At 39.9% G+C, this 1,064,612-nt stretch overlaps 6 protein-coding genes and 4 pseudogenes across 9 annotated transcripts in view; 6 read left to right on the forward strand and 4 right to left on the reverse strand.

Moving 5' to 3' along the window:
- The first annotated feature begins 30,852 nt into the window (after positions 1–30,852).
- LOC129079791 (transducin-like enhancer protein 1) lies at positions 30,853–36,819 on the forward strand (annotated as a pseudogene).
- A 20,850-nt stretch (positions 36,820–57,669) lies between these two features.
- LOC129079792 (protein SET-like) lies at positions 57,670–61,268 on the reverse strand (annotated as a pseudogene).
- Positions 61,269–61,516: 248 nt separating this feature from the next.
- LOC129079794 (double homeobox protein 4C-like) lies at positions 61,517–62,105 on the forward strand (annotated as a pseudogene).
- Positions 62,106–104,094: 41,989 nt separating this feature from the next.
- Positions 104,095–113,692, reverse strand: PAQR9 (progestin and adipoQ receptor family member 9). Its single transcript, XM_054585156.1, has 2 exons — positions 113,548–113,692; positions 104,095–112,630 (listed from the first exon to the last, which is right to left on the reverse strand). The coding sequence occupies exons 1-2, from the start codon at positions 113,569–113,571 to the stop codon at positions 111,341–111,343; spliced, it is 1,314 nt and encodes a 437-aa protein (XP_054441131.1). The 5' UTR covers positions 113,572–113,692; the 3' UTR covers positions 104,095–111,340.
- Positions 113,693–149,874: 36,182 nt separating this feature from the next.
- U2SURP (U2 snRNP associated SURP domain containing) lies at positions 149,875–198,992 on the forward strand. 3 transcript variants are annotated; one of them, XM_054585157.1, is made up of 28 exons: positions 149,875–149,992; positions 157,339–157,383; positions 158,574–158,705; positions 161,110–161,208; positions 163,176–163,290; positions 163,940–164,073; positions 166,776–166,843; positions 167,371–167,465; positions 167,545–167,580; positions 167,668–167,750; positions 168,952–169,117; positions 169,314–169,525; positions 170,456–170,499; positions 173,605–173,709; positions 174,765–174,831; positions 174,908–175,071; positions 176,258–176,420; positions 176,806–176,885; positions 177,718–177,805; positions 179,353–179,475; positions 180,822–180,978; positions 182,006–182,101; positions 182,786–182,852; positions 186,708–186,867; positions 189,398–189,508; positions 191,795–191,913; positions 193,077–193,253; positions 194,320–198,992. In XM_054585157.1, the coding sequence occupies exons 1-28, from the start codon at positions 149,948–149,950 to the stop codon at positions 194,456–194,458; spliced, it is 3,090 nt and encodes a 1,029-aa protein (XP_054441132.1). In that variant the 5' UTR covers positions 149,875–149,947; the 3' UTR covers positions 194,459–198,992. The 3 variants fall into 3 exon arrangements, with proteins under 3 accessions (XP_054441132.1, XP_054441133.1, XP_054441134.1); XM_054585158.1 differs by having other exon boundaries at positions 167,545–167,577; XM_054585159.1 differs by lacking the exons at positions 149,875–149,992; positions 157,339–157,383; positions 158,574–158,705; ... (7 more) ...; positions 168,952–169,117; positions 170,456–170,499 and having other exon boundaries at positions 169,349–169,525.
- Positions 158,929–159,060, forward strand: LOC129080038 (uncharacterized; annotated as a pseudogene).
- Positions 198,993–268,677: 69,685 nt separating the features above from the next.
- CHST2 (carbohydrate sulfotransferase 2) lies at positions 268,678–271,110 on the forward strand. Its single transcript, XM_054585277.1, has one exon. The coding sequence runs from the start codon at positions 268,678–268,680 to the stop codon at positions 270,262–270,264; it is 1,587 nt and encodes a 528-aa protein (XP_054441252.1). The 3' UTR covers positions 270,265–271,110.
- A 136,192-nt stretch (positions 271,111–407,302) lies between these two features.
- On the reverse strand, positions 407,303–914,680 carry SLC9A9 (solute carrier family 9 member A9). The gene is made up of 16 exons (XM_054585160.1): positions 914,384–914,680; positions 898,361–898,563; positions 874,786–874,863; positions 873,189–873,265; positions 787,978–788,093; positions 752,882–752,987; positions 686,942–687,080; positions 683,921–684,026; positions 664,911–664,999; positions 609,888–610,001; positions 607,924–608,035; positions 588,989–589,142; positions 522,375–522,426; positions 506,453–506,532; positions 408,871–408,976; positions 407,303–407,770 (listed from the first exon to the last, which is right to left on the reverse strand). The coding sequence occupies exons 1-16, from the start codon at positions 914,556–914,558 to the stop codon at positions 407,543–407,545; spliced, it is 1,935 nt and encodes a 644-aa protein (XP_054441135.1). The 5' UTR covers positions 914,559–914,680; the 3' UTR covers positions 407,303–407,542.
- A 105,807-nt stretch (positions 914,681–1,020,487) lies between these two features.
- On the reverse strand, positions 1,020,488–1,020,952 carry LOC129079903 (ubiquitin-conjugating enzyme E2 L3-like). 2 transcript variants are annotated; one of them, XM_054585162.1, is made up of 2 exons: positions 1,020,926–1,020,952; positions 1,020,488–1,020,829 (listed from the first exon to the last, which is right to left on the reverse strand). In XM_054585162.1, exons 1-2 carry the CDS (start codon positions 1,020,950–1,020,952, stop codon positions 1,020,488–1,020,490), a joined length of 369 nt encoding a protein of 122 aa, XP_054441137.1. The 2 variants fall into 2 exon arrangements, with proteins under 2 accessions (XP_054441137.1, XP_054441136.1); XM_054585161.1 differs by having other exon boundaries at positions 1,020,488–1,020,952.
- Positions 1,020,953–1,047,485: 26,533 nt separating this feature from the next.
- DIPK2A (divergent protein kinase domain 2A) overlaps positions 1,047,486–1,064,612 on the forward strand; it is a 21,907-nt gene continuing 4,780 nt past the window's right edge. Inside the window, exons 1-2 of the mRNA XM_054585163.1 lie at positions 1,047,486–1,048,142; positions 1,062,545–1,062,848. Of these exons, the coding sequence (XP_054441138.1) occupies positions 1,047,486–1,048,142; positions 1,062,545–1,062,848 (961 nt within the window). The remainder of the gene's footprint in view (positions 1,048,143–1,062,544; positions 1,062,849–1,064,612) is intronic.

The following is a 1,064,612-nucleotide window of genomic DNA, read 5'->3' on the forward strand; positions in this document are numbered from 1 at the left end:
ATTCCTGTAAACTGATACGAAGTAATTCCCGGAATATATTTTTACATGAAAAAGGCAAAGTACAAAAGAGCACACACAGGTTACCTCTTACGTAAGAAAAGGAGGATAAGAAAACATGCATGTATTATGGTTTTGCAAAAAAGAAATAGAAAGAATAAACCTAAAACAAACGGAGTGATTATCTACCAGAGGTGGGGAGACAAGATGAAGAGATTGGGCAGCAAGTCAACTCCTCAGAGCACACTTTATGGTTTTGATTTTGGGAATCATGTTAAAATTCCACATTAAAAAGATTTAATAATGTTTTTAAAAAGGATTCAGGGAGGGGTAAAAACTAAGACTGAATGATAACAGAAGCAAACGAACCCAATTCTATTTCAAATTCACTCTCCTTTCAGTGAAAAAAAATCCCTGAAGGGAGAAGAAAAAGAGCTAATCCAAGTAGCCTTTGAATTGCATGCTTTGACCAAATATCCTTAATAGAAAGAAAAATATCCCTGCAAACAATCATGAACAAATGTTCATTGTATTGGTCTAGTAATTCTGAAACTCTTTTGTGTATATTTTAAGATTCAGCAAATGAGTATATAATGTTAATGTTGGGAGTCAAGGCTCTCAACATAGAGAAAGGGATGCAAAAACATAGAAAAGAGAGACAAGCAAGACCCATAGGGGCTAGACTGGAATTGGAGGTACAATATACACTCAATGATTTTTACACACACGCACTTGCATGTGCATTTCTCTTTCTCATCCCCGCCCCCAACCTCCACACGCACACACAGCACTTCTAGCTCGGCTGGAAGGGCCTAGAAGCAATGACACTTCAGTTGTTTATTGGGAAATGCCATTTCCCAATAAAGGAATAAGGGCTCATTGGAAAATTGCCTAATTCCAGGGCAGGGGTAGGAAAAACACAAAATGAGTCTTATGCCAGAACCTATGAATGTGCTCAAAAAATAATAGACATAGACATTTAAAAGGCACAAGTCAATATGAGGGGATTCTCACTGGCCAAACCTGGGACAATATGAGCATGAAAATAAATAAGAACTATAAAAATTATAACTCGTTAAGTGAAAAAAAAACTGTGAGTTTATACTGGTCATAAGTAGATTAATGGGAGAAAGGAAAGTTCTTCCTTACACACTAGAATGCTAACTAATAAACATAGATGCAATGAGGAAGTTGGAAAACACCATTTGCAACCATCAGAGTAAAGACTGATCGAGGCAAGAATCAATGAATGCTAAACTTAGGGGTAGGGGAACTTTGATGAGAGATGGGGTATCTAGCTAGTATTAAAGTATTTCTCCAAGTTATTTATTACAAGAAGAAAAACTATATACAATTTTTGAAACCATCTTACACATAGGAACAGAACCAAAATAAGACTAATGGGCACCTTGCATCTCCATGTATGTATTCTGAGAAGAACACCATGTATGTATTACGTAGGGTGTCAGCCAAAACAGCATACCAATATCTAGTCATGAGAAATCTGAACTGAAAGACATTTAAAAAAAATAACTGGCGTATGCATCTTCAAAAATGTCAATGGCATGAAAAACCAAACAAAAGTTGAGTGAACAGTTCCAGGTTAAAGGAAATTATACAATAAGCAATCCTGGATTGGATCTTGTGTTGAAAACAAAATTACCATGAAGGATATTACCAGAGCATCTGAAAAAACTGGAATGTGGGCTGTAAATTTGAGAAAAGTATTATATCCAATGTCATATTTTGTGAAGTTAATAAGCATATTTTAGATATGTAAAATAATATTCTTGTTCTTAGGAAACACACAGAGGGGGGAAAAAGCATGATATATGCAATCTTTTCTCAAGGAACTCAGAAAATTATAAATATTTATCTATCCTATAGTATACAGGATGGATAGATAAGTGGATGGATGGGTGGATGGATGGATGGATGGATGATAGGTAAGTAAATAGATAAAGCAATCATGACAAATCTGAGGTAAAGGATATACAAAAATCTTGTACTATTTTTACAAATTCAATGAAATTATTTCAAAATAAAAAGTTAGAATAGCTCTCATTTTTGCTTCTCTCTATATATACCCAGTGAACATACACAGGGTATCAATTTTTGGTATTTTAAAAAGAAACTTAATTTATTAATTTTACTATTTTTATTTCTCTCTTTTATGATTTGTATATCCTTATACTTTTTTTGCTTGAAAGTTTATGATGCTTTTCCTTTTTAAAAAATTAATAAGCACTCATCACTTTCCTGTAAATACTATTTTTACAGAGTTATGGTCATTTTCTTTCTGGACACTATTAAATAGTGTTTTAAATGTTTTCCTTGGCCCTGTGCTACTTAAGAAAAGATATTTCAAATTTCCCTGTGGCTACATACCATTTAAATTCTGTTTTTAACCAATCATTTCTACCTACACTGTTACACAAGGAGCTGAGCTGTTCCGCTCCTGCTTTCTCCAAGTATGAGACCGAGAAAAGGACATGTGTGTGTTGTATGTCTTTAGATATGGATTTATATAAACTTTAACTGAAAATATAAATGAACATAAAGGAGACTGAATGAAGAACAGGAAGAAAATACATTCTGTTGTCTATTCATGACCAGAAATTTGTCCCATGTTACATACTACATAATTAAAAGTGCTTACAGGAAGAAAGAAAAGGAATATCACTTCAAAATATCTAACAGAGATATTACTTTCTTTTATAGAACCACTGCATATACACATAGAATCTTTAAGCCTAGTTGAACTAGGGGATAATTTTAGTGTTAAGATAATTTGGGTCTCTTAAAGGGATATCCAAAATTATGTTCTTAGTGCACAGAACTAAAGTATTTACATAAGAGTAAAACAAACAAACAAAAACAACCCTTAAATCTGTTTGGTATAACAGCAGTTCAAATAAAATAGAACAATGAGAAGTCTGGCCTGCTTCCAGGAAAGAAAAACAACTTTTTATTTGAAAATCACCTTATTTGTACACTTGGCTTTCTCCATGTTGAGATCTTTGTTCTATTTCCCTTTACACTTACTACCAATATCCTAGCCAGGCACTGGCATGTTTGGTTATTGTGCTTTTCCTCTGTAATGTGTAGGTATTTCACTTTCCAAATTTTACAACTAACTTCCATGCCAGTCTGAGTCTTTCTTTACTTGTATTTTTATTTCTTATGCTATTACAGTTTTCCCAACTTTCTCCCTTTTGCCCCCCTCCACCCGGCCCGCCACCCATCCACCCCCCCTTCCACAGTCAATCCCCACATCATCGTCCATGTCCAAGGGTCCTTCACAGATGCTCTTTTACTAATCCCTTCATCTTCTTTCAAACAGACCCCACCTTCATCCCCTCTTACAGCCCTCGGTCTATTCCATGCTCCTATGCTTCTGGTTTTATTTTGCTCATTAGTATATTTTGTTCATTAGATTCCTCTTATAAGTGAGATCATATGGCATTTGTCTTTCACTGATTGACTTATTTCACTTAGCATGATAGTCTCCAGTTCCATCCATGCTGTCGCAAAAGGTAGGAATTCCCTCCTTTTTCTGCTTTGTAGTTTTCCATTGCATAAATGTACCAAAGTTTTTTAAGCCACTCATCTGCTGATGGGCACTTAGGCTGCTTCTAAACCTTGACTCTTGTAAAGGGTGCTGCTATGAACATAGGGATTCATAAATTCTCCTGAACTGGTGTTTTGGGATTCTTGGGGTACATTTCCAGCAGTGGAATTGCTCGGTCAAAAGGCAGTTCCATTTTTAATTTTTTGAGGAAATTCCACACCATTTTCCACTGTGGCTGCACCAATCTGCATTCCCACCAACAGCGCACAAGGGTTCCCTTTTCTCCACATTCTTGCCAGCACTTGTTTTTTGTTGATTTATAAATGATAACCAATTTGGCAGGTGTGAGGTCATATCTCATTGTGGTTTTAATTTGCATCTCTCTGATGGCTAGTGATGCTGAGCATTTTTTTTCATACATCTACGGGCCTTCTGTATGTCCTCCTAGGGAAGTGTCTATTCGGGTCCTTTGTCCATTTTTTCATTGGACTGTTTGTCTTTCTGGTGTTCAGTGATGTATGTTTTTTATATATTTTGGAGATTAAACCTTTGTTTCATGTATCATTGACAAATATGTTCTCCCATACAGTTGGTTCCCTTTTCATTTTAATGATGGATTCTTTAACCATGCCGAAGTTTTTAATTTGATGTAGTCCTATTTGTTTATTTTTTCCTTTTATTTTCCTTGCTCTAGGAGTTATATCAGCAAAATTATTGTTACATGAGATATCTGAAATTTTACTGCCTATGTTTTCCTCTAGGATTTTTATGGTATCACAACTTATATTTAAGTCTTTTATTCATTTTGAGTTTATTCTGGTATATGGTGTAAATTGATGATCTAGTTTCATTTTTTTTTAATGTACCAGTCCAGTTCTCCCAACACAATTTATTGAGAGGCTATCTTTACTCCATTGTAAGTTCATGCCCCCTTTGTCAAATATTAGTTGACCATAGAGGTGTGGGTTCATTTATGGGCTCTCTATTCTGTACCATCGATCTATGTGTCTGTTCTTATGCCAATATCAGAGTGTTTTGGTTACTGTAGCATTGTAGTATGAGTTTGATATCAGGTATTGTGATCTCTCCAACTTTGTTCTTCTTTGTTAGGATTGCTGAGGCTATTCAGGGTTTTTTTTGGTTCCATATAAATTTTTGGAATATTTGTTCTGGATGTGTGAAATATATCATTTGTATTTTAATAGGAATTGCAATGAATTTATAGATTGCTTTGGGTAGTATGTGCATTTTAATGATGTTAATTCTTCCAACCCATGAACATAGTATATGCTCTCATTTATTTGTATCTTCCTCAATTTCCTTCTTTGGCATTCTAGTTTTCTGAGTGCAGGTCTTTACCTCATTGGTTAAATTTATTCCTAGGTACTTTATTTTTTTGTTGTTGTTGTTGCTATAGTAAATGGGACTTTTTTTCCTTAGTTTCTCTTTCTGATAATTCATTACTGGTGTACAAAAATGCCATTGATTTCTGAATATTGACTTTGTATCATGCTACTTTGCCAAATTCACTTATAACGTCAAGTAGCTTTTTGGTGGAGCCTATACGGTTTTCTATGTACACTAGTGTGTCATCTGCAAATAATGACAGTTTTACGTCCTCTTTTCCAATCTGGATATCTTTTATTTCTTCTTCTTGTCTGATTGCTGTGGCTAGAACTTCCAAAACTATGTCAAATAAGAGTGGTGAAAGAAGATACCTTTGTCTTGTTCCTGATCTTAAGGGGAAAGCTTTTAGTTTTTATCCATTGAGTATAATGTTGGCTGTAGGTTTCTTGTATGTGGACTTTTTTATGTTGAGGTATGCTCCCTCTATTCCTACTTTTCTGAGTGTTTTCATCATAAATAGGTGCTGGATTTTATCAAATGCTTTTTTATGCATCTATTGATATGATTATGTGATTTTTGTCTTTCATCTTGTTTATTTGATGTATCATGTTTATTGACTTGTGACTATTGTACCATCCTTGTATCTCTAGAATAAATACCACTCGATTATGGTGTATGATGACTTTTTTCCATCACAAAAATGTTTTTTAATTTTTATTTATTTTTTATTAAAAACATTTTTTATTATTGTTCAATTACAGTTGTCCCTATTTCCCCCCATTACTCTCCCCTGCACTACCCACCCCCCACCTCCCACACTCAATCCTCCAACTCCATTGTCTTTGTCCATGGGTCCTCTATACATGTTCCCTGACTTCCCTTTCTTTCCCTTGTTATTCCCCTCCCTTCGCCCCTCTGGTCACTGGTGTATGATCTTATTAATATATTGCTGGATCCTTTTCAACAAATGGTGTTGGGAGAGCTGGACGGCTACATGCAATAACTTAAAATTGGATCATCAGCTGACACCATACACAAAAATAAACTCAAGACGGATAAAAGACTTAAATATAAGTCACAACACCATCAAAGTCCTAGAGGAGAACATTGGCAGGAAACTCTCAGATATCCCACGCAGCAATTTTTTCACTGATATGTCTCCTAAAGCAAGGGACATAAAGGAAAGAATAAACAAGTGGGACCTCATAAAAATAAGAAGCTTCTGCACGGCGAAAGAAAACATCAGCAAAATGAAAAGGGAACCAACCGTATGGGAAAATATATTTGCTAATGATACATCAGATAGAGGTTTGATCTCCAAGATATATAAAGAACTCACTCGACTCTACTCCAAGAAGACAAACGATCCAATCAAAAAATGGGCAAAGGACCTGGGCAGATGCTTTTCTAAGGAGGAGATACAGAGGGCCCAGAGGCATTTGAAAGGATGCTCAGCATCACTAGCCATCGGAGAAATGCAGATCAAAACCACCATGAGGTACCACCTCACACCGGTCAGAATGGCCATAATAAACAGATCCACAAACAACAGGTGCTGGCGAGGCTGTGGAGGAAAGGGAACCCTAGTCCACTGTTGGTGGGAATGCAGACTGGTGCAGTCACTATGGAAAGCAGTGTGGAATTTCCTCAGAAAGCTGAAAATGGAACTGCCTTTTGATCCAGCGATTTCCCTGCTGGGACTATACCCTGAGAACACCAAAACGCCAATACAAAAGAACCTATGCACCCCAATGTTCATAGCAGCACAATTGACAATAGCCAAGTGTTGGAAGCAACCTAAATGCGCATTAGTAGATGATTGGATCAAAAAATTATGGTACATATACACAATGGAATACTACGCAGCAGAAAGAAAAAAAGAAGTACTAAACTTTGCGACAGCATGGATGGAACTGGAGAGCATCATGCTAAGCGAAATAAGCCAGGGGGCGAAAGACAAATACCATATGATCTCACCTACAAGCGGAACCTAACCAACAATGCAAAGATGCAAGGAAAATATGACCAGCAACACTGAAAGGAAAAGAAATCAACGGAGACAAGAGGGAAGGGTGGGGGGGGCAGGGAAAGGGAAGGGAAGGGGAAAGTCAAGGAACATATAGCAAGGACTCATGGACAAAACCAAAGAGGAAGAGCTGAGGGAGGGAAGGTGGGAGGGGGCAAGGGAAAGAGGTGGGGGGGAGGCAGAGACAAATGTATTTAAAAAGTAAATAAATTAAAAAAAATATATATTGCTGGATCTTTTTGCTGAGTCTTTTTCTTAGTAAATAGAACTGTTCTTCCTGTCTTGAAGCTTTTCTTTATTCTTAGGATTCACACAGTTCATCTACACATGGCTGTCTTAGTTGATGTCTGATTTTGTTTTTGATTTTGTTTTTCATATGGCAAGCCATTTCAGTCTGAAAATTCAGTTCTTCTTTCAGTCAGGGAAGTTTATTTTCAATTATCTCTTTACTGTTTACATTCTCATAATTCCATTTCGATTTCCATAATTACATTTTCACATTCCAAAGAAGAGACTATTAGTCACACTTTTTTCCCCTCCCTCTGATATTTCCTCTAAATCTCTTACCTTTCAGTTTTGTTTTGATTTTTAAACTCTCCCTGATTTCTATTTGGGTTTTCAACACTGTCAATTTTATGTTTTGTTAATTTTTTTTTTACATTTTATATATCATGCTTTTGTTCTTTGAATGCTTATGTTTTTGGAACATTTCTTTAATTCTTTGCAATATTTTACTTTATCTTTTTATGTTTCATTTTTGTTGATGTTATTTTATTTTTTGTTTTGATTTTGTTTTTCTGTAACAACCATTGGGCACATTACCAGGTATGGCACATGGCACTCCCAGCATCTTATATGGACCTGTTACCTACTGCATTATTCTTTCAAGTGGGGGGGTGCGCGCGCGTGCATGTCCTGGTATGAGGGTGCCTGGCAGGAGCAGCAGGGGAGCTCTGCAGGGTGTTGAGGAGGCACAAACTTGGAGTCAGAGAGACTAGCTCCTCTTTCTGGATCTGGCATTAATGGGAACTCTGGATAAAAGGGCAAGTGTCTCAGACTCACCTGGAAGATGTGGTCAATAACACTGGAGTGGAAAGAAATGGTCCTTTTTCAAATTTGCCTGCAGTGAGGCAATTCCTGTCTCCTAGTCCAAGAAAAGTTGGCAAAAAGTAAAGCAGGCTTTAGAAATACATTTTTAGAGACTCCTGGGAAGCAAGTAAATGTATGAGGGTAAGGGTATTGTAACAGTAATTGAAGTAAACATAATATACTAATCAGGTGGTAATTATAGAATAGGCAGTACTAACATACTCATAGAAGATTCGTGTCCTAAAAGTTTCCTTATAAGTATTTTATAGACATCAGCAGTTGCAGCTCCTGCTTAACCAAGGAACTGCCTTAACCACAAGAAATAGGGCAAGCATCAGCAACTCATATCAGAGCCAGCAGAAATTCCTGCATGTCCTATTCCCAGATATCAGCAGTGAAACTGCGGATAGAGTGATGAAATGCCATGATGATGCACAAGGGAAATAACACTGGAACTGCCCAAGAGCAGAGATGAGAAATTGCACATCACCAGAAATTTCCTAGTTCCCCTCTGTCCATGGTTTCCCTATAAAGTAGCCAGGATGCCTGAGATGCTGAGATGGGCTTTGAGACAATGGTCCCTCATCTTTCAGGTGGCTGGCACCTAAACATAACCACTTTCCTTTACATCGGCGTCTCTCGAGTAATGGCTTTCGAAGCGGTGGGCAGCCATACATGCGTTCAGTGACAGCATGAGTAGATGATAGTTTAGATAGATACGTATGTGGCTTTTAAACAATTCATAAATATTCATGTTTGAAGAGCCTAGGAAATCAGGAGAGTTTCCTGAGAGGACCTAGAAAAAAATCTCCAATTAAGAGAGAAAATTAAGAAGCCCACTTGATTCTTAAGAGATGCTCATCGAGATGTAAGAAGTCATCCCACCAGATCACAACGACTTGGGTTTAAAACGAGAAGAGGCTGCCTGCAGTTCATAATGTCACATCCCAAGAGTGAGGTGAAAGATAATAGAGGCTAAGAAAAGATTTTATAATTCGGTATAAATGAGGAAATGAATGTTGGTATCTCACCTTCCCATACCCACTGTCTGTTCACCTGCTATAAAAAGCTTTATGGTTCAAAATGATTAACTGACCTGATAGGTCCCCTTTCCCTGCCTCAGTTCAAAGTGGCCTCTCTCTCCTCTAAACCACAATGGTTCTTTATTTGGACATCTCATAACATTGACTATTGTTGTGCACATTCCCTTGTGCTGGTCAGAAAAACGACCCCTGAGTATGCTCACATCCACATCCCCAGAGAGACTTTGAAGACGTGTTAAGGACCCTGAGATGGGGCATTTCCCGAATTGTCTGGGCAGGCCCAATCTAACCACATGAGTTCTTAAAAAAAAGAAAGAAAGAAAATACAGAATGTTTCCTAGCTGTAATGAGTAAGAGGAAGATGTGATGACAAAATAAGGGTTAGTAAAATGCAACCTTGCTGGCTTTAAAGATTGAAGTAGGTAGCTGTGAGCCAAACTAGGCAGCCCACTTTTCCTGGAAGCCAGAAAAGGCAAGTAAATGGATTCTCCTCTAAATTCCCTAGAAAGAATGCAACCCTGCCCACACCTAGATTTTAGCCTGGTCAGACTTCTCACCTCCACAACTATAAGACAATAAGGAAACTAATACACTCACCTTCTGGTGGACTGTGAGCTCTTTGAGAACAGGTGTCTTTTTCTCTTTCAACATAATAGTTACACCTGTGCTTGATGCATGGCAAGCAGCATGTTGATGTTATTTTAATCATTTCCTCCATTATACCTGCTTCTGTAGGATCCACCTGTTGTGCTTAATTGAACTTGGTCACTCTCCTTCAGGGTGCTACATGCTCTTAAGTAGTTTATGTTCTTTTTCAGGTCAGGCTTATGGGGTTAGCAGGCAATGAGAGGTAAGGGAGCGAACACCCATGGCTCTCAGGTTCCTCGAATTACGAGGAGGACAAGGCATCTCCCCTCAGCTGGGAAGAGAAGCAGTTTAGACCAAACAGTAGTGATGTCCGCTGTCTGCAGGCTCTCCCGGGGCTGGGCCATGCCAGGCCAGCTCCTCCTCCACTGCTGAGTGGATTTTCTCTTGGCTCAGGAGGCTGGATACATAGAGAACATCTAGAGTAGGGGGTCCAAACTTTTGGCATCTCTGGGCCCAACTGGAAGAAGAAACGTTGTCTTGGGTCACATATTAAATACGTAAACACTAACGAAAACTGATGAGCAAAAAAAAAGTTTTAAGTACATTTACAATTTTGTGTTGGACCTCATTCATAGCCATCCTGGGCCACGTGTGGCCTGTGGGTAGCAAAGGTCCTTACTAGGCTCTAGCATTTTCACTAATAACTTGCAGGTCTGCACAGTTATCATGAGCACTGCAGGCCTTTTTCCTGTCTGGGCTCCACTCCAACCTCAACAGTGAGCCTTACTCAGCTTACTGTCTGTCACCCAGCAGGACAAGAGGGAGAGAGAACCATGCACGAAGCCTCATTCACTCGCAGTGACGCATAGCTATTCACCACCTACAGTAGTTCACTTTTGAGAGAATGTTTATCTCATCTCCTCTAATGTGGGAGACTGGTTCTCTTGAGAAGATGCCCAGAGAGAAGGAACCAGTTCCCTTTATTTCTAGTAAACAAGAGTCCTGGGTAATTTAAATGTGCTGGAAGTCTTATGGGGATTATCTGAAGCAGGCAGATATGACATGTAGCAATTAAAAGTGGCACTGCTAGAGAAAAAATTTTCCTTGGTTCATGCTACTGGAAGACAGCAAAGGTGGGAACTGCCTCAGTTATAGGAAAGAAATAGGGAATTCCTTCAGTGCCTCGCATAGGTTACACTAGGGCCTTCCTCACTTGTCCTCTCTGCTTGGACTGCTCCTTGACCAGCTGCCTCTCCCACCTTCCCCACTCATATTCTTCCTTCAGGGCTCAGCTCAAACATCACTTCTTTGAAAAACACCTTGGAGTTTGTGGCTCTGCAAGGAGAGCCCAAGGGACAACCACCAGGATCCCTATGCTGAGTCATTCTCCAACACCGCAGATGACATCTTTTTTGGGTGGAGCACTCTCCTTCCTGTGGCATTAGCCTGGGGGAAAGCAGTAGCCCTGCCCTCTGGACTCCCCCGGCCCCACCCCTGTGGAGCTTATGCTCTGTTGAGGAGTGCAGCCAGACAGAGGCTCTTTCAGCAACTAAGCATAACAGGCAGCCAGCAGACAGAGGCAGGCAGAGGAGGATCTCAGGGTGTCTTGGGACTTTTGCTGACTGCCCCTAAGACCAATGCTGGTAAAAGCCAGACTTGGTGCACAGTTTGGTTCTTCCTGTGCACAGCCAGGCTCAGCACAAGCAGCCGCAAACTGGGCATTGCTCTGTAGCTCCAAACATGTTGCCAAAGGCCAGTCACAGGCCGGGTCTTACATTGGCTTGTACCAGAGCCTCTCCCATAAGGCCTAGAATCAACATACAAGTGGCCAGCTTCAGACATCATCAGAGCAGGATACAATAAGCTTCACATGCAGCATATCCAAAGGGAGATCTCAGCAGGCACCAAAACTTGGTGAGACAAATTCTGTATTGTGTAGTCAGTACCTACACAGCTGTTCACATGCTGTGGTTGGGGTTGAGCCTCACAGTCAGCCAGCCTGAGGGTCAACCCCATACACAAACAGACCAATAACAATCAAGACTCAATTACAACAGGAGGACCCACATAATTCCTACAAGGGTCATTTTTGGAGGACCCAGTTCGGGTGATCAAGGAGACTGTGCCACTGGAACCCACAGGACACTTACTGCATAAGACCACCTCACAAAGACTGGGAGTCAGAGCAGATCTACCTAATACATGGGAACAAAAACACAAAGAAAGAGCCAAAACAGGGAGACAAAGAAATAAGCCCCAAGTGAAAGAAGAAATCTCCAGAGAAAGAGCTAAGAAAATGGAAGCTCGTGATTTATAAAATATAGAGTCCAATGTAATGGTTATAAGAATGCTCAGCAGCATGAAAAAGAATATAGAAACCATCAAAGAGGACCAGTCAGAAAATGAAGAATATGATATCTAATGAAGAATACATTGGAAGGAATAAAAAGCAGGTTGGGTGAAGCAGAGAATAAAATCAGCAATTTGGGAGATAAGGTAGACAAAAAACACCCAATCAGAGCAGCCAAAAGAATAAAGAATTTTTAAAAAGTGAGGATAGTTTAAGGAACCTTTGGAACAATGTGAAGTTTAACAAAATCATTAGGGTACTAGAAGGAAAAGAGAGTGAGCCAGGGAACAAAAATCTATTTGAAGAAATAAAGAATGAACACTTCCCTAAACTGGTGGAGAAAAACAACACACATGTCTAGGAAGGGCAGGGAGTCCCAAACAAGATGAACCCAATAAGGTCCATACCAAGACACAGCATAATTAAAATGGCAAAGGTTAAAGACAAAGAAAGAATCTTAAAAGCAACAAAATAATTGCACTTACCTGTAAGGGAGCTATCATAAGACTGTCAAATAATTTTTCAACAAAAACATTGTAGGCCAAAGGGGATTGTCATGAGATATTCAAAGTGATGTAAAGCAATGACCTACAACCAAGGGTAACATTTGCAATTGAAGGTGAAATAAAGAGCTTCCCAGATAAGAAAAAGATAAAGGAGTTTGTTACTATCAAACTGGTATTACAAGAAATGTTAAAGGGCCTGCTTTAAGAAGAAAGAAAAAAAACAGAGAAATATAGTGTAAAGACTAAAATGGCAATAAATACATACCTATCAATAATCACTGTAAATATAAATGGCTTATATGCTCCAACCAAAAGACACTGAGTAGCTGAATGAATAAGAAATCAAGACCTGCCGTGACCGTTGTGGCTTAGTGGATTGGGTGTAGTTCCACAAAGCAAAATGTTGCTGGTTTGATACCCAGTCAGGGCACATGCCTGGATTGCAGGTGCAGTCCCTGGTTGGGGTGCATGCGAGAGGCAACTGATCAGTGTTTCTCTCACACATTGATGTTTCTCTCCTCTCTGTATCCTTTCCCTCTCCTTTCTCTAAAAATAAACAAATAAAATATTTTTTTAAAAAAACAAAGAAAACAAGGCCCATATATATGCTGTCTACCAGAGACCCACTTCAGAACAAAAGATACACATAGACAAAGTAAAGGAATGCAAAAATATATTTCATGAAAATGGAAATGAAAAGAAAAAGCTGGAGTAGCCATATTTATATCTGATAAAATAGACTTTAAAACAAAGGCTATCGTAGGAGACAAAGAATAACACTACATAATGATAAAGGAAGCAATCCAACAAGAGGATATAACCCTTGTATACATGTATGTACCCAACATAGGAGCACCTAAATATATAAAGCAAACCTTGATGGACATAAAGGGAGAGATTGACAGTAATACAGTCATCATAGGAGACTTTAACACCCCATTGAATCAATGGATAAATTTTCCAGTCAGAAAATCAACAAGGAATTGGTGGCCTTAAAAGAGACACTAGAATAGATGGATTTAATGGCTATCTTTAGAGCATTTCATCCTAAAGCAGCAGAATATACATTCTTTACAAGTGCACATGGAACATTTTCTAGGGTAGACCACAGGTTAGGAAACAAAACAAGTCTCAGTAGATTTAAGAAGATTGAAATCATGTCAAGTATCTTCTCACATCACACAATGAAACTAGAAATTAATCACAAGAAAAAAAACTGAAACACACAAAGACATGGAGGCTAAATAACATGTTACTAAACAATGAATGGGTTACCAATGAGATCAAAGAGGAAATAAAAAGATACCTTGAAACAAATGAAAATGAGAATTCAAACCCAAAATCCATGGGGCACAGTGAAAGCAATCCTAACAGGGAAATTCATAGTATTACAGGCATACCTCAAGAAACAAGAAAAATCTCAAATAAACAATTTAACTTTACACTTAAAGGAACTGGAAAAAACAAGAAACAAAGCCCAAAGTGAATAGAAGGACAAAATAATAAAGATCAGGGCATAAATAAATAAAATAGAATCTAAAAAAGCAATATAAAACATCAATGAAACCAAGAGCTGGTTCTTTGAAAAGATAAACAAGATTGACAAACATTTAACCAGACTCATCAAGAAAAAAAGGAGAAGACCAAAATAAGCAAAATCAGAAATGAAAGAGCAGAAGTAACAACTGACTCAACAGAAATACAGGGAATTGTAAGAAAATGTTATGAACAACTATATGCCAACAAATTTGAAAATCTGGACAACATGGATAAATTCCTAGACATACAATCTTCTAAAACTGAATCAGGAAGAAGCAGAGAATCTAAATAGACAAATTACAACTATGGAAATTGAAGCAGTAATAAAAAACACTTCTAACAAACAAAAATCCTGAACTGAATGGCTTCATAGGAGAATTTTACCAAATATTCAAAGAAGAACTCACACCTATCCTTTTCAAACTATTCAAAAAAAATTCAAGAGAAGAAAAGACTTCCAAGTTCCTTTTATGAGGCAAGCATTATTCTCCTTCCAAATAAAGACAGTACAAGAAATAAAATTGTAGGCCAATATTCTTGATGAACATAGATGCAAAAATTCTCAACAAAATATTACCAATCTGGATCCAGCAATACATCAAAAAGATCATATACCATGATAAAGTGGGATTCATTCCTGTGATGCAATGTTGGTACAATATTCACAAATCAATTATAGTGATATATCACTTAAACAAAAAGGAGGATAAAATTGGATGATCATATTAGTAGAGTCAGAAAAAGCATTTGACAAAGTCTAGCACCCATTTATGATAAAAACTCTCAGCAAAGTGGATGTAGAGGGAACATATCTCTATATAATAAAGGCCATAAATTACAAAAGCCTCAGCCAACATCACACTCAATGGGAACAAACATCCTTAAGATCAGGAACAAGGCAGGGATGTCCACTTTTACCATTCGTATTCAACATAGTAGTGGAAGACCTAGCCACAGCAATTAGATGAGAAGAAAAAATAAAAGACATACAATTTATAAAGGAAGAAATAAAACTGTCATTATTTGCAGGTGACATGATACTGTATATAAAGAACCCTAAAGATTACACCAAAAAACTACTAGAACTGATAAATAAAATTTGTTAAGTAGCAAAATACAAAATAAGTATGAAAAAAGCAGTTGCATTTTTATACACCAATAATAAACTACCAGAGAGGAAAATTAAGAATATAATTATATTTATAATTGCATTAAAAATAAAATACCTAAGCATAAGTTTAACCAAAGATGTAGAAGACCTATAATTGAAAAATTATAAGAAACTGAAGAAAAAAATTGAAGAGGAGTAAATGAAAGCATATACTATGCTCATGGATAAAAAGAATTAATATTTTAAATATACCCATACTATCCAAAGCAATCTACAGATTCAATGCAGTCTTATTAAGATAGCAATGTTGTATTTCACAGAACTGGAACAAATAATCCAAAACTTTATATGGAACTACAAAAGACCCTGAATAGCCACAGAAACCTTGAGAAATCATGCTACCTGATATCAAACTATACTACAAGGCCAGAGTAACCAAAACAGAATGGTACTGGCATAAAACCCAACATCTAGATCAATGGAACAGAACAGAGAACACAGAAATAAGCCTACATCTATATGATCAATTATTATTTAACAAAGGAGGCAAGGACATACAATGGGGCAAAAATAGTCTATTTAATAAATGGTGTTTGGAAGACTGAGCAGATACATGCAAAAATAAATTGAAACTAGATCATCTTCCTACACTTTATACAAGAATAAACTCAGAGTGGATGAAAGTCTTCAATGTAAGATTCGAAATCATAATACTATCAAGAGGCAACTGGATAAAAAAAGCTGTGGTCCATATCTACAGTGAAATGTTACTTGACCTCAAAAAAGAACAAAACCTTAACATTTGTGACAGCATAGATGGGCCTAGAGGGTGTTGTGCTAAGTAAAATAAGTCAGCCAGAGAAAGACAAATACTGCAAGATTTCACTTATGTGTGGAATCAAAAAAACACTATAAAGAAACAAAAACAGTAACAGACTCCTAGATACAGAGAAGAGACTGATGGCTGCCAGAAGAGAGGGGGTTGAGGGAGTGGGTGAAAAATGTGAAGGGATTAGAAGCGCAGATTGGTAGTTACAAAATAGTCCTGGGAATGTAAAGCACAACCGAGGGAATACAGTCAATAATATTGTAATAACTATGTATGGTGCCAGGTGGCTACTGGAAATAGCAGAGGGAACACTTTGTAGGGTACAGGACTGTCTAACCACTGTGCTGTGCACCTGACACTAATACTAGGTAATGTTGAATGTAAACTGTAATTGAAAAAAATAAAAAATTATAGAAATGAATTATAAGACATGTGACAAAATGAGACCCTGTGACTAACTTATAATCAAAAGAAAAACAGTGACTAGAAGCAGACCAACTGATTTTCCTGGGATTGGAATTAGGAGACAGTACTTTAAAAGAAGTATTGAGCCCTGGCTGGTGTGGCTCAGTGGATTGAGTGCTGGCCTGCAAACCAAAGGGTTGCCAGTTTGATTCCCAGTCAGGGCACATGCCTAGATTGCAGGCAAGGTCCCTGGTAGGGGGTGCATGAGAGGCAACCACACATTGATGTTGATGTTTCTCTCTCTTTCTCTCTCCCTTCCTTTCTCTAAAAATAAATAAATGAAATTTTAAAAAAGCAAGTATTAAGCAAAAACAAAAAAGGATTCATGGACATGGACAGCAGTGTGGTGATTGCTTGGGGAGCAGGGTATAAGGGGATTAAACGGTAATGGAAAAAAAATAAAGATTAAATTTAAAAAGTGGAAAAATATAAATAAAACATGAAATACAGTGTTTATTTAATGAATACAAACAAAAAAACAGTAGAACTAATCTCATGGAATAGAAGAGTTACAATCTTAATAGCAACTCACAATGTATAGCATTAAGATAGCTTTTAGTTTAAGATTGAGTTTCATACATACAGTCTATGGATACAATCCAGAATGTTGGAAAAACTTTAAAGAAAGCATTAAATAAAATATTATAGTCATCAGATTGTTAAAGAGTTTATAAAGGCTTGTGGGCAGGCTAATGTTATATACAGGCAAGTAAAAAAAGGAAAATAAAAAATTACTTAGTGTAATTCCATTGTGTAAATAATGCACAAAAATAGAATTGGAGAGAAATATAGCCAGTAATAACAGTGCTTACAATTAAATGATGGGATTTGGGGTAACTTTCTTCCTTTCCCACTTAATAATCTTGAATGTATTTGCTGATAAAGAAAGTTAAGAAAAAAGAGGAGGATATTTCCACAAAATGGACCTTCTAAAAACTTTGAGTATATCAGGGCTTGTGTTGTTATATTCTAATCCAGATGGTCAGAAACTGCTGTCAAGTTTTCAGGAATGAAGGCAATCAGTTGAGGTAGGAAAACCAGCCTCTCCCCACAGCAGACTCGCCTGTCTGAAAAATGACATGACCCAACCCATTACCCACTGAAATACAGTGGGTATTTTTTTTAACATTCTTGAATGGCTTTATTGGCGCAAGGAAGTAAATGACCAGAGTCGAGAGGACAGAAATGAATGTGGTGAGATTGAAAACACCCATACCCATACACCCATACATCCCCCATCCCAGGCAGGCGACACGCCCCGGGACACCCACCATGCTCTTCTGGCTCTGGCTTTTCTGTCTAGACTGTAAGTAATCAATCAGCAAGCCTTTTTTAGTGTCCCCCAGTTTCTGCCAGTGGGGATATAGGGGGTGAAGACACGTATCATGGTTGCTTGGGTGCAGAGGGGTCAAGACAGACTTTAGCAGGGTGGAGCTGGGTATAATTTTTTTGTGATGACTGTTGAGGGGATAAAGATTCCTATGATTTATATAAATACAACTCTTAGCATAGAGGTTAGTGCAGGAAGAAAATACTGAGGAGGGTAAAATGATCAACTCAAAAAGACTGATGTGAAAATGGCATCGTATTTTCAATTTCCTCTTTCAATGATCCTGTTATATGGGGCAGATCAGGCCATAGTATAGAAAAGTCCAATCAAGATCACAGAGGTTACCGGGTTGATGTCATATCATGGGATGCTATCAGTAGGTAATGCAGCTCCTAAGGCCTGGACGTTTGCCTTCCTTTGTCCACCTATGTCAGAATACTCACAGAGAAGCATCGTAGGATGAAGTGATGAAATGGACAGCTTCTTTAAAATGGATTAGCCAGATATGCTGTGGTCTACAAAGGAAATGGGGCAGAAGTATAGGAAGATAATCACCATACATACCATCCATATGGAAATTGTGAGCTTATGGTAGTCTCTAAAGGCTGCCAGATGAATACCAGGGATGGACAAAAGTATCACATCACTCCCAGTTTCCATGAGAGAATCACATGAACATCATGAACTTTCCCAAGGGGAAAGTCTGTGATGTTCTCAGACAATAGAAAATTTGCTATCTTTTATGTTATTTTCATAATCAAACACAAACATAAGTTTATAGGCATCTTATTACAGTATCTGAAAATTTAGGGCATAATCTCCGGACCCATGATTTCTTAAGTGCAATATACAGTGCCATTGTCTGCAGCTTTTTAAACTTTAAAATGTTATTGGAGATCACTTTACTTTGATTCAAAAAGATTATACTAACTCTTTTTATAGATGCATAATGAACCATTGTACATCTGTAGCCTGCTTCTGTTTTTTTTTAATCTTCACCTGAGGATTTTTTTTCATTGTTTTTAGAGAGAGAGGAAAGGAGGATGGAAGGAAGAAAGGGAAACATCAATGTGAGAGAGAAGCACCACTTGGTTGCCTCCCATATGTGCCCAGACCAAGAATCATATGTGCCTGGACCTGGGATCAAATCCATAACCTAGGCATTGCCCTGACCGGGAATCGAACCAGCAACGTTTTGGTTAGAGGAGAAAGTTCCAACCAATGGAGCCACACCAGCAGGGCAAAATGGGTTATTTTTAAAATATTTAATAGAGGTATGATTGACAGATAGAAAACTGTACAGACTTCTGGTGAAGATGGCAGAGTAGATAAACACTGTACTCATCTCCTCCCATGACCACATCAAAATGACAACTAAATTATAAAACACCCATCATTGAGAACCACCTGAACATTAGCTGGACAGAATTCCTATAACTAAAAATATGAAGGAGAAACAAAGATGAGACTCGTAGGGAGGGCAGAGACTGAAAAAGCAGGTCCCAAGCCCATGGTGTGGCAATTAAGAAACGGGAGGGATATCTCAGCGGTGGAGGTCCCCTTGAGGTGGGAAAGGCCCCAGCCCAACACCAGGGGCCCCAGAACAAGGCTCCCATGCTAGGATGAGATAACATCTGGCTGAGAAAAAGAGCAGGATTTTATCCGAGAGAGATAAAGGGCAGCTGGATGGAGTCCCAGGAGTTCCTCCTGCAGGATCCATACGCATACTCAGTTGCTGACAAACTCACTCACTCTGGGCTCAAGTGTTGGGGCAGCAGCTCAGAAAGTACCAGGGACATATGGGGAGGAATCAAATTGACTAACTTCAGGGTAAGGACTGGAGGAGCTGGGATCAAGGCAGCTCCATCCAGGGACAGAAGTGTCTGGTCTCAACTTGCATTGTAACTCCCATTGGGTGACTCCAAGCCAGTCATAAACTTGGGTCTGTATTGGCATAGAACATAGCTTAACATGCAGCCACAAGCCTGTTACCAGTGGTGGCTGGCCTCAGCTCACACTGTGGTGCCCACTAAAGTGTCTCAAGCAAGAGACTAGGGGAAGCTGGACTTGTTTTGAAGTGCTGTCTCTCCCGAGATCTCCACTCCACTACAAGCATCAACCAACTACAGATCACTTTGTAGCTCCCACCAGACAGCCCCAAGTGGGGCACAAACAGTAGCTGACATTGACCTGCACCAGAGCGCCTCCTAAAATGTTCCAGAACAAACACACCCAGTGGCCAGCTTTAGACCACACTAGAGCAACACCCAACCAACTCTACAAGTGACACACTTGAAGAGCAGATGCAGCTGGTAGCAGAGCCCTGCTAAAGTGACTCCTGATATGTGGGGTAAGCCATGCACAACAGCTCGCCCACCGTAGTCATGGCCAACCTTCATAGCCAATCATCTTGAAGGTCAATCCCATTCATTAATGTGCTAAAAAAAAAAATCAAGGCTCAGTTACAACAGAAGAGCACAACAACTCACACAAGGGATACCCCTGGAGCACTCAGCTAAGGATAAAGGGAAGACTATATCATTGTGCTTCACAGGACACCTACTACATAAGGCCACCTTGTCAACACTGGGAAGTGAAGACCTACCTAATACATAGAAACAAACACAGGGAGTCAGCCAAAATGAGGAGATCATAACACTTGCCCCAAAAGAAAGTACAGAACAAAAATTTCAGGAAAAGAACTAAACAAAATGGAAGCAAGCGATGTACCACATACAGAGTTCAAAGTACTGGTTATAAGAATGCTCAGTCAACTTAGGAGGAGAAAAGATAAACTCAGAGAGAACCCCAACAAAAATAGAGAAACTATAAAGAAGAGCCAGTCAGAAATGAATATAATAACTGAAGCAAAGACTACATTAAAAGGAATCAACAACAGATTAAATGAAGCAGAGGATCAAATCAGCAATCTGGATGACAAGCTAGTGGAAAACACCCAGTTGGAGCAGCAAAAGAAAAAAAGTTAAAAAAATGAGGATAGTTTAAAGGACCTCTGGGACAATATACGCATCACAAGGATACCAGAAGGAAGAGAGAGCAAGAGATTAAAACGCTATTTGAATAAATAATGACTGAAAACTTCTCTAATCTGATGAAGGAAATAGACATACACGTAGTGGAAGTGTAAAGAGTCCCAAACAAGATAAACCCAAAGGAGGCCCACACCAAGACACATCATAATTAAAATGCCAAAGGTAAAAGAGAAAAGCTTTTTTCTTTTTTAATTCTGAAAAAGATTTTACTTAGTTTTAGAGAGAGGGCAAGGGAGGGAGAAAAAGATTGATATGGCACAGAAATATCTATGGGTTGCCTCTCACACACCCCCAACTGGGAACGAGGCCCATTACCCAAGCATGTGCCCTGACCTGGAATTGAACAAGTGACCTTTCATTTTGCAGGGTGATGTCCAACCCACTGAGACTCACCAATCAGAGCCAAAGAGAGAATCTTAAAAGCAGCAAGGGAAAGGCAGATAGTTATGTGCAATGGAGCTCCCACTAGACTGTCAGCTGATTTCTCAACAGAAACTTGCAGACCAGAAGGAATTGGCACAAAATATGCAAAGTGCTGAAAAGCACAGATCTACCACCAAGATTACTCTACTCAGCAAAAATAACATTGAGAGAGAAAGAGTTTCCCGAACGAGAAATGCTAAAGAGGCCCAGGCGTCAGTATTGCATTGCCTTATGTAATCCTCACAACAACTGAAGGTAGAAGTGTTTTTCTATTTAAATTCAGGGAAAACTAAGATCCAGAGAGGTAGCTTCACTTGCCCAAATTCACACAGCAAGTCCACAATGGAACTGGAATGTGTGCCCACGTCTCTCCTTTCTCCAAAGAGCTGTCCTTGGCTCCAAAAAACAATGGTTCTGTAATTTTTGGGAGTACGCTAGCCAACCCTTCCGCCCCAGCCTGTAGCCCAGGAGCCTCCTTGGGTATATGTGTGTGCCGGTGATATTCAGGCCAGGCCGGGTCAACAGGGATGGCAGGAGCCCCGCCTGCTGAATGCAGAGGTGAGGCTAGGCCAAAGTGGGGGCTAGACGTAGGGATGTACTTTTTCCCTAGCACAACAAGCTGCGGGCTTCCTCCTCCTTACCTGAGCCCTCACTGATATGTCAGGCCCAGAATGGGTCACTAGCCAGGGACTGAAGGGTTGGCAGGCAGGCAGAGTTCTAGGACAAGTCCTAAAGGAAGTCACATGGTGGAGGTCACAGGTCTGACCCAGAAATGGTGAAGGGAGGGAGATATTTCATGGCTGAGAGGAAGGACCCAGCTCAAGAGATGAATCACCCAGGACAGAGTATCCTGAGGAAGACTTTGGGGGTGGAACTGTGATAAGCACCCTCCCCCCAAGACAACCAGGAGCTCAAGATCAGCTGGCCAGTGGCCAGCGAGGCCAAGTGTGGCTGGAGCACTCAGTCTACCTAAGAGCTCCCACTGGTTCCAGGTGCTTTCCAGAGGTGGCTTCTCAGGGACCTTTCATGAGGACAAGAACCTCCACTTTAAAGGAGAGGAATGGAGCCTTACAAATAAGTCACTTCCTCAAAATCAATGGCCGGAGATGGTATTTGAAGTGGGAGTTTGCCTGTCTGTGGCTGCAGCGGGCCTCCCCAAAGCAGGGAGCCACTGCCCTCCCCCTCCACGTGCTCCCTGCACAGACAGAAAGTCTCACAAATAAATCCACCAGGCCCTAGACTCATAGTGCAAATCAGGCTTCAGGTCTCATGCTTGCTTTTGGATGCAAGTCACTCGACTTGTGCCAGCCCCTCATTGTACAAAGGATGGAGGCCAGAGAGGGCAAAGGGCTTACCCAGGATCCCAGAGTGAGTCTGGCAGAGGCTGACTGAATCTGACTCCTGCCTCCCAGCCGCAAGTAACAGAGGCTCACCTTCCCTGTGAAAACCCTCTTGCGACTGTCTCACTGCCCTTCTCAGCTCGAGTGACATGAGCCGTTTCCCACATCTATGGAATGACGTCCGCAGGCTGGGTTATCGACTCCTGGAGGGCTTCTGCAAACTCCTTTCCCACTTCTCCCCTTCCTAACTCTTTGCTCTCCGTTGGCTGATTATCCCAGGATCCTGTGAGCATAGCCTCAGTGTCTCAGGCGTGGGCCTCCTGTGGAGGTGCTCATGTCAGGGGAGGGGGGCAGACCAACACTCAGGGCGATGCTGCTGGGCCGGGGGCCAGCACCCAAGCTGTGAAGACAAACATCCCGGTTGGGGAGTCAGCCAGGGATGGCTTCTAGAGGAGAAGGAATTTTAAGTAGTGTTTTTGTTATTCAGTTCTCAGCACACTCCTCCATTTCAGAGAGGCTTTCTCTGGCCACACGAGCCAAGGCTCCCCAGCAAGCTGCTTTCTTTCACAGCCCCTGGTATGAGCTGAGCTGTGATGGCGACCCGGACACTGTGCTAGCCCTAACCTCATGGCACTGCCTTCCAGTGCTGGGCACAGACGAGACAGAGAGAGCAGGCGCAGAAATGAAGATAGGCTTCCCTGCACTGGCCACTGCTAAAGTCTTTAGATTGAGTGGCCTGGGAAGATGTTTCTGAGAAGTTACATTTCAAGGACTTTCTCAAAGCTGTACAGTAATCACAAAGCTGAGAGGAAACTGTCACTCTCTTGGCTTCCACACAAGAGCTTCTGCCCCATGCTCCATGTCCCCAGTGTTCTCCGATGCTGAAAAGGCCCATACTTTTTAAACAGCCTTCCCCAGAATGCAAATCACTGGGAGGCCAGTTCCTGGGAATCTCCACTCCTCCCAGCAGCTGCCAGCAGCTCCAAATACTTTAGTAAAAAAAGCTTTTCCTCTGGTTTGTGTTGCTGAAGTTTTCTTAGAGGCACAGATGAAGAAAATTAAAGAAGCAATGACAAATACTCTACAACTCCAGCCCCAGAATCCATCAGTGGCAGCTGTTTTAAACAGGGACATCCTTTCCTGATGGGTGGTGACACCAAGTGGTAACTGTGGCGTCCCCATGAATTTAACATTACAAACACGTACACAGCACTCACCATTTCTAGGAAGCATTCTAAGCCCTCAACAAGGAGCATCTCAAACCTCACAATCCTAAGAGGTAGAAACCGTTATCATCCCAAGTTCACACAGAAGGAAACTGAGGCAAGGAGAGATTTCAGGAACTTCCCCAAGGTCACAGAAATAACAAGGGTGGAGCCAGAATTTGAACCCCTTTGGTGTCCTCATTTACAGCAGGCGCTGGTAATGAACAGAGCTCAGTGCATGCTGTAGGTGGTCATCCATGCAGCCCTTGGACCCCTGGCCACCTCCCCTTCTGTATTCAGCAGAAGGAGCCAAAGCCCCTGGCCCATTGTGTCTGTGTCCCAGGCAGGCGTGCGTCTGAAGACGGAACAGCAACTTACACAAGAGACATGCCCAGTTATCCCACCTGGTTTGGGGTCTTGGAATGAGTCAGATACAAGTCCTCCATAGGGGGAGTCTCCCAACTGAGTGAAAGATGAAATGACCTGAAAATCATTAACCTTAGAGAAAGCCCCAAAACATTAAAAAATAAAACTGCCCTGGATCATGCAGCGATTGAGGGGCAGAGCTGGGACTCAGACCCAGGCTGATTTGACCCCAAAGTCTACAGTCTTTTTATCAAGCCGTGGTCCTCAGTTGATGCTGGATGCTCAGAGATGCAGGGTCCTCTTGGCAGGGAGCTCAGGTGTAAAGGAGGAGGGCGGGTCATGAGCCCAGACATCAAGTGGGAAGGACTCTGCCATGATCAGCCCAGGGACCGTGGAGCCTAAGGAAGAAATGTATTAAAACGTGTTCCCCTCAAAGGAGAGGGTTCTGTCTGTTGTGTTTCCTGCTGTATCCCGCACCCAGTGCAAGGCCTGGCACACCTTCATCTTCACTGAGGGTTTGATGAATGTGTGAAGGAGGAAGAAATCAGAGCGCCTAGGACAGAAGGAAGGTTAATCAAGGAAGCCTTTTCAGATTAGTTCCTATTTGGGTGGGCCTTGGAGGATGAGTTAGCAGTTTGCCAGGTGGAAAAGAGGGCACAGGCCTTCCAGGCATATGCAAAGGAATAACCAGATGAGATAAAAAGGCTATCAAATAAGTCCTCACCCCAGGATATCCTTGTTGACTTCAGAAAGTGAGGATGAAGGGAGAGAGAAGCATCAGTTGGTTGCTTCCCTTAGAAGCCCTGACTGGAGATCAAATCCGCAACCTAAGGTATGTGCCTTGATGGGGGACCAAATGTGCAACATTTTAGTGTATGGGACAATGCTCCAACCAACTGAGCCACCTGACCTAGGCTCAACTTATTTTTTTAAATCACAACACTTGCATATACAATATATGTGTGCACACACATTGTACATACAATATGCACACGCACAATTAGAACTTTATCATGCAATAAAAAATTAAAAATCAGGTAAAATAAATGCACATCAATAATGGGAAAAACTAAAAAATAAATTAAAAAAGGAACTTTATTATGTACACTGCTGTCTCATTTTTTGGTCTATTTCCATTTCGTAAATGTTAGAGGCAACCCACTCATTTGTTGTGATGTGGGCACAGGGGATTTGGGAAAATGGGAGGCTGGAGGGGGAATTTGGAGCCAGATTGTAAAGACCTTTGGAAGCTAAGGTGATGATTTGGGCCCTTTTAAGTTCTTGCCTCCCCTGCAATGTCAGACTCTGCAAACTCCTTGCTCCTTCTCTGGCAACCTGAGTAACTTCCTGCCTCTCTGGCTAGCCGTCTTCAGTTGCCTGTAGCTTCTCCTTTTCCCCAGCTGGTTCTGTAAATCATGCTGAGTTCCTGGGGCTTTGGGCTGGGCTCTCCCCACTGGGCCTTCTTGGCCTCCGATAGCACCCCATCCATGTTTTGGCTTGAAGGACACCCCACTTCTAGCTGTGGAAGTCTATCACCCTTGAAAGCCCACACCCTCCCTTTTGAGGGCCAGGCACACACAATCAGCTGCCCTTCCAGTGACCTATAGATACCTCAAACGCCAAAACCAAGTTCATCACTGTCCGGCTGGCCCCTCCCGCATTCCAGCTCCATGTTGTCCTCGCCAATCATACATACTGTCTCACAGGACAGAATCCTATCCTTGGGGCCTCCTTACCCTGTCTATTCTGCTCTCAATTCCATTCGCTTCTCCCCATGCCATCTGCCACTATCCCTGTCTGGGCTGGGCCTCTTTTCTCAGGATAACTGTTTAAGCACTTGCCCTTGTCCCCCACCCCTTTCTACTGGTTCCCCATAACAGCTGCCATGAGCCTTCTGGAAGAGATCAGATCATGTGACACCCCTGCCTCTTTTTATGACAAAGCCCAAACTTGTTAATATTCCCTAAATATTGGGCCCCTTCTCTGCACCCCTTCCCCACCTCCGTTGCCTCCATCACCCTTTTCCCCAGACCCATCAGACCTCCATTGGCCCTGCTTCCTCTGGCTTCACAAACTCTACCTAATTAACATTAACTCATTCCTTCTGGATACCAGTGTAGGAACATCTCCTCCAGGAAGCCTTCCCTGATTCACCAAGGCTGGATTTGGAGCCTCTGTCTGTATGCCCACAGTCCACTGTGCGTCCTCCAGCTTCATGTCTGACGCCTTTTTTTACTGCAGTGACCCAAGCCTGTCTTCTCCATCAGAGGGCAGCATAACTGAGGAGCAGAGGCCAGAGGCAAAACTCTCTAGGCTAAAATCACAGCTCTGCCATGTACTGACTGTCGCAGTTGAGAACTTGACTTAGTCCCTCCATGATTTGCTTTCTCCATATTGTAAAATGACGGTGGTTGTGACGATAATGATATTGACACGAAGAACGGCTGTTAGAGGATTCACTGAGTGAATGTGCTGAAGTTCTCAATGACAGTGCCTGGCAGAGAGTACGTGCTGGCTCTGTGTTTGACGACTCAGTCAGTCCTCAGGCCGGTTACTCCAGGACAGCAGACTTTGGATTGATTTGATCCATTGCCCTCTCCCCAGCCCCTGCCCCAACATCCTGGTCATGAGTGTGACAAAAATGAAGGTTTGGTTGAAGAGATACATATCAAAAAGAAAGTGCACATTTGAGCCACGCTCTGGAGGTGGACTGCGGAGGGCTCTGTGCTGACTGCGTCTGTGGGTGGGACAGGAGGAGAAAGAGGAGGAAGAACATGGCCAAGACGGACCTCGTGACTTTGCCTGCTAAACTTTCAGCTGTTTCAGGTCATCCTCACCCCCACCCCATCATTCATTGACACCTCTATCCATGCAAGGACTCCAGCTGCCATAAGAGTCATTGTTCATTCCTCTCTTCTCTCTCTCTACCACTCCCCTTCTCCACCAAGTCCTTCCAAGTTCGGCCAGCGCTGTTCGTGCCCTAGGCCCAGCATCCTCCCTCCTTTCTGCACCTACTTCCGCCCTAGTTGTTTCGATTATGATTGCTGTGTAACAAGTGACCCTAGGACATAGTGGCATAAAACAACAATTTCATTATACTCACAAATTAAGGGGCTCAGGAATTTGGACAGAGCACACTGCAGACGATTACAGAAGCGACCGTCCACAGTGCCTCACTGGGAGGACTTAACGGCAGGGATGACTTGATGGAGGCTCCTTCACCTGCTGTCTGGCACCCAGGCTGGGCTAGCTCCAACGCTGAACTCAGCTGGGACTGTGGACTGGACCACTTACATGTGGCTTCCAGATATGCCTGGGCTTTCTCACAGCATGGCAGCTTCTAGATCCTTCCATGGTGGCTTGGGGCTCCAACAGCAGTGTTCCAGCCAAGCCAGAGGCTGCATTGCCTCTTATGACAGAGACCTGCAAGGCTTGCAGCATCACTTTGGCCACACCTTATTGGTCAAAGCCCTCAGAAACCTGCCCAGATTCAAGCAGGGACAGCACAGACAACCCACCTCTTAATGGGAGGCGTGTCGAATAATTTTGTGGCCCTGTTTCAAAATCACCACGTGAACCAAAACCAGCAAAGTCTTGTACCTGGATTGGTGAGTACCCTGCTCTCTGGCCTGCCTGGCTCCACTTTGTCCAGCCCCACCTACCCCCTCAGTGTATTCTCCACAAATAAGATGAGTCATCCTTCCTTCCTATGCCTGCCATGCCTTCCTACTGAGCTTTCCACTGAAATCTAAGCCCCTTGGCACACCCACACAGCTGCATGAGATCTGCTTACCCATACCTTCCCTCTCACCTCAGTGGCCTCTATCCCATTCTTGAGCACAGCTCCGGTACCCTTCCGGGGACTCGTGGCCAACTCCTTTTCACTGCTGCACTCCTTCCTGAAATATCAGACCCCCAAATCTTGTGCCCTTCCGATCTCAGCTGCAATGCCACCTCTTTGGATCTAAAATAAACCCTCCAGCACCCTTCACTTGCCCCTGGGATGTCTGAATTTATGCATTTGTTTCCTTTTGGTCTGTCTCCCTCATAAGCTCCAAGAGAAAAAGACCCTTGGCCTTCCTGTACCTTGTTGTATCCACGGTTCCCCACCATGGCGCCTTGCACAGGCATTTGTGGATTGTGAATGAAGGCATGAAGGCAATGACCAGCTGCATGGTTTGAGAAAGCAGTTCTAGGAGGATAGGGAGGCCTGGCCTAGGCTAGGTGGAGGAGGCTTAATAGAGAGCCGGGCACTGCCTCTCAGTAGCTGAGAACTTTGAGGAAACACCTCCCCGCCCTGAGCCGCAATTTCTTCAGCTGAAACTTGAATCCAATAGCCCCTAGCTTACTGGACGGTATGTATATCACAGGACGGGTTTAGCACCTTTGGTCAGCCAGGGCTGGGTCCCCGGGAGTGAGGCCGAGCTGCACCACCCGCAATGTTCGCCAGGTGTCGCCCCGAGCGTGCGCTAAACGGTCCTTTGAGCCCTGCGCCTCGCGTCTTAATTTTGTACCCGCCATCCAGTCTTCACTCAGTCCACTAGAAGCGGGATTCCAGAGAAGGCTGCCAGACCCGCTGTTCCCATCGACAGGGGTGGGGGAAAAATAAGATGGGACAGTTATCCCCGCCCTAAGGAAGGAGCTGCCCTCCCCCAAAGCGGGTCTCGGAAGCCCGGCGGAAGGCGGAACCCTGGTGCGACTTAACGCAACACCACCAGCTCCAAGCTCTCGGCCAGGCGAGAACAGGGAGGCAAGTCAGGGTCAACTGTTCCCGGACAAGCTCTGATTCCCCCGCCCCTAGCGCAGACCCTGGGCGCCCAGCAACTCGAGAGTTACAGAACCCTGGGGATACAGTGGATTCCCACCTCCCCCTACCCACATAAGCGTCCCGGAGCCGGCAGAGGGTCCCGCGGGAGCGCGAGGGGCAAGGCGCGAGCGCGCGCCAGGAGCAGGAAGCAGGGTCCAGCCTGCGCGGGGACGCGGGGCGGGCGCTCCCGAGACGCAGGCAGAGGTGGGACGCGAAAAAGGAGGAAGGGAGAGGGAAGAGCGGGCGGCTGCAGAATGCCCCGCACTCTGGGCGCTTGGTACCTTTGCTCACAGCCAGGCGTCGCCCCGCATGGCGCTCGCTCGGGCTCGGTGGATCTCGCGCTCCAGGCAAGGCTCAGGCGCCGAGTCCGTGGACCTGCGTACGGACAGACTCCCCGGGAACACCAAGGCCAGCGCCTCCCGGGCGGAATGTTGATTGCCCTACCGGGGCCCACCCGCGGGATCAGCACAGCGGCCAGTAGGGACTGTGAACCCGGAAGGCTCGGCGCTGCCTGGATCACCTCTTTCTCAGCCTGGGCATGGTCTACCTCCGGATGTGGTAAGGGCCGCTCGCAGCCCCTGCACGCGTGTCCGGAAAAGTTGGCGTGTCCTGGAGAAATGCTGTGCCGCCCGATAGCCACCGTCTGCCACCAACTTCCGTGGCCCCTCAGAGAGGCCGGATGGGTACGGTGGGGGAGCGGCGGACGCACAAAGTTCCCCCGCAGGCCGGGCGGGGGGGAGGGGGGATCCGAGAGGCACCAGCAGGGAGACAGGCCATCCTGAGAACATCTGAGTTTGGAAGTCCCCAGAAGCAGAGATAGCTAGTAGGGACTTTCTCGCTTGGGGACTCAGAAGAAGGCTAGCTGCGTCCAAGGGCTAACCAATCCCAGGGGCCACCAGGTCCAGCAGGAACACTAAGCCCGCATCTGGGACAACAACCCCCAGGGAGCTCAGCCCCTACAGCCCGAGAGGCGCGGCGACAGCCGCTCCTAGAGACAGGGAAATCCGCGGCTGGCAGGCGGGGCCTGTCCGTCCAAGAAGGAACAGGTAACCAGATGGAAGGACGTTCGCTGGCAAAAACAAAAACAAAGACAAAAACAAACAACAACAACAACAAAAAAAACCCCTACAAACCTTGCTCAGAACCCTGGCACTGCATGATTTCCAAGGACCCTCAGCCTCCCAGAGCCCTTTCCTAGACCAAGGGAACAGTGTGTACCAGCCGAAACACGCAGAAAGGTGGGACAAGAGCTGGCCCGAAACACCAAGGGAGACAAACTCGCAGAGCCAGCGTCCCAGAGAGGCAGGACACCCACCCCCTAAAACTGGGTGCAGGTGTCTGCGCGCGGGCCGAGCAGCCCTCCTGGAGCTGCATTTGCTCGGCTAGTCACCTTTTGTTCTTGAGAGAGAATGCATAGGAAGCACGGAGGGGTGAGAGTGGGTTCTTTAGGGATTGACAGGTTCTGGCGCTAATGGGCCACCTTGGCAAGTTGCACGCCACCTGCTTCCCCAGTCCCAGAAGGCAACCTCCCTACAGCTCTGCTTGAGGAAGGGTCATCATGCGGGGCCTACGGCGAGGGGTGGTGTGTGGCAGATCCTTTGTGTTTTGTCACCATCACTCCTCCCCTTTGCCCACCCTGAAACTCCGGAGAGGGGATTTCTGAAGTTAAGCTACAGTGGGAGCAGGTAGATGCGCACAGAGCGAACGCGGCCACCCGCCAGGTCCGACCGCTGCCCGGGAGGCCGCTGCGGGGCCTCGCGCTGCCTGCCTGTCCTTGTGTTTTAAGTGTTATTGATTCGTCCGCAGCTGAGTGGCTTTTCTTTTCCTCCCTGCTTTACTCTTCACCTTGACCGTCGCACCCGTCGCCATGCGCGCCTCTGCCATCCACGAAGCCGGTGCGGCTGATTGGCTTTATCTCCTTTTTAATTAGAATCGGGACTGAGCGACTCGGGAGGGGAGAGGGAAAGGGAAAGCAACAGAACATAACCCACCCTGGCTGCACCGCTCGCCCGACCTCCTGCGGACGCGAAGACCTCATTTACCACCCCCCCCCCCCGCTCCCCCCGGGCACCCAGCTGCCCAAGAGGGAAGGATCCATGGAGGGAGCCGAGCTGGGGCCTGGCAGCCTGGGAGAGAGAGCTGCAGGGTGATTTGGAGCGAAGCACTGCTGCTGCGTGGACCTCGGTCTATCCATCTGTAAAATGGGCAAGAGGGGTAAAGTCCCTAACAGGCCTTCTAGTTCCCCAGGTGTGACGGGTTCCTTCCTGCTCAGGACTGATGGTAGGGCACCTGTGATATTCTTATTTTTATCTGCATAGTTCACGTGACTGAAGCACTAGCACCTTGAGACAATCAGATCCAATGATAATAATAACTTTAACAACAGCACTTTCTAAGTACTTTCCTTTTTTTTTTTTACAGCAATCCTATGAGGTGAGGACTAATGATCAATATCCTCATTTTAGCCGTGAAAGTACAGAGAGGGGATATAACTTGCCCGAGGTCACACAGCTAGTAGGTGAAGGACACTTAGGTGGCATCCTAGCTCTGACCTCTTACCTGCTAGACTATTGTCCCCATGAATTTTTGACCCTAGTATATCATTACACTTCTCTGCTGGTGCAGGGATTTCCTTGTGGTCAAGTAGGTGCTCAAAGATTCCTCCTGACTTGCGGGCAGAACCTCCACTTAGTCTTTCTATGCCACCTCTTCCTCAGACGTTTCAAACATTCTAGTTCAGTTTTAAGGGCGGAGATGAATGGCCAGTAGCTCTCCTCGGGCTCCTGTTTCAAATCCATCACCTGCTAGCTTCCATGTCTCAGTCTCTGTGCGCCTCAGTTTTCAGATACGTGAAATGGGTGTGATGAGTCCTGCCCAACAAAGCTGTTTAGAAAGGTCCCATGGGTTAACACCCACCCTGCTGCCTTGGCCCATAGTAGGGGTGCTTCAAAAGTTCACTGATGCATTCAATGCATATTTAGGGAGCAGGTGCTCACCCGAAGTGACATGTTTGAAGCTCCGCCATCCATTTATTCAGGAGCCGTTTAGTGAACTGGAAGACAGCCTCCCTGCTCTCAAAGAGCTCATAGCCTACTGAGAAAGGCAATAAATGAGTGAACAAATAAATTAAAACAAACCCGTACATTAGTACATTTCAGAGGACTGGATCGTGAGTAGCAACAGTATCAAGTAAACAAAACAGGCTGTGATGGAAAGTTAGGAGTGGGGTGGGGAGGCAGGTTCCCTGAGCTCGGATGGGGAGGGAGGTGACTCTTGAGGTACCATGAATGATGACAAGAAGCCAAGAATATGAAGCTCAGGGAGTGAGAGCTTCTAGGGAGAGGTACCAGCAAGGACACAAGGGCCTGAGGCAGGAAGAAGGCTGGCGTAAGGCAGGGGCAGATGGAAAGAGGACAGGAGTGGTCAGTCGTGCAACTGGAAAGAGTGGGATCAGCTTATCTCTGGTGCTGTTGAAACAGGGTAACTACACTTTTAAGAAATCTCAATTCTAGAACTTCCCATGCTGGAGCTCCAGGATGGAGAGCATGAGACATTTAACTCGGTGGCTGGCCATAGCCCTCAGTTAATGGGAGCTTTCATTATTGTCACCAAAATGAGATATCTGGGATGAGATCTTCTCTTTCAAAGTAGTATTGAGGGTTATTCAAAAGGAAACTGTAGGCGAGTGGGTCATTTTTGTGTAAAGGAAGGACTGCCTGAATCATCAGGGTTCCCTTTGTAGCCTGTTTGGGGTTATCTGGATAGTAGGAGATGGCTCCACCCTCAGGTCAGTATCCACCAGTCACACTGATGCCTGTCTTTCTCTTATACCTTCCCCATGTCTCCCCTTAGCTCCACCGCATCCATTAGTCCATCAGTACATAGCACGTTTGGTCAGTTCTATCTGCAGCCACGCCCATCACTGCCACCAACACCAAGACACCGCTGCCTCTCGCCCGCCCACCCTCCCTGTTCCTGCCCTGGCATCCCACAGTCTTACGGGGTTGGGGCAATGGGATCCTGTCAGTATCATGCCTGCAGCCCTTCCGAGCTTCCTAATGCACCTGAGAAAATTCCAGCCCTGTGTCTTCTCTTGTCTCCAGGGATTCCTCCTTCCTAAACTCTGGTTTGCATCAGCTTCTATGGCTTCTTCTTGTTCCTTGGAAACCCCAAGCTTGTTTCCCTCCCAGGACTTTGCATTTTTTGTTCCCTCTGCCCAGGATACTCATCCTCAGACCTCCGCACTGCTGGCCAGCCAGGTCTCTGCTTCACCACCACTCCCTCAGGGAGGCCTCCTTGACCACTCCAGCTAAAGCGGCCCCTGTCCCCTCCCTCCCAAACCCACTCCTAATTGCCATCACAGAATCTGTGCTTAACTGATTTCATAGTGAGCATCACTGTCTGAATGGGCCTGTTGTATTAATTTATGATGTGTACATTGTCTCCTTGTATAGCTCCTTTGCTTTTCTCCCAGCATAGTGCCTGGCACCTGATGGATGTTCAACATGTATCTATTCAGTGAATGGCTCTCACTAGAATAAGCATAAGCTTCCTCTAGGCCAGTCGAGTCCAGAGTGGGATACATGTACTCCACCGGCCTGCAGGGAGGCAACACTTAAGAGTGTTATTCACAATTCCTCTTCAAGTATTTTTTGGTAATAAAACATACATACATCCATACATACTAGAGGGTATATAAAACATGTATGAACAGTTGTTTTTTAAATGAACATCTGTGTACCCACCATGCTTTCAGAGGTGACCGCTACATGAAACCTTTTAGTTTCCATTGCTTGCCTTTGTAGTTTCTCCACATAGAGGTGATTTCTAAACAATATTGTGATTCATTTTGCATGATTTTAAACTTCTATCTCAGTTGAATCCTACCATAACTACAAATGCAACTTGCTAAGTTCACTTAACATTTATGTTTGACATACATCATTTTATTTTTTGGTATCAAAAAGAAAATCAAACCTCACTAATATTGTTTATACACACCACACAAATACCCGTGTGAAATCACAACTGAATAAATGTCAGTTGGGGGTGCAATATCAGTAAAGTTCAGAGACCCCCACTGGGAGCTGCAGGGGGAGGTGGCCAGGGCCGGAGGCCCAGGGAAGACCTGTAGGCCACGCCCTCAGCCTGTGGGTCTAATGCTTCCTCTCTCTCTGTTTCTCTGCTCCAGTGGCTTCTCCTCTGTGGTAGCTCTAGGCGGGAGCATCATCTGTGAAAAGATCCCAGGCCTGGCTCCCAGACATTGGGCGATCTGCCAGAGCCCGCTGACGCAGTCATCGGAGAATAGACCTCGAGGAGGTCAGGTTCAGTTTCGCAGTGGCTGCCGGAACTGCTCAGTGCTGGGGGAGCACACCGTCTGTGACAAGGAGCTCAAAGTGGGCATGTGTTCCCCCAGACACCGCAAACAGGGATCTACAGCCTAAGGAGAAACCAGAATACTCTCGGGACCCCTCTTAGACTCTCACGTGCCCCATGTTGGGATGACCCCAATATGGGATCCTGAAGGTGCTACACTGGAATCCAGGTCTCCTGATGAGGATCAGCTCCCTGGTTTGAATCCAGACCGCCCCAGCTCTGTATGGCCCAGATACTAACTGGGTGAGGCAGCACTTCACGTTGGTTTTTAAATTGCAGCCCAAAGTTTAAAGTTAGCTGTTTTGCCTAAAAATACAAACTTCTGACTTCTTTTGAAAAATAGGCTTACACATGTATCCACATAGTTATAATGGGCTGCAGCTGTGAACACAGCTTCCAGAGCACCATGGAGACAAAGAACCCGGCACAAGTAGCAATTCCCTGTCAGTCCCAGACTGTCTAGGAGGCACAGACAATGCAGAAGTTAGCCTGAATTTTCCCATGACATAAAGAAAAGGGGGAGGGGATGACAAGGACTCCAGCCGCTATGACTGCGATGGTGACAAAGCAACGACAATTTAGTTGTGGCTGTGTCTGAGGACCTTTCTTCTCTGAGAGCAAGCCCCGCCCACTCACGCAGGGAAAATGGGATTGACAAAAACCACCTGCTGAAGAAAGATGCCTCCAGCAGCCGAACGTCCATGGTCTCCTCGGGAAGTTACCCTCCTTTGGAATCTAAAGAAAGGAGTTTGCATGAAAAAGCTAGCACGCCTGATCCAGCACACCGATGCCTCTGAGCACCAGCACGGCTCCAGGACTCTGTTCAGGCCTCGGCAAGCCTCCAGCCAGGGACCCCCTCATTCACCAAGAGGCGAACGGCCTGTACCCATGCACATTTGGGATGGTGCCCCCACCAACCAACTGGCACCAGCGTGAAGGGCAAGCTGACCAGCCCTCACACCACCTACCCTAGCCTTGGCCTCTGTCCCCGCAGATGAGCACAGTGGCTGCTGTGGTGGCCTACTGGGTTTGCCCCCATGGTTGGGTTTGATCCTCCCCCTCACATGCGAGTACCTGCTATGCCTCCCAACCTGGCAGGAATCCCTAGAAGGAACCTCTACATGAGGACAGATGGGCAGATGCAGCCTGTCCCTTTTCCTCCTGATGCCCTCATTGTGCCTGGCATCCCCCGACACACTTGTCAGATCAACACCCGGAAGCACTGGGAAGTGGTGTGTCCAGTGATTATCAACAGCCAACCCCACGAGACATGTGTGCATGGTGGAAAGGGCTGCGTCAAGGTCTGGGACATCAGCCACCCTGGCAGTATAAGCCCTGTCTCTCAGCTGGGCTGTCGGAATGGGGATAACTACATCAGTTCCTGCAAATTGCTCCCCTGTGGCTGTACTGTGATAGTGGAAGGGAAAGTCAGCACTCTGTCCTTTTGGGACCTGTCCACGGTGACCCCCCGCATTAAAGCAGAACTGACGTCCTCATGTCTGATACCCACCGGCCCCCCTACCATCTGCAAAGCCCTGGCCATCAACTCGACTCCAAGGCCTGCTTCTCCTGCTGCAGCAACCGCAACATTGCCGTGGGGGATCTGCACAAACAAACGCAGGTGAGGCAATTCCAGGGCCACACACAGGGGGCCAGCTGTATTGACATTTCTAATGATGGCAGCAAGCTCTGGAACGGCATGTTGGACAGCAGGGTCAGATTCTGGGGCGGCGGAAGGGCCGCAGCTGCAGCAGCATGACTTCACCTCACAGATATCCTCCCTTGGGGACTGCTCAAACAGGAGTGGCCGGCTGTGGGCATGGATTCCGGCAACGGGGAAGCTCTCCCTTGAACTAGCCAGACAAGTACCAGCTGCATCTCCATGAGAGCTGAGTGCTGTCCCTGAAATGTGTTTATTGTGGTAAACGCTTTGTGAGTCCTAGAAAAGACAGCTTCCTCAATGCTTGGCCGACTCCCTATTGAGCTAGTATATTCCAGTCCAAAGAGTCCTCACCTGTGCTCCGTTGTGACATTTCTGTGGATGATAACTACTAGTCACTGGCCCAGGGACAAGAAGACTACAGTCTGTGAAGTCATCTACAAAGTCTATGAGAGCATTATGTGGTTTAATGTTTTAAGGGTCACAGAATTTAGCAGAACAACTGCATCTTGAAGGAGTTAGTGAAAGCTACCTTTTAGATAAGGATAAATATGTGTGCATAACCATGCACACACAGTGTGAGTGTAAAATAAGTGAAGTTCAACTTTGTCCAATGCCGTCCAGGTGCCGGATACTTTTCTGCTGCCTTCGTGGCCCTCTCACAAGACTCCCCCAAAGAAGCAGGGCCTCCAGAAACACAGTGGAAAAGGCATGGCTTTGAAGTCCAGTAGGCTTTTGGTTTCAAAGCACAGTGCCAATACTTACTAATTATATTAAAAAATGTCAATTTACTTAATGTATCAAAGCCTTAGTTTCTTCACCTATAAAATGAGAGTTAAAATGCTACCTTGTAGGGTTGTCTTAGGGTTTAAATGAGCTAAAGTTTGCAAAGCGAAGGGGTCCTTTGAGCATAATGTGCTCCAGACTTATAGATGCTATTATTGTAATGTGTGTGAATATACACTCATGTATATTTGTGTGTGTGCATATATGTCTATATATGAGGGGAAAGCTGTCACAGCAAGTATGGGATGCTATTCAAGTTTTCTGTGTTTAAGGCTTTTCTTTGTTGAATGGAATTATAAACACACTTCAAATCTCACTTGCTAGAATTGTAATGTATTTAATGCAAACTTTTTATATCTATTGCTTTTCAAGGCAGCATAGCATGAAAGAAGTGTCTTTATATCCTAATGTTGTATTTGAGTAATGATAAATTTTCTATAATTTCCTGAAAAATGTCACAATGAATTATACATCAGCAGACTCATCTTCTTGAAGGTCAGTAGATGTAAATAGCCTTCATTAATGTCGCATGAACATTAACACTATGCTCTAACTATATACAGAAAAGTGGCATGAAGATAATTTACTTCTTAGAAGATTACATATTACAAATTAGACTATTAACCAAGTTGCTGTGTACTGTTAGAGAAGATTAACTGAATTAGGTAAAATTTGAAAGGTTTCTTTGGCTATTTATCTCAAGTGAATGATGTAGTCCTTTAGAGGTACAAAACAGTGGCAGATCATTTCTAGTTATTATTTTTAACAGTTGTGGTATAACTGTTAAAACCAGAAACACAGGTTTGGCTGCCTATAGCAATGAAAGCTACTCCTGAGACAGGTGCTGGTACACAAGGAAAGAGGTTTATCCAGGTGCCAAGACATGGGAGAATGGTGGGCTCCTGCCTCAAAGGCCATCTCCCCTCCTGCTCAAGCCCAAAGTTCTTATAGGGATAGAGAGGAGAGGACTTTTGTTCTATCCAACTATCTTGCTAGCTGTTGGCGGGCTCAGGCCTTGTTCATTCATCTTTTTAGCCTTTGGCCCACTCAGCCTAAGAACTTATCCCTGTGCCTTCTTGGCCAGTGGGTGAGACTCCCTGATGCTCCCTGTCTGTGGTATCAGGGTAAATGGGGGGCAGGCACTGCAGATCCCACTATCAAGAAGCCAGTAGATGCCACAGCCTTCAGCCCACCTCCGATTTCCAGACATGGTGACCGCACACCCGGGGAAGCTGGTTGGAGTCTGCAGGGGCACCCGAGTCCCGTGTTCACCCTGCCACTGGCTGCCCTTGCTCTGACTGACTGTCTATGGTTAACAGTGGCGATGTTTGCATTAGTTTTATTAAGATCTACTACTCCCTTAGGGGAAATCTCAACCTTAATATTGATTGTCTTCTGAGTCTGTAAATCTTTAGGCTCCTCTCACAATAGTTATCCAAGTGACTGTCAAAATATTTTTTTAAATGGTGCTCATAAACCTCAAACAAAGATGTGGTAGATTTATCAACATGTGTTCACAAAGTACTTTGTTATGGATTGTGTTAAACAGCACCAAACTTCAAGTCAGTGTAAAATAACATCCTAGGCAATTGTGACATTGCCTTGGGCATTCCCCAAGAATCACCATTCCGCCTTTTCATTTTTACTCATAATCTGTGGAACTAAGACTATACCTTCTCCCTCAGCACTGATTGCCCTTCTTCCAAGGTGGGCACATAGAGCAGCAAAGCAGAAAGAGATGCATAGCTCCCCTTGACCATCTGCCTCAACTTTTCCGATTAGCTGAGAGATTCACACGGCCAGAGCGGTCATGTTTTCCTTACTTGTACTTCACCTCTTCTTTTTCCTTTTCCACTTTTTTTTTCTTCTTTCTCTGTGACACCCAATGCTTTGCTTATTAATCTCTCGTACTTGCCCTCCAAGTCATGCACATCCTCACATATGAGGTATGCACCCTTCATATAAATTCATATAAATGATTAGATGATAAATGACTCTGTCAGCTAGATGTCTGTAAAGCTTTTACAACTTTTAGTGAGAAAAATGCATCGTTTTGAAGAGCACAGCCTAATTTGGTCTAAGTAGCATGTTTTTTTAGAAGTTTATTTTGCATTCCTCTATAAATGGAGTCTAAAACTTAGAAACTAAAAACATCTGTCATATTTTATAGTTTACTAGATGTGAGGGTTAGAGGCTATCATAGGAAGGAGCTTCCTAGAGGCAGGGACAGCAGCATCAACAGAGCCTGCAACCAAATGGATTAGAACTGGATATTAAGCATAAGTTTTTAAGTGAGAACATTTTTGCATCCTGAAAAAGGAAACTACATTCTTATTCTTTATATATGTGGATCCTTTGCCTTTGTACCAAAGCAGTTCCTTGTACTCTTGTGACTTGACATGGACCACAGGATTGTCATAGCCTGGCTCAGAGTCAAGGACTTGCAGAAACCAGATTCTCATTCTTGGCTAGAATTCCTTAAAGCAGCGGTCTCCAAACTTTTGGCACCAGGGATTGGTTTTTTCACAGAAGCGGGGTGAGGGGGTGAGGGGGGAGCAGAGGGGTCGGCGGTGGGGAGCAGGTGGAGAGAGAGGGGACAGGAGGTGGAGCTCAGACGAGCTTCCCTGGCTGCCCAGTTGATGACAGATCTCTGCAGGATACTGGTCTGCGCCCAGGGGTTGGGAACCCCTGACTTAAAGAATCAGTAACTGTGACCCAGATCACATGTAGCTTGTGGAAAGCAATGAGGGAGTGTGATTCAGTCCTGCTGTAGGAAATAGGGCCTCAACATAGTCTGAACTCACCATAATCAAGGAAATTACATTTTTATTACTATTTTATTATGTCAATTTGTAGCTTGTATTTGGTGTCTGAATGTATGTTAATCTGGAAAACCCTTATTGATTTTTAAGTCCAGGTGATGTGCTTTATAGAGTATATGTCCTTGTAATAAGATAATTAAACTAATTTCAATAAGAAATACAAGAAAAGCCTGAAAAATTTAGTGCAAATTAATAACAAATTTCATGGTAATTACCCAGCTTTATGCTTGAACACCAATAAGTGTATGTATATGTAATTAATTAGGTTGTTATTTAAAAGATCCAGCCCTACCTTATAGAAAGGCAACCTTTTGGCAAGATCACAGACTACAAACAGAAGTGCCTACTTATCTTTTTAATGCATTCTATTTTTTAAAAAAGACTTTCAGAAAAACAAATGTATGAAATGACTTTTATTTATTGATTTTAGAGAGAGAGAGAGAGGGAGGGAGAGAAAGAGAGAAAGAAACACAGATTTGTTGTTCTGCTTTTTTATGCATTTGTTGGTTGCTTCTTCTATGTGCCCTGATGGGGGATTGAGCCCACAACCTTGGCAAATCTGGACAACGCTCTAACCAACTGTGCTACCCGGCCAGGGAAAAGACATTCTAAAGTACATATATTTTCCCAATAAAATCTTGTATTTCGGTATCTGAAATACAAGATTTAGCTGCAGTTTCATAACTTAAGTTATTGACAATCACTAAACAGAGGGAGTGGTTTTAAAATACATTTATAATTGAAATATAAGTGAAAACTATTATAAAAATTACCAATAAGTCTTGACAGATATATAAATAAGAGAGCAAAGCAATGAAAACCTGATGACAAATACAGCTTTCTTTTTAGAATCCTACTTTATGTTAATGCTGCTTCTTAAAATATAAAACATCTGTGATTTCACCTATTAAATTGAGACAAACATAGGCATATATCTAACCAAAGAGCTTGTGCTATTTAAGCAGTGGTCTTTTTAAATTTTATTTTTGTTGTTGACTGTTACCGATGGCCCCATTTCCCCGCACCCCTTTGCCCACCTCCACCCAGGCCCTGCCCTCTGCCCTCAGGCCATTACCAGGCTGATGTCTGTGTCCATAGGCTGTGTATGTTTGTTCTTTGGTTAATCCCTTCACTTTCTTTCATCAAGTCAGCCCCTTCCCTCTCCCCTCTGACAGCTGTCAGTCTGCTCTCTGTGTCTATGCCTCTCTTTCTAATTTCTGGGCTCTCTGTTCTGTTCCATTGATCTGTTTGCCTGTTCTTATTGCCAGTACCAGGCATTTTGATTACAAAGGCCTTGTAGTATAATTTGCTACCAGGTATTGTGATACCTCTGACTTTGTTCTTCTTTCTCAAGATTGCTGAGGCTATTTGGGGTCCATTTTTTTGTTGTTGTTCCATATAAATTTTTGAAATATTTGTTCTAGATCTGTGAAGTATGCTGTTGGTATTTTAATAGGAATTGCATTGAATCGATAGATTGCTTTGGGTAGTATGGACATTTTAATAATGTTAATTCTTCTAATCCATGAACACAGTATATACTTACACTTATTCATGTCTTCCTCAATTTACTCAATTTTTTTCTTCAATGTCCTATAGTTTTCCAAGTGCAGGTCTTTTCCTCCTTGGTTATATTTATTCCTAGGTACCTTTTTTTTGTTGTTGTTGCAATGGTAAATGGGATTGTTTTCCTAATTTCTCTTTCTAATAGTTCCTTATTGGTGTATAAAAATGTCACCAATTTCTGAATATTAGTTTTGTATTCTGCTACTTTGCTGAATTCATTTACTAGGTATAGTAGTTTTTTAAATGGAGTCTTTAGCCTTTTCTGTGTACAAGATCATGTCATCTATGAATGATGATAGTTTCACTTTCCTCTTTCCAATTCGGATGCCTTTTATTTCTTCTTCTTGTCTGATTGCTGTAACTAAGACTTCCAATACTATGTTGAATAAGTGTGGTGAAAGCAGACAGTCCTGCCTTCTTCTTGATCTTAAGGGAAACACTTTTGGTTTTTGCTTAGTGAGCATAATGTTGGCTGTAGGTTTGTCATTATGGCTTTTATTACTTTGGAGTATGTGCCCTCTATTTCCACTTTGCTGAGAGGTTTTTTTAAATCATAAATGGTGCTGGATTTTATCAAGCTTTTTCTATATCTATTGATATGATCATGTGATTTTTTATTATTCATTTTGTTTATGTGATGTATTACATTTATTGATTTGTGAAAATTGTACTAACCTTGCATCCCCAGAATAAATCCCACTTGATTATGGTGTATGATGTTTTTAATGTACTGCTGTATCTGGTTTCCTAATATACTGTTGAATATTTTAGCATCTATGTTCATCAAGGATATTGGCCTATAATTTTCCTTCTTTGTAGTAGTGCCTTCCTGGTTTTGGAATTGGGATAATGCTGGCCTCATAAAAAGAGTTTGGGAGTCTTCCCTCCTGTTGAATATTTTGGAATAGTTTAAGAAGGAAAGGTGTTAGTTTTCCTTTGAATGTTTGATAAAATTCACCTATGAAGCCATCTAGTCCAAAACTTTTGTTTGCTGGGAGTTTTTTTATTACTGCTTCAATTTCATTATTTGTAATCAGTCTATTCTTTTTTTTCCGATTCTTCCTGATACACTTTTAGAAGATTTTATGCTTCTAGGAATTTTTGCATTTCATTCAGGTTGCCCAATTTGTTGTCATATCGTTGTACATAGTATTTTCTTACAATCCTTGGTGTTTCTGTTATGTCAGTTGTTACTTCTCTTTCATTTCTGATTTTATTTATTTTGGTTCTCTCTCTCTTTTTTTCTTGATGAATTTGGTTACAAGTTTGTCAATCTTGTTTATCTTTTCAAAGAACCAGCTCTTGATTTCATTGATCTTTTGTGTTTTTTTTAAGTCTCTATTTCATTTATTTCTACTCTCATCTTTATGATTTCCTTCCTCCTACTTACTCTGGGCTTCGTTTGTTCTTTTTCTAGTTCTTTGTGGTGTAGGGTTAGATTGTTTATTTGAGAGTTTTCTTGCTTCTGGAGGTAGGCCTGTAATGATACGAACTTTCCTCTCAGGGCTGCTTTCACTGTGACCCACAGACTTGGGGTTGTAGTATGTTCATTTTCACTTGTTTCCAGGTAATTTTTGATTTCTTCCTTAATCTCATTGCTAACCCATTTATTGTTTAATATCTTGCTATTTAGCTTACATGTGTTTGAATGTTTTTCAGTTTTTTTAGTTGTAGTGGATTTCTAGTTTCATACAATTGTGATCTGAGAAGATGCTTCATATAATTTCAATCTCTTTGAATTTGTTAAGACTTACTGCATCCCAGTATGTGGTCTATCTTTGCAAATGTTCCATTTGCACTTGAGAATATATACTCTGCTGCTTCAGCATGGAATGTGGTATAAATATCAATTAAATCCACCTAATCCAGTGCATCATTTGATTTTTTTTTTGGCCTAGAAGATCTATCCATTGATGACAAAGGAGTGATAAAATCCATTATTATTACTATATTGCTGTTGATCTCACTCTTAATGTCTCCAAGATTTTCTGCATGTATTTAGGTGCTCCTATATTGGGTGCGTATGTGTTTACAAGGGTTATATCCTCTTGTTGGATCTTTACTCACCTTTTTTGTCTCTTACTGTGACCTTTGTTTTGAAGTCTATTTTGTGAGATATAAGTATTGCTAATCCAGCTTTCTTTTTGTTTCCAGTGGTATGGAATATTTTTTCCATCCCTTCATTTTCAATCTGTGTATATCGTATGATCTAAGGTGAATCTCATGTTTGTTAGTTTTTTATCTATTCAGCTACCCCATGTCTTTTGATTAGAACATTTAATTTTCTTTACATTTAAGGTTAGTATTGATAGGTACTTATTTATTCTTTATACCTGTATTTCTCTCTATTTCTTCTTCTTCTTTCTCCTTCCTCTGCCTCCCCTCCCCCTCCTTCTACTTCTCCACCTCCTCCTCCTTCTCCTTCTTCTTCTTAATTCTTCTTCTTCCAAGCCCTTTAATATTTCTTGCAATACTGATTTGGTTGTAATGAATTTCTTTAGCATTTTTTTTAGGGGATCCAGGAAGCTCTTTATTTTGTCTTCAATTTTAAATGAGAGCCTTGCTGGATAGAGTAGTCTTGGTTGCAGGTACTTGCTTTTCATCACTTTGAATATTTCATGTCAATCTCTTCTGGCCTGAAGTGTTTCTGTTGAGAAATCAGCTGACAGCCTAATGGAAATTCTTTTGTAGGTAACTAACTGTCTCTCTTGCTGCCTTTAAGATTCTCTCTTAGTCTTTAATTAACCTTTGCCATTTTAATTTTGATGTTTCTTGGTGTAGCTTGCTTTGAGTTCATCTTGACTGGAACTCTCTGTGCTTCCTGAACTTGTGTGATATTTTCTTAACCATGTTAAGGAAATTTTCAGTTGAAATTTCTTCAAACAGGCTTTCTGTCCCTTATTCACTCTCGTCTCCTTCTTATACCCCTATGATGTGGGTAATTTTACATTTGATGCTGTCCTAGAGGTCCCTTAGCCTTTCTTTGTTTTTTAAAAATTATCTTTTCTTTTTGATGCTCTCCTTGGGTCTTACTGTTTAAAAAAAATCTTTACTGTATTTTTATTCCATTTCCATTTAGTCCCCTTAAACCCCCATCCCCCCCCCCCGCCCCAGCAATCACCACATTATTGTCCATGTCCATGAGTCCTTTTTCCTTTTTGCTCAATTTCTCCACTTCCTAACTTCCTCCTCCCCCACAGCTCAGTATCTGTTGGCGCTTACTGTTATGTTGCCTCTAAATCACTGATTTGACCCTCTGCTTCATCTAAGTTGCTGTTGATTCCTTTTAGTATATTCTTCATTTCAGATATCATAGTCTTCATTTCTGATTTTTTGTTGTTGTTGTTATGGTTTCTACGTCATTTTTAATGCTTACTGTCTCTTCATTTAAGTTCTTACTGAGATCATCCATTCTTCCCTTATGGTCCTTGAGCATCTTTATAACCATTGTTTTAAACACTGCATCCTGTATTGTTTTTGCTTTCATTTCATTTAATTCTTTTTCTGGGTATTTATCTTATTTGATTTGAGGCATATTTCTTTGTTTCCCCATTTTTTTCTCTATGTGTTAGGTAGATCTGCTATTACTCCCAAGCTTGTTATGATGGCTGTATGATGAAAGTGTCTGTAGGGTGTGGGACAGTCTTCCAGATCACCTGAGCTCCATGCTCCAGGGATATTTCTTGTGGGCTATATGCACCCTCCTGTGGTTGAGTCTTGAATATTGTTGGCTCTTTCATGGGTGTCGTTAACCCTTCAGGCTAGTGCACTATAATGGTAAATCTCAGGGCCTGGTGCTTGATGGAATCCCCCTTTGGGTGTGGCTAGCTGGATCCAGTTCTGGTGTGATCTGAAGCCTACCACTGGCTTTGTTGATTCTGAGTCCACTTGGGTGGAGTTCAGGCATAGGTCAATATCAGATGTTGTATGTAACCAGACTTGGCTAACTGTCTGGAGCTCCCATGGTGTTTACTGTTTGCGAGTCCCTGTACTGACCTGGGTGTGCACTGGAGGGGTGCATCCGTATATAAAATCCTGCTTCCTCCAGGTGGGGACAGATCTGTAAAAGGACAAAAACTCCCTGAGGTCTACCTTCACCTGTTAGCTATTCTACCTTCCCCTGTGTTTGCCTGATCTTCTTTCAGAGCCTTCTGAAGAGAGACGATAGAGTGGGTTCAGGCTGGTTGTGACCCACATTTTCTTCTACAGATTGCGGGCTCAGTAGGGTGGGGCAACCGGGGTTGGGAGGACAGGGCTAGTGGGCCCCCTGCTTGGAGATAATGTAGTCAGGCACTCAATGAGGAGAAATTGGTTTCTACTCCAAAGCCAAAATATTCAGTCTCTGCCAGAGTCTCCAATTCTGGTTCCCTCTCAAGGGGCTCACTGCAGATTCAGTTTGGATACAGCCAGTCATCCCCTCCGCAGGAGCAAGCTCAGTCACCCGGGGCTCAAGGAAACAGGTCAGAAGTGTTTCCCTTTAGGGGCAATGCTGACCCAATCTGCAGGAAGGGGCTAAGCACGTTGTCTTGGTCCTAGGGTCCCAGACAATAAATAGCATCTTAGGATTCACACTCTGAATGTCCCTGGTCTGAGTTGCTCTCCCTTCCCTCCACAGCATTGCATCCAGTGTGGCTAGGTATCCAGGATTTGGCAGAGTTGATCCAAACAATCTCCATTGCAGGTAGTATGCTCAAGCCTGTTGAAGGCAGGTGGGCACTTCTTCCTCTTCCTGAGGTAGCGAGGTAGTGTGGTAACATGGTAGTGGGGTAGGGAGGGAGATAAGATTTGCACTGCTCTTCCCACACCACGATGTAGCCGCCCCCCCGCCCCGCCCCGGAACCTGCCCATCTGGTTCCTGGCCAAAAGATTCCCTGGGAGACATAGTCCAAAAGTCCCAGCTCTTCGCAGCACTCGGGTCCCTCTGAGCCGCTGAACTCATCAAGACAGGGCCAGCCAAGTGATTCAACGGGTTGGAGAAGGGATGCCAGTGCTCTTGAAGCTGGGGTGACCAGCCCTCTTTCACTAGCCACAGTTTAATCACTGTCTGAGTCTTCACCAAAAGCCTCCCCAGAAAAAGAGAGCCCTAAAAGTCACTGCTGGGGGCAGGCTGCAACCCCTTCTGCAGGACTTGAGTACAGGCAGTGCGGCTTCACCAGCAGATACCGGGCAGTGCACTCTACAGGCTGGTGCTGTACCAATCGGGAGTGCTCCTCCCGGGGAAGGCGTCTGGGTGTCCCATGCGGACTGAATCCCCATGGATCTTCACCACCAGATGCTATGTGGGTTCCTCTTCCCATCTCTGTTGCTCTGGTTGGGGTTTGATCCCTGCGTGGAGTTGAGAGCCCACACTCCTGGAGGGAAGGAGTTTTGTGGCTGCAATATCCCTCTGGTATCTCAGAGCTGCAGCACCTGAGTGCAGGGGCCAGCCCTTTCTGCAACTTCACTCTTCTTACCAGTCTCTATGTGGCTTGGTCTGTAAATCTTTAGTTATTAAATTTCAGTTTGGCCTTTAGTTCATTATTCAGGTTCATTGCTCTATAGTTTAGCTGCAAATCTGGTTTGGTGCAAGCTGCAGGTGAGTATAGCTTCCACCTACTTTGCAGCCATCTTGTAATCTCTAGGTAGTACTTTTGGGTATTTTGCAGCTAATAATTTTATATTTTTTCTCAAGTAATTTTTATGTTTTGTGTGCATGCATAAAATTAATCATTTTTAGATACCGTAGTATTATTTGGGGGCAAGAGAATAGTTCACTTTATCATTCCCACACTTTAAAACCTGGGATTGATTTTTTAGGGACAAAATCTACAAATGATGTTGTTCAGAATCATTTTTAACCTTCCAAAATGGACTTGGCAACCATTACAAGCAAAACCAAGGAACCGTTTCTTACAAGGACAATTTAGGTGGGTAGCGCACAAATATTTTGAGATGATTTGATAGTCTTCTGCCATCTGGTGGACACTAGTAGAAGTGTCACTAGATAGAGTAAAGATGTAGTCTGATTCTAAATTAGAACATATTTTCTTATTTTGAATTCATGTTTTTTGATAAGGGAACAGTTGTCTTCTTATTCCCAAAGGAACACCCCATCAAAATCCTTAATAAACAAAAAAATAACATCATGGTTTTTTTACAGTGATAAATCCTGTCTCTAACTCATGTAAAGTTGTACATGCGTATATTTATACAAGGTATATATATTTATATTTTTCTGAATCATACACACACCATAGCTAGCATAGGGTATGTTTGCTGAAATTGCTAATACTAAATACTGCATGTAAAGATTTACAATTTATAAGGATAATTGTTGGTTTGGGGTGTCCTCTTATGTTATTTAAGGTCAATGTTTCCTTCTTGATTTTCTTTCTGAAAGATCTATCACCTGATGCCAATGCAGTTTTAAAGTTCACCATTATGAATGTATTACTGTTAATCTTTCCTTTTGTTTCTATCAATATTTGCTTTATATACTTAGGTGCTCCTATGTTGGGTGCATAAATGTTTACAAGGGTTATATACTCTTACTGGATTAGTCCCTTTATGATTGTAAAATGTCTTTCCTTGTTTCTTGTTATACCCTTTGTTTTAAAGAACATATTTTATCTGGTATAAATATTACTATTCCAGCTTGTCTTTTGGTTCCCATTTGCATGAAATATTTTTCCATCTCTTTTGATTGGAGCATTTAATTCATTTACATTTAAAGTGATTATTGGTAGGTATGTAATTATTTCCATTTTATTATTCATATTTTAATTATTTTCTACTTTTTTGTTTTTTACTTTATTTTGTAAAGATTTTATTTATTTATTTTTAGAGAGAGAGGTGAAGGGAGAGAGAGAGGGAGAGAAACATCGATGTGTGGTTGCACGCCCCCAGCTGGAGACCTGGACCACAACCTAGGCATGTGCCCTGACTGGGAATCGAACTGGCAACCCTTTGATTCACAGGTTGGCACTCAGTCCACTGAGTCACACCAGCCAGGGCATTATTTTCTACTTCTTCTTAAAGAAGTCTTTATAACTTTTCTTGTAATACTAGTTTGGTGGTAATTAACTCTTTTAGTCTTTCTTTTTCTGGGAAGCTCTTTATCTCCCTTCAATTTTACATGATAGCCTTGCTGATTTGAGTAGTCTTGGTTGTAGGTTCGTGGTTTTTATCACTTTGAATATTTTGTGCCAATCCTTCTGGCCTGAAGTGTTTCTGTTGAGAAATCAGCTGACAGTCTAATGGGAGCTTCCTTGTAGATAACTAACTGGTTTTCTCTTGCTGTTTTTGAGATTTTTCTCTTTGTCTTTAATCTTAACCATTTTAAGAATGATGTGTCTTGATGCGAGTCTCATTGGGTTCATCTTGTTTGGGACTGTTTGTTTCCCAGACTTGTATGTCTTTGTCAGGGTAAAGAAGTGTTCAATCATTATTTCTTTTTTTTAAAATCCTCACCCAAAGATATACTTCTATTGATTTTTATGGAGAGACAGGAAGCTGGGGGGCAAGAAAGAAACATCATTTGTCTTCCGACAAGGGATTGAACGCACAACCCAGATATGTGCCCTGACCAGTAATCAAACTTGCAACCTTCTGGTGCACAGGTCTACGCTCCATCCAACTAAGCTACCTGGCTGGGGCACAATCATTATTTCTTCAAATATGTTTTCAATTCTTTGCTCTCTCTCTTCTCCTTCTGGTACCAATACAATGCAAGTGTTATGCTTGAGGTCCCAAAGGTCCCTCATACTATCCTCATTTAAGATTTTTTTCCTTTTGTTTTTTCAAATTCATGGTTCCATCTACCTTGTCCTCCAAAGTTCTGAATTGATTATATTCTTTATTTAATCTGATTTTGATACTTTCTAGGGTATCCTTCATTTCAGTTATTGTATTCTTCATCTAAGACTGGTTCTTTTTTAGGGTTCCTATGTCTTTTTTTTTGCTATGTTTACTATCTCTTACTGAAGTTCTTACTAAGTTCCTTGATAACTAGTGTTTTGAACTCTGTATCTAGTAGATGCCTCCATTTCTTTAAGGTTTTTTTTTCTTGAGTTTTCTGGGTTTTTTCATGGGACATGTTTCTTTGCCTCTGCATTTTGGCTGTCTCACTGTGTTTGTTTCTGTGTATCAGGATGATCTGCTAGGTCTCCCAGTCTTGGTAGGGCAACCTTATGTACTAGGTGTCCTGCGGGGCCCAGTGGCATAGTCTCCTTAGTTACCTGGGCAGGCTACTCCAAGCATATCCCCTTTCTCTGTGTGTGTGCACCTTTCTTTTGTAGTTGAGCCTTGATTACTGCTGGCTTGTCAGTGCGTGGGATTGACTCTCAGGTTGACTGGCTATGAGAACTGGCCACAGCTGTAGAATTCAGGCTGCTCTGTGGAGACAGATTCCACAAAGCAAGATTTGTCCCAGTGGGGTCTGGTGCCTGCCGAGACACCGTTTGGGTTGCCACTTATGGGGTTAATTGGGTAGTGCTCTGTTGTGGTCTAAAGCCGTCTGTCAGGTATGTTAGTCCTGATACCTCTTGGGAGGGGCTCTGTTGCAGACCAATATCAGCCACTGCCCGTGAGTGGCCCAGGGCTACTTGTTTTGAGCTGCAAAATCATCTGCGGTTGGTAGCTGCCTCTGCTGGGCATGGACACACTTGGGAGAGGTCACACTGCAGACTGAGGCCAGCTGCCACCAGAACCAGGCATGGGTTTCGGGGCAGGTGAGCAAAAGGCACAGGGCTCTTGGAGGCCTGCTGCTTCTTGCCCATTGCCCGTAAGGCTCAGCCACTAAAAGAGCCATGGGCAGTATGTGAGTCAGGTGAGGCAGGGTCTCAGGGAGTCACGAGGGTGGGGTAAGTAGTGTTCACCAGGTTAATGCAGATTCAGTTTAGCACCAGTGTTGAGCCTAGGGCCACTTAGCCAAAGTCACAGAGTACACGAAGCCTTGGGGCCTACGGCTTTTTGATAGTCTTTAGAGAAAGACTGAATGAAGCGCAAGCTAAGGCTGCCTGCCTGCCATCAAGAGCCTCTGGTGGTGTGAGAGTTGGATGGGGCAGATCTCAGGGAGGCATCCAGGTGGAGTGAGTGGAGCTCACCAGGCTAACGAAGACTCAGATTTGGCCCTGAAGAGAGGACAGATGCTGTACCTGCCTGCCGGCTATGTTGGAGGAGAGCTCAACACAGGGGCAACGGTGGCTGTCCCTCCAGCCCTCACACTGAAGACATACAACTCAGTTTCTCCCTGTATGTCTCTGGTGCCCCCTGAGTCACTGTCCCTTTGCCAGAACCAGGGTGTGTGCCTGCAAGTGAGAGTCTGTGCATGGGCTGATTAGAGTGAACCTGAGTTTCTAGCAGCCTTCTCGCTCACGTGGACGGACACAGAACCTCCAGTAATTCTCACAGCCCAATGTTATGTGGGCTCTTCTTCCCAGCAACTAGCGTTCTGGGCTGGGGAACCCAGCATGGGGCTGAGACCCCTCACTCCTCGGGGGGATCTCTGCCACTGAGATATCCCTCCAAGTTCTCAATTCCCACATGTGGGTGTGGGGCCAGTCCATTTTGTGTCTCTGCCTCTCCAACCAGTCTCAGCGTGGCTTTTAAAAAATATCCTTATACAGGGTTCTGTTCAGCTAGTCTTCAGATGGTTCTTCAGACTGATTGATCTATAATTTAGTTGTAATTTGATGTGGCTCTTCTCCCACATCTCCCCTGTCCTCGGGGGTCTCTGCCACTAATACCCTCCATTCTTCCCACGGTGTGGGGCCAGTCCATTTTGTGTCTCTGCCTCTCCAACCAGTCTCAGCGTGGCTTTTAAAAAATATCCTTATACAGGGTTCTGTTCAGCTAGTCTTCAGATGGTTCTTCAGACTGATTGATCTATAATTTAGTTGTAATTTGATGTGGTCAAGGGAGGAGGTAAGCATAGTATCTACCTATTCCACCATCTTGTCTGGGATCTAATAAATTCTTAATAATCAATTGAATTTGTTTCTTAGAGGCACTTTTCTCTGTCCATTAATAAGAGAAGCTGCATGAAATTATAAATAGAACCAATAGCAGAATAAAGTGACATTAGTAGATGTAAAGAGTAGATGCTTGAAGCATCAAACAATTTTTCAACACTGTCCTTAAGATAATATCAGTAAGTAGCCCTGATTAACTATCATGTTTTGGTGTACTGATCTTTTGATTTTTCCTATTTCCCAACCCCAAGATCTATCATCTATTAGCTAGAAGACATTGGTCAAGTCATTCGGCATATCAACAGCACAATTTTATCATCTTTTCTAAGGGACAATAACACCATCATCCATACTAATATTTCCTAGTTATAATAATGATTAAATGAAGGGAGAGACAGGGAACTGGAATAAAGGTGCGTGCCTTTCATGTTCCTAGTCTTGTACTGCTTATTTTATGGAGTGCATCTGTCTTGGTTTTCTTGGTTGCAAGTAGCAGAGAAAAACAACCCACATGGCCTTCAAAAACAAAACACACGGGCTGTCATAACTGAAAAATCCAAAGATATGGATCTGGGCTCCCACGGTGTACCTGAAACCCAGCTCCGCTCTCTCACCTCTGTTCTCCTCCCTGCTGTTGGCCCAGTTTCCACACACTACTGTCCCTTGTGGTCACAAGATGTTTCAAGCAGCAGCAGACCTCATTCAAGTCTATTAGAAGGGAGTAATTATCATTTCCTAGAGTTTCCAGCAAAAACCTCATTGACTTTTATTGACTCCCTTTGGATCATGCACCCATACCCAAACCAATTGTTGTGACCGAAAGAAAAGCCGTATTTTTTCCTGATTGTCTAGGCTGATTGTCACATGCCCATATCTTGAACCAAGAATACAATCAACCCCGCCATCATTTTATGATTTGCTCTCAAAGGAAGAGTTCATGATCCCCTGAGGGAGATGTTGCTATTCACCAGTAGGGAAAATGGAGGCTGAGGCACAAAGCAACAGATGTCAACTTACCCATATGTACCTCTTAATAAGACAGGCCACACAGGGTAGTAGCTGTGGCAGGAGACAGATGGGAGGGGCAAACAGGGTCATAAGTGCATACAAACTAGAATTCTACTGGCTCGAAGGGGAGGGGGACTCCAGCCCTGCATTTCCTCGCAAATTATTCTGGGAGTCCCTAGGGCCTTTGGTGAGGGGTCTGATGTGTACTTGTGAAACAGTTCTTATGGGCAGCACTCAGAACTTGTAACCTCTTCCCCCTGCGATGTTTTTGTGCCTGCTAAGAGCAAGGTACCCAAAGCACAGTGCTGCTGCTGCTGTCTGCAACCCTCCAGAGACACTGCGTATGTTGCTGGAAGGACCAAGCTTTTAAAAAAAAAATGTATCTTTCCACTTTTCCAACAGGAATTTCACATGCCTACAGTACCTTTCACTCCCATTTTTGCCATCCAGTCTCTGTTTCCTGAAACATAAAGGTCAGGTGATGTGTGCCCAGCCAGTGGGGAAGCCAGGGGTTGGGGTTGGGCATGGCCATTAGTGGTTGAAAAGCTAAAGGAAGGGAGCCGTGGAGACAAGGGAAACTCCTTTCAGGGCCCTTGTCAAGTACGAGTTCAGAGCCTGGGGACAGTAGGTAGGGAACAGAGAGTTGAGGAGCACCAAAGTGGGGAAGTGAACTTGAGCTTGAGTTGGCTGCCTGAGATTCCCGCAGCTGCTCTCTCAGAGCTGCTCCCTGGGCAGGTATGGTATTCTGAGAGAGGCTATGCTTATGCAGCCATAGAAGTTGTATTCAAACACCCTTGTGTGTTAACACTTACTCTTCCTTGCAGTCCTCTTGCACTTAGAGTCCCTGGGGACTGGCAGTCAATCTATACGGTAGACTGCTGAGAACCATGCCTTTCCTGCAAGGGTAGCTAGCTATGGCTCTTGGGCCAGGCCCAGCATTCCCACTCTTTCTCCATTAGAGCACCTTTCTTCATGCAAATCCATCCCTGGAAAGGATGGTAGCAGTTGAGTTGACTGCCCTGCTGGTCCTCCAGGCATTCCTTCAACACTGTAGAGTAGACATTATAAATAACAATATCTAATGATAATGGAAAGCTTGATATGTGCCAGGCAGAGTTTTAAGGGCTTTACATTCACTATTTATCAAAATTCCAAGAGTTAGGAACTATTATTACCCATAATTTATAGGTCATTGGAGGCAAAGAAAATTTTAATAAGTCTAACTCTCTACCCAAAGGCTAGATAATTGTCTGTACGGATCACTGCCGTGTTTCTAGTGCCTAACACAGTGTATGACTTATAGTGGTTATCCTCTAAATATTTTTTAAATCGATGGGCATGCAGTGGATGTAGTGGCGGTTCTCCTTGACCTCTTACTTAGGATCAAGGCATCATTCTTCAGCTGCTGGAGTGTCGGCTGCTAAAGGCTCCACCAGCATTTGTCTAAGAATTTCCCGCAGGACAAGGTTACAAGCCTTCCGTAAGGACAGCACCCAGTGGCCGGTCTGTGTGGGGGTTAACACATCAGTCCCAACTTGGAGATATTCTCAAGGGTCATGGTCATCCCAGTTCCCACTCAGGATGGAATCAACGGGGCATCAGCTGCATCTGCATTGTAGTTTAACCTCTCCCTCTGTAATCTTGCTTTCCTCTCTTCTTTCTAGGTGTTCTTACTGACTGCACCTGTTAGTGAACCACCTGCCCACAAGCCTTCGTTTCAGGGTTTGTCCCCAGCGAAGTTGGCCCAGGGCACGCAGAGTATGTTCCTCACTCAGCCTTGCAGCTCTCACCTCCGCAGTCCTCGCTGTAGATGGGCTCTTTTTCTGGTGCTTTTTAAGGTGACATGGCAACTGGTTGGTCCAAAATATGCTGTTAATGCTGCAAAGTCTTTGTTTTTCACTGTAACCTTGAAAATTCAGGAAGATGCCGCTTCTCATCACAGCTGTTCTCACGAAAGCCCGAATTCTTTGTTCAGCCTTGATGTCCAGAGATGGCGCTCTGGCCTGAGTGCCTCTGTGCAGATCCCTGCCCAGGCCACAGTGACGGCTCAGGACACAAAGAAGGATGCTTCTCCCCTTTGCAATTCTCCCAGGAACTCCATGCCAGCTTTACAGCCCTTCCTATGAACCCTGAACCCCAGCAACCCTCTTGGGTCAGCGACCAGCACTAATGCTCCCGCCATGGACCTCAGCCATTAGTTCAGTCTCCCCCTCCTGCCAGGTGAATTCCTTTGCAGCTCTCTTGCTCTTTCTTCCCGCCTACCTATTAGTTAGGGCCACATTATGTACTTCTGAACCACACAATTGGACTGATTTCTCCCTGCAGCTCCTCTGCAAATTCTGACTCTCCACTCTCCTGGCCTCTCCCTAGGAACCACCAAGCTCTGACCATACTGAATATTTTGGAGCAGAGAGGGAAGGTGAGGGTGAGAGGCAAGGCATCTGCTTATGGAGACATGACTCAGGAAATGTCTTGCTGTGTACAGTCGGGGAATTAAGAGGTCAGATAAACCTGGCTTCTTTACCTACCCATCCATAAACAGGGGATACTCCTGTAGCTTGTTAAGATAGTTAATTAAAGTAACGCATGTCAAGCACTGGGCACTGTGTCTGGTCTGGAGTGAGTGCTCAGTGCGTGACATTTGTGTCCGTTACTAGGTTCTCGCCTCCCATTTCTAACCCGACCCTTCTGTGCTGTGCGTTGTGGTGCTGCCTGTGCCTGGGACTCTGCAGGACACATTTCTGCTTTACTAACTGCTCCACGTTGGGATCTGCCCGCGGAGGAAACCAGAGGGGCACTGCGAGGCTGGAGGAGGGCCAAGGAACTAGCTCCTTCCCTGTGGGCTTGTATTCGCCTGGTGTTCCTGTGACCGTCACACAGCAAGGCTCACTTATCCCAGCGGAGGCAGCTCCTCCCTGGAGCTGTCCGGGTCGGTTTGCAGTTTTCCCCCCACTTGCAGGACCAGCCTCTTTCCACCCCACCCCACCCCCAGAGACACCAGCACTGAGACCCGCAGGCACCCCATTCTCAGAGACCCTAGGCCCCTCCTCTAACTTCTTCCTTTCTGTCCCACCCCTGGGGTTAGATGGGCTGTTTCCTCCCAACCCCCACCCCCGCAGCTGCTAGTGCAGTAACTCCTCAGTGCCTCCTTTTTACCTCTTTTGTCACCTAGTCAGCAACTCTATAGCTAGTTAACAGTGTGTGTGTGTGTGTGTGTGTGTGTGTGTGTGTGTGTAAAATATAAAATTCTCAACCGCTCAGATACCTGGTATGGTTTCTGTCTTGGATATAACAATTTTTCCATTTTATGAATGAGAAAACAGTTCATGTCAGTTAAGGGATTTCCCAAAGTCACAACGTGGTTTTTGGGGATTTGATCCAGGTCTACGGATGCCAGAACTACACGGCACCCCCACATTTCATCCCTGCCTTGGATCACCCAGGTGCGGGAGCGGATGCCCTCCACACACCGCCCTGGAGCCTGGGACCGAGGACAAAGCGCAGCTGCTGCATGGCTACGAATGTGACATTGATTGTCTCCGAAAGCTAGGCTCCTCTCCAAAGTCCTCTAGTTAACAAAATTATTTTAACCAACTTCTAAATTTTGTATTAAGTAAAAGTGATTAAATAGTAAATCAGTTCTAAAACTTTTAAATGCTAGTCAATCAAATTAAAGGCTTTACCAAGGGTGGTAAAGTGAAATTGACAGAAGCTGCCTCTTGGTAGGCCCGGCCCGGAATTCTGTGGGGGAAACCCTCAACACACAGCCGTTTTAATTTCACATTTATTTTAAAAATTGTTCATGGAGCACTTTTTGATGGAAGACAGATGGTCAGAAAGAAGAAAGGGAGTTAGGCCAAAAGAGAAACCTCTCCCATCAAACGAGGGCGGCCTGGCTGCTCATGGTTAGGAGATGAGAAGCTGGCATTTCAAAATAGGCACAGTGACGTTCTGGGAATCCGGCCAAAGTCGGGATTATTACGGAGTGTTTCTGACTTTTTTCAAAATAGTCTGGAACTCAATGTCTTTATAATGCCATAGAGATAGATTTTTTTTTTCCCTAATAGTAAGAATGCCAGTCCATTAGCAAATATTGAGCTATATTTTAATTTCGTTATAATAAATGCCTAGTTAAAATGGCAACCCAAATAAAAACAAATGAGTTTTTAAATAATCATTGTCAAGAAACAATGAACAATGTTATCAGATGGATGTGAAAAGATCTACTGTAACACATTTGTGAAAACAGAAAATGTAACCCAGCCGCTGGCTCCTTACCTAGGACTGAATGCAGGGTTGCCATCCCCGGCAGCGACGGGTGGCTCTGCTGGATGTGTCTTTAGTTGAAAACAAAATCATGTCATCAAAGAGCCATTTTCACACATTTAAATAACCAAAGCCACCTAATTTTTTGTCACCACAGAACAATGTTCCTAGGAAACTTACTAACAGGTAGAATTTTTGTAAGAAATTAGTTCTTCAAGTCATGCCAGGGAGTTGAACATTCAGAACTAAATATTAAGTGTTGCCAAGTAAAATCCAAGGGAAGTATTTCTCCTATCCAGCTGCTTCTCTCCTTTCTAGTATTCCATTACCTTATGTCAACGTAAGAATCTCTAAACCTGTAGAGAATTTTGTGTGTACATGTAAATAGTTTTATTATAACAGAGCAACTTGCACGCTTTTAACATTTAAAACTGAGCTTCGTCTTTACTTTCCAGTGAAACAAAAAGAAAATTTAAAAGTAAACAGGAACAAAATTACAAATAGAGTAGAGAAATGTCAACTCCAAATAAGATCCCACAATTCTGATTCTCCCATCGTGTGGCAGGGCTCAGGTCATCGATAGGAAGGAATTTGATTTTAAAAGTGTCATCTTAGATTGTAAGGATGTTCATTGAACATCGCAATTAAACATGCCAAAGGAGGAGCCATGTTGTCAGCATGCCCACTGAACCTGCCCAAACATCTAAAACCCACTCCTCGCTGACCTTCTATAACTGCTCCCCACTTTGTAAAAGGTTTTTTCTTTTTTTAAATAAGAGGAAGTAGACAGATACTTGTTGGCAAATGTTAACTGTCCCTATTCACATAAAGACACAATGTAAACTCTGAGCCCAAAATACAGAAAAAAGAGGAAAAAAGGTAGAATTCTATGTACCACTACACAGGGCCCTAGCACCCTCCAGCTTCCAGCAGAGTTACCGGAGCAGAAGGTTTTTCTTTTTTCCCACAGAGTATGGTGGTGTTGATTACATAAAGTTTTTTTCAAGATAGGAAGGAATAAAAGTGAATTTGGAACAGAAAGGGGCGGAGCTCCCCCCCCCCCCGCCACTGTTTTCTGCTCAAGGCACATTGCCCCCAAATAAGGGGAGAACCATGATGTAAAGGAGAGAAAAGTGACCTCAAAAACAGGGCAACCAAACACGAGGGGAGCAGAAGTGAGAGAGAGACTGCACTTGCTTCCAGGGATTGGAGAGAACTTTAAAAAGAAGATTGGAATCTACCAGTGTTGATTAGTTATCTTCTTCTTCATCTTCCTCTCCTTCCTCCCCTTTGTCATCATCTTCAGCTTCTTTGCCTTCATCCTCATCTCCCTTTTCATCAATATCTTCAAACCCTTTTTTATTTTCCTTCTCTTCCTTCTTCTTCTTCGTGATCATCTTCCCCTCCCCTTCTTCATCATCCATGTCAGGAACCAAGTAGAACTGTAATACATTTGGCCAAATATTATCTTTGATGACTTCTCCTAACTCATCCGCACCTGCATGGGAGTGCTCAGCAAACCAGGTAAAGAAGCTCTCTGGCTCCTCATGCTTTAGTTTGTGTTTGACTGGAAAGTTTCATCAAAACCTTTCCAGATTTCCATTTGATTTCAATGGACGCTGAAGATGAATCACCACTCTCATTCAGATGAAATTCTTTGGGGAGAACTTTATTTTCAAAGTAAGAATTTTCATCAGAATAAAAATCTATTCTGTAACCTGAACTACTTTCTTCAAATTCTGTTACTTCAACTCTTGTCAGATAATCCAGCACCTCTTCATCCTCCTCCCCGAGCAGTGCGGACACTTGTGGATGGTTGATAAATGTTGTTACCCCCAAAACTGAGAATTTTAGCAGTCAATTCTGGCCTTATATGAAAAAACGCTTGGTGGAGTTTGTTATATTTCTGTTACACTTTCAAAATCTCCTCACTGGCTTGTTCATTAAGTCTATTTTATTTTGTACTTCATCAATATGTTCCTTTGCTTCTTGCTGTTTTTTTTCTTCTCCCTTTGGCAAGTCCTGGCCTGGGGGCAGGAGACAGTCTCCATTTCTTCGTTTGGGGTGGGAGCAGAGACTGGCTTTCGGGGCCATGCTGTGAGAAAAGTCCAAGAATCAGACTGCAAGGAAGTTGCATGACTTGAAAAGCTCTGAGAACTCAACCTGTAGAGAATTTTTATAAGAGTTTACTTGAGCCAAACCTGATGGCAGCTTCTGGGAAGCAAGATCTCCAATGCTCTGGAGAGCGACAGTTTTACAGTTTTTTTAATGCATTGAAAATTATGCGCTCTGTTAAGGTTGGTTGCACTTATTTCAAAGGTGTGTGACCTAGGTGCACAGAAACAATGGACAAAGCTTGCTTAAAAACCTTTCACTAAAGAAGCTGTAGGCCTGACTGCCCACCATGATCTGCCCAGCTGGGAATTCATGATTTATTACAGCACCCCTTTTCCATCCACAGTATTGCCTTTTTGTGACAACTCAATCCAAAGGTTGTATTGATGAGCAACCTTTTAGTCAGATAGTGTGGTCTCACGGTGTTAGGAAGGCTCATTCTTAGGAAGTCTCAGTATCAACATCGTCTTATTGAAATGGTGAACCTTTGGGGATGGGTAAGCACTGTAACTGTGCAATGTGAGTTGAGGCTGAATTTTCCCCCAAAGAGAAAGACAGGTCAATGGAAGGCCGTCTTATGGCCTTCAATGCAACTAAAACACTCTCTATCCCATGGAGTATCATGATCCGAGTTTTGCTTTCTGTCTCTTTTCTGTGTTTTGCATCTAGCATAACATTCATATAAGCCATGAAAGGAGTATTAACAGTTATGTATCTTCAGTAATCATACGGGGTTGGACTATATAGAGAAACCCAAAGAACAAGTATAACTATTGTTATGACTAATATTATTAGCACAGGCAAAAACAATCAAAATGAATTCTGAGTTCAACATTAATTTGTTGGCACTCAGACCTTGTCTGTGTCTTTGCATAGCTGTCTACTTCTGATGTCAGTGTCTTCTTCTCCGAAAGGAGTATTTGATGTCCCTTGTCGGTGGAGGCAAGTGTCAGGACAGGGGTGGACGTCTATTAGTGGATAGGTGTCTAGACAGTTCTCTTTCAATGAGGTTGGGGAGTGTCTTTTATTTGAAGTTCTTTCCAATAAATAAAATCTCCAGGTGGCAGCCCGTGATCTTTGAAGTCTTTGTCTCCTGGGAGCTCACTGCAAAAGGAAGTAGTTACCTACTTGGCATTTTCCTGAAGTGATTTTATTAAACATTGGCAATAGTGTATGATATCTCCTTTCAATAATGTCAGCTCATACGTCCTTTCATCTAATTTAAGTCCAGTTTAAGTGCACTGTGATGCATGAAGGAATGCTAAACCCAAAAAATGGAGAGCCAGGGAGCAGAGAAAAACCCAGGGGCAGTCTTGGGTTTCCCATAGTCTCAATTATTTGTTTAATTTACAACCACTGCCTACCCATACAATATATCCTACAAGTTTTTCATTACTGACTTTACAATGTTTTCCCATGCAATTTAACCTAAAATGTACATCCTTTGAGGTGTTCCAGGGGTCCTTCTGAGTCACCACAAAGCTTTTCCCACTTATATGAGATTTTAATGTTTAAAACCTCAATTTGTAATAAAACTTAGGAAGCAAGCAATTAACATTTTTTTAGCTTAGAAAATTTATGAACACATCTTATAACATCTAGAAACATATTTCACAGCATTAAAGTCAATTATTAACATGAACTTATTTTTGTAAAACTGAAAAAAGATAAATATATTTAATATCAATAACTCAAAAGATATGTCTTTTCTACTTAAATCAACAAACTTAAACAAACTTTTATTTACTAAGGACTTGGAAGGCATTAAGGCTAGTTTCTATATTCTTGAAAATTTTAGAATATCTAATCTTTGAAAACACTTGCTTTTAAATTTACTTATTTATTGAATTTTTGTAAGAGTTTATTTGAGCCAAAACTGGCAATAGTTTCCAGAAAGCAAGATTTCAAATGCTCCTAAATTGATTTTAGTAATACCATCTTGAGGTAGAAAATTATCTCACATTTACTGTACAACATACATATATAGACAGACACAACCAGAGAACAGTTAGACCCAAATTTTGTTTTGGAGACATTTACAATTTATATCCATCCTTGACAAGTTCAGTTCCAAATAACCATCTCCCTTTTAAAATAAGGCCATTCATTTTTAATACTTCAAAGAATTGCGTTGACACCTAAAAGACACTGTAGGTTGATCCATTTATCTATATCCTTGTTTTGAAGCTTCAAGAGACCAATCAAATATGCTTTCCATTCATCCTGCCTAATTTTATAGCTGGTTTTTTCTAATTTTATTCACAAAAAGCTTAATTTAGAAGTATCCAAGGATCCTCATCTTGGCCATATTAGTATTAACAGGAGGCTGAGCATCCTGGGGCTGGTTGGCCTGGGAGGCACAATACCCCACGTTCATTTTGAGATCTCCTGAGACTGAGCAAACTTCCAGAATCCTTTTGTGCACATTCCCAGATGAGCCAAATGTATCGTATCTCCCAATAGGACTGCTTCACGCCCTAGAGGAGGCTTTTTTTCAGGTAACCCCACAAAGATTCTTAGGCACAAAGGCATCGGTGCCATCCACTATGGGGTCCAAGGGCTGGGGCTGAGACATGAGGGGCTGGCGGGTGGAGGCAGCGGTATTGCAACCCTGTGGATGGGGCTGTGAAGCTGCTAGTTGGGTGCTGCATGGATGGACATTTCCTACTCTCACCATCCCATTCGGCATCCGACCACCTGCCACCCTTGGGAAGGGCGCCTGGTCACTCCCCATGGCATCCCTGTCCCACACAGCAGGGCCTTGCCACACTCAGGACCCATTCTCCCAGTGTGAACCCTGACAGGTTCCAGAAGTTTTGCTCTCAGGGTTCAGTACTTGACCACACTTGTCTCTGACAGCGGTCCCCCACTTTTGCATTCCACACATTTACCCCACGGGGACAAAAGCAGCTCCCAGCTTCTGCAGGATATTCCTGGACTCCACTGGCTGGTTTGTGTTGTTGTTGCTTTTGCCCCTCACGGATGGTCCTCTGGTCAGCCAGTCTCCTCTGCCCAGTGCTCATGGCCTCCCATGACCAATGGTCCTGGCAGGTACTGTCCGCTTAGCACCTAGACTCTGGCGACTTTCCAACATGGCTAAAACCAGCTCATTGAGCAAGGATCTCAAAGGAGGAGGATTGTTTTGAAGCCCAGTCACAAGGAGGCTTTGCAAACACTGTTTCAACAGAATCCCTACCCTGGTACAGCTACCATAGAATGACTGGCTCAAGAAATTGGCATACCAGAATCCAAAATCCAGATTTGGCTTCAAAAACAATGAACAAGGCATGTGACACAGAACCAGTTGTGGTCCGTGGAGTCTGCAGAAGCAAGCAACTCCGTCAACAGGAAGAGCCACTAGCTTGGGCTCAAGAACGCTTCCCAAAGGAATCCAGGAGGAAGCAGATATCCATATCTCCATCAGAACATGGTATGCACATTCAAGCTTTCAAAAAATAACAGATTCCCTGGCATTAATAAGTACCAGGAAGAATTAGACAACAAGTATTGCAGAATGCAGAATGCAGACCTCGTTCAGAACCGAAGAACTCGGCACCCCGCCCAGAGCTGAAGCGAACCCCTGGTTGCCTTGGCAGAAGGCCCTGACCCCAAGCCTCACCTGTCTCCTCAGCTCAACCAGAGCAGCCTGCCAACTGCTTTCATCACTTTCCTTCCTTGGATCCTCTCGACAGCATTCCATCGTTTGCTGCAGTCGCAGCTTGTTTTCTCTCCTCTGCTTTAATTGTCCCTTGGGTTTTCCCCAGGGCTGTGTTGTCCAGTCACTGTGGGACACAGTGGTAAGGACATGCAGGCTGTGCAGGGAGGAGAGGACCCGCACCTTCCTTGGGCACTTAGGAATCAGTGGCCAGCAGGACAGACCTCTCTCTAGCCCCATGCCGCAGCAATTGCCGGAGACACTGAGCACACCGCAGGGCAGCTCTTAGTTATAAGGCAACATGCAATGTGCAGCCGAGGGCCACGGGTGGTCCTGGCCAGAGCAGCGACATAGGGAAGGGCATTTCTGTGGTCTGCACACACTGGAGTCCTCTCTGCAGACACAACCAGGTCCGTACATGAACCCTCAAGCGCACAGATTTCAGGACCACACAAAAGCATTTCTAAATGGGAACCCTGGGAAGAGGAGCCTCCAGGAGAGCCAGAAGCACCCATCAGTGAGCAAGAACATCAGGCTCTGCTATAAAGATGCCCGGGGCCTCCATTTAGGAGAGGAAAGGCATCATCCCCCTCATCCCAATTCAGGCCTGTTTTCCTGGGCTACTGATACAGAATGACAGGAAGATAATGATCCAGACCGATAGGAAGGAGGAGGATCTGGGAACACTCATAGGGTTTTAGACCAAGACCAAGGCAAAAAGAAGCAGCCATTACTTAGAAACCCAAAAAGAGTATTTCTTCTCTCCCCTGTGAGCAGCATTTTATTGCCTCAATGATGGTTGCCAAGACCCACAAGGCCACTGGAGTCACCATGGGTCCCAGGCAGCGGACACTCTCCCCCAGGCCTAAATGAAAACAAACAAAACATTGTCATGAAAACATTATTTCCTTCCTGCCATTGCCACCCTCTGTGCTCTCTGGGAAATCCCAGAACTGAGACAAAAAGAACGCAAGTAGAATAGATGAGGAAGTTTTTCTTCACGTGGGTTTTGATTCCAGAGCTCAGAAGGCAATCCCGAGGTGAGGTTGGTTTGTATAAAAGGAGGGGATGCTCTGCGTCTTGAACATGTGTCCAGTACCCTGAGGCTTAGCCAAGCTGTCAGTGTGGGAAGAGACAATTGGAAATAACTCACATCCCTGGTTGTGAAAGACTGATTTAAAGGCGAAGTCTCCTTGGCACATTTAAAACAAAAAGAACATGGCAGACAAACTTACAAGAGCAACTCTAAGCCATCACTCAGGAATTTGTATGAATCTCACTCTTTCCATTGTTCTAACATTTTTGCTTCTATGTAAATGCGTATCTGCCCATAATTTTGAACAGTGCTTTAAGAAGAAAGTAACTTTTCTCTGAGCCTCGTAGTGGTCTTCCTTCGTCTGTGTCTCCTTCCTTCCTTTGCTGTTTTTGTTGTTGTTGCTGTATCTTTAAAAAAAAATGTCTCTTGGAATGTTAGCAGAATGTGACTTTCCATTGGTACAATAAAAATATATTTGAAAACTAAAAAAAGAGTCTTAATCACCACCTAAAAACAGTTGAACAAAAACCAGCAAGAGTTTCCTGGACAAGATCAGAACCATGAGGCTTTCCAAGGAAAGGAATGGGCACCTCTCTCTGGAGACGAACCCATTCCAGGGTTCCCTGCCTTTCTCTCTAGGGCTCCTGAGGGCTCCTCTGGGATCAGCTGCATTACCACAGTGGATGCTACACAGCGCCCATCTTTACTACTTCAGATTCAGGGACCCGCATTACTGCCATCGTGCCGTTGGTTATTTGGGTTGGAGAAGCAAGTGTCCTTTCTCTTTTGGAGTTAACAAGAGTTCAGTCTCCCATTTAACTAGGAAAGATTTTGTTCAGACTCTCAGTAAGCAATCCAATTAAAAAGCCAAAATTAAAAGCAGCAAACCATGCTCAGCTCTTTTCCCTGTGTTATCTCAACCATTATCCACCTCAAGGATTTTCTAAGAACAGCTCAAATACATTCAGGACCTGCTGCTGGGAGTCCTGGATTTCAAGAGAAAATTGATCCAAGTTCACTCACCGTGAAGTGGGCAGCCAGTGGAGCACAATGGGTCCCTGCTGATATCTAGCGCCGGGTACAGGTCCGCAGGGCGGTCCTGGGTGGGCTTCTTCAGAACGCTGCTGACTGTGCCAAGTAAATCTCTAAGGCACGTCCCAACCCGTAGAGAATTTTTGTGTTTATTTGAGCCAAAACTGATGACAACTGCTGGGAGGCAAGATCTCCCATGCTCTGGAGAACAACAGTTTCACAGTTTCTTTTATGCATTTGAAATTACGTGCTCTGTTGAGGGTGGTTACACTTATTTCAAAGGTGTGTAACCTAGATGCACAGGAACAGTGTCCAAAGTTTGCTTAAGAACATTTTACTAAGGAAGTTATGGGCCTGGGGCATAAGAGCCCAGTTAGGAATTTATGATTTATTATAGCAGCCCTTTTTCATCCACACTTGCTTTTTCATTGGCTGTATTCTACCTTGTTATTTCTTGGTGTTTGCTATTGTTTATGTTGTTTCCTCATTACTGACTTTTAAAGAAAGAAAAATGACAGACTCTATTGACTTTTCTACTGGTCTGAAAGGGCTTCCTAAAGTAGCACATTTTTCAGTCTTTAATATGACTGTTAATAGAGAACACTGTTAGAACATTTCCTAATATTATTTTTATTCATTCTTCAAGTCAGCAATGAAAGCAGAGAAAAGTCAGCAATATCAGTACTGTGTCCTGGATAAGATCATAAGCTCTAAGGGCCAAGACATCTGAATTTGGAGTCTTGATTCTGCCATTCATTAGCTGTGTGACCTTGTACAGGTTACTTAACCTCTTTGAGCCTTAATTACCTCATCTACAAAATGGAATAATTGAAGCTACTTCATAGGATTTACATGTAAAATAGGCTGAATGCTTGGCACATAGTATGTGCCCAGGGAGTTACTACTATTTAATGAAAATATAGGGGCCCAGAATAGTATCAGACTGAGAGTTGCCTCTTGCTAGGGCATCAGCTGTGTATGATAATGAAACATTTCCACCCTGGCCAGGTAGCTCAGTTCATAGGAGCATTATGGTGATACACCAAGGTTTTAGGTTCAATCCCTGGTCAGGGAACATACAAGAATCAACCAATGAATGCATAAATAAGTGAAACATCAAATGATGTTCCTTTCTCTCCCCCTCTCTTGCTCTAAAAATCAATAAAAGATAATATCAATAAAATACTTTCATGAAGTTCATTGAAACTTTTATTCATTCACATTTATTGAACTCTTACTGCATGAAGAGAGCTTACAAAGTGCTAAGTTGTAGGGGGTCGCTTTGAGTGGTATCAGGAACTATAGTCCCGTGCAAGCTGGGGCCTGGGAGAGGACCGGTAAGCCTTGGCCAGAACACTGGTAATGCAGTTGATAGGCAGGACCCAATAATAACTCTGGGGGCCCCTAGGGGGAATCAGGCCTAGAAGTAAATTACACTCCTTGAAACACGCTTTGTTTCTCCCTGAAGCTCTGTTAATCGTATACCAGATAACCAGCTCAAGGCTGGGAAAGAAACTTACAAAATTCCTGGACCCTGACCAAAATCCTACCTGGTGCCATAATATTTGCTCATCTTGGACCCAAGCAGTTCGGTGTGCCCCTGCCATTGTCTTCTTTAAAGATCACCTATTCTCTGTAAGCTTCAGTTACTGATGTAATTAGATTACCTATACATGCCTGCTACCTATCCCCCACTTGTAACCCTCTCAATAAAAGCCATTGAGCACGGGGGCTCGGGGCATTCTCCTTTGGAGAGAAACACCTTCGCCTTTCCTTGACAGGCAAGCAGTGTCTGGAACGACTCATTCTTTCATCCGTGGCGAACCAGGGGGCTTCACAGGCCGGAGTCCCCCATATCAAGTAAGCTACAACCCATGCTTTCAAGGAATTTACAGTCAAGTAGGGGCATAAGAGAAATATCCAAATAACTTAGGTGCAGATGATAAGAAAGAGCATGCCAATGGAATAAGCAATGAGCTCCGGAGATTCCCAGGATGGAGGGGCTTGGGGTTGCTTCTCAAGAGCCAGAAATGGGCAGTACAGGTAGGTAGGGCTATGCTTGGGGAGGTGACAGAGTCATTTTAGTTGAGGAAACAATACAAACCAAGAATGGAGGTGGTGAGCTGTGCATTCACTCGGGGGACAATGACTTACTTGTTTGACCAAAGCACAGCGTGATGGTGAGAGAAGAGAAGGAAGTAGCGCTCGTTGAACCTAACTGTGGAGACCCCTGAGGACTAAGTAGACCGGGGAGTTTTGTTGTTTGCTTTATTTTTTTTTTTTAAATTGGTGGTGTCAGGGAACCACTGGTATCAAACAAAGTGCTCAAGTCTCTTTCGCTTTCTTCTTCCCCTCTAGCTAAGCCCTCTCTGCTCCCTTTGTGCTATGCTTCTTGAAACTCTTGCCTAGAAACTTTGTCTGAAATTAAGATGTTTCTAAACCCACTGCAACCTGGCTCCTGTCCCATCATTGAATTGGAACTCCCTTATCAAGCACACACGTGATACTCTTGCTGCCACTTTGCAGTCCATATCACATTGACACACTGACTGTTCCTCCTTCCCTGTCGTTTCTTGGCTTCCACAGCCCAGCCCTTCCTTGGATTTCATCCAACATCTCTCATCACCTTAGTGGCCTTACCTGCGTGTGCCCATCCTTATGCCTTGGGGGTCTAACCCCAGGCCTCCTCCCTTCCCTTCTGGCTCTCTCCCTGAAGGATCTTACTGCTTCTCTTCACTTTCACATCTCTTACCACTTCCGCGCTGAGGATACCCAGATCCCTGTCTGCAGCCCAGCCCTCTGTGCTTCTGAACTACATTTCCTCTTATTTTACAGACAACTCCATTTGCTATCCCTCAGGTATTTGATGCCATCGTGTCCAACTGGACTCAGTGGCTTCCACCATCCTACTGTCTCTGTCTAATAAATGGGACCACAACACATGCATTGCCTAAGCTAGAAATTCTGTATCATCACACAATTTTTCCTCTCCTTCACGTCCCACACCCAGGCACTAAAGCTTATTGCTTCTCCTTGCCTGTTCCTTGAGCCCATCCACTTCTCTTCATCTCCATTGTCATGGTCTTCTATTCTCTGCCAGTCCTAAGTGGTCCTCAGTATAGTCTTGTCTTTTCCCTCAATCCATTCTTCACATTGTAATCAAACTGTTTTGTTTTAGTTTCTTTGAAATGCAATGCTGTCCCCCTACTGAAGCCCTGCAGTGGCCTCTGTCACTCTTGGGGACGGGTTGCAGACTCATCACAGTTCACAGGCCCTAGAGGATCCACAGATCTGGCTCTGAAATGGCAACTGGGTTTTATCCTAAGGTTATTTACCCCCTTTGCCCTCAGAATACAAGCCAAATGAGCAGTTGGCAAGACCTTTCATTCCCCGGCTCCTGCCCGTTTCTCCAGCTCAACTCTGGACTCTCCCCCACGTACACTCTGCCCTCCAGTCGTCCTGAGCCTCTGCCAGGTCCTGGAATGTGCCACAGTCTCTCTGTGGCCAGCCTGTGCACCTGCTGCTTCCTAAGCATGGACCATGTGACTTCCCTTCTGCTTTTGTCATTTCCTGTTATTTTATTTTATTTTTTTTTACAATTTCCCTCTTTTATTTTTTATTTTTTCCTTCAGGGAACCTTCCCAGACTTTCAAGACCAGGTTAGGGGCCCCTACCACATGCTGCCATAGCCCCTTCTGTTTCCCATAGCTTTTTTTTTAATAAGTATTTTTATTTTAGGAAGTTTTACTGTGCACATAAATATATTTCTCATTTGAATACTATGTTAACTATCAATTTGGAATAGATACTTTCATCATGCAAGAAAATAAAAGAGATATCTTTAGGAATGTATGATTAAGTTGTTTAGTATATATTTAACTCTAAGAGGCTACTACTTTCTGTTTCCTTAGAACTTATTTTCTATGGTATTGTAGGAATGGATTATTTTGTTTAGGATTTTTTTGTAGAGTGCCACTGGCATAAAATCTGGTTACTGTGGGAGTTCCTACTTGTCCTTACATTTATTGTACCTACTCAGCACGCTCCCCTCAGAGCCAGCTCCCTGACTAGACCCATCTAATTGTGCTCCCGTGTGAGGGCCCACCCCGCTGTCTGCTTTTTGCTTTCTTGTTCTGTGCCCTATGTCTTCAGTGTCGTTCAGCTTGCCCACAGCTTTTATACTTCTGCATTGTGATTGTCAACTCACTTGTCAGATATCCTTTGGATGTAAGTTGTAAGCTCTACGTCTATCTTATTCATTGCCATATTCCCAGCACCATCCACCAGTGTGTGGCATGTGGTAGGTGTTCAGCAAATATGTGTTTGGTGAATGAAGGCATGAATTCAACAAGAGTTATTACAGTAATAACAAGAAATTAGAAACAGTAGCTATTAAATATTGTAATTCAATCACTATTTAATAAGAACCTATTGTGTGCCAGGCACAGGGTTAAGAGACTGATTATGAAATAGCTACCAAAATATGAAAACATGTTTATAATGCAATATGAGGTAAAATAAATACATAAATCAGAATACAAAACTATATATAACAATACTATAAAATATGTAGGACATGGCCTGGTGTTATACAGTGGTTTTTAAGGTTTTCTATTTTTAGTTAAAGGTTTTTTGTTCAAATGAAATTTTATAAGCCCAGTATCTGCTTGATCTAAGGCAGAGGGCCAGGGCTGGGCGCGCTTCTCTTCCACTTGTCTTCTCTCAGCCTCTGCACCCAACACCGCTACCAAACCAAAAAGCAGCCACTGTGGCACGTTCACAGAGGACTGTTTGAAAATCCCCAGAATAGACTCTGGTTAAACACTGCAGTGTAAAAACATGTACTTTCCTTTGATCCTTTCCAAAACACCACTAAAATGACAGCAAAGAAGCCAAAAGTCCAAGGCCACAAAGAGAGAGAACGGGCGATGTGTTGATGTCAGCTTTATTTTTGGAACATGGTCAGGGCCTAGATGAGTGGAGGCTAACCCAGCAAAGCTGAGAAAACTAAAACCCGAGTGTCCACAGATGGGAACTGTTAGGAAGGAAGCCAGTTCATGGCATAGAACCCTGGAAAAGCTGTGCGATCGGAGGCATAGGTTCTTCTGAGAGACCGTAGAGGCAGGGCTGCAAACAGAAATTTATAGAAAGTGTTTTGGAGGAGCAGATTTCTTTCCTGTCTCTCACCAGCCAAATGTCTACCTTTCTCCTACCCGAGCAGAAGCCAGGTTTATGCACTGGAAAAGGGAACCAGACTCAGTGACACAGGCCAAGCAAAGGTGTTGAAGACACCTTATCAAAATTAACTGATTGGACTAGGGGTGAACGTGAGCCAATTGAGCCCATCCTTGGCATTTCTACATTCTGATGCTGAGAGAGAAAAGCAGAGCTGAAAGCCATGTTTCTCCTCCACCCAGGGAAGGCCTACCTGAAATGGAAAAGAATGAGGTCATAGATGACGGGACGGGGGGAGAGAGGAAGATTGATTGATTGATTGATTGATTGATTTGTGTGTGTGTGTGTGTGTCTTGGATATGTGGAGGTTTCAAGGTAACTGGCTTTGACTGGTTCCTGTAACTCTTCCTTCAATTCTGTAAACTACCCAGTGTCCTGTATAAGTTTGCTGGGCTGCCACAACAAAATACCACAAATTGGGTGGCTTAAATAACAGAAATTTATTTCCCCCTGGTTCTGGAAACCAGAAGTCCAAGGTTAAGGTGTTGGCAGAGTTGATTTCTTCTGTAGTGTCCTTGGCTTGTAAATGGCCTCTTCTCTCTGTGTCTTCACATCATTGTCCATCTGTCTGCCTGGATCCTAATCTTTTCTTATAAGAACTCTAGTCATATTGGATTAGGGCCCACCCTAATAATCTCATTTTACTTCAATTGACTCTTTAAAGGCCATCTCCAGATACAGTCACGTTCTGAAGAACTGGCTGTTAGGACTTCAATCTTTGAAATTTGGAAAGAACACAATTTAACACATAACAACTAATTGTACAGCAAATAAATAGCTTTTGAAATAACTTCCACATATAAGTGAAATCATATGGCATTCGTCTTCCTTTTTCTGACTTATTTCACTGAGCACTATATGCTATAGATCTATCCATATTGCACATGGCAAGATTTCATTCCTTTTTATGGCTGAATCATATTCCATTGTATATATGCACCACTTCTTTATTCATTCATCTATTGATGGACACTTAGGTTGCTTCCATATTTTGGCTATTGTAAATAATGATGCAACAAACATATGGATGTATATGTTTTTTTGATTTAGTGTCTTGGATTTCTTTGGATAAATAACCAGAAGTAGATTTGCTAGTCCTTTTTTTGTCTCTTGTTATAGCTTCATTTTAAAGTCTATTTTGTGTGGTGTAAGTATTGCTACTCCAGCTTTTATTCATGTGCATAAAATATCTTTTCCATCCCTTTACTTTCAGCCTCTGTGTCTTTCAGTCTGAAGTGGGCCTCTTGTAGACAGCACATATATGTGTCTTCATTTGTTATCCATTTGGCTACCTTATGTCTTTTGATTAGAGCACTTAATCCATTTGTAGATGTGTATTTATTGCCATTTTATTATTCATATTTTTTAATCTTCTTTTTCTTCCTTTTTCTTGTTATACTAGTTTGATGGTGATGAACTCCTTTAGCTTTTTCTTGTTTGGGAAGCTCTTTATCTGCCCTTTAATTTTAAATGATAGCCTTGCTGGGTAGAGTAATCTTGGTTGTAGACTCTTGCTTTTCATCAGTTTGAATATTTAGTGCCAATCCCTTCTGGTCTGCAAAGTTTTTGCTGAGAAATCCACAGACAGTAATATGAGAGCTTCCTTGTAGGTAACTAACTGCTTTTCTCTTGTAGCTCTTAAGATCTTTGTCTTTAACCTTTTACATTTTAATTATGATGTGTCTTGGTGTGGGCTTCATTGGGGTTCAACTTGTTTGGGACTCTCTGTGTTTCCTGGACTTCACTAGGTTAAGGAAGTTCTCTGCCATTATTTTTTCAAATAGGTTTTCAATTCCTTCTCTCCCTTCTCCTTCTGATACCTCCATGATGTGGAAGAAGGTATGCCTAATGTTGTCCCAGAGGCCCCTTAAACTATCTTCATTTTTTTTTTTTGCTGTTTTTTTTTGTTTGTTGTTTTGCTGAGTGCTTTCTGTTTCCTTTTCTTCCAAATTGCTGATTTGATTCTCTGCTTCATCTGCTCTACTGTTGATTCTATGTAATACATTCTTCAATTCAGTTCATGCATTCTTCACTTATGACTGATTCTTTTTTATATTTTTTATCTCCATTTTTATGTTCCTTATCCCTTTGTTCTTACTAAATGCCTCTACTCTTCCCCCAAGTTCTTTGAGCATCCTTATAACCACTGTTTGGAACTCTGCATCTAGTAGATTTCCTGCCTCCACTTTGTTTAGTTCTTTTTCTGGTTCTGTTCTGTGCTTTCATTTGGGACATGTTTCTTTGTCTCCTCATTTTGGCTGCCTCCTTTTGTTTGTTTCTATGTATTAAGTAGAGCTGCTCTGTCTCCTGGTCTTGGTAGAGTGGCCTTATGTAATAGGTGTCCTGTAGGGCCCAGTAGCACAGCCTTCCTAGTCACTTGAGCTGGGTACTCTAGGTACACCTCCTGTGTGGGCTGTGTATGCCCTCCTTCTGTAGTTGAGTCTTGATTGCTGCTGGCACATCAATGGGAGAAATTCCCCCTCCCTTAGACAGATTGACTGGGAGAACTGGCTGCTACCACTGTGGAATATCTGCTGTGCAGGGTCTAATGCCCCAGAGTAGAACTCATTTTGGTGGGGCTCAGGAACCCACTGAGTACACCTCTTGAGTGTGTCACTTGTAGAAGTGGTTGGGTAGTACCTCATTGTGGTCTAAAGCTGTTTGCCAGGTGTATGGGCTTTGGGACTTCCTGGGAGGTTAAGGCTAATGTTAGCCACTGCCTATATCCTGCCTGAGGCTGCCCAGCATGAGCTACAAAGCAATCTGTAGATGGATGAAACTTGTGCTGGGTTTGGAGGTCCCTGGAAGAGGCCAAACTACAAACCAAGGCTGGCTGCCACTAGCTTTGGCCCTGGGGCCACTTAGCAAAAGGTATGAGGTATGCAGAGGCCAGCTGCTTCTCATTTGAGAGATTTTTAGGAAAGTCAGCAGCATGAGCCAAGACAGGCCATATGGAAAAGCTGCTGGAAGTGCTTAGGTGGGCTGGGGTCTCAGGGAATCACCAGGGTGGGGTGAAGAATGTGAGCCAGGAAAATAGAAACTCAGATATAGTGCCCCACTGCCAGCTCTGTTGAGGGTAAGCTCATCAAAAGAACAATGGCTTCTGCCAGCATCTCTGTCTGGGAGAAAGCTGCCTCTCCAGATCTTGCCCTGATGCCAGGCACTTTAATTCCTCCCTATGTGCCCCTGATGCCTTTTGAGCTGCTCTTCCAGGGCTGGAACTGAGATGGAGTGAGTCAGAGTAAATCTGTGTGTGAGCCCTTTATGAAGAACTGCTTGGGACTACAGAAGCCCTTCTTCTCATTCAGCCTCAACTCCCACTGATTTTCACAGCCCGAAGTTATGGGGACTTCTCTTCCTGGCACTGGAATCCTGGGCTGGGGGGTCTGGTGTGGGCCTGGGACCCCTTGCTCCTAATGGGTGCACCACTACAGTCGAGATATCCCTCCCAATTTTTATACACCAGATATAGGTGTGGGACCAGCCCATTCCATGCCTTCACCCCCTCCTACCAGTCTCAATGTGGCCACTTCTTTGTATCCTTAGTTACAGGACTTCTGTTCTGTTAGACTTCAGGTGGTTTTGAATGACAGTTGTTCTGTAGTTTAGATTTGCTGCCATCTTGACAGGAAACTAAATTAAGCTATCTTTTAACAAGTTTTTCTTTAATTGATCTTTTTAGAGAGAGAGAAAGGGAGGAAGAGAAATAAACATAGATTTGTTATTCCACTTATGTATGCATTCCACTTATGTATGTAACCAACACTTATATTGGTTGATTCTTGTATGTGCCCTGACTGAGGATCGAATCTGCAAACTTGGCATGCCAGGATGATGCTCTAACCAGCTGAGCTACTTGGTCAGGGCTAACTTAAGTTATTTTTAACTTAGTTTCCACTACTTGTACCCAAAAAGCTCACTCAGCTCTGTGTACTGCTTTGTGAACATCGTAGTCTTCCTTAATTGTTCTTTAAATCTGCACTGCCATTCACCTTTTCCTGTTTATGTTTGTATAGCCTATGGAGCCAGATGATCGGATTAGTAGAGCTCTAATAATTAGTTGTCTGATCTTGGTGAAGTTCTCTATGCCTCAATTTCCTAATCTGTAAAACGGGGATGATGATAATAACAGGTTGTTGTGAAAATTTAGTGTGTAAATGAATGTAAAGCATTTAGAACAGAGGCAGGTATACAATGAGTGTTATGTAAGCTTATACAACAGGGGACCCCAAAAACCAATTTATTTATAAAAAATTGTGTATATATTCTTACATGCTTAAACTTCAGTCACCTTCAAAGTACTCTCCATTTGATGCAATACATCTATTCATACCTTTTTTCCACTACTCAAAATTGATTTTGAACTCATTGATTTTGATGCCTTTAGTGCTTCTGCCATTTTTTGTTTCATGTCTTCCACATCAGCAAAACGCTTCCCTTTAAGAACTTTTTTTTCATCTGGGGAAACAAAAAAAATTCTCTTGGGGAGAGATCAAGTGAATAGAGGGGTGGAGCACAAGGGTCATGCTGTTTTTAGTCAAAAACTGCTAAACACTCGGCATGGTATAGGCAGATGAGCCCTTAAACGACCCACTGTTAAATGGGCAAATGTGTTGAGTCTTTAAAAAAAAAATCACTGAGGCCAAACACAGCTTCTCACAACAGCAGCAGCTGGTGCACTGATACAGATGGGTTCCTGGAACACTCACCTAGCAGGGGAAGCCTGTACTATGAGGGGTCTGCTCTCCAGAAGATAATTCCATTTTTTTGAGTTTCCCCCTTATACTATCATTTATTCATTCCATAGTCTCTATAGGAGATGTGTCATGAACATGGTAGGTGCTTATAAATATTTATTAATTCTACTTCATAAATGTATGTGCTATAATAAGTGATTCCTTTTTAAAAAGAAGTGGTTTTAAAGGTAACTTCAAATCTTTATTAATCAGTATATTATAGGCCAATGTAAGAATGTCTTTCTAACTTTCTTTTTCATTGTTTTAGTCAATGGCCACTATAAACAGTTATAACTGTGGACCACCTATCTTAAATACCTTAAGCCAGTTGGTACAACAACTATAGAGCCTTTTAATTTTTTTTTTTTTTTTGTACTTTAGAAGTTCTGCAGTTCAGGACAGAGCCTGGGGTAAAAGTCACAGTTTCTGGCTTCTAGTCCTGGCTCTATCCCTTAACTGTAAGATGGGACAAAGGTCTCATGTTCTCTGGGCTCTGGCTTCTTATTTTACAGACTGAGAATGCATTATGTACTTCTTAGGATCTCGCACTTTAACATTCTATATTACTTACCTTTGAAAGAACATTTTTTCCCTTTTTTTTTTGTTGGGCGGGGGGTGGTGGGAGCTTGTTGAATTGCTGAAAGAACATCTTATATGAGCTGATTGGATACCCTAAAAGTTATATTCGCCCCCTTTCCTACTTTGAATGTAAGCTTTAGTGATTCCAAAGCACAGTTAGATGTATTCTTGGGCATCAGTTATATGAATGAGAATAAATCATTAAAATTGGCAAAGATCAGTATCAGTTATGGTATCTTTTAATAAGTTGAATATTTTATTCTCTAATGTAGAATCCACTCCCTGCCCCAAAGAAACCAGTAAGATGGTAAGAAAAGAATAAAACATTCTATTCTATTGTACTGAATTCTAACTCCTTAGCTATTCTTAATTTCTTCCGAATAGTGTTTTGAGTTCCGACCTTATAGTCAGTTGATAAGTCAGTTTGCAATTGCCGAGTGGGGCACCATGATGAGGTAGGGTGCAGGGGGCAAAGGGAACAAAATGCATGATGTCTGCTCTTGATGAGGCTCCTACCCAGTGCTGGGGGTATTTGCACATAACGCTCAGAAATATGAACACGAGCACACGCCTGCATGTGCACAGGAGCACCATGTTCCTTCTTTTGTTCAACAAAAATGTACCCATCCCCATGCTGTTCCTGTTCCTGCACAGGCAAAATTCTAGTCCTCATGGAGTAGACATTTTAGTGAAATATGCGTCTCTGAATAAAAGAAATAGATGAAGGAAAGTAAAGGGAAGCATAATCTCCCTCCAGAAGCCTCAGGGGCAGACTCATACCTGAGCAGCACAGGGCAGTCTCCTTCGGTGGGCAGCTCTGCCCCCACCCCCCAACCTGGGCTCTGTGGGCCTCCGAGGTCATCGTCTCACTCAGCAAAGCAGCACTGCACCTTGTGTGTCTGACACACCGAGCAGGCCATTAACAGACCCTCCTCTGTACATTACTTCAGTAATAATAACGAAATAAGATAAATAACAATAATAGAAAAACATTTTTCTTTTATTGAACATTGTATATATATTCATGCCAATAAAAACAAGTAATAAAATAAACTTTTACAGGATCAATAGAGGGAAAAGCAATAGATTAATATCTTTTAATTGCATTAATTTTTTCATATGAAATGGAAAAAATCATATACCAACATATTAGTCTGCCAAAGAAATGAATAATAACATAATAGGTTAATAGTAATTAGAGAACAAGAAAAATAACAGAAAGAATTAATTTCAACTTTTAAAGATATTACTCAAATGCAGAAAAGATTTTCATGTATGGATTAAAACTTGCACTTACTAAACAAAAATACTACACCTTGCAATTTGCACTGCATCACTGTTTTAATTTAATTTATAAATAATTATAAATAAAATTCCAAGAGGGTGCATAGAATAAAAGACTTAAATTGAGTGAAAGAGAATTGAAGTTGTACAAGTTCTGGTACAATCACTACTGGCATTGCTTGTTTCCAGTCCAGCGTTTAAATTCAGAAGCAGCTGGAGATGTGAAGTGCCCTCGCAGTGGGCAGGAAGGATTCTGAAGCCAGTAGGAACTTAACTCTCAAACAAATGCATGTAGGTAAATCCATTTATGCCAGGGCTTCTTTGAGTTAACTTTCATGTAGCATACAATGTCGACTAAAGGATAAGCAATAAAATATGCTGATTTTATTTATTATAAAATTGAATAGTAACTTCAAAAAATTTTTAAAACTTACACCAACAAAAGATTTGGGGGCAGGAAGAGTATTTTACATTGTATCTGATGTTGTGTAGAATGACCAGTGTGTTACTGCAGTAAAAGAAGATCAACTGTTACCAGGGAGAGATCCAAGTCAGGACCCCCCCTGCCCGAGCTCATTCCTCAGTTCTTGCCTCCCTCGCAAGAGAAAAATTTAATCGAGAAACAGCACGTACAGTGGAAATGGGATAGCAAGTTTATTTATGAAACACAAATGAGCCTGAAGCTGCAAGCAGGCATCCGGCTAGTCTGAATGCCCCAGATACTGGGGAAATAAAGTTGTTAGTAAGTTTAAGTTTGTTCTATGCACCTGAGCTGAGACTACAAATGGGCACTCAGCTAATCTGAGCACACTGACTATTGGGGTTCAGGGGCTATACCACATATACTTTACTCAGCTTCCAGGTTCTCCCTCCTTCTTCCCCTTCTAAACCTTGGGAATAATGTGCAGCTACAATGACTTTCTCCCTCAATTAGTAAAGACTCTTAGTGACGTTGTGACAGAGGCTTCTTTTCCCAATGCAGAGGCTCGAGGACTCCCCTTCCTGCTGCGCTATCCCTGCCCGTGATGTTCACAATGACTGGAAATCTTACTGGGCTGGGCTCAGGACTGCCGAGTCGATGGGTGAGACACGTCTTCCTCCTCCTCCCTGCCTTAGTTTACTACCTATCCTACCTAACAACTTTTAATTTGTTTTAACATTAAAATTCTATACACATAATTCACCCCTTTATTGCCTGTTACTACCCCTGTCAGTACTCTTGAGACGCTCATGCCACAGGAAATGAGGAAAAATAATAAAGAAACTATAACTGAAAGCCAGATATATGTAATTTGTGAGACCTACCCTCCCTCCCCATTCCAGACCCAGCGGACACAGCCCTGCACAGGAACCTCATGAAGCCCAGCAAACACTCTGGATCTTGCATTTATGTGAGGAGCCTGCCACAGGCTCAAGTGTGTGAGTGTGTGTGGGGCGGGGGGGCGGGTGAGATTAGAGAGGCTTGTGAAGAGAACTAAGAATAAACTTAATATGAAGTTGCGCCCTTTTCTGGAAACAATGGGAAATTTTTGGTTTTAAAATTAATGTGGATTTAAATAACCTCTCTCTTCAAAAAGTTCAAAATAGCTCACAGACATTCTGTAATACATATTTTCAGTTTCTCTCTGAGTTTGCGGAGGGACTTGTGGTAGGGATAGTCACTGAAATTTTCCCCCAAGGTGAATTTCTGAAACAATAGTTGAATTTCAGATACGCTTACAGGGTAGGAGAAAGAATCAGACCAAATCAATAACGAGCAACTATTTAAAGCTATTATTTAGGAATATCTTATGACATCGTCTGTTACTGTTGAAGATGGACATTCTCGGTGACCAGCTTTGCCACTGGTAGGTGAGCACCCAGGGGATCGCCTGTTAATGTATGCAGAAGACGTGTGTGAGAATGTTCTGACAGGCTGAATTTACTGGGCTCAGCCATGTTCCTCAATGCCACTAGTGACCCCCTAGGAAGATTGCCTTCTTTTGGGCCACAGAGAGGTGGTTTTATTCACTGTTGTAGGGGAGCTCAGGGGAACTCAATTGCTGCGGAAGTCATGGTGTTGTAGCGCTCCTTCTGCTCAGCCAGCTGGGCCCATTGCACAGCGGCTCCCGGTCTCCCAGGTGCCTCCACGGCACAGCCCAATTACCATCCTTCCTCGTGCCTCACACTGCAGGTGTCTTCTCTCCTACCCTGGGGCCTCCTTGTCACCAATGAGGTATAAAACAGCATGGACCTCTGGGGGCGCACTGGCTTGATAGGGCCCAGGAGGCTGCAGGGAATGCCCCTGGCTTGTGCTTGCTCACAAGGTGGCAGATGTCTCCGCCCGCTTCCTTGTGGCTGCCAAGAGGAGCTCGCACACAATATAAGAAATGCAGGAAGCTAATATCCAATGAAGCAAATGTTAACCACTGAGAGGTAGAGGATGGCAGCAAACCCATGGGTAAATCCTCCTCTTTCCTCTCCCTCAAAGGGCTCTCCTGAGAAATGTTTCCAGATGGCCTCTCTGGAAACTTCCCACGTGACCGAGCAACCAGCTGTGCAGCCCAGCGAGGTGAGGCGGAGACCAGCTCAGTCAGAAACCCCTGGTTTGCTTCTCCTTCCTGCATCATTGTTCTGTCCCTGTCACTCTTGCTTCCTAGGGTTTGCATCCTTCCAGAAAGATTTAGAATGTAAGTTTTGTTTGCGGTTATAATTTCTAGGAATTTGGACTCAAAGAATGAGATTGTCTCAATGCTCAGATATTGTTTTATGATCACAAAAAGTAGTTAAACCATTAGCACAAAGAAAAAGAAGAAAAAAATAGAGGAGAAAGAGAATTTCAAAGCTGAAAATTAAAATAAAAACAAACATGGACTAGCAGTACAAAGAATATCCTATGACTTAGAAAAGCAATTTTCAACCAATGTGCTGCAAGATTTTTTAGAACATGCAAAACCTGACTATTTAGTCAGGGGCACTGACCTCTTTTCCCTTAGATTGTCAAATTAAAAAATGACAACAGGCAACACAACAATAACTGTAGCAGTGTCAATAAATCAGAATTATACCTTTTTTTCTTTGGCCAGATAGGCAAAATATTTAATATATTTGTTGGTGTACCACAGAATTTTAGTAATTAGTTTATGTATGCCAGGAAATGAAAAAGGTTGAAAATCACTGACTTAGAAGATTTCACTTCATTTCTTTCTCTGCAGCTCACTGGTAAGCTAAGCTCTCCGGTAAATCTTAAGTTTTAAATGATCGCAATGTTGTGAAAGTGTTTTTTAATCTCTTTTGCATACATCATCAAATTTCAAATTCTCTGCCTGATTTTTTAAAAAGATTTTTTATTTGTTTATTTTTTGAAAGAGGGAAAGGGAGGGAGAATGAGAGGGCGAGAAACATCAATGTGTGGTTGCCTCTCGCATGTTCCTTACTGAGGACCTGGCCCATAACCTACGCATGTGCCCTGGCTGGGAATGAAACTGGCAACCCTTTGGTCCACAGGCTGGCGCTCAATCCACTGAGCCACAACAGCCAGGGCAGGCTTTTAGTTTCTTAAAACATGCTTAAATTATGGATGCTGCCAATGATTAGTCAAGAAAAGAAAATATTCAGAAGAGCAGTCATTGTTTCGGGGACAACTTTAATACATTTTATTTTTTGTGAAATTGACCAGAGTTTTGGAAGTTCATTCAACAGTTTTGGGGTTAGGTGACCCAGACTTAAAATCCCAGATCTAGCCATCACTTAAAAGTTACTAGTCTTTAAGCTTCAGTTTTTTCTTTTTTTAGACGAAGATAACCTAAGGGTTGTCATGGGTTTTAAATGAGGTAAATCAGTGTCTGGCACATACTGTTCAATAGACATGGTCATCACCCATTATAGTCCCAATGAGGAAAATCAATTCTCTGTGAGCAAAAATGCTATTGAACAAAGCTAAGTCTATTCATGTTATCTTGGGAAAGATGAATTTCAGGGGGAGCTTTTGCCATGGAAACAGATACGATTTTTTTCATCACTTATTTTTTAAAAATTTTTACTGGGATTTTTTAATTGGATTGCATGAATTTTTATATCAATCTGAGGAGTATTTGACTTTTTTTTTTTAAGAGAGAAGGGATGGAGGAAGAAGGAGAGGGAGAGAAACATCAATGCATGAGAGACGTATGGATCAGTTGCCTCTCACACACCCCCACTGGGGACTTGGTGCACAACCCAGGCATGTTGATTGAGCCACACCAGCCAGAGTGATTTTTTCATCATTTAAATGTGTATGTGAGTGAATTTATTCAACCCATTTTATTGAGCATCTTCTGTAGGCCTAGCATTTTTCCAGGCATGAGGATACATGGAAATCAGGATAGACTAGGTCCCTGTTTTCAACATTTCTTGTTTATGAAAAACTGCTTGTTACAGTTTTTTTTGTTGTTGTTGTTTATTTGCTGTTTCAGAATGAGAAGTTCAGCACTTGGCTGGTGACAGGAGACCCCAGGACAAAAGGAAAACCTGACCAAGTGCTCTTTCAAAAGAAGCCAGGAAATACCTGGTCTCTGAGAAGTGTGGAAGGAGGGCAAAAGGAGACCAGAGTTCCAGTTCCAGAAGGCATGGGTGCTGGCAGTGGTCCCAGGGAGGCGCTGTTGCCCAGAAAGGGTTGGGGGTATGAGCTAAAAGCAGAACCACAGCAGGGACAGTGCTGTCAGAAGACCTGCCCAGCCAGGCTCCTCACCTGGCTATCCAGCCTTTGGAGGGAAGGACTTCGATCACGGACCCCAGGGCCTGCCCCACTAAAATTTCCGCCTTCCCAGGCAGAGGTGAGAATCAGCTCATTCTATGCCTGTGGGAGCAACGTTTGCTTCTACTACTGTCTGGTTGCCAGGTGCTCACTTCTCACCTACCTGTCACAAGCCAGGTCACCAAAAGCCCAGTGAGGACTTTCCTGCTCCTTGGGAGTTACCAATTCCTTAAAAATAATCATCCTAAACCATATATATATATATATATATATATATATATATATATAGACTTATATATATATAGACTTTGTCCATGAGGAAAGGCCTTTGTCAGACCATCTTTTAAAATTAAAGCTCATCTTCTATTTGCTCACTGTGTTCCAACAACACTTGTCTCTTTTTTCCCCCTGTTTTTCAAATAAGTCACATTGCTGTTTCAGGATCTTAGCACGTGCTCTTCCCCCTGCCTGGAATGCTCATGCCCAGATACTCAAATGGCAGGCTTCCCACTGTTCAGGACTGAGCCGACCTGCCACTTCTTCAGAAAGGCCTTCCGTGGTCACCCTATTTAATGTCGACCACCCCACTTACATCTGAGATGCTATCTAATAAATTTTATTCCTTCCCTCCCCCCATTTTCCCTCTCTTCCTTCTGCTTTTTCTTTATTTTCTTATGCCTCGGGTGAAAAAACACTGAGGCTATCATATAGCTCAGCTTATGTATACTATCATTACCTTTCATGGACGTTTCTCTCAGTGGTCCCTGCTTTCCATTTCCATCTCCTCTTCTTCCACATGTGCATCCACTATAAGGCATGATCTATCCTTAGAAGTAAGTGCAGTATTGTAAAATGTCAGGTGTTGTTTGGTATATGTTTTTAATTTTTATTTATACTATTATGCAATAGACTGGCTCTATTTCTTATATTATACATTCAACAGCAGCTTTTAAAGGTCCATCTATATTTGCTCTGCGCACCTCTGTCCATTGCTTGCCACTGATGGCTGACATTCTGTGCGTGTACATTCACCCTTCAGGATGCAGCCAGCCATCTGCAGTGAGTGTGCGCATCTCTGCCCCTTTATTGATCTAGATATGTATCCGGGGCGGGGGGATTGCTGGACCATGTCTATATACAGACTTGTAAATGCTTTACATGTATTAAATCACTCAGTCCTCACAAGAACTCTATGATGTGGATGTTATTATTATCCCTATTTTACTGATGAAGAAACTGAGGCACAGAGTGGTTGATGACTTTAAACTTATAAGTGACTCTTTCCAAGTGAGTAAGAAGAGCCCCCCAGTGCCACAGCCTGGGCTTTCCTACCCCTCTCCCCATCTCCATACACTATACACAAATGCCCCTCAGAGAATCACTACCTCTAGCCTGCCCTTTCCTAGACTGTTCCTCCCTAGTTGGTAATCCCCTAGGCCCTCCATCTGTAGAAGGGCTGGGTAGACCCATTACTGTCAGTTCCTTACCTGGCCAGGCTTTGGTGCTGCCCTCATGTTATCTCGCCATTCCTGTCTAGCCGGTCAAGGATCCCTGTCACCTGTCAAAGTGCCTGAACTGCTCAGGCCAGGCAATCATTTGCCTACTGTAGTTGTGTTAGAGAGGACACCTGCTTCAAGGTCTGGGCTGTTCTAAATGTTACTAAATATTATTCTTGCTGAATGTTAAAATGTAGCAGAGTATTTTGCAAATACAGCTGTAAATAGGATGAGCCTGACAGGAACTCAGTGAGAGATAAACTAGCCAAGTGTGAAGAAGAAATCAACATGTAATTGACCAGTGAATGTATAGAAGCACTGGCTAAGCCTCCCTTCAGAGAGGCGGAGCTTTGGATAGGAATCCCCTGTCTCCTTTACTTGCTGTCAGTGAATAAAACTACCTTGAGGTACCTGTGTCTCATTCTTGACTAGAACACCCCTGGAGTTCAGTAACTGTTACGGAGAGAAACCAAGTCCCAACTGTGCCCACACTGTACCCCAACAGTGACTTCCTTGATTTTGCCTATTGTTTGCCCACTACAGGTCATAGCCACCCCTTCTCTCTGACCACAGTTCCTTGTGGTTCCTACATAGATTTACATGGATTTGAAGATTCATATTCTTCTCTCTTGCTTCTGAGGCAACATCAGAGTTGGAGTTGTGGGGGCCTTATATACTTCATAATGTTAATCATGACCTGAAATTATCATCTTTGTTTATTTGTTTACTTGCTTATTATCTGTTGCCCTCACTATAAGACTATAAATGCATCATGAGCAAGGACCTTGTCTGTCTTATTTGTCTCCACATCTCCAGCTTCAGTTCAGTGCCCAGCACATATTAGTTAAGAGTGATATAGGAACCCTGGCGCGGTGGCTTAGTTGGTTGGGTATCACCCCATACATGAGAAGATTGCGGGTTCGATTCTTGGTCAGGGTGCACGCGAATGGAAGGCAACCAATTGTTGTCTCTCTCTCTCCAAAATCAATAAGCAAATCCTCTGGTGAGGATTAATATTAAAAAAAAAAAGGAAAGAGTGATATAGTAAATTGTCATGTTTTCTACACAAACACAGTTGAAAAAAATTCATTGTGTTCCTTGGTTTCATTTCTATAAGTTTCAAGGATCATAAAATATAAATACAGCTTTTGTTAATGTAATGAATGAGATTGTCGGTAACGTTCTTTATCTATTTGTGTCTCACGGGGAGAAGTGTATTTGCAAACAGATGGCTGCTCCATGAAGTAGAATATAGACCAAGCATATCTGATACTTTATACCTGTGGTTCTCCAAGTGTGGGCTGAAGACCCCTTGGGGTTCCCAAGACCTTTTCAGAGCTCATGGGGTCAAACTCATGCATACACAAAATATCTGTTCAAAATGCAGTGTGGATCAATGGATTTTAATGTAATGGAGTGCAAAATGTTCAATATAGACTCCGCTTCCACACAGCAGTTAATTTTTAGGAAACTACCCCTTGTTAAATTTGGTGTAGTAGCACAAAAGAATGTCTTCCATTTTCCAATTTCACATCTGTATGAGGTCAAATTTTCGTCACATACTTCCACCAGAATAGCATATTGCAACAAATTAAAGTCAGAAGCATGTGAATCTAATTGTCTCCCATTGGGCCAGCCATTAAAGAGATTTCTAAAAATGTAAGACAGTACTATCTTCTCACTACATCTTTTTTTTGTTCGGAAAAATACAGTAACTTTTAAATAAAATTCGCCTTTTATATCACTATGTAATAGGTTTATTATGGTCACTTTAAAACGAATTAATAAATATTTTTAAAATTCTCAGTTTTGATTCCTAATACAGTAAATATCAGTAGATGTAACCCAGCAAAAACAGCTCTTCAAGTTCTAATAATAATTTCTGGGCCATAAAAGTTAAAAAAAAAAACTTCTACTTTATTTTATTTCAGGGAGACAAACCTCAGGTCTATCAACTAGCTGTAGAGAGTCTCACTTCTCAGGACTTGGAGACTTCATTTTTAAGAGCAGCTTTTATATCTCAGTAAATCAAGTTCAGGTGCTCTCCCTCTGGGGAGCACTGCCCGCGCCTCCCCTGCACACCCCCGCCCCCCCGCCCCGCCCTCCCTGGCCCGCATGCTACCTCCTTTTGCCTTTCTCGCTCCTAAGCTCCGAGGGCTGTAACTTGTGTCCTGAGCCCATGCTGCCCAGCTGGCTTACCTCTACTAGCTCCGTAACTTGGTAAATAAACTTTCTCCTATGATTTGAAATAAATAAATAAATAAATAAATAAAATTCCATTTCAGAAGAACTGATAAAAATAATGTAAAAATAAGCTGTTTGTATCGATTAGGTATTACTATGAAACAAGCCTCCACAAAATCTCCAAGGCATATGATGATAAAATAGGTTACATAGCTCAAATATCTAGGTGTGGAGCATCTGAAGCCCAGGCTTGGAATCACCACATTTTCCCTCTCACATTCTGTTGGCTTCATGTTTAGGGAAATAAATGCAAAGTGGTTGGGTACAAGCACTTGGAAAGGCTGGTGCCTTCAAAGGCCCTGTACCACAGCAACAGTGTACTACTGAGACGGCTGGTCCAATTTTCTTGTTATGGTTGCTCAGTGTTGGAGATACGGAACTGTTTTCCTTATTTAGGTTTCAGGAAGCTTAGGAGAAGCCTTGGAAACATTTTTTAAAATTGAACATAAACTACTTACGAAAATGGACACTGAATCCATAAAACTCTGCCTTTGCCAAATTTCCAAGTTCGTGATTTAAGCCAGCTACGTATTTAATGATTATAACTCCAAAAGAATGATCAGAAAAACTCCAAAACCAACGTTTTAAAATAGTGCTAATCTGCAAGTGATGAGAGTTACACAAGGGTGGTCTCTAAAGCACTTTTTTTTTTGCAGTTAGATTTACTGCATAGTTAATACAGTGAGAATAGTAATTATAAAGTATATTATATCAGTTCACCCAGGAGGAATCAATTTTGGTGCTAAGGGCAAGACACTCTTTTGAAGCAATGTGTCTCTTCTAACACCTAATTGAATTACTTGTACTGTAGATTGGGGTAGGGAGAAACAAAGGGGTAAAGAAATTAATTAAAAACATAAACTCGGAGGCCACACAATAAATACATACCTCATAAATAACAGTCTTTTTGACAATTTCATGGCTCTAAGAGAAAGAAGAGAATGCCTATATTTAGATGAAATTTTTTCCCAAGTAAAGGTGATAGGTCCTGGCACTTGGCGGATGCCCATGGCCACAGGAATGCACAGGGGAGCCATCAGCGGGAGGCTCGGGACTCTGTGGGGCTCTGGAAGGCAGGTGCTCCCTCTTCTTCTGAATGCATGTGCTATGTGGGTGTGAGGTCTAGACCTGTTTTTCAACACCTTGTCCCTTTTGGGGATGTGCCCCACATAATGCGTATCAGTTGGGGACAGAGTGCATTTCCATTTTGAAGCACCCAGGTCAGATATTCACAGTCCAGGGTAGCTTGGCTGTTAAGACATAGCAAGATCTCTGCTCTGTTTGTCCATCACATCCATTTTCACAGCGCTGTGCGTCCCAAACTAGTGCCACAGAAAAGCTGGGACAGTGGAAAATTCATTTCAGTAGTGGCAGTTGTGACAGTAGCAACTGCCACTGTCCCATGGCAGCAGTTTCCAGAGTAGCACCTAATATGCTGCATCCAGGGACAGACCCTAGTGCTTGCTACCCGCAGTACACTGTTTACCAGACTGGCTCTGCAGCCTAATTTAGGCCGTGGTTCCTTCTACCCAGCCTTTGTGTTACCCAATATAGTTTCAAAACATTGAGTTCCTTAGTGAGTCAGAATCAATTTTTTGTGCTTAAACTGAGAAGCCTCCATTAGTCAAAATATTCCTTTTTATGTAGACACTAAAATAAACTGGATTTTCTGTTACTCGAATCCAGAAGCACCCTAACTGATGCAGGAGTGCTGACAATGTGTTCTGAGAGCTCTGAGCTGCAGCAGATTGTTAGGGCGGGGCATGTGTCTACTGACCTTAGCCCAAAGCATCTACCGCGGGCAAGAGGGCTGTGGCAGGGAACAGTTACATGGTGACCGCAGTACAGAAAGGACTGAAGGTCTGGACTTAGCTCAGTAGCCTGGCTCCTCCCGCAACCGAGGGTGAGCACACGCTCTTGCTGCCACCCTTTTCGCCCTGGGTTAGGCAGGTAGGAAGAAGGATGGGCTAATCTACCCTTTCCAATTACTCTTCACTCTCCTCACCCCAACCAAATCCTGCTTTGATATTGGCAGCAAAGTGTTTGCGGACCCATCACTGTGCTGGTCAGTCCAGCAAGGTTGGCTGTCGGTGGTCTGGACTTTTGAGGGACAGATCTAATTCTGAAATGCCTGGGAAAGTTCCTCTCAATTGGCCCCTATCCAGACAAACCCGCTCGGTGAGTATCCCCAGGGCATGGGGGTCGGTCATTCATGTTGAGGCCTGTCATAGGGTCATCAGACCATGAGGTTATGAAGCAAGGCCCCCTTTCAAGGTAAGGGAATGTTTGGAAATTATCTTAGGGATGCGGGCGATCTGGTTGCAACATTTACCATGGCTGGTTTGGCTGACTACGCGGTGTCCCCTGCCTCCCTCACCGCTCCACATGTGCCCTTCCCAGAGGGGTACACTTGGTTGAAGAGGTTGTTCCTCCTCAGAGAGGAAAGCCTTCCTTGGTCAAGGGTAGCTCCCCTCCCCTGCTAGAACCTCCAAACAAGCTCCCAGGCCACCTGTAGGAGAATGCAAGGTAGTCAAGTCTCCAAGGCTCCAGACACATGCAAATGAGGCAGTGCCTCATGGCTAACAGCCTTTTTAAAAAAATTTTTTAAATTATCTTGAATAAATAAATACTGGCTTCATCACATGCTTATTTTTCTGTGTTTCCAGTTGCACTTAGATTTTGGCTTAGTTATTTCTTACTATTTTGTTAGTTTTTTGATGACTTTAAGATATATTTTTTTCTAATTTAGCCAGAATTTTAAATTATTTTCAGTGAGAGAGTGGCAACTGTATTGTCAAAAATGGAAATTTTCTTCTATTTTTTAATTCCTTTATTACATTTTCATTCTTGTAAGTTTCAGATAGTCTTTAAGTCTCTGTGAAATTTAAAGTGGTTTCTTATTACCCGCACTTAGTTTCCTTTTTTAAAACTGAACATATTTTCAAACCTCTCTTATAGGTCCCTAAAATTGTTTCACATAGTTATTTTATATTTTGTGTTCGATATAGCCAGTATCCGAACTCTTTGGAGTGCTTTCCTGATACCTGCTCTTTCTGCTGGATCTTTCTCATGGTGCCTTGTTTCGTAGTATGTTTAATGTTTTTGCTTGAGGACCATTGATTCCTTGGAATTTGTATGTGTGTGTGAATTTTCCAGAACTGATGAAAAAATCCATAAATTCAAAGAGCCTTCTCCACCTGCTGCACTCCCACGCGCACTCCTGCCACTCCCGCAAAAGAAAAATCCCTAGGAGGACACATTTAAAAACATATACATATACACGCATCGATGTTTAGAATATCATATCAGCTTGAAAAAACATGGGAGGATGCAGAGTACATTGTTAGCGCAGGCATGTGGGCCCGGAGGTAAAGGCGAGCGCAGAGGAAAGGCGGCGGGAGTGATGCGTGGGAGGGGGCGGGGAAGAGCAAAGCGGAAGAGAGAAAAACGCAAAAACTCCTGATCACGCTTTGGGGATTTTATAAATGTATATATGTCGGAAGAAAGCTTAAAATAAAATGTATACATTCAAAATAAGTAACTGAAAACTGAAGCAAAAAGTAGAGTCAGAGGATAATGCCTATGGCCACATTCCAGGATGATTCCATTTTAGGAAATATATCGAAATCATTAAATAGACTATATTAACTAATTCAAAGTAAGTAATCTTATGTTATAAATATGCACCTTCAAAAGAAGCATCGATACGATTCAGAAACCATTCCCAATATATAAAGAATTTTTTAAGTTGGGGGAAAATCAGCAATCAATTAAAAAATATGCAAAAGATCAAAAGAGGTTAAAAAGCAAGCGGCCAATATAGTTATATGAAAAATTAAATTGCCATTGAGTTGTTAAGGAAACACAAATTAGGGACCTTAAACCTTCATTTATTGTATCTGTAGCAAATATTCTCTTCTTCTCTGATTCTGGCTTTCAAAGTTTTAAAAGTTGTTTTTTTAATTGACAGATACGTAAAATATTTCTTATGTATATAGATTTGTCATTCTTATGAGTTTGATATCATTTTACACCCCTGAGATTTGCAAGAATGGAAGAGGTTATATAATAGCATTGTCAAGGATGTGAGGAAATCAACAGTCTCATCCTATGTAGCTTAGGGGAGGGCAAATAGCAGATTTTGAAATATAATCAGGCAACAACTATTAAAACATTAAACACATTTATCTTTTGAACTTTTGAACTTGCAGTCTCGCTTTGAGGAATCTATACTGCAGAAATGAATTAACTGGATAGTATCAGAATGTTTCTTGCAGCCCTGTTTATAATACAACTCCATAGGAAGTGGGGAGAGCATACGTAACTTAACATCTATCAGTAATAAAATGATATATTCTGTGAAGATTTACAAAAATGAAGTATTTTCCCTAATTGTTTACATTGATTACTTTATTTGGAGGGATGTCCATAATATACTATTAAGTGAAGAAAGAAAGATACAGGATGTAATAGACAATATATTGTTTCTGCTGGTCCAGGATTCATTAACTTTTCTGGTAAAACAGAACCTGGGTTTTCCTTTGGGAGTGTTGTAAACTGGAAGTGTGTTCTGCACTCCTCAAGGTGATGGTATTAGGAGGTCGGGGCCTTTGAGGGGTAATTAGTTCATGAGGGTGGAATCCATGCACGTTGTGCCCTTTTAGGAAGTGTCATGAGCTCACTCTCTCTCCCTCTCCCCATTTCCACCTCTTCCCCCTCACCCTGTCTTCCCCATCTGACCCCTTCTCACCCATACGGAAACCTGGAAAAGTATTATCACCAGACATCTTGATATGGGACTTCCCAGCCTCCAGAATTATGAGAAATAAGTGTTTTTTTAGTTTAGAGTATTTTTCTTATGGCATTCCAAATTAAGTCAGGGAACCTATATTCAGTCCATGTGTGCCCATGACTCAGGCCTGGATGGCCACAATCAGAGCATTCCTCTGGCTTCAGTGACTGATTCTGGGACAGCCATTTAATTCCTATCAGACGCAGTGAGTGCAAAACCTCAGAACTTATGTTGATCTGTTGAAAGACCAACATACTCTCTTTTCTCCTGAGTGTCGAACTATGAAGAGGCAAGCCTGGAGCTGTGGCTCCCATCTTGCCACCACAAGGGTCTCGAGACTTGCTCAGTAATGGACCAATACAGAGAAAACCAGAGCAAAGGCAGACCAAAACCAGGTGCTGATTTGAGTCCCTTCATCCAGCTGTGCTTGAAGACGTCCTAGTTTTGTGAACTGATAAATGCCTGTTTTTAGTTAAACTACTTTGTTTCTGTTACTTGCAACGAAAAGAGTCTAATTTTTATGTATAAAATAATGTGAGTGATTTGATTCTGACTATAAAACAGAGCCTTTATAATTATGCATTTGTGTTTGTATAAGGGCATATGTTCCTATGTGTTTGGTGTAGAGGATGTACACTAAAATGTGAACACTGGGTTTCTCAGGGCAATGGGACTGGAATGGGGAAAGAGGCATTAATCACTTTTTCTTTATACACCTCTGTTTGTATCTTTTGTAATTTTTAAAATGTTATAAATTTTTTAAGTGGGTGCCATATATTTGATATTTTTTTCCAAGTATGGGATTTTTATAAGGGGCAGGGGGATGATACAAGTGACTTGGGGAAAGAAAAAGCTTTAAATTTGGTACTAGAAACTTTTTTAAAAATCTTCTCCCAAGGACATGCTCATTGATTTTAGAGAGGAAGGAGGGGAAGAACAGAGGAACAGAAACATCAGTCAGTTGCCTCCTGCATGCGCTCTGCCAGGAACTGAAAAGAAACCTAGATATGTGCCCTGACCAGGAGGAGAACCCATAGCATTTTGGTGCAAGGGATGATGCTCACACAACTGAGCCACCGGGCCAGGAACATTTTAAAACAAATAATTATTAGCTGATGAAAACCTACAAGAGCTTTCCTGAGTAAATTGTTGACTTCAGAACTGAAACACAATTGATTATTGCTCTTCATAGCTTTATATTGAGCATAAATTATCAACAGTCTTGGAAGTGCCCTTCTTCCTCGCTAACCTGATATACATATAACATCAATCCATTATCCTTAGAAATAAGAAATAGGATTTCTCCCTAATGATTAAAATATAACCCTCTATGTTGTGAAAACAAAAAAGTAAATTATTTCACTATTGACCTGGAAGTTGTCTTTCTCAAATTCAAATTCTGAGCTAATAAACTAATTTTAAGTTCCTACCAAAACCTATTTTGAAATATGTTTTAAATGATTACTCTTGAAAATGTTCAGGACTTCTTTCCACACTGGCACTTTTCATTATTTCATTATAAATGTAAGCAAGTGTCTGATCATCTGAAAAGATCAAAAATCTTGATCTCATAATTTTATGAAAACAGAGTTTGGAGGCATATGTTGTTACAGTGCTTATATCTACATTATATAATAAGATGGTTTTTTTAAAGATGTTATTTCTTTATTTTTAGAGAGAGGGGAAGGGAGGAAGAAAGAGAGAAACATGGATGTGTGAGAGAAACATTGACTGGTTGCCTCTCGCACACCCCCAAACTGGGGGTCTGGCCTGCAACCCTGTCATGTACCCTGACCAGTCAGTGAAATAAGTAAATAATGCCTATTGACAAAGCACAATAATAGGTAATAATTTTTCTCTTATGAAATCATCCCATAGGAAACCATAATTGATTTTATTGATTTATAGTACTTTCAATATTCTTGTAATGTAAAATTTAGTAGCTAGCCTGAACATTAAATTTTAAACTCAAAATCACCATCAATCTTTTATTTAGATCTGAGAAGCTCATAGGGTAAGGTTCTTCCAACAGAGGAATTTTAATATGGTTTTTCCATGGAGCAATTTACCTTTGTATATTATGTCCTCATTTACAAATCTATAAGCAAAAGTATTACCTATTATAATGGTACTCATGTATGACTATTTTTTCACTTTGCATTGGATAAGAGTTATGTTGCTTTGACTGACAGCTTACATTTTTCTCACAGATTTATTAACTGTAGCTAAGTCCTTAATTTTCATGAATAGAAAGTGTTCTTTCAATCTTCTGCATTGAATTCTGGGTCAGGCAAAGATTAAGGGAAGTGACTCCAAACCTAAAATTCTATAATTACAGAGTGTCTGTTTAGGTTGGTTGTTGGTCATCTTTTTCCCTCTGCTTCTAAATTGGGAAAAGAATTTTCTGAACTGCAAATTAAGAAATCTTGACTTGTTCATCTGTGGTAAAACAAACAACAGATTTTGAAAGGCCATCTATTTAGCTAACATTTTAATAACATAACATTTGTTATGTTTAATCTGAGATTAAGCCTGGGTTTACTAAAGAAATCTAAGTTTAGAGCACACAAGATTCTTTGAAATGGCATTACTTGATAGTAGTTTCTTCCTATGGCCTCCTCTGAGTGGTTTGTGATTATGAAAAAATGTAAATACTTAACACTGACAAATTTGAGGACACAGTTTTGGAGGGAATAGAAATATCTATAAATTGATCAAATAACTTACTGAAGGACTTCTTTTTTTCTGGATTATTTATTTTTAAATATTTTTTTAAATTTTTCATTTACACTTGACATATAATATTATGTGAGTCTCAGATATATAAAGTATTTATTAGATATTTATATAGCTTACAAAGTGATCACTCTGATAAATCTAGTACCCATCTGACACCATACATACTGTAGTTCTCACAGTATTATTGACTATATTCCCTATGTCATACTTTACCTCTTATGGTTGCTTTTATATTTGGCAATTTGTACATTTTTCCTTTTTCACCAGTCTCCCTAATCTCCTTCCTACCTGGCAACCATTCAAATGTTCTCTGTATCTATTAGTCTATTCTGTTTGTTCATTTATTTTGTTCTTTAGATTCCACATATAAGTAAATCATATGGCATTTTTCTTTCTTTGTCTGACTTATTCCACTTAACATAATACTCTCTAGGTCCATCCATTACGTCACAAATGGTAAGATTTCATTCTTTTTTTATGACTGAGTAATATTCCATTGTATATATGTACAACCTTTTCTTTATACACTCATCTATTGTTAGACACTTAAGTTGTTTCCACATTTGGCAATTGTAAATAATGCTGCAGTGAACATAGGGGTGCATATGTCTTTTTGATTTAGTATTTTGGGTTCCTTTGGATACATACCCGGAAGTGGAGTTGCTGGGCCCTTCTTTGTCTCTTGTTTATAGCCTTCGTTTTAAAGTATATTTTGTCTGAGATAGGTATTGCTACCTCAGATTTTTTTTTTCGTTTTCACTGTGATGAAATGTCGTTTTCCATTCCTTTACTTTTAGCCTGTGTGTGTCTTTTGGTCTGTAGACAGCATATGTAATGGTCTTATTTTCTTAACCATTCAGTCACTTTATGTCTTTTGATTGAAGCAGTTAAAGTAATTGTTGCTAGATATGCAATTACTGCCATTTTATTATTTATATTTTCAATCTCCCTCTCCCTTTCTTTTCCTTCTTAAAAAAAGCCCCTTTAGCATTTCTTGTAATACTGGTTTGATGGTGATGAACTCCTTTAGTTTTTTCATGTTTGGGAATTAAACAACTTCTAAAGTGGGGCAGCATATGGTTTCTAACCAATTTTTAAAAAGCTGGGTTTAACTCCTCTACTGATGAACATGTTTTTACCACTGACCATCACCTGAGGGAAGACCATGTGACTCATTATAGTAATGGCTTGTGTAAAGAAACCCTCAGGGAGGGAAGGCTTAGAACTACAACCTCATTTCTAATTGGAGTGTGGTAAAAAGAAACCGTGGAGTCACACCTGGAATAAGGGGGCCAGGAGGGCTGCTTGCCTGTCTGGGGCAACCTGCAATCAACCAAGCTTTGCTTCAGCACTTGAGACAGTAATTTTGATATCCTGTTTGGGTGTTTAAATGTGTAAACTCTCACCCTGACCAGTGGGATTCCACTGGTCGGACATCGTCCCACAAAGTGGAAGGTCACCAGTTTGATTCTGGTCCGGGCATGTGCCTGGGTTGCAGGTTTGGTCCCAGTCAGGGCACATACAAGAGGGAATGGATTGATGTCTCTCTCTTAGTCGATGTTTCTCTCCCCGTCTTTCTTCGTCCATTCCCCTCTCTAAAAATAAATAAATAAAATCTTTTTAAAAATGTGCAAACTCTCAAAAGGACCTAGAAGAGGATATTTCCTAGATTAAGAATTTGACACTTTGTGTTAAGAGGGACTACGATGGGTAATGTGACCTTCCACCTTAGAGGCAGTATTATTAATTAATGAAGGGTATTAGGTTAGTTTTATTTTTATAACTCAGATAAACTTAAAGAAATGTCTTGTTCGTCACTGAAAGTGGGAAAACATTTACAATTCTGTGTTTTTCTGCCTGTTGCTTCCTCTGCAGAGAGACTGCCTGGAACAGGATGAATTGGAAAGGTAAAGACACAGGGCCAGGCAGACAGACAGATCTGCGTTTATATTTCAGCTCTACAGTTACTGGCTAAACGAGAGCAAACATGAAACTTACCCTCTCTGTTTCCTCAAATGTTAGGTGGAATCAATGATAATGATACTTGGGGGGATGGAGATAATGAGGTAACATATGCAAAGTAACTAGCACATAGTAGATGCTCCAAAATGCTGCTTTTTTTTCTTCTTTCTCTGTCTGCCTGGTGAGTCACTCATTCTTAAGGTGGTTCAACAATTCCCTTGCCTACCAGCTGGCAAGGCCCTTCTCTTACTGTGAAAATGGAAAAGTGAAACTGGGATTGGGATACTATTCCCAGGTGGTCTTTGGAACACAGACAACTGTGCTCCCTGTAAAGGACACCGAATAAATTGTCTTCCAACAGCCAGGATTCCATCAGAAGCTGAAGTAGACCACTTGGATCTTCAAAGTACCAGGCCTCTGAGTCAGTTGAGGAAGATCTCATTTTCGTTTGTACAATCCAGGCATGAGTTCCGTAGTATCAGCTGACTAATAAAAGAGCTTCTGCCTTTATAATTGACCTCCCAACCTAATAACATCTCCACTGACTAATCTTCTCAATTGATTTCCTTTTTGTTCTAATTTCCCACCTGCTGTTTGCCTGATGAAGAAATCTGCCACATCTATGGAACCTGACCACTTACCATACACCCCAACTTGGGTTGATATGACGGTTATCCTTTGACAGACTTCCCTCCTCCGTCTCAGAACTTCAGAGTGATCCTCACAGCTCTGCACACATGTCTGTCATACTTCAATGGGGATGAACTGGTAAATCAGTATTTTTGATCGGCTTTGCTACCAGAATTCCATGAGCTGTCACAGTTCTTGCCCAATTCACTTAGTCATTGTGGTTCAAATGTTCTTAGTTTTAAGTGTTGGCTTAACTGGTTTAGTAACCCACCACAGTGATAAACTTTGAAGTGTAACTTCAGCAATATATTACTATACTTTTCCACAACCCAGAACATATATTATTTTATGCCTAATGGTTAATCTAATGGACTATATCTTTTGCAACTATCCTTCAAGATTTTTCCTGTGTTTTCTACCTGGGAAGGTTTTTACTGGTAATCATCCTATCCTGAATCATCTCATAAACTCTTCAGTTTTGCCAATTCTTTCTTTTAACCTGTAGACAAAGCATAACATACTCTAAATGGTATTAAATGAGATGCTATGGTTCTATTAAGTCTTTGATATTGGCATCTGAATTTAATCACCTGTCGGTTTTCGTGAAATCACCCTCTCACTTCTGCAATTGTTTATGTCAAACAATTTCCGATCATGATTTTTACATCAAGTAAAGTAACCCTTTCAAATCAATTTTCTGTTGTGCCTGTGATGTTATCATTTGATGGTAGGTCAGAGGTGACCAACTTTTTCTGTAAAGGGTCAAATGGTAAATATTGTAAGCTTGCAGGCCATACAATCTCTGTTTAGCTACTCAACTCTGACTCTGAAGTAGTCACAGGCAATTTATAAATGCATGAGCATGGCTGTGAGCCAAGGTAACTTTATCTATAGATACTGAAATTTGAATTTACATCATTTTCACGTGTCATAAAGTATTATTCTTGTTTTCATTTTTTTTCAACCATTAAGAAATGTAAAAACCACTCTTAGCTGTGAGCTGTATAAAGCCAAGCAAAAGACCAGACACGCTCTGTAGCTGTAATTTTCTGACTACAGTGGAATTTATAACCAGGTGCAGATCAAGGTTTTGTGGGGAGAGCACCCTTTACAATTTGGGGAGGGGTGTTTCTTTAAGGAAAAGAACACAAAATTACAAATACAAACTTATATAGAGGGCTTCAGGAGGGGCCCAGGCAGATGAGAGACTCTTGAAAACTGAGCCTCTTTATATCCTGGTGAATCTGCTTCTGGTAATAATACTTGGACAATTCTGCTACAGATGTTCCCAGACCTGGCTGACTATTGGAGACATCCAGAGAGCTTTTCTAAGGACAGTTGCCAGAAACCAGACATATTGCCTGAATTAGAGCCTCTTAGGTGAGAGCCTAGGAATCAGCTGTATTATAAACTCCCAAGGTAATTCTACTACACAACGAGGTTTGGAAATCACCATTTTACTAACCATTTTGTAATAGTTAATGATTCTATTAGAAGAGGTACCAGAAAAGCACTTATTGCCTTAATTGTGTAGACTGTCCAGAAATAAGTTTTAACTATTGTTATTGACCCTTAGACCAAATGTTTAATTTTATCAAGAAAACTCTGTTGTTAAGTTGTCTCAACAGAGCATGTATACAAATATACTCTTATGCTAGGCAAGCTACACTCTTATCAGGGAAGATTAATCCATTCAAATGGCTCTTTACCATGTGGTCTCAGTTTAATATTTTTATATATTAATCTTTGTTTTAAAAAACTATTTTTTAAAATCTTAAATCTTTGTGCTGGCATACATTTCAGACCACCCATAAAGTAAATAAGTGGCTGTTGAAGAACATTTGATACTTATGTCATCATGGTTGGGTGAAGCAGACTATAAACCTGCGCCTAAAGGTAGAAGCTGAGTCACTCATCTTTGCCTCATTAATTGTCACATGCATAGAAGCCCGTTTTCATGTCCTTTAAGTCATCACATACAATATTATTATTTCTACGATGTTTTGAGAGATCTTCTTAGTTGACCTTGGGTAGCTGTCTGTAGAGTAGGTTCATTTGTTCATTTCTTAAGTTATTAATGCGTTCATTCAACGAGTGTTAAGCGAGCCCCTGCAACATGCTGGGCAGTGTGCTGGACGCTGAGGGCCCAGCGCTGCAGTCTCACAGCTCCCGATTCTCATGGAGAGAGAGAAATGACGAACAGGTGATTTCACACCCTGATAGGTGATGTGCTGGAAACAAAACAGGGTGAAGGCATGGTAAATGCATGAGTGTGTGGGGGGCAGGGGGCAGGGGCAGCTGCTTAGATAATCAGAGGTGGTGGTGACATTTGAGCTGGGACTCAGATGGTGACGAGGAGTCTGAGCTGTACTCTCCAGCAGCAGAGAGGAGACGGAAGGTCTTGAAATGTGGGGAGTGCCACATGCTGAAATGGTAATATTTTGGATCTAATGGGTTAAATTAAATATATCATTAAAATTAACTTCATCTGATTTTGTTTTTACCCTTTTTTAATGTGCGTACTAGAAAATTACGTGTGTGGTTTGTATTACGTTTCTTCTATTTGGTAGCATTGATGTAGAAAGACAGTTAATTCGTTTCAATTTTTTTTCCGGAGTGCACACATGTTCCCGGGACCTCGGAGGTGTTACAGGCTAAGAATTTGGGCTAATATGTACAGAACAGTTAAAATGTACAGAACAGTTATCATGTGCCAGGCACCGAGCAAAATAGCTTAAATTCATTCATTAAATCCTCACACTACTATGAATTAGGAAATGTTTCTAACCCCATTTTACAGATGAGGATATGGAGGTCCAAAGGGGTCAAGCAGCTTCCTAGGATGACCGAGACTATGAAAGAGCGGAGCGAGAAACGGAACTGCGCCCAGGTCTCACCTGCAGGAGGAGAGGGGAGGCAGGTTTAAAACGCCGGCGCGGGGTGAGGCCTCGGCGCCCTCCTGCTTCTGCCGGGAAACAGAGCGCCGAGCCTGGACTCGGAGCCCGCGTGGGCCGTGCCGGGATTCCTGCAGGACTCAGCCCAGAGCCTCCCTGGGGACCGATACCGCTTGGGAGACATCTCGCAGTGACCAGGGCCTGTGGGTTGAGGGAGTGTGTGTCCACAGCTCTTTAGACACCACTCCCCGGAGGAACAGGATCCCCGCTCTCACCCCAGCTTTGGGCCCCCTTTTTTCTCCCTGCAGGAACTTCAGCGGCGCCTCCGCGGGCTGCGTCACTGTGCAGTCGCCTAGCTCCGCAGCCACAGCGTGGACAGCGGGGACGAAGCACCAGACAAAAACCGGCTGGGCATCCTCCTGGTTTTGTTGTTTGTTTGTTTGTTTGTTTGTTTGTTTGTGTTTCAGGACACTCGTTTCCTGTTTGGGATTTCTGAAGCGAGGTTGTGAATAGTCACCATCACTTGTGGGGGGAGCCTAGAAACACTGCGCTTGGCAGATACCTTGTCACAACTATTTGTGGGATTGGACGGCTTGAACGGGGAGAAAAAGGGTTGCTTTTAAAGGTACCTTGGTAATCATATGAGGAACTTCATTTTGTTATGCCCAGCAGGAAAGGGAGAACCTCCTCTTCACCGGCCGGAGGCTTGCTCAGGGGACAGCTGTGACTCATCCCTCCAGGACCGCTGTCTCCGCGCCCCCGCGGAGCAAACGGCAGCCCCGGGGCCGAAGGGATTCAGTGAAACAACGGGATGGGATCACAGTGTAGAACTGTCACGTGGTGCCAAGTCTCCCGATCGTTTTTTGTAACTCTTCTCTTTCAGTTCATTGGAAGCAGATTCCACCTGTAATAATAAAACTGGAGGGAGGCGCCATGATTTCTATCGCTTGCCTGGATCCCCGACGTGCTTCTGTGATAAAGCAGCAGCTACCCAGCGACAGACTTTACCCTTGGTAACACGTAGGTGACACCAGAGAGCAAAATGAGAGACTTCTGGCAGGATTTCGCATCTGTCATCTTTTATATTTGACCCTTTCTCTAGGAGCTACAAGTCGCAAAAAGAAAACACCAAAATTTTTAAAAAAGCAAATGAAAATTTAAAAATCAAATTAAAACAACAAGAAGAAATAAGGACATGCATCTTTTTCTTGCCTTAGATGCAAAATATGACTGTTATCTTACAGTTGGTGTATTATATGTGTATGTTTGTAGAAATGTTTATTTCCTTAAACTCACATCTTTCTGTGCTTTATGAAATTTCTGTGTAATGAAAATAAGAATATGAAGGAACTCTAAAGTGATACTTGTAGATCACCATCAAAACAAATTTATAGTGGCTAAGGATGAACTAACACAGTGAGCAACTGAATTCAATGCTGAAATAAAAACCTACTCAGGTCATCTTGAATTGATAATGTAGCTCTTAGAGAATTACATTTTGTAGCGGTAAATGTTCACGTGCCTTCTCCCTAACTCTCAGTTTTTCACATATACTTTTACAGTTACACAGGTTCAAGGTAGGAAGGAGGGAAGTTATGTGAGCAGACAGGATATGGGACCTCTTTTATTAATCCCACTAAGAAGTACTTATAAATTGCACAGGTAACCAGACTTCTAAAATTTCCACTTTTTTAAAGGAATTCCTTCAGCTCTTGAGAAAAAAAAATGAAAGTCATAAAGTGATGGTGTTTTTCTGGGACAGAGAGGAGAAAAAGAAATGATTTACAAATGATTCAGAGGCCATGGCATATCTATATGTAGAATTTCCTTTTACATGGCATATTTTGAGTGAGTCAGTATATTCTGTTGCTTTCTCTCTTTTTTTTTCTGGTATTCCCACTATGCATATGCTACACCTTTTATAGTCCCACAGCTCTAAGATATTCTGTTTACCCCTGGCCCCCCATGTCTTTTTTTCTTTTAGTTTTGGATGTTTCTATTAATGTATCCTCAGGTCCACTGATTCTTTCCTTAGCTGTGTCTAGTCTACTAATGAACCCCTCAAAGGCATTCTTTATTTCTGTCACAATGCTTTTGATTTCTGGAATTTATTTTTGATTCTTTCTTAGAATTTTCTTATCTTTGTTTAAAATTATCCATCTGTTCTTGCAGGCCGTCTACTTTTTTTTTTTTCATTAAATACTTTAGCATAGTTGTTTTAAACTCCCAATTTGATAATTGCAACATCGGTGTCTTACCTGAGTCTGTCTGGTTCTGATGCTTGCTCCATCTCTTCAAACTATGTTTTTGGCCTCTTAGTAGCACTGTATTTTTTTAAACTGAATAACAGACATGATGTACCATGTAAAAGACACCGAGTACTGGCTCCTGCAGAAGTTTCTGCTCATGGGTTCCTAATGTGGTAAATCGTAATTCCCTGTATCTATCTGTTTGTATTTCCAATTCTGAGGATAGCAGTTTGCTCTGTGACCTCACTGCTCTGAGAGATCTAAAAAGAGTTGTTGACTTTTCAGTTTGTTCGGACTTTTAATTGTTGTTAGGATGGAGTGACAACTGCTAAGCTGCTTAGGTGCCAGAGTAGAAGCTGAAAGTCTTGTGTGTATGTTCTTTAATTGCAGGAAATGGAAACCTTTGGCTTACTTACTGGAGGAAAAATAACAAGAAAAAAAAGAAATAATTTATTTATGGTTATGGGGTAGCTCACAGGATCACATATAGACACACAGAGGCGAGTCCTGGAAAATCTGGAATGCAGAGCAGCTCTGCACCTGCAGGCCGACCTTGCATCCCACGCTCACCCACCAGCTCAGTGGAGGGGTCCTTCCTAAAAGGAGATTTAGGATGCTCCTAGAAGGCGCAGGGGGGTTGCATGACAGGGATGAGGACCTTTGTCCAGGGAAAGAGGAAGCTAAGCAGGTGCTGAAATTTGGGCTCTCTTCCGATTGCTTCCCACTGAGATGGAGGGTCTCAATTAGATTTTTAGATCAAAGACTCAGAATTCCTATCTAATTTTATAATTCTGTGTTCTCTTATATCTGATGGATTTTTGTTATTAGGAGATGAATTTCTATATGAAAATTATGTGGACCACACTGATACATGGGAATTATGCTTACTGTTTCACTTGACATATATTCTAAATGTTCATGTTGTTTCTCCCTTCATCTATTTTAAGTTGACAGTAAGCCAAAAAAAACTCTTAGGTAATTCTTTTCCTTATGTTTGTTTTTTATTTTGAAATAGATCCAAATTCTGTGAAGAAGCTGCCTGATACAGAACCTGCTTTGTCTTCCAAGGAAAATTGAAGGTACAATTTCAGAAGTCCAACAAACCACTTGCCAATAATTACTTTGAGGAGTAAAGAGCTATGGCTTCCCATTCCTAGCCATCATTTCCTGCGCATCTGTTGTACCAAATAAGGGTTCAATAGCAGAAGACAGAACCCTCTCAAGCTACTTGGGGCAAAGGGGGATTTATTTACAGGCATTGATTAGGTTCCACATCCACTGGAAGGATTGAAGGAGTAGGCCCAAGGCTGAGCTTCCCAAAACAGGAATCACAAAGCCTCTGCTTTGAGTCAGAGAGCTGATAGGAAGTGGCAGAGTCAAGCTGCTGACGACATCCTTAAAGTAAATGAGTGTAGATGGGCTGTGTTCACACTTGGAGTAAACTGACCGCAGGCATGCACAAGGTAAAAAGGACCAGCAAAGGAGATTGTGAGAGAGTAGGATGAGGGGTAGGAAAGAATTTCGGGCATCACACCGGCCAAGGGAAGGCATTCATGAGAAAGGAGTGGAAAAAAAGATCTAAGAAATGGTCATCAGTGAGGAAGGCAGTTGTTGGAAATCTTATAAGAACAATTCTAGTGAGATTAACAACAGAATGCAGTGGGCGAAAGAGTGAGTGGGCGGCATGAAAACAAAGACGCTGAACACGTTTTTGCAAAAAGCCTGGCTGTGAAGTAGAGCGGGGAGTATGTAACAACGGGGAGAGGGTAACTTTCTCCTTTTAGAAGATGGGAGAGACTAGTAGTACATTTTCAAATGTTCATAGGAAGAATCCTATTGAGTCAAAGTAGATGGACATACAGGATAACAATGGGCAATAGGCAGGGTGTGATTTCTGAACAGACGGGAAGTAGTGGGATCAGAGATGTGAGGAGAGTGGGAGTGGGAGGGTCAAAGATATGAAATAGCTGGGCTGGAGAACAGGAGAGAAAGCAGCTCAGGCAATACAGAAGGGTCACTGGGCAGCACCAAGTCCTAATACAGAATTCTGTACTTTAAAACTGAGGCATTTCATGGATGTTATATGCAGATGTAGTCCTAAAATGTAGGACGAGCTCAGGGAAGGTGAAATGAGGGCTGTGCAAATCTTGTATGTGGCTGGAAGGTCACCAAACCTTATGGATCAGTTAAGACGCTTCCAATTATAAGAAACAGATACAACTTAAACTAGATTGTAAAATAAAGGGAATTTATTGCCTCACATAAGGAAAAGTCCAAAAGTGGGTGGGCTTTGGGCACAGATTGGTCAAGGCTCCCTTTGTGATTCATTCTTCGGTCCCATTCCATGAGCTGGCTTTATTCTATCCGGACTTACCTCGGGGTTATACTTTGACTAGCAACATCAGCTAGGGCTAAGGATTTCAGGGGGAAGAAAAAAAGGAACGATACAGGAAGAGTGGGGGGAATAGGAAGGAAAGTCCCTGTGTTCTGCTGTTCTCCTTGCATTTAATCTTTCACTATTTCTTCCCTTGGCAGGACCTAACAAAAAGCCGGAGAGTAAGAGAGCCTAAAATAGCTCCAATACAGAGCAGATGAGGGAAAGGATTGGGAAATGGATCTTAAGGCAAACAGGCAGACGCTGGCACAGGCCCAGGAGATACTGGGTGGCCAAAACTGGAGCAGCCATGGAGCAAGGTACACAGAGCTACTCCCGGCACACAGAACCTAGGAGCTCATCTCACCACCAGCTGGCGGACGGCTTGTTCTTCCTAGACCAGAGGATGTGGTGGCTGCCATGTATTGGTGACACAGTATGCTATTAAAAGTAGATGCTATTCTGAGTGGGAATTTGCCTCTCAGCAACCCAGTTCTCTGCCACAGTAGAGTGAGGGGAGGAAGGAGGAGCTGAATGTCTCAGCCATATTCTGACCTGAGCAAGAGGAATTCACATCATAGAGAGATCCTGGGTGCTGAGAGCTTGGCTGCAGTCGTGAGGATTGTGGGTTGACTTTGGAAATGGGGCAAGAACACTTAGATTACACAAGCAATAGTTGTATTATATTAAGGCAAACACATATGGGAAGGCAGGTGTGGGTTAGCCAGCCAGGTGCTGGGCTGTGGTTACTATTGCTTTGGGCTACTGGCACTTTTCTCCTCCCTCCTTCTGTAACCACGTGCTCCAGAGCTTTGGTGGGGACCCCACATTGTAAGACACTTGGGTTGGACAAGCGCTTTGCATAACTTCCATTGGCCCAAACCTTCACTCTCTTAGGAGTTGAGATTACAGTTGTCTGCCTGTGTACCAGACAGCCAAGGAGGTGAATAGTGAGGTGGAAAACTGTTGTTTTTGCCTGACCATCCCTGCTTTCTTTGGGGAATTAACCTCTTCCCTCCACATGTTCTGGAAAGGACTGCAAATCACAGATGTTCACACCCTGATGCCTGCAGAGTCTATGTGACCTAAGCTAGGCCAATCAGATACTCTCTCCCAGGAATCTGAAATGGGGACAGATAGAAGACGGCCAGAAAACAGCCGAAGTTGGCTCACTCTTGCAGCAGTGCTCTGGACACTGCTCCCTTGGGGCAGGAGTTCCCTACTGGATTCTCTAGCACTGCCCTGTTGCATGCAGTCCTCGCTGAGGCGGGGTGGGGGAGGGGAGGTGGGGGGGAATCAACACTGTGCATTCTGGGAATTCCCCAGTATTCTTCCTGTAAACCTTTTTATGCTTAATTGAAAGATTTTCTGTTCCTAATAACAAAAAAACCTTACCTGAGACAAGAGTTGACATGATTTAAAATTTTAGCCATCACCACAGAGCTTAAGAAGTGAAGTGAGCTCTCCCTCACTAGGGTTATTTGGGACAGAGATACTGCAAATTCACACATATCAACAGGGTTCTGGGAATGGCTGTATTATACAGATGTCCATGGATCTTGTGTACCTTTGGAAAATAGGGAGGTTTAAGGAAAATCTTCATTACCTAGACTTATAAGTATTTTCTTGGAAGATACAGTTTCAAAGTAACTCATGAATTTTCTATTTCATTGAACTAAAAAGTGTAAAGTAATATATTAAGGGTGCTTCTTCAGGAAAAACTTACACTCTTCCTTTCTGCCTGCTGGTTTTTATGAAAAGGATAATGTTTTTTTCTTATGTTTATTAGTGTTATACATGCTTACTATTAATTTAGGAATAATTTGTTTGCTGAAGGATATCTTCTGAGCATACATAGAAGCATACAAATACAGTCCTAAACACTATGCTTACAAATAATTTATTCTTATTTCAAACATGTTTTTCGGCAAAAAAATGTATAGTTATACAGAATTTTATATTCAAGACCGTAGGGAACAAAGGTCTCACAAAAACAAAATCATGGCAAACTACACAACAGAAATCAGTCACAATTTTGTTCAGCTACATTCACAGAACTGACCAAAGTGATTCTATTCCTATGGATTACTTTTCTTAATTTACCAGATAATGTGGAATTATGGATAAACAATACTTGGCAGAATATGCTAATGCTTTGAAACCACATCGCAGTCCCTGTGTGGAAGTTCACACATCCTGAGAAAGTCCCTCTAGCTCACTAAGTGTAGCTGATTAGGATGTACATGATGGCTGGAGTTGGAGTAGCCTAAGACTTAATTTAGCAAGCCGTGGATAAAATGATTGTTTCTTTTTTCATGCCTACATTATCCCTTATCACCCTCCATTATCACCATTAAATGAACTAAAAAAAAAAGAAAAGAAAAGAACCACCCCCAAAACAACAACAACAAAAAAACCTGATACAAGATCTCCATTTGGTCACTGTTAAATTCTCTGCCTACCTCTAAGCTGAAGAAAAAAAATGAATATGGCCCTTCAACTAATGCCCTTTACTGCAAAAGGGAACCTGCTGGTTGTACGTTCTTGTAAATCTGAGTACAGTCATATCTGAATCCTTAGTTTAGAAATGGATGAACCTCATAAGGCAAAATGGCTTGAGGCGGCCAATATGGAATCATGGTAGAAACCTTTTGTCTTCGGGGCTGAAGGCTTCGAGGGTGGTGGCGGCGATGGTCTGAGAGAAGGGTGAAATGGACAGAGTTTACAGCTACTGCTCCTACTGCATGCCACGGAATGGCCCTCAGCCCGAGGCTTAGCCTGCCCCTGGTCTGTGTAGCGATGGCACAGGGCTTTAGTCTTCTTTCCACTCCCAACAAATAAGGAGCAGGGTCTCCAGGGCTGTGCGTTTCTCTAGTTATTTTTATGTTATTCACAGTGGTTGTACCCTCATCAAAGTGATCTGTACCTGAGCCTTTATTGACTTGATACTGAGCTCCTTGGAATAATTTTGCTCATAGCCTCCACGACAGAAAACCAGCCTGGTGGCGCACTAGACCTGTGCTAAGCCTTGCTGGGAGAGGGAATTTAATGAAGTTTCCAAGAATTTTAAAAAGACTTTTGAATTTAGCCTTGTTAAACACCTATAACATATCTGACAGTTTTCTTCTTTTAAAAAAATGTTTTTTTAACCCATCTTGAAACTATACATTATTTACACTTTTAAAGACCTACTAGGTCTTGATCATTTGGGTAAGAGTTCAAGGTGATTAAACTCCCAGGACAAAGATGAGGCTTTCCAAAAGGCGCTGGTTCTCATCTATGTGCCAAGGCCTGTTTTTGCAAACAAATTGCTATTATAAAACTTTTAAGATACAAAATTAGAATACTTCTTTAAAAATTTTTCCTGTTAGTCTTGTGTGTACAACCAGCATATGAAATACAGATTATGCTTCCTAACTAGAGATGGAACTAAAAAGAAGAAATGAAATTAATGTGTCCCCATACTTTTTTCATCTAGAAACAAGGGTTTATTTCCATGGTGTCTCTTTCCAACGCTGTGGTGAGCCACGAGGGGCAGGGCCATCTCTACGGCACGGATAAGTAACCAACTAAAGGCCCCTCCATGACTTGAGTGCTTATTGCATGTTTTAGGTGGCGGTGTAAGGCATGAGAAAGGCAGCCTGCAACTTTTACATGCTCAAGAAATTTTCCTTAAGAAATTTCATGTTTGGAATACCTTCTAGAAATTGTTCAAGAACAAAAAAAGTATTAAAGCTCATGTGTTACATTTAAAAGCACAATATATTGGGGAAACATTTTCAAAATCTAAAAAAAAAAAACCCAAACCAAAAACAAAAAGGCTGTTTTTCCATTGAGTTAAATAGTAAATAAGTGAGAATTCTGTTGCATATAGGTGTGTGTTCAGAGCTTTCAACAGTCACATCCTGCCACAATTCACAGCCAAATCAGCATTCTTGGTCCCTGACCTATAAATAAACATTCTGATTCTCAACTTGCTCATAGACTCTTAACAAGCTCTTCTAAAACAAAAAGGCCTACAAATTGGTTAAAAATCTATAAACCAAAAAATGCAATATATTTGTCCTCTTTCAACAAACAAAAATTTGTATTAGATTTCTGGAAAAGTGATTCAGAAGAACTGACACCCATTTTCACATTTAAGAAATACTTATTCATAACATTGAAGAAATAAAATCTTCAATAGAAAGGCATGTGGCCTCTCACAAAGGAATACAGTAGTTCTCAGGTTCCACCAATGAGTGCTTCCTTTTCAGCTTGTCTAGCTTCGTTTGCTTTTTGTCAGGCAATATATGACAGAATATTGTTAATCTTTCAAGAAAATGATTCAAAAGATAATTTACAATTAGATGGTGCTACTCCTATTGCCTTTTTGCCTTATGCCCTAATTTTATGGAAACAAATTAAGGACATTAAGCCAAGGGTAAGAGTACCACTTAAAATATACCTGGGCACTAGTGCTCAGGTAAAAAGCTATAGGATGTGCCAAATACAATTCCTTGCCTGCCTATTTGAGCACTAACAGCAGGGGAGTTCACATGCTTTTCTAGGGACACAGCTTAGAACTCAGGTGAAATTGTCCATAGCTGAACTTGCTGTTCCATTCCGGCTGATTGAATCTAATTCTTGCTTTCTCCTTCTCATGCGTTCTTCCTGTCTTTTTTACATCTGATGCTTTTTCTTTATAATTTCCTCCATTTTTCTAAGACATGTTTCATAGAGTACAACACAAAGACCTTAAAGGAGGAAAAAAGCTAAATAACATTAATCTTTGGAGATTTAAGCATTGAAGCTTGCTTTAAACTTATGCTATCTATGAAATTCAGATATTTAATGACATCACAATTTAGGCACTTTGGATGAACCTCACTTCATAGTGATATGAATATTATAAACCTTCCAAAAGTGATTGTTATTGTCTTTGTTAACTATAAGTGATGATAAATCTTTCAACCTCTTCTATGTACATATATGCCTGCTATCCCTTCACCTGGATTTACAGTAAATCTCTAGTTATTTTTTAACCATAAAATTTACAAAGACCTAGGAGCAGACAAAAAGAAAAAGAAAGAGACTGATTGTGGGTAAGTAGCATGTTAATTGAAATAAGATCCTTTGCTAATAGAAAGGAGAACAGAACCAAACTCAGTGGCTTGGAACATTCTGTTTATGGCAAAGATCAGAGTTGGATCCCTGGCCTGAGTGCCTTTCTACCCCTGTTCTACCAGACCAAAGGGTAATAGCTGTCATAATGGGACAGATCCTCACCCAATGCCTAATATGCAGTGGGTGCTCAATGGCCATTAAAGGGATCATATGAATGAATGGATGCAGATCAACTCAAAGGCACTGGCAGCGTGAAGTCAGCTGCGGCAGACTTCAACAGATGAAAAACCCAAGATACGAAAAATTAAGCAGCTGGTAACATTTTATGTAAGATTTTATAATCCAAATTCAAGGATAGCCATATCTTACTTCACTCTATTTTACAATGACATATTTTATTATCAATTAGTATTTGTGCTTGGCCAGACATCAGAACCATGCAAACTAGTAAACACTCACAGTCAAGTACACAGAAATCTCCACATTCTAATACCAGTTTGAAAACAATTCTGTCACCTTGGGCCAACAGTGTAACCTTGAAACGAAGATAACTCCTGCTGTAACTGTTTTTTGCTGTAGCTTTGTACTGGTTAACTAAATAAAATTGTGAAGAAATTCAAAGATAAAAATCTGTTTTTATTTGCTGTTAGCCCTCAGATTCAGCACCGAATCAGAAAAAATTATAAAAATCATCTCCATCCCCAAATTTTGCATTCTTAGAAATGATTGCCCTGAAGTAGCATGATGAATTAGGCTAAACAGTTTTTGACTGCAAGCACTTTCAGGCAGGATTTATGAATGGAGACATGTGAGCCACTCTGGTCAGCTTTGAAGCCCCATACTTTCTTCCTGAGCTATTTATAGAAAGCGGATAGCCAATGGAAAAGAGCACATTTATTTTTACAAGCCAGTCATGACATGACCAAAGAACTCACTTCCTCTCTCTGGGAAGGTCATCTTCTTTAGCTGAGGGTACAGCTACAAGGACGGGGAAGAAAGGGACCCCCTCTAGTCAACGGAATCAGCCTGAGTCAGCCCCAGAGACCAACCCCACAGGGTGACAGGCACTGAAGTCAAACACCCTCATTTCCCAGGCATGACTCTGTCTCTAGCTCCTTGAGATGTCATCTAGATTATGACTAACAAGTAAAAATAACATGTATTACATAATATGCTTCAAAATTCTATGCTTTCAAAATAGGTTGTACAGAGATAATGAAGTGCATTCTTACTTATCATTTGTCCCACATTTCAAACAGCAAACACAATAAAGTAAAAGTGAATTTTAAAGGATGTGGCAAAATGGATAGTGAAAAATATTTTTAAAGCTATTTTATCCTGATGGCCATATTACCCCTGAAGTATGTAATATGCCTGGACAGTTCCATGCAAATTTGGATACTTAGTAAATATTTCCTGATTCTAAAATATCATTTATCTTGACAGAAATCAGGTGTAATTTAGCAAATAACATACATAGTTTTACACACATGCCTGGTCTTGTGTGGGGTACATGGTATCTATTTGCAAACATGAAGTGAAGTGAAACCACTGTTTTCAACTAGAATGCCCTTTTGTCAACGTTATGTGTGGTATATAAAAACCAAGATAGGATGGGAAAGGGAAAGTGGGGGAGGGAAAAGGCAAAAGGAAGGAAAGTGAGTTCTCATTCTCTCTTACTGGGCTTAGGCATCATAATCATTTGAAAACAATATGGGTATATTTTATCCTTGAGTGACTTCTGCTTAAGGACAAAGACACAGGGCAAGAAGAGAATTCTGTCTGCAGACTAAGATCTCCAACAAAAATTTTAAATGACAAATACAAGGCTTGTTTTTGTTTTCAAACTCATTAATCCTGTTTAGGAGTTTGTCTCTTCAAAGTTCCTTCTGAAAGGGGAGGTCCCATTTTTCAGGGAAGCTAAAATACTCATCAACCTATGCATCTTGCTTCCAAACCAACATTCTTTGAGACTCTAGAAGAAATAATAATGACATGCAAATAAATTTGCAGGTGGAAATGTCCCAGTTTCCACAAATGCCTTTGAATGCATGTACTGAGTAAGTTACAGGTGAAGAATGACATCCCTAGTAGGCACAAATTCTCAGCCACTGTAACATAAAGGGAATCTCCTTGTACTTTGCAAGAGACGAGACACTGACACCCATCAGCAAACGTGCAAAGTGTATTTACAATCCCATTAAGAGGCTCTAAATTAAATACAGACATATATAATGTTAAGTTCTGTGTGGAAATTAACACACAGCACACTGGTTCCTCCAGGGAACTGTGTCGAGCCTCTCAGTTTATAAATATAGTAGCGATTAAAAGCACAAACAGAAACAGCAATATTTTTAGCCTACCAGTGCTGAGGTAAGTGTTCATCTATATAATGTGCTTGATCTAAATTATACCATGAAGTCAAGACTTCCCATTCAATGACTTATTTGGCTCCTAACCAAAGGACTTGTCAGGAAGTATGGTAAGTATTTAAATAAGCTACCTCAGTGGTTTGTGGTATTCAATGGTTGCCATCTCAAGTACAGGTTAGCATTTATAAGAAATGTCTTAAATAACACTGGCCAATGTGGTTGTTATAAAGGATCTCAGGAGCGTGTTCACCCATTTCTCTATAATTTAGGATGACCGTTCATTACCATAGCATGCATCTAAATGAGACTTCAGTGTTTAACTAGGCAAAGGTAATCCTATAGAACTCAAAAATTTCAATTACAATTCAAGTAATATGCTCCTGACTTTCACACTGTATCTGCCTTATCTATTCCTGAGTATTATGTTTTTAAGTGAGGATAGATGGCATCAGTCTAGAACAGTGTCCTCTCACCTTCCCTGATGGCTGCATTAGGAACCACAGTCACATCAGTGGTTTGGCTCCTTCTCCTAGTAGAGAAGCCAAATGCTCTGTGTCCTGGTAAGCTACTTCCGGTGCTACTCACAGCTTGAAACCAACACCATCTTCTTTCCCTCCTGGGTGGAATGTTAAACCCTGATTTGCAGTAAAGAAAAAGTTGATTTCAACTGCCCTCCCCTATATTTGAGGACCAGTCATTTGGGCATTGCTTCAAAAGGCACATTTATTCCAGTGGTAATTTAAATAAGTAGAGAAGGAAAGGATAAGATTAATAACAAAACAAACAAAAAAACAAGATAAGCTTTGTGGAATACATTAAAGTAAATAGGCATGTGGGATCTATGTAGACCACTGAGCTCCTCACCAGTAGTCTAACCAGAGTCCCTAAGGTAAAATAATTCACATTTGTATCATGAAACACAGGCCTTAGGAAACACTGTTTAAGAAAGTACAGTAGTTTAGAACTCTCAAGCAGCTTGCCCTGATGTCCAGTTAAAGTGTATGCAATGCAAAAGGGCTATAAAATTCAAACCTACAAGACAAATAAAATTCAGTGCATATCACAGGCTTGATAAATTACGAAAAATCATTGTATATATTACTATTTAAATAACATCTGAGAAACATTTTGAAATAATTAACTTGTGTTCACATTCCATGCATTTTCTAGCAGGTTAAGCCCTGGGCTTATTTATGTCTTTGTGCCCGTTTTCTACAAAGATCCATTCTTTTGACAAATCCAAGCATTCCTCAGACTGAAATGGAAGTACCCAGGGATTTTGTCTACTTACCCTCTTTAATGCATACCTGACCTCACACGGGCTACCTGTTATTACCGCTGGCACAGAAGATCATCGGAAAATCGAATTATTTGGGGTTTTACTTGGGATTTTATTCGCTGCTTTCGAAAAATCCCTGGATGTCACAGACATCACCTGAATTTTGTCCATGGGCAAAAACCAGTGGCCCTCTCCTTCCTGCTTGACCCACTTCCCTCTTCCAAAGCCCCAAGTGCATTGAAAACCCCTTGTCATTGTGGACGTTTTCCCCCTCCCGGCGGCTCCGGAGCAACCTCCTTGAGCAAAGAAGGAAACAACAAAACTGGAAAACAAACCAATAGCAACAAACGAAAGTCTAAAGAAGTGGGCAAACCAGCAGCCTCCAGGAAAGCAGAGGCTCATTTTTTGCTGCAGAATTCGGAACTGTTTAGGAACTTCCTGATGACCAGCCCCAGGCAGACAACCAGCAGCAGCATGTAGCCCACGGTGCCTGAAAAGGTGGGTGCGGCAGGCGGCGCCTTGAGGAACTGGCGCAGGCCCTCCTCCACGTAGTACACCTGGTCGTAGATGCTGAGGAAAGTGAAGATGTGAAAGAGCTGGTGGCTGTGGCCAATGATGTCGAAAAGGCCAGGTTGGATGCGCTCAGGGATCTTGCTCACATTGAAGAACGCGGCCACCACCAACCAGAAGTAGCGGCGGTAAAAGTGCACATAGAGCGTGGGGTTCTCGCCACGCAGATCGAACAGCCAGCTCTCAAGCATGATGGGGCAGGCCATGCTGAGCGGCATGATGAAGACGAAGGTACGCAGCGCGAACGGGTAAGAGCACCAGTCAGTGCGGCTCTTGCAGCAGGCCACCGTGCAGGCCACTGCCAGCAAGAAGGCCACGGGCAGCACGAGCGCGCGGTAGGCGGCTATGAGGCGCGTGCAGTCCACGTGCCAGCCCAGGCGCTGCTGCACGTAAGGGGTCATCACTCTGGCGTCCAACAAGCTGAGGCTGGGCAGCAGGTAATAGTAGTAGGCCACCGTGCTGCCGAAGCCATAGTAGCTGATCGAGGCGTAGTCCAGGTAGAAGAAGGCGGCGCGCAGGCGCAGCGACAGGCAGCTGAACACGTGCGCCGTGCAGCTCATGGCGAAGGTCAGCAGCACGCCGGACGCGTAGCACCACAGCGGCAGCAGCCACGGGTGGTGGAAGGGCACGTCGCGGCCGCTCAAAAAGAACAGCCGGCAGAACTTGCTCAGGAACAGCAGTAGGGGGATGAAGTGCGTCCAGAAGTTGAGCGTCTCGTTGGTGGGCTTCAGCACCGAGGCCAGGCACTCCTGCGCCGTGCAAGGCAGCCGCCGATAGCCAGATAGTATGAAGCACTCCACGAAGTCGTCGGGCACCTCGTCCCAGCGCAGCAGCGATTTGGCGGAGGCCGGAGGGTCCCCCGAGGCGGAGGGGTGGGGGCGCGAGGTGGCCGCCAAAGCCGTCTCAGTCGTGGCCGGCGGGCCCTTTGTGCCCGCGCTCCGGGGCTGCAGGCGCCGCGGCATGGTGCCCCGGGCTTGAGTAGGACGAGAACAGGCGACCTCTGGCGCCGGCTCCCGCGCGCTCCGCAGCCCCCGCCAGCCGCCGTCGGAGCCTTTGTGCTCGTGCGGAGGGTGTCGTTGCAGGTTCAAGTGAAGACCTGAGCCTCTAAGCAGCCGTTCCTAAAAAATAAGTAAATAAATAAAAACAGTCGGTTCGTAAACAGCCAGCGACTGGCAGGAGCGCGCGGGGCTCGGCGTCCCCTTCTCCAGGCTCCCTGCTATCGGCTCCCGGCCGCCTGCGCTGCGGCAGCCCCAGCGGTGGCGCGGCGGACTGCGGCGGCGGCAGCGGCGGCGGCGGCGGCGGCGGCGCTGCCCCGGTGACTGGGCATCGCGCGGCGCGGGAGGCGGGGATGTGGAAGCTGAGGCGCTGGAGGGAGGGAGGGACGGGCGCACCGAGGGAGGGCGGGGGCCTCTCCGGCTAGTGTTTCGAGGCCGCCTCCGGGGGTAGAGTTATCCCCTGTCTCGAGTTCCGTACCATCCTCCCCACCCCCTTCGGGCTGCAGCAGCCAGAGCTGGCCCGTTAATGATTGATGCCGGGGCAAAGGCTGCGCCAGCGACTCAGCGGCGCGTGGCGATCGCGAGGGCGAGGGTCGGTGCCGGGGTTCGAAATCCGACAGCCACGCGTGTGTTGCAGAGGACACTAGCGAACCACGTTCGCTGGGGGTGGAGAGCTACGGCCGCGGGGACGGGGTAGCGGGGTGGGGGAGGAGATGGCGCCTGCTGCGCCTCAGCAGTGCAGGGCGAGGAGATGCTCTAACATTAAGTCTAGAGGTAGCCGGGGCAGAGACGGGGCAGCTTTGAGTCGGTGTCCGAATCAGGGCTGTGTCACTGTCAGAAACATGGGACTGCCCTTCTTTTCCCGTGTGTGTGCGCGCGGGAGCGCGCGCGACTCCTGCTGTCGACACCGCATCAAGCCTTAGTTTATGTTCTCTCCTATAGCAGGCTTATTCAGGTGCGTCATTAACCTGCCTTTTCTCTCGCCCTCGTTTGGTCCAAACTAACCATCCCATAAGTGACCTCTGGTCGCTCTTACCAACCTTTGGGGGGCGCAGCTCAGTCATCCTCGAGTTCTTGTGTCTTTAACTGGGACTCTTTTTTGAAGCCCGAAGTCCGAGAGCTCGGGGTCGAACTACTCCAGACCATGCGATTCAGAGAGACTAAAGACCTGCAAGATTTCTTAACAAGGACTTCCCTAGCAGAGCTGTATCTGAGTTGTGGGCTTTTTAGGTGGAGGGCGTTCATGAGGGAGGACCTCAGGGAGGGATGAATCCTAGAATGAACGGAGACAATTCGTAGAGACTGGGAGGCGGTGGCTTGGAAAAAGCTTATGCATAATTGACCGTAAGTACCTGGCAGGCTTGGGTGGCTGGAGGCCAGGGTAAAGGAAGACTGAAGAACTGGAAACCGGTTGTGATGCGCTGCATGTGAAAATATGCCCTTGAGCCTTGTAAAGGCGGGCCAAAAACCTGCCTGCTGTAAAGTGTTTACCATTTCATTTCACAGAAGTTTCTCTTAGTGATGCCCTGGGGGGTATGGCTGAGTCTACCTGCAATATAGTGTCATGGCAACAGAAGATAATTCTAAGGAAGCAGGCCCTGTTCTAAGTGCCTCACAATTGTTAAATCTTTTAGATTATTATTTTCCCCATTTTTACAGATGAGGAAGTGGAGGCACCACAACCGTAATCAATAACATGCCCAGTTGGTAGAAGGGGGGTTTTGAACCTAGGCAAACTGCTTCTAGATCTTTTGTATTCAACACTTAAACCAGAACATCCAACAAACTGCCTTGCTCAAAGAACACTTGAAGGACGGTTTGATTTAGGAAAAGGTTTTCATTTGATAAATGAAAGGCTATCTTCATCACTACAGCAAATCTTTTAAGTAGGTCAAGGATGATTTACTTAGTAGTGGCTCAAGGAGGACTTAAGTTGTGGATAAGAATAATTTATAATTAAGAAATCATTCAGTATTATAAATGTGTAAAATTACTGAAAGATAATAGAAACAGTCTCTTTAGAAGTTTCAAGCCTTCTCCCTGAAAAAAAGTTTTCCACCAGAGACTAGCTTAGCAAACTCTTACACAATTAGGCCAAAGGTACACTTACATCTTATGCCTTTCTGAGCTATCACAAATTGATGAATGGATTTTAAATTAATTATATTTGGCTGTAGTTACTTAACTAGTATTTTGTTTTATTATTTTCTCAAAGCTCCACTTCTAGAGCTTTGTTGTTTTAAAGCAAAACCTAATTTCCTTTCACATATGGACTAAAGACCAGGCTAATTTGTAAAAGGGATTAAGAGTCAGGCATTTATTAATCAGGCCTAGGAATGATAAACCTGAACTGGGCAGACTAGAAAAAAAATTTTTCATATTCTCTTTGTTACTCCACAAACAACCTGAGCTGTGATCTGTAAAAAATGTTGATTCTGTAATAATTCCCATATTTGCTAACCTCCTAGTTGCATAATCGGCTCACTTACATAATTGGGGAAAATATAGTAGAAAGTTCACATCAAGTTAAATAATGGAACTGACTGTAAATGAATGTAAAAGCTCTATTTAGATAAAATAACATTTATCTTTATGACTAAGAGTGATAAGACTTACTATAATAAAATATGGTGTTATTTAAAACAGCATTTTATAAAGTCGAAAGAATCTGTCATAACCTTTAAGTCCTTCTGGAAGTCACTGACATCTCTGCTTTTCTCGGTTCTCATCCATGTTCCACCCCGCATGAAACACTGAACCAGCTGATGGCATGAACTGGCGGTGCTCAGGAAAACTCACTCCCTGCTGCTGTCCTCACCATACTGTAACAAATCTAAGTCAAAAGGAACTGAGGAAACAGAAACCTGACCTAACTGTATTTTTTTTTTTATAAAACCCAGCAATAAGACTTCCTTAATTGCTCCCAATCAATACAATTAATTTTTCTTAAGGTTTTTTTTAGTTTGTTTGTTTGTTTAAAAACCCTACACAGGCTGGATTTTATACTTTGTTTCATCTCCAGTGAACTAACTGCCTCTTGTCAGTGAGAACCATACTCACATGCCCTGGGCTTGGCTAAACAGATAGAAGCAGCGGGCGCGCTGCCATTCCCTAAAGGTGCACTGGGAGATAAAGCATCTCTAAGCCAGTGGCAGTGTTTAGAAGCAGAAAGCAGTTAGTTCTCCTAATTGAAGGCTTCTTAAACTAAGACCCCAAATGTGGTTTGCGTCGTTTTATGGAGGCCCTGTACATTTGGGAGCTGAGGGGTCCTGGATGCAAACCACAGTCACAGTCATGTATAGGAAATGGAGCAAACAGGACAAATGCTTTTGCCCATATACTTTGCTTTGGTCCTGTTCTTATAGACCAACTATATGTTTATTTGTTTCTCTCTACAGTAATAATACGAAGCATATATTAAAAAATATTCCACAGCAAATTTGATGTTTTCTAATGTGGACAATGCGCTATGTGTAAAACCTGCAGGGAAAAAAAAAACCCTGCTATAATATTTGCAGATAATACACCTGTTTTAGGGGGAAATAAAATTTTTTCTAGTCTCATTTTTAGCCAAATACAACCAACCAAACAAACAAAACCCAGTGTTTTATTACACTCAAGACTCTGTACAAAGAGAGCTCTGTAAGGTTCAGTACCTGTCCTCAGAAGATACAGCCTAATCAAAGTGCTTTCTTTCCCCCCAAATTGAAAACAGCCATCACCTGAATAATATCATCCAACCCTTCCAGGTCAGACATGGTTACTACCAGATTTTAAGGTCTGAGTTTCCTAGTGGTGGAAAACCTCCTGGCAGTGGCATCAGGTGTAACTATGGCAACCTTTGAGCAAAAGTACAATTGGAAGGCCAGGTAGGGGCTAGAAGCTAGAGGTGGGCAACTGAGTTTTTATCTGGCACTATTCCTGCCTGTTTACTGCGTGGTGACAGGGTTCTCTTCTGAAGAATAGCTAAGGGATCCTTGATAGGATGTTTTTGCCTTTTGAGGTTCTACGCAGGCAGTGACAACTGCATACTCCCCTCTCTCCCACCAGTTTACTTATTCTCTCAAAAGTGGGGTGCACACGAAGACTGTTTTAATAGATCTCTTTTTAAACGTCTATAATCTGTGAAGGTTTTAAAACGGAAGGTACATTTTATACCACTTAATATGTAGTACATGGAGTTAACTTATAAATTTTATGTTGGGGTGTGGGGTGAGGATAAAAGTTGTGGGATCAAAACTTCATTGGCTTCTGCCCTTCCGTCCCTCGCTCTTGTTTGTCCAGCCTGCTTCCATCCTCTCTCCCAGATCCAGGATGGGGTTTCTCTCATCCTGCCTCTCAGGTTACTGGTAAAGGGTGTTTTGGAGTCATCATCTGTCAGCCAACAGTCCCCAAACTCTGACCAAACCTGCCCAAGCCTTCCACGTCTCCCACAGCTTTCCTGAGCCAGGATAGCAGCCTCCATTCTGGACTGACTGCTCTCAATTCTGCCCTTCCTGTTTCCTGGCTTGAGTCTATATTGTCTTACAACAAAGGCCTCATGTTTACGTGCCACATGCATCCTAATTCAGACTCACCCTTTGGGGAGGAGATTGTCATTGGCTGTTGCTCGCTTTAGGCAGAGACTTCCGGTAATTTCCATTTTTATACAAGTGTATAAAATCGATTTTTGAGTTCCCGTTCCTCATTGTCTGTTGACAATTGTTCTTGAAACACAGTGCTTTGCCCATAGTAAGCACTCAACACATATTTGTGATTGTGGAAATTCTTTTCAGTTCTGTAAGCCTTTAAAAGGTTAGAACTTAGAATCCTAGAATCTTAGAATAGAGATGTCACTCCTTTAAGTCATTTAGTGCAACTCCCTTCCCATTTATGATAGTTCTTTCAATTTATTGATTATATACTGTATTCACTTACTGGGATAGGCACTTTACATATATTATCTCCAATTCTCAGAATACTCTTTGCAAGATAAATCCACTGTCCCCGTTTTCGGACAAGAAAACAGATGCCCAGCCTTGAACATCTTGAATAAAGAAAATTATTACCTCATCTGGCCTCCTCTTTCATCTTAACTTTTTAAAATTGCTGTTCAAAAACTTTGTTAATAATGAGTACAACTGATGAGACAAAAACCAAAACAAAACAAAACCCAACAAAAACCAAACATTGTTGCATCTTGACCATAGCTCAACTGTAAGTATTACTGAAAGTGGTCACCAACTGGATCTGGTTAGAATGTTCCTGAAAAGAATGATGCCAAATAAGTCATGCCTTCTTGCAGTATGTGACAGCTGGATATTGATTAGGCATGGCTGGAAGGTACATTTTATATAAAGAGCATTTTCCTGTAACAGATAACATCTGTTGTTACCAGGAGACTTGCTATAGCCTAGATCTTTGCGAAGAGGCAAATAACAGATACCAAGATTTCATAGATGATCCTTGCACTCAGCATAGTATTACTGATTACAGTGATTGATTAATACAAAAAGGAAAATATGGTATCATTGCATATTAATATCAAGGGGAGGGCATCTCCATTATTGGGCTCTCTTTGGACTTCAGTTAAGCTCACTTGCCATTTATCTCATTTAGGTTTTTTTTCTCTTTTTGAAAAATTTAAAAATTTTTATTGAGGTATAATTGACATGCTGTAATTACATTCCTACAACTTATTTATTTCTGGAATTTTATACTTTTTGATCCCCTTCACCCATTTCTCCCACCCACTACTCCCCACCTCTGGCAACCACCGATCTGTTCTATGTATCTAGGTGCTTGCTTTTATTTTAAATCCCACATGTAAATGATATCATATGGTATATTTGTTTTTTCTTGTCTGACATTTCACTTAGCATAATGCCCTCAGGGCCCATCCATGTTGTCACAAATGGGAAGATTTCATTCTTTTTTTGTGACTGAGTAATACTCCATTTTGTATATATACCACATCTTTATCCAATCATCTATTGATAGACACTTAGGTTGTGTCCATATCTTGGCTATTGTAAATAACACTGCAGTGAGCATGGGGGTGTACATATCTATTCAAATTAGTGTTTTCATGATTTTTCAGAGAAATACTACAAAGTGGAATTGCTGGATCATATGATAATGCTATTTTTAATTTTTTGAGAAAAGTCCTTACTGTTTTCCATAGTGGCTTCACCAATTCACATTCCCACCAACAGTGCATAAGCATTTACTTTTCTCCACATTCTCATCAACACTTGTTGTTTCTTGTCTCTTTGATGATAACCATGCTGACAGGTGTGAGGTGATACTTCACTGTGCTTTTGATTTGCATTTTCCTGATGATTAGTGATGCTGAGCATCTTTTCATGCACCTGTACATTTAAATTTCATAAATAGTTTTTCTTTTCCTTGAGATACAGTATCTGTTTGTTGAAAATATTTATCAGCATAATTATCTAGATGCCAATCACTAAGCCAACTGAAGGGTATTTTATATATATTGACTGATTTACAAAAAACACCTTATGACAATACTGAAGGATAGAAATTATTTTTTAAATCATTTTTATTTTTCAATTATAGTTGATGTACAATATTATATTAGTTTCAGGTGTATAACCTCTGGTTAGACATTTATGTAACTTATGAAGTGATCACCCTGATAAATCTAGAGCCCACCTGGCACCATATATAGTTATTCCAGTATTATTCACTATATTCCCTATGCTGTACTTTACATCCCCATGACCGTTCTGTCACTACCAATTTGTGCTTCTTAACCTTATCACCTTTTTCAGCCAGGTTCCCAACCCTCTTCCCCTCTGACAACCATCAAAATGTTCTCTGTATCTATGAGTCTGTTTCTATTTTGTTCATTTATTTTGTTCTTTAGATTCTGTATATAAGTGAAATAATATAGTATTTGTCTTTGTCTGACTTATTTTACTTAGCACAGTAACCTCTAAGTCCACTCATGTTGTTGCAGATGGCAAGATTTCATTCTTTTTTATGGCCAAGTAATATACTGTTTTATAGATGAGGTCTGTCCAGAAGGTATCCAGCCATGTACTGTGAAAAATAGAGACATTTATTGAAGATACAAGATACAATAAACACTGTCATAGGACAATGCTACCATAGTCCCCTTCAAAGCAGGCACCTTGGGACCTCACACAGTTCTCCCAATTGCCATCAGCTGCCCTGTCATATTTTCCTGAATCTCATCGACAGTCTGAAATCTCTTCCCTTTCAAAGGTGATTTTAGTTTTGAAAAGCCAGAAGTCATAGGGTGCCAAATATGGTCTGTATGGGAACTGAGTCACCTGGGTGATTTGTTGTTTCTCAAAAAAATCTCTGCACGAAATGTGATGTATGAGCAGGTGTATTGTGATGAAGCTGCCAGTCGCCAGTTGCCCATAGCTGCATCCTTCTGAATCATCTTAATAGTTTCCACAGAGGAATGTTCAAGCTTAACAAATCTGCAAAATTTGATGCAGATTCATTGCTCTACTCACTCAATCATTTTGAATGTGATGGCCATACAGTACACATGCTCCCTCAACAGTGTCTACCACCCCCACTGACTAGTACAGTGAAGTCATCATTGTTCATGCATACACATTCCAGTCCTCTATCCTTGGCTGCCAGGTTACATCAATGTTGCACAAACCGTTCTTGTTGTATTAACAATGGCTGGACTTTTTCCAGGCAGACTTCATGTGTACCACTTCTTTTTTATCCATTCACATATTGATGGGTACTTAGGTTGCTTCCATATCTTGGCTATTGTAATGATGCTGCAATGAACATATGCATGCATATGTCTTTTTGATTTTGTGTTTTGGATTTCTTGGGATAAATACCCAGAAGTGGAATTGCTGGGTCTTTCTTTGGCTCTCGTTATAGCCTTTGTTTCAAAGTCTATTTTGTCTAGTATAAGTATTACTAACTCACCTTTTTTTGTTTCCATTTTCATGAAATCTCTTTTTCCATCCCTTTACTTTCAGTCTTTGTGTCTTTTGATCTGAAGTGAGTCTCCTGCAGACAGCCTATGTAAATTTATTATCCACCCTGTGTCTTTTGATTTGAACATTTAATTCACTTGCATTTAAAGTGATTGTTGTTACCTGTGTATTGATTGCCATTTTATTATTCATATTTTTTATCTTTTCCCCCTTTTTTTAAAATAAGTCCCTTTAACATTTCTTGTAATACTTGTTTGGTGGTGATGAATTCTTTTAGCTTTTCTTGTCTGGGAAGCTCTTTATTTGTCATTCAATTCTAAAAGATAGCTTTGCTGGGTAGACTAATCTTGGTTTTCGGTCCTTGCTTTTCATCACTTTGAATATTTTGTGTCAACCTTTTCTGGCCTCAAAGTTTCTGTTGAGAAGTCAGCTGATAATGTCTTATGGGAACTCCCTTGTAGGTAACAAAGTGCCTTTCCCTCACTGCTTTTAAGATGCTCTCTTTGTCTTTAACTTTTGGCATTTTAATTGTGAAATGTCTTCACGTGGCCCTCATTGGGTTTATCTTTTTGGGGATTCTCTGTGCTTCCTGGACTTGTATGTCTATTTCCTTTGCCAAGTTAAGGAAGTTTTCTATCATTATTTCTTCAAATAGGTTTTCAATTCCTTGCTCTCTCTCTTCTCCTTCTGGTGCCTCTATGCTGTAAATGTTGGTATACTTGATGTTTTTCCACAGGCTTCTTATACTATCCTCACTTTAAAAGAAAAAAAAATTATTATTGATTTTAGAGAGAGGAAGGGAGAGAGAAGGAGAAAGAAACATCAATTTGTTGTTCCACTTATCTATGCATACATTGGTTAATTCTTGTATGTACCTTGACTGGGATCGAACCTGCAACCTTGGTATATTGGGGTGACACTCTAACTAGCTGAGTTACCTGGCCAGCAACCTTCACTTTTGGGAATTCTCTTTCCATTTTGCTATTCTGATTGGGTGTTTTCTGCTACCTTATCTTCCAAATCACTGGTTTAGTCCTCTTATTCATCTAATCTACTAATGATTCCTTCTTGTGTAGTCCTCATTTCAATGATTGCATTCTTCATTTCTGACTCATCCTTTTTCTATGTTTTAATCTCCATTTTTATGTTTCTTATCTGTTGAAGTTCTCACTGAGTGGATCTGTTCTTCCCCTACATTCTTGAGCATCCTTATAACCAGTGTTTTGAACTCTGCATCTGGTCAATTGCTTGTCCCCATTTTGTTTAGTTCTTTTCCTGGAGATTTCTCTTATGCTTTCATTAGGGCCATATTTCGTTGTCTCCTTATTTTGGCAGCCTCCCTGACTTTGTTTCTATGCATTAGGTAGAGCTGCTATGTCTCCTGTCTTGGTAGAGTGGCCTAATGTAGTAGGTGTCTTGTAGGGTCCATGGCACAGCCTCATAGGGCATTCCAGGTGCACCCTCCATGTTGGTCGTGTGCACCCTCCTGTTGTTACTGAGCCTTCGTTGTTGTCGGCATGTCAGTGGAAGGGATTGATGCCAGGCCAATTGGTTCCAAGGACCAGATATGACTAGAGTGAAAGAGCTTCTGTGTAGGGGACCACCCCACAAAGAAGGACTCACTTCAGCAGGGCTCTGGTGCTTGCTGAGCCCACCCTTTGACTGTTGCTCATGGAGGTGGTTGTGTGGAGCTTCGTCATGGTCTGAAGTTGTCCACTGGGTGCACTTGTTCTGGGGCCTCTTGAGAAATGTAGGCCAGGACAGCCACTGCCTGTGTTCTGCTGGGCCACCTGGCATGAACTACAAAGTGATCTGCAGATGGCTGCTCTTTGTGCTTGGAGATGCCCAGGAGATTCACAGGCCAAGCTGTGAAAGGAGTCCAGGTGCCACTAATGCCAGGCTTTGGGCTGCTTAGAAAGAGCTATGTGGCATGCTGAGGCCAGGGGCTGCATGTCTGGCATTTGTGGATCTTTGAGAGATTTTAGGAAGATCTGCAGCACGAGCCAAGACAGACGGTTTGTGGGGAAATGCCACTGGAAGTGGCTTGGGTAGCCTGCAAGTTGAGTGGTGTGGGCTCAAGGAACACTAGGGTGGGGCAAAGAGTGTTAGCCAGGTTGATGGAGACTCATATATGGCACCTGCCTGCACTGCAGGGAGAGGGCGCATCAAAGGAATAATGGTTTCTGCCAGCACTTGAGTCTGAGAGAAAGCCGTTTCTCCAGACCTTGCCCTGAAGCCAGACAATTCAGTTCCTCCCTATATGTATGTTCCTGGAGTCTTTCAAGCTGCTGCCCCGACGCTGGGGCTCAGAGCACATCAGGCTGTCAACAAGTAAGCCTAGGAGTAGGCCCTTTAAGAGGAATGTCTGGGACCCCCGAAGTCTTTTATTTGACTTAGCTATAATACCCACTGGCTTTTTACAGTCAGAAGTTATGGGGACTTCTCCTCCTGGCACTGGAACCCTGGCCTGGGGGGCCTGAGGAGGGGGCTGGGAGCCCTCACTTCTCACAGGGCACCTCCAGAGCTGAGATATGTCTTCTGGTTTTTAACTGCTACATGTGGGTGTGGGACATGCCTGTTCCACACCTTTGTCCCTCCTACCAGTTTTGATGTGGCTTCTTTATGTCCTTAGATGTAGGACTTCTGTTCAGCTAGATTTGAGGCAGTTCTCAGCGATAGTTGTTCTGTAGTTTAGTTTGTAATTTTGATGTGGTTGTGGGAGGAGGTGAGTACAGTGTTTACCTGCTCCCCCATCTTAACTGGACGCCCTATATTGCCCTTTTAAGAAGTATTTCAGTGAACTTGTGTTTATCCTGTGTCCCATTTATGTGAAAACCACAAGAGTTTAGGGTTACCAATGAGTCTCCTGAAGACACAATTTATTTTTACACAATGGGCAAGGAGCATTTTTTTTAGGAGCATCTTTTTGTCTTGGTCACCCACTGGCACATTTCTTCGAGCCTTGGGTTCCAAGAATTCCACGGTCCAAATGCATTAGTTTTGATTCAGTCTTGACCCTACCCTGCTGCTCCAACCTTCCTTACTCCTACCAATCTCAACTGTAGAGATGTCATCCTCATAAGCACTTGATTCATTGTCTAGAGATGTTTCTCGGTAAGGGGTAGGGGGGGTCACTGAGTAACCCCAGTTACTTACTTTTTAAGCAGTAATAAACACCACGTATGTACAAAAATTGTACTAGATCCTTGGAGCAGGAAAGACTGGAGGAGCAAGTTGGAGCACAACAAAGAAAAGTCAGAATCACCTCATTTTCAGTTTTAAGGGAAATGGGTCTACAGTTTTTAATGTAACCACTTTGAGATTACTTATTTTAATGTAGCCATTTTGGAAGAAGGAGCCTTTCGATGCTGCTTCAAACACCATTAAGCTTTCAGTATTTTTACTTTTAAGTAATATGCTAGACAGATACCTGCACCCCATCCCTGACCCCCATCCCAGGGAGGTCAGGGCTGGAGGGAGGGTTAAGCACCATCTGGTAAGGAAACCACGCAAAACTAAGCATCATCAGTCAGCCATGCTTGTTTATCTCAATGAGAACTGTCAATCCTGGACCGTTTTTTTCCTTAGTTTACCTCTCACTTTCTCTGATTTCTTCTTCTGCATAATAATGCTTATGCTCACTTTTGTTTTGGTTAACAAATAGATTTGAATGCTCTAGAATGGAGCTTAACTTTGTTTTTCACTTTAAATTGTGTAAACGGCCACTCCTGTAGCTTGGAGGCTTCCTGATTATATTAACCTGATTCAATTGGGGCCTGTTGGGAGGGGAGGGGAGTGGGAATGGAAAAGCTCTTGGGGCTACAATTCTCTCTCATACTCCCAGCTATAGACTGCATCAGGAATCCTCAAATCACATTTCTAACAGGCTCTTCAGCAATGTACATATCCTCAGTCTACTATTATAAACTCCTTTATAATAACCACTTAGGAGAGACAGGCTCACCCAGGCCTAGTAGATGTTAACACATTACAGAACAACAACTTTGTTTTTTCGAGTTATTTTTAAAGTGAAAATAATACTGAGTAATTGGATGTGGGCTTGTCAAAGCAATAGATTTAGAAAACATTTTAAACAATTCAGAAATAAAGCAGAAAGTCAAAGTCTCTCATAAAGGGATTAGAGATGGACAAAGAGGTGAGGAAAGTCTATTTTACTTTTTTTGTAATTTAAAAAAATATTAGTGATTTTACACTTATGCCAAGGTTCTTTTGACTTTGCTGCAGAGAATGTCTTATCTCAGGAGAGATAAGCATGGTACAAATATTATAAAGAAAGGAATAAAAAGGATGAGGAAGAAGAGAATTTCTTTTTGTGAAATGGGCATGGAAATAGCCAGGCTTAAGTTTCCAAATTAAAGTGGTATTGTCATTTGGGCTGATGTGCTTAAATTTCACTTCAGCCTCACGGCTGGTGGCAGAAGAGCATTGCCCCAACGCGGAATGGGGGAGAGCCCCAAGGAGAGGCTGCTTGGAAATCCTGTCCCATGTGGCTGATGGTTAGTTCACATAACGAAAGTATTTTTATTCTAAATCACTAATCTTTTCAGACTAAGTTTGCTGGCTATCACTCTCCCTCGTTCTAACCTCTCTCTTCCCCACGTGTCCCCGCCTTCCTGCTATTCCTCGAAGTTTGAAGCGTGTGCCTCTAGGAGAGACAGCGCGTGGCTGTGCACAGGTTGTTCCCCTCACAATGGCTGAGGGGGCGGAGGGGCCTCATTAGCAGCCCATAATCAGCCCAGGCTGGGGCTGCTTTTTCCTGATTCACCGGTCAGGTGACAGCTGCCCCTGGATCCTTGTCTGTGCCTCAAATGCTTCCTGTCCTGACATTCTCCCTTCATTTGCTTCTCTGCTCAGCATCACCACCTCCCAGAATAACAGCCCCCATCACTCTCTGCCTCCTCGCCCTACTTCATTTTATTCATATTTCACTATCTGGCATTATATAATATATGGTGTACAATATATTTATTCATTCTTTTCTCCTACTGAAATATAAGCTCTGTGAGGCCTTTATCGGCTGCTCTTTCCAAAGCACCCTTCACAGTGCCTGGCACATAGTAGGCACTTAATAAACATTTGTGGGATGTTTAAGAACACCCACCCCAAGGCTTTCTAGCCCCATTAGGCTCAACTCAATATTTGTATTGGCCTGCTCAGGCAGAATCTTCTCTAATGAACTGACCTCTACAACCCAGAAAAGCTAAACCAAAAATAGAAAACACAAAAGCTGTTGGCTGTGAACCTCAGTGACTGGGAAAGTGGTGTCTGCACTTCAGAATCAATCACCTGGGCATCCTAACAAAACAAAGTCCCCAAGTGATGCCTGTCACATCGCCCCACCCCCTCTCCGCGTAGCGCCTAAACGGGGGTATGTTCATTGGTCGATTAGCAATTAATCTGGAAAGACGCAACATGTAATGTGGGCTATTCTGATAGGGAAGACGTACAATGCTTTGCTTTGAATTTTAAAGGTCAATTCTAACAACGTAGTTTGTTGTTAGAAGTTCTCAAATATCTTCTATTAATAGCATCATGTAGCACCCCTGCAGCTCAGTAGAGGCGGTTGAGAGTCTGTCTCCCCGCAGTTTTACCTCAACTGAGATCCCGGGAAGCAGAAGTCAGTGCCGAAATGGTGCCTTGGCAGTAGAAAAAAGTTACGCGCCCTCTTTGCCCACTGTTTGAACTTTTAGAATTTACCAGGTCTTCTTCTTGGCAGTCTGGCAAATATCCCCAGAACTTTCAGAGCGCTGCGCACTAATTGTTGACACGGGTGGGAGCGCAGCGGGCGGGCGGGCAGGTTGGTGGCTGCTACCGCTCCACCTCCGCACGGAGGCGCAGGGTCCCGCCGTGCTCACGCACGGAGCACGGAGACTAGCCCTTTGGGAAGAACAGAAGGAGCAGCCCAGCCCCCCACGGCTTGCTGTCAGCCTTGTTGACACGTGCCTTCTCCTGGACAAGGCAGCTTCTGCAGGTGCCAAGTGACCTGACCTTCCTCTGAGAGCCAGGCTAGAGGTTCGTGCCAGCCCAGCGCTCGCTGCAGGGGGAAAATAGCTCCTGGAGCAGGAGGCCCAGGAGAGGTGGGGGAAGAGTAGAGTTCAGCGTCAGTAACTGATGGGTTGCAGCTGAATTTTAAATGCCTTCCAGCTTGCTTGAGGTTGGATTTTGTGTAGTGTGCTTAATAAAACTTCGGAAAGTGTAGTCTTGCGTTTTTAAGAGGGATGATTTATAAGCCTGTGTGTGATTACACAGGAAGGCTGCCCCTCGTGGTAGTTCCTGGGAAGAGAACAATCGGTGCCTCACTGCCAGATCTGTTCAGGGGGTTCTGTTCTAATTGCAATGCTTCCCCCCACTTGCATTCTGCATATTGTCTTTGATGACAAAGCTTATGGTGACATTACTTAGTCCTGGGTGCAAAAACTACAACCTGATGTGTTTCCTCCTTCCAGTCCTTCCTGCGAATTCAGAGTCTGTCCTGAGAGGACCTCCGCACCCCCCCCACCCCCCACAGTGATGGGCCAGGAACGTTTCTACCAGGACTTTCCCCACATTATATGGGGAAGTACTTATATTTCAGAGCTTAAATTGCCAGCTCAGAACTTTCTATCCAGAAGGATTCTCTTTCCAAAAGTGTAAGGAGTTCTGTGCTTATTTCTTCCTATGACAGTTGGGGAAATTTTGTGATAATCAGCCTGGCCCTTTCTCCTTTTATTTTCCGTGAATGGATAAGATGCCATGTGGGCACCCATCATGGCCGGTCTAATGGGCAGTGTCCAGTTTCGTCACTTTACAGATGCAAAAACTAAAGCCCAGAGAAGTAAGGCTGTGTGCAAGGCCACACAGCTGGGTTCAGACATTCAGCTCTGTGCTTTCTCTGCAACTGCATTGGGTACAGTGTGGGTGGTAGAAAGGGGCTTGGCTTTCCAGCCAGGTAGGTCCTGGGCTTAAAGTCTGACTTTGTCACATACCAGCTATGTGATCACAGGCAAATTGTTTAACCTCTCTCATCTGCAAAGGGAAACCATAATGTTTTCTTGCAAGGTTGTTGTAAATATTGATGTATAGGAGAAAGTGCTAGACACAGACTAGGTATTAAAAAAAAAAGTAGCTGTTACTATTATACCTTTACCTCCTCTCCTTTCCCTGCTTACTCAAGGAAGGACAAACACAGCCACAATGTTGCAAAATACTGGCTTAAGGTGGTATAGCTGTTAAGGATGTTTACCTTTTAGTAGAGATCCTTAAAAGTGAAAAGCTGTTGAGCTCTGAAGGTATGAACCTTAGTGAGGAGAGGACATCTAGGCATAAGCCAGCTAAATGCAATGGAACAGGTGAGTGCTAGGGGAGCAGCTCCACTTGAAGGTGATGGGAGGAAGCCTGTGTGAGAACTTGAAGGCAGGAAGACAGACTTGGTGGAGTTCCAGGCAGACAGCCTCAGGATAGGTTGCCAGTCAGGTAATTAGCATTACTAGTTAGACTCAAGAGGAATGGAGCGCAGAACCAGAAACACAGAGAAGTTGAGATACATGTAATAGAGCTGATTAGCTAACATCAGGGTGATCTGTTGGGAGGTGGCGTGGTCTCAGAACCTGGTTTCTGTTCAGGACCTGGAGAGTTTGGAGGTGGGGCCAAGTGAAAAATCCCAGCATGCCAGCAACTGCTTCTGCGCTTTCCTTTTAAGCCTGGCCTGAATAGGTTGTGTATGTTGATGTCAGTTGTCATTTATTCTTATGTGCATACTGAGTGGTTTTCTTTTTTAAAAAGTAGAGATTTCTAGGGAAAAAAACTAATTAAATTCTAAACCATCAGCAATATTCTAAATTCTCTTCTAATCTTCCTTGATATCCTACTGATGTTTCATATAATTATAATCCATGTGTGAATTCTATCTTATGTTCTGTTCTAAATGTAGTTCTTTCTATCAGTTAACATAGTACACATCCTTTCCATTTTTAATACCTCTGCAATGTTTCATCCAGGTTACATTACAGTTCTCCACTGGAAGTATTTATGATGCTAAGAATTCATCATGATTACCAATTGTACTATTTTGAGAATATCTTTGAACATTTTTTCTTTTGGATTGCTTCCTTAACATAAATTCCCCAAAATGGAATTACAAGATCAAATATATGAACAGTTTGGTGGCTCCCATTATGATTAACACATTTCTTTAGGGAAATAAAAAACAGATGTATCTGCTTACTACCCTGTCAACCCAGAGCCCACAAAGGACCCATGCCCTGTATTCCACGGGGACATGCCTGCACTTTGTCCTGGACCCTGGGTACCCATACTATATGTGTGCATCAAGGCTTTAGCAAGGCTAGCCTCCAGGCCAAGGCCAGAGTCCCTGCTGGGCAAGCTGACTCATGTTGGCCTTCGCCCAAGGCTGATCTCAGCCCCAGAGAGGAGCTGGAGAGGAAATGCTGCGTCTTTTTCTATTTAGAAAGCATGTACCTCATGCAGTAGAGGAGAGGAGGATACAGAACTGAATTGAAAAAGGACTTGCCTATATGTATTATCACAATTTATTGCAGTATACAGTTGACAGGTATTTTCATGATAAAGACCCTGTTTGTTCAGTTAGAAGTGGAGTTAACTAAATTTTATTTACCGTTGCTCTGCATTTTGTTGTTCGAAAGGACAGAGGTAAGTGTGGCTCACTTTCTTCCAAGCACTGCCCTCAGTCTACTAGTCCGTAAGCTCGCAGGGGGCAGGGCTCTGACCTGCTGTGCCACCTAGTGCCCTGTCCAGCACACGGTACAGCATTGTGTGCAATAAATATTTGTTACATCTATGAATGAATGGAGGTAGGAAACTTCCAGAAAATGAGACAATCCAGTTCTTTCTTTCCAGGGAACTTTCTATCCAGGCTACATGTGGAGGGTTTCTTGGCTTTTTTTTTTTTTTAATGGTTAAGAGTGACAACACAGTGTTTTGCAGACTGAAAGTGAACATCAGCTATGCCCTTGCTGTAAAGATCAGCCCCAAAAAAGAAAATTAATTTCAGAAATTCTCCTGTAAAACACAATTTCATCAGTAATTTTCAGGAAACTTTAGGATTGTTTTGAATTCGGCTGGTGGTTGAGGGAATGGAGATGTGACGAGTCAGCACCCAATGCCCTATCTCTAAATAATCTGGCATGAATTAATCATTAGACAACACTCAGGGCCTCACCCATGTTTGCTTTCAATTTTCAAGATTATGTTTCACAAATCCACAAATAACACTGAAAATAATTTTTTTTCAAAAATTTGGTTAAAAATTCTATGGTATGGTATGCTACTTTTTTCCCCCATTTTTAATTTAAGCTGGTTGCTGTTAGTGTAGGAAAGCTATTGTTTTTTGATATTATTGAATTTTGATATCTAGCCTTTTTTTGAAATACTTTTACTATAGTATTTTTTGTTTTGAATGTCTTAGATCTTTTAATTATATCATATCATTTCTCTCTAATATCATTTGCTATCATTCTTTTAACCCACTGCTCTATTTAATTTGCTAATATTTTATTTAGAATTGTTTATATATTCATAAGTAAAATTGTCCTATAATTTTTGTGTTACATACTTTGTAGCAAGTTTTGGTGTTAAGGATATATATATATATACACACATGCACATACACACACACACACACACACACAGTGAACTAGTGAGCTTTCTATCATTTTTCATGATCTGGAATGGTTTGAGAAGCATAGCAATAATCATGTAGCGCTCATTCCAGAATTTAGAACCTTAGGAAATGTTTTAGAACTTTAGGAAAACATATTAACATAACTTAGAATATCATCAAGTTAAAGGTAAAATTATGTTGTTATAGCAATAAGTGAAAATTTGATAATGTTAAGTAGGTTTCCTGATACAAATTCAAAGTATTCCAGGAACAGAAAAAAAGTACCTAAACCTTCCAAAGACTGTGAATTACAGTCAGCAAAATCATCTGATTGAGTGAAACATTAAAGCAACTGCTGTTAAAACTAGTAACAAAGCTGAAAAGTTTTAAGTAATATAATGAGACTTCTCCCTAAAGTTTAAAGATAACTAATGTAATAAGATAACTTATGTAATGTAATAAGACTCCTCCATAAAGTTTAAAGATAAACTTTTTTGCAGCGATATGACTGTATACCTAGAAAATGCGAAAGATTCCAATGAAAAAACAATTAGAACAATTAAAAATTTTAGCTCAATTGATAAATATTAAATACATACACCCAAATCATTAGTTTTCTTCTATATGAGCAATTACCTGTTGTATATGGAAAACTACCATTCATAATAGTGACAAAATTATAAAATAACTTAAAACAAATTCAATGATAAAGGTACAAGAATTATATTTTTAAAAACTAACATTTATTAAAGTACCTAAATAAATGGAACATTACACCATCTTTATGGAAAGAGAAAATTAAACGTCAACTCTTAACAAACTAAGAGACACATTTAATGCAATAGAAATCAAGACATGAAGATAAATTTTGCTAGAAATTAGACAGTGATATAAATATTTGTATGGAATAAAAATATTTTAAAGTGTATTGGATAAATATGGAAGAGAAGGAAGGAAGCACTTGCCTTACCAGAAAGAACAAAACTTACTATAAAAGTACTAACATCCAAATAATATAGTGGCAACACAACACAATTACAATAGAATTCAGAAATATACTGACTGTATGTGAGAACTTGTATCATGAAATCTGTATTTTAATTATGTGGGAAAGGATGTTTATTGAATGGGGTGGCATAGTTAGCTGTTCATGGATCTTTAGAAGGATAAGGTCCCGAGTGAGTTTGTTTGGGTTCAAATCCCAGTTATGTGTCCTAACTGTATAAATGTGGCTGGCTCCTTAAGTTCTCTAATTCTTCATTTTCTTATCTCTAATCCTGAAGTGTATCGAGTATTTACAGAGCACCTGCCATACAGAATTGCTCAGTAAATGCTCGCTGTTATTGTTACTCTTATTATTATTAATTCTTCATATTATATAAAAATAAATCCCAGATCAATTAAAGAGCTACATTTAATGCGTGAAACAATAAAAATAACAAAAGGAAATATAGGAGAGTATTTGTATAGTCTCAGTTTGGGGGAGATTTAACCTATAGTAAGAGAAAACCCAGCAGCCATAAGAGAAAAATCTGATGAGTTCAACAACATAAAAATTAGAAACTTCTGCCTAGAAAACAGTGGTCTCAAAGTCAATATAAGACAGACAAGAAAATATCTTTAAAATACAAAGAACTCTTCCAATTTGATAAGAAAATAAAAAAGAAAATGGGCTAAGGATATGAAAAATTAGTTCACAGATGAATTTCACTTAGCTGATAAATGTATAAAAAGATATTTAACTATACTAGGCGAGGAAGACACAAATTACAATAGCTATTTTTTTAATCCATCAGACTGACATCAATTTGTAAGGTTATTGATTTATGAGACTGATAACATCCAGCTCTAGATGGACAAACAGGCAGTCATTAGCATTGTTGACCAGAGTGTGTCTGCTATAGTTGTTGAAGAGCTGGCTAATCAATTAAAATAAAATTTGCACCTGCAATTTGACCCAGCAATCCCTGTTTTGAAAATCTAGCCCGTAGAATTACAATGCCAATTATTAAAGGATCAGTGTATAAGGGAATTTGTTGCATCATTTTTTTGTAGGCCACTCTCTCAAAAACAAAACAAAAGGAAAAACAAAACCTGAAAATAACTTGAATATTTCTTAAATAAGATAATTGATGAACAAGTAATGGAATAGAATGCATTTATGCACAGGAATAAATTACATGTGCATGTATTGACCTGGAGAAACAAAAGCGAATTCCTGAGTCATGACATAATAGCCAACATTTATTGAATACTTATGACGTGATAGCTTCTGGTTTAGTCATCTCATGTGGCCCAGATGGCCCTTCTGATGGAAACCAGGATCCCTTCAAGAATTTCAAAACAAAATCACCTCTACCAACTTAGGAGGGGAATTTGTTATGTTCCATTGCTTGGCCACATAAGAGTGGGAATATCAGTACAGGCCAGGCCTCACATTGACTGTCTGCTACACTAAGCCTTGAAATAATGAGCATCAAACTTTACATGATACCAGATAGAGAACTTTTTCATCAGAATTCCTTCTTGCTAAAGAGTGATTTAGTGAAAGAGGTCATTAGATCTGTGGAGGAAGCTCAGCTTGCCCAAGAAGTCGAAGTAAACGTCATTCAGGAAGATTATAAAAAATATTGCCAAACCAAGGGAAGAAGCCTGCACACACCTCTAGAGGAAAGACAGAACCTTGCTCTCTTGGGTCTTTCAAATAGTCACGAAATATGAAATACTCTTCTCATTTCATTAAGATAGATCTGTCTTATGTGACTGTTTTTTACCTTCTTTTCAACATTAATGCTAATCCAGTTCTTTGTGTCAACCAGTTGTTCTGAAGTTGATTGGAACTGGGCAGACGCTCCACATACAGCAGTCCCCCTCAGTCCGCGGTTTTGCTTTCCATGGTTTCAGTTACCCACCGTCCAAAAATATTAAATGGAAAATTCCAGAAATAAAAATTTCATAAGTTTTACATTGTAAATAAATAATAAATAAATAAATGTGATATTTTCCTTAAATGTCCATGCCATCTTTCTCTCTCATCATATCTGTATCTTTGTCCCTGGTGTATTCTGGGTTTTAGCTTTCTCTGCTCTGTTTTACTTATCTTCCAGAAATGTATTGTCCATTGGTGACTTCCTTACCTGTTTTCTTTTTTGTTTTAATTTTATCCACTACCTCCCCTTAAAAAAATCTATATAATGATGGGCTTTGGAGCAACAGGTGGCCATTGTGTATGTTTGGTTCAGTCTTTTAAACCAGAAGCCTTTAATTTCATGTTATTAAACAAGAAATAGGAAAAAAACGGCCCTGGATATGCATGCATTTATATATAGATATAAATTTGTATGAGGGCAGAGAAAGATATCAAAGGGTACACATGAGAATTAACATTTGTTTTGACACCTAAGCAATCTGTTGTCCTTGAGTGGAAAGCTCTGGTGATTTTGTAAATAATATTATTTTACTTTCTGTGCCTATGCCTATCATGTGAACCAACAAGCTACTAAATCGATTATCATCATACTACTTTAGTCAGTTTTGAATTAATTACTCACAAAGAAGGCAAAATCCCATAATTGCCCAAACAAATCATCTTAATTAAGGTCTCTAAGCCAAAGAAAGCATTTTAAAATAATAGCTAGGAATAACTCATATTATTTTGGAACTTAAAAGCATTAATCCTTGGATTTCTATTTTAAATTTAAAAAGATTTATAGAAAAAACTTACTGCAAAAGGAAATTACATCTAAGAACATCTTGATGATGTGCTGAGAGCACGAGATTTTAAAACGACCTTAGTCTTCTTACATGTATATTTTTGTAAACTTATGTCCTTTGATTTTCTGCTAGTCAGTGGGACAGCATGTTCCATTATCAGTGCAGTAAACCACAGGATTAACGAATATTTAAGCAAAAGCAATCACATTTACTAATGTTTCCATGAAGCTGTGGTCTAAAACAATAAACCATAATAATTTGGCATCCATTAATCAGATAAATTTACTGTTTCTAGTATATTTTAAATTCCCTAATGATTAAATGGGTGAGAAAGGGAAAAATATTTATTTTTATAAAGGATAATATTGGGAAAAGAATAAACCCAAGGGAGTGTGAACAATTAATTTGCATTACTTGGCAACTCATGATTCTGGGAAAACCACATGCAAAGGGTTAATGAGCTGAGTTGAATCAGAGGTAACCAACCGGATTCTGTAGTTGGAGTGGATGGCAGGAATTTAGAACCAAAATGATTGCCTGGAAAGCCTGGCAGGGGCACAAGAAGACAGATGGCAAAGAAAGGGAAAATTTTTCCCCATTCACCAAATATAATTCGGTATCTCCTTTTTACAAGTGTTAGGTGCTTTTCAAAACATGGTCTCGTTTAATCTTCTAATGAACAGAGAGAGAGAGAGAGAGAGAGAGAGAGAGACAGAGACACAGAGACACAGAGACACAGAGACAGAGAATGAATGAGTAATGTAACCCAGCTAGTAAGCAGAAGAGCAGAGTTTTGAATGTAACTGCCTAATGTCAAAGCCTGTGCTCTGTTCTCTAGTCCCAGGACTGTTGTCTACACCTGTAGAAATTATTTGTTCAATCTCTGTTTCCCTTACCAGAGAGTAAGCTCCTTGACGGCAGAGGCTATGTCTACCTTGTGGATCCATGTGTCCCTCACTGCACTCCACAGATTCCTCTGCTGGGAGCAGGGCCCTTCCTGTTCTGTTTACGTTTCATTGGTGCAACCTGCTGAGGGTCTTTTCTTTCACTTCAGTCAGACCTCCGGTGCCCCTTCTTAGAGTTATTGCTTGTCCTCCTGCTTCCGCTCCTTCCTTCAAAATCATTTCCCATGCAGCAGACAGACTGATCTTTTAAAATGCAGCTCAGATAACCTTGATCTTAGAATCACATCCAAATCCTTACCAATGGCCATGACCTGTTAGGGAGCTGCCCATGTGTGTCCTGTGGTCTCCAGCTCCCCCCTGTGTTTCAGGCACACTGGCTCTCTCCCTGTTCCTCATTACTCTGAGCTCTGTTTCACCTTGGAGCCTTTGGGCTGCAGCTGCTTCCTTTCCTCTCTTGGTTTTCTTCAATTATCCTTGAGAAATATATGCACAAGCATGCACATACAAGAATTTTTATTGCAGCATTGTTTGTAATACAACAACTGAAAAAAACCTAATATCCTGTGTCAAAAGGAACCTATGCACTATGATGTATATCCTCTGTAGTTAAGAATATTATGTAAACAGTTAAAAACACAGACATATGCACAGATGGGAGTATGAATTGGTGTGGCACCTGCAGAAGACAATTTGACAATATCTATCAAAATTAGCAATGTAAATATTGTTTTCACTGTGCAATTTCCCTTTGGAAATTCATCCTACAGACATACTTCCACACATGGAAGTTCTGGTGTTTAGAGGAATCAGTCGTCTCCACTAGAAATGCCCGTGGGTGGTGCATGACCTTGGGAGAGGGCCTGGACTTCCTCTTCCTGGTGGAAGAGGGAAAAAGTGCTCCAGGGAAAGACTGAATGTACAGGAGGGCAGAGGGTATTTATGGGAATATGGATCTAAGATTACAAAAATTCTACTGGGCAAGACAGGTCTAGCCTATGCCACTATTGGGCCATTGAAATGCAGCTTGAGGTGTGCTATGAGTATAAATATACACTGGATTACAAAGACTCAGTCCAAAAAGCATGTAAAATATTAATATTTTTATATGAATTACATGTTGAAATGAAATCTTTTGGATATGATATATTAAAATATTATGATTAAAATTGGTTCTACCTTTTAAATGTAGCTCCTAGAAAATTTTAAATTACATATGTAACTCATATTATACTTCTGTTGGACAGAGTGGATCTAAAAAGTCCAGGGGAAAGGATTGAAAGGGGATCCGGTCAGAGCAGGGCTGAGGATTAAGGAAATGAAATATTTTGAAAATGACGGCCTCACTTTGGTACATTTTAGTCCCAGGTGATGTGTGGTATTTTTCAGTTTGAGCTGTGGAGTGTCTAGGGCGCAGCATAGAGAACAGTGGTGTGGGTTGGCGCTGACGGCCTTGTTTGTGGAGACAGTTCAGGACTTTCCCAGGCTCTTTTCCCCATGAAAGTGTACCCCACTTTGGTCTTAATTTGGCTGATAATACCTCAACATTCTACCCCCTTTTATACTAGAGTTCACCCTGAGTAAGACCAGCCCTTCTCTTAAACATGTAAAAAATGGCTCAACTCACTTATAATAAGAGAAACACAAAGCAAAATACAAAGAGATACCATTATTCACCTAGCTGATTGGCCAAGATAAAAACAATATTTAGAAACAGTGTGGGCAAAGTTTGGGAACAGATGGTAGTGGAATTTAATTAGCGCAACCTCTATGGAAGACAAACTGATGGTGTCTATCAGAACTTTAATTGTGTATATTCTTTGACTTAATCCTGGTATTTTTGCCTACAGATATACATTGTGTAAAATGACATATGTAAAAGGGTATCCATCACAATAATGTTCATAAAAGATAAAGACTGAAAATAACTTAAATGTCCATTAATAATGATGAAGTAAATGATGGGTATAATTTCAATAGAACTATAAAATAATAACATAACTTCCTCGCAAGCAGGCACTAAAATAATTAGGCAGACTTATATGTACAGAGAACGATTTCCAAGATATATCATTAAGTTCTTTAAAAAAGAAACAAAGTGAGAACAGTGTATTTAGCACACTGCTGTTTCTGTGGGAGGAAAACTCAATGTATTTACTCACTTATATATTTATAAAAGTACAGGTTTTTTGAAGGGTATATAAGAAATTGGTAACAGTGGTGGCCTCCAAGGACAAGTATGTATTGTGGGAGAAAGGAGACTTTACCTTTCACTGTACACTATTTTGTATCTTTAACAATGTATAATTTACATATACTGTTAATCCAATAAAACTAAATAAAGTATTTAATGACTTATGTTTAAGTAGAGTGTTTCTACTTATCACAACTCTATAGAGTTTCTTTTGCCAACAGTTCACAGTATATGCCTTCCCTGGTTCTGCAATTCTCTTTTTGCTTCTTAGAGTGAGTTACAGTATTTCCACTTAGTTATTGAAGAGAAATATTTTTGTATTTATTTATTTGTCAAGTACAGTATCTGGATTTACTAATTTTTTTTCTTTAATCCTTACCCAAGGACATTATTTTTCATTGCTTTTTAGAGGAGAAGGAGGAAGAGAGAGAAACATCAATGCGAGAGAGAAGCACACACTGATTGGTTGACTTCATAAGTGCCCAGACCAGGGATCACAGGCACATACATGGCCTGGGGATCGAACCCACAATCTAGGTAAGTGCCCTGACCAGGAATTGAACCCACAATCTTTTGCTTACAGGAGGACGCTCCAACCATCTGACCCACACTGGCCAGGGCTAATTTTTAGGATTTATGGATTTTGATTTTTCCCTCTATTTTGTCCCTTTTATCATACTTAAACCATTTATCAAGTTAATGAGTTTTAAAAAAACACATGGAAAAATCAAAGTTCTCCTATTCTTTGACATTTTCTTGAAATATACATTTAAATTATACAGAACTGGAAAAAACAAAACAAAACCCTGAGCACTCAATGCAATGTACCCTCTATTTATTAAACTCAAAAAATCAAGGACTTCTGTGTTTTTAAAATCTGAGTGAAAACTCTGTATAAACATAGTAGATACCTTAGTCCATTAGAGCTACTATAACAAAAACACCATGGAGTGGGTTGCTTAAACAACAAATGTTTATTTCTCATGGTTCTGGAGGCTTGGAAGTCTAAGATCAAATCTAGCAGATTTGTGTCTGGTTCATAAACAGCTGCCTGTGTGCTGCCCTTGCAGGGTGGAAGGAGTGAAAGAGTTTTCTGGGTGTCGTGTTTAAAGGTACTAATCACATTCAGGAGGGCTTGGCTCTCATGACCTGTTTACCTCCCAAAGGCCCCACCTCCTAATACTATCCATTGAAGGTCAGGATTTTCAAGTAGGAATTTTGGGAGGACACAAACATTCAGCCCATTACTCTTATGGTAGGTACATTTATTAAATCAGAAACAAATAACAACTAAGGAAGAAAATGATAAAAAATGTATTTAATTTGCTTTGCTATCCACTTTCCTGAAGCCAAATACAAAGATCAAATGTGAGTCTCCAAGGTCTAGATTTAGTTATGTGGATAACTTCACTGAATTGGAAGTGGAAAATGAAACTTGGATTTTATTGTAATTTGCCCATGAAAGAAAAAAGGATGCATTATAAGGTGAATAGCCATCGGAACTGGTTAATGAAAGAATGAATGATTTTAGTAAATGATCTGAATTCACAGAAAATTTTCAAAAACTGTCACAGAGTATGATGGTCAAGGTCCTTCATTTGCAAAGTATCCTTGGGCCTGGTCATGGTAAACCAGGGTCTCTTTCATGAGCTCTGGAAGCCTCTGCAGAGCTGGGAGGCTATCTTCTGAGAGCACTTATTTCCGACAGGACTGGACTTTTGGCTCAGAGTGGGTTGAGTCACGATATCAGAAGACTGGACTACCTGGCAAATTTTGAAAACACAAAATCATGAGCTAAATTAAATGATTGTTGTACTGAGGTACTAAGTTTTGGGTGTTTTGTTATACAGCAGTAGGTGTGGTAGCTCCCCATCAGCAGGGCATGATATAGCTCACATTCCCACTAACGCTTGGTATTATTAAGCTTTATAATTTTTACCCATCTTATAGGTAGCTATAAAGGCAAAAATGGCATTGTTTAATTTGGATTTCTTTAGGATTATAAATGAAATTGAGTATCTCTTCATATGCTTGGTGGACTTTGGGCTTCCTCTTCTTCAAGTTGCTATCTTTTTCTTGATGATTTTTAATCCTTGTATATTCTAGATATTAATACATTTCCATTTTTAGATACTACAAATATCTTCTACTATTCTGTAATGATTTTTATCCATGTGACCTTAATTTTTTATGTAATCAAATGCATCAACGTTTTGCCTAATGGTTTGTGTTTGTGAAGTTTTAAGAAGCGCTTTCAACTCCTAGGGTCATGAAGAGATCTTCCTAAACTGTCTTTCATCTTTTTTATAGAGTTCTTAGAAAATTACATCTTTCGTTTATTCTGCTAGCTTGGAAAGCACATTTTCAAAAGGGCCTTTTCAACCACAACATTATGGTTCCATGACCCTGCTTTGGTGCACGGTGCTGGATAGGGTCTAGGTTTTCTTTTTCTTCAGAGGGAGTCAGTCTTTCTAACACCACTGTTGCACACTTCATCCTTTCCCCCATTGGTTTATGGTGACACCTTGTTGTGTATTAAGTTCTCTTGTGCAAATGGTACTATGTTAGAGATCTTTCTTCTATTCCATTGGGTAATCTGTCAGTTTGTGTGCTATTACAACTGTTTTTTGTTTACTTTTTACTATGACATGAGGGTTGATATTTTCTTAGTTCTAGGCATTCAACCATATGCTTTTATTTTATATTCTCACATAACTGCTCAGAAACCTGCAAGTTCAGAATTACTATCTCTATTTTACACATAAGGAAACAGGCCTAGAAAATTTAATTTCATTGTCGAAGGTTCATGTGTTGTTATATGGTAGAGCTAGGATTTCAATACGTCTATCTGGCTTGAGAGCCTTATGTTTCCTTTCTAACGTGCTCAGTTTGTCAGCTCCTGGTCTGCTTGTCTTTCAAGTTCACTGAAGAGTCCTGACCGACTGGGAAAGGAGAAAAAAATTCATCATCTCTGTCTCTTAGCAAACACTGGCATGGTTCTAGGTGTAACTGCCTAATTTTCTCATTCAGATCCCACATACCTTTCCCAAATAACAAACCTAGTAGTACCAATGCTCAAAGTTTTAAAAATCCATGTTCTAAGCTAGATTTAGGTCACATGTGTGATAATTAAAAAAAAAAGACATCTCCAGATGCTGAAAATGATATAGTGTTTCCTAATTAAAATATATGTAATTTAGCTGAATAGTAAAAAAAATAAAACAGTAAGCCAAAGCCTTCACAATGGAGACTGTTCTTACTATGCACCCTCTTTCTTCTTTTTAGTAGAACCCAGACTTTATGCAGATAATGACCCCCTAGTCAACCATGTTCTCCACATAAACCAACCACAGTCATCTTACTCTCTTGCCATAGTTGGTTTACAGCTGGGCACCAACCCATTTCTGGCCAATGAGACTGAAGGGAAATCTACCAGGGTGGCTTCTAGGAAGGTTTTTTTTTTTTAATCAGTCTTTAAAAAAAAAAGATACATAAGCTTTTAGGAAGAAAGGGACACTTCTTCCTCTTGTGTGATGCTGGGAGCTGCAGTAGCCATTGTGTAGCTGAGAAGTGGGCTCAACCACTGAAGATGGTAGAGCAGAAAGAGGGAAAAGAACCTGGGTGCTGATGAAACTGAGCCTTTAAACCGACAAATCCTGAAACAGTCTTACCTCTGAACTTTAAAAAAAAATATACTATGACTCTGTTCCTGTTCCGCTTGTTTGCTTAGTTTGGTTTTTTAATTCAGTTGTTGACAGTTATGAATTTATTGCTATTTTAATGTTCATTGTTTTGATCTTCTTTTTGTTACATAATTCCCTGTAGCATATCGTATAATTGCTTGGTGATGATGAACTTGTTTAGTGATAGTAAAAATGTCATTTGTTGAATAAACATTATATTCAAATAGATCAAAGGGTATATAGTAAAAAGTAAATTTCTTTCCACCTCTGATTCCCTAAATTTTAAGTTTACTTCCCTAGTGGCAAGCACGGTGGCCAGTTCTTAAAGACAGCAGGGTATGGCACAAATAACACCCTCTTTTTATTATAAAATCGTAAGCATATAATTCTGTAACCTAACAATATCACACTCAAGCACACCATATGACATTTTAAGTGAAATGTTCAAATTGCTGTCAATCTCGTGTGACACAATCACATATCCTACCAACCACATTCAAGCATGTGTTACTTCTGCCTGACCCTGCATATCACATAAACATACATCTTGTACTAGTTATCTACTGCTGTGTAACAAATTGCCCCAAAACTCAGTGGTTTGAAACAACAAACATTTATTATCTCACACTTTCTGTGAAGAGCAATCCAGTGGCTTACCTGAGCATCTGGCTCAGGGCCTTTCACAAGGCTGTTGTCAGCTGTTGCTGGGGCTGCAGTCACCTCACAACTCCACTTAGGAGGATTTGCTTTCAAGTTCACTTAAGGGGCATTGGCAGGATTTAGTTTCTCACAAGCTGTTGGACTAACGGCCTCAATTCTTTAACTGGCTTTTGGCCTGAGGCCTCCCTCAGTTCCTCGCCATGTGGGCCTCTCCACTGGGAACTGCATAGCAATGATGACTTACTTCATTAGAACGAACAGGTGAGAAGAGCTAGAAAAATCAAGGAAGACAAGAAGCCAAAGTTTTTTAATAACCAAATCTCAGATGTGGCATCTTCTTATTGTTGCTGTATTCTTTTCATTGGAAGCCCGTCACTCGATTGGACCCACACTCAAGTGGCGGGGGGCTGGGGGGATCATAGGACATGGTTATCAGGGCCGAGAGATCATTGGAGGTCATCTTGGAAGCGGCCTAACACAGGTGTATGATGTATTTCTAACTCGAGGCGCCTTTTAGGGGGAAACATAAAGGTTCCTACGATGCTTTTGTCAAGCAGCAGTGTACACTGGAGCAATTTCTAAGTAAAGACCTCTTAGTCTTATACCACTGGCTGAGCATTTCAGCCCCACTTATACACTGAGCATTCTTTGAATGTGCCATGCATTATTAAATAGTCCCTTATCGATGGACAAATGGTTAGGGCATTTTTAATCTTTTGCTGCAATGACTTGCTGTACACATTCATTATTGGTGTGAGAATGATCTGGATGGTAAATTCCTACAAGCAGAGTTGCTGAGTCAAAGGGTAGGTGCACTTGACATTTTGATAACTGGCTGAGTGGCCAACCAGAGGAGATTGTACCTGTTTATTTTCCAGCCCCAAAGTATAAGATTTGTCTACTGTACCACAGCTTCTTGAGGTATTCCCCCCCCCCCATAAATTTTAACGAAAAAGAAAAAGAGAAACTGGACAAAAACTAAAAACCAAAGTCTAATAAGTGGCACAAATTGGAGTCATTAATTTTTAGTAACTAAAAATTACTCTATTAGACTCCTCTATTGGCTAATTTGTTTTGGATTTACTATTTTGGTGGCATCATATACAAATGAGGGACTTCAGAGTTTAAGCCCCAGTATACTGATGATCTGCTTTGGCTCTTGTCACTACAATCTCAGAGAATACCTGCCCTGCTGAGGCTTGTGTGGCTAACAGCACACAGCTTATCGGATCGCAACTGCATCTGGGGGATATGATACTAACAAACAGCAAACTAAGTTTATATTGAATTATTTACTTTGGAAACTACAGCTTTGGTCATTTTTGTCTTTTCTGCTGATACGTCAAGCATTAGAAAGACAGAGAGAGTCTGCTGAGAGCCATGCAGTTTCCTGCTTTACAGTGCTTGCATGGAACCTGTGCTCAACCCAGCTGGTGTCCAGGTGCAGCCCCCCTCCCCCTCCTCACAGTGCCCTGGGGCCCTCAAGTCTCCACCACTACTCCAGTCCCCTCCCAGGTGTGCCAGAGCTGCTGCTACGACTCAGAGGCCACCACCAGCTGCCAGATCAACCTGGAGCTCATACTTCCTACATCTAACTACCCAGTCCTACTACTTTGCCATGCCATGGCTTTGAATAACTTGGCCAAATACTTTCTTCACCAGTCTCATGAGGAAAGGGAACATGGTGAGAAACTGATGAAACTGCAGAACCAATGAGGTAGCAGAATCTTCCTTCAGGATATCAAGAAACCAGATGATGATGACCAGGAGAATGGGCTGAATGCAATGGAGCATGTGTTACACTTGGGGAAAAGTGTGAATCAGTCACTACTGGACTTGTATAAACTGGCCACTGACAAAAATGATCCCCATTTACATGACTTCACTGAGACTACCTGTACGAGCAGGTGAAATCCATCAAAGGATTGGGTGACCACATAACCAATTTGCGCAGGAAGCTGGCATGGCAGAGTATCTCTTTGACCAGAACACTGTAGGAGGCAGTGAAGACAGCTTAGCCTCAGGCTGGCTTCTCATAACCATGGGGGTTACTTGCAGTCACCAAAGCAGTACATGCATTTTGGAATAACCTGTACCTTTTCTATAAATGGTACCAAATCATCCGCTCATGTCTTTCATTTGTACTGTTCCTTTAAATAAAGTAATTTGGCACCCCACCAAAATAAAATAAAATAAAATAAAATAAAATAAAATAAAATAAAATAAAATAAAATAGTAAAATAAAATAAAAAGTGGGGTAAAAGAAGTCTTAGAGCCACATTATAGCTCTCCTCCAACTCCCCTCCAAATTCTAGAGTCTTTTCTATGATCAGTCAGCTTCTGTGTATTTTCACAGAGAAATACTTACTTCATTAAGATAGATTGGAGCGGTAGGGAGGGAAGAAGGCTTTGTTCCTCATAAACAGCTTACATAGTTTCCTCAAGTCTGCTCTTCTCCAGGCTGCTGACTTAATTTTGCATCATCTCTTCTTTCCAGGACTTGATTTCCAGATGCACCATCATACTGATTTCTCTCCCTCGAACAGACTCCTAGATTTGAAGATGTCAAGCATGAGGACATCTGCAGTGCCAGTTTTTCTGCTGATCCCCACATGACAGGAGGTATACTTTCAGGACCATTGGTTGAGAGTTTGCATAATGACAAAAAGCTGCTGTGAATTAAAAAATGCTTTGATAATATTCATAGCAGCACAATTCACAACAGCCAAGAGCTGGAAGCAACCCAAGTGTTCCTTGCATGAATGGATAAACAAATTGTGGCATAGACATACAATAGAATATTATTTAACCTGAAAAAGGAAGGAAGTTCTCACATATGCTACATCACAGATGAAATTTGAAGACATTGTGCTAAGTGAAATAAGCCAGTCACAAAAGGACCAACACTGTATGATTTCACTTATGTGGGATACATAGAGTAGTCATATTTATAGAGACAGAGAGTTAGAATGGTGGGTTCCTGGGACTGTGGGCAAGGAAGGGGGAACAATGCCAAGTGAGTGTTTAATAAGTACAGAGTTTTAGTTTGGGAAGATGAAAAAGTTCTGGAGATGGCTGGTGGTGATAATTTTGTACAGCAATGTGAATATTCTTCATGCCACTACACTGTACATTTACAAGTGGTGAAAGTGGCAAATTTTGTATTATCTTTATCACAAGAAAACAAATTATATCCTGTCATAGCAGTAACTCTAAAAATTTGAAAAATAAGTGTATATGTGTCTGAGACCCATTACTCATACACTATACAGCTAGTTTGGGCTCACGCCTCCCCCTCCCCCAAATCTTCATTCATCCATGGTAACCTTCTGGAGCCATTTCCCTGGGCACAGTTGATTAGACTGGGCATGGACAGCTAACCTGGGCTGGACTATTCAGAAGTTCACAGCTGCAATTTTGGAATTCAGTTCCAGAAACTTTTTCTTAGTTTTTGTGTCCGGTGAACCAGAATGTTTCATATAGGTGGGAGCTGCAAGATTGCCATCTCCATGTTTATTTATTGTTTACTTCACAAATGTTTACTGGTGCCTGCTATGTGCCAGACATGCTAATATGTGCTGGGATTCAGCCCTGTCCCTGCCCTCCTGGAGAAGCAGAACAAGCTTGAGAGCTCTAATATTTTTATTATCTCTTATAGTTTGTGGACTGTTCTTTCCTAAATGAACCACACAGTACACTACACTTTTTTCATATTTGATTTCCCCTTCTAAATGATTTTTTAGTACATTTTCCAGCACCGGCACTAGCACAATTGCTCAACGAAAACTTGGTCAACAATGACAGGATATTATACTTTTAATTGTAAAAATCAATGTGACAAGAGTCCTAAGATCATTCACAGAAGTTCCGTGTGTGTTCACTGGCTACCAGTAAAGGATGGCAGGTGTTTTTTGTTTACCAGTGGTAGCAGCGCCGCCACGTGGCAAAATAATAAATGACCTTTGCAGTCCTGGGAGCCTGCCTATGAAGCTATTACATAATTGGTTTTTTTTTTTTTTAATTTGAAGATCTAATTGGCTTTATAAATGATTCACAAACTGGGCTGCATCCCATCTAGCAACTAGAAGAGCACTCCCAAAATTACACAATTCTTGAAAAAAATTTTTTAAATTGGGGTTGGGACATTCACATTATTTTAAATTTTGTACAGAAGGGAGACTTTCAAATCTGTTCAAAATTAAGAGGATTTGCACTTTCTTAAAATGAGACAACACTGTGCTAAGTTTTCTCTCCTGCTCTCTGAGCAGCTTCTAGTGACTCCTGGGAGTATTCCCAGCAGCAAAACCTTGCGAACAGAATACACCCCCATCAGAAGTTCTATGGCATCCTCCATGAGGTCCTCCCTGACTTCTCCTATGCTGTACCAATCTTTTATGCTCCCCTAAACATGCCTCTGATGTAGATTTTATTCATTAACACATATCTGAGTGCCTGCATGGTGCTTATTCTGTTGTAGGCACTGCAGATACAGCAGTTAACAAATTGGACTAAAAGTTGTTTTTATTGATTACATTCTGATTGTGACACATCTGTCTCCTTTGCACCCTGTAAGTAATCTGACAACAGAGATCCGTTTCATCCCATCCTCCCTGGAACCACACCATCTACCCACTGAATTCCCCAGGAACAATTTCAGAACCCAGTTGATCCGAGACAACCTTATTTATTAGGACCATTCCCATGTAAGTTTTCCAGTAGGATCAAAGCTGTGCCTGTCAGCCAGGGGAAAAAACACTGAAGTAGAAAGTTCATTTTAGATCCTGTGGTCTGTAAATAATAGCCCTCCAAAGATGTCCATGGAACCTTTTGAATATGTTAGTTTACATGGCAAAGGGACTTTGAGGGTGTGATTAAGTTAAGGCTCTTGAGATGGGGTGATTATCCTGGATTGCCAGGGTGAGCCCAAAGTCATCACAGGGTCCTTTAGCAGGGAGAGGAAGTAGAGTTAGAGAGCAGACACAAGGATGGAAGCAGAGGTCAGAGAAGAGAAAATGCTATGTTGCTGGCTGTGAAGATGAAGGAGCGGACCATGAGCCAGAGAACTCTGGAGGCTGGAAAAGGCGAGGAACTGGATTCTCCTCTAGAGCCTCCAAAATGAACAGGACTGCAGGTACATTTGGACTTCTGACCTTGAGAACTAAGATCATCAATTTGTAATGTAATAAACATATATTACAGATGATACACATGTTATATATGAGATATACTGTGGTATAAATCGCTAACTTGGTGGTAACTTGCCATGGCAGCCTACAGGCCACTCATACAGGTTTTTACCTGTCCTCCCCCTAATGAGCCCTTCCCTCTGCCCATTCTCCTTGGTGCGCAGAGCAGGATATTTCTAATTTGTTCCTTATTTTCCCAAGTCATGAAGTTGTACTGGTTTTTCTTAACACAAGTCCATACTGTGTTTCTCTAACAGGGCTGTCTAACCTTCGGCATTCTTTGGCATATCTCAGAGTCCTTGAGTTTTCTATGAGAATTTAAAATTCTGTATATTCAGTTCCAAAATTAGCTAAAAACTTAATATATAATTCAACCTAAATCCCAAAGGTCAGCCTCAACCTCATGAGGACACTATAAACATTCTCATTAAAGTCGGGAATAAGACAAGTATATCATCAGTACACTCTTGTTGTTATGCTGAAGGTACTGGCTAATGTCATTACACAAGAAAAAAACCCCCAAAAGATACAAAAAATGGACAAGAGGAGGTAAATTTTTAGTTATGTGCAAATAATATGATTGTATACCTGAAAGCCCAAGAGAAAAAACTAAAAAACTACACAAATAATAAAAGAATTCAGAGAAATAGCTGGGTACAACACTGATATATAGTAATCAATGTATAAACAATTACTTTGCACATATAAATAATGGAAAAAATTACTCTATTTTAACAACAGAAACAATAAAAGGTAACAAGAAATGTACAAAAGCAATGTAAAGGAAATAAATAAAACTTGAAAAAGAAAAGTACGCCATGTTCTCTGATAAAAAGACTTACCATGACAGGAATGTGAAAATCAAGCCGTATGTGTTTGAGACCACTACAAGTTGGACTTCTGTTATTGGCAACCAAATAAAATTGGTAAGAGATAATAGTCTTGTTCATTTTCTCTTCATAAGTACATACTCCACCCAGCCTTTTAATTACCTGGTCTTGTCTCAAGAGTTTCAGTTTTCATAGGGATATTTAGGTTCCCCAATGGTGAAAGGCAGGGCACAGGCTAAGTGAGGTCTGATCTGTGGGTGCTCCAAGCCAAGCCCACCTTTCGACAGCTGGGCTATGGTAAGAACTCCCTAGTTGCTGCCTTCTGCTAGTTGTCATGACTTGCCCGTGGTCAACTTAAGTCCTCCTTTGTCTTTGTCACACACACACACACATACAACATACTGACTCACTTAGGAATACCCATTTCCACAATACTCCATCTGAACCATGCTAGGTTTAGTTATCTTTCTCCCTCTCACCTGAGGATATGTTTATAGGTTTTTTTTTTTGAACAGAGAGACAGGAAGGAGGGAGAGTCAGAGGCACACACACACATACGCACAACCATGGACGTGAGAGAGAAACGTGGATCATTTGCCTCCCATAGGTGCTCGAACCAGGTATCAAACCTGATACCTAGGCAAGTACCCTGACCAGGAATGGAATGCACCACATTTTGGTGCTTGAGGTGACACTCTAACCAAGTGAACCACCTGGCCTGGGCTCATTATCTTATTTTTACAATTGCTACACAGTAAGGGCAATCTTCCCACAAGGATTATAGCTAAAATAACAATTTTTATTACTTTCAACATGTCCCTAGCCCATCCTTGGACTATATGTGATTGTGAAAAAGTAGTAATTGCAGTAAATTGTATGATTTCCTTACTATTTATGTGTAGTCCCTTGGCAACAGTAATTGTGAATCTAATTAAAATTTCAGGTTCTGTAAAATTCCACTTGTACATTCGTGCTAGTTCATCCTCCTTAATTTGTAGTTTGAATAATAGGGTCAAGATTTCATGATTTTAATATATATTCAGGAGAACTCTGCTCATTGCCGTGACTGTGAGTTTTTAAAAGTAGGCTTAATCAGGCCTTAATAAAGGCCTATGTATTACTTCTAGTAAGGTAACATTAGCCCGACTTTCTTTGGGGCTTTCTTGTATGAAGAAGAGAGGGAAGAAGTCTGCATTAACTTTATTTTTAACTTTTGGGGTAAACATTTAGTAAAAATTATTTTTATGGGAAGTAGGACTTTAGGGATTTGAATAAAAAGCGTGCCTACATTCACTTTATAAGAGACAAAATCAGCCTGCAGCATTGCCTGAGCATGACTAGGCACAGCAAATCCCACTCCGCCCTTTCAGCGGATGATTCTGTCAGAGATCCCACAGCTAATTATCCTTACCTGCAGCATCAATTTAATTCTGCTTAGTGTTAGTGTGCTGTTCCCTTCTCTTGCCCAATCCTCATTAAATTTTGATCATATAAAGACAATGTATCTTTTACTTGTCTCTTTAAGCTTCAACACTTCGGGCATGCTTTTATACACAAAAAGTTCTCAAAAATATTTTGCATAAATGAATTAGGGAGAGAAGGTTGTGAACTTGTCTTCTTCCTCCCTTCCCTCAGTCTTCAGTGCCATCTTTTAAAACTTAAAATCTGACCATGTCACAGTCCTATTTACCCCTGTTGCTGGCCACTCTATCCTCAGAACAGAATCCTAACTACTAAGCACATTGGTTGCCTCAGGGCCCTGTGTGAACTTGCTCCCCACTCAATCATTAATGCTCCCCATTAGATCAGCCACATCCATCCCTGCATCAGGTCTAATAAAACGGGGACTACACAGAGGCCTACTGATTCATGCCACAAGACTTTCCTTCGTTTCAACTATTCCCTTTGTGATTTCCCTTCCACTTCTGTGATTAAACATGAAAACAGCTAAAAAATGTAATTCTTAAATATAATTTCCATGTATGCTGGATTTAGAATAGTGTATTTATGATTTCCTCTCATACATTCTCTCTCTGCAGGTGCCTACTCATTCTGCAGACGCCCTAAACGGAGTCTATCGGATACCTTCATTGCCGGAATCTCAGATTGGGTCAAATGCTCTTCATTTCCGCTTTCTGGGCACAAATACCTATATTCAAATACCTTGAACAGATTGTAAGTTTCCCACGAGTGTGTGATCTACCACGGTGGTGCGAACAAGGTCATTGCTCATGGATCGCTGGGTCCCCGAGTTCGCTCCAGACTTATTTTCTCAGTTGAGGTAAAATCCTGCCCCGGTGGTCAGTGCGTTTTTTTCTTTAAGGAGACGTTCCCTCCTCGCCAGGAAACACAGCTGGCTCGCACCTATCGTGGGTTGGAGCTTGAAAAAGAGTTAAGTATCACCTGGCTCTGAAAGCCAGGACTAGAAGATGCTCTAAATTTCCGGGTCCAAAAACACGCCCAGCAACCCAGACAACCAGAAGAACCAGTGTAGTGGGCGGGGCCAGGGAAATCGAGACGCCGGAAGTCTCAGGAGCACGAGCTTGCTTTCCCTTTCTCGGTAGTTGACTATGCAGCCTTGCAGGCGCTCTGGCGGGCTCGGCTGTGATCCACTCTCTCGGCTCTCGACTCGCTCGTGCTGCTGCTGCTGCTGCTGCTGCCACCGCCGAAGGAGGGGCAAAGCTCAAGATGGCGGACAAAACGCCAAGCGGGTCTCAGAAGGCCAGTTCAAAGGTAATTTCATAAAGGGCTTCGTAAGTCAGTGAGTCTCTCACGGTCGTCTGGGGCGTGCAGACGCTTTTGGCCTGCGAGAGTAGGCTGGGTGGGAGTCCGCGTTCTGTTCGCGGTTGTAGGCCGGCGTGCGGACGCACGGTTATGCGCAGATTGAGAGGCCTGGTATCTTCCCTTAGTCCCAGCCCGGATTTGGCTCGAGACTGGCGGGCCCTGGGGTAGGGTGGCTTCCCTCAATATTTCGGCCCGCGCTTGACACTGGAGTGAAATCAAGGATTTAGATGGAGATCTGAAGCGGTGAAAACGCGCTCCTGTGTCTCACCTTGTTGCGCTGAGGCCACGGGTCAGCGCCTGGGGTAGGCGGGAATCGCTTCCCTGTGATAAAGTCTATGCTCCTCTTTTCTGGTTTCTTTCGCTTTGGATCTCACGCTTCCGGCCTCCCTCAATTTCCTTCGTGCCCTCATGGGAATAAATAACTTGTAGGGCCGCCAGTTGTGAGGGGAGGACCAATAGTGGACGGACGCGGGGAGGGAAGTGCAGAGGCGGCGGGGCTCTCCTTCGCAGTGCTGCGCCGCTTGGGTTACTGCTCTGCGCTCCACACGTGGTCTTATCTCATTCCAGAGGAAGTGCAAAATGAGCACTTCATTCCTGGGCGCCTATTCGAGGACTCCGGGTCTCCTGCGTTTTTGTGTCTTTTCAATGGAAGGGGAACTTCCCTGTACTTGGAAGCCACCTTAGATTATTAGTACAGTGCTGTTGAGGTAGCAGGCAACCGTGTGCACGTATTGTGGAACCATCGAGCCGTGAAAGTAGTTTAGTATCAGGTGTGTTTAGCAGCATCAGGTCTTAGCTGCCATCGTGGGCGGTTCATTTAATCGTGTTTTCTTTGAGTTCTTCCATCTCGAAAACGATACGAAAAGTAATAGGTACAGCCCGGCGTAGTTGTTAAGCTTTCTTATGGTGATGTAAGAAGTTGTGTAACCCTTAAAGGTTCTAAGGGCTGTTACATCTAGAGTGAGTGTGATTATAAGTCGGTTATTAGGAAGTTAGGGCGAGCCTTGCATTTACAGTTTGTTTTGACAACATAATAACCCGTTTTGTACTTGCTGTCTCAGTTTCTAATAAACCGTATTTGATGCCCTTTGGTGAATGATGTTCACATAGTTCGTAATTAGTAATGCATGCCTTTACCAGGCATCCTTTAGTTATGTAGAAACTATTGTGGAGGGCCAGTTTTGGGTGCTTTACATTTTGCCTTTACTCTGTCATTTTCTTCCTTCCGTGGTACATTTCCCGCTGGGGAGTATAGGGCGATGAATTGATGGGTACCTTCCGAACCCACTTCCTCTCAATGGATTTAAGACTAAAGCAAGTTAAATCCATAATAATTCACACATAAGCCTCGCAATTTTTGTTTTTTCTAAAAGTAATATTTTAAGTATTTCCTATTTTGAGGCCTTGGATACATTGAAAACATTTTAATGTCCATGTTCAGTCTTATATAATACTACTTTCCATGGCTATGTGAGACTGTTACCTATAATTAAATTGTTGGGTCTTCCATTAATAAATCTTTTTAAATGTATTGCTTTAGATTAACCATCAGTTGATGCCCTTAAGAGATTTTCTACTGATGTCTGTAAAAGGAGTCAGTATCTCAGGATTCAGATGATACCGATGTGGCTTTCTCAATGTGGAGGCTGCGTAATGTGGAAAGATGTTGGATTTTGATAACAAATAAACTACATTTGGATTCAGAGCCTGCCTCGGCATTTAATTATACTTGTAATTTTAAGGCAGATTGTGTAAACTCTTGAGTCTCGATTTCCTCTTTTGTGATATGGATAGAATCCCTTTTATACAGGGTTGATGCACGGATTAAAAGAGTTAATGTCTATAAAGCGCATAATAATATTAGTTCCTTTCCCTTTTTATTCTTAGGGGAAATTAAAAGTACTTATCAGAATGTCAGGATAAAGTCTAAACCTGAGATAAGTCATTGATTATCATAATGACTTTCTAGATAATTGCTTTTTATTTTTAACACGTCCATAAATTATTGAAGAGAGTATCAGATCATTTTGGCTAATACTACAGTATTTGGAATTTCTAGCCTTTGATTTCTGGTTCGATTTCCCCTTCTCTGGTTACAGTAGATGAGTGACATTGTACAGTACAGATGGAGTGAAAAGTTTCTTCTGTTTCATGCTTATTTTTTGATACTTAAGTTCACATTGATATGGGGAGGGATGTTTGTAAATCATATTTCTAGACATTGAGGAAAATTTTAAGTTGAAAAGATACAACATGCAAGATTCTTGCCATTGATAATGGCAAAATAATTTGACGTGTCTTGATTAGATGAAGTTAGATAACCTCTACAATTTCTTCGAGCTTTAAAAATTACATTTTATGTATGCGTAGTCAAATGACTTACCTTTATGTGTAGTTGTCCCCAGTGAAGAGATCCCGTGACCTTTTATTTTCTGTGTAATTTTGCTATGCTTTTCCTTTTAAACCCTGGCAAATAGAAATTCAGTAAATGTTTTAGGAATGGGCTAAAATTTTCCTATGCATTATTCCTGTTTATCACTGGACTAAAATATTACTTTGGGGGAGAGTGGCATTGATGCCATGTTGTAGCTCTGATTTTTGACAGGAGAGACAAAGAAAGAGCCTATAATTATTTGTTAATAACCTTGTTAAACATGTGTCCTTAGAATTTATCAAATTATTATTTTAATTTTAAGATTTTTTTGCTTGCTGAGCAAAAATGAGGATATGAGGAGAATGTGATATTTTCTTTCCTCTGCATGTTCTTTTCTGGTAATAATACTAATACTGAATCATGTGCCCTGTTATTGTCCTCCTACAATGCTCATTTTTTGCTATATTGTCAAAAATTCGTTTAGGTGGGTAAATAAAGAAAATACTGCTGGCTTTCTTGACATTCAGTGCTAAGTTGCTTGGGGAAAAATTTTGATTGATAATTTTCTACAGATATTTCACTTGTAAGAAATAAGTAAAATTAGGGTCCCATTAGAGGCTGGCTGGTGATCCTTAGGTATTTATTACTGTGTAGGTACATGTTCTTTTGTGGTGCCTGAAGATGTGTAACCCTGTAAAAGATACCCATTTGCTTTACTGCATCCCATTTGGAATGCAAGTTGAAGACTCCTGCCTCTCTTTACAAAGAGCATCAATTTTGAAAGAAAAATAAAAACTTGCTAAAGGATAGTAAACTCAAAAACATTGATATTAGAAATAATTTTTCTTTTATGCTAGTATTAAGTAGCTTTAACATTTTATTACTCTAGGTATTTTGTTGAAATAACTTTTTTGAAAGCAAGATACATTTGTGTACAGCACTTGAGACTATTTTGTACTGTTAAAAGGCTCTGTGGAATTAAATATTTTTCACTAGACCCTTCCTCAGTTTAGGTAAATTACAGGACATTCAAAATGTAGTTACAACTTTTCGTGAATTGCTAGTGTTTTGGATGTAATTTAAAAAATAATCTCACATTTGTTATGTAACTTTATTGTACATGGTATATGTCTCAGTGATCTTAGAGCTTTTTTGAGAGGTGAATCTTGTTTTGGCTTGGAGAGTGGTTTGAAGCCAGGAAGCGGCTCCATGTTAGTGAGGGGACAGCATAGTATGTTGATAGTGTGGAGTGCAGTTTTGTTGTATAGATACTTGTTGCAACAGGTTAAATAACCAGTATATTGAGTATCTGTCAATTGCCCATCTGGTGCTTGATTCTGAGGGGGAAAAAACACATTAAATAAGACCCTGCCCATTTCTGGGGAGTATGCAGTTAGTGAAAGAAGAGGATTGACATTATGGTGCGAGGCAGAGCTGTCAGAAGTACCTAAAAGTTCAGAGAAAGAAGTGAGAGCTGGTTGAATTCCAGGGCAGGAGAGTCTTCCAAGAGCATAGAGGAACTTGAGTGATTGAGTCCTTTTGAACAAGGAGAGTTTTGAAGGTTATGAATAGCCGGTATAAAAAAGATGGGTGAGGTAAAAAAAAAAGGAAATTGCAGGGAAATGGATTGATAAGTAGTCTGGTTTAGTAAGGTGCTTGCATATGACATAAGGAGCAGAGATGGAAAGGTAAGTTTAAGCTAAATTGTGGAGGGCTTTGAATGCTACAGAATAAAATTAGAGGGCCATGGAAAGTTTGAGACAGGAAAGTCCATTAAGAAAGCAATTCTGGGAGTATAGCTTAGGAAGGATATGATAGTGAGGAGGACCAATCACTGCAAGAATATTGCAGTGCTGATTATTGAGGGTTGCTTCAAAAATCTCACTTCAGATCCTTTCTGGGAAGCTTTCTCTAACCTCTTCCTCACTTCCATTAAGATTTGCCAGTGCATAGCCACATTTTCACTTGGGTTTTTTTTTTTATTAGCTCCTAATGACAGAAGCTGTGTCTTATTTTACTTTATATCTAATGCAAGGCAGAGTACCAGTAACTGGTTGCCCAGTAAATGGGTGAATAAAGCAAAGATCTAAACCACAATGGTGTCTTTAGATAGGAAAAGGGGTCCTTGTAGAAGAGCTAGAATGAACAGAATTTGACTCAGTTGATTACAGGGGATAAGGAAGGAGTCCTGGATGACCCTGTTGTAATGTTTCTGCAGCCTTACACTTACTGATTAGGTAATAAACATGTACCAAACACTGTTCTGAGTGCTTCATCTGTATTTATCCTTCACAGCATTCCCGAGGCAGGTGCTATTAAACTTTACAATGAAGGAACTAGGCCCAGTATTACAAATTCTGATTTCAGGTTTGTGCTTTTAACATTTTACTACTGCCAGACCACCCACTGTCAGAGATAAGGTCAAGAGGACAAGAAGAGTTTTTGAGGCATTTTAGACATACTGGATCTGAGTAGCTTGCAGACATGAGTTGAAAATGTGCAGGAGTAGTTGAGAGCAGACTGGGACCTATGAGAGGGATCAGGGTTGAAGATGAAGAATGGGATCTTCTCTGTACAAAGAGGTATTGATTTGCTTTCTATGGGAGAGATTGTTAAACTTGTGCAGATAAAAGTTGATGCTTTAGAAGATGAGAGGAGAAAGACATTTGGGAGACAAATGGGAATGGAGAGTTGACTACACAGAATGGTAGTGTTGGGGGAATGTTACTGTGGTTAGCTTGCTAATTTGAAAACTTGGGTTGTGGAGGCCTTTCACCTGAACTAGCGTAGGAGCAGCCAGGAAGAAAAAAATAGTTTTTATTCTCAGCCACCAAGCTACAGGGTCATATGGCATAATTGTAGTTGGCTTCACCTTTATCTCCTCAGCAGCCATCAGAATGATTCTTTTTCTTCTTGGATCTTCTTGCTATCCTTCCCCACACCTGTACTGTCTGCTTTCCTTACCCTGAGATAAATTTCTGTTGTGTTTGTTTCATTTCCTCAAACCTTCCTTATTCTGATGTTTCATTTCTTGCTTTTGGGTCTTTTCATTTGGATGAGGAATTGTGCTGTAGACTTCCGAAGATCTTTAAGCATTAATTTGTTGTTTGTAAGTTTAAAAGAAAATAAAAACCTAAGTGCAAGACAAACAGTATAGTTGAGTTCCAGGTTAAGAAGGAGGAGAGGCTCAGCTTCTGAAGTAGCTTTGCATTTACTGTTTACGTGGACCACTAGCTTTAGAAGTTGGCTATTCTTTTAAAATCTTATTACTGTTTGAATTTAACTTCCATATCAATGGGAAATGCCTGGGTTGCAGTAAATATGATCAGTGCCATCTTAGGTTAATTGAAATCAGCCGATGCATCTCCAAAGCCATGCTGTTATTTTTAAATCCTGGGAATGATTTGGATATGGGGAATAGAAAATAAATGGAAGGCGAACGCATTCTTAGCTCCTCTTGTATGCTTATTCTTCTGGTTGAACTTGAGAGTTATTTTTGGCACTCCCCTTTGCAAAGATTTCCCTTTGGGATTTAGAGCTGTTGAATGAAATTGCATTAGGTATGTAAATAAATTTGGGTATTAATGGACATTTTCTTAATAGTGAGTTCTCCCATGCAGGAATATAATGAGTCTTTTCAAAAGATGACTTGAATAACTGAATCCTATGTATAGTTTTTATTTTCTTCACACAGGTTGTGTGCATTTTCTTTAGTTGGTTTCTAGTTGTTTTATATTTTTTTGTTACTGTTATGATTAGGATATTATTTTTGTTACCTAGCAGGTTAATATTGCTACATCAGAAGGCAGTTGATATTTTTCCCCAGACCATTCTGTCTTTTGGTGACCTTTTTGTTTTTTCTAAGAGAAATTATTTATTCTCTTTAATTTTCTAATTTCTAAGTGTCTGCAAATGGGCACATTTCAAATTGTGTTTCAAAGTGTGTTCCACAGGGTTAATTTAAATATCAAAAAATTTCTTTCATGCCATGGTTAGCCAGGAGAAGAAAGTGAATGAGGATCACAATAAAAGTTGGGGACAGAAAAACAATGGATAGAATAGAGGTGGGAGGTATCTTGGTGCTTAGTTATTTCAGGCTGATTTTGACTAGGACCCAGTAAAGTGGAGTTCAGAGGGAAAAACTGGTTGAGTGTGAAAACCTGATAAGATAATACTGTGTGTATCCATATGAATCTTATTATTTAAGTAGCTTTGCAGTTTGGCTTCTTTGTCCTTAGATGAATAGTAAAAAAACAATAAATGTTGTATACTGTGTGTAATCTGAACTGTAGATCAATTAAGAAAAAAAATAAGATGAGGTTCCGAGAGTTGATACTGGGAAGTGCTGTGCCTGGAAGACTGAACTCTTGCTTGTGCGATAGTCAGCCACAGTGGCATGCCCAAGTGGAGGCAGCCCCCTTTAAAACAAGCTGCAAATGGATGCCTGTTGGGGATTTGGTAATAAGATTGTGTTCTTCTTGAACAGTTTCTGCAGTTGAATTTGTACTTTTTGCTAGATACCAAGGGTTTAAATGTGGATTTTCTCGCCATTAGACTATACTTATATGATTTCGGGTGATTGAAGAAAGGAGGGGAGGTTTCTTTGTTGTGTAGTAAGTTGCTAATAGGTCAGTGTTGCAGCAGTGAACAGTGTATCTTATGACTATCGTTTGTACCAGGTTTTGGAAAATACCTACTCTGAATTTTAAAGAATGGACATACACATTTATTATGGATCACAACCTTTTTGTAAGTTAGAGATTGCCCGTGTTTAGTTTTATTAACTGAGAAGGAATTGCTAACAGGTTTGGAAAAATTAAGTCTGAGAAAAATTGAATTAAGTATGAGAAATATTTGTTTTGTTAGCATAGTAAGACATTTTTCTAATCAATTCATTGACTTTTATTTTTTGTACTTACAGACCAGATCATCAGATGTTCATTCATCTGGATCTTCAGATGCACATGTGAGTATAAGAGGCAGTCTTTGTTTTTTTCTTTAAAATTTAATTTCTTTTTGTTTATATCTCTGTCCTTATTTTACTTAATAAATACAATTATATATGTCTATTTTCTTTCACCATTTTTGTTTGGTGTCCTCCTTTTTTTTGTTTTATTGACTTAAGTTGGCCCTTCAAACCATGTTAGAAACCTAGTATATATATTTCCTTATTTTTTTAATCATGCTTATAAAATTCTGTGCATACATAAATGTGTATACTTGTACATTGACTATGGCATTGTGTTATATGCACTTATTCTTTTCTCATTGCGCAGTATACGTATTGGACATCCCTGCATGTAAGCAGGCATAGCTCTTGTCTAGTTTTTCTAACAGCATCATAATATTCCACAGAGGGAGGTACAGTTATTTATTAAGGTATTTCTCTGTTGATGGGCATATACTTTTTGTTTAAAGGGTTTTGATATTTTGAACAGTACTGCAATAAACATTCTTTACATATGTTATTACAACTGCACTCAAAGTATTGTTTTTCAGACCTTGAGAGTCACTGAGAACCCTCCTGGGAATCTGTAAATTTAAAACTATTTTGCAATAACACTAAGCCTTCTCTCTTTCCCTGTGTTGATATTTGCACTTTCGGTGAAAACGCAGTTGATGGGTAAAATGTTGGCACCTAAGCATGAATCAAGGCAGTGTTATCAAAATGTCACAGTAATTGTATTGTTTCCAACAGGCACAGTAGAAATATGCTAGTTTCCCTTAAGAACATTTCTGATTCAGCAATCAAATTACTAATATTAGTTCTTGTCCTTTTATGAGTCTTTTTAATGTTGTGTGCAATGAAATGGGAAGTTCTTATAAGGCAAGTCAGTTTACCAAAGTATATTTGTCTTGAGGAAAAGTACTTGTGGGATTGTTTAAATTGAAATATGAAATGGGCTTCTTTTTTCATGGGATACCATTTTTATTCCAAGGAACAACTGACAAAGTATGGTTAATCAGACTTGGGTGTTTGGGCAATCCGACTTCCCCTATACATGAAGATTTTTCTGATGAAATTCGTGTGATATTAAGGAATGAGAGTTTTGATAGTGTATAATTAAGTTTTTCAATATTTGGACATTTGAGTTATTTCTGTTTTTCAATATTATATATATGATTTTTTTAAAACTTGTTTTCCTTTTCCTGAAGATGGATGCATCTGGACCCTCAGATAGTGATATGCCAAGTCGGACACGACCTAAGAGCCCAAGAAAACATAATTATAGGAATGAAAGTGCCCGTGAAAGCCTTTGTGATTCTCCTCACCAGAATGTCTCAAGAGTAGGTGTTAAAGAAAGTATAGTTAATTATTTTAATCTGTGCCTCAATTTGGTGGTTGGATAGTTGATTTTGTACTTGTTACATTTTGTACTATTTGAAAATCGTATATTCTTTGTTGTATTTGGGTTAATGAAAAACTTAAGTTCATCCAAGGAAATTTTTTTTAACTCATAAGTGAAGTAGTTATTTAAAATTTAAAATTTTATTTAAAAAACCAAGGAGTATCGCTTCTCAGCCTTTTGGCTAAGAGCAAGTGTAGTATCTGTTCTTATCAGTTTAAAAAAACCAAGGAATGTTTCAAATGTAAAATAGTTAATGGTCAGATTTATTGTTTCCTCCCTTCTAACAAACATTTACTGAACCAAGTGCCAAACGGCATTCACTGGAAATACAGAGATGATTAAAACACAGCTCTTGCCTTTGGGGAGCTTATAGTCTTGCCCTGGGAAGCAAACACAACAGGCGCTGTTTACTCTGGTTGGTGTGTTGTCCAGGGCAATACAAGAACCCAGAGAAGGAACGTCTTTACTGCATGTGTCTGAAAGGTGCTCCTCTTTTAATGTAAATATTTTCTTTGATTAAATTTGGAAAATGAAGATAATCAGCACCAGCCAGTATTAACATTGATAATACTTTTTGATTTTTCTTGTTTAATGTTTCTCAGCACAAAAATATTTTTACTTTGCGAGATCGGTTTTACAGGAACATACTTAAAAATACTCTGTTTTCAGTTCTAATTTTTAAAATTTTCACAAACGTTCTGTAAATAAACTTTTTAATGGATGATTATTTCTTTGTGTAAACATTTCTTAATTTCCTTAACCATTTCCATCTTGGACTTGGCTCTTACAATATAAATAAAATTCGGCCCAAACATTTTGTTTTGTAAAATTACGTCTTTCATTGAATTGATATGTACTTTTATAATTTGTCTAAACTTTTGAAGTTGAAACCAAAGATGCTGATTAAATGATGGCAAAGTCATTTTTCCTTCTAACTGGAAGAGAAAATTATTTTGAATCTGTTCCTGAAACCCAATATTGACTTTTGGGTTACAGACTGCTCTTCTTTTTTTTCAAAGGGATTTTAATGTAACTTTAAAATAGTTTGCGGCAATATTATTCTTTCATTCTGCATACCTCAAGGGCAAGGCTTTTTATTTAATAACTGGGGATTGATAAAGTCTTAATTTTGGCAATTGGTTAACTTCTCATTTTAGTAGGTGCTAGAGAAGCCTTCATATTTCAATTGCAGATTAATATTTTAAGTAGTATTTAATTAACATTTCTTTTAAGTCATGAATCAAAATCCTAACAATCAAATGACTGACTAAAGAACTAAAGGCCTATAGTTTATTCAAGCCATCTTTCAGAATGAAATTGCTTTTAAGTTACATGAATAAAAAGTTCATTAAAATACTGTTTTCTCAAAAGAAAATGAAATTATTATGTTCATAAATGTCAGTATTGCTGATGATGAATGAGTGGATAAAAAAGTTGTGGTACATATATACAGTGAAATATTACTTGGCCATAAAAAAGAATGAAATCTTATTATTTGTGACAGCATAGATGAACCTAGAAGGTATGATCCTCAGTGAAATCAGTCAGAGAAAGACAAATACCACGTGATTTCACTTACATCTGGAATCTAAATAACAAAATAAATGAACAGGCAAAATTGAAATAGACTCAGGTACAGAGAACAGATTGATGGGAACTGGGTGAAAAAGCTGAAGGGATTAAAGAGTACAAATTGGTAGTTATAAAATAGTCATGGAGATATAGAGTACAGCATAGGAAATACAGTCAATAATATTGTCATAACTATGGGGTGAGGTGGGTACTGAAAATATCAGGGGAAACACAATGGGAAAGCACTGAAAGCAGAAAGAAAAAAATAATGAAGTGATTTACTGAATTATACAAGAAGTGATATGATTTGTAGTACCTGAACTGGTGGTTATAGATGGTATTTTCATTTCTGCTACTGAACCATGGAAATGTATCCCTCCCTCCTTCTCCCTATTTGAAATATGTTTTTTTATTTCTGCTTCTTTTGCTCAGAAACATCTGTGCTTTCCCTCCTCAAGTACTTTTATTCTTGCTGCCAAGAAGCTAGTTGAATGAGTTTGAAATCTTTTTACCTTTTTTTAAAAAAATGGGTTTTGTATGTTATTGACCTTCTTCTAGCAAATGTAGATATTTAATGAATAGTTCAGAATTAAGCTCAGGGTAGGCAGGCACTTGATGCTTAGAGTACCCTCAACTTTTCTTCTTTACAATGAATTTTTTTTAAGTTGTCTGTTCTGAAGATTTGATTTATCAGTTGAGGTATATCAGTTGAGTTATAGATAGCATTAAGAATGTGTATGTAAAGGTGTGCTTTTTATTTCTTTTCATAGCCTCTTCTAGAAAACAAACTAAAAGCATTCAGTATTGGAAAAATGAGTACAGCTAAACGAACTTTAAGTAAGAAGGAACAAGAAGAATTGAAGAAAAAGGTAATGTTTAAAATGTATTTTGAGTTATCCTTAGAGATAAATAGATCTAAAGGGGGCAGTAAGTGTATGAGCACTAGAGAGCTGTTTTTCAAAGACTTTTGACTTCCAGGGTGTTTTTCACCTCCAAGTCAAGTCTAAAACATAAGGTATAACCAGAGCAGTCTAGTTTCTATCCATGTGTCCTCTACCATTTTCTCCCTACTGTGTAACACTTTTGATTATTTTCTGGTCGTTTCTTTTTTATAACCAAGTGTGTGTGTGTAGATTGTACTCACTCCTTTCTTAGATGCACAGTAGCATGGTACATATAGTATGGTTTTCTCCATCTTGCTTTTTTCACTTAACGCTATATCTCAGAGATTACTTCAAGTATATTGAAATATTTTTTTAATAGTTGTGTAGATATGCAATAGTTCATTCAACTGAAATTCTATTGAGGCCATTTGTGTTTTGATCTTTTGGCATGTCAAATAATGCAGTTATGGGTAGTAGTATGCACATGATTTTTTTTATTTTTATTTTTATTTTTTGCTAGTGTATCATTGGGATATATTCCTGTAAGTGAGATTACTGGGTTGATGGTAAATACATAAATGTATCTCTGCTAGATATTGTTAAACTGCTCTCTATAAGGGCAGGGCCATTTTACATTCCTGTCAGCAATTTTTGAGAGGTGGTTTCCCCATAGCCTGTCGAACAGAAAATGTCATCCAAGAAGTTTTGCCAGTCTGCCAGGTGAAAATAGTATATGTTTAAATTTGTATTTTTCTTATAAATAAGGTAGGACACCTTTTCTTATGTTTGTTTCTGTGAACTGTCTGCTCATAACTAATCTTTTTATGAGTTTGTAGGTTATATTTTTAGAAACATTTTGTATATTAGGTACATTGACACTTTCTGTGTGATACAAGGTGCAGTGTTTTATTCTGGTTCTTTGTCTTTATTATTTTGCTTCTGGTGCTTTTTCATGTAGAAAGTAATTTATTATTATATAGTCAGATTTATCAGTCCTTCCTTAGGGTTTCTGATTTTTCAGTCAAGTTTTCCCCACTCTCAGTTATAAAGGAATTTCCTCATTTTTCTAAATACTTATATGGTTTTATTTATTTATTTATTTACTTATATTATTTTTTTTAATTCTTACCTGAGGATTGAACCCACCATCTAGGCATGTACCCTGACCAGGGATTGAAACCACAATACAGGACCATGCTCCAACCAACTGAGCCACCCAGCCAGGGGTGGTTTTTGTTTTTTAAAAAATAAATTTGATTCGTTTGCACTTCTACTTGCGTATAATGTAGATAATTGGTTCATTTTTATCTTTTTTCAGATAGCTGTCAAGGTACCCTCCACCATCATTCATTGACAGTCCATCTATTCTTCACTGATTTGAGATGCCACATTTATTGAGTGCTAAATTTCCACATGCTATTGGATTTATTTCTGTATTTTTTATTGTTTCATTGGCCTTTCTAGTCATATATTTTAGGACATTTAGCATAGTTATAATGGAAATTGTCAAGATTTTTATCTTTTTTTTTAATGTCAACTGTCTGGAGATAAGTCTGCTTCAATTTCTGATACTTATGCCTTAAGTGGTTTGTGAGGGAAATCTTTGTATTCACTGAATTAAATCATTGTTGCCTTGGAAACAATATAAACATTAATAGAATAATATATTTTATATAATCAGTTGTCATACAGTGTAACTATTGAATTGTCTCCAAACAAATTTACTTAATAGGTCCTTTCCTAGTCCCACCAATTGCCAGTAGAAGAGCAAAGCCTCTCTTAGTTTCAATGTTAAATAGTACCTAATATCTATTAAGGATTAGCTATTGCCTATTAGGACTTCTTAACCTGCTCTTCCCAGTGAAGGGAGAGGTTTCATTTGCATTATTCCTTGATGAGTTTACCCCTATGTACAATAATGTTATGATATTAATATATTCATGTGAATATAGGAGGATGAAAAGGCTGCTGCTGAAATTTATGAGGAATTTCTTGCTGCTTTTGAAGGAAGTGATGGTAATAAAGTGAAGACCTTTGTGCGCGGAGGTGTTGTTAATGCAGCTAAAGGTAAGTGTGAATATTATAGCCCTTGAGTAAACCCAAAAGCCTTGGATAAATGATTGCAGATACTTATGAAAGAAGTTTGATTGCTTTTGATTTTAATGTTTCCTTTATATCACCCTCTAGTGGTGATAGTAATTAGCAAACTAAGGGGCCAAAATGGATTAATGAGAAATTGGAGCCAGATAAGTTTTAAAAAATTTACTACCTTCCAAGTTTTTATTTTTCTAAAAGATTTTATTTATTCTTAGAGAAAGGGGAAGGGAGGGAGAAGAACATCAATCAGTTGCCTCTGGCTTCCCCCAAGCTGGGGACCTGGCCCACAACCCAGGCATGTACCCTCACAAGGAATTGAACTGGCGACCTTTTGCTGCACAGGACAACACCCAAACCACTGAGCCACACCAGTCAGGGCTACCTTCCAAGTTTTGAGATAGCAGAATACTCTCTAAAAATTTGAATATATTTCATAGTTTTGCTATAAAATGATTAATATTTTTGAGAATAGGGCATTAATATTTGAATTTAACTTCATATTTGGTCAATAGTGATTATTTTAGTACTGAAGGTATTTTTATTTTTAAATAAAAATAGCAAGTAAATAAAATCCAAATAATGTGAAATTAGTACTGAAACTTAGTATTTTAAATTTCAGAAGAACATGAAACAGATGAAAAAAGAGGCAAAATCTATAAGCCGTCTTCAAGATTTGCAGATCAAAAAAACCCTCCAAATCAGTCATCCAACGAAAGACCACCATCTCTTCTTGTGATAGAAACCAAAAAACCTGTAAGTCATACTTAAATAAGTGACCACAAGTGTTGAGATGATGTTGCTAATGGTACTTTCAGTACTTCCACTGTAAGCAGGACTTTGGTTTGTTTTAAATTATTTTGGGGGTAGATACTGAGTTTTGATTCTTAATCTTTCTAGATGAGAGAGAGTAAATTAGAGTAGGACATGCAGATAGATAATAGTTTGTGCTCTTTGAGCAGTGGGCATTTGCTATTTCTATACTCATAACATTGCTATGACTGTATTTTACTCATAGCATATAGCGTATGACTATTTTAGGTGTGAATGTAAATAATAAGGTGGTAATTTTAAACAATTTTGAATTGAGGTATTTAAATTATATCAGCATGTGTAGTGTTAGTTACCTTGAAAGACTAAATGTACTACAACAGTGTGTGTTGTACCTAGAACTTTATTTTTTTAAGATATTATTTATTTATTTTTAGACAGAGGGGGAGGGAGGGCGGGAGGGAAACATCAATGTGTGGTTGCCTCTCACACACCCCCTACTGGGGACTTGGCCCACAACCCAGGCATGTGCCTTAACCAGGAATTGAACCAGCAACCTTTTGGTTTGCAGGCCGGTCCTCTATCCATTGAGCCACACCAGCCAGGGCATCCTAGAACAGTTTTAAAATTTATTTGGAATTGCTATCAGACACTTTCTTTTACATATTCTCAATGTAAGGAAAGTTTTTATTTTTTATGTGAGTTTTTATAGGGGAAGGTAGATGTCATTTAGAATCAGTCAGGTTTAGTAAAGAAATATAATTGCAGTGAATAATGAGACTGATTTTTCTTACATGACTTTTAAAATAGCTCTGAAAGCAATTTTTAAAAATCATATTAAGCTTTATTAAGATACAATTCATATACCACAAAATTCATCTTATAAAGTATACAATTAAGTGATTTTTTTTTTTAGTATCTTTATAATTGTGCAACAACTACTGATCTCTAATATCAGAACATTTTATTTTAGAAAGCAGCCTAATGCCTCTTTTTAGAGTTATTGCCAATCCTTGGCAACCACTAATCTACCTCATTTCTCTTTGGATTTGTCGATTTTGGACATTTTATGCGGATGGAGTCATACAGCATGTGACCTCTTGTGTGTGACTTCTTAGCATGATGTTTCAGGCGTCATCTATGTTGTGGCATATATCAGTATTTCATTCCTTTTTATGTTTGGATATTTCATATTATGGATATACCATATATTGCTTATCTATTTATCACTTAATGGACATTTGGGTTGTTTCTACTTTTGGCTGTTACAATAGAATAATGCTGCTATAAACATTTGCATATACGCTTTTGTGTGGACATATACTTTCAGTTCCTTTCTGTATACCTAGGAGTGGAGTTGCTGGGTCATATGGTAACTATTTAACTTTTTTAGAAACTGCCAAACTGTTTTCTGAAGTAGCTATACCATGATACAGTCCTATCAGCAGTGTATGAAGGTTCCTGTTTTTTCATAATTCATCAGTACTTGTTAAAGTTGTCTGTTTTTAAAATTTACTATCGTCATCTTAGTGGGTGTCAAGTTGCACCTCTTTGTGGTTTTGATTTACATTTCCCTAATGATGTTGAACATTTCTGATGTATTTATGGTCCATTTGTAGTCTTCTTTGCAAATGAATGTCTCTTCAGATTCTTGGCCCATTTTTAATTTGCTTATTTATCTTTTTATTGGGTTGTAACAATATGTTATACCTTCTGGACTCAAGTTTCTTATCAGCTTAGTGATTTGCAGATTTTTTTCCCACTCTGTGAGTTATCTTTGCACTTCTTTACAGTGTCCTTTGAACCACTCAAGTTTAACTTTGATGAAGTTTACAGTTTTTTTCTCCTGTCCCTTGTGCTTTTGATGTCATGTCTAAGAAATTGTTCCCTAATTCAAGGCTCTGAAGATTAACTCCTGTGCTTTTCTCTAAGGGTTTTATAGTTTTTAGCTTCTGCATTTAAATCTCTGAACCACTTGAGTGAATATTTTTTATACAGGGATAGGCAAAAGTAGGTTTGTGGTTGTGAGTATGTGAAACAGTTTATTCTTGTATTATTATTTATTAATTATTGTATTATTTGTTTGCATTACAATTGTAACCTACCTTTGTCTGCCCTGTATGGTGTGAAGTTCCAACTTCATTCTTTTTTACATGTGGGTATTCAGTTGTCCTAGTACCATTCCTTCTCCTTTGAGTTATTTTGGCTCTTTTAAAAGGTTATTCCAAAAAGTTTTGGAAAGTAGTTTTCTAAAAGAAATTCCAAAGATGTTACTGATTGTTTCAGTGATTATCCCTCCAAGGATGTTGTTTTGAAGAGTGTATATTTTTGGTAGTTGTTCATGACAGTTACTTTACATGGTAGTTCAGTTACTTTATAAGTTCATTAATTTTGTCCCTGTTTCCACCAACAATAGTATTCAGTCCTAAGTATCGCAGGCTTTGGGAGGATAATGTTAGTGGCTCCTTTAAGACTGCTGGTTGTTATTTTGTTTAATTGTTTTTAAAATTGTTAAATTCTTAGTTTGAGAGAACAGGAAGGGAAACTGGTGACAGAAGCATTCATTCTAATTTAAGTAATCAGAACATAATTGGCACTAAAATAAAAACTATTTAAAATGATTATTGAACCACTAGTTTTGTTTACCCTTATTTTGTTTGAAGTATAACTTGTCATATCCTTCATAGCCACTGAAGAAAGGGGAGAAAGAAAAGAAAAAAAGCAATTTGGAACTCTTCAAAGAAGAATTGAAACAGTAAGTTTTCTAGTGCTGAGAATGGCTATCAGAGGTATACTCAGCTGATACTTACAGATGGCAGGTATGAAGAATGGAGCATACCAGGTAGTTACTACTAACTGGCTTATTGTGAAGTATTTTTTAGATATTATACAGGTATTTTGTGGGGTATGTTTGAAAGTGTATTAGCATTTCATCCAGCATCTAGTTTGCTTGTATTAAGTAGATGCAATTGAATTGATTAATGGCCGGAGTCCTGTTTGCAGTGGAAACAATATAGTTACTGAAGTGTAGGGGAGAGGAAAGGTTGAACTTAGCCAAGAAAAAAAAAATTCTGGGTTTTAATGTTGAATTTCTTCCTCACCTTTAAAAGTGGGCTTTGTATTTCATTGATTGTATGCTATATCAGAAATTTTCTCATAATTCTCTTGTAGCTGAGGGACTCTAATCTTATTTGAAGAGGATACCTGGATAAATTCTATTTTTATTAAATGTGAACAAATAAATTTTGGCTCATTATTAGTGATTGTAAATATTTTTAACAGAATTCAAGAGGAGCGTGATGAGAGACATAAAACAAAAGGCAGGTTAAGTCGATTTGAGCCGCCTCAGTCAGATTCTGATGGTCAGCGGCGTTCCAGTAAGTGACGTTTGTTTTAATGTTTACGTTTGTGATTAACTATTCTAAAAACTAAGAATTGTTTTCTTTTTTTTTAAAGTGGATGCGCCTTCAAGAAGAAATAGATCATCTGGTGGTAATACAGTTTTTTGCTTTTTTATTTAATAGAAATTATCTAGACTTTGTATTTTTCAGGGTATAATTTTTTTTCTCTTTGCTTTAGTTCTTGATGATTATGCACCTGGGTCACATGACGTGGGAGATCCAAGCACTACTAATTTATACCTTGGAAACATTAATCCACAGGTAATATTAGAAAAGTAAGATGAATGTTGGCTTATATGCTTTATACTTTTTGAAGAAAACTGCTTTGTCAATCAGTAAAATCAGTAAAGTCAAGAATCTAAAGTAAGCAAATTTGATGGAACTAGAGAGTCTCTAAAGTTTTTTGCTGGTATGGGCCAAATTGTCTTGTAATACTTCTGAGGGGCTTGTCTCCTCTTTCTGTAACAGCAGTATATATACTCTGAATTTGAACAGTTTTACTAGGTGCTGATTTTATTATTTATTGCATGAGGATATGGCCAATGGTGAATGTCTTTTGAGACTACCTTCTTCTGATGCATAGCTTGCTTCCTTATGGATTTCCTTCACCTTTCCCCTCCTCCCATCCCATAAAGACAAACTAGTATTTGCACTTTTTGTCTTTTATATTATTAAAAGTCTTTTCCTCACATTATTTGTGTTTCAGGGAATGTGGTTATTATACGTAGTATACTCTTTTAAATCTTTTTTTACTTTTAATTTAAAAAAAATTTTTTTAATTGATTTTAGAGTTGGGGGAGAGATAGAAACATCAATTTGTTCTTCTAGTTTATGAAAATTCATTGGTTGCATCTTGTATGTGCCATGACCAGAGATCAAACCTGTAACCTTGGCATATCAGGAGGATGCTCTAATCAATCAGGGCTCATAGTACACTCTTTTTAAAAAGTATATGTATTTTTGGCTTTACTGCATATTTAGTGTTTTTTCTTGATTACACTGGTAGCTTGGTGCTGGAAAAAGAAAAGGTGATTAGATTCTGTTTTTTTCTTTTATTAACAACAAATATTTCCTTAACTTAAATGTTAAGGAAATGTGGTCATTACTGCTGCCTGAAAATAATCACTAAATGCCTAAACAGACTTGTTTTAGATGAAGGATCTCCAAAGGAGGATGAGGGGAAATAAAGATGTGCTTTTGATTTCTCCAGCCACCAGCCCCTTCACCCTGGCTACTAGTTTACATAAAATAATGTGTTTCTGGTATGAAAAGATTTGTGAATGCCCCATGAGGGCAGGGTTTTATTTGTTCAGAGGGCCTAGTACTTGAACGGGAAAATCTAGCATTAATACGTCTCTTTTCATTTTGCAAAAACTACTTTGCTTTTTGTTGGATAAAATTGTTTTCTCTCTCTCTTTTTTTTTTTTTTTTGCATACAAAAAACTCTTATGATTTTTAATAGATGAATGAAGAAATGCTGTGCCAAGAATTTGGAAGATTTGGACCATTAGCCAGTGTGAAAATTATGTGGCCTAGAACTGATGAAGAAAGAGCGAGAGAGAGAAATTGTGGCTTTGTGGCCTTTATGAATAGAAGAGATGCTGAAAGAGCTTTAAAAAATTTAAATGGTAAGAAAATTATCATTCATTTATAGAAATCAAACACTTTTTTTGGGGGGGGGGGTTCTGGACAGTATTTATAAAAACCGTAGAGAAGGGGGGAAAAAAGTGGACAGAAATGGAAAGGTTAAAAATTAAAATCCCAGAAATCTTTTATTTTCCTTTGTGAGTTATTACCAAGGTAACGTTCTTTTCTTTCTTCTAGGAAAGATGATTATGTCTTTTGAAATGAAGTTAGGTTGGGGTAAAGCTGTGCCTATTCCTCCACATCCAATATACATTCCGCCTTCTATGATGGAACATACGCTTCCCCCACCTCCATCAGGACTGCCTTTTAATGCGCAGCCTAGAGAGCGGTTAAAAAACCCCAATGCTCCCATGTTACCACCACCTAAAAACAAGGAGGATTTTGAGAAGGTAATTTTAAAAATGTACATAGGGCCGCATATATTTGTAAATACTAAATCTGTGGTAGTATTTCTTTTCAACAATTTTATAGAAAATAATGTAATTCTGTTTGGCAACTCTTAAGTAGATGTGTTCCCTGCCTTAGCCCATGGAAACCCTGTTTGAAATACTAGGTCTTATTATTGTGGCTACCATTCCTTTTTGACCACTTAATTAAGTTCCCCTCTCCCCCATTTATCCACTGTTGTATCCTGGTTTGCTTAAGTACAGTATCTAAATTTACTTTATTCTGAGAAAGTGATAATTTTGTATTTAGTTAAGTGACTTTTCAGTTAGAAAGACCTCCTAAATAGTTAAACTGTTTGGATGATAGCCAGCTAACTTAGTTCTCAAGATCTGAGGTATTAGAATATTTGAGAGCTTATGTGGTTTTTAAAAAAGCATTAACTACTCTAGTAAAGCAAAGGGTGAGTATTTTCTTTTTATTAAACATAAAACCAACTTAATTTCAAGTTATAAGAATTTGTTGGTTGCATTATAAATTAATGAATTAATTACACCAAATGTCAGGGCTGGTTTTAAAGGCTTGGGAACAAAGTAGCAAACTGTATTATGGTCAGAAGCAAACAGTTAATTATTTCACAAATTAAAATCTTTATCTGATAATTCTCAGTGTAGTACCTATTTCAGTGCATTGATGTGCATTCTGGCAGGAATGTTCTGATTCTTTGCATTTGGTGAACATTTATTGTTCACTGGACACATACATTTTGCTTTTATGTAATTGCTTAGTGTATAATTACTTCAAAAGCAGTGATTGCCTGCAAAACTTGTGATTAGATGTGTAGTATTTTCAATGCATATGTATATTTTTGCCTGTTACTTGTTAACAATACTCACATATTCTATGTTTATTATCTGATGTGACTTCATATACAGACTCTGTCGCAAGCCATAGTCAAAGTGGTTATCCCAACAGAAAGGTACATGTTTTTCTTTATTATTACTGATCTAAATATAGACAATATCCCCTTCTGAATTAAAAAAAAATGGTGTTGAGGAAAAGGTGATATCTTGACTGAGCAATGGTTCCTTCCCAGTACTTTTTTGGGGGATATTTGAAATCTAACTAACTTTAGTATACTGTGCAATTTTATGTCATTATCTGTTTTTGTTTTTATTGTCACCATTGTAGGGAATTTTATAGCTCTAGTAGTTAGAATGTGTTTATTAATAGATTTAATCTGGTGTTTGTTAGTCTAATTGTACTAGATTATTGTGATGGGGAAATAAGCATTTTAAATGTACCTTAAATTTTAGATAATGTTATAGTTTGACCCAATCTGTTATTTTTTTCTTTGTTTCTGAATTGTCTGTGTTTAATATGCAACCTTAGTCTGGTTTCCTTCTTGAAGGCATAGCTTTGCTTTTTTCTGATTAAGGAATTTTTACTTTTATGAACACTGAACATATTAGAAACTTTTAAAAATGATAACAAAGGTGTTTGGAATTCTTTTATTTTCCTTTTTTTTCCCAACATGATGTTGAAGCAGAAGAATTCATGCTGTAGGTATGCTCTTGCTCAGTCAAGCTAAGCCTTTTCCCAAACACAGGAACACAACACTGGTTGAATAATAAATGAACACAAAAGAATACCAAATTCTCTTTGACATTGGCCTTGGTGAGCAACACCAGCTGAACTGTCTGCGGCAGCGGGGGACCAGGAAAACATCATGGGATGGATTGGGAAAGTATACAGTTTTTGACCAGACATTGGTACGATCGACTCCAGTAAATGTGGTTTTATTATAACTGAGAAACATTTTTTTTTGTTGTTGTTGCCCAGAATAAGATAATTACCATTTTAAAATAAAATAGTACACTTTAAATGTCACCTTTTTGTACTACACTGTTTTCATTCTGATAGAAAAGTCACCCTTTTTAAAATAAGAAACACAATCCTTAAGGAAAAAGTGTGAGATAACATTTATTTAATAATGTTGAATTCAAGTTAGCAACACTAATTGTCAGATTCTGATTTTAAATAATCATATGCAACATTTTAAAATTTCTTTTAAACTTTAAATTTTCTAAAAATAGATTTTATTAGTTTCAAGCCTGTTTAAAACTGTAGTGGGTTTTTTTTCTTCTACTGATAAATCATTCACAGGAAAATATTTTGTAGCATTCAAAACACATATCAAGTATAGTACCTTTACATGTGGCTCAGTTTCTTTCTAAACAGATTTTGAGTACATTTTGCTAAAAAGTTGATTCACCATTAGAATTAATCCTTTTAAACTTGCTAAACCATTTTTTTAATCTATCTTTAATACCTAAATCAAATTGCTTTTGACTTAATTCATGGCAAGTTTCTGAATGTATAGCTTTTACCCACCTAGAAGTTGATTTTATATATTATGATACATAAAATTTCCCTTCACTTTAATTTGATACATACCAGTAGGAATTTTGCATCTGAGGTATAACTTCACACTATGTCCTTTCCTTCAAAATAATATCATTAACTCTGGATCTGAGAATACATTCATTCTCATTTGAATATCAAGAACTGCAAATTTGCAGAGCAGTTAATTCTTCTGTAAAAGAAAAATAAATTTTAGATTTAAAATTAAGTAATGTTTTTTTAGCTTTTTGTTTTAACAATTTGAAGTTGAGTCAGTTTTTAAATATGTAGTTTCCCCTTTGTAAAGATTTAAACCTTCATAGAATTTTTTTTACCTCTTTAGGACCCTTTAGGTAGTCAAAAAATTCTTTTTTTTCCCTCTTTGTAGAGATTTTAGTGTCCACTTTAAGTAGGTTTGTTTGAAAACTGTGAGAAAATAATTATAATCATGATGAGATAAACTATTTCACTGTTCATGTACTCTGAAGCAGGCATTCTAGAGCCAAAAAAATCTGTCTTATTCTATAACTATATATTTATATTCTAGCAGTTACATAAACTTAATTTCTTGATTTGATCTGAGAATGCTAAAGGTGTAATTTAGTGTGTGCCTTGTACAAGAGCCAATATCCTTTTGCTTTTCCCAATTACTATTTGCCAACTCTATGCTGGGGTACTGGTGAAATGAAAAATAAAAAACAGCTTACAATAAGTTGAGTTATTTTGCCTGACATCATAATCAATTTCTAAAATTCTGTTTGGAGTCTAATAAGGTATCATAAGGTTTTAGGACCCAGCTTCAGATTTTAAAAATAAAGATTTTCTATGAGCCTAACTCATAAAAAATGTATTAAAAAGTTACATGTTTATTTTTGGCTTAAATACAGAAAAGTAATTGTTATGAAAAATGTGAAGGGTATCCCACCATGTCCCTTATTTTGGGATATTTTGGAAAGAGTACTCCATGTATTTAAGGTTGTGGCAATATAATTGCTGCATAGATTCATAATACACAAATAGAATTATACACGTCACGGATTGTGTGATGTTACAAGTTTGAATTGTGGTCCAAAGGGATGTTGCCTCATTAAAGGTCAGATTTAATGAAAACTCCATCTGCTATATGTGTACCAGAAAATCACAGGAGTTGGATGGATTTTTTATTAGGTCAGGCCTTATATTTGTTAAATGGTTTTGCATTTTTTTATAAATGATAGTCATGTGTATAACATTTCAATACCACCACAAAGGTGCTTGGTTTAGTAATGTTTTAAAACTGAGATAGTGTATACATTTTTAGATGGCTGTGTTAACATGTAAGCTCTAAGTTACTGATACATACTTGCAGCTTTCTAATTAGTTGTGATTCATAATTTAATGTTTTGCATTTGGAAAATGAAATTAAGTGGCATTTAGAAAATTAAATCTTTATTACTATGACGCTGTTGTGATTTTCCACCCTCCCTTCACCTTTCCTCCCCCTCCCACTCCCCGTCCCCGCTGTCCCACTCCCTCGTAATGCACAAGGCATTAACAAATGCTCCAGGTTACTTTTTGGTATAAAATTCTCTATTAGTCAGCAGAATAATTTTTTTCTGCACAATGTAGTAACTTAGGTCAAGTGTAGTTTTGTATAGTGGTAGGTCTGAATCCATTTTCTTTAACTGTGTTGTTGTTGTAGGAATTTGCTCGCCCTGATACATCGAATGATAGAATTTGTTGTACGTGAAGGGCCAATGTTTGAAGCTATGATTATGAACAGAGAAATCAACAATCCCATGTTCAGGTGTGCATTTTTTTTTAATGTGATAAAATACTTGTATAAAATTTACCATTTTTATGTGTACAGTTCAGTGGCTTTACGTATGTTCACATTGTTGTGTAGCCGTCACCACTGTCCTTTTCCAGAACTTTTTCCATCTCCTGTAACTGAAACGTTGTCCTGCTTAACCAACAACTGCCCATTCTCTTGGTCCTCCAGCTCCTGGCAATCACCATTCTACTCTGTCCTTTGAATTTGATTAGGTGCCGCATATAAGTCGGAATTACATAGTATTTGTACTTTTGTGACTGACTTATTTCGCTTAGCATAATGTCTTCAAGGGTCATCCATGTTGTAGCATTTGTCAAAATTTTACTACTTTTAAGTCTAACATTTCATTGCATGGATGTGCCACATTTCATTTAACATCAGATATGAGTTTTAAAAATACTTACTGCTTCATTTTTGGAACTACAAATATTTCCAAGAGTAAAGTTCTAAAAGTTTCAGGTTATTTTGCAGTGGGCTGAGAAGGCAATTTTAGTAATTGGACTAGAATCATCTTTGGTCAGTTTTCCATCTCATCTTGACTTAGTTAATTAAATAGTATTGTTTTTAGCATTCTGTAGGAGGAAAATACATTTCATTATGCTTTTCAGTGAAAGAGTCTTAAGTGAGATACAGAAGAACAAATAAGATTTATAGGAAATTGATTTCTTCTGAATAGATATGCTATCTAAGACATTCATTTAACACTCTTAAGTAGTTTAAAAACCACTCTTTGAAATTATACCTTGGGAATATCTCTTGTCAGACACAGTATCTGACACATGAGTGTTCAATAAAATGGTGAGACTCAGCAAGATACATACATACCTTTCCTAGTCACGAAGGCAGTTTGAGGCTGGGGTGAGGGGTGGCATAGATAGCACATGGCATGAGTAAGGATTTCTCTTCAGCAGTCTTTGCTTTTGGTTTTATTTAGAACTAAGTAGGCAAATAATATTTCTCATTTGTTTATATTTACCTGAATACAGTTCTTTGTTAAAGAATATGATGTTTCATTTGTTTTATTTTAGATTCTTATTTGAAAACCAGACACCAGCCCATGTTTACTATAGGTGGAAGCTTTACTCTATTCTGCAGGCAAGTAGAATCAATTACTTTGTTAATTTTGACTGAGATATTGGAGCTTTCTGATAACATTCTGGGTATTTATTAGGGAGATTCTCCAACTAAGTGGCGGACAGAAGATTTTCGTATGTTCAAAAACGGATCTTTTTGGAGGCCACCACCATTAAATCCATACCTGCATGGGATGTCAGAAGAACAAGAAACAGAAGCTTTTGTAGAGGAGCCTAGTAAAAAGGGAGCACTTAAGGAAGAGTAAGATTTTTTCCCTTTTCTGTTACATATACGGAAAAGTTGATTTAATGGTTGCTTTGATTAATGGTCTTACTAAGATGTTAACCTTAAATAAATTTTTTTACATGTGTTTAAAATGGTAGCACCTCATCGTATGCTTTGTGATTTTAAACCTCTTAGCAAGTATAAATGTCTGCTCTATGGACCTTGACCTCTTCCTACTGATAAAATTAGTGATACTCTTTTAAGCAGTGATTCTCTGGCAGTGGAATACTTCAGATTCTTACAGAAATTATCTCAAGAGTCTTAGAATTCTTGTCTCTCTGAATGCAACCTAAAGAGGAAAACCTATTGTATGGCTCAGTGAGGTCAGATGGTTGACTGTTTAAAGCCTCTCCATAGTTTGCCATTTGTGGCCACCATGGATGTGAAGTTATTAGGACTCAGTCAGCCCTGGTATAGTGCAGTTCACCTAATTTAAGAAGCAGAAACATCTTTTCCCAAGTGACTGCTGATGATGGCAGAGAGGCAGGTTCTAGTGCTTGATGGCCCGGGCCATCTCCTGGGTGTCTAGTGGCCATTGTGCAGGTACTGCTGAGCCAGAAGGTGATGGTTGTATGTTGTCAGGGCATCAGCATTTCTGGCAGTTTCTGTAGAAACAAGTTGAAGTACCTGGCCATCCGCTGCAAGCAGATGAACAACAACCCATCCCGCGATCCTGCCACTTCCCAGCTGCTAGCCGTACCTTTTGGCAGACTGAAAGGCATGCTACCCCACAAGGCTGAGTGAGGCCAGGCATCTCTGGCCTCCTCAAGGTGTGTGATGGGACCCCTTCACCCTGTGCCATGAAAAAGTGAATGGTGGTTCCTGCTGCCCTCAAGGTTGTGCATCTGAAGTGTACACGGAAGTTTGCCTACCTAGGACCCTGGCTCATTAGATGGGCTGGAGGTACCAGGCAGTCACAGCCACTCTGGAGGAGAAAGGAGGGAGAAGGCCAAGATCTAGGAAAATTATTCTTCCTCATATAAGTTCTTCAACAAATGTAACCTGTTTGGGGGACTTACTACAAATCAGTTTTAACACAATTTAATCATCAGAATTATTTCACTGTTGGGGTTTTAGAGAAATTAGTTTATGAGCAGACACTATGACGACATTTGAAATTTATATTTAAAAATATTTACAAGTTTACAAAATTTGTATTTAGACAGAGGGACAAATTAGAAGAAATCCTGCGGGGCTTAACTCCAAGGAAGAATGATATTGGAGATGCCATGGTGTTTTGTCTGAATAATGCTGAAGCTGCTGAAGAAATAGTGGATTGCATTACTGAGTCATTGTCTATCTTAAAGACACCCCTTCCCAAAAAGGTATGGGAATGATTTTTCTTTATAGAACATTTAATTAAGTAAAAGGGAAATAATAGTTGACTTTTTGGATTGAGATTGGTTTCCTTTTTACATGAAGAACTTGACTGAAGAAATCTTTCCTATACAGTCTTGTTATGTTAATCAACACACAAGTTATCAACGGGTTGAGATGTAAATGAGTGACAAATTTTATCCCTGCAACCATGGTTGTGTTGATACTGAATTTCCTACAAGTATTCTAATCAGTCTTGATTATTAAATTATAAATAAAATTAGCCTGTGACACTGATTCCAAAAAAATCAGTATGTAAATTTTTTTCTAGATACATTGTTTACTCATGGATTTTATTTTTAATCAGTTTTATGTTATCTTTTGGAATTCTAGATTGCCAGATTATATTTGGTTTCTGATGTTTTGTACAACTCTTCAGCAAAAGTTGCCAATGCTTCATATTACAGAAAATTGTAAGTATAATATTGTAAAGTGGTATTCCTGAAATTATTTAAGGGTAAGGAGTTCAGAAGAGAGGATTGTTTTGTTAACACTCCAATAATAAGGGTTAATTTGAATTTCTTTGTAGTCGTAGGATTTTCTAAAAAAATTGGACTGAGTTCATTGAGCTAAACCACTTTAAATTAGCAGTAACTGTGCTTTTACTGAATAACTAGCCACTTGTATGATAAACTGAAACTGTAAATAATAGCAGACATAAAGGAAGAGAATATATGTTTTCTTCTGATCATCATTGCATTGTTGCAGTTCATTGTTAATGGGTCCCCACACAATAGGAAACTATGTTGCTCTACTGTAATTAATATATAACCCTTCTGTAGTTCCCAAGAGTTCCTTTTTGATGTTTATTTTATTGATTAAAGAAGTTTTTCTCTAGTAGTTGACTCTGAAAGGTCATTTGGAGGTGCAGATACTAATTTTAGCTCTGTGATTAGTTTTTTTGCCTTGGAAAAGTCACTTATCTTTTTTTTTCGTTCTTTGTAAAACAAAAAGAGATCAGACTAAATGGCTAAGAGTGTCCTTAGATGTAAGTTTCTTATTAATCCAGGGAACTACTACTTAAGACCCTTCTGGGGATTTTACAGGAGAAAAATTCAGAATTATCTGAGTTAAAGCAGTTCAATTACAGTTTCAGAATTTTTTAGTTCTTGATTTTTTTTAAAAAAGATTACTTACTTTATTTGTAATTTTTATTAAGTCCAGGAGGGGTTTGACTAGCATGCTGAAGTAGATAAGGATTTTTAAACAAATTCTATTGTAAAGAATATATTATTTCAATTTCAGTTTTGAAACAAAGTTGTGTCAGATATTTTCAGACCTCAATGCTACCTATCGTACTATTCAAGGCCATTTACAATCTGAAAACTTTAAGGTATGTTTACCGTTTTATTATTTTTGCATATAGGGGCTGCGGGCTGGGAAGCACATTGGAGGTCTAGGAAAGTACATACAACAAGTATAAATATAACTTAGGTGTTTCAGAAATTATTCTAAAATTTACTCCAATGTTACCTTCATTATCAAAAAACACCTGAAATTTAAAAATAACCTAGTGTTCTTTTGTTGAGTGTTTTTTTTTAGTTTGAAGTATTTTATTTAAATAGAATGTCTTCTCTTTTCACAAAACACATTCAGAAGTTCACTTGTTTTATAATGGCATATAGTAATGAAGCACGTAGCGGTGGCGATGGTTCCTTAAGATAATGGAGCTGAAAAATTCCTAGCCTAGTGACATTGTAGCCATCATAACGTCATAATGCAATGCATTTTCACATGTTTGTAATGATGCTAGTGTAAACCAACCTACTTTGCTGTCAGTCATATAAAAGTATGGTATATACATACAATTATGTATATTCCATAATACTTGATAAGAAATGACTTACTCGTTTATATATTTACTGTACTTTTATCATTATTTTAAAGCGTATTCTTTTTATTTAAAAAAATATTTGCTGTAAAATAGTATGTTGTAGTGCCTGGCAGCAGCCTCATAAGTCTCTTGAATATCATTTTCTCTTGTGCTTGGTTTAATCTTGTGTTTTGTGCAGTAACATGCTGTACAGGCTTGCAGCCCAGGAGCAGGAGGCTGCACCATAGAGCCTAGGGGTGCAGTAGCTGTACCATCCAGGTGTATGTATGTGCACTGTCTTGATGTTTGCACAGTGGTTATTGCCTAATGATGAATTTCTCAGAATGTATCCCTGTTGTTAAGCAGTCCATGACTTATGTAATTTGGCTGGATTAGGAACATACATTTTAGTTATTCAGGTTTATAAAGTATATGCATTATTTTTTTTTTTTTTAATAACCTTAAGCTGCAAACCAATGTTAAGAAAAGCCAAACAAAAAAATCTCATAATTGAGTGGATACACTGTCATGCGAAGAAAATTTTTGTAAGGAAATTTTTTAGCTTGTGAAGATGCACAGTGACCTGATCATTTAGGGGATTCAAACAAACAACTCCACTTAAAATTGTTTTGACCTTAAATGTTGATCATAAGTAGAGTTTATATAGAGAAGCTTAGGAATGGGAGAGAAAAAAGTGTTAGCCAGAATTAGGAAGTACTTCATTAGATCATAAAGGAATTTGGGTCAAAACTTGCCTACTTTGATATCCAGCTTTTATACATTTTTAAGCTAGTGTGTGTGCACCACTAGTATATATGTTGGTCTTAGGTTATCAAGAGTAAATAGTAATTGTTTCTTTTTCATTATACTTATTTTGAGTTTTTTTTTTAAATTAAAAGGTGACGTTGATTTCTTTAAAAACATGGCAATGATAGTTATTATCTTTAAATTTTAAAAATGTTGGTTTAAAGAAAAATTTAGCAAATTGTGATGTTCATTCTCATATGATGAAGTTTGAGACATATTGTCCTAAATAATAATTTATTGTCTTTTTCCTATTCATTTAGCAACGGGTAATGACATGCTTCAGAGCATGGGAAGACTGGGCAATTTATCCAGAACCATTTTTGATCAAATTACAAAATATTTTCTTAGGACTTGTAAATATTATTGAAGAAAAGGAAACAGAGGTAGGCACTCAGTGTATTTGTCTGATTAATTAATTTATTTTTATGTATTGATTTGAAAGATTTTTATGTATTGATTTGAGAGAGAGAGAGGGAGGAAGGGGGATAGAGAGAAAAAGATAGACTTGTTATTCTACTTTTATGCATATTCATTGGTTTATTCTTGTATGTGCCCTGACTGGGGATTGAATCCGCAAACTTGGCGTTACCAGAACAATGTTCTGACCGAGTTACCTGGTCAGGGCCTTGTCTTACTATTTTAAAATTTGTTTCTGGGGATGCTGTGGAGGTGTGATGTTAAAGGTATAGCATTTCTTTGTGAAAATACTTACTCTTCACCACTAAGTGGTGGGTTTTGTTACTGTAATTGCTAGAATCCAGGAGTTGAAATTACATGTAACAGGAATTCTGTTTTGTGTCCTTATGTGAAAATTGGTGACTAGTTTTTTATTTGATGACATGAAAAGATTCATAGTATTTTAATAGAAAAAAACAAGTAATAGAGCAATTTATATAGCACGATTTCACTTTGTTAAAGATACCTATATAATAAATATATACATGAAGTGATGTACCACAATGATAGCAGATTCTGTTCATCACCATTTTGTGTTTTTTACCTCCTCACCTCTTGAATTCTCCATCTTTATTTCTATATTTCTAACCCAGCCATCATATTTTTACTTTCATTCTTACAGTATTCTCCTAATGGGCCTCCCTGTTCCAACCACATGGTCCTTGTTTCAGTTTCTTAGATGTACAATGTTTCCTCCTACCATAGACCTTTGTACATGTTTCCCCCTCTTTCTGGAACACCTTTTCTTTACTTGAGATCCTTCGGGCCTCAGTTTAAGCATAACTTCATAGCCTTCTCGAACCTCTATAGGTGAAATCTACTTGTTTATATATACCTATGTATTATATACTCTTAATAGTGTGGTATCCTATGATATCAGTAGTATTCGCCTTGTTACAGCAGTCATCCTAATTGCAGTCATATGTATACTGCTATGATTATTTGTTTGCCTGGCTCCCCTTTACCTCCAAATTGTAAGCTTCTATGACAGAAGGGACCAAGGGACCAAACGTATTTTTACTCATCATTGTATCCTTATGCCTCACGTAGTGCCTGGCATCAGTAAGCAGTTGGTAAATACTTGATAAATAAGGCACAAATGACTGCTGCTTCTTTGTCAGACTGGAGATAAAATATTATGTTATCACATTGGACCTGGGAATGTGGGTATCCTGTTGGTTGGTTCGTACTGGATTGCAGATTAATCTTTAGCAATATGACTTCAGCAAGTTAAAGAAAATGTTACAATACTGTAATATGTGTGTTTCTACAGGATGTACCAGATGACCTTGATGGTGCCCCTATTGAGGAAGAGCTTGATGGTGCACCTTTAGAAGATGTGGATGGAATTCCTATTGATGCTACTCCCATTGATGATCTTGATGGAGTCCCTATAAAGAATTTTGATGATGATCTTGATGGAGTACCTTGTGAGTTCAGATTTCAGACTAATTAAATCTATCTAATGAGTTTGACTCCAAAACTTGAATTTCTACACAAACTAATAGGGAGAAAGATTATAATACCAAATTAGGGTGTCAGTCATTAACTTTTTTCTGTTTTTTATTTCTGCCTTTTCAAAATTCATATATCCAGTAATACAATTAACTGTGTCAAGAAAAAGGTTTTCTTTCTGGTCACATTTCTTTGTTGGAACAGTTAGCCTTTTATATGAACAAATTTCTCTTTTTGTATTAATTGTAAGGAAACTATAGGCAAATTTTGTGCTCAGTTGTATTCATAATCCCAGGTGACTGGTTTAATCAGTTCAGTTTTTATTATTAGTCTTCCTCACTAATAGGTTCAGTTTTTCTAGCTTCCTAAAATAAGTTTTGGAAATAAGAATTAAACACAATCATCATTACATTTGAATTATATTAAGATACTGAACAGTATCTGAAATACATGGTTTCAACAGTAATTACGTAAAGGTAGTAAAGATTCTTTTAGTTCCTTCTCCATTTGATTGAAATAATAACAACCTATGTGTCTGAGTTGATTTATATGCTATTTAAAAATTGGATTTCTGAAGCAGAGAATTAGATTAGTTGTAATCCTTGTTTTGGCCCTAGAACTATTGGTTCATGTGTGGCCTTATTTTACTTTTAATAGTATAGTGCAGCAGTTTTCAACCTTTTCATCTCATGGCACACATAAACTAATTACCAAAATTCTGGGGCACACCAAAGTATATTTTTTCTGATCTGACCAAAAAGTAGGTATAGTTTTGATTCATTCACACTGGACAGCTGTTCTTTGTTGGCTGTTGTCATTTTTTTATTTTATAATCTGAGGGAAACGAAGTGGGCCCCCCTCACTAAGTAGTCAGGTATTGTATGTTCTAAAAATTCTTACAACACACTGGTTGAAAATTGCTGATACAGTAAATACTTATAAAGTCTTCAATTTAGTTCATTCCCTAAAAGTGAGGATTAATGGCTTATCTTTCCTCAATAGTGGATGCGACTGAAGACTCAAAGAAGAATGAACCTATATTTAAAGTTGCCCCTTCAAAATGGGAAGCTGTAGATGAATCTGAATTGGAAGCACAGGGTGAGTACAAACAAATACTGAGCTTTAGAAAACTCAGTACTTAAAATTAATCATTGGGGTATGCTTGTGTATTTTGTGTGTGTTTTCCTTTTGTGTCTTACAAAAGTTTCAACCTTAGGACCCAGTGTTAACCATATTTTATGTCTAGTGGCTAAGTTTTCATTGTGGTTGCTGTTATAATTTCCTTAGATCTTTTAGTTTTTATGCTTTGAGAGTAATTAGAGAAATCACTAAAGACCTTTCAAGTTAAGGCATGTCAGTAGAAAGTGTAGATAGGAGACTATTTGGAAATTTACTTAGAGGTCAGTTTCAGAGAAACCAAGCTTTGACCCCTCCCATAGTGCTTATTAGACCTGCCTTTCATGCTTGCTTGGACATGTATCCTAGTGGTTTATAGTCTGAAATTGTTAATATTTGCAGGTCCTAATGAAATAAATCTTAATCTTCTAGCACAGAAATAAGGGTAACATTATTTGTCACTTCGTGAATTTGAATAAAGTTATAGTGTATGTTTGAAGAGGAAAGAAATAGATTTAGCATAGAAATGGCCATTCAGAAAGAATGGATAAAGGTAGATAACCTCTGTAATATAAAATTTCAGTTCTAAAGCTGGGTTTCTACTATGCTTCTGCAAAAATGCTAATTTACCTTATGGAATTACATCTTTTTTTCCCTTCCATTCAGCTGTAACAACTTCTAAATGGGAGTTATTTGACCAGCATGAAGAATCAGAAGAAGAAGAAAATCAAAAGTAAGAATCTAAGTTTTGAATATACTTAGCTTCTTATTGCATATGTGCTCCCTTTTTCATTAAAAAGTACTTGAAATAATAGTGAAGAGGAAAACCTCAGTAAAAAAAACTTAAGAGGATCATTTTTAGGTTTTCATTGTTTTCCCAGTGAATAAAGAGCTTTAGGTTTCTGGTCTTGCTACATCTGGTTACACTTTGCTTTTGAGTTTAAGTATTACATTCTCACTTTGTAGTTACTAAACGGTCACCTGCATTTATTTTAAATCTTTGTTTTGGCTTCAGAGAAAGTGATTATTAAAATGTGAATGGCAAGATTGTGCTTCTTTTCTTCTGGATTGTACATTGCTGGAAAAACACATACTGCATTGTGACCATTCTGTGATTTAAATGTAAAAACCTCAAAAGAACTAAGATTAAAATGAATATTTTTCCCTTAATGAATAAAGAAATTATAATTTTGAATTTTGCTTTTTGTTAATCACCCAAAAATTGTTTCTTGCATATAACACTAAATGTAATTATAGGAATCATTGCTCCCAAATTCTCCTGCAAGTTTATATTAGTAGTTCTTAGGTAGTACTTGACACCTTTATAAATCGTTGCAAAGGATGTTAATGTTTTTAAATGGGAAAAGAGATGGCATCAAGAGCACAAAGCAGAAGTTTCCCGTTTTTTTTGAATCTTTGTTCTTTTATGGCTCTCAAATGGAAGAGTGAACAAAGGGACCTTTGTGTCCCAGCAGAATTTGGGCATTTGTATGGATTCAGTAAATGAATATTAGTAGCATTTAAATTGTTAAGGAAGTGTCATTGATCAATATTTGTGGAAACATAGTTTGATAAATGAGGAAAAGTTAGCGACAGTAATTCCCATAAACCTTGGTGTGATTAGAGCAAGTCAGCAATGGTTATGACAGAATATTTACAAAATACAGATGTGGTTTGCTGATGGAAATAGCTATCTGAGGCTGTTGAGGAGTATAGGAATTGGGAACAGTTCAGTTTGCTTTAAAACAGTGGTTTTATTAACCTTTTTTATATCTATAATCCCATTAATAAGCATCTCACCATTGTGGAGTCACTGCTTTGAGAATGAGTATGTATACTCATAAAATGATTATTTCATTTAAGGGAAAGTAAGGGTTGACAGGCTATTGCAGAGCTAAAATATTGTTCAATTGGTTTTGTTCTTAAAGCTATTGTTTTCATAAATTTTTTAAAAAATTTTTGCGATTTTTAAAAAAGGATTTTTTAAATTTATTTTTAGACAGAGGGGAAGGGGGAGAGAGAGAGGGAGAGAAGCATCAATGTGTGGTTGCCTCTCATATACCTCCCACTGGGAACCGGGTGTGGAACCCAGGCATGTGCCCGGACTGGGGATTGAACTGGCAACCCTTTGGTTCGCAGGCCAGCGCTCAATCCACTGAGCCACAGGAGCCAGGGCTTTTTTCATAAATTTCATATTTGTGTTAGTGTTTGGAATGTGAATGCATTTGTGTTGAGAGTAGAATAATTATAGATTCATACAGTAAAGCATGGATCACTGAAAATATAATTTATATATTTGATTTTTCTAGGAGCTCTAAATAAATCATAAAAATAATTTTATGGAAGTACAAAGCGAAGAAAAAATAGTTTTTCACATACAACTTAGTGAATCTTGAAATTTTCCTATGTCTCACTACTGCTCTCTAGTGGCTGAATCCAAAATGCCTTTTTATTAAGGAACTGCTTTTTACAACTAGTAATTTTCGTATTGTGGTAGAAATGTGATTTAAAAAATATGTAGCACCACGAGTATTTTGGAGAAAAGTCCCAAATATAATATAGCTTAAATTGTAATGAATTCTGTATATGTTTAGAGTCTTGAGTTTCCATTTCTTTAAAGAATACCGAGATGAAGATGTAATAAGATCTGAACCCAGAATTGGTACCATAAGAGCTAAAGTCAAAACCAGTTAGAACACATTGCTTGGGCCTTGAAAAATTAAAATAGCAGTTATAAAATATTATGTATTTTAAATTATTGAAGTGTAGTATAGCTCATACGAAGTTTTAATAATATGGTTAATGTTTAATGTCTGGTCATCTAGATCCTTTCTCTTATATATAAAAACGGGCACATCTGTTTTAAACAAATTATACAGTACTGTACATACTATTTCTGTGACTTGTATTTGTCATTCTAGTGTCATAGGTATTATTTCATATCACTCTACATACTTACCTGCTCTGTCGTCATCTGTGTTCAAAAGCAAACATTCAGATGAATAACACTGGAATTTAAGTATTTCCATTACATAGATACCACAGTTTAATTAACTGTGTTACGTCCTTATTGATTGACCCCTTCCCGAGTAACCCTTCAGTAAACATCTGCCTTTTACGTGCATACACACACAATATAATCATTTAAAAGCATCCGAAAATGCTTGTAAAAATTTTATGCACCATAAAACAAGGAAGTGTTGTAAAAGTTAACTTAAAAATGCATTTAGGAAGTTTCTGACAAATTAATTAGAAATATTGAAAGGTTTATTTCCAAAAATAATTTTTTTTAATAGTTGGTTTTGACTTTTTTTCTTTACCTAAATATTGTATTGAGTTGCACCTATATGTGATTCTAATGGTTTGTAGGCTCTGAGAGTATTAAATTGATAAAGCATTTTAGTTATGTTCTGGAAAGGACCTTTGGATGAGAAATTAAAAAGCTAGTCTTAATATCATGTCATTTCTGATTCTAAATTGTCATTACTTTGTTTTTATCTGCCTTTCTTAAATTTTGCTCAGTGTGAGAGTCTTATTATCAGACACTAAAATAATTGATTTTTTTTTTTTTGGAAGGAATTTGGTTATATTGTCTTTATGTTATTGTGGATAGTTTTGAGTTTTGTTTATATACTAAAAGGACTCCATATGTAGAATGTATTTAATACCCAAATACCAACATATAAGAGCTTGTCGGGCTCAAATACTAAAGAGAAAGGGCATATTTACTAGGCTAAGCCAGTAATATTAATAATTACAATATTGTTTATTAGGAATTTTGTTTATATACATAAACATTCTGAGCTTGTTTGTACTCAGATGACTTGTTTTGCCCAGATTTAACATATGCACACACAAAGGCCAGTTCTAGGACACACAGCCCCTTCCCTTTTAAGCCTCTTCATTTGGTCTGTGCTTAAAGAACATTTTGTAAATCTTATTCTAACAATGATGACCAGCTTCCTGCTTGTCTGTTTCCACCAGATTGTTTCTAGTTCTTCTTTGTATCCCTACCCATGGTAGTCACTTTATCATTTTCTTTTTATCTGACATAGAACCAGCACAACTTTCATAACCATTAGTGTGTGCCAATATTTAAAATTTATCCTTTGATTTCCTAGGGTTCTGTGCTAATCAAACAAGGTCTTTGCATGCTGCACTGTTTCATAGAAACTCTGTGTCCCTCGAATTCGTGTATTCTAGCTTATAGGTTCTGCTGAAGGAAGAGTAAACACTTGGCTTTTTTAAACATTAAACTGAATGAAATCACTCTGAACTGTGATTTTATTTAACTCTTGCAAGGAAAGCTTGTTGCAGAATGAAAGGCACACATAACATTAACATAAGCAGAATTTTTAAAGGAATGATTATGCTGAAGCCCAAAATTTTTCTGTGGAGGAAACATAAGAGTTTCATAAAATTGTCTGTGTTGCCTGATCAGATATTTTGTAAAAAACGTTTTGGTGATGAATTGTTCTCTTATGTTTTGTTAATGTTATTTAACCTCTAAAGCAGTTTAAGCCAGACTGTACAATACAACTTTTTTTTTGGTGCCTTAACATGCAATGTATTATGCTTATTTCCAAAGTCAAGAAGAAGAAAGTGAAGATGAAGAAGATACTCAAAGTTCCAAGTCTGAAGAACATCATTTGTACTCTAATCCAATCAAAGAAGAAATGACTGAGTCCAAGTTCTCTAAGTATTCTGAAATGAGTGAGGAAAAACGAGCTAAACTTCGTGAAATCGAGGTTAGTATTTCAATGACATTTAAACTGCACTGACCTGTCTCTTTTTCTACTGGACTAGGCTTCCTCTTGGCATCACACCTTGGTACATCCTGTTCCCTCTCTGCCTAGAAACCACTGTAACAACTGACTTCCCTCCGGCCTCTTTGTGCAAGCATCCCTTCTCTTCCTGTATCCCGTTTCTTACTCTTACAGATTTTCTTCTCCTTGTGTATCTCTGTTGTGATTTTACATGTATTACGATGTCTGTATCATGTTTTGTAGTTTTTTTTAATTGCTCGCTTGCTTGCTTGTTTAATGTCTGTATTCCCCACTAGGCTGTGATATCCATGAGGGAAAAGGACTGTGTCTATTTTCGGCTTATCATTGTATCTCCAGTGCGTGGCACATAGGAGATCCTCTGAATAGATTATATCTGGCATTATGAGATCCATTAAATTTTGAGTGTACATAATATATAACTAAGGAAATAAGACATTTTCTAGCATGTTCAAATTATGTGCACATTTTATTATAGTAGGCTAATTTTAAGTGTATATACTATTTAGTAGTGATGGGGAGATAGTAGACATTAAGTGGGGCTTAACAATAATGAGGAGAAAACCTTACGGGAGAGTCCAGACTGTCTCCAGCAAACTTTTTTCCTCTCTCCATCCCTCACCCCTCCCCCTTTTCTAATGCCTCTGTTTGTTACCAAGGATATTCAGACAGGTAGGAGTGAGAAGGGTTTTATAATGGGAACCTCCCTGTGCCTTGCCCCAAGGTGATGAAACAGCCCCAGTAAATGTTAGCAGTAGTGTAGTAGTCAGTACAGAATCTCAGATGTGCACATTAGTGAGTTTTAATACTCTGTCCATTCATTTAACAGCTTTTTTTTTTTTTTATTTTGCATACCTAGTCCGTGTCCGTGCTTGTCCTCTTACTCATTGATAATATCTACCACATTGGTTACCTTATTTCTACTTCTCTACCTATTCACTATTGGGCTGGTACAAGTTCTTGTCCAGCCGTTTCTCAGATATCACCAAGTCAAAAAGTTAACAGAGAAAGCATTTTGTTTTAATTTTACCCATAATCATATGGTATCAATTATTAGTTTAGAGGAGGGATTTCACAGTTAAGTTGATTCATTTTTCCTGACACTCTTTATAGAATGTGTAAGTCTCAGAACTCCTCCATCGGTACTGAACTCTGCCCTACTGACCTGATGGAACTATTGGAGTAGAAACAAAGACTGAGTTCACTAAAGATATATTTTCCTGATAATTGAAGTGATATTTTGATAATTAAAAATGTTGAAACAGACTGATATTTTCAAATGTTTTCATTCTTTATTCGTGTAAAGAGAAGAAATTGTAATTTAGCTTTTTTGTTAATTTGAATGGTTTTTTTTAACGTTATTTTCATACTCTGTATTTTTGTGATGTGTGTGTTTGCACACACCCCTTATTTATACATATTTTCATACTTTGTGCTCTTTGACAGCCTGGCTTCTCCTTTCTTTGCTATATACTTTGTGATTGTTTCTCTTGCTCGTATAGTGCCTGCCTCTTACAACTTACCTTTTTGGGATTTGTACTGTGAATCAAATTCTAATTTTAAAATGTAGATCTTTGGGTAACCGGATACCAAATTTATTATCATTGTGTTGAGATAATAAGTTCTTAAGGGCATGAACCACAGCCACAGTTTTTGAGTCATGTTGCATGACTGTGCAGAGAGCATGTGGGTCCATGCCTAATCACTTGAATTCTGCAGAGTTGGGCTTGCCTGACAAGTAAGTGGCTTTCACATAAGGGAGTTTTATGTTGATGTGATATTTTGACCGAGTACTTACCAGTTGCTACCTTGCTGTATTTATGTTTTTTCTTTTTACACACTTTTTCAAATAAGACTTTTTTTAAAAAGATTTTATTTATTTATTTTTAGAGAGGGGATGGGAGGGAGAAACAGGGAGAAAACCATCAGTGTGTGGTTGCATCACACGTGTCCCCTGCTGGGGACCTGGCCTGCACCCCAGGCATATGCTCTACACTGGGAATCAAACCAGTGACCCTTTGATTCACAGGCCACGCTCAGTCCACTGATCCACACCAGCTAGGGCAAAAAAGACGTTTTTAAATTGAATTTATTGGGGTACAAGTTTCCAGTATACAACTCCATAAAACATCATCTGCATACTGCAGTCATGTGCCCATTGCCCCACGCAAAGTCTCTTTCCATCCCCATTTTACACACTTTGTCCACCTTCACCTATCCCAAACCCCCTTTCCTGTAGGCCATTACCACACCATTGTGTGTATCTGTGGGTTATGCATATATATTTTTGCTTAATCACTTCACCTTCTTTCATCCATTCTGACAGCTGTCTGTTCCAGGTATCCATGCCTCTGCTGCTTTCTTGTTTGTTAGTTTATTTTGTTCATTAGAGTCCAACATATAAGTGAGATCATATGGTGTTTTTTTTTAAAAACGGAGCAAAGCAGTACTGGAGAAGCTATAGTATTGAAAAAATTTATCTCTTACTTCACAGCTCAAAGTTATGAAGTTTCAGGATGAATTGGAATCTGGAAAAAGACCTAAGAAACCAGGCCAGAGCTTTCAGGAACAAGTAGAACACTACAGAGATAAACTTCTTCAACGAGTAAGAACTAAATATCAGTAACATGTGTTTTACAAACTTACCTTGTTTGACTGCCTAGAGTATTGGTATGTTGATGTATTAAGGAAAATATATTTCAAATTACATCCTTGGATGTGTAAATACTGGATACTGATAGACAATTAGGAACATTTGAAATTTGATGTTTTATAATTATTTTAACCTGGAAGTGTTAGGGCCATAGCATATTGTTTTATTGTAGATACTACCTGTAAACAGGAAAATCCTGCTAAGAATATGCTTTCAAAACTGGAAGACCCTGTAGGAAAAGAATTTGAGAGAGTGAGACACCAGCAACCATGAGAAGTGGCATGGAGACCGAAAGATGGAGTCAGGGTGGAGAAAGTTCATTTAGGACTCCTTTCCATTGTTTTCAAGGAGGGACGGCAAGTGGTAGCCTCCTTTATCAGTGAACTCTAAACTTTTGGGGGACCTGATATTCTTGTACATTAAAAAATATATAGGTGTACAGTTTTAGAACAAGGAGGCCCATGTGACAATTGTTGGGAGAACCCAGGAATTTTATTGTGACAGTTATATCTTGACTGTTATTATAAAATAGATTATATAGAAAGAGAAGTAGGAAAAAGCTAGAACGGAGATGACAGTTACTGCAAAGCTGCTAATGGTGTGGGACTGGTGTTTGGGAGCATCAGTATGGTGAAGCTCCTTTGGCTCTGCACTGACCTGTGGATTCCTTGGACCACTCGGTTGTGCACTTGTAAAGCCTGCTTTTTCTCTGTGAAACTGGGCTGATAGTCCCAATTTTGCAGGATTGTGAGTTAGATAATAGCTACTATTACATTTTATTGTTGAATTAAAATGTGTACAGTATTTTAGGTATTTTAACTACAGTTTGATTTCTGTAAATTTTCAATGAGGAAAATACATCTACACATCACCAGAGGAAGTTAATTTCCCTCAGCATCAGTTTAAATTTGTACCGTATATGATATATTTTGAATAAAGGTAAATGAGATTTGTAAAAAGATGCTATGTATCTTGTACCACATGCAGCCCTTTGGAAATGGTGGCAAATGTTTGATCTTTATGGAAGACTATACTTCAGGATGCCCACTGATCCTGGTGGTAGTACTACATGAATTACCATTTTAGTCTTCTTGCATTCCAGATTGCAGTTGGAGAGGAGGCTCTGTTTCTTGAAGGTGTCTATGAGGGGTTAGCACACTGTAGCCATAACCTTATTTTTGTAAATAAACTTAGGGATCACAGCCAATCTCCACTGAAAGAGATGAATACTTTTGACAGTGACCGGATGGCCAGCGAAGCAGAAAATACTTCCTCTCTGGCTCTTTACAGGAAACAGTCGCCAACATCTAGTATAGGCTTTTTATCAGCTATGAGATAGCTTTATTGATGCATACAAATCAAAAATTCCTTTTAGTAAAAGGAAAATTAAATTCCTTTTAGTAAAGATCTAAGTTGGCTCTGGTCACCTGGTTATTGTCTGGTTATTGTCTGTAGCCACTCCTTTTACTATATAATCAACAGAAATTATAATTTCAAGTGAGAAGTGTCAATTGTAGCACCTGAGGATAAGGAAATAAGTTTTTTTCTGGTTTATATACTCGTATGGTCACATAGTCAGTTTTTACTTTCATAATGTAGGATTTAAAATTTCCAGTACAGTTGGTACTTGTCTCTCACTAATTTCTCCTTTTCAGCCTATTGCTTTGGTGATAGCTCTCTTTTGATTGAATAAACTTGATGTACAATTAGTAGCACTGCTATTTTATTGTAGTCTGAGATGGCAAGGTCATATTATTAGTTTTTTTCCAATTTCTTTGTAGAGGGAGGGACAGCACTGTACATGTAGAAGTTAGGAGCATTAGATCTAGAGCTTGAGCTCTAATCCAGACTTCATTCTGTGTGACCATGGGTGTGGTACTTAACCTTTCTGAGCCTCAATTTTCATCTCTAGAACTAGGATAAAAGTACTATTCCTATGGGTGTTCTGAAGGAATACATGAAATGGTATATCGGAAGTTGCTTAGTAACTGGCTGACCTATGGCAAGCAGTAAATATTTAGCAGCTGTCTCTGGTATCACTGTTATTATGCAAGATAAGTAGAAGAAATGACTTCTTCTGAAAGAGTAGGTGTTATTTTAAAAAATGGTATTATATATTCAGTAGTGATTTAAAATTAGTTAAGTACAATAGAAGAGAAAATATTATTGCATAAATGAGATCAACCCAGATTGGTATTTTTTAGTGATTAAATATTCTTTTTTTTTTTTTTTAAACAGGAAAAAGAGAAAGAATTAGAAAGAGAACGAGAAAGAGATAAGAAGGATAAAGAAAAATTGGAATCTCGCTCTAAAGACAAGAAGGAAAAAGATGAGTGTACTCCAACAAGGAAAGAAAGGTATGACATTTCCCATTTAGCACCTATACTGGTTTTAGGATTTAGAATGATGTTCCATTTTGTAATATTTTCATCACCTTCCCAACAAACTAGAAAAGTGTTTTTTCATGATAAACATATTTGGCTCCTACCTACAGGAGGCACAATTAGCTGAGAAATGTGACAGTTAGTTGGCACTTGGCTTAGTTAACTGGAACATCATCCCTTTACATGGTTCATAGGGTACCTTAGCTAAGAAATCATTTAACACGTTAGGTATCACACCTAAGGCTTAAATTACTAAACACCTTGCTAGATCTTTCTTGTTGACTCCAATGTAAGCATTCCTTTTGTGCTGAGTTTGCTATCTGTAAACTTGAGTCTCCCAGTCCTATCTTGAAAGTAGATTGTGTACATAGACTATGAGGACTTACTCCTCACTTCGTCTGCATTCCAATAAAAATCACTTTGTTTTCAGTTTTTATTTTTTATTTTTATAGTCCCTAAATCTCTGATTTAATAGAGAAGATTGCTTCTGTTAACAACTAATTTTTTTTCCTAATAAAAACCAAGTGAATGCAAGTAAAAAAAACTCTGGCTTAGTCACTCTACAAATAGTTAGATAGAGCATAGTTATTGGTTAAATAGTAAATCCATTACTCTTTTATTATTATTTTGATATAATTTCAGATTTACAGAAAAGTTGCAAGAATAGTGTAAAGAATTTCCAGATATCCTCCACCCATGTTCCCCAAATGTTAAATATTTCTACTTTTGCCTTATTGTCTTTTTTTTCTTCTTCCTTTCCCCAAACATTTAAGAGTAACTTGCTGACATGATGCCCCATTTTCTCTTATGTAATCCACAATAAAAGTTTAGCATTAAAAAACTTACCTGACTAGAGACATTAATGTAATTTTGTCCATTGTCTCAGTAATCCCTCTTATAGCAAAAGAAAATCCAATTTAGTTGAATTCAGTTTTTTGTCTTGATCATTCTCTCCCTAAGACTTAATTGGTTCTTGGTATAAAGGGCTTTGTATGTTGTTGGAAAACAATACCACTAAGGCTAGTGAAATAAAACTAGTGTAAACTGGTAGGAGTTAATAGCTAATTCAGTAGAAGGAAATTGAATACCTGATCCTTTGCTCATGTATGGACTGTTTTGGGGGCTTTGTTCCATAGGAAAAGGCGACACAGTACGTCCCCTAGCCCATCTCGCAGTAGCAGTGGTAGACGAGTGAAGTCCCCATCACCAAAATCGGAGCGATCAGAGCGTTCAGAAAGATCTCATAAAGAGAGCTCACGGTCCAGGTCATCTCACAAAGATTCTCCTAGAGATGTTAGCAAAAAGGCCAAAAGGTAAATGCAAGTCATTTTTTGCAATATTTCAAATACCAATTTCCTTTTCATTCCACCAGCTTTTGAAAATAATTTGGTTGGTAGCCATTTTTAAAAGGGTTTCAGAAAACCAAAGAGAGACACTTTCATTTTAAATTATGCCTTCCCACCTCCCCATACCAGTCTCATGACTAAAGCACAAGAAGGCTTCCAACAAGTAAAGACCAGGAAGAACTTTCAACATCATATCCAGTGTTTCCTATGAAAGAGCGGTAGCTGCTTTACTTTTCATTGTGTTCTTCTCTAGTTTCTAGAGAATATTCTTTGATTTTTGTCAAGGCCGAAAGAAAAATACATCTCCTCCTATTCCTCTTGCAATCTTAATAGCAAGTTCTTGAGTAGGATTTATGAAAATAAATACTATTTCTTCAGTGTATAATTTTGTGTATACTTTTTCCTTGTGGTTCCAGAAAAGTGGTTCAGAAATGTCTTATTTGGTGCTATTTTCTTGAAAGCTAAAACTTTATTATTGTAAGCATTTTTAGTAAAATCTTTATAAAATAGAAAAGTACATGTGTATATGTGTGTATGTACATATAAATGCATTTATTTGTTTTGGTTATAAACACAAACAGCACTCACAAAATTATGCTGTCTTAAGTGGTTCCCTTGAATGATACTGCAGTAGTTGGAGCCTTTTCCCTCAAGAAGATAGGCTGCAAAGCTGTCTTATGTTGAAACTTTTGTGAATGTTATTAGGTGCCATTTTGAACTTTATCTTGTGGATTTAGAGGTTCACTCTTGGGGGTATATCAGTAACTTGGGGAACTTGTTAAAACTGCAAGTCCCCAATCCCTACCTTGAGATTTTGACTCAGTATAGCAGTATGGTAAGGCTCAGGAATCACTTCAAAATGTGTGAGAGAGATTATGTATGTATGTACACAGAGTAGGCAAAATATAAATCTGGGAAGTTGACAGTCTTGTATTTTGCTGACTTTTGTTGTTAAAGCTCATTGTAGAGAATCTAACAAGTCAGTTTTAATCACAGGAGTACTGTGATAAATTGTTTTTGTTTGTTTCCTCAGATCACCATCTGGTTCAAGGACACCTAAAAGGTCTAGGCGATCACGGTCTAGATCCCCTAAAAAATCAGGGAAGAAATCCAGATCCCAGTCCCGATCTCCACACAGGTCTCATAAAAAGTCAAAGAAAAACAAACACTGACATAAAACTTTAAGATGCTGTCACTTATTGGAAATGCGATTTTGTTTTGTGCCTGAATGGTCTGTTTTTTTTAAAAAAAAAAAAAAAATGAAAGAGCATTCCTGGGGTTTTTGTTTATTTGTCTGTGAACGCATGTGTACACTCATGAGTAACTGCATCTGTAGACCTGTCATTGTTTTATATTGTGTAAATTACTTTCGTTGTGGCTGTTTTCAAGATGAAATTTTTATTGTGGTGATGAATTTCATCAGAAATGTGTACAATGGATCTGCTGGCAGTAGTAGTATTTTGTTTTAGGATGCTGTGACTTAGCAAAACTAAATACAGATGTCTTCCCCCATTTTGTAGCTTTGACAGTTTGGATTAGATTTCAAATAAAATCTGAATAGAAAACCATAATGTTGTTTTTTTGCCCTACTGGTGACAACAAGTCCCTTAAAGTCTTACTGAGTTTAGCACTTCCGTTGTGTTTCTATACCTAATGCACTTTACAAGCTCCATTGTTCAAACAGCTCAAGTTTTATTTTACTAAGATGACTATAAAAACTAGGGGACCTGAGATTCCTATTTGGTAGATTTGCCAACCAGTTTCTTCAGTAGGTTCTCTTGAGTAATAATAGTACCCAGAGATCAAAAGATGAGGTGAATGTGGCATGGTTTTTTGTTAATGGAATGCCTAACTAAAATATTTTTTCTTCTTTCAAAGAAGCAATATGATTTCAATATACTCAACCTCTGCCCTGAGCAAGTACTTATTAGGGGAAGATTAAATCTCCATCTTTTGATTTCATCTATCATGAAAGAAGTTTATTTATGAAAGAAATTTTATAACAAGAGTTGGGTATAGAATTTGTTGCTTAATAGTTGTCCCTTGATAGCCCTTTGTAGACAATCTTCAAACCCTTGTGTTAGTGTATTCTACAAGGTTCTGTTTAAAGAACCTTTGGGGGTTTTGTGGTTTTGTTTTTGTTTTGTTTTAGATTTAGTTTTAGCTTTAAGTAAAATTTAAAAATATAATAGTTAAGGAAACTTAGCATTCAGTGGTTTGTAAATTCAAGGTGCAGAAAGTTGATTTAAACCATTTGCAGAGTTGAAATCTGTTATGCAATGGGAAAAAATGGCTGCAGTCTGAGGAAGAAATAAGAAACATCGTACGATGTTGATCACAATATTGCTATAAATGTAATGGAATAAAGGGCTGTGTAGACTTGAAGGACACTGCTCTTTTTGAATCTGCTCATTTCTCCTTCAGGCACTGTATGCTGTGGTTTGATGAGTTTTTTCCTCCTTAGAAAAGAGTGTAGAAAACTATTCCAATAATAGGTTGTTTTGTGTTAGCTTGCTTTTAAAAAAATATCTTTTCAAGTTGTTTTACTTAATTTTGCCTAGTCACAAAATAAAATAAGCTCTACACATTTTGGGGGGAGTTAGGTATATTAGCTGAGCAGTGTGAGGCATGCGATTTCCAAACTGGACAAACTTACAATAACTTTAGGAATGAGCAATCAGATTATTTTACTTAGTGATTATCAACATGCAGCATTATTTGGAGGTTATTCTGTTATTATTCACTCTTTTATTTATCCGTATTGTTAGGAAATGTCAACTTCTAAATGTTGCTCAGAATAAACACAAATATTTGGTGCTGGTATTTAAAAACCTACAAATACAGTAATTTTTAAAGTTACATGGTTTTCTTCTCAATTTATTGCCTGGGAGAATGAAATTTTATATAATTACCTTTCTTTGCAAAAATAATGTTGAGCTGCTGCTGATCTGGGCATTCCGTAACTCGATGGTATCTAGTATAGGCTTTGAAATTAGTCAGGTAATGATTTTGCCAGTCAAATTACAGGGAACACTTCCTTCTCTCTCTCTTAAAAAATGTCCTGGAGAAGTAGGAGTGAGTAGAAATTGTTAGGTCAGTTTTGGGTGCTTATTTATAGCATTTTTTTCTACTGCAGCAGGATTTAGCAGTTCTTTCGATATGGATCCAGATACAATGAACATTGTTTACTCGCAGTGGATAAGACTAGCTTCCTTTTGGGTGGATGGTGGGGATGCTTTGGCTGAGAATATGTAGTCTCTGAAGTTTGTTAATGTGTGTATTAGGTGGCATTGGATTTTTTCCCTGAATTGCAAGTAAGGTTGTTAGATAGGTTATTTTCAATTTTACTTAATGGGGAAAAAAAGTTAGCCTGTTTAATTCTCCATGGATTTAATGAATGTTTCATGGGAGATATTCTACCATATTTTTATAATAGCATGTTATTCATGTTTCCTATCTATAGAACACTCTTAATTAGATAGCAAAATTTCTGCAGTTTGACTAAAATGTTCATAGGCAGGGCCTACTAGTTACAGGAAATACCCTGTTCTGGCTCTGTGATGGACAGTTATTATCTTCTGTTACAGTACATATAAGTGGAAATGCTCTGTTGTCTGATCTTCTTATAAAGGACATGGTGTAAACCCTTTACCCTCTAACCTAACATTCATAAAAACAGGGATTCCTTACTAGGTTAATTATCACTTATTCTCCCTCTCTTCTACAGGTAAGAGAAAGTATAAGTAAATGGCGATCTGTTTCTTACCAAAGAGAGACCTATGATTGAAAGAATCATGTTTGGGAATTTTATTTTTGGACATACTACTTATTCCTGTTAGTAAGTGTATGAACATTTCTGAACTGTACTGTGCTGAGAACTTAAGAGATTAAAGTACTAAACAAAAAGCGCTGGCCCCAAAGAAGGCTCTAACTTGGCTCAGAATGTTCTTGGCTTTTAAGCTAAAGTTTCAGAAGTTACTATATACACTGACCTAATTTTTCTTTATTGCTGACCAGTCCTCGGGGCTTACTCTGAGACTTTTATCCTAATTAAAGAATATCAGGAGGAAACTCTTGTATTTTTTTCCCCCCAAATTTTAATATTCTTGAGCACTTGAAAATATTTTTTAAGATACGTCAGTTGTGATCTAATTTGGGTTTATCAGAAATATTCTACACACATTTACCTCCATGGTGGCATAAGTTCTGAAAAATTATATGGCCATAATAGTTTATCATTTTGATTATTTAAAATGAGGGCAAATTAATCTGTTTGCCAAAGTGACAATCTATTTTCAGATGACCACAACAGTAAGGTTTCTTTAGCAGAGAAAATTGTTTTTAAAAAGAAACAGTACCACTTTTCTAAGACTGTACATTTAAGAAATAAGAGCTTTTTTCCTTTGTTGTTTTCCTCTTCTATTTTAATGGAAAAGCTAATTATAGGAAATTCAGTGTAGGTACTGATGAAGACACTAGCATAAATTTAAAGAACATGTGACTATAAAAACTCAGCTAGGTTTATTCATATTTCACATGTATGTTTCAGGATGGAATTTAGGCAGTCTTTTTAATTCATTCTCCTTTTGGCTTTTTTCTTTATTTTTGTTACCAGCATCCCAGGAGTTAGATAATATACAAATGCAAATCCAGGGGGAAGTGCTGTGATGATAGAGTGGGAACCACTGCTGCGCTGAGTGAGCCTGTTCCACTGGTGAAAATGCCTCAGTGTTTACTCAGTGCTACCTCATGGAGCTTTGTGTACATGGAGTATATGCATAATTGGTTATTTATTTAGTTGTGTAGATTTGTAGCTAGAATGTCCTCATTCATTTTCACATGTAATTATGCTTGGAGTATTTGTGATTTCTCTTTTTACTTCAACAAGCTCTTGTACATCTTACCTTTGGTGATTTTAAATATAAGGAAAGACAGTTTTTGGAAATGAGAATAATATTCTTGAACTTGGCTCAGCTGAAATATTCTACAGGAAGACAATTTCTTTTGGGTGAGCTGATTCCATCATTTAGTTGCTCTTGATTTGAGGATCCAGTTGATTGTAGGGCTGCTTTTCAAACTGTCACTTTATAATTTTTCTACAGAAAGATTATATAGTTACAAACAAAGGTTGCAGAACTTCCCTTTTTGTTGTTTTTTGACTTTTGGTTACTTGAATAAAAATATGTTGTTTTCATAAGCAAACTTTAGGCTGCTCACATAATTTTCTCCATATAGTTTCCTAATGCAAGCCCTGTAAACCGCATCTAGTTTTCAGCAGCATGTTTCCAAGTGAAGTTAAGTGATGTGCTACCTTTATCAGTTGTAGATAAAATATTACATTTTACATGTTCAAACTACAATGAAATATTTTTATGATAGCTTATTTTCTTGATTAGGAAATTGTTTCCTTATTGGTTCCCCCTTTTTTGAAGAGTTATTTTGTTCTTTTTTATTTCATTGAGGGCAACTTCAAACATATACAGTAGTAGAATTAATAACCATCAACCTGCAAATACCAGTCTATTAGTATATATTTAAATGTTCTGTTTTTAAAGAGTAATGACAGTATCATTATGTTAAAAATAATCCATTTTTCCTTTAAATTTTTTATTTTTAATTATGGTAAAATATTCATAACAAAATTTACCATCTTAACCACTTTTTGATCTACAGTTAGTAATGTTAAGTGTATTCACGTTGTGTAACCAGTCCCCATAATGTTTCTTTACCTATTAAATTTCCCATTTCTCCCCCGTCCCCACCCCCACCCCTGTAAACCTCCCATTTGCTTTCTGTGAGTCTGGCTACTCCAGATATCTCAAATAAGGGGACTCACACAGTGTTTGTTTTTTTGTGGCTGGCCTATTTCATTTAGCGTAATGTGCCCGAGGTTCATCCATGTGGTAGCGTGTGCATTGATTCTTTTTTAAAGCCTACTTTTTCTTTCAAGTTTTTCTATGTCCTTATGGGATTTGAAAAGGATTTGTCCCAAATGGCACATAGGTATTTTCTGTTCTGAGTAGAACCCTCAAAAGAAAACAAAGTAATACCAAGTTATATGGCAGTTCCTCCACAGTGCTTTCTTTACCATTTTTCAGGTTTTATGCTGTATTCTCTTTAATGGTTATATATGATGTAATTTAATTTTCAATACTTTATAGCATAGGGCTCAAAATATATTTTCAAAGCAAGCTATGTGATTTTGAAATTGTACTATATTACTCTTAATGACCATACACAAATGCTTTTTTAGTTTTATTTATTGCCTGATGAAAAGGGAACTAAAGTTTTGGCATTTAGTAAAGTCAGTGTTTAGATTAGATAGTCATTTTGCCACGGAGTCATATTTGGACTTGAATACCAGCTCATCTTCCTCACTGTGTGATCTTTTGGAATCTTATGTTCTCACATATAAAATGGGGTAATAACCTTGTGTGTTAATTGTAAGGGTGAAATCACATGTAAATCACTGGCATGTGGTTGTCATACAGTAATAGTTAAAATTCGTAACCATTCAGTATTTCTGAAAACTAATGATGGGAACATCTTTTAAAACACAATAACACTACAATTTCATAGCATTGGTACCTTTAAAAGATATTTTCTTGTACTTGGTTTGTATTTTAGTTAACAGATTTTGAAAACTTACATTTGGGGATATTCCAGTTTATTGCACACTGAATATCACTTTATAATCTGCTGTCCTGCTCTTCCAAACATTTAATTCTTAATCTTCTTTGAGAAAAACATTTTTATCAAGTGAATTTTTATAAATATTTTCTATAACTTGTCATTTATTATTGTAGAATTGCATAAACCAAAGTTCCTAAAAGGAGGCCCAATAATAGAAAATCTCAACGTAAGCAATTTAAATAGGATATATGTGGAAAGACCTGGAGAATAGTATGAAACATACTGCATGGGATGTTTTGTCTAAGTTCAAAGTTAAAAAAAAGAATCTATACCAATTATCGGAGCTGAGCAGCAATGTACAATTTTCACAAAATGAATGGACAGAGAATAGTATCCTGAGAGGAGACTGAGAAGAGGGTTAATAATGTGTAATTGACCTTATATTGTGTGTATTTGCAAGTTAAAGTCTTTATTCTCAGATTACACAAAAATAAGGAAATGACACTTTAAATTCTCAGAAATAATAGCTTTGTAGTAATGTCCTCAGGACATTTGTGAAGCTCTGGAAACTGCACAAACATGAATTTGGAAAAGCAAAAGTTTGATTAAAAACATTACTTGTTCTTCCATCTAGCTGAAACATTGAAATGGAAAAGAGTAAGCACTTCCCTCTATACACTGACACTAACTGAGCAGCTAAACAGTTCTATTATGTGAAGTGCATTAGATGAGTTTTCTTCTTCAGCACATTTTGTTTTATTGCACTTCAGTTGCTACTGGGGTGAGCAGTTTATTAAAAGCATTTAGGAAAATGCTTTTCAGATGTTTTCTGGCTGTGCTAACATTTTAATAAAGGATTTGTCAAATTCTTCATTTACTCCTAGGAAGATAAACTATCTGGGCCTAATGCAGGCCTCTTTTGTGGAGTATAGTGAGCTATCAAAACCAAAAGGTGTTCTAAGTAGATTTTTTTATCTTTATGCTCTCCAATCACAGTAACATTTAGCTAATGTGAATTTTAACTCTAAATTTCAAGACCACCTATGTGTACCCTAAGTGTTTCATAGGATGCTTATCCTCTCGACTTCTGATATATCTTATTTTAAGAATGTTTCCTCCCCAGAAAAATGCAGCATGTCCAGCTCTGTACCAAGCACTGTACATGTGTGAGTATGACAAGCAGAAATCTCACTCAAGTACTTCTCAAGATACTGGTCTAATTCTGAACTGATTGCCCTAAAAGCATGATTGATTTTACTTAAATGGCAGGCATATGTTAGAGAAAGTCTTGAAGCAGGGAATACTTGTTTTCCTGACTGACATGGACTTGTCAAAACCTCCAATTATTTTTTATTTGCATGTACTTTGTAATGAAACAATGTGGTCTTTATTTTGTTATATGATAAAATCCAACTAATAATGTATGAAGAATGAGAGCGATTTGGTGCTAAGATAAAGAATTACTATGCCTACTGTGTATTTCAGAGTTTATAATGTGATAAGTTGGAGAATTCAACTACCTAGATCTGTTCAGAGTATTTCTAGAACAGCTTATATTCTTCGTCATTAATGATTGTGACTAATACCGCCCTACCCAATAAAGAGTCATGATTCTCTTCAAGTGCCATAGCCCTTCACAATGGGATTCAAACTCCTTAGCTACACAGGTCACCACCTCATAGCTTTCCTTGTACCTTTTATGTCCTTGTATCACTTGGATTATAGCGGGCGAAAAGCCTTCGAGTACCTGAGTATGCTAATACCTGTCCCTCTTTATCTTAAACTTTGGCCTTTTGTTATTTTACCTTGATGTGTTCTTACATGCACTCATTGGGGATCCAAAGGCCCTTGAAGGACCTTGCAGAGCACCTTAATGCCTGTGTGGAAGGAGGTTCTTCTGTGCAGCAGATCCTTTTGATGAAAATGGAGAAGGAGATAACATCTTTTTGGAGAAAAAGGAGGACTTGCCTTGTTCTCCTCACCTCTTTGGATTTCATCGTTGTACTTTTTCCCCTCCCCATTTTCTCTGAAGCTTTTAGTTCTTTCTTTGCAGACTATGTTGGAGACAAGGTAAATGTGATAAATAAAATGTATGATCTTGGCTAAAATGATATTTCTCTCTAACTGATTAATTTGTACTGATTACTTTGGCCAAAACATTGCCCAGTGCAAGAAGAAAGAAGACTGGGGCAAGCGGGGTGAGAAATATTAGATGTAATCACTTCCATAATCTCATGTATGAATGAGTAGTTGTCAAACCTCAAGGATATTTTGGGTGGGATGTGATTTCTAAAGATAAATTTCTGACCACGATCCAATTTCTTAAATCTGGATTAGCTCCATAGGGGTTGAAAGGGAGGAAGTTCACAGAAGCTGAGTGTCTCCTTGAAAACCTAGCCCTTTGTGTTTTGTGGCCCAACATGACTTGGCCAACCAAACAAAATGACACCTGGACTCCAGATATCCAGGGACTCCCATTAAACCTTCCAGTATTGCAAAGAACAGGTTCCAGTAGCTTCCCAGCTGGTCAAGTTGCGTAAGCAGCGGCACTTGGAGCCCATTTTGTCACCTGCAGCATGAGTGTGCCATCCACTTTCCAGGGTTCAGCAACAAGCTGAGTGTCTCCTATGCACCAGACACTGTTCTAGGTGCTGGGAATATGTGATGATGAATAGGACAGTCTGGTTATCCTTGGTCATGGGATGTACATACTAATGGGAGGGGCTAGACAAAGTCGAGTGAGGTTATTTCAGATGGTAAACGGTACTGGGGGGGCGGGGAAGAACAGACAAAGTGGGTGAGGATTACCTTTTTAGATAAGGTGGTCAAACGGCCTAATAGAGGTGCCGCGTGAGCTGAGACCTGAATGACAGGTGGAGCTAGCTCCAGGGCACTGGGTGCTGCAGGCTGAGGGAGCTCCAGGGATGGACGTTTAGGGTAGACGGCAGTGTGCTAAGGAATGGAAAACAGTTGTAGCTGTAGTCCAGTGAGGAAAGGAAGGTTGGCGTGAGAGGAAGTTAGCAGAACTTCATGGTTTTAAGCAAGGAAGTGGGGTCATTTCGGATCTCTCGGGCACTGTGCCAAGAGCATGCGGGAGAGGGCCAGAGGAGAAGCGGGGGAACCAGGCAGGAAGGTGTTGGTTGTGAAGGCTACATGTGATCATATGAGTAAGTAGCATTGCCCTGAGCACACAGCAGCTTCCTAATACTGGGTTGGCCAAAAAATCCATTTAGTCTTTTCTGTAAAGTAAAAGACATTTTCATTTTCATCAATTACTTTATTGAATGGATATTTTGAGTATGTCGGCTATCTCCCACTATTGGCTTCTAGTGGGTAGAGGCCAGGGGTGCAGTTAAACACCTTCTAATGCATAAGACAGCCCCACAGCAAAGAATTACTTGGCCAAAATATCGATAGTACCAAGAAACTTTCGCAAACCACTTTTGACACGTTTGATCAGAGCACCTTCTCTACACACTGCACAAATCTTGCATTTCAGTTGCGTTTTTACCTTTCTTAGAAAACACTGTATGCTGAAAATATTGCTTCTTCCAGCTTCAACATTGAAATGACTGCACAGAAATTCACCGATTTTGATTTTTTAAAAAAATATATACTGACACGACAGCTGTCCCAGTACAGTCCAACAAAATTGTTTTGAACGAAGTTAAAGACAACTAAGCACTACTAGAGTCATCATACGGAAAATATTAAAAACTTTTTAGCCAACCCAATAATTCAACTTACCACCTTCTTTGCTCGTGCTTCCCTTCACCGCCACTACCCACAGAGGCTAAGTGTTCATCCTAAGATTAACTTTGACTCCTAAGCAGATCTAACCAGAACAGGACGTACCACCCCTGTTGCCCTCCGGTGGGTATGTGAAGGAATTATAAAGTGTAGACCAGCAGCCCCCTACCTTTTTGGCACCAGGGACGGGTTTCATGGAAGACAATTTCTCCACGGACTTGGGGTGGGGGAGTGGCGGATGGTTTTGGGATGATTCAAGTGCATTACATTTATTGTGCACTTTATTAATATTACTTGCAATATATAACGACGTAATTGTACAGCTCACCACATGCTAGGGTTAGCATGCGGGCGTACCGAAAGTGTGACTGAGACGGCACAGTGTGGGAAAGGGGCACGGGTGGAAGTGGTAAGTAAAATAATAGGTGGGCCATGTGTGGACTTAAAAGAAGTGCCAGATTCTGACCTAACGCCTGCCACCAAATGCAGCTCTACAATTAAAGTACATCAACTCACTTGTCACTATAAAGCCTGCCACCACATGCAGCTTAATTATCATTTGCTGATAGGGTTTTGATACGAGTCTGCAAGCAATTGATTTATTATCGTCTCTGTGCAGTCACACCGCTCTGCTAATGGTAATCTGTACCTGCAGCCGCTCCCCAGCGCTGTATCAGCTCCACCTCAGATCCTCAGGCATTTGATCCTCATAAGGAGCACACAACCTAGATCCCTCACATGCGCAGTTCATAGTAGGGTTTGTGTTCTTAGGAGAATCTAACGGGGTGCGGATCTGACAGGAGGCGAGCTCAGACAGTAATGTGAGGTATAGGGAGCAGCTATAAATACAGATGAAGCTTCCCTTGCTCACCGGCTGCTCACCTGCTGTGCGGCCGGGGTCCTAACTGGCCACGGACTGGACCGGTAATGGTCTGCAGTCCGTGGCCCAGGGGTAGAGGACACTTGGTGTAGACAACAAAACATTCTTTCTTAGCTTTAGTACCCCACTGCTCTACTAACTACTGCACTGTAGGTGTTCTTGGAAAAATACGTGGTCAAGAAAGTGGGGGAAACTCGGCTACGAAGGCTTCTCGACAGTGATCTCGGAACCTCAATGTGTACTATGTAACCCTATGTAGGAGACATGTTACATTTCCCAAACTTACTTGATCTCAGAAGGCTCAAGTTCCACTTAACATACTCTGGGAGCCTCTTTCATATTGTGATTGGGCAATTTCATCTTTCAGTCCAGTGATCTGATTAGTGGCTGAGTTAGGTGTGTCAGGGTCCTTAGGCACAACAACAGAGACCATCTCTAGCAAAATTAAGCAAAAAGGAATTCAGTGGAAGCCTATGGAGACTCAGAAAATGACTGTACAGCTGGAAGGCCAGATGTGGGAATCGGCAGGATATGATGGCATCGGGCAGAGGAGCCAGACTCCAGTAGTGGGCGGTCTGGCCAGGTCCCCACCTGGAAGGGGCACAGCTTCAACTGTCTTCAGCCTTTGTCCTTCTGCTGGAGGTTTGGAGTCCAGAAAGGGACACCTAGCTCTCCAGGTCACCTATATATTTAGAAGATATAACTTTAATGGCAGCAAACAATCAGTATAGTTTGCCAAGACCCTGTTAGAAACTTGTGTTGTCTTTACTTTTTTCTATTCTAAATTATACTATGATTAACATCATTATGCATAACTTCTTTGTTTTCATCCTTTAAAAAAGTTTTGGATTATTCTCAGATATGGAATTATTGGGTCAAAGAATATAAACATTTTAAAGCTCATGTGATAACATGTTGCCAACTTTCTTCCCCCAAACTCACTATTTTAGACTTTGTTTAATGTTGGGGAATGGGTATTTCATTATACCTTTGCCAGCATTTGGAATTCTGGTTTCCATTTAAATAAAGGTACCAGGAACATTCAGAAAAGATGTTGAGGATGTAGGGGATTTTGTTGGGCACTGAATACTGGAGAACAACTGGGGAAGATTTGTGATCTCCGTGTATAATCTAGTTTGGAAATAACATTGAAGGTCTTAAGTTTGACTTCTTGTGTGCAGGTGTGACTCAGAAGTCCCCCTCCTTTGCCATAATAGACCCTGAGGTCCTCATGGATCGGGTAGCCCCATGGGACTATGATTTCAGAGAGATGGAAGGTCCCAGACCCCCAGGGAACTTTCTGGAAGAGTGCACCTGAACTTGGTCAAAGCATCAGGTAGCCCAATAGGGAATCTATTCAGGAGCTAAGACGACAGCCTGTTTTCTTGAAAAGGACCTTATGCCAGAGTCAGGCAACTTGGGTTGTTCCATAAACTAGTGTGTGAGCTTGAGTGAGAAATGTTCTGTGTTTGTGCCTCAGTTTCCTTATGAGTCAGTCAAATCACTGTTTCCCAGACACTGGTCCACAGGCCAGTGACATCAAATTCACAAGGGAACTGTCAGAACTCCAAGTCCCCACCTTTGAGGTCCTGGTTCAGAAAGTCTGGGGTGGGGCCTAGCACCTGAAATACATGAAATTCCTCCTAATTATGGAAAATTCAAACACATACAAAAGTATAATGAACCCCCTTGAATACATCACCCAGCTTCAAAGAAATGCCTTCATGGCCCCTTGTATCTGTGTAAATTTCACATGTTAATTTAATTTTACAATGTTTCTCTACAAGATACAGACTAAAAAATCCACAGTACCATTGTACACCATAAAAATCTAAGTGATCCCTTAATATCATAAAAATTCCTGTCATTGTTTACAAATTTACAATTGTCTAATAAAATGATTTTTTTTTTTTAGTTTAAATTGAAATCCAGATAAGGATCCCACATTGTGATTGGTTAATATGGCTCTAAAGTAACTTTTAATCCATTCTTGTCCCTCAGTTTAACTTTTCCCCTTTCAATCTTTTGTTGAAGAAACTGTTTTTTTGTCCTGAAGACTTTCCCACACTCTGGACTTTGCTGACTGCCTCCCTGCCCCCACAATATTTATCTTCTATAAGGCAGTCATTTGATCTAGAAGTTTGATGTGACTTAGGTTCAAAAACTTTGGCAAGCTTACTTCATAAGAGCTGGTGTGCCCCTCCATTAGGGGCACATCATGTCTGGTTGTGTTTCCCTTTGTGACCTTGGCAACCATGGATGGCCATTGCCTGTGTCCATCAATTCACTACGATCAGTGGTGACACCCTCCATCCTTCATTCCCTTTGCAAGTATCAGTGGCGGTTAATACAGAGGAAATTCCCTCAGCTCCCATTTGCTTATCCACGGTATCGTTCAGATGGGAATGGTAGCCTAAACGCTGCCCTTAGTTTTCAAAAGCGTTTCAATGCTGGAACATCACTAGCATCCTCCAAAGTGACCACTGAAGTTTTACTATTTTTAGTATCATTATAACCTCATGGATTTTAGCATTTTTGATGTGCCTTAATCCATCATACTTCTTAGTCTTAGAATTCCTCTCTTTGGCCAGTGGGAACTTCTTCAATTTTGTTCCCGAGTTCTTTTGACACATGGCATTGGTTTTTTTTTTTAGCTTTCCCTGTTTTCTGAAATGACAAAAGTCTCCACTCTCAAGGTACATTGTGCATTTTTCACTCCAGACCTTAAACAAACGTTTCTCAAGCTTTAGTGGAACTCATGTTTTTAAAAGACTATTTAAAATGGATATATTTCAATACCTGATATTCTTTTCCTCTGTTCACTGCACTGGAAATTGGTACAACTTTTTAAACTGCAGTTTGACCAAATATATCACTCTCTATATATTTTCATACACTTTGACCAAGAGATCCCACTTTTAGAAAACTGGTCTGAGGAAATGATTTGTAAAAATGGAAAAAGATGCAGCCTAAATGCTGCCTTATTAAAGCTTTATTTGGCAATGGTAGAAAATTAGACATAGTTCAAATATCCAAAAATAGGGAAGTTTGGTGGATAGCAGAGAATTTGCTGGAAGGCGGATTATGAGGCCATTAAATGATGTCTGGGAGGATATGCAGCCAGATGCAAAGTTGTATTTATGTATTATGTTAAAATATGCAGACTAAAATGGTTTAAAAGAAATATATCAAAATGATAGCAGGTTAGAAGACTTATGTGTGATTTTTTCCTCTACCTTCCCCCTTTTCCAATTTTTTTCAAAATTATTGAAACATCTATTTTAAAATTCTACAAGTCTGTGATCTTACATATTTTAATGACTTGAGTACCTTGTCATTTAGAAACAATAGGAGTTACAGGAAAGGGGCACAGAGCGAAAGGCGCAGCCAGAGTTCAGGGCATTCCTAGGGAGTCATGTGGGAGAAGACATGGGCAATGGGTTGTCACCGTGGACATGACTATCCTTCACTCTTACCTGAGTTTGTCTTCACTGTGCTCAGAAGCAGTCCGGCTCTGAGCATGGGTTTAGAGTCCTCAAAGTCCCCTTTGTCTGCCTGCTGGACACTCAGGCATCTCATTGCCGGGATGCGGTGGGTCAGCTTTCACACAAGGAGTTCAGTGCGGTGGCTTGATGGCAGGGGAGATGGTCCAAGCCGGCATGCCTAGCACGCTGGCTTCAGTACATTCAGGTGACCAAGGGAGTCGATGACAATTAGTTTGGGGCCTGCCCTTTTCACTATTTAGACTTAGAACAAATCCCTTGGGTTGTACTTACTGATATGGGAGGCATCTTTTCTCAGACCCCACCTCACATCTGGAAGACCCTTCCCTGGCTTTTTTTCTCTTGACAGGAGGAGGAGCCTAAGGAGAAACTGAGGGTGAGGAAGGGGATAAGCCCCAGGCCAACTGCCAGCCCCCTAACCAAGCTTCTTTCACCCACATCTGACTCTGCTCATGAGCACTATTGCCCTAGGACCTTGTGGGGGGTAAGGATGGAAAGGCAGACAGAAGCCACATCAGCGGACTTGGAATGCCAGACTGAGGGTTTTGGACTTTCTTCTGTGGCAACTGCAGGAGTCTTTGAGAAGGGATTGACGCAATCTGACTTATAACTGAGGAAAACCACCCTGGCATCCAAGTAGGAAAGACACTGGCATGAGGTAAAATCAGCGGGAGGGCAGCCAGGCCATGGGCCAGACAAAAGGCCACGCGAGCTTGGGCAGAGACGGCAGCAACAGAAAGGGTGCAGTGGGTGGATCCACTGAGGAAAAGGGTACTATTATTTGCCAGATTCTGTTGCATTTGGCTCTTGGCATATAGCTAGACTGCTGGTATTATTAGTCCTGTGACTGCTGTAACGAATGGCCATAAACTCAGTGGCTTAAAACAGCACAGGCTTGTTCTCTCACAGTTGTGGGGCTCAGAAGTCTGAAATCTAGGTATCAGCAGGGCTTTGGTCCTTCTCGGGGCTTCTGAGGAGAATCTGTTTCCTTGCCTCCTCGATCTTCCGGAGACCACTGCGCTCCTCAGCGGGGGCTCCGTCCTCCGTCCTCAAGCACCTGGCTCTGACCTTCGCTCCATTGCCACATCTCCTTTGTCTGCTGTAGGTCCTCCTGCCCTTCTCGCCTCAGGATACTCTGGTGACACTGGGCCTACCCACGGAATCCAGGACAATCCCTGAATCTCAAGTTTCTTCACCTAATCACACCTGCATCTGGCATCTTTCTGGCATCTAGCATATAACAAGGGTTCTGGGATCAGGACCTGACGTCTCTGGGGGACCTTGCTCTGGCTGCCACGGCACTTATCCCAGTCTCCCCCGCAGTTAGGTGGCGCTAGCAGGCCAAATTCTGTGGCCAGAGGACTGTGATTTTTCACTCTCCCCTTCACCCCTGGCCTGTAGAACCCCTCGTGGAGCCCCCCACACGTCCCCTCTCCCAGTGCCGAGGGCACAAAGGAGGCCAGAGCCAGAAGACGGAGGCCCTGGGATCCTGGATGACAAGCACAGAACTGTCTGCACTGACGAACATGTACACTGGACCTGGATGAATAAAAAATAAACGTCTGTGTTAAGCCACTGAGATTTGGGAGTTGGTTGTTAGCTAGCATTACTTACCTTAGCCTCTCACCTAACTGACTATTATTCTGGATAAGAGTGAGAAAGGGGAATGAATGGTTTAGCCCCTCAAGAAATGGGAAGGCTGGAGGCCTTTAGTCAACATAAATAGTCAACTTGGGGTGCCGCTGACATACTTCTGACTTTGAGGTGTTGGGTGGGTGTCCTGTTACAAAAACTCCAAACATGAAAGTAAGAATATGTCTGTTACCTCAGTGTGAAACCTGAATAAGGCAATAGATCTATAGGGCCTTTAATAAATACTTCTCCTTTCAATATTATTATTAGGCTTTCACAGGAGTTCACTTCTGAGTAGAACTGAAGAGAGTTAGAGGCAGCAGATTCACCTGTTGGCTCACTTTGATCTGGGGCCCGACAGGCTTCGTGGCACCAGGCAGAGAGTTACTGGAGGGACACAGAACAGTGTGGAGGGGACAGGGCGGGGAGGGAGAGGGGGCTGGACAACGCAGCCCAGCTGGAGGTCAATGTGTCTGGATGAAAACAGTTTTGGTGGGGGTCTTAAGTATTTTTTAATTCTATGTATATTCAGAAATAATAAACAAGGAATAAAAACTTTTAATTTAGTGTATAAATTATAAAGTCAAAATTTCATGTGGTGACAGCTAACAGTTTGTTGTTTAGATTTTATTACTTTTTTTCTGTTCATACACAAACACACACAATTTTCAACTGCTTTTTATATGTGCTATATCTTGAATATACTTCCTTGTCATTACCTATAAATCTACCTTATTCTTTCACCGCTGTTGATAGACATTTAAGTTGTGTACTTTTTTTGAACACCCTTTGACTATTGTGAGAGCACTTTCAGAAATCTCTCCACTGGAGGACAAATAAATCCCTGGAGTGCAATTACTGTATCAAAAAATTTGTAATAAAAAATTGCATTTTATAATTTTGATGGGTTTTAAAATTTTCCTTCAAAAATACACCAATACCGCCTTTTTGAGGAGCAGAATTTGTGGAGTCAAGGAGGTGGGGCCTGATGTGGAGGGGGGATGGGTTCCTGTATGAGGAAGAACCAAACTCACTGGTTGGGATTGTGGAGGCCCTGAGACCAAGCTCAGGGAAGGAAGGAGTATGGCTGGTTTCATGCTCTGTTGTCACTGTTTTGAAATTCTTAATAGTTTTTTGAACAAGGGGCCCATAAATTATGCAGTTGATCCCGGCAGTGGGAGCAATAGGCACAGAGCCATGGCCTTGTGGCATGGGAGTTGCTGCAAGGACAGCACTTGGCCCTGAGGTCAAAGGGAATCAGCTGAGGGCCCATCCAGGGAACGTTGGACACTTGAGCATGGGGGGCTCACAGTAAGGCCCAGGGGCCCAAGGAGCAGCTGGACTGGGGTCCGTCGGTACCTGTGTGCACTGGCTCTCTTAGAGCGTCCTAGAACAGTAACCTGTCTTGGCACTCTAGTGGTTTTAGAGTGTTGTCCCCAGACCGCAGAAGCAGCATCACTGGGAACTGGTTTGAAATGCAGATTCTCGGCCCACCCCAGACCAACAGAACCAGAAATTCTGGTGGGACCCAGGAATCTATGTTTCAACCAGCCAGCCCAGCAGCTGATTCTGACAGGTGCTCACGTATGAGAAGCACCATCTAAACTGACTCTGAGTCCACAGGTGAACTTTTGAAGTTGGCTTCTCAAACATAAACCTTCTGGGCTCTCAAGGGCAGAAGTGAGCCCAGGAGCCTGGCACGTTTCTTGCCCAGGCTGGGGTGTTACCCCCTGTTTCAGCTGGAAGGAGAGGCTTTGGACTTTACAAGTCTCCTATAATTAACTTGTTTTTTCTCCTTCCTCATCATGAACATAATCTATTGGTGACCTGTCAAAATGACAGGTAGATCTCATTTCTGCAGTCCCATGGTAGGTTCAAAATATAATCTATAGTAAGTCCTCCTCACGTAAGGGGATAAAGGAAAGCCACACAAAGGTGAATATCCTAAAAAACTTATTTAATCATGTGAGTTCTGCTTTGGAGAAGCTAAATGCCACTGTGTTAGCTAAGAGCTTTGTGATCCTATTTTAGACTCCTAGAAGGTACACATATCTAAGGTAAACATCTTTGTCAGGAAAGGGGCATCTTGGGATGCACAGAGTATGAGAATATTAAAATTGGAAAGGGCAGCAGGAGATGGTAATAAAGTTGCGTCTCATCAAGGGATGACATCAAAAACTGCTCACAGAAGTTGTATAAAGTGTCTGGAGAGCCCGCCTTTGTGTTATGCCCTGTAGAGTGGGTGTGAGTGCACTGTGTAGAATGGATGTTATGGGCATGTGCCAGGCATTGCGCCCACGGCCAGGTCGCCAGGGCCCCGCTCCTCTCCCCCACTGGCTAGGGACAGGGAAGCCATTTGAAGATGCAGTGTCTGAAGCTCAGGGGTGGCACACATTTTGAAACCCTGCAAAGAAAGTGCCCATCCCTGATGGATTGGAGGGCTTTTATTGTGCCGGGGCTGAGGGGCAAGCCAGGCTGTGGGCAAACACGGAATGCCCAGCATGCCTCACCCTGCAGCCAGGGCTTCCCAGCCTCCCTGCATAGGTCTGAGGCTAGACTGGGGAACCATGTCTGACTGGTCACTTTTGTGCTGCAGGGAGAAGCTGGAGCTGGACCCTCCTCACTGCCTGTCTTCTTCCTCTTAATTCCACAAATGCTCAGTGAGTTTGCAGGTTGGGCGCTCCCTCCAGGAGTGGGGAAGGGTGACCCGACTCAGCCTTCAGAGCTGGAGAAGAGTCGTCCTCTCCCTGCCTCCTGGGGCCTGGAAGAGTTGTCTGGTTCCATGGGGACAGCAGAAAGCCTGCAGGTCTCTCTGACAAGTGCCCAGACTTGGACACTCTTTTGGAAACACTTTTCTGTAAGAGGAATCTCCGTGTTTGCCTTTGTGCCCACTGCAGACATGCTGAGGGCAGACTGGTGATAAGCTGATTCAAGGAATTTTCTATACGCTGCAGGTGTGAAAAGAAGATGTGTTCTGGGTATCATTAGTGATGAAAAAGACTAAGTGGAATAGAATTGACTTTCCAGGTCATTGATAGCAGCAGGAAAATGTTACCTCGGTCGGGGCTGCTGCCTCTGGTCCAATGCCCTGGAACACTGGGAGGCTCTGTTCTTCCACTTGTGTCTGCCCAGGGAGCTCTCTGTTCATTTTCTCCAGCACATTTGCAGTGAGGGGACCACAATGCTGCCAGCTGGCTTTGCAAATGAGCGTGCTGATGCTCTCTGTAAGGTTCTGGACTCTACAGGATTAAAAAGAAAGTCTTGATGAAGAGATACTCTCCAGAGGCCTGCATTTGACTTCCTTTGAGATTTCTTCCCTGTGAATGACCTTTTCTTCTAAGCATGGGCCTCTGACATTGAGGGTTTCCTCGAATTTGCTGCCTTTGCTCCCGGGCTCCTCCTTCGTGACGTGATTACTGCATCCCTGGCCTGCATTTCGGATGCTGGGATTGGGGCCTGCAGCCAGTGAGAAGAAAACGCTTGAACAGATGAATTCTTAAGAAATCAAGGTTTACATTCATCTTAGTAGCTTAGAAAAGACACAGGGCAGGGGACACACAGAAACTCTGGCACACAGGTGGAATCAGGACCAAGTGGAATGCTTTTTGAAGCTTTAGGTGGCATCAGTGGGTCTGTGGAAATAGCTTGTCTCCCAAGCGGCTCCACAGATTCTGAGATGCAGTCAGCTGCTCTGTGGCTGGGTGTCCAATCCCCACCTCAAAGAACTGGAACAGCGTTTCTGCACCCAGCCTCTTCGCTTCTGGCTTTTAAATCTGCATTTCTTTTAATTAAATGCCTGGTTCAAAAACACATTGCACATACTTGTTTTGTCCATGCCACTTAGTTCTGAAGAAATTTGGCGTTTTTACAAATTATTCTTTTCAAGAATCCAGTGAAACAGAGGCTAGTGTTAGCAGTTCCTTGTTTTAGGTGGGAAGGCCCTTGCTGAGGCCCATCCGGGGTCTACCATCGTGTCTGAGCAGTGTCCCCACATTCCCCATGCAATGCTGAATGAGTCAGGGCGCTTAGCTGAATGTAAAAGAAATCGACTTGAGCTGAAGGAGGACAAAAAGAATGACTGGGCGGCCCCCCGGAGCGCCCAGGAAGGCAGGGGAGCCAGGCGCAGAGCGCGGCAGGAACAGAGGCACAGGCCCTAGAGTCCCGCAGCTGCCTCTGTCCGGATGGATTCTCGCCTGTTCTGCCTGTGTGAGGCTGGTCGTCTGAGCCGAGGCCGCAAGCCTGAATATTAGCCCCCTCGGGCTCCTCTGGTGGGATGGACTCAGGTTGGGGGAGTTTTCAAACATTTGGCTGCTGCTGAAGTAAGTGTTTATTCCTGTTGCTCATTTCTTTGTTGAGTTGTTGACTCATTCAGTTCTTTCTGAAAAGTCTCTCTTCAATATCTTTCTTTGGGAAATTTCTGGGAAATAGTAAAAAAGTGTAAGAAACAGCTGAGAGCCAGCTTATCCTCAATCCATACATTTTAAGTGAAATTTATTTCTTAGACTAAAATATTGATTATCAGCAGTGTGTTATATAGGGTTATTTAGAAATCTTTGGTGGGTAGAATTGATAAGGAACCCTGAGAAGCCTTGATCTCTCATTTTACTAGATACAGGCACAATCCCAGCAGTGGGTGAAAAATAAACAATTGAAGGGAAAAAAAAATCTCATTTGCTGTGTCTTAGATTTTCAGAAATGGTAATATTCTAAAGCCATAACCGCAGAAAACTAAAGGACAGCTTATTTTGAGCCCATTACTTGAATCTTAGTTTTTCACCCACTCATCTACTGACGGGCACTTGTGTTGCTTCCATTTAGGTGTTGTAAATAATGCTGCGGTGAACATACGGGTGCATATCTTCTTTTGAATTAGTGTTTGGGATTTCTTTGGATATATACCCAGAAGTGGAATTACTCAGTCATAAAGTAGTTCCATTTTTAATTTTTTGAGGACTCTCTGTGTTCTTTTCCACCAATGGAAAACACCCATCTGCAGTCACACCAGCAGTGCACAAGAGTTCTTCTTTTCTCTACATTCTCACCAATACTTGTTTGTTATTTGCTGATTTTTGAATAACAGCCATTCTCACAAGTGTAAAGTGGTATCTCATTGTGGTTTTAATTTGCATTTCTCTGATGATTAGTGATATTGAGCACCTTTTCTTATGTCTATTGGCCACGAGTATGTCCTCTTTAGAGAAGTGTCTGTTCAGGTCTTCTGCACACTTTTTAATTGGGTTGTTGATTTTTCTGGTATTAAGTTGTCTGAGTTCTTTACAAATTTTGGATATTAACCTCTATGGCATATATTATTGGCAAACATGTTCTTCCATTCAGTGGGTTGTCTTTTCGTTTGTTGATGGTTTCCTTTACTGTGCAAAAAATTTTAGTTTGGTGTAGTTTCATTTGTTTATTTTTTCTTTTGTTTTCCTTGACCAAGATGATAGAAAAAATATTGCTAAGAGAAATGTCCGAGAGCTTACTGCCTATGTTTTCTTCTAGGGGTTTTATGGTTTCAATTCTTATATTAACAGTGGAAGCTTGGTTTTCTAACTTAATGCATTCTAGAAAGCTGTTCAAAAAGTGATTTGTCTAAAAACCAAATCTCCTTTGTTTGTCTCCTAAGAGACACATAACTGATCATACAGATATGAGCATGAAGGAGTTGTCAAGTAGAAAATCAAGACCCAAAGTTTTGTTAGACAACTGAGACATTTTTTTCTGTGAACAGCCTGGTTGAGAACCAAATTGTTCGAGAACCTAGATGTTCAAGAACCGAGGTTTGACTGTAAGTCTTTAATTAATTTTAAGTTTATTCTTGTGTATGGTATAAAAAGATGATCTAGTTTCATTTTTTTCATGTATCTGTTTAATTTTCCAAACACCATTTATTGAATAGACTGTCTTTACCCAATTGTCTTCTTTGTCAAATATTAATTGACCATAAAGGGATGGGTTTATTTCTGTTCCATAGTCTGTGTGTCTCCATGCTGTTTTGATTACTATAACCCTTGTCATATAGTTTGATTTTAAGTAGGGTAATACTTCCAAATATGTTCTTTCTGGAGACTGTTATGGCTATTTGGGGCCTTTTGTGGTTTCATATAAAGTTTTGGATTATTTGTTCTAGTTCTATAAAAATGCAGTTGGTATTTTGATAGAAATGGTATTGAATATGTAGATTGCTTTGGGTAGTATGAACATTTTAATGGTATTAATTCTTGCTCTTCATGAGCACGGTATATGCTTTCATTTATTTGTGTCTTCCTCAATTTCTTCAGTCTCTTTTTTGAGTACAGGTATTTTACTTCTTTGATTTAATGTATTCCTAGGTATTTTATTTTATTTTTTTAATGTAATTGTATCTGGGGTTGTTTTCTTAGTTTTCATTTCTGATAGTTCATTATTGGTGTATAAAAATGCTATCAATTTCTGAATATTTATTTTGTATCCTGTTACTATACTGAATTTCTTTATCAATTCTAGTAGATATTTTGGTGGAAAATTTAGGTTTATTTATATACAGTATCATGTCATCTGCAAATAATGACAACTTCACTTCTTTCTTTCCAGTTTGGATGTCTTTTATTTCTTCTTCTTGTATGATTGCTGTGGCTAGAACTTCCAGTATTCTTTTGAATAAGAGTGGTGAGAGTGGACGTCCCATTTTTTTTCCTGATCTTAAGTAAAATGCTTTTAGTTTTTCTTATTAAGTATGATAATAGCTGCAGGGAGCAGAGGTAAGCCTCTTCTATTCCCACTTTGCTGAGAGTTTTTATAATAAATGGGTGGTGGATAGTGTCACACGCTTTTCTGCATCTATTGATATAATCATATAATTTTTATCCTTCATTCTATTTAGGTGGCACATTGTGTTTATTGATTTGCAGGTATCGTACCAATCTTATATCCCAGGAATAAAGCTCACTTGATCATGGGGTATGATCTTTGTATTGTATTGCTGCATTTAGTTTGCTAATATTTTGTTGAGTATTTTAGCATCTATGTTCATCAGGGATATTGACCTATAATTTTCTTTCTTTGTAGTGTCTTTATCTGGTTTTGGAATTAGGATAATGTTGGCCTCATAAAATGAGTTTGGAAGTCTTCCCTCCTCTTGAAAAAGAAAGGAATTTGAGAAAGATGTGTGCTAGTTTTTCTTTGAATGTTTGGTAAAATTCACCTGTGAAGATATGCAGTCCAGGACTTTTGTTTGCTGGGAGTTTTTTGAGTGCTGCTTCAATTCTATTAGTTGTAATCAGTCTGCTCAGATTTCCTGTTTTTTTCTTGATTCAGTTTTGGAAGACTGTATATTTCTAGGAATTTATCTATTTTATCCAGGTTGTCCAATCTGTTGGCATATATTTGTTCATAATATTTTCTTATAATTCTTTGCATTTCTGTGGTGTCAGTTGTCACTTTTCTTTTTCATTTCTGAATTTACTTATTTGAGTCCTCTTTTTTTCTTGATAAATCTGGTTAAAGATTTATCAATTTTGTTTATCTTTTCCAAGATTCAGCTCTTGGTTTTGTTGATCTTTTGTAGTGTTTTTTATTTTTATTTTTGACTCTGTTTCATATATTTCTGTTCTGACATTTATTATTTTCTTTCTTCTACTCACTTTGGGCATTGTTGTTGTTTTTTTCTAGTTCCTTTAGGTGTAAAATTAGATTATTTGTGATTTTTTTTGTTTGTTTGTTTCTTGACATAGGCCTGTAATGCTATGAATTTACCTCATGGACTGCTTTTATTGAGTCCCCTAGATTGGGTTGTTGTGTTCTCATTTTCATTTATCTCAAGGTATCTTTTGATTTATTCCTTCATCTCATTGTTAACCCATTCATTGTTTAGAAACATGTTATTTAGCCCCCATGTGCTTGTGTGTTTTTCAGTTTTTTCTTGTGACTGATTTCTAGTTTTATACCATTGTGGTTAGAGGAGATGCTTGATACAATTTCAGTCTTTTAACATTTATAGAGACTTGTTTTGTGTCCTAACATGTGGTCTATATTAGAAAGTGTTCATGTGCATTTGAAAACAATGTATACTCTGGTGCTTTGGGGTGAAATGCTCTGAAGATATCTATTAAACCCATCTTATCTAGGGTGTCATTAAGGCTGCTGTTTCCTTGTTAATTTTCTGTCTGAAGATCTATCCACTGAAGTCAATGGGGTTAACATCTCCTAATATGCCTATATTACTGTTAATCTCTTCCTCAATGCCAATCAAGAATTGCTTTATGTAGTTAAGTTCTTCCATGTTTATGAGGGTTAGATCCATTATTGGTTTGATCCTTTTACTATTCTGTAATATCCTACTTTGTCTCTTATTATATCCTTTGTTTTAAAGACTATTTTGTCTGATATAAGTATTGCTATCTTCATATTTTTTTTCCATTTGAATTAAATATCCTTTTCTATCCCTTTACTTTCAGTCTGTGTGTGTCTTTTGTTTTGAGATGGATTTCTTGCAGACGGCATATGTATGGGTCTTGTTTTCTTATCTATTCAGCTACCGTATGTTTTTTGATTGAAGCATCTAATCCATTTACATTTAAAGTAATTATTGATTACTTTTTTATTTAATTTATTGTTATTTTATTCTTTATAACTATGTTCCTCTTTTTTTCTCTTTCCTTCTTTAAATGGTCCTTTTAAGATTTATTTTAACACTGGTTTGTTGGTAACAATTCCTTTAGCTTTTTCTTGTCTGGAAAGCTGTTTGTTTCTCCTTAAATTTTAAATGATAGCTTTGCTTGGTAGAGTAGACTTGGTTGTAGTTTCTTGCTTTTTGTCACTCTGAATATTTTGTGCCAATCCCTCTGGCCCGCAACATTTCTGTTGAGAAATCAGCCAACAATCTATAGGAGCTCCCTTGTAGGGAACTGAATACCATTCTTTTGTTGCTTTTAAGATTTTTTTCCTTTGGCTTTAACCTTTGCCATTTTATTTATAATATATCTTGGTGTGGGCCTCTTTGATTTCATCTTGCTTGGGAATCCCTCTGCTTCCTGGACTTGTGTTTCTTTTCCTTTACCAGGTTAAGGAAGTCTTCAGTCATTATTTCTTCGAATAGGTTCTCATTTCTGTTATCTCTCTCTTCTCTTTCTGGTACCTCTGTGATGCTGATATTGTTATGTTTCATATTGTCCCAGAGACCCCTCAAACTACCCTCATTTTGGGGATTTTTTTTTATTTACTGTTTTCATTGGGTGTTTTCTGCTACCTTGTCTTTTAAAGTACTAATTTGAGCCTCTGCTTCATCTAATCTGCTCTTGATTCCTTCTAGTATATTCTTTATTTCAGATATCGTATTCTTTATTTCTGTTTTTAATGGTGTTTATATCCTTTTTTATGCTTGTCATCTCTTTGTTGAAGTTCTCACTAAGTTTCTTGAGCATCCTTATAACTGTTGTTTTGAATTCTGTATCTGGTAGATGACTTGCCTCTATTTCATGTAGTTATTTTTCCATAGATTTTTCTTGGTTTTTTTTTTGGCGGTGGGGGGGGCATGTTTATTTGTCTTCCTATTTTGGCTGCTTCACTGTATTTGTTTCTGTATATTAGGTAGATCTGTATGTCTCCCAGTATTGGTGTGGTGACTTTATGCAGTAGGTGTCTTGTGAGTCTCAGGCATGCAGTCTCCCTGACCTCCTGAACTAGGTGTTCCAGTAATGTCACTTGTGTGGGTTATGTCAGCCTTCCTACTGTAGTCGAGTCTTGACTGCTCTTGGTCCATCCATGGGTTGGGTTAACCCTCAGGCTGGCTGTCTATGAGGGTTACTTACTCTCCTCAGATTCTACTCTGGTTACAGTTGAGATCATGGGTGCACATTCCTCTCCAGTGCCCATCAAGGCCAACATTACACGTTAAGTAGCCAAGTCAGAATTCAAGCCCTAGCTGGCTGGCTTCAGAGTCACATTGTCAACTACTGTGCTACAGTGACAAGACCGTGCCTTACCTGATACTGGAAATAGCGGATAAAAAAGGAGATGTGCTGTTCAAGATCAACTCAAGGAGGATTTATCCAGGATTGCAATTTTTGAGTCCCTCTTTTGCAAGTCTTGCATGAGTGGTCTGTTACTAACCTGTGAAACATGGGAGTGCTTGACACCTATTGATTTGTTCTTGACCATATGGACTTTGGCCAAAACTGAGACTGAAAGAGGCCCATTTTAGCATCCTGCTGTGTGTGTGTGTGTGTGTGTGTGTGTGCATGTATGTGAATCTTCATTGTCACTATCGTCACTATGATCATTTGCGTCTCCCAACTAGTTATCCATCATATTTAAGGTACCTTTCAAGGATACAAAAAACAAACAATATCACCTAAAAGAAAGTAGATAGAGTTTAGGAAAGAGAGATGGAAAAAAGAAAAGCAAATATGGATATAGAAAAATGGAATAAGGCTAAAAGCTGCACACAGTTACTATTAGGAGGGCAAAGTTGGGCTTCGAACTTTCTAGTTGAACTAGAAAGAGCCCATCTGGTCTTAGAATGTGAACCAGAAAGAATTTCTTCTGGGTCCAGGTAATCAGTAGATAATGATAATTAAAGTACTTTTAATCTATTTAAGCAAGATTTATTTTTCAACAACTAGATAATTACAGTGCTATTAATGCCCCCAATTGCCCACTCTCCCGCCTAAAGAGCTTCAACATCAAACAAATCAATAACATAAAAATTCCCAAAAGAATGAAATCTGTCCCAAACACACAAAATTATTTCTGTCTTCAGTGTGAAGTTGGTGAAACATTTTACAATGAATATTGTGGCAGAGGCAACTTTCAGTTAAGAAGGAAACAAGAGTGTAGAGTGGTGTTTTGATGGTGCAGCATCCACTCTATAATTGTTCCTCCTAGAAGTGGACAAGGACCCAAGCAGGCCAATGGGAATTCCTCACCTGGAATTTGAATCACAGAGTAACTTAGGGATAGAGAATGCTTGGCTGTCATTCATTCCCGTGGCTGTGTCTGGATGGGGCTGGAGCCCAGTCCCCTGGGCACCTCCATACCCCCTGGCCAGACCTACTGGTCCTATTCTTTGTGAGCTAGGGACTTCTGACTCCCCCTCTGTCTTGTGAGACTGATGCTCTCACCCCATACTCCCAAATTTCTCATAAAATCTCTTTTTATTCATGGTGGCCAGATTCAGCTCCTGTTTCTTGCAACCCAAGTATTCTAACACACTCTCAATATGGCTTCAGAGTGAAATACAGTCAGTGGGGTGTCATCAGGTGGTACATAAGGAACCTTTAAAATTTTCAGTTATGTAATTCTTTTAATGCATATTGGCAAAAACTATAAATAGCACCTCAAGCCCACAATGTAATGGGTATTATTGCTTAGAATGAGAATACATTTATTTAAGTTAGAAAGTGAGTCATTAAAAAAAAAAAAGCACCAAGTGATGACAGTACAGGTATCTGTGGCTATGGGGAAAAAATCTCCACACTAGCGTGTGAATGGCTGATGGAGGCCATGGGAGCCTGTCACATTTTGTAGGAAAAGGGGACACCGGATTTGAGTTTGGGAGAGTTCCCTCTGTGCCACTGTGGGAGCAGGCTGAAGTGAGTAGAGGCTGGAGGTGGCTAGAACGGGGAGAGGGCACCCGCCATGGCCCCAGGGACCCGGCCGCAGGGGCGGCAGCATGGCTGGGCCAGGCTGGGAGAGGAGGGCGGCACCGCTCTAAGACCGCCAGGGGTCCCTTTGGCTTCTTTCATCTTGGCCTGCAGGTGCAGAGAGACCAGCTGAAGCAGGATGGGAACAAGGGCGCTTTCGGGAGCTCATTTTGGGCTTTTTAGCTTTCTCTCCTTTTCCCTCGTCCCCCCCACCCTTTTCCTCTCCTTCTCATCTAGTCCCCGGACCTCCCCACCCCAGCTCAGGCCTGCCTGGCTTTGCTGGCTGAGCCCAGGACAGCAACTACGGTGAGCGTGCGGCTTCCTAGGCTCCTTGCCCCCACAAGAGATGAGCGTGAAGTGTAATCCCATTCTGCAGTCTCTCCGCTGAAGCTCACGTGCCTTTGATGGTTTCTGATGTTTTCCCATTTGCCTGCCTTTAAGCTCAGGCTCCTTCGACAAGGTAGGGGAACCTGCCAGTATCCAAAGGCAGGCCCCAGTCCCTACCATCCCTCACTGCCTGCCCCACCCACTTTCTGGTTTTCTGGTACTTTGTGAAGTCAGGGCAGGGGGAGGTCTAGCCACTGCAGCCCGAAGCTGCAGCTCTCTTTCACCCTGGGCTCTGATCTCCCAGCCAGCTCTTCATCCTCCCAGGGCTTGGTGGATGCAAACCCCATGACAACTAGTGGCTTCCCAAGCACAGGCTTTTGTTTCGTCTATAACAAGACCCTCGGTCAGTCAGCTAGTCACAGGGACTCTATTGTAACTCTGCCATCCAGAACCTGGTAGGACACTTACCTCTCGTTCCTTAGCTGTAACATCAGTGAGCTGCGCTCTCTGGCCTCTCTATCAGTTATCTATGACTAATAACAAAGTATCACACACCTTAGTGGCCTGCAGTGACAATTTGTCCGTGCCGTGGGCAGACAGGGCTGTTGTTGCTCGCTGGTCTCATCCATGCGCACTCATAAGCAGCGCTCAGAGCACTGGCCAGGGGCTGGGTTCAGCGGGGACCTCTCCCATGTGACCTTTCACCCTGGGCTGCTGCTGGCCGTACTGATCACAGGGGCTTCAGAGAAGACAATGCTGGAACCTGCATGACCCTTTAAGGCCTATGCTCTGGAGTCGGACGACTTTACTTTCACTGTATTCTCTTGGTTAAAGCCATGAATCAGGTCAGCCCAGTTACAAACAGTGGGGATAGGAACTGCTTCTCTAGATGGGAGCACCTGACATTGCAGAGAGATGGGGACCCAGGGCTGTGAATCATGGGGAGGAGGGCAGCATCGTAACAATCTACCTGATCTCTAAAATCCCTTCCGGTGCAAACTGTGATTCTCAGAAGCAATTGCATTTAAAACCATTGGGAGAATGAAAGCGTTGCTTCTAGAGGGAGCATAGCTTAAGGGGGAAGGCCATTTCCCTGCTTCAAACCTCAGCCCCCTTTATTTCTAGTTGTGTAACCTCAAGTAAGTCATTCTCCCTCTCTGTTTCCCTGTATCTCATCTAAAAGATGGGAGCACTAATGAAGACATCTCTTTCATAGGGTCTTGTGAATACTGGGTAACGCATGTTCCCAAAGAACACGTGGGTCAGTTGCAGAGTAAGTGTGCTGTAAATGGTATGTGTTCCCATGACAATTTTTAGCATTTATGGGGTTTTAGACAACAGAAGATGGCATTTGGGAACCGCCCGTGGACTACACTTTGTTTTGCAGAACTGCAGAGGACAGGCGCGCCGGTGTTTTTCTGTTTCCATGTGCATGTTTACCATCCAGGGATTTATTGAGATTTTAAAAAATTCTCAGGCAGATGATCTAAACCACATAGCTTTGTCTGCAGCCAGGGTCGCAGCTGCCTTCTGCTGCCCTCTGTCTGCGGGAACCGGTGGATGCTTTCGGCCTTTGGGCCAGGAGTGGTCCAGAGCTGAGATTTTTAAAGGCCTTGAAACTGCCTGACGCTAGGGAGACAAAAAGCCTGCTTGAACTAGCAAAACAGTCCATTTTCTTCACTGCTCCTCCAAGATGCAGGGTGACAGAGGAGACACTAAGAGAGAAACAGTTTCCAATGATTTCATCCAAAGAAACAGGGGAAGGGGCTTCCTGTATGGTTTGCTAAGATCCTCAAAACCACGGGGTTTTAGGATTTCCTTAGGGCTTCTCCTGGTTCTCCAGCTCTCTTGTCCGACCCCAGTAAGGATGTAAGTGTGTGTGTATATATATTACATATTATGTATAGCTATATCATCATCCTCGAGCTCCTGAAGAGCTCATCATTCATAAAGAAAGAGAATAAAACATTGAGCACATTTTCCTTTAATGTCAGCATGACAGATTTTGGGGCAACAGCAAGTTTTGGAGCATGTGCTTATAAATTAGTCTAAAAATGTGTTTGTGTGTGTGTGTGTGTGTTTTCATGGTTCTCATAAGACAGCTAGTCGTTGTTTTCTCTTAAGATGAAAAAGAAAATTTCTAAGATTTTGTTTTGATCTTTAACATCCAGCTAAATAAAGTTCTTCAAAGATAAGTGGATTTTGGTTTGATTTGTTCAAGTCCATGAACCATTCAAATTAGTATATTCCTACTAACCACATTTGAAAACACTGGCGAAGATGACAATATTGTCAATGTGAGAATGCATCTTTTATTTTAAAGATTCCATAAACACATAGGCCTAATGATGAACTTCAAACACACAGTAGAGTGGAAAATGAAATTTAAAATCCTCTTCTTGAACTCTCAGAGCCTATCTACAGAGACAAGTACTGTCCATAGTTTCTGTCGTAAAATCTGGTACTTACCACCATAAGTTCATACAATATGCTTGTACCTCTGCTTCTTGATTTACATGTTTAAATGGTATCTTCTAACTTCCCTCCATCAAGAAAGAAACTGTAGTTCACTCATATGACTGCCCCCTTCCCACTCTTCACACTTTGGACTGTTGCCTGTAATTTTGCCTAGTTCTTCATTTGGATAGTTCTACTGGTGGAGAGAATCCCTTAAGTACTTACTTCTCCTTCTAGCTCTTCTAGCTCTCCTTGAACCTCTCTCTTTACATCCCAGTTTATGGTTGTTATAATTACAATGTCACACTTTAGCATAACTACATTTGTAAATATAACTAAGTCTTCTAACCTGTTTATTCTAAAAACAGCATTTACAATAATGTTGGTAGGTGAGCACTGGTCATTGTAGAGCCAGCTATGATGTGAGCCATGTACTGTAGTAGAAAATGTAATCTTTTAAAAAAAAATCCTCACCAAGGATTTTATATCTATCTCACTGAGGATATATTTATTGATTTTTTTTTTGAGAGAGAGAGAGAGGGAGAGAGAGAGAACATCGATGTGAGAGAGAAACATTAATCACAACCTAGGTATGTACCCTGACCAGGTATCGAACATGGGATGATGTTCCAACCATCTGGGGCACCTGGTCAGGGTGAAAATGTAACCCTTTTTAAAAAAAAATTTTGCTCATCGAGGAATTTTTCAAGCATCTTGTCCTAATGGAGTTCCCTTAAATTCTCCCAGTGTCCTTCCCTTCTATGAAACCATAATCCCTGCCACCCTTCTGACATAATATAGATTTATTTTGTTTCATTTAATTTTGTTTGTTTAGTTCTTTGATACAGGGCATGTGAGTGATAAATCTTTTAGTATTTGTTAGACTGGAAGTATTATTTTACTCTAATATTGACACTTTTTCCAGGGCATAAAATTCTTGGTAGAAAATAATTTTGTATTAGGCTATTAATTATGTTGCATGATTGTCTAGAATCCAATGTTGCTTAAGAAAAGGCCAATTTTTGTTCCTTTTTGGTAATTTGACTTTTTTTTTTTCCTGGAAGTTTTTAGGACTTTCTCTTTATCCTCAGAGTCAGGAAGTGTTAGCAGACTGTGTCTAGATGAGGCCTTTTTCTTTAATCTTGTTTGGAACTTGGTGACCCCTGTCAGTCGGAAAATTCACACCTTTCAGCTCCGAGGCATCTTGTTTTAGTGCTATTTTGATTATTTCTTCTGTTCAGGTATGACTGTACATTCCTACTGGAATTACTATGAGATATATGTCAAACTACCTGCAGGTATTCTCTTTCTGTACTTTTCTGTCATATTTTCTATTTCTTTGTCATTTTACTCTATATATTTTGGGAGATTTTGACTCTGCCTTTAAAAGCAACAACTCATTCTTCAATCTTTTCCCCTATTCCTTCTATTCTTTTATATTGGTGATCATATTTTTAATTGGCCTCTCTTCTTTTTTCCTGATTGATTGTTTCCCACAGCACCCAATAGCTCACATGAGCTTCCTTTGCAGAAGCGCTTCCCTGAAGCAGGAGCCTGGTGTTGTCCTGTAAGCGGGCGGGCCATGCAGAAAGGCCACCCTTACGGGTGCATGGGCAGGTAAGGTCGTGCAGGTAGCCCAGGAGACTACATGGCCAGCAGCGTGACAGGCTCGTCACAGGTCCGATTGCACAGGCACCGGTGAGACCCCCGACTGGCCTCCTTGCTTTCTTTGTAATCTGATGATTTCCTGCTGGACAGACCACTGTAAGTGGCAGAACTTGCAGCTTCTCCAGGGACCTGCATGCTGAGCTGCACTTAGGTCTGTTCTCTGGCCCTGCCGCTTTCTCCACTCTTGTTCCCTTGGAGAGTCCTCAAAATTACTGTCTCTGATGCTGCCTTTCCTGGGGGCTGGGCAAAGAGATGAGATAGATCACTGTCCTTGGTCCACCATCAGAGGCCAGGGGTTGGAAAGTGTTTGTGTTGTGTTGTTCAGAGTTCTGCTAAAAATAATCTTCTTGCATGAAACATTTTCCCACAAAGAATGTACCCTGTTTGCCTTATGCTAAATTTCTAAGGCAGCTAATGTGGCCTGCATCTTAGATGCCTAGTTACAGGAAGCAGACGCATTCCTGAACAATGCTTGGTTAATTAGATCTACTATGAAATCATTCATTTGATGAACACTCCAATGAAGCTAATAATGCCTCTTCTGAGGCAGTCTATCCTTCCTACCTTAAGTACTGTGCTTCCCTGGACTAGGCTGGCAGGAGAGTTAACAGACTCATTATCTTCCAAATTCTGGTGTCTATTTTCATGATCCGTTGATTTCATTAGATACAAAATAAAATCACTGCCTATTAAAATTGCATTAAAGTACTAAGTTAAACTGACAAAAGCTGAGAAACTTAGAGCTTGAGCTATTTTTTGGCCTCCTGTATATGGAAATTTCTGTGTTTTGTAGACTGAGTGGATTGGGCCTGGCCTGTACTTACAGCCCCAAAATTCTGCATCTCCCCAGGCTGGGTGGCAGCCAGCAGTGCCTGCTGCCAGTGACATTTCTTGGTTTCTCATCAATCAGTGATTGAACAGACTTCTAATGGTTCAGCAGTTATTTTATTTTCTGATTCCTGGAATCAAATGAGGCCAGTGTGAGGGTCGGAAGAGAGAAGGTTTGTCATGACCATGGCTGTACCTCTGGAGAAATTCGTGGCTGGGGATCCCTCCCAGGGGGTCGTTGGGTGCTGCTGGCCAGGAGGCCAGTGGAATGGTTATACTTGTACCATCTTATAATGATTGTTACTTTCCCCAGAGACTTAAAAACAAAAATTAACCCAAAACAACCCTGGTTCTTATTAAAAACAGGAACAGAAGGTTATGTGTCTATGGCTTTCCAAAAGCAATATGTAATCTGCCTGTGCCCAGGGGAGCGAGGCTGATGGTGTCTGAGGGTGTTTGTACGGACAAACCTGGATGTTGCGCAGGGCAGAGGCACTGGCTGACGAGTGTGTGCCTGGCCCAGGCTGGGGTTCACTTGTGACCTTCAGCCAGCAACTCTGTGGACTTGACCTTCCATGTTTGTACAATAAGGCTGTCACACCGTTTTATACTAGTCCTGTCACCCGCCAACTCGGGGTGTGTGTGTGTATGTGTGTGCAGGTCATCTCTGTGTGCGTGTGTGTAATCTTTGAAAGCTGTCCCCCCAAAACTGCCCCTCCCCAAACTGGGTACCACTGTTCTACCCCAGCCTTCCTGCTGCTGCCCGTAATGTTCCCTTTTGACCCCCTCACCCAAACTAAGAAGTTTGTCCTGATCACCCTTTTCTGTCTTCTGAAGGCTTTTTGCAGTTCTGACACCCTCTGAACCTACGCTCAGGAGGATGGAATGGTTGGTGCTCCTGGGCTTCAGAGGAGGAGAAACTCTGCCTCCTCTTTCCTCTCCTCTTCTTACACTTTCTCACCCCCACCTCCACCCCCGCTGCCATTTGCACTCTCTCAGCTGATGCCTGAGGTTGAGTCCGCAAGGCAGAGAACCAGGCGGTGGCAGGACACTGCCCCTGATGGATATCCTGAGGTCCTAGCAGATGCAGAGCAGCTTTGTAGACACCACATATTCTAAAGAAATTGCCATGCACTTGGAGAATATGAAACAAAAATGTAAAGAAAAACTGACAACAAATCCACCACTCATTATATGAGGCACTGTGTTAAAAATCCTTCTATACATTATCTTGAATCCTTACAACAATCTAGTAAAGTTAACATTATTATCTTATGTTATAAATGAGAACACCGAGGCTCAAAGAAGTTATAAGGAATTTTCCGAAGGCCCTGGAGCTCTGGAAGTGACTGAGCCGGTTAGAAAGAAGGAGGGCTCCTGCCGTCCGGTCATACAGGGAGGAATCATAGAGCGGGCTGTTTCTCATGCTGCGGGTTGTCAGCCATTAATGGGTCATGAAAATAACTCAGGGGTTACGGACAGCACTAACAAAATAGAATAGGCTAGAAAATAACAGAGTACATTTCATGTTTTGTGAATTGTGTGTGTGTGTGTGTGTGTGTGTGTGTGTGTGTAGGGTTGTAATGTAAAACTGGCTTTGTACTGCGGTTGTGATAAAAACTGTTTAGAAAACTCTGGTTTGGAGAAGTTAGTGAATGAGATGGGGCAAGAAGGGCTAGGTGTTAGGAGTTTAAGTCTCTCTCCTAAGAAATTGACCATTAACTAGTTTTCTCATTCCAAACATTCCCTTTATACCTCTATCTCCTTTCTTATGGCTTTTTCTAGCTCTGAAGGTCTATCATCCTCTGAGAAGCACAGACAATTCATTTGTGTCCTAGCAGGTTAGAGGATGACAAGGTCATTGGGCACCGAGGAGCTTTACAGGGGCACTTTGGCCTGAGCAGGAGAAAAGCAGGAGCAAGGCATGGGGGCGGGACCCCAAAGCACAGGAGTAGACAGGGACACACAGGTGGGGTGACAGGCTACACAGATCTGTTGGCAGTGGGGAGCAAATGAAATCTGTGGGTCAGCAGAATAAATTGATTAAAGTGCATTTAGTTCCAAGGTTGCAAATCCCTCAGGAGCTAGGCAGGTCCTGAGAAAGGGTGAAGAGGGTCCGGAAGGCGCTGGGCTGGGCCGGCCATCACATGGCTCCTCAGAGGGGCAGCTGCCACTCAGCTCTAAGTTACCTTAAAAAATACACGTCCAATGTTGTTAGTTTTTCAACAGAAATTTGAATCTTTATGTGAAATCTCCTGATTTGCCATGTAGACAACTGTATTAGTTATGGTAAAAGGCTGTAACAAATATGCTTCAAAATATAGCAGCTTTAAGAAGATGGAGGGGCAGGGGTGGGGAGTGTAGGGGGGCTCTGTGTTCCACATGGTCATTCAAAGACCCAGGCTCCTTCCACTTTGTAGTTTCGCCTTCCCTTAGGGTGTTGTCCTTACCTGCATGATCAAAGAGGGTCATAGCCCTGTCTTTGCTGCAGGGCTCTCTGCAGCTGGGGCCAGCCCAGACGGGGCTCACAGCTAGAGGGGGCATACCAACAGCCTCCCTGCAGGTGGGCAACGATTCTCTCCTTGCACCTCTGTGTCTAGCATGTGGCACGATCCACCGTGTCAATGAATATATTTCTATAAAATCATTTGTAATAGTTACAGAGATTTTGGTAATATGGACGTGACATATCATATAGATATACTCATCTGCTTCCTTCTTTTGGGACTTTTAGATTGTTTTCCATATTTGCTATTAACACAATATTTTAATGAACATTCTTAGCTAAAACTTTACACACATCCTTATTGTTTTTGTTGCAGATGTTATGTTAATCATAGACTATGAATCTGCCTTCCTGCCTTCTATCTCTTTTATTTTCTCCTTTCTTCCTTTCCTCTCTTCCTTTTTTCCCTTTGTTCTTTCTTTGCTTTGTCTTCTTTCCTTCATTTTCCTTTTATTTCCTTTTATCTTATAAAATATACAACATATTAGAAAAGCACATACTAGCTTACATAATAATTAATACTGGTAAGGCAAACACTCATGTACCATCATCTAAGTCAAGAAATGTAATAGCGTGAGTTCCCCTAAAGTAGCCTACTATGTCAATGAACATCTTTCTCCTCCAGTGGAAGGCTTTTGTGAAAAGCATTTCCTTGATTTTTTAAAAAATAAAGTTTTATTATGTATGTATATGACCCAAAAGAATATTGTATAGTTTCATCTGTTCTTGAACTTCATGTAAATGAGATAATATTTTATGTCTTGCTCCATCTACTCACTAGTGTCTGTAATATCTCTCATATTTTGTTTATACTCTAGTTCATTCCTTTCCATTTCATATCCCATTGTTCAACTCCATAATATATTTATCTATTTTGCTGTTTTGAATTTTGTAAACAATGTTTTTTGAAGATTCTGGTCTGTCTCTTGGTGTGCATGTGCAAATTTTCTAGCAAATATTATATACCCTATAGGTAGAAATATTTTCAAGTTTATTAGATAATGCCAGAACATTTTTTTCCAATGTAGCAATAGTTTTATGATTCCCACCATTAGTGAAAGAGGGAGTTCCTGTCCTCACCAACAGTTGGCACTGCTAGATTATTTATGTTTTGAGCAATTTAGTGGTGAACAGCTATATCTCATTGTGGTTTTTAATCACATCTCCCTGATTCTTAATGAGGTTGAGTACCTTTTCATGTATCTTGGCAATTGCAACTTATTTCTTTGTGAAGAACCCATTCAAATCTTTTTCAGTTTTTTCCTATTAGGTTCCCTGGCTCTTTGTTACTGACCTGTAGGAGTTCCTTGTGTAATGTGGATAGAAGTTCTTTGTCGGTGACATGTATTGCAATATCTTCTCCCATTTCCAGATCTATAGTTCCCTTTTCTTTATGTTATTTTTGATGCAGAAGCTCTTATTTTTAATGTAGTTAAGTACATATATTTTTCCTTTATGGTTAGTGCTTTTGTATAATGTTTAAAATTTTTTTTTCTTATTGAGATCATTAAGCCATTCTTCTTTATTACCTTCTAAAAGCATATTAGGGTTTTACCTTTCACACTCAGGTTTGTAATGTAGCTGAAATGTATAGTATGAGGTTGGTGTCTGATGGCACTTTTTCCATATGGACATCTTATTGTCCGAGCATCGTTTACTGAAAGGTTGTCTCTGTCCTATCCTTTTGCAGGGATAGAGCTACCTGGCTTATTCTAGTCCATTGTTCATTTTTCTGTTGTGCACCAATATTGCACTGTCTTAAAATGAGAATTTTATTACAAGTTTTGATCTCTGCAAGGAGCAGGTCTTCCTTCTTGTTGTTCTTTGAGGGTCTCTTGGCTTTTGTGGGCCCTCTACCTTATACACCCACCAACTTTTATAGTTAGTGGGGAGATCCAAATACCCAAGTTTGCCATTAGAGAAGCAGTACTTTCTGAGCAGAACATTTTTAAGGATTTGGATACCCCATAGTAATGGGCACTCTGGAGAAAGCGATACCGATGTGTGCTCCCGTAAGCAGATCATAACAAAATTTGTAATAGAAGAGGACTGTACTATATATGTTTTGTGATTTTAATTTGAGTGATGATATATCGTTTACCTCATACCTCGATTAGCTGCTTTAAAAGTATGAGTCTTACATATAATCTTTGGATGAGTAAAAATGTCGAGTGTAATGGCAAGCAGAATGTATTTTTTCTTATCATTGTATGCTTTTAAAACTATAAATCTCAACAGCAAAAGCAAACTGTATGTGTGTGTGTGTGTGTGTGTGTGTGTGTACATAGTTTACAGAAGCGTTTTAAAGGAAGTATTAGATTCTGGGTGCATGGAGTTTGCTAACAACTTTTGCAATGCTCATGAGCCAAGAATAGAAATATGTACCTTCAAGTTAATAAGAAAATAGCATGAAGAACGTGTTCAGTGAGCTGGAGTCGGAGCTGCAGGCTGAGAGAAACTGCTCTAGGTCGCACAACCCTCCACAGCAGAGAAGCGAGGGCCAGGAGGATTAACACTGGACATGCAATCCTAACCAAAAGCTGAACATAAAAACCAGCGAGAGGCTCCAATGAACTGTGTGGTTCATGACCAAACATAAATGGAAGGGGTGATTTGGCACGCAAGATGGAAAGTGTAATAAACAAACAAACAAACAAACAAACTCCATTTCAGCCTCTGTTAATGAGGGTTCTGACCCCAATCAAATCACATGCAAATCAAGTGCTGTCTACCACACAGGGAAGGAATTTAAAGGGTAGAATTTGTATTATACTAGGGAGATACTGAGCTGAACCCCTGAAGGTTAGTGAAGTAGTTAAATCAAGGAACGTTGCAAAATCAATTTTATATCTAGGATGTGTGTGCATTCCTTCTTTTGCTCCACAAGTATTTATTCAGTGCAATCCATATGCAAAGCACTTGTGCTAAGCTCTAAAGCAGTATTAAAGATGTACATGATGGTATTAAAAATTTTAGATTGACTTATTAAGTAGCAACATGTCTACCTTTGAATTGTTACATTTCTCATAAAATACTGTCATTGTCTTTGAGAAACTTAATTTCTGGGGCAGTGTTTCTTAAAGACTAGGAACTCTTCCACTCACGGTATGTCAGATAGTTTTCATGAGAATGAGGAATGAATTTCAGTCTGGGGCTGGTCTGCCTTTAACATTTTAAAATTCTTGCTAATCTTCCTCTCCTTTTCTTAAAAAAATATATTTTTTTTATCCTCACCCGAGTACATTTTTTTCATTGCTTTTAGAGAGAGAGGAAGGATGGAGGTCGGGTGGGGGGACATGGGGGGAGAAAAAGATGGGGTGAGAGAGAGAGAGAGAGAGAGAGAGAGAGAGATGTAACAGAGAAGCGTCGACTGGTTGACTCTTGTAGGCTCCCCACCTGGGGATGGAACCCGCAACGCAGGCATGTGCCTGGACAGAGAATGGAGCCCTCAGCCTTTTGATGTACGGGACTACATTCCCACCAACTGAGCCACACTGGCTAGGGCTTTTTTTAAACAAAGAGAGAGCATGTCTAAGCGTTTTATGGGCTATAATCTAGCTAGAATTTAATAACTTTCCTTTTGTTTTGTTTTGTTACATTTATTTTGATTACTTTTCATTTCTGGAATGTGATGGTGGTTTGTGGTTGCGATATACAATTTCTTTTTTTTAATTTCAATTTTGTTTTTTTAAAGATTTTATTTATTTTAGAGAGGAGGGAAGGGAGGGAGAAAGAAAGGAAGAGAAACATCAATATGTGGTTGCCCTTTGAGCGCCCCCTACTAGGGACCTGGCCTGCAACCCAGGCATGTACCCTGGCTGGGAATCGACTCAGTTACCTTTTGGTTCACAAGTCGGCACTCAGTCCACTGAGCCACACCAGCCAGGGCTACAATTCCTATTTAAAATAAAGAAGTTTGGTCTTGAACAGTGCATCAGGAGAAAGAGAATATTAAATAAACAGTAGAGAAAGTGGAAACTGCACATGACATGAAGGTGGCAGAGGAATGAGTGAGGTTTGGGAAACTCACAAGGAGACACACACACACTTCTCTGCTTAGCTAAGTCAGTGGTTTGAGCTTGAGCTGCCTCTTCCTGTGATAATTATGGAAAGCTCCCTAGAGGAGGCTTTTCCGCCTATCTTTCTATGGATGGAGACTGGCATTGGAGCAAGGGGCCTTGCAAACGGGGGAAATAACTGTGAAAACAGAAGCGTCAAGGTGTGTGCTGCAGCTGACAGTGGTTCCCATTTAAGAGAGTGTTAGAATCAGCTGGATGGCTTTTCCAGGTCCTGCCCTTGGAGATAATAATTCAGTGTGTGTGTGGTGGGGCGGGGGGAGGGGAGTGTCTAAGCCTCATCTCAAGGGGATCCTGAGAATAAGCCCAGAGCTTGGGGTCAGACCCCACAAGGATCTTTATTTATTTATTTATTTATTTATTTATTTATTTATTTTTGTGATCATGAATTTGCAATATACCTGGGCTGCTTCTACTTTCTTCAGCTCTTCCCTAAAGTCCATGGCTAAACTCAGTTTCAGCACATTTACATATTTCTCACATTGCCCATAGGTCTTAAGAGCATATTTGCTACCAGTGAGGTGGCGGGTTTGCAGGAGATACTGGGATGAGAATGCTTGGACATGGCAGGATGGGGAAAGGAAACCTTCTTTCCTGTGTTCTTGGACACAGGGTTAGGCATTCAGTGGTCCTTGGGGAACACCACAAAATAAGATTGCTGAAATTCTACTGAATCTAGCTATTCATGGGTAAAATTAGTGTCTCATTTCCAGTTTTCCTGAAATTTCTATCCCTCTCTGGTGGGAAAGTATAAGGACAAGCTTCTGTAAATTGTTTTGAAAGTGAGCCATGATTGTAAAAGCAGATGACATGATTTACTTATTACTGACAGCAAGAATCAGCAATGTGGGAAGTCTTGCAGGTGAATAAAGACTTTGAATCAGGAGAGACCATGGGATTAGACTAAATGTGAGCCCCAAATGCACATAGTGCATATCCAGCACTTTGCCTTGAACTAGCAGATGGATAAAAATCTGTTAGGGGATATTTTCTGTGTGGGTTATTTAAAAGAATATGAAAGATTTCTGACCCAGACTTGGACTATGGGCAAGCTGTGGGCATATCTGCAGTTATTGACCACATATTTCTAAGGGTTTCCAGCAGGCCCTAAGTAAGCAATTGCCGGCCTAGGTGATAGGGAAGTTTCATAAGGGCCATAAACATCCAAGTTGATGGCCAACATGGTTGCACAAATCCAGCTGTTTACAGAAACAATGCTGTTCAGCTAAGACACACCAAATGGCACCATCTCTCCTGGGCACTTCTCCAATATGGTATGCCAAGCAGCAGGTCAAGGTTTGAAAGATGGACACCCATGGTGTCTGATCACGTGACACCAGTCAAAATTCTACAAATACGCGAAGATGTTGCAGCTTCCACACATCATGGACAAAATTAAATGGACCAGGGATACAAAAGCTTGAGAGCAGGGCCATGTATATGAATTGCAGATGAAAGATCGGCCACATACTAAACCTGACAAGCTCAGGGGAGGCCTGCATGGCGGGCCTTACAAACTCAGAGACAGAAAGTAACCACATAGGATGGTCTGAACATAAAACTTCTTAACTGAAAGTGAGTCATGGTGGGTAGTCATATCCTAGGCCTGTATCTTCCTCAACAAAAGTCCATCCTTAACTGAGGCTGTCTATTGTTTTTTTGTTTTTTGTTTTGCATCTAAGATAACACACCTTTGGAATGGCCGAGTAATCTTTGCCAGACCCCTCAGGGCACAATTTCCCACCAGAGCACAAGACCAAGGAACTCCTCATTGTTATCTGGTTGCCCAAATACCATCTCTGTGTGCTATAAATGTTAATTGTTAACTATTCTGTACTCTCCAATGTAAAATAAGTGTGTGTCTACATTTTACTTTTCATACAATCTCAGAGCTTCCCCTGCTTTGCTTTCTCCCACCTTCTTTAATCTACCAACAATGGATTTTATGTAACTCTCCATATGTCTCCTCCTTTGATTCTAGTGTATAAAATAAGCTGTAAAACTGTCATTCTATGAATCCATTGAGATTTTTGCTTCCTAATTGTCAGTTTGGCTCAAATAAGCCCTTATAAGACTTTTCTTAGGATGGACGTTTTTATGTAGACATTTCCTTGGTGTAGTAATACAGGATTCCAAAGAAGCTCCCCCGGGACTACCCTGGGGATCCGGATCCAATGCCAGGTACCAGCAGGAGCCCATTGAGCCCTACTGGCTCCCCACTTCCTATTGGGTGAATTTAGGTGAGTTATTTTTTGGAATCCAGGATCTTTCCTTCAGTTGTGGTAGAGGGTCTAACTTTATCTAAGCAGTTCTTAGAAAATTCTCGAGGTGGTACTAAAGGATAGGAGTTAAAATGAGTGGCTGGCTTTAATTTCAGCTTTTCAATTGGAACTACTTACTCTGAATCTAAACAAAACCTTTTGCTGGAAATGTGAGTCTGAACTTGTTCAACTCTGAACACAAGGGGCATTTACTCCCTCCAGCTCAAATTTCAGGTATTCTTAGGGGACGAGGAATGTATAGGGAGGTGTTCGAGGGTACTCCTCAAAATGAGCAGAGCCCCATAAGAAATTCCAACATGACTGTAATTAAATAACTGATTTGTCTGAGGATATGTACACAGAGGCTGGTTACTTAGCACTCTGAATCCTCACAGTAGTATTAGCTGGGGAGAGAAACCGAGGTACCTAAGAAGGCTAAAGAAACTTGGGAGATGACAGCCCTTTGGAGCTCAATTCATAAGCAGTGTACTTCAAGCCACCACACAATACCCCTAGAAATTTGTTGAGACTCTGCAGCTAAAAAAAAAGAAAGAAAGAAAGAAAGAAAGAAAGAAAGAAAGAAAGAAAGAAAGAAAGAAAGAAAGAAAAAACAAACCAACAAAAAATCCTAAAATTAACACAGGAGATTGTGCCTCTAATGTGGATAAACCCCAAGGATCCCAGCCCCCTGTTCATATCCCCACAGGCTACACGTATAATTTGTACAGAAGCTCAACTTACAAATACTTAAACAAATGGGAAATTTTAACTTAAAATTATATCAGCTTGAAATGGCCAAAGTGGGGAATTTTGACACCTCCAAATTGATTTTCCTGTGTGCTCAATTAGAAAAAGTTGGCTCTAAAATTAAACTGAATAAGTGGAAAGCTTATCTTGGTTGGAAATTAGAAGCTTCTAGGAGGGACCCATATACATTTTTTTCTCTATAGGAAGTTAGTAAGAAAATTTGAGAGACTGTCTCTGAACTGCTGGCTTCTGAAACTAATAAATACCAATGCCTCTTTCCTCCCCACTGTCCAGCTGCTCCATTATATGTTTTGCTTTCTGAGCTTCCTTGTCTGTCTTGCCCTCCCTTCCCTTCCTCCTCTCCCTTCTGCCTCCTCCATCACCACTCCTTACTGACCTAGGGGAAACTGAGAGTAGAAACCTGGACAAAGGTAGACCAGGAATTCTGGCAGTTTCAACTAGAACAGAATTAAGAAATCTAGCTAAAGATTTCCCTGACTCTAAGACCTTGATGGGTTCTCAAAGGAATTTGATTGAACTAGTACGACATATAATCCTGGCTATTTCCTAACCTATTCCAATTAAGACACCTACTGGTTTCTGAGAGCAAGGCAACAGAATGGCTGAATAAGGTTTGCAGACAAACTCTGCAGAGGACTTTTAAAACCAGACAGAGATGAATTCGGAAAAATGCAAGAAATTAGTCCACTGGCTTTACCAAGCCATACCTAAGATTTTTTTCCCTGGAAAATGGGATGGAGCAAAGTCCAGCAATACAAAAGAAAGCCTGACGAATCAGGACTTGATTTCTGTACATGTTTTGATAAAATGTTCAAACAACACTCAAGTCTGCCTCCAGAGAGGTTTAAGGATCATCAAAATGATCTCTTACTAAACTCAGCCTTTTTGGAAGGTCAAGATGAAGAGCTTGTAACTCTGAGCAACATAAATTAAACTGGCAGACCACACATACTGGCAACTCTGGCTGATTAACTATCTAAAACTATTCAAAAGAGAGAAAAAGATAAAGCTGCCAAAATTACAAACTTATAGCGGCAACAAATAGGCAATCAGGTAAGACCCCAAAGGTCTTTTAGACAAGGGGAGAGAGGTCTGTTTTTATTATAGAAAACTACGTCGTGGTAAGGAGGATTGTAGAAAACTAAAATGGGATTTAGAAAAAGAAAAGAAACAGAAGCAGGCGTAGGGCTGCTCTGAGGACTATGAGAGGGTATTTTCCCTTCTCTTCACTAATACTTTAGGAGAAATTAAAATGACCATAAAACAGAAAATTACTAAGGCCATTGTAGATACTGGGGCTGCTTTACCTGTTCTTAATACTAACCAAGTAAATTGCCATCTCCCTTAGAGTAAAGCTTCTGCACAAATGGTAGGAATATCTTATCAACCAATGTCTGTTTTTATCTTTTATTATTTTTATATTTTGCAGTTGTTCCAATTACTTCCCCCTTCACTTCCCTTGGCCTCCACCCCTTTGCCCAGCCCTCCCCAACTTCCATACTCAATCCCCACCCTGCTGTCCATGTCCATGGGTCCTTCATATATGTTCCTTGATTAACCTTTCCCCCCTTTTTCAGACAGTCCCCACCACCCTCCTCCCCTCTTATTGCTGTCAGTGTATTTTGTGAGTCTATGCCGCTGGCTCTATTTTGCTCATTAGTTTATTTTCTTTCTTTAGATTCCTCCTGTAAGGGAGATCATATGGTATTTGTCTTTCACTGAGTGGCTTATTTCACTTAGCACAATAGTCTCCAGTTACATCCGTGCTGTAGCAAAAGGTAGGAATTCTTCTTTCTTTTTGCTGCACAGTATTCCACTGTGTAAATGTACCACAGTTTTTTAATCCATTCATCTACTGATGGGCACTTAGGCTGTTTTCTACTCTTGGCTGTTGTAAATAGTGCTGTTATCAGGATAGGGATGCATAAGTTCTTTTGAACTGGTGTTTTAAGATTCTTGACGTATATTCCCAGCAATAGAATTACTCAGTCAAAAGGTAATTCCATTTTTAATTTTTTGAGGAAATTCCATGTTGTTTTCCACAGTGGCTGTTCCATTCTGCATTGCCACCAACAGTGCACTAGGATTCCCTTTTCTCCACATCATCACCAGCACTTGTTGTTTGTTGATTTATTGATGATAGCCATTCTGAAAGGTATGAGGTGATATCTCATTGTGATTTTAATTTGCATCTCTCTGATGGCTAATGATGTTGAGCCTTTTTTCATGTGCCTATGGGCGATCTGTATCTCCTTCTTGCAGAAGTGTCTCTTTAGGTCCTTTGCCCATCTTTTAATTGGATTTTTTGTCTTTCTGGTGTTGAGTCCTATGAGCTCTTTATATATTTCGGAGATTAAACCCTTGTCTGAAGTATCATTGGCAAAAATGTTCTCTCATATGGTTGGTTCCCTTTTTATTTTGATGATGGTTTCTTTAGCTGTGCAGAGCTTTTTAATTTGATATAGTCTCATTTGTTTAGTTTGTCCTTTATTTCCCTTGCCCTAAGAGATACATCATCAAAAATATTGCTGTGTGGGATGTCTGGAATTTTATTGCCTATGTTTTCTGCTAGGACTTTTATTGTATCACAACTTATATTTAAGCCCTTTATCCATTTTGAGTTTATTCTGGTGTATGGTGTAAGTTGGTGGTCTAGTTTCATTTTTTTGCATGTACCAGTCCAGTTCTCCCAACACCATTTATTGAAGAGGGTATTTTTACTTCATTGCAAGCTCGTACCCCCTTTGTCAAATATTAAGACCATAGAGACATGGGTTTATTTCTAGGCTATTTTGTTCCATTGATCTATGTATCTGTACTTATGCCAGCACCAGAGTGTTTTGATTACAGTGACCTTGTAGTATAGTTTGATATCAAGTATTGTCATCCCTTCAATGTTATTCTTCCTTCTCAAGATTTCTGAGGCTATTTGGGGTCTTTTTTTGGTTCCCTATAAATTTTTGAAATATTTGTTTTAGATCTGTGAAATATGCCATTATTATTTTGACAAGAATTGCATTGAATCTATAGATTGCTTTGGATAGTATGGACATTTTAATGATGTTAATTCTTCTAATCCATGAACAGGGTATATGTTTCCATTTATTTGTATCTTCCCCAATTTCTTTCTTGAGTGTTCTATAGTTTTCTGAATTCAGGTCTTTTACTTCATTGGTTAAATTTATTCCTAGATTTTATTTTATTTTTTTGTTGCTATGGTAAATGAGATTTTTTTCTTAGCTTCTGTTTCTGATAGTTCATTGTTTGTGTACAAAAATGTCATCAATTTCTGAATATTGTCTTTGTAGCTCACTACTTTGCTGAATTTACTTATTAGGTCAAGTAGTTTTTTGGTGGAGCCTACAAGGTTTTCTATGTGCACTATCATGTTGTCTTCAAATAATGACAGTTTTACATCTTCCTTTCCAATTTGGATGCCTTTTATTTCTTCTTTTTGTCTGATGCTGTTGCTAGGACTTCCAATACTATGTTGAATAAGAGTGGTGAAAGTGGACACCCTTGTCTTGTTTCTGATCTTAAGGGAAATGTTTTCAGTTTTTGCCCATTGAGCATGATTTGGCAGTAGGTTTTTGGGATGTGGCCTTTATTATGTTGAGGTATGCTCCCTCTATGCCAACTTTGACAGGTGTTTTTATTATAAACGAGTGCTGGGTTTTATCAAATGCCTTTTCATTAATATGATCATGTGATTTTGGTCCTTCATTTTGTTTATGTGATGTATTATGTTTATTGATTTCTGAATATTGTACCATTCTTACATCCCCGAAATAAATCCCACTTGATAATGGTGTATTATCTTTTTAATGTATTGCTGGATCTGATTTGACAATCTTTTGTTGAGGATTTTAGCATCCATGTTCATCAGAGATATTGGACTATAATTTTCTTTCTTTGTTGTGTCTTTACCTGTTTTTGGAATCAGGATAATACTGGCCTCATAAAAAGAGTTTGGGAGTCTTTCTTCTTCTTGAATTTTTTGGAATAGTTTGAGAAGGAGAGGAGTTAGTTCTTTGAATGTTTGGTAAAATTCACCTTTGAATCCATCTGGTCCCAGGGCTTTTGTGTGTTGGGATTTTTTGGATAACTGCTTCAATTTCGTTGGCTGTATTCCATGAAATTAGGTTTTCTGCTTCTTCTTGATTCAGTGTATAAGAAGATTGTATTTCTAGAAATTTATCCATTTCATCCAGGTTGTCCAATTTGTTGAAATATAGTTGTTCATAGTAATTTCTGACAATCCTTTGTATTTCTGTGGTATCAGTTGTTACTTCTCTTTCATTTCTGATTTTATTCAGGTCCTCTCTTTTTTTTTCTTGATCAGTCTGGTTAAAGGTCTGTCAATTGTTTTCATCTTTTCAAGGAACCAGCTCCTGGATTCATTGATTTTTTTTTTTTGAATTGCTTTTTTAGTCTCTATGTCATTTACTTCTGCTTTGATCTTGATTATTTCCATCCTTCTACTCACTCTAGGCTTTGTTTGTTGTTCCTCTAGTTATTCTGGATGTAGAGTAAGATTGTTTATTTGAGATTTTTCTATCTTCTTTAGGTAGGCCTGTCTTACTATGAACTTCCCTTTTAGGACTGCCTTTGCTATGTTTCATGGGTTTTGGGTTGTTGTGTGTTCATTTTCATTGGTTTCCAGGTACTTTTTAATTTCTTCCTTGATCTCATTGTTAACCCATTCATTATTTAATAACATGTTATTCGGCCTCCATGTATTTGATTGTTTTTTAGTTTTTTTCTTGAGGTTGGTTTCTAGTTTCAAACCACTGTGATCCAAGAAGATGCTTGATATAATTTCAATTTTCTTGAATTTGTTAAGGCTTGTTTTGTGTCCTACCATGTGGTCTATCTTTGAAAATGATCCATGTGCATTTGAAAAGAATGTGTATTTTGCTTCTTTGGGGTGAAGTACAGTGGTATCTCTGTACTCGTCATTAATTTGTGCTGGAACTTGTGACAAGTTTTGAAACCAATGAGTACCAAACACGATGAGTAATGAAGCATTTTCTGTTGTGGGGCAGCATCATGATTCATAAAAGTTCTAGCAAGTGTGAAGAGCCCCAATCAAGCGCTGAGTGCTGAATCATTTTTTTCTCGCCAAAATGAGACCAGTACAGGGTTTGACAAATTCTGAAGCTGACGAGTACTGAGGTATGACTGTGTTCTGTAAATATCAATTAGGTCCATTTGATCTAGAGTGTAATTTAATCCTGCTGTATCCTTGTTGATTTTTTTGTTTGGAAGATTTATCCATTGTTGAAAATGAGGTTTTAAAATCCCCTACAATAACTGTATTGCTGTCAATCTCCTTCTTAAAGTCCTCCAGGATTTTCTTTATATATTTAGGTGCACCTATCTTGGCTGAATATATGTTTACAAGGGTTACATCCTATTGTTAAACTACTCCCTTAAGTAGTATGTAGTGGCCTTCTTTGTCTCTTGTTATGGCCTTTGTTTGGAAATCTATTCTGTCTGATATAAGAATTGTTACCCCCATTTCTTTTTGATATTCATTTGCATGGAATATTTTGTTCCATCCCTTCACTTTCAGCCTGAGTGAATCTTTTGTTTTGAGGTGGGTCTCTTGTAGACAGCATATATGTGAATCTTGTTTTCTTAATCCATTCAGCTACACTAAGTCTTTTGATTGGGGCATTTAATCCATTTACATTTAAGGTTATTATTGATAGGTGTTTGTTTATTGCTTCCCCCTCCCTTTTACCTATGTTTCTCCTTCTCTCTCTCTCTCTCTTTCTCTCTTTCTCTCTCTCCTTAAAGCAGCCCCTTTAGCATCTGTTGCAATGCTGGCTTGGTGGAGCTGTATTCTTTTAGCCTTTTTTTTTTTTTTGGTCTGGAAAGCTTTTTATTTCTCTTTCCATTTTGAATGAGAGCCTTGCTGGATAGAGCGGTCTGGTTGCAAGGTGCTTGCTTCTCATTTCTTGGCAACTCCTTCTAGCTTATAGTGTTTCTCTTGAGAAATCAGCTGAGAGTCTTATGGGAGCTCCCTTGTATGTTACTAGTTGTTTCTCCCTTGTTGCCTTTAAGATTCTTCTTTGTCTTTAAATTTTTCCATTTTAATTGTGATGTGTCTTGGAGTGGGCCTCTTTGAGTTCACCTTGATTAGGACCCTCTTTGCTTCCTGATCTTGTGTGACATTTTCTCTTACCAAATTAGGGAAGTTTTCTGTCATTATTTTTTCAAGCAGATTTTCTAACTCTCACTCATTTTCTTCTCTTTCTGGTGTCTCTATGATGCAAATATTATTATCTCTCATGTTGTCCCAAAGCTCCCTTAAACTGTCTTCATTCTTTTTGAGTCTTTTTTTGTTTTGTTGCTCTGACTAGGTTCTGTTTTTCTAAGTTGTCTTGGAACTAGCTGACTTGATCCTCTGCTTCCTCTAGTCTGCTTTTAATTCCTTCTAGTGTATTCTTCATTTCAGATATTTCATTCTTCATTTCCACATGGTTCTAATTCAAAGTTTCTATGCCTTTTTTCATGCTGATGTAGTTCCTCTAAGTTCCTTGTAGTTTTCATGAGCATCCTTATGACCCTTACTTTGAGCTCTATGTCTGATAAATTGCTTGCCTCAATTTCATTTAGCTCCGTTTCTGAGGATTCCTCCTTTCCTTTTGATTGGGGGTTGTTTCTTTGTCTCCCTACTTGAGGTGACTCTTTTTGTTTGTTTCTATGTATTAGATTGATCTGCTTTAACTCCCTGTTTTTGTGGGATGGTTTTCTGTTGTAGAAGTCCTTTGGGACCCAGTGGTTCAGTCTCCTTGATGTCCTATGCTGTTTGTACAGGTGCTGACAGAACAAAACAAAACAACACAATAAACAAAACCTACACCAGCAAAATTATGCCCCTCCCAAAACACCAATATCAACAACATATGAGCAGAGATTAATAAAGGTGGAAAGTGAATAAGAATATTATAAGAAAGATAAAAAAGAATATAAGATAACTAAAGGAAAGAAAAATGATTTTGAGAGGATAGAAGGAGGAGAAATAATAAGAGTTAGCAATGGAAAGAAGGCAAAGAAAGTGAAAAAATAAAATTGGATGGTTCAAAGCTACTTCTGTACTTCTTGGTTTCAAAACTTCATATCAGCTAAGATTCTGTTGGTTGTCAGGAAATCTGAGTTAGGGGCAAGAGCAAATGGACTCAGCTTCCACCTACTCAGCCATCATCTTAGGGTCCCCCAATGTCTGTTTCTAAATCACAACCTGTTCCCTTCCAACTAGGGAATGTTATGGGACAACATATATTTTTGCTAGTCAAATCTGCCTCAATTCACCTGGATAGGAAGAGATTTTTTTTGAAATCATCCTCATATCCTTTTTCTAGAAGGGTGGAATGTATTTAGAGCTACATAAACTAAATACTGAACTAACTGAGCAAATAAAGATTCTAAAGGAACCTCCACAAGAGGAAACTAATCTTGAGACTGAACATTTGTTGCAAGACATTCAATGCAATTTTAGGCCCTTTCCAGTACAGATATTGGCAAGATTAAACCAGCCATTCTTATTAAAATAACTGCTGATAATCCTTTGCCTCTACCTAATATTTGCCAATAGCCTTTAACACCTGATGTACTAGTTGAAATTAAGCTCATTATACATGATTACTAAAAAATGGGGTCTAATAATTCCATGTATAAGCCCATGTAATTCTCCTAGTCTACCAGGAAAGAAACAAAATGGAAAGAATAGAGATTTGCACAGGATCTCAGAGCTATGAATAAAATAGTTACTCTCAGACATGCTGTGGTTCCAAATCTATATACCCTATTATTAACCATTCCTGCAGACTGCCAATACTTTTCAGTGATAAATTTATGTAGTGTCTTTTTCAGCATGCTAGTCGAAAAAGATAGTCAATATCCCTTTGCTTTCACCTGGGAAGACTGCCAATTTACTTGGACTGTAATGTCCTGGGGATATACAGAGTTCCACCTATTTCTCTCAGATATTAAAAGCTGATGTAAATGATGTTGATTTTCCCAGAGATTCCATTCTAATCCAATATGTGGATAATTTACATTTATGCTCTAGGACATATTAGGTTCCCGGAAAAATACTATTTACCTATTACAATAGCTATCCATAAAGGGACATAGAGTCTCAAAGGAAAGCTTTATATCTGTTTGCACCAAATAAAATACTTTGGTTATCTAACATCTAAAGATGGGCTACTAATGAATCCTGAAAGACTCAGAGGAATCCTATTGTTTCCTCTTCCAAAAACAAGAAAACAGCTTAGAGGATTCCTGGGTCTCACTGAATACTGTGGCGATTGGGTTCCAAATTTTTCATTAATGGCCCAGCCCCTATATGTCTTATTAAGATCAGATCAGCATGAACCAATCCAATAGAATCCCAAAGGGAAACAACCTGTGGAAGCTCTAAAGGAAGTATTATCTTAATCTCCTGTTCTGGGACACCCTAACTATAAACTTCCTTTTTTCTTTTTCACTCATGAAGGTAAAGGAGATGCTTTGAAATTTCTGACTCGGAGAGATGATGATCATCCTAGACTTACAGCATATTATAGTCAGTAACTAGACTCCTTTGCCAGAGGATCCCCTTCCTGCATGATAGCCATCTCGGCTACAGCCATGTTGTGCAAACAAACAGAAGAAAGAGTTATGGGGCCTCCTTTAACCATTTATGTTCCTGATTCTGTTGAATCTTCACTGAACTCTCATCACACTCAACACTTTTCTGTCAGTTGACTGGTTTCTTATGAAGTACTCCTGCTCTCTGCGACTAATATTAATTTAACTCAATTTAACAGTCTTTTTTAAACTGAATTTACTGAGGTAACATTGGTTAATAAAGTTATATAGGTTTCAGGTATACTATTCTATAATACATCATTTGTATATTGTATTGCGTGTTTACCACCACAAGTCCATGTGACAGTCTTAACCCAGCAACTTTACTGCTCTCTTTACAGAATGAAGACACCTGTGATTATGTTTTGCTTATTGACTACCTTCTTGTTCCTAGGAATGATTTACAGAAAACTTGTATTGATAATGCTGACTTAATTTAGTTTACAGATGAGTCCTATCTGAAAGATAACTAGGGATGTTATCAAACTGGTATACAATGATTTCCATGGTGGACATAACAGAAAGCTCTTACCTACCTAAAATAAGATCTGCTCAGCAAACTGAATTAATTGCTCTAACTCAGGCTTGTCAAATGGCCAAAGATCAAATAACCAATATGTACATGGACAGTTGCTGTGCCTTTGGTGTAGTGCATGACTTTGGAAAATTGTGGAAGAAGAAAGGCTTCTTAACTTCCTTAGGGCAGCCCATAAAGAATAGAAAACAGGTTTCAGAATTATTAGATGCTATACAGCAACTGAAGCAGTTGGCAGTTATCAAAATTCCAGGACATTCTAAAGCTGCCACCATGAAAGCAAAAGGAAATCATTTAGCTGGTGCTATAGCAAGACAGGTAGCATTAAACAACCAAATTGTCTAGACCTGAGAATGCTCCTTGCTTCCTATTAAATCAATAAAAGGCTCTCTTACAGTTAAAATAAAAAGTTCTTAGTTATTTGTTTTTAGAGAGAGGGGAAGGAACGGAGAGAGGGAAACATTGATCAGTTGCCTCTTGCATGCCCCCTACTGGGGACCTGGCCCACATCCCAGGCATGAGACATTAAGAACAAGAGTCAAACCAGCAACATTTTGGTTTGTGGGACGATGCCTGACCCACTGAGACACACCAGTCAGGGCATCTTTTACAGTTTTAATGGACAGCTACAGAACAGCGATTTTCAACTGGCATGCCACAAGGATTTTTAAAACAAGCAATGCCTGACTAGTCATGGGCACTGACCTCTTCTCCCTTAGATTGTCAAATAAAAAAATGACAACAGCCAACAGAATAGCCATCCAGTGTGAATGAACCAAATTTATACCTATTATTTTTGTCAGATCAGCAAAAAAAATACATTCTTCTGGTGTGCCACAGAATTTTAGTTATTAGTTTATGTGTTCCATGAGATAAAAAAAGTTGAAAATGGCTGCTACGGGAGAATAAAAGAGAATGTGGCAACAGAAAGGGGGCACCTTCAACCAGGCAAACAGATACGGCTTGGAACCAATCAGAAACCAATCTTGCCTATGGCGGCTGAACTGCATGCATTTCAACATGTACATAGGCTAACACATTGGGGTCCTGAAAAGACAATTTCACAGAGTAAATAATATTACTGAAAAACTTACCCCACTGTAGCTCATAAAGTGTATAGCAGGTGTTCTCTCTGTCCAAAATGTAACTCAAGAAAACCACTCCATGGGTCCCAAGGACATCTCCCACTTACTTTTTAGTCCATTTCAGGTATGGCAATTGGATTCTATCCAAATACCACCATCTCAGGGATATCAATATGTATTAGTTATGATTTGAATGCTTTCTCACTGGGTTGAGGCATTGCCCCTTGCAGGAGAGCAAGAGCCTAAATGGTAGGTAAGATAGTTATTGGAAAACAAGATCCCAGTTGGGGGATTCCCTCTGAGTTACACAGTGACCAAAGGACTCATTTCACTGGGCAACCAATACAATCCATCTGTAATATTTGGCCTAGCCTACAGCCTTTTCATTGTGCTCACCACCCCAAGACCATGGGTTGATAGAATGTACCAGTGATACAATCAACATTCAACTAACCAAAATTTCATGAGATTCTAATCTCCCCTGGCCAAAAGCTCTCCTTACGGAGCTTCTCAACCTGGGATCTACTCTTCGGTAAATACCATCTTTCTCCTTATGAAGTAGTCACGGGCCACCCTCTGCGTCTGGATGAAGGGGCACGTGAACCGACCTTACTAAAAGGAGACATTCAGCATTATTCTCAAGGATTATTAATCAGCTAAAAAGGACTGATAAATTAGTAACTGATTCTTTCCACAGTGCCCTCCTGGAAGACAAAGATTTAAAAGACCATGGCTTCAACCAGGCGATTTTGTGTATTGGAAAAGATATCAAATAAAACCCTATAAGAAGAGACCTTATCAGGTATTGCTAACATCCATGTGCAGCCATATTCAAAGGAGTTAACTCATGGATTCACATTTCACATCTAAAAATGATACCTAATCATTTAGGGACATCTACTCCTGTCTTTGATACTTGCATCCACCTAGAGCAGAGATCAAAGACTCTTCCTTCAAGGGCGAGAAGCCACTGATGTCAAAGGCAGATGGTGACCCTTACAGATCAACAAGGCCTGTATGCCCACAAATTGTTTTTGAACTTGGAGACATGTTTAATAACTTTTTTGTCTGCTAATAATAATAGTTAAATTTGTTTTTTTCAATTTCTCTAAATCTTGCTCTTATATCACCTAATTATTGATTGATGAGGGTATAATAAAATTATTCTTATATTGTCATTATCCTCATTATGGTTTCCTAATGGAAACAATATCTGTCTCCCCGGACCCCTTCCCTTACTGATGCATTCAGCTTATAACCCCACAGATGAGCTTCCTACATTCTACCCCCTCCCTTATTGAATATGAAAAATTTAACTTGGGTACCTGCTAATCTTTCCCATCTACTAAACAGTGATATTCTGATTATCAGCCATGATAATGATGTTAATGCTTTGTTAGCCACCCATTGGTCTTCTCCTACTATTAATATAAACTTTGTTACATTTTTTTTTCCTGGATATATCTGTTATAAAAGATCCATCTCAGCTAAATACCCTCAAGAACACCTCCCTGGTAATTCCCCTGGTAAAATTATATATGGACCTAATTTAGATGAGTATTGTATAGCAATAGGAATGGATGACAAAAAATTAAGAAAAATACCTGGGTATGAAGAAAAAAGGCTTACAGCAGCCTGCCTTGTCATAGCGTATCTTGTCCTTGGACTCACTAGCCATGCTCTAGTGACTCAATGTCTGTAAAACAAGAAAAAAAAAAAAAAACCCGAGTGGGAGAGGAGCCTTGTAGCCGCGGACAGTGCATTCGACTCTCACACATCCCAACGGGTGAGAAGTGCGGTGGAGGCTCCAGAGGGGGGGCTGGGTGCCCACGGGCACTAGCAGAGGGACATTGAAACGTCCAGTTAGCTTCCCCCAAGAAGAACGGGGTCTGAATCATAAACAGGGACCTCTAAACTACAGCAGCTAAAACCAAGAAAATACAGACAAAACGCAACCCCGAAAAGCTTAGGGGCGCTCTCTGCCAGAGACAGGTGGCTGGGGATGCAAAGAGACATATAAAGGGCCAACGCAAAAATTGCAGCGGCAGCCGCCCTCCTTGAGCTCTGGGTAGAGGCGGCAGCAGGATGGGCTGGTGCCTGGGAAAAGACTGGTGAGGAAAACTTTGTGAAGAGAACTGACACGGTGGCCAGTGAAGCCCTGGTGATAACACACCTCCCACTCTGCAGCTACCATCTCGCTCAGGCATAAGGGAATCAATTAACCTGCCTTTTGTGCGCTCCGCACACAGCTTGTGCATGTGAGCTGGGGGGCTGAGTGCAGACTGGCTGGGAGAGCCTTGAGGAGAGACTGGAGACAGAAGCGTTGGGGAAAGAACGGGAGGAGGAACCGGGGAGTCCCGACTCCCTCCCCGTTCGGTAGTCTCCATTGTGGGCTGGAAGGGCGCGCCCCCAGATGCAGAAGAGGGGCGCGCAGGAACCAGACTGCCTGCGATTGAAACGCAGTCCGCACAGGGGGTGGATCCTTGGCCGAAGGGGTCACAGAACTGCCCAGAGACCCTTGAGGAGAGACTAGAAACGGAGGTGTTGGGGAAAGAATGGGAGGAGGAACTAGGGAGTCCCGACTCCTTCTCCTTGCCATAGTCTCCATTGCGCGGGAAGAGGCCACACGCCCAAAGAGCCAAAAGTCGAAAAGCACACATAGACACCCCAAAAACACCCAGTGCAGGCACGCACACCTGCACCGAGTGACCAGTGAGGGTTGGCTAGCGTGTGTGTGACCCACACAGGCTGGGAAATGCTTGCACCGTCCGGCAAGGCCTCCCACAGATTGGCACCCATACGGCCTGCGAGGGAGTGCACAGAGTGGCCAGGGCAGGCGTAAATTGACCTGCCTGCCCATGATTGCGGAGTGGCCCACAAAATTAGTAGATCCCCGGCCGAAGGGGTCACATAGCTGCCCAGAGTCTCTGGATGAGAGACTGGAGGCAGGATTAACCGGAGAGTCCTGGAGCTGACTTCCTCCCATTTCCGTAGTCCCCATTTGGCGAGGGCAAGCAACGCATCCAAAGAGCCAAAAGCAGGGAAAACACACAATAGAAGACCCTAAACTGACCAGTGCCAGGGAGCTCGCTGGCCAGGGGGTCCAGATGAGTATGCGAGGTCGCAAAGAAGCCCCCTAGTCTGGGGCAAGCACATGCGAGCCCAGGCAGGCAGGGGATCCTGCCACGCCGGAAGCATGCTCAAGGAGCCGGGTGAGAGTGCAGAGAGATCCCAAAAAATAGCCCAGCCCTGACCGAAGGGGTCACAGAGCTGCCCCAAGCAGGAGTCAGACACAGACAGTAGACTCCTGAAAGGCTCAAACAAACGACCCAAGCCCATATAGGGTCAACAACTGACATCATCAGAGCCAGGCCCAGAAAGAAAAGTAAAGGACAAAAATACTTAAGAGACTCTCACAAAAATGGGAAGAAAAAGGAATCCTCCCAAATGAGTGGAAAAGGGGACTCCCCACGGAGAGAGCTAAATGAAATAGAGGCAAGGGAACTATCAGATATTGAATTCAAAACAATGGTTCTAAGGAAGCTCAATGAGCTCAGCCAGCTCAAAGATAACTATGAGAAACTGCAGAGAAACTATCAGGATCTTACAACAAACTATAGCAACCTGGAAAAGGACATAGAAACTATCAAGAAGACACAAGAGGATATGAAGAATACCATTTCCGAATTGAAGAACACAGTAGAAGGAATCCAAAGCAGGCTGGATGAAGCTGAGGATCGAATCAGTGAGATGGAGGATAAGGTAGAAAAAAAGCTCCCAGAAAGAACAAGAAATGGAAAAAAGACTCAAAAAGAATAAAGAGGCATTTAGGGAAATACAGGACAACCTGAAACACCAATAATATCCGTATAATAGGGATACCAGAAGGAGAAAAAGTGGAGCAAGGGATAGAGAACCTCTTTGAAAAAGTAATGATGGAAAATTTCCCCAATTTGAGGAGAAAGGCTCTCATGGATCCAGGAGGCACAGAGGACCCCACTCAAGTGGGACTCAAAGAGGTCCACTCCAATACACATCATCATTAAAATGGCAACTATTAAAGACAAAGAGAATCCTCAAGGCAGCAAGGGAGAAGGAGAAAGTAACATACAAGGGGGCCTCAATACACCTAGGAGTTGACTTCTCAACAGAAACACGACAAGCCAGAAGGCAATGGCAACAAATATTCCAAGTCATGAAAAGCAAGGGCCTACAGCCAAGACTGCTCTATCCAGCTAGGCTCTCAATTAAAATAGAAGGGGAAATACAGAGTTTCCCAGACAAGAGAAGGCTAAAAGAATACATCTCTACCAAACCAGCCCTCCAAGATATGCTAAGGGGACTGGTTTAAGAAGATGAAGGAAAAGAATGAGAGAGAGAGGAACACAGGTACAAAGAGAAAAGATGAGTAAGTTTCTATCAGTAATATCTCTCAATGTGAATGGACTAAATGCCCCAATCAAAAGACACAAGGTAGCTGAATCGATAATAAAACATGACCCACACATATGCTGCCTACAAGAGACCCACCTCACAGCAAGAAACCTACACAGATTGAAAGTAAAGGGATGGAAAAAAATATTCCAAGCAAATGGGCATAAGAAAAAGGCTAGGGTTGCCATACTTGTATCAGACAAAGTAGATTTCAAAACAAAGGCCATAAAGAGAGACCCAGAGGGACACTTTATAATACTTAAAGGAAGAATCTATCAAGAAGACATCAACATTGTAAACTTATATGCTCCCAATACAGGAGCCCACAAGTTTATAAGGAAATTGTTGGATGATTTCAAGAAAGATATAGACAGCAACACACTGACAGTAGGGGATTTCAACACCCCACTATCAAAAATGGACAGATCTTCCAAACAAATCATTAATAAAGATATCGTGCACCTGAATGACACACTGGATCAAATAGACTTAACTGACATATATAGAACTTTACATCCCAAAGAAGAAAAATACACATTCTTTTCAAATGCTCATGGCAGTTTTTCAAAGATAGACCACATGATAGGACACAGAACAAACCTCAGCAAATTCAGGAAAATTGAAATAATACCAAACTTTTTCTCGGACCACAAGGGATTGAAACTGGAAATCAACCTCAAAGAGAAACTTCAAAAACTTGCAAACTCATGGAGACTGAACAGTAGACTCTTAAACAATGAATTGGTCAATAATGAGATAAGAGAAGAAATCAAAACATTTCTGGAAACAAATGAAAATGAACAGACAACAGTCCAAAACCTATGGGACACAGCAAAGGTGGTCCTGAGAGGGAAGTTCATGGCAATACAGACTTACCTTAAAAAGATAGAAACATTTCAAATAAAAGACCTAACACTACAACTTCAGAACTGGAGAAACAACAACAAATAAATCCCAGAGCAAGTAGAAGGAAGGAAATAGTCAAGATTAGAGCAGAACTGAATGACATAGAGACGAAAAGAACAATTCGGAGGATCAACCAATCCAGAAGCTGGTTCTTTGAAAAGATAAATAAAATTGACAAGCCTTTAAGCAGACTCATCAAGAAAAAAAGGGAGAGGACCCAAATTAATACTATCAGAAACGAAAGAGGAGAAATAACAACTGATACCACAGAAACACAAAAGATTGTCAGAAACTACTATGAACAATTATATGCCAAGAAATTTGAAAATCTTGATGAAATGGACAAATTTTTAGAAAAGTATAATCTTCCAACACTGAAGGAGGAAGAAACAGAAAGCTTGAACAGACTGATAACAGCTGGGGAAACTGAAGCAGTCATCAAGAAACTCCCAGCACACAAAAGCCTAGGGCCGGACAGTTTCACAGGAGAATTTTATAAAACATTTAAGGAAGAGCTAACCCCTGTCCTTCTCAGACTATTCCAAAAAATCCAAGAGGAGGGAAGACTCCCAGACTCTTTCTATGAGGCCAGCATCACCCTGATCCCAAAACCAGATAAAGACCCTACAAAGAAAGAAAACTACAGGTCCATTTCACTGATGAACATAGATGCTAAAATCCTCAACAAAATATTGGCAAACCGCATCCAGCAATACATTCAAAAGATTATCCACCACAATCAAGTGGGATTCATCCCAGGCATGCAGGGATGGTTCAATATATGCAAATCAGTAAACGTGATACATCACATAAATAAAAGAAAAGACAAAAACCACATGATCATGTCAATAGATGCAGAAAAAGCATTTGATAAGGTACAGCACCCACTTATGATCAAAACACTCATCAAAATGGGAATAAATGGGGCATTCCTCAACGTAATAAAGGCCATATATGAAAAACCTACAGCCAACATCATACTGAACGGGCAAAAACTAAAAGCTTTCCCACTAAGATCGGGAACACGACAAGGATGCCCGCTCTCACCGCTTCTTTTCAACATTGTATTGGAAGTCCTAGCCACAGCGGTCAGACGAGAGAAAGAGATAAAAGGCATCCATATAGGAAAGGAGGAAGTAAAGCTATCACTGTTTGCAGATGACATGATAGTGTACATAGAGAACCCTGTAGACTCTACCAAAAAACTCCTCAACCTAGTAAGTGAATTTGGCAAAACAGCAGGATACAAAGTCAATATTCAGAAATCAAAGTCATTTTTGCACACCAGCAATGAAATAGAAGAAGAAGAAATCAGAAAAAAAATACCATTCGATATAGCAAGAAGAAAAATAAAGTACCTAGGCATAAATTTAACCAAAGACGTAAAAGACCTGTACGCAGAAAACTATACAACATTGAAAAAAGAAATTAAGGAAGACACAAATAAATGGAAGCATATACCGTGCTCATGGATTGGAAGAATTAATATCATCAAAATGTCCATACTACCCAAAGCAATTTATAGATTCAATGCAATCCCTGTTAAGATACCAATGACATATTTCACAGAAATAGAACAGACATTTCAAAAGTTTATATGGAACCATAAACGACCCCGAATAGCTGCAGCAATTTTGAGAAAGAAACACAAAGTAGGAGGGATCACAATACCGGACATCAAATTCTACTACAAAGCCACTATACTCAAAACAACCTGGTACTAGCACAAGAACAGATCCATAGACCAGTGGAACAGAATAGAAAGCCCAGAAATAAGCCCAGGTCTATATGGGCATCTGATATTTCACAAAGGGGGCAGAAGCATAAAATGGAGCAATAATAGCCTCTTCAACAAATGGTGTTGGGAGAGCTGGATGGCTACATGCAAAAAATTGATATTGGATCATCAGCTGACACCATACACAAAAATAAACTCAAGATGGATAAAAGACTTAAATATAAGTCGCAATACCATAAAAGTCCTAGAGGAGAACATTGGCAGGAAACTCTCAGATATCCCACGCAGCAATTTTTTCACTGATATGTCTCCTAAACCAAGGGACATAAAGGAAAGAATAAACAAGTGGGACCTCATCAAAATAAGAAGCTTCTGCATGGCTAAAGAAAACATCAGCAAAATGAAAAGGGAGCCAACCGTATGGGAAAATATATTCGCTAATGATACATCAGAGAGAGGTTTGATCTCTAAGATATATAAAGAACTCACTCGACTCCAGTCCAAGAAGACAAACGATCCAATCAAAAAATGGGCAAAGGACCTGGGCAGACGCTTTTCCAAGGAGGAGATACAGAGGGCCCAGAGGCCTTTGAAAGGATGCTCAGCATCGCTAGCCATCAGAGAAATGCAGGTCAAAACCACCATGAGGTACCACCTCACACCGGTCAGAATGGCCAGCATAAGCAGATCAAGAAACAACAGGTGCTGGCGAGGCTGCGGAGAAAAGGGAACCCTAGTCCACTGTTGGTGGGAATGCAGACTGGTGCAGCCACTGTGGAAAGCAGTGTGGAATTTCCTCAAAAAGCTGAAAATGGAACTGCCTTTTGATCCAGTGCTTCCCCTGTTGGAACTATACCCTAAGAACACCAAAACACCAATACAAAAGAACCTATGCACCCCAATGTTCATAGCAGCACAATTGACAATAGCCAAGTGTTGGAAGCAACCTAAATGCCCATCAGTAGATCATTGGATCAAAAAATTATGGTACATATACACAATGGTATACTAGGCGCAGCAGAAAGAAAAAAAGAACTACTAAACTTTGCGACAGCATGGATGGAACTGGAGAGCATTATGCTAAGCGAAATAAGCCAGGGGGCGAAAGACAAATACCATATGATCTCACCTATAAGTGGAACCTAACCAACAATACAAAGATGCAAGGAAAATAAGACCAGCAACACTGAAAGGAAAAGAAATCAACAGAGACAAGAGCGAAGGAGGGAGGGGGGGTGGGGAAAAGGAAGGGAAGGGGAAAGTCAAGGAACATATAGCAAGGACTCATGGACAAAACCAAAGGGGAAGAGTTGAGTGAGGAAAGTAGGGTGGGGGCAAGGGAAAGTGGTGTGGGGTAGGCAGAGACAAATGTATTTGAAAAAATAAATTAAAATAAATTAAAAAAATAAATACACAATAATACTGTTATAAACACTTAAAAAAAAACCCCCCAAACAATGAGTCCACATTTCAGAATTATGAGGATTACTTGATAAGTAGATATGTCTGTAATTACCCTACCCTTCTTGTGATTTGGATGCTTGTGGGAAGCCCTATGGAATACTCAAACGTGAGTTCATTTTCGGGTTACCTCTACTCATTTGATTATGGTGTGGGAAATTCAACACTTTTGGATTCATTGGAGTATACTCCAATTGCTCTCAGGCTATAGCCACCCAATAGCAACAACATTCCTGGTGAATCCAACAACATTGGCCCTCTCCAAGAAATAAAAGAGGAATACTTGGAGGATTAGGGGTTGGCCTTGGTATTCTGGAACAAGCTGAACTTTCAGTTAATGAAGAACGTCATTCATTAGAAAAAGACTCTTTATTTAAAATAGGACATATAGAGGGGGCATTGTTTCAATAAGGAAAAGGGTGGAAAGCAGCACAGAAAGACAATGAGGCCTTAGCTCAATGAATGGAATGGACTCGACAGACTATAAAAGCTCATGCACAAACACAACAGTGGGAACTCAACAGGGCCTATTGTCTATTCTAATACGAACAGAATCTGAAGTAGCTGTAACACATTACAGCTGACTGTAATACATGCAGATACTCAGGTAGGACACTTATGGTTTCCCTGGATTTGGGGCAATTTTACATTGAAAATTTGATCTATGGCATTGTGCTTTAAAAGCCCAGGCACCTTGGCTAAATCTTAAACTAAGATTCTCAGTAGTTCAAATGGCTGGTATGTAGACCATCTTCAATAATTCTAGATTTCTTCCAATGGGAAGTAGATGGGCCGGATTAAAAAATAACAGAAAATGGAAACCCATCTCATTATCTGATTGTGAAAATTGTAAAGATGAATGGTTATGTCCCCAAACTATATGGAATTTTTGAATTCACCCAATCCTGGACTATTACATCTACTCAACAAATAACAATATACAGTATATGGGAAAGGGACATAAAATGCTACAAGAATATGGTGTAATACTGAATGTAGAGGCAAAATAACTTTGCCTGAGGTTAATGAAACCTATAGTAATATTGATACGGAAAGTCCAATGTATTGGGAAATTGAATTTAATCTTCCCCATTAGTCATTTCAATGGAAGCTAATTGGCCTGAATAAAAATTAGAGCTTTTGGATTATGAAACAGCAGAGAATCTTCATTCACCTGGCCAAACTTATCATACAATACAAGTGACAGTGAATGAAAGAGGAAAATGTATTATTGGCTTAGTAAGAAATTATGATGATACATATTAAAGATTCTTTGGTTGGCTGGGATGTTTGCTCTCCTCAGGCTCATCCTTGTTTAAAATTGGACATTTTCTGTTTCTAATCAGTGTTACTAGTTTAATACTGTTGCTTTTTCCCTAGTAGGTATATAAATGTTATATTAGATTCAGAAAAACAAAACTTAAGACAAACAGCAAAATGACTAGGATCATGGCAACTCAACGATTAGAAACGATCCAGAATATTTTCAGTGAAGACATACAGGATCTGACTGCTTCACATTCACCTGACTTTTTTTTTGGAAAAATTTGGCCTTGACTGCCATCTGAGGTTATGATCTTGCCCCATCCCCAATAGTCCATGGTTCAGCAGGACAAGCGCTGACACTAAGACCTCCTAGGAATGAGCCGTCCTAGCCCCATGGGACCACGATATCCAACCAAAAGCTTAGTCATCAATGCATCCTTCAGACTGATTTATGACCAAAACGGGGAACTGTGGATGAAAAAGGGGCCACATACTAAACGTGACAAGTTTACAAACTCATAGACCAAAAGTAACCACATAGGATGGTCTGAAATTAAAACTTCCTAACTAAAAGCAAGTCATGGTGGATAGTCATGTCCTTGGCCTGTAGCTTCCTTATGAAAGGTCAGTCTTCACCTTAACTGAGCCTGCCTCTGTCTTTTTGCATCTAAGATAATATACCTTTGGAATGTCACAGTAATCTTCTTTTCTGGGCTCCTCAGGGCACAACCCCCCACCACAGCAGAGACCACAGAACCCCTCACTGTTACCTTGTTGCCCACATACCATCTCTATGTGCTGTAGATGTTCATTGTGAACTATCCTGTAGTCACCAATGTAAAAGAAGTGTGTCTCTCCATTTTACTTTTTATCCAAGAGATTTCCGTTTTGCTTTCTCCCACCTCCATAATTTACCACAAATGGATTTCATTTAACCTCCTTATGTCTCCTCCTTTGATTCTAATGTATAAAATAAACTGCAAAACTGCCATTCTCTGAAGCATTTTCTCAATCCTTTGAGATTTTGCTTCCTGGTAATTGTTGGCAGTTTGGCTCGAATAAACTCTAATGAGACTTTTTCTTTGGCTAGAAGTCATTTTGTGGAAAGAATTGAGAATTGCTTTTCACCAGATGGAGAGAGCTTCCTTCTGTCATTACGGATTTTTACTCTAACTTTGTTGACACTGCCATTGTATCAAGCGAATGTACTATGTGCTATATACTGCGTACTATGTACTCTGTACTATGATGCTGTATTGAGACATCAAATCTTCATTTGGGCACAGAGTCTGGTTGGTAGCAATGGCTGAACAATGCTTCCCCATAATGAGTAAAAACCATGAACTGAAACAGTAGGCCTAACGTCCACCAGTCTTCTACATTCTGGACAGAGAACATTTGGGGGAAATAAAACAAAATATCCATTGTTAAAATGGTGATGATAAGATAAATCTGGATGAACCCAGGTGTTTGTCATAAAAATCAAAACAGATATCTTAGTCAATAAATTCCTCAGTTCTTCTGTTCTACTGAGACTTCATCAAGCCAATTAAATGCTGAAATAGATGACAAATGGGGCATTTGCTGGAGATGAAGAAAACAGTATATTTTCATACGAATTCTAGGAGTTTAGGTATTTATTGTATTGGAATTTGACCTGTGACATTAAAATGCAGATTGCCTCCCAAAAACTGTAAGTGGGACATGAATTTGCAGAAAAGACTTTTCTGCATAATAAGTTGTATCCTAACAATGAAATCTCGCATAAAAATAGACAGCTAACAAGGCAAAGGAAAGTAAACAGTTCAACAAATCAACAAAACATTTTGTGCCCTAGAAATGGAAGTGACAGTACTGTGTTTGAGCTGAAAGGTTACTCCTTTGAAGTAAATAAAACCACATGTTACGTCGTGACTGAGAAAAGAGATATCTGTAAAAAGACAAGGATATATCATCTGAAAACTAATGAGGTGTTACATTTTGAGCCAAAACTGCATCCAACTTCTCAGCACGTAACTAGGCAAGATCTGAGCCAAAAGATAAAGAGTAGACATAAAACTTTGGTTTTTCAGAACTCAGACACTGCCACAGAAGATGAGGGTGCGGGGGTTGGGGATGGGGAGGAAGACTTCACTATAGAGCAGAGAGGATGCAGAATAAAACTCTAGGTTGAGAGCTACTTTCTTCCTCTATTTTTTCCCCTGTTGGATTTTGTATCTCATGCCTGCCACCAAGACAATGTAGGTATAAAACTGTCCCATTCCACTTCATTCACCAATACACTGCAGAAGTTAAATACATGGGTACAGAGGTCACCTGTGGAAAATTGCTATGTTTCGCATAATAGTTTTTTATAAGTTTCAAGAATGGATATAACATTGCCCAGGATGAAATTTGCTTTCATGGATCGTGAGACTCAGGACGTGCCTAAAACTCTTGCCTTTCTTCAGAAAGAATTGGTGTCACAGTGTGTTGCTACTGTAATTAAATCCTGCCATAATTTTTTTCATTTGGTTTAATGCAAGCAAAGCACCTATTTGTATTGCTTTTGGTAAATAGCAAAGTAGTGTGTGATGGACTAGTTCTGGAAATTTTTAAATGTTATTTTACTTATTTTTGTGCTAAAAACAGGCCCTCAGAATGTGTGCAGGTTGGGTATTGCACGGAAGCCCCGACATCTGCTCACTGGCTGTGCAACCTGGCACAAGGCTATACCTGCAGCAGGGAAGGGGGGAAGGAAATCTGTTTTAAGTTTGCACTGCATGGGCTGGCAGCTGCTCTCAGAGAAGCCTCTACTAGCCACCTGATAACCTTATGCAACAGAAAGGGTTGAAGGAACCAATGTCCACCCACCAGCACTACCCTGAGTTATTTATTGTAGGTGTTTACCCAGCATTACACACCAAAGTGGCTGCTACCGTGTTTCCCAAAACTAATGTGCAGACCAGTTACTCAGGTATCTTGTTCTAATGCAGGAGTGTGTGCATGTGTGCGCGTGCACCTGTGTGTGTGTTTAGTAAACATTCCTTGAATGAATCCACATGCTCCTCTTCCTTTTCAGGCTTGCTTTCTTTCTTTTCTTTTTTTTTCCATTGACGGGCCTAGGAAATCAATATGTCTCCTGCATAGATTTTGTTTTGATTGAGAGTCCAATTTTGGAAACTCACTTGGAAAGCACAAAAAATGATATTTAGAACTAGACTTCCTTCAGTTTTAGAGTGAATATTGTACTGCCTTGAAGTTCTAGTTCTATGATTGTCTTGAGTTTGAGAGTTAAAAGATTAACTTTGCTGTATCCTTTTGTTCTCTCTCTCTGCCTCACCTTGAGGCCAGGGTCTATAGCTAGAATTTCTTTTATTTATTATTATTCCTATAACATTGGCTAATTATTCAAAGGAAAGCACTCTGTGGATAATTGCTGATTTAATTTGGTTTTATAAAATGCAGATTCTGATGCAAGAGATCTGGGACCTGAAATTCTGCATTTTTTATAAGCTCTTAGGAGACCTCGATTTAAATGGTACATACTTGGAGAAGCAAGGCTCATTGGGTGTCAAGACCAATGTAACTCCTACTGGGATGAACCCATTTCTCTGTTAACTGCTGAAACTTTCCCCCCATCTTTCTACGAACCTCATGCAGAACGCTCCTTGTCCTGAAAAAGTCCCCACCAAACCAAATCCCCAAATGTCCCTAACAAAAAAGGGGTAAAAAAGTGATATGGCATCCTTTTCTGTAGGCCCTGAGTCCTTGTAACTTGCTAAGGAGAAGAGGCCCTTCGCCTGGTGTGGGAGCAGAAATTATTATTGGGCTGGCCAAAAAGTTCATTTGTTTTTTCCATAAGATGGCTCTAGTAGCCCTTAGTTATCTTTAACTTCATTTAAAATGATTTTGTTAGATTGTATTATGACAGCTGTCAAATCAGCATGCATTAAAAAAAACTTATCAAAACTGGTGAATTTTTGTGTAGCCATTTTAATATTAAAGACGGAATATATATTTGGCATATTATGCTTTATTATTTCAGGAAAGGTAAAAATGCAACTGAAACACAAAAAAAGATTCGTGCAGCATATGGAGAAGGTGCTGTGACTGATTGAACATGTCAAAAGTGGTTTGCGAAGTTTCGTGCTAGAGATTTCTCACTGGACGATGCTCCACAGTCGGGTAGACCAGTGAAAGTTGATGGCAATCAGATCAAGACAATGAGAACAATCAATGCTCTACCATGCAGAAGATAGCCAACATACTCAAAATATTCAAATCAATAAAGTTATTGGTGAAAATGAAAAAGGCGTCTTTTACTTTATGGAAAAAAACTAAATGGACTTTTTGGCCAAGCCAATATTTACTAACCACTCCATGCCAGGCTTGTGCTTTATTCTTCACTTTCCCTGGCTTTTTCTAGCCATTCTATGAGACAGTTATTGTGACCCCTATATTACATATTGGAAACTGAGGCTCAAGAGATTACATATCTAGTCCAAGAACACAGGACTAGCAAGTAAACTTGTTGGAAATTGAATCCAGGGCTGATTCCAAATTCTGTAGCTGAGCCACTGTATCTTGTTTCTAAATCTCAAGGGACTTAATTCCTTCTGTCAATACAGAGAGAATTTTCCAGATGACAGCGTTTTATCAAATACTGTGGTAACTGAGGTAAAAGTCACATTGAAACCTTGGGGGTATTACATTAGACATCCTTTAAGTATTTTAAACAGACTTTAATTACTGCAGAGCCATGTGGATGTGCTATAGAGTTTCAACTAACGTGATGTTATCTCTGCTGCTTTATGACAGTTGACTTGCTGATTGCTTGATTATTTTTAAAGCATTTCTGATCATGGATCAAAACCTTTGGCATCCACACTTCTCTGCACTTGCAGGTACTGTGTTTCAAAATACAGTGAAAGTCACATCTCCTGACTGATTAGGCTCAGGCGGGAGATGGGTCCAAAGGTCCACAGCGAAGGCAATGGCCACCTCTCAGTGGGTCCAGGGAAGAATGCGTTCTCAGCACCCGACTTGCAGGGGACAGGCCCTCTGTGGAGAGAACAGGTTTACTCCAAGGAGGAATTCCTGCAACCCTGGTGCTCCAGACTGGGGACAAGGGCAGTGGTCAGAGCAAGGCACGCTGAGTGCTCCAGCTTCAACCCCATCTCAGTGCATTCATAGATAATGAATAATGAGTGCTGGGACACTGAGGTGAAAGCAGGGGAGCTGAGAAATTCCCGAAGTGCTTTAAGACCACTTTCCAGCTGAGGAGAGCGCAAGCTGGCTTTTATTGCCATTGGGAGATTTTTGGCTGCATGGAGATGTGGAAAGTGATGACAGAAGCTGGAGTTTTTGTTTCCAGGCAATCGTTTCTCCAAGAAGCCTTCTCCTGGAAGTTATTTATCCCCATGCACTTTGGACATGATAAAGAGCTTCATGCAGACTCTTGGAATGAGCCAGCAGGCCAGACCATCAGAGTGGTGGATGGAGTCCACACAGAAATTGCTTTTAGAGAACTGAGTATTGACATTATGCCACTAGATTGCATTGACTGAGCATATAAGAACCAACAACTTCTGCCCCAACTCTATAGTCATTTTCATTATAAATTTAGAGACATATTTAAGGAAAGACACAGTCTACTTTTCTATACTACATAATTCTTTTTATAAGGACCCATAGCAAGTAAGTCAAAATATTGATTGAGCACTTACATGTCAGATACTGTGCTACAATTGTGAATAAAGTAGTTAACAAAGAAATTGCATGAATTAAGCTTACAATAGAGGATAACATTTTTTATTAGTTCTCTATGGTAGGCAAAGCTGTTGATCTCCTGAGCAAATTCCCTATTTCCTTCTTCACTCTTGCTACTAGGAAGCTCAGAGCCCTGGTGTTTGTTGTTTTTTTTTAAACTAACTTTTAGCAATTGCACAGGACCTCATGGAATGAATTGTTATACAGACCATATTGTTATATACACCCCTGGCTTTCTGTTAGTTTTCCTTTGATTAATTTTCTTGTATTTATTTCTTTGGGCCACCTCCTATCAATCATATATATATAAATAAAGGGGGCTACAATTAAATAATAAAAAAGCCCAACAGATCTTCTTGGGGACAGAAGTTAGGAGATACTAATGATTAGATGTGGTCTCTAACTGAATGTGGAAATAAATCTGACTAAAACAGAATGCTAATTAGTGTGAAAGCCGTCCTGGCTCTGTGGCTAATGGGGTCAGGGGTTAAAAGTGAGCGGCCCAGCCATTGTTAGTGATAAACAGGGGCAGGCCAAGGTGTGAGTGCTGACATGGGGGCTGGGCTGGAGTTCCTTACGGTCACTAGCTGGCTATATACTAGAACTTAAAGGTGGGAACTCAAAAGAGAACACGCTGCTTTAAGGGCAGCTGGAGCCCTGGCCAGGTAGCTGTTTGTTAGGGCATTGTCCTGACAGGCCAAGGTTGCAGGCTCAATCCCTGGTCAGGGCACATACAAGAAGCAACCAATGAATGCATAAGTAGGGAAATGTCAAATTGATGTTTCTCTCTTCCTTCCTCTCTCTTTCTAAAATAAATTAATAAAAAAATTATAAAAAGGGTAGATGGAGAATAAGACACACAGACAAAGCATGAATGAAACCAAATCTGTAATTAGGCGGTAAGCCACTATGCCAGTTAGGAAGTTTTTGTTGTAAGTAACAGAAACCGACTCTGATGAATTTAATGGGGAGGAGGGAGAAATTTATGGATGATGCATTGGAGTAGCTCGCAGAATCTAAAGAAAAACCACATAACAGGTTTACAAAGGTCAGGGTCCCTTCCAAAAGAATAATGAAACATCTCTCTAGAGCGCCACTGTTGGGATGAGAGACAGCAACTGTTTTCCATCTTTTGGTCTTTCTGATGAAGATTCAGATTGCCTGGCACATAGTAGGAGCTCAATACATATATACTGAGTGAAGGAATGAATGGAACTTTCAGGTAGAGAACATCTAATTTGCTGAGCCTGGGTCACATATTTGACCCTGGGGAAGAGCTGTATCTTGGCCAAAGGTCTCATCAAAGCCACATACCATAGGAAGGGGTGGTTAAGATGCTATGAAGAATGGATGGAGGGCAGGCAGAACCCAAAAGGATGACAACTACGAGCAGCAGACAAATGGCTAGCAGACTAGAGAAAGTGCTGTCTCTAACATCTCCTGGTCCAGTTAGCTTGTCCTTATCTAATGTCCAGAAGGAAAAACTGCAGAAAAATCCCAAGGCTTTGTTGCCAACCTTCAAGGCTGGGTTGAGACCCAGGAAGAAGACAGCTGTGCTAGGTCCTAACGCAAAGATGCTGGAAGGTTGAACATATCTAGGTGGAGTCTGGGGAGGAGAGTCATGCTCAGACAAGGACAACAGGGTGACATATTTGATATTTAGCTACTTACGTTCTTGGAATAAGTCCACTTCCCAAGAGCACACTTCTCCCAAAAAATATCTTAACAAATTGCTTTTCGAAGACTGAAGTTAAGGACTCCCTTTCAGCTATTGCAAGCAGGACACACGTCAATTAGGTGGCCACGGCCATCTCTGGGCTCCAGCCGTACTGGCCTTCCTGCTATTCTTTAAACACATAAACCTCATCCCTCCCTCAGATCTTCTGCACCTGCTGCATCATCTGCATGCCAGACTCCTCCTCTGTGTTTACCGGGCTGCCTCCTCACTCTTTGCAAGTGTCACCTCCCCAATTTATAGTAGATTTGCAGTCATCCTCTTCAAAAAAATCTGATCTATTGTATTCTCTCCTTAACACTTAGAGTTCTCTGAAATAACCTTATGTTTAAACGTATGTGTACCGAATGTCTCCCACTTTACAGTGTAAATTTCATGAGTAGGAACGAGGCTTATTTCATTTCTGCACCCCACAGCGTTAGACAAGCACCTGGCACCTTGTAGGTGCTCAATAAATATTTATCAGTATTGTTATTCTTGTATTCCTGGGATAAACCCACCTTGACTGTAGTGTACTGTCTTTATTCCCATACTCAATTAGATTTGTTTTACTGATATTTTATTTAGGAGTTTTAAGTATATATCAATCAGTGAAAAGGACCTATTTCATACTCTGAAATCCCCCTCTGGTTATTTTGTCTAGTTTTTATAGGTTGGGGAAGTGTCCCCTTGTTTTCTATTCTCTGGAAGAGTTTGGATAAGATAGAAGTTATCTAGCCCTTGAGTCCATAGAACCGTTTTTAAAGCCCTCTGGGCCAGCTGTTTTTATTACAGGAAGATTTCAAATGACTGCTTCATTTCCTTAATAATCATAAGACTATTCAGGCTATTTTTTTTTTGACAGCTAAGGAAAGTCCTGTTCCCCTCCCCCACCCCACCCCATGGCCTTTGGCACTTGACTATTTCATTACATTTTTAAACAAAATTAAGTAGAGTGGTTAGCTCTCAAGTTTTTGTGTTCTCCTGTATAATGAATTGATGAGTATTCAATATGTTATTTAAAATCATGCAGAATATAAGAGTCACCATTGGGTTAATGATGACAGCATGTTTTAAATCAAGGATTATGATCCTGGCTGCGTGGTTCAGTTGATTGGAGCATTGTCCTGTACACCAATCGGGGTACCTACCTAAGCTGCTGGTTCAATCCTCAGTTGGGGTGTGTTCCGGATGCAACCAATCAATGTCTATCTCTGCTTCTCTCTCTCGAAAAGCAATGAAAAAATGTCCTTGAGAGTAGATAAAAAAAAAATAAATAAAGGATTATGATTAATCCAATTCTGTGTATTCAAGTTCCCTTGAAAATGTATTATTTGCTGAAAATATGAGTGACTGAATCTATCTTGGCGCCGGAGCAGACCCTCTCCAAAGGTGAACCTTGCAGGTCCCAGAGACATAGACAGGTCTAGATGGGAACTGTCCAGGCAACTCAGCCTTACATCTTGTCCCAAAGCAGACTATGAAGGACTGGAAGGATCTCTTTGCTATATTCCACAGGTTGGGTACTGGGCCTGCAGCACCTCAAAATATTAGGTCCCCTGTTTGTCCGGGATTAGGAAAAGGCCACAGAAAGTTTCCAAGAGCAGTTTCCTTTCCATACGACAGATACTAGAGAAGAGGGAGTGCAAAGGGGCATCCTGGGTAAGCCTGAAATTAAGGACAACCCTATGCCATGATGCTCCTCTGCCAATGAAATTGGTGTGACTTAATATATGTCTGGATCATTATTATGCTAAAAGGTAAGTGGATTAAAATTAAAGTAATTTCTGAACAAAAATGGTAAAAATTTTGCAAGCAAGGAGAGGGCAGAGATGCAGGAACCTGTGAATTTATGCCAGCTGAACACCCATGTGGGAGCATCTGGCACATGCATTTACTATTTTTGCCAACTGTAAAAAAGTGTTACAAAATCACCAAAAAATTGTTTCTACGCAAACAATTGTTTTAAAAAGGATCCTTACATCAAGTAATTGCAATTAATATGCTTTTCAAGTAATCACAAAGCCAGAGAGTAATTTAAAGTTATTAGAAATTATTTTTCTTGGAATCATACTGAATACTAAGATTGAGATTTTCTTTCCTCCCCAACTCCCTCTCTCTTCCATCAGTCTTTTAATAGACTGTTAATATAGTCTTTACTAGTTGTTAATACAAGTTCAATTTTTGTAGGGAATAGGCAGAGGGAAGAAGGGACAGGAACATTTGAAACAGCACCCTGAATGGAGGCAGGTGGGTCCTGAAATGAAGAAATGGGAGTCACTCAATTAAACTCTACCACCTCCATCTGTAAACAGGGATTAAAAAGTCCTATCTGTCCTGACCTGCTGGCAGAGGTAATGCTAGCCTTCTTGAGAAAGCTGCATATAAAATTCCAGTTCTCCTCTCCCTCTGTCTGCACCGAAATCTGTCTTATCCTTTCACTTTATCAGGATGGGGGAGGAGGGGGAGATATGAACGCTGCTTGTAGCCTTATGAATTTTTCTGGAAAACGAGGTTAAGTCAAGTTCTTTGAACACTTTTCCACCCTGAAAAACCACAAGAGTTGCTTTCCAGAGTCCTTGCACTAAGATTCTATAAGACTCACTCAAAATAATGGTGCAAAAAGCAACATTTTAAATTGAGAGGGATCCTCTGGCTGAGAGAGGCTGTCCAAAATAGCACAAAAATAAACTTGCATTAACTCTGTCAAACTGCTAAAAAACTTCTTGGGACAGGAGACAGACAAAATGCCTCCAGATCAGCAGCATTCACTCGGCCCAGGAGCTTCAGGGCTTTCGGATTCAGCCAAGGCCTTGATTGGGCTTAAATCATCTCGGCAACCAACACTTTATCACCTTCAGTTACTGGAGGCTATTATAATTATCCCATTTTAACGGCTGAAATTGAAGTTATGGCTTAGTCTTCTTTGGTTCACTTAATGGGGGGAGGAGGAGAAGAGAAAGAGCTTTTCCTTACTATTTTTTTTTAAGTATTAAACCAACTCAAAAATGATCTTCCACTTTAGCAAAAGTGTTTCCTTTAGAGTCAAATCGTTTGATCTTATCTCTGAAGCCAAGAAACAAGGCAAGTATTTTACTGTAAATTAAAGCAAAGGGTCACTTCCCCGTACCCCTATTTCCGAGGACGTCAGTCAGCGGTCGCAACATTCCGAGCTGAGTCGGAGAGAGCATCTGCTGGGGCCTCATAAGCCCAAAGCGGCCCTATCCATACTTGGAGTAAAGCTGGAGAAGGCACCCACCAGCACAGTGCCCGGACAACGTCTTTTTTGACCCGGGGATCAGACAGATTTATTACTTCCTCGGTGAGGGAGAAACCTCAGGCCATCTGGAACCCGCGAGCCGGCAATAGAAAGCCTGAGAGCGGCGCTCGGCGTCCTCCTAGCACTGCAGCGCGCGGGTGCGTCCTCGGTTTCCGGAGGGGCCGAGCGATTCCAACCCCTAGGGAAGAGTAGAGTGGGCGGCCGCTGGGCATTTATGCCCAAACTTTAGCACCTACTCTTTGCGAGAGCAAAGATGTGCTGCTGAGCCCTGCAGCTGCACGCAGAATCCAAGTTACCCAGAGCTCGTGGCGCCTGAGCGCTCTGGACCCCGCGTCCGCGCTTCGGAGCTCGGCGCACACTTGGTTACGGCCTCCGCCGCGCGGATGGCGGCCCCAGCAGCACCGCAGTAAATCCAACCCTGCTTTTCCAGTCCCTAAAGCCGTGGCGGCGGGAGCCGGTGCTGCGAAGTGGCCGGGGGGGGGGGGGGGCGGGCGCGCGGGGGAGGGGGGCGGGCGCGGGACGCGCGGCGGAGGAGTGCAGCGCAGCTAAGGGGAGGAGCCGCAGCGACAGACGGCGGCTCGCACCAACCCGGCGCCTCCTGGCAAGAGCCGCGCAGAGGCTGGCCCGAGCGCGTCGCAGCCGCTCCGCGTAGGGTAATCTGGTAGCAGCATCCTCCCGGGCAGGCGGCGGCGGCGGCGGTGGTGGTGGGGGTTTCCTCTGCCCCAATACCTCGTTGGCCAGAAGCGGCTGTTGCTAGGAGCCGAGCGGGCACGAGAGCGCTCCGGTGTCTTTAGCTGAGCTCTGCGTGTGTAGGGTCCTTACGGACCAGTTGGAGGCTGAGAAGCGGCTAGGGCTGCCGGCAATGCCCGCCCGAGCATCCTCTGGGTGATGGAAGAAACAGCTGCCACTGCCGCCGCTGCTGCCGGGTCGCCGTGCGCCCCATCCACCGCCGCCAGAGATATGGGGAGACTCGGGGCGCTGAGGCCAAGAGCGAGAGAGGCGGAGCCGCTTTGCCTGGAGCTGGGTCTCGTATAAGCCCCCTCCCCCCAACCTCTCCAGCGGGCTTCGGCCCCAGGAGCTCGGAAGGAAGCTGCGGTCTGGAGGAGGCGGAGGATACGCAGCAGGAGCCGGGCGCACTGGGTTCGGTGAAGCGCAGAGCAGATCTCCTGGCCGGGTGAAAGTTTACCTTCCCCAGCCGCGGAGCGCCCGCTTCCCGGAAACTCTGCCCAGGGCTTGGGCTGCCGAGTCCCTAGGCACGGGGACCCCCAGCGGGAAGACAGAGCGCGAGAAATCGAGGAGCGAGTAACTGCGGGACAGATCACTGGGCCGCGATCCGGGGCCGTTCCGGGTCGCGCCCGCGGCTCCAGGTGAGCTGGGGAACCAGGCAGACCCGAGGGTGGGCGTTACTTAGGCGGAGGTGGCGGCCGCGGGTTAGGGGGGAGGATTGGGGCTCACCAGTTTACTCCGTTTACCCTCACAGGTTCTAATCGGAGCCGCTGCCATGGGAGAGCCAACCCTGGGCTCCGGGGACCAGCCGCCGCTGCTGCTGCTGCCGCGCCCGCTTAGGAGCCGCGGCCCGAGTCCTCGCCCCCGAAGCCGGCCCGCTTCGTCCCCATCCCGGGCTGCAGGGCCACCTCCGCCGCACCACGGGCCCGGGCTGTGCCTGTGATGAGCCGCAGCCCGCTGGGAGCTCTGTCCCCGGGCGCGCCCCCCCGGTTGCTCCCGGCCGCGCCTGCCGCCGCGGCGCGCGCCCTGCTCCCGCCGTGGCCCCGGCGCCCGGGCCGCCGCTGGCCCGCGTCGCCGCTCGGAATGAAGGTGTTCCGTAGGAAGGCGCTGGTGCTGTGCGCGGGCTATGCGCTGCTGCTTGTGCTAACCATGCTCAACCTCCTGGACTACAAGTGGCACAAGGAGCCGCTACAGCAGTGTAGCCCCGACGTGCCACTAGGTGCCGCGGCGGGAGCGGCTGGGGACGGCTGGGGGCGCCCCGGGCCTCCTCCAGCTGTGTCGCGCCGTGCTCACACTGGCTTGGACCCGCGCACCCCGTACCGCCCTCTCGCCGCCGCCGCCGTCGGGGCGGCTCCAGCAGCTGCGGCGGGAGCCGCAGCCTCCTCTGGTAATAGCACTCGGGGCACCAGGGGCGGCGAGGACAAGAGGCAGTTGGTGTACGTGTTCACCACGTGGCGCTCGGGCTCGTCCTTCTTCGGTGAGCTCTTCAACCAGAACCCCGAGGTATTTTTTCTCTACGAGCCAGTGTGGCACGTGTGGCAAAAACTCTACCCAGGGGATGCAGTTTCCCTGCAAGGGGCAGCGCGGGACATGCTGAGCGCTCTCTATCGCTGCGACCTGTCAGTCTTCCAGCTGTACAGTCCTGCTGGTAGCGGGGGGCGCAACCTCACCACACTGGGCATTTTTGGCGCGGCCACCAACAAGGTCGTGTGCTCCTCGCCTCTCTGCCCTGCCTATCGCAAGGAGGTCGTGGGGCTGGTCGACGATCGTGTGTGCAAGAAGTGTCCACCGCAGCGCCTGGCGCGCTTCGAGGAGGAGTGTCGCAAGTACCGTACGCTAGTCATCAAGGGTGTGCGTGTCTTCGATGTGGCTGTGCTGGCGCCACTGCTCCGTGACCCGGCCCTGGACCTCAAGGTCATCCACTTGGTGCGTGATCCCCGTGCTGTGGCCAGCTCACGTATCCGTTCGCGCCACGGTCTCATCCGTGAGAGCCTGCAGGTGGTGCGCAGCCGGGACCCGCGAGCCCATCGCATGCCGTTTTTGGAGGCTGCTGGCCACAAACTGGGCGCCAAGAAGGAGGGTGTGGGTGGACCAGCAGACTACCACGCGCTTGGCGCTATGGAGGTCATCTGCAACAGCATGGCCAAGACACTGCAGACGGCTCTGCAGCCTCCTGATTGGCTGCAGGGTCACTACTTGGTGGTGAGGTACGAGGACCTGGTGGGAGACCCCGTCAAGACCCTACGGAGGGTGTACGACTTTGTGGGGCTTCTGGTGAGCCCTGAAATGGAGCAGTTTGCCTTGAACATGACCAGTGGTTCGGGCTCCTCTTCCAAGCCTTTCGTGGTGTCTGCGCGCAATGCCACACAGGCCGCCAGCGCATGGCGGACTGCCCTCACCTTTCAGCAGATCAAACAGGTGGAGGAGTTTTGCTATCAGCCCATGGCTGTGCTGGGTTACGAGCGGGTGAATAGCCCGGAGGAGGTCAAAGACCTCAGCAAGACGCTCCTCCGCAAGCCCCAGCTTTGAGAAGGCTTCCAAGGAGACCTGACTCTAGATGGGAGACACCCACAGGAGGACTGTGTTTAAACAGAAACAGTCCAGACCCAAACCGGGAAGCCCACATATTCCATTATAGCTGTATAACGTGACCGCACACACACACTTGATGTCAATGTTCTGAGTCATTGAATTTCAAGGAACAGTATACGTATCACAATACACACATCTCAGAAAAGGCAAGACTTGAAAGTTCTGACCAGCTGCCCTCCTCTCCTCTCTCCTGCCTTTGCTCCTTTTTCCCTTTCTCCCATGTCTTACCCTCTCTCCTACCTGCCCTTCATTATGAAATGGGATGCTGATTAATCAAGATCCAGTAACCCAATTCTTGTTTACAAAATTTTTGTGGTATCTGTGAACATGTAATAGAGTAATTTGGATGTGGGGGGTGGGATAAAGAAAGGGGCAGTGGTTCAGGAGCAGAAAGCCCCGTTGGTTATGATACACCAAGGAGGCATTCTTTTAAAGTAGACTTTTCTGTAAAAACAAAGGTTATATGTGAGTATTAATAAAGAAGATAATAAATAATATTCTTTTCTATATTTGCCTCCATTATTTTGGATTTACCTCTGTTAACCTATATAGCTTCAGACAGAGTCTGCTTCCCACCCCCCACACTCCTTTTTCCAGTCTGTTTCCTGCAGAACAGCTAAGATGGGTGTGAGCAGCTTCTGACTCTGATAAAAACCTGGGAGTTGTTTTCTCACATGTTAATCACAGCCTGTCGGGTGCCTAGGAATCGGAAAAAAATCTTCAAATTCAAAACGAAGGCAGTGGAGGAAAAGGCACATACTACTTTCCTGTTCCACTTGGAGCACAGTAAGGAAGAAGCAACCCCTTGAACATCTGAAGGTGTTTGGTTTTGATTACTGAGTGAAAACTGAGGAACCTTGAAGCAGAGAGCAATGTTTCAGTCCTGACGTTAGTTCAAAAAGAGGGTTTTTTTTTTTAAGTATAATTAAAAAGTACCTCTGATGATTAGAACACAAACCTCAAATATTAGTGTGAACATATTGTTGGCAGTGGTAGCAACTTCTTGGGTTAGAAAAGTGAGAGAAGTGTATGTGTTGAGTTGTCTTTCTGTTTCTGACACAGTCTGCAGAGACATATGCAAGGAGGGGGAAGTTTCACCTATGGATTGTAAGAGCACCTAAGGATTGTAAGAGCACTCTTCTTCTGTCTAAATTAGTGCAAAAGGAAATGTGAAGTTTACAGTGGTTTATTTGGGATGCCCATGGGGCATGTTGCTTTTTATATTTACTAAAAAGTGCAAGGAACCTATAGTGTGTGCTTCAGCCAAGAGCTTCTATTAGCTATGAAAATGAATTATGAGCTAGTGTGTTGGATTTTGAGATTTGGTCTTTTCCAGGGAGGAAGCCATTGCAATTTTCCTGCAGTGGTAATGGTGTTGCTGCTTTTCTGAGCCCATGTGTATGGGAGCGTTCTGCAGATTGTCGTAGTGCAATAAGAAGTTATGAAGCCTAAAAAGGAACACGGCAGAGTAGTTATGTGTTACATCAAGTGAGTGTATGAGTGTTAGAATGTATTGTGAGATCTCTGTAGGCCAACTGGTATGGGTTAAATGCTGAGGATTTTAAGGAAAGCATGATAAATATGAACATGGGAGGTATTTTAACACGATGATTCTTAAGTATAATTTTCATTACTATATGAAATCTACACTTAAAATTCCAAGATAAACAAGCACAGAGGTTAAAAAAGATGTATTTAGCAGTGGATTTTATAACACATTCTAGAATGGTTTATTTTTAATTTACTAAAATAGTGTGTAGTATTGTGTTTAGTGAGCCCTGTTACAGCTATAACATATTGATCATGTTTTCTGTGATATTTTCATGGTAGTGCCTGTGCTGAATTATCTTCATAGCAGAATATTTGTAATAGCTTTACTTTTAGAATACTTTAAAATTAAATGAACAAAATAAATATTAATGTTGGATGGCTATAAATGAAACAGGTTTATGGGGAAATTAAGACAGTATCATTAAAAGGCAACCACTCTGAATAAAATAACCATTTAAAAACATTTCATATGCCATTCAGCTCTTCTCACTTAATCACAGTAAAATTCATGCTTAGTTTCTGAGTGAAGTATTTTTAAGCAGTTGAATCATTCTTTTCTCAGTATATTGAAAGACTTTGATTGCATTAAAGTGAAATTACAATGTTTTGGGATCTTGTACTTAAAAATATATTAGATGCTGCATAGAGCCCTTGCAGCCTGCAGAGTATTTGTGGCCTCTGCTCAGATGGACTTTTTAAGCAAAACACCACCAATTCTCCCTTACTGTGTTCAAATGGTGTATTTACCTGTGATTCTCTTGTAGCAGTGGCATTCTCTCCACCCTGCCCCTCCTGGGCTCTGTCATCTGAAAAGGTGAATTGTTGCTCCGGGAGACTTGTACCTAGCTGCATTCTAGGAAAGTGAGAAGGGGTAGTTCCCTCTAACGGCTACGATAGTCATATCAGTGACATTCAGCTTCCACAGGTCTGAGAGGAGAGAAGTATTTTTTTTTTCCCTGGCATTAATAAGCTTCTGTCAAGCCCTTGGTGCAAGCAGACCCATGCCTCAACAAACTGCAACAGAGATGGTGATCATTTCTGAGGCAGCAAAATGTGAAAGAGGTCTTTCATATTTCCCAACTTGGCAATATATCCATCAGCAGTAGGAAATATTTTTCAGAGCAGGTCATCAAAGTGATTTTTATTTTCAAACTCTGCTCAGCTGATAGCATGCCCTACTTGCCCCTTTGCCTTTGGAATGCCTTTGTTAATTAGAAAGCTCTGTTTATAAAATGAAGTCTACCCATTGCATTTAGTCAACAAATACGCGTTTGGAACAAGGCAGCAGCACAGGCTGGGTGCTTGGGTTTCAGGGAGCTCAGAGGCACTCAAAGGCCTTATTCAGACTGACCCATGGGTGCCTGGCAGGCAGGGACTGGGGCAAATCCTGTACCGTTCAGTGTCTACCACAGAGTGAGTGCTTGATAAATATTTATTACCTAAGTGAATGAAAGATGTAACTTATCAAATTTTGAAAGTGCTCAGAAGGCAAAGAAGAATGTGCTGTTACGTCCTTGGAGGGAGCGCCAGGCAATTCACCAAAGTTTGCTGAAGGAAATGGGCCTCCGGTTCTCTTTCGATGTGGGGAGTGGGCAACAGAAACATCTTCAAGATTTCCAGGGTGACCTTGTATGGACCAATATTCCCTACTGATAAATTAGAAATGGAAATTCAGAATTGGCAAATGTGGAGAGGTCAGAGTTTCCAAATGAGGGATTCATTTCATAGTATTTGTTTTCTTAATTGTATGAGCAAGGTCAAGGCAGGGGCCAGGGCATGCCTGTGGAACAAGGCTGTTCTGGTGCCTGAGGGCGGGCTAGAAAGTCGTTTGTGGTTACAGAAGCCATGTGGGTGTGCACCCAGGCATGGGAGTAACCACTTTCAGGAGTCTGCTATCGTGGATGATAAGTGAGACAGTGGCTGTAGGTGCCCATGCGTTCTGCCAGGCCATGGCCAAATCCGTCCATGGTTTTTGCTGCACACAGTACAGTTGTGGCTCGATTACGCTGTCAGTTTGAAATTAATGTGAATTTGAGTGAGGCCATTAAATTAATATTCCTGGGTCAGAACAAGGAAATTAAGATCGTATTTGAAACCCAGTCTCTAGAGATGACTTCAGAAAGACCAAGAGAGAAATGAAAAGGCACGCGTTCTTTGAAGTCATGAATAAGGACGAGGAGTCAGGTTATCATTCTCCGCAACTTCCTCCCTACACCCAGCACACACGCACACCTGCATGCACAATTGAGTGTCTGCATTGTCTTCAGGTGTGGAAAGAGAGTATGTTCATGCCAACTAGCGGGTATGTGGCGAGGGGCACTTTGATCTCGGGCCTCTGGAAGGCAAGTGACCAATGATTCTTTCAGACCCTGTGACAGTTTTCTGTCAGGAGCTACTGTGGACAGGTAGAAAATGACAATGCAATGTGAGGATAACCTTGAGGTGTGTGAGGGGATGTCATGAGGCAAATGTGCAGTTTACAGAGCCCTTTGTCACTCACCTTGAGGCAGGCCCTTTAAAATCTGTCACGGCTGGGAACATGATTTCTTCATCTAGTTTCCCTCCTTTCTGGGCATGCCAGCCACTACTTTAGCAATTCAGGTAGATCCACTGAGCTGTGTGTGCCTACAGGCGCTGGTACAAGAGCTTAATAATGGAAATTACAGGGTTTGACTTTTATTACATCTGGTGCAATTCCACCTACCCTTAATCAAATAATGCTAAGGAAATTGTTAAATTCTGAGTGACATATTAAGTTTACAGAATGAGAAACTTTATGAACAAGTATTTGGGGATGGTGTTGTTTATCAATGTGAAGGAGGCTTGAAGGGGCAGAAGCCTGTCTGTGCATTTGTCAGGAAGATAAAGTATGACCAAGGCCAAAGCTGAACTTTTGGTTGAACCCATTGCTGGTAATCGGATGTCAAGGTGTTTCTGGACTGCTTGAGTTTTCAGGTTTCTGACAGTCACCCTTCCTAGTGAATGACAGTGAAAATGGTCACTCTAACCAAAAGCTACTCAGGACCACTCAGTAATGGCTCAAATCCCCACTGGAGAGACAGGGCTCGATAGAAATTTGCCTTGAAACAGTTGGTCCCCTGGACAGGACCAGCTACATAATTTGTGGGGGCTCAGTGCAAATGAAAATGTGGAACCCCTTGTTAAAAAATTATGAGGCATTTCAATTCGGCAGCAGCAGGGAATTAACTAAGCAGGGCCTTTCTGAGAGTGGGACCTACAAATCATGCAGGTTATGTATGGAGGGGACAGTCCTGGGCCCAGACGCAGACTCTGAAATGTCCAGCGACAGGAGAGAGTAAAAAAATGGTGGCCTACAAACTCCTGGAAAATGGGTATAAAAGGATGAATTTTGTGTGTAACTGTAATTAAAGCAAAGACGTCCTAGTGAGACAAGCGCGCTTTGCGTGATGGAATTATAAGGAGGTAAGAGCACAGAGGACAGATCACTCTTGATGCAGCAAGGGACTGCAATGCCCTCTGAATCATCGGAGGGTCTTGATCCCGCTCAAGACCAAGATTGCCTGTGCTTTTGTGAGAACTCTTCCCATCAGAACAAGTCAGATGTCTTTCATGAGTATGGAGACCATGACCTCCTCGTCCTCAGCATGTGGATGCTGGCAAGGTGTGTTCATAACAACATTTCTACCCTCCTGGAATTTCTGTGGGCCTCTATTTGCATTGTGTATAGTATAGAGAGAAAGTCTATATGTGGAAAAGCAAAAAATCAAGTCACAATAAACTTGGTGAAGAGAGTTGCCGGATGTGCTAAGCCAACTGGCATGCCTCCTCAGTGTGCCTAGTGGAGTCAGCTGATTTTTATTATAGGCGTGATATGCACCCCCTCTTTCCTCTGGGTAACAGTTCTCTATCCTCTCTGTACCCTTTTCTCCATTCCCCTTTCTATACTGGGGAAAGTTATACTATCCAAAGCAACCCTGTCTCCCCTTTCATCTCTACTTTGTGAAAAGATCCTGGATCTTTGGGAAGCTTTCATTTATCACTCCTGCTCTAAGACACAGAACTGTCTTTCTGTTCCCTGCTCCCCTCACTGCCTCACTCATGGGTCTACTGGTGGTAGGTGGTGGTAGTGACTGCAGACTGAGAGTCTTTGTTTATAGCTGACTTCTCCTAGGGAGGAAGAGTCTGGGTCCTATTTGTGTGTGTGTGTTATCTCCCCAATACTGAGGTAACACCTTGCTTGTAGGTCTTTATTAAGTGAGTGTTGAATAAAAGATATAACCCAAGAAGCCAGAGCAGAAGGGATTGAGGGGCAGCCACTTTGTCAAAGAGTCTTCAGAGTTAGTTGGCAACAGTCCATGAAGTCCTGAACTTCATATGTGTGGCAGAGAAGCTGAAAAAGAAGGCAAATTCCTATGGACCAAAGGAATACCAAATAATGCCTGGAAAGGCCTTAGATGTGGTCTTTTCACATTCATATTTGAAAGAGAGAAGCCATCAGAGCTCCCCAAAGGAATATATCAACTGAATTATAGTCACACAGAAATGATGCCATTTTTAAAGGGCCAAGTACAAAAATGCATTGCTGTAACATCAGTTGAGGCTGTGTATTTGCTTTTGACATGTTGAACTCACTGCCAGTATGATCCTCTTTTACCCTTTTGAGGGACTGGAAAATTTTCAAGAAACAATGTGGAGGTCTAAAGAGTACATTTCCATTTTCAGATGTCCCAGTTATTCTGGTAAACTCTTAGTCTCTCTAGGACTGAACTAGGTCCTGGGAGGAATTAAAATGTTTGATGTTCTCATATTGGTGCTCAGTATCTTTAGATGAAAAAGGGCATTATGTTATTTCTTTTAAAAAATAAAAATAGTAATGACACATTTTCTTTCTGAAATAATGGCATTCACATTTATAGTTTTCAGCCTGCTCTTTAACGAGCCCTCCTGGCTGATGAGACATGAGCTCCAAGTGCACTTTATTTAGGTATTTGCTGCACATAGTTTTTTATTTATATTTTTCACACTCCTAAGTGGCTTCTCAACGTGCTGTGCTTTTTGTAGCTTTCTATTGCTATTTTGATTTCACTTTCCAATGTCCTGAGTAGGGATAATGATGATGGTGGTGATGATAATCGTACCATGATTTACCCTCTGCAGACCATGCACCGTGTGCCAGTCACTGTACAGAGCACTTCATGTGTATGATTGTATTGGATTCTCATAACAATCCTATGGGATCAGGGTTATTGTTGTCCCCATTTTATAGAAAGGAAACGTAGGTTTAGATGGGTAATTTTCGTAATTACCACATCTAGCGGTGATTTTCCTCAGTCACATAGCTAATAAGTGATAAAACCTCTTTCCTTTTCTTTGGGACATCAGATATCACAGTTTCCACGTAGGGAATACTAACATAATAGCAAATCCTCCCTCCCCCCCCCGCCCCACAGCCAAATGCTTTCTGAGAAATGCATCTTGAATGTTTGAGGCATTATGCTTTCAGCCAGGGAACAGGTGTTTGAAGTATTTTTAGAGATGTATTAAATTTTTCACAGTTTTATTTTATTTTTTATTGAATTTATTGGGGTGACATTAGTTAATAAAATTATATGTTTCAGGTGCATAATTCTATAATACATCATCTGTATATTGTATTTTGTGTTCATCACCTCAAGTCAAGTCTCTTTCCATCACCATTTATCACCCCTATATGCTCATCTACCTTGCCCACCTCTCTTTTACCATATTGTCACCTGTGTCTGTGAGGGTTCTTTTTTTTTCTTTTTGCTTAATCCCTTAACTATTTTCACCCGGCCCTGCAGCCTCCACCCCTCTGACAACTGTCAGTCTCTTCTGTGTATCAATAAATCTATTTTTATTTTGTTTGAATTTATTCTGTTCATTAGATTCCGTGTATGAGTTAAATAATATAGTACTTGTCTTTCTCTGACTGGCTTATTTCACTTAACATATGCTCTCTAGGTCCATCTATGCTGTTGTGAAGGGTAAGATTTTTCATTTTTATGGCCAAGTAGAATTTCTGTTGTGTAAATGTACCTTAAACTTTTTTATCCACTCATCTACTGATGGACACTTGGGCTGCTTCCAAATCGTGGCCATCCTAGGGGTGCTTATGTTTTTCCAAATTAGTATGTTGGGTTTCATCAGATGTATTCCCAGAAGTGGGATCACTGGGCCATCTGTGTGTTCTCTTTGGAGAAGTGTCTAGTCAGGTTCTCTGCCCGTTTTTAATTGGATTATGAGTTTTTTTGGTGTTGAGTTGTATATATTTTTTATAAATTTTGGATATTAACCCTGTATCAAATATATCATTGGAGAATATGTTCTCCCATTCAGTGGGTTGTCTTTTCATTTTGACAATGGTTTCCTTATTGTTCAAAAACTTTTGGTTTGATGTAGTCCCATTTGTTTATTTTTTCCTTTGTTTTTCTTGCTGGAGGCAATATATCAGAAAAAATATTGCTATGAGAAATGTTCGAGATTTTGCTGCCTGTTTTCTTTCAGGATTTTTATGGTTTGAAGTCTAACATTTAAGTCTTTAACCCACTTTGAGTTTATTCTTGTGTATGGTATAAATTGGTAGCCTAGTTCCATATTTTTTGCATGTATCTGCTCAGTTTTCCCAATGTCATTTATTGAATAGACTATTTTTTCCCCATTGTATGTTTTTGCCTCCTTTGTCAAATATTGATTGACCATAAAGATGTGGGTTTACTTCTGGGCTCTCTATTCTCTTCCATTAATCTATATGTCTGTTCTTATGCCAGTACATTGCTGTTGTAATTACTATAACCTTGTAGATTGATATCAGGTAGCATGATTCCTCCAACCTTGTTCTTCTTTCTTAAGATTCCTGTGGCTATTGGGGGTCTTTTGTGGTTCCATGTATTTTTGAAGAATTTGTTCTAGTTTTGTGAAATATGCCATTGGTATCGTGTGGGTTTGACATGAATTGCATTGAATCTATAGATTGCTTTGGATAGTATAAACATTTTAATGATGTTAATTCTTCCTATCTGTGAACATTATATATGCTTCCACTTATTTGTGTCTTCTTTAATTTCTTCTTTAGTGTTGTATAATTTTCTGAGTATAGGTCTTTTACATTCTTGGTTAAATTTATCTAGGTATTTTTTTTTTTGATGCTGTTGTAAACAAAATTGTTTTCTTAGTTTTTCTTTGTAATAGTTCATTGTTGGTGTATACTGATTTCTGGATATCTATCTTGTATCCTGCTACTTTATTGAATTAATTTATCACTTCTTGTAGTTTTTGGTGGAGTCTTTAGGGTTCTCTATATACAATATCATGTTATCTGCAAATAATGACAGTTTTACTTCTTTCTTTCCTATTTTCATGCCTTTTTTCCTTCTTTCTGTCTGATTGCTGTGGCTAGAACATCCAGTACTCCATTGAATAAACTGGTGAAAGCAGACATCCCTGTCTTGTTCCCAATATTAAGGGAAACGCCTGTAGTTTTTGCCCATTGAGCATGATGTTGTCTGGGGGTTTGTCATATGTGGCCTTTATTACATTGAGGAATGTTCCCTCTATTCCCCTTTAGCTGAGAATTTTTATAATGAATGGGGGCCTGATTTTATCAAATGTTTGTTTCTGTATCTATTGATATAATTACGTGGTTTTAATCCTTCATTTTGTTTATGTGGTGTATCATGTTTACTGAATTGTGGATATTGTACCAGCCTTGCATACCTGGAATAAATCTCACTTGATCATGGTGTATTGTACCATGTATTGTATTACTGAATTTGACTTGCTAATATTTGTATTACTGAATTTGACTTGCTAATATTTTGTTGAGGATTTTAGCATCTATGTTCATCAGGAATATTGGTCTATAATTTTCTTTCTTTGTAGTGTCTTTGGAATTAGGATAAGGCTGGTCTCATAAAATGAGCTTTGGAGCCTTCCTTCCTCTTGAATATTTTGGAATAGATTGAGAATGATAGGTGTTAGTCCTTCTTTGGATGTTTAATAAAACGCACCTGTTAAGCCATCCGGTTTAGCACTTTGGTTTTTTGGGAGTTATTTGATTACTGCTTCAATTTCTCTAGGTGTATTCTGTGTCTAGATTCTCTGATTTCCCCCTGATTGAGCTTTTGAAGATTGTATGTCTCTAGGAATTTATCCATTTCATCCTAGTTGTCAATTTTTATAGCATATTGTTTTTCATATTATTTTCTTATAATCCTTTGTATTACTTTGTTGTCAGTTGTTACTTCTCTTTTATTTCTAATTTTATTTGTTTGGGTCTGCTCTCCTTTTTTTCTTGTGGTTAAAGGTTTGTCAATTTTGTTTATCTTTTCAAGAACCAGCTCTTGATTTCATTGATCTTTTGTATTGTGTTTTTAGCCTATAGTTTGTTTATTTCTGCTCTGATCTTTATTATTTCCTTTCTCCTGGTTACTTTGGGCTATGTTCTTATTTTTTGTAGTTACTTTAGGTATAAAGTTATATTGTTTATTTGAGATTTTTCCTGTTTAAATTTTTTTTTCTTTTATTGATTCTAGAGAGAGTGGGAGGGAGGGAAAAAGAGGGAGAGAACATCGATATGAGAGAGAAACATGGATTGGTTGCCTCCTGCATGCGCCCCAACTGGGGACCGAACCTGTAACCCAGGCATGTGCCCCAACCAACAATTGAACCAGTGACATTTTGCTGTGTGGGATGACACCTAACCAAATGAGCTATATCAGCAGGGACAGATTTTTCTTGTTTTTTTTGAGGTAGCCTGTAATTCTATGATTTCCATCTTTGGACTGCTTTCACTATGATCTGTAGATTTTGGGTTGTTGTTTACTCATTTTCATTTGCTTCAAGATATCTTTTGAGTTCTTCTTTGATCTCATTGTTAACCCATTCATTGTTTAGTAACATGTTATTTAGCCTTCATGCTTCTGCGTTTCCTGGACTTGTGTGTCTTTTTCCTATACCAGTTTAGAGAAATTTTCGTTCATTATTTCTTTAAATAGTTTCTAGATCCCTGGCTCTCTCTCTTTCTCTCTCTCTTCTTTTTCTGGTAACTGTATTATGAGAATGTTATGCTTCATGTTGTTCTAAAGGTCCCTTAAACTATCCTCATTTTATAAAATTCTTTTTCTTTCTTTCTTTCTTTCTTTCTTTCTTTCTTTCTTTCTTTCTTTCTTTCTTTCTTTCTTTCTTTCTTCTTCTTCTTCTTCTTTTTTTTTGCTGCTCTGAGTGCATGTTTCTTCTATCTTGTCTTCCAAATTGCTGATTTGATCCTCTGCTTCATCCAACCTACTGTTTATTCCTTCCAGTGTATTCCTCATTTTATATTGTATTCTTTATTTCTAACTGGTCTTTTTTATGGTTTCTATGTCCTTTTCCATGCTCTTGAGCATCCTTATATGTTGGGGACCACTTGGTGTGGTATCAGGAATTGTAGCCCCATGTGATCCAGGCCTTGAAAGGGGCCTGTAAGTCTCAACCAGAAAACTGGGAATGCTGGAGGCAGGCATGATCTGATGCTAATGCTGAGGGTTCCTGTGGGGAATCTGGCCTAAAGAATACATTGTATCCACTAAAACTTACTCTGCTTTGTACTGCCCTGATACAGAAAAACCAGATGTGTAAGCTCCAAACCAAAAGGAATGAATTCCTAAATTCAGGAGCTGTACATTAACCACTATCTGTCTGAGGTCAGCATGTCTAACAAGCCCTGACCTGAGGCAAATCTCTGTGTTCCTTCAATTGTTATCTATGATCTCTATCTGTTTTCTGTAAACATAGCCTTTAGGCATTGATTGATAAGCTTTGCATGCATCCGTTCTCAGTAAAAGCCACTTCAGAGAAGGGCTCAGGGCATTCTCCTCCAGAAGGAATCGCCTTCCCCTTTTCTTGACATCACTTGGTGTCTAGAACAACTTGTTATTTCATCCATGGGCAATCGCAAGACTCCGCGGGACAGAGCCTCTACACCTATAACCTTACAATTATTGCTTTGAACTCGGTTTCTGATAAATTGCTTGCCTCCATTTCGTTTAGTTCTTTTTCTGGAGATTTCTCCTGTTCTTTCATTAGGGGTATGTTTCTTTGTCTCCCCATTTTGGCTGCCTCTTTGTATTTGTTTCTATGTATTAGGTAGGTATGGTATGTCTCCCACATGGAGGGGTGGACTTATGTAGTAGGTGTCCTGTGGGGTCCAGCAGTACACGCTTCTTGATGACCTGAGCTGGGTGCTCCAGAGATATCCATGTGTAAGTTAAGTGGGCCCTCCTATTGTAATTGAGTTTTGATTGCCATTGGCCCATTTGTGTAGGACTGACCCTCACGCTGGCTGACTGTGAGGCTTAACCCTGACCCTTGTGTGTGAACTGCTCTGCAGGTACTAACTGCACAAAATGGAATTCATCTCATCAGGATCTGGTGCCTGCCCAGATCTCCCTTTGGATGTGTGGCTTGTGAATCTTATTGGATGCTGCTCTGACATATCTAAAGCTGGCTACTGAGTACGTTGGTTCTGATCCTCTTAGGAGGGACTCCAGTGTAGGCTAGTGTCAGATGCTGCCTGTGGCTGACCCTGGGTAACCTGTTTGGAGCTACAAAGTCATCTACAGTTTGTGGCTGCCTCTGCTGAGCCTGGGTGCACATGGGAAGGACCAAGTATTGCACAAAAGCCAGATTTATCAGCACTGGACCCAGGGGGAAGGTCAGCAAAAGTCCCAAGGCAACCCAAGATCTCCCTCTGCTTGCCTTTGCCTGCTGGCTGCCTGTTAGGCTTAGTCACTGAAATAGCCTCTGTTGGTACCTGAGTTGCATGAGGTAGGTTCTCAGTAAGTTACCAGGTAGAAGCGAGTGGTGTTCACTAGACTGATACAGGTTCAAAATTGATATCAGTGCTGGGTCTGGGGCCACTCAGCAAATGTCTTTGGCTATACTAAGTCTAGCTGCCACCCACTGGGCGCTTGCACCACTTTTTATTGGGGGGGGGGGTGTCTCAGAGAGTCATCAGTGTGAGGCCTGCAGAGGTTATCAGGCCCCATCTGATGAAAATTTCTTCATGTAAAGGGATGGCTTTGCTCTGGTCAGGCATGTAAGGGAAAAAACACCCCTGTTTTAGAGTTACACAACTCAGTCTGTCCCAGATTGTGTTGAACACGATAGAGCTCAGCAGGGCAGGGCCATAGGGAGTTGGGAGGATGAGGCTAGTGGATTTCCCATGAGGGGGAGGTGCTGGCCAGGCTTCTGGGAAGTTGGGAGATTGTAATTCTTGCTCCAGAGCCATACAACTTACTCTGTCCTGGACTTTGCCCTCAATCTGGGCAGTGTGGAGCAACTAGGGGGCTGATGGGTGGGTCTGCAGGAAGTGATCTCCCATGAGGGTGAAGCACCAGTCAGGTTCGGGGGGAAGTGGGGGTAACAGCCACACAACTCAGTGACTGACACCTGCTGAGTCTGCTTAGACCTCTACACCCTTGCCAAGGCGGCTGACTCCTCAGTAGGGTATAAGGTCCATAAGGTGGGGAAAGAGGGAATCCAGAGGGTCAAGCTATCGCAATCCCCCAGGCTGATACCACGTGGAGGGGAGTGCTCTACCCAAGAGAGAAATGACTGTCATGTGGGAGAGGGACTCAGCACTGGGATCCTGGGCATCTGTCCCTTCAGCTCTTTCTCCAGAGCCTCAAACCTCAGCCTGTCCTCACAGGACTTTAGTCTGCCCTACCCTCCATTTTCTGGAGCCCGGGGTGAGTAGCTGTGAATAAAGTTTTGGATGTTGGCCCTTTAAGAGAGCACTTGAGTCTCTAGCAGACTCCAGTCTCTCCCTGGTGGACAGAATCCCTGCTGATTTTCACAGCTAGATGTTAGGTGGATACCTCTTCCCATCTATGGTGTTCTGGGCTGGGGAGCCGAGCTTGGGGTTGAAACCCCGCACTTCTCTTGGGGAGCCTTTGCAGCTGAGATGTCTGACCAGAATCTCAGCCTATCTGCGGGAGCAGGGCCAGCCCTTTTAGCATCTCCATCTTTCCTACCAGTCTTGATGTGGCTTCTTCTGTAAATCCATGGTTATAAGACTTCTGTTCAGCTAATCTTCATTTGGTTATTCATGATGATTGTTCCATAATTTAGTTGTAATTCTAGTTTGGTCCTGAGAGAAGGTGAGAATAACATCTACCTAGTCTGCTGCCATCTTGGATTTGCCTCTGATTGTTGTGGGTTTTTTTTTTTTTTGTTTTTTTTTTTTTTTTTGCAGCAGAAAGGAAAAAGTAATTGTGTTGGCCTGAATTCCTTTTAGAATGACCTTTGTTTATCAAAATATATAATAGGCCATTTTGGTGGTGGGGAGAAGCTCTTTGTAAAACCTGAACAGGAAATTTGGAGATTGGGAGAAAGAGAGTTTGAAAGTAGAAGCCAAGAAGTAAGGGGAAGAATAACAAGAAATGAACAACATAACAGGGTGCTGGAGCCTAGGGAGGAGACACCACAGAAATGCTCCCCAGAAGAGAAGGAAATACCCAAGGACAGGAAGAACGATGTTCAGCTTGGAGTTGTTTAGTCCTACTGAGCCACAATGTAGTTACCTCTGTTGCCCCAAACCTCCAAGAAAGGCTGCTGCATGCTTCACCTTGAGTGGGTCATGCAGGCTGAAGGGATCAGAGTAGGGCTAAAGTAACAGGAGGCAAAATGCAGGGAGGCATTTGCAGAGTCAGTGGAAACAAGAACTGAGAGTGGATCTGAGAAAGTGCTACCTTTCCTTAGAAGTCCCTGGAGGTGTTTGGGAGGGAGAGAAATTTCTCTCCAAGTGAGCAAGGGGCTTGTAGCCAATCTTATTTAAATTTTAAAGGAGAAATGGTCTTAGTATAGCTCAGGAAATAGGTAGGGGTTGTCCAGGAGGCTGATCTACTGCTATAATATAAGGCTATGCAGGTAGACACTCAGTGGACAGGTGGAGACCTAGTTTAGATAAGAAGTATTGACATATGATGAAAACTGATGTGATAGAGCCAGCTTAGTCATTTACAAGTGTGGAAACAAATGGAACTACAGACTAAAAGTTTTTCCACAGTATAGGAAGCCATCAACAAAATGAAAAGACACCCTATTGAATGGGAGAACATATTTGTCAATGATACATGCCATTAGGGGTTAATATACAAAATTTATAAAGAACTCATACAACTCAACATCAAAAAAACCCAAACAATTCAATTAAAAAATGGGCAGAGGACCTAAATAGACACTTCTTTAAGGAGGGCATATAAATGACCAATAGCCATATGAGAAGATGTGCAAAGTGACTAATTATCAAAGAAATGCAAATTAAAACACAATAAGATATCATCTCACACCTTCAGAATGTGGATATTAATGTCTATCATCAATAAACCCACAAACACATGTTGGTGAGGATGTGAAGAAAATGACACCCTCATGCACTGTTGGTGGGAAATCAGATTGGTGCAGCCACCATGGAGAACAATATGGAGTTTCCTCAAAAAAAACTGAAAATGGAACTGCATTATGATCCAGCAGTTCCACTTCTGGGTATATATTAGAAGAAACCCAAGACATCAATTTGAAAGAATATGTGCACCTGTACATTCATTACATTGTTATCTACAATAGCCAAAATATGGAAATAACCCTAGTGTCCATCAATAGCTGAGCACATAAAAACGTAGTAGTACATATGTACAATGGTATATTAGTCAGTCATAAACAGAATGAAATCTTACTATTTGTGACAGCATCGATGGACCTAGAGGGTATTATGCTGAATGAAATAAGTCAGAGAAAGACAAATAGTCATATGATTTCACTGATATGTGGGCTCTAAAGACCAAAATAAATGAACAAATAAAATAGAGACAGACTTATAGATGAAGAGAACAGGCTGATCGTTGCCAGTAGTGGGATGAGGGTTAGGAGCCTGGGTGAAGAAGGTGACAGGATTAAGAAGTGCGGAGTAGTCACGGGGAAGTAAAGTACAGCATAAGGGATATACTCAATAATATTGTAATAACTATGTATGGTGTTAACTCGGTACTAGACGTATAGAAGTGACCACTTTGTAAAGTGTGTGATTGCTTTACCATTATGCTATACACTTGAAACTAATACAAAATAATATTGAATGTCAACTGTAACTGAAAAGCAAAATAAAAAAAAGAGAGAGTTGCACTGGCTGAGGTGGGGTCTGATGTCTGTTTTTTGGCACCTTAGCAGGGCACCTTGACCACCAAGGTCACCAAGCGGTACAATGTGGGGAAGTAGTCTGCAAGAAAATAAGGGTGCAATTATCAAAAATAATGGATGCCAGGTGGCCTTAAGCCAATAGGTGTTTTTTGCATTCATTACACACTTTATTATTATTCTCCTGTTTTGTTGAATAGCTGGGGATGGTTTCTTGGGAGTTCCTTATGCATAGGGGGCTTCATTCTGCATTGCTGTGTTCAAATGTGCGTAGAGACGCGTCTTATTAGTTAATTGGGCTGCCATGCCTGTTGGATGTAAAAGAGAACATTCACTTATTTAGTCTTAAAATGTGGATTAATTCATGTAGTGAAATCCATATAGATACTGTATTTCATGATGCTTTTCTTTAGTTTTTAATAATAATGCCACCTCATACTTCCATGCTTTGTAGTTTACCAGGTATAGCAGACAGTGCTGGTTTCTTGCCTACTATCCATCCTCCATTTCTTTTTTACTCAGAGAACTTTAATTTTGTTCCAGGAGGCTATACTTTCAGCTAAAAATATTTCCCAGTGTCCCTTGTAGTAGGAATGATTATCTGACAGCCAAAGAGATGTACATGAAAGTGTACCGGGGATATTTTTATTAAGTGTTATGTTTGATATAAACAGGGCTTTTTCTTGCCTGCTTTGTCCCCTTCCTCCCTCCTTTCTGTCTGCCTGTCTGTCTTTTCTGCAGATGAAGCCTGGAAAGTGGGGCCTCTATCTTGTGCTTGAGAGGCAGCCATGAGGGTAAATGCCACTAACAGAGAAAAGCTGGGGATGCTGATGTCACGTGGGGCCACAATGCTAGCAGTGGCCTTCAGAATCCCTTTGCTGTGGGGAAAACAAACACTTAATTGTTTAAGCTGTTGCTGCCAATTTTTATTACAGGCAAATACAATCCTAACAAGTACACTAAATATTCTCACTAATATTTTACTAAAGCATTTGAAACTTGCCACCTCCAGGCAGAAGTGGGGCGTGACCTGCCTTTTAGAGGAGAAGAAACTGACACTCAGAGAGGCTAAGTGGCTCGCTCACAAAGTATTGTAATGCCAATGTTGATGTCCAGATTAGTATTCTTTCTACTCAGCTAGTGATGCTCAACGGGGTGTGAGACTTTCTGCTGTTTAGCTGGCAGGGGGTGGATCTGGGGCCAGCCTTTGGAAAAACGGGCGTGTGTGTGCAAGTGTTGCCATAACTGGGGAGTGATACGGGCATTTCGTGGGCTGAGAACAGTAATGCTGAATGTTCTGCCATGCACAAAACTGTCCCACGTAATGAGGAATTGTCCTGCTCCAAATGTCCTTTCAGAAATACTAAACCAAATTCAGCCAAAGAGAATTATGTATTCACTGACTGAGAACTGAGAGCAAGGATAGCTCATAATGATGATAAATGTTAGGTGATAATGATTTCACCATTGTTATCAACATCATCAACATCATTTTGGGCAGTTGTGTCTGTAATGAATTTAAAGACTGCATGTTTCTCTTTCTACATTCGGCTACTTTAGGTTAGCTGTAGAGAAAATGACTAATTGAATGATGGGTAAGAGATACAGAGAAAGTAGGAGGGGTACTGGATTGGAACTCTCAATGAGAATGAAGATTTGATATTTAATATAAATATATAAACATATATTAATATACATATTTATATGGCTCTGGGAGGATAGAATGTAGAGCACATGGTCAGGAATTCTTGAAACGTACATTTCTGGGGTGGTGCAGTTGTTCCTGGTCAAGGGTTAAGGTAGCTGTGTTGGATTGGAAGTGAAGATGTTAAGGAGCTGAAAGAGAAGGATGTCAGACGGGTTCCCATCATGAACACTGAAGTCATGGATTGCGCTGGAAGGGGCCATGGTAGAGTGGAGGTCTCTGATCTGGGTGCTCAAATCTTATAGTTAGTTGTGTTTGGTTTTTGAAGATGACACATTTGGTCTCTTCACACCCCAGTGGACAAGCAAGCACATTATTGCATCTGTATATCCATGCCTGTGGATGATACTATTTCAGCTCACACCTGTATGTCTTGTTTTTGAGCAAAAATTGGTACCCATCTCCACAGTAGTTTGTACTGGCTTCAAAATATTTGATATGTGTCAATCTGGTCTGTATTTCAATTGAACTCTCATCTCCTCAGGAACAATTAAACTATATTCTTCACTTCTTATCTCCCGCACAAAAAGTAGTAAATGAAATACTTCATTTCATTTACTTCAGTAGTAAATGAACCACACCATGGCTGATGGAGGTAGGGCAGTGCTGTGAAAAAGGCTCCCATGACACCAATCAGTCAATCAGTAGTCCCTTCTAGACTGTGCACTGAGTGTGCCTTGCCTGGGGTCACACACACACACACACGTACGCACGCACGCACGCTTTGTTTATGGTATTCATCAGGGACCACTGTTTTTCTCCACATGGTCGTTGCCTGCTGTACATGGTCCTATCACACCCCTGTAGTGGTGACTATGGGCTCCTGTCTGCCCAGCATCCAACCCTTGATTCTCTTTTGGGAATCCATGCCTCCTGCTCCCTTGATACATGTAGTTCTGCTAAAGCTAACTCCACCCTAAGCTCTAGGGTTTGCCATGCTGAAAGTCTGACTTCCCAGGACACAGTGACCGGTTAAGGGCTGAGCACATGACCCAGTCAGAGGCCATGAGATGGAACCTTGAGGTTTTTGTTGAGACTTCTGGGATAAGCAGGTACTCTTATTCACAGGAGAAGACATATGGACTGGTATCCATGTTGCATCCAGGAGAAGGGAGCCAACCAGAAAGCAGAGCCAAAGGGCACGCAGAGAGAGAAACCAGGTACTGGTGGAGAAAGAGAAACCAGGTACTGGTGACATCATTTTAGCCCTGCTTCTAGTTGGAGCTGAAGTCACCTTACTCCGGCTCTGCAATTACAGTAAAGGAGCCAGTTACATTTCCTTGGTGCTTAAGCCACTATGGATGGGCTTGTTCTCCTTGTAATGCAAAAATCCAAACAAATGCTGAATTTACCCAGTATGTTACATGCTCTCCAGTTACATGGCAAGCCCTCTAAGACAGGGCCCCTTGTCTTCTCTTTGCACTTGCAGCCAAAGGCACAGTGCCTGGCACCTGGGATGCCTCCAAACTATGTTTAATTAATTGTGAATGGAATGACCTTGAGCTCACTTTACAGTGTTGCTGCTCAAAGTGGGGACCTCAGATCAACAGCATCAGCCCCTCACTATCCTGCCAGATGGGAACCTGCATGTTAATCAGGATCCTCAGGTGACCCATGTGTGCACTGAAATTTGTGCAGACCTGCAGACAACTTCATTTTGCAAATATCCAGCCTGGCGTGGTTCTGCACGGGGAGCACCACCTCAGGCTTGTAATTCTGGCTATGTTTCAGGCCTCTTTTAGTGGGCATCTTACTCACAGGGTTCCATAGAGGTGTACACAAAGATGCTCAGAAAGACAGCAGGAGCAGGGGTGGCTGGTCCAGCCCCACAGAGTGAGGGAAGGGAATGACTCTTGGCTCCATGGTGGGGGCCTGGGCCCCCCCTTCCCTGACACCACAGCCTGGCAGCCTGCTGCAGGCACGCAATGTTTGCTTATGTATGAATATGTTAGCAACCCACTGGGTTTTTCTTGATTTTGGGAGCCTGAAGAAGGCTAATTGAAATCTAAATTCGGTCACCGTCTAGGGAACACTACCTGTTAAAATGAATTCTGGACTTCCCTCCTGCAGCCTGTTAGCCATGTTCCTGACTCAGGAATTTGATTTTTGGAGGGTTTCTGGGCATACATTATTAGGAGGACTGAAGATAAACAATCATAGTGTAAATAACTATGTATGGTGTTACTTATGGTACTAGACTTATTAGGGGAACCACTTTGTAAAGTGTATGATTGCCTTACATTTATGCTGTACACTTGAAACTAACACAAAACAATACTGAATGTCAACTGTAATTGAAAAATAAAATACAAAAAGAGTAAGAGCTGCATTGGCTGAGGTTGGGTCAGGTGTCTCTTCCTTGGCACCTGAGCAAGGCACCTTGATTGACAACCCCACCAAGCTGCACAATGTGGGGAAGCACATTGTCCACGAGAAAATAAAGGTGCAGTTGTCAAAAATATAAAGACAGAGCATCACCTAAGGATCATATATGCAGGTTTTATACATGTGTACGAGAGACGTAAATGATTTGCGTAACTTTTGAATAACACAGGGCAGAAAGAATGAGTCATTTCTTTCCTGTAACTTAAGAATTTGTGTGTTAGGGGACTTCAAGCGGAGGGCAGGAGAGGAGCACACTCATATTCCTCATCACTGCGGTTTGTCCACCTGGGGGTGGGAGCAATGACTGACTCAACATTGTCCCTGTGGGGATGCGGTCCTGGCTCTGCCGTGGGCAGTTCTTCCAGGCTCTACAAACCACCTGAAACCTTTTCTAGCCTCCAGCCTATAACTCTGAGTCAGTTGTGGATCAGTTCCCTGAGTTGCAGTGATGTTATGACGCCTGGTGGTAGTGTTTGAGGACATTTAAGAGCTGCTCATTGCTTGCAGAGTGTTACCTCACTGCTCTGATGAACATATCCGAGTGTGGTAACTTGCATTTTAATATCAAACATATTACCCATCTTTTGTTTGTGGCAGGTCAAGTGCCTTCATTTGCACAATGTTTGACAGCTAGCTTGGTTTGGCATCTACAATAAATGTTAGAGAGCAAAACCACTACAGACTAAAGAAGGTACGTTGTGGAACACACTCAACCTGCCATCGCCTGGAGCAGGGCTTATCAGGGAAGAGTTCTGTGCAGCTGACCACCCAGGCTCTGAGGCTGAGGACTCAGAGTCGGGGCATTTCAGAGCGTGGCAATAGAGGACTATCATACATTCCCTCTCTCTCTCTGTTGATTTTTAAGGAAGCTATTTCATGTACAAGTAGCATTTTAACAAATCAGAGCTGAGCAAAGTGGGGTAAATATCCCATCATAGGCTTGAGTGCAACTAACAGGTGGTACCTAACCTCACAGGTTAGGGCTTGCGTGTACCTAACAGCCAGCTGGTGCAGATAGTGCCTTCCAGGAGACATAGCAGCCCTTTTAGATTCACCAAACTGGTGGTTGGTTCAATTTTCAAAAGCAACTTTATAGTTGCAATGATTGGGTAGAAAAAATCCTCTTTACTTTGACCTCCAGAGGCCGATTATGATTCATTGACCTTGACTGATACACTATTCCAGCCACTGAGCTGTGCATATATTTAATCCACACAGTGACCCTCTAATGTAGGCACTACTCATATCCCTGTTTATAGATGAGGCTCAAAGATGTAGAGTAATTGCTAAGGCCACACAGCTAGTAAAGGGTAGAGCTGGTGGTCTCACCGGGGGCCCAGACTCTCACCATTCTACTCCTTTTTCCAGTTAAAGAGGTTGTGGTTCTTCCCTTTTTAGACTGACAGGGCTACTCTCTGTCAAGTTAAACACCCAGAGTATATCTGATTATTTGCCAAGAAGAGGGAAAACGTTGCACAACTCTTTTCTCACCTGTGGGCAATTACTGACAACTCTGTTTTTCACCTTTTCAGTTTTTTTTTTTTAAAGAAAACTTCAAGTTATCTAGAGGCCCAATTAGGATCTAATTTCTGGTTTGAATTATTATCATGTATCATCTATATGTTGAATCAAAGAAACAGTTTTAATGGAGATGTCCTTTCTGGGTGCAGGAGGCAAGCAATTATTTCTGTTTAGATGACATTTAGAATTAGTTTACATGGAATGATTTAGGAGAACTTATTTACATGTTTTCTTAATCACGTGTGCAAGCAGGAGACCTCAGTGACCCTACTGTTAATAAAAACACACATTTAAAACATAGTCACACATGGATATTGGTTTTTGAGAGATCGGGTTGTCAAGGGATATTCAGAGTAAGTTGAAGAGAAACTCCACAAATCTGTCATCTCCCATGAGTGTTATGTACTTAAAAATAAGAATAAAGACATTGCATGTGTGTGACCACTATCACTATTTCACCTCACAGCTGTGTTCACTGACAAAGGCGATGGCTACAAAACACAGATTTGGTTTTCCAGAAAGTACGTGCAAATCACTCTGGCATGTTCAACACCCAAGAAGAAGCAAAAGCCAGGGAGTCTTTGATTAAAAATAATGTTATCAGCTGGTGACATCACAGACTAGTATGGGCCAAGGACCCAGAAAAATCTGTGACTTACTAAATTCCACATGAAAGAGTTCTTGGTCTCCCTTAAATTTCTGCAAGTATACAGAGAAAACGTTATATCTGTAGTTCTTTCTCTGGGCAGGGTTCTCTGATGGGAAGACACTCATTTACCATCTGGGGACTGTTCTGAAGTCTGTTTTTTTTACTGACTTCATAGAGTTGGCAAGAAAATTAAATAAGATGAAGCCTAGTATAGCCCAACACTTAGAGGGCATGATGTTCTCCTAGTGAAAGAACTCTTTTATTCCTTCAAAAAAGCAAATCCTCAACCTGAAAACTTATGTTGAAAACTCTGATTTGGAAGTACAGAAGGCGGTGTGGCATTAAGTGAGGTCAGAAGGGTGGAACAGGAATTCTAACCAGAGTAATGAAGGGAAATTTAGGATTATATTTGAAAATTAAGTTTCATTGAGCAAATGATAACTTCTTCCATCTGAATTTTATATTTTTCTCTTGTCCTCTTTGTTGAGACTTGGTTAAGCAAGACAGCTTAAAACCATATCCTTCACATCCTTCCTTAAACAAATAAAAACAAACCCTGAATCCACAAACATACATTGAAGCCTCTGGTTGGAACTCACAAAAATGATATTAAACAAGGACATTTAGTGTTTTGATTGAAATGCCCTTTGTCCTTGGCTCACGTGGTTTTGCCTACAGCTCTCAAGGAACCAAAGAAATAAATCTGGGGGGAAAAAAAATCAAAGGCTTTTTAACATTAAAGAGCCTTTTCATGTTCATAAGCCATCTGTGCTGTGACTTCAACCAGCAGCGTCCTGATGTTGCCACACCAGCTCGCCTTGCCTGGGTGTGCGCATGTTCTGTTCTGAGTCCAGCCTCAGCCCCCAGTCTGGCTGATTTCACTGAGAGGGGTGTAGTTGATGGTTTTCTGTTGTCCTCTTACTCAGCCACACATAAACATAAGTAAGAGTAGGACAATGGTAGCTTGGACATTCAGTACAGATTCTCAAAAGTATATCTTTAATAATTCAGCAGAAATTTAAAGAGCTGTCATGTGCAAGGGTCACAGACACATATTCTCTGCCCTCCTGGAGTGTACATTGTAGTAGGAGAGACAGACTAATAAACAGTTCAGGTGCCGTGTGACAAGTGACACCGTAGGATATGTTCAGGGAAGGAAGAGGACTTGCATGGAGGGAGGAGCTGATCACTGCTGGGTGGTGGTGGGGTACTCATGAAGGCTGCGGAGAGGACATGATGTCTCTCCAGGGGTCTGAGAGATGATGTAGGCATTCTCTAAGGCAGTGGGGTCGAGGCCAGATTAGGGCACCAGGCAGAGGGAGCAGTGGGTGCAAAGGCCCGAAGTACAGGAGGGCTGGCGTGCAGATTGTGAATGATAAGGCTGGGGAGATCGGTAGGACCACTTGAAGCTTCCCACCAGCATTATCCTCTTCACTATAGTACTGGAACCTTCACATTTTAGTGAGATGTGTGACGGCCCGGAATAAAGACTACATTTCCCAGCCCCCCTTTGCAACTGGATGTGGCCGGTGAGAAGAAAAGACAAGTGATGTGTATATCCTCTGGGCAGTACCCTTAAAGAGTATATCCTTCCTCCTTGTCTTTCCTGCTTCCTGTGGGCTGGAATGTGCACGAGGCCAGGAATCTTCTGGGGATGGCCCGGCCCCAGAGAGGAGCTGCATCCTGTTACTGGAGGCACTTTATAGTCATGGACTGCAACGCTCAGATGGTGAAGTGAAAGAAAAATAAACTTCTGGTAATTTGGGTCTCTGTTATAGCAGCTATATTTTTGTCCAAAATAATTCAAGAGGCAAACTGGGGCCAGATGTTTCTTTCTTCCATTTCAATAACATGCTAATTGAGCACCTGCTCTGTACAGGGACTGTGTGAAGTGCTGGGGTTTTGGTGGTAACCAAGCTGGTGCCCATCCCCATGGAACTAGACTCTAGCGAGGCACTTTGCAGGGCTTTGTGAGCAACAGAGTAATATGATGATGAAGAAGATGATGGTTAGAGAAGCCGACATTTATCAAAAGCTTTCTCTGTATCAGACACCATACCAATTACTTTCCACATTTTTTTCAGGCAATCCTCACAACCGCCCTATGACGTATTGCTATTGTATTATGGCCTTGTTTTATACATGAAGAATGATGAGGTTAAGCAACTTGTCCAAAGCTGCATTAAGGAGTTTGCTCTCCATTTGGAGAACAGTTGGGAGCCAGGTGGTGTCTGAAGCACCTGTGGGTATAAATAGGTGAGGTTCAAGTTAAGGTTGCTAGGCCAGTGCAGGGTTCAGACTTTATCCAAGCCTTGCAGTTTCAGGTCACTGCTGCGACTGGTTGGTGTTTGACTTCTTAACTCTCTGACAGACCGCACAGTTTGGCCTCTACAAAACTGGCTGCTTTGCCCACTCCATCCGCAGCCCAAGCAGAACCATTTTAAAAACATTTTCTTTATTTTTTATTTCTTGACTATGGAATACTTTCAGACTTAAAAATGTTGCAAGAATAGTACAAAGAATTTTTGTATTCCTTTCATCAGATTCCTCAAATGGTAACATGTCACAGAACCACAGTAAAATTATAAAAACCTGAAAATTAATATCGATGCAGTACTGTCGTATAATCGAGACATAGATTCACGTTTCTCTGTCATCTGCTATCCCTTTTCTGATCCAGGATGAGTCTAGTGTAATAGATTGCATTTAGTTGCAATATCTCCTAGTTTCTGTGAATCTGTGACAACTTGCTTCTTTGTCTTTCATGAGCTCGATATTTTTGAAGAGTACTGGCCAGTTATTTTGCGGAATGTCCCTTAATTGGATTTGTCCAGGTTTTCTGATGATTCAGCACAGATTATGTGTTTTTGACAAGAACACCACAGAGGTGATATTGTGTCCTTCTTGTGTGACAGGTCAGGAGGGACACGAATATGATTTGATCCATAACTGGTGATATTAACTTTGATAACTTGGTTAAGGTGGTGTCTGATAAGCTTTTCCATTTGAAAGTTACTATTTTCCCCTTTGTAATAATAAGTATTTAATGGGGAGGTACTCTGAGACCATGTAAATAGTTTCTCATACTGTGCCCATTAATTTTAGCATCCATTGATAATTCTTGCCTGGAACAATTATTACCATGGTATTTTGTCAAATGGTAATTCTCTGTTTCCATCACTCCTTCTATATTTATTAATTAGAATTCTACTCCAAGATTGAGCTTTCCTGTCTTTCTCACTTGTTTGTTTATACAATTATTTATTTATATCAGTATGGATTAATGGATTTTTATTTTTTTCTATGGGTAATGATCTATTATTATTATTATTATTATTTTATTGCTGAAATTATCTCAGATTTGGCCAATTGGTTCCGGTGTAATTTAAGAAAAATTTTTGTTGTATATTTCCCATTATCATTTAACCCCCTTATACTATCCTCCTGCCGCAATCGCCACACTGTTTTCCATGTCCATGAGTCCTTTTTCCTTTTTGCTTGATCCCTCCACCCGCTAACCTGCCCCCCAGTAACTGTCAGACTGTTCTCTATCTATGAGTCTTTCTCTATTATGCTTGTTAGTTCAGTTTGTTCATTAGATCCTTTGTGATTTTGATACATCTCTGTCATTTTTTTCAGTATTTCTTATTTTTCGGTACCATAATAAGATAGCCCATGCTCATCTTTTACTTTTCTTTCTCTGTCCTGGCATCAGCCATTTCTCCAAGGAACCATGATTCCTTTTATTGGAGAATAGCGTTTAGGAATTAGAACTGGGTGCTAATATGGTCATCAAGCAGAAGAATTGTAAGCCTTAATACAGGGTTCTTGGTTGTGGACTGCAACTTTTCATTCTTTTCTGCTTAGTTACTTCTTTATTATCACTTTACTTTTGTGGCCTGTGAGGTGTCAAAATATAAGCTGCTGTTTTAACGCCTACAGAGATATCAGTGTCTATATTTTTATTACTATGCTTCAACACATATGTATGGAATATTTACTATTTTAACAATTCATTTTTTTTTTTTACTTTGAGCACCAAACTTTATTGCTACTATAGCTGAAAAGAAAACAGATTGCAGGTACTGTAACTCTGATTGAATACATGTATGTTTTGTTGTAGACTATCTTTAATTTCTTATTCACTGGTTAACTCAGCCCATTTGCTCAAGCTACTGATCAATTTAGTGGAGCAAAAATCAGCTGGGCCAGTTTTTTGGTGTTTTTAGATACTCTTCAAATAACACATTTTTCATTTTTAAACAATTGTGCCATTGTGTAGATACAACTTTAGTAAAAATTCAGCTCCCCAGCTTGTAATGCATTTGCCAGGACAGTTGAATCATATCAAATCTTAGCATACATGATACCCTGGAACACCCATTCCCCTGAAAGATATTGTGGAGTTATATGCACAGTCAACAGGTAATTTATAAACTCCAAGGCCAAATTTCCTGTTGCAAAAGATAATCTGTTCTATTTTGGTAAAGAATGTCTTTATTTCATTTTCTATGGTTTCTTTATCAAAATCACTCTATAGATCAAATAGGACTGTGGTGAGGAAACCTTGGAACACAGTTCAATCATGTTGATTTAGCCAACAATTCCCTACATGGATAATGCAGTTAGAGCAATCATATAAATCAAAACACCTAATTTTTCTTATCTAGAAAGTCAAAGACTCTTCTACCTTGTGTTTGATGCATTTGGTAGCAAATGATGGATTCCTAAGAAAAATCAAGATTTCAAGAGAGAAATGAGGGAGAATTTTATATATTCTTCTCATAAAAATGCATTTTTCTGGTTGCTGTTACCCAGAGCCAGTTTCCCAAAAGATGAGCATTTTCTGAAATGATTAAACCTGTGTTGCTATTATAAAAACAGTTGCTGTTCAATGGATACTTCTCTAAGGAGGAAATACAGAAGGCACATGGACACATGAAAAAATGCTCAACATCACTAGCCATCAGAGAGATGCAAATTAAAACCACAGTGAGATACCACCTCACACCAGTCAGAAGGGCCATCATAAACAAATCAACAAACAATAAGTGCTGGAGAGGCTTATAAGTGCTGGTGAGTGACTGGTGCAGCCACTGTGGAAAACAGTATGGAATTTCCTCAAAAAAACTAAAAATTGAACTGCCTTTTAATCCAGTGATCCCACTGCTGGGATTATACCCCCAAAATCCTGGAACACCAATTCAAAAGAACCTATGTGCCGTAATGTTCATAGCAGCATTATTTATAATAGCCAAGTGCTGGAAACAGCCTAGGTGCCCATCAGTAAATGAGTGGATCAAAAAACTGGTACATTTACATAATGGAATACTACACAGCAGAAAGAAAGAAGGAACTCCCACCCTTTGTGACAGCATGGATGGAACTGGAGAACATTCTACTAAGTGAAGTAAGTCAGGCAGTGAAAGACAAATACCGTATGTTCTCACCTGTAAGTGGAACATAATCAACAAAAAATGAACAAGCAAAATAGAACAAGAGACATGGAAATAAAGAACAAACAGACAGTGACCAGAGGGGAGGAGAGAAGGGGATGATGGGGTAAAGAAGGGGAATGGGCAAGTCAAGTAACATGTGTAGAGGACCCATGGGCATGGACAATGGGGTAGGGATAGACTGTGGGAGTGGGGGTGGCAGGGCAGGGGAGAGCAACAGGGAAAAATGTGGGACAACTAAATTGAACAACAACAAAAAATAGTAGTTGCTGTTCAAGAGATACATCTGAATAGGATGTATATCAGATTTCACAATGGTACCGTCCTTCCAAAGAGAAGGGCATCCCCAAAAGGCTTGGAAAGGACATCTTCAATAGATATCTCTGATACTTTCTGTGAGCTTCAAGGAATATTTCAACAAGAGAGTGCTTTTTATGAGTAGTTCTTCTCTTACAACTGTATTCTGAAAAATAAGATCCATTCAAGTCTTCCACTCTAGCCTCTTGAGACACAATATGGCACAATTTTGAAGCCACTTGGGAGCATCATTTCTTCATCTAGAACTCCTGATGTAGAGAAAGTCAACTTCTCTCACTCCAGCACACAAGAATCTTGTCTTCCTATTGGTTCCTGCTGCTCTGATAGTTCTCAATTCCAATTCTCCTTTGTAGATTATCCCTAAAGGCAGGTATTGTTGCCATCCTGAGAACTGTGGAGCGTAGGAAAACCCGTGACTGACCCATATCAGTTGACTTGGCAACAGAGCATGCTATCCCTCATTATTTGTTAAAAACCTAACAAATAATCTGGTGTTCATCAAATACCTTCTCAGGACCCTCCCCGCCCCCCTTCCCCCGCTCTGATTCCATGTGTCGCTGCTATTGTTAATTGTTCTAGAGAGTTCAGAGGGTGTTCTATAAACCAGTTCTTACAGCACTTATGTTTTCCTACTCTCTTGGGATTCTGTGCCCTTATGATCCCCCAGTACCAACTTTCACTTCTGCAATAACCTGGTCATTTTCTGTATTAGAAACATGCTCATGTTCTACCCTATGGAGCTAGGCCATCTGTTCAAGGAATGCTGAGTGAGAAGATCTGACATGACACAAACCTTCTTATGGTGTAAGGAAGGGCACATGGCCCAGACTCACTCCAGAGATTTTGGACTTGAAGTACTTTGTGCCTGAAATGCTATTTCCTGAGATCTTTATCTCCTGGCTGCTCCCCTCTTAACATTTGGATCTCAGCTTAAATCTGTCCTCCTCAGAGAGTCTTCCCTGACCACACAGGCACTATCTTTCCCATTCCCCTGTTTTATTTCTGCATAGCACTTGTCATTATCTGGTATTATTTTGTTAGTTGATTTGTTTACTTCACATCTGGGAACTCAGTGGGAACTCCTTGAGAACAAGGCGCTTGTCTGCTCTGGTCATGAGTGTATCCTTAGGATTTAGAGCAGGAACGGTGAAATCCATCCCATAACAACTCTGCAATGCCTGTGTCAATCTGTGATGTTGACAAAATGCCATTGCCGCCAATACAATGCCAACAGGAGTCCACAATTTGGGGTGCAGGTGAGAAAGGAAGACTATTCAGTGCATACATCTCAAAAGTGAAACAGCACAGTGGTGAGGTTGCTTCAGCAAGGAGGGAGAGGGGGCCCTGGCGTTTCAGCCCTGGAATTGCCTTTCAGCCGGGGAAATACAGCCTTTGATGGAAATGGGAAGTGTGCTCTGGTGAGGTACAGGTGAGGCTGATTTACACAGAAAGGAGTGCCTGGTCCCACTCATTGGTCCATTTCTATGAAAAGAAGGACTCCAAATCCTCACAGTTTGATTGGTCCAAATAACACCTTTCAGATTTATTAAAATGAAGCTGCTCTGATCGCTCAGTGAAGACACAAGTAAGGATATAGCTGTGCAGCTCCAACTGGATGGGCAAAGGCTCAGTTCCCTTGGTCAAATTTTGATCCTAGGAACTCTCTTATAAGGGTTTACATAGATGGCAGGAGCACAATACAGGAGACTTGGCAGCCCAGCCTGTGGCTTCTCCTTGAAATACGGAGTGCATAAGGGATCTCTGTAAAAAATGGCTGCTATACTCTGGTTATGAATTTGAGCCCAATTAACCACAGGAGTCCTTTTTGGCAAGCATTTTGTTCTCAGGGCCAACTGTACACGGAGCTATCCACTTTAACTAGAAGAAACAAGACTATGCACCTCATTCACTGGTGTGCTGTGGTCTCAGGTACGTCAGCAAATTGTAAATCCACATGCCCCTGTAGCTGTCTTTTGGAATCTCATTGCTATGGTCACCCTCTTTGTAGAGAGTAGTAAAGATGAATTTTGGTGGCAAGTGAAGTCATCTGTCTCTTACTTTCAAACCTCCTTCCCTTGCTGAACATTACACAAATTAAACAATTAAAGTGTGCCGGCCAGTCAGCTGTCAACTGTGTGTGGGGTGCACTTTACACTGGAAGTTATTTCAGAATGTGGGGCAAAGAGAGATTTGCTTTACTATGACCATCTGGGTCTGGCTGCTGCTTCTGAGGGGCCTAGGAGGGTCTGTGCCAATGGCCACCTTGCCAGGTAAGCTGGGACTGAGCTCTGCCACCTGATATCTCTCCTAGTCTGACTTTCCTCACCCCAATTAATATCTCAAAAGGGCAATGTTTATGCAAAACTGCATGCTGAGAAGCCTTTTGCTCCTAATTTAATCTATTAAAATGCCATTAAGAATTGCACGGCACAGTTCAGCACTGTTTTCCTTCATTATTTCTTGTTGAATAACAACCATGTAGAATGAAATGCATTCTGTTTCTGTGCAATGCAGATCACATTTTCAGGACAAGTTCTGATGTCCCTTGGTGGAATTTATGTCCTCAAATCCACCCCCTTGTACCCAGATATGAAGTTAGCAGATACGGTTTCTGTCAGTGAAAATAAGTACAGTCAATAAAAAAAGTACCAAGCCATTTATTTTAAACATTTGGCTGAATAAATCACTGTGGCCCCCACGCTGGAGACAACCTTCACTTCAGCCATGAAACGTTTTGGATCTGCGGCATTTCTGTTCAGTTTGCTTGTCCCTTTCCAGTACAGCATCAGCACTATTGCATCACGGCAAATACTCATCAGAGGTGACAGCTGCTGCTCAGAAGCAAAGCTGGTTCTCCAAAGGCCAGTTCACGTGTCCCGGGGAACTTTGCAGGAATAGACTGTTGACCTGCAGGGCTGGTTATTTTTGAAGTTTTGGTCCAATTTACATTTCTTGGAGACTAAAACTTAGGCAGTTTGAGCTCAGCTTTGACCTTTTACATTGCTACAAGTTAATCTTTGGCTAAAAGCATGGCAAGAGGGAATAATTATATTTTGTGAAAGAAGCCAGTTATGTACACAGAGGGTGACCACAGTTATGTCAATGTGTCTCTTAGACACATTTTCATGCTAGAAATGGCATAAACAAAGAAAACCAGTATTTTGGTGCATTTTCATTGAACAAGTGTACTAGATTCTGGATGACTGCTTTGCAAACAAGCTGCTGCGAGAGCTTTTTTTACCCTGCCTTTTCTCCTGAGCGTGATGGTGCTCCCCAGCAAACACTGCCCACGGGCGCCTGGTGGGAGGCAGTGAAGCTCCCCTGAGCAGCACCATGTGAGTCATTCAGGGTGCCAGTGTGCTTCTATCAGAAGTCAAAGTTCCTTTAGGCAATGTCTTGCTGACCTTTGAAGGAAGAACCGTTTTTGCCTCTCTGCCTAGTGAACTCCCCACAGCTGGGCAGAAGCGGCTCCTCTGGGATCATGTGCTTCCAGCCAGAAGAGGCAGAGATGACAGCTGATTGGTTCCATGCCAGCACTGTGTTCAAAGCATTGCCTCCATAAGTTCATCCAGCCCTCATGCCCACCCCTGAGGAACGGTCCAGTTAACCCTGTTTTACTGGTGGGAGGAACTGAAGTTTTTACCTAGTGGGTGGCAGCGATGGGAGCTGAGCTTCAGGGCTGTGTGACTCTGGAGCCCACGGCAGGCTCTAAGCCATGGGGACAGTTGGCCTGTCATCTAAGGGGTCCGGACAGTCCTTCAGTCCCACCATTTGCTTGACTGAAGAAATGAGAAGAAATTCTGGAAATCTCTAAACCCTAGTGTCCAGAGAAATACGTTCTACAGAGAGAGCCTGATGATGTTTTATCTCTAGGGTAAGAACCATCAAGACTTCACATATTGAAATCTCATGAGCTGTGAGTATGAAGTAAATCAATGTTTTTTTTTGTTTGTTTGTTTTGTTTTTTGTTTTTAAATACACAGAGGTATGGCATCCAGAGACAAAACTTGAGCCAGGATGGACTTATTCTGAAATTGGAATAAGCCCAGGCCTACAACATATTCTCTCTGGCTCCTCTTTGGCCTCTGTACCCTGGACAATGAAGCTCCTTTTGGACAATGAAGCTCCTTTTGGAAGTGGAGGAAAAGCACCGGGTTGAGTATCATAAGATGAAGGTTGATGCCTGGGCTTCACTGAGGACAAAATAAATGACCTCAGGCAATTTTCTGAAACTCTTGAGTCTTCACTTCTGCCTTGGTAAAATGGAGATAATTACAACCACATCTCCAGAGATGGGCCAATCTTTATCCTTTGCAGGTGGATTTAATTTTTGAAGTAGAGATAAAAAACCATTGCAGAAAGGAGCTGTGAATAAGGTTGGTTTTCTCCCTGGGAGAAGCTGGGCATATATGATAGGAGTATGGAGGCATGATGCTCCTTTCCTCCTGGAATTTGTGAACTGGTTCTGGTAATTTCAGAAATGGTTTCTTCTTGGCACAATTGTTGGAAGAAGTATAGCACCTTTTCTCATTGGGCTGGAAAAGATCTGTTTGTTAAACTCTCTTAGGGATCATATGATGCCTTATGGATTTTTTATATCCTTTGAGACCATGGTTAAGTGTTCACTGCTTTGTAAATATCCCTTGCATGGACCTTGTAGATAGGTACTTAAATCATTCAAAAATGGTAAAATCTGGTGAATGGGGTAATACTGATTCTTCCCTTGCTCCTTATGACATGCTATAGGCAAATTACTGGAACTCTTGAAGTCTCTGTTTTTCAACTCAAAAATGGAAAAATGTTGCCTTCTTCATAGGGTTGTTAAAGAATTAGAACTACTGTATGAAAAACATTCAGTATAATGTTGGCATGAATCAGATGCTCATTAAATGATATCTGCTCTCACTGAAATTCTTTGAGCAGAAAGAATAACCATTTTCACAGTGGATTTAAAATGTATATTATTTCCAACAAACTATGACTCTTTCAAACACTTAAGGACTTTAGTAAAGTTTTTAATAAATGGTTATTAATGTATATTTTGTGCCCAATTAATGAATCCTTAATGGAGGCCTGGGGTCACTTTAAGCAGTGAGGAAGCGAGGTTTGGGAAGGGAGAAAAAGTTTAAGAAGTAAGGAGAACTATAGAACTGAATGCGCTCCCCAGGGCTGGTGAGTTAGGAATAGTATACAGGCACTGCTACAATGCAATCCACTGTGTTGTGGCCATTTCTACAATGTGGAGGCAGAACAGAGCAGTGGCTAACATGGGTCTGGAGCCACTGTCTGGCTTTGAGTTCCATTCTGCCATTTACTGGGCAACCTTAATTTCTCTGAGCCTCAGTTTTCTCATCTGAAAAATGGATGACAACATTTACCTCATAGGGCTGCTGTAAAGTTTAAGTGAATTAAGTTTAAATCATTTAGAATATTACCTTTTAATATTCAATAAGTGTTTGCTTAAAAATTATTGGACTGAGTATCTTCTATATGCCAGACCTGCGTTGGCACAAGAGAAACTACCAGCAGAATACTTGTCCTCACAGAGATTTCAGACAGGTAAGCAACACATGTATACTAGAAGCATCACAAAGGAAAATGAAAGAGAGCAGGGAAACATCAAATGTGTTAGGGAAGGTGGCCCCGGAAAGCCTCTGGGAAAGTGACATTTGACATAAAAACTGATGAATGCAGGGTGATCATGTGCTGGAGGTAGAGAAAAGACTATGTTTTGAGAGGGTTTCAGACCCATGACATATTTCTGTGGTCAGGAACTGTCTGAGATATTATGTTGTGACGCAGCCCCCTGAGTACCAGCAGCAGCTGTCAGCAAGGCCATCCACACAGAGTGGCAGGACATGGAAGAGGGCACTCTCTTGAGGCAGCTACAGAGCAAAGACCAGCCATGTCCTCCCTGTGAAAGCACTCATTGTCTTCTGCAGGCACGGACCAAGGAAGTGATGCGCCAGCGAGGGACCGTGACGAACAGGACTCTGATTCTTTGAGGTATTCCACAGCCTTCAACTCTTCGAGGCCTCCCAGCCCTCCCAGACCAGTGTCACCCCAGAAGTCCAAAGGTGTGTCCTGGGAGAGCTCTGACTGAGGGAGCTGGGTCCCAGGACCTGCTCTAGTGCTTGGACCACATACAAGAGCAGCTTTCTTGCTCTTTGCTTCCCTCCACTCACCCTCTTCTGTCACTTTCATTTTTAAAAATTTTTGTTGAATTTAGTGGGGTGACATTGGTTGATAAACTTATATAAGGCACAGGTGTATAATTTTATAGCACAGCATCTTTGATGGGTATATTGTATTGTGTGTTCACCACCCAGAGGCAAGTCTCTTTCCATCACCATTTCTCCCCTTTACTCTCTTCTACCTCGTTCCACCCTCTTTGTTCACTTTCGCCTCTTTCTTCCACCGCTGCCTGGAAGCACCTTGGGGCTGGCTGCAGAAGCAGCGTAGGGGTTCAGGAAATCTGACAACGTGACTGGAAGGTTCACGTGATTAAGGCATATTTTCATTAAACAACATTGGGGCTCCTAATTGAATTGGAAATTGGGTAACTATGGGAACAAATAATCACAAATGGTAGACTCTATGCAGTGGAGGAGAAAATAAAATCAGATACATCTCCACACTTTTAGGAGGGCATTTTGACCCTTCTCTCCAGCAGGTAATTCCAACTCCGCTTTGGCCCATTTTACAGATGAAAAACTGAGCTACTGATAAGATTAACCCATATATAGACTTATCAGCATTATACATCTATCCATAATCATAAGATGCGAACGTTCCCCTCACAGCCATCTGAACTGAACAGATTGCAACACTTGCAGTGAAGGACGGGCTTTGCCGATTGTCTGGTTGGGGCTTATGGTTTGCGTGTGGTACAATTAGCACGACTATCATGATGGTCCTGCTGGATGCCTATCCAACATGCAGTCTCATTTTTAATAGAATGGAGATTTCGTTAGGAGTTGGCAATATGTCCAGCTAAAAATGTACGCCTCTCAGATGCCCCTCGCGGCTAGGAGTGCCTCTGTGTTATCATTCCAGTTACTGGGTAGAATGAATGCTTCAAAGGGATTTTCGGAAACGCATTTGCTTTCTGGACACAAATTCTTCCCCTTTCTGTTTCTTTCTTTTCTTCCTGCCTGGATATAGGTGTGATGACTGAAGGTGCTGCAGATATTTTGGAATCGTAAGGAAACAAGCATGAGGATGGAAGCCTTGCACAGAAGGCTTGTGGAACAGAAAAAAGAGCGGAGACCAGATTCCTGACACCAGAGTGAAGTTTCTAAGTTAAACTGCTGACCCCAGACTGCTTCTTGCATAAGACCAACAAATCCTTATCTATTTCAATCCCTGATAGTCAGGTTTTCTGTTATTTGCAGCTGCACACATTTCTAACTGATATATGTAGTTCCATAACAATGGGTTAGCAGACATAAATACATTTTTGCTTTTGGAAATGGGCAATAGATTTTATGTAAAAACAGAACGCATATGGGCGGATAATGAAAACAATATAAAGTCTAGTTCTCTGTAGGAGAATTGGTCTTTCTAGCTACTGCTTTGTCTTAAATTATGGCATCTGGCCTCCTATGTCTTTTGTTCCTTAAAAACATTTAAATTGAAGCAATCCTTTGTAAGGACGCTGCCAGGCCACTTGCATTTCCAGATCTGGCTCCTATTTAGCCTGATTTCTTGTCGCAGCTTCTTGGCTGTGTTTGCTGCGCAAATGCTTCTCTCTCTGCCTTTGTAACTTCAGAGGCAGTTCTTGCCCCTTCATTTTGCCCAGAAGTGATTTGACCTAAAACCATTAGACTGGCCAAAGAGAGACCAGCCATAGTCCTATTTGCTTATCCTGGCCATTTAGGAAAAAGATCCAACAACCAATGCATTCCTAGGTCATTGTATTTTCTCACTTGAATCCTCTTGTTTGAGCTGCTGGTCTACTGGATGAGAAAGAGGAATGGGGCTGGAGGCAGGGAGCTCCTGGGGCACAGTCACAGCTCTGAGTCTGGTGCGCCTGGGCCTCCCTGCCATGTGGCTTGGTAAGGAGCGTGCTGGAAACAGATGTGCATTCCTTCGGCCCTCAGCAAATGGTTCTGCGATGGCCAAGATGTGACTAAGCCTTCAGACCCCTCTTCGCTTGTGTCCACATCTGCCTAGAGATTTCCCAGAGTAAAGAAATTCATGTATTTTTTTTTTTTTTTCATAGTGAAGAGGGCCATGTGGAGAGCGCCCCGGGTGAAGTACAGAAGCGATACTGTCCTTATGAACGGCCCTTGCACTTGTGAAATAACCTCTCTCCCAGTCCTTCCTTTTCTCAAAAACATATAATTGCATCCTCAATCAACAAGTCCTAATACCGCATATCTGCCAATGCCAGAAATGGTCAAAATGGTGGAAATGAAGTGGGCCTCTCCAAAGTCCCTTCGTGCTGCGTGTGCTCTGAGCTGCTGCCCGCTGCAGGGCGCTCCCCATCTAAACTCCTCGTTGTGCAAAACTCTCCAATTTCATTGTCCCCTATCCCTTTGTCCTTGCATTACTTATGGCATAAGGCTGAAGAGCGAGTTGCTGAGGCCTTTTTAAGTATACGCTTCATAAGTTTTATGAACCTCAATTGAATTTGCTTTTTTGTCTCCTAGTCTAGGTGGAATAACTTCTTTCTGGAATGTAACTTCTCAGCCCGATGAAGGCAAAGGACACACCACTTCCCGACCCCTCAGCCCTCTCAGCCAGGCAGCCTAGACTTTTGCCAATCATTTGCTCCGTGTCCTGAGGCAGCGGGGTGCTTGAAATGGGTACAGGGTGTCTGCTGAGTCACCTCCTCTGCTCCTCAGCTCAGCCAGTGCTGGTCCCAGGGACGCTGCTCCTGATGCTCTCTTCAGAGGAGTGATGCTTTGTCTCTGCAGCCTTCCTTCCACACGTGGCCTGTGTAGTGCTAGGCTGACTTCAAGTGCTCAAAGATCAGAAGGAGATGACTTTGGCAGATTTAGACAAATGAACAGATCAGTGGGCCATCTGTTTAATAATCAGGCAAAATCTTTAGGCCACCAAAGTATAGTTGACAGCCATCATAGCTGGCATCTCAGGATCAGAGCACCTTTACTTGAGACAAATCTCTCACTGTGGGGTCTTGGAAAAGATCAGGACCCAGATGCTCATGATAAAACCAAGGAGAGGGACCGATACTCTTTCTTTCTTACTTCTTCGCTTGGAAAAAAGACACTTCAACCAGCATTTGAAATTTTCAGGGAGTTGTGCCGAGATGCAGTGTCATGGGAGATATGTCGTGGCAGGCAGAGCTGGCTGGCACTGGCCCGACTGGGACACCCGAGAGCACCTTGCTGGTACGGGAGCTTGCCTGTGTCCCTGGGAGGCCTGGCTTCCCCTTTTCTGTCTGCTTTCCAAGCCTAGATCTTCAGTTGTCCAGTTGATGCCCAGAGGGCCCCGATCATTCCAATACATCCCTTTTGGTACAGCCTACAACTCTAAACAGCTCACAAAGGAAAAAAATTAAATCTCCTGCTTCTCCCCTCACCGCACAATCCACTAGAACAAAATCAGGAGAAACTGGATTGGCACTCCATTTCAATAGTCGTTTTTACCTGATATGGAGAACAACTCACTTCTTACACGAGAGGGATATGAAACTACTTACCCACCCCTGTCATGATCTGAGATAAGTCCAGGCTTGTTTACTTTATTGCATTTTAGGGAAGTTCAGATTTCTGATGTTTTCCCTCTACAAGTAATACATGAATGTATGCTTCTCATAAAATGTTCAAACAATGCAGGAATATTCAGAGGAAAACATGACAGCTTCTCAGCCACATGCCCCCATTACTCTGCATCCTACCTCAGGTCGCAAGCACTGCGAACCCTGCTTGCATTTGTTCCGTTCATACACTTTCAAAACACACCATTGGGACATGCTATAGGTTTTTCTTCGTGACTGCTTTTTTTCACTTAACAATTTGTCTGGGAGCTCTTTCTGTAAAGGCTCAATATATTCTTTTAACGAGTACATAATATTCTACCTCAGACCTTTATTTACCTATTCCCATCTAAGACTTTCTAGTTTTTCAGTTGTACAAAAATGCTCCCATAAAAAACCTTGTGTATTTACCTTTGTGTTCATATGTAAATAGTTTCTAAAATAGATTTTCCTTGAATTGAAGTTTTTTTCTAGAATGGACTTCCAGGATCAAATATTATATTCATTTGTAGTTTTGACAGGTGGCATTCCACAGTTTCCAAGAAAAGGCTTCATGGATTTTCAGTCCCTTTACTAAAGCTAAATTTCAGCCTGGAACTAAATTCTCTAGCCCTTTGTTGATTTCATAGGCACTTAATTCCTTTTCCACTTAAAATTGTCAAAGTGGTTTTGATTTCCTGCAACAGAACTCTGCTTGATATACCATTCTATGATGACATGGCTCCTCTGCTTAAAACACTTCTGTGGCTACCAAATGCAGCTGAAACGAAAACATGAGATGCTTTCCTTGAGTTGCACTTCATTTAAGGATCAGCCACAGGTTCTCTTCCTCTGACATCCCAAGAGACTCAGCCTGCCCTTCAGGCTCTCCGAAATTCGGCTCCATATCCTAGTTAGTCAGTATGGTTTTACTGTTTCCAAACGTTCACCTTGTCCTCCAAATCAGTCTGCTTCTATCTGCAGAGTGGTGTACTTCCAGACGTCCTCCTGTCTTCAGGCTTTTGCTTCTCCCCGTCAGGCTCGGTTGCACGCCAAGCCCGTCCTTTCTGCAGCTGAACCCCACGCTCAGCCTGGTCCCACTGCTCCGGAAGACTGCCCCGGGAGTCAGTCTCAGTTCTCCCGTCTGCACCTCTTGTGTTCTGGCACACCCTGCCCCACTCTCCAAATGAGCTGGGCATTTGATTATATCAGAGTGTAAAGCTGTTGTTTGTAAGTGCCCATGTGTCCACCTCCTCTTAGTCTAGATGATAAGACCCTGACACAACTGGTACCACATCTTGTTTTCCTTTTGTATTTTAAAATGTTTAAAATGAGAAAAAAAAAGGGAGGTATATTTATTGAAGACTTACTCTGCATAAAGTGCTTTCTTAAGCATGGCCCCATTTAATATTCACAAGGAACATAGAAAGGTATTTCTACATTTCAGAAACATGAAATAACTTTCCATGACAAATTCTCAAACTTTCAGTTCAGATCTACCTCAGCACAGCACCACGATGCTTCCTAAATTCATTGCCTGACCAATCACCTTGCAGGCCTTCAGATTCCTGGGGCGACAGAGATGGCCAACTCTTACTATGAGCAATTAATTCAGGAAAAATGAAAACGTGCTTTCTTTGCCTAGAAAGATGATGTCTCAGGACTCTCAAAACATTTATTCTGTGTGCTTTTATTTTCTTTCAGGTATTTAGAAAACTTAATATTTTGAGATAATTTTAGACTTACAGGAAAATTGTCAATGTACTAGTTTCCATATGCCCTTTACTCAGCTTCCTTTAATCTTAAAATCTTACATCAATATATTATAATTATGAAAACTGAGAAATTAGCATTGACACAATACTATGTACTAAACTGCAGACAGTACTAGAATTTTGCCAGTTTTGCTAGCCATGTCTTTTTCTGTTCCAGAAGCCAGCCCAGGTTGCTTGATGGCACGTAAGCATGATGTGTCTGTCCTTGGTCTCCTCTGATCTGTGACAGTTCCTCAGTCTCTTCTTGTTCCTCATCACTTTGGTAATTTTGAAGGATACTGATCAGGTATTTTGTAGAATGTCCTCAGGGGTGTGTCTGATATTTTCTCACGATTACACTGGGGTGATGGATTTTGGGAAATAATACCACAGAGGTGATATGCCCTTCCCAGTGGCTCATATCAGGGGTACACGATACCATAATAACATCAATAGTGATGTTAGCCTTGTGTAAGGTGGTTTCATTGTTCTGAAATGACCATTCTTACCTTTGAAATTAATAAATATTTATTTTGGGGTAGATAGTTTGAGATTATGGAAATATCCTGTTTTCCCTTTGTTTTTCACTCACTGATTTTAACATCTTTCAGTGGAGTGTGCCTCCAACAAATATGTCTGTGGTGTTCTAATAATGATTTTCTATTTCTTTCATCCCTTCCATATTTATTAATTGGAGTTCTCCTGTGAGGAAGTGCTGTCTCTTCTCTCCCGCCTATTATTAATTCATTTATTCACTCAATCATTTCATCACACTATAGGCTCTGGGATATTTATATTATAATTCAGTACTCTTACTGTTTACTTTGTTGCTCAAATTGTTCCCACTTTAGCCATTGGGAGATCTTTCAGGTCGGTCTGTGTGCCTTTTAACTTACCCTATTCTTCCCTCCCTCCCTCTCTACTCCTCTTTCTTCCTTTTCTTCCTTAAATCACTCCTTACTTTTTGCCAGGGTGTGATGTTCCAAATTTATGTTGTGTTTTTCCTGCTCCAGCTCTGGAGTCAACACTTCTCCAAGGAGTACTAGTTACTTTTATTGGAGCATGGTATTAGACACAAAGGTCAGGGCATTAGGTGTGTTCATTGCTACCTTCTAGAGCCTCTCAGGAGACAGACTGAGCAGTGGCATGTGCATGTGTATGCTAATGTATGCATATATGCAATTCTATATTTCTATTTATCCAGCTGTATTTATTCTGTGGCTAATTTGTGCAAACACTTATTTCTACATTTCTTTGTTTACCTATCTGTATTTATCTAGCTGTTTATATGTTAAAATTAGCATGATCCTTAGCACCAAAGCCAAAGACATTACGAGAAAAGAACAGTGGGACAACGGGGAGTAAAGTTAGAGAGTGTAAGTCTGGGATGATGGACAAGGCCTAGAGATGGGTGCTGGTGGTGACTGCACAGTGATGTGACTGTTCTTAATGCCACTGAATTGTATACTTAACAACGGTTAAATGGTAATTTTCATGTTATGTATTTTTACCCCACACATATGAAAATAACCCTAAGTTCATAGCGTTATTTCTCACTCCCGTCAAGCACCACAGGATTTATTTTAGCCTCCTTGTTGCCTTATTTGTAACTTCTTCTTTCTGCAGCTGCAAGAAACTAGGTTCTCGTGATCTGGTATGTATGTATCTATATATGTATAAACCAGAATTGCTAGCACATTATACCTGTGAGAAACAAATTTATTACAGTACAGTGTTTAGGTACTTTTTTTTGTCTTTAGCCTTCTATTCTAGCATCTAGTCAAGATCCTGTTTTCCAAAATTACTTAGCTCAATTCTTCTGTCCTCACCCTCCTCAATGTCGTTATGTTGTTCATTTGTAATGTACTTGGATCCATTTGTCATAGGTGCTTGACAGACAATAAGATGATGCATGTGAAGTGTCCAATGCACTACCTGGCATGGAGCAGGGTCTTAAGAAATATGAGTTGAACCTGAATCTGTGGCCATGATTAGGGTTGTCCATCAGCTTCGTTACTCCAGTTCTATGACATGTCAAAAGAGCTTGGATCAGGTTTCTAGTGCCATCTTTGTGACTCAGAACTAAGGTAAGTAGCCCACAAAAATCAAGTCAGAAGTGCTGCCCCCATTAGCATCATGCTCTGGACAGCTGAGCTTCTTCTCACAGGACAACCGATCTCTCGGTTTAAATGGTAAGTAGCCTTGAAAGTTGTGAATCATGCAAAGGACAGAGGATTTCAGGGGTGTAAAACTACGCGGAAACTCAACAAATGGGATCCTACGCCCTCACCTTGTCTTTTGAAACAACCCCATGTATTCTCTCATTCCTCTTCCGTGTGAAGCAGTCATCTCTTGATCCCTGTAGTAGATTCTGAGGCTGCGGTTCACCAACGTCAAGTGATGCCTCTCTTTGGCCAACTGGAGGTTCAGTTAGGATTTTTTTGGTTGTGAGCCATGGGAGACAACCCTAGCTAATTTAAGTACAAAAGGAATGTGCTGGGGCATGTGAGACAGCTCGCTGAAGTGACAGGAGAACCACTGGACACTGTTTCAGAACAACAGGGACTATAGAAACTCTGCGAAGCTTTGTAGCAGGGACCAATCATTGCTGTGTCCAGGTCAGGGCCACCAGGATGAATCCATTCCAGGAACTTCTCTTTGTATCTCTTCAATTAAGACTCAGTGTCTGGGAGCCTTCCATTGGCATCACCTGGGTCACACAGCCACCCCTGGGTCAGGGGAAGGCACAGCGCCTTGAACAGAAACCCACCAATGGAGAGAGGGTGGTAAATTGCAAACAGCAGATATTCACTATTGTCTGTGATGGATTCATCTTCCTTCCATCTGTTGTGAGCTCTACATTAATTTATTGATAAAAATAAAAAAAAATAGAGTTTCCCTTCACATTCCCTACATATCTTCACTTTGAATCTTAAATAGCTCCCCTTCACTGCTGGCAGGTATGAGTTAGGTGGTGACACACAGCTGACTTTGCTGTTGTCCAGCAGGGCTCTAGGCCACCCCCCAGGGCAGTGTGCAGTGCAGGGCAGGGCAAGCCACTCGGATGTGCTAGGAAACTTCTTTTAAGCAGCCCTTTACTGTGGGGTTTGGGTGCTGGTTTGAAGCTCTGGGATTTTTCCAATTTTGTATTTTGTAAAGTCCTCAAATAAAAACAAATTAAAATTAGGTTGGGTATGAAAATCAATTTAATACAATACTAAGCTTAAGAGCCTGGAAGTTTGGAATTGGAGAGACTGGAGTTAAAATCCTGATGTGGCCATTTACCAGCTGTGTGCTCTTTGAGTTTATTTAGCTACTCTAGGGCTCAGTTTCCTCATCTGTAAAATGTGGGGAGGGTGTAGGAGTTTAAGCATAAACAATGGGATCAGATTCTTAGATCGATTCTCTGGTCCACACTCAATAGCTAGATGATCATGGAAAGTTATTTAGTATCTCTAAATTATTTTCTTATCTGTCAAATGGAAAAATAGTAGTGCCTCTCCTCCCAGGTTTGATCTGAGATTTAAAAAAAATAATTTGCATAAGTCACCAATGTAATTATTATTACATAATTTTCTTGAGGATTACATTTATGTGTTTGAGGTACATAGAGCCTGTCGAACTATAGTAAGCCCTTAATAAACAGTGGCCACTGCTACCACCTGGCTTAATGGCTGTTGGGGAATTATCTGTGCTTCCTTTCATTTGTGTGGATAATTGAGTTCCTATATCTGTATCTATATTTTAAGCAAATTGCCTTGTATCTGATGAGAGACTTGCTGTTGCTGTTATTTTCTTCAGAGAACGCTAAAAGATTGCAAAGGTCCAAGGAGTTTGAAAATAATGTTTATAAACTGATTTGATTCAACAATCTAACTTCCTCTTGAGTAACAGAAATGGTGAGACTTGGCTTCAATGGCAAGGTTCTGCTTGGAAAGCTTTAAAGGCAGAGTTGAAGTGTATTCGGATAATTTAGATGAAGAAAACGACAGGCAGTCCTTCTTTTAAAAGGCGGGAATTCTTTGTCCCCAAGTTTCCCAGAGTGCCGTTACTGTGGAGACAGGTGTCAAGGTCCTGATATGGGGCATGGCCCACAGACATGACTGTGAAGCCCAGCTCCTCACTGGCCCCTGCATTGGGAGCGGTTCTCCTACAGCTTGGATTTCTTCATCGCAAGGGCTACCATTTTGTTTTTTAATCTCTTCTGCACTCTCAGACCCTGCCCTTCTGTCCTCATGAGTTATCACCTCTGTGTTTCTCTAGCGGCTGCTTTTCCTCCTCCCTGGAGACTTTAGGCTCTGCCATGACACTCCATGACATCCGGCTGGCAGTGTCCTTAGGTTAGAAATCATTTCATCAGATCCTCTAAAGAGTAGGCTCTTCTGAAGAAATAATTGAACTTCTGGATAACTGCATCATCCCCTGGGTGAGCCCAGGGATGTGGCCTCTGACTCCCACACACACCTGCCTGTGAGGGTGCTGCTTCTCAGCTGCGTTTCTTGGTGCCCTCTGGGCTTCCAGTGTGGTCTTCTGTGGCTTGCAGCTTAACTCAGGTACCTTGTATCTTCTGGTGAGACTGGCCTTCGTACTTTTTCAGCGTGACCTCTCTGGGCCCCCGTGGAGGGCTCTGTCTGACAATGTCCCATGCGTGATTCAGTCGTCAGCTCTCAAAATTTCTCTATGTCTAGTCGCACATATATATTTTTCATATTTATGATTAAGCTACAATTTCTGGGGATTTAACTATTTTTAAGGGGATTTAACTATTACTTTTAAACTCTCCCTTTACTTAATTGTTCATTGTTCATTTCTTTAAGTTCAGGTTCTACATAGGAGGTTCTTACCACTAAAATTCTTGTTTATTCATGGGGGAAGTGAGGCAGGATCTAGAGACCTAATATAAAAGTCAAAATGCCTTGAATGAGGTATGAGAAGTGCTGGTTCCACTGTTCAGCCGAACAGTATTTTTTCCATTGAAAGTATTTATTGAGTATTTACTGTATACCCAGCATTGTGCTTGGTGACATAGAAAGCATAATCAAATTTAAAAGCTGGCTTCTGCTTACTTCCAGACAATATTGGTGGACAGAGAAGAACAGGTTTTTGGAGTTTACGTATGTATGAATTGGAAAGCAATGCGCATCAGTATAACAACCAAGTGAGTTTAGAAAAGTGAGAGAGAGGAAGATTAGAATTGTTGGGGAAGTCTTCCTGGAGGAAGTGGGCTTTGACTGGGTCTTTGAAAACAGGAGACTGTATCTGGTGATGTCTAAAAGCACTGCCTTATAGACAGGCAGACCTGTGTATGACTCACATGCCTCATCTCAGAGGGCATATGACATTGGGTGAATCATCTCATTTTTCTGAGCTTCAGTTTCCTTATCTGTAAAACAAAGAATATATATCACAGGGTTGTGAAGATTAAATATGACAAAATAGTAATTGACAGAGGTGCCAAGCTATTCCAATGAGACAAAAACTTTTTAACAAATGGTGCTGGAACAACTGGACATACATATGTGGTGGGGCGGGGTGGGAATGACCCTCTGACCCCACATCACTCCACGTATAATAGGTTATCTGAGATGGATTATAAATGTGATATATAAAATCAGTCATAAATATTCTTAAAAAAGCATAGGAGAATCTCTTAGTCCCCTTAGGGTAGGCAAAGACTTTTTTTATTAGGACATGGAAAGCACTAGTTATAAAAGATAAAACTGATAAATTAGACTACATCAAAATTAGAAATTTCTGCTCATCAAAAGATATTGTGAAAAATAAAAAAAGCAAGACACATATATAGGAGAAAATATTTATAATACATATGTCTGATAAGTAACTTGTATCTAGAAAACACCATGACTCTTACAACTCAATAGTAAGAAGACAACCAACACAATAAAAACATGGGAGAAAGATTTGAACAGAGAACTCACAAAAGAAGATATATGAATAATCAATAAATACATGGAAAGATATTCAATATCTTTATTCACCAGGAAAAGGCAAATTTAAACTAGAATGAGACACTACTAGGTACCCACTAAAATGACTAAAATTAAAACAACTGTTAACAACTAGAACACTCATACACTACTTGGTAGGGATTTAAATGGTACAACAACTGTGGAGACTGTTTGCCAATTTCTGAAAAAGTTAAACATACATGTATCCTGTTACATAGCAATTAAATGTATAGATACTTATATAAGAGATATGAAAACATATGTCCACTAAAAAACTTGCACACAGGTGTTCCTAGAAGTCTCATTCATAATAGTCAGAAACTAGAAATAACCTACCTGTTCATCAACAGATGAAAAGAGAAGCAAATTATGGTATATCTGTATAAGTGAATACTAGTCAACAATAAAGAAGAACAACTTACTGATAATAGATGAACGTCATGCTAAGTGAAAGAGAACATTCAGCATGATTCCACTGATGCTAAGTTGTAGGACAGACAAGATCAATCTGTAGTGATAAAAATCAACAATGGTTGTCTTTATGGGATAAAACCAAAAAATGGTACCAAAGAATATTGTTAGGTGATGGACATGATCTCTATTTTTACCAAACTGATCATTAATGATCAGTGTCTGTAATTGTCGAAACTTACTGAGCTGTGTGCACTACAGGCATGGACAACAATGCCAGGAGCCTTAGTTTTGATCTCCTGCTCTGTCAGCCATCTCCTTTGCCCAGCAGGGCCCCAATGCACAATGCTGCACCCGAATTCTTCACTCACAAATATTCTCTCTCTCCCCTCATCCTTCCATTTCCTCTCTCTCTCTCTCTCTGTCTCTCTCTGTCACACACACACACACACACACACACACACACACACACATTCATGGTCATTCCTCACATGTTTTTTATCATCTTTATCCCACTTCATCCAAAGTTAATGCAGCTTATTAAAATACATATCAATAAATGGTGGAGGAAATAAATGTAAATCCAAAGTCCCAAAGAAATAGGCATCACTGGTCCTGAACCCTTGAGGCGAGAGGTTTAGTTCCAAGTTTCTCAATCACAGCAACAGAAAGGGAAACACGATCAGTTACTAAACAGTCCTCGGAGCAGATTCACTTCATCACTAAGCAGTGTCTTCAGCTGCTACCTGTTATTCACAGCTCCAGGTTTCCAATTTGTTTGCCTGAATGGTGGATTAGTGGTGAGGGAAGAAGGGACTGAAGATTTTTTTGCTTTTGGTTCAGTTATCCTGGCAGGGAGACACCGTTTCCTTCTGGAAGTGAGCGGTGCTGGGCTCTCCCTGCGGGGGAGAGGGCACTGTTTGTGTTCCAGGTATCTGCTTGTTGCCGTCCTGTGATCAGCCTGTCCCGCTGCTTAGTTCATCCTCATGTTGTTTTTCTCAGTTTTGATATTGACACCTTTCCTTAAATTGTATTCTGGCAAGACAAGCTTGTTGCTGACTGGCCTGTCCCAGCAGACAACTCTTTCATTCCTCTTGGCTGTTTTTCTTTGATTATGGTAGGCTTACTTCTTTGTTTCCCTTCTCAGAGTTATTTTAGATTTTAAAACCTTCTCATAGGGTTTCAGTTGGAGCTATCAAGTGCAGGCATTTTTCAGGTGAAAAGCCCTCTCCCGTTGACTCTTTTTAAGATCTATCATATGATTTCACTTATATGTGGAATGTAATGAACAAAATGAACTAACATGCAAAACAGAGACAGACTCATGGATGGAGAACAGAAGACAGCTATTTTTTGGGGGGTGGGTAGAGCTGAGCGGGTGGAGGGACTGAGCAAAAAGGAAAAAGGACTCATGGACATGGACAACAGTGTGAGGATTGCTGGGGGGAGGGGGATAAGGGGACGAAATGGTCATGAAAAAAAGTAATAAAGATTGTATTTAAAAAATGAGCTTCCTAAGTGCAGGCAGTCACAGGTCTTGCAAAATTACAGAACCTTCTTCATCTTGTCTGAAAGAGTTACTTTTCCTAAGAATCTGCCAATTGGTAGCTGGAAGTGGGGTTTTCGGACTGATCACTGGAATTAAATCTTGACTTCCAGGAATGGGGAGCTGGCTGTAGTGTCAAGTACACCAGACTGGGTGTTGGGAGATATAGATTCCAGGTTAACTTCTGGAACTGACCTGCTGTGTGATATTAGGCAAGAAGCATATCTTTCCTGGGCCTGCTTCCTTCATAGTGTTCTGGAGGAAATAATCTCAGAAGGTTGTTGTGAAGGTCAAGCAAGATTCAGTAGTGCTCCTTGTTCATGATTTCACTTTCCAAGGTTTCTGTTATACATGATCAACTTTGGTCAGAAAATATAAAATGGAAAATTCCAGCAAACAATCCATAGGTTTTAAGTTGGGCACCATCCTGAGTAGCATGATGAAATCTTGCGATATCCTGGTCCATCCTTCCCAGGATGTGAATCATTCCTTTGCTCAGAATTTCCACATTGTATGCACTCTCCTCCTGTTAGTCACTTAGCAGATATCGGGTTATCACATCAACTGTTGCCGTGTCATGGTGCTTGTGTTTAAGTCACCCTTAATTTACTTCATAATGGCTCCAAAGCACAAGGGTAGTGATGCTGGCAATTTGGATATGCCAAAGAGAAGCCATAAAGTGCTTCCTGTAAGTGACAAGCTATGGATGCATAGGAAAAAACAATATGCATAGGGTTCATAACTATCCGCAGCTTCAGGCATCCACTGGGGGTCTTGGAACACATTCCCAAAGATTAGGAGGGCCACTGTATATCAGTTGAAAGTGCTTTGAAAATCTAAGTGTTTAAATTTTGAAGTCTGTAAGGGAGAGGAAAAGAAAGAAATATATTCTTACTGGGATTGAATTTGCAGGTGGTATCAGCAACTTGATAGTTATTACCTGTCCTGAAGAATTTTAGACAGTTCAAAGGATGTATGTAAAATGCAAAACATTTATGCTTGAAACCCAACTGAAGTCTTTTTGTTTTCTGAAGATTTTGAGGCTAGACTTATTTTTTTAATCTTTCCTTCTCTAAATACTTAACTTTTTCTTCCTAACACTGATATCTAGGCATTACAAAAATATCTCTTACCTCTCTTGAGTGGTAGGTATGTTCCAGATAATGAGAGTTTTATAACTCATGTTTCTCTTTTTGTTTGGCTACCAGCAACCCCATAGCTACACTTATTGCTTATTCTAAATAATCATGATACCTAAGGTGCTTGGAGAATTTTCTCTCTCTTTTTTTTTTAACCCTCACCCGAGGACATGTTTTTATTGATTTGAGAGAGAGAGAAACATCGATGGGAGAGAGAAACATTGATCGGTGGCCTCCTGTACATGCCCCAACTGGGGATCAAACCTGCATCCTAGGTGTGTGCCCTGAGCAGGGGTTGAACCCGCAACATTTTGGTGTTCAGAATGACACTCCAACCAACTGAGCCACCCGGCCAGGGACTGAAGCATTTTCTTTTGCTGTTTCTTTTTCCTATCTGATATACTATATAATTTTTCTTTTGTATTTGAATAGCTTTATTGAATATGTCTCTTTTGAAAGTATAAGTCATTAATGAAAGTAATTTGGAAGTGTAAATAATATCAACACACAAAAACACATAATTCAATTATCCTACAGAAAAAAATGCATCCTGAGTTCTAATTCAGCATCTCTCCCCCTGTTTTAGTGATGTGAATTCTAAAGTGGCTATAGCAGTCAATGGCTCCCTCTGAAAGAACTGAGAGCCAGGTGAGAGGCATCAGTCACTTGAGAATTCTCTAGATGTATAGACAATGACAAGCTTTGGGCTGGTTCTTTCTCAGCAGCTCTGAATAGTTGACTTCAGCTGATTTCCTGGTCTCCACTTGTAGATAGATGTATAATCAATGTCTGGAACCCAGACCAGTACGTCTTAAACTTTAACATGCTTATGAATTACCTGGGGATCTTGTTAAAATGCAGTTTTGATTCATTATTTATGGGATGGGGCCTGCGAGTCTGCATTTCTACAAAGTTCTTAGGTGATACTGATGCTGATGCTGCTGTTTGGTGAATCATGATTTGAATAACAAGGATGTAGAAATCATTCAACCCAATCTGTTGAATAGATGATTTTGACTTGGTCTAGAGTCATACTTCCTAATTTCAGAATTGATTGTATCACGAGACCCCCTTTCTTTTAAAAACCCTAGTTCTTCATAGTCCTTACTTTCTGTCAGTTGAGGATCATTGCATTTGAAATCTCTCTCTTCCATCTCTTGATAGTCTTTCTCCTTTTTTTCTCCCTCCCCAACATCACACATTCCTAAAGAGAAAATATCGTGAGCTGTAGTGTTATTGGATAAGAGTCCAGTCTTTTTAGCCTTAGAGGTAGACTGGCTTGTACTTACCATGGAACTGGGATCCTGCAGGACCTTGTGCTAGTGGGTACTTCTTAGATATTTCTTAACTATTGATTGACTTGCGAGTCTGAATATTTTTGCTGAGAAGAGACTAGGAAATTGACAAGAATTGGTTACCCTTTGTCAATCTATTTCTGCTCACAGAAGCAGAAGCTAGCACTCTGCACTGACTGAAAAAACCACTGTGAAGATTGAGGCCCTCATCTGCAAGAGACCAAGGGGTAGAGTAGGTATTGGTGTTCAAGCACTGGGTCAGGTTTCCAGCAGTTCCTCTAATGCTGGTTTACCAAACATTAGACCACAGAGACCAAAGGTATTTACACCAAGTGGCTGGAAAATGCCACAAAGTGTGCTCTGGAGGCAGCATGCACAAAGCCACTAGTGCCTCCTCCATACCACATGCTTTCTGCCATGGCTCCTTTACAATCTCTTTATCTCCGTTACTTTCCTTCCTGCCTCAGTCAAGGTTGCAATTTACAATTAACCAGGATTTCTTACCTGCCCACATGATATGTGATTTAGTAATTCAAAGTAATACTTGACATTGACATTTTAGAACTGATAACCTACAAAAGTGGACCTCTCTCTGTTGAGCTCTTCACTTGGCATAAGATTACAGTTGTTTCAGTAATAGAAGGGTTCCATTAATTTTGCAAAACATCAGTGGGGGAGGTGTGTCAAAACAAACTTGTAATTAGTCATGCTTTAAGTATCCAAATTTGTTAGTATTTAAAGAATAAATTAGAGTATACTCGGTAGTTTCTGTATAATAATTTCATTCTCATTGATTTGCATTTGATATGATTTCATGAGTGAGTGGAAGAGAAAGGCTTTGTTACAATTAGTGAGTGGTAATGGTAGCTTACATATACATTAGATGTTGGGTGGCACTCCTGCTGTCTTAAAAAAATTCAGCTAAAGCTCCAAAGCCGATAATGATTGGATGATAAACTCTTAGGAAGTTGCTGCTAGACATGACCCTACAGCACCTATCAAGAGACAGCCTGGCCAAACAAGCCTATATAAAGAGCAGACTAGAAATTCAAGGGAAATTGCCAAGAAAATAAATCACATGCCCTGATGAGAAGGTTTGGCCCTTCCTTTCAAGTCTGGGGTTGTTACCATAGATAGTTATCTAGGTATTTATAAAGAGAGCAAAGGGAATTAGACATTTAGTTTAAGAAATTGGAGAGCATAAGCCTGTTTGGTTAGCCAGGGAACTATTGCATTTATAGACTCAGTCGTACACTTCAGGGCTGCTGCCATTGAGCAGACTTAATCCTAAGAGCACAGGAAATCTCCCCAGGAGCACTGTCTGCCCTCTGCTACCAGATTTTTTTTTGCGGGGGAGGGGCGGTACAGGAGGAAATGCTTGACTATAGAGGCTTGTCAGTCTAACTAGGGGGTGGACCCATCATAAGCCCACAAAAGTTTGGACAGTTGATTGGTTATTTTGAAAAAGCTCCTGATTATAATCCCAGGAGAATAAAGAAACCCTGCTCCCCTCTTGCTCAGTGACCCACACTCACACTGTTCCTTTGTGCATTCTCTCTCTCTCATCTGGGAACACACGTGACCATGTGGGTCTAGCAGCAATGTGGGCCCACAACACACCGCTTAGGCTCCAAAGGAGTAGGCTCTAATATGACACAGGAATTCTGGACACTGGCTTTTGTACTGGCCTTGCTGAAGACAAGGTTGGACTTTTTCCATGGTGGCACCTGTGGAAATGGGACGTTGGAAACTCAGGGGCAGATTTCCACCTGAATAAACCTTGCCACACCACAGTCTACCATGTGTGGGTCCTTGGAATGCTTTTCTCATGATCCTGTGGAAGAGCCTGATTTCCACCAAGAACAGGGTGGGGGCTCCCTCAAGACACTTATATTGGACCACAAAAGTACCAGTTAGGCGGCATGTAGGTTCACTTTGCACAATCCCCCTGTATCCTGCACCGGCCTGGGAAGAGAGCTGGGTGGAGGTGGAGAACTTGTGAAAGGACAGTGCATGTACAGACCATGGTCCCCTTCCTTGCAGGTCAGGGCTAAGCTGGAGCTGAGGGGAGTCAGGCTGTTGACGGAGCATTGAATTCCACGGGACTGTTTGAAAGTGAGCCTTGATTACCAAAATGAGGCTTGTTCTTAGGACTGACAGTTTGGGGTCTGTCAGTGTGGTCAAGAGGTAGAAAAGGGAGATCTGACAGGGCAGATGTGAAGGCAATGGCTGAAGGGAAACAAAGCTGTTTCCCATTTGAACTCTGCTTGATTCAGGTCATTCAATGAGTCTCTTTCTTTTCTTTCTTCCTTCCTTCCTTTCTTCCTTCCTTCCTTTCTTTCTTTCTTTCTTTCTTTCTTTCTTTCTTTCTTTCTTTCTTTCTTTCTTTCTTTTCAGATTTCTTTTATTATTTGCCTTTATTTTTATTTTTTATTGTTGTTCCATTACAGTTGTCCAAGCTGGTTTCTTAAGTTAAGCCTGGGTGCACCCATGGGAGTATGTTCTGTCAGGGATTGTCATTGTTCTTAGGTGTCTCAGGGGAAGAGGGTAGGGAGCTTTAGGACTATATCTCTTTAAAAATTCCATCCTCCCAAAATGCCATCCTGTTGCATAAGGAGTGGTCAGGAGTAGTTGGAGGCCCCTATCCTAAAATATCTGCCTTGTAGATGTTTTCTCATATGAAACTTATGTCTTTGGATTAGCAAACACTTTTGTTTTGTCTTTAAGAAGTTTTTAATTGAAACATAAATATTTCCAGGAGGACTGTGCCTTAGGTGATATTGGTCAGTGACCTTGGGGGATTATCTGATGGAATCAAGTCACCATTCCTGCTCAGGAACTGCAGTGACTAGGGAACTAGCAGTGACTAGGGAACTAGCTCCCTAGTGTCTTTGTGACTCAGTCTGAACAATTTAGTCTGGAACATAGAAACTGCTCCCAGATTAGTCTTCTGGTCTGGGCTGCTCCTAATCTCTCCGGTTCTGTCCCGCGTGCTGATGTTAGAGTTCTTCTGGTTTCCACAAGCCCTCTTGAACAAGCTGCTCACTTTTCCTACCTTTTTCCATCATGTCTTTCTTCACATACCACCTTGAAAATTTACCTCCTGGGCTGGGTTCAGATGCAACCGCTGAAATAAAGTCTTCCTTGAGCCTCCTAATTGATTTCTCTCACCTTCAGTGATTCTTAGCACAGAAAGCAGCCCTTCATTGGATAAGATGATATTATACAACAGGAGTCAGAGAAAGAGAAGTAGAGTTTCAGCAAAATTGCAGCTTGTGAAAATGTTACCGAATAAACGCTTGGACTTCCTTTATCATCAGTATTGCTCACTCCCTCTCCCCACCTTTTACAGTTCGAAGGTTTACCTTTTCTTCTCATATCAAGTCTAATGAAATCTCTTTCCCTTGACTGTCATGTGGGTCCCCTTCCTCTCTGACCACAGGGCAATCCTCAGAGGGGCTGCCACATAAATTTCAAAAATGGGCTGATGACCACACCCTTCTTTCTTCCCTGAAGATCTTAATAAACCAAAAGGCTTTCTAAAAAGTCCTGTGTCTGGAGACCTAATATTTACATCACCTTATAGCTTTGTCTGTATACAATTCTAGCACACAGCACTGCCTGTCGGCCTTAGAATTTTCTATTTATTACCTCTGCAGACTGCATACTTCTTGGTAGTCCCTTCTTTGTATCCACACATTCTATTACTCCACGTAGAGTACTTTGTACTTTGCAGGGGCTTAATAAAAGTTTGGTGAATGGAAATGCATGAGACCCCAATCTATAGGGGAGAAAACTTCAGAGAGAAGCTAAATGCAAGTGACAGGAGAGCTGTTGGAAGAAGTGTGGCATGAGGGGCTCTGTGTGCCAGCCACCATTTTGCGTGAGACTGGCCTGGAATCAGGCTGACACACCTGCTGACACAGGGCTATAGACGCCACCATGTAAGGAGCTTCACATCCTTCTCCTTGCTTTACCTCTTCCTGCATGTTCACGCTGGGGACAGGCGGCACAAATGTGGGCTTGCGAGTAAGGGAAGTTGTAAATTTTTCCACTCACTCCAGTGTGTGAGGAAGAGGGTTTGTATTTTTAATGAATTCAGCAGTGACTAAATACCAGGTTGGTGATAGTATACCCTTCATTGATTGGTTGGCAAAATGTAACACAAATGTTCCACCCAGATCAAAGAGAGTGCAAAAAACCCAGTGTTTCCAGGGTTAAATCCTCCCTTCTCTAGGGAGCCTTTCAAATTCATATAGTCTATGCACATTGCTCCTTTATGAAAGATCCTACAGCGTTTAATACTTGATCCTGTACAAGCTCTTGATTATAATGTCTTGCTATTTTTAGTTAGTTTCTTTAATAGCTTCTGTCTTTCATTTGCTTCAAAGCTCATATCTTTCATTGCATCCTTGCTTCTTGGCACATGAGGCCATGTTGAACACGTAGGAAGAACTGAGTAATTATTAATTATTTTATTCTCTAATTAAACCTACTATGGAGGTTTTTAGGGGTGTGGGAAAGTAATTTGGAGAAACCATCTCTAAAGATCAAATGTGAAAGTATTAACTGAGTTTGCCTTTTGCTAGTTCTCAGGGGATTTGAAGCAGATCAACAAGACTTTTCAAGAAATAAACCACAAGTAGCTGAAAAACACAAAAGTTCAAATCACATCCGGTATAACCCTGAGAGAGAATTTCTGTAGCAGAAGAAGTCAGTTATTCTTGACCTGAACTTCAATATTCTGCGATAATGAGTGGGCTACAAAAACGCTTCTAATCTCACTGACAAAGTTATAGTCTTATCCATAAATCATTTCTGAAATTGGAGGAACCCACTGACTGAGAGTGAAAAGTTTCCCCAGTGACATTATATGTATACATATTTAAATCAAAGTAATTTTGTTAATATTATGGAAACTTCACCTCAGTTATAAGTGGTGTTTTTTTAAATTTGTTGTGCATTATTTTAAAAACACAGCACAAACTTAATCTTCAAAGTTACCACCTCACACCCATCTCTGGCATTATTCATATAGAAGCTTTCAACCAGAGACTTGGAAAGCACTTTTAACTATAGCTCATATCATTAGTGTTTCTGCTATGTAAGCAGGGAACATTGGGATGTGGTTTAGTAAAACATAATATGAGAAAGGTCATAGATCTGTTTCTTAGGCATGTTTTTCTGTGTAATGAACATCTTAATGGTTTGTTCCCAAATAACGTATTTTCACATGTCTGAGAATGAGAAGCCCAAGAGTAGTTTGTGAGGGTCATCTCTGTCTCCCAAGATGTGACCTTGGAGCCACTGATCTTTACTTAGCTTTTTTTCTGCCAGGCTCCCCTCTGGGTCCTCACAGCTTGGTGTCAGCCTCTCATCTTGCTTCTTATTTCCAGACTGGACTTCCTAGCTCCCTGATGAATGTTTTAGAAGAATCCTATCGATAATCTAACTCAACAAGCTAAAAGAGACCTCAGGATATTATCGCCAAGAAATATTTGCATTCACAACATCGACATGCTCCATACACCTAAGTCAACTTTGACTTCTACAATATGTCTCCTACAGTCAATGGTGACCAAGTCCTGTTGATTCCGACTTCAAAATATCTAGAGGATACTCTTTCAGGTTTCCATTTCTATTCCCACTGTCTTAGTTCAGGGCCCACTCCTTTTTTGCTTGCCTGAGTCATGGCAATACATAATTGTCTAATTGGTCTCAAGGGCTGACACTGGTTCCCTCTCAGATGCATACTCTATGTTGCCCCCAGGGTGATTTTCCTAAAGAATGACATGGATGATGTTCCTTTTCTGCTAAAAATCCTGTGCTGGGCCCCCACTGTTTACTGAATGTTTCCAACTTAACTCCTCAGCCTCATTTTTTGCAACTCCCTCCGCTCTCCCACACTGAACACACTGAGATAGTTCGCTGTGCTTGGGTTTTCACCCCGAGAATGTTTAGCAAAACAAAATGTAAATGTCCTACAACTTCCTTTAGCCCATCACTTCTCCCTGTCCCAAGTATCACTCTTCTTTTAAGGTTTAAAAAGGCAGCTCCTTTTGACAGGCTTTATAGAGATGTTGTTTACATCTCTTTTTCTCTTGCACATCAAACTCTCTTAGAGCACAGGGACTCTGTCATTTTCTCTCTCTTTTTAAAAACTAGTCAACATAGTGATGAATATATATTAAGTGTTCAATGAATTTTTCTTGTTGAATGAGTGAATAAATGAATTGTTGCCTCCCTTCTAAATCTTTGTCTGACCCTCTGAAGCAAAATTATTTTCTTTATTATGTAACTATAAAATTTTGTATACAGCTCCAAGTTTTTTCTCTTCACATATGGTTTTCAACAGTTTTCTATGATGTGTGTTGCCATGCTTTTCTTTGTATATTTGTTGTTTGGGCCTTGCAGGGCTTCTTGAATATGTGGCTTGATGTCTTTGTAAAATTCATGGCCATTATTTCTTCAAATATTACTCAGCCCCTTTCTTTTCCTCCTCTTCTTTGGAACTCTAGTTCCATATGTTGAGAATTCAATAAATAGACTTAATAGGATATTAGACACAGCTGGAAAGGGGACTAGTAATCTAGCAGATAGGACAGTGAAAATTATCCAGAGAAAAGTACAGAGGAAAAGATGGAAAATGCCCTGAGAGACTTGTGGGATCTAGTAGAAAAATCTATTTATTGAATTCTCAATTTTTGATACCAATTTTAGAATTTTCATTTGATTCTCTTTCATTTATTCTAAATCTTTAGTGAAATTCTCACTTTTACTATCTATTTTTATTAATCTATAAATCAGTGGGTTCTTAAAATATTTAAATAACTCCTTGGAATTCTGGAGAGTTTGTTTCTATTGTCTTTTTTTCTCTCTCTTGGTCACTTGGTCATCTTCCTTGGAGATCTAGTAACATTTTATTGAATGTCATACACATGTATAAAAATTACAGAAATTACAGTTGATACTTTCTTTCTCTGGAGAGAATTTAAAAATCTTTCAGCACTTGGACACTGCTGATAGCTCTGCCCAACTTCTGATAGTCTTAAAAGCCACTATAAACCTCTCTATATGTGCTTCTAATAAATCAGTAAATGTCTCAAGGAGAAATGCTGCATTGACTGTTAAGCCCATTTCTCTCAGCTTCCCTTCTATCCTCAGTCTTGGTCCTGTAAGCCCTGGTGCTTGGTTGGCCCTGAATTGCAATTTTTGCCTCCATATATCTGTGAGATGATGAACATTTTACTCAACTTTCCTACCCCTTAGCAGCTGCTTTCTGCTTGGCTTCACAGCCCTTCTATGTGTGCTGTGTATGAATCAACAAATGCTCTAAAGAGCTAAGTGATATGGAATGTTGGGCTCACCTCAGTGACTTTCTCTGCTCTCTAAACTCCTGACCCTGTGAAATCTGACTTTCTTGAGAGTTTCCAATGTCTTCAAACAGATATATTTTTTCATTTTATCACATCTTTGTAGTTTGTTCAATGGGGTGACTGAACTGTTATAAGATATTTTTCCACAGCTGGAAGTGGGACTCTATATCTTTCTATTAGAGCACTTTCTTCTACTATGCATTTCCAGATGTATTTCTTTCTTCCTTGAGAAACACTGCAGGAGCAGTGATTTATTCCATTTTTCTCTTGTAAAATGCCAATTAATTCATTAAATCATTCAATAATATTTTTGGAGCTATTTATTATGGGCTAAGTGCTGAGGATATATCTGTGAATAAAAGAGACAAGGCCTCAGCTGTTACGGAACTCATGTCCTAATGGAGAAGAAGGAACACAAATAGACAGCAAAAGTATCAAATGTACAGGATTAAATTAGAATACTGGGCAAGGGGGGGGTGGCTACTTAAAGCCCCTTCTGAATGGGTCACCATTAAGTTGAGATTTAAATGACTAGAAAAAGTCAGCTATGGAGATATCTGGAGAATTCTGGGTGAGGAAGGAACAAGGGTGCAAGACCCAAGAAGCTTGCTGAAATGGATTAATTTTGTGAGATTCTAAGTGAAAAATGTCAACTAAGCTATATTTTTAGAGAAAATATTATACATTTTAAAATGTTTTAAAATTTTTCCTGTAAATAATTGTCTCTGGTTGTAAGTGTGTGCTATGTATGAAGTGCTTTAACTCATTTAGGAATCATGACTATTACTATGGCTCCTGAAAGAGTTATGATACCTCTAACAGGCATAACTCCCTGCAGAAGGGCCCCTCATCCACCAGGGTGGTGGAGCTGAGTAGAAACAATAATTGCTTTTTTCTTATCTTTGAAGTATATGCAAATAAAAAAATGTTATTTTTGTTTAGTAATCACATTAATCATTATGATTTACATAAAAATACTACATTATTAGTTGGGCTCAGAATCCGTTGGGATCTTAGCAAAAACTAGAGTTCAGTGCACATAGTTCAAGAGACTGCAAAAAGGAGCCTACTTACAAGGGTGTGAACAGGGTAAGAGAATAAGCAGAGAGGGTGAGGTACACAGACACTAGCAATAGCAGAAGCCAGTGCTGCCCAGGCCTGAAGGAACACCAGCATTACAAAGTGCACCGCTTAGTGCAGTTTAAGCTGAATGAGGGAGGGAAATAGCTGCTGCTAGAAAACATGGCCTGGAGCCTGCAGGGAGCAGGAAAGAAATGCCCTGTCTTCCCATTCCTCCTGCCTCTCTGTGAGGTGCCTCCCTTGGTCTGACTCACCTAAGACTGGCAGTGCCTACTTGCGGATGCAGTCCATGGAGTTGGTCCCCAGGGCTCAGAGCTGCACAGACAGGGCCCAAGGATGGAGCCGGGCAAAGGGAGCAAACCACCCACAACTCACATGCTCACTTTTGAAACAGCAAGCGATAATGGGTCTGAGGAGACTTAAGAGGCTTCTTTTGGTGCTCCAGCCTCACTAGGATTTATGTGATAGAAAGTGACTTTCCCAAGTAGAGATAATCCGAATAATTTTCGATCATTCATTTTGTCTTTAAGGACAGGAAATTATTGTGAAGAAAGTTTAAAAATTAGCTTGGGGGACTATGAGAATGGTTCTCTCAGTAGAGTTTTGAAGGATTGTTTTAAGGCGGGGTCTGGCATTTGTGCTTGTAGGCAGAAGAAACAGATCAAGAAGAGGGGGATAGAGGTGCAGGTCACAGAGAGGCCCTGTGCTCAATGCACAATCACTCACGCTTCCCAAACTTCTTAAAATCTAGTTATATGTTGAGAATTTGTTTGCTAATGGAGGGGTCATGGCATTGATATGATTACTGTCTTATGACACAGAAATAGCTATCTTTTCCATTCAGCAATTTAAAATAGCAAAATATTAAAGTGTATTTCCCTGCATATACAAAAACACTCATACATACTTATCTACATACTCTCCCACTCAAAATGTCAGTGTTTCCAGGCCTGGAGACTTGGTGGATTTAGGCTAAGTTGTATTTAGTTCACTTATGATATTTTCCTCTAAAATAGCCTCTTATTCTACATCTGAATATTGTATAACTTTTCAGTCAACTTTTTTTTATTAATGTCTAACTTAAATTTCCTTTTTTTTCAAACTGAAAATATGACAGTTCCTAGATGAGAAAGGATAATGGGATAAATCTTATTGGTTTAGAGCATATGTGCCCCATTTTTTTCCTGGGAACTTGAAATGATTTATGCCACATATTACTTTTCAAAAACCTAGTTAGTGTGTACCATTTTAGTACTTTATAAATTTTTAGCTCATGAAATCTCAAGCAACTTTGTGAAGTATGTGATATTAGTATCATTTTCATTATTTATATGGGAAGACTGAGAGGTGTGGCATAGAGAGTTTCAAGTACACCAGACCAGTTAACAAATGGGGGAAGCTGGGATTCAATCCCAGGGAGCTGGCTCCAGAGGCTGTGAGGGAAACCACTGTGCCAGATTTTCTGTATTCAATGGAGGCTTTGAGCTTATGGTAATTCTCCTCCTGTGGGGTTCAAGTTCCCACATTATGAGTTGAAGTGTCTACCAAACATTTAAACTAACATTTTCAGAAGTGCCCAGTACATAAGTCTTCGCTTTAAAAATACTTTTGATAAGGATAAGAGAATCCTCAAGTGAATCCATCCATGTTTCTTTGGGCCAATGAAAAAGAAAGATCTAATCAGCATTTCTGAAAATGTGTTCCCTACAGAAATGCCCTGCAGGATGCTCCCTGCGAAAAATGTTTCTGTGATCAATATAGTTAGCAGAACATCATGTACTATGTCCCTATATTTGAGATTCACAACATAGAATTCAAAGATACCGAACGGTTCTCCAGTAAAGACACCTGTTTAACTTCTTTTTTGATCTTGGCTTTACCAACTTAAATTACCAAATATTATCCCAAAACATCTATTAACATCTTGCAGGACCAGATTTTTACAATTTTGCACTTGTTTCTAAAAATCAAAGCTTCAGCTCAGAAATTTCTAGAAGGAAAACAAAAAGTAAAGGGGATTGAAAAAAATGACCAAGAAGTAAAACAAAAGTACAAACTTTTTTGCCTATGTTCTCTAATAATCTGCTAAACTTATATTTTCTATCACTGAATAACATTGTCCACTGGATTTCTTTCTGATCTTAGGCAAGTTTGGAAAGTATAGCGGCAAACCTCTTTCGCCATCCCTGTGTGTTCTGTGAATGTCTCCTCAAATAGCCTTGTTTTGTTTGACATTTTAGAGTGATTTTGAATACTTGTAAAGGGCATATCTAAATCCAGATCTGGTGGAAACACTGTTAGTTATCTAAGAAGAGCCATGGAATGCACACAAATATGTAAAAAGGAGATATTTTTATTTTCTTTTAAAAAGATTTTATTTTTCAATTACAGTTTACATTCAGTATTATTTTGTATTAGTTTCAGGTGTATAGCATAGTGGTCAGATGATCACATACTGTAAAAGGTGTTCCTCTTGATATTCCAGTATCCACTTAGCACCAGACATAATTATTACAATATTATTGACTATATTCCCTGTGCTGTATTTTACATTCCTGTGACTATTTTGTAACTACCAATATAAACACAGAAATGAAAGAGAAAAAGAGAGATAGAGATAGACATAGGGATATCTGTTGTCTGGGAAAAGTCTACCATTGTTAATATAAGGAAAACAGTTTATGCAACATCAATGTAACCTGGCAGCCAAGGAGAGTGGACAGGAATGTGCATGCCTGAACAATGATGACTTCCCTGTACTAGTCAGTGGGGGTGGTAGATGCTGTTGAGTGAGCATGTGCACTGTGTGGCCAGTGCATTCAAAATGAATGAGTGAGTAGAGCAACGAATCAGCATCAAATTTTGCATTAAGCTTGAACATTCCTCCACAGAAACTATTTGGATGATTCAACATGCTGCAGCTATGGGCAACTGGTGATTGGCAGCTTCATCGTGACAAGGCACCTGCTCATGCATCGCATTTCATGCAGAGTTTCTGGCGAAACATCAAATCATCCAGGTGACTCAGCTCCTCTAGAGCCCAGATTTGGTGCCCTGCAACTTCTGGTTTTCCAAAACTAAAACCACCTTTGAAAGGAAAGAGGTTTCAGACCAATGATGAGATTCAGGAAAATATAACAGGGCAGCTGATGGTGATTGGGAGAACTGTGTGAGATCCCAAGGTGCTTACTCTGAAGGGGTCTGTAGCATCATTGTCCTGTGTACAATGTTTCTTGTATCTTATATCTTCCTCAATAAATGTCTTTCTATTTCATAGTACATGGCTGGATACATTCTGAATAGGCGAGAGAGAGAGAGAGAGAGAGAAAGAGAGAGAGAGAGAGAGAGAGAGATTGATTCATTATTTATTTTAGGCTCTGTAGTTATAGTAATCACTCCATGCTCTAATTTATCTATTTCTGGAATGGGATTCCCAGTCACATTCTAAGAATATCGCTAAGACTGTTGGTAACAAAATCCTTTAGCTTTTTCTTGTGTGGGAAGCTCTTTCTTTTTTCTTCAACTTTAAATGATAGATTTTCTGGGTAAAGTAATCTTGCTTGTAGGTCCTTGCTTTTCAGCACTCTGAGTATTTCAAACCTTTTTAAAAATATGTTTTGTTTAATTTTAGAGAGAGAGGAAGGGAGGAAGAAAGAGAGGAAGAGAAACATCAACTGGTTGCCCATGAATACACCCCTAACTTGGGCTCGGCCCGCAGTCCAGGCACATACCCTGACCAGGAATAGAATTAGCACAGCAACCTTTCACTTTGAGGGATTATGCTCAATCAACTGAGCCACACCAAGCAGGGCAATGCCAAATCCTTCTGGTGTAAGATGTTTCTGTTGAGAAATCAGCTGACAGTCTCATTGGGAGCTCCCTTGTAGGTAACTGTCTTTCTCTTGCTGCTTTTAAGATTCTCTCTTTGTCTTCGACCTTTGCCATTTTAATTGTTATGTCTTGGTGTGAGTCTCTTTGGAACTCTCTATGCTTCCTGGACTTGTATGTCTTTTCCCTTCACTGTGTTAGGGAAGTTTTTAGTCATTATTTCTTCAAATAGATTCTCAATTTCTTGCTTTCTCTCTTCTCTTTCTGGTACTCCTATGATGCAGGTGTTGTTACACTTCATGTTATCCCAAATGTCCCATAAACTATCCTTGTTATTTAAAATTCTTTTTTCTTTTTTTCTGATCTGATCGGGTATTTTCTGCTACTTCGTCTTCCAAATCACTAATTTAATCCCCTGCTTTATCCAACCTACTGGTATGCCTTCTAGTGTATTCTTCATTTTAGATATTGTATTTTTTATTTTTGACTGATACTTTTTTAATGGTTTCTATGTCCCTTTTCATGCTGTTGTAATTCTTACAAAGTTTCTTGAGCATCCTTATAATTTTTTTTAACTCTTTATCTGATAAATAGCTTGCCTCCTTTTCATTTAGCTCTTTTTCTGTCACAAGAAAACCTGAAAAACACACAAATACATTAAGGCTAAATAACATGTTACTAAGCAATTAATGCATTAACGACGAGTCCAAGGAAGAAATAAAAAAATACCTTGAAACAATTGAAAATGAGAACACACAATCCAAAATCTATGGGACAGAGAAAAAGCAGTCCTTAAGAGGGAAATTCATAGCATTACAGCCTGCTCCAAGAAACAAGAAAAATCTCAAATAAACAATATAACCCTACATTTAAAAGAACTAGAAAAAGAACAAAAAACAAAGTTCAAGGTAACTAGAAGAGAAGAAATAGTAAAGATTAGCACAGAAATAAGTGAAATAGAGTCTAAAAAAATACAAAATATCAATGAAACCAAGAGCTGGTTCTTTGAAAAGATAAACAAGATTGACAAACCTTTAACCAGACTCACCTAGAAAAAAAGAGAGAGGACCCCAATAAATAAAATCAGAAATTAAGGAGAAGTAACAATTGACACAAAAGAAATACAAAGAATTGTAAGAATGTATTACGAATGACTCTATGCCAGCAAATGGAACAACCTGGATAAAATGGGTAAATTCCTAGAAACACATTATCTTCCTAAACTGAATCAGGAAGAATCAGAAAATCTTAATAGACATATTACAACTAATGAAATTGGAGCGATAATAATAATTTAAAAATCTTCCCAGGAAACAAAAGTTCTGGACCAGATGGCTTCACAGGTGAATTTTACAAAACATTCGAAGAAGAACTAACACACATCCTACTTAAACTATTCTAAAAAGAGAAGAAAAGACTTCCAAGCTCATTTTACAAAACTAGCATTACTCTAATTCCAAAACCAGATAAAGACACTAAAAGAAAGAAAATTATAGGCCAATATCCCTGATGAACATGGATGCTAAAATCCTCAACAAAATATTAGCAAACTGAATATAGCAATACGTCAAAAAGATCACACACTGTGATTAAGTGGGATTTATTCTGGGGATAAAAGGTTGGTACAACATTCCCAAATCAACAAATATGTCACATCACAAAAACTGAATGAAGGAGAAAACCACATGATCATGTTAATAGATGCAAAAAAAGCACTTGATAAAATCCAGCACCCATTTATGATAAAAACTCTTAGAAATGTGGGAATAGAGGGAACATACTTCACGGTCATATATGACAAACCCAGAGCTGACATACTCAATGGGAAAATATTAAAAGCATTTCCCTTAAGACTGTGAACAAGATAGAAATGTCTGCTTCACCATTCTTATTCAACATAGTACTGGAAGTCCTAGCCACAGTGATCAAACAAGAAGATGAAATAAAAGGCATCCAAATTGAAAAGGAGAAAGTAAAACTCATTATTTGCAGATAACATGATACTATACAGAGAGAACCCTGAAAACTTCACCAAAAAGTACTAAAACTGATAAATGAATTCATCACAGTAGCAGGACCCAAAATAATTACCCAGAAATCAGTGGCATTTTCATACACCAATAATGAACTATCACAAAGGGAAACTAAGAGAAATAATTCCATTTACAATAGTATAAAAAATACCTAGGAATAAATTTTACCAAGGATGTAAAAAACCTGTACTCAGAAAATTAAGACACTGAAGAAAGAAAATGAAGAAGATACAAATATGTGGAGGCATATATTGTGTTCATCAACAGAAAGAATTAAGATCATTAAAATGTCTATACTACCCAAAGCAATCTATAGATTTAAATCAATTTGTATCAAGATAGCAATGGTGAATTTCACAAAACCTGAACAGATATTCCAAAAATTTATATGGAACAACAAAAGACCCTAAATAACCACAGAAATCTGGAGAAAGAAGAACTAAGGTGAAGGAATCATGCTACCTGATATCAAACTATACTACAAGGCTATGATAATAAAAACAGCATGGTACTGTCATATAAACAGACATATAGCTCAATGGCATATAGAAAGCAGAAATAAGCCCTGCATTTATGGTCATTTAATATTTGACAAAGGAGACAAAAACATAAAATGGGGTAAAGACAGTCTATTCAATAAATGATGTTTGGAAAATTGGATAGATACATGCAAAAAAAAAAAAAAAAAACCCAAACAAACAAACAAAAAACCAAAACTAGTCCACCTTGTTACACCACGCACAAAAATAAACTCAAAATGGATTCAAGACTTAAATATAAGACTCAAAAACATAAAAAATCCTAGAAGAAAACATGGGCAGTAAAATCTTGGACATTTCTTTAGCAACATTTTTTCAGATGTATCTCTTCAGGAAAGGAAAACAAAACAAAAAATAAACAAATAAAACTATATCAAACAAAATTTTTTGCCCATCAAAGGAAACCATCAACAAATTAAAGATAGCCCAATGAATGGGAGAAGATATTCTCCAATGATACACCTGATAAGGGGTTAATATTTAAAATTTATAGAGAACTCAGACAACATCAGAAAAACAAACAACCCAATTAAAAAGTGGGTAGAAGAATTGAGTAGACATATGGAAAGATACTGAATGTCAGTAATCATCAGAGAAATGCAAATGAGAACCACAACGAGATATCACTTCATGCCTGTCAGAATCACTATTATCAATAAATCAACAGACATTGTTGGCAAGGATGTGGAGAAAAGGGAACCCTCGTGCACTGTTGGTGGGAGTGCAGATTAGTTCAGCCAGTGTGGAAAGCAATATAGAGTTACCTCAAAAAGTTAAAAATGAAACTGTTTTATGACCCAGAGATTCCAGTTCCAAGAATATATCCTAAGAAACTGGTAACACTAATTTGAAAGAATATATGTATCCTGTGTTCATTGCAGTGTTATTTACAATCGCCAAGATTAGAAGTAGCCCAAGTGTCCATCAGTAAATGGGTAGATAAAAAAGTAGTGATACATTTATACAATGAAATACTACTCAGTAGTAAATAAGAAGAAAATCTTACCTTTTACAATAACATGGATGGACCTGGACAGTATTGTGCTAAGTGAAATAAGCCAGTCAGAGAAAGATAAATACTATATGATGTCACTTACAGTGGAATCTAATGAACAAAATAAACTAACAAACAAGCTAGAAACAGACTCATAGGTACAGACAATAGACTGACAGCTGCCAGAGGGGAGGGGATTGCAGGGCTGGGTGAAAAAGGTGAAGGGATTAATCAAATAAAGAAAAATGTTATAGACACAGACAACATTATGGTGATTACTGGACAGAAATGAGGGTGGGGGAGGTAGAAGATGGTAAATGGGCGATAAATGGTGATTGAAGGAAACTTGATTTGGTCTCCTTCAATCACCATTCAGTATATAGATGATGTATTATAGAATTGTACTGCTGAAACACATATAATTTTATTAACCAACATCACCCCCATAAATTCAATAAAAATAAAAGGGATGCTGGTTCTTCTCCTCTCCCTTTCTCAACTCTCCCCTTTTCTTCCCTCCCCTCTCTGTTCCCTTCTTATTTCCTCCTTTCTCTGTCTCTCAGTAGCAGTCAGCTTTAGGTTTACTGTATTTCTGGACAACTGGTTCTGACTGTGGTGTTGGGCCTCTGGCTTTGTCCTCCACCTTCATCGTGGTAGTCTGTCCATCCACTCTCCAGTCTTTTAGTTCCTTTTGGAAAAGTTAACGGTCTCAAGAGCAACATAGAGAACAACTTGGTTTTATTACAGCATATTGCTCCTCATATTTCTCTCCCTCAACTTGACTCCCAAGGCCCAGGATGCTTGGAAAAAACTGTACTTTGGTTTTCTGTTAGACCAAGTTTCCAGCAGGGACGAAACTGCTCTGTGGAAGTAACTTGTGTACTGTACAAAGTGAATTCACTTTTCCGTAACACCAGAGGACCATTTAGTAAATTACTTTTATTGCACAGGATCGCGTCCTGGTGTACTGGGCTCACATGGGTGAGCTATTTTCTCCCTTAGAAAACAGGGTTCTGGCTTGCCAATGAACTCAAGTCTGGTAGATAGACTGGGGGAATATTTGGCTAAGGGTCTGCCAGGATGGGGCAAGCATGAGGATAGTGTTTGGTCCCTGAAGCATTTAGATGGGTTTTCTGGGGACTCTAAAACTGAATTCTTGACCATTGTTTGCTGAAGTAACATTAATTAGTGGTAACAACAATAAGAACAGCAACAACAGCAACAATGGCAACAATGGTTTATTTACCTCCTATCAGATTCTAGCACACTGGAATGTACTCCACACATATTATGCCACTAATCAAAAACAGTGTGAGACAAGTGTTTTGATATCATCACTTTATGAGGAAATGAGACTTTAGAGGTTAAGTCCGATACTTAAGATCATGTACATAGAATATATTGAAGTGTTCAAATTCATTCATTTATTCAATAAATATTTATGTTCCAGGAACAGTTCTAAATGCCAGGGATATAACAAAGAAAAAAAAACACCCCAAAGTGTATATAGTATATCAGATGATGAAAAGCGTAATGGAGAAAAATAAAGTAGCACAAAGAGATAGAAAGCATTTGTGTGGATGACAGTTCTATTTTATGCGGGAAACGGTCAGGGAAGTTCTCTCTAACAAGATGACATTTGAGTAGAGAGTGGAAGGGAATGCAGAAACAAGCTATGCACATATTCCAGAGACAAGGAAACAGGAAGTGCAAGGGACCCACGATGGGTACGTGCCGGCATGGCCAACGACAGGAGGCCAGCATGACTGGAGCATAAAGGGTGAGGGGAAGGGGTAAGAAATGAGGATTAATGCCCGTATAGAAGAGACTTGGAGAGCCTCCTTGCCCCTTTTGCCATGTGGGGACATAATAAGAAGATGGTGGCTATCTATGCATGAACGAGGAAGCAAGCCTTCATCAGACACTGAATCTGATGGTGCCTTGATCTTGGACTTCCCAGCCTCCAGAACTGTGACGAATAAATGTTTATAAGCCACTCAGTCTATGGTAGCTTTGTTATAGCAGCCCAAATGGACAAAGGCACACTGTAATGGCTAGTGATGGGTCATCTTTTTGCTGTAAGAGATATACAGCACCTGGTACCTTTTAATTACCCAAGGTCAGGTGGCTTACGCTCTCTGCTCCTGAAAGAGAATAATCACCCTTTGGGCTTCCATAAATGGATCAAACATAAATGGATGCTCTAATTCTTCATGATGTCAGCTACTGATAGATGGAAACGATACTCTCTTCATTCTCCCTACCCCACACCTTTTAAAGCTTGCGTAGGGAAGTGAGTCACCCAGCAGAATAGCTCTGAGGAGGTTACTGCCATCCCCTAGAACTACACCACCGTGAACCCCTGGAATGGACAGCTGGTTCTGGGTCTTCCCACATTTCTTCTTGAGAGGCTTCTTGGACCAACCCCATGGAGGTCATGAATATTTCTTCTTGATTCTTAAACCCCGTCACATAACTGCTCACTGTGTATTCCCTTATTGCCATGCTGCTTTGTACATCCTGAAACCTGACCCTTCTTCCATTTCTTTTCATCTGCTCAAACCCTTCCATTGAGCTCCCCAGAGCTCCTGTTCTGTCACCAACAGATACACGTTCTCGTCCCCTTCCCTGAATGTTCCCTTGACCTCACTCCACATGGAATGTGGCTCTCCCCAAGGACATTGCTTCTTCGGCAGGCTTTTCAGGGAGAAACTTTGATTTCACACCCCATGGAACTTAAAACCTGGGAAAAGGGGCAAGCCTCTTTTTCACTCTGCTTTGCTGCTTCTAATTAATCATTGTTCCCTCTTCCAACTTCAAAGACCTCAACCCCTTTGAAGCTGATTTTCAGATGTTATCACTCGACTACCTTGTTGCTGGTACTCACTGACCTTAGTCAGTTGGTGCCTCCAGCATCCGCGTTGCTATCATTATCTCTGCTGCCAGGGAGGACAATGACAGCATTTTCAGAGTGTTCTCTCTTCTGGAACTCTTTGAGGCACTCTAAAAGCATTGTTTTGTTTAATTCCTATGCTAGTATAAGATAGGTACTATTATCATTCTCATTTTCCAGATGAGTAAATTGAGGTGCTGAGAGTAATGTACTTTACCCAACATCACACACAAGTAGTTAGTGATAGAATCAACGTTGGAAATGCAGCTTGGCTCCCAAGCACGTGCACTTAAACACCACGTTAAGCTGTTTCCTTTCACATGTTCCTGGAGACCTTAACATCTATGCAGATGACTCATTTGACACCCTGGCTTCCCTGTTTCTCAGCTTCCTTGAGTCCTCTTCTCTACCACGGCTCCCCACTCCTATATCCAGAGCCTTTTCATCAGTTACAACATTATCTCAAAATAGGGATTTCAAGTTTTCCACTGTCTGGCATCACCCCCTGTCTTTCTCTTTGTTGTAGTGCTTCGACTTCAGAATTCCTCAACTCCCCCTTCACTGCCCCTGTATTATTTCGCCTACACTCATCCCCCTGAGATCCTTATGTCTTTTCGGTGGATGGTGGCAACAAGCTGGGGGAGCACTTCCTGATTCAGTTATCTAATGCTAGGCAACAAATTACCCCAAAGCTTAGCAATGCAAAACAGTAAGTATTTTATATGCTCACAATTTTGTGGACCGGAAATTTTAGCTGCACTTGGCTAGAGGGTTCTTCTGCCTTTTGCAGTATCAACTGGAGTCTCTCATGAGGTTATAGCCAGATGTGGATTAAGATTGGAGCATCCAAGACAGCTTCACTCACATGACGGGGACCTTAGTGGTGATGCCTGGAATCTCCCTTCGCCTCCCCACTCTGCCCCTCCCCTCCTCCTCCTCCTCTTCCTCCTCTTTCTCCTCTTCCTTCTCTCCCCCTCCTCCCCCATACCCCTCTCCCTCCTCTTCCCCCTCCTCTTCCTCCCTCTTCTTTTTCTTCTTCTCCTCCTCCTTCTTCTCCTTCTTTCTTCTTCTCCTTCTCCCTTTTCTCCTTCTCCTTCTTTTCCTTCCCCTTCTCCTTCTTCTCCTTCTTCCTCTTCTTCTTCTCCTTCTCCTCCTCCTCCTCTTCTTCTTTTTCTTCTTCTTCTTTCTTCTTCCCCTTCTTCTTCTCTCTCCCTCCCCACCCCCCTGTCAATTCATAAAGGACAGCTTGCAGATTTGGCTTGTTTACATGGCAGCTGGCTTTCAACAGTGAGTGCTGTAATTAGCAAAGCTAGAAGTTGCAGAAGTTATACAGCATCATTTCCGCTGCATTCTATTGGTGAAAACAAAATATATGGTGAGCCCAGATCCAAATGGAGGGGAAATAAACTATATCCTTTGGTGGGTGAGTGGCAAGATCACACTGCAAAAGAGTGTGTGGAATGGAGTATTGTTGCAGCCATCTTTGGAAACACAATTAACAGTGACATAGCACTATAATTTCTCCTTTGTAAACACTTCTACCTTCTTTACCCTCTCCACTTCCTCCTTGCCTGACCAATTGTCAATCAACTCCATGCCTGCACTTGAGTAGCTGAATGTTTCTGGAGAAAAGTCACACAATTTCCTAACTTCTTACTTTTCTCATATTACCATGATTCTTAAATGATGTCTGAAAACTGCTGGGTAATCTTAACAGTTTCCTGGATGTTCACCTCTGCATATTCCAGGAGGAACATTTTACACTCCTTCTTCTTTAAATCCCCAACAGCATTCTATCCCTCTAGCTGACACTGGGATTAACTTCACCTCACAATTTATAGATTCAATCAGATAAGAGGTACTCCATTTTTCTACCATCACATCTGTCCGCATACATGAATCTGTGCTAACATATCTGGCTTTCCATTCTGCTGAACTGTAAAAACTATATCTGATCTCATACAGGGTAAACACTTGCACCTACTTGCACATGGTATCCCTAACCTTCTCACACCTTGACAAATACTTCATTCCTACATGTATCCTTCCTCTCTCTATCATCAGTTTCTCTCACTCTCTGTGGATGTCTTCTTGTTTCTACTTAACACTCTCTCCTTGAGCTCTCTTCTTCTTGGCTTTAAATGAAATTCATCCTCTGATCACTCCCAAATTATATCTCTAGCAAGAGCTTTTCTCCTGAACTGTAGATTGTATATCTTGCAGCCTACTTCATGTATCCAACTAAACATCTCATAAGAATTTCAAGGACTTCTGGCCAATATGGAGGCATAGGTAAATATGCTTTGCTTCCTTGCACAGCCAAAAGAAGGGCAACAACCAACTTAAAGAACAAAACAAAACAAAACAAAACAGAAATGCCAGAAAATCGAGCTGTATGAAAGTCCAACAATCAAGGAGTTAAAGAAGAAATATTCATCCAGACTGGTAGGAGGGGCAGAGACAGGAAGCTGGGGTGGAGAGGATGCATGGGAAGGTGGCAGTTGGTGGACCCAGCAAGTGAGGTGACAGCTGGCCAACAAGGTGGTCCCACATTCACATGCAGATAAACTGGGAGGAACAAGTAGGGCGCAAGATAACCACACAACTCAGGGTTCCAGCACAGGGATATTAAGCCTCAAAACCTCTTCCTGTAAAAACCTTTTGAGGTTGCGGTGGTGGGAAAAATTCCCAGTCCCACAAGAAAGTCCATTGGAGGAACCCATGGGGTCCTAGAATGTACACAAAAGCACACACCTGTGAATCAGCACCAGAAGGACCCAATTTGCTTGTGGGTAGTGGGGGAAGTAACTGAAACTGGAGTGAGTGCTGAGTGAGTGTGGCATTGTTCCCTCTCTGACCACTCCCCTGCATACAGCGCCACAAAGCAGTGAAGTGGTTTGCTCTACCCTGAATACCTAAGGCTCTGCCCCTTACAACATAACAAGTGTGCCGAGACAAAGAAATATGGCCCAAATGAAGGAACAGATCAAAACTCCAGAAAAAGAACTAAGCAATGAGGATATAGCCAATGTATCAGGCGAAGAGTTCAAAACATTGATAATCAGGGTGCTCAGAGAAATTATTGAGTATGGCTGTAAAATAAAGGAAGAAGTGAAGGCTATACAAAGTGAAATAATGAATAATATACAGGGAACCAACAGTGAAGGGAAGGAAACTGGGACTCAAATCAACAATTTGAAACAGAAGGAAAAAATAAACATTCAGCTGGAACAGAATGAAGAAAGAAGAATTCAAAAAAATGAGGAGAGGCTTAGGAACCTCTGGAACAACTTTAAACATTCCAACATCCAAATCATAGGGGTGCCAGAGAGAGAATAGGAAGGCCAAGAAATTGAAACTTACTTGAAAAAATACTGAAGGAAAACTTCCCCAATCTGGTGAAGGAAATAAACATGCAAGTCCAGGAAGCTCAGAGAATCCCAAAGAAATTGAACCCAAGGAGGAACACACCAAGACACATCATCATTAAATTACCCAAGATTAAAGATAATGAATCTTAAAAGTGGTAAGACAAAATGAGAGAGTTACCTGCAAAGGAGCTCCTATAAGACTATCAGTCGATTTCTCAAAAGAAACCTTACGCGCAAGAAGGGGTTGGAAAGAAGTGTTTGAAATGATGAAAGACAAAGACCTACATCCAAGATTACTCTATCTAGCAAAGCTGTCATTTAGAATTGGAGGGCAGATAAAGTGCTTGCCCTTTATCTGGATGTTCATCTTTGCATATTCCAGGAGGAACATTTTACACCCCTTCTTCTTTAAATCCCCAACAGCATTCTATCCCTCTAGCTGACACTGGGATTTCATCATCACCAAGTTAAAGGAGTTAAAGTTAAAGGAGTTCATCACCACTAAGCCCTTATATAAAATGTTAAAGGGACTAACTAAGAAAAAGAAGATGATCAAAACTATGAACAATAAAATCATGACACACTCACAACTATCAACAACTGAACCTAAAAAATAAAGCAAAAACAAACTAACCAAACAACTAGAATAGGAACAGAATCACATAAATGGAGATCACATGGAGGGTTATCAGTAGGGGAGGGAGTGGGGGGAGAATGTGGGAAAAGGTACAGGGAATAAGAAGAATAATCAGTAGGTACAAATCAGATAGGGGGAGGTTAAGAATAATATAAGATGGAGAAACCAGGACTTGAGAAGATGGCGGAGGAGTGAATGGGAATCACGCTGACCTCCTCCCCAGACCAAACTGGAATTGCGACTAAATAGTGGAGTAATCACCTGGAAAACAATGGAACGATAGTGGGAGAGGAGCCTTGGGGCCGCGGACAGTGGATTTGACTCTCACACATCCCAACGGGTAAGAAGTGCGGTGGAGGCTCCAGAGGGTGGGCTGGGTGCCCACGGGCACTAGCACCAGAGGGACATTGAAACGGCCAGTTAGCTTCCCCCGAGAAGAACGGGGTCTGAATCATAAACAGGGACCCCTAAACTACAGCAGCTAAAACCAAGAAAATACAGACAAAACGCAACCCCGAAAAGCTTAGGGGCGCTGTCTGCCAGAGACAGGTGGCTGGGGATGCAGAGAGACATTTAAACGACCAATGCAAAAATTGCAGTGGCAGCCACCACTACAAATTTTCCTTGATCTCTGGGTAGAGGCGGCAGCAGGGTGGCTGGTGCCTGGGAAAAGACTGGTGAGGAAAACTTTGTGAAGAGAACTGAGACCGCAGCCGGTGGAGCCTGGGTGATAATGCACCTCCCACTCTGCAGCTACCATCTCGCTCAGGCATAAGAGAATCAATTAACCTGCCTTTTGTGCACGCCGCACACAGCTTGTGCATGTGAGCTGGGGGGCTGAGTGCAGACTGGCTGGGAGAGCCTTGAGGAGAGACTAGAGACGGAAGCGTTGGGGAAAGAACGGGAGGAGGAACCGGGGAGTCCCGACTCCCTCCCCGTTCGGTAGTCTCCATTGTGGGCTGGAAGGGCGCGCCCCCATAGACGGAGAAGAGGGGCGCGCATGAACCAGACTGCCTGCGATTGAAACGCAGTCCGCACAGGGGGTGGATCCTTGGCCGAAGGGGTCACAGAACTGCCCAGAGTCCCCTGAGGAGAGACTAGAAACTGAGGCTTTGGGGAAAGAACGGGAGGAGGAACAGGGGAGTCCCGACTCCTTCTCCTTGCCGTAGTCTCCATTGATTGGGAAGAGGCCACACCCCCAAAGAGCCAAAAGCCGAAAAACACACATAGACACCCCAAAAACACCCAGTGCAGGTGCGCACACTTGCACCGGGTGACCGGCGAGGGTTAGCAAGCGTGTGTGTGATCCCCGCAGGCTGGCGAGAGCTTACACCTGCGGCAAGGCCTCTTCACAGATTGGCACCCATACGGCCTGCGAGGGAGTGCACAGAGTTGCAAGGGCAGGCGTAAGTTGACCCGCCTGCCCAGGATTGTGGAGCGGCCCACAAAATTAGTAGATCCCCGGCTGAAGGGGTCACAGAGCAGCCCAGAGTCCCTGGATGAGAGACTGGAGGCAGGATTAACCGGAGAGTCCTGGAGCTGACTTCCTCCCATTTCCGTAGTCCCCATTTGGCGAGGGCAAGTAATGCACCCAGAAAGCCAAAAGCAGGGAAAACACACAATAGAAGACCCCAAACTGACCAGTGCCAGGGAGCTCGCTGGCCAGGGGGTCCAGATGAGTACTCGAGGTCGCAAATAAGCCCCCTAGTCTGGGGCAAGCACATGCGAGCCCAGGCAGGCAGGGGATCCTGCCACGCCGGGAGCACGCTCAAGGAGCCGGGTGAGAGTGCAGAGAGATCCCAAAAAATAGCCCAGCCCTGACCGAAGGGGTCACAGAACTGCCCCAAGCAGGAGTCAGACACAGACAGTAGACTCCTGAAAGGCTCAAACAAACGACCCAAGCCCATATAGGGTCAACAACTGACATCATCAGAGCCAGGCCCAGAAAGAAAAGTAAAGGACAAAAATACTCTCACAAAAATGGGAAGAAAAAGGAGTTCCCCCCAAATGAGTGGAAAAGGGGACTCCCCATGGAGAGAGCTAAATGAAATAGAGGCAAGGGAACTATCAGATACTGAATTCAAAACAATGGCTCTAAGGAAGCTCAATGAGCTCAGCCAGCTCAAAGAGAACTGTGAGAAACTGCAGAGAAACTATCAGGATCTTACAGCAAACTATATCAGCCTGGAAAAGGACATAGAAACTATCAAGAAGACACAAGAGGATATGAAGAATACCATTTCTGAATTGAAGAACACAGTAGAAGGAATCCAAAGCAGGCTGGATGAAGCTGAGGATCGAATCAGTGAGATGGAGGATAAGGTAGAAAGAAGCTCCCAGAAAGAACAAGAAATGGAAAAGAGACTCAAAAAGAATGAAGAGGCATTTAGGGAAATGCAGGACAACCTGAAACGCAATAATATCCATATAATAGGGATACCAGAAGGAGAAGAAGAGGAGCAAGGGATAGAGAAGCTCCTTGAAAAAGTAATGATGGAAAATTTCCCTAATTTGAGGAGAGAAAGGCTCTCATGGATCCAGGAGGCACAGAGGACCCCACTCAAGTGGGACTCAAAGAGGTCCACTCCAAGACACATCATCATTAAAATGGCAAATGTCAAAGACAAAGAGAGAATCCTCAAGGCAGCAAGGGAGAAGGAGAAAGTAACATACAAGGGGGCCCCAATACACCTAGGAGCTGACTTCTCAACAGAAACACGACAAGCCAGAAGGGAATGGCAACAAATATCCAAGTCATGAAAAGCAAGGGACTACAGCCAAGGCTGCTCTACCCAGCAAGGCTCTCAATTAAAATAGAAGGGGAAGTACAGAGTTTCCCAGACAAGAGAAGGCTAAAAGAATACATCTCTACCAAACCAGCCCTCCAAGATATGCTAAGGGGACTGGTTTAAGAAGATGAAGGAAAAGAATGAGAGAGAGAGGAACACAGGTACAAAGAGAAAAGATGAGTAAGTTTCTATAAGTAATATCTCTCAATATGAATGGACTAAATGCCCCAATCAAAAGACACAGGGTAGCTGAATGGATAAGAAAACAAGACCCACACATATGCTGCCTACAAGAATCTGACCTCAGAGCAAGAGACCTACACAGATTGAAAGTAAAGGGATGGAAAGAAATATTCCAAGCAAATGGGCAAGAGAAAAAGGCAGGGGTTGCAATACCTATATCAGACAAAGTAGATTTCAACACAAAGGCCATAAAAAGAGACCCAGAGGGGCACTTTATAATACTTAAGGAAGAGTCTATCAAGAAGACATCAACATTGTAAACTTATATGCTCCCAATATAGGAGCCCCCAAGCTTATAAGGAAATTGTTGGATGATTTCAAAAAAGATATAGACAGCAACACAGTGATAGTAGGAGATTTCAACACCCCACTGTCAAAAATGGACAGATCTTCCAAACAAAACATTAATAAACATATTGTGGTGCTGAATGACACACTGAATCAAAGAGACTTAACTGACATATATAGAACCTTACATCCCAAAGAAGAAAAATACACATTCTTTTCAAATGCTCATAGCAGTTTTTCAAAGATAGACCACATGATAGGACACAAAGCAAACCTCTGCAAATTCAGGAAAATTGAAATAATACCAAACTTTTTCTCGGACCACAAGGGATTGAAACTCGAAATCAACCTCAAAGAGAAACTTCAAAAACTTGCAAACTCATGGAGACTGAACAGTAGACTATTAAACAATGAATGGGTCAATAATGAGATAAGAGAAGAAATCAAAACATTTCTGGAAACAAATGAAAATGAACAGACAACAGTCCAAAACCTATGGGACACAGCAAAGGTGGTCCTGAGAGGGAAGTTCATAGCAATACAGGCTTACCTAAAAAAGATAGAAACATTTCAAATAAAAGACCTAACACTACAACTTCAAGAACTGGAGAAACAACAACAAATAAACCCCAGAGCAAGTAGAAGGAAGGAAATAGTCAAGATTAGAGCAGAACTGAATGACATAGAGACAAAAAGAACAATTCGGAGGATCAACCAATCCAGAAGCTGGTTCTTTGAAAAGATAAATAAAATTGACAAGCCTTTAAGCAGACTCATCAAGAATAAAAGGGAGAGGACCCCAATTAATAATATCAGAAATGAAAGCAGAGAAATAACAACTGATACCACAGAAATACAAAGGATTGTCAGAAACTACTATGAACAATTATATGCCAAGAAATTTGAAAATCTTGATGAAATGGACAAATTTTTAGAAAAGTATAATCTTCCAACACTGAAGGAGGAAGAAACAGAAAGCTTGAACAGACCGATAACAGCTGGGGAAATTGAAGCAGTCATCAAGAAACTGCCGGCACACAAAAGCCCAGGGCCAGACGGTTTCATGGGAGAATTTTACAAAACATTTAAGGAAGAGCTAACCCTGTCCTTCTCAGACTATTCCAAAAAATCCAAGAGGAGGGAAGACTCCCAGACTCTTTCTATGAGGCCAGCATCACCTTGATCCCAAAACCAGATAAAGACCCTACAAAGAAAGGAAACTACGGGCCCATTTCGCTGATGAACATAGATGCTAAAATCCTCAACAAAATATTGGCAAACCGCATCCAGCAATACATTCAAAAGATTATCCACCACAATCAAGTGGGATTCATCCCAGGCATGCAGGGATGGTTCAATATATGCAAATCAGTAAACGTGACACATCACATAAATAAAAGACAGAAACCACATGATCATCTCGATAGATGCAGAAAAAGCATTTGATAAGGTACAGCACCCACTTATGATCAAAACACTCATCAAAATGGGAATAAATGGGGCATTCCTCAACGTAATAAAGGCCATATATGAAAAACCTACAGCCAACATCATACTGAACGGGCAAAAACTAAAAGCTTTCCCACTAAGATCGGGAACACGACAAGGATGCCCGCTCTCACCGCTTCTTTTCAACATCGTATTGGAAGTCCTAGCCACAGCGGTCAGACAAGAGAAAGAGATAAAATGCATCCAAATAGGAAAGGAGGAAGTAAAGCTATCATTGTTTGCAGATGACATGATAGTGTACATAGAGAACCCTGTAGACTGTACCAAAAATTCCTCAACCTAATAAGTGAATTTGGCAAAACAGCAGGATACAATGTCAACATTGAGAAATCAAAGTCATTTTTGCACACCAGCAATGAAATAGAAGAAGAAGAAATCAGAAAAAAAATACCATTCGATATAGCAAGAAGAAAAATAAAGTACCTAGGCATAAATTTAACCAAAGACGTAAAAGACCTGTATGCAGAAAACTATACAACATTAAAGAAAAAGATTAAGGAAGACACAAATAAATGGAAGCATATACCGTGCTCCCATTGGATTGGAAGAATTAATATCATCAAAATGTCCATACTACCCAAAGCAATTTATAGATTCAATGCAATCCCTGTTAAGATACCAATGACATATTTCACAGAAATAGAACAGACATTTCAAAAGTTTATATGGAACCATAAACGACCCCGAATAGCTGCAGCAATTTTGAGAAAGAAACACAAAGTAGGAGGGATCACAATACCGGACATCAAACTCTACTACAAAGCCACCATACTCAAAACAATCTGGTACTGGCACAAGAACAGATCCATAGACCGGTGGAACAGAATAGAAAGCCCAGAAATAAATCCAGGTGCCTATGGGTATCTAATATTTGACAAAGTGAGCAGAAGCATAAAATGGAGCAATAATAGCCTCTTCAACAAATGATGTTGGGAGAGCTGGACGGCTACATGCAAAAAATTGAAACTGGATCATCAGCTGACACCATACACAAAAATAAACTCAAGATGGATAAAAGACTTAAATATAAGTTGCAACACCATAAAAGTCCTAGAGAACATTGGCAGGAAACTCTCAGATATCCCACACAGCAATTTTTTCACTGATATGTCTCCCAGAGCAAGGGACATAAAGGAAAGAATAAACAAGTGGGACCTCATCAAAATAAGAAGCTTCTGCACGGCAAAAGAAAACATCAGCAAAATGAAAAGGGAGCCAACCCTATGGGAAAATATATTCGCTAATGATACATCAGATAGAGGTTTGATCTCCAAGATATATAAAGAACTCACTCGACTCCAGTCCAAGAAGACAAACGATCCAATCAAAAAATGTGCAAAGGACCTGGGCAGATGCTTTTCCAAGGAGGAGATACAGAGGGCCCAGAGGCATTTGAAAGGATGCTCAGCATCACTAGCCATCGGAGAAATGCAGATCAAAATCACCATGAGGTACCACCTCACACCGCTCAGAATGGCCATCATAAACAGATCAAGAAACAACAGGTGCTGGCGAGGCTGTGGAGAAAAGGGAACCCTAGTCCACTGTTGGTGGGAATGCAGACTGGTGCAGCCACTGTGGAAAGCAGTGTGAAATTTCCTCAAAAAGCTGAAAATGGAACTGACTTTTGATCCAGTGATTCCCCTGCTGGGACTATACCCTAAGAACACCAAAACGCCAATACAAAAGAACCTATGCACCCCAATGTTCATAGCAGCACAATTGACAATAGCCAAGTGTTGGAAGCAACCTAAATGCCCATCAGTAGATGACTGGATCAAAAAGTTATGGTACATATACACAATGGAATACTAGGTGCAGCAGAAAGAAAAAAAGAACTACTAAACTTTGCGACAGCATGGATGGAACTGGAGAGCATCATGCTAAGCGAAATAAGCCAGGGGGCGAAAGACAAATACCATATGATCTCACCTGTAAGCGGAACCTAACCAACAATACAAAGATGCAAGGAAAATAAGACCAGCAACACTGAAAGGAAAAGAAATCAACAGAGACAAAAGGGAAGGCCAGGGGGGCGGGGAAAAGGAAGGGAAAGGGGAAGTCAAGGAACATATAGCAAGGACTCATGGACAAAACCAAAGGGGAAGAGCTGAGGGAGGAAAGGAGGGAGGGGGCAAGGGAAAGTGGTGGGGGGAGGCAGAGACAAATGTATTTGAAAAAATAAATTAAAATAAAATTAAAAAAAAAAAGAAATGGAGAAACCAAAGAACTTATATGTAAGATCCATGGACATGAATTAAGAGGGGATGCTGGAGGAGAGGGGGTGCAGGGCAGAGGGGGTAAAGGGGAGGAAAAAAAGTGGGACAGCTATAATAGCATAATCAATAAAATGTACTTAAAAATGAATTTCAAAATTAACATAGCTAACACAGAACAATGGATTTTAGCTCCCTACTTCTACGATAAACTGCTGTTCCTCAAGTTCCCACTTAAACAAAGGGCACCACGATCGGTTCAACTCTCTGGACAAAAATGTAGTAATCTCAGTAGATTCTTGCTTTCCTACAAACCCCACACCCACCCATACATCCAACCATCCGTCCTTGCTCTCTACCTCCAAATATTTTGAATTTGACTGTTTTACCATCTCCACTGTTTCACCCTGCCCAAAGCCACAACGGCACCTCCTCGCTGCTCATTCTCCCTTTAGGTTTCCTGGTTAAAACTTATTTTATTAGTAATTGGGTAAAGACATTGCACTGTGGTTAACATCACAGCATGCAGCATCAAAATGTCTGGTTCAAATGACAAACTAATTAAAGTGAGAGTCAACTTATTAAAGTGAATATCAGAGCATTTTATACTCCCACTTAAAACCCTTTAATGACTTTGCATTACAATTGGACAAAATCTAATTGTAAATTGTGGCCTAAAAGACCCAACAAGATCTGACCCCATTCTCTGACCTCAACTCTTACTACCTCCCCTTCATGCACGCCATTCTAACCAGCTGGCTTTTTTTCTAGCCTGAGAACAAGCCAAGCTCCCTCCAGTCTCAGGCCTTGCATATGATACTTTCCCAGACATTTTCATGGCTGCTGTCATCATTCACATCTTAGTTCCAGTCATCTCCTCCCAGAGACCTTATTTGGTTATTGGAAATAAAGCAGTTTCTCATGTTTCCTGTAGGCACTGTAGACCACATGACTCCATTTTATTCACAGCAATCGCTATCTAAAATTTGCTTATTTACCAAATTGTTTCTGTGTTTACTGTTTATCATCCTCACCAGAGTGTCAGCTTTTTGAGGACAAGGATTTTATCTGGTGATTACCAGAACTTAGACAAGGCCTGGTACGGAATATGTATGAGGGGGGACCCCAAAAATCCAGAATTATCTCTGGAAGGTGGGCCTCTTATAGTACAGGTTTCTCCCATTAGGGGAGTATTCTAGGAACTGATCTGTATCAGTATACCTGCTAGCATTGTTGTGAGAAGCTGCATTTGGCTTCATTGAATTGTTTTTGAAGACACTTTCAAAGCATTTACCCCGTTTCATGATGGGTGATTTATGAGCCCACCTTCCCACATGGTGCTGAGTGGTCAGCAGTTTTTGACCAAAAACAACATAACCCCTGTGCCTCACCCTCCCTATTCACCCAATCTTGCCCTGAGCGACTTTGTTTTGTTTCCCTGGATGAAAAAAATCCTCAAAGGGAAATGTTTTGCCAATGTGGAAGAGGTAAAACAAACAAACAAACAAACAAAAAAATGGCAGAAGCTCTAAAAGGCATCAAAATTGATGAATTTAAAAACTGTTTTGAGCAGTGGAAAAAAATGTCTTGACAAGCATATTGCATCAAATGGAGAGTACTTTCAAGGTGACTGATTTTAAACATATAAGAATAAATAAACAGTTTTTTTATAAATAAATTACTTTTTTTGGGTCCCTCCTCGTACTCTGTAAATATTTACTGACTGATTGGAACAGTGCCTTTTGATTTATTGACTAATATAAGTAATTCAAACACATGAGAAAAATTTTACATAGCGTCAACGCATAAAATAAAAAATAAAATTACCCTTTTGCTTGCTCTCAGAACCTCCCCCTCGGGGTTCTACTCCCAAGAGGTAAGCTGGTTTTGGAAGTTGTGGAATTTAGCACATTAACATTACTCTTTTCCTCTTCTTCTATTTTAATTTTATTTTTTATTATATTTTTTAAATTTAAAAGTTACATAATTTTTTAAAAAAAAGTCTTCTTTTGGTTACTTCTGTAGCCATAAATCACTGTTATTTTGTGTCCCTTTACTGTAAGAAGAGAAAATGTATACAACAGATACTTTCTTGCTCTATCCTTTGGTCCCTCCCCTCTCAGCTTAAGTCATTACTTGATCAAGGTTTATTACATTTATATTCTGATCTGTAACTGTAATTAAGACTTCTGTGCTTTGATGATAAGTTAGTTTCTTAAAATCAAACACCATTAAATGGTAATTGAAATTATGATTATGTAAATATTATTCAGTGGAGAACCAAGTAGTTTGATTAGACTTGTAGAGAAGGAAAAATAATCCTAAATCATCAAATACATGGCACTAAAATGAAAAAGATCTAATCTTCAAGGTCAGAATGAATTGTTTTCCACTTCATAATTTTTTTACCTTCTAGAATCATGCTGCAGTTTAATTTGCTTTGATTTGACATATGACATTTTTGACAGCTTTGTTTTGTCTTTTCCAAAAGCTCTAATTGCCCCTTTTTTCTTGTTGATATGAAAATTATAATAATAAAAATAAATCTTTTTAGAAAAGTTACTGAGAGCTAACATTGAATGTTTTCCATGCATTATTTCATTTAATACCCACAATGACCCTATGAAGTAGACATTACTTTTATAGGTATTTTCAAACAAAAATAAATGACTCAAAGAGAAGTTAAGTAACTGCCAAGATCACATGCATAGTTTGTAATTTGAACCAACCAGTCTGATTTTGGATACTGAAATTTTCATCACATTGTGATGTCTTTACCCAATAGTTAAGAATATTAAGCTTCTTTACACACTGTTGTTAAAGTAAATTTATTTTTTTAAGCTGAAGAGGGGGGATTTCCAACTTCCTGTTTCAGTTTGAACTTTCGGGTTTGGTATTGTGGCAGAGCTGTCATCTTGGCATTTTATTTTATTGCACTTCTGGTTTGGTCCACATGCCTTCCTCTTTCTTTTATTTCATTTAAATTTTTGCTAGCATACAATGTTAAGTAAGTTTTTCAGGAAAGGTAACCAGAAAGTAAAGTTTCTGTGTCCTTGCATATTTAAAAAGTCACCATATTCTCCTTACACTTGATTGATAGTTTGGCTAGCTATAATATTTAGGTTGAAAATAACCTATTAGAACTTTGCTTACATAGTTCCACTATCTTCCGTCATCCAGTCTGGTTGATGGTATGATGCCAGTTCTTTTGTAGATATTTTTTCCCCTCCGAAAGTGTTATGTTTAACTTTATCTTTTCATTCATTAATTGATGCATCAAAGACTTGTGCTTGCTTCTGCTCTAGGAAATTTTCTTCTACAACTTATTTGGTAATTTCTTTCCTTTTAGCTCTTTTCTTCCCTTCTGGAACTCTTGCTGGATTGGTGCTGGAATTCCTAGATCGAAGTTATATCTATCATATTGCTTAAGTTTTTCTCCTCTTTTCCTTTAAAATTTTTCCCTGCTTTCCTTTCTTCTTCTTCTTTTCAATTTATATTCTATCTTTGACTTTGTCTTCTAGTCCTTTTATTATTATTATTCTTTTTAGTTTGACAATTATAGTTGTTCTTTGTATCATGTTCAAGTATCCTATTTCATTTCGATGGATGCAATCTCTTCAAACTTATACCTGCATTCTTAGTAATTGATTACTCTTTTTCTTTAGAGATTCTTTTGTCTTGTTGATTTCCCTCAAATGTCTCTTGAGCCTTGGCTGTTTGTTCTTATTTATAATAAAAAAAATTAAATATTTCTAACATGGGCCACTAAGGTAAGTTTCTTCTGTAGTTTAATAGATCTGTTTCTACAACAGATCTCACCATCCTTCCTTTCCTTAAAAAAAAAAAAAGGAGCCAAAATAGCATGGACTTTATTTACTATGACTCACCAACATCCACATGAAAAACCTCAGCATTCCCAAGGCAAGCGTCCAATACCTTTATAGGACAGAGCTCTGGCTTCATGTGGAGGACAGCAATGTTGCTAATATCTTCTCTAATAAATATGTAAGTGGGAGACATAGGAGGTCTGGTCTTGTTCTTTTGTACTCAGTTTATTTTCCAGAAGCTTAAAACAATAACTATGTATTTAGCTCACAATTACATAATTACAATTGTAAATAAATAGTTGGTAAAATTGGGCTAGGCTCATCTGGGTGGTTCTTCTGTACAGTCCTTTAATTAATCACATTGATTACAGCCCCAAATAAATTTTTTGCTACCAGAACATCTCAAACCCTGAGCTAGGAGACTGTCTATATTTCTTTTAGGAAAATGGTTTCAACCTCTGTTTGAGCCTTAACTTCTTTGTTTTCTGAGATGCAGTTTCCTGTGTACTAGATTATCCCCTGTTAGAATCACATCTGCTCTTGATGTACACAAATTCATACTCTGGGGGAATTCACATTGCTTGTTCCTCATGTATCATCTTGCATATTTTTATCCAAGCGGAACCAGAAGAAAGTGAATATCATGGGAAGGTTTTAGGGAAAATACATTGTAAAAAGCCAATGTGTGGCTTGAGGAGTAAATGTAAAAAAGAGATTCTGTCTTATAAGCAGTGGTTCTGCCATGAGTTAGTGTTTAATGCAGTTGATGGCATAGAGGGGATCCCTAGAGGATTTTTTTGATAAATTTAGTAAAACTTTATTTTTTTTTAGATCAATTTAAGATTTACAGCAAAGTTGAAAGGAAGGTACAGAGATTTTCTACATACCATTCCTTTCACATGCACATAGCTTCCCCTTAACCACAACCCCCATAGAATGGTACACTCGTTACAGCTGATGAACCTGCATCGACCTATCACAATCACCCAAATTCCATAGTTCATATTATGGTTCACTCTTTGTGTTTTACATTCTATGGGTTTGGACAAATGTATGATGACCTATACTCACCATTATAATATTGTACAGAGTATTTTCATTGCCCTAAAAATCTGCTGTTCTTTGACTATTCATCCCGTTCTGTCCCTTAATCCTTGACAAACACTGATCTTTTTAGTATTCATAATTTTATCTTATTCAGAGTGTCATATAGTTAGAATCACACAGTATTTAGCCCTTTCAGATTGGCTTCTTTCAGGTATCAATATACACTTAAAGTTCCCCCAGCTTTTTCCATGACTTGATAGCTCATTTCTTTTTAGTGCTAAATAATATTCCATTGTCTGGATGTACTACAGTTTATTTATCCATTTATCCATTGAAGGACATCTTAATTGCTTCTAATCTAGTAGGTTTTAATGGTGTGAATTTTTTTCCTTTTTCTCAAAACCCAGGAGTCAGAACCATGTCCTCTGGCTCCTGGGTGCCCACAAAGTTGTTGCCCATGCATGCCCATCTGCAGCAGAGCAGATCTCCAGGACGCAGGATATGGAGCAGCTGTTTAAATCTACATTGTTTAAAAAAGGGGCTGGGCCTGCTACTGTTGGACCTGCTCTGGCCTTTCCCTAACTTGATATTTTGTGTTTGTTTTACTAATAACATATTTTCTTGTGAATATGAGATCATTGAGAAATTCAGAAGAGTTAAAATATTAAATATCGCTTAATGTTCTAATACTCAAAGAAGTTAACATTTCAGTGTATATCTTTCCAAATTTTTTCAGAAGAAATGGGTTGCATACAATGTATATAGTTTTTAATTGAATTTTTAAAAATTTATAGATTATGTCTTCAAAAATGTGACCCATATGATTGGCATGATATTTATCACATGTCTACGCTACAATTTAACTATTCTCTACTTTTCATGTTTGTGATATTTATGAAGTTTTCTATTATGAATAATGCTATCAGAAATGTCTTTGTTCATGAAACTTTTTTTTTTTCACATCTCTTAGTTCTTTGAAGGAATTCTTAGAATGGAACATAATAGGACAAAATGTTTCAATGCATTTTCAAGCTTTTGATAGTACTGCCCGAATTGTCTGTCTGTTGAGGTTTTGCCAGTGGATACACTTTTTGTTAGTGTGTAAGAATTCTCTCTTTTGATGGACCTAGTATCTAAACTTCATATTATCTTAAAAAAAGAAAGAAATTGGGAAGATTTTCTATCAGCATGATAAAATAGCTTTCAATATCTCATTTACATTTTTTCCTTTGTAATTTTGCCTGTTCGAATCTTTTATTTTTTTGTTACTGTGATTATCTTTTATTAATCTACTTTTAAGACTTTTATATATTAAGAATTTTTGTCTTTTGTGTATGGAAGAGAGGAATTCTTATTTTGATATATGAGGTCTTTCTAGAAAAAGTCCAGCCATTGTTAATGCAGGGACCGGCACAAATAACACCTCTCTTTATTACAAAATCAAAGGCATGTAATTCCGTAACATAACAATATCACACTCAAGCACACCATATGACATTTCAGGTGAAATGTTCAAATTAAAACTATAAATGATTACACCCATATCATTCCCCTACAAATCACACTCAAGCAGGCATTGCTTCTGCTGGACTCTGTATAACAAGGATGGTTTGCATGAGTTTGATGTAACCTGGCAGCCAAGGAGAGTGGACTGGAATGCATATGCATAAACAATGACAACTTCACTGTACTAATCAGCAAGGGCAGTAGACACTGTTGAGTGAGCATGTGTACTGTGTGGCCATTGCATTCAAAATGACTGAGTAGAGCAATGAATCTGCATCAAATTTTGCATTAAGTTTGAACATTCCTCGGTGGAAATTACTTTGATGGCTCAGAAGGCCACAGCCATGGGAAACTGGTGACTGGCAGCTTCATCATGACAATGTGCCCTTTCATGCATCACTCTTTGGGCAGAGCTTTTGGCAAAACATCAAATCACCCAGGGGACTCAGCCCCCCTACAACCCAGATTTGGTGCCCTGCAACTTCTGGCTTTTCCCAAAACTAAAATTACCTTTGAAAGGGAAGAGATTTCAGACCACTGATGAGATTCAGGAGAATATGATGGGGCAACTGATGGTGATTCCAACAAAGGATTTACAGAGTGTTTTGAACAGTGGAAGGGATGCTGGGAGAACTGTGTGAGGCCCCAAGGTGCCTACTTTGAAGGGGACTCAGGCGTCATTATTGTATGTAGAATGTCTCTTGTGTCTTACATGTTCTTCAAGAAGTAGCTCTGTTTTTCATAGTGCATGGCTGGATACTTTATGGACAGACTTGTATATGTACAAAAACATACACGCATATATACAATCAAACAATATTTTAAATCTCTGATACTCTTTTTAGTTTTGTTTGGATTTTTTTCAATGAAGGAGTTTTAAGTTTTTTGCATGAATTCTTTCTCTTATGGGTTTGTTTTGGGACTTTTGAAGTTTAAATCAATCATCTGGAGTTTACCTTTGTGCAAGTGTGATACAGATGTAATTTTATTGTTTTGCTGAACAAATGGCTAATGGTATCAACATCATTCATTTAGTAATATTTTGTTTACCCACCAACTTGAAATGTTATTTTTTGAAATATACTTCTTAAATACATTAGGATCTGCTTCAAGCATATTGACTGTTTATCACTGCATTTGTTTTCTGATAGTAGTACACTGTCCTAATTATTGTATTTTTAAATATATTCTTATAAGTAGTAGTAAAAATTCCAATGACTAGCTTTTCCTAGAAGTTTAAAAGCAACCCATGCCTACTTATTGTTTCATAAGAACATCAGAATAGTTTAATCTCACTATTTTCCATCCCCGATCTATAGAATCTAATGTGTTAAGCTAATCAATTAGAGGAGAACAAATATCTTCATAATACCCAAGGTTCTCCCAGCATGATCTATCTCCTCATTTATTCAAATAGTCAACTTGTTTTTATCTAATCAATAAAATAGGTACAATAGAATATCTTTAATAAACCCATGAAATCATGCAGAAATGTGGTCTAACTCAGTAGCCCTGTATCAGAAATCAGGATACCTGAGTTCCTGCCCAACCCCCATCACCAAACAGCTGGATGAACTTGGGCAACAAGCACCACTGGGCCTCAGTGTTTCCACCTGTAAACCTAGGAAACCTTGGTGAGGAGCTCTCTAAGATCTCCCCAGCAACAGTAGTCTAGGTTTCTATGAATTATGATGCAAAATTTGAATAGCCAGTGGTCCTGCAAAGAAGGAGTAACGTTAACATAGTTCACTGCACCATCATCACAGGCATTCCCAGAACTGCAATTGAACATATCTACCCACACTTCTTAGATGAAAGTCGCTAAGAAACAGAACTGTGTATACTATGGAATTAGTTCCATTTCTTACATTTTCTAGCTTTCGGCGCTTTGATAAAAACAAATTTAAAACCACCCCACAATGCCATTGTTGCTGTTTTAAAGGAGGGGTGAGATGTGAGCCCTCAGTGGGAGGAGGTGGGCCTCATGTTGAAGGCATGGAGCCTTGGGCACTGTTACCAACTTGCAAAGCTCAGGGGAAGCGAGACAAAAGAACGGAGCAGCTTTGAAGGCCCCTGCCAAACTCTTCTTAAGAGCAGCAGGATTAGGAGAAAAATGAGGCTTCTGAGAGCATGACCAAGCATTTAATGCCCCCGTGGAACCCACAAAACAACAACACAATCATCTTCATCTCATGATTAAAAAGAAAACATGAAGGACAGCGGCCTTGCTTGATCTCTTTAATTGGATTATAAAGCTTAGATGGAAATTCTTTTGCAACAAAGTGGCTAAAGCTTTATGGCGAGGACAGAGTAACTCAGAGCAGAGCTTCAGGTTCACCCAAGACCTTTCCTCCCTAGAAAAATGGGGCTTAATTTCTACATCATAAATGGTTTTAACCTGTACACTTCTCCTGCTGCTTTAGAAACAATACAGTATCAAAAACAATGAAACTTGAACTTGGTTTGGTGAGAGCCCTTAATAGCTCTCCTTTGGATGGATATTCTTGAAAGCTTTTTTTTCCATTGTCACACACACACACACAAAATGAACTGGTGATGCATAAGCAGGCACTAGAAGAGCTTAATATATTGGCAGATAAAAATACAACACAATCTGAAGGAATGTATTATGGACATAAGCCATAAAAATGTTTTCAATTTCTTTTGGTGTTAAGATACAACGTTAGAAACTAGTCAGTTTCTGAAGAGTCACTTGAGGCAATTTGCACTTGGAATGTTTATTGCAGGATGGCAGATGTGCCTTTGAATAATGGAGCCAGTTCTTGTGAGTGCTGCGTCCCATCTCTGCCCTGGCCACCAGCATCTGGAAGTTGTGGCTCTACTGCAGTAAGAAAAGTAGTGAAAAAGCTTGAGGAACAGTACTAGGTCTTTCCACAAAGTTTATATAATATTAACTAAATATGAAACTATTCTGGTACTATTAGGGGTTTCTGTGAGGACAATTTGCATAAGGAATTTTAACATCAAGAGAAAAGAGTTTTTTCCCACCCTAGGAACCTTTTCTTTCTTTCTTTTTGAAGGTGGTGGAACATAAATTCACCCTGTTTGTACACATTGAAATCCTTTCACATTTTGTTATAGAAAATAGCTCACTGCAAAGCCTCCTTTACAATCGGGTTCTGGGGAAGCACTTAATTACACACCAAGGGAGGCGGATTTCGTGTGGATAAAAGAGTGATGAAAATGTTGTGAAAAGTGACACGGATGGAGAGAGAGAATAATATGCCAAATTGCTTTGACTTCATTGCAGAAGTAAGAAAGAGGGAGTGCGCACCAGGCATCCTGCAAACTGAAGAGTGTCTGCTAAGAGAGGGAGGAGCTGAGCCAGTGCCACAGCGAGGGCACTAGGATTTCTCTTTCTACCTGTCATGGTTCCGGCAGACCAGCCGAGCCGCACCGCCTGCCCCCCACCCCCGCCCCATCCCCTCCTCTTGCCTTTGTGCCAGTGCTAATGCTGAGCATGCCCGGGAGTTCTGCTGCTCAACCTTTTTAAACAGCCACCCTCCATAGGCTCCCGGTGTTTCTCAGGAGCAAATTTCACCCTTCTGTGCCTTCCCATGTGAAGAGATCTCCCAGGGAAGCACACTCACAGCATCCTGGGGGTTGTTCCTTCCTGGCTCCCTTGCTGCCTGTGAATGTGCCTATGCCTGCGCGCTTCCTGCTTTCTTTGCCGGCCACACCCGCGTTGGGCTGCTGCTCCCAGCACCTACAGTGGAGTTCGGCTCAGAGAAGGTGCCCAGCAAATCCTTGTGACAAATGAATAAATTCTGTGGTTTTCGAGAAAGACTGTGGTTTCCATTTCCCTTCCTTGTCCAAGCAAAATTCTGCAACCGTTTAATTTCCCTTGGTCTCCCTTGTACTTTCTCAGTCTCTTTCTCATCCTTCCCTTCTTCCTCTGGCTCATTTGTAACAACTTCAGTGGTTTCCCTGTGTGTTTTTTTTTTTTCCTCCCTGTTGCTCTACAAGGAGACAGATGGGTAGAGGATTTTAGATGAATACTGAATATCACATCCTCATTGATGAGGTCATTCCAGAATTTTCTAAAATTATTCTTCATGGTTATATGGACAGGGAGAAAATATCTCTAGGTTTTTGAGCAGCAGGATGTTCCTTCCAGGTTTAGATCATTCTCGAATAAGAGACAAAGGCTGACCACAGTAAAGCTGCTGGGAAGTTTTCTTTAGCAGTAGAATATGTTTCATAAAGAGCACTCACCTGGAGGTGTGCTGGGCGAGAGATCCTTCTTTTGCGCGTGTGTGATTTCTTGTCTGTATGACTGTATCTAAATGTCATATCTGGGAGAGCTTATCTGCCTTTAGACACTTACAATAGCAGCCACCTTGGGCTGTCCAACGTATTACTTGGTCCAGGAAAGAATTTTTTAGTGGCACAATATTATTCTCCCCTCATCCTTTAAAGGAATGTGGGCAAACTTGTCAGAAGGGTGATGCCATGGCTTGAGCATATGCAAAGCATTCTAGGTATTATTGCCTGCTGGCTACATTTGATTTTCTCATCTCCACCTCTCTGGAAAATAAAGTGCATACGGACTTGGCTCCTTCAGAGAAGCAATCTGAACTTTGTCATTGTTAAGCCCAGCAGCTGGGTATTGAACTATCTCTGGTATCGACAGCACAAGCTAATTTTGATTCAAACACAGGCATACACAGCTATGAAACCTGGGAGCTAAATAGCCCCTGTCCCGGTGATGTCCACAGCAATTCAACTCTACGGCAACCCCCCTGCTCTCCCGCCCTCGTCCCCGCCTGCCTTGGTGCAAAGCTGCAGTAAGTCTCAACGTCCTAGTCCAGGTAGAGAGATCTTTTTGTAACTTAGCAATGTAGCAACAGAAGCACCCTTGTGCTGTTCAGTTTCTCAAATAATGAAATGATAGTCATAACATTTTGCATTTACACAGCACAGTCTGCAAGAACCTTAAAGTCTGTTGTGAGCAGAGAAAAGGAGTCGCGGGAACCTGCTCCTCCAAGGATGGGCAGGTCCATTTCACAGGTGGCTGAGCAGGACCAAACAAAGCACAGGTGTCCATTCCACATGAGCAACAGAACTAAAAGGCATGCAGAAAGGACTTCTAGCCAGTGGAGCTAAACTAACTCCAAACTGTATTTATTATTATATATAATATATATAATACTATATATATTTAGTTTTCTTAGCAAACTAAAGAAAAGGAGTTGTAAACCGGCCCATTTTTTCTCACTTTATAACTCCTAGAGAGCATAGTATGTGTTCTTCATATATTTTGATTCATATAATGATTGCTAAATTATAGAGGAAATCAAGGGCAGGTGGTTTATCTTACAGCCTCACTGTTAAATGAAGAATCAGCTCTAAGAAAAGTTAGCAAGACACAGTTTTCTAAAAGTGTGATGATTATCCTGTGATTGTTTTCTGATCTAAAGGCAAGTAATATTGTTTTTTGCCTAACAGTTCTGGTTTTAAAATATTGCCCCCAGTTTTCTGATATTCTTTCCATTGAGAAGACAGGGTTTTTGTTACCTTTCCTTGAGTCTGGGTCACTGACAAATAGAGTATTGGGGAAGTTATGCTGTATGGCTTCCTAGACTGGTTTAGAAAAGGTGACACACTCATGTTGGGAGCCCAGGGAAGCCATTTAAGAGGTCTGACAAGCAGGAGGCTGCCCTGCCCTGTGGAAACCTGGAGGCCTCTGGTTAAGGATTCCAGCTCATCTTAGCTTTTGAGTCATTCCCACCCAGGCACCGCATGTGAGTGAAGAAGTCTCTAGGTAGTCATTCTGGCCCCCTAGACATTTCTGCTCTTCCCATATGAGGCCCCTGATGCTGTGAAACAGATGCTAGCCTTCCTTTGTGCCCTTTGCAAATTATCTGTAGCAATGAGTATCATTGTTGTTTCAAGTCTAAGGAAATTTCTTAAGTAACAATAATAACTGGAACATTCACAGAGTCCCAACTGTTCACCATGTTTATGTCCAGGAAGAGAGGCTGTGGCCCTTTCTTAGTCCCTAAAGTTGAATATTTATTTTTTGAAGGTAATTATGGTAATCTCATTTCTCTTACTCTGTGTTTAGGTTGGATATGGCCACAACATGCAATTCTGGCCAAAAAGATGAGTGGAGAAGTTTGCTGGGCTGCTTCTGGGGAAATTCCCCTTATTCTTTATAAGATGTGCAGGACAGGATGGTTCTCAGTGGTACTGCTGGATGTTGTCTGAAGATGATGCCTACACCTGTGGTTCTTATCCTAGGACTGCCAGGGGGCCAACAGCCCAGGAGGACAACTACGTGCCATAGGTAACAGGTCAAAGAAGAATGGGGAAGCTAAGTCCTTGATGATGCTAAATCCTGAAACTATGTCCACTTATGGACTTTTTGTTATATAATATAATTTTCTCATGTGAAAGCCTGTTTTTATTGTGCCTTCTGAGAGTCTCAACCAACATTTCCTAACTGATCATTGATGTTTCAAAGAATAAGTTTTATTCTTAAAGATCTAGGTTCAAAAACTTGGTTCTGCCACTTACTAGCTATGAAACTTTGAGATGCTCCGACTCTGTTTCTTTATCTGTAAAATTAAGATTAACAGGTTTCATCACTGAATTCTTATAAAGTTAAAAAATTATTCATTCAACAAATACTTATTTAGCTCCTGCTGTTTTCAGGGCCCATTCCCAGACTGGGAAACTAGCTCTGAGTGAGACAGAGGAGCTTCCAGCCTTCGTCATGCCTGTATTTGTATGAGCGCGACAGATAATAAATGAGCCAAGGAACGAGATAACCTCAGACAGTGGCAAGTGCTAGGAAAATAAAATGAACTGAGGTATGCAAAATGCTTAGCATTGGGCCTGGCACAGTGCAAGCAATCAGCCATGGTGTCTGTTATTTCTATTATTAAAGTTAACAGCATTCAAATTACCACCAGAAGGGTGAGTTAGCTTGAGTGAACTTTGATGTTGGTCTGAAGGATGTCTGTTCCGCCTATTTCTATCCGTTAGAATTAGGTTCTTGAAGGCTGTTCTGCAGTGCACAGTCTGAATTCTTACCCTTTAGGATTTGAAATTGACTCCTTCCTCAGCTGTGCCCCACCCCAACTGAGTTAAGGTGAAGAGGGGGACCATGGGAAGGGGACCCCTGGCTCTGTACTGACCCTTGGGCGGCCAGAGCTGTTGGATTGTGTCACATGGAGGTGGCCAAGTGCCAGCATGTTCCCAGGTTCTCCTCTGGAATTTGCCTGCGGCCTGACTCAGACCACTCAACAGCGCAAAGCAGATGGATGGGAAAAAGAAACCCGGCTTCTAGAGCTCACACACGGGCTGTGTGTGTGCAAAGATGCGGGGCTTGTCTTGTGAGGTGGCATCGCCAGCCTTTGCAGCAGCAGCAGCTCTCTGTCTCAGCATCCCAAATACCTAGAGATGGAGGATAATGACAAAAACAAGTCAGTGTGGAGTTTTACAGGAAGGCAAGGTGTGGACCAGGTGTTGCTAAAGTATCTTTAAATTGTAGCCATGCCCAAGAACAATCCATGTTGACAAGTTCTGACTGCCAGTTCAGAGAGGCCGAGAGGACTCTTTCCTAAGATAAGCCCATTGCATGGTGCTGGTGGTGTCGATGAACGTAGCTGCCTCCCATGAGCTAGCCTGCCTCTGGTCCCCGTTATTGACAGAGCCTGGGCCACTTTTCTGCTGCACTGTCTTATTGCTCTATTATCACAGGCATCCTGCTACTCTTTTCTTGTTTACTTTCTCCCCAATAGTCACAGTTTGCCAATGACAGAGATAGTACCGGGAGCAGTTTTGATATACCTGCCCACACTTCCAGCTGAGAGACTTGGTTGAGGAGTTCTTTGCCCGTGAGTTCAAAGCATTACTTAAAGCTGCCTTGACCCTGGTTATCTTGAAGAATGCCCCTTCTCACATGTCCTCTCTCTGAACCAGGCTGGAATTCACTCTGGTTGGCTTGTCAGGCTGCCCATTGGACCGCTGCTGTGAGGCCCACGAAGAAGAAAGAAGTCATGTGTGCCCAGCGCTGGCTTCTGGGCTCCTGAGAACTGCAGCTGCAGCTCTTGTCATGAGTGAGGGACCGTGACCACTTGCCTGTGCAGTCTCACCTCCAGAGTAGCGCTCATGGCCTTTTTGTGTACTTGGGTCTGCTCATGAGGGCGTTTCTCTGGAGCCCAGGATGGAACCATTGTTTCAAAGGGATTGTCAGCTCCCAGCACTTCTCGCAGTCTTGCAAAGGAAACCTGCTGAATCATTTCCAATGGCCTAACACTGTGGCCAGAGCTGGCATTTATTTGATGATATTTCTGATGAAGGATGCCACTGACAGTTCAATCCCTACTTCTTTGTGAAGGGGTCCAGTGCTCTGTTAGGAAGGGGAGTTGGTAAGTAGTTACCTTCTGGGACCCAGAAAAAATACTTTGGCCCCTTAAGTCAGACAGAGCTAGTTTTGAAAGCTGAACTTGCCATTTAGAAATTGTTTGACTTTGAATAAGTTACTTAACCTCTCTGAGATAGCTTTTTTTCCCCTTATGGAAATGAAAATAATGCTTAACTCACAGGGTTGTTGGGAAATAGATGAGCTCAGTGCAAAGCACAGTGCTCAATATATGTCTCCATTCTGATGTCCTCTTTGAAAATACAAGTGTCATATCAAGGATCCTGTAATACAATGAGTGCTTATGAATGAGCCTTTCCTTGTCACTTAATGATAACAAGGATTGATAGGAATTAAGTAGAGAGGGTCAAAGGGGAGAGAGAGAATCTCATAGGAAATGGGTGATAGCATGAAAGACATTGATTTTCTCCCCTGACAATTTTCTCTTGGGTCAGGCCTTTCAGGGGAAACGACCATGTATATAGTTTTTCTTTGTTTAGATCAGTTCTAAAGTATAAAATTTTCTCCCACTTTAATATCTCCAAATTTTAAATTGATTTGACAATTTATGGCATGTATAATTACAATTATTTTTTTTTGTGGCATATGAAAAAAGAATACATTTATAATTGATGGCACTATAGTTTTGATGAATATGGTAATACACTTTATAACAACAATAGTTTTAGTAGTCTAGGGCCTTCATTGGGATCTCATTAGAACTGTACTGTCCAAAACAGTAGCCACTAGCCATATATGGGTTTTGAGCACTTGAATTGTGGTTAGTCTAAATTGTGATGCGCTGTAGTACAAAAGACCAAATTCTAAAGATTTAGAACGGAAAAAAAATAATGCTAAAATAACTCCTTAGTATTTTATTGATTATGTGTTGAGATGATAATATTTTAGATCTATTGGATTAAATAAACTATATTGCTAAAATTGATTTCATTTATTTCTTTTTATTTCTTTAAGGCGGCTACTAGAAACATTTTATTTCAACATGCAGCTCACTTTGCATTCTCCTGGACAGCGCTTTCTTAGATCAAAGACTTCAGAGACTGGCTGTTGTGACCACCTTGAAGAACCTGGATGGATTTCAACCCAAAATTTGGTTCACATGTCGAAATATTATACCACATATGAAGAGAGTATGAAAAGGTTCATTACTGATTTAATGAGGCTTTCTGGTGAGAGCAGAGTGGATCCTAAGCAGATCTAAAACTGGCTTAAGAGAGGAGGGAAAGGGGCCTTGGCTTGGGTTTAGGGATGGGACGGGGGTAAGTGTTCCTGTGTGTTGGCAGGGGCTTGAGTGACTTGAAACTCCCCCAAGGGACCACCTGGGGTGTCTTTTCAGCTTTCCCAGGTGTGGGGCAGAAGGGGAAGACAGAAGGGTGAGGCTAAGAGTATCACTTCCAACGATGACTAAGATGAGGAAAGGGGAGGTGACTTGTCCAAGGTCACCTAGCCAGCTAGGGCAGTACTGGCACTAGAATCCAGGCTCTGGAGACCATAGGTTTTTCTTCTCTTTCACAGCACCTCATGGAAACCACCTTGGAGGACAAAAGAAATTCTCCCTCTGGGCAATGGCCTCTATGTTTTTGTGGATCTGTTAGGATGAAGGAAACACTGAAGGATCGTGCAGACCAGGCACTGGGACTTTTTGCTGGGGGAGCCCCATGCCAGCTTGATTAATGTTTGCAGAAAAGTTGGCTCAGAAGAGTGACTTGAAAAGTAAATACTAGCTCAACCTAAAATGAAAAAGGGATTAAGAGTCTGAAAAAAAAAACAAACAAAAAGGAAAACCAAAACACAAGCAAATTCATGAGAACAGAATGAGCATTGTACACTCATTTTTTTTTCTTTTCTTTACCTGAGGATTAAAAGCCTCCGGGAGAGATTATTAGTCCAGGGACAGAGTTCTCCCATCACAGGTGTAGAGCTTAACTGCTTTACAAAGCAAAGGAAGTAAACTCACCAGGGTTTGCTTCACCACTTCCAGGAGAGTTGTTCTGAGTGGCAGCATGCATTTTGGAAGCCCAAATACTTCAAAACAGACTTGAGAGGGAACTGGTGTTGAAACCTGATTCTTTGTCTGGTTCTTGGCTTCTCTGAATTGTTAGTAGGTTAGTGTTTTCTGTTTGTTGTGCCTCACAAAAATAAATCTGAATTTGTTTTGATTTTTCTGATTTTCTTCTACCATGGAAGTAGAGCAGCCTTCTTGGTGGAAACGTTGGGTAAAGCCTCGAATCGTTAGCAATTCCAGATGACACTTACTCGGGCTTCTGGAACTTGCTCTATCTGCTGCCTTCCAGGAAGAATGGAAGGAAGGAGTTAATTGAGAATGAGATAAAAACCTTCTCCTATGTTATGGCCAACCAAGAGAGTTACATAAATATGTGCACGCAGAGTCAGCCCCTGATGGTGTGGCAAATGGGACACAATGGATATAAAAAGGAAAACACTGTGGAGAATACCCTGTTACTTATATTTAGCTTTGAACTGTGTTTTGCTTGGTACTGTCTTTTGAATATGGGGGATTTTATGGTTGAAACAATACTGACGTATATCATGAATATATTCCTCGCCGAGCATGGAGTAAGGCAATTTCATATTTGTAATACTGCCTCTATTGATGCTATTATTTACTCTCTGAAGGGCTTTTTTGCTTGGAGAGGAACACACTACTACCTACCTTCCCTCTGAGGGTCAATTATGATTGTTTTGGAATTTGTGAAACAAAAGACTTTTTTTAATCATTAAATAATTAATATTCCTCTAAATACTTGCATACTGTTTAACACAACTAAGTCAACATTTAGGATTTTGAGAAGATATTTCCCCCTAAACTTAGAAACTTATTTAATTCAACTCTTGAACAATTAATTTTCACACTCCAATGTATCAGATCCTCCTAAACGATCTGAACACCTTAAGCAGGAGAGGAATCACACTGTGTACCCTAACGACCGCAGATGTCCTTGTATGTACCAGAGTGATCTCAGTGTCTTATTGTTTCTATTCATTGCCATGTCCTCATTCTTACCTCATTCTTGTGCCTCCCCAGAGCGGTAGGCAGGTTACCAGACCAACTTAGGTGGCAGGTTCTGGGATGCACCAGCAGATTCTTGGTCTAGACATGAGAACTATTTTTGAAGTTCAAAATGACTTAAACCAGAATCCTGGTCAATGGCACTGGCTGGGTCACTTATTAATTTTTCCTCTGGATAGTCGTGAGGTTTAAGGTACTTAAGGCTTTTGGGTTTTTGCTCTCTGTTGTCTTTCTCACTGTCATGCCATTATTGTATATTGGCCAGGTCTTTAAATATCATTGGAACATCGTTATGCTTTCCTAGTGTCTCATTATTGTTAATAAGTGCATATGGACAATTAGGTTTGTGTAGTAAATTCTCTTTGCTGGGCTGTATAGTGGGTACTGTGGAATGCTTTCTGGCTCCTCCTGTGAGGAATGAGACACCCATTCTCCCAGGGGCTAAGCATGTTCCTCTGATGGCTCACAGCAGAGCCCTTCCTCAGAAACTGTCCTTCGATAAGCGGAGCTGTCTTGCTGTAAGTACAGGAGGATGGGGTAGTACAAACTCTTGATCCGACTGCCTCATTATGGGATGTCACTGAAGAGCTATTCCAGTTTTAGAACCCTCATGAGATCCACTGAGATTTTATAGTCATTTCATTGCCATTCAATTTTTCCTTCTGCCCCACCCTGCTTCCCCTACTTGTTTATAGGAGTTGTTCCCCAAAAGACAACTCAGTAAACTTCCATCTCAGAGTTGTTTCCAGGGAGCCACCTACAAAGGTTGGCGCCAAGCATAGTCTTAGGAAGCAGAATCCAAAATGGGATTTCAGGTCTGAGTCATCAGCCATATGGCAGTGAAGACCCCATCGTTGGTGGTAGCCCTCTGGTGTATTGTATAGTACAGTACAATTGCTAAAATGTCACTGGTGATGAACTGAGAGGGGATACTGCCGGCAGAAGGGAGCTCGCTGGCAGGTGCAGTTATCTCAGCATTTGAGAGGTTCAGAGAAAGTAAAACTTTTAGGATTATGGAATTGAATACTGATTGATTAGGAATATCAGAGCACTGAGAAAATGAAAGGCTGAGGGTGATTAATCATCACTGTAGGGTGAAGTATGAAAAGCAGAGGGCCTCTTTGACAACAGATAAGGAGATTCTCATACCCCATGGCCAAGGGGCAGAAAAAACCCAGTATCAAGTCTAAGACTTAATTAAAAGGGTAATGGAGCTTCATGACAGATGGAATTTTCAAACCTGGCAAATCTGCTACCCCAACGTTAGGGTCCTGATGGGACTCTGAGACTTGGGATGGGGTCATCTGGGTTAATATAATTGAAAAATCTTAATCTCTAGAATCCCCTGAACTCTCCAAGCCTGTAGGAATGGCTGTTGTCTTCATTATTAAAGGCCAGTGCCACCTTCTTTTGATGAGAAGGCAGAGGTCTCTGCCTTGGCAACACCACAATGCTCATTCCGGCCACCTCCAGAGTTTCCCTCTTTCTCTCCTCTAGACCAATTATTTGAGTTAAGTCACAATAGAACCTGGTCAGAGGAGTGCCAGGCCTTCCAAAGGGAAGAAAGGAAGCAGTGGTATCTGGCCAACATGTGGGAAACTGGAAAAGGATGAGAGGAGTTCTGGGTCAAGTGGGAGTGGCATTGAAAGGGAGGTATAAAGTTGGTTAAAGGAGAGTTTATTGATATGGAGACACTCTTGTAGGATACATGGTTTAACACCTTGACAAGGACTGTGGGAAATGGTGCTAACATGCTGTTAGCACCCTGCTCTTGGAAACTTGAAGAAAGTGATGGTATGCGCTAAGTGAAGTAGAAATATCATGATTGTGCAGTAAATGGTAGAAAGGATCACAGGCTCAGAGAAATGAGAATGCTAGAGAGAATATACTATGTTGGGGGCTGCTGTGAGTGGTATCAGGGGCTGTATTCCCGTGCAAGCTGGGGCCTGGGAGAGGCCCCATAAGACTTGGCCAGAACGCTGGTAATGCGGTTGATAGGGAGGACCCGATAATAACTCTGAGGCCCCCCGGGGGGAAATCAGGCCTAGAAGTAAATTATACTCCTTGAAGCACGCTTTGTTTCTCCCTTAAACTCTGTTAATCTTATACTAGATAACCAGCTCAAGGCTGGGAAAGAAATTTACAAAATTCCTGGACCCTGACCCAAATCCCATCTGGTGCCATATTTACTTATTCAGACCGAAGCAATTTGCTGTGTTCCTGCCATTGTCTTCTGTAAACATCATCTATTCTCTGTAAACTTAAGTTACTTAAGCCATTGAACACAGGGGCTAGGAGCATTCCCCACAAGAGCGAATCACCTTCCCTTTTCCTTGACAGGCAAATGGTGTCTGGAATGACTCATTCTCCCCCCTGTGGTGAATCGGGGGACTTAGCGGGCTGGACTCCCTCATAGTACTAAAATAAGGATAAAAAACCCAAACCCAACTATGTTCCATGGGAAAGTCAGAAGAGCTATGCATTTAAGGAAGCCTGAGGGATGAGCAGGTAAGATGGACATTATTGGGAAGTTCAGTAGTGGTTGTGTTCTGAAGGCCGAGGCTGATGGTAGGTGATGTTGGTGCAGCTCTGAGTTTGGTGATAACACTGGGGCTGATAGAATCCAGGTTGTGGTACTTAACTCTCAGAAGCAAGGAGGGCACAATTATCATAATTCCTAGAAAGGTAAAAGTGGCAGCCAGAAGCCCTGACCCACTGGGACCTATGAAAATAGTTAGTAAAATGTAGCATCCTTATAGGTAACCACCAAAATATTGCTTATACAATCAAAAGATATCAGGAGGTTGAGGGAAGTACCCCAATAAAACTTTATGATGTCCCTTGTCCACTTTCCAGACCTGAGGCAGTTTTTGCACTTGGAACCTGCCGACTGAAAGAGAGGCAGAATCCTCAGGAAGAAGGACCCTGCAACACCATGGTGGGGGAGAATGATCATAATTCCCCGAAGGGACCCTAATGGTTTACTCAGTTAACTGTACATTGGATAAAGGTAAATGCCCAAACATTTCAAAGACTGTTGGCAGCAGAGTCTGAGTTGATGTTCATACCTGGAGCCACTCCCTCTTATGTAGTGTAGGTCCAACTTACAGAGTACACTGAGTCCATGGACTCATCCAGAGGTCATTTTCCTGGAACAGACCTATATGATAATTTGCAGAACTGACACATTTATTTCTTGGCCTCTAAGCTAAGAAGTGTTGTAATGGAAAAAGCCAAGTGGAAGCCTTTGAAATTGCTCTCTTCCTAATGACCAAATAGGCAGTTACTTTGGTGGCCTTCAAAGAACTACTCATAATATCACACCTTTGTGTAATGCCATCTAACATTGACTTTGAGCTTGGTAAAATGGATACAAGCAGGCATGATGCAAGCAAAGACTAGATGAGAGTTTTCACACGGAGGTTTGTCTTCTTGGAATGCTGGCTTCTGGGATCAGCTGCCATATAAAGGAGCTCTGGGTAGTCACATAGTGTGACTGTGTGGAAACAGAGATCCCAGACCCTCAAACATCCCTGATGAAGTACCAGCAACATGAGAAAAGCTCTCTTGGATATTCCAGCCCTAGCTGCCATCTGACTGCCTCTACAGGTGAGACTCTGAGCAAGACCAACAAGAGAATGATCCGGTTAAGCTCCTGTTAACTCACAGAACTGTGCTAACTAATAAAACAGGTGCTATTTTAAGCCACCCAACATTTTGTGGTAATTTGTTATTCAGCAACAAGTTACTTAAACAAATGTAAATAAAAAACAATACAGCATCCTGGGGGGAATGGCAGAGATTAGCATAACAACTGATAAAGACCCAAACCTCAAAGAGCAGAATTTTGAATGGTGCATCTGATCTTATACATTTATGGAAGGAGAAGTGATTCATGGTAGGAATCTGGATGGATCCCTAGACAATGGTGAATGGCTAGAACAGTTGGTCACAGACCTGGAAAGAGAAAGATTAGAAGGCTGAGGACAAGGAGGTCTGTGGAAAAAGGCACATGGATAGATCCATGGCAGTGGCCACAAAGGGTACGCTGCGGGTATTAGAGAACATTTCACTTCTGTGTTCCAACTAGCTCACCTCCAAGCTCTCTATGAAAAGTATTATTCCTAAATTTAACTTCTCCCTCATTTCCTGAGCTTGTTTTTGTCCTGACTTACACCTTTTTAGGAACAGGTAGGTCATTATATGTGTAGGATTAAATGGCTCCTGATAGTTGGGTCCCAGTGTGGTGAGAAGTCCTAGTGTGGTGAGAAACCCCAGACCTGCCTTGCTGTGGGCTGGGGTAATGTTCAGATGATTGTATGATAACTAATGATCTTTTTCTGATCTGTTGGTTTGAATGCTGAGGTTTGCTATACTGACAAGGACTTCTACGTCCATTATAATTAATCTTTCACCGTGTAACCAGAAGATTTAATCCAGAAAACATGTCCAGAGATGGCCAGGGTCACTTTGCAATCTATATTATTTGAGAGAGTATATCTTATCTTTCCTTTATTAAGAGACTTGAGTAGATACTTGGTTTTGTCCTTAACTTGATTAGGTGCTTGGCTACCTTCCCAGTTCACAATAAGGTGCTTTCTTTGAGACTACACTTTTACTCACAAGGTGTCACCCTGGCAGCCATGTTTGTACTACCTGACTGTGTCTCTCTGGCTACAGTTAATGGACAGAAGCCACTCTGACCAATCAGATTTTTTCTCCTGGGAATTTAGGATTGAGAATATGACCCAGTCAGTCTTGGCTCCTTTTTTGTAGAGAAAGAACAGAGCCTCAGGAGTGTGGACATGTTCACCTTCTGCTCAGACATGTACTAAAAGCATCAAAGTCTAGTCTTCAGAGGGAAAAGATACTCAGATTTTCAGAGTTTTTTTCTTTGTGGTTTCCACTCTTCCCTGATCCTACCTTCCTTATGCTTGTGCCTTTATAAACTCTCCTCCCAACCCTCTTTTAGCCAACTTGAGTTAGTTTTTGTTACTTCTGACTTAAGAGATTTACCTAGCAGAAGCTCTTTTGCTTGGGCATACTACTGGCTCCTGTATGTTGCTGAACAACTTTTTTCTTCCTTCCTTCCCACCTCCCTTCTTTCTTCTCTCTGTCTCTCATCTTTTGCTTTTCTTTGAACATCCCTCCCTCTTAAGACTGCATTGCGATTATGCATGCACGTTACAGAGAATCCTTGTTTTAAACCAAAGCCATTTTCTTGCCAGGAATCCCATAGCTACAAACCCTCAGCTTTGAAGGGTAAATTAAGCTGAAGGGTACACCTCCTAGAATATAGTTCACAATCTATTATCTGAAGAAAATAAGCAAAGTCATTGTTCTTCCCTAAAGGCAGCCTCCTCTTAGTTAAGTATGTAGGTCTAGTTCCACTTGCTTGATTGTCAACAGCTCCTTCCACTGAGCAGGGAATAATAGGCACCCAGAAGACAAAGGAAAACAAGAGGGGGTTGTGATCTTTTATATGAGATTCTTTATCCTTTTTCAAAATTCTTTAATATGGAAGAAGAGAAGCTTGACAGTCCTCTCATCTGTCATTCAAGGAGAGTTAAAATGTGTTATATTTATTTAAATGTATTTGATAAATCTTCATTCAGATTCAAGTACTCTTGCTTGTCATGGCAAAAGGAAAACAATAAAAACCTGAAAATAGTGCAAATTTTTAAAAATAGGGGAATGATTAGATAAACTATGATACACCCACACTTTAGAAAATCAAGTGTTTATTAAAAAAGAATGATTTAAAGTGACATGTGTTATAGTAAGAGCTCTAGCTGGGCTAGGGCCTACTAAGTAACTCCTTCCCCACCAACAACTCTATCTCTTTCCATGATTTTTTAGCTGGACACATAGCTTCCAGGGAAAAAGACTACATTTTCTAGCTTCCCTTGAAGTAAGGTGTAGACATGTGACCAGGTCTTGGTTAATGAGATGTTAGGCTGCAAAGGAGGGGTAGGGTATGTCTTTGCTTTCTTCTTCCCTCCACCTTACTTCCTGGAACTATGATGGCAAACTAACTTAGGCCGTGTGGATGAGGAGTACTGCTTGAGGAGGGTGGGCAACAAAATAGAAAATAATGGATGTTTGGCTCACTGTGTGCAGCAGGGTTTCAAAGGGCACTTGCCCATCTATCTGTGGACTGTTAAGTCATGTAGAAAGAAACTTTCTGTCTTCTTAATTTGGATGTCTATTACCTGTAACTAGATTTATAGCCCAATCAATACCTATATAAGCAGGAAAATGAATTCAGTTGTAATGTTTATTATGATATCACTTAAAAATATCTGTGAAAAAATTTGCCTTGTACATGATATCTGTGTGTGGGTGTGTGTGTTTGTGTGTGTTTGTGTGTGTGTATGTTTGTAATTATTTATATTATTATGAAGAAAGGTCAGAAAGCATATGACCAAGCTCTTAACTTTGACTTCCTAAGACATAGGGTAGGGGGTGAGTGTTTACATTTTTCCTTTAATATCTTTTTTTCAAAGTATAACAACCAAAAAATTTTTTTTAAATTTATTAAAAAAATTCATTTGAAGTCTTCCTGAAGTAGGAGTAGCTAATGTGAAGGTGCTTGTTTAAACCATGCAGTTGAGAGCTTCTGGAGTAGAAGTTCAGGAGCAGAAATCTAGCCTGCTCTCCCCACTGACAGAGTGCTGTATCTGCCCCAGAGATCTATGTTCATGCGTCATCCTTGCAAACTTGTTTCTAGATAGAGGCCCTGCTGGCTCTTTTATATGGTTGGGTAAATGCTATTGAGAAGATGAATTATTTTTATTAAAAAAGAGAAACTGTTGTGTTTTGCACAAAATTGTCTCTTGGTTTGCTTTCATTGTGGAGCAATTGTGGGAAGAGGTGGACAGAATGAGTGAGGGAAATAATAAGCTGTGGGAAAACATCTCCCTAGTGACTTCTCATTGGCTGATCACATGGCCAAAGTTCAGGGTGAGAAGAGCGTCAGATAACCCTGAATTTACTTCCCAGAATGAAGACAACATCATCCACCGGATGCAGAGACATTTACACATTTACTGATGTGGAAGTAAAAATTTGGAAAACAGAGGCTTCGGAGTCAGTAACCCATAGCAAAACTTTCAAATGCCTTTTTCTGAGTTTAGAAAAAAATATGTTTTGTACTCCATCAATGCTCTTCATTTATTTAAGGAAAGAATGAATGCCACAAGACTGTAGTTTGACATAAGTTAAGACTACACTATTTAGGAGCTAATTAAAATTTTCAACTTGACTAAAGAAAGCTTTGGTTTTCTGTCTCTCAGAAAAAAATGGAAAAAAAAATATCTCTGAGAAGGGGAAGTTGTGGCAATACACATTTGGGAAGGCATCTTTTCCAGGACTCAAATAAAAGCTATTAAAAAGTATTAAGTAAATTCTGAATAGCATCCTTAATTTGACATAGGTAGAGGTGTTTGGAGTAGTAGAAACAATATGGATTTTGGAAGCAAACGTGTCGGTTCAAATCCTTGATTTTTCACTTATATTAAGTATAACAAAATGTTAAAACAAATCTTTTCAGCATCAGTTCTGGCCAGGGCTTCAAGACCATGGTATCAATTTATATCACAAAGTGAGGTGTGAGATCACCATGCAGGAATTGAAAGGAAGTGTTCAAAACCAGTTTTGGGTCTCTATTTCCTCCACCATCAAATAGATAAAAGGGTTGAATAGAAATTAGAAGAAAAAATTTGTTTGGAAAGGTGGAAGATTTTTCTTTTACTTCAAGCCTAGGGGAAGTTCTTCAATGGGACCACCAATGAGTTTGACATGTGTCCCAATGGCTCAGTGTTTGAGTCTAGCCCAAAGCATAGAAAGGTAAAGGACTGTTTTGGCTTCACTTTGCTGAGAAACCAGTGAAAAGATGTTGTTGCAAAGGAGGTGGCTTTCATCTCCCAAGTTGATTGGGGCAAAGAACAGATTTCCTTTTTACTCATTTCCTCATGAGTGTGAGGGAACTGATGAGGGTTGTCTTAGATGCCAACCAGGAAGGCTGCTGGAAGGCAAGGTGAACACAGAGAGAGTGCTGAGCCAGTTAGATGGGAAAATCCAGCGTTAGGAGGTATCTTTGAAAAGATCAGTTGTGTACAACTGCCGATCCTGGGAAGCATCCACATCAACTGCACGAACAACAGCAGGTGGGGCATGATTGCTAAAGAAGACTCACAGGAGCCCAAACGTCAGTGCTTACAAAAACATAGTTCATTGCAGGAAAAGGATAAGGCAGAGCAGTCAGTATTCAAGGAAGGACACACATCACAGCAAGGGGACAGGAAAGACCAGGTGCAAGCTTCAGTTGTCTCCCTCCTGCATGTGCCATGGCAGGAGGCACCTGCTCCCTCAGGCAGAAAGCACAGATGTGTGTACAGTACACCTTGGAGCCAGGGAACCCAAAGCAGAGTCTTGGCCAGGGCATCTTATACTCTGCTGCTCTGGTAGGTGTATCTTTACTATGTGACCAGTCGCTGTGACTGAAATTTTTGGGGGATTGCAACAAGTCCAGGCACAAATCATCAACCTTGCTGTTATCAATAAATGATGTTGACAAATTGGTACAAACGACCCCCAAAATCCTTGGACACATGGTTCCAAGGTGCCTACTTGTGCCATGCTGGGATATTTTTATATTTGGGTACAACAGTACAGGAATATTCTAGGATTGCTGGAGTTAACCTACATAACACACCAACTCATGAAGTATCTGTCTAGTGAGGAAATATCTGTCCCGTGGCTCTCCTGGCATTCTAAGCCTCGAAGAGGTAGACACAGGTGAGGTAATGGTGGAGAACAGAAGCTCATGATGAAGAAACAAAAGAAGTTTACCACATGTATTTCTTTTTCAAAGCATATATGATGGAAAAAGAGTGTGTTTAATAAGTACAAAATAAACATTCTCAGTGATAAGAAGGCCATATGTCCTAAATTATGTGAAAATGTTTTATTTTTCTTAGAACTATTCAAAGTAAGGATGAAATGTGGCAACACAGCTAATGTTAACAAAATATAAGACTAAAAGAGTAAGATGTATAAGTAAATATAAAAACTAGATTTTGGAAAAGATTAAAAATGCATATACATAGTTCCGGTGGCCCATAGACATATGAAAAGATGCTCAACATTACTAATCATCAGAGAAATGCAGATTAAAACCACAATGAGATATCTCCTCACACCTGTCAGAATGGCTATCATCAATTAATCAACAAACAAGTGCTGGCGAGGATGTGGAGAAAGGGGAACGCTTATGCACTGTTGGTGGGTATGCAGACTGGTGCAGCCACTGTGGAAAACAGTATAGAGGTATGTACAAAAGTGAAAAATGGAACTGCCTTGTGACCTAGTGATTCTACTTCTGGGAATTTATCCAGAGAAACCTGAAACACTAATTTGAAAGAATAGATGGACACGTATGTTCATCACAGCATTATTTGTAATTGCCAAGATATGGATGCAGCCCCGGGGTCCATCAGTAGATGAGTGGCTGTAACAATTACTGTACATTCACACAACAGAATTGAGGGCTACTGGAAAAGTACTTGATAATTTGCTAGGATTTTTGGGCAATTTTCATACCTGCTCAGGATTTTTTGTAAGAACGCTATGTGGAGGTAAAAAAAGAAGAAAATTTTATCCTCTGTGACAGTATGGATGAACCTGGAGAATATTATGCTAAATGAAATAGGGCAGTCAGAGAAAGATAAATACCATATGATTTCACTCATAATGTGGAATCCAATGAACAAAATGAACTAAGAAGCAAAAGAGACAGACTCATAGAGGGCAGGCTGACAGCTCTGGGGGGGGGTTGGTTTGGAGGGTGGTGTGATTGAGCAAAAAAAAAAGTAGCTCATGGACACAGACAACAGTGTGATGATTGCGGGAGCAGGGAGTAGGTGGAGGTGGAAGAGGGTGTAGGGAGATAAATGGGAATGTAAAAAATACAATAAAAATACTATTAAATAAAAAAATGCATACAAAAACTTAATTAGTGTGATTAAGAAAAAAGCATGAGAGCAAAAATATATAAGATTAGGAGTAAGAAATCTACAGAGAAGGCAGATGAAAATGTAAGAGAATATTACATGCAACTTATCGGCAACCTATTTGAAAATCAAGAATAAAATTGGCAAACTTCATATGATTTTACACCTAGAAAAAAATCCAAAAATCCTAGTTTAAAAATTTCTAGAAAGAGTAATAGAATTTGATAATGATAGACACAACTTTTCTTTATTCTAGAAATAAGAAACTAGAAACAGAAATAGAAAACATTTAATTTATAACACCAACCCAAAATTTAAAATATGGATAAAAAATATGGAACCTATATGAAATAAATGATAATACTAGGTGGAAGGATATCAATCAACATCTGAGAAAAATGGGAAAACTTATGTTTATGTGTGGAAGAGTTAATATTGTACAAAATCAACTGTGTCAATATTAATGTATGAATATAATTCCAGTTAGAATTCCAAAGAGGGCTTCTTGAGGGATAATTGATTATGATGATTTAAAATTTTATTGGGGGTAAAAACCACTTATGAACAGCCAGTGAAAGTGTAAAAGAGAAGCCTACTGAGGAGGCATCTGCTTTACTAGTTATTAAAACACTAAAAAGCCACCATAGTAAGTCAGTATGTAATACCAGCATAGGAACAACTATATAGATTAGAGCACAGGTGGACAACTCAGAAACAGATCTCATTTCATATGAGAATTTTATATATGAAAATGTGATATTTCAATTCAGCATAAGAACAATGATTTAGTTAATAAATAATGTGAGTACAACAGGTTCTCCATCTGGAAGAAAACTGAAGAGGACTTTTATCTAGCAACACTTATAAAAATAAATTCCAAATAGATGAAGGAAATGAGACTTGTAGGGTGTCTTTAATCTAGTGGATCTTATATTTTGATACTGCACTTCAGCTACCACATGTCGACTCACCCCTTCCAAAAACCATCACAGGATGAGGGGAGGTCTTCAATGCAATGGAGGGAGAGACATGGAGGACAAAGGACGAATAGGCAATGGGGGTTGTCTGCTAAAGAAAGCCAGCTGGAGGGAGGCATGAGAGAGATAGAGAGAGGGAGAGGGAGAAAGAGTGACAGGGAAGAGAGAGACTGAGAGAGAGAAAGAGAGTTAGTTTATATTGCAATATTTTTGTTGCAATCTGGGGCCAGTTGCTGTTACTACAAGACAGGATGGCTTCTGGCCAGGCCTTTACTATGATACCTGCAGCTGTCCCTGGAAGGATAGGAAGACTGACTTTTATCTGAGATATAGAGGAGTAAAGAGTCTAGATGTCATGTCTAGAAACCCCCCAGACTTTCTAGAGAAGCTTTTTTACCAAAAGAAAAAGAAATGTAATTACTGTGGTTTCTCTCTTCATACTTAATTACTTTGGAAAAAAAAAAAAAAGACGAGAATAAAAGCCAAAACACTAAGCAGAAAGTTGACTAATTTCCTCACTCACTTTTGAGAAACACCAGCCAGTTGTGGGGCTCCCTCATGAGCAGTTAAGGGCCATTGGATAGTTGCCCTGCAGAGAAGTCCTACTCTGCTGCTTCAGCATCCAGTCCTGAGAGACAGCGAGGCCAGGCCTCAATTGAGAGAAGCAGTGGGCATGGGGAAGAGAGGCAATCAGAGGCTCAAAGGGCAGCTGGCCAGAACTGATGGCCCCAAGGGATGCAAGGAGCACTCAGACTGTGGTCAGGTCCCAAGACGAAGTGGCGTGGCAGCTGCAGATGACCGCACAATGCACTGGGAGAGGCTGGGAGGGCAGGGCTGGGAGGGCCCTCCAGGTGCAGCTAACCATTCCCGAGGCCAGGGAAAGGCTATTGAAGGGCTGATAAGTGAGGACAGAGGCAAAACACATCCAACACCTTCAAGGCCACTCTTGGATGTTCTCTGATAGAGCCAGGGTCTGCCCCATGTCTCCAGCTCTCCTCAACCATGCCAGCTCAGAGAACTTTCCAAGTGTGAAGTGGCCATGGCTGGACATCCATCAGGATCATGTTTGGAGTCAAATAGTCCTGGTATTGAATCCTAAGTGACCCACTAACTATCTGTTTGCTCATGGACAGGTAGCCAGGCCCTCTGAGCCCAGTTTCCCTGCTGTTAATGTGAGAATTAGGAGACCCCACAGAGTTTTCAGAGGGGTTCAACAGAAATGAAATAGAGAGCACTTAGCACAGTCTGGCACAAAGTAGGCACTTAATCATGGGAATTTTTTTCATTCTGTCTGAGGAAGCAAGGATGGCCTTCTGTGGTATCCTGGAGGTCCATTTTCCTTTAGTAAGGCTCACCTGGCTCTGCCTCAGGTGGGTAGGGTGAGTTTGGTTTAGTGAGCTCTGTCTCAAGGTACATTGTTCTATATGATGCTTTAGAAATTGTTGGCTACTGGAAAATTACTTGATAATTTGCTAGGATTTTTTGGCAATTTTCATATCTGCTCAGGATTTTTTGTGATGCGAGCAAATCTAACTTACAAATGGCTTTCAGATAAAATGGAATTTTTATGAATACTAAACTGAACCATTAAGTATAAAATAATATTGTATTTTGGCAATAAACAATCATTGCTTTGTATCTTGCTTGTTTCTTTTCACATTTGGGAGTGAGTGATTTTATATTCTGACCTCAAACATTTTTGCAGGTCCCTGAAAAACTCACATGCTATGGGCCCTGAGCCTTGAGTGCCTGGTGGAGAAAGTAATCTTATAGGTTTGTAGACCCAGTACATTATTCCTACAGACCCAGCAATTTATTCTTATCTAGAGTAGGTCTAGGTGCTAAACTGAAAAGGGAAAGGACATCTTAGGAGACTGTCTTCTAGCTCTGCCTTCTTCATTTGTCCCTGATTTTCCTTTTAGTGTCTCACCCCCACTACCTCCTTTTGGCTTTTACCCTCTGCTCTGAAACCTGCCCCTTCCCTTCCCTTCCCTTCCCCCAAGGCCACAGTTCCTGGCTATCGGGCACACTGATCTGCATTATTAAATTTTTGTGTTGGTGGGCTGAGTCATTCATTTTTGTATCCCCTTGAAAAGAAAGGTTAGCAAATATGATTTGAAGGTAAGAAATAGTAGACGAATTCTTTGCTTCAACTAACAGGCATCTTCCCTTCCCAGTTCACGTGGCTATGTACAGTGGCCATCTACAGTGGCCTTCTGTACAGTGAAGGTGCTCCTATCTGGAAGTTCCCTCCTTGTCTCTCCTCATTCTGGCAACAGCCTCTGGTCTTATCCCTTCCAGAGAGATAATGGACGATGGAATAAGGAGGAATGGAATGGAGAGCAAATATCGGAAACCTGATTATCCAAATCAGACTTGCTACTCAGAATATGGTCTGAGAATGAGTACCATATGTACCATCATCTGGGAGCTTATTAAAAATGCAGAACCTCAGGCCCTACCCCAGACCGATCTAACTGGATCATCTACTCCCACAACTTGTCCCACTCCTGAGGTCCTTCTCTTCCTTTGGGTTTCTAGGGTGTCTTAAATATATTCAATAATTTCATTGTAAGATATTTATTGTCTATTATGTTATGTTTTTACTGCTTCCTCCCATTTAAACTATGAGACAGGTATTATATCAATTCATTCTCTATCAACAGCAGCTTTCAATGAGCCTAAAACAAACTTCACCTTCTTCTAACTCCAGATTAGTTTCTTCATCTGGACAGTGCAGGGGCAGGGCTTCATCTCAAACATGCCTTCCAACCTTATATTCCGGGATTCTATGATGGGTCTAAAAGAATCAGACTTCCAAAGTCGAGAAGCACCTTGGAAGTCATCTAGCCTCACAACTTTCTCCTCTGATTTTGCACCATGAAACCTTTGCTAAAGCATAAGCCCCTTTAGCCACATCTGCATAAAATGACTGTCCAACTTAAGATATTGCTTGTGAGAGAGCATCTAAGACCCTGCAGTGAATACATTTAGTTTCTATAAGAATATTCTATATCTTTAGAAACTTATTCTTATATTTTTGAGGCTTCATAGTTAGAGTAAAAGAAGATAGATATTGGAGTAGGATAGAACCAGTCTCAAATTCCATGAGAGCCACTGATTAATTGACTGTGTGAGCTGAAGAGACTCTAAGATGATCCTGTGACCCTTGCCTCCTAATGTTCATGCTTTAATGTGGAATTCTCTTCCCTCGAGTGTAGGTGAGTCCTGTGACCTACTTCTAACCAGTAGAATATGGTGTAGGAAATGGGTTGTCACTGCTCTGATTCATTACATTATGTGGCAAAAATGATGTCACTCCCATAATTATGCTGTATTATATAAGACTCCATGTCTCTGTCAGACTGTCTTGTATGTCCAATGCTGGCTTTGAAAAAGCAATATATTGTGAGTTTTGCAGCCACAAGGAAATGAATTCTGCCAGCAACCTGAGAGAGCTTGGAAGTGGAACCTTCTCCAGTTGACTCGTCAGATGAGAACCTAGCTCTCACTGACGTGTAGACTTCAGCTTTGCAGGGGACCCAGCTGAGCCATTCCTGGCCTCCTGACTCTCAGAAACTGAAATGATAAATGTGTGTTGCTTTAAGCTGTTGTTTGTGTTTCAGGAAGTATAGAAAGGAAGGTGACGTCATGGCAGTAGTGGGGAGGGTGGGAATGTATCAGTTACATGACTTTGGGTAGAAGTAATGGAAAACCCATCTACTAACAATGGATTGAATAAAGATGTTTAATGTCTTACATAACCAGAAACCAATTTTAACGCTTGGTTAAGAAAGTGTTTCACTGATGTCATCAAGGATTTAGGTCCTCTCCACCTTCCTTCCCTGCCATCTTCAGCATGTGTCTTTGTGCTTCAGGTACCTCCTCATGGTTGCAGGATGGCTCCAGCAGCTCCAGGCATCACCAAGCCCAGCGGTGGGAAAGACATCTTTCTTTTTTCCTCATGCATCTTTGTTTTTAAGATCCCAGAAGACTTACCCCTTCCTTGTCCCATCCCTTCGTATCATTCGTCAGAACTGGGTTACATGACACCCCTAAAACAGCCAATGGGAAAGAGCAGAGGTCACCATGTTGAAACTGGTTAGGATCCCTTGGGGTGGAGGAGAACCCCGTCTCCTCTGAAGCACAAGGCCCCCTAAGCCTTGAAAGCACTCAGGGTTCCATGAGCGAGGAGAACAGGGCAGGGAGAGCAACTGATAAGGTGGGCATTGCCTTTGGGTACCCAGACTTGTCTCTGTTTCAAAAGAATTCTGCAAGTGGCTACTCTGCCATGAAATGTGAAATTACTCTGCATACACTCTCAAGCACTTTAATGGGTAGTTATGTGCTTGCTTTGTGTGAAAGTTATTGTGGATATACTGTATTTCATCAAACCCAAGAAACCATAGAGTATAAAATTTACCATTACTTTATAAATGTCTAAGAGAAAAAAGTTATTTTAAACTCTGACATGTCTTAACAGCGATTCTGCATAGCCCTGTAGTTGGTAATACTAGTCTCTTGCGCTTTGAAATTTCTTCCATCTTTTCTGAAAAATTTGGCAATTACTCCTGCTTTTACTTGCACTGTTTGATGTGGGGCCAATGTAACTGCTTCATTTTTGGTGGATTTTTCCTTTTTTAGGTCTTGAAAGCAGTTCGTTGTTGCTTTGTGAGAAAGCAAGAAATTGCAGTTGTTTGTGTAACAACAAATATTTGTTTCACAAATGTCAAATTTACACCCACTCTGCTGTTTCTTTTTGTATACAGAATAACTCATTGTTCGAATGCCACAATAGAGGATAATCTTTTGAGGGGCTTTTAAACGGCATTGAACCTCAACATTGGCCGTTGCAACTACACACTGAACTCAGCTGGAGTAATGAATGACTCTGTGAACAGCTGTGACCAAGTCTGCCAGGCAGAGGCGGTGACACCTGTACCACAACTGCATGGATCCTAAGACTCATTTTGATTTTAAAGATGGTAAAATGTCAGGGCAAAGGCTTGTCTTAGAATTAATGATACATGGTATGTTTACATAGCGCAATAGCCTGTGGCTTAATCAAAACTGTTGATGGCCCCTCATGAGCAGGGCGCAGCAGTGTACTCAAAGTGCAGGAGAGGCCAGTCAGTTGTGGACTGAATGGTTCTAATTACATCAGAGGACGTTTAGCAAAGCTCTTCACTGAGCTGGCTTCTCAACACGAATGCTCGCCACCTGTGCTTGTGACTTTCTTATTGTTAATTGGACAAATGCTTGTGTCGTCTGTCACTTCCTGCATTTGTTTTCTGCTTCACTGAATTCTTCACTAAGGCAGTAAGATTCTGCTAGACGGGAAGGTGCGTGCATGCCTGCATATGTGTGTGTGTGTGTGTAAGTGTGTGTGTAAGCAACAGAGAGAGAGGAGAGAGAGAAAGAAGAAAAGAAAGAGGGAAGAGGGTGGGAGGAAGAGAGTCAGAGACAGACTTGGTAGTTTTGAGTATAAAAAAATCACTCACTTTTAGAAAAATTGGTCAGTCATTTAAAATCAAAGAGGAAAGCACAAGCCATTGGTAGAATTCTGTGGAATGTGTCCATCTGCCCAGTTTCCCTCAAGGATCCTCTTTGAGAGGAGGTCAGGCTCCTGCTGAGCCTGCATCTGAAGACCAGAAATGGTGGAAACAAAATCAGGGCCGAAACCATACCACCCTGTGGAGATACAGATTTCCAGGGAAAAGAAAGGAAAAGCTGCATGAAAACCATCTTGTCTGACATCAAGCTAGTGAAAAGGCACTTTCTCTTTTGATGATTGACTGAAGAAAATATACCCTTTTGGCAAAGTTTTACTCTGCCTTGAAGTTTGTTGTTCTTCAGCATGTTGGTCCCTGGCCCACCCAGTCTGCATAATTCCCTGCCATGTGGCATGAACCATACTAAAATGCCAGCATGTGTCTGTCAGATTCAGAAAGGAAGGACTGGGCTCACTGACATCTGTTTCCCATGGGGCCTTTTTGTCCCCCAGCACAGGAAGACTGTGGCTGAGGCAGTTTCTGATTCAGTTTTAGTACAATAAGAGTCTCTTTTTGCTTCTCCTAGCTCCCAAATCATTGTTTGTTTTTCCAATGTTTGTATTTTAAAATTTTACTTCTTGTCTTGGTAAACAGCAGAAGAAAAGATAAGTTCTCTCTCTCTCTCTGCCCCCTTTTTTGGCAAAGAGTATATGATATTAGACACTCATTACACATGAAAAGTTTGTGCTCTGTAATCTGATAGGACTAGGTTCAAAACCTAGTTCCTTGACTTATTAATGTATTTCTGGGGGCAAGTTTGTTAACCTTTATAAATCCAGGTTTACTCACCTGAAAAATGAGGGCAACAAGTGGGAGACAGCTCCCTGACTGTTAGAGGATGAAATGAGGTCATATTCAGGCAGAGCATTGTCTGGAACTTGCTAAATGGGCAATAAGTGGTAACCAGCACGGGTGTGTTATATTTATGCATTTGTGGGGTTTTAAGTTCCTTGTTTGTCTTTACAGATTCCATCACCGTCGACCCATGTGTTCCTGAAGGGAGGCGTCTGCCTGTGACCATGTTCTTATCTCACAAACATGCTTTCTTAGACAGCCGCATCTACGTCCATCCTGTACACCCAGTTTCGGATTTCCATTGCTGGTCAAGCCTCCGTTCCTAGCCCTGGATTTATACATCGCCTGCTGACTGGGCCCAATTTGCAACTAACACTAAAACTGGATTCACTGCCCTCTTCCCAAATGTGCTTCTCCTTCAAGGTGTCTTTCTCACCACCATCCCCTATTTTCTTCCTGACTCCCTGCCTCTGCCTCCTCTGCTCCCCACTCCTCACTCCTGTCCCGATGCCCCTTGGTTTCCACAGTTTTTCAGTAATGAGCCTTCCTCACTGGCCTCATTTTATTTTCTCCATTTTCCACTTCATTCTTCATTCTGTTGCTCTTATCTATTCACAACGCTTTTTAAAACATGGGTGGCTTCACACTACCTTCTGTGTCAAATCCAAACTCTTGAACAGGGCCAGCAAAACGCTTCCGGATTTGGTGCACCCTGCTTGCTTGTCCCATCTCTTTCCTTTAGTCTTCAAATTCCCCACACTCGAGCCACATGAAATGCTTGGGACACTCTTCTTGACTGATGGACCTCTCTTAGACTTTACATAAACTCTTCCATCTGTCTGGAATGTAATTACTAAGGTAATTTTTTCTTCATTTTTTTCATTGGGTCATTCATTTCCGTTCAGTTGACTCTCCCATAGAGCTTCTCCTGGCTGTTCCCCTCCAATCTGTGTTAGATTCCCCTCCTATTGCACATTGCACTCTAGGCATTCCTTAATAACAACAATTACCATACTCCTTGAATGAAGGAACTTTTTTGTTAAGCTCTGCATCTACCATACCCAGTATTGAGCCTAGCACACAATAGAATTACAATGTTTTCTGAATAAATATGGAAGAAATGGATCATTTTGATGGGACTACATCTTGAAGGTGGATGGTCCTCCAAGACATGGCTTCTACATCTCAGTACTTGCTACAGGGCACTTTATGTTGTGAGGTGAACTACCTGTGTGCCATCTCAGTAATCTGCACAAGGAGAGAATTCCAGTTGTGTACTGTGCTCTCCAGAATCAAATAACATTGCCTGCTAGGGTCAGGTCCCTGAGCCTGGGAGGAATTAACCAGCCTCCTTCATAAGTTCTGTTCTTCTGACAATGGAGGTCACATAAAGAGTTTAAGTCCACCTACTCAGCTACTTGACTTTGGACTACTGAAGACTTTAAGAGAATGAATGTCACGGTAAGTCAGCCCTGACTCCCAGTCTTTCTCCATGGATATGATCGTTTAGTTTTTACATATCAGTTTTTACTGTCAAGGGGCCTTGTTATGGTTAATGACACATTTTCCCTGTCACTTCCTATGGTGATTTCCTGTTTCTCTATAACAAAAAGATGTTTTGACAGTGCACAAATGTATCTGTAGATCTGGGCTGTCCTTTAAAAGTTTGTGGGTTTTTATACGTCTTAGCAGATTGTTGAGACTTCTGAATCTCTAGTTTATCCTGAAGCTACTTCAGTTTTAAGAAACTCTGATCAGCTTAATTCTCCAGGCATTCTCTTCAGCCCTCCGAGGGAATTTTAACACATCTTTCCCTAATTTGGTGCTTTTTCAATAATTTTGTCTCTTGTTTCTATACACAGAGAATGAAAGCAGTAGGGAGGAAGGTAAAGGTAGCCTTTGTCCGGAAGACTTGCTCTCTCTCCATTAACAACTTCTATAGCTTGTTTTTCTTTTTCACTTAGTTATTATGGGTCAAAAGTGACTTTTAGATGTGAATTAATGCCTTTTATTTCTATAAAGGGTCTTTGAAATGCCAGGAAGGCCATGGCCATTCCTCAAGTGGTTAAATTCAACAAGGAGGTTAATAGATTAATCCCAGGTCATATATCAAGTGGGTGTCAGAATCTGGGAAGAACTGACACCCAGGCCCTGACATGCTGTCACTACAAGATTTTGCTAACTGTACCCTCATCCTTTATAGTTTAGGTGACATACTTCCTTATTAGTCACTGTCCTCCTTTGTGACTAGACAGTTATTTTTTTTCATGAGTGCAGGAGATTTGGCCTCCTTTATAGTTGTCTTCATAAACTTGTCATCATCAGGTACCCAAGACAAAATGAATGGGGTGCACAGTCCCTAGACTTGCAGGTGCTTTTCACCAGGTGCCACCAGTCTGTGTATGAATCAGAAATTAGCTGGACTGATGCTCCAAGAACCAAGTATCTTCGATGCAGTGGTTCTTAATTTGGTTGCATGTTCAAATGAAAACTCTAATATGTAGGCCCTGATCTCAGAGATTTGTATTTAATTGATTTGGAGTGAGGCTCAGGCATGTTTATTTTTAGACATCTTCTTGAGTGATTTTAATGTATGAATAGGGTTAAGAACCAATGTTTTTGGCTCTTTTGCTGATGTTGTGTGGAACCACTTCATTCTTAAAACCAGACTGTGTAGAGCCATGGCCAAACGGGTCAAAACTATGCTCTATTTTTAATGTAAGCCATATTTATTGTACTCTGCAGATGCTGAAGAAAGACTGTTGGCTTATCCTTGGGAATTACAGACATTATATAATATCTCTGTAAGTAGGCCAATACAAACAAAGCAAACTGAAGCACTCAGGAGTCTTCTAAAGCACCTGGACAGGTAAACTCTGATTGGAACAAGTTGGGGTGCCCTTGGAGTGAGTACAATTATGCCTCTTGAACCTGTCAGAAGTCCTTGAAATTAAGTGGTCGATAAAACAATTTATTTAGTCTTTCCAGGAAGTTCTTAAGAAGGAAACTCAGTACCTGGGAGGGACCTGCAGAACTGCCAGGGATCAAGGACTGAATAGGACATGAAATGAGTGACTTTTTCAGTGTGGCCAGCTTTGGCAGAGACCTGCAAAGTGATTTGATGAATAAACCTTATGATTTTTCTGATTATTTTTTAATTTTTATTACTCGATTTCAGAGCACCCTTTGAAAAACAGGGCTCCAAGAGCAAAGGCATTAATTACTAGCCCTCTGCCCTCCTCCATGTTCATGCTGGTCCATCCAGGACGGGCAGCAAGGCTGAGTCATTTGACCCCAGATCATGATTCACACTCTAAAAATGTAAGCCCTGCCAAGGCATCATAAAGCAAATGAATCATGGGAATTCTAGGGACTGTTTTGAAAGGCTGGTAGCATTGTGGTAATCTACTGACTGGGAGGAAGATAGGGTGAGAACTGTAAGGAGAAATGCTGTGTAAAAATTATGCCTCTCCTCTCATCTCTAAGGCCTGCTACATTCACCCAGAGAAATGCTGCCCAGTTAACCCAGGCCCCTCTACCTTGGGTCCTCTGGAAGTTTTGTTTCCCCAGCAACTACTTCTGCTTCTTTTAATATTAGCACTGTGCATTTTTCTTTGGCAAACTACTCATCACCAATTCAACCCATGGAATTCAGGTGGGAGCTATTACTAACCCTCCCCTGCCTCCCCACCTAACATCCATATATCTTAGCTCCAAGGGTAGACATGTCCCCAAAACCTGGTCAGTTAGCATTTTCCATCCTTTTGGCCTTAGTGATTGTTACAGGGTTGGTCACCTTGCCCAAGTTGGTCCAATGAATTCTGGCTCAGGGATTTGCTATTGAGAAAGAGGCTTCCTCTGGCCACCAAGTTCGCTGAGCTAGCGAGTGAGGGCCACCATGAAGAGGAAGGCTTCCTGAGAAAGGGAAGCCAAATGGAAGAAAGCAGAGTCGAGATGAAACATGACGCACTTCTTAAAAACATATTTTGAGTATCTGTACCTAGTCCTATTTACCAAATATGCCCTCTGGACTTTTCTGTTATATCAATCAGCAAATTCCTCACCCCACATTTCTTTCCTTAAGCTTGTGAAGGAAAATCTAAGCCTGCAAAAACCTTAAGCTTGTTAAAGCTGTACTGTCACTCACAGCATCCTTTCATAAGGGCCCCAGTGAATACCTTCCTACACACCCCAGTGTCCCAGCCCATTGAAACCAGTCTGTCCTGCTTCCTCAGGGAGCTCTCGGGCAGCGGCGCACAGCAAGCCCATCTAACACATGAGTCTGTGCTGACAAGCTAATAGGAGAGGGGTGGGGGCTGACTCAGGTAAAATGCTGTGACATTTGGCAGCAGTTTCCTGGAGCCCATTGTTCTCCAACAGAGTGACTGTGAGGAACACAAGGACAGAGGGGCTGGGAAGTCATCATTACTGAGCATCTTCTACACGCAGGTACTGTCAGTGTTTCACATACGTGACCTCACTCAATTGTTACACAGTCTTGTGTATATTATTACTTCTCTTCACAGATCGTACAGTGATATCAATAACAGTAACAGTAGTATGTACTAAGTGCTGTATTACAATGCTATCTGTAATTCCACCTTATTTGTTACAACCATAGTAACCTACAAGTTGGAGATTATAATCTACGTTTTATAGATGATGATACCAAGTTTCAGAAATGTTAAATGATAAAATGTCAAAATGTGCAAAGGTTAAATTCACCGTCGTACCGCTGAAAAGAAGACAAATCAGTGCTTAGATCTAGTTTGGAAAGCAAGCTTGATATGAAACAGATCTCCGTTTGCAGGCTTGTGATGGAGCTGCCTAGGGGGGATATTTTGGGCTAAAGAGGGCCTCTCAGCATGTCTGACATGGAAAGGGGAGACACCGCACAGGAGCAGATCATGTATGGAGTAGACCCTGAGTTCCCCACCTCAGGCCCTGGCATAGCAACCACCAGCTTTAGTGGGGAGCTCTGGTCAGTTTCCTTGCTGGACGAGATCTAAAGGACGTCTTTCCCTAGGGCTGCATCAAGACAGCAAAAATGACTAATTAAGAACACAGCTTTCATCCAGCTTATATATAGTAAAATAAGCCCACACAGATCCTAATCACGCTGGCTGCTCCTTCTTGTATTTGAGCGTCCGGCGTCGATTCCTCGTTGCTAATGCGTGGGCCTGGCTGGGATCGGCGGTGTCTGTGGGCCCTAGCAGTGTTCTCCCGGATGCTGTGCCAGCACTGGCAGTGCTGCTGGTCTGCGCTGACGCCCTGCGGCGATTTGTGTCCCGCGGTCGTCCGTGCCAGTCCATTCCAGATGCGCAGCCCTCTAAGCCAGAGTCCATGTCCAAGTGAAAGAGTCATCTGTGTCTTAGAATGCAGCCACTTGGAGCTCAGGTAATAAGGTTTGTCAATTGCATTTCAGTAGTGCCATTTACTCCAGTTCCAACTGTTAAATTGAACAAGGAGGCCATTAGGCTTAGGTGGCTCTGAGGCCATGGCGGCTTTCATAAGCAGAGCAAAATCTAAGCCTGTAGGTGCCCCAAGATTGTAAAATCAAAATGCTAAAGACAAGCAACCACGAACAGCAACTAGGCTTTAAACTGCGGCCAAGCAAACAATTTTCTTTCTTAGCTTCTGTGCCTAAGTCTTTCCCCAAGCTGCTGTCAGCAGAACGTTCCTAACTAATTAGAATTGATTTGTACTGAAATGAACTCTTAAAATTTTTAATACACCACAGTTTACCCTTTAACACCATCCATGGTTATAAGGCTTGGGGTAGGCTGAACAATGGCTCCCACACGGCCCATGTCCTGATGCCTGAAACCTGTGAATATGTTACCTTACATGGCGCATGGTGCTTACAGATGTGATTTAGTACTTACAGATTCTGAGTTGGGGAGAGCATTCTGGTTATCCAGGTAAGCACCATGTGATCACAGGGTCCTTATAAGAGGAGGATAAGGCGGTTCAGAGTCAGAAAGGAACTCTGATGACAGAAGTGAGAGGTTGGAGTGATGCAGGAAGGGTGATGAACTAAGGAGCTCGGCAGCCTCCAGGAGCAGAAAAAGGCAAAAGAAGCAGACTCTGCCCCTGAGCCTCTGGAAGGACCAAACTCAGCTGACACCTTGGCTTTCAGCCGGTGACACTGACTGGGCTTCTGACCTTTAGCACTGTGGGGCAAGAAGCTGTGCTGTCGTGATGCAACAGAACTTGTGGTAACTTGTAGCAGCAATCTTCTACACCAAAGTTAAGATGCTAGAGGGTCCCCCCCCTCCAAATAAATGCCTTCTGTAAACATGTGCAGCTTGGTGTTTCAAGGACAAGTTTGCGAAGATGTACAAATGACTTCCCCTGAGCCACGTATGTGGGTCTCCTGGTTCCTCTGTTTTTAAGAGCGGAAAGAATACCTTTTTGTTTGTGTGCATCCTCAAAAACGCTCCCCTTACTTACAAGGCCAGTGTTCTCCACCTGATTCCTGAGTCACACCAGAGATCACCTACGCTTTCTCCCACCTCTACCTGCCACCAGAACAATTGCTAGTAACAACTGCCCACTTGCTCTGTCACTGGGTTTTGCTGTGATAGAAGAGTTCTTGTCAGTCACCTCATACAAAGTTAACCATTTAATTCACGCTTGTGTTGTAAATTGAGGATAGCCGGAGTGGGCCAGCTTCCACTGGGTCAGTGAAGGCCTGGAGGGCGGTGAGTTCATCGTGGGACTCAGCCTCAGCTGGACGCGAGGGTGACTTCACTTGGAATATGACTTCGGTGTTATTGGAGCCCATTAAACTCAGAAAAGGCTGATGATTAAACTGGATTTTATACATTCATAATTGAGCATATTTAATGCTGGTAACTGGTATTTATACTCGCCGCTTGGGAGTCTTCTGCCCCTTTAGTAGGGATGAAGAATTATCATCAGAAGCTTGCTTAGTAGCCATGAAGTCAGAGCAAAGGCAAGTAGTAATAAATAAGAGAGTTTTGGGTGTACTTAATTCAGAATAGCTGTTTTCAAAAGAGGCACTTTTCAAAAAAGAAATGTTTGGTGGTAGTATGTGGGAGTTATAAAGAGAGAGCTATTCCGAGCATCAGGGGTAGGGGTCTCTCCTCCTCACCTGCGGTGGCCCTGAACACCCTTTGAGAGCCAGCATGGCTCTGCTAGGGACAGGCCCGGGGCGTCGGCCCTGTGCCATGGCAGAATAAACCTCCTTGCGATTCCAGCCTCATCTCTGCCATCCAGACCGACTGGTCTGAACAAGCACTGTCCGTGGTGGGGTTTCTGAGCTTCCCCTGTGTCTCTCTGTGTGCTCCGGGCCCTCCACTCCCTCTTGTGTCCCAGAGTCTGTTTTTAAACTGGGCACAATACATTTGATTAGCATTTATTTTTCTAAATTACAATCGCAGTTTGGTTTTGTTGCTTTGAAATTACGCCCTGGTCCCCTTGATTGAGTTTTCAATATTCCCAATCTCTTCAGTCACACACTTACAATCTTTTGGTTTATTTCCACAGATGGCTGAACTCATGCATTATGTATCAGTTTTACAGGTGGTGTCTCAGAGGGCAAATTTATTCCTGAATGTGTGCTGGCTATTACTGTCACTTCTGTGTTTCAGACACATGTGATGAGAGTTTCACCTTTGAGTGGGGCTGCCTGCTCTTATCGGGGGAAACGCTCTTATTGGCATAGCAAGGATGCCTGTGAGAGAGATCACATCTCCCCCCCGCTGCCAAATTTCTGATAGAGGAGGGGATTGTAAGTGTTGACATTGGATTAGAACTGTTAAAAAGCATGTAAAAACTCATCTTTAAAACTTGAGAAACCCAAGTCATGCTTCTCTGTTCTGCAGCAGTGTAAAATCCCCGTGTTTTTCACCAATATAGAAGAGAAAAAATACAATTTGAACATTCAGATATAACTCCGCCGATAATGATGCATTAGTCTCAGCATCTCTATGGTCAGTGTGACCATGCAAGCTCAGCTTTGCTTGGTTAGAACCCACATTTCTTACCTTCCTTCAATTACTTGCTATTTCAGATGTCAACGGTTGGTCGTGGCTTCTTTCTTTTAATGGTGTTTAATTAACAACAATGTTGAAAAATAGTTTTCGTTCCCCTTCTGGCATTGGTCAGGAGCTGTACATATGTTACAACTTTTGGCCTCCCTCTCTCCTCCCTCTTCTCTCTCACCATGGCCAGCTCTTCCCTCACCTGGTTCAAAATTCCTGCAAACGTTGAAAGAAGAGGAACAGCTACGCTGGTGCACACCAATCATGCGCTCCCTGCTCCCCACCACCGACACTAGTCAAACCCCATGTGGTTCAAACTATTGTCCTGTCTCCCAGGGCATTAACATTTATTCAGAGACACTTAGGCCCAGCCTTGTCCCCACAAAGGGCTCTCCGGCATGTTATGCAGCTGTGCTACCTGTCTTTATCACTTGAACTTGACCTAATAATGCTGTCCTCCAGAGGATTGGCACGGTGTGGGGGATACATCAGTGGGCTAATTATATATGATGGAGGAAAGTTTACCCCACAGAGCAGGAACTCTTTTGAGGTTAAAGCCTCCATAAGTGCTTGTGAAACGCTGATGCCTGGAAAGAAAGAGCTAATAATTCTCCTGTCATTTCCAGGCCACCTGAGAAAGCCAAGTCTAGTGGGTGTTGGAGGGAGGACCTGTCATTGTAACAAGTGTGATGGCTAGAGGTCATCTTAACTGAGCTGCTAAATGGACTTGTGTGTAGTTTTTTCTTTTATATGTGGACGGTTCATTGTTTTTATGGTTGTACTTGTTTCATCTTTCTTATAACAGGCTGGGCTTATTGGCACAGCTTGGTATTGTAGGCTGAAAATTATTAGGAGTAATTTTTTTCCTTCCATGGAAAGCTTCCCCTACTTTTTCCTAGGTTGTTTGTCAAAAATACTTAGTCTTACCTGACTGGTGGTAGGTGAGTGACTGAACTAGATTTGCTTGCAACTCCTTGGCACACGTTTCTCAAAACATTAGCATATAAGAATACCTAGAATGTATTTGAAATATCAATGGACCACCATGTTAATAAAAAAAGTTGCAACACAATTTTTAGAAAATTAGCATTAAAACTGCATTCAAAAGTAAAAACGATAGTTTTGTCTGAATGAGAGACATGATCTAGTTGGTCATCCTTTACTAATGTGTCCGTATCTGTATACAGATCTACATAATGTATTGGTGCAGTGGGAGACTTTGAGCCACAGACAAGTTTCTTTACCCAGTGTATTGCTCTGTAGTTTGTATTTCCCCTAAACTTGAAAATCCTAGTTCATAATTATATCTCTGGTAATGGAAACACGTGTAGGATGGTTATTTCAGATGTGCTGGGCATCTGAATAGAATACAAACCCCGAATTATAGAGTGTGTCCTCATTATTGTCTTAGTGCCCATTAGCCCCTCTATCAGTTAACATGACTTGCAGTGGAAACACGAATGTGTTAACAAGAAAGATGATGGCGAATAAATTCCTTATTTATTCTTTGGTTGTATTTGAGTGTATTCTTCATATTCTTTTGTAACGTTTAGCTATGGCTTTCAAATATGCCCATTAATAGACCATATATTTCTCCCTCTCAGAAGAGAAGAAAATCATTTTGGAAAATAGTCACTTCCAGGAATGGAGTTGCCTGCATGACAGTTTGTTTCTTAAAAAATCCCGATGTCTTATTTCCATAATAGAAATATGTTATTTCACCTCTAAAGTGATATGTTCAGGCTGTTAAAGACATTAAATATACAAGTGTGATATGTAACTTGGGCAACACAGTTGGAATGATTTGTTCCAGAAATGGTCTCTAGTGGCGTCCAGAGTCATGAAGTTAAAAAAAAATTATATATTATTAGCCACTGAAAACACTCCTTGAGCCCCTTTCCCCTTGACATTAGGGTATTTTGCTGACTCAAAGCACAGACGACTCACTGTCCCTTTACACAGTGCTCTGAAAAACTATACTTGGTAGCTACAGTTTGATTTCATAGGCAACTTTTTTAATGCTAAATCAAGATCATGGCTTAAAATGTTCTCTATATGCCAATAATTTTCGTATGTAGAAAATTCTTGGTCTATCCTGCTAGTCCCCGAGGAAGGTGGGAAGTGCAGCATTGCTAACCCCAGTCATTTAGGGCTAACCCTAAAATAGTGGTTTTGCCCCAGTGGGACCCAGCATGGGTCCTCAGACCCCCAACTGACTCACAGACAAATGAGCTAAGTAAATGCTTACTGTTTGTGTTGCTGAGCTGTTTGTTATGCATTAATAGCTTACCAAAATACTTTATTCCAAGCATTACCTCCCTAAGGTCTATTTGCAACATGGCAGCTGGGGTGATCCATTTAGAAGTCAGATTTTTTCAGTTATCTGTTGCCCCTGAAATTGGTTGCAAATGATTATCCTTTCACTAAGACTAAAACCAAAATCTCTATAAAAGCCTGCGTGAACCCTCTCCTCCCCACACTTGTCTCCTCTCTGGTCTCACCTTCCACAGCTCTCCCCCTTGCTTTCTCTGCTCTAGCCACATGTGTTTCCTTGTGGCCCTTAAACATTGCAGACAAAGCTGGAACTTTCTGCAGATAGCTTCATGCCTCACTCCCCGACCTTTGTCAAGTTCTTGCTCAAATGTCATCTTCTCAAAGAGGCCTACTTTAATCATCCTATTTAAATGCCAACCTCCAGCCCTGGCTGGTGTGGCTCAGTGGATTGAGTGCCAGCCTGCAAACCAAAGGGTTGCTAGTTTGATTCCCAGTGCAGGGCATATGCCTGAGTTGCAGGCCAGGCCCCTGGTAGGGGGCGTGTGAGATACAACCATACATTGATGTTTCTCTCCCTCTCTTTCTCCCCCCCTAAAAATGTATAAATAACATATTTTTAAAAAAACTTGAGAACATTTAGTGCATCAAATGTTAAAAAAAAAATTCCAACCTTCCCTCCAGGCCCTACCTTACGTTCTCAATCTCCGTCACAGAACTCTATTTCCTCTCCTATGGTGCTATCACTCGGTAATATACTATACATTCACTGTTAATGTCTGTCCTCTTCTAGAATGTAAGCTACGTGAGGGCAGGACACTTTGCTGGGTTCACTCATGTGTTTTTAGAGCCTGGGACTGTGCCTGACATATTGTAGGTACTCATTTGGTATTTGTTGAATAAATAAAGGTCAAGAGGTATATTGGTGACCACTGAGGTTCTCTTTGCATAATACAGTGTGTGGATGGATACTTTTATCTGCCTAGCAAAGGTCTGCCTGGCTACCCTAACAGTGTTTTGTCAGAATGATCCTAACCTGCCGTTTCTGTCCTACCTTATCAAGCACAATACAATTATTTTCAAAGTGGAAAATCTTTTCTGTAGCAAGAGCTTTCAGTAACAAAGAGAATAGAAAGTGGTAGGGCATTTTACTTCATTTGTTTATCTCACATAAACCAAGAACTGACTTATACTGTGTTCATTGGTGGTATTATTCAACTGAAAAGTGAAATACCAACCAGCAAACATGTAGGATCACAAAGGCTTTTCCCCTTGAAAATTGTGCCCTGAAGTTCATTCTCATTTTCCCTCTGTACATAATATTTATAATTAAATTGGTTTAACCAAGTTTTGGCAAAAGTATAGCTTGGCCCACTTTTTTGCTGTTGGGCATTCAACTTCGAATGGTGTTTCTGTGGCTTATGACTCTTTCAACTTTGGGCCAAATTTGTCAATTTTGTACTGAAAAGTATTATTTTATACTTATTAAAAAGAAATCAAGTGTCTTATCACAAAAGGTAAAAGCAGATTCCCTCTGTGCTCTGAAGATAAAGGATGATGTCCTATGAGAGGGGCGACTGACACCTGCTGACTTGAAGATACTTTTCCTTCATGTGCTTGTCATCCTTGTGGACTCACCTACCGGCCACCAGAACCACAGCCCGTGTTCTCACTGGAGCCACGTTTGCTACCTGTAAGTACACTATTTTGAGTTATAGTATTTACACTACTATTTCCATCTTTATTTTTATGCTCCAATGAACTACTTTTGAATCATTGACCCATTTTGATGAGGTGTGATGACACAATAGTAACAACCAAAATGCATATTGGACATAGGTAAACAGCAATGCCTGTTAGAAGGAGAAAATCCATTAAACAAGGTGAAGTGTGCCCTGTTAACTGCACATTAGCCAACTGAAGAGGGACTGGGGTGAACTGACCAACACCGTCCATACCAGACATGGACAAACTTTAAAAATAGAAGGATTTTTGTGAAAATCACAGTTAAGTTCTTTATAAATTTTGGATATTAACCCCTTCTCAGATGTATTGGCAAATATGTTCTCCCATTCTGTGGGTTGTCTTTTTATTGCTTTGACAATTTCCTTTGCTGTGCAAAAACTTTTTAGTTTGATATAATCTTATTTGTTTATTTTTCCTTTTGTCTCCCTTGCCTGTGGAGATAGATCTGATAAAATATTGCTATAAGCAATGTCTGAGATTTTGCTGCCTGTGTTTTCTTCTATGATTTTTATGATTCGTCTAGCATTTAAATCTTTAATCCCTTTTGAATTTATTCTTGTGTGTGGTATAAGAAAACTCAACACCAAACAAACAAACAAACCAATTAAAAAAATGGGCAAAGGACCTGAATAGACACTTCTCCAAAGAGGACATACAGATGGCCAATAGACATATGAAAAGATGCTCACCATCACTAATCATCAGAGAAATGCAAATTAAAACCACAATAAGATATCATCTCACACCTGTCAGAATGGCTATCATCGATAAATCAACAAACAACAGGTGCTGGTGATGATGTAGAGAAAGGAGATCATTTTTGTACTGTTGGTGGAATTGTAGACTGGTGTAGCCACTATGGAAAGCAATATGGACATACCTCAAAAAATTAAAACTGGATCTGCCTATTGACCCAGTGATCCCACTTCTGGGAATATATCCAAAGGAACTCAAAACCCTAGTTCAAAAGAACATAAGAACCCCTGTGTGCATAGAAGCATTATTTACAATTGCCAAGATATGGAAGCAGCTCAAGTGTCTCTCAGTAGATGAGTGGATAAAACAACTATGGGACATTTACACAATGGAATACTACTCAGCCATAAAAAAGAAGAAAATTTTACCTTTTGCGACAATATGGATGGACCTGGAGAACATTAAACTAAGTGAAATAGGCCAGTCAGAGAAAGACAAATATCATATGATTTCACGTATTTGTGGAATCTAATGAACAAATTGAACTAACAAGTAAAATAGAGACAAACTCATAGGTAGAGAGCAGGCTGACAGCAATGGGGAAGTAGGTTAGGGGGTGGAGTGATTGAGCAAAAAGGAAAAAGGACTCATGGACACGGACAACAGGGTGGAGAATGTCACAGTTAACATTTCATGAGAGAATCAAACAGTTCTGCCACTTTATCTCTGAAATTGCCTGCCGACCCTTTGACAGACAGTTAAAGACCACCTGTTAACCAAGTCCCAAGCTTGGGAGCATTGCTCTGGACCTGGCTCCTCAAAGCCTGGCCCGGGGATCTGTGCAGCAGCATCACCTGGGAGCTGGCTAGCAATGTAGGACCTTAGGTCCCACCACAGAGCTTCGGAATCTGAATCTGCATTCTAACAAGATCCTCGGGGCATTCAAATGCACATTAACGTTTGGGAAACACTGCTCTAGACATCCTTTTTCTGATTAAGATGGACTTCGGGAGGGTGTGCTTTCTAAATAAAGAACAGCAGCATTGCAGGTCTTGGAGGATGGCAGTCCACACTAACCGAATTGTCAGTCCCTGACAGAAGCAATTATCATCTCTTCATTTCTAGCTGGTGCAGAGGATGGGGACAGAGGTGACTCTGGGTGAAGTTTTCGCCAGGAAATGGGATGCACTTGGAGACCCATAGCCAAGGTTGACAAGCCAAAGTAGAACCAAATTCTGATGCAGTTCTCATCTTAGGGTCTAGTGTTATGAAAAGGCGGCAATTTGAGTGATTTGGTGGATGACGTTGCATGGTCACAGGGCTTGAAGGGAGCAGTTATTTTTTCTTCTTTTGTTCAGGCGGCAGCTGTGGCTCCCTATAAATGATATCCCAAATGTGTTGCACGCCAGGGATTTACAACTTGATGATTCAGGGTTTTGCAAGTTAGTGCTTTCCTAGCCAAACCGTGGACTCTGCAATGCACGCAGTGATAGCCTGAGGGTTGAGAATTAGAGCACAAATGATAGCACTGTCCCTGTCACCTTCTAGTTTCTTTTTCCCAATGTATTCCTTATGGCCTCAGCAAACGTGATGCCACCTTCAGGCCGGGAGGCCCCCTTCCTGCAGCCCCCGCAACTTACTCTGCCTTTCCCTGAAATGTCCTCCTAGCCTCCCCAGTTTTTACAGCCCATCCCAAACACCACTTCCTCTGGGAAGCCCATGATGATTTTTCTGTGACCAGATGACACCCCTCCCTTCTGGAAAGCCCTTGTAATCTAGTGATTCTCAACCTTTGCTGCACATTAGGATCATCTGGGAAAATTTAAGAAAGCCTGACATTCAGGTCACAGCCCAGATCAATTAAGTCAGAATTGCCGGGGCCGGGACCCAGGCAGCAGCAATGTGTAAAGCTCTGCAGGTCTGCCTGACGTTCAGCCAGGACGGAGACCCGCTGCTATAACCCCTTTCCCTGTAGGGCTCCTGTTAAGCCTAACTCTGCTGCACATTACAGAAGAGGCCACTGTTTTCACTTTATGTCTAGATTGGGTGCTCCCAAGCCAGAGGCAGTTTTCTCCTTGCTGTACCCCCTGACAGCATCAGTCAAAGAGCTCTGTGAGTCCGAACATTGTTCCTCTTTGCATCATGGACCCTGCTGTGGCGCCCCTGAGTGAGCACCAACTCAGATCAGAGGGCGTGTGGTTACTGCTGCTCTTGTGGCCACCATCGCCACTGTCTGTGAATCAAGGCAGGGGAGGCCATACCTATGTGTGCTGAGACTAGGACAGCAAGATGTTGGGTATTCTAAGGCCACTGCCATTAAGCAAAAGATTCTACTCTGCTAGAAAAAAGTGTGCTTAAAGGTGTAGATGGCTACAGAATTCTTTGGGCCTGTTCAGGAAGCTTCCATTTGAATTATCTATTGCTGCATAACAAATTATTGCAAAATTTAGTGGCTTAAAACAAGCAGTAAACACTTACTATCTCACAATTTCTGTGGATCAAGAATGTGAGGGTGGTTTCACTGGGTGGTTCTGGCTCAGTCTCTCATGAAGTTGCCGTCGAGGCAGGAGCTGAGACCGCGGTCGTCCGAAGGCCTGACTGCGGTGAATGATTCACTTCCAAGGTGTCTTACTCACCTGGCTGAGCAGTTGGCGCCAGCTCTTGGAAAGAGGCATTAATTCTTTGTCACGTGGCCTTCACACGACTGCTTCAGTGTCTTCAGGACAGGGCAACCGGTTTCCACCAGAGTGAGGATCCAGGAGAGGAAGGCAGCATTTGTAAGGTCTTTTATAATTATGTATTGTTATCTCCACAGTATTGTGTTGGCTACACAGGTCAATGTGTGAGGGGACCACACAGAGCACCTTCACTGCAGGAGTGGTCATTTAAATGGTGCTGATGATTCTCCACAGGTGGGCATGGGATAGTGGGCTAACCCAATAACTCAGGTTACTTGGTATGAGTATTCATAGGTTTTGTTTTTCTCTGTCTCTGCCTGGTTTCTTTCCTTTTGTCTTGTTATGTGTCTTGAGAGCTTGGCCTTCTCTCTCCAGCCATGACAAGCTCTCAGGGAGTTTTCTGTGTCTATCTTGTTCCTCCCTGAGATGGTCTATTAATGCTGCCAGTTAGATGGTACATTTGCATGTGGTGGGCAGCTGAATAGGCCATGGGTCCAAGTTTTGGGGATCTTAAACTTCATTCTGTTCAAGGGAGAAAAAGCACATGACTCCCTGCGTTTGAAAACAGCTGATTAAAGGCAGGGTTCCCCGTCTTTCTTAGGCTAACTCAAGGAGTAAACTTTTGTACTCTCTTGTGGAGATGCCTCTCGCATCCATAGTATTGGTTTGAGTCACTCTAGATCCTACTGTCAAAGCTAGACAATGGACCCTTTTTAACTGGAAAAACTTCTAAATTGAAAAGAAAGAAACATTTTTTTTTTAGACGGGCTCTTGTTATAATAGTCACAAAGATTCTATTAATCAGATGGAAGGACAGAAATTCAAACAAAAATCAAAGTACACTCAGACCCCTTCCTAATTTGCCTTTAGATACTTGCAGATACTGTAATAAAAAATCAGGACATTGGAAGCACAATTTTCCTGCATTTAAGTATAAAAATTAAAAAAATAGTAAATCTTACTAAAAGGTAACCTAAAAATTTTCATATCCTCATTATTAGTCTGGCTAATTTTTGGGTTGGAAGCTCCTAAAATATGGCCAGACAGAAACATGGGCTAACCTCCATTTACAGATGGAGTCCTGCCAAACTGCTGTCCATCCTCGAGGAATTATAGAAATTATAGAATTAAGGGAGAAAATGTAAGGAAGGTCACATAAAATCCACTGGTGCTAGATTAAGGAGGCAGGAGAAAGCAAAGTGAGAAAATCTGTAGGACTGGATAAAAGGAAAACTGAATTGATACCTATTTCTTTTACAATGGTGGGTACAGGAGAGTTAACATTGAACATTTGTAAGCAGAAGTTCCAGAGGATTCTTATGATAATTCAAAAGAGAATTTTATTCTGATATTTGCAAATCAGAAAATGCAGCCTTCGAACTGAAGACACACTCTAAGGTGGGGAGAATAAGGCAATGATTGTAAAGGCAAGAGTTGCAATGAACTGATCAGATCAAAGGGATGGACTGCTAGGGAAACAAGGCCATACCCTGGTGTCACGCATTTTCTGATTGGTGGGGGCTACTGGATTTTCAGCAGTTGCTGACTCAGTAGTTAGCAAGAGGGGCTGCGAGATAAGAACAATAGTTGGTTTCGGTTGACTGGTGATCAGCAGGAAGAGTCAGGGATGTGGCCAACAGTGGGAGTCATAATCCCTGGTCTGCAGAAGAGTGGGCTCACACAGCAGGGACCAATGCCTCAGTTTCCCTTGGAGACTAAAAAATAAATTGGTAAAACTAGTTTTGTGGCGAAACAGACAATGCATGGAATACAGTTCATCAGGTAGACAGAGTCACAGAGTTTAAACTGTAAGACTGCCTAGTCACTTGAGTGGGGTCAGAATTCAAATTGCAGAAGGGTCTAGGATCTAGATATTTGGTTACAAAGTTATGATATTGGAATCCTCACAAATATAGTAAATAGAGATGATATGTAGGCAACAAGGTAAAAATGAGGCGTTTCATGTTTTCATGCCCTTGTGCCTGTGGTTGTAGCTCTGATGGGTTTGTAAAAAGAAAATTCCTTTGACATTTCAAAGGTGTGACATCCTAGATGCAGAAGAACAATGAATAGGCTCGCTTAAGGTGAAGATTGACCTTTGGTAAGGAAGCTATAGGCCTGGGACTATCCACCATGACCTGACCAGTCAGGAATTTAAAATCGGACCATCCTGTGTGGTTGCTTTCAGTTCAGAGCTGGTCCGACCTGCCATGTAGCCCCCTCAGCTTGTCAGACTTGCCGCGTGCTGCAGATTAGATGGTACAGTCCTTTCCCTGCAGGCTGGCTTGCTGGACCTCCCTGCTCCTCCCTACTCATTCCCAAGACTAATCAATCTGTGTGATGAAGTGATGAGATGGGCCAAGATGTCTCCAAATTAATGTGCTTACTGAACTCTATCATTGCTTATCTGTCTCATCTTAATTTATCCCATTAATGATATTGATAATGGCACTTTCTAACCTTGATTATCAGCGGTACGTTGCAAGGGTTTAATAAACGTTTGTCAAACTGAATGAATGACAGATGGATGGGCGATATTCGGGAGGTATATGGACTCCTTGTAACCTCCCCCTCATCTAGTCTAATAGGTGCTCTGCTCTGCTCTGAATAACAAATGCACCTGAAGTCTTCTTTGCTAATCTCTCAAGTGCTTACATCAAGATATTGCTTCATAGTCATCTGATAAACATCAGTTATCTTTTAACTCAGGTATTTCAAGACCTTATTCAATTGTAGTTTATTCCTTCAAGCCTTCCTTGACAATGTATTCTTCCCCTCCCCCAGAGCCTCTCTCAGAATTGACTGTACAGAAATAGAGTGTCACTATAAAATTAAAAGCAATGTGGATAAACCAAAAGCTCTCTTGACTCAGTCTTCCCTTTTTGGTTCATTGGATCATTCAGACTGTTTTTTTACTAACAATTTATTTTGGAAATACTTCCATGTGAGTACATACATGTACCCATCTCTACACAAGATATATTTGCTGTGGAGAATTTCCCGATATAGGTGTATTGTAGTTTGCTTACTCTTCTGCTGTTGATGGATATTTTTTCCTCAAATATTTTGCAATAATAGTGCCACAATGAGTATCATTTTATATGCCTCCATATGCATAAATGCCAAGTATTTCACTTCTACAGAAATACCTAAAAACAGAAGTCTGAATAAACGGTGTGTGTATGTGTGTGTATATATATATATATATATATATATATATATATATATAGTTTCTGTATAATCTTGACATGTTTTTGTATTTGGAAGTTTTTTGTTCTTCTATCATGCATTGGTAAGAGTCCTTTGTGTATTTTGAAGAATAATCCTTAGTTTGAAATATATATACATACACATATCAATAAAAAATGTATGTGTGTATATATATATTTTCTCCCTATTTGAAAAATTTGCATATTTTGTCTTTAGTCACAAAAATTTCATATTTTTGTGCAATCAAATTTTACCATTCTTTGTAGTTTCTGTCTTTCTCAGGAAGACTGTTCATATGTCATGCTTTTACATATTCCGTGTTTTTGTTACCCTACAGTTTTATTTTTTACATTTAGCTGTTTAAATTACTTGGAACTTAGTTTTGTGTATGTTAGAGGGTATTACCTAATTTTCTTTCTTTTACCAAATTGAAAGTCAATTGATGCACACTATTTATTAAATAATAACCCATTCATCCTCATCCCCAAATTGAAATGAAATTTTTTATGAACTAATTTTTAAATATGTTCATGAATTTGTTTCTGTACTTTGTAGTAAGTTTGCTTGATCCCTTTGCTTATTTCTTGGTCAATTCCACACTGTTTTGGTTACTATAGCTTTGTTGTATGTTTTGGTATTTTATAAGGAATCAATTGTTTCTTAGCTGTCTATCTTCTATTAAGTGTTCAATGGACAAGACTGAGTCATAAGTGTCTTTATATGTCAAAAATCTTTTCCATAGTTTACACTAATGTGTGAATGATGGAAATGAATAAACCCAGAAGCTCTGGGTGTTATTGGTGCTACACTTTGCATTCCCAAAGTCTCAAAGATCATAGTGAAAAATAACAACTTTCCCAGTTTTACTCCACTTCCTGTTGTAGATCATTACTTCAATGAATTATTTTCTAGGAATCTTATGACTATTATTTAATTTGTTTTTGACTAAATAATGCACCTACATTATACAAACCCCAAAAGGTACAAAAGTGAAAAGTTAAGTCTCTCCTCAGTTCTTAAGAGGCAATTATACTTTAATCTTCCAGGATGGCAGTATATCATCCACTTTGTTCTGCATCTTGGTATTTTTATTTAACAATATTTTTGGAGATTATTCCATATTAGTACATATGATGCTGTTCCATAAGGCAGTTGTGCCATTTTATCTAACGAGAATGGCAATTCAGTTGTTTTAATAAATACCCTTTATATGCATAATATTCCCCAATATGTAGAATAAAAGTTCTGCACATGAAATTGGTGGGTCAAAGGGTATTTCAATTTTCAGCTTTATTTATATTAAATTGTCCTCCGAAAATTGTCTAGAAACTTCATGAAGGAAGACCCCGATGGCTCTTGCCACCGGACTTCAGACTTGCTCAGACGTGCGTCGAGGAACACGGGGCACCCACAGCAACCCCAGCAGGGGCCCCGACCACCGGGGGAACCATGTGCGTATGTGCGCACGTGAGTGCATGTGCGTGTGATATACACATGAGAAGACGCTTGAGGAAGTCAATGGATTAGAGTCCTGTGTAAAGCTCTAATAATTAGTGGAAGTGTTAGTTGTTTGAATAAAGCTCCTTTGACTTTATTATTCCTTAGAAACTAGTGTTAAATGATTGGTTTGAATTTCACAGGCTGATGCTGCTAATCAAAGAACAGAGCATTTCTTAAGGTCATAAATTATTATTCTTCACAGCAAGAGCATAAGAGAAAGTTGGTTTTATGAATTACTAACTGGGATACTAGCCTCCGTTTGGGTCTTGGGCTGATTCAGAGGGAAGGAGGCTCTTAATCATGTCTTGAACCTGGAATGCGTCTTGCAGATCGGGCAGGGCAGAATTTCCTCAAACTCACAATACCTACCTGCAGCCAGCTGGAATAAGTGGCCCAGCCCATATTAAACAGCCCCTCATTATCCTTGTTGGCAAGAATACATGCCGTTGAGCTGGAAAGAGAATTTTTTCTAAGCAGGAAAAAAGCCTTTGCCTGTGGAACAGGAGGCTATTTTTGCTATGTCCTCTTAGGGAGTTGGTGCTGGGTTTAGAATGCGTGCCTCCCCTCTCCGCCCATCTCATTCCTACCTGCTATGCCGTATTTCTCTCCCTTCTCTCCCTTCTGCCTCCACTCATGTCTGTCTCTCTGGCGGGGGAGGGGGAGTGGTGGTTCTCTTTCTCTGGTGTGTCTTTCTCCACACAAACAGAAAGAAACAAAACACCAAGCTCTCATTTCTCCTTTTCACATGATAAGGGCAGACATAAGAAGAACCCTTACATGGGCCTTTCTTCCCTTTCCTTCTAGGACCTCCTCCCCGGTTTTTGAAGTGTCTCATGGCTCTGGTTGCCCCAGTGAGAGGAGGAGGCTGCCCCATCCTTCTTTGCATGGTTGTCCCTTCCCTGGCACGTCCTTCCAGCCTGGCACAGCTCTCTGCTCGGTCATCACTGAAAGATGAGGTGGACTGCCAGCCTCTCTGGGCTCTTCCGAGGTCATAGGATGGCTACATCTCCTTCCGTTACCTTTCCAGGGCTGCCTCGTCTGTCACTCCAAGTACAAGGACTTAGAATTGCCAATTGGTACAGGGAAAATGCCTTAAAAAAATTAGCCAAAAACAATCATACCGTATAACAAAATTTTATTAGGATTAGGTCGAATTAGAAAACTCCATGCTTTACCATTTGCTACAGTTTCCTGGAATGACCAGATTTATACTTAGCTGAGTATAAAACAATCTGTGCCCCTGGATTCTACAGTATGGAAAACAAGAAAATCAGTGTGCATAGCAGTGTGCTTGACACCACCATGGTTCATGTTTAAGGCCGGACAACTGGTCAGCGAAGCATGTTACTTACAAGCTCTGGACCTGAGGAAGACAGCATTTTTACCTCCCTGGAGAAGACTCAGTAGCTTGGGTACCTGAAGCCAGCTTTTTGGAGTCTAGAATTAACATCTGCATTTCAAGAGAAGCTAGGCTTGAGGTATATTTATAGCTTAAAGGCACAGGTCATGCAGCTGAATTAAAGGCCATTGTGTTGGTCTCTGCCATGGGTCAGGAGCCACGTCTTGTAAGGGGGAGTGCTGATGCTGCCTCCCTCCTCGACTCCGTGGTGTGGCTTGTGTGTCATCATCTTCTGTTCCTCTCGTTCTAGCTCCTGCTAAGCAGCCGTGAGGGTTGGAATCTGAGGACAGGTTGGGGCTCCTGCACTGCCTCCTGCCACATGGAGAGTAATCTCTACTGTAGAATCTCATAACCCATCATGCAGAGGGGACTCACTAAAGACCCAAGAGTGACTCAAATGCAAGCAAGGACAGACAAACTCATTCCTCAGGTGACACATCGTGTGGGGAAAAGGAACTTGTCTTCCCATGAATGAGGTCCTACCAAGCTGGAAGGTAGACTGCCTTTAGTGCAGGGTATACCCAGCTGGGACCAGCTCCTTCTTTCAATAGGAGAATCTGCAAAAAGGACACCAGTGAGCATGTGGCACAGGTTCTACGAGTCAATCGGCAGTGGTTTCAAGCACTTAGCTGTGCTCTGCAAATTGCCCTGGGATCATTAAGAGTGAATGGGAGTCTAGGTCCTAAAAATATAAAACTGGTCACTTGCTAAATATCTGGGCATTCCCTTCAGCTTTGAAGCAATATGTCTATGCTCCGAAACTCTTTTTCTTACTTTTAAACTCTCCCTACTGAAGGAACTAAACTCCAGAATCCAAGTGAAGGGCCTGGGTGGCTGCATATAGAGAAGAAACACCTGCAGACAAGCATGGGTATTTCATTCTCACACCAGCTAGGCTCCTGACCCCCAACCCTCTTCACCTCCCCCACCCGCCCAATTCATTAATGAAAATGGTTGCTGTCAAAACTTAAATTCAGTTGCATAATAGAGAGGAACCATAATAAATTCTCATTTCTTCAGGCACCAGAGGGTACATATGACAAAGGTTTGATTCTCTCCAGTTTATGATCTTAATACATTTCCCAGTCTCTGTGCTGCCTCGTCATCTTGGCTTGCATTCCTCAGCGAGCCCTGCATGACTCGTAATTAATTTGCACGGTTCATGGACATTAATTCTGCTGGGATTGACCTGGAGTTTGCTCAAGTTTGAGTTCATAGCCTCCTAGGCCAAGGTCCCCCTCATAAATGTTTTCCTTCTTTGGAGTCTGGGGTGAAGATTTCTTGTCCAGACCCAGGCTTGCAGGAGGACTGCAGGGTAAGGAGGATTGCTCCTGGTAACTCATGGCCAGCTCGTCCTGATTTACAATGCATTCCACGTCATCCTCCTTTAGCTGTTCCTGGAATTTTGGAGGGAAAGATTGGGGGGGGGGGGGGGGAGAGAGAGAGAGAGAGAGAGAGAAGTCACTTCATGCTGAAGGCGGAAAACAATAGCAGTCCTACCATGTAAGAAAAGAGGGTGTTTGTTTTCCTTTTTCTAACTGCCTGCTCTTGCCTGGGCTGAAGTTTCTCCTGCAGCAGATATTGCCTTTTCCATCTTTGTGGGCATGATGAAGCATTTCCCTGAGTTGGCATTGAAGACTTGACACCATCACACCATCTCCTTGGTTTAAGAGAGTTAAAACAAAATTCAATGGGTTTCTTGAATTGATATCTAAGGGCTTTGAGAGGATTTAGGAGTTAGCAGAATCCAATGATTAACCCTTCTTCCATTGGCTTCGAGAAAACCATGCAAAATTACTTGTAGAATGATCCCTGGTTAGGTGACCTCAGTACCCTGGTTTACAGGCCCACAGGTTTGTAGCTTGTGTGAGAGTCACTTGGAGTGCTTCTTAGAGCACAGATGCTGGACCCTAAATGCAGAGTGTCTGTGTTGGGACCTGATAGTCTGTCTTTGTAACAAGTTCCCAAGTGATGCTGAGCTGCTGGTCTGGGGACCAGGCTTTGAAAACCACTGCCTTCAACTGTTGAGCCCTGAGTGCATCTGAGATGCATTTTTCCATTTATACAAGGGGGCCAGTGGGACAAGCTGAACGGGTACCTCAAACACCACATTTCTGTTCTTTTGTAATTTCTGACACTCTGAGTTGCTGCTAATGATTCTAATTGCTTCTCAGCATTTTCAAATTCCATTCCTTTGAACTCTAAAGCACAGGCGTTATATGTTCAAAACCTCTAAACACAGCAGTTTGTGTGGACACATTACTTCTTTTACCTTTTCTAAATTCATTTTATGGTTAAAAATACTGGTAACAATAAAAAATTGCATTTTTCAAAGGAGTTTGAGCCCACGTCAGAAACAACTGAAAAGAAAAGAGAAAACCTTTGTGGTGCAGCACATTTTAAAAATGCTTCCTTTTCAGACTGGAAAGGAATAGCCCCAAGGTTCCTGGGTTCACCAATACTCGCCATGTCTGTCCAGCTCTGGACATTTACTCACCCCATAGGCCTGAGGACTGGTGAGCAGTCTGGAAATTGGACCGCACCATTCAGGTAATGTTGTGGTCAGCGGAGGACCAGAGTGGGTCAGAATTGGTTTCAGATATCTTTGAGGCCTGTTAAGGAATACTTGCCAAAAGGGAGTTAGCATTTAGTTTCTCATACATAGCACAGAACTTTACATGCAGTGAAAAAGACAATTCTGTTCATCTTTAAATCCTCTATTCCCTCATTGAGGAGACAATTTGACCTGCAAAAACTGGTGTTTATAACCTTTGCTCCACACACCTTTCCAGCCCTCCCAGAAGCCTTTAGTCATGAGGAAATGGAGGCTGGCCCAGCCAACGTCACAGCGATGTGTGAAATATTCCTCTCCTCCCCGTCCCACTCGACGTCATGTCTGCTTAGAGAATGTATTCTTAAGAATTGTCTTAAACAACAGCAAAAAAAATTGTGTTTTCTTAAAACTACATGCACAGCTTAAACCACCAGTAATTTTCACAAAGAAGCAAGAGGTATTTCATAAAATGTTCAGTCCTTTTAGAGTTGGGTAGTGAACATAGATTGTTTTCCAAAATAACTTTTTTTTTTTTCAATGCTCAACATAATCACTTCATGCTTCATACATCAATGCCTCTGTGTACAAAATTATGTTGAAAATCAGGTAACAGGTTTATTCTATTGGCCAGCACCTGTCTTTCTCATCTCTTTCCCCCAATGTGCGCTATGAGTTAAAAGGAAAACCTGTTCATCTAAAGCCATTATGCTTCCCTCCAATCCAGCAATATTGAAATCCCCAGGGGCTGTCTCACATTGCCTTATCATTATTGTTATTATTTTTCTCAAAGATAAGTAGTCAAATCATTTCACTGTTCTTTCAGAGACAATTTTTAACCTTTAGATTATCTCCTCTGCTGGAAAATATTTTATCTCATCACCTTCCTGAAAAGCTTTAATACATAGAGAAAGGGAAACACGGAAAGTGGTTAACAATGGTTGGCTGGTACAGATCTGCAGCCACCCTCAGGCACTCAGGGAACCGCAGATCTTGGAGATGCTTCTGCTGGAATCCATCCGTAGCTGGACAGCGTGACTCTCGTTCTTGTGGTACCTCGAGCGTATGAGGACAGAAGGAGGATGCAGCCCACGGGGGCCAGCAATCTGGTTGCCTCTGGCTTCAGTCATTTGCCACCAAGGTGGTGACAAACAAAGGCCCAGCTATGATGCCAGGAGAGTGACTGAAAAGGTGCCTAAGAGGGTCTGTGGTTTCAACTGCAAATGGAAAACTTGATGGCTCCTTTCAGATGGGCACCTGTTGTTCTCGGCTAAGGACAAAGGGCGATGTTACAGTTCAGAGCCTGACATTCGCACTAACATCTTGAAAGTATATCTAGAACTCTGGAAAGCCCTTGATGATCTTCCATTAATATTCATTAGAGTGTTATTTTCTTCTTTTTATGGGTGAAGGAATTAAGGTTTAGAGATATAATGATTTTAAATAATCCAAAGGTTCCCTTTGCTGTTTGGGTTCACCAGCATCATCCCTGGTAGAAGTTAATTTTTCAGGGCAGAATCACGCATGTGACCAGCTGCTTCTCTAGAGAGAAACACTCGCAGACCTCTCCCCTGGGGGCGATCTGCAGACCCTCCACACAGTGGCACATGAAGACATCTGATTTTATTAGGGTTGATGGTGTACATGTCAGTGAAAAATGCTTTTTGAGGGAGGTGAGGAGGACAAGATATATGTACAACCTGAGTGAAAATCAAGGAAAATCCAGCCAATGATATTTGCAGATGGAAAAGTGATGGCAAGTTAGCAACATTTCTGGAGATGCCATGTATAGCTGTAACTAAAAGAATAGAATGAAACTCCAGATTTGATTTTAAAAAATGAAATGTTTGATATTAGGAGAGAGAGTGAGCATAATTTGCCAGGAGGCTCAGAGTTCTATAAAATACTCAAAACAATAATGTAAAAACAATAAACCTTTTTCTATGCTAATGGTGTCTAATTTCTTCTTCAAGCTTTATTTTAACCGACCTATAGTTTTTACTGAGATGTAAGATTAAGATGTTAATTATCTTCACAGAATTGTGACTCTCTAAAGATATATCTAAGCTAATAAATCCTTTGTTCTCACAACTGCTATATTAATAAAAAATTCAAATATTGAAAAACAGAAACAAAAACAAAAACAAACCACCCAAAAACAAAAACAAAACACAGACATTTGTCAAGTCTCTACGGGGAGACTGGGCAACTTCCACTGTTTGAAATACTCAGTAAACTGAAAAGTCAAAATGTCAAAATAATGTTACAAAAGTAAAATACAAATTTAGAAATGTGTAATAGACATTTTCTTCTTTCAGTCCTGATGGGATGTCTCTTTGACTCTGTGTACACTGTTAGCGGAGCTAACACCAAAGGATGAAATTTGTAGCTTTCTGTGAACGTGAAGCCTGGACCAAACAGGGTAGCATTTGTCCCATCTGGACAGGCTCTGGGGTTTTTGATGCCGAAGTTCTGGGCATAACTGCCAGCTGTGCCGCTTTACTGACTATATGACCTGTGAGCTGGTTACTTATCTCTCTGAGCCTCAAGCGTTGTTGTGACTATTAACCAAAATAATGTATGTAGATATGTAAATGTGGTTTTAAACTCTTTCATGCTATTTAAATGATTTTTATTTTATTTAAAAAATGTATTTGCTAAGCAATACTTTGAGGAGAAACTGGTGTCTCAATCATTGTTCGTATAATGGTGGGAAATGATACTGAGGGTAGAGAGAACATGACACTCCAGGCGTTTGGTGTATAATAGGGATTTGTGGGGCTGGTTAGCAGGTAGAAAATTGGGCTGCCTCCACACAAGAAGTAGTTACTTGGGTTAAAAGTCGTATAGGGAGCTAGCATGAGGTAGTAGGTGAGAGGTGGGGAGAATTTTTTTGAGGTAATACCCTTCTAGGGTATACCCTTCTAGGAAACTAGGAAGGTGCCATTTTGGCTGTTCTGGCATCTCAGTGGCTGTGAGTCGAAGGAATGAGGCATTCTGTGTGGCATCAGTGGAATGGGATGTGCAAAGCACCATCCGCAGTCACAGAGGGTGTGGAGGATAGTGTTCTCCAACAACTGGATTTGTCCAGTACTTCCATATGTTATGTGCTCACTGGACGTTTGTTGAATTTATGAATGAGGGAGGTATTCAGGGGTGGTATGAACGATGAAAGTAGGCTGAGTAATATGCAAGAGAAGATTGAAAGGGGTAACTGACAGCCAAGGAATGAGGTTTTGCCTGAGGATGAAGGCTAAGAAAGGCCAAGCTGAAGAAGGACTTCTTGGGCTTGAATGATTAGACAAAGGACACCAGAGTGGTAATGGCATAAATAAAGTGGTTAAAAAATAACCTTTGTGTTTCTTTCACTCCCTCATTCATCTATTCTTTCGTACCTCACTTGTTTTTATGTTTGTTTTATGTGCTAAACCCCTGAGGCACCTGCTGAAGGAAATGAACAATCACCTTACAGAGTGGAAACGCTCTGGTCTCTAGACTGCGGTCTCCTTCAGGGCAGGGCTGTCCTGTTCACCTGGGTTCGGTGCTTGGCACATTTTAGGTGTTCAATAAATAGCTGCTGAATTAATAAAGACAATAGGCTCAGAGGGAGTTAAAGAATTCATTGTTTGATGGGATCCAGTCAGTTGATTAAAGACAGACCTGGGCCTGAGATTAGGGACATTTCCACCACACCGAGATGTCTTCCTCCTGTTGTCGAGACCCTGGTCACAGGACTTGCCTGACTGGATGACTGATTTGGGATCCAGCAGTCAGCGACTTTCCAGTTCTTCATTGCTGAGCAATGTCTGGAAAGTGGCTGGATCTTCAGGGTTACCTGAATTATTAAAAAGAAACTTCTTTTGATCTATGAAAAAAATCTCAACTGCAGATTTTGCAAAATGTGTGTGTGTGTGTGTTTTTTTCCATCAGGTTCTAGTACATGTTTGGGAGGGAGATTCCCCACTGGGTATTTTTGGTATGGTTAGTTTTGCTTCTCTAATAAGCTAGGAACGCATCAACACGAAATGTTAACCTCTGGGGGGGGAAAAACAATGACTTTTCTCATTTTTAAAGGGCACAAGTTTGGAAATAGCACCTTGGTTTGGGAGATGTAAGTAAAATTTGGAACTCTACCCAGAATTTAACATGCATGAAAAGGGAAAGACAGCAGAGACATATTCTCCTTTGGCCTGAGCTGTCGGCAGGTCCAGAGCTAAATTTAGTGCTTAACTGAACTAACATCCGAACTACCTGGTAACATTGCTTTCTCTATCTCTCATTTGTTAGTTTCTGTTTTGATTATTTTAAAACTGCATGTTTTGTCCATTGTAAGTTGCCAAAACCAATGCCTATAGTCCTATGCATATTGGTGAGAAGTAAAAACCCCAAGCAAAGGTCAGTTCCACAAAAATGAACATATTTTTAAGGGGATTAAACTTCATTGCTCCTATTGACTAAATGTTTGCATCCTCCTAAAAGGCGGTGAAAGTCCTACCTCAACAGAATAGATGGTATTTGAAAATGGGTCCTTTGGGAGATGATTAGGGTTGGAAGGATCATGAGAGTGGGGCCTAATGATGGGATTAGTCTCTTGTGAGAAGAGACATTGGAGAGTTTGCTTATGCTCTCCCCACATGTCCACACAGAAGAGGTTGTGTGAGCGCACGCACAATGGGGCGGTGGCTCTTTGCAAGCCTGAGAGAGTTCTCACCAGAGCCCAACCGTGCTGGCACCTTGATCTCAGACTTCCAGCCTCCAGAACGGTGAGAAACAAATTTCTGTTGTTTAAGCCACCCAGTCTCTGGTATTTTGTTATGGAGGCCTGAGCAGACTAACACACCTTCACTCTGGCCCTCTTTAAAGGTCTTTGATTTGAGAGCCCTAAAGAGCTATGTTCTATCTTGGCTTTCTCTAAATTTGCCTAATTATAAAGATCATTTTGGACAGTTGTTAAAAATCCAGATTTCCAAGTCCTCCCTTGGAGACTCTGACTCAGCAGGTCTTGGAGGTGGCCTGGAACTCTGTTTTTTTTTTTTGTTTTTTTTTTAAGTACCTAGGGGATTGATGATCGGATAACTATGGAATTCAGTGGTCTCCTTCCAGAGTGTCACTCTCCATGTGAGATTCAAATCTTAAATAGGAAGACAAAGAACATGGTCTCTTATGTCCATCAAACCATCATTTTTAGGGTGAGGATACATATAAGGTAAGCCCATTTGGCCCAGAACCCAGCCCGGTCTAATGGTCCCTGCCAATTGTTCCATTTTTGTCTGCGGAATGTGTTATATACTTGGTTCAACGAGATGAAGGCCTGACGATGCTACACCTGAGAGTGAATTAATGAAGCAGCACATCTCAGCTTGCATAGGAAGACTTCATGCTTATTTAGAGCATTAGAATGTGTTTGTGTGTATGGGCTTGATAAAATGATCTTGTTGTCAATGCATAGCTATGTAAGGAAGGAAGGCACATTTATCTCTATATAGAGTTTTCAGACTCTGTCTGAAATATACCTCCTACCCTTCATTTATAAAGCATTTCTATATGTCTTATTTTCTCTTTACAACTGTAGGTTGCTATTATAGTCCTGTTTTCTAGATCAAGAAATGTGTAAACGGATGGCTTTTCAATGATCTTTTAAGCTATTTTTAACTCCATTTCCAGAATGCTTTTATCTTTCAGTGCCAGCTTGCTACCTGAGATGGTTAAGGATCAATGCCAGGTATGTGGGGAAGGATAGGTGCATGCTGGTGTGGAAGTCAACGTTGTCCTCCAAGCCCATACATTCTTGCAGAAAACCAGGTCCCACTTGCTACTGACCTGATGAGACCTCACTGTTGTTTACACAGCATTCATGAACAGAACTAGTAGGGGACACCCAAAATTATATATACCCCATCATTTTTTGATTTCAATATACAAATCACCCCTCTTCTGCTTTGTTTCCTAGGAAACGTGGTCTATCAAATTGAGTGTGTTCTCCCTCTTCCCCCTGGATATGTCTATCTCTGTAACTGGACATTCACCATCTTGCCATCTTGGTTCATTACATGATGAGCCGTTCTGAAGGTTTAAGGTTCTGGTTGGAGAAAGTCTTTAGGATTCCAATGGAAAATTCTTCTTATTTGAGCTGTTTCATCTCCCTGTTCTCTCTGGCTTGAAGGAGGACTTCCAATTCTACATCAGGCACTTGTAGAAAACATAGGAGTGTGATTCTGTCTTTGCAGCAGGCACTTTATTTCAAGAAAAAGCTATCAAGACAGTGCCTTCTTCTAGGCTATCCATGAAGTTCTGGTTTTAAAAAAAGGAAAAGGAAGAAACACTCTATTCACACACGTAGGTGAACATATACTTCTTTGATTGACAATCGTAACCTTTGTCATGTTAAAGAAAATTTCCTAGACAACTTCTAGGACACAAAAAAAGCAACAAATGCCAGAATAAAAACCCTGATTGGTGAACAGAACTGCCTGGAATAAGCCAGTAGGGAGTAACTGCAACCCCTTTCTGTCTAGTCTCTGAGCTCTGCTAAATCACATCTACTGGGGAATGTCTCTCTCCTTAAGGCCAACTTAATGTGTCCCTTTATCCCAGTGGACTTCTTGGATCTGCCACAGTAAATTGCTTCAGCTCAATGGTGGTTCCATGTAACATGTACATCCTTGCCTGATAGAGTTTACGACTTATGTTCTCTTACAGCTAATTGTTTACATCTCCATCTCCTTCATTAGACCTTGAGCTCTTTAAGGGCAAGAACTTTATCATTATTTTTAAAAATTATTTTTATTGTACAATGAAACAGGAATACATCAATGCTGACAAATCTAATACATCTTAATAAATTTTTATAAGGCAATGAAACCACATACACCAGGAAACAGAACTTTGTTGCTTACCCATGAAGCCCCTTCGGTTTCTCATTCTAATCAAAACTCATTTTTCTCTCCATAAGGAACTACAATCCTGATTTTTAAATCTATCACTATCCTGAAGTCATATTATAGTTTTATCACTCAAATGTGCATTCTTACATACTATAGTTTGGTCTAGTGTATTTAAAAAATGTCATAACTTTTAATCTATATATTTCTCTTCCATACTTGTAATTTCTTTACAATTTATCTGTTGAAGAATCTGTGGGGTTACCCACAGTCTGAATTTTGCTGACTGCAAACTCATGTGCAGCCCAGCATGTTCCTCTGCCTTTGGTAGTTCCTGCAAATTGCCAGCTGGACTCAAATTGGATCAGATCCACATTCTAGTCTATTCCTTTCTATTTCTTTGGCAAGACTAAAGAAGGCATATCACATCTTGTTGTCTTTCTTTGTGTGATCTTGGCACCCACTGATGTGTAATACCTATATATTTTTGCTCATTGGGATTGCAAATAGTGATATTCTAATTATATATATTTTATTTTATTAAGTAGAATACATTTCTACAGAGACACTTTCCATTTATCCTACTGGGATAGTCAGTGGAGTAGTCAATATAGAAAACACAAGAAAATATGTGATTTATTGCATTTATTTACCAGTCCAGATAATGACCTATTATTATTATAGGTCTATTATAGGTCTATTACCTATTATTATCTTCTGAAGATGGCTGATTCTTTGTTTAAATATCATTATGAAATAATGAATTTAAATGAATTTGAATGTAATTATTATTGTTGAAGTTCAACCTGATTCATCTTAGGTAAGTGGGGGTCTTTTCAGATTGGCTCTTGGGTCCTATCGACATGATGTTAGTATCTTTGATATCTTCCTTATCATCTGTATGGCAAGTTGTTCTAGGCTCATCTTGTTCATTTCCTATTTAAGTCCTCAAGTCAACTATTTATCCAAAATTCTCTGGTTCCTTTTAGTGAGATATGGTGTTTTAACAGAATATTCTGGGAATCAAGGGTTGCGATATAGAATAGGGTGTCGTAAATGTTTAACAACCGATTCCATCTCTTCAAAAAAAATGACTGGATTGGTAGTGTTTCCTAATTTCCATGGTTTAAAGACTATCATTAAGGCTAATTTCAATTTACCAACATGAAGGCACTGAATGTGGAGTTGGGGCAAGATGTGCTCAATCTGTACTTTCTAGCTAGTGAAAACCATCTTCACTATGCCACTGGTTACATATCTCATGAGTTCCTATGGATACATCCAATTTCAGTTCAAAAATTTATGATTCTCAAGGGCACAGGGAATGATAGGATTAGAGTATGTCATAATTACTTATTTTTATTCTATATTATGCATACAGTACCCTCAGAACAACAATACTGATACCACCACCATGATATTTACATAATACATTAAAAACATGTTACATATCCTCCTTCATTATAACCTACCACTAAAAGAACCCTATAGTACATCTATAAGAAGTTGTACTATATATGCATTTTCAGGACATATAACCTTTACATTCTCTCTCTTCCTCTGTCCTCTTTTATTCCTAGCTCTGTAGGTAACTATATATTTAATGCTCACCTTCAGGCCTAAGTCAATGTCTTTTTAGTCATTTTGATTGTCTGAAGCTTGCTCTTTAGTAGATTCTTCATGAAGTGATCATGGGAACATTCTCTGAGTTCTTGAATATTGATAACAGTTTCTGCCCTTTGTATTTTAGAAGTGTTTTTCTTTTTTCTGGAGATAAAATTGTTGGCTTATACTGTCTTTATCTGGTTATCTTAAATATATTACTATTTTATTTTGGCATAAGAGGTTGCCCTTGAAAAATCTAATGAAAATATAATTTCATTGTATTAAACATTACCTGAGACAAATGTAAATGAAAACTTAAAGTACCAAAATTTGTGAGATAGAGCAAAAACATTTCTAAGAGAGGTTTGTAGTGATAAATGCCTACCTCAAGAAACAAGAAAAATCTTAAATAAACAACCTAACTTTATACCTTAAGGAAGTAAGGAAAGAAGAAATATAAAGCCCAAAGTTAGTAAAAGAAATGAAATAACAAAGGTTAGAGAAAAAAAAAAGTGAAATAGAGATTAAAATGACAATCAAGAAATTCAATGAAACTAAGAGCTTACTTTTTGAAAAGATAAGCAAAACTGACAACCTTTTAACTAGACTTGCCAAAAAAAGAGGATTAAAATACAATCAGAAATAAAAGAGATGTTACAACTGATACCCCACAAATACCAAGGCTTGTAAGAGACTACTATGAACAATTTACATGCCAGCAAAATGAACAACCTAGAAACCTGGATAAAACTCTAGAAATATACTGCCTACCAAGACTGAATTATGATGATAGAAAATCTGAACAGAGCAATCACTAGTATGGAGATTGATTCGGTAATCAAAAATCTCCCAAAAAACAAAAGTTCAGAACCAGACCACTTCACTGGTAAATTCTACCCAACATTCAAAGGAGAATTAATACCAATTCTTCTTAAACTTCTGCAAGAAAAAGAGGAAGAGAGAACTCTTCCCAACTTATTTTATAAGGTCAGCATTACCCTGATACCAAAACCAGACAGGGATGCCACAAAAAAATAAAATCAATCCCTGATGATTACAGATGCAAAAATTTTCAGTAAAGTATTAGCAAACAGAATTCAAAATTACATTAAGAGAATCATACACTATGATCAAATGGAATTTATTCAAGGGATGAAAGGATGGTTTAACATCATCAGTCAATGTGATACACCCCATTAACAAAAAGAAAGATAAAAATCATATGATCATCTCAGTTGATGTAGAAAAAGCATTTGACAAAATTTAACATCCATTTATGATGAAAACTCAACAAAAGGAGCATAAAGGGAACGTACCTCAACATAATAAAAACCATTTACAACAGCTCCACAGCTAATATCATATTCAATGGTGAAAAGGTGAAAGCAGTTCTTCTAAGGTCAGGAAAAAGACAAGGATGCTCAGTCTCACAACTTTTATTCAACATAGTATTGGAAGTCATAGCCAGAGCAATTAAGCAAGGAAAAGAAAAAGAAAAAGAGAAAGCCATCCAAATTGAAAAAAAAAAGAAGTAAAACTATTACTATTTACAGAAGAGATATTAGAAAAACCAAAAGACTCCATTAAAAAAACTGTTAGAATTAATACACGAAGTCAGTAAAGTTGCAAGAAAAAAAATTGTCACAGAAAAATCTGTTGTGTTCCTATACACCAAAAATGAACTATTAGAAAGATAAATTAAGAAAATAATCCCATTTACAATTGCATCAAAAAGAATAAAATACCTAGGAATGAATTTAACCAAGGAGATTAAAGACCTATATATTGAAAACTACAAGATATTAGTGAAAAAACATTGAAGAAGTCAGAAATAAAGAGAAAGATATTCTGTACTCATGGATTGGAAGAATCAATATTTTTAAAATGTCCATACAACCTGAAGCAATTTAAAGATTTAATGCAATCTCGATCAATATTCCAAAGGCATTTTTTTCATATAAATAGAACAAATAATTCTAAAATTTATGTGAAACCACAAAAAGATCTGAATAGCCAGAGAAATCTTGAGAATGAAGAACAAAGCTGGAAACATCATACTCCTTGGTCACAAACTATATCACAAAGATATAGTGAATAAAACAATTTGGCTTTGGCATAAAAACAGGCACATAGATCAATGGGACAGAATAGAGCCCAGAAGTAAGCCCATGAATATGTGGTCAATTAATTTATAACAAAGGAACCAAGAATATAAAATGGGGAAAGAATAGCCTCTTCAATAAATGGTACTGGGAAAACTGAACAGCTACTTGTAAAAGAATGAAACTTGACCTCTATCTTATATCATACACAAACTTAATTCAAAATGGATTAAAGACTTAAATGTAAAACCTGAAACCATAGAACCCCTAGAAGAAAGCGTAAGCAGAAAGAAAGGTGCTTAACATAGGCCTTTGTGATGATTTTTGAATATCTGACACTGAAAGCAAAAGCAATGAAAGCAAAAATAAATAAATGGGACTATATCATACTAAGAATCTTCTTCACAGCAAAGAACACCATCAACAAAATTGTAAGGCAACTCGTTGAATGGTATGAAATATTTGCAAATCACGTATCTAATATGGGACTAATATCCAAAATACTTAAAGAACTCACGCAGCTCAACAACAACAATAGCAACAACATGGAAGGACCTAGAGATTATTATATTAAGTGAAATAAGTTGTACAGAGAAACACAAATTCTGTATAATTTCACAATCTAAACAAACCCCAAACCAAAAAATGAAACACAAAACCAAATGATCAAACAAAACAAAACAAAACAAAAACAAACTCATACAGAGAACAAACCGATGGTTGCCAGAGGGAGGAGGACTAGGGGAACATAAGCAACATAAATGTTGAATCACTGTTTTATAAACCTGAAACTAACACAATATTGTGTGCCTACTATGATTAAAATAAATTTAAAAATATATAACAAAGAAAAAATACCACCCCAATCAAGGTATAAATTATTTTCATACCATATGAAGTTCCTTCATGCTTTGTTCCTGCCAGTACCCCATCCTTGCCTGCCATGTCAGAAGCATCCAGATGACTTACTGTTGGTCTAGGGATTTACAATAGGAAGAAGGTGAGGAAAGGCAATTTCATGGAGGGAACAGTGTGCAAAGTCATAGACTTTTGAGAAATTGTGTCATATGTAAGGGACCTCCGGTCCTCTGACCATCACATATCTGGGGCTGAGGGCATGCAGTTTCTGTTGGATTGAAGTTTGACAGAGGTGAGGCTAAGAGCCAGGTCACACATGGATTGAAAGTAATAATAATAATAGTAATAACAGCAATAATTTTCTTTCCTTATCAATCAATCACATGTGTTTTCTAGATGCTCCCTGGACTTTTTCTTTAAAGTTCACTAATTTCACTGACATTTTTCTGATATTTCTTGCTCTAGGTTGATCATCTCAGGTACGTGGTGTACTCTTTCAATGCTCAGTTCCACTTGTGTTAAATGTATTGTATTTCAGGAAAGTTTTGAATTTATACTCGTTCTAATTCCTTCCTTCGTTTTTCTTCTTTAGGGACTTCTATTTTCTGAATGTTTAATATTTTGCTTAATTTCAAAAGGTATAACTTTCTCTTGATCCTTTTTATCTTTTTCTTAATTTCTTTTTGATTTAAAATTTCTTTGTTTTCACCTGCTATTTCTCTTAAAATATTTAATATTATTCATCTTTTTATTTTTTACTTTTGTATCCTTTTAATTTAGTTACTACTCATTTCTGAAATGATTTTTTTTATTTTAATGCATTTCCAGAGTTTTTGTTTTCTAATTTTGGTTCGTGTTTTTTCAAGTCTTGTAGAATTTTATTAATGTCTTTTAACTTGTTTTAATATAGTATGTTACCATTTTGATCTATTTATGGGTATGTCTTTCTGGGATGCTTTTATTTTCTCTTTTTTTCTTATAATAACCTATATGGGATTTTACTTCTATTTTTTAGTTTTCCTGCACTTATAGAATGAGACAGGGTTTAGGAGTGCTTTTTCAACTTTACAGTTTCCCTCTTCTGTTGTTTTTATCTAATGTAAACATGGTGGCTTGCATTTTGAGTTTTCCTGCCCTGTCCGCTCCTCTACCCCCACCCCCACCCCGCCACCCAGGGTTACCTGGACCTTGTCTTTCCTTTATCACTAATGTCTCAACCTCTTAGTTTTGGTTCTCCTTTAGGCAGTTTCTCCTGAGGGCAGGGCCCTGACCTGGGAGAGGCCTGGGAGGTCCATTCTGAGAGCTGTCAGGAGTTTCGACTGCTTTAGCCTTGTCCGCCCTTCTTACTGGGACCTGTCACTTACTCCTACTAGAGAAGGAAATTCCCTCTATTCTCTGACACAATTGTTATGAATTGGGCCTAATTACACTTTCTAGGACATACTATTAGGTATTTAGGAGTTCTTCTATTTCCAGGTTCCTCCTGCATGGACGCTTGTGCTCTTGGTGGTTTGTCTCTGCTCACTGGTATTTGAAGTTTGTGAGAAAACTTGATCCTAGTTTTGTTGTAACTGTGTTTGTGGGATAGTTTTATGTAGGGGTTTGCAGAAATTGAAAGACTGATTTAGGTGCTATCGCTGTCTTCCCGGAATTCTCTAGGAACTATATTTTATTCGATCTTCTGTCTGTGGTAATTAGTGTCTAGCACATTGCTAATGAATATGGATGTCATCTAGTTAGTTTTTTTGCACTCTGTATGAACTGCCTAAGCTAGCAGGGAACTGTCCATGATCCAAACAATGCAGCTTAGATTTATCAAAATGGACTTCCTATATCACAGCCGGGTGAGTCCGATGGTACCTGGAGCCATGGTTCTTTATTTCCTGACCTTGCACTCGCATCTCTGAAAAATGTCTGTATGTTTATCATTTGCATGCAATTTCATATGACATTTCAAAGAGTTCTCAGGTATCTTGAAACCTGTCCATGCCTCCCTAGATGTCCTGAGCTAGGAAACTCTGGTCAGGCGGAGTAATTAAGTATTAAGGATGAGGGCAGACGAAAGGGCGATAAAGTGGTGTGTTTGCTACCCTACTTATATTGGGAGTTGACTTTATCAGTGATATCCACAAGAGCTACCTATCAAATGTTTAGATAATTCTATTGGGCTCTTCTGTTCCAGACAGACAATCCATGAATGGAGAAAGGGCAGTAAAGTTTGTTGGAAAGGTTAAAGGAAAGAAGACAGTTGTAGGGTACCAAAGCTACAAGCATAAGCAGGGCAAGTGAACTCAAGATAAACAGGTAAATACAAGATAAAAAGGGGAAATAGTAGAATCATTAGGCTGGAGGAAACTTGAGAGTTTATCTGATCTACAACTTTAGATCTTAATACGGAAGAATGTTTAAAACTAGGGTTTCCACAAATGCGGTCACCTGACCATCTGCATCAGAATCCCCTGGTTTGCTTGTTAATATGCAGATTCCTGGGCCCACGAACTTGACCCTCTTGGGTGGGGACCTAGTAATTTGCCTTTTAAAAGTCCCATGACAACCACTGGTCTAAATGATACACAGGAGAATGGCATCTGGTCTCTCAAAGGTTCGGATGTAGAGGTGCCTTGTCTATGAGCTGCATAGTACAACAACAGTAAAAATGGTGCCAATAATATCACTTTTACTACTATTGCTTTTTCTCCTCTTATTGCATCCTTAAAACTTTCCCCTTTGAACACAGGATGAGGTCAACAGAGTTCCAGAAATTTTTGTCACCTATCAGAGGCAGCTGAAGTTCTTTTGTGCTAATGGAATATTACTTTTGGTTTAAGTGTTTTGAGAGACAAGAGTTCTGGAGAAAAATGCTTCTGTTACTAAAATGGAGTGGGGCTTGGCTTTCAGTGGCCTTCTGGTTAGAGACCATGTTGCTTAGACCCAGGCTCCCTTTGTTAGCTCACGATGATTTTGACAGCAAGCCTTTCTGGGTCACCTCTCTGGCGGTGTGTAGGAGAACTGGGCTGTGAGAAGTGACTGCTCCAGTGTTCTAGGTCTCCACTCTGGTTTGGAAAATTTGCACTCAATTTCTCCTCCCAACACTGACTGGATTTGGTCTTGGGGGTGCTGCACAAGATGAACACACATTCAGCTGGCAACCCCAGAATTTGCATCTGAGATGGAGGCAGCCACCCCTGCCCATGGTCTCTCTGACTCACCCAGTACCATGGGGCTGGGCCCTTCCCCTGTACTCCCAGAACAGAGCGTTTGCCTGACAGGACTGGTCCCCATGTGGACACTGTCAAGTATCCTGTGGGGATGCATAATTGTACTCAACTTCTATGTCACAAATAGAAACAGTCACTTGTGCACTGGCAACTGCAGCGTGAACCCTATGGGTCAGGATTCTCAGAGCACGGAGTTAGAGGAAACTATCTTCAATAATTTCATTGGGAGGGTGAGAGCACATACCAGACACTAACGGCTGAGGTTCTGGCTGCTGTGACTGCTTCTCAATTTGAGCAAAATTCTCCATCCCTTTGTGCCTCAGTTTTCCTGTTGCTAAGGAGCCACATGATGCTGTGTTAGATCTGGTTAGGTTATTATTCAGATTGCATTATCTGGTGTATTTGATTCCCAGGGCTGCCGTAACAAAGTACATAAACTGGGTGGCTTAAAACAGGAGACATGCACTGTCTCATAGTTCTGGAGGCTGGAAGTCTGAGGTCACAGTGTTGGCAGTGTTGGTTCCCTCTGCAGGCTCTGATGGGGAACTGTCCCATGCTTTTCTCGTACCTTCTAGTTTTGGCCAGAGTCTTGGGTCCCCTGACTTGCAGATGCATCACTCCATCTCTACCTCATCTTCCCAAGCTGTTCTCCCTGTATCTTCACATGAATGTCTTCTTACAAGAAAATCAGTAGTATTGGGTTAGAAACCCACCCCATTCCAGTGTGACTTCATCTTAACCAACTGCATCTGCAATGAACCTATTTCCAAATGAGGTTACGTTTTGAGGTACTGGAGGTTAGGACTTCAATATATCTTTTTTGGGGGGAAATAATTTGGCTCATAACTTCCTGCTACTTCTGAATAATCCCAATATTTTTAAAAGGTAGTTAAAAGACAGACAAGCTGGGTTTGAATCATAGGTCTGTTACTTATTATCTGAGTGGGCAAATTTCCTAAGCTCTTTGAGCCTCATTTTCCTCATCCATAAAATAGAAATAGCTTATAATAGTGACCTCATAGAGGAGGGGATTAAATGAGATAAAAATAGATACAATTTTTAGCACATTTCCAGGCACGTGATAAGCTCTCAACAAATATTAGTTAACATTATTTTTTCCACTGTATCCCTTAAGGAGTTAACAAGTGTTAGAAATATATTTCAGTTGCCTCCACGTCAGCTAACTCAGGAAAAACCCACTGCATGGCCTGCAGAGCTTGTACTACATCTTCTGCTGGCTGTTGGAGCCCCGAAGGAGATTTTGTAAAGTTTCTCTGTGCAGACTCCCTTCAGTTTTAGGAGCAATGCTTCACATTGAATCATGTCAGCAGTTCAGTGGGGCAATTACATTATGAGGGTCCTGTCTCCACAGGAACAAGGTGCTGACTCAGAAGGTTGATGTTTTCATATTGGTTTTTAAGGTCACCTTTGAGTAGCTCTTTTTCATCATTATATTTGTTTTTCTGGGCTCTGGTTGTCCTTGAAACCACTCTAACTTTCCTCTATTCTAAGGACTTCCTCTCCTCCTGCCCATTTAACAACCCCCCCGAGTAGAATCTCGCTCATTCTCTCTCTCTCTCTCTCTCTCTCTCTCTCTCTCACACACACACACACACACACACACACTCATACCAGCAATGCTGACTTGTGTAACCCACTGAGTTTTACAGGAATCTGGGTATGTGACATCAAGTTATTTTTGAGTTATGGAATGAAGCCCATTCAGGAAACTTTAAACTCTATTTCCTTTGACTAAGCAGACATGAGGAGAACCCTTTGTTGTCACAGAGTCACACAAAATGAATAACTTCATTCTCCTCTCAGGGCACTTTGTTCTCTCAGATGCAGTCACTTTGAAACTTTTTTTCACATCTAACTCCTACCTGGAAATACATTTCATAATTGGTACTCAGTACATGCTCCAACATCTGCTCAATCATACACATATGAGACTAAAGATACTTCTGTGATGCAGTGAATCTATTCCTATTCCCTGTCCTATCCTATCCCATCCTATCCTATCCCATCTTATTCATTTCCATTCCATCTGTCTTCTACTATGCTTATAGCAGACACTGCTAGTATACACCAATATCTAGCTCTCTTTCAGATACTTGAAATAGGGGCATCAGTATCTTTGAAGTAGGTGGGGCTATATGACCATTCTGGCCAATGTGCTATGGTGATAAGAGACTAGTGTCACTTTCACAGTGAAACATAGAAAGCCAGCATGTCACTCTCTAGCTGACTCTTTCCCTGCAACATTGACCCAAGGAGGCCCCAGGGTGAGATAATGGAGTTGGATCAAAGCTGCCTGGATCACTGCGTTGCCACATGGAGGACAGTTGCCCCAGAGGGTCACACATTTCTTTAGCAGCCTTTACATGAGAGAGAAATGAAACTGCCACTGAAATTTTGGAAATGTATAGTTTATCCTATTCTGACTAATACAGTATGTCCTTCTTCCTCTCTTCCTCCTCCTCCTCTTTCTCTTCCTCCTCCTCCCCCTCTTTTTTACTTTCTCCCTTCTCCTTCCCCTCCCCACTTCTCCTCCTCCTCCTCCTCCCTCTTTTTTCAGAAATGCTTATTTTGAGTTATTGAAATGATTTCATGACCTATTATGGGTAGCTTCCTACAGTGTGCAAATTATTTTCCAAAGCATGTGCCACATCAGTGGCCCCTAAGCGTAGATATAGAGAGAGCTCCATAGAGGAGGGATAGTGCATACCAATGTGGTCTCTTCTCAGGATCGTAACTTTCTGGCATTTGATGACTTAAGGACTAAGTGGCTGTGTGACTAGGGATGTAGAGAGTTAGGTTGCAATTGCTTTGGTAGAGAGGCACCAGGGATTAGTTTCTAAGATGACTGAAGAGTGGACTTATGCTTTCAGTGGGATTTCACCTTTTAGATATTCATGGATCCAGATTCAGTCCTTGTATGTTGTGTTATCAATAGGCCTATGTGCATGGAAAACTCAGATTACAGGTGTATCCTGCTTCTTATTAGAATAGGTTGGAATACAAAGGTATGATACTGCTACTAAATCGTCAAGTGGTGAGGTCAGAGGCCTCCATTCATGGATGTGTCCTTGGCTGTATACTTGAACTTCATTGCTGTCTATAGATCCTGCCCCACTTACCTTTCCAACCTTATTCCCACACTCTTCCACAAACCTTAGTTTCTGATAAGTGACTTTAGGCACTGATTCCTATTTATACAGTACTCTTCCTCTGGACTTTTGCATATGGTTTTCCCTCCACTGGAACAGCTTTCTTTTCACCTTGGCATCTAGAAATCCTAAATACATTCAGAGAGAGCTCAACTGTTACTGCCTCTGAAATCCCACTGATCTTTTACCTACTGCTCTCCTGCAATTTACCAGCCTCTACCTTATAGTTATTAAAGCACAGTTCTCCAATCCCACCTTGAACCACAGCTGCTTCTCTTTCACCCTTTTTATCTTGAGGTTCCACATAAAATTCCATCCAAATAAAAGGGTTCCTATGAACAACAATAACCACAACATATACCCCAAAGTTAGAAAATTCACTGATTTTAAAAACCAGGTTGATTTACTACGGTTGATATGGAAGCACTTTCTAGGTTACTCACAGTTCCCATATCCACCAAATACATAATAGACTTTTATATTTGCATGTTCTGTTTATAATACCAGGAATGTTGTTCCTTTGTCTTGTAGGAGAGACCGTTTATTCTTTAAAGCCTATGGGATAGACTGCTATTTACCTACCCCAATAGCTAGTCTTCCTTTTCTTCTTACAATAGAAGGAAGTTCTCTTTCCACAAAAGATTGGGTGACAAATTAAATGAAAGAAGTTTGTTAGGTAGAATTCCTAGAGAAGTTCCTTAATGAAAACATCAACTTTGCCCTTTCTACCTTCTTGCCCAAAACTTAAATGAACTGTCTGGTGCTCCAGCAGCCATTTTGGGACCATGAGGTAAATGTGAGGCTAGAAGCTATATACTAAGGATGGTAGATGAGAAGGATAGAAGAACAGTAAGCATATGGCTGACATCATGGACCTCCCTTACCAGCTGTAGATTTTCTAGTGCTGGACTTCTTTTATATGAGATTAAAAACCTCTATTTTGATTAAGCCATGGATTTTTCTTTATATGTAGCCAAACATAATCCAAACAGATATACAAATCAATTCAAATAGTATGTCTTGTTAGTCACTATCCTTGTATTTCAACTAGAGAATTTCTTTAATGGGGATCCCATAGGCCTTCACTCAAACCTCTCTGATAACATTTATATGTCAGAAATATTTGACAATATAACTCCTCTCCCTAAGGGAGGAACATTGTCTCATTTCTCTTTGTAACTGCAGTGCTTAATGCCCAGTAATCAGAAATGAGTCCTTGTAATTAATATTTGTCGAATTAAATTGAGACATGAAAAGGATTTAAGGTTTTCTGTTAAGATACAAATTCTTTTGGGAAGGGTATTATCTGAAATCTTACTTGGGTTTAGTAGGCAAGAAGCAAAGTCATGGAGAATGACACTGGCAGGGGCCTTAGGGACTGGGGTGTGAGAGATAGGCAGGGCTGGACCAGCCGCTGGAAGGAAACATAGTCGTGTATCTCAGCCCATCTGGCTCTCCCTAGGGCAGCTCTTATTTTTCTGTACACAAAACCTCACTCCCCTGGAAAGCCCCAAGAGGAGGCTGCCAGCATTAGGAATGCTTTACATTGCCCTCCTGCCTCTCGGAGAGGCAAAGCTTCTCTCCGGAGAGTGGGTATCGCAGACGACTGGCTCCTTGGTCATACCCGTAGGTCCCTCCTGTGTGCCCCAATGGTGTTCTCCTGGTCCCCCCAAAGCACTTTGGAATGGTTCGTCACTCTTGAGTTGCAAGATTAAGTGAATAAGTGTTTGGATAAGAAGCTTTTGGGCCCTAGATCAAAGTCTTCATTGCTCAGGGTCTAGACCCCTTTCAGAGTGAGTATAAAATGTACCTTCACCTTAGAGGGAATTATGGGTGCAAAAGGAGAGAGGTTCTGCCCATATCCACCATATCAACACATCTTCTCAGGAATGGAGCTCAGATGCTGTACTCAGAAACCAGTGTGCTGAGAAAATGAAAAGATGCATGTTCTACTAAAACCACTAAAAAAATGCTGTTGGCAAGGACAAATATGATCCTTTGGCTAAATAAAACCACTGGAAAGCAAATTAAACCATGCCTCATGATATGATTATTCTCCCCTTGTAAAAATAATAAAAATGTTTGGCGCACTTACTGTGTGTGTTTGTGTGTTTACTTTAATGAACAACACCAGGGCCTTTGTCTTGAAAAACATAGGTCTGAACTTAAGCCAAAAAGTGGCAGGAGCTGTCTTGCTTGCCACAGAACTGGAAGAGAAAGCACTGAGTCGTTATACAATTTCCCTCTCCTAAATCAAACCAGCCATTTGCCACGATTATTTACCATGGCTTTGTAATTGTGAGCAGAGAGCTGAGTGGAGCTGGAAGTCTGTTCCTTCTTTAAAATGACAAGAAGTGGCACTTGGCATCCCGAAAAATAATTGTTTTTTTTTTTCCTCCTTGTTAATATCTGACTGCTTCTAGGAGTTCTGTGAAAGATTTGTTTGAGGTCAGCTCTAGAAATTTCTGTGGAATTTGGCTCTTGGCCTCTTTTTGAAACCCAATTTGAACTCACTCTCTGAAGTTAGGAAGGCCGAATTGATTGTGACCTTCGGTCAGAATTCCTCTCTCATTATTTAGCAGGTCGGAGAGCTTTTCCCGTTCCTCTACTACCCAGTGGTGCTCATGAGTGGGGAGTAGTGGCAGTTTATAATCATAAGTAATCATAATTCAGAATCTCAGCTTGAATCTTAGGAAATGGAATTTGGAAAGGAGTCAAAATCTTACGAGATTCCTACCCAATCTAATAGGACATTGGTGTCTACACAAAAACTTGAAGCCTATGGGAAGCACCTGGTCACAGTGGGAAGGCTCTTACTTGTCAGCTTTTCCCTCACCCCACAATGAAGTAATAATTTATGGGCAATCTGCCAAACCTAGTGCCACTTTCTGCCGACAAAGTGAATGATACAGACAGCCTCGTCCTTTGGCTCTCCATGAGGTTTCAAATACCCTTGAGATTCCTGTTGATCAACTACCAACAGGTACAGGGAATATAAATATGTGCTCGTATCAATGGGCCTTCCTGTAGTATGAATGGGTTCCTGCTATTTCTATCCAGGAATTTCAAATTGTATGAAACAGCATTGAGTTTCTGACCTGAGTGAGAATCAAAAAGAGAAAGTTCACACCTCTCTAACCCTCTGTCTCAGGATTGCAAAATTAATGATGTTTAGCATGCATTAAATGCTAAGTATATTGGGAGCTCTGTGTTAAGCACTTTACGCGATTAATACCCTTAATCCTGGAAAGTAGCTTTATCATTATCCCCATTTTATGGGAGAGGAAACTGAGGCATAGGGAGACAGACGAAGGAGTGAGCCCATGGCCTACAGCCAGGAAGTGGTGGGAGTATTGATAACCCTTCTAGAACCTGCCTAAGAGCTGGGGCAAGGCCCTGGGCCTGTGCATGTAGTACCTTTGGATTTGGAGGAGGCCACGCCTAGCATTCTGGGGCACCCTCTGTTGGCCTCCACCGGGCCTCAGGGCCCCTGATGCCGTTCAGAGCCCTTGGGATAAATCTGACACTTGAAAGGAGGCCAAAACGCTCTCGGGTGGTGCCCAGGGGCCCCTCACTGATCACTGAGGTTTTCTGTCTGGTGACATCCCCTCCAGGTCCCAACTTCCTTTCAGCGAGGGCCTTATAGATTGTTTTTGTTCAGGCTAAGGTTGCATTGTCTTGCACTGTGGAGCTGGAAAGCAGTCACACCGGATTCCATTGACTGCAGGAACTCATCAGAATGACCTCATCTTCTAAGCTTTGCCCCAGGAAGCAAATAAGCCAGAGGAATGCCAAACATCTTACAGTAAAACTTCATAGTGTCTGAGAGTTTGAAAACTCATACCAGGGCATGTCACCTTTGAATCGTTACCGTCCACATCATTAGAGGTTTTAAAGCAAAATGTGGCTCCTCTATTTCTGGACCTCACGAGTGTGCGTCAGTAAAACTCTCCATCTCTTAGGCCCTTCGCTGCCCCAGTAGCTGGGCTGGTGTGGGACGCGGGATAAGTGCTGGTGAGTCGGGAGGTCCAAGGATGCCCAGCAAGGCAGCCCTAGAGGGGAAGTTGGCATTGAGAGGAGGAGGTGGCAAAGCTTGTGACATTTCCTACTGTGTGCTTGACTTTTGTCTTGGCCAGCTCACACCTTGGGCAAACTTTTTTATTTCCCAATTTAGAAGATGGTTAATAAAGAAAGCTTTGATATATTTGATGGCTAAAAAAATAGCCTGTAAGGGGCAGACACCAAAGGGTGCTATGGACCAGAAGGAAAAAAAAAATTATTCTTGTTTACACTCTGGGAATTTCTCTTCTTGTGCTTACAATTGCTGGGTTCTCTTGTGATTTTTATGTTTTATTTCTATGATTCACAGGTTACTGAAGTTGGACAAAGAACCTGGAGTAGATCAGCCATTGTTTTGAGTTATCTATGCAAATTCTCTCTCTTTGCCTGCACTATGAAGGAGCTGACTGTATCTCCTCAGGATTTAGAATAATTCCCAATGCTGTTATCCATGCAAGCCGATACAATCATTTTCCCATTTTCTGCTCAGAACTTTATCCTCCAGTGGTAATGAAATAATAGTGGGTTAGTTTATAGAATGATTACATCCATAGACATTTGCACTTTAGTTATGAATAGCCTAGGTTAAGAGGAGAATTCACATGATGCCAAAGGAGATCTTAGAGACTGAAGTATTTCCCAGAGATCAACTACTTGGTTTTTACAGAAGGGCTCAAAACTCCACCGAGTGCTTACACTTAAGTATAACCAGGATGAAGTTCTCCAGTAGATTCTGGCCTGGCCAAAGAAAGTCTTCCTGGAAGAAAAATACACTTCAGTTTTTGATTGATTTGTTTTTATTCAGAAAAGCTGAAATGAAATTGATGTTATATGTGGAGAACTGGTCACTGCTTTATTGCTGACAAGACTACAATGGGAAAAAATGGAACATTTCCTTCTGAGCAGAATTGTAGTGAATTGCGAGCTAAAGAGCTTATGGAAAATAGCTTTCAAATGATTATTTTTGTTTGCTTAAATGCTGCCGTTGATGATTGTAATTTTAGCTATCCACAGAGAGAACATGGGGGAAAAAGCTATAACAAAAACAAAGAACACATCATACTTTAACATCCAAATGTCTATCTGTTTCCCGGGACTATTCAGTAAAATGCAAGCATACAGTTCAGATCCTTCTTATTTGTATTTTCAGGGCCAATAGTTTTTTCCATGCTTTCTTGAAAAGGTTTATCTTGGCCCTGGGTCACTGTAACAACTTACAAAGTAAAATTTGACCTTGGAATTTTCTTGCTTTGCATGCAAAGGCTGGCTCTCTGGATTACAACTGAAGTGTTTGGGGGTGAATAATGTGCCTGCAGTGGCTCTGGGTTCCAGAAAAGGGGTCCATTCCAGTCCCTGAACCGGACAGTTTTAGGTAAGATGATTTTATCAGGGTTGAAGAGAGGATGCCACCTACTACAATGTCACTACCAAGCAGAGTCCTATTGATAATGTTCCATGAGCATTTTCTTTTTTCTTATTCTTCGCTTAGTAAGAGTAGGATCATTACAGATATATAGCCACTTTAACTTCTCAGGTCATGACCAACATGAATAATATTAATAAGCTGAACCAATAGTCTAAAGCCAAAAGTGGTCAGACCATCCAGTAGAGAACTGCAAACAACCTTGGAAAATCCAAGGGTCATCACAGCAATTTAAAGCTCTGATCATCTCTGGCCCTAAGCAAACCAAATCCCCTTGCCTCTGTCCTCCTCTGAACCCGCACTCTGGCCCTAGGGTTGATGAGGAAGCACTCAGAGAACCGACATTGCTCGTGGATGATGCAGGGGATCTCACATGTGTCTTTGAGAGCATGTCACCGTCAGACTGTAAACCTGCCTCAGCCTAAGGAAGGACAGAGACCGCTTGATAATGGCTGGTCTGCTCAGTGGGGCTGTGAATGATAGCACAGGCTAGAGTCAGGGGTTTCTGCGCTCAGAGTGGGTGGGAAGGATGCTTCCAAGGCTCTTGTCTATACCTGCTCTGTTGTAGGGCTAAACAGAGGAGCTTGGTGTTGGAGGCTCAATTCACTGCCTCCAAACAACAGAAACCAGTGACACATTGTGCCAGTAACAAGGCTGCTCCAGTACACTGTGACTTGACTTTTGTTTCATTCAGTTTCAAGAATGTTTCTGAGTTATTTTTTTGAAATGTCCTTTTGTCTTTACCCTTTCAGCCCTGAAGCTCTGGGAAAGGCCAAGACCAAGCAAGGACCCCTCACATTTGTTCTCACTGAAACAGACCTCCTTGCCTCCCTGTCCCCTGAACCTGTTCCTCCTGCTATGCTCCCTGTCTCACTGAGGGCTCCATCATCTGCTCTCATGATCAAGCATGGTCCTGCCCTTCAACTCTCTCTCTGTCCTCACCACAGTCAGTTAATCAATCAATCAATCAATTAATCACTAAGGTCTGTCCCACCTGGCAAAGACCTCCCCATCCATCCATCCATCCATCCATTTATGCAACCACTTCCCTCTAGCCCACAGCTGCCTTTACCCAGGCTGCCAGCACCTCCCCACCTGGTGGCCAAGACAATCTGCTCACTATCCTAACTTTTCTCTCATTCATAGCCACAGCGGTTCTTTAGCAATGTTGACTAGATCAAGGTAGCTCTCCGCCTACAACCACGTCAAAGGCTTTCCGTGGCCCTGAGGAGAAAACCCTGAAGAGCGTAATACAACTGGACTCTTTGAGACCCATCTCTTGCTGATTGCAGTGTAACTGCATGTGCTGAGTCCTGTCTTTTCTCATCCTTTGCATTTGCTATCTTCTCTACCTGAGTGCTGACCCCAGCACTGGCTACCTTCTCCTCCTCAGTTATTCAGGATTAAACTATTAAGTGTCAGGTCTCCCAGGACCTTCCCTCCTCTGTCCTTCCATAGCCTGCACACATTATAGCTAGTAAGACCCTGAAATCTATTATCGAAACTAGGACCCCTGTGGAAGTGAAATGGGGTATCTATACATATTAAGGGATGAACAAAAGTAAACTAGCACTGACCCAGGCAAACCGGGATGTATGGTTACCTTAACCCTGGCATTTATCACACTTTAAAATTGCTTGTTAACTGGCCAGGGCTCCCCCTAATCTACCTGGCAGACTGAAATTTCCCAGTTTTCAATGCAATTGCTTCTATAGTGGGTACTCAATACATACTCGTACATACATATGTATATGTATGTATGGCCTTGATGTCTAATGGAGCTAGGTCTTCCCTTTTTGCTTTCTGAAAAAACCCCTAGCCATCATGAATAGTACAGAAAAGGGGTACACTAGATTACCTTGCCAGACCTCCAAAATCCCAAATTTCAAAGCATGTTTGCCTGAAATAAAACCAACGGGTTGGTTCCCAAAATGTGTTTCGTGGCAGATAAGCCCACTGGAATGTTAAGACATATTACAGGATAAATGGGTTCTGGACCCAAATAAGTCATGGAAATTAAGCATATCTCTTTATTGCTAAGATCTTTTAAACACTGTGAAGTAAGCACTGTTTCCCAAATTTAGAGAGACCCAGGACCCATACCCCTTCCCTCTCCCATATCCTAGACTTCATGTTCCATGAAACCCACTTTGAAAATGAATAAAATCATATTGCTCAGACATCTCCAGGTACAATAGGTGAAAGCTTTGAGTCCCTAAAGGTCGGAGATGTACTCTTTATTTCTTTCCATTGCCTAGACCAGGACCTGGCACACAGGCGATGCTAAAAATCTGTTTGTTGCATGTGGGCTGATACGTCAAGCATTCAGCTAGGACAGAAGAGGTTGGGAAAAGGGAGCCATGTAACCCTGCCATAGCGGCACTGCAGGTGCCTTAGGAATAGGGAAGTTGCTGACTTGCATGAAAATGACGTGGGAAACGATAAGGTTGGTGAAACTTCTCTTTGACACCCTGCCTGCCCCCTGCTGAGCAGTGCCCTCCTTGGCCTCGCACTCTGTTCTGATCCTACCGTCCAGGGCCCACTCCCACCGGATTTGGCTGTCACTCTTCTTTACCAAAGTACCAAGCTGATGAGGCTTAGTCTCACCCAGTGGTGTTTGCTCAGCTGCTTCCTGCTGACTAACACCCTTCTGGCCCCAAAGGAGAGCAGCTCGAGGGGCAGAAGACCAGGCGGCAGGGCTTATTTTGAGCAGGAACCTGCCCCACCTCCCACACCATCATATCTCTCACTCCACCTACTTGCGAGGCTGGCCCTAATCATGTACTAAAGCCAGATATTCTCTCCTTCACCCGAAGGGAACCTCATGGGTCAACATTCAGAAGAGAAGAGGAGGAGGCCGTTGGCCTTGAAACATCAGGAAAAAAAAAAAGCATAAACCCAACTTAAAACTACCTGATAATTTAGAGGAAAAAAGATGGCAATCGGATGTTAAATCCAGCTGGTAGAACAAGTTCAAAATGTCCTAAAGAATTTTTTGCAGTACCTGGTTTATTTTTCTTCTTAGATATCATTCCTTCTTTCAAATTAATTATTCAGTATGGAATGACAAAGTTCCATGAAGCTACAAGCTGAATCTCTCTATCTTTTTTTTCCCACTGTCCCTTTTCCATCAAAAAAAAGGGGGACATTTGGGAAATGCCACAGTGAAATTTTCCATTTGAGCCAGTGTGAGCTGCAAATGAGTCCAGCTGGAGGGACGGTCACCCCATTGCCGCTCTACGCCCGCAGAAGGGTGCCCACGGTAGCTCTCATGGTCCTTTGTTCCTTCCAAGAAGAGCCATTCTCTTGGCTTCTTCTTGGCTTAACCTACTGCTCCAGGTGGAACAGCAAGCATGAGCCACGGGTTTAGAAGCAGCAGAAGCCTCTGCACCAGGCATGTGACATGAGGACACAGAGCCAGTGGCCTTCCATTTGTCTTAGGAGCTCCTGCACCGGGCCTGGCATGGTACGCGGCTGCCAAGGGATAAATGAGGATGATATGCAGCCTCATTGTTTCAGGTCAGGTTTTACCTCCCAGCAACTTCAGTCTGGGCAGATTTTCCACCAAATAAATCAGCAAATGGTTTTGGTTTTTAGGTAGTTTAAGTTACTAAACTACTGATGACAGCTTGTGAACTTACACAATTATGTCCATTGTACAAAGCCGAGGGTCAGAAAGTTTAGGGAATTTGGCTCAGTTCATACGTCTGTGATTCTAATCCCCCTTAGCCTAGTTCCAGAGCCCATGCTCTTTCTGCTCTATCCTGCCTCCTGACCACAGGGGTGGCCCTCTGTTTGTGCTCTGCTGTGTCTGCAGAGCAGCCCTTACGGCTGGGGGACATCTCAGAGCTGTGAAGGAGGAGTGTGGATTTCAGGGGTATGGATTTGATGATCTTGAAGGCTCCTTCCTGGCCTCGCATTCTGTGCCCCTAAGCAAACACATGTTCTACTCTCTAAAATGAGGTTCATACCAAAGTGGACAACTAGGAAAAGAAATCTGTCCCCTTGAGAAATTCTTTTCCAAAATGAAAGATCCTAATGCCTTTTGGACCAAGTGGCATATGTATGTCCCTTGATCCCTTTGGGCTGACCTGAGGCACAGGTGGTCTTAACTGAGGTAGGAGCCTGGGGTTAGTTAGCGCTATGCTGCTGGGAGAGAAAACAGAAGAAACCAACTACATTAGGGTCCCAGAGTTGTAATTAGAGCTCTGATTTCTTTTCTTTTTTACTGGCACCAAGTTGGCTGGGGGTGGGTGGGGGGAGGGTGTTGTAAGTGGGGCAACAAGCCCGGTAAATTGGACGAAATGTGGATATAAATCTCTTCTCATCTATCTTTATTTTGGAATGTGTTAAAGGATACACATTATATGCATTCCTCTCCCTGTATATCTCTATGCTTATATCAATTCATAAATGAAATCTACAGCTGCTTGGCTCAAATGTATCACTTGTCTGCAAGATTCCCGCCCCCCTCCCCTGCAGGTTCATGTCTCTGTTAGGGGAGCTGTCCGCTTGCATTGACTTTCAATGACCTACTTGTATGCACTGGTTCAGGCAGAGTTTAACAAGTAACCTGGAAGATATATGCTTCACATTATTGTAGTATTATTTGGCTTTACTCTGCCAAAAATAAATAGTATGTGCATAAAGTTAACTTTGCTCTTATGCCTTTTGTAGGAAACCTGTCATGAACAGATACTTTTTGGAAATGGCTAGAGGAGGGAGACTAATTCATGCTGCTTATCATTCTGTTATTGGCACAACTGGCATTTTCTTGATAATTGTCTTTAATATCCTCAGTGTTTGCGCAGAGAGGATCTTTAAAATGGAACCCACCCGAGGTCTGGGAATCATTGTGCAAGTTCACTCTCTGTTGTTGAATGTGATTTGAGACTGAGGTTGGCTGCTGTGAATTTTAGTATGTTACTGTCAATCATGGGAGCTTATGTGAGTCTTATTTGGCCTGGGATTGGAAATTCCTGAGTAACGGGACACTTGAGCATTGAGTAGTCTCAGAATCAAAAGTTGACTTAATCTCCATGATCAGGTTTTAAAATGTGGTTCCTACAGTATTTTTCTGCTAATATTGAAGAGTTCCATCTTTTAGCCTAAGTCAGTGTTTTGAATGCCTCTGTTAACCTTTGCAGAGATATTCATTGTTGAAATCAAGCATTCAGTCAGGGATCAAAGAGTAAACAAGAAGAAGAAAGTTTTTTATAAACCTCTTTTCTTATACACATATGTGGAAAAAAAAATAGAACCAATAAGATCAGATAATGAACCAAAAATTCATATAAAATGTTATAGAATATACTCAGCTAAGTCAAGCATTTGGTGCATTGAGACTTCTGTTCCTTCTAAACTAAATTACAAAAAATTGGATAAAAATAATCAGTGGACTATTATTTATGTTCCATTTAATCTAGGTGCTTTAATAATATCTATCTGGCCAAATACAGTATTAATTTTTCATTGTTGTGGGATTCACTTAACCTCAAATAAAACTAAAGTAAACTAAACCCAAATCACCTATTTGTTCTGTAATTGTTGGTGTGTACAGTGGGAAAGAACATATTGAATTTAGGCAACTGCGAGGGGTAGGGGGGATGTAGGAGCTTTGATTTTCTGGCTTTTTTCAGCTAACAAACACCTATAGAAGATGTGAGATAAGAGAAAATAAATACATATGTTGGTCTTTGACCCCCGCCCCACCCTACCTCATCCCATTCCAGACACTGGGCCCCTAAATCCCTTATAAATTCCTAAGTGATAAGAACACTAAGAACATTTTTTGTTTTAATGAGGTGACTCTGGTGGCTCCTAGAGGCCTCCTGGATGGAGGCTGTCACCATAAAGACCAGGCCATTGTTGGAAACTTGGAAGTTTTGGAATGTTCAGCTCCATCCCCTAGCCTCCAGAGAGAGGAAAAGGGCTGGAAATGGAGTTAATAATTGCTCATGGCTATGTGAGGAAGCCTCCACAAAATCCCAATAGTAAGCAGGCGTTTCTGAGAACTTTCAGGTGGGCAAACACACCCACACCTCAAGGGTGACAGACACCACCTCCACAGGGGCAGAAGCTCCTGCACTTGAGACCCTTCCAGACCTCGCCCTATGTATTACTGCATCTGTCTGTTTATCTGTAGTCTTTACTGAACTGGTAGCCATAAGTGTTTCCCTGAGTTCTGTGAGTTCCTCTGGCAAATTAACTGAACCTGAGGAGAGGGTCTTTAAAGGCTTCATCAGAAGCACAGGTAATAACTTGGGCTTGCCAACGGTGTTTGAAGAAGTGGGACAGTCCTATTGGACCGAGTCCTTAACCTGTGGGATTTGACTCTGTCTCCAGTAAACAGTGTCAGAACTGAGTTAAATTGTAGGGCACCCACCTGCTGTCTCATGCTGGCCTGTTGTTGTGGGGGAAATAACCCACATTTGATAACCAGAGTGTCAGAATGGAACTGTGCTGTGTGAGGACTGAAGGAGACTCAGAAGAAAGAACCATGGTAGGGAAAAACTGGGTTGTTCCCTACACAGGAAGGAAACATCTGGACTTTTTTTTATACTAGGGTAAAGCTCAAATCTTTACTTTGTATTTTCAAATCTTCACAAAGCAAGACTATTGCCAAACAAGGTGGCCAGAGATCTAGTGCAGAAGCCTGTTACAGACAAAATTAGAAGTTCTGGTGTCTCTTTTACATTAACTTTCTGAGGAAATAAGCTAGATTCTAAATTGGTCATCCAAATACTGAAAGAAAAGAAATTCACAAACAAGGGAAGATGGAGGGGTAGAGGGTGGAGGGTGGCAATCCTAGGGCCTTGACTAAGCTTCTTCTGACAGGCCTTGTGTATCATGTTGTCTAATAATTGCCTTACGTAAATCCTATCTTCTCTTTGTGATTCTCTTCTCAAGTCTCCATTTTGCAGATGAAGTAGTCGAATGTTCAGAGAGGCCAAGCTACTTGCTTAAGTTCACACAGCTCCTCCTAGCAGGATTGGGATTCCAGCCTCAATTGGATAAGTTCTTTCTATATATGACTCAGGTCGGAAATAGAATTATGTCTAAAATAACATTATCATGAGGATTAATATTTACAATTTCAGTTAGTGTTTATGACTTATTGTAAAAGTTTCCTCTGCAAGATTAACTAATCAGATCACTGGGGCCCTGTCCATGATAATATTAAATTATGTGATATCATTGGTTTAGAAAAAGCTGAGGTTGCCTTTAGCAGTCCATGAGTCGAATTTGGTTTGCAAATAGATTTTCTTTATCCAGTTGATGGAACAGGCATATATCTTGTGTTTAAGGTTTTTTTGAGCTAATATTAAAACAAACAAGAAAGCTTATATAAAAATCAGACTTCCAGTTTCTTCTGAGCAATCAGCAGATCATGCATTTGATTCAGTACTCCTGAAAGGTAACAGTCAGTTGGTTCTGAGTACCAGGTATTCATTTTAGATGTTGTCTGCAACCCTTCACTTTGCCATAGTCCCCAGCAATCCCCAATGCTCCCTGACACTGAAGCCATTGCTCCCCCCACCGACGCACACATCTAGCAGCTCCCTGTATTTCCCTGTCTACCCTTTCCCTACAGACACTTTTAGGAGGGCTTTCTGACACAGAGACTAGTAAAAGCCAGAAGAAGAGAGACTTGCCTTCAAGAACCTACCATGCCATCAATCAGCTCTGTGACATCAGTCTAGCTCATTGACCCTCTGAACCTCAGGTTCTTTGTCTGTTACATGGGAATGAGGAATGGCTTGGGGAAAGTGGAATAAAATAGTCCATGAGATTATGCTCAGTAAATGTTAACTAACCTTAAGACAATTAAAAAAAATTCTTAAAGAGATTTTTCTACTTTCAGTCAAGATGGCAGCATAGGCAGACATGGCTCACCTCTTCACACAACCACATAAAAATGACAACTGAAATATACAACAACCATCATACAGAATCATCAGAAATTGAGTTGAATTGAAGCCTGACAACTATGGAATTAAAGAAACTATATCCATCCAGACTCGTAGGAGAGATGCAGACATGGAACAGGCTGATCCCACATCCACATGTGGTAGATAAAAATTTGGGTTATGTCTTGGGAATGAGGAATCCCAGCCCCACACCAAACCCCTATAGCCCAGGGTGCCAGTACCACAACTTCTGGCTGCAAAAACTAGTGGGAATTGAGTCAGTAGAAGAAATTTCTGGAGTCCCAAGCAGTTCCTCTTAAAGAACCACACATAGATTCATATACTCAGACTCACTCCATCTGAGCTCCAGCACTGGGATAGGAGCTTGAAAGGCACCAGTGGCATGCAGGCAGAAAGAAATCTCTGGCGTCCAGGAGATCAGAGGCCATTGTCCCTTTTCGTAACCCTCCCACCACAGACCAGCAGGCTTGTGCCATATCTCAGACTCCATCAACCTGGCTAACACTGTTTGACCTGCCTTGGATATCCCCAGAAACTCTACCCCACCCAAATTACGGGCCCACCCAAACTGCTTTCCTATATGAATGGCTGGTCTTTGCTCCTAAATCCTATCAAACAAGCAATAACTGACTTCAGTGAACCCTAGCAGCAGCCAGCCTAGATTTACAGCTTAGCTTCACTTAGGAATCTTTAAACCTAGCACAAGCAGCAGCCATCTCAGACTGCTTTATAGCTCAGGCAGGGTGCCTCAGGCACAACACAGGTTGGGGCTGACCTTGGCCTGCACCACCTGGGAAACCCCAGAACCAGCACACCCAGTGGACAGCTACAGATCCTGTAGGAGCACCACAACCCTGCTCTGGCACAACTGGTCCTCCTTGGAGGGTGGAGTTTAGTGGTCAGTGGTCACAACCAGTCCTTGCTGCTGACTGTTCTGGGTAAGTCCCTCCTTTGATCTGCCAACAGCAACCAGGGCTCAACTACAAGAGGAGAGTGTACTCAGCCCACATGAAGGGTGCACCTCAACTACCCAGCTTGGGTGACAGGGGAGGCTGTGCCACTGGACCCTACAGGACACCTACTACATTGGGCCACACTATGAAGAATGGAGTCAAAGCAGCTATACCTAACACATAGAAACAAACACAGAGAGGCTGGCAAAACAAGGAGACAAAGAAACACGGCCCAAATGAAAGAATAGATCAAAACTCCAGAAGAAGAGCTAAATGAAATGGAGATAAACAATCTATCAGATGCAGAGTTCAAAACACTGGTTATAAGGATGCTCAAGGAACTTAGCAAGGACTTCAGCAGCATAAAAAAGATCCAGTCGGAAATGAAGGATATACTAATTGAAATAAAAAACACTTTACAGGGAAACAACAATAGAGTAGGTGAAGCCAAGAAACAAATCAATGATTTGGAACATAAGGAAGAAAAAAACAACCAATCAGAACAAGAAGAAAAAAGAATCCAAAAAATACCAAGGATAGTGTAAGCAGCCTCTGGGACAACCTCAAGAGGTTCAACATTTACATAATAGGGGTACCAGAAGGGGAAGAGATAGAGCAAGGAATTGGAAATCTATTTGAAAAAAATAATGAAAGAAGACTTCCCTCATTTGGTGAAGGAAATAGACATGCAAGTCCAGGAAGCACAGAGAATCCCAAACAAGATGGATGTGAAGAGGTGCATGCCAAGACACATCATAATTAAAATGCCAAAGACTAAAGATAGAGAGAGAATCTTAAAAGCAGCAAGAGAAAAGAAGTTATTTACCTACAGGGAGTCTCCATAAGACTGTCAACTGATTCCTCGAAAGAAACTTTGCAGGCTAGAAGGGCAAGAAATATTCAAAGTCATGAAAAGCAGGGACCTACAGCCAAGATTGCTCTGCCCAGAAAAGCTATGATGTAGAATTGAAGGGCAGATAAAGAGCTTCTCAGACAAGGAAAACCTAAGCAGTTCATCATCACCAAACCATTATCATATGAAATGTTAAAGGGACATATTTAAGAAAAAGATCAAAACTATGAACAATAAAATGACAAAAATACATATCGACAACTGAATTTAAAAAACAAACTAAGCAAACAAGAATAGAGAATTAGATATGGAAAGCATTTTGGTGGTTGCCAGATGGGAGGAAGATGTAGAGGAATGGGTGAAGAATCGAGGGGATTAAGCAGTACAAATAGGTAGTTACAGAATAGCCATGGGGATGTAAAGTACAGTATAGGAAATGGAGTAGCCAAAGAACTTATACGCATGACCCATGGACATGAACAATGTAGGGGGTTGCCTCAGGGAGTGGGGGCTGCTGGGTGGAGGGGGCAAAGGGGGAAAAATCAGGACATCTGTAATAGCATAATCAATAAAATATAATTAAAAAATAAATATTGCTCCCCCTATCCATAGATGATGCTATAATTGACACTGTACTTATAACCTGTCATATCCATTCTCACAGCTAATCATCTAATCATTTGTATCCTTTTCTATGCCATTGTCCCCTCTTTCATTCTTTCTTTAGCCAAGTGACTTTTTAAATTGTGCTTCGGACCATTTCAAGATTACTGTAATCACATAAGGATGTCTTTCATAATATGAAATGGAACAATTGTATAAAATGTGCAAAGGCCTTTTTTCTTGACTTTGACCTAAGAATCAGCCACGACGGCAGTGTATGTACCTGAAAGGTGTGATGGGAATGGAAGTTAGAGTCCCAAGGGTGACAAGTAAATGGTAACCATTGAACTGGATGCAGGCTCCCAGGCCTGAGAACTTCAAACATGAGGGAAAATGGCCCTTGGTGGCCCTTACAGAAATAAATGACCTGCATTTTGGCAAAAGCATATAATTCAAATAAAATTACTCAGAGTGGTGAATGGCTCTTTCCTTGCATGAATGAGAAGGAATGAGATAATTTTTTTTTTTTTTTTGCCTCCTGAGTTCTCTGTAAGGTTTATGTATTTGGATCAAGTATTGGAAGGGTTTTACTCACTCGAAGTTCAGATTAACCACTGTGTCCATCCTGTGGATAAACATGGTGATGGGAAGTGGGTGTTTAGAGGTTGTGCTGGGAACTGGGTGTTTAGAGGTTGTCCTAGACAAGGAAGGAAGTCAGTATGGTGCCACAACCCAAATGCTGACATTAACCAGACATCTATCTCATTCTGATTGAGGTAGCCAATGCCCTTTATAGCTCAGAGCCTTATTGCATTTAATGGCATAAACATGAGCTCTTACTGGGGAGGTGGAGAGGATTTCTCTCACTGGTACTCTCTTCATGTGTTCCTTTCTCTTGGGAGTTCACTTCCCAAGTTCTAGATGTGGCAAAGAGGTTCCCTGGTCTTTTGAAGAGCAAAACTCAATGCTGCTTAGTAGGACATTGGAAATGCAGGACCTGCTACCTTGGAACAGATGCTGCTAGTTAAGAATAGATTTCTAAGTGTTTTGAGATGCTCAAGCACAGCTGAGCTATTTTACTTCAGTGGCTGGTCTATTCTGACACTTTAAGAACAGCTTCCCTAGTGCAGTGAGAATGCACCCAGGAAATGGTTGTTGAGTTAGACATCCTGGGGGCTTTGAGTAGACTATCTGTTTTGGGAGCTTGTTCTGAGAATTCTGGAATCCAGTCATTCCTGATACTAAGTGTGTCCTAAGCTCCTTATCTTTCCTGCTGGAAGGCAAGTGACAGGGGCACATAGGCTGTGGGACAAAACCTGGGTCCACTGTTGCCATTTTGTGGTCTTAGTCAAGTCACTTTTTCTCTCTGAGCCTCAGTTTCCCTATTTCAAAGACGGAGATCACTGTATTAAATGAGATGATGGGGGAGCAAATTATGTATTCACTGTATGCCTGATGTCTGCTATATAGTAGATGCTCAAGAAATTTCAGCTCTCTATTCCTTTTATGATGCCCACCTGTTTGCTGCCCTAGCAGAAAGTCGTAAAGTCATGGAAAGAGTGTTTAAAATTTTGTCTGTTACCCATGATTTACTTTCTTTTTTTCTAAAGCATTATAAATCTTTTTTGAGTGGTAAAGGAGGCACTAAGAAGATTAAATCAGCATGTAAATTTCAGCTTAATTCCAAGCTAAGCCCCTTGAGAAACCTTTATTTGCAGAGAAGCTACAGACTGTATCAGGAGCACAAGCACAGGAGCTGTGCACAAAACTCTGCCAGGGCCACAGCGGCTGCTGGCCTTAGTGGCTTTCCAGCTAGCACACACATTAGAATCACCTGTAGGGCTTGCTAAAACAGCTTGTTAGGTGAGACCTCAACATTTGCATACCTTACAGTTACCAGAGGTTGCTGATGCCCCTAGTCTGGAGACTACACTTGGAGAACCACTGCTTAGTGGGAGGAGGCATGCCTGCAGGCAGTGGGGACTCCTGCGCCCATCAATTTTGAAAAAGCTGCATGATTAGGCAGGCCACCTGAGTCCCAGGAGAGAGGGTTTCCCCTTTGCCTAACAATGGGAAGAATGTATAAGTTAGAGCAAAGCTTCTTAATCTTTTTCTTGTAGCAGGTGGCACCCCAGCCCCTGCTAGATGATAGAGGGCACATCTGAAACCCATCCAGGGGGTTTGATGCACAGGTTGGGAAAGTCTGACCAAGTGGTTAAGAGCATGTGCTTTCAAGTCCTGGAAACCCTAGGGTAAGTCATCGCGCTGCCTCTTGGTGCGGTCTTACAGCTGTTCACCTCCATCTGAGTCTTGGTTTTGCCAGACGTGCAATGGGCACAGTGCTTGTACCTCTGTCGTAGGTTTGTGGTGAATATCAAGTGACAATGTATGGGGAGTGCTTGGCATGCAGTAGTTTGCATGTAGTGAATGCCAATGTATATCAGATAGCATTTCTTTTTCTTACTAGCTATTACTATTTCTGTTTCTAAAATTCTGTGATTCATCCCTATGCCTATCTTATACCTTAGTGGAAGATGGGGGAAGTGCTCTAAAATAATTCTTCTCAAAATTGAATATGACCCTAGGGATCTTATTAAAGCACTGACTCTGATCCTGTAGGTCTGGTGTGGGGAGTACACCATTCCTAAGCAGCTCTCAGGTGATACCCATGTTCCTGGTCCACAGAGCTATGCTATGTGTAGCAAGGCTCTTCAACGGTCATCCTTGAACTTCGGTGCACATGGGAATCATGTTGGGATCTTTTAACAACCCCAGGCCATACCCAAAACCAATTAAATCACGGTTGCTGGAGGGTGGGTACAAACACTGGTGATGGCTGGGGCTCCCCAGGAGGTCTCATGCGTTCACAGTATCAATGGTGCTGGCTCTCAAAGTTGGCTCCGTGTTGGGGAGCTTTAAAAAAATAATGATGCTTGAGTTCCACTCCCAGAGATCCTGATTGGGTCCAGGCTGAGGACTGACCAATAGGGTTTTTAAAAGTTCCCAGGTGATTCTAATGGGCAGCAACATTTGAGAACCTCTCTCCAAAGTTTAAAGGGCTCTTTTGTAAGGCACAGGGAGAAGTCAGATTGATTTGTATTGCAGGAGGTTGAAGTAATTAATTTCCCCTCAGATGGACTCCTTTTTTTTTGCTAGGAGATATGGACTAAAATATGGCCAAAATAAAAAGCTTTTACCCATGTTTTAAAGGCAAAACCCTGTTTAACATCTGCATACACGAAGCCCTGTTGTCCAGTAGCTCAGAAATAGGCCCAAGAAAGAATATTTAAATGCTAATCCCTTCCACCAGCGCCCTTGGTGTGATCTGGAGAAATCTTTTCTATTAAACTTTGGGTAAATGTTTATGTTTCCACATTTTCTCATTTGCAAAACCTGGCTAGTCCTACAAAGTGACCACAGGGCTGGTGTGTGGTCAGATGTGGCTTCAAAAACACTCCTGCTGAACGTCTCTCAAATTGTTCTGATTTCCTGACTAAATTTTGACTTTTATGCAAAATGCATACTTTGTGAGTCTTGAAAATAAGTCCTATTTAAACCATACTCTTCTATTTCTCTCCCTTAATGGTACCAATTACGTCCTGTTCCTTTCATACAAAGTTTAGGCTTAATGTATCCCAGCGATTCAGAGAAATCAGCAAAAAGATGGAAATGATTTTTTAAAAGCTGTGGCAAGAAGACTGTCCTTGAGGGGGTTAGTCTTTTTCTTGATCCCCCAGGGGAACAGTTCCCCACCTTTCCATTCAGTGCCCTTGGTCCCCCTGCCCACGCTTCTGGATGGTAGCCTGTGCTTTAGCTGTATGAAATGACCCTCTCTCTCTTTGATTCTCTAGCACATAGCACTCTGCCTAGAATATAGATGTACTTAAGAAATTCCTATCAAACCACTGAACTAGTGGCAGGAAGAGGTAAAATCAGGTAGCACAAGAAGAGCCAAAGGACTCCAGAAAACAGAAAGAAAGTGAAAACAAGGTATTGACACTAATAAATATTAAAGCAATGAAATGAAAGGAAATTCAGGAAAGGCCAGGAGTCCCAAAGGGGTTTTGTGGAGTGGGAGGATGAGAGAAGTATCAGGAAAAGTGAGAAATGACAGGAGAGAAAGAAACAGGGAAATGACTGATGAGGGACAGAGGGAAGTTGGAGACAGAGCAAGAGGAGTGAAGGCCAGGGAGAAGGAGAAGGGGGGAGGGGGAGCCAGTCATAAAGGAGCTTCACATGGGCCCAGAGTGTAGGTCTGTTGGCTTCTCTCCTTCCTGGGGACAGACAAGAGTGGCTCAGGCCTGAGACAGGCAGGTCTGGAGAGTGGGTTATGGTCAGGGATCATCACCTTTTCTGGAATCAAATGTTTTCAAATTGCATAATCCTCCTTGTTTACAATTATTCTCCACAAGAGTCCCTCCCACAGTGCAAATCCATCTCAGCGAAGCCCCAGACATCCACTATGAACACTGCAGAGGACTCCTCAGCAGCCTTGCTGCCCTCCCTTTCCCGCCTGCCACATCCGGCCCTTCCCCTGCAGAAGCACTACTGAACCTTCAGGCATTTCCCTTCTGACTTCCAGGCACTTCTGTGGCCCACTTCCTGTCCCCACAGACCCACAGCCAGCCTGCTCACAGCCATTGTACAAATGGAAAAAGAGGCCCCTAGGGGTCCTGGGCAGATGAGTTAGAGAAAGGTGCAGATGAGAGAAAACAAGACGAATGTCACAGGGTCAGAGACTCTATGTGAAGCTGTGTGTGTGTGTGTGTGTGTGTGTGTATGTGTGTGAACGTGTGTGAGAGCATGTGATGAGGGACGGTGTCTATGTAGAGGATTGTTAGGGGAAACTTCCTCATAGAAAGTGGTATTTAAAATGAGTTTCCAAAGATGAGCAAATGTTTTCCCTTTTCCAGGTGTTTTTTTGCGGTGGGGGAAGACAGTGAGGGGAAAAGTCAGGAACAGCATGTGCAAGGAGCAGAAGTGGGAACACAGTTTGATATGGAATATTATTGGAGTGTGTTTGTATGATGGGAGTTGAGAGGGAACTGAGTAGTGATGAGGTCAGAACAGGCAGGAAGGGCTGGGCCATGAAGAAACTGGAATCCCAGGCTTAGAACCCAGATCTCACCTTATCGGAAATAAAGAGTGTCTGATTTTAGGCAGGATTGAGACACAGTGAGACTTGCGTTTGAGAATGAATGATTCTTTTGGACAGGTATTATTATTTGCTTTTTACATGTGAGTACAGTCTGACTCAAGGGGCTGTTTATAAATGACCTGCTCCGTGTCACACTGTTGATGGCAGAGCCAAAAGCTGCCTCCTTTTCGTGGGTGACCTCTGGGAGATTTCCCTTGCAGAACTTGCTAGGCCCATCCCTCCTCCCTCAAAAGCCAAAAAGGACAACATCCAGCAAAGCACAGATATTGCCCCTGGAACCCCAAAAGTGGTGATTTTTAAAAATCTGTTTCCTTCATTTTTTAAAGAGAAGGACTTTATTCACACTGGGTTAGTCTTGAGAAAGCTGAGCCAAAATGCTCCACTGGGAACTTATTGGCATTTATTTGCAGGAAACATCTACGCTGACTGTCAGCAGAGAAGGGTGAGGGGGACGTGGTGATATCTTAGATTTCCACGGGAAGACGGTAACTAAGAACAAACTCTAGACTGTTCTTAGTTGCCCACAGGTTTATACAGGTCTGCCTATAATAAAATGGAATTTTTTCAGCAATTTTCTCCTTTTTCTGTCTCCCATCCACAGGTAAGATTTCTAAGAAATAGTGAGATGGCCTCAGGGAGAATGGAGAGATAAGAAAGAGCTTGGAAATATTATCCATGAGGTTCATCTTCTGATGAGTTGGCCAAGCCATCCAGGAAACACCCACCTTCACCGCTGTGCTTGGGAAGAGCCTTTGTGTAACTCCAGCAGGAAGAAACATATGAATTAATAGGGGATTGCACCTCTTGTCTGAGATGTGGAACTGAGATACGCACCCCCAAATTCTTAATTATCTGGAGTTTTTTAAGAGTGGTCCTTTGGGACAAGAGGGGGCATTTATGCCTTGTTTAGACATGGCTTCATTTGGGTGACTTTTGGGCCTCTGTCAAGAACTTGGTTTCAAGTTGACAGACTTAATAAATTTTCAAGAACTGATAAAAGTCCAGCCAAGGCTGAAGCAAATTGAGACAGCCAAGGTTTATCTTTAGAGAGGCCAATAAATTATTGTTATCACTGCTGATAAGGCTGGATCTCTTTGAGGTTTCCCAACAAAATAATGTGAATGACTTTCCCCAAAATGTTCCCTCAGAAATTCAAAATTCATCTCCTATTAGTAATTTTTAAAACAAACTTTGGCTCAACAACTCCGCTTCCTTCTAGAGTATATGCTTATTTAAATTTAAATCAGTGATATTAAATGCCTTGGTTTTAACACACAGATCCTTCCAAGGTTGACTATTTACCTGCAAGCCCGGGTGTAGAGCATTCCCACCTTTAGGTTGCAAATCATGCCCCGCCCTTCCCTACACACATACACCATACACTCATACACACTCACACTCACACACACATCCATCCACACTCATAACTCTCACACATTGACAAACACACACACACTCGTTGGCTTTCTGTTTCCTCCTGTTGGTGACTGCTCAGTTATGTTTATGACTTCATAACTCAGGGTCAGCCAATTGATTTGGGTCTATGGATAAAAACTTTGGAGAATATTTATATTTCGATATTTAATCCTGCACTAAATGTCAAAATTGTATTTAATTTCTGGGATTAAAATTTATTTTTCTTTTTCCTTTGCTCAGACAGTGAGAAGGCACAGTCACAGCTTTTATGTAAATATCTATGTGCTCAAGAATCCTAAATGCCAATTAACGTGGGTCATTTGGGTAGGTTGCAAAGGGAGAGCTGAGGGCAATTTCTGAGAAGCTCCATTAGGCATTTCTTCTGCTGCTTCTCACCATGCTCTAGCAGGCGACCCTCTCACTAAGTCACACTTACTTTGTCAGGCGGCAGCAGCTACTGACGGTGATGATGACAGCAATAGATGTACTGAGTGCTCAGCCCTTTTTATTCTTTACCACACTTACTTATACCATAGAAGGTAGGCAATGCCGTTTTACAGTGGAGAAAACAAAGTTCAGAGAAGTTAGGTATATTTCTCAGGGTCACACAGCTGATAAATAGTGGAAACCAGGACTTGAGCCAGGTCTGTTTGTCCTTAAAGTCCTGAAGACAATTTTTGTTGACTTCATAAAAGCTCACGATTACTTGGTTTTCATTCTTTTTAAGACAGGAACGTTGGGGGAGGTGAATTGATAGGAAGAGGAAGTCTAGGAAAGAGAATGACTATGAACATATAAGCATGATAGTGTGAAATGGTCTCAAGGAAATTTTTTGGAAAATATGACAGACCTGCTTAAGGAAGTTCAATTCTATTTAAAGCCCATGATCAAAACTAACTGCCCATCAAGTCATAAAGGAAAAGACTGAAGGTAAAAAGCGTATGCCTTTGATCAGCAGTGGGCTGGCAGGCGCACAGCTCAAGTCACAGAACTGTCGCCTCAGCGGCTTTCCTGGATTGTCTCAATTTCTCATCTGTCAAGTGGGGGAGAAGAATGTTTGCTATTTGTCAAATTCATATTTATGGGAGAACAGACAAAGAAGTCTAACAAAACCTCCTTTCGTGGTATATTCTACTTGGTGATTTAATCGGACTATGAACATTTATTCTTTTCCTCTTTGTGTGAATGATCTAAAGAAATCATAAAAATGGAATTCCTTTAAAAAATTTCCAAAATGTAACACTGAGAAACAGGGGCATTGTTTTCCCTACTGGGCAATACTCCTGCCTTACTTTCTTCCTGGAAGTTCCAATGTAGCCGGGGGCACCAGGAGGCACGGGAGCACAGGCCTGGACAGATGCAGAAGGCTGCATCCGTTGGCAGAAGGCTGAGGGCCTCCCAGAAGACCTGCCCTTTCTGCCATCACTCCAGCACCCACATGCCTTCCAGCTAAAACCCAGGCGCCTGCACCATGAACCCACCTGCTTTCAGTTTACTGCCTAATATTTCACTCAAGGATAACACTTACCCCTACCCCCTAAAATTATTCTGAGAATTAAATGAGATAATGCATGTAATGTGCTAATACCATGTCTGACATGCAATAAGCATTCAAAAGTTCACTATTACTCTATCTTTAAAAAGTTTCTCCACTTGCCTGCAAGCTCAATGACAGTGAGTTTGGTGTTCTTGCTGGTGAATCACCAGGGCCTAACACAGGTATAGGCACATGGCACAAATTCAATGAATACCTGTGAAACAAATATATAGGACCCAGTCTCTTCTGACTGGGATGCTGCCACGGCCAGGTCTCCTTGGGTATCCATTTATCCCTCCACACATCCCCACACGTTAGCCAGGGTGATGTTTCTAAAACATAAATACCATACCTACAGCTTTCTTGGCATAAAACCCAACTCTGGAACATGGTAAACTTGGCCCCTGCACTCTCTGGTCTCTGTTCCTCCATAGCCTTGTCTTTCCCTGCTCCAGGCCTTTCTCAAACATTCTTTCTTCCTCATAGCTTTCCTCCTGGCCTGCAAACATGTTTCCTTCCTGCGTCTATGTATCCTTCAGGTCTCAGAAATCTAGCTTCCTCAATGGGGTCATGCCAACCTTCTGTCTGAAGTTACCTTGACTTGTTTTCCTCCCTTTTTCCTTTCCTATAACACCTATGGAGTCACGGTTCATTCTTTCTAATAGCAAGTAGCCCAGTCATTGCTGGGATAGGCTCCCTAGCACAGATTATGCACATCCCTACCCAGCTTGTATTGGTAGAGCACACCAGCCAGGGTGGGAGAATTTACACCATTGAATTTTCAAGCAATTTTTAACTTTTTTCTAGATGACTTATTATTAAACATTTATTAGCACACCATTGGTTAGTCCCACAAGAGTTGGAGGAATCCCAGTCATCCTTCAGAGCCTGGCTTATAATAGGCTTCCAGGAATATATATGGAATTAAGTGAACAAAAATAGAAACTGAACTGTGCACTACATATATATAATATATTTTATTTATGTATCTTTCATCTTCACAATGCCTTCATGTGGTTACTATTGTTTCCTTTATTTTTCAAGTGAGGAAGCTTAGGCTCAGGAAAGTGACTTATTCGATGTCACAAAGTAAGTACACTGAAGATTCCTTGACCTGCACCCTGGGGATCTGTTCTAGCCTGTTGTCTTCTGCCCTTGGATGTTTGCATACACACTGACTCCAGCCTGATTTGCGTACCAAGCAGACTTATCTCTCTGGATTCACTTGTGTGGTCCCCAGTCTCACAATAATAGCAAGTTGGCTGCCCACCCTCTGCCTGGATCAAGTTCTTCAGCCTGCCCTCTGAATGTGTCCAGATTTTGGGGACCTACATGTGACCTGGTGGGCACAGGTCATGGCATGACAGATAAGGGCTGGGAAACCTCTGGAACTCCATGCCTGTGACTTCATTGTGTAGGGTAAACAACTCATCCCAGTTTGCCTGGGACTGTCCTGATTTTAGTCCTGAAAATCCCTTGTCCTGGGAATCTCCTACAGTCCCAGAAAAACTGGGATAGTTGTCACCCTACTCAGAGTATAGAGAGATCTGAGGCCATCAGATGGAGGGAAATCATAAAGTGGCTCCAAAAGCATATAGCATCCTTTTAGCCACTCTCTTAGGTCCACCTTTACAATGCCTGCTGATTCTATGTTCTCATCTTCGTGGGTGGCCAGGACCAAGAACAAGTCATTTAATTTCTCTAAACCTTTGTTGATATATCTATGATATAGAGATAATGAGAACCAGCTCCATAATTTGTGGGGCTCAATATAAAATTAAAGTATTGGTTTCTGTGTTCAAAAATTATTACAAATTTCAAGATGGTGACCAAAGAGCACAGAGTGCTTTTGAATAAGGTTTTCTTTGTGACTTTGCCTGTCCCAAGCTCATGAAGCTGGCCTTGGAGGTAAGTGATAACGCCTGTCATTCAGAGCTGCAGGGATTCAATGCCCAAAGCATCAGCAGCACTGAGCTTGGTGCCCGGGTCTGGGGTCATGTTCAAGGGGCGGTGGCGACTGTTTCTGAGCTCTGGTCTGGCTCCCCCCTGGCTTGTTCAACCTCTCCCACAACAGACACGTGAATTCTAACCTTGACAGTCACCTAAATTGGGTGATCTTTTGTAAGTTACTTCAGCTTCTCCAGGTTCAGATTTTTTTTTTCCCTTCTATGAAACATAGGGATTGCAAGAAGTCTCTAAAGAGCTTACCAGCTCTAAATCTGTTTCAGCCAACTCTGTGACATTTATACATGAGCAAGGTCTTAATGCTTCTTTGAAAGCAGTTTCTCCTTTCGTCAGTTTGCTGAGATTCTATTTGGCCTTCAAGTTCCATTCATATCAGAGTTTCTCCCCCCAGACTCTGAATACATAAATCAGGGTTCTTGGATTATTTCTAAAGTCCCTCTGATTCAAAGGTCAATCCATATTTCATGTCAGCCTTCTGAGGCTTTGGATGGCTGATTGCCTTGCTTGGGGCCAGATAATGAGATGGAGGAGAGGAGGAATCAAACCCATGTCCTTCCCAGTATTACCCTGTTTATTTTCTGGCTAAGGAAACACCGGTGGGTACCTTTATAATTGTACTTAGCAAAAATATTCTTTTTTCTGAAGATTTTCTCATAAAAATAAAGAGGAGATATAAAAGCAAACACAAAAAAAGTAACTTTAATTTGGGCTCATTAGATTATTATTATTTTTTTCAAATAAGTCTCGATTTTTCTCAAACCCTGGATACCCGACCCAGGTGTGGTTTTATGATTTCTCTAGTAGTTTCTATTTAGTAAAGAGGAGGGTTTCCTCTCTTTGCATTTGAGTGTGGGAATCCCAGACCCTTTCTTCTCACATTTCTATACTCTAGGGTACATAAACAGATGTTCCTTTAGAGGCATAGCTTCTTAAACTTTTGTTTCTCTATATCTCAACTGGTCCTTTGGGGATATCTAATCCTGTCCTTAAACGAAAATGTTGGAAAGAGGGAAGGAATGTTCTCAGGCGTTGCATGGGTTTGGTTCATGAGAACTCCCACTAGACCCCTCCGTGGGGCATCTGGTCATATGCCTGGCTGGAAATTTTTGAGCTTTTTCCAAGGGTGAGAGTTAGGGGGAAAAAGAAGTCTCCCTCTGTCCCTGGAAATCCTCTTGCTTCCTAAAATCATACCCATGTCAGCTGTGCTGGTCCTTTCATCGAAGGAGCCCTGGCTGGACAATTTAGCTCACTTTTTGAGTAATTTATTTTTTAATTTAAGGTTGTACTCTTCACAGGAACTGGCTCAGGGCCAGACACAACATGTATTGTCTTAGTGGGAGTAAAGACAATAATTTTATGCTCTTCTCTTAGTTTAATCTAAACCTCTGCTGCGGTGGTACTGAACTGACAGATGCTTCAGTCAGCTGGAAAGGGTTTCTTGTGGCACCCTCAATGTTCCTTGAGATTGAGGACAATGTGCCTTTTTCTCCATTTTCAAACAGCTTAGAAAGGAAGTTTAAAGGTTCCCATTCTAAGGAACTATGATTTGCCGATCATTTTGAGTCGGCCTGCAAATGAGGTTTGTGAAGTAGGCGCAGTTTCCAGGGGGCACTTTCTTCCTTTCTCATAGGGCTGTGTAATAATCTCCCTTCTGGAAGGAAGTCGTGTAAATCTGGGGCTGCTATGAATTTTCAGCTGGAACCCTGCCAACACGAGAGCTGAGAAGCTTGGAGCAAGATGCGGGGGGTAGTGTGGCCTTAACAAAAACAAAACCAGCAGGCCTTACACTTAAAAAAAAAATCCCAGTTTAGAATCTAGGTTTGTACCATTTTCAGAAATGGATGCTTTCTGCTTCCTGCTCACTCTCCTGACACAGGGACGCGTTACGGCTGTAGAGACTGTAGAGTTGTAGGGCTCTAGTTGTACCTGTGCCGGTAGATATAGCATTCCCTAGAGGGACTAAGAAAACTAGTGGGCATAGTCCAGTGTGTGCAGAGAGGGCAGTGATGAGAATGGGTGTACCCATAGGAACTGTGCATTGGGGCCCCTCGCATGCTCATGAGGGTGTGTAGCACTAATAAGCACAAACAGTGATAATTTTCATGAATAGAAAATTGGAACAAAAATTTAAATTCCAGAAAAATATTCTGGGCCAAAAATCCTTGAGGGCTAAGAAGGTCGTCAAGTCAAAGTGGATTGTTTATGTGGCAGGATGTCGGATGTCCTTAGCCCTCTCATTTTAGAGATCAGGAAATGGGCGCACAGAAAGGTTAAGTGAGTTGCCTGAGGTCGCAAAAGGAAAGGCTCTTTGTGTAAACAGCCTGATTTCCATAGAACTTTTCCCCTGAAGTTAGCTGAGACTAAAACTGGCTGATAATGGTGGTTTTTTTTTTCTTTAAAAGTGAGTCCATTGTGCAATAATTGGCCCTTGGTTAACAACCAGGCCTCTTCTTAACTGCCCACCATCTCTGTCTTATGTGGGAGAGATTATACAATTTTTACACAAGTGAGCAGAAAAAACAGTGACATAGCCTTGATAACCAGACACAAAAACAAATATGCCTTGATTGTCCAGATTTTGATAATTTGGGTCTACCAAGAGAAGACATTAGATGGCTGGTGAAGTGGAATGGAATATTATTTTGGGATGGAATCATAAATATTCCACAATAATAAATTAATGTGCCCACTTTCCCTATTGGTTATGATCCTCTCTTGGTTAGTTGGAAAATTAAATGGAATAAAATCATTTAAATATCATGCTTTATCATACAATTGTATAGTACTTAACAGTTAAATGAGAACACATCAGTTTACATGTTCCAAACATCTGTTTCATAAAGTATGCGTTCCCATTTTGCAGATAAGTTAAAAGCATAGGGGAGAATAACTTGCTCAATGGTATACAACTAAGTGGCAGATGTGGGCTGACCCCAGGGCTTCTGATTCCAGTTCAAAATTCTTTTCTGCTGTATCAAAATTCAAGGTTTTCAGGCTATGAGAAGTTCTTTTCTAGGACCCAGTTAAGATCAGACTTGACCTCTGGGCAGGTTAGTTGCTTCTACCATCAATGCCTACACATGTTACCTGGCAGAACTAAACAAGCGTAATGGGGAGGATTAGGACTAAGTCATGTTCTATTAGAAGCAGGTGAAATGTCATGCCTTATTATATATAAAATAAAAAATATTGGGAAAAATGTCTCTTCTCATTGTGTTAACAGTGTTGGGGAGAGGAACTGTGTCCTGAATGTTCTTTTGTCTCTACTTACTGCTCTAGCTGAATTTGTTCCCCTCTGTGCTGAATACCAACCTGAAACATTATGAGACCAAAGAGTGAGGGCTGCCACTCCATATTTTAGTTTCTCTGAGATCTTCCTAAATTCAGCCTTAGAAAATATTTTGAAAATTCATCATACTTTTCCTACTCAATAACAAAAAAGTTAAATGAGTTAGACCTTTTGAGGGAAGAGATACATCCTATTTGTGTACCAGAAGGTAAAGCAAAGCATTTAGCTTCAATCTTCATGGAGGAACAAAGTCTGAATGCTGATTATTTGGTCTGATAAATCTTTTTTAAGTTACAGGGAAGCAAAAAACCCCAGGGAAATACTGAACCATGCTCTCACAATGTCAGAGCATATGATATAACCTACTTTTGTCATTTGCTGAATAAGCACTGATTGGGGGAGGGGTGGCGGGGGTTGATGGTTGAAAATGAATTGCTACAAGGCTCAACCCAATAGCAAGCGAAAGAAACAGGAATAAACATTAAAGAAAAAACAGAAATGGTTGCCAAAAAGTTGACCCTCAATTGTAATGTCACAAAAACACTGCTGCAAAAGGTCTGGCCTTGCTGTTTCCGGAAGCATGAACATTTGCCTGGAAAGAGGCTGTTCTCAGATCTTTGCTCCAACCTCCATCTGACTATCTCTGAATCTTTCCCAAAGGAGAGAAGCAGGTTAGCTGCCGGATGTCACACCAGGGCAGTAACATGGCCTATCCAAATTGGACATTAGCTCACCAGGCCAGAAGATGAGATGGGGCTCAATGAAGCCATCTGTTCCATCATCCCGCCCTTCTGTCCAGTAGATGGAAACCTACCCTGTTATAGGCAGCTGACAGAGAAGTAACATGCTATACCTTCATTCAAGCCACTCATTGGGGTGGCAACCCCAGCTTCCTAGAAGGGCTGCTCACCTTTGAAGCTGAGTCCCTCAGGTCACTGCCTCCATCGGTGCTGCTGCTTACTGTTTTCTAATGATCTCGGGCATTTGGGGCTGACATCACCCCCACACCTGTGACCAGTGCTCAGACCACGATGGCTGCTTGTGCTCCATGCCCCCTCTTCCCCCCCCGCCCCCCCGCCTCATGCTGCTGATTCAAGGAGGTCCCCAGTCCACCTCATCCCAAAGAACAAGCTTGTTTTTAGATGTACACCTCTCTTTTCAAATGCCTCCTTCACCACCGTGCTGGGTCTTTCACATGGACCCCTCACAGGCCATCCTCAGGCTGGTCCTTTGGTGTAGGTTTGGCTATTGCTTTTGTGATTGAGGAAATGAAGCCTCAGCTCTGTTGAGTATGAAAAACCTGCAGTTCAGTGTCTTGCTGATTCTAAGGCTCAAGGAGGGCCGGGGCTCAGTGGGGGGGAAGGATTCTATTCCAAAGGGTAAGTCCTGTCCCTGCCTGCCTCTTTTATTATTATTATTTTTGTCCCCCTGTGACCATAGGAACATAGCTCCATGTGTAACTCACAAAACATACTCAGGGCCCAGCTGGTATGGAATTGGCAGAGCAACCTCAGCTACAGCCCTGCTCCATCCTCACAGCCACCACGACCAGAAACTCTGTTCCTTGTTATAAGATTTTCTTCACATGCCCTCCCCAGAGCATCAATAGTTCTATTTTCTCCCTGAATCCTCCCCAAATATTCCACGTGTTATTCCCACTGTACAGATAGATAAACCCATGTCCTGAGAGCAATGAAGTAGGGATAGTTCACAGTCTTTGGACCTTTTGGTTTTTGGGAAACACTTGGTTCTTCCTTCATCTTCCGTTCTAGGCGGAGAAAAGACAGCCTGCTTCTCTTCTCCTAGACTGTCCTGGACGTGGGCCCTGGGTGTAGTGCTGGCCGTCAGAGCAGATGTGCCATTCCCGGGCAGCAGCGCATCACCGAGCGGGGAGGCAGGTGGGGCTCGTTCCCCAATACCACACCGGCAGAGCCCATCTCCAGGGAGCCATCGTGCCACCCACACTCGGTGCAGATCACACTGCTGAAACTTGCCTCTTTGTGGGACCAAGGATGTGGGCACACATGCTTGGGGTGCAGGGGGAGTCCTGTGACCCTCCTTTGAAGTCCCACTGTCCTCGTACCCACTTCTCTCATAGCATTTTACCTGAGTCATGACTTCCTAAGTCACTTTCTCCCATTGGACTGTGAGCTCCTTGAGAACAGGGTCTGCGTCTTTTCACTTCTATCCCTAGCAGGCAGCATAGTTCATTAGCATATGTTTCCTGTCCATCAACAAGTATTGGACAAATGGAAGGAGAACTGTGGCTGCCTTGTGCAGCTCACCTTCCTTGCTGCTGAGGTCACAAACTGCTCTCGTCTAGCAGATGTCAGGATCCCGCTCCTCCCTGCTCGTGAGCCATCCGCTCCCCAGCGTGTGCTGGCCCTTCTCCCTCTGACCTCTCCCCGTTTAGGGGCTGACCTCACGGAACAGAGGTAAGGAAGTCAGCAGGCAGAGCCCTGTGAAAGTGCATTGTGAGTAGATTTAGGGCTGGGAGCAAATGGTTTGAATTATGTCTAGTTTTCCAGGGTTTGACAGGGGACGCTGTGAGTGACACACAGCTGTTTCCACTTAAAATTGATTGGCAAGTATCATTATAAATGAACTCAGAGTTTAAAACAAAACTCCATGGAAATGAATCATTCTAATTCATTCTAAACTGGTCAGAGAAGTTTCTCCAGCTGAATACCCAAAAGATCTCCTTTAGTCCTGGTTTTCCCCCCATACAGCCGTCCTGGACACTGCAGTTCCTCACATCACGGAGATGAGATGTATCCCAATTCTTTCCTTCTGGCTGCTTGCCACAAATTTTAACTGGCCTCCAGCAAATGCTCCAGCACTGTCGGGAAAGCTGGAAGGAAAATGTGGCCTGAGGTAGAGGTAGCCAAACTGGCCTCACCCCGCTTTGGGACAAGAGAGTAACCTTAGGCCAGCTCTTAGGACTCTCAGAGCTGGCTGGTCACAGTACGCAGTAGAGAGGACCTGATAGGCCAGTGGGCAGCGCTGTCAGCACCAGGGAACTTAAACAAAAAATATCGTCTGATTTTCAAAATGTTCGCATTACGGAACTAGGAGTCTAATTCGCAGAAACAAATAACCCCAGGGTGTGACACTCAAGGAAACTTCCGAGAGTGCTGTGGTTATTAATGGTCAGTCTTAGTAGAAAGCCTGATTAGAGGAGGCAAATCAAATAAAGAAAATCAATTTCTGAGAATAAATTAAATTTAAAATGTGTCAGCTGTAGGCCCCAGCAAGGGTGAGTTATAGGATATCTTCTGGTCATCTAATTAATGGAAGTTACATTTTATTCCTATTATACTGGGCCTGGGTTACCAAGCTCTGATCTTTCTAAGATTAGATCCTTGTAAAGATGTTATTGGCTCCTCCTGACAGGGCTGATAGTTGGTGAGAGCCCCTGGCAGCAACATCCCCCATCTGGGGAGAGCCTGTTCTGCTCTGCTCCATAAAGCGTTTTTTGTGTTTCAGGAGCTGATGTACTGTTATAGGACACAGTGAGACGAAACTCAGTGGCCTGCTTCTCTGTCCCCTGCTGCCTGGCACACAGGGTAAGTGCTGTGGCTGGCCCATGCCACTTAGTCACTTCCCTGCCTCGTTTTGTTTAAAACCATGTATTAGGGTCATGGCCTGGGAATGATAAGATAATGAAGACCCAGGGGATTGCTTGTTTTTGGTCAAGGAGACTCAGTGATGTTTATTGTCTGTACCGCTTTTAGGTTTTCATGTTGTCTTCTTTAATTGGAGAATTCTTACTTGCTCAGAATTAAAAATAAACCTATGTTTGTTGCTTCCCTGAGTATTGGCAGAGAGAACATGACCCCCAAGATCCTGTGCTACGGAAGGCACTAGAGAAAATGGAGTCTGGGGTCTGGGTGGAGAGAAAGAGCCTCTGAAAGGCAGCCAGGAAGGACCTTAGCTGGTGAAATGAGGCAGGAGGCTGTGAGGGAAAACGGTGGCACCTAGACTCCTTGCCCAAAGCTGAAATGAGAGGGTTCTGTGATTTGCATCCGAGTTTCTGAATAGACGAGTTGGATTATACATGGCTGAGACAGCCAGGATGGAGGGACACTGGGGATAGGAGTTGGATGGTTTGAAGCTAAGCCAGGAGGAGGAAATGATGCTTTGTTGAAATGGCACATGTGAACATGTCCCCTCCATCCTCAGATATTGAAAACTGCTTGCTCCTCACAAGACCACAAATATGGCCACCTGGACAAAAGGAATTGCCAGCTTTATTTCGCTTTATGGATGAATCTACCCAACATTTACAATGTGCAATTATCACATGTCAAGGAGTTTGCTACCCATGAAAATAGAACCACAATTAGGACAGTCCTTGCTCTTCAACTTGCTCCCATTCTAGTGGGAGAGATAGAAAGTAAACAGGCAACTTCAGTTGCCTGTGCTCAGTAGCCTGAGAGGGGCTAAAAAGGAATCTCTGGGAATACACGGGACTGTCATTTAAATATTACCAAACTCAGTGGCAAGGGGACCTGTCCTACACTGCAGTGCTTCCCAGAAGAGCGGGTATGTAACAAAGTGCCAAGACCATATTCCGTACAGTAAGTTGCATTAGAGACATGCCTTTAAGACTGCATTGACATCGATACCGCAATGACATTAAGAAAATACCTGCTTGATCCCATATCAGACATATAAATATGAAGTAATGCACTCTGGACATCTGGTAAATCCCTGACCATCTGACCTGGACCAAAAAACAGGACAGTGGGGAACATCAGTCTTCCTGGAGTCAGCAGCATATAATGGACACACCAGGACAGGATAGAAGGATGGTATTGACAATATTTTTTAGAAACAGTTTAATTTATTTATTTTTAGAGAAAGGAGAAAGGAAGGAGAAAGAGAGGGAGAGAAACATTGATGTTAGAGAGAAAGATGGATCAGCTGCCTCTTGCACACCCCCAACCAGGGACCTGGCCCAGAACCCAGGTATGTGCCCTGATGAGGAATCAAACTGTCGACGCTTTGGGTTTGTGGGATGATGCCCAACCCACTGAGCGAAACCAGCCAGGGCTGGTATTGACAATATTAAGAGCACATTCATAGTAATCACTTAAAACATTTTATCAGTGTTACTGCATCCATTTTCCCAACAACCCTATGAGGAAGGCGCAATCCTTATTTCCATCTCATAGATTGGGAAACTGAAGCTCAGAGAGGTCAAGCAGCTGAGGTAGGCACAGTATCATACAAACACTAAGTGTTGGGTGCAGAATTCAATCTTAGTTCTGAGCCTAGGGTTGTTGTGAGGATTGAATAAATTAGTATCAATACTTGCAAAGTGCTAGGAATAGGGTCCAAAATGCAGCCAGCACTGGATAAGTGTTAACCATTATTACTCACACAGATAAATCTCTCCTACAGATGTCTCTCAAGATAAATGATCTTTCCTCAAATAACCAAGCTAATGCAGACCCTTTGTGATTAAAGGCACTAATTAACTGCCTCTGAAGGAGAAAAGAAGTTAGGCAGGAGCTTGCAGCTCCCTCTGTCCAGCCAGGTTGTGGGATCACAGGGAAATGAGGACATGGTGTGCATTGCTAGGCAGCCCTCCTCAGAGTCGGGCTCCTGAAGAACAGGGGGCTGTCCCAGAGCCCTCGGCTGGGAGAACTCCCCATCTGTTTGCCCCTCTCTTTTCCATCCCCCTGGATGTCTCAGTGGTAACAAGATTAAAAGATTTTCCCTTGTCTAAATCCTCCTGATTCCTACATTAGCGGGATGGTGTGTGAGAATTTTTTTGGGGGGTCTGGGGGTGGCAATAACAGTTGAGATTTGGTCAACCACACTTTCTGCTACTTATTTTCCAAGAGGTAGACACTCTGGGCACTGGAGAAAGCAGACCCCTCTTTTCTTCCTTTTACTTTTCTTAAAAAAAAAGAAAAAGCAGTGTGAATCAAATTTATTATTTATTTCTAGAGATTTGAAATGTTCTATGTTCTATTTTCTACCTTCTCTACCCATCCTAATAGTATTTCTAGGAGATTGTTACAGCTACCAGCAGTGGCGATGGCTGTCTTTTTTATTTTCACTTGTTCTCACTCTACTTTCAAAAATTACACCTAAGGCTGTTTCACCATTGACTAATAAATGTTCCTAAATGCATCTCACCCTTCCTTCAACAAATCAAGACTGGGATATTTCAAAGGGAAGATGAGCAATAAAGTAACACCATATGAGAAAGAAGCTATCATTACTGTGATCTTTAAAATGAGAATGGTAAGCAGGCATTTTTATGTTATTTCTTTGAGTAATTCAAAATAACATTCAATTAACCCTGTGAAGTAAACATGAGAAAAATGTTATTAGGTATATTTTTCTCATGAGGAAATAAACATGGGGAAAATAAGTAACTTGCTTGTTGAGAATATACAATACAGTCAAGCAGAATTGTAACTACATACAGACCTTACAACTAGCTACCAACTGTAATAGTCAAGCATCCAGAAGCCTGTGTTCAATCAAATAAAACAAAACAACCCATCAGTCACAAATGGCTGCCCTTTATGGAGTAAGAACTCTGCACTTGCCAGAGTCCCTATCACTTCTCTCTCGCATGGGAAGGAGTCTTGGTTGCTATTCTTGGTCTTTGTCTTCAGTAGCTAGTTCTGTTGCCCGCCTGAAGATAAGGTACAATATCCCTTGTTTACACGAATGTGGTGGTTGCTAGGATTCTTGAGACAGATGCATGGAACAGAGTCAGGTCAAAGGGAGTTCGAGACCAGAGATGTTAACATTAATCTTGGGAGAGGGGCACGTGAGCTTGGCCTTGCTAGAGTGAGACTGGTGAGATGGAGAAGGAGGTGGGGAGGTGGCCAAGAAAGCCTGGATGTGACATGGCTAAATAAAGCATTCGGTAAGGTAAGGCTGGGTTTGGGTTCTCTTCTGATTTCACCTATCCCTGGCTCTGGGTCTCTGGGAAGGTCTCTTATCTTGATATTGATTTCTCAGAAAAAGTAACTTTGATTTCTTCTGATAACTGTCAGACTAAAAAAAATATACTCACTGTGTAAAGATAATGGAAATTGCCACTAACTTAACCTCTTGAGGTGGCACCTAATTATACGAAAGGTCACTCACAGCAGACCCGATCAATGACTAAGCATGCAGGAATCCTTGTCTCTGGCACCTGAATTGATGGAGAAAGTGTTTTAATAGCAGTTTGAGAATGAACGCAACAGAGAGACTCTGGTTGCCAAGGAGGAGCCTGGGCAGCCCAGAGGGGAGGCGCCTTGGTTCTCTCCTTAGGTGTCCTGCAGTTTCTTTGTTGACCTGGACTGAACCACTTTGGCTGTTGCCTCATGTTTCATATCTGCAAACAGTAGCTAATGAATGAATCCTGCCCACATGGTGTGGGTAGATGAATTAGTTAATGTTTGTCATGTGCTTTGAGGATCAGAGCTCTACCCGCTGTAAAAGATTTTTCCTGCTGTTCCTGAGCAGTCAACTGCCTTAGAAAATGAGGCCACCTCACAAGGTGGTGGCTGCTCTCCGTCTGACAGGATAAAACCTTCCCTATGTTTTCATCTGTCAGAAGAAAGGGGCTTGTTTAAATAGTAGGCAGTGTTTTTCTGGAAACAGCTTCTGTGAATTAGTAAAGAGGCTGCAAACTCCCATTGTATTAGCATTTGTCTTTTCTCCCAGCTGACATTTGCAGTCTGTTGCAAGTCACAAATTCCAAAAAGATAGATGTGCTGAGGGGAAGCTAAGTGGCAACAGTGACAGGCCACTAAGAATTTCTGCTGAAATAGAAATTTAAAACCTTGCAAGAAACATCTGCAAGAATATCAGGGCAAAATGGTAGGGAGAGTAGAGGCCTTTTCATATTGTGTTTCTATTTTCCTCATTCTAAAATGGGCTGACAGTCCTTGGCTCTCCCTTTGCTTCTCTGGCATATTGTATGGGCTGGTGCTGTCGCCTGTGTCTCTTGTTTCAAGACCTTTGCAACATAAAAATACCTGTCGTTTGCTCATAGAAGATCCACTTAGTTCTCTGCCACCTGGATGGGATGATAGTTCTTACCACCCCCTGAAGTTATTTTGCTCATTTGTTTATACTGTCTCTGCACTCGACTGCGAGCTCCATGAGGGCAGGTACTTTGTCTGTCTTATTCACTATGGTACCCTTACTGCCTGGGACTGGTCTGGTGCATAGTTGTGGCTTAATAAATGTTGCTTAAATAAATTGTTTCTATCCCCTATACATTACAGCTCCAATGACAACAGAGTTCTGTTTAGAAGAGGAAATGTCTGTGTCTGAAGACGCTTGTGGGTTAAATCATATTCCCATAAAAGATATATTCAATTTCTAACCCCTGGAACTTGTGAATGTGAGCTTATTTGGAAATAATGTCTCTGTAGATGCAATCAAGTTAAGAAGGAGCCATACTAGATTAGGGCGGGCCCTAAATCCAATGATCAATATCTTTAGAAGAAGAAGGAGATTTGTACATAGAGAAGAGACAGGTACACTCAGGGGAGAAGGCAATGGGAAGCTGGAGGCAGAGGCTGGAATGAGGTACCTACAAGCCCAAATGCCAACAACGGCCTCACAGCAGCTGCCAGATACTAGAAGAGGCAAGGAAGGATTCTTTCCTGAGCCTCTGGAAGGAAAATGACCCTGCTAATGCCTTGATTCCAACCATCTGGCCTTCAGAACTGGGAAGGAATAAATCTATGCTGTTTGAAACCACCTAGTTTGTGGCACTTTGTTACAATAAAAGGGACTAATACATGAAGGTTATTACAAATCAATAAGAAACATTTTGGGGGTTGAGATGGGAAGATCTACTCACTGCTGCTTGGAAGCCTCCAGAGCAGAGCAAGGCAGTGAAGCCTTTACTCATTGCAGATTCGTCACGGTGGTGACAGACATGGAAAGAAGAGAGGGAAGTGTGTGGAACTTACTGAGGCCTTCCCTTTGTGCTGAGGAGTCCTCTGATCCACCTGCAAGTCCTTCACATTCCAGGGGACATTTCTCCCGGGTTTCTTCATTTGGCACAGTCACCATTACAGATCTCGCTGGCTGTTTATTTATTGGCTGCCCTTCCTTTTGGAGCATCGAGTTTTTATTCTGTGTGGTTGTTATTCTCTGTTTTCAATGAGACCGTGGGCACTGTGACCTGTGTGTCAATTATGCTGGAGGAACATTTCCCCTCACGGTCATTATAATCACTAAAGCCCAGGGAGTCAGCTAAATATATTACATGTGTTGCTCTGAAGTACTTTCTTTCTTGTAAGCAAGGAATATTTAAAAATTTAATTCCAATGTTTCTGAAACATCGATGGTTCTTGACACTGATGTTTAGCTCCTTAGGTAGACTATTGACTCTGGAGCAGCAATCTTATCCTTGTTTGGTGACAAACTCTGTGAGAGTCCTGATGAGGTCACGGGGTCTTTAACCAAACAGGTGAATACACACAAAACATTTGGATGATCGCTTTAGGCCCTGGGTCCCCAGTTAGGAACTTCTGCTCTGCCCTAGACAGATCATCGTCTCCCACATCTGAGCTTGGCAGAAGGGGAAGCCGCTTGACACTTCCACTGACTTGTCCGGAGAGGAGGGGGTGGTGACGGAGTCCCAGACTCTGGCTTTTGGGAAGACAGTGCAGAAGGTCTGACCTTTCATTTGATCCCATCTGGCTCTTTCCTTTATTTACTTAGTCCATGTAAAAACTCCCACTCTCCTGGGCGGGGGCTGTGATAGGGGCGGGGGAACAGCATCAGCCTTCCCTGAAGGCCTTCTGAACAAGTGGGAGCACCATGGAGTGAGTCATTGTAGTACCCCCACAGCAGGTGAGCCTGGTCTGACTCTCCATTCCCACAGCCTCCTTAGGTCCCCAAAGCTCCAACAACACAGCCCAGTGGGAAAGAACCCTGCAGTCAGGCCAACCTGAGCTTTAATTGCATTTAGGACCTTCCTCTTACGAGTATGTGACCCTCATCAAGAGAGTTCCTCCATCCCAGGAAGCAATGCCCGCCTATTAGGGCCAAGCTAGGAGGGGATAAAAGCAAAGGACCTGGGGTGCTGCGCAGACACTGTGGATGCTGAGTAAGTGGTAGCGAGTTCTCTATTCGTCTGCATTAAAACTCTCGTGGCAGCCTTTTAAAAGCTGCTGCTCCTCCTGTCAGCTTCTTCTTCTTAAAATAAGGTCATTTTCATTATCTCAAAAACTTCTCTTGAAAATTTGCAAAAATTCCCCAAATCTTTTACTCTGGTTGGTGAAATTATAAATAAACTGGTCTTTCCCTCACCCCCCCCCCCCAATGTGTTTCTGTCTCTTCTCACTGACCAGAAAAAAAGAAAATTAAAAGCAAGCCTCCAGCACTTCTTTTTCCTGTGGTGCGAACAGCTTCATGCCCATTCCACGCTGCCACGCTGGCCCTGGCTGAATCTGTCCTCACTGCTTATGTGACCACGTCCCTTAACTTCCCTCAACCTCAGATGTTTTTCACCTGTAAAATACTGTTTGTGCAAAAATTGAATGGGAAAATTTATGTAAAATACCCAGAACAGTGCTTAAACAATGAAAGCTTTGAGTCCCATGAAGCACCTAAAATACTGGCCTTGTTAAGTATTTAATAGTTCTGTGGAAAATAGTCAAGCATGTCTCTCATTTTCTCACCCTCCATAAACCAAGACCGTGCCATTGGCCTCAGTGTACTGTCAGATTGGGTTTTATTCTGTCAGGGGCAGCCTGTCTGTCGTTTTGGTGTCTCCTCTGTCTTTGACTGCAGGCTCCCAAGGCAAGGGCCCTGCCTTACATGCCACCTGTGCAAGCTGGGGTGGAAGGCTTCCCACTGAGGGTGTGGGGGCCGCGGTCAGGAGCAACTGAGCAACAGACACTCCTGGAGGGCCCTGGCCAGCTGCGGCCTATCTGTTGGTGCCTCCTGAGGAGCTGTTCAAGTGAATCCTGCAGACCTGGTCTCTGCCTATAGCAGCAGTTTTCAATCTTCCTCATCTCATGGCACACATAAAGTAATTACCAAAATTTGGTGGCACACAAAAAATATTTATTTTTTGTGACCTGACAAAAAAAAAAGTGTATAATTTTGATTCATTCACACCAGATGGCTATTATTTTGTTGACTGTTGTCATTTTTTTATTTGACAATCTAAGGGAAAAGAGGTTTGTGCCCCTGGCTAAAGAGTCAGGTACTGCAGGATTTAAAAATTCTTGCAACACATCCGTTGAGAATCGCCAGCCTATTGCATCAGCTCAGGGTAAACATGGAGGGGTGTATCAACCCTCACTTGTGCATGTTTTTAGGCGTCATAATATGTATTGCTTTAGGAAGGATAAATCTGTTTTCTTTTTATTTTTTTTATTTTTTTTTAAATTTATTTACTTTTTAAATACATTTGTCTCTGCCTCCCCCCCACCTCTTTCCCTTGCCCCCTCCCACCTTCCCTCCCTCAGTTCTTCCCCTTTGGTTTTGTCCATGAGTCCTTGCTATATGTTCCTTGACTTTCCCCTTCCCTTCCCTTTCCCTTTTTAAAATGAATTTTTATTTATTGATTTTAGGGGAGGAGAGAGAAAAAGAGGAGAGTGAGAGAGAGAGACATCAATCTTTGTTTTTCCACTTAGTTAGGCATTCATTGGTTGATTCTTATATGTGACCCAACCAGGGATCAAACCCTCAACCTTGTTATATTGGAACAATGCTCTAAACAATTGAGCTACCCAGCTAGACAAGTCTGTTTGCTTATGGTTGAACCTGTGATACCACTTGACATTGGTTTTTTTCCTATTCATGCATGTATCTCCTCTGTGAGCACTTTATGTTTTCGGTTACATGAAAAATCCACTAAAAAGTTGTTAGCAAAAATGGAAAAAAATACACAGATTTTGAATGTGCAGTAAAGGTAGGTTTTGACTATCTTTGGACCCAATTATTAGATAAATGAGTACTTTGTTTTTTAATTTTTATTATATATATATATTTATTTATTTTTAATCCTCACAGAGGACATTTTTTTCTTTCATTGCTTTATTTAGAGAGAGAGGAGGGGAGAGATGATGGAAGAGAAACATCAACATGAGAGAGAAGCACCCATTGATTGCCTCCTGCAAGTGCCTGCCCAGGTGGGGGATGGGCACCCACACCAGGTTTTGCATGCGTACCTCAGGCATGTGCCCTGCCTGGGAATTGAACCACAACTCTTCAGCTACGGGATGACAGTCCAACCAACTGAGCCATAACTATCAGAGCGAGAAATGAGGACTTTGAAGAGGATGGGGAAGAATGAGAAGAAACCCCTCCCTACATGCATTTCCTCCTCTATTAACACTTGCTGGGTATCCCTTGTTCCCAAACCCCTGCGTAGGTTTCATTTCATAGGCAGCCTCTAGTCCCTGTAGGTATTTCTGAAGCTACCTTGTGTTGTGAGCACCTGAGCAAGGATGTATCTTTTGGCAAGTGAAAGAACTGCTTGCGGACAAAGCAAGAATCCTCTCTCTAGACAGAATGGAAAAAATTACTCCACTGAGTTGTGCTAACAAACCTCAACTGGGTGCTCAACCCTGCCAGATGACCCTATTGTGTGTGCGTATTTTTAAAGAAAACTCATTTTTCCTCCCTCACCTGACTTGCCTTTCTCTTCCTAACTTCCTGTTCTATCCTTGTTGTCAGCCAGTGACCTCACCACATAGACAACTGAAAATAAAGAGGAACCACATGTGTAACAGACGAGACCAATCTCATCTTCCCACCATCAAATTACCCACTTGCTCCTCTTCCTTCCACATGTTGGCTCTGCTGCCTCAAAGGCCGATCCTCCTCAGGAGATCTAGAGCCCATCCTCTGGCGCCTTCTCAGGGATTCCTTTTGTACTTGCTCTGCATCGCTGCTGTCTTCCCCCCTGCTGAATCATTTCCATCAGCTACATACACACAGGATGTAGTATCTCCCATTTTTAACTCTCCTCCACATTTTGCCCCATTTCTTTGCCTCCTTTTAGTGCTCAGACACTCAAGAGTTAACTTATGGCCACTGTCCCTGCTTCCTCATTTTCATTTACTCCTCAGCCCATCCCCAGTTAGCGTTTGCTCCACCACTTCCCTGAATTTGCTCTTGTCAAGGTCAGTCAATGAACTCTGCGTGTCCAACTCCAAAGCACTCTTCTCTGTGTCACTCAGCCCCTGTCACAGTGGCCACTCTTCTCCACACACTGTCCTACCTGAGTTCTCATGACCCTCAACCCTCCTGGCTTCCCCTTAACTCATGGGCCTCTCTTTTGCAGTTTGCTTTGCAGGCTCCTATCCCCATAAATATAGGGCTTCCTGGAGAGTCTGTCCTGAGACTTCTTCTCTTCCCCCAAACACCATCTCTCTAAGTGACCTCATCCGTAGCTTTAAATAGCATCTAGAATTTAACAAATCATATGAATGTGTACGTCTAAACTGAATCCTAGAGTCCTCTGTACCCCAACTCAGTCCTCCCTAACTGTAAATGGCACTGCCATCCACATGGTTGCTCAAGTCAGAAACCTGGGAGTCAGTCTTTGTCTCGCGCCACCTCCCACACCAAATGCATGAAAGTCCATGACTCTACTTCCAGACTAGATTTCACCATGTCATGATGCCTTGCATCCAGGCCACCATCGTCTCCTGCCTGCACTAAGGCCACAGTCTCTTAACGGGTTTCCCAGATGCCATGCCCACTTTCCCACAGTTCCCCACAGAACAACCAGAGTGGTCTGTCAAAAAGTAAATTAGATTATATTATTTCCCCCCTTAAAACCCTTTGATGGATGCCTGCTCACTTCGAATAACATCTACATGGACTACAGGACTGGCACATCTGTCCACTTCATTCGCTTTCCTGTGGAAGTTTCTCCTCAGTCATTTTCTCCCTTGCCACTCTTCAGCACCTTGACTGCCTTTCTGTTCCTTAAACACATTGAGCGCTTTCCCTACCAGGCCTTTGCACATGCTGGGCCTTCTGCCTGGAATGCTATTCTCTTAGCTACTCAAGAGGCTGGCTCCTTCTCATTTTCAATTTCAGAAAGCCCGATCCTGACTACCTTCTCTAAGATGGGTCCCTCCCTCTACGGTTACTCTCCATCATGGTGGACAATGCCCAACTGTATAATTATTCCATTTGCTTAATTTAAGTTTTTTTTTCCTTCCCTGCTACATTGTTAGGCTGTAAGCTATCTAACAGGGGCCATATCTTCTAAACCAATACAAAGGATAGTGCCTGGCACTGAGTAGGCGCTAAATAAATATTTGCAGAATCAGTGAGGTGTTTGTTATATTTGTGTGCACTTAAAATCAACAGCCACATATGCCTCTCTTCAGGGACTCATTTTCTTTTATCTGTGCTCAGAGTTCTTACAAATGGTGATACAGGCCACTCATCTATCCTATGGTGTAATAAAGTAATTTTTTTTTCCCCTCAGCAGTCATGATCTTCTTGAATCTGCCAGCAGACATGCACTCAGAAATAAGTCTTTCAAAGATAATTCCTGTTGAAAAAGCTCAGAAATGATTTTGGCAAGTACTCTGAGAGTACAGTGGGAAGCTGGAAACATATTCCTCCAGAATTTCAACTATAACACACTTGTAGAGGCTCCTTCAGACATGAAAGAAAGAGGAAGGAAGTCTAATTCTCTAAAAATTGCAAATGATAAATTCAACTGAGAGCGAAACTTCTTTTCTTAAAAATATCATCACCTTCCACAGTGAAAGAGAAAGAAATCTATAAAAGTAGACTTGGAGTGGAGTAGACTGGGGTGAATGAACAGTAAGGGAATTTGCCTCTTAAATATGGGGAGAAACAAAAACCACCTTAGAAACGGAATCAAACAGTGCACAAAGCAAAAGTCCTTTAGCATGGTTCCATATGGGATAAATAGGAATTTTAATTCAAGAGGAAAAAGAGACACAGTTTTTGTCCGCTTTTCTTTTTCTGCCTCTTCCTATTATTGCTCGTAGATTGATTCCATGTTCTGTGCCCTGAGACTTTTCTTTCCTATCTTTTGAACTAGAAACATTTTCTCTGCTCCCATCCTCTACCCCCATCTTCCTTCTGTATTCTTAGTTTTTCCACAGGCATCTTTCATCTGTGGCCAGCTACTGAGGATATAAAAATATCCTCTAGCATCTCTTCTGTTCAGCATACTTAGGGGTAATACTCTGAATGTAACACAGGATTAACAGGATATTCTGACCTGAAAATTTTGGTAAGTGTGTTTGCACACTGTTCTGAGAAGTGTAAGCAACTAGATTTCCCAGGCTATCAAGGGGAAAAATCGAGTACATGCAGCAACTTTTGAGAAGCAGAGTCAGTTCTTCCAAATTTGTTCCAAACTTTGAGGACTAACTGGTCCAATTCCCACTAAAAATTGTAAACTTGGATAAGCTAGTCTTACTAAGAACAGAAAGGTCCTGAAAGGCTTCTCTCTTCTTGCTTGCAACACATGTCAACAAGTTTTTCTATATGGACATTTCTGCTCCATGTACAAGTACTAGCTGTTTTCCTTGCCTACATGGGTTTTAATCAAGGATCGATATCTAGAAATCAGAATCTGAGCTTTCTTTAAAAAAGAACTATTCTGAAAATGGTTAATTTGACATTAGGAGCATTTCATCTCAGTAAGTTATATAAAAATCCTAACTTTATAAATAACAACAAAGCTAATCTAAACAAAAGATAACAAAAGTCATTGCCCCTTCTTTCCCCCTCAAATTAACTGTTCTGTACGGCGCTATAATAATGCATACATGCCATTATATATTTGTTAAAACCCATAGAATGTGCAATAAAGAGTGAACCCCAATGTAAGCTATGGACTTCAGTTAATAATAATGTACAATATCTCTCACTGGGAAATGTTAATAATAGGGAAAATTGTTCAGAGAGAGATGGATTATATAGGAACTCTGCATTTTTTTACTCAAAATTCTGTAAGCCTAAAACTGCTCTAAAAAGTTAAGTCTAGTAATTAAAAACATAAAAAGTAGTAAATAAGCTCTTTGGCTTTAAGATCTTTGGTGATATTCAAGATTGTTTCACTGAACTAATCTGAACAGCCTGAAACTATAGCAACAGTGAACCAGAAAGAAGCACTTGAACTTCTCCTGCCACTGTAATGGCATATTGATGTAACACTGGTGTCTTGATGTCTCTTATCAAGTTTGACACATTCCTTTCCTTTCAGCTCCTTGACTCAAAACCCTTCACACTCTCCAAAGCCCGGTTTCCTGGGATCTCTTTTATCAGAACTTCCAACTCTCCATCTGGAAGTAACTTTGTCTCTCTTGAACCTGGGGGCAATTTGCTTGACATTTCCTAGCTTCCACATGTTATACATAGGGCTTCCCCTGTTCCTGTCACATGTTAGCTTTAGTGCTGGAAGATACTTGGGTTGTTCTCTGATTAGGCCGATCCATTCTCCCAAAACCCAATTTGTTATGGACCCCAAGGACTGTTACAACAGTACTTGGATTTTCCTCTCTTGAACGTTGTTCTTGTCTGTCTGCAAGGATGCACGTTTTGTGCTGTTTAATATTCTTCATCAGTGTTGTTTGATCACGTTGGACCCATTTAAGCATCTTGTTAAAGAGCCTTGAAAATATAACCTTATTGTCTGATGTGGGCCCTGAACTTTCCACTCGAGTTAACCTTTGCATATGTCAGGCACTTGCTCTCAACGGGCCAGGAAGGCAAACGGCTCACTTTCAAGAATCCAACCACTTAAGAACAGGGGGCTGTTTCTGAGTCTCAGTGCGGCCCTCACCCAGACAGCACATTACTCGATGAGCCCTGTGGAATACAGGGTGTTTCCTGTTTCGGCCAGCCTTACAGCGTGGTAGTTTATCGTCTCTTGAAGGGGCGTGTGCATGTCTGGGGTGGAAGTGGCAGTAGGGCAGTTGGGAACTTAAAGAAAAAAAAGATAAGAACCTGGGAACATGAAACCAGGAGAACAGGGTTTTCAGTAGAGCCATGAGGAAAAAAATAGCCAAAACAGAAAATAAATAACTTGCAGACGCTGTAAAAGAAACTCCCCTCTGTGTTAGTAGCAGTTGATCTCTACTTACACGAAATCTGAAATCGCTGCTTAGCAAAACCATGTTGATTTCCCACCAAGCTCTTGGAGGAGACAGGTAGGTAGCACTGGTGAAGCTGAGCTCACTGCCCCCTACACTCACACTGGCCCAGTGCTCCCTGTCCTGGGTTCTGGGACTGAGACCGGCTCACGCCTGGGGCCTAGAGCTCCCTTTCCATCCCATTTAGCTGCTTGCAGATGCTGTCCCTTCCTGCTGCAGGGATGCAGGCCCCAGGCACCCACCTTCACCTAGGTTTTCACCCTGTGTGCCCTGCAGGCCGGGCTCTGTGTTTTTATTTCATGATTCAGAAAGGAGGGTAATGAGGAGGAAATTCTGAGAGTCTTCGAAATACTTAAAAAGGGCTGGAGGCGCAATTCATGGGAAGTGGAATTGGGTCCGTCTTTGAGTCCGGGGCAGGCATGGACAGTGAGGTGAAGAACAGACGGTGCCACCTGATGCGCAGGCCAGGACCATCACAGGAGACGGGAGGGGACAGGGGCGGCCAGGATGCATACTAAACCAGTATGGACTTTAGGCAGGAGGGTAAAGGGATAAAGCTTTATAAATAAGAAGTCAAGATGTTTGTAAATAGAATGACCTCAGCCATTTTATTTTAAATTTAACTCCAAGTGGTAGGGAGTGGACTTCATTAGATTTTATCTTACATTCAACATTAGAACAGCTAGCTTGTCACAAGCCAAAAGGGACAGCCTCTGTCCTCTCTGAGGAATGTGCACAACAGGCAACTAATCAGACCTCAAGTGTGGAATACATGGCACCTGAAAAAAACTTCCATATTACTCTTACTTAAAAGTAGGCAAGTAAGTGGTTTGGATATTACTTAGAGAGTGGCTTTTTAAGTACAAAATTTGTTATTAATGGCACATATTTTAGGGCATGGTTAGTTGCATTTTCTTGAATGTCATGCACATGGCGTTTCCTGAAAATCATAAAATATCTTCCATCTGTTCCTAGCAGGAGTAGCAAATCCCATTGTCTTGATTCCACAATGCTTAACTGTGTTATAGTTAATGTCAATGGCGAATTAACTATCCCTTTGACTGTTCCAAATGTGACTTTTAATTAAGCATATTAACCTGATGTATCATCATATGAGCAGCAACTAAAATAAGATTATAGGCATTTTCAACTTTTGAATGTCTACAGAACATGAAAAGCACTTTATGAGGCTTGCATTAATGCATATTTCATTATAATGTAATTCTATATTAGATATTCCACTTATGCATAGAGCTAAAATAGTTTCTGCTCTGTAGTGATGCTGATTTAAATGAGTAAACCACAAGGAATTAAGCAAATTTAACTCTTTGTGCATCTCAGCATGTTCATGCTTTTAAAAGAAGTATTTTGAGACAGAATTGCACCGGTAGTTAGTAAAGAAAGTACATCACTTCTGTTTCAGGTGGGCTCGGGTGAGAAAGCAGGAATGTGACATTTCTTCTGCAACATTAACTGATAACTGATAACTCTGAGCGTGCCCTGAGCATTGTCCCTTTATTTCACACATGGACAGTTGGTCAGGTCTGCTGCACTGGGCATTCAGCAAGGGTTCAGAGGGGCTGTGGGGTTGCCTTGACCACATAAGTAAGAAGAGCATGTGAATCATAAATGCATAAAGACACAGTCTGCTGGGCCGCCACGAAGCATCCTGCACAATATTACTAATAGACCTGCTATGATTTTTATAGCTCCTCGAGTTATTTTTGAGTCAGTGTTAGCATTCAATTATTTCCTGTTAAATAAGAAACAAAATAGGCCTGACGACTGAAAGGAAGAGCTGCTGTGGGGAGGGATCTCTACAGAGGGAAGTGTTATGGCAAATTCTGATTTGTGACTCACAATGAGCCCAGATCGCTCTACCATATGGGTGGCAGCAATCACTCAGCAGACTCCTGAGTTCCTACTCTGCATCAGATGGCTTTGGGAAACAAAGATGAGTAAGCAATGGCATCTGCCTCGGAGGAATTCATTCATTCATCCACTCATCAACATTCACTGAGCATTAATGATGTGCACTGTAAATTAGGAAACTGGAATATGTAAACATAGTGTAAATTACCATATGATATTATGACAAAGTCAGCTGTAAAGGTAGTGAAGAAATGCTTCACAAGCGTAGAGGTAGGAAGAGAATCTAACTATATCTGATATGGTCATAGGAATTCTCCCAGATATGGTGACACTCAGCCTGCGTCTTGAAGATGGATTAGGGAATTAAGGATGGGGCTGCGAGGGCAAGGCCGCTTCTGGCAAAGGAGTAGAATGAGCAGATCATGGAGCTAAGGACTCATGCTTGAGAGAAAAAGTAAGAAAATAAGAAATTTTGGCTATAGCTTGTGGCTTCCTAGGCAAGAAATGCAGCTAGAAATAACTCGTGCAAGTTCTTGTGTGTCATGTTAGAAATTTAGTTTTATTCCATTTACCAGGAAGGGCAAATCCCATAGCTCTCTCCTCTCTATGCTCACAGCAGCAGATACCACAATCTGCCATAAATGGCATTCTTTCCTGCTGAGCCCAGGCCAACACATGGAATCATCCTCTGCACAGGGCTTTAGGAAGCCACCACCAACTTTGCTGGAAATGGATTTAGGAGAAGTATATTTACAATCTTTGCTACAGGCAAAGGGAGCTAACTGAAGTTTTCAAATGTAGAAATGACAAGGTCAGATTTGATGGTTGGGAAGACAATTTTACTAGTACACTAGAGAGTGGATTGGAGAGGTGAAAATCTTGAATCAGGAAAACTAAGAGTAAACACTTTAATAGTTTAAGCGATTTGCTCTCAATTCGGGTGCACACTATAAATGGGGTGCTTGTTAAAAATATCTTATACCTACATAAGCCTTATCCCAATCCAATGAGACCAAGTGGTGCATTTATGCCCAGGCACTGAGATACACTTGTGTAAGTATTAGTTAATGAGAACACTTATTAACAGAAGAGTTTTTAATCTTCCTTCAGTAGGAGCTTGGAGAGGAGAGAAGATGACTTGGGGAAAAGATTACTCAAATAGTACTACTAATAATGACTGTACTTTCTTGGCATTCTTTTTATGTCTGGTGATATATAATGTTATTTAATCCACCACCCTCTAAATATGCATTTACTATTCCCAATTTATAGCTGAGGTAACCAAGTCTCAGAGACCTTAAGTAACTTGCTTAAGATCGTAGAGCAATCTGATGCCAAAAGTTATATTCTTTTCACCTCTCCATGCACAGGAGATAGAAAAAATCTGAGCAGTTGGGGAGTGTGTTGTTAGTCTTGGCTACTATGATCAAGTTCACTTTCAGGAACTAAAAACTGAGCCTCTTGCTGTGAAGGAAGCTGGGTTGGCCCTTTGGCCCAGGAAATGGGTGTTTTTACATGGACTGTAGTCTTTTTGGGGGAGACTGATGAGAACATGAGCATTTCTCTCTGGGTCAGAACAAGGTCATTCCCACCGGTCAGAGACTGTGCTTTCCTCTGTGTTCTGGTTGGCCCAAACCCTCATTGTGGGCACACCACATCATTGTCCCGACTAGTTGTTTGTTTGGTTGTTATTCCTGTGAACAAACAGGGCAGAAAACCCCTAAAATTAAGAAACATTTTGGCTCATGTTAAATGTCCTTCTGCAAATGTCTATAAAGCTTGGACTTGTTTCACCGATTTAGTAACCAATGAGCCATGTTTGCCTGCTTACCTGGATTGTTTCAGAACTAGTAAGCAGGAGACTCAAAACGGTAGCAGAGTATTCACAGTAAACATTAAGTTCTTACTTGGTTCGAAATTTCAGTTTTAGAAATCTCCCTACACAACTAAGACAATTATAATGGCCAACACCCATCTTGTGTGTTTAATTTCCAACCTGTATCTCACCTACCAGCCAGCGGGGTGATAGGCCATGAAGGTGGGGCTCAGGAGGGACACATTAGTGCAGCCAGGTGAGCCCATGGCTTTCCCTGTACCATGGAGTGCAGAATTCCTAACTTCAGGTCTAATGCCTTCAGTCATCATATTGTTTTAATTCCTAGCAATGGAGAAAAATAAGCGGTGTTTTATTTATTTGTTATGATTCACTCTCTCAGCAAAATCATATGCATTTCATTAGCATCTGCTTTTTTATTACTGGAAGAAGACCTTGTGCTGTAGAAGTATCAGATTCCTTGGTGGGTTAGAGGGACCTCACTGGGTGTCACAGTGAGGAGGAGATGGTAGGAGAGAGGGTGGAAGCCCTAGGCTCAAGGATATTTATCCCATCTGCAACCAGAGAAGTTTTGTTTTTATTGATATTATATTTGAAAACATAAGGCTACATTTGGAGTGAAGAACACCCTACTAGACATACGAAATCTCTGGGTAAAACATTTGCATATGTCAATCAATTGGACTTCTTTCAATTTTAATTGTCTGGAAATCCAGTTTTTGTCCTGTACATGTCAGTAAAAAAGTGGCTGGAACATAGCAGGAAAGAGTTGTCACAAAGGTATGAACTTGACTCTCAGGAGAGATCTGGATCTAACTGCAGACATTTACAGTGTGGCCAATGGACTTAAAATAGGTTTAAAGATAGAGTTTCTGATTTCACAATTCTGGTTACTAGGTTTCAACAGCATATATTCACACAGAGCTATTGGAAGCATGCCGAAAAGTAATTGATGCCACAGCCAAGGAAGTGAGTTAAGACTTCGTCATCCACTGCACTGCAGGGACTATATCGTAGTGGGTGGAAGTGTGGCCTCTGGACTCTAACAGATTTTGGCTTATGACCCCATATGGTCCCATACTTGCATTGTCACTTTGAGCCTCAGTGTTCTCTTATGTCCAATGGGCATAGCAGTCAGGCTCTACTTGAATCTGACAGAGTAGCTCCTTTGCAGGCTTTTGGGGCTCTCCCAAAGCTTTCCTAATCCCCTGGCACTACCCCCAGTTGCCTAAATCAGAGTTTTTCAGGGGGAAGGCTAGACTCTGAACTTTTAACTAACACCCTGGGAACTCTGAGCTGCTTCCCCATCAACTACGACTTCAGAGGCAGCTTCACACATCCTGATGAAGGTTCTTGGGGAATAAGGGATGGGAATGGGAATCCCCAGCCTACAGTGACCCTGGCCTTGCTTCAGAGGCCCTGGTCTTGCTTCCTAGACCTGTGTCCTCTCTGTTGGCAGAGAAGCATCTTCCTGGGCACTTTCAAAGTCAGAGCACATTGCTGCTTCTTGTCAGGGCCAGAGTGAACACAGCCATGACCTCATGGAGAAGAGTCGCATGCTTTTTGCTTTTTTGTCCTTAAGGAAAAGGGTAAAAGAAGCAAGGAGGGATCCTTGAATACCAGTTAAGTGACTTGTGTATATAAGAGATTAATAGGGATGCCCCTTTAAATAAAAATTCCTATTAAACATATACTTGTGTATTTGGAGAGGTATGGAATGTGTACCAGGCTGAAAACTGGCCACATTGTTGTGGTGGTCTTGGAGAATTTCAGAGGAAAAAGGAGCTCTCATTTTTCCAAGTGCTATGGTTGTCAACTCAGTTGTGTCTAAGTACATCTTACGAGGCTTCATTGTAAGTAAAACTGAATCCTGTTTCTGTAATATTACAGTTTGCATAAAAAATGTGGCGAAGAGGCAGACATAGTAAACATTTTCAGCCTGATTTGGTCTTTGTGTTTTTCTGTGTCAGACTGGAAATCCTGACAGGCAGACATGGCATAAAGGTATACTTAAAAAATATCTTTGTGAAACGCAGAGAAAGAGAGAGAGAGAGGGTGTGGGGGGAGAGAAGGAGAGAGAGATGGGGAGAGAGAGGGGGAGAGAGAGAGAGACTGGGGAGGAAGTGGGAGACAGTTCTGCTTAATCTCTTATTTTTGACTTAACTCATTCCAGCCCAAGTTGTGTGTACAGCTCTTGGGACATGCATACATATATTTTTAAATGATTCTTTAAAAATAATTCCTGACTGTACCTCAATATAGGGGATGGCCTCACAGTGATGGCCTTACAGAAGGTGGCTTCTACTCAGACCAGCCACTAGGCAGAGAAGAATTATAATGGTCCATGGCCAATCAATCACCTTTATGTTAAAAAACAACGTAAAGCAACCAGAGGATTGTATGTCTAGGCTGTGAAGTAGCTGAAATAATCGTGAATGTGGGTATGGTGCTTGGCAACATTATGACAATAGCTTCTTCCTATTTTGAAGAATAGAAAACAGAGATTTGAAAAAGATAAGTGACTTGCCCAAGTCACTCAGTTATTAAGTGAAAGAGATAGGAGTCTAAACCCATGTGTTTTGAATCTAAAATCCTTCTAATCTCCACAAAGTCATACCACCTTTAAATTATAACATAAAAGAATGCTACACGATCAGAAAATATTTCCCCTTCTGTTCTGTTAGGTGTTGCTGGAGTTATAGCCAAGGAGTGGTTGAGACTGCTGGGCAGCTTCAGATCCCATAATTTAAAACTTACTGAGGCCTCCCACACAAGACCGTGTCAACCGACAGCCTGAGGGATGAAATTCTGGCCTCCCTGTGCCACTGTCTGCTACCAAAGATTTCACTCTCATTATCATCAGTAATTATTTGTGAGTCCCCTGGAATTCCACCTTGCTCTGTCCCACAGTCTTCTCATTAGTGCTTCCTCCTGGTGTGGAGGTGCATCGTGCAGTTCCTTGGACAGGTGCCCTTAGCCTCCTTCATTGCCAGTATTCATTGACTGTCATATTTTTCCTTTGTAATTAATTACAATCTGCACAGCTGCATATGAACTGAGTGGTTGGGGGAAGAAATGCGGTTTCCCACTCTCTTGCTGGCTTCAGCCTTGTGTGAGGATTTTTGCTGCTTGAGTCCCAGGCTGCTTAATTCTTGCTCAATGCACAGCATTCCTTTCCCCTCCTATCTCACTTTATGTCACATTCTCTCCTTCTACACTGACACGCTACTTGGTTTCTCACCCTTTTCATTGATGTTCCTAGGGCTTTGTATCACATCGTATTGCCAAGTCATTGAAAACTGTTGCCGTGCCGGCTGAGCACGAGCCGTTACTAAAAGCAGACCGTCGAGGTGCACTCCGAGTTCTCAGCAGTCGCAGGGACGCTGGTGATTGCCTGTCCTGATCCAAAGCTGAGCTTGGCCGTGTTCTGTTCTGATCATCAGCTTCATGTTAACAACTGTTGCTCAATTCACAATTTTCTTACGATTATTAATACAACTCTGGGAGTGACAATTGCTTCTGTAAAAAGGATGCTGCTGCCTGAATTATGTGGTATGCTCCTATGTACCATTATAGCTCCCCCAAAAGTGTTAAGTGACAAGAAAAAACCGGCAACTGGGTCACAGACTAATGCAGGAGAAATCTCAAAAGCGTAAGGGTACAATGTGAGAACTTTTGTATTGTGGCATTGTAAACAAAATAGTAAGTGGCTTGGCCTTGTGGTTGATTAAATTCACCTTAGGTGCTCTCAGAACTATTATATCATGCTTAGTCTCCTGGGCACCCTTTCACATTGTCAGCCAGCAAACTACAAGTTCATGCTGAACTAGCCTAATACAGACTTAGGTTCCAGACTCTGTGCACAAGCACGCCAAGCCACAACCATGGAGTAAAAAGCAAATAAGTAAATAAAACAGTGGGCAGAGGTCAGAACACAACATCCGGCATCAACCTGAACTAGAGCGAGTCTCTCAGTGGAGTACATTAGTGATTTTATTATCATTTAGCAGAAGGAAACTTTCTGATTCTCTGCTGATTCAATAGTTACTAGAACACCTGCTATATGCCAGGCATATGTAGTAGGCCTTGAGGCTAGCATGGTGAGAAAACAGGTACTAAGGAGGGGCTGGAATTTTTCAATGGAAAACCAGGTGGGTTCCAATCTTGGCACTCTGTACCTAGTGGTGTCTTTGAAAAAACTCTGAGAGAGGTTTCAGTTCAGGTCCTCAACAGCTTCCTCTGGGCTCTCTGTAGCTTTTGGCTAAGATTTCTGCTCGAAAGGGGGTGCAAACCCTTCCTCAGATATAATTAGTAATAATTATTTACTGTCTTCAGTAATTATTACTATTCTTCCTGGTAGCAAAATCATAATTAAAGCTGAAAAGGGTACTTAATTCCAAGACATTTTTTTAAAAATCCTGAACAAAATTCTTAAGAAGGTGCCTCCCTTTATCCTGCAGGCTGAAAAGTCTGCCCAAAAACCTTTAGGTACTTACATTGACTACAATCCATCCTTTTTCTGGGTTTTTCTCAGGATAGCATTGTTTGATATGAGTAGGAGGTGATTTACTTAGGATATTTTCACTACTCTTTCATGTTTCCGTTGTGCAGACCTTTCGCAGCAGAGGGCTCATGGGCGCCTAACTCCCCTAGATGTCTGTCTATGAGAGCACACTCCTGCGACGGGACCCGACTGGGTGCCCCCAATGACTGGACCTAAAGAATTGTGGTCTGGGTGATGTGAGGGATCCAGAGCGAAACAATGGATCCGTAAAGAAATGACCAAATTGGATCATACCTTCATAACTGAATTGAGAAGCAAAAGAAGGTAAGACAGTCATTCTAGGTCATAGCTGTTCAATGCAAATTTAGACTGAAGAATAAAAGGTTAGGAGGGCACCCTGTACTAATCGTCATTGGGTATCTGTGAGTTTAAAGACACCTTTCAGGAGGTGACAAGTTGCTTGCTATGGTATCATAAGCTGTGAAAAATGGCTAGGGAGAGATTTGGAGAGAAATAATATCGACTTCAGACACCAAATTGAGAATTAAATCTCCTGAGGAATTTTTGATGCCTGCTGAAGAAAACTGAAAATACATTCTTTTACTAAAACTACTCCAATAAGCAAATGTAGAAAATGGTGCTATATGGGTGCTAGTGACTGAAATCTTTCACAATGGCACAAATTATTATAATACCATCAATTATAAGACCATAAATTTGTCATATTTTCTCTATCATGCTTACTCACATGCAGACAGGAGTAGATCTAGATTTTATGGAGCTGGAAGGTTACCCAATTCAGTGGGCCCTCCTAAACAAAAAAAATACAAACTTTTGAACATAAAATAAGGATAGATCCCTTACATGGAGCTCTTTCAAGTGAAGGACCCTGTGAGTTGAGTGTCATTGATTCTTGGTGAATCCACTCTGGACGTGAGCTGTTAGGGGAAGCCAGGGGGAGGCCGGCAAAGGGGATATGCCAACTAGGGTTCTAAGGTCCACACTTCCCTTAGCACATCTGAGTGCTTTGCTGATCATCTTAGAAGCTGCTAATTGATTCCCTAGGATGGAGCCTCTCAATGAAACAAACATCAGAACTTCAGCTACCTTATGACCAGTAGACCATGATCCAGAATTTACAGACCTGGAACATTCCTTGTGAGGGCACTCATAACGCTTTTTGCTGACGTATTCCTGTTTATGATTGAATTAGCTTAGATTTAAAGCATCCTACCCAATGCCACCTTCTATTTAACAAGTAGAGCGGAATCCACAAATGAAATAAGTTTCAAGGCCAAACAACTAGCTACCAAGAATTAGATTTGTCAAGATTAACCAGAATGAGTTGTTAAAATTGGGCAATTCTTGTCGATATATACCTTGCGGAAAATATAACATATCACCTTATTTCAAAATACCAAAGAAACTGAAAATCAGTCATAAAACTTCCTCCTTGGTGATCTATTTAATCACTCAGGATGGGAATAGTGTGTCTAGTGCATATTCAAGCTTACACATATGTGTGTATTCACACACATACACATGCGCACACAAACGTGTCTCTTCCTGAAAAGATTATTTTTTCTTTCTATCTTATCACTCTCTGAACAAATTATCAAAGCAAACCTCTAATGTTATATAACATAATCCTTAAATGTTAGTAATATTAAAATGACTGTAATAATACAAGTGGCATTGAAACTTCTATAGTTTCTCGAATCTGCAACTATCCTATTTTCTAGTCTTTATTCCTTTAGTCACTGAAATGACTGATCTATGTAGCTTAGACACCCAGAAGGGGGGAGAATGGTTTTGATTTTAATCAATGGTTGATTGTGCTGCACATCCCCTAGACTTAATACCAAAGAGGTTCTGGCTGTTCTTCCCTGTGGTTCTCTTCTTTTTTGTTATGAAGGAGACCAATTGTGTGTGATCATGTGGACACGAGCACGTGTGTGACAGGAAGCATTAAATTCTTTGTGATTTTATTTTTGTGGTAACAGGAACAAGAAGACATTCTTTTAAAATTCTTTTCTATTTCTGGACAAAGTGTGAAAATGAAGGGTGAGAGTAAGCCAGTTCTCAGAATGAGATGTTCATCTAAGATATAAAGAGGAAAAAAAAGTAATTTTCAACAGCTAAATGAGAACTGCCACAAGTGGTAGGCGATCAAATCAATGACATGGCTTCACCATGTTGTCTCGGATTCAGCAAGAAAATGTTATAGAGAGAAAACTGCTGGAGTCCATATTGTACCCCTCCTCCCCCAATGAATTTAAAAAGTCTGCTGGAACTTGGGTGGGCCTGCTGTGAAGGCGGTGTGCCTATCATTGATTCTATTGATGTGTCAGTGGTGATTTAATGTTATGTATAAATGGAAGCAACAGAGGATACACATTTTCACCTAGGCTATTTACCCAACACTACTGCCTTAAAAGCATGGGTCTAGATCCTATGAGTGCCCATTTAAGGAGTGTGATCTGAGCTGCTCGAACAAGGTCCTGAGCTGCTACCTAAGCAATATGTATCTAAACAAACAGCCAGGTGTAGTAATCAATGATTCAAACAGCTTGCAAATTATGGCTGAAGGAATAGCTTCCCTATCAAACTCACATAACTCCCAGAATAATTATAATTCTAGCTTCTGGGTTGAAAATTATTTAAATGAAAAATTATTTATAAAGGAGCCAGCAGGAAAAAGAAGCATGTAAATTAGACTCATTAAATGGACAGACTCACTCATAGTTCGTTTAAGGATAATTTATGCCAGTTTTCTCTGATGTCATCTGTTGTGCAGGTTAATAATTAGTCACGCTCATTATTAACTGCTGGAGGTTGCTTTGTATTTTGGCAGAGGGAGATATATTATTTGGGAAAGCTCCCATGAATATTGAACTTTCATTATAGGTATACAGGGTTTATTTTAAAAAATGCAACACATTTTCTCAAACCAATATCCTGATGCATTTAGGTCTGTATTCTCAGGAGGCTTTGCAGAAGAATCTCTCTCTTTACTAGCATATAAACAGTGAAGAACAAAAAAGAACAGGGTAAAGTCTTCTCTCTAACTCTGTAGCATTTACTTCTTAGAACTAAAGATGATATTTTAAAGTTCTTCAAGAGCCTTCTCATTTATAGGCCAAGTTACAGATCTCTTGAGATATCCAGTATGTTGATGATGTCCATATACAAGATTTTATGACCATAAAATTAATGCTACAAGTTTGTTTTACAACTCCACCAAATGTAAAAAATGTATGTGTCTAAAAAGTTAAGGCAGTAATCCATTTAGACCTTTTGAAACTCTTGGTGAAGCTTGCAGTCCTTTCTGTGTCTCAGCTCTGTGTAATTTAGTGACTCTGACCTTAAGAAGGTAACAAGCATGGTGCCCACTATTAATACTGTTTCTCTTTTTAAAAACAATATTTTCTGACATGTAATTGTTTTTTAATTTAAAAAAATACTGGCCCTGTGCAGTATTTTACACTTAGATCATTTCTCATTTATAACTCTTTCTTGTTTCAATATATTAGAGGAGGAAAAAAGGTGTTATGTAGTTCTTTAAAGAAATTAAACAAAATACTAACAATCAAGACATTCTAAACTGTCTGCCCTGAATGTAAATTCTGAAGGTAATAAAATGAGTGAGAGATGATTTATATAACAGCGGGATGAAAGAGAATTCTCTAGGAAAATGCATGAGATTTTTATTCACATAACAGAATAGAGGACATTAAGTTCCTGAGTTTGGTTTTGGATATATTGAAAGTGATGTGTCTTTAAGACATGCAAATGATAATAATCAAGTAAGTTGCATCTATGAGTCTGGAGTTTGACTGAGGTATCTGTTTCCATGTTATTTCAATTCAAGAGTACAGATGGAATCACTTAGGATAGAGAGTAGAGTGGGAAGAGTAGAGACTTGGACAGAATCTTGATTAACTCCAACATTTAATGGACAAAGGAAGATGAGCCTGAAAATGATTGGTCAGAGAATTAGGAGAAAACTCAGGTAGTGACGAGTCAGAAAAACAGAAAGAGTATTACAAAAGGGGTTGTAAAGAAAATTTTATGAATTTGACCCCAAAGGCAAGGGAGGTAAAGGCAAAAATAGATGAATGGGACTGTATGAAACTGAAAAGGTTCTGCACAGCAAAAGAAACCAACAACAAAACAAAAAGGCAACCAACAGAATGGGAGATGATATTAACAAACAGCAGCTCCAACAAGGGGTTAATATCCAAAATATATAAAGAACTAATGAAACTCAACACCAAATAGACAAACAATCCAACTAAAAAATGATCAGAAGACCTAAGCAGACACTTCTCCCAAGAAGATATACAAATGGCTGACTTGATAAATGAAAAGATGCTCAACTTCACTAGTTACTAAGGAAATGCAAATCAAAACTGCAAGGAGATACAGCCTCATTTCTGTTAGAATGGCTGTTTTCAACAAGATAAGTAATAACAAGTGTTGGAGAGATTGTAGAGAATCTCATTCACCACTGGTAGGAATGTAAACTAGTACAGCCGCTATGAAAAACAGTAGGGGGGTCCTCAAAAAATTAAGAATTGAGTTACCATATGACTCAGAAACCCTCTCTCCTGAGTCTCGAACCAAAACACTTGAAACATTTATTCACAATGATACATGCACCCCTATGGTCATTGCAGCATTACTCACAGTGGCCAATGTATCCTTGGATAAGGAAGATGGGGTACATATACACAGCGGAATACTACTCAGTCATAAGAAAAGATGAAATCCTGTCATTGGTGACAACATGGATAATGGATAGACCTTGAGAATATTACGCTAAGCAAAATAAGTCAGTTAGAAAAAGCTAAGAACCATATGATTTCACTCATATGTGGGATATAAAACCGAAACTCAGACACAGGCAACAATATGGTGGTTACCAGAGGGAAAGGTGGAGGGAGGTAGTAAAAGAGTAAAGGGGGCCAAATATGTGGTGATTGAAGATGACTTGACGTTGGATGGTAAATACACAACGCGCTATACAGATCATGTATCACAGAACTGTGCACTTGAAACCAGTATGATCTTACTAACTAATGTGACCCCTATAAATTTAGTAAAAACATCTTTTAAAAAGGCAGCTATCAACACTATCATATGCTGCTAAAAAAAATGACAGACGAGAACTAAACAATAATCTATTTTCTTGGGGGTTTAGAGCTATGGTGGTCATGGTTGACTTAACAAGCTGCTTTAGTAAAAGGTTTAAGAGGGAAGCCAGATCCAAGTGTGGTGAGGAGTGGGAAGGGAACAAAGAGACGCAGCGAGTGTAGCCAACTTTTCTGAGAAGTTTGACTGTGAAAGGGAACGCGATAAAAGATGATTGATGAAGGGGTTGTGAGGTTCCTGGAGGTTTTTATTTATGTGGTTGTTGTTAAATGGTTAAGACTTAGGTATGCTGAAAAACTGTTTCAGATGACTTCGTTGGGAAAGAGTGGTTGATGTCGCCACAGAAGAAAAAATGTGAGAGATAGGTTGGTTTCAATATTTGATAGATTGAGAGGAGTTCCCATCTAATGGCTTTTAGGTTTTCTGTGAAGTAGGAGTTAAGCTTATTTATTGAAAATGAGAGGGAAAGTGGAGGTTTGATATTTGAGAAGAAGAAACGTAGGTTTGAAAAAGTAAAGATAAAAATTATAAGAGATGTGAAATAGGATAGTTGGGCAGTATGGGTTCATTTGAGGTTGGAGATCAATAATATATAAGGGAACCCGTCTTCCCAGGCATGTAAATCTCTGTAACAGGACCCAGCTACTCAGATGCTGTCCCCTCAAAAGCTGAGAGTTGGGTTCATCACTGCTTGGGGTTTTGCCAAAAGGATAATGGGCAGAAGAATCTAGAGTGCTTGCAAGGGTGTTATTAAAATGATGGAGCTCAGATCCCAATGTAAATAAGTAGGAAATTGGAGAAAAAACAGATCTTAGGGAACTGAGGCCCCTATCATGTCAAAGAAGGGCCTCATCTATTCATATGTCGTCTCAATACAGCTCGTCTACAGAAGGAGAAAAAATGTTTCATTTAAAGTTGTAAATCTTTAAAGTCACTGAAGATAAAGATTTTTTAAAAGTTAAACTAAAGAACTAAATCCAATTTTAACTGCTCCCTCTCCCCTGAAATTTGTAGGAGGGCCCAAGCGCAGAAAAACAAATTTCAAGAGCAAGCTCAGGCTTGTATGTGTCTTATCTGAATATAGATTTCTCCTATATGCCAGCTACAGCTCTCAGCATAATTGATTTGTAGGGGGCGAGAATATCTCTTCTTTTCATTGGGCTAAGGGTAAAGGGACGTCATTGTATACAAAGAACTGTAATCCAGATAAGAAAAAAAATGGAGAGAGAAGGATGAAAACCATAAGTTTACTCAAAGGGAAATCTCATTTAATTTTTCCATTTTTCTCAGCAAAACGAATGCTGAGCTAACTGCTAGAGAAAGCGGGCACTTGATGGCATAAAAAATATACTTAAAAATAACTAGCCTCAAGTCTCATTCCTTTTTCTGTGCTATGTGGTCTTTTTATATCCAATATTATATTGTTTTTATTAAAACTTTTAGATAAAATAAAAAGGGAAACAGAATTAGAAATACAATGATAAAACAAGAGAAAAATAGTGAGAACTTTGCATTCAAATTCCACAAAAATTTCAAATGACTGTTGTCAATTTCCTCCACCAAATAATAAATAATATTACAGCCAAGGGCAAGTCCAGCTTTTCTTTATTTCCAGAAAGGAAAATGACTAATTATTCTGGAAAGGCAAATGAAAAAAACTGAAATTTTCTTCTTACCAAGTAAACCTCAGATAGACATGAAACAGCTAATGATTTAAGGACCTGAATGCATTTGGTCCTGGTAGGACTCATAAACTGAAGCAATGGCTGAAAGTCCAGAATGTGCCAATCTGTGAGCCTTTCAGATGATGGATGACATTTTTCTCAGCAAAGAAACACTCAAGGAATATTTCATCATTGACTTTGGTCATGTACTGGCTCAGCAACTTTCACAAGCCCGGCAGCTAATCTTTTAGGGCTTTAATAGAGAACGGGCTTTATGTATGGTTAATGCAGATGGCAGTGTGGGAAAAGAGCAGAAATAGTTTGTTTGTTTGCATTAACAAATGGAATGGTGGAAAAGATAAATGCAGAAATGAAGATGATAACTCAAGGAAACAGGTAAGTGAAGGAATAAAAATGAAATTCAAAATTCCTCCAATGAAACTTCCCCCAGTTGCGGTTCAGAGCTATAAAGCACAATACAGGGCAAGGGTCCCTGGCTGGGGGTGTTTCATGCTCTTGGTTTTAGTGCCAGGTTGGCCAAGCCTCAGTTTCCCTACCTGTAAAGAGAAAAGAATGTCTTCTGTTCTGTGCTAAAACAAAAAGTTCACCAGTATTGTCACCTGCCCTCGCTCATCCACAGCCATCCTATTTGACTCAGCATAGCTATCTTTTCAACCCTTCCAATACTTGAGGTGTGCTTTATAGGTAACCCCGAGTGAGCAGCTATTTCTAACTGTCTTTCCAAAACCAAGACGATGAAGAAAATCTAGTTGTAAGGTTAAGGAGCCTCATAAGAAAGATGAGTCTATGTATAGTCAAGAGCAATGTAAGATTGCTTCCTTTGTTTTGATCAGAAATAGGGCAGAATCAGGTAATGTGAGAAGTTGAATGGGAAGGGAAATGGTAATTAATGGCAGCATACTAAACTTTAGTCTATTTATTGACTTCATGTTCATGTGTGCTTCTTGTGATTGATTCATAGAAGTCATTATGTCAATTATTTACCTCCCAGATGTCTAAGAAAGCATTTTTTATTCACTGTATGCCATCAAAGTGGGCTATTAGCTCTGGCTGGGTTTCTCAGTTGGTTGGAGCACCATGCTGTGCACCACAGGGTTGTGGTTCGACCCCCCTCTCAGGGCACATACCTAGCTTGCAGGTTCCATTCCCTGTCTGAGCATGTATGGGAGGCAACTGATTAATGTTTCTTTCTCACACCAATGCTTCTCTCTCTCCCTTCTTCCCTTCCTCTCTCTAAGGTCAATAAACATATCTTTGCGTGAGGATTAAAAAAGAAAGGGCTATTACATTTTGTTGAACTTGTAAGCGTAAAAACATGACAAGTGCACCCTATTTCTGAAAAGCAGATTCCGTGTGTGCAACGGAGAGAGAGCCAGGCAGCTCTTTCCTTTCTTCACACAAAGCCATGAGAGAATATACACTTATTTTCATAAAGGTGGCTTTTGTTTGGCTGAATTCTCACAGAAAAATTTGTTTTAGTCACTTCCATTGTGCGATGTGGTTTTGGTTGAAAGCATAAATACATATAAAAGACTGAAAAATGAGCCCTAATTTCTAAGCTCATTAAAAAAATGTGGAGAATACTGTGTAGGGATCATGGGTTATTTAAGCCTCAGGGGTTCCTGAACTTGTATGCAGCCTGCTTTGTGTTTGGGGAAGTGCTCTTGTTAAAGGACAGAAGGGATATTCCATGTGCTTTACAGATGAGAAAACTGGAGCTGGGAGGGCTTGGCTCAAGCTCACATGCTGGCAATGCTGGGGACCAAACCAGGACTTCTGACTTGAAATCTTGCTGCTTTGTGACCTTTGTGGCCCAACTACATGCTCTTTGAATGTGATTTCTGGCTTAGCTGGAGAACACCTGACTTTTCTCACAAGGAACACTCTGTTCATATAAATAATTGCTTGAATGCAATGCTTGCCATCCTGTTTTATGATAGAAAAATAGATAATTCGTTTCTATGAGCAGTGGGATCCCCAGGGATTCTCCTGGTCATGGGGCAGGAGGAAGCCAGCTGTGCCAGGGTTCTGCTCACTGTAGCCATGGGCACCCAGTGGTCCCCTGCCCCCTGCCCCTGGCTGCTGTGAGACCGGGGTGGTACCCATGGAGCAGTCCCTCTCTGTGTATTTACTCCCAGTGAGGGACATGTAGCATTTCAGACTGCTGTTGAGCAGAAACAAAGTTATTTTCCCCGAAGAGCTTGTAGTTGAACTTAAAGAGCCTACCTGAGGGGGGTGGTTTAGGAGATAGCCTTTGGCCCCTGCAGAGGCAGCTGTGCCAGGCTAGCCCTGCAAGCCACTGTCCTTGGGCAGAACCTAGGTAAGCCTTACCCACGGACCCAGGGAAGAGCTGCAGTGTAGTTAGGAAGAAGGGTGGGGAACATCAGTTCATGTCCTTGAACAATAACAATAGCATCCCTCTATTGAGGGCCTATTTTTTTTTCCTCAGCCTTATGCTACTCTGAAATTTAATATTGAAAATCTCACGTAAGTCCTGAAAGACAGGCATTATTATCATAATCATCATCCCCATTTTACAAATTAGGAAATCAAGGTTCAAAGAGTTCAGCTAACATTCCCCCATGTCACACAGCTGGTAAGTGGCAAAGATCTAAATCCAGCTCTTTGACTCATGTCTCCTGCTGCTCCAGGCTAATGAGTTTGAAGTTGACTTGGTAGGATATGGTGTCACGGCTCTACTCATAACATAAGTTAGCCTGAGGGTTAATTTAAGCAAAGTCTACAAATAGGAGCTAGGTTGATGAGACTGAATTTTCAAAAAATACTAAAATAAGTGTTCTGCCTCTTTTTGAGTAGGATGTTGATTGTGGAGCATTGTCCTAGGAGAGAGAAGCTTAGAAGAAAGAACACGTGCACTCTAAGTTCTAGAGAATACCACTTGGGATGCCAGACTGGTTGAGTGGCTTTTTTTTTTAACCTTTTATTTTATTTTTTAATTGTATTTTTTCCATTACCATTTATCTCCCTTACCCAACCCCCAACCCACAATGACCACACTGTTGTCCATGTCCATGAGTCATTTTTTCATTTTTGCTCTATATCTCTACTTCCTAACCCCCTTCTCCATAGCTGTCAGCCTTCTCTCTATCTATGAGTTTGTCTCCATTTTACATGTTAGTTCAATTTGTTCATCAGATTCCACATACACATGAAATCATATGGTATTTGTCTTTCTCTGACTGGCTTATTTCACTTAGCACAAGGTCCATCCATGCTAGCACAAAGAGTGAAATTTTCTTCTTCTTTACAGCTGACTAATATTCTATTGTGTAAATATCCTATAGTTGTTTTTCTATTCACTCATCTACTGATAGGCACTTGGGCTGCTTCCTTATCTTGGCTATTGTAATAACGCTGCAGTGAACATAGGGTGCAGTGAATTAGTGTTTGGGGCTCCTTCAGATGTACTCCCAGAAGTTGGATTGCTGGGTCTAAAGGCAGATCCATTTTGAATTTTTTGAGGTATCTCCACACTGTTTTCCCCAGTGGCTGCACCAATCTGCATTCCCACCAACAGTTTTGTCCCAAAGAACAGACTCTATAAGAATATGGAGCAGGTTTGTAGAAATATGCTTTTACCTGGGGGAACCAACCACTCATCTCTCCCCACAACATTAGTCTCTCTGCCTCCCCTGTTTCTGTGATTGCGGAAGCAGAACACAATCATGAGTGATGCACCCTTCACATCCTGGGAACGTCACCTCCCTGGCCCTTCCTCTCGGCAGCCTGGATACTCCCATGAATGTAACATCTAATTCCATGCATTTTTGGGGCCAGAGTTTTCCAGCACCTATCCCTTTCTATTCTTATTGCAACAACTCTTATTTAGGCCCTTGTGACTTCTCCCTAATCAATGCTGTTAGATCAATCTTTCTAAACTTGTGTCCACCAAAATCATCTGATTCCCCATTATGTACGGAATCAAATCCAGACATCTCCACCTGGTACTCAAAATCTTTACAGATTTCCCTAAATACAAGTTTTTAGTCCCTTCTCTTAATAGCCAGACCTATTAGGAGAACAACCCTGATGTGCCAAGCTACCATCTCACTTTATCCCAAGCTCATGTAATACTGTTCCATATTCTCACTTGTACTTGGGAACGTTGCTTTGCCTGGAAAAACTTACATATTTGTTTACATATTACATATTTGCTTTGCCTGGAAACACAACATGCATATGTTGTGTTTGTTCTGTACTTCCTAGCTTTCAAAGTGGTTTCACTTAACTTATTCTACTTGAAAATTATAGTTACTATGGGGCAGACATCATTATGCTCATTTTAGAGATTAGGAAATATTGGCTCTGCGCAGGCCTAGAACCTGAGGTTCCATAGCCAAGGGGCTGAGGCAAGAATAGGAGGTAGCTTTGCAAATTCACTGTTTCACAGCTCCATGCTGCTTTTCTCTCTTTCATTGGGCCTTTCCTCTGGCTCCCTCCAATTTCTATTTGTGAAATCCTACCTTTTTCTCAAAGTCCAGCTCAAACTCACTAACTGTATGAACACTTCCAGAATCATCTGTAAGACACTGATGGTTCTCTCCTTTCTGAGCTCTTAACCAACTTGCCTGGCACTTCAAGCAATAGGCAGAAAGGCCTGAGCATTCCTGGGTAAGGGCTTAAGGCCAATATAGATCTAGGTTTTAAATCTTTTTGATCATGACCCCCATTAGGAAACACATTTTCTATCACAAACTAGTGTATACACACACCTAAAACAAATTTCATGAGATAGTATTTACTTCTAATTCTGCAATGTACTATAATATTTTCTCTAGCCCACCTTCATTTATTAAGAAAGTGCTGGTTAGAAACCCACTAAAATGATTTTTAAGAACCACTAATGAGTCCTGATCATCAGTTTGGGAAACTGGTTTAAAGCAAAGATTTGCAGGAGACTGAGCTAGCCAGGGAGCTGTGTTCATCAGGGTTTAATCTGTATTTCCTAATGGGAACACAAACAGTTCCAGCAGCGAAGCCAGGAAGGAAGGGCAGCAGCCGGAGAGGACCAGCCTCTGCTTGCTGGGAAGGTCAAGGATAAGGATTATTTTTTCCCAGCTTCATTGAGGAATAACGGACAAATAAAAGTTGTACATGTTTAAAGTACACAATGTAATGTTTTGATGTATGTGTATATTGTGAGTTCATTGCCATAATCAAGCTAATTAACAAGTTCACCATCTCATATAGTGAAAAATATTTTTTGTGTGTGATAAGAACACCTAAGATCTACTCTCTTAGCACATTTCATGTACACAGTACAATACTATTAATTATGGTCACTGTGCTGTTTTTCAGATCTCCAGAACTTACTCATCTTGCATTAACTGAAGCTTTGTACGCTTTGACCAACATCTCCCCATTTCTCCCAACCCCAGTCCCTGGTAACCACCATTCTTCTCTTTGCTTTTAAGAGTTTAACTTTTTTAGATTTCACAACAAGATGAGATCATGAAATGGTAGGGTTCTTAATGGGCTGATTTGGGGAGGAGTGAGGTATTTCCATTTCATAATCAGGTGTGTCCAAACTTTTGGCATTTCAGGGCCACAGTGGAAGAACAGTTGTCTTGGGCCACACATTAAATACATAAACACTACTGAAAACTGATGAGCAAAAAGATGGTTTTAATTAAATTTATGATTTTGTGTTGGATCGCATTCCCTGCCAGTAGGTCGGTAGGTCCTTGCCTTCAGGAGTGGGATTTTTGGGTGCCAGAGATCTGGAGAGGAAGATTTCTCAGTAAGACATATATGTAGACTTAGAGGAGACTTACATATGCATCTTTATCTTGAATAGAGCAGAAAATTAGCTAGAATTTTAAAATAATCAAAATGTAATAAAATTCTTTGTTCATATCTGCATAGTGAGTCTGAGACTTTTCAGGCCTATACATCTGTCACTGAATTTAGTATCATTTCAACTTTATGATGCACTTGATGTTTGCAAAGTACTTGTTCAATTACCAATGAACAAATTATTTATCTCCTGAGCATTTCAGTTCAGGGAAGACCTGAGGACTTTAGACTAAAAAAAAAAGGAAAAAATGGAAAAATAATTCATCAAGCTAAAGACAAAGCTTCTGAGATGGCGCTGCTGGACTTGTTTAAGCCCCCTCTTGTTTAAGAGGGGTACCTGGGGTCCTCCCTCCCTCTAGGGCCCAGATTCTGCCTGCTGGCATGGAGCAGGGGAAGGAACAGTACAGGCTTGTCGCCTGCAACCCAAATGCTAGGAGGAGTGAGGGGTGCCAGAAGAGACGTTCGCGGTTGCTGGGAAAGGCTAGTGAGGAAAGGGACAAAGCAGTTACCATCTTTCTGTTCCAGCTGTTAAAGATGTGATAATGGACTAGGAGTGACTTGCTTAGGAGTCTGTATTTATAAGACGGAAATAAACTCTCACCAAGTTTACAGGCAACCGGTGAGTGAAACCCAACCCACTGGTGGATTTCAAGGAATTCCAAGGAAATGGCTTCAAAGGATGTAAAAGGCAGTACTTTGAGGATGTGTGCATTTCCTTTGGAAAAACTTAGCTTTCCCAGGCTTCTATCCCCTACTGTTTTCAACCTTTCTCATCTTGCAATACACATAAACTAATTAGTCAAATCTGCAGCCATTTATTTTTGCTTACCAAAAAAAAAGGTATAATTTTAATTCGTTCACACTGGATGGCTATTGTTATTTTGGTTGTTGTCATTTTTTTTTTTTTAATTTGACGATCTAAGGGAAAAGAAGTCAGTGCACCTAACTCAATAGTCAGGCATTGCATGTTTAAAAAATCCTTGCAGCACACTGGTTGAAAGCTGCTGTTCTATATTGAAAAGCCCACAACCCTGTCCCAGAAAGCTGAGCAGGGCCTGAGGGTGGCATTTAACTTATCAGTTCAGGAGCAAAAAAGCAGCCATTTCTTGGAATATGAATTTGAATTCAACATTTTCTGTTAGATTAGTTAAAAACCTCTGTCAGAAATTCTCCTGTTTCTGACCATAAATAGATAACTGAAATATTAGAGCGAGTTGAGAAACTGAATTGGCTTTTTAACTAGAAAACATTCTGGAAGACTGTAACAATTATACCACTGGATCATTTTCATTAGTGGATGTTAAGAATCAGTGTATTAATGAAATGACACATTTATATTTTAACACATTTATATTTTGAAACACATACTGAGTGATCCAAAATTTCTTTCAAGAAAGAATGAAGGCATTCATGTCCTCAGTTTTATCCACAGAAAACTGGCAGGTGTTTTCAGGAGCTACTGTCCAGAATCATTTTAGGTTTTACTGTTCTCCCTGTCACAGCACCTTCTACGTGGTCATGTGTTTTCTTCATTATAACTAACTGAACTGTGCGACTCTGTATTGAAAGTGTTTTGTTGTCCTCCTGCTCCCCATTCTATCCCATGGTAACTCTCCAGGTTCACTTTCCATCCATCCAGTCACCCTGGACTCTTTCCCAAACACTTCACAGCCTGATTGTGCCTATACCTATGCTGTTTCCTTTGCCAGAAAGCCCTTCACATCCTCAGCCCAGCTCCTGACAGATTCTTCCTTTTTAATCCCCTTTTCCAAAGGTACGTCTGTGTGGCTTTCTCAGTTCTCCAAAGCTGGTTAGTTGGATATACCCCACTCTGGCTTCCATAGCACTTTTGCTGGTAACTTTAATACAGTTTTTAATGTGCTGGTGGCTGCCATCTCTACTCATGAGGATGCTGGCATCCTGAGGGAGACCACGATCAGAAGAAGCTGGAAGATATATTTTGAGGGGCGGGGGATGTATAGGGGAGAAGCAAATTACTACAAGCAAATTAAGTTAAAAGAGTTGAAAAAAATTTAAACAAAATATTTTTTCAGGTGAAGAAACATTAAAATTAAGTCCAATTCTGGAAGGATAAAATGTGTAGGTACCCCATGAATGACTGTCATACAGACGAATCAGACTCGTGACAGAAAGGAAACTTCAAAGGTTCTTTGGCCTCTGACATATTGCTCTACCTTTAGTTATCTGAGCCACCAAACAAAAACATAAAATTAATGCCAACGAAAGAGAAGTCCGACTTCACCAGGTATAGGGAATAAAATTACAGTGAAGGGGAACTCTGACTTCACCAGGTGTGGGGAATAAGCATTTCCTTCTTGGCTTCAAAGGCCGACGGCAATGTCCTCTGGAAACTATACTTTTCTCTGCATCCTTCCAAAGCTGGGTCTTACAGGTAGATTTGTTCGGCACCCTTCAGCTATTCATGGATCCTTGTCATGGGACTTTCCTCCAGGCTATTCCCTTTGCTCAGAATGCTCAGCCTCCCTCTCCATTGTTTAATTTTGTTCCAGGAAATCTCCATTCCTTCATGGACTCTTCTCCACAGGACTAGGAGAGAGAACAGTATGTATGTCTCCAACATCTCCTGCTTCACTAACCACCAGCACACTTCTCTATGTGCTCACGCTTATTTATGAGCAGTCATAAGGTTATGTCATCGCCATCTACCTTGTGAAGTAAACTTATTTAGGGGAGGGCCATGTCTGCCCCTGTGTTTTGTGCTGTGTCTATCACAGCTTCACATGCAGATGAGGGCTAGATACTGTCCTCATGAGAGAGACCCTGCCTCATCTCCCTGTCAGGTGATAATATGTGAGGCTGGTAGCCATGACATGCTGACAAGATGTCTCTGGTAGCTCATGAATTTATTGGCAGCCTATAAATGACTTGGCTCCTACAGTTGAAAAGGAGTGACCAAGCAGCAATTAAAGAATATTAAAAAAACAAAACAAAACCTTTTTCTCTAAGGGAACTAAGTGGTGATGGAAGGAGGCTTGACTACGTATACAACATACAGATAATGTATAATAGAACTGTACCCCTGAAACCTATACTATTTTATTAACCAATGTCACTGCAATAAATTCAGTAAAAAAGGATGGGTTAGGAGAACTTCCAAGCTGGTGAGCATGTGGAGACTGGAAGATTGTTGCGCACCTGGAGAGGACATGGAGGCTCTGCGCCCTTTCCCACACACCTGGCCCTATTCATCTCTTCCATCTGGCTGTTTCTGAATTATATCCTTTTATAATAAATCAGTAACCTAGTAAACAAACAAACAAAAACCCTAAATTTAAAACTAGCAACACTGAGGTAATACATATATTTTTGTCAGTCTTATCATTTTTTTCCTTCTTCTTTTTTTCCTCATAACATGATTCAATACTGACCCAGGACACTTCAAATATAACATCACACTGCTAATGACAAAACACACAGCTTCACCTGAAAGGTGCAATTGAAAGATTTCCTTTATCACAAGAAAGTACAAGAGGAGTAATTATCATCAAAGGCTTGTACTGTTTCCATTGTGGAACGGAAAAATTGCTGCACTTCTCTGTCAAGTCCAAATTGCTATCTGTGGTGTAATTTTAAGAAAAATAACTATGAGATGATGGACTATAACTTAGAAAAATCATAAATAAAACAATTGAATGTGCATAATAGAGGACACAAAAGGACTACCTAACACCCAGCTACATCCATTTACTCAAGATCAGGTAAGAAGATTTGTATCTGATTTTATAGTCTAAATGGAATCTTTTAAAAAAATATTTAAATAAAGACTGAAGAATTTGTTATGGTATTAAAATATGGCTGTTACAACTAAAAATTATTACAAGCGCACAAAATAGTGGACACTTTGGTCACTCAGAGATAATAAATGATGATGAATACTAAGCACATGATTCTTCCCTTTAAGAGATTAGACATCATCAGGTAGTAATGATAACAGAAAAGCTAACATTATTGAGCACTATTTTAGAAGGTTTTTGTTAACCCATGAGGTAGAGACTTCTATTATTCACATTTTACAGCTGAGAGACTGAGGCACAGAGAGGGTAAACAACTTTGCTAAAAATACACAGCTAGTTAGCGGATATGCTACAAAAACAAATCAATGAATTCTGACTACAGAACCAGATTTTTTTCTATTTGATCAAAACCAAAAATAGAATGTCTAAGTGCATCTTCTTTTTTTTTTAAATCCTCACCCAAGGATATATTTACTGATCTTTAGAGAGAGAGGAAGGGAGAGAAAAAAATAACATTGATGTGAGAGAGAAACATCAATCAGTTGTCTCCCATATGTACCCCAACCAGGCATATCGAATCCTCAACCTACGTATGTGCCCTGACTGGGAGTTGAACCTTCAACCTTTTGGTGTACAGGATGACACTCCAACAAACTGAGCCACCCAGCCAGGGCTCAGTGCATCTTTCTTTATACCACATTCATGGTCTTGAAGACATCTATAAGTCAGAGTTTTAAAAACAGAACCATATTGGAATGTAAGCTTTGTGAGAATTTGTCAATGGCTGTATCCCTTGTGCCCAGGACAGTGTAGCTCTTGATAAACATATTATGAATAAATAAGCAAATGAGGAGAGTCTAATATAGTGCTTTGCAATGAGAACATGCTCCACAGATGTGTTTTAAAAATGAATTGAGAGGAATTTATTTTATGAATCCATTCTAGAAAAGGGGGAGTTACCGTCTGATTTTTTATTTTCATAAATTCAGATTTTAATATTGTTTGCTTAAAGTGAAGATAAAATGAGACAGCATTAAAATTTTTGCAGGGAAAAAGACAAAACAAATCAGGGATGCAAAAGCTCACAGAGTCCTAAGATTATTTTAGAAAACTCAGTTAATCAACTTGGGACCTACAATTTTTTACAGTCACAGTGGGGGGCCCAACATGTTTGGGAAACAATTCCCGATGTCATACTTGCAGTCACTTTTCAGAATTCCAGAAGAGTTGTAGTCTAGCTATGGAAAACTGCTATGTATTTAGGCCATACAGTCTTGAGAAAACTGCAGTGTTTAACTGTTTTCATATGTTTGGGCTCTGAGAGGCCAGTGAACCAATATCCATCAGTAGAAAGCTGTTTTAATAACTAGCAAACTTTTGCAATGGATTTAGCTAAAACAAAACATAGTATTTTTTATTCCAATTATATGGAAGATGACATCAGGAAAGACCCTAGTTATGACTTAAGTAAAAGACAGCTCCTGTTTCCAGGTATTGTGAACATTTCCCAATACTGGTTCTCACGAAAAAGTCATAGGAACACATGGATCCTGGAAGCAAGGATTTTCTTTTAGTGAACTTTAATTTCATTTCACTGAGGTGCTAAGTTGGGTTCTATCTAAAAGACCTTTCTACACCAGCACCTGTCAGGACAAGGATGACCAGCAGTCAAGCTGAAGCCCCTCGGGATTAACCACCTGGGTGGGCGTGGCAGCTGCAAGCTCGCTCTTCCCTACAGTCACGTTCCCCGGGGGGCGGGGGCAGGGGGCAGCACTTCCAATGCCATGTGCACCCTCATGTGGGATGCCATGGGGATGTAATTACAAAGAGTCTTTAGAAAGATGGTTGCTTATGCTTGTTTAAAATATTTTGACATTTTGGTGCTCTCTGAAACCACTTGTGGCGTCATCTCATTGCATTTTGTAAGTGAGGGTGACATGGTTTTAAATTGTGGGTATTCTAAAGAGTCCCTCCCCCCATTAAACTCTGGTGATGCCAGAGTCTCTCTTTCGTACCCTAAGGACCACCTGTCATTTCAAAGGGCTTTAGGGCCATGATTCATTTCAATAAAGCAAATAAGCAAGACTTCATGAGAGTCAACCATGCCAAGCCCACTTGCTGCTCGGCCTTCAGTACTAGTATATCGCCTGGCACATAGTAGGCACTCAATAAAGCATTCATAGAATGAAGGATTTTTTACTTACATCTTCTGTTATCCCTTCTGCTGCTTTGAAGGTAAAACAGAGCCTACCGATGACTGCTGAAGTTGGTGATGGTAAAGACCCATCACAGAAAACTGTCAATTGCATGCCACCCACAACAACAGCATCATAGCATCACACATATTGATGTTACCAGCAATCAGCGGATGAACCACTGAGCCAGGTCCTTTAGATTCTTCAGGTAGACGCTGACTACTCTGTTGATTATGGATGCTGGCTCCCAGTTCATCAGTGACCTTGCATGTACCTTTTTACTCCTTTGGGCTCAGCTTCCTCATTTATAAGACCAGGATCACAGACCTAACATTCCTTGTTCCTCTGAGAGTTTTTTTGTGAAGTAAACTCAAGTCATTCACAAGGCCACGGTATTACCCAATAAATATTCATGGATGGCTCGGCTAGTTAGAATAAGAAATAACTGCAATGCAGTGATCATCATTTAAAATGGAAATTATTGCTCACAATATTCATACCTATGATTTAAAATAAGCGTGACTATGTAGGATATAATGAATTCTGCCAAGTTTTAGGAGGGGAAGTCTTCCCACTCCCACTCTCTTTTTTTTAAGACTGCAGTGCCATTACATTTAAATTAATTAAATACTTGGGCCCAAGTATCATTTTAAATGATCCTGATGCTCATGTTTACTTTTCCTGGAATGCAGCCCCAGCCTGTTACATTTTGATACAGCAGGGGGTCTGGTATCTTCCACTTTCCTTGCCAGACTCTTGAGTGGAAAACTCATCCACACATACTGTATGAGCCTTCCATTCTGTTGGTAATACCGCTATGTGCTTTTCATTCCAAACCAGTGATGGGAAGGAAGTCTCCATCCACGTGGCTTTATGTAATTCTGTTACTGTGTCAACTTGCCAATCCATTGTTATCTTTGCACTTTATTCACACTTATGTAAAATGTTGGCAACCACATGATCATCCTTATTTTCAGTTGATATCAGTATACAGGAAGTGCTAAAAATGATTTTAGGCTGCCTTTTTATTTTGGAAAAGGTCATTCTTATCTGGTGTCATTCACATTTGTAGGACTAACACATACACATGCTTAAAGGGAGACACGATAACTGACGGAATGCAGGAGACTGTAGGAAACAGGCAGACCAGCAGGGTCATTAGTCATAGTGAATAGGGCAACATAAGATTCCCACACCAGCTATGCAACAGTGTGAGGCCAAGGAAATCGCTTTATCTGATGACTTAAGTTCTGAATATAAGGGCCTCAATTCCTACTCCTAAGCTCCTTATTATAAGAGACTGTTAGTGAGGATAGCAGGTGGCCCTAAAATTTTGAGTTTTTATATGAATAAAGTAAGCACATAATAGGTGAGAAAATATATGTTCAAAAATCACCCAGACAGGAGTGGCTTCTAAGCCAGAGCAAGGCTTGAATGTATCAAATCAGATATACTTATTAAACCTAAGGAAGGATGGGCCAACCGTTGGAGGTCAGTGAGGTGGCTGTCCCCTGCCTGGGGAGAGGGACACTGCGGCTGGGGAGGGTGGGTGTCTACATGTGGTATGCCCTTTGAATGCCAAAGAGCAGCCTGCATGAAAAAACTAAGATTATATCTAGTGTGCCTTACTCTGCTTTCAGACTCAGCAACCTGCAGATAATTGATTGGATTTTCCAGCTATATTAATGTCTAGAATAAAGGTGCTCTGGATAGCAAATATTGCTTCTTCCTTCCTTTCCTTTCCTTTCTTTCTTTCTTTCTTTCTTTCTTTCTTTCTTTCTTTCTTTCTTTCTTTCTTTCTTTCTTTCTTTTTCTTTGTTTCTTTCTCTTTCTTCTTCCTTCCTTTCCTTCCTTCCTTCCTTCCTTCCTTCCTTCCTTCCTTCCTTCCTTCCTTCCTTCTTTCTTTCTTTCTTTCTTTCTTTCTTTCTTTCTTTCTTTCTTTCTTTCTTTCTTTCTTTCTCTCTCTCTTTCTTTCTTTCTCTCTTTCTTTCTTCCTTCCATTCATCAAATATCTGTTGTGTTCACCATATGCCAACCATTGTTCTATGCTTAGAGGACACATCAGTGGATGAAAACAGACCCAAATCCCTGTTTCCAGAAAGCACATATCCTGGTCAGATGGTGATACATGTTACAGTGAAAAATGAAGGAGGGAAGGGGTGAAAGAAAGAGTGTTCCTATTGGGATTACTAATTTAAATTGCTTTTAAAAATTTTATTTATTGATTTTAGAGGCAGAGACAGAGAGAGAGAGAGAGAGAGAGAGAGAAATGTTGATTTGTCTTTCCATTTATTTATGCCTCCATTGGTTGATTCTTGATTCTTACATGTGTTATGACTGGACATTGAACCCACAATCTTGGTTGTGTCAGGACAAGGCTCTAGGTGAGACACCCAGCCAGGGCCCAGACTGCTAATTTAAATATGGAGCCAGGAAGCTCTTAGTGGCAAGTTGGTGGAAGAGATGTAGGAGGAGGCATGCGAATGTCTGAGGGCAGAACCTACCCAGTGGAGGGAAGGACCACTGCAAAGGTTTGGAAGTAAGAATGTGCTTGGCATGTCTCAGGAAGGCCAGGGAGCAGGAGCAGGAGAGGGAGCAAGAAAGACACTAGGGTTCACATTGTAACCTGAACCTTCTCATGACTGAGAAAGAATATTTTTCCCCAAGGGAGTACATATAATGATTTAGGAATTCGGTGTTTGTTTTATACTTGTGCCTCCTTTGAGCTTGGCTAGTGTGCATCTATATGAAATTAAACTATCTTGGAGGCTTTTGCATATTTAGCTTTCTACCCCTGAAAAGTCAAGGACCTGACTCAGAAGCTTGGGACTTCTTTATGGTGGTATTCTTGGGGTGACCAACAATGATCCCAACCTTATCACCCCATATATCTTTAATAGCTGTTTGAGATGTGAGCTCTACACTATACAATGTGAGCAGTCTTGATTATCCACTGATGTAATGGTGATTTTATGAACAGGTAAGGATGGGGTTTTACATGTAGACAGGGATATCACGGACATACAGCTTTCAAGACAAATTTCATTAAAGTTCATTAATGGTCTTTAGAGTGAGGCAGATATGAGCTTGAATCATGGAATTGACATTAGCTATGAAATCTTAAGAAAGTTAAGTTCTCTGAGAGTTTGTTTCTTTCTCCTCAAATAGCATGCCTGTAAGAATTTAATTCAACAAAAAGAGTGGTTATGAGAATTAAGTGAAGTAACGTACCCAGCAGCAAAGCACTGGTTCTCAGGAGCAGTTCCCTTTCTTACCTCCTCCTTCTCAATTTCTACTTTGCACTGCATGACTCAGAGTTACTGCTCACATTGACTCATAATGAAATCTTAATTAATCATCAATTTTCGCACCATAGGCTTCCAACAGCACTCTCAAACAGGGGAGCTCAGGTTGTTTTAGCAGAGGCCAACCCAATCAGCAGTCTGTTTGTGTTGCGCTACACTCCCTACAGAGCTGTGGAGGTGAAATGAAATAATAAGAGTAAGATACTCAGTGTTGCACTTGTCCATTGTTCGCCCTCATCAAATGTTAGTTTTTGTTACTTTTGTCCTCCTGCAGTTTTGAAACATTTTTAGGGAAATATATTAATTATGCTATGAAGAAGTAAAAAAAGTAAAGAAAATTATGGGAGCAGCAGTGGCTTGTTTTCTTGATAGCGATGGTGAATTTAGACAGTCTTTTTCTATCCTTGCATCTGAATATTGGGCATAAATTGAATGTGAATTGAGATTGTGATTGTTAGTTTTATGTGCCAACTTGTGGGGGGCCTCATCCAATTAGGTGGGAGGCCTTAAGAGCAAAGCTGAGATTTCCCCAAGGAAGAAGTTCTGCCTCAAGACTGGCATTGGCTCCTGACTGACAGGTTCCAGGACGTTGACCCGCCCTACAAATTTTGCACTGTCCAGCCTCCACAATCACACAAGCCAATTCCTTGGAAAAAAAAATCTCTTTCCCATGTACGTATGTGTGTACATGTATATGTATGTATGTATGTATGTTTTTGTATATATGTGTGTATACATATGCATATGTTTGCATGTATATGCATATATATATGTGTATATAGGTGCATATATCTATTTGTGTGTGTGTGTGTGTGTGTGTGTATCTCCTACCAGTTCTGTTTTTGTCTCTCTAGAGAACCCTGACTGATACGTGTGCATATGAAGCCTTATTTATTCTTCTGTTTCTTGTCAGTAATTCTTTATGATGTCTCATTTGCATGATGCAATTTTACTGAAAAGAAACTTGAGCAGCTCCAAACTGCATAATCAATTTTTTTCAGCCTCACAACAATTTCTTTTTGGACTGGCCAGGCCACCTGACCCTGGAGGGGGAGGACCGCCCCTCCACTGGCGGGGGTCAGCACAGACTACAGATGAGGTTCATGAGGCACATTACCTGGGCTCTAGGGGGACAATAGTATAAATATAATGCCCAGGGGAAAATTTGTCTCTAAAAGTACAGATATATCAAGAAGTCACAGAGTGGAAACTGGTTTATTTGCTACTCTCTGGATATGAATTCCAAGGGTAACTAGGATATTAAAACTTTGTTGTCTAAGTGAAAATATGTTCATGAAGTGATGATAACACTGAAACTACTAGAATGAATGCACAGGAGGACAAATTACCATGAGAAAGGATATCATTGAGCGTGTAAATCTGCTTTTATTTGTTGCTAATCTGTCCATAATAATATGGACATATAACCCCTGCTGAAAAGTAAGATAAGAATTTAGACGTCATCTGAATTTAAAGCCACTATTCCACGCCTAAAACCTGGATGGTTTCCCACTTCATTTTCTTGTTTTAAAGTTACTTTTTCCCCTTTATTCCTTTTCCTCATTGTAAAGCCTTCCTCACAGCACTGCCAGAATTTGAACAAAAATATCTTTGATCTCATTTCCAGTTTACCATTTTCTTACTCTACCCTTTGTCATAACCAAGCAACCTTTGTGTGTACTCTTTAGTTATAAATTCTTTTAACTTTTTACAGATCTGGTTATCAGACACTTTAAACAGTAACAGGGGAAATTATGTTTTCAGAAGAGAAATTAACCAGGAACATTATTAACCAGCATAATGTTGTAAGAATCAGCCTCCCCCAGGAAGCTTTGGGTAGTTAATGAGATAACAGAACCTCCAAAAGATAGTTAATGGCCAAGAGAAACTGCTTTTAAGGTGGTAACAACCTACACTGTCCATAAAAGCTCAAGATGGAGCAAGGCAGAATATCTGACCACAGGTAACAGAGCTATGGAAAAAAAAAACCCCAAAAAGTGTAGCCTCAAAAAAACCTCTACTTTCTACTCTCCATTTTTGTAATTCTTGGAATGCTCTACTTTCTTCAGAATTGCTTTCTAATCTCACCTTGTTTTACTTTTGCTTATACTTGCCACCTTCAACTGGCTTCTCTTTACTTCATTCTTACTTAGTTTTTGTTCTACGTAGTCATTCCTTTAATTTGCTTTTCTTTTCTTCCTACTGTGAATTTCCTGTATTTCTCTTGCCTCCTCTCCCCTTTCCATTTTTACCTCTTTTTAATCTTATTCTTTGAATTTCTTTTCTCTGTTCTTAATTCTCTTTCCTCTCCCACTGATCTGTTGTGGCTTTAATCATTGCTCAGAACCTTTAAAATCACCCAGTGACTGATGTTTTCTCCCTGAAAGAAGAGGGATTTGTGACTATGGAAAACCAGCTACAAAGACCCACTACATTCAATTTTCAGTGCAGTCTTTTCCTTTCTTCTGTGATGCTTTTGCTTGGGATTAGAGGTGGATTGCTTACTGGAGCTCACAATGGCAAAGTCCTTCAGGCCTGACTTATCTGCCTTGTGAGTCACACGGCAAGGTATGCCTGAGCCACTGAGTTTACACTGATTGCTAGAATTTTAAAATTGCCCTTCACTGGGAAAAACTTACGCAGGTCTGCCTGGGAGACCAACACGTGGCAAGGTGTGTCTGAACCACTGTGTTTACACTGATTGCTAGAATTTTAAAATTGCCTTTCACCGGGAATAGCTTACTCACGTTTGCCTGGAAAAGCAAGTGGTGTCATTTTATAATGACCGGAAGCGTTGTTCTCCTTGGCCCATTCATTCCCCCTCCTCACTCCTTCATTATTTACAGCATTAACAAAAGCACATGAGTGGGTTTGCAAGAAGGTAAAGGAGCTTTGGCTTGTCTCTCAGACCAACTGGATGAGAAGTAAGATCTTTACAAAGGCAAATGCAGTAAAATATCAACTAATAAACTAGATTAGTCCTTCAGGACTTGATGATTTTACCATCTGACATTCGGAAATACTAGACAGCCATGAAAACCCCAAATTCATTTCACTCTGAGAGATTTCACTTTAGCCTCTTTTAACACTTAAAGACGGACTACACAACTTCTCAATTTTTGAAATCATTGTTTTTGGCAAGTTTGGTTGTGCATTCACTTTACCTTTTGGCGTTTCTGGAAGAACTGGAATGCAAATCCCAGTGAGTAGGTGGTCAAAGTTAACCTCTGCCCTGCTGCAGGGCCTGCGGGAGCATCACAATCAAAGGATACTTATGGTCAAAGGTGTACCACATCCTGAAGAGCCAAGCACTCTCTGTTTTTGTTGTGCTTTTATTCAAGTTATTTGCTTCCTGGGGAGAGACAATAGAAAAAGACATTGCATGAATAATTCATATAAAATATTAATATGTAATATCAACATTAATATATAATATATACATTTTCACTCTAAAAACACTTGTCAAAGCAAATTAAATTTAAGTACATTAAAAAAACTTCCTAGGTATAGGTATTTCCATTGAAATGGTAAAGCAGCTGTCATGCAAATTAGCTCAGTGATCTGCCCACGTGGCTGAGACTCTTAGGGTGCCATTCAACATTTACTTTTCTTAATAATTCCTGTTTTATTAAACAGCTAAGAAATGTCACTTTTTGACATCAAATAAAAATGATATTTCTGTCAGATTGCTGTTGCGGGAATTTTGCAGTTTACTTCTGTCAGATTGGGATGGTATTTATTTATGTCTTACCAAAAGGTCAAGGCTAAAGAGATAATAACAGCCTAATAATTTTAAAACTAGTTCTCATTCAATTTCTTTTGGATAGGGTACCACCAAATGCTAGGGTTAATTTTTACTTTTTCCTGCTTCAAAACCGATATTCCTATAGGAATCCTGTAATAATTGAATGTGCTTGTCTCATTTAAAATTTTATTTTTCCCAAAGGGCCACAGGGAGAGGGAGGAAGTAAAGGAATTAAGGACAAAAGAGAATGCATTTGATGAGTGTTTATGTGAGAGTAACGATGAAAATGTGAGAAAAAGAAAAAAAGGTGAATAGCTTTTTGTGAACTTTAGAAACAGATGATAATGAACGTCCCAGGGTGGTGACAAGGAGATTCGGTGGCATTTTTACTTCTTTTGTATATCTCATTTTACATATTAAGATAATTCTAGGCTTCAATCAGTTATAATTATCCTTATCATTAAACTTATATCTTAATCATTTATATCTTCACATGGACTTCATTGCTTTGTTTGGGCCCACAGTTTCCATTCCCAAATTGTTTCATGAGTTCACAGTCCAGTAATAATGTGAACATTCTCAAGAAATTATGACCCAGGGAAGACAACAGCAATCCACTGGCTGCTCCAAAGTGAGCCCTTAGATGAATCCAAATTGATTTGCTTTCATTTTATTTTATTTACTTTTTGCCAATTCCCGGATAGTTCCATTGCTGGTTAATGATAAGGAGCTGAACACAATGGGCTGCATGCTGCTCTTGTAAACATGTGGATCAGCAGATGCTACAGTTTTATTCCTACAGATGAAATGGGATGCAAGAAAGCAAAATGTGCTTCATTTCTAGTCAGCCATTTTTCTTTTGTCTGACACGGTTGAAGCAGAGACTCAAAATAAAATTAAGATCTCATTTCAAACCTTGTACAGTTTTCCAAACAGCGTTCCCTAGTAGCCATTGTTCTACATAATGGTGATGGAAATTCTGTGCCAATCACTCAGGAAAGGATGGATAAAGCTGTGTTAAGCAGGTTTTTTATATACAGGACATCTTGGGGTGTTTCATATATAGGTGAGCATTGTAAGACTTCAAGAAGGAGTTGTTTCTCAAAGTTGGGCAGGGAACCCATTTCCCATCCCTAACTCCACTGTGGGACATATATAATCTCTTCATAGACATTCAAGTCCCACAGATCTGTTTTCTTTTTCTTTTTTAAATTTTTTTTTTTATTTTTTGACTGTTCAAATACATTTGTCTCCATTTTCCCACCACCACTTTCCCCCGCCCCACCTCCCACCCTCAATCCTTCCCCACTTGAGTTCCGCAGCTTTGTTTTCTGATAGACCCGGAGTGCCATGCCTTCTTATCTAGAGTTAGAATTTATTCATAAGTCATCCTCTTCCCCCAAAAAGGACACCAAAGTGTCTGGTTCAATTTCCATCCTTCTCTGAACCTTTCTCCATCTATTTGTATCTCAACAAAGGTGTCAGATTTGCAAAATCACTGCTGTACATAGTGTTCTCATCATCTTGCTTCATCTCCAAGTTGTTTCTACTCACCGTTTCCCCAGCAGACACAGCATGTTGGGGCTCAGCCAGCAGAGGCAGGTAAAAGTGCTCACCCCCAACTCAGCTAGTAAAAAAAGCTGTGGGCCAGCAGAGGAGTGTGGATCTCTCTCTCTCTCCCCCCACCCCCCGCCTCTCTCTCTCCTTTCCTTCAGGAACAAAAAGACTTACAGAATTTTATCCATCAACAGGCACAGGTAAATTTTGATAGCTGATAATATCTAGGGATGACACATAGTTATTGAAGAAAACTGATAGAAAGGAGTGTGAGCAAATTCTTGCTTTTTGTTAGGTTGTTCATTTTTAAGTAAAGATGGGCTCCGCAGTGCTGAGCTCGGCTGGCAGTCAAGGGCCCAGAATTCTAGCACCCAGCCTGCAGCAGCCCCGCTGAATCATATTTGCAGCTATGAGAGTTGCCAGCTATTGAATGCTCAGCTATTGAATGCCAGCCACATTATCCAGTCATTAACTTTCTGAGTCAATATTTTTCAGTTTTCACAACAATCCATCAAGGTAGGTCATGCTATACTTATTTTACAAGTGAGGACCTAGAAAAGATCGGAGAAAGAAAGAGATGAGACCAAAGTCACACAGCGAGCAAGCGACAGAGCTGGGATTGGAAAGCAGGATTACTGGGCTACAAAACTGGTGTTCTTACTGCTAATTTCTCACTCAGCCTCTTAACCTGGGAAGGCACAGGCACTGTATGATATGCTACTTGGGCAGCAATGTTACTGTCTGTAAAATGGACAGAAAAAAATCGTACTGGCTGCCTTTGAGGTCCTAATCATATGAAAATACTATATTTTATTAATGAAAACAATAACAATAATGGCTAACACTTGTTGAACACATACAATGTGCCAGACACTATTCTAAATGCTTTTCATATAGTAACTCTTAATTCTTATAACAATTTAATGAAGTATGTTCTATTATTATTCTTTTACAGATGAGGAAACTGAGGCAACTGAGGGCATGGATCAGCAGCTGAGATGCCTTTCATCTAGGTGGGGTCTCAGGGCATAAGTGGGAGCAAATTGGGGCGAAAAGGTATCTGAACAAGGAGCTGAGTTCAGGATCTTGGGGTGCTCATGGGGGCTGATACAGAGTAGCTTCTTGTACCCCAAAATATAATGAAAACTCTTGGCTACCCTCGGTGTTAGGAATGTCCTAGATTCCTAGATACTAGTTTTAGGGTTTCCCAGGTCTAGAATAACATGCTCCCCTGCCTTTTTGCCCCTTTTCCTTTCTATTCTATTCTATTCTATTCTATTCTATTCTATTCTATTCTATTCTATTCTATTCTATTCATTTTATTTCCTAAGTTGAGTATGTCAGAACACAAAAGCACTCCTGACAGGGCTTAAACTCTATTTCTGGCAAAACCTCCAGGGTAGTTTTTTGTCATTTGATGAGAAAAATTTTATGAGGTAGCATTTTGGAAAAATGTTAATGAACATAATATCTTTTTCAAACGTTATCTTACTTGGGATACTGGAGATGCTGTTCATTTTACTACTTTGTGGAGAAATAAACTGGGTTCCAATTAGGATACAACATGTTTTCCCAGGTGAGGGAGAGACCACTGATGGCTCCGCATTGATTTTCCTGCTGATCCTAGATAAAAATTTTGAGTGAATATCTTAAATATCTGTTGGCCCAGTTCTGGATCCATTCATTTATATTTCTGAGATTATGGATGACTTAATAACTTGGTTATGAAAGGCCATCAATAAATGAGGAGAAATAAATGAGTTAGTCTACTTTGTGCTCTGCTTGTGCACTGGAGGTTGAAGATAAATATGCCACAGGAAGGCCAGCCTTTGCAGTCACCCTGGAACAGGGATCTGATGCGGCAGCACAAAGGTCGAGCTACTGGGAAGGCTCAGATGAGTAGAGGACAGGAGGTAGCATCAATTTACCTGGCTTATTCTGAAGCAGAGATCAGCCCACACCCCAAGGACAATGGATGTGATCAGTCATCAGAAGTAGAATCTGGAATTTGGTGGTATTTTCTTTGTCATTAGAAATGTATCTTTTCCTTTGAGTTCCTTTATCAACAGGAAAAGTATGTGACAGGAAAAGTAGTATGAGTGTTGAAACAAACAGGATCCAGAAACTGCAGACCAAGATTTGAGTTCTGACTCTCTATGTTTACCATTTAATAACAAAACGCCAGCTCTTAGCCTCATGTTTCACAGCTGTAAATGGGAACTGGAGATCCAAAAGCACTAAATCCCAGTATTTATTTGCCCTTGATACCTCTAGAAGACAGAGTGTTTGATATATGTGCAATTTCTGGTTCCTTTATTATCCTCTGCTTCTGGGAAAATTTTAAAAATGACTGGGGCATTTGATACCTTTCTTTTTTCTCCTTAAACATGGGAAGAAACCAAAGGTTGGAAAGTGACTGAATACAGGAGGAAGTAAGTAGTTGTCTTTTAAGTGACCCCCTCACTCTTAGCACCGCCCCAGGGAGGGAGCAACAGAAAATTATAATGGTATTCTTTGTTTTAGGCTTATATGGACTCCTGAGAGAAAGAAAACAAAAGGCTCTGGCCAAAAATCTGTGAAAACAAGACATTGTTGTATTAACCTCAATGAAAAACAACTAAGCAAATGTAAATATATTCCTCTATCAATATTCGAATGTGAGGCCTTTGCTAAATGAACTGGATGAACTCTGCTCTGGGATAAGCAGATGGGATCACTCCTCATTTCAGAAGGATTCAATGGATCAAGAGAGAGAAAAGATTTTCTTTTGTATTTCTCAATATTTCACATTCAATATTAATGTCAATGTGAGTTGCATGGAATGTTAACAAAGACAAATAATTATCATAAACAAATCTGTGGAGCTTCTTATGGGCTCCAAAGTGTTTTTCAAGTAGTGCCTATGAGTGGGATTTGACGGCAGTACTTTGTCCTACCATCTTCCCCTGGTCTGAAATTATTTATGAAATAGTTTCAAGTTGATTATCTTGACTTTGTAATTACCAAGGGGAAGGCCAGCTCCTATGTCCCAAAAGAGAAATATTTCTAGCTTCTCAAGAGGGAGCATAATATAATTGAGAGTCAATAGGGTTTTTTTCTTGAAATTTTCATTTTGAAAGGTAAATCATTAATTCTTAGCCTCCACATAGAAAGTACTTCATACAAATATTCTCATCTTCCCTATGCCATGCTAAATTCATAAATATTCCCAAGAAAATCTAGTTAGATAATACATGCTTAGGGAGACAATTAGTTAAGGAAGGATAAAACTGTCAACATGACATATAGACATCATAGATATACTGCCAGATACGTTAAACTCATGGTTTAGCCAAAAGAAAGGGTCTGATTCAAATAACTTTGTCCAAATAGAAGATCCAAGTTAAGCCAGAGGAAAAGTGTTTGGTTCAGATGAATATAATATTGTGGTAGTTTTAAAATGTATATCCACACATTCTTTGGCATTTTTCTCTTTGAAAGGTGGAAACTTATTTTCCTTCCTGTTCTGTATGGGCTGTACTAAGTGACTCATTTTTAGTCAATAGAATGGACAGAAGTGACGGTGTGTTCTATCCAAGACTTGGTCATAAAAAGTCATTGTGGCTTCCTCCTTGCTGTCTCAGACCACATGAGGGAAGTCAGCTGCCATGTTTTGAAGACGCTCATGCAGCTCTATGGAGAGATCCTGTGGTGAGGAACCGAGTTGACTGGCCAACATCCAGCAAGGAGCTGAGGCCTCCTGTCAACATGGGGCAGATTCTCCTGCCCTGGTCAAGCCTTCCTAGGACTGTAGCTCTGGCTGACATCCTGATTGCAACCTCATGAAAGACACTGAGTCAGAAACATTATGCTAAGTTATTTTCAAGTTCCTGACCCAAAGAAACTGTGAGATAATAGGTGTGTGTTGTTTTAAGTCAGTAAATTTTGGGATAAATTTTATGTAGCGAGAGAGAGCTAATACGATGATAAATTGGAATCATAAGTTCTAGATATAAAAGACATTGTAGTGGAGTTGGGAAGAGATAAGAAATGATGAGGCATAACTGTTTGTAGTTTACGAAGTACATTCACAAAGGTAACGTATATACAGAGAAATTAAATGACTTGCTCAAGGACACATAGTGAAAAGAGGTAGAATGTGAACTCAGACAATCTGGCTCCAGAACTTCTACTCTAAACTGGTATTCTTCCATCCATCCATCCATCCACCTGTCCATCCATACATTGATACATACATACAACACACCCATGCCAGATGCTAATCTAGATGTGAGGAGGATGCAGCAGTTACCAATTCAAAGTCTTTATTCTCACAGAGCTTATACTTTAATGGGGATCTCATAATACCAGGGTAAACAACTATCTACCATAAGTTCCAAGAATGATAACGATATAGCAGGTAAGAAGACAGGAGAAAAATGGAGAGGCTATAAGTTAGTCAAGGCAGGCTCCTCTGAGAAAGTAACATTTGATCAGGAGGCTGAATGATATGCAGAAGAGAGCCACGTGGGATCTGGGTTGAAAATGGCCCAGGCAGATGGCTCTGCAAGCATTAAGGCCCTGGAGTCACAATGTGATGGTGTGCCTCTCAGGTAGCAGAAAAGCCAGCGTGGCTGGAGCAGAGGGAGCAAGGCAGGAATGAATGGAGGTGAAGTGAGAGAGACAGAGAGGGATCAGATTGTTGGCCATGGTGATTTGCTTTGCTTTATTCTGCATGTGATGGAGGCTTTGGAACTCAAAAGTAATAAAACAACCATTTTAAACAATTAACTTTTTTCCTATCTCTACTTTGCCAGTTGTTACGATGAGATTAATTTTCATATTTTTTCACATAATTTTATTTTATTTTTTTAATCATTTAGTGTTTATCCTTACCTGAGGACATTTTTTCATTGTTTTTGGAGAGAGAGGAGAGGGAAGAGAGAAAGGGAGAGAAAAATCGATGTGAGAGAGAAGCATCGATCAGCTGCCTCCGGAATCAAGGATTGAACCTGCAACACAGGCACATGCTCTGACTAGGAATTGAACCCACAACCCTTTAGCTACAGAACGATGCTCCAACCAACTCAGCTATACTGGCCAGGGCCACAGTTTTTTATTTTATTTTTTTTTAACCACTATGTTTCTTTCTCTATGGTCTCTCTTAATGCTAACTTCCCAATTTTATTTTTGGTTGTCATTTATGCTTGTGTGTAACCTGGGTGGATCAGTTCTGGTCACTGCAGCTCAAGACAGTGAGAGCAGAGCTGAGAGAGGTTCAAAGAAGGGCCATTTCGATAACTATGCCAGGGAGAGTGAAAGGACTAGGACTTCTCCAGTAGAGACCACAGTATGAAGGGATACAGCAAAGGGTCTGTAAAACTAGGAGGGGTGTGAGCAAGGTGAATGAAGACGTATTTGCTAATTCCCAGAAAACTTTCACCTGGAGTATCCTTAAAACTTGAAAGAGCTCACATGGGGAAGCATGAAAGCATTTGTTCTCTGCACAATTGCTACTTCTAACTTGTAGTCATCTGGAGTTCCAAGGACTGGAAGTATAAGTAGGTTCACAAGGGGGAGAGGTTAATGAGCTGATGGTACGGTCATCTTGTTATTAAATAACATTTCATTTTGCCTTGTGAATATTCAAATATTCCTAATAAACTTATAGAAAACAGAATACAGGTTCTCACATATACATCATCCATACTTGACAATTGTCAAGTATGGAAAAAAATTAACAATTTTTCCATACTTGTTCCTATGCTGTTGGAATTGGCCTCATAGAACGTAAATTCCATGCTACACGCCTACAAATATTTCAGAAACTGAATACATACTAAGCCCTAAAACTGATCTCACCTGATGAGGGTTTTTTTATGTTACTGTAACTAATACTATTTTGAGAAAAATATAATGAATACTTCAGAGCAAATATCTTGGGTTTTCCTTAGGCCAACATTAAATTTATTTTGGCTATACTTAACTTGTAACTTATACAGCCAAGTTTTTACTGTTTTGAACCAAATTCCATACACTGATATTTATCTTACTTGTAGATTCTACAGTTACATGCTCTAGAAAGCAGAAATAATAATGAGGAAAGGTAAACAGAGGAAGGTGGCACCTGTACTTTAGTGGGCACTTTCCTAGATCAGGTGCAATATATAAAATCACATTTAATCTTTAGCTTGACCAATTAGGATACCTATTAAAACCCCTATTTCATAAAGGATGAAATTGAAGTTCAAAGAATTAAAGTAACTTTCTCAAGATGACAGTAACAGCAAAAACTTCCGACTACTTCAGCAACACCCAAACTCCAGTCTCTAGCTCTTCAACTCAGTGAGCCTCACTCAAGCTCTCTGCTTGACTTGCACTGTTCTCTGCTTGGACTGTCTACCTCCTCGCACTGTATTTGGGAAAGGGCCTGCAGGCAGAAGGTCTAGAAGAATGTAGGCTCACCTCACTTGTTTTCTTTCTCTCCAGGATCATAATTCTTCATTGTCTCTTACCCAATGCATGAGTTACTTTCAGTGTGTTCGTGTATTTCCATCTAAAGCAGGTCTCTTGTTGGCAGCATATACATGGGTCTTATCTCATTCATTCAGCTACCCTGTGTCTTTTGATTTGAGCATTATAATCCATTTACATTTAAAGTGATTATTGGTAAGTATGTAGTTATTGCCATTTTATTATTTATATTTTTTATTTTTTCTTCTTATTAAAGATGTCCCTTTAATATTTATTGTAATATTGGTTTGGTGGTATTGATGTATTTTAGATAGCAGTTATTTTATCATGGGAAGTCATTATATATTTTGAAAATTGTTTTTTTAGGGGATATTACTGTTTTTATTTCAGATAAACACATAATACTATATACAGTTGATCCTTGAACAATATTGCTTAAACTGCATAGGTCCATTTACACATGGATTTTTTATTTTTAATAATATTTTAAATTGTAGTTAACCTGTAATATTATAGTAGTTTTAGGTATATGACATTCTAATTAGACATTTATATAACTTATAAATGTGATCATCCCAATAAGTGTAGTACACATCTGACATCTTACATAGTTATTATAATATTATTGACCAAATTTCCTAAGCTGTACTTTATATTCCTGTGACTGTTTTTACAACTGGCAATAGACACATCTTAGTCCCTTCCTTTTTTTAATCTATATCTCCATCTCCCTCCCATATGGCAATCATCAAAATATTCTCTGTAATTATGAATTTGTTTCTGTTTGTTTGTTCCTGTTTTGTTTGTTCATTACTTGACTTTTTATATTCCACATATAAGAGAAATCATATGCTCTTTGTCATTCTCTGACTTATTTCACTTATCATAAAGCATCCTAGGTCTGACCATGCTGTGAAAAATGGCAAAATTTTATTCTTTTTTATGGCTGGGTAATATTTCACTGTATATATGTACCACCTCCTCTTTATCCATTCATTTATTGGTAGACACTTAGGTTGCTCCCATATCTTGGCTATTGTAAATAATGGTGCAGTGAACATAGGCATGTACATGTCTTTCTGAAGTATTTTGGGCTTCTTTGGATAAATACCCGGAAGCAGAATTGCTGGGTCCTTCTTTGTCTCTTGTTATAGCCTTTGTTTTAAAATCTACTTTGTCTAAGTATTGCTACACCAGATTTTTTTCATTTCCACGTGCATAAAATATCTTTTTCCATTCCTTTACTTTCAGTCTCTGTTTGTCTTTAAGTCTGAAGTGGGTCTCTTGTAGGCAGCACATATATGGGTCTTGAATAGGTCTTATCCATTCAGCCACCTTATGTCTTTTGATTGAAGCATTTAATCCATTTACATTTAAATAACTACATTCAAAGTAATTATTTATAGTTATTGCCATTTTATCATTCTTTTTTTTAATACTTTTTTCTTCTTAAAGAATCCCTTTAACACATAATAATAATGGTTTCGTGATGATGAACTATTTTAGCTCTTTTCTTATTTGGAAAACTCTCTTTATATCTCCTTTGATTTTAAATGATAAGCTTGCTGGGTTGAGTAATCTTGGTTGTAGGTCCTTGCTTTTCATCACTTTGAATATTCCATGCCAATCCCCTCGGGCCTGAAAAATTTTTGTTGAGAAATCAGCTGACAGTCTTATGGGAACCCTCATGTAGGTAACTAACTGCTTTTCTCTTGCTGCTTTTAAGATTCTCTTTTTCTTAACCTTTGGCATTTTAATTATGATGTGTGTTCGTGTAAAACTCTTTGAGTTCACCTTGTTTAAGACTCTCTGAACTTCCTAGGTTTGTATGTCTATTTCCTTCACCAGGTTACGAAAGTTTTCTGTCATTATTATTTCAAATAGTTTTTCAATTCTTTTATCTCTCTCTTCTTCTTTTGGTACCCCTGTGATGTGAATATTGGTATACTTAATGTTATCCCAGAAGTCCCTTAAATTATCCTCACTTTTTTGGAATTTTTTGTTTGTTTTGCTGTTCTAATTGGGTGTTTTCTGTTACTTTGTCTTCCAAATTGCTGATTTGACCCTCTACTTCATCTACTCTACTATTGATTCCCTCTAATGTATTCATTTATGACTGGTTCTTTTTTGTTTGTTTGTTTTCCATCTCCATTGTTATGTTTCATATCTCTTTTTAAAATTCTCATTGAGTTCATTTACTCTTCCATTAAGCTCATTGCACATCCTTTTAACCAGTGTTTTGACTTCTGCATCTTGTAGATCGTGTCCATTTTATTTAGTTCTTTTTCTGGATTTTTTTCCTATTCTTTCATTTGGGACATATTTCTATATCTCCTCATTTTGGATGCCCCCTTGTGTTTGTCTTTATGTATTTGTATATCTGCTATGTCTCTTGGTCTTGGTAGAACACCCTTATGGAGTAAGTGTCCATGGGGCTCAGTGATACAGTCTCCCTGGTCACCTGAGCCAGTTATTCCAGGTGTGTTAGTTATGTGGGTTGTGTGAACCCTCCTGTATAGTTCAGCCTTGATTGCTGTTGGCACATCAGTGGGTTAGATTGACCTTCAGGCTGACTCCTGGGGAAACTGGCCATGACCCCAGCATATGAGCTGCTGTGGGGGTTAGGAGACTGACTTCAGGGATCAGGATTCACTTTAGTGGCATTCTATTGCCTGCTAAGTCTACTCTTTGGGTATGTTGTTTGTAGAGGTGGTTGAATAGTGCTCTGGTATGATCTAAATATAGCCGCCAGGAATGTAAGTTCTGGAGACTCTTGGGAGGGGCTCTGGTGTAGACCAAGGTCAACTACTGCCTGTGCCCAGCCTGGGGCCACTTGATATAAGTTACAAAATGGTATGAAGATTGCTGCTGCTTGTGCTGGGTGTGGAGGTGCCTGGTAGAAGCTAAGGTGTGATCTAAAGTAGGCTGAACCAGTGCTGGGACTGGACTGGGGCCATCTAGCAAGAAGTACTGGGCAGCTGAGGCCAGATGCTGTTTATCTGGTATTTATAAACCTTTGAGAGATTTTAGAAATTCTACAGCATGAGTGGAGACAGGCCCTACATATGGAAAAGCATGGTGGAAACACCTTGAGCAGACCAAAAATCTGAGTAAGTGGGGTCTCAGGGAATCGCCAGAGTGGGGAGAACAGTGTGAGCCAGATTGATGGGGTCTCATAGATGGCCTTGCCTGCCAGCTTTTTGGGCAGCAGGCTCAGCAAAGGAATAATGGCTTCTGCCAACACTTCTGTCTGGGAGTAAACTGTCCCTTTAGACATTGCTCTAAAGCCAGTCAATCCAGTTCCTCCCCGTATGTCCCTGGTGCTTTTTGAGCTGATGCCTTGGTATTAGAGCTCAGAGAAAATAAGTCTGAGTGAGTCTGTGCATGGCTCCATTAGGAGGAACTGCCTGGGACACGAGAAGCCTCTGTCTCACTCACTGCAATCCTGGATGGCTTTTATAGCCAGAAGTTATGGGGACTTCTCCTCCCAGCACTGGAGCCCTAGGCTGGGGAGCCTGGTGTGGGGCTTGGACTCCTTGCTCCTCAGAGGAGACCTCTGCAGCTGAGATATCCCTCCCAATTTTCATCTGCCAAACATGGGTGTGGGACCAGCTAGTTCTTTGTCTCCACCCCTGCTATCAGTCTTCATGGGCTTCTTCTTTATATGCTTAGTCATAGGACTTTTGTTTAGTTAGATTTCAGGTCATTCTCTGAGTCGGTTGTGCTGTAATTTAGTTGTAATCTTGATGTGGTCATGGGAAGAGGTAAGAACAGTATGTACCTGCTCTACTATCCTTACTGTAAGTCCTATACAGATTTTTTCAGTAAATGTTATAAATGTATTTTCTCATCCTTATGATATCCTTAATAACATTTTCTTTAGTTTATTATAATAATACAGTATATAATCCATATAATATATGAAATATGTGTTAATTTCTTATTTATGTTATGAGTTAAGGCTTCTGATCAACAGTGGGGCATTAGTACAGTTGATCCTTGAACAATGTGGGGCTTTAGGGACACTGAACCCCCATGTAGTCGAATATCCATGTATAACTTTTGACCCCCCAAAAGTTAACTACTAAGTTTAACTGCCTATAAGTTGGTCCATCATCTTATGTTTTTATATACAATCTGCAATTTGTAACCTAGGATATTGGAATTAGGGTAATTTTTGATATACTTTTAAGTAGAAAATAAGTAACTGTATACACAATTACACTTGAAATATAAGGATGATAATAGACTGCACTCAGGGTTATCTTGGAAAGTGAGTGAGTTAATGTAGATAAAGCGCTTAGAACAGTGTTAACAACATTATCAGTACCTAACACATATTAGGATGATCAGGAAAAATGGCAAAAGGGAAAAAGAAGAGTAATAGTGGCAACCCTTCTTGGGTAGCAGGAATTTCCTATTGAGAGGTTAAAAGCAGGTGTGATGCTCTAGTGAGTCACCTTCTCCGAAATTCTGTGCTTCTAAAGACACAGAATGAGTTCAGAATCAATTACAAGGAGAACTTCCTATGGGGCAAGGGGAAGGGTCCTGAGGTTTGTTCATGTGTGTGAATATGTGTGTGTTTTAATTTAAGAGACAGAATTCACAACTACAATACCTTCCATTTTTCAAAGTAGCACATTTATGTAGAGTGTGTATTAAAGTTTAACAGTTGCACATGGAACATGCTTTCTAAACTTCTGGGTCAGGTATAAGTAAGAGTGCAATACCATTCATACTCTAAAGGTGTTACAAGGCAAAAAGAAAAATTACGATGTTGTTAGTCACAGCTACAACTTCATATTTCCCAAAGCCTTTTTAAAAATTTTTCCATGAATAAAGAAAATTTTTCTTTAAAATATGTTTATTATTGAATTTGAGAATGCACAATCAATAATTACCATAACTATCTCTGAATTTTTTAGCTTTTGATAAGTAAAAATAGTGTCTCATTTTTAAGAGGTTGACCTGTGCAAAGCTTATTCTGTTTGTTAATGCAAGCCCAGTTTAATAAGTGCTAACCCAAGTGGAGGCACCTAGTCCTCCTAAGAATTAAGGATTATGCTCTGCCATCAGGCTGAGAAAAAGGTGCTGATAATAAAACAATGAGCTGTCAGGCAAAAGGAGGACGGAGAGGTTACTGACACATGGTTTGGAAAGTACCAAAACAAATGAAGAAAAAACTGTCTGGGCTGAGTGGCTGCTGCATGGGTACTGCAGTTTGTTCCTACAACCTGAGCCCACTGCTTCCTGTATCTTGACACTGAACACAAGAATTATTCCAAGGTGTGGAGGGAACCTTTTTCTGAAATGTAGCGACCTGGTAGCCACACATTATCATTATTTAGAACACTTTCAGGATGGTTCTTAAAATAAAAATTATTTTTAAGCAGCAGCAGCTCAGTAGAAACCATGCAAATTATGTTAGTTAACATTTAGATAGCTCTTTATCAGTCCCCTCCAGCAAGCCCCAAATGAGGAACTTCTTTTAAAACATAGTGGCCTGTGAAGTTTTGTATGACCTGAGGAGAGAGTATAGTTTTCCCTCTAATGAGAATAATTTAGTATGTTACTGATTATTAATTTTCCCCCCACTTTGGTTATCAGAAAGCTTACTTATAGCTCAGCTATAGCAAGTCTATAGAACCTTATGTTTTAACTATTTATGATTCCTTTTTTTTCTCTTTTGGTTTTGGCTTTCTGCTTCTATTAATTTTTTTACTGAATTTTAAAGTTCTTTAAAAATATTTTACTATTATTTTATTATATGTGGTGATGTAAGCTGCCTCAAAGCTAATTTAATTGTTAGGTAGTAGTTTTCGTAGATACAATTTCACTTGTCATAAAAACCTGGAGAAGTAGACATTATCATTATTCACCTTCTGCACTACAAACAAAGAAACTAGACTCAAAGATGTAAAAACTTGCTTCAGATCCAAATACCACATAGTTTTCACTGCACTGTGTTGCACCAACTGATTTACTAACAATAACAAAAATATTTTCTACTGGTTAAGTATCTTCAGGTAAGAGTTATTACTGAATTAACACTGATGTGAATGAGCTAAAATAAAATACATTTAAATTGTAAAAGAAAGGAGTTAGCCTAATAGGTAATATTATCAATAATTATATGTGATCATAAAATATTAGGCTGTTAGAGAAAGATAAAGAATCTATCTTATCACTTATCAAGGAAAAGATATGAGAAGGGTAAAATTTAGATGAAAGCTTTACTTGAAAGTAGAAGAATGGATTAGTTGACCTATATGAGATGAAAATGCTTTGTGAAAATCAGCAACTGCCAGCCCTTAGCAACCGCTCACGGCAGCCCACCAGTGTAAAGAGATGGCTCTGATCTCCTTCTGAGGTCACCAAGCTGGCCCCAATCCCAGTGTGCTGGCACCCTCCTGTGCTCAGGTCTGCAGTTAGGTGTTTCCTGGGCAAAGGGGTGTCTGAAAATACACCAGCCTGGCTTTGCAACACATGCGACACAAATATTAAAGTATATGTGAGCTAGGATCATTAGCATAATTTTCCAGCCCTTTCTGAAGAGCACAGAATCCTTCCTTCTTTATGTCTATGTGAACCTGGGAAGCAGCAGCACTAACCAGCTGTACCACATTGATGGTACTGTAGGGAAAAACCATAAATAAAAGAGATGGATCTTCTTCAAGTTTAGATATAATTGTACGCAATTCTTAAGCAATATCACTTACTATGCTATTTGATCATGTCTGTCTACTAGCAATTTCAGCAAAAGGTGCATCATTTCTACACAACTGTTCAAGCGCTGAATTGAAAATGACTAATGCAAAACCTCAGTGACATGTTCTACTCTGACGTCAGGTTCAAATCCAGAGGTTGGAAAATACACTTCCCTTACTAGAGGGAAAAACAGATTGTTCTGAAAGATTTTCCTTAAGGATCTTCAGGTTTCTGCAGGTAGTGATTGCTTAGCTAAGTCAGCTGCTGTGCTTTTGCAAATGTTCAATATTTCTGTACACCTGGACCTGGTAAATAAGAACTCATGTCCCAGAAACACGTCTATTTGTTGGATGCCCAACATGCATTGGACATGCATTGAGAAAATTTCATTGTGATTAGTTAGTTAGCAAGTCACTCAGCAGGGATTTGAGCTCTAGGCTGCCTGGTTCCAGGAGTCCTGATCTTGCTCCTACACTGAGGTTTCCAGGCCTCCTGCTGCCACACAGAGGACACAAGTGTATGTGAGGGCTAAGCATTCCAAGGGTTATGCAGTGGTTAGTGACTCCCTGAATCCCAATGGATTTTCTAGTCCTTTGATTAGTTTTATCTGCAGATGTAGCTCTCTTTAGAACAAGAGAGCCCCTGCGCCACATGCTGAACAAGCATGGGACATTCCCTGGAACAGAACATGTCTTATCTCTATATTTTAAGCATTGGCTTCTTTGACTTGCCTGGTGTGAGGAGGGCTCTTCCTTCAGATCTTCTTCCAGGTCCACACCAACTCTGTTAAAGAAAAGAGAAAACTGGTAATGGCCTCGCTGTAGTTGGGTCAAGACAGTCTTGTGTGTCAGATCACCTGAACCAAACACAATACAAAGCAGAGGAAAGGTTTGGCAAAAAGCCATTCTACCTCTCCCAGAATCAAAAGAACTTCAACTAGATCTAGGACAAAATGAAACTGCACAGCTGGGCCTGCAAGCAGCGGGGAGATGGGGCCCCAACAGCCATTCTGTTGTCTTTCCCAGCGAGAGCAGGGCCTGACAGCCTGGAATAGGAGCCTTTAGGAAAACACTCTGTAGCCCCCACAGCGGGGGTCCCGGAGGGAAGGCTGCCGCTGCACTCACTGGCTCAACTGCTCTGGGCATGTAGGGGCCCAGGCTGGGCAGCCCCCCACAAGATAGAAGAAAGCAGGTCCCTTGTCCAGGAGCTCACAGAGGCTGCCGGTGTAGAGGATCCAGGTCTGTAGCACCTGAATCTTATACAGTATTTTTGGAGGGGGGCGACCTTTATGAAAGTGGCTTTTGAAAATAAATTACCAAAAATCACATGCTTTTAAAACCTGGGAAATGTAAAAGATATCTCAAAATTCAGGGAATACATATAATATTCTAATTAGTTAACTGCCTGATGCACCTCCAAAATAAATTTTAGTTAAAATAAGTTTGTAAATTTTTCCAGCATACTTTGATCCTGTATTTATATGATGATTATGTATTAGAGAGAATAGGAAGAAAAGGTAGGATTCCCTCTAGCAGGTTTGATCAAAATTATTGATAGCTGGGAGGCATCGTGGCATGCCTGCTTATACGCAGACACACTTGTGTACAGCTCTGCTACAGGTAAGTGCCCTGCAAAGACAAGGTTCCTGATCAACCTTCCGAGACACATCTCAGTGTGTGTGTTACATCATTGAATATGTTCCTGAGTTTGCGTTTTGATGGGGTGTCGTCAAGAGAACAACATCCTCTACTTTGACTTTCATACATCTCTTGACAGAATTCTCCAGACTGGTTTCTGGCTCAGTGCATTTCAAACCTTGTTTTTCCTCCACCCCCTACAGATTTCTGATGCCAGGTGCTACAGGACATGCTGGTCTTTGGTTCAACTGGAGGCACGTTCCTGGAAGCCATTCCTGCACCAGGATGGCCAGCAGTCACTTGCCCCTGCAACAGAAGTGACCCTGGGCCACACAGGCTTATCCCACTAAAAGCAAACTAAATGTATTTCCGATTCAGCTTCCCCTTGGTTGGGTCTGCCATCTGCTCGCAGCCACTCCAGGACCATGTGACCAGAGGAGAAGTCTGAGGGACGGGAAGCTGTAATGGACACAAACAGCGCTTGACCCCAACTGGGGCTAAAATATATTCCTTTTACAGAACTTACAAAAACATAAGACCATGGGAACACAATGTGGGGCTCTTCCCATGCTCTTGCAAGAGCCAGAGCAAGTCAAGGGCCCTGGAGCTTAAACTTCCTCTGTTCCAGAGGGGGCCCTGCCTGTTGTGTGCTGGGGTGAGGGGCAGGTTGGGAGGGCCCTGGGGGTGGGCTGCTCAGGACCACAGCTGGCACGGCCTGCACCAGAGCCTTTCCTGTGAGCACCACGCTGTCCCCAGCTATAGAGCCTTTCCTTCAACTAGCCCTGTAAACACAGTCCACCTTGCAGTTCCGTCCTCTAGGCCAAAGGGGGGGCCCGGGGCGGGGGGTTGGGTCAGGGCAGGGGAAGGAAGGGAAGGCAGGGTTAGAAGCCTGCAGGCAAGAGCCTGTGGGAAGAAAACTGCAACAGTGAAGAGGGAGCCAGTGAAAATACCTGATTCTTCAAAAATGAACGTCCTCTGGGCGTGAATAGCCCCTTCTCTAATCCAGGGGGAGAAATGGGTAACTCTTTATTTTATTCTGAACTTTTGGCCTTCAGGTAACTGGGAAGAACCTCTGGAGGTTGACTGGCCTAGATTCTCTTGGAGTTGACAGAAGTATTTGATCTATTTCATTGGCTGGAGGGAGGGAGGGAAGGGCAGGAGTGAGGAAGGAGGCAGAATAAGGGCAGGGAAATAAAAAGAGGAAGGGGAGGGAGGGGCAGTGCAAGGATGGGGAGGGGAATGGGGGGAAGTAATGAGGAGAGAAGATGGGGGAGGACGAGAGATGGGGGGAAGAGAGAAGATCGGGGTGAAGGGAGGGAAGAAGGACAGAGGATATGAGTAAAGGGAAGGAGGAAGGAAGGGGTAGGAGAAAGAGTGGAGGGGGTAGTTAAGGTCCAGCCTCCCAAGGTGGGCCCAGGCAGTGACCTTGGGGTGTGGATGGTCTGAGTCCACTTCTGTGAACAGTGGGGCTTGAGCTGGTGGCCCCCCAGCCCCCTTTCCCATGGGGCTGGCCCACCTTAGCCCCTCTGGCGGGTCTGGGCCCTCTGGCTGATGCTGGGAGCCCCCAGGAGCCTCTAGTGCTGGGGAAGCCTAGATCCCCACGCCTCAGAGCCACTTGGCACCCATGTGGGTAGCGACTGAACAAAGATCCTGAGGTTCCCACAGCTGCGTCTGTTGCAGGGGTGTCCAATCTGTAGCCCATGGGCTGCACGCAGCCCAGGATGCCTATGAATGTGGTGCAACACAAAATTACAAATTAACTTATAACCTTTTTTTCTGCTTATCAGTTTTCATTAGTGTTTGTGTATTTAATGTGTGACCCAAGACAACACTTCTGGTTCCAGTGTGGCTCATACTGGAAGACGCCATAAGTTTGGACACCCCAGTAGAGCCTTTTTCTAGTTCTCTATCTAGAAAACTGGAGAGGATAGAAATCCAATTTCACAAGGTACCCCACATTTAAAGTTTGAGGCAGTATATGCTAAGGTTTCCCACTACCATTTAAGCTTTCCTCCTCAGCAGCAGTCAAAACAGACCTTTCGAGTTTCAATTATTCCAAAAGACAGCTGCAGCTGAGGAATGACAGCAGGGGATCGGGCTTTTCAGTTTTATGTGGGACTCGGTGGAGAGCATCTCTCAGTGACGAGCGAGGACAGGCCTCTTTCCTCCCCCTGTTTTACAGAAGCTCAGGGGCTGCTCCTGGGGCCAGGCCCACAGCCCTGTTTGGCCTGAAGCAGATGAAGATTTCAGGTGGCTGAGGAAAGAGAAACTATGGAAGCGATTTTCCTCCTAGGGAAGTGGATGGTCGAAACAGACACCCTTCATGCCCTCCCAGGGCATAGAGTTTGGCAGGTTTAATTAGAAGAGTCTTAAAGACTTACTGTAATTTAAGTGCTGAAAGGGAAAGGCACATGAGAATGATGCCTTCTTTCATTTGTGATCTTAACTCTTTATGATAAAAGTTGTGCTAAAATGTATTCCCTTGCTCCTGGTCCCTTATACAGGGTGTGACTGGGATACTCCTATCTTCACTGGCGTATCAATATCACTCTGGCCCCGTAAGGCTAACACTCACTGTGCTATAATGACCTCTGAGAAACATATGAACTTCTTTATGCCCACATTAAATGGTCCCTGCCTATTAATCTTTTCTTTCTAAAATTCTTGAATCTGCTGGTTCGATTGCCTTGATCACCTGCCTGTGACCACGTGTTAACATTTTGCCCTTATGTTTTCCTCCCTTTTGATGTAGTATAGAACTGATAACCTGATAGTCAAGTCTAATATGTTTTTTCTTTTCAAGTTTTTGGTACACACACATATTCAAACACATACAACAAAAAATACAATCCAAACATTATAGAAGGGCTTACAATAAAACACAGTTGTTCTCTGCCCCACCCCTGCATACCCTCAGATCAACTCTCCATTGATTCCGAGGGAAATTTTCTGCTTTCTCTCCATTGTGAGAGATGAACTAATATCACATGCTTGGCACATTCACACAGCATCCCCAGGGTTAAGCAAACATGCCAGCTGTATCTGTGTCTCTTTATTCTCCTCCTCAAGAAAACAAGTCACAATGTGAAAGTGACATTCTTTGCAGGTTAACCTGGAATCCATTCACTTTCATGCATTAGGATCCTTTTCACACTATGGATTCTTGAGGGATTATTAGAAAGGAGACATGGTGTCAACCCTGGCTGGTGGTGCCATGTACATATGCAGTAGCTTCCCGGGTGAGATCACAGGTGTACAAGATGACGTTCATTCTTCTTAGGTGATGCTTTAGACCCTTAAGCACCTTCCCAGCAGTATTAAGCTATCCTTTCTGCTGGTCCTATCTGGACGCAGTGCTTTAGGGCTGGGAATTGGACCTATCCTTGTTTCTGAGCACCAAATACGGTCTGAATTCTGGTGCTGCTGGGATCTCCCAGTGCCTCTCCCATTGACTGAACACCCTCCCGCCAAACTAGCCAATGGTTTGTGCATCTGAGGTGCCTCACATCCTTCCCTGTGCTTCCCATGGCTGCCCTTCCCTTTCTGATCGCCACTGTGGACCACCCATCTCGTTGCCCTGCCATAGCTCAGATCCGCCTCACTTCAGCTTCCACTGACTTGGCCTACCAGTAGCTGTACACCCTCAACTCTGTTCTCGGCTCCCACACCAACTCCTTCCGAGGGGCACCTGTGGTCGCCCTGTCCGGGCCGTGATAGCCCTGCTCCACCCTGTTTTCGCCTTTCCGGTTTTACCCATTTGCGCAGGGGCAAGCCGGTGCTCTGCGCTCCGCTCGGTACTCCGGTCCTGGCTGGAATCCTAGAACTCAGGGCCACTGGACAGTTGCTGAGGGGCAGTGACTCACAGCTGCTAAGGGTCTCTCACTGGTGTGTGGCCTGCATCACTTGCTGTGTCTTGGTTTCCATGTTAGTACAATGCAGATAATAAAAGAACCTGCTTTTCAGGGCTGTGGTGAAGGTTAAATGAGAAAATCCTTATAAAATGGTTAGTTTGGGACCTGGTATCTAGTAAGCTCTGAACAAATGTTAGCAGCTATTGTCAATGTTATTGTTTTTATTCATATCAGTATGTTTTTTTTTTTTTAATTAGTGGGGCCAGAGCTAAGTCCTGGCACACTCACCGTTTGCTAATTTCAGAGATAAATCCCCCCCAAATGCCCAGTTCTGCACTGGGCAGCTCCTGAATATATAGTAACACCTACAGTTTAGCCATAGAGAGTGGCCAGTACACAGCAGGGATTTCTAGTTTCACAGGAAAACATCATTTCTATTTAAGGAGGCCAAGCTTCCCAGACAGAAATTTATTTACAACTTGTAGGTGGATTAGGGAGGAGAGTGGGGAACAAAGAAGGAAAGGAAGGTGCCTGTAAAAGTGAGAGAAAGGGAAGGAAGGGGTAGACCTGAGCAGGAAGAGCAGCAAAGAGGAGGAAGGGAAGCCTGCACTATTGCACAGACTGGGGGCGGGCGCTGGCTGAGCAGCCCTGAGGGCCCCAACGGCCGCCCCGCGGGGTGCCTGGGGGTGGGGACGGGCAGCCCCCCACAAAGGAATTTCTCCCGCGTAAAGAAATGAAGAATGAGGAAAGGATTAAAAAGCGACGAAAAAGCCTGGTTAAAATTTGATATGATGTTTTGCATTCTTGATGTATCTTTTAATTTTAAGCAAGTTGAGTACTGCCTCTGTGGTATTCAAATGGAAATGTAAGTGAGTTTTGTGTATTCCCAGCTGTGCCCTCCAAAGTCTCACTCCCCAGTTTCCTCATTTTCAAGGAGCATGCATCCAGCTCCATTTTTGGAACAGAACACACCACACTGCACCTCCCTTCCTATCACGCCTCCAGTCTTTGGTGAGTTTTATTAGACATATTAAGATCTCAGGATGCTTCTATATCCAACCACGCCAGAAAGCACTTCGAAGTTGGGTCTTTTTTTTTTTTTTAGAGGGGAAGAAACATAAGTAATGAACAAAGGCTCACTTTTCCCATTAAGGCAAACAAAATCCATTCTGATCCTATCACTTAGCACCTCCTGAAAGGCAGTGAAATATTACTAGGGGTCGATCTCATCGTGTGAATTCCAATAGTCTTAGGTGAAACTGTGGTTCTTTTGAGCCCCTGATGACAGATACTGGGTGGTGGGGAAGAGAAACCATTTCCCCGAAGAACTGTATTTAATGGAGGAGTCTGAAAGATCCTTGGAGCTTTGAGAACATTGTGTAGCTAGGAGAACATCGCCAGTGTCAAAATCTGTACTTCACCCCACCCCATCCCATATTGTCTGAATAAACATTAGTGTAACTATGCAGGACCTAAATTAACCTACACAATTAATCATTCAAATATTTTAAGTTTGCTTTGCAGAAATAAGAAAATGAACTAAAATAGGCAGGAAAGCTCACTTTAATTCATATTGTTATCTCGGCGTGGTATAGTGGTTAGGAGTTGGGACCATGCAGCCAGACTGTATGGGTTTCAGTTTCACTTCTATCATTTACTATATTTGTAACTTAATCTCTTTAAATCTTGATTCTTTCAGCTATACATGGGAATATGCATGTATGTACATTTTGGATTATTATCAGGATAAAATGAGTTAATAATGTATATTGTATTATAAGTATACATATATTTCTACATACTATATGTATGTGTAAAATATTGGCTGCCACTTAGGAAGCACTCATGAAATACATTCTTTTTGTTCTTGGTGTTACTATTAGAGAGAAATTGGTGTACCCTACCCTAAATTGAATGGTAAATACAATATAGGTTAAGGTCAAGAGTAGATTTCCTATAAATGATAGATGCTAGAATATAAAGGTCAATGACAAGATCTAATGGGGAAGACAGACATTGGAAACAAAAACTATAGTATGTGAGATAAGCACTGTACCTGGTATCATATGAACACACCAACAAAGAGCCCAACCAAGTTGGGCTGTGGAGGGGTTGGGTACATTTCACGAAGGAACTGGGCTTTGAAAAGTGAGTATGATGTACATACTGGACATTAAGCTTTTGATTGTTGAGGCATCCATTTTAAAAGACACTGATCTTGAATAAACATATTACCTGCTATAACTGCTCCACAGCTACTAGCAAACAGCTAGATAAGGAATTACGCTGCCCTCACTCGTACAGTTTCCTCTTTGAGAAAGCCTTGGGTCACCTAGATAACTGACTGCTTGAGTCATGTGGCTAAGTCACATTATGCTTTAAGTTGGCCGGTAAAGAGTGAACCCCTGAAAACCTGGGCACCCCACCTTTGGACCCTACTAAAGGCAGAGCCCCAGGTCCTCATTTTTGCTCTTATTCTCTCTCATTCTTTCTCTTTCTGGTGTTTGTGTTCTCTCTCTCTCTCTCTCTCACGCCTCCTCCCTCCCTCTCCTCTCTCTGTCACCTGTATGTGTTCCTGGAGCATGCTGAGAGTATCCTTCAGAACATAGGAGTAATAGATTTTGTTCCTTAAAAGTCCTCTGATGGTTTTTGCTGGAGTGCCTCCTGCGATCATAAAAACCACAAGGGCCAGTCCAGCCGCAGCACCGGCCCCAGTGTGGGCAATGCCTGTGCGCTCACTAGGAGTGACACAGCTGGGTGAGTGCCTCAAGGATTCCTAGAAGATGGCCTCGCTAGCAATGGGCTGAGAGACATAGTTTCATAGTAAGTGAATAGAAGGTGATGGAGGGCACTTCAGGCCACACAACACGAGCAAAGGTAGAGAGGTTTCAAAGGATAAATTAGGTATGGAAAATGGTAAATAGCTCTGAGTGGATAGACCGCAAGGATTACGCATGTTGAAGTGAGCAGAGTTGCTTTGGGTGAGATCAGAAACTAATTTGAGGGCAAATAATGATCTTAAATGCTTTGCTTAGGAAAAATTTTGTTTTCCGCTAGGCAATAGGAGGTGAAATGATTAGATTTATGTTTCAGAAAAATCACTGGTGGCATGCATTTTGCTCTTAAGAAACTGGAGGCATGGAGGTCATGGAGGAGACTACCGCAGTGCGTCCCTTAGAGTAGTGCTGGTGGAGAAGAGCTAGAACTGAGACATATGCACGTGGACAGCAGTGGCGATAGTACATGATGGGCTGATTATGGAGTGAAGGAGAAGAAAGTGTTGACATGTTTCTGAGTTTCTACTTAGGACGCCTGAGTGGTTTGTCCCTGCCATTAACCATCTGATGTGAGGAGGAAAAGTCCGTGTGGAGATTTCCCTATTATTAGAGATCGAAGGTCAGTAGGGTCTGGACACTTCTACTGTGAGTGAAGCAAGGTCACAGTTCTTTACATTCTCATATGCTCAACAACAATACCCGCCCCCCCCCCCACCCTCCTTCAAGAGTTTTGGCTATTTGCTTATCTAAGGTAAAGGTTGGGACCACACAGTAAAGTCTAATTTGTAATGGAGGGACAATGGAGGTTTCAAGGTGAAGATCAGTGGACTGGGAACATTCATAGAAGCTGGAGAAGCATGTGTCACAATCAGTATTTGCAGAGTTTGGACACCTTATTTAGGAAGGGCTACAAAGAGGCTGGTAGAAAAGATGCTTAGCAAAGTAATTTTCCATAATCTTGGAGGGAGGGAATGTTTTCTGGATGAAGGCTGTGGCAATAGAAGGAGACAAATGTCAGTTTGGAGTAATATGCACTGTATGGGACGGTACCACATGGGAGTTATTCAGCTGTAGTCAATATGGGCTCAGCATCAGAAAAAGCGACAGCCCCCAGATCATGGATGCTTTCAAGCAAAGGATGACAGATCATATCAGAGGCAATGTGATAACAAGTCCCTTATGATAGCAGTGGGGTAGATGCATTTACATTTTTATTAGAAGTCTGGAATTTTAGAGCACAAAGGTTAATGTGTACTCAAAGGCAACACTGATTTTGGTTTAAGGGAGTGACAGGCCAACATATCTGCCAATGAAGGGAAGGAAGAAAGGGAGGTTCTACCATTTGGAGGTATAAAGCATGAGATAAGATGTCAACTCCCATGGAAGAGTAAGATCCAAGTCTGGGGATGCTGCTGAGGGCAGAGCTGCCCCTCTGGGTTTCCCCAGTGCATCTGTTGTCTCTTGGGTGCTCTGCTAGGTTACACTTTCTCACCCCTGGGACCTGTCTGAATACCAAATTGAAAATGGCTGGATCTGGGGTTCATGTGACATTCTGTTGGTGTCCCGAGGCTGCCCACATGACATTTGTTTTCCTCTCAGAGATCATAGATGTAGAAGAGTTTCCATGGCTCATTGCCAGGCTGATCAAACTAAAGAAGAGGCTGATATTTCTTTAACTCTTTGCTGACAGTCACTGAAAATACTAGATAACAGCTAACAAGAAGCATATAGCATAATCACTAGGAGTTAGACACCCTGACTGGCTGGTCCCACCATTTACTTGTGTAACTGTAGGCAAAAAGCTATGACTCAGTTTCCTTTCTCATAAAACAAAGGTGAATAGACATTATTTCATGGGTTTCTTATGCGCTAACCCATGTAAGGGCCTCATAACGGGACCTCACATAGAAAGTGCTCAGAAGTGGTAGCTGCTGTTCTCATGTGGGGGTTGCTAATGTTTTGTCTTTGTTACTTAGGCTGCTGGATAAATATTTAACTGTGAACATCTCTAGCATGAGATTTCGCTTTACCCTTCCTCACCTGATCTTAAAGCCTATTTTCCTTATGACTCAGGCTCCAGGGGAGGCTTACCTACACTGTGAAGACCGAGACACGTGTGCTCTGGATGTGGTGACGAGGAGCTGTGGGGACAGTGTGCACAATGTCTGACAGCTTAGGAGTGCATTTAGGAACATGTAAATACACGGAAAACATTATGTTCTTTTAAGAATAAACACCAATAAACAAGTCCATGTCACAGCACAAATGCAGATACACATCCTGTTCTTTAGGTCTGACAAAACTTACCTTGAGTCTGGAGTGCTTGGTTCCAGAAAGATGTAAACTAATGTCAGGCTACAGATAAGAGGTGGTTAGAAACTGGACAGAGAGTGAATATGCAGACTGAGTCATTCAACATGAACAGCAAGCGCACTGACGCCCTTGGTGTGGGGGGGAAGACAGGTGTAACAGCTTATCAAGGCATCTGGCCCTTCTACCCTGAGCCTGTGCTCTGGGTGCTCAGCCTGGGCAGTCGGGGATCTCTCAGAGGCAAGTGCACATCCCCAGAAAAACGATCCTTTTAACAAGATTAGCTTGTTTAAATTCTAGTATGTTACAAGGTGGGGTGTCTTTTCAATGTCAAACTGAAGATGTTATATGAGAAAAAAGGGAGACATTTTATTGCTGAATACAAACTGGTTGTAGGAGTCTGCTTTGTTTGTTGTATAAAACTAAAAGTGGTTGGGAATAAATCCCAAACTGTGGGGTCTCGGCAAGAAGTGATAAACCCAGAACCTGGAAACTATTGTGGTTACAGTCATGTGTTGCTTAATAGCAGGGATACGTTCTGAGAAATGCATTGTTAGGCAATTTCATCACTGCAAACATCATAGGGTGCACTCACACAAACCCTGACGGTACGGTCTATTACACATCTCGGCCACATGGCACAGCCTATTGTTCCTAGACCACAAGCCTGTATAGCGTGATATTGTACTGACCACTGTGGGCAATTGTAACACAACAGTCAGTATTTGTGTATCCAAGCACATCTAAACATAGAAAAGGTTCAGTAAATATATGGCATAAAAGATTTTAAAACAATGGTACACCCGTGTAGAGCACTTAGCATGAATGGAGCTTGCAGGACTGCAAGTTGCTCTGGGTGAGTCAGGGAGTGAGTGGTGAGTGACTGTGAAGGCCCAGGACACGACTGGGCACCAGTGTCCCACAAGCCCTCCCCTGCTTCCTTATGACTGGCTCAGAAACACAATGTTGAAGTTGTCAAAGCTGCTTCATGAACAGGGATGTGGGCTGGATTGATTAGAAATACTGAGGAGAAACTGGCTGGGCGAGGCACTGATCACCATAATAATGGAGCAAAAGGTGGTCTGAGGATCGGCAAGGATGAAACATCAAGATGAAAACATAAGCAACATAGGGATTGGCCTAATAATGTGGTTTCGGCTATTGCATGTTGGAACAACAGTCACGTTTAGAAACTTTGTGGTACTCTTTAAAAAAAAAAGAGTTTAACATAGAGAGGGGTGTAGAACTGAGGACTCAATATTTTGACTTTGGAAATTTGTTTAGGTCTAATGACCCTATCTAACATTGAACTGATGGAAGAAATAAAACTTATCTATGCTTTCCATGATTAAAACCCAAAAATATAACCAGAGGACAGGAACAGGCTGGCTCCACACTCACACAGAAGACACTTCCTAAAGTGGCAGTGGCCGGTGTACAACGTCGGCTTGAAGTTGCCGTCTCAGAGCAAGTCTCCACTTTGCTGTTCTTTGCTGTACTCAGGCTTTGGTGGGAAGGGGCCTAGAGGGAAATGTGTTCTCTTGGTGCAACGAGTATATTTTCCCCATGAGAATCCATGTGCAAAAATCAAGGATGGACTTTGATAATGAGGGCAATACATGGCACATGCATTCATGGAATCATAAAATTCCCCTATGTAATAATCCAGGAGAAAGTTAAGACAGCCTAATCCTAAAAGAAGAACACAACAAAGCCTTGCAAAATTGAGTGGATGTTTACCTATAGCACAACTTATGTGAAAGGTGCAATTACAATGGTTGATTCTGAACTCTTCATTCCCAATTGGCTTTACGTATTAGTAGGGCACATAGTCTAGAAGATATTTGGAGAAGGCTACCTCCCCAAATCATGACCTTCTTTAACTTCTGATGCTTGAACTTCCTTGGCATGGGATCGAGCTCTTTATTCCCCTTTGCAGATTAAAACCTAAAGGGAAGGGCTTGACAGAGGTAATATTATATTTGTGTCTGTTCACACAGACTTATTCCTGAGAGCAGAAAGGTGAGAACAAAAGGGCACCAAGGTGCTGAGTGATGTATTGGAAGAAAGGGAGGCAGAGGGTGAAAAGGCGGCTGGAGACAGAATTTAACAGTAGCAGCTACCATGTATGGAGTGCTTATGAAGTGCTGGAATGTACATTAGGTAGCATTTCTGTATCTCCCAAAGCAGATGGAGATTGGGATGAGGGCCTGAAGTAAAGGATCACTGTGAAGTTAGTGTAATTAAGAATACAGCAGAAAGATTTATAACTCATTTCTTTAAGTTAGCCATTAAAAAGCCCTTGTAACCTGATTCTGTAATAATTTGGCACCAGTAAATCTGTTGCTTTTGGTTATCCATCATCAGTTGGTATAGAATTATTGACCAGGTAGACCTAAAACATGAAAAAATAGCTAAAGAATATTATTTTACCAACACTAATAAATCCCTAATATTGAAATTAAAACAGCTTTAGGATAAATAATAGTTGTCAAAACCATTATTTAAGCCCACGATTGAAAGTAGATTATAATTCATAATGGCTGCAAATGAGTAAAAAAAAATTGTATTATCCTTTGGAGTGATTAACACTTTGTAAGACCATGAAGTGTTATTAATGATTAATAGCCAGATTTATGATATACATATAATTACTTTTTAAATAAAAATATTTCTTCCTTATTCCCAGAAGAAAGTTGTCAGAAATATCAGTTCTAATTATCTTCCTTTTCGTTAACAATGAGTAAATTTTTTTTTAAATTTATTTTTTCAAATACATTTGTCTCTGCCTTCCCCCACCACTTTCCCTTGCCCCCTCCCTCCTTCCCTCCCTCAGCTCTTCCCCTTTGGTTTTGTCCATGAGTCCTTGCTGTATGTTCCTTGACTTTCCCCTTCCCTTCTTTTTCCCCGACCCCCTCCGTCCTTCCCTCTTGTCTCTGTTGATTTCTTTTCCTTTCAGTGTTGCTGGTCTTATTTTCCTTGCATCTTTGTATTGTTGGTTAGGTTCCACTTATAGGTGAGATCATATGGTATTTGTCTTTCGCCCCCTGGCTTATTTCGCTTAGCATGATGCTCTCCAGTTCCATCCATGCTGTCGCGAAGCTTAGTAGTTCTTTTTTTCTTTCTGCTGTGCTGCTGGTATTCCATTGTGTATATGTACCATCACTTTTTGATCCAATCATCTACTTATGGGCATTTAGGTTGCTTCCAACACTTGGCTATTGTCAATTGTGCTGCTATGAACATTGGGGTGCATAGGTTCTTTTGTATTGGCGTTTTGGTGTTCTCAGGGTATAGTCCCAGCAGGGGAATCACTGGATCAAAAGGCAGTTCCATTTTCAGCTTTTTGAGGAAATTCCACACTGCTTTCCACAGTGGCTGCACCAGTCTGCATTCCCACCAACAGTGGACTAGGGTTCCCTTTTCTCTACAGCCTTGCTAGCACCTGTTGTTTATTGATCTGTTTATGATGGCCATTCTGACCAGTGTGAGGTGGTTCCTCATGGTGGTTTTGATCTGCATTTCTCTGATGGCTGGTGATGCTGAGCATCCTTTCAAATGCCTCTGGGCCCTCTGTATCTCCTCCTTGGAAAAGCGTCTGCCCAGGTCCTTTGCCCATTTTTTGATTGGATCGTTTGTCTTCTTAGAGTGGAGTCGAGTGAGTTCTTTATATATCTTGGAGATCAAACCTCTATCTGATGTATCATTAGTGAATATATTTTGCCACAGGGTTGGCTCCCTTTTCATTTTGCTGATGTTTTCTTTAGCTGTGCTGAAGCTTCTTATTTTGATGAGGTCCCACTTGTTTATTCTTTCCTTTATGGCCCTTGTTTTAGGAGACATATCAGTGAAAAAATTGCTGCATGGGACATCTGAGAGTTTCCTGCCAATGTTTTCCTCTAGGACTTTTATGGTGTTGCGACTTACATTTAAGTCTTTTATCCATCTTGAGTTTATTTTTGTGTATGGTGTCAGCTGATGATCCAGTTTCAATTTTTTGCATGTAGCCGTCCAGCTCTCCCAACACCATTTGTTGAAGAGGCTATTATTGCTCCATTTTATGCTTCTGCCCCCTTTGTCAAATATTAGATGCCCATATAGACCTGGGCTTATTTCTGGGCTTTCTACTCTGTTCCACTGGGCTATGGGTCTGTTCTTGTGCCAGTACCAGATTGTTCTGAGTATAGTGGCTTTGTAGTATAGTTTGATGTCTGGTAACAATGAGTAAATATCTTAATTTTAAAGGAAAGGGGACAGGAAGAAGGAATGGGTGAACTAGGAAGCTGCTGCTGTCTGACTCATCAAAAGAGAAGAAAATAATTTTAATTTCTTGTTGAGACTGATTAAAATAAATCACTAGAAAAATAATGTTTTTCTCCAGCCAAAGCAGCTGCTATTAATGATGGGGCTGAGGTACATGTTTGTATGCAGGACCATGTAAAAATGAAGTGAAATGTTTAAACTTTGAAAAGTAAAACTCTACGGCCATATCATCCCGAATGTGCCCAATGTCCTCTGATCTCAGAAGCTAAGTGGGATTGGGCCCGGTTAGTACTTGGATGGGAGACTGACGGGGGACACTGGGTGCTGTAGGCTTAAAAAATTTTTTTTTTTAATTTACAGAAAGGAAAAGGATTCATGGTTAATGCTGGAATGCTGTTAAAAATTGCAGTTTGACTTCTGACTCAAATGGTTAAATTCTGGGATGTGAGGGAGAATGAAGGAAAATGCTCTTGGGAAGAAGCTGTCTTAGAGCACACAGCAGAAAGAGGAAAATAAAAGGGTGGGTAAAGTTTGCTGTAGCACAGGTTTTGAGATCATCACAAAGACTATGGAAAGTACACAGCGTGGGAAGAGAATTACCATCAGTTCTGCAGAAAATTAAATAATGAGAGTTAAGTGAATGCTCATGGCTAACACAACATTCAGGCTTTTCCAGTCTCCATGATGACAGCTTAAACAACTATTGTACATGAACTGATAGTTTTCCAGATGCCACGCTACGCAAATTCTAAAAATAAGTGTCAGCTAGGACAGGTAAACTCATTCCTTCATTTATTCATTCACAAAATCCTAGCTGAGGATACACTGTGACCATTATTACATGACTAATGTGATAGATGTGAAAAGTTATTTTAAAGCTGGATACAACCTTAAAGTACTTACACTCAATTCCATCAAATCAAAGATGCCATCCATTCATTTATGTACTTCTAAGAAAAAAAGGTGCTGCTAATTGCATTGCTGACAGCGTTAGTTTTAAGACACCTCTTGACTTCAGAAATGTTAAGACGTGAAAAAAACGTGCATTTGGACTCAATGACACACCCACATAAAATAATCAAAACCCAGTGCTCACTAACAACGCCAGACCATTGAGCACACTAGCCTCCAGACATTTCAGGGATGAGTAGTGTACTATTGTCTGTCTGGTCCTTGGGGGAAATGTCCAAAGAGATATTTTTAAGTGTTTTAACAAAATGTTCTTTTCATGCTTACATATTAAATGGTAATTTCTTGATTCTATTGCCCACATGAGTCATCATCCTGTCTCCTGGTCATGCAAGTTCTGAGCATGTGCCTGATCCTGAAAGTAAGCGCCTGCTTAAATTTTGCATCCTAGGGACCTTGTTTGCCTCACCCTAGTCCTAACCCTGGGGGAAGTAACCTCGCCAGTGTTTTTGCTGCCCCACCCTCAGATCTTCTGAACTCTGGGGTTTTTTCCATTTACCCCTCTATATCCTCTCTCCTCCTGCCCTGCACTGCCCTGGGCTCCTGGACGCTCTCCAAAGCGGACTGGATGTGGATGGCGGCAACTGCACCATTCTCTTGTCCTCCAAACTGGTTTTGGCCTGAGGGGAGCACGGGCAGGGTGCTGGAACGAGGGTTGGGGATGAAGACAGGGCGCTCGTTCTTCGGGCTCCCTCCCTGCCATGCTTGTGTGTGCCTCTTTCCCCAAAACCCCAGCTCCTCATCGGCAGCCTTCTTTATACAGCTACTGCCTTCGGGGTCTGGTCAATATGCCCTCTCCCTTTTGGGTATGGGATGGTGACCGCTCTTTACTGCTTTTAGCCTTCAGGTACTGCACTATCTCTTGTTTGTTTTCTTAAACTAGCCCCTATTTTTGTAAATATTCCACATATTAACATACTCATCACCCAAGGATCTTATTAGAATGAAGAATCCAATTTAGCAGGTATTAGCAGTTTGGGCTGCCATGACAAAATACCATAGGCTGGGCAGCTTAAACAATGAACATTTATTTCCTCACAGTTCTGGAGGCTGGGAAGTCCAAGATCAAAGTGCTGGCTGATCTAATTACCAGTGGAGCTCTCTTCCTTGCTTGTAGACGGCCACTTTTTTGCTATGTACTCACAAGACTTCTTCTGTGCATGTGGAAAGAGAGCACAAGCTCTTTTCTTCTTATCAGGGCACTAATGGTATAGAGTCAAATCTCCACCCTTATGACCTCATTTAACTTTAATTATCTCCTATTAGGCCCTATCCCTCAATCCAGGCATATTGGGGGTTAGGGCTTCCATATGAGAATTTGAGGGTGACCCAATTCAGTCCATAACTGTAGGTGTGGGTCTCAGGTGATATGGTTGCTGCAGGCCTTTGGAGCACATTCTGAGTATCAGGGAACTAAGGTCAAAGGCCCCTGGTCTTGTTTCAGAACAGAGTGAGCGTGTTCAGTGAGGAGTAAGATGACACATAGCTAACAGTGTTAATGAGGCTTGTTCATGAATGATGCAATGAAGAAGGTATCAGCAATGCATCTCTTTTATATGGAAGATGCCATAAATGGAAGCACGAAGACTCGAAGAGACTCCTGGGATGGCAGCTAATTCTCTGATGAATGACCCTAGGTGAAACTGCTTTGTGCAGCGTGTCTTTCAGATATTTGGACCTTTTCTAAACCATGTAAAATTCTCCAGATCAAGTGCTTCACGCCTCCCAATCTGAAAGTCTATTACCAAAGACCACCTTTCTCTGGAACATTATTAATAAAGTTCATTTTAAGCTAATTCAAAGAGACAAAAACATCAGTACCATATAAAAACAAAAAAACACCTTAGCACATAGAGGGAAAAGCAAACCTTGCCTGAATTTCCAAATTGGTACTTCAACTAACTTTACAGAGACAGGTGCAAATTAAAAAAGATGAAGAATCGGGCCATTTTGCCACCATTTTATTTGGACTGCTAATGAGCATCACCAGCTAGGAGAAAATAGGAAAGATTTACAAAGATCTCCATTTAAAAAAAAAGGAAGAAAAAGAACACATACTCAGATGTATTTTGACAATTTCTTGCAAGTAAGGCTAGTTCATTCTGGGCTCAGGAATACCAGTTTTCCCTAGTGATATGTCAGTGGTTCTCAGAACTACTTTGGATGTTGGGCCTTTATTTTCCTTGAGCATGAATTGGGCTAATTTGGATGTGATGACAGGCCACTGTTACCAAAATGGTAATAACTCAGTGTAAAACTTTGGAGGTTTCAGTTACAAATACTGTGACGTTCCATTTCATTTTGACTGAAAAGAGGCAGGCACAAAGAACAGTTATCTGAACTTCCATGGCTTGGACTTGGGAGAATCCTTTTCTGCATTCTCAGACACGGGTTCATGGCCAGTGGACCAACCTGGGGTCTCCCGCCCTCATCCCTGGGAGGCTAGAATCCTGGCTTAGCCTCTCAGCTCTTTGCTGCCCAGTCTCGAACAGAGCACCAAAAAAAGGTTTAATTAAAATCACCTGCCAGTATTCAACGTTCCCATTTCATTCACAATTTCAGCCTTCTCACCAAGGACTAAGTCAACATGGCACAAATCTGGGGTAGAGGACTGAGCAAGTATATTTTGCCTAAAGCTATCCTTCTACATGAAAGAGGAAGTCTGGCTGGCCTAAGCCTAGGCGCAGGCTGGAGGACAGTACTTTTCAGGATGCTCTTTGCCTGAGTGCAGCACTGAGGGCTTTTTTTTTTTTTAACCCAAGCAAATATTATCATTGACCTACTACTGCTTTTATTAGAAGCTAGGCAGGAAGATTGATTTAGATGGAATCCAGGAAGTTTGTTACCTGATTTGTTCGAAAGAGTTTTCTGAATGTGAAGAGATCCTGATCTGTGATTATTTTTACTCCCTAGATCTAGACTTCTCAGTTACATTTTGCTGGGGCCCTGGGCAGCAGGGGCGGGGAAGGGAGGGCAAAAAAAACAAAAACAACAAACTAACAAACCACAAATCAAGCTGAAGTGCTAAAGTTTCTCTCCACACCCTACTCTCCATTCCTAATCTAGGAGAGAGGTGGAGACTTGTCTCTCACTCCATAGGCTGACCCAGGCATTTCTGGGCTCCGTCTATATTAAGCATATACTTTTTTGCCGGTTTGTTCCCTTGATATGCCAGCCACAGCCCTGAACTGGTGACGCATGAATCTGGGGCGAGCAAGGCATATTCAGGTTTAGAATGAGTGCAGTGCCTCGCGCAGTGCCTTGCCCATCACAGGCGCCTCCATATACTCAGAATTGAACTTTGTGCCTTTCTTCTCATTCTCCCTTTTCCATTTTCTGTCTTATTAATTGTATCACTTTCACCTAGTCACCCCATCTCAAGCTCTTCCTCATGTTTGACTCCACTCACTTCCTATTGTCCATTTTGTGCCAGGATTATTCCACTTCCAGAGCAGTTCCTCAGTCCTGCTCTTCTTTCTGATCCTGCTGCTTCTCTATTTAGGCCTTTGTCACTTTGTTGCAGAGTTAGTCCCACCTTCCTGCACACATTGCTGCCAGAATAACCTTCTTCCACACTTTGCTATTTTTTTTCTAATTTCTTAAGTTGCATAGGTAAATTTTATTTATTTTTAGTATTTCTTTACTTCTGTGTTAATATTCTTAATATATGGAAAGCATTTAAAGCTATACAATTTCCTTTGAATATAGCTTTATCTCTGTCCAATGCGCTTTATTATGAAATGTTTCTTTTACTCTTTAGATAATATCACATTTTAGCTAGGAGTTGCCTATTATACAAAAGGTAATTTAAAACAGTGTTTCTAAATTTACAAGTTATTATCTTTTTGGTAATTATTTGTTGTTGATTTACAATATCAGTGATTATAATTGGGCCTATAATATTACTTTTTCTTTTCCCTTTCAGATGAAAGATATTTTCAGCTGAATAGTGTTTTAGGATCATCATTTGTTTTCTTTAAGAACCCTTCTTTCTACAGGTGTTATTTTAATGTTCTGTAGATTCTAATATTTTAGATTATGAGTCAACCTGCTCTATCAGAAGGTCTGTAAGATTTTCTCACTGTCTTTGAAATGTAGCAGTTTTACTAAAGTATGTTCAGATTTTTGGTTTTGTCATGGTTGTTTCCCCCTCTTAATTCGTCTTCCCGAGGACTCAGGGAGATTTTAATCTGGAAGACCAATTATTTCTTCAGTTTAGGAAATATTTTCTTCTATTATTTACTTATTACTTTCCATGCACTTGTTACTTCATGTTCCCTTGCTAACTAGGCAGATCCTCTGGATTTGTCTTCTAAGTCTCTTTTCTTGTTCCACATGGTATCTACTTTGTGAGCTAGTTCTCTGTGTTGAGATAATATCTTTAACTTGATCTTGCAGAACATGAACTCTATTTTCAGCAGGGAGCATTTATTTTTCTCTATTTTTCCAGTGAATTTTTAAAATGCAGAAATATCATTCTTAGTTCCAGAAAGCCTTTTCTGTGCTCTAACTTTATCTTTGTTCTAATTACTTTTATTAATGTCTCCTTTCTTTCTTTGATTAGTTCTACTATAAATGAAGCTGCCAGCTCCGCTTGCTCCTCCTAGTTTCTCCCTCTGGTTACAGAGTTCCTTTAAGTGGGTTGTAATTTTTTATGGCCTCCTTATTTTGTGTGCTCTCTCCGTGCTGGTACGGTCACTGCTTGGTATTCTATCAATGATGGCAGAGCAGGGGCATGAGGCACGTGCGTGTCCGTTCTCGTGGGCTGGGGGCCAGGCAGCAAGCAAGCTGTTACCTTCTACCAAGATGCCCATTGCATCTCCGTTCAACAGAGCAGGCTGCGGCCACTCCAGCCCATCACGTAAGCCTCATGTGGGCCCAAGAGACTGAGTATGATGTGGTGACCTCTTTGAATTCCACACTTGTGGTCAGGAGAGACACAGAACTCTTCTAAGGGGACAGAGAGACACCTGCCACAAAATCCAAGGCCTTCACTTCGAGGTTCCTCCTCTGCTGTGGGCTGCCAGGACTTCTGGCTCCTTGATAAGTCCTCTGAACTCTGCCTCAAATGTCTCTTTTGTTGACTCCAGAGAAGGGATTGAAAAGGACAGGGAAGAAGCAATGCTTTCTCTCTGGCAGTCACCTTCTCAGATTCCAAGTTATTAGGATTATCACGCCTAAAGTGCAGGCATGATAACCTTAATACCTTCAAGGGTTCCCCATCCCCCATATCGCAATGGGTCAAACGCTTAGCCCTTTAAACTGAACCTTCCTCCAGCTGGATGCACTGGAGCAGGCCCCGTCCCATATGTTTCCAGTCATACTAGACTCCCCACTTTTTCAAAATCCATGCTGTGTAGTCCCCTCTCGGTGTTGAAGTACATGTTTCCTTTATCTGAAAGTCCCATTACTATCTTAGTCTCTGACTGTTCACACCCTTCTTATTCTCTAATTCAGACACTACCTTTTGTAGGAAGCCTCATTTGGAATATATGCCCCTCCTCAGTGCCCCCCACCCCCACCCCAGAGGCTCCTGTTTGTTTCTCAATGGCAGCTTTTAACGTAATATGCCTTTTCTTAGATTTTCTGTGTCTCTTCTCTCTCCCTCTCCCACCCCAAACCCTAAATAACATGAGGTCATGTTCTAGGTCTGTTTCATTTTATCTTTTCCTTCAGTGTTTTGCATGAAATGGGTGCCCAAGTGTTGAATTGACAATGGGAAGCTATTAAATTAGACATTTACAACCAGTTCTGAGGTTTTCTTACTATAGTTGGGAGATAGAGCCACAAAGACCTGCTGGAATTTTACAAAGGAACTATGCCCTCAGCATCAGCTTACAGACTTTCACCTTCAAAAAAGCACTCGGAATCCCACAGGAAGGGCTTCCAATTATTTCTCCTGCCCCACAGAGGGGTTATTGTACAGAGAATGACAGGTTATGGAGTAACAGGGACTCCGGTCATCATAGCCTCTGAATTTCATGCAGAACTTCCTCCTCAGTTGCAAGGGAGCATAAGGGTTAATAAAGTAGAATATGGTTGCTGACTCAACACCATCCCACAGGAGTTTGTGCATTTTAGAAGACTTGTACTTGAACCATTAAAAAAGATGAGCTCCCAGGGCAAAATGCCTCCGGCATTTCAGGAAGTTTGAAAGGAGGCATTGCGTAAATAAATAGAAGGATTGGATAAGCAAGTGAGGTGCAGTCCTACGGAATTTGCCTAGAAGATTTGGGAGGTGCCTTTCCAAAGTTGACTCGTTATAATGAAGCAAGACCCAATCTCCTCAAGCCTGATGGAAGACTCTCACCTCGGAAGGAGAGGCTGGACTCTGTACAGGGAGCAGAGCTGCTGCCCAAGTCATTGTGAGCGAGGAGGTTCAGCTGTGCGGGAAAGAGGGATTCTTCACCTGTCATCAGGCTTTCCTGTGACTTGCGAGTGAGCCAAAAAAGGCTGGTGGGGGAGCCACAGTCTAACCTTGATCTTGTCTCACCATTTCTCTGCTTGGGGCCCCCCTGAGGTAGCTGGTCTTGTGGTACCATTTTCTTGCTTTTGCTCTGGGAGCTGTGTTAAAGGAACTGGGTACGGAGACCAGTACAGTGAGCTGAGCCTGCATGTGTTCATTGTAAAGATTTGTTGGTATGCTCCAAGCAGCCTTCCCTGGGGGTGAAAATGCTGTAGCTCTTCCTGGAGGGGAACCTATTGCCCCCTTTAAGAATCCCATTAAGTGTGCTGTCACTTTAAACAGGCCACCCTGCCCAGGGCCAGACACAGAGCAGGCTCTTGAAAAATGTGCTGAAAATGGAGCAGTAAGTATTTGGTGGAAAGGGAGAGATTCAGTCTCATCTTTTCTTTCTTTTTGGCCTTCACACCATTTGCTTTTACAATAGTATTCCAATTATTTTTTTCTCACAACCTCTTCAAGACTGTATGTGTATATATGCACATTTGTAGGTATATATGTTTTCATATGTGTATATGTATATGTGCTTATATGGGTATATGTATATATGTGTCTTTGTATATGTGTATATGTGGGTATATCTGTATACATGCTTGTGTATATGAGTATATTTGTATGTAGGTGTGTATGTGTATATATCTGTCAATACGTGTGTTTGTATCTTTTAATTTTGTGTGTACATGGGTGGCTATGCCTATGTATGTTTATATGTCTGTATGTATTTGTGTCTATGTGCGCATATTTTTATATATGTATCTATGGGCATATATGTGTATATTATGTGAACACACAAGTATATATGTGTGTATGTGCATGTACATATGTATTTGTGTATATGTGCGTGTATATATATTTCAGATACCCACTACCCACTACAGCCTGGCGATCAAGCCCTTTCTCCTAAGGGCCACATTGAGAAACAGCGTAAACGCCATATTGCCTGGGTTTATCCCAAGTCTTACAGCATTGCTAGAGGATGATGGGGGGAGGGTAAAGAAAAGACAGTTATTTTAGTGGAATGGGGTGTAGGAGAACATTTTGGGATGTTGATGTTAGCCATTCAGTCTAAAGGGAGGTATTGATGGTGCAGGAGAGAGGGAGGGGAGCTCTAAGGGAAGCAAGGTCTGAGACGTGAGAGAGGATAGAATCCATAGCTCAGGGAGGAGCTGCCTCATAGAGGAGAAGGGGCACACCTTCTATGGGCTTAGGAGGCTCTTTCTAAGCTGAGTGACCCTGTGGCAGCAGACTCTAATACATTCCTTTCTACAGGTTGAATTCTGGCCCTATAAAATTTCTATGTTGAAGCCCTAACCCCCAATGCTATTGTATTTGAAGATAAGCCTTTTTTAAAAGATAATTAAGGTTAAATAAGGTAATAAGAGTTAGGTCCTAATGTCATAGGTTTGGTGGCTTCATAAGAGGAAGAGAGACAGAGAGAGAGAGAGGTCTCTTCATCTGTATGCACCAAACAAAGACCATGTGAGGACTTAGTCACGACATGACAAGGGTCCTCACCAGGAACTGAATCTGCTGGCACCTTGATCTTAGACTCTCAGCCTCCAGAACTGTGAGAAATAAATATCTGTTGTTTAAGCCACCCAGTCTGTGGTATTTTGTTATGGCAGCCTGAACAGTCTATGAAACCCTTCAAGGACGCCCCCTACATGGCCAATGACCCATGAAAGAGTAGCCACCATGTCCCAGGGAGACTCTAACTCTGGAGAAAGCACACCCTTGCTTTATGTAATGGGCACAGAGGCTGGGGCACTGGGACAACGGGGACTCTCAGAAGAGGGAGTGCTGGATTCTGTAACCTCACCGTCCAGGGCAAGGAGCTTTATCACCTGCATCTCTTGTTCTTCCCTGCCTTGTTGTCCTTTTGGGCTAATTCTTACTCAGTCTCCTCAAGAATAAGCAGATCCAGCAGGAGGGTCTGGTCTGAGCACCAAAACACTGGCATAAAAATTCATGATTTTTTATCTCCTCTTCTTACGTCTGTTCCCCAATCTCCGTGGTGAGGCTGCACCAGGTAAGGAACCCAGTCTCCAGAGCCAGATGAGTGCATTCATCACTCACTGGTATTGTGACCTAGGGCAGGTTACTTAAGCACCCTGCACCTTCATTGTTTTCTTATCTATAATGTGGGGACAATAACAGCATCTACCTTTTAGGCTTATTGTGAAGGATCAAGCAAATTAATGCATGCAAAAAGAGCTTAGCCCATGGTAAACACTCTATGTTGGCTCTTAATATCTTTGGCTTCATTCAGCGGGGGACTGGTGGCAGTTTCTGGAGCCGATGTTGGGACAGCTCAGTCCTAGACCCATGATTCTGAAGGAAAAGGCTTTGGATCGTCTCAGGAGAAGGTGCAAGCCAGAGAAGCGGGGGTCGGGGGGCAAGTGTGGTAGCGGAAGGTGAGGGGCATGTGCCTGTTGGTATCAGTTTTCTCAATGAAGGGTGAAATAAAGGTCATCAGCTGGTGGGGAGTGTGGAGGAGGGCCATGGAGTTTAGTTAGGGATGCGGGAGGGATGATTTAGATGGTAGGAGAGAGGGAAAAAATGAAATCTGGTAAAGTTGTTGAGCAATACTGAGTGCCAGTTGAGTCTTGAGATGATGCTTTTAAAGTGAAAACAGACGTTCGACTGTGAGTCCTTTCCCACACCCGGTGCCAGTGCTGTCAGGGAGAAGGCCTGGGCTTGCTTTCTGATCAACTGTCCTCGTTTGCAGGGCTGTGTATCCACTGCGCCCCGAAGACTGCTTTTATACACAGTGATCGTGCCAGTTTTTTTTCCCTAATGCATTATGTTAATGACCAAGAGAAATATATTAGGGACTTCTCACCTTGTTGCAGTTTCATATCCATTTCCTTATCCTTTTACCCTGAGACCACACGTGTAAATAATCAGTCTAGGTAATTTAATTGGTGAAATGCTTTGGACAAAGAATTCATTTCCGTAGTTTATGTGACTTTGGATACTATACTTCCTTTTCATTCCCCTATTGGGGGCCTTTATCTCTGCCAAAGCAACAAAGGCAGAAGGTGATAAGGAAGGGTTACACTTACAAAGCACTCACTATGTACCAGGCCCCGTTTTGAGCTTCTAACTTCACAGATATGAACTCACTCGTCTTTCACCAGTCCCATTTTACAGATAGAGCACGGAGAGCTTAAGAAATGTACGTGCCTGAGGTACCACCGCGAGTCGATCTCAGAGCTAAGATTCAACCCCGTCAGCCTTGTTCTAAGAGTTCATGCTCTGTACCTCTATCCTTCTTTAGTGCATCCTTGAAAATAAGTTAAAACATTTGTGTGTCTCTAAAATATTTATTCTCTGAGAAGAGCTATAGTAGACCTCCCTACCTCTAATTACCATTTTCTTACCTTCCTATCATGTTGTGTTTACCTCCCTACCCCAACACGTAACTAAGGATAAAGATTGTCAGTATCATCTACCCAGCCAGCCAACATATACTTATGAAAGGTCTTCCCTTCTTTTAGTATAAATGCAGTAAAAATGGCCAAAACACTCCCATCGCCTCCCCAGAACTCAGTCTAACTGAGGATCAAACAAACAGGGAAAGTACAACAATGAATACAGGTAAACCCCCCATAGACAAAAGGCCCTAGGAAAAGCAAGCTACGTGAAGAGAAAGAACACCTGTTCAAGGGTGCCACATTTATTTCCACCTCAGTAGGAGCCTTTTTAGTCTCTGAGCAGATGCCAACTCATCTGGATGTACTGGAGCAACACTCCAGCATCACCATGCCAAGGACTCTAGTCGCCGTGCACTTGAATTTCCCGAACACAGGGGGCGTGGAAGGCTAGAAATTGGAGAGGATGTTCCGAGCTCAATTTTAGCAATTTTAATTTGTGCCTTTGACCAAATGGGACACGGGCAGAGTTCCACAAATCAGGCAGACAGGGTCGTGTCCATGGCATGTCTCTTGTGACAGGTAACGTGACAGTGGGCTGAACAGAAAGCAGGAAGGGCTGGGGCCCCTGACACATTGGACCCAATCTGGGCCAGACTCTTACAGGTTGCACAGCCTGTGGGAAGACATTTAAGCTTTCTGAACTGTCGTTTTCTAATTTATGAAATGGAGACAGTAATACCTTCCTCACAGGGATATTGTAAGGATTAGCACTGAGTGTGTAAAGTTCCTAGTATAATAGGCATTCAATCAACCAAAGCCTTTATTATTTGTTACTACACAGCGTTAGACATGACAGTTAAAACTCTGTGGAAAGTTTTCTCAAGTATATTTTTTTATTGCTGGAGCTGCCATCTAGTCTTCCTAGTTCTAGCTCACCCTGGGAATATTCAGAGAGGGTAAAAATACCATAAAAATGCAACATATTATACTCAATTGCTACTCTAGAAGGTTAACACTGGACCATACTTAAGAAACTACCTGATCATTTTAACTTGTGTTGGACTAGTTGTTTTCTTATTTTTACTTCATGTTGTGGTGAGGAGAAAGGTGAAGGGAATAATTATTGATTGATTGTTTCTATCTGCCAAGCATTATGCTAAGTGGTTTTGCAAGCATTTAAATATTGCAGTTGCTTAGGGGTTTGGCAGTAGCATTATTCACATTTTAAAGATACAGAAACAAGGCTCAGAGAAGTGAGTTGCTTTTTCAAGATCTCAGAACTGGTGAGTGTAAGAGCTAGCCTGGCTCCAGGCCCTATGCTATGACCTGTGTTTTCTATGCCTTCCTGAAAAAGGTGTTAGGATCATAGCTACTTCACAGATGAAGAATGGTAAACCAGAGCAGCTAAGCGACTTGTGTAAGTTCTTACAGCTATTATAGAGGAGGCCTAAACTGAGTTCCAATGTTTTGGCTGTTCTGTCCAGTTTTCCTCTTTTTCTTTGAGACCCTGGGGGCAGACAATATAGTAGGATGGTTAGGAACACGGGCTGTTAGATTTCTCACTGTTAGAGAAGAGAGTTACAAATATGGAAAGGGGAAGACTAGAATGGTGTTGGACTAGAATTCAAGGTATTGGTGTGAACTCATATATAAATGTATATATAGCCACACACAGATATAGAAGTTAACATATATGTACAGCTCTTTACACACACACACACACACACACACACACACACACACACAGAGTTCCTAATTCTTTCCACCTAGAGAGCCAGCCTATAAGCAATAATGTGCAGATCTTACACCAGATCATGGTTTCTAAACACCATTCCTCACTAAAAGGAAGCAGGGATCCTTGGAGAAGTGGTTGATGTCACGGCTGGAACAGGGAGGGTACGAGATGAACCTGAAGCAACTTATTGTGCCCATTAGCAAAGATGTGTTCTAAAAATAAAGGGAACATATGAAAATGACCAAGCAGGCAGGCTGAAGGGGCTCCCAAGATGCAAACTGAAAACAATTTGAACATCAAAATAAATAATAGTAGCCACACATTATAATCCATTGAATAAAAGAGAAAACTATGAGACCATGCTGATATAAATAAATGAATGACTGAGAAGTTGGTAGGAACTGGAATACTTACACAGCTTCAAAGTACCTCCCCACAAACTACTTATTAATTATGTAGGGTGAAAAGCTTAACTGTATGGTCAATAGATTTGGCTGATAGCATTTTAATGAAGTGACAAGTCCAAGCTGTGTGCCCCAGCTAGCATGTAACGGAAAGAACTCAGCGTCACTTCTGCAAGACCCGAATCTAATCATGAGGAAATATCAGACACCTCCCAAATGAGAGCCCTCTACAAAATATCTGGCCTGTAATTGTCAAAAGTGTCAAGGTCATGGAAGTTAAACAAAGATTCAGGAACTGTTTCAGATGAAAGGGTACCAACAAGAAATAACAAGTAAACACAACACATGATTTTGAACAGCAGCCCTTCTGCTCTAAAGGGCATCATTGAGTGAACTGGTCAGACCGGAATGGTGTGTGAAGCTTAGATGGAAGTAAGTTTTGATTTTGGTGATTGTATTACAGTTTTGTAGGAGAATGTCTAGTTTGTTGAAATTAAATGCAAATTTATTTCAAGATGACAATGTATCAGGTGAACAACTTTCTCTCAAATGGTTCAGGAAAAAAATTCTTGGTATTGTACTTGCAATTATTTTTACTTTTGATATTTTTCAAAATAAAAAGTTATCTCCCCCAACAATAAAACCCTTAAAATAGAAACAACGGTAGAAGGTGCTGCATGTAGGGGAGAGTAAAATGGTTAAAAAACAGAGGCTGTGGGTTTGAATTCCCACTTTGCCGCTTACTAGCTATGTGAACTTAGTCCTAAATTATCTGCGACTTACTGTTTTGGTCTATAAAATGGACATAATAAAAGCATCACTATAGGATTCTCGTGGATCTAAATGAGTTGGTAACCTTAAAGTACTTCCTATCATGATGCCTATAAGCAGTGAGTAACAGTGTTTGTTGTTTTCATCACGTGATAACCAATGGCAAGAGTCTCTGTGATCCACCTTCCCCTCAGCGCAAACGCCGGGAGAGCGTGATCTGGTGCACTCCTTCGGACCTGTACAGCTAGGCATATAATTCAGCTAGAAAACGTGTGCTGTGTGGCTGATCCCATTATTCAGGCAGGTGGCAGAAGATGTCATAGACGGCGAAAGTTTAACATAACACAAATACGTTTATCAACTTTGGATATACACTTAGGTTTGATATGGGGCCCAATGGGTATTAGATTTTGTTTTTGACCATATGTATTCATTATATTGGGCCAAAGTATGGTGTTAGGAGTAATCTAGACATTTGTATGAAGAGTAAGTGATTATCATATTGACAAGATATTTCTTAAGCAGTTTAAAAGTATACATGCATGGCCCATTACAAAAAATTAAAGTATATCCATGACCAAGAGGGGCTGATTTAATTAAAAATGGAAATTTAAAAACAGATTAAAACAATGTTCTGGTTGAAAAGGAAATACAGGTCTCATTTTGATGTTAATTCTTAAAATGTATTCCTTTTCTCCCCTTTGGATACTTAACATCAAGTTGCAATACTGTGATTTGAGCTGAGTTTGGGGGTAAGAATTAAAGCTAATATTTTGCAAGTATCTTTTGAGGTATATTTTATGGCCCATTTTCACTAACGGAATTCAGTTTTAAATACCTGAATTCTTTCCCAGTTAGCTTGGGTTGATGCAAGAGCGTTTGCCTTCTGACAAATCCTCTTTGGTCTCTTATTTGGCAGCCTCTTAAAATGTTACTTTAAATGTTACATTGTAGAGGGTCACAGTGACACTTGCTAACAGGGCAAAATGGGCTCCCCCCACCTCATAGAAAGGAGTGAAAAACTCCAGCTGGCCTCAGCTCCAACCCTGAGGTGTCCCCATCCCGAACTGCAGAGCCACACATGGGCTTTTCATGGATTCTCAAAAAACAGAGCCATTGTCATGCTCCTTCAAGATTCCATTTATATCAGTGACGTAATGGTGTCAGCTCTTTGAAGGAGAGAGAAGAACAGGCAGCAACTGGTATTATGCCATTAAGTGCCCAGAATCAATTACATCCTTGCTGAGATAAGGGGCAATTTTCTCATTTAAACTTCACAGATGTACAGACTGGCAAATTATTGTTGGGTTGTTGCTTCTTTTATTATAATTAACAATTTAAAAACACACATTATAATGTAATTAGCTGTTTACTGGCTATTACTGGCTCAGATCTAGCAGACACTTTACTTTCAAGTATATGAACGACTAAAAAAGTATTTTAATGAACCCTTTTATATTCAGTCACTAGTGTGGCACCATTTTGGCCGTTCACAATACAGCCGCTGGAAATTTCCAAGCTGATCTAGATTTATAAGAAGCATCTTGTGGAAAACTTTCAGTTTCTTTTCTAAAAATACCCAGCTCAGAGTTCATTAATTCTCCATTTCCAGGAAATGTGTCAGCAATTTTCTGGCCTGCTCCTGCCTCCTCACTGCCCCCACCCCAGGTTTTTTGCTCTTGTTTATCCCTACGTTCTTTTATCTCACTGTAGACTCATATTCTTAATATTTTTCAAATATATGTACACATGCAGCATGCATGAGAAACTATTTTTGCTCAAGGTCAATTAGATGTGGACAAAGTATTTCAAGGAAGCTAACAATCAGATCATAAGCAGTGTTATGTTGGAAAAAGGCACTAGAAAGAGAAATATATTAAGTGTAACAATAGATGATTGTTCATAATTATAAGAGGTAACACTTATAGGGTATTTATTATGTGTCAGGCACTGTTTTAAGTACTGTTTACACTGTCCATATAACTTATTTCATCTTCAGGATGACCTCTGAGATAGTTTCTATGACAATCTCCAGTTTATAGAAGGGACAAGAGAGGTGTCAAGAGGCTGAGTAATCAGACCATGTCTGTAGAACTTGCAAGTGGCAGAGCTAGGATTCAAACCCAGGAGTTGACTCCAGAGCCTATGCCTCCAGCCACTATAGTCTACTAGTATCTACAAAACATGATGACTATTAGAGCAAGGTCAAACTAATTTTTTTTATTTCCATAAAAATGAAGTAAAAGAAGTTTGAAAAGCAACTTCTTCGTATCCTGATTGACAATCAACACTGACGGAATTCCTACAGAATGTTCCATTTGCTTACTCTCTACCAGGCTAAAGCATGAGGTAGGTTAAATGTCTAGAAAACATCTATGGGAATGATGGCAAAACCTGTGCTTGTGTAATACTTTCCTGCACAGCACAGGTTATTGAAGCCACGCTTACCTCCTAAGTGAGAAAAGAAAGCACCATATTTTTGTTACATAATTAAAATTATTATTACTTAGATATTTAGGCTACTTCTTAGGTTTTTAAAAGTATTCTCAGATCTTCTTTCTATTGTATCAGGGCATTTTTGTGTAAAGAGTGGTCTCTCGTAATTACCAAGTCTGGTACTTCCTATTTGTGCCCTCTCCATGAACAAAATAGGGGGTGAGACAACTTAGAATAGAAGGTCAAGTGGTTGAACAAGGACAAGTATTACGTGGTGAAAGAGGAGATGGGACGGGGCGAGGGGCCAGTGGAAAATGATGGTTCCAGAAACTTAGGGCTGGACATAGTTACTACAATTAAGCCCAGCATTTTGTGCTTAACTGGCATAAAGCAAGAGCGCAGCATTGATCAGCTGTGTCCTGGCTTCCGCTATTTCATCTGTTAGCCTTGTTCCAGGCCCAGCTGCTGGCACTTAATGCTGGTACTTCTCCCAGCACGTCTCCCGCGGCTCCGGCCCCCAGGGTCTCTCAGCTGGCGGTCAGCTCAGCTCTTCGAAGCCACAGCTTGATATCGACTTGAGAACCACCTCTCCCAAGAGAGCTGGGGTAGAATAAACGGGAGCACTTGGAAAACTTGAAAAGGTGCTACATGTATTTATTATTATTAATGGGACATTTAAAGCAGTAATACCTTTAAAGCCAGAACTGAATCAAATGGTAAGTCCGGCAGCTGTGCAGGCCGTGAGCATGTTTGGATGACCAAGTTGGTCAGGGTCCCCCCTGGGGGCTTTATACTGTGACTGAGTGTAAAGGAAGCTTTGTCTGGCATTAAGAAGAGGGAAGAGATGAGAAGGCAGGTGAAGGCAGGAGCCAAAACCCCACTGAGTCTATTTGTAAGGAGGTGAGTGAAGAGAGAAGCCCGTCCCTGCCACTTTGTGACCGCAGCTGGGGTAGTTCGTCTTTACACACATTTACTGAGGGCCTGCTGCATGCCAGCACTGTGCTGGGCGCCAGAAGTGCCATAGGACCCCGACATGTTCTTGCCCCAACAAGTTGAAGGTCCAGTGGATGACACTAAGAAGCAGCTCTTCTCCATGGCTGTCCACACCCAAACACCCGCTTTCAGTGGGAGGCAGAGGTCTGGGAGGAATGGGGCAGGGATGGAAACTGCCCCTGCAGAGCAAGAGGCAGAGTGCGTGGGGTCCTGGTCGTCAGGGAGTGTGTAGAATGAATCCTCTGCGGGAAGCGAACCTGTGACAGCAGCTGAGCCAGAGTCACAGAATGTCCTGTGTTCCTTCCTCGGCTAGTACAGACCTCAGAGGTCATCTTCTCCAAAGCTGTTAATTTATAGAGGAGGAAAATGAAGCCCAGAAGATACACTGATTCCCTGGGTGGTGAGTGGCAGAGCTAGAAATAGAAACCAGATGCTGCGAGGCCCTATCCATGCCACAGTTAGGCGCTTGGCAGCTATGAAAATGAGGACACATCCAAGGGAGGAGGTATTTTCAGTCTTAATATTCACTTACACTTCAGGGGTTAAAATCTTCACCAGAGCCTTTTGGAGAACAATTGGAAAGAGTGTGAAGAGAGATGGGCAGTAGGCTCCTGGGATGGGGGAGAGCAGGCTGTGGCCACCTAACTCAAGCTTCTCTGATTCACAGTGTGGCTCAGTCGTATACCACCATGAATCCCCCACACATATTCCTTCAGGCTCCATCACTTAGGCTGACAGGACAAAACCCTCTTCTGACCCAGCAGAGGTGGGTCCTGCAGTCTCAGGCAGTTCTGAGTGTCTGCACTCTCATGTATCCCTCTCCTCCACAGAGAGAGAGGAAGATCCCGAAGGCGGCTCAGGGGACTGGCCCCGGTGCTGCATGAGGGGCGCTCACAGACAAGCTCCCGCTGGCCTAGATGGGGCCTGTGCAGGGGGCAGGCAGTGACAGTCATGTAGGGACTGGGTGCAGCAACAGCCAAGGACTCGGTGCTCTTCAGCAAGTCTCCTTCACTGAACCTGACTCCAAGAGCCGGAAGGCCAGTGCAGCCACAAGTGGCCGTCTGGGGAAGCGTGTCCTCACTTGCATCAGGTACATTGAGGACCCGTGGCAGCACTGTTAGTCATCAACACACCTGGACCACCAGCCCCTCTGCCCAGCCACCCTCCCGGTAGGGATGGGCATGTGACCCAGTTGGGCCAAAGACACATAAGCAGAGGCCTGTTGGGTAGTACTTCTAGAAGATTTGTTTCCCTGGTTAAAAAACAGGGGTGGGGCGTGGGGTGGGGGTGAGGACTGATTCAAGGTTTCATGTGCTTTCTTCCCTCTTCATTCTTTCTAGAACACAGATGTGGGGCAGCGTCTTATAACCATGACAAGCCAGCATGACAAAGGTGATGGGAAGAGCCAGAGTCACCGTTGTCATCATCAATTTTCTGCACTAGTTCTGAACTGCTTCCTCCAGCTTTCTTAATATGTGAGACAACTAAGACCTTATTTGTTTACGTCACACAGTTGGGTAGTTTTCTGGCTTTATAACAAGCAACAACCCTGGATTCAAGGGTTTTCACAATTTGATGCCTCAAAACCTTTCTGTCTCACATCCTGCTACCTCCTACCACCTCCCTCCACCCTCCAAACCCCTTTATTTCAGTTCCAAAGTGACAACTCTGAGAAATATCATCTGGAAGAACCGGTCACACACCCTGCTCCATGCTCTAGCCTATTCTTACCGCTACAAAGCACATAGAACCACATATTATGGTTGGTTTGCTCAGATTCTTTCAATCATCTTCTAACCTGGCTCCTAGCCTACACTTTTGCCCCATCTACAGTGTTTTCTCAGGACAGCGAAGAGGTTTCTTTCAAACACCAGTAAGATCATGTCTCCTTTCTTTTCAAACACTCCAGTGACTAATTTTTTCAAAGTAAAAGGGAAAGTCTTTATAATGGCCTATGAGGTCCTGTATGATCTTCCCACCATTATTTCTCCAACCTCAGCCCCTACTACTCTCCTACAATCTTACTCTTTGGCCACACTGGCTCACTTAATGTTCCTCCACTGTGACAGGCAAACTCTTATCTTACAGTCTTTGCAGAAATTGTTCCCTCTGCGAAAATGCTTTTCCTCCTTCCTCTTCTTCAGGTCTCAAAGGACACCTTCTCATTAAGCCTACTTGGACAACCCTAATTCAAATTGCATCTCAACCCATCCCCTATACCTAGTCTTCCACTCCTCCTTACTCCATTTAACAATAACTCTTGCACTTGCATTCCTAAATCTAATTAGACTTGATTGTAGAATTCAGTCTTGATGACTTTGCTTCTCATTGTATGGAAGGGTGGACAGCTCCGCCATGTGTATAAAGATTTCCTCTCTTTATTCAATTATGTCAGGGCAACAGGAGCGTGTCTTGATTTTGACTTGGTTTTTGAGAGCCTTGTGACAACAGCGAGTAGGTGTTGAATTGTATTTCTTTAGTTTCCTACAGAGTGTAACTGCTCCGTAGATATTTAGTGACTAATGACAGGAGGAGGAAGAAGAAGAAGAAGAAGAAGAAGAAGAAGAAGAAGAAGAAGAAGAAGGAGAAGGAGAAGGAGAAGGAGAAGGAGAAGGAGAAGGAGAGGGAGAGGGAGAGGGAGAGGGAGAGGGAGAGGGAGAGGGAGAGGGAGAGGGAGAGGGAGAGGGAGAGGGAGAGGGAGGAGAGGAAGAATAATAATAAGAATAATAATAATAATAATAATAATAGTAGTAGTAGTAGGAAAGAAAAAGAAAGAGAAGCCTCACAGGTTACCTTTTTTGCTTATTTGGAAATCTTATATTTAGCTTCCATTGTGCTGGCATCTCTTACAGTTCCTCTGAGCTGAAGGCATCCTCATGGGAAAACATTCTGTAATTTTCCTTTCCAGCCTCTCTATTGTGTTGTAATTTTCCTTTTCAGTGTTCCATTGCAAGTAGTAACCACCTCAGCCTCTTCTTGTTGACCCCATCCAGTCTGAGGGCACAGGTTGAAAGAAAACTCCTCTCTACTCCTTATTTCTCCAGAAGCAGCTGATCCTGCCCCTGAAATGCCTTCTGTGCCAGCTGCCTTCTCTCTATCCCCACAGCTACTCTCCTAGGTCAGGTGCTCATCTTATCTCGCACTCAATGTATGGATTCAGTCTCACACATTTCCACCTCTTCCAACCCCGACCCATAACCTCCAGTGCTGAGCCAGTTTGACTCGGGTAGAGAATTCATCATTTCAATGCCTTGACTACAGGATAAAATCCCACAGCCTGTTCCCAGCACCCTCTGTGATCTCTCTATAACCAGCTGTCCCCGCCTCACCTCCATCTGCTCATGCCTTCTGGGCTTCATGCTAACCAAGCTCATGTGGTCCACCCCACGAGCCCCTTCCAACCTCTCTTCTATGGCTCATGTTACCCCCCACCCCTGCCCCCTGCCCAGGCCACCTAGCTCTGCAGCTCTTGTCTGCAGCTCTGGACCCTGTTTTCTTTCAGGCTGGCCTCCGGTGCCCCCTCCTCTGTCAAGCTTTCCCATCCCTCAGCTGGAGTGAACACCTTCTACTGGAGTGCTTTGCACCTTATCAAGGGACATTTTAAAACATTTTTCCCTCTCCATCTTGTCTTGTATTTAATAAAATATTTTATACATTTTTTTCTATTATAAAACAGTATTTTGGGATGTTATTTCCTCTCCTACCTTACTATTTCATAAGCAACTTGAGAACAGAATGCATGACTGATGTGTCTTTTCTTTTTAAAGAAGCTTTTTTTCCTTCATTATGAACACATGGCACCTGGTTCTCTGAGTTGGAGGAAAGGTGTTATAGATAGTGAGAGAGTTTGAGTCCAATGGCCTTGTATTTTTTGGGTGAAAAGATAGCAAAGTCAAGGTTTTAAAGTTAGAATTTCAAGTAATCTTTTTTAAAAAAATAATAATTTGCTTATTTTGCTAATACTAATTAAAATGCTCAGCTTACATATTTCCATTTGCAAATATAACTCTATAGCAAATAGGAAATTCCCAAGATAGAACAAGGGAAAATGTCAGCACCTTGAATTTAACACATTGCCTGATACATTAGACTTTCACTAAATTATCTGCAGAAATAAATCAACAAAATCGAACTTTCCAGGAGATATGGGGCTTTGGAATGAGAGGTCCAGGCGGTGTAAGCCCAGGACAGGTCCCTGCAGCAGGATTTGAGGGATGATGGGAATGCTCATTCTCATCCTCAAGGTTCCCAGCTTGAAAGCCACTCAGTCCGAAATGGCACATGAGAATCCTTCTCCCTTCTCTCCTCAGTCAAACCACTAGTACGCATGGAGGGCTAACAGTATTCTACACAAAACAGGATGGCTTCGCACTTTTTGTATCCTCTTCTCTTTTCCTTCCTGGAGGGATAAACGTGGGGCAGAGGTAAAACCCAGAGGAATCATGTAGGTGGGAGTCACAGACATTAACAACAAGCCTTTAAAATGATCGCTCTAACTTTCCTGTTTCTCTAACCAGTGCCCCAGGCCCAACCCACATTTCTCCCTGTCCTGCTTGTCCTCAGGAGAGGTCTTTCCTGTTTCCCTCCAGTCTCTCTCTGCCCTTCTCTTGCTCTGAGCTCACAGCAATCAGCAATCAGAGCGCCTCTCCTGAACCCAGCGCCCCGGGCTTCCCCCTGCACAGGGAGAGGTGGGTTGGAGCCTGCCTGAGGCTCACACTGATGTCTTGTGCTGAGAGCACTGGGTGGGTGGGCTTAAGGTCCAGTCTATTGCTGGCTGGCTCAGAGCACGGCCGCTTCCCTGACGTGCCCCTCCCTCACCCAATTGGCTAATGGGCTAGACCCTGGCCTGTGAGAATTTATTCTGAGAGAGCTTAGTGTTGGCACGAGGCCCTGTTGCCTGTCACTGCTCACAAAACATTTTGAAGCCTTCAGGTGGAAAGTGCTATAAATGCAAAACAGCCTCCGCCAGATCTTATTCAGCGCATCAGCAAATGATAGGTGATTTACTGTCCTGTTCCATTGAGCCCCTTGCAGTTCAGTCAGATGATTTGTGAAAATCTGAGCAGAAACAAGGTCCTCTCCCTTGCTTTCTTCATGGTGCAGGTGGGAGAGGGAACACTGAAGTACATACAGCTGCCCTGGTTCTTGGTCTAACACAGCAAAATCAAACATTTTTTTCCATGGGTTGTAACTTGTGGCCCACCCAGGATAAAGATACTCTGGCTGACCAACTGCAATCCAGAGGTCAGCTGGTGCACTTCCTGGTGATCCAGAGAGAACGCCAGTGCTCACCCCAGGAACGCACGTCTCAGCTGGGATGAGCTGGCCGTGCCTGTTAATGCTGCTCCCCTAGCTGGGCGGGGCCTGCCTGGAGCAGCTCCTCTCAGTGAACTCATCTCTAATGCGTCCACTCGGAGTCACTGATATCCAAGTGCCTTCCCCCACTCCCCAGGTTATGTATACCAGACACCAAGTTAGTATCCCTGTTCCATCTCAAAGTATTGTGATGTATAGCTCTTGTTAGAATACTATCATCTCCCATTTGAGTGAACCTGTTCTTCCCACTAGAGTCTTGAACTCCAGGATGGCAGAACAAGGTCTGCCTCGGTTCCCCAACTATTGTTGCAGTCATAGTGGCTGGATGCTTACCAGGTGCTCCATATATTTGGAATGAGAAAAGTCACAGACAATTAGTACTGGAAGGGGCTCTTAGGTCGCCAAAGGTGACATAATTTTTGGCAAATTATGGCCAATCATATTTCCCTGGTTTCTAGTCCCACATTCCTCCCTACAGTCACTTGTGAACCCCACCCCGAGCCCGCGGCTGCAGCTTGAATCCCAAGATGGTAATGGTGGGCACAGGGCGGCAAGAGCAAGGGGATGCCTCATGGGAGTCCTGTCATATCCAGCTCCCTCAGACTGTCACTGCATCCTCCTTCCTTTGAGGCTGAGATACTATATTGAGCTTAAGATCTAAGGCTTTAACCCAGAAAACAGATGTTCTCTACTAGACGAACATTTGAGGCCAGAGGCAGCTCAATAGGCAGAAAAGTAGGTCAGAGTTGGGGGATGGGTGAAAAAGGTGAAAGGGATTAAGAAGCACAAGTTGCCACTTGCAAAAATAGTCACAGGAATGTAAAGTATAGCATAGGGAATATAGTCAATAATATTGTAATAACTAATTATAGTGTCAGATGGTACTGACTTACTGGGGTGATTACTTCTTAAGGTATATAAATATCTAATCACTATGTTGTACACCTGAAATTAATTTAATATTGACTGTCAACGGTAATTGAAAAGTTAATTTAAAAAATTCTAGGAGAGATCCTTAGTTAAGTGAGGGGAGGCATGTTACAATCCCTCTGCTAGGGTCTTTGGGAAAGGATTCTCCACCCCCAGCTGGAAAACCGGAGGTGGGAACAATTAAAAGACTCTACTTATGAGAAACAGCTATTCTGTTCAGGGAAGAAAAGTAGCTTTTAAGAGTGTTCACAGAATAATTTTAATCAAGAGCAAGGCTATAAACATAACAGCATGAGCAGCACAGAAAGCTAGAAAGAGCCAGGTGCACCAGGAGACACATTGTCTTTAAATTAAATGGCTGGCTCTCTCTTATGGTCACTAGAAAATTATGGAGGGGAGTCATTCGCTTGGCATTTCCTTTTTTCAAAAGTAAATCATTGGTTCCTTCATTTTCACTAAATTGTTTTTCTGGCCTCCAGGGAAAATATGACACAGCATAACGTAGACGCAGAAAGGAAAGGCCAAGCTGGTACAAAACATTTAATTAAATCCCTTTTATAAAACAACCTTCCTCAGCTTGACAAATGGATGAAACAAAATGCACTTATCCAGGCAAAACAATGAAGCAGGTCCACAACAGTTTATAACGAGCATGGATCAATTGCAGGGATCAATCGCAGGTGTAATTCATCCTATTGCCTGTCATATGTACTGGGGTGGGGGCCAAGCGGCCGGGAAGCTTGTCACCTCAGAGCAGTGGCTTCACAGTGACTACTCTTCACTTCCCTCATGGAGGAGGTTTATGAGGAGGTTTATGAGGGAGTTCTGTGTTTAAGGATGAACATGAAGCCAGGTTCTTTTTTTTATTTTCCCTTTAAGCTTTTTAAAAAAGATCTTATTTATTTATTTTTAGAAAGAGGGGAAGGGAAGGAGAAAGAGAGGGAAAGAAACATCAGTGTGTGGTTGCCTCTCACATTCCCCCACCTGGGGACCTGGCCCACAGCCCAGGCATGTGCCCTGACTGAGAATGGAACCTGTGACCCTTTGTTTCCCAGGCCGACACTCAATCCACTGAGCCACGCCAGTCAGGGCTGAAGCCAGGTTCTAAGCAGCATCCACATGTCTGAGTGTGTGGTAAGGGCTGGAGAGGAGCTCAGGAGCCCTTCAAAAGCAGGGCACTCCAGGAGCCCTGCCCCAGCCAGATCCGCCTTCCAGCCTGGGAAAGCATTTGGTCTAATTGTCCAAAACCTGTATCTGAGAGTATCTGAGAGTCACAATACCTGGGGAGCTTTTTAAAGGCACAGATCTCCAGACCCATCCAGACAGTAGAATCAGTCATGTAACAAAGAGTCAGAACACTATTTTACAAAACTCTCAGCCTGGAATGGCACTCAGGGTTTGGGGCCCTCTGGTGTGTCCAGATCAGGGAGTGGACTCCAGTCTGCATTGACTGGCTCGGGTGCCTCAGCCCCCCAAGTTGCCTCCAGAGCCACAACCCTCTGACTCCAGCAATGTCAGTGCTGGGGCACTCAGGGGCTCTTGTGACTGATGAAGGTCACATTACATGCTCAACTCAGGCTTTAGGACCATGGAAAGTGGGCCTCTCAGCCCATCTTCCTAGCCACAACATTACACTCCCCTGGTAAAGCTTGCAGAGCCTTCCGAGTCCAGTAAGGGTACAGGGAGCAGAAGGCTGTTCTCCGTGGGATCAGGAAAGGTTCGTGGAGGAGAAGTCGTCACAACTCAGCACCAGGTGGAAGGTGGAGTAGGAAGGCAAATTGGAGGAGAAAGGCAGGCTGAGCTGGGGGCGGGGCTCCAGGAGCAAAGGCTGGAGGGGCCTCACAGTGGGTTACCTGTCACTCCCTCCCTGGCTTCTGGAGCCATGTAGCTTTCACTCACAGGTAACCTGTCCCTAAAGTCAGGGGACAAATTCAGGGGCCCATACCATTCTTCTCTGTGCCCCTTACCCCTTCATTCCCCAGAGCGCCCGATAAATACTAGGTGGATAAAAGGAGAGGGTGAGGCAGAGAACACAGGGACGTGAGCTCTGGAAGGGGGAGGCTAAGTGGGAAAAAGCAGTTCAGGGGGATGTGTAGACACAAGGACAAAACAGAGGCTAGTCTTGGTAGGAGCAGCGCTGGCTCTTGCACGGCTCTGAAACCTACGTCTGACTTTAAGGTTAAGCCCCAGAGTTCAGAGTCAACCCTGGTGCCAAGTTCAGTCTTTTCCTGATATGCTGAGCGTTCCAGAGCAGCAGAATTCGGCAATGCAAGTTGCAAGGTGCATTGTCTTCGAGCTCACTTAAGCCACATTCACACTGTGTTTACAGCAGGAAAGGGGCAGTTAAGATGGGGTGAGTGATGCAGGGAGCAAGGGCACACATGCTGATGACAGCCGAGAATGTATTTGGATTTCATTGGCTGTTTTCCTCTGCAGGGGAGAGCCACAAAGGATTTTACACACTCTGAAAACATGGTGATTTCATGTTTCCTGCAGGACATTGAAGGACCTTTAAGGCATTCTAATGATTTCTTTAATGGCCGCTAGGCTAATGCTGCTTGAATTCTGGGAGGTTTCCCCATTGTTTATTGCTGGCAGAGTGGGGGCACATTCCATTGGGAACATGAAGCTATTTATGAAATCAGTCATAGGAACCTGAAAGAATTCGCCAAGAGCCTCAGCAAGCTCTTGCTTCCCAAGGCACTGAACACAGTGATTGCCTCTCTTTGATGTGAAATTCCAGAAGGATCACAGCAGACTTCATGGGAGAAAGCCACTTGAATAGTGCATCGCCCAAAGGAGATTCACTGGCAAAACTGAAGCTGTTCAAATATTTTGATATAGAAGAGGCTTTCGAGTAAGCCTGGTGTAACTTTTGAGAGTTGTTCTAAGAGCAGAACTAAAGATTTAAAGGTGCCTTTCTTGGGAACTTTACCTACTGAGTGGAGGCCAGCTCCGTCGGTGATGGCTGTCAGGAAGTCTGTTCATTCGTGTGCTACACCCTTTCAGGCAGGTTTACCCTTCCGCAGGATTTTATTTTGCTCATATAGATGCTCTTTTTTTTTTTTTTGCTTTAAATATTTTTTTATTTTCTATTACAGTTGATGAGCTGTGGAGGGGCTGACCCCACGGGGAAGAGTGGGACTCTGGTGCCTACGGGGTCCGCCCTTTCAGGGGGTCCTTGGTGGAAGTGGTTGGGTGGCGGGGCTTGGACACGGTCTGAAGCTGTCTGCCAGGTAACCGGCTCTGGGGCCTCCTGCAAGGTGCAGGCCAAGTTCAGCTGCCATTTATGTTCGGTTGGGACCAAGGCCACCCAGCATGAGCTGCAAGGCATCTGCAGATGGCTGCTACTTTTGCTGAGTGTGAAGGTGTCCAGGAGAGGCCAAGCTGCGCACCAAGACCAGATACCACCTGACCAAGCCTGGGGCCATCTAGTGAGGGGTATGTGGCATGTGGAGGCCAGATGCTGCTTGTTTGAGAGATTTTAGGGAATTCTGAAACATGAGGCAAGAAAGGCCATCTGTATAGAAAACCCTTTGGGAAGACTAGGTTGGGCCTGCGAGTTCGATGGGTTAGGGTCTCAGGGAATCCCCAGGGTGGAGTGAACAGTGTTAACCAGGTTGGTAGAGACTCAGATATGGCACATCCTTGCTAGTTCTCTTGGGGGAGGGTTCATCAAAGAATAATGGCTTCTGCCAGCCTTTCTGTCCGGGAGAAAGCTTCCCCTCCAGCTCTCACCACAATCCACTTCTTTCCCACATGTCTCTGGTGCAACTTCAAGCTGCTGTCCCAATGCTGGAGCTCAGAGCAAGTGAGTCCTAGTAAGTCCATGCATGGGCCCTTTAAGGGGGATATCTGGGACTCCAGAAGCCCTCTGTGTCACTCAGCCATAATCCCTGATAGTTTTTACAGCCAGAAGTTATAGGGACTTCTCTTCCTGGCACTGGAACCCTGGGCTAAGGGGTCTGGTGTGGGGCTGGGACCCCTCACTCCTTAGGAGGAACCTCTGCAGCCAACTGTCCCTCCAGATTTTTATCTGACACACGTGGATGTGGGACCAGCCTGTTCCATGTCTCTACCCCTCTTACCAATCTTGATGCGGCTTCTGCTCTTTATCCTTAGATTTAGGACTCTAAATCTAACTTCTGTTAAACTAGATTTCAGACAGTTCTGAAAGATGGTTGTTTTGTAATTTAGTTGTAATTTTGATGTGGTTGTGGGAGTACTATGGTTTGTCTTCCCTCCCTTCCATCAGAACTTATACTTTAAATCCTCACTTTCTTAGAGCCCTCCTTTCTGTTTGCCCAAGTGGCAAGCAGTCATGGCAGTCTCATTTATATCCATGAGTAAGCGGGATGAACTACAGTCGCCCGAAAGTCCTCTCCGAACCCCTTCCTCTGTGTTGTGGTAGGATGTCTGGTTCATAGGGGCTCCTCGGGGGTTTAAAGGCTATTTCAGACCCCATGAAAAAGGATGTGGAGCTATGCCAGGGCAAATGGCAAGTCCCTTTGTAAATAAGGTGGGGACTTCATAGAAAACCTCTGATGAACATTTTTATCATCAGACTACTGTGTCATTCCTACTGTGTCAGATATCTCAGCATATATTCATTCACAGCCACTTTCTTCGTGGCTATGGGTCTTCCCACTTTCCTAAAGAATCCAAAGGTTAGTCAAAGGTATACTGGAAGGTAATGTGTGTCTCTCTCAAGCATTTAGGACAACCCCAGGCTGCATCTGTTCATTTCTTATGGGCCAGTATCTGTACTTTTTTATTTAGAAGAAAACCTTGTCATCTTTCCATGCACAGACTGGTGCCGATGTGGTTATTGTGTGCCCACGGTGGGCAGTGCAGAAGAAAGCCTTTTCTACGCCAGCCTCCCTGTGGGCCCTCTTCTCAGAGCTCCTCATTCTAGCCCTGCATTCTCAGCTTGGATATATGTGAAGCATTCTTTAAAATGTCCTCTAGGCAGCCATTCACTTATTTGTTCATCCAGCCATTCAGCCATCCATCTAACCATTATTTTACTGAATCGGGTAACTCATTCCCTTGCTCGAAGTCTTCCAGTGGTTTGCCACCTCCCTCAGGAAAGGTTCTTGCCACAGCTAACAGGCTCCTTTAGGACTGAGCCCTGCCCGTCTCTCCTACAACTCTGTACCTTTCTCGCTCTATTCTATCACCCCAGCTTTCTTGTACTCCTTAAAGGCCTTTTTGCTCACTATTCTTTCCACTTAGAAGCTTCTTCACTGAAACACTCCAGGTCTCTGATTAAAAGTTACTTTTTCAGAAACGCTTTCCTTTTTAAAATAGAGGACTCTTTGGAGTTTCCCGTAACCCCACTTTACTTTTCATCCCAACATTTAGCTAAGACCATCACCATATAAAAACACAGATTCTCAGTTGTTTTCTACTTGTAACTCTTCCTACGATCTAAGCTCCAGGAAAGGGGGATCTCAGTCTTTTTTCCTCTCTGCTTTACCCCTGGAGCCTAGAGAAACATCTAACAATAGTATTTGTTGAAAAAAATGAGTGAACATCTGATGTAAGTACTATTTTATCCCCATTTAGAGAGGAGGTAATTGAGGGTTAGTTGACTCACGTAGAAAATGGTGGATCTAGGACCCCAGTCTAGTTCTAAATCCAGGTCTGATGTTCTTTAACCACTTAATTCAGCTGCATGCTATTGCCAGACCCTTTTTTGAGTCACAATTACTACTCTCTACCAGTTCATGAAATAACAGAAGTGGCCAGACAGTAAATAGAGAATTATTGGGTTGGCAACAAAGTTTGTATTTTTTTCCCCCATAAGATGGCTTTAGTAGTGCTTTTACTTAATTCAAAACAATTTTGCTAGATTGTATCATGAAAGCCTGAATATGAGCCTGAATTTTAAAAAAACTTATCAAGATTGATGAATTTTTGTGTAGCCATTTTAATATTAAAGATGGGAGAAAATAAGCTACATTTTTGGTGTGTTATGCTTTGTTATTTCAAGAAAGGTAAAAATGCAACTGAAATGCAAAAAAGAAATCCAAAAGATTTGTGCAGTATATGGAGAAGGTGCTGTAACTGATTGAATGTGTCAAAAGTGGTTTGTGAAGTTTCCTGGTACTATTGACATTGCAGCCAAATAATTCTCTGCTGTGGAGAGGTCTAATGCATTGGAAGATGTTTAGCAGCACCTCTGGCCTCTGCCCACTAGAAGCCAATAGCGGGAGATAGCCAACATACTCAAATAACCAAATCAATAAAGTTATTGGTGAAAATGAAAAATGTATCTTACTTTATGGAAAAAACTAAATGGATTTTTTGGCAACCCAGTACCTAAAGAGGAGTCAGCACCTGGACAAGACATAGAGAAGGGGATGTTTAGCTCCATATGAATTTAGCTGAGATAGGAAATACTTTCTAATCAAAAAGGAGAGGTCTTTTTTGGTAGGAAAAACACACATTGCAAAAGCCCTCGGTGTGAGCATGGAGCACTGAGCACCGGAAGTTGGTGCGGCTCTGCTGGAGTAGGACCACGTGGGAGGTGCAGAAGGAGCCAGGGCTGCAGAGTCAGCTGCTGGCTTGACGGGACGCCACCTTTTAAGCACAATGTAGACCAAAATGGATGTGCAGGGGCAACAAAATGAACTTCCTACAGCACAGTTTCTGAAAGGCCTCAACACAGTGTTACGTGGCGGCATCTCCGCGGAGGCATGCCCCCATTTCAACATAACGGAGAATACATTTCCAGCTCCCCAGTTCAGAATGCTTACTGGGCTCTCCACACTTAAAAATGGGACAATAACTGCATTATCAGCTTCTGTACATTGCTCGCTACTCATGTGAATGCTAATTTTTAAAACTGTCACATTTCAAGTAACCTCGAAAACATGGGAAAGTGAAGTGAGACAGGTGAGGTCAGTTAGGAGAGACTCCGTGGAGGCCTGCTTGGGTGTGGACAGGCAGGGAGAGGACAGGGTTGTGTCAGAACCCTGTGTGGGTCTGTGGGGCTCAGTGGGGGGCAGTTGGGGCTGAAGGACAAAGATTTTCCTACTTTAGTTGGAAGAATGTTTTCTGAGGTTTCAATTCTTTGATTATTTCTAGTACTTAAACATGATCAACTGCCGTTTAAGCCATGAAAGTGTGACCAAGGACTGTAGTCTCAGCCTTGGGGAAAGAAAGAGGTTTTTGAATCCTCTGAAACCCTTTTCAGCGGCACAGAAGCAAGAAAGTACGGTGCGCACAAGCTCCGCCCCCGCCCCACCCCTTCTTGTCTGTAGGTGAACGGAGAAGGGCAGAGGTGGGCGGGACAGAGAAAATTGTATCACCAATGCTTCCCATTTATGGTTTCTTGAAGCTACCACCGAGGTTCCGCACCACCACCACCTGTGCCTGCTATACCCACAACGTGAGCACTGTTTTACGGATTTAAGCATAAGTGTTTTAAGAGAATTTGCTGCTCTTTTGATTGCTGTTCTGTAATGTTTTTTAAATCTATTTTGATTATTGTTTTAATGTGCTGCTTGTACCCTGAGGTGCTTCTGTGGAGAGTCACATTTTAAGAAATGAAGAACTAGATAAAATAGTCCACAGATGAGGGACCACGTTAGTCAAACCTGCGTCTAAATGAATATTTTCTTATTTGCCTGCTTTGAGTGTTCATAAGCAGTAGTCTGTCTTTTCAGTGTTAGGACCAAGGTGTGACGTCCAAGGTCAGACATGGAGGGAGCATGGATAGAACTGGGAATGAAAGGCAATATTCCCAAGGGTTCTCTTAGTTTCCAATAACTAGAAATCATGTATCATGTTTAAGTTTGCTCTTATGTTCTCAACAAGTCTTTAAAAGTAACAAAGTTCTTATGTTCTCTACAAGTCTTTAAAAATAAAAGCTCTAAAGAAGGCGAAAGTATATATTTTCCACTTTACTTAAGTAGCAATTGAAATGCAGTTCTCTTGGCCAGGAAAAAAATTCCATAGACCCACTACTTAACCTGAGTCATGTTACACATTCAGTTGGATTCCTTGGCTTAATAAAGTAGGAAATGGATAGTTGGCTTGGAGTTTCCTGACTTGAAGGAGGTGCTGTAATGACATAATGCCCTTCCACTCCCCCGACGGCCACACCAAGTTTTTATTTCCGCATTTAAGCACAGGCGAGGTCAAAACAATAGATGAAATTTCATAAAACAGTAGTAGTTATGCCAAACTTTTTACTGACTTCCTAAAAACACTTTGGAATCAGCTCCAACTGTGTTTATAAATGAAAAAGGAAATGAAGCTCAAGACCACAACCACAAAATTCTTTGGTCCTGCACTGGCCAGATGCCTAGATTTCCTGTTCATAAACAGGGTCAAAGGTGAGGACGGTCACTTGTAAACGAAGGTTCTGGCCTCCTGGATCCTCCTGGTCAAGGTTGTCAATGAAGCGGTCAGGTTTATACAAAGTTGTCATGCAAGTATGAAGAACTCCAGGCAGACGGATGCAACCAGCTCAGGGTCTAAAGTCCTTGGAGCAAATGTGGCTCACAGAGCGCAACTTGATCACACCACCCTCCCCACCCCTCAACACACACACACACACACACACACACACATACACACATACCCCTGCTTCTAAAGACTCCCTCTGTGAAGCTGGGTGCTGTGATCTTTTATTATCCCCAGATAGCTTATAAAAGAATTCTCTGATCACTTGTAATCAGAGAAGTAGTCTCAGTTTAGTAAGAATTATGTACAGTCACAAGTAATAATACTAGAACTTGAATTTCATTCAAAGTGGGTCCCCTCCACCAGCTTTTAATCCTCCTGCTCTTTCTTACCCAACTCCTACTTGCTTGATTGGTTTCTCCAAGAGTACAGGGCAGGAGAAGAAGGAGAGGTAAATGGTCAAGAGTAGTTTCATGTCCCTGGCATGACTGTGGCATTATTTCCCTTCAGCTGTTATTTATATTGGAAGCTGGCGCGGGTGTTGGTGAGGGCTCTTCAGAGGCCCATCCACCTGGGTTCTCTAACCTGCGGCTCCCTGATGTGGATTGTGTACTCCATCTGCCCCTCCCTTGCCTCCTGAATATCTCACTGCGTAGTCTGGTTCCTTTCTGCTGTGCTCTCCTTGCTTCTCCAGGTGACATTCTAGCCCAGGATCTAAAACAACTCCACATGTTTTTCTCTGTTACATCATGCACATCAATCAGAAGGAAACACTCCTTATATATGTTCTGGGTGGGAATGTATTAACTTCCCAGACTGCAGGTCTCACCGTGTTGTTGCAGGCTGCTTCAGCCCGCTCTGGCCTTTTAGATTTCTCTGAAAAGTCAGTCGATATCCTACCACTGGGTCTCTCAGACCTCTGGAGATGTGCATCAAGTTTGGGATAGTCTAACTGAGGCTTCATCTCATGAGCTTAAGATGAGGAAGAAGTCTCACCTAGATAATCCCTTTCTTATAGGAGACAGGACTCACAGATTTGCATTGGTCAATGGAATATATGTAGAAATGATACACACCATGGCTAAGCACAAGCTTTTAAAGGCTCAGGGAGTTTCAGCCTCTTTTCTTGTGTCCTCTACTATGAGAGAACAGCAAGATAGGACTGCTCCCTTAGCCTGGATCTTAAAATGAGAAAACAATGACACCAAGACCCAGCCAACTGGTAGCCAAGTGGCATCAAGCTAAGCTGCAGATAGGTAGAGCCCAGTGGATTCAAGCAGACCTGTAACCAACCCCTATGCTTTACATAATTTAAACAGAAACATGTCTTTTTGCATGCAAATCATTGAGCTATTTAGGGCCATTGTCCTTGCAGCAAAAACTGACTTACATAGTAGCCAAATAGTGTCTAGCAAAATATTAGAAAAATAAGGGGGGTTATGTCCTAGAATCCAAGTGAACAAAGGGTTTCAAGTAAGAAGGAGGATAGATTGAGTTAAATGCTGTTATAGTTCAATAAAGATGAAAAGTGAGGTTTGACCATTGGATTTAGCAACATGCAGGGAGCATCAAGACTAATAAGGACAGCTTTGATAAAATGATGAGGCCACTGTTTGATCAGACTAGGGTCAAGAGAGAGTGAGAGGAGAGGATTTGTAAATGCTGTGATGTGAAAACTTTTGAGGGATTTTGCTATAAAAGGACAGAGATTGAGGCTGGAGCTGAAGGGGGTGAATGGATCAGAAAGGTTTTTTAATTTTTTAAGATAAAATAATTATCTAGGTTTTAAAATTATTCAGTGAAGAGAAAAAAATGACAATATAAGAGCAAAGAGAGACAAATATTGGAGTAATGTTTTCCAGTAATAGATAGAGCATGTGACTAATACACAAATAGAAAGATGAGCCTTAACTGGAGCAAGGCCATTTTGTCCCTTGTGATGTGATGGAAGAACACTGTTCTTTAGGACACTGATGTAGGGAGGTGGGTAGGTATAGGGGAACTTGTGCAAGTTATCTTCTCATTCTTTCTATCCTCTTAGTGAATTGGGAAGATCATCAACTGAAAGAGGGCTGAGGAAGAGGTGAAGAAGGACTGAGGGGAAGGGAGAAGGTATGAATGAACTTGTCTAGCAGAGTGAGATTGTGAATGGGCTTTAGAACGATCACCCCCAAAGCCCCTGAATACCTACGGCACGCCCAGCATTTGCTGTTGGGAGTCTCATAGTGTAGGGTCAAGAGCTGTCATTAAGATGCATTACTGGGCCAGACCTTCTGTGAGGTGTGGTCAGTCAAGAAGGAACGGGTAGAGACCATGACAGGAGCACAAAGCAAGGACGAACCTGTTCTAGCTGGGGGGCTGGTACTGCTGAAACAAAGGGATGGCTGACTCCTTGTCACTTGAGGCATGAAGGAGAAATAGGAGTTATCCAGGTAATGAAGGGAAAGGTCATCCTGGTAGAGAGAGAAGCCTGCACTGAGGAGGCAGTGTGGCGTCTTTGGGGGAAATGAAAGTTTTTTCCAATATGGCTGAGATATGTGTGTGTGTGTGTGTGTGTGTGTGTTTGTGTTTGTGCATGCATATATGTGTATGGACCCATGTGCATGCCTATTTGGAGGGGTGTTTGTATGACCAAGCAAGCCCCAGAGACATGCGTTGAATGCCATGATCAGCAATATTCTGCTTCCCTGCTTTCTTATGGTGTGTATCATATCTGCAACTACCATGTATCTCCCTAAGCCACACCTATTGCAAAAGCCAAAATGACGATGTTGTTGTTTATTCTTATAGCATGAATAACCCAATGAGAAGTTCATTTCAAGATATAAACACAGGCCAGGTTTCCATTTCGCTTTGGTGTCCTACTGAGTTACACAGATTGAGGATTTGGCTCAGTGACTAAAAACCCTAGCCAAATGTTTGTATTGGAGATTGAAGGCAGAATTATTAAGTAAAATAAAAAAATCAAAACTATAGTATCAGCATATATCAGTAGTTTCATGAAATACATTTACTCCTACAGTTTTTTTGGGGGGTGGGGGTGGTTACCAACAGAAAAACCCTCCAAAAACATTGCTTCAAAGTGCACCATGGAAAAAAGGGACAGCGTAAGTCATCGTTTGCAAATGCGTTGTGTGTTGTCTGTTTAATGTGGGTTTCAGTTAACACTCCCTATGGGGCCCCTGCTAACGTCCTATTAAAATGCTTTGGAAGGCCCAGAAAAAGCAAAAAATTCCAATACCATTGAAAACCCAAATAATGAACAAACTAGCATTAGAATCTCATAAGAATTTTCAATAATCATAAGACTGATAGAGTGATTTTGAGAAAAACAACCAGTGGTCTATCCGTCTCCCACTTCATGGAATAAAGACAGCAAACACACACTTGGCTCTGAGACCCACTATCTACTTATTTAGAAAACCTGTATAAACCAGGGGATATATGGCAAAAGGTAATAGGGAAAAAGTGGAAGGTGGGAGTTGGGGGTGTTGTGTCAGCGACTCAAAGGCAAGGGCTTTTGTCTTTTGTACTTTACGCTCTACACAGTGGTTGGCACAGATTAGAAGCTCAGTAAATATTGAATGAAGGAAGGAAAGAAGAGGCAGAGGTCAGTATTTACAATGCAACTTGGCATTCTGGGGGTCTATGTCCCATAATGAAAATGGTTGTCAAGGGTGGAGATGGTAAGAGTGCACTGTATTGCATTGGTCCAGGGTCCTGGAAACTAGGCAGTGTGGACAGCAGAAAATTCTACGCACTTTAGGGCACAGCTTCAAAGATAACCATTTGCTTGATCCTATAGCCTAGGTGGTTAAGTGTTACAAATTGACTTGCTAGCATGGCTCCAAGAAAAAAAACAGATGAACAATGAGACAGGTATTGAGGGAAGATAGGGAAGTCCATATTTCTCTGTTGGTAAACATCAAAGCTGGAAAGATTTCTCTATATTCAAATACAAGCAAAGACAAGAACATCAGCACAGAGTTGACCAAGATGTCCTATAGAATGAGGAAAAAGGAATGCCTTCTTGAGGACCCAGAAGAAATGAGTTTCTGGAACCAGGACAAAGCTTTGGGAAATGGTTAGGCGCCCTCAAAAACATGCAATAATCTTAGACTATAAGAAAGAGGTTGGAAAGTCACCAAGAAAAAAAACAGATTGCCTTGCCGGAGTTCAAATTAACTCAAACTCATTAGAAAGTAGTTTGGCAAAATGGATTAGAGCTTTAAAAAAATATTCTACCCTTTGACTCCTTAATTGTATTTTTAGGAACCTATTCTAAAACAATAATCAGAGATATGAAATTTTGTATACATGAATGTGTATATATGTATAAATAATCACATTATCTTTATAATAGTTAAAATAATTCTAGTCCTCATATATTCTAATGACAATTTAAGTAAGTTATTTTTGTATATTCATATAATTTTGTTATTAGTCCTTGGAAATATAATTTCAAGGATAAATAATACAATTATAAAGTTATCATGCTGCATTTTTAAGTAAAATATATAATACCATATCTAAATTTTGTAAAAAAATTCTGATTGCCAAAAAAATGTCTATAGAAAAATATAAAATGTAAATTGTAATTGTGTCTGTGTAAAAGAACTTCAGGTGAATTTTATCTTTTAATATGAATTTTTGGTTTTTTGATTTTTTTGTAACAAGCACATATTAGTTTATACTCATAAAAATTAAATACTGGCTTAAATGCTTGGTATTGGTCAATGCGAAATAGAATTCAGGTTCCTGTTTTAAATGTAATACATTTTCCCTCCTTTCTTTGAGAATCCCATTGAAATGACAAGAGTGCTGTACAAAAATGAATAGATCCATGGGGATAGTAAATTAAAGAAGAAAGGGTGGGTGCACTTTGATGGCTAGACCAGAATAAACTGCAACCCTCTTGTTTCTCTCTCACAAAGGCTACGGGCAGCCCCCATCCCTGGCGAAGCCCTGGGAGGGCATGTCTGAGGGGCAAGTGCGGAAACCTGCAGCCATGCCCTGCATTTCAGCTGCAGCTTTTGTGTGGTGGGGACTCATGTGTGGGTGCTGTGCTTGAGGAGAAAGAGGCTTGAGGGGATACGAGTTGAGTCTTGATTTCCAAACTGAACCCTGAAGAAAAGAAGCCAACAGTTGAAATGCTTTTGAATCATCATTTGCAAACATGGGTGCCACTTCATCACTGGCCAGTCACACTCTGCACTGCAAGTCTAGCACTGGGAAGGGTGGCATACTCTTCCCATTAAAAATAATAATAAAAAGGAAGAAAGAGCTAATGTTATTCCAAAGATTCCCCCTCCTGAGCACAAGGAAATCTGCATTAAAGTAGTCTTTGCCTCTAATGAACAATTCTTTCTCTTAAGCAATTTCTTCAAAGCGAATGCATATGATAGAAAACAGCACTTTTAAATATTTTAGTTTAAGTCCCATGTTTTGGTTGTACAATTGGTCTTTGGGGTAAGATGCAAAATGGGAATTTTATTGCAGCTCTTTGGATTTTACACAGTAATTTTCTTAAACCATTTCATTAAGATTTAAAATGCATACTAGCAGGTAGAAGATTATAAGAGATTAAAAATAAGACATTTTCTGAAGAAAAGTGAAGGACTCCAGAAAATTAAATGATGTTGATGAAAACACTAAAATCTATTTCAAACAATACTATTTCACTGTTCACTTATAACGAAAATAAAGTAGACGGGGGTGGGGCAGGATGGAGGTCCCACTGTTTAGCACTTATAAATATGACTTTTCTATATTGCTTTCATTCTCATTTTAGGATTCCACAGTACCAGGACCAGTGTATAGAAGAGGGGCACAAACATATAAAAAGGAAATGATCACTTTAAGTTTTATTTCCAGAATGAGAAAAGCATACCAGACAGATAAAAAGGCCAAGTTGAAGATATTCTAGCTATCATAAAATGATACACCACACACAACACAAAGATAATTATAAGACTATATCACCCTGGCCACGTGGCTCAATTGTTTGGAGTGTCATTCCATGCCCCAAAATGTTGCTGGTTTGATTCCCAATCACAGCACATGCCTAGGTTGTGGGTTTGGTCCCAGCTGGGGTGTGCATGGGAGGCAACCCACAGATGTTTCTCTCTTACATTGATGTTTCCCTTTTTTTCTCTCTCCCTTCCTCCATCTCTCTATAAAAATCAATGAGAACATGTCCTCAGGTGAGGATTAAAATTTTTTTTAAAATTTAAAGGATTATATCAAATTAGAATGCAAGACTTTGATTACAAAGAAATTATAATGGAAACTTTAATGTACCTCTTTCAGAGTAGGACATACAGATAAATATATAGGTAAGGATATAGAGAATTTGAATAACATAACCAAGAAACTCAATTTAATAAATATGTATAGGACTTTTTTCCTAATAATAACAAATATACTTTCTTTCATGTCCATGAAACATACAACCAAATTATCCACACACTTGATCACAAAGGAAATCTTATATCTTAAAAATAGAATTACTACAGGTTATATCCTCATAATTTGATAAATTAGAAATAATAAAGAGGTGATAAAATTTTTAATCATTTGGTGAACTGAGAAACTCTTAAAAATTATTTAAAAAAATCAAAACTGAATTGCCTCAAATGTAATCATTAGATCAAGCAAGGATCATCAATGGATGCTAAACACTATGGGAAAAAGATTGTTGGAACCAAGGATATTCACACTGTGCTCAAACATTGCCCCATAGGTTAAAGACTAATTACAAAGGACAAGCTATCCTATTAAAATGGAGGTTACCATTGTAACCGTATGAACAAACTCAGCATCACCAATAGTGGGAAAACCTGACCTTATGTGCCCGATGGTATGAAATACACATTACTAAGGATAGCTGAATATTCTTGCCAAAAATGTTCAACTAGAATTTCAAGCCTTGACCTAATTTCCAGTTTGCAGGAACTATAGCAGAGAGAACAATATATTAATTGATACTAAGAGGAAACAAACAAGTCCAGAATGTAGAACAGTGTGCAAAACAACTGACCTGGTTTCTTCTAAAAATTAATGTCATGGGGGAATCAACAAGGAGAAACTGATTTAAAGAGATTTTTTAAAAGTTTACCAAATGCAATATGTAACATTTATTGAATCCTGAATTTAAAAATATTAATACAATTTTTTTGCAATAATGGGGAAAATATGAATATGTACTGATAAAACTATTAATTTTTAAAAATATTTTTAGGCACAGTAATGGTATTTTGGTTATTTAAGAAAATATCCTTATTCCTCAGAGATGCATACTTCAGGATTTAGATAAGAAGTATATGTATGTTTGTACATTTAAATGATTCAGTGAAAAATAAGGAAATAAAAAAACATACATTTAATATATGTGATAATATCTAGATGAAGAAAAAGGTGAGAAAGCAAAATAGATAAGTTATTAACGATGGATAAAACTAGGTGAAAGGCCTGGCTGGTGTGGCTCAGTGGATTGAGTGCTGGCCTGAGAACCAAAGGGTCACCAGTTGAATTCCCAGTCAGGGCCCATGCCTGGATTGCTGGCCAGGTCCCCAGTAAGGGGTGCATGAAGGCAACCACACATCAATGTTTCTCGCTCTTTCTTTCTTCCTCCCTTTCTCTCTCTCTAAAAATAAATAAATAAATAAATCTTAAAAAAAAAACTATGTATGTGGATATTCATTTTACTATTAGGTGGAACCATATGAAATTACCAAAACTTGACAATTTTTGAGTTACAAAATGATAATTTTACACTCCAAAACACAAATTACCATAGGAGACACTGGAGAGGTGATTAAAAACCTACCATTAAAATGATTCTAGGAACCAGATGGTTTTACAGCTGACTTCTAACTAGCCTTTAAAGACTCGATCATTTCTATGCAATGCTACTTCAGACCATAAAAAAATTAAAAAAGTCTTTAGTTCATATTATGAATATAGCATAACCTTAAGGATATCTTAACCCAGTTAGGACAGACCCCTTACCCCAAAAGAGAACAAGAAAACTACAGACCAATATCAATTATTATTGATACAAAATTGTAGGAAAAAATAGCTATCCTGAGAATATAGAGATAATTCAATATCAGGGCATCTATCACTATATTTTATCACAGCAATAAAGTAGAGGGAAAAACTATGTGATTATCTCAACACATGCTGAAAACACTATTAAAATTTATCTGACATTTCTAATAAAAGCTGTCAGTAAAGTGGGGTTATTTAATGAGTACTTGGTCCTGCTCAAAGGACTTTAACATCTACTTTCTCACTTAATCTTCACACACTTAATCCTCAGAGAGAGATGTTATTATCACCACTATTTAACTCTCGAGAAAATGTCTATGAGAGAGAATGCTGAGTCATACAGTAATTGTATATTTAACTTTATAGGAAAGTGCTGAAGTGATTTGCAGGTTGGCCATATCATTTTGCATTTCCACCAGCAATATATTCCCTCCAAGTCTCTAGCTTGTATTTTCATTTTTTTATCTTTTGCAACACAAAATATATTTAATTTTGCTGAAGTCCAATATATCATTTTTTTATGGATGATGTTTTCAGTATAATTTCTAAGAATCCTTTGCCTATTTTGAGGTCATGAAGATTTTCTCTTCATTTACTTCTGGAAGTTTTATATTATACATTTTGATATATGATCCAGTTTGCATTAATTTTTATATAAAATCTGAGGTTTAAGTCAAGGTTCATTGTTTGGTCTATGGATATTGTATTAGGTTTCCATTGCTGCGTAACACATTACCACAATCTTAGAGACTTAACACGTACTATTAGCGCACAGTTCCGTAGGTCAGATGTCTGGCACAGCAGGACTGACTTTTTGCTTAGGGCATCACAGTACTGAAATCTAAGTATGGTTGGGCTGAGCTCTTGTTTGGAGACTCTGGGGGAAAATCTGCCCTCAAGTTCATCCTTCTTGTTGGCCGAATTCTGTTCCTTGTCGTGGTGGGCCTGTAGCCCCTTTTTCTTTGTCAGCTGTCAGCCAAGGATGCTGTCAGGAAGCAGGCCCTGCTGGCGTTCCTTGCTGCATGGCTACCTCCATCTTTGAATAGTGAGGGTGCATCAAATCTTTCTTATATTTTGTATCTCTGAATTCCTCTCTTATGACGAGCCAGAAGAAATGCTCTACTTATAAACAAAGCTCATGTCAGCATACTCAGGTAATTTTCCTATTTTAAAGTCAGCTGTGCCATATAATGTAACCTAAGCATGGGAGTAAAATTTGTAATATTTATAGTTGCAAGGATTATGCAGGACGTGTATGGCAGGGTGGGGAGGGGCAGGAAATGTTGGGAAGAATTTTTGAATTCTGCCTACCACAGATTGTTTCAATATCACATGTGTAAATTAACATCCCTGTTGCATTAAATTGCTTTTGCATCTTTGTTAGAATCAATAAGGCATATTTGTGTGGCTCTCTTTCTGGACTCTGTTCTGTTCAATTGATCTATGTGTCTATCCCTTCAAAGATACCATTTTCTTGATATGGAAGTTTCGCAGTAAATCTAAATATTAAGCAGTGTTGAGTTCTACAAATAAATTATTCTTTTTCAAATTTGATGTTTGTATTCTAGTTCCTTTTTATTTCTTCCTAAATTTAACAATGAGTTTGTGGGAGGGGGTAATAGGGGGAAGAATGGGAAGGGTCAAGTCAAGGAACACGTATAAAGGACCCATGAACAAAGGTAATGGTAGTGGGGGAGGATTGAATGTTGGAGGCAGGGAGTGGGCAGGGCTGGGGAGAGTAATGGGGGAAAATGGGGACAGCTGTATTGAACAACAATAAAAAATTAAAAAAAAAGAGATGAGTTTGTATCTACAAAGTATACAGATAGAATTTTGATTAGAATTGCATTAACTTTACGGCGTTGCTAATTTCACCACGAGTATTCACTCATGGGGTCAAATTCCTGCCATCCACAACTCTTTCAGTCATTAGTAGGACAAAAATCTCACTTTCTGGTATGAAAAACATCAAAGTTGTTTTAGTAAAATGCTTGTGCCTCATTGTTTGTAGCCCCCTGAAGTAAGAAAACCAAAATTAGGATACTTTTATTGAGATAATTTGTTGTAAATATGAGTACTGCACCACATTTGGAAAATATGTAAAGACTTATTTTTAACTTATTTTGTTTAATCTACCTGCATTGTGCAGTATTTTCTATATAAATTGTATGTACCTGCCACAGATACTGGTTTTGTGGTAATAATACTCTTCTACACTAAAAACAGAAAATGAAGCAAAAATGTAAAAAATAAAATAACAGCTTTCAGACTTCATCTATTATCTAAAGAAACAATTATTTCTTAAATAAGTACTTATATTGGATAATAATTTATGCTAATAGGCTAATAAATGCTCTTCAAAAGAGCAGGATATTCATTGTTTGGTAAACTTAATAAATGTGTGAAGCTTATTGATATTGATGTTCTCAAGAGTGTGTTGGAGAAGATAAATAAGAACATGGCTAGTGGAAGATAGCTGACAGTTGTCAAGATAAAGACAATCATTTCCAGGACTGAAAAGATTCTGTACACAGAAAGAATGCATATTAAAGAGCCCAGATGGCACTGAAAGCAAATTTATAAGCTGTTAATTCATAATACTGATTGTAAACCCAGGATACCTCATAGGCTACTAGACTCATCCAATATCTCTAATAGAATATGTCAAACAGATTGATTTGAGCAATAAATATTTGAAGTTATATAATGTTTTTTAGAAAAAAACTATGGAAATTAGAACATCACTTTAAATGGGGGTTGGGGTAGGGAATATAAAGTATAAGCCTACATTTAAATGAGTAAATCGATTTTCTATGTTTTATAACAGAGGACATTTCTCAAGCTTGTCAACTCATATGAATTGATACAAAATATACAAATTCATACAAAATCAATGGGACATAATAAATTTGATTTATATTGCTAAAATGGTGCTAATTAAATATCAGAAAAGATTGTAAGCAGAGACTATATTAAGAAGGAACTAGAAGCAAGTTCTAGAGAGGATCTCTCTGAGCTGTTGGATAAATATGCTTTTTGTGAGCATTTTTCTTTAAGAAGTTTATAATTTCAAATTCAGAAATAGGAGCTAGCTATAAAATTGATGAATCTAGTTATTACATAAAATGAACTAATCTCCCCAAAGACCAGTATTTCTTTTTATTTTTCATGTAAGCCATGCTTTAACAAATACAATTAATTAATAACACTTTATATATATGTATGTGTGTGTATAAATAGGCAATAAAAGAGTGTTTGGATGAGAAGAGCCTCATGGTTGGTCATCGGGGTGTTGTTATAGCAACAATTGTTGAATACTTACTGTGTGCTCTAAAGTCTTTATACATGCAATGCAATCCTTATGACAATCTAAATAGGTAGTTATTATTTCAATTTTACAAATAAGAAAATTGAGACAGAGACATTGAGTTTATTGCTCAAGCTCCTACAGCTAGTAGGAGAGCGACGAGGGTTGGGATCCATACCATCTACCTCCAAAGTGTGTGTGCTGATTTGCTGTGTTAATATACCAATGAGGTAAATCATTAAACATTTATGAGACTGGATACAAGAAAGGAAACTAAATAGAATACAGCTAGCTATTGAGGAACTTAATTATATATTCCTCCATTATATTTAATTGATCTGTCCCACATCCCAGTAATAAGCAAATCCTGTAAGCATGTGTATTTAACTCTGCTGTTGTTTAAGATTTAAAAATATTACTAATGACAGTTCTGTATGTACCTTTGTATACATTCTTATCATGATTGTTATTAAAAACTTTGAAGCCGGTGGATATAAATGATAAAGCATTCTAGGATGGCATATAATGGGGGTGGGCCATAAACCAAAAATGGAAGTTAAATATTGAACTAAAATAATGACAAGGGTGACAATGCACTAACCAAAAGCTGTTCACTTTGCAATGGATGTAGGCCAACGTGTGTGATCTTTTTTTGTTTGTTCGATTTGTGAAAGAAGCCAACACCCATCTGACTTAAGATCCTGAATAGGTTGGGAGATGGGCGTGAGAAGGACAAATTCCCATAATTCCAAATTCGTATCAAGGAAAACAAACTTGGCTACTTTGGACCGTGGCTGCCTTGTTTACTTTGAACTGTTGTGGGTCAAAAAGGAAAGCTGAGCCAAAAAATTTCTGTGCTGCCTTAGCAAGTTAACCCAATCACTCATGATGGATGAAGATTTCCTGTGTTTGTTTTAACAGGCTTGTCTTGGTTATAAAAGCACATCTCTTTTTCCCCAGAGGACTTGTTAATCAAGATAGATTTTAGGCATCAGGAATCAACTCATTTCTTCAGGGCAACAGAAGAGTTGGGTGTGCATGCCCTGGGCTCACGCTGCTGGGCTGGAGTTTGGTTCTGCAGCCCAGCAGTGTGTGACCCTGGGTCACTTTCCCAGGGCACAGTTACTAGATTACAATTCATAATCTAGTATCTGGCACAGAGTAAGTACTCAATGAAACTGGTTGTTACTGTTTGAGATGTTAGAAGTCCAAATCTAGAGGCTGCAGAAGCCATCTAGCTGAAGGCACGTTCAGACGCTCCTGAAACACCAGTTCTGCACTGCTCTGCTGAGTGAGGCTTGCTGCACTGTGCTTTATATATTTTGAAGAGATAGGTCCAGCACTCCTACCCGGTGAGCCCAGGAAAGGTATGCACTGTGGTATAGGCTCTGTTTTTGTGCATTTGTTAGCTCTATGTGGCACCTACCCTAAACCAAGGATGGGGTTACCATGCCAAATTAATTGCCATTGCCCAAGACCTCTGCCCTGTGGGTCTTTGAGGTTTATTTGTAAGCATGTGTAATCATTTGGTGATAATCCTGTTTACTGGCCTCTATAGAGCAAAGCTCTTGTTTCCTGTTTAACAGCAGAGCTCCTCCTCGGAGATTGAAAGCTGGGTTTTCCTTGCCACCAGTATTAATGTATTCCACAGAAGGAAGGAAATCCCAGGTCCTAATCATGAAACCATTCTGCTTTCTTTTACATGTATTACCTCTGAGATAATACAGGAGGAGTCTTCTCATCTTCTCTAGAATTTTTAAAAACAAAGCCCTGTAACTTATTTCAAATGCTGCATTAAAATATTGTATTTTTTTAAATAAGAAAACAGCTTTAGAATAAAAACTTAGAATAAGTACAAGTGCTTAAAACAAGACTTATTCAATGGAAACTTTGTTTCATATGGGAAGATCATTCCAAGTCTCTAAGCACAGGATCATCGCTGTTTTAAAGCCATTTCCATTTAATGACTGTTTTAAAGCCATTTCCATAAAGTGCAATTCATATTAACACTATAACTTTTTGCCTTATAGAAAACATTGTATATGCATCATACTAGAGTGGTTTGTGACTAAGTGGCAAATTTTATAGGTGTAAAAAACCCCCTCAAATTTACATACCTAATAATTAAGCGGAAAAATGTAGAATTAAAATACTGAAGAAGGAAAGGCAATGTAAAGTGTATAAATCACACACCGTTGGAGGGTGCTTGAGCTCATTCAATACTCCATTTGCATTTCTGCCCCTTGGGTTTCCACATTGCTATTTTATTAAAGCTCCAATTTACTTCTATTCTGGGATTGTATGGAAAGAATCTTATATGAAAGGTGGTGGTTAATGAAACATTTTTCAGTAAACAAGGATGGTCTTGCTAGATATAATCCAAAAGCTAAACAACTTTCATTTAAAAATCTATAGTGGAATTGAGAATTTCTTTGACATTGTTCTAAGCCATGATGGAGAAGTAGAGCACATGCTGGCGTCACTGTAACATGGTTGAGCCAAATTTATGTTCATTTGCATACATGCTAACTTATAGTTCCATTCTTTTATGTTTATTGAATTATGTTCTATGTCCTTCCCATTAATCAATGCCCAGTGACACTTACTGCTCAAGTTAGCCCCTGTCTTCCTCTAGTACAAGTGCCAGGAGTTTAAAGTGAAGTCTCAGGTATGCCTGGCTCACAGCAGCCCCAGTGAAATCTGGCTGTATTTGATATTATCCCCATTCCCACTTGGGGTCAGGAAGTTAAAGTCAGGACCTAAAGTGTGGTCCTGGAAGCAGCAGCATCAGCATTGCCTGGGATGTGGTAAAAATGTACACGCTTGGGCCCTGACCCAGACTACTTCTAGCACGCAGGGCCTGGTGGTCTGGGGTTAATGAGCTTTCCAGTTGGCTCTGGGGCAACTCAAGTTTGTGGCACCAAACTTGGTGCACTCAAGTTGGTGCTACTCAAGCCATTGGTTTTAACTTTGCCTTGCCACCTGTATCCTGTCTGCCTGGGTTACCTCCCTGGGTACTCTGGTATCTATAAACTTCAGTTTTCTTCCTCTGATTTCCTCATGACTGAGTCTCTAGTCTCTCTGACTGGGTTTCTGCCCTGATTTCAGATTAACACTCTAGTTCCCAGCAGAGATTTTCACATTGCCTATTAGACTAAAGGAGCCCTGTCAGCTCCCTTCCCTAAATACATCAACCCTGGCTTTTATTCCTCTCCCTTCTTGGCTGGTGGCCAAGTTTGGCACTGAATCAGTTGCGCCATTTGGAGCCATTTTCCACTGGGGCATCTCCTTGAGCTAGCAACCTCAGACTTTGCCCCTCTGCAGGCTGTAATAACACTGGCTAAATTGACCTCTAAACCCCTCACTTGTGGAGGCTGTGGTTGACATCAATACTTCTCCTTATTGGGTCCTGTCCTATAACCTGGATAGTTGTTCTAACCTGCCTAAAGCCCCATTACTATACTGTCTTCTCCCTGCTGATCTGGTTATTAAGAGGCTGCATAAGCTACAACATCTATGTGTAGTTAATGGATGCCTTCAGAAATCACTCTAAGAGAATTAGGTAAACATTTTAGGATAAAACATGTTATTTTGGGGACAACCTCTTCAGCATCATGAAATACAGCAGTAAAACATACTATATTATTATATATTACTTTAAGAAAATGTTGACATCACCATTTTATTTTCTGAATATTCTAATTTACCTGATAGGGCATTTGATACTTTTATCTTGTGGAGAATGATATCCTCTAACTTTTGTTTTCCAAGCCCTACTTTTTCCATGAATGAATCCACCTACTGAATTTTATTTTCCAGAAACCTGAACACAGCACTATCTTGCTAAAAGTCCACAGGGGACCAAGTGCTATAGAGTTTAATGCAATATGTGTTCTCATCCATAGGAGCCTATGGTTAGCCACCACTGTGAAAGAAATTACAGGTCACATTTTTATGCCTAGAAAATAATTCAACAAGCATTTCATAACACCCTCCATTCACCTTTTGTCAAAATCCTTTGATGAGCTTAGTCAATGTTCACAATACATAGAGAGGTCCTTTTTTTCTTGAATTTGCTTTAATGCACAGACACTTGGCCTACTTTAGGCACTTTAGGCAGAAGCTTTCTTATACTAACCTTCTTATACTAAACTTCCTGCTTCTGCTTCCTCTTTGTCAAATGGATAGAAATGATCAGTTAATGCTTAACAAAAGAAAAATTACAGATGCAAGATGGTGGTGAAGTAGGAGGATCTTTCTTGAACCTTCTCCCAGAACCAAATTGGAAGTAAACTAAATAGGAAACAATCCCCTGGAATTACCAACCAAAGACTACCTGAGAAAGAGACTTTTAACCAAGGATGGCCAGAAACCACCTTGAGACTGGTAGGAAGGGCAGGGTCATGAAAGGGTCTGGCCCCTCTCCCAGACACAGCAGGCTCAGGTTACGGAAGGATAGCAGAACTGTGGAAGCTTCCCCCTGAGAGGAGTGAAGCCTGGACCCAATACTGGGCTCCTCAGCCTGGAGGCCAGAGCTGGGATCAGCCACCCACGTAGCATCCAGTGGTAAAAGGTGCCTGGGTTTCTGTCTGCTGGGGAGAGACAGAGCCTGTTGGAGACGAAGCCACGTTTCCTAAGGGGCCAAAACACAAGTGTTTCACCTTGGGCTCCAGCAAAGGGAGAGCAGTACGAACTGGAGTCCCCTGAGGAGAGTCTGCAGTGGGAATCACTGGGGAGAGATGTGGGGGAGTGGGTGCCGGGATCCCTGTGTGAGGTTATCCCCAATATCATAGCAGATATTTTACTTGAAAAGAGCAAACCCCTCTCAGGGGAATCAGCCTGGGGAAAAACATTTACCCCACCCTCTGGGATCCTGCTCACTCCACCTTGCATCTTCATCCCTACTGAGGAGATAGCAGCATTAGCAGACTCAAGGGGTGATAAAGACTGGTTTAGGGCTGCAGCTCTTCCTTTACTTTCATGGGAACGGGACTGGCACTCCCCCCTTACAGGATAGCCAATAGAAACAACCGATAGAAACACCCTCCTGGTTTCTAGCAGACCCAAATTCTGGGTCGCAGCGGCCCCACCTGCCTGCTTACAAGGAGCTCCACCCTGCCAATTTTGGGGAAATAATCCAGAAAAGACTCAGACATGTGGTCATGGGGTGGTGGAATACACCCACCATCTTCCCTGAAGTCTGAATGGCATGGCCCCTTCATGGAAGATTCAGGGGTCCCAACTTCCCAATGCCATCAGAAGCCCTGTCAGAAACAGCCATTTTAGTGATTAAGATGGACTGCAGGCCCACTGCCAGAGGCCGGCCACTGGCAGAGATCCTGTGGTGCCTTAGGACATTTGCTGACCTACCCCTCAGCCCTGTGCTGGTAAAAGCTGGGCTTGGAGCAGTTTGGCCCTTCCCATGGGTAGCCATGCTCACCAGAGGCAGCCACTAACCAAATTATTTGTAGCTTCAAACAGGCTGCTGAGGGCAAGACATGGACAGGATGTGATGTTGGCATATATCAGCTTCAGACAACATTGGAGCAGTATCCAAAGGAAGATTTCAGCAAGCAGGGATTAAACTCTGCTGAGACAAATTCTGCTTTGTTCTTCTTCATTATTTTCAATATTTTTTGTAGCATTTTTATTTTTCTTTATTATCTTTTATTTTACTCTTTCCTTTTATTACTCTACTTTTCTTCTTTCCTTTTCTTATTTTTTCCTCTTTGTTGTTTTTTTCTAGTTTTCTCTTTTTATTCCTTATTCTTACTGTTTCTTTTCATTCTTTCCTCTCATAATCTTTTTTCTCTCACTATTCTTCATCTCTTTTCTTATTCTTTTCCCTTTTATTGTTGTCTTTGCTGTTGTTGTTGTTAGTTTTTTGTTTTTTTTTATCTTCTTTTGATTTGTTTTGTTCTGTCGGAATCTTGCAATATGTGGTTGGGGTTGGGCCTCTCAGTCAGTCAACTGGAGGGAAGATTGCACCCATGAATGAGCCAACAGCAATCAAGACCCAATTACAACAGGAGAGACCACATGATCAACACAAGACACATTCCTAGAGCATCCAGCTCACGATAACAAGTAGACTGCTCCACTGGGTCCCTAAGGACTCCTACCACATAAGGCCACCTCACAGAGAATGGGAGTCAAAGCTGATCTATCTAATACATAGAAACAACTAAAGAGACAATTAAAATGGGGAAACAAATAAACAACTCCCAATTAAAAACAGAAGGGATCTCCAGAAAAAAAGCTAAATGAAATTGATGCAAACAATTTATCAGACATACAGTTCAAAGTAATGGTTATAAGAATACTCAAGGAACTTAGTGAGAACTACAAGGAACTTTATGGGAATTACATCAGCATGAAAAAGGACATAGAGACTATGAATAAGTACCAGTTGGAAATGAAGAACACAATATCAAAAATGAAGAATATACTAGAAGGACTTAAAGTAGATGAGGCAGAAAATTGAATCAGCAATTTGGAAGACAAGATAGAAAAAAACACCCAATCAGAGCAACAACAACAACAAAAAAAAGACTTAAAAAAATGAGAATAGTTTAAGGGAACTTTGAGACAATATGAAAGATAACAATATCCACATCATAGGAGTATCATAAAAACAAAAATGAACAAGGGATAGAAAACCTATTTGAAGAAATAATGACAGAAAACTTCTCTAATCTGCTGAAGAAAAAAGTCACAAAAGTTCAGAAAGCACAGAGAGTCCAAATCAAGATGAATCTAGAGACCCACACCAAGGCACATCATAATTAAAAGGGCAAAGTTTAAAGACAAGGAGAGAATCTTAAAGGCATCAAGAGAAAAGCAGTTACCTACAAGGGAGCTCCAATAAGACTGACAGCTGATTCCTCAACAGAAAAACTTCAGGCCAGAAGGCATTGGTATGAAGTTTCAAAATAATGAAAAGCAAGTACCTACAACCATGACTACTCAATCCAACAAGGCTATCATTTAAAACTTAAGGTAAAATAAAGAGCATCCTAGAAAACAAAAACCAAAAATACTAAAGGAGTTCATTACCACCAAACCAGCACTGCAAGAAATGTTAAAAGGGCTGTTTTAAGACTAAGAAATAGAGAGAGGAATATAGGTATAAAGAAAAAATGGCAATGAATAAGTACCTATTAATAATAACCTTAAATGTAAATGGATTAAACACTCAAATAAAAAGACATTATATAGCTAAATAGATAAGGAAACATGACCACCCATATATATGCTTCAGAACAAAAGATTTACAGGGTGAAAGTGAAGTGATGAAAAAAACATTCAGTGCTAATGGAGATGAGAAAAGACAGTGTAGCAATACTTACATCAGACAAAATAGATTTCAAAATAAAGGCCGTAACAAGAGACAATGAAGGTCACCACATAATACTGGAGGAATGGACCCAATAAGAGGATATAACCAATATAAACATATATGCACCCAACACAGGAACACCTAAATATATAAAGAAAATCTTGGTGGACTTTAAGGAGGAGATTAACAGCAATAGTCATTGTAGGGGATTTTAACACCCACTGTCACCAATAGGTAGGTGTTCCAGACTGAAACTCAACAAGGAAATAGCAACCTTAACATGGCAAATCGAATAGATTTAATTGATATTTACAGAACATTTCAATTCAAAGCAACATAATACACATTCATCTCAAGTGCACATGGATCATTCCCAAAGATAGACCACATGTTAGGACACAAAATGAGTCTTAACAAATTCAAGAAAATTGATATATCAAGCAGTTTCTCAGATTACAGTGGCATGAAACTAGAAATCAACCTCAACTAAAAAATTGAAGAACATTCAACTGCATGGAGGTTAAATAGCACGTTATTAAATAATGAATGGGTTATCAATGAGATCAAGGAAGAAATAAAAATTACCTGGAAACAAATGAAAATGAGCACACAACAACCAAGTCTATGGGACACAGTATAAAAGTCTTGAGAGGGAAGTTCCTAGGCTTACAGGCTTACTACGAGAAGCAATAAGAACCAATGATCTCACTTATATGTGGAATCGAATGAACAAAATAAATGAATGAGCAAAATAGAATCAGAGGCATAGAAATATGCACCAGACTGACAGCTATAAGAGAGGATGGGGGAGGTGGGGACTGGTTGAAAGCAGGTGAAGGGATCGGCCAAAGAACATGTATGATTGACCCCTGGACATGTACAGTAGTGTAGGGATTGCTTGAGGAAGTGAGTGGGGGCTGGGTGGAGGGGGGAAAAGGGGGGAAAATTGGGATAATTATAATAGCATAAACAATAAAATATCTTTTAAATTAAAAAAAGAAAATTACATTTGTAGTTATGTTCATTTAAATTTTCATGTAGCAATTTTCATTTGTTCAGTCCTACTAAGTGTCTGGCACTATATTGGTGCTAGAATGAGTCCTTGTCTGTAAGAATCTTTTTGGAAGTCCTTTTCCAGTCAGATGGTTCTTTCTCTTTCAGATATCACTGTGAATTTGCTTTATAGAGAATGAGCAGGGACCAGTGAGGGATTGTGTGGCTGATTAAGATGTGTGGCTTTGAAAAATATAATGTGATTTACCCAAAGTACCATTGCAGTCTAAAATATAAAAATGATAATCCAGATCAATGAAAAACTTAAATAAGGATAGCATTAAAAAATAGATTTACCCATTTTTGCAACTGTCACAAGCTATCCATGTTTGTCAAATCATCCACTGCATGCATACTTCAGGTTTATAGCAATCCTCTTCCAGACCATGCTAATTGGAGGGCCTCTTACTGAATCCTTGACTCCCTTTTCCTCTGAGAAATTATCTAACTTGTCCCTACAGCATCCCTCTGGCTAAACATATGGCTCACTAATCAAGCATGTTTAAGCACGTCTCATGTCCCTAGTTCTCTCTTAAGTGCTGTGAGGAATTAAAAACAAAACAAATTCACTTTCTCCTTGGGATTATCGCTTTTTCTGAGTAAATCCTATTGGATTATGAGGATCTTGGGATGAGAACTGTGTCTTACTCATTTTTGTAGACTCTATAACATCTCACAATGTAGTCAATAAATAGTGTTGGATGGAAGAATTCATAGATAATTTATTTGTAGGGATAGACTGTAAACAGACATCACCCTGGGATTTCTAGATCTCCTGGAAAAGTCAATTCAGTTGGTGATGTCATAGTTTCACCGATGACTGATGGTTAACTTTTCCCAAGGCAAAGACAGTACAAGAACCTGCCATTGTTATTTGACCAAGTCAGAGACATCAAAACTGGAACAGCGCAGCCTCACAATTTCCTCAGTTCAACAGCGCCACTCACCTGATCTGAAGCCAAGTCAGCATGGGGGTCGTCCCTCCTCCAAACACCCAGACTGTGAAGAACACAAGCAGCAGTGTGGTAGTGAACATCATCTGTTTGGGCTGAGATTCTGTGTCCCGAATTGCTAAAGCAAATGCGATGGCTCCTCGTAAACCTTTTAGGGAAAACAAACAAAAAACCCCAAAACAAACAAAACAAAAAAAAAGAGAGAGAAGATAAACATCTTCATAAGCCTCATTCTCTCATTCTCATTTAATTGAATTTATCTATCTTTACAATTTGCAAAAAAACACAATTATTTTTTAAGTTAAACTCTTTATTTTAAAATAATGGTGGATTCACAGGAAGTTGTAAGACATAACAGAGACTCACTGTGTGCTCCTTTCCCCCATTGATAACATCTTGCAAACTCTAGCACAATATCACAACCAGGATTTTGACATTGATACAGCCAAGATCCAGTATATTCCCATGGGCACAAAGGTCCCTCATGTCATCCTTTTATAACCACATTTATTTCCCTCCTACACATGCCCTCTTCCAAACTCCCTCTTTAACTTCCGGCAAACTAGTAATCAATTTTCTATTTCTATAATGTTGCCATTTCAAGAATGTTATATAGATGAAATTGGAATTGACTTTTCTTCACTCAGCATAATTCCCTGAATATTCATCCAGGTTGCCAAATATATCAATAGTCTGTTCCTTTGTATTACTGAGCGGTACTCCATGGTACACATGTTTCACAGTTTGTCTAACTATCCACCTATTGAAGGGCATCTGGGTTGTTTGCAGTTTTGGGCTATTACAGCTAAGGCTGCTGTGTGAGCAAACATAAACTTTTCATTTTTCTGAGATAAATTCCCAAAACTACATAGAGACTTACGGTATTTCTATATTTTTAAAGAAATTACCAAACTGTTTTCCAGGGTGGCTGTACCACTCTACATTCCCTCCAGCAATATATGCCATCCTGTTTCTCTGTATCCTCACCAGCATTCAGTGTTGTCACTATTTTTTAATTTTAGTGACTCTGACAGGTGTATGTATGGTAATAGCTTATTGTGGTTTTCATTTGTGTTTTCCTAATGACGAATGATGTTGAACATTTTTTAAATGTGCTTATTTGTTATCTTTATACCCTCTTGGGTGAAATGTCTCTTTATGTCCTTACTTCGTTTTGTAATTAGATTGTTGGATTTTTTTTTTGATTGTTAAATTTTGAGAGTTCTTTAAACATTCTAGATAATACTCCTTTGATGGATACATAGTTTATAAATACTTCCTCCCACTTTGTAGCTTTTTATTGATGAACTTTAATCTGTTGATTTTTGCTTTTATTTCATGTGTTTGAAATCAAGTCTAAGAACTTTTGCTGGAAGTTATGGAAACTGGAAACAACCCAGATGCCCTTCCGTAGGTGGATAGTGGGACAAACTGTGAAACATGTGTACCATGGAGTACCTCTCAGTAATACAAAGGAACAGACTATTGATATATTTGGCAACCTGGACGAATATTCAGGGAATTATGCTGGGTGAAGAAAAGTCAATTCCAATTTCATCTATACAACATTCTTGAAATGGCAAGGTCTAGGTACCAAAGTTTCTCCCCTATGTTTTAAATTTTTTCCCCCAAAAAGCTGTATAGCTTTACATTTTACATTTAAGTCCATGATCATTTTAAATTAATTTTTCTGTAATGTTGAGGTTCATTTTTTTCACCTATGTATATTTAATTTCTCCATTGAATAGCTTTTGGGCCTCTGTCAAAAAAATCAGTTGGGTGTATTTGTGTGGCCCTATTTCTAGGTTCTCTGTTTTGTTCCATTGATATGTGTGTTTGTCCTTTTTCTAACAGTACACTGTCTTTTTACTGTAGACATATAACAGGCATTAATATTGAGTAGAGTGACACTTACATTTCTTTTTAAAAATTATTTTAACTATTTTAATTCTTTTGCCTTTCCATAAAATTTTAGAATAATGTTGTCCACATCAAAAAAAATATCTTTCTGGGCACGTTTACTTTTAAAAAGTCAAATGTATCAGATAACAATAGAAAAATAAATTTATGGACTCCTGAAACTTAATAAATAAATAACATTGAAGAATATTCCAGCCTGAGTAAATGCTTTTACAAACTCCATAATCTAAAGTAACCTATTAGAACTTGCTTTTTTCCCTGTTTTATTTTTCTTCTTTAATAACAATATGCTAATTAAATTTTTATTTAATTTCAAATCAAAGTATAATATCATTCATAAAAACAGAGATGTAGACTCTAAAGAAAAGTAAATAAAAGCACAAGTAGCAAAGTAAAATGTTAAAATGAAAAGTCTCTCTTGGGGAACACAAGAATTCTAAGACATTTATGAGCCCTGTTATAACGGAATGGGACAAATAAACATTTTTGATAACAGCAAATATAAGTCAAAGACAGTGATTTGGTTATTATTGTAGAAATGTTTAAATCATATATGTAAAATTTTAGTGGTCTACTTTTATAATATTTACTGCATCACCTAGAGTCCTAAATTTCTAAGTCTTTATTCATACATTAAAAACATTTAGAAATTGGATACATAGTGAGAGGAGGAAAACTCTAACTAGCCTGTTTTTCCCACCCGGGATGCCAACTTGGAATTAATGCTCCTTTATTATTTCCACACTGAGGTTGTACAAGAGACAAGTGGCATGACATGGGATCCAGAGGACTAGACTAGAGACATTTAATATATTTTGCCTGAAACAAGAGAGCCTCAGAAAGAGAGAGCAACATGCACATCAATTATAAAATACCTTCAAGGAAGAAAATGTAATGGAGGAAGGAAATTATTCTAAATCTCCCTGTAGACAAGAAAATGGCCTGAAGATAAGGAAGATAACATTTGAAGTAGATATTAATAAAAAAGTTCTTATACATCAGAAATTCTGAACACTTGAGATGGTTGCATTCAAGAAGAAAAGTTCCCCACAGGAGATGCTCATGTATTCAGACCCAGCTGAGGACAAGAGAGGGGAATATTAATAACCCTTGATACTGGGGAATAGTTTAATAATGTTCTCTTCGGGAAATACAAATGGTGTCATTAGAGAATGAAAACTCAAGGAAACAGTGTTACAACAGACCTCTTTATCTGAGAAGAGACTTTATAGGTCAAGGTAAAAGCTCCTAGCAGTGTTTAATCATAGTACAAGACTGGAGGTAGACAGTGATCTTTGCATTTTCTCTTTTCCTCAAGCTCAGATTGCGAGAGTGTTTGTAAAGGGGCATTACCCAAAATTAGGTGGTGAGTAGGACAAGTACTAAGTGTTGGGAGTCTAATTATTTTTTTAATATTTATGAGTGTGCGTGTTTACTTTGAATTTTTCTGAGAAGGGAAAGAATAGAGATTAGAATAAAAGTTAAAACTTACTATATCATGCTTATTGTGAATTCTTTCATATTAGATATCAAGGACAAGAAAAAACACTATCATTTATCTTCCTAAATATGTTTATTAATTCATTGCTATTATGTTAAGCTGGCATAACTATATTTTTAAATCTAAATTATCTATATATGAATAGTTCTTGGTTAAAAATATACTCAAATGATTCCTGTTATTCTGACTTCTAATATATATATGTATCACACTGTAGATAATACTATATATAGATACTATACTATATATAGATAATATATTGTTATATATAATATATAATAATGTATAAATTATGTGTACATATACATAATATATAGATTATAGATAATGTATAGATTAATATATACATAATATATAGATAATATACATACATACACATATATTGACTATATACATAATATATAGACAATATATAGTATGATACATGTATTATCATATATAATTCTGTATATTTATAGAATACAATGTAGAGGTCTCTTAAAAAAGAAAAAGTTCAGTCACTACCTTGTACTTGTGGCAGGTTGAGAACTATTGTTAATTAGGGCTAAACTCCAAGATGTTGACAAGAGGCTGCCTTCATATAATGGCCAACTAAAAAACCCACAGAAACAGAGTGTTTTGGGAGAAGCGACCATCTGCCTGGAGTCCTGGTCACATGTAGCACATGCCACACGCGGTGGCCTGGCAGCACAGGAAGCATGATGTGGAGTGAGATTATTAAGTACACAGGGTAAAGCTCATCTAGAATCCAGATAAGAGCTATTGCCTCTTTCCCCCTCATCCTTTTTGATTCCAAAGTTAATTATCACACATTTGGAGCCTAGGAAATTATCAAATCAATGGCCTTTCACTGCTTCATTCAGTACATGTGTATCTTAGGTAGCCATAACATAGTACCATAGACTATGTAGCTTCAGTAACAGATATATTGCCTCATGGTTTTGCAGGCTAGGATGACCAAGATCAGGGTGCCAGCATGGTCGGGATCTGGTAAAAGCTCTCTTCCTGGTGTGCAGAAGGCCATACTCTTGCTGTGTGAGAGCAAGCTCTGCGGTGTCTCTTCTTACAAAGGCAGCAATCCTATCATAGGGGCCCTACTTGTAAAACCTTCCAAAGGCCCCATCTCCACATCCCATCATATGGGGTCTGGGGATTCAGCATATGAGTTTGGGAGGGGGCGTGCACAGTTCAGTCCAGAGCAGTGTGTATTGATTACCTGCTTTGTGGCGGTTCTGTCCATTCTTAAGCCTATCTTCTTAACAGAGGGCTTTAGGACTAAAATAGTTTACTTAGGCAACCAGAAAAATACTACAAATGAAAAATTACTATTTACTTGGTTTCTTTTAGCAAACCACTATTTCCAAAGACCACATAGCATTTTGTTTAGAAACTCAGAAAATCTAGAACTCTATGTCAGACTTGTGTTTTGTTTCATTTTATGGGTACTTTGGCTCTTTGATTTTGCCTTTTATTTTCCTCCTTATTTTCTATACTTTTGGGGGTTGATAAACTATTGCATTTCATTTTAGATGGTTTACTTTGCAGAGACTTGACATATTTCACATAGTTAGTTGGAAAGTTAGCATCACCTTGGGGGAATAAAAGAATTACCTGCAGTTAAATGTGGTTTCATTTAAAATTGGCCTCTAAGGGATCCTTATGTAAATTATGTTGATGTTCTACTCATAACAATAGAAGAATATCAAAGCATATGAACCAATGAAAGCTTTCTAGCAAGAACCTCTGCTGTATTTTCCTGTTTATCTTTAGAGCACAAAAGTGAAGCAATCTATACATTTGCAAACTGAATGGTGAGTATCAGATACAGTTACAATTAAATCAAAGCAACATAAATGATTTTTATTGAAGGTGCGAAGCAATAGTTAAAAACTAAAAATTGAGTACTCGCTATGTATTGCTCAATAAACAAGACATTCGGCGGGGTAGAGGCAGGGACGAGAACTGGGGAATGATGGCCTCTATTCTAGGACTCATGGTACTACAAATGACTCTCTTAACTGGTAAATTCTGATAAGATGTGTGTTAGAGGTGTAGAGCCTGCTTTGCATGTATAGTCTAATGAAGAAAAGATAAGATCGCTACATTTCATGAGGGCCCAAATTATGACTATTGTCAACAAATGTGTAATGTTTAAGGCACTGGTGGGTTTAACTGGTGGGTTAAAGAGGTCTTTGCACCATGACTCATGGAAAAGACTGAGAGCTGTAGGTGGGGAGGGAGGGAGGAGGGGACTGATCGAAAGATGGTTAAGTGATTAGTCAAAGAACATATATGAAGGACCCATGGACATGGACAACTATGAGGGGACTTTTATGGAAGTGGGGGGCAGGCTGGATAGAGGGGGTGAAAGGGGAAAAAGTGGGACAACTGTCATATAATAAACAAAAGAAAAAATATATAGAGGTCTTGCATACATGATTTTCTATACCTCAATTATTTTCTCTTACCCAAACTGCCTCTATTTCTTTCTTCTATAACCCTCACCCAAACTTTGCCTAATTTTAACTAGTCTTCAGAGCTCAGTTGAGCAACAGATTTCTCTATGAAGCTGTAATGGGGTACAAAGAGGTGGGTCCCCTGAAAAGAGCCAAGTGTATCCCTTGACTGGGGGATGGGGGAAGTGGATGATATGGTGTTTAAGATACTTTGCATAATAATGGCAAGTTAATAACCATTCCTTTCCTGAAGGAAAGAGGACTGTCGCCGAGGGTGCTAGGTATCTGTGACTTTAAGAGTGTATAGTGACTCATGACATAGTCAGGGGCGGCAGTTAGCCAGCCAGGATGCCTCTGCATCACTGGGAACTCTTGCCCTGACTAAAGGTGGCAGCTGAAATAAGGTAAAAGATACTGGGGAATTGGCAAAAATGGCAGACACTAACACATCATAGGAGGGGATGGATATGAGGTCATGGAGGAAGTTCTGGGCCGAGACTTTAAATGAGGGCATGCCGAGAGAGAAGGGTGTCCACCATGAGGTCTCCCATGAGGTGTCCACCAGGGGAGGTCTCCATGAGGTGACATTTCCCATAAGAGGGAAGCCTCGAGGTCTGGAGTAAGAAAGAGGAGACCCCTCTGGGAAGCTTGCCTGGAGAAGATGGTGGCTGGTTCTTACCAGAGAAATGAGAGCAGAAGTGGTGCATGTTATTACTCGGTCAAGACTTTTAAGAAGCACCTGTTCCTGGCCCAGTTTCTCTTTCTCATGCCACCATTGTAAAGAGTCCCTACAGCAGTGGCTCTCACACGTTAGCTACATCAGAATCACCTGGAGGACTTGTTAAACCTTGGGTTGCTGGAATCCACCTCTGAGTGTCTGACTGAGTGGGTCTGGGTGGGGCTTGAAAATTTGCATTTCTAACAAGTTCCCAAGTGGTCCTGATACTCCTGAGGCAGAATAGCAAAAAACTAGATAAATTCTTTGGCAAGTGGAATGGAGAAACTGAGACAGAGAGCTGAACAAACTGGCTGAGCAATCTACATACATTCCAGACCATGCTAGGGCAGACCTGCCTTGGTCCTGGTCCCTCTGTGGTGACATTCTTTGAAGGTGAAACTGACCATGGAATGCTCTATAGGTTCATTTCGATGCATCAGCATATAAAGTGCACACCTGGAAAGCTGATGGATATTCTATTGAGATCCTCCCCCCTAGATATCCCTTATAATTCCTGTCTTTAGGAAACAGACAAAGGCCCTTATGGCTAAGGACCCAGTGCACGCTGTCTCTCTAGATCTTGCCCACAACTTCTTTCTTAAGCTCTAAGAGCCCCCTTGAGACTTGCGACTAAGGGAGCAGCAGGCAGCAGCAGCTTTCCCTGGGCTAACCCCCTGAACCTGTCCCCAAGGGCCCTTCTTTTTCCTCTCTAACTTGTTTCTTGAGCTTATGCATCCCAGCGGGCTCACTTCTTCTGCCTCTGTGACTTTCTTTCTAAAAGGCCAAGGCAGCTCTCTGAGCAACATGCTAGAATCTTCTCTTCAAGTGTACTTTCTCTTTGCATGCTTAATAAAGTTTCCCTTGAGCTAGGGTCCTTGGTTCTGAATTCTTTCTTTGCCAAACTCAAAAACTGAGAGCTGACATTGCAGGTAACATTCCTAGCCCAAGGATAACACTTTTAGAACCCTTGGCTTAGGGAATTACGGTGCTACAAAATGGAAGGAGTCTGATGATATCTGAAGCACCATCAGGAGAAGAAGCATATTTCCTCTAACCCCTACATTAATATCATCCCTGACCTGAGAGCATTTACTATTGTGGCTCAACCACTGAATATTGGGGGTTCAAGTGTTCTGGCAGTTTAGCCTATCCTGAGGCTCTCCATATCTTTCTCCTTACATGTCCCCTTAGAATCACAAAGTATTTTTTTTTAAAAGATGAGGAAATAGGAGCTGGGAGGAATGGAGTGGTCAAGGTTACATACTAAATGGTATGGATGGTTATTCAATTTGTGTTTTACCCTCTCTATTGAATAGGTAACTCATAACAGAGATAGGAAAATCATGGTTATCTTAAGAATTTGAGTTTTAAGGAAAGATGAAGGAAAAAAGAAAATTTTCTTTTCCTCTTAGGCAGAAGGTCAAGCTGAGGTGACATTTTGAAATAGATGTTTTGCTTTTTAAATCCTTATCCAAGGATGTGTTTTTATTGATTTTAGAGAGAGTAGAAGGGGAAAGAGAGAGCAAGGACAAGAGAGACAGAAATATTGATGTGAGAAACATCAGTTGGTCGCACCCATACACACCTCGACTGGGGATAGAATCCACATCCTACGTATGTGCCCTGACTGAGAACTGAACCTGCAACCTTTCTGTGTATGGGATGATGCTGCTCCACCCTACTGAGCTACCCAGGTAGGGCTGAAATAGATGTTTTGCCTTTTGCTCCCCAACCACAACTCTTTCTTCCCTCCCACATCTCCTCTTTGTTTTCACCTTGCTTTCTCCCTCTCCCCCACATCACTGACATTATGTTGCCCCTCAACCCACTCCCAGCCCAGGCCACGTTGATCGAACATGGTAGGTTTTTCACTCTCTAGCCAAAACTCCCATTTCTTCATGCAGCCAAGATGAACTTCCTGCCAGGAAAAAAATAATCAAAAACAATTGGAAAGCAGGAATCTGTTGAGAAAGGATAGCACACAATCCTCCTGAAGGACATGTGTTAAAATACTTGTTAACAGGCATGCTTTTATGTTTATTTGTAGAATTTAAAACAGCTCCAGGAAAGTCTGGTGACGTTTTTTCAGGCACTGAGGGAAGTGGGTGGTGAATGGGACCAGGGAGGCTATAAAGGGAAGGCAGGGATGCCATTCATAGGCAGGACACCTGCCTTAGTGTCTCCTGCACTCATCTCATGCAGAACCAGCATCTCTAAAAGTTCTCAGTGCTCTGGGAAGAGGCTTCCAGAGAAAGTCAGTGGGAGGCTGGGTGGTGGGGTCCCAGCCCCACTTACGGAGGTGTGGTCTGTCGGTGAAGGACTTGTTTGCACAAACAACACTTGAACCTCCCCAGTGTACCAGAGTTAATGCCCAAAATTTCTAAGTTACTTAGTGACACTATGGAAATTTAATGCAAGGCATCTTTAAATGTAACTGCTTTTTGCTTATTTGCATTTATCACTTACTTGAGTCAATCTTATTGACTTATTCTGAACTCTAGCCACAGGGCAGAGTTACAAGGATTTGTACCTGGCATAGACAGAGTAACTTTTTTCAACTTGGCTTGCATGCGTGGATAGTTTTCTAAGGTTATGTCTACATAATGCCAAAACAAGCAATTAGTAAGCAAATGCAGGCAGAAAAATGAAAAAAAAAATCATGCAGTCCATTTGTTTGCCTCAATGGGCAGACAGGTTAATTTGGTTCAAAACATCAATCAGATAATTGTGACACTGTGAACATCCTGAAAAACCAAAATGTACACAGAAAGTTCCTGATTAAATGACAAAATCATTTATTTTCCTGTGTCTTTCTAGGACCTTATCCTTGAAGCATAGGGAGGGGTGACAGGCCGTTGGAATTTTTCCTTTTGCTACCCAGCACCACTTGAGGACTGGTGGGCCCTCATTGGTTACAGTCTTTCACCGTGTACGATAGCTGAGTGAGGTACAAGATCTTGCCACTTTCTCACACTCAATAAATGTCTGAGTAGATAGTGACATTTTGCACACATCAGTTTTTCCCAGGGCAGGCTACAATATACCTTCCTCATAAAAACTGGTACTTTGAGTTACAACATTTTGATTCATGTATTAGTGCCATGATTAGATCACTGCTGGAACTACTGGTAGACTATCAACAACTGTCCTTAAAGGGAGGGGAAGAAGAGCCTTGGGTCCCGTTTTCCACAAGTACACCATTAGCACTTAACATTGGCCTCGGGCTCTGTCCTTGGCAGTGATTTGATAATCTGACAGTCGAACCTCCTTTGAAAAACCTCAGCCTGTGATAGGAGGTTTCCCCAAGAGCATTGTGAGTTTATATGAATCATGTCTCTGTGAAGCACTAATGACTGTCTCATCTGTGGTGGTTAAAGAAAGTGATGGAAACTCATATTTGTTGAGTGTTTCTGGAGGCAGACCCCATGCCAGGCATTTTGTATATACAAGGTCTGGCCAGAAAAAGTCCAGCCATTGTTAATATAACAAGAACAGTTTATGTGACATTGATGTATCCTGGCAGCCAAGAAGAGTGAACCAGAATATGCATGTACTAGTCAGTGGGGGTGGTAGACGTCGTTGAGTGAGGATACTTACTGTGTGGATGTCACATTAAAAATGACTGAGCGAGTAGAGCAACAAATCTACATCAAATTTTTCATTAAGCTTGAAACCCTTCAGATGATTCAGAGGGCCACAGTTATGGGCAACTGGTGATTGGCTGCTTCATCACAACAATACACCCGCTCATGCATCATGTCTGGTGCAAAGATTTTGGTGAAACATCAAATCACTGAAGTGACTCAGCCTCCCTACAGCCCAGATTTGGTGCCCTGCAACTTCTGACTTTTTCAAAAACTAAAATCACCTTTGAAAGGGAAGAGATTTCATACTGTTGGTGAGATTCAGGAGAATATGACGGGGCAGCTGATGGTGTCTGGGAGAACTGTATGAGGTTCCAAGATGCCTACTTTGAAGGGGACTGAAAGGTCATTGTCCTACGTACAATGTTTCTTATATCTTTTATCTTCTTCAGTAAATGTCTCCATTTTTCATATTACATGGCTGGGTATCTTCTGGAGAGACCTCTATTTTTTAGTCTGGTTTTCAACACTCACCATTTAAGGTAAGTATTATTATCCCCATTTTTATAGCTCCATGTGGCTAGGCTTACTTCAAAGCCTGACCCCACTGCACTGCACCAAAACAGTAGTTCCTACTTGGAAAATATTGTGTCTGCCAAATAGCAGAATCTAATTTGCTGCTTAAAAATGCAAGAGCTAGTAATATTTATTGCAAATTTATTTTGGAGCTAAGTGAAGAATGATAATGTTTGACCTAATAATAGGACAAAGCAACTCTATGGGGCTGGCCACAGTTCTCAGATATTTCTTGAATATTTTGAATTTATCCTAATCACATAAATTCACTCAGTATTTGAAACTGTGAGGACTGAATGGGATCTGCAATTCCTATGGGCCAACTATGCTTGTCTATTTTGTCACAGCAATGCTGCTGTGATCATCAGTCAAATGACTTTTTTGGGGACTGCTTGACACACTATTTAAAACATGTTCATGGCTCATTTCCAGCATTAGCTGGTTAGCCCTGTTCTAAGTGAAGACCTCAGGACACCTCCATTTGGCTCCTCTACTCTCTCGGGGCTGCCTTAAACCACGGGGGGTGCCATCTGAGAGTGATGGGGGCTGGTGGAAGTTCATCTGTAATGGAGAAAAAATCCTGGGCTTGTGTCACATTAACTGGTTCGTGGTCTTGTACTAGTAAGGAAGAGAGAGTGGCCTAATTGGTTACATGTGGTATGTCCAGGGCAGGAAGGACATACTGCACACAAGGGTGGGAGACACTGGATCCTGAGGGAGGGAGCTGCAGAGGGGGGTCGGGCATGGAACACCTGAGAGCATGGTGGAGCCCTCCAGGCCGCCTCTGTCTGCAAGCACCAGCAACAGAAGACAGAAGTAAGGACAGAGTCCCATTGCTTAGATGGCTCAGAGTCTCAGATACCTCTTGTATGCACATGTAAAAATATCCTTTTCCTAAGCTAAAGGTTTAGCCTGATTCTTGTTTTAAATCACCCGGCTCATAGAAAATTTCCTGGGTTTTAAATGAGATCTCAGGTTTTTAACTGAGAAACAAATGCATTCTCTCAACACAAAGCAAGCAAAGATTTTTAAAAAAGTATTCTGGGATCCTAACACAAATTTTGAGGAAGTGTTAACAACTTTTACTATTATCAACACACAGGGAAGGGGGTTTTAGCCAGAAGCGAGCATGGGGAACATGTTTTCTTTCATCTAAAACACGGAAGATTTTATTTGTTGACAGTCTGTTCTTAAAATTACTATTGCTTAAGTGACATTTTAGTGAAATGTCCATTTTCAGTTGGACAATGTTGCAGTTTGTTCGTTCATTTGCCCATCCATTCATGAGCTGTTTGTGGAAGGGTATTCACTCTTGACCATTCCTGTTCTATCAGCCCTGGGAACTTTCAGGTCCATAATTGGCAGCAGCTCTCAGGCCAGGCTTGCCTGGTTCCACAGCTAAGGAATAACAATTTTAAGGACAGAGGTCAAAAAATAAAATCTTTTGTTTTTTTTTAAAAATTATAGCGTGTTTGCTGCTGAGGTAAAGAGTGAGCCAAGTGAATGAGCAATGGCCTCATAAAGCTCCCAGTCTAAGGGGCATACAGGCAGGCAAATCAGAAATCATGGTAGAATGTGGTGGGTATTAGGAAGGGAGAAGTGTTGGGTCTATAAAAACAGATGAGAGGAACCAACCCAGACTTGAGGACTTACCAAGGCTTTCTATAGAAAATGATGTCTAAGCTGAATCTAAAGAACAAAAGGAATTAACTAAATAGAAGAGTGAAGTTTGGTGGTATGGAAAGGGTTCTGGGCAGAGGGAGAACCTGAGTGAATAGGAGGAAAGAACTCAGCATGCTGAAGGAACTGGAAGAAATTTTTTTAAAAACTGGCTAAACATTTTTGTGTTGATCATATGGCAAATGGAAGAATAAGAAGCCAAGACTGGCATCTAGGAGTGAGGCAGGAGGAATGAATTGAAGAGAGAAGTTCAGATCAGAAGCCATGAATTGTAATTATGTTCTAGGATGTGTTTCTCAAACTTACACATCCACATGAATTATCTGGGGAGCTCATTAGAAGGCAGACTTAAATTCAGCATTTCTAAGAAGCTCCCTAGGGATGTCAAAGATGCTGGCCTGAGGACCACCCTTTTGGGTATCAATAGAACACATGAAAGTGTCCTTTTTAAGTGGTGGCTGGTAATTGCTGTGAGACAGTCCTGGCTTAGTAAAATTCCATTAGCTCACGGAGTCACAGACATAGAGTCTAAGAGTGCCTAGGCACCGCTGAGACAATGGCATTGGCTCTTTACCTTCATGAATCCCATGCACGCTTTCCTCCTGGTTGCATTGACAGGGGAGCTGGGTCAAGCCACGATGGGTCAAAGTCTCCAATTGGCTATGACCATGGCCTAATTGTCAGCTCACCAAAAAGACACCGAGAAAGACAGCCTCTCGCACACCGACAGTGGTTTTTAAGCTGTCCTTCTGAAGAACACTGGTGTCCCCCAATTGAATAATAATGGCAGGCTTTCACCACTGAGGTGGAAAATGATTGATAACAGAAAAATTTCCTTAATTTATACTTTTTCTTCCATGCTTTTTGCTTAATTTGTTGGTGCTGGCAGCTATTTGAATGTTAATGTGTGCTGGGGGGCAACCGAACGGCCAACAGACAGCATGAGCCCCAAAACCTGGCGACCTGGTGCTGTGTGAGCTCATGGATGAGGTTTTATATTACTTTTGTACATTTCAGTCACATTTTCCTTGTTAAAACCCTTCCTTATTTATAGAATAAGGACACATCAGGGTTTCAATGTCTCTCAAAGTGCAGTGGAAATGGACACACTGGAGCAACATGTTCTCTGCCACTCCGCCAGGCTCCTCCGTCTGCCTGGGCACTTCTGTGCCTCCCTCTTGTCCAGGTCAGCACAGCAGCTCCGGATGGAGGCTCTGTAGCCCAGTAGGCCACAGTGTCCAAGTCACCATGGTTTCAGGAAGGTTGCCAGGGCTCAATTGGGCTTGACGTTTCCCCTCCTTCCAAAAACTCCTGGTTCTTATTTAGCTTTAAATTAAATAAAAATTGCAGCACATGGATTTGAATTAAAACAAGAGGCCTGATCTTTGTACTAGGCACTACATCAATAGGAAAGCTAATATGTGCAAAGCTCATCTCCTCCTTTAATTTAAACCACACAGCTCTGCCTCTTTGGTTTCAAAGGAGCTGAGAGCTGGGGCGCTGGGGCAGGGCAGTGCCCTCCTGGCATTAGCTGGGGCTGTGCTCAGGAGCAAAGGGAACAGTTTCAAGGGGAGCTTAGTGTCCTCTTAAGTCCTTCGTGTTGGTGCCACATGACGTACCACAGCAGTTCTGAACCCCTGGCCTTGAATCTAAAGAAGGTCTTAAAAATGTCTCAGGGTAATATTCCCCAATTGACTTTGACTACAACCTAGCTACCAAAAACAGAATTTGTGTTAACAGCTTCTCAAGACAGAACAGAGAAAGACAACTACTCCTGACCTTGACACCATTCCTCATTTTCAGTTCCCAAGGCTTTGTGTGCATATAGATTACAACATGATTTAGGTGGGTCTTTGCTAAGTGAGAAATTCAATCTGGGCCCTGACCATTGCTTCACTCAGTTTAATTCATTCCAGAGGCAAAAGGTGGAGGTAGAGTAGAAGGTGGTGGTGGCGGCAGTGGGAAATCCATGAACAACGTGAGATTTACTCAAAAACATTGCTGCCCCAGAGCCATCCACAGAGCTCCAGGCCCTGGTTTCAGTGTTACTGAAGGCCCCACTCAGTGCCAGGAGGTTAGTAACAAGCCACTGGACCGCTTCCTAACCTTCACCTCCAGGTATATCCAGATTTAGAGACTGGTCTGATTCGGGTTTTGTGGGGCCTGAGAAATGTACACATTTTGAGGGCATTATTTAAAAAATATAATACAAAAACTGTCTTTTACAAAAACTTTCTATACCACAGAACACACTGCTCGGGTCCCAAGATCCTTCCAGGGTCTTGGAAGGGGCCTGTGTAAACAAGGGAGCCTGAAGCATAAGTTTTATTAACTTTACAAGTGAATCTTCTGCTTGGAAGGTATGTCCAGCTCTTCTGCCCAGTACCAAAGAACACATATCTGGCACGAGTAAAGACTATGGAAAAGACAATGGAAAAGGGATTATCACATGGTAGGTGTAATTGATTAAGACAGAAAGTTCTGGGTCTTATTTGATTGGTGTTTGAACCACCTGTGGGGCACCACCCTAGGAACTGAGCATGGGCTGAAGCCAAGTTCTCTCTGTTAGGTGCAAAACTGTTGAGGGAAAGGCCCATGTCTTTGTCTTCGTTCACCCAAATGGCTACCCAAGAAATGGTGTCAATGAATGTCAGCTGCACGAAGAGCTGGATGACTACGAATGAGCAAATGTGTAAATAAATTCACACTGTCATTCCAGATGGAGGCTTATTGTTGTTTAACTTCTCCAAAGGATCATGAAAGTGTTTGGGGCTATGTACAGAGAGGCTTCATCTAAATTTATTAGTGAGACATGGACAACAAGATTCCACCAAAAGACTACTAAAGTCACCCTTCTAACTGGATAAACAAGATGATTCCAGGCATAATTAAGAACATTAGACTATATTTTAAAGTGCACATTCTTTAAAAGGACAGGCTTTTTCTTTTAGTTTCAGCAGGGGTTGTTCTCATATCCCCAGCACAAGCTAGACAATGTGTTATTTGATCTGCTTCTTCACCTCCTCCTCTGGTTTGGTTACCTTCATTTGACCTTTTACATTCTTTTTACCCTGGAAAATACATTTAAAACTGTAGGTCCTAGATGAGGTATAGTATATCAGAGTTCATAGCAAAAATCAAAGCTGAGTCAGGGGCATTCTCTTTTGAGGAAATGAATATCCTTGCATGTGGTGAACTCTCACTTATACTTCCTATATTCTGGTAGGGGTTAGCGGGTGCAGTGTAAAACCAGAATCAATGGCTAGAGGGGGTGTTGCCCATATGTTTGGTTTGTTTTGAATTAGATGGGGGTAGGTTTGCATAAGGAATATGTTAGACATGCTGGGGTTGTCCTGGGTTAGGAAGGACATGGTTTTGATTTAACTTTTGTTCTCATGACCTTGAGGGTAAATCTGAAGTGGTGTCAAGTAGATGAGAGGGTCTAAATTCAAAGCCAAGAAGCTTTGGTTCAGTCTCAATTTCATCTCTAATTGGTCTTGAGATTGTCAGCAAGATACACAATCTTCTCCCCCACCACTTTAATCTGCAAAAGAGACCAATATGCCTATACAATGTTGCCCTGGCTATGAATCTCAAAACATTGTTCATGAAAGGTCTTAGAAAGGTGTAGAGTGACTTGTGAGTTGAGCATCTATGATTCCATTACATAATGACATAACACTACAATCTTCTCATTTTAAAGGTAAGAAAGAAGACAGTTTTTAGTGGAAAATTCAATGTTCTTTCCACCATATGAGGAAATATTATCAATATTATTAACTTGTAATAGAAACAGCACTAGAAATATGAAGTAATCCAATCCCTTTGTTGTTCAGGTTCATTTCAATGTGAAAAGTGTACAAAACAAACAAACAAAAAACCAGTCAAATATATAAACACAGATAATTTTGGGCCAAGAAGACACTGATCCTTGAGGTTAAACTGCTGAACTGCTAGCCATAAGTGACCCAGTGAGGGGCAGATGACATAGATGCTCAATGTGGAAGACAATGGCTGCCATTCTCTGGACATTATAGTCATATGAATATAGGTGTCCTGAAATACTAGCATGACATTCTTTTTAAAGACAGAAGTAGCTGATTGGAATTCCAATGAATTAAATCAAGAATTTCTATCCCAGTAATGTGATGGAGTTATCTTTTTCCTTCCAGAGGATGGAGATGCTTCAAAACAGGGCCAGACAGTAAATATTTTATGTTTTGTGGACCATGTGGTTTCTGGTTCAACAACTCAACACTGACCTTGTCGTGCAAAAGCAGCCACAGACAACTGTTTAAAAAAAGCGGGGGATCAGCTGTGTTTCAATTTTATTTACAGAACTGTCATGGACTATATTTGGTTCAAAGGCCATAGTTTGCTGACTTTCTGCTTTACATTATCATAAAGATACCACCAAATTCTGGACTTCCTCACATCTCCTGGTCCTACACACTGTATTGCTGACCTCAGTTTTTAATGCAACCTCAATTCTATGGCTAAAAAAACATACATGCCAAACCCTGGAGAAATCATCAAGCCAAGTAGTCATTTGGGCAGATACTTCTAATTCAAAATATAGCTATCTAAAACCATGCACTGCTCAAAATTCTTTATAAAATAAAGCATTGTTTAAAATACAATATCCAACTTTTAAAAATAAGCCAGTATTCCCCAGGGCACAACTACTTACTGATGCTCTGATAGGAAAGAAGGAAGAGTACTGAATTTTGCCATGGATAATGTGCACTTTTTTACTGAAATTTTTGAGGGAAAAATAAAGATGCACATTATACATGGGAGTACATTGTATATGGCAAAATTCAGTACTTCCTAATCCCTACAAATGCTTTGTGAAAACAGCAACCCAGTGCTGACTGCCTATTTATAAATGATCAAATTTGCCTTTTGATTTCCCATAACATAAGTCAGCTCATTGCCAAAGTTCATTGTTGTCCTATGTCAAAAATCGTCTGTCAGTCCAACTTATCCTCTTTGTGATTCCCTCTTTGACTCTAGCATGTCTATAAATGTAGGAAAACACTGTCTGATGACTACAGAAGATAATTTTAAAAGACCCTCACCTAGGATATGTTTATTAATTTTAGAGAGAGAGGAAGGTAGATGAGAGAGACAGAAGAAAGGAAGAAACATTGATGTGAGAAACATCAGTTGGTTGCCTCCCATACACACCCCAAAGGGGGATCAAATCCGCAGTGTTTGAGTTCTTGGGATGATGCTCCAACCAACTGAGCAACCAAGCCAAGGCAGTAGTTTTTATCTCTGGATATCCACTTGCCTGTACTTTATTAAATAACTCACTCTCAACTTTGGAGTTTCCACCCTTTACTGTGTGGAACAGGCTAGAATGAAACTGAAGGTGAAACTAACTTTTATTCCTAGTACTACTTCTAAAAATGCAGGTTTTGAAACACCTTGTTGGTTTAAAGTGGAGTTCCCCTAGACCTGAGCTGAGAAATGCTTTTGTCCTTGGTCAAGTTACTCAACCTCTTTGAGATCCTGAACTTTAGTTTCTCCATCAAAAAAAATGGGTTAATATTTACTTCTTAGGATTGCTTTACAGTGAATAGCAAACAGTAAATATTCAATCAGTGATAGCTTTGGAAACATTTTGCATATCCTCCTGTATACCTGAAATTTTATTTGGAATTTGCTCTCTTCTGAGAGAAGTTATTGTTTGTTTTACTCTCACATATTTTCCAATGAACTGCCTGTGAGTGTAAAGTGAGTGCATACATGCCTAGAAGGCATGTAAGGGGAAAGGTCTCCAAACAGGAAAGATGAATGGTAGGAAAACTGGTTGAACAAAAAGAAACTGCAATCCCCAGAGTAGTTCTTGGTCACCAAATTCATTTGGTGTATTTTCTTTTGGAAAAAGGAGCCTTCAGGCATGGGGCAAGCAAGCAGCACATACGCTTCTTGAGAGTAGACTTTTTCAGTTCATCTACCAGTGCCTGGAACTGCTCTTAGCACTTGGTGACTGTGCAATTAATACCTGTTTTCTCAGCTAATAACTCAGCATTCTTAGGTATATTTCTTTTTTTGTATTAACCGTGAGAACCTCCTAGAGCTTGGTATAGGAAAGGGACAGCGATTCTAGGGAGAAGGACAAGGATGACACCATTTACAAACTACTTACCTTCAAGTAAGCAGTTTATGAAATGATCATGCAAATTCCCCAATATAAAAATTGATCTGAAATAGGTCAGGAGAAAGTCCAATACCTACTCTAGGCCAGTGTCTGGCAGGTGCTGTACCTTGATGTCATCCCAAGATTTCCTTTCCTTTCATTTTTTTTTTTTGAAAGAAAAAATCCCACTATTGCTCAGAACTTATGGAGTGTCAGCATGGTGCTGGGTACAATGGAGTAAATAGGAGTTATGTTTCCCCAGAAGGTCTCTACGTCTCCCCATGGTTTTCTATAAAATGAATGAGTAAGAGAAGAGTAGGATTGATGCCAAATATAGTTCACGTACCTGAAAACATCATCATATGTTGGAAGTTCCAGGGGAGTTTATGCTTCCGGCCCAGATTCAGGAGGAAGGAGAGGGGATATATGTTGCAGGCTCTGGCAACAAAAATTGCTAGCTGTAGATAAGCGCAGGAAGACATTGAGGAAAACGTGCTACAATGAGGGTGTGAGTCTTGGACCTTTAAATTTTATGTTCCGTAATTTCTCTATATTATGACCCAGAAAACAGGGATAAACATGTCAATACATGCATGTCTAACTTGCTTCCAAAATTCATCTTTACATGCCAATTCTTTTCCAGAAATAATAGAGAACTCTGCATTTCTTTGAATATATATTTGGCTTACAGTTGTTAACCCAATACCATTTCAATCACTGTAAATTTTCTCATCACATTTCCTTCACTGATGACTAACTTTATGTTCAATTCTGCTGCAAAACGGGAGGCAGAGAGCATGCAGAGGCTATGGCATTATCTTCTCAAGCAGTACTTTAGAAAGGATAAATGTACTTTGGCTCCTGATTACTATCTCACTTTCCATCACTTTATACTCCCTATGTCTAGTAAGCTTCACTTATTTTATTTTATTTTTTTGGTGCATTTAATTTTGGAGGAATTGCCTATCTAAATGTCTAATATGATGAACACTTTAAGAGGCATTTTATTAAATCCATACTTTAAAGGTTAAAATTTATGACAATATTGGTGGTAGTCATCTCTCCCTTTTTGCTGTTTTGGACTCCTTCCCTGATAGTTTACTTCAGTGATTTTCAACCAGTGTGCTGCAAGAAATTTTAAAAGATGCAACACCTGATGGTTTAGTGAGGGACAACTGACCTCTTTTCCCTTAGACTGTCAAATAAAAAAATGACAACAGCCAACAAAACAATAGTCATCTGGTGTGAAGGAATCAAAATTATACCTATGTTTTTTTTTGTCAGATCAGCAAAATATATATATATTTTTTGGTGTGCTCTAGAATTTTAATAATTAGTTTGTGTGTGCCATGAGATGAACAATGTTGAAAATCACTGGTCTACCTATTCTAGTTTGCCCTCAAATCAGAATCCAAGTGCACCCTCCTAAAATCCAAGTTTTGGATGAAATTTGAGGGTTGAGTGGAGTGCTCAGTGAAGAGAAAACAAGAGGTAAGTGCAGGTAGATGCTTGGTTAGAACAGGGCTTTGGCACAAGGGTCAACTCTCCTGGCTGTAAGGTCATCTGCCTGTGATCTGAGGTGGCATTTGTCCATTTACAAGTGGCAAGAAGGACAGCAGCTGCTGACTATCCCTGGGGATACCCCCGGGGCCTTGGTATCCTTTTGTTCAGATATCCACCCCCACTGGGAATGCCTATATGCCAGGCCTAGGGCTACAAAGTCCTCTGCATTTAAAGTGAGGTCTAGATTTTTCGTTATTTTGTTTATAAAAAAGGGTTATCTTATTAAAATAAACTTATCTGTGCACAATGATCAAGATACTGAAAGCACATCCATTATGCCAACTTCATTTGGTCTTTACTCTGTAGATCCTATTTTCAAAGTCCTTACTGGAAAGATTTTACCATCTTGTAATAAAATTATTTCTAAAGCTTCATAATCCTTGCTGTCTTCTGATCATGCTAATGCAGATTAAATATATTTCTCTATAAAGAATGGATTGACATTTTTATGTAAATGATTCATAATTTTAAACATGTTTTGAATATTCAAAAAAGTCACTCCCCTTTAGTGCTCTCCTTTTATTTCCCCCAGTATTTTCCAAAGTTCTTACACTGAACCATATGCATTTATTAAAGTTCCCAATTTCTTAGGATGCTTTTCTCCCCTAACTAGAAATTATGTATCTGCCATAAATTTTGCCCTTCAGTAAACCTGAGGAAATTATTTTAACAATTTAACAGAATAATCAGTAAAAGTAAGTCGTTCGTTCTCTTGCATCACCCCATGTTCTATATTTCAAAGGATACGAAGGCTCCAAGTATAAAAAGAGCATTAAAGATATGATTCTGGAATGTGAACAACGCCAGGCCCATGTAACAGAAGATGACATTCTCAGCCAAGAAGTTCATAAATTCAAACAACTGAAAACAAAACAGAAACCAAAACCATTAATTATGACTCAGGTTTGAATCCACTTAGTAACCTGTACCATATATGATGATTGGATGATTCTCCTTTATCTAGAAAGGAGTCCCTTTTGCATTGCGCTTAGCTTTTGCAGGCTAGCTGAATCTACTGTGGCTCTCTACCCAGTGACAATGCCACAGCCATGTGAACATCCCATTCTCCTTTCCAACTGCCAGGCTGCCAGAGATACCCCTGGGTAATCTTAGCCAGCATGGATCTCCCATGGAACAGCTCCTACTGTGGTGATGAATATTCTGTTATAGAAATCGAAACTACATGATTGTTTAAGATGCACTGTAGTAAACAACGATTGTTTAGATCCTTCCACACATCACTCAGTAGGTGCCCTTGAGTTTCCAGAAACTGAAAAAAAACAAAAACTTCAGCTAAATTATTCTCCTCTGGCAGGCAGGAAGGGCAAACTCGGAAAACTTGGAAACTTGTAATAAGCATGAATGTCAATTATAGTTCAACATTAGAATGATCAGAAAGTATATTTTAAACTTCAGACAATGAGACTCATTAAGTTGACTGATGTAGTGATATCCATTAAATGCCTACAATTTCAAGCTGGTTAAAAAAAAAAAAAGATGATTAATCCCAGGGATCAGTTTAAACAGCAAGAACACAATAGATATGTCAAATTCAGTCAGAGGCATGGGGTAATAACAACTATACTGAAAAATGCTCCCCAGAATTATTCTTAGACCATTAACTAAACAATTTAAGTTTAACATGAAAAAATGTTCTCCTACTTTCAGATTAGAAGCAAAAAGGAAATGTGTCCAGGAGCTATAAAAGAGGCACATTTAGAAGAGACTTTAGTTTATATTCCAGACTTTTCATCTGAAAGTTCCTAAAACTTCATTCTCAGAGCTAAACAACTCTGGAAGCCTTTCTCTTGGCTTTTTAAGAACTCATTTTATTTTCATGTAATGTGTTTACAGTGCTATAAATAATGCCCAATACTTGTTTACTGACAGCTGACAGGAAGACAGAACTTGTCAGAAACGGTATTTAAAGGCAATAGAAAGAGTGGATTAAAAAAGACACAGTTCCTTTGGTGCAAGATAGTATTTCTGCAAAGGCAGCAATTGTCCGTTATCTGAGCGCTCGTTTTACATCCTAGGAAAGCTCATCTAAACAAACTCTGCCACCCAAATAACCACGGAACACTCAAGAACATGGGGGGAAATACGGGGGATGGGGAACACTTTTCAACCTCATGAAAGCTTTACTTTTCCAAAAGTGATTTGGCTGTTTTGATCTGCTCAGTCTGCCATAACAAAATAAAAAAAACAGGCTGGCTTAAAACACAGAAATTTATTTGTCCCAGCTCTGGAGGTTGGGATATCTAAGATCAAGGTACAGGATGATCTAGTCCTAGGGAGGACCCTCTTTCTGGTTTGCAAACAGTGGCCTGCTTGCTGTGTCCTTCCATAGTGGAGAGAAAGATCACCTCTCTCCTGTCTCTTCTTACAAGGGCATTAGTCCCATTCATGAGGGCTCCATTCTCTTGGCCTAATCACCTCCCAAAAGCCCCACCTCTAAATACCATCACAGCGTGGGTGAGGACTGCTTCTTCTGAATTGGTGGGCGGGGCACAAACATTCAGTTCAGAGCTGCTATCTTGTTTTTAACATTTGTAAATACATGTCAAGGTTAAATTCATAGAGCCTCTTCCCCTGTGTTATTTTACTCTAGATGGGACATTTTTCCAATTAGGATCCATTCAATATCGTCTCGGTGACCACTCTCTGATTTCCCTTTGGGGTTAATCTTTTTCCCCCACTGTCAGCCCCCAGATTGATGCCTCCATAGCTCAGAGATGGACTATGTGATTTGGGACTAAATGACTCTAATCAAAGCATTTCTCCAGCCAGCATGCTTGATTCAGAATGGATGTGATGCATTGTGAGCCAAAGAAATACAATGAGGCCTTTGCTGGGAACGTTGGGACAAAGACTCCCACCTTTTCAGTGTATGACAATTCAGTTGAGTGCAGGCTAAGGGAGCTGCTGTTAGCCATCTTCATCTGGGGAAACAACCATCTGAGAGAGAAGCCATATCCTGATGACACTATTTAATACTCTGTGTTCATCATCTCCCAAAGCAAAATCTACTCTTGGAGTTTTTAATTAAAGAGACCAAGAAATCACTTTTTGATTGGAGTTGTGGTTTCCGTCGCTCAAAATGCTACAGACTGCTTTATAGTCCTGCACCAGTTTAACAAAACAAAACAAAATACCTCTCTGGCTCAACAGAGATGATAAACAAAAGGGTGTATGGTCAACTTTTTTGACTTTTTTTCAGTTAGTAGCAAAGTCTGTTATCCCTACCCACTCCCACCATCCAATTTTAATCTATTTCTCACCTTAAAAGTGGAAATAAGTATATAAGAAAAATCAGAGTTTTGTTTTGTTTTCCCTATTGGTTGTTTAGATGTGATGAAAATTTGTCCTATACATTTTACATGGAAACCCATGATATTAAATATTTGTCTTAGATGTTTTCTTCCTTTGGATTACTCAGAGTTTTAATTCTATTTATTCATTTAATTTATTGAAATCTAACACTGACTAAAATTTCAAGTAACTGCGTATACATTGTATAAAACTTTGATGTTCCATTTAGGTCCACTTGTGGACCTGCTCTTTGTTTCAGTATCTAGTCCTGTACCAATACCACACTCTTTTTAATGACTGTACATCCATAATACATTGTAACATTTCATAGATATAGATTGTTCCCATACTCTATCTTCTTCAGAATTTTCCTGGTTATTTTTGCATGTTTAAAACTGTTTTTACTGATGCTTAATTACTCAGAAAAGAGTATAACTCATATCCTTATAGTTTAAGATTTATAAAGGGAATATTACTAGCACCCAGGAATTACTCCTGCCCCTCTTTCTACTTACACCTCCAAACTCAATGCAATTACATACTATTAACTCTTCATCATCACAAGTGAGCTTTCTTTGTTTGTTTATAAATGGAATCAGAGAATATGTAGTATATCATATTTGTCATCTTTTGCTCAGCATTGTTTGTGAGGTTATTCATGTTGTATGTAGAAGTAGCTTATGTTTTTATTATATAAATATATCATTATTTATTCATTCTACTAATGACATTCATTTGAGTTGTTTCCAGTTTCGGGCTGTGACAAAATTTTGCGGCTGTGACTACAGGCTCGCATTTCCATGGAATAGTTGCAACATGGTGCCCAGCAGTTTCCTAAAGTGATAGCACCAGTTTGCACTCCCATCAGCAGTTTCGGCTGAGTCACATTTTTTGCCAACACTGGGTTTGAGGGCTGTTTTTCAAATACACACTTTTGCCTCTTGACATTGCCATTTGAATTTAGGAATCTGTCTATTTGCACAAAAATCAACCACTTGCATTTTAGTTGGAATTGCCTTCAATGTATAGATGAATTTAGGTAGAATGTTCATCTTTATAGTATTAAAACAGCATCCATGAACATCATATATTCTTATAACTATTTTGATTTTCTTTAATTTCTCTCAGTAATTTCTTATAAAAATTGTGTATCTTCTATTAGATTTATTTTTAGATATTTGATGTCTTTTCGTTGCTATTGTAAATGGCATTCTTTTCAAAGTTTTTTTCTAGTTGTTTGTTGCTAGATACACATATACAATTGGTTTCTTATTGATTTTGTATTCAGGGCCTTACCAAATTTATTTAATAATTCTTATAATTCATAATCATGTTGTTTACAAATATAGTTTGGCCTTTTCCTGTCCAGTCATTATTCATTTTGCATGTTACACTTGTTAGAGGATACAGAGCAGGAAAGAAGTGTGGGAGAGCTTCTTCACCTTACTCCCAACCTCAAAGGGAAAACTTTCTCTGCTAACTTCATAGAAACTCTTTAACAGATTAATGACATTCCCTTCTATTCCTTTTTAGAATATGGACTTAATTTTCTAATATTGTCTTCAGGACTTTTGTGTCTATATGACAAAAGACTGGCTTATAATTCTCCTTTCTTATTTAGTGTTTACCAGGTTGTACTGTTAAAGCTACTGATGTTTCATGAAGCAGGTTCCTGTTCTCTTCCTTAAATGTTTAGAAGAATTCCGGGCTTGGAATCTTCTTTACGGAAACTTTTTTTTTTTTAACTACGGATACAATTATTCTAATAGATATAGCATTAGTCAGATTTTCTATATATTTCTATATTAGTCTTAGAAAGTTATGTCTGTCGTTCATCTAAATTTTTATATTTACTGCATACAGTTGTTCGTGAGATCTTCGATATCTTTGCTTCTGTGTTTATATCTCCCCCGCACCCTAGTATTGGCAATTTGTGTATTTTCTTTGTGATAAATCTTGTTTGAGTTACCAATTTTGTGAGTGTTTCCAAGAAGCAACTTTGGCTGTGTTGATTTTTCTATGTTGTGCTCTTTCTATTTCATTAATTTCTCCATTATCTTTATTATTTTCAGTCTTCAACATACTTTAGCTTTAATTTGTTTTTATTTAGTATTTTGGTCCTTTAAGTCTTGGTTGCCATGGTTGCTTTGTCAATTCCTTTGAACACTTGCTTTTCTGTATTTTATCCAGCTTTTCTAGCTGCTTCCTAAGAGAGAATTGTTCTGACATTGGCTATCCTCATAGCTAACTATTGCCTATTTATTTTTCTGAGTGAATAATCATTTTGTCAATTTTCCACCCAGATTTTTATATTTTATTTTGTAACACATAGCATATCAATTTAGAGAGAAAGGACAATTTTATAATATTGTTTGGGGAAAAGATACATTGTTTAGAAGATTACATAAAATGTTGGCTAGTTTGGGGAAAATAATAACCAAAACTGAAGCTGAATTTCTAACTTGCTCCTTATATGCAAATAAATTGCAGCAGACTAAAGAGCAGAAATGGAAAAACAAAACCCACTTATGAATATATTTTAAAAAACATCATAATTTTGTATATATTTTTCAATCAGGAAATTTTATAGTAATTGTATTAGGAAAAAATCTAGAAACGAATACAAGAAATAGTTAAGTAAATATTATATACTCATATAAAGGCATACAGAATTCTATATGTACTGGTATAGAAAGAAATCTAAGATCAATTGTTAAATAATAAAATGTAGGTTAAAGAAATGATGGATATATTTGTGTATGTATGAATCCATCAAGTATATTAATATATACAGATAACTTTCACTTCACTTTATGGATATTTGACATTTGTATTATTATTATTTCTTTTTACCATGAACCTGTGTTACTTTCATAGTTAAAAATACTAGATTAAATCATAACAAAAATTTTAGAATAAAAAATAGTCCAACTAATTTTTTTCCTTTGGTCTTTTTCAAGAAACAACTCTCCATCTTTTCATTTTTAGGCAGTTATCAACCATTCTTACCCATTCTTAATCTTTTTCTTATTTTCTTTAAAAATTGCTTTTGAGTGCAGAATAATACAAATAGCAACAACAAAAGCACTTATCTTTTGTGGAATTTTTTTTTCAGAGATTCATAGATTATAGATGAATGGACAACTTGCATAATGTTACCTAAGTCTGGCCATATTTTTATACAACTTACTTTATTAACTCAATATTTTTGTAAGTCTGTTTCCATGGCAAGAAATTTGAATGGGCCAAACAATATTTAATGTCTGCACAGTATCCCCTTGTATCTTTCTACCAAATTTTATTTCACTGTGCCCATTATTATACATTTGGTTGTTTCCATATTTCCCCCTTATAAACGATGCTGCATTGAGCACTATTGTACAAATCTCTCCCCCAAGTCGGGCGATTACTTCTTAGGAAAAATCCCTAGACATGGGTTGTTTCTGTCAGTGTATACATTAAATTTTCTTTTTCAACATACTACCAGTCTGCCCTTCAGAAAGCATATAGCAATTTGCCCCTGTGATTAGAGTGCAGAGTGTGCCCTTTTCCACACACTCTTGCCAAAATTAGTTTTTGTTGATTTCTAAACACCTTTGACAATCTGATAGACTCACTTATTTTAGGTTGTAGATGGCTGTTAGCATTTTAAAAAGGTTCCCTTCATAACAACACAGCAGCATAATTAGCACACTTCTGTCTCTTGATGTCATGTAACAGCGCTCCTCTAAATAAACAAGCTTCATAATAATTTCCTTCTCAGGGCATTTAATGAAGTATGTGGGCAAATTCAATTTAGTTTTAAACACAAAAATCTCTTGAAGACATGTTTCAAAAAAGAGAACGTATAGTACGTCCACACTGACAGAAATAACCAGGTTGACTTTTAGAACTTCATTGTCCAAGTCAGGCCTGGAGTAGTCAATTACTGTAGGAATAGATTTATTGGTCAGTTTTGGAATGAATTGAAAAACAAAAAACAAAATCTTCACCCCCAAACCAACCATCATCGTCATCATCATCACAATAACAATGTCATACTAGTTAATTAGCATTCAATATAAATATGGTAACCTCAAATTTACTTCCTCCTCATTCAGCATCAATGAATAATAACTTGATTCAACATTTTATTTATCCGGTATGGTAAACAACATTTGTTTTCTTTCCATCAATTTACAACTTGGAGAGGACCCAGGTTAAAAGTAATCTTTGCTTAGCAAAGTTTTTCTTTAGGGGGTAAAAATAAAGCTGGTTAATAGTGCAAACAAGACTAGGGAAATATTTAAACTGCATCAGAGGGCAATCTGTGTTTAAAACCTCTGAAAGTTCATAGGAAACATTCATATGTTAAACACTTTATCTGGTCTTACTAGATGCTATGCTTGTTAGTCTGGGTTATTTACTGACTATTTTATAAAATATGTTTATCATTAATTTTGATTGACTTCTATTAGTAAAAGAATGAAATTTTACCATATTACTATGATTTATGTAGGGAAATAATACAGCAGTTCTTTATACCCTGCTTAACTAATACTAATTAAAATCACATGAATTCCTCAACATGACTTTTATTTGACTTAGTACAACCTGACATAATCTACAACTTTTCATCTACTTGTTTAAGTAATGAACTGAAATTCATTTTAGCCGGAATGTTAAAAAACATACAAAACTGTAATACAAATAAAAGGAAAATAACCAAAACATGTTCTTTTATTTTCTCCATAACTCTGTCCCAGGATTTATTTTTTGTTTGTTTATGAAGTTTGCCTTTATTCCTAACTATGTGCTTTCTTTAGAGACTATCTCAGTTTTCACCTTTTATATACTATTGAGGTTATTTATAACTATTTGGAACAAACTGGTATATAAGTGATTAGTTGTATTCCTATATTGGGGGATTTGCAAACCAATATTACAATATATCTTATTGAAATGATAAACCTTTACTCCTGGGATTCTAACATTTGCTTAGTCCCAAGTCCTGAGTAAATTTGCTGAAGGTGAACTCAGTAATTTCTATGGGCTCTAGAGGTAGCATAGGAGATGGATTGTTACTAAAGACCTGTGATCTTCACCATGAAGACAAAAGTGACCTAGAGGCTTTGTTGCCAGTCAAGGTTATGGTTCCCAGCATGTAGCCTCCCAACAAAGCTGAAGACTTGTATTACATGGGAGTGTCAGTTCAATCCTTTGAGATCTTTCTAGATTGCGGACACTAATAATAAGAGTATTACTACTTCTAAAATAGTAATAATGTAAATGGGATTTTTATTTATCACTTAAATTGTGATAGGAAGTATGTTAAAGGATTTTACCTTTAAAATATATAAAAATATAAATATCAGTCTATATATCTATATCTATCATCCATAATGCATGGCCTAAAATAAGATCATGCAGTTTGGAAGTTCTCACTCTGCCCCACTGCAGGGGGTGGGCTGCAAATGCAAGATCCATTTCTTGAAGTTGAGGGCTCTAAAGGCCCTGATGGAGTGGACATGTACCATGTTAAGTGTTCAGAGAGCTGCTGCTTTGTCATGTTTCTTTGCTTGAGACTCCCTGGGCCCCGTGCACTCCTGGCAGTGACTGAGCCTTTTCCTACCCCTGCATGTCATTGTCTCCTTTTAAACTTGACTTTTAAAATCATGAGAATTTCAAAAGCACAGCCTATAAAAGTACAACAAAACACATTTTAGGAAGATGAATAGGCATCATTAAGTAAGTAAAGCTAATGTGGTAGATAAATATAGTTACAGCTAAAAGGAATTGAGCTTCATTAAACTGAATAAACATTGTAGCCAGATTTTCTTGAAATCCTTGAACTTATAACTTAAGGGGGAAGTTATTTTCTATGATTTTGCTAAATTACTTTAGCCAGGAAACACCGATAATAGTGTTCTTATTTCTGGAGGCTTCCGAGTTTCGAATCTTTGGGATTTTTTTTTGCGGGGGAGGAGGGTAGAGATATTAAAGTAAAAGTAGTTTAAGATTTTGTAAGGTTGCATTTAAGTTAATATGCTATTACATTAAGAATAGAATAGCTTCAAATCTCTGTCTTTACAGAGTGTTGTTATTTATCATGATATCGATCAGAAATATTGGTCCTCACATAGGATTGGCCTTAGATCTATTGTGATAAATTTAAGCACATATACATACACGCCCCACACAAAATTGGATGAGATTTCAAGGGTAGAGTCACTTTGTAATATGTGTAGTCTAGACATAGAGCCGATGTTTGATTGCTCCAACACTCTTGTCAAGGGGCTGCCCAGCTTGTAATTGAACGCCACCAAAGCCAGAAATCTCACTTCTACTACTTACAAGGAAGCAAATGGGACTTTTGGACATCTGTAACTGTTAGAAAATCCTTCCTTATACTGAGGCGAGATTTGGTTCTCTATCATTTTCAACCACTTATCCTATTCCTTCTTCTTAGTTTCCAGAAAATAAGTCACACAGGATTTCATTTTATTCCACACTACTCTGCTCTAATAGCAAAAAAACCCAAAAATTTCTATGAGAATAGTTGCAGTAGTAGGCAAGTCTACACTTTGGACAGCAACTGCTACAGTCCAGTCTTGTTAGTCCTAAAAATAAACATTTTTCCAGGCATTTGTGGTTAGCATGTGGGGCCTTGAGTCTAGAATTTTTCACGTGGCAAATGAGGATGAGAACAGTGCTAGCCTCATCGGCATGACTTACTGAGCACCTAAAATCATCCGTGAAATACTCTAACCTTCAGCTAAATTCTATCCTGTGCCCTAATTAAATTTTCTTCAGAACATTAGTCACTAATTATACTATCTTATATTTCTATATTTTATCTGCTACCCACAAGAACACAAAGTCTGGGGGCTATGGTAATCAGACTTATGTTTAAATAAGTGTTTTCCAGAAGGATCTTCTCAGTAAATATAAAAGTACTAGTGCTTAGGGAAATAAAAGTCATGGTATAACATAATTAATTTCTCCATGGTTTTGCAAATAAATACTAGCTAAAAGCAAGTAACTAGTTGAAACAATATATTTTCTCTGTGGAAATTAAACCTATGCTTTAAAAAGTCTCTTAAATAAACCAAAAGAAATATTGATATTTATATCAGGTACTGGCATGGAAAAATCATACATTATCAAAATTTGTCAAGGTTCATTTTCCATTTAACTTTTTTCATTTAGCTATTGTTAATCTTCTTTATTATTCATCTTTTGTGTCTTTTTATCTTTATAATTGACCAAGTTAAATCCCTTCTTGACTGGAAGTATGAAGAATGTACACACAAAAAGGGCAGATTTCTAATGATGTCATTTTGTAAGCTCTCTGAGTTGAATACCAGCACCTCAGCCACACATGACTGAGGAGAGACCATTTCCATTCACTGGGAGGACCGTGTGTTCTTTCTATATGTAGAGTTACCGTTGGCAATATACAGAATACTGAGTCCCATGTATTTTGACCTCTCCATGACCCGCTATTTCTTTGATGAAAGCATTGCACACTCAAAACCTGGGGTTGAGGACACTGTTTAGTGTTGTTTTATGATCAGCTATGTAACAATAAAATGGAGTAGAACATCAGAACCAACACAAAACATTAGAATCAAACCAGTATTTATTCATAAAAGCTTTGCTTCCTGTATTTTAGAGTCAGAAGTTGAAGTACATGTTTGAAATAACATTTGGTTATATCACTATCTTGAAATTTTCAGAAGCTCCTTTGCTTGATGTTATATTATTCCCAATAAACACTCTCACTTATGTTAGTTTATTCATCATATTTAAATTACTTTGATAACTTTCTAAATTAGCTAATTTTAAATATTCTAATGGCACAACAGTAATTATAACTTTTCAGAAAAATTTCTTTTACCATGCTTACCCATCTCTTATTTTTGAGGAGAAAGAATTCGAAGACTAATTAAACTGATTTACAACTTAACCTGACCAAATAAATTCTCTGCTTAACTTTTCATTTTTCTTTGTGGTCATCTTTTGTACAATACATGGAGGTAGATATTTTATAATTTAGAAAGTAGAGAAGTACACATTTTTTTTCTTGTGTGTTTCAATATGATTTTTAGGCTAATATATGTATATAATACTCAATCTTATACTATATGCAAACAGTAATATTTAAATCTTAATAATTTGTTCTTCAGATGGTTATAGGTTTAATTGACTTGACTAACAAAGAAAAGAAAAAACGCAACTAAGGGTTAAGAACCATTTTTATTTGGCAGAAGATTTTGAATTCACTTTGAACTGCGGTGGAGTGGATTTTGGAAAGGCATTGAATAGAAAGCGCTGAGCATGATGAGAAATTGGAGAGTGTGAGAGTCTTAATAAATCAGAGAAATCAATGAAAATGATAGACAGAAATATATGACACTTCAATAATGACTTTCAATTTGAAAACAGCTATCAAATGATTTTTATAATGGTATGGATATCAATAAATCAATAGCTGATGAAAATTAAGTTTGCTTGACTCATTCCTTTGTAATGAACAGTGAAAATACAATGAATGCAGACTGTCAATGCTTACACTGAACTCCAGAAAACTCTTATTTTACACTGATTAACTTTGTTGAGCTTTCTTTATCTTTAAAGCCTCTTTGTATTCTAGTTATTGTATACCCTTGACAAAATAGAATTTCAAAAATTATGAATTATTATAGGACAAGAATGTATCTCATTTTGTTTCCAAGGATGGCAGTTATGGTTTCACATTAAAAACTATGCATCCTTAAATGAATTCTGAATGAGAATTTGAGCTTTGGCTTATTTTGGTGGTTTAGAACTAATTTTATTTTTGTTTCAAACTTAAAGTTATCCCACAAAGTTCCATTAGAAAGTTCTCTTGGACTATATGTGTATTTTTGATAATGTTCAAAGTGAGCTTATATGCAAGGCAAATTGTATACATATATAGAGGGAAAGACTCTGCTCCATGTAGTCACCAGAAGCTAGTAATTAGTCTCCATTCTCCAGCTGAACCCTGCTGGAGAATGCATTCCATTTGTAAAGCACAATGACCTAAGGCTTCTGTTTGTAAAGCACAATGACCTAAGGCTTCTGTATCCTCAATGCTGGTGGCTACTGAGTTACTCTCCAGGATGCCCAAGTTACTTCTGCTTCCATTGCAGGAATTTTAGGCTTAACAGTACTCAGCTCCACTTCTTCCAAAATCTGTTTATCTCTGATTTCAATTAATGTTTGTAACTGTGGAAGTTAACTATATAGATTAACGTAGTGCGGACATGAAAGTTATTTTTTTTCCAAAAAACTAAGTTAAGTGTGTAGAAAGACTTGATAAAATTTAATTGCTTAGAAATGCTACTAAATTTGTAGGGAGCAGAACAATGGTAAAATGTTGCAAAAATACATATTTAAATATAGAAGTTAAGGAACTTATGTTGCTTTGCCAATATATCTTATCTTGGCTCTGAACTAAAATCACAGAAATAGAAACTGTAAGTTCCGTAGATATACTTTGGGTGTGTTTTGTGCAAGAAAGGCAACCTAGGTTCTAAATTTAAAAAGAAAAGCATTGCCTCTATCAAAAGATTGGCAGTTGAATATGCATTTATATAGGTGACAATTAAGTATTGAGGTATTTGTGTCATTCTTTAATGCTTGCTTTCACTGACTTTTCCATTAATTGACTGGTTCTAATTTTGTATTGGATAAAAGTGAATGCTCATTCCTTCTTTATTCCAACTTATTTTTTTAAAATTTAATACAGAAGTGGGCAAAAGTTGACTTACAGTTGTGAGTATACAAAACACAGAGTTTATTCTTATTTTATTATTTATTTATTCTTATATTAATTATTTTATTATTTATATTATTATTAACCTACTTTTGCATTTCCATTTGGTTCTTTTCAAAACTTCTTGTACCTGCTCCACATTAGTAATATTCTTCTTTATCTCTTTAAGGATACTAATCATGTTTACTTTAAATTCTTATTCTGCCCCAATAATTTTGCTTCATGTGGTATTTGTCAATTTTAGCCTGTATTTTATAGTGGTTGTACTCATTGGGCATCTTGTTATTTTGGCCTGCAAGCTCATATTTTCCTGGGCTTAATTCTATCTGGCAATGTTATAAGGAAAGGCACAAATACGAGACCTGTCCAGAAAGTATCCATCTATATAATGTGAAAAAAGAGACATTTATTGAAGAAGACACAAGATACAAGAAACATTATGCATAGGACAATGATGCCTCAGTCCCCTTCAAAGCAGGGACCTCGGGACCTCACATAGCTCTGCCAATCATCATCAGCTGCCCTCTCATATTTTCCTGAATCCAATAAATAGTCTGAAATCTCTTCCCATTCAAAGGTCATTTTAGTTTTGGGAAAATCCTGAAGTTGCAGGGCTCCATATCTGGGCTTTAGGTGGGGCTGAGTTACCTGGGTGACTTGGTGTTTCACCAAATATTTCTGTATGAGACATGATGCATGAGTGAGCACATTGTTGTGATGAAGCTGCCAATCACCAGTGGCCCATAGCTGTGGCCTTCTGAACCATCCCAACAGTTTCTGTAGAGGATTGTTCAAGCTTAATGCAAAATTTAATGCAGATTTGTTACTCTGCTCGCTCAGTTATTTTGAATGTGACAGCCACACAGTACACGTGCTCACTCAACAGAGTCTGCTACCCCCGCTGACTAGTACAGTGAATCATCATTGGTCGTGCATGCACATTCCAGTCCACTCTCCTTGGCTGCCAGGTGACATCGATGTTGTGCAAACTGTTCTCATTACATTAACAATGGCTGGACTTTTTCCGAACAGACTCCATATACACTAAAATGTCCCTTCGTGATTTTAGAAGATGGGAAGGGATGGGGTCCACGGTGAAGAAAGCCTTCAGCACCATCAAATTCTGGATGAGCTCCCCAAGCTGAATTAGTTCACTGTTCTGTCAATTCCTCTGTCAGGGACTCACCATCCAGTTCTTAGAATGAAGTAAAACTGGGAAGAGGCAATCTCTCTAGCTCAGCCTGGGGGTTTGGAGCCCCTGGAGATGGTGGGGACGATGCTCATGGACAGGGCAACTGGTTTCTCCCTCCCCTGTATCAATTTCTTTACTGCCCAGAAGCTACACCACTGATACCACAATGCATACCCTAGGCTGTCGCGTAAGGCAGGTGAAGATCACCCCAAAACATTGAGGGTAAAAAGGAAATGCAGAAGTTGAAACCTCTAACTGAGCCTCTCTTCCCACTCCCCCTCGGGCTGCTTCCAGGCACCACCATCTCCCCACTGCTCCAAGACCACCTCTGGCCTCTCCAGGAGTTCTTGTAGTTTTGCTACTGGCTCAGCATTATGTTCCTTCTCAATTACGCAGTATCTGCAGGTTTTATTTGAGAGGAAGGAGCCAGCAGTGGAAGTTAGTTTTCTATCATGTCAGAACTAATTTTGGTGTTATTTTTTTTTGAGGTTAAAGTTGCTGATTGAGAATGATGAATGGTATGGACGGTATAGAGAAATCTCTTCTAGAGGGATTTCTGACTTTAATTTGAGTCAAATTACAGCCCGCATCAGGGGTCGTGCAGGGGCTGCTCAAGGCAAAACCGGGATGCGACCAGTCAGTGGCCTGTGCCCTCTGCTTCCCTGCTTGTGGCACTCCCTCTCCCCAGATGAGGAAATCACGTGTCAGATGTTTTGGGACTTAACTAGTTTCGGTACTTTCCTCTTTGCTCTCCTCTAAATACAATTCCGTTTTTCCACTATTTGTTCTATTTTTGGTTTGGGAAAGAAAGTCACAAAGAGATCTCATTGCTTGTACCCCTTATACTTTCAAGGGTGTCCAACCCGCAGCCTAAGGACTGCATGCGGCCCAGGATACCTATGAATGAGGCCCAACATAAAATTGTAAATTTACTTAAAACATTATGGGTTTGTTTGGTTTTTTTTTTTTGTGACTACATGTTGCAATATATTTAATGCAACATGTAATCACAACTCTTCTTCTTCCAGGGCAGCCCAGGGATGCTGACAGTTTGGACACCCCTGCATTACATGCTGAACACCCTGGAATCTCACATTCTGAAACTGAACACTTGAAAAATGAGTAAAGTCACAAACAGGCAATTTCTTAAACAAGATATACAAGATAAACTAATCTGTGAGCTCCAGTAGGGTGCTGATGACCACATTTGTTGTGTTTATGACCGAACACCAGCTCCCAGCAGAAAGCTTAGCATATCATAACACTCAATAAATCTGTGTTGAATGAATGAAATGAATAAAAAGAGAACTCCCAGGAACTTCTTTGTGTCACTGTAAGTTTGTGCAATCCTCCCACCTAAAAATATTTATAGGATGTAAAGCCCTGAACTGAGAAATTCTACCTCTTGGAATTTATCCTAAATAAATAATGTGACAAATACACATAGATTTACATCAAGAGGTTCACTCCTTAAAATAACAAAAATGAAGACAACCAAAACATGCATCAAAAGGAGAAAAATTAATTGATTTAAAAAGGATTGCACCTCTAAGGTTTCACTGCCATATAGGATGTTTCCTATAGGTTTTTACCAGCTTCCCTTCATATATAAAGGAAGGCTGTCCTTCCTAGACTAACAAGAATTTTTATATTCAGTATGTGTTGAATTTTTTTTACACAATGTTTTTTCTTATATCTACTGAGATGTTTTCTTAATTGTTAAGGTGGTAAATTATACTTAAATATTCTGGTATTAGAGTATCCTTCTGTTCTTGGGATAAAACCAGTTTAGTCATAAGTACTTCTTTCTTCACATGGATGAATTTGGCTTGCTGATATTTTATTCATAGTCTTTGCATCTACGTTCATAATTGAGATTGGCATATAATTTTCAATTTTATTACTGCCATTGACTGGTTCTGATTTCAAGAGTATTATGATAGCTTCATGAAGTGATTTAAGGGTACATTTCTCCTTTATCTTTTTTTTCTTGAAAGGTTTGTATAAAATTGAATAATCTGTTCCTTAAAAGTTAGATAGAATTCACCTGTAAAATAATCTTGGCCTTATATTTTTTGGTGAATGGATTTTTAGTTACTGATTCACTTTTTCTAATGTTTATATGTCTATTTAATTTCCCCCTTTCAGATAGTTTTGATAAGTAATATGTTTCTAGGAAATTTTCCATCCATCTAAGTTTTTAGATTTATTTTCATCAACTGTGCATGACATGTTCTTATCTTTGTGACATTCACAGCACCTGTAGTTACGCTCTCCTTTTCTTTTCTAACATTGTTAAGTTTTCCTCTCCTTGTCTTATCATGATTGTATATTTTTATTTATTTTTAATTTTTAAAAAATTAGAGTTTGCATTCAATATTTATGTTGTATTAGTTTCAGGTGTACTGAATAGGGGTTAGAAAATCATATACTTTACAAAGTGTTCCCCCAGTATTTCCTGTACCCACCTGGCACCGTATGTAGTTGTTACAATATTATTGACTATATTTCCTATGCTATACTTTACATCCCCATGACTATTTTGTAATTGCTTCACTAATTTTGTAATTGCTTCTCAGCCCCTTCATTGTTTTCACTCAGTCCTCCAACCTTTCTCCCCTCTAGCAACCATCAGTCTGTTCTCTGCGTTTATGAGTCTGTTTCAATGTTTGTTTATTTATACTGTTCTTTATATTATACATGTAAGTAAAATCATATGGTATTTGTCTTCCAATGGCTGACTTATGTTACTTAAAAAATATCTGATAGGTCTATTCATGCTGTCATAAATGGTAAAATTTCATTTTTAATGGCTAATATTCCATTATATATATATACCACAAATTTTTTATTTTTTTATTCAATCTTTATTATATTTTTCCATTACCATTTAGTTCCCTTATACTTCACCCCTCCCAGCAATCACCACACTGTTGTCCATGTCCATGAGTCCTTTTCCCTTTTTGCTCAAACCCTCTACCCCTTAACCTCCCCTCCCCTGCCCCACTAGCTGTCATCTGTATTCACTTGTCTGTTGATGGGCATTTGGGTTGCTTCCATATCTTGGTTATTATAAATAACACTGCAATAAATACAGGGGTACACATAGTCTTTCAAATTAGTGTTTTGTATTTCCTTGGATATGTACCCAGAAGTAGAATCGCTGGTTCAAAAGGCATTTCCATTTTTAACTTTTTGTGGAACCTCATACCATTTTCCAAAGTGGCTGCACATGTCTGCATTTCCACCAACAGGGCGCAAGGGTTCGCTTTTCTCTACATGTTCACCAACACTTGTTTATTGATGTATTGATAATAGCCATTCTGACAGGTATGAAGTGATGTCTCATTGTGGTTTTAATTTGCATTTCTCTAATGTTTAGTGACATTGAGCCTCTTTTCATATGCCGGTTGACCCTCTGTATGTACTCTTTGGAGAAGTGTCTATTCAGGTCCTTTGTCCATTTTTTAACTGAACTGTTTGGTTTTATCTGGTGTTGGGTTATATGAGTTCTTTGAAAAAATTGGGTATTAACCTCTTACCAGATGTATCATTGGCAAATATGTTCTCCTATTCTTTCTCTTTTCATTTTGTTGATGGTTTCCTTTGCTGTGCAAAAACTTCTTAGTTTGATTTAGTCTCATTTAGTTAATTTTTTTCTTTTGCTTCTCTTGCCCAAGGAAATATGTCAGAAAAAAACATTTCTAAGAGAAATTTCTGAGATTTTATGATTTATGCTCCTGTCTAGGAGTTTTATGGTTTCAGGTCTTACATTTAAGTCTCTAATTCATTTTGAGTTTATTCTTGTCTATGGTGGAAGAAGGTGGTCTAGTTTCATTTTTTTTTTTTTGCATGTTATCAATCTATTGAATAGACTGTGTTTTGCCCCCTTTGTCAAATATTAATTGACCATGTAGGCATGGGTTTATTTCTGGGTTCTCTATTCTGTTCCATTGATCTGTATGTCTGTTTATTTTTAAGTTTCATTACCACACTATTTTGACTACTATAGCTTTGTAGTATAGTTTGATATAAGGTACTGTGTTACCTCCAGCTTTATTCTTCTTTTTCAAGATTTCTGTGGCTGTTTGGAATCTTTTGTAGTTTCATATAAAGTTTTAGATTATTTGTTCTTGTTCTGTGAAATACACCATTCATATTTTGATAGAAATTGAATTGAATCTATAGTTGCCTTGGGTAGTAGGAACATTTTAGTGCTGGTAATTATTCCTATTCATGAGAGCAATATATACTTCCATTTATTTGTACCTTCTTCAATTTCTTTCTTCAGTGTCTTATAATCTTCTGAGTACAGGTCTCTTATGTCTTTGGTTAAATTTATTCCTAGGTATTTTTTCTTATGCAATTGGGATTCTTAGTTTCCCTTTCTGACAGTTCATTATTGGTATATGAAAATGCAACTGATTTCTGGATATGTATTTTGTATCCTGCTTCTTAATGAATTCATTTATCAGTTCTAGAAATTCTTTGGTGGCATCCTTAAGGTTTTCTATATATAGTATTATCTCGTCTGCAGATAATAATAGTTTTATTTCTTCCTTTTCAATTTGGATACCTTTTATTTATTCTTGTCTGATTGCTGTGGCTAGGAATTCAAGTACTATACTAGATAAGAGTGGTGAAAGTGGACATCTCTGTTTTGTTCCTGATCTTAAGGGAAAAATTTCTATTTTTTCTCCATTGAGTATTATGTTAGCTGTGGGTTTGTCATATATGGCCTTCATAATGTTGAGATATGTTTCCTCTAGTCTCACTTTGCTGAGAGGTTTTATCATAAATGGGTACTGGATATTATCAAATGATTTTTCTGCATCTATTGACATAATCATGTGTGCTTTATCCTTCATTTAGTTTATGGGGTGTATCACATTTATTGATTTGCAGATATTGTGCCAACCTCACATCCCAGGAATAAATCGCACTTGATCATGGTGTATAGTCTTTTTTAATGTATTGCTGGATTTGGTTTGCTAATATTTTGTTGAGTATTTTTAGCATCTATGTCCATCAGGGATATTGGACTTTAATTTTTTTTTCTTTATGGTATCATCTGGTTTTGGAATTAAGATAATGCTGGCCTCGTAAAATGACCACGGAAGTCTTTCTTCCTCTTGATTTCTTTCTTTTTAATGTTTTGAAAATAATGGGTGTTAATTCTTCTTTGAATGTTTGGTCAAATTCACTTATGAAGCCATCCGGCCTAGAACTTTTATTTGTTGGAAGTTTTTCAATTACTGCTTTGATTTCATTAGTTGTAATTGGTCTGTTAAGATTTAAGATTGTGTATTTTATTGATCTTTTCAAAGAAACAATTTTTGGCTTTGTTGATTCTGTCTATTGTATTTTCTCTTCTATTTCTTTTTTCTTGCTTTTATATTTATTTTCTTTTTTACTTATTTTGTTCTTTGTTTTGTTTTGCTTGTTCCTTTTCTAACTGGTTACATTGGTATCCTATCATTAAGTTTAAGCCCTTTGTAGTTTTTAACATAAATATTAAAGTATTTTAAAACCTTATTTTATTTAAATATTACCTTAATATCCTGCATGCCATGGATTATCGTATGGTATGAAGCTTTATCTGTATTTCTTTTATAAAATTAATTATAATTAATATTTAAATGTATTTTTAAAATTATGAGACCATTACAGAAGATAGAGTCCCCTTTGACTATTCTTCCTGCTCCCTCTCTCTCTCATCTCATGTTGTTTGTTTTTATCTGGAAAGATATACTCTTTAAAATGTTATGTTTGTATGTTTTTCAAAATTGTATTATTTTGAAAATAATTTGCTAATTGTAGGTTTACACATTATTAATTTAACAGACACTACAAACTGCCCTCTAAATGAGTATATTGGTTGACCTTTTCATGAGCAGTTTACTGGAATATCTACTTCCCTAAAATATTTCAAACACCTAATTTGATCAACTTAAAAAATTTTTTTCAATCTCATGAATATTATCTTATTGTTTTAATTTGTAGCACTTGGTCAATAGTAAGTTTGGTTAATTTTTCATGTTTGGTGACCAATTGGAAAACCTGTTCAATGAATAGCATATTCATTTCTTTAACATCTTCTTTAGCTTTTTTGTTCAAAACTATTTTATTATATATTGAGCATGTATTATGAAATACTTATAACTGTGAAATATTAGAAATACTTATACACACACACTCCCCATACATTTGAACAAAAAGAACATGATCTTTACACTTCAAAATTAGTCTATGCTTTTCTGTTATCCCATTCTTCCATCCTTCCTCTACTGTAATCGCTAGCCTAAAATTTGTGTACTTTATTGCCTTGCTTTTATTTATACTTTTGCTGCACATTTCAGTATCTTTGAACAATATATTATTTGCTTTTTCAAATTTGTATAAATTAAATCATGTTGCATATATTACTCCAATTTTGTTCTTGAGATTCATCCATGTCATTTTGCTCTAGTTCCTATTCATTCATTTTTATTGCTATATGGTATAAATAAGTGGCAATACATTAATCTATTCTACTGTTGATGAACATTTGGGTTGTTTCTAGTTCTTTGCTATTATAAGCAGTGGAGCTTTGACTATTCTTATACCTGTCTCCTGATGCATATATGAAGCATTTAACTAGACAGTGTCCACCAGGAGAGTAGAACTGCTAGGTCAAAAAACACATTCATCTTCAGCTTTAGTAGATACTGCCAAGTTGTTTCTCAAAGTTATTTAAATTTACACTTATACCAGCAGTGTATAAGTGTTCCAGTTGTTCTATACTCTGCCAAAACTTGACACTCATTAATTCATTTATTCATTCAACCAAAAGCTATTGAGGACCTACCATGTGCCAGCCACTGTTCTGGGTGCTGGAGAAGAAGTAGTGAGAGATTCTGACAAACCTCTTTGCCTTTTGGAACATAGTCTATAGAGCAGAAATTAAATAAGGCAAATAGCTAAAATATAACATATTAGTGATAAGAATTAAGGTAAAATAATACAACATAAAGGGGGATATAAAATGTTAAAGTAAGTATCAAAATTTTAGATAGTGTCCGATAAAACCTTCATTGAGAAGAAGTTTTTAAGTAAGCACCAAAAAAAAAAAAAAAAAAAAAAGGTACAGGAGTAAGCTGGGTGAACATCTGGAGGAGAATACTAATTAGACAAGCACCAACACAGTCTCTGAAAAATAGCAAGAAACCCAGGGTGGTTGGAGCACAGAAGCAGAGTAGAAGAAGAGGAGATAAGAGTGAGAACCAGAACCAGGTGATTTAGGAACTTGTAGACTTTGTGAGGATTTTGGATTTTATTGAAGAAGATGGGACATCACAGGAGAGTTTTGAAGAATCAAGTGACATGGTCTGACTATGCTTTAAGAACATCATTCTGGCCACTGTGTTGTACATAGCCTAGAGAGGCCAACACTGAAGTGGAAAGATCAATTAGAAGGTTATTTTCCCAGTGGGAGATACCAGTTAACCTGGACTGTAGTGGTGGCAATGGGGCTGTGAGAAGAGATAAAAATCTATATCTATTTTGAAAGTCAAAGTGAGAGGGTTGTTTGTGGAAGGACCAGAGATGGAGTTAAAGACGACATTAAGGTTTTGGCCCTCGCAAACGCTCCATCAGACTGCTCCTAATGAGGCTAATGTCTCCATGGGGAAGAGGGGATTATTAGCCACATTTTACACATGAGGAAGCCAAAGCCCAAAGAACTGCAGTAACTTTCCCAAGAGCATACAGCTAAGTATGTGGATCTAGGACTTGAACCCAGAGAGTCTGACTTCAGGGCCTGTGATCTTAACTACTATACACTTACATATTTCATTTCCCCCAATATAGGAGTCATGGTTTTTATTTGAATTCCCTAAGTGACCATTGATATTGAACATTTTGTGAAATATTGATAACTATTAAGATTTGAAATACCAGTTAATTGTCTATTTTTAAAAATCAATGCATAGTTTATCTTTTTATTGTTGATTTGTAGGAATTCTGTATATATTCTGTTATACTGATGCTTTGGCAGTTGCATGTCAAGCTGCAAATATTTCTCATGTTCATGGCTAGACTTTCTTCTGTTTTTATGTTGTTTAAAGAACAAAATTCATCATTTTAGTATAGTAAAATTGATCAATCTTTCCCTTTATATATATTTTTGTGCTTTAGAAGTCTTTCCAAATCTGAGATCATAAAGACTGTCTTCGAAAAATTTTATGAGTTTTGCCTTTCACATTTACATCTTTAATCTAATTTGGAATAAAAAGAAAAAAGCAATCTCTGTTGTTAGAATCAAAAGAGGGCGTTATTACTGTTGGGGGGAGCAGCAGGGATGTGACTGAAAGAGGCACGAGAGAAGTTCTGAGGTGCTGGTAATCTTTCTGGACCTGGGGCTGTCTACACAGTTGAGTTCAGATCCTAAACATTCAGTGAGCTGAATTTCAGTACACTTACATGCATTTTTCTGTGTGTATATTATACTTCAATTAAAAATTTAAGAAGTTAAATATGACAGTCTATCATGAATTTAGTCCATTTACAGTTTTGTTTACTATTAATAATTTGAATTTATTTCTACTGTCTGCTTTCAAATTACCCTTTTCTATGCATCTGGGGTTTTGTTGCTATCGTTCACATTTCCTGCTGTCTTTTGTATTGACTTACTTATTTTTTCTTCTTTATTTCTCCACTGGGTTGAAAGCTATGCATTCTATTAAACATACATATTTTATGTAAAGTGAGTTACTGTTAATACTCCTTTACAAGAGCTTAAAATCCTTTGATCTGTTTCCTCCTTATTTTGATACTTTATGATCCTTTCTCATATTTTTGTTTTCATCTTTAATTTCTTTAATAATTTTAAATGTATATTTTTTGTAACCTGTATCTAGATATTCATTGTATGAAAATCTTGGGGTGTAATTCTGTTTGCTATTTCTGCGGTCTCTCATGGTGGTCTGTTTCCTTGTGTATTTTTAATTTGGGGCTGTGAGCTAATGCTGATGGATGGAGTTTTAACAAGAGCAAGATCTTTGTGGCCTTGGCCTAGAGTGCAGCCTCCCAAAGAGGCGTTGTCTTTGTTTTAGCAGTTGTTCTAAGGAAATTCCCAAACATCATGTTTTAAATTTATTCTACACTTTGGGTCTTTTGGATCTGACAGGCGCAAATCTCATAGGGTCAAGCCTGAGGTTTAAATTTCCCTATGTAGAACTCACTAATATTTTCTGAGATATTTTATATGTAGTTGCTCACAATTAAGAACTATATACTAGACAAATATGGCCCATAAATTAGGCTTAAAAATAGTGTAGGATCATCATTTGTATCCTCTTAATTCAATTCCTATTTATTTCTAAATCTTGGTTGACTGCTTACCTTGTGCTAAGACTGTGCTAATCACTGGGGATATGATAAGGAATACAATACAGTTCTTGTCTTCAAAAAGTTAATAGTCGAATAGAGAGATTTATAGCCTTATTACAAAGAAATGACAAAAACTTTGTACGGGTACCACAACTTCTCTTTTCTAGGCCCAGCTGATCCCAGCTTGCTTTCCCATTGATTTTGGAAACAGCCAGGCTCTTCGCCTCCTCATTGTATTATTGTCAATTCAACTGAGTCATTCCCTGACTTAAAAGATAGACCCGAAGCATCTAGTATTTCTACCAAATATAACCAACTTCCAAGATTAGAAAAGATTGAGCACCCTTGGGTGGCATGGAAACAACCCGATCCACCAAGGATTTTTCTGGGCTGCTTTACCACTGTCCCATGAATCCATGGCACAGCCTTGGCACTTCATGCCACTACAGTCACCACATTAGGAATCTATAAAAATATAAAAAAGCATACATGAAAATGTGCTTAAAATTTCAGTAAAATGCACCCTGAAAATTACTGAAAAACAGAATATGGGTAAATAGAAGAAACAGAGTCTACATTTGCCATTAGGCCTGTGCCCACCTCCCCTTACACACACCTCCTCTCATTACACACACCTCCTGATTCTCACTATGTCTGCCCTGATTTCATCTGGCTCCCAGGTCATGGCTTATTTTCATATGGGGTTCCTAACAGGGCCTCTTTCAGTCCCAGAATTCCATGGAGAGAAAAATAGAAAATGGCAATAATTAATGAACTGTCAGGGAGACACACCGTCAGTACCTTCTGAATCATGTAAAAGCTCTTATTCCACAGATCTTAGAAGTGACTAGCAAAAGGCCAACATTTAACTTTCTGAATATATTTTCATAATTTTTACAAAATAATGCTTATTTTTGCTTCAAAATGCATTATTTAATAGGGTAGGAAAAATTGATGTGTAAATTGAAATGAAAAATGTAGATAGGAGTGATGTAACTTTATCTTTTATAAAACTCTAAAACCTTGCAGAACATATTTTTTCTCAGTTAAATCCTCACCTGAGGATATGTTTTTATTGATTTTAGAGAGGAAGGAAAAGAGAGAGAAAGAGGGAGAGAGAGAGAAACCTCAACATGAGAAATATTGATGTGTTGCCTCCTGTACATGCCCCAGTTGGTGTGTGCACTGACCAGGGACTGAACCACACAAACTTTTGGTGCATGGGATGACCCTGCAACCAAATGAGCCAATTGGCTAAAGTTTCTTAGTTTTTTCAAAAAGAATAAATAAAATTTTAAAACTATATATAGTTAACTTTTTAACATCATGGGTGTTAGCGGTACTTACTGCCTGCACAGTCAAAAATCCATGCATATTTTAAACCCTCCCTCTCTGCATACACAGATTCCCAATCTCAGATTGAAAATGCTGTAATTAATTTTATCAATATTCAAAGCTAACCTTAGAATCACCCCTCCACATAGTTTGTGTCTCTTAGGAGCTGTTAGATATATACTTAGTGATGAGTCATAAAAAGAAACTGTTGAGTTAGAAAGACACAGCTTGAATCCCAGCTCTTTGGTTGCAAGCTGCGTGAACTTGAGAACTTGAAGCTTCAACATCATTCCATGTAAAATTGAGAAATTTAATACCTACTGTGCAAGGTTGTTATTATGTAAACCTTCTGGCAAACATGAAGGGCTCAATGAAGGGTAACTGTTATCATTGTATTTTTCTATGTCCCTCTCAATGTTTAGCACGTAGGGATTCTCAACTGTTAATTGTTGAAGGGCAAAAACACCACGATAACACTTTGTATATATATACCCAAGGCAAGAAGGTAATGAGAAAGGAACAAAGTACTGGTGGTACACATTTATTTTTAGTTGTGCCACATAAGCTCTACAAAAAGAAGAAAGAGTTGAATATAGGTGTCTCTTTTATTCAAGTCAAGCAATGAAATCTAATGGTAATGTTACAGTTTTTTGACATGTTGATAGGGCATGATTTGGGGATCCTTTCTGAATGTAGACATTAATGCCTTTGCAGAGCAGATAGAACACTAAGAAAGGAAGGCCAGAAAGTAATAGGAAGATCAGGAACAGACTGACTGTTTCAGAGAAACCAAGTGAGGTGGAGGTGTGAAGAATGTATCCATTGTCTACGGAGGAGACCCAAATCCCTACTGGCACAGGAGAGGAAAAGGTTAGAGGCTGAATTGAGATGGGGGTTCAAGGTTAATAGATGCCATCCAATTGATGGCCTTTGTTGTGTCAGTCAAGCTGAAGACAAGGGAGAGGTGAAGTTGGAGAATGTGCAGAAACAGAAGAAAGTGGACCAGCTCAAATAAACAAAAGAATGTGTGGTGACCATGTTGTTTCTTTAGATGTAGATAGCAGTTTTGAAAATATATGACAGCACTAAAATTAGTTTATGCATGTATATTTTTGAAAAAGCTTCTAGAGTGCCCAATATTATGACCAAATCATAGAATTAGATTTCTTGAGAATACACATCCATACTTAACCAACATGAACAAAATATGCTGAATGCTATATAGATGTCAAAAGAAATTATCAGCCTAGGCAAAATATGGGCTACCTGTTTAAAAAATATTAGCAAAAGGAGGATGCAGTTAATTTAGAAATGGTTTTTATATTTTTACAGCTTTTGAAAATATAATTTTTTGAACTCCTGACAAGATGGTGGCACAGGTAAACACAGTACTTGGAACCTCTAACATCCACATGAAAATTACCCTGGCTGGGTAGTTCAGTACCTCATCCCAACACACCAAGGTTGTGGGTTTGATTTTCGGTCAGGGCACATACAAGAAGCAACCAATGAATGCATAAATAAGTGAAACAACAAATATCAGTGTTTCTCTCTCTTTCCTCCTTCTTCTCTCTCCCTCTAAAAGTCAGTAAATAAAATAATTAAAAATTACAACTAACTAAAAATGATTATTGAGAACTGTATGAAATCTAGCTGAACAGAAGTCTTATAACTAAGGATATACAGCAAAGCCCCATCTAGACTAGTAGGAGAGGTGGAGATGGGAAATGGGTTGGTTGCGCACCCACATGTGATGGATAAAAATTGAGAGATATATCTTTGCTGCAGAGGTCCCCCTAAAAAGCAAGGGATCACACCCCTACATCAGAACCCCTTGCCCAGCATTCTAGTGCCAGGAAGAGAAGTTCCCAAACCTTCTGGCTGTGAAAATCAGCAGGAACTTTTACTGAATGAGATGGAGGGCTTCTGGAGTCCCAAGCACTCGTCTTAAAGGGCCTGCAAACAGACTTACTCTGACTTACTTCCTCTGAGCTCCAGCACTGGGAGAGCAGCTCAAAAGGTAGCAGGGACATAAAGGGGAGAAACTGAATTATTTGGCTTCAGGATTAGGGCTGGAATGGGCAGCTTTATCCAAGACAGAAGTGCCGGCAGAGGCAATTGTTCCTTTGCTGAACCCTCCCCACTGTAGCCATCAGGTATGTGCTATATCTGAGTCTCCATCAACCTGATTAATGCCGCCCTCCTTACCCTGCTGATTCCTTAAGATCCTGCCTCACCCAACTTGCAGACCCAACCAAGCCATTTTCAGTATTTTTTTCTACAAAGGCTCTCTCTTATCTTATGCTTCAAGGAGCACCTGGCCTCAGCATGCCTAGTACTTCTTGCTAAGTAGCCCCAGGCCTGGCACTAGCAACAGCTGGCCTCCATTCACAGGTTGGCCTTGTCTGAGCATCTCCAAGCTCAGCACAAGTGGCAGTATCTGAAGATCACTCCAAAGCTCATTCTAGATGGCTCTAGGCAGGGCACAAGCAGTGACTGACTTGAACCTACCATAAGGCCCCAGAGTAAGTGCACCCAGGAGTCAGGTTCAGACTGCACTGAATTACAACCCAACCACCTCCACAAGTGACACACTCGAGGGGCAGACCTAGTGGGCATCAAATCCTCACTGAAGGTCAGCCCTTGCACAGCAGCTCTTCTGCTATAGTTGCAATGGTCTTCACAGCCTTTTAACCTGGGATCAGTCCATCCCAGTAATGTGCCAACAAGAATCAAGGCTCAAATACATCAGAATAGTACACACAGCCTGCATAGGGAGTACACCTGGAGCACCTATCTCCAGTGACCAGGGAGGCTATGCCACTGAGCCCTTCAAAAAAATCTTCTATATCAGGCCACTCTACCAAGTCTAGGAGACATAACAACTATCCTTAATACACAGAAACAAACACAGGGAGGAAGCCAAAATTTAGAGCAAAAGAAACAGATGCTGAATGAAAGAACAGAAGAAATCTCCAGAAAAAGAACCAAATGAACAGAGGCAAGCAAACTACCAGATACAGAGTTCAAAACAATGGTTAAAAGGATGATCAAGAAACTTAGTGAGAACTTCAACAGCATGAAAAATGACATAGAAACCATAAAAAAGAACCAGTCAGAAATGAAGGGTACACTAACTAAAGTGAAGAATAATTTACAGAGAATCAACAGTAGAGTAGAGGATGCTGAGAATCAAACCAGCAATTTAGAATATAAGGAAGAAAAAACCACTAAATCAGAACAGCAAAAAGAAAAAAAGAATCCAAAAAAATGAGGACAGCATGAGGGGCCTTTGGGACAATTTCAAGTGCACCAACATTTGCATGATGGGGGTGCTGTTAAGAGAAGAGATAAAACAAGAAATTGAAAGCCTATTTGAAAAGATAATGACAAAAAACTTCCCTAACCTAGTGAAGGAAATAACATACAAGTCCAGGAATTGCAGAGAGTCTGAAACAAGATGAATCCAATGAAACAGATATCAAGACATATCATAATTAGAATGCCGAAGGTTAAAGACAAAGAGAATCTTAAAAGCAGCAAGAGAAAAGCAGTTAGTTATCTACAGGGGAGCTCCCATAAGACAGGCAGCTGATTTCTCAAAAGAAACTTTGCAGGCCAGAAGAGATTGGCACGAAATATTCAGTGATGAAAATCAAAGACCTACAACCAATGGTACTTTACACAGCAAGCTATCATTTAGAATCAAAGGACATTTATAGGGCTTCCCAGAAAAAAAAAAAAAGCTAAAAGATTTCATCACCACCAACCCAGTATTATATGAAATGTTAATCAGGGGTGTCCAATCCTTTGGTGTCTCTGGGCCACACTGGAAGAAGAAGAGTTGACTTGGGCCACACATTAAATACATTGTGACATGTAATCACAAAGAAAAGTCTTATAACATTTTAAATAAATTTACGATTTTGTATTGGGTCACATTCACAGCCGTTCCAGGCTGCATATGGCTGGTGGGCCGCAGGTTGGACACACCTGTAAGGATCTTCTTTAAAGATACGGAAAAAAAGATTAAAAATATGAATAATAAAATGGCAATAAATACATATCTATTAATAACTACTTTAAATGCAAATGGATTAAATGCTCCAATCAAAAGATATTTGGCCACTGAATGGATAACAAAACAAGACCCTTACATATGCTTTCTACAAGAGGCCCACTTCATATTAAAAGGCACACACAGATTGAAAGTAATAATGGAAAGAGATATTTCATGAAAATGGGAAGAAATCAAAACAAAAAAATTGGGGTAGCAATACTTGTGCCAGACAAAGAGACTTTAAAACAAAAGAGAAAAAAAGACCCAGCAATTCTACTTTGGGGCATTTATCCAAAGAAACTGAAAACACTAAATCAAAAAGATATATGTATCCCTATGTTCGCGGCAGCATTATTTACAATAACCAAGATACGAAAGCAGCCTAAGTGTCCATTGATAGATAAATGGATAAAAAAGAAGTGGTGCATATATACAACGGAGTATGACTCAGCCATTAAAAAAAATGAAATGGTGCCATGTACCACAGCATGTATGGACCTAGCGGGTATTCGGTCGGGTGAAATAAATCAGAGAGAGAAAGACAAATGCCAGATGATTTGACTTATATGTGGAATCTAAAAAACAAAGTAAGCAAATAGGCACAATAGAAAAAAATTGGTAGCTACAGAGAACATTTTGATAATTGTTGGATGGTTGGGGTGATGGGTGAAAAATGTAAAGGGATGTAGAAGTACAAATTGGTAGTTACAAATCAGTCACAAGGATGCCAAGTACAGCATAAGGAATATAGTCAATAATATTTTAATAACTATGTATGGTGTCAGATGGGTACTAGATTTGTTGGGGTGATCACTTCCTAAGTTACATAAATGTCTAATCACTGGTTGTACACCTGAAAATGATATAATACTGTATATCAACTGTAATTTAAAAATAAACAAATAAAAATAAAGTAAATGCCATTTATTTTTAAAAATGCCATGTAAATGAACACAGATCGAATGTGAAAAGGCTTTATTTTGAATAGTAAGAACAGAACTCTAGGAAGTATTGATTACATGCTAAATAGCATCCCAGGATGAAGCAAGTACTAGTTCTCCTACATTGTAGTTTAGGTGTCTGTGGCTCAGGGAAGGTAAGTGACCTATTCAATATCACACAGCAAGTAAGTGACAGGTAAGGACCCTGTCAGTGTGGTGGTGGATGCTTTCCTAGAACGCTAACAGAGCACATGAATCTCATCTTCCACCGCCACCCTGTCTTTGCTCTGTGAGTGTCCCGGGGAATCATTTCTTCAATTATTCTAGGGTTATCATTCAAATGTCACTACAATCTTAGAGCATTGTTTCTTGGCCTGTGAGTCCAAAGGAACACTTTATTTCTTAAAAATACTTTTTCACTTTAATAGTGTTAAAGAGTTGTTCTGGAATTCAATTTGAATTGATGCATAAATAAGAAAGCATGAAATAATAAAAATACACAGGTTATAAGAGAAGAAAAGTACATGGTAGACATTTGTTTGGCCACAATGACAAAAGAAAGATGAATGAAAATTGATGGGAAGATGCTTAGGTAATAACTGTCAAGTAAGTGCAGGATACAAAATTATACATACACAGTTTATTCTTGACTAAATCAAGATAAGAAAGATTGGAAGGAAAAATACCAAAATATTAGCAGTTATAGTGGCTGCTTTTCAGCAGGATTTCCTTTTAGTCTTACTATTCTGTTTTATATTCACTGGTATATTACAAGAATTATGTTGTTTTCCTACCATAGGAAAAAAATAACAAAGTCAAAGCCATCTCTGAAATCCCTGGCAGGTGGCTTTGATGTCTGGGTCTTTTAAATTCACAGGGTGAACTACACCAAACCCTCAAACCCCAGAATCCCTGCTTATTTGGGGAAGGGTGTGGACAAAGCAGGTGCCAGGAGCAGATCAGAGAAACATCTCTTGGGTTTGTTCTCTTGTTCCAAAGAACAGAACTGAATGCAGCTCTACACAGGATGGTTTCAATTCACTTATGTCATAGCTGTGAGGATGGGAGGGCCATCCAGGAACGCTCAGGAGCGGGCCGCTCAGTTGTTGCCCAATAACTCCAGTTGTCTTTAATGTAATTCCAAGCTAATCTCTTATTTCCTGTATTTTAGCATCTACACCAGGTTAAATGAAACAGACCTGCAAATAATGGAGAACAAAAGCCCCTCTCCGCGCTTCCCCTACCCCGCCCCCCCGCAGCATTGCACCCTGCCTCCTCTCGGCAGCACTCACCTCCAGAAATCACTTCTATTTCTAAGGAGACAGAGCACAATTTATTCAGCTTCAATTTGCCAAGAGGAAAACCTCCTATTCTCTAATATTAATTCTTGAAGCAGATTCAAAAACAATTTTCATTCCTTGCCAGGGTTTTGGGCTTTGAAAGATATTAATGTAGACAGTCTTTGAAATCTTAGGAGCTGGCAGCCATTGCAAGGATCTTGAACTCAGCAAGGCATGAAAGGGAGTCTCAGGTCAAAGTATATGTTATCTTATGTGTTGAAATATATATATTAAGCTTCCTGTGAGGTAAGGGGTATGGGTATCCCTGGGGAACTATGGACATATGCTTAGAGAGCTGTTGCATTCATTTAAAGCAGATCTTCACTCTAATAAGGATAAGAGTTTTTTGAGGAGATATTTACTTATTTTAAAGTGGGTTTTTATATCTCTCATTCTGAAAGGTCCTTCATGCACTTTTATACAAATACACAAGCACATAGAGAAAAATGATATGGTGGTGGTTTGATAGCATATTGCAACACCTATATTTCTTTTTCATAGATTTCATATTTTCATTTTTGTGTTTGTTCTTTACCCTTTTTTTTTTTTTTACAGATAGCATGGAATGTGTTTCTGCTCCTCCTTTTTAGGCTTTACCATAAGATTAATAAACTCTGTCATTTTAACTAAACACGATAGCTATATTATAGTAGGCTTCTACACATGGCTAAAATATTTAATTCATAGGCAACAAAACTTAATGCTTTGTGAATTTTTTGTTGTTGTTGTTAGAATTTTATTTTGGTTAGAGAGAGTAAAAATCAGGAAACATGCCGTGGCCAGTGTGGCTCAGTTGGCTGGAACATCGTCCCATAACCAAAAGGTTGCAGGTTTGATTCCTAGTCAGGGCACATGCCTAAGTTCTGAGTTTGATCCCAGGTCTAGGCATGAATAAGAGGCAACCAATTGATGTTTCTCTCTCACACTGATATTTCTCTCCCTCCCTTCCTCTCTCTCTAAAAGCAATGAAAAAATGTCCTTGGCTGAGGATAAAACAAAACAAACAAACAAGAAAACAGGCAACATTATCACATAGTTGAAGTAATTGGATTAGGTGGATTTTTTCTCATGCAGTTGACTAGTTGTCTTGGTACCACCCAATATGCGTTTGCAGTATTATATCAGAATTTGTCTGCTCTCACATAATGAACATAATCCTATAGACTCCCAGCACCAGGCAATTATTTATCTTACCTTCCTAAAACACAAATATGTTCATGCCATTGCTTATAAACCTTAGCTTGCTCCTGACTATCTGTCAGATAAAAGTCAAACTGAGTGGAATGACATTCAAGATTCAAGACTCTAAGATCTGGCAACAGGCCCACCTCCCTACTTAATCCTCTTCCCCTCTGCTCTCAGCAGTGAGATAGAACCAAGGGGCTATCTAAGGAACTCTTCTGTAGGGAGTGGTGGTCCAGGCACAGCTGTGAAACAGGATTAGCAGGGGAGAGAATGTCAAGAGCATCAGTTAAGAGCAGGGCAGTGTGCACCTGAGACAGTGTAAGAGGAATGTCACCAGCCTGGAGCTGGCTGGGGCATGGCAAAGGGTAACTGGCTATAACAACAATAGATACTCAGGCCATGGGAGCAGGAGGAGAAACAAGACTAAAGCCAGAGAGGAATGGAGAAAACCATTTCTATTACTTTTCTTCCGAGAACCACTTCCCCTGGGCAGGCTTTGCCGAAACCACAGGCACTCAAGGAAGAAAATAGTATTCATCTTTTGAGTACTAACATTGGACTCAGATTCCTTCTGTTCAGCTTCCTGATCCACCATTGCCAGCTCTGTGACTGTGGTCAGGTTACTTTGCTTTTCTGTGATTCCTTTTATCTCCACTGCTAAAAATGAAATAAGAACAGTATTTACCCAGTATCTACCTCATAAGCAGAATTAAACATACTAACTCAGGGATCTGCACATAGTGGGCCTTCTATAAATCTTACCTATTGTTTTATTATTATAACAAACTTTGGACTTTCCTCTTTTCATATTTTGGAAATATGGAAGCACAGAAAGCAGAATTTGATAGCAGTGACCAACTAGTTCCAGTGTGCCCGAATCTTTCCCTGTTTAGCACTGGAAGTGCCATATCCCAAGCCCCCATTGCTGGGCAAATGAAGACCATTGGTTGATCACCCTAGTAATGAGTCTGGGAATTCTTTGCAAACAGAATGGCATGGGTTGAATCATACAAAATTGCCATATTTGTAGGCCAAAACCATCAAATAGCATCACCTTTACGTGGCCCAACCTAGTAAAAAGTCTTAACATGGCTAGGAGGGGCCAGTGAGAGTAAGAAGCTTTCTAACTCTAACTTCCATCAGATATCTTTTTTCCCTCTAGATCAAAAGAAAGAAGAGGTGACAAATATTTCTTCAGTTCTTATGATGTGCCAGGCATTGGACAGTCTGATAAATCAGGAATCAGTTATCTTTACTTTGGTTGATCAGCATCACTCAGAGGTGAGGGGGACCAACAACATGAAATGATGAAAGGATGAAGCTCGCAAGAGCTTAACTCTAAAGAAAAAGAAAAAGCTTGGAAAAGAGCATGTGCATCTTAAAGATGCGGGGAAGCAGCCAGGGCTATGGAGAAAGGAGATAGCTCTCTGAACACGGTGCATTGATTTGGGGATGATCTAACTTGTCACGACTCAGAGAGCCAGCCAAGCCTCACGCCCAAGACTCAGACATCTCATTTCAGGGTGAGAAATGCCTTTCTGGAAGGAAGTCAATCAACATGCTGTGGTCTGAATCACAACATTGAGACAGGTGAGAAAAACACAAATGAAACTTACTATTTTATAAGAACACTGGAAGGAAAGATAGTGCAAGTTCATTCTGGCTTTTGAAAATGACCTAAAAGATTACACAATTCAGCTGAAGCATTTTGGCCCCATTTCTACTAAAAAGTTTTAGTTTTTTTCGATTTGTAATTATCTCTGTAGGTGTTTGGAGAAAACAAGGCCATGAAGTTTTGTTCAGTGGATGTCATTCTATGAAGGTATCTGCAAAGGTCCCAACATTGTTTTTTTGGATAGTTTTATGGGGTGAACCTGAACATATTAGAGCAGAGTTCTTTAACTCATAAGAAAACTTGAAGTAAATTATAATGAGAAAAAGAAAATACAAGTCATAGCTTTCAATTCCAAGGACTTTGTGACCTGTGACTGGTTACTATCTCTAAGGCAGAGACTGAGAAACCATGGTATTTTATAAAGTATTTTATATTTATAAAAATTTATACAGTGTTTATAAAGTATTATATAAAGTTGTTATATATATTAAAAAGTAAAAATTCACAAAAGACTAGAAAGATTGAATATTACTGCTAATGCTGTATTTCTAGTAAATTTTGCAAAAGAAGCCTGTTGGAGGAGGGTCCTGCTACGTTTTGAATTTCCAATGAGAGGAATAGATGCCCCGCTCTCCCTACCCCTCCATGCTCCAGGATGGAGGAGTGAGAATGAGACACTTGAGGTCAAACTTGCATGGAGTCTAACCTGTTCTTAGAAACCAAGAAGTCAGCCATAGCTTCGTTTTAGATTTACAGTTCATTGCAGCCTGCATTTATCAGGTGTAACAAGCACTGCATGAAGAGAAGGGAATGAGTACCTGCTTTCTTGGAGTTGACAGGTTTGTGGCTAAGAAACAAGAAGTGACTGATAAGCATGTGCATTACTGCGGTTAGTAAAATATTCCAGTTACCTCATCTAGCCAAGGTTTTTACTTACTGACCAGATGGGAAAGGGCCCACACATTTTCTCAAGTCCATCAGAAAACTGAAAAACACTATCCAAATAGTTGTTGCAACATGTAGAAAAAGGAGACAAAGAATCAGACAACTATGTAATAGGCAGATCTGGCCTTCTCAGTGCTCTATGAAAATGTGCATTTCTCTCTTCATGTGTTCGGATCCAGCTGGATTCAAATTGGTAGCAACTCTATGTAAATTCACTGAAGAATTTCCATACAGTGATCCAGGATGTGCCTATGTTGTCAACCCTCTTCTTTTAGCCTTTTAAATTTGATTTCATGGAAAAAGATAATTCCAGTGTGGATCAGAAGCTTGAACTGAAAGGTGTAGTTATGAGCCCCAATTCTAGCACTGAGAAACAAAACGAAACACCGAAATAAAATCTAACATGTGTATAGTGCCACGAACACTGTAGAAGTGACAGCATGAAAACTGTTTAATCATCATAACAACCCTATTCACTCACTAACAGCTACTTGGCAAGCATTGTTACAGACTCTGGTGCTGTGAGGGAGCATGAACTTGTCTCACCCATCATGCATCTTCTTGGGTGTTCTGGCTTCACCCAGCTCTTGGTATTTCACTTGCTCTCTTGGCAAGGAACGCAGACCACAATACTCAAAATTTCCTCTTTTTTGGTCTCTGCTCTGAACCCTCTAGAGCCCTCAGAGAATTCAGCTGAGTTTTACTTGAGATTTCCTCAAAAGTGTAGTGAGGGCATCTTTCTGTGTCATTGAGGACAAGGATTCAGAAGAGGGAATGAGGGAACCAAAACCAGTGCATATTCCATCCTCCTGATGGACGTAGCACTAAGCCAGGAAAGACAATGTTTGGGAGATTGTCTTCAAACTTTTTATAAAAGAGATAGTCTGTGAAGATCATTCTGCTCCATGTTTCTTCTTGTCTCCTTTTTCTACCCTGTCTGTGAAATATGATATGTGGGTGTCAATGAAGAAACACAGTAGGAAAAACAAGGCCAAATAATCTAGGTAATTGTTACTCAGCATGTATACAGGAGTTTCATTTTAATGAAGTAGACATCTATCATGGCATGGGAATCTCCAATGACATAGTAAGTAAAAAAAAAAAAAAAAAGTTTAAAAATTATAAAAAAGAAAAGAAAAGAATCTTCCATGTAGGGATGGCTCTCCAAGTGTAGTAGTATGATTCAGGGATCCTGGGACACCCTGGAATCCTGCAAGGGAGTCCATGAGGTTAACACAATTTTCAAAAGATTACTAGGACTTTCCTTGCCTTGTTCATTCTTATCCTCTCCTCAGTACGAAGGTTTCCAGGGGCTACATAATATGTGATATCACAGCAGATTGAATCTTGAGACGGAAAGAGAAGTCAGCTGCCTTCTGTCAAAGCAGATATCAAGGAGATTTGCAAACATGTAAACAAAGAGTATTATGTTGATGTGTGATTTTTATCATTATATCAAAATACATAAATAAATATTTCTAAAGCCCTGATTTTAAGTATCTTATATGATAAATATGAACACGTATAATCCATGGTATATGCTGGTCAACGTTTAATAACTGGCTTTCTGGGAGGGGGGAGCCCTGATTTGCAGTGTTACCTGACCTCCATGGTGGACACTCCCACCGTGGCTGATTCTAAGTTGGCACTGAGTATGGAGAAGAGAATCACATGCTTGGCTGTCTGGAACGGAGCCCATTCAGTGGGTTCTAGCGCGTGGCAATATGTGACTCACACAAACAAAAGCTCTTTGAGGTTGCAGCAATTTCTAAAAGTGTGAAAGCGTTTTGCAGTTGAAAGCTCAAGAGCTACTAGTGTATAGTATAATCACATTTTTGTTTAAAAATATGTGTGTAGAAAAATTCTAGAGGGATTAGAGGTACCAACCTCTAATTGTTACTTCTATGGTGAAGAAATTTAAATATTACTTTACAAATTTTTGCAGTGCCTGAAACTCAAATTTTAAAAAAAAAATTGAAATTTATTTTAAGGTCCGGAATTTGCTCAGAGAGCTCTGGGCCTCAGTTTCCAAGCTGTAAAATGTAGCCAATAGGAGCTAGTTTGAATAACAGGAGTCATTCCAGCCCAGGAACTCTATGACTCAGTGATATTTCCACTCATCCTAGTTTACTCCCCACTTACATAATCACTGTAGAAAGGCCAGGGTCCTTCCGTCCTGCACGGTAGGAGGCAGGGCCACCTGTGATGAGGTTTCTCCCGCAATGCTTCACACTCTTCCCTGGACCTTTTGCTTGTTCTTGACTAGATTCTTTATATCTCAGCTTAAGCATCTTTTCATAAGGACTCCTTCTCTGGCCCCCCAACTAGTCAGGCTCCTTGCTACCTAGCCCCAGAGAACCATGGACTCCATCTCAAAGCACTTAATGTTGTGTGTAGGCTCTAAAGAAAGCAGGGCTGGTGTGGATTTTCATGCACTGCTTTCCAGTGTGGGGCCCAGGACTCAATAGAGAACAATGAGACTCATTCATTCTCCCCACAAAGATAAAGTGAGCACCTACCAGTGCTGGGCACTGCAATATAGCAGTAAGCAAGTCAGACCAGGTCCTTGCCCTCCTGGAGTGGACATGCCATGGTTCACAGTTGCCTGGGGCCTTGCTCCGTGATACACCATAGGGCATGAGCAGGCCCAGGCCAAGAGCCCAGGCCTCCCATGTCCAGTGCTTGTCCCTCTACCTGCTTTATTTCCCAGATGCCAAGATTGTGTGAAGACTGACTTTGAGGCTTGCAGGATAATTCAGTACTTGTATTCTCTCACTCTGGGTGGCATCGTACCAGATGTTAACAATTCACAAAGCCATTGCTCCAACCCAGGAGAAGATACCTTGGAAAGAACACACACTGAAATCTGGGAAAATGCAGTAAGTGAGGCCAGACAGATAGAAGTAGTCAAATATATGAGCATACCATATGCAAAACAGCAAAGTTGGCCTTTGCTGTGTTATTGATGCATAACCATGAAGAAAAAAAACCCTACATCTTTAAATATCATATATCTTCGAATCACTTTGCGGTAGAGGTGTTTTAAAAATGTATCTGAGAGAGGAAAAATAATAATTCAAGCAGACCATTGTAGCGAAAGAAACTGTCAGGGAAAAGTCTTTGTAGCCACAGTGAAATGACATCCCTTTGTTAATGAGGTGAACACTTATGAAGGGCTATTATGCATATTTTAAAAAATAATAATGTAGATCCCTCTTGTAATGCAATGAATGTCTGGGTTTAGTCCACTGAACCTATTGTCTAAAATATAATACAATTTTTAACATAAGCATCTGTGAATAAATTGAGCTATATATCGCAAGTTGGAACAAGTCACAAAGTTGTGGCAAAGGCTTTTCTTATTAAAGATTTCATATATAAAAAATGAGTGTAATAATTACCTTGCCCAGTTTTCACTTTAAAAAATAGTTCTGTTTTAGGGAAGAAAACCTCCATTTACAGATTGAAAATTAATTCAGTTCTCAGATGATACTTTGAAACTCAAGACCAACTCATAGTAATTAAAAGATGATAATGTTTCAAGGACCAGGTAAATCTGGAAGTCAATGGAACACAAAAATAATTTTTCATCCTTTTAAAATTTGAAAATAAATTCTAAAATAATTTTAAATGATACGTAGCTTCTGTACACCAGAGACACAACTCAAATCATCTCTGTTATGTAGGTCAAAGTTTGAAAGGTAAATTGTGACTCTATGAAGTTTGACTATAAAAAGGGAATATTTTATTGGTTTTCTCAGCACTGCATCGGGCAGCCTGACATTCCCAAGGTAATGGCTCTCTCCCAGAGCCCACTGCCTTGCACCTCTTCCCCTCCCCCCTCCGCTCCCCCCCACCCAAAGCCCTGGAACTCCTCCTTCCCAGGGTCAGGCAGTGATGCTTTCTGGATGCAGATGGTGGGCATGTTGTAATGAGTAGATCATTGGCTTATGGTAACATTTGGGACATTGACAGACCCCAGATGCCTTTGGTCTACAAAACTTGGGTTTACTACCAGAAAGTGTTGGCAGGACAGAGGTGGAGGGGCCTAGCACCGACTGGAGTCCTAACAGCTAACCAGCAGAGTAGATTTAAGTGATTCTTTATGAAACTTGCAGTTTCTAGGCTTGACATTTGAAAACTAGTAGGAAAGTTGGGATGCTGGACAGTGGGATCAGAAAAATGTATTTGGTGTAAATACATTCAGTTTGGCTTGAGGTTTTCTTTGAATTGCAACCCTTACTTAAGTCATTGAAAAAATAATGATACATCGACTATTTTACTTAAAAAAAAAAACTTTAAAAACAGTCACTTTTTATGCTCTGTGGCATAAGCTGAAGCTTCTAATGTAATTTAGAGTCAAGCATTTTCTTTTTGAATAGAATTCCTAGTAAAGGTCTTTTAAAAAAAAGTGATAGAAAAGTAGCTTTGCATAAATCATTAGAATATTTGGGTAAACAATATAAATAAATCTCTCTTTTAAAAATAGATCTAAAGCTTAACTCCTGTAGGTTACCATTCAAATCATAATAATACATCATAACTATGAAAAAAAACTTAGGAAAGGATCAATCACTTATAAAAGCACTTTAAAGGGCTGAAAAAGCATCTGCTATTTATATTCAAGTCAAAGTAAAATTAAGCTATTGATGAACATAGAGATTGGACCAAGCTTTAAGGTAGCTTAAAACACTTCAGAGTGCTGTCATAAAAGAAAGACTCCTGCTAAAAGCAGAACCTGGAGTCAAGTTCAATCACATCTCTTTCTGCTGGTGATATGTGGGTGGCATATTTTCAAGTCCAGCTGGACATTATCAATAAATTTACATTCATTTTTTCTTAACTCTGCAAAACATTGTGTGTCTTGCTTGAAATTAGGTACTAACATACGCTTCTGGAAACAGGATTTTCTTTATCTTTTTCCAAATAGTTGAATATGTGTGTTGTGGTGAGATGGGTTTTTGGAGTACTTAGGACTAATGATACAAATGTGTGTCCATTAAGAGAATCACTCCCTCCTCGGCGGATGGAATTAGAGATTTGATTTCAGTCCCTCGAGCCTCAGAAGTATTGACTCTAAGAAGACATTATGTATTGGATGTCCAAATAATTTTAGGTAGAGAAAAAGTGGAAACATTTTCTTTCCTAGAATTATCTATAGTTTAGGATAATATAGGTAAGGCTAGATTCATATAGATTCTACACTTAGCAACTTTCCAAGTGTATTTCATAAAATTCATCATAAATAAATTATTGATTAAAATGAAAACTGGAAAATGAGAGTTCAGCAGTGGGATGCGTTTCAGTCACTAACTAGAAAGGGAATACAGGCAGCTTGGCGAAGTGGGGAAGAACTGACTTGGAATCTCTCTAGTCCCATTTTCCCCATCCATACCAATTTGTTGTGTGATCCCACTTGCTTACTTTACCTGTGTCCTGGTTTCTTCACAGTAAAATAGTTGCTAATAGGACCTAAGTCACCAGTTGTTGTCATGAGGACTGAATATACTAATTTTCACTAACCTGCCTTAGACAGTGACCGGTGCCTGCTGGGTACTAAATAAATATTCATCAAATCTACATTCTACCATGTTAGAAATTTAGTAAGTGAAAGTATATACCCTTAAATAATTCGTTCTAGTTGAAGTCCCATTTTTAAATATAATGTAACAGCTTCACATACTACAATGAGTCTGTGAACCTTAAAGTAAACTTTCATTTATTTGCGTCATTTAGACCAGCAAGTCACCCTAAATGGAGTTTATCACTTGTTCTTTCTGGTTTGGGCAGTGTGACTGCCTTCCCAGATCTTATCTGGGTAATGTCTCTGAAACCCCCCACTGCAAATACAGAGTGGGGGGAAAGTACAGGTTTTACAGTTGTTTGTATGGAAAATAATGCAACCATTAATGAATAATGATACAAGAATAAACTCTGTGTTTCGCATACTCACAACTGTAAACCTACTTTTGCCTCACCCTGTATGCAGGCATTTATAATAACATCCAACTCCTGATGGCTCTAAGCCTCCACTGTTCACACAGGATATAAATTCCCTCCAGAGTTTCCTTTCCCCCAAAAAGGAGAGCTTCATGAGTGACCTGTAGGTCACTTGTTCTCAAGTATTACCTCACATTAGGACCGGAGGAGCTTTAAACAGGTCTCCTTCCCAGGGCGAAGCCCGGGGCAGTTCAATCTGAATCCTTGGGGAGCACAACTCCATGGGTGACTCCGGTGCACTGCCCGGTTGGAGAATCAGTGCCCTGAGCCCACCAGTGAGCAGATCCCACGTGAGTCACTTGGATAGTTTGATGGTGATCTGCTGCTTTGAAAACCTCCACTTACCAAATGACAGGATCTCAGTCCTTCCCTGTTATGTCTTCCTAGCCAGGGTGTCCAACCTGCGCCTGGTGGGCTGCTTGCAGCCCAGGGTGGCTATGAATGCGGCTCAACACAAAATTGTTAATTTACTTAAAACATTATGAGATATTTTCGTGATTGCACGTTGCAATGTATTTAATGCATGGCCCAAGACAACTCTTCTTCCAGCGTGGCCCAGAGACGCCAAAAGGTTGGACACCCCTGTGAGGTTCAACTTTGGCTACTCATTAGAATCACTTAAGTACAGTTAAAGAAACCTTTGCAACCCAGGTCCCACCACTGTCTGAATAAACCAGAACTCCTGGGCTTGGGATCCAGGCATCAGGGATTTCTAAAGGCGTTCTCGTGATTCTGACTTGCACATATGATCCGAGGCTGGAGTCTACCATCCCTCAGCTCTGGCTGCCCAGGCGGTTACTGCACCCAGCCATGAGGGTGATGCTGCCAGCAACAACCTGCCCTTGCTTCACTCCAAGCTGCAGACACACTCTCCACTGCTGGCTGCACTGCAGCCATGCCTCCTGCCATTCTAGGATGGACTCACTCCTTGAAAGCACCTGGTATTTCTGCCACTGACCCCTTAATCTCCGTTTCTGTCTGCATCCTGGTCTCAGCCACTTCTCTCTCTCCAGCCAGTAGGGGAGGACTTCCCTGTCTTGTGTCCAGATCCTTCAGAGATGGTTTTTTAGTAGAGTTACTTGTATACACGCTTGAGTTCTTTCAAGTTTACTACCCAACATTCTGGGAAGAGAGGAGGGTCCTAGCAGTGAAACAATGCTGTCCTCCGTATGCACAATTTTACCATTTAGAGTTCTCTCCCTCAGGGCGCAGCCACGCCCACAGGTGGGGGGGTGAGGAGGGCCACAGTCATTCTCACAGGGTCCCACCAAAGGATGCTGACCCTCAAGCTGTAGTGGACACTTGCCATTTACAGAAATTTCCCTCTTAAGGGCTTAGTTACCCCTCTCTGTGTCTGACTTCTCCCATGAACCCTTTCCTCACACATATATCACTATGTGCTCGAATAAAATTCAAGCTTCTTCCTGTGGGTTTCATGGACCTCAAGAAAACTGGAAATTAGAGCAAGATGCTTGTGTCATTGCCCGTGAACATTCTGGAAACTTTAATAAAGTTTTCTGCCCAGAACATTGGGAAGACCCCTAAAGAATGTTGTTACCTTATTCCACAGTCCTAGCAATGGTTCTGCCACTACAGAAACATTCATGAGAAAGAAACGTTCCCTTAAAAATCAGACTACTTTTCCTGGGAAAGTTATATGGTCTCAAACTCTTTTAGTCCTCATATAGTTGTACGAAGCAAAAGACCTCTGTAGACCACCTGCCCCAACTTGGAATGATAAAAAGGAGCCAAGATCCAAATAAAGGAACACACGGGGGTAGAATGGTGGTGTTTTCCGTAAGAGGCTGGTGTAAATCATTAATTTATGCAAGACATGAGTACAGACGGTGTTGTAAAATTGAAGCACCAGCCTGCAGACCACCACTTGTGAGCACTGGCTGAAAGGAATAAAAAGTTAAGGTACAGTTAACCTTGTAGCCCTGGGAAAGATCAGGGAGTGGGGCGCTGCTCCCAGGATTTTGCGTTAACCATCTAGACAGCTGCTGTGTCAGAACTCGAAACTCTGAAGCTCGGCAGGCGCGAGCTTTGCCACTCCCTCGGCCTGTCTGCTTCCATTTGGCCAAGGGACCGTGCACCCTGACCCAGTGACGCTGGCCCCATCAGAGCAGCATCTACACAAAGGAAAAGCAAGCTGAAGAATGACAAGTGCTGAGGTATGAAGTCATCAGCCTAGGAACCCAAAATAATACTTTCTCCAGACCTGAGTCCCAACAACCACTTTTTCACAGATCTCTGGGGAAGAGAAGAGTTACAAAAATTCCGTTACCTACGTGACTGAAAAAAGAAGGTTAGACATTCTTTCCCGACAGAAAAACTCCTCTGTTTTCAACCAGGAATCTTTATTCCTCTAGTTGGTCCTTGAAAATTTAATCTGAAGGGAGCAAGGCACAGTATAAAATGAGAAAAGATATATGTTTTCAAGCAGTTTTTTGAAATAACTTGGAACTGTTGGAAAAATACATCAGAAATAGCTTGTTACCTGGGTGTTCATTGTTAAAGCCAGTCCATTATAAAAGACATTCTTTTCTCCCTCAAGAACAGATCACTCACTGCTGACTCCAATTGAGTTCTTTCCCAATGTAACCCAGAACAACTGTGGTAAGTGACTTTCTTAAAACCAAACTCTTATTCTAGTTTATTAGATTTCCCTTCCAGGTACTCTATTTAGAATTCTATATTATACCTCCATTGATGGGATTGTTTGAGTTTTTGAGCTGTCCCTCCAGAAGCAATTCAATTTCTCTTCTGAAGGGACTGCACAAAGGCCTAGCATTTCATTATATCCATTTGCTGCATCTTTCCAGACCATCGAGGAAATGGCATCCTTAAATTTGGCAACGTTCTTTAACAAACAGACACTCCAGCACACATATTCGGCCTTGATGTTTTCTGTGCTGCATCTATAAAATTTAATTAAACTGAGTAGAAAAATTATAGTAATTTTCATTTATCATCTCAAAATGCCATTATGAGACTGAAGCCCTTTGTACCGGTACCTATCAGCAGAGTGATAAAACTGTAATGGGCTGTTCAAGGGGGTTGTGCTATTGCCATTCTTAGAAATTTTAAGGTGAAAATGAGTCATCATCTGTCTTGAATGTCATCAAAGCAGGGACCAGGCCAGCTAATCTCTTAAATCATAGTCAGATAAAGTTTTCCACTCTGTACTGACTCAGACCCGTACATAGAAGCACATGCATCGGATATATTTTTATGTTGGTATTCAAGCACTCATGATATCCTTTTCTCTTGTAAAGATGAAAGAAATGAGGAAAAAAAGAGTGAGACAGCGACAGGAGTGAGAGGGAGAGAGAGGCAGAAAGAGAGAGAGACAGAGAGCTATCTCCCTGAGGGCTGAGGCCTTACATAGTGAAAAATAATACAAGCTCATTATTTTGGGGAAAAAACTTAATTTTAAAAAATGCTGAATGAAATAAGTATATTTTCTTGGGGTTTTGGAAGATGAGAAAGACAAACATTAAGAGAAGGCTTTCACAGGCCCCCAAAGACAGTGCTTACTGGGTGGAGAGCAGAATGGCCCGCTAGTGACTCTGATGCAGAGCCTGCTATGATGGCGATGAGAAAGCAGGAGAAAATAACAGTGATGATACTCAATTATTCTGACCTCCATGGAATATGGATGAATCCTGAAGAAAGAGAAAAGCAACAGTGGCAAAATGGAATACAATAAGAGTAACAAGGGAAAGAGGTGAACAGGATAGAATTTGTGGCAGCACTTAATACTTTGGCGGAAGAACAAAAGGCATTCTTGACTCTACGCTTTAAGGCTCTCTTGGGTCAGTGTCAAAGCTGGGAAGGGAGAAGGGGAGAGCAAGGGGAGGGGTGTGATCAGTAGGGACAAGGTTACTTGGGTTCATCATCCTCTGAGAAAGGGGACAGGAAAGAAGAGGAAAAGCCCAAGGAGAGGAAGAAGAATGACAGTAATAAAAGACAAAGGAATAAATTTTCATAAATTTTAATAAGGGAAAAATATATACACATAATTTTCTATAGGAAAGGTCTATATTCAAATAAATGGAAAAGAAATTAAAACTACTATTGAGATATGATGCACAGCTCTATTCTTTGTGTGACCTTCTTAACTCTTTTAAGGTTTGCCAAATCTGACTATTAGTGTTTACATTATGGATTTTTGTTAAATATTAATTGGGGTATTTATATGAAAATATACTTATAGTGCCTGGCACAAGATAGTGTTCAGAAACTTATTTTATTAAAATTTATGTAAATATGAAGAGAATAGATAGTTTACTGGAAAAGTAAAGTTGGCTGAAGAAGTAGAAAACCTGAATATTAAACCATGTCAGAAATATAAACTGTTATCAAAAAATTACTTCTAAAAATGGCATCAGGTTCCACAGTAGTTTGAAAATATATCCACATACCATAATACTTCTCCCTTCAAGAGGGGGAACTTAATTCTCCTCCCATTAAGTATGAACTGGTTTTAGTGAAAAGCTTCTGACAAAATCTAGCAGAAGTGACAGTGTGATTACAGAGACTAGTTAATAAAGGAATTGCTACTTTCTCCTTGCATTTTCTCTCTCTACTTTAACTTGCTCCAGGAGAAAGTGAGTTTTTGCATCAGGAGGACACCTCGGCAGCCCTACAGAAGACACACAGTGCAAAACTGGGGCCTACCGCCAATAGCCGTGCGGGTGAACCAACTGGCAGCGGACCCTCTCAGCTCACTAGTCTTTGGATACCACAGCCTTGGCCAGCAGCTTGCCTACAACTTCATGAGAGACCTGAGCCAGAACCATCCAGTTAAGCTAATGCTTCTGAACTTGGAGCCCTTAAAAACTATATAAAATAATAAAAGTTTGGTTTTTTAAGCTGCTAAATTTTAGGGTTATTTGTTATACAATAATAGGTAACTACTAATACACCAAAGGTCGCTTTTAGGGGTGAGTAATATGTATTTTTAGTTTGTCCAGGTTGGCCCCTGGGTTGGAGAACTGACTCTACCTTTCTAAGTCATCAAACTTCCTTGGGCTTCAGTTTCCTCCAATAAAAATCTAGGTTTGAAAATTTATCTTTATAGTCCTGCCTTGTTGTGATCTTCTTGGATTTTATGACTTAAAATTTTCAATGGCAATCATGTACTGCGATAAACAAACACAGACATATTGTTTAAAAAGTGGATAAGATTTATTTGAACAATGAAATAATAGATTAACAAATATATTTAAAAACTAGATAAGACTTAATGAGAATTTATAGTACAATTACAGCTTTAGCAATGAAAAAGACTTACATAAAGAATTTTTAAGAGAAAGCACAGTTTATGTCTTCCTTAGTTTTATTTCCCCCTGGGCCCCTTACCTGCTATGTGAGAGGTACCTACGACTGAGGCGGCTGAATGGTCACTTGTGGCCTCTACCACAATGCAAGTTGCTTGTGGAGCAAGGCTTCTTAACTAGGGGTTCACAGACAATTATTCTTTCTGGGGACTGAAAGTACAGTGTGTCTTGTGCCATGATGTGGGAGCTCCACTCTCATTAGCATTTAAAAGAGAACACCTATTAGCCAAACTACTAAATGTCCATTATACGATATAATGAGTTGCATTGGAAAGAATCACCAGCTTAGCTATAAAGAAATTTAACACTCTGCCATCATTTATAAATTCAGCCCTTCTAGGATGATATTTTTAAAAGTACTTTGAGTGAACGAAAGAAGTCGTAGAAATCTTGACAAAAGAAATGTAATTAAAGTTTTTTTTAAAGCAATTCTATGCTTTATGAAGATATCTTTGATCTTACTTCAGAAACCAGGAGGCAAGAGCATTGTTGCCCATGACATTCACTCCCCACTGTGCCTCAGAACAGGTAACTGGAATGGAACGTGCCTGCTTTTGTTAAAAGTGACTGAAGAAAATTGCATGAAACCATAATCAAAACCCACTGTAATGCAAATCAATAAGGCAGAGGCACACTGCAGGAAGTCACACAAGCAATGCAATCGTACTTGATCTTTCTTTCAATGTCTCAGGATTACCCTAGACATTCACTTTATGCATCCAACTCATTACACTTAAATTAATGCATCATATCAGAATTAAATAAAATCATTAATTAGCATAAATTTCCCCTCTTTATTTTTTATCTCAAAATGTTAATGGTCATAATTCACTTATTCATTTATTTATTAATTCAGCAAGAATTTAATGAACTCCTAAGTTCATCAGAACCAAACGGTAAATTTCCATAAACTTTTCATATAGATCACAATATCGTTAGAAGTTAAATAGGACAAAAATATGTCTAGAACCACAGAAGATTAAGGCAGATTTAGATGTTATATATGTAAGTAGTTTATCAAAAGGAGGTATGGTGAGCAGTGAAGTAGATGTTATTTCCTCCAAGACGCCACCTTCATTATCTTTGTAAGAAACAGATCTGAATCTTTTTGGCACAGATCTGATTACTGTCATTGTCCCTATGCCTAAAAGCCTGAAGCAATTATTAGGCTTATAGGATACAGTTCCTTTAAATGTAGCACAGCGAGACACTGAAAGGTCCTCCTGATCTCCCTCCGCTCTCTCCTACACCCTTCCCTTTCCTGTCCTAGACCTTAGCAGACTCCTCCCTACTTCCTCAAGGTGACCTGGGCCCCAGGCACAGAGTGCTATGTCTTTTTCTCTGGAACTTGTCAAGTTCTTTTTTATTTTATGCTTTCATATATTTTTTCCTCTTTGCTTGCATTCCCCCATGAAATCTTCATGATAATCTCCTAATTATCTTTATACCTAACTCCAAAACACCCAGCTCACAATCAGCTCCTCCAGAACAACTTGCCTCTGGAAAGCAGTTCAGTCCTTTGGTTCCCATGACATGCTGTGCATCCCTCTATGTTAACATTGACCACAGGAGGAGGTTGTTTGCGCATGTGTGTGCAGGCATGCATGTATGCATGTGTGTGCACACACCTGTGTGTGTGTTCCCTGCTACATTAGGAGCTCCTAAAAGTGAGAACCATGTCTTATATGTCTTGTTTCCCTGGCTTCTAGCCTGCCATGTGTTCATGTCATGCCTAGTCCATACTCTGTCCATGGTTGAATTGAAAAGCTGGAAAGTCCTTCAATCAGATCTTGAGACAGAGTCGTAGCAATGTAAGCTCTGTACTCTCCACCTCAAGCGTGCAGGCAGTCTTAGAAAAAGCCATTGTGACCACTCACTTAGGAGCAGAGTGCTCTGGGAAGCAGTACCCAGCCCTCACTGAAACTTCTCATCCTAGCATGAGCCAGGGACTTTGGTTTTTGACCGCTTCATCCTTGGATTTGATTTGACAACTTGATGGAAAGGTCTATCCAGTGATTTGTTCTCAAGATCAATAGCAAGCTATGGTCTTTCCTCTCATCTCCATGCATTGCAGTCTGTCACACGTGATCACTGTCCAGTCCTCATCTGGGAGAAGGAACCAGATGCATATCTCATGCTCCATGTCAATGTCATGAATTATTAGGTTTCAAGCATGATCCTTAAAAACTGGTTATGTAGTTCGATCGTTCATTTTTACAAATGAGAAAACTGAAGCTCACAGGTGTTCAATTAATTTATTCAAGGCCCCACCATTAGTCACAAAGATGAGAAGTAGCCCTGGCTCGTGTGGCTCAGGGGACTGAGTACTGGCCTCCAAACCTAAAGGTTGCTTGTTCGATTCCCATTCAGGACACATGCCTGGGTTGCATACCTGGTCCCCAGTTCAGGGCATGCAAGAGGGTCCTCAGCTGGGGGCATGTGAGAGGTGAATAATCAGTGTATCACTCACACATTGAGGTTTCTTTCCATCTCTTTCTCCCTCTCACTTTCTCTAAAAGTATATTAATAAAATTTTTTTAAAAAGATGAGAAGTGTACCCCAGCTTTCTGGACTCTCAGTCAAGTGTCCTTTCCACAATCTCATCTGGCCTATACCACATTACAGATATTTTTCTGAAATTTTCTTACAAAATCATGCACACCATATCCAATTTGACTCCCACTTATTTTTTATTGAAAATTTAAATTTGGATTTTCATTGCTGCTTTTGCATTCAGTGGTGAAAAACACTCAAAATATCATCTGGCAGAATGGAAATAAAATAAGTATATGGAAACAATGTGCTGTAATGAAGATATCATTGTTTGTCCATAAATGATAGACAAGGAATCTGGCTTTTCAAAAATAAATGCAGAAAAATATCTATGTCTTTTGCAACCTGTACTTTAGTTAAAAAAATTAAAATGCACTAAAAGTGGTAGATTTTTCAAAGAAAATAGAATTAAAAATAAGAAAAAGGACTAATTGTCTGAATTAGCAGAAAATATAATACAGATATCCAAACATTCACCCATCCACTTGTTTTCTGAATAAAGGATGCTAAGCCTCACAATCGCTACTATCCCATCTATAATCAGAGGATATTTAATAATAGGCAAAATAAATTGAACTACAAAGTGAAAAAAAAGACATTCAAAGTTTGCCTCTGCCACTTAAAAGCTTTGACAAATTCTTAACACAGATTTCTCTTTTCTGTTATTCCCATGAACATAAAATAGTATTCTTCTTTCTTCCACCTTAAAAATAACAAAAATTTTCTTTCACCCTCACATCTCCCTCTAGCTATCTTTTCATTTCTCTGTTCCCATTCACAGCAATATTCTTTTGAAGGACTTGTCTGTACCTGAAGTTTCCAATTTCTTTCCTTCAATTCTCTTTTGAACCCACTAGAATCAGGCTTTTACCATGACGCTCCAACAATATGGTTCTTATCAATGTCATCAGTGACTCATGCTCTTCATCTTACTTGACCTTTTAGAAGTATTTGGCACAAACTATTATTAAAAGAAATGCTCTTTCATTTGACTTCCAGGACACCATACTTTCTTGGTTTTACATCTTCCTACTGGCTACTGCTTCTTAGTCTCCTTTATTGGTTCCCAACCTCAGGCCTGGTTTTTGGATCTCTCCCTCATTATTCCCTCATCTGGTTTCATGTTTGCAAAATCATCTTCATGCCCTAAACTCCAGAATTCCACATCTAACTGGCTACTCAACAGCTCCACTTTACTGACTAATACACATCTCAAATGTAACAAATCAGCACTCAGTAGTTCCCAGCTGTCTCTTAAACCCACTATCTTGCAGTCTTCCCCAGCTAACATATGGCACCTTCAGTCTTTTCACATTTAAATCATATCAGGGCATGCATGTATATAGAGACTCCAGTGTTTTCCCACTTTGTTCAGGCTCTCCATGACCCATCCCTTGTCACTGCTCTGATATAGTCTCTCATATTCTTCCCTGGTCCTCTTTACCTCAGTCGCATTGGTCATCCTACCCCAGGTGGCCATTATACCTGTCATTCCCAACTTCTGGAGAGCTCCGCCTTAAACAGGCACAGCTTTCTCCTTCATGTCTCTCAAGTACCACCTTACTGAGGCCTTCCCCAAGCATCCTACTAAAATTGACACCTTGCCTCCCCACATCCTCAACCTTGCTTCCTTCTCTGCATTATTATTGGCCTATGACTTACCATAAGCACACCGTATATTTAGCTTATTTATGTGGATTACCATAAAGCTCCTCCACTAGAAAGAGTTTTTTGTTTACTCTTATATCCTAGAGACTTGAACAGTTGCTGGCACAAAGTAGGTTCTAACACATACCAGCTGAATGAATGAAAGTAAAAAGAGCTACCCCTAAGGTAGAAAAGTAAACAGAAAGTAAATGGGATAAGTACTTCATAAATGTTATGCATAATAAATGTTAATTACTTAAGTTAATATTATATGTTTATGATTATTTGTTGGAAGTGATTTTTAGGTTGGAACCATGGGCAGGAAGGAGAAATTCTAGTTAAAATGCTATGATACAGAAGCACATGGTTTTGCGAGGTAAAGACCCTGGCAACACCCTGAAATTTGGCCCTGAATAGCAACTCCAAGGCCCGGCTACAGAGTGACAGCACAAGGGAGGAAGGGACTGGGAGGCAGGCAAAGACTTGTGTGAGTGAGGTCATGGAATCTGTAGGCAGTCTTCAGGGTGAGACCTCTGGACTCACAGACGGCTGTGGCTGATGTCCACCTTGAGGATATCTTGCAGTTCTTAGTTTTGAGGGCAAGAGTCAGGGCTTATAATATTTGTCTGTCTTTAAGTTTAGGTGTGTGTACCTTAAAGCAAGAGAACCATCCCACGTCAAGCAAAAAGGACTGCCACACCTGGTCATATACTCTTCAACACTATGCTCTCCGTTATCGAAGTGCCAATCCTTATGGTGGATACAGCACTAGCATCCCCATTATATTGTTTTGTGCCTAACACGTAGTAATGACACATGTTTTCTCACAGGCTGGAGTAAAATAAATTCACCTACATAAAAATCATTGTCAATTTCAAAACATTTTAAAGTGTAAATGCAATTTTAAAGAGACACTCTATTTTTTGAAGCTATAAAGGATATATAGTTCTCAAAGTCTTTGTATTCACATGTAGCTATTTGATTAGCTGGTATAGGCACAGTCCATGAATAAAATTCCTTTGTAAATCACATTGCCTTTGAATTTTATAACGCAAAGTTGATTTTAATGGATTTTTCCCTAGACTTCACTCACTGATGCCCTTCACTGCTGTTAACCAGTCCTGGGGACGGACGCACAGAAGCTGGACAACTGCTGCTTCTCCGTTTGATGGTGAGCATGAGGTGGGGAGATGCAGAGGAAGATATGTGTTTAATAATTATGTGCCATCATATAAAACTTTCTAAACCTTTTCCCCGTTTCAGAGAGGAACTGTTGGCGACTTCTACAATACCTGCCTCAGCCATTCTTTACAATGTGTAATTGGTTCCCACATGCAATTGGAACTTGTTGCTACAGTGCTGCAGGTGTGGCCGAGGACCTGTGATCTGTGAAGTTAATTAAAAGGCTGTATGGAATTCTCTCAAAGTGGTGACCTCATGTGTGTATGCATATATATGCATGTGTGGATTAACATGTACGCAACATATGCATATGTTGAGAAAAAAAGTAAATAGAAAATGACAGACCCTTAACAAAAGAAGTGAGAAAAAGTATGAGAAGGGGAGGGAGTTAAAATGCATTAGGTTCCTCCTATGACCAGGCACCCAGGTAAGAAGGTGATGGGAGTAACAAAGATGGAGGGATGCAATTACCTGGACATTAAAAAATAGCCTTGTAAAAACCTCCTACATGAATGAGTGTGCTATCAGAATGGATGCAGGCAGTCCATCTGGGCAGCGCTTGTCAAGCCTTTCAGAAAAGAGAAGAAGGCTGTGGGGCACTGATTGTGGCTTTGTCTTCCCTTGGTGCTGGGCTGCTGTCTCACCATAAAATGAGTTACCTTTGAAGTTCTGCTGAGAAGTCTAGATAGCATGACTTAAAACTGCAAGTCCCTAAACAGAGTTCAGCTTCCCACAATGCAAGTGTTCAGAGAAACAGACAAGGTCAGGAAAATCAGCCCAAGATATTTGTTTCCCTTTAAACCCTAGAGAATCTCAATAGTCTTCCTAATTAAAAGGATCCTAGCAGACTATGGATTGTAGGGTTTTAGGCATTAGTATCAGAGGTTTTTTTGTTGTTCTATTTTATTTTTAATCAGAGGTACTTGAAATTTCTGAAGTTGCATCTCTGCAGTTCCTCTGGCGGGCAGAGAGGTAGGGTGAGCTTGAAGAATTTCTGAGGAGGTGGGAGGTAGGGTCAGGTCCAGCTGAGCTTAGGATATGACAAAGAAAGCTTTAAGTATCTTTTAAAATTACTGTTTAAGAAGTTCTGGTCAATTGCTTTTGAAAAATTCAACTAATTATGTTTTACATTTTCAATGGCCCTGTTTTCAAGTAAGGTCACATTCTGAGCATGAATCAAATGGCATTTTTTGCTTTTGCTTAGATGTCATTTTGGTTTTCTCCACTTCTACTATGTCAATATCACATCAGATATCTTCAGCGCCATTGGACTTACTATAGCATCCTTTCTACCTTCATTTGCATTTTGGGATAGATTACATTCATTTGGCCCTATATTCATGCTTCTTGCCATATATCTTTGTAGTGCTCTCTGACTGTGGGCTGGTGGCCTTCTCAGCCTCTTGACCTTGGGCTCAGTCATGTGATTTTATTTGGACAACAGGATGTTTAGGACATAGGATGCAAGAAGAGGTTTGAAAAGGACTTGCACTTTGTGGCTTGCTCTTCTACCAAGAGAAGAATGACAGACACATGGTGCTGCCTCTGCTGTTCCGGTGAAGTATATCATAGGATAGAGCCCCGGAAGCCCGCAGACACACGGACCAACCCAGTGAGACAAGTAGAGTCCAGTTCCATCCGACTCAAAAGAGTTGAACCTGCCTAGGCTGTGGTGGCTCAGCTGGTTGGGCATTGTCCTGCAAATCAAAAGGTTGTGGGTTCAACTCCAGCTCAGGCTACATAGCTGGGGTTTGGTTTTGGTCCTTAGGGTGTGTGCAAGAGTTACCAGATCAATGTTTCTGTCTCACATTGATATTTTTCCCTCCCTCCCCCTCCTCTGGAATCAATTAAAAAAAAGAAAAAAAAATTTAAAAAGGATTGAACCCTGCAGACATGTGAAAACAAATGTTTAGTGTTGCATACCACTGATGTTGTATGGTTGTTTGTTGCATAGCAAAAGCTCACTGATAAAAATGCCATTTGATTCATGCTCTTCTTGTCTGCCAGAGTGATATTTCTAAAATGGAAATCCAACTATCCTAAAATCAGTCTGTCTAAGATACTGTAATGACTTCCTGTTATTGTGCTGCCTGGTGTCCCCTCCAAATTCCTATGCTGAAGTCCTAACCACCAGTACTTCAGAATGTGACCTTACTTGAAAACAGGGCCCTTGAAAATGTAAAACATAATTAGTTGAATTAAAATGAAGTCATACCGGAATAGGGTGGACAACTAATATAGTGTGAAAAGTGTCCTTATAAAAAGGGACATCTGGAGACAGACATGTTCACAGGGAGATGCCATGTGAGCATAAAGGCAGATACCATGATGATGTGTCTGTAGGCCAAAGGACACAGAAGACTATTAGAAAACCACCAAAAGCTAGAAGACATGACTAGAACAGATTCTCCTCCACAGCCCTTAGAAGGAACTAATTCTACTGACACCTTGATCTTAGACTTCCAGCTCCAAAACTGTGAGATGATGAGTTTCTGTTATTTAAGCCATTCCCCATTACCTTTAGGATAAAGTCTAACCTCCTTTACAAGATATGAAAATCTCTTTTTTTCTTTTTAAAATTAAAGTATAGTTGATAAACAATATTAAATTAGTTTCAGATATATATTATAGTGATTTGACATTTATATACCTTACATCGTGATTACCACACTGTTTAGTAGACATCTCTAACCATGCAAGATTATCACAATGTTATTTATACATTCTCATTCACCTTTTTCACCCATCTCCCCACCAACCTCCCTCCTGGCAACCATCAGTTTGATTTTTGTTTCTATTGTCTGTTTTTGTTTTGTTTGTTCATCTGTTTGATATTTTTAAAATTCCAAATATAAGTGAAATCATGCACTATTTGTCTTTCTCTGTGTGACTTATTTCACTTAGCATATTACCTTCAAGGTCCATCCATGCTGTCACAAACAAGATTTTATTTCCATTTTTTATTGCTGAGTCATATTCCATTGGAAGTTTTTTTTATCAGCTGGTTTCAGGCTATGCATACAGCTTCATTCATCACTGTATCCTGGTAGCTTGAGTCTTACCCCATTCTCTAGCCACACAAAACCATTTAAAGTGTCTGATTCAAGTCCTTTAGAGCTTTTGTCCATCCTGTAATTTTTTCCTCAAGTGCCCTTCCTCCACCTTCCAGTCCCCCACTAGATTCCACATAATTACCTAATTAACTTCTATTTGTATTTCAAGCTCCAGATTGGGCATAAGTTCTGGAAACATTCTCCTCACCTTCCCAATCTTAATGACTAGAGGATGCCCTATTGAATGCACCCCAAAGACCCTATGTAGATATTTCAATAATAGTTTATTACACATCTTTATCAACAGACTTGATAACGAACCTCTTGAAGGTAGGGTCACGCGCTCTCCGTCCCTTTATTCCTAGAACCTGGCACAATGCTTGGCACAGAGGGGCTATGTAGCAGATGTTTGTGGAAGGGATCTGGAGTGTTCTTGTGCAAACATCCAAGCAGAAGTGTTTTTGGCCTTTGGGAGGTGTGTTCTCTTGTGTGACAACTGGCAATTGAATTTACTTGGAAGCAAAAGCACCCAATTAAAGGCCAAACATTGCTTCCTTATTCTTCCTCATTTCTTTTTCTCTACAGAACTACACAATCCCACATGCTTTATAATGCTTTTAGATGTAAGTGACTGTGAATTATTACTGGCTGTGGGCCTTTCATCTTCAAGACTGACAGTCTACAGTCCACATTTCTCAGGAGAGAGAGATTATTATAACTATATTTTTGCTTACCAAGAGAATTGTTAATGGTTATCCTGGAGGGAAAAAAAATCTATAAATATCTAGACTTTAATGAAGCCTTAAGCTTACTTTCTTCCTTTCTTAATGAAATTCTTTCTGAGTGCACTGGTAGAATTGCTACATAACCATTACACTGAAAAAAGACACAAAGCTAGTAGCAAAATTTTTTTACCTGTTTAGTCCTCATTTTGGAATCCAGCGACAGATTGTTGTAGGTATAATGTGCCTGTGTGACTCCACAGAAGAGAACAGCAACTATCCCTGAAATTCAAAAATATACCAGTTAAAACCAATTTTCTTTCCCACCTATGTCAAAGGGTAAGCCAGCTACAAGAAGATGAACTTTTTGTCAGTAGAATTAAAACAGCTAATAATTACTATGATAATGAAATAGGGTAAACCTTGCTATTTGCTTTAAACATGGGCCTGACAAGACTAAACCTAAAGAAAAGTATGAAGAAGTAGCTTCTTCCCGATGATAAATGATCCCCTGGTCATGAGTTAGGAAAGTTATACTTGGAAAAACATAAGTGAAACACTATATAGTCAACTCTGGGCTTCCCATAGCCAGTGCCAGCTGCCTTGCTACATTTTATACTAAATGTTGGCATATTTGCCCAGACATTTTCTTTCCATTGGGTGCTTTGAGGAATCTGAAGAAGTTACCATCATAGCATAATTTAGAATTAAAAACTAGGAATCACACACATAAGAATTCTACAAGGGTGTTGTTGTCCCTGCCAGTGACCTTACTTGCCAAGCGAGAAAGAGAGGCCCTTGTTTGTCCCTATCACACCTCACTTTGAATGCTGCATGAAGCCACACAGACACACGATGCTCCCTGGGGACCGAGGAGGAATAACAATAGGACAAATTTGTCTCTGGGCTGGGGTAGATAAGTGGTCAGAGCTGCATTCTGCTTTGGATTAAATATTCTGTTAATTATGAGAAATTGGGCATAGAAGAAGGCTTTGAGGAAAACAGAAGATGTAAGTATTCCTCAACTCAGACCAAGGGGATTTCACGGAATTTTAAGCAGCAGAATCCTTTCAACTAAAAACACTCAAATTAAATGTTGATGATTCTTAAGAGTATAGAGTTATGTGAGCTGAACACTGACATTTCAAATAAATCTGCAATAAAGAATTTTAAAGAACCAAGCATATTTTTAGTATGTAGACTTTATGCTTCTATTTATATGTTGGTTATTTTGGAGATTGGCTTTGGATAAAATATTATTGAGACCTATTTATCTAACACAAGTGCCTAGACATTTATATTACTTATTTCTCTTTAATGGTATGTCTCAAAATTTTAGGAAAAAGATGAAAGCAACTAGAAAATTTTGCCAAGAAATATATATGTAGTGTGCATTTCTATAGATTTTTGGGTACTATCTCAGCTTCTAGCCTCTCTTCAGAAATTCTAAGGAAAAGAAATGCTTATAAAATGTTATATTTAATCTTCACAGAATTTCTATTAAAAAGCAACAAATATCAAGGAAACTTTTAGGGTATTGAGGTTCTTCAAGTACTTCAATGTACAAGGGCGATTGCCATGCATGTTGTTTGCTATCAAATATTTTTCTTTCTTTGTTTAAAAATGTAATTTATTTATCTCTGTTGATTCTTTAGTCTGTTGGGGATGTCTCCAGGTGAGGTTGACGTGACCCTCTCATTGTGGAGGAAACATTATTAATAAGGGAAGACGTCATGAATAAAAAGAGTGGGAGCGTGTGGGTAGTGCTGAGAAGGAGAAGAAGCCACATGGAAGTGCTCCACAGGATAGAGAAGGGACTATGATACACTAATGCCCATTGTGGGCCAAGACTGCACTAGTTTTATTTACACAGTCCTATATACTTCATTGATTTATCATCTCACAACAGGCTTAGCATGATTAGACTAACTGGCTTCTCCCACTGTCTTCCCTTTCTCACTAATAGCACCTCCGCTCTTCCTGCTACTCAAGGCCAGAACTTGGGGGTCACCATTTACTTCTCTTCTCTCTGTATATTAGCAATTTTGTTGGCTTGTCCTTTGAAACTTACCCCACACCTAACCACTTCTCAACACTTCCACCCCTAATCCCATTTTTCTAGCCACAATCTTTTTTTGTCTGGATTATAGCAACAGATTTCTAATTGACCCCCAATTCCCCCATTGCCCCCCTCCCCACAGTATATATCTTCCATTCAGCAATAGTGATTCTTTTAAGACAATTTAGATCATGTCAGCCCTTTGCTCAAAGTTTTGTAATGGATCCTGTAGCTAAAAGGCCCTGCAGGATCGAGTCCTGCCCCCCTTTCCCCTGTCCACAGGTGTCCGACCTCACTCCTATCATTCCCCCTCTACCCGCCCCATGCTGTACTCTCCCCACTCTGCATGTTCCTCTTGTACTTCCGGTTCCCACTGTGTGGAAAACTCATCTCCACATACCCATATGGCTCCCTTCTCCCCTTAAGATGTGACATAATCAGACAGGCCTTCTCTATGTGTTCTATAAAAATGACACCTCTCATCATTCTCTACTTGCCTCTCTTGTTTTATTTTTCATTTCATATTATTTACTGCCACCTAACATTTGATATATTTATGTGTTTCTGCCTTCGTGCACTGCAATGAAAAGCTCATTGGGTGCAGAGGGAGTCATTGGTCCCTAACCCTGGCAGCAATGCCAGGCACGTGGTAGGCACTCAGCAGTTATTTGAATAAATAAAGGAACATTCCTATGCCCACAAAACAAGTAAGAAATGAAAGTAATTTATTTAAGGTCACCTTGAAAGTGGTCAAGCTGAGATTCAAAATTCCACAAACTCCCTAATCTTTTCTGCCTGTATTAGACCATTGATGAGTGTCTTAAGGTAATCATAGATCACCAAAAAAATTTCATTTCTGATGTCCCAGGGACATAATCAGAGATTTGAGGATGAAGATTACATCTCTGAGCTAGCTGGGTATCTTGTTTGAGAATATTTTCCTTAAGAGCTCTATTGGTTCTCCTGTCCTTGCCTCTGCTGGGACACTAACAGGCCATGTTTCTGCTGATACTTTCTGAGTTCTGTGTGGCTATACTGCACAAGCAACAAGCCATGAAAAGTGTGCCTATATGACCAGAGGCTTGATGCTGCAATTAAAATAAAACAACTAAGTTGATCTCACCCTCAGTCTTAGAATATATAATCATAATTCTATACCCTGGTAATTATATCACGCAAATCACTTTAATTAGTGTGACTTTTATAAGCCAAAACGTATTCTGAAAATGTCTCATCTAAATACACCTATTACCTATCAAATTCTCTGCCATCGAAAGAGATTCAGAGTTGATAGTTTTCTACCTTACAAAAGTGCATTTTGGTTGTCATTATATTTTGACATGTTTATTCCTGCTCACACTAGTACCACTGGCACGGGGGGCTCTAGACAACTCTCTCACATACTCCAGATCTCGAGTCTCAGTTATGCATATGAGGGGGAGGGGGACCAAATGCCCTTTGGGTCAGTCAGTAAAATAGTGTCTTGGCTCCAAAGCCATGGCTCACTCTGGGACCCTGGGCTGGGGCTCTGTAGACCGCATGCTTCTTTACCTGGGCCTGTTGTGCTCAGCCAGTGTGGAGGCCCACGGGCAGGCCAGACTTGGGGGAGAAAGAGTCTGAACCAGAGCTTTGCCATTTGGCTGTAGCTCACAGACCACATTCAGGGGACACCCTCAGAGAAACTGAAAGCAGCCAGGCAGTGTTCTCAGAGGTCTGGGTCCCTGCTCAGTGGTTTCTTCCTAGGAGCTTCTAGATTATCTTCCCTTTGCCCCTCCAGTGTTGGGGGTCACATGTTTGCTTCCTGTGAATATTACCTCTGTATTGCTCCAGCATCTCCTATTTATTTCAGCTCTCTCTCACATGCATCCTCAATTCCTGGCATTAAATTCTGTCATTAGCCAGCCAGTTCCTCTTTTCCTTCCTGAATCTTGACCGGTCCTTTCCTGTGGGTCCATTCTCATTCTTAATTTTGAGGGTTATCTGAAGCCATCGATGATTTGCCATCTGGAAATGAGACCCAACCTGTATCCTCCTGTTACAACTGGGACAGTGGGAAGTGCCAAAGGCAGCTAAGGTGTCATGCCACGTTCCAGAGGAGTGGACTCAGCCTTATTTCAATAGCATCTATGGTTGGAAGTGGTCTTTTTAAAAAGTGATGTGAGGTTGAGCCACTAGATTGGAATAAGTGCCTTGGGGGTGAGAGTAAATTAGGTCTATAACTATTAAAGATGCATGACCCAGACTTTGATATGTCTTTTGATTCCCAATTACATGATCTTTACAAAATGTGAGTGCTACCCCACAATGGAGTGGCTGACTTAAAGAGTGAGAAATTACCCATCATTTGAAATGTTTGGGTTCAATGATCATCTGACAGATGTGTTATAGAAAAAATTCTAAAAGTAGCAGTTTGAATATACCTTAATTTTGTGGGTCTGTTATTTTCCTATACAGTATTTTATTAATTCACTAGAATTACTACCTCAGTGTCTTTTTTTAAGTCCAGACAAGGAAATAATACTCGTTCTAAGTGAAACTTTTAAACATTTTTAATAGAGGCAGCCCAACTTTCTCAAAAAGTAAAGACAAAGTCAACTTGTAGACTTTCAAATATTCTTTCAATTTTAGACAGCATTTCTAAAAATTATTTCTAATTTTTAAAAATACCATTACCATACCTTTTAATCATAAAAACTTAATTCTTTTCAAATGAATTATGAAGTTTAAAGATAAACTCAGGAAGAATTTCCACAGTGTAGAAATTTCTACATTAAATTTTCAGGTGAAAGGACATTGAAAATGGTGAATTCTGATGTCTGTGTCCAGGTGACTTCTTTACTTTTCTGTCTTCTCCTTTTTAAATTTTTACTGCTGTTTCTTGCCTCCTTGTCTTTCTTGTCCACATCACTCTCAGGCTGTACTTAATTTAAAGCATACCCTCCTGTCTTTCCTACACACTAGAAGCCACTTGACCTCCCTGGAAGCTCAACTATGGCCCAAAAATCTGCATTAGGCAAGAGACGTGTCAGAACTATACGTAATGCCCAAGTGTTAATGTACAACTAGATCACCTGGGAATCTTGTTAAAGTTCAGATTCTGCTTCAGTAGGATTGGAATAGAGCCCAAGATTGTGCATTTTGTACTACCAGGGATGTCAATGTTACTTGCTGGCCTTAGCATCACATTCTAAGAAGCAAATCTCTGACCAGTATTCTGGTATTAAGTATTAACTCACCTTTCCTATGGCTTGGCCCTGACCTTGTCTGGTCCTAAAGAGAGACTTTCACCTTATTCTTGCCTGTTTAGCATTTGGGACAATTAAAAGACATCCTCAGAAGTTGAATCTATTTCTTAATTACCATTTTTTCATGACTTATGAATGTCTTTTTCTAACTATAAAAATGTTTTTAAGTTATATTTTGTGTACTATTATCCATATTTTCTTTCTGTGATTTTCCAAAATTGAAATGATTCTATGAAGTAATTTTAGTTTCATGGAACAGTTATCTATTAAGGACATTTGAACAGTTTACAATTTTGTTCTTTAATTTAAAATTATTTTTAATCCCAGCAACCCTAGAATGTGAAGAAATTACTTACATGGAATAAAGCTGATGATATATTTTACTATCAAATATTTCAATTAATTTTTCCCTCCAAAAACAAAAGCAAACAAATCATAGCTTATGATCATAATGTTATAAAATTATAAATGAATAAAAAAAATGGCTGTATCAATATATCCAGTAGGGATTTTTAGCTGCATTCTTCTAAATAAAATTAAAGCTGAAGGTGAAATTAAATTGGACATTTAGCTTGTGTAGAAATAAATAACAATAAGTATATAGTACATTCCTTAACAGAACCTATGAGATGAAACCAAAGGATTATTCAGAGGAAAGTTTATAGACTTTGTGAATTCTATCAGTAAAAAATAAAAATAAATGGACGATTTACCTCATGAATCTAGACAAGATACATAAAAATGGACCCTAAGACAGTATAATTAAAGACTTAACAAAGAGAAACAGTAGCCAAAGAGAACCTATAAAACTAGATTTGGTCAGTAACATTAAGAGTTGTAAAATAACAGCATAGCTCTATCTCTCAGGCCTGGTCGCTCAATCTCCATTCTTCCCGGGCTGCTGTTCTCTGGTTTTGGCTGCAGGGAGAAAATGGGTGATGTTGCCAATGGCTCCACCCATTTAAAACTCAATTTTTGCCTGTGGATAGCACCCATCTATTATGAGTACAAAGCAATATAATGGATATTAAAATGCTTTATAAATTAAACACTAAGTAAGTACATATTAGGCTTTACTATAATTGCTAGAAGTAGAGAAAGAAAGATGACATAAAAAGAAGGAATTACTTAGGGAAGCTCACTCCAAGGATAAACACAACATTTCCTGTTTAACAAGTTACTAGAAGCAGCAATGCAAAGCATCCAGTACATGCCTCGCACATCCTGTGTCCTTAATCATTCTCTGATGCCTTTTCTTCCACATTAAGTCCTGAATCAAGGAAAATCTGGTGAAAATGTGCTTCTTACTCCTAGTAATCCAAATTTAGACCATTCTCAGTAATACGACAGCTAAGGTACCAGATTTTTACAAGTTAGCTTGGGTATCTGCTATTCATCCACTCAAATGCCATTTATCTATTGAAGTCACTGAATGAGCAAAGCACAAGTTTTGGCTGTGGGGACACAACGATACACAAACCCAGTCCTAGACCTCATGCAGCTTTGTATCTCCTACAGAGGTAGCATGTGCACAGAGCCATCTAAGAGCAGGTAGAAAACAGTAGGTGACAAGAAAATAGGAATTTTGAGAGGGCATGATTTCTTTGGAGTTGGGGAGGATGGGAGAGAGATAGGGAGAGTTTTTCTAAAGGACTGGAGGCATTTGGATCTTGAAAGATAGGAAGAGTCTGGGGGTGACAGGAAGGAAATTCAGTGTGAATGAAGGGAGAGAGGTCAGAGACTGTGGAATGTATATGAGAAATATGCAGTTGACCAGCATACTTTGGGTTTTAATCTATTATAGGGATTGAATACAAATTGAGTTAATAATTACATTTTTAAAATATAAAACTTAATAGAAACAACTAATATACTCTATGCTCAAAATGGTCAAATTAATTATTATTAGTACGAAAGCACTTCTCTGACATGTTTATCAGTACTATAGTATTCATAAAAATAAGAAATAATAAACATCTAGTATATCTTCTGCTGACAAATATTACTGCATTTTCTTGCCCAACAAAAGTAAAAACTGATCATCCTGTTTCCATCTGTGCTGGAAAAACAAGTAGTCATTAAATGGAATTGGTATGTTGTGTGGCTAAAGCCTTGAATCAAGTTGTACGTATGAGGTCCTGTGTCAATGACAAATGAAACCAAGTGCACACCTCTGGGTCTACAGGGAATAGGACATACTCAAAAACATTTGAGATCTAAAATAAACATGGAGCTGGAAAGAAATCAAGAAGTGGGCCAGAGAAAATAAGAGTGTGTGACTCATGCGTGCGCACAAGATTGCCTTTCAGTGTCTGCACAGTGAGATTTCAGGGGTAGGCAAGATCCCCAAAGGGCTGGCTGCAGAGACTCGTTTGTGCAGTTTTGAACAAGAACTAGAACTATCACTGTTTAACACTAGCTATAACTGCTGTTTGAGAAACCACAAAGAGGTACATGGTTAAATTCAAATTAATTGGCAAGCAAAGAACTTTAGGAAGCAGCACAGGGAAGTCCATAATTTCTTGTGAAAACTAATGATTCTGCTGACAAGTAAATTCATTCCAGAGAGATCAATTTTCAGAGTACAGTTCACACATTTTGGTTAACAGAGTACCATTTACAGTGTTCCCCTTGATTCTCACTTCTGGACATCCTTAGAGAAGTACTACTAAATATAGTATATGAATAGGTATAAACATATGCTTATATGATTAAGGTTCAATGTATAGTTGTTAGTTAAATAAGAAAAAATGTACTACATTGTGTGTCAGGAGATCTGCAATGTATTGGTCACAGTTCAGACACTTAACTAGTTGGCTGGCGAGAGCAATTTAAACTCATTGCCTGGTCTATTGTTTTCTTCTCAATGAAGGAAAGATGGTCTGCACTAGTATTATTCAAATTTGGGGAAACAACAAATCCCAATAAGGGTGGAAGAAAATAGAAGAACGTCATAATTTTAATTAGAATTACTGTGTATTCCAAAGTATATAAGTAATCTTGTGGGCCAAAAAAAAAAAAAAAAAAAAAATCTATGCTTGTGTGCAGATAATAAAGATTTGATTTAAATTAATTTAATTTTGTCAATAAGCATCAAGAAACTCTGACAAACACTGCTCTAGATGACCTCCAAGCATCTTCCAGTCTTAAACATCTGTGATCTGAGTGGTTCAGTTATCACATTTGCTTCAAGGTCTGTGTATATGGACTTTAAGAATTACTTGGGGCCCACAGCTTCATATTGACTCCTGGTTAACTGGTGTGTCTCCCCTTAGACCAAGATCTCCTCAAGGCCTGGGTCCACCAACTCCTGCTTTGTATGGCCCTCGCCCCTGTAACAGCCCAGCAGACATCAGGTGCTCAAATGAAAGCACATTTGTCAAAGGAATAAATCTCTGTTTCAAGAAATGTTTATCTGCTTTGAAAAGAGAATGCAGGAGAAATTAGTTTTTGATCCTTGCATACAGATAGATATTTATCTGGATTTATTAGCAGCAGGGTCCATTTTCTTCTAATATTCATATTTTGTTATTCAACACTATTGCCACCTACAATCCCTGTTATTGATAACATTATTCAGGAGTACTTTTCTCATTAAAAGTTGATGAAGTCTTCAGATATGGAACCTGAGAAATAATCTCTCACATGGAGCATAATTTCTTTGACATTAAATACAGACTTGAGGGGTTTCTGAGACTGGAGAATATTGCATTTTTGGACTGCAAATATTGATTATATCATCAGAATATGAAAAAAGAATGAGTGAGAAGGAAAAAAAAATGTCTTGCTCTCAGATGGTACTCTGAGGGGTTTTAAGGTTCATGGGTTATTTTTCCATGCCACACTTTTATTTATTTTTGATCTAGTAAAAAGAGACACTTCTGACTGGTTTTCTACCACTACCATTAGACAGGAACCTGGAATAAAGAAGTCAAATGTCAAAGATTTAACGAAATGAAATACTCCTTCAGGGAATATAAAAGATTCAAAGTTTACAACGAGTACAATTACTGTCTAGTTGGCCATATTTGGTAACACTACAGTTGGCAGATTAATCATGAGTCTGTGAAACAAAAGAACATCAATAAAGAAAACAGCACAGACCTATTCTTAACTGGTTTCTGCAATGCCGAGTGTATACGTGCATTTCAGAAGTACTTCATGCCCATATTGCAAAGTTTATAAATTTCCATTTAAAGCAGAAATCTACTTCATAATGTAGTAGTGACTATTAATGCTAATTAACAAGGCCTAGAGAGGAAAAAATACTTTTTCACTTAGATTCCCACATTCCATCTCAAATGTTGGTGTTCTTCAGGCTGCACCGTTCTTTTCAGTTTTCATTTCCTTGGAGTCAGCTGTCACATTTACATAAATGTCACCTGAATCTTCAATCAGCGTCCTCACCCCAGATACCCATGTCCCCTCTCCACTGTAGCTTTTCATGGGGAGTTTCCACACTTGTGTGATGTCCAGACGATTTTTCTAAAGAACTCATTTTTGTTTCTCCCTTTCTACTTACTATGTGTATTAATTCACTAAATTCCCCATTTTGGTGAAATAACCCATTGATTCTGTTGATACAGGGATCTGAGAATTATCCTTGACTCCTCTTTCTCCTCCCCTTATGTGTTGTATGTTTGTGCCATTTATATTTGACAACTTTCTACACATTCATGCAGAATATATGTTCTTATGAAAGAACGAACTTTATCGTTTTCCCTCTGCCTTCTGGCACTGTGAGGAGATGTTAAATGGCTCAAAGCATTTACAGTGAAGAAAGCAGGGGTAAATTTGTCCACTACTCAAGTTACTTGTGCAAAGTTGTTTGAATATTGAAATGATGAGCCAGTCAGTTTAAGAAAGTGCAGGTGTGAGTTAATGAGTTATTATGGGAGGAGATGTAATTTACACCTGTGTTTATGGAAATGGCATCCTTGAATGTTTGCTTTTGGTTCAGTGTGTGGGCTAACTAATCCCCTTGAGAGTTTTGGGTGCCTATTACTACAGCGTGAGTGCTTAACATTTTGAGTCTCCAGGTTTTATTTTTGGCTTGGAAAACACTCAGCGTACCTCATTTGTTGGTGAATTGTTAGCTAATTAAGTTGGATTCATACGGTCCTTTCGTTATGAAAGCAATAGCAGTTTTATGCTACGAGAAGTTGGCTAATGACATGCACTGAGAAGCTCAAACTGGCCAGGTTTGTTTTAAAAAACCCTTCAAACTACGTCCCTTCCTGATGATTTGTTTTATTTACTGAGATCTAGAAATACATTTCCCATCCAGTCACGCCACGCATCGGTGGCAAGCCAAATGAAGCACATGCACCTCTGAGCTAAAAGCCTTCTTAAGAGTCCGAGACAAATTTTTGCCAAGCTGAGAGATGATGGAGATGAGAAGTAATGAACCAAGTTACTTACTTAGATCAACTAAAGTCTTGATCCATGTCCAGTAATAGTTATTCATTTGGCAATCTTTCCTCCTTGTCTACTGTAAAAAAGAAAGACTTTCCCAAGTTCTCCATGTCCTGACTACTTAATACTTACTCTACAAAAGCCTGTCAAGAACTGACCTGATAGAGAAGCAGGACCTGAGATTCCAAGTGTCAGTTTTTCCTTATCATGATAATGTAATAGGCCTGTGTCACCGGAGACCAACAGGAAATCATTCCTGGGTGATGGGATTGAGATAAATTGTTTGTGTCGTGCTTAACACTCGGTGTGCAGAGTGCTCCTCTCCATCAGATATCTCAGTTAATTCCCTAAGACTGGCCACACCATCACTTGTTTTTGCCTGGCTACATTTAAGTGTTTTTTTTCCCCCCAGAGCTTTTCACTCTTTAGAATCAGGCTACAGAGCCCAATAGCAATAGTAATCGAGACTTTCTTTTTTCTGATTTTTATATGTTTATTTTCTTAAGTGGAAATCATTCTATGCTGAGTAAAGACTGGGCTATACTGTTTACCTTTTTGTACAAGAAAATGAAGTATGCCAATGGCCTCCCTCCCTCTTCTTTGCCTCCACTGGACATAAAATATGCTCCAAGAATCTAAAAATGGAAGCTGCCTTTTGCAGCATTGCCTGGAAGCAGAGAAATCATTAGACATGGTGTCAACGTTGCCATTAGAAATCACTCTTTGGATGTTTAATGACAGTCCCTGAAAGTTTGCTTCTGGCAAAAACCTGACCCCCAAAGTCTCAGCTGGGAAATAGGATACAAAAATGAATTTTCAAATAACCTGTCTAGCAGTACTTTTTGGTTATCTTTATAAACTGAAAAGCAGCTTCTATGACAGGATTCAATTCCATTAGATATTATGCTATTAATAATGCTGCTGAATTATTTTCAATATTCAATTTAAAATAATGGCTCAGTAACCTCATGACTTTTAGAAAATAAGCCTCTGCACAAGAAAAATTCTACTTGATCAGAAATTAGGTATGCACGTGTACCACACACCTCAGAGAGAATCCCTTAGGGTCATGCATTCATTCAAAAGCCACAGTTGTTCACATACAGTGTCCTTCTATTACAAAAGAATAAAATCATTTTGCCTTAGCAGTAAAGAAAATTGAGATAGCAATTAATAGCTGAACTTATTGCAATTCCTCAGCAAGTTGGTGGAAAAGCCAGAAACCAGAGACATACTCCTCAGTGGCTGATTTTTTAAGTAGGACAGATACATTCACACACATTCTCTTCTTTCTGTGCTCTCCCTGCTCGTGGAGACTCCCAAAAGTCCATTTCTGGCTAGGAATAGAATCTCATCTTTTAGAAAGACTTTTCACGTGCACATTTGACATACTACTCAGTTTTTTCAAAGAGGAATTTTCTCGAACTGTGCTTATATATTTCCAGTAGCAGAGAATCGGACTTCTGGGTAATAGGAATGCCAGCTTTCATTTGCATGTCTAAAAGCCACTTGTTTCCATAAAAATAAGTTCTTCTGTGTGACTATTGAACATTTGCAGGTGCAATTTTCAAGAGATGGAGATGATGTGGCTGTGAATGCAGCCCTTGAAGTAAAAGATGATCAAAAATAAATCAAATGATCATCATCAAATTAGTAACAACTGGAAGTGAAAGCAAAAGGTATGGTAATGAACAAGTCCTCCCCACCACTGAAGTGTTCCTGATGAATCTCATAAGAAGCTGAACTGGAAAGAGTAATGAACACTGTGAGAACAATCGTCAAAAGTTTGGTTCTTTTCGTCTATCAGTATGCACCTGGCATAAGAAGGGCCCAAGTGTCCTAGCCTAAATGCTGTGCTGTATTTGAACTTCTCTTCCCTTCTGATCTGTCACCAAGTTCTGCAGTTTCTTTCGTTGAAATACTCCATGGATTCTTCCTTCCCTTGAACTAGTAGGGTTTCTTTGTGTGCAAGCAATAAGAACTAGTTCTCACTACTGTAATCAGAAAGGAATTTATTGGAGGAAAGCATGATAGCTCCCAAAAAGGAGGCATAGGCAACTCCAGGGATCTGTGGCATGAAGAAATAAAGGGTCTCAACAGAGCTTTGCTGTGGGAAAGAACAGGTACAAACAGTTACACCTTCTTCTACATCCCTCCTAAAGGTTCATATCTCAGGGGAAGAGTGTCTGCTTGACCTAGCTTTGCATGTTCTCTCTGGTGGGGGAGGGTGGCATGCCTTGATTGACAAGATGTATCTGATGGAGGAGTAGTTGCCTAAGTAGCATCAGGATGCTATTACCAGGGACAGCGAGAATGGGTGCTGGGCAGCCAAACCAACATCTCTCCACCATATTCTTCTAGACCAGGCTCTTATTTCCTCAGGTCTAAAATTTCAGATTAATGTAATTTATGATATTTTAGCTGATACATTAATCTGCACTAGAATATCCTGGCAGATGGACATACAGAATCAAGACTATTATCAGGCATAAGGCATACACTACCTTATAAGGAAGCCTGTTATTCAGATTTTGGCAGTTTTCCTTTTGTTAGCTGAAGTCATTCATTCCATTGCCCAAGAGATATTGAATGTCTAGAAGGTTTCAGCCAGCCTGCAGGTGTTGATATAGCCCTCACAGACATGATAGTCTAACAAAACTTCTGCTCATCAATCCTAATTCTTCACACTTGTTCCTCTTCTATATTTCAGAATTCCAAAGAGTAACTCAACTATCATAGTAGTCTAGGAGCACATAAAGAAACAATAGGCAGTTAGAAACTATAATGGAAGAAGTTTCCATTCATCATAGCACCTCAAAATATAAAATAGCTTACAAAGTACTTAACAAGAAATTTGTAGTTCTAATGTGAAGACAGCTATAAAAATTTACTGAGGGCCATAAAAGATAACTTGAATAAATGGAGAGATATATTCCTGGGTGAGAAGGTTCAACAGTGTAAAAACACCACTTCTCTAATTAATCTAAAAATTTAATGTAACTGTAATCATAATCCCAAAGTTATATTTTGCTTGAGTCCTAACAGCTATTTTAAAGCCCATCTGGAATAATAACCATATATATATTGCAAAGAAGCTCAGAATGTGGAGAAGGGCGTAAAGGATTGAAATGAGCCATGAAGCTGAAATAATAAAAATGGTTAAGGGCCAAAAGCTCAGTGGAACAATAGAAAGCTGATAATATATATAAACATACATGTATCTCCACACATGGACTTTATATTAGAAATTGATAGGTTAAGGTTGAAGGGTTTTAGGAGAGATGGATAACCATCTAGGAAAAAATCAAATCCCTACGTTATCTTGTACCTCATATCAAAACAAATTCCAGTTGGATTTCATTGTGAAAATAAAAGCAGACAACTATTTTTTTATTATTCGATTACACTTGTCCCAATTTTCCCCCAATTATTCTCCCCCACCAACTATTGAAAGCAAGAATATATTACCATTAATAAACACTTGGGCTTTCTAAACATAAATTAATAAAAACTTAGGCTTTGTAAAGAGGTGATAAAATTAACCACAGAAAAATTGAAAACATCTACACTAACCTTTTACCTTACCTAAAGATATAAAACATATTTAAAATGTAAAACCACAAATTGCAGAATATTTATAGCCTACGTGGCAATCAAATGCTCATTTTCTTAATAGAAAAGAGCTCCTAAAACTTATTGTGACTAAGATACACATCTCTAGTATCTAGTATCTAGTATCCAGTATCTAGCGGTGAAGGTGGGAGTGAGCGGGCTCTCCCCTACATCGCTGATGAAAGGGCACAGGGACACAAACTTTTCAGAGGTATTTGGATGAATTTTTCTGAGACATTAAAATTTTAGCCTTTTTATGAACTCAGCAACATTATTTTTAGGCAATTATAGAAATAGAAATCCAAACATCAATCTATAAGGATTACCATTGCAGTTATATTAATAACATTGAAAACTGTAAGCAATTAAAAATTGGTATAATCAATTATGGCAAATTGATATGATATGGCAGTAGGCAGCCATTAAAAATAACAACATAGAAGAATAGTTGATGTTATGAAAAACACTTACTATAAATTGTTAAGTGGAGAAAAGCAAGTAACTTAAAATAAGTAATGTATGCATGTGTATATTTAATCAAGTGTGTGTATATACATATGATTAGATGGGCCCAGACGGCTATTAATAATAGTTGTTAATAGATAGTAAGAACAGATAATTCAAATTTTATTTCCTTCTATGAGCTTGAATTTTCTATGATGTACAGGCTGGGGCATAAATAGGCTTACAGTTGTTCTTGTGGAAATATAATATAATAATTAATAAATAACAATACAAGAACAAGTCCTATGTTTCATGCACTCACAACTGTAAACCTACTTTTGCCCCACCCTGTATAGGCATTACTTTGATAGTAACAGAAAAGTTTTTTAAACTGTTTTTAAAAGCAGATATATGGTACTTTGTTTAAAGCAAAAGAAACCCTGTTTAAAATGAAATCTTAAGTGAAAACCCAATTCAGGGAACCAGTACAAGGGGTGAAGTCAGGTGCTTAGAGCCTGTTCACTTGGTCGACACTCTTGTGCACCCACTTTGAAATGACAGGGCTGGGGGAATCCTGTTGAGAAACCATTGCTGGTAAAGCTTATTCTTAGGGCCTGCATGTGTTGTTAGCGAACCTGTACAAGGCCCCGTGATTACTGGTTACCCCTCAGCTACTCATAAACTGTATGACAACTCATACTCATTCCATTTAGGTTACTTTATTCATTGTCATATGTTCGTTCATTGAGCACTTTTGAAAAAGTTTTTTAGATTTTAGCTTTGCATGGTATTATTTTACTTGTGGATTAGAAGTAGAAGAATTTTTATCATTACATGAAATACCCTTAGAGAATTGAATTTGATACCACACCCTCAGATTTTTTTGAAGGTTGATAATGGAAATAAGTACATGAAGACTAGATCTCCATCTTCCCTGAAACTATTATTATACATACTATCCATTAGTGTGTTGAAAGGCCCTTATATAAAGAAGCACATAATAAATTTTCCTAAAATTTTAATACCAGCAAAAAAAGTTTGTCCATCTTTATAAATGAGTATGATTTCCTTTCATAGTGATGTATTTTTCCTGTATAACTCATCATGTTTCCCTTCTGGCTTTGGCTGACAGAAAGCTCAGAGTTACATTTATGGGCAAACCACAGCAAGGAACAGCACCTAATTTTGCAGAAAAACTCTGTTCCAAAGCATTTGAGTGTTTATCCTCAACTAAATGGTCCCATGACATGCATATTATAAGTTATCTCAAATCCAATTTGGAAATAAGAAAGGGTTAAATAATTAATAAAGGAAAACATATGTAATTTGGACTAAGAAGGCATGGTCTTTGGCTGTAGAAAATGCTCACACTTAGACTGGTTTGTATCTGATGCCTAATAGGCAAGTTGCTTAATCTGAAGCACTGCTCTGCACTGAATGTGCCCATGGGTGCAGCTGTGGACAGTTGGGTCTTTCTGCTACTGAAGGCCACACCTGTACTCCCCTATCCCATCATGCTGACTCCTAAGAGATGGTCTCTATGACATCCTAAAGGATAATGTGTTAAAAAGTGTGATCAAAGAGCAAGGTGTAGATATATGAGAGGAGACCCCCCCCAAAAAACCCCAGAATTATCTTCTGGAGGCAGATCACTTGTAGAACAGGCTTTCCCTGCTAAGTGAGTGTTTTAGGAACCCACCTGTATCAGGGTACCTGCTGGCGTTGTTGTGAGAGGCTGAGTTCAGCTTCAGTGAATTTTTCTTGAAGACTCTTTCAATGTGTTTGCCCATTTCATGGTGAGTGATTTTAGTGGGTTGGACAAAAAGTTCATTTAGTTTTTTTCTCTATGATGGCTCTAGTAGTGCTTAGCTGTCTTCAACTTCATTCAAAATAATTTCGTTAGATTATATTGTGTCAGCTGCCATATGAGCATGCATTTAAAAAAACTTATAAAAATTTGTAAATTTTTGTGTAGTCATTTTAATATTGAAGATGGAAGAAGATATGCAAAAGTTTTGGTGAATTATGCTTCATTTTTTTCAAGGAAGGTAAAAGCACAACTAAAATTCAAAAGAAAAATGCCGTGCAGTATATGGAGAAGGTGCTGTGACTCATCGAATGTGTCAAGAATGATTTGCAAAGTGTGTTGGTACTACTGACATTGTAGCCAAATAAGTCTTTGCTGTGGGGCTGATGCATTCAAAGGTGTTTAGCAGTACACCTGGCCTCTACCTGCTAGAAGCCAAAGGCAGGAGGTAGCTGACATACTCAAAATATCCAAATCGGTAAAGTTATTGGTGAGAATGGAAAATGTATCTTTTACTCTATGGGAAAAACTAAAGAGATTTTTGGATAACCCAATACGAGCACACCTGCCCACACCATGCTGACTGTTTAACAGTTTTTGACCAAAAGTGGCAACACTCCCAAGCCCACCCTCCCTATTCACTTCATCTCTCCCCCAGCAACTTAATTTTGTTTCCCTGGATGAAGAAAGTCCTCAAAGGGAAATGTTTTGCCCTTGTTAAAGATGTGAAACAAAAAATGGCAGAAGCACTAAAGGCATCAAAATCAACAAGTTCAAAAACTGTTTTGAGCAGTGGCTAAAAACATGTCGATAGGTGTAGTACATCGAATGGAGAGTACTTGGAAGCTGACTGAAGTTTCAACATGTAAGAATAAATATACAATTTTTAATAAATAAATTCCATTTGGGGGGGTCCCTCCTCAAACATTGACCATCACCTTTAAAGTAATTTATAAGGCAAAATCTTGCTGAAATGGACCAGGAAATAGACAATTTTCATACATAGAAATAAGCAATTCCTGTGTGTGTATGTGTATGTGTTTATTACAGTGTACAATAGTATGCTGACTAAAAAAATAGCAAGTGAGATAAGATACTTCTTTATCTTCCTGATAGGTCAAAAATGTATTCTTATTTGTAATACTGTTTGCATCATTTTACAACATGTTAAGTCATAGAATGTGAAGAAAAGGGAATCAAGAATTTTTGACTGACATATATCGTTCACCTCCATTATTTCATTGCAGGGACACCAGCAGTCTTCTCTGGAGAATGCATAAGCTCTTCAGTAGTCTCCCTGGTAACTAATACAGCACTAATAAAACAGAGGTTGTGTTGGAAAGATTCAGATACAAAGGGCCAGTAGGGTGGACTCTGGTAATGTAGTCCTGATTATAGTGTCATAAGCTCATAACTGGCAGGGTGGCTTTCTGTAGCAGCAACAGACACCCTCAAAGCCTGAAGGAATAGCTTGGTCCCTGCAGCTCTGTAGTAAGCTGGGTCTGCTGCCCAGAGCAACAGGATAGCTACTGTTACAAAAAAGATTTGCTAAGGAGTTCATTTTCAAAGGACAGCCAAAAACAGCCTAGGAGCAAGTGTCCTAGGCAGGCTCCTGGGGCCCAAATGCCTTCCAGTGTTGGGGGATCTGCCTCATATTTCACAGGTGAACTTTCATTCGAGGTAGCATTGCTTGGTGTCCACAAGCCTAGGCTTTGGAATTAAATCTCCAAATTTTATATCCCAGCTCCAGCACTTACTGTTGACTGAGTAAACTAGGTATAGTTCCTAACTTTGAATCTTTCTGTAAATTAACAAGAACATTCATAAAAGGCAGTTAGCCAGCACCCATAGCATAGTTCACTTTCAGTATAAGTCAACTTTTATTATTTTAGGTTTAAAGCACCGCCTATTAAAATGCAAATTACCCTAGAGAGGTACACTGTTACCAGTCAACACTTCAAGAGAGATTCTCACCACTTGAATGTCAGTTAAAATGTAGTGAGCAAAAAGGACCTGGGATAGGAACCTGGGAGAAGCAGGAACCCAGGAGAAGCAGGAAACCAGGGAAAGGAGATGTAGCTTTGACATTTTGCTAGAAGCCACAGTGATTCCTCTACATGGAAAAACATCCAAGTGTTGCAGCTACTCAAGTGTAAACCCTCCCTGTTGCAGAAAGGCAATCTAATTGTTGAATCCAGATCACAGGATCCATGGCCCCGGGGACCTTAAGGACTGCCCATTTATCAACTGTTCCACTTCAGAGGACTCTAGATAGAGGAGATATTAGGCTGTAGAGCCTCCACATTAGCTCTGTTTTCTGGCCTGCCACAGAATGTGTGCGAAGACTTTAAACACTGTGCGTGTGGAGATGTGCACATCCTGGAGAGGCTGCTTACGTGTTGCTGTTAACAGTCATTGGTAATGTTACCCATCACCCTCAGCAATCAGTCATTTGTAGATTGCACTATCCCCTCCTGAGCAGCAAGGAGAGAAGGAATGGCATGTTGGAGACTTTCAGTTCAGCTGTTGTGTACAAAATGAATGAATTATTCTTTTTTTCTCCCCCGAGTACCCAGGAGGGGCTGATTCAGATACCCATGAGTGCAGAATGAAGCACTGACCTGTTAGGCCGGCGGCCTCGGCAGACAGGAAGGCGCTCCAAGACAGCAGGAAAAACAGGCCTGTTTCCAGCAGAGGGAACTCGCACAGTTTGGTAAATTTGGTCAAGTGACGACGCGTTAAGGGAAACAACATCTGCTTTTACAGCTAAATCCACTTTTTGGCTGAGAAACACTGATGTGGTTGTGATAGTTTTAGAGTAAGAGAGTTGATTTTCAGACCTGACTGGATGGCTGTTAACTCTCACTGGGAGGACTCTGAAGGCCAACATGAGCTTCATGCTTCACTGGGGGGCTGAACACTTGGGGGAAAACACAAACCTATGTTCATTTTTTTTTTGAAGTGTTTTACCAAGTGGATAGAATCAGCTAACTGTGGGTACAAAACCTCTTGAATTTGGCCTTGGACCTTGGGGTGTGTTTTTCAGGAGACTGTAGCAAACCCAGGAAAAATGCCCCAGACTGTGGGTGAACGAGCTGCTTCAGGGGCATCGGCACCGAGGAGGCCACTGCTCCCTGGGGGTGCTGGTCCGTGACAGATCGCCTTGAACACTCTTCTTTCCTGGGGAGGGAAATAGGATCAGGAGAAGCATTAGGTTCAGTGATAGAGAAGCTGACATGTCCTTTTGGTACAAGCAGGATAGAGGGAAGTGTGTATTATTTCTAGGTCAAGCAAGAAGCCTTTTTGCAGGCAATTTTTTGTTTTGTTTTGTTTTGTTTTTTTGCCAAGATGACACTCAGCCAATAGTCTCCACATTGTAATAGAGCAAAGGTATAGTCATCCAAGTCATACAGAGAATGGGTAATGGAGAGACGATTAGGGCTGATCAATGGGAAAGGGTTACAGCAGTTGTGTCCATGGTGAGGCAAGAATACTCTGACAAATAAGGAGATGAAATGTAAATTTTTTATGCCTCTAGATAAAAACCTAAAGAGTCCATAGTAAGAGGTGTTTGGCAGCAGGGAAGGGAAGTAAAAAGAATGCCATTGGGGTAGAAGATGCAGGTTTCATGTCTTGGCTCAGTTGGTCACTGGATGGGTGACTACTGAGTAGTGTATTAACCTCTCTGAGTCTCATTGCTATCCTGTGTGAATGGTCAAGGAGAATAAATAATTCCTACTCACAAGGGCGAAGAATAAAACAAGATGACACTTATTAAAAATGTTGTTTAAAGTATTTGAAAGCACAAAATGCCAAGAAGAGGCAGAATGTGTCACAGTTGAGATTGTGGTCTCTAGATTCAGATTCACGACATTAGCTTGGGCGTGCCCCTTGGTCCCCCTGTGCCTTGATTTCCCTGACTGAAGATGGAAATAAAGATTCGACCTACCTCCTAGGTATATAAACCAGTCCTGATGTATAAATAGTGGATAGATTCTTAATCAGCATTTTTGTAGAAATTGGCCCTACCTTTTCTGACTGACTTTATTTCTCTCAATGGAATTGACATTCTTCAGGATTTGCAGGACAAAACTTAGGAGTGGACTTGGATTCTCTCCTCTTCTTTATCTCTTGTAATAAACCAACCCGTAAGTTCTAGAAATTGTTCTAATATTTCTCCTTCCTGATGTGTCCCCAGAATTTATCATCACAGTTTCTTTGAGTCTAATCCTCCTCCTCTGATCATCCCACATATCAGTTGCTCATTTATGTTTTAAAAACAGAACTGTCATTGTGTCACTTTTCTGAGCAGAATCTCCTTGGAGTAACACTTCCAGATGTTCCCCAAGCTCACTCCAACCCACCGTTCCCTCTCACTTTCCATGGCTCACTAGCCCAAACCCTCTGGTCCTCCCAGACACATGCACTATGTGCCCCCTCAGTCCCATCCTCGTCCTCTTGCAGCACTCACCATGTAGCCTTTGCCTATATTCTACGAGGCCAAGCCAAAGTCTAACCTTGCATGTAAATACTGTTCTTCAAATTATTTTCCAGAATCAAGAGATTGGCCAAGAGTCTATTGGACTATTCCAGACACAATGTCCACATCCTCATTTCAATTTTTATAGTTCTAATAAGTCGGCTGTGGCTTTGGCACTCACTTTCGATCCAGCTATTAGGTAGAGTTTGTCTTTCCAAGACTATTACTAGCTGAAGGCAGGATACATGTTTTACTTACATTCTAGTATCTTGGAAACCCTTAGTAGAACCTAACCTTTTAGTAGCTGGTCAGCCTCCACGGGAAAAGACCCCAATATTTTTTTTCTTTGTCTGGGACCCAGACCCATCTTGCAACTTTCATTCATCTCTTTTCTTCAAGGTCTTTAGTTATCCTTTGCTCTGCATCTTCTCTGTGGCCTTCATTTGACTCTCACACTTGGCATTGGCCTTCTGGATTTCCTTCTCAAATCTGGCTTATTTTTGTCCCATCCAACCACTCAGAATGAACAACCCACCAGACCAGCATCACTCCCTGGCTCAAATCCTCTAAGAACTACCAATCCTGCCACCTTTCTGCTGCAAAAAAGGGAATTCGATGACACAATTACCAGATCACCATTTCTACAAACATCATTTCTGCTTTCCTTTCAGTCCCTTTCCCTAAAATAACTACAGATGCTTGTTTAAACCCACAGTGATCTTTGGTTTGACCAGTTCTGTGAGCCAGTGATTGATGCAAGCCTAAGAAGAAGGTAGAGGATATGGATACCTAGTTTACCATTTCCAGTCAATCCTGACTTATCCTTGACCTTGTATCTTCAGTTCTCCCTCTTGACCCTAATATAGCCAATCCTGGTGCCCACTGCTCACCTATTTTCTGAGATAGTAATTTTTAAGACAATTAGTATCCTTTGATTATATAGGATCAGCAATGCCAGAACTGGCCTTGGACCAGAAAAGAGCCTGGGCCCCCCAGCCACTGGCACCCCCCAATGCCTGGAAGATGACTTAGGTGGCCCCAGTGGCACTGCTTCAACCTTGAACCGGACTAGACATTTCCAGGCCCGGGGGTTGTCCATTTTCAGAAACATTCCAAAGACATTGTCCTTAACAGTCCCCAGCTTCCCACATGCAAAGGATATCAGTGCTGTGACAACAGCATACGCAGACCCCATTGCAAATGAGCCTGCGAAGATCCCCAGGAAATTGCCCACGCACTGGAAGAACGCGGCGGCATCAAACGCATTGGGGTTCTCCTTGGGACTGTAAATGGATATAGAACTGAAAAGAGAAGAGAGCGAAGGTTAGTCAGTGATTTCCATCTTACTGCCCAAGTACCAGAAGTCTGAATTTAGCACCCACGTTTGAAAAGGGCACCTTCTCTTAAACAGTTAGGTGCTGGATAAAAGAGTTCAGGGGAAATGAGTGAGGACAGGGAGAAGTGGAGAAAGCAAAAAGCTTTCCCTTTCCTTACAGCCCCACCCCATGGCGCCCACATATTGCTGCTAGTCAGTAAACATTTTTGTATTGGAAGGGTCAAAAAGAATATTGTTTCTGAGCAAACTAGGCATTAAGGCATGGTAGGTGTATAAGGAATCTGCTGAGAATATAGATAACTGTGAATTATTTAGTAGCCATATGCCTTCAGTGCTGTTATACATTCACAAATGTTCCTGATAAAAAGTGCACTTTTATGGCCTGTGCACAAATGGGTGATAAAATCACAGCGTGCACAAAATATTCTGCTGTGATATTGTCATAAACCACAAAGCGCTCCTCCGCTCCGGTGTAACCCTTCAGAAGCAGCAGGCTGGGCAAGAGCCTCGCAGGATGAACCCCTGGGGAGAAACAAACCCCTCATTTTCCCACAGAAACGAATGGCAGCAGCTGCCCAAGGTCATCTTTTATACATCATTCTGGTGGCTGCCAGGAGATTTATTTCTATACAGAAAAATCAGTCCACCAATAGGCAGTCTGTTCACTTAAATATTTTTCAGGATGTCATATTTGCTTTTTTTTTTTAACACCAAAGTTTCAAATTTGAGAATGTTAATATGAAGGACAAGGTGTGCCTTATTTTAGGAACTACAGACTCCATCCTATAGCATTAAAATGAACAGATGTGTTAGAGCCACTTGTTTGGAGATTCTGATGAAGTGATGATGCAGTTTTTTTTTTCAGTTTTAATACTAATAAGAGGTCTTTAAAACTAATCAGAAAAATCAGGAGTTTCTCAGTGGATGCTGGAAGGAACTTTGGAGCAGTGTAGAGAACAAGAGGTATCCTAGATGCACTGAGTTGAGATTAGATTGGACTTTACAGAGATGTGATCATTGTGCGGATGATGAGAGCATGCTAATTCTTTGACCTTACTTTTTGTGTCTGGAGACTAGTTAAGAGCAGAGTGGGAGTGCCAGTTCTCCCGAAGGAAGATGTGTGGCATATAAAAAAGACAGTTTTAAATGTTCCTCGTTTTTCCCTGGATGTTTTTAAACCCCTAAAATAGGGCAAACATTTCGGCTTTGATCATGTAATTGGATAAGGAAGATGAATGTGGATCTCAAATGCAGCCCTGAATTGTATACAAGAAAAGGATTGCCTTTGAAGTGTTTTTCTTTTTGTAAAGGGTTGTGCTTTGCAGAAAAAAATAGCAAATTCGTGTTTGGGAGCTTTGTATCTGACGGTCCTGGGAAAGAGTGTAAAACCCCATGGCCATTAGAAACTTGGTGCTCAAGCCGCAAGGCTAGATGTGAGAGTTGCCATTCACCAGCGTATTTCTTCACTCCCATGAAGAAACAATAGTGATGAGAAAATACTGCATTTGCATTCTGCCTTTCAAACAAAGGTTTTTGTACAGTCACAGTTTTGTAAACAGTTCTGTTAATTCTTGAGGCTGCTCCCAGCAGAACTGACCCATAGAACACACCTCTTCACCTCCTTCTCCACCTCCCGGAAGCATTTTCTCTGTCCTGCTGCTTCCTGAAGCAGTCACATGTCACATCATTGAGCCATGCCCTGTATCATTATTTACATAATGTTTTTCTCTTTTTATTTCATTTATTTATTTATTAAATCAATTTATTTATTTTTTCAAATACATTTGTCTCTGCCTTCCCCCCACCACCTCCCTTGCCCCCTCCCCCTTCCCTCCCTCAGTCCTTCCCCACTTTGGTTTTATCCATGAGTCCTTGCTATATGTTCCTTGACTTTCCCCTTCCTTTCCTTTTCCCCGCCCCCCCCCCTCGTTCCCTCTTGTCTCTGTTGGTTTCTTTTCCTTTCAGTGTTGCTGGTCTTATTTTCCTTGCATCTTTGTATTGTCGGTTAGGTTCCACTTATAGGTGAGATCATATGGTACTTGTCTTTCTTTAAATCAACTCATTTTTATTCAAATGCAAAATCTTTTATTAAAGAATATTTATGAAACATAGGTGTGATGTGCTAATTATATTCCTTTTTAATAAATATGAGATTATACAATTATTAAATTTAAAAGAAGGTTTACCCGTGTTCTACCTAAAATTATCTGGGTATTTCCACAGTCCGCATTTTGGGAGATATTCTCATCCTGTCCTCTGATCCCTACCCAACAGGGTGTAGCCAAGCTTCATACCTTCCCTGTGATGTTGACTTAACTGAAGGGGAAAGTTCAATTCTCCATGACCTACAGAGACCCCTCCATTGAATTTACCAACCCTAAATCTCCTTAGGACATATGCACTCGTACCTGCTATGTGCCAGGTGATGCATTAGGTACAGGGTGTTGGGGGCAGGCAGGGAAGGGCGTAAAGAAGAGAAGCAGAATTTTAGTCAACAAACATTTTATTGAAGATATGCACGGCATATCTAGGCAGAGGAGTCTCATAGATAACAAGTAGCTTTGCTATGATGCTGACTGTGATTTTGTCAGAAATACACAACTTTCAATGGTGCAGGTGAGGAAAGGGACACTATTTTAGAATAGAGGAAATGACATTTGAGTAAGGGAGCAAGTCAACAGACAGTGATGGGGAGGCGGTATCCTAAGCAGTGGAAGGCATGTAAGCAAAAGCGAGGAGGCAGGTGAGTTGAGGGCACATCGAAGCAAAACTGGATAGTTATAGCTGGAACCCAGGGAGCATATATGTGCACACCTGTGGAGGGGAAATGTGGGTAGGTGTCATTGCTCAGAGCTTTAAACGTCATGCTAAGAATATACAAAGCCCTCACGTTACATAATATTTAATCTAGTTATGCCTGCGTTATAACTTTATTTGATCCTATAGCATTTGTGCTAGGTAGCTAGGGCAGCTATTGTTATCTTTCCTTCTCCTTCATTTCTTTTTTTTTTAATAAAATAAAGAAACTAAGAGTCAGAGAAATTAAGATCATACAGCTACTTAAGTTCAAAATGTCGATTCCTCTTTTTCTCTCTTTAAAGAGGGATCTTTTAGGGAGGAAAACAGGATAGTGGAGTGAGTCTTGCCCTGATTATCAGAGCAGTAGGAGTTCAGGTCCCAGGACCTTTAGTTTCATGCCCGGATGGAACATGGCCCACACCTTCCTGTATGCAAGGAGCAAGTGGAGTGTGTTGTGTGGGGCCGCATCCCTCTTTCCCCTCCCCCAAGCAGGTGAGGCTTGGGGCTTTTCAAGGAAACCTATATCATGCCTGGCTTCTGCTCTGGGCCTGACCTGGGTCTAGTTCCTCCTTGAAAGCCAGGACATAGCCCTGTCCATGGCCTGGGCAGGCTGTATAAAGGCTGATAGGATAAAGGCAGGCAAACTGGAAAGCAGAAAGGACAGATGGAAGAAATGCAGGAAGGAAGGAGGCTTGCCAAAGCTGGTCATCTTTGAAATGAAGCATCAGCTACAGGATATTTTTTAGGCATTGAATACATGCAATTATGCTGTGGTTACTTTCAAGGTCATCAGTCTAAGCCTGAAAGTGACACTTGTGACTCATAACTTGAACCTTAGAAATCTGACTCATATTGGCTGTACAGCCTTGGGCAAATTACACTCAGACTCAGTTTCAAAGTTTGTAAGAAGGTGATAATAGTCCTTATTCCCCTAAAATGTGAGGGTAGGAGGTATATTTAAAACCTATACAATTATCATGTGAATTGCAGGGCCCATTCATGGACTGCTGATTATATGCATGAAAAATAAATGCTCACTGAATGTTGACTATCAGTCACCATCATCATTCTGCCAAGAACCTCCCCATGCTCCCAGTGCCAGGGCACAGAGTGCTATGGCGGAATCAGGCCTCAGCCCCAGCCGTGGGCAGCCCCAGTATGGCTCCCCTCCAGGAACGCCAGGCCCAGGGTGCTGCAGAGGAACTAGTGACTTTTGCATGGGAACAGAAGGGTATCTAGGGAGGAAATGCCCATAGCAGTGAGACTAAAAATGTCATGTTTAGTGCAGAGCTCTTGGCTCCTTGATCGGAGAGAAAAGGCAGGTCCTCAGCAGCCTGGCCAGGGATCTCACCCAGGACAAGAACAGGCCAGGACACTGACCTTGAGATGCATCTCCCCAAGTTCAGTGGGTGACATTTTAAAGGTAAAGCCTTCTGGCTTCTGGTGGGGAGGGAGGCAAAGAAAGCAGAAGCCTTATGGCCCAGAGAGGTTGACTGCCCAGATTAGGGAGTTGTCCCCCTCGCTGCAATCCCCTGTGAAAGAAGCATCCTCAGGTCTCTGATTTTTAGCTTCAACCCTAAGCTACTGGATAGTGGAGAGGCTGCAGAGGGTGTCATCAAAAACAACCAAGGCTTTCGGTAGCAGGTGCAGCGTTTTCCAACTTCAACCCAAGGAAGAAAGAAATACCAGGTTCCCCTCCTCCCCTGCACCAAGGGAGATGCTTGAACCATTAGTGGATGCAAATACCAGAGAAAGGAGAGGAAGGGAAGAAGCTGACTTTCTGTTAACCGGTGTGGTGTTTGTTCTTTGGAACCCACTTGGAAGAGGCACTGTTTATAGCACAAACTGGTAAAGGAGAATACACAATCCTGAGATTTCTGGGAAAGAATATTTGAGTTGAAAAGAACCAAAACCCTTGAAAATGACATGACTGGAAATAGGGCTACTTAAATATTCATCTGATAAACTGGAAATAAGTCCAGTTATTGATTAATTCTGTTCAGGAGCAGATTATACAGCAAAAGCTAGTTTGATGATAGTGTAGTATAGCCATTCTCAGAAATAAATGTGTGCAGAATCTTTTATTCAAAAATTTTTAAATGGGTGAAATATCCTAAATTCCTCTGATGAAACAACATGAATAAGGATTCTGTTGCTCACTGTATCATTTGAGATTCACAGATAAGATTGCAACTCCAGTGTTTTTCAACTACCCATTTTTTCATCTTTATGATGTCTTGGAAGGAACTAGCCCGGCAGCTTAGGTAGCTTTAGGAGCATAGAACCTGAATCTGAGATCTGGGAGCAAATATCAACTCTGTCATATACTGGTTGTGTGATCCTGAATAAGTTACTTAAACTATATGCACTGCAGTTTCCTGTGAAATGAGGATGATAATAATAGACCTATTACATGGAACTGTTATGAGACATCAATAGATTATTGTTAACAAAGCACTTGAAATGTGCTTTGTAAGTTTCTTAAGTAAATTATCCTTCAAATAACCCATCCTCCCTCCATCGCTCCCCCTCCTCTTTCTACTGCTCCTCCTTCTCTCTTTGGAACAATGAGTTTGGTTTAGTACTAAAAGAAATGTGTCAGACTGGATGCTCAATCAGCTCCTCGACCAAAACAGAGCTGAGATGTCATTGCCTGTCTCACACTGGCTGATTTGTCCCTGGTCTAGGAGCTCCGGGTCTCAGGGATCACTTAAACTTACAAATTAGTTTGTATAGAAAGGTGTGTGGCACAAATGCTCAGTAAATGTTAGTGATGAAGAGAAAGAAGGAGAAGGAGAGAGGAGGAGGAGTAAGAGGAAAAAGAAGAAGAAGGAAAGAAGGTATTGCAATTATAATGGAGGGAAAACGAGGTAATGCCTGGAGAGTGCCCTACCAAAGGTGTATCGCCATCGCTGCCGCCGATGCCGTCCCCTCTGTGACTCTGACCGCTTTCCCATTCTGGCCCCTATCGTGTCACCTCTCTCCTCATTCTTACAATCTTTCTCAAGATCACCCACTAACTAATAGTGTCCACTCCTGTTCTTCTTCACTGGTACTGGCAATATATTTGCCCCACAATTACTCACAGAAACTGCCCATAACGCCAAGCTCCTGGGCTGCTGTTCTTTCCTAAGGACGCCCTCCCCTGACGGGTCCTCCCAGCTCCCACTGTGCACTGTCCCGGGGGCCTGACTGGGACAGCCTGCTTCTCTCTCTCCCAGTCCAGTCTTACCTCTTTTGTTAACATAAAATCAATGTCACCTGACACTTTTAAAAGAAAAGTATCAAGCAAATATGCAAACACATTGCATCCCTTTCAGAATTTCTTTGAATTTAATCATTTAAAAAATGAGAAAACGATTGCTGTAGCTAAAATATACAAAAGGACCTTCCATATTCTCTGCCAGATCTTTAATTTCTAACAAAAATTTTCTACCTACGGACACCAGTTTATTAAAGCATTCTTGATTAGTTGGATATACATGTATATGAGAAACATTTTTTTTTCCCAGTCACTGAAAAAATGAGTATAGAGGTATGCACTATATTGAATACCTCTTTGTGCTAGGTATGTAGTTCCATTAAAGATGCTTTGGTCAAATTCCATTATTTAATTCCCTTCAGTTATTACAACTTAGTGCTGTCCAGCTTAATATCTAAATTTCCAAAGCAGGATTATTTTCCTCCCTACAGAATATTCTAGAGCAGCCTGGGTGACTTGGAAAAGAGGCAGAGCAGGCGCTTCTCTGCCCCATTCCTGGGCACCAGCACCCTGTTGTTGGAGGGGGAATGGGGAGCCAAGCTCTCTACCTTACGTGGCCAACTGTTAGTCCCTGGCAGGCAGGTGTCCCTTGCCTCACTCTTGTTCTGCTTGATCCCTCTCTCAGGGGGCCTCTGCTGACACAGTGACTCTCCCATTCTGCTGAGAATCTCTTCACAGGGGCCGCTCGACCTTCTATCTGCCCTGCCATCGATACACATTTTCAGCCTGTCTCTATGCCTTGGATCAGGGGCCACTTGGGCAGCTCTCACCCTTCTCTTGATCTTCAATTTCCTTTATTTGGGGTACCCCTAAGCACCCTTCCTGAGTCACGGAGCACTGCACTGCATGGGCTCACTTTACCCACTCCCCAAACACACCACACCGGGGAGCCTTCAGGCTCCTCCGCCATGGCGGGCTCCTGCTGACTCCCTTCAGAAACCTTTCGGCCAGCCCGCGTTCTTGTGTCTCCCTCTCCAAGGGGCCACTGAGAATGCCCTTCCCTTGCTCTGTTTGGGAGCCTCAGCCCCTCTGCTGTTTCCTTCACTGGGGAATGAGCTGGCAAGCCCTCCTCTTGCATGAAGTCCCAGTCCATTGGGGTGATTCCAGTGGAATTCCTCCCACTGGACTTGGGAGGGAGGAAGCACCCCTTTGGGGAGAGGTAGCAGCTTCATACCTCCAACACTGCACTTTCTCCAAGGGGGTCCCCTTTCTTCCCCACCCCTCTCATAGAATGATTTGAGGCAGGGAGGGGGGCTGGGGATTGGAGGAAATGGCGCTGCTTCTGCTGCCCATTAGCCAGCTGGGAACCCTGCTGCTTGTTAGCACAGAGGCATCTAGCAACTTCCATTCTCTGCTCCGCTCCCTGAGCCCAATTTGGAAAACAAATAGGGCCACAGGATGACATCTTGTGACCTTTATGCCTTGGTGCTTCTAGTTTCTTTTCTCCCCATCTAATGCGGTTTTGTCATTCTGCTCTTAAGTGTACACTTTAAATTAAAAAAAAAATACATTTTAAGGAGAAACACAACATAGAGTTGCGATAAGACTGTGAAAGCCGTTCTGTTTGGGTGGCCCTGGGTGTCACAGATAAGAAACAAAGTATAAGAAAAACTAATTACAGTACTATGTTGTGTTAAAATTTTTTTTTACTTATAAAAAAATGAAATAAGTGGATCCTTATCTATTATTTATAGTTTAATAACTATACCAACTTGCCCTTTCTCAAGAAGTTGCTTAATTATGAATAAGGAATTGATTTTTATGGGGCCAAGAATTGTGTGTACACATTGGAATTCATTCTGGCAACTGCCTGCCCATTATTCTGGCTTATGTTCTGCCAAAGGCCGAGGAAGCTCTGTCAGAGGACCTGCTGTAAAACATAATGACTTCAGCAACTGGGGGCATTCCAGGCACCCTGGCAGGTTAGAAAAGCTGCCTCTTGATAATCAGAGGTTGTGGCCAGAAGCGCCCTGAACTTGAGTGGGAATCACAGGGTTTCACCTTCCCAGGGGCCAACGACCTCCCAGGTGAAGAACTCTGTTTGGGGAGGAACATTGATGAACTCTTTCAGCTTCTGGAAGACCATTTAGTTAATGGCTGCTCTCTAAGAATCCAAATTCATACCAAAGAGTGATTTTCCAAATTCTTGACAAACATCATTTTACCATTTTATGTCTGGCACAAAATAAAAAGACAAGGGGAATTCTGTGGGAAATCTGAGTTACTATATCATAGTGGCCCGCATTATAATCATCTCAGGCTGGATGAGCTGATCCCTCCGTCCCCAGATATGTGCAGACATTGGTCTAGGCGTTGAAGATACAGCCTGGAACACAGCAAAGCTCATGCTCCTTACAGTGGGGAAGACAACATGATAAGGAGCTAAGCAGATAAAATATGTTGTAATGACACAGACTTGAACAGAAAAGAACAGTATAAAAGGATGGCATAGAGAGTAATGGGGTGTCACTACATTTAGGGTGGGCAGGAAAGGCTTCTCTGAGAAAGGCTCTGAAGAGTCCCAAATGAAAAGAAGGGGAGAAGTTTCCCCGTCCCTGAAGGAGAGCTGCCTTGGCAGGTATGAGCAGCCACCAGGGGGCAGTGCGGCTGAGGGGAATCAAGGGGGCTGGGAGAGTGGTGGGAGGCAAGGCTGAGGAGGGGGCTTGGGCCAGGTCTCATGGAAGTTTTCAGGTCATTCTTAGGACTTGGATTTTTCTTCTGGGGAGTAAAAGGGCAGCCACTGGAGGGCTGTGGGTAGGAGAGGGCTGTGGTATAGAATATTCCAGGTGAAGGCTGTGGTAATAGCGGAGGAGGAAGCTGGACAAGTGACAGTGTGGTCCAGTTCTACTCAACAGCGAGAACACACCAGGCTTCTTATGTTCATTCAGTCTGGATGCCACCATTTGAGAGAGCACTGGCAAACCATAGCCTGCTCCAGGAGAAAGAGTCGGATGGTGAGGGGGAGAGAGGGGAAGTAGGAGAGCTTAAAGCAGTGATGAATTTTGCAGAATCAGCTGCATTGAGCACTTGAGAGGTGGTCATGCAGAGGAAGAACCAGCCTCACTCTGTGTGCTTCCAGAAGGCAAGATAGAGTCCCAATGTGAGACATCAGAGGGAGCAAAATTTTAGCTTTGTAGTCTGTTTTACGATTTTCTAATTTTTTGGTCTGACAGAAAATAAAACAGGCTCTATAAAAAGTAGTGAGTTCTCTGTTGCTGGAGATACTTAAACATAGAAAAAAAGAGTTACTTGCCAGGGTACTAGGGAAAAAATTCATGCACCACACAGTTGGATAATGGGCTTTAAGGAACCTCTGGCCCCGCGTCACTGACCAACTACATTTTCTCACTTCCTCCAGGACTACCAGGAAAGCAATGTCAGGTGCTCGGATCTCTGTGCTAAGCCAATGCCGCTGGCAGAAATGGCTGAGTACTCAGTAAAGAGCAGCACTTCCATTGGGAGGTGGCGAAGGCACTGAAAATTTAAGTTGGAGCTGGGCTGATAAATGGCATTAAGAACAGTTACAAACTTCAGCATGAAACAAAGCCTTTGACAGGTTCCTAAATGGTTCTGATCCATTAAGTTCTAAGTGTAAGGTGACAAAGAGACCCGAGTTTAAAATTGGCTAAAAGAAGAGTTAAGGAGGTTTGTTATAAATTGCAGGTGCATTTCCTTTGAAAAGAGATCTTAAATTACTTAGCAATTTAGCCTGAAAAGTCTTGTCTGAGTTGAATTAGTCTGTGGGCTTCAGGAAATTTCTCTTGTACCTAATATTGAGAGAAGAGTGAATCTGAGATAGTCCTAAGGATAAAAATAACTTGCCAATAATCTTCTTACTTCATTTCTTTCCTTCTTTCCTCTCTCCTTCCCTCCCTCCCTCTTTTTCCCTTTCTTTCTTTTCTGAAAGAGAAACAGGAATTTGAATCCAACTACTATGAGCTTTTAAAGGAGAAAGAATAATTCTCATGCTCTGATGAGAATTTCCACCCTTTTTTCAGCTTTTCAGTTCCTTTAAATCTTACTGATGAAATCTGAGCTGCAAAGAGTACAGTGATCTGTGAAACTTTTATCATAATAGATACAAAATGATATAGAAAAATAGGCTAATAGCCACTAAAGTTGGACATCTAGTTAAAAATTAAAATATAATCATTAACAGGTGCAAGCAAAACCAACTATTAATCCCCAGGGTTGTAATGGAGAAGGGGGTCAGGTGCTCCAACAATTATTGAGCACTAAAAATACTTAGTATTTTCTGTATTCATTACTAGAGGGTATTCACTCTGGGTCAAAAAACTATGCTAAGCATTTTATAAACATTATCTTATTTAACCCTCACAATAACACCCTGGAGTTGGTGCTATTGTAATTTCCAATTTATAGATGAGGAAACTATAGCTTAGAGAGATTAAATAACCATATATATTTAACCCCCTTCAAGCCATCTAATAATCTCATTAAGAAAGTGTTCACATTTTAGAGAAAAACAGACTCAGGAAGGTTAAATCCTTTGCCTAGAGTGACTACAGTGAACAGAGCAGTGGATGTTCAACTCAGGTCTCATTGATTGAAAGCCTGTGTACAATGAAGACTGGAAAGTGGGAACACCTGAATTTATTACTTGAGTTTGCTCACAGATAAGTATCTGAATAAACATTTCACCTTCATAGGACTGGAGCAAAGACCACTTTTGGAAGTTAAGATTTTAGGGCTTCTACTCTTAATTTGTGAGGAGAAAAAAAAAAAGCACCCATTTCGTCTTGAGGACTTTTGTCAACAGCCTAGTGCAGCTATGGGCCCGGTTCTTCATGGAGAACTCTTCTCCATATTGGATGGGTTTAATATGAAACTACACCCACGTCTCCTGGCATTCATGCTGACACCAATTCAGGTCTGCCATGCTGCTGCAGAGTTGCTCATACTGTGTTTCTGCGGGGTAACTGCTGAGTCTTTAGAGTAATTACTTTTCTCTATCTCAATGTCTTCATCAGAGTGAGATTCACTGTGTTAAAGTATTAGACTGCTTCCACCTGGAATATGGGAAACATGTCATAAATGGTAGCTGTTAGTGTTGTTACTGATACTTGTATTAATATTATTGTTGGAATAATTATCTTTCACCATTTGCTTAGAAGAAAGCAATAATAACTGAGCTCTACTTCTAATATGGAGGCATTTAAAAATTCCAATTAATGTGTCAGAACGTTATAAAAATCTTTCAGGGTGGAATGAGCAATACATTTAGAGTTAGATCAAATACTGAATTCATCTTTTTCTTAATGAGGCCTGTAGAGCAGAAGGCTCTTGGGATCACATCAAACAAAGACACGCTATAAATTGTTAACAATATCTAAGCATGAAAATTCCACAGTTGTCTTGTAATTCCAACAGAGCTGAACTTCCAGCAGCCTTGCCGGAGAACGGGACATGAAGGCAGATAGACCACAGCAATCCTGTAGCTATACCTGAAGTAAAAGGTGTTTTTGAACAGAGGGTGTCTATGAAGTTGTGTGAAATTGCTAATTAACAACAATCAAGGAAAAATCTTAAAACCAATGGAGTTTGCTTTCATGGTGCTCACCCATTCACAGCTCTCCACATGCTACATGGAGAGAAGGAAGGATCTACAGACAGGCGCTTACTTGCATGGGGGCGTGAAGTGTTTCACAAATGCTGTGTTGAGAACAGATGATGACTGAGTGGAATGCTAGCTTCCTCTGGCTGGGTCAAAGTCCTTTTATAGACAACAAACTGCCTTCCTCATTTGGTTGCCTTTCTTTCCCACATTCAACAAACTCCTATTATAAATAGCTGCCTGAGAGTTTCACCTGCTGACAAGCCAACTCCCAGAAAATACTTGAGCTGATTAACTCATTCCTTCAGTCCCTGCCCCAGCTCTTCCATTTATTAGCAATTAACTGAGCATCTGGGGCCCCCAAATAATCACAGCTTAATTTAATTAAGACTTGCATCCTTCTTTTTAGAGTCACAGATAATTTTGCTTGAGTTCAAGGTTATATTTGGAGGCAAGGAACATAGCTGTCTTCTTGAACTAACGCATTTTACCAAGACTGTTGCATCATACCACAAATTTCGGTTTTGTGTTTGAAACATGGGAACTGCAGACCAACAGATCTTACCAAAAGTGATTTTTGCTTCCACATAATATTTTAAAATCACATTATGTGTGTCTAGCAGTTGCTATAAAGTGAATATTCCATAATGCTGATGTTCCATAGGAATGTATTCTCTGATACTAGATCTTCAGGACAAAGCCTTATTTGGAATAAGAATATGGACTTCAGAGTTTATTTGAAACTCAAACCAATGGAACTTGTAAAAATTGAGAGATTCCTATCTCAAGCAGCTAACAGGCCACTCCCACAGCATACACTAAAGGCAGTTACTAAAGACTTGGAGTCAGAGGGCAAGTACAAGGATTAACCTTTTATCTATCAAGGCCAGCCTAGCTGTGGGTGAGCACAGGCTATTGCTGGGCGCCATGAGTAAGGGCCCTGGGCTCTAAAGCGGTCTTGAAGGACAAGGGGATGGTTTTTGCACATCTAGGCAAACAATAGCTCAGAGGCTGGGGACTGTACAGGCTGGAAGGGTCAGTTGGGGTTGGAGGTTGGGGTGAAGGGAAGTCAATGGAAGTCTTCCAGTGAGAACCAGGTAAGCAAGCCACGTGAGTCCCTAAACAACCAGCAGGAGGGCCGGGCAATCTATAATGTGGGGAGACCAGGGATGGATGTGAACCTGACATTTGTAAATGCACACATACACTTTTCTGGAAGGAGAGACCTTAGCTTTCATCACCTTCTCCATGTGGTTTATGACCTCAGTAAGACTAAAACCCATTGAAGCTGAGTTTTAACAGGTGAGGCAAGGAGTGCTCAGCAGAAGGTGAGATAAGAGGGAGGATCAGATAAGTAGTACGAGGTATAGGAAACAGGAGTGCCTGGAAAGGGGGAGACCGTGTGCTTACGCCCTGACCTTTTCCACACATTGCCTGCTTGGTCAGGAGTCACATGTGGCTGCTCTGGAAGAGCAGGCCATGCATAAGGGAACATAACTGAACAATAAGAAATCAGAAAGACTGGCAATTCCTGACCTCTAAGTATATCTAGATGGAAAAATGAGGATTCGTGAATTGTATTTGCACAGGAGTATCTGACAGCGTCGGGGAGTATAACAGTTTAAAGTATACCACAAAGCATAGATTAACTTGTAGCCTGGATCAATCTTATTCTCAGATAGTTTAGCTTATGTCAACTTTATTGATTCAACACATCCAGAGCCACCAGCACCACGGCCAGTGCTTGGCTCTCCTTAGGTCAACCGGACGGGCAGGACCCCGTAGCTCCCTGGCTTGGCTCGGTGTGCCCCAGGCGAGATCTTCAAACTATCCACTGGCTCTACTTTATGACATGAGAGCAAATGAGATAAACAAACTTATATTCCCCCAGGAATGTGGGGGAGAAATTTCCCTTGAGGGCTAACTTATGAATAAGTAACATGCTGATGAAAAGCATTTGGGATGCAGATGTCTCTGAGATGGGTTGAAACTAGAGAATTGTTTGTATGGTTCATAAAGTAAGAAGCAGGTGGCCAGAGGTAGGTTAGAAGGGAGAGATGGTCAAGGTGCCCAGTTACAGGGCTTATCCTATTTGGGGGACAAGAGGCAGGTCATGGGGCTGCTTTTTGATAATTGCCTCTGCTCCTTTTAGGGCAGAGCTTGTTCTGTCTGTCTGCCTGCCTATTTCTCTCTCTTTCTCTCTCATGTCTTTTTTTCATTACCATTCTACCCATCTAATGGGTATGCTAACAGCTATAGTTGAACTTTACTTCTTAAGTGGGACTAAGGTTGTATAGAAATTGCAAAGTCTTTGAGGGAAAGGACAGAATTAAATAATTATAACTCATCGCCTCCTCTGGATTAAGTATCTTCATTAGATATTTATTCAAACCTATTACTACCTTCTTGGAAAATTCAGCTTTTAAAAAATGTCTCAGGGCCATTGCTAGAAGGCATCCAAATGGAAACAGAGGTGATCCAGTGATGGGACAGAGAATGTCATAGATAAAATCAAGAAAGGACTGTGGCTCCCTTCAGATCCATTAGGAGTGTGAGTGTGTGTGTGTGTGTGTGTCTGTGTGTGTGTGACAGAGATAGAGAGAGAGACCCTGAAAAATCTTATGATGAGAAAGAGCAAAATCAGTGTTTTGTGTGTGAAAAGCCCACTTCATTACTTAATGCTAATGAAACATGATGAGGAGGCAGTCAGTGTGTAACAAGAGGTCAGTGCACTGTGAGTGCGTATGAGCTGTGATGGTAGAGACCTAGGCAACCTCACTGAAAATGCATGATTACCTCCTCAAACCTTATGGCAGAGTTTGGGGACCATAATGAAATGGGAGGGCTCAGAGAATCAGCCAAGTGCCTCTGCCATCCTCTGCCTTGGAACTGCCTGGCAGTCCTTGGCTTGGACACCAATCAGCCTGCATGCCAGTGGAAAAGAAGAGAGCAGGGTATCATTAAATTATTTGCATTAAAAATGTACAGCCCTTAAAATTTTGGGTTTAAAATAAAAGAATTTAGTAACTTACCAAAATGATGAGAGGGGAAAAAAAGATTTTCAAGTCGAAATACAATAAATTAATGAGATATTAAAAAGATAGTCTGTTGGTAAGTTGATTGATCAGTTTGTGCAATCCCAGCTTAACTTTAGAATCTTAAATACTAAATTTGGGAGGACTACATAACCTGTGTCTACAAAATATTCAGTGTTAAAATCCCTTGGACCTTGTACTTTCTACATTGCAGTGTTAATAGCTACCATTTCTTGAGGGCCTCTTGAAAGCCAGAACCATGATACACATTTTGTATCCATTATTTGTAATCTTCACAATAACACCATAGGACAAATAATATTATTTACATATTACAAGGAGAAATTGAGGAAGGCTAAGCTATGCGGCTAAAGTCACTGCTGGGACAGGTCTTGGAAGCAGTTCCAAAATTCGGTTGCCCTCTCCCTCACTGCTTGGATCCTGAGGCTATATGTTGGCAAGGTTGTGCATCACAGAAGGTTAGTTACTTGCGGCAGTCCCAATGGGTAAGTTCTTCCTCAAGGTCATCTCTACTGGTGAGGTTTTTAAAGTATCTATATAATTTGTATCTGCATATTTTTCTAGTTATTTCTTTGTGTGTTTACTTAATAGCAAACAAGGGGAAAAAAAGTGGTCCCAAGGCTATCGAAACTAAGGTAGACTTCCGGTCAAGATGGTGGCATAGGCAGACATGGCTCGCCTCTTTGCACAACCACATCAAAATTACAACTAAATATAGAACAAATATCACTCAGAACCATCAGAAATCAACTTGAATGGAAGTCTAACAACCACAAAATAGTGTTGAATGGAAGCCTGATAACCAAAGAATTAAAGAAACCACATGCTTCCAGACTGGTAGGAGGGGTGCTGATGTGGAAGGAAGTAGTCACACACCCACGTGTGGTGGACAAAAATTTGGGAGGGATATTGGGGAGTGAGGAGTCTCAGCCGTACAACAGACCTTCTAGGCCCCCCAGCTCAGGGTTCCAGTGCCAGGAAGATAAGTCCCCACAACTTTTGGCTGCAAAAATTAGCAGGGATTCAGTTTGTGGAAGAAAATGCTAGAGCCCAGCATTTCCTCTTAAAGAACCCACACACAGACTCACCTACTCAGATTTACTTACTCTCTTTGAGCTCCTGCACCTGGGTAGCAGCTTGAAAGGCACCAGTGGTATATAGGAAGAAACTGAGGTGTCTCACCTCAAGGTGAGCAGGAGCCACTGTCCCTTTTCTAAACCCTCTACCCATTGAGCCACCAAGCTGGTGTCATACCTGAGATTCCATCAATAACACTGTTTAACCTGCCTAGGAGATCCCCAGAGGCTCTTCCACACCCAACTTAAAAGGCCCACCCAAACTGCTTTTCCATGTGAATGACTGGCCTTGGCTAATGCTTCACAACTTCCTAAATGCTATCAAACAAGCAACAGCTGGTCTCAGTGAGCTCCAAGTCTGGCACTAGCAGCAGGCAGCCTAGATTCGCAGCTTGGCTTCACCTGGGAATCTCCAAGCCTAGCACAAGTAGAGGCCTTCCCAGATTGCTTTATAGAGTGCCCTGGGAAAAACAACAGATTGGGGCTGACCTTGATCTGTACCACCCAGATAACCCCAGAGCAAGCTCACCCAGTGGACAGCTATAGGCCATGTAGGAACACTACCATCCTGTCCCCCACCACACACACACACAGCTGATCCTCCATGGAGGGCGGAGGTTAGTTGTCAGTGGTCACAGCCAGTTCTTGCAGCTGATTGGTCTGGGTAAATCCCTCCTATTGATCTGTCAATAGCAAAGAAGCCTCAACTACAAAGGAGGGTGTAGTCAGCCCACACAAAGTGTGCACCTTGAATACCCAGCTTGGGTGATAGGGGAGACTGTGCCACTGGATCCTACAGGACACCTACTACATTAGGCCACACTACCAAGACATGGAGTCAAAGCAACTCTACCTATTACATAGAAACAAACATAGGGAGGCTGCCAAAATGAGGAGACAAAGAAACATGGCCCAAATGAAAGAACAGATCAAAACTCCAGGAAAAGAGCTAAACAAAATGGAGATAAGCAACCTATCAGATGCAGAGTTCAAAACACTTGTTATAAGGATGTTCAGAGAACTTAGCAAGGACCTCAGCAGCATAAAAAAGATCTGGTCAGAAGTAAAGGATAAACTAATTGAAATAAAAAACAATATGCAGGGAAACAACAGTAGAGTGGGTAAAGCTGAGAACCAAATCAATGATTTGAAACATAAAGAACCAAAACAGAACCAATGAGAAAAAGAAGAAAAAAGAATCCAAAAAAATCAAGATAGTATAAGCAGCTTATGGGACAACTTCAAGCGTTCTAACATTTGCATCATAGGGGTGCCAGAAAAAGAAGAGAAAGAGAAAGAGATTGGAAATCTATTTGAAAATATAATGAAAGAAAACCTCCCTAATTTGGTGAAGAGAAAAGACACGCAAGTATCAGGAAACACAGAGAGTCCCAAACAAGATAGATGTGAAGAGGCTCATGTCAAGACACCTCATATTTAAAATGTCAAAGGTTAAAGATAAACAGAGAATCTTAAAAACAGCAAGAGAAAATTTATTTATCTACAGGAGAATTCCCATAAGACTGTCAGCTAATTTCTCTAAAGAAACTTTGCAGGCTAGCAGAGATTGGCAAGAAATATTCAAAGTCATGAAAAGCAGGGACCTGCAGCCAAGATTGCTCTACCCAGCAAAGCTATCATTAGAATCAAAGGGCAGAAAAAGAGCTTCCCAGACAATAAAAAACTAAAGGAGTTCATCATCACCAAAATATTATTATATGAAATGTTAAAGGGATTTATTTAAGAAAAAAATCAAAACTATGAACAATAAAATGGCAAAAAATACATACTTACCAACAATTGAATCTAAAAAACAAACTAAGCAAACAAGAAGAACGGAGACAAAATCATGGATATGGAGAATGTTTCAATGGTTGCTAGATGGGAGAGGATGGGGGAGAATTGGTGAAGAGGTGAGGGGATTAAAAAGTATAAATAAATAGGTCATCACAGAATAGCCATGGGGATATAAAGTACAGTATAGGAAATCAAGTAACCAAAGAACTTATACACTGACCCATGGACATGAACAATGGTGTGGGAATTGCCTGAGGGAGTAGGGGGTGCTGGGTGGAGGGGGCAAAAGAGGAAAATTCAGGGCAACTGTAGTAGCATAATCAACAAAATATAATTAAAAAAAGAAAGAAGAAACTAATGTGGAACAGAGTTAGCTCTCCTCCAGACCTTCCTTTAGGCTTAACAAAGTGTTTATGTGTAAAAGGGAGAATGTTTTGCTTGTCTGGCAGGAAGTAACATATTTGTCCTTGGGCTACTACTAAATTTTAGATAACTGAAACTTATTTTTCTGTTGGAATGGAATGTATTACCAAATGGAGACTCTTTGCAGGGGGCGGGGGGTGGGACAGGCAGAATAATGGAAACCTATACCACCAAAGTGAATTTGAGGACATTTAGACAAGATGTCACTAAGAAATGGGACCCTGATGAGTTCTCCTTGAACACATGATTTGTACTTCAAGCACAGGGTTTGGGGGCAATAGTCTCTTGGTGCTTTAAGGACATGAAATAAAGGTTTTAAGTGGAGCTGGTGGATCTTACCCTTGTTGGGTATCCTCCCAAATGAACCATATTCCTTTTGGCTTCAGAGGTGGTTCGGCAAAATTGAATACATTTATTAAATGAGAAATTCATTATACTGAGATGTATTTTATGCCAGAGGGTGATCCCTTCTTGACCAACATCTCTTATTGAGCATCTGCCTGAGGCTACCTTATATCCAGGAAAGTGTTCTGACTTCTTACGAAGAGAATGATGATTCCCTTTCTTTATTGCTACATTCTTTTCAATGTTACCCCTTCTAGATCAGGATTTAACTCAACCTGTCCTTCATTGTTGCCCAGTTTAGTAAAAATAAATTTGTTCAAGTTATATTCCTCCTGAGTCTCTCAACTAAGATATGATGCAATGTCATGAATAAATTAGAGTGGTGTGGATAAAAGCTAGGAATGAGAGAGAGAGAAAGAACGAAACAGAACCTACAAGACTGGCACTAACCTTGATTCCCAGGGCAAGTGCTATCTATATAGGATAAATGTGGACAATCAAAAGTATTGAAGATTTCTCTGGAAATACTCCATCAAGGGGTATTCTAATCCCAAGTTCTGGATTATTTATATGTAACAGTTGCTTGGGTGGCTTAATGGGGAGCAAGCTTGGCAGCAGAAGGAAGAGAGATGGCACATATTGCTTACTGCACGATAGTTACTAACATATTACTTTGCTAATAAAAATAAAACAATCCCTAGTGACTTAAAAGTGAAAAAGTTTTTGTTTTTCTGTCATGTTTCTGGAATAGGGTGAAGTGGAACCTTTTTGCAATGTTTCCTGTAGCCCAGGGCAAAAGCTTTCTCCACAGGCTTCTCTGCTTCTTTTGAGTAAGAGGAAAACAAACTGAGGCACAACATAGATTAGCGAAGTTTGAATGAAATGTAATTTTGGTGGTGAAATATATACTCTAAAGCTTTAAGGCACACAACCAAAAGAAAAAAATGGGGTAACATGTATTTAAGGGATTTGAACCTTGTGAGAGATAAAGCAGATAATATAGGCCCTAATCTCTTCTCAACACACATACACATGTGCTCAGAGACATAAGTAACCACACACCCCCACGCACCTGAGTCGTCTTGTTAGGCTTCAGAGTTTTCTGGGAGTGAAGAATTTTGGTTTTCATAGGTACTTGTGCTATGCTCAGTCTCACAGATCACAACTTTTTCAGGTTTTATTCCATAAATTACCCAATATTTATATCACCTTTATCTTCCCCATGTTAGATACTTCCTGTTGAATTATCTGTCTGCTTCCATCAAGGATATGCTCTATGGGACCATTAAAATGATGTGGTACCATGCTTAGGGAATATAACAAACTCATACAGATCCTCCTCCCACATGTATAAAATTTTAAACACATGCATGGCAATCTTTCTTTGCTCGTCTTCTCCTTCACTCTCCTTCTCAATGCTTAGCAAAACGAATGTGCCAGAAGTGAAAGACATTATTAATCAGAACAGAGTTAAAGGAAACTGAAACCTGTTCTTAAACTATTTCTTACTGATGGACTGAGATGAGCAATTTAGTTCCTACAGAGGTTCCTCAAAGTTCTAAGGAAATGGTAGTGCTCAGAGCAGCAGAACATTGGCTTCGATAAGTTACAGTCGTCACTATCCTTGCTATTAAGCAGTTCTGTTTAGAGTGGCATATTAGATACTGTGAGGTTAACAATGAACACTGCCATCCTGGAACCCAGTACTGAGATCTAGTAACAAACAGTGGGTACCAAGTCAGGGACCACAGGCAAAAGGCTCGTTCCTGCTTATCGATTCCCTGAGCTCTCCAGTTTCCTGGTAAACTTCTTTTGAACACATTCCCATAACTTTTTATTTTTTAAAAGTGGAAATATTAGCAGGAAAAATCCACTCTATTGTAAAGGATGCATTATCTGAGAGCATGGCTTTTCTCGCTGCTCTAGTAAGTGTCTGCAGCTGTTTGCACGGAGATTTTTATTAAGGAAAAAAACCCTTCTGTTCGCACAAACACAGGCAATACAGCTGTTTCCGTGAGGCATCATGAAACAAGCCCAGACAAAATGATCTCCTGCCTTTTGCCAGAATCAAGGAGACATGCTGGTAAGTCTGAGCAGAAGCAAAGATGGGGCTGTGGCTATGCTCCAACAGGGGCTTCCTAGAGGGTAACTTAGAGCTGGTGAGGGTCCAATTGCTACCCAGCTTCCCCAGGCAGATACTTAGCACCAGGTCATTGCTGCTGGTTTACGTAACTTCTTCCAATAGCAGCCTCTGAAACAGACATCTCAACCCTAAATTTCTACCCGCTACACCAGAAAATCCTGGGAGCAAGCAGCATTGCTCAATATTTGTTTGTCTAAAGTTGGCCCCTACCTGTGTGTTATTAAAATGCTATGAGAAAGTAAGTCAACAACAATGTGTTTAAAATCGTCCCATTCTTCAGTTAGGGAGAGGGTGCTGCCTGCTGCTGCCCTTTGTCCTTCCACAGGAAAGGAGGTTTAGTTTTCTCCGTGGAGCCCAGTGCACTCCAGTTAGGTCAGAGATACCAGTGAAGCTGGGCTGCTACTTCTGAACATGGCACTCTCTTTCCTAGGAATCTAGGAAAAGATTTTTCATGGAATCTTTTGTTCGCTGTTATGTTTTTGTTTTATTTTTGTTTTTAGGGCCTCGCTTTGCTTGGCAGACAAGATGCTGAAAATGGTGTGAGTAGAACTCACAGGTTTGAAATATGGGCAGCCACAATGCCTCCTTCTAAACAAGATTGAAGCTCGTCACCCCCCTCATTGACATGGAGGGATAGTTCCAGCTGTCACACAGGTGCAGTGGGGCTGTGGCAGCAGAGTAGGTAGGAAAAGAAAGCTCACCACACGCCTTGTGGGACAAGAGTTTGAAAAGAAATTATATTCCCTGTCATTTCCCCTCCCCCATCTAACACTGCTGGTTAATTCTTAAAAATTAATTTTGATTCTGAATTTTTTTTGTATTTTATCAAACAGTTACAGCTGTTTTGTTATTACTATGATCACTGAGTTCTAAACAGTATAAATTGCCAAATGCCTAGGAAACTAATGATAAAAGGATTTTACTTGGAAAACACAAACAGTTCTTTTATTCTGTGAGAAGGGCCTTTGTTTGCAAAAAAATAAAAAAATTTAAATTTAAATTTAAAAAATCATGGCTGTGCTTAACATGGAATAATCAGTAGCCTTTGTAGTGGTGGTGGTTGTTAAACTTAAGGTTAAGATGTGACCTACAAATAATCCACAGGGAGCTGGGGTCTTTATAAGCTAAACAATTGCCTGAGTTTGGTCCTTTGCCACTGATACTGTGACCCAAGAAAACATCACTTCTCTCCTTTATGCTATTGCAATGCAGAGGGCAATGGGCTGACCACAGGCAAGCCTATGAGGAATAAGAAACACAAATTCCTTCACAGTGCTCCCAAGTGTTATAGTGTCATACATAATCAAATATATAATGAAGTGAAAATTATTAAAAGAAACAAAGGAATGCCTTATGGATCCCTCAAGACTCATAAGAAATCAGTGTTTCAAAATATTTCCTCTGTCTCATCATTCCTCAATGTAAGACAATAGTGTGCGTGCGCGGGCGTGCGCGCCCGCGCGCGCGCACACACACACACACACACAATCCCACTCAAAACCAAGGGGAATATGGAGAATGAAGTCACCTGTCCAAGGTCATGCAGCTTATCCATAACCATCCCAACTATTGTTTCCCAGTCTCTTACCTACCAGCCCAGGGCTGAGGAAAGTTTCCTCTGAATAGACTAGAATTCTATGAGCATGTGAAAAATAAACAGAAGGAGAACTCATTAATTTATCAGATTTAAATATAAACATTTGTAAGTCAAGTCTTAAGGCTAATAACTCTACTATTTCTAAATATTACTGATGAACAGTGATTGGTGACATTCCTGTTCTCCCAATAGATTTGAGATCACTCTCCCAAAATTCAGCTCACAGGAAATCTGAGAGACTGATCAGAATGAAAATACTTATGTTGGTCAGCAACTATGGCTAAGGAAAGAACTAGGGGGCTGTGTCATAGTGGTTGAGTGAAACAAAGATAATGAAATATAGGGAATACAGACTATTAAATAGACCATATGGTTGAAGTATTTTCTTCACAAATGCTTCCAACTACTTCAAATCCTCTTTTTCACTGTGGCCAAGGTCGAGAGTAAACCTGCTGGGATGCCTCTTTCGTGCCCATCAGGGTTTGCAAAGATCAGAAAACAACATGAGAAGGAAGCTCTGTGTGATTTATTTTAATTGAGCGAAAGAAAGTAGGAATGGGGATGTGAGTGAAAATGCCGCAAGTGTATTCATTTAAGTGCACATTGCAGGTCCCCTGGACACAGGAAGCTGAGGGAAGAAATAGTCTCAATAATGACTGTAGGGATGTTATTTTTAAAAATTTCATCTCTTTCATGAAATTCCCAACGATAATTTCTACTAGGATTCATGTTTATTCATTCAATAAATATTTTCTGTGTACCTATTAAGTGCCTGGCACTACTGTAAATACTGGGGATGTGCAGGTATAATAGGAGGGGTAGGCAAAGAGACAGACAATAAATATGTAAACCAATGATCAGTCTTTTGAGAGGGGGAATGATCTGTGACCTTGCCCACACAAAGATGTAAAATAATTCAGAATTTAGAATTATAAAGGGACTTTAGAGATGATATCTTATCTGCATTTCATCATATTCCAATGAAATAAGTTTTGTGGTAAGCTCTATTTTGTAGACTTGGGGATTGAAATTTAGCAAAATCAAGTAACTTGGCCAAATCCATTTTAACAGAAGATGGGGGAGCCAGGGTTTAAAATCAGGACATTTTTCTTCAAAGTCCCCTTTTTTTCATTGTATCATACTACCTCCATAGATTATTTTAAAAATGCGTGCACCTAGGTAGGGTTTCCAAATTCACTGTGGAACAGTACTTAACCCTCTCATCCACACTACTCATGCCTTGCTCTGTAGATTTCATGCTTAACCATTGCTTTCAAATTTTACTGTGAAGACATGGAACGGCTGGTGTCAGACTCATTGAGCTTCAGAGTGAGTCCTGTCACCCTTGGGGGCAGCAATTTTCTGAGCAAGCCACTCAAATCTCTAAGTACAAGAACTTACAGGGTTCAATAGGGTAGGTGGAAATGCATGGCACATACAAGACATTTACATATGCAACCTCCGAGGAGTCGTTGCTTGTCTCTGCCTGTGTTGACTCATCAGTAAGATGGGAAAGGTAGTAACATTAGTTTACCTTATTTAGCTCTTGGCATTGTCGTAAAAATCACACGGTATAACAGATGCGGGACAGCTGTGTGAAGGGTGTTGGAGTGCAGTTATCACTAAAGGAATCTTCCACAACAGATGTCTGATGGAAGACAAGGAGCCGAACCAGGCTTCCCGTTATTTCAGTTCACAAAGAGGATGCAAGTGCCCTGCTGAACCTTCTGGTCAATGCCATGGTGTGAGCAGAATGCCAGCTAACAGACCAGGTGGTTTACTTCCTAGGTTCTCATGCTCAGAAGCTCTTGAAGAACACCTTTAGGGGGCTATTTATTGATCCCACTAATTAGCTATCATTCAGAATCACTCAGAAAGAAAATCAAGTTCTGCATATTTTGATAAATGCTTACATCAGATAGAATATGCCCACGCGTTTGCACAAGAGCACAGCTCCCTTGTTGGACCCAATAGTCTCAACCCTCTCCTTCCCTGCTCCCAGCCATTTCTCACTGCCCCCTTGTCCATCCCCCTCCAGGAAATGTGCCTGAGGCAGCCCTGCCACCAGCCCTCCCTGCCCTCCTCCCACCCCCACCCCCAAGATGAGACCTTGCTATTTGTTCCTGGAGAAATTCTAATCTGTTGCATTTCCAGCCTGTATACAACAGTCTTCCCATGTCCTCTTTCCTGTTTTTATTAAATTCTTAGTCAATGCTTTCCTTCAATTTTTAAAAACTTATTACTCCTACAGATTTTATTTGTCCTTAGCACTATCATATAAAAAATTAACTTTGCTATTGCATTATTCAATGCTTCAAAGCAGCCAAGAGCCTGGGGAGAGAGGAGGTCCATTGGACCGTTTGCTTTGACAAAGTCACTGACTTGCTCCTTGCGGGACCTGCAGCACAGCACGTAGCCTGCCTGCCCTGCAGCCCCCCCCCCCCTCCTTCCTGTGCCCAAGCCAGAGGCTCTGGCTCAGACCCAAGGACTCTAGGTCACACCTCTCAAGATCTCAACAGGGAGATCTTAGCTAAAGTCCATCCCTTAAGAAGTTCTTTCCAGTGAGGAAAGCCAGCTGTGGCAGGTCAGTGCTCCAAACATCTACTAGCTGCCTATTCAAGGACTTAGTTCAGTTGTGGTAATCCTTCAGGCCTCTAGAAATTCTTAACACTTATGCACATTACTTTAACTCTATTAATAATAGTTTTGTCTTATTTTAATGAATATTTCATTCATTTTTAATGTTCTAATAATTCCTTTTAAAAGGCTATGGGAAATATAGGAATACTGGAGCAACTCTGCATATTGTCTAAAACGAGAGAGCCTCACATGCTTTTCCAGGTGACATCTGATGCAGAGCTCTGATATATTGTGTAAGTTACTTAATCCACCTGTACCACAGGGATGTGGGTAATAGCACCTGGCTTTTTCCAAAGGAATCCCTTTAACATTATAAAATGGCTCTCCTCTTTCAGTTTCAGCTCTGTTCCTGTGGACCATCTAAGATGCAGCCCCCCTAAAAATCAGGCGTTTGAAGTGGCATTTCCAAGACTTGAGACTGAGAATGCCTGGGACCACATATGAGCTTCAAGGTTTTAAAAACAGAAATCAAAGTCCAGCTGTGTTAAATACTTGAACACATTCAGATTTCTTTAGGGAAAAAAACTGTTGATTTTATCACTGCAGAGATGGAAAAGAGATATGCACATCCAGCCTGCACATTTATCTCCTTGGATTGGAAATATGTACATCTCTCCATTAATCAACCACATGAATATTGACTTCTAACCTAGACATCAACTCTACCTGTCTTCATGTTATACTTGTAAGTGCTCACCTCTGAGATTAGAGACAGACCACCTAAAGTATATGAGAACCAAAGATTCTTCAGTACTGTGGGGGCCATCTCAAAGTATGGCCCTCAATGATCCCTGACACTTGATATCCACACCCTTGTACAAGCAGGGTTGGTCTGTGTGACCAGCAGAATATGGCAGAAGTGATAGGTCACCTCTGAGATTGGATTTAAAGTCACTGCGGTTCCCATTTTGGTTGCCCTCTGGTTGTCTTGCATGTGCTGTATAGCAACCTTCCTCTTTCCCCTGCTCTCTCTGGGGAAAGCGAAGTCACGCCCAGCCCCTGAGAAATCTGTGTGGCAGGAAGTGAAGTGTTCTGGCCACAGTTATGTGCATGAGCTCGGAGGTGGATGCTCCTGTCCCGGTCCCGGCCTCAGAGACTGCAGCGCTGGCCAACGGCTTGACTGAACTGCAGGAGAGATGCTAGTCAGACCGCCCAGCCCAAACAGACTGAGGAACTGGCAGATAATTGTTTGCCAGGTTAAGCTGCAATGTTTTGGGCCATTTGCTATGTTGCACAGCAATGGATAACTAATAGTTACTTAAGTTCTAACTTTGTTTCACATTAGATCCTCAGGAAACAACTTTAAAGAACTATTGAAGTAGTGGCTTTATTCAGTTATGGATTATTGCTTTACTTTTAGTTTTGATAAAGGGCGGATTTAGAAGGTCAATTTGAAGAATTCTTCTGTGTCTTTCATAGGCTGTAATGAAGAACATTGTCCACAGTGTCACCTGTGGCCTATTTCTCATAGAGTTCAATAACAGCACAGCACTGGCTGGTGATTTGTGTGTTTTCTTTAACCGACTTGGGGAACCATATAAACTGATATACATCCCTTTTCACTTTGCTGCCAAAGAGAACAAAATTTAGTATTAAATTAAAGATCTAACTCGTGCCAGGTAACCATTTTCTGGGTTTTTTTTTAAAAAAAGATATGTCTTATCACCTTTTACTTTTATTTATCTTTTTTGAAAATTAATATTGCTTAGCCTCATAAACTAACTCAAGGCCTTTGTGGAAATTAAGTTTAATTCAAGAGATCACGAGTTTGTGAGTGCCTATTACGGGCCAAGCAAAGTGCCAGGCTGTAGCAATACAAGATGAATAAGACAAGCTATCTGGAGAACCAACCATAAAACCAGGTGACAGGCATGATCTTCAGAGAGTAAATAAAGCAGCGTAAGAGTGTTAGTAAGAGAACATGACTTCTGACTTGAGGCAGCAAATAGAACTGGGCCTGATGAAGGAGGACAGGCTGGCCCTGGGTCTCAGGGAAAGTAACAGTCACCTGGGAGATGGTGACAAGTTAGTGCAGCTGATGTGGGGAGCGGAGTGGAGGTGGAAGTGTGTGGGGTACAAACCAAAAACCACAAATGTGCTTCTGAGTATCTGAAATACAGTTTATGCAAAGAGATTGCAATACAATACAGGCTATTTTTTTCACACTAGCACAGACCAGATTAATAGATAGCTAACCTACCAGGAAAAAATAAAGCTATTTAATAAGTTTACAGCAGTCCCGTTCAGCTGTGACACCGCTGAATTCTTACAAACCTAGAAAGAGGACTAATTTAGAATTGGATGCATGTCCAACTCTTATGAATTACTGACAAGGGCTGTCAAGTTTCCAACAAGGGCCCACTTGGTTGAAACAAGAGTTAGAGTTCTGGAGTCTCCGCTTCCCAAAAAACAATTAAACCTCACAAAGATACTGTTGCCCCAATACAAAACAGAAGTGAAAAACTCATTTCTGGTGTCAAAACCACATTGGAACCCGCTGGGTTCATATTTACTACAATTAGTGATACGTTTTCTTTACAGGACCTTGGATTAATCCCCCAAATAAATACACTTTCAGTGGAGTGTGTCAAAGGAGCAGGATCGGTATTCTGACCTCAGTGAGGTAACAGGGGAACTTACAGGCGGAAGCCATTCAGCAGCTAACCAGCCCCTTACATATTCATTAGGATTGGATGGGGAAAACATTTGCACTCTGCTAATGTTTTAACTTGTTTAGATGAGAAGTTATAAACTTAGGTGCTGCAAGGCCACACCTCACTGTAACGGCACGAGCTTTCGGTGAAAACGAGGGCAAGCGGTGAGAATGCTACCACAGGCGCCAGCGCTGGTGGGTGCGGGCTCAGGGACACAGGGGGGACTGCGTTTTCCTGGTTATTTTTGTTTGTTTATTAAGAGACGCTGAAAAGCTTAACTATCATGTGAAATTGGCCAATTTTTAAATGTTGGAAACTAACAGAGTTAAATATGGTGTGGAATAAACAAAATACGTCTGCAGATGGGATCTGGCTGGTGGAGCACATGTTTGTAACTTCAGCTTTACACCATCATGTCAGCAGACATTATCTTTGGCACATATCAAAGCAATTGTACAGAACCCACTTTTAAAACCTCTATTTGTTTCCAATGCCCTTAAGGCAGCCTTGAGTGCCGACAGGAGTGCAGAGCAGGGTGCTCATAGGTGCTCCTAGCGACCAGTAGAACTAAACTAATGAAGAATTCCCTCTGTATTAGTGCATGTGAATTTATATTTAAATTTTAACAGCTTTTTTAAACACAAAGCTGAATACAAGATAAAGAAATGGAAGTCCTTAGGGGTAAGAAACAGGAAAAATTCAAAGCAAGAATGAGAAGCTGCACTTGATGTTATTAAAAATAAAACAACAAAAACAAAACACCTCACAAGAGATGAATTTGTGTGCTTCCTTTAACTGACTTAAAGAACAACATAAGCCAGTATTCTTCTCCTTTTCTTCTAACTTTGTTTCACAGATAAAATAAAACAGAGTTTATACATAATATAAAGAGAGTAACCATTATGAGGGAAAAGCAAAAATACAGAATAAAAAAGGGAGAACTGATGCATAAGAAACAGAAAGAACAGCACAATCTGAAAGACCCTTGAAAACAGCCACACTTAAAAAGGTTAATGATAGTTTAAAAATAAATATCAAACATAATTATAGAACATCTCCAATTTTAAAAAGAACCAAACCAAAATCTAGAAAATAAGCCATAAGCAATAAAATGAAAACTCAGTTGGCACAGCCCAAAAGAGAATTAAAGTGCAGGATATGAGCAAACCACCTGCTATACAGATAAATAAAGAGAGAAGAAGCATAAACAAATGTGAAGAGACATGCAGAATAAATTAAAAAGCTCCAACACAGAGTTAGCAGCAGTTTCAGAAGAAACAAGAGAAATAAGGGAGAGAAAGTACTAAGAAATTTTCATTGAATTGAAGAATCATCACGTTCTGAGCGGAATAAAATAAAACTAATAAACACTTAGATGTGTAGTGAAACTGCACGATTAAAATATATAAAAAGAAAACCAAAAAACAACCAGAGACAAAGACTGCTTAGTTTAAAAATGAATAACAATCACAGAGCATATTTTTAATCAATAGCAACAAAGTCCCAAACAATTTTCTAATAAAGTTTTGAGGGAAAATATTTGTCAACTTTGAATTCTATAGCTAGATAAACTATCTTTCAAAAATGAGAACAAAATAAAGAAATTCTAAACCAAAGACTCATAATTTACTAACAGATTAATACTACTGAGATAACTTAGTAACCACGTATCTTCGGTAAAAAATTACTAAAGAAAAAACTTCAGAAAAAAGAAAACTAGACTTAGAGAAAAGAGTGAGTTCATGAAAAATGTGAAGCAAAGAAACTATGGAACATGCAGATAAACCAAAATTAGCACTAATTATAAAATTAATAATGATTATTGAATGATTAAAAATGAGATGCAACTAAAAATCATGCAATTAATAATATGAATGATGGAATGAAAAGAGATAAAGCATTTTAACTCTTAGTATTATGCAGAATGATCGATGCTAGAAATATTTATTTCAGACATTGTTAAGTATGTATGCTATGTGAATTACGTATTTAAAATTTAAGGATAATGACTAAAATAAAAAAAGGGATTAAAATGAATCATTCTGCTGTATTAGAACAACAGTAGCAAAAGGTGTAGAGAACTCCAGTGCAATTGAAAGCAGGGAAGGAGAAAACAAGAAGCACAGAAAAAGCATTTACACTGAACGCACAAAAGGTAGGGTGTGTGTGTATTTGTGTTTGTATGTGACTAGAGATGAAGATGAAATTATCTATCATCCTACTCCACTATTTTAATGTATATTATGTATATAACATATAGGTATTATATCTAATATGTAATATATATTATATATTACACATATTACTTAATATATATTATGCATTATATATAATATGTGTACTATATGTATTATATATTACATATTTTTGTAATCTATATATATATATGTAAAATTCTCACATAAGTTTAAAGGGATATATGCAAATATATTCATGTGGCATTTTCATAACAGTGAAAAAATGGCAACTTAAATATTCATCGATAAGGAAATGCACGATCACTTGTGATATATTTATATACAAGAGTATTACACAGCAGCTAACATTAATTGATTAAATCTCGGATTACCAACGTAGATAAGTTATTAAAAAACAATGGAGGAACAGAAAAAGCAAATTATTAAAAAATAACATCGCAGACATCATGAGTGGTTACCCAAAAGACATGAAAAACCTCCTTTTCCCTCCTCCCCCAATGACTTTCTCTATTAAGGAAACTGAAAAGCTAAAATATTCAATATCTTGCCCTCTCTTGCAGTAGGTGGGCATCAGTTCTAGCTGGTAAGATGCAGTAAAATCCTCTGGGCGTCTTTCCCTTCTCAAATAAAAAGACAAAATTTAACGAGGCAAAGGCTTTTGATGGTGCCTTATCTCTTTGTCTTGGAATGCGAACTTCTGATTCAGTAGCAACCAGCAGGTGAAAACCCACATGGTCAGGGGAACAGGATGACAGGCGGCTATGGTTTTTGATGGCATCCCTGAGGCACTGGACCGCCTTTCCCTAGGCTCCTTGTTATGTGAGACAAATAACACTCTTAATTATTTAATACCCTGTGGAAAATTTTTCTGTTAGTTGTAGCCGAATGCAATCAAATTGAAACAAATAAGTGCTGTATATTTTTATGTAATTTTTTTAAAACACAGACTGTGGTGTGTATTGTCTACGAGTACACACAGACTGGGTATGTTTAAACATGGCCGGGTAAGACACACTGAATTGAGGACAAGGGTTACTTTGAGGGAGAAAGGAGTGAGGGGAAGGGAGAAAAGGGAAGGGAACAGAACTACAGCAGTAGTTGCGTTTTTTATTCCTTTAAAAAGAGTTCTGAACTAACGTCAATCTTTTTTTAAAAAAATCTAGGTAATGGGTACATTTTCCTGTATATTTGTATATAGCTGAATCATTTGAAAAGTCTTCTCTAGAATAAAAAAAAACCTGTAAAATTATGTAAATTCTCTAATTCTCTGTGATGGAACATGATTTGCTGCGTGCTTTATGGGTAGTGTCCTACAACTCCTTTATCAGCTCTATTTCCCCACTCTCTGAGTTTAAGCAGGGGCAAGGGAAGTCTCTCGGTGTTCAGACTGTTCTACGTGCACATCAGCTCCAACTGGAGCAGAGGACCAAAGAGAACAGACATCTGGGAAACTTTCATGTTGCAACAGGGTAAGTAAATAACAAGTCTGGAGAGTTTAGATGTCTGCATCTAAAGAAGCCGGCAAGAAAACAATGTTCAGCAGTTGGAGCTGGTGTGAGCAAAGATATGTGGTAATGACAGGCAGATCTGATAAACAGTAGACAAGCTTAGTATCAGTATTTTTTCAATTATATCTAAAAATTATCTCACAATCTAGTATTTGGTCAGCAAGCTAGCAATGCTTAGTTATTAAATTTTAACAAAATTTTTCCTGCACAAGATATGTATTCTCCTGGGGGGAAAAAATGAAAAATGTCAAAGAGTATAAAGGGTTTAAAGTGAAAAGTGACTCTTTTCCACTCTCTCCAGTCCCCAATTCCCACTCCCATGGTTATTATTATTTCTTATGCTTCTAGAGCTTTCATACATAGATTAGTAAATATATACTCTCTTCTTTTTTAAACAAATATGAGATAGTACCCTACATATTCAGTAAATTGCTTTTAACTTAAGTCACATATTGAATATTTTTCCAAATTAGCTCACATAGAATTATCTCATTGTTTTTGAACAATTGTAAATGTTGTATGAAATGATCACATTTATTAAACTGGTTCCATATTCATAGACATCGGGGTTGTTTTTAATTTTATGTTTTTATAAACAAAGTTGCAATAAATATCCTGTTATAATCCATCTTTCCCCTACAGATGTAAAAAGCCACTTTTATCATATTCAAAATTTCCACATGTGTTGGGATTTTTTCTGACTCTGATCTTCCATAAAGCTGCCAGTCTTTTCCTTCCCAAGTACCGCATTTGAATGGCTGGACCTTCCTGATACATTTTAATATCTGGTAGAGCGTGTGTCCCCGTGTTACTCAAGACTTTCAGAATTTTCCTTGCTATTTTTGGGTGTTTCTTTTTTCCAGACAAACTTTAGCATTATGTTGGTAAGTTTAAAATATCCAAACTGTTTCTCTGAGCAGCCAGCCCTTTTTACATACCCATCCTTGGGAGGACTAACTCTAGTGAGGAACCGGGCGAGGGTGTTCTGGACTGGAGCACAGGGGAGGCGCACAGCGGAGGAAGAGTGGGAAACAGAACTGAATAGAAGTGGGTCAAGTGAAAGTGCATATAATGAACTGCCCCCGTATCCTTTTCCATACAGGGCTCCCAGAATCAATTTAGATGTTCTACTAGGGAATGGTTTGGAGAAACTAAGTCACAAATACTTTGATTTGGAGGTATCCTCAATTAAAGGTCAGCTTCCTCAAATACCCTGTAATGAGGCTCATCAGTTGACAAGTCCAGACCTTGCCCCAACCCTCATCCGGTGCCTGGTTACAATTTTTTTCTTACTCTTAAAGGAGAATATTCAGCCAAGTCTCTCTAGAGAGGTGAGGCAAAACAGAGAATAACCCGAAATAGAACGAAACAAAACAAAAACTCAGAAAATAAGAATTTCAGAAAAATGACATAATTGAAGCACTAAAAATATCTTTTAAAAACATATTATCAGTATTCCGAGGCAAGGAAAGATACTGCATTCATGAAACAAGGAGTTGGAAAAAGAAACAATCAAAAAACAAGAAAGAGCTTTAACAAATAAAAAATAATACAAGGGTTGAAATAAAAATTTCAAAATTAGAGCATAAAGTTGAGTAAATCTCTCAGAAAATGTTTATGTTAATGATAGACAGATGTTTAGATAAATACATATAAAGAATAGAAAAGTAAGAGAAAACGTGAGAAAATGAGATAACCAGGTCAGTGGGTCCAACATCTTCATTAAATGAAATTATCAGAGAAACGGTGTGAAAAAAGTACCCAAAGTGCAGGATGTAAGTTTCTAAATTATAAGGCCAATCAAATGTGAAGCACAATGGTGAAATTGCAAAGAAGAAAAAAAGAATAAAGAGAAGAACTTAATTCTTTGAGAGACAAAAGACACGAGCCCCACAGTACAAGGACAGAAGTCCAATGGCCCTGGAATTCTGAAAACAGTCCTGAAAGCTGAACGGGATAAATGTCTCTTGGAAATTTTGAAGTAACATGATTTCTAATCTAAAATTCTATTGTTTCATTTCAAGCATGAACAGATAATCAGGCCATATTCACCATACAATATCTCAAAATAATTGATCTTTTTGCTCCCTTTGCAGAAACCTCCTAAAGAGTATGCTCCATGAAAAGAGAGAGCATAGATACAATAGGGAGTAGATGTGAAATGAGAGTAGATGTTGAACAAGAATAAGTTGTTGAAGGGAATAAGTGCCAAGAGAGAAAAAGAGGTGAGACCAGAGACTTAAGGCTCATTAATGATCAGAACCAAGAGAAAGAGATGCATAGGACAACACACAACATGGTCTAGGGAAACAGAGTAGTGAGGTGAGTGCAGTGCTGGGAATGGATGGAAGCAGGGAGCATCCTCAAAGGCAGGCAGTTAAACAGTGTTGGATGCTTCAGGGAAGGAAGTCTGAATTCTCAAAAAGGGCAGTTTGAAAAGAATAAAGAAATGAAGAAACAGGTTTAGTTGAGTTAATTGGATGAAAGACTGTTTATAGGGGTCAAGGAGGGGAAAAAGAAAGCAAGGAAAAAATTATATATATGTATAATATATATTTACTATATATAATATATAGAAAAATTACATATATCTATATATCTATATCTCCTTACTCTCTCCCAAGGAGAGAGTAGAGACAAGCAAAGGTACCATTTAGGAAGGGGAAAATAAAGGCATATCTAAAAGGAAGAATAAAGGAGATGATAGAGGAAGAGATGATTTTAGAAAGTCTTAAAAGGAGCACTAAGATAAGAGAATCCAAGTGTCATCATTCACTCCAACAAAGAAGAAAGGTAATTTTTGAGACAAGTGAAAAGATTAAGAATAAAGATAGGAACAATGATATGTTATATTAAGGTCTGGTTGGTTGTGTAATAGTTAATTTATAAGTGATGACTTAGGTATTCTTAGAAATCAATGTCTGCAGGAGAAATTCAGAAGAAAGATAGAAGAATAGAAGAATAAGAAATTTAAAGAGTAAGAAATAGATCTGAATTTGTTAAATGGGTAAAATACCTGGTGCTCAGAGAGTGGTTCTTCAGGGCCAGGTATTTGCAGTAAAAATCTTTCATGGGACCCAATAAAGGGAATTGGTGGTAGCAAAGCATGTTCACAAGAAATTTGTTCAATAAAATAATTTAGTCAGAAAAAGGAATTGGAGAAAATAATTATCCAGAATACATTTTTCCCCATGAATAGCTAACTTTGGTACTCATTTAGTTTGTTTTATAATGTGTTCTTTTTAGCTATCTTTGTCAATTTCCAGAATATTTTTCTTTCCTTTTTTCTTTCTTACATTTTTATTTTCTATTTCTACTAATTATTACTGTTTGTATAGTAAAAATTACCAAAACACACACATGTTAAAATAAAACTAGTAGTCAACAATAGATGATTGGTTAAATGTTGTCAAACCCTAGGTATGGTATGATACAATTCCTGAATAGGTATATATGCATATATTTTGCATATGTAAGAACAAGAAATGGTACACATATTACGGTGTTTGTCTCTAAGTAGGGTGGATCATGGTTCTGATGTACTATTTCTCTTCACTTGTCTTTAATTTGTGATTTTATTCTAAAAACATATAAATCACTGTTGTTTAAAGGTGAAAAGTAATAAAAACAAGAAAGAAAAATACTAAACTTTTTCAGACGTGTGCCTTTTGGATATCTTTCTTTAATTTGTAAAGTCTGAGTTAATTCTTAGTTAAGTATGTCTACTCAGCTGTTAGGCCTGCTCTGTGTTCTCTTACACCTACCTCATGCCCTATATACAAAAAGTCATAAAATCATAATAGTGAAGCAAAATATTCATTTAAAACCAATTTACCCTCAATTCATTAAAAACCTTTCCAAATGACTATGGCAGGCCTAAGTCCCAGCTGTTGAGTAATTACATCTTGTTTTCTTTCAAATTAATACAATGTTTTGAACATTTAGTTCTCTTGTATTTGGGGATGGGGTGAGGGTAGGAGTGGAGAGCAAACAGCAGGGGGAAAAAAGAGATGAAAGAAAGAAAAGAAAGAAAGAAAGAAAGGAAGAAAGAAAGGAAGAAAGAAAGAAAGAAAGAAAGAAAGAAAGAAAGAAAGAAAGAAAGAAAGAAAGAAAGAAAGAAAGAAAGAAAGGAAAGAAAGAAAGAAAGAAAAGAAAGAAAGAAAGAAAGAGAAAGAAAAGAAAGCAAGCAAGCATTATAAAGCTGATCTGTGGCACTCCAAAAATCAAAATGATACGTGAGAAAAGACAGGAAATATTCATTTATAGAAAAATTATTGATAGATCAATTTGTTTGCAGTCAGTTGGTTTCCAAACTTCTTTTAAATTGGACCCTGTTCTGCAAGGTGACTAGGAAGTGTTCTAGAGCCTGAAGCATGACTGAAAAAACAAATCGCATTGACTCAGAGTAGATCTTGGATGGAAAATCAAGAGGTCAAGGACAATGATATTATAATGAAGCAATTGGAGACTAAAGCGAGGGCACTTGTAAGTCATAACTTTGGGTCAATTTTCAACGTTAGCAGCATCTAAAAGGCAGATAATGAATGCTGGAATGTGCTAATGATAGCATTCTGGCCTGCCCCCAGTGTGGTGGGTCACTGCAGAGTTGTGTTGGTCCTGTCTCCATGCACAGAGAGTGATCACTATTAGAAGAGTCAAGCTTGAAGAGAAGTAGATATCACTATAAATAGCAGCACAGCAATAAAACTACATTCTCAGCCTGTTTGCTTCCAAGTCTCAAACCTTGAACTCCTGTGAATTCATGTTAAGTACAGCCCATTTAAATGGAACATTGTCTACAAGGTAGAACTAAATAATATGCAATCATATTGCCTTCATAGTCTCTCTCACTTATGGCATAATCCTATGTCAATAAGCAAGGAGCTGGCCTGACTTGCGGTCACCCTGACTTTCAGGGTGGCACCCTGTACTCTGATAGGTTTGCACAAGGAACCTGGGGGTTAGGATGCTAGACCACCAACATAAATGCTCAGCTGAAAGCAGGGATAAATAATTGCTTCTTTGAGGTGATTTCAAGTTTCCCCAACAGAAGTGTGCATTTATCAAACATCTATTTCATAACATCCCTTTGTTTATAGCCAAACAGACCAAAATGCCTGCAACTAGTCTGAACTGATTTGAAATTACTTGCATGGGAATTCCCAGGGGATTTGCACCAAATAACATTTTCATACATCCCTCCCGGCAAACTCTGTGGCATCTCTCACTGAAATGTTCCAGTCTGCCACACAGAACGGACTACTGTGATTTCTGTTTGAATATTACACATAAATAAAAGGAATTCTCTCAATAGCATCTTACTTAAAGAACTGCCTTAGAAACTTGAAGCACTTAAAAAAGCCAAATCAGACCATATGGATTTTTTTTCCTAATGTAGAAAAAAAAGTAACACAGCAGGGGCCCAAATATGTAACAAACAATTTGGAAACAGCCGAGCTGATTGCAATAGCCTCCCAATAATATACTGGTAGTATTCTCTTCTCAGTTTGATTCCTAGGCTCTGGGAAGTGCCGACAAAGTACAAATCATTTTCTTATGGCAAGAAGCTTTTACTGTGATCAGCTATTTCTCCTTTTATGTGTGCTGCAGTTAGGTTAGCATTTTGTGATTAATGTCTAACTCAGGGGAGTCTGAGCTAGGCTAGTTTAGTGGGGGTTTTTTCCTTTCTTCTTTTGAAAGAACATTTTAGAATTGAAAACTGTGAAAAAGAAATTCCGATATCAATAGCAAATGATCAATTGGGGGACAGTTGTAGACAATAACTTACTGAAAAGAAAATTAAGTATAGAATCATGAGGAATTTGTGAAACATTCTGTAATTTTAATATGTTTGAAACCCTGGCAACCAGAGTCTTCAGAATATGTGAAAACTTCTTAGATTTAGCAATCAAATTTTATAATCACTAAATCTTCAATGAATATTTATTAAGTGCTACTAAGTAGTATTAAGTAGTAGTAAGCCTGCTGTCTATGGTGACTTCGTATATTTTATATTTAAAAATATCATCTGGAATTTGTTTCCATGTAACATATGATGGTAGAGTTACAATGTTCCTTTTCTTTTGCCTTTTTATAATTGGGCAGCTAAGTAGCCCAACTGCATCTCCTCTCTCATTTTTCACTGAATTGTAATACTACTTCCAACCTATAACACATGTGCATGCAGGTCCACAGATGTGTGTCTGTTTATTTCTGGATGTTCTATTTTGTTTATTTGACTTATTTCTGTATTAGTACCACATTGCAATAATTAGAATAATTGTATCATTCTTTCTTTTTGAAGGTTGCTTTAGACAATATTTCAAATCATTTTCCATCCATATAAAATTTAAATAATTTTATCAGATTTTAGAAAAAAAAGACCAGTCATATTATTTTCAGGAATTGCATTACATTTTAAAATTAATTTGTGAAGAATTGGCATTTTTAATATTGAGCTTTCCTGTGAGAATATATTATCTCTCTGTCCATGGGCTCTGAGCACACCTTCTGCTGCGCCTCCTGTAGCTCCCACTCCAGGGCAGCATCAGTCACGTGAGAGGGTCTGGATCCTTCCTCTGTCTCCTTTGGAGGTCTCCCACCAGCCCTCTTATGAGTACACCATCTCTCAGGGTTCAGACTAGTATTTCCCGGGCTCAGTTTCATGTTTCTGCTTTGGTCTCTAAACAAGTCCCTTTACTAATTTGTGTTAGTCCCTTATCCATTTCTTCTCCCCATACCCTCTCATACCTTCTGTGCATCATTTGGTGAGCTGTATATGTAGTTCTTTTATGTATCAGTCTTTCCTCTCATTTTTAATGAGCCACAGAGCATGCAGAGATACCTCCAGACTGGAGGAAAATAGACAGCGGAGCTTTCTTCAGATTCCAGGCACTTGAATTCATATCCTCCAATAGGCAATAGAGTTCATTTCACTGATTGCCGAATAAAACAGGAGACGTTGCTCTCTGAATGTGCTGTAAATGGATCTTTGTTCACATGGCATTCAGTAGGGACCAAGGACAATTTTTTTGTCTCTTTATTAGTATGAAAAAGGTATAAGCCATAGTTAGGACATTGGAAACTCTCCACTCTGATGATAGAACTATCCATTCAGATTCCACACTTACAGGATCCTTTTATGAATCTGCAGTGGGTGGTTACTTGACACCATCTATTACAGCAATCACAGCTTCTTAAAAGACAGCTGTGAGGCTAGACATTTGAAATAATGAAAAAATAGTTTGTGAAAGCTTAAGCCCACATATTAAAAGTACCACAGGAGATAAGTCAGAGTGAATAATAATAGGAAAATAAGTGTAGCAGGCATCATTGTTGAGTTTTTATTATGTATTAGGTATTATAAATAATTTATCATTGTTGACTCTTACAACAACTGCACGAAGTATGTAATTATCCACATTTTATGGATGAGGAAAACAGGTGCTCAGAGAGACTAGAACCTACCCTAAGGCCACATATGTGAGTGGCAAAAAAAGGAACTGCACCTTCCTCTGACTAAAGTCTGTGTTTCTTTTCAGTGCATTATTCTGCTTCCACTCTCCGTGACCTATCTACATAATTCTGAGAAGTTTAGAGAAGTTACGTATCCAGTTTTATAATATAAAACATTAAAAATGGCAAATTAGAAAGGGTTAAGAGACTTCTAGAAGTATGAAACTTTAGAACTGAAATTTTAGGAGGAGAAAAAAGTAACTATTTTAGTCTCCTCCCTGCCCCTACCCCATAAGTAATCTGGGACATTGAAGAGGCAAATCAGTAAATGAGCAAATCAAAAAACTGTGGTACATTTACACAATGGAATACTATGCAGCAGAAACTCCTACCTGTCGCAGCAGCATAGATGGAACTGGAAAGCATCATGCTAAGGAAATAAACCAGGCGGTAAAAGACAAAGAACCATAAGATCTCACCTATAAGTAGAACTTAATAAATAAAACAAACAAGCAAGAAAAATAGAACCAGAGAAATGGAAATAAAGACCAAACTGACAGTGACCAGAGGGCGAGGGGGAGGAGTGGGATAACGGGGGAAAGAAGGGGAAGGACCAAGTCAAGGAACATATTTAAAGGCTCCTTGGACAAAGACAACAGAGAAGGGACTGAACGTGGGAAGTGTAGTATGGATAAGGCAGGGGAGAGTAATGGGGGAAATGGGGACAACTATAATTGAACAGCAATTAAAAAATTTTAAATACTGGAAAAAATTTAAAAAACGAAAAAATAAGAGGGAAATAGTTCTATATGTCATCCGATAATATCCGAGGTTATTACTAGATTATGCATTAGATAGGGTTAAACTATATTTACTCTTCTTTAAAATGTTGAGAAAATTTCCCAGAGAATTTTAGGAATGCAAGGGACATTTATGGATCATCACGTCAAGCTGACTCTACAGCTATAAATAATTGAGGTCCAGAGGTGTCAGAGTTGACCCAGACAGACAAGCGCTGGTCACCAGCAGAGGTGAGCACAGATCCCAGTTTTACTAACTCCTGGCCCAGGAGGCTGACAACTCTTTCTGGCTTCTCCTCCTAAGGATGCTTAGTGACATCTCCTAGGAAGCCTCTCCTAAATATGGATAAAAATATAGAGAGAACAATCTTGTTGTTTGACATGGTTAAATAAGATGTTTGTTTTTACTTATCTGTTATATCAAGCGCTCCTTTTTGCTCAATAAATTAGATATTAGATAAATGCCTTCTTGCCTGAGAGTTGATCATGGTCTAATCAGAGAGTGCAATGAAACAACAGATAAAATTCCATGTGGTAGAAAGAATGCCTGAGAGAAAACGCAAGCCCAGAGGACACCTAACATAGTTGGCCTTTAGAAAGAATCTGGCATAGTTCCAAGACAGGTTTTTCTTGAGTTTTGTCTTGATGGATGCCTAGGAGATGAAGGAAGAAATGGCATTTCAGGCAAAGGGACAAAATCTATCATCACACGAAGTCTGTGTAGAAATATCAGGTAATGTAGTCTGATTAGGCACGGGTGAGCAAACAACAGCCAGCCACTGGGCCTAGTCCGGCCTACTACCTGTTTTTATAAGTAAAGTTTTGTTGGAATATAGTCATGTTCATTTATTTACATAGTATATTTGCTTGCTTTTTTACTACAATGACAGAATGAAGTGATTGCCCCAGAGACCCTATGGCTTGTAAAACCTAAAATATTTATCATCTGACAATTTGTAAAAAAATTTGCAGAACCCTGAAGTAGAGTATGTGGCAGAAGGGAGCAGATTACACCCTGCTGGCCTATGAGCTTCATCTAATTGCCAAGTTTTTTTTGGTCTGCCCATTGTTCTTCTTGTTTAAAAGAAAATGTGAAATATTTTTAACATTTAAAAGTTAAGAGATTTCACTTAAAAAATACAGATTCCTAGCTTCTCTTGACAAAGCAGAAGTTCCATCAATTTTGGACCTACATTTTGCATGACAAGAACTAGAAATGAGTAACAGTATCGCTCTTCAAAAGGGCATGAGATCTTCATGTTCTCATTGTCCCTCCACTCCCAGCCTACCTTCCTCATCTGTCTACTACAGCCCTTAGGAATTTAAGTTGACAAATCCCAGAAGGAGTTGGAGATTAAGGCAGTGGTGATTCAATGAAGGGCTAGAAATGCCTCGCTGAGGAGTTCAGACTTACTCCTGAGGTTCCAGAGAGGCCCTGGAGGGGCCGAAACAGCCCCCTGACTTGAGACTGGCCTTTTAAAGAACAAGATGGGTGGCAGCAGGAAGAACAGGGTAACAGAGATGCAGACTGGAGGCAGTGAGACCAGGTAAGAGGCTTTCGAAGAAGCCCAGGAAAGGTTTGAGGGGGGCCTTAACTTAATGTGAGAAGGTAAAGAGGAAATGGATATTAGGAATACTCGCATGACAGTCAAGGGAACAGCTGGGATAGAGATACAAGTAGGAGATACTAAATTGACAATTGCTCTCACTGGAATAATGTGGGGAAGATCATTAACACCAACCATTTTCTGAATCCTCACTTGGGGATTTTCAGTACAGTCCTAAAGAAAATAACCATAAGCATGGAATCTGTTTTGTGTGGCTGACTGATAGGCCATGTGTCAAGAGAGTTTATGCATCCAGAGCTTTGAGAATGCAGTAGGCAGAGAAACTGTTTAGAAAATTTCTTTTTTTGTTTCTTAGATGTTATTTATTTATTTTAAAGAGAGGGAAAGGGAGGGAGAAAGAGATGGAGAGAAACATCAATGTGTGAGAGGAACACCAATTGCAAGCACCCCAGCCAACGACCAGGCCTGCAACTCAGGCATGTGCCCTGACAGGGAACTGAACCAGCAACCTTTGGCTTTGTGGGACGATGCTCAACCGAGCCACGCTGGCTGGAGCCAGAGATGCTCTTTAGAAGAGGCTATTAAAAAAACATCTGGCGCCAGTGGCTATGGCCTTCCATAACAGGCAGTTGTAGAACAACGGGGTGGTTGAAGGAAAACAGAAACATCCCAGAAACATTGGGATCCAATGTGCATCCCAATTTGGAAAGTCTGGTAGCTCTAGATAGATTTAGAGACCTCACAGGGGCTCAAAGATAGTACAGAATTCACATGCCTCTTCCCACTCTCTCCTAATTCTGTCTCCAAAACCAAGGTGGCTCCTGATGGTAGAGGAGAGGCTGCGTCAGAACTAACCTGGGACTATAACTGGAGACTTACCATCCTCCTCAGGCTCCCTAGATGCACGGTAGCTGGGTCACTGCTCACCAGGAAAGACCTTCATGGGTCTTATAATAAAAAGCTATTCTTATCTAATAGTAAGGAGTATCACCTTAAGAATTGAAATGCTATTTTCACTTATGAATGGAGATATAATCTCAGAATAGTTCTTTATTTGAAGGGAAAAGAAAACGAGTAGATTTTGGGTTCATGTTCTCCAAATGGAGAATGAAAGACAGAGGGTTTAGGCCATTTCTCTGAGGAGAGGAAAAGTAGCAGTTTCCATAGAGCATCAAATCAAAAGGAATCAAACTGATACCATCAGTGTTTAGCTAAATATTTGTTGAGGAAAGAGAGCAAAGGGAACTAGACATCAAGTTTAATAAACTGGGAAGCATAAGCCTGTTTGCTAACTCAGCCAGGAAGCTGCAGCTTCGCACTCCAGGGGGTTTCAGCATTTCTCTGCCAAGGGGAATAACACTCCTGCCTTCTCCCCTCTGGTACCAGATTATTGAGGGGGTGCAGGAGGAGGTGCTGGACCATAGACGCCTGTCAGTCTAACTAGGGGGTGTGGTCCCATCTGAAGCCCGCGAAAGCTTGTGAGGTTGACTGATTCTTTTGAGAAAGCACCTGGTCCACCCCAAACCTAAACTCATGGTTATAACCCCAGGAGAACAAAGAAGCTCTCTCGCTTGTGATTCGCACTCACACAGCGCACGCACCTGTTCTCTCCGTGGGCATGGGGCTCTAGCAGCCACAAGGCCCATGGCTGTGTAGCTCCACAGGCATGTTCCAGGAGGGAACCTGAAATGGACTGCAGTGGGAAACACGCGCTGAGCTAGCCAGAGGCTGGGCTGGACTAAGCTTTACTGTGTAGCATAAACTCTGGCCAGTGGCCTTCATCCTGGCCCTACTGAAGACAAGATTGGATTTTTTTCCACAGTGAGATGGATGGAGGTGGGACATCGGGAAGTCAAGAGGGGAATCCCTTTAAATGTACATCAGCAATAAGCCATACCACAAAGCTACATCCTCCAGTGCGGGTTTCAGGAAATTCTTTTCTTTTAGATACTGCAAGAGCCCCACTTCTACCAGTAACAAAACTAGGACACCCTGCATTTTGAAAATTATGAAAGGTTCCATCATAACAGTGAAAAGAATCTTACAGAAGAGAGAGGATTTTCCCTCAACAACTTACACAGCTCTATATAACTCATTCAGAAAAGTTGCTGAGGCAATTTTTTAAGCTTTATATTTTATTACTATCATAGAGAGAGGTTGAAGAATGTCCACAAGGAGTAACAGGGAGACAAGAGGAAAAGCAAGGAGGCTAAAAAGAAAACCTAGAAAATAGTGTCACTGCAAAGATTACAGTTTCTGAAGCACAATCCCAGATAATGCTCAGTATTTGAGAGAACTTGCAACAAATGCTCTAAGCACAGTCATTTTGTTTGTGTATGAGGAAAAAAGAAAGAAAACACATTCCAAACAGTAGCTAATATTTAGAAAGGAAGCTTACTGGAAGCAAACCAAAACCATTGTGCTTGTCCGATAAAATTTTTTTTCAAATTTGCAAATATTTGCATTTTATACATAATACACATAATACACAGTTTCCATGCACAACATTCAAATACTAAAATCTTTACAAAAACTTTTATTTAGTGTAATGCATGTGTGCAATGTTTTGCCTTGCCCCAGATAAAAATTCATCTCGTGGTGTCGTGATGTGTCAATCCTGAGGAAAGCTATACAAATCCTCATTTTACCAGGACAACAGCTTTGGGTAAGAGGATAAACTCATCCTCCTTAATCTCCACTATCCTCCAGATGCCTCCAGAGAGCCACCCACATAGCCAGGGGTTTCAGGAAGAACTGAGGTGAAGCACTTTTAAGAATAGCCTTTTTTTCTCAGTATCTCAATGACTTCTGGCTCCACCAAGAAAAGAGACTCACTAGTAAATACTGTTTTCATGGTGTTTTACAACTTTACAAAGAGCCCATCTCATTAAGTTTCACAGAAGTTGCACTTGTATTTTGTTGATAATAACAATAAGGGTCAAATAGGCTGGACAGCTTGTCCAGAATCATTAGGAAGTGACAGAGGTGGGGCTTCAATCCAGGCTGTTGCTGGTCATTCATGTACTTCCCACTGATCCCCTTGTCACTGCTATGCCTTGGCCATGGAACAGCCCTGAGGCTGAGGGAAGCCCTCTGTCCTTCAGTGGCACCTGTGTCTGTAAGACTGTCATGCTCATTCAGTTCATTCACAGGGAGAGTCCTTCTCTGGACGGACCACTTTATTTTGATACGCATTCAATTTACCTGACTTCCAATTGCACCAAATATCTGAGCAGTGGGGTCCATACTAAGTTATGCCACTTTCTAGCGAAAGAGTCTTGGGAAGTAGCTTAACCTCCCTGAGACTCGGTTTTCTTATCCATTAAATGAGAATAATAGCTATCTATCATGCAGCTTTTTTGACAGGATTAAATGTGGTGGTGTATGTAAACCACTTAGCAGTTCATAACATATAGTAAACACTCAATAAATATTAAAATTAAAAAATTAGGAGGGAGCTGATAATGCTTATGCTCAGGTGGAGATGAACATTGACTTCCCCAATTAAATTGTTAGTTGCCAGGAGGAAAGGGTATTTGTATGGAATGCATGTAATTTATTTAATTTAACATAGTCTGTAGTTTACCTTGGGATTCCCCTTACATGCACGTTGATCCCGTCTACACACTCTTAGGGAGATGCTACTTGCTCACTGTCAGTGCCCTCAGAAGGAGCATGCTTCTGTTCAGAAGGTGAGCAACTAAGGGCAGAAAGGACAGATGGGCGGAGGAGGGAGTGATGGAAGAATTGAAGAATAGAGAGAGTACCACAACTCACTCTTTAACACTTCTCGTTAGTAAGATGGAATATGGAGACCTACTTGACTTATTTAAATTATTTCTCCTAGACCAATCATTTGTTGAAGTATACTTTGGTGGTATCAGAGTTACATTACATAAAATAGGAGACATTTAGTCAACACTTTATTTTACAGATGATATAGATCAGGCTCACAGAGCATGTTCAAATAGGTCTTTGAAATGCCATAGTCAAACTATTTTATTTTTTCCAAAATTAGTAAATTCAAATTGCTTCTTGTACAAATAAATAAAAGTGAAAAACGTAATTCAATTATTTTCTTTGCCAAAATGATTATAAAAAAAAGAACACAAATACCATCAGCAGAGGAGCTTCATTGTCAATGTTTTACTAATTAAAGTCTATTTTGGGTAAATTCACGTCTATTTCTCTGCTTTCTCCTGGATCGCCTGCATGAAGAGGTTACCTCTGTGATGACATCATCAAATATAAAAGCTAATATTCTGCAAATGTAGCTGGCTGCCATCAGGCACAGGAGGCCCTAAGAAATATATTGGCTTATCCACCCCCACTCAACTCATCAATTAACAACCAGTTGTTCATTAGGCTTGACAGCTCATCTGATCTCCAAACTACTCAATCAACTAACATGTATTGAGTACCTACTAGTGCAAGAAACTGTGCTGAGCAACGATGATACATTGATGAGGGAAACAGATGTGTTCCTAGTCCCCATGGTGTTTACAAAGTAGTAGGAGATAGCAGAAAATCAATAAAAAAATAAATACATAATTGTAAATCATGAAAAATGCTTTGATCAGGTACAGTATTTAGGGTTGTCAGTGTTAAACTCATATATACTAAATAATTACTCATTGTTGATGTGGAATTCAAATTTAATTGTGTGTCTTACATTTTTATTTGCTATATGTGGCATTCCTACAAGTACAGGAAATAAGTGCATGTGTGTGCGTGTGCATGTTGTGGGGAGTAGGGAAGTGATATACGAGATAGTCAAAGTTCACTCCTGTGAACTTTGGTTGAACTGAGGTTGGACAGATGAAAGAAAAAGAGATGGGTTGCTGTGTAGGTGGCAGTGGGGATAAAGAATTCCAGACAAAACAAATAGCATATTCAAAGTCTCAGAGACATTCATTTTTTCAGCAAATATTCACTGAATGTTTATTATGAGCCAGGTACTGGGCACTGGGGATACAATGAACAGTACAGAGGCTCTCTCTACCCTTATCAACCTGTAAGTCTGAAGAACCGGTTCAGGATAGCAGGACACAGAGGTAAAAAAAATCATATTTATCAAGGGGATGAAAGATAATTCAACTGTACTATTTTTATTCCCTTAACTATAAATATGAGGCTCAATGAAAAAAATAAAAGTGTGTATTTTTGTTTAATTCAACAACCATTTCTCCTCAATGTGGCCAAGGGGAAAAAAATAAAAAAATAAAATGACAGACAACCTTTTGTTGTCCTTTACAATAATTGCCATTGGGTTACTCATCAATAAGATGCCTCAAAATCAATAAGAAGTAAAATGAGCTCTCTAGAAAAACTTCAGACTAGTTTAACTCCCTAAATCAATCAATTCAAGTAGGGATAAAAAGCAAAATGCATAAAAAACAACACAAAACAGCCACTTGTCTGATGCAGTGTATCTCAGGAATGGCATCCTGGGTGTGAGGAAGGAAAAACAAAGGATGCGTCCTAGAAATGTGGTCACCTTCTGAGAAGTTCCTGAGTAACAGTGAATACCTTATGCTCCAGTGAGTGGTCTTTTTGCTCTAAACATCAGTTTCTTTAGGAGAACAAAGTGACTCTTGTGGATAAGGGCACAGAGCTATTCTCTGATCACTGAAGCTAAGGTAAATTCTTTCTGCCTGGACAATTAACTGTGCGATTTGTTTTCAGATAATATCCATTTTATTGATGATAATGTGGTTCATGGGGGAAAATAATGAGATTAGTTTTCAGGTCATGGGATGAGTTCATTTTGTGAAAATTTACGGAGAAAAATTAAGTAGTAATTTACAGTTCATTTTTTAATTTGTTCATTTAAAAATTAATTCACATTTCAATGTATTTTCTGAATGTTATAAGTTTTCTAATGTATACTTCTTTGGAAATGCTCTTACCTATAGTTCCCCATCAGTTAAAGCCTAAAATAAAATCTGATAGCTTGATTAATACATGAAAATTAATAATTCAGAGAGTACCTATGTTAAATTAACCTTAAGTACATGTGGTAGTCTATTTTTTCCAGCCTGTTCCTATCTCAATATTTTATTCAGAATGTGTGCTATACCTGTTAGATTCATATCAACTATAACTATGACAAGCCTGCAATTTGTCCTTCGATCTCAGTCATTAATAAAAATATTAAACAAAATCGGTCTCTAAGTAGAACTTTCTGCCAAGCTGCAAGAAATGTTAGTTTTTATTGCTACTTAAATCAATAACAAACTACTTAATTTTGCTTACATCAAACTCTAGTTTCTCCATTTTAGTCCACAAGTTTCTGATAAGAGGTCAAGCTTCTTGCATAAATCCAAACAAAATTTAGTAGAGATTAAAAATAATCCCTGCATTTGGGGCAAAAATTCTAATGTATTTTTGAAATCACAGAAGCAGACTTGTTCACAGGGGACCAACTAAGATGATGGATGGAGCACAACTATATCTTATAAACAGCAGTGTGGGTTTGCAGAGGAGAAAATGTGTAATTCCTTTGATAGCTTTCTATTCTCTAGTATGCAAATGACTTCATAGGAGAAAGAATATTCTTCAGTACTAAGGGTGGCAAGTTCTAATTGCTGCAGAGTTCAGTTAGGCAAGGTGAGCGAAGGAGGACAGCACTACTCTTTTACTTTTCCTCCTTTGATGGAGACGTGAGCAAAAGAAATAATGCCTGTCCTCTTAACTCGCCCACACAAAGCTACTGCACAAACTCAATAACCCTGGAAAATGGTCCCTGGGCTCATTTTAGGGGCAATATGGGGATTGTGACTAACTGGAGGTGTGAGTCTGGGTTAAAAGTAAGGGGTGGCCATTTCTAAATGCCAGCTGATTGTTGTCGAGGGAGAGATACTTGTACTCTCCCAGTATTTGACCTTTCAGCTTTTTCAATAAAACCCAGAGATCTAGGTTTTCATGTTAATTCTCTTGTTTTTTAAATCTGGGCAACCAACGGAATTTTTTCTTAAAAACAAACAAACAAACAAACAAACAAAAACACCTAGCCACTCACAACTGGGGAGGCCCAACAAAATCAGGCTACTAATTAAGATCTGATTCTCTGGACCAATGGCTTGACGATATAGGGAATTAGGTGGGAAATGAGTGGAAGGAAGAGCTTGCTGATCCTCAAAGTCACCCTGCCTTCCTTCCAGATCACCAGGTCTAGGTGCTTGACCTCCTGCTGGTCATTCTGCAAAGCAGCCCTCCCTGTGACTGGCCTGGCCAACCTTTGACACCTTGTCTCACTCTAAAAGTCTATGTCAGCTCTTCCTGAGGGTTCAGTGAATAAATTCATGGCTGGACTGTTCTTAGGAACGTTTGTTAGAGAGGTAAAATGTGATCTCAGCTTTGCAAAATGATTACCATTTGGAGCCAGAAGACTTGGGAGAAAATTCCTGGCTGATAAAACAATAGGCACAAAAAAGTAAAGGTGAAAATGAGAGTGGCCTGAGGTTGGGGTGGCAATGGGAAGTTCTAATAGAAGTGGATGGTTCATGTCAACTAAACCTGTGGTCACAAACTGGCCATTTCCAGTTCTGTTTGGTCATAACACTATTTAAAATTAAAGTTGAACCTCAAGTACTTTCAGAAGGCATGTACCCTCCACTTAGCCATTGTCCCCATGACTTCTCATTGTCTTGTATCCTGGACTATCACAAATTTACATTACCTACCTGGCCTCCAATGTACTTGGTTCTTCTACCCCAGCTATAAATTTTTATTTTATATAAATATTTTCCCTAGTTAAGTTTCTAATGCATAAATCTAATACCTTTTAAGCATTTTTATATTGTTAGGAATTTGGAACTTCAGGCTGAAAGCTCTTGGGGGTGATCAGGTTTTAAAATCAGGTTTTACTGACACACACATAAGCCTTTTACAAGTATCCTTCCTATGTATCCTCACTACATACCTTCTCGTTCATTCATTAGACAGAGACCTACTAACAATAGAGGATCAAATATTATGCCAGTTGAAGGTGCTCAGAATGTGGCAGTAAACACAACTTAAAACCTCTAGTTGGTAAACAGGGGAGATACTTTTATTCCTATTAAAAATGCATTTATTATTTAAAATCATTTTGATTACAGAAGGATAATAGCCATATACTCTCTGCATTAAAGATTAAGGCAATGTGAAAGTATATAGAGTGAAATGTTAGTTATCCCCTGACATTTTTATGAACTTACACACAAATGTTATATTTTATATAAACGTGTATTTTTTAAAGACATTGTTTATAATTTAAAATGTCTTAGAGATTTTTCTATGTCATCTATTTTTAAAGGTGCTAAAGTTCTCTCCAGTCTGTATGTAGCATTTAATCTCTTATTAATAGACAGGTTGGCTGTTCACGTTTTGTTATTATTACACTGATGTAATATATAGGTATCTATCTACATAAGATACCTATATATAATATATATATATATATATTTCTTGAGGTAGATTACTAGAAGTAGTTCTGCTAGGTACATTTAAAATTTGGGGTGACACTGAAAAATATATTTAAGAGGGCCTGATTCTCTTTATTCTTGTCAATGCTGAACTGAAACTGAATAAGCTCTTTAAATCTTACTAAATGGATGGATGAAAATGTCTCATTTTAATTTGTATGTTTCAGTTTTTAAATAAATACCATTTATATTTAACTACATGCAGTTATGTATATATGTATATATAGGTACACACATACAGAAATCTGTAAATTATTTGTTCATATTTTTATTCAATTTTCTATTGTATTGTTTTTCCCATTGATTTGTGTTGTTTGTATTTAAAATATTCAGATTGTCAGAGACAATGAAAATATTTTCTTCTAGATTATCATTTGACTTCTAGCTATGTCACTTTTAAAATTTGTATATAGTTAAATTGGCTATATTTTATTTTATTATTTTGGGTCTTATTTAGGAGGATCATTAACATTCCAAAATTGTACAAAAGGCTCCTAATAATTTCATAGTTTTTCTTAACATTTAGCTTTGTAATCCCTTTCGAATTCTTTTTAGGAATGACATGAACTAAGCATTTAACTTTTTCTACTGAAGAAATAGCCTATGTCCCACACTATTTACTAAACCCCCGATCTGCTGCCTTCATGATGAAAGGACAGCTTGTCTTGCATTTCAGAATCTTTGCCTCAGAAATGAAAATGTGCTGCTTTTCCATCTTCTGGAATTGAATGTCACTCTGGTCAAGTCCAAAGCCAACCTGATTGTTTCTGATGTTGTAAGTGACTTGGGTTTTCTGCCTCAATGCCTCTGTAATTCGTTCTTTGAACTTGAAATCCGGTAACTTTGTCAAATTAGCTCATGGTGTTGTTTATTCCAGATGAAATTTTCCTGGCATCCAGTAGATCCTTTAAGTCTTTCCATCCACTTATTACAATATTCAGGAGAATATTGCTTTATCATGTTTTAACTATTTTCCATGTGTTTTCTTCAAAAACACCCATTGTCTGCCATCCATTTTTATTATATTCTCAATAGTCTTTATTATATATTTATTTTTTCTGTCTTGTTTTGTGTTATTTTCTCAAGTCTGTTTTCTGTGTTCTTGACAGTGTTTTCAAAGATCGAATTCTATTTTTGTTACTCGTAAAGTGTCTTTTATCTCTTTAGTGATTTTATTATCTCCAGCTTTTCGCTGAGCTCTGCAAGAACACTTTTAATATTCCTTAATTATTGCATACCTTTTCTATCAAATCCTGAATCTCTTCTCTGAGTATATATATTATATATTATAGATAGATTAGAAAATTCATGTTTTCTGTCACAGTAATGGAAAATGTCTAAACTTTTCTGTGGTAAATTTGTTTGGAAGTCGTGGGCTACTTTCTTGGCTTAAATTTTTTTTTTAATCTAGTTTGCAGTTTTGATGAACATGTCCCACTCCCTCCTTTTTGATTACTCATCTTTAATAGAGACTTGTTATTTATTAAAGGATAATACAGAGAAAATGGTAAAATAGAGATGAGTAAACTGAGGCCAACTGCCATTTTAATTTTGGTTTTGTTCTGGTTACCTGTTGTTATACAACAAACCACCCCAAAATGTAGTGGTTTAAAACACAACAGTTATTTTGTTCACAAATCTGCCAGCTGGGCAGAATTTAGTGGGTTTAACTCACTTCTGCTGCACATGGCAGTCTTGGGAGCTCAAATAGGGTTGCGGGATCCACTTGAAGAATAATACACTCACTGTCTGGGAAGTCTTGGTGGCTGTTACTCCTTCCTAGGAAGGACTCTCTACAGAGCAGCTGCACGCACTCATAACAAAGTGGCTGGGTCTAAGAGGGCTTGTCCCAAGGACAGAGAGTAGAAGCTGCTAGTTTTTTAGGGATATCATCTCTTCCTCTGCATTTTTTAGATTCAAGGGGAGGAAACATAGACTTTACCTCTCCATAAGAAGAGTGCCAGAAAATTCGTGGGTCATGTTTTAAAACTGCCACTAGTTGTTTGTCTCAATCATCTGTTTCCAAACCTGTCTCCTTTCTGTTGGGAATACATCTTTCTTGAAGTCTATGACATTCAAATTGAGATGACATAGAGAAAAGCCCTATAAATGACAGATGAATTATGTTTGATTTGGAAATTGCTTCCCTCCAACACACACAAATAGCTTCCCACATTGTCCTAGCTAGGAAGCTAGGATGTGGGTCAGCATAGTCTCTACTCATCTTTCATTCTTAAGGGTCAGACTATTTTCCCCCATTTCTCTCTTGGCCCAGCCACCTGATCTTATCTGTGCTCTAAACAATAGATGTTGGCCGGTCCACTAAGCAATGAGATCTGTGGTCAGGCCTGAGAGGAGCCAACTGGGCTCAGCTTCTTTGCATCTCTCGTTCAAGATTTCATATTACTTGGCAACAAAACTGTTTACTTACATACTTCATAGTTTATGATTTGGAGTTATGACTATTTCCCTATTTCCTACGCTATGAAATTTTTCTATTTTTCAATGTTTTTCTTAGTTTTAGTTGGTTCTGAGGGATTTTAGTAGAGTTAAACTATTTTATCCTAATATCTTAAGAAGCTCCATATGAACTTTAAAATTACCTTTTAAAAATCTGTTAGAATTTTAGAAGGAAGATTACACCGAAAGTATAGCATATTTGGGGTGAGAGTTGATTACTTTATAATATTAATCTTCCAATGCTATTTTGTAGTAGGTCTTCTCATCATTTATTGAGACTTTTTTGTCTTTCACTAAAATTAAGGTATCATATAGATTTATTGTTTAGAAATATTCTAATTAGTTTATATTTTAATGTTATTGTGAACAACATAGTTTTCCCATTACCTTTTATCAGTTGTGGCCAATTGATTTTTGTGTGCTAACCTTTTGTCCAGTCAGATTTCTAGGTTCTCTAATGTTTTACCATTAGAGTTGTTTGTATTTTTTAAGTAGAAATCATATAAGCTAATCTATTGAGTATTTTATTTTGATTTTTACATTTTAAATTTCTATAATTTTATTTTTTTAAATTTCAATGTATCCCTGCTTTATGGACATAATAGTCTTTTATACACATTTTAACAAGTTATTGGAGCTTTAGTTTTCTGCATTTTTTCCACATAAAGTTGACCTTAACTGCTTTCATAATCTGTATCTTCAGTGTAATCTCACTTCTAAAATCCCAAGAGATTTTTATTTTTCAAGATGAGGACAGAAATGTATAGTGAAGCTGCCATCTTGGTGAAATTAGATTGCAGACTTGAACAAGTTGACTGACTGGTTCAATGGTATAAAGCTAGAAAATAGGAATCTGAATCTAGACTCCCAGCCTGGCCTTCACCTCTCCCTGGAGAAGTTAAACACACTGCCCGCACAGGGGATATGTCATAAAATTATAATTTTTCCACTAAAACTTTTACCAGAATTACTAATAAGGAAGAAAATTGAATGTGTACATATCTAATGTGTATTTTTCTACTTTTCATATTTTCTTATAGATATGCTAATGAAAAGGCTAAAAGCAGAGCACTGTGACAATAGACAATACCTGAAAATCTGATTGGTCCTCACATAGTTCAGAATTTACTTAGAAGGTATTCTGATGTCTATAAAAACAAAGTAGGCAAATAAAGATGGGACAACAAAGGATAAATCTGCAAACATATTATAGGTTAGGATTTAATTTCATAGCATCACATATAGCATGTTTATAAAAATGGCATTAGATCAAATTTGACCATTTAACTACATTCTGGAAACAAGCTATCTGGCACAGGGTTCAGAATTGGCCTGTATTATATGTAATTTGAATTAAGCACCTTTAGGAAAATCAGATGAAACCACATCATGATTCTGATGCTGCAGAATAACACCAGCCAGTATACAGCCTGATTTTATGTGTTTCTCTTCATCTAAGAATTCACTGGCACTCACTTCACAGTCTTTTGGAATGAGCATCTCTTGCTGTTAACCCATGGAGAATGAACTAAATGGTAACAAGATTTCTCCCTTTTCCCTCTAATAAATACTGCCTGCCATCTGGCAAATAAAAATAAATAAATAAAAGTTTTTTTAAAAAAAGATGTTGAGGACCCCTGGGACAAGAGAATTAATATGAGTTCCCAACTTCTTTCCCATAAACAACCGATATCTTAAAACTATTAACACAGGACCCAGGCATTCAAAGACAGTTCATTTATTATCCAATACCTGGCAAGGGAGTCAGGTCTTGCCATCAGGCTCAGAAAAATGGGCCCAGAATTTATCTTCAATAGCTGAACAGCTGCTCCTTCCCAAAGTTTAATCAGATTCCCTGAGCATGACATGGCCCAGTGAGGCAGAGCCCACATAAGACCAGCATAAGCCTGCCATGTGAATTCATTGTGGAACCCAAGAAATATGAACAGATTATATATACTCCAGGCCAAGAGAGAGCTTTCAATTTAGATGAAAATTATGATTGCATATTGATTTGGCCCCCTGTTCTCTGAAAAAAAAACAAAAACTGGAAAAAAATTCAGGATTGATCACCTGAAATAAATGGTATGTTTTTGGTTTTTCAGAAGGAGAAGCCAGGCTTAAGTGCATTAGAAAGAAAATATGCCTTAGGAAAAAAAAATTCTTAACCCAGGGCTCCTGAAACTACTTATATTTTTGTCTTTTTAGATATACCCCATGTCCCCAAGAATGATAACATTATTCAGACTCTAAGAGGAGCTTTTTACCTCCTCCCCAAAACTTTAATACATAGTGCTTTAGATCACGTTAGTCATAGAAGCCTGTTAGACAACCTTTGGAAATCTTAAATCATGAGAGGCCAAGGTTGTAATTGGTTCTTCTAATCGTTGGCTTCTCATACATGGCCCTGACACCTAGTTATGAACTATCGCCTGCTCCTAGGTCAGTGTCATGTCTATGTATTTCATGGTTACAACATAAAGATGGTGAGGGAATCACAATAGGCCCCTTCCCCCATGAAAGACTGAAGGCCATTAGATAGAGACAAATGACACTCAGGTATAGTGACAAAAATACCATGTGTCAATCAAGAAAGGATTGGTTAGTCGGAAGAGAGCAAGATTTAGTTAACCTAACAAACTTTGAGTAGTTTAAATTATCCTAAATGTCGGTATTAAATTCAGGGGGTGATTTTCAAGCACCACCTCAGAATTTCAAGTCTGACTAGAAAAAAGAAAAAAATATGTTTTGTTAAAGATACAGATTAAGATCCAATTCATTAATCCACCCTTCATCTGTCCCTGTGCTCACCATAGGGCCTTCTGGATATTATTTGCCTTTATATGCACTTATGTCTATTAGAAAAGACAGTTTTTACCACATGATCTTTGGGGTACTTGAAATTCTCCAACAGTAATTTCCTGTCATGAATTAATAAAGTAGACATTGATTATGATCCAGCATCCTGAGTAGCTTGACTACAGAAAGAGAATGAACTGATCATGCCAGCATGGATACTCTGGTCCTTGGGTCAGAGATTTCTTGGTGCTCAGCACCTTGGTTTCCACCTCTGTCTCTGTACTTGGCTTAGTGCAAGTAACTCCCTTTGTGCATGGCTGGTCATCATCACAGGCCCAGGCCCTCCACTTAAAGAGCCAAAATTTCCAACAGGGCTAAAAGGAATTAGGAGTTCCTATGACTTAATGACAGTGTATAGCAGCAGAGGCAGAACTACTTCCTCCAAATCTTCTCTTTCAAAACTGGTTTGTTGCCTAGAATATTGGCTCATAGTCACTGTTCACATAAAGAATTTTTAAAGCATCTCATCACATAGCATATCAACAACTGTTGGGGTATAAAATGTCCCCTGCTTTCCACCCATGGAGGTAACCTCTCCCCAGGAATTGAACAGATGAGGTCCTAATGTGGATCTTAAATATGACATTATGAGAACACAAGGAGATAGAAATGAGTTAGAGATGTGAGGGGGACAAAGGGAATATGAAGGACAGTCTCTAGAGTGAACATGACAACTGGAGACACTGGAAGTACAAAGGATAGAGCCTAAAATCTGGAGGGAAAGATGAAGGGGTAGGAGGGGAAGTGATTTACTGGCTCCCTAATGTATAGTGATCTTTTGCACAGTCTGAAATTGTGAAAGGATATCTAGACTCAGCACGGGGGTCCACACTTTTGGCATCTCTAGGCCACACTGGAAGAAGAAGAGTTGTCTTGAATACATTAAATACATTGCAACATATAACAAAAAACTCTCATAATGTTGTAAGTAAATTTATGATTTTGTGCCGGGCCACAGTCATAGCCATCCTGGTCTACACGTGGCCTGCAGGTATAGGTTGATTTCAGCATTTTAAAGCCAATGTGAAAAGGATTATCTGTTACCAGATTTCTTTTGCACCATTTTGAGAAACATTTTAATGAACATGACTACATGGGTGAAAATCGGATTCATTTAATGAAACAGCTCAGCTGTGCCTTCACTTTGTCTACACAAATTATCTTTCCCTCCACAAACATTCAATGTCCACTGTCTTTCAATCTTGTAGCACATTATGGAGTGCTTGGTATTACCTTATTTTACCCCTCTGCATAAATCATTATTTTTATCAGTCATTCCTTATTAGACTTATAACTGATTTACCAATTTATTTACTCATCACTCCTTGTCTTCCTATGTTGTTTCCTATTTCTACCATTAGTTATCTCTGAGTGATAAACTCTGTCAATCTGAAAGTGTCTTTATTTCATTCTTCCTGTTAGTGGACTTTAGAACCTTGATTGTAGAGTTTGTTTTTTTAATACTGTGTACATATTATTTCACTGTCCTCTGGCAGCTATTACAGCTAAGAAAACTGCTGTCATCCACAGTGTTTTCCACTGTAATCTACCCATTTTTTTCTCTCTGATTAATTTTAAGATTTCCTCCTTGTCTTTGATGATCTCACATTTCACTATAAGGTATTTGGTGAATTCATCCAGTTCTGGACATAATATGAATTTCAATTTTTTTCTTCAATCCAGAAAATTATTATCTATTATCTCTTTAGATATTGCCACAAATCAATTCTCTTTGGTTTCTCCTTTTGAAATTCTTATTGATATACTCTGAATTTTTCTTATACTATCTTCCTGTTTCTTCACCGGGTCTTCATATTTTTTTATCTGTTCTGTATTCTGCGTCATTTGCCAACTTTATCTTCTGGTTTGCCAGCTGGATATAATATGATATTTATCACATCCACTTGTTTTTTAAAGTCAGTATCTGCATTTTCACTTTGAAATATTCTTTTTTTCTATTTACTAATTTTCTTAACTTGGCTCCTCTGTTTATCCCTTCAAACATTTTTAATATGCTCATTTTGTCATTTATCTCTAATTTTTATCTTTTTTTTTTTTTTTAGTTCCTTAGGGTGCTTGTTCTTCTGATTTAATTTTTTTGTTTATCTCCTGGCTTTTCCTTATAGATATTTCCTTTTGTGGCCTGTAAATTTTTATTGTGAACTAATTTTCAGGAAGAGTTGTTTTTTTTCTGTGGAATTTCCATGTGCTTGGGTTAAAAAGTCCACTTCAAAGCCCAAGGCATATTTGAAAATAAGGAAAGGGAAATGAAGCTGAGACACATGTTTTAATAGTCCTTAAAACTTTCTGCTTTCATTTACTTGCTTATATTTTCTATATCACAACTGCTCAGAGCAGGGGTTTTGATTCAAATTACAGAATCATGGCAGGTTTTCTCAATATTACTTAAACGCGATGGACAAAGTCTGTGTAACTAAGGGAGCACTTCGAGAGTCCTGGCTTTATCCAAAGAGCTTTGCTCAAGTTAAATTACCATGAGTGAGCCTACAGATGGGGCTCTGATTTCCACATTGAAATTGACTCTAACTTCAAAACTTCTGGGTCTACATCCTACCCAAAATCATGTGGCTACTGTCAGGGGTAGCTTCCCACACTTGCCTTGATTTCTCTCTTACTTCTTATACCAGGGAATTTCCTTTTCTCTTCCTCAAAACCAATTCTACATTTAGAAAAGAATTTTTGCCTTTTAAAATAAAGCATTCCTTTGAGGTTGTAACAGCATAGAGTCTAACCGCTTCATTTCAATCCACCATGTACTGAATATTCTATTATTTAGAAATACAGTAGCTCTTGTTCTGGGTGCCTGTTATACTTGTCTGCCGATCACTTTTTTTAATCCTCACCAGAGGACACTCATTAATTTTAGAAAGAGCAGAAGAGAGGGACAGAGAGAGGGAGAGAAACATCAGTTTGAGAGAAAAATATCCATTGGTTGCCTCTTGCACGTGCCTTGACTGGGGACCAAACCTGCAACCTAGACATGTACCCTGACTGGAATCAAACCCATGACCTTTTGGTTTACAGGACAACATTCCAACCAACTGAGCCACACCAGTCAGGGCCAATCACTTTCTTTTAATAATAGATTCCATTCCACTGACCACAGGGCTGGGGGTATGATTCAGATCTGGCCAGTAAGTATGTATAAGTCCCTTAGAGTACTATGTCATTGGCCTAGAGGTGATTGTCGGAAACAAGCAGAACCCATAGGGGTTCTTCTCTGTGCCCAATATGCAAATATTGGGAAAATTAAGAATTACATTGAGTCAAAACAATACAAGGCTTGAGATGCCATTGGTTACCTTTTGCTGCTTCATAGAGTAAGTCATCCAGCTGTTTTGGGAAAGAATGAGGCTAGCACTCAGACGGAATCAGGGATGAGAAAAAATAGACATACATACTTGAATCCCTGAAATCTGGCATGGCCAGAGTTGGCCTAACCCCTGTTAAATAGGCCAATGAATTCCCTTAGTTTAAGCTAATTTGAATTGAATTTCTGTCACCTACATCTGACTTATACGTCAATACATTAAAGTACAATGCAATTGAGATAAAACCCATCAATGTGGGTTGTTTTATTTATTTATTTTTGGTAGGTCAGTGTGTCGTGCATGGTTTTTACATGAAGCAAAGCAAGTCATGGGGCTGAGTTTTGGAGAAACGGTGAGTGAATGTCAGAGCTAATCTGGGAGACAGGGACAGTCACAGGATAAAGCCAAGGTCAATTCCCAGGAATCTGCATGGTGCCATTAAGAACTAGGGTGGGGAAATAGTGGAGTCATGGGCAGGAAACAGGAACTAGATATCAGGAATGAGAAAACAACAAGCAGTGTTGCAGCAGCAGGCAGGGTGTGGGGCAAAACACACTGGGCGTCCTGACTTACATCTACACAGAGGTCAGCAGAGCCCTGCCTCCCTGCTGCTTCTTAAAGAGGCCAGGATGCCTTCCCACTCCTGCCAGGTGATGCCACCTGGTGTCCGAAGGGTGAATCGGTGTGAAATTGACTGTCAGGACAAGGGACCCCTTAAGCAAAAAGGGCCATAACTTCTTTTTAAATTATGTATCACAGCAACAGCTTGACAGACATCAAAATAAATGTGTTTCATGATGATTATCCATTTCCAAGGCAAATATAAAAGTGAATTACCTTCAGAGAGATGTTATATTTTCTGGTTGTGACAACAGTTTCTATTTATTCTCATCAAAAGAAAACACCTTCTTATCACTTTGGTGTTTACAACTATGGGTCAGATGGGAGACGTAGAGCTAATGAGGATAACTAATGAGGCTTTTCAAATACTTGGAAGAAGCGCTATAAAATTCTTCTGAAATAAATTTTAATGAGAGGATTAGTAAAACGCCCCCACCTGTATTTGAAAGGGTGCATGAACTCACACGCAGCAATTATTTGAGAGCCTTCTAAATAGTTGCTGTCTATTGTGGGGAAAGAGAAAAGTTTAACTTGCCTTCAAGGAGCTTGCAACCTACCTAGAAATGCTGTCCCAAGAAAAATAATGGAATGTTCTTAGTGACATGTGTTCATAACCAAATCTTATGAAGTTATTTTCTGGGATGCTTTTTAAACTGAGGTTTTGCTGCACATATGTATTAAATCATGTTATAGCTATTGTCTGCCTGTTTCAGTGAGGAATAGCTCAGGGCCGGCTGAAACGGGTGACTGTACCCATTCATCTTATCACCAGTGCTCAGCATAATGTCTGTCACATATGGCTTCTCAGTAAATTTTCACTGAATGTCTGGATAATATCTCAAGGTTCCTCTTAGTGGCATGGTTCTTTGACTCTCAGAGCCATCTCATTAACTTCCATGTTAAATTTCCCTTAAGATGTATGGATTATAAAAAAAAGTGGCCTTTCAAAATGTCACTCAAAGTGCTAAGCATTACACTTTAAATGACATTTTCTAGTAAGGACCTCTAAGCAGCATAAAACACTCTTATTTAAAAAGAGAAAACTAGTGCTCCATTTCTCTCTCTCCTTTGATGATCAACATTGAATTTCCTTATAAGAATTTGCTTAACATGGAATAAAGGCACTTTCTGTGTATTTACTGTCATCCAAGAGCCAGCTGTTTAATGGGGACCTTATTTTATCTCTAAGAAAACCTGAAGGTATTTGCACATGTGGAATTATTTCACAAGTAGATGTTTCAGTGCAATACTGGCAATATTTCTTTTTTATAGATAAACAGCTAATAACACTCTCTGCTATTTCATGGGTAAAAATTTCTGAGACTTAAACCTATTTAGAATCTGTACTAAATGAAGATTGCCAATGATCAAGTATGTTCATGGGGAATTTTTTGGACCAGAGTTGATCATAAGTATTTTATTCTATTTCCATTAAAGATATATAAGCTAAAAGAAGAAATAAAAATCACCTGTGCTCCTGACTGACACTTGATTATATATATAAAAATTATATTAATAATTTGTTATAATTACAACACATGAATTTGACTGTGATTTTTTCAACCAAAATAGATCTTATTGCATACACTATTTTTAAATTTTTGTCTTAAGATTCAATTTTTATTCATTTTTAGAGGGGAAGGGAGTGAGAAAGAGAAATATCAATGTGTGGTTGTCTCTCAAGCACCCTTTATTGGGGACCTGGCCTGCATCCCAGGCATATGCTCTGACTGGGAATCGAACCAGAGACCCCTTGCTTTGCAGGCCAGCACTCAATCCACTGAGCTGCATGAGCTAGGACTTCTTATAGTTTTCTTTTTAAGACTTTCTTTTTATAATTTTCTGATTTTTTAAATATGTTGTAAATAACTTTTCACATCAATACATGTTTTTTCTATATTTTTCAAATGACTGCATAGAATTACATGATATTAATAAATTATAACTTTTTCAGCCAACTAGTAACTTATGTACAACTTTTTGCTCAAGTTAATGCACTCATCTCCATGGAGAGACTGTCACACATGACCTTAATTACTTCTTCGTTCAAAGTTCTAGAAATGAAACAGATGGATCAATAGATCCGTAAATTCTAATGACTCAATAAATATTGCTGAATTGCCTTTGTAAAAGTTTTATTACTTTTTCATTAGGAATAAAGGAGGAGTCCCTTCCACAAACTTTGACTTATGCATAGTATGATTATGCTTTCCTGAGTTCCAAAGACTTGGAGATTCATAAAGCAAAAGCTGATATTCCATTGTTGGTTTAATTTATTTGATTTCATTATTAATGGGTCTGATCTTATTTAGTAGGATTAATGACTATTTATTTTCTTTTCTTGTTCATTACCTACTGATAGCTTTTGCCCTTTTTTAAAAAATTTTTCTTGCTTTTCTTTATTAGTCTTTAACAGAAATAATTTCAGCACCTTATATCTAACATTTATTGTGTGTTGTAAGCCAGGTCCTGTTTTAGGTGTATTATGTTTAATCCTCATGAGGTAAGTGGTCTTTACTATCCTTATCTTACATCATCGCATTGGAGTTACAGAGAGTTTAAGTACCTTACCTAAGGTAACATAACTAGTACCTTCAGTATATTAAGGAGATTAACAATGAGTCATGTATGTTAAAAGGACAATTAACCTATCAAAATACGGGTTGAAATTGTTGTCCTTGGTTTATCCTCCATCAGTTAGTTTCATTTGCAGTGGTTTTTGCCTGCTAGGACTCCTTGACTCTATGGCTATAAATAAATTGGCTTTTCTTTTATAGTTTCTGCTTTTGATATCTTGATCACCTGAAAATTATTTCAAGTAAATGTAATCTAAACATATGTAAACATTGAAACAGTAAAGAGGGATATAGAATAAAAAGTTAAGTTATACATTTTCCCTTTCCACAGCCATGGTCCTACATAGAAAAGTATCTTATTTTCACTTATTTATGTTTTTATTTCTTTGATGGTGGCCCTCTGACACTGAATAATATGCATATACCTCCATTTCTTGATTTACCAACTCTACACAGTAGATACTGATTTATTACTATGAAAGATGTGGTATTTTAGTTAACTTATCCCTTCCTTTCCTTCTCCCCTCTTCCACCTAACTTTTATGAGAAATATCAATTTTGGTTGTAAGTACCTTTATAACTTTAAGTAATATACTTCAATCTCTATTTCTTGACTTATCAACTTTCAATGGTATGCCTTAACTAAGTGGTTCATTCGTAACAGGGGAAATCACATGTAAAAATGGTTATTCTCTATATTCCTTGGATCATAAAATGTCATATTTATGAAGGGATATTTCACTAGAAGCAGGTCTATCTTTAGTTATTTTAATAAAACCAGAAGATCTGTGTGAGTATATAAAGGATACTAATATAAAAGGTTATATGAATTATTTTAAGTATATATTTATTTATATAGCATAGACTATATAGATTAAGGAGGCTTTCCAACTAGATTGATCTTTTTATTGCTCTGAATAATTTTGTGATGAATATATAACAATTATTCTTCCATTACACAGATAAAGAAACAAGCACCGAGAGTTCATGGCTACATATAATCATTGAAGAGATCTTCTAGGTTTTGTTTGTTTCTATCCATCCATCATGTTTCCTTTTTGTAGCATTATCACTCTAAGCAATAACCCCACTGTTCCCTAGTCTTAGTTCATGTGTTTCCAAGTGAAACTGATTTCACCTGTGAACTCATGAAGCTTGTTGGTTCAACCTGAGCAGTACATTTCTCTGGCTGCAGCGATTAGTTCCAAGTGGGTCTGGAATGGCATAGAAATCTACGAGTTATGCTGAGATTTGGACTGGGAATTGTGAGACACAGATATTTTCTCTATTCTTAAAGAATGATACAGCCCTGGGAAGTGAGGGCCATCCTGTGACCACGTGAGGGAGCCAACTCTGAAGACGCTGAGTGAGAAAAGATTTGAAGATTCTTTTCTCTTCAAATGTCCACCTGTCCATCTCCCTGGATGCTTTCCTGAGCCACTTCCGTTCCTGCTGTTCAGATACATCAGCCAACACAGACTACCTTTTTGTTTACCTGGTTTGGGGTGGTTTCCTGTCAACTGCAATAACTACACAAATAATTCCTGGCAATCCTGACACCTGCTGTCTTGACTTAAATCTAGGGTTCTTTCTACTTGATCGTGCTGCCTCTCAAAGTAATGTCTTTGTTAAGAATCAAAACCACATTTCCTCAAGGCTCTTTAGTATATCTTTTGCTTTCCTTCATAACCTACTAAACAGTCTTTAAAAATGCAAATCCATTATGTGGAGTTCACTCACTCATGTATATATGTTTGGGAATGACATTCTCTATATACCTGAAATAGCAGTGTGGGTCAAGCTAATTTCAAATCTCTTATGTTAAATGAAGTTACTTCTATTTTAAGGTTAACAATTTCGGATCATTTTAACCCATGGGGACACCACTCACCACCTGCTGTTGTATGTAAGAGTATGGTCATCAAATTCGTTTAAAAATTGTTGTCTGAAAATCAGAGTGTATTAACATGTAAAATTTTTAAAATATTCAAAGTTAAGAGGATGATTTTAAACAAGGAGGTTTGCTGGTGGAAGACGGATAGGTGAATAGAAGTGTGTGGCCTTTCTGAAAGCACTCTGGGGGCCCTGCCTGGGGCCACCCTGACCAATGATTTGGGTTATTTATTATATTTGATTTCACATCTAAATGTATAGCTTGTCTTTTCTATGGTACATAAGAGCTCTCTCACTATGTCTAAACTTTAAAAAAACCCACAGACATGGAACTAAAAAAGGGAAAACACAACAGATGTTTTCACTTGTTCTTATACATCTCAAGTACTTAGACAGTGTTGAAAAAGTTACTACCTAAATGACAAATACACATGTAAACCCAAGGTTGTCATGCTCTATCGGAAAGGAACTGATGGAGGTCAGGGCATCATGAGGTGGGGGTTCCCCATGTGGGTCAGTGGGTCCTGAAGGAAGAGATGGTGTAAGTGGTGAAGGACTTGATGAGGCAGAAACAGAGGCTGGGAGGAGCAATACTGTGTGTGCAAGGGCATGAAGGTACCCGCCACGCACAGTTTAGCGTGAAGAGAGGGAAGAGTGGAGAGACAAATATTTGAACTTCTAGTCTGAAAGTCATGGAAAACTTAAGTGATTTTTAAATAGGGTTTTCCTAAGGGAACTAGAAAATAAGTGAAAGGGAGAGTATAGGGCCGGAGCATTAAAAGGATGGTGCATGTGTAAATAGACATACAAAAAGATCATCGTGCTGTAAACCAAGTTTAAGAAGCAAGTGAGCAAGAAAAGCAAAGAGTACCAGACATGAATAACTGCAAGGTGGAGTCACTGGTGGGCAGATAGCCCATAACCCAGGACAGTGAGATCCAACCACCCAGTGGAGATCATGGAAAGCTCCGGTGGAGTCCAAACGCAGCTGGCAGGAGAAAGAGCCTGCGGATTCCATTGTGTAGATGTTATTGAGCGTGTCAGGTATTCCTAATGTAAGATCATCTTTATTTTCAAGATGAAATTCTTTAGAGTCACTCTGCACAATACCTGGATTGCCAAAGCTGGGGAGCACAAAGTTTCAGCTAACATGGCAAGCACCTCCTGGGGTGAAGGCAGAGATCTTGATGGGTAGGGAGGGGAGTAGGAAAGGTGCTTCCACTCGTAACTGCACAGGGACCTGAGAAGACACTACACAGACTGTTTAAAGCCCCAGGCTTGTGCTTAATCAGCAACCTCAGCATTCACCCTGGAGTCTGCACTTTTAACACAACTGCTGCAAATGAGAGTGCTGCCCCAAAAGGCCAGTGTTCCCTGGGCTGTGGCTAAGTGATTCCTCCCCAGCTCATGTGTGTCTCAGTGGTTTAGCTCTTCGCTCGGCTCTTTATAACTTGGCAGTTCAGGCAGTGAAAATGGGGGACTTGGCAGATTTTTTAAAAACTTAAAATATGTTTCTTTAATAGTATTTGTATTTCTTGGACAGGGATTCCTGATGTCCTAATTAATTTTCTTAGTGTTTCTTTAAAAGTGTTCTTCAGCATTTGTGAGTCTGCCATGGCTTTTTTCTTAATTTGCTCTCATATTTTCCTTTAATGCAAGAAGGACACTTTTCGGTGGCCAGGTGAAATATCAGTTTACTTGGAGACTCTTACTTGCAAGTTGCTGAATTCAGGGGCAGTTCTGGGTGGCATCCTTACAAAATGTCAGCCAGCAGGAAACAGGAGCAGAGCTGCTCTGCTGTGTCCTCCCTCCTGAGATCTGACTTCGAAGTCCTTTTTTTACTTCACAACACATTTTCAAGTGCATTTAAAGTAGTTAATGTCTTGAATTAAATTTTGTGGTCACATTTAATTATCAGATAGTTACTTTCCTTTGGTTATTTGACAGTTGCCCAAAATATTGGTCTTTAAAACCAAGAAGAGACCTCTGACACAGGGAAAGCCACCGGAGTGGCATTTATTAAATATAAATGGTGTCTACAGAGGAGGTGAGGAAAGAGCACTAGTTCTTATCTTAAAAAGAAAATTCTTTCAGGATGAAGGAAGAATTATATGATCTTTTAGTGAAGCTCTGTTGGTTTCATTTGTCATATGATGATTTCAAGTTGCAAAACATATCACATTTGCATCAAGAAATAAAAAGAGTATTCTGACTCTCAAGTTCTGTTTTCAATTGTTTACCAAGATTACTATAAATACAATGGTTTCTATTAGACTATTAACTGGAAAATGAATCGTATAAGGAACATAATTAAATGATATTGATTTGAAGTTAAGAAAGCTCACTATGTGCATCTTAGGAACCCTAATTGAATAGCTAAATATATACATCGAGAAGAAAATAAATGTTACTTTCTCTGTGGTATGCTATAATAAGCTGGAATCATGAAACCTATTAACAGAGTTACACATTAGGTGCCTAATGAATTATACACAATATTGAAGATTTCCTTTTGTAACAATTCCTTGAAAGCTAAGCTAGAAATTGCCTGTATCTCTACAACATAATACAAAAGATGCTATTAAAGCCACTAGGAATTATCACCAGGTAGAAGCCTATTTCACATCACCAAAGAAACATTGGCCAAATTCTGGTACTTACTATGTTAGCACTATGGCCACTGCATCATTCAACACACTCTCCCCAAACAAGAGTGTGTACAGGTCAGGGTCAACATGCAGTTCATGGAAGATGGCCAGCACTGTCACTAGGAAAAAACACACACAAACATGCAGAGTCAGCTGGGACACAGCCATGGACCTGTACTTGGCTGTGGCCATTCAGAAAAGCATTCATTTAATGCTTATCCATACTCTACACCCACACCTTTTGAATAAAGGGAACCTTTATTTTAAAAAAATCATTTTCCTGGTGACTCCTCTTGTTTAGAGACTTCTCTGGGCTCCCACGGCTTGCAGAGAAAGTCTGAGCTTCTTGTACATGTTTTCTGTAACCCGCTCCCTTTGCACCCGTACTGCCTGCCTCTCCTTTGCTGCCTCCCTCAAACCACACTGACCTTACCATAATTTCTCCCCAAGAAAATGGTGAAGTTCTTTTAATTACCTTTGCATTTGGGTTCCCTTTACCAGGAGAGCAATTTCTTTCCCGCCCATGTGCTACCGTTCCCCCACTTCTTAATACATAAATACAACTCCCCCCCCAATACATAAACACACACATGTGCGCATGCACACCCACAAACACATTCTTTCTACAAAAAACTTTGTTCAATCTTTTAAAGCCTCTCAAGTATTTCTCCAACCCCCTGACCCCTGATATCTCTCTCACTCCGTTTTGGTTCCCGACATTTGGATCAAATCACAGAACTTAATCACAAAAGAGACTGTGAGCTCCCTTGGGACAGAACCCAACTTTGCAACACAGAGAACTTGGCAAGCACTTGGTAAGTATTTGATGCATGAATGACTAAGTGAATGAATGAGTAAATGAATGTTTTTGCAGTGGTCTACTCCAGTGAAGAAACAGGTTGGTGGCACCTGGCTCTCATTCTCTCTTGAGGTCACACTCATCTGTAAAGATGGACTCAAAGTTTCTAAGAGCAAGGCCAAAGGACTTGTTTCTGGTGGGTCGCCACAGACTCATATGGAGCACCTGTGAGTACATCAGGACAGGAAATAATCACATACTGATTATCTGCACTCATCAAAACTGTGCAGTGTCTTGTCATTTGAAACAGTTATGCAAAGTGTGAACAGCCATCATTAGGAAAATGATTCATTGAGTTGATTGCCAAAGGGGGAAAAAGGGTGATTGAAAATAATACTGATGGTAAATTTTGAAGGCAGAGTGGGCGTTTTAATTTCTGTTCTTTCCTTTTCTATTTCATGGACTGTGAAGTTAATAACTATGTTGTATAAAGGAGTGCCATGGGGGGAAAAAGCTGCGTTTGAAGGTTTTGAAAGTAGAGTCCAGAAGTCTGGTGCCTGTCCTGTGTGATGGGGAGCTGGGGAAGGGTTTTAGTCAGAAGGGTGACACTATTTGATTTGAACTTTAGAGATAAACCCAGGCAGCAGGGCAGAGAACAGAACGGATGTGTGGTGGCAGGTTTTTCCAACTGTCCCCGCAAGAGAGGAGTTGAACCAAAACAGGAAAAGTCCTTGGTTCTGACTCCCAAACTCCTGCTCATCCATTACCCTGACTTATGATAGGTCAATGACCACAGTGCTGGGAACTCTACTCATTCATTGGTTCTCATCTTCTCTGTGTGCCACTAGCCCTTAGCATAGTGCCTGAATATAAAAAGTCGTTAGTGAATGAATGAATAAAAAGTACTACCAGGGAGGGTGAAGCACAGGAGACAATACCCCCATCATATTTATAGTAGAGAACTGGTGGGTCTTGGTGCTCGAGAAACAGCAAAGAGAGACTCTGGGTTTCAATCTGGGGCAACTGGGAGATGGGGTGGCATAAGAGAAATCAATTTGTAGACAGGGGGATCCAGTAAGTTCAGTTTCAGACATACTGACTTAAATAGCCAGCTGGAATTTCACATGGAAATTTAAATAAGAAAGTTGGAAATAAAAGACTGGAAGAGAGGGCAGAAGAAAGAATTTGGAGGCTATAAGCATATAGATGAAACATAAAGCCACAAGAGTGGCAGAGACTGCCTGAGGAAGGTATATAGAAAGAGAAGAGAGTTCATGAGAGATCTCAGGGGGGCACGCATAGACACAGGTGATAGGGAAAAACAAGCATGAATACGTGCGGTATATTTGTCAGACCTAACCTTAAGCTTCACCAGGTCAGCTGGAAATCATATCTATCATGAATTTCTGTAAATATATTTTTATTTACTAAAAATTATCCTAGGAGAAGGAGTATTAAACTCAACAACTTGATTTGGGATAGACAACAGAAATAAAATGTCATGAATTGGCATACCAATTAGCAAGATCCTGTTTTACCACAGAATCAATTTCATTATTCTAGCTGAATAGGCCCTTAACCATGATAGGCAAAGTTGTAGGTGGCAGTGGGAGGGGCAGAAATGACCTCTGCTACGTAATCGCTCTCCATTTTGGACAGACAGGACCCTGCCTCTAATCAAAACATAGAGGATTTAGCGGTGTAGGGGGACACTCATTAACAGCATTTTCCTTTTGCTGGGATCTTGTGAAACAAAAGTAAAGTTCTTAAACTAGAAAATTCTATCATGGCAGAGGTATTGTTGCCTGTAGTCTCTGTAGCTCCTTCTTTGTATTTGCAGGCTCTGAAGATACAATGGCTTTTCATTCCTCCTCACTCCCTGAGTGTTTCCTGGGCTCATGGATGGAGAGGTAAGGCCCTGGGAAGCTTCCCCACCTCCCTGGCTGTGGAGGCCACCCTGTGCCGGGATGGACTCTGCTGCTTTCCAGTCAAAGCTCTGGGTCTTCAGAAGGAAGGTTTTTAATTAAATATCCAGTTTTGTTCAAACTGGTTCTAACATTCCCACAATTCCTTTGGCACAAAGAACTGAACACCCATTCATAAACGTGATCCCACACAGAAGAGAAAGCTATTACTTTTCGCATTCCCGTCTGCCCTGCAGAGAAATGGAATAGCTCAAACTGAAGCCAGGCAGTGTGTCCTACAAGAGGGAGTATGTGCTGGGACCACAAATGAGTTGAATAGGTGAGTCAGGAAATGAGCCACCCACTCTTGCTGCTGAGCTTGGAGCTTTTAAAAAGCCATTTAATTAGTTTGCTGGCAGGGCTCAATCTTATACACAACTGTCCCAGAGTCTCTGTGGCGCCTTCCCAGGAGAGAAGCTCTTGGAGGAGCTGTGGACATGCTCACACCAGCTCTGCCCACACCCTGGGCTGGCGAGGACGACATGGGCCTGAGGCTGGGCTCAAACACAATGCTTATTTAGATGACCCTTCTCGTGACAGTATGAGATCACTCCAGACGCCGCGTGGATAGCAAGGGGAGAAGACACAATCTGAATGTATCATGGGATCTGGTCTTTTTTGCTTCTGTCACACTTTTCTACTACACATTTCCTGATGGCAGGTTCTGATGTCTCACTTGGGACTTGGGGCTTCTTCTCTCTACACCCTCTTCCTACCAGACTTTTTAGCTAGAACAAAATCCACTTTATCTCTCAAATTGGTAATAAGGGATAAACATATACAAAACCTTATGCTCAAATAAATGAGCGCAGTCTCAAATACACACACACACACACACACACACACACACACACACACACACCTGTACACACGAGCACCTCTAAGTATGAACAGAATGATTGAGAAATACCACCGGACCACCGGAGATATCTAAGTAACCATTTCAGCAAACAGGAAGGGCCACGGGGAGGGAACGAGGAGACTGTGGTATAGACTGCCCTTGTGAGAAGCTGATGATAAGGGACGGAGACAGAAGAAACAACAGCCTGTAGGGTAGAAAGCCCAAATGTACTAACCCTACCTGGAGATAAAAAATACAATGACTGCCTGACCCCGTCAGCATCCCGATGTGTGGACTCCTAAAAGATGTTTTGCTTTTTTTTTTATTACTAGCTTTTCACCTGCCCACTTTCCTGACGTTCTTTCAGTCACTTCTAGGTCTTCAGGGTGACTTAGTGATTGTCCTTTCCCTAGAATCTCCATTAGCAAGCTCTCTGACCCATATTTTCCTGGTGTTTTACAAGGAATTTAAATTTGAAATGTTATTTCATGCAGCAGCTCTCAATAACCTGACCTAAGACCTGCCTGGGCCTATGGACAGCACCACTCAGTAGTTCCTATCTCTGTTGTTTCCAGCCTCGTCTCCCTGGAGAGTGCTGTCTGTGGTGTTCTCTGCAAATCAGTGTGTATGACACTTGTCTCCGATACATGGAGAATCAAAATGTCTCAGGCTTGCACAGCTGAATCATGTCAGGCTTAACAGGTGGAGAACCCTGGTATTCTCATAAACGAGGTAGCATTTTTCCATTTCCAAAAGTGATTATTGTGAAAATGTGTTTTCTTTTTCTCAGAGGGAGAATGGAGGAGGAAGTTGTCCTGTAACTTTCCTCATTTTTCTGAAATATTGGACATAGTGAGATTTCAAAAAGGGGCTTCCATGAAACTTGAGGCAGGAATACTGAAATTACTTTCAGTCTAAACTTTCAGGGAAGGCTTGGCTACAGAATCAGTGCATGCGTGGACTGATTTTGTAAGTCAAGCTCTGCCAATTATATCCTAGAAATACAATTGGAAATCCTTAGTCTTCTGAAATGGGTCAGAGAAGCAATGCCAGACCCAGAAAGCTAATCACTAGATGTTACTTGGTTGAGGTCATTCTAAATTAGAAGTTACACAAAACATCATGAATGATTTAACTCTAGCAGGGGTGTCCAACCCGCGGCCCGCAGGCCACATGCAGCCCAGGATGGCTATGAATGCAGCCCAATACAAACTCATAAATTTACTTAAAACCTTTTTTTTTGTCTGTTTATCAGTTTTCATTAGTGTTTGTGTATTTAATGTGTGGCCCAAGACAATTCTTCTTCCAGCATGGTCCAGAGACACTGGTCCAGAAGGTTGGACACTTCTGCAAGCATTGACATTTAATTTAGGCCATCATTATGATATATAATTTTGGTACAGACCTAGTAGTGGAGAAAAGGCTATATGCAAGCCCACTTGTGCAGTCCTTCTCATCAGGGATCCTTAGGAGAAACAAGCTCTAACAGTTTCAAAGTATGGCCCAGGAGCCCCTGGTGTTCCTGAGCCCTATCTTGGAAGATCCACAAGGTCAAAACCATTTTCAGGGTTATATAAGAATGTTACATGCATTTTTCATTCTTATTCCTTTATCTGGGCACAGTGAAATTTTTCAGAGGCTATAGGATATGTGGTAATGCAATTGATTACAGAAGCAGATGTGAGAATCCAGCTGTCTTCTATTTCACCAAACATTAAAGAGATTCCCAAAAATGTAAAACAATGTCACTCTTCTTGGTAAACTTTTTGTTTTGGAAATAGATTTCTTTTTCATAGACATATATTACTTAACATATAAATGACTTGTGGTTATTTTAAGTAAATCAATAAAATGTGTTTACTTTTTTTAAAGTTGGTAAATATTGACAGTATAACACATAAACAAAAACGCCTTAAGGGGAGTCTTTCCTAATTTTGAAGCTCCATAAGGGGGTTGTGACATCAAAAAACTTGAGAATCATTGTCTTAAGGCATTTGGTGTTTGTAATGGATTAACTTATATTTATGCATGAAGAATACTAGCTAAGCAAAACTTTTGAAAGAAATGAAAAGAATAGACCTTCCAATCATTTTCTGTTGAGTGTAATTCTCTTGTCGGATTCCTGTTGAGAAAGACTCTCTACATCTAAGTATATTCACATATTTGGCCACACAACAAGTAGTTGATTCTTTTGGATAGATGTAGATGACTTCTACTAACTCTTAAATGAGCAAATTTTTCTTTTCATATTAACCCCAGTAGTCCATTTCTGGAATCATATTTCTGCCATTAGTACTTGTATCTGTTTAAGTCCTTTTTGGTGAGGTAAATGTTTGTAAAGAGAGACTGTTCCTTTAATACACGGCTGCATACTAAAAACACTGACAATCATATAGACTTCCCCAGGCTTCAAACATGGTCAAATGGTGTTCCAGAACAATGTACTTCTTCCTTTGCTTAAAAACTAAAGTATAGTCTTTAGCAGTCACTGAGAGTATAAAAAGGTGATCAGAAGATCATGAGGTCTGACATTATAGAAAAATAAATAAGATATATAGATCGGAAAGCAAGAAACCTGAGAATAAATCTGGGGATTGAGGAATGTTTTCCAGGTACCATATTCGGGAACTTACGAGGTGAAATCTGCTGGCACATTAGCTAGTGCTTTACAAATTTCCTCAAATGTATCTGCAATGGGAATATTCTAAACTTAACATTAGCACAGAAGATAAACATTGAGCAAACACCCAGTTTCCTGCCTAGTGGGGTTTCAGGAGCCATGGCGCAGTATGGGGAGCCTGCGAATGCCCAGTACCTGAGTGCAGATGACTCACCCTGTCACACAGCATTCTCCAGTCAGGACCGTTAGGACTTAAGCATCTTGACATTTTTACAAATGAACATGGTAAGCAAGGGTTTGTTTGCAAAGCATGAAGTAAATTCAGAGAAAAGGTCAGTGGAGTCATAAAGCAGCCAAAGTTTGGATGGGAAATCAAAATTTAGAGATAAAATATGACTGTGACCCATTAAATGTAATAATTGTATGGAAAGAGACACTTGTGTTAATCATGATCACGGCACACATCAAATAACTGGGCTTCACAAATGAATTTTTCTGTTGCTGCAAAATGACATGAAACAAGCTGTGGATCGAGACCAGATGCACGTCACTGGCATTTCTAAAGCAGAGGGTGACTTCCCCTGCTTTCTAAGCAGACTAGCAAAGCTTCTAAAGGTGAACAAGAGGAATGTGGAGAAGAATCCATATTGGACCTGTGCGAGAGGAAGGGGGAAAGAGACAGGAAAAGAGGACTTGTGTGAATCTATTCATTCCTGCCATCACTCTGGGTCATCAGCCAAAAAAGTTCCCCCCAAAAGAAGTCCACACCCTGATGCTGGAAGCTGCTCTTATTTTATCTTACACGCAGGAGGGACTGTGCAGGTATAAGTGAGTCAGGAAGGTTTCCGGTGTGAGAAGGATCTCACATCTCACACACCATTGCTGTAGAGACATAGGGCCTCACTTGCAAGGGCCAAAGAAAGGCCTCTAGGAACCAAGGTTTCCCCAGATTTCAGCCAGGAAGGAAAGAGGACCTCAGTCCTATGCTGCAAGGAACTGGATTCTGCCAACAATCTGAGCAAGCATGGAAGCAAGTGGATTCTTCCTAGAGCTTCTTTATGAAGGCCCAGTCGATCAGCACCTTGATCTTGGCCTTGTGAGACCCAGAGAAGAAAAGCCAGTGGAGTCAACTTGGACTGCTGACCTACAAACTGTGAGATAATAATTTGTGTTGTCTTATACTACGTTGTCTATGGAAATTGGTCACAGCACCCTTGACAAAGGAGTCCACTCTGGTCCCCTCCCACAAAGTGGCTGCAAAGAGGTAGGAAGTGAAGCCCCAGGCAGTGACTGTTTAATACCTGAGATACTGTGTAGGGATGTGGCCAGAGTGACCCCTCCTAAGCACAGTCCTCCCTGCCTCTACCCCACCACCAGCAAAAAGAAGTCACTTAGACAAACCCGTGTTTTAGATCATGATTAGCAAGGAAAAACCTGGACTAATGAGAAGGCTGTGTGTTTGTGAATGTGTGCGCCAGCAGGGCCCTCGGGGCTGACTAATTATCCCCCTGTGTCCCCCTCGGTGTGTCACCATCATCACACACATCACTCTCATTCAGAATGTATCACTTTATAGCTTATCAAATCACTTTGCTTCCCAGTGTTTATCCTGCCTGTGCTACACTGCTGAGCTGAGAAGAGAAGGACGAGGCCTGAGCCGGGACGCGAGGTTGGCGCAGCCGGGCAGGCCAAGTCTGAGCAAAGCACACTGAAAGCCACAGAGCGGCTCCGTGAGAAAAGCGGGCAGTAGCCATGATCATGTTTTTCTTTGAACTTTTTTGTGTTTCATACATGTTCTACAATAAGCATGCATTATTTTTAGAATCAGAAAGGACAAAATACCATCTTAAAAATTGCCAAAAGTTAATGAGGAGACAAATTGTGGAACTCTGAGCCTGTTTTCATGGCCTGAGATTCTACCCGTGAAGACCCCTCCTCTCCACACCCCTGCTCCGGACTTCCGCCCTGGGCATCCAGACTGCTGGGCCCTCTGTGTGACATGGCACTTCCTATGGAAACTTCCTGTCTCTGTGTGTTTTCTCTTCCTTTATGTGCGAGACCGGTCTCTCCTAGTTGCCATGCAACACCTCTAGCCTCTCCTTCTCTCTTCTTTGTAAACCCGTCCTTTTAATACAGGTGCTGCCCAGGAATACCTCCTCAGGTTCCCTCTCACTCTACAAATTCTCCCTGGGAAATCTCATCCATATGCAGGAATCTCAATTTCCAGCCCACCCCTTCTCCTCCGTCAGCTGAAGACTCCCATATTCAGCCACTTTCAAGATAGCTTCACCTGGTGTCCTTCTTCTGAAACAAATACTTATCAAGCACCAACTGTGTGGCTGGCACTGGGTATAGATGTTCTACAGATCTTCTGCCCTTTAACCAGCCCAGTTAGCCTGCTCCCCTTGCTCTTGAATTACATGTCTCAATGAATGGCGTCATCACCAACCCAGAAGCTTTTTATTTGTGTTTAAAAAAAAATGTTGTGGTTTATCTTGTTTACAATGGAAACAATCTCTGGCTTTAGAGGATATAATATTAAGAGCAAGCTCCACTTTGCAGTTCAGTAGTTTACAAGGTCAGTCAAAGAAAGAAAAAGAAACCAGTTCCAGAGGTACTATATTACATCAGATACTGCAGTATATGAACTAGCTTTGTCACATCTGAAACTTTAGCCCTCTACAGTAATCCTTTCTGGACTAGAAAATAGTGTACGAATGCAGAAGATCAGGAGCAAATAAATGCACTTTCTTATGTGAAAGCAGCACTTTAACAAACAACCCCTAAGAAATGGCCTACAAGAATTTTTAACTTCTTTTTGATTTAGTTCTCTTAGATGAAAAGTTGGTAGTCACTGTTATCAGTTGCTCATTTATGTGTCTGTCAATGCCTTTGATAGTTTCTGGCAAGCAGGAGGCAATTAATTCTGTCAACTGAATAAGTAAATGAATGAATGAAACGTGAAGGTCACATACCGTGTAATGAACTCCTGGAGGATTAGACCGGCTCCTGTCTCTCTTATATTTTCCCATTGTGACCAGTCACTTCTTAGCCCACTCACTGACCTGGTAGCACTAGTTATAAAACGCTGTCTCCATTTCAGTTCAAAATAATAAATTGAACAGCACAATTTTTTTTTTTATCTTCAATAAGAGGTCAGTCCAGGTAAAAGGCTGGTCCCTGTCCTCTCTTGGCTATGCTCTAGATGAAGGGAAGCCACTTTTCAAGGACTCGTAACCCAAGGGACCTCCGTGAAGAAGCTTTGTAGAGCGAGGGGATCTAATCCTAGTCTGGGTAATTAGTGGGCGCTCTCCTTGCCCCCTCGGCACCTCATGCTTGAGGAGGCACTCCCTTTCAGGGTGGTGAAAGTGCTCAATGTGACCCTGAAAGTGAGTACCCTACAGTGTTGACATCAGGCAGCCAAACTGAGCTCTGCGGGGAGCCAGACAGCCTCCAGTCCAAGGAAATGCTCTGTAAGAATTTTCTAGTCCAACTTGCCACCATGTACAACATCTTTTTAACAAATAAATGGACTGGCTGGTCTGGACACCGACTTTCAAAACTCTGTCTTGCAAGTCTATCTTTGGGTATTTCTAAGAACGTATTGCTTTCATTGAAACAGAGCCACTCTGTTCCCCAAAGCAGGGAGTAGGAGAAGTCTGTCAGCCACAGCTGTTCTCCAGCTGTCCACAGAGCTGCTGAAGTGCTTCAGACTTTCAGTGTGTTCTTGAAATCCCATCCTCAGAACACCTGGTGTCTTGTTTTATCTGCTTTCCATATCCTGAGGCGATTATGATAGTTGGTTGTCATCTATTATCTTCTCCTGTTCTGTTCTGTGGAGCTGACTTTCCATACCTGTGCTTCCAGTTTTTTGAAGTAAGACCTTTGTCATTCACAACTCTGTCCTAATGTAAGGATGATGGTGGGGAAATTGACTCGGATGTCAAACCAACCTGTGTTTAGATCCCAGCTGTGATATAAATAAACTTGTTGATCTTAAGCCAGTTACTTAACCTCACTAAGCTTTCAGTAAACTTCATCAGTAAAATGGAAATAGAAAACATTCTCATTTTTAGAGAAAGATTAAATGGAATAATTTATTTGAAGTGTCCAGCATATTGTAGCTCAATTAATGGCAGTTACTATTACTGTTATTACTCATGTCATCAAACTATCAGAGTGTTTGTCTATTATAAAATGAATGGCAGCTTCTACCTGTGTGTTTCCCCTTTGACACTCAAAAACGACTTCCAAAGGGAAAGATAGATATCATCAAGCAGACAAGTGATGAAAATTCTTCTCCACCTCCCTTCTTTCCTCACAAATTACCCATTGAAATTCTGCGTTTGGGAAGAACAACTAATTCCTATAAAGTGTGCATTTATTTCTCTTTCTGAGTCTCAGGGTCCCCATCTAAAAATGAGGTTGAGTAAGATTATCTTTAAAGTACTCCCAAAGCTAAATGTCTATGGTTTTGGGACCCAGATGCCAGACTGTAGACTCCAGATGTGGAGTGTGCCTATTTCCCTAATTATTCTGCTTGAGCCCCAGTGCAAGACTGGGGTCAGGAGTTGCAGAGCAGCAAGTGCAAACAGTGTCGAGGACAAATGATCATGAGTTTGATTCTCCTCTGGATGACTGAGGAGCAAGCTGTCATAACAGCAAGTACATGAGCTCTCGCCTTGACCCTGACTTTCAAGATTGTCAAGCCAGGACACCCTCAAAGGGTGTCTAGGCCCAGGCAGATCTTGGTAACGTTGAGCAGGTCATGTTCTCTATGGCCCTGGATGAGAATGAAAAACCTATTCATAGGGAAATCTCTTATGAGAGAAATGTGGCTCATAGTTCCTCCAACAGACATATTTCCTTCTTTAACCAAGGAAAATAATGGCTTGGGGTGGGGGAGGTTTCCAAGAACCCTCTTCCCACAAAAGTAGCGCAGGGTTCCATGAGGCCCTTCCTCTTTGCCTACAAGGCTGTCCAGGCTACCTCTGTTTTATCTTAAAATTTACTGCCAGTTGTTGTAGCTACATCCCCCTTTGACTGGAGCTTCTTGAGGGTAAGATTTGTGAGTGGTTTATCACACTCTCCCTTTGTCCCTCCTACAGGCCCAGTACATAGCCAGTGTTGCATTAGTGTTTGCTACATGAAATCAATAATAAAATGAGAACTTGACTGCTGGGTTTCAGTTTTTGCTAAGCCTGACGGGCATACCACTGCCCTACACGGTGAGGCAGGAAGAGGTTTACAGCTGTGAGTATGTGATGCACAGAGTATTATTACTTACTAATTATTGTATTATTTTCCATAGGAACGTGGTAAACCTACTTTGACCCACCCTATATTTTGCAAAATAGTAGTGGTATAAGACAAATAATATTGGAAATACTTTGTCTCCCATCTCTGCCACTTATTACCCTTGTAAACTGAAATAAACCACTTAAGTTGAGAACCTCAGTTTCTTAGCATGGAGATAATTGACTGGCAGTGGTGATAATCCAATTAGGTGACATGTGTGCATACAGTTGATGACATACTCTCCAGACAGTAAAATTCTTTCAGAGCTTTAATTGCTGCCAATATGCAGTTTTGGGTGGCTCCTAAACACTGACTCAATTGCACCATTACTCTGATGGACAGGATTGGATATCCTTAGAGCCACTAGCAATTAGCTAAAGTCAATAATATATTTTGATGACATAGATGTCAGTGACTTGTAAAAAAAAAAAGTCTAGTCATCTAGGGAAACAGAAATCTTAGATTTTGTATCAATCTTCTATTGACTTACTATAAAATTTTTAGAAAATCCCAAAATTTCTCTGCTCCTCAAGAACGTCACTTAAGAAATGGAACTTCTCTACCCAAGTAAAGTATAAAACTAACTGAAATACTGTGTATGGAAGCTATTTAAGTTCTTTGAGAGCAATATATAACAAATCAAAGCTGTTATTTTTATTTCTGAGTAAATTTGCTTAAGAATAGAACCTCAGTTTATATGATGGTGTTTTATAGATCTGGGTTTATGTAGAGGTTTTGAAACCGATGTTATCTCAGTGTGCTTAACATGGAAATGAATAGACACAAAAAAAACACAGTCAAGTACTGTTAAGTGGCACTGAGTGCAGGTTTGGAACACAGCTTGTGTAGTAAATATGGCTAGTCCATCTGCAGTCTCCAGAAGTGTTCTGCCTTCACTGGGAAGTATGCTGGCTTCCTCACAGATGTAATCTACCCCCTCCCCACATTCCGGGACTCAATGAAAGTATATGAAAAGACCCTGAATATTCTCTCACCGTTATCCTTTTTCTCCCTCGCAATATGAATACAATACTGCTTTACCAAGTGTTAGATACTAAAAGTAGACGCACCAAAGTTTCTCTACAGATAACTGGGCAAATGATTTCAGAATGTGAGCCGTATACTGTGTGTGAGCTTTTCTTTTTCAGAATATGAGCATAAAATTATCTCAGTTTCCTCATATGCTGCTTAGCAGATATTCAATGAATGTTGTCTTTGTCTTTAAGGCCAACTCTGGTGCTGAAGAAACTACTTTGTAAATTAGATACTTCTCATTTTTTTCTTTGTGAATAGAGTATTACTCCATTTCCTTGTTCCTGTGTAGAATCTTGGTAACCCAAGTGATGAGAAACCACAAGCCCTAAAATGCAGAGGCAGATGGGACTGGGCACAAAAAAGAACAATGTAGATGACCTTAAAAAGAAGACACATTCTAAACAAAAGAAACTAATAAAGACCGCAAATAAATATAGAAAGCAACAGTGAAGAGAGTGGGTGATCAAAGGGACTGAAGAAAAACCAAACTGAAAAATAAAAACTCTTCTGATTGTGACAACGTTAGCAATCATTTCTCCAGTGTTAATAAATCAAAATTCTAACCACAGAATTTGATGACAAATGAAAAAATATGAGAGACAACCCAATTAAGTCACCCTTACTGGAGAGGCTTTTCTCCAAAAATAACAGTTCTGTTTTTAATTATAGGTTCTTGGGTCTGTTAATCAGCTATCTTCCTCAAGGCTAAGCTCCATGCAAATAACAGAGAAGGATCCAACAAAATGCCCTGTTTAATTAAAAAGAATTTAATTAAAAATATTTTTATACACATGACCAGTCACTGTTATTTATGCAGATGTTCTCTCATTCTTTAAAAGGAAGGCTTTTTTTCTTTCTTTTCCTCCTCTTTTTTTTTTTTTTTTTTTTTTTAATATATGCTGTTCTCCTGCAGGAACGACTGTGAAATGAGGAGCACTGTGACTGGTAGTTAATGCCTATTTTTATCAAAACAGCAGTGCGGCTCACACATCGCCCTTGCAGCCGTAACCATAGTAACCCCAAATAGAAAGGGTCCTCCGACTATGAACATGATCCGAGGTAAGATAGTTCATGTGCTTCTGGGATAGTTGCACTGCAGCAAACTTTGAATAAAGATGAAGGTGGCTTCCCCCACTGCCACCCCACAGCTTATATGTTAAATGAAAATAATGGCTTGCAAGTATGGTGTATAAATATGCCTTTCATTTTGGAAGATTCATTTCTCTCAAGTGTTAATAAAAAAGATGAAAACTTAATGCTACACATCTGTCCAGCGCTCTGATCTGATCATGCCAAGGAGGCAATAATAATATTTTGCCACATTGGAGAATTTGTTACAGGGAAGATCCCCCGGGCACCCTGCGGGATGAGAAGCCATGCACTGTGTCCATGCACTCAGAGGACAGCTGTGGGCATTGGCGACCGCAGACATACGTTGCATGGGATAAGCTATAGTCGGAGGCTTAGGGCATAGACTGGCAGTCAGTTTATGAAGAAAAGGATACTTTAATTAGAGAAGCCGTGGAACTGGTTTGAAAAAGCAGTGAAATACCAACCCAAACACAAATCTGAGTTTGGCTTTATAATTTGTGGTCGGGGTAGGATGGGGTGAGGAGGGACGGATGTGCAGCAAATAAGGGTTGGAGTCCCATGCTCATTCTATCAGGGGACTATGAGTTTATACGATGCCGAAGCCGGTGTACAAGCCTTTATGCTGCATTTTGTGATGCCTGATAGGATGACAGAAGCAGCACCTGGAAGCACAGGAAAACTACTCTGAATTTTAAATATGTAAATGTATAGGAGATATTACAAAAAGTAGAGAATCTACATGAGGATAAATATTAATTATTTTTTAGTCTCTCTACCTTTGTGATTTCCTATGAAGTTTTTGGACAAGTAAAGAAATATGAAGAGAAAACAGTTACGCCATCATGTCTACTTAAGAAGAGAATGGGTATCTGGCAATTTTATGTGCAAATACAAACAAAGAAGAATGTTATGATAGTGTTATCTAAAAAGCCAATAAAGTTCCTTAGAGGAGCTCATTGTTCATAGTATTTTATTTATTAATGCTTAGCAGTTTACAAATAATTTTCTATATAGCATTTCATTTGATCTTATAGCAATTCTGTAAAGAAATACAAGGTACCTTCCATTTCTGTTATGTTTTGTTTTCACAGTATCTATTTTAAGGAGGTGGAAAATGAGGTTTAGAAAAGTTAAAGCACTAAACTGTGGTGCCCCTTCACCTGCGACACCAATCTTGCCTTAATGAACAGACACTTTCAATATCCAGGATGCTCTGGCCACCAGAAGGCCATGTCCTGACCTCATTTTTAGGTAACTCTCCTACCTCATGACATGTCTATTCTATTTTTAGTGGCAATTCCTCTTGGGATTGAAAGTTTATGACCCACTCCTAAGTGTAATTCCTTTTTGTGCAGAGAATTTCCTGGGAGCTCCCGTAGGTGTTTTAACCACAAACATAAGATCTGGGAATTTAGTTCTCAGGGTCCTAGCTCACATCTGTCCTTGCATACAATTTGCCCCAGATTTAAAGCGACACCTAGTGGTAACTTTAGGTAACGTGCTGGGAAAGGCAGGCAGGAAATCCTCAACTGGTGGCCTCTCAAGAGGAACGTCACTACTCCTGGAGGAGGAAATCTCAGAGATTTCATAGCAGCACTTTCTGCTCTTCTGCAGTGTCCTAGGGACAAGGACTTCTGTAGTTCACATTGTTTGAGGAGGGAACACACATGCTGGGGGGAAATGCATCTGTATTACAATTATGCTAAAAATTAACGTGCCATCCTTGAAATTACATATATGTCCTACAAGTGCCCAAACTGATATTTAACTCAATCTAAAAACATCAGTGCTGAGCCTACTTCACTCTCTATAATTCATCACCTTTACTCAGATATGCAAATATTTCACTCATCCGTTCTTACGTGCTTCAGGTCTCTGAATGAGCAGCGTTAGCATCAACCAAACACTAGTTAGAGCTGCAGCTTTGGACCCGACCCCAGACCTACTGAATCACAGTCTCTGCAGGTGGAGCCAAGTAATCTGCATTTTAACAGACGCGCCAAGTGAGCTTTATTCACGTGCAAGTTGGACAACCACTAACGTAGAGCAGGAAGTGACTTCAGCAATCATCCAATTCCTCTAAGAATATGTGAGTTCTAAGCCTAGCCAGGTTAAGTACCATCCGATTTACCCTGTGAGTTAGTAGCAGAAACTACACTAGACCTCAGATCTCCCAAATGGCAATAGTAATAATAGCATAGTGCTGTAAGATTTGTCAAGCAGAGGTTACTTAGATTCAGTGTTAGCAAAGCAGAGACTTTAACTTTGTATCTATATTCCTCTTGGCTTCTAATTTCAATAAAAGAATTATCATCCATGCATTTAATTTAGGCTTCAGACAAGATAATGCCAGAGTGAATTTTCTAAATTCAATTAGCATGAGCCAGCAGTTGCCTTCCGAAAGCTCATGCATCATCGAGCACTGGGGATTCTTAGCACACTTAGCTGTCTGATCACATCAAGATGATGACTTAGGTGTGATAGTGAAGTCATTGATTTTTAAAAATTTTTGCTTTATGGAATGCGCGATATCATACTGAGTTTGAAGATCTTCCTTTAAGATGGTGTCATCATAGTTCATGGTGTTTTACTACCATGATATTAAAAAATGACTGGTTAATTTTATTACTTCTATGAGATTTTGAAGTTTTCTGTTTTATACTTATAGATATAGATATGCTTCCATATAAACTAATAAATGTCTTCATGTTGTACATACTCATTGTTTGCTTTGCTTTATTTATTAATTTATTTTTTACTTTAAATAATTTTTACTTTCAATTACAGTTGACATACAATATTATATTAGTTTCAAGTGTGAAACCTAGTGATTAGACATTATGTAACTTATTAAGTGATCATTCTAAGAATAAATCTCATACCCATCTGACACCATACACAGTTGTTAGAATAATACTATGTTCCCTATGCTGTACTTAATGATATAGGAAACATTTTTATGGTTGCCATATAGGAGGGGGAGTGGGGGAATGCATGAAGAAGGTGAAGGGATTAAGAAGTACAGATTGGTAGTTAAGGAGTTATAGAGTGTTTTTGTTCTGCTTGTATGTTTTGTTGATAGATATGCACTTATTTCCATTTTATTGCTCTTTTTTTAAATCTTTTTTTTCTTCTTCTTTCTAAAGAAGACCCCTTTAGTATTTCGTGTATTACTGGTTTGGTAGTGATGAACTCCTTTAGCTTTTTCCTATCTGGGAAGCTCTTTATCTGTCCTTTCATTCTCAATGGTAGCTTTGCTGCATAGAGTAATCTTGGTTGTAGGTCCTTTTTTTCCATCACTTTGAATATTTCTTGACAATGCTTTCTGGCTTACAAAGTTTCTCTTGAGAAATCAGCTCACAGTCTTACAGGAGCTCCCTTGTAGGTAACTAACTGCTTTTCTCTTGCTGCATTTAAGATTCTCTCGTTGTCATTAACTTTTTGCATTTTAATTATGATGTGCCTTGGTATGGGTCTCTTTGGGTTTTATCTTGTTTGGGACTCTCTGTGCTTCCTGGACTTGTATGTCTATTTCCTTCACCAGGTTAGGGAAATTTTCCATCATTATTTTTTTAGCATAGGTTTTCAGTCCCTTAGTGTCTCTCTTCTCTTTCTGGCACTCCAATAATATGAATGTTAGTATAATTTGTCCCAGAGGCTCCTTTTACTATTCTTACATTTTGGGGTTCTTTTTTTTTTTTGCTTTTTTAGTTGGTTTTTTTCTGCTCCCCTATCTTTCAAATCTCTGATTTGATTACCTGCCTCATCTACTCCACTGTTGATTCCTTGTAATCTATTCTTAATTTAATTTATTCTTCATTTCTGACTGATTCGTTTTTTATGTTTTCTAGTTCCATTTTATGCTTCCTATGTCTTTTTTGAAGTTCTCTTTAGGTTCATCTACTCTTCTGATAAGTTAATTGAGCATCTTTATAACCAATGTGTTGAACTCCATATCTAGTAGAATGCTTATCTCCATTTTTTTTTTTTTAGCTCTTTTCCTGGAGTTTTGTTCTGTTCTTTCACTTGGGACATGTTTCTTTGTCTTCTCATTTTGGCAGCCTCCCTGTGTTTGTTTCTATGTATTAGGTAGAGCTGCTATGTCTCCCCGATTTGGTAGAGTGGCCTAATATAGTAGGTGTCTTGTAGGGCCCAGTGGCACAGCTCCTTAATCACTCAAACTGTGCACTCCAGGCTCGACATCCCCTGCCCCATGTACATCCTCTTATTGTATATCCTCTTACTGTATTTGAGCTTTGATTGCCGTTGGCACATCAATGGGAGGGATTTACACCCAGCCATAAAAGTTGCAGGGATTGACTGCAATCACTGTGAAGGATCAGCTGTGTAGGGTTCCACCCCACAGAGCAGAACTTACCTCATTGGGGCTCTGATGTCTGCTGACTTCATCTCTTGTGTGTATCAGTTGTGGAGGTGGTTGAGTGGTACTTTAGTCTGGTCTGAAGCTACCCACTGGATGTGCTGGCTTTAAGGGCTCCTAGGAGGTGCAGGCCAAGGTCAGCCTGGCATGAGATACAAAGTGACCTACAGATGGCTGCTCCTTGTGCTGGACTTGGAGGTGCCTGAGAGAGGCCAAGCTGTGAACCAAGGCCAGCTGCTGCTAGTGCTGGGCCTGGGGTCACTTAACAGGAGGTACAGGACATGCTGAGGCCAGATGCTGCTTCTTTGAGAGATTTTGCACAAGTCTGAAGCATGAGCCAAGACAAGTCATTTGAATGGAAAAGCCACTGTAAGTAACTTGGGTGGGCCCAAAAGTTTGGTGGGGTGGGGCTTCAGAGAATCACCAGGGTGGGGCAAACAGTGTGAGTTAGGTTGATGGAAACTCAAATACTGTGCATTCCTCCTGGCTCTGTTGGGGGAGAGCTCAGAAAAGGAACAATGGCTTCTGCCAGCACATCTGTCTGGGAGAAAACTGTCCCTCCCAGCCCTCACCCTAATGCTGGACAGTTCTGTTCCTTTTCATATGTCCCTGGTGCCTTTCAAGCCACTGCCCCTACACTGGAGCTCATAGGGAGTGAATCTGATGAGTCCATGCGAGGGCCGTTTAAAAGAAACTGCCTGGGACTCCATAAGCCCTCCAGCTTCCTCAGCCTCAATCCCTGCTGGTTTTTACAGATAGAAGTTATGGGTATGTCTTTCTTGGCATTGGAATCCTGATGCTGGGGGGCCTCGCTCCTCAGGGGTTCCTTTACAGCCAAGATATCCCTCCTGATTTTTATCCACCACACGTGGGTGTGAGATCAGCCCCTTACACATCTCCATCCCTACCAGTCTCAATGTGGCCTCTTCTTTAACTCCTTAGTTGTAGGAATTCTGTTCAGCCAGACCTCAGGTGGTTCTGAATGATAGTTTTTGTGTAGCTTAGTTGTAATTTTGATGTGGCTGTAGGAGGATGAGAGCACCACGTTTACCTATGCCACCATCTTGACTGGAAGTGTGTTTGCATTATTTTAAATAATTTTCCATCTCCCCCCCTTTAATTAATATGTCTCCCTTTCCCTATGCTCTCCTTTCTTGAACTCATATCTTCCCATGTAACCCAACTTCAGAATCTTGAGAGTTTTCCACCAGAGACTATGATTCTGTAGATCTGGGTTGGGGTCCAAAACTGGGTTGGGGTGCTGTCCTAACCAGAGTCCACTCAACACTAACGATGCTCATCCAGAGACCTGAAGCATATAAGAATTTATGAGTGAAATATTTGCATTTTCGAGTAAAGGTGGTGAATTATAGAGAGTGAAATAGGCTTGGCATTGATGTTTCTAGGCTGAGGTAAATATGTCCCACTAAAATCTCTTTATACTAAAATTCTCTGTACAATAACCACATACACACACACTTAACAGATATTAAAGCAGAAGCTTAAACTTAGGAACAAAGAAAAAGTAATATTTTCCACAGTGAGATACACACAATTTTAAAGTACTTATTCAAAAAGCAGTTACACGACTCCCTTAGACCCCTCATCTACATTAAGGTTGAAAGGGTCCACGGACTGTAGCGTGGAGGTTAACATTTGTTAAGGGAGTCTTTTTTGCTACTTGTGAGTTGTGATTCTCACACTCCTGCATGGGGGCAGGTGGAGATGGAGGTGTTTGATCTCTACCTCAAGCCTGTGGAAAAGGACTTCACCTCCACCATCAGACAGCTTAAGATGTGACCCCTGAACTCTGGGTAAAGCAATGAGATCCTGTTTGACTCTCACCTGAGAAGTCTAATGGACTGCGGCTGTCCTGCTGCTCTGATGGTGGCTTATTATCAATCAAATTAAAAAATCTCATCACTTCATCTCTGCTTCCACCTTGAAGGAGTCAGAAATCATATCTAGTGAGGGGTAGATGAGTCCCATGAGAAACAGAGAAGACCCCACCCATACCTGTTCTCCCTCAGGCAGGCAGCCTGCTTCCAACAGGCTAAGGGGAGGGGGAGGGGTCTTAAATTAAGTTAGAAGCTTATAATATTACATGGGATTGGACGCATCTATTGCTAAATTGAGACTACGATTTGCAAGTTAAAGACCAAGCTTTTATTCTAGCACTTGGAAAAGGAGTAGCCCCACTGAATATTTTTCAAGGAGCAGCAGAAGAAAACATCAGTTTCTAAGTTATACTCCATGAGTCCTGCTTTGTATCCACATACACACACACAAACACAGGCATGGGTGTTAGTTATCTGTGCCTAAGTACATGACAGTGTTCACTGTTTTAAAACTTTTGAATCATATTTTATACTTTTCCGCATCTTGCTTTACACAGCCAACAATGCACTAATTTATTGTCCTTAATGGCTATCTGATATATGGAGATGCCCTACAGTCTATCCAACAATTCCCTTCTTGATATGATTCACTTGCTTGTTTTTCTCGTTTTTTTCCCCCTTTGCTTAAAAAAATGTTGCAATAAATATCCTGGCCATCCTAGCACACAGAACGTTAAGAACTGGTATTTTCACTTGTGTGGAACAGCCTGTCAGGAGTCAGATTGTTGGGTCCAAAGGGGCTATGTATTTTAAATTCTAATAGCTGTTGCCAAATTGCTTTCCAAAGTTCTGTTAATGACTTAAATTTCCACTAAAAATGTGTAAGAGCCCATTTTCCCTACCTCCCTGCCAGCAATGACTATTACTGGGTGTTAAAATTGTTGCCAACCTACCAGGGGTAAAATGGTATGTTTTTACTTTATTTTATGTTTCTATGACTTCTGCTGAGTTTGAACAACTTTTCACATTTGTAACCAAGCAGATGTGCTGTTCTGTGAGTTGCCTCTTCATAGTCTTTGTTTATTTTTCTGTTATTTATTGCCAAATTGTTTTTAAGTGTTCTTTGTATATTAGAAAGATACTAATATACTGTCCACTATATTTACATGCTTTTCTCCCAAAGTGTTTTCTGTTTATTGACTTTTTTATGATATGTTTTCTCATTTAAAAATGTTATTTTTATATAGTCAAATATATTTATTTTTTATACATTCTGATTTTCTATTTTTTGTTTAGAAGAATTTCCACGTCTTTAGCCAGAGTTATTTTATTTTTTATTCACTTACATTTTAATTCATATATATATATTAGATAAGTTTGCAATTTTATCACCTTCTAAATGGTTAGCCAGGCAATTGTGCAAGCACCATTTGTTAAACGAAGCATCCTTTTCCCAATGAATTGAATACCACCTCTGTCAAATTCTCATTTATACTGGGTTCTGTTGCTGGATCCTCTATTCTTTTCCACTGGTTTCATTAGTCCTACGTCAATACCATATTGATTTGATTCTAATGGTTTAATAGTATATTTTTATATCTGATTAAGCAGTTCCCCTCATGTCTGTATTCTACTTTATAAACTTCGAGGTAATTTTATCTGGCTCCATCTTTTTTAAAATGTTAAGTATTCACGGGAATTTCATTAAATTTTTATATTAATTTGGGGAAAAGTGGCATTCTTTCCATCAGCAAGATGGTGAATAGACATAGGTTACTGGCTTCGTCCCCCAAATAAATATCAGAAAGTGTAGGGAGAAAAAAGGAATTGGAACTAAGAGAGCAACCACACTCACAAAAGCCTTGCAAAAGCTCCAGAAAGAAGGCAGGCTGTTTTGGATCGCTGCTTACTGCAGCGGGGTGCAGCGGGGTGCAGCGGGGTGCAGGAGGTGGTACGGGTGCAGCAGCCCCCAGCAAAGGGCAGCTACATGCGCTGTGAAAAGGCACATTAGAAAGAAAATATTTAAGCTCCACCTTTTTGGCTAACTTAAATTTCCATGGAGTAATTATGGCTCAGCTCCTTCCCACAAAATGTGTACACAGTTGGCTGGACCCTTGGACAGGTATTCACAGGGTGGTATCAGGGCAGGGCAAGAGATCCAGGGGTACGGAGTGGAAAATCTTACTCACCATTTTCCTGCAAACCTTGCCACTGCTGGAGTACCATTGCCACTTCTCTCTAAGGGTGTAACCCTGACCTGAGCAACTGGCTAATGAGCGTTACTCAGCCTGGGCACTACTGACAACTGGGACAGAGGATTATCTGTTGTGGAGGACAGGTTACAACAGCACCGCACCATCCTCTTCTTCAACTCATCTGAATTTTATCTGCCCTGATCCTCCTAAGATTTCTTGTAAAGTTGTTCAAATTGTCTTCTGACTACAGAAATGTATGCTCTGTGTGTGTGTGTGTGTGTGTGTGTGTGTGTGTGCATGAGTGTTCTGTTCGTCCTGACTGATCTTGCCATCTCAGGCGGCATGCAGGTCCTATTGTGCTTCATTTTTCTTTGTTGCTTATTGGGGCCTTAGACTGTTGGACCACCCTCCAGGATTTCAGTACTGTAAGTGACAGAAGGTTAAGCAAGTATAGAAGCAGATGAGCCAGCCTACAGGCATGTGGAGGAGGCCCTCTCGCCCAGTAATTAAGGAGACCCAGTTCACTCGTGCACGGTCAAGCAGGTCAACCTACTGTCCCCTTCCCATCACCAAGATCCACAGATTCCTGTGATCCAAACATTTAGTGAGGATACATAGCTTTCTAGTCTTCATCTCCATACATCCCTGAAGCTGGTGTCTAGGTGCCTGCTCGTGCTACTCATAGCAGGGAAAGCTCAGTGCCTGTTATTTCTCTGCAGACTGCAGGTCAAGGCTGCACCAGCGCTTAGTGGCATGTAGGCATCTATCTGAAAATCAGACTACAGCAGGCAAGGAAGCCAAGTTCAAGTCACTACCTTTTCATTCATTCACCTCTAAACCTTAGTTTGATTTTTTTTGTTGTTTTGTAAAATAAAGGTGATAGATTAAATGAGTCAAAGTCTCTTTTTGCAAAATATCATACAATTTTATTATTTTAAACCACTCCTTAAGTCACCTACTAAAAGCAATATATGAAAAATCATCTGGTTCTGGGTCAAATAGAACAGCTATAAAAAATTTTATGAGGATTTAAATCTAACTACATTTGATAACATTTAAAAATTATATTAGTTTCCTATTGTTGCTATAACAAATTAGCACAAATTAAGTGGATCAAAACAACACAAATGTTACTTTAAGTTTTGTGGGTCAGAAATCTGCTATGAATCTCACTGAGATAAAATCAAGGTTACAGCAGGGCTGAATTCCTTCCTGGAGGCTCTAGAAGAGAATCAGTTTCCTTGTCCTTTCCATCTTATAGAAGGTCACCCGTATATCCTGGTTCAAGGTCACTTCCCACCATTGTCAAACCAGCAAAATTATAACTCTCTGTGTCTTTTGTTCATAGTCACATCTTTCCCTGATCCCAGCCCAAAAAGTTCACAGCATTTAGGGCCCCATGCAATAAGATTGAGCTCACCCAGATACTACAGAGTGATATCCACACTGCAAGGTCCTTAACCACATCTACAAAGTCCTTATTACAATATAAGGGAACATACTCACAGGTTCTGGGTATTAGGACCTGGTACCTTTGGAGGTCCATTATTTTGCCTGCCACAAAAAATTATTAATATCTCAGGTGTGATGAAGCTATTGGCATTATGTATAAAATAGAAATTTGATGCCTTGGCCAGGTGGCTCCATTAGTTGGGGTATTGTCCCCTGCACTGAAACATCGTGGGTTCACTTCCCAGTCAGGGCACATACCTAGGTTGCTGGTTCAATCCCCAGTTAGGGCGCATACAGAAGGCAACCGGCTGATGTTTCCTTCTCACATCAATGTGTATGTGTGTGTCTCTCTCTTTTTTCCTCTCCCTCCTTCCTCTCTCTCTAAATCAATAAACATATCCTCAGCAGAGGCTTAGAAAAGTAAGTAAATAAAATAGAAATTTCTTTGTAGCTTCTTTATTTGACCAAAGATCCATATAAAATCTGCACATTCCTTTTAGATGGCATAAGGAGTGTTTTAAAATATTAATACATGATACTTTTATTGCAAAAATAATTCTAGCTAATAATTTGGAAAAATGAAAGGATTAGAAAAAAAATGACCATTTGTCAATCTTTTCTTAAAAGACATCTGCTTTATTTTTGTTCTAAATTATTTGAAGAAAAAGTCTTGGGAAGTATCAAAGGAATACTACTTTTTTAGTAAAGTATATTTAGCATACAATACTATACTAGTTTCAAGTGTACAGAATAGTGATCACAGTATCTCCCCTGCCAGGTAAGTATCAAGTATACAAAATAGTGATTCAACATTTATGTACCTTATGATGTGACCCCCACACTAAGTCTAGTAACCTTTGGTCACCATGCAAAGATAGCACATCATTAGTTTGATTTGTTTCTCTGAGTCTGTTCTTTGTTTTGTTTTGTTTGTTCCTTTGTTTTGATTTTTTAAAATGCTTAAAATAAATGAAATCATTCAATATTTGTCTTTCTTTGTCTGACTTATTTCATTTAGCATATCTCTTTAGGTCCATCCATGTTGTCTCAAATGGCAGGATTTCTTTTTTTTGTTGTTGATGAGTAATATTTGGTATATATGTATGTGTGTATGCATATATGTATACATATATACGTGTGTGTGTTTGTGTATTACATCTTTATCCATTCATGTATCAATGGACACCTTTGCTTTCTTATCTTGGCTATTGTAAATAATGCTGCAATGAATATAAGAGTGCATATTTTTTTTTCTAATTAATGTTTTCAATTTCTTCAGATAAATACCCAGAATCAGTATTGCTGGGTTATATGGTAGTTCTATTTTTAATTTTTTTAAAAGATTTTATTTATTTATTTTGAAGAGAGGGAAAGGGAGGGAGAAAGAGAGGGAGAGAAACATCGGTGTGTGGTTGCCTCTCACATGCACCCCACTGGGAACCTGGATTGCAACCTAGGCATGTGCCCTGACTGGGAATCAAACTAGTGACCTTTTGGTTTGCAGGTCAGCGCTCAGTTCATTGAGCCACACCAGCCAGGGCTATTTTTACTTTTTAAGGAAACTTCATACTGTTTTCCATAGTGGCTGTACCAATTTGTAGTCCCAGCAACAGTTCACAAGGGTTCCCTTTTATCCACATCTTTGCCAACAATTATTTGTTGACTTTTTGATAATAGCGTTTCTGATTGGTGTGAAGTGGTATCTCATTGTAATATTAATTTGAATTTCTTTGATGATTAGTAATTTTGAGCATCTTTTCACATCTGTTGGCCATCTGTATGTCCTCTTTAGAGAAATATCTCTTCATGTCCTCTGCCCATTTTTTGATCTAATTGGCTATTTCTTTGTTTTTGCTTTGTATGAGTAACTTATATATTTTGGATAACAACCTCTTATCGGAAATATCATTTTGAATATCTTCCCCCATTTAATAGATTGCCTTTTCATTAAGTTGATAGTTTCCTTTACTGGGCAGAGCTTTTTAGTTTAAGTTCTATTTGTGTATTTTTTCTTTTGTTTCTCTTGGCTCAAGGGCGCATATCCAAAACGATCCTACTAAGACTGATATCAAATAGTTTACTATCTATGTTTTATTCTAGGTGTTTTATGGTTTAATGTCTTACATTTAAATCTTTAAACCATTTTGAGTTTATTTTTGTATATGGTATAAGAGAATGATCCAGTTCATTTTTTTCATGTATATGTTCCAGTTTGTCAATCTTAATAAAACTAATAGGTTCAGGCAGTAGGCAGCAATGGATGAAGTATCATGAGGAAATTCACAAGGAGGAATCAGGCCGTCACCACCTGAACCACTGACCACACTTAACATCACTAAAAGTCAACAGCCAGAGAATGTGTGACTTCTGATACACATGATACCCATGACACGACATGATCTATACATCATCCTATATGCAATGTTTTTGCAAAAACAGGTGAACCTGAACTTAATCAAGACTTTTTGAGATAATGGATACTTATGGAACTATGAGGATACAGGAACAATGAAATGGCACCACAAACAGACAAATGTAGAAATGACCACACTTCCTCAAAAGGTCAAGAGCACAGAAAGAAAAGATGGGTGGGACACTACTCTGGACTAGAAGAGATATAATAACTAATTGTCACGTGTGAAACTTGTTAAAAGAAAAAGGCAAAAATAGAGAAATTTGAATGTGGGATGAGTATTAGATGATACCAGGGAATTGTGTAAAGTTTTGCCAGCTTGATAATGGCTTACATAAGAATAATGTCCATAATTATAGAAATGTATACAAAAACACATAGAAATAAAATGGCAGTGTCTGAGATTTGCTTTTACACAATCTTCTACTTATGAAAATAAATATAATAAATAAATAAGTGTGTTTGTGTTTTATCCAAAGCAAAATTACCACATTCCATATATTACATTTCCAACTCAAAGGAAGCAAAAGCATTCCACTAAGCAAGTATGTAATTTCAGGAAATCCATTATTATTACCGGGAAAATAAGCAAAAATGTGCATACCTCACTTGCTGATGGTAAAATAGCAGTCTCATCTTAAAAGGGACAATATAGTATCTCATTTAATCCTTATAAAGACGTTCTAAAATAAATCTTACTAAGGTCATTTTAGAGATGAAGAAACTGAGGCTCAAATGGCTCAGAAAGAATGGGGATTTAAACACAGGCTTATCCCACACCATGGCCAGTGTTCCCAACCAATATTCAATGACTATTCTATGTATTCAATAAAATTTTATCACGTGCTTTGCAAAATTCAACTGGCCTTTTGTATTCTTGAGACATCTTCAAATGCTTTCTTAGATACAGTCATTAAATATTATTTAATGTTTGTAATGATAAAGACATGAATTCTATTAAGCACTAGGTATATTTTGACTTGTTTAATGGGAGAATTAAACTAATAATTTACACCAAATAGATTTTTTAAATCTAAACTTAATGAAAAAAATTATGGACTATCTTTCCCCAACTGGCTACACAAGTCTTTCTTTATTACTTTTGGGTAAATGTTTATTTCTGATATTGAGTTTACCCAACTTAGGAATATTAAATGCAGCAACATCCTCTGAAACAGGGTTAACAAAATGAATGTTAACTTTTTCAGATTTCTAACGAGCTATGCAAAACAAAACAGTAATGTGCATAAAAAAACAAAAACAAACAAACAAACAAAAAACCCTCTGAGATTGCCAGGCTTTAAGAACTTGTTATTTATGCTCTACTATGGAAAATAACACAATCGAGACACTTGGACAGGAATTTAATCTGCTTCTCTCAAGTCAGAGGTTGCAGTAGTATTTAAATCACAGATATTTACTCTTGTTTCTCTTTGCTTCTGAAGCATGGGTGTAAATTAGTTTATAGGTAATTATGTGTTGGAGCAAAAATAGAAGACTGTGAAAGGAGACTTTAGAAAGAAAATTTCAGACATAGTTTAATATTGTGAAATAAAGCACCTATATTTCACCAAATGTCATTACTTGTGCAGTGCATTATATCTGTGCTTAATTCTTCTCAGTTTTAAATTGTTGTAGTATTTCCCCCTAAGGATCATAGTTTTGCATGAAAACTATGAAAGGCTAACTCATAGAAATAAAGAGCAGAATGATGGTTGCCAGGGACTGGGAGTGGAGGAAATTGGAAGATGTTGGTCAATGGGCACAAACTTCCAGCTAGAAGATGAATAAGTTCTGGGGATCTAACATGCAGCTTGGTAAATATAATTGACAATACTGTATTATATACTTGAAAGCTGTTAAGAGAGTAGATCTTGTAAATACATTTTTTCACACATTAAAGGTAGGTAATTATATGCAGGATAGAGGTGTTAACTAACCTTATTATAGTAATCATTTTGCAACATGCAGGGATATCAGATCATCACATTGCTCACCTTAAGTGTACATATGTTATAGAACAGTAGTATATCAGTAAAACTGGAAAAAAAGGGTCATATTTTTGGCTTACAGCAGTTTCATATCTATATTGCTCTTAGCAACATTATCCAAAAAATATAATAAAAGCCACATATGTCATTTAAAATGTTTGCGTAATCACATTTAAAAAGTAAAAAGAAAAGTAGAATTTTTAATAGTGAATTTTATTTGACTCAATATTAAATAAATATAATTTCAAAATGTAATCAATATAAAATTATTAATAAGATTTTTTAAATTACATCCTTAAAATCTAGGGCATAGTTCATACTTAGAGCCTATCACTTTGGCCCAGACACATTTAAAGCAGCCACATGTGACTCATAGCCACCATACTGGATGGGGCAACACTCCAGCAAGCCCTGTTTCAGGTTACTACTTAAATCAGGACAACCTGGACTAATTTCTTGATAGAAAAATAGGACAAGTCTAAGAAGTAAGACTTATTTTCTAGTTTTAAACAGTGAATTAACACTTGTGGAGTTCAAATAGTGCAGCTGTATTGAGTCTTAATGCAGCTGCATCATATAAAATGAAGACATTTTAACCCAAATAGGAAACAGGGAAATAGATGAAATGAGAAAATGTACAGCCCACGTGTGCTTGAATGAGTAGCTTCCTGGAGACCTTGAAGGAAATGTTGGTTCTGTAAATACCAGAATGAGTTTTTAGGATCTTCTGGGTTATTAATACTTAATGTAATATGCTGAGTTCTTCCTTTTCCAGAAGGAAGCTCCTATTTTTGACATCCTCTAACCAACCCCCCCCCCCAAAAAAGCTACACTACATATTATAACTGCTCCTGCAAGTCTATAATCCATGGCTTGGCACCCTCTGGACAGTGTTAAGCCACTCTCTACCTGGTGAACAAGAAGAAAGAAATACTGGCTGCATAGGCAAGAAGAAAGGTACGTATCTTGTTTTAGTTGAATATATCTCCTTCAGAGGATAAAACCCAATATTGCCGCTTGGGCACGCGCTGGAAGTTTGGCTATGAGCAGTGAGTTCGACCCTCGTCTCAAGTCACTGCCCTCCGGAGGCCATGAGACTCCCTATCACTGAGGATGATCAGGACACTCAACTGCTTCGCATTTCAGAGTTGAAAAGAGATCCTCTTTCGCACACCACACTTTGCGCTAGCAGTTTCTTCCACAAATCTATTAATTCATTAATTTAACAAGTATTTACTGATAACCTACTGTTCTAGGTACTAGAAAAATAAGAGTGAACAGATCAGGGGCAGAAAAGTAAAAACAGAAAAAGCTTCTCCTTCATAGGGACAAAGAATGAGGAAATAGATAGTAGATGCTAGTGATTAGTGCTGCACAGGAACGCAAGACAAGGAAAGGGGATGAGACCTGGGGGGTGACTGTCAGCGGGAGGTGGGGGTGCGGCTTTGGAGAGCATGATTAGGGAAGGTCTCTTTGCGATGACATTTGACGAAAGACCTGAGGAAGGCGAGGGAAGGGGAACAACAGCCACGAATGTGCTGGGGTAGCAACAAGACTGGTGTATTTAAGGAACAGACATGGCTACTCCGGGATTCCCAAGTATCTTTACACACCTGAGAGACCTCTGTCTTTAGCTCACCTATCCCATAGAAAGGGACATTCCAGACTTACTAATATAAATCATTATCTTGGTCTAAACTTATCAAACTGGGATCCAAGTCAAAGATGACAGACACAGGGGGTAGCATGAGGTCAGAGGGCTCCCTAACGGGTCTTTGGCCATGTGTAAAACGAGGGATATTAACTAAAGCATCTATTACAGGTAGTGAGGCTTTTACTCTATTGCCATTTTGTTAATCTTTTTTCTCCGCACCCTCATCCTCCTATCTGCCCTTGTCTAGACACACCCGAAGATGATCTGGCTCATTGATCAAACTGTCTGAGTTCTTGTCTCTTCCCCTATCCTGTTTATCATACATAGTTTCTGCAGGGGCTTGGCCTTCAGCTTTCCACTCCCTGTTAACTGCTGATGATGACCTTTACATCATTAGCAAGATTTTTTCAGTGAAAAAGGAAGGGTATTAAATCAATCAAATAGTAGTCAACCATCCCAACTGGAGCTAAACCAAAAATTGGTTGAGGAGAGTCTGAAATATGCAGGAAGAATTATAGTTAAGTCTAACTGTGTATCTATAAAAGAAAATGCGAATGGTTAATAACACCTATCTAAGATTAGCTAAGGCTAAATGAGAAAGAATTAATTTAAAAAATACCAAGAAAAAGCAGACCTCAAGAGTATAGGTTCTGTTTTATAAATTAGCAAGTCACAATAATTTAGGCAATAAGTGAATAATTGTGGGATAAGATTAACTAGGTGTTTTAAGGTTGTTGAAGATCTTAAATTGCACTAATTTAGCAGGGAGTTGGTTCAGTGTGTTTCAGTGTAGCAATTAGCTCCCTGTAAATGATGGGAGCTAAGTGTTTTTATTCATGTGTGGGTCTCTGCTGTGTGAGATCATCTCTAACATTTGCTGAGTTGGGGTTAGAACCCCAAAATGTCCATCTGAAAGGCTCTACGTTGAAAAGTCAGTTTCTTCATCTGTAAATGAAAGGGTGGGAAGAGTCAAGATCAAAGAGCTTCCAAGAACCCATAAACCCTGGAGAGGCTAAGTGGTGCCCCGAGTTGCACAGCTGGTCTGTGCCAGACTTGGAAAGTGGACTTGGCTCCCAGGTTCCCTTTATGGCTCTGAGTCAATTCTGTATTTAAAAAATTCAGTTTAAGCTAAACTGTTTGACACAATGTAGATTAACAACCATCTTATCGAGTTGTATTTTTTTCCTATTTCAACCAGTGTTCATGTCAAGTAAACATAGCCTCTAAAGAAGGATATCAGCAGCTAAAAAAGGAACAAGCTTGAACACAGTTGTGCTTGGAGCTGGCTGCTTCACGCAGTAAAACACAACACCTTCCGCCTCCAGCACTGGGAACGGGAAACAATAGGTGCGATGTTTTTAACATGCAGACTTACACAAAGGTTACCTGCACTGGCACCTGATCATGACAAGCAAAATGCCATACATGGCAAGAAAGAACCCTAACTAACTGGGTTTGAAAATATTTTCTCCCGAGTCCATGTTCCCTGTGATTGCCAAGGGACTTCTGCATATCCCCGGGCGGTGAGAGTGTAGTGTGAAACCAGCCAGGGATGACGTAGTGGCCTGGTCATCCTCAGCCCTGGAGACACAGTAGTCTATCCCTGTACACTGCTGGGGATCTGATTCTCTAAACTACACCACAGGTTCCAAGTCTGAGACCTAGTTTGATTTCATATATTAAAAAATTTTTTCATCCTCCATAATGTAAGCAGAATAAAACAGATAAAAACTAGGAAAAATATTTGTAACTTACATTCCAGACAAAGGGTTACTATCCCTAATATGTTAAGAGCTTCTAAGACCTTCAAGTAAACTTTTCAAAGTAAAAGAACAACAGCCACATTGAGAAAAGGCGTCTTATAAACATGTCCTGTAAGCACATGAACAAACGTCCAACATTACTCCTAATAAGAGAAGTGCTCAGTCAAACCACAGGAAGATACAAATGCTGGTGTGAAGGCAAAATGGTACAAACTTTGTGAAGAGAACTTGACATCCAGGAAAGTTACAAATACATTTACCTTTAATCTATTCTAGAAATCTATTCCAAAGAAACACTGGTAAATGTGAAAAGCTATTAATTGCAGCACAATTCATAACCGCAAAAAACAAGAAGAAACGTAAATGTCCATCAACAGATGACTGGTTAAATAAACTGTGGAGTACTCTGCAGCTATAAAAGAGAAGGAGAACGGTCTTTATATTTGCATACTGCTATGGAGTACTCTCCACAGTACTGTAAATTTTTTTATTGTTGTTCAAGTACAGCTGTTTCCATTTTTCTGCCAGCAGTTTTTCCCACCTCATCGGCCCCCACCTCCCACCCTCAATCCTACCCCCCTTTGGTTTTGTCCATGGGTCCTTTATACATGTTCCTTGACAACCCTTCCCCTTCTTTCCCCTATTATCCCCTCCCCTGCCCTTTAGTTACTGTCAGTTTGTTATTTATTTCAATGTCTCTGGTTATATTTTGCTTCCTCGTTTGTTTTGTTGATTAGGTTTTTTGATAGATGGTACATTTACACAATGGAATACTACACAGCAGAAAGAAAGAAGGTGCTCCTACCCTTCGCAACAGCATGGGTGGAACTGGAGAGCATTATGCTAAGTGAAATAAGCCAGGCAGTGAAAGACAAATACAAAATACTGTAAATTTAAGAGCAGTGAGGTGGAGAAGTAGAATGGAGTGTGTACATGTTTCTGTATTTGCTTAGATTTAAAATTAGAAGGGTAAACTACAAACCAGACAAAATGATTAAAAAATGAAGGTAGAGAGGACAGGATAGAAGCTAGATTTTTCTTGTTTTGTTCCATGGTTTTTATTTGGGGATTTTGTAGATATTTAATCTAATTTTAAAACAAAATGTAAAAGCAAAATGAAACAGATAAACATTATTGTATATTGACTTGTGACATAAACGCACAGAGGAATTATTTTAAGAGCTCTTAAAACAGGGTAATGTTTAACTGTTTATTACCTACTGGAATATATCCAAAAGTTTTTTTAAAAAGTGGACTCTTAAGCAGTTTTGAATACTATTTTTAGTAATATGTGTATTATAATTTTGAACATATATATTTAAGCAAGAAATTGTAATAATGTAATAGGAAGAATAAAGTTAGGAGGAAAAAATTAAAATGCAAGCAAAACTCAAGGCAGTTAATTTGAACTGAAAATATTAATGTGAATTTATAATATTATTTCTTGTTCAAAACAAAAATTTCTAGAAACAATGATTAATCTAGTTAATTTGTCTAAATTAATGAAAACCACTAGTGCCCACATTTGTCTAAATACAAGGGTGGGCAAAATTAGGCTTAGAGTTGTTCTTGTGGAAAATAATGTAATAATTAATAAATTATAATACAAGAATTTACTTGTGTTTCACATACAACTGTAAACCTACTCTTGTCCACATTTGTGTATTTCCCTCTTAGAAAAACAAAACAAAACAAGGCTTCTTTGTGAAATGGCTAATTCTAAATCAAGACATAGAAAGCATGCCAGATAAGGTTGAAACATCCAGTCCTACCACAAAAGAAGAAACCTATGACGGACTGTTGGAGTCATGACAAGAAGACACAGGAGAAACTTAAAGAGGCTTCCAGTTGTCAAAGATGGAAAAGTTCGATCACCAAAAAGAAAAAGCACAGCAATAGATTAAAACATATCAACTATGTTAAAACTCATGTGTTGACACAATACCTGAAAAAATTCCCTTGGTCATATGTGGAGGTCGCTAAGGAAACAACTCATTATTTTTAAAATTACTAAATAAAGGGAAAGAATCAATCATTTATCCTGCTCTTTTGTTCAAATATCACATGTACTCAAATGGCTGATCACAGAAACTGCTTCTTTATAGGAGAGTCCCAGCTAATAAATGCAAAAGGTAGGACAGAATTATCATACCACTAGTTTATAAGCCCTGTTATATAATGGAATAAGCAGTAAGCATTGATGGGAATTAAAGCCATTAGCTAAAATGAGGAATTTTAAAATGTAGAGATTTTCAAGCTTTTAAGTGCATATTAATCACTTGGAGATATTGTTAAATTCTGGAACCTGATTCAGTAGGCCTGGGGTTAAGTGTGTGATGCTACCTTTATAACAAGCCACCACATGGTGCCAATACTGCTGGTGAGAGGGCCGGGCTAAGACAGAAAAAAAGAGAAAGCTGCTCCTGACAATGGGCAGCTGGCCTGCTGCTATCAGCTGGGCCTTGGTGTTCCCCTGATGACCATAACTTCACAGAACAACATCAGACAAGGTCATTAGTAGCCATGATGGATCAAGACAAAAACAAGATGACTGTGTAATCACACCGAAACACAAATGATGAACACTACCAAAGGAGGAAAGCTGACCAAACCTCCCCCTATCCTGGCCATAAATGGCCACTACTTTGTCACTGATTGTATCTTTGGGCTCATTCCTGTCTTCCTTCCTTCTATATAACCTTTACTGCAATGACTAATTACTTCTGCTTCCTGAGAGCATCAAATCCAGAGCAAAGACCCAACTCCTTAAACCCTCCCTAATACAATCACCAAGCATAATCCCAAATCCTATAATAAGTTCTTTCTAACACCCTCTGAGAGCATCATTTCTCATTACAACATGTGGTAAACATCTTGTTCCTCGGGTGTGTTCTGGTGGTCTTTGCTGGAGTATCAGTTCAATAGTGTGGTGGATCCCTCTGACAGCCAGGTCATTAATCACTGTGCATATGGAGATGCACAGCCACACCTATAAAGTGTTCTTGTCAAAATAAATAAATAAATAAATAAATAAATAAACCAAATCTGATTAGGTCTCCAGATTTAACTATCACTTTACAAGAAATGCAAAGGATGGAGGAGCAAATAAGGAACCACATTTAATTCAACCACAAGGTAAATTGTATTTTTTTCCCAACAAATAAATGACCAGGCAAAAAGAAGATGGAGGGGGAACATATATATTAAAAGAGACTCAATGTCATACCAATGATTTGTAATGTGTAGCCCTTGTTTCGGTTTTAATTCATAAAAACTACTACACAAACTAATAATGATAATGATAAAAATAACAAGTGTAGGTGGGTATAAATAAAAACACTGGCTATATTTGATAATTGCTGAGTGGAAGTAGGCAATTTTTTGAATCCATATTTTTAATATGCTTGAAAAGAATTCATAGTAAACAATTTTTACCATTTAATTCAATAGATCATTTTTGGAAGAAGGCAAGTTAGTAAAAATTAAGACTGCAGCTCAAAATGGCTATATATTCTAGAGAAAGAAACTAATAAATTTTAGAGTGTTTCCCATGCTGAAGTTGCTTTCAGATCCATTTTTTGAGAGCTATTAAAATTTTCATCTGTTTTTCTTTTCTTTTCTTTTTTTTCTCTTTTGTAGTCACTAACATATGTCAACTACAAGTAAACAGGAATAAGAAATTACTATGTAGACTCAGATGATGGTCTTAGAGAAACATTCAATTTAAATGTTGGGTTCTTAAAGAGAAGAAAACATATAGTTTGAGCAATTACCTGGATCCGTAGCCGACATCAGTGAACCAAAAAACAAACAGTCGGTGAAATGGAAGTCTCCATTTTTCAACTGGCCAGCATACACCATAGCTTTCACAAAGCCATACATAATTAACCTGTTAAAGAGAAAAATAAGACCTTCAAACATCAACTTGAATCCTGTGCAATCCCATGTCATCATAGTAACATTGAATGTGCCTCTCAAATAAGCTTCATACACCAAGAAGTCCTCAACCATTTTGGTTCCAGGGACCAGTTTCATGGAACACAATTTTTCCACAGGTCAGTGTGCTGTGGGAGGTCAGAGGGGTTGGGGACAAAGAGGCGGATCTCAGGCAGTAATGCGAGCTGTGTCCACTGACGGGAAGGAAGAAGGGACATTGGGGACCCTTGATTATTACACCATTCTGCCAATTCCTGGACACACTAACTATTGGTACACTATCTAAATCTCTTGTCTATCACATCATAATCAAAAGGCCAAAGGTTAAAGGTAAAGAGAGACTTGTAAAAGCAGCAAGAGAAAAGAAGTTAGTTATCAGATGGTTGCCAGATGGGAGGGGGAGAAAGGGTGAAGAGGTGAGGGGATTAAGAAGTACAAATAGGTAGTTGCAGAATAGCCATGGGGATGTAGCATAAAGTATAGGAAATGGAGCAGAATTTATACACATGACCCATGGACATGAACAATGGTGAGGGGACTGTCTGAAGGAGTAGGGGGTGCTGGGTGGAATGGGTCAAAGGGGGAAAAATCAGGACAACTGTAATAGCATAATCTACACAATATAAGTTAAAAATGAAAAACAAATCTCTTGTCTATGAAAGACAGTTTGTACCAAATACCACAACTCATTCATCTGGAAAAGGGTATAACAGAATATTTCATAGTATATTTTCATGAAAGCAAGATATATCTAAAGGACATAAAAATAATGAGCATGGACAATGAGAGGGATTGACTGTGGGAGTAGGGGGCAGGGCAGGGGAGCGAGATGGGGGGAAGGTGGGACAACTGTAACTGAACAACAGTAAATAAAAAAAATCTGTCCAATATAGCATAGCAAATCATGCTCACAAATACAGTGGCTGAGTTGACATTGGTAAATAGATTGCTTTTCAGTTTTCATTATTTTGCCTGCCAGGGGTGTCGGAAAAGGTTTAAATTTCTAGTCTGTCAATGGCAATAAGGATATTGGTCATTGACAGGGCACCCAGTGAACCAGCTCCTTCACGAGAGAGGAGTCGCTACCGTTGCTGGTGCCAGGGCCCTTCTGCAGTGTTAGAGCTCCTGTCATCTCAACGTATTTTATTGAAAATGAATCCTGAAATGGTTACATTTTGATCTTGCAAGGAAAGCTCCCCCCCGCCACCATGAGATTATAAAGTTTATAAACTTATCAAGACTACTCCATAGAATGCAAATTGTCTGTTTGGTCATCATTTGCCACTCTGTAGCTTGTCAATCGTACTTAATTATTTAGTTGACTTATGGATTTTGCTAAAATCCTAGTAGAGGAAATACAGAGCCTGGTGAGCTGAACCACAGTAAAATCACTGTAGGTGATGGTAAGAGACCTTAGAAACTAGGTCCTCAGCAGTAGATGAATGTTTAAATATTCACATGTATTTAAAGTTAGTATCTTAAAAGTGTTCTAAGGTTGCAAGCATGGCTAAAAAGGCTAGAAATCAGATATTGGGAATTATAATGTCAAAGAAAGTGTAGATGTTTCAAATTCTGTTAAGAAAAATATCTCTGTGAGGGAATATTTCAGATACACTTTCATTTAAAACCAAGTTCTACCACTCACTAGCTATATGATTTTTAGGACATCACTAAACTTTCTGAGTTCAATATCTTTATTCATTAGGTAGGGGTGACAATAATAGTTAGCCATAGAGTTGTTTTAAGGGTTGTCTGAGATAATATCCATTTGGGTTCTGGCACACAGTAAATTTTCAAAGTGATTAGTACTGGTAATAATAATGGTCAAAATAATAATATTTACTTACTATTTCTATTTTTTCACATTTTAACTCATTTAATCCACACATCAATCCTATAAAGTACATCCTATTTGTGTTTTACAGATGAGAAAACCAAACACAGTGTAATCAAATAACTTGTTCAAGATGACAAATTACTCTTAACTTGTGAACTCCAGATTTGAACTATGAGGATTTGACTCTAGTGCCTAGGCTTTTAATGACCACATCATACTCCCTCAATGAACAGTTCTATATTTTAAATTATATGTTATCTCATCAAATACATTCACAGCTCCTCCATTATGTGGTTGCTGTAGACAGTACAAAGGAGAAGCAATGGACTATCCCTAAGAAGTTGGCAATAATACTACTCCATGAGTTGACTTATTAAGACAACACATAGTGGTTCAGAGCTGAGAGACGCAACATTTCTGTGAAGTGGATTCTAGTAGGGGAGATTGAATCTTAACAGGGCTGAAGGTATTAACATACCAGAAAGACTGTGCAATGGGACACAGGAGTGGTTGCCAGAAAGAGGTGAGTGTGAGAGGCTTCAGTCATGATAGCTCACGCACACTTATCCTGGGAGGGCCTGCCGGTTACCAGAATGTGCAGCCTTGGACAGACATCAGGCAGCTTCATTCACCTTATTTCTTCATTCAATAGACATTTATTATTGAACCCTTACTACGTGTCAGGCTCAGTCTAAGGTGCTTAAGATACATCAGTAAAACACACACACAGGTCCCTGCATGCATTTTAGCAAGACAGACACCAATGACAACGATCACAAATTTGAATTTCAGTTACCCATTTCACTCTCTGAATTGGAATTTACAGGTGTGGCCAACACTAGGACATTCTGTACAGTCATAACATTACCACAGAAATGCCCTCAGACAGTCAGGCATCCCTTTCTCCTCTGCGGGTGTCAGTCCTGCTTCACCAGAGTCCTTTCTCATTTCTTCTTATTCTCAATATTCTTCAAATATTGAGCTGCAACAGACTCTGGGGTCAATATAAACTTTAGGACATGCGACTGCATTTCTGAATTCTATACCCATTAATTAATTTTACAGGTTAGGAATCTGAGGCTCAGAATTAAAATGGCTTGCCTCATATTGCATAGAAGCCATTAGACTGGATAAGATAAAAAAAAATATATGCAATATACTACCCAGGCTTGGCAAGGTTATATGGAAACTAGAATTCTCATGTACTGTTGATGCAAATGAAATTAATGGTTTCCTATAAACTTATATTTAAAAAAATCAAATATGAACCAAAAGGTGTTTATTCAGATTATTTCTGATTATTATTTATGAGTGAAAAAAGCAATCTAAATGTGCATACACACACACACACATATATGCAGTCTGTCCAGAAAAAGTCCAACCATTGTCAATATAATGAGAATGGATTACACAAAATTTATGTAGCCTGGCAGCCAAGGAGAGTGGACTGGAATGCATGTACCTGAGCAATAATGACTTCACTATACTAGTCAGTGGGGGTAGTAGACACCCTTGAGTGAGCATGTGTACTATTTGGCCATCACATTCAAAATAACTGAGTGATTAGAGCAACAAATCTGCATCAAATTTTGTGTTAAGCTTGAACACTCCTCCATAGAAACTACTTTGATGATTCAGAAGTCAGTAGCTATGGGAAACTGGTGATTGGCAGCTTCATGGTGACAATGTCCCTGCTCATGTATCACATCTCATGCAGAATTTTTTGGCAAAATATCAAATCATCCAAGTGACTCAGCCCCCCTACAGTGCAGATTTGGCACCCTGAGACTTCTTGCTTTTCCCCAAACTAAAACCACCTTTGAAAGGGAAGAGATTTCAGAACATCAATGAGATTCGGGAAATATGATAGGGTGGTTGATGGTGATTGAGAGAACTGTGTGAGGTCCCAAGGTGCCTACTTTGAAGGGGACTGAGATATCTTTGTCCTGTGTGCAATGTTTCTTGTATCTTTAATAAATGTTTCTATTTTTCTATTACATGGCTGGATACCTTCTGAAAAGACTATAATATAAAATAATAAAGTCCAGTTCAGTACAAGATCAATATGTTCATTGTTAATAATGGTCACTATTACTAATAATTATTATAAGCCAATAATTAGTGTGCATCTACTCTGTCCAGGCAATCTTTTATAAACTGTAGCTATTGTCATTGTTGTTACATTATTATTAATAAAAACTAGTTATAACAATTGGGTTGACCAAAGAGTTCATTAGGTTTTTTTCCATAGGATGGCTCTAGTAGTGCTTAGTTGTCTTTAACTTCATTTGAAACAATTTTGTTAGATTATACTGTTAGAGCTGTCATATCAATGAGCAGTTAAAAAAAAACTTATCAAAATTGGTAAGTTTTTGTGTAGTCATTTTAATATTGAAGATGGAAAAATATGCAACATTTTCACCATATTATGCTTTATTATTTCAAGAAAGGTAAAAACAGAATCAAAATGCAAAAAAAAGATTTGTGTAGTGTATGGAGAAGGTACTGTGACTGATCAAATGTGTTAAAAGTGATTTACAAAGTTTCATGCTGGAGATTTCTCACTGGGTTATGCTCCATGACTGGGTAGATCAGTTGAAGTAGATAGCGATCAAATTGAGATATTAATTGAGAAAATCAACCTTATGCCCCTTCGGTCACTGTTTCTCACTGTTTTAAACATTTATTATCATAAAAGCCTTTACTGAGAAATGCAAAGATAAATCAGACATGATTTCTACCCTCAGGAAGGAGAGACAAGCTACCTATATAAGCAGAATTTGTGATAGAAAGTGCTGGGTGTCCTAGGAGAGGTGCAGGTCAAGTGCACTGAGTTCCCGGAGGAGGAGCAGCTCTGTTTAATTGAGGATTCAGGAAAGGTTTTTGAGAAGAAAGTGGCAAATTCGCTGAACCTGAAATACACATCCAAGTAGGGAGACTGCCGGCAACATTCTCTCTCTATGTTGGGTGTTTCAACTACTGATTTATTTTCCTACAATGCAACACCTTTCCTACTGAAGGTGGTTTGTTCTTGAGTCAGTACAAAGCCCAGTGGACAAACAAACAAAATCCCTCCTTTGGCAGTGTGGGGAAACATCTGCCATCTGCCACCCAATGCACAGGTGAGGGGGAAAGGCATGTCCTGACTGAACTGCGGCCCCATTTTGGGCTCTCACTTCAGCACCCAGGAAGCCCAGGAAGCCTGTAGGCCCAGTTGTAGCTGAAGCAGGTATTCAGATCTCATAATGCTAGATGACTCTTTAGGTTTGTTCTAGTTTTCCCACCAGTCTCAAGGCTTTGTTCCCTCTGTTTCATTGAAGATCAGGGAGAAGAAGCAGATGAAATAGTCAGGGTAGCCTGCAGGCATTTAAAAAATGGGGATGAGGTGAAGCCCCACTCAGCTAGGCTATAATGACAGGGAAGCCCCTGTCCAGTTCCTATATCAGACATTTTATACAAGGAACTATGAAGATTGCATTTTGCTGACCCTGAATCTTCTCAGCTCTGAAAGGGGTGGAGGGAGTCAGGCTTTAGAGAAAGGTGAAGGTTGCATCCAATTGTGTTATCCCGAAGTGTAAAGAGGAGGCTGGTTAGGAAATGGGATGCAGATAGGAAGAGGGGAGCAATGAAGGGAGGGTTCACTGTCAGGAACATAAGTGTGTGCTAAGATTGGAAAATTCTAAGTCAGGGCATTTGGCCTCTCAAAAACTTTGTTTGTAACAGCCAACACCGAGACAACCACACCGCACACAGTTTTCTTTGACTCTGGTTTCTATTCTCTTCTTAGCAGCCAGCTCTCCATGGAACCGTGATTCTTCTCAAGGTTTCTATCTGTCCTTGGGTAAAGGCTCTCTGACCCTGAGAGTCTAAGAAGACTATGGTAGGACCAAATGTAGGGGAAGTGAGGAGGGAACAGACATTTGAACATTTGTTGAGTACCTACTCTGTGCTAGGCCCCACCTTATATATTTACACATTTTCAAATCTACACGCATATATACACATAAACGCACACACATACACACAGCAGTTGGGTAGCCATCACAGTTCTTATTTTGTAAACTAGGACACCCAACAAGTGATAGAACTGAGATTTAAACATGTTTCCTTTCTACTCTTTACTATTGGACCGTAAGTAGAAAATTTAAGATATCTTTGTCTTGGCTTCCCAAATTTAAAAAGCCAATACTATATTCTTTGTTCCTCTTAGAATGTCTCTGACATAATACATAATGGGTCCCTCTCCTCAATGCTTAGGAGTGGCCCAGAAGGCCTTCCTGTTAGGTATTTAATTAAGCTATAAAAAGGTATGGGGAGCACTATGCCTTGCATGATTTTCCCTGTAAGCTAGTTCTACATCTGGCTTTCTGTGGGCCTAAAAGTGGCCACTATATTTTTGGTGGGGCAAAAGGCTACAGAGAGGAGGTTGTGATGAAAAGCATTGTTTTTTAACCATGGCTGGGATCCAAGGCTCTGGAACCTTGGGACCCCTTGAACGAAATTGAGTTCCTTTCCCACATAGTCTGCTGTCCACTCGCTGTCCAGTTGCCACCTCCCTGGGCTTCCTTGGAGGCTTCACTCACCACTGTACTTCTGTGCTGACTCCTGCTCCCATTGCTACCTGTACAGTTACCTCCAGGAAATCAAGCTCCCCTTCTGTAAAATACCTCAAGGTTCTCGGGAGAAATGTGATTTGAATCCCAGGCATGAATGTGGAATGGGCACAAGGTGCAGCACTGACATGCGGTAAGAGGCAGAGATTCACTGAAAGAGAAACTGCATGCAGGTGAGAACATAAGTGGGCATCCTGATTGCGTTTCTGCTCCTAAGCACGCTGCCGGCGCATTCAGGGCTGACAGGCACCACTTCTGGGAAGCCCGGGAGGAAGGCTGGAGAGAGTGTGGAACTCTGCCATACTCACTAAATGACAACCTCTCATGCAAAGCTTGTCAGCCTGTGCTAGCAGCCTGGGCAGGGTATGCGCACCACCCCCACCCCCACCCCCGCAAATTCTCGGAGAAATCTGAACTCCACACCTCTCTCTACTTTCTGGTCATCACGCCTTCCTCTTTCAGAAAACCAGGTTCTTTGCTCACTGTACATAATCTCTTCTCTCTTGCTTCCATCCCTCTGACATCCCCCTGATACATCTGTCTTGTACCCGCGCTGCCCATCCTCTGATGTGGTCCGTAAAGCTCTCTTCTGCATGTCAGCACATCCCAAATTCCACCCATGCAGTCTCTGTGGGCCCATCTTACCTGACTAATTTGCAGAGAGACAACACAGCCAGATTGTCCTGCCTTCTGCCCCCTCTGTTCCCATCCACATTCTATGTCCGCACTACTCAGACTTGCTAGATCCTAAGAGTCACACATGGCTCTGTCCTCAGGGAGCTCGCAGAGTAGGAGGAGGGATCAGCGAAGTTTGTAAATAACTAGACTATTAAGTGCAAAGTTACAGGTTCAGGAAGGAAGCTAAGGTAAAGTGATACAGGGTTCAGGGGAGGAAGGGGAAACTGTGGGAAGAAGGCATTGGAGGTGAATCTTTCTTGAAGATAGTTGGGGTCAGACCTGAGTTGTGATAGGAGGAGAAACAGGGTTGGACACTACAGGAAAAAGTAACATGCGCCACCCAAACAAGCAGGTGGTAACAAATGAGTGTGGACAGTAAAATTTAGGTAATTCAGTGTGATAATTTCTTCCAGTATGTATCGCTATATATTCTAATTCAGTGGTTCTCAAATTTTGCTACATATTAAAATCACATACGGAACTTTGTTAATCATAATGCTGAGGCTATATCCCAGACCAAGTGTATTAGAATCTCTGTAGGTGGGGCCCAAGCATTAGTATTCTTAAAGTTTTTCCCTTTACCAATATGCAGCCAGGGTCAAGAACAAGTGTTCTAAATCACCTGGTGATCAGCAGGTGAGGAGCAGGGCCTGACGTTCTGCATTTTTAAGAACTTCCAAGTGGTGCCAATGCCGCTCATCCCAGCTACTCTGCGCGCAGGAGACTAAATGAAGACAGTTCAACCAAGTACAACCCCTCGGCCATCTGTGTGCATTCTGGCCCTCATGGTAAATTTCTTAAGGGGGCAACACTTTGAATTCACAAATGAAGTTTGCCTGCGTTTCTCTTAACGGTTAAGCACCTAATGCCTACTTCTTGGAGTCTTGGTCTTCCTGCTGGTTTGTAGATGAGAGACAGGGATTATTGAATAGCATGTGGAAATTCAAGGTGCTATTACCTTTTGGCTCCAATTTGGAGGTCCTTGTATAAGAAAATTTTAAAAAGGGGAGAGGAAGAGGGTGTGGGAAAAGGTCTCACCCACTAAAATATACAACCCAACAGAGCCCCATTATGCTGTGACCTGGAGCTCCACAGAGGCTTTTTGCTAAGCGCGGAGCCCACCCTTTCCGGACACGGGAAAGGAGCTGTACCATTGCTTTGGTTTCATAACATCTGCGGCTGCTCACTGAAAAGTCCTACTGACTCTTCAAAACTGGTAAAGGAACTTGTCAAGCTGTTCTTTCTAAATATTTTTTTAAATACTAGCAGAAGTTGCATATTTGTTAAAGGAATACTGTGCCGGTTAAGTAAAACAACACATCGCTTTGCTTTGGGATGAACTATCGACTCATAAGTTCTGATCAGCAATACAAATAAATACACATGTGTGTATATGTATGTGTGTATGTATATATACACATATATATTATACATAACACACATTTATGTATACATATGTTTTGATTAATAACAAGTAAGAAAGCATATACAAAGTATCTGAAAGTATGGACCTCATCCAGGCTAAAGCTGAGAAAGAGGAGCCCACTGTTCTCTACAGGCAGGCCCTTGGCCAACACATTTCACCTCCAAAAACACATGTATGATTGATTAGTCCCTAATTTACCCTCACTCTTCCTGAGAGGTGCATAAAATCAAACATTAATCTCTTTCATAGATGAAGTAATTGCTAGAAGGAGCTTAGAGGCCTATCAACGACTTCACAGTGTTTGTTCTCCCATTTTTCCTCAAGTGTGAACCATTGTTCAAAATCCGTTGTTTTTATCGGGGAAAAAAACTTAAAAAGTATTCAGCCTGGAACCCCTATTTAAAAATATAGAAAACATGAGCAATCCAGGTAAATGGCTTGGTCAAAGTCACATACACCCAACTGGTGGCAGAGCCAAGACTTGGGATGCCAATTTTCTCCTAACGTGAGTTCACCAAAACTAGGATTTCAGCAAAGGAAATAAAACCTGGGATTTGACTATAACTTCCCTAATTTATTATTCCCAGAAAAAATTCCCTAAAGCACATTTATGTTCTTCAGCTGTACCACCTGGAATCCTAAAACCAGCTGCCGGCTGTGAGAGAAAGTAAACTGCAAGAAAATGCATCTAACTCTCTGGATTTCTCCTATTCACATCAATTTTCCAGCAAGTAGCAAGCTCATAAATAATGTATATGCTTAAAACATATTTAGTCCAAATTAAGCTGTTATAGTATTTATGTTTTGACTGATGGCTTTAAAATATATTAGCATTATTGGTGACATGATACAATGAAAATGAGTGATGAAAATCAAGCATTAATTCCTTGCCCTGATTCTTATTTATCAACCATGTCTATAGATTTTGAAAACTTTTTGATCTAGGATGGAGAGCTTCAAATGACCTATTTTGCCTATGATGCATATAATACAACTGTTACCAGAAATTCCTTTGTAGCTGTAAAGCGAACTTCTTTTGCAATATTTGAAATCACTTTTCAGAGCAGACACTTTTTTTTCCAATAACAGAGTTTACCCACTAATCAAATATAGAAAAGAACACCAAAATGCTTTAGAGAATAAGAAAGCAGTAAAATATTTACTCCCATAAAGTAAATACTCATTTATAGATCCTGAGCTTTGCAATCCCTGCTCCTGCTCTTCAAGACTTCGGCTGCACAAACAAGTATCTGTTAAAGATAATTAGGTTTGCTAAATCTTGATACTCCTCGGTGTCCCTGGCATAATGTTAACTGACCAGACTCCATGGCTAGCTATACATGGGCCAGCCTGACCAATCTATGGAAACATTTCTGACAATCTGTAGTCAACCGGTCTACACAACAGCAGACATTCAGTATGACTCACTCTTTATCTATGCCCCTGCTTCCCATCTACTAACCCCCAACCACTTGACACTGTTGACTGGCTTTACGCTATTAGGAGTGGAACTGAAATGTACACAGTTCTGCAAGTCCCCATGCTGAATGGGCTTTTATTTCACCTGTAAGTCAAACCTGATGGCATGAACCATCTTTGGATGACGGCCAAATAAATAAGCCACAATTTAATGATTTGATAACTTAAGAAAACTGTTTCTTTAGAGAAGAAAGCACATGCTGTTATCAAGTGTGATTTCACCTTTAAAGACACAACATAGAAGGAACAGTACTTTCTTCTTTGTAAAGATGAGTTTTGAAGGAAAAGGAAGGAATAAAAATTATTTATTAAGCCATATATTTTTCATTGAGTGCCCACTATATGCCCGGCACTCTGCCCTGTACTTGGCACAAAATGGAAAAAAAAGATAAAAGCACTCTGTTTGGGCCCACAGACAAATAACAGATCATTATAGTCTACAGTGGTGTCTCTACCAATTTGTAGCTCTTTGACCTTTGCTGAGTTAACCTAGCTCATCTTTCCTCAGTTTCTTGGTTCATAAAACAGGCATAATATTAGTTCTCCTTTTATTTTATTACCAGAGAATCACTGCTAAATGACTCAAGGGGTACTTTCCTTCTTCTAGCTATCACCTTTGTTGGAAAACACAAAAGGCCACTTGGCATTAACATCCCCTCAGAGAACCAGTGATTTCTGAAAGGCTCAGATTTGAAGCTTTTAGGAGAAGCCTTTAAGAAGTTGTTTTCAACATAGAAATGCACATTTTCATCTACTTCCACTATAGAAGTTGCCAAGACCTTATCAGAAAGAGTAATGCGATTTAAATGAGTCTTCATACTGGATTCAGTGTTGTTGGAATGGCACACCTCAGAGAGACCACCTCTCTCAACACCGCCACATCCCGTCCAGGTCCCCATGAAGAAAGTATTGATAGGTGAATAGCTAAGCAGAAGATGGTGAGGATAAATTTGCCAGGAAGCCACAAATAGCTTAAGAGGTTTAGTCACCCAAAGAAGGAAAATATTCAAACTAATATCATAATATTCCTAAGGCCCAGTGAAGGGGCAAAGGGAAAATAATAAGAGAAGGCAGATCTAAGGCAACAGGAGAAGCAAAGGGAAAGTGGTCTGGATCAGCGGAAGTGTATTTGTGCTGACCTTGAGTCGTGCTAATCCACTGCATTCAACGCTGGTTAGACCTCAGTTTCTAGTTCAAAAACGCCATTTGGAAAATACCTCCTAAGATGCAGAGGGTCAGAAACATGGTGGATGGTGAGAGGCGTGAAGCTTGACTTGGCACAAGAAGCTGTGAGGCCACATGGCACCCAAAGCACAGAACTGCAGGCTGGTCACAGAAAGAGAGAAATGAGTAATCTCTATACCTCCAGAAAGTGAGGAAAAAAGAGGGTGAGTCAGGGCAGCCTATTGAAAAACTGTCCACAGCATGAGCTGGAAGCGCACTGCTGTGGGAGATAGTGAGTTTCTTTCCCTGGACGAATTTAAGCAACCTTTAATTGTTCTATAAAAAGGATAATGGTACACACTCATGTAAATGAATTTGGGGGCTGGAACTAAATGGCTTCTAATGGTGGTTTAAAACTCTAAAGCTTTGTAATTTTATAAAAATATGAAGAAAAAATAAAAGCCAAGACCAAGAGAAGAAGGCAGGAAATTTTGTAATTGACAATATTTTCTAGCACTTAGTCAGTTATCAAAGTAAAAGTAAAGACAAGTTGGACAGGACCCGAAGTCTGGCCCCAGAACTGACTTTGTGAAACAGCACCCTTTCCCTGACCCGATAGCAGCCTCCTCACAAATACACAGCATAGCTTGAGAGTAGCTGTGAACAGATGAAGTTATCCTTGTCTGTGTACTTCGACCTTCCCGGAAGATACAAGGAGGCATTCACAACACTTGTTTAACCCCCTAAAACTGAGGGACAGCTTGCTTTGCTTTCCCAGATGACCCTAAACTGGATGTCTAGCAGCCTTTTTACCATATCTAAGACCAAGACTCCTGTTCTGGCTTCTAGAAGAACTTGCAGGCACCCCAAACTCACCAGCTCAGACCCCAAACACAGGCTCTTAACCAGAACCCTGATGGTACTCCTCTAGCTCTCTCTCTCACTCTGTCTTTTTAGCAAAAACACAAATTCCACCCCCAAAACTGAAAGTCATTTAGGACAAATTCCTACCTCATTTCTGTGTCCCTCTCCGTATGAATCCATTTCTGAACTGACATTTTACCTCTTGAACTGGTTTAAGGTGCATCCACTCTCTAGTTCAGGTTAACTCCACATCTCCTCTGGATAGTTCTGTGCCTGCTGAAATGGTCTCCCTGTTATTCTCTTACTTCCTGTCACTACATAGCCACAATCATTTTAAAACACAACTGAGCATACGTCACCATACTCAAAACCAATTCATGACTTCCCATTGCTCTTAGATTAAACACCAAAATACTTGTGGTAATTATTCCTTCCCAGACTCCTTCCCCATCCTTTCCATCCTGCTCTGTGCCCCGAGAGGCTGCCCAGCATGGGCTCCATCAGTGGACTCTCTTCTTTTCTGTCTTTTAGTGAAATTTGACCAATGGGGGTAAAAGATACTGGCAGGAGATTAGAGTGGGAGAGAAGAATAAGGTTCAGATACTTGCTGTTTATTCTTTCGGTTCTCCCTCTTCATGGTATGTATACATGAGGTCTTTTTTCCTTCAAGGAAAGGTCACAACTCTATTCAGCTGGCCCTGTCCACACAGCTCTCTGCAGATTCTAGTACCACTTCATCTTTTTCTCCTTCTAATAATAGTGCCCCACTGTTACTAACCCTGGAAAACTGGGCTGCCCCTTGTGGATTTTTTGCCCTGCCCATATCCTCAAACATCACTCTTCCAAGGAAATTATTCTGAACCTTTCTGCAAGAGTCTGGTCTGCCTAATGGAAGTTCTATGATGCCTATACTTCTTCGTAGCCCTACCCCACTGAATTACATTATTAACTTTTGTAATTGATCAGCTATCTGCCTTTACTGCTAGGATGAGGGCAGGAACTACCTCTGACCTAGCCATCAGCAGACACAAGACCACCTACACATAGGTGCTCAATAGCTATTTATCAGAATAAAAGGGATGTTAAGCATGGAGAAGAGGGAGAGGTGGAAAGAAATGCCCAGGCAGGATTGAAAGCACCCTGGTCAGAATGACCAGAGTGACAGGAGCTACACAAATGCAGGACTTCCACACCGTGAGGCCAAGAAATGAGGACAGCGTGTATTGTCCTCTCATTATCACGGGAAAGCTGAGGGAGGTACAACATCAAAACTTTGTTTGGCAGGATACAGTTCAGAAAGATATTATTTGTCAGTTAAATGTGTTTTCAAAATGTGCGCTTTATACTCCAACGAACAGGTCAATTTCTGTCACACCACACACAAAGCCATTGCTAAGTTTGACATAGATACTGTGTTGAGCTATTTTCAAAAGAGAAATGGTGGTTTTTCTCCAAGACTCACATGCCAATATATTTTTAGAAAAACCACACACTTAATTTCTTATTCAGTATTATCTGTTAATTATCAGCTCACATCCAATAAGAGATTACTTAAAGTGTCTTATATCAGACTCCTGACCAGTGGGAAAAGTGGCCACCATTGGCCTGGGAGCCCGTGCAGAACTCTCTGCTGTTATGAGGTTGTAAGAACCAAGAGGAGAAAGGGCACTTGCAGAAAGAATCGTAAGACAGCTCAGGTCAGAGTTAGAATATCAGCCCTGAATGGGTTTCCAGTTCAAATGGTGATGGACAAAGGCTGAGGCAAAACAAAACAAAACAAAAATTTAAAAAAATTGAAAAAATCCAAGCGGGAGGTGATAAGTAAGGGAATGTGTCCAAGTAGAAGGGAAAAAGGAAAGAGAATTCTAGAGTGAAAGTGCAGGAAGTTGCTAAGGCCCTTTTGTGGCTATTTACTTTTGGCTTGGAGGTCTGGGAGGTCTGTGGGGGGACAACAGCAATGTTTTCACCAACTCCCACTGGTGAGAACAGAAATGGGCCAGAGGAGGACAGACAGGAGATAAGGGAGAGAGGACTGTGAATGAATCACAACCTCCAGCTGCTTTGCAATCTGTAGCTCCTGGAAATGAAACCTCCCGTGGTGCCTCCCAGGGTGGGCAGACCATGGTGGAGCCCCCTGCAGAACATCAGAGATGTCCTTACAGTAAACACCATCTTGTGCTGATCAATGACTCAGGGACCTTGTTAAAATGCAGACTCTGATTCAGTTGGTCTGGGGCCTGAGATTCTGAATTCTAATACGTTCCCAGGTAATATGGATACTGCTGGTCAGTGGGCCATACTTTAAGTAACGAGGTCCTACACTACTCACAGGGTAGTCATTTTCCACGCAGGGGCACCATCTGAGCATGGCTTCTCACTTTCATTCCTTACCTGCCACAGAGGTTGTTATCTGGCTGCTATGTGGCAGTTGAGCACCTATAAAATGGTTAGGACTGGTAACCAACAGGAAAAGATGGCACATAAAAACTCAGAGTATGAGCTTCTCTCGGAAAGTAAGAAGACCAACCGACGCTGGACCTTTGTTGCTTCCTGAAAACAGTTCACTGGAGCTGAGTGGAGTGGTGGCAGGCTGCCCGCTTCAGACGGGCTGTGCGCTTTCAACATCCAACGTTTCCAGTCTGAACTACTCTTACATCTAGGTGACTTCAACCTTTTACATCCCCTGGCTCATCCCTCTTTGCTTTTGATTTGATCTGTGAATTCTGATGCACTAATCTGAGCAGAGATGCACTGCATTTCATGGAAGAGTGCTTTGTTTCCAGTAGTCTTTTCAGTAATCAACAGAATTCTCCATCTGGAGAGCAATGACACTGATATTGAGGGTGGAAATAAGTCCACAAAGAACAAATTTTCTGTTTCCAGGTGGCCTTATCTGTTTGTAGGTAAGAAAAGAAGAATGAATAGTTAAATAAACAGTGGCAGGATTAGTAGGTACACATTTCACAAGGTGAATGCAACGTGCTCATGTGGTGAGAAGTAAGCAGCTACTCATGTTCAATCATGTCTGAAAGATCCAGATGGTGATGAAAAGTTCAAACCACAGAAGTTGAAGATCAAAGGTTATGTTGAGTTAAACAGGAAAGAAAAGAAAGAATGAAGTTAAGGGGAAAAAATGACTGCTTCCCACCTAAGCCATTTCTTAGGACTTGGCAAGAGTACAAGCTTTTGACTTGAAAACATTAAGAACAAAAAAGAAGCATTCTGAGAGAGCAATAGAAAGTTGAAATGACTCCTTTTTCCTCCTTTCCATCTTTGGATGTGCAAATTTGCCTACTGGTTTGATTTGTACTGTTTACTCAAATTTTTCTGTTCTTCTTACATATTTCTCTCCCTCACACATAATATTTTGAGAAGAAGCTCTGGGGGAAATGTTTTCCTTGCATAATTCTTTCATGTTTTTGTTGAAACAGTATCTCCAATACCAACAGAGTCCACACAGAGAGAGCATTTCTGGCCTTGTTATGGATCGAGAGGTTGGAATGAAAGGTACTCAGCCACGTGCCCATGAGACCAGACCATGTTCAGTGGTGTCCCTCCTGTACCAGCACCTGCTACCTGGGCTGAATCCCTCAGGAAGTGAAATGCCTGGTGTCAGGACCTCCCAGCCTTTCCCACCTACCACCTGGACAGGCAGGTTCTAATGTGACCTGTGAGCCCTTCGCAGAGCACCCCAGGTGACTCAGGCTCAATTATGTGGCAGCTCGCCTGGGTTAGCCCACCCAGGTGGCTCACTCCTATGATTCATCATAAATTCCATCCCTTTAGAACCCTGCTTTCTGAGTTTCACGTTGACCGTTGAGTATAAAGGAAAGAGCATTTGACTTGTAATCAGAAACTCTGGGTTAAACTCCAAGCACTGCTGCACAGGAGCTGTTTAAACTAGGATAACTTGGCCTCTTAGAACATCAGTCTCTTTTTGAAACAATGAGGATAACAATGCCAGCTGGAAGGTATGTTATCCTTGCACATAGTAGATAGGTCAATATGTGGATGTTGGAAGACTTGCCATCTTCCAGTCTACAAGATCTTTGGGGCAGGGCTTGTAGCTATCTCAAGGCACCTCTGTTCCTGTGGGAAGACATCTGGGCTTCACCAGCCCATGGGCACCAAATGCATAGACGTAATGCTTGATGCTAAAGTAAACTGTAAATTTAAACCCTATTTTTACTTGGGAAAAAAGCCTCCTTCCCTTATGTTTTTTAATAAAAACACAGATCAAGCCATGTATCCACAACATACTCTTTAGCTTTTAAGTAAGCCCTTTCAGGAATGAGAGGAATTAGTTAAAAAGACAGAATTTGGATCTTAAGCTTTTAATTACCTTTGCTCCAATTAATCTAGTCATTATCCCATTAGAGTATTTGCTTGATTTTCCTAACAGGGAGATGGTGAGAGTTTTAACAATTTGGAAGATGGTAGTACTGCAGAAATACCAGGGTTCATATTTTTACTTGAAAACAAAATATATGCAAATATATGTGTGATGTGCCTTGTTGAATAACATATAGTGCTAATAAAATTATACCTTAGTACCTGCTTTTTTCCTTCACATGGGATACCTTCTGTCTCTACCACTCTGACCCTTCAATATCCACCTTAAATTGTCTTACGAGTTCTGCAAGTCTCAATTCAGGGGCCGCTGTCTTTGGAAAGCCATTCTGACCTGCCTACCATTTACCCTGGCTCTTCCAATGTGATGTTCTCCCTTCCTTCTACACATGACTCCACGGTAGTTGTAGCTTATCCTGTTGTTTTGTAACATATGTTTATTTGTAATTAGGCTGTGGGAGGCACCATAATTCTTCCTATCTTTAACACCTAGCACAGTGCCTGGTATTTAAGAGGTACTGAACAATTGCTTATTGAAAACATTTATGATAACGGAAAAAAAAAAGCAATACTGTGGTTGTAGTATTGAACTATCCCCAATCCTAGTCCTACTGAGGTCCTCTTGCCATTCTGGAAATCACCTTCTCTTCTTAACTCATCAACCCATGTATGTGTAGGTCAAATACGGTGATGTCTTTTGCAGGTCACCTTTCAATCACAGAAATAGAGACTACATGGAGACACCTTGAAGCTCCCTCCTGAAAAACCACTTGTCCTATGTTACTACTACTGAGTAGATGCCCAATAATTATTTAATTAAATAACTAATGTACTTTTCCTCTAATACTTGTCTCTAATTCCTAACCCTAATAGCTGCCAAAATAGCCTTAATTTTAAAAGGCTTCCAAATGAATGTACTAAATTAAGCCCAACTCATATGTAAAGACTCTAACACACACACATACACACACACACACATATACTCACACACACACTCACACACACACACAATTGTACCATGTTTGGGTTCTTTACTGGAATTAAGGTGTAAATCTTCCAAGTGTTCTATCCATACAGTTATACACATGACAAATAATTTGAAACAAGAAGACAGATTTTTACTCTGGCCCCAGGTTTTTATTTGCTGTCCTTTCTTGGCAATTGCAGTCGTGACTAACTGTGAGGTGGAGGCCACCTAAGGAAGAAGAACAAATGAGCAGGTGCAGAGTTTTATTTTTATTTTTTTAATACAATCCAAACATACAGAAGTGTCAGGAAACCAAGCTCTCCTGCTGTTATAAGCCTACTTGACATGTCTCCTAGGCCTCCAGGTGTCCTGACATACCATTTATAACTTCAAGGAGCCAGCATCCCTTTCTACCTCCACCTTCTATTGCTGCCAACAGTCTCTTAGCTCCCCCCTTCCCATCTCCCATACCCTGTCTCTGAGGAACACATCTAGCCTTCAACAGGAAAATGGACAGAGTATTGAAAAGTGCCTTCTTAGGTTGTCATGTTCAAGTCTCTTTTCCAGGTCCAGTTTAGGAAGGTAAAATTTTGGGTAAACAAAAATGTTGACTGTCTAGGTATGGAATGGACCCATGTAATATGTTGAAACTATAAGTCATGTAGAGTTAAGTCCTTAAGTATTTTCCTTAAGCCTTATCTTAGTTAAAAAAAAAAAGTTTAGGTCACCAGATATAACTTTTGTACTTTAAAAGAGTCCCTAACAATACCTCTTAAAAATCCCCCTTTACATCTCCTACCTACTATGACCACAGGCCACATCCTCAGAGGGGAGGAAGACCAACTCCAAAATCCTCTGTCCTAACTTCCTTTTCCTTTTGTTTCCCTGCCTTGAGAAGGAGACATTTTCTTTTGACTCCTCAATTCCTCCAGAATTTCCTTTTCATTTTTTTCCCAATGACCACTACTTAGTCTCTACTACATTTTCCAAGACTGTTTTCTATTTATTTACCCATTCTCTATTCCTAAGTTTCAATTATTTTTTGACAACTGGTATTTTCATATTCTCTGAGCACAAACAGGACTCAGAACATCAATAACTTGGCTGTTTCCAAACTCTCCATTTCACGTAAAAACAAGTTTCTGTGTAATCCCTATTCCATATCATAAGCTCTAGCTATTGCTAATGTTGTCTATTCTTTTTGTACAACTTTGAAATTGTGAAATTTGTCCCTCAGCCTCCTCGTTATAGTTTGATGATTACTTTCCACTTCTCTCCTTTCTAGTCAACCCAACAGGCTGTTTGAATTTGGGTACCCTACAGATAAACCCAACCACACATAGCTCTACTCTGAGTTTCAGCGTCTGCCTTATTTATGTGATAAAAGTAATATGTATCCCCAAGGTATGTGATTGATGGAACAAATATTGCTCTTAAAAATCAACAAACCAAAAAGCAGAAACAAACAAACAAACAAACAAAATGCATTCCTGGAAAACAAGGTCAGCACAAAGGGTTAGATGCTAAACTTCAAAACCAGGTGTTGTGGGTAGAGGAACCCAAACCTGCCATTGACTCAAGTTTAAGTCCATTAGGTCAGGATGATGATTTGATGGGACCCAGGGATTTGGGGCAAAAGATGATTTTCATGTTAATCTAAAGGAGGAAACATGTTCCAGTGAGAAGCCTAACTGAGAGGGTTGGGGTCCAATGGAAGACATGTACTCCATGTACAGTCCCAGAATGCTCAGAACACTGAATCAGATTCACTAAACTCACAGGAAACACTTTCTCTGAATAAGATTAGACTTACTGCATCTGTGGGACTTTTTAATAAACACTTAAGGATTGAGATGAATCATAGAAGATTTTGAACATGAGATGTCCACCCACACAAAAAGCCATAATTGGGACAAAAATAATGAATAGCAAGAAAAAAAACTGCCTTCCTAATTATAGACAAAGAACAATAGAGGCCTAGAGTTTAATATGACAAAAGAGAAATAAAATTTAATGAGCACTGTCTGGCAAATAACAAGATATTCAATAAATATTTGTTGGCTGATAAGTAAGGATCTAAAAAGTTTTTGAGTACTTTGAGAAGAGCATACAACTGTCTAAAATCTTATCTTTATTTCTAACCAAAGTAGATCAAGTAGAAGACTGAATTTCCAATGCAAAAGGTGAACAAGAAACTGCATTACAAAATGCTTTCTCTAAAAATGCTACTTGGGGTATCCATGGAACCACTGTTACCTTGTAAAAGCCAACTCCAGTGGCCTGACATGTTGTGCCATCTGAATTACCAACCTTTGAATTATCAACATTTAGAACTAAAATATGTCCCTATCAACCCCACATTATTCTATGAGGTCCAAAAATTCTCTGGCCACTCTTTAGGCTTGACACCTATTTCTCTCACTATTATTAAATTACTCTTTAGTGAATCATATTCTACTTACTGCTAAGAAAAAAGTCTTCTGCCTCTATCTGGTCAAAACTGAGTGGCTGGCAGGGCTCATCTTCTAAAACAAAGTGCATTTTGGCTTCAGATTTGTAAAGTAAAGGGAAAAAAAGACATCTGTGAAAATAAAACAGTGCTTTCCTTTTATAGATGAAGAAAATGTTTTTGGCAATGATTCATTTGTAGCTATTACTTTCATTTACACTATGGATTCTGTTACTATCAGATAATTTGTTTCTGTCAACAGATTCAATCATTTACCTAACATTAATTCATTTGACAGTTACTGGTGCCCATTTTGTGCCAGGTACTATCCAGAATAGTCTCCAAGTCCCCATGCCTGCTAAATCAAAGTTATCACCATGCCTTCCTCCACTTCCTGCATAGATTTTCTTTCTTTTCTATGTTCTACATATTATACTGTCCCTTAAAATTGTTTTTAGGTCTCTGGTTGTTAGTAGATGGAGCTGTTACTAAGCAATTAACAGAAGGCCACCATATTTCTAAGGACTGTGGCTACCCTGGGCTAGAGTATGAACAAAACAACATGGTGCTGTCCTCTTGGGAGTTCATAGAACAACAGCAGAGATAGACATTCAATAAGCAAAAACATGGTGACTACTTGTGGTGAGGATGCTCAGAAAAATGACAATATCACTGATGGAGAACAAATTGGGGTGGGATAGACGGGAATGGAAAGAGTAAAGCATCATTTAAGCTGAAATCTAAAGGATTGGAGGAAGAAGGTCACGTGAACCTAGAAGAGGATCGTTGCAGGCAGGAGAGCAGCAAGGAAAAGTCTTTGAGGCAACGAGTGGAGCACCTTCTAGGACCTGAAGGCAGTGGAGCCAAGTAGGTGGAGAAGAGAGATGTGTGAGAGAGCTTGAAGAGGAAGCATAGCCTTGCCAGTCATGGAAAGGTACTTGGATTTCACCTGAAGCATAAGAAAAGCCACAGGAGGATTTCAAGTGGCATGTGGAGGGATTTGGTCCAAGTTACATTTTAAAAAAGATTTCTCTGGCTGCTGAGTGGAAACTCAGAGTCACAAAAGAGTCCCTTACTGTATCCAGGTGAAAAAGGATTTGTTTTGGATTTGGGGAGGGGCAAATGAAAATGAGAAGGAGCGCATATAAGAGATATGTTTAGAAGGAAGAAATAACCTCACTGAAATAGCCCCTAATTCATTAAGTAAGGGGGTGGAAGATGGAAAAATCAAGAATGACTCTCAAGGTTTTCCTTTAACAACTGAATGGATTATACTTCCAATAAATGATATGGTGGGTATATTTTGCAAGCAGCTGGTGGCACTGAAATGGTTGTAATGTCTTTTAGTTGTGTTATCATTGATAATGTCCGATTCTCTCCCTATAATATAAAAGCCATCCATAATCTGGTCCCTGCTTAAATATTTAGGCTCATCTCTTTCCCCTACTGCCTCATAATGTATGCTGTACCAATACCTAATTCCCTTTGCTGCCAGGGAGTCCCCTGCCTCCACTCTATTGCCCATGCTGTTCCCTCAGCCTGAATTCCCTTTCTTCATCACCTGGCCTCCCCCTTCTCATTTTTAAAATGTGGCTTATGTATCATTTCCCTAAAGAAACCTTCCTTGATGCCCAGCCTCAGTTAAGTACCACTCCATTGAGCTTCCAGAATTCTACATTATTGTGTTGGCCCTGGAATCCAGTGGACCTGGGTTTGAATCCAGGCTCCTGAATATTTTGGCTGTAAGGTCTGGGAAAAGTTACTTGACCTTGCCACACCTCAGTTCCTTATCTGTGAAATCAGCTTAATATTATCTACCACATTGGATGTTGTGAGGAATACACAATGTAATCTAGGCAGAGTGCTGGCACTTGTCGTTCAGAATCAACAGAAATACAATCTACTCTCCATATCTGGCCAATATTCCCCCACTGTATCCCTGAAGGATATTACCTGTGTACATATTTTTATCATAATGTTTCCTATTGTATGATAGATACTTGTTATGTATGCATTTTCTCTTCCTCCTGTGAGTTCCTTAAGTGCAAAGTTTGGTATTCATCTCTATATCTTGTTTTTCACATTGTATCACCTATAGCAGGCAGCTGATTACACAAATGTTTGTGGAATTGAAGTGTCCATGTGAAGGCCTAGCAGGGTAGAGGAAAGGACTTATCTGATTTGGACAACCAGGACAAGAAAGGGGGTCATGAGGATTTCATGGAGCATGTTCATCTGTTGAGTCATTTTTGAAATGGAGGTATTTTGGAGACTTTGGCATGACTGTATAACTTAAGAGCAAGGATTAGTCTCAAATCCATCTCACTTACATCCTAAAGTCTACTGTCTCCCTTTTGCAGCATCTAAGTACAGTAAATTTACCTTTGTTTTCCTTCATCATTCTCTAGGTTTCCCTTATGATGCAGATAGTCCATTTCCATATAGCTGGTCTTCCTGCATGGATTTACATCTAAGGATGAAGCAGCTGGAATTGCTTTACTGCCTCTCTTTGCTTCCATAATTCCAGCTCCTTGGAACTCACTTTCTGCTGGGCAAGTTTTGAGCATTCGCTATATGTACTGCCCTACATCTGACCTGGAGATAAGCACTCATCACTCCCCACTCTGGACGACCAAGACATTTTGTACATTCCTATGTTACAAGACTTATTATATCATTATCATCTATTAAAAGAGCTGTGAGAGCTGCCAGAGCAGGGGTTATTTCCAATTCATCTTCATACCTGCAATGTTCATCTAAATGCCTGACATATTGTAAGCATCATAATAAATGATGGATGGGAGTGTGGATGGACGGATGGAGAAGATAAGCCTTATGTGCGAAGCCAGCTCCCCTCCCCTCCTCTACTGAGCTTTCTGAAAAGTCAGCCTAAAGTTTTTTAAAATATCTATCAGTTAAGATACTATAGGCTGCAAGTGACATAAAGAACTGGACTCATTTTGTTAATTTTTCAGTTCTTCCATTCTCTTGAGCAACATAGACTGATTCCTTTGTGGTCACCTGATGGCCGTAGCATCTTGTTCAGCCATTATTTATAGACACAAGAGCCTCCAGAAATGAAAGGGTTATCAACCCTTGGGATAGAGGAAGTCTTTCCCAGAAGTATATCCTCCTCAGAAACTATGTCTCCCAAGCCTCATTGGCTAGAAATAATTCATATACCCACCAATTTCTGGCAGGGAACATGGTCACACCTATGGAGATTTACTCTTGAACTAGAGAAGAGTAAATCTCTACTCTTGAACTCACATCCTCCGAGTCATGCAAGTAAGTAGGTGGATGTCTGAAAAAAAAATGGAGTTCTGTTTGCAAGGGGAGAGGATTCTGGGTAGGTCTCTGTTCCCCCAAGTCTAAGTTCCTAATTGATTCTTTTATTCGATATAAATACCCAAACAAGGTTGGATCTGAGTTCTGCTGCTCATTGATGGGCTTGTGCAGGGTCTATAAAGGGACAAGGACAGTATTCCTGCTTATTATGAGTCCTCACTTTATTCTCTCTGTCTCTCTATTTTCCAGCTTCATGGCTTGTTCCCACTCATTTTCCCCTCTGCTAGCTCAACCTCATAATATGTCCTCAGCCATCCTTCTGAGCCAGGAAGTGCTTGGATACACCTGTTCCCCTCTAATATCAAGTAATTCTTACTGGAATGCAGTGCCCCATAGTGAACATGAGTTTCTTAAAATACCCTTGCTATTTCCCTAACCCAAGTTATGTTCTTGGTATCCAAGTTGCAGTGGCCCCTCCATATCTATTGTCATTTTCTGAGTAGATGTCTTTTGCCCAGACTAACTTTGAAACAAATAATTTCTTTCTGAGTGGCAATATATCCCCATGATCTGTTTGCTTCTATCACTATCTAACTGCAAAGAACGCGAGGCATCACTTGAAACTGTGCTCCAGTGGCTCCTTTAAGCACTTCTCTCGCCTGCCATCTGTTCAGCTACAGCAATATGTCCAGGAATTGCCTTGATGTCTTAGTCTGGTTGGCTCTCGGTGCACGATCTGCCCCACAGAGTTTATTTACATGGCTTCTGTTCCCGAGGACTGGATCTGCTCCAGGAACCCTGTGCTGGTTAGTGCCTAGGAGCTGTCACTTGATGTTTATTAAAGCATGTGTCACTGATTCAGAGGATGAACTTGATGACAACGGAAGGCCCAGATTTCACACCTCAAAAGATAAGCGTACTATGCCATGAATTTAAAATATTTCTTTGTCTGAAACGTAGTGGAGGTTTATGCCCTTCTGTCAAAAACCCCCTAATTTAGCTACCTAAGTCCTGTATTGTATTTAATTTGTAAATATCTTAGTTTGTGTTGAATCTATGCTCTAATCTTGGACAAAGTAGAGTCCATGAAGAAAAGTAGAGCAGCTCTTTGTCACTCTCTCCCCATGTGGCATGAATGACCCTTCTCTCATAAGCGAAAATGTGTATTTTGGGTGTTAACCTCAAAGAAAGAAAGAGCTTTACACAACATTGCTTTAGCCGCATGTATGAATGTCTCAGAGAGATCCATGGGGATCACAAGTAAGGATGTGGGGACAGCCTCTGACCACTGGACTTTAACGTCTCATCAACAAAGCCATCATGTAAACATTTAATATAGCAACTTTCAGTTGGTGTGCCACAGGGCTTTTTAAAACATGCAATACCTGACTCTTCAATCAGGTGCACTGACCTCTTTTCCTTAGATTGTCAAATAAAAATATGACAATAACCGTCTGGTGTGAATGAATCAAAATCATATCTTTTTTTCATATCAGCAAAAATATATATTTTTGGTGTACCACAGAATTTTAATAATTAGTTTCCATGTGCCATGAGATTAAGAAAAGGTTGGCCATCATTTGGTTTAATATACAATTTTAAAATATACAAATCTGCTCTTCAATAGAGTCCATCTAATACTTCATTAAGCTCCTCCCCAGCCGCCCCTCCGGCTTATCCAGGGCACTGCTGAGCTTCCTCTAAAGAGCTTTTCTTACTCATGGAAAACAGCAGTGACCAGTTTGTGAACCCTGGAGAAAGGAAACTTGGATGAGAGAAACAAAAATGTGACAAAAAAATGGCATGATGATCAGCAGAACGAGTTCAGTGAGAACACAGTTCTATCTTAGACTGAGAGCGCTGAAGAACCAGCAGCACTGGGAATGGAGAGACTGAGGCCAGAAAGTTGTCAAAACCATCAAGTGACTATATCTTGCTGTATTGTTTACATCCTCTGGATATTTGATTTTTTTTCCCAAATAGTCCATTCAATGAACTATTATTACTTTTTTTTGATCTCAGCTCAACTTTTAGCTTCAAAAGTCTCAGGTTTTGAATTTTAAAATAGATAACATTTGGAGTTTGAATGTCAAAGCAAAGGTCCTGAAGAACTCAGGCCACAAAGCATAGATAAGAAAGAATAAGATTTTGGTCACAGCCAGGTTTTTTAGTTTCTCCACCCTAAGCACCAAATCCAGATCAGAAACAGTTCTCCAGGCCAGGAGGAGAGAAGATATTAGAGGTGGGAAAGGGTAAAGAACCAATTTTATACATTAATGTGTCTCTGGGCTGCAGGCTAGGAGCAGGGATGGAGGGATAGATGCCCCTCCTCAGGTAAGCTTAGGACAGCATGAGAACTTCGGGTTTACAGACTGTTTCCCAAGTAGGCCGCAGCGAGGGCACATACTTCAGCTTGGTCCCTGATGGAGCGTGCCTTAGGAGGGATTGAGGTGTCCTCACAGACAGGCCATAGACCCAAGAGACCTGGCTGTATAAACAGTGAGGACATGGTGGTCATCTACTCGGACCACAAAGAAGAAACTACCCAGGATGCAGACCTAGCCAGGGACTATGGAGAGAGGACCAGAAATACCAGCTGCCCCCCATTTCCCACCAACACTGTGACTCCTGGAACTTAGGGAATACCCAACAAAAGAGATAGAGAACCCCTTGAATTGAATGAGAATACCTTGAATTGACTAATAAAATGATGAGCTGATTGAGATTAATGTAACTAATCAGGATGTTGTTTTGCCCTCTGGTATAATGGTTGTTTCAGTTACAAAAAATAAAAATTACACGGCTTTATACACATGAGTTTGTAGTTATTTATATATATATATGTGTATATATATATACACATATATATATAAATACATACACATATAAATAGCTATATATATGTGCATATGTATTATATAATTTAGAGAAAAAGGAAAGAAACACATAAAACCCCAGGAGAGTAGGATTGTGTTAATATTTCTTCTTCATATACTTTTTTTACTTTAATCATTTTCTAAGATGCATGTGGACTTTAATATTAGAAATATAACTATTAGTTATGAAAGGAAAAAGAATTCGATGTAAGTAACCAATGTGCAGGCCTCAGAGACATGAAACATCAATAAGAGAAGGTCCTATCTAAGGCCTCTGTACTCTGCAAGCTGATAGAGACCATGTGACCACTTCTGACCCAGAATTTAGCAGGAACTTTTGGTCATTCACCCTACGCCCTTTCCTCCCTTTCTTTCTTGCAAGCGGAGCCCTCAGTTTGCTGGGGTTGCCTCTCTCAGTGCACTCTGGGTAGGGGAGACCCCACGCCCAGCCCTCGGAGGAAGGCATGACAATCTCAGTCAAGGACAGTGGGGGAAATCTGTCAGGGATGAGTGGCTATTGTGGAAAATGTTTCTCAGCTCTTAAAAGGAGATTCAAGATGAGATGAATCTGGATGCCTGTGGACGGGAAATAGCTATAGTCCAACCTTGAGGAGGGACTTTAGTGTGATGAGAAGAGACTGGAGGTGGCAGAGCAAAAAGATGGAGGAAACTGGCCTGGATTTAAGTTGCTCAGATGACCAAAGGTGAAACCTCCAGATGTCTGGTTATTTGAGACAGTAAGTCCACTTTTTACTCATGGCATTTTGAACTATTCCTGTGTGTTTTTTACTTCCAGCACTGTCCCATGTGTGCACATTTGGTACATGGTGCTATCCATACTGACTGATTGACTTGTCTGCTTTCCACCCTTCATGAGTTTTTCCCTCCTCCCGCCCTGCGTCATAAACATCTTGAAAACACAGACCATATGTTTCCAACTTATCTTTGTATAGTTAACCCAAGGGCTGTGAAAAAACAAATGTAGGTGGGTCCTCTAGGGACTTAACCTGAACAAAAATTATTCAGTCATTAAAAGGGAGTGAAGTTCTGGCACAGCTACAACATAGATGGAACTTGGAAAAAAAAAAAAGGATTCTCAGTGAAATACGCCAGACACCAAAGGACAAACATTGTATGATTCCCCTTACATGAAATGTCTAGGAAAGTTAATAGAGTAGTTTAGACATTACCAGAAGACTTGGATGCGCTATTGCTCAATGGTTACAAAGTTTCTAGTTGGGAAGCTGAGAATGTTTGAAAGAAGACAGTGGAGGACGGTTATACAACAGTGCAGGTGCAATTCATGCCACTGAATTGTACACTTTAAAATGTTTAAATGGCAAATTTTATGTTACATATATTTTACTACAATATTAAAGGAAACAAAGGAACACTGTCCCTACTATCTACTACTCAAAATGGGCACAAAGAGGATTTTGACAGGAGTCTTAGGGGAGGGGAGGGCAGGCTAATAGTGACCAGGCTGAAGGAAGCCTTCTTAAAGGGTTCACAACTCAGAAGAAGAAAGGAAGGAGAGATGGTCTCCTTTTTGCCCTCCATTTGTAAAGCACAGGATCCACAGCTGTAATCCACTTGTAATTTACAGTCATTTAGATCACTGGATAGATTATTGCAAATAGTTACTTTGGGAGGAGAGCCAAATTGGAGCCAAAGGAGTAAGCAATTGCCCTGTGAAAACAGAGAGAGGAGAGTCTGTCCACTTGAGTCAGTCTACTCAAAATTTTATTGTTCACATTTCTTTGCAATTTTGTTGTTTTTCCTATTTTTCATTCACTCAACACTTAGCTACCTCTGAGCAAGTTAAAATTTTTGCTAATTCAGTAAAAAAACAAAATCATGAAAGTAGCTGCCACTGCTGCAGAACAGTGAGGGGCTAAGAGGAAAGCCTGAGGTCCCAGCCCTCCTGTTACATGGCCGGAAGCCCCCTAGCTTCTTGATGGGAGACACCGAGGAGCCGTGCGTTGTCTCCAGCAGGGTGCTCTTCCCTTCTGCCTATGCTTCCGCCTCCACCCTGGGCAGTGGACCATGAGGGCAGAGGAGCAACGTGCACTCCCGCACACAGCATCCTGCGCAGCTAGTGCTGCTTATTCCACAGGTGCCGTGGAAATGAGCATTCTGGTGTCCTTTTCTGCTGTTATTCCCTATCATCACTAAGCCTCGTTGTCGAAAGATTTCAGCCTCTCAGACACCTGAATCTATTTTAATGGGTTGTGATTATTTATTTCTAAATTTATGAGGCAATATTTAACACATTCAAAAAGACATAAGGAGTAAATCAACACACGGCTAGGATAAACACATACCCGACCCAGCTCAAAATAAAATGTTATCAAAACAGTTGAAGGCCCCTTTCAACCACATCTTCATTCTCTTTGTTTCACCAGGTAGAAGAGCTCCTCAACCCCTCTCAGCAATAAACCAATAATCCAGAAACATAAATAATACAAAATTATTCTATATTCAGTCAGTAATTCATGTATGCTTTCATTCAATGAATGTAGCAAGAACCTAGTATACACAAGCATCATGAGAACAGAATATCTGACCTCTACTCCCCACGTAGTAATGTGTTTAAGGTCACAGAGGTGACAGAGTTGCCAGTGACACTAAAATCAAGATCATGGCACTCTTTCCTTTATTCTCTCTCTCTAAATAGCTAAAAATAAAATGCCAGATGAAGCATCTTGTAGCTATGTCATAATAAAGATGATCAGGTTGTAAACTCTGTTTTCATCTCTCTTTTGGTCAAAATGTATCAAGTCTACTTGGCTACAGCCCAATCGGATCCATTTAACAAATGACAATAGGTAGCACACCCAAAGTCAAACACTTGCTTTGGGTAGAAGGAAGGGTCTGTTCATTAGGACACAGAATGAAATCCCTCACAAAATCAACATTAATACAAGTGAGGGCCACAATTCTTGTCCTGTTGGTAAAATAAATGAAAGTAAACTCTCACCTTTCTCCTTATTCCCCAGAGAAAAAGCAATCACTGGAATGACTTTTGAGAACCACTACCTAAATGAAAATCTTAACATTTAACAATGAGTAGGGCTTCTGCGATCGATAGCGTGAAGCAGAAAAGTAGACAATAGACCCGTAAAGGCCTCAAATAAAAGCACTCTGGCACTTTGGGGAACTCTAGAAATTACTCAAGTGATATTTTATTCAACCTTGGAATCCTAGATTTTATATATATATATATATATATATATATATATATATATATATATATATATATAAAATATTAACACTCCACTGAGTGTGGGAAAGTAGAGATGGAGATTGAGACTTTTGCCATTGCCTGTCCAGTGAAGCCCAGGGCAGGCAGTCTTACGAACTAATGCTTAGTACTGTGCCTGGCATGCATGAGCTAGGAACTGCTGGCTAAATGAATGAAGCAAAGAAGCTGAGGAAAGCTCAAGGGCAAGTGGGGTTCTATAAAACACTCAAATTCTAGGCTTCCTTTTTGTCAGATTTCATGGTCACCAAATAAGCCTTTGAAAAACTACTTTAATATCTCAGGTGTAATAATTCAAGGAGAAAATAAACTGAGAGGATGCCCCACAGATACCGCCAACAGTTCAGTGTTAGTGTGTAAGACTGTGGGTTGCAAAGAGAGAAGAGTGCAAATCCCTGCTCTTCCATTTGCACTTGTATGACATTGAGCAAATTAGCTTCTCTAAGCCTTTGTTTCTTCAACAATGGTTTTAATGCGCGACTTTCACATTCTCCTCTCAAGTTACCTGCTCATTCCCAGGGGTTATTTCTTTTTTTGAAAATCATGACCGTGAGACCTCAGAGTTTTGTGGGTTATACGAACAACTTCCCTTGTGATATTTTTAATAGGTGATGTTCTTCTAGGAAGCCATCCATACACACACACACACACACACACACACAGAGTATATATGTTGTGTATGTTATATATGTACATGTACAGATGCTGTATATATGTTATATATGTACATATATGCTCTATTCTTTTTCTGGAGCCTTCTGTTTGGCTCATTGGGTTCCTAACAATTCTTTAAAATCTATGCATCCCCATCCCTGGAAAGATTGCCCTATCCCTAGCCCAAACCCCAGTCTCCTCCTAACACCAAATTTAGTCTCTCACTGCTTCGCATTCTTTGTACCTGTATTATAATAATACATCACACTACCTTATATCTATCTGATTATGTGTCTGTTTCCCATCTAGCCTGGGCATTGCCTAAAGGTAGGAACCATATTCTCTTTGCCATTATACACTAGCATCATTTCAAGTGTTCATTTATTCATTAAATAGATGCTTATTGAGTGTCAGCTACATACCAGACATAATTCTTAGCATTCTGATTCCAAGGTGAATGAGATAAAATCCTGCCCCCTTAAACATATGTTTCTGTGGAAGTGGCTGTTCAATAAAAATTGAAGAGACACAAAACACACCCAAAACAGAGCTCTGTGAAAGTAACTATTTACACCCTCTATCAATTTTAACCTAAATTTCTGGGATATTCTTTAATCAATAGTGAGAAGGTTGAAGAATGGGAAATATCTCTTCTAGTGCTCTTACTTCTCATGATATTCATAATAACTGACTATGGTAGGTGAGATCTGTAAAAGACTAACACACCACAACTCTGTACTCCTACACACTAAGGGGAGGACAGTTAATTGGCTTACTAATTAGTTCTTGAGCAAAGGGCTAACAAGGTAATGGGCCAATAATGAGATCACTCTTCTGGGCCAGGCTGCCACTAATCACATCTGATTTGTACAGTATTAATCAGCTCTGAGACAGTGGGCAGGGAACATTAAGAATGCAATGACTTTCTAAATAAATTATTTTCCACTTGTTTTGACCATCATAGTTGGTGTATTTAAAATAATTATTTTAATATACTAAGTAGAGCAAAGCTCAGATATTAAATCATTTTAGTAATATTATTTGTTTAAAATACTAAGTTACAATATTTTATATTCCTAAAGATTTATGGTAATAATAACTCAATAGACTTCATGCCACATTAAAAATGCCAATGTAGTATGTAGCATTTTAAGATTTTTTTCTGAAGGTATGATGCTTTCTAGGTCTTTTACATCATCTCATGAAACCAACAATTTCTGTTCCAGGATTTTAATTAGTCCTTTAACTCAAATTATCTCCCTGGGTTTCCTGAAAAATTGGCTCTTTCAATAGTTCTATTGCTCATTATGTTCCAGATATAGTTAATGTTCTTCCTATTAGTCATTTGCCTTTCCAATTTTTACCAAGATGCTCTCATAGGAATTGGAAGCATTTTTATTTTTGGAAGACAGCAGGTAGAATAATTAAGTTTGAATCACAGAAATAAACACTTGATTCAGAATTCACTCAATACCTAAAATAAGAACCCTATTAAAAAGAGTTTTAAAAGACATGTGATGGCAAAGCTGAAAGGACTGTGCTGATGACACCAATTGATCAAGAATTTCAGACATGCTGGACATGTGCAAGATAAATATCTATGCATTTGATTTGTGTAGAAAACATATTTTATTTCTACATTAATATTGTGGTTTCTTCTAATATGCTATCCTATACTAATATTTTACATGCATCTATAGAAAACACAATTTCCTAGCATTTATGTTGGCTTTAATTAATTTTCTTCTAAATATATAATACAATTTTACTGTAGAAAACTTGAAAGTATAAGAAAAGTATAGAGTAAAATAGATTATACTTGGTCTCCCTCGCATTCTAGAAACTTACCATCATCATCGTTGTCATCAAGAATGCTTACAGTATCTATATACTTAAAATGTGTCCACATGCTCTGCTAATACTTCACATGCATTTATTATTTAGTCCTCAGCCAAACCCTATGCAATAATATGCTGGATTTTTAAAACAACTCTTAAGTGGTTGGCATTTACTCCGATGCTTTTTTGTGCTTTCCCTTTTATCACAGGTTTTGGAAAACCAAGAACTGCATGTCCTAGGCTCCAATACTATTATTACTTAGGTTCTGCATGCAATTACATTTTGTCTTCTAGTGAGATGCTCTAGCACTAGAGTAATTAGATTTCAGAGACAAGGGAGGAGTCAGAATCCATTCTTCTTCCTCCAAGAGTAGCATACATGTGGACTATAGTGGAAATTATTTTTTTCAATGGCCTCTGAATCCCCTACCAGCCACATACCATGGAGCTTAGGCATAACTAGGATAGCAGCAAGGATTCCTACAGTCCGTCACCACTGGATGGGATCTGTAATTCCCCTACTCTGGGGCAAAGTTGTAAAACCCAGTGCCTACCTTCTTGGCTTCCCTCCCCAGCCCTTAAGTGCCTAGAGTGGATCTGTTTTCCCAACTGAACTATTAGCGTTAAAGGTAAATAATAATATCATTCTTGGGGTATTTCACAACACCAATTATTCTCCAGTTCTCCAGACACCAACTTGGCGTCCAACACTTCAATTAAATTCTGACACTGTCTACCTGGCATTAGCCTCAGATCCCACACATTACAGGGCTCACTGCCTCAGGGCTGCCCCTAATTTAGAGTCCAGCCTCAAGTCCCGGGCCATTTGTAGTTCTGACCTACCAGCTATAATTAAGTGTCCCCACAACCCCCCCTTAATTCAATAACATGCTAGAATGGCTCACTGAATGCAGGAAAACTCTTTGCTTACTAGTCCTGGTTTATTATAAAAGGTGCAACCTGGGAGCAAGGTATTGTGGGAAGGCGAGGAGACACAGAGTTTCCAAGCCCTCTCCTGACACACCACCCTCCCAGTGTTCACCAGCCTGGAAGCTCTCTGAAACCCATCCTCTAGGGTTTTTATGGAGGTCCTAATACAGAGGCAAGATTTATTCAATCATTGGCCACTGATGACTGAAATTAATCTCCAACCCCTCTCCCCTTCCTGGAGGTTGAGAGGTAGGGCTGAGATTTCCAAGCTTCTAATCATGCCTGGCTCTTTTTGGAAACCAGCCTCCATCCTGCAGCTATCTAGAGGTTCTCAAGAATCACCTCATAAGGATAAATGCGAGTACAGTTGAAAAGAGTTTGCTGTGAATAATTAAAGACACTCTATCACTTGGAAAATTCTACGGGTTTTAGGAGTTCTGTGTCAGGAACCCAGGACAAAAACCAGTTACAGTCATGTCTTTTCATGACAGGGATACATTCTGAGAAATGCATCATTAGGCAACTTAATCACTGTGCAAACATCAAGACAGTGCACATACATACACCTGGATGGTACAGCTACTGCACCCCTAGGCTCTATGGTGCAGCCTCCTGCTCCTGGGCTGCAAGTCTGTACAGCACGTTACTGCACTGAATAGTGCACACAATTGTAACATAATACAAATATGTAAATACCTGTGTGTCTAAACATATTTAAACATAAAAAAGGTACAGTAAAATACAGTATAAAAGGCCAAAAGGGGTACACCTGTATAAGACACTTAGCATGAATGGAGCTTTCAGGACTAGAGTTGCTCTGGGTGAGTCATGGAGTGAGTGGTGAGTGACTGTGAAGGCCCAGGACATACTGTACACCTACTGTAGACTTTATAAACACTGTGCACTTGAGCTACACTAAATTTATAAAACAACACAAGATTAAATCAAGCACAAGAGAAAATAATGCAATCAAGAAAGGAAGTAAGCATGAGATGCATGAGGCTGCTGCCAGTTTATCACAGCGTACTGCTTCACAGCAAACTTCTTCATATAAGAGAAAGAATACCCTTAAAATATCTTTTGGTTAAAATAACAAAGTGAAAGTGTAGTATAGTAGATCCATAACCCAATAACACAGCCGTTTATTATTATCAATATTACGCACTCTGTGTGATTGCATGCACCATACTCTTATCCCACCGGCAGTGCCGCAGGTTTGTTTACACCAGCATCACTACACACATGCAAGCAATGCATTGCACTATGACGTTATGATGTCTCTGTCACTAGGCAACAGAGATTTCTCAGCTCCATTATACTTTTATGGGACCATGTCTCATAAATGTGGCCCATGGTTGACCACAAGGTTATGTGGCACATGACTATCTACATATGTTTCCCATTGCACCACAGCTCCCATTTCACAGTGGAGGACAAAAAGAGATTAATGAACTCACTTAAGGCCATGTGGCTAGAAAGTGTTAGAGCTGAGGTTCCCATGCATTGGGTCTATACTCACAGGCAGCACGTTTAACCCCTAGGATATATTGTGTATTATTCTGGCACATTTTAACCAGTCTAATTTTTACGCATTTTACACACTTGACCCATTCCATTTATAAAACATTGCAACTTGCTAATTTTTTACAAGATATTATAGGATTTTCTCTGTCACTTATAGATTTGACTTGTAAGAGCTACAGAACATTTCATTTCACTTAACATAATATATTTAAACAGGCCCTGATCTTGGACATTGGCATGAGTTCCAGTCTATACTCTGAAGTGATACTGAAAAGATCATCTCTGCTCCTACTCTTTGCCTACATTTCATCCTGTACTAGAAAGAGATAGTCATAAAAATTGGGTTACTGGATCTCGGGCTATGAATTTATTCAAGATTTTTATACTTATATTTTAAGATACCATCAAGTGAATAAATGAAAATGAGGCAAATTTGAGGTATGTTTTCAAACTAAACAAAGTGAAAAAAAGAAATTCCTTCTTGTGCAAACTACTTGCTCCTATCAACTACCCCCTAAAAATAACATTAAAAAGTCCCTGATAGAATATTTATTTGACACATTAAAAATCTGAGGCACTTTGCCATGGAAAAAAAAAACAAGTAAAGATAGTGATGTTGGTAAGTGTCACTTACAGGTTAATATTTACTTAACAAACCTTACCTGGTCTTGTGACCACAATAAAATTAAGGAAACTCCAAAATTCAAGTTTAATTTCATTTAGTTACCTAAAATTTTGAGGAATTTTCCTTTAATTAATGTCTTTTTTTAAATCCTCATTCAAGAACATGTTTTATTGATTTTAAAGAGAGAGAGAAAAAAACATCAATCAGTTGCCTCCTGTATGTGCCCTGACCAGAGATTAAACCCACAACTAATGGTCACGTCCTAACCAGGGATCAAACCAGCAACCTTTTGGTGTACAAGACGAGGCTCCGACCAGCTGAGCCACCTGGCCAGGGCCAAGAAATGTAACTTTTTATAATAACACATCCAGGATTAATCTGTCCTTTTGCTACCCTAAGTCACTGCCTAAGCTCATAAACCAATAGTTCTCACACTGTGGTCCCTACACCCAAAACTTCAGTATCTCCTGGAAGTTGTTAGAAACACAAATTCTTCAGCTCCACCTAGACCTACTGAATTAGAAACTCTGGAAATGAGACATAGAAATCTGAGTTTTGATAAATCTTCCAAGTTTTTTTTTAAATCTCATCCAAGCCAAGGTCCCTTGGTGGTATCCATGCTCTGTCCTGGATGCTATTTCTCTCAGTTGTGCTTCTGTAAGGTGAATGAGATCATTAGTGTTGCTACTGGGGTTGTCTTCTTCAGGTTTCTGAAAAAGTTCAGCTGCTAGGAGATCCGGGAGTTCCCTAGATTATGCCACTTAAGGAAGCTGCCAACTCAGTGAGGAGTTGGACAGAGTCATGGATTGATGGTTGCTTCATGGAGTATAAAATCATACGAGACTTGACCAGAGAGACCAACACTACTACTTTAAACAAAAATTAAGGAAAGATATGTAATATATATTAGATGATTATTATCTGTCAACCAGATTGTTGCTTTGAACTATCATAGGTTTTGAATCTGAAGCTGAAGTTGGATTCTCAATTGGCTATGGATTAAAACTAGATATGGGTAAAATGTAGATGAGCCTTGTGCATAAAGTATTTCAGTTTTTTCAAAACTTCAGCCATTCCCTTTTCACGGTTAATTTTTGCTAATATGACTCAGTTTAAAATTCACTATATTTACCTTTGTCCTAATCAATAATAATCATAATATCATAGTTTTGATAGGCTAGTTATATACTTTTTTTCTTCACAAAGTAAGATAAATGCATATCCAGTAAAACAAAAATGTTACTTAAAAGCCATCTTGCATACCATCTGTGATATATTTGGTAAACACAAGATTAATTTATTTATTAAATTATCACACCTCCTCATTAGGGAATCCCAAGAAAGAGCACAGAATGTGACAAGAGAATCTAGCTCTGTCACTAATGTGTGAGGCAGCCTCACTAAGGGGGCAGAGAGAAGGGCTGACCTAAAACTAAAGGCAAAAGGAGCTGTACAGGGTGGGGGACAAGTTGTTCCTGTGGAAAATAACATAGTCATTAATAAAAAAATGATACAAGAATAAAGTCTGTGTTTTGCACACTTGCAACTATAACCTACTTTTGCCCCACCCTGTATCTAAATACTATAGTTAATAAATTCTTTTCCATGGGGGTATGGGTTAAAAATTCTGATACTGTTATACATTTATATTGGAATTAATAATTGAGTAAATAGTTTCTCTGTATCACAGAGAAGTTTTATAAATCAGCAAGAGAAGAAGGCTAGAATGATCCATGTGGTAATGGATTAGAGTTATAGACATGGGTAAGAACTCATGTTTAGGTTACTATAGATACAGATGGTTACATATAGATATACTTATAGATACATGTATATACATAGTTAGCATACACACAATTTTTCTTTGCTCAGCTGAGAGGGCCTAAAAGAAAAGACCCCAGTAGGACTGAGTACACGTAACATTCAGATCTTGGTTTCTAATATCCTCCAAATAAAGGAACCCATGCTCCTTGGAGAAATGGCTGATTCTAGCACTGGGCAGGAAACATACATCAGGAGCTTGGAGCATCCTGTAGTGCCAGAGAGTAAGGACTGGCCCGTCCCCAAAATAACCCCCAGTGATGGGAGTAAGCTAGCAGGGCACTGGAGCCAACTGGAAGAGCTCCCAGGGGCCAAGGGTGAAATAATTTGAGCAACAAAGTTACGTAGTGTTGGATTATAAGTCAAAGAATAAATAAATATCCATAAGTCCATATTTAAACAAAAAATAACTGAATAAATTGAATGGGGGAGAAGAGGCAAATTTCTTTGTGTGGTAGAACTCCAAAAAAATTATGCAGATACTCCGCAGAAAGGAAGGGGAAGAAAACTCTCCACCCTGTGGGGGCTGTGCATGGTGATCTCCTTCCAAGGAGGACAGAGTGAAAGAGGGCTGGGAAGAGTGACTCGGTGGTGGAGGAATCTGACTCCCAGACACCAGCTCAGCCATCTGATCAAGGTCAACATCAAGAGTCATAAATCATCTTGAAAGTTTGCATCCCTGATTTAACGTGATGAAAATGGAACTCCACCTCCATGATCTTTCTCCCCCAAATCAATAGTCCCAGTCATAATCATGAGAAAAATATCAGACAAATTCCAGCAGGGGGACATTTTATAATATTAGATCGAAGCAGTTCTCAAAATTGTCAGTCATGGAAAACAAGAGACGCCTGAGACACTGTTGCAACTGAGAGGAGCCTCAGGAGACAGGACAACTAAATGTACCGTGGAATCTGGATGGGATCCTGGAAGAGAAGAAGGACACGGGGTAAAAACTAAGGACATCTGAATAAAGCATGGACTTTAGTTAATAATCTATCAATATGAGTCCATTAGTTGTAACTAATATATCAAACCAACGAATTGATAAGATGTTAATTATAAGGGAAACCACTTGTGTGAGGTGGGGGGAGATGTAACGGAAACTGTCTGTACTACCTATTTAGACTGTAAATGTACAACTGTTCTAAAATATAGCCTACTACTTAAAAAATTAAAGTAAATATATACCACACCTCTTCAAGATAGCCTGCTACTTGTTTCCAGCAAGCATTCTTCAGCTCTTTCCAATAGGACTGCTGGATAGGGTTGTGCCAATTTATGCCAGTTTAGGAGGGTGATTTGGGGCTTAAACCCCACCCCCACTCTCTTTATACAGCCATGGCCAAGGTGTAGTCTGCACCACTGTAGAGGGGGCACCTTTGTGTAATTTGCTTCAAGATATTGGCATGTGTTTATAATCCAAAGAAATGCATTGGTATATGTTAGTTGCTATTAGTTTCCCATGGCATTCCTAATTTTTTCAAGAATAATAGCATGAGTGTGAGGAGAAGGCCTTTTTTTTTCCTGCTGCATAGTGCTTTAAATATGAATGCAAGTGAGAAATTCAGCTTGAATACCTTCTGCCACTTTTAAGCCCCTAAAGGCAGAAGTCTGGACCAGATGACCATCCTGACTTTATGATTCTGTGGATGCAGGTGGTGAGTAGCTGGTGTGATTAACTGCAATAATAGTAGCTAATATCAATTAAATGCTTGACCATGTCCCAGGCACCCGCAAGAGAAAGTTCAAGGTAATTTTTGAAAAGTCCAGAATCTTTCGTGCCCTAGCTAAATGCCAATCCTCAAGTTTGCTTTAAGGCATAACAATGTCCCAGTTTTGCCTTTGGTTACGGTGTCCCAGAACATCCTCTCAGCTGGTTAGACACCTGCTGTTGCCCCTGTCCTTTTCAAAAACATTGGCAAAGGCTGCTTCACCCCGTCAAAGGCATCCCTCACGGTGCCCCCTGATCTGGGAGACTGACTGTAACAGTCTCTGCATGTGGCTCCCTCATCACCGGAGCCCAAGCCGTGTTAATCAGAGGTGACAGTTACCTGTACATACTTGTTTCCCCCACCGGTGTCCCTCACTCAACCGCATTTCAGAGCTGAGCCACAATAATGGAAACCTTGGCCCCTCACCCCAGGCTGGGACCCATTTCTGTTTGCTTACCAGCCCACCCTGGCCCTGCATGTGTTCCTCTCACCATTAAAAGAACTTCCTGCTTCTTTTCCTCCCATCTTATTTAGGTAATAGAATTCACCACTTTATGCTCGAATAGCTTTAACAGGCTTCAAAATTTCCGCTGGTCTAGGAGCTTTTTTTAGTCAAAATGATTAAGTGAAAAACATTCAGAAATGTTTCCTGAATTAAGCAAGTGAGTAATGATAAAGTCTGATTAAATGGAGAATCAGAGAAAAGGGGTGTATGTCAGGGGTAGCTTTTTATACCAGGTATTTATTGAGCCAATATCCAAAGGACGTTTTTAATGGAAAAGGAATTAGATGATCATATCTAAAGTAGACCACTAAGAGGAACTACCTTAGATACGGTGGATAGACACTCAGAATGCAGAGTTAAGCATTCATTTTCAAATCAGTCCAAGTCTAATGGCCAATTAAGGCCCATTTGTTCAACTTCACCATCCTCTTTTGTGTACTGCTTCAAATTGAATGCCCAAAGCTTTTTCAAGAGAGCTTGACCTTTACATAAAGGAGCTTTTTCAGTTTAACCCCTAATTTAATATGACTGACATACAAAATATACTAGTTTGGTGCTCAGGCAATAATTCAAAGGAGAGAGACATGAAGCTTCCAGACAAAATGCAGCACAAAGACTGATAAATGAGAAAGACTAACCAGTGAGCATATTTAGCAACCGACACATGTCTTTGTAATAAGCTTTTCTGGTTGCAAAGTACTTACAGATATTTTTATTGTTGAAGTATAGGGAAAAGACTCTGGGAAAAAGAGAGAAGGAGATTTTCAAATATCTAATTAAAATTATCACAATTTTATCTCTTGGACTGCTCTCATTTTAAAGCAACACTTATTTTTTAAGTTCATTTTTACTCCTGTGTCATAATCAAGCTTAATGACCAGCCTAGGAGTCTGGAAAAACCACTAAAATCATCCTTTGTGAAGGCATCACAGCTGTGCACTGTGGTCTTTATGGGATTAACTCTTAAGACTACTCTTAAAGTCTTGGGGTAATAGCACAGCCAATACCTAGAATACGAGGGCTGCTGTTTATTTTTCTAGAAGTTCTTTTTATCAAAACCCTGACTTTGAGCATACAGACTTTAAATTTTCCTATCATACCAGGTGCAAAACTTTGTATTTATTGTATGGCATGCAAAGGGGAAGAAATATTGTATAAGACGAACAAAGTGCCTGCCTCCAGGAAATTACATTTCAATTATAGAGGAAGAAAATAAATAAACACAGGTGATTGATTTGGGAATTGATATTTCTTATTTAAAAAATTAGATCTGGTTCAGAATTGTTCTTCCAGAAGGGGGCCATCTGAGCAGAGCCTGGATGAAAAGAAGGCGCTAAGGCAAAGCCAGAGAAATGCAGGAGCAAAGACTTTGGGGCAGGAATAGACGTGGAGGTGCCAGGAGGAATAAGGCCACTGTGACTGCAGAAAGGTAAATACAAGCAACAATCCAAGGGTAGGCAAGGGTAAACCATGTTACCTAGCAGGCCAGAACAAGTAGACGGAAAATGATTCCCAATCTGGTGGGAAACAATGAGAAGGCTTTAGACAGACAAGACCTGGATTTCCTGCATAGAAACTGAATTGGGGGGGGGGGGGGATGAGAATGGTAACAGCGGTCCAGTTTGGAAGCTGTTAAGAGTAGTTCAGGCAACAGATGATGGTGGTTAGAACCTGGGGTGGATTGGAAAGGAGTGGGTATTGGTCCATTTAACATACTCATTGAATGCTCCTTGGGTGTCAGATACTTTCCTAGGTTCTCTTTTTTCTCCTTTTGGATCTTTATCCCCAGCACTTCAATCATACTTCTCTCACAGGACTTAACACATTGCATTTTCATTTTCTCAATTGTTTGTCTGTCTTTCTCATATGCTAAATTGTGAGCTCTTGGACAACACGTATGGAATATAATTTATCTTTCTATTTCCAAAGCCTAGTGCCTGGCATCTAGAGAACTCTCAATAAATGTTTTTGAGGTTAATTGAAATGTTGAATTAAATTCAAGACTCCAATGTCAAATTCTCAAGAAAAAAACTTGTTATCAGGTCTTGTTTATTTGAGTACACTCACCTTTTTTTTTTTTAAGTGTTCAAATAATCCCTTTTGGAGGGCCAGCTGCCCATCCCAATAAAAATAGCACTGAGTGATGTAAACAAAATTTGAAAAAAGTTGGCTAGAAATCCTTTCTTCCTCACTCATCTGCTATCAGCCTTCCTCCCAAACTGCAGAAGAGGATGACCATGTAGAAAGCTTTTGTCATCACTGGTCTTTGGATGATCTTTACAATGTCCAAGATGAAAATATTTCTCTCCTCATTAAACCGTGTGACAAGTCTGTTTTTCCTTCAAAAGTAATATTTTTAAAATCCTTTTTTTGATCAAATTATAACTTGAATTATCAGGCAATAAAATGTTGCAGCAGGCTGAACAACCGGCTCACAAATTAACAGGCCGTAACATCCAGGACCTGTAAACATTACTTTGTAGGGAAACAGGGACTTTGTAGCTGTGATTAAACTAAAAGTTTTGGGGTGGAGAGATTATCCCGGATTTTTCATGCAGACTCTCAATGCAATTGATTACATATATTCTTGCAAGATGGAGAAAGAGAGAGATCTCAACATACAGAGAGAAGGAGATGTAAAGATGGGCCAAAAAAGAGGTGGGCCTTGATGTCTGGAGTGATGGACCCACAAAACAAAGCATGCCAGCAGCCACCAGAAGCTGAAGGAAGAAAAGAGCCCATTCCTCTCAAAACTGCTGGAGGAAGAGCAGCCCTGCTGACACTGTGACCTTGGCTGTGTGACAGTGATTTCAGATGTGGCCTCCAGAACTGTAAGAGAACCACTTTCTGTTGTCTTATGCTTTCACGTTTGTGGAGATTTGTTACAGTGACCATACAAATACAGCAATGCCACACTTAGAGTTTTTGTTGTTGTTTTTCCTTTCTTTCTTTCTCTTCTTTTCTTTTTTCTTTTTTTTTTTTTTTTTGAACAATTCTCTTCAGAGATCTGGTCTGTTTCCTGTCCTCCGTAGCTTCCCACTTCACCCTCACCTTACTGGACAGACAGCACTACTCTAAAACCCTGATGAAATGACCTGTCCAAGGTCCCATGCTTCAGAGCCCCAACTCTACCTTGTCCAAGAGGTCTCCTCCTCACAGGGTGGAGAGTGTGTGGAGCCAAGGAAGTGAGGCCACCCCAAACCCACCACCCTCTTATCCAGACCACATGCCAGTATCTGAGACGTTGGGATTCTCTGTCAGTAATGGTACCAAGGACGCTTCTGGGACTCTGTGGGCCTTTTTACTGAGTCTGAGGTGGAGCCAGAGTGGACTGGCAACAGGGACCAGACACTCCTATTCTCACTGCCCCTGTGTCCTGGCACTGAACTCAAAGTCTTGAGAGTTCCAAGTCAGGGCTGGCCTTCCCCGTCATATGAAGGAGTGTTTGTCAAGGCAGAAGTATGAACATATGTATTTAGCAGTGTGTGCCTTGACTTTCACTTTAAATGTTTAGGTACATGGTATGTGGGTATCCACCTGTGCTCCTGTCCTGGGCCCCCAAATGTGAAAGACCCACAGATGCATCTGGGCACACCGAGCTGACATCATGTGACTTGCTCTGCCTTGCCCAAGTGCTCGTGTCTGAGAACTGGTTTAAAGAGCATTCCACCTTCTTGATCTTCACCAGAGTTCTTATATAATATCCTGGCACATTACTGTAACCAACAGGGAAGAGGGTAAAATAACAAAGTACTGGAGCTTTTCAGTTGGACTTGGCATCAAATCTGTGCTCCATGACTGGTGGCATGCTCTTTAAGTTCATGGAACCTCAACTGTCTGTCACCTGCCCCACCACAATGACCTCAGAGACACTACTTCTGCCCTCCAGAGTCCATTTCCACCCAGCAGCTCAAGTGACCTTTTTAAGAAGACATTCAGATCGTGTTACTGGTAAAGACTCAATCTCTCCTTGACCAAACTGTACTCAGGCTCCTGCCCTTTCATGACTAGGTCCTGTCCTTGGAACTGGTCCTCAAGAACCAAAATCCTCCTAAGTCAATGTATCCTGAATCCCCTACCCATGATATTTTATCACCCTGGTCTGCCTTTAGCAAGAATCCTGTTGCATTTGTTTAGCTAGAATCTGTGTTCCTCCTGATGTTTCCTCTAGTACTTTCCAGGCACTGAGCTCCACCCTCTCCTTGGCGGTTAATCTCCCCTGTCCGTGTAGTTGGAAGTGAGTCTAGTTCTACACTGTGGTTTCTCTTCCGTGATTGCAGCAGTTGCTGATTGGAATCACTGTGACCACTTTACCTTCTGTGCAGCCATTATGCTTTCCATTGGCCCTCTTCAGAACCCTGTCCAAGCACTTACCATCACACTTAGAAAAGCCAGCCTCCGCCACAGCCCATGGTCTGGCTTGGGCTCCTCTCTGACTTCCCCTCCTCCCTGCTTCCTCTTTGCTTACCTTTCTCCAGACCCACCTTCCTTCCTCCAATTCCCTGAAGGCAGTATGTTCACTTCCATTTTAGGATCCTCTGTATCTGCCTGGAATGTTCTGCCCTCATTTCTCCTCAGGACTGGACCCCTTCTTCCACGCCCTCCTGGCTCAACCATCGCTTCCCGATGTCCCACTGCCAGGCTCACTCCATCACAACATTTATGACTGGAACCTTCATGTTTACTTGTTTGTTTACTTACTGTCTGATTTTCCTAGCAGAGTGGAAGCCCCATGCTCTTTTTTGGGGGGGTATATCATTTAAAAAACAGAAAGAAACTTTTTTGGGGGGTATATCATATAAAAAACAGAAAGAAACTACTTCCCCCATGAAGGTCTCTGAAGCTTGATTACATTACTCTTGCTGCTTTTGATTTTGCTTTCTTGATAACAAAGAGAACCTTTCTCACTGGAGTCCTTATTCTTTCTTCAGGCCTAAGCATAAGTATTTCCGGAACTTATAGAATGGTGATAGTTTCTATACTATTCTGTCTTTTCCTATGGACATGAGTCCCCTGAAAATAGGGCTCACATTGTATCAATCATTTGTTTCCTCAAAAAAGAAGCACATCCAATAAGCCCAATAAGTAAGTATGTTCAATACATATGTTTAATATGTATAAAATTTAACATCGCCTTTCTCCCTGGTCACATTCACTTGTTTATTCAAATACAGCCATGTAAGAAGTGTCATGCCATGTATGGCCATATGTTTCTATAAACATTTCTTTGTTTATTTACTTGGTTACTACAATTGTCCTCCTCCCCAAACACATGTGCGTGCTTACCTTTCTTCATGAAAAAGATTTCAGAAGACTTCAAGGGGTAATGTAAAATATGGAAGATTTATTTCAACAATGTAAAATAGTTGAAAGAAGGGTAAAAAAAAGATATAAAAATAAGATGGTAGTAATTGAAGACAGGAATGAAGCTAAAATTATAGGCAAAAAAACCCCAACTATAATGAGATGTGCATTCTAGCATTATACAAGCACGAGAATAATAAAAGTGCATTTTTCATAAAAGTCATTAAATATATGTCGTTCCTAACTGGACCTAATTTTTTAAGTCTTGATTTCTTTCGGAACTTTATTCACTTCAGGGACATAAATACAGAGTATTAAAGAAATTTTAAAGCACTTTGTTATTATAAATATTGTGAACACATGGTTTTCTTTATTTGCTCATTATTTTAAATTGATATGCATAAATGCTGCACATATCTCTTTGCCTTATTTGAGAGCCTTGGCACTGTTGTGATGTAAAAAGCAGATAGCTCTGGGGTCATTCTTTATCACATACATCAGGTGTTTATTTGTTGATTTCCTTTAAAGAAAATGTATCCGTGGTGTAAGTGAAGGAGAAAATCAGCTGTAAAATCACATTTCAGAAACACTACAGGCATTTTTTGACTTTTAATAACAGTCATTCTGACAGGAATGAGGTGATATCTCATTTTGGTCTTAATTTGCATTTCCCCATGGTTGTGATGTTGAGCATATTTTCATATGTCTATTGGCCATCTGTATGTCTTCTTTGGAGGAGTGTCTTTTAATTTCCTTAGCCCATTTTTCAATCATATTGTTCATTTTTTTTATTACTGAGTTGTATGAGTTTTCTGTGTATTTTGGATATAAACCCCTTATTGGGTATATCATTAGCAAATATATTCTCCTATTTAGTAGGTTGTCTTTGTGTTTTATTGACGGTTTCCTTTGCTTTGTAAACACATTTTAGTTTGATAAAGTCTTTTGTTTATTTTTGCTTCTGTTTCCTTTGCTTATGGGAAATAGTCAAAAAAATATTACTCAAACTGATGTGGAGAAAAGGGAACCCTCATGCATTGTTGGTGGGACTGCAAATGGTGCAGCCACCGTGGAAAACAGTACAGAAGGTCCTCAAAAAACTAAAAATAAAACTATCATACAATCCAGTGATTCTACTTTTGGGTATTTATCTGAATAAACTGAGAACACTAATTGAAAAAAATATATAAGAACCTTTATGTTCACTGCAGCATTATTTACAGTAGCCAAGATCTGGAAGCAACTTAGGTATCTACTGATAGATGACCAGTTAAAAAAAAAAGTGGTGTGTATACAATGGAATATTACATAGCAATAAAAAAGAATGACTCTTGTAATTTGCAACAACATGGATGGATCTAGAGGGTATTATGCTAAGTGAAATAAATCATGAAGAGAAAGACAAATACTGTGTGGTCTCACATATGTGGAATCTAAAAAAAAATGAATAAACAATAACAGCAACAAAAACAGACTCATAGAAACAGAGACCAAAGTGATGGTTACTAGAAGGAAGGAAGTGGGGTGATAAGTGAAAAAGGTGAAGGAGAATTTAGTCAATAATATTGTAATAAATTTTTATGGTGACAGATGATCACTAGAATTATTCGGGTGGTCACATTGAAAGGTATAAAAATGTTGAATCACTATATTATATACCTGAAACTATTACAACTAATATAATATTATATACCAACTATACATAATTAAATAAAAATAATAAATTTCTCATTTAAAATAAAGAAACACTACAGTAATTTGAAAAACTCACAATGCACAGCAAAATGCTACAGCATCAAAGAGCTAGGCTAAAAATTCCACATCTGGAGACTGGGCTGGACTTCCTTCTCTCCCACTCAGGAAAACATCCCCTGATACCAAAGATTAAGCATGCTACCATGTGGGACTAATATTAAAAGCTCTCTACTTCATTCAAAAGTAAAAAGTAAGTCACTCAAAAGTTCGGTACTTTCTCAGTAGCCTAGCATTTGCATTACATCTTAAAGCTAGAGTTGAGGAATATGGCTAATTAGGACCTTTAGTTGATTTCCAACCCTAAGTAGATCAAACAGTTGATTTGTTTCTTACTGTAATTCTCAGATAGTCAAATTGGCCCTTGAATATCCTTTAACTGGTCCATGAGGTATAACTATCCCGGTTTCAAAAGCATATCCCTGCACAGTAATCCTTGGGCACACCATGAAAGTTTGATAACCATTGGCTAGACTAAAATAAGGAAAATCTAAATATAGATGCTTAGCCATCTAAATTACTCTGCATTATGATTACACCCTAGTGGTGAGCAGGGGCAGATATCTAAATTATGCAGGCTTCCCTCTAGGTGCTACTCCATTTGTTGTATGACTAAGTCTCCAAGATCTGAATATTAGTTAGTAGATTTATGGTTGTAAGGATAAAAGAGAAATGGAGACTCTCAAGTCACCATCTTTTCAGTTAAATGTACGATACTGTATTGTCTTGATATTGCAGCTAAAAGTGCTCTTAAATTCAAATGGAAGACAGTTAACACATCAAAGCAGGCTTATTTACAGTCCTATCTTCAGTTATAATAATTTACTTTGAACTTTGTTCTAAATTTCAATGGAGTCTTTAATGCCTTTAGTAAATGGCCAATGTGTTTGAATTTTCACTGACATGTTTTATTCTCATAAGTTTCACATTTCTTCAAAGAGCCCCAACCTCGGTGGTGTTTTATTTTTTGTAATATCAGTAATCAAAAACTTCACTCAGGTCCTCAGCAAAGCAGACAGATAGATGTTCTTCACAACTGAGCTAAAAAAATAAAGGAGTCTAATTAACTAAAGCATTAATTGAACGTCACCATTTCTGATACATTAGTTCCTGCTTGACATAAATATTAGTCAAAGTCATTGAATAATTCAGCTCTCCACTTCCTTCACCTCCTGTGTAGACAAATCTACCTGCTGTCCTATAATGGTAACATAGAACATAACGTTTTATGATGCTATGTGGTAATGTCTTTAAGTATCAGTAATTGATAACCTTTCTATAATAAAACAAGATGATACAAAGTCAAAGCAAAATGCAGTTAAAAATATATATACATAAGATATATAAATATTTGTATATTATATAAGTTATATATTAAATATGCATTTATATAATATAAATATAATACTCCTGCCTTGACAAACATACCTTCATTATGACTGTTAGTATATAAATGTTTTATATAACATAAATATAATATATTGACATTATATATTATATATAAATATAGATATTTATTTGTTTTCTCTTTAAAAAAATAAATCCATGGAAGGAAGAGCCTTTTGAGGAAGTAGTTTAAAATATTTCATAAAAACTTCTGCATTTTAATGAAGTGGGCCATTTAGATTGCAACTGTACAGGAACAGATTTCCTTAATTATGTGATTAGATAAATATTTATATTTTTTCTCTGTTGAAATCCGGGCTTCCTGTCGAGTGTAGATGCTGGCTCTCTGCTCTGCCGACCCAGGGTGCTGGAGGAGACTCACACCAGATGGTACTTGATGAGCTGCGGGATCGTCGGCAGTGACCAGCTCCAGTTTTGAAGCCAGGAGGGCCAGGCCCCCAGCCTGGCACTGCAGAGGGCAGAGAGGTTGCAGTTCTGCTAAATGGGTTCCTGCTGCGTGGAGGAGGACGCACGCTCTGGGGGGGCACCCTCCTCCCTAAATCTCTTTCACTTTAAAATCACTGGTGGGATGTTTCTGGCAGACCCACCAAATGGTCTGACATGGAGATAGTGGAAGATGATATGATGTATAGCCTTCATCACTCCTGCTGCTGCAGAGAGAGCCCTTCCCTGTCAACCCTTGTAGGGACTGCCTTGGTTAAAGACAGTCCCCTTGTGCAAGGTCATGCTTCTATCCAGGGGCAGCCTGCACCTAGCAGTATAAACAGTATAGAGATTTGCTTTCCTTGTGTCAGTTCAGGACAATTTTAAAGGTCCATCTTGGTTCCAGGGTCTCCTATCCCCTTGGGGCCTGTGGGGGTCTTGGTTGGGACTGCATAGTAGCCTTGCATCTCCCTCTTCTCGCTCTGCCCCATCATACCTCCCTCCACAGGCCAGGATAGCAGGAGCACCCCCTAATCTCTGCACACCTCCTCTGCCTCAGAGCTGGCTTTGACTGGAGGAAGAGACCCCCAGATGTTCCTTCCCAGAAGAAGTAAACACCACAACACTAATCAAGCCTAGAGTAAGGAGGTGGGCATGGTATCAACAGGCAGATGCTGAAAGAAAGAACATAGCTGAAAGTAGAGGGAAGAAGTAGGCCACACTGAAGATTACAATGAAGTGGGCAATATTCTCCTTTCTCCTCAGACTGGGTTCAGTCAAGCGGATTCTGGACTAGAGCTGGACCTCCTCCGTGAGAGCAGAAAAATCTCTTCCATCCTACATGGATGGCTGTTGAGACGGAATGGGCTGGGAAGAGAGGGCTATTTCTTCATCCAGAATCTTTTAAATTACATCCCAGACACTCATCAAACTCTTCAGAAACAACTTCAGAGTTACTTCGGAGAAATCTTACTTCAAAGCAGTGTTCAGAGATTTAAAAATAGACTCCAGCATTCTCAGAAATCTCCTCCTGAGCAGCAGCAGGGTGGGAGCCACCCCTGACGTAGTGTGGAGGGGAACCGGCCGCCGGGGGTCGCTCCCCTTAGCAGCGAGAGCCACCGCCCCGCCGCAGCACTGCTGATGTGGACACCAGCGATCCGCACGGCCCTCCCCGAATCTGGCCGCCATCCCGCCCGTCTCGAATTCTCCTTTCTATCACCTTCGCTACACGCGGTCCAGAGTTTTCAGGTGAGACCACGAGTTTCAGACACCATTGCCTGACCCAGGTGGGACATAATTTTACACAGAAGATCCCGCCCGGCTGTACTGACCAGTCCCGACCAGTCCGCGGACACCCGTCAGAACTGCCAGCCAGGCCTGCCCATTTGGGGGTTGTGGCAGGGGGGCCTTGTAAGGAAGGCAGAGGCAGAGGCCAGAGTGGGGTGGCAACTTTAAGAATAATAAATGTAGACCTAATCCTTGGTGATGTTTTTGTCCCCAAAAGCCGTCTCGGGCCTGGCTGTCTGAACACAGCTCCAGTTCCTGAAAGGGCACCATGAGAGCTCTGTGAACGGTTCCTTTTCTTTTTTTTACAGTTATCTGCTAGATGCCCTGAAAAGAGCTTTTTGTGCTGAGCTTAAGGCAGCTCAGTTTAACTAGCGGTAGACAGAGCATTGTTAAGAACGGATAAAAATGGGAGATAAGCTTTGCTCCCACAACCTGCTCCCCAGGGCTATGGAGAGGCAGAGCCCCTCCAGGCGCCTGCGGCCGCCCTTCTTGTGCTCGGAGGCCTTCCTCTGGAATTAGCGCTACCTCCATGACAGTTTCCTGGGGCAAGGTGTCCCCACCGTGATCCTGTTCTGAAAAGCTTTGATTTACTGAAGGGGTAGGCAAATCCAGCACTTCGATAGCCCCTCACAGAAAGCAGCCAATAAAAAGATTAAAATCAGAGGAGGAGGAATGTTTTATTTACATTTCTTTGAAGTTCAGGCTTTCATTCCTTCCCTTTCCCCACTCTCCTGAGCAAATGGCTCCAAGAAGTTTTGCTCCATTTAGAAAGCACACACATGCCCCTAGGCTGCATTTGGAAGGCTTTTCTGCCTCCTTCAAATTGGGATTTGGCCTATGAAAAAAAGGTGTGGATATATCACTTTGCTTACTCCAAATGCATGCAAGTTGGGGGGGCGGCAGACCAGCTGAACTTGGCAAACTCTGCTTCCTTTCCCCATCTTCTACTGAATGCTGCCACACAGAGCTCCAGTCTCCTCGTTGGATAGGTGGGAGAACCCAGAATTTTCCCTTCAAGAGAGCTAAAGGAAGGAAGCCAAGAGAGGCCCCCCTAGCCTGGCATAGCTGGTCTTTTGCTGTTTCCTAGAGCCCTTCCAGAGGCTCACTGGTTACCACACGGTGAGTTTCAGAATGGCAGCTACTGATGGCACCCTTAAGGTTCTGAGGGATGGACGCTGTACTTGCTGTAACCATCTCTGATGGTCCCTCTCAGCAGATGGGTGTGGCTCAATGTGGACGGGACCTAGCCTCGGGGACCCCAGCTCTCTGGGATTACTTGCATACCAGTGCTGCCCAGGAGAACATGAAATAAGTGGAAGGATATTTAATTCTTGAAGTGGAGAGGAGAAGGAAAAAGGAACACAGAAGAATACAGATTTTTGATAAAGAAAAAGTGCTGAATCTTCCTCTATGATCCAGCATGTCTGGTTGTCTCTAGGTTTCTCTTTCTCCCCTACAAGCCAGGAGGGGGGCTGGAAGCTCCCCCTTCCTCCACAGTTGTGGGATCCCTTTCAGGGATCACATCTGAGGCTCCTGAGATGAAGGTATGGAAAGGGACGGCCAAGCTGACAGGATTAACCACCTGAATCCGCAATAGTGGAAAAGCGGGACTGAGGGAATAGAAAACATAGAAAAGCCTAAGCAATGAGATGATAACATAAAGGAAAGTGTTCTTGTAGCCACTGTCTCTCAGTGAAAGTTAGTTCCAATATGGTAGCCCCAGGCCCAGGCTGTGATGCTTTGGGATTTTTCTTGCCTTATCCCCATGAACAGGAATAAGGTCGGTGGCCAGGAAGCTCCCACCAGTGACTGTTTTTATTCTTTCTGTGTCAGGATTTTCCTTTTCAAGCTCCCAACAAGATCACTTTGCCAGGGGAGTGTTTTTTTGTGTGTGAAGGGTTTCAGGGATTGTTTGTTCTGAAAAGCATCCATAGACAATAATTGGGAAATGTGTTAAACGTGCCATCGGTTTGTTTTATTGACAGGGAAGCCCCAGTGGGCCCCAGAACAGAAGGGACTTTCCCCGAGTGAGCGAGAGCATGAAAAGGCTGAGCGGCTGGAAAGGACGAGTCCGAAGCAGCCGCCAGGAGAGGAAAGTGACGGAGAAACAGAGGGTAGGAACTGAGCCAGGACTCCTGGGACAAAGCCCAGATGAAAACAAGGCTCTGAAGATGTTCAAAAGGAGAGCAGGTTCTCACAGAAACACCTCCAAAAATGTGCTTTCAGGGATTAAGACAAGGATGGGTTGAGGAGAGGCAAGGGTGGCAGGGTTCTGTCTGTTGAGCTATTCTGTTCTCATCGAAGCCTTCTTCCCCATTACAGCATTGTCTTAGTTCTGCTGTGAGCAATCCAGAGTCTCTGGACTTGGTTTATGTCACCTGGACAAACAGTAACTATAAGCCAGTAATTCCCCTGAGGGGAGCTGCTGATTCAATAAATTGTAATTGCTAAGCTTCAGGGGTTTGCAGCACCATCAACCCCTTGCTGTGGACCTATAATCTCATAACCACAACTTGTGGTGAATAGGTTCTTGCATAATGTGTGATTTAGGAGCCAGCATAGGAGACCGGAGGGCTCTCCCCAACCCTGATGAGCTTTAGCACAAACATCCATTTTTTGCTTTCTAATCCTTGCCTTATGTACATTAAACTTGCAAAGATTTTTTCAAAAGCACTTATTTTCAAAAGCATTTATTTGTCCTCCACACCTTTGCACATTAGAAACCAGGGTACTCTGGGGAGAGAGATGGTTTGTTGGGTGGATAATCCATTTTTTGTGGAAATAAATACAAATAGGCTGAAAATATTAATAGGGATAGTGATGTTATAAGAATTTGTGTAATACAATATTTTGTCTCTGAACAAAGGTGTAAGCTTCCCTTAACTGGGCAATGAGAATTACATACTGCCCTCTTTGTTTTACCCAAGAAACAGAGTTAAATGTCTGACTGAAGTAACAAATTAATCCTGCTAGTCTACTCCTTCTAACTGATCTCCTAAATGGTTCTGTTTTTATTTTCAATGGTCCTGTTAGTATGCTGCCTCAAAGCTTTTTTTAAAGAAGGCATATATCATGTATAGACAAATATAATAAAATAAAAATATCTTCTACAGGGGCTTAGGTAAATTGTAGAATGAGCCATAAGATCCATTTCAGGTCACAAGAGAAGTGAGACAATAAACGTTCTCACTTGTGATATCCCAGAAATCTGGAAACTCTGTAAAACAAGGTCCATAAGGCCAAACAGTCCATAAATGCCAGAGGAAGAAAAATTCAACAACAGAGAATTCAGGGTTTGATTTCTTTTCAATAATATAGATTTGTGACACCTAAATCAAAATCAGTAGGCAGCTTCAAATGCTGTCAAGTTCTAATTGGGCAGTATACATGAACAGGAATGAAGTGGTGGATAACCACAAGGGGGGGCCTTACGGAGAAATGGAGGATGTTCTTCCTCCCATTCAAATTTAAATTTAAATTTTTATCATTGGATGGCTTCCCATCCAAGTACTAACCAGGCCCGACCCTACTTAGCTTCCAAGATCAGACGAGATTGGGCGCATTCATGGTGGTATGGCTGTAGACAGACAAATACCATATGATCCCACCTGTAAGTGGAACCTAATCAACAAAACAAATAAGCAAGAAGAATATAACCAGCAGCACTGAGAGGAAAAACAAACTGACAGTAACCAGAGGAGGAGGGAGGGGGATAACAAGGAAAAGAAGGGGAAGGGTCAAGTCAAGGAACATGTACAAAGGACCCATGGATAAAGCCAAAGTGGGGAAGGATGGAGGGTGGGAGGTGGGGGGAGGTGGGGCAGGGGAAAGTGGTGGAGGGAAAATGGAGACAACTGTACTTGAACAATTAAAAAAAATTTAAAAATAAATACTACAGCTTTAAAAATACAAAAGACATGCCTCAAGGCAAACAAAACACATCTGTTTACTACAGTTGTTGGCTCGATGGCCATTTTGTGACCCCTAATCTAAATAATCAATATATTTTAGTCCACTAAGATTTTCTCAACAGTGAAACTCCTGTCACTTAAACAATTTTTCACCAGGCAGGACTTGGTTGTGTATTGCAAGTCAATAAACATCCGGGTCTCCCAGGAACCCAAAGCTATAAGACCATTCAGAAAACTAAAAGTGTTCTCCCTGACTCTCCAAAGTCCTAACATGTGTCTTCTACCCTGCAGTGTGACAACTACAGAGTCTAGTTCCATGGCTGCCCTTTTCTGGCCTGTGACATTTTCATATCTCACCTTGCATTTTTCTTTTTTCACAATCAAGATATAACATGGTTTTCAGGATGTACGAAGGACAGTGTAATCACAGACCCTTAGCTTTGTCTTATACCGGGTTAGAAAGAATACCATGAAGGGGTTGGCAAGAAATAAGAAGATAATGAGGTGAGGAGGAGGAGGAAGTGACCAAAGGATGAGTCAGCGCAGTCACCAGGCAAAGGAAACAGCAGGGAAAGTATGTGCAGACGGGGGTGGGACGAGTGAGTTTCATTACTGCCACCACCACTGTTCTCCAAATCTGCTCCCTTTCATCCTCTTCCATCATCTTGGAGCATCTCCAGAATGTTCGGTTTGAGAAACTCTGCATTTGTATCTTTGGCCCCCTAACTAAAGGTAGAATCTTGTCTTAACAACTACCATTTATAACATCCAGTTCTACATAGTGAGAGTATCGCCAACTCATGGTCAACAGCCCACACTAAATTCAAGGCTGCTGTTATGGATATAATTAGCTTCTCTGAATGAAAAAAATTCATGTAGGACAGATGTATTCCCAAGTCACTGTTCATTTATCATTTGACCTACTTAATAATATACCTATTGATATAGTGTTGCATTAAAAAATAAGAATTACTTTTGGATGATCATATGTTATAATGTTCTTTGTAAATCTGCCATCAATTCTCTAAGTACGGCTTTTTAATTTTCTCTGAGTGAAAAATGTTGTCACTTGTGGGGACTTAATGGCTGTAGAAATGCCCTCTGATGGAGAAATAGCCCTCACATCTTTAATAAGATAAGAAGGTCCCTAGTGTAGACAGACTTGAAGATGTATGGAATTAAGCTGTTAATTGTGGAGAAAACGAACCACGATATGTATGGGAGTTGGGGGAATATAGGGCCAGGCAATTTCAAAGTTAAAGATAGAAGTAAAGTGGGACAGAAGGCTGAAGGTAAGAAAGGTTAGAAGGGCCCTGGCTGGGCAGCTCAGTTGGCTAGAGTGTTTTCCCAACACACCAAGATTGTGGATTTGATCCCCGGTCAGGGCACATCCAAGAATCCACCAATGAATACATCAATAAGTGGAACAACAAATCAATGTGCCTCTCTCTCTTATCAATTAAAAAAAAAAGCCAGGAGGTATAAATGATACTAAGCTGGTTTTAGCAGAGAGTAGCAAACTGGGGGTCGGGGGAAGGGGTAGATAAAGGGGACAGGGGTAGAGGGAGGACAAAGGGGTTCTCTAAGCCTTGGTATAAAACTGGGCTTTTAAATGCCATGTCTGTGCTTATGAATGAGGAAAGGAGGATTACAAAATAAGAGGTTACTAGTACGTGGTTACAGCCTCAAACCCTGACTCAGAGTAACCCTGAATATTTTTTTAAATATCTATCTTTTAATAATTATGATAATATCAACAACTAATATCCATTAGCTATGTTACAGGCAACATGCTCTCAGTTTCATATGGATTAGATCTGTTTACCTCAGCTCCCTGGGCATTCTCATTGCTCAGCTAAAGAAGTTAAGGGGAGAATGTTAAATAATCTGATCACCTTAGTCACATGGGTAGTGGTATTTCAAATCCCTGCTCTTAACCATGTGGTGACACTGCCTCTTTTCATTCTGACATTACACTATTCTTTGGATGACAGACCCCTTGAGAACTATTGCTACATCCCTAGAGTGGGCCCCGGAAACCCTGTGTGAGCTATCCCTCCGCAAGACAGAATTGCTCAAATCAAGGTGGGCGCCTGGCCTCAAGTTAGTCTATTCAGATTCTAGCCCCAACCACTCCATATTATCTGGAACTGGGACAGAAATAGCCAGTCAGTTTGTGTTGGTCATTTTTGCTGAGAAACTATCCATGCAGGGCTATGGGATGTCAGCCTTCCAGCTCCACCAAGAGATAGCAGAAGAGAAAGAGGGAGGATCCAGAAAGAGATCAAGGCTCCTCCCGGAGTCTTCAGTGGCTGTCCAGCTCCTTATCCCAGGCCCTTCCTGAGGCCAAGCTCCTTTTCTGCCATCAGACGCAGTGAGACACCATCTGTTCTCATAATATACACCTCTTTTCTGCTCAAGCTGCCCTGGGTTAGTTTATCACTTAAACCAAAGAGTTGCAGCTAATACCACAGAGTCCTCCAGTCTGTAGCTTCTGTCTCCTCTTATGTATTTTACTATTTTAAGCATTCCTCATTTCATCAACATTTTCTGCCTTCTTTCAGAGGAGAGAGCCTTTCCTAAAGAGCACTGAGATTTAGTCTTAGAACAGTAATAATATCCATACCGGCAGACCTCCACCCCCTAACTGGAAAGAATGGGAACAAAATAACACAACCAAACCCCGCACGACTTTGATCTCCAAGTCCAAAGCTCCCACATTTTAATGTGAACATTTTTCATAGAATGCCCTGCCTAGGAACTGGACAAGTGGTTACACTCAGAGCCATATTCTCTCACATCCCTTTCTTTGAAATTCCCCAAACAGTCCTCTTTAGATGTCATCTTTTGATGAATTTGATACTGTTGTAAGTGTGGAGAGGACAGTAAATATTTGTTTTATGGAAATGGTTTAAAAAACAAAAACCACCACCACTGCCATATCTATTATCACAAGTACTCTTTTTATTTGTAGAGTATACTGTAATTTTAAGGGTATTTTGAGATTTTGGTATTTGAATTTTAACAGGCTATTTTGATAGTCTACCAATTTTATGAATATGGAATTCCACTGCAATCTTTAATACATAATTAAAATAGCCCCTGATAGAAGCATAGCTTCTGTATTCCCAAATAAAACTCTGCAATGGAATGATTTATTAGTGTAATGACCCCCAAAGCAACTTTTCCCACAAAACTATGTTTTATGAAGGGGTAAAAATACTACCTGTGATTATTTTCTCGAGCTGGACTGGGCTTGCCTGAGCGATCAATATGCCTGTGGACAAACACAGGATGAGGAGATTGTCCCTGCAGCCTCCCCATTTCATGGATGAGAGAGCTGAGGCCTGAAGAGCAAGGCCACACAGTTTAGCAGCGAGGTTAGTACTGGATCTCCCGTGTCTGCCGATAGTCCTAATTTAAAGCTATTTACATTTTGCCTCTTTCAGAACATTCGGTGGCTGACTTCTACAGGTTTCCCAACATGAAGAGGCAAGCTTACAGTTGAGGAACTCCGCTCAGTTCAGATGGGAAGCAGCCAGCAGAATGGCCAGGCATTGGAGGGGGAGTTCCGGCCCAGGTGCTGCCATTCACAGAGCTAAGCTTTTGGGTTCCATGGGTAAAAACAGGAGGAAAGGGAGCCGTTGGTACCAAAGTTTCTGGACATCCTGGAAAATCCTCAGATGTCTCTGGAAGACCTGGTTAGCCTGCCATTGGGTTCTAGGTGGTAGCTTCTGGCTTTCCTGGTATAGGAGGCAGAACTGGAAATTCATATGCTCTTCTGTGAGCCAAGGGTGTCGCCACCTCCTTTCTTCAGAACCCAAGTCACATGCATGAGATACAACCCGCAGAGACACCAGAATCCTGTGTCGGTCACTAAAGCAAGAAACATTTAGATCGCAGGCTTTGGAAATTCACATCCTACCATTCTTTTGTCATTTTGACTTAATCTTACTAGATCAACAAAGAGATCCTGAGTTGAAAGAATCGAGCCATCTGTTTTCAAATAAATGTCTTTATAAACAGATCTGTTCAAATAATTGATGTGTGATTTTGTCACTGTGGTTGTGAAGGAAAGGGCAAACCCATGCATTTCTCTTTTATAACAAAATACCATCATGGATCTTATGCTACTGGTTTCTGGTGTCAATTCAGCCTCCTGTGACAGAAAGGTGTTACTACAAACCTTTGAAGTGCTTGTCGGCACATGCTGGATTTACTTTAATGTACCAACCAATAAATAATTCCATTCTATAGTCTTTCCCAGAAAAGCCATGAAAAATGAAGTGAAAAGCAAAATAAAATGTTTTTCACATTTCTTTTTTCTTTCCTTTCTGTGTGTGTGTGTGTGTGTGTGTGTGTGTGTGTGTGTGTGTGTGTGATGAAACATGGAATATGGCTCAGGATCTCCACCTAGTGGAATCTCTAAGGTGTTAACTCTGTTGTAAAAGCTCTAAAACAAGAAATTAGGGTATGAGGCCACCACGTCAGATTAGCGGATTTTTTCTACATAAAATGTATTTATCGATAGTCTGATATGATAAGCCAATGTTTCTATTTTTTAACTGGAAGGGTTTTCCAGGTTATTATTAAGAAATTTTCCCCCGCTAAGATTTCTGACCCTTGACCACCATCCTTTGCAATATTGCAGGCAGGATACTTGGGCTTTTTCTCCTTCCCTTTATCAAGCTCATATTAGAGCTAGATTAACTGTCTATTGTCTTTTGGGGGAGGGAGCATAGTTTTATGGGCAAATTTCTCATTAACCTGAACCAGAAAGCTCTCTGTGACCAGGGACTCATCTCGTTCTTACATACCTGCAGCATCCCAGCCCATTGAAATGAACATTGTAACCCTCAATAAAAAAATGTTCTGTTGTTTCTACTCTTTTAAAGTATAGAACTGTTAGTGCAGTCTTGTGTTTTATAGGAGGCACAGGGTTAAAATTTCCTCAACAGTAAGTATGGGTCTTTCTCATCATTTATAGCATGATTTTTTAAAAATTCAATGAATGTTTAAAAGTAACAGCCTATTTCCTTAATTAAATGGTCATTTAGATAAATCTAGTTTCCCAATCATCTTTATTACTTCATGCATTTCTATGACACCTCTCCATCTTATAATCTAATCAGTATGAAGGGGAAACCTAATGATTTAGAATTAACTATTCAGACGGTAATTATATCTTTCCAGTCTCTCACTTTCTCACAATTTTTAAATGATCAAAAATATCCTCTTGCTGAGAGATGGTATGAATTTTAACATTTACTCCATTTGTTGCAAAGTGTGTACTACGCATTTCAAGGTAAATAGACAACAGCAATAGAGATACTCTCCATAATCACACATTTATTTGCATGTAACTGGACTTCTCCATCTTTTTCAACACTCCCTTTCCCCTTATTCTTCACGCCACCTGATCTTCCTGCTTCATTTAAGTCCATTGAGTGACTGCCAGACACTAGGGGACACATGAGAGGGGTTCCTCTGTCTCAGTAACTCTTGGCCAGGAGAAAAACCAGATAAATACTTCTACCTGTAGATTGTAGCCATGGCTGTGAAAATAAACAGTCAGAAGAATTCTCTAGGAGGCAGACACACTATGTCCCCAGAGTATGTGACTTAGTAATAGGACTCTACCTACGAGATATTGCACTCGGACGAGGTGTGCCTCCTCTAAACATAGGAGAGCTGCTTTAAGATAGCACAACTGTTTGAGGTGAAAGAACTCCTGGCAATGCACAACCAGACATGCAGGTGCCATATACTGGGCTGCTGAGGTACATAGCACTATTCACATGACAGGTGTTTTAAAAGTAATTGTTGAATGAGTGGCATGACATATCAGTGCTCTCTGAGTGTCTTCATTCAGCAAAATGTGAGAGCTGATGAAGGGAAATTGGATTTTTTGGTAAAGTTTCTAATTCCAATATATTTTATTTGAAACAAGATGAGTCGTACCTCTGTACAACAGTTAGTATAAATGTTTGTATTTGATCACTTTGAGGAAATGTTTCATTATAAATATGAAGAGTTAAAAATAATAATGTCTTTAGTCTGTTATAAAAGGTTGAGTATGGCTTCATGGTTAAGAGCGCATGTGCCTTCTCAGGTTCCCCATTTGCTGTCTGTGAGACTTTGGCTGAATTATTTTACTATTCTAAGCCTTGATTTCCTCAATTGTAGAGTAGGAAGAAACAACATGGTAGAATTATCAGATTAAAGGAGAAATGTATGTGAAATATTTAATAACTGACATATTGAATAGTAAATATTGTTACTAATCATTAAAGATGAGACAAGGATTTGTAACAGGAAATGAAAATAAAATTGTGTTATCTAATCTTAAAAATATGGGAATGGTTTTTTTTCAACATTTCCTACAGCCTGGACTTCCTTTGGACTCTGCCACATCACGCTTTTCCTCCACCAGAGACCAAAACTGTCCTTTATCTATTCAAGGAATCCATGCACCCCTTCCTCACGTTAACATGAGTGAAAGCAAGCCCATGGGAATTTGGTTGCCGATACCATTCCACTCTATTTAATGTTTTATTCTTTAGTCCCAATGGGATTCCCCTGAAACAAAAGCAAAATAGAGAGAAAACACCAGAAAACCAGAGAACTGTCTCTCTGCCGCAGTTTTAATGATGTTCTCTTTTGCTATTTTTAAGGGTAGTCTCATGGCCCCCAAATCTCCAGGAAGCTATGTTAACATGTAATTCCATGTGAGCTGTTGAATAAAAAGTATTTACAAACATATAAAACCAAGAATATTGCAGAATAGGCAGTACTCCAGGAAAAGTTCAACAAAGCACAGCAAATTGTGTTAGATAAATAAGAGCATACACTGTGGCTGAAATTCAAACTCCTTTCTCCCAGTGAAACAGAAGAACTGATGATGTTTACATGCATAATGTGCTCCCTTGAGTGCAGAGTTAAGTTGTGCCAGGAGGTGTGTGGGATCCCTAGGAAGCTATTGGTGACTGAGGGCCCATTCCCCTCAGCTGAAAGAAGGTGTATCTGAATTTAACTAAGTATGAATGCTTATGGCTAGTCTGGGATTCATTTTAATTATATAAAGAATATAAAAAAATTATCTCTTATTGATACTTTTATGATGCATAATAAATTACTTGAAATATGACTTCTTCACAAATTAATCTATAAATTAATGCTATACTAGTAAAAACACCTAGTTCTAGATGATTTTTGAGCAAGATTAAATAGGCAGTTCCTAAGTTTATTTTGAAAATAAGCAAGAATAGTCAGAAAAATCCTGGGAGAGCAAAAGAAGAGACATTAGCCCTATCATATATTAAAACACATTTTACAGCTATAATAATCAAGAGAGTGAGGTACTGGTGCTTAAAAGGAAAGACAAGCAATAAAACAGAATATATAGTTCAGAAATAGCCAAAATTAATGTGTGAATATGGTGTATGACAAAAATAGTATTTCAAATGGGTGGGCAAAAGATGGATTATTCAACAAATGCTATAGATATAAATGGGTCACTATCTTGTGTGTGAAGTTGGAGAAAAGGTGGGTAAAGTCGGAGCCTTACATCACAACTTTTATACCAGAAATTAGAGCTAGACTAAGTAATTATCCTAAAGGAAAGTATTTTTAAAATCAAGGAAGATTTTTTAATAAAATTTAGACTTCAAAAGGCCTTTGTAAGAGTGACATAAACCCCTCAACATAAAGTACTGATAACAACATTTATATGAAAAAAAGATATTTATAAAAAGTCTCATTATAAACAATGACAAACTAGAAAAAGATTTGCAGATCACAGCACAACTGAATAATCTTATTGATATATAAAGAATTCCTACAACTCAGTAATAAAAAAAAGACAAAAGTTATAAAGGTCATTCACAAAATAGAAATATAAATAGCTCTTAAACAAATTTAAAGATTCTCAGCCTCAGATAAATGTAAATAAAAGCTACAAGTTATTATATTTTTACCTATCAAAATGGCAAAGATCAGAGCAAAAGATTAATAGAAGGGAAAATGCCTCCCTTAGTGTTCTACTTGGAGCCTTGATCCCAAGCACACACTGTGTTATATTCCAGATTGGGCTGCTATGACAAAGTACCATACAATGGTAGCTTAAATAACAGGCATTTATTTCTCACAGTTTCTGGAGACTGGGAAATCCAAGATCAAGAAGCCAGCAGATTTGATTCCCGGTGAGAGCTCTCATCCTGGCTTGAAGATTGATGCTTTCTCACTGTGTCCTCACAGAGCAGGAGAGAAAGAGAGCTCTGGTCTCTCTTCCTCTTCTTAGAATAACACTAATCCCATCGTGGGGTCCCCATCTTTATGACCTTATCTAAATTTAATTACCTCCAAAGGTCCCTCCCCGCAAATACCATCACATTGGGTGCAAGGCTTCAACACATCCATTTGGGAGGGGAGCATGTAAATTTAGTTGATAACAACACGATTAAAAGAAGCAGTGAGACTTCAGAGCAGGCCTGAAATGGAATGGCTGGTGAAAACATCTGTAAGGGACAGAGAAAGGCCTGTTCTCTAAATAGAACCAACATTCATTGAATGCCAACAGCGTGAAGATGCAGTTATTCTTTGTGATATCTATTTTATTTTTGTGACGTTCTGGGTGGGATTCTGCTTCAACTGCATACATTTTGGTAGGTACCAAAGAAAGGTAGTAATGGAGTAACCAGATTGAATCAAACTTGCCTTTCCAGATTAATCATAACCAGATTGAATCAAACTTGCCTTTCCAGATTAATCATAATCTTATTAGTCACACACGCATACACACAGGCAGACAGCCTGAATTTGCCAAGAGTAGGTGCCATGGGGGACAGGCTGAGATTTGAAGTTCAAGATAGCGAAAGACACTGAATGGGAATTTATTCTCTGCAATGAACTGTTCTGTTGCAGCCTAACTTGTCATTGAAACCTCAGGAATCTTCTTCACTATAGCGAGGAATTTTATTGACATTGGGGTAGACTCAGGTAATAAGACATGATTTTCTTTATCCTCCTGTTGGCATCTCTGTCATATTTTTTTTGCTGTGATAGTAGTAGAAACCACTCGGAATCTTCTCTCCTCTTTCATCTCTTGAAAGCCACCAATAGAGGACTTTGCTTCCTCTTCTCATTTACGAGCAGGCAGAGAAGTGACCATATCCCATCTCTGAATTGACAGAGAGAGAGAAGCAGCCTCCTTTTCAGACTCCCTTCCACACTGGGCAGCAGAAATGGAAGAGGAAATGCCCAAGGATGGCCAGATGGCCTGCTGAGCCACAGCTGGGCCTCAAGCCTAGGCAGATGGGCCCAAGGCAGCCTCAGAGGACCCCCAGAATCCGTGTGTGCGTGCGCGTGTGAGGGGTTGGAGAATACCAGCATGGGTGCAGAGTGGCTCACATATGACTTAGACTTTGCTACCAGGACAAGGAAGGGTATAGACGTGAAACGTTGTAGACCATTGCCTGAAGTGCAGACTGTGGCGTCTCTTTGAGTGTCAGCATGCCCAGATATCAGCCAAGAGGCCCCATCCGGATACTCTGGTGTCCAAAGTCTCCTAGTATTGGACCACCATCCTAGGGAGAGAGATTGACTTTCAGCCACCCAGAATATTAGAGCCTCAAACAAAAAGTACTTTTAGTCATAGAAAAACAGTAAAGAAAATTTTCTTTCTGGTACACTCAACCTTGTCATTTAAAGAACAGTCGATACAATCAAGTATGGATATTTTGGAAGGAAGGGCCTCCAACGCCAGGGTCGGTCATATGTCGTTTATTCTGTGAGCCCTGCGGCTCCGTGGCAGAGTGTTCTTTCTGGTTGTCACCTGAAGTAAAATCAGGTCTGGAAGGAACCAGAGCACTTAAACCCTATTAGTTAAATACTTCCAAGGGCTTTTCATTTCCAAGAAGAGTGGGGACTACTGCTGTGGAGTGCTAATTAGCACATTGATTTTTGTTGCTCCAAAGTCCAGTTTGTAAAAAACTCTCAGCTCACAGAGCTGTGACGAGAGTCATAGGAGACACCCCTGCCCCAAAGGCCCCACAGGACTGATCCCAATGTCAGAAACGTGGCATCAACTCTCTATTTCCATCTGCAAAGTCCAGAGAAATTTGGAAATTGAGTTGATTTTGACTATGTTAAAGGACAGTACTTTAAAATCACCATTATTATGAGCCATTGAGTTTCTGGTGTTTGTTTTGTTCAGCTTTTTTTTTAACTTTGAGTGTGTGTACTGCTCAAATCACTAGTGTATTAGACCAAGAATTTTCTTTAATAGAGATTGTATATTAATTGTCACTGTAACGGGTGGTGTGCTGCTAACTGTTTAAAAACTGGCCCCTTTGGAGGAAAGCCTTCATTTGCAGCATTTACTAATTTTCATAGTATGAATACACAATGACCGATTTTGAGCTATTGATATGAGGTGTCTGAAGTAGATTTGGGAAATAATGTACAGTCTCTAGCTCATTCTCACTTTGCAGTTCCCCCACACAGATCCAACTGTACGTAACCTCACAAACATGAATAATAAAATATAGCAAAAGTTTAGGAAATGATAAGTGTTTAGCATCTATTAGCTTTGCCTTTAATATAATTCATATATCTGTATATTTATGTAATTTAATTTTAATAATGGTTGTATATGACAACTGGCTCATGAAAGTCCTGAAACATTACTGTTGGCTCCTGTGAGCCAGTCCAAGCCCCTCCAGGGCACCACTAATTGTTACCCTGTCCCCAACTGCAAATGAAATAAAAGGTTCAGGTTTGTTTAAAATCAAGATAGGTGTGGGTAAGGGGGTAATCCCTTCCTATAAGGACAAAAGGTACATAAAGCCAAAATTCAGTTGTTGGCATCAATACAAAATAAATCAACTAGTAAACTTCTACTTTTGCTAATTTGTAGGATTTATATAATTCAATAGTCAGATTTTAAACTCAGCAAGATATAATAACCAACTGTGGGCCAGCCACAGAGGCTTCCTGGGAAGGGCATGTTGGTTGGGGGCCTTTGCTGGTATTAATGGTGTCCTTTATTCCTGAAACTGAGCCAAGGGCGTATAGGTGTTCGATTTGTTATTATGCTTCATGACTTCATGTAGGAACAGAGTATCAGTTAGGTGCACAGGTTTGAGCCAGACGGCCTGGGTTCAAACCTCATCTCTTCCCAATTACGGTCCACCTGACACCTGTTAGCCCCTCTGGGCTGCAGTCTCCTCATCAGCAAATGGAGAACAACACAGTCTACTTCATGAGGCATGGGTGAGAACTGAATGGTTCATCTTTTTGACATACCAAAACACATAATAGGCGGCCTATAAGTGTTAGCTAGTATACTATTCTTAGTATATCACATATCCTATTATAAAGAAGAAAAAATAGTTTTGAAAAAAGCAAAAGGGAAACTATACATTGTTGCAACATTTTCTAATTCTAAAAATGTTCAGATTCTACACACATGTGTCCACTCTGAGCCTTTCAAATTGGCCAGCACATGTGAGCACACTGCCCCAAGGCTAGGAGCACATGCCCGTGTGTTCCCACACCCTCTGCGACCGTGGCAGCCTCCACTCACCTGCCTCCTGTGTTCGCTTTCTCCTCAGCTCTCCCAGCTTCACAGGCTCCATGGCGGCTCTCCACCACAGACCTTTGTCTCCTCCTGGCCCAGGACAGGTGGCCTGGAGTTGGAGTTCCCAATCCCACTGCTCTCCTGTGTGAAGGGCCCCACCCACGTCTCGGGGGGCCTCTGGTCTCACTACTTTGAGAAGATCAGCACCTCCTGGGACTCACCCCTGCTGGCCTTGCCTCCCCTGGGCCCCTGTCTGAAGGGGACAGGAAGCAACAAACATTTGAAGCCTAACTATGCAAGTGTGAACAGTAGACTGAAGATGGGATTTTAGCACTGGGAAGACCTTCAGGTTAACAGAGAAAAAAAGAGGAAAGCATTGGACTAAATGGGGAGTCAATAGCGTCTGGCACTTAGGAGGTATTCAGTAATTAATACTTTCCCTGGGACACAGGAACACTGAATAATAAGTAGTTCACTTCTTTCAAGTCTGACTAAATAGTTTATCATCTCTAGTCAAAATTAGAAGGTTAGATTAGTTGATACATAACTCAGCCTCAAACACTCTCCACGTATTTTCCCTTAGGCTAAAGTTTGGTTATACATAAAGCCCAGAAATAAAAACAAGCCTTGTTGAAGCAATCCAAAACTGTTTAAGTTGTGATTTTTAAATTCTCCCACCAGAGGGCACAAGAAAAAAGCCAATGGCTGCTGAGCTGCAGCTGGGGTCTTGTTTATCTTGCATCATTATTTCTTTCTGTTGATTTTGGAATAGAGTTTCAGCTTCCACTGGATGGTGCCCCCTCCTGTTTAACACCTATTTTAATAAAACGCACACTCTCTTGTTCACACGTTTAGAGTTTTCCCAAGTCTGAAATCCACAAATAATTTTACCAAAATGACTTTTCACATCTGCTTGTTGAAGATCTTTTTTAAAGTTCCAACTTTTATTTCCAATAATCAAAGAGATTGTAACTTTGAAATGATCTTGAAATGTAAACTTAATACATTGTGGTGCCCTTAAATGCTGCTAAAATCTGGCTTTAACATCTGTCAGATGGGTGTTAGCTGTTAAAAAGCATGGGTGTATCTATGTCAGTTTGTTTTGTGCCATGAATCTAGTTTTATTCAAATCCTTAGGACAATAAAGAAATATATATGTATACTTATCATGTTTAAATAAAACCTATCATCTTCAAAATTTAAGTGTACATTTTATAAATTGTAAAAACCACAATTTTCTGCCCTGGCTGGTGTGGCTCAGTGGATTGAGTGCTGAACTATGGAGCAAAGGGTTGCAGGTTCGATTCCTAGCCAGGGCACATGCCTGGGTTGCTGGCCAGGTTCCTGGTGGGGGCACATGAGAGGCAAACACACACTGATGTTTCTCTCCCCCTCCTTCTCCCTCTCTTCTCCTCTCTCTAAAAATAAATAAGTAAAATCTTAAAACAAACCACAATCATTTTCTTTACTGGTTTACTATTCTTTCTGCTTTCTGAAAATGTGTGATTTTTTTTAAACCACTGATAGCATAAAAGGATTTTAATACACACAATAACAAGCTCTGTATTCCTATCCTTCAAAGGGAATAAGTATGAAAGACCATTATTCACTGTCCTCTCAATCTTTGTGGCAATGGTAGAATTTTTCTTCCACCTACTCAAACCAAATTTTGTTAAAGGGATTTTCCCTTAATATTGAGATGTTCTCAATAGTGATTTAATGAACTCTCACAATTGAGTTGTAGAATAGTGAGAAAACATTCTGTCTAAACAGCAAAGTAGCAATGAGAATAAACTCTATCACATTATAAAGTCAACTCTTCCATTATGAGGAATTAATATGTGATATTTCCTCCCCATTTTTTTTACAAGGGGAGAGTAGGCAATATGCTATTGAAAATAAAAGCTATTTTCCATAAGTTCTCCTGCACACGCATGGATTTTTATAAACTAATAGAAAGTGTCTAATTGAAGAAGATTAAAATTCAAATTAATAAGATAAAAAGACTCATAGGTATTATTAGATATTAAACTAAAAAGCCTAAGAGAATCTATAAAGGGGGACTATTTTTCTAGATCAGAATTCTTTTCAGTCATAAGTAATGTTCTTAAGCAACATTTTATTTCCCCTTCAACATGGATGAATTTCACACCATGGTATGAATGTTGCTTCAACTGAGGAAAACTTATCTCTGCATATGTTTGTTATTTTAGAATGATGGCAAATTTTGACACTTTCCATTATAAAAATTTTATAACTCACTTAAGGGAGTGCTAAAATATATTCTCAACACACAAATTATCTTTTGGGGAAGCCAAGAGCTTACAACATTCAGGAACTGAGTATTTATCTGGGGAAAGATACACTAATTTAGTTTTTTGGGAGCACCAAAGAGACCACTGAAGACCTTTTTTGTCACAGCTCCCCTGGCCCTAGTGTCTCTCTCTATCGCAAACACCAGGCTAGCGTTGCTGTACCCATCACAGAGATCATGCCTGAATTTCTGTTCTTCTGGGCCTTCCTGAGTCACAGTCCTTTTCATTTATAACTGGATACCAGTTACTCGTAACTCTGCTGCCTCAAACTTATCCACTGGGGAGAGTGTCAGGCAGGAGGAGAGCAGTTAACCCAGATTCCAAGTCTCCAACTCACAAGTCTCCAGTTGTGACCCTCCTCCTTAACTCCAGTATGAGAAAATTTGAAGCAAAGTTTATGTGAGTCAGTTCATTTTTTATCAACAATCTTCTTCCAGGAAAAAAAAATCATCCCTTCAAAACGCTTAAGTAACTTTCTGGTGAATTTTAAAATAATTAAGATTTGTTCTGAGAAACTAGTTATCTACCTAGTGAAGTTTAACCAAACATTTTTAACCACAACTTAAAAATGATTTTCTAACCATTTTCTTTTCCTCTGAAAAATGAGAAAATCTTTGAATTAACCTCCCTGAGCACCTTTGTCAAACTCTGTGGTGAAAGAGTACTGATTAATTAATTCATTAATATTATTATTATTTTCAGATTGTTGCCACTGATACTTCTGTAAAATGCAATAAAAAGGAAATGATGGATAACTGACATTTTTATATCATACAAAATACAAGTCAGGATATTTTATTATTAAATTCAACAGCCCTGGCTGGTGTGGTTCAGTAGATGGAGCACTGGCCTGAAAACCAAAGAGTTGCCGGTTCAATTCCCAGCCAGGGCACATGCTTGGGTTGTGAGCCAGGACCCCAGTAGGGGGCACAAGAGAGGCAACCACACACTAATGTTTCTCTCCCTCACTTCTCCCTCCCTTCCCCTCTGTTTAAAAATAAATAAATAAAATCTTTTAAAAATAAATAAATAAATTCAATAGAAAATGACTCAAATCACTACGAACGTTCCTGAATGCTTGTTCCTCCAGTCCAGTGATGACCAGTTTACAGAGCATCACAAGTCTGCAGGTAGCACTATTTTTCCTCTTTATTGAATTTATTGGGGTGACACTGGTCAACAAAATTATACAGGTTTCAGCTGCACAATTCCTCAATGCATCGTTTGTGCTCTGTATTATGTGCTCACCACTCCAAGACGAGTCTCCATCCATCACAGTGTATCCCCCCTTTACTCTCCTCCCCAACCCGCAAACAGCATGGTGCTAATGGCGTTTCTTCTTTGAGCAAGGTTGTAAAAAATGGAGATGTTCTCCTAAGTACATTGTCTGAAGAATATTAACGCTATTCAAAACATATTTCAGAGTATCTAAATAGCTATGAACAACTCAAGGTTTGAGTGAAGTTCCTTTAATTGTGTGGAACTTTAAAAACAAAAGCCCATTCCTATTACTGAATGCTGAAATTCTTCAGTATAGGAGGAATGGAATGAGAGATGGCTGTTGGAACTGTAGATCAATGGCTATGTTCCTTGTGATCTTATCCAGTTAGGAGGCAGGCAAAAAGAGAAAAAAGAAGATTGGAAATCATCCGGCAACTACGTAAGAAAACATCTTTTAAAATAGGTCTATTTTCCTAATTGAGTATATGGAAAAGTAGTTAAATTTAGAAGGTAACAGAAAAAGAAAAGAACCTTTGGGGAGACTTCTGTACTATTTTTCCAATAGGAAAACCATTTCCTTTTCTCTTTTTTTCCAAAAGTTATTCATTCGAAGTAGCCAAACTAAACTGCACATCAGTGGAAGTAATAGATCAGTTAAGTCTAAAAAAAGATTAGAGACTTTCAGCTCCTGAAAAGTATAATCTGGGTTGCAATTGAATGAGTTAATGCTGATTGATTGACAGGCTCTGTGTATTCGATTTCCTTTAGAGACTACCTAAACAGCACAGGACCCCAAACTTCTGTGAACATAGCACTGTTACTAACAAAGGACTCTTGCAATCACACTGTCCTAAAAAATTTTACTGGATTTATATTCATTTCTGGATCCAGCTTAGGGAAGTCTTTTTGGGGAAACCTCACATTCCAGATGACTCTATGGGCAATGAAATAACAGATATAAAAACTTTATTAAAAATTGAAAGTGATGTGTGTTTATGTGTATATAGATATGTATATATGTGTGTGTATCTATGTATATATATAATACTGTTATTATTGATCACATTTATCATAAGTCTCAAACTTTGTTACATTGAATGACTAGAAAGTGTCAGTTTGAAGGGTGTGAAGCCCTCAACCAAGGATGAAAAGCATTTGCAAATATCTAGGAATTAGAAAAAAAAATAGAAATCACTCCCAGTTTTGACAAATACTAATGAAAAGTATTTGAGAAAGTAATTTAATTTCTCTAATACTCAGTTTTCTTTTCCATAAAGAAAGATAATTTCTGACCCCTGCCTGTTTCTTATGGTTGTTGTGAAACACAAATAAAAGCACTTTGTAAAGAGGGTAAAGAACAATCAAAATAGTACAAATTTGCCTATATTTCTAACAAAGTCTCTTTCCTGTATAAACAGGCTATTTTGAAGGGAAAGTCTTTCCTAAAGCATGTGCCATTCAAAACAACTACTTAAATTCTTTCAAGTGAGTTTCCATTTACTTTCCACTGTTAGAGGATAACATTTACCTTTTCCTACACTCTTAATTTCTCTCTGCTGGGATAAGGCTGTAATTGTATCTAGGCCTGTGAAGCACAGCAGATAACTTGTTAAATAATCAGGTTACTGATTTTTGTAGAGGCCTTAAATTTGTAACCCAGAATAGATAGCTTTATGCTGCAAATTAAAAGCAATGCTTTCGCAATCATGTAAGCAATTCATCTACATATGTTGGAAGTCATATATTTACCTGGAGAGAGGAGAGCCCAAGAATGGAATGCCAAGTTATACAAAATTAGTAAGAAAAAACTACAGACATAGAAATGAAAAACTAAAAACTGGAGACAGAAGTGGCATGTATGACCCAGACTGAAAGAGTCAATTAGTAACAGATGATTAAATGATGGTTAATATCTGGAAGGAGAGAAAAAAAAAATGTTGTGGCATTGCCTGTAACCAAAAAGTATAATAAAGATATTATAGTCACAGCCATAGAGAAAATGACCTTCAGAAATGTGATTATTGAGTTACACTCAATAAGGAATTACAATACATTATGATCCTGCTCATAAAAAACTTTCATGCATCATGACTTTGTAAATAGTGTAGTTTGTACACTTAAAGAAGGAAAGCAAACCCTAGCCGGGTGGCTCAGTTGTTTGGAGAATCAGCCCATACACCAAAAGGTGGTGGGTTCAATCTCTGGTCGGGGAGCGTACGGAACACAACTGACCACCATTTCTCTCTCATACTGATGTTTCTCTCTCTCTCCCTTCCTCTCTCTCTAAAATCAATAAACATGTCATTGGTTAGGATTAAAAAAAAAAAGAAAAAGGAAAGCAAAAGACTCACAAAAGCTAACATACATCCTGTAAAATAGAAGAAATAAGATTTAACTTGGGCAATTAAGAAAGCATTGTCCTTGTGATGCCTATTTTAAAAGATTCAGAAGGAGACCACCAAATATGTCAGGCTAACCAGAGGGAGAGTTTCCTAGTAGCCATGTAGAGCCCCGAGTCCAGTGCTATTCTTAGGACCCTTGATACAAGAGTAGGAATGAATTCAGCAGGGCCACTGCCCAACTGCTCAACCACGGTGTTGTCACTACAACAGGCTGAGTGCACTTTGGGAGTTATGAACCTAAAAGAGTCTGAGTCCTAGATTTAAAGAGGGACTCTCCAGTTTTCATACAGCATGACCACTAAGGCTATAGGAAATAACTGGTATGTTCTATCTGTTATCAAAGAAAGGGATTGATTTTTAATGTAGGTATTCTTTTTTTAATTAACAGGCTCTTTTTTTCCTAGTAGTTTCAGGTTTACCAAACAATTGAGTGGAAAGTATTCAGAATCTCAATATGCGCCCCCATACACCCACTCACTCCCACCTTCCAGTTTCCCCTGTTAAAAGCCAGTATTGATCTTAAGCAACCTAAACTTCTGCTGTAGATTCACAAAATGTTTAGCAAGAGTGTATTCTATAAATAAGAATATTTATGAAATTATTTTGCTAAACTTTAACATTTAAGGAAAAATAATTGCTTTAATAGAGAAAGCTGGGGAGAATTTTATTATATATTTATATATATTACTTATATATATTTCTATAATAAAGAATATATTGAAGAATATATTAAAGAATAAAGAATATTCTTTATATTCTTCAATATAATTCTTTATATTCTATATATTCTTCTAATATATAATAAGAATATATTAGAGAATAAAGAATATATATATATGCTTATGATATAAAAGAATCTTTAAAGGGGAAATGGAGGTAATGAATGAGCTTAATGCATGTAAAGTGTTTGCAGTGGCCATCACAAAGCCAATGTTCAGTAAAGGCAAGTGATTGTTGTTATTATAGTCAATGTTGTTATTATAGTTATTATAGTCACCTCTACCCAAGCGGGTCTTCCAGGTCTGTGGGCTCTGCACCTGGCACTCCCCCTCGCTCACACTCACTGCAGCCATGTTTTCCCACGTGTTTGTGTGACTGCCTCCCTCATAGACTCTGAATTTCAGTCTATGGCTGGGACTGGGCCATTTTCCTACTCATCAAAATGGCTAAATTGCAACATGTAGTAAGTAAAATGTTGAGAAATGTTAGTATAGAGCCTGTTAATTAAAAGAGCCATAGTTGAAGAACTTGTGTGAAGAAGGCAACAAGTGATATGGTATCCCTGAGATGCTGAGAAAAGACTGAACAACCTACTTCACAAAGCACTGGAACAGAGTTCCAAAATTTAATGCAGTCAAAATTAGGTCAAATTCATATACATGTTGAAATTACATTTGGAGGAGGAGAGGCAACTACAGGGTAAATAGTCAAGAATTATATAAAAATAAAGATTGTAGGCAACTGCCATCCAGTAGCAATGACCTTCAAGATTATACTTGCTCAGAGAAGCTAAAACAATGATATCACTATTCATATTCATGATTCATATTCATTGATAATGTAGCTTGCCCATGGAAAGCTTTATAGCTACCTCTCATGCAGTGGAACTTAGTAAGGATAAAATTAAGCAATTAGGCATCTCAGAGCTATAGTTAAGATCGACTTCTATTCCTTTTATTGGGGCCATCTCATTTTAATGACATCAGAATGTAATTGCTAAATCAGGTTGAACACCTCCCATGCCGCCAGCATTAAAACCCTTAGACCAGAATCTTAGGCATTTCTCACTGTGATGGCAGACAGTTTTCTAGCAATTATCTTCTACATAACACACGTACAACATTTGGCCCAGATACATGAACGGATACAGAGAGCCATATAAATCTTGTGGATATAAATTATAAAATTAATTGATTTGGTTTAGTGTCAATGATGCTTGAATAATATGGATTAAATGCAAGTTAAAATTATTGTGATTTCTAAGTTTGCCCTTACTAAATCCTAAGTAAGTTATTAAATATCTCTACCAGTTTGGGACTGCAGCATAGCAAAGTCCCTTGTTAACATGCAGATTAGAATCCAGGAGGTCTGGGATGGGGCCCAAGACTCCATTTCCAGCAAGTTTCAGGCATTGCTGATGCTGCTACAGGTCCAAGGATGCAGTTTAAATTGCAAAGATGACATTAGCGTGCAAGCTGTAGGGTCAGTCATACCTTGGAAAAGTTACTTAAGCAATCTGAGCCTCGGCCTTCTTGCTTTCAACAAGGAAGCAATAGAAGTACTTATCTTTACTGTTTGTTGTGAAGGTTAAATGAAATAATAAATGCAAAATGGTCAGTACAAGGTCTAGAACATACCAAAATGCACCAAAAAGCCAGGTTCCCTCCTTGAAAGAAATGTAAGATCTTAGGTTAGAAGTCATCCCCCAGAAGCCTCTCCTGGCAGGCACCCTAAGTGCGCTCCCACAGCCCTCCTTACCCCATAACAGCTGTTGCAACCTCGCTTCTACCCAAGCGGGTCTTCCAGGTCTGTGGGCTCTGCACCTGGCACTCCCCCTCGCTCACACTCACTGCAGCCATGTTTTCCCATGTGCTTGTGTGACTGCCTCCCTCATAGACTGTGAATTCCAGGCTACGGCTGGGACTGGGCCATTTTCCTACTCATCAAGATGGCTAAATTGCAACATGTAGTAAATAAAATGTTGAGAATGAAACTACTTATAATATATTGCAATATTTTTAGGAATAAACTGAATAAAAGTCATGCAAGACTCATAGTTCAAACATCCATTCCTTATTTAAAGACAAAGAAAACAAATAAAAGGGAGATAATTAGATTTTAAGAATAGAAAGAAAATACCATAAATATGTCAGTTTTCCCAAAATGGACCTATAGATTTGATGAAATTCTAATCAAAATACAAACACTGCAACTCAAGGAATTTGATGGGATGATTTTAAAATTTTTACAGAAGAAAAAAATTCCAAACAGCTATGGCACTTGTGAAGAATAATGTAGGATGTGGAGTGGGGTGGGGGGAGGTAAGATTTGTCCTGTTAGATACGAAATGCTAGTTACCAAAGGCAATGGTAATTAAAACAGTCTGGTACTGTCACAGGACCAGACCAGATGACCATGACAGTACTAAGCATTAGTGAGGATGTGGTGCAATGGAAGTGCTCACACCTGCTGGTAGGGATACAGCTTTAGGAAACAATGTGGTATTGCACAATTCACTCCAAGTTCATTGCTTAAAGGACCTTTTACATAGGTCTCGGGTGAATGTTTGCAGATGGAAGAACCCCTATCAAGAGGAGACTAGGTAACGCATGGAATAGTCACACATTTGCGTATTATAAATGAAAGCGAGTGAGCCACAGCTGACAACCATAACAAGAATGAATCTTAGAAAAATCATGAGTGGGGGAAAAATGAAAATGGCTTAACAATATAAAGTATGATGCTACTTTTATAAAGCTCCAAAGCTCATGGGAGAACTAAAATAAAATTCAAGATAAGATTTACTGTTAGGGACTAGGAAGAAAAGAGAATGGGTAGACACAAATAGGTAAATTTGACGGTTTTGGTAGTGTAGTTTACAGTTTGGTGAAGGATTCATGGATTTTTACTTTTAAGTTAATCTTCAAGGCCCTAGAAAGGTGCAATGAAGGTCATATGGCACAGCTCCGTAATCTTATTTCTTCTCAAAACTGTTCAATCAAAGTGAAAAAGCTGCCAAGGTCAAGCTTTCACCGTATCCAAAGCTCCACACTTTCCCAAAGCGCCACAGCCAGCCAGATGCAGGTGAATGCAGACACACCAGGCCTGACTTCTATTCATGCACCCAGGCCCAGGGGAAAGACAAGGACTGAAAATATGTCTGTGAGAGTGGAGGGCTGGGAAAGACAGAAGAGAGAGGGAAGCCCCTTCAGTCTGGCAATTAATAGCTTATTAAGAGACTCTTACATACAAGGCACAGCTTGGGTTGGTGACAAGATGAAGCGGATCCCAGTGCTGCTTGACAGGTGTCAAAGGATGACACAGAACAGAGCAGGACGGGTGAGGGTACTGGTACCTCATTGTTCCAGGCGAGGGCAAATGCCTTACAGGCTTGCCCAGGTCACGCCTGTTCAGGGAACCAGCATGCCGTGGGGTCTAGAGGAGAGGTACTATTTACATCTGAAGGCGAGTGTCAATTACAATCAGACAGTCTCTGAAGGGATTTACAGGAAGCAATCTCTATTCTAGCCCAGGTCTAGCTAATGGGTCCAGCAGTGGTCATGTCATGGACAATCTCTTCCACAACATGACAGCCCTTGGACAAGGGGTGTGCAACTATGGAAGAAAACCTTCAGCAGAGAGGTTGAATTTGCACCTCATGTGGCCACACCTCCACCTCCACGTTCTCTGCATCACTGTTGGTAAAAAGAGAAACTGAAATTCTCAGATTCAATTAAGCTTTTCCGTGATCCCCCCACTTCAGACAAGGAAAAGATCAACTTTCCACAAATCCCTCTTGCTTTTGTAGCATAAAATCTAGTGAGCCATGCTCTCTACCTTATTGCCTTTGAGCTTCATGTATATTTTTCTATAAAAAGTTTTAGACACAAATGCAAAACATTATAAGATACTTCCTGAAAGTCACCAGGGTAGGAACTCATTGCTGCTGGTTCTAAACTATCAGGAAGTCTAACAGAGGAGGCCAGTGAGTTAGTTCCTCTATGGTCTGTCTACTTGATTCTCTACTGTATATCCCTCTTGAAGGTGTAGTTTCTGAGTCCCATTTTCTAATGCAAGTTCTTATGCTGATAACTCTGAAGATATTTCACAATGCCACCTTGTGATAGAGTGTCTGAAAGATGACCACAATAAGCCTTCCCATCCCTATACGCCTGTGCCTTCGCTGTGTGACTTTATCACATCCCCACCAGGAGGTAAAGCCTGTTCCCCATGCCTTCATTCTTGGCTGCTCTAGAAATGATTTGACCAATACAACATGGTGAAAGTGATATTACCAGGCTTCAGGGACTGGGCCTTAAGCAGTATTGCACTTCTCTTCCCATCACTTTGAAATGCTGCCCTGACGCCACCACGGAAGGAGCCAGAGCCAGCCTGCTGGGGAGCAGAGTCCCCACGGGGCAGATCTGAGTCCCCAGACCAACCAGCTAACAGTCAGAATCAGCCAGCATGCATTTCAGAGAGCTCGTCTTAGACCGCTCAGTCACAGCCACGCCCCAGGTGGCTGCGGTCACGTGAGCAACCCCAGAAAGAACCTCAGAACTGCCCAACGAGCCCAACCTAAGTTGTTGAGCCATAAAATTGTGAATTAATGAAATGGTTGTTGTCTCAAGTCACTAAGTTTTGGGAAGGGTTTGTTATAAACCAATAGATAACTGATATACCTCCCTTATTTATTTATTTATTTTTACTTTGTATCTGAATGGGGTATGTTGTTTGTGTGTGTAGAAGCCACATTTCCTATAGTTCTTGCATCAAATTTTGGTCAAATTGAGAAAAATGTTTGATTTGTTTGACTTTGTACCTGTGGGTAATGAAGAATTAAGGTAAAGTGGATAATTCTAAGACTCAAATATTTTATTATTAGACATTTCTCTTATCGTCATGTCAACAATTTAATGTATCATTTTTTCCTTGTACATGACTTTCAACGTTTCCTAAACTGGAGTTGGCCTCTCTCGGCTTTCCTTTTTGATTCTTCCAGAATGTGTATATTTTTCTCTGTCCTGTTCTGTCATTCTTATCCCCAACATCTTCAAGGTTGTGACAGGTTTGGTGACTAATGCACACATCCATATGGCTCTGATGACTTTACCTCCTCTACTTCAAACTACATTTTTTGATATTTTCAACAGTCCTCTCCATCCTACCTTCTGGGGTTTTTTTTCCCCCTCATAAACTTCACTCTTCTCTCTGCTGCCAGAAATAAAGCCCACGCATGCTGTGCTGTGGATTTCAGAAACCACACTGCTAAAGCTTGGGCTGTACTTGACAGATCAGAGATTATTTTTTTTCTTATTCAAGTGTGTCAGGGCAGCAGTATATTTATTTTTCTCTTTGACATCAGTGACAGCTACTACTGTGCCACTTCGAATCCAGGAAGCAAATGAGTGCACAGAGGCGTGACAGGGCCTTCTTTTCAGACTCAACACAGCCTTCCTGAGCTGCATGATTTCGCAGCCTGCTGGAATGGCGTCTCAGAGAGCAGCAGCCCAGACACAATCTCACGGGACAGTGAGGAAAACATAGCTGAGAGGAAGGGGAAGGCAGAGGGAAGGAAGAAGAGAGAAGGTGAAGATAGATGAGAAAGGAGAGCGGAAAAATCCAAGGATTTGTTGTTGATAAGAATTAACTGGGGGACACTGGAAAATACACCGTTGGCGCCTTTGCCTCGCCACTACTGCCTGCCAACCTGAATTGTTCTTATTAAAATACACACACAGACAAACAATAGAAGAATCAGAGTTTTTCAAAATGAAAGTCATCAGTATAATCAAACTGATTCTACTTCATATCACATACAAAAATCAGTTCCAGAGAACAAACCTACTGCAAGAGGCAAAGTTTTAAAATACTTTAGAAGAAAATATACTTCTGACTCTGGGATAGAAAAGGATTTATTAACATACAAAAATGTTAACCATAAAAGGAAAAAGTGATGGATTTAACTACATTAAAGAACTTCTATTCATTAAAAAAAAATCATGTATGAACAAAGTAAAAACACAATTCACAAACTGAGAGAAACTATTTACAATATATATAAATGAACATGAATTAACATGTGGAGCAGATAAAGAAATCTGATAAATTAATAAAATATGATAAACAACTCAACAGAAAAATGGATGAAACAAATGAGCAGACATCATAATGAAAATCATAGTCAACTTCTTTAACTATCTGGAAATACAAATGAAGACCACAATATATTTCTATTAGATTGCCAAAAATTAAGAAGAAAAGTTAGTACTACTGCTTTGGAAAATTACTTGGCATAATTTTGTAAAAATGAATATTCATTTGTAGGTCCTTTTACCTGGCACTCCATGCTTAGGTACATATATGGGATGGCTACCCAGTCTAGGAACACAAATACACAACAATTGGTTTATTGTTCTTATATTACAGTACATAGTAAAATAGCATGTATATTTCCAGACTTTACAGTCGCCATGAATGCAGCCTAGAGAATTCTTCAGTTCCAGTTACATATGGAGATATGTAAAACCCTTCTCTTCCTAACTGTCTTTTTGTGCAGGCTCATGAAAAACATACTGGTTCTTTGTGTTTTATAAATTGTAATTCCCTCTAAAAAGCTTATGAAACTGAAATCTGTTCAGACTCTCTCCCATGAAAAATTCATGGATGCTTTAAGCATGTTCACTGCCTTCCTGCTGTCCTTCTATCTGTCACCTCAGGGTCCATGTTTCCTGGGTTAAGAACCCTGCTGGAAGTCATTCTCTTTCTGGGCTTAGAACTTAAATACTGAGGCTGTGCTTAGCCTCTATGAACTATGCCTCCTCACGTTTTGGTTCTCTGCTAGCAAATGTCCCTTCTTCCAGGTTTAGAAGTCAGCATTTTGAGACTACTAAGACTCACCAAACCTATTCCTAGTCAAACACAAAGCAACAACAATTCTAGAACGTGAGCCAAGGGTACTTAGGCCTGAAGATCCCAACGTTACAGGGCACAATGACACAAGTGGGCAGAGTGAGAGCTTCCAAGGGCCCCTCACTCCTATGCCTCACGGACAGAGGGGCAGAGTGTCAGGCACACTTCTGTGGTGTGTATATTAAGGCTCATAACAGGAAAATTAACATTCCTGAGGATGTTGGTATGAATAATATAAACCTAACATTTCTGAATCCAGGATTTCCAGAGTGAGTTACCCCAAGTCCCAGAATTTTAACCAAGTAAAATGATTCACACCATCCTTCCACTATCTCCAGTGAGAAAAAGATAGGTTCCATTTCTACTTTACAATTATACTCAGAGCTCAGTCTCAAACATTCATATTTTTTCATAATTGTTAGCCATATTGATAAATGTAAAATTCTGAAATTATTGGGGGCTTGGTTTGTCTGGCAGATGCAGTTATTTGTTGTAAAACACTGCAAGAATTGTAAATTAGCATATTAGGAGGAGGACAAGGGTGTGTGTTCTGAAGTCAGGCTGACTCTGCCATTTAGTACCATTTCCTTACTGTGTAACCTTGGGCAAGTCTCGACCGCAGCATCACTGTATGTAAAATAGAGCTAAAAATAGTACCTATCTCATAGGGCATTGAGAGAATAAAATGAGGTAACGGGTGTAAAAAGCCCAGGTCAGTGTGCAGCATATGAGATGAGATTTAAAAAATGTTCAATTTTTAAAATTTAACACCTTTTCTTCATCACTTGGATCCATGTTTCTCTCTCCAAATAGATGCAAAACTATGGCATTTTTAAAAATTCCACAAACACAAAAAAATTTAAATATCATTTTCATTACTTTTTAGAGAAGAAGGATTTCATTGATAACTAATTGGTTCTTAGGGCAAGATGTATTTGCTGACAGGAAGCATTAGGCTATCACTGTGATGATACATTCCTGAGGCACAAAAGGGGGAGCACAGAGTCAAAGATAAAGGAACAGTTCCCAAAGACGGAGGACATGAGTAGAGAAATATTTCAAATATAAACGGGGATGAATTTAAGGTACTTCTTCGGTAGCAAAATGGAGGAGAGGACTAGAAACGGTGTTTGAATTCTTTAAGAATGACGCATCCTTAAAATTGTTTAAAGTTTTCTGTGATTTTATTACCAGAAGGGATACTGTTAAACTTTCCCATGTAATATTAAAGATGGTATGTGTCTAAGTTCTGAAATGATATGAAGTTAATAGAACTTAATTAAGAATGGTTTCATTTGAATGGGCCCAACGATCTCAATTCCTACAAAGCATTTGAGTGCAGGGTTAAAACCACCTGCAGTTTGAACAGACACAGTCTTCCCCTGCAGAAGACCATGGCCCACTGGCTGAGTCTTTCTTCATAACTCTCCATCACACCTCATGGCCTGTGTGTTCCTGTAAATTTCTGACCCTGGGCCCACAGCTGCGTGTCAGCTGATTCCCCAGCACTTCGGTTCCCATATTCTCTTACACTGTTCTATGAAACCTGCCCTCCAACTTGAGGCCTTGAGCAATGTTCACCACATGCACCAAGACTAATGCAGCTAATGGCATGATAAATCCAACTACCTCATCCCTCTGTATTCAATGACCACCCAGATTCTACCTCCTCTATGAAATTATTCTCAGGGTCCAGCCTAGCTCTCCTGAATCCCTCCTTCAGCCCATGTCAAGCAAGTATATCTGCATAAACCCAGGCATCCCTTCTTCTTAAAAACAAGAATTCCTTTTGGATGGGATTTCCAAATAAAAATATTTGTGAGAACTCCTACAGATCTAATGAAGAAAGATGTGGCATGTTAGTAAATGTTCATTGATATACAATTTTATTTTTTAGTTTAATTTATTACATTTTATTTTTACTGTCTATAATATGTAGAAGTAAACACATTTTGGGTATTAAGAATTTTGACTCTGGAGCCAAACTATTTAATTGCTGATACTAGCTCTATTGTTTACATTATGTCATACTCTCTAATCCTCAGTTGTCTCAATTGTTAAATGAGGGTAAAAATAGCATCTACCTAATAGGATTATTTGAAGGGTTAAATGAAACAACCCGTGTAAAGTACTTTTAAAATAGGCATAGTACATATCAAGCATTCAATAAATGTCTGTTGTGTTGTTTTTATTAGCATTAACTTATCAGAAAAATGTAACTGGCCATTTTATAAGGTCAATGGGTATCACGAATCATGAACGTGTCAATTTGGTCTGAATTTTAGTTTGTGCCTTTCCCTCAGAAATTCTGAAATTATATCTGGGGACAACAGCATAAAAATAAATCCTTGCTTCCCATGATACAGTGCCCAAAACAATTAGACATGCCATTTCTTTTCCCTTATTTCTACCACAGGGTAAGTGCCAAGTCACCCATCACCTCCTTGGGGAAATACAATGGATGTGCTAGTTCCTACCCCACTTGTCCTTTCCTACGTCAAACACTGTCTACCCTCCCTCTACCTCTTCCATTGACTTCCAGACATATGCCCTGATGGTTTTCTCCATGTTTCTTGGCTCCAGTGGTTCTTGGTTTTTTATGGGCACCTCTTCAAGTAGTACTGTTGTCCAGGTACTTTTCTTTCTCACTCCACATACTTGCTCCGTTTCCTCTCAGGATTTCAACTGGCTGATGACACCACATCCCCATTTACTGCTATTGCCTGAGGCCAGCCCTCATCACTTCTACCCTAGTCTCTGGAAATTGCCCTTTAAATGATCACCTGGTTGCCATTTTTCCCCACTTTAAAACTTCTCCTTTACCAGAATGACCTTCCTAAAGTGTAAATCTGACCTCCTCACCCTCAAGCTAAAGCTCTCTCATGATCTCCTTTAGCTTGCTAGATAAGATCCCAAAATCTGGGACTTCTGGCCAAGATGGAGGCCTAGGTAGACACACTTTGCTTCCTTGTACAACCAAAAGAAAGACAACAAGAAATTTAAAAACAAAAAATAACCAGGACTGCCAGAAAATTGACCAGAAAATTGAACTGTATGGAAATCTGACAACCAAGGAGCTAAAGAAAAAAATATTCATCCAGACCAGTAGGAGGGGCAGAGATGGGCAGCTGGGGTGGAGATGCTGTGCAGCAAGGCAGCGGCTGGAGGACTGCCCAGGCAAGGTGGCAGCTGGGAGACCGGGCAGTCCCACGTTTGTGTGTGGCTGAACCGAAGGAAGCGCTGGGGAGTGAGACAGACTGCGCAGTCCAGGGTTCCAGTGCGGGGAAAAGAAAGCCTCAAAACCTCTGCAGGTAAAAACCTTTAGGGGTTGCGGCAGCAGGAGAAACTCCCAGCCTCACAGGAGAGTTCACTGGAGAGACCCGCAGGGTCCTAAAATGTACACAAACCCACCCACCTGGAAATCAGCACCAGAAGGGCCCAACTGCTTGTGGGTAGCAGGAGCAGTGACTGAAAGCCGGCCGAGAGCCAAGCAAGCAGCATTGCTCCCTCGTGGACCCCTTCCCTGCAGACAGCATCACAACCCAGCAATGTGGGTTGCCCCCCGACCCCCAGTGAATACCTAAGGCTCCACCCCTTCCAACGATTTCCAAGGCGCGCTGAGACAAAGAAATATGGCCCAAATGAAAGAACATATCAAAGCTCTAAAAATAGAACTAAGTGATGAACAGATGGCCAACTTATCAGATGCACAGTTCAAAACACTGGTAATCGGGATGCTCACTAAATTGGTTGAGTATGGTCGCAAAATGGAGGAAAAAGCAAAGGCTATGCAACGTGAAATAAAGGAAAATATACAGGGAACCAACAGTAAAGGAAAGGAAACTGGGACTCAAATCAATGATTTGGAGCAGAAGGAAGAGATCAACATTCAACCAGAGCAGAATGAAGAAACAAGAATTCAAAAAAATGAGGAAAGGCTTAGGAAACTCTGGGACAACTTTAAATGATCCATCATCCAAATCATAGGGGTTTTAGAAGGAGAAGAGGAAGAGCAAGAAATTGAAAACTTGTTTGAAAAAATAATGAAGGAGAACTTTCCCAATCTTGTAAAGGAAATAGACTTCCAGGAGATCCAGGAAGCTCAGACAGTCCTTGAGAAGCTGGACCCAAGGAAGTATGCACCAAGGCACAACATAATTAAGTTACTCAAGATTAAAGATAAGGAGAGAATCTTAAAAGCAGCAAGAGAAAAGGAGACAGTCACCTCCAAAGGAGTTCCCATAAGACTATCAGTTGATTTCAGAAAAGAAACCATGCAGGCTAGAAAGGACTGGCAAGAAGTATTCAAAGTCATGAAAGGCAAGGACCTACATCCAAGATTACTCTATCCAGCAAAGCTATCATTTAGAATGGAAGGGCAGATAAAGTGCTTCCTGGATAAGGTCAAGTTAAAGGAGTTCATCATCACCAAGCCCTTGTTATATGAAATGTTAAAGGGACTTATCTAAGAAAAAGAAGATCAAAACCTATGAACAGTAAAACATAGTAGAGGGGAAGGGGGAAGAATGAGGGAAAGGATACAGGGAATAAGCAGCATAAATAGGTACAAAACAGTCAGGGGGACGTTAAGAATAGAATAGGAAATGGAGAAGCCAAAGAACTTATTTGTACGACCCATGGACATGAACTAAAAGGGGGAGGAATGTTGGGTGGTGAGGTGGTATAGGGTGGAGGGGAATAAGTAGGAGAAAAAAAAATGGGACAACTGTAAAAGTATAATCAATAATATATATAAATAATATAAATATATATAAATAAAAGATCCCAAAATCTTTAAACTATCAATCAATCCCTTCTGAACTTTAACAGCCCATATTGAGTGCACTCTACTCATTTTTATCATCCAGATTATGTTCAGTTTGAACAAATAACATGGTTCTAAAAGTTATTCAAAACACTTGCCAATATAAGTCATTGATTTCACCCTCACAATCAATTAGAAGAGGTTCTCAAATCCAGGGAATTAATATCACCAGATTTTTTGAACTGAAGCTTTTTAAACAATTCAATTATATCACACACACACTCATTATACATTGTCACACTTAAAAATTAGATTTATTTATTTTTCATGATAATCAAAGCATATTATATAAATGCATATACTTAAATATACTGAAAATCAGCTATACAAAGGAAACAGGGAAATAATGGAAGCTGATTATTCCACAAGCTGACAGCATTGTCCACAAGTTTAAGATTTAGATCCATTCTAACTTTCAGATCTCCATATTACAGAACTGCTAAAGATCAAACTTTGCTATAAATGAACACTTGTTGACAGTCTGCACCTCTCAGAGCCTTCCATAAATGTGTAGGAACAATGTACAGGGATGTGTAGAAATTCAAGAGAAACTACTATAAGAAGCGGGGTGATGATAAGACCTACTGGGTGAGAAGTGAAGTTCTGAATTCTGTCTTGACCATATGACTGTGATGATTAAGATGATTAATTAGCCCTGGCTGGTGTGGCTCAGTGGACTGAGTGCTGGCCTGTGAACCTAAAGGTTGCCAGTTCGACTCCCAGTCAGGGCACATGCCTGGGTTGCAGGCCAGGTCCCCAGTTGGGGGCGTGCGAAAGACAACCGCACATTGATGTTTCTCTCCCTCTCTTTCTCCTTCCCTTCCCCTCTCTCTGAAAATAAATAAATAAAATCTTTTTTAAAAAGATGATTAATTAGCCTTTCAAGATGCTACTTTCTTCCTCTTCAGAATGAGGGGCTTTAATGACACAGATATCTAAGGGCCTTGCCAGCTTTGGAATTTGAATAGTTAGCTATGGCCGACCCATGGAACAGAAAGCCTCCCCTGCTTATGCTTTAAGAAGGATCGAGCCCACTCTGCCGCTCAGTCACAAACAGTGTAAAAACCCTTAGGTGTTGAGACTTGATGAAGTTCTCCAGTCAGCATTCCTGCAAGCCTCCACCTTCCGGTATGAAGATCTTCAGCTTCCTTGATGCTTTAAGCAGGCGAGACATTTTATATAAGGGAGACTGATTTTTTCTAGGCTTGACTCAAAAAAAATTTAATGGAGAATTCAACATATCCCCACCTCTCTCTTTCAGATACAAGTAGTGACAAATCCTTAGCCTTCCAGTGACACACTAACCATTCATAAGGGAAGGGCTGGATGAGTGACTAGTGTGTGTTGTTGCCTTCAGTTAGCTGTGTTAGGGACTTAACAGTTGTACACAGTAAAATTCAAGGGTGGAGTTGACATCCCCACCCTCCGTCATAGCAGTGAGATATGTTTTCTGCAGTGGAGGTTTACTATGTTGGATAGAATTATAAGTGAATAGGTTGGCTGTACCGTTTGGTACCACATTTTGCTTTATGATGAGCTGCAAGCCAGGGTCTACATAGTTAGATTTGGGATTCACCAGCATAAGGTATAATGAGAAAAAAAAAAACAACTGTATGCCACAGGGTATCAATGAAAAGCCATCCTAGCATTGAACAACTCTGCTGATATTTGGAGATGTCTGACTCCGATTGCTTTCTTGTAAACTTTCCCTTAGAAAGAAAACCTTTGACATATAGTTACTGTTGTATCCTTGTCAAATGCAGATAGGCTCTTTCAAAGAAGATGTAAAAAGAGTGCAGCGTGCTTATCTGTGTTACTGAAGCCAAAAGAAAAAAGAAAATGCAATGTGCTTCACATAATTCAAGCCAAGTTATCTATATTCCCTAAATCAGAAGCCCAAAACTCACAGAGAAAATCCTGCAATCAAAACTTCAGTTTGCTTTGATGTGAAACCTTGTGTTTGTCAGAAAGCTTGGAAGTGAATCAGAAAAAATGTGTGAAAATGTGATAGGCTGAAACAAGGACAGACAATTCACCCAGTCGCTGTGCGTCCAGGAGTGTGAGATTCCCGCCAGAGGTCGCCAGCCCACCAGCCTCGTGGAACCTGAGCTCCGACCGTCACTTACCCTATGACGATGCAGGAGATGGCAGTTCCCAGGAAGGCATATGTCAAAATAGATCCTAAGTTTTGAAAAAAGTGTCTCTGGGGAGAAAAAAGATATGTACTTTGTATAGTATATCAGCATTTGTTCTTAGTATAATAGGAAAAAAACTAATGTATGCATTTCACGGCCTCTCCCTTCCCTCACTGCTTAGGCAGATTTTGTTGTCGGTGCCTCAGTTCCTGGTTTTATTGCACAATTGTTCTCAACTAATCTACACCGCAAAGGACAGAGGTAGCTCGGAAAAGCTGGTGGGGGTGGGGGGTCCCCTGGACATTGCTGGAGTAGAGGTGAGGGAAACAACTCACAGGCCTGGCAGGACCTGAGACAAAGGGAAGGGACGGAGCCACAGCCACGCAGGGCTCTGAAAAGGGAGTTTTTAAGAAGTTTGTTGTTGTTGGAACTCCTTAGCATTTTAAAAATACTATCCCAAAAGATTTAATTTGCCTTTTGACTTTTATTATTGGACCTCTGACATGTTTCCTCTGAATGTAATGAAACAAAACTTTAATCACCTCCAACAGTTTATTTTCAAGACTGATTCAAAATGACACCTTGTACTGGGGCTGGGGATGAAGAAGAATGACCTGAATAAATCCAGCCTTCTCAATCTTTTCACATGCTTGCTCGGGAAAACTCCCTTCTAGTTCTCTAAGTGGGACCTGAGCAGCCAGAACTGACAGCAAGAGGGAGCCTGAGTACAGGAGAGAACCAAGCCTGTGCTGAGCAAGCTCCTGGCGCCTGGAGCTGGAGCTGATGGGCCACGGTGGAGGGCCCAGGAATGCGGCGTGGGGGCGGGCGGCCGCACAGCCGCCTGGATGCCTCTGCCTCCCAACACTCGGAGACGCCAGAGCCTTGTTTTGAGGCACAGGCGCTGCCAGCACTCCAGCTGTCACACGATTACTAATTTACCAGACATGCACGTTCAGGCTGGACCCAAGTAACAGCAGGGAGAGCCCTGAGACTATGGAACTGGGCTTCTCTGAGCCTCAACAGCTGAGTGCTAACCAAGCACACTGAGCTCTCACCCTGGTGGATAAACCCAATGCTATTAACAGCCAACCCTGTGATTACAGCCATCTAGAAAAACAATGTCCAACAGAGGTATAATGTAAGCCATGTGTGTTATTCAAAATTTTCTTGTAGCCACGTTAAAATGTTTTAAAAAAGCAAAATGAATTTTGATAATATATTTTACAAAACCCATATACCCCAAACATTATCATTTTTACATGAAATCAATATAAAACATTATTGAGATATTTTACATTCATTCTTAATACTAGGTCTGAGAAACCCAATGTGTATTTTACATGTAACGCACATCTTCATTTAGGCTAGTGCATTTCAAAGGCTTAATGCTACATGTGGCTAATGGCTAGTGTCCGGGCCAGAGCAGGTTTAGAAGAATTGCAAGCATGTCCGATTTCAATCTGTATCACATAATCTAATATAATAATATTCTTACCAAATAGGTAAACCCATATGACTGGTTTCTCAGGACTGCTGATAAAATTCTCTAATTAATGATGAAAGAAGAAAATGATCACTGTACATTTACCTTCTTCAGGCTGTATCCGGCATGAAATATAATAGGTGGCAGCAGGACATTGAAGAAGATTTCTGGATCAAATGTCATCTGCCCGAAAACACAAAGTGCAGTCAGAAAGATGTTCCTCTGAGCCACCAAAGAAATCTTTTTAAAAAATATAGTTACATCATCTTCTCTAATGTCGTATGAAGAATATTATCATACTACTACATTATCAGAGATGAAAATAAGAGAAAGTGTAAATTTAGACATTCATATGTGCAATAAACTGTAAAGTAATATTTTAAATGTAAAGCCTATTCTACTCCATTCTACAGCTAACACCAACAACAACAAACTTCAAGGAAACTTTTCTGGACAAAGAAAACTTTTTCCTTTTATTTTGCTTAGTTTTTTATTCCTCATATTTTAAATGTTTTTATTTCATTCTGTTTTCTTTTTCTGGTCAAAAGGAATTAGTAGTGCTCAAACATTTTAGCTTCTGACAAAAAATTTATTTAAATTTTTGCCAAGTAAAACATTTTCCCTACTTTATCCCATTCCAAAGTTTAAAATATTTTTAGACTCTGTGAAAAAACACATTTTTAAAGTGATAATGGATTTTCTAGTTTATTGGCTTTTATTTCAATGCCAAAGTAAAACTGGCCACACAAAAAAAAAATGGACTTGGTGTGAAGTACAATGAAATGAGTTGTAAAAGTTTTTGAACCCAGTGTCTGCAATTTGCTGGGTAGTCTGAAAATGAAAACATTTAAGCTTTAAAACCTTCCTTAGAATCATTCTCTTTTTCCCCTTACCCTCCCCTTCCTCACCCACCTCTCTCTCCCTCTCTTTCTCTCTCTCTCTCTCTCTCACACACACACACACACACACACACACTGCATTCATTATTTTACCACCAAGGCCTTCTCACCAGTATAGTACTCATCAAAACCTTTCAGATGTATGGACTTCACACTTCACAACTGTAATTTCTCATTTCCTTCTCCTTTTGTTCCTGAATTCTTACTCATCTCTGAAGGTGGATCTTGAAAGCTACTCCTCCCTGATGTTTTGATTTCCTGTTCAAAACTGACTCTTCTCTCTTCTATGCTCTTTCTGTACCCTGGACCCTTCCTAGGAGCATATGTGCTTCACAACATACTTTGTGCAATTCCTGGGTTGTGTTTGACTGTTTACCCATCAAATGGGAGTTTATCCAGGATCATAACAATGCCTTAGACAATTCTATGTTGCTTCCATCCATGCCAGTGCTAGTTCATTGCTAAAAATATATTTTCTAAATTGAAAAAAAAAATTACTTTTGAGAGTCACATCTATTCAGATGTAATAAGCTATGTATGTATCCATAATACCCTCACACATCATAAGTATGGATTAAGTAGAAATTAGGAAAAGCCTCCCTTTACTCCATTTTGTAATTCTGGCTGAGCTGAGTGTTGCCAGAGTCCGTCTTCTCCCGACCCCGTGCTGACCCCTTGACCCCACTCATCTAAGAGTAGGAAGGGGTGGTGGAGGGAGGAAGAGCCCTCTCGCAGACCTAGTTATCCATCCACTGATGCTCAGCCACGTGTACAGTGAACATTCAGGTAGGTCAGTGATGGCTCAGCCACATCTCCTTGCCTCAGTTTCTTCATCCTTAAAATGAATATAATAATTGTGGTATCTGATTCTAAGATGGTTATAAAAATTAAATGAATTAATATTTGTAAAGCTCTTACAGCTTTGCCACTTTGTAAGCAGTTTTAAGAATTTATAACTAAAGGAAATAAAATAGGTGAATAAAATTTTGAAGTTATTATTTCAAAAAACTGCCCTGTTATCAGGAACTCTTGAAGGTCATAACTGTGTCGAATCTGGGCAAAGATCTTATTTTTCCTTCTAAGTTTACTCTTTTTTCTAAGATAATCTGAATCACCATTGTTGATTTATTTTTATGAGGCCTCTTGGAGAGTATATCAATTGCACATTTGAAAGTTTGTAGCAAAGAGATGTACTTCTGAGAGCTGGAGGGACGAGGCTGTGCAGCTGTGATCGTGTGGAAGGCAGCAACAGTGGTACAACATCACATCTTGGACAGAAAATCCCTGCCTCGGCAGTTTTTCTGCAAAAATCAGGTTGATCGCTCAGCCAGAACATTTCAATAAGCAGAATGCCCATTCCCTGCACGCAGGTTAACTAACGTGCTATTGAGTGTTTTCTGGAGCAGCCAGAGGAAACTGGCGGCTGGGAATGGCGTGCAGCACACGAGGATTTATTTGTATATACAAAACAGATTTGTGTTGCTTTTAGACTGGCTGTAAGCTTAGGAGCTGCTAAATCAGAGTTCTGGGAGTGACTCCAAACCCAGACAATTTCTCAGAAATGGCTGGGTCTGCTCTGCACCAACCTCCAGATGGCGGTTCCACATGCCATTTTCTCTGCGTTCAAGCCATGGCCTTGGAGACGAGATTGCTTTTAAGGCCCAAACAATTAATATCTTTCATTACAGAATAAGGGGGAAATATCTAATAGAGGGGTGAGTGGGAAGAGTAGTAAGGTAAAAACATTTCAGCTGAAGACACTAGTTGTTTGCGATACAGATCTCATAGACCAGCACTGTCCAGTGGAACTTTGTGTGATGATGGAAATGTTCTGTAACTGAACTGTACAATAAGGAGCCACTGGCCACACAGGTTACTGAATAATTAAACTGTAAGCTCGTACTGGAGAAGTGAATTATTTTATTTTCATATCTGTGGCTAGCTGCTGTTAGACAACACATTTATAAACAGTTGCTAATTTAAAAATCCTTTCATTCAGTGTTCAGATGGTCTATCACCCTTTACAAGGTATTGCTAATTTGGAGCAACAGACCTGAGACTCTGAGATGGAAGATTTATGGATACTTCAGGAAAGCAGTGAGATCTTTAAGTACTGAGTTTTGAGTTTTTAAAACATCAGATAATATGGGGGACACAAAAATATCACTATGCTCACCAGGATGCAGTAGTATCATCTCATACCTGCTCCAGGATTAGGTTAGGAGTGGCCTAATCCTATGTTTACAGAGATAATCAACTTGAAAATTTTCAATAGTGGAAAGAAAATGTACCCAGTTTCATCCCCAATTTCATCAGAAAGGAACAGATACAAAATTCTATTTGGGCCTGATTATTAAGGCATCCAGCAACTCAAGATGACTTATCTGGAAAGAAATATCATTGTTCTACTAAGCTACTAAATAAATAAGCACTAAAATAACCATGTTAATAGACGACTGTGATTTATGTGGCATATTACTTCCTAAGAGGCACTTTAAAAACATTATTTCATCAACTCTGACAACATTCCTGACTGGTAGCTGGCAAATGCAATTATCCCCATTTTCCAGAGACAGGACCTGGACGCATGGCATGTCCTGTGTCAGTCAGTGTGGCAGGGGTGTCATTGGGAACAGGGTGTATATGCATGAGAAAGCTAACTGTTCTTTCTGAGGCAACACCAAGCTAACATAATTGCTTAAAGCAAGATTTAAGAGTGTTTAAGAGAATTCGGGACTCAGAAGTAGGCTTTCATTATTTCAGCAATTCCTACGTCCTTTGGAAAAGTAAAAGTGGCTAACATAATAATGTAGTCAATCATCTCCAATGCTCTGCTCATTAAAAGTTTAACAGCCCCCTTCTTTGCTGCAAAAATACTTAACGATATGTGATAGGTGAACTGAATCAGAAAAGAAAAGACTGTGGAATTTCAGTACAAGACAGGTAGCTAAACTGTAATGGTTCTCTAGTACAGAGAGAGCAGGCTGGACTTGCTGGCCCTCCAGGGATGCTTGACGTTGAAACAGCATAGGAGCTGGGTTTTGAAGGATGGGTAGGAGACTATCTGTAGAGCATCAACATTCAGAACCCTGCTCCTTTGCCTGTTCTGGGGACAGTGGGCCAGGCTCACAAGCCACTTTCCTCTGTCCAAGCTGTGCGTTGGTGTGGGAAGCATGGGGGTGGGACAAAGAATAGATTCAGAATATCTGATGAAAATATAGCAGATACTTGTTAGGTGACCTTGGTCTATTTAACCTCTCTGAACTTTGGTCTCCTCATTTGCAAATGCGCATGCAAAGAACTACTTCTTAGAGTTGCTTTTGTGGATTAAATGTAAAGACAGGTACATAGGGTTCCACCTAGTACCAGCCCTGTTTGTTTCTCAAGAAGTGTTGCTGTACCTGAATCTATGAAAGAAACTGTTGGAATAATGTACTTAGGACAGAAAGCACAGGGTGCACTTATGGAATAGAAATAGACGCTTAGGGCTCTTGAGAAATGGAAGGTTAAGGCTTTGCATGTGGGCATTGCCCAGACTATGAACCTCCCTCTGACATAATGGAGATGGATTTAAACTGTATTCATTAAACACTTAAATGGCTCTTGGGAGTATCAATTTGTATAACCTTTTAGTAGACTAATTTAGCAATGGGTATGGAAGTGTCCATACGTTTATTGAACATGTCATCTGAGAACCTGTCCTGCAGATATGCTGACACATGTGTGGAACGACATAAGGACAAGAACACTCATTGAAGATAAAAGAGTAGAAAAACAAAAAGCACTAAGGACGGTTAAACCTTGGACTGGTTAAATAAATTATGGTGCAATCTGTAAAACTGACTCCTATGCAACTGTTAGAAAGGCTGAGGAACTAATATGGCTGCTGCTCAAATTTGTTGTCAAGCCAAAAGAGCAAGGACTAGAACAGCATTCTGGTATGTGTGACAAAAATTGCTATGGGATCACCATACCTATTTCCCTCTTTTCCTGCCCAGACACCCAGACTACATTTCCTGGCGGTCATGTGCGGCCATATGACCAAGGTCTGGCCAATTGAATGTGGACAGAAGTCATGAAGCCATTCCCAACCTGCCCCCTAAAACTCCCTAGATCTTCAGTGCTCTCTGTCTTCCTGGCTTTGCTGGCTCATAGAGAGCATTTGGCAGAAGTCCCAAATCCATGGGGACTGGCAGAGACAACAGATTAAAGGATACTATGGTAATTAATGGCTCCTGGAGAAGGCTGCGGTGCAACCTCTCCCTGGTCCAAAGGCCATTCTGGATTCAGACATGAGCAAGAAATAAACCTTTTTTCTGTTATGTTATTGAGATTTGGAGGTAGTTTGTTACAGCATTTGGCTTAGTCCATGATTTGTGTTAAAAAGGGGGAGTCTGTCCTTTACCTGTATACGTATATACGTAAGTACACATACTATTGGTTACCTCCTAGAAGGTTAAGGAGGAGGACCTCGAGGCAGGAAGTGGGTGGGAATGGAAGGGTTTTCCATGTACACTTAATGAGGGTGACTTTCTCTGTCCTGGCTTCATATCAATGGCTACAGAGGGACCACTGCTCAGAGCGGTGCACCCAGCATCTCTGCCACAGTGACACATATAGAAAATGGTTGTCTTAAGTCAGTGGGGGAGGTTAGGGGACTTATCAGACTACCGAGGACTGAAAAGGTGAAACTAAGGCTCTGACCATCCTGGGCCTGAGGACAAAGCAATTGAAACCTCCTGGTGCACCTGTAACCCATCAGCACGCCAGCTGGGGAGCGCTGTGCAGGATGTAACACTCCTGGCCCCCGTCCCACCTTTCACTCACCCCACCCCAGGAAAGAGAGTGACTAGTCCGATCGGTGAGTTAGAGAAAAGGAATCGAGAGAGTGCTGCTCAGCACCACCATCCCCCCTCACCACGAAGGAACCGGCCTGCATGCAGAAAGTGCACGTGCCTGGCTCCTCCAGCTCTCAGCTTTTACGAGAGCAGAGCCCAGCCGGAGGCCTTTGCTGTCCAGCTGGGCCTGTGGCTGGATGGATAAGTCTTTCTGATTCAGGAGTGAAAGATGACAAGCCAGCTCACAAGCCTTTTTATTTTATTCAGCTTTTGATCTCCATCCTTCTCATTTCTGTACCTATGTCTCAACTAGTTACAAATTCAGGTGGGCAAAAGAGATATTGAATGACCCCTTCAAGGTTCCAACCATACCTTTTTGTATCTGTGGAACCTTGAGCCACATGAATGTATTATCTAATCAAAAAAATAAAGGCATTTTCTTTCTTTTTTTTTTTTTTTAAATGAGATGTCTTGAGTAGATTAGTTTGAAGGGATCTCAAGATTGGCCTGGTTGGAGGAAAACCACTCTCAGGTTGCAGTTCCCAAAATGAGCACATGGGAATGATAATGTGACTGAAAGTGGCTGTAGTGGGAAGGGAAGAAAACAACAAACCCAGAAGACATTCATTCATTCATTCAACAAGGCTTTACTTCGAACAAGCCAGGCTGTGGCAGAAGGGTCAGTAGGGCTTGCAGGTGAAATAGAGAGGCGAAAATGAAAGGCCCCAGAAGGCACTTCTGTCTTTGCACCTGGACGAGTGGCAGGGCACATGTGCTTGGGGAGGAACTGACTTGGCAGAGGTAAGAAGAGTGAGAAAAGCTCACTGAGTGTGAGGGATCTGTGAGAAACACGGAAACATGTGCTTGGAGGAAAGGTCAGAGCCGAAGAGAAATGCTCTACAACCATCATCATAAATGATTTGACGAGTATAAATGGACTCTCGGAGGAAGTGAGTGCCATAGAACAGAGAGGAGGACGAGGGACAGAATGCTGGACAGGGAAGAAGCAGTACCACCATGGAGGGAGACAGCGAAGGAACAGAGCAAGGAGGAGAATGAAGCTGGGGTCACAGGAAGCCAGGGAGGTACAGGAGGTGCTGCCCCTTCCACAGAGTATCTGGGCTGCCAGATTGAGCAAATAAAAGTACAGGCCATCCAGTTACATTGCAACCTCAGATAGACAACACTTTTTCAGAATAATCCTACTACTGCATTTGGAACATAATTTTCCCCAATTATTCTTTGTTTATCTGAAATTTAATACATAAAGAGAGAAAAAGGCAAGACAAAAAAACAAAATGAGCTTGTGGTTTTGGGCCTCGCTGAGTTGGGGAACGACGGAGGGGCGGCTGACGCTACCTACCCGACCCTGCTGTCAATGGCTGAGGAAAGCAGTTTCAGCACCCAGCAGAGATCTTCTAGATTTCATAATTGGGAGGTAGTTCTTGATCCTTTTCAATTGGTTTCAACCCAGAAGTGGGTACGAAGGGTTGAGGAAAGAGTGAACAAGTAGAACACGCAACTGTAGGCTCTGGGCCCTGAGTTCGGAGGCTGCTTGTCAGGCTCTGTCAGGAACCTGAGCAGAGGCCCTTAGGAGGGAAACAAAAGGATGCAGGCCACAGAGGAGGAGGCAGGAGAGCAATGAGGACAGAAATGGTGGGGGTAAGTCTAGGGAGGCAAGGAGGTAATAGGAGCAGACAAAAAGATAACAAATTAACGTTTTGTAAAATTGGGGAGAAATACTACACTCAACATTCAAATCTGTGAACTGACCATGTTAGGAAATGGTTCTTCACCATAAAAAGCCTTTCATTCATTCTAGATGTTTCCTACAGAGTGCTGGTGGTGAGCAGGCACTTGTCAGTTTTACTTCACGTAGGTGGATATTTAGGAAATACTTCGTGTTACAGCCACACAGACTATCAGAGGGAGAAGAGACCTTAGCAATCAGCCATTCAAGGGGTTGCAAACTGATCTCTGCCAACATCCAGGCTCTATGGAGAGGAGAGTGGTGACAGGAAGTGGGGAGAGATGCCCTGGCGCCCCCTGGCTCTGCCCTCTGGGTTCTGCCTGAACAGCTTTGATCTCACCTGTTTTGCACACTGTGCAGGGTTTTCAGATTTTCTTTGAATGAAGGGATCCTGTGCTTAAAAAAAATGTATGTAACCCTGACTTAATATTGTCCCCCAGAAGTTTTAAAGGACATGTGCAAGGTCATCAGGTCACTCAGAGGCACCACTGACTTAGAAATCCTAAACAAAAGCTCTTTCTCTTTTATTATATTTACGTTTTGAATTTTGTTTTAAACAAGTTTTAAATGACATGTCAGAATTAAAGACTCTCTTCACCAGAAGTAAGCAATACCCTGCAGTTAGAAAGTATTTTTTCCATAACTGTATTCCTGTACTTTATACATACACATATGCATCCATAAACAACAATTAGTATTATTTATGTATTTTTAAATTTAACAGAAATTTAACAACAAATACTCTTTTGCATTCTCTTTACTTTCAACATGGATTCTAAGCTCATAGCTTAGACTTAGCTACATTAATACATGTGGCCCTTCCCCATTTACTTAAACTATTGTATAGTTTTCTAGTACATGAAGATATCATTATTGGTTTTGTTTTCCCTTCTTTAAGAAGAGAATTAAGTCAGTTAGGTTATTTCCTATTTCTTGCTGTTATTAAAAATAATGCAAATGATATTCTGGTGCTGAAGTCCTTGTATACATGTGAAAGTTTCTCTAGAAGGGGAAAATACATAGAGGTAGCACTTGCCGGTGTGGCTCAGTCAGTTGGGCATCATCCTGCAAACCAAAAGATCACAGGTTTGATTCCAGGTCAGAGCACATACCTGGGTTGCATGTTCAGTCCCCAGATGTGGTGTGTGCAAGAGGCAACCAACTGATGTTCCTCTCTCTCATCGATGTTTCTTCCCCTCTCTTTCTCCCTCCCTTCCCCTCCTCTTTAGAATCAATAAAGGAAAAAAAAATTTTTTTAAGAAAATAAATAAAGGTAGAGCTCTTCAATGATAAGGTATATGAATCTTAACTTCACTAGGCATTGCTAAATTACTTTAAAGTGATTACACTGACTTACTCTCCCACAGGACAGTATAAGAGCATTTCCCCACATTCTTGCCATCACTTAATATTGACAAATTTCTAATTTTTGCCAGGCAGATAAGGATGAGCTGGTATCATATTATTGTTTACTTTGCATTTCCCATTACTAAGGAAATGAGCATATTTTCCTTGTTTTTTGGCCTTTTGTGATATCTCTTTAGTGAATTTTTGGACTATGTCTTTTGCCCAGTATAACTTTTTCTCTTTAAATAGGTTCTTTAATAAATCTTGTTACTATTTTGTTTTAATTATTTACATTTCAGGTATATTCTTCTATTTTTTTCAATTCTTTAAACTGTTTAACTTGTCTTTTAACTTCGTTAATGGTGTCTTTTTCATGCAAAAGTTTTTCATTTTAATATAGTAAAGTTTACTACATTTTTACCTTATGATTTCAGCGTTTGGTAACTTCTTTAAGAAATCTCTCCTTATCCTGATGTCATAAAAATACTTTCTCTTAAAGTTTTATTTTATTGGCTGTTTACAGTTAAGCTTTTAATCCATCACAAGTTTACTGGTTATATGATATGAAATAGGAATCTAACTTACTCTTCCTCCATATGAATAGTCATTTGTCCCAAAAATATTCATAAGCATTTGGTAGTTTATCCTTTATCCCACTGATTTCCATTAGCTCATCTGTCACTGTCCAGTGTTTCTCAAAGATTCATAAAACATTTAGTCTAATAAATATTTAATATCTATGATCCAATAGCCAGCCTATTTAATAATTCAAAATATAGGAAAAGCTTTATACAGTCAAATATTCACTGAAGCATTAGTTACTCTAAATTTAAAAACAACTCAAAAATCAACCACATTTACACCCCTCACCCTGCATTTTTCAAAGCCTGAGGAAAGGTTTAGTGTATGATAAAAAAAATAATAAAGCAATAATAAAGCAAGTTACAAAGGTTTAGAGACCATTTGATTTACTCTAGATAGGAAACATGTAAAAAGACTGAATGGAAATTGAGCAAAATTTACAGTGTTTGCAAAATGTTGTTGGATTATTTGAGTTCTTCCTTAAAAAAAAAAGGAAACTTTCCTGTCCTCAAATGAAGATCTTGTAAAGTGATCATTTAGGTAGTTATACCACAAATGCAGTAGAATGGCTAATAAAAACCACATATATTTTTAAAGCGACAAAAGACTATGAATATCTGAAATATAATGGAAGCTTTTAAAAAGTTAGGAATAAAAGGTAATAAATAATATATGACATGCTCTGGCCAGCATGGTTCATTTGGTTGGAGCATTATCCTATAAATTGAAAGGTCACAGTTTCGATTCCCAATCAGGGCACATGCCTAGGTTGTGGGTTCAGTCCCTGGTCAGAGTATACGCAAGAGGCAACTGACTGATGTTTCTCTGACATTGATGTTCTCTCTCTTTCTCTCTCCCTCCCTTCCCCTCTCTCTAAAATCAATAACCATGTCCTTGGCTGAAGATAGAAGATAATAATAATAATGATAATAATAAAAATAATAATAATAGATTGAGAATTGAGGACCCTGATTTGTTATAATTTTTCAGTTTGATAAAATATTAGAAGGGCCTGATGTAAAATCTATCAGGTAAGCAATAACTGTTTTTTAAATGATTAACCCATGCCATATCGAAATTTATTGTTATTTCCATTCTTTTCAGAAGTTATTGCAAAACTGAGTACAGTCCCCCAAATAGAATACTTAATATAATGAATGTCAATGGTTAAAAATAGTAGATCTCAGAAACATATATATTTTGTATTTTAGTTTGTGGAAGCTGAACTATATTATAAAGAAATGGGGAGAGAACAATGTAAAGAAAAATTTAATATTCATGAATTAATACTGAGAAATTATGAGAATATTTCTTTTCAAGTAATTAAAATTCCAGAAGTAACAAATACACTATTGTGAACATTATACAATATGCAAAAATGATAGATACAGTCACTGCTATCTTATTGGAGGTAGACAGTTGTCTACAACGCCAGGTAAAATTAAGTGGAAAATTGAGAACAAAACATTGACATGATTCTAAATATTTAATTTGGCAGCATGGATTTGTGAAATGAATACTGAACTCAGAGTTAGAAGACCTGGTCCTAAGACCAGCTCTGCCACAGATCAATCATGACCAAGTCACAAAAGCTTTCAGTGCATCAGTTTCCTACTCCGAGACATGTATGGGGGCCATATGTGTTTGCCTCTTAGAATAATGGTGAGTTTGCAATGGACAATGCAGTAGGGGAAAACCTTTGTAAATTACCAACTACCTTGGAAAAACTTATATGCACTCATTATAACTTAGGGCTGGAGTTAAAGGTCTGTCTTCCTCACTTATAGACTGGTATAGTTACCTCTTGTCAACTAATTATAATAACAATTAAGAAAAAATAACAGCCCTGGCTGGTGCAGCTCAGTGGATTGAAAGCCGACCTGTGAACTAGAGTCACTGGTTTGATTCCCAGTCAGGGCCCACGCCTGGGTTGCAGGACAGGCCCCCAGTAGGGGGCGCTCCAGAAGCAACCACAAATTGATGTTTCTCTCCCTCTTTTTCTTCTTCCATTCCCCTCTCTAAAAATAAATAAATAAAATTTAAAACAACTCTTTATTTTAAAAAAAGAAATATAACAAGGTGACATTCCCATAAGATTGTTACAGTTTTAAAAGAGCCTTCATACATAGTTTCTCATTTTTTTCTTCTCAACAACCCTCTGAGGTGAACACCCCACCTTTACAGAGGTGGAACCAAGGCTTAAAGAAAATGATTTCCCCAATGTCACATACCTTGTAAGTAAATACTTCAACTCAAACCCTGGATTCTAATTGTGCAACCACTACTTTGTTGATAACAATAATGGTAACAAAACTAACAGTTAATATATTTTGAGGACTTACTATATTTTGAGGAGCCAGGTAGTATACTAAGTGCTTTACATGTATTTTTTTCATTTGCAACTCACAATGACTCTACACAGTAGTTAGGAATATCCCATCTTACAAATGGGGAAACTGAAGTTTAGGGAGGTTATCACACCCAACATCACCCAGTTGATAAGTGGCATTTGAACCAAGTAATATGGCTCCAGAGGTGCCCCACTAACTACGATATCCTGTCGGCTGTTCACCTGCCGGCTCAGGTCACACGCTCCACTGCTGGATGTGTCCTCATTAGCTGGAAATACAGAAGAGCCACCTAGGTTTTCCAGGTAGTTGCCACAGCACCCAGTCACCGATAGCTAGAAAGTCTCCTGTGTTTCTGCATAAGATTCTTGATGCATGAACTTCCCTCAGTTACCTTTGTGACTTTCTGCTAACATAACCATACCTCCTGATTTGACTTGGCAGCATGGAGTTGTGAAAAGTAAGGACAGTTTCAAGGAATGCCTGTTGTCCTGGTGTAATTATTCATCGTGCCCTTCTTAACTCTCAAGTCCCAATTAAAAGACAAATGATACGGTTTCCCACTCCTAACTGCAGACACCCAGACTCCAGGCCTTTTCACTGACTACATAACTTGGTTTGGCTGTTGTTCCCTTGTGGGCCTTTCCTGTCTTGTGTGGGTCACCTCCTTCCCCTTCCAGCTGTGGTGCTGCCATGAAACTGGGCGTCCATTCTAAGACTGACTCAATATCAGCGGGAAAGGGAAGGTAACAGGAAGATATCAGAAGGGCCTGGTCCCCCAAACCACCAAGAAGTCTCATTCCTCAGCACCCAGATGAGAATCACAAAAGAAAAAGCATCCAGACCTGTGTGTCAGGAGTCAATTTCTTCCCCCACCCCCTGCGCCACCAATCTGGAACTGATCCTGATCTCAGCCAGTCACTAAAGTAAAGGCAAAAGAAACCAAACTGTGCTTTGTAACTCTTCCGAATATACTGGAGCATTAAAGTTCCACAGACTTTCTTTTTTTTTTTTACCTTATAATTTGTCTGAGTTTGCATTATCTTTTGGTGTCTCAGCTTTGAAGTGTGTGCAGCTTCCCCATCCCAAGACCTCAGGGGAGCAAGAGGCCTGGGGAAGTTGGACAGGGAAGGGCTGAGTCAGCTAGAACCGCAGTCACAGCAGGAACACCTGAGGGGATCTGGGAGTGGAGGAGAGGTGCTGAAATCAGCAAAAAGTAGATACCAAACAGCCTGATTTCAAAGTAAAATGACGAGGTTTCCAAATGGTGCATTCACCTTTAATGATGCATTAAAAACACCACCGCAGGTTCTTTATCACCCACCCCAAACTTTGTCCCAAGGGGGAGCCATGCTTGTCAAGGGAAGATATTAAGCAGAGCAATATTTACATCTAACACTAAACACAACTTCGCTCATTTATTTTGAAAAGCAACCCTCTAAAGTGGGTATCGCTAAGTCCAGTTTTAATAGATAAAGAAAAATATGAGAAGTTAACTTGTTAAAGGTCTCAATGTTAGAAGTGGCAGAGATAGGATTTGGCTGTACATTTAATTGCAAAACTACAGGGGACTGAATATTTGGGTTGCATCAGGATTCTTATGTGGAAAGCTACCACCCAAGGTGTTGGTAGTAGGAGGCAGAGCCTTTAGGAGGTGATTAGGTCATAAGGGTGGAGCCCTCATGAATGGGATTAGTGCCTTTATAAAGGAAACCTGAGAGAGCTCTCTCTTCCTTTACCCTGCAGGAAGACAGCCATCTATATACGAACCAGGAAGCTTGCTCTCACCAGACCCCAAAGTATGCCTTATTGGCATAAAGATTATTTTGAGAAACAGCAAACACCAGATAAGCTCTGAAAACAGACTTACAATTAACATTTTGTAAGGGAAAGCTACATTAAAAAAACCTCAATTTGTAAGGCTGTCTCCTACTCAGTACCAGGAAGAGAAGGATGACTCTAAATCATAAGAAATTTATCAGTGGAGAAGATGTAACAACCTTACCCTGTTTGCCGTATTTTACTGGTCACCTTCTTAAAATGTGCCACGCTACACCTTTATTTCTTTGTTTTAGTTGAAGGTGAATTCTCAGCCATCTCTTTGAGCTTCCCATTCTCTAGATTTATCCAATGTATGAGGGAAGACCCCCTCCTCAGGAAACCGGAATTATTTTCTAGAGGATGGGCCACTTGTAGTGTAAGCTTCCCCGGCTAAGTGAGTGTTCTAGAAACCCCTCTGTATCAGTGTACCTGCTGGAGTTATTGTGAGAGGCTATGTTCAGCTTCAGTGAATTTTTCTGAAGACCCTTTCAATGCATTTGCCCATTTCTGGAAGGATGATTTATGAGCACAGCTGCCTACGCCATGCTGAGTGTTCAGCAGCTTTTGACCAAAAACAGCATGACCCTCATGTCCCACCCTCCCTATTCACCTGATCTTGCCCCAACAACTTTTTTTGTTTCTTTTCCTGGATGAAACAAGTCCTCAAAGGGAAACGGTTTAGTGATGTGGAAGAGGTGAAACAAAAACATCAGAGGCACTAAAAGGAATCAAATCAATGAGTTCAAAAAGTGTTTTGAGCAGTGGAAAAAAATGTCTTGATAATGGGTATTGCATCAAATGGATAAGACTTTGAGGGTGACTAAAGTTTAAACAGGTAAGAATAAATACACAATTTTTAATAAATAAATTCTGGATTTTTGGCATCCCCCTTCGTATATATGAAATAAACATGTTAATAAACTTCGGTTTGTTTTTCTCTTGTTAATCTGGCCTTTAGTAGAGGTGCCCTATTCAAGAACATACATGCGCAAAAGACTTTTTTCTCCGCGACGAGGGCCGTGTGGTGAGTCCTGGGATTCCCCTTTGGTGAGGCCTTATTTCCCCTTTTGTGAGGAGTTCTGCCAGCCTTTCAGGGATTGCCAAGACCACAAACAGCCACCTCACCGAGGTCACTCTCTTTCCAGAATAGCCCACCTCCAAAGACAGAGTGGCTTGGTATTTTAGAGGTCAGGCCATCTCAGTCCAAGTGGGATGACTCTGAAGGGCCTTCTAACTCCAAGGACTTAGCCTGTGTCAGAGCCTCACACCTCCCTGAGCCACTCCAGGTTCATCCCCCTTCCCTCCAGAAGGTGCTACTCTCAAGCGCACTCAACCCTTCTGCCTGCTTAACTCTACCACAGAGTATGCTCCTATGGAAACCAGTATGCAACAGTCCAAAAGAAAGGTGAGGAGCACCCGAACTTGCAGGATACTCTTGCTCCACACACCCCCACATGAGGCAGAACTCCATAAACCAGACAACATCCAGTCAGTCTTGTAATCAGAAATGGATCTGAGCGGTGCACGGGAGAGGCCCAATGCAAGACAGGCTTAAGTAGAACAGGGGGCAAGCCAGTCAAATGCACAGCTTCCTTTGGGCCCACCCTCCTGGGCTGGCCAGTGTGGATTGCACCCTCACGCTGCATTGGCTACTGATGGGGAGCTGCTTTCTGACCTTAAGGAAGAACTGGGGAGGGCAGTCAGACTGAACCTTATGTTGCTATTCTTTGGAGACCAGCAATCACAAATGAGCACTGTTGCCACCGTTTAAAGCCTTAGGAGAAACAAAGCGAAGGCGAGAAGAATGGAGAGACCCTTTTTAAGTTTTATCTACTCAGACTAAAAAGTCTCAGAGGAAATCTTTCTTTGTCCTTCCCTTTCTCCTCCTCTGTTTCTCTCTCCTCTTCCCAGCCTCCTTTTCTCTCTTTCCCTCCATCCCTAGTCCGTCACTTGGAGATGAGACTCCCAGCAATTCAACCCTCTGAGTAGCAAACAAGCATCCCAGAGCCCCAGTACTTCCCTCTGAGGGGAATCTGGGATGGGTAGTTGAGTGTACATAGGCCAGCAACTAAGATGGGGCCATAGAGCCACTGACAAGCAAAGAATGACATTTTATTAAGTCCCCTACTCACTGGGATCCACAGCGTGTCCGCCACATGCCAGTGCCCTGACCTGAGCTGAGAATACCATATGACCACAGACAGCTTTGTCCAGAACCTACGGTCTCGTGAGGAGATAGGTATTAATCAGATATCATAGTTATAGATGCCAACTTACAACTCAGCTAAGGCACAGTGGGAGGACCGCAGGTGGGGCTATGAGATGAGAGAACTGGTTACTTGAGTAGAACAGTCTGGGGTCACTTGGAGTGGGGACAAGTGCTCCCACAAGCTAACCAGACCGTAAGAACAGCTTTATCTGATGTTAAGAGCCCCTGTACACACTGGTGTTGCTGAGACCCAGAATATGGTATTTAAGATTTCAGTGAACAGAATTTTTTAAGAAAGTTATCAAAAATAGTTAAAATAAAACTAAAATTTTAATAAAATATGACCTATTGAACTGATTTCTAAGTTGAGGTGTGCATGTGTTTAGGGAGTGTATAAAGAACATTGTATGTTTCATTTTTATTTCATTCTCTTAAAAATTCTGGTTTGATACTGCTTTATAATTTATATAATACAGCCACACAGCAGTACTTGCATCTCATTTGTAAATAAACAGGTGTACATACACTCAAGAGACTTTCACTGATAGGGCGGGTGCATAAACAAAAGTTTAGAAATTGGTGCTTTAAGGTATGAAGCAGTTACCTGGTGGTTAGTAAGAAAAATGACTATTTATTGAGAACTTATTTCATGCCTAGCATATTAACCCTTTCTACAAATTATTTCATTTAGTCCTTCTGAGGTTGGTACTGGTATTCATTTAGGGTTAGGCCGTACATGAAAGTTCACCTCCCAGGCTAAAGGTAGGCCTGGGATTTGAACCCCAGGAATCTGGCTGCAGAGTGGGGCTCTAACCACTATATAGGCCATTTACCACCACATATGTGTTAATGTTTAAAAGAGTACTATTTTCAGTATTTTTCAAAAAGGTTACTTTGAAAGGATCCTTTGTTGAAGGATAACACGTAGTAAATACAGAAAATAGCATCAAATAACAAAGCATGTATCATACTTTTTAAACATTGGCCTCTCAGGGAACATAATCACCATGATCTTGAACTGCTTGATCTCAAACAGAATAGCACAGGGGAGTGGAGAGAACAGCTTCAATGACCCCTGATGCCAACTCCATGACACAATAGCCATGAAAACCTGTCCTTTTGCACTGAAGTGGGTGGCAGCTACTTAGTATCCCAAAGCAGTGGTCGACAGTGAGCTCCGCTATGCCAGCTCCCATAGTTCCTAGACAACGTGTCTGCGAGACCATTTTAAGTCTTCTGGAATTAGGCAAATGGGTGGTCAGGTGGATGAAATCCTGGTTTCCGTACATGGCCAAGGCTGCCAAGGCCTAAGAACCCTCCTCATGTGCTCAGTGACCCAAGACGACTAAAGACCAGGCTACAGTCAGGAGGCAGGAGAGATCGGGAGGTGGGTGGGCATCCCAGTTGTTTCTGTCTGTTGTGGTCTGGGGTATTTTCTAGGGCTTGATGCCAAGAATCTGAGAAGCCATTCCCTTTATTCCCACAGCCGCTTTCCCCTCACCAAATGTCGTCATGTTAGAAAGAGCACCAAACCCAGTGTTCAAATTACGCCTACATTTTCATGTCACTCTTCCTTTTCCAACCTAGAGAGAGTAGGAGAGACATCAGTGCCACCTGTGTTCAAACCACATGTCACGCCACTAGGCCACAGTCACCAACAGGCTTTACGTTATTTTGAGTAACGAAGTTTTTTATTAAGAATTAAAATTGAACAGCTGGGTAGATTCAATCCCTGCCCCTAATGAAAGTTCCAGTGATCTGTTTCCTTGGAATGCCAGTCCTACGGGGTGATGTGTGATGAAGAAGAAAGAAGTCCTCTGCCCAGCGGTCAGAATTTCCTGAGTGTTGCATGCACAGCCCTGTCCTAGAACACTGCGTGGCTTGTAGGTGCCAGGGGCTTACCCCAACTCACCCAAACATATCTGGTAAAGGAACACTGTCTAGAGTAATTTTTTAGCTCGTCTGCAGGTTCTAGCAGGGGAGTGCAGCGACTCGTATACCCTGGACTGAAGACCGGTCCTCTCCTCTAGTTGGGAAGGTTATCCTCTTTGGCCAAGTGTACAGCTTCAGGAGGGGGCACATGGATCGGTGAGGGAGGAAGGGGACACCTGCCTAGCCAGCCAGATCAGCCGAATCAACCCTGTCTAGGCTATTTCTTAATACGTGCAACCCGGACGGGTTGCCTGGGCTGCACGTTCGGAAGGCAAGCCTGCAGGAGCGGCCCGGACGCTAGCCAGAGCCTGCCTGCCTCTGCGGCCATGTTCCTGTTAGTTCTGCAGTTTCTGCATCCTCACTCCCCATTCCAAGGTGATGTCTCTTTTTTTCTCCTTCACCTGTTTCTCCTGCAACAAATATAATTTTCCCAGGGCTTTTTGTATTGACAAAATTATCTTGAATATTGGTGAAAGTAAAGAAAAAAATGACTTCTAGAAAGCTCAGGCATCTAATGTTGTTTAGCTTTGCCTTCTGCTTTGAAATTCCCTTCTTCCAGAACTCTGTGTGGCTCATTCCCCATGTCACTGAGATCTTGGCTTTAACTTTACCCCTCAGGGAGCCTTGCATGTAGGACAAATCCACTACTCTATCCACCCTCTCATTTTGCTAACTTGTCTTCATAGCACATATGTCCATCTGACATTAGAGTACAGGTGCTTATGCTAAATGATCTCTTGTCTGTCTCTTTTTTAGAAGCTAAGCTCCATGAAAGCAAGGACTTTGCTTCGTTCACCAATATATGCATAGCACCTGGAACAAGTGCCTGGCATATGATGAATTCCCAATAGAAACATATTTGTTGAATGACTATGTGAATGAAGAGACTATATTTTGTTCAATGACTAAATTAAAACCAAATGGAATGAATCATCAGGGATTACAAATCAAAACCACAATGAGATAGCACCTCACACTTGTCAGAATAACTCATTAAAAAGACAGGAGATAACAAGTGTTGACAAGGATCTGAAGGAAAGCGAACCCTCCTGCACTGTTAGTGAGAGTATAAGTTGATTCAGCCACTATGGAAAATAGTATTGAGGGTCCTCAAAAAATTAGCAGTGGAATTACCACATGATCCAGCTTGAAATGTCCACTTCTGGACATTTATTCAAAAAAATTTAAATTAAGATCTTGAAGAGATATCTGTACTCCCACATGCATTATAGTATTATTCACAAATAGCCAAGACATTAAAATAACCTCAGTGTCCATCAATGGAAAAATAAAGAAAAAAAATATATGAAGAATTCCAAAGATATACAATGATTGTTATCCAGCCATAAAAAGGAAAGAAATTCTTCCATTTTGAATAGAGTATATGGACATTGGGGATATTATGCTGAGTGGAATAACGTAAAGACAAACACTGTATGAGCCCATTTATGTTGAATCTGAAAAAACAATCCACGGAAATAGGCAAGAGACTGGTGGTGGCCAGAGGTGAGAAGTGAAAGGCTGGGGAAATGGATAAATGGAATCAAAATGTACAAACTTCCAGTTACAATGTAAGGAAGTTCTGGGAATGTTATGTACAGCATGATGACTATAGTTAGCAATACTATATTGTATATTTGAAAGTCCCTAAGAGAGTAGATCTTAAAAGTTTTCATCACAAGAAAAAAATTGTAGCTATGTGAGATGATGGATGTTAATTAAACTTATTGTGGCCATCATTTCACAATATATATATACATAGAGCAGATCATAATGTTTTATACCTTAAACTAACACAATCTTATATGTCAATTATATCTCAATAAAACTGGAAAAAAATAAAAATGCCATTATACCAATAAAAAAGTGGGAGGGATACTTAGAGTTTTGAGACATTTCTGAAATCATTTCTCAGGCTGACTTTCTGCAAAGAAAGTCGAACCGAGGTAGAAGAAAGCAACTATAACAAATCAAAAATGGTAAGCTTCTTTATTAACAACAGATCTCTTCACTTCATTTTAGGATGAAAGTAGCTAAGTCTATACAAACAACCTCATCCCACTCACTGTCAAGCTTGAGATTCACCAGGACTATCTCTGGGGTAAGAGCCAAGACTGGTCACAATATAGAAACATGAATCGTGAATCCCCATTCTCTGAGGAATGGAGGAAGAATTGATAGTATCCTTCAAATGATTCTCCAAACCCCAAGTGCTGATTTATTGTGATGCTTGCTTTTCTTGGAGTGCCTACAACAGTTTTAGAGGAAATTTCTTTCCTGTCTTTTCTTTATGCTCCCCAAAATGTCCCCGCACTAACTGCACACATTTATCCCATGGTCCAGTGACTCCGGCTGGCCACGCTGCTTCTCTTCCCACGGGAGCTTTGCCCTCCGGTCCCTGCAATTAGGATAGTTAAGGGAAGGAAAAGACTAGGAAAAAAACAAAGGGAGTTTACAAATAAATATGTAAGAATTAAGACTCTGAACCACAAAAATTCAAAATCACCATTAAAAATGTTAGACAACGGTAAAAAAATTAAGACTGATATTTTTTTAATGCTACAAATGCAAAATTATTTTTAAAAGTCATATGATTACTGTTGCTCTAAGGACTTCCTTAAAAAAAATCACTAAACTATATGCTATTATCAACACAATTGAAAATAGCTTCAGTGTGACCTATTTGCAGACTGGTAATTCTCTATATGGAAAGGACAGACAGGACAGATAACTCGGCAGTGTGACTTACTCCAAAGTAATAGCCCTTACCAGATGATAGTGTCACTTGCCACACAGGAAGTGAAGACGTGGCAAAATTTTCACTGGGTAGTTTCCTTTGACTGTTTACATTACAGTCAACTATTTTGTGAATGATAGGAAGTATAAATTTAACTATGCTGACAACTTTTTGAAAATGTACTGGGTCTGCAACATTTTTCTAGCCAAGTGACCTACTGACCCATTGAACTCAATATGGCAAAAACATCATATTGTTAAGTCAACCATAAATAAATTAATGAGTTACATTCATTCACTCACCATTTTTAAATCATACTTGTGATTTTTTCCCCCATTAACCAGCTCCTTCCCCTGACGCCTAACTTCCCCATTTCTGTCCCAGAACCTTCTGTGAACACACTGACCAGGGTGGCAGAATAAGCTGATTTCCCTTCCTCCTTGGCCCAGTGGGTTCAAACCTCATAGCATCCCCCTCCTTGCTTCTCTTCCATCTGCCCCTTGGTTACCTCCCAAGCTTAGGTCTCATCCAGCTCCTTATTTTTATTCTATAGCATGCACATGGCCTCCTAAATATTTCTTTGCTTTGTCAACATTATATCCTTCCAGGGACTACAAACAGAGAGAGCATTACTCAACCTGGCACTCAAGGGCTTCCACAATAAAGCTGTGCCCTATCTGCCTCCTGGTTCACTGGCCTTCCCTACTTCAACAGACTGAAAATGCCATGTCTTTTTTTTCTTACAATACTCTCTACCCTGCTTACCACCGTCTGGCCATGCTTTCCCCTCTGCTTGGAATGGCCCTCTTACCTCCATACCACACACTCGTCACCACCATCGGAGTCGGTCAGCTATCCTTTGAAATATTTCCTATCATCCTAACAAGATATAATATTGCCTCTTTCGAGAGTCTGTGGTGCTTGGTCCATTCCTTTGATTCCTGCCTTGTAGTATATTTATTCATTTATTCAAATGCTGCATTTTCCCTGATTTACTAATAAACTCCTTGGTACCATTCCTTATTTTAGAATTGAAACTGATAGGGCTTATTCAGTTCATTTGTGTTGAAAGGATGAATTAAAGATGGAGAAAGTTTTATCACCTGCTCTTCACAAGCAAGTTGTCAAACTTCCTATTGATATGAAATTGAGAAATGCTTAGGAGACAAGTTAGTATTCCTAAATATTACATAACAAGTAAACGTATGTAAAGCCATTGTGTAGCAGGATCTAGGTTTCAGTCAGTTAAAATTAGTTAAGCACACTTTGGATCCAAAGAACAATTTGACAAATGATTTTGAAAACACCAACTGGATAAACACAAAACAACACAATATAGTTTTATTCACATAGAAGGTTGTTTTGAGATAATCAGCTGGCTGTTCATAATGTATAGGAAAATACTGTTTTCACAAGTTTTTAAGTGAAAATATTTTTCCTTATCTAAACTTTTATCTGTATGGAGCATGCACCAAACAAAAATTTTCCTGAAATTTTTGTATAGTTATTCATGGTATAAAAGCACAGTACACTGCTGCTCATATAAATAACAACAGCTCTCATATTTTCCAGTTTTATACCTTCTTGCTGAGGGGAATTTAAGGAGCCATTAAGCGCAGTGCTGTTTCAAGCACATCAATGCCTCACCAGCGCAGGAATACATATTAGAAATGCAGAAAAAGAAATAGGTAAGAAAGCAAGGAGGGAAATAATTATGCCCCGGTACTAAACCAAAGGTAAAACTGAAGAGCATTCATTAAAATCCTATGAAACTAGTAAGGTCAGTTTTAAAAATTGTTTATTTCAAGATAGATAATTTTCTATGATCCATGTGAACAGGGAGATTCACATGGAAGAGATTATCAAAATAGCAGATCTAGAAGTTACTACTTTTTATCCCAGAAATACATTGTTTCATTTTCTTTCTTTTTTTTTTGTACTTTAATTTGCCTTCCTAACTAAGTAAGATTTAGGATAATATTATATTTAGTTTGACTTTCCTGAGCCCTCTCCAAGTGGTAGGAGGAAGTTAATCCATAAATATGTTAGTAAAAGATAATATTTTTAAAAAAACACTAAAAATTACCCATCTTGAATGAGGAAAAACAGCAGACTTCTACACCAAGTCTCTCAAAATGGACAAAAAAATGTATAATTAAAATAAATTAAATCCATGTGGGATAAAAGCAGTAAAATACACTTCCATAATAAAGGAAGTTCTCAACTCTGACCCAAGAGGGTCTGGGAAAAGTCTCATGAAATTCTTGTCCTTAGCATATACTTGTATTGTTAAACACATTCATTTATTCCAAAGACTGATCCATAACACACAAGGCACCACAAAAGGTAACTAACGGCACCTGTTTTCTGATCCCGACTCCTGAGAGCAGAAGGAAATTTTCCTTCCAACACCTGAAGTGGTTCGCAAATTTGCAATAATAAAACCATTTTTAAAAGATAAGTCATGCCAGAATTTTCCTTTTTTCTACCTAAGATTCCATAACTAAACTAATGGAGTAAAGCTCTATTGAGATTAATCTCTTGTCAGTGTACTTAAAACCAGCCAAGTGGCAGCATTTTATGTTGACAGCCAAATGCCAGCTATCCTAGATCAAGGTTTGCAAGTGCAAATTTTTTCATTCCCCCCATTCTCCTTTTGACTTAAGAGAAATTTGAACTGAGTAGCTGGCTGGTAATATATGTAATGATACTCAAAGCACACATGTGAAAACTTGAATCAAGTATCATGAAAGGCAGAGTCAGCTGAATTATAACTTTTTGCCTAATATAAATATGGCATACAAAAAATATATGAATAATTGTATTAAAAATACAGACGACTGGGCTTATAATAAGAGCATATCAAGGTGTTAACCCCTCATTCCATTAAATCACCCCAATAGTGTGGTGTTGAAAGAGGGCATATAGAGAGTCTGGCACAAATAATGCCCCTGTTTTATTACAAAATCTTTTATTATAAAATCATAAGTATGTAATTCTGCAACAAAACCATATCACACTCAAACACACCATATGACATTTTAGGTGAAATGTTCAAATTGACACTAAATTATTACACCCATATTATTACTCTACCAACCACATTCAAGCAGGCATTACTTCTGCCAGACCCTGTATATGAGTGTTAATATATTATGTATCATGGCTCATGTATGATGCAATTATTTATACAGGAAAACAGAACATGGATCCTTACCTTTTCGAGCATAGCATTGCCTTGATGAGGACTGATATTGTGCTGGCTTATTTCTCTCTTATATTTATATTCATAAACTTGGTCAGTGATGTTAACCAGCAGAGTTGATGGACTGAAGGCCAGTTTCCCACAATCATACACAGTTCCACTTTCAATATCAGTTGGTGCCGTGGCATATCGTAAGATTAATCCCATAATGAGGCCTAAAATAAAGAATAAATAATTGCACTGCAGGAACACAGTCTAAAATGTTCACTGTGGCATGTTTTTAAATATGTGTCTTGGAACTTGTAGAAGTAGTGGGAGAAAGAATTGGGCCATTGCCTGGTTTATAGAATTGTTCACTCTTTCATAGACACCAGTTCAATAGATTGTATCATTAAAATATTTGTGATGGACACTAATGCTTGAACATCAGGCATATATTCTCCCCTTTTTTTTCTTCCTAATGGACCCATACATTTTGGAGAGAAGAGTTATCCACTTTTTCTACCCACCCAAGTGCTTCAAGAAAACCTTTGCTCTGTGACAGATACCACATAATCTAATCAGTTCGGAGATGGGATTCCACTGGGGAGAGTTCTGGCTCCCTGATCAGTGTATATCTCAGGCAGTCCCATCAGACTAAAAGAAAGCACTTATGTCACTGGGGGAGCAATGTTCTTGTTCTTGTTCTCTTCCTGAGGACATGACCAAGGCAATAGATTTCCTTATTTTTTGCTTAATATCTTGTGACCTTGAGGGGATCCCGTCCAAGGACACGGTAAATATACTGAAGAAAGTAGGCCTGATACACAGACAAAACCCAGTGTTGACTTAAGTGAGCCACTGGATCAGCCTATCCTAGAGCTAGTTCTAGACCTTTTGCTATGTGACATAGCTTATTCTCTAGGTTTGCAAACAATATTGAATGAAGTTTCAGCTTACTCATAGACAAATGCATTCTAATGACTACACTCCTTTTAGTAAAGAGTGAAACCCAAGTAAAAGATCTTGGCTTTTAAATTTATAAACTCTGTTCAGATGCTCATGGTAATCTGGTCACATGAATGCTCTTAAGATTATGGATTTATTAATAAGAAAAGAGAAATTTCAGAGGACTACACATTACTCCATTTAAAATTAGATTGATGTATGTGTTTTAACATAAATCTACTCTTTTAAGATAAAGGTCACACTTTAAAACATCCAGTATTGGAGGTTTTATCACCCTCCTTTGATTCTTCTAATAACTTTTCGTTACTTAATAAAACATTTTTGGGTGTGTATTTTGTGCCAGACATTTACTAATTTAAAATAAAAATACAGTCTCAGTCCTATAGGAGCTCAAATTTGTAAAATAAAGACCCATACATAAGCAAACAATTGTAATACAATGTGATATGTGCTTTGACAGCTGGTAAGCACCCTGCATTATATGAGCATAGAGTGGAAACACTCCAAAGCCATTTGAATGATGCATAGCTTCAGATGGATCTTAAAAGGTCACACACAATTTGTCCAGGTGAGCTGTTTCAGGGAATGAGTTGGGATTCAGGCTGCACATGTGCGTGGTAGCACAAGCATAACAGTGAGGAAAGCAAGAAGCGGCCCAGGATTTATCTTCTCCAGTGTGCAAAAGAGCGGCTGAGAAGTGACTGCGTGGCCAGAAAACACGCTTCCTGGCTGTCTCGCATCTGGTTGGGTTCTCAGCAATGGAATTTAAGCAAAAGTGATATGTGCTGCTTCCGGGTCACAATATTGAAGAAGCAGGCGAGTTTTCTCTCTTTTCCCATTTATTAGATGGATAAGGAGTGAATAAAGGCACTTGCTCTGAGACACCAGGTTGGGGAAAGCCATCTACCAACCAGGAATACATGCACTGGACTCTTATGTGAATGAAAGTTAACTTCCGTTGTATAGTCACTGAAATACTAGTGTTTCTGTATTAACAGGCACTAGGATAACTTAACTAATATAACATATAAATACAGAGGGACTTAAAAACCCAATGGATTTAGGAAGTTAGTAGTGGTGTAAGGAGAGGAGAAAAATTGAGGGAGGGAGAGAGAGTAGAGGGGAGAAATTCTAGACTGTAGACCATAGTCAGGGGCTAGGTCAGCAAGGCTCCTCTCTCATGCTAAAGTTTTTAGTTTTAATCCAATGGCAATATAGAACTATTGACAGATTTTAGGCAGTAGAGTAAAACAATCAGATTTCCATTTAAGAACTACCACTTGGGCAACAAGGCAGAGAACTAATTACAGTGAGAGGCGAAAATGAAAACAGATTTCTTTCAAGAATATTTTTACTGTAGTTAATTGTCAGTATTTAGCCCATTTTTCCATAATAGTGCAAAATATTGTATCCTAACCTTTATTAGCAAGAGAAAATAAGGAATGGATATAATCTGCCATGAGTGTTTGATATGCTCTGGACGTGGGCAGCCTTCCATGAGCAGCGTCAATGACTATAGTAAGACTAGTCAGGAAAGACAAGGGAAGACACAGCACCTACCCACACTGCAAGTGCTTTAGGGCGCCTGGGTAAGAACATCACTTTCCCAAAACTTTGCCCATGAAGGATTCATTTTTCTAAAAGTTATTTGGCAGGTACCATGGATGATACCAGGCTTCTGTTTTCCACTCACGTGGGAGATAAAGAAGGGCAGCACAAGAGGCCATCCGCGTGGGGACTGACTGGAAAGAACCTGCATTAATACCATTCTCAGTTCCCACAGGGAGAGCCACTCATTTTTGCAATATGCTTTCAATTCAATAACAAGAAGTAAATATGAAGCCTCCACTTTCCCCCCTGCCAAGCAGGGAAAACAAGTAGTTGTCACAATACCTGGGACACTGTGGCTAAATTCATACAAGGCCTCAAAACCTGAGTGGCCCAGTCTGGCCCCCTGCAGCAGCCCTGCAGCTGCCTTCAAGGAGAGGTGCCCTGTGGTAAATGAAGTCAGTTGCTTGCTGCCAGAGGCCACCTGATGGAATGGCCATGAAAATGCACCTGTCAGACAGACCCCCCACTGTGAGGAGTGCAGCTGACCATGGTCTCAGCTTCTGTGCTCGGGAATCCATGCCCACATCCCCTCTGAGGCCAGCCACAGACTGAGTGAGCAGGGGTGCTAAGGCAGGGCGACGGAACTCCTCCGAAGGGCCACCCATGGCCCAGCGATGCCCAATCAGCCTTGCCCAAACTTCCTTCGAGCTGCCCTGCAAACTAAACCTTCTCCCACCAGCCTCCTTCCCTTCCCTCTCTCCACAGGCTGGGGCTGCACCGAGGTCTGACAGCTCTCCTGTCGCTCACACGCTCCCTCCCTATTTTCCTGCTAAGGTATATCCCCCAATAAATCTTTTGCACAATGAATCTCTTCCCAGCATCTGCTTCTTAGAGAATCCAAATTAACACACTGGACAAAATGCTCAGGCCCTGCTTCTGCCCAGCCCCAAAGGCGGAGAGGAATCATCATCTTGGCAGAGTGTGAGGAACCATGGGGAAGCCACCGCTTCCCATGCACCCATCTGTGCGCCTCTGCTTCAGTGGCAGTAACCCAAAAATGCCTGATGTCACAGGCCAGCCACCTACCCATAGAGCCCCTCCACTCAGCACTTTAGCCATCTGCTGACACAAATATGAAGTGTTGGGTGACCAACTCCCCGCTAATATAGGAGAGCAGGTGACAGGTAAAGTGGAATTGCCAGTAGGAAGAAAACGCTAAGAGTTGTTTTTATACTCACAAAAAAGCTACAGGATAAAGAAAGCCCCAACCATTCAGGAACAAAAGAGGGAAAGAAGAGCCTGGCTTCCATGGCCTGTAGACACGAACCACCGCTCCCACTGGTGAGTCATGAATCAGAATCCTACCTGCTCAGGAGAAAAGGAGAAACCTGGCCTGGCACAGCAATGCCACCCAGCACCCACGCGCACAGCCCTGGTCCCAGTTCATACTCCCACAAGCGTGACACTTCACTGAGCTCTTTCCCCAGCCAGCGGGTGGCATCACCTTCTCCAGACAGAACCCAAGTCCAGATGCATCCTTGGCCCCACAAGTCTGGGCATTTGAGAAGCTGGAGTAACAACAATGTGGACCCGCCCCTTCGTGAATCCCAACGTGTCTCCAACAGCATCCAGCCCGAGGATGGAGCTTCAACAATAGACCTCGTCCCTGAAGCACTCCCATTCCGCACACACCATCTCAGGTCCCATCTGCAGGGCCAGGCTCTGATATAGCCTGTCTCTGAGCTCCCTCGTCTTTGAGATCTTAACAGCACTCACAGCGGGAACCACGCCCCTGAGGGCCTGATTCTATAAAGACGCATTGTTTAGCATTGCTGTGCAGACCTTGGCTGTGTCTCCCCACTAGACAAAGAAACTGCTCGGGCAGACACTCTATGCTGTTCTTCTCTTTCCTCTAGAAAAAGCTAAACACTTAAGGTAGAATTATAACCCAACTTTCTCCAAGTTCACAAACTCCCTTGGAGTCAAGAAGAATAGATCCTTTGAGTGTGTGTAGTTAGGCAGTGACCAATATTTGAAAATGTCCTTTGTGAGGAAGATCACACCCAATGCTGTGATGCTCCCATCCTTAAAGGGCTTGCCACGTAGCTGTCTTAGGAGCTGCCTGACAGGCAGCGACAAGGTGATGTTATGGGATGGGGAGGAGGGAGGGAGGGATGATGGGGAACTGGCCTCACCAGCACTCTGACAGAGAGGCTTTGAGAAACACGAGCCTTGCCCTTCTGGACCAGCTCTCACTTCATGGCCACAGCGGAAACTTGAAAAAACTCTACTCCCACCCTCCTCATGCTTTCACACCACATACACACAAGGTATTGCTCTGGGACTGCGAGAGTTACTGAAACAAATAAAATATGGCTTTGATCCTAAAATATTAAAATATTCTAATGCTACCATCCCTTTTCCTCTTGCTGAATCCTGTGATCCTGACTTCCGGGAAGAATAAAGTACAAGGCCGTACTAAGTCTCCTCGTATACTAAGCCTGCAGTTCAAAACTAATTCCCCATAGAATGGACAGTCATTCATGATGATATGAAGCATCTTCCTAAAGGGGTTTTCTGAGAGGAATACAGGTGGGGATTTCCTTAAATACGTAATGATATTTAATAGTAATTATATTTATAATTACTGAAACAGATTTCAAAAAGGTTTTTAAAACATAGAGTGTTAAAATCTCTGGCTCTGTTGAAAACTTGTGGGACAGACACTCCCACGGGCGGTCTCCTGGGGCACCCTCTACCTTCGCTCTTTTGGTGCGGGAGCGCAGCTGGCCTGGAGCCGCAGGGGCCCGCTGGACGCAGGCATCTAAGCACATTCTTATGGACGTGTGTTTTTAAATCCACATGACACTGGAGAGAATTAGGAGGGTAGCGCGAATGGTGCTTAATACATGAAGACTGTGGAAGAACTGGGTCTTGCAGTCCTTTCACTCTAGGCATTCAGTGGCTACCAAGCATGAACTAAATATAGAGGAGGCATTCTCCCTTACCAAAACAAGACGATAACTCCTCAAACTATTGACACGTAATACTATATTTCAACTTCATTAGTATGTCAGACACCATTGATTGTCCACCCACCACCCATCCCTCTTTTGTCCCAACAAAGCCCCGACCTGCGCAGCTGTCCAGCGCTCCCCATGTGCTAGGATAAGAGGACCCCATTTCCAGGTCCTAGGGTGTTCTCATTCCCCTTGCCAATAATTGGTTCTACAATAACCTGTGACCTGATTCCAATAAGAAAAATCAAAGAAAGCAGAGCCTCTTAGGGAGAAAGGGGAAGAGATGGCTCTCTTCTTCCTCAGGATAATCCCTCTCACTGCCGGCCTCATGCTGAAGTCAGCATGAGACACATGGAATGGAGAAAAGGAAAGAACTAGGGTCCTTGCTGACAAGAGCAGGCATGGAATCAGCCACCTCTGAAGGCTATCCTTCTGTGGACTTCTAGTCATAGGAGATAATAAATGTCTTTATTGCTTAACTCTTATCACTCAGGGTTTCTGTTACTATCAACTGAATGCATCTTAACAGAAACATTTTTATTTTTTTTTTAAACAAGTGAATGTACAAAGACCTAAGGAGTGCTAAAGGAAAGACCAACTCTCCACCCAGCAAAGTGTTAGGAAAGGCTTCACAGAGGAGGTGCTTAAGGATGTGTAAGAGTTCACCAGGGCACAGTGAGAACAGGGGATAGGCTTTCTAGGGAGAAGTATATGAAAGTTAATGAGCACAGTGCTAATGAGGCATGTCAAGCAGCTTGGTATGGCTTGCGAGGCAGCTGAGACGTAGGCCCCCAGCATAGCTGAGGAGCAGAGGGTGTCCAAGAAGGAGAGAGTATTGGCAAGAAGGTCTTGTGGAAAACATGAGTGAGTTCTCTGTTGGCAAGCAGATTTGCTCTGTTTTGGAGCACAGGAAACTGCATTTGGAGACAATTATCTGAAGGGGAAAAAAAGAACTGCAATACAGTGAAGACAAGGAGAGGAAGTTAATATCGGAAGTTATTTCTATTTACATGAGGAAGAATTTAACAAAGGAATTTGAGTAGAGGAGTTTCAATATGACAGGAATAAAATAAAGTCTAAGGAAGAGTGTTTTTTACCACTATTAGGACTTTTTACAGTGGGAATCTGTGATGTTACTTCAGTCAGTCAGATTAAAAAAAAATATGAACTAAGGGTTCAAATGTGGGATGGAGAAGGAAAGGGTATGACAAATATAGGGTCTGGCACAAATAACTTCCCTTTTTATCACAAAAACTTTCATTACAAAATCATAAGCATGTAATTCTAGAATCACACTCAAGCACACCATATAACATTTTAGGTGAAATGTTCAAATTAAAACTATAAATTATTACACCCATATTACTACCCTACCAACCACACTCAAGCAGGTGTTACTTCTGCTGGGCCCTGTCTTCTAAGAAAGCTGAATCAGTGCACACCACTTAACTCTCCCTAGGACAGTGGTCACAGATATGAAACTTTAAATAGCATCTCCACAATTTTTAACTTTTTACTTAATATTTGTCTACATTCCCCATCTTATCAAAGCTTTGTCAGACAGCTGATATAGTGAGGTAATACGGGTTTGAATTTCAAATGCTAAGTGCATTTCCTAACATTTTCCCTTTCAGCAGTTTAGTTTTACCCTGAGATTAGTCAGGCATAGGAAGTAAAAATATGTAATGCCAGCTGGTCATTTGGGTCTTTTGTTCTTTCTCTGCCTATCCCCCTCAACTTTGTAAATTCAAAGGACTAAAGGAAAGTGTCAGTGTTCCTAAAAGGATACAATTTATTGCTTTTTGCTGGCTCTCTGACAACTTGTTTTGGTGATGAAAAGATCCCAAAAAGGTTTCAGAACAGATCTGAAGCACCTGCCAGCAGGAGTTTTCCACAGTATCTGAAGATGGGAGGTGGTCCGTGAGGCTGGTCCACCTGGAATGTTTCATTCACAGCTTTGTTTTGTTTTTTAAGATTTTATTTATTTATTTTTAGAAAGAAGGGAAGGGAGGGAGAAAGAGAGGGAGAAAAACATCAATGTGTGAGAGAAACATTGATTGGTCTCCTCTCGCACATGTCCCCACTGGGGATTGGGCCAAAACCCAGGCATATACCCTGACAGGGAATTGAACTGGCAACCCCTTACCCCATAAGATGACACTCAGTCAACTGAACCATGCTGACCAGGGCTCATTCACAATTTTAATTTTCTTGGAGGACAGGCACATACAGAAGATGACAGAAAGTCCCAACCATCAGATTTTCTGCCATGGTAGGGTGCCCAATGTTCTCCCCCATCCTTGCTGCAGAGCAACACACACATGCAAACATACATGCACACATGGATACAGCATATAGAAACATACAGACATCACACACACATGCACAAGCACACATATACAACATATACAAACACAGAGAGACACAAACATACACCACACACAACACAAACACACATAGACACAAATACATATGCACACATACACAGACATATACACAGAGACACTTCACAAGACTCTGGCATGTCTGTCACAGCATTATGGGTAACTTCTCTCTGGAAATTATCTCAGACACTAACTTATACATAGCCAACATTTCCTTGCAACTGTCTTAAGAATTTTATGGAAGAAATATATAGAGATCTCTAACTAGATACATACTGACTAACGCAAAATGATTTCTTTATAATGTTTACATGAAAAGTCTATCTTTTTCCAAACCAGAATTGGGAACATTAGAAAGTATTGTAAATAGTAAAAAAGGGATGAACAAATAAGATGGTCTCCCAAACCCCCTCTTTACTACAGGAGAGTAATGAAATGAGGAAGAGAAAAGATAGGGGAAAACAGAGGAGACAAAACTAGGAACTGTATGTTCAATTTCATTTCCCTAGTGAAGTAGTGCTCACACTTTAGTGCATTAGAACCCTCTGGAAGGTTGTTAAAATGCAGGTTGTTAGCCCCTAGTCGGTCTGGGTTGGGACCTACACATCTACGTTTCTCAGGTGATCTGAGGCTGCAAGTCCAGTGGCCACACTGTGAGAAGCCTCTAAGACAAGAGTTCCTACCAATCCAAGTACCTTGCCAGTTAAACTCCATCAAAATCCATGCCCTCTCAGGTTCATGTATGCAGGTTTCACAAAGCCTGGAGAGCCCACAGGTATGATTAATGATTCTACCTTCAGTCTCTTCCAAAAGCTCCACTCAATTAAACTAACATGATGAAAGCCTGTACTGCATGATCCACATGAATAAGACACAGTCCCTTCTCAAGCTATTCAGTACCTTCCACAACCAGTCTGACAACTTACAAGCATATAAAACCAGAGTGACTGTGCACTTGCAACACTTCTTTCCTTGACGCTGGGGCAGACTCATCACTCTCCCCAGGACATTTCAACCCAGCCACTTGGCATGGACATGCTCCCACTGTCTTTCCCATGCTGGGCTTTTTGCAATGGATGGCATACCATTCCTGAAGCTTCAAGGTACAAGAAAAAGTTAACTACCCTGCCTCCCGTCCCCAGCCTTTCCTTATTCCTGGCTTCATGAGACAGTTACATATCAAGAGCAGACGTTGATGAGAGGACAACAGTGCCCAAAATTTGAGAGCACTAGCTTTCAAAACTGGCGTTCTTAACCATTATACTTTGCAGTTTTGGCCACGCCATAAATTTTCTGAGTTTCTATGTCCTCACATGCAAACTAAAGATCATCCTGCATACTTTGCACAGATGTTGTAAGGATTAGCAATCATATATGTATGCAGCTATTAGATCTCAATCTCTTTCTTCTGGAAGTACCTGGCAGAAGGTAGGCATTTATTAAATAACAGCAACTCTTCTAGGGCTAGATGTGGGGCATAGGTGAAAGAACATGGCTTTTATGGTCCTGGGTTTGAAGCTCTGCCCTAATGGTTACAAGCAAGTTACTTTTTTGGCTGAATGTCAGCTTCCTCATTTGTAACATGAAAATGACAATACCCTCCTCTTCCATCACACATGCATACAGGATCACAGCCAGGTTTGTGATACCTGGTGGCAGCACAGAGCCAAACTGCCAAGGCTTGAGTCCCAGATGGGGCATTTAGATCTGTGTGACCTTAGGCAACTTATTTAATTTTTTGGTGCCTCAGTTCCCCCCCATAAAAATGGTTTTGTGAAGATTAAATAAGTTAACATATATAAAGTTCTTCTGACAGTATAGTTCACATTATAAATGTTATTTGTTAGCTACTGTTACTATTATAAATAATTTTGATATAATAGATGTTTAGCAAATGTTAGCTCTTCATGTCCCCACTTCACTAGCCACATACTTTGAATTAAGTTCAGATTATATATTATATCTGTAAGTAGTTTGAATCATACATTCTATTTCCTTGATGTGCAAAGTCCTCCCATTTAGGACTCTGAGAGCAGATCCCTTGAGGCCCCACTGTCCTTGGCTCAAAGGGCTTCCCCTGTAGCTCCTTAGGGAACAGCTCAGAAGCACAGCAGAATGTGGAGAAGGTCACTTTCCTACAATTAACTTCTACAAACCTGAAGAGAGTAACATGCCTTTGACTTTTCCACTTCTTCAACTTTTCTTTGGCTAACACTTTACAGCATGGAAAGCTTTGTCTTCATCATCTCTGAAGGTCCTTTAAATCAATCTTTTTATGCCAAAAAGGAGAACGCGTTTAGTTCATTGGGCTCTTAATCCTAATTATCTTTCCTGCTGAGCCCTTTAAATGAAAGCAAAGTCACTCAGATTTTTTTAAATTGACTTTTTAGCCATTTAAAAAAAAGATTTTATTTATTTACTTTTGAAGAGAGAGGAAGGGAGGGAGAAAAAGAAGGAGAGAAACTTCGATAGATTGCCTCTTGTACACATCCTAACCAGGGACCACACCTGCAACCTGGCACGTGCCCTCACCGGGAATTCCACCAGCGCCCCTTCCTTCTGCAGACAACGCCCAACCAGCTGAGCCACAGGGGTCAGGGTTCATTTGGATTTTCATGTGACAGGCTCCACCAAGCCCTGAATCCACAGGCCGCCCGCACTGCTCTGCTCTCGTGAGACAACTTCCTCTCTTCATCTCACTGAGAACAATTCAGCGGGATTGACTGAACACTCACTACAGAATCAGAGCTGGACCAGAAGAAGTGAGAGTGGTTTAATAACACCAGCTAAACTCTTGCCTGGAAAAATAGACTGAGTTACCACATGCTGATGGGGTTCTGGGAGGAAACTGGCCTGAGATGGAGTGGCTGAGAGAGGCCTGAGGGCTGAAGGCAGTCCTGGTTTAAATTTTGAAAGACGTTTGCACTTGCAAGAGAGCTTAGTGATACCTATTTCCTTTCTTCCTCATTTTACAGATGAGATAAGTAAGGCCAGAGGCTAATTCACTTGCTGAAGTAATGCATCTAGCTCCAGAAAAAAAAAAATCATTATGTAAAAACCTCAAATTCCTAACAGAGGATCTAATGTGCCCTCCGTAAGACATGCACATTCGAACTGTAAAAAACACTTTGAGGAGGACCTTCCCAAGCAGCGGGAAGGGCAAGAAGAGGTCTAAACTTGCCCAATGGGCCTGGTGGTCGAGGATGGCAAGGCTAGGCTGGGGCAGAGAAAATGAGTCAGCAAGGGAGGGCCACACCATGTCCACCTGCCCAATTTTGTCCTGGGGAAGCTCTGAGCAGTGCTAAGTTGAAATTGATATCTTAGGACTTTTTTTTTTTAAAGAAAGATAGGCTTTAAAACCTTGCTGATTCACTATGTGACGATACTTTCTTTACATCTTGAAAAACATGCTGCTGAATGAACTAAATTTGTCCTCTTAAAGTGGTAAGTATACTCTTAAGGATTAGATGTAATTTAATCATTTGATATGACATAGTTTAATGAATTAAAAATCTAAGCTTTGTGGCTTAAAATTTCATTTCTGCTCATTAAATAATGAGCAAAACTTCCACATGAGTTCAGAGGCCATGTCATATACTGTAAGGCCGTAAAATGAAAGGTAGAATGCTAAGAGGTTTAAATTGTTCTGTCCCTAAGTGCAGATCCCAGCCCTCAAGTACATGGCATTATGAATGTCCTATAAAGTATGGGATCTCCCAGCGATGTGTAATGGAACTCTTTATGCTCTCAGGAAATGAGCAATTTTTCTTTTAGGAACAAGAGCAGGGCATACAGAGCCCTAAGTGAGCAGCGCTAAGTGCACCAGCTGTTGTCAATCAATACTTTGACCATTAATAGTCATTTAAGCTTTTAGTCCAATTTAAATGAATACCACCATGGTGTATATTTTAAACTAGTTACGGACTCTAATACTTCAATTGTGAAATAATGAGAGCCACGGAATGTCATAAGACAAAATTACTCATTTGCATTCCGGGTGAGGCAGAAGTATTGTGAGAATGCTGCCGCCAATTTTAAAAAGCCACCTGTGGCCCTTAATACCCAGAGAAAAGCTATTGTTCCTAATGTGGATTATTTATATTTGGAGTAGCAGATTTATCTCCAAAGAACAGAGTCAAATTAAACAACACATATTTTAAGGTTAACAAGTTGGAAATTGTGTCTAACAATAAGTAAAAAAGCAGTTAAATGATTGTTTTTTTCTCTCATTTTTCTTTAACTGCTCATTTTCTAAGGCCCTTTTTTAGAGTGTTTTGATTTGATTCTCTGGCATACTGATAAAATGCATCAATATCTATTACATCTGCTGAAGGATATTTGAAATGTAGCAACAGAATACCAGCAGAAAGACAATTGGCAGATGGGGCTGAGGTATTATAGGAAATTCAGTGTTTTAGAAAAATACTTATGGCTCTTGATACAAAGGAAAATGGCACATTACACCAAAAGATGGTGAGAGCAAGAGCAGTATGCAGTCTAGTAGAGGAACTCTTAGCCAAATTCTTTGGTAAGCATTAGGTACAGAACTGCAAAATCTTAGAAGACCTTTCACTATACATATCTATGTGTAGCACGGAGATGAGTGAGGTATACTTTACTCTCAAATATTTATCTCCTTAAAAAATTTCTTTTAGGTTTAAAACTTAACCATAGTTTTGTATTTTTACTTCTCCATTGATTATCCTCATAATCCTGGCAGGACTCCAGCAAGAACCATGGGTTCCATCTTTGATGATAAAGTAGTGTTTTATATAGTCTTGTCCTGAAATTTTACTCTTGGATTTCCTAGACAATAGAATCTGTATCTGACTAATCCTGAAAGCATAAACAATATGAGGATGCATCTGAATCTCTCTCTAGCCTCTCTTCAGGATGGTCATTGAGAGAATTGACTTATTGGAAAATACTTTTCGCATCTCTTAGAGATAGGAGGTTGAATCCCAGCTCAGCGGCTAACTATTTACCTAAACTTCACCTCTATAAGTCTTTGTTTTCTCTCCTGTGAAATGAGGATGTTGGACTTATGCTTTCTAAGGCTACTTCCTAATCTATGAATTTCAAATTTATTTATAGCTACTGAGAAATTTACCCACTTGGTATCTCCTTTCCCCATATCATTTAGAAGTGTTAGAAAATCCTATCTCATTCCTTTGTTGTAGTTTCAGACTATTTTATTACGTCAATGACACAAACTCCCTAATAAAAGTTGAGATATAACATTTATATCATCCCTAGGGAAGAAATATGAGAAGCCACTAATACCATCCATATGGACTATTTTCAGAGACTATCAGTGAGAGCTCCTTTAGGATGAACATGAACTTATTAGACACGTGGATGAGTAAAAGTATACAGACCCTGGCATGAGCAGCTAGCTATTCAGTTTATGGGAAGTTACTTCACTTCTTTGAGATTCATACAGATTCTTCCTCTGTATAATGAGAGGGCTGGTGAAAATAACCTCTAGGATACCCTTAAGTTTCAACCACTTCAACTCTATGCCAACAAAAAATGTTAAATAATACTAAAATAAAAATCTTGTCATTGATTGCTACAGTTCAAGACAACTCAAGAATAATCAAAGTTCTAGTAGTGGAATAGTAATGTCCTCATAATTTTATAATCCTTTTACATTGCACTATTTCAGAAATGCTTTCAATAACTTTCACATTAAAAAATCATGCAAGAAAAAAATTGTGAAAAGATAAAAATCAGACAGCTCAACTTCATCCAACTCTCATAAACTTTAAGCCTAAACTGCCCTAACAATATCAATTTAGAGAAATGTTGTTTCAACTGTTATGCAATGTGCTAATATTTTATAACTTCAACACCAACTTAAAAGTATGTCATGGAGTTTTTGAAGATTAAAAGCAATCTGAAATTTTTCAGGGTCAAAATAAAAATTGCATCTATTTGTTGTGAGTATTAAGTATATTCTAATCTTAGTAAGTCTCCAAAGTTAATCAAAAGTTTTATTAAACAGTATCTCTGGCATATTGGGTTGGCCAAAAAGGCTGTTATGTTTTTTTCCATATGATGGCTCTAGTAGCACTTTGTTGTCTTTAACTTCACTCAAAACAATTCTGTTAGATTGTATTGTGACAGCTGTCTTATCAGCATGGATTTTTTAAAACTCTTATCAAAATTGATGAATTTTGTGAAGCCATTTTAATATTGCAGACGAAAGAAGATATGCAACATTTTTGGCATATTATGCTTTATTTTTTTCCAAGAAAAGTAAAAATGCACCTGAAAAGCAAAAAATAAAATAAATAAATAAAAAATATTTGTGCTGTGTATGCAGAAGGTGCTGTGACTGATTGAGTATGTAAAAAGTGGTTTGCAAAATTCCTTGATACTATTGACATCTTGGCCAAATAATTCTTTGCTGTGGGGCTGTCTTATGCATTGAAAGTCATTTAGCACCACCCTTGGCCTCTCCCCACTAGGAGCCAATAGCAGGAGAACCAACACCCTCAAAATCTCCAAAGCAATAAAGTTATTGGCAAAAATGAAATGTGCCTTATATTTTATGGAAAAAATGTAACAGACTTTTTGGCCAAACCAGTAGATAAGGTGAAATTGATAAGTGAGTCATGGTTCAATTAAATTCAGGCCTGTGAAGAAATCTTTCCCTCTAATAAAGATTTGTAATTTTAAAATCTGTATTGTTTTGCTAAACCACATATAGTCCTTTAATTTAATGCCAAGAATTACATTGTTTCTGGCTTCTCAATTTATATTCCATATTCTCATTGATTATTTATTAGCCAACTCAAGAAAAAGATCCTGGACCATCAATGATAGAGAAGGGCAAAAGTGACTGGAGCTCCTGGCTTGACATCTGACAACATCACTTCCTTTCTGTTTGCTTATTTCTCTTCAACCTGATTGTGATTTTTTCCCCCTCAAGTAAGAGGTCTGTTATGTGATTTAAGACCCTCAATACAAAGAAATTTAACTCTGCGCTCTGAATGGGTCAGCTTATCAGCTTCCTGAAAGGAATTACACTGCTTAGCCTGGGATTTCTGCCTCCTGCTAAGGTGTCTCACAGTGGGATCCAGTCAGGCAAGGCAGTTCTCCGGGTCTCCACTCATGACTATACCTGGGTATCGTCAGGACATTGTGTGGTTAGCACATATAATGTACATCGATCCCCTTCCCTGAACCTCAGCCATATTAAAGGCTTCAGGGCTTCCAAAATGAGGGAAGTGAAATATAGTAAAACTATACTCTTTGCTATGAATTGTAGCAATGCTTCACCTGTTTCCATTGTGTTCAAAGTTCTATTCATTATTGGGCTGAGATAAAAGTGGCGAAGTGAACCATTTTATCAATAAGGTCAGTTTTAAAACCACTGGTGCCTTGGATTTTACTTTAAAAAGATGAGGGCACAGCCAGGATAATCTCTGTCACATTTAGTTCTGAAAGGAATGACATTGTAGGTTACACAGGGGGAGCAACACTTTGAGAGTGTAAAATATTAAACAAATTCATTTCCACACACCCCTCAAAAGATACATAGCAAATAATACTAATAAGGACAATAATTACAAATTAGAAAGTCTAAAATCAGGCTAAGAAATAAAAAGGACTGTATAAAGAAGCTCTTGTATATTAGAAGATAAAACATTGCTCCTATAATTAAAATGGACTTGGAGACACTTATTCCAATATGAGTGATGGGGTATGTTTCTGCAAGTTTTCTTCTTGAAAACTAGTTGACTTAAGAGGATTCCCTTCTGACATTTTTGTGATGTTACTTCTAACGCCCCTAGGTTCCTCCTGTGACCGCAGACATCCTTCCCAGTGTCTATCATTATAAACAGCCCCAGGCTCGTTCCTCTCATGACGATGCCCCTGCATCTGTCAACAGACTGGAGATGTCGGCCTGAGAACATGATTGTGACATTTATGGGGTGACAAGGCAACTTCCCGCAGCTCACCTGCAAAGGGATGAGCGTTCCTCATGCCGCAGCACCTTTCACCAAGCTAACGACTTTCAGTGGGCACCTTTTTCTCCAGTTTCGGTACTTTGCCATCTGAGCACGAGTCTCTAGTTTCCCAAGCAACAAGTTTCCCATCAACCCTGTAATGCCTGCACTTACCATACACCATCGCTCCTCCAGTCTCATGCAAGAAGCGAAAACGATGATTTTTAAATAACCAGATGGTCAGAATGGTAAGGATGAGCAGGAAATTGAAGACGAGCAGCTCCACCGCTCCCTGGTGTTGAAACTGATACTCATCCTTCCCTGCCAGGAGTCTCTGATGCCCCTCCATCCTCGGCTCCTTAGGAGTCCGTAGATAAAACCCAAAAGGGCTATTTTGTCAGATTCCCCTATGACAGGCTGGCTGCCTGAGGATTTCAAAGTACACACTGCTACTTAAGTTGCCACTTAGAGCATTCTGCCTGGCTTGGCGTTCTCACGGCGGCTTCTCATTTCAACTTCCTGTTTCTCCCTTAAAGCAGCCCTGTCGCTTTTCAAACTCCAGTGCAGTTTCACCGTGGCTCTCACTGTCTTAAAATAATTACCTCCACGAAATTACATTCCAAGCGGGACAAGCCTCCAAGCAAGGATTCTGCAATCTTCAGTCATGATCAGATCGTTTCAAACAAGCCTACTTTAGCTGCACGACTGGGGAATTGTAGATAATAAAACAGATCACCTGACATCAGCAACATTTCTAAATTCAGAAAGACAATTGCTGAATTATAACCTCTCTCACATGCGAGATTTTCCCCCCCCACCAAACAAAGACTGCCAGTGTGATGGGCGTTGCTAGCTCTAGTTTGAGCTATAATGGTTTTACAGGGATTTTTGTTTTTAAATCAAAAAGCAAGAAACAATTTAGTGTATGACTCTCTCTTTGTTTGAGTTTATATAACAGGTAGTCACAAGAGAAGCATTTAAACTCTGAATCAAGTGTTCTTCATTTAGCAAGAATAAATGAAAGCAAAAAGACAAAAAGAAATTGTCTGTATCTCTACAACTGAGCTGTTCAGATGTGTTAAGTCAAAAACCAAAAGAAACTAAACAGACAGCCGTCCTCAGTAGTCACATACCCGGTTTTTCTCTGCAGAGCTTCTGGCCCAGACATTCAGGGGCCACAGAAATCCGCGGCATAGGACAACTTCCTCTCTGCTGTGGCAAAACAATGTGATTCCCTGAGGAAAAATCTTCCATCCTCAAGGAAAGCTCCAGCATCATAGGGCTCAGACCTTAACAGTAGCAATTCTTCAGATGTGGCAGGTTGGTTCAGTTTGAATTCCTATTTTTATGCTTTTTAAAAAAGTTCAAGACAATATGCCATGGGCCTTGCTGCTTACTTAACAATTGTTATGATTTGTTTGCTTTATTGGTCCTAGAATGCAATTCCTAACATCCCAGGATGAAGTGAGGTTTTTCATCATTTCATGGAATAATTATAACTCTGGAGTATTAATCATCTAGCATCCCCATACTTGACAGGATTAATATTCAATTTACACAGTATAAATGATTCATTGAGTAGGATGAGTCCAAAAATTCTTCGAAGGGTCTTGTCACCAATAGCTAGAGGTCAAACATGCAACATATTGGGATCTAACTAGCTCCTCAATAGCAGGTTCACCCACAGAGAAAGTCTATCAGGCACTCCATCTAAACTCTGCTGTTTCAGCTCCTTTGCCTTCTGCAGCGTTAGAAGCTATTTCCTCTCTGGGTTGAACTCGGCGGGGGTATTTATGTGGGCTGCAGATGTTTTTTAACATTCTGCCCTTTTTGGCAGGCATATCTGTGATGACTAATATTCAAACTGTTTTGAAATCTGTCAGCTAATGCTTGCAAGCACTTCATGAAGCTTTGCTAGCAGGTTCTACCTTTATAATTTTGCAACCCCACAAGTCTAGACTCAAGTTGTTAGATTTACAAGATAACTCAAATTTCAAACCCAGCAATACCCTGTCTTTTTTTGCAGGGGGAGGGGAAATTCATCATATAATTATTTTGGTTTCTTTTAATAATGATGAGTAGTCCATTCACATAGAACAAATTTTCTTGTGTTGTCTTATTATGACATCTAATTTCACTTTCTTAGGCAATGAGCATCTCAGTGAAAGGATTAAAGGACTGTAAAATGTTTTGATAGAGTCTTACATTGTTTTTAAAAGCCCTAACTTTGATGTCAACATATTCAAATAAGTATATTTCTTATAAAAATAATACACACAACTTCTCTAGGGAAAAAAAACTGGTAAGCTCTGGCACCCTGGGTCTTTTTTCCCATGTGGCCACAATCTGCTGGAGCTGAGTAGTTGCAGCTCCTTTACACCCGGTTTGCCTCAGATCCCCTCTCGCTTGTTCATCCCAGCATACTTGTTCGCTTTCCCTGCCCAGCCCCCGGCAGTCAGTCTTCTGTATCAGTGGCCCCTGGCTTATCCCAGAAGTGGGATGCATTCACTATCCCATTGTCCACTCATGATGCTGCTTAATATTAGAAAGGACAGCTGAGAAGAGAAAAGGGATGAGGAAACTCCTCCCATTCTTTTCACCCAGAAAGGTATCTCAATTCCTTCTAGTTGTGTTTTCTTCCCAGAATATCATTTTACATTCTGCTGTACCAATAAAAATAAAAAGATGAAATAAAAATACACATCAATTTGTTATCTACCAAAGACCAGAAAATGTACTAGGAAATTTAATTTACTCTAATTTAATATTCATAAAAATTCTTCTACAGATGAGGGATTTAAGGTTCAGAGAGAGTTAGTAACATACCCAAGGATGCACGGAGAGTAGGAATTAAATTTGCATGTAGGATTTAATGGTTTTAAGATGCATTTCAGCTAGGGTGATCAACTCGTCTTGGCTTATCAGGGACTTTCCAGGTTTTAGCGCTCAAAAGTCCCAAAAATATCCCAAGAAACTCCTCAGTTATAGACAAACCAGGACAGCTGGTCATCCTAACAGCTACTTTTTCCCAAACAACTTTCCCAAATTCTGTACCGTCAATCATAAGTGTTCTTTGTGAGATTCCCGAAAGAGATATTCACACAAGGAAGCATAACAATTAAAAATGAAGGTGCTCTTCTATTAGCTGGTGACCATATCTATTAATTCCAGGCTCTCTGATGAAGTTGGGCTGGAACCCAAAACTTAGGTTCAAGGTCGAAAGAATTCTTGATTGTCCTTTAAGCCCAGTCTTAACACCTTCTGGCAACTGAGTCACAGTTTCTTGCTGCAAGATGCAACATGCAGGTGAAAGAAAAACAAAAGAAAAACAGGATGGCCCAGCCCGTTGTTGTGAGTATGCCCTGCCTCAGCTCACCCTTTCAGCGCCATGGAAGGAAAAACCTGAAGAGAGGAGCCTCACTGCCAAGGTGACCTTGTATAACATAGTAATCCCACCCACTGGTGAATGTGACCAGTTAGAACCCTTCGACTGTGTTTCCATATCTCACCAATTTTTTGAGAACACCTTGTTCTCAGACACGACAGTGGAGACTATAGGCTCAGAGGATGGAGAAGGGACAATTCCTAGGATAGGGCGAGATGCTGAGTTCCCCTTCTCTGCTTCCTGCAACCCCATCCTGCCCAGTGTTTGTCCTCTGCCACTGAGCTTAACAGAAAATACTTAAATCAACCCAGGCCCTGGGGTAAAGGAAAATCCCATTGCCTCATTCATTAGGTCTCCCTCATGATATTTATTCTTCTCTGAAACCAATGAGATGGCAGTTTCATATTTTGTCCCCCAAAGTTTCTGAAATGGGCCAGGACAGGACTGTAATTAAGTTTACTTGAAGGCCACACAATGCATTCAACCAAAAACTCACCCCCAATTATATTTTCAATCTCACTGTTAAATCATTTGTTAAAGTAATTAAATGAGCAGCCATTAGATAGGTGGGCTCTAATGCCTTGGTTGCCTATGCAAACAAACCAAACCTAAGCCAGGATCAATGTGCTCAAATCTGAGAAAATGAAATTTAAGGACAACCAATCAAAAATAGCCAATTAAGCTTTCCTAAGTAGGATAAGCACTTACGCTATGGCCAATCAGATCATTTCCTTGATTCCTCTAAATCTTTCAAAGCTTTTTTTCAACTCTTGTCAGTAGAGTGTTGCTAAATATTTTCTGTTTGATGCTGCCCTGGTTCAAATGCATGCATGCTCAAATGCATTCTTGAAAATTTTAACTATCTTTCACTATATCTTAGCATCCCCCATCTCCCCAATACACAGGTTAGTATAAAAATGTCCCTAATTTGAGCAATTTCACAAGAAAGTTAAATTACATAACAAATACTTGGACAATATTTAGTTCCAAAGAAATTCACTGCCCAATACCTAGTTTTTCTTTTACAGCCTCTGTAGAGTGTAGACCTCTGGGACCTAGGACCATGAAGCCAAGAGAGAACCCCCAAGGCCATGTTCTTTCAGTGCTCTTTATTAGAGTGGCAAGGTTAAATAAAGGTCATTGCAAACTACTGAAAATGAGCGGGTTTGTATAATTTTATTAAACAACTCCTATACAGAAACGTGTGTCATGAATGAGGATCTCTTCCTTCTTCTACCGAACAGGGTGTGTTCCAGCCTTGCTCTGAGGAGGGAAAATTGAGGTACAGACCTCACTGTTTTCCCAGGTTGGGGCTTGTCTCTGGACTGCTGATCCTTGGCACCCAAGAGCACAAAAGTAGGTCTCTATCCAGTGATGACGAGAGAAGAGGGGAATCCCCTTCCACTTGCCTTCGATACCACTTGCTTGCCTTGCCCTAGCAAACACATACTAGATTCCACTTCTTATTTAACTATTTCCTCATTGAACAGTTGCAAAACTGTACAAACCTGGAGGGAGGCAAATCTGACATTGTACCTGTGATCTAGCCAGGTTGTCCTCATGCCAGAAAAGGGTGACGACCTGACAGCTGCAGCCTCAGGAGTGAGGAGAGTCTCAGATAGCTATCCTTTGATTCCTAAATCTGCCTCTTCTCTCCCTTTTGTCCCCAGCCTTCTATCCACAGTACATCTCTTTCTTTTCTTTTCCTTCCTTCCTTCCTTCCTTCCTTCCTCCCTTCCTTCCACAGAGTGCACCTTTTCAAGAAATAATGTCATATGTCAAATATATCCTAATTTTGTAAGTTTAAGAAGAAAGGAAATTGTTATCAAATGTAGACCCGTTGTGGGAGAGCCCCAGATACTATTACCGAAACAACGCCCCACCTTTCCCTGGGGTCCCTCTGTTCCAGGTTGATTTGCCCCCCACCCTTAAAAATTATAGCTTTCAATGGCAGAACTTGGTGAAAAGGAAAGAAACTTTATTCAAAAGTTATACAGGTTTTGAATAATGGCTAAATGTCACTGTTAAATCTCAAAATCCATTTAAAACACCCACCAATTAAAAGATCCACCAACACACATAGACCGGCCTTCCCCGCTTTGCCCAGTCAGGGGAAGTGTCCTTCAGAAGAAAAAGAACGGAAGTCTGGCGCTCGGCTGGGCAGGCCGCTCACAGTTCCTGGCATCATCTGCTGCGTTGTCATGATCTCCAGGTCTTAATTCAGAACAATGTGACACCTTCTCATGGCCCACTAGCAAGAGTTCATTCTTCTCTTTGCCTCCTGCATGGTCTTCGCATTGTTACCTCGAGGTGTGGAGCAAACCATCTCTGAGCTTTCATGCACACACGCTGTAACCGGAGTGGGGAGCCGCCTGCATGGCTGCTACATCTTGCTTTCTTGCTTCCTAAGCCATGTGGTCAAAAGCCTCTAGCTTGGCTACTGTGCCTGGATCCCAACCCTGGCGAGAATCTTGCTAGCAACCCCATCTCTGGCTCCTTCAGCAGGCGATGCAACTGGGAGAGCTGCCTTGCCCAATTACATCCTAGGTTAAACTTCTGCAGGCCTTCCTGGTTAGTTGCTATGCAAAGTAACCATCTTTGCATGAGGTATGAAGCTTTCCTGTTGTTATTGACATGCAAAATGACTCTCAATGGCCCTACTCTAGGTCAGGTGTGAAACTGATCTGTTCTTGATATTCAAAGTAACTCTCAATGATCCTAGGCCTGTTATTCACATGCAAAATGACTCTCAATGGCCCTGCCTCCTGTTTCCCATCCCCCTTGGCAGCCTGCCTTGGTTGGGGTGGGGATGGGGTGAGAGTATCTGATATTTTTCTTGGACACCCTAATTTCTGGGCCCCATTACAAATCCCCTTTGGGGGGCAGCTAGCTGCACCCAGTTACAAAATGACAAGGTTTATTGGTCCCCTCTTCTGTCTTGCACATATTGGTCAGTCGTGAGAAAATTTTCACTCATTGGCTTTATATTTTGTTCAATTCCTGTTCGCTCTTCATAAGGCAGGGTAGCTGCAGGCTGGACACAGTGGCTGTCGCCTCCCACCAGCCCAGGATGCAGGTTTCAGAGAGGAAAAGAGGCGTGAGCTCCAGAGCCAAGGACGGGGAGGACGAGATGGAGAACTGCCACTCCAAGCTGCAGCTCGTTTTAGTGAAAACTCCCTGCAATCAAAGACCTGAGAAGATCAATTTCTTTGATCTCCTGTTAAGTGTTAATGTGGTAAATTCAATTTTCTTAAAATATAATTTCCATGCTTTTCAAACTCCAACTTCACTAGCTAAAATATATTTGGCCCTATCACTTCTCTGTTAAATTGTAAAATTTTTATATGAATTAACAAAGAAAGGCACCATGGCCCTCACCTTTCCCTATTCTCTACATTTTTCTCCAGTGAGAGGAGAGTACACCAGAGAAGAGAAGGCAGAGCTCCCAGCAAGCAACATACTAGGAAACATCTTTCTGAAATGAAGTAGGTAAACAGCCAGCAGATTTTGACAGAAATGCCTCTTGGTTCCTCCTAAATCATTTCAAATTCCAGCCTGTGAGACAGGCTTTGTTGCTGGATGTCTCAGTGCATGGTCCTTAGAAGCAGAGCCTGAGACAAGGACTCAGGTGCAGCTTGGTTTATTTAGGAAATGATCCCAGGAAGCCTAAGTGAGAATGTTTGCACAAAGAATAGGAAATGTCATGTTTCAGAAATAAAATTTTAAACCTCATTGTAGCCTAATCCATTCCCATATCTTTATAGAGTCTCTGCACTTTGAAAATTTAATAATTTATAGGTATGCTCACAACATTCCTTAAGCATGAAGTTTATTTACGCTTAAAGCAATTAAATTAGATAACAAATTTATGACCAACAATATGGGTCTCTTAGATAAAAATGCAAACCTTGCCTTATGGCCAGAAGAGTTAAAACCCCATATCACCTGCGAAGAGGAAATTCAATTTACTTTGAAGTGTCATTTTCTGGTGGTTATGTCATATCTAAAGTTTAACATTTAAATTAAAGATTTAAAACTACCCTGGGACTCTTGGAAGACTATGTAACTTGGTGTATGCACGTACAAACATACAGTATATACCCCTTGCCAAGGTCAACCTGCAAATGAATTTTAAATCAACGATAGGTAGTTACCTATTCATTTTAATCCAGCCTAGCAGATACTAAGGGATGCCACAGAACAGTGTTATTTTATTTTTGTAAAAATGTCCTGCATTACTGTGGGGAAAAAACCAAAACCACAAATTCACTAAGCAAGATAGAGCTTACAATGGTATTATTTTTTAAAAGATTTTATTTATTTATTTTTACAGAGAGGGGAAGGGAGGGAAAGAGTGAGGGAGAGAAACATCGATGTGAGAGAGAAACATGGATTGGTTGCCTTTTATATACACCCCAACCGGGGACCAAACCTGCAACCTAGGCATGTTCCCTGGCCAGGGATTGAACCAGTGACCTTTTGCTTTGCAGGATGACGCCCAACCAACTGAACCACACAGCTCAGGACAGCACTTTTTTTTTAATGTTGTTACAGCATCTGTAGATCCAAGAATGTGTCTTTGTTAACTAAGCTAGATATGGATGTGCAAGCAATAATAATTACATTATTCAGTAAGATGATCCAAGTATCCCAATAATCCATTTGCATTTCTAAGCTACAGTTGAATATTTGTTTTCCCCAAAAACTTATATGTAGAAACCTAATCCCCAATGTAATGATAGTTGGAGGTGGGAACTTTGGGAAGTGATTAGTTCATGAGGGGAGAGCCCTTATGAATGAGATTGGTACCCTTATAAAAGAGACCCCAGAGAGCTTTCTAACCCCTTCCACCGTGTGAAGACACAACTAGAAGACAACTGTCTATGAACCAGGAAGCAAGTCCTCACCAGAAACCAAATCTGCTGGTTCCTTAATGAGAAATAAATGTGGTTTAACCCACCCAGTTAGTGGCATTTTTGTTATAGCAGCTAATACATTAGGTGGGGGGAAAATTATTTCTCAAAATATTATCAGTACCTAGAAATTTCGATTAAAGCTGTGTAACAGAAAACATCGTGTTATAATAGCTGTTCCAGGCTTCCAGTTTCCTAAACTAAACTAGTAAAAAGATAATGAGGAATATTTACTCATTCTTATTATCCTTGCTAAAAAAATTGTTTTCCTCAGTACATTTAAGATTCTAACTTGAGGGACTATAAGCAATATGAAGTTTTAAAATGATAAATAAAAAAAGTTTTTAAAACAAAAATGTTTTCCTAACTCTACTTAAACCTTGTTTGTTAAGACATTACAATCTTGAGAAATATTGAATTTGTAAAAAGCAGAATAAATTGGTTGTCAGCAACTTTATATTAAAATAGTACTGGATTCCTTCAAAGTCTACCCACATAGCTAGATTTATCTCCATGTAAAAAAATAGCAGTGTTATGTTAAAGATTCAGTAACCAAACCTCAGAGCTCCTCCTTCCACTATCTTAACTAATGGAGAATATGTGCAAAACAAATAGCTAAACAAAAACACAGTCATACCTGGAATATAAGGCTTTGGGTGAACTATGTTTGAGAATGTGGTTAGACCTGATCCCAAATCTACAAGGAGGAGAGGATGCCACACTCAGAGACGCACTTGCTGGGGTAAGGCCTGATCGCAGAATACAACATCCCTGTTTCTTTTCTGGGAGGATGTCTGTAAGAATTCAGCCTGTTTAAGAAGGGAGATCTGAGAGTAACATCAGTGTCATGGCAGAGTGAGAAGATGCCTTGGTTTCTCCCCTTAAAGTTACAACACCTTAGACAACTATAATTCAACACAATTCCCTGCCCATCATACCAACATGTCTGAGAGATCCATTCATTGAGGTACCTGAGGGCAGGAATATCAGAATGAGCAAGCGAGACAAGAGGGAGTCAAGGACAGAGACGGGGGCTGCAGATACAGTTGAGCATATTCCATGGCTCTAACTGACATGGTAGGGACAAAGGAGTTGGGCTGAGCCCCTCATAGGACAGCACAGGACCACAGGGACAAAAGGAATATTCTGGCCTGAGGGGTTGACACTCATTGCAGCTAAAGCAGGTGACAGGGAGGAGACATGGTATAGCAGTGTGGTATCCATGAGCTAGACGCTACCATAAATAGCAATAAAGCATGGTCATAGATTCACAAATACACCTCCCCCCATCACACAGAACACAGTAGAGACAGTGGAGATGCTTCAGATAGCACAGCGTGGCTGGTAACCTCTGATTTCAAAGAAGCAGTGCAGGGAATTTAGAGCCCCAGAACCCCATTGATAACCACATACCACCATGGGGGTGGTGCCCTCAAACCAGCAAAACCTGATCACAGAGGGGATGCCCAGCTCTTTGGGGAAAACAGGACAATTTCCATGACTATGGTGTGACCACCATACAGAGACCCTGAAAGTCCCAGTAGTGCCAGTAAGAGAAAACAAAAATTTGTGACATAGTACCATCTACTTGAAAACAAAAGAAAAATCTCTACTTATCAACTTGCTGGATTGTTGAAAGCAAAACACTTAAAAATACTTAAATACTATAAAAAGAAGAGTTCATTACCTCAAATGCCCAAGCAGAGAAATAATTTATCAAGTACAGTAAATACACAGGGTAACAAGATAGCTCAGAAAAAAATGAAAAGTCTCCTGAAACCAAACTCAAAGACATGGCAGGCTATGATTTACATGACAGAGAACTCAAGATTTCAGTTTTGGAAAAAAAAATTCAGTGAGATATACGAAAACTCAGAAATTCTGGAACTGAAGACCCACTAAGTAAATGAGGAATGCATTGGAAACAGAGCAGATCAGATGGAAGAGAGAATTAGCAACTTTAATGATAGAAATTGAGAAATGACTCAGATGGAAAAAGAGACAAAACAGAATTTTAGGAAAAAACATGAGAACTATCTGACTCCATTAGAAAGAACAATGTAAGAATAATGGGGAGAGGGAGAGGAGCCTTGGAGCCGTGGACAGACAGTGGAGACAGTGGACTCAACTCTCACACATCCCAATGGGTGAGAAGTGCAGTGGAAGCTCGAGAGGGCAGGCTGGGCACCCACGGGCACCAGCACCAGAGGGACATTGAAATGGCCAGTTGGATCCCCCTGAGAAGAACAGGGTCTGAACCATAAACAGGGACCCCTAGAATACAGCAGCTAAAACCAGGGAAAACACACATACAAAACGCAACCCCGAAAAGCTTAGGGGCGCTCTCTGCCAGAGACAGGTGGCTGGGGATGCAAAGAGACATTTAAAGGGCCAACGCAAAAATTTGCACTGGCAGCTGCCCTCCTTGATCTCTGGGTAGAGGCAGCAGCAGAGTGGGCTGGTGCCTGGGAAAAGATTGGTGAGGAAAACTTTGTGAAGAGAACTGAGACGGTGGCCGGTGGAGCCCAGGTGATAACGCACCTCCCCCTCTGCAGCTACCATCTCGCTCAGGCATAAGGGAATCAGTTAACCTGCCTTTTGTGTGCTTCGCACACAGCTTGTGCACGTGTGACCTGGGGGGATAAGTGCAGACAAGCTGGAAGAAATACAGGATGCCTGGCCAAAGGGGTCACACAGCTGCATAGAGCCTTGAGGAGAGACTGGAGACGGAGGTGTTGGGGAAAGAACGGGAAGAGGAACGGGGGAGTCCCGACTCCCTCCCCATTCAGTAGTCTCCATTTTGCATAAGCAGGGTGCGCCCCCAAAGAGGCAGAAGCAGGCGCACGGGAGCCAGATGGCCTACGAATACAACGCGGTCTGCACAAATAGTGGATCCCTTGCTGAAGGGGTCACAGAACTGTCCAGAGACCCTCGAGGAGAGACTGGAGACAGAGGTGCTGGGGAAAGAATGGGAGGGAGAACAGGGGAATCCCAACTCCTTCTCCCTTCTGTAGTCTCCATTGTTCTCAGACAGGCCACACCCCCAAAGAGCCAAAAACTGAAAAGCACACAATAGACAGCCCAAAACCACCCAGTGCAGACCTGCACACTTGCGCTGAGTGGCCCACGAGGGTTGGCGAGCATGTGAATGGACCCGCGTGGGCAGGTGAGGGCTCCCACAGGTTGGCACCCACCGGGCCTGCGAGGGAAGGCACAGATCGGGGAGGGCAGGCAATAAACCGGCCCGCACGGCCCGTGCCTGCAGAGCGGTCCGCAGAAATAGTGGATTCTGGGAGAAGGGATCACAGAGCTGCCCAGAGACCCTGGAGGAGAAACTGGAGACAGGATTAACCAGAGAGTCCTGGAGCTGACTTCCTCCCATTTCTGTAGTCTCCATTTTGTGCGGGGCAGGCGACAACCCCAAAGAGCCAAAAGCAGGGAAACCACACAATAGAACACCCTAAAATGACCAGTGCCAGGGTGCCTGCCGGCAAGGGGCCAGACGAGTGCACGGAGGATCCTGCCAGCCAGGGAACGCGTTCAAGGAGCCCCCTGTGAGAGTGCAGAGTGATCCACAGAAATAGCGGATCCCTGGCCGGAGGGGTCACAGAGCCTCCCAAAATAGGCGTCAGACACAGACAGTAGACTCCTGGAAGGCTCGAACAAACGACCCAAGGTCATACAGGGGCAACAACTGACACCATCAGAGGCAGGCCCAGAAAGAAAAGATAAATAAATAAATAAATAAATAAATAAATAAATAAATAAATAGAAAGACCTGCCTACTACCATAGAAGTTTAATACACAAAATCAGGAAATCTAGATGGATCAATTGAAGCAGAAGCAAATATAAATTAATTAATTAATTAATTAATAGACTCTCACAAAAATGGGAAGAAAAAGAAGTTCCCCTCAAATGCATGGAAAAGGGGACTCCCCACAGAGAGAACTATATGAAACAGAAGCAAGGGAACTATCAAATATTGAATTCAAAACAATGGCTCTAAGGAAGCTCAATGAGCTCAGCCAGCTCAAAGATAACTATGAGAAACTGCAGAGAAACTATCAGGATCTTACAGCAAACTATATCAACCTGGAATAGGACATAGAAACTATCAAGAAGACACAAGAGGATATGAAGAATACCATTTCTGAATTGAAGACCACAGTAGAAGGAATCCAAAGAAAGCTGGATGAAGCTGAGGATCAAATCAGTAAGACAGAGGATAAGGTAGAAGAAAGCTCCCAGAAAGAACAAGAAATGGAAAAAAGACTCAAAAAGAATGAAGAGGCATTTAGGTAAATGCAGGACAACCTGAAACGCCAATAATATCCATATAATAGGGATACCAGAAGGAGGAGAGGAGCAAGGGATAGAGAACCTCCTCGAAAAAGTAATGGTGGAAAATTTCCCCAATGTGAGGAGAGAAAAGGTCTCATGGATCCAGGAGGCACAGAGGGCCCCACTCAAGACGGACCCAAGGAGGTCCACTGCAAGACATATCACCATTAAAATGGCAACTATCAAAGCAAAGAGAGAATCCTCAAGGCAGCAAGGGAGAAGGAGAAAGTAACATACAAGGGGGCTCCGATACGCCTAGGAGCTGACTTCTCAACAGAAACACTACAAGCCAGAAGGGAATGGCGACAAATATTCCAATTAATGAAAAGCAAGGGCCTACAGCCAAGGCTGCTCTACCCAGCAAGGCTCTCTATTAAAACAGAAGGGGAAATAAGGAGTTTCCCAGACAAAAGAAGGCTAAAAGAATACATCTCTACCATACCAGCACTCCAAGATATGCTAAAGGGGCTGGTTTAAGAAGATGAAGGAAAAGAGTGAGAAAAAGAAAAACACAGGTACAAAGAGAAAAAATGAATAGGTTTCTATCAGTAATAACTCTCAATGTAAATGGACTAAATGCCCCAATCAAGAGACACAAGATAGCTGAGTGGATAAGAAAACATGACCCACACATATGCTGCCTACAAGAGACCCACCTCAGAGCAAAAGACCTACACAGATTAAAAGTAAAGGGATGGAAAAATATAATCCAAGCAAATGGACAAGAGAAGAAAGCAGGAGTTGCGATACTTATCAGACAAAATAGATTTCAAAACAGAGGCCATAAAAGAGACCCAGAGGGACACTTTATAATACTTAAAGGAAGAATTTATCAAGAAGACATAAACATTATGAACTTATATGCACCCAACATAGGGGCTCCCAAGTATATAAGGAAAATCTTGGATGACTTCAAAAAAGATATAGAGAGCAACACACTGATAGTAGGGGATTTCAATACCCCACTGTCAAAAATGGACAGATCATACAAACAAAACATCAATAAGGATATTGTGGAGCTGAATGACACACTGAATCAAATAGACTTAACTGACATATATAGAACCTTACATCCCAAAGAAGGAAAATACACATTCTTTTCAAATGCTCATGGCAGTTTTTCAAAGATAGACCACATGACAGGACACAAAGCAAACCTCAGCAAATTCAGGAAAATTGAAATAATACCAAACCTTTTCTCGGACCACAAAGGCTTGAAACTGGAAATCAACCTCAAAGAGAAACTTCAAAAACTTGCAAACTCATGGAGACTGAACAGTAGACTATTAAACAAAGAATGGGTCAATAATGAGATAAGAGAAGAAATCAAAACATTTCTGGAAACAAATGAAAATGAACAGACAACAGTCCAAAACCTATGGGACACAGCAAAGGTGGTCCTGAGAGGGAAGTTCATAGCAATACAGACTTACCGTAAAAAGATAGAAACATTTCAAATAAAAGACCTAACACTACAACTTCAAGAACTGGAGAAACAACAACAAATAAATCCCAGAGCAAGTAGAAGAAAGGAAATAGTCAAGATTAGAGCAGAACTGAATGACATAGAGACGAAAAGAACAATTTAAAGGATCATCCAATCCAGAAGCTGGTTCTTTGAAAAGATAAATAAAATTGACAAGCCTTTAAGCAGACTCATCAAGAATAAAAGGGAGAGGACCCCAATTAATAATATCAGAAATGAAAGAGGAGAAATAACAACTGATACCACAGAAACACAAAGGATTGTCAGAAACTACTATAAACAATTATGTGCCAAGAAATTTGAAAACCTTGATGAAATGGACAAATTTCTAGAAAAGTATAATCTTCCAACACTGAAGGAGGAAGAAACAGAAAGCTTGAACAGACCGATAACAGCTGGGGAAATGGAAGCAGTCATCAAGAAACTCCCAAAATTCTGCAAATTTGTCCATTTGCAGAAAAAAAATACCATTCGATATAGCAACAAGAAAAATAAAGTACTTAGGAATAAGTTTAACCAAGGAGGTAAAAGACCTGTATGCAGAAAACTATACAACATTGAAGAAATTAAGGAAGACACAAATAAATGGAAGCATATACTGTGCTCATGGATTGGAAGAATTAGTATCATCAAAATGTCCATACTACCCAAAGCAATTTATAGATTCATCGCAATCCCTCTTAAGATACCAATGACGTATTTCACAGAAATAGAACAGACATTTCAAAAATTTATATGGAACCATAAACGACCCCGAATAGCCGCAGCAGTTTTGAGAAAGAAACACAAAGTAGGAGAGATCACAATACCAGACATCAAACTCTACTACAAAGCCACTATACTCAAAACAATCTGGTACTGGCACAAGAACAGACCCATAGACCAGTGGAACAGAATAGAAAGCCCAGAAATAAGCCCAGGTCTCTATGGGCATCTACTATTTGACAAAGGGGGCAGAAGCATAAAATGGAGCAATAATAGCCTCTTCAACAAGTTGTGTTGGGAGAGCTGGATGGCTACATGCAAAAAATTGAAACTGGATCATCAGCTGACACCATACACAAAAATAAACTCAAGATGGATAAAAGACTTAAATATAAGTCATAACACCATCAAAGTCCTAGAGGAGAACATTGGCAGGAAACTCTCAGATATCCCACGCAGCAATTTTTTCACTGATATGTCTCCTAAAGCAAGGGACATAAAGGAAAGAATAAACAAGTGGTGCCTCATCAAAATAAGAAGCTTCTACACGGCTAAAGAAAACATTAGCAAAATGAAAAGGGAGCCAACCGTATGGGAAAATATATTTGCTAATGATACATCAGATAGAGGTTTGATTTCCAAAATATATAAAGAACTCACTCGACTCCACTCCAAGAAGACAAATGATCCAATCAAAAAATAGGCAAAGGACCTGGGCAGACGCTTTTCCAAGGAAGAGATACAGAGAGCCCAGAGACATTTGAAAGGATGCTTGGCATCACTAGCCATCAGAGAAATGCAGATCAAAACCACAGTGAGGTACCACCTCACACCGGTGAGAATGGCCATCATAAACAGATCCACAAACAACAGGTGCTGGCGAGGCTGTGGAGAAAAGGGAACCCTAGTCCACTGTTGGTGGGAATGCAGACTGATGCAGCCATTGTGGAAAGCAGTGTGGAATTTCCTCAAAAAGCTGAAAATGGAACTGCCTTTTGATCCAGTGATTCCCCTGCTGGGACTATACCCTAAGAACACCAACACGCCAATACAATAGAACCTATGCACCCCAATGTTCATAGCAGCACAATTGACAATAGCCAAGTGTTGGAAGCAACCTAAATGCCCATCAGTAGATGATTGGGTCAAAAAGGTATGGTACATATACACAATGGAATACTACGCAGCAGAAAGAAAAAAAGAACTACTAAATTTCGCGACAGCATGGATGGAACTGGAGAGCATTATGCTAAGCGAAATAAGCCAGGGGGCGAAAGACAAATACCCTATGATCTCACCTATAAGTGGAACCTAACCAACAATGCAAAGATGCAAGGAAAATAAGACCAGCAACACTGAAAGGAAAAGAAACGAACAGAGACAAGAGGGATGGAGGGAGAGGGGGATGGGGGAAAAGGAAGGGAATGGGAGGGTCGGGGAACATGTAGCAAGGTCTCATGAACAAAAGCAAAGGGGAAGGATTGCGGGGGGAGTGGGCAAGGGAAGGTGGTAGGGGGAAGACAGAGACAAATGTATTTAAAAAAATAGATACAATCTTAAAAAAAAGACAAGAGGGAGTTATGATTTATATGTAACATTATAAAATTATCAAATAATTTTATTTGCCAAAATAAAAAAAAAGAATAATGGATATGTCAAAAAGAGAGGAGAGGGAGAATGGAACAGGGAAACTATTCAAAAAAATAATCAGTGAGAACCTCCAAAACCTATGAAGGAGCTGGACCCTAGAATTCAAGAAGCTAGCAGAACACTTAGTCATCTCAGTGCAAAAAGACCTACTCCAAGACACATTATATTGAAAGCATAAAACAATAATGACAAGAAAAATACTCGCAAGGCAGCCTGGTAAGAATAAAAACATATTAAGTCAACCCCATTAGATTATCATAGTATTTTCAGCAGAAACCTTATAATATAGGAGAGAGGGCAATGAAATATTCAAATATTGAAAGAAAGAAATCACCAAAATAATATATCCAGCAAAGTCACTGTTTAGATATGAAGGAGAAATAAAGGCTTTTTTTCAGACAAACAAAAGCTAAGGGAGTTTAGCAACACCAGACCTGCATTACAAGAAATGTTGAAAGGAGCTCTTCTATCTGAAACAAAAAGATAAAACTATACAATGCTGTGAGTAGGATAATAGACAGACAGGCAGAAGCAGGAAATTGCAATTCTATTTCAGAATAGGGTTTTAAATACTTAATTATAACATAAAGCCTAAAGAAGAAAAAAGCATTTCTTTAAAGACTATAACTTCTGCAATTTGGGAACAAATGCACAGCATAAAAAGGAATAATTGTGACAACAAAAACATAAAAGGGGAGGAGGAAGAGGACTGAACTTGCACAGGTGAGTGATGATAAAATGCAATCAGAAGAAAAAGGACTAGTGTATCTATGAGACTTAAAAAAAAAAATAAAGCTAAAGGTAACCACAAAATAAAAGCAGAATGCAAATGGAAGCCACATGAGATACTACCTCACACTTTTTCAAATGGTAAATATCAGTAAGACAAGACTTAATGAGTGTCAGAAAGGATGTGGAGAAAAGTGAACACCCATACACTGCTGGTGGGAATGTAAATTTGTGCAGTCACTATGGAAAACAGTGTGGAGTTTCCTAAATTTAAAAAAATTAAGAATAGAGCTACCATATTACTCAACAATCCTTATTCTGGGTACCTACCTGAAAACTTTAAAAACATGAAGACATGAAAGCGACCTAAGTGTACAGTGACCAATGACTGGTTACAGATGTTGTACATATGTACAATGGAATATTAATAGCCATAAAAAATTAAATATTCCATTTGTGACAACATAACTGGATTATGATAGTACCATATTAAGTGAAATAAGTCAGATGGAAAAGAACAAGAATCATATGACTTCACTCAGATATGGGATATAAAACAAAAAACAACAAACAAATAAAGCCAACAGACAAACTCGTAGACACATATAAGAGAATAATGGTTACCAGAAAAAGGGAATGGAGGAGAACAAAGAGGGAAATTGAGGTCAAATATATGGTGATGGAAAGAGACTAGTCCTTGGGTGATGAACACACAATAGGCATATAGATATTGTATTATAATGTTGTACACCTGAAACTTATACAATGTTATTAACCAAAAGCAATGTAAATTTAATCTTTTAAAAAAGTCAGGTCTCCCCCTGGCAATGGATTGGAGAATCATCTCATAACCAAAAGGTTATGAGCTCAAATCCCATTCAGTGCACGTACCTAGGTTGCAGGTTGGATCCCCATTCAGGATGCATCGGGAAGAAAGGAAGGAATATTTCCCCAGTGGGTCTTTAGTTCCGATAAATATTTATCTCTCCCTCCAGTGTGTGTGTGTCTCTCTCCTTCATCTCTAAAAGCAATGAAAAAATGTCCTTGGTGGGAGAAGGAAGGAAGGAAGGAAGGAAAGAAAGAAGAAAGGAAGGAAGGAAGGTAGTCATAGTTTAAAAAAATTGTTTTTTAATTAAAAAGTCGGGTTTCCTACAGAGACACAGCAGGAAAAAGAAATAAAGAATGTTAGGGTTCCACCTGCCCCTCACCCTTCCAAACTCACTTTGACTGCAGGGATCAAAGAAAGATAAAAAAAGTTCAACCTTCTCTGCTCTGGAGCCCAGAAAACGCATCAGGTAAGCTGTGGTCCAGACAATGTGTCTGGAGCACCTACTGAATATTCTCATTCTAAGGGATCAAGAGTGAGGCAGAAACTCTCTCATGACACTTCCAAAGAAAAAGTCAGAAGTATCGGTGGAACTTACCTCCTGCACAGACCACTGTGAACATCTGGGATAAGTGCAGATGGGTTCAGTTCTTTAAATCTGATGCAATTAACTGCATCCTTGATTGCTGCCTCAGGAGGACCAGGTTCCTCCCAGAACTTGAGTCTGCCTGGTGATCACTGGTAGGTGATGGCTTCTGAATCACATGCCCAAATTGGCATCTATATTGGTCGGACTGAAACCCAAATATTTAATTTGTAACTTTGTGTTTTCTTCACACACTCATCTTTCCCTAAGATAAAGCTCTCAGCAATGTTCCATGAATGATAAGAGAAATATAGGCCTGGATTGTGTTATTTTCAAAACTGGGGACAGGTCACTTTCCCCACTCCCTGCTAATCGCGTTCATTACTCACATTCTCTGTGATCCGAACCTCTTTCCCTTCTCTAATTTTCCAACCCAGTAAAGGTTCACAAGGGTCTTAACCCTGTGCTGCTGCAGCTTTGCAGCTTAGATTCCTCTTATCTAGGAACCCTGCTACAGATGTGGTCTCACTTGAAGTATCACCCTCAGTAAACCTCTAACTAAAGCTGTTGTGGATATAGCTTTAAGCAAGGATCACTATGCTCTTTTTCATGTACTTTCCCCCAAACCTTGCCTTTCCTTGACTTTTGGATATTTCAGGCCTTGAATGTATTTGCCATTATCAGTAGTAGAACTATTGTTTCAGCTCTATCTTTTCCTGAAGCAGTTGGATATCCCTGAATGTTCTATTTCCTCTGATCTTTCACAAATTCTGCAAACTCAGAAGACTTTTGAATATTTTTTTTTCTTCCTGGGTAGCACTGACTGCTGGATGAAAGTTTCCAACCTTTTGTTTTTTCCAGCCAACTGTTGTTCGGGGGTCCCCCATATGAAATTAATGAGTTCTGGGTCAGCCAAACGTGTTCACTGTTCAAACACATCCAGTCACCGCCACCCCGAGTTGGGTAATTCTACCAGTAATCACCTTCCATCAGCCCAGTGTCTAACCCTGACCTGTAATTTATCTTTTGAACCTATTGGACTCCCTTTCTCTGTGCCTCATCTTCCCTAAATCTTTGCTAAGAGTGCTAACCCTGTAAGTTTCCTGGACATCTTTCCCCGAACCATGGCCACATGACTACGTTACCTTCAAACTTATCAAACAATGTATTCTCAGCTAATCTCCGCAGTCCTTACAGCATATATGTCAAATTCTTCTGCAATCACCCAGTGTAGCATTTCCATGCAATATCCATAAACAAAGAGATAATAATATACTCACATAATATAATGAAATACTGTAATTTTAAAGGGAATTTTTAGAACAGTTTCTAGTTTACAACAAAATTTAGAGGCTGGTACAGAGATTTGTCATACAACCTTTGCCCACACATATCAATAACCTCCCCCTTATCAATCAGATTGGTATAATTTTCACCAAGGATGAATCTACATTGATGCATCATAATTACACAAAGTCAATAGTTTACCTTAGGGTTCCGTTCTGGTGCTATAAATTCTGTGGGTTTAGTCAAATAAGTAATAAAATATATTCATCACTATAATGTCATACAAAATATTTTCACTGCCTGAAAAGTCCTCTGTGCTCTGCCTATTCACCTCTTCCTACCACCCCAGATATCACTGATTTTTTTCTCCTTGATATGGAGAATCTTTCCATATGCTTATTTGTCATTTGTATTACTTATTTGATGAGTTGTTTGTTCAAGCATTTTGCTCATTTTTAGTTGGTTGTTTGTTATTTTATTGTTGATTTTGTAAGAGTCTTTGTTTATTTTGGATAACAATCATCAGACATGGCATTTTCAAATACTTTCTCCCAGTCTGTGGCTTATCTTCTCATTATCTTCACATTGTCTTTTGCAGGAAAGAAATTTTTATTTTAATAAAATCCTGCTTACATTTATGTCTTTCATGGATTATGCTTTTAGTGTTGTATCTAAAAAGGCATTACTATATGGCTAATAATTGCTGGAGTTGATGGATGAACATATAGAGGTTCATGATATTATTCTCTTTTCTTTTGTGTATGTTAAGAAATTTCTATAATAAAAAGATAATAAAATGTTTGTTTTAATAATAAAAAGGAGGAAGCGTAGGAGATGATGGAGGTGGAGAAGGAGAGAACAGAAAAGGAAAAAGTGCCTCTTAATAGTGTTCTCTATCTGGGCTCTCACTGGGAGAGTTAACCCAGTTAACTCTCTCCATATTTTTTTCTTTATATGATTTCTTGAGCTCTCAAACTGTTTTACTGAGAAACGAGTGAAATATTTCTCTTTTTCTAGACCCATCTTTTTTCAAGGAGTCAACCTTTCTCCATCTCTATATTTCCTCTCAATGTGTCTTCACTTTACTTGCACTCTTTCTCATTAATGTTTTCATTGTAAGATAAAACCTCTTTCCAAACAGTTTTCGTTCCTTCATCACTTAGCAAACCAAATTCCTGAGTATTCTAAACATAAATCTTGAAATTGTTTCTCATAGCCTTTAGTTTGTACTAAAAATGGTTTTGTTGGTGGTATTTTTGTTGTTGTTTTGTTTGTTTCTTGCCTCTACTTCAGCTTTAAAATGTGACATAGCTGCTACAGGACCAGTCTATATTTCTGTTACCTGCTCTACTGCCTGTCTGTAGTTGAAGCTATAGTTGGAGTCTCTGAAATCTACACACATGGGCACAATTCCCAATGTACTCAATTCTGAGCCAATTTATGATCCAAGGTAGAAGTGAAGTGTTTCTTATAATACTGGTTTGGTGGTAATAAAATCCTTTAGCTTTTTCTTGTCTGGGAAGCTCTTTACCTGTCCTTCAATGCTAAATGACAGCTGTTGGGTAGAGTAATTTTGGTTGTAGGTCCTTGTTTTCATTACTTTGAATATTTTGTGCCAATACCTTCTGGCTTCAAAGTTTCTGTTGAAAAATCAGCTGACAATCTTATAGGTGGTCCCTTGTAGGTAACCAAGCTTTTCTTTTGCTTCTTTTAAAATTCTTTCTTTGTCTTTAATCTTTGGAATTTTAATTATGATGTGTCTTAACATGTGCCTCTTTGGATTTATCTTGTTTAGGACTCTCTGTTCTCCCTGGGCTTATATATCTATTTTTCTTCATCAGATTAGGGAACTTTTTCATTATTATTTATTTAAATAGATTTTCAATTTCTTGTTCTCTTCTCCTTCTGGTATCCCTAGAGTATGAATGTTGGTATGCTTGAAGTTGTCCCAGGGGCCCCTTAAACTATTCTCATTTTATTGGATTTTTTTTTCTTTTTGCTATTCTGATTGGGTATACAAGAAATGTTAAAAGGACTTCAAGAAGAAGAAGGAGGAGGAGGATGGGGAATGGGAAGAAGAGGAGAAAGAAGAAGGAGAGGAAGAAGGAAAAAATCAAATATATGAATAATAAAATGGCAATAATTGTATATCTCTCAACAATTACTTTAAATGTAACTGAATTAAATGCTCCAACAAAAAGACAAAGAATGGCTGAATGAATAAGAAAACAAAACCCTTCCATGTTACCTACAAGAAACTCAAGATAAAAGACACAAACTGAAAATAAAGGGGTGAAAAAAGGATAATTCATGAAAATGGAAACAAACGAACAAAAAGCTGGAGAACGATACTTACACCAGACAAAATAGACATTAAAACAAAGGCTATAACAAGGGACAAAGAAAGAACTTAGCAATTTCACTTCTGGGCATTTATCCTATGAAACCTAAACACTAATTCGAAAAGACATATGCACCCATACGTTCATTGCAGCATTGTTACAATAGCCAAGATATGGAAGCAACCTAAGTGTCCGTCAACAGATGAACAAGTCAAGAAGTTATGCATATATACAATGGAATATGATTCAGGCATAAAAAAAAGAGTGAAATCTTGTTATCTGCAACAATATGGATGGACCTAGAGGGTATCATGCTAAGTAAAATGTCATATAGAAAATGACAAATATCATGATTTCATTTATATGTGGAACCTAAAGAACAAAATAAACAAACAAGCAAAACAGAAACAAAATCATAGAGAACATTTTGATGGTGTCCAGATAAGAGTGGGGCTGGGAGGGATGAATGAAAAAGGGAAAGGGATGAGAAGTATCAACTGGAAATTACAAAATAGTAACAGGGATGGAAAGTACAGTATAGGAAATAGTCAATAATATTGTAATAACTATGTACGCTATCAGATGGGTACTAGATTTATCAGGGTGATTACTTCGTAAATTATATAAATGTCTAATCACTGTGTTATACACCTAAAACTAATGTGATAGTGTATGTAAATAGTAATTGGAAGATAAAAATTATTTTTAAAAAGAAGTGGGGTATTTCCAGAATCCTATGCAGGAACCTCATGTGCTCAAGAGACTGTCTGGCCCTTGACGTAGTACAAATCAAGGTGAAAAAGGCAGAATTTGGAGCAGTTGATCTGGGGCTGCTCTGAGGCATGATTCTCAAAAAGTGGAGGTCAGAATGAACACTTTAGTTTCCTTTAAGTGCCCAATGGGAAACTTAAATTACAGACCTGGCTGAGAAGCACTATATGGAGGAAAAAGACACTATTAAATTCATAATCATTCTTCTGACAAGTGCCTAAAAAGGCCTCACATGGTGAAGACCAACTGTTTTGAGTTGGCATGTAGTTGGAACTCTGGCTTCGGAGCACCCTTGTGCCTGATGTAGCAGCTGTGACTGTTAAAAACTGCTGTGAATGGCCCCAATCCAGGCTGGCCAAGCCCTACACTAAGATCCTCTGTCTCCCTAGGTCATCTTTTGCTACGCAAGTTTCCATCTTATTATGTACTTGTTTTCTAGCCTGTGTGTTCGAAATCTTTTAGGTCTAAAATTCTCTCCTGCTTTCCTCCAGGGTGATAACTGCCAAGGCAAACACTCAAAAGAACAATAGCAAAGTATGTTAATGGCTTAGCAGGGCTTCTCCTAAAGCAAGTTGGAGAATGAAGCTTAGATCAGTTTCCTTAGATCTAGGATCTGCACACTCACACTGGGGCTGAATCCAGGTTGCGGATCAGACTCAGTCAGCTCACCCAGTCACCTGAAAACATAAGGCTGTGTTCTTCACTGTCCTCAGTGGGGACTGCTGCCTGTGGAAGGAGCTTACCCAGGTGGGCTTGCTGCATGGAAATGCAGATTCTTCCACCTCAGACCAACTGCATAAGAAACTCTGATGGGGTAGAGCCCAGAATGGTTCTGATGTTCACTCAGGTTTGAGAACTACTGGTCCAAAAATTAGCTTGATAGAGAGATGAATTGCTAGAGCTTAGTGACTCAAATCACAGAGTAAAAGGAGCCAACATCCAAGCAAAAAAGTGCTAAATATGGTTTAAAAATAGTAAAATAACCAGTGTATTACATCACAGATAAATAATACCACATGTGCCAAAACCTCAAGGTCACAGTGAGCCCAGTCATGGGTAAGTCTGATGCCAATGTGTTGTGTTCTTCTTTAAGAAAATAGTTGTTTGTAGACAGTAGTATCTTTTATCCTTTTTTTTTTTTGCACTGTACAAGAAGAAAGCAGGCATCCTGCTCCTTTCACAGGGATTTCATCGCTCTCATTCCCATGGGGTCAGCATCAGCCTTGCTCTGCAGAGTCCTGCAGGACGGGCCTCTTGCCTTTCTTAATCTTTCATCTGAATCTTCCTCCCCTCATACACTCTGCCTCATCAAAAGACATCATTGTTTTGAAATAATATCGGGCATAGTTCTGCCCACAGTACCACTAAGAGCTTTGACATGATAGACATAGAGAAGATTATTATCCAGACAGCTGAGATAACAGAAAGTGTTTTTATTCCCGTGTCCTTCTCTCCTCCTACCTCCTCTACTCTCAGGATGCCCCTCTGGATACAATGTCCCCTATTACCCTTGACATGTCCAGTTCCAGCTCAATACTCTAATCACAGCTTCCTGGTGATAACTTTGAGGTTCCATGCTGGTCCCGTTCTTGTGCTTTCTTTTCTTTCTTTCCCATATTTTAATCACATTTTCTTCCTTCTATTGTTTTTTCTTTCCCTTGTCCTTAACCTTCCCTCACTCCTTCCACATTCTTCATCAGATCCTTCTTCTTCCCTACTGTCATCTCTTCCTCATCCTTCCTTTATCTAGTATCTTCCTTTGGACCAGCTCACTCTGGAGAGGCGGAACCACCTGGGAGGCAGACAGGAAACATGAAAGGTGATTTTGGGCCCCTGAGGATATTTGATGCCCAGAGGGCAAAAGGTCCAGACCTGTGCTGGGTGTTCCTGACAGTAACAATATTTAGAACCTAGGAATGACCTGACATTTACGTTCTAGGCACATTTTTCCCCTGAAGTTTGCCCAGTTGCAGTCTTCTAGTTTCAGACATTTGCTTTCTCCGGCTTCGTTTTTCTATTTCTCACTCATTGCAACTGCACTATACCCTGCAAATATCTGTTATATAAAACAGGAAGATTGCAACCTCACTCCCTGTTCTTAGTATAAAACCAATGCAGAAGTGGTGGTTGACATATAATATATACATATATAGTAGCCTTTAAATCACCAAGTGACAAAAAGCTAAATACGTCACCGAATTCTCATTCTCCCAAGGTATGCGCTATTCCCATAAACTCATAAGCCTCAACAAGACACCCAGAGGGCATATCAAAGTTCTACTATTCAGGTTTTCTGGAAGTGAATTTCTAGGCAGTCATCTGTTTCTTGATGTGACAGTGATTTTTAATAATTTTCCTTAGTGAATCCTTAGTGATTTTTAATAATTTTCTCTCATTTACAATGGATTTCTGCTTAGAAAGATCCCTGTTTCTTGCTGAACAACATGCTCAGCATTCCTCAAATTTACCATACCCTCTTCAATGCCTAGTGACCCTTGTTGCTCTTATGGGTAATAGAGCTGGCCTAAAGGGTGCTATTCATCACTTCTCAACAAAATATATTTAATACAGGCCCTGTAACTTTTTCTTTTATTGTTCAATTACAGTTGTCCCCATGTTCCCCCCATTACTCTCCCTGCCCCCACCCTCACCTCTCCTATTTTGTCTTATGCACTCTTATTAGTTGTGCCCATTGTTCTACTAACTTTACAGGCAATAATAATAGCTAACATTATTGTTACCATACCATTTCATATAATCAGCTCAACCACCCAAAGATGTAAGTGCTATCATATTATGCTCATTTACCACATGAGGAAATTAAATGCAGAGGGAAATCTACTATTTCCTAGCCCTGCCCAAAGTCCCACGGCTAGGAAATAGTAGAGCTTTTTCCTTTTCCTTTCTTTAATCTCATATCACACAAATCTCACTAAGTCAAAATTTGAATCAAAGGCCTTGAAGTGCATAAATTTATTCTTGAAAATAACAGCATTAATTAAAGGCGAAATTTTGGTTTCATGAAACAAAACATGATTAAAATTATCAGAACATTTTCTTGGTTTGAAGGTGGAGCACCACAGTTCTGGATGAAGTTTTGATCTCTAATTATTCATTGCGTCCTTTTTCAAGCATGAATCCACTTCAAGCCTAAGCAGCTAGATATTTCCCTTTATTTTGCTCCTGTTTTATGTAGTATCAAAAGAACCACCCCCTTTCTGCCTATAACAATATACATTGAGAATATAACAAAGTAATCTGACCTCATTTCTTTTATTTTAGGATTGGATGAAGCTCTCAATGTGTGTCTAAGACTGTTCAGGCTGGAATAACAAATTACCACATAAACAACAGAAATTTATTTCTCATATCTCCGGAAGCTGGAAAGTCCAGGACCAATGCACCGGCAGACTCAATGTCTGGTAAAACCTCCTTCTCATTCATAAACTGTCATCTTGTTCTGCCCTCATGGTGGAAGGGACTAAAGAGTTTTCTGGGGTTTTTTGGGGTCACCTCCAAATACCATCATACTGGAGATTAGATTTCAACATAAGAATTTTGGGGAGACACAAAACTATAACACAGTCTATCCTAGTATATAAGTAGATTTAAGTACATTGCAAGTAGAAGATAATCTTGCCTTGCCCTCTCCTCATGTTGTGCATAAAAGAATTATACTCACAAGTATAAGGAGTTCTATATGGTTAGCTGGACTTTATTTTGAATATACATGTAAGGTGAAACTTTGAATGCTGAGGGCTTCTTTAGACTGTGTCATGACCGGCCTATCAAACTTACACAGGAAAGGCTACTACATACCAGACTGTTAGACTCTTTGATTTTTAATCTGCATCTGCCACAGGCATATGTGTCTCTGAGAAAGCCTTTGAAAAACCTTGTTTTCACTTCTTCGCTTGTAAAATGAGATTTTACAATCTGCTAGGGAAATTTTGAGGACTGAATATCAAATGATGGCAAAGCACTTTGGAAGTACTAAATGGGAATGTTAAAAATTTAAGAGTGAGGCAAGCCTTCATCTGAGTTGTTGAAAGGAATATGGGGCATATTTATTTCAATCATTTATCATTTCACTGAAAGCTCCTCTACTTTGAGCTACTCAGAAAACATCAGATTCATTTTAAAGTAAGGCTTTAAAATTAGTTTTCTTTTTATAGTCTTTCAAAGTTCTTTCATACCAGTTATCATGGTGGGTCCCCACAAAAAAAATTCAAAGAGGTATAAATCACATTATTTAGTAATGAGACTACAAGGAATAAAATACCCTACAAATTCTTGTTTAAACTCTAGGGCTTTATTATTCTCACTTAAGAAAAAGCCCAGGGGTAGGAATTTGGGGGCAGATGCAGAGACTCAATGGTGTCATTAAAGACTGAGGCTCCTTCTGCCTTTTTCTTCTGTCATTTTTTCATGAATTGGCTTATCACCTCATATTTAAAAAGTGGCCACTATGGCTCCAAATACTATGTTTATTTTCAAGGTAGAATGAAAGAAAAGAGGGAGCCCCATTAGCCACATCCCTTTCTTTATAAGAAAAACAAAAGCTTTTCTAGAAGCTACCCCAGACAGAGTTCCACTAAAACTGGGTCATGTGACGCCTGCCAAGGCAAGGGAAGAGAGGGCAGTGAGTGTGCAGTTTTCTAGGCTCTGTGGAAGGAGGCAGCAAAGAGGAAGGGGCTGAGAACCCAATGCTGGTGCTGATGAAGAATGACAGGCATTAAAAGGTCAATTATTCAATGTGGTAAAACAGAGAAGATTAAAACAGATCTAAATCTCTCTGCTCAAGTGGAAACAGCAACAATAACTTGTAAAATCAGCTGAAACTTTTTAAAAGGTGACCATGCGAGGGACTATTCTGGGCACTCTTACTGCATGACCCCACCGCTGTGGCAGACAAGGCCTTCCCCCCCCCCCCCCGTGCACATGAACTTGTTTGTTCTCAAAGAGTCTTCCTTATCAGCAATCTAACACCTCAGCCCACATTCTCTTTTTCTTGTTCTACTCCATTTTATTTTTTAAATTATATTTTATTGATTGTGCTATTACAGTTGTCCCGGTTTTCTCCGTTTGTCCCCCTCCACCCAGCTCCCCGCCCCAACTCCTTCAGGCAATACGCCCACCATTGTTCATGTCCATGGATCATACATATAGGTTCTTTGGCTACTCCATTTCCCATACTGCTCTTTACATCCCCATGACTATTCTGTAACTACTTATTTGTACTTCTTAATCCCCTCACCTCTTCACCTATTCCCTATACCCCCTCTCATCTGGCAGCCATCAAAACGCACTCTGTATCCATGATCCTGTCTCTGTTTTTGTTTGCTTAGTTTGTTTTTTAGATTCAAATCGATTGCATTTTAAAGAGAACCTCAGCAAAGTGACACTGAATATGTGGGAAAAATTAGTCACTTGACAAAAGACTGCCTAGAGAAGATATTTTCTCTGGCCCCTTATCGGAAAGAGATAGGGTTGGGCTATGAGAAAAAAAGATGAAAATATCAGTCAAGGAATTAGGTGCTTAGGGTTCTTTCTATGCTAATGAGAAGATTGCTGGTAGCTTCCGAACCAGGGCTGGTGGACAGAAAGACCAAAGCATGATCAAAGGATTGGAACTTCAGCCCTACCCCCTGGTTCATAGGGAGGAAACAGGAGCCAGTAATTGAGTTAATCACCATTGGCTAATGATTTAATCAACCATACCTACAAAATGAAACCATTAAAACCCCTAAACAACCACACAATGGCATTTGGCGAGCTCCCGGGTTGGTGAACACTTTGAGGTGCAGAGAGGGTGGTGAGCCCAGAAAGGACAGGGAAGTTCTACACGCCCTCCCTCCTTTTCCCTTGCTATATGCATCTCATTTGGGGGTTATTTAATTTTACTTTTTATAATGAACCAATAATCATAAGTGAAATGTTTTCCTGAGTTCTGTGAGCTGTTGTAGCAAATTACTCGACCTGAGGAGAGGGTCATGGAAACCCGCAATTCATAACTGGCTAGTCAGGAGCAGGGTGGCCAGGACTGACTGGTACAGTGTCTGAGGTGGGGGAAGTCTTTTGGAAATGAGCCCTTAACCGGTGGGGTCTGTGCTAACTCTGGGCAGTTAGTGTCAGGATTGAACTGAATTGTAGGAGACCCACTTGATGGCTGGAGAGTTGGGGAATGTGCTGTTTCTGGGAAAAACACCATGCATTTGTTTTCAGAAGTGCTATGAGAGGACACATCTCATAGTTACTTCAAAATACAGTAGTTGCTACTTACAAACAAAAGTATATTTAAGGTTTAACTAGATAACATATTTTCTCTAAAATTAAAATAAATATATATATATACATATATATATATGTGGGTATGTGTGTATTTATAAATAAAAATATAATAAAAAAGTGTCAGTGTCTCCCTGCCCCCCAGTCCTTCAGTTCTCTTCTGTGTGGGCAACATTCACTATCAGTTTCCTGTCTTTCTGGAGTTATTTTTTGCTGCTATGAGAAAATGCCATACATATATATAGACCTGTCCTTCAACTCTTCTTTGCAAATGGTAGTCCCCTTTCAGTACTGTGTTCATTTATATTTAGAACTCTTTATGTAGCCATGTACATTTTCTAAGTCTTTTTAAGGCTGCTTAGTATTCCAATGTAGGAATATACTATAATTTACATAACCGGTAACTTATTAATAAACATTAGAATTTGTTTCTGATAAAGCTATTAAAAGTAACTCTGGTATAAACAACCTCCTACATCTGTCACTTTGCATGTCTGTGAGCATATTAAAGGATAAATTTACTGGAAGTGGGACTTACGGGTCAATAATTATATATATATCAGCAATTTGTTAGATTTTATCAAATCTCATCACTAATTTTGAGAGTGTCTGTTTTCCCACATGTTCTCTAATATAGTGTGTTATCACGCTTTCTGATCTTTATTAATCTACTGGCTGAAAAATAGTGTATTTGAGTAATATGCATTTCCATCATTGTGAATGGTGCTGAGAATCTGTGCATGTGTGAGTTGAGAGACATTCTATTTTCTTGTCTTTGAACTGTCTGCTCATATCGTTGGCCATCCACAGACTGTTTCAACAAGTAAAACTTTGTAATTATTACTATTATTTTTTGTTGTCATTATTCTGCTTCCTTGCAATGAACCAACTCCAACCCACTGGCAGATAGATATCTGCAACCATTTCCCTAAACGCTCCTCCCAGTGGGAAAAGATGGGACACAGGGACAGGGACAAAGGCCAGAACTGGGGTGGGCAAGGCCTTACAATCATGGTCATCAGAGAAGAAATAACTTTTAAGGGGGGTGGTTTTTTTAAAATTTCATGATTCAAACATTAAAATGACCCTAAGTGAATCAAGGATAAGAAGGTAATTTTCTTTATTTTCAGGAATTTAAAGAAGAAATCAAGTACATGACAATATTCACAGGAGGAAAAAGGACAAAGACCATTACATGGTAAATTAGATAACCTTCCAACCTCCAGAACTTTGGCTCCAGGGTCGGGATGAGTTTTCCTGAAAGGTGGCTCCTCCCTATACTTTAACCCTTCAAAACAATAGAGAAACAGATTACACAGGAGTGCAAACTTTCCATTGACTCAACTTTTAGGCAATATTTTTTAATTAAAATTACAAAGGTAACAATACTTGAGTGGAAAGTGACTCTTCTGGCTATTTTTTTCCACTGTAAGCACAATCTGTGAGCTTTATTTGCTCGCTTGCTTACTTTTATTTACCTTAGGATGTTCTCAAGCTGGAAAATATATATTTAATCATAGCAGAGGATTTTCTGGGCTTCTGATCACTACCTAAAAATCTACCAAGGGAGAAGAATCCCCTTCAGCAGCACTTTGGGGTGCTTGTGTTCACCGACATGGGAAAAGAAGGGAAAGGTGATTGTCAACCCAAACCAAAGGGCTGGTAAGGCAGCATCATCACCAAATCGGGATGGAACTGCCCTAAACATGGGTGACTGGGTTTTCTACAACACTCTGGTTAGTGGGACAGAATAGGAAGTGGACAATGGCAAATACAAAGAAGACCATGGAGTGCTTTTCCTTAAGCTTTTTCTAGGGACCTTGTAAGTAGCCCAAATGACTAACTGGACTCCCTCCCTCTTTCTTGCTTTCCCATACTCTGGGGAAGACTTACAAGGCAGAATAGGGACCCAGGAGAACACCAAACTGGAAGTCTACATTTTGGGGTCTTATCACCTTGCCGTTTCAATTGCCCTGGGTGGTAGGGAGTGGGAGTCAAACTTGCTGTATTTGTTTCCAAATAGAAATAGCAGCACCAAGTTTTACAAGTTGAAGAGAGTTAATAATGTGAGTCTGAATGTTTTGATTGAAGAAAAGGGAGTATTGATTATTTCTCCTGCATGAGGAAATGTAACCTCATGGAATCTAGGAATCTAGGGTTGTGGAAAATATGAAAAGTATCAACTGAGACAGTATAATTAGCCTTGTGACTCCCACAGACAAATTAAACTGTTACGTGTTTTTGTGCACATGTAGCAGAGCATACCCTTTGTGCAATGAGAACACTCACAGTGGAAGGAAGAAGTTTTCCTGGGCAGAACGCTGATGCTCTCCGCCCCCTGTGTGCTCCCGCTGTGTTCTTTTTCCCACTCTCACTTGTCACATATTAGCTGGTTGCCGCTAAGATGTCAGGTTTACCTCCACCAACGTGGAATTTAAATAGGGATCCTTTGAAACCCAAGAGCCTTCCAAATGCCTAAGTGAATAGCACAACTTAGATACTAATAGCTCTTGAGTGTGTGTGGAAAGGGTAGGGGAAGTGGGACCACCAACCAAGACAGGAAGGGATGCTTCCAGGTGGGGTCGGCCAGGCAAGTGTGGATTCAACAGGGTTAAAGTGTGTAAGGAGCAGGGTCGTGTTTTCCAGTACCGCTGAATGTCCCTTCTGTGCCATTCAGGTGCATGGCACATAAATTTCATTTATGCACATTTGACTTATGTTCATCCATCCACTGATCCACATCTGTCCAGGAAGTCCTAGAGACCACCAGCATTCATTAATCTGCAGTGTCTCTATCAACTACAATGATTTTTAAAATAAATTTCATATGGTTTTCTGATTCTAAAATTAATAAAATCTGAATTTGAAACAAAACTTAAGAGGATTTTTTTCCTCTACAGCACTTCACCATAAAGACCTATCTAGGACAGCAACAAACTGGTAACACCTCACTTTAAAAAGACTTGTGTGGACTTTTTTCCAGATGATACTTTTTTTCCCTCTTTAATAATCTGGTTTGCCAATGCTTTTCTCTGCTATCCCACAGCTAAGTTTTCACACAATAAGATCTAAAGCTTGAAGATCGGACAAGGAGGCGAAAGACAAAGCTTAAAAGGAGAAAGCTCGTCCAGAGGCTAGAGGAACGAAACTGGTAAGAAAGTGAGTCTTGTGGGAGCAAGCTCTGGCAAATCCAAGTCAATGGAAAGAGTTCCCTTCTGTCTCTGTGAGGATTCTGGGAAAACTGCCGGCCCCTGACCAGCCCAGCCTGGCTGAGGCAAGGCAGCAATGTGTGGGGAATCTAGCTACAGGTGCCTGAGAACGATGTCATAGGCTCTTGGAGTGGTCCTGGAGACCACTCCAGGAGCCTGTGGAGGAAGCAGCCAAAGGTTTCTAGAACGTTGAGGAAGAAATCCCAAGGAGACCTGCGATGAAATGAGCAGGCTGCATTGTGGGAAGGACCTGACAATGGTGGTGGGGAGCTAGTGACAAGGTCCGTGAACATCCTGACCTTGACACATGCAAGCTGTGAGCCAGGTGTTTGGTCTCTGAGCCTCAGTTTTCTCATCTGTATCTACCTCACAGTGCTGGAATGAGAGTTGCACAAGCTAGGACACCTCAAGTTCTCAGAACAACGCTCTTGCACAAGGAATTGTGCTCACTAAAAGCTAGTTGTTACAAAAACTGGTTGCAAACACTGCCCTGAACACCTGGTGAGACCTGTCTCGCTCCCACCATTAACAGAGCAAAGCCTCAGTCATTACGAGGCCAAGAGACAGTGTGGCAGGTATGAAAGTTGCCAAAGTGAGATACTGTAACCAGGACCAGTAAGGATGAAATGACATGTTCCTAGAACCAACTCCCAAACCAGAGCCTCCAGATTTACAGCAACAAGAGAAGGAAGAGAATGGAATAACACAGAGTAATTACCCAAAATATACTATTTTAAATGGGATGAGATGAAGGCAATGTTACCTGACAAATCAAATATTTTCTGCCATCAAGAGACATGAGATAAAGTAGAGTAAAATGGGACCAATGAACTGAAATCTTGTTATATGGTTTTCTGACTTTGTTTTGTAAATAAATAAATTTCATTTATGCACATTTGACTTATGTTCATCCATCCACTGATCCACATCTGTCCAGGAAGTCCTAGAGACCACCAGCATTCATTAATCTGCAGTTTCTCTATCAACTACAATGATTTTTAAAATAAATTTCATATGGTTTTCTGATTCTAAAATTAATAAAATCTGAATTTGAAACAAAACTTAAGTCACCAGTCATCCCATTAACCAGAATTAACTACAGTTAACATTGTAAATATTTACTCTAATTTTTATGTGTGCATATGCATTTTTAATTATGATCATATGATATCTAATATTTTGCATTTTGTTTTTTACTTAACATTCTATCATGAACATTTTCCTAGGAATTAACCAAAAGTAAACATTTATTTATAAATCATTTTAATGTCTATATAATATATGTGTAAACAAAAATATATTAAACTTTTCTCTTGTTGGACAATTAGATTGTATACAATTTTTCATTATGACTAATAATGTTAATAAACTCCTTCTACCTAAATCAATTGCAAAGTCATATTCCAGATTTCTAGATTTGAAATCATTTAATTTTAAAATAATGTAAACTTCATATACCTTACATTTTTATCTTCAAGTTATTTTCCAAAACAATTCAATACCTGAATGTACATTTTCTCAAGTAGTATTGGTTGGCTCTTTTCAACTAGCCAATGTTGAGCGCTATTCTTTATTTAATATATTTTATTAATTATGCTATTATGGCTATCTGAACTTTTCCCCTTTGCCCTCCCCTGTGCGGTATACCCCTTCCCTCCAGCTATCCCCCTCTTAGTTCATGTCCATGGGTCATGCATATAAGTTCTTTGGCTTCTCCATTTCCTATACTATTCTTAACATACCCCTGTCTATTTTGTACCTACTAATTATGCTTCTTAACCCCTGCACCTTTTCTCCCATTCTCTCCCTTCCCCCTCCCAGCTGATAACCCTTCGAATGATCTCCATATCTATGATTCTGTTCCTTTTCTGGTTATTTGCTTTGTTGTTGTTGTTTTTTTTATTCAGTTGTTGATAGTTGTGAATTCCTTGCCATTTTAATGTTCATACTTTTGATCTTTTTCTTACGTAAGTCTTTCTAACATTTTGTTTAATAATGGCTCGGTGATGATGAACTCCTTTAGCTTTATTTTATCTGGGAAGCACTTTATTTGCCTTTCCATTCTAAATGATAGCTTTGCTGGATGGAGTAACCTAGGTTGTAGGTCCTTGCTTTTCACCACTTTGAATATTTTTTGCCAGCCCCTTCTTGCCTGCAAAGTTTCTTTTGAGAAATCAACTGATAGTATTACAGGAACTCCTTTGTAGGTAACTCTCTGCTTTTACAATTCTTTCTTTATCTTTAACATTTGGCATTTTAATTACGGTATGTCTTGGTGCACTATTCTTTAAAAAAAAATCCCCATATTTCATTGGTCTTTTTTTCTTCTAGGTATCATCCATTAATTCATTCAACAAAAATTTAGTCAGTGCTTAAAATTGAATGTAAAAAGGAAATAAATATCATTGCTTAAAAGAAAAACTTCAGCGAGTGCTAGCTCTGTGCTAAGTAAGCACTGTTCTAGGGCTGAATGGTAGCCATAAGCAACACCACCTGCTTTCAGGGAGTCCAGGGAGGGGTGAGCAACACCAGAAACACATGCAGCACCTAGCCGCAGGGGCGTTCTACCACAGCACAGAGGACGTGGGGTTTCATTTCATTTTATTTACTTTATTATTATGATTTTTTTAAATCCTTACCTGAGGATATGTTTATTGATTTGAGAGAGAGAGGGAGAGAGAAACATGGAGAGAAGCATCGGTCAGTTGCTTCCCATATGTGCCCGACCAAGAGTCGAACCTGCAGCATTTTGCTGTAGGGGACAACACTCCAACCAACTGAGCCAGGGCTGGACTTCATTTTAAATGTAAAGAAAAGCCATAAAGAAAGTTTGGAAATAGCATGACATGGCCTTGTATACATTTTAAAAGAATTATCCTGACTATTGGTGGTATAAGGAAACAAGAGAGGCCTGCATGCCTATGATTCTAGGCGGGGAAAATGGTAAGAGTAACTTGTGCAGGGGGGCTCGGGGTGCAGGGGATCCACATCATTATTGCCAAATTATTTTACATAATTAAGTTTATTAGCCTCTTATTTTTTATTTCATTGGAACTATATTCCTGGTTTTTATTTCACTTTCAAGATTTTATATAACTTCTGACATACAGAAATTTAACATTTCTTATATCAAATTAATTAGTTCCTGCTTCATACTCCTCTCTTGCTCTAAATTTTCTCTTTTTGTGGTTCATGGTTTTAGGAATTATGCTATTAAAACTCTAATTCTTTCTGTCACAGTTTAGTCAGAGACCTAAAAATGTTATGGCAAAAAAATGGATGGCAGGTACTCCCACATTCCAAAGTAGATGCCTGAAATGCAGTGCCTCAGCAGCACTAGCACAGCTGAAAGAGCGATCCAGACAAGTGTGATCCACACCACCCTTAGAAAAAGGCCTAAGAGGGTTGATAATGTAGGGGCCAAGGAAGGGTGGTTTTCTTTTGAAAGGATAAATGGTGTGGATCTCATATCAGGTCTGAAAGAAGGAATTGGAAACTCTTCCTCTTCACCTGAAGCCTGGTTGGGGGCTTCATGGGGGCCACTTGGAGAGGTTGGTGTGTGGTTCTCTAGCTTTTGAAGACGCAGTAGACCAGAATGAGACTGGGGCCACTCACCTCCAGGGGCAGAATGGCTGAAGTGACCCATGGCAGCAGAGACTGAGTTTAAGTACTAATAGTCAGAAGTGTTTATTTCTCAGAGGCCAGAGGAAGAAAGGCATGGTGGTGCAGAGTATTGTTTAGAAGGGACCTTCTACAGTGACCAACATTCCTGGTTTTCCCAGGACTGTCCTAGTTTTAGCACTGAAAGTCTCACATCCTGGGAAACCCATCAGTCCTAGGCAAAGCAGGGTGGCTAGTTGCCTTACATCTTGCCCAAGAAGTCTTGCAAAAAGGAGCAAGTCAACCCTCAGGAGAAAGAAGATAAGGCCAGAATCAAAAACCAGCTCCTAGGAAGCTTCGCTGCCCCCTCAGGGGACCTGCAGTGGAAGGGGACCAGCAGAGGAAGCTGAGATTACCCTAGAAACCCCTTCCATGACAAAGAGCCAGCTTTAAACATCAGTGACTATTGGAGGAGCCAATGGCTGAGTAACTCAGTACCTGACAGAACTTCACGCTCCTCACCATTCCTAATTTTATGACTAAACAGGACTGGAAGAACTTATTATCTGACAATAGTTGGATAAATGATGGAACCTTCCTGCCCAGGACAGCACTCAAGTACACAGGAACTGGGCAGGTGTGCAGGGATGGCAGCAAGAAGCATGGAAATGACAGGTATTGCTTTCTCTCTTTCAATGTCCCGGTCACAGTGCAATGCAGGGAGATAATGGTCTCACCGGATTTTCCCAAGAAGCCAGTTTTCTGAAGGTGCATTTGTCAAGTTTGATTTCTTGTTTTCAAGGCCTGAATGGTAAACTCTATTTAGCTCTATCTTAACTCTCTATAGATTCTTATGGAAATGTGCTTTTCAGTTACAGGAGTTTTATTGCATGTAGTCATATGTTCACGCTTCAAGATATCCTTTAGGAAAATCTCTCAAATTCTTAACACTCAGCACATTAAGATTTTAATTGAGATGATATTAAAATACATTAACCGGGGGATGATTTAACTATATAAAGGGCAGTCCTTCCAGACTGTCAAGATGGTTTTGCCATTTGCAAGCTATGTGGCCATGGGCAAGCTGTTAACCTCTCAAGACTCAGCCCTCTCATTTACAAAATGAGGCTAATAATTATACCTACTTCAGAGAGTTGTGGTGAGAGTTAAAAAAGGGAAAACACTTTAAAACATGTCTAGCCCTGACCAGGTGGCTCAGTTGGTTGGAGCGTCAATCTATAAACTGAAAGGTCACAGGTCTGATTCCCAGTCAGGGCATGTGTTTCTCTCACATTGATGTTTCTCTCTCCCTTTCTCCCTCCCTTCCCCTCTCTCTAAAATCAACAAGCATATCCTCAGGTAAGGATCAAAAAAGTAAAAATGAAACGTGTCTAACACATAGTAAATACTATGTGCTTACTATTATGCTACTATTATCCAGAAACATGGCATGTATGGTTGCTTTATGTGGGGTCAAATGAGCTCAGCTCAGACTAAGTGTCTTCCACTTTTTCCCTGATATGGTTCTGGTGAGGGTTGGCCATAAGACAAAAGTATATAAGATTTAAAGGGAAGAAATGAGGCAGCAGCTGGGCCTATAGTTCTTTAAGTTAATGCCTGATGTACCCATTCAGCTTTTTGAATCTTGTTGGATTCACACGTTGGGCTCATGATGGTGAAGGATGCCAGGGTCCCCTGTAGGTCATCCATATCACGGTGAGTGGAAGAGATGAGAAAAACAGGCAATTTCCAGGCTTTCCCTGCTGTTCCCCTTTATAGACTATCTTTCCTACTTGCCACCTCTGCTGACGCCAGGCCAGTACCAGATTCAAAAGCAACTGCAATGCATTGGTTTCTTAACTAGTTCCCACAGTGTGTAACCCTTGATCAGACCCCTTACTCTACTTTACTCATAATGGTTCTGCCACTCTAATAGAACCCTGACTGATACGATGACTCTCCATTTATTCAATGTTTTTCTGTATACCTTTCAGTAAAATGTTGTTATTTTCGTCATGTATGTTTTGCACATTTTCAATAGGCTTAGTCTTAGTTACTTTATGTCTTTTGTTGACATTGGGAATGGGATCCTTTGTTTTCCTCATTGTGAATTCTAATAACTAAACTTAGAGATTATTGATTTTTACACAATTATATTGTATCTTGGCATTGTAGCAAAATTTTATTCATTCTAGAAGTTTTTTTCTTTTTCATTAAATGTATTGGGATGATGTTGGTTAATAAGATTATATAGGTTTCAGGTGTACAATTCTATAATACATCATGTGTTTATTGTATTATCTGTTCACCACCCCAAGTCAAGTCTCCTTCCATCACCATTTATCCCCCCTATACCTTCTTCTATCTCTCCCACCCCCCTTTCCCTTTGGTAATCACCATACCATTGCCTGTGTCTATGAGTTGGGTTTTTTCCCAGCTTTTTCCACACAGTCCTGCAAACTACCTCCCCTCTAACAGCTTTCAGTCTATTTTCGGTATCTATGAATCTGTTCCTATTTTGTTTGTTAATTTGTTTTGTTCATTAGATTCCACATATGAGTGAAATCATATGGTAGTTGTCTTTCTCTGACTGGCTTATTTCACTTAGCATAATTCTCTCCAGACCCATCCATATTGTCCCAAATGGTAAGATTTCCTTCTTTTTTTAAGCCAAATAGTATTCCATTTATGTAATATACCATAGCTTTTTTATCTACTCATTTATTGATGGGCACGTAGGTTGCTTCCAGATCTTGGCTATTGTAAATAGTGCTGCAATGAACATATGGATGCATATATTCTTTTGAATTGGTGTTTCGGGATACTTAGGATATGCTCCCAGAAGTGAGATTGCTGGGTCAAAAAGCAGTTCCATTTTTAATTTTTTGAGGTAACTCCATACTACTTTCCACAGTGGCTGCACCAGTCTGCATTCCTACCAACAGGGTATGAGGGTTGCCTTTTCTCCACACCCTCGTCAATACTTGTTTGTTGACTTATTGATGGTAACCATTCTGACAAGTGCGATATGATATCACATTTGGTTTTAATTTGTATTTAGAGGGTTTTTTTTTCAGGTACTCTTTATACCTCTTAGGACAGGATAAAGTACTGAAAGCACAGTACTATGCCTTTCTCGCTTCTTAGGCATGTATAGCCTGTCCTATAATAAACCTTTTTGTTCCTCTCCCATTCTTCTTATTCTCTCTGACAGGAAGTATTTCTCTGCCTGGGCTCTTCAGCAAAAATTTGAAGCTATTTTTCAGTTGCTCTTTGGCAAATGGTGTCTGTGAAGCTCTTCCATGATATTCCACTGCTAAGAAATAAAAAGAAAACAACTACCTTTCAAACTCCCAATTCATCCTGATTTTACCCCAGCCCTTGGGACGGATTTTTCATTTCAGCACACTTAATGAAGCTCTTACTGTTTCTTTTCAGCCAGTGATAATCAGATCAAATTGCAAGCATGAAATGTCAGTGACCCAGAATCTGAATAAACGCACTCTGGTGAAATTTCAGCCTCTCAGAAACTGGGTCTGCTTCACTCAGAAAGTCCAGTACTGAGCCAAAAGAAGCCAAGAAGGCTGAAAGAGGGGTAAAGATTAAGTAAGCAAATTACATAAACCCTTAAGAAAAAGAATAATTTTCCTCAATCCATGAGCCTATGAAAAATTCAGTTCTTAATCAGAATGTAACACCATTGCTTATATGAAAAGGGCTATTCTTCATTCACAGCTCTTCTCAGTTGAATCATTGGTATTGAACATACAACACAAATCAAATTTAAAATGCTGTAAATAAAAAAAAAGTATCAGTGGTTTTGCTGAATGAAAGACTGTGCTTCCTCTAAAAGAACAGATAAAAGCAAAAGCTTTCTGCTTACTGGCTGGTGAGCCAACGTCTACTCACCACCTCTCATTGCATGGACTGCAGACTAGAAAGGATTTTTCTTTCATATTTTTAAATTATTGGAAAAAAAGCAAAGGAAAAATAATATTTCATAGTATGTGAAAATTATATGAATTTTAAATTTCAATGTTGTCAAAAGATAAACTGAGGCATATTAAACATTTCAAGAGTTATTTGAGCACAAATCTATTTGAATCAGGCCCCCGAGGCCAGCTGAGGCTAGGAGCACTCGACTGACAGGAGACCAGGGAGGGACTGTTACAGAGAAAAGGAGGAAGCAAAGTGAAGAGATTATTGGTTAGCTATGGCTTCAAGCCTAGTTGGCTGTTTGTGATTGGTTGTGCTTTGACTTCAGTTTTGTAAACCTGAGGCATGGATAGGCTTAGGTTTTGATTTGCTTATGGAGGCCACCAGAGCTTTAGAGCCACCTTTGCCTAATGGCCTTCTTGTTTAAGTAATTTAACAGTGTTCATAAATAAAATTTTACTGAAGCAGCCACAATCATTTGTTACCTTGTCTGAGGCTAAGTCATCTTAAAACCAGAGTTGAGTCTTTGAAAAAGTATGGCCGAAAATGTTTGCTATGTGGTCCTTTACAGAAAATGTTTGTTGTCTCCTGGGTAGGGTTTCAAAACCTTGGCACTATTGATATTTTGGATCAGTCCCTGTCCACTCTCACCCCCCTTATCAAAATATCTCTAAACACTGCCAAATATGACCCCAGAGGGGTTGGGGAGGGTACAAAATCCCTCCAGGTTCAGAACCAATGTTGTAAATAATAGAAACAGCATCCCTATAATTTTTACAAGTCTATAAAGATGACTTAGGTTATTAAATGTTAAGAAAAGAGAAAGAGAAGGGAAGGGAAAGGAAGAAAAAAGTGCTACTATATCCTTGAGAAGTTTTTACAATATCATTTTTAATTTAAAATTCCCCAAGCAGAAAATATGTAATGGTATTAAAAAATACAACTCACATGTATTCTAAGTTATGCAGGGATTATAAAGTTACTTTTCATTCTCAAGACATCAATCAGTCTTCCTCTTAACAGCCCCATAAATATTGAATATAATGTAGCTCCTCCTACTTGCAAAGACATCATATGATAATTTTCTGATAGACTCTCGATTGTATGCTGAAGATACTATCCAGCAACTATTTTATTATAGGTCCTAGGCCTTATTTCATTAGGTTCCAGAAAGTTCTATGATGAAAGAATTTCCTCAGTCCCCAGAGGATTCACTCTGGGGAGAGCCTTTCCTCCCATAAATCTATTTGGTCTAACCTTGTTGAACTTTCCTCAGCCTCAGCTTCCTTGACTTTATCCTTGCTGTAGCCTTGAAGACAAGCTGCCTACCTGTCCCAGTTTGAGGTTAGCCTGGGATTCAGACATGTTTGAATTTCTGGAAATTGTGCAGTTGGCTCAATACTAGCCTGTTTTCTCAAGGACCAAGAACCCCGTGAGGGGAAACTCATCCTGTGGGAAATGGGTGCCAGACATTGGGACTTAGCCCAGGATCACCCACAGGGAGAGAACCTGGGCACACAGTGAGTTGTCTGCCATGTTTCTGCACCGTCCCCACAAGGCTTGGACTTGTATCTCTAAGATAAACCCATGAGAACTATTAATCTAAGACACCATAAGATTTGGGGCATTTATCTACCTAAGTAATAAATTTCAACACTCGAAAAATGTTAAATTTTCCATTTTAATTTTCAAAAAAGTTAAAAACCTAACTCTCACACAATTCCAGTTAGCATGTATCAAATATTTATTTAATTTAACCATGAAGGAACTAACAGAATGAGAAGCTGGTTCAAAGAAGAATATGAGAAACTAATAAAACAGATCCTCATTACTTATAGATTTCATATTTGCAAATTTGTCTACATACTAAAATTTACTTGGAACCCCCAAAGCAACACTTGCAAACACTTTCGCAGTTGTATGTGGAGTGTTTGTGGACATGCAGAGCTCATGTGGAGAGAGGCAAAAGCTCTGAGGCCCCAAGCACATTAGGTCAAACAAGGGGACATAGGAGCCTGTGACCCTGACCCTCTGCACATCCCGCGCTGCCAGCACAGGTGTTCCGAGACTGCGGGAGGTAACCTGGGTACCCCGCCTCGGCAGACCTCCGTTTGCTCCAGACCTCAGGACTACTCCGCCGCTGTGCTCTGTAAACGTTTTCGCGTTTAAGCAACATGTGGAAACCTTTTGCAAAAATTGTTATTGGCCCCCAATTCTCCCAAACAAAAGTCATTCTGTATACATCAATATGTTTAAAACAAATGTTCTAAATCAGAAATGCTCACTACTCAAGCATTATAAACAAAGAAACTTTTCCAATTTACATGCACTAACCCAAATAAAGGGTTTTCTGGGACAAAGTTTCTTCTGGAAAACATGTGTGAGGAAAATCTCCAAAATGTCTGGTGGTTTTCTTCTGTCGTTTCTTCTGTCCTTTCAAAACTACCTGTCATTTTGGCTTTGGACTGTTCTTTATTAAGTGAAGTTTTAAGCACAGCCAAGAATAATATCTGTTTTCTGAATCATTTTCTGGCGATTTTCACAGAGACGTGAAAGGAGATGGCCACTACATTTAAAGAAGCTGACAGTGGAAAGAGAAGGTGATAAAAACAAGGTCTTAATACTTAGCAGGTATTGAGGTTGAGACAAACCACTGTGAAAGAAAGTGGAAAATGTCCCTATTATAAAACCACAGTGTTCACACGGGATTGTTAATCCATATCCTGTTCTGTTCATCCCACACAACTCTTTGACATAGAACTTGCTAAGTTTAGTCTCCGGTAAGTTTGACATCACTGGGCAGAAGCCATGTGTCCTCCTTTTCTGCACACAGATGACACTATGACTTGACTGGGTATGGCATGAATGGAACGCAGCACCCCTTCAAAAAGGCAACACTGGATTAGAATTTACTCTTATAGATTGGGCCTGATAAAATTTTGGTAGCTAGAGAAATAACCAAACTACACACTGGGGACTGGTATTCCTTCCAGTTCTAATTTCAGAATAAATTAGTAAAAGTAGCAGGTTCTGCTACCGTAAATGAACCACTGGGTCCAAATTTTTCAGCAACAGGAAAGAAATATCATCTATAGAGGGCACTGCCAAGTCAGCTAAACAGCCAGCCTCTATCCACTGTAGGTTTAGGCTCTGTCTTTTTTGGTTAAAGTGTAGAAGTTCTTATATGTGTCCTTGGGTAAAGATGTAGGGAGTTCTTAGACACTGTGCCAGATGATGTACATATATTTCTTATTTAATCCCATGTCATGTTTCTTCATTCAAATCAAATTAAATCTCAGTCAGTGTCTTGATCAGTCACAGCCGTTGGGAAATTCAATCTCAGGGTTATTGGGCTTGCTCACCTGAGGACCTTCCGCATAGAACAGTTCAAAAGGTGAGAAGCAGCCAGGAGTTTGGTCCCTGTTTGTTAGGTGTGTTAGGAAAACCCACCTATTCTCTTGAGATCAGGGGCGTCAGTCCTCTTTGGACAAAGGCAGGAGACTCTGATGACAGCCATTACTTGACACCTCCGGCTAGGCACAGCTAGTAGGCCTGAGGTCCCCGGCCCCTTCTCAGCCTGAGGAAATTGTTTTCCCTTTTCATGCTGCTTCTGACATGCTCTTGGGACACACTCCTCCTGACTTTGCCTTTCTCACAGGGGTCCTCTCTAAGTGTGGTCCTGAGCGGAGCAGCACTGCAGCGCTGGGTGGGTGTGAGGGGAGCGAGGAGCTTATAAATCAAGTCCGACCCAAACAAAAGAACTGATAGGGGCCATGCAAGTGATTTAATAAACTTCCCCTATGATGCTGATGCAAGACTACATTTTGGGAAAGACTGACAGAGCATAGCCATTCAATTAACTCAGATTTTTTAAAGCAAAAAGATCAGATAATTTCTGTTTTTGGCCTTCCATGTAGCACCTTCACCCTGATACAAGGAAAGGGAAGGAAGGGGCCTGACCATAATCAGAAAATAGACACTAAACACAAAACATAGGTACTTCACACAACAAAGGGTCTGAGTAGCCATTTTTCCAAAGACATACAAATGGCCAACAGGTACATGAGAAAACGCTTAACATCACTAAACAGCAGGGAAATGCAAGTCAAAGCCATGATGAAATATCACCTCACACCTGTCAGTATGACTATTATAAGAAAAAATAACAAGTGTTGGTGAGGATGTGGAGTAAAAGGAACCCTTGAACACTGTTAGTGGGACTATAAACTTGTACAGGCGCTATGGAAAACAGTGTGGAGGTCCCTCAAAAACTTAAAAATAGAACTATCATAGGACCCAGTAATTCCATTTCTGGGTTTTTATCTAAAGAAAATGAAAACACCAACTCAAGAAGATATATGTACTACCCATCCTCAATGTGGGTTCCAGCATTATTTACAACAGCTAAGACATAGAAACTACCTAAGTTTCCATTGATGAATGAATGGATAAAGAAAATGTGGCATATACATGCAATGGGATGTTATTCAGCCATTAAAAAAAATAAAATCTGACCCTGAGGGCATTACACTAAGTGATAAATCAGACAGAGAAAGACAAATAGCACCGATGGGGGGAAATTGGGACAACTATAATAGAACAACAATTAAAAAAAAAGACCAATAGCATATGATCTCATTTATGTGTGGAATCAAAAACAAAACAAAACAAAAACGTGAGCTCACAGATACAGAAAACATATTGGTGGTTGCCAGAGGTAGGGGTTTGTGGGTAGGTGAAATGGGTGAATGAGATCAAAAGGTGCGAACTTACAGTTATAAAATAAATGTCATGAGGATGTGATATACAGCATGATGAATATAGCTAATAGAACTGTATGATGTATTTAAAAGTTGCTAAGAGAGTAGTAAATCATAGAAGTTCTCATCATAAAGAAAAAGATACTTTGTATCTATGTATTGTGATGGATGTTAACTAGATTGTGGTGATCATTTTACAATATATACACACATCAAAGCATTATGTTGTACACCTTCAACTAATGAATGTAATTTGTACCATAAATAAATAAGTAATAGGTACTCAATAAACATTTGGAGAATGAAAAAATTAAAACATAAGCATCTTTCTGATTTTTCTAAAATAAGTAATAAAAACATCAATTAATACCTAAGTAAATTATTTTAATAAACTACCCCACCACATAAGGTTTCTCTTTAACAATAATAGGTTTCTGAGCAAGCGAGTTCCAGGAGGAATGGGATGTGGTAGAGGTGAGATGGTTTGGGATCAAGAGTTAGGAATGAGATCAGGGAAGTGGAATTACATGTGAAGAAAAGGTGCTACATCAAGGACAGGAAAGAAAACTAATGTTTTTCTGGCCCAGCATGAACTTCTAGAGAAGCTTGTCATCAAAACCTGCATTTCCAAAAGTGAAGCCACAGAATGGATTTGACATAGAGACTGAAAAAAGGCAGTGCCTATGCTACTCAAAAAACAAAGCACAAGAAGTCCTGGGTTTTCTGAGGCTGTGAGCACAGTGGTCACTCCGTCCTTCCTCGGTGCAAGTCCATTGTTCCTGTGCTTGTGGGCCTTGGCCTTTTGCCTCTGGGTGTGGCCAGTAAAGTGTAAACAGAAATGTTATGTGTTATTCCAGGCCTGGGGTTTAAAACGTGGCACAAGCATCCTTCTTCCCACTTTTCCTTTCCATGTACTGCAACAGAAAGGTGCTGATGACCCACCTTAAACCACATGAGTGAGAGTGAAGAACTAGAGTGGAAGCCAGAGGGAAGGACGCTGGGTCCCTGAATGACCATGGGGCAGAGGAGCCCACCTGCCTGCCCTGGACCACTAGGTGAGAGAAATAGGCTTCCTTAATCCACTAGTTAGTTGGGTTCCTTGTTACAGCAGCTTACATTTCCCTGTAACTTAAGACCAAAACCAAGAGCCTATATGAAAGATCAAAGCAGTTCTCACAATTTGTTGAAGCCCAAGTGGCACCAAAGCCCCACAGCACCTGGCACAAAGCAGCTGTGTCATATGTAGTTACTAAATGAATGAGTGTGGCATCTTTAGGGGCTGTTGGAGCAAGAGATATTCAAATGTTTCATAGAATAGAATAATCTGCCTCAGAGTAAATCTAAGTGGCATGTTGCAATCTACAATGAGAAAAGCAAACAGCATACAAACCGCAACCACAGGTTAAAATCCTGTGGGAATCCGAGTGTATAGTGTCAAAGGGGTTGCTCATTACACAGCAGTCATTTAAGTGATTTGCTGATAGTAATCACAGTAACTGTCATTTTCCAAAACAAAAGACTTATACATGCACAGACATATACAGACAGGTTAATTCTTCTTGTAACAAGTTTGACAAGACAGCAAGAATGCTGTGTTATACACGGTCCAAAAGAAAATGAAAATCCATTGCTGCAATATGCAGAGTGAATAGATAGCAGCTCTTTACTCACTCTGTAAAAGGCACTGTTTGGTAGCATATGACTCCAACTCCAGTTGCTGAACATTTCTGAAGGCCTACTATGTGAGAAGTACACAAATTGCATTAAATACAGTGAAGAATTCAAAGAAACCAACAAAAATATAAATAAAGATATCAGAGGGAGAGAGTGTTGCATAAAACAGTGGTTTAAGTTTTTAAGAAATGGCAATTAAGGGGTTCTTGAAAAGCTCTGGCTATGTTGAAACTTTCTGTGGGGGCTCTTTTTAATCCTTATCACAAAAGTTGTTCTGAGGCTTAAATAAAAGAATGTGCATAAAGCACATGGTATATTGTGACCATCAGCAAATGTTAGTTCCTTTCTTCATACCCTGTAATAATGTAAAATGTTTCATTGGTGATTTGTTCTAGAGCCATAAAAAATACCCCTGCCTATCCCACGCCCCCGTGTGTATGCGTGTGCTCACACACACTCTCCATCCAGAGCGGGGAAGGAGGGTTGCATCCTGAAATCAAAGGATAATTGCCTATGATGGAGATCAGGTTTTTTCAGATGCAAGCAAGAAAATTCCACTCTGGTGATTTATGCTAAAAGCTGGTTTATTGGAAAGAAATACGATAGCTTATAGAAGCCGCAGAAAGCTCAAAAATGATTGCTAATTTCCATTTGTCCTTAGCAATAGAGACTGTTGTTATAATGTCACTCTTGGCATAGCCACCTTGGGACACTTTATGTGTCCTTAAGTGCTCTTCAGTGGTTTTCTGGACAATCTGCTGGGGCCAGATCCCACTTCTGTACCATCCCTGAGCTTCTGGGCCCTCACGTCTGCAGACCTGGATTCCTAGACAGACAGCTCCAGAGCTGGTTCACAATGCTTCTGTTGTGCTGAAACATTTTGCTGCAAACATCACCACATCTTCTATGACCACCTACTTTACCAGTGTCCCCTGATGGCAAGATGGAGTTAGGTATTGCATGGGGTTAGGTTAGGTGTTAGGTTAGGCGTTGCATGAGGTTAGGTTAACTGTTGCATGGAGTCCGGTAAAGTATTGAGGTTAGGTGTTGCACGGGATTACATTAGATGCTGAGTTAGGTTTGCATGGGGTTAAGATAGGTGATGAGTTAGGTGTTGCAAAGGGTTAGGCTAGGTGTTGGGTTAGGTATTGTATGAGATTAGGTTAGGTGTTGGGTTAGGTTAGGTGTTGTATTAGATGTTGCATTGGGTTAGGTTAGGTCTTGGGTTTAGGTGTTGCGTAGGGTTACATCATCTGGAATAACGAAGTTTTGTTGCACAGGTAGGGGTAGTTCATACAACTTCATGAAAGGATGTGCAGATTTAGGGTAAGTTCACTGTAGTTACAGGGATTTGAGTCTCCTGATATTAAATGGTCTATTTTTAGGGCAATATTTTTCAGTGTAGCCTCTGCAGACTAGTTGACACCAGTTGTGTCTTCGGGCTTCCTTTTCAGGAAGTAGGGGTGTTATTCAGTTTCCCCTTGAATATGTCCTGAAACATCCTCATTCCACTCTGGTTCTGTGGAACACAACTAATTTAGGGCTGACTGGCACGTATCTTTTAACCTGCTGTTTACTCCCTCATGCAGGTGCATATCCTAGATAGCAGCCCACAGTATCAGAAGCAAATTTAAGTTCTCCAACAGCCCTTAAGATCAACAGCCTCCCCTACCTCCAGCACCTGTGTTCCTTATGACTCCTTATGGACTGCCAAATCCGCTTTTTTAAAATTTAAATGATCAATCCAGCCCTACTCTCAGAACCCCAAAGCACTACTCTCAAGGGCCTTAATAAAGACATATATGGCAGGTCCTGTCTGTCTGTGTGTCTTGACCTCTCCATGTGGCCCCACAGGCATGCTTGGTACTTCCTTGAGGATCTCTGAGTAACGAACTCTGAATTTCTCTCATGGTCTCTTTGAACTGTGGCTTACCATCCCGCACCCTGTGCTATACTTAAGGAATGTTAATTTAACAAAGTCAAACATAAGGGTACTACAACAATTTCTTGGTGGAGGTAAGTAAGGGATTCTGAAAAATGAGTGCCTTCTTTTAATTTTTACAAAGATGTTATCAAAGCTAGCAGCAGCTCTGTTACTCATCTAGCAATTTTACTGCGCATTCAGAACTTCCAGGGAATATCTTGTGGTGCCCTGGCCGCTCCTAACGAAGCTTCTTTGTCCTGAGTGGACACCACCGTTCATCATCATTCACCTATGTCCCTGAAGCTCAACTAGGTCCAGGCTAAAGTGTTTAATACAACTGAAGACTAAGAGATTACAGAAGGAAATTAAAATAAAGAAAAAGTAAAGCTTTTTGTGTATCAATGTTCTTCTCTTCCCTTGGCAAGCCGGCTACCCAACTGTATCTTTTGCCCTGAGGCAGACGCGATATTTTAGGGGCCAGCCTATTGCCCACACCAATGAGTATCTTTGACGATTTCACCGGGGAGGGACTATATTATTTCCTTCCCCCAACCTGTGTCTAGTCTGGTGTCCCTTGAATGCCATGATAATCTCTGTAAACACTTCGCCCAGACCAAGTGAAGACACTCTACTGCGCTCTACATTAGTGGGTCAGTTTGCCTTTTCTGTGTCCTGGCTTGAAAACTCTGGAATTGAATTTGTCTTTCGCATAATGAAAGGCCCACAATAGATTTTCGTAAAATAAATTTAGCCTGCCTCTTAACTAAAATAACAAATTGTCTACGTTTCCAGCAATTGCTCCTGCAGAATCACTGACTTTCAATCTTGAAGCAACTTACTATGCTTTTAACAAATATTTAAAGAGCTCCTTGTAGGAGCCAGGCCCTAGGCTAAGCAGGAAGAACATCAATCAATCAGGTGTGGATCACACTTCCAATTTGGAGAAAATGGCAGGGAAATGCAGGGAAATAAGTAGGTTCAAGAAATGGGCAAAGGGGTAACCATAAAAGAATGTACAGGTTAAAATAGTAGCATGAAGGAGGAAATGTTCTTTTCAACAGAGGATGCAGAGGTTGGATTATTAAAAGTTTCAAAAAGAAGGTAGCCACAGGCTGTTGGTATGATAAGTAAGGTAGGAAAAGTATATTCCTGCTAGAATGGCATAAGCAAAAGTGTTTTCAGAAAACCCCAAGCAGCTATAAATGTTAATGTATAGAGATATGAGGAAAGTTCAACCAGGAGAGGGAACTAAAACAGCCAAGAAGTATCTACATGATGGAGAGCCCTGTATGCTTTAACCCCCAAAAATTGACTTCACAAGCACTAAAAATTGAGATGGAATGTATTAACGATAAAAGTGCTATGGTTTTATTCCCATCATATAGAGAATCGATTAGTTGGAGGCACCAGTTCTTAGACTACCATGGTAGCCCAGGTGGAAAACCACTATGGCCTCCCCTGGTAGCACCAGAGGATTCCAAAAGCTGCAAGTAATAGATACGAAGCATCTTAGCATTTGGAGTTCCATAGAAGTTGATAAACTTTTGAGAGTGGTCCAGGTAGAGGGAAAAGGAAGGGGAGCATGGTGGCACCCAGGGTTTGGGATGAGGCAGGAGTGAGGAAACACAGAAAAAGAACAAACTAAATGAAGTTAAAGCAGAGCAGTTTCTAAAATTCTCATCACCTGATGCTCTGCACACCTGGGTCCCTCTGGGCACACCCCACCCTCTGCCTACAGAAATCACAATAAGGCCTTCTCAACTGCATGGGAGTTGGGGTGTGGAACTGCTTCAGCCTTCATCTTCTACTTCACCCTCATGCATTTATTCCTCTAATTCCAGATTCTTCTAGCTTCCCCCCTCAGCTGGCACTCCTCACCGAGGGACCGACTAGAAACCCAGTCTTCATGATTTGCAACCACACACTTCAGATACATGACCTGGGAACCCCAGGAAAGACTAAGCGCACAGTCCTGAACTCCAGATAAATTAAGTCACTTGGTAGAGAAGTATAGGTTACATACATCCCTCTGACTATGAAACTATGGTCTACACTCCAGAGCCAACTGCCATCCTCATGGACAGTGGATCTCAAACACTAAACAACAGTGCCAAAGAGCAGCCACAGGAAGCAGCCATGTACCCCACAAGGTGGAGGTCGCCAGGAGCTCCCCTGGGATCAGCCCAACAAGAAACAAGGAAATAGTGATCTCAATATAAAGAAAAAAGCTAGGCCCTATTGTTACCCAATCTTGGAGACAAAAAAAAAAAAAAAAAAAAATCAGCAGAGAAGTAAAGGTCAAGAAAAAACCCCAATCCTACCATAGATTTTTGTGTGTGTGGTAGAGGTTAAACATTTCCTGTTTCTTAGAATAAAATGCATCAGAAATTTTATCTTAAGGCCAGTAGAATCATAACTATTTCTTTTCCTATACAATTTCTCTGGGTTGGCTTAGACTTTCTCTTTAAAGGAAAAATTGTTCCAGCAGGTGTCTCTCTCTGCACATGGTATAAAAAACTCATAGCAGTTGCAAGGGGATATTTTTGTTTTGCTTATCCATCTTGCAGTGTAAATGGGTATGCTTGAAAAATATGTCAAAATTCTTTTTTTTTACACTGTTAGAAAACCGCTTAAAGGGTACAATATTATGTTCCATGTTATGATTTGGGTGATGATTAAATGTGTTCACTATGTGATAATTCATCAAGCTACATATTTATTTTTATTTTTAGGTACTTTTTGTTTACACATCATACTTCAAAAAAAGTTTATTTTTGTAAAGGTAAAATTTTTAATTTGACTTCTGTTTAAATTGCTTTTATGTTTCATTTCTCAAGTACATAGAACATTAAAAATTGGCTATTTTATTTATTTCATTTAATTTTATACATGTTTTATAAATAATGATACTTGGAGTGTGTGTCAAAAAATTGAAACATAGCTGTATCATTTAAAAGAAAAATGAAACTTGTTTGAGATTTAGGATTATTCAGTAAAACTTTGCTTTGTTTTTGAGTTGCGAACTTCCAGAAAGAGGTATTATCATTGTTCATACCCAAATCTTTTGGATGGATCTCAAAGACCAGATGGATTAAAAACTTGGGCCTTCCTGAAGAGGTTTTGTTCATTTCTAGTCTCCACCAGTTTACTTATTTGAGCAACAGAGAAATGGCTATAAAACACCCTTTGCCAAGTTAGCAAATGATACGCGAAAAACAGCGCTTGAGGGAAATGCTTATCATTAAAATAAAAAATTAAAAAATGAAAATCTTATTAAAATTGTTGAGACCAGATTTCTTCAACTCTCAGACTGCTGTTTTTATACTATGTTTTAATCTCAAGCTTTCATCATCTTGTATTTATTTTACTTATACCTATCATTTCTTTACTTCTCCATTTTTATCCCCTCTTTAATCTGTCGTTTTTCAAATTCTAAAGAAACAAGAAAAGCATCAATATTTTAGTGGCACCTTTTAATGAAGTACATATATTTCCTTCACACAATTCACATTGGGCCATAAAAAACTTCCCTCTGTCTGACCACTAATAAAACAGACAATGTAAAATAAAAATGTTTTATTCCAATGACATTGCCACTTACTTTTTAATAGTATTAGAGTAATTACCTTAATTCTCTCTTGGGAAAAAAATATCCATTAAGATCCTTTAATGAAGAAAATGCATATTTGTAATGGACCAAATGGCAACATGCCCTTTTCTGAAACAATCACACTGTCCAATAAAGGAAAATCCATGTTCAAATGCGGTGCCTCTGAACACCAAATATTACAGGAATTCCTTGTCAGCAGGATGCTCTGCCAAAAGCACTCCATAAATTGATTTACCCTTCCTTACTATCTTGTGGCCTCATTCTAAATATTTTTTATAATATTAATAGTAGCATACTGGATAGTCCCAATAATGTTGACCTTAAAGTCTTATGTTTATTTATTTCTGGATCTCTGGGCTATTCAAATCAATAAACATTACAAACCCTGTCACGGGGAACATTTTTTTTTCATTATTTTATGTTTCAGAGCTTCTTCCTGCCTTCTTCTTTCCAATGCGAGCCACGTCTCTGCCCTCTGTTTTGCTTATTGTTTCCTTTCCGTCTTCTTTGTTCAGCTTTTGTACAATCATTTCTCTTTGCTCTGGCCCTTGTTCCGGCCTCATGTTCATTTCAGCCTCCGTCTTTTTTCCCTTGCAAACCTCTTTGATTGCAGTTGACAGTTTAAGATTTTTTTTTCTTTTACTTTCTAGAGGCCCCTGTTGCCATAGTGATACTTGATGAGGAGGAAGACAGGATGGCCTCCATTGGCACCCCGGTTGCTATAACAATGCCAGTTAGCTGAGAATTCTGTGGAAACTTGTAAGAAGGTGCTAGTTCACACCTTCTGTGGGATAGCCTGCCAAAGAATGTTTCTTGGTTAATGGTTGTTTGCAGCAGGAAAACTCAAGTCCATATATTTAAGGTCAGCCCATACTTCAGGAACTAAGAAATCAACACACCAGTCCTCACGCCCTGAAAAATGTCTCTCCCTCCCCTCCCTTTCCTTGTACTCCGTTCCTAGTCTATTTATTTTTGGCATTAAAAACATAACTGCTATGAACTGAACTGTGTCCCTCAAAAATTCATATGTTGAATCCTAACCCTGAAGGTGACTATATTTGAAGAGAGCACTTTTAAGAGGTTAACTGTTAAATGAGGTTATAAGGGCAGCACCCTAATTCATTGAAACTGGTATGCCTGTAAGAATAGGGAGAGAGAGAGATGCTTCTCTCTCCAGCATGTGAGGACACAGTAAGAAGACAGCCGTCTGCAATCCAGGAGGAGGACCTTCACCAGGAACTAAATCTACCTGCACTTTGATTTTGGACTTTCAGCCTCCTGAACAGTGGGAAGACAAATTTCTCACGTGTAAGCCACCCAGTCTATGGCATTTCTTACAGCAGTCCAAACTGACTAATAAAATACTTCAGTGTTAACATTTACAGATCTTGTTAAGTGCTTTTGATTTTAAAGACACCAATTTCTGAAAATAAACTCAAATAAGGGAACTATATAATAGTGCAATATGTATTATCAGTATTTCATTTTTGAATATGAGATGAACCAGGAGAAAAAGATGACAACATTCATTGTAATTATTGTGATTCTCATTTTATTGTGGTTATTACAGCTTTCTTATTTTCACTCATGAAAAGGAGAAAAAAAATTTCTTTTGTTTTTTGCAATTGTGTCACCTACCTTGATGATAAAGCTAGTTCGCTTGTAGTCATTTGCCCTGGTCTTCCCATTTTTGCCATTCACTTTTGGTGAGGGAGCAAAAAAAAAGCATCAAAACTTCCTCATGACTGATGTCAAAAGACCTAAAGTTGCTTTTAAAAGATAAAGTCTATTTAAAATTTAAAATGGAAACTTTCTAGTGACAGGTGTTCTAATACAAAAAAAAAATAGCCAAGAAAAAGTTTAAAACTGACCATGCCCAACCAGAAAGAAAAAAGAAAAAGTTGGCCCCTCTTTTAAATGTGTTAAAGGACTTCAGCACAGAGTTGTGCAAATGCAGAGATCATGGACCAGTTTGTTCACTGGCTACTGCACTGGGTTGTACCAAGGGTACCAAAGGTGTTGATCCAGATAACACAAGTTTATTTGAGCAGATGTGAGGCACCATCATGCTCAAAAAAAAAAAAAAAAAAACACAAAACAGTGGCAATATCCTGTATTCTCAGTGCATAACTTCACAGAAAATTTTGGAGTGTAAATACTGTGAAATTTCATGAGAATACCTACATACAGAGTGTCAAGGAAAATGAAGGTGCTTCTTGCAGAATGATATGGAAACTAATTTCTACTTATGATTATTCTATGTGTGCTATAAAACCTGCTGATTTTTCTTATTATCCTGGTTGAACAAGATCCTCTGTGTTATTGTGATAACAATAACTTCCTTGTGCACCAGGCACTATGCTCAGGGATTCACATTTATTATCTCTACTTTTCACTGCAAATTTGAAACACGAGAAACCAAGGATTGGGGAAACGGGTTCTGAGAAGTAAGGTAACTTGTCTAACTTGGTCAATTTCTATTATGTCCCTTTAAGGCTCAAGGATTTAAATGGACACCACGGCCCAAAAAAAAGGTAAGTATAAGGAGTACCAGGACCTCTAATTTTGACCATATATTCAAGTTGCATAAATTCTGCAATCACAACAATTGAATCAGATTAGTTGAGAAATTGCTACCAATGCATATCACCTTTAACTTGACTTGGTTTATTTCTTGATCTGGATTTTAACCTCAAGTGCTTTTTCCCATTACTTCCCCTTGAAGAACCAAGTAGAATGTGGCTTGAAAAAAGCAACTTAGATTTATAGAAACTTAGGTGTTTTCTGACTGGATTTAAGATTTAAACAGAGCTTCAAACCTGCAAATTTAGAAACTTTGACTCCAAACTGCTGCCACTTTGAGGGGGCGGGGGGGAGTGTTGTGTGTGTGTGTGTGTGTGTGTGTGTGTGTACACACTCCCGCGTGCACGCACACGCGGCTGATGATAGAGAAAATGAACAAGAAAGCCAGAATGAGAGTGCAACCACTCAAGGGGAATCAGATCTGTTGCCTTATTTTGTAATTTCACTAGTCATTTTGTGGGTAATAGATTAGAATTATTACAATATATAACCATAATCAATTTTAGAACATCTACACATTACCAACTGACATATAAATAAATTGACCTTTCCAGTTTGTGGTTTCCACACACTTTCCTTCCTAGAAATCCCAAAGCTTGAATGTTTCCATCTAATATCTGAGCTTCTCAGACAAACCTTTCATGTTCCTTAAGGAGAAAAATCCCATCAGTAAAATGTTCTTCAAAGAACTGTCTTCTCTTTGAAAATGCTCATGTCATACTGAGCTTCTCCACAGGAATATGAGGATTCTCATATTTCTAAGAGATATTTCCACTGAAAAGAGAGGAGAGATTGGAATTTTAGGAATAGCATGGAGGAGGGCCAGACTAACCGAGGGCAATAAGGCAAAAGCCTGTGGACTTCTGGGCTGTTTAACACCTGGTCACTCTCTGGCCCCTCAGCTCCCAGCTGCTTTCATGTTCTAACCCCAGGTAGCAGGGTATTCTTAGTGCCTAGTGATGGGCCCTCCGGAGGGCATCCCTCAGGTTAATGTTTAAAATAGAAATCTACTCAGCATGAGAATCAATGACCCTTCATGACTGACTCCTAGAAATGAGCACACTGGTCAGCGATGTATGTACAGTGCTACAAGAAAAAGACTTGAGATAAGAATCAAGAAACCTGCCTTCCTACCTCAGCTGTCTCACTCCCTGAACAACTTTGGACCAATCATTAATGTTTCTGTAACTCAGTTTGTTCTAAAAATTTAAGTGTATTTCAGATAAAACTCATTGTTTTCTAAAAATTTAGGGGTGTTACGATATCACCATAATATTATGGTGATAATTATCGATATTATTATTATGCATTTATTGTTATCCACATTATTTTTATTAATATTATTATCCATATTATTATAATTAATATTATGGATAATAAACTAAGGAATAACCTACATACATCCCTGGTCTTCAGACAAGGATGATGTACAGTATCTCCTAGGGACATTGATGTCATAACGCAGTCAAGGGAGGGAAGGCTTAGGACTGAATGAAATACACCTGTGTTTCCTTGACTCCGGAATCCTGATGCCCTCAGCCAATTTCTTGCATATTAACTTTTTTACACCCCATTGTTGCAAAAGTACTTGTAGTGACTTAAAGAGTGTATAACAAGTAGAATAAAGTAAATAGATGAGGTAACTGGAGTAAAGGGAGAATAAATTTAATCTAGCACTAGCTCATCAGATATAAACTAGTGGAAAATTTGGTTTTGACTCTCTTGGTAAGTGAATCAAAGAGGAATAGGTGAGAATAGGGTGATTTGCTCAGAATAGTTGTTCCTAGAACTAAGGTGAGAGAGATGTTTCCCATGGTTATCTTATAAAGGAGAAATATGTGATGTAATATAGTGGTTTTCAGCTAAGACATGCAACAGAAGAGAGTCTCTGTTAACATACAAAATTGTATGTTAATATATAGAATCATAACCCTGGGCCATGTCAAGGTTATGATTTAGTACCTTTACATCTGTGCATTTGATGAGAGCTTCAGGTTCTTTTGATGTAATTAGGCCTGTGGAAAACCACCCCTCCAATAAGGATGATGTTGAGTTTCAAGGGTTTTTGTTGTTTTTTTTTTTAATGCATTCTTCAACAGAGGCAGAGGGCAAAATGACAAAGCATGATTAAATAAAAGCAATTTTATGAGGACCATAGAATACAATCTGGATACACAGCCCAAAAAGATCCGTGTTTGATTCTATGTTAAAATTGAAAACATCAAGAGGGTTCAAAAATAGGTACCTCCCTATTGTGAATCTCCCTTTATAGTGAAGGTGGGCTGCTCCCAAACAACCACACTGTCTAAGACAGGCAGAGGGAGTCCAGAAGCATTTGTGAAATTGTCTCTTCCTTTGGTTCAAGCTGATTATTCCAACCCCTGTGTAGTTAACAGAGGAGCAGAGATTCAGGGTTGGTTTCTGGACTCATTTTTCCTGTAGCTCCTTAAAAATTTGAAGTCTCATTTTAAAACCGCCAGGGCATCCCCACGCGGCATTCCTCCGAGGCTGAAGGTTGGAGGATGGCCAGAAAATTCTCACCTCTGATTTTCCCTTTTCTGCCCCTCTTCGTCCTCTCCAAACCTTGGTCGCTTTGCTCTTGGTTTACTTCACTCATTTTGTGTTTGTTTGTTAATGATTTTATTGAGCTACAATGTTTAAACCATAAAGTTTAAAGCATATTGTTCCATGGTTGTTAGTCTATTCATGGACTTGTGCAGCCATCCCCACAATCAATGGTAAGGCCTAGTCATCACTCTCCCTGAAGCCCTGTATTCCTTAGTCATCCTTACTAGTGTCCCCTTACCCGCAGCCTCTGGCAACTAACGGTTTATTTTTGTCTCTATAGTTTTGTTTCTTCTGGACACTGACTGTATATATGATGATATAATATTAGCTTCACTTTGTTTTACAAACTCTATCTTCTTTTGCCTTTAGTTTAGCCTCTGGTGCTAGATTGTTCCTAAACTAGACAGGGCTAGGGCTGGAAAAAGCTTTTAATTCCATATTAGGAGGTACCTTCAAGGTAATCACACTGCCTGCTTAAGATCTTTTGGGCAGCTCTTTCAGTCAGTTTTACTAAAAGGCCTTATCTATCATCCTCTCCTCAGGAAGTGACTGGGCCTGAGGATAATAATAAAGGCAGGAAGGGGAATAAATCCTTTGAAAAATGGAAGTTTTTAAAAATTAATAAACATTTTTAGAGCAGTTTTAGTCTCACAGCAAAGCAGAGTAGAAAGTAGAGAGAGCTCCCATGTACCTGCTGTCCCCACAAACATATACCCTTCCCATTATCAAAATCCCCCACCAGAGTGGTTCATATGTTACAATCAATGAACCAAAATTGACATATTATCACTTAAAATCTATAGTTTACATTAAGGTTTACTCATGGTCTTGTACATTCTACGATTTTGACAAATATGTAATGACACATATCTACCACTGTAATATTATACAGAATATTTCCACTGTTCTAGAAATCCTCTGTGCTCTGCCTATTCCTCTTTCCCCTTCTCCCACTCTACTCACAATCACTGATTTTTTAATATTGTCTCCATAGTTTGACCTTTTACAGAATGTCATATAGTTGGAATTATAAGGTTTATTGCCTTTTCAAATAGGCTTGTGTCACTTAGTACTACAGGGTGTATCAAAAATAGACTTACAGTTGTGAGTATGCAAAGCAGAGTTTATTCTTGTCTTATTATTAATTGCTGTATTATTTTCCATAAAAATAACTATTAACCTATTTTTGCTACACCATGTATACATTTAAGATTCCTCCACATCTTCTCATGGCTTGATAGCTCATTTCTTTTTGTCACTGAATAATACTCCATAGTCTGGATGTACCATAGTTTACTTATCCATCAAGCTACAGAAGGACATCTTGGTTGCTTCCAAGTTTTGGAAATTATAAATAAAGGTATTGTAAACTTCCATGTGAAATTTCTTATGTGGACCTAAGTTTTCAACTCCTTTGGATAAATACCAAGCAGGAGGATTGCTGAATCATATCGTAAGAGTATGTTTAGTTTTGTAAGTAACTGCCAAACTCTTCCTAAGTAGCTGTATCATTTTGCATTTCCACAAATGAATGAGAGTTCCTGTTATTACACATTTTTACCTGCAGATGGTGATGTCAGTTTTTTTTAATTTTGGCCATTCTAATAGGAATATAGTAGTATCTCATTGTTGTCTTAATTTACATGCCCTGATGACATAAAATGTGAATCATCTTTCCATATGCTTCTTGGCTATCTGTATATCTTATATGATGGACTGTCTGTCCATATTTTTGGTGCACCTTTAGTTGGGTTGTTTGTTCTTTTATTGTTTAGTTTTAAGAGTCCTTTGTATATTTTAGGTAACAGTCTTTTGTGAGATGTTTCCTTTGCAAATATTTTCTCCCAGTCTGCGGCTTGTCTTCTCGTTACCTTGACATTGTCTTTCACAGGGCAGAAATTTTTAATTTCAATGAAGTTCAGCTTTTTAATTACTTCTTTCATGGATAGTGCTTTTGGTGTTGTATTTAAAAAAGGCATCACCATATCCAAGGTCAACAAAATTTTTCTCTTATATTATTTTCCATGACTTTTATAGTTTTTTGTTTTACATTTGGGTCTCTAATCCATTTTGAATTATATTTGTAAAGGGTATTATGTGTCTAGATTAATATTTTTGCATGTTAAAGCTAAATTGTTTTAGTACCATATGTTGAAGAGTCTATTTTGCTTTGTTATGCCATTTACTAGTTTTAGGAGTTTTTCTGTTGATTCTTTTTAATTTTTTACATAGATGATCCTATCTTCTGGAACAGAGACAGTTTTATTTCTTTCTTTCCACTCTGCATATCTTTTATTTCCTGTTTTTGTCTTGCTGCATTAGCTAGTATTCCCAGTACAATGTTTTAAAAAATGATGAGAGATTACATCCTTGCCTTATGACTTACCTTAGCAGGAAAGCTTAACATTTCTTACCATTAAGTATAATGTTAGCTGTAGGTAGATGGTAGGTATTTTTATCAAGTTGAGAAAAATCCCCTTTATTCTTCATATTTTGTGTTTTTATTATAACGGGTATTGCATATTGTCAAATGTACTTTTTGCATAGATTGGTCATCAGGTAATTATTCCTCCTTAGCCTGTTTATGAGATGAGTTGTGTTATTTGATTTTCAAATGTTGAGCCAGCTTTGCATACTTGAGATAAATCCCTTTTGTCATGGTGTATAATTCTTTTTATACATTGTTAGATTTGATTTGTTAATATATCTTTGAGGATTTTTTTAACCTATGTTCATGTGACATATTGGCCTATAGTTTTTTTCTTTAACATCTTTGTCTGATTTTTGTATTATGATACTAATAGCTTCATAGAATGCGTTAGGAAACATCGTTTTTGCTTCTATGTTCTAGAAGAGATTGTAGAGAATTGGTATGCTTTCTTTCTTAAATCTTTGGTAGAATTCGCCAGTGAACTCATCTGGGCCTGGTACTTTCTGTTTTTTCCCAAAGGTTATTAATTATTGGCTCAATTTTTAATAGATATAGGCCCATTCAGGTTGTCAATTCATTCTTTTTTGGAGTTTTGGCAAATTGTGTCTTTCAAAGAATTGGTCCATCTCATATAGGTTTTCAGATTTGGAAGCTTAAGGTTGTTCATGATATTTATTTATTTATTATCCTTTTAATGTCCCAGGGATCTGTAGTCATGCCCCTCTTTTCATTTGTGATATCAGTAATGTTCATCTTCTTTCTTTTTTTCCTTGGTTAGCTTGTCTAGAAACTTATAAATTTTATTGATTTTTTCCAAAGGATCAGCTTCCAGCTTTTGCTGATTCTCTTTATGGATTTCTTACTTTTAATTTCATTAACTTCTGCTCTAAATTTTTATTATGTCTTTTATCATGCTTACTTTGAATTTAATTTGATCTTTTTTTACTTTTCTAGGAGGAGAAGTATAGAGGATTGATTTTACCTCTTCCTTTTTTTCTAAGATATAAATTCAAGGCTATAAATTTTCATCTAGACATTGTTTTTACTGGATCCCACAAATTTTGATAAGTTGTATTTTCATTCTCATTTGGTTAAAAATATTTTTAAATGTTTCTGGATATTTCTTCTTTGGTTCACGTGGTATTTATCACTGTGCTGTTTAATCTCCCAGTATTTGGGAATTTTCCAATTATCTTTATGTTTTCAATCATATTCAATTTAATTACATTGTGGTCTATGAGTAAAAATTTTAATTTATGTTCTTTTAATATGTTAAGGTGTGGTTAAGGGCCAGAATGTGGTCTAGCCAGCTGAAATGTTCCATGTGACTTGAGAACAATGTAAAATCTGCTACTGTTAGATGAAGTAGCCTATCAATGTCAATTATATAGAATTGATTGATATTGCTGTTGAGTTCAACATTTGTCCTTACTGATTTTCTGCCTGCTAGATCTATACATTTATGACAGTAGGATGTTAAAGTCTTTTAATTCTTTTATTTCTCTTTGCAGTTTTACCATTTTTTTGCCTCACGTTGTTAGGTGCATTATACAATAATGATTTTCTTTCACGTAGTATTTAACCCCTTAATCTTTATATAATTCTATTCTTTAACCCTATAATTCTTCTTACTCTAAAGTCTGCTCTACTGAAATTAACATAACAATTCCTACTTCCTTTTTATTAGTGTTAACATGGTATATCTTTCTTATACCTTTACTGTTGATTTATATGTGTCTTCATATTTAAAGTGGGTTTCTTGTACATAATATATACTTGGGGATTATTTTTTGATCTACTCTGGGAATCTCTTTTATTGGTATATATAGACCATTAGTGATTAAAATGATGAAATGTGTTATTTGATCATTGTTATAGATATTATTGTTATAGCTTATTACTCTTTACCATATTAGCTGTTGTTTTCTATTCATTGCACTTGTCTTTTGTTCCTGTTTTTGTCTTTCACACTTTTTCTGCTGTTTGTGGTTTAATTGAGGAATTTATATGATTTCTTTCTTAGCATATCCATTATACTTTTTTATTTTTTATATAGTTATCTTACAATATACTTTTATACTTTATCCAAATCCACTTTCAAATAATACAGTAGCACTTCACAGATAGTGCAAGACTTTCTAATAAAAAAAATCCCTAAGTCCTCTTTCTAGCTCTTTATCTTTGTCAATTTATGTATATATATAAGCATACTTGAGCTTTCATAGTTGAATACATGTTGTTATTATTTTGAACAAACTGCTATCTGTTAGATCAATTAAGAATAATACAAATAAGATTTTTATTATACCTTCATTTTTTCATTCTCCAGTGCTCTTCCTTTCTTTATGTAGATGTGAGTTTCTGATCTCTATCACTTTTCCTTCTCTCTAAAAATGTCTTTTAATATTTCATGCAAAGCAGGTCTACTGACTACAAATTCCTTCAGTTTTTTTGAGAAATAATTAACACACATCACTACAAGTTTAAGGAATACAACATAATGGTTTAATTTACATATATTACGAAATGATTGCCACAATAGCTTCATTCATTTTAACATTCATCTTCTCATATACCCTCAACAAGAAAGAAAATAGTAAAAAGGAAAAAGAGACCTGACTCATGTGGCTCAGTGGGTTGGGTATCACCCCACAAACGGAAAGGTTGCTGGTTTGATTCCCAGAAAGGGCACATGCCTGGGCTGTAGGCCAGCTTTCCAGTTGGGGGCATGAGAAAGACAACTGATTGATGTTTCTCTCCCCTCTTTCTCTCTCTCTTCACCTCTCTCTAAAAATGAGTAAAACAATTTTTAAAAAAAGAAAAGGGAGAAAAGTTTCTCCATGAGATGAGAACTCATAAGATTTATTCTCTTAACAACTTTCCTATATATCACACAGCAGTGTAAACTATAGTCATCATGTGGTACATTACTTATTTTTCTTATATGTGGAAGTTTGTATCTTTTGATCATCTTTATCCAGTTCCCTCACCCCACCACCATCTCTGGTAACCATGAATCTGATCTCTTTTTTGAGTTTTCATTCATTTGTCCTTCTCTTTTTTACAAGACTGTATATAAGTGAGATAATATAGTATTTATCTTTCTCTCTGACTTATTTCACTTAGAATAATGCCCTCAAGATCCAGCTATGCTATTACAAATAACAGGATTTACTGTTGTGTATATTCACCACCACATCTTTTTCCATTTGCTTGTTGATGGGCATTAAGTTGTTTTCATGACTTGGCTATTATAAATAGTGCCACAATAAACATGGTCGTACAGATATATCTTTGACATACTTATTTTTGTTTCTTTAGGAAATATTCCCAGAAGTGGAATAGCTAGATCATATGGTAGGTCAATTTTAACTTTTTGTAAAACCTCCATACTGTTTTCCACAGTAGCTGTACCAATTTACAAACTGACCAGTCTTGCACAAGGGTTTCCTTTTTTCCACATCCATGCCAGCATTTATTATCTTCTGTGTTTTTGATGAAAGTCATTGCAACAGGGCGGAGGTGATAGCTCATTGTGTCTTTAATTTGCATTTCCCTAATGATTAGTGAGATTGAGTATCCTGTCAGGTACCTCTGGGCCTTTCATACACCTACTTTGGAGAAATGCTTATTCAGGTCTTTTGCCATATTTTAATTAGATAATTTGGGGTTTTTTTAATTTACTTTTTGCTATTGAGTTATCTGAGGGGCTTTTTTTAACCTCTTTTGGATAGTAGGCCCTTATCAGATATATGGATTTCAAATGTTTTCTCATTCACTCTGTATGTTGTCTTTTCACTTTGTTGATGATTTCTTTTGCAGTGAAGCTTCTTAGTTTGATGAAATTCTATGTGTTTATTTTTTATTTTGTTACTTGTACTTTAGGTGTCATATCCCTTCCAGAAATCACTACCAAGACCCAAACCAAGGAACTTTATTCCTATGTTTTCTTCTAGGAATTTCATGGTTTTAGGTTTTACATTTAAGTCTTTATGCATTTTTAGTTAATTTTATGAGAAGTGTAAGATACAGGTTCAGTTTAAATCTTTTATATGTGAATAGTTATTATCCCAGCATCATTTATTGAAAACACTCTTTTCTCTATGGAATATTCAATACAATTTCTCAATTTTTCTTGATCTGAAAATGTATTAATTTTCCCTTTACTTTTATTTTTTCATAAAAACAGTAATTATATATTTTATTTTATTTTTTGTACTAACTTTTTATTGTATTTTTCCATTATTATTTAGTCCCCTTATAACCCTTCCCCCTTGCAATCACTGCACTGTTGTCTGTGTCCATGAGTCCTTTTTCCTTTTTGCTTGATGCCTCTACCCCCTAATCCCCACTCCCAGAGTGGTCAGCCTGCTTTCTGTCTATAAGTTATTCTCTATTTTGCTTGTTAGTTCAATTTGTTCATTAGATTTTCCACATATATGTGAAGTCATATGGTACTTGCCTTACTCTGACTGGTTTATTTCACCTAGCATAATGTTCTCCAGTGCCATCCATACTGTCACAAAAGGTAAAACTCTCCTTTATGGCTGAGTAGTATTCCATTGTGTAAATGTCCCATAGTTGTTTTATTGATTCATCTGCTGATGAAAACGTGAAAAGCTTCTATGTCATGGCGATTATAACTAATGCTGCAATGGTCATAGGGCTGCTTATGTTATTTTGAATTAGTATTTTGGGTTTCTTCAGATGTATTCCCAGAAATGGGACCACTGGGTCAAAAGGCAGATCCATTTTTAATTTTTTGAGTTATTTCCACACTGCTTTCCAGTATGTCCCATCCTATGGTGCTTAAGCCCTGCTGCTGAGGAGTACAGCTGGAAGATTTTCACTCCTTAAGCCTAACAGAAAGCCTACAGACAGAGGTGGATCTCTGGGAGTTCTGAGAATCTATCTGACCCTCCCTTGGGCCCAGTGCTAGTTAAAGCTGGCCTTGGTGTGCAGCCCAGTTCTTTCCACACACAAAAAGGCCCTACAGAGGAAACCACATGCTGTGCCTCGCTGACAGCTCTAAACAAGTTGCTCAGGGCCAGTCCAGGCAGGGTTTGACATAGGCCTCCACCAGAATTTTTGCAGATCTACCTAATACATAGAAACACAAAGAGGCAAACAAAATGGGAAGACAAAGAAACAAGCCCCAAATGAAAAAGCAAAATAATTCTACAGAAGAAGACCTAGATAAAATAGAGGCAAATGATCTTTTAATTTTTCTTTACTTTTGAAAGATAACTTTGCAGGGTAAAGAATTCTAAGTTGGTGTTCCTTTTTTTTTCCCTTAAGACTTTAAGTATTTCATTCTATTTTCTTCTTGATTGCATAGTATCTGAAAAGCTGGATATAATTCTTATCTCTGCTCCTTTATGGGCAAGGTGTTTTTCCTCTGGTTTCTTTCAAGATTTTTTCCTTTTCTTCAATCTTCTTAAGTTTAAATGTGAAATGTCTAGCTATAGCTTTTCTTTTTTGAACATTTATTCTGCTTTGTATTCTCTGAGCTTCTTGACCCTCTGGTTTGGTGTCTGACATTAATTAAAGATAATTCTTAGTCACTATTGCTTCAAATATTTCTTCCGTTCTAATCTCTCTTTCTGTTCATTCTGATACTCTCATTATATGTATGATATACTTTTGTAGTTGTCCAAGAGTTCTTGGGTATTCTGTTCTGGTTTTTCTTTACAGTCTCCTTTTCTCTTTGTTTGTCAGTTTTGGAAATTTCTATTGCCACATCCTCAAGCCCAGAGATTATCTATTTAGTCTACTAATGTGTCCATCTAAGGCATTCTTTACTTCTGTTATAGTGTTTTTGATCTCTAACATTTTTAAGTTATTTCCTAGAATTTCTATATCTTTGTGTACATTATCCACCTGTTCTTACTTTTCCATGTTGTCTACTTTTCCATTAAAGTCCTCAACATGTTAAGTATAGCTTTTAATAAAAACTAGTCTGATAATTCCAACATCCCACTGTAACTTACTCTGGTTCTGGTGCTTGTTCAGTTTCTTTAAACTGTATTTTTGCCTTTTGCTATATCTTGTAATTTTGAAAGGGGGATATGTCATACTTGGAAAAAGGAATGTGATAAATAGTCCTTTAGTAATGTAGTGGTAAGGGGCATGTGTGTCAGGGGACATTCTACAGTCTTATAATTAGATGAGCCTGTAACCTTGGACTGTAAACTTCACTAGTATTTTTCAGTCTCTCCTCAATGCCTTAGAGGTGGTGGGATGGCTAGAGGAGGCAGAAGTTATGTATTTTCCTTCCTTGATGTGGAAGGCTATAGACAGCTAGGGCATATTTCCTTTTCTTCACATAGAAACTTAGAGAGAGCTGAATTTGGTGACTTCCTTTCCTTCAGGTAGATTAGGCTCTGACAAAATCCCAGCAGGTTATGCTCTGATGAAGTACTATTCCTGAGGCAGGATTTGTTAAGAACAGAATGATCTGTTGTATTTGAAAGTGGTTCCTTTTGCAGTTCCCCTGCTGGAAACTGGGAGGATTTGTCTTTCATATTCATTGTGAGAACCTGGTAGAGCTCTTGGAGGCACATCTCACAGTTTTGTGGGGGTCTCCCTAGGCCAGGATTTCATTGGAATTTTCAGTTCTCAGACTTGTCTACACTAAACCTCTAGCAATTCATTGATTACAGTTTAGAGTTTTCTACCCTAGTGCTGGTTTACAAGGGTTTCTGACTTAGTAAGTTGTGAATTTCTGTATCTGTCTATTTCTCTGATTTTGATGGTTAATTTTACATCTAAGCTTGACTGGTTATGGGTACTTGGATTAAACATCACTTCTGGGAATGGCTTTGAGGGTATTTCTGAATAAGGTTGGCATTTGAATCATTGGACTTAGTGAATTGCCCTCCCCAGTGTGAGTGAACATCATCAAACCCACTGAGGTCCTGAATATAACAAAAGGTCACACTGTTTCTAGTGCTTTCTAGAAGTTAGAATTTGTGAGCAATGAAATTAAATATTTGAAGAGATCTCTAAGCAAAGTGTTAAAAACCTGGTTCCTTCTTATAGTAGAAATGTGACAGGAGAAAAATATCTGGAAATGAAATTGCTAAGCAAAAGGAGCCAGAACTTAAAAATTTGGAAAGTTTTCAGCTTATCCTTATTGGGGAGAGGGAGAGAGAGAGAGAGAGAGAAAGAAAGAAAGTGTGTTCCAAAGAGAATATGGAGGGTGTGGTGAAGAGATCATTTAATAAGGATATAAATGTGACTATGAACCATGGAACTATGCAGTCATCTCAACAGAATTCTGGACACTATTCTTCAAGACAAAGGAAGAATGACACACCATCCCTTGCCAAGGTGATACAGAGATCATCAGACTGCCATTTCTACCACAATTCCAAAGTGAAAGGACCCAGTCAAAGGTTGAGGCTACATCTCCAGCTCAGGTAGGCTAAGATGACCCTGTTTAGTGCTTCAGTAGAAGAGCAGAGCCACCACAGACAACATGGCAAGAACAGTCTTGGGGATGATGATGTTATTCCATTGGGTCCAGAGGTCAAAGCATTGAGCCAAAGAAGTTTGTTCTCAAGTCCCAAAGTTGAATGTTATTGCCCTGTTTGGTTTTAGACTTACTCAGAACCCATTAGCTCTTTCTTTCTTATTTCTAAATTTTGGGATGATAGGGTAGCCTATGCCCATCCCACCATTGTATTTTGGAAGCATATAACTTGTCTAGTTTGACAGGTTCATAACTGGAGAAGAATTTGCCTCACAATGAGTCGTATCTTGAGTTTCATATCTGAGTTTCATATACATATGACTTTGGACTTAAACTTTAGAGTTAATGTTGAAATGAGTTAAGACTTTGGAGGTTGTTAAGACGTAATGAATGTATTATGCATATAAGAAATACATGAATTTTGGGAAGCCAGGGATAGAAACTTGTGGACTGAATATTGTGACCACTCAAAAATTTTATGTTGAAATCTTAACCACCTATGTGATGATATTAGGAGATGGAGTCTTTGGGAGATGATGAGATCATAAGGGTGAAACCTTAGTGAATGGGATTCCTGCCCTTATAAAAGAGACCCAGAAGTGTTCTCTTGCCCTTTCCCACTATGTGTGAATGACCAAGAAGACAGCCACCTAGGGACCAGGTATCAGGCTCTCCACAGAAATCTAATTTGCTGGTGGCTTGATCTTGGTCCTCTCAGCCTCCAGAATTGTGAGAAATAAATGTTTGTTGTTTAAGCCACCCAGCTTATTGTATTTTTGTTAAAACAGCTCAGACTGACTAAGGAGGCATTAGATTACCCTGTCCCCTCACTGTTCTGGTGGATCTAAGAAGAGTTGTTGATATTTCAGATTGTTGTTAGGACAGAGTGGCAACTTCTAAGCTCCTTACATGCTGGCCTAAAAACCATAAGTGTCTGCTGAAATTAATCTTTAGAAACATATATTTGCTGAGGTCTGCAAATTAAGACTCAAGATTATATTAACAAGCCAGTACCAAATTACAAGTGTCCAGAAAACGAAATATTTATTCAAATGTATTTATTTAGTCCTCACTAAGTTTTGTATTGAGGGCTCTGCAACTGTGCTAGTTACAGGGCATGTAACATAAACCAAATATAATGACCAACTTCAAGGACTTAGATGGAGGCTGACAGAAGGAAATAAGTAATCACTGTTTTAAAAAGAAAAGAGTTTTAAGGTAATCTGAGGAAAAAAACCTATTTTGAATGATGTAATTCATGTCCTGTTGGAAGGATGTATTAGTTCTGATTAACTTTTATACGAATTTCTTATAAGTTATAATGGATAAAAACTGGTTCTGGGGATTCAAATAACTTGCCATCCTTGTAACTATTAGACAAGAGTCTGGTGACCTTTGACCAAATATTCTTTTTTTTTTTTTTGTATCTAATTCAATAAATATTATCTCATCATTATTTTAACTGTAAAAGAAATATTTAACCCCAAAAAGAATATTTTAATTGGTCGGTATCTCTCATAGGCCTTTTCCATCCAGTACAGTTAAAATAAAACTTAGGCACATGCTCATAACTAAATTGTCTGAAAAGCTTTTAAACACTGCAATAGAAAATTATGAAGAGTTGTAAGAGAAATCAGCACTAGGATGTGGAGAGCACTTGAATTTCAGGTGTGTGAGAGGGTGGGTGCTGGTGGGACAGGATTCCCCCCTCAGTGGCATCAAGATACTACAGAACAGGCAGCACAAAGAGCAGTGGCGAGGTGGGAAGGCAGCAGGTCTGCGGCCGCCTGGCCCACGTCCTGGGAGCCCGCGCATTTCCGTGATCTCCAGGGCACTCCCCCTGCACCTCCACCCGAGAGAAGACACCCTCCCCTCAGACCTCCCAGGCAGAGGCCATTCTTCTGTCTTTTAAGAAATGCTGCTAAAAATCTTGAAAGAAAGGACACCGTTAAGAGCAGCCTTCAACAGATGACAGAGTGATGCGGTTGTACGTGAATGCTTAGTTTCTTCTCTTCTCTGATGGGATAATTCTGAGTGTGTTTTACAGAGTTTCCCAGAGTTTCCCCAGGTGTTCTGCACGAGGCACCCTGTGAGCACTGGCTTGCTTTCCTCTGTCAGGTCCTGCTCCCTACCAGTGTTTTCTGTGCTGCCCAAACAAAGCGCTTGCACTTGGCCCTCGTCATAGTCTGCTCTGGGGAGCCCCGGCAGAGCAGTCCCTTTAGGGGAACTGCAAGCAACTGAACAAGAGAGAGAATGTGTAACACGCAAAGAGGTAAAAGCCAGGTTGGGCCAGCATATCAAGGGTCCTGGTTTGCCAGATTTAGCATTTAAAAATATAGGACACACAGTATTTATTGTTTGATTGCAAAAAGTCAACAAATAATTTTTAGTATAAGTATGTCCCAAGTTAGGGCAAACATTATTCATTCTTTATCGAGATTTAAACCAAACTAGGTGTCCTAAATTTTATCAGGCATTGCCATGAGATTGAGAAAGGATTTTGAGCTTTATCTGTAGGACACTTAGGCCCCAGGGTGGAGCATGGATTTGAGCAAGGCCAGGGAGACCAGAGAGGAGGCACGGCCACTTTCCCAGAGGTGAGGCCTGGAGTGGGCTGTCAGGGAGATGGGGGAAGGGCGTTTGGAAGGCTGTTTGCCCTTCTCAATCTAGTGCTAGGGCATCCGAACTATTTTACGGGAGAGAATGGGAAAGGACTGTTCAAGGTATCCTGAAAATGCCCCCCACTGTTTAGAGAAAGACACCAGGGTAGCAGAGCTTTCCCCCTCCTCAATGCACTTGCAGCTGTGGAATGAAGTCGCTTTGCTAGGCTCAAACACCTTGCCCCTGAATCAGGTGGCAACAGGTCCTTTGGGCCTAACTCTTCTGAGCTGCACTGGAAGGAACTCAGCTCAGTCCTGTCCTCAGAGGAACCTTCAGCAGAGTCTCTGGGAATCATTAGTTCTGAGTGGCAAGGCACACGATGAAAAAGCAAATTCCCCTGCAGCTCATTTTCTCTTTGTTGCTGTTTTCCCTGAGATGGACCTTGCCTTACATGATAACCCCAGCCACAAGGCTTGGCACAAAGTCACGAAAAATTCATCCTCACTCTGGAGATGAATAGGAGGCACGTTCAGAATCACACAGCCGTCTCGGTCTGAAGAGCTCTTCAGTTTCATTTCTACCTTCATGAAGGAAATTCCATTCCTGTGGGAATCCACTTCAAAAACAACATATTGAAAAAAGAAAGAAGAATAAAATCCATTATAACAATGATAGACTCTTTCTTCAGTTTTGTTCCATTTCTTCTATTTGTAAAATGCATATCAAAGACCATTAGGGAACATCCTATGAATTGCTTCATTCCAAAGTTAAAGTGAAAAGAAAAGAAAAAACAAAAAACAAAAAAGCCCTGTACCAAAATTAAAACAGGACTTTCTTCATTTTCTAACTCCTGAGTTTGATTGTAACTTTTATTTCTGAAATTTTAGAGGACTATTTCCTCAAACTACATTATAACTACTTGCATCCAACATTAGAAAGGTATGTACTTGAGTGCTTATTTAGAAATCACATTTCTACCCACATTCACATATACACACAGACACTGTAGCAAAGTGACTTGGGTGAGCCAAGCCATTGGCCACACATTCAGCCATCCCACCGTAATCACGTTGGCCTCCCGGGGTCTCTGTGCCAAGGATCATTTTAGTTATTTACATCTGTATATATTTAATTCTCATAATAGCTTCATAGGATAGCTATCCCCCTTCCTCCACTTTAGAGCTGTAGGAACTGAGACTCAGGAAGGTTAAATAACTTTCCCAAGGTCACATAGTCAATAAATGAGAGTTATGGGAAGAATCGTGTCCCTTCAAAATTTATATGTTGAAATCTTGACCTCCAGTACCTCAGAAAGTAACTGTATTTGGAGATACGGTCTTTGAAGGTCATTAGTGTGGACACCAATGCAATGTGACTGGTGTCCTTGTAAGAAGAGAGAGACACCAGGATTTGTGTCTACAGGGGAGGACACAGTAAGAATGTGGCCATTTGCAAGTCAAGCAGAGAGGCCTCCGAAGAAACCAACCCTGCCAATTCCTCCATCTTGGATTTCCAGTCTCTGAAATTGTGAGAGGCAAATTTCTATTGTTTAAGCCACCCAGTCTATGTACTTTATTATGGTGGTCCTAGAAAACTACGTTATTACAGTGACCAACCCAGAATTTCCATCGGGTCTGTGGGTCTCCTGAAATCCTCATTTTTCATCAGGGCAGCAGGTCTAGGAAGAAATAGGGTTAAGAGAAAATTTATTTTACTTAATTTTCAATATACCAAAGCAAACTAGGATTTAGCTCAAGCTGACCAAGCTATCCAGGATGTCCCAACCCAGTAATCATGGTGGCGATATGGTGATGGTGGGCATCCTAGGGAGAAAGAACAGAATAACTCAAACCCAGAAGATCAGGGAGTAGCATTGTTCTTCCAGGAAATCAGTTTATTTAATCAGACCCCAGACCATGACTAAAGCCCGAGACACAGAATCCAGTCCCTGCCATGTAACTCAGCACAGGGAATGGGATGAGTGCAGTGTAGTGGTGCCTGGGCACCCACCAGATTTCCAGATACTGCTCTGGCGCCTTGGTGACTAATAGGCCAGGCCCTTCGCTGGTGCAGCCAAGATCTGCTGGGGTGGGACAGGGCAGGGCAGAAATGGGCCCAGGCCCAGTCAGCCAGACTGGCTCCTCAGATGCTCAATGGGGCCAGGCCTCCATCCCACAATAACTTTACCTTCTCAAAAATGTTAGTACTGCCCCAAAGAGAGGAGGGAACACAGTTACCTATGGAGTCCCATTTGCTTAGATGACACTTTGAACAAATAGAAGTTGGCTTCAAATAAAAACAACTAGTTCTCTCTGGTTTCCAAGGGCAAAGGCTCTGATTTTTTCTACACCCTCTGACTACCCCCACCGCCCTCACAAGTGAGGTTTCTCAGCCCTGCATCCTCAGTTCATAAATCCCTCTCTTACTATTTTTGTTTGTTCTATTAGTTAACAAACATCCAAAAAACATTCTCATATTTTTTGTAACTTGGCATCTGTGATACTCGGGCTATCCAAATGTCAAGGCTCAGAGCAGGGGATCTTTCTGGCCAGGTTTAAGGACCATACTGGGTCATATATTTCTCCAGAGAACTGAAGTGCTGAACAAAACATTGAGACAGAAATGGTACTGACTTTGACCAAACCCTTAAGAGAGGCACTTTCAGCATGGAAGACCTATGCTTTCTCTACACACAGGCCCAAGGCTTGCTAAATACTGAACCTAAAACTACCTCCAATTCCATTCCACCTTGCACTGTCTTCACTAGCGAAACAAGAGCTTCTAATGTCCCGGTTCAGTCCTGCTATGGTCAGAACCAATCAGAGTTGACTCCACAGTTCCATCAGTGATGGCCTCGGTATCTTCGGTGATCCTCTTTTTGCCAGAAGAGTCCAACCCTAGAAGAGGGGCCTCTCTGGAAATGGCTTCAAAGTGTACCAGACAAAAAATAGGATTTGTCTGCCTGCTGCCACAAAGCCAAACTTGTGAGCCAGTTGCTGGGGAGAAAAGGAAAGAGGCTTTTTGTTCAGATCTGCGTGACCTGGGAGAATGGCACTCCTGCCTCAAAGCCCATCTCCTCCACAAAATCCAGACAAAGTCCAGCCATCCTCAGCAAGACCAAAATGAAAGGCAATGTCTAGAATTCCTGTTCCCATTTGAAACACAGTCGTTTGGAGACCATAGGTCAGTGGTCCCCAACCGTTTTGGCACCAGGGACCAGTTTCCCAGCTGCTCACCTTCTGCTGGAGGGGGTGTGGAGCAGAGACAGGAGGCAGAGTTCCGGGGAGCTTTGCTCCTAGCCTGGCCCCTAACTGGCCACAGACCTGTACCAGTCCTAGGTCTGGGGGTGGGGACCCCTGTCGCAGGTGGCTGCTAAGAGGTTATATTTGTAGCTTAGCTTGTTCCTGATTACAATCTGCCTCAGGCTCCCTCCTGGAACTTGCGTGAGGTCCTTTGACACCATTGGCCATGCAGCTGCTAGGGCCACCAGGTCACACAAATGCAACAGCTGGTGCATTTAGCAGGTGGGTGAGAGAGCATTTATTTCTACCCCTGGGTCTATATCATCTTGGATGTGGGACAGGCCTGGAGCTTTCTCGTGCTTTGGGTGGGCCCATCTCTCAACCAATCCCTTTTTCCCCAGGCTGGACTGACAGGCCTCGTTTGGTCCAGCACTCCCCCTGCTGCCGTTTTTAACTTCTATCATGCATATGCCTGCCTTCCCCTATTCCCGCTCCCAAAGTGGTACCCTAACAGGCCATAGGAGCTTTTTTCTCTATCCAATTATGATGCTAGTTGTGCATGCTCAGTGTAAAAAACTCCTCCTGCTGCCATCTTGGCCAGGGGGATCTCCCCTGGTGCTTCATCAGCTCTGCACTGGGGTGAGGCATCCACAGGGCGTGACTTGGTTTCCCAGGCAACGCGGCCTCACAGTCCTCAAGATGTGGAGCCTGGGGCTGCATTGTGAAACTCAATGTCCTTGTTATGGTCCCAGGCAGTTTGCGAGGCATTGACCAGTTAGTTGCAGGCCCTGAGTACTTGAACCTCTGACTTCCATCCTCCAGGAGCCTGCCTGGCTCAGTGCACAAGTGGCTGCTAGGTTCCATTCTCATGGCCTAGCTTTCTCTCTCCTGGTGGCCCCATCTGTTCCCCAACCTCAATCCACGCCCTGTGGACTGGAAAGGCAATCTATCTGTATTAAGAGTACTAAGGTATTGAAAATAATCTCTCAAAGCTCCTGGTGGGTCTAAGCTGGATAGTGAACAGTGAAACATCCATAGCCTTGAGGTAATAAATTGAAATTGACCAGAGTAACCTTCTCTCATAGTTATTACAGAGTTATACTAGATGTAGAACTATTTCTATTGATACTTGCATTCCTCCCACATACAAACTCATACATCCCTTAGGGGTGGGGCCTCTAGATGAGTAGTATTTGTCTATTGTTCACCTTGTAGGTATGGGTGCTTTCTCTCTCCCTGGAAATTGCCTGGGCTGTTATCTTGAATCAAATCGAATTGTCAGAGTCAAGTGGGATTCAAGAGTCTCTAGATAGAACCTCAACTTTCAAGTGTGGGGGGAACAAAGCAAAGGCAAGGACCCCTGCATTGGAAGCAAGGCCATTCAGCCATTGAAACCTGGGGTTCTGTTCTCCTTAGTAAAGCGCTCCTCTCTAGGACTGTTTCTAGGATTACTGCTCCTCACACCCTTATTATTGATATATGCAAAATAGATTGGCTTAGTATGTTAATGCTGGAAAGCTGAGGTGGCCCTCGCCTACAGTAAGCAGCCTGTGTATGCTGGCGTTGATAAAGTTCTGTGGCTAGAACTGGCACCTATAATCATAATTCATGTAATTATATACTCTACATACTCAATACTGTTTTCCTCAACTGTTTTATTTTTGTATTTCAGCTGCTTGTGGTTTCCATCTCCTGCTAATATGTCACGCAGAACCAGAGAATCCATGAATATTAGAGTTATAATGAATAGTCAGATGTCATCTGAGCCAAAGTCCCACCTGATACGGAAAACTCTACTGTCATGCAGCAAACACTCCTTCTAAAATACATTTTTAAATCCTTGCCTGAGGATACATTTATTGATTTTAGAGAGAGAGGAAGGGAAAAAGAGAGAGAGAGAGAAACATTGATGTGAGAGAAAAACTGACTGGTTTCCTTCCCTACGCTCCCTGACCGGGAACCAAACCCGCGACCTGTTGGTGCATGGGATGGCACTCCAACCAACCAAGCCACACCAGCCATGGTGCTTTTTCATTATTTATAGTCAAAATGTTCATGGCTTTGTGGGAAAACAACAACAAACCACTCCCATTGTTACACAGCTGTAAACAAGAATGTTTCATTGTCCTTTGTTTTCCAAACTAAGTTAAAATTCATCCTATAACATCCAGGCTCTCCTAGCTCCACCATCTTAGTTAGGATCCAGTAAGTGAGTCTTCTGGTGCACCTGGTCCAAAGTCAGTGGTTCTCCAAGTGTGTATCTCAGAGCCTTCGACCCCATTCCCTGGACCCATCCCTCCCTGACCTCCAGTAAAGCAGCTTCACTGTCATGTGTTCTTCACTTTGGGATCCTGTGTGAGATTTCATTTTCAGAATGGGTTCTTGTGTTCCATTCAAAGGCTCCTTTTCCTGATCCCATGAGGTGCACAGAGAGTATCTGGATCTGTACAGTCATTGCCTGGGCCCAGGGCAGGACACCCCAAAGTATTCAACAATGGCATATTGATGGCTTTGAATCAAAGTTGCTTGACAAGCAAGTGGTACAAGAAATGCTCACTGACCCCCACTTGTTTCCTTGAATGCAGGAAATGAATCTCCCATGTGAAATTACCCTCCTTGCACCAGGATGTAAAGAGACATCCTTATCACCACAAATAAAGCATTCAGGGTCAAAAAAGCTTTCATAAACAAATTTTGCTACTGTTTTTCTAATTTACTATCTAAGCCCAAACTTGTTTAGATTCCTCAGTAATGAGCACCAAAACCTAAATTTCTTTTTCCTTTCATTTCTTCACCAACTTATTGTTTCTTTGTCTACAAAGTATAAAAAGCTGTCTGGTTCATCATTTCTGGGAGCATCATTTATGATTCTCTTGTGTGCATGGATAAAATTGGTATTTCTCCTGTTAATCTGATCTTATGTCAATTTTATTGTTAGTTTATCATAAGAATTTAAGAAGGGTTGAGGAGGTTATTCTCTCTCTCCCAGATTCTATAAACATGCAATTTTTACCAGCTCTCCAGGAAAAGCCTGAGATGAAAAGCTTAACCTGGTCCATTTCCACGAGGTAATTGATATAAGTAAAATCAAGAGGAAAAGGAACAAAAGCGTCATGTGCTTTATAGCTTGCTCTTTGTCAGGTGATTTTGCATGCTTGTAACCTTGTAAATCTGTCAGAGAGTAAAGGAAGCTGGGCTCCCATCACTCCAAATAATAGCAGGAAAGTTGAAGATGAAGTCCCCACTGTCAATTGCCCATCATGTGTACAAAGAGAGAGATTACTTATGTCAAAGGGGAGAAAGAGTGGTCAGATTGTGTCTGAATCTTGACCATAAGTGACCTTTGGGTCTCTGCTTCCTAAGATGTGTTTTTTGTTCACATCTTTGAAATAGCTGAGGAAGCAAGACCTCATCTGTCAAGCCAGAGAAACCAATGCAGATAACATCTTACTATTACTGCATCTTTTCTTGAGTAGACAATGAAGCAACTTAATTCAAAAATTTGACTGATGACTATCTCTTGGCAATTTGAACCTTTTATTCACTGTTTTGTAAAGAGAGTTCATTAGTTTATTTGAGGCATGACAGAGAGAAGGGAGTCTTCCTAATTTTTAACCAAATATTCTATAGAATCATAAAATAGTCTAGAAAAAGGGGGGAGGGGGAGAAGGAGAAGGACTAGAAAGCAAAGAAGGAAGCCCCTGCCTCTCACAAAGCTGAAGCCAAAGCAAGGGCTTTGAAGGCAAAGAAAGCAGTGCTAAAAGGTGTCCACAGCCACAAAAAGAAGATCCACTCATCATCTACCTTCTGAGGGCCTATGACACTGTGGCTCCTAAGGCAGCCTGAATATCCTCAGAAAAGCAACCCCAGTTGAAACAAGATTGACCACTATGTCATCGTCAAGTTCCCCCTGACCACCGATCCAGCTTTGAGGAAGGTAGAAGGCAACAATACACTTGTGTTCATTGTGGAATGTCAAGGCCAACAAGCACCAGCTCAAACAGGCTGTGAGGAAGCTCTGTGACATTGTGCTCATGGCCAAGGTCAACACCTTGATCAGCTCTGATGGAGAGAAGGCATATATTTGACTGGTTCCTGACCATGATACTTTGGATGTTGACAACAAAGTTGGGAAATTAGGATCATCTAAACTGAGTCCAGCTGGCTAACTCCAAGTATAAGAAGAAGAAAAAAAAAGAGAAGAGAAAGAAGGGGAAGAAGGGGAAGAAGGGAACAAAGGGGAAGAAGGAGAAGAGGAGGAGGAAGAAGAAGAGGAAGAAAAGGAAGGAAGGCAGGAAGGAGAAGAATAAGAAGGGGACAAAGGAGGAAGAAGAAGAAAAAGGAGGAGGAGGGAGGAGAGAGGGAGGAGGAGGATAGGGATAGGGTGGAGGAGGAGGAGACAGGGAAGGAAAGAGCTGAGGAAGAGAGAGGAAGGGAAGATTTCCAGCTCTTTAGGTCTAAAGGACTAATCTACTTCAGTTGTCTCTTAGGGGTGAGTGGTCTGTTTGACTGCAGCTCTGCCTAGATAATGAGCAAATTCTAGGGTTAGTCATATCTACCCCATGTGTAGGATCTCATTGACTACTACATCCTGGGGCTGTAGTATCTTGGGATGGCTCTCTCTAGGTCTGTGGCCTTGCACTCACATTATGAAGAAGGGTCTTGTAAGAAAGTGAGCCAGGAACTGATGCCCAAGTTTTTTCCTGTTAATCTGATCTTATGACAATTTTATTATTGGTCTAGCTTTGAGAACTTAAGGATGGAGTAGGGAATTCTCCTTCTCCCCAATACTATGAGCACATGCAATGAGTACCAGCTCCCCAGGAAAGCCCGATTTGGCGGGCTTAACCTGGAACATTCCCATGAGGTAATTAATATGAGTAAAAACAAGAGAAAAAAAGCAGAGGCATAATATGCCTCAACCAGCCTCCAAAGCTAGCTTGTACTTCTTTTTCTTGAACCCTTAACTGAACTCAACCCTTTGGTTCAGAATCCAATATGGCCTCTTCTAGTATTACAAGAACTACATTTATCAGGCTGGCCCTCGTGGGTCAGACCTCTCTGGATTTTCCTGGCATAGTAAAAATAGACATTGCTCCCCTGGGCCAAGGTTCAGACTTGCCAACATGACTGTTTGCATCCTGGGTCAAGGGTTCAAGAAATACAGATGTTATGGACTGAATGATTATGTCCCCACAAAATTCATCTGTTGAAGCCCTATTTCCTAATGTGATTGTGTTTGGAGATGGGATCTTTATGGTAGTAATTAAGGTTAAATGAGGTCATAGGGTGGGGCTCTAATCCAATAGGATTAGTGTTCTTGTAAGAGACACCAGATCTCTTTTTCTCACTGTGCCCTAACACGGTGAAGTGAGAGAACACTGGTGCCTTTTCTTACAAGTCCAAGATGCAAGGCAGAAAGAAAGCTGTTACGAGGAACCAAACTTTGCAAGACTTTGATCTTGGATTTCCAGCATCCAGAACTGTGAGAAAATAACTTTCTGTGGTTAAAACAATTCAGTCTGTTGTATTTTGTTAATGGCCACCTGAGCAGACTAAGTAAAAGAACAAAATATATGCCTATCTCACAGTTTTCCAAGGGAAACATAAAAATAACACTGGCTTCCATGTGTATATCATTGAACACTTTACAAAGGTTGTGACGCCAATTATTAAGTTAGATTCTAACTGCAGACCTAAGTTGTATATTATGATACTCATTTTACAAAAGGGGAAAGAGGACGGTGGAAGGGAGGTGATTTGTGCAGTATCACACTGGGGGTCAAAGTCTAAACTTTTACCCAGAACACTGCTCCTTGCTGCTCTCATAACAATCAATCTTCACACCATGATGTCATCTGCAAATCAGATAAAAAGTTTCAATGTCTTCACACACACATAAATAAAAGCATTTAAAGAATTGTTTACCTTCTAACCTGAAGATGACAGATGAGTTTCAATTTGTAAGCTAGCTGATGATTTCTTGGCAGCAGCTGCCAATTCTGTGTATTGACAAGGATTTTGAGATCATGTTAGGAAAGAATACCCAGATTAACCTGGAATGCAGGGCACAGGCACAGAATGTGGAGAGTGAGCATGTGAACCTGAGACTTCAGACTCTACTCCAAACCCCCAGGACAAACTGGAGTCCTCGTGGTTGAACAAGAGAGCTTTCCAGGGGGAAGACAAAAATATTATATACAGGGTTGGCCAAGGACATTTTTTTCCTTAGAATTTCTTCTTTCTGGTTGTCTCTCTCTGATTTTTTTTTGTCAATATGGAAATTTGGGTCCTCAAAACCAAGTTCTAAAAGAAATTTCTCATATGAAGCTTTATATAGAAGATAAGAATGTCTGAGGGACAAGTTCTTCAAGATTTTACAGCACATGCAGGCGCAGATTTCAAGGAGGACTGATAAGGGGAGAAAAGCTGGTTCTCAGCAAATTCCTAGCAACTGTTTCATGGCTGGCAGAACAATTGGGTGGATAATCAGGGACTACACAACATTGATTATAGAGGATTACACCAAAAGACATAATAATACTGCTATAATTATATATCAGCAGTTAGGCCTCAAATTCCCTTTTTAGAAAATAGCTACTGCAAATTTTACAGTTTAACAAGAAACAAAAATCACAGTAAAAGCCCTTTGTGACTAAAAACATGGTGTCCTGCTCCTCCCTCCCTCCATCTTAAACCTCCTCTAAAACAAGTCCTACTGGAAGAACAGTAAACTGCAAACAATACTCAGCTTTTAACTTGATTTTTCCACTTAATTATTCAGTCCTGCATAAGCTAGATGTATGCTTTCAAAACAGACACATGCTTTAAATTATTTAAAAATTAAAATGGCTCAAATGAGACTAATTTAGCAATACTAACCGAAGCAATTTCATATAGCAGCTTTTCGTACCAAAGCTCATAAAATGCCGCTTGTATTTACCCAAAATGACAAAAAACTTTTTATTGTTACAGAAACCAGAAATATATAAAAAAGATCATTTTAGAATAAGATGAGAATATGTTTTAATTCCATCTTGTTGATTTTTAAGAAGTTATAATTGAAGGAAATGCTTTTTCCATTAATTTTGAAAAGTACTTTTCCTAAAGTTGCTATCTGAGCCTTCCTCCACCAGGGTCCTAGGAGCCAGATGTTGTCTCCTCCTAGTATTTATGTCCCTCAGAAAAGCTCTCTGGTAAGATAAATAATAATGTTGAAATTTGAGTATGGCTCTTTTAAAAAATGAAAGTAATAACTAAATTATAGAATTGTGCACAAAATAATTGAGTAAGTGTGCACCTCGAGCAAAGTCACTTAAGTTCAAGTAAAAACTAAGTGGGAAAGATCCAAACCCACCAGGTGACAGGTTTGATGTCAATAAAAATATGACACTATTCTGATTTCATAAGGTACTTACTTCCAAATTGATAATCAATTTACCAAAATATTTTTTCTTTGAAAATAGAGCTTAAATGAGGTAAGAGAAAATTAATCTGAGTTATAAAAAATACAAGGGCTTCAAATATATACTTTTTTTAAAAAAAAGTCATAGAATAGAATGGGACACTTAAAATACTCCATTGTATTTATATAAGAAGTAGCTAAGTTTTTGATAAAAGTTATTAAACAGAAAGTAATAATAATAACATCTTAACTTTGTCTAGTGCTTTAGTACTTCCAATTCACACGTGCTCGTTCATGGCCCACGTTCCATCTGGGCTCCCTGCCATGTGGTCTGGGAGAGGCTGGCCTGACTTCTCCTTGGTGGAAGCTCTGTGCCTTCCTCAAGTGTCTCATGAGTGCAAGATGAGGGAACAGGGAACATTCTGTATTCTTAAGGTCATTTCAACCTCCAGGCTCCTTCTGCCCCAGCTTCAGTGTTAACTTAGATGCAAAACATCCCCAAAACATCCACAAAAACTCTGCATTCACAAAGCATAAGAAAACATATAGAGTTTTCTGAAGATTTTAGGGTGACAGGACACTTGGAAGGAGCTTCCATTGCAACACACAGGTAATCTCAGATGAACATACTTATCTCTGTTCTTTACCTATCCTCAGACCTTCCATCGCTAGGCACAGGCACTGGCCCTTCTCCTCATAGAGGTCCCTGCCCCATGCCTTTAGCTGGTTCTAGTGTCCCTGCTTCCCTCCCTTCTTGCCTCCTTCTCTCAGGGGCAAACAAGCTTCTATCTCCGTCTCCAGTGTCACAAGTTCTCCAGCAAGATGATCATCAAGATTCCGTAAATGCCTGAATATAAGACCCAAAAATGTATTTTCCAAAAAAGACCCGCTTTAAAAAGCTTTTGGCCAACTTAAATATGTATGTGAATCAGTGATTTTCAACATTATTCATCTCATGACACACATAAACTAATAATTAAAATCCTGTGGCATCCAAAAAAATTGTATTTTTTGCTGACCTGACAAAAAATAGGTAGACTTTTAATATATTCACACCAGATGGCTATTGTCATTTTTTAATTTGGCAATCTAAGACAAAAGAAGTTAGTGCCCCTGACTAAGTAGTCAAGCACAGCATGTTTTAAAAAATTTTGTGGCACAATAGTTGAAAATCACTGATATAAATGACTATAGAAGGAATAGTCAAATGTCTTATGATATTATGTTTATCAATTTAATTAATAAAAAACCACATTACATAGGACCTATATTGCTTTTGAAATACAGATCTACCCCCCTCCCACAGTTCATGAAAATTCTTCACATTTTACATGGGCGTCTCCACCATCAATAAAGCTATTGTCAAGTCATCTAACACAGTTCTCCAAAACTCATCGAGTTCATTTCTTTCAAACTAGTTTGAAGTATAGTATGTTTAATCCAGTTAGGCTGCTTGTATTGAAATTTTATCCAAAACCATAAGAATCAGCTTGTTGTTTATGTTCTCCAAAATGTAACCACTTAATTTATTGCTTTTAAAGTGACCTTTAAGCCTTATTTTCAATGACATTCAACCCCTACAACTGAGAGGTAGTGCTGGGGAATAATGATTACAGATGGGTTAAATTTCTTTGCCTGCTTGCTTTCTTTCTTTCTTTCTTTCTTTCTTTCTTTCTTTCTTTCTTTCTTTCTTTTTTTTTTTTTGTAACCAATTCTCTTGGGTGATCTTCATAAACAACTGAAATTAACATTGACTGAAGCTGTTTTAGGCGGATCTTTCCCAAAGGATTCTTTGTTGTCCAATGTGAAACTATTGAAATAATGTCTTACATGAGACTTGAATTTGGCTCTTTTAAAAAATGAAAGTAATAACTAAATTTTACTTTAGTTATTACTAAACTAAAATAAATTATTTATTTAACTATTATTTATTTAACTATTAGGGTGGTTGCTATTTTTTTGGAGGGATAAATAATTTTGAGGGAGATACTTGCTTATTTTTAAAACAAAAATGACACATTATTTAAAAGACTGTCTTTCCAAGGAAGTTTTTGCTCTCACTGCTATACTGAGGTTAGAGGGATTTTTTCTCCAGCATCTCAGAGGAACTGCTCAGCAAGGGAAGAACAGTAAGAGACAGACAAGCTGCTCTTCTCAGAGGAGGGCAAGCTGATGGTGGGAGGGCTTTTGGAAAGGGCAAGGTCTGACTGGAGGACTGTGAGGGCCTGGAGCAAGTAGCCAAGCTAAGTACTTTAAGCAGAGGCAGCTGGAGCTCATGGGACTGCCAAATTCTGGCAACCTCTTGAGAACCCAAACAGGCCAGCCTATTGATATTTTAAAATGTACTTTTCTTTTGACCTCATTCAGGAATTATAAGACCTGAGCAAGGTTCATGGTTACTATAATGAATTTGAACTGGGGAAAGACACCAGTTCATACATAACAAGAATTTTTTTCCATAGATTGGAGTGCCCGCATCCTCAGCATGGCAGGGATAACTAGGGGCATGGAACCATTCTGAATTCTGCAATGGTAGATATTTGTCATTAAACATATGTTAAAACCCACAGAGTGTACAACACCAAGAGTGAACTATAGTGTAAACGAGAAACTTGCATGATAATGTTATGTCAAAGTAGGTTCGTCTATTGTGATAAATGTACCATTGTGGTGGGAGATGTTCATAATGGGGGAGGCTGTGTTTCTGTGGGAGCAAAGAGTATAGAGAGATGGGGCTGTGTTTTGCTGTGAATCTAAAACTGCTCTAAAAAATACCAAGTCTTCTAAAAAAATCTGTTTTAAAAAATCTATAAACTCTAGGGTGTTGCCATCTTTTAAAAGGAAATTAATCTTTTTTCAAGTAAAATTGTCATATCATTTTTTTCAGGTTTTAACTAAAACATTTAATTATTGTAACTTTACAATGAACTTATATAACAAAATGATCCCCTTTCAAATAAATAGATCAGTGAGTCCAATAAATATTGACCAAACTTTTGTTGGTTGAAGTACTTTTCTATAAATGTCATCAACTATTTCTGTACTCTCGTTTGAACAAATAAAAGTAATGATTAATTGGAAAACATTTTAAGTTTTGTCTGTTCTCAGAAAGATGACTCAACATACTCAATAAAAAAACATTTAGGAGGTTGTACTTTAAAGTAAAGCAGGAAACTGAATGAAAAGCAAGTAATAGATTAGGTTAGAGGGAGCTGTGAAGCAATGGACCAAATGAAAATTTTTGGATATCTCTTTTGTGCCTTAAGTCTGTCATCAAAGGTTAAATTAACCTTCTAATGGCTTAAATCTGCCCTACAAATGTTGGAAGAAATAGTTCCATAGAACTGCAATTTCAATCCTTAAGGCATGGCCTATGCCTTCACTTTTTGTGTTTTTATAATACCTACCTCATTACATACAAACGTCAACATGGATGTCTTGTCTAATAACAACAATCTATCAGTTAGAACTTTTGATGTTGTATGTAACACAAACTAAATTTAAACTGAGACGAATTACTTACTGTCTCCTAAATCGATATTCTTCTTCCTTAGTAATCAAGTTTTAGGTAGACATGCAGCTGCAGACTACATTTCCCAGTCTGCTTTGCAGTTTGGTATGTTCATGTGATTATAGTTAGACCAATGAAATATGAATAAAGGTAATGTTTGCCATTTCTAGGCTAAGGCCTTATGCCACTAGGAATATATTTTTTCAACCTCTCTTTTCACTCTTCCTGTAGCCTGTTCACCCAAGCCAAAAAGGCGGTCACTCTAGCAATAGTACAGGAATAAGACAGAGGGCTCTTGGTCCCTGGATAACCTCATGGAACAGAGCTGCTCCTCCAGTTTTAGGTGGTCAAGTCAAACCATAACACAACAAAGAAATGCACTATTATTTTAGCAGCTAGTTTTTGCTTTCGGTCTCTTTGTTACAACAGCTTAATATTTACCCTGAGACAAAACACATTTAAAAATAAGAGGGATTTATTGACTAATGTTATGGAAAAGTCTAGGGTGGGCTTCAGGATTGGTTTGATAGAGGACTCATTCCTTGCCAGGTCTCTGTATTCTATGTATTAGCTTCATGCTGAGGCTGGCTTTCCTATAGTGGTATTATAAGGGGGTAGGTCGGACCAGAGCTCCCTGGAAAATGGGAGATCCTGCCAAAACAGGGAAACCCAACCCAAAAAGGTAGGGGGGCAGGAAGGGTGTAAATGGAGCAGAAGGCATAGCATTTAAGGTGCATTGCATAACAACGGCAGACGAAACACCTAGCTCATGTCTTCTGGAAGGGAGGAGCTGTGGAAGGAGGCTGCTGCTACCCGGAGCAAACTGTAAACAAAGAAAATGTGACTGTGAGAACCTGCTCTGGTAGAGTGACTCATGACATAGTCGCTGGGGGCCCAGGTCAGGGGGGTAGGGTGGTTCATACAGTGCCTGCATGCATGAGCTGTAGGGCCAGAAGCCCAACCCTGGAGTGACACGTCCATGTGTGCCTGTATGTGGCTGGGAAACTTTTGCCCTGGCTAGAGATGGCAGCCAAAAGAGGGTCAAAGACACTGGGGAGCTGACAAAAGTGGCAGACACTAATGTACCACAGGAAGAGCTGGATGCTCAGTCATGCAGGAATTTCTGGGCTAAGCCTTTAAATTGCAGGGTGGAGAAACACAGGGTCTGTAGGTCCATGTGTCTGTACGTCTGTAGGTCTAAGGGTCTGAGGGCTTTTTGGCCCTTCCCCCAGGTAACCCGGTTGACCTCAGGGATTCCAAACTCAGAGATTCGGCGAGTTCCCAGAGGCCGCACGGTTCGGAAACATCCTCAGTGCCCCTCCCACACAGAAGACAGTGGCTGAGCTGGTGGTGCTGCTGGGGACCTGTGTGGTCAAGCACATAGACATACTGGTGAGCTGATGGCTGGAGAAAAGACAGCTCCAGAGGAGAGAAACCAACGCTGCAAGGAATCAGGCAGGTGCACATAGACCTGTGAGAGATGCTTGGAGCTGAACTGTGACAGGAAATGCTGAGCGCAGACTACTGCATTTCTGAAGGATGGTACTTTTCAGTTGCATATTCTGAAACTGGCCTGGCTTGGCAGAGGGAGGCAGGGCTATTCATTTTTGGGTGTTTTTAAAGGAGCAGGACTTAATGGCAGAAATCTGCCATTATTCTAAAACTGTATAGCCTTTAAATAAACAACCCCTTTCTTTTTTCACCAAACTCTGTCTTTGGACTCATACCTTTTGGTGGTGGGCAAACCACACAGCTGTTCTAGAACAATATTGGCTGACTCAGTAACAGTACAACCATAACTGATCACTGAGATCAGAACAGAAGAATTTGGTACCTAACTAATGAATATTCAGGAAAGTTTCTAATAAAAGAAAAATAAATGCTGGAGACATAGCCACACCAAAATTTACTACATTTGGTTCACAAAATTCCTACCACAGTGGGGAGAAAGAAAAAAAAGAGAAGAAAAGAAAAGAAAAGGAAGGGGAAGAAAGAAAGAAAAAAAAAAATACTCCCAGGTCTTCCCCTACTACCTGATCCCAGCCACTCTGAAAACCTGTGCCTTAAAACCTGTGAGCTCCTTATTTGTTATTCCTTCCCCAGGACTTAGGGCATGTGCCAGGCATCCAACAGCAGCCATGAAAAGTTGATTAAATTGAATTCGTTGAAAGTTAAAAGGAATAATTGAGACATAAGGACAATCATATTCAAGCAAAATTTTTAACTTGAACTTTAAGTTTGAAATTTTGGGGGTATTAGATTAAATCAAATATCTTTGAAAGAAAATAGGAATATTTAGGACAAAGTCCTCATGAAGCTTTTGTTACACTGCGCCAGGGAAATGGAGGGGTGTGTGGGGGAGTGATGCTGAATGACAGCAGCAGTGGGCAGTGTGGAATAGTAGATGATGAGATTATAGTTACAAAGCATGCATGCGATGCTGAATGCCAACAACAGTGGGCAGTGTGGAATGTTAGATGATGGGATTATAGTTACAGAGCACCTATGTGATGCTGAATGACAGCAGCAATGGGCAGTGTGGAATGTTAGATAATGGGATTAAAGTTACAGAGCCTCTAGTGGATCTCTATCCTGGACTCCGGCTGATAATTAGAGACAGAATGGTGATGTTCAGCATGGGGTAGCAGGCCAGGAAAACCACCCAAAGAATGCTTTCTTGAGGAGTTTATTTTGTCTCTGTTATGCCCCTTCTCAAAAGTAACATGGGAAGCAGAGAAACTCTAGGTCATAGTCATTATCACTTCAGCCTCTGAAGTCCATCTCCTCTGTGTAGAAACTGTGCAGAACACTGTGTTCTTCAGGTTCCTGACTTCCCAGAAACCATCCAATCGGGGCCTACAAAGTTCCAGTTGAGCAAGAGCATTTGGCTTTGTGGCTGTACCATGTGGTCCACTTTCATAGCAAACATCTTCATTACTATTTTTTTTTTATTAGGCTGAACCATCCATGGAGTAATGGTTGTGGAGAACCTGATTCTAATCTTATATGGCTTTAAGCATACTACTTTGGAGAGAAAGACCAATATGGCAAACAATGGGGAATAATGAACTGCATGTAAGCTCTATAGATATCAGATTATAAACTTCTTGACAGAAGTGTCTATGTCTAATCTGCATTTTTGGTCCTCTAACAATGAACTCAAACAATATAAAACATTTATTTTTATGAAAAGGTTGTTCATGTAGAACAATCACGCTGTTTAACTGAACTATAGGCAAAAAGTAAATAAAATCATAATAGGTACTGACAACTCCTAAAGTGTTGGAAGATATTTCTAAAATTGCTCTGGTAAAGTATTACTAGGTAACACTTTTAGTAAAGCAAGACATAAATATTACTATTAAACATATAATCACTAATTTGTTTTATATTCATTTGCCCCAAACCAGTACCCAAGCAGTACTCTTTCTTTTTATATATTTGTCAAAAAAAATACATTGGTTAAAAATATCTTTTACAGGCAAAATTAATGTACTGTGGTAGAAGTCAGAATAATGGTATCACAGGAGAAATGTAGAAGAGAACTATCTGACAGGGTAGAAATATCTGTATCTTGATCTGGTGATGGTTAGAGAAGTTTATATGTATATAAACATTCATCAAGCTTTACTTTTAAGATTTGGGTAATTTACTGTGTGCAAAATGTATCAATTTATTTTTAAAATGTGTGTTTTGCTTATGTGACAGTCTAGATTTATATGCTTTTGCCTTCAAAGATTCATTTCACTTGTAACACCATGAGACTTAATACTACACAGTACACTGTACAGACAACGTTTCCTTCATGTATGGTCAAAAACTCATATTGAAATTTTTACTACATTTTGTATAATGAATTAGTTGATGAGGTTGATTAATATCCCTGGTAATTAAAGGTCTTTTAAGGTAAATTTTTTAAAAAATGTGAACCTAAGGAAATTCTGAAACTCCAGTAATTTTGTTACAGTTTTGTGGTACTGAAACTATATCTTTTTCTGTAGTCCAACCACAATCTTATGTCCTTGACATTATAATTTTGTGGCTATGATTATGTCACTGGTTTTATTCAACTCTTTCAATGTATTTAAAATTTTAGAGTAAACATAAAATTAGAAGGAAAAATAATATATGGTATACCTAAAGCTCTGAACATAAAAATTTAGTGTTACTATCAATTCAAAACATTTTCTTGTATTTTTCATTCCTTTTTGCTGCTTCCACCCACTCTGCCGCTGTCTGCAGGTCTGAACACAAACCCTCTTTAGGACATCAGCCCTTCCGCATATAATTATCTATTGAGTGCTCCTAAGTTCCTAGGCACTGACTGAGGCAACAAAGTAAAAGAAAATAAAGACCTCTTCCCCAGATAATTTACAACCTAAATGAAGAGACAGAACAATGCATTTAAAAATTATGTTTAAAATGATTAAATTTTTAAATGTCATTTTTATTAAATTATTGTTTAGCAAAAAATTATATAAGATATTACATATAGTGGTAATCTGGTAAAATAGTTAACAACTGGGTCTCCAGGAAAAAAGAAAAGTCTCGATATGTAGCTTTTGCCAGTTTCTATGGTGTAAATACTCTCACCATGGCCTGATATCAAGGTACGAATATGAAATCAATTGGCTTGAAAAATTCCTCAGATTTTGACAACCCATTCTCATGAGTTGGTACAATACATATGAACTGCTTAAATATTTAGCGAGTGCAAATTATTGCTAAAGCAGCCTCAAAATTATGTAAAATTATCATAAAAATTCATTTATTAAGCATTATGAGATAATAGAAAATACATATGTTGGTTTCTGCTCCCAGCTCCTAGTACAGAGTCCCTAAAACCCTTGTGATTTCCTAAGTGATAAGAGTACTAGCAGCATCTCTTATTCTAATATGGCAACTCCGGGTGGCTCCTACAGTGCTCCTGGATAGGGACTGGTCCCCAGAAAGACCAAGCCATGTTTAGGAGCTTAGAATTTTCAGCCTCATCCTCACCCCCAACCCCATCCTTCAGAGAGGGGAGAGGCGCTGAAAATTGAGTTAATCATTCGTCACTCCTACATGAGGCAGCCTCCACAAAATCCCAATACGATTGATCAGAAGCAAAGTGTTTTGTGTGAGTTGTAAAGACAGAATCACAGGAAAGATAAACACAGTAGTGAAGAACTGGGTTTTTCCTTTACTAAGCACCTGCTAATCAGGGGTTCTGAGAGCTTCCAGGTGGGCAAACACATCCACACCATGAGGGTGTCACACTTCAACTCCACAGGGACAGAAGCTCCTGCTCTTAGAACTCTCCAAGACTTTGCCCTATGTATCTCTTCATCTGACTATTTTTCTGTACTCTTTAATAAACTGGTAAACATGTTTCCCTGAGTTCTGTGAGCCATTCTAGCAAATTATCTAAACATGAGGAGGGAGTCATTGAAACCCCAGGTTGGTCAGAAGCATGGGTGATAACATAAGCTTGGAACTGGCATCTGAAGTAGGGGTTGGGGGCAGTTTTGTGGGACTGACTCCTTAACTAGGTAGATAGGGTCAGAACTGAGTTAAACTGTAGAACACTAACTGGTGTTAACGAGAATTGCTTGGTGTGAAGCAGAACCTCCACATATTTGGTGATTAGAAGTAAAGTGTTTTGTGTGAGTTGTAAAGATAGAATCACAGGGAAGATAAATAGAGTAGGGAAGAACTGGGTTTTTCCTTTACAACCATCCACTAAAAATCAAGTATGGTGTTAAATATGGGGAACAAAGATGATTAATTATAGTCTCTGCCCCCAAGGATTTTATAATCCTATGGGATTAGACATGTGAATTACTAACTGTAAACAAGATCACAAAGTGTTATAAAAAAAGCATAAAGTTGGAGTCCCAGAACTGGATCTTGGGTCAGAAATGCTTCCAAGGGAACCCTCATATACTGTTGGTGGGAGTGAAGATTGGTGTAGCCACTATTGAAAACAGTATATATGAAGGTTCCTCAAAAAACTAAAAATGGAATTCCCTTATGACCTAGTGATTCCACTTCTGGGTAGCCAAAGAAATCCAAAACACTAATTTGAAAAGATATATGAACCCCTATGTTTATTGTAGCATTATTTGCAATTGTCAAAATATGGAAGCAACCCAAGTGCCCATCAATAGATGAGTGGATAAAAAAGTAGTGGTGCATATATATATAATAGAATATTACTCAACCATAAAAAAGCAGGAAATCTTACCATTTGTGACAGCATAAATGGACCAAGAAAGTATTATGCTAACTGGAATAAGTCAGGCAGAGAAACACAAATGCCATTTGATTTCACCTATATGTGGAATTTAAAGAACAAAATAAATGAACAAATAGAAACAGATTATAGATACAGAGAATAAACTGATGGTTGCAAGAGGGGAGGAGGGTTGGGGGATAGGTGAAAAAAAGGGAAGGAGTTAAGAAGTACAAATTAGTACTTATAAACTAGTCATGGGGATGTAAAGTACTGCATAAGGAATATAGTCAATAATATTGTAATAACTATGTTTGGTGCCAAGTGGGTATTTAAAATATCAGAGGGATAGGGATCACTTTGTAAAGTATGATTGTCTAACCACTATGCTGTAAACCTGAAACTAATATAAAATAATGTTTAATGTAAACTGTAATTAAAAATTAAAATTAATAAAAGAAATGCTTCCAAGTGATACTTGAGTTGAATGTTGGACGTGGGTAGGATATATTTATTCTCAAGTATTAATGTTGACAAAACTTCAGCAGTCTAACACTTGAGAGTAAGCAAAAGTTGTGTTTAGCAGACATTTTGGGGAATACCTTATTTTTTCCTTATAAATATTTTCAAAGACAAGAATTTTAAATAATAAATATTAAAGTCAACTGATAGATACAAAAATAATTAGTGAAATAGTATCAATTTTCCTAGTGATAAAAACCAAATATCTTAATACCTCTTACCAGCATTTCCCAAGGTAAGTTTCTTGGAGTATTAATAAATCACATTTAAAATAAAATTGTATGGTTAAGTAAGCTTGGGATGTAGTGAAGAAAGGTAAACAGGTTAGTTACTGCAGTACTTCCCAGAGCCTTTAATTGGCTTCTGTACATTCCCTTGAAGAGCAGGCTGTGTGCTCACAGTGCTTTACAGACTCATAGGATTAGTACTATGTGTACTTCAGAGAAGACAGCAGTACAAATGGCTAATTAATGGAGTTTTAAAGTGACTTTTTTCCCTCAACAATATAGTCTTTGTAGACACATAGCTAGTTAAACCAGTAACATCTTAAACTGTCATTAAGATAACATTTTAGAAAAACCAACACCACAGCTCTACTTTGTAATCTCTCAATTATATAATGGGTAGCATAACACTTGAAATTTGAAAGTAATGTTTAAAATTCCTCTAGGATACTAGTTAAAGTGATAGCAAACATAATAAACATATACCACTTGTTTTAAAAAACCTAATGACATTTGGTGAGGTTATACAATAAAACTATGCACCCAAATCATGGTTCATTGCAAGAATACAGGTTGACTTTATGGCCAATGAATTTTCTGTTTGGTAGAAATTGCCCTTATTTTTCACAAGGTATCTTTTGGAGCTATACATTCCTTATTTACTTTTTTCCATTTTAAAAATTAAATTTATTGAGGTGACATTAGTTAATAAAATTATATAGATTTCAAGTGTACAATTCTATCATACATCATCTGTATATTGCCTTGTGTGTTTACCACCCAAAGTCAAATCTTCCATCACCATATATTTGACCCCCTTTTCTCTTTACTATAACCCCCAACTCCCTTCCCTCTGGTAACCACCATACTGTTCTCTGTGTTTTTGCTTGTTCATTTGTTGCTTTCAGTTTTATACCCCACATGAGTGAATCATACGGTTCCTGACTTTTGTCTGACTTATTTCACTTAGCATGATACTCTTGAGATCCATCCATGTTGTCATAAATGGCAGTATTATATTTTTTCTTATGGTTGAGTAATATTCCATTATATATATGGACTGCACCTTTTTTATCCAATCATCTATTGAGAAACATTTCAGTTGTTTCCATGTTTTGGCCTCCATGACTAATGCTTCAATGAATATAAGAGGGAATATATCTTTGCAAATGTTTTCTGATTTTTTTGGTAGATACCCAAAAGAGGGGTTGCTGGGTCATATGGTAATTGTATTCTTAATTTTTGGAGGAACCTCCACACCATTTTCCATAGTGGCTATACGAATTTACATTCCCACTAATAGTGACTGAGGGTTTCTTTTTCTCCACAACCTCTCTAACACTTGTTATTAGTAGTCTTGTTGATAATAGCTATTCTAACAGGTGTAAGGTGGTATCTCAAGTGGTTTTGATTTGCATTTCCCTAACAGATAGTGAAGTTGATCATCTTTTTACATATTTGTTGTCCATTTGTATGTCTTCTTTGGAGAAGTGTTCAGGTCCTCTTCCTATTTTTCAATTGGATTGTTTGTTTGGTGTTGAGTTGTATGAGTTCCTTATATATTTTAGATATTAACCCTTGTTCAGAGCAGCTGTTTGCAAATATCATCTCTTATTTGGTTGGTTGCCTTTTTGTTTTGTTGGTGGTTTCTTTTCTTGTGCAGAAGCCTTACTTTTAAAGGCGTTTCTTAGAGTTAATAAAAAGAAGTCCCTCCCTGAAGCTTAGTTAACACTTACTAGGTTTGTCAGATTTTTTTTCTAAGTGAGAATCAGCAGCAAGCTTGCCCTGAGACAGACAATAAATATAGAAGAAATACACTTTAGTTTAGAGGAGAGGGGAAAGATTCATGCACAATACGGATTTCCCTAGGACACAGGAGTACAGGTTTGATAGGCAGTAAAGTATCTGTGTCTGGTTGAAGCACTACAAAGAAGAATTTCTCTCACCTTCTAGCTTCTCAGTTCCTGCCGATGTTACCCAAAAGACCAAGGCTGATGTAGTTTGTTAAGGTCAGCTTCCCAAGAGACAGAGGAGGGCAGGGAAGGGGGATTAGTTCTTACCAGTCCAAAAGTTTGTATGCCTGGCACTCAAATGACCGATATTCAAAATATCATTATTTGGACTAAGGAAGGATTAATTGATTGAGAACGTACCCAACAGAAAAGATGGGGGCCTTAGAGAATCCTCACATCCATCTTCCCCCAAGCCCAAAGTTCAATCTCCTTTTAAATCAACGGAGGAGAACGAGAAAAATGGAGGCTAGAATTAAGTTGGATTCAGAGAGGTTGAGCATTTCCCTCTGTTATATGAGGAAATGGGGGCACATGAAGCATAATCAGCATGTCCTCAAGGCCACTGGATAATGACACATGTCATCGTTTTGCAATTCCTTTTCCCAAACTTACACTGGCAAATGTTTACTAATTACCCAAAATTGCATATGTATATCGGTATCTTCAGTGTTTATCTCCAGGCCAACTACATGCAGCCCACTGCTGCTTGCTTTTGTAAATGAAGTGGTGTTGGAATCCAGCAATGACTACCAACTCTACAAAGGCAGACCTGAGTAGTTTCAAGAATGACCATGTGACCTGCAAAGCCTAAAATAGTCCTATCTGATCTTTGGTAGAAAAAGTTTGCCAAACCCTGGTTCAAACAGTCCTTTATTTTCTTTCCATCCTAATTCTCTAATATGTCTTCAAAGTGACTTTAAGTTTATATTTTTGGAATTGGATTTTCTCTGTGAAAATATTCAGGGTACTTTACACGAAAAAGCAAATTATAGTAAGTCTGTGTAATAGCTAAGCTATCACAAGCAGCTGAAAAATTAACAAATAAAACGTTTGTTTTGAATGCATCCATTTTGAAGATCACAGACATCTGGATATTTCCCAAGACATCTGGAACACAGAATGATTGACTCATTTCTATTTAGCCTGGTGCATTTTGTAAACACTAGAGGTGAAAACTAATCATTAGAGGTAAAAATAATAACTTCATGTAACATCACTGTGCAAAATTCTTTTAAGTATCAACTTTCTTGCTTTTTTAAAGTGCATTAAGAGGTACAAACAAATCTATAATATTGTCGAGATTTTGAAGCATTTAAAGAATATAGAATTTGGGTTTTTTCTTTACTTATGGTTATGCAATCTCACTATACTCATTTGTTTCTATGATAGAATATCATGATGTTTTTTTAAAAAAGCCTCAACACTTACACAATGTGTTTTTCAATTATTATATGTTAGAGTATCAGCAAAGTAGTATGAGGTGTGTCCCATCTCTGAGCAATTAAGGTGAAATAAAACTTGTTACTTGGTCTCTCATTGTCGGCTCCCTTAATGTCAGAATGGCTTTTGGTTAGAGAAAAAATACATTGTCATGAAATGGCGTGGGTCTTTGTAGTCAGACTGGAGTTTGACTGCTGGCACAACTACCTTTGAGCCTATTTACGTCTAAGTATCTACTCAATAAAATGAGTAGATTACTTTCATGGGAGATATGGTATATATAAGTATAGTGTCTGAAAATAATAACAAAACAAGGTTTCCCATATATTGACTTGCTTACTATGTGCCGGCCACTAAGCTTGGTGTGTCATATACCTGACATCATTTAATCCTCACAAAAACTTTACAAGTATGTACTATTATTATCTCTAATTCAGAGATGAGTTCATTGAAGTGTTAACTTCCAGTTTACAAATTCTATCCTTAGAAGAAACAACACCAATCACCTAGTGCCTATTATATCCTGGGCACTTTGCATATTTTTTCTCAATTACTCCACAGTGACAGGGGGTAGATGTTATTATTACCTCTAGTTTTCAAATGAGGAAATTGAGGTTTAGATAGGTTAAATAGTTTGCAAAAGTGATAGAGCTAGCAACAGGCAGAGCTTGAGACAGAACTCAGGGAGATAAACCCCCAAAGCCCTTGCCTTGAACCCTTACTACACTGCCTTAGCAAGGAATAGCTAGTGTTATTATTATTATAATAGGTATCTTTTTAAAAAAAGACATAAAATCAGTACATTAAAAAATAGATCTATGCATATGTTTGAAAACTGACAGCTATAGTTAGGGAATCAAATAATTTCATGTATAATCTCTTGAATTCAGAGCATCTGCCTTTCTACTGAATTGCAAAAAAATAGGAGGACAAATACTGAAAATAAAAATAGAGTTAAACATTGCACGTCTGGATCCACTTCTGGGGCAATCTTTCTAGGAACAAAATTGGAAATTTTGTATTCCAAAGTTATGCTCACTTCTGTATCAGGTATCTTAAACAGTGGATGTTGCTGAGAATTGACAGCATTAACAAAGCCAATTCTGTCACCTGAAGCTTTGAGGAGTAAGGTGCAGTCATATTTGTGAAAGAGCATGGTGCCGCATGCACCCCATGCCAGGAATATCCATTTGAGTTCCTACGTTCTCATACCCTCACTGCAGATTTCCAGCCAGAACAATATGCAGAGAATATGTAGCTCACCTGACCTTGCCCTTGCTGAGATAGTCTCAGACTTGTGGGATAGATGAAATAAATTTCTATTTGAATAGATCTTTCTTCTTCTGATTTTCTTTTATTTTTAAAAATCTATGATTAGATTTAGGAATGGCTGCTAAAATATCTGCAAAGAAATTATATATAATCTGAAAAATTGTTGCAAAACTTTGGTTTTTATGTAATCATTTGGACAAGTTTTGAAGATGTCTTCAGACAATAAAATACAATGTTCAAATAAAATAAAACATTTTGACTACCTCTCAGCAAGCCACTTCCTGAAAATTCTGTAGGAAGCAGAAGAATCGGTCCATACTGTGCAATCCAGCTGAGGAAAGAAAACAATAGAAATGTGAATAGTCTTACCTGTTTTGTCTTTTCATTATTCCATTCTTCTGCACTCCATGAACCACAATTGATCCTTCTTTGAGTTATCAACTCACTGGAGCATTTATAAATGCATGAGTACGCAACCTGGTGGTAGAAAGGTACTTACCTGACATTTGCAAAGTATTGGAACTTCTATGGATCCCTCAAGAAAAAAGGCAGTGCCTTTGAGACTTCTGCCTGTGGGACCACTCACTCAACTGATTTGTTTCAGTCATTTTATTTTTTCAGTATTAAAGCCAAATCTTATTCATTATTACATTTAACCTTAGTTTTAGGTGGACAGGATAAAAGCAGAAAAGGCCCAAGGGATTCCTGTCTTTCTCACACTTAAGAGCATGGAGAGAATTCAAGATAAGCACCTGATGTGGCCCCTGATTCGGAAGTCATGATGAGAAGGTACCTCATAGATCTTAAAACACTGAGAATTTTTCTTTTTTTAATTATATAGTATGAGATTTGATAGTTCAAAAAACAGGTGCTGAAGAATTTAAATTACTAGTTAATTTGGAAAAAGTATAATGCACAAGAATTCACTTCAATTCTATGATTACTCTATTAATATATTTAAATAGGCAAAATTAAATTCATTCATAAGGATAATATACTGTTTTTATAGTAGGTTGGTATAGCTGAGGATAGAAGAGATTAACTTGCCACTTCAACAGTGAATTGTCTTACATATTTTAATAACATTATGATTTTTACAAGAGAAACCTAACTGTTCCCTCATCAGTAGGTAGGGTTGCCACATAAAATACAGGCTTCCCAGTTAAATTTCAATTTCAGACAAATAATTAACCCACTTTTTAGTATAAGTATGCCCCCTGTAACATATGGGACCTACTTTGCTTTTAAAAAAAAAAGTGTCTTTTTAATCTAAATTTCAAGTTTAACTGGGCACTTCTTATTTTTATTTGCTAATTCTGTCAACCCTATTGATTAAGCCAAGCCCTTTGAATGGTTTTCAAGTGTGCTCAGGAGCTCAATTGACTGTCAACACCCTTTACATTAACCCATTCATTCATTCACTCATTCATTCACTATTCATTCAACAGACCTCTGAATGCCTCCCATACTGTTGTCAGCATCAGGAATTGTTTTGGAAAAAGCTATCATCTTATAGCTCAGTGATTCTCTATTTTAGTTGTCCATTGTAATCAGTTGGAGAACCTTTTAAAAAATGTTAATGGAGTCCTAGATACAACCTTCAAAGACTCTGAATTACTTATTCTGGGGTCTTGACTCTTCATCAGACTTGTATTATCTCCCCAGGTGAATCTAATGTATGGCCAAGGCTAAGAACCACTGTTGTAGATGAAGACAAATTATATTTTTTTAGTCCTCTATTTTTGCAGTGCCTGAACCTGCCACTAGCTATGCCTATTAATGGTTGATTGACTCAGAAGATCAACTCTCTTCAGAGAAGCATATTGCATAAAATTTTAACTGACTGAGATTTTTCTAAAGCAACATAACTTTTTATTAAGATAGTATATACATTTTAAAATTAAACTATTTTGCCTCAGTTGTATTACTATGAATATTTAAATGCAAGTATTCATCCATTGATTCAAAGGTAATTATTTCTATCTAAGCACTGGGCACTCTACCAGGCACTGGGGGTGGAGCCATGACAAAGACAAAGCTTCTATTCCTTCAGGAGAGAGATGATTAATTTGGGAACAAAAAGTAAATACTTCCTCTGAGGAAAATGACTCAGGGAGTCAAAAGGAATTAAGTGGTGGGGAGGAATGCATTTGAGAGATAGAAATCAGGAAAAGCTCAGGGGACATTTGGCCAGATACCTGAATGAAGGACTGAATCATGCAAAGATCTCCAGCAAAAAGGTAAAAGAAATAGCAAGTGGGAAGGTTCAGAGGCCATAACAAGATTGGTGTGCTCATAGGAAAAGTTGGAAGAATAGGGTGGCTGGAGCGATGGGAGGGGTACAAGATGAGGCCAGACAGAACAGTACGTGCGTCCTTAGGCCAAGGTAAAGAAATTCAGGCATATTCGGGGTTGTTGGGTAACAGGTATGGTCTAATTCACATTGTAAAAATGTCACCCTGACTATTATGTAGAGACTGAATGGCAGGGTAATCGTGTGATAGAAGCAGGCAGATATTTAGGAGACTACGCAGTAATTCAGATGAAAGGTAATTGTGATTTGCACTAGGGTGGTAGCAGTAGAGGCTTCGAGAAGTTGGCAGACTCAGGGTATACTTTGAAAGTAAATTAAGTTCTTGCAGGTAGGTTGATTATAGGAAAGAGGAAATAAGAATGTCTTAGACTGAGTTCAGTCATCTACTAAGATGAAGATAAAGGGTTGCCACAAGAGTTCTGATAGGACTTGGTTAAGTTTGAGGTGCCTAAATATCATCCCAGTGGATACATCATCATTGCAAATAAGCACATACGGAGCTCAGAGAAGCAATCAGGGATGCAAACATATATCTGGATCATGAGTTATACATGGAAGCTTAACACATTGGATTGTTTTTAAACAAAGTGGGACAGTCATTTCCTTTCAAAGTTAATTACTTTCTCCAGGATTTATGCCTGTGACTTTCTACACTACACGGGCACGGGATGACTTGACCATTCTTTACTAGAGAACATGTATATAAATGAAAACTTTGCCTCTACAGCTTTTTAAATGTCCTTGGGATGGACACATGAAGTAATTGTGAATATTACATTGGGTAATGCACGAGGGGCTCTTTGTACACTGTGTAACTCTAAAAAGCTTCTTGTGACTAAAAATAATAATTTTCAGCTGTAACTGCTTTCTTAAAATTGTTTTATCATGTGTTTCAATATTCAACAACCAAGAAGTATTTTTAAAATACTGTGATAGAATGGGTGTGATAGTTCTTACAATTTAGGGTAGTGGTGAGGATTAAATTAAATGACACAGGAGATGAAAGAGTTCAAAACAGTTGTGGGCAGGTTCATCTATAATAATAATCAATAAATATGTACTAATTAAAGGGTTGAGGTGAATTGAAAAAAATAATACTAAATGATGAATAAAATTTAGACTTTTAAGCTATTTTATATTTTAGAATGAGGTTCGCACAAGTAGAATTATTTTCAATAGGTTAAAATAGACTTTTAGTTCATTGAATAATATTTATTATAATATTTACTAGAGAATACTCAGTTCGTAAAGTTGTTGGAAAGCTATGTTGTCACAGAAAAAATGAAACAGAATTTTGAGCTTCATATTTGCCATTAAACTATTATATGATTGAACATAAACGGTTTAACTGCCTTGAACTCTAGTTTATTTTTTAAAAAAAACAATAAATCTACTTCAAAGGTCTTTTGATGAAATAAAATAGTGTATGTAAAGGCATTTCATAAATAATATAATTACATAGAAAGAGAGGAACAGTGTCCACACACTTTTCTCTTACTAAATATCATGTATCCAGTATGCAAAAACTCAAGGCACATGGCAATAATGCTGTCCTCACTAGAATAAATTAGTGAAAAAGTGTTTTTTTTTAATTTTTAAATCATGTTTATTCTATTAGAGTTGTCTCAATTTTTCTCCCTTTGCCCTTCTCCACCCATCCCTCCCCACCCCCACCACAGTCAATTCCTACTCTGTTGTCCATGTCCATGGGTCATTCATACACGTTCTTTGTTTAGTTCCTTTTCCTTCTTTCCACCATTGTCCTCCTTCCCCATCCCCTCTGGTCATTTTCAGTCTGCTCCATGCTTCCATGCCTGCAGTTTATTTTGTTCGTTAGTTTATTTTGTTGAAGATTCTACTTATAGGTGAGATCATATGGTATTTGTCTTTCACTAACTGGCTTATTTCACTTAATATAATATTCTCCAGTTTCATCCATGTTGTCACAAAAGGTAGTAGTTCCTTCTTTCTTTTCTATTTTTTTAAATGCAGATTTTATTTATTTATTTATTTATTTACTTTAAATGTCAAGATCCATTATATTTAAAAACTTAAATCCATTATAAAATCTCAGCAATTAAAACAACATGATGCCAACACAGAAATGATCAAGTAGATCAATGAAATGAGTATTCTAGAAGCAAACATGTGTATATCTAACAATGAGAGTAGATCCCTGGCTAAAGGGAGTGCAGAGTGGCCTAGAGACACTTGAGGAGACACTGGGGATGGAGGCTTTGGGGAAGAGAATAGAGCGACTAGGTGGGGGGATCCTGGTGCTGACTCCTCCCTCATATGGCAGCAGCCATCTGGAGCAGGCAGACCACTCCCCTGAGTAGCAGCAGCATGAGAGGACTCAATAATCCTGCCCCCAGGAGGGACTCTGCCCTGACTTGTGCGGTCTAAGCCTGACTGCTGAGTGCAGAGTGACTAGATTAACAACTGAAGGAGACAGCCACAGACAGTAGATTCCTGGAAGTCTTGAACAGACTGCCTAAGGTCAGAGAGGGTCAACATCTGATGTCATCAGAAATTAGTGAAAAAGTGTTTTAAACTCAAGAGCATAAAGTCTAATAATATTCTTTAAACTAGTTTCTCTGATGTATTAATTTATTTCTTTTTCTTGAGCATTAAGGTTATTGAGCTTATCTATTTCCTCTTTCTTTGAGAGGAATAAATGAGGTATTCACCACTGACAAATGCTCAAAGAAGAGAGCTGTAAAGAATGCAGATCAGACACACATAAACTGTGACTCAGTTCTCATTTACAATTTACTGTATGAGCAATATATAAGTATATACTTATATTAGTGATTATATTTATAGCTAAAAGTATTTTAAGTTAAATTTATCCAATCAGAAAAACACTATACTTGGTCAAGCTTTTAGAGTATAGAAACAGTTATATAAAGGGGGACCCCTCCCCCAAAACTGAATTATCTTCTGGAGGGCAGCCCCTTGCAGCACAGGCTTCCCCAATAGGTGAGTGTTCTAGGAACCCATCTGTATCAGTGTACCTGCTTGCATTGTTGTGAGAGGCTGCATGTGGCTTCAGTGAATTTTTTAGAAGACTCTTTCAATGATTTGCCCATGATGGGTGACTTAGAGCACACCTGCCCATACTGTGCTGAGTGTTCAGCAGTTTTTGACCAAAAATGACATGACCGCCATACCCTACTCTCCCTATTTACCCAATCTTGCCCCAAGCAACTTTTTTTGGCTTCCCTGGATAAAAAGAGTCCTCAAAGGGAAATATTTTGCCAATGTTCAAGAGGTGGAATGAAAAATGGCAGAAGCACTGAAGAGCATCAAAAGAGATGGATTCAAAAACTGTTTTGAGCAGTGGAAAAAAAAAGTCTTTATGAGTGTATTGCATCAAACAGAGGGTACTCTGAAGGTGACTAAGGTTTAAACACGCCATAATAAAGGCGCAATTTTTTATAAATAAATTCTGTCTTTGGGGGCCCCTCACCTTGTATTATACAGCAATAGATCATACCCACTTCTACCCCTTGATTACCAGACAACTGAGTCCTGGATGTGGGAGAAACACCACCATAGATTGGATGGATTTAGACATAAACAACATTCTGGAAAATAAAGGAGTGGCACTATTCAGTATTACTCCCAGTGATTCGCTACCACCATCTTTGCTTCCTGTAACTACAACTGGTATAGAGGTCAGAGTTCCAAAGGGAGTAATGCTTCCAGCAGGAGACACAAGAAGAACTCTATATGAAGATAGAGGATAGGAGAGCTGTAACTACAAACCAAAGAGAGGAAAAAAAGCCAGAAGTTGCTGGCATGACAATATACCAAAAGCGAGGAACAGTCACGGGATGATTCCCCTACAGGTTTCAGAGGGAGCACAGCCCAGAAAGCACCTTGATTTGAACTTGTAGCCTTCAGAACCATGAGACAATCGATTTTGGGGTTATATTTTATAAACTAGTGTATGGTACTTTATTATGAATGTCTTAGAAAAGTAATGCAATGAATATTTTAATCCTCTAGATTTAGCAAGGCACAGAACTTGGTTAGGAAGATGTATGATATACTATTATCTGGCAACTATTGGTTATGGACTGTCTCATTTTTCAGGAAAAGGTAAGAAGGCATAAGAAGGTAAATTGAATCAGGTAGTGCAGTCTTGAAATAAAACACATGTTTACATTCTCTACAATGAACCACCTTTTATTTTTCACTTTAAGAAAATAATATGTTAATTTTATATGTGGAATAACATTGGCAGTAGACTTGGGGAATATGTGCCAGTTTTATAAGTGTAATAGAAAATGATTTAGCATCCAATGATGTTCTTTTAAACTTTACCCAAGCCGAGGGTCTAAAAAGACCAGGGAGGTCATTATGTTGCCCATACTCCCAAAGCAATATTTAATTTGGGCCAAGGAAGTACAGACAGTCCAAAGAAATAGGGAGGAGAAAAGGGGGTTTTAAACAATCCCATAAGGAAACTTTTAAAGGAGTGTAACATCCATCATTTTGTCAACAGTGATTTAGTTAAGGCTAAGATTTTTAGAGCAGTTCAACAGGACTTTGAAATCTAAATGTAATGTTTCGGTTTTTTATTGTTAAAAACACATTTTAATACATTGACATAATTTAGACCTTTATCACTAGCTACAATGACCAGATAATCTGCGAAAAACAAACAAACCAACAAAAATCTATAAATGTCCTAGCCAGAAATTCTTTAGATCTTTAAAAAGAAAACCAGAAAATTCCACTTTGTGAGAAAGCAAATCATGGGATGTCACCTGGTTTAAAGGAGACATTTAGAAAGTGGTACCAGGAGATAGTAACAAGAAAGATATATTTAGTAACAAAACTGGTAACCAGTAGTTAGCAACTAGTTTACAGTTAAAAGATCATGAAGATGCAGAGATTAGCTGCCAGAAGAACCAAAAACCATAACCCTATGTGAAGTCAGGACACAACAAAGAAACATAATGGGAATGAGGTCATTCTCATCAAATGGTTAAGCTGACCTGAAAATATTAATAGTTGGATAAAGCTTTGATGACTCAGAACTTTTGCATGATGAAAAGTAGATGAAAGAAATGGTTTTATATTGCACTACCCCACAATGTTTCAACATTACCTTTCCCCTGAAGTTTAAGGATATCTGATAGCTGGGATTTGAGATCGAGGCCACAGAATGAGGCAATCACCCCTGAGATACTTGCTTCTGGTGTGGAGGACCATACTCTCTAGAGGAATAAGTGTAAATTATCAATTACATTATATTTATATTTAGAAAAGAACAAATTAGTGCAAGCCATCTCCTATGATCCCCTTAGAATTTTATGTGGGATCTTTTGCTTTTAGCTGGCTAAGAGAAAAAGTGAGATAATTGCACAAAACATTTGTTGTCAGGCCTAGAAGTAGGTGCATCCTGTCTACCACTTTACTGCGGCCAAAATCCAAAAATAAGGCCATATTTATATTGAACTTTGGGCTGGGAAAGGTGGCCTCCCCATGTGGAATAGGCTATTAGATTAAAAAGCATCTAGCAATTTCTGCAAAGAAATTGATGTATACAAACATGCACAAAAATTCCCTATTTTCATTTTGTTGGTATTCACAGAAAAGTCTGAACCCAACTATTAATTTTCAGTCTTTCTGGATTAAATTGGTTGTAGATAAATCTGTTCAATATACAGCTTATACTGGGTTTGGCTTTGTGAGTCAATCTAAGAGTTTTCTCTTATACTAGATGAGTTTATTCACTTGTTTATTAATCTGATATGTTTAGTCTTAGTTCTTTCAAACTATTTTTTTCTTTTAATTTTTTAATGTTTGCCATAAGGTTTTGTTTTACTTTGGTTTAGTTTTCTTTCTAATCCTTTCAATGTTTTTTAATACTAATATATTTTAATTTTCTGATTTTTGTAGGTTTGAAATCTGTTGGCTTTAAACCTGTGGAATAATTTGGTCTTGGATCAAATTCCTCGGAGGTTTTCTCTTTTCCTTTGGAACTGTAAATAATGTTTCATTGTCTTCTAGCACTTACTATAACTAAGAGGAATTTCTGTATAACCTCTTTATTTTTGGAATAAGGTAAATTTTTAGGCTATTTCTTGACATCAACTTACTCGTGTAAATGTGTTTTAAAACAAGACGTTATGAAACTACTGAATAGTTTTCCAAAGTTTTATACTATTTTACAATTTCACCAGCAATTTGTGAGTTTCTGTTGCTTTATATCCTTTCCAAAACTTGGCATTTCTAGTTACTTTAATCTTATCCATAGGAAAAGGTGTGTAGTAGTAACTCATTTGAATTTCAGTGTGCATTTTTCTGATGGCTGTTAATGGTGAGCATTTTTCATGTATTTATTTACCACTTATATATTTATATAGTATTATATACATATAATTTTATATAACAATAAAATATGGTTATAACTATGGTCATAATAAAGTATATATTCTGTATATTAAGTGTATGAATATACTTATGTATTTATTTATATAATTTGATAGATAAAATGTTTTCTCCTAATCTACAGCTTGTCTTTTAATTTTCTTAATGGTAAGTTTTAAAAGCATAAGTTACCCTATGAAAGAACAAAGTGAGAGGCATCACACGTCCTGATTTCCAGCTATATTATAAAGCTATGGTAATTAAAACAATGTGACACTGGCATAAAAACAGATATATTGCCCAATGGAAAAGAACTAAGAGCCTAGAAATAAACCTATTTACATATAGTCAACAAATGGTTGACAAGGGAGCCAAAAATACTTAATGGAGAAAAGATTGTCTTTTTAGTAAGTGGTTATGGGGAAACTGGATATTCATATGTAAGAAAATGAAACAAGACCCTTACCTTATACATCTAACAAAAATTAAATTGAAATGCATTAAAGACTTCTAAAGTGCAAGCAACAAAATAAAAAATAAACAAGGGGGCTCCCTCTAACTAAAAAGCTTCAGCACAGCAAAAGAAACCATCAACAGAGTGACAAAACAACATATGGAATGAAAGAGAAAAATATTTTCAAACCATGTATTTGATAAAGGGTTAATATCCAAAATACATAAGGAACTCATAAAACTCAATAGCACAAAAGAAATAATTCAATTAAAAAATAGGCAAAGAAGCAAATAGACATTTTCCCAAAGAAGACATATAAGTGACGAACAGTACATTAAAGGTGCTCAACATTACTAATCATCGGGGAAATGCAAATCAAAACCACAAGGACATATCACCTTATGCCTGCTGGAATGGCTATTATTAAAGAGAAGAGATAACAAATGCTGGCGAAGATGTGGAGAAAAGGGAACTTTTGTGCACTATTGGTGAGATTGTAAATCAGTACAGCTGCTATGTAAAACAGTATGGAGATTCCTCAAAAAATTAAAAATATAACTACCATATGACCTAGCAATTGTACTTCTGAGTATATCGGAAAACACTGTCAAAGAGATAGATGCACCTTCATGTTCATAGCAACATTATTTACAAGTCAGGCTATGGAAACAACCTAAGTGTCCAACAACGAATGAGTAACGAATGGACTATTACTTAGCCATAAAAAGAAAATCCTGTTATTTGCAGCAACATGGATACAACTTGAGGGCATTAATTATTTTGCTAAATGAAATAAGTCAGGCAGATAAAGACAAATACTGTATGATATTATTTATATAGAGAATCTTAAAAAAAAACTTGTAGAAAAAGATATAAAAATTGTGATTATCTGGGGTGGTTGTGGTGAAGGGGAAATTGAATGAAGGTGATCAAAAGGTACAAACTTCCAGTTATAAGATAAATAAGTACAAGGGACGTTATATAGAACATGGTGACTATAGTTAACACATTGTTATATGGTTGACAGGAATAAATCCTGAGTTCTCATCACAAGGGAAAAAAGGATTTTTTGTTTTTGTTTTTGTACATATATGAGATATTGGTTGTTAACTAAGTCAATTGTGGTCATTTCACAAATATGTAAGTCAAATTGTGCTGTAAACATTAAATTTATAAACTTAAATTAAAAATGAAGATACTATTGTAAAACCTAAATAATAATAATAATCTCATTTATTGAAACCACTCCAAAAGGAACCAAGACTGTGACTGTTGTTATAACAAAACACATTTTAATACAGGTAAAATGGATAACAAATCAATTCTGAGTAGGGAAGCAGAGAGGAAAAGAAGAAAGGCAGTTATTATCATGGAATCTTTCTGCACCTCTATAGTTTCAAGCAAGGAAAAACAAATAAGGATAAGTGAGTGAGCACTGTAAACCAAGAGCTGATATTTAAGAAGAAACTGGAAAGGAATGAATAGGAAAGTCAGAATCATAAAATAAATATTTACCAAAGAAAATTTGTAGATTGCAAATTAGTTTTAAAACATATAGCTAATTTTACATTCTATTTTGGGATGAAGTGTGGTACTACCCTGCCAAATAGAGGTGTTTTTTCGTTTGTCGTTTAGACATCTTAAATTTCTAATCCTTTCTTTACAGGTTACATAGACCAGTTTTAATTAAGAAAACTGTAGAAAGTTAGTAACTGCCACTAACGGTGGCACGTGTCAGTTTTCCAGAGTCCTGCTTTGCAGGTGACAATGCGTTGCTGGGGTTTCTGCTTCCACTCGCTGGAATCCGTCGCGGCAGATTTTAGTCCACAGGCCGCTTTTCCCCATACTTCTTTGTAAATGCTTTAGCGTTCTTACAGAATTTCTTATGATCTTTAGAGTATTCTTCAGCTAGGTCTGCTCGAAGTGGGTGCTCAGGCTGAGGGTCGTTCACCAGTGCTATGAGGGCCTGGATCACTTGGTCGGTTTTGGTTGCTGGCTTCCAGTTTTCAGCACTAATTACTGGCAGACAGACCTGCCCCTTTTCGTCAATGTTGGGATGATAAATCTTAGTTTTAAATATGATCTTCGGCGGTTTGAATGGGTACTCGGCTGGAAAGTTGATTTCGATTCTGAAGGCTCCCTTGTCATACGGAGGATTGTCAGGGACAATAAGCCCATGCCAAGTCAATAAATTAGCGTCATCAACCTGGATGTTTCGGAAGTTTTTAATTCCACATCTACGGATTTCTTCAAGCTCCTTCATCAGCCTCCTGCTGGCCGCCATCTTGGATCTGCTTCTGCGCATGGAATTTTGGACGTCGCAGCAATTTCCTCTCAACAACGGCGCCTGCAATTCCTGTTCACGTAGTCAAGTCGCTAGTTCCTTGCAACAGTTCTCCAGCCGCTTTCATTTCTTTGTAAAATACACTTTACATCTTATTAAAAAATTTATTAAGCTATAACATTTATAACAAATCCTTAGAAATGAAGGGCAGAAGTTTTTAATTTTGAAAAGTCTTTTTTATGATAGGAGCGTTTGGTGTTTTATCTCAGAAATCTTTGTCTACCCCAGTTACGTGAAGATTTTCTCTTAGGTTTTCTTCTAAAAGTTGTATAATGTTTTAGCTTTTATGTTTAGAGTTATAATTCATTTCACGTTAAATATAAGTATTTTTAAAAAGTTAAATCAACCTTGAATTTCTTGAATAAGTTGGTAATGTATTATTTTTAGGTATTACTGGATTTGATTTACATTACTTTGGTAAGAATGTTTGCATCTATGTTCATGAGGGCCATTCATCTGGAGTTTTGTCTACTGGTAATGTCTCTCTGGTTTTAGGATATTAGGATAATGTTAGCCTTATAAAATCAGTTGAAAATTTTCATTACTACTGTTTTCTGAAGGAGTATGTGTAAGATTCGTGTTGCTCTTCTTTTAATATTTACTTGGATTTATCAGTCCAACTATGTGGGACTGGTATTTGGGGAGAATTTTTAAGTAATGAATTTCATTTTTTAACGTAGGAGAGTTATTCATATGCTTATTTTCCAGTCTCTGCCAGTTTTGTTAATTTGGCCTTTCAGAAACTTTCAATTTTATCTAAATTGTCATTTTGGTGGGCAAAATATGTCCTTATTATTCTCTTAATGTATATAGTCTTCATAGAGTTTTTTCCTCTTTCAATTCCTGTCTTTTGTAATTTTTGTCTGCTTTCATTTTTTTCTGATCAGTCTATCAAGAGGTTCACAAATTTTATTAATCTTTTCAGAGAACTACCTCTTTGTTCAATTGATTTTTCTCTATTTATTATTTTTAATTAATCTGCTCCTTATCTTATCCCCTTTACTTATTTTGGGTTTAACTTTTTTTTTTTTTTGCTATTTAAAATACAAACTTAGATAATTTTTAAATGTTTCCTCTTTTCTAATATTAGCAGTTAAAGCTATAAATTTCCCTCTAAGAATCACTTTAGCTGCACCCTATAAATTTTGTTACTTTCATTGTAATTCCAAAATAACTTCACTTCATTCAGTTCAACATTTTTTCTAATTTAACATGTTATTTATTCATTGAACCATAGGTTATTTAGAACTGTGTTGTATAATTCTTAAATATTTAGCTATTTATTTTCAGATAAATTTTGATATTGTTTTAAAATTTTAATTTGTGTGTTCAGAAAATGATATATGATTTTGATTACACTTATTAGAACTTAATTTATGGCTTAATATATCATCTATTTTTATGAATATTTCTTGTTCACTGAAAAAGAACATGTATTCTTTTTGGGGTGTTGTTTTTTCTATATTGAAGTTAGGCAGGGTGATGTTCATGTCTTCTATAAACAGTGATTCTTCTGTCAATTTATTTTATCAATTACTGAATTGAGTAGAAATCTTGAAATATAAATATGAATTCATTTTTTCTTTCAGTTCTCTTAGTTTTTACTTCATGCACTTTGAAGCTCTCTTATTAGGTGCATACCCATTTAGGATTATTGAGAAATTGATCTTTTAATTACTTTAAGATGACATTCTTAACTTTGGTAATATTGTTTGACCTGAAGTTTATTTTGTCTAATTATAGCCACTTAAGCTTTTTTTATGACTAAAAAAACCCGATAGGTTTAAAGACCTATCGTTTTCTTTATACTTTAAGTGATTATCATGGACACCATAAAGTTTACCCTTGCTTTTTTTATCCAGTCTGAAAATCTGGCCTTCTAATTGGATTGTTAGAACATTTGTGTAGATCTAAATTTTCATCTCATATTATTTTTATTCAGCCTAAAATAATTTCATCATTTCTTGTAGTACTGAACTATTATTGCTGTATTTTCTTAGCTTTGTCTAAAAATGTCTTTATTTTGCCTTCATTTTGAAGGCTATTTTAACTACATATAGAATTTTATTATGTTTTTTTTCAGTACTTTTGATGTTTTTCCATTGCCTTCTAGCTTATATTGTTTCTAATAAGAAGTCAATATTAATTCTTTTTTAAAAAATATTTTATTTATTTTTAGACAGAGAGGAAAGGAGGGAGAAAGAGAGGGAGAGAAGCATCAATGTGTAGTTGCCTCTCGCATGCCCCCTACTGGGGGGCCTGGCCTGCAACCCAGGCATGTACCCTAACTGAATCGTACTAGTGACCCTTTGGTTTGCAGGCCAGTACTCAATCCACTGAACCACACCAGCCAGGGCAGAAGTCAATATTAATTCTTATCCTATTAATAATTCTGCTGCATGTAAAATACTGTTTTTGTCTTTGGCTCATTTAAAAATTTTCCACAGTGGGAAAACAGTTGTTTCCTGTAATATGTCCACTTTCCTAAATTTCTCATGGTGGGAGCACTAGTCCTGTACTTGTCACTTTATTTCTTTTTTGTATTTTATTGGAAAATAAAATTAAAAACATGTGAAAGAAACTGAAGCTTAGTTAATTACTATAAGGATAAATAGCTGCTATGGTCTGAATGTTTGTGTCCCACCAAAACTTATGTTAAAATCCTAACCCCCAAAAGGTGATGGTACTGGTAAGTGGGGACTTTGGGAGGTGCTCAAGTAATGAGGATGTAGCCCTCATGAATGGGACTAGTACCTTATAAAAGAGACTCCAGAGAGCCCCCTCGTCCCCTCTGCCTACTGAGGATACAAAGGTCTGTGACTTAACCCTGAAAGAGGCCCTCTTGCCACCGTAACAGTGCTGTGATCTTGGACTTCCATGCTCCGGAGATGTGAGAAATAACTTTTCCTATATCCTGCCCAAGTTTAGTATTTTGTTATAGCAGTTCAAATGGTCTAAGATGATAACCTTATAACCACCAACCTGGCCAAGAAATTGAAATTGGTTAGCCATCCTAGAAGCCTCTCTGTGTGCATTTTCCTACATACAGACCCCTCCCGCTCATATTCAACTTTTATAATACTCACTTCCTTGGAGTTTTTTAATCACCCACATAGGCATCCCTAGACACTACAGTATAGTCTTACCCACTTTTTTTAACTTGAATTGTCTTTTAAGTCTCTTACTATATACAAGTGTTCCCTCCATTCCTTTCTCTTCTTTACTGTTTATTTGTTGAAGAACTAAGATTTTTCCCTCTCTGGTTTTTCCGAGTTTGGATTTTGCTGATCACATACTCATGGTATAATTCAACATGTTCTTTTTTCTTTTTTGTCCTGCAGACTTTCTTCAGGACTCAGAAGCTTGATAAAACTACATTTTTATCCTTTTGTTAAGATTATAATCTTTTATCTGAAGGCAGATATAACTTGTTTTCACTTGATTTTGATATTAGTAGCCATTTGTGCTTAATGCCTACATTAATTAATTCATCGGTGTTTGCAAAAGAGTGATATCTTAATGTTATGTATTAAGTGGAACAAGTTTTTAAGAAGATACTCCATAATTTAATATTTACTAATTGGTATGGTGCATTTAGGAAAGGTGAAATGAATGCTTGCTTTTTTGCTTTTATTTATAATACAATGATTTATGATATTAGTTTTCTATGACCTCTATAACAAATTACCACAAACTTGGTATCTTAAAACAACATGAGTTCTTTCCAGAAAATATCCAGCCATGTACTGTGAAAAATGGAGACATTTACTGAAAAAGATACAAGAACCATTGTACATAGGACACTGACTCCTCAGTCCCCTTCAAAATAGGCACCTTGGGACCTCACACAGTTCTCCCAACTACTGCATGATGTTCCTTCTGCTCTGAGAGTGAATTTTGCCATAACACATTCCATGACAAGATCCTGCATCAAAATCTGGGACACAGTAGTTTTTGGAATCCAGAGATCAGCTTCTAGTTTTCACACTGTCAGTTGCCAATCTTTGTTGATTGTAGCCCATACACATTCAACATTCTCCGGTGTTCTGCTTGTTTCAGACCTTTCAGAACATAGAACACTTTTAACAGATTCTGGACTATCTTTGAAGTGTTTGTGCCACATTTTTATCTGTGCTGCTCTCATTGCTTCGTCCTTGAATGCTTCCTTGAATCATCCAAATCATTTTCATGGAGGAATGTCCAAGCTTAATGCAAAATTTGATGCAGATTCAATGCTCTACCCATTTGGTCATTTTTTGTTAAGATTTTATTTATTTTTAGAGAGGGTAAGAGGGGGAGAGAAATATCAATGTGTGGTTACATTCCGTGCACTCCCCGTTGGGGACCTGGCCTGCAACCCAGGCCTGTGCCCTACACTGGGAATTGAACCAGCTTTGGACTCTTTGGTTCACAGGCTGCACTCAATCCACTGAGCCACACCAGCTGGGGCTCACTCAGTCATTTTGAATGCCACAGCCACACAGTACACATGCTCACTCAACGGTGTCTACTGAACCCACTTAGTACAGTGAGGTCATCATCATTCACGCATGTGCATTACAGTCCATTCTCCTCAGCTGCCAAGTTACATCAATGACTCGTAAATCATTCTTGTTATACTAACAATGGCTGGACTTTTTCTGGCAGACCTGGCGTACTTATTCTCTTATACTTCTAGAGGCCAGAAGCCTAACATAAATCTTATGGGGCTAAAATCAAGGTTTTAGCAGGCCCATACTTACTTCAAAGGTCCTGTGGAGAATCCCTTTACTTTCTAGAGCATAGAGCTGCATTCCTTAAAATCTTTCACTCATGACCTTTCCTCTATCTTCTCTCTGTTTCCATGACATGGTCTTCTTCTTTTCTGTCTGTAGTAAAGTCTCCTTCTGCCTCCCTCGTAAATATAGTTGTGATTACATTTAAGACCCATCTGAATAATTGAGGATGGTCTCTCTAAGTCAAATATAATGTGACTAGGTTAAGAATTGGATATCTTTAGAGGCCTACCACAGTTTCCAATGAAGTCTTTTACAATATTATTTATTATTATGAAATCACAAATTTAAACATACCTGGTTTCAATTCACGTAATTTTTATATAATCTATGACTAGTGAGGGCCTCAATATTACTTCTGAATCCTTTTGATGTGACCTTTTTACTGTTGGGTGTTTCTGTATTATATAGTATTTCAAGATATTCTAGTACATTTTGGGCTGTGGATCTGGAATCAGTCATTTCATCAAGAACCCATGATTTTCTTCAAAGGAAAATGGTATGTCATCAAAATAACAGTCTAGAAGTTATGGTTGCTATTTGCTACTGGTTGGTGATTTTTTCCCTAGGATTTTACAAATTCAACATTATAGGGTTTTTACTTAACCTTTTTTAATTTTACATCTGTATCTCCTTTCTTCCACACTGCCACACTGAAAATTCTTGTTCTCTGGGTCATACAAAATGATAGCTTTAGAATATGTCATAATTACTCATTTGCTTTATCCCATTTGAGTATCTTAAATATGCTACTCCATTTCTTCCTGAATAAAGGCATTACTGTTAAAAAATTTGATGATAAATTGTAATGCCATTATAAAATATATGCTCTTTCTCCTGGATTCCCAAGTGATTTTTTTTTTTTTTGTCTATAAAGTGTAGTAATTTTACTAGAATATGTTTTGGTCTTCATTGTCCAGGGTTGATATTTTCAGAGAACAGTGTGCTCTTTTAGTGTATATTTTATACATTAATAAAGTATTGTATATTTTATGCATTAATAAAATAATGTATATTTTATACATTAATAGTTTCAACAAGTTTTTAATATTTGTTCTATTCCAAAGATTTGTTTTTAGGACTCCATAACTGTATGCTGAATCTACTTTTTATATTGTCAATATTTGTTATTTTCTCTCAAATCCTTTTTATCTCAGTTTTTGTTTTTTTAAATTCCTTTTTTTAAAAAATGTACTATTTCTTATAAGGCATTCATTGTTGTATTTGGTGTGTGTGTTATGTACTTTTTCTTCTAGTTTAGCAATACTGAAATATTTTTTCTTTTTTAAATTATATTAGCTATTTCTGAGTTTTTCTATTCTGATTTTTGTTTCTTCATATCTTGTATCTTTTCCTAATGTCTCCCAGCTCATTCTGAAATGGTATTTTCAATTTACGTATATGTTGCATATATCTTTCTAGTGTGGTTTCTTTGCATGCAGGATTATTCTGTTTCTTACTGTCATATTTTCTTAAATATGTTAACTTGTGTGGTATTTGACTTCAATAGTTTTCTAGTGCTCATTTTTATATAGATCTAATTTTCATGACTTCTTAAAAGAGGATTTGGTTTAGATAGCTTTTCTTCTTACAAGCTCCTTTGTTGTTTTCGTATATGTATCAGTAAAACTAGGATGGCTTGTTTGGTGCAGTTTCTAGCTCTGTTTCCTTCTCCATTTTATCTCAATCTTCATTTCATTAATCTCTGTTGTTCCTATGCTGAACAATGTTGTTTCATCCCAGAAGTTTCACTTCAGTATGAGGCTTTGCACTTGAAGGGAATCCTATTGGGTCAGTTATGAGCATTTATGGGAACTAGCCAGATCTTTAAAACTTACAACTATTAGAATATATTAAATGTCTCCTAATTTTAGCTGCTGTTCACAAATCAAATTCCATGAATTTTTAGTGATTAACTTTTAGTTTATGTGGGTTACTCCTGTTCTCAGATCCATCACATGTCCTATTACTTTACTCTGCTTTTCCCTGATAGACACTGATAACATACAGGTGTTAATGACAACTGATGGCTTGTCCCCACCTACCTGTATGTTGAGGCTTGTAAGGAGGCCGGCCCTGTTTTCTTGATTGTTTGTAAGTAGTTTGTTTTTTACTTCATCTAGTGGTAATGGCTGTTTTTATGTGAGAATTCAAAAGGTCTCAAATGTATGCCATCATCTCAACCACTACTTTCTCAGAATCCCATTATCACTTAAGTGCTATAATTTAATATAAAAAGTGAGATATTAAAGAACTAAAAGGCATAATAATAACTTTTGACTATCACAGAGCTAAAAACTGCTGGAGGCAACTACTGTATCTAGAGCTGGGCAAACAAGGATGTGCTGCACGTCTGGCGGTGGTTATTCTGAACTCAGATAGATACGGGGACTCATGAGGTTCGGAGCACTGAGAGAAAGCTGGAGTGACCACTGGTATGTTTTCAGGAGGGGACTCAATCAGCACGGCATTTGAAACACTGCAGACTAGAGGCAAGTGCTGCTATCCTAAGGAAATGTCACTGTCAGAATGAGGTTTTCCTGCGGTGCTAACAGGAACAAGCAGATGATAAGAAAAAGAATTTCTTTTAGCTCCATTTTGTTTTATGATTGCACTTCATAGCTTCCTATAGCCAGTGATTAACAGGACAAATCAAAAAGGCAATTTTCAGAGTTCTAGTTCCAGTATCACAAAGCAAAATACAGAAAGGTAAATTTGAAACAGAAATAACACTTTAAAACTGCCTTATAATTGTTATATTCTTTGTAAACTGTGTCTTTATCACTGAATAATCTTTATCTTGTTTAATAATTATAACCTTAATTTTCATCTTATCTGATATTAATATTCCCTTTCTTCCTTTTTTTTTAAATGTAGTTGCTTATCTCTTTTATAATTTTCAAAATTTCTTCACTACTTGGTTTAAATGTGTCTTTTTAAAAGAAATATATTGATAGGTTTTGGTTTTTTTAATTCAATCTGAGAATCTGTTTTATATATTAGAAAATTTAATCATTCATGTTTTATCCCTTCCTCCCTACTCTGCATTTTTAAAATATTTTTCCTTATATTTGATCATTACTATTACTGATCTTTTCTGTCTTCAATTACAAAATTCTATTGTACTTTTTTATTCAACTGGTGGTTATCATTTCCATACACTTAAAATGAAATTCCTATGAAAGTAAGGATTATATGAAAATAAGATACCAACTATGTGTTTGCCAGGTATTCTGTTCCTTCACTGGATGAGGCCTTTACAACACTTTAATTTCCCCATCCTCATTCCCAAACTCCTAGGATTTGCTGATTTATTTTAATTGCCGTTTCAGTCTGTTTTCAGGGTTCCCTTGCAGTCTCCACTTCTTTCAGGAATTGACAGCTAACACTTACTTACATTACACATACTCAGCCACTCTGTATCTTTAGGTTTCTCTTTAGGTAACGGTTGTGTCAGAGTTCATCACTCTTTCAATTTAGTTTATCATTCCATGTCTTGATGTCTGTATTTTCTTTCATTTGTTTGTTGTTTGATTACAGACCTTTCCTTTACTATATTATCAGCTGCGCTACTGAGAGCTATATAACCTTCACATATTTCCAAACAACTTTCCTTGAAATTGATAATTAAATATTTTGATTGTATTACTTATTAGATCATAGTCCTTTTCCTCAATATAAATGACACTAAAATTTCCTCTAGTTTCTAATATAATAAGGGAAAATTCTGTTCTGATTCTTGTTCATTCTGATTATTTTTTTCTCCATGGAATCTAATTACCCTTTTTCTTTATCCTTGCAACTCAGAAACTTAAGTGCATTATTTCTAATATATCCATAACAGTATTAACTTTATTTTTTTAAAGAATTTTATTTATTTTTTCGAGAGGGGAAGGGAGGGAGAGAGGGAGAGAAACATCGATGTGTGGTCACCTCTTGTGCGCCCCCAACTGGGGACTTGGCCCGTAATTCAGGCACAAGCCCTAGATTGGGAATTGAACTGGCAACCCTTTGGTTCACAGGTCGGCACTCAATCCACTGAGCCACACCAGCCAGGGCCATAACAAACAGTATTAAAAGTCAGTATGTGGAAAAGAAAAGTTAAAATAGCAACAAAATGAAAGGATCCTAAAGTATTAATGAATGGATTCTTTGACCCCTCTTAATTGTATATTGGCTCTTCTTTCAGATGTTTTGTTTGCTAATTTGTGCTGCTATTTTTCTTTCTTATTAACTGTCACTGAGGTCCTTTCTTCCCTGTCAACTAAAATGTAATTCTTGGAATTGGGCTTTAATAAGGCTGTTGTATAAAAGGAAACCATGATAATTTTGATGTATGAAGAAATACGTTATGGTTAATACGCTATAGTTGGTGAGGACTTCCCTTCTTTTCTGTAATGTCATTTTTAGTAATCAATAGTCTTACTTTAAGTTTTGAGTTATTTGAGTTAAAATGACTCATATTATTTTGAGTATATAGTCTTATTTTCCACAACAGTGTTTTCCTTGATCAATCCTTCCTGAGAGACCTCTTTTATTCTGCAGATGAGTATCTTTCTACAGTTCAGGAAATTTTTTTTCTTGTAAAATGTTTAACTGTTGAAGCTACTCCATCTTTTATTCCTCCTCCTTCTGGAACTCCTGTTACTCACTGCTGAGTCTTCTGTATCAGTTCTTTCATACTTTCCATCCGCTTGTATTTTTGTTCTGTGCTTTAAGATTTTTCTCCACTTGATCTTTCATGCTACTAATTCTGATGTACAATATGTATGCTGAGTTTTTAAGTTTGAAATCATGATTCAAATAATTGGGTTGGGATGGAATGAGACAGGGATACTAGTTAATGATTTTTCTAGTGGCCAGCCCCCACCCTGAAGCTATCTAGGGGTCTGCCTTATCACTAAGAAAATTCCTAGGTTTTAGGAGCTTTGTGCTAGGCACCAGTGACACAGATCAAATATTTTACTATTATACCACATTCGTGCAAAGAGATCACACAATGGACTACAAGATATTTTTGAACCCTTGATGAATACAGACTGGGAAAATGCCATTTAAAAGTCGTAAGTATGCCTTCCTTCTAAGAGATTAAATTTACCTCTACCTTTAAAACAGACTGTCTCTGTGCTTTAAGAAAGCCACACAAATGGGCCTGTAAAACAAATGTAAATCAAATATCTACCTATTGTTTCTGGGAAAACTTCAAGTATCTTGAACATAAGTATCTTAGAGAAGCTAAGAGTTTTGTTTGATAAGCTGAATGTATCTGAAAATTGGGTGTCTACAGATTTTTTTGGCTTCCTTGGAAAAGTGGCTTTTTCTCTTTTTGGATTGGATTGCTATATATATGATTGTTGTCCTTTTTCTTTGAACAATTGCTATTGTAACTCATGTTGTAAGCAAAAAAATTCTAAGAGAAAGAAGATTGAAAATGTGACAATATAAATCAGCTGGAAACCCAGCCATCTTTGGGGACCAAGTAAGTGATACAAATGTTTGTGAAACTTCATTCTAAGACCATGTTGAGTGGTGAGTAGTTCAGTGATAAAACTGGAAAGGTTGTGTCTCCTCAAGGAATGCAATTCCAAATTTTTTAAAAACACATTCTTAAGTTTTGTTTCCAGCCATCACAGAGCAACAAGGGTTACACTTATCCTCTCACCATAACAAATATAAAACTGGACAAAATATGTAAAACAACAGTTTTCAGACACTGGACAACAGTCAGCACAGGACAGAGATCAGTGACCCTGCAACAAAGGAAAAGATGATGGTAAACCTTAACTTTGTCCAAGTTTATTTCTGGAGTTTCCAGTTTACAGTATATGGAATGGTACCCAAACAGAAGTCAGAAATCAGACTAAACTGAAGAAACAGAGTTTAGTGTGTGGGGAAGCCAATTTTCTAGAATTTGAAGACATTGTTGGGGCAGCATCTACACATAAAGAGTTATGCAGAGGTATGCATAAGGTTGACCTGAAGTCTTACTTGCTGAGGACTGATCTGTAAATGTGTATGACAAACTACCAGAAATCATGGGAAGAACTACTAAAAAGGGGGAGGCAAAACAATCTTTAACTCACACACAATCTGGGAACAGTTGGTGGAAACCTGAGGCATCCAATACACTGGGCATAAGATAGAGGCGTTACTTTAATAGTGGAGCCAAGCTAGCTCTTAACTAAAGGCTGCTCTGGACCCACTCTACAAAGTTTAAAACAAGTCCCAAGAGTATCAGGCTAATTTTAAGTAATTTAACTGCATCCCAAAACGAAACTCAACAACATTTAAATGAACACACTACAATCCAATCCAGCATCTTCAAAATTCAAAATCTGGCCATCCAATAAAAACAGTCATACAAAGAAGCAGGAAAATATAACCCACAATTAAGAAAATAAATCAAATGAATAGAAATAGACACAGAAATGACACAGATAGGGTATTAAAAGTTACTATAAATGTATTCTATATGTTCAAGAAGGTGAAGGAAAATTTGAACTTGATGAGGGGAGATTTGAAAGTTTCTTCAAAGAACTACAAAAACCTGTAGAGTTGAAAAATACATTATCTGAAATGAAAAATATATGGAATGATATTAACAGCAAATTAGGCACAGAAGAAGCCTAGTGAATTTGAAGATACAATAGAAACTATCCAAAATGAAACACAGAAAAATAAGGCTGAAAAAAAATCAATGGGGTGTCAGTGACCTGGGTGAATATCAAGTTATCTAGAATATGTGTAATTGCAGTCACAGAGAGGGAGAAAAATATTTGAAAAAATCATAGGTAAAAAATTTCCATTGCTGTGCAAAAACTTTTTAGTTTTAGGTAGTCCCATTTGTTTATTTTTTCCTTTTGTTCCCCTTGCCCGAGATGATATATCAGATAAAATATTGGTATGAGCAATGTCTGAGATTTTACTGCCTATGTTTTCTTCTAGGATTTTTATGATTGCAGGTCTAATATTTGAGTCTTTAATCCATTTTGAAATTATTCTCGTGTGTGGCGTAAGAAGGTGGTCTAGTTTCCTTTTTCTGCCATATCTGTCCAATTTACCCAACACCATTTATTGAATAAACTATCTCTAGCCCATCATATGTGCTAGCTTCCTCTGTCAAATATTAATTTATTATAAAGGCACAGGTTTATTTCTGGGCTCTCTATTCTGTTGCATTGATTTATATGTCTGTTTCTATGCCAGTACCATGCTATTTTGATTATTATTGTCTTAGCAAAGGAAAATATCGACAAAATAAAAAGACAAACCACTGAATAGGAGCACATATTTGCCGATACATCTGATAAGTGGTTACTATCCAAAATTTATAAAGAATTTATAAAACTCAACACAAAAAACAATCAAATTAAAAAATGAGCAAAGGGCCTGAGCAGACACTTCTCCAAAGAGGACATACAAATGATCAATAGACATATGAAAAGATGCTCAATATCTGTAATCATCAGAGAAACTGCAAATTAAAATCACAATGAGATAGCACCTCACACTGGTCAGAAAGGCTATCCTTGAACAACAAGTCCTGGCAAGAATGTGGAGAAAGGGGAACCATTTTCACTATTGGTGGAAATGTGGATTGGTGCAGCCACTGTGAAAGGCAGTAGGGATATACCTCAAAAAATTAAAAATGGAACTGCCTTATGATCCAGCTATTCCACTTCTGGGAATATATCTGAAGAAACCCAAAACACTAATTCAAAAGAATATAATTAAGCACCACTATGTTCATTGCAGCGTTATTTACAACAGCCAAGATATGGAAAGAGCCCAAGTGTCCATCAGTAGAGTGGATAAAACAGCTATGGGGCATTTACACAATGGGATACTACTCAGCTGTAAAAAAGAAAATTTTACCCTTTGTGAAAACATGGATGGACCTGGAGAACATTATACTAAGTAAAATAAGCCAGTCAGAGAAAGACAAATACTGTATGATTTCACTCATAGGTGGACTCTAATGAACAAACTGAACTAACAAGCAAAATAGAGAATGACTCACAGAGAGCAGGCTGTCCACTCTGGGGGTGGGGATTAGGGGGTAGAGATATGAAGCAAAAAGGAAAAAGGACTCGTGGACATGGACAACAGTGTGGTAATTGTAGGGGAAGGGGTGGTACAAGGGGGATAAATAGTAATGGACAAAAATACAATAAAAAGTAAATTTTAAAAAATTTCTAAATTTGACAAAAAGTGTAAACCTTCATATCCAAGAAACTCAATGCCTCCCAAGTACAAGAAACATGAAGAAAACCACACCAAAGCACACAATAAATTCTTTTCAGCAGTGGTAAAGAGTAAAATCTTAAAAGAGAATTAAGGTCCATTATTTATAGAGAAATAAAACTAAAAATAGTAGCACACTTCTCAGAAACCAGCAAGGCAGAAAACAAGGAGCAAAATCTTTTTCTGAAAATAGTCAATCTAGAATTCTATAGCTAGAGAAAAATATTTCAAAAATTGAGAAGATAAAAACTTTTCTAAACACTTGAGAAATTTCATCACTAGAAAACTGCACTACAAGAAATGTTAAAGGAAGCAGTGCAGAAGAAAATGACCCCAGATGGAAATTTGAATTTAAATAAAGGATTGAAGGACGTGGGAAATGAATGGATGTATAGTTGGCAAATTAGCAGAATTGCTTTCCCGACCTACAGCTGCACCATGTTTAAAAGAAGCCAAAGAAGATGAAACAGATATTAGGGTCCTCTGATTCATGGAAGAAAGAAAGTAACCTACTTAAATAAACTGAATACAACATAAAATAAAAATACTAAAAAATGTATATTTTCCTTAACCTTACAGATGTTAATAATTTACCTTGCGTCTTAAGTAAAAAATTTCAGATAAATTGTAATTTCATTTTGAGATTGGAGTTTAATGAAAAAGGACTTAAATATTTAAAGTAGATGTAGAATTATATATTTACCTTAAAAATAGGCAGGCCTGCATATTTTGCTAGACTTGTTGTTTTGCCTATATCTGTATGGTAGCAGTACTAATCATCAAAGAGTACCTTTTATTTGAATAATTGGCAGTATATACTTTTTGAATTTCATAGTTTATCTTGGAACATGTACACTGACGTGTGCGTTGATGGTGCAGAAGCACAGGTGAGTAATACTACTGGCATGAATTAAGTCATTGTATTCTACCCTGTCACACATATGTTAGAAAGGAACAAAATAAGTTTAAGAATGTCCTTTAAAAAACTTAGCAAAAACCACGTATTTTATTGAGTACATGTTCTTTTAACATTTTGTGTGGTGAATAGGAAATACACATAAATTACTTCTGGATACTAAAGTACAAGGGCTTCAGAAAAAGCACATGTATAAGTCTTTGAGTTGCAAGCTTGAATAGCTGCTTTCTTTTCTTTTTTTTAAATAGCACACTATTTTTTCTTGAAACAATGACTGACAAACTATGATTATTTAGCCTGAATAGTAAGGGCATTTTTTTTTCTTGACCAGAAATACAGCCTATTAATGCAAAAAACAAAAAACAAACAAACAAAAAAAACTGAAAGACTTGATGTTAGTGACAAATATCAAACCATAGCTAGGGTTGGAACAACCTCTTCTGACTCCTCAGAGGCAAATCTAAGCTGATGGTAGTTCAAGTTCATACACTGGTGAACTGCAGTGGGGGGAAGGGTTTACATTTAATAAAAAATAATAAAAAAATACAAAATTAGGCATGAAGTGAATACTTTTTAGAATGAGAATACAACAAATTACTGGAGGACTGGCAATTCAGGTCCCTTTCTTCTGAGACCTTTTTGGCAATTTAACCAGAACTGTTTGCAAAGAAATGTCTTTGTCTTGCAACCTGGCTTCCTCACTGTACCAGAACCCACCACCACTCCTAGGAACTCCCAGCACTCACAGAGTCCCATGGAAGCTGACAAGGAACCCCAAGCTTAAGCCTCATTAGCCGCACAAAAATTCACTTCTATTCTTACTGATTCTATCACAGCATGATGCTTCTCATATGATCTGATAAACGTTAATTTGACTAAAGAAGGAAAACGCTTGTGTACAACTTAATTTTTACAAACTAAAAATAGCTGCATACCTAGTATGTAGGTAAGAAGCAGAACTGCATCGGCACGCCAGAAGTCCTTCTTGTGCACAGTCCAGTCACTGCATGTCTTTTGTACTGCCTAAGGATAACCACTATCCTAATCTCTACTCATTTTGTACTTTAATAAAAGTGGAATCAACAGAGTATGCTCTTTTGTGTTTGGCCTCTCCTCAACTTTTTGCTTGTGAAATTCAATCATATTGTTTTGCACAGCTGTCAATCATTAATTCTCATTGCTGTATCATATGCCACTGTGTGAATATACCACAGTTTATTCTTTGCTAATGGACATTTGCATATTCTTCAATTTTTTACTATAGTGTTGATGTCAATATTTTAATATACATCTGTTGATGAATAAATGCATTTTCTCCTGGGTATACACTTAGGAATAAAATTGCTGGGTCAATAGAGTATACATATATTCACCTTTAGTTAGATACTGCCAAGTAGTCTTCCAAAGTAGTTGGAAGCAATGACATTCCCACCAGCAATATGTAAGAGGTATGACTGTTTTACACCTTTGCTGACTCTAGTACTGACCATCTTCCTCATTGTAGCCATTTGATAGATACATAGTGGTATCATATTATGGCTTTAAATTTATATGAGGTTTGCATAGTTTCTTTTTAAAAGTGCTTTTTATCCCTGTTAGGTAGCAGTTAGGAATAAGTGGCTGGAGGGGAAATAAAGCGGGTCCCCTGCCCATTGCAATCTAACAAAGAACTTAGAACAGGAGGCTAGAAACAAAAGGGAGACCTGTCTCACCAAAAAACTCAGCAGTCCTGAGCCTGATCCAATAAGATTGCAAGGTGTTCCAAAAATCACAAGAAAAGTGACAACACAGGAGGAGGGGAGGCCTTGAAATTCTGTACATATCGTTTCCACATCTGGGAAAGAGAGCCTTTGAAACTTTATTAATCCCAAAGTCCGAAAAGGGAAGGAGGAAGGGAAACCTAGAAGGTGCCGACAGCATAAAACCCCTAATATCCCAATAGCTGGGGCACTCAGACTAGCTGGGTGCCAGCTTGCGACTTCGCACTCAAGTATATTTCATAAATAAATTTGCTATCTCACTTCCACTATACATAGTCTCTTGCCTTAATTCTTCTCTGAGGAGGAGAAAAGAGCTGAGGAGGGGGAACTCCCTAACTTGGGTCTCCATGGTATCATTCCCACCCCCACCGCCAACTGTATTTGCTTTGTATTGATTTGTATGAGTTCTTTACATAATCTAGATACTGGTCTTTGTCAAACGTATGTACTAAAGACGACGTTGCTTAATCAACCTCTCAATGAATAAAAGTTCTTAATACAGAACAGTTTATCATTTTTTTCCCTCCCTTTGGCAAGAGTTATGTTATTTTCTGTGTAAGAAATTTTTACCTATGTGTAGTAAAAGATTAACGTTTTCCAAAGACAAAGCGCTTTACCCACTGCTCCTGGGAGGTAACAAATAAGCCCTTGGAATATCCTGCCTCCTAAGAGTGTCTTTATTTACCTCGGGGCCTTAAGCTATGTTGAATAACCTATGTTAACAATGTTATTTATGGCGGGGGTCTTGGGCCATGTGGTATCAAAATGACTTTGGAGGAGCTGGAGAGTAAGGTGAGCATGTGGGAAAGAGGGCCATAACTTTTACTGACCACCCTCCCCCCGAAATAAAAACCATGGACACCAAGGCTTTCTGGGCTTCCCTGGTTGACAACATACATTGTTTCTGGGAGAAGTAAGCATTGTTCATATGACTCCACTGGGAGACAACTGGAAGCTCCCTGTACTTGGACTATCTTATACCCACCCCAGCATATGTACCCTTTCCTGTCTGATTTTAATCTGTATTCTTTCACTGTACTAAACCATAATCATGAGTATAGCAGTTTTGCTGAGTTTTATTCTTCTAAACATAAGGGTGGTCTTGAGGATTTCCCAAATCACAACCTATCAGAGGTCATGAAGATGTTTTCCTAAATTTCATTTGAAAAGCTTTATTATTTTACCATCCATATTTTTACTTGTAATATCTTTAGAATTTATTTTAGTGCATGGTGTGTGAAGTACAGGTCAAGGTATATATATATTTTTTCATATGACATTCACTTGACCTTGCCTTAGTTATTGAAAAAAACATTAGTAGCTGCACTCTTAATTACTTTTGTCTTAAATCAGCCAATCACTTGTGTATGTGTTTTGACTACTTAAGTTCTCCAGCTTTCTTGTTTTTTAACACTAATTTGGTTATTTGTGGCCCTTAGATATTTGAGTGTGTCTGGGGGTTTTTTTTTTGGTATTTAAATTTTTTTAAATGATGCTAGTATAATTTATATAATTTGCATGTATAAAGAATCAAAAAGAATTACAACCCATTAGAATAAAAACTATAGCATTGTTGCTGAGGTGAAGACTATAAACAAAAATAACTTTATTTCTATAAACCAGCATTAAGTAGACGACAAAATGTAGAGAGGTTGATAATGTTTTATTAGAAAAATATTTCTCTTTAAATGTAACTTTTAAAAAGATCTGCGAAATTTGAAAGTGATTTTAAAAATAATTTGTTAATGTTTTCCTTCAAGTTCCTTTGCAATTATTTCTAGTTTTGAGAGAACAATGTAAAAATTGTAATTCAGTGGTAGTCATTTTGGTAAAAACATACATTCTAAAATCTACATATATGTTACGGTTTAATGATTTTTATAGGAAAGTTTTTAATTGTTTACTATATTGGTTATCTCTTTGGTATTTGACACTTTAACACTGAAATTTCTTTTTTTCTCTCGATATTGAAGATTACACTTGTCTTTCATTACCTATAGTTCAATATTAAGTACTGTTTTAAAACACTTGAGAACTGAAACCTAATCCAAAAAAAGTTGTATATTCTCCTATATAGTTTAAAACTTTTAAACAAACTCTAGAACTTCAATTACTGTTGTACTAAGTCTGCAAACTGATAACTGTAATTAGAGGCTACCTTACCTTAAATAATATAACATGTATAAAAAGGTAAATTATTATGACATTCCAGTTCAATCCACTACATCGCTGGTTTTAGTTTGTCAACAGGTTCTAATGGTTTATCTTGTGATTAGATCAGCACACAATATTTTACTTATCTATTGTGGATGGAAAAAGGTGCTGCATACTAAACCTGACCACCTCAGGGGAGGCCTGCATGGTGGCCTTACCAACTCAGAGACTTAAAGTAACCACGTAGGATGGTCTAACATTAAAACTGCTTAACTAAAAGCGGGTCATGGAGGGTAGCCTTGTTCTGGGGTGGTATCTTCTTGGACAAGCTATCTTTACCTTAACTAGGCCGTCTACTCTTTTTTTACATTTATGAAAACACACCTTCGGAATGTTGGAGTAATCCCTCTTTGGCTAAACCCCTCAAGGCACAATCTCCCACCAAACAGAAGACCGGGAACCCCTCATTGTTTTCCTGATATCCTGCTAAACCTTAACTATTCTATACTCACCAATGTAAAAGAAGAGTGTATTTACTTTTTACCTAATCCAAGATTTCCTCCACTTTGCTTTCTTTTGGTGGTAATCCATTAATTTGCCACCAATGGATTTTATTTAGTGCCTTATGCTGCAGGGGTGTCCATCCCGGGCCCAGGATGGCTATGAATGCGGCCCAACACAAAATTGTAAATTTAGTTAAAACAGTATGAGATTTTTTTGTGACTACATGTCCCAATGTCACATAATCACAAAATCACAATGGCCCAAGACAACTCTTCTTCCAGTGTGGCCCAGAGATGCTAAAGGGTTGGACACCCCTGCTTACAGCTTCTCACTTGATTCTAATGTATAAAATAAGACGCAAAACTGCATTCTCTGGAGCATTTTCTTAATCCATTGAGATTTTCCTTTTTGGCAATTGTCATCAGTTTGGCTCAAATAAACTTGTAAAAATTCTCTACAGGTTTGGATGTTTCTTACGTTGACACTGTAATTAAGTTTTATTTTCTAAGTAGCAGGCAAATGTTCATGGAAGCTTTATTATAATAAAGGAATGAGTAATACTTCTATTCCATTTGATGTCATTTAAATTTTTTAATTCCTGACTTCTCAAATAATAACTAGATCATTATTACTTCCAGGAACAGAGGAAAAGCCCTGTACCCAGTCCATTTTCTACAGAAAATAGGGCAGCACAATGACAAAAAAAAAAAAAAGTATTAAATGATCTGTCAATTCAAACAGACAAGGGAAATAGCTGTATCTCAAACACTGAGAATCTCTATCATGATCCCACAATTCTACTGTCACACTCCCTAATTATATTACTCTAGATAAGACATCTCTGTAGTTAGTTCCTATGATGTGATTTATAAGAAGAAAATTTGGTCTTCGTCCACAGGTTCCTGGCTCACAGCTCCCAAAACTGTTGGAATTTCCTGAGCAATAAGAGCAATGAGAGCATCATTGGTTATTATATTTGGTCTCTTGTCCTCAGATGGCAAAATGGGTGTCTGGTCATTTATAATAAGCCCCTTTCTATCCCATCTGGGTTTATGTTAACAAGGTGACTTTTGGAAAGCATTTAAAAATGGGCTGGTTGCCAGGGGAATGAACCCTGATGAAGGGAGAGGGAAAAGGAGAGGGGATAGAGGTGGAGTCAATCACCAATGGACAGTAATTTAATCACTCATGCCTATGTAATGAAGCCTCCATAAAAACCCAAATGGATGGCCATCAGAGGCTTCTGGGCTGGTGGAGTGTGGGGAAGAGGGGCACACTCAGGGAGGGCAAGAAAGCTCGAAGCCCTTTTCTCATACCTTCCCTATGCATCTCTTCTGACTGTTCCTGAGTTATATCCTTTACAATAAACTTGTAATCTAAGTGATCTACTGAGTGAAATGTTTCTCTGAGTTGTGTGAGCTGCTCTAGCAAATTAACCGAACCTGAGGGAGGATTCTGTGAGACTTCTGGATGATAACCTGGGCTTCGACTGGCTTTTGAAGGGGGTGAGGGGACAGTCTTATAGGACTGACCCCTTACCTGCCCAAGGAGAGGGTCATGGGAACCTGATTTGTAGTTGGTTAGCCAGAAGCACAGGTAATCAGGGCTTGTGATTGGCATCTGAAGTGAAAGGCTGTGTTGTGGGACTGAGCCCTTACCCTGTGGAATCTAATGCTATCTTTGCTTAGTGTCAGAACTGAATTAAATTGTAGGATACATAGCTGGCATGAGAGAACATGCTTGTGGATGTGGGGAATCCCCTTCCACACATGTACACACCCCACATGTTGCAAGTGATGATCAGAATCTTTAGTTCCCCCAGATCGGAATTCTTATGTATTTACCTACACGGTTTATAAACCCTTTTATAAGGAAAAATGAAAACCAATCAATGTCTTAGCCATATAATTTTGGACATCAAATACATGTTGTTATGTATTATCTTATAGTATATACAAGGTCCAGAACAAATAATGCCCCTTTTTTTAATTATAAAATCATAAGTGTATAATTCTGTAACATAACAATATCACACTCAAGCACACCATGTAACACTTTAGGCGAAATGTTCAAATTAAAACTACAAATTATTACACCCATATTATTACCCGAGCAACCACACTCAAGCAAGTCTTACCTCTGCTGGACCCTGTATTTTATATGTTACATAACCATCTATCAATATATACCAAGTACAAAACATAATGACCTTCCTCAGATGTGGCTAACCTTTATACTTGGCATGGCCATTAAGCTGAAGACAATGGCCAGTCTTTTATGTACATGAGTGGTTTCCATGAAAGGATCCTAGTAAAGATATCTTACTTAGAAAGAAGTCTAAGCTTTAGTTACCCAGAAGGATGCTTTTTTTTCTCCGAAAGGGGCAGCTTAAGTTCACCAAGAGAAGAGCAGTGTGCTGCTGTAGCTGCCCTTATCCAGCAGAGGTGGCAGAAACATCATTTGCACAAAGCAGTTTATTTGTAGAGGTAGGAGACAAAGGATCGTGAGGCTTAGGAAGAAAACAGGCTGTCAAAAAAGAAAGAAAGAAAATTATTCTAGTGCACTTATCCTAATTCTCCTATGAGGGGTGCTATTAATGCAAAGATAATGTCAGTAAACAAGAATTTCTTCCTTGTTTATGCTTCTTTAATATTTGCTTATATCTCAATATTTATCACAAACATGTAATAAAGTTGGTGTGTGTATATCTGTCTCTGCGAACACCAACAACCCACACCCTAAGAATCTTATGCTTGGGTGGAATTGAATAAGAAGCACTATCAGTATGTATGCCAACCTATAAAACAGTTAACATACACAGGTGTACATATTTTGGTTTAATTTTTCAAAGATCTTAACTGATTGAAATGGTGTTAATTTTTTGTCTTTGTATATATTATTTTGTCTGCTGAAACAAGCTGGAAAAAAAAATAGAAGTTTTAAAAATTTACTAAGAGAAAAATGTGCCTCTCTGGATTAACCTAGCCAAGGTGGAAAACTCTATGTAACAGTCCATGTTAACCTGAATTAATATAAATCATGGATTATAATAATGCAGTTGCATTTTGGTTAATTTGCATTATTCTGACCAAGTCAGAAAACTATTATCCCAAGCAAAATCATGATTTTGGTGTTTATGAATTTGAGAAATCTATTTTTATATCCAATGACGTCAATGGTTTGATATTAAACCTGTGCTAAAAACACCTGTATATAATTGATTTAAAATACAATGAAATGTCTGAAAGTCTATTAAAACATTGAACAGTTTTTAACAATAAATCCTGTCGTTAAGGTATTTCTAATATACATAAATCAGATAACTAACATTACTTAGAAGAGTTACAATTAACATTGGCAAGTGTTTGAATTTTAGGCACTGGAGTTAGAAATAAGGGGGAAAATCCCATCGTTTTGTGGGAAAATGACTATTAGGTCTCTCAACAGCTAAATTAAGCTTAGAAACACAAATGTAGAAGGATAGAGGAACAAGGCTTGTATCCTCCTCATTCTTTTTCCTTTCAGACTCCTCATCTCAGGAAATGGTCACTCCTTAAGTAGTTTAGGACAAAAAACATGCAGTTGACAGCTGATGCTTCCTCTTCTTTCATATCCAAACTTTGAGTAAATTATTTTGTCTGTCTTCAGAATATATCCAGAATGCACTGTTCTCACCAGCTTCCTTCCTATCACCTCTCTCCTTTCTAGTTTGAATTATTATAATGACATTTAATTCTGAAGTGTCATTCTTTCAATTGTTAATCCATCCAACAACTTATTAACAACCCCTTAAATCAGACACTGTTTTACCCTTTTGGCCTTTACAAAAGGAATACTTTTCACCCATCCTGAATATTAATATGGTACATTATTCTAGAACATAACTCCAAGTGTGCCAAACACTTAATGAGAAAATTAATTACTAGGTAAGGAATTATTTTCCAAGTTGGGATTCTAATGCTGTGCTTCTAAACCAAACTAGAGAACCTAATTAATGTCATTAGGAATATTCTGATAGATCATGATCAGTAATGATTTTTTGTATATAATTCAGAAGTAACAGACACAATTAAACCACACTGTTGTATTAACACTCCTTTAGTGTCAATTTAAAATATTTTGGCCTTTACATCTCTAAAAATGAAACAGAAAAAAAGAATTGGTATTGAATTCTGTCAAATTCTAGCAATAAAGAATATCCATGCAAACTTAAGCTAAATGATATAAAGCCCAATCTCATTAAGAAATACATTTCAATAAAATATTAATTTCTATACTAACTAAAAATTGTGATACTTATATTTTGAGCAGTTATTATCATCCCAAGATATGCGATTGAAATACATACACTTTTCTTGTTCTTTTTGCTGCAGGAAAGAATGACAACCATTAAGACTTTCATGCCTAAAACCATACTACATAAGAGTAAAATTCTATAGGTCAGGGTTTTGTTGGGGGAACTCAAGAGTAAAAAATTTTAGCTGTAGTTACAGAGGTAACAGGCTTGGTGATTAATGCATATAGAAAGCTGTTGTTCCAAGACCTACCCTGACTCCAGGAGGACCACAGACAATTCGACATGTCTGCCCCAAGACTGCAAGTGCAATCAAGATGGTATCTGAGCCAAGGTACTCCAGGGAGAAAACATCCGAATTATAAATAGATAAAGAATCACTGGGATGCTAGGAAAACTGCTGGACTGCAACTTTTAGCTGACTAACCTTTTCCCCCTGAATTCCAAAACCCTTATCTACACTTTTCTTCTCCTTGTAAAAAGGTTGACTTGAGATGAATATAAGACAGTTTTTTTAAGGGTACACAATTCACAGCCTTCCCAGAACACCAGCCATCTGAATAAACTACCCATAAAGATTCAATCCTTGTCTCTATTTATTGGTTCTGGTAGTGACAAGCATTGCTTCAGTTTCTCAAGAGCACACACTATTGACATTTTGGGCTGATTAATTCCTTGTTGTTGAAAATTGCCTTGTACAGTGTAGACTGTTTTTGCTCCGTCCCTGGACTCTTCCCACTAGATGCCGTTAGCTCCCACACCCTTGTTATGATCAAAATGTCTCCAGGTTTTGCCAAATGTCAACCAGGAGGCAACAGACCCTAATTGAGAACCACAGCTACAGGGGATAGAATAGCAACACAATTTTCTTTGACCATCAAAGAGCTAGTTCACTTAAAAAAAAATGAGATGTATAGTATCAAAATACTATAATATTTAAATTTCTATATTTAAAAGTGATAAAGTGGCATTTTACAATGCACTGCAAATTAAATTATTTGCCACTATTTAAACTTATTGGGGAAGAATTTTGGATGTCAGCTTATAATCTATTAGCCAACTGCCAAAAGCATTCCATAGTTTATAGGATAGGTGGGTACTATATATTAACATTAATTTACTGATCTTTTTCCAAACCCTAATAAAGTAATTTAAAATAATCTGCATTTATCTCATATAGCTCTAAGCCTTTTTTTCCCTTTAGGAATGTATTAAGTCTTGAAGACTATCTTTCTTGATAAAAGTATAGAAAACTTAACTGAAAAGAGTATCTGGCCTTTTACACAAATGCAAAATATTTAGATAAAAAGCAGATGTTTTTCAAAACTCAACTTGTATATATACTCATAACTTTTCTTATTTCCACTATTCAAATGATGCCAATACAATTCCAAGGATTTGAAGGCTAAGAATAGTTTCAGAACTCCAAAGACCTTTTCCATATACAGAAACAGTACTCCTTTAATCTTGTTACTAGTCACATAAATAGTCTGTCACTAAGCCCCAATTATCTCAGTTTAATCAGTTTACTGGCAAGTTCGCTAAAGGAATCAATCAAACTATAAATATAAAAATGTATGTAGTGTTTTTATTGTTTTAAAGCAATTCTACATAAATTATCTCATATTAATTGAACATATCTACAAGACAGGTACAAAAGATGCTAGAGATAAGATATTTGCAGTTTAGTAATAACTTGTCAACATTTCAGCAGCAGCAGCACTGACATCTCTAGACCAATCACACCAAACTCTATTCTCATGAAATCCTCATTTGAGATTCTCCTCGTAACTTTACATTGTATGGAGTTTTAGGATGCTTGAAGGCACATTAAACCAAATTACTCCCCATGGTGGCAGAAAGTTCTTAATTGTAGCAGCAAAACTTCTTTAGTCACTTTGTACCAGGCTTGAAAACTAAGTTTTCCGATTTGTCTGTATTAAAAATCACTTCTATTGAGAATACTAATTTGCCCAAGGGTTTTTTTCAAAGTTTGAATTCTCATACCATGAAGGGCTAAACATTAACTTAAACAGTACTTTTCAAGATGATGGCTCTTTTGCAATCAAATGGTTGCAGAGAAAACTGAATTTGATAATGCAGTGTAGAGGATTCTCATTAAGCCTCTCAGTCGGTCTATAAATACATGCCAATTACTAGGGTCTCCTAAAAATCACTGTTCAATCTCTAAAATTAGTAAGACCCAGGTATTTACTACTGTATCAGGAATTACCTATCAGTTGTTAGATTAACTACTGCTCCTTATCCTGAATAGTAAAATGATTTTGAACTCTTCATACTCTAGCGCTAAAAGTAAATATATACATTCTCAGCTACTGCTGAAGAGCCCGGGTCCTCTAAAACTTAACCAAAACAAAGCGCTGCAGTTTAGCATTTCCTAGGTATTTCTGCTGTGACCGTGTTAACCTGAGCCAACTTGCCCTGGTGGGACGCCAGGCGGCCCCCGGTCCCCATGGTTACAGCCACAGCTCGTCCGGCCCTACCAGGACGAAGTGGAGCGCCAGCCCCTGAGGGAACCCCAGGGCGGCGCATGGACTGTCCCTACTCGTAGCAGGAAACAGCTTGAGGACCAGGCTGGGAAAGCAGGCGGGGAGCAAAGCAAACCTGCCAACAACTCATCCCCGCTTCTCCGCAGCGTTTGGGTAAGACTTGTCGACACCAGGCCACGTCGGTTCCCTGGTCATCCTAATGTCCTTTTAACATGGTGTTTCGAGGACTTCGACTTTTCTGTGTTCACTCTGGAAAATTTAAGATGCATCCAAGGACGAAGTCCCCAACCAGTTCCACAACTCAAGCCTCCCCCGTTTCATGCTGATGCCAGTCCCCCACCCCTAAGCACGCGGGCCCAGGAACTCGAGCTCACGCCCGGCCCCGCCCCAGGCGCGCGCCCCATACATATAAGGCAGGGGCGGGGCACGACGCCCCGCCTACCATGCCCCGCCCAACGCGCGCCAACGGAGAGAAGGGGGTTCCAGTAGGTTTCCTCAATTCAGTTCTTGTTTTCGCCCCCTTCAGAGGACTGTATCTACTGTGGGAAAAGTCAGGCTCCAGGAATCCGTAACAGTCCTAAAAGATTACTGAAAGTCATCTCATCAACAGAGCTCACGAGTTTATCCCCCTTCAAAGCTCTAGCTCCGCCCCCACGGAGACGCCCCCAAAGCCACCCCCGCGAGTCCGCGCTTACGCTTACCGGCGGCGCGCGACGCGCTCGTCCGCCCGGCTTGCCCCGCCCCCAGCTCCCGCCCCTTTCTGGAAAGCCAGCGCGTACGAACTGGGGTTTGCGGCGTCGGGGACGCGTGGGCGCCTCATCCATCCTACCTCCCAATACTGTTTCTACTTTTCGGGGTGAGACACTGCAGCTTTTCTTCCCCTGCTGTGAGTCCCTCCTTCATTCTCCTCGGGACCCGACGCGCGCCGCGGGCGGCCGCCTCCGCAGCTCTCACGTCCCGAGCGTGCAGTGCGCGTGCGCGCCCGTGGCTTTCGTGTCCCCGCGCGCCCTCCCCCTCTCGCTCCTCTATAACTTGGCTGGCTCCGAAGAGGCGCCGCGGGAGTCGGAGGGCGGGGAGCTTGGAGGAGGGAGCTTGAGAGTTGTGAAGACTAGTGACTGGAAGAAGTCGCAGCCTGCTCCGGTCTGCTCCTTCCCGCTCCGGGTCTCGCATACATATCTACTCCGCCTCCCACCCCAGCCCGCGCCCTTGGTCCTTCTCCCGTCCGGGGCCTCTGCGGGTAGCTCTCCGGGTTTCGGCGCGGCGGGGGCGCCCCGGGGGTGCCCTCGCCCTCCGGGTGCGGACGGGCAGCGGGCGGGATGTGGCGCCTGGTGCCCCCGAAGCTGGGCCGCCTGTCCCGCTCGCTGAAGCTGGCGGCACTGGGTAGCCTCTTGGTGCTGATGGTGCTGCACTCGCCGTCGCTGCTCGCCTCCTGGCAGCGCAACGAACTGGCCGACCGGCGCTTCCTGCAGCTCAATAAGTGCCCGGCGTGTTTTGGTACGAGCTGGTGCCGCCGCTTTCTCAACGGGCAGGTGGTGTTCGAGGCGTGGGGCCGCCTGCGCCTGCTGGACTTCCTCAACGTGAAGAACGTCTATTTCGCGCAGTACGGCGAGCCCCGCGAGGGCGGCCGCCGCCGCGTGGTGCTCAAGCGCCTGGGCTCGCAGCGCGAGCTGGCGCAGCTCGACCAGAGCATCTGCAAGCGGGCCACCGGCCGGCCGCGCTGTGACCTGCTCCAGGCCATGCCTCGCACCGAGTTCGCGCGCCTTAACGGCGACGTGCGGCTGCTCACGCCAGAGGCAGTGGAGGGTTGGTCCGACCTGGTGCACTGCCCCTCGCAGCGTCTGCTCGACCGTCTGGTACGGCGCTACGCCGAGACCAAGGACTCGGGCAGTTTTCTGCTCCGCAATCTCAAGGACTCGGAGCGCATGCAGCTGCTTCTGACCCTGGCCTTCAACCCCGAGCCGCTGGTGCTACAGGTAGGTACGGAATCCGGGCTGGGTGGCCTGCGGGAGGGGCCGCGCAGGGAGCAGGAGCCGGGAGAGGTGGCTCGACCGGCTTTAGTTCCCCAGTGTAGACCCTTCCTGCTTGGGCTAGGTTGCGAATGTGGGAACGATCAAGCGCTGTGGCCCCCTGGGCACAGGTTGGGATTGGGGAGGGCGACCCGGCGGGTGAAATCTGCTCCAGTCACCTAGACGCGTCGCGTCTTGGATTTGATTGCGGGTTCTTCAACGCCAGAGGGAGCGCGTCTAGTATGCTCCCAAAATGTCTTTCAGGCGAGTTTTCTTCTGTTCTCCTAGCCTTTCTGCTTTTATCCCCCGGGGTTGCACTTCACGCTGCAGTCTATTTACGAGCCTTTGGACCCTTCTTCTTTTCAAGTGTTTCTTTACCGCGTTTGCTCTGCCCTTTAGTAACAGGCATGGCCTGGCCTAACTTCAGTCCCAAAGTTGGTCTTTGTCTTATTTCTTAGCTCATTTACCTGGAATATCCCTGGAAAAGCTAATTTGGGGACAAGCTAGGGAAGTTAGGAGCACAAAATGGGGACAGTGGTCGGTGTGGGGTTTTAATCATGATCCTTGCTTTGGGTGGGACTTAAGAAGAGGAAAAAGTTCAGGCTTCGTTCGACTTAGCGGCTGAAAAGGTTAAAGCCAAGACGGACATTTTTATCCTGCTCCTGTGACCTGCCCTGGTTGTCTGGTATTTGGCTGCAGGAAGGAGCTGAAATACTAGGCCGGGGCTAGAAGATTCTCACCTCTCCTCTAGTTAAGTTACTGGCGCTCTCTTTCTTTTGAAAACAAACGTGCCTTTTAGGGGAGTAGGTTGAGTTCTTTTTTACTGGCGACAGTGAAAAGGAAAACAAAACTTAAAAAAAAAAGAAACACCAAAAAACAAAAATCTGTGTTTACCTTTGGAGCAGTTACTGAGTTTTTACACAGTCCCACGGGGCATTAGCGCGTTGTCCTTGGATAGTGGTTACAACTGTGGGGGTGTGATCCCTCCTGATAAGCGGCAGGGAAAGCTACTTGCTCTTTTTCCATACCAGTTTTGCTGTAGTATTTTAAAGACAAGGAAAAAAACATGATTTGAAATTAATCACAAGTAATTTTGATATAATTTATGCCCTTTCGGCGCTGTTAAGAATGTCACTGATGGCTGGGGAGTGTGTACAGAGTTGAATAAATTGGGAGTGTGCCAGGTTCATTTATGTTGCTGTCTTTTCTCAAGTTCCACTACCCAACTTAGCTAAGAGAAACCAGTTTCATTTGATTAGTTCAGCCAAGTAATTTTAATACAAAATAAATATTTTGCCTTAAACAAAACTTTAGTGTGGGTCTTGGTCAATTTGAAGGTGTGCTAGAATACAGTATGTGGTGGGTCAGATTTAAAGTACATACTGTATATTAAATACTGCTCTCTTTAACAGTGAAATGGTTAAACGTCCATTGAAGAAATTTATTTGGTAGTTTTAAAACTTATCAGCCGCAGAAGTTTAAGGCTGTACTTATGATACATACATTTGACCTGACAGTTTTTTAAAAAATTTCAATTGCCTTTTTTCTTTGAGAAATAGATGGTTATGTTAGCAAGGTGGTCCCTGGAGAAAGCTTCAGCATTGCAGCATTGTAGGTTAGTCTCTCAAAATCTCTGGGATTCATAAATTTAGTAAGGACCTGTAGTAATAGTAATAACACATTTTCTGAACTTACAATAGTGGCTGACTATTTGAAAGATTTTAATCAGATAATACTGAATGTTGAGGTATAAGAAACATTTAATATTAAAACTAATATTTTAAAAGCACTTTGTATGCAGTTCTTTACAAACATAAGGCATTTGAATATGAGAAACTTTGGCATTTGATTTACACTACAGTAAACCTGCTTTATTTGGGAAAGTTTCTATTTTTCGAAGTTTGAAGTCATTTTGGCATATTTAGTTTACTTTATAATTGAGATAGCTGTGTGCTTGTATCTTGTTTTCTGATCAACTCTCCTCTCAAACATATTCTTTCTTTGTGTTTTCATCTTTAATGATAAACAATTCTTTAAAAAAATCAGTTACATCCTTTTAATTTACTCTTAGTGACACAGTTGCTCCGAATGAGTGGGTATCCATAGATGAGTTATAGGTAATTGTTTTTAGTATGTGAGGAAATATATGTATCAACGTTGTTGACTGGCATTTGTAAATTGCATTTTTAATTTAGGCAACCAAGTTCTGTACATACTCTGTGAAATAGAAATTGCAGTCTTCATTACCAGTCGTATTGTTATGTTTATTTTTTTACTTGATTAACAAGCAGGTAGAATAAGACGACTTTATTTTTAAATAAGCGATCTTCCGAGAGCTGTTACTTTCTTTAAGGAACCACTTCATCTTTGGTAAAAACTAGTGAGTTAAGAAGTGTGGACCGTTATTACTTGAGGTGTATTGATGGTGTAAAACCACCGAAATGAAAGGAATTTCAAAATTCTGTGATTCACTGCAAAGATTGTTCACATTAAGTCAAATCATGATGTCCGTTACTTCTCGTTATTTAGACATACGTATACAATTTTAGTATTAATACTAGTTTCTATAAAACTGTTAATGGCTGTTTATTTTAGTTTTGGAATATTGATAATAGAAAAAACTCACTAAAATTTAACTTTTTATTTGTATATGTTTTTTTTGTTCATGTATTTTTAAAAATATTTTTGTAAGAGTGCAAGTGTGTATTTTACAGTTTAAAGAGGAACTCACATTTTCCTGGGAGAGGGAGCTACTTACTGCATTTTTGGACATTCTGTAACAAACTAGATTTTTCCTATCTTACATTGTCTAAAAATTAATTACTTTGGAGAAAAAGTCTTTTGACTTTTTGAGATGTCATTATCAAACTATCCTTAACAAACATTCCAGTGTAGTAAACATGTTTCTGAAATAAACATTTAAACATCTTTTTTCATAAGGTACTAGTGAAAGAATTGAAAAAGAATATATGAATTTAACCTTAAACTTGCTTATTCTGATTTTAAGAAACAGTAACAAATTGAAGTTTCTGTTATGCCCTGAAAGGATATGTGAAAGGTATTAAATGTCTGTAAGGCATATTGTAAACATAATTATATATGGTTATATAGATTTGTAATGTAGAATTTCCATATGAAATGGTATGAAAGTACAACTCTTTATCCGTTGTTGGAGAGTTTGACTAGCATACAGCAAATTATTTAGCTCCAAGGAAAATTCTGTTTCAGAATTATTTCCTAAAAAATTTTTATAAATATCAAGTCATAATATAATGCTAGTACCTTTATCTTCTACTCTAATACCTTCTTTACATTCTTACATTTTACTTTGCCCAGAAGTGTATTTTAATTACAAGTATGTTATAATCCTATGAAAAAAATTGGGGAGGACTTTGTTGATTTTATACTGTGTAATAGCATTCTTGGAATATTCAAAAGTTGAGGTGTTGCAGTATTTGGCAGGATAGCAACATATTTTCTGTTACTGTATTGTTAAATTTTCTGCCAGTATTTGTACTCACCTGTTCTTGAGCTTACAGAAGTTGTGTGTGAGAGAGAAAAATGTTGCCTGAATTTCCTGAAGTCCAGACTATATTTCTGGCTTAATCACCTCTAGATAGTGAAGATGGTTTTATTTACAACAAAAAAAAGAAAGCCCTTAGTTGTTTAGAGATGTGGAGTTGGGAATTTGTTTTACTGCTACATTCTGTAGAACTTTATTAGCCTTAAGTTTCTGAATCATGGTTTTAATAGGACTTCATTAATTTTTACAGTATGTAACTATCATTGAAAAGCTGTGCATTTTAAGCTTTCATTCTAATTCCTGTAAATGGCATGATATATTCAAAACACTTCATATAGTGCCCGATGCATAGTAAGCACTCAATAAATGTTAGACATTAAATAAGTAACTTTATCTACTGCATTTGATCAGCTGTTTTGAAGCTTTTTGAATATGGAGCATCTTAAAAACAGTTATGATTCCTGCTATCAACCATATGTTTACTTAATTGATTTCATGCATTCCTACATTATAGGATGAATTTTTCAGGAAACTTTGAGTAATTGTTGTTTTTTTACTTAAAAATCATTTCTACAGGAGAAGAATATATTTTTAAGAGATAGTTTTTGAAGTAAACAAAATGTTATGGCCATTTAGCATATTACAGGTGATAAGCTTTTTTCTGGGACTCATTTTACTGACTATAAAATGAGACTGTTGGTATAGATTCTTTCCTTTCAACCCCAACATCCTGTGACTCTCAAACTCTTGATTTGAGAAATAATTATTTTTGTATTTCTTTTCTGAATTTGACTTTAATTTGTGGGTTTAAGGTCTTCTAAAAGGGAGTTGGGGATATTGGGACTTGGTCCCAGCTAGGGGTATTATAGGTTGGAGGACAGAATAGGTAGATAACCTTATTTCATGCCTGTCTTTCTACCCCTGAATTTTTACACACATAAAATCAGATTAAAACAAACACCAGAAACTGCCTTTACAGAGAAATATAAATATACATACAAGTGTATATATACACACATAGATACATACATACGCACACATAAGTAAAGGTAGGCAAGGATCTTGTGGGGCTATATAGAATTTAGAAAGGATGTTCTAGACTTCTTTTCAAGCTTAGGGAGCCGAATACTTCTCTACACCTGACTGCTGCTGTAGTAACTACATTCTCAGATTTAGGCTTCAGAGATGGTTCTGACTAGGTAGTTCTGAGCAAGTGCACTTTTTATTGAATAAATTCATAAGCTAAAGTTTAGAGGGTTGTGGTTGTTTATCGGAGGTTTCATTGGTACTTTAATGTCCTTCATGAGAAAGCAAACAAAAATAGTAAGTCTGTGTACCTCAGATCCAAAAAAAGGGGGAGACTTGTATTATGGAAAAACTGTAGAAATAGACAGTAAACCTTAGGAAAGCATCACTTCCACATCAGTGGAGTAAAATCATTTCACACTTTGGCCTAGTTTCTAGATTAATCTGTATCTTTTGACCGTTGTTAATTGTTAATTATGAGGTTCTTTCTGTACTTTTGTGTAATCTTTGAAACCTTTTTTTCATGCTTTGACTGCATGGGTCAGCACATGTTCCTCAAGCAGGTTGGTGGGGAATAGAAAGCTTAAGTTTTGGGGATCTGCTATGTGGACATGGGTTTTCAGTTTCTCAGGGGAATTTTCAGATTGGTTTTTAGTCTCTTTTTTTATTGGCTTTTGGTTTATGGCCCCTGGCTTACTTCCTGTGTTACCATTGTTGCTGCTGACTCTTCACAGAATGCCGACATTTTTTTTCTTTAGTCACTTTTCATTCATGTGTATATTAAGCTAATGGGGCCTTAAAATATAGGCCCTGTGTTTTTCCTACACATATAAATGAACTTTAGTATATAATTATAAAATGTCTTAAGACTGTAAATTAACTAGGGAAAGATGAGGATGGTTATATATTCATCCTTGTCATAGACCCTGAAAGGCTTCAGATTATGTAACCAATTTGTATTTTATCCAGTTTGTATGTCTTTTGTAAAAAACAGATTCTTTGTAGAAGTTATCTGTGAAATAGCTGGAAGCTCTTTGGATTTAACAGTCCTGGATCTAGAGTCAGAAGAACTGAAGTCTGTTCATTTGGTAAATAGTATGATCTAAAGTATTTGGATTGGAAGGATATTTCTAGCAGGAAGTAGTTTACTGTGTAGGAGATAAGTATATAAATAATTATAGTCAATATAGCGTAGTAAGTACTGCAAAAAAACACTTACACTCTATTAGGTAACTTATTTAGGGAGGGTTATCTGGGTGTATCTTCATAGCAGTGGATACTAGTGAAGACTTCCCAGGGGATTTGAGCTCTGGGATTTTGCCCATAAATGGGAGAGGGGGAGCCCCCATGGGGGCAGTATTGAGAGCGCGTTCTGTACCACCTTTAAGTGAGTAGGTGGCGTGGAGCAAGTCACTTACCGGGTAAGAGCCAGAGTGTTTTAATTGGTACAATGGGAATGTTAACATTTACCCAACAGGGTTGTTTCAGAGATTAAAGAAAATAGGATTATTTAGGTAACATACACAAAGTATCTTTAGTTGTAAAGTTTTTTTAACAAAATATTACTTTGTAAATTACCTTATTCTATTTTTAGCTATAGCAGTTGGAAAGTCCTTTAGCACATTATGTTGATATCTGTGTTAGAAATATATAAATTTTATTCTTCTGGTAGCAAACATTCAGATGTCATCTCCTTTACATGTACACACATCACAAATACATATATGATTGCTGTTTCAAGCAATAGTTTTTTTGGAATAGTAATTAAAAAGGGAGTTAGGGATTTGTCCCATATAAAGTACAGTGAATAGAATGAATATTGTAGGAAACAGGGTTTAGGTAAGGATTCAGTAGAACAAAGCAAATAGTTTAATTTTTGTCTGTAAATCATTATTATAGTTTAATAATTTGATTTATATTGATGAATAATTTTAAAAACAGAGGTTTAGTCTGGCATATTTATAGGCATTTCTGAGACAGATTCTTAAAAGATTTATTATCTGAGGTAGGGATGCTGCTTCAGGGTCCTCATATTTTGCCTTCCTAGTGAGTGCTTATTTGGAGTTCTAACTATGAATAGAGAAGACCTGACAAGAACTGCGTGGCGTTGCCCAGTAGTGCCTGGAGCTGATCTGTACGCCCTTGGGATACAGTAAAGTTGACAGGACAAGGCACAGTTTATACAACCTTTGCTTTCTGGGGCATTAGGTGTGGACAGCAAACAAATAAAGAACAAGGTGATTTCAGATTTACATCCTATAAAAAGAACAGAGCAAACTCCTGTGACGGAGGATTGGATTGGGGTTTGACTACTTTAAATTGGGTGGTGAGGAAGAGTGACATTTTAGCTGGGGTGTGAATGAGGAGAAAAAGGCAGTGGTGCTAAATTCTGAGGGCAGAGGGTTTTTAGGCCAAAGATATGGCTAATTAAGAGGCCTCTGAGCAGGATTAAGCATGGCAATTGGGAAACATAGTAGCATAGGGTCACAGAGGAGGTTGGCAAGGACCATATCCTGTATAACCATGTAACCATGCATAGAGTTCAGGACTTCATTTTCAGAGCAATGGGAAACAATAGAAGTGTTTTTAACTGGACCTGGTTTGTAGAGAATGGGTTTTAAGTAGTTAGAGAACTAGTTCGAGGGAGACTGCATGGTGGTTTGGATTAGGATGGTTGCAAGTGAAGGTTATGAAAAGTGGTCAGATCGCGTATATTTTTGAGAAATAGCTGATGACTTGCTGAAGTATTACGGTATGAGGGAAAGAGAAGAATAAAAGCTATCTCCTGGGTTTTCAGTCTGAGCCAATTACTGACTGAGGAGTCCTCGTTACAATGAGGGAACCCAGAGAAAGAATGACTTTAGAATAGAGGGACCGAGAGTTTTGTTTTGGCTGTTTTAAATTTAAGGCAACAATAGGAATACAAATCTAAAATAAAGCACCAAATGGAATAGAAATAGGAACCTCAAGTATTTAACAGAGAGAGATACTGTGCTACTAGCGGATATTTTGTTATTCTTTGAAGGACTGTGTTCATCCACTTTGTGTTTTAAAGGAACCAGGGAAGTTAGTATTGGCAGACTGTTTAAAGAAATCAGATACTGACTAAAGAGAGTAAGGTAGCATTCTTAGGTTATTGGGCCAACAGAACCTTATATTTTTATTCTTTCTTTGAATTTTTGTCTTATTGGGAGTAAATGTTTGAGTATGGTATTTGTAGGTATATTTCAGTGTAGAAATGTGGGTCACAGTTGCTGGTTTTGAGAGTAGGTAAGAAATGGTCAGTTAAAAATAAATTTATGCATATTTAAAATTTGCAGCTAAGTGGGGTTTTTTTTGTTGTTTTTTGTTTGTTTGGTTTTTTTGGTGGGAGAGAGCATTTCTTAAGCTACTTATTTTAACCAGTGATTTATGTCTATTAAACTTAGGTAGCTTTTTTTGTTGTTGATGTGTATTGACAGTTTCCAATTTTAGATACAGCTGTTGAATATGATATTTAATGAAATAACACAACCTTACTATTTTCAAAGCATTGCTTAATGTTTTTGGAATCGAGGGGCGGGGGGTGTGGAAAATGGTATTCAGAAAATCATTTAATGAAATAAATGGAACCTATCTTATGACTTAAATTTTGAGATTATGAGTCTCCAGTATTTGCAATGGATTTTGGTTGTATATGTTAAAAAACTAAGGTCCTAAGAGTAATTTTAACAAAAATTAGGTAACCATTAAATTATCCCAGTAATTTTACTATATTCCCTCTCCAGACAGTTCACAAAGCTGTGAACACATTAGTCTGTCACCAGTGCAGTTGACTAATCTCTATGAACAGCTGTTATAACATGCATTACTACAATGGAATTTTGTTCAAATTTGGGCTTTTAAAAATAATTTTGCAACTTAATTGAACCGTTAAGCATTTTCTATGCTTTTGATAACATTTTCTATTAAAAAAAGTTCTCAAGCTTAAATTTGTGTGTGTGTGCACACGTGCGTGCACAGTCACAGAAATGCCAGATCTGTAGAACATCCATAACCAGATTTTAGAATATTTTCATTATTGATAGATTTCTTTTTAAGTCAGTTTCTTTTTTTACTTGGAATTTCCTTTTCTAAAAGAAAAAACACTTATAACACATTTCTTCCTTAGGCGAATTGCAAAGTTATGCTCCTTTTAATGGTATGTTGTAAAGTAATAAGCGACTTATAAAATAGTTTATATTTCTTGTAATAAAGGAATTATGGCTTTTGAAATTTAGTATGCAAATCCTACTTTTGGTCATGTAAGGAGGAAAAAAGTGATAGAACACAAGCACATTAGAGTTGACCTTATTTTAATCTATCAGTTACATGCCTGCCATTTATTGTAAGTAAATACATGAATAAAACCCAGAGATAACTGTTTTATGTATTTTTACTCCTACATTCCTTGTCTCCTTTTTTATGACTGTGTTCTGGCATAATAGAATAAAATGACCTGGTAGAGCAATATCTATTGATCAAAAAGTATTGTGATATGTTAAAAACTTAATATGGGTTAATTCTAGTATGTAAGATATTTCTGAATGTTAAAGCTTTGACATACTGGGTTGGCCCAAAAGTTAATTTAGTTTTTTCCGTATGATGCCTCTAGTAGTGCTTAGTTGTCTTGAACTTTGTTTGACACAATTTTATTAGATTGTATTGTGACATATATCCACGTACATTTTTAAAAATCTCTCAAAATTGGTGAGTTTTTGTGCAGTTATTTTAATATTGGAGATGGAAGAAGATACACAACGTTTTTGTCATATTATGCTTTATTGTCTTAAGAAAGGTAAAAACACAACTGAAATGCAAAAAAAAAAAAGATTTGTGCTGTGAATTGGGAAGGTGCTATGACTGGTCAAATATGTCAAAAGTGGTTTGGAAGTTTCTTGGTACTATTGACATTTTGGCCAAATTACTCTTTGCCGAGGGGCTGTCTCATGCATTGGCAGATGTGTAGCAGCCCCCCTGGCCTCTCTCCACTAGGAGCCAGCAGCGGGAGAGAGCTGACTTACTCAAAATATCCAAATCACTAAAGTTATTGGTGAAAATGGAAAATGTGTCTTTTATCTTATGGGAAAACTAAATGGACTTTTTGGCCAACTCAATATTTGTTTTTTTGTTTTTTTTATAGCATATAGACCATGTTGAGGAGTTTGTGTTTTTTTCTGTTAAGTCCCAAAGTGATCTGGTCCCTATCTCCTTCTCCAGAATCTATTACTGTACCTCAAGCCATTTCTTCCTCATGCTTTGGCTTTACCTTTTCCCCTCCCCAACCCCTCCCCGCAAATTCTGAGGAGACAGTTTCTGGCTCTAACATGTACCTAGAAAATTCTTACCGCCCCACCCTCAGTCTGTCTAATATTATTCTCATCCTTTATATCTCAGTATAAGTAGCACTTCCTTAGACAGGTTGCCCTTTACCACACAATTATAGGTCTCTTTCTTAATACATTCCTTTTCTGTAACTTTTAATGAATTCCATCATTTATAATTTATGTGTGTTTAATAGCAGTTCTCCCAACTCAGGCTAAAAAAGCTTCTTGAGAATAGGGACTATATTTTATTTACAACTATTTGCTTAGCATTTCATGGTGGAGTTATGCTAGATCGAGGATTTTTTTTTAATTCAAAGTGTGTTCATTCCACAGCAACTTTCTCACTGCTTTTTATTTCAGCTGTTTATAGTAGTCAATGAAATGTGGGGTAACCCACAGTCCCTTATCGGCAATTCCATATTTAAAAACTTGTAGAAAATAGGTTTTGTCAAAAAAAAAAAAAAAAGGCGAAAGCATGTGAGATAATTTATGTGCTTTATCCCACTTAGGATGAATAAGCCTACATTATTTTTGCAGCATAATATGTTTTTCTTGTGAGGTGCTGCCCTGGACTACTGGAAACATTGTAATATGATTATGAAATATATATACTGTTATCTTTCCTAAATCTGAAAACTTCTAAAACAGAGGGATCCCGGACTGACAGGTTGTATTAGCCTGACTTTGCCTCTTACTACTTGTGTAAGTTTAGCTGAATCACCTCAACTGTGCTGATAAGATTGAACTAGATTTACAAATGAGGTACCCTCCAATTCTAGAATTAGATTTCACATCATCTTTATTGATCACATAAACGTGATACTTGGTTTCTGATCAATAGAAAGGTGATAGGTTACTTCAGCATTGACAATTTGCGTTGCGTACTTATTCAATGAAAAACAAATTACATTGCTGTATTTATGTGTACACATGTTACCAAGTTTTGAATTTTGTATTTTTAGTACTTGTGGGTGCCCTATATATTTCTCAGAGCAGTGAGCATTTTTTAAAGTCTGGTAACTAAATTATATATCCCATTGTAAATTAGAAACTGCTAGAGGACAGTGAAATTACATTTCTAATTTAGTGGCTCTTGGCTACATTTGGAAGGAGTTTCTTATTTGTAGGTAACTTTCAGGTAGGTGATGAACTAAACACATCTCTTGATAAATATCTGGACTCTTTATCCAGCAGATGTAATTTGGAAGTATTGAAATGGTTTTATAAGCAATTCTTTATAAAGTAGTATTAAATCTACAAAGAGCATTTCATACCTTTTCTTCTTTGTTTCTTGTATTGCCCTGGTAAGTATGGTGGTACAAGTGTTACTCCAGTTTTACAGAGGAAGATACTAAAGCTCTAAGAAGTTTTGACTTTGCCAGGGTCACACAGCTAGTGAGACGCAGAGGTGGAGGACCTTAAAAACTAGCCTTCCGATGGTTAAGTTCGCTGTTCTACTTATATACTGTATTGTCCTTTCTAGAATTTTACATCATACACCATGAAGAATATAATTTAAATTTTTTTGATGATAAACATTTTATATCACCTTCACTTTATTTTCTCTTAAAATGGAAAATGATCGTAGTAGTTCTGTTTGTTTCTGAAACCTTATTTTTAAGCTACTATTAATACATATGCTATTGTTATTAGCATTTGTTACTTGAGTTTAATGATATCCAAGAAGTATATATAATGTAAATATAATACTTATATTGATAGTAATACTCAATAGATGTTTTCTTTTAAAATACAGTAGAACTTTTATGCAGTTGTACAATCTTTAACATTGTTTTAAAAACTTCACATAGTTATGACATACATTCAAACCTGATGAAAAACCCTGAAAATTAATTGGAGTGCCTCTCATCCAATAATAATTTGAATCATTATATATTTAAAGGGTCTTTCCTAACTGGAAAGTATTTGTAATATTTTTTAAATTGTAAATAATTCATTAAAATATACACATTTTATTTCAAATTACTTTAAACTGTGTGCCTGTTGTTCTAGGCAATTTGAATATTGGATTTTAAGATTTTGTTCAAAATTTAGGAAGTGTGGACCGCAACAGTAAACTTAAACTAGCTACTGTATTTTGTATACTGTGGGAGTTTGGGAGTCAGAAGTAAGAAGTTGTGTTTCTTATTCTTCAATATATTTAAGAAATCCAAGCCATAAAACATCTTAAAATTTTGTCTCTTAAACTACTTGACCATGGTAATTTTGATTCCAAGCCAGAATTGTTTTAAATATAATTAAAATTATGTTCACTTCCTTTGAGCATTTCCTTTGTACTACATGCAGTGTGCTCAATAAAATTCTGTTCTCATTAATGAACTCTTACAACTTTGGTTATATAATGAAAAATTCTTGTCATATGAGCAAGTGGTATAAATTCATTTATTAAAGTTTTTCTAAAAGATTTAAGTAGCAAACTAAGTGAAAGAATTGTAGTGCTCTTAAAATGAGGCACAACACGATTTCAGTTAGCAGTGTTGGAAGTAACTATATGGATATAAAGTTGCTCAATGTGACATTTATTCATATATTTTATCCTCTTCTATGCGGGACTTGGGTAATGAAGTGTATATTTGACTGTTGTTTGCCAGTTGGAAGGGCTCCAAAAACAAGGAGACATTTGTACATGTGCAGATGTTGGCAGGATTCCCTTTTCTCCTGTTGTCAAAGACCATTTTATTTTCACAAAGATATGTTTGTATCTGTTTTACAATATGCCATGTGAGTAATATACCAGAAGTGTATGGAGGAGTGCTCTGTTTTACTTTTTGCATGTTAAAACTATATAATCTCACACATTTACTTATTTTTAATTGTTTTACTTTTTATGCCAATGACTTTATAAATGAATATCTGCGAAACAGTTAAATCTTTTATAAACATTTTGTCTAACTAAATTTCCAAGGTCCTGTAGGTAATTTAAGTGGGGAGGAAGAGTTGAAAACATGTGGTTAGCAAACAGTTTTTGCACTTCACATTGAGCATGAGGCAATCTGTCACTTTTCCAAATGCCCAAAAGAAAAAAATTCTCAGGTATGAGATTAAAAATAGCTTTTTCCTAATTGCTAAAGAATCAGTGGATATTTTCTCTGAACCAAAATTGAATCAATTCGCTTATTATATTTCAATATTCATGCTATCATATCTAAATTTTTAATTTATATAATTAATGTTTTTCAAGAAAACTGAAGGTAAAAAGATATATATATATATAAAACTATATACACACACACGCAAGTAATTATTGTGAATTGATAGAGTGGAAAGGAAGAAAACATGGAAATAGGTAATTATTTGGATGCAATTGAGTTTAAAAAATCTTTATGTTTTAAAAGTTGATAAAAATTTTAATGTAAGACTGTTGAGCTTTGTCAAATTTATGAAAGCTCAGGGTAAAATTAATGTCACTTATTTTTTTGAGGGGTCCGAGAAGACGAGCCTCATCTCCAGCTCTCTGAACATACATGGATTAATTTTTAGCAAAGAAGAGGAGGCTACATGTCTATTCTGTAATGTTTTGCCTTGTTTCCCCTGCAATATTTGTATACACATCATGTTCTCAGAATTTCCTTTTCCCAATTTAAGGAAGGTGCTATGCTAAAGAAATATACTTAAGATAAAGCCTATCATTTTATTTATCCTGAAAATAACTTGTTCATGGTCATGGAAGATTTTTGCTGTAGAATGTTAGTCCTCCTGGTAGTTATAAAATATGTTAGAAAACCTTAAAGTAGGAGAATAAATAATTTTGAAGTAGGGCTAAATATAAACAGAAAATGTGGTGGTGTACCAGGGAAATAAGAGTAACTTGGGACCAAAGGAACTTGAAGTGGAGGTTGTATTGATGGGATGTCAGATTGCTCTTCACCAACTGTTGGGGATAGGTTAAAGGGCATTTCCCAGAATCCTCCTCTGAATTCCACCCCTAGGCTCTGCACCACTTCTTAGTAACTAACACGTATTACATTTATAATTATTTGTATGGTATCTGTCTTTTAAAGTTTTTATTTTAGAGTTCAGTTCACTCTTATTGCTAGCATCGCAGACACAGTTCCTGGTGTCTGGTAAATGCATGCTGAATAGTAGGCCTGCCTGCTGTCCATTCAAAGGAATTGATTGATTGATTGTACTTAACACAAATCAAAAAACTAAAGGAAAGCATTAATAGTTTTAGATTTGGTAATAAGGAAGTATCTTTTGTTGGTCAATTTGGTTCTGAGATTTTGATAAATAATACTCTATTTTAGCTTTATAAATTTACTTAATTTTTTTCTCTCAGATCTATAGTAATGGTATGAGTTAGAAAAGAAACTTAAGTGTCTGTCTGTTGAACTATTATCTGTAACAAGAAAATCCAAGCTTATGCCTAGTCACAATCTCTACTGAGTATCTGAGGATAGACCTAGGATATCTTCATCAGCATCTCTTACAATATTAAGATAATTCTTTTGTAGAGTTTTCCATCTGATGAAGGTTGGCCATTTGCAAAGTACCTTGGAGCTTGTGGAAGAATGGTGGCTGTAAATTATGTTGGAGAAGAACTGTGGAGCTACTTTAATGCACCGTGGGAGAAACGAGTTGACCTCGCTTGGCAATTAATGGAAATAGCAGAGCAGCTTACAAACAATGACTTTGAATTTGCACTCTACCTCCTGGATGTCAGCTTTGACAATTTTGCAGTTGGTCCTAGAGATGGGAAGGTAATCATTGTGGATGCAGAAAATGTTTTGGTTGCTGACAAAAGGTTAATTAGACAAAGTAAGTATAAAACTTTGAGGTTTGTTTTTGTATGCTTTTTTTCTCTTTGTCAAAATGATGTTTACATTTGAAGCATATCTGTAATTTCCACCTTAGATGGCAACCTTGCATCTTGCTTTGTTTTATTTGATCAGTGCCAATAAACAAATACTGATTTATTATACATGCATTCTTAGTCACAGTTTCTTCATATTAGTAAAATATCTTTTTGGTTCATTCAGACACAGATACACTCTGAGTGTGTACATGCACATGTGTGTTTGTTTTTCTTTTCCCCAACGTGGGCTGCTGCCTTCTGTAGATTAGGAGACTAATGCAGCATTAAGTTTTATATACAAGTTACAGACTACCAGAGAGACTGTGCTGTTCTCAGGGAGGCTTTATTTCTTAGTGATGTTCTATGTTCCATTTTTCTGTGGGGTCCCTACAATGTTTTTAATCACGTAGGTGATTCCTCATTCTGCAAATCTCTAGCTTTGGTTTGATGTTATTTTTATTAATCTCACCGAAAACTTTGCTCTCCATTTATTTGTGAGCTCTTCACAATGTAGGTGGGCAGAGTATCTGAACTATTTTTAAAATTAAGTACCTTAGGAATTTTAAAGCATCAGGGATAAAGCCTATAATTCTGTAACTTATTTGCTTAGTCAACAGAAACTGAAGGGTGGTACTTTGGTAAGAGTCTCATACCTTTTATTCCATCCCTTCCCTTCCTATGAGGTACTTCCAAGCAGAGACCAAAGTTAGTGACACCTGGGGAATGCAGTGACTATTACAGCAGTATATTAAGTGGACCCTGTTTACATGATCTTAGCCTGATCCTGTTAAATACTTGGCTTTCTCAGTGCCTTGTTTTGGTTCCCCACTCACCAGACTGCTTTCTGGTTATGTCTTGACTGCCCTGTAGGTCCTCCTACAGAGGTAGACACCCCACGGGGGTGCCTGTCCTCACTCACCTGTTCCTTCATTTGTGAGTGTGGCAGCAGCTGCACCATGCTTTTCTTTCTTAAAGTGCACAATTCATTTGTTTTTATTATATTCACAGAATTCTGCTGATTTGCCTAAACTTTTAAAATATTCATTCCAGCATTTGTGAATTTTTTTTTAATTGATGTGAACGTCCTGGAATACATGTTTCAATTTTATACCAACTAATTCCTGACTTGGAATGAATACAACCTATAGCTTGTGTATTCTTGCATTTCACACAAAGAGCATTGCTCCAGGTCTTCATTGGATCTGCCCAGTTTTCCTCAAATGGCTCTTCTTGGTAGGGCTGTAATCGGCCACTTTACAAAATCTGTTTTTTCACCCTCTTTACTGAACTCTTTCTAGTAAATGACCTTGGTCTTCACAGGGAAGTGCAGGTTTTGATGGGGCATCCCCCTTGGTCTCCTTTCCTTTTATCTTCTAAACTAGTAAAAACATTACACATTCATCCTTCTTCTTCTTCATAGGTTCAGGACCTGTGTCTGAATCTGTTGCATCAGTTATCTTTAACTTCCCACACTCCTCCTTAGTCCAGTTTCTCTGATCTTCCCGTGTGCAGATTTGTCTGAGACTCTGTCCTGCTTTCCCTTGCTTTTCAGCTGTGTTTTAAAGTACTCTGCCTATCTTTACTTCCTCGGCCTCCATTCATTCCTCAGACATTAAAACCTGTCTTAGAAGTCTACAGTACCATTAGCAACCACTGAATTGGCCAATTCCTGAAGTCACTGATGAGTAACAACTTCCTGCAATAATTTACTCCTTTGGCTTCCCTCG

Source organism: Pteronotus mesoamericanus, unplaced genomic scaffold (assembly GCF_021234165.1).
Source record: "Pteronotus mesoamericanus isolate MK-2021 breed Mesoamerican mustached bat unplaced genomic scaffold, CSHL_Meso_final contig_82, whole genome shotgun sequence".
Lineage (NCBI taxonomy): Eukaryota > Metazoa > Chordata > Mammalia > Chiroptera > Mormoopidae > Pteronotus > Pteronotus mesoamericanus.

Bases quoted from the DNA above. Each gene is read 5' to 3' on its own strand.
- PAQR9 (XM_054585156.1), bottom strand. From the start codon at position 113,571: ATGACTGAGCTGCGCCCCCCAAAG. The intron at 112,631-113,547 runs GTTGGTAAGAGC...CTTATTTTTTAG, and splicing joins CTGAGCTGCGCCCCCCAAAG to GAACGGCTGCTTAGAGGCTC.
- U2SURP (XM_054585157.1), top strand. From the start codon at position 149,948: ATGGCGGACAAAACGCCAAGCGGGTCTCAGAAGGCCAGTTCAAAG. The intron at 170,500-173,604 runs GTACATGTTTTT...TTGTTGTTGTAG, and splicing joins GTGGTTATCCCAACAGAAAG to GAATTTGCTCGCCCTGATAC. The intron at 173,710-174,764 runs GTGTGCATTTTT...GTTTTATTTTAG, and splicing joins ATCAACAATCCCATGTTCAG to ATTCTTATTTGAAAACCAGA.
- CHST2 (XM_054585277.1), top strand. From the start codon at position 268,678: ATGAGCCGCAGCCCGCTGGGAGCTCTGTCCCCGGGCGCGCCCCCCCGG.
- SLC9A9 (XM_054585160.1), bottom strand. From the start codon at position 914,558: ATGGAGGGGCATCAGAGACTCCTGGCAGGGAAGGATGAGTATCAGTTT. The intron at 687,081-752,881 runs GTAAGTACCAGA...TTCTCTTTTCAG, and splicing joins GTGGCCATAGTGCTAACATA to TTCTATATCCATTTACAGTC. The intron at 407,771-408,870 runs GTGAGTAAATGT...CCAAAATTCCAG, and splicing joins CCAGTCCTCAGGCCTATGGG to GAACAGCTAAAGGAGGATGA.
- LOC129079903 (XM_054585161.1), bottom strand. From the start codon at position 1,020,952: ATGGCGGCCAGCAGGAGGCTGATGAAGGAGCTTGAAGAAATCCGTAGA.